Source organism: Puma concolor, chromosome A2, assembly GCF_028749965.1.
Source record: "Puma concolor isolate L17-30 chromosome A2, mPumCon1.1.hap2, whole genome shotgun sequence".
NCBI lineage: Eukaryota > Metazoa > Chordata > Mammalia > Carnivora > Felidae > Puma > Puma concolor.
Window position 1 is genome coordinate 55,205,460 of NC_141668.1, and position 1,153,433 is coordinate 56,358,892.

A 1,153,433-nucleotide genomic window follows, 5' to 3' on the forward strand; every position below is an offset into this window, starting at 1 on the left:
TATTTATTTATTTTTTTATTTTTTTTATATACGAAATTTATTGTCAAATTGGTTTCCATACAACACCCAGTGCTCATCCCAAAAGGTGCCCTCCTCAATACCCATCACCCACCCTCTCCTCCCTCCCACCCCCCATCAACCCTCAGTTTGTTCTCAGTTTTGTTTTTTTTTTTTTAATTTTTTTTTTCAACGTTTATTTATTTTTTGGGACAGAGAGAGACAGAGCATGAACGGGGGAGGGGCAGAGAGAGAGGGAGACACAGAATCGGAGACAGGCTCCAGGCTCTGAGCCATCAGCCCAGAGCCTGACGCGGGCTCGAACTCACGGACCGCGAGATCGTGACCTGGCTGAAGTCGGACGCTTAACCGACTGCGCCACCCAGGCGCCCCTGTTCTCAGTTTTTAAGAGTCTCTTATGCTTTGGCTCTCTCCCACTCTAACCTCTTTTTTTTTTTTTTTTCCTTCCCCTCCCCCATGGGTTCCTGTTAAGTTTCTCAGGATCCACATAAGAGTGAAACCATATGGTATCTGTCTTTCTCTGTATGGCTTATTTCACTTAGCATCACACTCTCCAGTTCCATCCACGTTGCTACAAAAGGCCATATTTCATTTTTTCTCATTGCCACGTAGTATTCCATTGTGTATATAAACCACAATTTCTTTATCCATTCATCAGTTGATGGACATTTAGGCTCTTTCCATAATTTGGCTATTGTTGAGAGTGCTGCTATGAACATTGGGGTACAAGTGCCCCTATGCATCAGTACTCCTGTATCCCTTGGATAAATTCCTAGCAGTGCTATTGCTGGGTCATAGGGTAGGTCTATTTTTAATTTTCTGAGGAACCTCCACACTGCTTTCCAGAGCGGCTGCACCAATTTGCATTCCCACCAACAGTGCAAGAGGGTTCCCGTTTCTCCACATCCTCTCCAGCATCTATAGTCTCCTGATTGGTTCATTTTGGCCACTCTGACTGGCGTGAGGTGATATCGGAGTGTGGTTTTGATTTGTATTTCCCTGATAAGGAGCGACGCTGAACATCTTTTCATGTGCCTGTTGGCCATCCGGATATCTTCTTTAGAGAAGTGTCTATTCATGTTTTCTGCCCATTTCTTCACTGGGTTATTTGCTTTTCGGGTGTGGAGTTTGGTGAGCTCTTTATAGATTTTGGATACTAGCCCTTTGTCTGATATGTCATTTGCAAATATCTTTTCCCATTCCGTTGGTTGCCTTTTAGTTTTGTTGGTTGTTTCCTTTGCTGTGCAGAAGCTTTTTATCTTCATAAGGTCCCAGTAATTCACTTTTGCTTTTAATTCCCTTGCCTTTGGGGATGTGTCGAGTAAGAGATTGCTACGGCTGAGGTCAGAGAGGTCTTTTCCTGCTTTCTCCTCTAATGTTTTGATGGTTTCCTGTCTCACATTCAGGTCCTTTATCCATTTTGAGTTTATTTTTGTGAATGGTGTGAGAAAGTGGTCTAGTTTCAACCTTCTGCATGTTGCTGTCCAGTTCTCCCAGCACCATTTGTTAAAGAGACTGTCTTTTTTCCATTGGATGTTCTTTCCTGCTTTGTCAAAGATGAGTTGGCCGTACGTTTGTGGGTCTAGTTCCGGGGTTTCTATTCTATTCCATTGGTCTATGTGTCTGTTTTGGTGCCAATACCATGCTGTCTTGATGATGACAGCTTTGTAGTAGAGGCTAAAGTCTGGGATTGTGATGCCTCCTGCTTTGGTCTTCTTCTTCAAAATTACTTTGGCTATTCGGGGCCTTTTGTGGTTCCATATGAATTTTAGGATTGCTTGTTCTAGTTTCGAGAAGAATGCTGGTGCAATTTTGATTGGGATTGCATTGAATGTGTAGATAGCTTTGGGTAGTATTGACATTTTGACAATATTTATTCTTCCAATCCATGAGCAGGGAATGTCTTTCCATTTCTTTAAATCTTCTTCAATTACCTTCATAAGCTTTCTATAGTTTTCAGCATACAGATCCTTTACATCTTTGGTTAGATTTATTCCTAGGTATTTTATGCTTCTTGGTGCAATTGTGAATGGGATCAGTTTCTTTATTTGTCTTTCTGTTGCTTCATTGTTAGTGTATAAGAATGCAACTGATTTCTGTACATTGATTTTGTATCCTGCAACTTTGCTGAATTCATGTATCAGTTCTAGCAGACTTTTGGTGGAGTCTATCGGATTTTCCATGTATAATATCATGTCATCTGCAAAGAGTGAAAGCTTGACTTCATCTTTGCCAATTTTGACGCCTTTGATTTCCTTTTGTTGTCTGATTGCTGATGCTAGAACTTCCAGCACTATGTTAAACAACAGCGGTGAGAGTGGGCATCCCTGTCGTGTTCCTGATCTCAGGGAAAAAGCTCTCAGTTTTTCCCCGTTGAGGATGATGTTAGCTGTGGGCTTTTCATAAATGGCTTTTATGATCTTTAAGTATGTTCCTTCTATCCCGACTTTCTCAAGAGTTTTTATTAAGAAAGGGTGCTGGATTTTGTCAAAGGCCTTTTCTGCATCGATTGACAGGATCATATGGTTCTTCTCTTTTTTTTTGTTAATGTGATGTATCACGTTGATTGATTTGCGAATGTCGAACCAGCCCTGCATCCCAGGAATGAATCCCACTTGATCATGGTGAATAATTCTTTTTATATGTCGTTGAATTCGATTTGCTAGTATCTTATTGAGAATTTTTGCATCCATATTCATCAGGGATATTGGCCTGTAGTTCTCTTTTTTTACTGGGTCTCTGTCTGGTTTAGGAATCAAAGTAATACTGGCTTCATAGAATGAGTCTGGAAGTTTTCCTTCCCTTTCTATTTCTTGGAATAGCTTGAGAAGGATAGGTATTATCTTTGCTTTAAACGTCTGGTAGAACTCCCCTGGGAAGCCATCTGGTCCTGGACTCTTATTTGTTGGGAGATTTTTGATAACCGATTCAATTTCTTCACTGGTTATGGGTCTGTTCAGGCTTTCTATTTCCTCCTGATTGAGTTTTGGAAGAGTGTGGGTGTTCAGGAATTTGTCCATTTCTTCCAGGTTGTCCAATTTGTTGGCATATAATTTTTCATAGTATTCCCTGATAATTGTTTGTATCTCTGAGGGATTGGTTGTCATAATTCCATTTTCATTCATGATTTTATCTATTTGGGTCATCTCCCTTTTCTTTTTGAGAAGCCTGGCTAGAGGTTTGTCAATTTTGTTTATTTTTTCAAAAAACCAACTCTTGGTTTCGTTGATCTGCTCTACAGTTTTTTTAGATTCTATATTGTTTATTTCTGCTCTGATCTTTATTATTTCTCTTCTTCTGCTGGGTTTAGGCTGCCTTTGCTGTTCTGCTTCTATTTCCTTTAGGTGTGCTGTTAGATTTTGTATTTGGGATTTTTCTTGTTTCTTGAGATAGGCCTGGATTGCAATGTATTTTCCTCTCAGGACTGCCTTTGCTGCGTCTCAAAGCGTTTGGATTGTTGTATTTACATTTTCGTTTGTTTCCATATATTTTTTTAATTTCTTCTCTAATTGCCTGGTTGACCCACTCATTCATTAGTAGGGTGTTCTTTAACCTCCATGCTTTTGGAGGTTTTCCAGACTTTTTTCTGCGGTTGATTTCAAGCTTCATAGCATTGTGGTCTGAAAGTATGCATGGTATAATTTCAATTCTGGTAAACTTATGAAGGGCTGTTTTGTGACCCAGTATATGATCTATCTTGGAGAATGTTCCATGTGCACTCGAGAAGAAAGTATATTCTGTTGCTTTGGGATGCAGAGTTCTAAATATATCTGTCAAGTCCATCTGATCCAATGTCTCATTCAGGGCCCTTGTTTCTTTATTGACCGTGTGTCTAGATGATCTATCCATTTCTGTAAGTGGGGTGTTAAAGTCCCCTGCAATTACCACATTCTTCTCAATAAGGTTGCTTATGTTTATGAGTAATTGTTTTATATATTTGGGGGCTCCGGTATTCGGCGCATAGACATTTATAATTGTTAGCTCTTCCTGATGGATAGACCCTGTAACTATTATATAATGCCCTTCTTCATCTCTTGTTACAGCCTTTAATTTAAAGTCTAGTTTGTCTGATATAAGTATGGCTACTCCAGCTTTCTTTTGGCTTCCAGTAGCATGATAAATAGTTCTCCATCCCCTCACTCTCAATCTAAAGGTGTCCTCAGGTCTAAAATGAGTCTCTTGTAGACAGCAAATAGATGGGTCTTGTTTTTTTATCCATTCTGATACCCTATGTCTTTTGGTTGGCGCATTTAATCCAGTTACATTCAGTGTTATTATAGAAAGATATGGGTTTAGAGTCATTGTGATGTCTGTATGTTTTATGCTTGTAGTGATGCCTCTGGTACTTTGTCTCACAGGGTCCCCCTTAGGATCTCTTGTAGGGCTGGTTTAGTGGTGACAAATTCCTTCAGTTTTTGTTTGTTTGGGAAGACCTTTATCTCTCCTTCTATTCTAAATGACAGACTTGCTGGATAAAGGATTCTCGGCTGCCTATTTTTTCTGTCTAGCACACTGAAAATCTCGTGCCAATTCTTTCTGGCCTGCCAAGTTTCAAAAGAGAGATCAGTCACGAGTCTTACAGGTCTCCCTTTATATGTGAGGGCACGTTTACCCCTTGCTGCTTTCAAAATTTTCTCTTTATCCTTGTATTTTGCCAGTTTCACTATGATATGTCGTGCAGAAGATCGATTCAAGTTACGTCTGAAGGGAGTTCTCTGTGCCTCTTGGATTTCAATGCCTTTTTCCTTCCCCACTTCAGGGAAGTTCTCAGCTATTATTTCTTCAAGTACCCCTTCAGCACCTTTCCCTCTCTCTTCCTCCTCTGGGATACCAATTATGCGTAGATTATTTCTTTTTAGTGTATCACTTAGTTCTCTAATTTTCCCCTCATACTCCTGGATTTTTTTATCTCTCTCTTTCTCAGCTTCCTCTTTTTCCATAACTTTATCTTCTAGTTCACCTATTCTCTCCTCTGCCTCTTCAATCCGAGCCGTGGTGGTTTCCATTTTGTTTTGCATTTCGTTTAAAGCGCTTTTCAGCTCCTCGTGACTGTTCCTTAGTCCCTTGATCTCTGTAGCAAGAGATTCTCTGCTGTCCTCTATACTGTTTTCAAGCCCAGCGATTAATTTTATGACTATTATTCTAAATTCACTTTCTGTTATATTATTTAAATCCTTTTTGATCAGCTCATTAGCTGTTGTTATTTCCTGGAGATTCTTCTGAGGGGAATTCTTCCACTTGGTCATTTTGGATAGTCCCTGGCGTGGTGAGGACCTGCAGGGCACTTCCCCTGTGCTGTGGTGTATAACTGGAGTTGGTGGGCAGGGCCGCAGTCCGACCTGATGTCTGCCCCCAGCCCACCGCTGGGGCCACAGTCAGACTGGTGCGTGCCTTCTCTTCCCCTCTCCTAGGGGCGGGATTCACTGTGGGGTGGGGTGGCCTGTCTGGGCTACTTGCACACTGCTAGGCTTGTGATGCTGGGGATCTGGCGTCTTAGCTGAGGTGGGTAGGCAAGGTGCACGGGGGCAGGAGGGGCAGGCTTAGCTTGCTTCTCCTTAGGTGATCCACTTCAGGAGGGGCCCTGTGGCAGCAGGAGGGAGTCAGATCCTCTGCCGGAGGTTTGGCTCCGCAGAAGCACAGAGTTGGGTGTTTGCGCGGAGCGAGCAAGTTCCCTGGCAGGAACTGGTTCTCTTTGGGATTTTGGCTGGGGGATCGGCGGGGGAGATGGTGCTGGCGAGCGCCTTTGTTCCCCACCAAACTGACCTCTGTCGTCAGGGGGCTCAGCAGCTCTCCTTCCCTTTGTCCTCCAGCCTTCCCGCTTTCTGAGCAGAGCTGTTAACTTATGACCTCCCAGACGCTAAGTCGCGCTTGCTGTCGGAACACAGTCCGTCAGGCCCCTCCGCTTTTTGCAAGCCAGACTCAGGGGCTCTGCTTGGCCGGCGAGCCGCCCCTCCGCCCCGGCTCCCTCCCGCCAGTCCGTGGAGCGTGCACCGCCTCGCCGCCCTTCCTACCCTCTTCCGTGGGCCTCTCGTCTGCGCTTGGCTCCGGCGACTCCGTTCTGCTAATCCTCTGGCGGTTTTCTGGGTTATTTAGGCAGGTGTAGGTGGAATCTAAGTGATCAGCAGGACGCGCGGTGAGCCCAGCGTCCTCCTACGCCGCCATCTTCCCCAGGCCCAGGTCAGGTTTTTAAATCAAATACATGCTGGCGGTAAACTGAAGCAGTATAGAAGTATACAATATAGGTCAGCTGCTCTCCTACCTTTGCCCACTGTCCTAAAGAAACCACCTCCAACTTCATATTTCCTTCCAGCCATTTCCCAAGCCTGGATAGTGTATTTTGTCTACGTAAGCAAAGATGACATACCGATCAGTCTTTTGTTTGTTCTTTTAATTTATTGTGTCCTGGGGAAGTAACCTTTCTATATGTCTAGAGAGCTACTTCATGCCTTTAAAGTAATGGTTCTCTAAGGGTGGTTGGTCCCCCAGGCCAGCTATGCCAGCATCATCAAAGAACTTTAGAAATGCACATTATTAGGCCCTATCAAGGCCAATGGAATCAGAAATGGCTGGCTGGGGCTTGTTGAGGAGTGTTTAACAAGCCCTCTTTGCTCAGGTTCAGGAACCACGGGGGTTGAAGGTTCCTTTTTCTATTATTTTGTTGTGCCATAATTTATTTAGCTAATTGGAAAAGATAAAATATTTTGAATTGTGTTTTAAATAATAGATCTGATATTAACACCACTTAAAGATTGTTTTATTTCCACAAACCAGTGAGAGCAGAAAAGCCAAAATAAAGATGTTCTTAACTCCAAAAGACACTTCACGGTTTTCGTGTGGGTTTGTTTATTATTACAAGACCCATGAGGTCATAGTTAGTAGTGCAGTGTCTCAGGTTGATAAGCAGTTAAATCTGTTATGCAAACATAGTTTGCAAGAAAACAAACACAGACCTCTAAAATAAGCATTTACGTTCAGTTTCCAATAACAAATACATGGTTTTAACGTTACAGGTCAGCAGTCTTGATAGATAACTGTGAAAACAAACTCTAAAAATTAGGAAAGATTGTTGCTCTTTTTATTTTTCTTAATCTTTATTTTTGAGAGAGAAAGAGAGAGAACACTGGGGGGAGGCAGAAAGAGAGGGGGGCAGAGGATCCAGAGCAGGCTCTGAGCTGACAGCAGAGAACCTGATGTGGGGCTCAAGCTCACGAACCATGAGATCATGACCTGAGCCAAAGTCTGGTGCTTAACCAACTGAGCCACCCAGGTGCCCCTGTTGTTAAACTTTAAAATGTTCTGCCAATATGCAAAGGCAAGGAAGAGTGGTTTCTTATTGTAGTAATTCCATTTATATAATTATGATCCATTGGGATTTCTTTTTCTATTTAGGCTTCTTTCCTAATTTTCTATTAGATTGTAGGTTTTCCTTACTAATTTGCAAGTGTTCTTTCTATGTTAAGTAAATGAGTCCTTTATTTGTTATACGAGTATCTTTTTTTTTTTCTTATCTTTTCACTTAATTCTTTCATACAGAAGAATTTAACCTTTATGTAATCTAATTGATTGATCTTTGTCTTTAGGGATTCTGGGTTTTAGGTCTTCCTTTGAAAAATTTTTCTTTCCCTGAGGTACAGAATGAAAAATTCATATTAAAAATCCAAAAGTACCTAATTAGTGAAAACACAGTTATTCTCCATGAGCCATCTGGAACTTGTTCCCACCAAGCATGATGAGATTCAGTAGAAATCACCACCCCTGCACTGTCAGGCCATTGATCTCAGCACTAATCTTGGCAGTTCCCAGGGATGCAGAGGGGTCAGTTCTAGGGGACTGACTCTGTGTGACACTTCTAGCCACAGTGGCCTTTACTCCATAGGTCAGGGAGACAATGTAAACGTTCTGCCAGTTGCCAAGTTTACCTATTCCTTCTATGCACCCTGGGATGGAGGAGATAACCACAGTTAGTGTCCACGTTGGACATACCGTGAGAAGTACTTGTACCAGGACACCATCCATCACCTGACCTCCGTGAGCTCCCATCTGAGTGGTGGCCCATGGCGATATTTCAGGTCTCCGGGTGTTTCGTGTCAGTTCAGAGCCAGTATCTAATAACTCCTGGGAGGTTTGTATATTTCCTTCTCCAGCCCCAGTTACCAGGGTAAATGGCCACAGTTTGCCCTGGGAAAGCTTTGGAAGAAAATTCTAATTATACTTATGGCTGCATTATACATTTGTTCTGGAGCTCTGGGGCTCTGAACTAAAGAAGAGGTCATGCATCCCCCTAGGATAATTTGAGTTAGGTTTCTGCAAATAAATCCACATTTTTTCTTATATATGTCAAACTGCATTTTCGTAGGCTATCTATCAATTTCATTTCTAAGGACACCATGATCAATTAGTCATTGCCACAAATCCCTGCTGTACCATTCTGCCCTTGTGGCTGGCTTCTTGTAGCAATCATGCCCACCTTGTCAGATTGGCGGTTCCACCTGGGCTCCTGCCTGCAGAGAAGAGCCACCACAGAGCTATTCAACGAGCTGTGCAGTTGTCCCATCCCCAATACACTTGTCACTGTGTTTGGAGAGTATTCCCAGGTCTAGAGTGGATTAAGACTGGAGGGGAGCAAGTCCCAAGCAGGGTACATATGGAGGATTCGTTCTGATCTTCCTATCCCTCTGAGCCTCTGCAGGAAGCTTTTGGTGATTCATTCTGACTGTAGACTACTGTGGAAGGCAGAATAGTTACCATTAGAATTAAGGTACTAAACGCCTAAGCTTAAGGAGAGGATCTTAGGTCATCCAGGTGCTCCCCGTGTAATCACAAGAGTCCTTAAATAGAGAAAAGGGAAGTAGAAAAGTCAATGTGAGAAGAATTGTGGCTGGAGAAGGGTTAGGTGGTCACTAGGGCTTTGAAGACAGAAGAAAGAGTCGCAAGCCTAGAACTGCTGGGCATCTAGAAGCAGAAAGAAAACAGATTCTCCCCTAGAGCTTCCTGAAAGGAACGCAGTTCTGTCAACACCTTGATTTTAGCCTCGTGAGGCCCATTTTGGACTTCTGACCTCCCAAACTTCCAGGTAATTCCTTGCATTTGTTTAGGTTGTTTTAAGCCACTAAGTGTGTGATAACTTGTCACCGCAGCAACAGGAATTGACTGTAGCTCCCACTGAATCCAAGCTCCAACTGAATGTCACTGCTAGGTTCTACAGCCAGCATGTTGGAACCCAAATCTGAGAAGGGTATACCCGTGAAAATAAATTGAGGCTCATCGAGCCTTAGAGTGAGTGATGTGGTGGTAAAGGTTTCCTCATCAGTCCGGGGCTGGGGGAAAGCCTGGCTTCCAGTGTTTGCTCATCTCTGAGTTGTCGATATTCTCACCATTGCTCTCTTCAAGCTATAAACATGTTAGTACTGAAGACAGCTCTGGGGAGAGATGCAGAGTGGGCCACCATGTTATAGTATTTCCACTATGCAGATATGGTATAGGCAAATAACCTCAAAAGCCTAGATAATAGTAAAATGTAGTGAGGATACGTAGGAGTGATGAGTTCTGAGTATCAGCTTTATTTTTAGTATACCTAAGTGTAAGTTTATGTGATTTCAGCGTTTTTTTAAATTTTTAAAAAATGTTTATTTATTTTTGAGGCACAGAGACAGAGCACAAGTGGGGAGGAGCAGAGAGGGAGACACTAGAATCTGAAGCAGGCTCCAGGCTCTGAGCTGTCAGCACAGAGCCCAATGAGGGGCTCAGACCCACAAACCGCGAGATCATGACCTGAGCCAAAGTCAAACGCTTAACCCACTGAGCCACCTAGGTGCCCCCAATTTGTTTTAATAAGGGCTATATTTAACAAGTACCCCAAGGCTTGAAAAGTTACCAATTGGCTCCATCAAGCCCATTCTAGTGGATTCTCTTACACCCCCTCTCTATCCTCCTCTGTGGTCTGTCACCCTTAGTGGGCGCTCTTCCATATGCTCCCTGGACTCCTGCCACACAAATTGGTCAGATCAGAGTAGCTCTAGTGTTTATCTGGGCGATGCTGGGATCTGATTCTTCTTATGGGATTGGAGGCACATCCGGATAATCATGGAAATGTTTTAGAAAGGTGTAGGTAGTTTGCTCCATGGGAGAGGGACAGCCTCTGAGGACAAAGCAGGTTTAAGAGGAATGGGGGTGTGTGTCCCAAATTCTCAGCTTCATTTGTGTCTGTCCAGATGTCCCTCAGAGCCCCACTCCTTTTCCACCAGAGCCTTACGCTCATGCAGTGGATCTCAGGCTATCTGTCTGTAGCCTGCCTAGGAATCACCTGGAGGACCTGATAAAACACAGCTGCTGGGCTCCATCCCAGTGTCTGATTCACTAGGCCTTTGGTGGAGCCCAAGAATTTGCATTTCTAACAAGTACTCAGCTGATGTGGTTGCTGCTGGTATGGCAACTACATTTTGAAACTGTCTTAGTTGGAGAAACCTGGTGGGTTTGAATATGCATTTGCTGTTGCAATTTTGCAGCCCTGACTACCAGGTGTTGTCCTTGTCACATCTGCCTGGGGTTCCAGGCGATGCAGGATTCCTTCAACGTTGCCCGAGAGGCTGCTGACTTCCCAAGTTCTAGTCTCAGTTGGATATTCATGGCCTTCAATTTCTCATTCTCCTTCTGCACACATCCTAGTTTCATTAGAAAGTCAGTGGACCCTACGATCTCTATAGTTACTATTTCAGTTAACCTTAGAAGTGTAACAAACCACCACAAAAGAAAATGACGTAAGAAAACTATCATTTTAGGGGCACCTGGGTGGCTCAGTTGGTTAAGCATCTGACTCTTCACTTTGGCTCAGGTCATGATCTCGCGGTTTGTGGGTTTGAGCCCCACACCGGGCTCTGTGCTGACCGTGTGGAGCCTGCTTGAGATTCTCTCTCTCTCCCTCTCTTTCTCCCTGTCTCTCCCTCAAAATAACTAAGCTTTTTTTTTAACATTTATTTTTGAGACAGAGAGAGACAGAGCATGAATGGGGGAGGGTCAGAGAGAGGGAGACACAGAATCTGAAACAGGCTCCAGGCTCTGAGCTGTCAGCACAGAGCCTGAAGCGGGGCTCAAACTCACAGACCATGAGATCATGACCTGAGCTGAAGTCGGCGGCTTAACCAAATGAGCCACCCAGGCGCCCCAAAATAACTAAGCTTTAAAAAGAAAAACTGTTAATTAAAAAAAAAAAAACACAATCGCTTCTCGGCCTTTTGGCTAAGATCAAGTGTAAAAAAAAAAACCACATCATTTTATTTGCTCACAATTGTGTGGGGCTGCTGGTACCTTTCTTCTGGTCTGAGCAGCTTCACTGGTGCCTAATGGTCTAGAGTGGGGTGTCTGGTGCCTCAGCTGGGATGCTGGAGATGGCTGGGGCCTGTCTTTACATTGTTTCACCCTCCAGGAAGCCAGTCCAGGTGTCTTTGCATGGTGGCCCAAAGGCTACCACAGAGTCACAAGAGAAGGGCAAGACACAGATGTACAATCATTTTCGCTTCTGTTCCCGTCACATTTGTTACTATCCCAACAGTCAAAGAAGATGGCCGAGGCCAGAATCAGGGTGGAGAAATAAACTGTACCTCTTCACAGGAGGAACTACAAATTGTGTCCATTTTTTTTTAGTTTTATTTAGATATAATTGGCATAAAACATCTCAGTTTAGGGTGTACAAGGTGATGATTTGATACTATAAAAATATACTTTCTAAACGTATAATTACCGAATCAGTCCTGGCATGCCGGGATGGCACACTCCAACAGGATACTTTGAGGAGCCTTTACTAGAGGGGTTATTTGCCCAGGTGTGTGTGGAGGTAAAGCAAATTGGTCATGTGTAGTACAAGGTGCTGGTGGTAGCCCTTGTAGGCACCTGTTGCTTCCTAAGCCTGAAGGGACAAGGAGAGGGCAGAATTTCTGGAACCCTGAGAGAGTAACTGTAAAGGGATATTTAAGCTACCAACTTAAACCTTCTATAGATGATAGTCAACTCCTGATAACCCAATAGGGAGGGTGCCGGGGGATAGAAGCCTTGACATCTCTGTTCTCATGCCACCCGATCATCTGCAAGTGTCTCCCTTTGGCCAATCCCAACTAATAGCAAAAGAAAAGGGAGCCACTGACCTGTTCCCTACAGATCAACCTCCCAAGGCCTGGAACAAGGTGGTTGTGGGGGTACACCAAGAGCCTCATTCTGCTCAGGGCCGGCCAGTCTGTTCATGCCTGGGGCAGTTGAAGGAAAAGTTATACTCCTTGAGATAACTATAATTATCACCCTTTGCAATTTATAGGCCATGTTCACATGCATGAACCCATCAAGGATGCATATGAGCCCTGAGGAGGTTAGTGGCAACTGGGTTCCATTTTTTTAGATAAGGAAATGGGGTAAGTTGCTGGGCATCTTTGAGCTTTAAAGTCTGACCACTGGTAAGGGGGAGTAGAGCCCATGTGAGTTCTTGGATTTTATCACAGATGCTTCATCCAGTTGAGGCTACGGTGGAAGCAGACTCTCAAATTATAATAGTGCCTATATTTGTTTTCTAGGGCTGCCAAAACAAAGTCCCCCAAACTGGATGACAGAACAACAGAAACTTGTCTCACAGTCTGCAGATGAGAAGCCTGACATCAAGGTGACAGCAGGGTTGGTTTGTTCTTGGAAGAACCTGTTCCTGCCTTCCTCTTGGTTTGTGGTGGTTCGTTGCCAATTTGGCATTTCTTAGCTTGAAAATGCATCCCCCTGATCTCTGTGGAAAAAGTCACAAAAATCTTCATCTTTATGTGATATTCTGCGGGCAAATTTCCCCTCTTCACAAGAACATTAATCCTATTGGACTAGGGCTCATACTAATGATCTTATTAATCTGATTATCTCCAAAGACTCTATTTCCCATTAAGGTCACATTCACCAGTACTGAGGGTAAGGTTCTGGTTTCTCTTTACCTGGTTTGAATCTGTTCTGAAAGGCAGGTGTCGCTGTTGACTGCTCTGTGATTGTTCTCAGTAAAAGCCTTGGGTAGAAAAAAACAGCAGTATATTCACTGAATGAGAAACCATATCTGAGGTTATGCGGACCCCAGTCTTTGCAACTGCTAGACATTTTCTTACTGACTTAACTCTGCAATCCATTTGGGGGTGTGTCCATGGCAAAATGTGAAACCTTCCTGGCTTTTCTCTTAGGTCCTGATGAACTACCACCTTTGCATGTGCCGGCTCAGCAGACAACAGGCTGAAGACCATGTGCTTGGGACGTTAGAGTTAAGGCCCAGTGGTTCAGATCTTCCTATGTCCCTGTCACTGCGTCTACCCTGGTGGGCAGCAGCCAGCTGTGGCTTCCTCTCAGGGGGCTGTTGGGATTATCATCTGTCATGATGCTCCTATGAAGCATGGGAGACTTCCCATGAGCCCTGGTTCCCACCTTCTCCTTTTCTTAGAGCTAAGCATTTTATTTAAAATTCTCCACTGAATTTCCATTTCAAGATTGAAATTAATATTTCAAAAGAAGGGTTTGGTGCCACATCATAGGGATGAGGAAGAGAGTGGGGTGGGGTCCTCTTGTTCAAACACTCTGATTCCCACTGTCTGAGGCACGGAGCCCATTCAGTGATCAGATCATTTGGACCCTCTCCTTTACTCCAGCCTGCAGGATAACAGATGACCTTATAAAGGTCGAGGCTCAAATAATAAAGCTCTTCCTTTATTCCTGCCGCCCCCCCCCCCAAACACAAACACAGAAAATGGATGGCCCCACAGGAATCCTGCGGAAGGCATGAATCTCTGTAGGAAGGATAGGTGGGGCAGGGGAAGGAGAGGAAATGCATCTGCTTGGGTGAACTGCAGGGGCTTGGAGGTTATGTGGCTAGGGCAGCTGTCCCTGGGAGGGGGTGTGGAGGGAGAGGGCCAGGAGAGAAAGGAAGCAGAGGTCAGGGACAGCGTATGGCCACCTGTTTCAAATGTGGCTGGAGGGTTAGGCAGCAGCGGTCTCTCAGTGGTGGCATGTGGGAGTGGAGGAGTCTTTTCCTGCATTTCCAACCTCAAGGATGGGTTGGGATGACTGTGGGTATAGATAACCATTTTTGGGAGTGGTGGGGTAGTCCTGATCCCAACTACTCACATACATACAGGTATTGGTATAATTTGGTCGGTTTTGTATTTCTTTACCTGTATTACTTGTCCTGTTTTGGTTGGGCCATATGGTAAGTGTACAGCAAAATGTGCTTTAATTTTGATTCCTTTCGTAAGGGTTTTCAAACAAATAGCTCTATAACGGAAATCTCTTTATCAAACTATTAGTCCAGATTTTTAGTTGGGTTAGACTTAACATTTTAGGAGGCTCTCTGATCAAGGAGATGTAAATTCCTTGGAGCAGGGGCCATTTTTTTCACTTTTGTGTCTGCATGGCTAAAAAAAAAAACGGGGGGGCACTTGATAAATTAATGATGGTTCTTGTTATCAGTGAAGGTTCCCTCTTTCTCCCCCTCCCATCTAGTTGGAAAGACAAACCAATAATTATGATGACTCTTAATATTTATAGTAACAGACTTTATCATAACTCAGCCCTTAGGAAGAGGAACACAGCTTTAGGGACGTCTTGCTGGGTTGGGGCCAAGTTAGCAGGAATCCAGGGTGTGAGCAGTCCCTGTGTGGAGGCTATTTGTCCAAAAGGACAAGTGGTCAGTGTGGCTGGAAAGCGTAGAAAGCAAGCATGAAACTGGTAGGAAGGCTTGCATGGGAGAGAGTGAGAGCAGTTGGTGCCATGTATTAACAGGAGCTCTCCTTGCCAGAGTGGAGGGCGGACAGGCATGGAGCTGAGCATTACTCGAGGCAGGGGGACCAGCGTAGGAGAAGTTGCAGACATTAGAGGGGACCGGTCAGGACCTAAACATGGTGGTGCTTTGGGATAAGGGAGACCCCCAAGCTGTCAAGGAGGTAGGAGAGACTGGGTGCTGCAAATGACTCTCTCTGCATCCAGACCATGGCTGTACACTGGGATCACATGGGAGCCTCAAAAAAATGATGTCTGGGGCCCCTGAACCCCCAGGGACTCTCATCTAATTGGTCTGGGATGTGGACCAAGCACTGGGATTATCACGAACTCCCCAGGAGATCTAAGGTGCAGCCAAGTTTGAGAATCACTGAGTATGGCAAGCTTCTATACACCAGGCATTACATGAATAACTATCTACATGCGTTGTCTCATTCAGCCCTTTAAACCAGTAGTTCTCCAAGTGGGGTCTCTGAACCAGCAGCGTCAGCATCCTCTCAGAACTTGTTAGGCATGTAATTCTCTGGTTCCTGTTGAATCAGACTCTGGGAGTGGGGGGCTTCCCGATATATCTTAATGAGGGTGAGAATCATTCCTAATTGAGAACCACTGACTTAACTCAAAGGACTAAATCTCTAATGGTGGAATTCCAGGTTACAGTAAATTATATTAAGAAATGAATTGGGGACGAAAGACCTTCTCATTGCCTCCCAAATAATACCCACAGGCAACTTTCCCATGACTCCTATTCTTTTAATTGGAGAAAAAGTGGGCACATTCTGTCTGTACCCCTTATCCTTCGATAGAATAAAAATCTGTTCAACACAGCAAAACAGAACCCTGGTGATTATTTCCTTCTAAGATGACTTTTTTCCTAAATGTCAGAATGAGCAGGATTCATTTGTCTTTTACCTCAGTATGAGGTATAGACTTTTTTTTTTTTCCCTCAACAGTCTTTTCTTTACAAAAAGCAGGAGAGCAAATGCTCTTCCAATTCCTGAGCCTGCACAAACCTCTGACATGCTTCTCATGTTATCAAGAGCACACCCGCGACTCCCCCCCCCCCCGCCCCTGCCCCCAACCTGGGCCACTCAGAAGTCTGGTGGCTTCTGAGAAGACCTGCTGAGGGCTCTGCTCTCCTGAGTTTATTCTAGGTGTGGATGTCAGGTAGGAGGAAGTGAGGAATGGTGTGAGGGATCTCCTGGGTAACAGGCCTGACAATAGCAGTTTTACCCCTCCAGATTCCAGTTAGCCCTTTAACTGCCTTTAATTTCTTATCCAGAAGAAACCAGTAATGGGGAAATGACAGGAACTGACACAGGCTCACGGGTATAAATCCTGGAGAGGGGCCCCTACCTCCCTACCTCAGGTAACTGTCTTTTGCTTTCCTGCACTCTTTCCCTTGAACTGTGGGGATTGCTCTGGTGGCACTTAAACGACAGAACCGGTGTTCTGCAAAACAGTGCCTCAGCAAACAGCTGGCTTTCTGTACTCCAGGACTTCTCAGAGCCTTTACAACACAAATGGGTATTGTGAACCTCCAAAGAAATAGCTGCAGTGTGCAAAGTTTCTAAGTCTTAAACACACAACCTCACTTACAAGGGAGGTGTTTTGTGGGCCACGTTCTTGGAAAGACTGATCTACTAGTAGCTGGCAAAGAGCTAGAGATAACTAGCAATATCAATGAAGAAAGCTGGGACTCTCTAGTTTGGGAGTATAGTTCTTATGGCCTCCTTGCTGAATAAATGGGCAACATCTTCCCCTTCTTCCTCCCAGCCTGAATTGGGACGTCTTTGATCCTGAATACCTTTTTTTTTTTTTTTTTTCACCTCTAGTTTTCTTCTGGGCTTTAAATGGACAAGTACACGAAAACACAGGAATCTCTTTAGCTGCTTTAGCTGCTTATGTCCCTCGCCAGGGACAGCCATCCTGTCATTTCGTATTCTGAAAGTGAAGCCAGCCAAGCCAACCTCCAGCAGGGACTGCCAAATCCTTACTGCCCGGAAGGCGGGAACCCAGGGAGGAAGCTTTTCTCCCTCCCCCATTTCCCATTCTGGTGGAACAATAAGTCTGTTCTAGAAGTACTGTAGAAAGAAAGTGCTCAGCCCAGCTCTCGGAAATGTCCAGAGTTGACCTGATAATATGCTGATGCTGCAGATCTGGCAGTTAGTGAATAAAGTATGTTCCTGTTCTATTTTCTGAAAGCCCTATGTACGGATCTGTCCCCAATGAAATGAGGCTAAAAGATCCAGGGATGCTCCCCTATTTTAAAACCATCAACAAGATGCCGACTTCTCAAGAGCTTGAGGATTGCCAAGGAGTGATATATGGAGGGGAGGGTATCACAGATGCTGTTGTACCCCCACTCCGATTGAGTATTGGCTGTTAGCAACTCCCAACCACGCTTGGTCTCTGGAAAATTGCCCTTGGCCAGATGGGATCCACTTCCCCTCTTGCCCGTGAATAGTACCTCCCCACCCACATGCCCAGGGGCTGAGTCACATGGGAGTACAGAATGCCACCCCTTGCCCCAACACGGTCCTACTTCTGGGTACCTTCTGGGTTCCCTGTGGGCTCAGGTGAAAGCCAGGTTCCAGCTCAGTCTGCCCGTCTCCTTACTTAGCGCCCTTCCCTGCCTGTCCTGCTTCTGTTGCTCTTCATGTTTCCAGATCTAGCAATTAACAACACTCAGTTCTATTTAAATTTCCAATAATAACTTTTTAGTTTAAGTATATCCCATGAAATATTTGGGTCACGCTTGCATTAAAGCTCTCTGCTGGTTATCTGAAATTAAAATCAAACTAGGCATCCTATATTTTATCAGCAACCCTGTATGTACCTCTTCTCCTAAAGAGCATGCCCCCAATAAATCATTTGAACAGGAGTTCATATGTCAAGTTCGGCTTTTTGGGAACCTCCTAAGAGTGGGGGTGGGAGAGCAGGAGAGGAACAGATGTGGTTTGAGCCACTCAGGATCCTTTATTCCAAATTACCTGGTGAGTGGCTGGGGAGCAGCTTCCCTTGCAAGCAGAATTTTAGGAATCTGAGAACCAGACCCAGATGCAGTTCTGCCTGGCCCCTGTGAGAAGCAGTCAGTTCCCGGAGAGAACACAGTGGCCTCCCAGCCTCCCCAGAGCAGGATTTGGCTTTCCTAGGCTGGACCTAATTAGGCATGAAATCTTTGTGGGAACAGATGCCAATAGACTTTATTCTGCTTAAATGATGGCTCCTTCCCAGCCCTCATGAATTACCGGAACTGTATTGCTAATGTTACCTCATTGACTTGAGTCCTCCTAAGAGCAATGACTGAGCCTCATTTCCTCATCTTTCAACAGAGTAATCCTCCGGTTTCACATGTTCACCTGAGGAGCACTGTAGCTCTCTAAGTGCACGTGTGCTGTTGAACTATACCTGTGATATGGGTCTGGCCTTATAAAACCACTCATCTGGGAATCTTAGGTATCTGACTGAACAATTCATTGCAGTGTACTATTTTCTAGTGCAGGATGGTGATTTCAAACTCTAATGTGCAAATACATCTGGGCATCTTGTTGAAATACAGGTTCTGACTCTGTCTGTGGTCGGGCATGAAGTTCTGTATTTCTCTTAGCTCTCAGGTGATGCCAGACGTCACTATCTTCTTCCTTCTATAGATGAAAAAGCAGCCTAGATGAGCACACAGGTGGCTACTACAGAGCTGGGATTCAAACCCAGTGATCTGGTCCCAGAGTCCATGTGCTTTACCACAAGTCAAGCAAATGGGGATGCTGATTAAAAGACCAGTAGACTGGACAGGTATACAGATGAATTGACAGGAGCCTCGCAGAAACTAGTAGAAGTGGTCACATCCCCTTTGTTCAAGTTCAGCTACTACCTCTCACTGCATGAGCTTGGATGTCACTTAACTTGTTTAAGGCACTGTGGGATGGGGTCATAGCAGTGACCCCCCCCCCCCCCCCGCAGCACTGTTGGAGGGTTCCATGGCATAACACCTGTTAAGTGCTTAGCACTGAGCCTGACAGAGTAAACCTCTAATAACTGGTAACTATTAGTTTTAATGTAATCTCAGACCATTGTCCTTGTGCAAGCAAGGCCATGCACTGTGAAGGACTTGCTGTGGTCACACCAGGAGAGCCGGACTTGGGCCAGGCATGGCCTGGAATGCCATCCTTCCCTTTGGCTTTTTAGTCTCGTGCAGCAGCTCCAGTCTCTTTAGCATGGAACTTAAATGATCCTGTTCAGGTCCTGCTGCTTCTAGAAGTCTGTGGGCATGCTGCAACTGGCACCTGTTAAAAAGAAACGCTTCTAATGGGAGGTAGCATTAGTCTCCAATGCTCCAATGTAGCAGCAACACTCTGTGTGCCATCTAAAGACATGCCGTCCCTGGGAAAGTGAAGGGGAACATCAAACCACTGCAAGAATAGTCACTTAGTACCCCGAGCGCAGGTCCCCATGTTCTTGTCACCTTTGTGGAATAACTGGGTCTCCCTACGCAGAAGACGCTGCCACTCATAGACGCTGATGAGATTATCAGAATGTCATGAGTCCCCAGGAAGCAAACACAATTTTCAAAAGAAAGTTGTGTGTATAAGAAGACTTCACTTTTTATTTTTAGCTGTGAATGATCTGTAAAATTATGACTCTAGTGTATAATTGTCATTATTATTACATTATACCCTTTGGAAGAGGGTAAGGTTTATTTTCATTTTTAAGTATAAAATAGTTATTAGTCATAACAACCAAGAAAGTAGTTATTTAAAACACTTGTCTAGATATGCACTCAATACTCCTTTATAGAATAGCATTCTATGGTAGAACTCGGGGCCATGATGGAAATGTTCTGTATCTGCTCTGTGCAACAGCATGGACAGTAACCCATTGTGACTCTTGAGCACTTGAAATAGGGCTTGTGTGACTGAGGATAGAATTAAATTTAATTCTGAGTTTTTACAAATAAAATTTAATAGCCACACATGCTAGAGGCTGCTACCCCGCATAGTGTGGCTCTAGAGAGAGAAAGAACTTTATGCATCAAAGCCTTGAGAGGCTTACTGTTAGCATATGGAATATCAGAGTCTCAAGTCTGCATGTTCCATTGAAAATATTGGCCAGCCAGTATATAGTTTTCCCCTACTTGCCCCTCCCTCCATGGGAGGTTATCCTCCCAGGATGATAATGTAATGAATAAAATGTCTTTCACTTGAGCAGCAGAATTAGTTGTTATAGTTCAGAGGCTCTTAATGAACAAGGCTGCAAACTGTAAAATCCTATACACTCTGATGTAACTCTATTAAGCAAAGGCAGAGAGAATTCTCGGTGTGGGCAATTGGACCACCTCCATCTGCAGCATAGGTGTCCTGTTTTGCCCACTTTTTTGTTACACCTACCTTCTCCCCATCCCCGACACCAGTCTATGATTTATTTGGACCCAAGGGAACTCTGGGAATTGCTTATTTCCTGGTGGAAATGATAATCATGTAGCATGGATGATTCTTGGTCCCTTTGGGTGCGATCTTTAAACCAAATTGCCAAGCTGGACAGGGGTAGAATCTCAGGTATTTTGGCAGGTGGGGTGAGAGGCCGCCTCCTGGGTGCCACACTCAGTCGTCTGAGTCCTGTTGCTCCTGGGGTGTCACCAAGGAGCTAGGCAGGAATCCTGCAGCTGCAGAGTGGCTTTCATTACATCATGGTTGTCCTTTTCCACCCAGGGTGACCCATTAGTGCTGGTTTCTGAAACCACCGAGTAAAAGTAAAGTGGTCTTTGTGCCCCTGAGGTAAGGGAACATAATGGCCTGACCTCCTTCTTAGAATGGAGGAGGGACATAAAATTCATAGAACAAAACCCAAACTAGCCACTTTTTCAGTGCTCAACAGCCACACATGGCTAGTGGTACTGTGTCGGACAGCATCACTACAGAACATTTCCTTCATTGCAGCAAATTCTGCTGAGACCAAGCTCTGTGGTAAGATTTTACATGCATGAGCGCATCTAAGTTTGACAGCATAGCAATAGCAATGACTTAGGTAGTAGTGATCTTTTCATTTCCGAGAGAAGAAATGAAGACCCAGAGAGGCTTAAGATTAACCAGATGCCTGATGGCCCAGCTGAACTTTCCAATCCAGGTGTCTCTGACTTTTGATCACACATTACTTCAGAGCTTAAGAAGCAACTCAACTTTGCAACAGCTCGTGGGTATCTTAAGACCGTGTTACAGAGAAATGTTCAGAACATCCCTGTGAGAACTTTGTGATTAGAACAGACAGAGAGCGTTTAGTAACTGGAGGAACAGCTTCTTATCTTGGAGTGGGAGGCTGTATGCAAGAACAGAGAGTTTTGCCTTGTGAGCACCAGAGAGATGTGGGCATCTCCGTGGTCTGTCCTCGTTACCTTAAATAACCAAAGATAAAGCCCAGACTTCTCAAACAATGGTGCGATTGTTCAGCTATCTGTTTTTAAGACCAGTGTCCATTATCCAGCAAATGGAGGCCTACTTGTGACCAGATTCAGGTCTTACCAGTCTGGTATAGTTGCAGGGGCCTGTCTGAACTTGAGCTCTCCACCTGAGCCTTGAGTCCTTCCTCAAGCCCCTTCCCAGACCCTCCCAGCAACCTCATCTCCACAGGTTTGCTGGTAGAAATTACAGCACCGGACTCAGGTGGGCAGTGCAGGACACCCAAGTGGAGGAGCAAGGATGCCTCTGTACATGTTGCCTGTATTTGTAGATGTCGAGGGGGTCTGGACAGACAGCCTGTCTCTCCTGAGATCTGTGTTTCATCCATGGAAATCATGGGTCTAAATAGGAAGCCTGCTAAGAGAAAGCAGAAAAGAACAAAGGAAGACTAAGAAGACAAGATTAAAGATTTTTCTTTGATTAATTTTCCTCCACTTGTGCTTTTTAGGCTACTCATTGGATTATACTAGAAGCATTTGAAAAGATTTAACTCTTGTTAATATGCCACAAAGCTATGTAAAAAAAGTTTGCCTCAGATGTAGGGTTTTCAAAGGGTAAAATGCCAAGTGTAGATCTATTTTGTTAAAAAGCCCAAAATCCATGATTTTAATGAATTAAATTCTTTCTTTCTCTTTCTTTCTTTCTTTCTTTTTTTTTAAGAGAGAGAGTGTGCATGAGGATAAGCAAGGGAGAGGTGCAGAGAGAGGAAAAGAGAATCTCAAGCAGGCTTCACGCCCAGCACAGAGCCTGACATTGGGCTCAATCCCATGACCCTGGGATCATGACCTGAGGCTAAATCAAGAGCCAGATGCTTAACTGACTGAGCCACCCAGATGCCCCTGAATGAAATTCTTAATAAATATTTGCATAGTACTCTTCAATTTACAAAGTACTGTTCTATGCATTATTTCATTATTGGTCCTGATAGACAGGTGGGATTATTATCACTACCACACAGGCTAAGCAGACTACAGGGTCATGGGATTTGGAATTAAACAGACCCAGGATTGGATTCCATCCATTCTATAACCTGTGTGACGTTGGACAAGACGACTTAACCTAAGTTTCCTCAGAGATTAGATGGTATCTATTTGTCAAGGCTGATTGCCACCAATACATTCAACTGCAATCCAAGAGCATCTAGATGGAGAAAGAGTCGGGGAACTAGTGGAAGCAGCCAGGGATCAGTAACAAAAATTTAGGTCAAGTTCAGGCCTGGCAAGGAGAATCAAAGAGGAAATCCAATCCTGCCAACTGTATCCAATACAAAAGCAACTGGCTGAGTATGGCAGACACAGCCTGAGGTGACCCCCAATGAGTCATACCCTTGTGTACCCCCTCCTCCTGAGTGCAGGTGAAACTGGTGACCTGCTCCTAACCAATGGAAGATGGCAAAGGCTACTACTGATGCCACTCTCTTGATTGGGTTACATTATGTGGTGAAAGTGGTGGAGGTTACTCTCTTGAGTAGGTAACTTAGCAAACTGGAGACCGAGACTCCCTGTCTATAGCTGTGAAGAAGTATGCGGCCATGTTGCAAGATGACCACATGGCAGGGAACTGTGGGTGAGCTCTGGGAGTTGAGACATCTAGCAAAATGCGAGATCCCCAAGTGCTGCAGGTCACAAGCCCTATAGCCACAAGTCTGGTAACAACTTGAGTAAACTCAGAAGGGGGTTTTTCTCTAGTCAAGTCTCCAGATAAGAGCCCAGCCCAACCGACAGCTTGGTTGTAGCCTCAGAGACCCTGCTGAGCATACCCGGCCAGGCTGTGCCCAGACTCCTGCCCATTGGAAAGATGAGTGTTGCTTAAGCCGCTCCGTTTATGGTAATTTGTTAGGTAGCAACAGAGAACTAATACACTGAGGTTCAGGAGAGACTCCCACCAGCTGCCTGAAGGGAGATAAAAAGATTTAGTAACATAAGACTGTGTGGAAAGCCCAGGATCCCGGCCTGACCAGCCTGGCCTGTACACATCTGTGCTTAGAGATGCATGCAGCAGGGGCACAGTGCTGCCTTTGCAAGAGAGTAACTGAAGCCTCCATCCTTGGCTCCAGGCAAATGTAACTCTTTAAAACAATTTTTTTTTAACGTTTATTTATTTTTGAGACAGAGAGAGACAGAGCATGAACGGGGGAGGGGCAGAGAGAGAGGGAGACACAGAATCAGAAACAGGCTCCAGGCTCTGAGCCATCAGCCCAGAGCCCGACGCGGGGCTCGAACTCACGGACCGCGAGATCGTGACCTGGCTGAAGTCGGACGCTTAACCGACTGAGCCACCCAGGCGCCCCGCAAATGTAACTCTTTAAACCGTACTGTTCAGGGGCATCTGGGTGGCTCAGTCGGTTAAGCGTCCAACTTCGGCTCAGGTCATGATCTCGCGGTTTGTGAGTTCTCCCCGCATCAGGCTCTGTGCTGTCAGCACGGAGCCCACTTCAGATCCATCTCTCTCTGCCCCTCCCCTACATGTGCACACATGCTTGCTCTCTCTCAAAAATAAACATTAAAAAAAATACTGTTCAAAAAGCAATTGCTGCTGACTACACCTTCCTGACTGATACCAACCCGCTGGCTGATAGAGATGGCCAGTGGCCCATTAGGAGCAAGAGCATGAAGGCCAGGACAGGGAGGCACTTCTTAAGGCAGCGGTGGGGATGAAATGAGCTGATGGGTATAAACCCCTGCTTTCAAGCCTGGAGGACTCAGGTCTACACTATTCTTCTCCTCCTGGGAGAGATGGATACACTCAGAGGCTTGCTGGATAATTGGAAAGACAAAGATATCAGGGACCTGATCTTAGTTCCAAATATGAGCGTTAAGTGACTAGTTATTTAGCAATCAGGAGAGATTTCTAACTTGGATCCAGATCCATAATGATAAGATCTCTGATATCTCCTATGGCAAAAGTAGGCTCCCCACAGAGGCTGCAACTGACCAGAGCTCTACTGTATAACTCTATCTTGTTTGGGCTCATGGCTACATAAGTTTGAATTCTGCTCTAGCATCTTCCCCAGACAGAAGCCCATCAACAGCTGTAGTCAGCATGGGACAGTTTTAGCTTATCTTTGATAAGTACCAGAGCCTCATAATACCAGCTGCATGACTGTTTTCTTTCATGAGCCATCAACAGAGCATGCTTAATCTCCACGGTGGCCCCTGCTGGCCACACAGGAAGCTGGCTCTCACTGGTTTCCCATGGAAATTAACACTATTAGAATTGGGGCCTTCCGACTGGAAATAAAGTTCTCATTCTCAACCTGAGGTGCACATGGCAATGTCCTGTCTATACCTCAGAATCTCTGGTGACAGGAACCAGGCATCAGTATTTGCCACAGCCAAGGGTGACAACCATAAAGTGTCTTTTCATGTCTAGCATGTAGGCCTGAAATTGGCTGATCCCTGGATATAACATATTTTTAAATGTATAAATAGATCTGTGGATATATACATATATGTATATACATACACATATATGCTTTGAAGGGAGATAGACCCATATATGTAGACCTCCCCTTAATATAATAGGCAATGAATTTAGCATCCCATAATTGTTCATGTTACCCTTTTGAGCTTTAACAATAAACCATATCATTCATTGGTGACCAGTAGGTTTATACGCTTACCTTTGGAGTTGACTCTTGACATACAGCAACAGGTATGGGTGCTTCCTGGTAGATCCAGGCAGGTTTTTAGCGGTGGAGCAGAACTCCGTTTTCTCAGTGCTCCTGGCTTGCCATCACCACCACTGCAGCTCCACACTGACACTCATGGCATGGCCTGGGCCTCCGGAGCACCCAGCTGACTCTCACATCTAGGCTGCTTCTGAGTCTGCAGGACCTCCATCCTGAGGATGTGGAAACTAACACCAAGGGTCCCAGCCCTAACTTGGCCCCACGGCTGGCTGTACAGTAAAACTACATCTTAAACCCGAAGAATCCAGTTCCCCCATCTACCCCCAAAACATACTGAGTTGTTATCCTTAGGGCTTGGGAACCAGGAGGTAGGATGAACAAACTCAAAAACATATCTTCCGTAAAAATGTTTTAGAATTATACTGTTGTAGTGCTATCCTTGGGCTCAAGATACAGATTCCATGTTGTCTCACCCTCCTTTGCTGGGTTTTATTAAGAAGGTTGAACAGTAGAAAAGACATTGGAAATTGTGATAGTTAACAAAAGTCTTGTGTGCCTCGTCACATTCCCTTGACTGTTTCTTTGGCTTCTCATTCATCCTAAGTTGCCTTCCGCCTCTAGATTGAGATAAAATGCAACAATTTGGAGCATGGACTGCGGTTTTCTGAGAGACCGACAGGGAGCTGGAAGAAACAACAGGTGATCAACTAGAAATAGGAGGTAAAGAAAGCCCCTGCCCTTGCCCCTCCAGAAGATTGTTCTGAGCTATAGTTTCTCCCTGAAGACTTTCCAGAAAAAAATCCCAGTGTGACCAGTGAACGTGCCAGACTGATAACTTGCTGTGATCAAGCTGGGACAACCCAGCTACCTTGAACTTAGGTGAGTCCTCCTGGGGCCTTAAGAAGCTGGCCAAATGCCTGGAGAAAGGAACAATGGTGCAAATTCTCTCACCCTGGAAGTCTTGAGAATCCCTGAGCCTCAAAACATAAATTGTTCTAGTGTGTTTTGAACATATTAAAGGTATTTCCACCTAGATGGTATCTCCCTGAGCTTCTGGCTTTTGGTGGCGGTTTGTTTTTGTTTTTACTAGGCAGCCTGTTTTTCCATTAGGTGGAAACCTCTCCTTTTAAAGTAGTTATCTCTAATGATTCATATAATCAATATGCAAACATTTTGTATTAATCAAGATTGGCCTTTACCTTGTGAGCTGACTGAAAAGTCAGAAGCCAGTCTATTTCTCATACAATATCAAACACTTTAATGAGGTAAAATATGTGCTTTTAGGCTAAACACAATTTAACTCCGCCTTGTGGAAAGATGGGAGATGTAGACAGCCCTATGAAATGTCACGGTCTGGCAGCATCTTCAGATGGCAGCAGATGGGTTTTCCTTTGTTGCCCACTAATAGTGTATTTATACACTCAGAGATGGGAGTTCTTTTCCTAAAAAAAAAAAAAAACAGAAAACAAAAAACAAAAAAAATGAGGCGACAGGATACTTGAGACCAGTCCTTGCACCTCTTGATTTGGGTGAGATTCCTTTGCATTGCTTTTCTCGCAAAAATTCTAGAAGAGTCTGCAGACATTTTAACAGGATGTGGCACCCCTGGGAACCCACTTTCCCAGAACCATACTTAGAAAACTTAAGTGTAGCAAAGGCTGGGAAGGGTCACGGTCCACCAACTGGGCCTTGTCACTCCGCAGGCCTCGAGCTGTGTGGGAGCAGGAGAAGACCGGCTGCATTCGGTAGGAAATCCCGATTTAGAAGTTTGAAAAAGGAAAGAGGGGAGAGAAATAGATTCTTGAGGATTTCTGACCTGATTTGAAGATGAAAGGAGGACCAGGGAAATAATTTAATAGTCAGAAATCTGGTAGCCTGGCCCTATTCTCACAGCCAAAATTGGCTCTTTAATTTTTTTTTAAGTTTTTATTTATTTATTTATTTAGCCGAGTAAAGGGATTGCGTGAGAGAAATGAGGGTTTTACATTTTAGGGGGTAGTATTTTTATTTTTTAGGTAATTTTAGTTTCAGAAGAGTTGCAAAAATAGTGGAGCTGCTATGTATACTTTACTCATCCCGCCCTATGTTAACATCTTAGGTAACCGTAGAATGTTTATGTAAACTAAGAGATCAACCTTGGTATAATATATGAAACTACAGACTCTAGTAGGATTTCACCAGTTTTTCCATTACTATTCTTTTTCTATTCCAGGATCCCACATTGCTTTTAGTTGTTATGTCTCATTAGTCTCCCCCAAACCCCACCTATGATAGTTCCTCATTCTGTCCTTGTCTTTAATGACCTTGATGCTCTGAAAAGAGCACAGTTAATTTAGAGAATGTTCCTCAGTTTGGGTTTATCTGATGTTTCCTCATGATGAGATTAAGATTATGTAGTTTGAGGATGGATAGATCAGAAGGTTGCACTTCTCAGTGCATTGTATCAGGAATCCATAATTTTGGTGTGTGTTAACTGGTGATTTTAACCTTGGTCACTTGGCTGAGGTGGTATTTGTCAAGATTCTCCACCATAAACTTACTCTTTTCCTCTTGTAATTATTAAACATTTGAAGAGAGATACTTTGAATCTATGCCAGTATCCTGCTTCTGGTTAAACTCTTGTCCCCCTGACCCTATGATCCTTCATTGGATCTTGCTTTCAGCATTGATTACTGTGATGGTCTAATGGTGATTTTCTACTTCCCTCATGCCTTCTGCATTTGTTGACTGGAATTCTGTGAAGAAGATGTGTCAATTCTCCCTTATTTATTTATTTATAGCAGTATGGATTCATAGACACTTATGTCATTCTTTGGGTGCTAATCCAATCCCTTCATTTATTTTGTGGTTCAAATGGTTCCAACTTTGGCCTTTGGGAGATTTGTTCTGGTGGCTCTTGTGCCCCTTTGATAGGCTCCTATCTTTGAATTTGTTTTTTAGTTGTTCCTTACTTTCTGGCACCAACCACAAGAAACTCCCAAATTCATCTTACTTTATTTTTTGCCCCAATCCTAGAATCAACCAGCTCTCCAGGGATTCTTGGTTCCTTTTATTAAAGAATGGCGTTAGAAACCAAGATCTGGGCATTGGATGTGCTCATTTGTTCCTGGAGTGTTGTTGCTTCTAGCTTGTCTCAGTAGACAGAATTAGGTAATATATGTGTGTTATACTACCTCATGCATATACACACCTCTGTTGTTATTTGTATCTATTTATATCTCTGTGTGTGAGTGTATCTTAAAGATACAAGTGAATATTGAGACCTCTGACTTCAATCCAGTACCTGAGGGTTTATTCTAGCCTTCTTACTTTCCTTATTTGTAACTTATTTTTCCAATAGTGAGAGATTGGCTTTAATTATTTATATTTGCTTATTTTTTCCTCCCTAGTATACAGATAGTTTTAGAATTTCTAATCCTTGCCCCTGTGAGAAACAGATTTACCAACTAGAATCCAGTGTGTGTGTGTGTGTGTGTGTGTGTGTGTGTGTGTGTGTGCGCGCGCGCGCGCGCGCGCGCGCGCGCGCAATTGTTTTTTACATTAGCTTCACAGTAGCCAAAAATACTTTTCCAAAGTGCTTGGGTAGGCAATATTTTAGGTAGGGTCATATGATAGTGTATGTTAACTTTTAAGAAGCTGCCAAATGATTTTCCAAAGTGACTGTACCATTTTGCATTTCCACCTGCAGTATGACATTTCCAACTGTTCTGTACCTTTACCAGTATTTGATATTGCAGATTTTTTAGGCAAACTACTAAGCCAATTTTTCTCAGTTTCCTCATCTGTGAAATGGAGATAATATTGGTACCTCCCTCATTCAGTTGTATGAGAGTTAAATGAATCGATATGTATAAAGCGCTCAGAATGGTGTTGTCAGATAAAATCCAGGACTTCCAGTTAAATTTGAATTTCAAATGAACATTTTTTTAGTATAACTCATTCCACATAATATTTGAGATATGCCAGAAGATGGTTTATCCAGAATTTGGATTTAGCCTGTAAAATACAGTGTGCCCAGTTACATGTGAATTTCAGGTAAATAAGTGCTTTTTAGTATAAATATGTCCCAAATATTACATGGAACATATTTATACCGCAAAACTGATGTTTTGGGGGCCCTATTTAGAAGCTACTTAATTCTCAGGCCTCGGCATATGTACAAAAGGATTGGAGTTCTTCACCAAAGAAATTTTCAAATATCCATGAGGAAGGTGTAGAAGAGACTCAAAGGTTCTTGGATGAGCTTGGACTACGAGTATCTCCTGGTAGGGAATTTGTTTTAAATAACATTTGTATTGAAGTTAAATATGCAGACAAAAATGTGAATGAAGCACAAGTCCATGGCTGAATCCATTTCCACCCAGTCAGCAAACCCAAGGACTCAGCATCAGATCAAGAAACAGTGTATTACTAGCCCACTATCCTGACTCGTAACGAAGTAGACTAATTTGGAGCTGGCTGGATTTTCAGCAGATTTAAGATCCTGATACTTACCCCCTCACAGATTACTAGGGAATTTCCTGAGAAATTTCCTGAGTGAATTCCTAGGGGCTTTCTACTTAAAAGTAGGCCATTATCCTTTTGAATTAAATTGGCAAATGGAGACAAGTCTGAGCCAAAGAGAGGGATCTTCTAAATAAGGGGTCTTCTGGAATGCTGGCAGGTGCTTAATTGATTGGAAGAACCTGTAATTATATTTCCTCTTAAGTCTTTTTCAAAGACCAGGTAATAACAGAAAATGCTTCTATAGCATTAACCATGTGTCAGATGTTTAAAGCCCTTTACATATATTAACTCAGAAAATCCCTACAACAGTTGACTGAGGGAGGTATTGCTATCATCCCCATTTTTCAGATGAGGAAATCACATCACAGAGAGTTAAAGTAACCTGCTCAAGACCTCACAGCCAGCAAGGGACAGGACTGGGATCTAAACCCAAGCAATCTGGCTATAGATGCTATGCTTTTAACAACCACACTGTGCAGCCTTACAGATTTGGTGGGATTCCTGGCTGCAGCTCTGTCCTCTAAGTGTAGTTCTTAATCACTTTCCTTTCCTGGGGTCCATTTTATGTCATCTTTAATAGTTGGTTGAACAAGTGAGTTTTGTCTTTTCTTGAATTGCTACTTGACCTCGCCTTGGCATCTTGGTGGTTGCAGGTGTCTTGAGGTGCAAAGTGATGAGTGTAACAAATTGTCAGTAAACCCAAGAACAGGATTCCACACAGTATCAGGAGATAAAGAGAGAGAGAGAGAGAGAGAGAGAGGAGAGAGAGAGAGAGGTGCTGGGGTAATGATCTGAGCCCGAGGTCTCCAAACTTACTGGAGAGGGGACTGTAGCTAATGGAGCACTGATTTCTCATTGCAGGTGATAAATCTTCCTAATGGCATTTCAAACACATAGTTCTAAATTTAAATATTTTAATATTAATTTATTCTAATGCCACCTCAAGTGGATAATGAACAACACTATCAGCTGAATTAAAAAGAGAAAAGAAAAATCAAAGACAAAACCTTGCAAATTCTCCAATCCAGGGGAGAGTAAAAAACATTTCATCAAAACTCCTTTCTTAAAAAACCAACAACAACAACAACAAAAAACCAAAAAACAAAAAACAAAAACAACTTATTTCTTTTTTTGTTGGGTAATAACGATACTCAAAACCATAGTAAGTATAAATGTTACATTTTTAACATTTTGAGGAAGGAAAGGCATACCTGGCTATTTCCCTGGGAATTTGAGTTTTGACCATCTGAAGAGCATGGTAATGGTAACTATTGCCAGCATTTTCTGTGCTACTGGTAATTTCTCTGTACTTTATGCAGATTATTTTATTTAATACTTTTTCAAAATTTGTTTTTAACATTTGTTCATTTTTGAGAGACAGAGAGAGAGCATCTCTCTGAGTGGAGGAGGGGTAGAAAGTGAGGGAGACAGAATCTGAAGCAGACTCCAGGCTCTGAGCTGTCAGCACAGAGTCCGACACGGGGCTCGGACTCACCTCGAGATCAAGACCTGAGCTGAAGTCAGATGCTTAACCCACTGAGCCACACAGGCACCCCTCATTTAATCTTCTAACAATCACATGAATAGGTGCTCTTTTTATAAATGAGAAAACTGAGGTCTCAAGACTTAATGCACAACTTAACTAAATACAGGGACTAGGGTATGTCTGATTTCTGGAACCTGAGCTCTTAACCACGGTCTTCCATGATGGGAGCTTATTTGCATCATCAGGAAAATTAAGCAACCACAGATTTTTCCCCCAAAGAGCAACAGTGAAAAGTGGAGCATTTGGTGTAACCCAGTGGTCTGGAATTGTGGAAACGTTAGGGTCCCAGAACAATGACCTGTGAGTGAGTTGGGGAAGGTCAGTCAAATGCTGGAGTAGAGCTCCAGAGAGTGAGGGCACTTAGTGGCTGGAAGGAATAAATGAGAGAGCACATTGAAGTCACAGCAGAAACTGAGCTAATCCTCTTTCAAGCTGCAACATAGCCAAATTCCCCCAGTTGATACCCAAAATGAGTGGTAAGCAATTCCTCAAGGCCTAGGGATGCCATAAGAAATTCAGCACAGCTACTTTATTCATCGTTGTGAGCTACATAGCCAGGAGAAGGACCACATTTTTCAGTTCCCACTAGAATGTTTGACCTCTGATGTCAGCTATCAGCTCCAAATATACCTTTCATTATGCTCTGTGATAAACAATGAGATTACTTTAAGTATTTTTCCTTTAAAGTGAGCAATAAAATAAGAATTATATTTTTATTATATATGTGTGTATATACATATTTGCACACACACACAATAACATTTTTTTAAATAAGTGAGCTTAAAATGTTGGGTTTTTTTTATTATTTTTTTTAACATTTATTTATTTTTGGGAGACAGAGAGAGCATGAATGGGGGAGGACCAGAGAGGGAGACACAGAATCCAAAGCAGGCTCCAGGCTCTGAGCCTTTAGCACAGAGCCCAACAAGGGGCTTGAACCCACGAACTGTGAGATCATGACCTGAGCTGAAGTCAGATGCTTAACCAACTGAGCCACCGACGCTCCCCAAAATGTTAAGTTTTTAAAATAGAGGGCACTAGAGAGACCCCAGGGAACCCTACAGAGTTTCCTTCTATCTTGGTGTTTTTTCATAGTTAATAATTCTTTATATTAAACTCCCTCCTTTAACTCACTGTCTGAAATCTATCTTCTGATAAGACCAAAGCTGCCGCATTTTCCATAGACCACCTACCTTTCCAAATCAAATTATGCTGTTGTGGTGGGAAATCAGGGCACTAAGACTAAACTGTTTTTTTTGTTTGTTTGTTTGTTTGTTTGTTTTTTTTTTTTGTCTTCCCACCCAGCCCAGAGCCCAATACAGGGCTCTAACTCCCAAGACCAGGACTTGAGCTGAGATCAAGAGTTGGATGCTTAACTGACTGTACCACCCAGGCACTCCACACTTTTTGTATTTTTTAAAAACTTTTTGTATTTTTAAAAATGTACTTATTTTTCATCGGATTGATACACATTACCTTTGTTTCAGGTGTACAATATCGTGATTCAACAACTCTGTATGTTATGCATACTATAGATGTGACTACCATCTGTCACTATATAATGCTTAAAAATTTATGTTTTTACATTTATTTTGCTTTTTTTAGTTTTGGCTTTGAGGGTGGCTTTAGGAGCAAAATTTCTCCAATCTAATCAATTCAGGTTGTATAAGATGATTATTTCTCATCAAGGATATAAACAGGATGTTTCTAAAATATTAGAAGACAACACCCTAGCTTAAAACTTCTTTGCCTCCCCATCTCCTACTGGATAAAGGGGAAACTCCTTAGGAATACGTACAATGCCCTCTGTAATCTAGCCCTTGCTTTCCTTTCTGTTTTATTTCCTGCTGTTACACCGGTGCACTTCACAGTCTAGAAAAATTAAAGTCCTGTAGTCCCCACCCCCATGCTTCTTCTGCCTCCATGCCTTTGCCTATGGTGTAAACTTTGCGTGTAATGCCCTTCCCTCCCTCTTGACTGCATCCCACCCAAGGGTGTGCTGGGACATGTTTAATAACCATCTCTCCAAGAGGAAAAACTTGGTTTGTAGGATTTTCTGATTTCTGTGGTGTGAATACTCAAGCTATTGCTGATTTCACATTACCAGTATGGTCAATGTATGCAGAATTGGGGAGAAATGCAGTAATTGGGTTTTGCAAGCCAATAGAAGTGGCTTCGGCCCATCCTTGACTCCACCTATCAGCTCAGATAGCATCTCCTCCAGGAGATCTCCTCCTCCTTCCCTGATTAAAGCCTACTGCCTGCTTTCATGAAATTCTGTGCATCTATCATTGCACTTCAGTAAATTGACTTCCTGTTTATACATTTGTTTCTTCCTCAGTCTTGGCACCATAAAGAAAGGGATCACATTTTTCGCCTCTGTGTTTTTGGCACCCCTAGCACAATGCCTAGCACGTAGTTATCACATAATACATATTTATTGAATAAATAAGTATAGCTCCCCCTGCCAAAATGATCTCATTTTTTCTCCTTTAACTAGACTATATTGTCTAGTATTCTTAGTAATAAGCCTTATGAAAATAACCTATTGGACCAGTTTATCTGGACTTGTTAGACAGGAGCTGTGGAGTTTAGGCTGTGTGAGAGTTGGGTCAGGATGGGAAATGGCTGGAGAATTGGTTTCTCCAGCTGGTTCTTTGTGGCACAGAACCCCCAGATTTCGGTGTAGGGCAACACCGATAATTACACTGCCTTCTAACCTCATACACTTTCTTTTTCTAATACCATATCATTATGGAGGCAGGCAGGGACCTTGCAGTTGACTTAGCACTTTCTTTCTAAACCACAGATTTGCAAGGCTTAAAACTTTCCCATTGGTTTGCTGGTTCTCTGTACTTGACCTAAGCCCTTCCAGCAACTGCCAGTTGTATTCACATGGAAAACACGAGTTGCTAATGCAAGTTGGCATTAGAAAGATATATGTGAGGAAAACTGAGACTCAAAAAAGCTAGTAGTTACTTTGCATCTTGTCAATATATATGATAGAATTGTAGGCTTTTAGGGTTGAGACTGACTTACCAGTGAGGCCATCTAGCCCAGAAACCAGTTCCCTAGTCTGTAGAAATATGCCCGGTGGGCACCGTCCACTCTCCTTACCTTAGCATCCAAGGCCCTCCACGCTCTTGTCTCAACCTTTTAATCGCTAAAATAACTTTATCACAGTGTGGCCACCCTCAGGGTACAAAAAGAATACAATTGGCTCATTGTAGTAATTGTAGCAAAATGGGATTCAATTGGCTAACTGTCTTATCACTTAGGGTCTGCACCTTTTCTGCTTCCTAATTCACCTTCTGTTTTCTACCCCAAGTTCAAAGTCATAACTCTTGTATTACTTTTCTCTCTGCAGTGAAAGAAAGTGAAGTCCTCATTACACAAGGCCTAAGTCTACCCCTCAGATATAGGTTAAAACTGCTCACCAGGCAGCACCCAGATGTCTAATAGGTGGATCATCTGGATGTTCCAAGGAGTGTATATGAATCAGCCTTTTCTTAACACAGAACTCAGGGTCCAACTTGGAGAGAAGCCCTCCAGCCTAACCTTTGCCAAGCATCAGTATCACCTGGGATGCTTAAAAAAAAAAATACAGCTCAGGGGCACCTGGGTGGCTCGTCGGTTAAGCGTGCGACTCCTGACTTCAGCTCAGGTCATAATCTCACAGTTCATGAGTTCGAGCCCTGTGTTGGGCTCTGTGCTGACAGCCTGGAGCCTGCTTGGGATTCTCTGTCCCCCTCTCATTCTGTCTCTCCCCTGCTCGTGCTCTCTCTCTCTCTCTCTGTCTCTCTCTCAAAATAAATTAAAACTTAAAAAAAAAATACAGTTCACTGCTCCACCCCCTTGCTGTGAGACCCAGGCACCGGTGACCAGGAAGTGTCACCTGCAGCTGGAGGTAGCAAGTTCTGCCAAGGGATTCTGGACTGGTTCCTTCCTTCTGCTCTCTTGTCTCTTCCAGCCAAGCCTCCTTCTGGCACTATATCATCAAGATCCTTTCTGATTCCTTCTTGGTCAATGTTAGACTGTTGTCCCTTCTCTTATTAGTCCCCATCTCTGGAGGATTATTCTGAGGTTCCCAATTTCCCATTTTTCATGCCTCAGGAAACCAGACCTTTCTTCCAAGTTCCCATCTCTCCCCTTCTTAGCTGTCATCAGCCCCAACATCAGTTAAAAGTACATATGGATAAAAGCTCAGTTTGCCTCACAGCTGGAATAGATAATTGCTCTGATTAAGTCAAAACACTCAAGGAACATTCCTTGAATGCACAGGGCACACCAGTTCCTGTGCTAGCCCTCGGCTTCTACAGATGAATGTTTGGTTCCTGTTTTCAAGAAACTTAACATTGAGAAGGAAAGCAGATAGCCAGGCACCAGAGTGCTTAGAAATGGCATTGCTGATTTTTTTTTAAAAGAATATCTCCATTGAGAATTGAGGAAGACAATCTAATCTGATCTTGTAGAAGCTTTCCATAAGACAATCAAACCATACTTAACTCTGCTTCAGAAACCTCTGACTTCAATCAAACTGGCAGAGGCAAGGACAATTATTGCAAGTGACTTAGGATGATTTTAATTTTTTTAAGTTTATTTATTTTAAGAGAGAAAGAGCAAGGGAGGGGCAGAGAGAGAGGAGGGAGGGAATCCCAGTCTCCGTGCTGTCAGTGTGGAGCCCAATAAGGGGCTCAATCCCGTGAAACATGAGATCATGACCTAAGCTGAAGTCAAGAGTTGGTCACTTAGCCGACTGACCCACCCAGACGCCCCCTCTCTGGATATTTTTTAAAAAGTAATATAAGCAAACCAAAGACTGGGAGAAGATATTTACAATATACATGTCTGATATAGGAGTCATATCTCATGTATAAAAAACACTTCTACAATTCAATAGGAAAATGAAAATAAAAAATGAGCAACTGACTTGAATGGGCTTTTCAAAAAGGGGATTTCTAAATGCGCAGTAAGCATATGAAAAGGCGCTGCACGTCGTCACTCATCAAAGATATGCTGCGTAAAATCATAATGAAATAATACCACTTCTTGCTCACCATAATGTCTAAGATTGGACCGACAGTACAGTGCTGGCAAGTATATGAAGCAACTGGAACTCTTGCACGTGGCCCATGAGATCCTAAACTGGTGCAGCCCTGGGAAAACCCTGGACTAAAATCCACTACAGCTACATCTGCAGCAGCTCTGTGACCCATATACCCTCCTAGGTATATAACTTGTGCCACTTACAGATTGATTTATCGTCTCTCAGCAACAAGTTCACCCTTTTTGACTGCTCTGTGGAAATGGACCGGGCCCTTTAAATAGCTCTTCCTTTGCCAGCTGGTACTGAAGCTTGATCAGTAAAGGCTGTTGGTGAGAGATCACTGGAGGAGGAGTTGTGCTCCCTGGGTCCAGCGGGCTGTTCCTCTGTCTCCCTGCACAGTGCTCCTCCGGCCGGCCAGCTCCTGCAGCACAAGCAGCTTCCCTGCAGGGCACATGCTCTCTCTGGAGTCCACCTGAAGCACAGGTGGCTCCCCAGTTCTAAGCCCCTGCCATGCATAGCAGCCAGCAGTATCCAGTGGCCTGCGGCTTCCATGGGCAACCAGTTGAGTCAGTTTGTAGTAGAGTGCCTCAGGGATAACACTGCCCTGGCAATGGCTTTCCTTGGTGTCCCAGATTGGAAATAGGGATTTCCAGCAACTTCCAGAGGGTAGATTTCTGGAAGGTTGTACCAGTGCAAGAATACAATGACCTCTCTGCTGTTCACTGAGCCACAGCCATGCAGTCCAACAAGGTCTGTATCTCCGACCGTGCCGTAAGGGCAAGGGTTCTTCCTCGAGTACTTTATCTCAGCTCTGGGGTTGGTAACTTCTCCTCATATCTGCTTTTTCTGTAATCTTTATAGTCTTTACTTTTTTTTTTTAACCTTTATTTATTTTTGAGACAGAGAGAGACAGAGCATGAATGGGGGAGGGGCAGAGAGAGAGAGGGAGACACAGAATCGGAAGCAGGCTCCAGGCTCTGAGCCATCGGCCCAGAGCCGGATGCGGGGCTTGAACTCACCGACCGCGAGATCGTTACCTGAGCTGAAGTCAGACGCTTAACCGACTGAGCCACCCAGGTGCCCCTATAGTCTTTACTTCTTACTGGCCAATCTCTTGCTATTCCTGTTATAATTAAGATATTGTTCATATTAAGCCTTTTCAAAGTATGTGGCTTTGTTCTTCTGATCAGACTGACACAGGATCCAAGAAAAAAATATATATCCACCAAAAGATATGTGCAAGAATGTTCACATAAGTTTTATTCATAATAGCCCAAGACTGGAAACCACCCAAATGTCCATCAGTGGCAGAGTGGATAAATGGTGGTGGGAGCTGTGGATAGATCTCACAGACTGTTTTGATGGAGGAAACAAGATGCTAAAGAGTATATATTGTAAAATCTCTCATATACAAAGTTCAAGAGGAGACAAAACCAGTCAATGGTGACAGAAGTCAGTATAGTAGTTACTTCTCAGGGCAGAGGTGGATATTGACTAGGAAAGGGCACAAGGATTTGGGGGGATATTTGAAATACCTATGTTGTGATCAAAAGGTAGTTACATAGCTGTATATTTATGTAAAAATTATCAATTTGTGCACTATACTATATGTCTATTATACCTTAATTTTTAAAAGCTAATGAAACTAAAAAGGGAATGTAAATATAAGGTCATAAAAAAGGGCTGTCTAGACAAGGTCTCCCCTAGCTAATTCCCTTGGCCCCATCCATCTCAACGATGCTCAGCAACATGAACCTGAGACTGATGACTGCAAATATTGTCCCAAAGCCTGCAGTGTTCAGCGGGCAAGGCTGAGGGACGGGACGGGACACCAAGTGATTCTGTTGTATACGCTGCCAGTTAGTGGTAAAAATAGGAACACCTGAGCCTTCTGTTCCCAACCAGTACACTTCCTGCCCATCATGTGGCCTTTTAGGGGGTTTCTTTCTAAAGATGTTTGAGATGAGTAATCTGTTTTTCAGAATATGGCAGAGAGCTTCATACAAGGAAAGCCAACAGAATAATTTTGAAATAAAATTCTGTCACAGTTGGTTGGCACTGACACAACTTTTTTTTTATGTAATGTCTCCTTGACTGCAGTGATAAAGACTGCAGAGGAGTTGGAGAAGGGGAGAACTTGGTGCCAATTTGGTGGCTGTATGAAATCATTTCACTTCAAAACACAGAGCAGAAATAGGAGAAATGAAAATAGATGATCGGCACCTCCCCGCCTTCCCACTCTACTTGGGCAAGAATCAAAGGAGGAAAAGCTCAGCAGTAAAAGCCATCTCCAAGGACTGGTGTCAGGGTGAGCAACTGCGGCAAAGACATACACATAATTCTCCCCTCCAGAATCCTGGCGATGCTTCCTGAGCATGTGAGAAAACCGGCTGGCTTTGCATGCACACAGAGGCAAAGCCAAGATTTTGTGAGCCTGGGGTAAGATTCTCAGCCCTGGACATCACTGCAAGGGAGCTTCTGTGGATGCGATTGCTCTCCATTATAAACTGCAAATGCGACTGGGACCAAAGGAGTTAGCTCAGGAGCTGGTGTAGAGTCTACCCATCTTTCGATTTGGGGAAAGGGGAGATGAAAAGTCATTTCTCCTTTCTCTGGATTCATGCAATCCTTTAACTGTAATTGTCTCTCCCTGCTTGCTCCAGTTGTTGATGTATTGCCTCTCGGCTCCAAGCGCACCCACCCTTTTTTGTCTTGCTTTGTCCTCCCGAAGCCGATCTCTGCGCCTTGCATTTCTCCTTAATGGCCGCCTGCCTGGTACACTCTACCAATAGAGGGCGCCGTGAAGCGGGAGGTAGAAGAAGGTGTGCTCCGTTCTGTTTCCCCAGCAGTTGCTAGCAAATCCGGGTGCAGAGGATCCCAGCAGTTTTCCCTGCAGTGGTGGCAGCTCTCAGTGTCCTGGGGTGAGCACCTCCAACACCGTTTCTTTGCTGTTTCGGCAACCACTCCCCCTTTTCAAGGGTCTGCGTCTCCACCTTGCAGGATCCTCCTCTGAATTTCTAAGTTCTTTCCTCCTTTACTTTTCCTTCAGCCTCATGGATGGTAGCTGCCTTCTAAGTTTCTGCATCTACACCTTACAGTTAGTTCTCTTTTATCCCTTTTGGTAGTTAATCATCTTTTGCCTAGTTCACAGTTCTTTACACTCAGATTACTAATGAGGTTTGTCTCTTGACTGGTCACTGACAGATCCAACGCTTGACCCATCTGATTGTGCAGTGGCCTTCTGTGTATGTGTCGCAGTGTCTCTTGTGGGGCCTCTGTGCATTTGGCTCCTAGGGGGCATCCTTCCGGCTGGGGTATGTTAGATTGGATGTTTGTCAGGGAATTAATTTCCAGATCCTAGACTTCCACATGTACTCTTTCCTAATAAGATTGGCCTGAGAACCTGCCTGCAGGGAAGATCCCATGGGAAAGGTTCTTCTTTCTCAGCTCACCTTCTACGTTCAAAAAGGAAGCTGTACTTCTCATTTCTCCAGATTTTATGGTGCATTGTCTAAAGCTGTAATATATTGGTTGTTTTGACTAATTTTGTTCTTTAATTTTAATAATAACTCAATCCAAAAGAAAATTTTCACATTTTAAGGACTTAAGATTACAGGAAATTAAAAGATGATGTTGATTTATATTGTTATGTAAAATATGTTAAGGTGGTTAATAAGAGATTTCCAAGCATGAACTACATTACAATCTGGTAAAATTGGGGAAGTGGAGTGGAATATGAATTCAAAGAAGAAAAGGAACACTAAATGTGCTAACTAAAAGATCATTCATGTGTTTTAAGTAAAAGATCATTCATGTGTTTTAAAATTTTGGATGATGATAAATCTAAAACTGCTAAGGTATCTGTAGTCCTCCAGGTACATATAAAATATACAATAACACTTTTGTTTTAAATTGTCAATATTGACTGCGTGCCAGAAGTACTTTTGCAACTGTTTAAATACCGGGAAAGAAACTTTAGATTTCATCTTTAAGAAGTTCAAGAGGATAAGTAATTTTCTCAATTGTTTTAGGAGATATGCGAATAAAGGAAGTCGCCTTGCTTAAAATAAAACATGAATGAGTGAAGACTGGTTAGGTGACTGGATGAATAAATGAATGAATAAGCGAATCAGCAACTACAAGCCAGAAATCCTCTTTCTAGGCCAAATATTTCCCTGCTGGGGAAATGTGCCTATGAAAAATGGCAACAGTCCATCATGCCCTTGATATTGGGGCCCTGATCAGGAGCCAAGTCAGTCCAAGTGTCTCCTCTGTATTTGAGAATAACTTGTGGCTGAATGAATGGCTTATAATAGTGCATTTTCTTAAAGCCATGTGTCTTTATTTTGTCATCTGTAAAATGGATTTAGAAATTTCAGTTCGGGGACAGCTGGACTGTTGATTTTACCTTTTGGGGAGACACCATGGAGTAGTAGAACAATGCTATCCTAGAGACAGAAGACCTGGGCTGATGTATTGGTTTTGCTAGTAACTGGTTGCATGATGCTTATATCTTCATATCTCTGCACTTTGATCTCAGTCTATAAAAAGCGGATGGTTGGGGTGCGTGGGTGGCTCTTGGTAAGTGTCTGACTCTTGATTTCCTCTCAGGTCATGATCTCACGGTTCATGGATTTGAGCCCCACATCAAGCTCTGTGCTGACAATGTGGAGCTTGCTTGGGATTCTCTCTCTCCCTCTCTTTCTCTGCCCCTTGTGCATGTGCTCATTCACTCTCTCTCTCAAAATAAGTAAATAAACTTAAAAAACCAGTGGATGATGATAACTGTATGTGAGCCTTAGCTGGGATTGTGCATGTAAATGTGCTTTGCACATGGCAGCTGCTCAGAAAATATTAGTCAAACTAGAGCTGAAGTACTAGATGGCATGAAATTTGGGTATATCCACCTTCCCCTGCCCTGAGGGCTTCCAGTTACTCTACCATAAACTAGTTAGCCATCTCAGGCTGCACAGTGTTCCAGGTCTTGGTCACATAGACCATTCCATCCTAACGCAACTATGTGGAACATTTGATTGTTGCATGTGGACAACGCTTATTTCACTCCCACAACAAAATGTGGTCAGTGTAAGCTTCATGCTACAAACAACACATGCTTCTGTCATTGCCTTGGGAGAGACCCATTTGCAACCACTTCATCTTTAGAATCTATGAAGAGGTCATTGTCAAGTACTCATTTAGGGTCAATAAAACCATTACGTATTATAGAAAATACAAAACATGGACAACATAGCTTCATGCCAGAGTGGTTACTGAATCTGCTCTCTTATAAGTGTTCAGTACTGGCTGATGTTCACACCAGCGGAATTACACACACACACACACACACACACACACACACACAAAGTGATTTCTTTATACAAGTTGATTGCAGATTTCTGTCATTACACTGGTCGTAGTTGATGTGGCATCTTAGAAGCAAGAGAGATCAACTGAGAAAGTAAGTGCTTGTGCAAAGAGCGTAGTAATAAAATTATAAGGTTTTGCCCATTACTGGCATATCTGTGAATGAAACAAAGTGACTCTGGCTGCAGCTGAATCAGGTTAAGCAGTACTAATAGTGCTTCCATGCTCCGGCCACCAGTCTTTAAAATCAGGATTGCTCGCCGAGCTCTTCGTGCAGTTACGCTAATAAGAGGGATGGTTTTAAAAGGAGGTTTTTGATGCTCTCTAGGGAGTATACCCTCAAGCCATATTTCTATAAAGATTAAAAATCTCATTCCAGACCTCAATTAAACTAAGGGAAATAATGATTGCAGAGAGGCACAGAGGAAAATCAAGTTCCTATGATGTGCTAGATGCTGGCTAAGTGCTTTCCCAAGTGACGTCTCATTACTCTTTGCATCATGAGCATGGGAAAGGTATTGTCCTTTCCATTTCACAGGTGAAAACGCCGGCCGTCAGGGAGGTTAAATTTGGGACCACGCCTTGAGTCCTTGTCTGTCTGAAACAAGATCCACATTCTTCCCCTTTCACATCGTTGATGCTAACGCTGGCTCAAAAAAAGTAGATGCTCAGAAAATGGGGACTGTGAAGGTGATATAAACATTTATATGCCAACAGACACAAAGCGGTGGTTCTCAATCTTGGCTGCATGCTGGAATCACCACTGTTCCAGGGTTCATGCTCCTGGCTTGTAAGAAATCTGTTAGAGGGGTGCCTGGGTGGCTCAGTCTGTTAAGAGTCCAACTTCCGCTCAGGTCATGATCTCACTGTTTGTGAGTTCAAGCCCCAACTTGGGCTCTATGCTGATAGCCTGGAAACTGCCTCAGATTCTGTGTCTCCCCCCCCTTTCTGTCTCCCCCATTTGTGCTCTTTGTCTCTCTCTGTCTCTCTCTCTCTCTCAAAAATAAATAAACAAAAAATTAAAAATAAAAAGTAAATCTGTTAGATCAGGGGTTCTCAATCTTCACAATCACCCGGGGATTTGTTTAAAACACATTACTGGGCCCTGTCTCCAGCATTTCTGATTCTTTAAGTCTGGAGTTGGCCTGAGAATGCACATTTCTAGCAAATGCTACTGTTGGGGGCTGGTTGCTACTGGTGGGGGCCCTCACTTTATGAACTACTGCCTTTGGGCATTGCTTCTCCAAGTCAGACTTCCTTAGGGACCCGAATGCAGATGTGGCGGCCCAGGCCCAGCCATACAGGATTAGTCTCAGGTGATGGGCATGAGGGTCTGTATGTAGAACAAGTGTTCTAGGTGATTCTTCAGTTCACCGGAGTGTGAGAACTGTCATCCAATGAATTTTTTTTGTTCTTTTTATTTTATTTTTTTTAATTTACATCCAAGTTAGTTAGCATATGGTGCAACAATGATTTCAGGGGTAGATTCCTTAATGCCCCTTACCCATTTAGCCCATCCCCTCTCCCACAACCCCTCCAGTAACCCTCTGTTTGTTCTCCATATTTGTCTCTTATGTTTTCCCCCCTCCCTGTTTTTATATTACTTTTGCGTCCCTTCCCTGTCTTCATCTGTTCTGTGTCTTAAAGTCCTCATATGAGTGAAGTCATATGATATTTGTCTTTCTCTGACTAATTTCACTTAGCATAATACCCTCTAGTTCCATCCATGTAGTTGCAAATGGCAAGATTTCATTCTTTTTGATTGCCGAGTAATACTGCATTGTATATATTTACCACATTATTCTTTATCCATTCATCTATTGATGGACATTTGGGCTCTTTCCATCCTTTGGCTATTGTCGATAGTGCTGCTATAAACATTGGGGTGCGTGTGTCCCTTTGAAACAGCATACCTGTATCCCTTGGATAAAAACCTAGTAGTGCAATTGCTGGGTCATAGGTAGCTCTATTTTTAATTTTTTGAGGAACCTCCATACTGTCTTCCAGAGTGGCTACACCAGCTTGCATTCCCACCAGCAGTGCAAAAGAGATCCTCTTTCTCCACATCCTCGCCAACATCTGTTGTTGCCTGAGTTGTTAATGTTAGCCATTCTGACAGGTATAAGGTGGTATCTCATTGTGGTTTTGATTTGTATTTCCCTGATGATGAGTGATGTTGAGCATTATTTCATGTGTCTGTTAGCGATCTGGATGTCTTCTTTGGAGAAGTGTCTATTCATGTCTTTTGCCCATTTCTTCATTGGATTAGTTTTTGAGTTTGAGTTTGATAAGTTCTTTGTAGATTTTGGATACTAACCCTTTATCTGATATGTCATTTGCAAATATCTTCTCCCATTCAGTCGGTTGCCTTTTACTTTGGCTGATTGTTTCCTTCGCTGTGCAGAAGCTTTTTATTTTGATCATCCAATGAATTTTTAAATGCTTTCTGCTCTCTTCTGAACCTGGCTCTTAAGTTCTCATTTTGAATGACAGTGGCACAAAATTCCATTTACAACTGACCATTAGCTATTGTTGTGACTTGCTTCTGGTTATTTAAAATGCCCATAAATAAAATTTAAAAGGGGGGGGGAGGTATTCACTAATTTTTAAAATTGTTAAGTCTTTACTTCATGGGGGGACGGAGGCCTGACTGATGACTGGTTGTTTCCAGCTTCCTCGCACAAATGAAATAAGGAGAAGAAAATCATCCTGTGAGGAGGCTCCTTTACTTTCTTCCTGTCCCCTCCTTCCTCATTTTACCCTCCGCTCTTCAGTTCCATCAACCCCAGTGGAAATGAAGCTCAGGCTCTTGAGTTTAAAGGGGGTTAGCCACTTGGAGTCTGGCGTTCAGCTGGGAGGCCAGGTTACCACCCGGCTTCCTCAGAGTGGGGGAAATGTACACGGAAAGTGCCACCCCAGGCGGAGGGCGGCGAGGAAGCCTGGCCCCGGGGGCGGATGTTCCCTGACGAGATGCAGGTGCTTCCCCGGCCTGCCCCTCAGCTGCAGGCTCCCAAGGGAGGCCAGCAGCCAAGAGGAGTATTTATAGCCACCTTTGCCGGCTGGTTCCTGCCTGGCTCTCACTCAACTGCCTGAGGATCCCAGCACCACCGACTGACAAGAGCAGGGAAAGATTGGAAGGCTGGGGCGGTGATGGCCCAGCCGTCCTCCCTGAAGAGTTGCAGAAATCAGTCCCTCTTATCTGGAGTTACAAGTACAATGGAATTTAAAATGAGTGAAATGAAGGTCATGGGAAAAGATTTCCCATTGTTCTTCCAAGGCTCCAGAATAAGCTGTTCCCCCAGGAGAACTCCTTCACCAGGAGGGCCGTACGGCCATCTGCAGAACTGGTGTGCAGTCACTCTTGCTGATAACACATGCAGCAGGAGGGTCCGGGAAGCTCCTTAAGCCCCTGCTCCCAACCCGGCTCAGAGGCCCTCAAACTGCAACCAGCTTCCCTTTCCAGATTCTTAAGGCGAACCTGTCAGCAGAAACAAGGGCCGTTTTTTTCTTTCCCATTCTCTCTGCTACCTCACACTGAGTGGACAGCCCAGAGCTGGCTCAGGCGACAGAAAATGCACAATTTTTGGGGGGAGTGTCTGATTGTCAGTTTAGGGGGAGGGACCATGGCGTCCCCACTCACCCTGAAGAGTGTTAGGGAGCCGTGAACCATCAGGTTTTACAGGGATACATTCTGTACAACGCACAGCTCGTCAACGAAGTTTCTAGGTGAAATCAGTTAGCCCGTCTCCAGGGGAAAACCCACAAAACGGCAAGTGTTCCGGAAAGGGTTTCGTTTCCCAAGTGGCAGAGAGCCAGGATGAGCAAAACCTGTTGCTCAGGCCACAGGTGGAATCCGTGTCAGATGCACAATCCATCCTATTGTTCTGTCTGGGGCCCATGCTTCTCCCAGGGTTGCTGTGAGTGGACGAAGCAGAGACCCCTCAGTAGCTGAGTCTGGGGCTTATGGGCCATTTGCCCCACGAGTTTGACCAGTGTGTCTACCATGGGACTGGCCCTGATGGGTGTGAATTTCAGAAAACCCTTCCTGAAAGTGGAAAGGGGTTTATATTTTAGTTTTTCTTTTTATGAGGAAGTAGGTAAGAGTGGAATGACACAGAGTTAGAGGCCGTTGAGGCCAGTGTGGCAGCTGGAGCCAGGCATACAAGAATACTAGTAACTAGTGGTGGTCACACACTCTCCAGTTGCCTTGCAGAGTGCTAAGTGCTTTCTAGACATTACCTCATGTAATCCTCCCAGTAGCCCGGTGAGATAGGTGCAGCCACTGTCTCTCCTTTGTAGCAGAGGAAATGGAGGCCTGGAGAAGGTAAGGGACTTGATTTTGTCATAGGTCAGGGATGGCAGAGTTGGAATTCGAACCACCACCTCCCCCAGAGCCCCTGCCCTGCACCACAGTCATGAGAGGGGCTCTGCCTCATCGGACAGGCCCCACCCGCTCTGTGGCCACTCTTCCCCAAGAGCTCCTGAGGTTGTAGTGGCCTCTGGCTTCCTTGCATCAGTCAGATATTGGGGGGGACAGGGGTGGTGGGAATCAGCATCCCCCTGAGAGCCAGTTCACAGAGATGGCCTCGTGGGCTGGCCAGGGACCCATGAGGACTCCTTTGACCCATTCCTGCAGGCTTCCATGTGAATCTTCCACCTTCCATTGGATGCCAGCTCCTGGTCAGCAGCTTCTCTGACCTGGAGCTTGTTCCGCTGGGATGAATTTGGGGGGACTTTCTATAAACCAAATTCATGGTGGCTCCAGCCAAATAGGAGGGTTTTGCCCAACTCTTGGTTGGGGGGTGGGGTGGGTGAAGGAGAAGGAGCTGAAAGTATAAAAGGCAGCTGGCAATGTCAACCCCTAGATGGCCACGGGAGTCGGCAATGCCGTACCATTGTCTTGCCACGGATGTGCTGCTGGTCTCCTCCAGCGGTTGCCAGTGGTGGTAACTTCACAAGCACAGTGTGGGGCACAGAAGCAGAGGACTTATGTTGCATGGAACTGAAGGTCTTCTCAGTCTACTGGGATGGTCATTTTGTAGATTTTTGCTTCAGGTAGAAGATACTGCTTCAAGTCTCAGTCACACCCAGAGAGAGCTCTTCCTCCATGGACTCCTTAGACCTTTCATTTTCCAAGTTGCCTAAACAAGATGGTCACTTATGTGTTCCCCAGTTACCGTGATATCCCCAGGATCCAGTACAGTTCCTGACATGACTAAAACCTATCAAAGAGGTTCATCAAACGAATGATGAATTGAAAAAGTGAATCGATGAACCATTAATGTTGGGTACTAGGTTCCTGAAGGTAACGAGAGAACCTGACACTAGGATTCTCTCTGGTTCTTAGAAAAGGAGTGTCACTTTCAGAGACTTGGGGAGTATGTTCGGGTCCTTCAAGAAGCAGACACTGGAACAGAATTGAGTTCAGATGTATTGGGAAAAACCTGGGGAAAATGGAAGAAGCAGGATTGGGTGAATTCTTTTTTGAAGCGAAATCAGAGTGCTGTCTCTCTGACAGAGGCTTAGAGTATCGGGATTATCTGGGTGAGACATTGGTTATTGCTTTTCTTTCTCTAAGCAATGTCTTCTCATGCTGTGTTTCTTCCATCCGAGGAGACCTGTGTCTCCATCACCTCTACACCTTCTTTTCAACAACACCCCTGAGACAAGAGGTCACCCAGGGCACCCCAGCCCTCTCTCAGTGTTCCACATTCTATCTCTCCAACCAAATTTCCAAATGTCTCAAACTCACCATGCCCAACCCACCCAGACCATATTCCTTTCTGTGACAGTATTCTTTCCTGGGGTTTCAACTCTGTCAAAGGCACATCAGTCTAGCATTCCTCTCTTGCCCTTCACCCTTAGTTCCTTTCCTGACGCCTCAGACACTCTACCAGCCCCCACTTCCAATCCCAGACACGTGAGAAAGAGCTCTTCAGGGCTTTAGTCCTGCCCTTCAGGCACCAGCTACAGGCCAGGCCGCCTCCAGTGGGGCTGGGTCCAAAATCCAGGGCCCTACAGGACAGGACACACAACATCCTTGTTTTAGCCAGAGAGTGCCTGGTTATCAGAGTCTGAGTAAACAAGCAAAACGAAGAGGTCCCTGTTATCAGCAGGGGAGAAAGCATGTTTGTTTTCTTGACTCCTTGCATCCTGGCAGTTGGTGTGCTGAGTAAACAATCCTGTTTACTTACAGTAATTCCTTTTCCCTTGAAAAGTGCTGGTTATAATTCCAAGCTTTTCAGCTGTGTTTTGAATATGGAGTTGTGTGTTAGACACTTCCTCCCACTGTGATGTGTTCACCAATTGCTGACAACGATTGCCATCGCTTTCTTGCTGCTTGTTCATTCATTCATTCATTCATTCATTCATTCATTCCTGTTTTTATTTATTCCACAGGTATTTACTGAGAGAAAGCCACATGAGGTAGTCGTTAGAGACATGGGCTCTGCAGCCAGACTGCCTGGGCTCAGAGCCCAGCTCAATCACAGTCTAGGAGGTGGAACCATAGTAGAATTACTTAACCTCTCCCCACCTCAGTGTTCTCATCTGTAGATGGGGATAATTAGAATGCCCATCTCAGAGGCTAACAAAGATTAAATTAGCTAACCAGTGCCTGGCACATGGTACAGTAAGTAAAGGGATACTGAGTCAGTGACATCAAATCCTTGCTGTTCACATCAAATCAAGGCAGTCCCGGTGGAATGGGAAAGGATGATGTGTAGTCATGAAGAAGGCTGGTGTGAGCTACAGCTGGGGTAAACTGAGGACTTATCCAACCTGGCACACCTAAGCAATGGGGGCTTAATATAATGAAATTACATAGCTGTTGAAATTATTTATTGACAAATTAGTTTCAGCACAGTGGTAGAGCTATAGATAATTTTCTTCAAAAATGAATATAGGGGCACCTGGGTGGCTCAGTCGGTTGAGTGTCCAGTGAAACATTTGTAACTTTTGGCAATGATGTTTTTCTGTTTCGGCTCAGGTTGTGATCTCACGGTTCATGGGTTCAAGCCCCGAGACGGGCTCTCTGCTGTGGGTGTGGAACCTGCTTGGGATTCTCTCTCTCTTTCCCTCTCTCTCTGCTCCTCCTATGTGCTCACTCTCCTTCTCTCAAAATAAATAAACTTTATAAAAATTAATATAAAAATGAAATTCTCTTTAAAAAATAAAAATGTTCACATACATAAAGCAAAAATTTTAATAAACCTTTATATTAAGAAAATATAAGCAAAATGCCACAGTGTACATATTATTGTAATATTGTACATAAAAACATGCATACTTTAATCAGCTTTTCAGTCATATCTGTCTCTATTGTAGTAAGTCCCTGGCATTTTGGAAGAATGTATTCATGCTAATGTCTTTTTAATTTTTATTTTTAAAGTAAAATTGCCATATTATTTACACTTGCATTTTATAATAATTTGAAATAGATCCTTCTCTGTGGACTAAAATACTTTTTTTTTTTTAACATTTATTTATTTTTGAGAGAAACAGAGCGTGAGTGGGGGAGGGGCAGAAAGAGAGGGAGACACAGAATCCAAAGCGGGCTCCAGGCTCTGAGCTGTCAGCACAGAGCCCGATGTCAGGGCTTAAACCCACAAACCATGAGATCATGACCTGAGCCGAAGTCACACAGTTAACCGACAGAGCCACCGAGGTGCCCCTGGACCAAAATACTTTTAATTGAGAAAATATTCTTTCTAGAAGTGCTGAATTATTTGGTAACCTCCGAGCAAGTGCAGATAAATAGAGGATAGTCTCCATTCTAATGTTTCAAATCAGAATGTGTTAATATTTCAGCTCAAATAACATCACAGTGTATGTCTTTTGCTGCCATTTAGAGCATCTTTATTCAACGAATATTTTTATAAGGCATGAATTGGCAAATAATTTCTTGCTATTTATGATTCTTTTGAATATTTCACTGAAGTTAGATGTTGTAAAATTACAGGCCTTTTCAATTCCATTTTAGTACAGAATATAAATTGATCCTAATTAAAAACAGGAGCTTCATCAAAAGCTTTTTCTCACAAATCAAGATAGTGTATACCTCTGAGCTCCAAGGTTTAATTTCTTCATTTCCTCCCTTCCTTGGGTAGAGACAAATTCAATCTGTCCCTGTGTAAGCTTGTTTTAGATAATTACGATTCATAAAAAGTTTCACAACCTGAATTTTTTTTGTGTGCTCCATCTATTGAATAATTTATTAAAAGATTCCAATTGATTTTCATCAAAATGCAACCAACACTTAAGGAATTATTTCAAAAGAATTCAATAGTATTCCAGGACACGTAGAGTGATTTACAACATAGTTATTATTCAAAGGCTCAACATTTCTAAAACCAGATTGCTGATGGGCAACAGAGAAAGGAAGAAAATGTGTACTGCCAGAAAGCTGAAGTTTTTGTTGTTATTGATGCATGGGGTTTATTTGAGACGGATGATCTGATACTTAATACGAGCTCTGTCACAAGAATTTTGTACTTTAGTTACTTTGTTCACGTATAGAAACACTTGTAATTTTTAAATGTTTATTTATTTTTGAGAGAGAGAGAGAGCACAAGCCGGGGAGGGGCAGAGAGAGAGAAGAAGACACAGAGTCTGAAGCAGGCTCCAGGCTCTGAGCTGTCAGCACAGAGCCCGACACAGGGCTCAAACCCAGGAACCCGTGAGATTATGACCTGAGCTCAAGTCACGCACTTAACCGACTACACCACCCAGCTGCCCCAGTGAAACATTTGTAACTTTTGACAATGATGTTTTTCTGTTTCCTTTGGTGGAATACCGCAGTTGAAGTACATCCTGCTCTATAGCTTTCTTGATGTAGTAAGAACATTATTTTTCCATGAACCTAAGCCCCCAACAAAATTTGTGTTCCTTTTATTACTGTAGAAACACATTTCTTCTTCAATATTGAACTTTTGAGCTGAATTTATAACACAGTAGACCCAACGATGTCGGATGTTTTACCTGTGAATAAACTTCCAACAGTTTGCTTTGATTTCATGAATTGTATGGGGAAGAAAAAAATCACACCATTATTAGAATTAATCAATTATCAGAGGACTTATCGAAGCATCGGAGGACTCTAATATAAACAAGGCTTCATGCAGCTGTTTGACAGCTCTTCTTTTGCAAACATCACCAACACACATACAGCTATCAGTTCACATTTTGTATGTATGGACCTGGAATAAACATGGGCAAAATTAATTGAGACGAATAGTCATTTGATCTAAATCAGAAGTCCTGCTTCACAGAGTGATATGTAAACACTCCTACCGCAGCTGCATATGTGAAATTGTCAGTTGGGGGCATAGCCTTTTAAAAATAGTTCTAACTTTTGAAATAGAGGCTGGAACTTTTCCAGTAGATTTCTGTCTGGTTTTAATGTGGTCAGAGATGTCACCAGAACCCAACAGTGGATGGTAAATGTTATCAAAGATCTCATGCACTTTGTATATACATCAACTTTCTTAATGCACAGAAATCCAGTAGTTTTTCATTTAACATGTACATTTTTGAAAATATTCATTTATTTATTTTGAGAGAGAGAGAGAGAGAGAGCAAGCACAAGCAGGGAAGGGGCAGAGAGTAAGGGAGAGAGAGAATCCCAAGCAGGTTCTGTGCTGTCAGCACAGAGCCTGATGTGGCACTCAGTCCCATGAACTGTGAGATCATGACCTGAGCAGAAATCAAGAGTCGGACGCTCAACCAACTGAGCCACCCAGACTCCCCAAACATGTACATTTTTTTGTTCAGTCGCAGCTGAAAATATTTATTGCCTAGCCCCCCCAAAAAAAAAGTATTAACAAAAGAGTAAAATAAATGTAATTTTATGCCATATTATAAATGAAAAACCTCTACCACAAGAGCATTCAGATAACCCATTATATACTTTATTGTAGGAGTTCTGAGTCTCTAACTCCGGTATATTTTACACAGGACCTAATGCATACTTTCCCTTATTTTCCAGACAGAGAAGCTTTCTTGAGACAGGGAGTACCAATCTTAAAAAGATACATTGGGGGCACCTGGGTGGCTCGGTCGGTTAAGCGTCCGACTTCAGCTCAGGTCACGATCTCGCCGTCCGTGAGTTCAAGCCCCGCGTCTGGCTCTGTGCTGACAGCTCAGAGCCTGGAGCCTGTTTCAGATTCTGCGTCTCCCTCTCTCTCTGCCCCTGCCCTGTTCATGCTCTGCCTCTCTCTGTCTCAAAAATAAATAAACGTTAAAAAAATTTTTTTTTAAAGATACATTGGAAATCGCCAGGTAAAGTATGAAAAGCAGTTTTAAAAAATTAGCTCTGTGTAAGCTTGTCTCACTGAATCATTACAAAAACCCTGTAGATGGATAATATTAGTCTGATTTCATGTATGAAGAAACCAAGGCTTAGAAAGATTAAGGGATTTGCTGGGAGTCCCCCACCTAGGACTTGATGAAGCTGGGTTGTAAGGCGAGGCCTGTGACTCTGGCGCTGGTCATCCCTGGCGGGTCCACCAATGCTGCTGCCTATACTGTGGCTCAACACGACAGGTGGCATGCACATTGTGAAACTGCTAGTCGTGTTGGTAAAATCCAGGGTGGGGTGGGAGTGCTGAAGGATGCAGCTGGAGGTGGGTGGAGGCCAGACTAACCTGAACTCATCCTGGGAGCTGCACAGAGCCGGTGGCAAAGCTCTTCTCAGCGAAGACCCCAGGGTGATCGCAGCCTTCGCTTGCCCGCTCCCTTCCTCACCAGCCTGGGCGCTTACCCTTTACAGGTAAGCCTTAGCAAGGCTGAGTTAAGCATAATTCAGAGCTCTACTGAATACTGTCTCGTATAGTTTTCTCACTGTTCTGTGTGCGTGTGTTTGGTGTCTCAAGCAAAAACCTCAGCCTCTCTAAGACAGAGACTGATGTTAAATATAGATTTCTTAATAGCCCTGCTTGGTGCTGAGCACATGGGAAGCATTTAGAAAAACGTTTGTTGATAGAAGGGGGGTGGTTTGGGGATTGCATTTAATTGAGTTCCCTAATATCCCAAATGTTAAGACATTTTACGTGGGTTTCGGATCTGCCTTAATTTTGCTTTTTGACACTCACCAGCTTTGTGTTGTTCCCCGCCCTCCCCGCCCCAAACTTGCTCTGGTTTGTTCGTGCCTCCTACCTCCATTTTAGCCACTTAGCCTTGCATTAGGGTCACACTTCCTACCCCGTTTCCTGCCCCATCTGAGTAACAGGCTCATTTTCTTCCAGACTTTCAAGGCCAAGTGAGTCCAGGTGGGCAGGCAGTTGACTCATTAATGCTTCATTGGCCGTTCCCACTGATGTGTTACTTGATTTTACTCTCAGTTGATTAACCTTCATGGGTTTCGGTAAATCTGACCAGATCTGCTGGAAATGTGTTATATAACACTGTACCCACTAGCCACAGGTGGTGATTTCAATTTAAATTAATTAAAATTAAATTCTAAAATTCAGTTCCTCAGTCTCACCAGCCATATTTCAGGGACTCAATAGCCACCTGTGGCTAGTGGCCGCGCCATTGGACAGCACAGGTTTAGAACCTGTCCATCATTGCATAAGTTTCTGTTGAAACAAGGCAATTGTTTTGGGGTAAGAGTATTGAATAACAAATTCTGGGGCCAAACTGAAAAATATAAAACAAAGTTTTGATAAATGGGTCTTCTGGCTTATTTGTTATGTAATATAATATTAGTAGAATTTCTAGGGATAAAATTACTTTGTAGCACTCCTATAACCATTTGTTTAAGTATCTGTGACTTCTAACAAATCTGTGAGCTTTTTCAGAAGAGGGGACATGTTTTATCTTCCTGTCTCCTGGGCTTGAATTTGTGTCTGGCACAGAAAGGGCTGAAAAATGATTAGACCCTGAATCAATAAAAGCTTAGAAACATCATTTAATTTTCTGTATTGCTAACTATAGCTATTAGGCTCAAAAAGTATATTCTGAAATGTACCACTTTTTGACCTATTTTTACTATTTTTAATGCTGTATATTCTGATAATATGAAAGAAAACGTTTTGAAGAATGTCATGCAAATTCATTTGAATGAAAATAAGAGAAATGTATGGCTGGGGACACAGACAGAAAAGCTCCCTAGGGGACCCTTGTGGGTTCAGTGGAGTCCTTACACTGGGGGTGATGTGACCATCGTTCGTCTTTCTTGTGGAGTTGGCGGGAGCTGGGGGGGGAGGCATCATGACTTTTGATGGCCACAGGTGCCCTGTATCTTGGTCAAGGAAGGCAGTGCAGACTATGGAAAGTCAGCTTCCTGTCCCTTTTCTTTCCCTGGAGGGGCCCTCTGCCAGAGCCCTGTGATGCTTATCTGGGCTCTGCAGATCTTTGGAATGAGGTCATCTAGGAAGTTGAATCCCTTTGATACAATTATCTCTGCATCCTTGGCCCTTTGTTCTCGTGGAGAATGACCGGTGACCCCCATGCTTCTTACGTGGTTGGAACAGCTGTTATGAGGCGAGACGCCAGGTGCTCGCCCCTGTGTGGGTGTGCAGGTCCTTTCCCAGCTGTCAGGATGGGGTCCAATGGATGTAGGTGGCTCCCCCAGTAAAGCACGATCATGAAACTACAAAGAGGTGAGAGGAGAAAGGAGAACCTTATCTGTAACGGGGAACCTCACACATACCTACCCACACACACATACACACAGACGTGTATACATACACGAACATTCCTCATGACAAAGCCCAGCAGTTTTCCTCTTCAATTCATCTTAGTTGACAACCAGTTAGACCGGTTGCAAGGGCTCATTCTTTCCCGAATGGGTAACTTTTTGGAATAGGATTTCTCTGCAGTCCTGAGCCCATCCCTTTACATGATTTAATACACTTTTCCCTATTGTATGTGGGCATCTTGCAATATTTTCTACCCAGTAGGAATTCTCCTGTGTAGCAGGCTCCCAACCCCATATCTTATACCCCCTTTCCTATACAAAGCCTCCCTCCCCAAAACTGATTTAGCCTGACCTTCCCGGTGCTGTTCTGAGCATAAGATCTCCTCCCCAGGGTCACAGCCTCAGAGGGCTTGGCGATAATGAGGGGACACTTGTCACCATTGCTGAAGTCTGGTCAAGTAACCAGGAGCCTTGTGAAGTGTGCATTTCTTGTGGGATAACTCACTCATTTAGGCCCTGTTCCAGTCGGAGAGTCCTTGTCCACTCACTCTCTCTCCCCCATTTTCCTGTCTGTTGTTTTCCAGTTGATTATTGAAATGTGCTATCAGCAATCAGGCACCATTTTTTGGCAGAAAGACCAGATGTGAAGATCTGAGGGTTGTTCTGCCTGAGATTGAGCTCCTGAAGCAAGTCCTTTGCTCTCAGGGAATGATGAGAGCATTTCTCTAGAAAGTGACAGGACTCGTACTATGTGTGTGTATGTTTTAAAATATTATTGACATTGTATGTCATCCATAGCAGAATCACAAGCTAGAATAGTAAACTGTCTGTTAGACACCAATGAAGGGAAGGCTTCTAGTTTCCCATCCATGTATGAGGGCAGGAATAGTGGATAGCAGAGGATATTTGCTGTTATCCATTCTACCTTCCTCTTGGTAACATTTCCCTATCTTCATTCAGATATTGTACTAGTCAAGGTCTGGGATGGAAACAGAAGATACAAGCACAGGGCATATTGAAGGGTCCATTGCAGAGATGGAAGTGGGACGGGACCAACAAAGATGGGTGGAGTGCTAAGGGACTGGCAATAGCAGACAGCCAGAGACCCAATTCATCCCTTGGCCTGATGGAAGGAGGAATGGAACAGGGGACCAGGGCCTGGCTAGAGCTGCAGCTGGAAGAATTGGGGGCCACCCAACAGGAGTTGACCTTCTAGAGGAACACAGCCTCTGTCAGAGACAGAGCAAGGCAGGGAGCAGCTGAGGAAAATTGTTACCCCCACCCTGTTCCCCTCCCACCTTCTGATCTTCCATTCGTGTTCCCAGGATAAAATGCAGCTAGAAACTAGAGAGCAAGACAGCTGGTGTAATGCACTCTGAAAAGTTTGCCCCTGAAGGTGTAGAACAGAGCAGAGAATGGATCTGGGGGTAAGGGTGAAACAGCAGAGGAATCATGCCCCTTCCAACAGCCTTCATGCTCTGGGAGAGGAGACCACTCTGAAAGCATAGGCTTAGGCTCTGATTACCTGATCCCTAACCAGAAAATTCCATTCCCCTGGCCATAGTGATTAGTTCAGGATACACAACCCAATTCAGGTCAGTGAATGAAAAGAAAGATTTTCTAAAGACTTTTGGAAAAGAAGATGTCTCATTCCTCTGAGAGCTACTGATAAAGAGATCCCCCACCTTCCTGCTAGTCATAAATGAAGAAACATTTAGCCCTTAAAACTGCTTTCAGCCATTTTGCAGTTTAAGTTGAGAGTCAGCTTGAGGATGAAACAGGTAGCGTAGAAGAGAAGATGAGAGGACACTGTATCTTTGGTGCCACCATTGAGCACCTTATTACTGTGGTTTTTAACTACTGAGCCAAGACTGTCTTTTTATAACTTATGTCAATTTAGCTTGGAGTTTCTGTTACTTGCAACCAAAAGCATCTTACCAAAGCCAGGAGGATTGTGCCTGGAACCGGAGAGACTTTTCCTATTCAGTGCATCCCAGAAGACAGAGCACCATAGGGCAAGACAAGCTTTGTTTGATAGGGAGAAATGTAATGGAAGTGATAGGGAGACGAAGACAAGACAAGACCAAGTCCAGAATGCCTCAAGAGAAGCAGCAGCTGGAATCGTGGAGTCAAGGGTTCCGTGTCCAATATAGGCAAGACTGGGGAGAATGCAGGTCAAGAGCAAACGAGGAAGACCAAGTTGTGGTGGTGACTGTGTCTGTCTGACAGGCTTAAAAGGCCTGGGGCAGGTTGGACAGACAGTTCTGAATGAGGTCATCACATTCTTTTAATTAGGCAGGAGGACACAGCTTTCTTGATGCTCCTTGTGAATACCTGGCTGTTGAGGAAAACCATGGTGCTATGTTCTCAGCGTTCTACATCATGATTCTTAGGGGCATAAGCCTTTGGGCTCAGCCTGTGGTTTCAGTCAAAACCAAGCCAGCCATAGGGCAGAGGGAGGGGGATGAAGTTGTCCCTGGCTGTCACTCACTTTGCTGCAAGTAATAATATAAAATATTCTATGACAACTTCCTCCTTGGTGAGAGATTTTAGTAATTCCTGTCCTTGATCATAATTAAAGATGCGCTCTCCAGGCAGTTCTGGTGGTAAATAAGAAGATAATGGCAATGGTACCAGTTATGTTTATTGAGCACTTAATATATGCCTGGCTCTAATCCAAGCGCTTGATGTGCACTAATTCATTTAATCTTCACCATGTTTGAGGAGAAAATTATTATTATGTTTCCCAATGGGCATGTGAGGGAAATAAGTCACATGGGTTGAATTTTAAGTTATAGAAAATGTTCTAGTCATTTAGTTCACTCCCTTTAAGAGACTTCGAAATAGTACATATACACAGAAGAATATAAACACATATATGTATATATTATAAAGAGTAATGTAACAAACACCCATATGTCCACAACCACTATAAGAAGGTGGTGCCATTGGAGGAGCTGTGCATCGGTTCTGTAACTGAGCCCCTCTTGTCCTCTGTCCTTAAGGTTAACCCTTGGCTGAATTTTGTTTCCATCACTTGTTTTTCTATATGGTTTTACTATCTATAGATAGGCCCATCTATATAGGCCCTGTGTGTCAGGACTTTTAAGCCCATCAAACACACATGATTTTGAACAATATATTGTTTAGATTTACAAGTTTTTGACCTTTGTAGAAATGGTATTATTCTGTACATATTCTTCAAATATATGTGACATGATGTGAGATTTATCCATGTTGATCCAGGTAGCTCTGTTCACCCATTTTTCACTGAAATGTGACATTTCTTTTTGTGAACACACCACATTTAACTTTTACTATTGTGGTTGTTGGACATTTGGGCAGGGGGTTCTTACTGTTCAAATGCTATCATTATGAGCACTCCCATGCTGTCTCTTGGTGCCCACAGGCAAGGGTTTCTCCAAGGTCTGAGCCTAGAAGTGGAGGAACTACCCTGTATAGTCTGTGCAGCCCTGAGTGCCCTGGATATTGACCGGTTACTTACCAGAGGGATTGTGTCAGTTAACGCTCTCACAAGCGTGAGGATACAGCAGTCTTGCTTACCTTTGGTACTCCACCTCTAATTAGGTTCTTTACAGTTTTCTTTGTTGAAGAAACCAGGTCATTTATTCTGTATACTTTCCCACAGTCTAGATTTTGTAATTACATTCTAATATGTCAATCAACATGTTCCTCTGAACCCTCTATTTCCTGTAAATTGGTGATAAGATCTAGAGAATTGGTCTCATTTAGCTTTAATTTTCTGAAAAGAATACTTCAGATAATGTGGTGTACTTCCATCCATCAGGGAGCACATGATATCTGGTTAACTGTAGTTTTTTGTGATGTTACCAAGAGCCATTAGTGATTATTGTCTAGAGTCATTATTTAATTATGGCATTAAAATATTAAAACTCAGGGCACCTGGGTGGCTCAGTTGGTTAAGCATCTGACTTCAGCTCAGGTCATGATCTCACGGTGCGTGGGTTCAAGCCCCACGTCAGGCTCTGTGTTTACAGCTCAGAGCCTGGATCCTGCTTTGGATTCTGTGTCTCCCTCTCTCTCTGCTCCTCCCCTGTTTACTCTCTCCCTCTCTCTCTCTCTCAAAAATAAAAACATTAAAAATTTTTTTAATAAAATAAAATAAAATAAAATAAAATAAAATAAAATAAAATAAAATAATTAAAACTCTATCACCCCCACTTCGTTTCTTAGCTGGGATATTCTATAAAGAAATCCTTTTTCTCATCAACCATTTGGTATCCTTAGATACAGTTTGTAAACAGTTGGTTGGCCTGATTCTTTCCCCTTATTTAATAGTTTTTAAAATAACAAATTGGTTTCTAGCATCCTCTAGATATGACCAGTAAATTTTTAAAACTATTATGTACCACATTTGAAATATATTTAATACTTCAGTCCATTGCAGTTATTCAACATATTGAGTGTCAACTGTCCCATCTCTGGCCGGTGGGAGCTTCTCTTTAAGTTGGTGTGTACATCTTTTTTTCTTTTTTCTTTTTTCTTTCTTTCTTTTTTTTTTTTTTTAGAGAAAAAGAGCACGCACTTGAGCGGTTGGAGTGGGCAGGCTAGAGAGGGAAAGAGGGAAAGAATCTTTCTTTTTATTTTTAAGTTTATTTATTTATTTTTGAGAGATACAGGGAGGGAGAGAGAGAGAATCCCAGGCAGGTTCTGCACTGTCAGCACAGAGCCCAATGTGGGTCTCAAACTCACAAACAGTGAGATAACGACCCAGGCTGAAGACAGATGTTCAACTGACTGAGCCACCCAGGCGCCCTGGTGTGTATGTCTTTTTTGAGTCATCTGTAACACTGGTCAGCAGCTTCCTAATTTTCTGGTATGACAAGAATTGCCAGATTCATTTCATACATTTTATGTCACAAGCCTGGAATCAGCCATCTCTCCAGAATCCTGAGAAATGGTATTAAAAGCAATAATCTAGGTGCTAGGGGTTGTTATTGCTTATTATTAATGATTATTTATTGTTATTGGGTTGATCATCGCTTACCCTTGGTAAGCGATTAAAGATTAAAAAAAGAACTTTGTCAGATTGGTATGTTTAAAATAATATTTCTCCAGTTTACTAATGAGTTGGAACATCTCCCATATATTTATTGATTCATCATCCTGCTCACCATTTATAATTCCTTTGTGGTGAAATGACTACTCATAATCTTTAATTTCAGGTAAGGTAGAGTAAAAGGTTTCTAGTATTAAACTAACCTTGGTCATAAGTATTTTCCTTTTCATATACTGTAGATTTGGTTTGCCAATATGTGATTAAGAATGTTGCATTTATGTTCATAAGTGAGATTGTTGTATATTTTTTTCTTGTACAAATTTCACCTCAATGTGATACATTTGCTTTATGAAGTTAATTAGGATGTTCCTTCTCTCTTCCCCCCCATCTTCCTCCCCCTCATGTTCTCCTCCCTCTTCTTGTCCTCTCTGTCCCTTTCTCCTGTTAAGAGGTTGTATAACTAGGATGGAAATTTTCTAATTCTTGAATGTTGTTGGTTTGAATTTACTAATGTTTTATTTGTGGGGGAGACAAAACCCACAACCACTGATTAAATTGATTTCAAGCTTATGAGAATAGTCAGGTTTCCTATTCTTACATCAGGGTTGGAAAGTTAGACTTTATTTGGAACTTGTCTATTTTGTCAAAACTTATTGGTGTAACAACTCCAGTCGTAGGTCTGATATGATGTGAAGCGGAGTATGTCCACACCTGACCTGGTGATCTCCACCAATCGTCCACCTGTTCCTCCCCTGCCCTTCCCCATCTGAGGAGAGCCAACCCTCTTCTTCCAGTGAACCAGGCCACAAGTCTCACGTCACGTTTGATCCTCTCCTAAAACCTACTTCCTGTCAATCAGGATGTCCTTTTGGTCTTTGCAGAACCTGGCCACTTTTCCCATCTCCATTACACCAAGTGTCTTAGTTTGTTTGGGTGGCTATAGCAAAATTCCACAGACTGAGTGACTTATTATTTTTTTTTTTTTACCTTAAATATTTATTTATTTATTTATTTATTTATTTATTTATATTTTTATTTACATACTAGTTAGCATATAGTGCAACATTGATTTCAGGAGTAGATTCCTTAATGCCCCTCACCCATTTAGCCGATCCCGCCACTCCCACCCCTCCAGCAACCCTCAATTTGTTCTCTGTATTTAAGAGTCTCTTCTGTTTTGTCTGCCTCCTTGTTTTTATATTATTTTTGCTTCCTTTCCCTTATGTTCATCTGTTTTGTATCTTAAATTCCTCATGAGTGAAGTCATAGGATATTTGTCTTTCTCTGACTAATTTCGCTTAGCATAATACCTTCCAGTTCCATCCACATTGCTGCAAATGGCAAGATTTCATTCTTTTTGATTGTCAAGTAATACTCCCTTGTGTGTGTATATATATATTACATCTTCCTTATCCATTCATCCATCGATGAACATTTGGGCTCCACACTTTGACTATTGTCGTTAATACTGCTATAAACAATGGGGTACATGTGCTCTTGTGAAACAGCATGCCTGTATCCCTTGGATAAATACCTAGTAGTGCAATTTCTGGGTTGTAGGATAGTTCTATTTTTAATTTTTTGAAGAACCTCCATACTGTTTTCCAGAGTGGCTGCACCAGCTTGGGTTCCCACCAGCAGTGCAAAAGAGATCCTCTTTCTCCACATCCTCTCCAACATCTGTTGTTGCCTGAGTTGTTGATGTTAACCATTCTGAAAGATGTGAGGTGGTATCTCATTGTGGTTTTGATTTGTATTTCCCTGATGATGAGTGATGTTGAGCATTATTTCATGTGTCTGTTAGCGATCTGGATGTCTTCTTTGGAAAAGTATCTATTTATGTCTTTTGCCCATTTCTTCACTGGATTATTTGTTTTTTTGGTTTTGAGTTTGATAAGTTCGTTATAGATTTTGGATACTAACCCTTTATCTGATATGTCATTTGCAAATATCTTCTCCCATTCCATCGGTTGCCTTTTACTTTTGCTGATTGTTTCCTTCGCTGTGCAGAAGGTTTTTATTTTGATGAGGTCCCAATAGTTCATTTTTGCTTTTGTTTCCCTTGCCTCCGGAGACGTGTCAAATAAGAAGTTGCTGTGGCCAAGGTCAAAGAAGTTTTTGCCTGCTTTCTCCTCAAGGATTTTGATAGCTTCCTGCCTTACATTTAGGACTTTCATCCATTTTGAGTTTATTTTTGTGTATGGTGTAAGAAAGTGGTCCAGGTTCATTCTTCTGCATGTCTCTGTCCAGTTTTCCCAGCACCATTTGCTGAAGAGACTGTCTTTATTCCATTGGATATTCTTCCCTGCTTTGTCAAAGATGAGTTGGCCATACATTTATGGGTCCATTTTTCGGGTTCTCTATTCTGTTCATTGATCCGAGTGTCTGTTTTTGTGCCAGTACCATACTGTCTTGATGATTACAGCTTTGTAATATAACTTGAAGTCTGGGATTGTGATGCCTCCTGCTTTGGTTTTCTTTTTCAAGATTGCTTTGGCTACTTGGGGTCTTTCCTGGTTCCATACAAATCTTAGGATTGTTTGTTCTAGCTCTGTGAAGAATGCTAGTGTTATTTTGATAGGCATTGCATTGAGTATGTATATTGCTTTGGGTAGTATCAACATTTTAACAGTATTTGTTCTTCCAATCCAGGAGCATGGAATATTTTTCCTTTTTTTTGCGTGTATCTTCTTCCATTCCTTTCATAAGGTTTCTATAGTTTTCAGTGTATACATTTTTTACCTCTTTGGTTAGGTTTATTCCTGGGTATTTTATGGGTTTTTGTGCAATTGTAAATGAGATAGATTCCTTGACTTCTCATTCTGTTGCTTCATTATTGGTGTATATAAATGCAACCAATTTCTGTGCATTGATTTTATATTCTGAGATTTTGCTGAATTCATGGATCAGTTATAGCAGTTTTTTGGTGGAATCTTTTGGGTTTTCCGTATAGAGTATCATGTCATCTGCAAAGAGTGAAAGTTTGACTTCCTCCTGGCCAATTTGGATGCCTTTTATTTCTTTGTGTTGTCTGATTACTGAGGCCAGGACTTCCAATACAATGTTAAATAACAGTGGTGAGAGTGAACATCCCTGTTGTTTTCCTGACATTAGGGGGAAAGCTCTCAGTTTTTCCCCATTGAGGATGATACTAGCAGTGTGTCTTTCATATATGGCTTTTATGATCTTGAGGTATGATCCTTGTATCCCGACTTTCTTGAGGGTTTTTATCAAGAAAGGATGCTGTATTTTGTCAAATGCTTTCACTGCATCTATTGAGAGGATCATATGGTTCTTGTCCTTTCTTTTATTGATGTGATGTATCACATTGATTGGTTTGCGGATACTGAATCAGCCCTGCATCCCAGATATAAATCCCACTCGGTCATGGTGAATAATTCTTTTTAATGTATTGTTGAATCCAGTTGGCTAGTATCTTTTTGAGAATTTTTGTATCCATGTTCATCAGGGAAACTGGTCTATAGTTCTCCTTTTTAGTGGGGTCTTTGACTGGTTTTGGAATCATGGTAATGCTGACCTCATAGAATGAGTTTAGAAGTTTGCCTTCCATTTCTGTTTTTTGGAACAGCTTCAAAAGAATAGGTGTTAACTCCTCTTTAAATGTTTGGTAGAATTCCCCTAGAAAGCCATCCAGCCCTGGACTCTTATTTTTTGGGAGATTTTTGATTATTGATTCAATTCCTTACTGGTTAAGGGTCCAGACTGGGTGACTTATAAAGAAAGGAAATTTATTTTCTGGAAGCTAGAAGTCCAAAATCAAAACACCAGCATGGTTGCTTTCTGGTGAACCTTCCTGGTTCATAGCTAGTATCTTCTGGCTCTGTGTTCACATGGTAAAAAGAGCTAGGGAGCTCTGTGGGGTCTTTTTTTTTTTTTTTTAAATATAAGAATACTAATTCCAGGGGGCACCTAGGTGGCTTAGTCAGTTAAGCGTCCGACTTCAGCTCAGGTCCTGATCTCACAGTTTGTGAGTTCAAGTTCCACATCAGGCTATCTGCTGTCAGAACAGAGCCTACTTCAGATCCTCTGTCCCCCTCTTTCTACCTGCTCTCCCCCTGCCCCGCCCTGCTTGTTCTCTCTCCCTCTCTCTCTCTCTCTCTCTCAAAAAACAAACATTAAGAAAAAAGAAGTTATGTCATCAGAGCCCTTCCTTCACCCAACTATAGAAAGCTCCACTCCTACCCAGTCACTTATTATCATCCTTACTTTTATTTATTTTTCTTCTTAGCATTCATCATCACCTGATTTATATATTTTTTTTATTGTCTGTCTTCTGCTATTAGAATATAATCTCCTTCAAGGCAGGGCTGATCTGCTTTGTCCATTGCCAGATTTTCGATGTCTAGCTCACAACCCAACACATGGTAGGTGTTCAATAAATATTTGATGAATGAATGAATGAATAAGTGCAGGTTGGCATGAAGTTACAAATTCTCAGGGGAGACTGCTTCCCCATTCACCTGGAGTCATAGCTCTGCCTTCACGCAACAATTTTGTTCTTGTTTTTGCTGTCACCCCTTTCCTGAAGGTGTAGGTAGCCTTTTGGAGATTGAACTTAATTCATGGAGTTAGGATGGCCGAAGGGAGTATCTGCTTTTTGACTTGATACCATTTAACGGCCCAAGGCATCATTTCTTTCTTCCTGGGGAGTGAATATCAGGAAATGTCCCCTGGAAACTGTCTTCACCACTTTTAAAAAATTCTGATTTCTTGCTCTCACTTCATTTTTTTTGGTCTTCTGAGGATTCCCTTTGCTTTCTTATAAGCTTAGCTATGCATTTCAACTAAATCACATTTATTTATTTTATTTTGCATTTTAGGGAAGGATTTCATACTATTGAATATGGAAATTTTCAAACTTTCGATTTTTCATGCAGCGCACAGCTGCCCAACAGAGTAACTTGCCCAAGGTCTTTACTGTAAATGAAATCCCTGAGACCAGACTTGGGACTCCTTACCTCCAAGGCAGTACTTTCCTTCCACAGTGGGCTGGTGGCATGCCTTATTTTCTTTGGAGGTGTTAAAAGAACACATATTTCTAGCCTAATGGGTGACTGTACCCAGAGAGGACAAAAAAGAAGGAAGACAACAGTAACACAACAGTCTCTGGTTCTAAGAAAACTGTTGTAGGCACTGAGGCTGTCATAACCATTTGTGAATATGTAATGGGAAGGGCACCTGGGGTAGCTTAGCCCGTTGAGTATCCGACTTTTGATTTTGGCTCAGGTCCTGATCCCAGGGTTGTGGGATCGAGCCCCGCCTCAGGCTCTGCACTGAGGTTGGAGCAGACTTAAGATTCTCTCTCTCCTTCTTCCCCCTCCCCCACCTTCACTCACTCACTGTCTCCCTCTCTCAAATAAAAAAAATAAAAATAAGAAGTAAGAGTTTAAAAAATATATATGTAATGGGAAGTAGCTGGGAATTGTGGCTGATTTCAGCAGAGTAGCTTTTGTTAGAAGTTGCTCCTTTTGCTTTTTCTTGAGAATTCAGATGTGAAGGGCTCATTTTCCTCAGGATTTCTGCTCTGGCGTAAGGCTGGATGCCATTCCCCTTCCGGCTCCTGCAGTTCATGTAGGCTGTGCATTGGGAGGCTGCCAGTCAGGATGGAAGCAGTGGTTCCTTGATGTATAGCTGATTTTTTTAACAATTATTTTTGGCTCTAGTGAGGTAGTGTAGCTGGAAACAGCTGCAGGTTGGACTGCTCAGAATACTATGCAAATGAGTTGAAAAGTGAGAAGTTCAGTCAATCAATCTGTTTTGCTTCATGTGATGCCAACTGACATTTTTTTTTTTTTTTTTTAAACCTTGTTCGTCTCATTGAATTCACTGACTTTGGGCCTGAATTGACTTAATCGCATGGTTCCTTTTGACATATTGTAGACAGTGATTGCTCTGTTGAGCCATAATCAGGCTCAACAAATAACACCACGAGTATTAGTAGACAGCCCCGGCTGGTAGACGGCTTGCTAACTTTTTCCTTGTAAAACAACTTCATGCTGCCCACCTAGCAGTTAGTGGGTTTAAAGAGCATGTGAATAATAGGTGGGAAAGCATTCTGTCCCGTGAATTAAATTTTAATCATTAGGTCAGTTAATCCAGTACTAGTTTTTGATAGACAAGGTTATGATGACCTTCAAACCATAGGCAGTGAACTATTCTGGGATACCTGCCTTTGGTCTTTTGCTTGGAGGATGTCCTTTTCATAAACAGCATTGTACTGAAGCCAGCACCCTGAAATTATTATAGAGTTGTTTAGTCAAAAGTTACAGATATTTTTCAGCTTCTGAGACAAACCACCAAATTGTTTTCATGAAAAGATGTCTTTGTTTATATTTACTCCAGCGGAACACGCAAGAGTTTATCTCACCATACGTAGGCCAGTATGGAATATTTTATCCAAAAAACACTTTGCTACTTTCATTGGGGAAAATGGTAGCTTTTTAAATTTACATTTTTCTGACTATTCTTAGGGTTGAATATATTTTTTTCTATGTATTAATCATTTTTTGAAGAAGGGTTGAACTAGTCTGTTTGCACCCTTTACCCGTTTATGTATTGGGATCTCACTACTTTTTTCCCATAGATTTGCATGCAATCTTTATATCCTCATGTATTTGTCATGTTTTTATTATGTTAAATCTATATTTAAATGAGACTTTTTATGCTCTTTTCCTCCCAAGATCTCCTTTTCACATCCTTCAACATAAAACTTCATCTTTTTCCTTTTCATTGAAACAAAACAAGTATTTCTCTGAAACTTGGTCATATGAAATCTTAGGGTAAACTGATGTGAGAATTTAAATGGTCAATGACTGCTTTGAATCCTTTTGAAAATAGTAAGATTAAAAACTTTAAAAAAATTTTTTTTAACGTTTATTCATTTTTGAGATACAGAGAGAGACAGCATGAGTGGGGGAGGCGCAGAGAGAGAGGGAGACACAGAATCCAAGGTGGGCTCCAGGCTCTGAGCTGTCAGCACAGAGTCGGGCACGGGCCTTGAACTCATGAACCGTGAGATCATGACATGAGCTGAAGTTGGACACTTAACTGACTGAGCTACCCAGGCACCCCTAAAAAGTCTTTTTAAAAATCCTACCCATGAGTGGGGCACCTGGGTGGCTCAGTCAGTTGGGAGTCCAACCTCAGCTCATGTCATGATCTCACGGTTTATGAGTTCAAGCCCCACGTCCGGCTCTGTGCTGACAGCTCAGAGCCTGGAACCTGCCTCGGATTCTGTGTTTCCCTCTTTCTCTGCCCCTCCCCCACTAATTCTCTCTCTCTTTCTCTCTCTCTCTCTCTCTCTCAAATATAAATAAACATTAAAAGAAATTTTTTTTAAATCCTACCACTGAGTGTGTTTAGGCTCAAATGAGGATGTTTATCCTCAAAGTATTCACCTTGAATATTTTAATGAAGTTACCCCTCAAGTCATTTTGGGGACCGTTCTTTTGGAATTGCCCTGCAGAGCCTGTGGCATATTCTTTGGCTCTCCATTATTGGTTATAATATCTATGGCAGGTAGTTTATTTTTAGAAGGAGCATAAAGTCATTTGGAACAAAGCTATTCAGTAAGGTGAGCTATTAAAGAGAACCAGAAATATGGAATGCATAGGAACACACAGAAGCACACACACACACAAACACACATGCACACAGAGTTGCATTTTCTGTGTTTTCTAGATTAAACCTGAAAACAACTCTAAAAATAGGGCTATCAATATTTTTAAGTGATAACAAGACAATAACCTTCTACAGTGACATCTTTAAAGATAAAAGCATTGAAATAAACATTCAAGTTTTAGCATATTTGTTTAAAAGTTTGTCCCACTGTTTGATAGTGGCATTTCATTTCAGTGTTAACTGTGGTAACTCTAAGTGCAAAGTTTTGTTTGTACTGAAAATGTTCCCATAGGAGGTTCTAATTACAAAGTCGGGTGTACATTGGAAGAAGAGGTCCCTACTTTGGTTTTCAGCCCTGTACTGAGCATGTAATGAGTTTCTGGTCTCAGTAGCACCATGTGCTGAACTCGGTGAATATCATGTACATCTGTGCCTGTTATAGGCTTCTTCAGAATGCTAGTGATTCATGTTTCTTACAAAAAGCTTGGAAAAATCCTTTTTCTTTTGGTTTATTGGACTTCCTCTCACTATATCTATATTCAAGATGTTAGACTGACAACCTCAAAGCTCTCCCGAAGATCAAAAGGGAATCTTTCAGAATTGAGTTGGACATAGATGGAAGCACCTAGCTGTGGTGTGAAGGAGATGGAGGGGAACCCCAAAGAGTCTAACTCTACTGCCTTGTAGACAGAGTATATAGGAGCAGCCTGATCTGTGAGCTCTTTGGTGTGCTGACACCTCCCTGGGCCCCAGTTTCCTCACCTGTAACATGGGCAAAAAATGAAAAATCTTTGTCTCACAAGGTGTGGCAAGACTGAAATGTAATGACCAGTAGTGTGTTGCACACATCAAGCATTCGGTGATGTAGCTTTTACTGCTGTCATCGTATCGGTCGTCATCATCATCATCTTTGTAGCCCTCAGTACCTGCCGTGGTGCCTGTTTAGTAAGAGCACAGTAAATGATACTTTTTATTACTGTCAGGCTTGTATTCTTGTCATCACTTAGCACAGAGCCTAGCATATAGCCAGTGTGCCATGAATGAATATTAAATGAAAAAAATCCACTTTACATGGCCAGGCATAATTGATACTGTATATTCAGAAAAAAAAAATGGTGTTTAACATCCTTTTCTGATGAATCAAAATCTTTCTTTTCTTCTCTTGTGTGCTCTGAGAGCCCGACAGTGGAGTATGGTTGTTATAAGTCCACACGCTAGAACTGGACCACCTGGGCTCAAATCCTGGTCGTGTGACTGGGGAAAGTTACCTACCCTCTTTGTGCCTGTTTATTCTTCGGTAAAACAATAGTGCCTTCCTCGTAGGGATTAGAGATTTTTTACATGTAAGTAATTAGAACAATGCATGGCAAATAGTATATTTGACATCGAAGTATATGCTGGGAAAGGGAAGAATTTTAAAAAGGGATAAGGCAAAGTCTCTCTCCTCAGAGAAGCTCGCCAGTCCTCAGGGATCCATGTATGCCCACGTGGTATGCAAGAGCATGAAGGAGAAGCCAACTGCATGTGAAGGATTAAGCATAGAAACCTGTACATTTTTAACAACTAGCTGTCTGGGAGGAAAAAAAAGGCCCTAATTTGTAGTTTTTACAATTTCTGTGCTGTAAGTATTGCTCCTGTGGCCAACTTCAAGCCACCATTGTGACATTCCCGAATGTGGCACTGGGAAAGGATGCACACAGTTCTTAAAGGCTGATGTGAGCAGGCTCCAAGATGCTACTGGGTAGAAGCTTCGAGACTGCAGAGGAGAACACCACATTTTGGCAGTATAGGCTTTACAATTCCACTAGTTGTAGAGTTGTACCTGATTCTGGGGACAAGAAGGTAGGCCAGAGGGAGGGGCCACTTTCTTTACACAACCTACTGCTTTCAAAAAAAAACAAAAAACAAAAAACAAAAAAACCCCTATCACCTGATCCCTAAATTCTTCCAGTAATTCAATTCTTTTGACCATTCAGTCCTTGACCTTGAGATTGCTGTGTGTAGGACAATTACAAAGATAATTTAGGCTTTTTGAGTTGTAGAAAGAGATGGTCAAGAAACCAGACTTTCATCGCCTCCTAATGTAGTCTTCTTCAGGCATCTCAGGGAAAAGGAACCACAACAGAATCCTAGGCCCAAACTCTCTGGATGACTTTAAGAAAGCACTGGAACTCGCCATTTCTTATGTCTTCCATAATACAATGGGTGAAATAATATGGCGGTAGTCACTACTTCTATTCAACAACAATTTCTTGTTGCTTGCCTTCCAGGTGCCTGATAGGATTGACCCCATGAACAGACCCTGCCAATGAATTGTGAGAGGAAATGAGAGTATTACTTTCAGGCACAATAATGAGTTGCTAGAATGGGACACTCCTGAATGCTCTCTTCCTGTGCCACGAGGAGCAGCCATGTTCCAGGTGATGGCCGCTCTGTCAATGTAGATCCTGCAGAGATGACATGGGGTAGATCCCCCAGTTGACTCATGAGAGACCAAGCAAGAAATACAGATTTGTTGTATTAATCCAATGAGATTGTGGGGGGTCACCATGAAGCACAACCGATCCTTTTTTGGCACAAAGATCAGACATGAGAATCACGTGCAATTATAAACATTGGATGGAGAGGTTCTAACAACATTAAAGCACTCTACCCAAAGAAGGAATTAGCATCCCTGAATTAGCAGGTGGGTGGAACAATTTGACAAAACTCATTCGTGGAAAATCACTTGCAATTATTTCTTTGAAATAGAACTTGAACTCTGAGGAGCTACATCAGGTCTTTATAATGGGTCAAATTTGCTATTGGCTTTCCTGGTCCTAGGCTGGAGAACAGTCAGCTTTAAGCCTTTGGGGTTAAAGTTTCCAGAAGTCTTAATGAGGAGGGAAAAGATGTTTTATAGTTGTTCAGGAATAGGAACAGTGACCATATAACAGTAGCATCTCCTTCAGCAAAGAGTAACAGAAAGAATGACTATTTCTGGAGGGCTTGTGTGCCAGAACTTTATATATAAAAATGTCTAAGCCCTGTACCAGATTTCCCCATTTTCAGAGAGTGATAGCTTTTCAAAGATCATATAGAAAGAAAGCACTGGAGCTAGAATTAAAAGAGGTCTGTTTTAGAGTCTGCCGTAGTAACCTTTCCCCAGAAGGAGACACTGAGACAAGGATTCGTGCTCAAATAATGTCCTGGGCCATGGAAAGTAATCCAGGAGAAGTAAGGAAGCCAATAAAGGATGCATTATTACATCAGCTACTACACTGGCAACTGTGGTTTGATCTCCAAAAGAAAAAGCACATAATTCATGACCCAAAATTAGCCCACTCAAGAGTTGAGGGAGCTGGGTATTTATACACCAATGTCCAAGAGTCATTGGTTGAATGCCTGATTTGGAGAACAAACACCCTCAGATGCAGAGATGCAGACCCTGATAATTGGAAGTCATCTGGAATGCATGACTGTCCACGGTTGTGGTTGGAGACATGATAGCCTTTGCTCTAGGCTATAAAGCCTGGGGTCTGCACACCACTCTACCCTGCTCAGCTGCCTTGGTCCCTGAGTCATGGTAGGCTCCTGAGCATGTCCCCACTATCCCCAGCCCCCAGGCTTATCTAAGGGCAGGAAAACACTTCTATGGTTCCAGTGCTGCATCTAGAGGCTATCTGGTGCCCAGCCAGTAAAGGAGAGAGCTCTTGGAAGAAACTACTGTAAATGTTGTTAGTATAATCCACTTCCTAGAGTTTGTGTGAGAATCGACTACATGCAGCATTCTTGGAACAGTGTCTGACACACAGTAAATGCACAATAAATGTTGGTTACAATGGTGTGGAGGATGATGGACAGGGCAGGAGAGGATGAAGAGAAGGAACAACAAGAGGAGGGAGGAAGGGAGGGAGGGAGGAGGGATTAAAAGGAGAGAGGTGGAAAAGCCCTTGTCACAATGTATCATTCACACTGGCTGTTGACATCAGCAAACTGTTCTCTTTCCTTTTCTCAAGGTTTGGGAGTGATACACTCCTGTCTCAACTGGAACAGTCCAAGAGGTAGCTTCCTGCAACATCTCCAGCTCTGATTCCTGCTCAAGGTTATGCTCCTGATGGTTGCGCTGCTGGAAAGATGAGACAAACCACCTGGGGTTGAAAGTCTGTGCTTCAGAGCCGCCAAGGATGGGGTGGGCTTTCCAAATGGCTTCTTCAGTTGAGCTGAAGGCCCAGAATGTAATGTTTGTTTATGTGCCATGCCAGTTTAGACTCTCCTGAAAGTGTGTGTATGTGTATATGAGGGTGTGAGAGAGAATACACACATGCGTTTAACTTGCAGAGTGTGTATCATTCTAGACATTCTGGAAAATAATTGCTCTCGATAAGGACAAATGCAGTCACCATTTCCTATTTTCACTGAAAGCTGAGAGAGAAAAGCAATGGCTTGAGTCATCGAACGTGGGTTTCAGATTAGATATGAGGGGAAATTTCTTTTTCAGGTGAATTTGATAAACCCTGGAATGGATTATCAGGGGGGAATTTTGAAGCCTCTTTCTCTGGGAGCTTTTGAAAATAGGATAAATGCTCATGTGCCTGAGATAGTGGAAGCCTGATCCTATCTGGAGATGGCATGATGGATTGGCTTCTCTGTAGCAGCAGAGGAGAAAGGAGCCTCCTTTCTCCTGAGGTCTACTGACCGAGTTTCACGTTTCAGAGCATTTCAGCATTACTGATTTTCTCTGACTGAAAAGCCACAAGTGTTCATTATTTGAAATTCAGAGATTACATAAAAATACGAAAAACTAAAAATCAAACAAAATTCTGTAATCCAAAAATAACCCAAATTATATATATGTGTGTATATATATATATATATGTACGTATATATATGTGTGTATATACATACATATACATATATATGTAGTCTCAAAAAATTGTATAGTCTTTTATATAGTCTCAAAAAAATTGTATCACATACTACATGGTTCTGTAATCTAGCTTTTGTACTTAGTATATCGTGGACTCCTTTCCATGTCAGTAAATACCATTTTACATCATGTAGCATGTAGCTGTATCATGGATCATGTACATGTCTCCATGTAGCTTGACTTATATAATCAATTCTCTACTGTGGAGTTTAGGTTGTTTTCCCTGGAAATCCTTGCACATATATCCTTGTGAATTGTCTAGTTATTGCTTCAAAATAGATACCTGGGAGTAAAATAGCCGAGTTAAGGGTCTGCCTGTTTAAAATTGTCCTACCTATTGCTAGGTTTACCTCTAGAGAGGTCATACCACTTTAAATTTCCATCAGTGATGCTTGAGAGAGTCTATTTCCCCCTTTTCTAAATAACACAGGCTACTCTCAATATTTTAATATACATTTCTTTGAGTCTTAGAGAGGCTGAGGTTTTCTTTTTTTTTTTTTTAATTTTTTTTTTTTTAACGTTTATTTATTTTGGGGACAGAGAGAGACAGAGCATGAACGGGGGAGGGGCAGAGAGAGAGGGAGACACAGAATCGGAAACAGGCTCCAGGCTCCGAGCCATCAGCCCAGAGCCCGATGCGGGGCTCGAACTCACGGACCGCGAGATCGTGACCTGGCTGAAGTCGGACGTTTAACCGACTGCGCCACCCAGGCGCCCCGAGAGGCTGAGGTTTTCAACGTTTTCAAGCATTTATATTTTTGTTACTTGCCTTTTGTGTCCTTTATCCACTTTTTTTAAAGAGGGCATTTGGAAAGTAGATAGATACATACATACATATATGCATACACATACACATATGTATGTACAGATTATATCTGTGTCTTTGTATATCATTTTCCAAGTCGTCTTTTAACTGCACTGATTATGGATATGCTGTACAGAGTCTGCTACATAGATAATTCTTTGGGATACGTTAGTTATAACTAGAATAACAATGGATTTCTGGAATCCTGGCCATACCTGTGTCACCTGTTTCTGGACCAGTTGAGGTCTCAAGTCACCAAGGAGTGTGGGGCCGAGAGTGTGGGTAGCTAGGTAAGGGTGTATATACGTGGCCAGTGCATATTTTATGGAGTCAGGTCAAGGGTTCCCTGTCACTGAATGAAGTCAGAGCCACAGGGCTTGATGGCAGAACATGAACCAAGCCTTCAGCACGTGGAGTACGTGATGGTGGGCAGAGCGGGCGATGAGGGGCCGAGGGAAGGAAGGGAAGATGGTCCCTCAGGGCCAGTCTGTCTGTTCCCCTCCATCTAAAAGCAGCAGCATCTCCCCCCTTCTCCGTACCCCCACCTCCTCTCCCCATCCCTACAAAGTACACACACTGAGAGGCTACACTAACCAGGTCTGTTGTTGATTCTCTCCTTTCTCTTGCTCTGGGCCAAGCAGAGGGGGGACATGAACACTTTTCATGCTTAGTGATGTAGGGCAAGGATGGCCTAACTGCACACGGGCAAGGAAGACAGAGGGGGGAAGGAACAGGGCAGTCCCCCTGGGGTGGAGCTGCTTCTGGGGTGAAGGACCCAGCAGCTGGTGTAGTGGAAATAGAACTTGCCGTCAGGTTTTATCACAGAGATGGAGCTAGAAAGAGGACCACATCCTAATTCTTCTGACTTGTCTCCGCTCATCCCTTGTTATTTTAGTTGTTTCGGGCTGCAAGTTTTGTGAGTTGACAACAGTATCTTGTTCATTTCACTCAGAGTAAAATCCATATTCCTAACCTGGCCTGTAAGTCCCTTTACATCTTACCTCCACCACCTCTCCTACCCCATTTCTTATCCCATTCCTCAGATCATTTTAGTCCACTTGCTCCTTGAACAACTCAAGTGCATCCGTGCCCCAGGGCTATTGCACTTGTGTTCACTTTGCTTATAATGCCCTTTCCCCACACATTCACATAGCTTACCCCCTCCTTCCTTCAGGTCTCTGCTCCAGTGTCACCTTATCTTAGTGGCATGTGGATGCCGGGAAGTCTATCTCAGAGAGCAGGTTCCTGACATGGATCCCAGGCTGGGGCAGGGCTGACTGCCAGGACGTGAAGCCAATTTTGGCAGAGTCCAGGTCCAAGCCGCTTACCAGGGCAGGGAGTTGACACAAGGGACCCAGGTGAGGATTCAGTAACTGGGACTGGATTCCTTCTAGGCCTACCTGTCCAGTGCTGAGCCAGTCCCACCCACAAGCAGCATCTGTCTGCCTCCAGCCTCTTTCTGGGCTCATGCCCAGAGCCCCGCCACCCTATCATCCCAACCTGCTCCCATGCCCCTCATTCCTTATGCCTTCCTACCCTGTCCCCTTCCTTCCTGAGACCCATATCCCTCCTCATCCCATTCTGGAGAAATCTCCTTTCCCCTCCAGGTGTATTGTGGGTCCAGAACCCACATTAAGGGGTGGGCATTGTCAGCTGCTGCTGTTTTAGGAAGTCCACCAGTTCAATATTTCCAGAACGTTATTCAGTCAAGCCTTGGATATGCTAATGTGAGCCTGTGTCTTCCGCTTGGGAGCTCACTAGTCAACCAAGGAAGGATTTTACGGAGAGCTGCAAATCTCTAAGTACTAAAGCTCACTGGATGTGACAAGTCCATTTCAGAGATTAGGAAGGGAAGCTAGGGAGAGAGAAGCTTAGGCATTATCCATCTGCCAGGCTGACAGAGGCATCTCCTCCCAACCAAGAGAGGAAGAGAGTGGTATCCAAGAAAGATGGAGACAAGGCTTATATACACACACGGTTTGGATGTCTTGGCTAAAAAACTCATCCATTATCTAAACAGCTGATAGAACTAATGCTAGGCCCCACACCAAACGTTTCTATTCATTTAGTCTAAGGGTGGCCCTGGTAAGTTTTGTTTGTTTGTTTTTTTTAAGATTCCCAGGTAACTACTGGTTTCACTTTGCTACTTGATTGTCCTCTGTGTCCCAGACATTGTGGTGGCATGGGGGGTACAAGATGAGGTCTTTACGGGCCCTGATGGAATGGATCAATCAATGCAGTCAAAATGCCTAGGCTAATAGTGTGTGACAGCCTTTTCAATAGGAGATCAAGATAATTGCTTTAAAGGGGGACAATTTAACCCATCAACAGGATGTTATGTCTACCCAATGTGAGATAATCAGATTGATTTTCCTGAATTGATGCAATTAAATTCATATTGTTGTTTTTGTACCATATAGAGACAACCAAGCACATCATCTCTTCAAGTGGAATCTAGGTACCACCTGTTTTGGGAAGGTTGTCTAAATAGAAATTCCTGAACCCCCACCTAGAGCTCCCTGATCAGAATCTCTGGTTCCCAGGTTTTTCTTAGGCAGTGGTTCCCAACCTTGTCTGCACATTCGAGTTAAATTTTTTTTTCATGTTTATTTATTTTTGAGAGAAAAAGAGCGTGAATAAGGGAGGGGGAGGGGCAGAGAGAGAGAGAGGGAGACCCAGAATCCAAGGCAGGCTCCAGGCTCTGAGCTGTCAGCACAGAGCCCAACATGGGGCTCAAACTCACAAACTGTGAGATCATGACCTGAGCCGAAGTTGGAGGCTTAACCAACAGAGCCACCCTGGTGCCCCTACCTGGGGAACTTTTAAACGGTCCCGGCTGCACCCCCCCCCCCCCAGACTAATTAAATTAGAAGCTCCAGGTGGAAGAGTCAGGGACAGAATTCAGGCATCCATGTTTTAAAGTTTTCCAGGTGGTTCCAATGTGCAGCCAAGATTAAGAAGTGGAGTTAAGTGGCGTGGGAGGAGGCAGGCATCAGGATCTTTCAGAAGCTCCCGTGGGATTGCTAATAGAAACTACAGAGCATGCCCTCGGAGCAGATGTCTTCCACACAAAGAGCATGTGAGCCTCCTTCCTGAGATCCTGGATTTGTTTGTGGTCGTGTGGTTCACGGTGAGCTCTGGTCCAGGGAAGAACTACTGTGGAGAGGTTACCAGAACTGTGTCTGTGTCTAACACAACAGTCAGAAAGTCTGCACTGCCCAACTCCTCAGGCCCTAACATTTTTCTTGGTTGTTCTCTTGGTCTTCTTGTGGCCACACTGGGCTTGGCTGCCAGGCCCTCCGACACCCCTGAGTTTGCCTCTTGGGTCTTCCCGTCTTATCTTCTTCTCTTGGGCTGGCAGGCAGAGGCGTCTGTTTCATGCATCCAAACTGGCCAATTAGAACGGGAGGCAACCGCAGTTCTAGGTGTCCCACCCCTCCCTTCTAGATGTATTAAACGCTGCAGATGAGCTGCTTTGTGCCATGGCTGAAGTGAAATATACACGCTGGCAGCCAGGCAGTCAAGTTGGCATAAACCAACTTGACTTTTTTTTTTTCCTCGTTTTTTTTTTTTTTTCCTTTGTGGTTTGAATGCCACCCTCCTGGAGCTGGGAAAGGATATTGGCTCACAGGAAATCCCACATATTGTTACTCACCAAGTTTGAGAAAACTTTTAGTTTTTACTGTTTGCTGCCAAGTGCGGAAGGGTTGTTCTAAACCCTGGCTGCACACATTAGATGCAACTGAGGAGTTATGAAAACAGTGCTGGGTCCCACTCAGGCCGATTAAATGGGGAGGTCTGGGAGTGCAGACCAGGCCTGGGATTTGTTCAAATGTCTGTAAATTAGTGTGCAGCCCACGTTGAAGATGACTGATCCAGGAGAGGGAGAAGATTGTGGATCCAGAAAACTAGTATTTTCTAGGTGCTAGGCAACTTCTCTAGTTGTAGCTGATATTGAGCGCTTACTATGTGTAAGGTGATGTTTTAAGAGTTTTATATCTGGGGCGCCTGGGTGGCGCAGTCGGTTAAGCGTCCGACTTCAGCCAGGTCACGATCTCGCGGTCCGTGAGTTCGAGCCCCGCGTCAGGCTCTGGGCTGATGGCTCGGAGCCTGGAGCCTGTTTCTGATTCTGTGTCTCCCTCTCTCTCTGCCCCTCCCCCATTCATGCTCTGTCTCTCTCTGTCCCAAAAAATAAATAAACGTTGAAAAAAAAAATTAAAAAAAAAAAAGAGTTTTATATCTATTGACTGGTATTTCTAACAGTCTTCTGAGGAATTACCTCCATGTTTCAATGCAGAAACTGAGGCTCAGAGCACTCACAGAGCTCGCAAGTGATACTGCTCAGCTTCAAATCAAGGCAGTTTGGTTCCAGAACTCAGGCTCTTTACTGCTACATTTGACTACCTCCCAATAACCCTGGCCATTAGGAATGGAGGAAGTAACTCAGAAACCCCTTAACACAACAAAAGATGATTTCTTATTCCTGCTATCCATTCTGGGAGGGGGCATGAGGAGATGGGAGTAGGGGGAGCGGGAGGTGAGTGTTCCGCTCCACAAAGTCACTCAGGGACCCAGCTGAAAGAGGTTTCACCATCTTGTAACCTGTACCGTCTGAAAAGCGGCCCTCTCAAACCCTTAAGCCAGGGAAGAGAGAGATGCGATGATCACACATGAGTTTTCACTTCAGCCAGAAGTAGCACGTGCATTTCCACTCACACTTCATGGTCCTATGACCTGCCCAGCTGCAAAGCGGGTGGGCAATGTAGGGGAGCAAATGGAATTCTTGGTAGCATTAATTTCTGTGCCACATTCTGGGAGATGGCTCTTGTGCCTGGTTCAAGATGCAAATGCGGAGAGATTAAGAAACGTGCCTAAAGAGACACAAAATTTAGAGCTGGGCCTCACACCCAGGTGGTCTCACTTGAATTCTTATGCTTGTTTTCTACCCCATCAGTGACTAACCGTGTGCGTCTGGAGGAATATCTCTATATCACTTAGCATTTATCCTTGAGGCCATCTAGCAGATGCTAAACACCGCCACCGAACCGTAAGGTAACACTATAAATTTCTTGGTTGTAAATATAGGTAATTGTGCTATTTTTTTTTGAGGTATGCTCATTAAATCACCAGGTGAAGTGCCTAATGCCATCCTGGGAATAGAAAGGATCGGATCGTGTTTGGTGCCTAAAAATAAGACGGATTCAACGTGGGGTGCTAATGTATGTAGCTACAAGAAAAGCAGCCACCGGGAGGCACAGCTCCTATATATGCAAGAGAAGAGACCGCATTCACACTGTTAATGGCAGCTTTTCACGGCCTCTGGAGCGCTGCCATCCCAAACTGCTCCAGGTATAGAGGTGACGGGTTAGAGGAAAGTGTTCTTTTCTCCCTCTCTCTGTGATCCTCCCGCCGTGCTCACTAACCCACAGCACCAACAGGAGTATGGAATCCACTAAACTGAAGACTCCACAACTGTAACCTGAAACTTGGTCAGTGATGGAATCTCTCACCTCATCTGATTGCTTGGGGTCTATTGTTCTGGTAATTATGTCTTAAAATGTTGGACATTTTCCAAAAGGCCAGCCAGCACTGTGAGAAAGAAGAGTATGTCCTGGGGTGGGTAGCACTGGTTATATTTGACTTGACACGAGCTGCTTTGTCCCTGGCTGCCAGCAGTAACCCCCACCCCTAGGACCCGGAGGCCCCAGTCGTCCTGCGCCTCTGGGAAGCAGACAAAGGCAGGAATGTCTGTGGCAGCAGGCTGAACCCAAGTGTGTGTATGTATGTGGAGGCAGGCAGGATGGTCTCAGAGTTCGGGTTCTTAGACAATCAAGAGAAAGGAAAAAGAAGGCTTTGAAGGGAAAAAGCGTTATTGACAAGAGGTAACCAATTGATCCTTTCAGCATGTTTTTCTTCTTGACTCTAGAAGTCCCAGTGCGAGTCAGACTGGGGTTCCCTTCCCAGCAAGATCGGCCCCACACTCTGGCTATGGTTTTACAGGGTTCTGGGCCCCAAACTGAGCTGGCCACTGAAAACACCTAGGGAACCTAAAAGGCATTATTCAAGCCCCTGCTCCTAAGCTACTGAAACAGTCTGGGCCCCCGGAAATAATATTTTACACTAAACATCCTTGGGTGTTTCTAATAGCCAGGCAGGTTCTGGAGTTCATGCCATCCCCCATTTGGGAACAGAAGCCTTAGTAAATTAGTAAAAATTAAAAAAAAATATGTTACTAAAAACAGGAAAACAAAACGCACCAGCACCCCTACCACCCAGAGTTATACTGCCAGCACTTGGTGTGCAGAACCACTTCCTGCCAGATAGATAGATTCCCTGTCTCTGTTTTGGACAGGCTGGTGTCACCACCATTTTGCCATCTGCCCACCTGTGGCCTCACAGAGTGATGCACCAGCAGAGCAGGTACCTTGTCCCTTCTGCAATGTTGGTTTGAGGCTCAGGGCCCCTCTGAAAAGCTGAGCTGGGGTCAGCAGGTTGACGGGGTTAAAGAAAGCCTGTGCATCATGGATTTGCTTTGGTGGCACTGTGCCACCAGCTGCCAGAACCCCTGCCACATTAGCAGCACCACAGCCACTGGCACCAGCTTAGAATCACCGTGTCCAACCTGCCAGAGACCGCCTGGTGGCCATCTTATAAACCAGAAAATCAAAGTTCAGGAAAGTTCTGTGAAGCCCAGCTAGCTACCTTCCTGGCTATGAGTTCTAATATCCCTGGAATGTAACTATGGTTCTGGCAAAGGAATCAGGTGACTCCTAAGGGATGTGATTAATGAATGGGCTACCAAAACTGGTTGGGCAAAGCTCAGCTTAAGTTTGTGTTAAATCCTTTATGACTCTGGCTCACCTATTTGTAGAACTTAACTGTGGCTTAGTGGGGAGAAATCCATCCAATGGACCCAACAAGGGTTGTATTCCTACATTTGTGTGTGTGTGAAAATACTCCCACATATCCCTTCCTCCCTTTTTTTTAACGTTTATCTTGAGAGAGAGAGAGCACATGCGCAAGTGAGAGAGCTCATGGGGGAGGGGCAGAGAGAAAGGGAGAGAGAGAATCCCAAGCAGGCTTCACGCTTTCAGCCCAGAGCCTGATGTGGGGCTTGAACCCACAAACCATGAGATCATGACCTGAGCAGAATCCAGAGTGAGGTACTTAACCAACTGAGCCTCCCAGGTGCCCCTCTTCCTCCTTTTCTTACTATCTTCCTGTGCAATGTGATTGGTTAGGTTTGACTGAGCCAGCATTTGTGATTCTAGAGTATCTTAATAATAGCCATTTAACTAGATTTACTTGTAAAAAAAAAAATTTATGGGGCACTGTAGAGGTTGGAAAACTTTTTCTTAAAGTCATACACTAAAGATTTTAGGTTTTATGAGCTGTGGGGTCTCTGTTGCAACTTCTCAACTTTGTAGTTGTCACACAAAAGCAGCCACAGGCAATACGCTAATGACTGCACATGACTGTGTTCCAATAAAACTTTATTTACAAAAATAGGGGTCCAGCCTGCCAAAGTTCTATTCTCTTGAATAATTACAGCCTATCTAAAAAGTCTTAATTATTTGATGACATGCCAGAAGAGAAATCACTGAATCTTTAGACTGTGTGGCCAGATCTATTCATCAAAAAAAGTTCGCTTTGTTCTGAAAACTCTGCTTTTTCTGCTTTCTGCCAGAGCAATGTTCTTGCCAAACATATGTGTCAGTGACTCCATGTGAATATATTCATAGTGGAGAACTTTTTAAGCTCAGGCTCCACAGAGTTCAGGGATCTCTCCATGACATTAAAGCAGAGGAAGGATGTGATATCAACCACCAGCGCTAAAATTTCAGTTGTTATTTAAGCAGAAAATGCTGTCAAAGTAGCTAATTTTTTGATATGGTTGTCTTCTGTGTCAGTTAGTTGTAAAAACAAATCACCCTAAAGCTTAATGCCTTAAAACAATTATTGATTTAGCTCACACAGGTGGTTCTTGTGGTCAAGGCCAGGTTCAAATGATATAGACTGAGCTTGCTTATGGCCCTGATAGGTCGATTTGGAGCTGGCTGGTATAGTGTATACATATATATATATATATATATATATATATATATATATATATATACACACACACACACACACACATATATGTGTGTGTATATATATGTCTGTTTTCCAGAGTGGCTGCACAAATTTGCATTCTGGGTAGCAATGCAAAAGAGGTCCTCTTTCTCCGCATCCTTGCCAACATCTGTTGTTGCCTGAGTTGTTAATGTTAGCCATTCTGACTGGTGTGAGGTGATATCTCGTTGTGGTTTTGATTTGTATTTCCCAGATGATGAGTGATGTTGAGCATTTTTTCATGTGTCAGGTGGCCATCTGGATGTCTTCTTTGGAGAAGTGTCTATTCATGTATTTTGCCCATTTCTTCACTGGATTATTTACTTTTTAGGTATTGAGTTTGATAAGTTCCTTGTAGATTCTGGATACTACCCCTTTATATGGTATGTCATTTGCAAATATCTTCTCCCATTCTGTCAGTTGCCTTTTAGTTTTCATGTTTATTTATTTTTGAGAGAGACAGAGAGTGTGTGTGTGTGTGTGTGTGTGTGTGTGTGTGTGTGAAAGGGGGAGGGGCAGAGAGAGAAGGAGACACAGAATCCAAAGCAGGCTCCAGGCTCTGAGCTGTCAACACAGAGCCCGATGTCGAGCTTGAACTCACGAACCATGAGATGATGACCTGAGCCGAAGTTGGATGCTTAACCGACTGAGCCACCCAGGCGCCCCAGATGCCTTTTAGTTTTGCTGATTATTGCCTTCACTGTGCAGAAGTTTTTTATTTTAATGAGATCCCAATAGTTCATTTCTGCTATTGTTTCCCTTGCCTCCGGAGACGTGTTGAATAAGAAATTGCTGCGGCCGAGGTCAAAAAGCCTGCTTTCTCCTCGAGGATTTTGATGGATGGCTTCCTGCCTTACATTTAGGTCTTTCATCCATTTTGAGTTTATTTTTGTGTATGGTGTAAGAAAGTGGTCCAGGTTCGTTTTTCTGCATATCACTGTCCAGTTTTCCCAGCACCACTTGTTGAAGAGACTGTCTCTATTCCATTGGATATTCTTTCCTGCTTTGTCAAAGATGAGTTGGCCATATGTTTGTGGGTCCATTTCTGGGTTCTCTATTCTGTTCCATTGAGCTGAGTGTCTGTTTTTGTGCCAGTACCATACTGTCTTGATGATTATAGCTTTGTAATATAACTTGAAGTCTGGGATTGTGATGCCTCCAGCTTTGGTTTTCTTTTTCAAGATAACCTAGCAGAGTTTCCAAGAGAATAGGCGGAATAATTGTCTTTTAAAGATAGGTCAGGAAACCCTATTGACAATATCATTCACATGGTTGAGATGGAAACAAAACCTGCAGGACTGATAGGTATTTTCACTGTGTTGAAGCTTGTTCTTATTATTGAATAAATCCAAACATGTCTCAGGTTTGATTTCTGTCCACCTCACAAGCCTATCCAAATTCCAGAATTTTCCCTAGTGTGCATCATTGTGCTCTACCTTAAGAAAGCCCTGGGTATGAACATTCAAGCTGTCAAAAGAGAAATTAGAATGTTATTCTTTGATTGACAAGAATTCTTTTAATTTTTAACCAAAGGTTTTATTATAGATTTCCTTGAAATAGTGAGTTCTCTATTTACCATGTAATTTAGTTCCCATAAATTTGGCATGAAAATTTTCTGGGCATGCTTATCATATGAAATGTGACATATCCATATTTCTCTCTGGACTCCTTATGTATTAAGATGATTCTCTTAGTTTTGCTTTTCAACCATGTCGACTATATGAAAAGACCAAATCTGCAACAATAACACTGTTATTATTTTTTTGTTCTTTTTAGGGGTCATTCCACACAGGCTGAGGAAAAAAGCACTGGACAAAGTTTTAGCAGATGTGAGGTATAGGCTCAGTTCAGTGAGATAACACACGTACTATAAAGAACAGCAGGCTTGGAGCCAGGAGATCTGGGTTTGGATCTCATATACAAATGTTTTCTTTTTTATAACACATCATATAAGGCATCTTGCCTTCATTTCATTAGGGTGGGGACCTCCGGTATCTATCACTGTGTGATCCTGTTAACTGTGTGACTCCTCCGGGCCTCAGCTTCCTTATCTGTAACATGGGGCTAATGGTACTTACCTTGGCAGTTTCACTGGATGGTAAGGATCAATGAAGAAATGAGAAATGAATTTACCATCAAGCTCCTGAGGACTGAACTTTAGACACCTCACTTGTTTGGCTTTCTTTTAGATAAATAGGTTTTTATGCCTAATTTTGTATTTATACTTCTGACTCTATCAGTTTCTTAAGAGAAGAAAAGGAATGTCCTAAATGTTAAAGAAAACAATCAATATATAATAAATGGAAACTGATGTTTATTTTTATTAATTTATAAATAAATATAAATAATAAAGAAAAGAAGGCAGGTTTTTCAGGATATACAAACCTGAATATGCCCCTGGAGATAACATTACAGTGTTTTCTCAGGCCTCCATAGCTCAGAATTGGGGACATAGTTCTTTCATTTAAGGTTTGCACCTCTAATTAAATGGAAATATTTCTGCAATGGTTTGCACACAGAGTCTCATGTGCCATTTATACTTCGGAATGTGTGAGTTATAATTTTCCTGAGAGCAGATTTAACAGGGAAAGAAAAGAAGGCAGATAGCATGTGAATCTAAAATGAGTGGGGGAGACCCAGAAGGAGAAAGTAGAGTGATCTCCAAGGTAAGGTACAGGCGATGACCATACAGAAGTTCTGTCAGCCACAGTCCTGGAGTAGGGGCTCTGCACATCTTCGTTACTGGATCCCAAGTGTGGTCCAGAGATACTGGGGGAAAGGTTGAAAATCATACGCCAAAACGTTGACAAAGAATTTATCTGTAGGTGGCATGAATATTTTTCTTTTCTGTCTTTTTTTGTGTGCATCCTTATACTTTCCCTCAAGTATAAAATTGATATGGATTTAATGTATCAGATTTTTCTTAACATTTGAGGAAGATTCTACATTTCAAAGCAAAGAGTACAGAAAAGATACCTGATGTGATTGGCACAAAAATAGACTGAATTGCTTAGGGCTTAGACAGTGTTTCAGATGAAGGCTCTTCCTACTGGGTGGTTTTATATTTCCAGACAAATATACCTATTTGGAAGAAGCATTTTCCTACTTGAAGCTGATTCAGGCTAAATAAGACTTTTTATTTTTTTTTTAATTTTAATTAAAAAATTTTTAATGTTTATTTTTGAGAGACAGGGACAGAGAGAGAGCAAGCACGGGGGAGGGGCAGAGAGAGAGAGAGAGAGGGAGACAGAAGATCCAAAGCAGTCTCTGTGCTGACAGCAGAAAGCCTGATGCACCCGATGTAGGACTTGAACTCACGAGCTGTGAGATCATGACCTGGGCTGAAGTCAGACGCTTAACTAGCTAAGCCACCCAGGAGCCCCAGGATTTTTTAAAGCTATGTAAAACTGAGTCTGGTTTTCTGATGGATGCTATTCAAACACCATTTGGATAGAAACCTTTACCAGGGCTCATGTAATTTAATTCATTTCTATTTTATGACTATTACTTACTTAGTGCCAGTGTGTGGAGGGTTCAAGATGAGTAGGGCTTGATCCCTGCTCTCAAGATGCTCAGAGCCAAGTGAAGGAGACAGGCACAAAGGCCAGACCCATCATGCTGTCTGTGATAAGTACAGTAATGCTCTTAACTCTAGCCACCTTAATCTCTGGTCTTGACCGCAGAGACACAGAGGTCTTCGGACAGCACTTCCTATGTAAAGCAGCTTCTCTCTACAGCTGTTCAGTAAGCATCACGACCCACACAGGTGCTGATTTCAGTTCTTGTTCTATATGTTGGATTTCTAAAACCTTGGCCCCATTCTCTGGTTCTCCCATGGAGAATTCATCCATGGAATATTCTAAAATATTCCAGAATACTTCATCCCCTTTGTTCCCTTCAAACCCACCAGCCTTGCCTACTTTACTTCCATTAGGTTTCATTTACACAAGCATGCCCCCCCCCAACAAAAAGGGAAGTGAAATTCAAAATGCCTGTATGTGATTTGCCCCAGTTTCTCCTAATTGCCCCCAACATCTGCTGCACTACCCTCCTTTACCCATACTCCTAGTAAGGTCCATGAAATAGAGGCACAGAATATTGGAGGGAACGAAGGAGAAAATGAATTCCAACTGGGAAGGGCTATCTGAGAAGGCTTCCTGGAGGAAATGCCACTTAATTTAAGCCTGGAAAGGTGGGTGGCATAAAAAAAAAAGGGGGGGGGCCAGATTTGGGCAAATGGAAGGTGGGTGGCAGATTTGGAATTTGCTCTGGGATAGCTTCACTACTTATGGACAAGTGTGGCTCAGGGAAGGGAATTAAAGGTGGAGAAATGATCTTCAGTGATTCTGCCAAGGGTCTTGGATACCAGTCTGAGGAGTTTTACATTTATTCATCGTGCAAAGGAGATAACCCAAAAATATGGTGGGAGGGTAGCATCCATGGAGTCGTGTGTGCTGAAAGTGAGCAGAGAGGCCCCCTCTGAAAACCTCCACACAGCCTTTATCCTTAGTTTCTCTCCATGAACAAGCTTGCCTAGAATGAGGCCTAGAAGTGACACTCCTAGAACAGAACTTGACAATCAGCCCCCAGAGGCCTGCAAAAGTATGCTCTCCGAGCAAAGAGTTCTTTCCTTCTCTTCTGCTCTACAAAGAAATATTTATCGAGTCTAGGCCAGAACCACAGGAGTTCACGGTAAGCCTTAAGGCATCGAAACTTCACGAATAATCATTCCTGGTCCGATTTAAACACATGAATCCAGGAACTTGCACCAAGTAAAGGAAACATGTTGTGAAAAGTAGATTTCCTATTATTTTGTTGTGGAAAAGACCAGTTATTCGCTCCCGCCACCTTTTACCACAGGGCGAAGGAAGTGCATTCAACCCATAAGGAGGCAAACAGGTCTCAGGGAAGAAACACATTAGAGAAATAATCCCTCCAGAGTCATTCTGAAAATTGCCTTTGCTGATCCACGATGGAAAAAACAAAGTGCATTTGATGAATTCAGCCGAATAAAATCCTGGAAAATTATCTGAGTTAAAAAAAAAAAAATTTCAAAGCAGAGCTTAAAAGCATTAGCTGGCTTTTGCGAGTCGGGAAATAACATGTATGCACACACACAATGGCAATTCGTGCCTTAATGGTTTTTTTTTTTTTTTTTTTCTCAGACAGTGCTTCTAACTTAAAGTAGTGCCAGTTATTGTTCATTTCCTACAGGGAGAGGGAAGTGGAGGGCCACTGAGAGGTGTGAATTTTAAAACAGACTCCAGGAATAAATGCAATCATGGTCTTTTTCACTGGGGGGAGCCTGAGTCTCCTACATTAGTTATTGTTGAAAAAGGTGAAGCATTGGGTCTCATGGGTAGGACTTAATCTTGAAATTTTATGGCTACATCTAATACCTAGAACAAAGACCTCTGAAATACATTTGGGGGCACGTGTCCAGGGTAGCAAGCAGAATTGTATTATACCTTTATCTGCTATGTGTTCCTTATTCTTAGAACAGGCCAGGAGAGGGAGGAAGAGGGTGTATAATTACGTACTCCCTCCCTCCAGTTCCCAGAACTTCCCTTTGTAACACCTGGCCAGGTTGTGATACAGATCTTGTGCCCCATGGCCCTGGGCTTCATGGAATGCAGAGATGGTGGAGACTCTGGGCATCTATCCCGTGGATGTCCGCTGTCTGCACAGAATCAGTCTCAGCAATAGCTGTGGCAGCAGAGCAAGTGGCCGAAGCTCTGGGACACAGGTGAGGCCGAGAGCATCTGAAGAGGCATGTAAGCTGTGTCTGACATGGACAGAGCCAAAGATGGTGACACGGGATTATTATGAAGATGTATGCTTCCCGCCAGATTATATAACAATTGTTAAGCATTTTAGAAAACTGTTTACATGTCTCTTAGTTGACTGGGTTTGAGGAACATCATCCCATTTGTGACTTAGGCAGGGACATTAATCCAAGAGTTGAAGATAGGAAGTTATTTTGAAGGCCTTGTTCAATATCCTCCCTTGTTGTAACTGTGCACTATTGATTTGTCTGTATTTACCATTCTACCAGGGGCTTGTTCAGCCCAGGAAAGGAGCCCTAACTCTAGAGCAAGCCTGAGATGTTGTTCCAGAATGCGCCTCATTTCTAGATTTTAACTGAATATTTACTAATTACCAGACCCTATGAGAGTAGGGCATACAAGGAGAAGAGTACACAGAGCCCGCTTTCTAGGTCCTCATTTTGCATAGGGGATCCTTTGCAGAGGCCCTTGCTGGCCTCATTGGCTCACTTTGAGGAGGGCCCAGGGTTTGCTCTCAGGACCCTTAATATCTACCTAAGTGGACCTCACTCCCTTTAAGTCCTTGATTGGATGTCACCTTCTTAAAGAGACCTACCTTGAGCACCCTATTTTTTAAGTTTATTTACTTATTTTGAGAAAGAGAGGGAAGCAGAGAGAGAGAATCCCAAGCAGGCTCTGCACTGGCAGTGCAGAGTCCCATGTGGGGCTTGAACTCACAAACCATGAGATCATGACCTGAACACAAACCAAGAGTCAGATCCTCAACCAACTGAGCCACCCAAGTGCCCCTGAGCACCCGATTTTTAAATTTCTATACCTCTGATCCTCTTGCACTACTCTGTTTTCTTAGTTATTTCCATATATATGTGTGTATATGTATACACACACACACACACACACACACACACACGTATTTCTAACATGTATAATTTAATTCATGTTAGAACTATTACTGATGAGTTTCTTCCCCGCAAGAAGGTAGACCCCACAAGGCAAAGGTTTTTGCTTTCTTGGTTTACTATACTATCATGTTCACTGATGTATCCTAGGCACCTGCTTGTAATGGACTGATGGCACAACCATAAACACAGCCCTGGATGCCCTGGGTCCCTGATGGCTTTTGGTCACGGTTGGGCTGTGCTCCCACCCGCCCGAGCAGGCTGCTGGACTATGCTGAGCCAGGCTCTCTGTTCCACAGCTCAGACCACCATTTGCTTCTCATTTGTGAAAGAACACTGATTACTTGTCAGGAGCTACTACAGGGATCTGGGGTTACATCTAATACAGCTCTGTGCCGTCACTGGGAACAGAGATGGTTTCTTTCTCATTTCTGTCTTCTCTCTGATCACAGTGCCTGGGATTTCATAGGAGCTCAATTAATGTTTATGGAAATAAAACTCTGTTAGCAATGACATTTAGTCCCTCCTTTCCCAAACACAGAAAGAGCCCTGCTGCACTCTGTTTCTCTCACCCAGCAGCTGGATCTATCTAACTGCGTATCTCCAGACACTGCCAGAGTGAAAGGCTGGTTTGGTGGTGGTGGTGGGGCGGGGGGGTGGGGGGGTGGGGTGGGGGTGGGGGGTGATATTTAAGCCTCGGCACCAGCTTTCACCACAGCTTTTCCCTGTTCTGTTCCTAAAATACCTCCGTAGTGGGTTGCTCGAGTCCTTGCAGACGGCTGTGGTCCTTGCTGTGCTTCCTGCCATCTCTGAGTCAGCCTGGAGTTAGTCACACCCCTGCTTGCCCATTGGGCCCCAGATCTCCACTATCAGAAACATTATTTACATCTCTCAGCTCCTTTCTGGGTCACCCAAGATAAGCAAGGGGAGGAACTAAGAAATAGAGCATGAAGGCCAAGAGATGCCTGCAAGAATTCTAATGGGTCATCAGATCTTTCCGGGACAACAGTCACATCTTTGACTCGTGCCCCATGACGAGTTCTGTCTCCAAGAGTCAGCAGCCTGCAGCCAGGCAAGGTGAGGAGTTGCAGCAGAATTTCTTCATAGTTGCTTCTGTTCTAGAAGGTAGACTGCAGATGCTTCCAGCCACTTTTTCCCTTTTGCCAGGGGCTTCTAAGGAAGTGTACAGAAAGTTGGAGGTACTGCACAGTCTCCTGTGGCTGTCAGGTGAGAGCTTGTGTGGGGGGAAGAAGCCCTTCTCACCAAACTAGATCCCTTCTCTATAGCCCAGACAGGACCTTAGAGGGGTATCTGGTATTAGACAACCCTCAGTCCATTGTTAGAACCAATAGGGGAGGCCAGAAGTCTTGATTGAAAAGGAACACCATTCCTTCGTGCCTCTACTTCTCTGGAAAAGTATCTTTCTAGTTATAGCCAGATCACATGGAGATGAACCAGAGTGTGAAGGCAGGGAAGGGAATCTAGGTCTTTTCAATGAGAGAACATTCCTGTGATAACAGGATTCCCTTCCTTCAAGACTGACTGCTGTGGTCATCAATGCCCACTGGCCATTTGGAGAGTGGACAGCTATGAGGCCCCAGATCTCTGTATTAGCCCCTAACAAGTAACTGCTGTCCTTTAAGAGAATGAGGAGAAGAAAGCTTTGGGGATGAGGAAACAGGGTTATCTGGTCCAAATGGTGGGTCCTCTGCCTTTTTCTTAAGGTTGCTGTCTTGCCAGGACATTTCCCATACCTCTTCCATACAGCATGTCACCCATCCCGCCAGTACCCAGTCCTCCCACAAATGCTTTCTCTAACCTCTCAATAAAATAGGATAGGAAGTGGTCATAAACTCCACTTGGAGTCACAGAAGAAACGTGAGAGGTCATCATCTTCAAGTTCTGAGTCATCAAAAGATGAGGGAAGTCACCTCCTCACCACTCAGCCTCACCTGAGGCTGCCCTCAGGTGCTGCTTCTCATCCTCCCCAAGTATAGGTGTGGCAGGGTTGACCCACTGGTAGCACAGGCTGGGATCCCCTGGAGAATCCCACCACCACCACCACCACAGAGAAGCTCTACATCGTCACCATTTTCCTCAGCCAAGGCCCGATCATCCAGATGGAGAGGAGAGAATGGATAGGGGGGTGTGGGCAATTTAACACTTGCTAGGGCCTCAGTTCAATGCAGCATGCCCATTGTGAAAGCTAGTATCATCTTAGTGAAAACAAAGGACTGGTTAAAATGAGAGGAAAAGGGGCACCTGCGTGGCTCAGTTGATTGAGCGTCTGACTCTTGATTTCAGCTCAGGTCATGATCCCAGAGCCATGGGATTGGGCCCTGCATCTGGCTCTGCGTTGATCATGGAGACTGCTTGGTATTCTCTTTCTCTTTTCCTTTCTCTCTCTCCCCTCCTCTGCCCCTCTCCCCCACCCAGTAACCCCCTCTCTAAAATTTAAAAAAAAAAAAAAAATGAGATATGGGGCATCTGGGTGGCTCAATCAGTTAAACGTCCGACTTTGGCTTAGGTCATGATCTTGTGGTTCATGAGTTTGAGCCCTGCATTGGGCTCTCTGCTGACAGCTAGGAGCCTGGAGCCTGCTTTGGATTCTGTGTCTCCCTCTCTCTCTGTTCTCCCTCCCTCCCTGTTCATGCTTGCTCACTCGCTCCCTCTCTCAAAATAAATAAACATTAAATAAATAAATAAATAAATAAATAAATAAATAAATAAATAAATAAATAAATTAAATAAATAAATAAAACGAGAAGAAAAGATATACAAGGAAATAAATCCTAGGTGTTTCTGCTGATGTTTGGCTTTCCATTGTATCTAAAACTGGGATATTTAACCCTGTGTCATGCAGGATACTGGCCTGTGATTTGGTCTGGTTCATTCCTGTGAAATGATTTTTTTAAATGTATAATAGCACTAACAGACTCCCACGTATGGACACAATTTGTAAGTTACAAGTGCCTGCTGTATCTGAGAAGTTGATAAAAGCAGTACTAACCAAGACTTTACTGTCTGGTAATACTATTGCCTATCTATGTCTCGTGATCATTTCTAAATATTTGTTTTGGTTCCTGTGAACCGTATAAAGGGCCTGCAATGGGTAGAAATCAGGGTTATATAAATACCTCCCTTTCTTTTTGTTGCCCTGAACTGATACCAATTCTTGCCCAAGAGGTGTGTTGAATGTCATCTGCTATTTGTGTCCTATTAGCTCTTTCAAATATCTGTTTAGAAATGTGTGCTCTCCATCTTCAGGTACAGTGTATTCCTTCATAGCAAATAAAAATATATAAAGCCTGATTGAAAATCCAGGAACAAACTAACCAGTATTTATAACATTTTTTTTTTCTAAAATGGCCAGCTATATACCAGGGTGTTCTCTGAATAGCCTAAGAAGGATTAGGGAAAATAAGTCCTATTTCATTTATTTGCTTCTCTTTTGATGGATGCCCCATGACAGTATGATCCCTTAGACTGATGTCTGGCAGAAGAAACACTGAGGGATGAATGAAATGCCAGATAATTCCATCATGGCATTTGCTGACATCCTGGTGAGGCCAATCTATCCCTAGGGGACTCTTTACAGGGGAGTACATCTGGTGGGGAGTATAGATTTTGTGGTCCTAATTATCCAAAAAGGCAGTCATGAGTCCTGGGTTTGGCAGTGGAGGATGTCAATCAGAGTCAACAGAAACCGGACAGATTTTTATTCTTCCTCTACGTGCCATGCTCTGTGAGTTTGAGAACATTTGCAAAGACTGGGTTAATGTTCTGTAATAGGAGCATGAGCTATGTACTGAAAATTACAAATGGATGAAAGATGGGAGTTCAGACCCTGGTTTCTCTAGCTAACAATTTGTAGCTCTCTTAGCCTTCAGTCTCCTTCCTCATACAATAGTGATAACTGTAGTCACTTCCTGAAAACACTTGGAAAACTTTGAGGCAACGTTCAAATGTGGGCCATCATTATCACCATTACATAGGTGCCATTATGCCCCCTTTCTTCCCTTTCCTTGATCTTCCCTTACTTTACCTTATAAATAGTGGAACAGTGTCTTCAAGAGCTAGTAATTTCTTTAGTTATCTTCATGCTTTTCCTTCACATTGCCCATTAGAGGTAGATCTTCTGACAAGCCCTAGAAAATCCTTTCAGAGATAAAGCCCTTCCAGAGATAAAGAGGCAAAGTGGCCAACTGATCTTCCTGAAAAAAAGTTGAGAATTTTTTCAGTTTTAAGAATCTAGGGGATTTTTCTGTTTGGTTGGTTGGTTTGGTTGTTTTGTTTTGTTTTGTTTTGTTTTTTTACCTGCCTAGTAACCCCCTCAAGGTGAATCCTAGCTGGGGTAATAAAGGTAAGATTGACAATAATATCCTTCACTGAACTTCCAGTACTATATGGAATTTTGTGTACTTTTAAAAACATCCTAACCAAGGTTTTCTTTCATTAATTAAATAATGTAAATTTGAAGAGTGTGCTCCTTGACTATTGCTTACTCTGGGAAAGTAACCATTCCATTCCAGCCTGAATGTTGGCACACTTATGAAATTGAAGCTTCCTTAATTCACCATATTAGACTGGATGAGTGATAAGGAGTTTCACTGGTCTCTGCCCTAAAATGCATAAGTGTTACAGTAGGAGGTAGCTGATGTGAGTCAGCGACCTTGACTTGTGAGCCTTGGACAACCAGAAGGAAGCCCAGGTTGGGTATTATAGGAAGATCACCTGTATCTTGGTTATCACAGATCTTTTAGGTGATGAAGATTATTATCAAGGACTTGAAGTTCAAGTCATAGTAAACCTAGAACACAGAGTCATAGATTTTGTGCTAGAAGCCACTTTAGAGATTATTTAAGCTCTTGCTACTCAAGAGGGTGGTCCAAAGGACTAGCAGCATCAGCATCACCTGGGTGCTGGTTAGAAATGGAGAACCTCGGGCCCTACCCCAGACCACAGAATCAGAGTCTGCACGTAACAAAATCCCCAGGGCTGGAAGGCACATGAAGGTTTTAGATGCACCAGTCTACCCCATTCCTCTTGTTTTTTTGTTTGTTTGTTTGTTTGGTTGGTTGGTTTTGTTTTATAGATAAACTAATTCACAGCAAGTCTAACTGACCTCCTCAAGAGCTTACAGCTGGTCACTGGCACAGCAGGAGCCATCCCATCTCATAATCTGGTTCTTAGATCTTTGAATTTGAGTAGCAATGAGTCATGGGTCTGGTCCCCAAAATCAAAGGTTGGTTCTCCCAGTGAAATGTGCAATAGGAACATCAAGCAATATTGATTTACGAAGTCAGTTCTCATGCTTGGTTAAACTAAAGTTTCTACACCGTTTGTAAAAATGGGTTAGTCTCACTAAAGTACCACACCTCTCCTGGTGGCAGTTTATTCTGATTATAGGTTGAGTATTTAGATGCCTTGGAAATCGAAACTGCTACATGACAGCAAAGAGGAATGTGGCTTTGCGTCCATGGCATATAGCAATGCAGCACTGTGTTGTGACAGGCACACTTCAAGGCCTTTGCTCTTGTTCCGTCTGTCTGTGAGTCTCCACCACTGAAACTTCACCAAGCAGACTCCGTCTTATCATCCAAGTTTCATCCTTGGAGAAGTTTTTCTTGGTCACCCTAGCATCAACCTTCCTCCCACCCCATTCCCCTTAGTCATTCTCTGTCCCATGGTCTTGTTTTATTTTACTCGTGGAACTAGTAACTTAAATTATTTAGTTCAATAACTTATTGTCTGACTTGCCTCCCAAAGCATGTACATTTGATGAGAGCAGGGACCTGGCCCCGCTTATATACACCACTACATCTCTGGTAACCGACGATGGTGCTTGACATATAGTGGGTGCTCAGCAATTGTTTGCTAAGTGAATGAATAAATCATTTAGAACCGAGTTTGCCATGTTTATGGCAAGGATAATAATCATCAGTAAGAGCTAACATTTACTGGCTTTAGCAAGTATTGGGCACTGTGCTACAGGCTTTATATACATTGCCTCATTGCATTTAATTTTTTATTATTACAGTTTCAAAAAGTGGGCACTAGCATTGACTGCTTGGAGATTGTGGCATTAATTATATCTTCTGAAAACTGGGGAAACTGACTTGTGTGGAAATAGGTTCTACTTACATAAATGGGTTAGAAAAAAGCTTAGGGTGGAAAGCCGCCACCACCACGGGGTGAAAGCGCCTGAGGTTAGCTAGCGAGATAGTGTAATGAGATCACGAGTAACTTGTTATATCATCTGCAGGAAATTACTTTCCATCTGGCGCCAATGTACCTTGATCACAAACACCCCCAGACCCTTTGCTTCTTACACACACAAGTTAATGATTACTGTATGTTTGTGTTCTCCATATTCAAGTGCGTAAGATCTTGTTTTCTTCACATTCACCATGTGGGTAATATCTTGTGACCTCAATAGGTATGGAGACAAAACCCCTGTTGGGGGCTCTTGTCTCTTCCTGGACATTAGCCTCTGTTGTATTCTTGTCCACTTTCTTACTAAACAAGAGAGAACTCCAGACTCATAGAACGAAACACTGACTGAAAGCAAACTTGACTTCAGGACATTTCCCTAAAGGAAAGCACCAAGTGGCCTTCTGCACAAAGTGGTTTACAAAGGCTGAGGATCTCAAGGATTATCAGGAAAATCATGACACCCAAAATTGTGTCTTGATGCCCTTACCAGTTTTCCTTTGAGCACATGAATAGGGACAACCAGACTTAGAGGAATGGCTGGGAACGAAATGTCCTGATAAGCTTTCTAAGTGACGAAGGAAAAATGAACTCTTGCCCATTACCCTTGGCAAGACCTACAAAACCATTCCTAAGAAAAAATAAGTTGTGCATGGAGGAACATGATGCTAACCAGAGGGCAACCCTTGATCTGCTCATTTTTCTCCCAGGAAACCAAGCAAAGAGGCCGATTTGGGCCTCCACCATTAAGTATGTTTCACAGTGTCTACAAAAAGATAAAGGGCAATCAACCTGCGCTCACGACAGCGCATCAGTAGCCTTGCCCAATTTTTTTTTTCCAATTTAAAATGCCCCAGAGTGCTCAGCCCCCACTCCACTCTCCATCTTGGCCTCCACCAGCTCCACATCCGTATCAACAGCGGCAACTGGCTGACTCAGTCGGCCTGGGCCAGCCAACTGATCAGGAAGCCGGCCGGAAAGGCACTTCTATAACAAGAAACAGGAGGATGGAGGGAAAAACAACTTGAGTAAACGCATTTCATTCCAGAGAAGAGCTTTTTAAAAAAACTGCTTAACATTTAAAGTTCTATTATTATTTTTGGCAACATGTTGAGTCCATGTCTCTTTTTGGCTACTTTTCTAGTACTTTATGTATCTGGAAGCAAAATTTGCAACTGATTTCAGTAACACTGGGAAAGATTCTTTTTCAGTGTAATTATAGGAGGTGTTTAAATGCTATCTAAATGTTATTTTGTGTACTCACCAAATAAGAGGCACAACTTAAATTAACCATATAAAATTACCTATAATGCAATTTATGTTTATATATCATTGACGAAGAAAATGCCTTAAGCATTGGTCATTACAGAAATAACTGTATAACTGAAAAAAAAATCAAATAACAATTACTCATAAATTCCAAATTAGTTACCTAGTGAAAAAACAGATGGGTATATAAGACTGTGGGTTGTCCCTTTCTTCACGTGGTCAGTGGTGGGGCTTTGTTTTATTTTTATAAACTTTTTATTAGGGAAAATTTCAAATATACACAAAAGTAGAGAGACTATCTACCCATCACCCAACTTTAACAATTATCCATTTATTGACCTTGTGCATAGGTGGCAGGGGTGGGGAGGATGATGATATGGCCCTTGTGATACTTGCAAAGGCATATCAATTGTCTATTATGGCAGGGATGTGTCTGTAGTTGGTTGTCTATTATTAACTCTTTGAAACTGTAGGTAAAATAGTAGTTCATAAGCTTGATCCTGACTTCTGCTTTAAGATATAAGGCAAAAAAAAAAAAATTCAAGTTTGTAAGCATGAATTATCTATCATCATTGTCCTAGATATTGTATTGAGCATAAAGTAGTCGTTAAGATAATAGAATGGTAGATAGTTTCCATTTGCCTTTCCACATGTGGTCTCTGCATTACCCTACCCAGCTCTGCCTCTCAGTACAGAGGCTGATCTGCACTACACCAAAGCCCCCCTGCCTTCTGGCTTCTGGCGAATGATGAATTTATGCTCATTTTATAGACGATGAAGTTAAGATACAGAGAAACCCACTTTTCAAACGTCACAGGTGACCTGTGGCTGAAAGGGCGCTACATCCCAGGACCCTCATCTTTAGGCTGCTGACTGTCGTGACAACGCAGAGGTACCTCTACAGAGGTTCTTAGTTACGTGCAATAGGTGTCTTACTGACCTAGGCTGAGCACCATGAGGGAAAAAGCAAGCCACTGAATGCTAGTTTCTTATGTATGTAACTCGTAGTTGATAAGAACTGTTTTTAAGAAAATGTTTGTGAAGAAAAACGCACAGTTGGACATGCTGTATTCACTAACTTTATTTTCTCCAAGTTGGGAAAAGCCCACTGTTAACTGAATTTTAGAATTAGAGAATTTCAGACATGCAGATTAAAATGTTTCTGCTTTTGGGGATTCTGGGTGGCACAGTCCATTAAGCATCTGATGCTTTTTTTTTAAGTGTTCATTTATTTTTGAGAGAGAGAGAGAAAGAGAGAGAGAGAGAGTACAAGCAGGGGAGGGGCAGAGAGAGAAGAAGACACAGAATCCGAAGCAGGCTCCAGGCTCTGAGCCATCAGCACAGAGCCTGACATGGGGCTCAAACCCCATCATGACCTGAGCTGAGGTTGGCCACTTAACCCACTGAGCCACCCAAGTTCCCCCTTAAGTGTCTCTTGATCTTGGCTCAGGTCATGACCTCATGGTTCATGGGTTCGAGGCCCTAATCAGGCTGTGCACTGATGGCATGGAGGCTGCTTGGGATTCTGCCTCTCCTTCTCTCTGCCCCTCCTGCAGTTGTGCTCACTCTCTCTCAAAGTAAATACATAAAGTTAAAAAAAATTTTTAATAAAAAAATATAAGTAAGTAAATAAATAAATAAATAAAATGTTTCTGCTTTTGCTTCTATTATCTCTCCTTTCCCAGCCAGAATTTCTGTGAGACAGTTACACTTAAAAGGAAAATCTAATCCTTTTGGAAATTAATAATGTCAAACCCTGTCATCTCTATCAATATTTATTAGGAGCCAATGGCATCTCTTTACACAGTTGATCCTAACTACTTCATTATCCCCCTTCCAAAATACAGACTCCTAAAACATCCAGCTGAGCTCTATCTTTTAACTTCACTTATTCAATCAATAAATATTTATTGAGCACTTAACATATGCAAACATTATACTGATCTCTCAGGATATGTTAGTGGCCAAACAGATAAGAGTCCCTGTCTTCTAGAAGCTTACATTGTAGAAACTTTGAAGGTACTTTACTATTCGGATATTAATAGCATTAAACATGTTGCTTTCTAAGGGAAGTAGAACACATTAAATTATTCTGATGTAAAGCTTGTTTCTAACCACAGCCTTTGTATTACCGTATCTGCAAGCAAGGAATCTGAGTAAGGAATACTAAAAGGAAATATTCTTATAAACTCAATATGGGTTCTGAATTCTCCTGCCATTTGGGCCCTACTCCAGCTTGGAGTATAAAATTTACCAGCTAGTATCCCTTAAGAGTAAGTATATTTTAAAAAGCAAATGTGAAAATGTTGAGCTGATGTATTTATGGCTTTAACTTCATGAAAGTTCTGACTCATAAGTTAGAAGTTTTTTAATTAAAATTGTTATTTTGAGATAATTATAGGTTTTGTGTATTTTTTAATTAAAAAATTCAGCATGTTCTATGTGTAGTTTGTTCATATAGAAAAATGCTACTTGGTACTTCCCTTGTGCCATCATTTAAGTTTTAAAGAAGTTGTTGTTCATTGGGCCAAGCTGACATGAGAAGTTATAATTTTCTGGGGAACCTGAGTGGCTCAGTCGGTTGAAAGTCCAACTCTTGATTTTAGCTCAGGTCATGAGCCCAGGGTTGTGGGATTGAGCTCCACATAGGGCTCTACACTGAGCATGGAGCCTGCTTAAGATTTTCTCTCTTTCCCACTGCCCCTCTCTCCTGCTCATGTGCACTCTCTCTCTCTCTCTCTCTCTCTCAAATAAAAAAAAAAGGAAATTTCAATTTTCTTGATTTTCTAAAAAAAAAGTGACAGTTGACATTTTGTGTCTTTCAAATGTGGGTGGGAAGATGACAAATAGTGGAACGAAGATCGTTAGGCACTTTCACACTCTGTAAAGTGTGTTGGGGATGGAGGCAGAAAAAAAGGAGGATTGCTTAGCAGCTGAGCAGAAGTGCATATAACTGACTGCTGAAGTGCTTAAAAGTGCTTGGATGCTACATGGGATTGAAGCAGCCTCTTGCTCAAGGTTAAAAAGAAAAAGAAAAAAGATGCCTAATTAAGATTAATAAGATAGTCATCTCCTGTGTGAAAATCTTCATTGTTGTAACTATGCTTAAAAAATATTTTTAAAATAATTTTATTTTTCACAGCTTCCTCATTGATGCATTCTAGACTTTTCCTTTTATGGAACTTGTTGCTTTAATCCTGATAGGCACTCCAATTTAATTAGTGTATAATCTCTTTAGCTATAAACTAGGAGTATAGCTCTTCCCTGATTAAACGTCAGAGAGGTTTTCTTAATCTTTATTCATTGCAGATTGAGAAGATTGCTTATCTGTCTGCAGATGTGTATGGAAAGAAGTTAGATTCATAAAGAAATATAAAGGCAGAGACTTGGCCTGTGTTATTTTATTTGGACAAGACTGCATTGCGTGTGTGTGTGCTTTTTAGTGGGGAAACATTGTTCAGATAAAAAAAAAAAAAAATCAGCCGTGAGCTGAACTACAGGTCCTCCATTCCATTTATAAGTTTAGGAAATTGAGTTGAAGGAGGTATTGATTGGGTACAAAAGCAGTGAATTATGGGCCATCAAGAACCCTTCTTTAATGATCAGAATTGCCATTGGCATTGGTCTGGACCCTATTCGGCAACTTAGGAGACAGTTGTATCTGTGCTGAGCCCTGTGCTACGGTCCCTTGCCACAATCATCCACAGAGCCTCACCTGTCTGCACCAGTGAAATCAATTACTCCAGCACATCCCACAGCATATCAGTCCCTGTTTTAATTCACCACTGCCCCTTCTCCATGCAAAGTAGGAATGCCCTAAACTTGGGAGGTAGGTAAAGAGTAGTAATTTGAATGGTCCATTAGGTACTTCACAAAAGCCTTCTGGAACTCTATCAGGAAACTAACAACATTAACATCATTATAATTCAAACATTACTGTAAATGTACATGCAAGTTCCCAGTTTTAGTCTACCATTTATAGCCTACTCTTATATTGGGAAAGTATCAAATGTCAAAAGACCGTCCTTTTTTTTTTTTTTTTTTTAAACGATTTAAAAAGCAACGTGAAAGTATGAATGCACTTGATAGCTAAGATTAAAAGCTTTGGCCAGGAAACTATGTACAGTATTCTGTGGGAATGATGATTGCCCAAAGCTGAATATTCTTCCCTTGAATCTAATGCAAAATCATTGTTTGAATACCATTTATCTGGAAAATCTGAGATTCTCTGCTCTTCATTCTCCACCTACTGAGAGGTTAGGGACACGAAGGGTTGGGAAGGCTTGTGAACCAAATCTACTCTCCTGATGGTGCATGATATAGGAATAGAAGCAGGAACTGAGGTCCTGGTAGGTTATTCTCATGGTTGGGGTGTAGTGGACCTGATCTAGCAGCTGTCAGGGGACTAATATTTTCTAGCTCTTTCTTGCCTCTTTAGGGATAGGCCTACCTAAATTTCTATCTTCTGAGAACCCCACACCTTGGTTGCCTTCATTCAGAACCCAATACAGACAATGTATAGTTGGAAATGAGTGGCCACAAATTAGCTTGTAGGGATATATTGGGGGCTGGGGGGGGGTGGTGTTTAATAGAGAATATGCTGAATGCTTACTAGAAATATTACCTTAAAACTAAGTTTCACACCAATGTTTTTAAAGAATTCAGGGGGGGCGCCTGGGTGGCGCAGTCGGTTAAGCGTCCGACTTCAGCCAGGTCACGATCTCGCGGTCCGTGAGTTCGAGCCCCGCGTCAGGCTCTGGGCTGATGGCTCAGAGCCTGGAGCCTGTTTCCGATTCTGTGTCTCCCTCTCTCTCTGCCCCTCCCCCGTTCATGCTCTGTCTCTCTCTGTCCCAAAAATAAATAAACGTTGAAAAAAAATTAAAAAAAAAAAAGAATTCAGGGACCCTACCGATTGTTATAAATCTTATTGTGTTTTATGTGTGGCAAGCTCTTTTTAAAAATTGTATTGGGGCACCTGGGTGGCTCAGTTGGTTAAGCCACTGAATCCTGATTTTGGCTCAGGTCATGATCTCACAGTTGGTGTGGTTGAGCCCTATGTCGGGCTCTGTGCTGACAGTGTGGAGCCTACTTGGGATTCTGTCTCCCTCTCTCTCTGCCTCTCCCCTGCTCGTGCTTTCTCTCTCTCTTTCTCTGTCTCTAAATAAATAAATAAACAAACAAACATTTAAAACATTTATATCTTCTCTGGGGGGCTACTATGTCACAACTTTTATGAAGAACTCATACACCATAGGTTCCCTACCTTTTGAGAAAAGAATCTACTGTCCTTTCTCCCCCAAAAATGTTTGAGGTGTAATTAGAAACATTGAACTAGATGTATACAAGAGTCATAGATGAACCTTAAATATATGATGTTGAATGAAAATGGTTTTCAGTGAAAAAGAATGAAATAAAGTGAGATCTACAGAACACTATCATTTATGCACATTAAAAACACAAACACTTTGGGGCACCTGGATAGCACAGTTCGTTGAGCGTCTGACTTTCACTCAGGTCATGATCTCACAGTTCATGAGTTTGAGCCCCAAATCAGGCTGGCTGCTGTCAGCACAGAGCCCACTTTGGGTCCTCTGTCCCTCTCTGTCTCTGCCCCTCCCCTACTCCCACGTGCAGGCAAGCTCTCTCTCTCTCTCTCTCTCTCTCTCTCTCTCTCTCAAAAATAAATACACATTAAAAAAACCCACAAACATGCAACCAACAACATTACACATTTTATCAGAGTACATGCATGTCGAACACTTTAGAGTGACATGCCTAGGGGAAAGAAGAATGGGGGGGGGGGGTTGGAGATGAAGCGGTTAAATGAAATAAAGTAAAATAAGCTAGCAAGGACCTGGCATAGACCAAGGATGTTGTGCTATAGTCTGAAGAGAATAATTCACTCACCTCTGTGAACCTGAGGGTCAAAGATAACAGAAGAACAAAACTTCATGATTCCTGTGGTAGGACTGAGAAGAGATATAAGAAGGCAGGTCCCTGAGCACAGGGAGGGGAAAGGGGACCTGCTTAAGTCATGCGTCCTCCTCCATCCTGCCCTCTACCAAGCATTCCAGTGAAGTCTGGAAAAGGGGCCATGCCACAAGGCAGGGGTCAGCAAACTTTTTCTGTATAGAGACCCATGTAGAAAATAACCTAAGCTGTGCCGGCCACATGGTCTCTGTTGCAACTATTCAACATTGTTGTTGTAGTGTGAAAACAGCCATCAATGATCCATAATGAATGGGCATGGCTGAATTCTAGTAAAACTTTATTTAAAAAACTAAGTGGCAGGCTGGACGTGGTCCCTTGGCTGTAGTGTGCTGACTCTTGGCTTAGGGAGCTGAACCTCATCAGTTAGCATAACCTCCCCTCTTACAGAGGGCCCAGAGCAGAGCCTCTAAATGATTCTGTCATTCAAAAATATGACCTCTGAGGACAAATGCAAAGGCACTGCACTTATTTAAATTCAGAGAAAAAGAGCCTCAGGTCTACTGGGGCTTCCACGGTAATAGAATCTCAGACTCTCTGAGCATTTGCTGCTGGGATAAATAACCCGTGGGCAGGGTTCACATTGTTTTTCATTTGATCAAGTCAAGACCATGTTTCATAAGCAAATGCAAATGCTCAAGAGCTTTCCGAGGTTGTAGCAAGTGGCATGAATTCAGTCTCTGTCTCCCAGCAGAACTGGATAAAGGGCTTCCCTGCACCTTTCTCAGACATCCTGGCTTAAGCCCTAGGGATATTCCCTCCATGAAGCCCCACGCTGGACAGGAGGCAGTCTAGGTAATAGCTAAGCCCATGCCTGCACCTCATGTGAAGGGAATGTAGAACAAAAGTATAAAGTCCTCAAAACCTCAGAATGGTCATTTCTAGATGAATAGGCCAATTAAGCACTGTTGATTCAAGCACGACAATCATCAGTGCTATTTCAGATACTGGCAGGAAAAGGTAAATGGTGTCAAGGAGGCCTGCTCCTCACCTCCACCCTGGTCCACTTGCTTTTAGCTGCTAACTGTTGTCTCTTGAGGCACCTACCCTGTCGTGCCCAGCAAGCATCTTAGGTTCTCTTTCGTTCCTGCCTCCCCAGCTATTTTCCAGGTGCTGGAAGGACAGTCCGTGCTCTGATGCGGCTGACATCTTAATTCAGTCCAGTAATAGTGTGCTTATCCACGACAATCCATTTGTTCCAAGTCAGATTTCCCCAGATGCCCCTCCCTTGCATTTTACTCAAGTCTTTACTTTCTTGCTACAGCTCCTATGTTTTACTCTCCTGAGGAGAGGCTGTAAGGCAGCAAAGGACCCTTGTTAAGCCTGTATAAATTAGTGTCAGTCATAAAATTCACCCACAGAATTGCCCAGGAGTCCAGGGGTCAAGAGAGAGGTGAGAAGAATCATTAGCTAAGAATGCTTGTCTGTTGGGGGCCCATCAGGATTTCACTCCAGGGCCTGTACATCCTGTCTGTGACAGGGAGGGAGCTCTCCAAGTAGACTTAGGGGAAAAAATTTAATAGTCAAAGTCTCCATGGGCCTATTATTCTCATGTCTGATATAAATCTAGAATATTGAAATATTGAAAGTTGTTTATGAAGGAAGAACGTCATGTTAATTTTTCTCTAAGTCATGGGAAATTGCCCTTAGCATGGTTAACTGTACCTGATTGGAAAGTGTACTGTTGGATGAGATACGGAAAGGTTAGTCTGACTGTATACTTCCCTATAAATAAATGTTAGCTCAACAACTCAAAACAATACAAAAAATATTCATCGTAACTCACTCCACATGGAGGCTTGGGTGCCCAGTAACAACTACTGTTACGTTTTCAGTGTTGTGTTGGAATGAACGGAAAGACCAACCTGGTCGTTGGGTGTCCTCTGTTTTCTCTTTCTGCCCAGAACAGCCATCGTTGTCGCTGTCTCAGCTCTGTAACTCTGTCCTCTTTTTTACTGTTTTTCCTGCATTGGACCCACCAAGCCAGTAACCTATGTAACCTCTTCACCTTCACAAATCTGCATTTCCCTGTAGGAGGAAAAACAAGCATGTCTTCTCCTTTCCAGGCACAAAGGTGACTGTGAACTCAAGAGAGAAATAGAGACCCAGAATGTCTTCCACTTTGGTGAACATGAACATTCCTGACATTTTGTTTAAAGGGGTGATAGACTGACTTTTAATTAACAATAGGCTAACATTATTAAGTGCTTGCATATGTCACATGCACATATCCTTTGCATAGATGTTATGCTTACAACAACCCCATGTAAGAGGCATTAATTGAATGCTTCCCTCAGATGAGAAACTGAGGTTCAATAAATTTAGTGACTTGCTCATGGGTAGAATTTGGGGCCGGGTGGTCTGGTCCCTATTTTCAGCCTCTGCATTACAGGGAAAGGAATAGAGGAGGTACCATCCCAGGTACCACTTTGTGGTCATGCAACTTCTCAGGGGAGACCAGTCTCCATCATCTCATGCAGGCTTTACTCAGAGCAAACCGGAAATGCCTTGTGAGTTAATCTGGGAACTGACACCTTATCACCCTCCTCCCATTTTCATGTAATCAGTCCCTGTCTATTCAAGGAATGTAAACTCAGGTTATTGTTAGCTGAGGAATGATTATGAATATATATACATTTCATGTATGTAAATAGTAGAAGTGTTAATACTTCTTTCCTGTGATCCTGTGTTAATCTTGTCTAAAGTCTTATTGTGAAAGGTCATTTTGAGGTCTACAACCTAATCTTTTAGAATAGGGTTTTGTTTGTTTCGACTTAATGTGGGTATGTCATAAATCCTTATTACAATAGAGATTGATTTTTTTAAGAAAAATATTTATACCTGATCTACTAAAAAGATGTCACTGATTCCTTGGTCATTGAAGCATTTTTCTAGACTATTTTCCTGGTGCCTTTTGTGAACAGTGACACACGTTCAAAAACTGGCCAGGCTGAGTGGAGGTTGCAGAACTGCTTTGAGAACAATGCAAAAATAATCGTTTACATATGCCCCCGACATGAGCATTTTTCTCTACGGAGGTAATTTTCCAAAGACAAATTTACACACTGACAAAACCCTGGAACAACAGTAACAATAATAAGAGCTGACCTCTATTGAGAGCTTTCTATGGGTCAGGTGCTGTGCTAAGCAAACTAGGCATAGTAAGTGGTTGCTGTAGATTTGAGTATACTGTTATAGCAATGTAGCAGGTAGGGAAACTGCAGTATAGAGAGGAGACTCACACACTAGTAAAATGCTGGTAAAGCTGTAGAGAGCCAAGATCCAAACACAGATCCTGTGAACTGTTTTAGTCCTCTTAATCACCATGATTCTCAGTCAAGTGACTGCCCAGCTGCCACAAGGACCAGGCAGGCAACTGAGAGAAATGAGGTGACCTGGTACAGGATGGCAAGGAGGGACAGGGTTGTGAATAAATGGAGAGAGCATGACCTGGGGAAAGAGAGTCAGGCAGGTGTGCAGGCTAGAGTGGTCAGGTCCATTTGATTTGTCCAGGGCAGCCAGGAAGCTGGAGTACAATCAAGAAGTCTCCCGCTTTTAGGGGCGCCTGGGTGGCTCAGTCGGTTAAGCGTCCGACTTGGGCTCAGGTCATGATCTCATGGTTCATGAGTTTGAGACCCATGTAGGGCTCTGTGCTGACAGCTCGGAGCCTGGAGCCCGCTTCGGATTCTGTGTCTCCCTCTCTCTACCCCTCCCCTGCTCATGCTCTGTCTCTCTCTCTGTCTCTCAGAAATAAATAAACATTAAAATTAAAAAAAAAAAGAAGTCTCCCACTCTTAAAACGTTGGTACTTAATTTTATAACGGCAGCCTGCATGCCGACAGCAGACCCCTACAGCTCATGCTGACCCCGCGTGCTGCCATCCTGCACCCCTGCTACACGGGCTCCCACAGCACAGTGTGTTGACTGAACATGCTTGCTCCCCAGTAGCAGCCTTCTGCGTGGAAGTGCTCCTGGACTCTGAGCTCTCGTCCTCTGTTCAACTTTCTGAGCTCATGCTGTGGAAGAGTGGAGAAAGAGTAGGTGACCCTGCCCAATTCAGTGCTCCGTACTGCAAGTTATTCAGCACAATTTCAACTGCACCCTTAAGTTTTCTTGTGTCCTCTTGGCCAGGACTGATGTCCTCTTGGCCTGAGTCCTCATGAGGCTTTGTACCTTCACTGGGTTGTGTTCTATCTCCCTCTTGCCTAGCACATTGTCTCCCATGTTTCTCTAGCGCAGTCAACTTCTTGGGACAAGTTCAAGGTCTTACTAATTATCTTACCTTCCCACCTTCCCCCAAGCCTGAGCTCAGTGCTTAAAAGTTAGCCTTTCAAATATTCATGGAAGTAATATAAAATTTGCAGTACAGGTGAAGATTGTCTTTGTATTCTATTAGCTAGGAGATTGGTTCAGTTGCTTTAATAAAGAACTAAAAATACAGTGACTTTGCCTCTTTAAGCTTGTTTTCTCATTTTTGAGATGGCAGTTAGTACCTACCCTACAAGAATCATTTAAGAGGTGTAGACTGCTTAGGACAGCACCTGCTGAATAGAGACCCCTGATAGAGGTCAGGTCCCACTGTTGTCGCGTAAGTTTCACAAATTGTACGTAGGATTGAAAACAAGTATTTACTAAACATTAGGGGTACCATTGCAAGTGGTCCTAACATCGTGGGTTAAGATCTAGAGGAACTTGTAAAAGGTGTCTTCCAACCTAAGACAAAACTTGAAGTCCCACATACACTTTTGTTAACTCTGATAGTTTGCTTGAACCTAGTTAATGCTATTTTCTATCTTAACAGAAATATGCACCAATCTAAAGGATGAATGTGTTAATTACTCTCTGTTCTGGCTTTTCTTCCCCCAAATTCATACACAAAGCCCTAGCCCCCAGGACTTCAGAGTGTGATTGTGTCTGGAGATTGGGGCTTTGAAGAGATACTTAAGACTAAATAAGATCCAATGGGTGGGACCTGATCCAATCTGGCTGGTGTCCTTATAAAAAGAGGAAATTTGGACATGCAAAGGGATACTGGGGATGCACTGGCACAGAGAAAGGATCCTCTGAAGACACAGGGAGAAAACAGCCATCTATAAGCCAAGGAGAGAGGCCTCCGGAGAAGCCTGCTGACACCTTGTTCTTGGACTTCCAGCCTCCAGATCTGTGAGAAAATAGATTTCTGTAGTGTTAGCCATCCAGTCTGTGACACTTTGTTATGGTGGCCTTAACAAACTAATACACTCTTGCTCCTTTGGATCTTTGCCTCTTTTCAGCCACGCAACTTCAGAAAATGGGAGATGGGCATCTGTTTGAAGTAGGTGGAGGAAAAAAAAATGTACTTTGGGGGAAAAGAGCATATTTGCCTAAAAACTCTGTCTCCTGGCCTAATATGTGGGGGATTTTCTGAGGAAGACCTCTGTGGCGGATCCTGTCCATCCCCCACCTATGTTCCCTCAGGCTTTGTCCCTGTGACACACACCAGCCAGACTTTAAAGTGCCTGCACCACATCTCTGTGTGGAGGATTTATTTTGGTGCCCGAAACCTTCTCTATCAGTGCTCAGTGGACACTAGCAATGCCAGAGAATTGACGCCCGATGACGGATGGGAATGAGAGTATAAATACCCCAGCTCCCTCATCCTTAAATGGGATAACTCCAACAACTCTACGTTGGCTGCCAGAGTTCTCCAGCAGGATTAAGTTCCCTTAATCTTTCCTGATAACACACCTTTTATTGGCTCCCTTCCTATCGCTGTTGAAGTTCTCCATTCTTTTACTCCATTATTCACTGGGGAGTGAATCTCCCAAGTAAATTCCATGCCCTAGAAGTCTTATTTAAGGGTGTGATTCAGAGTGTGATTTAGTTTAGCAGAACTCAAGACAGCCTGCTTTCTGGCTACCTGTGTGTGCGTATGAAACCTCCATACTTAAAGCTGCTGCTGCTGCAGTTTCTAATTTAATGAGCTGACACACTGCATTGGGTTCTTCCCAGGATAGGTAGTCTACCCACTGGTGAACTCTTGGAGCCTCCCCTTGCAGGGAGGGGTGCTCTCCAGTCCTGCCTTTGCAGTGTACATGCCTTTGCCTCAAGTCAACCACCCTGAGTTTTTTTCTTCCATAAACACAAAAGCCCAATCCTTTCGATGCTTATTGGCTTTTATTAGCTTGCACTCTTGCATCATATCTGTATGTTTGGTAGGTATGTTTGCATCAGCATTGTAAGATTTTAATAGATCGTCTTATAGCTAAGCCACGTATTTCCATATGGATGGCCTCGATAACTGCCCTGTAGTTGGTTCATCCATAGCGGGTGGGGAGGTTGATTCTGAATAGTAGTTCAAGAGACTGTGACAGAAGCACACTTGTTAGGAACAAGGCAAGCCACCCTCGGTGAACAGTAAAGCTTCCGATAAACCACCAACCCTAAGGTTGTTTCTCTTTTACTTATGGGTTGATGGAAGGTATGTCAGAAGGTTTAGGTCTCCTGAGCAACTACTCGGGACAATGCTAAGGAAACTCCACGTTAAGTAACTTGCAGCATTCTGGGCTCCCTTAACCTTCTGCAAACGATTTGCACCCAACCCCATAGTTTTGGACTAAGGATGGCTCTGAGATAAGGCTGTTGATGAGTGTATTAGCAAAGCCTCACCTGACTATGCTTCTCAGGTGTTTTGCCAGTGAGATCACTCATCTTTGCTACTTTGCTTCTATGTTTTGTCATAGAAGCTGGGTTTTGTCGTTGTTGTTGTCGTTGTTGGATCTTTTGTGAGTTTTTTGTGTTAGTGATGAATCCTGAGAAACATTTCTGGCTTAAGGGATTTCCATGAAACATTCAGGGCTCTACCATCTCAGTGTTGAAGCAGCGGTCAGTGTTACGTGGTCATCAGCACAGGACTCTAGGCCAGAACCACAGTTTTAAAGGGCTGTGGCTGACTCACTCCACGCATCTCAGACAACTTATTTACCTTCTGCGCATTTACCAGTAAAAAGGAAATTACAAAAGTGTGTGGTACTCTATTATTTTCCATCTAATTATCTAGAAAAGCCTCCCCTATGATCTGATGAAAGTATTAAATAAAGAGAAGATTCCAAATAGGCTCTGAGTAAACCTACTAACTTGTGTAAATCCACCCATTACATTTAAATGGACTTCCTTTGAAGTAGGTCATTCTGTAAAATGATGAGAGCCTTAATCCTGTCTTTAGTTTAAACATGTTCTGTAAGATAATTTCTCCTAGCAACCTGTTGGGGTATTAGGTTGGCCCTGATGCAAACAGAGTTAGCAATGAACTATGACACACAAAATCCCTTGTTTGGTTTCCCAGAATGTGCTTCCTAGAAGATAAAAATATTCTTGTTTCTTGTTTTGCTTTTGTAATGGGAAGGCAATTTATTACACTGAAGAGTTGGCATTATCTTATTCTAGAGAAGGGCACTGGGCACCAAAACTGCTTTGGACAGCTCATCAAAAGCAGGTGTCCTCTTTCCCCGAATCTTCTCTCTCTCATCTCCCATTCCCATATCATCATTCTATTAGGTTTTGTTTCGATATGTCCAACTGCTCTTTTCCTCACTCTTCATGCTTGGATTGTGAGTCATCACCTCACCCAGTGTCACTATGATACCTCCAAGCTGGCCTCCATGATGCTAATTCTCCATATTCCAGGCCACTCTGCCTCCTATTTCTTGGCTAACCATCCCTGAACATGCTCCCACCAGGTCCCTCCCCAACTCAGAAACCTGCCATCCTCCCTATGGCTTACAGTGCACCATCCAATGTCCTCTGCCTGACTTCTGCTGCTCTCTGCAATCTGCTGCCGCACACATCCCAGCATACTTGCGTGTTTCACTACTCAACATGTTTTGCTTTTTCCACTTACCACAAGCAAGCCATGATCATTTCCAGGGCCAATGGGTATGGTCGTACAGCATGTACACTTTTGGACCCAAGGGCATTGTTCACATTGTTTATTACCTAAATGACAGCCCCTGGCATTGTGCATCGTGCAATGTTCATCATTTCTATTTGCCTGGGTTGTTGTTTTTTTTTTTAGGTTTAATTTATTTTGAGAGATTGTGTGTGTAAGCGGGGCGGGGTGGGGGGGGCAGAGAGAGAGAGAGAGAGAGAGAGAGAGAGAGAGAGAATCCTAAGCAGGCTCCATGCTCAGCACAGAGCCCAACGTGGGGCTCCATCCCCAACCATGAGATTATGACCTGAGCCAAAATCAAGAGTTGGATGCCCAACTGACTGAGCCACCCAGGTGCCCCTGCCTGTTTTTTTTTCCTTCCCATTGCTTGCCACCCTTATCATCCTTCTCATCCTTCACAGTGTACCTTAGCAATGATGTCTGTTTTTAAAAAATTTTTAATGTCTATTTATTTCTGAGAGAGAGAAAGAGGGAGGGAGAGAGAGAGAGAGAGAGAGAGAGCATGAGTGGTGGAGAAGAAGAGAGTGAGGGAGACACAGAATCTGAAGCAGGCTCTAGGCTCTAAGCTGTCAGCACAGAGCCCCATGTGGGACTTGAACCCACAAACCACGAGATCATGACCTGAGCCAAAATCAGACGCTCAACCAACTGAGTCACCCAAGTGCCCACCCCCACTTTAAAAAAATTTTTTTTTAATGTTTATTTATTTTTGAAAGAGAGAGAGACAGAGCACGAGTGGGGAAGGGAGCAATGATGTCTTAACTATGCCAACTCTCATTCGTGTCCTTCTTTGAATTTCTAGAAATCATATAAACCTTTACCCCCAAAACAGATCCTAGTAAGAATACCGCTGCTACAGAGGGCATGAACCCTTTCTGATTCATCTTTCCATCTCTACAGCAGAATACAGTGGGCCTTAGTGGCTATTGAATAGTTTCCTCTTTCTTCACATGTGACTGTTTTCACTCTCCCAGTTAGTTGCTGAGCCCCTTAAGGGAATGAATGCTGCCATCCACATATGTAGCTGGCATGGTGCTGAGCACAGGATTGGTAGTCTACAAACTGATTGTCTGATGCCTGGACATGGTCTGTGATTAAACCAGAAAAAAAAAAAAAAAGAAAAGAAAAGAACATCAAGGGTTGATATGTTTCTTTTTTTTTTTTAAGGGATGATATGTTTCTTAAGGCAAAACCAGCATCATCTCTAGTTTGATTCCAGAGATATCTAATATGAACCAAAAATGTGATCTTGAAGCAGTAAGACCCTTTCCAGGAAGTTGTCGAAATTTTCCAGAGAGAAGAATGAATTCATCAGTTTTTAACTAACAATAATAAAGGAGATTTCAAGCAAGGCAGCTTCAATTATTTAGAACAACGAGTTATTCAAGGTTATTAATATGCAAACTGAAAGGCAGAAAAGGTAGGAAAGCAACATGTCTGCCCTCTCGTTAGAGATTGAAATTTTATGAGGATTACCTGTTGTCATGGCAGAAAATTATCCTAAATACACATCCAATGGTAACTACGAGGAGTCGTAAATTCTCCAGTAAATGCTCCAGAAAACACAGCCACAAAATTCTGTCATCCCATCTGTCTTTTTCTTTTCATGGAGGATCTGTGCTGCCTCAGGAAGACAAATGCAAAACCAGAACAGAAAGTAAAGTTGTCTCCTGCAAATGCCTTCTCCCGGCATTTTCTCCTCTAGCATTTACCTCTTCCTATCTGATCCTGTGATGATTGTCACGTCTGCAGGGTATTTTTAGGAGTCGAGCATAAACAGATGTGATGGATTTCCATTTGTTTTGCCCCTTTCCAAACCGCCTCCAATCCCTTCAAAACATCTCTGTGCCAGGAGCTGTTGGTCTACGTCACACAGGCCCCCATGGTGTGTGAACCTTTGTTTGTTTTCAGGTTTATATGTTTTAGGGGTGGAGGGGCACCAATCTGTCCTAATTAGGTGCTCACTAAGAGAAGGAGCAAGCCTTTCAATCGTAGTTGATGCCTCTTGTGTAAACGGGCAGTTTACATCTCTGTTTTTGCTCTCTCTATACATGCTCACGTTTCAGAAGTCAGACTCTAATCCAAATGCCATAGGCTTTAGAGATGCCGTTACTAGATGACCTACTTTGAAAATCTGATGAAGCCTATGTCTCTTTCATCAGAAAAGTGCACGACATTTTTCATATAATTTCAGGAGGTTCCATGCTGTTCTAAAGCCTATAGACCCCTGATCGAAAAGAACACTAAGGATAATCTCTGACACATCTGTCCTCCTGACTGTGCCAGCACCAATCTATGTACACAAAATAACTTGCTTGTTCTCCACACGGGTCTAATGAGGCAGGTCCTGTGTGTATCCTCATTTTACAAATGAGGAAACTGAGGCCAAAGATGTGGCCCGTGGAACTTCGTGGGACTGGCAAAGGCAGTGGGAGGATTTGAATCCAGCCAGCCTCTCCCCAGAGACCACCATACTACCCTGGCGCTCATCTAGGACTCCTGAATTAGAAACCAAAAGGAAAGTTGATAAGTGAGTTATGAAGATAGAACACCCAATGCTTCCAAATCTTTCCTATGATTTCATGGACTCTTAATTTCATGGTCTCTTCTAATGTCTACATCATAAATAGAGATCTAAAAATCACCTTGTTCACATATCTTGGGAATGATTATGAAAACTCCACAAACATTAAGGCTCATTGCCCCTCTGAGTGTCCTGTGTAAATAAATACGAAATTTTGCTATCATTGTGAATGGTATCTAAAAGAATGTTTCAAATCTACCTATTTGAAAAGTGAGACATTATCAGTTTTAATCTGGAATTATAAAATCACAGTTCCACACGATGTCCACCATGCACAGAGCACTACAATAAGGCATGGGGAATTTACCTGATACTCAGAAGGACTGACATCAGTCCTTAGGAATTTCACAGCCAAAGAGGAGTCAAGGGTAACAAATATGCAGATACTCTAGTAGACTGTGACCAAAAGTGGCTGGTCTTGAATGGACTGGAAAATTGAGTCAGATTCTCTCAGCCCTGACATTTCACCAGGAGTAAACAGAAACTTTATGACTAACAGCTTTCCCTACTTCTAAATCAATAGACATAAAACAGCACCTGTTAGGATTTAGCCAGCAGGTCCACTAATAGCAGTTATGAATTATTAACTCTTCAGTGTCTCAAAGCTGTCCTTTCCCTCCCAAGGGATCAGGTCATAGGGAGAGAATCAGAGGAGCATCACATTTTAATTTTTTAGGAATTACTTTTTTGTTTCTCTTACCAATATTACCTGTTTTAAGTAGGTTTATTTAAAAGTAAAGATTGATTTGCCTCCGAGTTTCTCTTTATCTGAGTTTGACATAAAGCTTTAGAATAGAAAAACAAATTTGGGGGGGTTGCCCAGAACACATTCACAACATTTGTGTGCTTGTAAAAATAAGTGTAAATTTCATGTTAATATCCAACAAATGTGTGTGTGTGTGTGTGTGTGTAGATGATTTGAATTAAATATTCATCGTGGAATTTTTTAGGCTAGACCAATTTTGAACACAGCATAGATGAGATTTATTAATGACAGCAGACAATTTACAAGATGTTTTTAAAAGCATTCTTTACTTTAGCCTTTATAACCACCCCACAGATTGGTTGTAACTATTATATACATTATAATTGGTTTTATTATCCCTTTTTTATAGATGAGGAAACAGGCTCAAAGAGGTGAAGTGCTTGGCTAAGTTCACAGAGCTAATCAACCAATCAGTGATCACAGAGCTAATCAATTATCAATCAATGTGGGACATGACCTGGGTTTTAAAGTCCATGTTCGATGTTTATTCTACTATCCGACACCTGTATTCAGAATATAAAGGATGAGGAAGTTATATTTTGATGGCTGGCAGTAAAGAAGTTGCTTCAGGAATAACCAATCTAAAGCTTTAGAGTTTGCCAAGAGAGGAAATATGTGGGGAATGTTGGGGAAAATCCTAATTAGACCATTGTTTGTTCATCACATCATGCAGTCTCCCTGGAGTTCTGTGGGGATTGCACCTCCAGCCACATGGAGAGCTACAATTTAAGAGGCACTGCGTTGTGTTAGATTCTTTATGTATCTTGTCTAATCTTTCCAACAACCTGGTGTTATAAGTATTACACAGCACGAAACATAGATACTGAAAGAGGCCAAGTAATTTAAGGCCACATAACTAGAGGATAGAAAAATCTGGGTTTAGATTCAGGCACATCTGATTCCAAAGCATGGGTCTCCCCATTTCAGCATCCAGGTCCCTACCATAGCTGCCTTTGAGGGAATCACTCTCTGTGTCAGGATAAAAGTGTTATTAACTCAATCAACGTACTTGGGCAGTGGGCAAAGCAGAAAGCTGTTCACATCTTCCTCCTTTCCTAATATTAAAGATAAATCCTTGTCTGACCATGCACCATAATAGCAGTCCTCAGGTTTTTTGGTTTTAGGATCCCTTTGCACTCTTAAATTATTGAGGACCCTAAGAGCTTTTGTTTATATGGGTTATATCTATGGATACTTACTATACTAAATCTCAAAGCAGCAACATTTTAAATATATATATATATGTATATATATATATATATGTATATATATACATATATATGTATATGTATATATATACATATATATATATATATATATTTTTTTTTTTTTAATTTATCCATGTTGAGAAAGAGAGAGTGCCAGTGGAGGAGCGGGGGCAGAGAGACAGGGAGGAAGACAGAATCCTAAGCAGGCTCTGTGCTATCAGAGCTCAAGCTCAGGAACCTGAGACCATGACCTGAGCTGAAGTCAAGAGTCAGACGCTTAACCCACTGAGCCAGCCAGGTGCCCCAAAACAGCCAAATTTTAAAATATTAATTCATTTAATAATAAACTGATTATATATTATGATGGGCTTGATGAACAATAACTTTTCAGAGCAAACAAAATTTAGTGAGAAGAGTGGCACTTGTTTACATGTTTGTTAATTTCTTTAATGTCTCGCTTAATAGAAGTGGCTAGATTCTCATATCTGCTCCTGCATTCTGTTGGTTGCAACATCATGTCTGTAGGCTCTGGAAAATACCAACGTATACTCATGTAGAATAACAACAAAAAGGGCAAATAACATTTTAGAATTATTAAGATAATAGTTTCAACCTTGTGGAATCCCCAAAAGGGTCTTGTGGGGGCCCAGAGGTCTCCAGACCACACTTGGAGAATTGCTGCCCTACAACTGCTTCAGTATGCACGCCAGCCAGTGAAATAACTGAGTCTTTGGGTTGGAAGGAACATTACAGGTCATTGAGTCTAATCATCTGATGAAACGAAATCCCATGAAGTCTGGTCTCACCTTCCCATTTTGCAAAGATAAGGAATATTTCATGTTCGAAAGGACTTTAAATGGACAGAAGAGACTTTATTATAAGAAGAAACTTCTTTCCCTCTTTGGTCTTAGCTATGTATAGAATGCACCCAATTTCTCTTCTACACACTCAAAATATTTGAAAACAGCTACCTTACTGTCCCTTGAGTGCTGTTATCATCTTCAAGCTAAGGACCTTCTTTGTGTTTAAGAACTTTGGAGACATTTTTGCTCCTGCAGGAAACCCTAGCTCTTCCTAGTTTTTAGCCCCACATCTATATCTTTAATTTTTTTTTTTGATGTTTATTTATCTTTGAAGGAGAGAGACAGAGCGTGAGGGGGGAGGGGCAGAGAGAGAGGGAGACACAGAATCTGAAGCAGGCTCCAGGTTCTGAGATGTCAGCACAGACCCAACACGGGGCTTGAACCCGTAAACCACAAGATCATGACCTGAGCCAAAGTCAGAGGCTTAACCGACTGAGCCACCCAGGCACCCCCACATCTATATCTTTAGAAGCCAATTTGAGCTCATACAATGTCGCCAGAAACCTCTAAAGCAGATTTTCTTATGGCTTATTCTGTAGTTGGCTTGGATCAATGCTACAAATGCTTAATATTCACAAGCAGGAAGCAACATATTCTCAACAGTCTTTGTCTTGTGGTTGGGCACGGTCTTCGACACACAGTTCCTTTCTGGCTCCCTTCTGTCATCCTACTCCAGGCTCTGCTTTCTCCAACACGTCATTTCATCTGTCCCTCCTCTTCTACCCCCACAGAAAGGCAGTGTTTTCTACGCAGAACTTTAAAGTGTGCAAACAGCTTTACAAACATCAGCTCGTTTAATTAGCACAGACACTGTGCACAGAATGCACCCATGCAAATAGCATAAGGAAAACACCAAAGTTTCCATCAACTCAATTTTATGGATTATCATTTTAATACTTCATGCCCGGGATCCTGTAACCTGCTTTGCCGGCTGCCCAGCTTTCCGCATCTCCCTATTCTGAAGCACTTCACATACTGATGCTAAAATCATCTTCCTTCTCTGCTGATCTGAACATGCCACCATCTGGAGTCCATTTATAGCCTCCCCTCACCCTTGGGATAATGTATTTTCCTGCGACCTCTGCATCTGCTAAGACCTCTGTCTGGCTTTCTTCTACTTAGGATGGCAGTGTTTAGCTAATCATGATTTTGTTTATTCACTTGTTCATCCAGCAGTCACTCATGTGTGCATTCATTAACTTAGCATCTACTATGTGCTAGGCACTGCTGTAGACATTAGAGGGGAATGCAAAGATGGGTCCCTTCTGCCCTCAAGGACTTTGTAACCTCACATAGGTCTTCTATGTAAACGTTTAATTCAAATATAAGACAGATATTCAGACAGACTGTTATAGGAGAGGTGGTAAAAGTAGACTCATAGTTGTAGGTAAGCCCTTACAGTTAACTGAGTGAGGAAGGATTAATTCCAAATGGGAAGAGCAGAAAAGGCTTCTAGGAGGAGGTTTTGTTTGATCTGTGTAAGGCTTCTGTAAGCAGAGCAGGGATGCTGGGACAAGACGGGCGTGCCTTTCTAGCTGTCTACTGGTCAAGTTAGGTCTCTTACTGGCCTCTTCCTCTGTCTTCTTGAGCATTTGATCACAAATAATTTTTTTTTTCAAAAGTGTCCAAAGTACCAAAAGCCCTGGTAAACTTGCACACCTGACTTTACAGAAAGAAATTTCCAAGATGATAATAGTAAGTGGCATATGAAAGGACATAAATAGATTTTGTTTCAAGATTATGAGTATAATGAACGGAAGAAGAACTTATAATGGCACCCGTCTTTATGAGCCAGTCTCTGGCTAGAGCCACCAATGCAAATACTGTAAGGAAAATGTCTAATTCACAAGGGAAATACTTGTGTGCAATGCACTACAAAAATAATAGCACAGCATCACACAGGTTTGTCATGAACAGTCTGACAGCATATAGTTCTATTTATGATTCTTGAAAACTAAAATAAAGTAAGGCTTAATATTTTTAGTTTTGAAACAGGTTTCATAATTTTGCTATATTTCTCCCAATTGCATATTCATTCCTTAAGAAAACATAAAAATAGTGTTAGTATCAAGCACACTAACAGTTATATCCGGACTTCTCAGTAGAGGCAGTACGGGCAGTACTGGGTTACTTGTGCAAGACCTGGCTTCGGAGCTCCCACTGCTCAACCTTGGCCTTTGGGAAGGTCAGGTTCAACCCATTTTGATCATTACATAGTAAAGTGTTGGCAGGCCTCCACAGGGAGACAAAATTGTATTTAGGTTTTCTAATTTTTGAGAGCTGGTAAGCAATGCAAAATATCTTAAATGGAGGAAAAATTAAACACAGGAGATGCTGGGAAGGGATGAACTCCAAGGAAGACTCATCAAAGTCCTAATAGCAATGGTGTTAGGAGACTTATTAGCATGACATGCCTTTTGTACATTTGTGAGGAGACAAGCAGGTGCACAGGGTGTGGAGGAGCACAAGAGAAAGCTCAGCCAATAGATACTGTCCTTGGTATTCCTGGTAATCATATGGGACCACAAACATTAAAGAAGGAAAAGCCACAAGAATCATTACTCCAAATTTCATGCAACTGGAAATGGAAAGTCATCTGCTGCGTGTTCTCCAAGGGCCCAGCTTAGGAAGGGGAAAACTGTCTCTGCTCCTCCTCTGTGCCCTGAGCACCTTGGGTTAGCTCCGCTCTTTACTATCAGATTTGTTAGTACACTGACACTGGCTTATCTATCTTTCCCGCCTCTCTCTTGAGCTCACCCTCTGCCTGCTGGCCAGATTTTCACTCGGGTGCCTCCTAGTTTAGTCACTTAAACGGCCGTGATAAACGAAATCCTCAAAACCAGCTCCTCCCACTTCCCTGACTTTTCTAAATCCAGAGCCACTTAAAAGATTTGTTTTAAATAGGTGTACAGTCACATGGTTTTAAAAAACAAAAACCATAAAAACTTATACGTGAAAAATCTCCCTTCTTTCCTTTCCCCGTGTAGCCAACTCTGATCACTTGTGAGAAATTTCAAGTTTCTTCACATCTACAAATGTGAATGTAAATTTCCTTCCTTTGTATTCACAAGGGAATAGTATGTTCTTCATGTTTTTCGGAACCATGTGTCTGGTCATCTAATGTGTCGCAAATACCTCTCAACTTAGTGGCTTCAAACAATTTATTATTGTCTCCCATAGTTCGGTGGGTTGATTGGGCTCAGCCTGGGTAGTTCTTGCTTTCTCTTCTTACATACCTGTGGTTGCAGGCAGATGCTGGCTTCTACAAAGATGGCCTGAAGGCTCTGCTCGACTGGTGTCTGAAATGGCTTCCAAATGGCCAGCTACTGATGCAGGTTGTTGGATGGGACCTCGGCTGCCAGACCACCTCCGCACGGTCTCTCCAGGTGGCTTGGGCTTCTCACGGCAAGGAGCTGGGTTCTGAGTGGGAGCACCCCAAGAGTGAGCATTCCAGGCCCATTAAGGGCTGCTTACAGAACTGGCACTGTTACCTCTGCTGTACTCTATTGGCCAAAGTAGTCACAGGGTTAGGCCGGGATAAAGGGGATGGGGTGATAAACCCTGTCTTGTCATGGGGGAGTGGAAAGATCATATTGCAGAAAAGATCTTGGGGGATATGAGGTCCTGAGTTGGTCATCTTTGTAGAATACTATCTGTAACACCACCTGAAGTACTTTTCTACTCCTCCTAACATATGTTAGGCCTGAGGATCTTTCTTTGCAATGTCTGACATCTAACCTCCCCCGTGTCTACCGGCCCCACTAATTCAGACCCTCATCTCTTTGTAGCTAGTTAAATGTCTCTTCCTGGTCTCCCATTTCCCCTCCCTGCAAATAGCCAATAACACTTGTTTTCTTACATAGATATTTCCATAAACTTTAGCTTTGATGATTGTCATTCTCCTAAGTAAAAATTGGCTTTGGTACCTGAGCAGCTCCGTTTGACCTGGGTTATGTCGGCATGTATAGGATTTACATGTTTTTGAAAAAGCGTCCAGGGGCATCTAGATGACACAGTTGGTTAAGTGTCTGACTTCGGCTCAGGTCATGATCTCATGGTTTGTGAGTTTGAGCCCTGCATCAGGCTCGCTGTTGTCAGTGCTAAGCCTGCTTCGGATACTCTGTCCCCTGTCTCTGTCTCTCTGCCCCTCCCCAACTCACATGGGTGCGCTTTCTCTCTCTCTCTCTCTCTCTCAAAAATAAACATTAGAAACATAATAAATAACAAACTTCCAATATTGCAAAATTGGAAGATTTTCTGTAAAAATCCAGATTAAGCTCCTTTTGAAAAACTGGGTTCTCATATGTGAAAAAATTCAATTCTTCAACTAGCATGCTCTAGACACTGAACAAAAGGGAAAAAAAGTCCAGACCCTTGTAAAATTGACATTTTTGTGGTGGACAGACACTAGACAAAATGAATAAGTAAAATACATAAAATCTTGGATGGCAGTAAGCTCTGTGGAGGGTTAGAAGGAGACAGAAGAGTGAATGGGAAGGGCTATAATTTTAAATCACATGGTCATGGAAGGCCTCACTGAAATGGAGATATTAAAAAAAAATTAAGGAATATGTAAAGGGAAACATGGAATTCTAGAAACTTACTTTCCAATAGAGTAGCCCAGAGCCATATGTGGCTAACTAAATATATATTAATTTAAATTAAACTATTGTCTGCCTATACTATGGCTGTATGGCAATCGACATTTATCACCTTACCCCAAGCCAACTTCCCAAAGGCCCTTCTGGATATTGAGTTTCAGACTCTTGATCAATGCCATAGAATCATGGGATAAAGTCTAAACTCCTTGGTCTTACATGGAGAAGCTATGTAAAAGAATGTGAAGACCAAGAAACTGGGATACAGAACACATGTGTTCTATTTTGGAGCAGAGTAGATTTATGGTGTGATTCAAAATGTATTACTAGGGGTGGTCTGGCATAAGCCATCACAGAGTTCTGTTGACCAAAAGTCTCCTGGAGGACCTCTACTGGGCCGGGACTAAAGGTCTAGTGGAACTTTAGCTGGTGTTTCAGGAGGAAATTTGGAGTATGGGGTGGTATTCTGGGACTCAAGACAATGATCACCAAATGGAACTGACATATTTAAACATTATATAAACTGGTACTGTTTTATATGATAATACAAGGGGGACTTCCGCCTGGAATAAGTATATGTGATAGGTATTTGGAAACTGAAATGGAATCTATAGTTTATTGCAGAGATCTTTCCAGTAGACACAACCTAAAGTGACAGCATTTAAGCCTTTCTGCAGTGTCTGACCAGTATCCATTCTGATATTTTTTCCTGCTTCTCCATTATGCTATCTCTCTCTCTCTCTCACTAGTATGACATATTCAGTGACCAATAGGTTCTGTGTCATTCGACCTTGGTGTTTTTCTCATGTTTTTCCTCCTTCCCTGAAGGATCCTCACCCTCCTTTCTGCATGATTGAATCTTCTACACTCGGCATTATGGCACAGCTGAAACTCCCTTCATTGACTTTTCTTTGCCCGTCCCAACCCAGAAACATTTCTCGCTTCTGTGGCCTGGAATGCTCATTATCCACACTCACTTGGCAATTACTAAGAGTACAAGGCAATATCTTTGTTTTTCTATATGTTTTTCTATTCCTGGGCAAAATCATAAGTTCCTCGTGGGCAGAGATCACAGGTTATTCTTTTTTTTCTAACGTGGCCATGTTTCCCTATACATTTGCCAGGCATCTACCATGTGAGGGGCTGAGGGTACAGTGGTAAACCAACTAAGAGCCCTGACCTTATTTGTCAATTTTTTTTTTAACATGAATAAACTTATTCAATTCTTAAAGTCTTGGGCAAAGATGGGGACCCCAGTGTCCTCCTTTTCAGGAGTAAAAGCCCTAGCTGGCCCTCGTTGAAGATAGACTCAGTGGGGATGTGAGGATTCACAGCCATCTGGATTTTAAGGCCTTGCTGGAATAGTTTCATTCCAGATGCTCTACTATTCCTAGCTCCTGGAATGATGTAAACAGTGATTCACACCATGGTAGGCCTATGCAGTTTACCAAGCACACTCATCACATGCATCAGGCTTTCAGGGAAGGTCAGGTTCCAACATGTTAACTGAGATTCACCTTCAGGTCACCAGACTTGCATCTATTTGCTAAACACCTATCATGGCCAACAAAAGTTTTCTCCTTTATTCTTCAGTGATGAATGTGCCCAAGAGAGGACAGTGTGGGGGCAATGGTGTTTAACTTGTAGCAGAATAGAGAGCCTATTTTGAAGTTCTTTAGCAAAAACTGTTTGGAGGAATGGCGATTATGATTTGGGTCTAGGCTGTGAAAAAAGCAAGGAGGGGCTGGAGGAGGGAGGAGTGTCCCAGACTTCCCAGTTCACGTGGCCGAAGTCCAAATCAACCCTGGCTGCTAGGTAAAAGGCAGGGAAGGGGGACCTTTCAGCCTAAAGGGAATTGGGGGGTGGGGTGGGATGGGCAGTAGAGTGGGTTTGGTGGAGGGTTCTGGGAATCCGCACCTGTGGATGAGCGGGTGCCCAAGGTGTCCCACCCTCTTCCTCTAGGGTTCGGGGAGTGGCTGAGGGGGGCCAGGCCGCGGAAGGAGGTTAGCGGCGCGGGGTGGGGGGGGGGGGGGGGGAAGGGAGGGGTGAGGGGGGCGGGACGGGGCGGGGCCCGGCGCACCTGGGCGGGGAGGGGGAGGTGCGCGGGGCCGAGCCTGCCGGGGGCCGCGGCGCGCGCCAATGGGCAGCGGCTGGCAGCGCGCCCCGCGCCCGAGCCGCAGTCGCGCCCTCTCGCTGCCTGGCGAAGGCGCGGACGGCGCGCGGAGGCGAGCGCGGGGGAGACGAGCTGCCGGCGCCACAGCCGCCGTCAGGGCATGAGGATGGCCGTGGGCTCCGTCAAGATGCAGCCGCCGTGCGAGAGCCCGGCCCTGGCCGCGGCGGCGGCGGCGGTGGCGGCGGACGGCGCCCTGCGCCGCAGCCCCAGCGCCCGCGAGCAGGAGCGCGAGCAGCCGCCGGCGCCGCCACGGCCGCGGCTGAGGGACCTGCCGGCACTGCTGCGGAGCGGGCTCACGCTGCGGAGGAAGCGGAGCGCCGCCGGGGCCCGGGTGAGTGGCCCGGACCGGCCGGGCCCCAGTGGGCACGGGCGGCGCGCACGTGGAGCCCGCGCCCACCCTCCCGGGCCGCAGAGGGGACATCTGGAAGTTGGGGAGGTGGCGGACGGGGCGCCCTCGTGCAGGGTCCGGGGACGACGGGGTCGTGGGGTGACCCCCGGCGAGCGACGGCTTCCCTTTCCCCTAGTTGCACCTGACTTAACCCAGGGGCACCTGGATTTCGAGCGGCGGACCGTGGGTATCGCCGGAAGAAGGGCGGTTGGCGTCTCCCCCGAGGGGAAGCTGCAGGTGTCCCGTACCCAACTGTCGGCCAGCCCTGTCCCGACAGCAAGCCTCAGGCCCCACAAATGGGAGCCCAGTTTGCTGGAGGTGTGAGACGTGGGAGCATGTCCGGGACGCCCCGTGGCAAGCTCTGGGCATCGGGACTCTGGCCGTCGCCGCCGCCGCCACCGCCACCGGCGAGGTGGAGGCACACGAGTTGGAAGTTCCCCGGGCGAGCTTCCATCTCAGGGGTTCTGGAGACTCCAGCACTTAGTATTTGGTGACGCCTCCTTGAGCAGAGGGGTGCACGCCCCTCAGAATCTTAAATATTGACTTCCTGATGGTGTGTTCAGATATGATTTCCTGGTGAAGGAGTGTCCCTGGTTGTGCATCTAAGTGCATTTAATGGCCTGAACGGGTCGGGCATGTTTTGTTAGTTAAGAAAAGCAGGACAGCCTGATGATTTTCTCCTGGGATCTTTCACAAGCCACTCAGGAGGCCCTGATGGGGCCTCAGGCCAAGGGTCTGACTTACTGAGGTTTCCCTGCCCACCAGGGCTTTAGGGCAACTTTGGTAGGTTCTACTCAGTTCTTTAGGATTTGTCGCTGTTAAGGAGGCTTTACCGAGAAGCTGCAACAGTGTAGTTTGGGAAGGAGGGTGGTGGTGCTGTAATAAACTGAATCTTGGTTGTCTGCTTTAAAAGGAGACCTTACTGGAAGACTTTTAGCTCTTGCAAAGACAGGTTTGTGGAAACGTGAGAGTTGGGGAGAAACATTTTGTTTTGGTGTGGCTTCTTTGGCAAGGAAGGATCTGAATTGGTGTAGGTCTTCAGCCTGTCCAGGTTGTGTTCCTCGTTTCTAAAGCATTTTCCTTCTAGTGTAGGGGATATCTGTATGTGATCTACCTCAGTGGGATATTCAGAGGACCAGCTGGATGTAGGACATCTTAAAGTCCATGACTAGTGGAGTCGAGGAATTGCCCACAAGTGATCTTAACGTGGGACATACGGGATTGTCTGCAAAGAAAGCAAGGAAATGTGTCCCAGAGACGTGGTAGCTGAATAAATGCAAGAACCAGAGTTATAGACTTTGCGGGAATCTAGGGAAAAGTAGGTCAAATCGTGTTCCTATTATCCTTGACAGATACTTTTTCATGGCACAGAATACTGAAGACATGAGGGCAGCCAGGCAATCTGTGACGGGAATTGCTGAAGGTTCCTGTATAAATAGATCTGTGTGCTCATCTGCATAAGGCCTTGTGTTTCTTGTTGCCTAGGATGATGTTGTATGCCTTGCCAACATATATATTTACTCTTCGTAATTATTCTGAATGTGGTTATTTCCAATAATATATACTTCATTAACCCTTCTTTGATCCCAATGCTGTATTGCTTTTGGATATTCCAAACACATTTCCTAAGTGCATGGCTAGTTTCTTACTGGGGAAAGATTGTCAAATTTTCCCATGTTGAAAACCCATACTTTTCAACTATTTCCCCTTCCTTTGGCTTTGGAGCCATCTTTGTGATTTTGGAACCTTCCCTAACAAAGAGATAAGACGGAATTTGAAAGAAAAAAAAAAGCAGGTGAACTACATACCTGCATCAGTCTGTTCAGGCTGCTGTAACAAAATCCCATAGACTGGGTGGCTTAAACAACAGAAATTTATTTTCTCACTGTTCTGGAGGCTGGATAGTCCAAGGTCAAGGTGCCAGCAGATTTGGTTTCTGGTGAGAGCTCTCTTCCTGGCTTGCTTTCTTGCTGTGCCCTCACATGGCCATTCCTCTGTGTACATGGATGGAAGGAGAGATCTGTCTCTCTCTTCCTTTTCTTATAAGTCTACTAATTCCATCATGGAAGCTCCACCCACATGACCTAGTCTACTTCTGAATACCTCCCAAAGGCTCTACCTCTAAATACGATCACGGTAGGGAGTACGGCTTCAACATATGAATTTTGAAGGAACACAGACATTCAGTCCATAACAGAAAGTATATGTAGGAAAGAGAAAAACAGAGGAGATATGTACCAAACCAGTTAGTGACTTGTGAGCATCTGGGGTCATCTGGTTAGCTCTTTAATTAAAGCAGTGATGCTCATGGAACAAATCATGGCTTAGATCCTTTGGTGGACTTAAAATTTTGTATTCTATGGCCTGTACCTCCAGATTACTGCTGAGTGATTGTAGGCACAAATTAACACAAATTCATTACCACTGGATTTTAAAAAAGGCAGTTCTAGGTATTACACAAGTTGGTAAGAAAGTTTGCAATTTCTGTATTGACCAAGATTTGATTTAGGAATACCTGTGGTACGTGTCCGTGCTGCCGTGTGCCCTCACAAATCTGGACAATCTGACATCAACTGTCATCAAGTAAGCTCTTTGTAGGTTGTGTTGCCCAACCCAGGTGCCTGGTAGGCTGTCTCTTACCGGGAAAAATTATGCTGACATTTGGTTAATATTGCAGAACTCCTGTGTTTCTTGGTTCAGTCATTTCTGATCATATTGAATACCAACTGATTAAGACTCTGCTAAGTGGAGAATGTCTAAATTTTCCTTTGTGGGAGGACCCTACCTACCTCCTAAAATCAGTAGTAAAATAAGGCACAGCTTGAATTCCCACCAAAACCCTTTAGTCATTTTTAAAAATTGTGTTATGGAGATTATGAGAAATAGTATGATAAATACCCAGCCTTCAACAGTTATTAACATTTTGTCAGTCTTGTTTCATTTATTTCTCTTCCCCAGTTTTCTCATGGGGGCTAGCCCATTTTATTTTATTATTAAGTTTATTTATTTATTTTGGGGGGAGAAGGGCAGAAAGAAAGGGAGAGAGAGAATCCCAAGCAGGCTCTGTGCTGTCAGTGCAGAGCCTGATGTGGGCCTTGAACTCATGAGCTGTGAGATCCTGACCTAACCTGAAATCAAGAGTCAGACCTTTAACTGACTGAGCCACCCAGGCACCCTTAGGGATGGTGTATTTTTAAGCTAAATCCTAAACATCCTGTTATCTTACTTATAAATGTGTCAGTATACATTTCTGATAAGGACTTCTTTTTTCTTGAAACAACGACCAAACAAACAAACAAACCCAAAGACTTTTATGCCTTTTTCTCACCTAAATATATTAACAGTGATTTCCTAATACTATTCCCATAGTCACATATTCTGAAAGATGTATTTTTACTTATGATTTGTTGGACTCAGGAACTAAACACAGTCCACACATTACATTGGGTTGTTAGGTTTTTAAATCTATTTTATTTTATAATAGTCCCCCTTCCCTTCTTTTTGATTTGATGGAGAGAAAGAGCACAGATCTGGTAGAATGATCTGTTTTCTGGGCCAATTTCTCACTGGTGTCATTTAGCTTGTTTCTCTCCTCCCCATGTCTCCTGTAATATGGTAGTTGGATGTAGAGGCCTGATTACATTTAGATTCAAAGGCAAGCATCCTTCGTAGGTGGTGCTTTGTAAAATCTGTTGTATTATAATCACAAGACACATGATGTCTGAATCTCTCTCTCTCTGAGATGTTAAGGTTGATTAGTGGGTTCAGGTAGAGTCAACTTCCCTTTCACCTAATGATCTTAGCATCCATAGATGGTTGTAGCCTAGATCCATTTCATTAGAGATTACAAAAGGGTGATGATCTGAATCTATCACTTCTCTTGCATTTATTAATTGGTATTCTGTCTGTAAAGAACTTAACCCTCATAAGCTGTATGGGTCTCCTGAAATTCAAGTTGTGTGGGGAAGACAAGGAAAGCTCATTTTTTTTTCCTTTTATCAATTTTCTGAGTAATGATTTGGTGCCCTAACAGTCTCTCATGATCAATGAGTTCTTTTTTAAGTGTCGCTAAGAACTTGTGGACCTCAGTGTATTTGTTTCAGTCCATTGCAGTCAATATTCTTTTTGACCCTTAATTTGTCTTTATCTGTTGTATACTTTTTACAAGGCCCCAGTAGTCTCTGATAACCTTTCTTGCTTTCTGGCACAAGATATGCTAAACTTACCTTGTCCATTTCCTGCTTCAGATCTGAAATCAGCCATTTTCCCAAAGGGCTCTAATTTTTGGTTGACAGCTGTTCGTTCCCCCCACCCTTTGCCTCTCTTAGTGGTTGCAGTATTTTTTACCTTGGTTTTAGGCCTTCCATCTTAAGTTTTTGTTTCTTCTTAAATTCTTCTCATCAGGCTGCTTCTAAAGACTGTCATTTTCTCCCTCTAATAAAATAGCTGGTAACTACCATTCCCTTTTTCTATATATACTGTCAAATTGCTGGGACTGACTTATTTCGGGCTTTGGCGGCTGTGATCTTTTCTGCAGCGTTCTACCTCTTTCATCTCCTCGGAATCTGTTTCATTTACAGCAGGCAGAATGATTCACCAATTGTGCCAAATTGACTGTTCACCAAACAGTGACAGTCGGCCTTCGGATTATTAGACTTCTCTCCGCTGATTTCTTCTCACTCAGGCAGAGTCCCTGTGGCATGGCAGGTGCTCTTGAAACTTGGGAAAGTGGAAGAACAGCTAGTGGCTCTTTGCATGAGGTTCTCTTTTCATTTGGAGTCTCGACCCAGATGATTCCCTCTCAAAAAAGGAACAAGGTAGCCCATTTCCTTTGTCCAAGCTGGAGTGTTTTAGGTGTGATTTAACACCCTCCTCTGCTGGAAATAAGACCTTGTTGACTGAGAAACATGTACTGCTTCAAGTTGTACCAGTATGCCTGAATTATAGTCCTTTTGTACACACACCTTACAGGCAAAGCACGTAATTTTAATTTGTTCTTTGTATTTAAATTAAAATCAGTGGCTGACATTTCATAGCACTTAATTATGCGCCATGCATGTTCTGATACAAACTTCAATCCTCATAACAAGCCTGTGAGTTAGCTGCTATTGTTTGCATTCTACAGATGAGGAAACTGGAACATAGATGTAACTTGCCCAAGAATGTGGGGGCTGAAGGAGGTTTGAACCTAGCCAGTCTGGTTCCATAGTCCCTGCTCTGAATTGTCTCTCTGGTTTTCCTCAAATGCACTGAGGACAAAGGGTCTATTTTAGTCTAAACTAATTAGCCTACAGTACCTGTTGATATTACCTTACAACTCGGAGAGTGGTCAGTAAATGCTGTTGATAATGCCAGCCGTTAATCTTTCTTTCTTTGAGCACTCTGAGGCTTGTGATAGACGTACTGGGTGTGGGGGCAGGAAGGGAGGGGAAATATTGTTGAATGGCTACGAATATTGACTAGAATTAAAAGTAGTGTTCAGTGTGTCATAAGCAAAAATCACCCAGGCCCACCTTGATCAAGGCCAATACAAAAATTTGTGAATTCGCTCGCTTACTCTTTTCTTATCTGCTTATGGTAGCCTGTTAGAGATAAGGGCCATTAAGGAAGGCATGCATTTTCCAGGGAAGGTGAGTCAGATCAGATAGGAGGGACATTTGATGATCTTATTTGAGAAACATTGACTTCTTACAGCTCGAACCTTGATAATATAAAACAGTGTGGACATGGCTACAAATAAAGTGAAACTCCACAAATGCCACCTCTAAAAATGAAAAAAAAAAAAAAAAGAAATTATAGATTCATTTATTCTACTTGAATTTCATGTAAATTCTAGTAAAGGACCTCAATGGCAAGTTAATGCCCTATTTACTTCCTTTCTCTCTCCTCTGACCCCTGGCATTGGCTTCGGTTGCAAAATTAGATCCCAAGGAAAGAACATGCGCAATGGCTTCAGAAGCTGGGTTTGGATTTCAGTGCCATCATTTTGTAGCCTTCCGTGAGTTATTCTTGGAGCTCTCCAAGCCTCCGTTCTTCCTCTAGAATGATGCGTATCATGGACCAGGTTTTCAGAGAATAGAGACAATGTATGGAAAATTTAGGGTATGTTGGAACTTAAATTTTTCCTTCCCTAGCCGGATGCTTATTCTGGACAAATTGACATTCATAGACATTTATAGGAGTCTAGTAACAAAAATTTTTTGCTTTCGCATGCAATGTCAGATTCCATGTTTTTTAAAAACATGATATCCTAACATTTAGTGAATATCTTAGGTGTCATCTAAATACTGGTACCATAACAAAATATCCTCAGCTTCACATTTGCACTGTTTCTTAAATTGACTTGGCAGTAATTGGTAACTTGTGTAGCTGAAAATAGATGGAAAGGTGGGAGATAAGTCACTGGTGATGACTTTGAGTACTTGTGATTTTTTTTTTTTTTTTGCCTTAATGTTGCATAACAACCTTTATTAGGAACACTGATAATCCCAGTAATGGTATGCAATCTGGAAGTAGTTTGTGAGAAGTTAGAAAGTTTCATGCAAAAGCAAAATAGTTGAAATCAATGACTTAATTTTTTGTGGTGAGTTGTTATTGTGATAAATTATTCATAAATGGATGTGGAAAAGGGATGGTCTGCAGACACCGCTGTGAATACTGGCACATCTTTATCAGATTAAACTTCAATAGTCTCTTAAAGGGAGGAAGTGTTTTCACCTATGAGGAAACTATAGTCCAGAGAGGTTAAGTAACTTTCCCATGGCCACTCAGCTAGAAAGTAGTAGAAGCAGAATGGAACCCAAGATTGTCTGATTCCAAAATCTACGGCCTTTCCTCAATGCCATGTTGTCTAAGATTTTGACATAATTATAGCCTGTGGTATATTGAAACTGTAGATGTATAGGACATTTCAAGTCAGGACAAAACATAGCTCATTTTCTTTCCGGCGTCTTCAGTAATGGCTTCCAGGATCAGTCTTTAATTATTCACAAGGTTGACAATAGCTTGGTAGCAGCTCTTCCTCATCTCCCAGCAATACCAGCCATTGTACAAGAAAGAAGGTTTGGCATGACTCATCCCAGAAGCCGTTGTTTTCCCAGGTGGTTTGGAAGCCCGACTAGCTCCATAGTACAAACGCACTTGGACATTTATAAAGCAAGCAGTTTCCTTTTCTGGTGTTTCTAGAAGATAAGAAAAGGAGGAGTTTGTTGTAACTCAGGACTTGGGTTCCTGATGGCAACTTGTTTGCTATTTAACATACTTCAAGAAGTGAGAAGTATGCATACCTGTCAAAGTAACTGAATCCATTTACAATTGAATAAAATCATTGAGAATACACAAATGTATTAATAAAATTAAACTTAGATATATTTTCCTTTTGATATGGTGTTACTACCTGAGGCAAATGACTCTTAATTTTTTTTTTAATTCCAGACCTTTTTAAGAATCAAAGGATGCACCCCAGAAAAATGCACATGCAGATGTAATTTTTGCATCTCATTTCAGAGGGCTTATGGATATTTTGAAGCCTGGTCCACAGACCCTCTAATTAAAAAGCCCTTCCCTACTCTGTGTTCTGGAGGGTACAACCATGGTTCTCTTATTTTAGTTTTTATCTTTACTCCTTTTAAACATTTTAGCATAGCATCAAGCCCTCATTCAGTTGTCAGTTGAATAGTTCCTTGAATTAATGTATTTTTTCGGTATGTTGAATTAGAAATTATTTGTCTGTGAATGTAGCAAATGCTTTAGTGATCCCTGGTAGGTGGTGGTGGTGGTGATAACCCATTTTTGTTGAACAAATCCTATCACATTTTTGGTGTTGGGATTATTTGGAGTACTTTAAGACCATTAACCCATTTAATCCTCATAACAACATGTGTGGCAGATCACTCTCCTTGTCTTGTTTTTTCCCCAAGAGGGGAACAGAGAGGCACAAAGGTATTGATTTTGCTACTCCCCAAAATGAGGTGCAGAGAGGCTAAGGAAGATGCCTGAGGCCACCCAAGGAGTGGAGGAGCCAAGATTTGAACCAAGGAAGTCAGGCTCCATATTATGAGGTCTACCTATTCAGCTGTGTCCTCTCGCTAAATAAAATAATTAATTTATTGTCTTAATTACGGTCTCTCTTTTTTTGTTTGAAGGCTTTAGAAATAGGGATGTGTATTAAAGTTGATGTGATCATTTAGTGGGATTTTTCTTTTCCCCTGTAAAGCTATTATTAAATTGATGATATGTCTTAAAATTGTGGTACCTTAGAATAAAGGAACTATAGTAAGTTATGTTTTAGTTTTTAAATATAGCTTCATAGTTTTTTTGTAGAAATATCAAAGTAAATCACAGCTTTAAAACAGTGCATATAAACACAACCATGTCTATTTATGAAGTGTGAAAAATGTGAGTTAAGATTATATTAACAATTTATATGAACACTGATATTGCTTGGGTAACAATTTAAATGTCAGAGGAGAATAAATTCAAAATTTTCCTACAAAAAGCATGAATAGCCTCAGAGTAATGTTGAAGATTGAAGAAACTGACATTCTTCTACGTGAAATTTTACATATATGTATATTTTATATTGTATATTATACATAATTTATATAATTTATATAGCAACATAAACATAAGTTTATATTATGCATGATTATATATAATTCATCATATATAATGTTATATAACTTATTTTAAAATTGCATTTAAATTTAATGTATAAGTTAAATTATATTTAAATTCAATTTATAATTTATTGTATACAATGTTTATATTATATAATCAGATATATAATTTATGATATAATTTATTGGTTTCTTCACAGGTTTTTTAACAGTAAGATTTAAAAGTTAATCTTATATAAATTTATTTTTTTTTAACTAAAAACTATGAATATACCCAAATGCTCGTAGATGTAGACTTGTCTTTGTCACTACTTTGTGTAGAGAGTTGGCTGATTTTACCTTCTGTGAGTCAGTTAAACTTAAAATTTTGTCTGCTTTGTTCATGAGACATTGGCTTCTCCCTTACAACATGCTTTCATTGTGCACTATTTGTGTTATCCATGGAGAAAAACCTTTACTAAATTGAAGAGTTCTGAAAAGAGGGCTTCTGCAATCCAGCTGGTTGTCTTCCCGTATTTTTTTCCTAACTGGTCTGGCAACTTAAACTCCAGCCCCATTGGTGGCCTTGTCATCCAGTTGAATTTGACCTTGTCAAATCATTTACCTGCAGCTGTTCTGAGGTGTACATGCAAATACTTGCTGATTGCCCAACACTTACACCTTTGGTGCTGACTGTAAATTTGTCTTACTCTTGCGTGTTACTGTTGCGGGAAGTGAACAGCTTATCACTGCTGTTTGGTCTAACACTCTAAATGTTGACTGTAATGAACAAACACCACAAATGATTTTGTGCTGTGAATTTATATATAGGTATGAAATCTTTTGTAGAAAAAGTAGGGAAGATGTGTGATGGTACCTTTCAGAAATTAGGGCAAGTATTATGCCTGTTTCAATCTATTGAAATAGAATTTGGGGGCATCTGGGTGGATCAGTCGGTTAAGAGTCCATCTTTGGCTCTGGTTATGATCTCAGAGTTAGTGGGTTTGAGCCCTGCATCTGGCTTCACACTGACAGTGTGGAGCCTGCTTGGGATTCTCTCTCTTTCCCTCTCTCTCTGCTCCTCCCCCACTTGTACTTTCTCTCTTTCTCAAAAATAAATTAAAAAAACAGAATTTGGCTGTAATACAGTAAATATTTTTCTATATGTTTGTCACTTAGCAACTGTGTGACATGGAATAACAAATAACCTTTCCGAGTCTCTATCCCTAATACCGTTGCTCTGTCATGAGAAGCGATAGTGGGATAGAGGTCCGATTTTCATTTCTTGCTCCTTGTGTCCCCAAGGTCTGAGAAGTGGTCTTTCTCTCTTGAGATGCAGCCTCAACCCCGGAGCACTTTGGGACTTATCTTAGACAAATGGAAAGAGGGGTCATTAATATTCACCACATCCCTTGAGTTGTTGAGGGGGAAGATAATGCATTAGTAGAAAGAGCATTTGAACTGCAGGAAGAATCTGATTAAATTAAGAATCTGTCATATGAAAAGAGTAGAAAGAACATATCTATAAATCTATTTCTAGAAGATTAAATTATTTGGCCATAAACAGAATTCTGTGAGAGGTGTCAGAAGAGAACTTGACAGCCAGCCCTTTGTGTCCTGGGAGATCTTACCAGGTAACCTTATCTTCTTTTAGATAAGAGGTTTGTTGCTATTTCTTATTCTCACTGAAAGCTGTTTCTTCGCCTCAAATTGACATCAATATTTATTTTCCTCTACTATTTTAAATTTATCACAAATATTCAAATAGCGCCCATTGACACATTCAAATTTCCTATTCCTCTTGGCACATAACTCCTTTTAAAATAAGCAGCCTAGTCATATTTTAATCTACCTTGAGTATCTCATGAGTTTTGAGCTAAAAAAAAAAAAAATTCAGTTCATTAGTAGTTGGCTGTTCACTCTGCTGTCTTTTACATAATGATTTACATTTACAAAGTACTTTCACATACATTCTTATTTTAATGTTTTCATAACTCTGGAATAAAGTATTTTTTTCTTATATAGATTTGAAGGCAAGTTACGGAGTTTTTTTATATACCACAATCTCACCATCTGTGAAGCAAAGATAGGGTGGTGAGACTAAGTAAATTAATATGTGAAGGCTATTAAGACAGAGGTAGTTATGCAGAGAAATAGCTGCTTCTGTTGTCATTGCCATCATCATCGTCAACATCATCGTCAACATCATCATCATTGTCTGAAGTGACAGATCTGAGGTAGTCCAAGGTCCCTTTGAAAATCCCTTTGAAAAACTGAAAGAGGTCTTACTGGTCATATTGATGGCCATTAAGTGGAAGAACTGAGGCTCAAACATTGCTGTCTTAATGAAGGTCATAGTAAGGAAGTTAAAAGAGTGAGGGGCTCTATATCCTGGACTCCTTGTTAGTCCAGGGGTCTTAGTTAGATTATCTGTGCATTTCCTAAGGTCCTTATCTTTAGCTCCCTAAAACTAAAAGACTTCTAAAATTTTAGCGTACTTGAGGATCCCTGGAGGGCTTGTGAAAACACAGATTCCAGGGTCCCCACACTCAGAGACTTTGTTCAGTAGCTTACAGGTGAGGCCCAAGAATCTGCATTTCTGTTGAGTTCCAGGTGATGCTGCTGGTCCATGGGCCACACTTAGTAGCACTGGTCTAAAGGCCGCACAAGTTTGGTGATCTTCAAAATCAGAAAATTACTGAGGCAGGAGTCTACCTGGTTTCCTGTTTGTCACCGCCGTGATAGAAGGACAAATCAAGATGGAGGACCATGACTATGAGAATTTTATTGAATTAATAATTTTGGGAACTGCCCCTTATTGGTTTCTATAGAGTGGCAGTTCAAAAAGAAGTGATGAATATTTGAAACATAAAGAGTTTGTGGTACCTGTGTCTTTTCCTAGACTCACCCACTTGTGGCCTTTAAAGGCTTGTCATTACTAGCTCCTATGTGCTGCAGCATCTCCTCTTGGGTCTCTGAATCTTTCTTGCATATCTTTGATAGGCTCTTTTCTGAGAGGACCCTTGACTGCTATAGGAGGCCAAGGAAAGGCAGTGTTGGGAAGAGTGACAGTAGAAGATATAGTCCTGATGAGAAGAATTTCATGAGTGGAGTGGACATTGGCAGTAGCCGAGGCAAGGGATCCAGCCTAGCCCCTGAAGTTTAGGTGGAAGATGAGACTAAGGAGGGCAGGGACAGGGCCTGGCCTCTAAGGTCATGCTGGGATTAACAAAAGGTCCTGAGAGGTCCCTGGTATGAAGCTAGAAATTGTGCTAGAATGTGACTGAGTGCCATTCCTGCATCATTCCTATGCACAAACTTGGATGACTAGGGTTCATAATCAGAGAAGCTTTTACATGAGGGATTTGCAGGGATTTGCATCCCTTCTCTACAGTTGCCTTAGTTTTCTTTTTGGGATCCACCCCCCCCCCCCCCCCCCCGCGCCGCCCAGTGCTTGCCTTTTTCCCAGACACTCTTAGCATTGCTAGTCTATACATAGGAGTTATAAGACCTTTATGTGGTACTTTGATCTTGGTTAATTTTGTTGCAGTATATTGAACGTGTTCTGAAATGCCTGGGAACACTACATTCACAAAGTAACAAACAGTTGAATAGAATAATTACACCTTCAGTTCCTGTGCCCATGGGATCCGGGGGTGGGTGTGTCAATAAGATAAAAACCATTTTTCCTGGTTTTGGTGTTCAGCCAAGTCGTCTTCTACAGTCACCTCACCATGAAGCAGGACTACAATACAAACTCGTACCAATTCTGTGTGTTTATCAGTTCTTTTATACTGAGATGTTATCCTCAGGATAAAAATGTTTCATACCCTATAGATAGATAGTTTTGGGGTAGTACAGGTTGAGTGCTACTAATGTCTAAATACTTTGTCTTAATAAATGAAACATTTAGAGACAAAACAGGTCCTTGATGTCAAATTTTCTATCGTTAACATTTTTTTAGGAAGGAAAAAAAAACATTTCTCTTTGAAGCAAAATTAACTCTAGAACTTTTCCCCTCTCTTTCTGGGTTTTCATGTATTTACGTGTTGGAAAACATGGGTATGTGATGGAGTCAGGCTGTGACCTCTTATAATTGGGGCAAATCATGATGAATCATCCCGTGTTACCTACTGTGGCATAGATTCAAGGCATATGAGCCCTTTGTCTTTACTCAATTTCCCCTCCTTTCTGGCGGCTTGGTGGCCGAGCACAGGGGAGGGGAACCCTGCTATTCCAGGAAGGGGATGGAGCCCTCGGTGGTGGCTGCCCAGAAGTGGAAGTGTATGAGCCTTACCTGGTTCACCTGTTAGTGCAAACTGACCAGCGGGAGTAAGAGGGGTTCTAGTGCAAATGACCCTGGTGAGGGAGTTCAGATCCTGTTTAGGGAGCAGAGAGGAGCTCAGTGTGGAGGAGTGGGCTGGCTGGGGCCCAGTCAGGCAGGCTTTCTAGTCCCCAACACTTGTTTCCACCTCAGTCTAGAGCCTGAGTCTGCCCAATCCCCCTCACTGGGGAAGGAGCGTTTCCTTTTCTTAGTATCTTCTCCTCTCGGCTGGCCCCAAGAAATCTCTGGTTAGCCTTTCTCCTGGTTTTTTGAAGACTCATCTCCTTACTCACTTCCCTTGGAATGAGCCATCCTTTGGGTCTGGTTTCCTTTGGCTTTACCATCCGTGGCTTCTTCTTCTCCTCCCCTCCCAACCTTTGTTCCTTTAAGGCTTTGCGGGTGGGCTGTTTGCCCAGAACGTCTTCTATGAACCAGCTCATCCTATTGTTTGCTTTCCTTGCTTCATTGCACAGCCCTGTTTCTTCATCCTTTACTGTTTACCTGGCTTCAGCTGAGGGCTCTTTCCTATGGAAGAGGGTGCTCTTCTCAGGACTTGGGGTGATTCAGCCCACTTTTGCATGTTGAAGAGAATTATGTTAAAACTCTCGAGGAAGCCCTCATACAACCTCCTTTGACATTTTTTTTAGATGATTTACAGGATTTATTCCCTCCTCCTCCTTCCTTTACTCCTTCTCTCCTCTCCCCAACCTCCCCACCCCAAAAGAAGAAGAACTTTTGCAATGTAACCGCTATCTAACTGGTATACATTATGGGATGAAGAATTTGTAACTGTATTGATTGCTGATTAGCATTACATTTTCAAAACTACATCCTTTAAATAGGGACTTCTGGTTTAGTCCACAGATGTATATGAGAAGGTATTGGTCTGGTAAGAAGTAAGGTTGTGAAATTCAGTATCAGTTTCATTTCTGTCATAAATGTCATAAATGTAGAAGCTTCTGGGCGCCTGAGTGGCTCAGTCAGTTAAGTGTCCGACTTCAGCTTAGGGCATGATCTCATGGCTTGTTGAGTTTGATCCCCACATTGGGCTCTGTGCTGACAGCTCAGAGCCCAGAGCCTACTTCAGATTCTGTCTCCCTCTTTCTCTGCCCCCCACCTCCCCACGCACTCGTGCTCGGTCTCTTTCTCTCTCTCTCTCTGTCTCAAATATAAATAAACATTAAGAAAATTTTTTAAATTGTAGAAGCTTCTATGTAAGCAATTAGCTTTGGGAGTACATGGCTAGACAGAAGACAAAGTATAGTGGATTAATGATTTTGTTAATTGTTCTTTCACTGCAGGCGGCTTCTTGTAACGTAGCACCTGCTCATCCCAACCCAGACTGCCACCCAGTGCTGTCATCCCCACTGTGCATTTCCTGGTACTTTTCTTCCTTCTAAAAATCTGTGTTATACAGAACTATCTGATGTGTCAGTCAGGATGATCTAGGTTTTGTCTCAGTAACAAAAATACACCAAAATCTGTGTGGCTTCACACAACCGAGTTTATTTCTTGCTTACAAAAAGACCCGCTTGGGGCGCCTGGGTGGCTCAGTCAGTTAAGGGTCCGACTTCGGTCCAGGTCTTGGTCTCACAGTTCGTGAGTTCGAGCCCCGTGTCAGGCTCTGTGCTGACAGCTCAGAGCCTGGAGCCTGCTTCGGATCCTGTGTCTCCCTCTCTCTGCCCCTCCCCTGCTCACACTCTGTCTCTCTCTCAAAATAAATTTAAAAAAGATTTTAAAAAATTAAAAAAAAAAAACACCCTCTTGTGTCTGGGCGCTCTTCAGCATAGCTGTCCTCTGTGTGGTGGCCCTGCTTCCATCTTAGGACATTTCTATGTCATCACCCTCCACAGTGACTACAACATGTGAGGAAAGAGTGGGAAATTTCACATGGGCATTTAAGTGCTTCCACCTGAAGTGACTTCTGCTCATATTGCATTGGCCAGAGCAAGTCCTACTGCTTCCTGGGGAAGTATCCTCTTCCTGGGAACTTTGAAGAAGAAGAGAAGAGTCAATATTAGTAACATCTACCTTGGACATCAGAAGCTGAGAATACAGAAGTGAATACAGCCATGATCCCAGTCTTAAGTCCAGCGAGGGAGATAAACATGTTAATAGTATTATAATCTAGTTTTACAGAACTGGACAAATTATAAAATACATAGCATCATAACTGCTATGATAGAACAGAAATCACCTGGGGACACAAAGGAAGAGAACCCACCTCCCTGAGCCTGGAGATGAGAGGAAAACTTCAGAGTGGAGGTGACGTAAGGGCTGGGGTTTGTCACTTGCCAGGTTTAGATCTACATTGCCTTGGTCAGGGCGGCTTCTGATTTTATTTTATGTGCTGTATAACATATAAACTAATAATTTGGGATACAGCTCTAGGAAATAGACTTTCTTTTTCTGTAAGAACCTCAAAGAAGAAATGAAAGCCGTCAGCAGTAGAATAGATCTGCTAGTTCATATGAAATGCAACACAAAGGTATCCTTGCAATGAAGACTTAACAAAAACTTCTTTTACTGAGCAATTATGCTGCTGACAGTTCTTTGATGTCAAACATTAAACTTGCCGTCACGGTGTGAAAGGAATAAAGGCAAGTGTCAACTACCAAGGTTAGTTATTAGGCAACAGAGGTTGCATATACAGTACTTTGATTTGCCTAGAGATTCTGACATATTTTACATTAGAGATAAATGTGAGTGCTGTGTTAAGAGTGCAAAGAGTTTGCTTCATAGACAAAAGAAGAATCTCATCCTCGGATCTTCAGAAAGTCGAATTCTTACCCTCCTTCACTGCATTAGGCCTCCTGGCCTTCTTGGGGATCCTCCATCACACCGGGCAGCCCCCACCTCAAGGCCTTTGCACCTGCAGGTTTCTCTGTCTGAACCCACTTTTCAGATAACCATTCACCTGCTTCAAGTCTTTGCTCAAAGACCATTCTCTTGAAGCCCCTTGGCCACCCTATTTAGAATTGCAGCATCTGTCTCCTTCCCATGTCCCCTTCCTATTCCACCTTATAACATAAATAATTGACAATTAGCCTATTTGTTTTGTCTATGGTCATCTTCCTCCGCAAGTATTTAAGCTACCCGAGGGCAAGGATTATTGCCTGTTTCGTACACGGTTGTATTTTCGATCAGACTACTGCCTGGAGCATAGTAGGTTCTCAATAATACTGGTTAAACGCATGGTGGAGGTTTCCATTAGAACTCCTCTCAACTGTTCACGAAGTTGTATACTTACATGAATTTCCTCCTGTAAACCATGAGCACTTTTAAATTCAATTTTATAATGTGCCAGCTACCTTTCCCTAGGGAGCAAGAGCAAGGCTCATTTAAGGAGCTCATAGTTTGGTGGAGAAATTGTTTGATTCTGCTTGTAATATTTAATTAAATTTAGCAAGATTTGGAGTGCCTAATACATGTAGATATTGAATGGGAATCCTGAACTCAAGAAGGTTACTGTTTTTAAGTGTGACATGCCAGGACGTAAGATTTGTCTGTGACATGAACTTTCATAAGTAGCTTTTCCATGATGTTGCTTGGTTGAGTCCAGTGGCTCTCAGATTTTTCTTCTGTCATGAGACACATGACGCGTGATGGTGGTGCTCATCTGCTTGACCATTCCAGCAGTATGTTGAATTCTTGGTCAACAAATGCTGGATTTTTTTTCTCATAGGAATCCCACCAAGCTATACATGAGGTTGCTTTTCACCTTTGGTTCACCCACTCAGGAAAGTATATTGGGAAAACCAATGTGCTTTGATTTAAAAAAAATTATTCATAAGCCTCAGTACGTCTTACTAATAATAAAGTTCTCGTGGCACATAGCAACTAAGTAAAAGGTGTCGTGATGGCTCATTTAAGAATAATTGGTTTAGATGATATATACTATGAGGAGAAAGGAGATTGAGCTTGATTAGCAAGATTTAAGGAAATTACTTGGTAGAGGTAGGATTTGAGGATTAACTAGTTAGTAAGAATAATAGGTAGGGAAGAGAGTAGGACAAGTCAGGGCAGAAGGGAGCATGGCATGTGATTGGGACATTGAGGAATATGTCTGGCCGGAGCCAGGTGCAGGCTTAAAGGGTTGGACTTATAAATTGAGGGAAGATGATAGGTGATCTTGAGTTTGTCTTTGTATTAACCTTGTTATCAGCAATGGAACATGTTCAGGGAAACCTCTATACTATAGAGGTTTCAAGACTTTGTGTTTAATTTCCTTGTAAAAAAAATTTTTTTTAAAGAATGGTAAGCCTAGTGTAAGGTATAGAGAAAATGAATCACTGTGTTGCACACTTGAAACTAATGTACATTGTGTGTCAAATGTAGTCAAATAAAGCAAATTAAGAACAAGTAAAATGTCACAAAGATTGACCTCTAAAGAAATAAAATAAGCCACCTGGGTGGCTCAGTTGGTTAAGCGTCTGACTCCAGCTCAGGTCATGATCTTGTTGGTTCATGGGTTCGAGTCCTACATCGGGCTCTGTACTGACAGCTTGGAGTCTGGAGCCTGCTTCGGATTCTGTGTCTCCCTCTCTCTCTGCCCCTCTCTTGCTCACACTCTGTCTCTCTCTCTCTCTTTCTCAAAAGTAGGTGAACATTTAAAATTTTTTTTAAAAAATAAAATAAAAATTGAGAACTAACTTATGACTTCATACTTTCATTTTGCCAAGTAAGGGCACAAGAAAATTCAATAGGTCTTACATTTTGTAAGAGAAAGACATTTTAACACAAAAGAAAAAAATGACACAACCCTCTACTAAAGGACTGCTCATCATAATTAAATAAATAAAGTTTTATAGAAAACTGCCTTGTCCTTATGGGTGCCTCACGTTAACGTTTGTGAACTACTTCATACAATACATGCGTGGGTTTTGGGGACAGAATTAAGTTGAGACTATCGGTAGACACGATCTAACAGATGGAAGGTGGCAGTCACTGTCAGTTGATAAAAGCATTTCTTCAGAGAGATCAGTGGAAGTGGGTGGTGTGCAGAATGGAGGAAGGAGAGGTTGAAGGCAGGGGAGCCACGTAGGGGGCTGTAGGCCAGGTGACAGAGGCTAGAGCCTGACATGACACAGAGGTTTGGGGATGAGAAGTCTAAGAGTGGGGAGGACAGGGGCTAGGATCTAGTGATTTCCTTTCTGTTTTCATGGGCAGCTAAAATCAGCAAGAATTCAAAATAAATTCCTGGTTTCGAGAGGAATAGAACTCTGTCAGAAATATGACCAACGTGTATCTGTATTCTATACGTAAGATCTCTTAGGTTCCCAAGACTCTTATTTCAGAAGTTAAGAGAGGGAGGAAAAGAGAGCATACATGCGCGCTGGCCTGCTTGGATGAAAAATTGTCTCTGTGTAGGTGAGTGACCTGTAGAGGAAAAAGAAAGGGGATGCGTTTTCAACGACAAGGGATCGTATTTGTCTTTAGGACATTTTTTGAAGTTTGTCGGTCGGTTCAGGGAAGAACTGAATGGCAGTCTGCTCCCATTCTCGTGGTCCTGTCAGAGCAGGTGCTGCCTTATGGCCTCTGGGCAAATGGAAAGATGTCCCCCTGCCACGTTCCCTCCCCCCCAACACCTTGTCCTTAGGCTGCATCTGCTCAGTGCCAGGGCTCCGCCTTCAAAGCCAGAAGAGCTTTGTGCCAGCCGCCCTCACACCCAACCTTGGGTTAGGCGGGGGAGATAAGGCAGAAGATGATAGTCCATGTGGGGAGAGAGGCAGCTGACTGGATGTAAAGGGGAGTGTTTGTCTCCTTTAATCAGTCCTGACTTCTTCCAGTTCTTAAGTTTCTGTGTGTGAAGCCCAGGGAATTGTGGCCCGAAGATACTCACAGCTGCTTTTCACAGTGGACTCAGGTAGAGAATTGTGACGTTCTGTACCTCTACACATGAAATGCACCTCCTTCTGCTTAAAATTGACAATAACAAACACCCCTGTTTCTCCCTTTCCTGAATTTCACCAAGGCTGTCGCTTCCTACCCTGTAAGGTGAGGATTTGGCTCATTTACATGACAAATATGCACCCCGCCCCCTTCCGTGTTCCTCAGGTAATTGACTAGTTAGTGGGCCAGAGTACAGTGAAGGCTTTTGTGTTCACATAAGCTTGTCTCTATAACTGGATTTAGGGCTGAGTCAGTCAAGGGTCTTGATTGCAAACAAGAGAAACCAACTCTGAAATTACTAGAAGGATGTTGGAGTGCTGGTCTGCCTGCAGAATTATTGGAAGACTGGAGAGGTAGGTTTCAAAAGCAGCAGGGCCCCAAGACATTTATAGAGAAGCCATGGATGTAAGGATGAAAAGCATTGAATCCATCCAGGCTGGTTTCTCTGCCACTCACCAACTGAATGACTGCAGGCAAGTTACATCACCATTCTGTGCTCCCAAGGATAGTTATGAGTAATAAATGTATTAATGTTTGTAAAAAGTGCTTGAAACGGTGACTGATAAATAATAAACATATATGAATGTCTGATAAGTATTTTTAATGGAATATGTGTGTACGTGTATATGTATTGGCATTTAACTGCTAAACATAATGCCAGGTTGCTCTCTAGGTTACAGACTTTCCATGCTCACAACCTGTTCTTTGCTCCGACTGGCTCTTCCCTTACCACAAATTGCCAACCTTTGTTCAGGGCTTTGCTTCGATTCTTTGTGGTTCCCTCAGAAACTCGATTCTGGAACATTATTCACAACAGAAGACGTAATGATCATAGTCTGTACCTGTGGGACTTTAGTTTTACTTTACTACCGTTAGGAATAGATAGTATAGTAAATTTTTTCTACCACTTTGCTTTTTCTTTTTGATACTATGTTTTCATGATTATTAATATCTGCTTTAGTCTTTCCTTGTGTTATTTTGTTAAATGAGAAACAGCCAAAATGGAAGCTCTTATAGAAGATAAACCATCCTACCTCTATGAAGGTTTTTACAGCCCTCCTTTTAAAAATGTTACATTAATATTTAAGCATAGTAATATTTAGTAATTGACCTTGTTATTTATTATTTAATATTGATAATACTAATAATTATTTTTAAAAGAACGGATGTCTACAATACCTATTGTTTTCCCTTTTCAGTTTGGTGCAAAGAAAATTACATTATCCGTTCTTTTGTTGAAATAGTCTTTCCCTTAAGTAAGAAGTTAAGAGTGTTGGTTTATTCCAGGGGCACCTGGGTGGCTCAGTCGGTTAATCTTCTGACTCTTCATTTCAATTAAGGTCATGATCTCACGGTTTGTGAGTTCGAGCCCTGAATCAGGCTCTGCGAAGACTGTGTGGAGCCTGATTAGGATTCTCCTTCTCTCTCCCTCCCTCTCACTCTCTCTTTCTCTCTCTGCCCCTCCTCCACTCATGCTCACTCCCTCTCACTGTCTCAAAATAAATAAATAAACATTAAAAAAAGAGTGTTAGAGTATGGTCTGCTTATAGAGAACTAACTTGTAATATTTATTGGTTATAGAGAAGCTTTACTTTAAAAAAATAAATGATTTAATATATCTTGTGTGTTGAATATGCTGTTTGGGGCTCCAAGGTTAGTTGGTTAGTCTCTTTCTCTGTCTCCACATAAACACACATGTAATATCTGGGTATATAGTCTGCAGTTCGGCCTGATTTTGAATATATAAATATGTAAGTACTTAAGTATTTATCTGCTGAATAGTTTGAAGATTCACGTGGCTAAAAAAAGTGCAGGTTTTTTCATTGGCAACTTAACATGAGAATTGTAGAATCATAATATTTCTTATGAATGTATACAAAATATACATTAATATTTCTAATGAATGTATATAAAATAACAAGCTCAGAGTTTATCTCCTTTGGCAGGCAGTATAAGAGTGAATAAAAGTGTTTTGTTTCAGTTGTACACATATATACATATATAGGTGGCAGTCAAAACAGTTTGAAAGGCGGTGGTCTGAAAAACCAGTCACAGCCTCTTCCACTTGTGTCTCTACTCTCCTTGTAGTGGGTTGGTTGCTCCCACAGGCATAGAAGAGTGTGAGAAAGCCAGAGAGAAGGTGGTTCAAGATTTAATGAATCACCTGATGCTTAATAGGACTGTGGTTGTGTCGAGGCATTTGTTGTCCAGCTTGTGATGCATTCGGTGAGAGCTACGTGAAAGGAATTGCCTGCCATGAGTCACGGCATTAATTTGTAATCGAAGAGCTTTCAAAATAAGTTTCTCCATGTGTGTCAAATATAGCCAGTAATGAGATATGGGGGATCGCCTTTTGAACACCTTTTGATAGCGTTGAATGTTGACGACAGAGATGTGGGTGAGCTTCGCCAGGAAAGAGCAAAGTTCTGTACTCTGTGGGTGGAACGGTCCTCATTTTTACCTTCATGTGTGAGGCTTTATTAATATGACTCCTGTGCTGTATTTAAATATAATTGTAAGAAAAAAACATGGGCATACACTTGCGTTAATTAACTCCTGGAGCTTCCTTTGCTTGTGATTACATTTCCAACGTTGCCATTTAAACCATCATTGAAATTAAGACTTAGGTTTGACAAGGCTAAACCTCCACATGGCATGGGGGGTGCAGGCAAAGCCAGAGTGACCTGGAAGAGAACCATCAACCTGGGTAGTATGGCTTTTGTTATGTGTTTATGTACTTCGTTTTGGAGATGATTAGTTTTAAGTAAATTTGGAATTTTAGAATCTATCAAATATGGCTTAATGTTTTGAAATATTTAATTGTGATAAAATACACATAACATGAAGCGTCTTAACCTTTTTTAAGTATTCAGTAGTGTTAAGCACATTCACATTGTTGTGCAACGAATCTCCACAATCATATATGAGTTTAATGCCAGAGAGTAGAAAAGCTTTATTATAAGTCTGCTTTTACAATAGCACTGCTAGGAATTTATCCAAGGGACACAGGAGTACTGATGCATAGGGGCACTTGTACCCCAATGTTCATAGCAGCACTCTCAACAATAGCCAAATTATGGAAAGAGCCTAAATGTCCATCAACTGATGAATGGATAAAGAAATTGTGGTTTATATACACAATGGAATACTACGTGGCAATGAGAAAGAATGAAATATGGCCTTTTGTAGCAACGTGGATGGAACTGGAGAGTGTGATGCTAAGTGAAATAAGCCATACAGAGAAAGACAGATACCATATGGTTTCACTCTTATGTGGATCCTGAGAAACTTAACAGGAACCCATGGGGGAGGGGAAGGAAAAAAAAAAAAAGAGGTTAGAGTAGGAGAGAGCCAAAGCATAAGAGACTGTTGAGAACTGAGAACAAACTAAGGGTTGATGGGGGGTGGGAGGGAGGAGAGGGTGGGTGATGGGTACTGAGGAGGGCACCTTTTGGGATGAGCACTGGGTGTTGTATGGAAACCAATTTGACAATAAATTTCATATATAAATAAAAAATAAATAAAAAAAAATAAGTCTGCTTTTACTCTAGGATTTTAACAATACTTTAGTATTCTAAACAAATGTTTTCTATTTCCTGGCTTTTGAGATGTAATAGAAGGAAAATCGTGGTTACTTGCTCACTACTGAATGTACTCCTTCTTTCTTGTAAGTTCTTGGTCAACTCAGTAGTTCCTGTAACTATTTTTAAAGAAGTCTTGGTCTTTTATTCCAGGGGACACAGTGTATCAACTTCAAAATGGTGTAGAAATAGCAAGCGTCTGCAGGACTCCTACCCTGAAGAGGGGCATAGCTCACAGTGTTAATTTTGTGTTCTTTTGCAAAGATTTTGGTCTAATTCCATTTTATAGCCATCTATGAGTTTTCAAATAGTTTTCATTTTAACTTAGGAACCGCTCTAAACATAAGTATCTTTGTAATTTAATTTTACCTTTAGTGAAAGGTCTATGTGAAAAACCACCTGAAGGCTCTTTAAAACCCATTTTCCTACCAGGGGTTGAGAGCTTTGTCTCCATGTGCTGAGGTCTGAGTCAATACAATGCTCAGTGACACTAGCTTGTATCAAACTGGAGAGGTGTCCCTGAGGACTTGGGAAGGAGTATGATGGACAATGCAGACCATGAGGCCAGGACCAAAACTAAACTTCTTGCTTATGGCTCTGATGAAGAGTGTTCTGTATATGAGGATCACAGCTAATTAAAAAATTAACGTACAGTTTGCATATCTGAGAGTAGTACCTGTTCTCTGGGACAGAGGAGCTTAGATTTTACTAGAAACTACATTGACCATGTGGCTTCATATCACATATTAAATGTTGCTGTCATGCCCTAATGCATGATGTATCTCACATTTTTTCCTTGAAGCTGATATTTAACCTGGCTGTGTACAGACAAATCCAAACACTGGGAACCCACAAATTACTAATATTTGATTTGGGGGGATTCACATCCTGAATTTTCTTTTAGATGTCGTTAGTCCTGAGTATTCAGAAGTTAATAGCAAGAGAAAGTGCTCCCAAATACTTGAGCAAATTGGCCACAAAATAGACACTGTGAACACTGATGTTATCAGAATAGGAACTTTGGGCAGACCCACCAAGGGTATTTAGAAACGGGAGGGCGGTCCCATTTGTCTTGCTGTGCTGTTTGAGATTCCGCCACTGCGGTCTCTCACTGTCCCTGTTTCTTATCATAGAGGCCTCCTCCTACTCACCTCCATGGGCCTCCCTCTTGCTCACCTCTCTTTAGGGGAGGCAGAGATGGTGGAGTCCTTGAGCAGAGGGGAAATGAGTAAAAACATCCTTCGTACTGGAATCTTTAACCTTGTCTTGTCTTCTTGGCTCTTTACCTAGAGGTTTATCTCACTCTCCCCAAATCCATAAATATATTAGAGCTGACTTAAGCTTGGATTTCTTTCTGACTGTAGACATGTTCTTAATCCTTTATGTATAAAGAGTCAGCATTTTCATCTGTGTAACCTGGTCCCTGTAGGGTTGGAGGTGGAACATAATGGTATGAGTGGAGGTGTTACCTTTTACAGTAGCTTTTTTTCCCTGGTTATAAAAGTAATAAAGAATATAGCAAAACGGGAGCTTTGGGAAAACAAACACAATTCTATCACTGATAGTAATCTGTTATGTTACTATTGGGTATACATTTGTATATTCCTTTCCATTTGGGTTTTAAGTGTATTTGACTTTATACTATTTATTCAGTTTTACTTTTTTTTTTTCACTTTTCACCAAAATACTTTCGTGTATTGTAAGTTCTTTCAAATGTTTGTAATTGTGGGCCACCTGGGTGGCTCAGTCAGTTCAGTGTCCAACTCTTTAATTAAGCTTATGTCATGGTCCCAGGGTCGTGGGATCGAGCCCCGTGTTGGACTCCATTGGGAGCATGGCACCTGTTTGGGATATATTCTCTCTCTCCCTCTCTCTCTCTTTCCTTCTCCCTCTAGACACACACACTCTCTCTCTCTCTCTCTCTCTCTCTCTCTCTAAGTACCAAAATAAATAAAATAAAATAAAATAAAAATTTGTAATGGCTGCATAATATTGCATCTTGTACCTGGAGTAGGAAGGGAGGGAAGAAAGATGGGCAGAGGAGGAATAGGAGCATAGGCAATTGAGGGGGCGTGTTGTGCTTAGATAAGCAAGGATTGTAAAATCCTTCTGAGTGGCAAAAACACCCTGACAAAAGGTCTCCCCTCGATCATTCATACACATTGTGTCAGTTCATTCCTCAGTCACCTACTTTTGGGATGTAAGGCACATTACTAACTTTCCATCTTTCATCTAGAAACAGATTATCAGTGTTAACATACTTTGAAAGGGAGCTCTTCAAAAATTAGGGTTGTGATTGACTCTAGCTGAGCAAAATAAAGTTAGCGAAGATAATAACTTTGTTACCCGATTTTACATAGAAGGCAGAGAGAGTGCAGTTGTAGGTGTTTAAGATGAAGTTTGATTAAAAGTAAAAACTGAGGGAGTTCTAAAAATGGAACCCCTTATAAATACCCCTTACAGTAATTATGCTGAAAGAGGAGAGTTAACACAAAAAACTTGGAAGTTGCTTTTGGATCTTATATAGCAGAATACAGGTAAATAGGAATCATGCGACTTTTTCCTCTTAGATGGTGAAAAATAGTAAAGAGAAGAGGCAAAATGTGTCCAGAAAGTTTGGAGGAATCACAGGGGAGCAGGGGAGAGGCAGAGAGAGGGGGATACAGAATCTGAAGAAGGCTCCCAGCTGTCAGCACAGAGCCCAGTGGGGGGCTCGAACTTGACAACCGGGAGATTATGACCTGAGCTGAAGTCGAACGCTTAATGGACTGAGCCACCCAAGCGCCCCGCAGGCCTCTTTATTTGGTAACTGGTGTTTGGCCACTTTCCCTTGTTCATCTTGGCTGTATAACATCCTGCCTTTAAGGCCAAGCCTGGTCTCTGCTTGACCTCCCCAACCGTGAAGGGAGGGGGCAACATCACACCTGAACTTGATTAATATATGTACTTAAAGGTCATTGGTATACAAGCCAGAGAAGTAAGGTCCACACTTCGTAATTTTCGAATGGAGGTGTTTATTCTCTGGGTCACCCTTTTTTAAGGTACTGCAATAAACGTGATTAGAGATGGTAACAGATGTTTATAAAAACAAGTAAATTTTAAAAATTCCTTGGTCAGATGTGTTTGAGAGATGTTGGATTACTGCAGGAGTTCTTTAATATTTTCAATATGCTTAGGTGCATTTGTTCATCTTTTAGGAGAGAGAATGAAATAAGCAACATCTTTAAAACTCGTTTTGCCCATATATTCCTTTTTTAGGAGGACCTTTGTTGATACCTTGAAGGGCTTTTTATGATTTTTTTTTTTTAAGTTTTATTTGTTTTGGGAGAGAGAGCATGAACAGGGGAGGGGTAGAGAGAAAGGGAGGGAGAGACTCGTAAGCAGGGTCTGTGCTATTAGCACGGGGTCTGATTTGGGGCTGGAACTCATGAACCACGAGATCATGCCCTGAGTCCAAATCAGGAGTCGGACACTTGCGACCTTAGAAACATTTGTAGCAGAAGTGTGATTTTGTATGTAAGTAGTATAGGTGAATGCTTTTTCAACTTTACTGTGGTATGACTCACCTGGCGGCAATCTTGTTAAGCCTCATCTGCATTGGTGTGGGATGGAACCCGAGAATCTGTATTTCCCAGCAGTGCTCAGGTGATGCTAGTGCCCCTGCTGCTCCATAGACCACACTTGGTGGAAGGATGTAGGTAATTGTTGATTGGTAGCATCTGAGGTTATGTGCGATGAGGCCCAAGGAGGATAATACTTGCCAGGTGGTTGCAGTAGCATTCCAGAAGATTCAGTTGGGAGGCCTGTAATGAGCGGGGAGAACTGACTGGGAGTTGCTGGTGTCTGTTATGGTGAAAGGGAAATTTCCAGGGGGAAACCAGAGAGCTCGAGTTCCCCTTGAATTCCAGAACATCTGAACGCTGCTGTGGCAACCTGCCAGGTAGGGGCCATATTCTCCTTCTGGCGGAAGGATCACTGGTTATGTTTGCCAGGGCTGTAGTGGCCTTTGTGTCAGCGTAGAAGGTTGGGGGAGGAGGGAAGCAGTTTGAAGAAGGGCTCTCTATGATGACTTACTAGGGAAAGGAAAGGATGTGTAGACAGGTTAGAAGAAATAATTTGTTAGGAAGGCAAGAAAGAAGGTGATTCAGCAGAGGTAGAAGGACATCTAAATCCGAGTCCAGGAATCGGAAGGTGTTTGCATACAGTCAGGACAAGAAGCTCAGCGGCAACAATACAGCACGATACGGGTTGGGCTCTGCCTGATTTAGATTGGGGACCGGGGGAGAAAGTGGCTCTGTGGTCAATCCTGCACTTTATGCAATCTGATTTCAACAAATCAAAAGAAGTGATAGTTAGGATGTGATAGCTGGAAATAGTTAAAAGGAACTAGGCTCAAGATGTGGGTGAAATTCTGGTTCTGTAGTATTACCATTAGAAGGTATTAGAAAAGGAGAGGAAGTGAAAGAAACTGGTGTGGCTATAAAGTGAGCCTTCAGTGGACCTCAGATTTTACAAAGTCAAGGACATGAGAGGAAGGAGGACACGTGATCCAGGATAAATAAAGTTTCACAAGCCTGTAAGACTCACGTGCCGGCTGACCGAGTGCTTGTGAAGTGAGTGAAGGCCAGCTAAGCTGACCTGTTACCTGCATTCAGAGCCAGAAGACAAGGCAGAGGCCTGCTCCTGGTGGCCAATGGGAAGATGTTGACCAAGGAGATGACAGTATTCTTTGACCATCAAGAGAATGATTCTTCAAAGTGGAATTGCACACGATAGGCAGTAATAGTTCCCAACTGCTTTCAATGACTTAGGGGAGCTAGAAAAATGACCTTCCCCGATCCCAAAAGTCTGCGCATGGGGTCACAACACTGCTGTTGGGATCATTTGCAAAATTGTGGAGGGTCTGTGTCCTAACCCTACCATTGCAAGTGTCCTGAATTTTGTAAGCCATGTATGTGGAGTCGTAGACTGCTGAGATTCATACTGAGTGTCTCAAATTCTAAAAGGAATTATTAACTAAAAGATTTGGGAATCCTAAAGAAGGTAAGTATAATAACCAGATAATTATAAATTTTGAATGAATGACAGGATTTCCATTTAGCAGTGTCCAGATACAACTCTTGTTTGTATAAGAATTGACCATCCCTAGGATTTTAAACAGCAGTGGTGGCAGGTTATCATCATTGACAGAAGCCCATAGCAATTCTCTACCCTTTTGAGAACAGACCTGGTCCCAAGAGCCTTGTAAAAAGCTTACTGTTTCTGAGTTTGCTCTTCAAAGGTCCCAAGTACAGGAAATGGGACCTAACCCTCATGGGTCATGATTGATGTGAACCCCCTAGGAATGTTGCCAGTAGGAGAGTTTTCTTCTCCACAAATCCCGTTTTCTTTGCCAACCAGGAGGAATCTTGGGCAGGAGGCAGACAAATTATGTCAGTGTTCCACTGGTCTTGCTTTATCATGGGTACTCTGTCCTGTCCTAGGGATGTGGATGGAAAACATACAGTCCTGTCTTTGGAGAAGCTTACAGTGTAGGAGGGGAGACCCACATTCACGGGCACCATAATAGTCAAGTCTGCTGAGTGCTCAACAGTACTAGTTAACAGTCACTGAACACTTATTCTATATACACAGCAGGCATATTTTAAGTCAGTGGTTCTCAAAGTGTAGTCTGACAGCATTAACTTCCTCTAGGAGCTTATTAGAAATGCAGTTTCATGCCCTCGCCCCCGCCCCCTCCCCCACCATCACCCCACTGAACCCAAAACTTCTGAGGATGAGGCCCGGCAGTCTGGTTGCATAAGCCCTCCAGATGCATGAAGTTTGAGAACCATTGTTTTAAGTCATTTAATTCTTACAGCAACCTTCTGAGTAGATTGTATTTCTCCCATTTAAACAGGTGGTGAGAGAGGCAGAGGTTAAATAACTTGTTCAAGGACACATAATACAGATGGGCTTTGAATCTAAGTCCTATAAATTCAGAGCTCTGCTTGTAACCACCACATAAGGCTGCCTCCCAGGAGAAGGTGCAGGGCCTGGAGGAAGGAGCTATAAACTCTAAACGGTGAGAAGAGTTGAGGAAAGCATTTAAAGAGCTGGATTTGTTTTTCCTTGACAAGCATTCAGTGAGAATTAGCTGTACACAATCATGTTTGATACCGTGGATATTTATATACATGAGCAGAATATAGGCCTTACCTTTAAGATTCTAATAATAAATTAGGGGGAATCCAAATATAAATATCTGGAATCTAAAGTACTTTGGAAGTACATAAGAAGTTCTAACAGGGGAGTTTTTAAGCATATAAATACATTTTAACATAAACTCTATGAAAATTGAAATGTATGAGGAAGTCATTCCAAGCAGAGAGACTACTCTGCAAAGTTCAGATGTTTGAAACTAGATATTCTTGTATTTACTAGAACTTTTGTATATTTGACCCTTGACATCAGGCTTGTGTAGTCTAGGCTTGTCTACATTATGGTATAGATAGGAAGTTCCTAATTTAAATGGAGTTCGTCAGGGGTGCCTGGTGGCTCAGTCGGTTAAGTGGTTAAGCATCTCACTTTCTCTCAGGTCATGATCTCGCCACCTGTGAGTTCGAGCCCCTCGTCAGGCTCTGTGCTGACAGCTCAGAGTCTGGAGCCTGCTTCAGATTCTGTGTCTCCCTCTCTCTCTCTCTGCCCTCCCCTGCTTGCTCACGCACGCACTCTCGCTCTCTCTCAAAAATAAAAATTTTTTAAAAATGGAGATCATGAAACTAATTGCTCCTTTTTTGTTTGTTTTAATCTTGGGAGCCAAAAATTGTGTTGACCTATTTCTTGCTTTTATGTAACATGTAAGTGAAGATGGAAATGTGCCTTAAACATTTTTGGAGGAAATAATCTTCAACTGCAGCAGGAGATAATGTGGTTCCAGATGAAAACCAATTCTTACCAATAACTAATTAAGCACGGGAATGTGTTGCTGGGGATTTTATAGTGCACCTCCTGCTCTGCAAAATTGGATAATGTAGAGCTACATTTTTTGTGTGTGAAGCGCTACATAGTAAATATTTTGGGCAGGAAAATGGCAGGAGACTGTATATAAATAAATGGGCACAGCTGTGTTCCAATAAAACTTTATGAAAAACAGGTGGCAGCTGGGTTTGGTCTGCGGGCTGTAGTTTCTGGATTCCTGATCCAGATTCCCACCTGATTCATAGTATAGACGAAAGCTGTGGAATAGGCCAGGTGACCTCAGGATGTCTTTTCTGGTGCTTTAGTTCTGAGGGTTTTGGTGTGTTTTGTATGAGTAACTGAGAAAGAAAAACTAGAAGACTAGGTTTTCGAAATTGCCCTTCCGCCAGAAGACTACATAATCACCTTTATTACTTTGTAGCTTTCAAAACTTCGTGTGTGAATTAACAAGAAACCTCTGAGAGACCAATTTATTCCCAAAGAGGGAAAGAAAGGTGGCTGCTCCAAGGTGTATTTCTTTCGCACATTTCTGACTTGCCAGTAACATAGTAAAAGAAAACTGAACATGTTTTCCTCTTGAAGACCCCACACAAAGTGACTTAATGGCATTGTTTGTCACTACAAAGAAATAATTGGTGTTCCAGTGTATTTTTAAGTTTTAAAACAAGCACATAAAGAATCCAGTCTATAGAAGTATACTCTGGAGGCTCCTGGGTGGCTCAATCATTTGAGCATCTGACTAAGGCTTAGGTCTTGATCTCACGGTTCTTGGGTTCATGGGGCTCTGTGGGGACAGCTCAGAGCCTGGAGCCTGCATCAGATTCTGTGTCCCCCTCTCTCTCTGCCCCTCTGCTGCTCATGCTCACACTCTCTCTCCCTCAAAAGTAAACATTAATACACACACACATACACACACACACACTGTATATACTCTTGCTGCATAGTAAACCACTTAAAACAGAATTGAGAAGAGAAAGGAAGGTTGGTGGCAGTGGCATGGCAGAGGTGGCCATGGGTTTCATAGATTTGGAGGTGGTAATCGTACATTTAGCACTTGGCTTGAGATTCTGGAACATCAGGTACGGTGACCAGGGGAAGAGCCACCACTGGGTGGTCAGCCCCTGCGACACGCTGTGGAAAGGACTTGATTTGCAGAAGGGTTAAGTAAGTACTGGGGGTTGCAAGGCTGGTTGAGAAGAGATGGGAGACCTCTACAAATGGAGGCAGGAGGCAATATATCTAGTAGCAGCTAAAGACAAGTGTTAGAAGGTTTGGGAAAGAGATTAGTCATGGGAGGCTCGGGGCTTACATGGGCTTCCTCCGGCATTTGTGTGGCTCACAGGAAGAGCAAGGTGTGGAAATGCAGAGAAATGCGGGGAGGAGAGGTCACGGCAAGGGCTTAGACACAAAAGTGAGAATGTGCACAGTTGGCAGAGTAAAAATCGAATGGTGGGCCTGGCTAGAGCAGAGGGTTTGTAGGGGAGAAGTGTGGCAAGGTATCGTCGATGGTATCCACTGCTTGAACACTCAAGGAGAGTAAGATGTGGATTTTAAATAAGTATTTAGTAAAGATAAGGTGATAAGCAAGATGTTTTAGGGAGATGAATCTGATTTGTGTGAAGGTACTAGGGGTCCAAGTCGGCAGGGAGACAAGTAGGGTCATTCTGTTGTGCAGCCTGAGATAGCATTTAGCAAAGACATAGAAGCTTGATTTTAAAATAACATTGGATTGTTTTTTGAAACTTTATTTGTGGGAAGGAAGAAGGCCATTACTTTTTTTTTCTTAACTTTTCCTTTTGAAATGATTTCAGACTCAGAATTTCTACAAATAGTGTAAAGAGTTCTCTTATAACCTTCATCCAGCTTCCCCAAATGTTAACATTTTATGTAACCATAGTACTTTTGGCAAAACCAGCATTCCTAGTCAATCAACTCAAAATAGACCTCATTTTGGTCTCCAGTTGTCCAGCCATGGTCCTTATCCTAGTGCAAGATCGCACATGGCCTTTGGTTGTATTTCCTTTGGTCGCCTCCAACCTGGGAGAGTCCCTCAGTATTTCTTGGCCTTTGATAGTTTTGACAATTTTTGTGGAATTACAGTCGTAAATTGAAGAGTGTCCCTCAATTTGTAGTTGTTTTCACATTGAATTCAGGTGTGCAGTTTTACAAAAATGTCATAAAAATGCCTTCCTCAGTGTATCCTTTCAGCAGGCAAATGATGTCAATATGTCTCATGATTGGTGATAACTTTTGTAAATTTGGGTCAGGTCTGCCATGCTCCTGAAAAGTTACTCTTTTTTTGCTCCATACTCATTAGTGTCTTGTGAGAAGCCACTTTGACACTTTGCAGACAGCCTGTATATCACACTTGTGTCCACTAATTTTGGCATCCACTGATTTCTTTCTTTTCTGCAACATTCAGTACTGTGATATTTGCCTAATGGTGATTTTGTTTTCCTCTTACTGAATTTAGTAATTGGAGTTATTCTGTAAGGAAGACTGTCCACACTCCCTCCACCCCTCTTGACTCAACATTTGTTTACTCAATCATTTACATCCATATGGACTCGTGGGTATTTATTCTGCGGGTTATAATGCAACACTTTGATTATCTTGCTGCTCCTGTTGTCTTGGTGGGAGTGTCTCCATGTTGGCCACTGGGAAAAGGGTTCATCTTGGAGTCCAGATGTGACTCAGGGGGTTGATGTTAGTACACGAAGGGAATTCAGTAACAAGTGGAGATAAGTAAGCTTGCTAATTTAACTGTTCCAAAATCGTTAGGGACTTGATTCCTAAATTTTAAAGGCTTTTCTGTGATTGCATTAACCAAAGCTCACCGTGTTAGGTAGAACTATTCCCTTGCTTGTAAATGCAGCAAGAAGAAAGATTTTCCCAAGAACTGAATAAAAACCAAGTTTTTGACACATTAGGGTTTGTTTCTGTTGCACCTATTGTGTATGTTTTCCCAGAAGCTGCTGGTTCTTGCTGATTTATTTCCCTAGGCAGGCAAGATTTTGAAATATTTGTAAGTATTCCTAGAACCCACTTTAATTTTCTCCTTCAGGTTTTAAGTGGGGCAAACATGTTTACATTAGAAGAGAGTCCTTTAATAATGGGAAGTAAAAATTAAATGTAATGCTACAGATGCCATTTAAAGGGTATGCCTTTTCAGAAGGGGTGTAGGTCCTGCACTTTTCTGCAGCGACGAAGGTAACTTGGCTCAGGGCTGTGTCTGAGATGGGGTATATATAACACACATAACACAAACGGGTACAAGGTGGTATTTCCAGAAACACTGGCTCTTTGTTTTTACATGAGCCAGACAGAGAAGCTCACCCAGAGATGCCTGTGCTGTTGGTCAAAAGACTTGTACTTCTACTCTGTTCTAAACTCAGCCAGGCCTGCAAGGGAGGTGATGTTTGAAGAGTGCTCCAAGTCTCACAGTTGAAGTGGATGGTGAGAGGTTCAAATCGCCAATTCTAGCCACTCATTTGCACAGTGGTTGCACAATAGAACCACCTGGGGAGCTTGGCAAAAACCACCCAGGTCCGGCTTCTAGAGGTTCTAATTCTGTGGTCTGCGGTGGGACATGAACACCTGATTCATTTTTCTCTTTAGTTTCTCAGATGGCTCTGGTAGACATCCAGAGTTGAGAACCATTGGATCTAGTGCTATGTGTGATTTCTAAATGCAGTGAGATGCACTCATTTCTCATGTGACTTTTGAATCATCACAGTCTATGTTATAAGAGACACCTATGGAGCAGTGACTACAGAGGGGTGTGGGCTGCAAACTTGGGTAAATTTCTTAACCTCTTTAAGAGTAGTTCTTTCATCTGCAAAATAGAATTAATAGTATCTACCTCATAGTTTTTCATGGATTAAGTGGTATGTTGCATGTAAAATACTTAGCACAATGTCTAGCATATGGTAGAAACTCAATTACTATTGAATAGCATGAAGCATATTATAGCAGAGTGGTGGCTTTGGAATCAGTCACTTTTGTTTCAGTCCTGACTCTAACTTTCCAGCTCTGGGACTTGAAGTAAATTTCTTAATTTCTCTGTCAGGCCTCTTTTCTGTGAAAAACATGAATAGGTGGGTGCAGTTACTATTAAGGGAAAGAGCTCAAGACAAAGGAGGTGCTCAGTGTTTCCGTCACTTTTCCTTTCACTCTGCTTTCTTAACACCTCACGGGGCCTTGTGGAATAATACAGTTTTGAAAACATTATTGACTGTGTTGAGAAGGTGCTATTACACATGGCCTTTGTGGCTGTAAATGACTGGTGGGAGCACACCCCTTGGAGCCCTGAAGAAATGGTTGTGGACCTGACCCTTGACGAGAGCTTGCAGAGGGATGGTGTTGGGCCCTCCCCATGCTTCCCTTTCAGCAATTGGCTCGTGTCTCCAGCTTGCATAATGCCTAACTTGTGATGCTGTGTAATTCTCAAGCTCACATACTGGCTGGAGTTCTGTCCCTTTTACCTTGATTGGGCTTTGATTGACCTGGAATTGTTACCCTGGGGCTTAAAAAGGACTCACAGTCTTAGAACTCTACTGGACAGCCTGCTAAGTCACAGCTCTGGTTGTTTCAGTCACTAGTAGTCTCTTAACGTAGGGACCCTCCAGGAACTTAGGAAGCTTTTTGGTTTCCTAGGATTGTTAAGTAATGTAAGTGTGCTCATTCCACTTTGATGTCTTCATCTTCTACTTGATCACCCAGAATAGGGAAATGACAATGGTTGAAGGTGACAGAAACTTATGTCAGGAACTGAATTCTCAAGGCATTAATACATTTGATAGCTCTTAATCGTTCCTCTTTGAAATAGAGCAGGTCGTGCTTCTGTGGGGATTGAAATGATTCACTCTTTCTTGTTTCTTTTCTCTCTCACCTTGGTCACCTAAGCACTTCACCTCAATCTAAGAGAGTTTTAAGGCATATCATTTAAGAGATGATAAAAAAAATGTGCTGTAAGTCTATCATACAGTATAGTAAGATATTTTCACTGACTCTGGAATGAGTTCTGTCCTTGGTTCAGACTCAGCATTTTGGGCCATTATACTTTAACTTTAGTGAACACCTAACTTGAAAAAAAATGAAGGTAATACATGATAGCTAACCAATTACCCTTTTGAGTTATGCCATTATTTTTTTTAGTAGAAGTTCATTTGTTAATATTAAAGGGTTGCAGTTTTCTAATACATGTTTAAAATATGAAAAGTATCTGCCTGGAATCATTTAGGGAATCATTTTCCATGGTTCACTAAAGTGGGAAGGAGAAGAAATAAATTTGAATTAAAATCTAATTTTATTTATTTATTATTTATTTATTTATTTAGAGAGCATGTGCACACAAGCAGGGGAGAGACAGAGAGAGAGAGAGAGAGAGAGAGAGAAAATCTTAAGCAGGCTCCACAACCAGTGCAGAGCCCAACGTGGGGCTCAGTGTGACAATGGTGAGATCATGACATGACCCTAACTCAAGAGTCAGATGCTTAACTGACTGAGCCACCCACGTGCCCCAAGAGAGGGCCATTTAAAAGAGGACCCTCTGTATCAATGGGACCATCCATCCAAGATTATAGAGTAAGTTGATGAGGAAATCAGGATCAAGGAAAAGAATTTACGGGTTTAAAGTATTCTTTAGGTCTTACGTGTTCTGGTAAGTGGATTTCTAGATCAGGAATCATATCATGTACATGTGTATGTTTGTGGAAGTTCCCACAATGCCTGGCAAGGAGCTCAGTAGGTGCTTTGTAAATGAGAAATGAATGGAAGTTAGTTGTCACAGGAAGGGTCCGATAAAGCCCTGGAACTCCGAGAGGAGAAATAAAACCAAGGGATTCAAAGATGGAATGAAAACAGCTGATGGTATATTAGGCAAAGAATATCGAAATGGAGAGGGGTGCAATTTTAAGGGTGTTCTTGTGACAGATACTCTTTCAGGTAAATGTTGGAGAGCAATCCACGAGGTGATTTAGAGCAATGATGCTCAGATTCCTAGAAGTTGCCCCCACCATTCCTCTGATAAAATTACATCATTTCCCAATACCTCTTAAAAACGAGGTGATGGAGGGGTACCTGGGTGGCTCAGTCGGTTAAGCATCCAACTTCAGCTCAGGTCATGATCTCATGGTCCCTGTGTTCCAGCCCTGTGTCGTGTTCTATGTCTGTCTCTGCCCCTACCCTGCTCATGTTCTGCCTCTCTCTCTCTCTCTCTCTTTCTCTCTCTCTCTCTCTCTCTCGAAAATAAATAAGCATTAAAAAAAAATTTTTTTTTAATGAGGTAATGGATAGACTATTCCATGTTTTTTTTTTCTATAGGTCTTTGACACTTGTTATTTTGGGTCAATACCAGCAACTGACAAAAAGCGGTCTCTGAAGTACAGAGTTATGGTAGTTGTTTTAAGTTGAACACCTCAGAACTTTAGAGTGTTATGAGGAGCTCTGTGGTTTCCTGGAGCCCAGCTGAGTTTGAGAACAGCTTTCTCAGAGCTTTAATGAAACAAAGCCCTCCTGGGACCAGTTAAGAGAGTGCTTCGTAGGAGTTGCTGACAACAAATGTAGGTATTGTGTTCTGGAAAAGGCAGTTCTTGTTAAGTTGCTCTTGTCGATTCCCTGTGGACTAGTAGCTTATCTGTTACTGTTATCTAGTCAGCATGGAAGAATCTCCTGGCTTTATTTACTCACCTTACCAATCTTTTGAAACCAGCCATCCACAGGGAAGTTTCTGTGAAGTAGGATTGTGTGAGTGTAACACTAGTGTTGAGACGCCAGATTTAGGTTGGCAGCTGAAAGAAAGGAAGTGGTTTGCTTTCTCCTCTGAATGTGTCCCTACCTAGCTCTTGAGAACCTGTTTCTACCTAAAAGCTTGCTTGCTTGCTTGCTTGCTTTCTTTCTTTCTTTCTTTTTTTAAAAACTAAATCATGTGAAGTAGTTGCTTTTCTGAGCTGATTCAGGCAATTAGATGAGTAACAAAGACTGTCAGTCCTGGCCTGCCAGATTGATTTTTAAAAGTCTGTTTAAGGGGGAAAAGAAAAAATCACTTATGATGATTCATCTTGAAATGATAAAGCTAGTGCATATGCAAATTTTAAATTGTTTGGTATTTCAATAAGTGAATATATTACGTAGGCCCAGACGACAGAAGGCCTGAGAAGGGCTGATTTGGAGCGTGTATAGACGACACCAGAAGGGGTGGGTGGATGTTTTATTTTAAGACCTGGGGATTAAAAATGGCCTATCTACCTTTGTGAATTTCCTTTCCTTTGAAGCCGCAGCAAATCTTTAGCAGAATATACCGATTGGCATTTCTGAATAGAGTCTATATATTCATTTCAGTTTAATTAAGATAAGTAATATGGGAGGCATGTGCAGTGGGGAAGATGCAGAATGGGAATTCTGTCTTAGGTTAAGGCTTGGTGGAAGGTTTGGATGCTGGAAAACCATGACTGGCAGGGAATGTTTTGTAATTTAGCAAATGATCCTGAGAACTGGAGGCGGCAGAGTAAAAGACTATGGGATCTGAAAAGGCAGCAAGCCTTGGAATAGAGGTGTAAAGAGCTTTTAAACATAGGTTGGGAGCTCAGTAAATGTTAGTTGCTCTGTTCTTTTTCTCCTACCACAATGGGAAATGATAATAGTTTTCTATTGTGCTGAAGCATATGTGGGTGATGGTGCGGCTTACTGGATTGTTAGGTAGGAAAAATTAGCTCCCACCATTCAAATCATTCAGCAGATACTTAATGGATAGATGTAAATATCTCGAAAGAAATGATTTATTTGTGTGCAAGGTTGTGTGCTAGTGCTGTGAAAGCAAAGCCCTATAAACTGCCAGCACTCCCTCAAGGAGCTTAAGGATGAGTTAGGCAAATGCACACAGAGAATGACAGCCAACAGCCCAGAGCATCCAGGAGCTGCCACATGACTAGTAGAGAGAAGCAGAGCTGTGAAGAGGGACAAACCCCAGTGGACTGGGACAGGGGGAGGCGCTTCACCTAGGAGGTGACTGCACGAAACCTGGACTTCAGAGTCAGGTGGGGAAAAAAAGGGCACTGGGTGGCTACGTTGGTTGAGTGTCCACCTCTTGATTTCAGCTTAGGTCATGATCTCATGGTTCATGAGATCACATTGGGCTCTGCACTGACAGCGCTGAGTGTGCTGGCAATTCTGTCTGTTTCTCTCTGCCCCTCTCCCATTTGCTCTCTATCTCTCTCTCTCAAAATAAATAAGTAAACATTAAAAAAAAAAGACTAAGTCCAGTGGGATCCAGGGAAGTGTCAAGAAGGTGGAGGACTCTGTAATGTGGAGAATGGTGTGAGCCCAGGCAAGTAGGAATGGGGGCCTCTCCTGATGAGTGGGTCTTGTCATGGAGGGAGGTGGAAGGAGAATCCTGGAAACCTGTTGGAGGCAGACAGGTGCTGGTTTGGATTAACTCACATAAGCAGTTAGAGATGCACTGTAAGTCAAGGGGGCAACTTGGGGGCATTTGTTGAGTTGAGGTTTGCAGGATGGCCTGCGGGGGCATGACCAGAGGGCAGGGAGATCCACTGAGAAGCTGAGGCAGCAGTTCAGATGTATAGTGGTGAACCTCTGAGTGAGTGGGTGAAAGAGGAAATGAAAAGGAAAGGATAAACAGAATCAATATCACATGGAGATTAAATGACAAGTATGAAAACATCCCAGTCTTTTTAATGTGCTTCTTAAAGTTAGATGAGATGCTATTCAAATGGAATAATCTGTCCCATTTGAATGAATGCCGACCAGATGGTTACACTGAATGAGAATAAAGACGTTAATCCTCTATGGCCTATGACTTGAGATTTAAACACATTTTTTGGCTTGGACAACTGCTGGGCCTGCCATGTTGCAGACATAGTCTCTTACAGTACAAAGATTTGTTTGGTTTTAATTGTTTTTCCTCTTCTTTCTTTCAAAATAGACTCTATCGAGAAGAATTTCCAATCCATACCTTGAGCACACTCCTTCCCAGGTATGATTCTTTTCTCTTACTGCATTTTCTGAAACAATGATTTATAAATCCTGGTGTAGACTCTTCTAGGTACAGCCCTTGGCTTTGCTCCTGGTCAGGCCGTCTCCCTCACCTGGGGATGACACAACTGAAGGTGTTTGAGATGCTCTGATAATTGTGGCATGGTGCAAGATGTTCACCAGATAGGAAAAAAGTATTTTCCCATCTTCCAAGTCCTTACATAAATGCAGAGTTAATACATAATATATATTTTTCGATTTGTTGTGTTGATATCCGCTATTTTAAAAATACTGTGTGTCTATTTTACACTAAAACCTTTGTGTAAAAGGGGATTATCTTTATAGTTACCTAATAATATAATATCTCTGTATGCTCATTGGAAAAAGATGGGGAAGACTTCATTGTGTTACATTTAAAAATCGGTTGGCAGAGTTTTTTTTTGTTTTGTTTTGTTTTTTGTTTTAAAAAAATTTTTCTTTTTTTAATGTTTATTTATTTTTGGCAGAGAGAGAGAGACAGAGCATGAGCAGGGGAGGGGCAGAGAGAGAGGGAGACACAGAATCCGAAGCAGGCTCCAGGCTCTGAGCTGTCAGCACAGAGCCCCGATGCGGGGCTCGAACTCACAGACCGCAAGACCATGACCTGAGCCGAAGTCGGACACTCAACCAACCGAGCCACCTAGGCGCCCCTGTTTTTTGTTTTTTAAGAGTAACAAGAGACTTGTGATCATTGTGAGGTCTCGAACTTTTGGGCCTTGTTCACTACTATATCTCCAGCTTCTAGAATGGGGCCTGGTAGCTGCTCATCAAATGTTTTTTGAATGACTGAGTGAATGAATACTGGTACCTTGTCAGGACCCATCAAGTGTCAGCTAACTTGTACCTCTTTTAGGGAAGTACTGTCTGTCATCTGACTTGGTGTAGAGTTTTCGCGTGTTTTTTTTGTTTGTTTTTTAATACACAGTTTTAACATGTTAAAAATAAATAACTTCCTGCCATTCTCACTTTGTCATCAGGCTGTATTTGGGAGGTGATAATAGGAATACTAGAGAAGCATAAGATGGGGTTAAAGTGTTCCCTGTCAAGACATAGTCAATATATTATCCATCGGTTTGCTTCAAGAGAAGATATAAAATATTTTACAGATGCACAATTGTGTAGGTGCAGAAAGAGTTCACCAAGAAACAAGTAAACACCTGTAAGCACGCATCCCCAGTATACATTGATTTTCAAGAACCTTTACTTATGAAGACTGTTCATTTTTACTTTGCTTCTTTTGTGAGGTAGCATTGTACTATGGAGGAAGGTGCCAATTACAGAGAAAGAAGGTAGGTATACAAAGTAGGACGTAGAGCTCTCTAGATCTAAGGAATAGCCTCCTTCAACCTCCCAGAATCGGAAATACATACGGATGTGTTAGGAGATTCAAAAGGAAGTTAAATAAAATTTTCATCAGCTAGGTGGAATCATGAAGTAGGTGAAACCAGAATGCTTGGAATTAACTATGAGCTCTGCAGCTGAGTGAAGCTTAAAAGCAAAGCAGACCGTAGCCCTATCGCATTGTGTCAGAGTGTGAGATGTTCACTAGACAGGAAAAAATTACTATCCTCTCTTCCAAGACTTTTACATGAATGCATTATCAATATGGCAGAGTCATATGTTATAAATATTCTTCCATTTGCTGTATTAATAGAAACAGTGTTTTTAAAAAAAAATTGATAATTTGCTCTGGAAACTTCATATAAAAGATGATTCATGGCTAAAGCAGTTTAGCATTTGGAAAATAGTTATTGTAGCTTTAATAGCACAAGTGGACCAATTGCAAAAATAAAATAGGCAGTTGTTTGTAGTTATGTAGGCTAAAATGTTTTAAAATTAGGGAGGTGGTCATGATTTTCTTTCATGTATAGTATGCTGTTGGCGGCTCACAAATTATATTATTCTGAATCTACAGAGAATATTTGTCCTTTTCCATTTTAGATTTATGGAGAGAATTCTTCTTGTGCGGGAAGAGCATTGAGGAATATTATTATTGTTCAGGCTGCTGACCTGATAAAAGACAGAGTGAACCTCAAGGGATTTTACAGGTAACACAGTTTTCTAACACCTTGTCAGAAATTCTCCTTGAGGAGAAAAAAAACAAAAACAAAAAACCCCAAAATGTGATAAAATGATAAAGTTGATCACAGAGAGATGGGCTATATCAGTGCTGGGAGGGTTTGTTTGAAGTGTCCGTTTGGGGTACTGGTGGTGGTTTTTCTTTTAGTTAAATTCAGCTGAGTATTTGCTAACAGGAGACTCCTGGTTCTGAAGTTAGGGTGTGGAATCTCCAGCAGCAGGTGTGGATGAGTTCCTCAGAGACTCTCTGCTCTGCTTCCTCTGAAACGTGATGGTTTATAAGATTTTTATTGGGCATGTGCTATAATGCGACTTCAGTAAATATAGGTCCCCTCTTCAGGAATCTTACCAAGGCTTTTTGAGGACTTGTTGGGGGCCCATGGGAGAGGGGAACTTGTGCTCTGAGTTGCCAGGTGAGGATGAGCCCCTCCTCAGGCCCTGCAAGGAGGGGGAAGGGCAGGTCCAAAGAGCTGGCGTTTCTCTGCCTTGACTTGTGAATAAGGGGGTGGGGGTATGAGAGTAAATGGATGGGCTAATGGTCAGTTTTAAAGCGGCTGGACTAAGAATGGTCACTTAGTAAGTTTAGAACACGTTTTCATTCATGGAGCCATTTGAAGAAAAAACAAAAGTAAATTGTCAGCTTTTTATTTTGTCAAGTAAAGGTATTAAGCCATATCAAACAATACCAAATTAAAATGATAAAAATTGAACAAAAAGAGAAAACTATGGCATTTATTACCATTATTTTTTCTTACTGAAAAGATTGCAATATATCACAAAGAACAGGAAGAGTACTCATTAAAAATGTTACCAAAAAAAAGTAGGAAAGATCCTCAGAATAAAGGATATTTCTTTAAGTTAACTCAGCTTTATCACAAATTCATTGTAATATTCCTGTTTTTTCCATTTGTCACAGTTGAGAAAAATTTCATCATGGCATGGGTTTGGGGGATAGTGGTTCTCAACCTGTTTGAGTAAGAAGACTCCCATTTTATTGAGACATGACTGAAAATGCACAATTCTTAAGGGTACAGCTTGAGAATTGTTAATTATTATATACACCTATGTAACTATTATCCACACCTTAGATAGTTCCTTCATGTTCTTTTCTAGTCACTAACTATCCCATGCTACCAACTTCTTTCTAATCAGACACTTGGCAGAAACTGTTTTCTGAGGCACCATTGAGCAAGGGTAGGAGGGAGGGTGGGAAAACTATAATGAATTATTACTTTAAAATCCCATATTTAATTAACCACATTAGTATATACATAGGTCTTGAAAAACATGACCCACGTTAGACATGATGTGTTCTGTTGACAAAACATGTTGTGTATATGGACTCATGAACCTCTTGAAAAAAGCTTCCCCTCCCCCCTATAAGGGAGTCATAGTCCAAGGTCTGAGAACCTTTCGTTGAGAGCCTAGGCCAAGTAGACAACAACAGGGGGGAAGAGAGGCTGCAGTCATGGCTAGACTACTTCACATAGAGGCTTTGTAGTTTTTTTTTTTTTTAACAGATATGATATCAACGTTTTGTTTTGTTTTGTTTTGTTTTGTTTTTATTTATCTTTGGGACAGAGAGAGACAGAGCATGAACGGGGGAGGGGCAGAGAGAGAGGGAGACACAGAATCGGAAACAGGCTCCAGGCTCCGAGCCATCAGCCCAGAGCCTGACGCGGGGCTCGAACTCACGGACCGCGAGATCGTGACCTGGCTGAAGTCGGACGCTTAACCGACTGCGCCACCCAGGCGCCCCTAACAGATATGATATCAATTTTAAATCCATCTGATTTTTTTTTTCATTTTTTAAAAACTAAAACAGGGTGGATAAGTCTTTGGTCTAGTCTTAAGCAGGCTCCTAGGATTCATTTTACCTACCACACAAGGCTATGTGTAAGATCTGTCATTGTCCTCAGTTTCTTTATGTGGTCTCCATGGATATAGAAGGGAAAAAAGCATTGGGAGATATACATTAATAAGGTTCATGGAAAAGAACCATCCATGTCACTTAGAACATATTTAGTGTTCAGTGGGAGTAGAAAGGGGAGAGAGCATGTGCTGTGCTATTTCAGATTCCCAGTGGTTGGGCCAGAACTTCTTATTTTTAATTAACCAAGGATTTAATTAGTGCCTTGGGTTTAAAGATAAAGTGCTAATATGGTTGCCTAGGATGAGTCCTTTTCATTTGGTAGTAAATCAAGGTAAGGTGTTCCCCATGTACTACATGAGAATTACTTTCAAAATGTTGAGATGTTTTCTATTGCTTTTGCACTCGAAGAAAAATCATATTGGTTTCTGAGACTTCAAATAGGTCTCTAAATACCATCACCCCATTTACATTTGAGATTAGGGTCCTGTCTGCAGTACCGTGAATTAATTGCTAAAAATGCAACTGGAGGCAGAAGGAGACCAGGAGAAATCAAATTTTCAGCTCCAGAAATGGGTCAAATTAATGTTTTGTTGTAACAGCCACACTGGCCTTATAGCTAATCACCTCCATATCGAATGTTCCCACCTAGTGTTGCAACTGTAGTTAGATCTACATGTACCCACAACGGTTTCTGGATTCAGTACAAGGCTGGAGTAAGAACTGCTGCGGGTGTTGAGATTGCTGCCTTCCATGCATACCTTTTTTTCCTCGCTGCTCTCCCCTAAGTCCTGTAGGTTTGGGTATGGGAGCTGGATTGTTGCAGACCTGGCCAGCAAGTCAGGGGAGTGGGAGTTCAATGCAGGGGCACCTCACCTCATTTTGTTTGCTTTGGTGATGTTAATAGTGTTTATCCCTATCCCTAATGGTGTGTTCCCTGGTGTAGATGGATTAATGAAGGATATTTGAAACATAATTTGATAAAGTTGGGGATAGAGAAGAAAGGGATCATGGGCAACTGAAACCATAGCTTGCTGGCTGGGGGTTGGGGGAGCTCTTATTAACTAGCGTTGTCATGGCAATATCCTGTTTGGGAATATAGACTCAGCCCCGCTGCCCAAGACAGAGTGAGCCCTTCCCATGGAGAAGGTAGAGCTGGGGAACTGGGGCTCCCAGCATCACCTGGGCCCCATCCAGCCATACTACATCAGAATCTACACATTAACCAAATCCCCCATGTGCTTCTAAACACACTTTTGAGAAGCCCCAGTCTAAGAAACTTGTTCCCCATCATCTGCGAGCAAGCAAACGTATTCACCCACCTAGTCACCTTTTGCAAGTTGCCTCTTTAGTTTGTTAGTAAATGTTTGGTTGTGTCCTATTCCAGGTGAGAACAGACTGAGGACTGGATTGTTCTGAGAAAAGGATTACAATAATACAGTGTTTAAATCCCTGGGATAAAAGTACTTTACAAGCCCAAAGATGCTGGCTAATTGACAGAGGCGTTGAGGAATTAATTAACACTTTGAGCCTTTAACATAAAAGGTGTCTTATAGAATTAGAAGTTAATATTGACTGTTTTGTCTAATTGCCTAGTTTATTGCAATCTGTTTTCTCTTTTTTCAGAAAACATCCATTTATTTGACAGTTAATCTTTCTAATGTCTTAAAGCTAACCTTCAAGTGAACATGTCTGGTGTTGCCCTAATCACCTTAGAGTACCTTTCAAATAGTGGCACTTTACCAAAAAAAAAGTTAGACTTACCCAAGCTGGGATATTTGTTGAAATATCTTAACAGAGGGGCTCAGTTGGTAGAGCTTGTGACTTGATATTTGGGGTTATGAGTTCAAGCCCCACATTGTGCATAAAAAAAACTCAAAACCCCAAAACCAGATATCTCAGTAAGAAAAGCTTATTTTTCCTTCACACCTGAAAATACGACATCTCATGGCAATATGTTTCTGTTTTAGGAATAAAATATTGACATGTTTAGGTTCTTAAATACCAAACATTGAATAAAGATAACCATTTACATGATACATTTTTTTAAACGAAACATCTTGGTGACTTTTTTTTAAGGGAGAGTAATTTTCAGTGAGATTTTTGCAAATGAAAAACCATATTTCAGGAACTTGTCTTCTTGTGGTTTTTCATTTGAGGCTGATAAAGATGGAAAAGTGGCATGAAAATACTGCTTGTAGTGCCCAGATTGGGGCATTCTTCAAATGCAGTTGTGGATCTTAAAACAGATTGCAGAGGATATTTTTGCATATGTGGTGAGTGGAGTCTATCACGCACAGCTGGGTTTATGGGTTTGTGATCTAGGCTGCATGGCCATATCACTTAGACTATATTGAAAAGATTAATGGTCATATTTATTGTTCTTGGAGACAAATTTGAGGATTTAATCTGTAGAGTAGCAAACAAAACTCTTTAGCACTCTCTATGGTCCCAACTTTGAGTAATCTTGGAATTAATTGGTTCTCAAAAGACTGAACAAAAGTTGATCGCCATCACTTTTTGAGGTACTTGTTTTACCAAGGCAGAAGCATTATCTTTATATAAAGCATTGCTAAATTTATTCCTTCATTTATTCAAATGTGTATTGAGAGCTTACCTGTGTATCTGAACTGTTGTAATTTTGGGGGTCTAACGGTGAGGTATATACATAGTTGCTGATATCTTGAAAATGATTCTGAAGTGAGGAAAGCAGATAGTATTCATTTGGAAAGATGTACAATTACTAAACGTTGGGTGATTGAAGCAAGAGTATAAGAGGATATGATTCCAAGTGTTCCTGAGGAAGTGATATTTCAGCTGAAATTGGAAAGATGAGTAAGAGGTGCCGATTCATTATTATTGAGTCGCTTGTTTAAAAAAGCTTATGAAACGGATGATATTAAATATCAATTATTTGGCAAATGAGTTGCAACAATGTCTTAACCATGAATGGCTTCCCTTTTGTTCAGGAGGAGCTGTGTTGGGTCAGAGCTGGTAGACTGGCTTCTAGAACACTGTCCCTTTGTCCAGTGCAGATCTATGGCCATAGGGGTCTGGCAGCTCCTACTGGATATGGGAATTATGTTATCAGGTTAGTATCATATGTTTTGAAAGCACAGAGCATTATTTTATTAAGCTACCAGAACAAAATTTACTTGACTTTTCTAGAGGATGTTACAATCTGGATGGAAATTGCTTTTGCAGGTAAATGTTTGCATTCTCTCATATTTTGTAACTAAAAGTGACCAGTCATCTTTTGACGGTTATTTTGCACATCTTTTATAAAAATAATTAGGTACTTGCTGATTCACAGACTACTACCTGTAAGAGTTTTTCCCTTACCTTCTCCTCTACCCAAAAGGCTCCTAACAGATTTTTTTGTTTTGTTTTTTAAATTTTAAATGTTTATTTATTCTTGAGAGAGAGAGAGAGAGAGAGAGCGTGAGCAGGGGAGGGGCAGAGAGAGAGGGAGACACAGAATCTGAAGCAGGCTCCAGGCTCTGAGGTGTCAGCACAGAGCACGAACCACAAGATCATGACGTGAGCCAAAGTCGGCCACCTAACCGACTGAGCCACCCAGGTGCCCCTCAGTTGTTATTTTTTTTTTTTTTTTTAATCAGAGACATCTTTAGTTGTTCTAAATGTGTGATTTGTCTAGGTGTACTTAGAATAATTATCAGAAACTGATTTTATGAGTGGAATGTGTATGCCATTTAATTGACTAATCATGAACAATTAGAGATATGACCTATGAAAATTAGCTGTTTAAAAAGAGCACAAAATTGATGTTAACTAGCAACTAAAATAGATGGCAGATATCTCTTTTCCTAATTGAGCCCTGGGAATTGAAGAATTAGAAGTCAAGCAATCCAGATTCTTTATTTGGCTCTATCATGAAGGTTCTAGTTAGTCACTAGGAAGCCCCTTTTTCCCTCTAAGTAATAAATCTTGAGGGTCAGAGAACATAGTAAGGTTGAGAAAGGCATACCCCACGTGCCAGTGTGCAAGAGGAGTACAGATGGGGATGTGGGTGTAATTTCAAGGCATTATTAACACCTAGCACCTGATACTCTCACATTGAAAATCAGTGACTATCTTTGAAGAATGTTACCTGCTTGCTTGTGAGGTTCATGTTAGTGGTGAGCAAAAAAAATTACGTGTTAATGTATTTTTGGATCAGTCCTTGATTTCTTTTAAAACAACCTTGATAGCATTGATATTTTTTGCTAGATAATTCTTAGTTGTAGGGGCCTGTCTTGTACATACAGGATGTTTAGCACCAGATGCCAGTAGCACCCTCTAGTAATGACAACCAAAAATGTCTCCAGACATTGCCAAGTGTCCCTTGGGGGCACAGTCATTACCCCTCCCCCCCCCACCCAATTGAGAACCACTGGTTTGAAACTTGTCATAGTGTTACACTTGTATATGACTAACGTAATTAAACGTATTAGTTTGCCTTGGGACATGTAAAAAAAAAATTCTCCCCACTTTTCGAATTGCTACTGATTTCACCTGTCTCTGAAGCACATAAGTCATAAAATACATATGAAGATGCTGGCTAAGGCCTCAAGTAATAAAAATTGGGTTGGTCAGTAAGTCCCCTTTAATTCAGTGGGATTGTAAACATGAATGGATTTAGAATATATAATTATAGTCCTTCCCCTGGGTTCTCATAATAATTAGTAGGGCTTTCAATTTATTATTTGGTTTATGACTCTGTTAATAATATACTTTGAGAAACGGACCCACCCCTTTTTTTGTTTCCAACAGTGGACCAGAATTTATACTTTCAAGATACCTATGTTTTCTACCAGTTTTCATCTGATGAATGTAGCTATTTGTACTGTGAATTTGAAAGAGAAGAAGAATGGCAGAATGGTGTCAAACTTTTACTGCAACTTGTGCCTCTCATTCCTGCCAAAGCTGGCATCTGTGAGCTGTAAGTAGATGTTCTTTTTTGTTCCATTATAAAATTATACTCATTCAGAGAATGTTTACTGTCTCTAGGGACCGTGCCCTGCTCTTGAAGACCACTATCTCCTTGAGGAGATAGTTGTCCCATTCCCATTTCTCAGATGCAAGTTCAGAAAGGTAAAAGAGGGGCGCCTGAGTGGCTCAGTCGGTTAAGCGTCTGACTTCGAAGGTCATGATCTCACGGTTCGTGAGTTCAAGCCCCGCGTCGGGCTCTGGGCTGACAGCTCAGAGCCTGGAGCCTGCTTAGAATTCTGTCTCCCTCTGTCTCTGCCCCTCCACTGCTTGCACTGTGTCTCTCACATTGTCTCAAAAATAAATAAACATTTTAAAAAAATTAAAAAAAAGAAAGGTAAAAGAAATTGCTGGCAATTAAATCCAGCTAATAAATGACTGAACTGGTATTCAAATCCCAGAAGTTCATGTCTCACCAGCTGTACCACGAGCCGCTTCTGATTTAATCATCACTCTATGAGTAGTGATCTAGATTAGGAATAAATACAATTTGGCTTAGATTGGACTAAAATAATAACTGACATATAATCCACTCTTCAAGTCGTGACTTTCCTAAGAAAGAGCTCAAAAACCTTTCTGAAAATAATCAAGAAGCAACATTTGGCAAATAAAACACGTGAATCACTATCACATGGAGATATTGAATCACTATATGATTAAAATGAATTAAAACTCATTAGAGAAGGCTTAGGAACAGGTCTTGAGTCCTGATATGGTGCTGCCTGACATGTCTTTGTTTCTCCACAGCATTCATGATATGCCTATTTCAGAATAATGTATTTCAGGGGGCGCCTGGGTGGCGCAGTCGGTTAAGCGTCCGACTTCAGCCAGGTCACGATCTCGCGGTCTGTGAGTTCGAGCCCCGCGTCAGGCTCTGGGCTGATGGCTCGGAGCCTGGAGCCTGTTTCCGATTCTGTGTCTCCCTCTCTCTCTGCCCCTCCCCCGTTCATGCTCTGTCTCTCTCTGTCCCAAAAATAAATAAACGTTGAAAAAAAAAAATTAAAAAAAAAAAAAAAGAATAATGTATTTCAGATTAAAATTTGCCATCAATAACTTTTACGTATTCAGTTTTCAAAATGTGTTCCCATACTTACGGTTGACTGTCTCCCGTCTTGAGATGGCAGGGCGAGAGGTATTACTCTCATCTCATGGGTAGGAAGAGTAGGTTCAAAGAGAAACAATCATCACAAAGATGAGTTGCTCTTGTTAAAAAAACAAAGACACTTAGTACTGAACAGTTAATCCAGGCTTTTAGAAAAGAAATAAGTGTTAGAATATTAATGAGACACTGTTCTAATAGGTTGATATTAGAAACACATTTTATGTTAGGAACTATGCTAACTGCTTTATATTTATTATTTCATCTTCAGATGAATTCTAGAACACCGTTCTTATTATCACTATTTTGTAAGTGAGGAAATTGAGGCACAGAGGTCAGGTCACCTGTCTAAGGTCACACAAGTGGTGAGTTGAGTGTTAGGGTTTGAATCCATGTCTGTCTAGCTATAAACACCCATGCTTTGTAACACTTGCTCGAGTGTGTTCCAGGAGTTAGGAGGCCATTCTACCTCCCTCTTCTAAGACCTTGTAAACAGAAACTATAAAAATGTTAGACTGACTTGGGAATAGTTGTGAATTTGACACCACCACTGTGTATAGAGGACCTTGGAATGGTGAAGCAAAATTCAAACGTAATTTTTCCCTGAGTTTTCTAAGTACGGAAAATGTTCCTTAGCCATGATATGCTTTCAATGGAGGTAGAATTTCCTGAGCAAAGTCAAAGAACATTTTAATAAACTTTAACAAGCTTTCCAAGAGGGAGTGCTGTGCTTTTGAAGCTAGAAATGTCTGTGACATGCTTGGACTCTGTGGGACTGGCATTAGAGATGGCTGTGACGGGCTTGGACTCTGTGGGACTGGCATTCTCCAGCAGCTCTTCTTTTTTTTATTTAAAAAAAATTTTTTTTCAACGTTTATTTATTTTTGGGACAGAGAGAGACAGAGCATGAACGGGGGAGGGGCAGAGAGAGAGGGAGACACAGAATTGGAAACAGGCTCCAGGTTCTGAGCCATCAGCCCAGAGCCTGACGCGGGGCTCGAACTCACGGACCGCGAGATCGTGACCTGGCTGAAGTCGGACGCTTAACCGACTGCGCCACCCAGGCGCCCCTCCAGCAGCTCTTCTTAAGCACTTCCCATCCTGAACCCAACATGGAAGTGTGTGCAATCTCATGAGCATGCATAGGTTAACAGGGGCATAAGGGCAGCTGAAATAAACTTGCAAGCATTCCTCCTGATTCAGCTCTAACACTTTCTTCCCGACTTAGCAAGCAGACCGGAGATGACCTTGTTATGGGGAAAGCCTGAGTCTACTCTAGTTCTAAAAATTATTTTCAAAATTTTCCTAATATTAATTCCAGATTACTTGCAGTTTTTTGTCACCCCAGTCCCTGAACACAAATGTCATGCCTCTGGAGTTGAGAATCGCCGGAGCATGTCTTGTTTATCAGCAGATATTTTTTTGTTGGTGGTGATGTGAACATGTGCATTAGGAGTGGCAATTCCTCTGGGGAAATTGTCATTGGGGAGCTATGGATCCATCTGTCCCATATTGTAAGTACTAACTATTAAAAGATAAAATTAATGAAGATAATTAATTAAAATTAATTAATTAATTAATTAATTATTAATTAATTAATGTGTGTGTATGTATATATATATATATACATATGTAGATGTATGTAATGTGTGTGTGTGTGTGTGTGTGTGTGTGTGTGTGTGTACCATTTTTTCTATACTAGACTTCTAAGCCTACCTCTCAGGGTAAAATTTTTGGCCATATTTTGGAAAGGCTAGGTTTAGGTTATCCAGACTTGAAAAAAATTCTGGTCAGGGAAAAGGTGCCCAAGGACAATGTCTTCTTCAAGCTGTAATGGCACAGCCTTCGTGTGGCTCGATGCATGTGACCCCATGGTAACTTATGCTCTCATCTGGTGATCTCCATTCATTCTCACCTCTATCTCACACCTTTTTATTCCCTCATGTCCCTGTGATATTCTGCTCCTTCCTCTTCCTCTTTCCATTTCTAGTCAAATTCTACCCACCCCCCCCCAAGGGGGAGCCCAAGTCCTACCTTGACCAAAAACTTCCACAATGTCTCCAGTTCATGTCTGTCTTAGTGTTTGTAACTTAGTTCTCTTCCTGTTTGCATCAAAAAATTTTTCCATTCTTCTCTGTCATTCTTAGACCTGTGTTGTTCATTGTGCTCTGTTAAAACATTTTTATCCATTCTACTGAAATGCCCTCTAAAGTCCTCTTGATTCATTAATTTGCATTGTCCACTCACAAGCTGAAAATCCTGTCCTATGTTTCTTTTAATAGTCTTTTTGATATTTGAAGGCTATTCCGGTCTTTGTATGTGGTTTTGCGTCGGGTCCCTCTAATGTGCTATCTTCTAAGTCTCTGTAAAATTATGCAAAGAAGCCACTTAGTATCTCAATGACACGCAATTCTGTGTAAATGCATTTTGTGGATCTTTTTTTCCATTTAGAAAAGAATATTTGAAGCAGGATGGGAAATGGAGCTGCTGCAGGTTTCTAGGCTAATTTGAGGAAACAAAATTCCTGTTCTATACAAAATAACTTTTATAGATAATTTGAAGTGAGTGAATAGGTTGTCAAAGGTACAATCTTAGGGAGAAAAAAATAAGAGTCATGGTATTTTATTCAAAACGAAAGCCAAATCAAGTGACCTATAAGTGACTTTTTTCTCATTCGTGTGTGTGTGGGTGTGGGTAGGTGATTAGGGCAGGGTGTTGGTTGGGGATGCTGAAGTAACAGCACAGGGAAAGGCGGCCTCATAGTTGATTCTGAACTAGTGAGAAATTTGTGGGGTGCCTGGGTGGCTCAGTTGGTTAAGCATCTGACTTCAACTCAGGTCATGATCTCGCAGTTTGTGGGTTCAAGCCCCGCATCGGGCTCTGTGCTGACAGCTCAGAGCCTGGAGCCTGCTTCGGATTCTGTGTCTCCCTGTCTCTCTCTGCCCCTCCCCTGCTCATGCTCTGTTTCTTTCTGTCTCTCAAAAATAAATAAATGTTAAAAAAAAATTAAAAAAAAAAGAACTAGTGAGAAATTTTAGAATGTAGGCTGTGAGGAAGCATGGCTGTTCCAGTGCAGCCACCATTACAGCAGGTGCCAGCTCACCATGGGTGGGAGTGGGAGTGGTCTGAATGGACGAAGCCTATGAACCTCAAATACATGAAACTGTAGTCTCCAATTACAGGGCAGTTAACATTTAAACTGTTGTTGAAAGAGTTCTAGAGGATTGCTAAACTTTAACTCCTCCTACACTCAGACGTGTAAAGAAAAATTTAATGTCTTCATTTTTCCTGTAAGCAATCTCTTGTTTGTTGTCCATGTGAGCCTCTGTCTTGTAAGATAGCCAGAAAGAAAGAAAAGAAACCCCACAATTTTAGTCTAATCCGGTAGAATTATTCTAATAAGATAATGTTAAAAGGTGTTTGGCACCTTTTGGTAAAAAGGTTCAGTCTGGGCCCACTCCCTGTTGCTCATCAAGACAGCCTCTGGAACGTGGTGAGTAGTATGGGTCTCTTAAACCTGGTAGAGGAGGCTCTCTTCTCAGGGTGGGCCCTTTCCCATCCCCAGTGATTTTGCTAGTAGATGGGCACCCTAATGGCCCTTGAGGTATAACTGGGGTGTTGTATTGGCATCTGCTAAGGAGCCTGGGACTTGTATAAACTGGGTTTGTCCATCTTGGCTCGGTCAGTGCCTCTTGGTCCTGCCTGGCTGATGTGCCCTCCTGGGTGCCTACTGGCACTGCTGATGCTCCTGAGGTCTGGCTGTGGCTTCCACAGACCCCCTATTCAGCCACTTGACCTCTGTTAAAACAGCTCTCTCTCTCATGGCATTCAAGCCTGACTCTTCCTGATTCTAACTATTTAAAAACAAACAAACAAAAACATGTTCATTGTTGTTATTTAGCTATGTGCTTAATTGAATGGTATTTTGACCTTCAGATTCTTAACTAGCCAACTGTAGGGAAATCTCAGTCCAGGGGTTAAGATGAATTTATTAGCATTCATGATTTCATGTTCTAGACAGAGAAGCAAAAGGATACTTGAGATAGAACAGCGTGCAGGGCATTGACGTTAGGGAGAGCGGTGGCAGGTTGAGGCAGTGCAAGGTAGCTTGATGTGGCTGAAGCAGTGAGTCACAGCGAGAAGAACTCAGACTTTGAGAAGGGTGGGGAGCAAGTCTCAGATTGATTGCAAGGGTGTCTTAAACCTATAGAAAAGACAAACATTATCTTTACATTGAATAGAGAATGACTTAACTGTACATGGGTGATACAAAACAAAATAGTTGGTTACCGGAATTCACAGTAACATTTATGTCATGTGTTGGTGTTATCAACATGTATAGAGTTTATGGGTCTGTGATCCATTTCTATGTAAAAAGCGTCCCCTACTTAAAAACTGGGGAAGAGCTGGCTTAGTCACTTGGCCTAAGCTTGCCCTGGCAGTGACAACAATGAAATCAATAGTAGCAGTAATGGTTAATACTCCCTGCTCACAACGGCAGTGTGAAGTTACAGATGAGGGAACTGAGGCAAGGAAGGTTACCGAACTTGCCAAAGGGACAGGCCTCTGTACTTGGTGGCAGGAAGGTGAATAGAAGGCAGAAGCTGAACTTGGAAGTGACCTCTATGGCAGTGGTTCTCAACCCTGATCCTTTCAAAAAGAAGGAGGTATAAGCTGAGATCTACTAAATCAGGCTTGGGATGGACAGATGAGACACATATTAGTACTTTTTGTTAACTTCTAGTAAGGCTCATGTACACCAAAGTTGAAGTCTGCAGTTCCAAAAAGTCAGCCATACAGAAAGAGCTTGGTTCATAAGAAATGTGAAAGCTAATTCAATCAAATTTGCAAAATACTATGCAAAGAAGCCAGATCAATACCATTATGACAAAGATTTTATCAAACTTGGTACTTACCGCTGCTTGACTGACACTTCTGAAATTGCGTACGTTTAGCTTCATGAGCATTTAAGTTTGGAAGAGAGTCTGGAGTCCCTAGATAATTGAATTTGCTCCTTTGCTTAGGTAAGGAGAAGGGACAGGGAGAAGAAGGTCTGGGAAAAGGCAACTCTTTCTCAACAGGCATTTACTGTCCATTAGGTTTGTGCGAGGTACAAATTTGTGCTTGACTCTGTGGTGATACGACCATATGTAAGTAATGTCTCATCTTTTATGAGGCCAGCATTATTAGGACAAAGTTCAAAAAGGGAAGCAAATGTGAAAAACAGAATCTTCATCAACAAATATTAGCAAATAGGACCCAGCAATATATAAAAGTGACAATACATCATGAGAAATGGGAGTTTATCCCAGGAATAAAAGGATGGTTCAAAGTTTAAAACTCAATCGATGTAATTCACCAGATTTAATCTAAAATGAAAAACTGTATGACAGATTCCATAGATGCAGATAACACATTTAAAAAAAATTCAGTATCCATTCATGATAAAAAAAAAATTCTCAGAAAACTAGAAATCTAAGGAAGTCTCTTTAATCTGATAAAACCTTACATAAAATGTATGGCTTATATCATACTTAATGGTGAAAGACTGAATGCTTTCCCACTAAGATTGGGATCAAGGCTAATGTATCTCCTTTTAATCACTTCTCTTCACGAATCAGTGTAATAAGGCAAGATAAATAAAAGGATACAAATAAGAAGGAAAGAATTAAAGCCACCTCTTTTTGCAGATACATAGATAGAAAATCCCAGGGTATCTAGAGAAGACCTACTAGAACTAATGAGTAGTACGTTTAGTAAATTCACAAGATACAAGATCAATATACAAAAATTATGTTTCTATATGCTGGCCCAAAAAAACGTTATGAAATTCTTAGGTACAAATCTAAAAAGTGTGCAAGAGCTATATGTGAAATACTTCATCAGTCTAGTGGGAAAAAAGCCCAAAAAACAAATTAAGGCTTAAGTAGAGGATCTCTCCATGTTAGTGGGTTAGATTACTTAATCTGTTTTTTAAAATGTTTATTTATTTATTTTGAAAGGGGTTGGAGGAGCAGAGAGAGAGGGAGAGAGAGAATCCCAAGCAGGCTCTGCCCTCAGCACAGAGCCCTATTTGGAGCTTGATCTCCCGAAGCATGAGATCATGGCCTGAACCAAACTCAAGAGGTGGACACTTAACCAACGGAGCCACCCAGGTGCCCCAAGGCTCATTATTACTGAGACATTAATCCTCCCAAACTGTCGTGTATCTTTTCAATGGCAGTCATCTCCTTATCTTTTGACCTCACCATACCTGCATAATAATAAAACCTGCTTTTGGTAGCATTGACCCATGAACAGGGAGTGTCCTGGGAGCTCAGTCCTCAGACTTCTTTCTCTACTCTCACTCTGACTGTGCCTTCACTCAGTCATGTACCTAATACCAGCTGCACAGTAATACTTACCAAAGTATAGATCCCTGTCTCCCCTTGGCACCCTACATACACTAATGCTACCACCACCCACTACCCTGTCACCTCCGTATCCTGCCTAACTTTACCTTTTCAACCTGATATGTAGAATCAAGATGAGAAATGCATTGGCACCCTTGATTTTTGAAGTGGTGCTGGATTGACCCCTTCTAACTGGGAGATCAACTTCAAGTCTCCTGTACCTATGTCCCAAACCTACCTTTTGTATTCCTGACTTTTCCTAATTAGATTCTCATATTGTGCCCTTTGGGGAAGAGGAAATTAATACTGGATGAGGAAACCTTTTTTTAGTATTTCTCAAAAAAATTTCATGATGGAACTTGGCATAAGTTTTGTATTAGGATCATAGGTGAAGAAAATTTCCATTTACTATTTTAAATTGTTTATATAAAAAATGCTATAAAATCAGCTGGTCTTAGTCTTTGTTATTACTCATCACCCCCTCGCCCAGGGAAACACTAAGCCCTCCAAAATTTCCATTGTTTACAGAAAAGGCTTATTGTAGGTGTGGGAACAGATTGCATATTTTTATCAGAGAACATCATTATTTAAAAGTAGTACAGGAATTTTAAGAAAAACTGAACTTTTAGGCCTGGTTGTGCTAGCATTTGAAATTTGGCTGTTTCATTAAATATTAACCGATGAATCCTGAAATCTTCAATATGAAATGCAAAAAGACCATTTGTATCAATGTGGATGGAACTGGAATATATTATGCTAAGAGAAATAAGTCCAAGAAAGAAAAATACCGTATGATTTCATTCATGTATGGAATTAAAGAAACAAAACAGATGAACATAGGGGGAGGGAAAGAAAAATAAGAAAAAAAACAGGAAGAGACCTCTCAAATACAGAGGGCAAACTGAGGGTTGCTGAAGGGGTGTTGGGTGGGGGAATGAGCTAAATTGGTGATGGGCATTAAGGACGGCACTTGTTGGGATGAACACTGGGTGTCGTATGCAAGTGATGAATCCCTGGATTCTGCTCCTGAAATCATTATTATACTATATGTTAACTAACTTGGATTTAAATAAAATTTAAAAATAAAGTAAAATGTAAAAAATAGATATTAGTAACAACTAATTTTATTCAAATATATCCTGGACCCTCAGTGAAGCCTGTCACAATCACATTTTAGTAGTATTTGGTAAATTGCCTCTGTAAGCCCAACTAGTAGCCCCAGCCTATGAAAAATTAAGTTCTCTTTAGAAGATTGAACAGGTATTTGTATTCATGACATCAAATATCTCAAGAAAAATCGAATTCTCATTCTTTGACCATCCCACTTTTTCTTTGTCATAAGAATTTGCTTTGTCAAGCAAAACAGATATGTCCAGAATATAGATGTTATAGAAGGGACAGTGCTTGAGTGTCCAGTATGACACCTTTTTTACCCTCCTGGGATCACTAGGTATTAGATATGGTGGCGAGTGAGTCTGTGATCCTTGAGGAGCATTCCTTTTGGTAGTGTCTAGGATTTGGTATCAGTGATTTCTTAAAAAAAATTTTTTTTTGATGTTTATTTATTTTTGAGAAAGAGACGGAACATGAGCAGGGGAGGGGCAGAGAGAGAGGGAGACACAGAATCTGAAGCAGGCTCCAGGCTCTGAGCTGTCAGCCCAGAGCACGACGTGGGGCTTGAACCCACGAACTGTGAGATCATGACCTGAGCCGAAGTTGGACACTTAACCGACGGAGACACCCAGGTGCCCCTGGTGTCAATGATTTCTAAGGAAGAAAAATTTCAAATCTAGCCCAGGAAATATTTCTGTAAGAGAAAGTTCCTGAAGTTTCCTTGCCTGACAGCAAGTATGGAACCAACTCTGGGTTGTCCCTGGGGAATATGAGCTGTGGTATCATCAGCTGACTTCTCAGGTTGGTGGAAGAAAGAGCTCCTCTTTCTACTCAAGACTCCTTCTTCTCACTGGGCTATGGGTCCTATATCTCCGTGGAGACTTCCCTTTCCTGCTTTCTCCATCTCTCTCTGTTGGCTATTCACCTTCAGCAAACAAACGATTCCCTCAATCATAATAACAAGAAACCAACCTACCTTTGATCTTATTTCCTCTTCTAGTTACTTCTCCATCCAGCTTATTTGCTTTATAGCCAAAGTTCATAACCCTCAGCACAAAACAAAAACTCTTTAACAGTATCAAATGAGGCCCTGATTAGTCTGGCCTTGGCTCTGTCTCCTGCCATTTCCCACTTCCTGGTCCCGATAACCCTGCTGTGGTTTCAGGGCCACTCATTATGCATCAGAATCTCACCCTGGCTATCCCTTCTCCCAAAAAGTGGCCTCTGACAATCATAGATCAGGTTAAGTGGCTCCCTTGTGTTGGCAAAGGATCTTAAATACGGATTTTGCTAAACCCACTGAATGTTTTATTTTGTTATCATATATGTGTTGTGCTGGGCATCTCCTGTTTGTTGTGGGATCATGTTTGAAAGATTCCTGTACAGTTTGTCTTGGTTCTGGTGTTTTCCATGCTCTTTAATTTCATCAGACTCTAACAAAAGGTGGTCTCAGGTCCATCCTGAATGTTGTATTTCCCTCTAGTTTCTCTAAACCAAGTAACACAGGGCAACTTAATATCAGCTCGGCTTTGTTGGGGGGCGATGGTGGGAAGTAGTGAACAGGCCTGTCTGACATCCCCCTACAATGGACTCTGCCCTGTTAGAATTCTGATTTGGAGATAGGTGTGTTCTCCACCCTCCTTAGGTCCTGATCTAGAATATCTCAGTTCAGTGTGAAGGTCAAGGTGTTGTGTGTGTATAAGAAACACCCAGACACAAATGAAACCCCTGGGAGGACAGGAATAGCATTTTATGGGAAATCTGGCTGAGGCCACATCTCCTGTTAGGGTCCTCTGTAATGTGCAGCATGCCTGTGCTCAATATAGTGTTGGCACAGGTATGTCTGGAAGGTCATGGATAACACCTCAGCTGGCTTGGCACGTGCTAGTTACGCAGTCTCCATTTCTTCAATTACTCCAAATCTTTGCACTGCAACAACCATAAAATAGACATTTCACACAGTTTCCTATAGGAGCAGTGTTTTGTGTTGTGGTAGCTCTTGGGAGCCCACATATGCTATTCAGTAGTGAGACCTAGATGGATAGAACATGTGCATTTTTGAAGTTGTATCAACATGCAAATGTAAAGTGGTAGTATTTGGATACTATTTCTGTAATAGAATGCTTCCAGTTTTCCACCCTGAAATACCAGGAAACTTCTTCCAGGTAAAAATAAAGCAGGATTTTCTAACTCCAAGGTGGTGTTGGTTGCTCTTGAATCTTAAGGCACAAAATGTTTTGGTAAAATCTGGTTGAGGAATGTGAGTTCTGTCTCTTATATAGAAGATGTATGGCAAGCTTTATTTTTTTTTTAATGTTTATTTTTATTTTTATTTTTTTTAATTTTTTTTTTCAACGTTTATTTATTTTTGGGACAGAGAGAGACAGAGCATGAACGGGGGAGGGGCAGAGAGAGAGGGAGACACAGAATCGGAAACAGGCTCCAGGCTCTGAGCTATCAGCCCAGAGCCTGATGCGGGGCTCGAACTCACGGACCGTGAGATCGTGACCTGGCTGAAGTCGGATGCTTAACCGACTGCGCCACCCAGGCGCCCCTAATGTTTATTTTTTGAGAGAGGGAGAGAGAGCATGAGGCGGGGAGGGACAGAGAGACAGGGAGTGAGAGAATCCCAAGCAGGCTCCATGCTGTTAGTACAGAGTCAAACACAGTGCTCAATCTCAACAGTGAGATCATGACTGGAACTGAAATCAAGAGATAGATGCTTAACTGACTGAGCCACCTGGGCACCCTTAGCAAGCTTTATTTTTAAACATTTTTTTAATGTTTATTTATTTTTGAGATAGAAACAGAGCATGAACGGGGGAGGGTCAGAGAGAGAGAGAGGGAGACACAGAATCTGAAGCAGGCTCCAGGCTCTGAACTGTTGTCACAGAGCCCGACGCGGGGCTCGAACTCACAGACTGTGAGATCATGACCTGAGCCAAAGTTGGAGGCTCAACCGACTGAGCCACCTAGGCACCCCCTTTTTTTTTAAATTTTTTGTTTTGAATGTTTATTTATTTTTGAGAGAGAGACAGAGCATGAACGGGGGAGGGTCAGAGAGAGAGGAAGACATATTTTTAAAAAACCTAATTAAGGGAGCCTGGGTGGCTCACTTGGCTAAACATCTGATTTTGGCTCTGGTCATGATCTCATGGTTCGTGGATTCGAGCCCCAAGACTGGAGCCTGCTTTGGATTCTGAGTCTCCCTCTTTCTCTGCCCCTCCCCCACTCATACTCTCTCTCAAATAAACATAAATTAAAAAAACAAAAACCTAGTTGGAATAATCTCAAATCCATTATACTAATTTTCACGAAGGAATTCTCACTAAGGGAATTTTGGGAAGTCCTGCACAGGTACCAGTTAAATCCAAGTTGTTAGAAATTATCTTAAGCCTGACTGGTATAAAACAAATTCCATTGCCCAGATAACAGGCCCTGTGTGATCCCTCCTAAGACTCTTTATTGGAACTCAACACGTGGTGACTATGTAACCCTCAGAGCTGAGAGTTTGTGTTGGGAGACATTCTTGGGTGGAGACTTCCTGTTCTTTGCTACTGCAGGATGAATTGTGCAAATGATTGTCAAATAGTTGGCTGGGTTGGAAACTGTCACTAAGTCTACACCAATTATTTGTTATAGGAAGATGAGGAGGTGGGGGTGATCCTCACCTTTATTGCTATTACTTCACTTAAGAGATTTTCAGAGTCACTAGATCTTTGGTATTTGAATTAAGAAAGTCATTGTTGAATTTGAATGAATAGCAGGTCACTGAAAGACAGAATTGCTGCAGGGAGCTGGGAGAATGATGGAGCAGCTAAGGGAAAGTGTTCTTCAGTATAAGCAGGGTTCTTCAGCTGCACCAACCATAGATAACAAGCTAATACCTTGTGCAGCAGTTGTCCCAGGATGGTGATTCGTAGCAGAGCCTTTCTTGAAGTTGCTGGTACTCAGTTCATTTATTCAACAGTTATATACGGAATACCTCTTAGGTACTAGGTTGTGTTCTAAGTGTTGGGGGATGTCACCGTGAACAAAACAGAAGTCTGTATTCCCATGGAGCCTATAGTCTAGTAGGGGAGGACAGACATTTCATAAATAAACAGATTTATGTGGTTAGAGGTAGAAAACTTTATGAAGATACATAAAGTAAGAAATGAGGGATATCGATATGGGTCAGGAAAGGCCTCTTCAAGAAGCTGAGAGACCTCGAGGATGTGAAGGCATACGTGAGGTGATATCTGAGGGAAGTGTTCTAGGGGAACAGTGCAAAGATTCTACAGGGTAGCCAGTGCAGAGGTCTAAGGCGGAAGCATTGAAGGCAAAGCAAGTGTGAAGAGAGGGAGAAGTGTCAGCCAATGTCAAGACTTGTGTGTTATACTGAGGGACATGGAGAGTCATTGGAGGATTTTGAGCAGAAGAGGAACATGATCTAATTTACATATTAACATGATCACTCTGGCTCCTGGGTGTGGGTAAGAGATCTGGTGCCTGGGACAACAGAGGTGGTGGTGATAGAGGTGGTAAGAAGTGGTCAAATGGGAGGTACACCTTGAAGATAGAGCCAGTGGGATTTTAGGATGCCTACAGTGTGGAGTACAAGAGAGCAGGGATCAAGCATGACTTACAGCTGGGGGGATGGGGTTGTCATTGATTAAGGTGAGGAAGATTGTAGAGAGGGCAGGGATTGGATTGGTTTTGTTTTGTTTTCGGTGGGGACTGGGTAGAATGATCATGTGTTCTGTTGGATGGTTAAAGGGACAAAGGCAGCTTTTGCTATTCCTGTGTCCTCATCTTGGCACCCTTAGATACTGCAGACCTCTAAAACTTCTGAGGACATCTGCCCACAGTAGCAGGACTCAGTACTTTCTGTTGGAGAATTACTGGGCCTGGCTTAAGTTGTTGGTAAGCAGCAACGTTGAGAAGCAGCCATGGGAATTCATAAATTTGTAGTGCGTGATGGGCCCTAGCTTCCTGCTGGCCCAAGCACTCTGGGATGGGTCTTCCTTCCTGGGGTCACTCCCTTTCTCTTTCTGTCTCCTGTCACTTGTCACTGCCATTACCTGCTGATTCTAGCCAGGGTTTCTTTGCTTCCCATCTCTAAGCACTGACAAACCACACAGAGCTTCTCTCTTCCTCTTCTGTACACTGATCGCTTTTCATAATAATGGGAAACTGTACAAGTATTACAGTAGATTCTTTTCTTTATTCTCCCTTTCCCTGTTTCATTATCTGTTTTGATTTGATGTGTGAGAACTTTGCCCTCACTGGGTTGCACTAACCTGTATTTACACACGTAAAATCAGAATTTGTCTTATTTCATAAAAATACATTTGCTAGGCAAAGAGAGTCTGGTATTTCTGGGCATTTTGGCATAGAGCTGGGGAGGGAACATAGTGGTGAGGAATGAGAGGAAGTGGTGAGGAAGGAGAGTGGTTAGGTGTTACCATTCCCTCTTTCTTCTTTTTTTCTTTTTTTCCTTTTTTTTTTAAATTTGATTTTACCCTTCCCTCTTTCTAAGCTCTTCCACTGTTGGCCTGTTACTACCAGACCTGCTCCTAAGACCTTTCTCTGTGCCATGTCAGATGCAGGTGCCTGATGGTATAGGAGGTGGTGGGGGGATGGGGCCGATTAGCATGAAAGGAAGAGTATTTCTGAATTCTAGAGCTTTCAGTAGGCAGTGGGGTAATCCCTGGTTTGGACTCTAAGAAGAGCAGGACCAGGTCTGAGTTATAGAAAGATAATCCCAGTATCTATAGCAGATTGGGCACAAGAGGAGAAGCCAGAGACAAAAAAAGTTGGCTAGAAGATAAGAAAAGTTTGTGCAAGAGAAGTAGAGGGCTTCTACTTCCCTTGTCAGTGAGGCTTAACAGGGGGGGAACTGAAGGAAACAGAGGGAATGGCCACAGAGTGAGCATGGAGCTGAGTTGTGAGAGGTGCTTGTAGAACCAGTGAAGGCAAGAGGCAATAGAAGTACAATGGAAGTTATGTTGACTTCAAGGAGCCTGTAAGATCCCCAAGTGGGTGAAAATAAGGTTCCTGGAATTGCTTCCCACTGCCCCTTGGAAGGCAGATGATAAAAAAAGGTGAGCTCACAGGAGGTACAGGGGCTGGAGAAAGACTTGGGAGCTCTGGTCACAAATCGTGGTGTTGTGGTGATAACAATGGGATTAGGGCTGCAGGACAGTTCTTGGGAGGTCATCTATCTGTCTTTCTTACACATATTTCCCACACATATTTCTTAAACAATTTTTGTCGGGGGCCCCCAGGTGGCTCAGTTAGTTAAGTGACTTTTGGTCACAGCTCAGGTCATGATCTCATGGTTTGTGAGTTTAAGTCCCGCATCGGGCTCTGCCCTGACAACACAGAGCCTGTTTTGGATTCTCTGTCTCTGTCTCGCTCTCTCTCTCTCTCTCTCTTTCTCTCTCTCTCTGCCTCTCTCTCTTTCTTTCTTTCTCAAAAATAAATAAATAGACATTAAGAAATAAACAAACAAACCTCATTTTGCCAAGGTATGTTTTGTGCTGGAAGAATGACGATAGGTAGTTCTGCTCCTGAACAGGGACTCGATTATTTGTCAATAAGCCGGCAATGGCTCAGCCATTACTCATGAAACAGCCATTATCAGTCACACACATAAGAACTTGCCTTGGAATTTTGAGTTCCTTTCAAAAGTTTGTTGAAAACACCTTCATGACGGAATCTGTGCTGGTGCAAAATACCTCATGCCTGTGAACTAATCATTGAGCTATGTGCTGGGGTCTGAGAAACGTGAGCTGGCATGACCAGCCCCTGCTTCACTGCAGGTGTAGACGAGTGCCGAAGCCCTTGCTTGGTGCTCTTGTGCCCAGTGCGTTTGGCTCTTAATTTCCTGTCACATATGTTCAGTCACCTCAGCGTAATCATAGAAACCTGGTTTGTTGGCTTAGGTTATAAAGGGTTACGAGTCTCTTCTCAGTATAACTTCGTGTATATGGAAACCTTGTGAATAGATCATTTTAATAATGGAGTTCATTGTTCCAGGTATTCATTATCAGGGTAACTTGCTTTTTTGGGAGTAAGGGAAGTTAGAATGCTCAGTTCCTACTGTTTTTAGTAGGCAGGTTATTAGCTAACATTTCAAACACTTTGCAGCACAGGTAATTAAGTTACTTGACAACATCAACACCACTTCGTACCTGTATCATGCAGTTCTTGTAAAGGTGGTAGTTTTTCATTCACTGCTCTGATTTAGAGAGTTTTTTTTTTTCCTGTAAAAGGTTTTAAAAACGTAGAAACAGGAAGCCAATGCCAGAATTGATCCGACTCGCTTTTCCCTTCTTAAAGAGCTTCTCCTTAGCCCTCCTGCCCTGTGAGGCAAGTGCTTAGGCTGGCCCACTGCAGTTTTCAAGATTGAAATCAATCATTGGATTGCCGTTCTGATAACACTGCCCTGCAGGGCAATTACCACCAATCCCTCCAAATCCACAGAACGTGGTGAAAGGGATTGCTGTGGAAATAGATCTGGGAGACAATTACATATATTCAGTTGGCATTAATTTTTTTCTTTGACCAAACAGGAAGAAAAAATTTCATTTTATAAAGTTTGCTTTAAGTAGATAATTTTAGTACACCTGAAACTGGCGTAATATTGTGTCAAATATACTTCAGTTAAAAAAGGAGTAGGTAATTTTATATGTTAGTATATACATTTATGTGGTGAAAATGTTTTCACAAATTACCTTGCAAAGGTGGTTTTCCTAAACAAACTGATCTTGTACTATATCGTATGTTGTATGTCTCTTTAGTTATTTACATATGCATATTTTTCTTGGCTTCTCAACTGGGCTTGGGTATATTAAAAAAGAGTGCTGTACTTCTGCTGCTATTGTATTCCACATAATTCCTGTCACAGTATTAAGTCTGTAATAGACCATTTCAAAACAAATCTGTTTTGGGTGAAACTCAAATGTAGTGGGAAATGCATGTTTCAGATTTTCAAAATCTGGATTTAGACTAGGAGGGAACTTCAGTACCTAACCACCTCCCTTTCACATCTGCATATGCTTCGTGCATGCCCACATTTGTAAATCTATCATGTCAGGACTATTCTGTGATATCATTAGGAAACATGTACTCTATCCTCGGGGTTTAATTGGTATATTATAAAGAGGTTCTTGCTAATTGAGTTTGAAGGAACAGTTGGGCTGCAACAGAGTTGTGTCCCCGGGCATTATTGACACCACGTTATTTGCATGGGTACTTTCACTAATGTATTATACAATAATGTCCTTATTTGTCATGTGTTCTCCATAACTTGGTAGATAAATTTGAGCTTAGAGTAAATTGTTCTTGGTTTTTCACAGGTCTCATCAGAAAATTGAAGACTCAGAAGAAAGCAGTGATGAAATTCTTGCTCGTCTAACGTCTGCGGTAAGGCCTTGCAGTTTCCCTGCCTAAGGGTGCAGAAAATAATGAGGGCCAGGGTCTTCAAAGGGAGGCAGTTTGGGTAGTAGTGCAGAAAGACACTTGCTCTGTGGTTGCACATCGATGTGGGAGGCCCACATCAAGGCAAAAGGAGACATGACTTTGACTTACTACCCTCAATGCAACTTCTCCAGCAAGATCATACATATTCCTAGTGGAAAGTTCCTGGAACCTTAGTGGAGGCGTGATAGTTGATTTTTAAAATACAGTATGACTTAACCTAGGGAATGTTGTGACCTGTTGCACAAAGGAGAAAAGACGACAGGTTTCATTAGAAAAAAAAAAAAGAACTACCTCAACCAACAAAAGGTTGGTTTCTAATGTACTAGGTTGCAACATTTTCATTGTTCTCTAAAGCCACTAATCAGAGTGGGTAATTGCCTTGTTAGTTGAAGAAAAGGTCATGCATGCCCTTCTTAACACAAAAAGCAAGCTGTGGTTGCTGATCACTGAGTCCTAGTTTTTGACAGGCTCTAGTAATCCTATCTGTTAAAGTCTTTATCCATTGGTTTGGCTTTCTGGAAATTTTTCTAGCCTTCCCAAAGATTCTCTAGTTGTGCTTTAACTGCATTATTGAAATGGTAATTGCCGAAAATTATGCTGGATTATGTACATGGATGAAACTGATCTTTCAGAGTTTTATACACCAGGCCTTAGCATCTATGCACACAGCTTGCAAGTTGAAAGTTGCCTTTCCTACTGTTCTGGAATATAGCTTAAAAAAGTAGTTTTTGACTAAATACAGTGATTGGTAGTGTAAAAACTTCATGTGAAATGGAATCTTGAAGCATGTTAAAAAGATTTAACATGACCTTTGCCGTTTTTTATTTAAAACTTCTTTATTGAGGTATAATTGACAGACAATGTTACATTAGTTTCAGGTGTATAACCTAATGATTTGATATTTGTATACATATATTGAAAAATGATCACCACAATAAGTCTAGTTAACATCCATCACCATCTATAGTGACAGAATTTTTTTGTGTGTGTTGTGGACTTTTAAGATTTGCTCTCTTAGCAACTGTTCATATATCCAGTAGTCACCATGCTGTATAGTACATCCCATGACATATTTATTTTATAACTGGAAGTTTGTACCTTTTTGTTTTTTAAGTTTATTTTGAGAGAGAGTGTGAGCAGGGGTAGGACAGAGAGAGAGGGAGAGAGAGAATCCCAAGCAGGCTCTGCCTTGTCAACGCAGAGCCTGATGTGGGGCGCAAACTCACAAACCACAAGATCATGACCTGAGCTGAAACCCAGTGTCAGATGCTTAAGTGGCTGAGCCATCCAGGTGCCCTGGAAATTTGTACCTTTTGACTCCCTTTACCTGTTGTTCCCACCCCCGAATTTCTCACCTCTAGCAACCACCAATCTGTTCTATGTATCTATGAGCTTGTTTTTTGTTGTTGCTGTTACTGTTTTTCAATTACACGTATATGTGAGATCCCATGCTATTTCTCTTTATCTGATTGATTTCACTTAGTAAAATGCTTCAAGTTCCATCCATGTTGTCACGGATGGCAAGATCTCATTCTTTTTTATGGCAAAGCAGTATTCCATTGCATGTAGATACCACATCTATTTTAGCCATTCATCCATCAGTGGGCACGTAAGTTATTTCCATATCTTGGCTATTGTAAATAATGCTGCAGTGAACTTAGGGGTGCACATATCTTTTAGTGTTTTTGTGTTCTCTGGATAAATACCCAGAAATGGAATTGTTGGATCATATGGTAGTTCTATTTTTAATCTTTTGAGGTACCTCCATACTGTTTTCCAAAGTGGCTATGCCAATTTACATTTCCGTGAGCAGTGCACAACAGTGCCCTATTCTCTATATCCTCTCAACATTTGTTATTTCTTGGTTTTTTGGGGTTTTTTTTTTTGATGATAGCTGTTCTGAGAGGTATGAGGTAATATCTCACTGTGGTTTTGATTTGCATTTCCCTGACGATTAGTGATGTTGAGCATCTTTTCAATTACCTGTTGACCATCTGTTTGTCTTACTATTCAGGTCTTCTGCCCACTTTTAGTTGGATTGTTTGGTTTTTTGCTGTTGAGATGTATGAGTTCTTAATATATTTTGGTAGATATGTGACTTATAAATATTTATCAGATATATGACTGTAAATATTTTCTCATATTCAGTAAGTTGCCTTTTCATTTTGTTGGTTTCCCTTTGCTATGCAGAAGGTTTTTAATTTAACAGTTCCACTTAATGATTTTTGCTTTTGTTGCTTTTGCTTTTGGTATTATATCCAAAAAATCATTGCCAATACCAATGTCAAGGGAGTTACTGCCTATATTTTCTTCTAGGAATTTTATGGTGTTTCAGGCCTTACAGTCAAGTCTTTAATCTGTTTTGAATTGAATTTTGTGTATGATGTAAGAAAGTGATCTAGTTTCTTTTGCATGCAGCTGTCTAGTATTTCCAGCACCATTTATTGAGGAGATCATCTTTTCTTCATTGTATATTCTTTGTTGTACATTAATTGACCATATATGGATTGGTTTATTTAAGCTCTTTATTCTCTTCATTTGATCTGTGTGTCTGTTTTCATGCCAGTACCATAGTGTTTTGATTACTATAGCTTTGTCAATAGTTTGAAAGCAGGGAGCATGATGACTCGAGGTTTGTTCTTCTTTCTCAAGATTGCTTTGGCTTTTTAGGGTCTTCTGTGGTTCCACAGAAATTTCAGAATTGTTTGTTCTTATTTCTGTGAAAAATAGCATTGGAATTCTGACAGGGATTACACTGAATCTGTAGATTATGCAGTTTAAAATATTGACCAAAGAGGAGTGCCTGTTGTGTGCAAAATCATTATAGCCATCTGTTTAAAAAGCACTCACTATGGACCAGATATTGTGTCAAACATTGTGTTTGTTTGTACATACACGTACATACACATTCTGTTCAACTTCACAACAACCCTATGAAATAGGTGGCATTATCCCTGTTGTATAGATAGGAAAGCTTGTAGAGGTTAAGTAACTTGCCCAAGGTCACTCACTTAAAAAGGAGCAAAGCCAGGATCTAAAGTTGGAATTTTCTACTTCCTAGTTATGTTTTCTTAACTACCATGCCTCATTTTCTTGGTAATGTAATATATTATTGGGATAGTTGCAGAAGCAACAAAGATATGTAAGATGTTTCCTACAGCCATACCAGGAAGACAAACACAGAGTTAAGGTACAAAGCAATTGGCATTTGAGTACTGAATAGAGTGGTGTATAGATAGTAGATTCAAGAACAGTAACAGAAAGCTTCATTGAAGAGACTTGAACTACCATTGAAGACAGTCAGGGTTTGAACATGTGGTAATTAGGAAGATGTATACTCTAGCAGTGGGGTTTATTGTGTGCAGGTGGAGGGATGAGAAAGTAGAAAGGGAGAATACTGAGACGCCAACTGGCTGGAGAAGAAAGTCCCAGCTAAGAAAAGTGAAAGACATTTTGAACAACAGATTAGCATTATGGAATAGACATTTAAGAAAAAAGAAAGATGACAGACACCTGTCTCAGTTGATAGACATGAGACTCTTGATCTCAAAGTTGTGAGATGAAGCCCCCAGGTTGGGTGTAGAGCTTACTTTAAAAAAAAAAAAAAAAGGAAAGAGATGAGTTGAAGAGGGGAGACTGAAAGGCTGACAAAAACCTACTTTATTGTGGTATTTGTGGGAACCGAAAGAAAAATGAGTTCAAAAGCGACCACAGAGAATTTTTAAAAAATCAGTAGGACTAGGTGAAGGTGGAAGAGGAGTCAGAATGAATGGAAAAGTGATGATAATCATAGGAAATTGAGTAAAATACTTGGAAGGAAACAGAGTTTGGACATACTGAGTTTGAGGACATAGAAACATAAAATATATAAATATTCAAGAAATACCTGGACATGTGAATCTGGAGCTTAGAGAGGTTGGGGCTAAAGTTACAAGAACCAGTCACAGAAAGGTTGTCATTTGAAGAGCAGGGTGGGAGGTAGGGTCTTGGGGAGCATCCACGGTAAGTAGGAAGATGAGAGGACCATGAGAGAGAAATAACTGAATGATTCCATGAAACTAAAATTCAAGGATGCCGCTCAGGGGTGCCTTGGTGGCTCAGTCGGTTAAGTCTCCCACTTCAACCCAGGTCATGATCTGAGTTTGAGCCCCACATTGGGCTCTGTGCTGACAGCTTGGAGCCTGGAGCCCGCTTCAGATTCTGTGTCTCCATCTCTCTTTGCCCCTCCCCAGCTTGTGTTCTGTCTCTCTCCCACTCAAAAATAAATAAACATCAAAAAAATTTTTTTAAAAAAGGGAGCCTCTGAAAAGGTGGGATAGACAGCAAAGCATTTGCTAAATATTTGGTGTAAGTGATCTTACTCAAATAATCTCCAAGCTAAAAGATTGAATGGATTGAGGTAAGGTATAGGTGTAGTGGTAATTAGCGATGAGAATAAAGGACAGAGAAGAAAATTTCATCTCTTTAAATCCATGGGTAATTGGTCTAGGGTAGTGAAAATATCATTGAACTGAAATTGAGAACCTTGATTCTTAATTCTTCCAACAATGTGTCATTGGTTAAGTGGTTGGACTGGACCATATCTAAGTTCTAAAAGTCCTCCATGCATTGCATAAGCCTTTATGAAGGAACCATTGTGCCTCATGTCTTCACAATGTAGTCATTCCTATTGTCAGTGGTATCAAAACTTTGTTACATAGGTGCAGACAGCATGTAGGAAGGAGAATATTTATGCACATCAGTTCTCATCCACCATAACCCCCAAACACATTAAAGAGCAAAAGTGACACGCAATGTGGAATTGTTAATATGCTCTTCAAGGGTTTGTGTCTGGGGATATTACAAAGGGGGTGGTAATCTCCAGCAGTACAATTTTCTGTGCTGTTTTATTCTCTTGTTATCAAACTTGAGAGCTTTGTATATGTGGTCTTATAAAAAATCGTTCATTTCTTTAACCCCAGTAGTTTATTATTCCACCTTCGGTTCATCAAGGGAAAGGTCCCGTCCTCTAAAAAAAACAATACCTACCCTGATATTCTACCCTGGAAGAAAATCTCACAAGTCAGTTTTTATATTAAAGGAACATAAGACAGTGCATATATAGATATAAAATTGTCATGATGACTCAGATTTCCAGTTGTTAAATTTACATAAACATGAATGATAAAAATGTTCTAGCCATGTTTCTGGCGATTTTCAGGAAAGAGCTACTCTCCCAAGTACCTAACATCCCAAAACCTTAACAGTAAGACTCTGTAAGAGGCTTTCAGTTGAGGGGAAAAGAACATGGCTCGAGTAGACTCCTTGCATTATAGAATGTCTCCAGAAACACTCTGGGCATTATTATCAGGAAAGAGTTTCCCTGTTTGTACATATGGTTTCTGCCTCAGCACCTTATCTGCTTTTCTGATATCTTCTGACCCTACAAACTTTGATAACTTGAAAACCTTTTCTTTCTCATTTACTGTGAGTCTCTGTTGGTTTGATAAAGCTGAACAACTAAAAAGAGCCCTTGAATTACAACCTACCTGCTCCTATCCTTGAAGTTCTCAGCATTATGTTATTTTATTTTATTTTTAAACGTGAATTCTAACAGTGTTCATGACAAAAGCATTCAGAATTGATGATACAGCTTTTATGTTTTTGTTACAATCCAGGGTAAACTAAATGTAGGGGAGAATTTATAGTGAATTAAGTATGGGTGTGAAAGCCATAGTTCTTAGGATGTAAATTTATGAAGTAAGCTAAATTTTGAGAAGAACCAAGAGTACTTGGAAACGTTCAAAGACAGGAAATGGAAACATGAGCATCCTTGAGTAAGAGATAAAGCTGATTCTAGGCTTCTATCTCTTACTTAAGACCAGCATCCAAAACAAGGCTGTTTCTCTTTCTTTAGAATAATTTTCATGATGGAAATTGTAGAGATAAGAAAACACAAATTGAGTGAAATTTGTGATTTTTGTTCACACAGTCTAATTGTCAAGCCACTGAAGTAATGCAAGTTAGGCTAGGTTGTGAATTATGTATATTAGATGCCTGTGGTGTGGTACTCTGTGCTTCTTGGTCCTGAAGTCAGCCATCACTTAGATGGTGAAAAAGAACAGGGTTGAGTGTCTGCAATAAAACATTAACCTGGTAGTGGTAGTGATGGAGGGTTTGTGGCCATGTCTTGAGAGATGAATTAAAATTACAAATCAAGTGTTGCAAGTTTAGGAAGAGAGATCAAAGAGGAGAAGGACAAAATCTAAAACTCTGGGACTGTTAACTAGACACTTACTACCTTGTATTCCTTCTCAGAGCTGATTTAGTTTATCATTCTTACCAGTTTAGATGGTTTCTCTGTATGTTTCTACTCTATCCATTTGTTCATTTTCTTCAGTTCATCCAACTTTATCCTAAAAGCTCTGCATATGATGCTTTTTTTTTTTTTTGGAGAGGAGAGAGAATGAGCATTTGTGCATGAGTAGGGGAGGGACAAAGGGAGAGAGAATCTTAAGCAGGCTCCCTGACATGGTGCTCAATCTCACAGCAGTGAGATCATGACCTCAGCTAAAATCAAGAGTTGAGGCCTTTAAGCACTGACCTACCCAGGCACCCCTACATATGATGCTTTTAATGGAATTTCTAAATTCCTTCTCATAGGGTCTTCAGGTACAGTATCATTCTCTGAGAAATACCACTGAGCTGAAAAAAAAAAAAATCTCACCAACCAAACCCAAATTATAAATGGAGTGTCTGCTAAAAGTTCTAGAAGACCTTGAAGCAAATGAAGCGCCCCCCCCCACCCCCCGCCCTCCAAGCAAAAATTCATGCTAGGATATATAATGTTGGGTGAAAGTTTAGAGAAAAAGAAACCTGCTATGAACTTTCTTTTTACAGGAACAAAAAACATGGTTTTAACTGACTGCTTGTCACTGTCACGAAAACATTTTTCCCTGCTCAGTGTCCAGAAGTTGTGACTTAACACCATCAGTTTTCACATCACCTGTGAACTTGTTCTCACATGATTTCTAGCATTCTTTGTAGTTTAAGTCTTGTTTTCACTTTTTCTCCATTTTGGATCCTGCTTTCTAGGTAGAACAGACCTAGCTGAGTCTCATTCACTAAGACCTGCACCTAACTTGGGACTTTGTCTGATTCTTCTCCCAGTTTGTCTTTTCCTTAGAGTTCTTGGGAAATACTTGTTATGGAGGTACAAGGAACTGGGTCTTAATGAACAGGCAGTTGTCCTGTATCATCAAGTACACAATGGAACTCAAGGATGCAAACTTTTCAAGATGGTCTGTCCTGCTGGCTCATTCCTTCCTTTGCTGTTGCCTATTCTTATGTTCTACTTTTGCACATTTGGATCTCCTCTCCTTTGCCATGTCCAGTCTTTCAACCTGAAGCATCAGTCTTTTTCTATAAGGATATGCCTTTCACAGGCTTTGGGAAGCACGTGATGTGGTTAGGATTCCTTCTGTTCATACTTGAATCTACACGTTGGGTTTGGTACATTGGAGAAATTCCCTTTTAAACAGTAGTGTCTGAAGATAACAGTGACAACTTTTTCAATTGGAAACTTTAAAAATGGTACCAGTTGAGGGAGCAGAAGTAGCACGGGATCTGGGTTTTGAGGAGTCTTTAGAAACTTGAATTTTGGAGATCTACTTAAGAGACTGTTGCCAAGTTAACAATGTTTGGGAATAATCTTAGGCTAGTGAGAGTGGGGAGATTAAGTCACATTTAATACATGATAAGCACAATCCAGTGATGATTTTTACCATATTTAGAAATAGATTTTTTTAAACACTCAAATGCTAGCTTCCATTCACCCTTTTTTCCTGGCTATCTGCCTCTTCCTTTCTGGGGAATGGAGAAATGGAGTGTAGTTAATCTCCCTTTTCTTAGTCTATCAGGGACTTGAGCGGGCGTGTTTGCTCAGAGAATAAAAAGTAAGTTAATCCCCCCGGGAATGACTAACGTTCTGTCTGGCTGCTACAGGATCATGAACATCTTGTTACCTTATATTTCTTATCTGTAGGGAACATAAAATTCCTATTTGGAATCATTACCTTGGCTCCAATGTTTCCAGGGGTTTAAGAGTTACCGTGTGATTTGGGGAAAAGCCAAGTAGATTGAATTTTGAGAAAAAGTGTCAAATGAGGCCCTAGAAGGCAGACCTGATTTCAAATAACATCAAAAAGGCACCAGAGGAATTATAGCACATATCTGGCATGGTATTTTCGTTGTTCTTGTCATTTACAAGAAGCCGAGGGACTTGTTAGTACCTTCCCTCACTGTTCTTTAGAACTGCCCTCATCAGCTAGAGTGTCCAAAGGGCCTTGGGCTGTGGATGGTAGGTCTCTCGGATCACTTGGACACCTAGTAAAGCTCCTTCCGTTTTCCTCAGGTAGGATCTCAGTGACATTTCACTAACCCATGACTGTCAATATTTTTTTAAGATTTTTTTTAAAGTTTATTTATTCACTTTGGGAGAGACAGCACATGTGGGGGAGGGGCAGAGAGAGAGAAGGAGAGAGGATCCCAGGCAGGCTTTGCACCGTCAGTGCAAAGCCTGATGTGGGGCTTGAACTCACCAACAGTGAGATCATGACCTGAGGTGATGACGGACTCTTAAGCGACTGACCGCCCAGGTGCCCCCATGACTCAATATTTGAACAGATAGCCAAATGATAGATTCCTATCCTATGTCAATAAAAAATGCTTATGTGTTTTATATCTATTGCATATCAGAATGGTTTTCTTCATCCTGGGAATAAATCGCTAAATGCCACATGTACACACACACACACACACACACACACACACACACACACACACACCAACTTTTAACGTTAATTACTAAGTTATCTCTGTTTCCAAAGAAACCATCTGTGCATACTCAGATTATATGGTACTCTCATTTAACACTAGCCTTGAGAATTTGGTTTTGATAAGCAGCATAATACATGCTGTTTCATCTATCGAAATGATGCCAGTGAGGGAACATTGATTTAAAGGCATTTGTTCAGAAAGTGTGAGTGTATAGAACCCATTCAAGAATAAAAGAGGTCTCAACAAATCCCTGTGAATAGGAGTAAAGTGTGTGTGTTTGTATGTGTGTGCATGTGTGTATTCATGTATATTATGGTATTGGGGTATCTCTTGCCAAGATGAATGAAATCATTTTGATATGCAAAACACACAGAAGACATTTTTAATTGACAAGGAAAAGAAATACACTATTCAGCTATCGATTTGTATATTGACACTCATGTGTTTGTAAAGTGTTACTGTGAAAACTTATCTGAGGGAAGCTGAAAGAGTTTTAAAAGAATGATCCATGAACATTTCATCTTGGACTGCAACTTCATGCATTTGTTTAAAATAGAACTTCTTATAGCTGCTTACATGAAATGTAGTTTTGCATCCTTAAGGCAATGTAATAGCTTCTTATAATATGTCCATACATGCAGCAGGACCAGGAGACATATAAAAAAATGAAAATTACTTGAGTTTTTGGTGGCAATGGAATAAGGTAGATTTTAACTTAATTTCTGTTATATTGTTGTAGAACTTAGTATATAATGAAAGTGTATGTGAATACTGGGTAGAAATCACGTGAGTTCCACTCTTATGTTTGTAAGTGTCAAAATGATGGTAAAGCCGGTAGTGAGTTGTCATTACTGTGGGTTATGTTTGCAGTTCTTTTTATTTATCTGACACTTGGATTGTTTGGTTTGAACATAAAGACTTCGCAATTGAAAGTAATTTCAGAATAGAAAACATTTCTGTAATGAAACTACTCACTAGTAACTCATTATTAACTTAAGTGTTTATTACTTCCTAGGTTATTTTTCTTGTGTGTATACTTTTTTATGAAAAAAAGAGAGACTCTTTTATTTTGTGATCTGTACTTTTTACGGAGTATGTTTTCAGTGCTGAAAAGCTGCTCCTATGGCATTTGTAATGGTTCCAAAGTATCACATTCCATGGACTTTTCATTATCTCCTATTTTTGAACATTGTGGTTATTTTCAATCTTTTGCTATTATAAACAACACAGAGATGAACTTCTTGGTGGGGAAAATTATTGAAGAAACTTTCTTGCAGATCCCATTTATTATCCTGTTGTTGATTTAAGGAAGACATCAGTAAAGGGCTAAGACTGGCTAATATTTGTTGAGCTCTTATCTTGTCCAGGCATTCTGCTAATGCTTTTCGTGCACTGTCACATTTCAGTCCCCCAGAGCTGGGTGTGTTATCCTTCACATTAGAAAGATGGAACGTTTGAGATAGGAAGTATTAATTAAGAGTCCAAATGAGATTTAAAATAACAGTTCAGGGTTCAAAAAGCAATTTGCCACATTCTCTTCACTTAAAATACTTCATAGTTACTGAATAGGTCTCTGCAAGTTGGGTTTGGGATTTGATTATAGAATTCTCTTCTTCTCTGAACAATTTTATGAAAAGAGATCTATGAGGTTATGTTAAATAGTATCTTAATTTTTAACTTCTTCAGAATCATTAAATACTGGTAAACATGGCTGCATATGGTTTAGTAATTGAGAAATCCATTCAGACTGATTCGTAAGCTCTTCTGGTTCCATTGTGTGGACTCAGAGGCATACTCTGATTTCATAGCAGGTAAGTCATTTTCCAGAACTAGGCTCTATTAGCAAGTGATGATAAGGCCCTAAAGAGGTGTTCATGGATACTTTTTTAGAAGGCTGTGAGGATCTGTGTTACTATTCTGTAGTAGGGAGAATGGTCCCCCAAAGATGAATACACTACTGGGCATCTGCAAACATTGCATTACATGGCAAAAGATATTTTGCAGATATGAGTAAGTCTTCAGACCTGGATTGTCTGAGTGGACCCAATCTGAATCACATGAGCCCTTAAAAACAAAGAAGTTGGCTGGGCGGTAGTCAAAGAGAAATGGCAGAAGAGAAGGTGAGAAAGAATTCCAAGCACGAAAAGGATTAAGTGTGGCATTGCTAGATGTGAGAAGTAGGATCCCATGTGCAAGGGACTCAGAAACTCAGAGCAGCCGGCCACGTTCTAGCAATGAAACAAGCACCTCAGTTTTACAGACACAAGACCTAGTTGATGCCAACAACTTGAATGACCCTGGAGGCATATTGTTCCCCAGAGCCTGTGAGTGAGAACACGGCTGTGCCCAAACACTGATTTAGGCCTTGTGAATCTCTAAGGAGACATGTGGCATAGCCTGTGGTATAGTGGTTGAGCCACACTATACCCAGACTCCTGACCTATGGAAGTGTGAGATGATAAATGGATGTCATTTTAAGCCAGTAAATAGGTGGTAGTTTGCAATGACAGAGATATAAAATAAATACACATTCCTCATTACATACCCATAATTCCTTGATCATAAAGTAGCAGTTAATCTCTCAAAGCTAGTTAAGTTTTTGGATACATCTGAAGTTTGGAAGCACATTTCTAAAACTAAATTCTGTCCTTCGTACATTTATGAAATCTCCAGAATTCTGTGAAAATTTAAAAGTTTATTCTTAATACTTGAAGAATTCTGAACATACAAGCACTTTAAACACTCTTCACAACTTTTTGATGAAACCTATTCGTCCCTTTTATGCTAGTTGCAAAGGAGCAGGAACTAGGTGGGTGGAATATAATAAAGCAGAGACAATACTGGTTGTCAAAGAGTATAATTCAGGTGGGAAGAAGGGGCTTAAGCCTATGGAGTATTAAACAAATTAAGGACTAGATATTTATTTATATAATATTAAGCTCAACTATATTAATTATAATAATAATATGATGGTAGCTAGCACATAGGACTCACTATGTGTCAGGCACTGTTTCAGATGCTTTGGGTGTTAACTAGTGTAATTCTAAAAACAGTCCTCTTGGGGTGCCTGGGTGGCTCAGTCAGTTAAGCGGCCGACTTCGGCTCAGGTCATGATCTCGTGGTCCGTGAGTTTGAGCCCCGCGTCGGGCTCTGTGCTGACAGCTCAGAGCCTGGAGCCTGTTTCAGACTGTGTCTCCCTCTCTCTGACCCTCCCCCATTCATGCTCTGTCTCTCTCTGTCTCAAAAATAAATAAACGTTAAAAAAAAAATTAAAAACAGTCCTCTGAGGTAGAGGGCTGTTACTCCACCCTGCAAACTGGAATCCTAGAACTCTTCTCAAAGTTGATGTAAAATAAATGGAGATTTCCTTCTGCCATTTTAGGCTTTTGGATGTTGAGCTCTGAATCTTTTCTTCTAGGCAGCCCTCCCACATTAGCAATTTTTATAGGTAGACTTTCTGATTGGAGGGAATTTTAGTTGATCTGAATTCATCCGAATACAAGTCTTTCTAATGTAATATCCATAGAGATAGGAGACCCCTAGAATTTCTGGGACCTGACTGGTGTTGACAGTTCACTATATCTGCAGTTGAGAACCTCACCTCCAAAAAACACAATGAGGGGTGCCTGGGTGGCTCAGTTGAGTATCCAACTCTTGATTTTGGCTCAGGTCATGACCTCACAGTTCATGGAATCGAGCTCTGTTTTGGGCTCTTCACTGACAGTGCACAGCCTGTTTGGGATTCTCTCTCTCTCTCTCTCCCTCTCTCTCTATGCCCCTTCCTTGCTTGTGCATGCACACATGTACTCTCTCACTCAAAATAAATAACATTTTTTTTTAAAAAAGAAGAAAGAAAATACTCTGCGCTTACCAAAAAATGGAAAAAATAATGAGACATAAAAACTAAATATTTAATGAAGCAAACGTAATGTTTTATTTCATTAGTATAACTAAAATCAGAATGTCCAACTTGTTTACTTAAAATATATTTCATATGTGTGATATTTTTATTTGTCAAGAAATTCGTATTGACCAGCAGTTAGAGCTTTGAGGAAATCTGATCAGAAGTAGTAAGAGCAGTTTTGAAAACTGAAGGAGTAATATACATGCTTTTCTGAAAAGATGTCAGTGTTCTTAGCTTGCTCTTTTCAGATTTCTTTCAACCAGTACATCTGTAGCTTCTCCTGTGATTTGCACTATGAAATTTATGAGATTTCCAGGAAATGGCCCCCAACAGTTATTTTTCATCTGTTTGTTAAGATTTGTACCACCTTTATCTCTGTTGGGTGGGTTAGATGACTGTGACATCACCTACTGTTGAACTCACAGATACCACTACCTGCAGGAGGCTTATGCTTACTCACTTTTGGTAGTGAGTGATTTGGAAAGGAGACATTCGTAAAACAAATTGTTGGAACAATCCTTTGGTCTGAGTGCTTGATCTTTACCTTCCCCTATAAAGCTGAACCTCATGTGGTAGACCATTTCTGCTGTGGATAGCTCTGATTATTTGAAAGTTCTTAGAGCTAAAGCATGCCTTTTTTTTTTTTTTTAATATATGAAATTTATTGTCAAATTGGTTTCCATACAACACCCAGTGCTCATCCCAAAAGGTGCCCTCCTCAATACCCATCACCCACCCTCCTCTCCCTCCCACCCCCCATCAACCCTCAGTTTGTTCTCAGTTTTTAACAGTCTCTTATGTAAAGCATGCCTTTTTGTAACTTCAGTCCATTGGTCTCAGTTTTACCTTCAACCTTTGAAATATCTGAAGCTTATGATCGTGTTCCACCTAAGTCTTCTCTTCTCTGAAGCAACTACAAACACTTCGTTTCTATTCTTGATCACAAACATATGTACTAGGGGTGGTACCAAGAGCCAGCTTCAGAATGATGAGCAAAGGAGTTCATTTCAGGGGGCTCGTAATAAACTATTGGGGACCCCCAGTTCACTAGCCTGTGATAGTGCTAGAATTGAGGTAAATGTTACTAGAGTATAGGCAGGGAGGACTTGGTGCCACTGGGGGAGGTGGGTAGCCCTCAAGAGAAGACAGTACCTAAGATGGGACCTGAAGGACAAGAAAGTCATGGTCATACAAAGTGTGGAGTTGGAGAGGCATTCCAGACAGAGAGCCTCTGAAAAGGCACAGGCCCAGATTGGAGGAAGAGCATGGCCCTTTCAGAGAATTGCAAAAGTTCTGTTGTACTAGGGCCAGAGCATTTTCTTTTTTTCAAACATAGATTTTGAGAGGAGGCATGGAGACAGAGATAATACTGAGGACTAGATCAGAAGACTACTACATATTCCATATTAGACTGTGGACTCTGTCATGGTGTCGTGGGAAAGTATTTGAAGAATTTGTTTTAGCAAGAGATGTAATGTAAAATTTATATTGTAAGATGATTAGTCTTGCTGTAAAGAATGATGGGGTTTCAAGAGAGATAAATTAGGGATTAACTGAATGGAAAAGCATGGTGGGCTGAGCTAAGTCAGGGACACCTTACTTTTTGGTTTGAGACCCCGGGGGCATGGTGGTACCATTCACTGATTTGGTGTATGGGACATAGAACAATTTTATAGAAAATTTTATAGGAAAAAGTGGTAAGAAAGTGACTTCATATTTAGAAATGTTGAGTTTGAGCTACTCGTGGGATATTTAGGTCTAGGGGGTGAATGGATATGGGCCTGTAAGAGATGCAGATCGAATTGAAGCACTGTGAGTAAATGAGATTGCCTATGGAGAATGAACAGAAAGGGAGGATCTAGAGGGTTAAGGACAGATCGTGAAGGATCATCAACATGTGAAGGTAGAAGAAAAGGAGAGCCTTGAGAGAAGAGAAATCGCAGTCAGAGAGGAAAGAGAAAAACCTTAGAGTATGTGGTGTCATGAAATCACAGTGGTTAAGAAGAGAATAGGAAACAGCGGCAAATCCTGCAGAGAGGACCAGGGGAATAAAGGGTGCAGCATTTGCACATTTAGCTACAAGGAGGTGGCTATGCCCCAGTTATCCTCCTGTGGACACTGTCTACTCCTCATGAACCTAAACCGATGATACTCCACACCGAATACATTCCAGATGTTGGTCTTCCTGGATTCTATCAGATTTGGGTTTTGGTGGGTTTTTTTGTTTTGTTTTGTTTTTTGTTTTGTTTGTTTGTTTTTTGTTTTTTTTGGTGGCCTGAATGTTATCCTTCTTGTAATGTTCCTAAAAACATTGTTACTCATTCTGAGTAACCTCATTTCCGTTGTTAATTTACACCATGCTTGTGATCATCTAAAAATTGCCAGATCTTTTTAATGTGAACCTCTGTGAAAGCAGATGTATACACATCTAGCAGACTTAAATAACAGACTTAAAAACCTAAGTGAAGGACTTGATTCCAGTGCATCTTGTTGTTTTCCGGCCACTTCTCCATACATATTGGTCTCTTGAATGGTCGGTTGTTGTCTAAGTTATAATAAAATAAATAGGCATATCTGTGTATGTTCAACATAAAATTGTGTATAAAAGATTTTTTAAATATCCCTAATGGACTTGAAATAGATGAGTAAGCATATTTTATCATGCCAGCATGCTTAACAAATACATCTTTGATACAGTGACAAAAATGACCAGGAAAACAACTATTTGTAAATAAACTATTAGGTGGAGAGGAGTAGTGTCTAGACAGATGTATAAATAACCTTCTTAATTTTCTAATTATTGGTTTCTAATTATTGGTTTTCTAATAACAGGTAATCACAAGATTATCCTTATGTCAGGCTTGTGGCAATATTAGCTCTTCAGAACAAAATAATGAATTTGGAAATAGGAAAACAGTCCTCTGAGGAAAGAACAAAGAAAATTGTAACTTAGTTCTTGGGAGTTCCTTCATAGGACAAAAGTCTAGCCAGCATCAGTGCTCAGTTTGTATCTTATCTAAAAGTGTGTTAATTACTTCAAGAAGCATATTTATTTGTTTTTTTCTGGAGTCCTTAACGTCCTTACTAGCTTAAGATTTTATAGTGGTTTAAAAGTGAGTATAATGGGGAATATGACAGGGGAGAAAATTGGATACTGTTTCTTCTTACATTTAATTTAGGAAATTGAGAAAATGGTTTCTGTGTTTTTAAATGTTTTTATGTATTTTTGAGAGAGAGAGACAGAGAGAGCACGAGCAGGGGAGGGCAGAGAGGGAGGGAGACACAGAATCCGAAGCAGGCTCCAGGCTCTGAGCTGTCAGCACAGAGCCCATTGCATGGGGCTTGAACTCACAAACCGTGAGATCATGACCTGAGTTGAAGTGGGAGGCTTAACCGACTGAGCCACCCCGGCTCCCCTCTTTTAAAAACATTTCTATCATGGTATAAAAATTTAAGTGTTTCTAAAATTAATAGATTTACTAAAAACCTTTAGGAAGTCTTTGAATTGGTGATTTATTCAAAGTTAGTTTGTAAGGACAACCCTCTGCTTTGCTAAGACCTTTGCCACAATTGATCAGTCTTTTCACAATGAGCTTCATTCTATCCAGCTTGGTTTTCAAGGGTCTCTTCCTCCATGTCTTCTCAGTTAACCTCTCCCAGAGATGCTCCCTGGCACTCAGAGTTTGCATTTGACACTTTCTGTTGCCTCTTGAGTCTTGGCATTGTTGCAAAAATAGCTTCCTTTGGATTTGGGGGCTGAAGGCACTGTTAAAGTGTAAAGGAGAAAAGAAGACAAATTCTTGTTGAATTTCAGGACTATTTTTGTGACCAGCCATGCTGGTTATTGAAGACCTTTAAAACAGTGCTTGGGCACCTGGGTTGTGTGATCACGCAGTTAAGCAACAGACTCTCAGCTCTGGTTGTGATCTTGTGGTTCATGTGAGATCGAGCTCCATGTTGGGTTCTGTGCTGACAGCATAAAGGCTGCTTGGGATTCATTCTCTCTCTCGCTCTCGCTCTCGCTCTTGCTCTCGCTCTGCCCCTCCCCTGTTCATGTGTGCACATGCTGTCTCTCAAAATAAATAAACATTTAAAATGTTGCAACATGTTTCTGATGAGTAACAAGGGGAGAGGGAAAGTTTTGAGATATCTTGGTCCCTTAATTACCTTTGATGTAGATATTTGCAAGAGCAAATAGACCCTAAGCTACAGATGAATTTTGAATTATTTAGTGCTCTTGTGTATTGAGTAAACTATATTTTAATTAAAGTTTAAGGTTTTTAAAAAGTGTCCCTGCAGTTTTCCGTGTACTTGAGTAGTTTGTGTCTGTGAAACTGCTGACGTAGTAACAGAATTTTATCATTTGATTGGATTACAGCATGGTTCTATACCTAAAATACAGGAAAGGCCATGTTCCTTTACAGTGGAATTATATGAGAGGAGAATAACATAAAAAGGAAAGATGGACTGCCAGTTGAAATGACTATAAGATTAAAAGGTTGAGTCTTGGGAAAACTGAGATACCTTACTGAATAGTGATTCTCAGCCTCGGAAACAGCCTGGAATCACTAGGGACCTTTGAAACAACACTAGCAGCAAGTACTGATGCCTGGACTCTCCCCAAGAGATTCTGACTCAGCTGGGGCTCAGTATCAGTAGTGTTTTTTAAAGCTCCCCGGGTGATTCTAGTATGCAGTCAGGGTTGGGAACTGCTGAAGTAGATCGATGAAAAGCCAAGCTAGTTAAAGAAAGCATTTCTTAATAAAGCAGTGACTCCATAGCTGTTTGACAAGAGAAAACCTGATGGAAAAAATGAGGGAGGGAACCTTTGAGTGTACAGTTCGTAGAGGTGTATCATCTATTACTCAGTTCTGAAATATAAAAGCTCTGAAAAACAAGTTTCTCATAACTGGGTGACAAAGTCTAAACTGCACCGAACATCCTGAGGCTTTTTCTAATCTTCTGTTGCCTCATTTGGTCTGAATAATGATGCATTTCATTGCAGATATATATTCGTGCGTCTGATTTCTGATTACATGTTGCCACCCCGGACCTCGCTGAAGATGTGACATAGATAGGATCCCTTTCTGAAATGTATAAAGGTTTCAATTCTGAAGTACATCTCGCCACAAGGGCTTCAGGTCATAGTGGGGAAGCGTTACGATAGACAAGGCCAAGGTAGTATTTGTACACTTCTACTGCCTGGGCAGTGGTTTAGTGCCCACATTAAATAAAAACAATGACGTGTATCAGAATGTGGCTCTTGGCTCTGCATGTGTATCTGTATTTTTTTGATGTTTATATTTGTATTTATTTACTTTGGGAGAGAGAGAGAGAGCATGAACAGGGGAGGAGCAGAGAGGGAGAGAGAGAGTCCCAAGCTACTCCGTGCTGTCACACAGAGCCCGTTGCAGGGCTTGAGCTCACCAACTGTAAGATCACGAACTGAGCCAAAATCAAGAGTCTGACGCTCCACTGACTGAGCCACCTAGGTGCCCCTGCAAGTGTATTTCTTGAGCCTGATATAGGAAGAGGGTTCATTGTAGTCACAGTGAGAGAAACTAAGGTTAACTAACAACACAAGTAGATAAATTAAAAAAATAACCTTTTTCTTGTAAAAGACTCCTGGGTATAACAAACTGCCTCAAAATTTAGTGATTTAAAACTATACATTTATTATCTCAAATAGTTTCTGGGGGTGCCTGATTAAGCGTCCAACTCTCGATTCCAGCTCAGGTCATGATCTCACAGTTTGTGTGTTTGAGCCCAGTGTTGGTCTCTATGCTGACATCATGGAGCCTGCTTGAGATTCTCTGTCCCCTGTCTCCCTCCCTCTGCCCTACTCCTGTCTGTCTGTCTGTCTGTCTCTCTCTCTCAAACATAAATAAAAAAACATTATTAAAAAACCCACAAAAAGCCAGTTCCTGAATGTCAGGAATTCGGGAGCATATTATAGCTGGATGCTATAATATGAGCAGGATGGCTTTTGCTCAGGATCTCTCAGGAAGTTGTCCAAATGTGGGCTAGGGTCCTAGCCATCTGAAGCCTAGACTGGTGCTGGAACATGGGATTGCTTGTTCAGGGCCAACCAGTCCTTTATTAGTACTTAAATAAAATTCTAGTTTTTGTTTCTGCAGTTTCTCAAAGTTTTAGTTTTCAATACAATAATATTTGCATAGGAGGCCCCGAGTCCCGCTCATATTCTTTTCTGAAAATTCCTGCTGGGAGTAGGTTATTAGTGGGGAATGTCTTCTCTTTGCATTTTCTCTCCCCTAGGTCCTTTCTAGGTTTTTTTGTTTGTTTGTTTTTGTTTTTTTTGTTTTTTTGTTAAAGATTACTTACGCATCCACCTCCTGTGGGTCAATGAATGATTGCTGATTCTTGCTACCATAAAAAGACAAACAGGTCCCTGCCTCAGTAGAACTTCCATGCAGAAGATAGGAATTAGTCATTCATTTGAAAATGATGAAATACATGCCAGTGTGCTTTAAAAAAAAAAAAAAAAGGTTCTGTTAAGATGCTACAGGAAGCTGCAATAAGATCTTAGCTAGTTTGTGTTTTTGCTTGATCAGCACTTTGTCCTTTTTGTTTTGTAGGAAGAATACCTACCCTTGGGTTTTTTATCAAAAACCTCCATCCTGGAGCAGAAACAGGGAAGCTAATACACACCCCACTCCGCATAAAACACTCTTACATCCTCCCTGATGGCAGACATTCAGGGGATTGTAGTTCTATAGAGTAATCTCATTTACTTAAAAAAAATTTTTTTTTAAACTCAGATTTCTTCTCCATTCACCTGTGAAATTCTTGTCTCTCTCACTGGCCTCTCTCCTCTCTTCCAGCTCTGCCAAAGTGTTGTGTCAGTTTCTTATGTACCCTGTTCCTCCCTTTCTTGCCCCGCCAAATCTTTGAAAAGATGAGATACCATAGGAAGTTGGGAATCTAATCCCTTCTTTTTTTGAGCTCTTTATATTTTGAGATTTATTTCTAATTAGAGAAAGAAAAACTGAATATCTGTGAATTTCAGGTATGGAAAATTGACTTCCTGTCCCTGAACCACGATGGGATCTTCCCTGGGAGGTTGTAAAATCAGGAAGCCATTGACAAGATCCCAGTTTATTGTCTGCATCTTTGCCCCCACCCCTGAGAATTTGTGACACTGTGAGAGAGGAAAATCCCGAATAGAGAGGGTCATATTACAATAAAACTTATAAACAACTTCAAATATGTAAAGGATACAATAAATGATGTTTTCATTTGTGACTGTTTTTATTTGACTACCCACGCAAGTATTTGTGAAGGATTTTTGGTGGTCACGTATCCTTTTTCCCCTTGGCCCTCTTTTTCTCCTGAAGTTCTTTTTTTTTTTTTCTAAGTTTGTTGTTTATGTCATGAGAAAGAGAGAGAACGAGAGCATGTGCAAGCAGGGGAGGGGCAGAGAGAGAGGGAGAGAGAGAATCCCAAGCAGGTTCTGCACTGCCAGCTCAGAGCCCAACACAGAGCTCAAACCCATGAATTGCACGAGATCATGACCTGAGCCAAAATCAAGAGTCAGACACTTAACCAACTGACCTACCCAGGTGCCCGTTCCCTACATTTTTCAACCGCAAATTTTCCTACTGTGAGCATTTTCAGAGCTGACATCGCATGGTTGGAGAGGGACTGATGGTCTTCTCATTACTGAGTAATTTTCCAGAGAGAGTCTTAAGGTATCATAGAAGGGGCTAAATCAAGAATATACCCTTTTTGCATGGCCCGTGTACTAGCCAGACAGGGAAAACACAGCGGTAAAGCAGTAGTGAAGGAAGCTGCCTTCCTCGCGTGGCGATGCCTAGCCATCGTGAAAGCAGTTCACAGTGGAGTCCCAGAGTATAGCGTATATATCTACTTTCGCCTTCAAATAAATGAATACATATTAGATCAATTTTAATAGCAAATCTTCTGTAACCTTGAACTTGTGAGTTCTCCCTATAAAATGTCATTAGTGTAATGTATTAAGCTGCAGGGCATTCCAAACTCACCAGCACTTCCAAACACATGAATGCACATACACTTCTAAGCTTAATCCTAGAGAGGAATGAGCTTGCTCATTATGGAATTTTTGTTGCTGCTAAACATAGATATCCCAAAGATTATCTTCATGGTATCTTTTTTTTTGGGGGGGGGGGTATTTTTGAAAGTGTTATGTGAAGTGAAGTGAAGTTAAAGTGAAAATGTTATTTTTGAAAGTGACTATGGTTGGGGTTCTTGGTGGCTCAGTAAGATAAGTGTCTGACTTCAGCCAGGTCATGATCTCACAGTCTGTGAGTTCGATCCCCGCATCGGTCTCTGTGCTGACAGCTCAGAGCCTGGAGCCTGCTTCAGATTCTGTGTCTCCCTCTCTCTCTGCCCCTCCCTCACTCGTGCTCTGTCTCTCTCTCAAAAATAAATAAAAATATTAAAAATTTTTTTAAAAAAGTGACTATGGTTATTTTTGTTTTAATGTTTATTTTTTGAGAGAGAACAAATGGGGGATGGGCAGAGAGGGGTGGGGGTGGGGACAGAGGATCTGGAATGGGCTCTGCTCCAGGAGCAGAGAACCCAACGTGGGGCTGAACCCACAAACCATGATATCATGACCTGAGCCAAAGTCGGACACCCAACTGACCGAGACACCCAGGTGCCCCAAAAGTAACTGTGGTTATCGTTTTTGGTTTTATGTTCCTCTTTGAGAATGCTTTTAGGAAAGGACTTAAGCATTCAAAGTGTGGGGTGGTGGAGAGAGACAGTGAGCAACCAAAAATCTGGGCAAATAAGTGGGGTCAAAGGCACTTATTAAAGTTCATTTTGTCTATTTCCATTTCATTGAGTCAATGGCACTTACTTTTATGTGGCATATTTTCCAAAATGGTTGCTGTAAACCTGTCAGACTTGAAGTGAACATTGATTGTGTTTGAGTAGAGATCCAATTACACCAGGATCATCTATTTTAACGTTGCTAGAATTTCTGTGTAAGCTAGAATCTTTGAGGGATAAATAGTATTTAGTATCTTCGCCAAGGTATCTTGCGTGTTTTAATAATTTGTTATTTGAATTATTTCTGAATGTTTTATAATTACAGTTTTGAGGCTCTTCCCTTCATCATAGCAAAAATGCCAATGTTTTACAATGTATACATTCTGGCAACTGTGTAATTTATTTTAAGTCAATATGATTCTTTGAGATTTTTGACCTAAAATTCCTTTGCAGAGGTTTTTCCATCCTACTAAAAACAAACAAAAGCCAAAAAAGTGACAGCAAACATAACTTTAATTGCAATAACTCTTAATTTTGGTGCATACCCAAACACAAAGTACTGCTTTTGATAGCTTCATTTTTCTTGTCCTAATTTGATTTTTTACCCCCCCCCCCCCCCCCCCCCCGATATCAGGTGCAGAGAGAGCTTGCAGCTGTGATTGCTTTGAAAGCAAGGAAGTCTGGTGAGTAGTCCTTCCTGGGGCTGAGCTAATCTCAGGAAGTTTTGATGCAGAATGCAAAAAAGTATCACTGTTTGTTTTCAAAATTATATACTCTCCCATTGAAACAGCATAAGCTACTATATGTCATTCTTTAAAATTTTACTGCCTTGTTTTATTTCATATTTCAAGGAAAAATGAAATTAAAAATAAATGTTTGTAGTCCATTGCAACTTTGAAAAAAGTGTAAGTACACAACCCAAGAAAGCAAATCACATTGTATTTACCTACCATAATGACAGAGTAAACTAACATAAAGGTGGTCTCTGTTTAAGCATATGTTTTTCATCTCATAGTAGTTTCTTCTAAAAAGATTTGTGTAATGCCATTTAAAAGCAAGCATTTCATGTAAGACTAATTGAGTGGATCTGATCCCTAATACCTGTAGGATATGATGTGGAAGCGATATGTGGAGAGGAAAAGGGAGCTTTCAAATACATTTTGAAAGGGAGAAAGCCAGACTCTGCTGAAATTCAATATGAGATGGAGACTCGCTGAAGTAGGAAAACACTTAAGAGGAGTGTCAGAAGGAGGCATCCTTTGCTGTTCAGAGGGAGGAGATCAATGCTGAATAGCATGCCAAACAAACAGAAGGGAGATGCTTCTTAGGTCACGGTAAACTGGAATAGGACTTTGCAGACAGAAAGACTATGAAAAAAATTGAATAAATAAATGGAACAGAAATGTTGTGAGAACACAAACCATCCATTTTACATCTTTCTTTTTCCAATTAGAAACTCTAAGGAGAAAAAAAAAGAAACTCTAGGAATTTGCTTTTCTCACAGTTAGCTTTTGAATCAAACGCACCTTAGTATGAATGAGCTTATTGTATTTATACCATTTTCTTTGCTGATTTGGCTGATGTGGAGGACACAGAGACTGCATGCTATAAAGGTAGAGAGAAGGATGCAAAGAACAGTGATCTTGAGCCCCCAGGATAGTGAACAGAAAGTACAGCCTGAATAGGGCTCCTAATGCCGGCATCCGAACTTGGCTATTTGCATAGGTGGAGACCAAGATGGAGAAAAGACATCAATATAAAGGTTTTGGGAGGGACGGCCTAGAAATTAATGTGCTGGAGCTGTTCTTGTTTCCTGGCATCATAAGAAGACAAAACTTACAGTCTGTTTGAGTTGGAATGGCAGTGTCGGGAATTTTTTTTTTTTTTCAAGTTTCAGAAAAAGTTAAGGGAAATAATTAACTTCCAGGGTGTCATGGCTGGAGAAAAAAAATAGATAGGGTGGATGGAGAAGAGGGGTTGCTAATTTGCATAAAGTGCGATGGGAAGGCCTCTGGTAGGGGGCATTTGAGCAAGACCTGAAGGCAGTGAAGGGGTGGGGCATGTTGCCATCGAAACAAGTGCCTTTGGGCACAGGGGTGCAAAATGTGTTTGGGGAACAGTAAAGAGGTGTGAGTGGCTGGAGCCAGGTGAACAAGGAGAAAAGAGGTAAGTTTTGGATGTCAAGCTAAGAAGTTTGATCTTATGGAGGTGAAGAGAAGTAAGCAAGACCTCTATAGGTTAGATTGTGCAAAATAAAAGTTTTGGTGTGAAGTTACTTTTATTATTCCGTGATGTGGCTGTATGAAGTTGGGCCTGTTTTGCTTACTTAATTGATGTGTGGAGCTTGGAGTGTGAACACAACTTGGGCAACTGCTCAGGACAGTGAAATGGTCTTTCACACGTGCACAAATGTTGGGGACGATGCATGTGAAGATTCAGGCAGAAGGAATCCATTGCATTTTTTTAAAAAGTAAGAAATTACAAACAATCCCTATGTCCTCATAATAAAGAAATAAGAAAATTGAGCAGTACAATGGAATGTTTAAACAGCTTGTAAAATGGTATTTTGAAGAATTGATACAGTATTCATTGCAAAAAACTATATGTAATGAGCATACATTACTTCTTTTCATAATAAAAATAGTTTTGATTATCTTTTTCTTACTATTACAGTATAGCATGCTCATTGAAAAAACTTTGCTAATAAATGAGTGTATGAATAAAGTGAAAAATCACTCATTATCTCACCAGCAGAGATAACCACTGTTACTTTTCTTGTATATGTTTCCAGATGTTTCTGTATTAGTATGTAGATACTATATTATTATATATTAATATGCAGATTTGATAAAATTGGGATCATTTTATCTGCATTCTTTTTTTTTTGAGGTAATTATATGTTCATATGCAGCTGTAAGAAATAATACAGAGACCCCACATTTCCTTTTCCCAGTTTCACCTAACAATAATATTTGGCAAAACTATAGAACAATATCACAACCAGGATATTGACTCTGATACAGAATATTTCTTCCATCACTACAAGGATCCCTCTTGTTGCTCTTGGGTAGCTACACTGACTTTCCTCCTACCCTTTCTACCCCCTTAACCCATGGCAATTATTAATCTGTTCTCTATTTGTATAGGTTTTGTCCCTTCAAAAACATTACATAAATGAATCATACAGTATATAACCATTTGGAAATATCTCTTTTCACTTGCCATAATTCTCTGGAGATTCATTCAGGTTGCTGTACATCAGTAGTTCATTACTTTTTATTGCTGTAGAGTATTCCACCATAGGAGTGTATGTCAGTATGTTTACCATTCACCCATTGAAGGACATCTGGGTCGTTTGCAGTGTGGGACTATTATCAATTAAACTACATCTGCAAACATTCATGAATAGGTTTTTATGTGAACCTACGTCTTCATTTCTCTGGAACAAATGCCGATGAGTACGGTCACTCGGTTGTTGGGTAGTTGCATGTTTAGTTTTTTAAGAAACTACCAAGCTGTTTTTCAGAGCAGCTATACCATTTTACGTTCTTGCTAGCAATGTATAAGTGATCCAGCTTCTCCACATCCTTGTCAGAATTTGGTATTGTCACTGGTTTTTATTTTAACCATTCTAATAGGCAGGAAGTGATATCTCACTTTTTGCATTTCCCTAATAGCTAATTTTTTAGTTTTTGTGTAAGGTGTAAGACTTAGGTCGGCGGGTTTTTGTTTTGTTTTGTTTTGGTTTTTTTTTTTTTTGTTTTTGTCGTTTTTGTTTTGTTTTGTTTTGTTTTTTTGGCTTATTAATGTCCAGTTACCCCATCACCACTTGTTGAAGAGACCATCTTTCTTAAATTGAATTGCTTTTACGCCTTTGTGTGGATGTATTTCCAGGTTATCTGTTCTTCTCCATTGAACAGATTCTGTTGGTATCCACCAGGCTTGATTACTGTAGCTATATATAATCTACTTTGTACAGGATTCATTTGCATGTCAATAATATGAATCTACATCTTTAGTTTCATTAGCTATGTATACTATAAAATTCATTTAACTAATTCTTGGTTGTATATTTAGGGTTTTTCTCCCTGTTCTAAATAACAATAGAAAGGGGGCGCCTGGGTGGCGCAGTCGGTTAAGCGTCCGACTTCAGCCAGGTCACGATCTCGCGGTCCGTGAGTTCGAGCCCCGCGTCGGGCTCTGGGCTGATGGCTCGGAGCCTGGAGCCTGTTTCCGATTCTGTGTCTCCCTCTCTCTCTGCCTCTCCCCCGTTCATGCTCTGTCTCTCTCTGTCCCAAAAATAAATAAACGTTGAAAAAAAAAATTAAAAAAATAAATAAATAAATAACAATAGAAGGACCTAAGGATATATTCTTAGACTTGTATCATTTTTCCCTTTTCTAATTATTTTCTCATAATAAATTACTAAAAATGGAATAGCTAGGCTGATAGCTAGGTGTAGACAGTGTTAAAGTTTGGTTTTTCACATTCAGGACTTTAAGTCCTCTGGAATTTTTTTTGTATATGATGTCTGGTAGAAATCAAGTTTTCTGTTTTCTTTATGCTAAGTCAGTCACCCCAGTAGCATCCATTGGGTATGATGCCAACTCCATCATATATGAAATTCATATATATTGTTTCAGTTATCAAAGCTTTATAATAAGACTTTTTCCAGGGTGGGGATAAGGCAAATCTCTTCTTACCTTTCTTGTTCTCATAGTTTTATTTGGCCAGGTTCCGTGAAATCTGATACAGGAATATTTTAAAGTATATCACATTTATAGATCATTAGATACATTTGACACTTTGGAAAGAAGCGTTTCCATTCAAGAACTTAGGATATCTTTTTTCATTTTTTCAAATTTTCAATCCTGCTAAAGAAAATTTCTCCATAAAGGCCGGCCGTGCACATTTTGTTTGTATTTTTAGTTACCTTGTGATTTTGGTTACTATTGTAAACGGTTTCTCTCTGTATCTCTCTTTGAATTCTCTTCTATGATGGTTTCTCAAGTCTTTATCTTTCATGACACTTGTGTTTTAAAAGCTGTACTTTTTAGAGAAGTTTTGGGTTCACAGAAAAATTGAGCAGAAAGGACACAGAGCTATATGGGAGCTCTACCCCTACTGATACACAGCCTCCCCTACTATCAGTAGCTCAGAGTGGTGCATTTGTTACAATCGGTGAACCTACACTGATACATTATTACTACCCAAAGTCTCTAGTTTGCATTAGGGTTCAGTCTCTATTGTACATTTTATGGGTTTGGGCAAAGGTATAATGATACATATCTACCATTACAGTACCATACAAAATAGTTTCACTACCCTAAGAATCCTCTGTGTTTCACCTATTTCTTTCTTTCTCCTAAACCCTGGCCACTACTCCTCTTTTACTGTTTTCATAGTCTTGCCTTTGCCAGAATGTCATATAGTTGTATTCATACAGTATGCAGCCTTTTCAGATTGGCTCCTTTTGCGTAGTTAGTAATTCGCATTTAAGATTGATTCATGACTTCTCATGTCTTGATAGCTAATTTCTTTTTAGCACTCAGTAATATTCCATTGTCTGTGTCTTCCACAGTTTATTTATCCGTTCATCTACTGAAGGGCATCTTGGTTGCTTCCTAGTTTGGGCAATTATAAATAAAGCTGTTATAAACATCACTGAGCAGGTTTCTGTGTAGATGTAGACTTTCAACTTCTTTGTGTAAATATCAAGGAGCACAACTTCTGGATGCTGTGGAAAGAATATGGTTCGTTTTATAAGAAACCGCCAAACTGCTTGCCAAAGTGACTAATGCCGTTTTGCATTCCCGCCAGGAACACATGAGAGTTACCATTGCTCCGTTCTTTACCAGCATTTTGTTGCTGTCAGTGTTCTGGACTTTGGCCACGCCAATAGTTGTGTGGTGGCAACTCGTTGTTGTTTTAATTTGTGTTTTCCTGATGACACAAGATGTGGAGCAGCTTTCTACATGCTTATTTGCCATCTGTATACCTTTGGTGAAGTGTCTGTTAAGGTCTTTGGCCCACTTTTTAGTGAGATTTTTTTTTTTTTTTTGAGTTTCAAGAGTTCTTTATATATTTTGAGGGACAGTTCTTTTTCAGATGTCTGTTTTGAAAATATTTTCTCCTAGTCTGTGGCTTGTCTTCTCATTCTCTTTCCATTGTCTTTTGAAGAGCAGATATTTTTAATTTCAGTGAAGCCAAGCTTATCTTTGTTTCATGGAATCATGTCTTTGGTGTTGTATCTAAAAGGTCATACCATAGTCAAGGTCGTCTAAATTTTCTCCTATGTCACATTCTAGGAATTCTGTACTTTGCGTTTTTTATTCTAGGAATTCTGTAGTTTTTGCGTTTTTTATTAGATCTTTGATCCATTTTGAGTTAATTTTTTTAAGTTTATTTATTTATTTTGAGAGAGAGAGAGCAAGCTAGAGAGCATGTGTGTGAGTGGAGGAGGGGAAGAGAACCAGAATACTAAGCAGGCTCCGCATTGTGAGATCATGACCAGAGCCGAAACCAAGAGTTGGATGCTTAACCAGCTGAGCCACGCAGGTGCCCCTTGAGTTAATTTTTGTGAAAGGTGTCAGGACTGTGTCTGGGTTCATTTTTTGGCATGCGAATGTCTAGTTGTTCCAGCATCACTTGTTGAAAAGACTCTATTTTATCTGTTACATTTCCTCTGCTCCTTTGTCAAAGATACTGATTTGTGGGGGTCTATTTCTAGGCTCTTTGCTCTATTCCATTGATCTATTTCTCTATTATTTAGACAATACTCCACTGTCTTGATTACCGTAGCTGTATAGTAAGTGTTGACATCATGTAGTGTCAGTCATCCAACTTTGTCCTTCTTTAATACTGTGTTGGCTATTCTGGGTCTTTCCCCTCCATATAAACTTTGGAATAAGTTTGTTGATATCCACATCTATATTTGTTGTCTTTTATAATTGGTATTTTTTGCTGCATGAGAACCCTTGATTTTGTGTCTAGCAAAAGTGTTGAACTCAAATGAATTCTAATAGCTTGTTTTAAAATGATCTTGGATTTCCTATATGGGCAAATACATCACCTATCAATAATGACTAGTTTGTTTTCATCTCACCAGTCCAAATAACCCATTTTTATCTTGTACTATTTCATTAGCCAGTGTCCTCCAGTATAAGGCTGACTGATGTTGTTGGTAGTTGGCATTCTTATTTTATCCCTGACTTTATTTTAAAGTTTATTTTTATTTATTTATTTTTTGAGACAGAGAGTGCAAACAGAAGAGGGGCAGAGAAATAAGGAGACAGAATCCTAAGCAGGCTCCGCACCATCAGCACAGAGTCTGATGTAGGGCTCGAACTCATGAACGTGAGATCATGAGCTGAGCCAAAGTCAGGAGTCAGACATTGAACCGACTGAGCCACCCAGGCGCCCTTTTCCCTGACTTTAACTGAATATAATATTTTTTACTTAGAAAAGTAACATGAGTGAATGAGATTGTTTTAGAGAAAAGCAAAGATGTTTCTCTCGTACACCTCAAACAAATTTGGTAAGCAGTCTTGGGACATAACTAACCAACAAGTTGTATATTAAAATATTCAAAGAATCCAAATATGAAAGTAGTAGAGATACTTACCTGTTTCACTCTATACTCTCACTTCTTGAGTTGGCACTGACTGTAGATGAAAAATAACAATGACAAGATATAAGAGAGGCTGTCCTAGGTGTTGCATTCATTCATGCCTTTTGCAGATTCTAATTTGACACCTACTGTAGGCCAGGTACAGTGTAAGATGCGAGGATACAATAGCAAAGATAAATATGGCCCCTGCTGTTATTAAATTACAACATGTTTCATAAATGAAAACCATTAATGAGTCACTCACTGTTTGAAAGAGAAAAACTTATTACTGTGTAGTTAGGAGGTGAAAAAATGCAGAGACACTAAGCGTAGCCTTAATTAAAATAGAGTTCCAGCTGCAGAATGGTACTTTCTGTGTATGCTTGATGTTGTTTTCTAAAACTATTTTGAGGGTTTCTTTTTTTAAGGAAGAAGAAAAAAGAAGTTGGTATATATCTAACAAAAATATTAAAATGAGAGTTGACACATCTGGGGCATGACAGAAGGAATTGATTACCCTAATATCTTATGTCTTGCAGTAAAACTGTTAATTAGGGCTCAGGTGGTCATACCAGATTTATGTCTCTTTGGCAAGGGCTATTAAAACAAGAATTCGTATAAAGCAAAAGTTTTTGATTTCAGCAAACTGTACAAACAGAAATAAAAGTAACGGCCAATCAATAGATTATATAAATGATTCAAGACTCTAGCTTAGTAAAAAATCCATTTTGTTGTAATTTTCTAAAAGGGCATTAGGATGTGCCTTTAAACAGTTTTCTCCAAATGCTAACCTTAGCAAGCGTGAATTGCATTTTAAGACTTCAGGAGATTTACAAGAATTAGCCCAGATATCCTTGCACTTTTTGTTCAATTGCTTCTTCTGCTGCTAATGTTAGCTAATTAGAGTCTTGGGAGATATGTTTTCTCCCTTTTCTAGGAATCCACAGCCAAAGCACTTTTAGCTCTCATTATCTTTAGATCATAGGAAATTTTGCCATGGTGGGCTTCTATTTCTGGAAAGCCAGAAATACCATATTGGTAAATCTCCTTGGCAGTTGTTATATTTTACTCTGTCTACTTAGTCCATCACTAGTTAAGTGCTTTAAAACTAAGTATCTAGGATATTAAAGTTAGGAAAAGAAAGAAAGGGGTTCTAGGCTCTGTTTATGCCATTGACTGTCACTGTGACCTTAGCAAAGTGATTGCAATTTGTATCATGAAGAGATTGGCATACAATCTGATAACCTTAGAGATTCCTTTCAGCTCTAATATTTAATTTAGCGATAAATACTCTTTTTATTAATGACCTTAGTTATCCTTAATGGAGTCACAACCTTGGAAATATTTTATTCGGGACTCTTAGGTGCAGGTGCTAAAAAACAGACTGAAAACCACAAAGGGAATGTATTGGTTTAGAGGATCTATAGAGTTAATTGCAGAAAGGGAGAAGGTCTTTCCTGGTAGTCCCAACCAAAGTCCTGGTGGGGACCCTGTTGGAAGAATGACATGCCTGTCTCTGGAGCAGGAGAAGCATGGCAGGGGTGGCTGGAGAGGTCAGGACACCCCCACCCAAGACACAAGGACTGAGGCTAGGATACATGTGGCCCCTCAGAGAAAATCAGCAGTAGCAGGAGTGGCTGGTAAGCAAGCACAACATGGGCTCACCACAGGAGGCATTGTTTGTGTTGCATCTCAGTCTCAAGGTTTAGAGAGGAAATGATGTGCTTGGGATCACTTAGGCTGGAAAGCCTGCAGTCAGAATGCAGTCAGAAAAACCCAAGTTTTTCAGCAATCAGTCTCTAGGTTTTCCAGCTACCCTATGCCCCCTTCCTCGTTAGTAATTTTCTGGATTATGAGAGTAAAGATGTGATTTGTGAAAAGATATTCCCATTTTCCATGTTTGTTCCTGGAATGGAAAAGACCCGATTAAAAGCTCATACACTTTCCAAGTAGCAGATAGCATTTTTTATTGTCTCTTTCCAGGATAAATCAGCCAGGGATTCACGTTGAGGTGTTATTTGTGTACCGAGATAGTGTATGATTTCTTTGGGAGAGTAAAATATATATAACATAAAATAGGATAAAATAGCTACACTCTATTGTGTTTAATTTTAACTTTTTAATAAACATTTTTAATAGGCTTTAATAGAATTAAATGAAAGGGAAGCCAGTGTTTTACATTGAAGTTAAATTGTCTCACCTAGCCTTCTTGGATCCTCATGTTTGTTTTATCATCTTTGGATACTATATTCAAGCTTAATTAGGCATTTGAATAGGTGTGTGATTTCAACAACTTGCTTACTATTATTCTCGCCTTGCAATGAACTCTGTGCAGAACGCATTCAAGCGGGCAACCCCTGGGTCAGGTAATCAGGTCAGACGGGTTGAAGGTCTTTTTATCACTCTGGTAATCTGGTTCAATTGCCAGCTTTGAAGATCTACTGTTAGTAACAATCACTGGTCATCAGCCATACTTAGTAGGAAATTTTAGCAGTTTTAAGCCTCCTTCTTAAGAGTATGTCTGTAAAACTGGAGGAAATGAAATGTTGACAGGAAGCTCTGATGTGAGGTTTGAGGTCTACTACAGTTGAAAAGACATATTCTCCTTCAGGGCCGAAGCATTACAAAGACCAGATAGTCCTGTTGCTTTGTCACAAGAAGTGAAATAGATTGATTATTTTTTATCAGTAGAGAATAAGGCTTTTCCTTTGGCACATTTAGAAGAAAAACAATAACCATGAAACCTATGGAATGGCTCTGACTCTTATGGTCCTCTAAATTTTCACTTTGCATTGTTAGTTGACAGATGTCTTCTTTTAATAGAGAACTTTGTTTGACTTGACCCTTTCCCTTTTATAAACACATAGCTCATATATAAGAGAACGTACGATAAAATGGGACTTTAGAGTAGACGTTAATAATAAAGTCAGGGGCCAGCAAAGACCACTTCACATCCTAGTACACAGTTCTTGCTGTGTCAGACTCTTTCTGTCTTTCTGGTTTTCTGTGATATTTTATGTCGAAAATTGAAACCTTCTATCTCTAGTGATCTTCTCTTACTTGTTTTTTCATCTCATCTCTGAGTGCTCTGATAATGAATGTTTGAGCTAAAAAGGACTAGAATGACAGAAGTCTGTTGCCTATATTTTAAGAAATTAAGATATTCTTAGTTTTTACTGATAGTTTCAACTGCTGAAGTTTTCTTAAGTTTTCCATAGCCTGTCCTCTAAGGATGCACCTTGTTCTCTCACAGTGGAGATTTCCACATGGTTTGGTTTTTTGTCCTTTTCTTCTTTGCCACCTCTTGGATGCTATGCCGGCCAGTGGCCATCACTCTCATTTGTGGTCAGCACTGACCTACACTGACTGTCTTGTAACCCCACTGAATGTGGTGTTCAGCATTTGTCCAAGAGGAAAGAAGCAGTATGTGTTTTCCCCTAAAATAGTCAACACAACATTGTGGTCTTCCTGATTGATTGATGATGTAGGATGTTTTCCCTGGAAGAGAGTGCTTTGCCTAACACCATACTGATTGTTGAAGCTTGTAAAATCTCTCTCCTCCTTTGGTGCTATAATAACTCCTTGTTCTAACATTTCCAGACACTGTTCTTCTGTCCCTGCTTGCTGACAGGTTTTGTATGTTCACATCCCATCTCCACTAGTGCATGATGTTATCAGAGATCAATTCAGTGGTTGACAGGTTATATATTCCTTTTTTTTTAAAGACATAAAACCATAATAAGAATCTTAATACGGTAGTTATCAATGCAGTGTAAAGTTAAAGGATCTTTGAAAATGTAAAACTCTTGCAATCAAGAAAATAATAGCATTGGTAAAACCCAGGACCAATTGAAAATGCTTGCAGCAGATGCTTTGTAAATTTTTCTAACTCTCCCACTGGGATACAAAGAAAATTGCCTTTAAAAAAAAAATCCCGTGACACTGTCTTTTGTAATTAGAGCTATTAAGTCGAAATGATAAATAACCATTCGATGGCGTACTATAAAAGAAAATAGCCCTTTGCCCTGATTTCTCCTTGAATAGCAAGAGATCTGAGAGTATTGAGTATTGTTTAGAATGTAGGAAAGCAAGCAAGCGGATTTTCTTTTTCATCCTTCAACATGGTCGTGTCCATTAGGATAGTAAGTGAAACTGGTTTGCCAAGGAGGTGAATGATTAAAACCACAACAGAGTGTGCCCCAGAATGCTAGGTTTTCGTTTTCAAAACAAAGTGCTGTGGGTCACTTCAGTGACGGTATGTAATGCTTATTATAAGGCTCCATAGACCAAGGTAATTATCTCTGAATGGGCACTTGTCCCTGGTTTAGAGATCAGACACTGGGAAGGAGAACCAACGGAGCACTGATGGCCCCTGTCCCCCAAAATGTGAGGGCTCACAGACCAGGCTGTTGTTTCCTGGGGTCCAGGACGATTATATGTCATTCAGATTTTTACCTGTTAGTGCCTATGTTTTATAAATGTTGCCAAACCTCCCTGAGGTTTGGAGCAGAGATGGGTGGAAGGCAGGAGAGAGGCTCTCAAGGAAGAATCAAGTTTTCTATTTGAGTGCCGGAAAACGGCTCCTAGCACTGCAGCTCCTGGGAGCATTATTTTCTGTGAGGAAACTAGATGAGTATAATGAGTGTACCCTGTGCATAAATTCAATATTAGTTCTACACCCAAGGTCAAATGAAAGTTAATGACCATTTGCACACCAGAGATCTGAAACCCACATTTTACTCCTTTCTCATAATGGCAGAAAAGGAGAGCAATTTATATTTAAATTGATTTAAATTTCAAAGCATAAACACAGAGGTCTCCCTGGTACTCTTTCCTTGTCAGTGCAACTTCCTGGCAGGGCTCGACTTTTGTAAAAAATTGAGCCCCATCCCATTGCAGTTCCCTAGTGTGGACAGTTGTTTTGTTTTCTGTGGCACTACCCTCTTCCCACTCTGCTGGGTTGGTGACGCCAAATCAGAAGCCCGCAGCGCAATCAGGGCCACTTTCTTTAATGATTTGGGTTTTGCATTTGTTGAGCTAATTAGCTGATTGAGGCAACTAATGGGTGTCTTTAATCCACTGTTGACTGGGCACCTTCTCCCCGAAGCCTGCCAGCTTCTTTGTTCTCAGGCGTCTGGGGAGTGGGAGCTGCTTCCCAGATGAACATATGATATATGCCACCCAGTGTCTGGAGGCCAGCCTGGGAGGCTGATTTGCTAATTACCAAGTGCCCTAAAAGGCCACGCATCCGCTTAAAGCCCTGTGGCTGACCAATCCTCTGTGTACGAATGAAGGTTTACATTTGAAGGGTGCCCGGGTGAGAGCGGGAAGGAGGATTGATCTGTAATCCATTTTCAGAATTTATAATTCTGTGATTGCTTCTGTGTATACGCCTCAAGGTACAAAATAAAAGCAATCTGTAGATGTTTTAAAATATGAAATACTGGAAGATTTGGGGAAATATTTAAAGAAGATGATTAGATAATTAAAAAGAAATCTGTATTAATGGTTAAAATCATCTCTCTTGTGAACCAAAAATATTCCTTAGAAAGAAGAATCCTTGCCATATACTGTTTTTATAAAGTCAAGAAGTTCTACAGTCTGGTATACACACCTTCCTTCTGAAATCCAGCAGTCCTAGGCATATAATTAGGAAATTTGACCCCCATGCTGTCTTGTGTTCTTTCACTCTGGTAAGTCAACTGGCTTCTCTCAGCCTTAGTTTCCATATTTGGTAAAAGGCTTGGTTGATGCCCAAAGTGCCGTGCCAAGGCTGCGGGTCATGTCCTAAGTACCAAGTACTAGGCAGCTTTACTTCTAATTATACGTTGATGTCTATTCAATAAGAATATGGGGATGACCACTTTTTATCACCTAATTTGCTTTCTAAACTTTTTTGATTCATTGCCTTTTTCCTCATTGAAAATCTGCAGAAGGCCCTTTCCTCCCCACTGCCCTCCCCTTCAGGGGACATTTTCTAACTCTCATTTGTATTGACAAGTGAGAGCTATCAAGGGAAATCTTTGTCTTGGCCACATGACCCAGCTATTGTCCAGCATTCGTCACATTAAACGTCTAATTGTATAAACAGCCATGAAAATGGAGCTGTTCTCAGTAAAACTGCAATGACGTGAACACAGTGTGTGTGAGTATAAGTAAATAATGCTCCATGGTACATACACAAAGCAAGCAATTTGATTTAGCTGAATTCTACCAGAATGAGTAATGCTGTTGTAATAAAAGTGAAATTTGCTTCAGATACTATTTCCATTTATGCAACACACACATGAATACTTAACATTTGAGAATTTCTATATCAGACCGTGGTTCCAACTATTTGCCTTTTTCAGATAGGTTATAAAAATACTGCATTGTATTGCTGCATACAGTGATTGAGAGCTGTTTTTGGAATGAGATGGGTGATAGAAATGTTGACCCCAGAGTCAATGAAGTCTTGTATTGTACAAGCTCAGCTTCAACAGTACATTTTGACAGTGTTTTTATTTGGAGATGGGGAAACAGAGAATGGATAGATACTTTTAGAAATAATGTTGGGTTTCTTTCCAAAAGCAAAATTCCTCCCTGACTAAAGGGAATTTTGTTTTTCTAAAGCAGTGGTTCTCAAATTTAATGTACATAGCAGTTAATTTTTAGCACTTACAATCCCTGCCCTGCTCCTCACTGCCCTCCCTACACTCAAGTTAAGCTTGATTGCAGGCCCTGGTATCTGAATTTCTAACCAGCCTTCACTTCTAGGTGATTTAGATGCCACACTTTGACAGACACTTTCCAAAGTCTTTGTGATCTGCTGTCTCAGAGAGTGAGCTGGTGTTCTATGAAGGGTGTTGGTCTAATGATCCAAGCATGGCAGAGACCATCAAACTGTTGTTTATACTTTGGCTACTAACTCATTTACTGGACAACTGCCTAACTTTTCAGTGTTTCTCTGCCTGACTGGAGATTTTGTCTCGGGGATGATAACAGAATTATAACACTCTCATGTCATTGGCAGTAAAAGCTTTATAAACGAAGTGAATTTTTACCAAGGTTTGTTTGCTGGGCAGACACAGGAATAAGTGAACATTCTCACTGAAGTCTTACTTACTAAATTCACCAGAAAGACATTTGAGGTGGGGGTGGGGTGGGGGGCTGGGTAGTTGGCACTGTTTATAGGGGAAGTGAATTTAACCCTGGCCCCAAACAAGTGCTCCTGAACCAAAGCCATATCCTTGTAAATTGTGGGCTGATCCCAAGTCAGTAGAACCAATGAGTTTGTCTGGTTCCCCTTTTGCTAAAAAATGGCTGCCTTCTATCTACTGAAAATGCAAACACTTAGTAAAAGCAAAGCATTCACTTTAAGACTTATTAAAATCAATGGGGGAAGTTTGCACCATATCATCCAATTGCTTTCTGGTAGAAAAATGATTGTGGGAAATGTGAGGTTGAGGTCACTTGGTATCTATCCTTGGGAACAGATGGTAGTTTTTAGGAGTGTTGCCTGTAAAACTTTGCTCTGCTTTTGAGAGAGAGCAAAGCATGACAGATGCCATCATCATCTCAGTTTTATGTATTCTTATTTTCTTCATATTTATTTTTAGCCTTGTTTTTGTATGTTTAAAAGGCCTATTTGTATATTATAGTTCCAAAGGTGAAGCTAGGTGCAGGTGATTTTCCTCTCCAAAGGGGCCTTATACAGTAAATACAAATTTGTCACACATTAGCAATAAAACCAACTTCCCCACCCTTCAGATAGGGTTCTTAAGGGGAGTTTGGAGATTATCAATAAGCCCTGGCTGAGAGCCTCTCTTGCTGACAGTGTAGGGGTAGGGGAGCATTATCTCAACAGCCTGGGTTCCCCAGGGGGTGCTGGGTGTACGTTATCTGGTCAGGGAAGGGGCAGATTCCATTACTGGGCTTCATGGTGCTCAAGCAACACATCTGGGCTGTAGGCTTGGACAGTGGACCCCTCGGACCCTCTGGTTCTCTTAGACCCATCCCTGAAACTAACTATGGACATGGAATTCACACTTAGCATTTGTACCTAAGTCCAAGTGACTGAATTTACTTCCTTTTGTGGGTAACATTAAGCCTACATGAATTCACTAATTTCAGGTTTAGTCATAAAACCAGATGGACAGTTTCGTCCAAAGATCACATCTATTTAGGTGGTTCAGGTCCCTTCAAGGACATTTTCATGGGACCTGCTCAAGTACAGTTTTTTGTTACCTTGGTATTTCAAGGAGAAAGACAAATAAAACAACCAATAGTTTTATCAGTTTTATCTGAAAACTCAAGATATATATACTTCTATTTTTTTTTAATTTTTTTTTTAACATTTATTTTTGAGACAGAGAGAGAGCATGAACAGGGGAGGGTCAGAGAAAGAGGGAGACACAGAATCTGAAACAGGCTCCAGGCTCTGAGCTGTCAGCACAGAGCCTGATGCGGGGCTCAAACCCACAGACGGTGAGATCATGACCTGAGCCGAAGTAGGACGCTCAACCGACTGAGCCACCCAGACACCCCCATATACTTCTATTTGAGAAGAAATGTAGTTAAGTGCCTTTGGCATGAAGGCGAAAGATAGTTTGGGTGCTGTATCAAAACGTTTTTTTCCCACATGTATTTTGTCTTGGTTTTGTTAGCTGATAATCTTAGGAGATTATTTTGTGAGCCATTAAAGTCCTTATATTGATACTCAAAAGTGCTCATTAACAGATTTTCAGAATTATTCTTTATACTGAAATGTAGGTGGGGAATGCTGTGTTCTTTATTCTTGACAACAGCTCTTTGGTCCTCAACAAGCTGCTACCTACTGCCAGAAAGTAATATCTTAGCTATTTTTGATTTGAACTCTTTCTGTGATCAATGGTCTGTTCAGGATATTGCTTCTGCCTGGGCTGAGTTTAAAATACCCCCTTTTGGATCACTTAGTCCCTGGCATGGGAGGGTCTTTGGATCCCCATGGTATTCCTGGGCTTCTCTGGTCTCTGCAGAGGTGCCCGTGACCGTCAGGGGCCCATCTCAGCTAGGTTATGGTCTCTGGGCCTTTCTGCTTGTCTTGCCCTATATTACCTCTTGCAGGGGCTGTAAACTCCACTGTTGACTGCTGCAAAGTCCATCTAGTCTATGGCCCTTTATAAAATAGGCTCCATTGCAGGCCTCTGTCCCCAGGGCATATAAAACTTGTGAGACCTTGCAGATTTCCTATCTTGGGGAAGAGGAACAACTCAGGAGTGATAAGCTCCATACCTCATCTACCCCTTGTCTGCCCTCAGCTTTACTGTGCTCACTGTTGAATCCACTGTGAGCATGCTGACCCCCACGTGGGGCTGGCGGCGGACTGTGATACAGTCTCCCTCCCCTGTGTGCTAAGTCTCAATCTTTGTGTAAACCTGCACTCCTGTTTTCGGTGTCCCCTCAACCATCTACCTGGCCTCACCTTCTGAGAGTCCAAGCCCAGCCAGGGAAGAGGAGGCCCATAGCTCTTACCTTTCATCTCTGCTGCCATCTGTAGACATCTGGTCTACCATCTTTAGTGCCCTGTCCCCCAAACCCAACAGTCCACTTGCAGTATCCTGGGAATAGCCTTGAGCTTTCCTAGCCCATTACTTCCTGACAGCTTCTTGAGGGGGACAAGCCTGTGGCTTATCTGGCTCAGGAGAGAGGGATTTGAGATTTGAACTTCCAGAGTTGGTTTTTGGTGTGCAAAGGAAGGTAACATTTCTTTGTAAATTTTGCCCTTTCAAGGCAAAATCCTAACTTGGATGTCAGAATACAAATACTAATGACTTTGTTTCTATGTTCCTTATCCTGCACTCTACCCCAATAGTGGGTGGGTCTGATGAGAAGAAAGGCCCCATCCATGGATGAAAATGCAAAAGGAAAACACATTACCATTTTGGAGTATAAGGTAGCTACCCTTGATCAAGCACTTTATGTCCATCCTTTCTTCCACATACCCAGCCTATAGGGTGGTGATTGTTAACATCTCTCTTCTTCAAGTAATGAACTTGAAGTTTGGTGAATTGATAGAACTTGACAAAGGTCATGTGCTAGAAGGACTGTAGGAATGGTGCCGTATTTTTCCCTAAATGTGTAATAAAAGGAAGTTTCTTTAAATTCTAGCAGGATGGATTAGATGAGAGTTATGGAAAATTTCACATCTTTCCTTGGCCTCCTCTTGAGCTGCCCGCCCTCCATCGACTGCTATATTGATTGAACTATTTGGTGTCTTCGCTTGTATTTGCAAACACAAGGACTCTTAGGGAATTCTTGGTGGTTCCTCTGTATGTTTTACAATTTCCCTGTAATGTCAATGAGAAGATTTAGCAGTAGCATTACTGACAATTCAGGAATTAAAGAAAAAAAAAGCTTATGAGCATCATATGAGTGGCAGAAAACTTTTAACGTTATTTTTAAGAAGTAGATTGCTGGTCTACCATAAAACCTTAGTTAAGTGTCCATGTAGATACAACCTGTTGTGTTTTCTTTTTTTACAATCCTAGAGGCAGATTTGTATGGCTAGGAAAAGCCAAATCCAGAGACTCAGTTTCAGTTCTAGATTAGCCACTTGACTTAGTGGCTTCCAGAGGCTCATTTTCTTACTCTACGAAATGGAGCACATGCCTCTGGGGCTTGTTAGGGATGGGGGGGGGGGCAGTTAAAGGAGATGCCATAAAGCATATAGCTTCACATCGGCACATAGTTAGACTCAGAAATTACTTTTCTTTTATTCCCTGAGATCAATCTTTTAGAATTTTAATTCCTGAGAGAGATACAGAGTAAAAAAGTGCACTAGGGTCTTTTTAAATGAATAATCATCTTGTATCAGCTCAGTACCACCTCTGCTCATACCTTTACCATATGATTATAGCAGATTGGCCTGAACCTGTCCTGTCACCAGATCATATCCTTGTAAGGCACTTAAAAAATGAAAGCTCTTCTGTCTCTGAAGGTAAACACTGAAGAAAAATGGTAGCTAAGGTTAACTCGATTTTTTTAAATTGAGGTTTTATTTTAATTGGATCATGTATAAGGCATCTTTGCATTGAAAGGAAACTTGTTTTTTTCTGATATGTTTCCTCAAAAGAAGGGCAACCATAGAGCTTACTGGGCTCAAGTACTGATTAGTTCTTTATTACTCTGGCCAACGGAGCAAGTATTTATGATCTAATTAAGATTTGATACAGGATGCACTTTGCTCTTTTGACATTATCATTTTTCTCTGTTGAATAACTTTTCCATTGACTGGACATGTATTAAATGGTATTCAAAAGAAAACACTATAAAAACCTATTACAAAGTGGGGGAGAGGAAATTTGAAGAGTCTAGGCTACATGACAAAGGCATAAGAATTGAAGGGGGATCCTCTCTGCCTGAGGGGAGGATAAATCATGCAGGCAGCTGGGCAGCAGGGAAGCAGTCCAGACCTGGTCGCTCTGTGGCATGAGCTGCCTCTAGCAAAGTGTGCAGAGCTTGGAGCATCAGATGGGGAAAATGGCAGTTTTTCAGCTACCTCTCATTTTAGCCTCCTCACTGTGGATTTATTATGTTGCCTGACTGCTGTGCATTTCCAGAATATCAACACACCTATATTCACATGTTAGTAAAAGCAATACCTTTCTTTTGTGCAGCAAACAATTTATTATCTTCTCTTCTATAAAAGCAGGGTTTAGGAAGCATGGTGAGAGTTGAAGGAAAGGGGTATGTATGTAGGAGCACTTAGCAATGAGTAAGTCATTATGGCCCTAACTTTTACAGACTGAACTCCTGGTAGGAAATTCAAGTCAATTTTCATTAGACTGTTTACTGTAAGCCTCCTGTGTTGTTTTCAGTCTCCTTTTCAGTTCATTTTGGACAGTTTAAGTCTTCATGGTGGATTGGAGCAGGTAGAGAGTCAGACCTGGGTACTTGATCTCCTCCACCGACTTCCTGTGTGATTCTGGGCCAGCTGTTGAGCATCAGAGGCTTCAGCGTGAATGGTTCACGGAGTGAGGATCACATGTGTCAAAGCTGTCCAAATGGCACAGCCCCATGCTAAGCCCCACTGCACCAGGAATTCCAGGGATGGGGCCCTGGAGTCTGACTTGGTACTCAGGCCCCTGTGTGACTCTCCTGTTCTCTGAGTGGGGAGAGGCAGGAGTCTGAAGGGATCGGGGGCTGTTGTGATCGGACTCACCAAGTCTGTGGAGGAGAGAACGAACTGTAAAAGAGGCTGCTGGGAGGCTGTGGCAGTGACCCGGGAGAGAGGTGGTGCAGTCCTGAGCTCTGTTCCTGACGGAGAGGAAGGAAGGTGGAGACATTTCAGAGGTGGAAGTGACAGGTTTAGTGAGAGACTGATGTGAGGGCAGAGGGGAGGGAAGAACAGGAAGACACCTGGTGGTGACATAAACTAAAATACTGCAAGAGGAGGCTTGTGAAATCTAGTGGACACGATGCTGGTGATTTCAGACCTTCGTGTCCTCGCACCTTGGGGACAGAAGCGGTACCACGACGCTATCATAGCTGCTTGTACATAGCAGGTGCACAATGGTCTGCAAAATGGAAACATTAGAGTGTAACTGGAGATGTGGGCTGGGACTCTGAGGAGAGGGCAGAGATGGAGACACAGATTTGGAAATAACCTGTATAACCATGAAAACTGAAACCAGAGGAACAGATAAGATCACTGAGGAAAGAGGCAGAGAGAGAAAAGAGAGCCTGCGGGAAACTTGCATTTTTAGAGGATTCAAGGATGATAATGACCAGCAAAGAGAGTTTTCAAACAACAGTCTCAAGTTCAGTTCACAGGCTAAACCAGTGGGGGCTGAGAAAAGGCATTTGGGACAGAGATGTTGTAGGCATTGGTCAGCTTTCAAAGAGAAGTTGAAAGGGCACTCTGGATGGGCCAGATGATAATACTCTACAACAAATCTTGATGGTGAATACGGAGCAGTAGTTTTCAAATTTTAACACGAAAAAAATGATGAAGTGAAGGCTGCAACAGCTTTTTCCCCTTACTTTTTAAAAAATAGAAAAGATTTGAGCATTTTGAAGCATTTGTGATTATATATTGGTAACCAAAAATAAATAGACTCTATCAGCATTTCTCACCGCCAGCTTGTTTCCATGCCGGCTCCGAGGGAATGCAGTACTTGCTGAATGTGGATGGAGTGTTGTTGAGGGGCCTCCTAAAATAAATATTATGGCCCCTCTCCAGGAATGGTACAAAAAATAGCCGGTTATTTAGATAATGAGGAACTGGGTTCTGCCTCCCATGGCCTGGAAGCACCTCAGTGTTTTCCTAACATTTTACAGTCCACAACCCATTGAACACACAAAACAGCCCCACCTGGTACACATCTGATCGCATTTGTGAACAGTACCTGACGTTACTGGTTGCGATGCAGTTTGACGTTTACATTTTTTTTCCTGTTCTAGTTTATTCTGTTCTGTTTCGTTAGAAAAGAAAAAAGAGAAAAAAGAAATACTGATGAGGACCCCCATGAATGGACTTGTTGATGTGCAGTTTGACCAACACGGTACTGTTGCATCCTTGACAGACACAGGCTGGCACCACTGTAGAAACATCCCTTATCCCGGGAGGGCTGGCACAGGTTACTTCACCTTATGTATAAGATGGCGATGACTTTCCCTGTCCATGTCTTCAGGATGTATGAACCTCAAATGAGAGACCCGTTAGGAAACCTTCCTCCATAAAAAAATGCTCCGAAGGTGAAAGATGGTATTATTGCCCCAACTTTAGTTGTTGGCAAAATACTCAGCGAATTACTTCTCTTGACTGTGTTTGGTGATTTCTCACATTGGGACATGAAATGTTAAATTTCTCTGTGTGGTGACATTTTTGGACGGTGTGTAAATTAAAAAAAAAAAATGGTTTGTAAAGAACACTCTCAAGTATAGTCACCTAGCACATCACGATCCTTGCGTTTAATTTGTGCTAGTGTGGCTCTTTCTTACCTTTGCAAAATTGATTAGAAATTAAATAAGCATTGTTGTGAAAGGACGTCTGTCTTCTTTGTGTTTAAATAATAATATTAGTAGAATTATTAAGAAAGTTGTCTTAGCAACCATCCTAGTAAGTCATGAGAGAAAACCTATTCTCCTGAAGGTAACAAGGAAGTGATATTAAGGCAAGCCCTGAAATCTTGAAGGCTGTCTGCAGTAGTCCATCTGGAATGACTCTTGGCTAACTTACAAATAGGTGCATTTAAACTAAGTACTCTTATGTGAATTGGTGCTTAGTAATCCACATATATACTTAGCACATAAAACATGTGGATTTTCATGTTTGCTATTGAAAATATATGCTTTAGATCTTGTGCTTGTGACTTTTGTTGTGTAAGTTATTTCAAAGGCCTTTTCTTGCTTTCAGACTCTGGGTTGAGAGATAAGGAGATGGTTTGTGTTGGCAGAGAGTGAGGCTCCCAGCCTCCCTCGGTCCCAGAAGCTGTCATTCCTGTGTACGTGTTCCACTGGAGGGAAATGTCCCAGAATCAATATTTGTGTAGGAAATTTTCCCCAACCTACTCTTACTCCGACCAGATAAAAGAAAAATACAGCTGAAAAAATCTAAATAACTGCTTCCTCCTCTATCACATGAGCCACACCACTAGGAGGCGTGAAGAGAAAAGTTGTCTTTGTATGTATTCCCTGACATGTTCAATCTTCATGTTCAAGGATGCCTAGAAGACTCCTTTTTTAGGTGACTAACTGTATTTCATATGGGACGCTTCCCAGGGTGATGATAAATCCTCCGAAGTCCAGAATAAATACACTTTTCTTCCCAAATGGCGTATATGAACTACTGGCTGAAATATATTCTTGGAATCATACTTTTTCAGTGCTTCCAAGAAAATAATGTTATTTATGTGTTGGAAAAGGCCACACTCTTCCTTGTCATCAAGATACTGAAGATAAGAGTCTACCAGAACTTTGAGAGTCTCCATGGTGCACACTGAGATGGATTGCTGAATTACCTTGCCAAGTCCCTGAATTTCCTTGTATTTGTGATTCTTGCTCTGTCAATCGAACTGTATTGCTGCACAACTAATTTTGAGGTTTTCAAAGATGTGATGAGAAATGGAGTATTGTTGTGTGGGAATAAGCTAGAAATACAGGACTGAATCTTTATCCCAATTATGCTTTGATGCTAATCCCCTCTCCTTTGTTTCTATGTATATGTACTAAGAATCATGCCTAAATCTTAAAAAATAGTGTTAGCCCTCAATTCTGAAATTGTTTTTCATTGTCCTGCGTGTCAGTGTGCAATAATAAATGCCTAGACACCAGAATATTGTTTTAAAAACAAAAACATGAATTTAGAAGGCAAAATATTCAAAAATTTAATTTTCTTCATTTGTATCAAAACAAACTTCATGGGGCACCTGGGTGGCTCAGTCGGTTGTGTGTCTGACTTCAGTTCAGGTCATGGGTTCGAGCTCTGCATCCAGCTCTGTGCTGACAGCTCGAAGTCTGGCACCTGCTTCAGATTCTATATCTCCCTCTCTCTCTGTCCCTGCCCTGCTCATGATCTCTCTCTCTTTCCCTCTCTCTCAAAAATAAATAAATAAACTTTTAAAAATTAAAAACTAAAACTTCAAAGAGCAAATGTTGAAATTAAAGTGTAAATCAAGTGCCAAGGTATGGTTCACACTTCATGTAGATGCACTTGTCCCATGTTAGTTGCCCTCAAGAAGAATTATTCCCCATTACAGGTAAAGACTTCCCTTGTTTCAATTAGTTGAGTAAAAGGCAAATAGAAGTAAAAACTTCCATAGCCATTGCATTTTTAAGCGGAATTTACAATGTTACTCTGTATTTTTCCCTTGGCATTCTCACCTCTAGTTTTACAGAGAAAACATAAGAGTTTTTCTTTCGTCTTCACTTTCTTCATAATTGGGCAGCAGTAGCAATAGGGGAGCCCCTTGGAACAAGCACAAATGGAACTTTTTGCTGGAAAGAGAAGAAAAGCTTCTGTCCACTTCCGCTGTTGCTGCTTTGCCCCTAGATGCTCAGTGATAGGTGTTAGGCTAGTTATTCATGGAGTTTAATACAAGAATTTCCCTCCCCTCTTTTTTCGTAAATAGTTATGAAAGAAGTAGTTCATGTAAGTAGGCGTAGTCAAGCCGTGCCGTTGGGGGCACTTGGGGAGGGAACTGTTCATCCAGTTAGTTTTTACAGAGCTCATATGGTGTGCACAGCATTTTAGGTGCTTTCTGTGGTAAGCACCTCACAGTAGGCAGAAAAGGCATACAAAAGCAAAGGGAATATGAAACGGTACTTTAAAAACTATAGAGCGGAAAGCACAGTATTCGGTACACAAAACCATGCAAAGTGAACCCATAAGTACAGTGCATGACCTCACTGTCAGTAAGGTTGGTAATATTTTTGCCCTGCTTTTGTTGGAGAGTGCAAAAGAATAAATGGCACAGAAGATAGGAATAACTTATTCTACTTAGGAGTTATCCTTGATTGCTTCTTCTCATCTCTCTCCTCCATCAACCATATTCAGTTCATTGGCAAGTGGTGTCCATTTTGTCTAAAAAGTCAGCTCAAATCCTCCATGTTTCTGCAGCTCATTGCCACCTCCCCGGTCTGAGCCATTGTCATTTCTAGTCACGATGTTGGCAGTTGGGAGCACCTGGGTGTCTCAGTTGGTTAAGTGTCCGACTTTGGCTCAGATCATAATTTTACTGTTTGTGGGTTTGAGCCTTGCATCCGGCTCTACACTGACAGAGCTTGGAATCCTCTCTCCCTCTCTCTCTGCCCCTACCCTGCTCGTGCTCTAGCTATCAAATAAATACATAAACTTAAAAAAAAAAGATATTAACAAGAGTCACCTAAGTGGCTCCCTATTTCCTCTCTCGCTTCTGTTAAGTCTGTTCTCCACAAAGAAGTCAAAAAGAACTTTGGAAAATACACATCAAATCATGCAATTCTAATTTAAAATTCCATTGTGCTTTCCCATGTTCTTAGGCTAAAATCTGGATTCACGCTGGGCTGTGCTTTCCCTGGGTTTGTCTCCTATCACTCTCACCTGCCATGGATGGCTCCATCCGAACCTTGAGGTCTCCCCCAAGTGTCGCTTCTTCAGGGAACTGCCATCCCTGCCTCCCTCCCTCAAGTGTGACCTCTCCCTGTCGGTTTTCTGTCATTGCCCCATTTCTCATGATCTCTAATGCCATCTTACTATTTTTACTGTTATCGTTACCATTATCATTATTGTTATTGTTAGTTGTAGTAGTAGTTGTTGTTGTTCATTGTCTCTCTTCCCAGCCAGGATGTGTACTTCATGAAGTCAGGGTTTATTGGCCTTGCTCGCAGGAGTAGCCTCAGTACCAGGCACACAGTCACCACTCAGGAAATATTTTTAGGGTGAAAGAGCCAACTGTACAAAGAGCAAAATAATCAAGTCGGTCCGCCTGGATCAGGGTTGTATTGAATGTCAGTGTGAAGTTGCAGGTTAGGAGGAAGCTAGAGAATTCAGGGAAGACCTTCAATGACAAACAGGGAATTTATACTTGATAAGATAAGCGATAATATAGACCAAAGCATGGTACTTGTTATATTTTTTGAGACTGATTATTTCAGCAATTGTGCCCCAGCTGGATTGTATGAAGGAGAGGGTGGAATCAAGAGCTTTGTGTTAGGAGGTTGTTGCCTGAGTGCAGAAGGGGTGATAAGGACTTGGATAGGGAGATGCTGGGAAGATACAGGAGCAGAGGTAGATTCAAGACTTCCCAGTTTGGAATTTTGTGGTAACAATGCACTGAGCGGTCTAAATATACAATTATGCTTTCTTTATTATATGACTGTAAACTACCAGCCAAGAAACCCACATTGTTTAAAAAAAAGTACTGTTCTCGGATCAACTTGGTAGAAGCCTTCAACTACACCCTAAATCCCGTTAGAATGAAGCACAGTACTGACATGCTGGTCAGGTTTAGGTGAAGAACCTACGAGAGCAAACTGTTCCACTGCCGTCGATTTAATAAACAAGAAAATGTACATGAGAAGTGCCTGACGCAATTAAAGTTCCATCCAAATAATTAAAAATAGCACTGATATTTACATTTTGTGAATCTCCCTAACATTGTTTTTTCTTGCCAAATTGCCATCTGAAAGGAAATTATCTAAAACTGCTTTCTTATGATGCTACATTGTTTTTAACATTCCTTTTCTTTTCTTTTTCTTTGCTTAAAGCAATTGAACAAGATGAAGACAATGGTGACAAACACGTAATTGTGGCAGAAGCTGAAGGTGTTCCAGATTCTCAGGTATGATCAGTTCTGTGACAGTTCCTCGTTACCCTTGTCGTCTGCATTGACAGTTGTGAGATAACGCAGGGGTTTGCAAATGATACAGGTTTGACCTTCTGTGTTCTGTAAATAGTGATACTACTGAGAACAAAGTGCTTGCTTTTGATAAAGAGGCATTTTACAAGAAGGGCCTTAAATTGTTAATGATACTTATAATTTGACTCATGAGGGAGGGAAAGACAGGCAGACATACTCCACTTCCCAAAGAAAGCAAGGAAAGTAAGTGAAGGAGCGGGAGAGATCACCTTAGAGCACACCACCCCCTGGAGATGGAGGAGAAGAATCTGCGAGCTGACAGCGTCGACCGCCAGGGCTTGGCCAGACAGAGGAGTGTGACGCCTCACTTGCCAAATTTTCTATGCCAACGCCCAGCATCTAACGCAAGGAATAAAGACCTGAGCCACCCTAGTGCTCTCAACTGCTAACTTGATGTAAATCAGAACATTTGAAGATCTTGGCTTGGTTGACCCATTGTACTTCACCTTCCAAGTTCTGTATCTGTTGATTGTAGTCAGAATAATTACATTAATGGGGCACCTGGGTGGCTCAGTTGGTTAAGTGTCTGACTTCAGCTCATGTCATGATCTCAGGGTCCGTGAGTTCGAGCCGCACATCAGGCTTGGTGCTGACCACTCAGAGCCTGGAGCCTGCTTCAGATTCTGTGTCTCCCTCTCTCTCTGCCCCTCCCCCACTCACGTGCTTGCTCTCTCTCTCTCAAAAATGAGTAAAACATTAAAAATTTTTTTTTTCAATATATGAAATTTATTGTCAAATTGGTTTCCATACAACACCCAGTGCTCATCCCAAAAGGTGCCCTCCTCAATACCCATCACCCACCCTCCCCTCCCTCCCACCCCCATCAACCCTCAGTTTGTTCTCAGTTTTTAAGAGTCTCTTATGCTTTGGCTCTCTCCCACTCTAACCTCTCTTTTTTTTTTTTTTCCTTCCCCTCCCCCTTGGGTTCCTGTTAAGTTTCTCAGGACCCACATAAGAGTGAAACCATATGGTATCTGTCTTTCTCTGTATGGCTTATTTCACTTAGCATCACACTCTCCAGTTCCATCCACGTTGCTACAAAGGGCCATATTTCATTCTTTCTCATTGCCACGTAGTACTCCATTGTGTATATAAATCACCATTTCTTTATCTATTCATCAGTTGATGGACTTTTAGGCTCTTTCCATAATTTGGCTATTGTTGAGAGTGCTGCTATAAACATTGGGGTACAAGTGCCCCTATGCATCAGCACTCCTGTATCCCTTGGGTAAATTCCTAGCAGTGCTATTGCTGGGTCATAGGATAGGTCTATCTTTAATTTTTTGAGGAACCTCCACACTGTTTTCCAGAGTGGCCGCACCAATTTGCATTCCCATAGAAAAAAAAAATAATTACGTTAGCCTTTTCAGTCAAGATGGCACAGGCTGTATTGTGTCAGTAAGTTTATATAGGGAATTGTTTGGAATTGTTTTGATGTGGTCATACTGAAAATGCTGTAGTCTTCAAGTTCATACCGAAATTGCATTTCAGGCTTTCAAGAAACCTGGTCAGGGATTCCCCAACTTAGTGTATCCTACACTTCCTCAAAGGTTTCTTAAATCATTAAATTACTAGTGGGACAGATATTTCTAAACATAAACTGTTACTCATTTTTTTGTTTTTGAACTCACTCTGTGGGCAAAGGTCTGTTTTAATGCAATTTTATTTCTTTGTCTCAAGAGGATACGCAGACCTGGCTTTTTGGGATTTTGTGATTTTCTTCTCCAACAGTGTTGTAACTACGCATCTGCAGGGTGCTCAGAGGAATGAAATCATGAAACCAAAAGAAACCAGTGAATTGATGATTAGATCAGGAACAGATTCTGTTTAGTTTGAAAGGCAAAGGTTAAGTTCGCTGGAGGCATGATGCTGGGTGTTACAGGCCAGGGCCACAGAGGAAGGAAGGCAGCTGTCACCTCATCTGATGTGTCTAAGAAAGTCTGACCTGCCACCACCGTAGAAGCACCAGTTTTCAGTTCGATTCTGCGGGTCCGTCTTTCCAAATGCTCTGAATAGCATCCTCAGTAGTTCAAGTCAGGTAGGGTGAGCTCAAAGAAAACTTTGAGAATTTTACCATCAAACACCGAGGCAGAGTTAGAAATAAATGTATGTGTGTGCACATGTGTGCCCTTGACACCAAAATTTATTAATTTGGTGTTTAGTGTATGTACATATAATGGATTAAGCATCTATGTGCCATGCTCTGTGCTATTTCACCGTATTGCAGTCTTCCCTCCAGAGCATATTTTAAGCAAGTTAAGTAGAAATTGGTTTCCGACTCTCTCCCCATCTGTGACAAAGTATGCCACTATGGGAAAAATGCCCTCACGCTGTTGAAAACTTTGGGTATGTAAAGGGTTAAGATGGCAAGACTGGGTCTTGTATACAGCTTTCCCACCTGCCATAAAACTCTAGTTCTCTCCTCATGTGTTAGCTCCTTTCCTCCTTTTCTCACTAAAAATATCTTTCCTGCTTAAGAAACTCCCACTTTAATGCAGTGACGTGTGGGTGGAGTGAAGGGAGCACGTAGACTCCGGTTTGCTTCCCAGCCCTTCTTCCTAGCCTGTGCTTTTACACAAGTTCTTTAGCGGCTAAACCTGTGGGCTGCTGCAGGGTATAGCATCAGCATTGTTGTCACCATAGTGTCCCTGCATGCAGAGTCCCTGCAAGTGACCGGCACGCTTGATTTTCGCCTCTGTAAAGCAGAGATATTATAAAGTTGTCTTGAGGTTGAAATGATACCGCACAGAAAATGCCTGGAATCCTGGCACATCAGAGTTTGTATGTTGGGCAGTACATGGGAGGTGTGGAGTGCAGCCTCTGGGGCCAGACCCCTGGGTTCTCCTCTGGGCTCTGCCACTGTAACCTTGGGCAGGTTATTCTCCTCTCCTGGGTGAGAGAGTCCTGTACTGAAATAGCATTGAGAGTTCACTCGTGCAGCAATGCGGATGCCGTAAACACTCTCCTACGCTCTTTGTTTTCTCCGCTCCACAGTGAACCCTATGAAGTAGGGAATGTATTGACCACCACTTCACAGATGAGCTGGTAAGTGGCAGGGCCAGGAATCAGACCAAGACAGTCTGGCTCTGACATCCTGGCTTTCAACGCCTATACTAAACCGCCTTTCTAACATCTGTAAAATGGGGATGATTGCTGAGTTGAAGATTAGATGAATATATGTGAGACAGAGTGGCGGATGGCACATAGTAAGTACTCAAACAAGTGAGCCTCTATGAGTCGTCACCATTATCATCGTCTATCACATTGCTCTCTGGTTTGAATATTTAAGGTATCTGACATGGTTGGGTTGCAGTATTAGTCTCTCTCTATATATGCTATCTTCACACACATACATACACATAGAGAAACAATCTAAACTCTTGATTCTTTATCACTCTTTATTTTTTTATACAATTTTTTTTTAACGTTTATTCACTTTTGAGAGATAGAGATAGAGCATGAGTGGGGAAGGGGCAGAGAGAGAGGGAGATGCAGAATCTGAAGCAGTCTCCAGGCTCTGAGCTGTCAGCACAGAGCCCGATGCGGGGCTCGAATTCACGAACCGTGAGATCCTGACCTGAGCCGCAGTCAGGTGCTCAACCGACTGAGCCACCCAGGTGCCCCTCTTTATCACTCTTTATTTTTTTTTTTGTAATTTTTTTTTAACGTTTATTTATTTTTGAGACAGAGAGAGACAGAGCATGAATGGGGGAGGGTCAGAGAGAGAGGGAGACACAGAATCGGAAACAGGCTCCAGGCTCTGAGCAGTCAGCACAGAGCCCGACGCGGGGCTCGAACTCACATACCGCAAGATCGTGACCTGAGCCGAAGTCGGACGCTTAACTGACTGAGCCACCCAGGCGCCCCTCTTTATCACTCTTTATACAGGACTAAAGGATTAAAGAATTTTTATCAAAATGTATAGAATTTTTGCCAGGTTCTAGTTTCTGGCTCTTAATGAGATCTTCAATGAGTAATTTATAATGTATTGAACTTTGGAAATTCTTGCTTTGCTTCAGGTCACCATTGACCCCTGGATTCAGGAATTATTTTTGTTGTCTCCTCTCTTCCATTTGTATCAATCATCTTAATATTAAGTGATGGTAACTGTTAATTATGTACAGTAATTGCCAAATATTTGATGATTAATTTTCCAATAGCCAAAATGTGACTTCTTTTTAATATACTGAAGAAAGCTGTTATTTAAGGCTGGGATAGCTATTATAGAAAACAGATGACCACTGAAAATCCTTTATGTTGAAATTTATTAGAATTTGCCTTTTTTTCTTCTTTGTTATTTGTCTGCTTTGCTGCCCACCTTAGCAGTATGGTCAGTAATGTTTACAAACTGGAGCTTTAATTTCAGGTCAAAACAAGACAAAATATTGGTGTCCTCCCGACTCTAGTCTGAAAATTCAAGGAATCAAGTATATGAAGTCAATCAATCTTTGACTTCATCAGCTATGTAAATGTATGACAATGTAGTTTTTAATTTTATCAGAAGAGATTATGTCAGTATAACAGATTAAGAAAATTAAAAAAAAAATTTTTAATGTTTATTTTTGAGAGAGAGAGAGTGTGCATGCTCTCGAGTGTGAGTGGGGGAGGGACAGAGAAAGAGGGAGACACAGAATCTCAAGCAGGCTCCAGGCTCTGAGCTGTCAGCACAGAGCCCGACAGAGGGCTCAAACTCATAAGCCGTGACATCATGACCTGAGTCAAAGTGGGGCACCCAACCGACTGAGCCACCCAGGTGCCCCTGAAAATATTTGAGGGAAATAATAGTTATTAAGTCCATATAATAAGGTTTCTGCCTCCTTCCCTACTCGCACTATGTTCTGGCAGAATGTAGTTTCATATAGTGTTTGTATAGGATGGGTCTGTCCAATCAAAAAGTGTTTTTTTAACACATGTAATTGCAGAAAAGAGGAGGACCAGAGAAATGAACCTCTCTGAACTTGGTGTATCACCTGTACAGTAACCAGGAGTTACTGAATCATTTCTGAGGCTCTGTGATGCCCCAGCATGGGGTCTCAGGCCTGTGCTAGTGATGCCCTGGGCATTTGTAAACCTGCCTCACAGTTTCTATCACATGCACTTTTCACTGTGGATGCAGCTTGGCCCTTTCCCAAAGGAAAGGGTGTGTTTTTATATTATCAAAAGACAAATTTTGGGGGGTGCCTGGATGGCTCAGTCAGTTAAGCATCTGTCTTCAGCCCAGGTCATGATCTCATGGTTTAGGGGTTCCAGCCCGCATCAGGCTCTATGCTGACAGCTCAGAACCTGGAGCCAGCTTCGGGTTCTGTGTCTCCCTCTCTCTCTGCCCCTCCCCCACTTGATCTCTCTCTCTCTCTCTCTCTCTCTCTCTCTCTCTCATAAATAAACATTAAAAAAAAAAAAAAAAGATAGGGGCACCTGGGTGGCTTAGTCAGTTAAGCATCTGGCTCTTGGTTTCAGCTCAGGTCATGATCTCATGGTGTGATGATTCGAGCCCCGCCTCGGGCTCTGAGTTGGCAGTGTGAGGCTTGCTTGGGATTCTCTCCCTCTCTCTCTGCCTCTCCCTGCTTGCTTGCTCTGTCTCTCTTTCAAAATAAATAAATACACTTTTTTAAAAAAGATAGATTTTTCTATCCCAACAAAGAAGAAATTTTCATAGTTTTCTTTCTCTCTCTGAATTTAAGAAATGAATACCTGCTGCCCTACAAAATAAAATACCATTATTATTAATTTGTAAATTTGTTATTTATTAGGATATTTAATATATCCTTATATAATAAATACTATAATTAATTACTATATAATATATTCTATTATATATTGCATATTATGTTACAGTGTTAATATATATTTATTATATTTTATTTGTTATTAATCTTATATTATTATTATTACTATTATTATTTAGTGCGAATTGTCTTCTGAATTTTCCTGGAAAGGATTCTTTTTTATTTTTTTATTTTTTTAATGTTTATTTATTATTCAGAGACAGAGAGACACAGAGCGTGAGCAGGAGAGGGGTAGAGAGAGGGAAGACACAGAACCTGAAGCTCTGAGCTGTCAGCACAGAGCCTAATGCGGGGCTCGAACTCACGAACTGTGAGATCATGACCTGAGCTGAAGTCAGTCGCCCAACCAACTGAGCTACCTAGGCGCCCGAAGGATTCTTAATATTTGTTGTTTAGGAAATAGATACGTACAGTTGAGTCATGTACTATATTGTCCCAACCCATCAGTGTTTTATCATTTGAGTTTTCTGTTTAAAGTAGCAAAAAAAAATTATTTTATGAATTTCTATGTGACATTTAATTGTTAAAGAAATGACCCTATTATGTAGTAATGAGTAAGTATTTATCCAAACACCTTGAATTCATATTAAGTAGTATTCTGGCGTTGCAAAAGTGCTTACTTGAAAAGTGGACTCTTTGATCCTGATTTTCCTTCTCTTTTGCATGATGTTTGATCTCAGTGTTTTAGAGTAAGTAATTTTTAAAGTCAAGATAATGCAGATGATGTTTTCATACGTAACCTGTGCTCTTTCACCTTTTGTCATGTGGGTTATTCATGTATTATCTTTGTAACCTTTCCTGACAGAATCCTGTCCAAGCTTCATTTTACCACTGAAAGAAGGGACCTAACATTTTTAGGACTCCATTTGCAAAGGAAACAGACTTTTAATTTACATTCATAACATTTCTCTCCTCAAATACTGAAAATCATATGAATAGCTTTAATTATACATTACAGAGATTTTTTTTTTCAAAGCAGACCTTGAAATAAGACTTTTAAATAACTCTTCTGACGGTTACAGATTAATCTTTTTTTTTTCTGCTTTAGCAATGTTAGGTAAACTGTTTATAATTAATTTCATATAGACAAATTAAGTAGTTCAAGAATGTGAAAGTCTAGATCAAGGGCTGTTACTTATCTTGCTTCTCCTGCCATAACAAAGCTCCCAAAATATATTAATAAATTCATGGGGTTTTTTGAATTAAATTACTAAATTACAGAGCTGTGAAAGAGAGCCCCAGAGAACATCTGGCATAGTGTGGTACTTCCCAAGAAGACTACCTTAGAAACTATCTAGAATATATGGGCATCCCTCAGAGCTGCAAGTTCTCCAGGGAATGAAGAAGCATTCATAACCTTCCTTGAAAGCCTTTTTTGACAGTTATGGAAGCACTGTTGTAGAATTGATGATTTTACGAAAATGTACCTAGAAATTATGCAGAAAGCAGAAAATCAAGACATCAATATTCCTTTTTTAATTATATGATGTTTTAATTATAAATATGAAATAATTAAGTTGCTTAGGAACCCATTTTCTTAAGTAACAGCATTTTGTGTTTAAAATACATAATTTCTGCACCCAAGTATCTGGCTCTAATAAAAATGTATTTCCTCATTAAGGGCACCTGGGTGGCTCAGTTGGTGAAGTGTCTGGCTCTTGATTTTGGCTAATGTCATGATCTTATGGTTCATGGGCTCGAGCCCCACATTGGGCTCTGTGCTGGCAGCTCGAAGCCTACTTGGGATTCACTCTCTCCCTCTTTCTCTGCCCTTCCCCTGCTGTCACACACACTCTCTCTCAAAATGAATAAATAAACATTTTTAAAAAGGTAAAAAAAAAAAAAAGGGGGCGCCTGGGTGGCTCAGTCGGTTAAGCGTCCGACTTTGGCTCAGGTCACGATCTCGCAGTATGTGAGTTCGAGCCCCGCGTCAGGCTCTGTGCTGACTGCTCAGAGCCTGGAGCCTGTTTCCGATTCTGTGTCTCCCTCTCTCTCTGACCCTCCCCCGTTCATGCTCTGTCTCTCTCTGTCTCAAAAATAAATAAATGTTGGGGCGCCTGGGTGGCACAGTCGGTTAAGCATCCGACTTCAGCCAGGTCACAATCTCGCGGTCCTGAGTTCGAGCCCCGCATCAGGCTCTGGGCTGATGGCTCAGAGCCTGGAGCCTGTTTCCGATTCTGTGTCTCCCTCTCTCTCTGCCCCTCCCCCGTTCATGCTCTGTCTCTCTCTGTCCCAAAAATAAATAAAACATTGAAAAAAAATTTTTTTTTAATTAAAAAAAATAAATAAATGTTAAAAAATTTTTTTTAATTAAAAAAAGGTAAAAAAAAAATGAGATTTACTTATTAAAGAAAAGTCTGTATTTAGAATCCTATGCATATGATAAAAAATGTTCAGAGTTGCTTAAAAACTCATGTTCCCAAGAACCCCAAGAAATAGTCAAGGTCTCTAAGTTTTCTCTACACGGTTCCACCCTGATGTTATCAGTCATTTAAAAAACATGTATGAGACACACAGACAAAGGAAAGACTCTTCAAATCAGAGCACATGGGAGCTTAGCCCAGTTAACTTTGGCACCTGTGTTGGTAAGAAGAAGTAACAGGTTCAGTCCTGTGTGTCTATTTAGTCCCAAGACATTTTCCTCTTGTGTATCCCCCTTCCTGGCCCCATTTGCACACACACCCTCTTTTGTACAGGGCACCGCACTGGGGAGCAGAGAAAGATTAGCATTAATCCATCATACTACTGAATAAACAACCACAGGGCAGGTCCTAATGTCACAGGGTCATGAGCTGCCTCTCTCCACTAACAAGACAGTATGTTAAACACCGTGAGGATGATGTGGATGGAGAAAGAAGAAATTCTAGCTGGCTAACAGAAATGAATTTTGTAACTAACACAAACTTAGTCCTTGAAGTGTCAAAGCATTTAAAGGATGCTAATCATGTGTGTATAGGAATTCCCCCAAAGTTTCCTTTTCTTTTTAGTTTAAAGGAGGATATTTAACACCACTGATCCTCTTGTACTTTCTCTGTTAGTGATTAAAAGTGCCTCTTCAAGATCAGCCCATATAGTGTTGTGTCAGGTTATGGGCTCCATTAAAATCCTGACAAACAGAAATATCCTCCAAGGAGGATGGCTAGGATGGGTAAAAGGATCTAACAATAAAATCAAGGGGGCCCTTTGCAATGCTTGACTGTCTGATTCTGCCTCTCTTGTCCTGTTTCCTCTTAAGTCAGTGGGTAAACTACAGTCTGCTCCCTGTTTTTGTAAATAAAGCGTTATTAGAACACAGATGTGCTCACTCACCTATTGTGTCTTCTGCTTTTGCACTAAAACTGCAGAATTGGGTAGTTGCATCAGAGACCACATTGCCCACTAAGCCTGGAACATTGACACTCTGGCCCTTTACAAAAAAAAGTTGGCCAAACTTTGCAACTGAAATGACCATTACATGCTTTCTTTTCTCATCATGCCTCCACATCTTCTCACAGGCCCTACTCTCAGCCGATAACTTGACTTATTTTTCTGGGAAATAGAAGCCTTCAGAAAGGAATTTCCCCATTTTCCCACTATGAAATGTGCCAGCCTACCTATTTACCCTGTACTTCACCTGCCCTCCTGTGTTGGTGAGTGACATATTCACCATCCTCCCGCTGAGAGTAGATCGTGATGCTCTCTTCGCGTCTGAAGGACACGACTCCTAAAAATGCCCTCTCTCCTTCCTGCATCATCAAATTTCCCTCCATGATGGATGATTTCTAATAAAGATTAAAAGGCCAACATATCTATCACTGTAAACAAGCAAGCAAGCGATCACTCTTTAGCTAGTATCCTGTTGCTTGTAACAATTCAGAAGAGTTGTCACTCTCTTTTGAACCCAGGCTAATACAACTTCTTTCCCTACCACCATTTTGTTCCCCAAAAACCAAAACAAACAAAACAAAACAAAAGCTATGTTCAAAGTCACCAATTATTGCTGTCAAATTCAGTGTCCATTTCAATCCATCTTATTTGATATTGTAGCAACATCTGATACAGTCTTTCTTTGCCTTCTCCTTGAAACCCCTTCACTACTCCCCAGGGTCTCCTCCTGGAGCCTGTCCTTCTTAGTCCCGTTTCCTGACTACTCATCTTTCCAGCATCCAAACATGGGACTCAGTTCCCGGATTCCTCGTTATCTTTGTTTACATCACTGCATTGTAACCTCTCTTATTCCTCGGGTTTTAAATACTGTGTACACTGATGTCTCCCAAATTCCTGTCACCAGCCTGGACTTCCCCTCTGAGCCACCAAGTGGCCAACCAGGCAACAGCACTTAGATACCTCAGGGCTACCTTCCTCCCCAGTCTTCCCAATCTCAGTAAATGACAACCCTACCCTCCCAGTTGCTCAGGCTAAACCCAGTTGCTGCCCTACCTTTGGAAAATATTCAAATTCTAACCATTTCTCACCAGTTCCACCACTAAAAGTTCCAAGACTTCTCTTCTCTGAAAACCAGTCCCTTATGGGTCTTCTGGTTTCAGCTACTTCTCCCCACGCAACAGTGTTTTCTCAACCCAAAAGACAGGATGATCTTGTTAAAATGTAAGTCAGATGATGCCATTCCTACATTCAAAACCTTCTAAAGGATTTCCATTTCATTCAGAAAAAGAAACCAAACCCCCTACCCAGCCTGTATGGAAACAATGTGACGCGGTCCCGCATCACCTCTTTGGTAGTTTCAGAGGGGGTAAGTCTCCCCCTTACCAACTCTGCTTCGGCCATGCTGAACAACAAGCCATTCTTGTTGCTTTTCCCTCAACATGCCAAGCACATCCAAGCCTCAGGGACCTTGCACTTGTATTCCTCTGCCTGGAACCTTCCTTGCTTCCTTTATTTTTTTTTTAAGTTGGTTTATTTTGAGAGTGTGTGAGGAGGGGAGGGGCAGAGAGAGAGAGAGAGAGGATGAGAATCCCAAGCAGGCTCTGCACTGTCAGCACAGAGCCAGATGCAGAGCTCTAACTCACCAATTGTGAGATCATGACATGAGCTGAAATCAAGAATGAGACGCTCAACTGACTGAGCCACCCAGGTGCCCCTCTTCCTTGCTTCTTTGAGATTTCCATTCAAATCTCATTTTACTAAAGAATCCTTCCCTGACACACCTGTCTTTATAACACCTCCAGTCATTTCTTCTACTCCCTTGCCTTGCTTTATTTTCCATCGTATCATATCTTACCATCTGATATATGTTACATAATCCTCATCCCCTAGTGAATGTAAGATTCATGGCCTGTGGGGCTTTTTTGTTATGGTAGTTCAGTGCTATATTCCTAGAACTTGTAGTTCCTGACTTATGTTTGTTACTCACATAACGAAGTTACTGTTGGGTAAGTGAATGAATGAATAAAATTAGGAGCTGGGGGGTGGGGTGGTTATATATGCACAATATTAAAAGGATATAATAAATACTGGTGTTTAAGTATTTGAAAGATTGTCATATTGGATAAGAAATAGACCCAGTTTCAGGTGGCTCAGTTGGTTAAGTATCTAACTCTTGGTTTTGGCTCAGGTCATGAGTTCAAGCCCCTGGTTGGGCTCTGTGTTGGCAGTGGGGAGTCAACTTGGGATTTTCTCTCTCTCCCTCTCTCTGCCCCTCCCCAACTTGCACTGTCTCTGTCGAAAAAGAAAGAGAAATAGACCTAGTTTTGGTTGCTTTTAAAGGTAAAACTAGTTCTCATGGGTTGACGTTGAATGATTTCAGAGTTTAGTGTGGTAAGGGACTTTCTAACAGTTGTGGGTCTCTAACAGTGCAAAGGCTGTCTGAAGATAACCAGCGATCCCTGTGCAAGGAAGTCTTGGAAATGAACTGGAGGACCACTTGTGAGGGATGTTTTAAAAATAAATCGCTGACTTTGGTGGAGCAGTTCCACTTGCTGTCCCCTGGGAATCTGATTTGGGCCACGTGAAGGATTTTTTTGTTTCCTTCCTAGTTGTTGGAGAAACTGCTAGATAACAAGCTATCCTTGCCTGTGGGAATAGAGATGTAGTCATTGTTTGGCATGGATAGTCCCATTTTCTTCAATACCCACTCAACAAAATGGGTATCTTTTGCACAAACCATGAAGACCATAAGGTTGAGCATCCTTGTTGGCCCCTTCTCCATATTTGGTCCTGTTGCTAAGTCCATTCAAACCCTGTAGGTTGTACTAGATAAAACAAGAATCCAAAATTTTGATTGTTCCTGCCAAGAGTAACTTCAGATTTCATTAGATCATTTTCTGATATGTCACTATGAACCATTTTTTAAAGAATTTGAGCAGGAACAGTTCATAATTTGTGTTATAATGAATACACTTGTTTTCTAATAAAAGTCCTAGATTATCCTCCTTCATATTATTTTTACTTAGGTACTTTGGCAAAAAAAATGTGATACTTTATGGATCATTTCCAATCCCTGATGACATTTTAAGCTTTCTTTTTCCAGTTTATTTTTAATAAACTTTTTTTTTTTACCATATTTCATGCGACATTGAAGATGTTTTGCTAATGCCCCATAGTAACTTTCCAGCTGTGAAAAAAAAATCGTGTGATCTTCTCGTTCACCGTGTGTTTGTACATGGAATAATCTGGTGGAGTAAAAGAATTAGGAGTTTGTGTACTGGTATTTTTAGTACTCTGTATCATTTCACCCTTTTTTGTCAGAGTGGTTCCTGGCTAACTTTCCCATGAGTTTTTAACCTCGTGTGAGGCTTTGCTTATGTAACAGGAAACGGGCTGTCAGGAACAAATAGTGGCATACCAGGAGCACACTTCAGTAGCAAATGACTTAGTTTGCTCTGCCCTTCACTCTCTTAAAGTAGACTGATACACGATCTCAACTTGAAGACTTTTGCTGTGGCGTTCCTAGGTTAAAATAATACAGTTTCAACTTTGCAAAGGCAAAATATTTTACCAAGACCATGCTTTACTCCAGGCGACAGAGGAGATGAGCTTATCATAAAGCGAATTTTCCAGTGGTGTCATGTCCTGGGACTGTGGATTTAAGTATATCTTCGCTTTTTCTCCAACTCTTAAGGCAGGAGTGATGTGCAAACTCCAGGAGAGAGATGACATCGGACGAATTGAACTGGTTCAGAAGCTGGCAAGAGAAAACTGTCAGTTTTTGCAGACAGACAAAAAGGAACAGGAGAAATCTGAACACGTAAGCCCTTTTTCTCTTGGGGATGCAGGCTTGAAGGGGTGAAAAATGTTTCTGCCTCATTGTATGTTTGAAGGAAAAAAATATTTTAAATTCTTTAGTTTTGTTTTTCCCCCCAAAAGCATACTCCTTGGTAAAAATGACAGCTGCTCAAAACTCTAAGCCAGCCGTTCATAACACTGGATTTATAAGAGAACTCTTCCCAAAAGTAAATCACATAGAAATATAAGAACACATGTAAGCAAGTACAGATGCATGTCTATTTATGATTTTGATTTGATGTCTTTTGAGTTTGACTTTGGGAATGTCAGCCCATCAGATAGTTTGTGGGGTATGAATTTTGAAAGTATATTCCTATGTACTTCTATGATGAGTCTGGGGTGGCTCTAGTTAGCAAACAGATGTATCCTGAGTTAGTAGAAATAAATGAGAGCAGAGTAACAGATTATAGATGCTTTCCCCGGAGTGGGGGAGTCAGAAGAAGAGTTTTCCCAGTATCTTCTGAATGTTTGTGTTCCAACAAAAGTTACACTGTTCAGTTGTAGTTAAACTGGAGGAAAGGGACGCTGTGCTCGGTTCTCCTGAAAGCCGTCATTCAGACTGAGCCTTAGAACTGAGATGCCTTCCGTCAGGCCAGGGCAACAATGGCACCACTTTTTTCTGCTACGCATTGTTGTCTGCTGACTTTGTGTTATTGTTTGTAAGACTTCGCTCCCAGTGCTCAACTATCCCGGATTGCTCATGAAGGGGAAAATTCCTCAGTGCTTATAAACATGTCTCCCTCTGATTTTAATTTTCCCTTGGAATTTTATTTTCACCAAAGGGGAAAAATTTGCTTCATGCCTTCTCTTCTCCAAGGCCATGAGCACAAATGTCAGATTTTTACTGAGCAGGAGAGGAGGTGAGATGTTCAAGCGTGGGAGGCTGTTTAGGTCAACATAACACATCTCTAACTGCAACATCACATCATAACAAGTGGTGTCTTGAGGGGGAGTATGATTAAGCACTTTCAAAGCCTCGTAACTGAGCTGTTCAGGGGGACCATTGACTTTAAGTGAGAGTGGACGTGTCAGGAGCCTTCAGTTCACTAGGGACTATTGAAAAATTCAGGGACTTGTTTAAATTGTTAAAAGCACCCTGAAGGATGACTCTGTCAAAGACTGACTCTTAATCTCCGCCATGTCCTTAGAATATTTGGGATTAGTGTGTGACTTAAGCTTCTCAAAACATTGTTCCTTTTGATTGATTTAAATTGGAAGAGCAACAGTTTTCATTTACCATATTTCGTTGATTTCAAATTGCATGTTTCCTCCACATTTTAGCATCTCTGAAATCAGGATAAGTCTTAATGATTGATCATATGAAAACACAACCTTGTTTAACTGTGAGCATTTATCTTTCCTAGTGGTCCTTAAAATGAATGATATGTATTACAGTGAATTGCATATTCAGTTCAGTGGAACAGCGACAGCCTGAGGGTAGGGCAAGAACTTTTAAAGTCAGACAGATAGAGTGCCACTTAACCACGGCTAGAAATCATCAGTCTTATGCCTCAAACAACTTTAGGCTTATTTAAAAAGATAGCTGTATTGCGTTTGCCTTGCATTTAATTGAATCCAGAATATTATAGTTACAGTTAATGAGACTATCATATCTTCTAAAAATATAAGTGAAATCTGAACTTAGTGCTGGTAATTGTAAAGACTTGTAACTTAGGATAGAAATTTACTGGTATAAGATTTACAGCTTTGCTTATGGTTATCTACTCTCTGTTCTCTTTAATCCTTCATTTTAAGATCGTAAAATAGAACACTAAGGTTTGTTACTTTTTGCATGAATGTCGTAATATGGATGCATTACCAGCTCTGAAGTACTTATGTTCCTGAGAGAAAAAAGGTGTATAAATAAACATTGGCATTATGGCCTTTGCTACTAGACCTCACCTACTGCAGTTTAGGGTAAGGAGAGGTGAATATTCAGGATCTTTCCTCCTTAGTGATGAACATAATCTCAGCCATTCTGCCATGTCCCTCCATGCAAGATGACAGCAGTTGAACTGATCTGTTCTGCAAGCTGATATTTATACAGGGCTCTACTCTATGGATTATTTGACACTAGATGCTTATACTTTTTGCGGTAATGTATTAGCAAAAAAAAAAAAAAAAAAAAACAACCCATCTGGTCGATTATCTTGCTCATTTACGTCTTGAGCATTTGATAGAGCTGTATACACATTGGCTTGCACTCTGAGTTCACTGTGCTCCCTGCCTTCAATCTCTTTTCAGTGGCAGTCATCTGCTGTGGCTCATGAAAACCCGGGGATAACACGCAGTGTGTACAGAGGAAACGGTCATTTACTTAATGTAAACCTAGGCCCGCAGTTTCTTCTTTTACAACAGTAACAATAATGACCAAGCCCCGGAGTTAGATACAGATTTCCTTTCTTTTACGATTTTAAAATGCTTCAGCTACGTCATCTACCATTCCTGGGCCAAAGTTATTTAAGTAGACAATGGTGAAATTTGAGTTAGAATCTAAGTTACCCATTGATTTTTTTTTTTAAACTAAACTACACTGCTTCTACAGTTCTAGAATACCACATCCCTTTAAATGCATAGTGCCAAAATGAAACAGCTCCTTCTTAAAGTACTACTGAATACAAAAAGAATAAAGCTTTTGTTGCTGGCACATCTTGTTACAAATAGTAGCTTAGAGCTTTCTGGGTAGGGCATTTCTAATATTTTCTTAAACTGGTCAATGCCATTATTATAAATGCATGCAATTAGAGAAACACTTCACTGTGCTTTTGCCAAGGTATTTCTGAAAGAAAAATATTTAAATGTATAATCAACACAAGTTTCTCAGGAAGCACTTGGTTTTCTTATTTTATATTAACAAGCTGTAGGTAAAATTAGGCAACGCTCATTACTAAGTGTTGAAAATTATGATGTGAGAACTTGAAGAAGGGGACAGAAGTTGGTTATTTCTTCTAAACATGATGATAGTGGGATTAACATTGGGTCATCAACTCTTTAAAGAAATTACCTCTTATGTAGACATCATATTTCCCCATCTTAATCTGATTATATTAACAGAGGAAGGGGCACATGTTACCAAATGGGGACGTTCAGACTTGACCTGGAAGGCTAATGGTCACAGCACAGTTTGACAGGGAAGAGCCTCGAAGTCACAGGACTAGCAAAAGACACATGACTTGAGCCCTGGGCGATTCATGGGGAATGAAGGGGAGTGGGCTGTAAGAGAGGTTACGATTCATTTGTGTAAGACCTCGTAAGGCACTGAAAGGAGTTTAGGCTTGCCTTTCTGGCAAAGGGAAGCCATCAATGAAGGGAAGTGTGGCACAATCAGGTGCGGTCTTCCTAAGATCTTTCTGGCATTGGCTTAGAGGAAAAAATAAGTGGAAAAGAGGAAAGTGTTGGAGAGAATCCTTAGAAAACTATGATAGTGAGTCAGTGAAAGGTGAAAGCCTGAACCAAGGTGGTAACTTGGGAAATAAGAAGGCTGTAGATGACAGGAGTCACTGAGATGGTAAAACTGGCAGTATTTGATGGCTGGTGATGGGGAGGGGTGCGGGGTAAGAATGTGTGTTATATTAAGCATTTTTTAAGTTTTTATTAAGGCTTCTTTGGTATAGTGGTAGACATAAGAATATTCTGTTTAGCATTAGAATGGTTGGTCACCTTTGGTGAAAAGCTACAAGACATTGACCTTGCTTTGTTTCCTTGCAGTATGTTTCAGGTGTCTGAGACACAGACACCTGAGTATCTAGAGCACTCAGTGTTTATCTCCCTGGCAAATTGTTGGGTCAGGGTTCTGGCTTACAGCATGGGAACCGCATAAACCATCTTCTCATACCAGACCATTGGAAAATTCCTTGGGCAGACAGTCTCTGGTAGCCACAAAATTAACTGATTTTAATTTTAATAATTAAAATTAATTTAGCCAAAGCTTTGGCATTTCCTGCAATGATGTGTGCGCCTTGCTCAGAATTATCTGTGATTTTAGGGATGCTCTCTTGACCCATGTAATCTGAGTTGGCATTACTAAGCTGTTACTTTAGAATGCTCTTGATCATTTATTCATTCCAGATACCTTTATTAAAGCTGGTGTCCTAGGGGATTCAGAATAACTATGGTGGCTTCTACCCTGAAGAAGTACAGTCAGGTGTAGAGGGAAGACAATGACGCAGATAACTGAGATATAAGGAAACAGTGTTGATAATCTCCAGAGAGATACACAGAAGTCAGAAGAAGAATTTACACCCAGGGAAACAGGATTCTCTGTTACAGCAGAGGTAAAGTGTGATGTGAGAGCTGGGCTAGAGCGGACTCAAGTCTGATGGCTTCTGGCTGCGTCTTCTCTCCCCAGTCATTGCAGGAGGCAGGGCTGATAAGGACAGGAACCTGGGACATCCAGAATCATGATAATCTCAAGAAAGAGGAATGACCAGGACCACCCTGCATGGAACAGACAGAACAATTACATAAGGAAGGGATGGTGGTGGCAGATGTGGGAAGGATAAAAGAGAATGCGAAGGTGCCTGCTTCGTTTGAGTCCTAAGTTAGATTTGAACAGCATGTAAACTGCTCATACTTTTGTAGCCGTGAAATAGCCGTATTAAAGAATATATCTAGAGGTGGATAGTTTTCTGGGACACAATGTACTATTGCCCAGAAGAACCAAACTATTCCTAAAATGTAGCTTTGGTAGCGTATTGACTTGTAGTGTATACATGGCAGTAGTAGCTGCTAAAGTGAGTTCCTAAATTCTGAAGTGCAGAAATGTGGGTCTGTAAAATGCGTGTGAGAGCTCTGCTAAGCAGTGCTTCCCTAGGGACTCTGTCTATAGCCCTCCCTCTCCCCACCGGTTTTCTCCAGTTCCTTTGTTAAGACTGAGGACCCACCCTACTTCCTTCCCCTTTTCCCATTCACTTATGAAATATGGGTGGGAAGGGGATTTTGCACATTCTGAAACTTAACCTTGGCATAGTCTGCTGCCAGGGTAGCGTCCCTGTCACTCAGCCTCAACCAGGATTTCCTTTTCCCTGTTTCCTGCAGCCTCATCCTGCAATTCTGCCTACGTCAAAGGCTTCCTTGTTCACAGATGACTAGGGGAGACCTAGGGTATTCTGGCTGCTGTCCCTCTTATTTCACCTATTAAAAGTTAGTCTCTGCCTTTTTCCAACTTCTCTTTGGTCTATTACTTTGTTTTAAAAATAAGGCTAAGCATAAGGTGAAAGCCCTCTTTTTACTCTACGTGAAACACTAAAAGCAAAAGTGGTTTTATCATTCTGTATTCAAACTTGCATTATGTATGTAGGCAAGTAAAGTTTAGAGCAACCATGGCATTACTCAAAGTTTATCAACAATTTAGTTTAACCAAGAAACTACTTAACTACAAACAGAATTTTGTAACATTATTGCTTAATAACGAAAGCCAGAATTCAGGTACATATAACGGGCAATTCATAATATGTTAAGTTGCCCGCCTGACAAACCGCTGTGTAGACATGATGTTGTTTTTCTTAATAACAAAAACTTGACTTTGCGTTGGTTTCGTGCTAAGGTCCCCTTTCATAGGAAGGAGACTTATTTGAATGAATGATTCTAGTTCATTTTTGATCAGGATTAATATGGCCACAGAGTAACACAAAAAAATGGTAGAAGATGGTTCATGCCTCCCAGAAGTTTACAAGTGAGCTGGGGGCGAAATTCACACATGGAAACAAGTAATCTCCAAGACGGTATTCATTCAAGTGTTTTACTACTGTGACAGACATTGAGAGAAGGAAACACCCCTGGTAAACACATTTCACAACTGCAGCAGCCCATGCTCCTCTGCATTCCACAGCAAGGCTTACAAGTGTGGTTCGCTTCCCGTGCTCTTTAAATTCTGGTTTGTTGCAATTATTTATTTATTTGTTTATTTGCCAGGAAAATGGCAGCTGAGCTGCCAGTGAAAGCGGCGTGCTCATGCTGTCTGGTGGAGCCATCTGCTCATTAGCTCTGTCTTTAAGTTCTCACAAGAAGCCCATTGCAAGTCCCGACACTGATTTTTTTTTTAATGAGTTTCAACGTTTTTAAAGAGAGAAATTTGTCATTATGGCATTTGTTTTTTTTAAATACTCAAGTTTATTTTAAAAAGCCCAGTTAAGAAAAGTGATACTGGCTCAGTGAGATTTATCAAGATCGTGTTCTCAAAGATCTTGTATTCCCCATGGGACAGATGCTGCTCCCTAGGTTGATGAAGTTCTTACTCTTAAAAAATTAAAGTAGTTGTGTCGTCTCTAAAATGTCCGAGAGGGGCACCTGGGTGGCTCAGTTGGTTAAGCGTCTGGCTTCAGCTCAGGTCATGACCTCCTGATCCATGAGTTCAAGCCCCACGTCGGGCTCTGTGCTGACAGCTCAGAGCCTGGAGTCTACTTCAGATTCTGTGTCTCCCTCTCTGTCTGCCTCTCTCTTTCTCTCAAAAATAAATAAACATTACAAAAATTTTTTTAAATAAAACATCTGAGAAATCATTAAAATGAGATATTGAGAATCAGGTTATCTTTCTTTTGTTTATGCCCTCACCCCCCCCCCACCCCCTGCCTCAGTGGTATATCTTACTCCAGACCCTGGACAACCTTGCATTCTTTTCCTTTCTACCCCCATCAAGGCCTGATCTGCATTATTGCTAATAATATAACAATATCATTACCTTCTAGATTGTTGTCTGATTAGGTAACACTAGAAATCTTTGGTAGTTTGGTTTCATTTTTTGTTCATAATGGATGCCTTAACACCAAAAGGTAGGGAAAAGATGCACAGACAGATGGGCAGTCCTTCACAGACAGATGGACAGTATTTCATGACAACTATGTACCACTGAGGCTTGGAGAAATAAGAACATGAAGAGATCTCAGGGAGAAGGAAGACATAGGTACCAACTTATAAAGTGCTTTCATTCCCGTGGAAGGTCCTGATACATCAAAGCCTGCAGAGAGCTAACACTGCAAGAAATTCAGAGGCTGAATTCACAGTTCTCTGTGTGGTAAGTGTTCTGCAGAGTGCTATGGAAGCTTGTCACAGGGGTCTAGGGAGACATGCATACGTCCCTGAGGAAGAGAGAATCTGAAGGGCCAGAGGCATCACTAGGAGAACTGAGGAAAGACAGGCATTGCTGGCAGATGAGGGAACACAAGTGAGGATGCCAGTGTGAACGGCTCATGCCAAGAGATGATGCTGCAGCCCCGGGGGCAGAACCAAGTGGCTGGGGCATGGCCGCAGGGGGAGGGCCACGGGGGCCAGAGGATGCAGAACCTTACAGGCTTAGCCAAAAATTGTGTGCTCCTAGCCAGATAGCTTTGAGCTCTTGTGGAGAATTTTATAAGCAAGAGAGAAGAAGGTGATTTACAGTTGAATTTTTGAGACTCCTCTGCTGCAGCGCCAGAATGGGTTTGCAGGAAGATGGGTCACACTTGCTTCCTTTTTTCACAGGCTTCTCTGTTGGTTTTACAGAAGCAGTCACCAGCATAAACTAAGGATTTCGTGTGAGGAGCTCCAGTCCGTGAACTTGAGCTAAAGTCCCTGGGAAGGCAGAATGTCCAATTATAGCTCAATTCTGATTCTTTAGTTTTACCCTAAAATACACCACCACACTATCATTTTCTTGAAAACGCTGGCTGTGATTCAGTCCTGTTTTTATAGAAATGAATTTTGAGCTTGCGTGTCATGTGAATACTTTCTGTTAATGACATAAGCTTATATGTTCACTTTAAAAATACTTACTCTGTGGTATAATGTTTGCCTCATATTGATTCAGCCAAAGTTTGGTGATTTCTGAGTGATTCAAATACTTCAGTTGATAAAGATGAGGAAAAGAAATGTATAAAAGATTTCCATATAAGATGGAAAGAATTTTTTTTTCCTTTTGCAATGGGAAATGGATTGAAGGAGGATTCCATCTGGCATACAGCAGCCCTAAATGTTGTCTTAAGATAGCAAAAATAGAAGATTGCTTAAAATACCATAACAGAACATAACAGACTGCGGCCAAGTGTGCAGCACATATTTCTCTGATAAATCATGTTAAATACCCACATTTTACTTAAAACATGACCATGTTCTTATTTTTCATTACATAAAAATTTGTCTTCAATTAAAAAAAAAAAGTCCATTCCATTACTGAAGCAGGAAAGGTTTGTTTTTTTTTCTGTAGAAGTTGATGCTACAGCCCTTAGGTTTACCTGGAATAGATTTCTTAATTTTTCTGGTGGTTGTTGTTTTCCAGGATTTCCCTCCTATATTAAAAAAAAAAAAAAAATGGAGAAATAAGATATGGCATGTAGATTCATTTACTGTACATTTGTCCATAATTAAGTGAACAAGGCTCAACAATTTTAAGAAGCCCTTGTAAATGTCCTCTTTGTTCAGGTTCCAGGAATGGCTGGGCATGATTGAGGCAAGCTGAGTCAGAATAAAGGATTAGGGGCTCCTCGGGATCCAAGAAACACATAGAGGGAGAGACTAATGGTGATAATAAGACAATTAAGATGGCAGGAAGTGGCTTGGGGGTAGGGATTTGTAGGGAGGCTCATGAAAACTTAATGAGTCATAAGAGCATATCTTGGTGATTGCAAAAGTGGGGGTAGGATAGAAATAAGGTAAAATTTTGGCCCTCTGTAGTCAGTGAGGAGAGAGAATGGTACTTCAGACAGATGAGTCCCTAAACCTTTCATGATCTTGCCTTGGCTAGGATTTATAGAGGTAAAACAAGCTTCATATTGACACTCTTATGAATACAGAAGTCTAATGATCCCCAAATGGTGCAATGCATAATAAAATCCTAAACTGAATTTTATGCTTGATGGATGCTATCACTTTCTTGCTGCTCAGTGAACTTACTGTTATTACAAATTGGGGGATTGTGATGATGCGTTATTTTTTGCAATCAATCTGAGTATCCTGGAGTTTTCCTCTGAGAGTCATAGCCAATGGGAAGAACTTGAGATATCCTGTGTCCTGATTGTTTGGGTAAGAAAAACTTTCAATCAAAAACTGGCACCTGCTAAATAGGATTATAAAGTGTTCCTCTAAAATGGGCAATAAATACTATACAGTCCATTAATTCTGTTGGAAGTTTGTTAATCACAAGAAAAGTTTAGAAATATGTCCATTAATGATATTCTTCTTGTAAAAATAGATACCTTTTAATGTCTGTAATCAGAAGCAAAAAAATCATTAATAAAAATAATAACTAGAGATCTTTTAGGTTTGTTAGAGAAAGTTATAATTCAATCTTGGTGTTTTTATCTGTGTTCCTAAAAATGGAGTTTGTGGGGACATAAAGTGAGGCTAGCTTGATTGAAATGACCTTTGTCCCCATAAAACATTTCTGATGAACTGCTTCTCCCCTATTTATTACCAGTTTCCCTATCAGAAAATTAACCCAGCAACTCCCAAAAGCAGGCACAAGCAATTTTGTCCGCAAAAAATAAATGGGATCATTCAGTGCTTTTCATCAAATATCCCTAGGGAGGCAGAGCTCTAAAAAATTATCTCAGTATTAAAACAATACTCAGAGATAACTCTAAAAACATGGGAACCAAGAGGGTAATTGAAGCCATGGAGATAATACTGTGTCCTCTAGTAATTTGTATGACTGGAATTTTAAAAGATGTAAGTGAACAGAACTACAAAATATAAAAATGGCAGAGACACGTAGCACACATGGCCCCAGTTGGTGCTGATGTAGAGCAACAGGTTTGAGGTTAAGGGATAAGCCAACCAAGGTGGTAAAGGGAAGATTTTGAGTGTGGGTGAGGCAGAATTCTGACTAACCTTAAAATCCAAGAGAAGAAATCTTGGAACGAAGCAGAGAGCCAATTTTATTCTGATTGTCTTCTGAGGAATATACTTGAATGCCAGATGCTTGTGGACAGAAACGTTTCATGACTTGTTGAACTATTAAATGCCATTTCCATTATAATTTGGCAATCAAGCCTGACTTTATCTCAATTTTAAGTAGATCACATTTCCGTCCCAACTCGGTAAATCTCAGATTCCTGTCCTTCAGTATTATTCATAATCTTGGCATAGAGCAGAGATCTGCACAGACCTGAGGAAAGTTCACCACACCCTGGAAAAATCCTTGTTCATAAAGATCAGAGAGCCCTAGGTGTATTCAACACCTGCAGCTGTTGTTTCTCTTGTTGTACACCCCCCACGCCTCTGCAAGGCTTGCCACTTTGGCGTCTTTGCCCTGACCTCTACTCTTATGTATCACATCTGGTGACTCCAGAACCTCTGGTGAAGAATATGGTGGAAGAAATTTTGCTAGTCCATTTTGGCCTAAACCTAAGTTTTTGAGACTACTTCAATCCGGAAGAGAAAAGCCAGAAATGGTGTCTCTTCCTTCTGAGTGACAGAGGATGGCAGGCTGCAGGCATAGCAGTCTGAGGGGCCCTAAAGAGAAGAGCTGGGTAACACAGGCTCATGGGAGACCCGGAGGGAATTGACAGTGCATTCCTTGGTTGAATGTGGTGACCTGTCAACGCTGGAGAATTCGGTCACTTACCTAACTGCGCTGAGATCTTCAGACAGAAGCCAGCATCCCTCATCAGACATTGAGTTTGTCTACCATTAGCAGCTGATCTCGGATTCCCAAGCCTGAGCTCAGAGACATGATGAGAAAGAATCCTAGTAGGTGAGGATGGGTGGCAGCCAAATAGCTATTCAGCTTGCTGCTGCCAGTAGTGATCATTCAGCCATTACACATAAAATTAACTTGGTTGAGGGCCCAATTTTTAAGCTCAGTAGAACTTTCTCCTTTTCATATATAGAGCAGATTTTTCAAATACCTGGCTAAGATTAATTCAGTCTTGCCTTCATTCATTAAGAAAAACATTTGTTGAGCACCTATGACCCAGGCACCACACAAAACAGAGCAGAGACGGGAGTGAGCAAAATCTGATTTGAGCCTCAAAGGCCCCCTCCCCTCTCTACGGAGGGAGAGAACAAAGATAGGAGACTGAAGAGGACCACCCTACCCACAGAAGAAAGGGGCATACTTTGAATAAGATATTTGTTTCCAGAAAATTGTTACTTCACATTCCTGTGAGGCATTTGCTAAATTCAGCATCATTTTGTACTTCCTGGGTTAGGACCGGGAAAGGACATAAATCATAAAAGGCAAAGGTCATACTTCTCAAATCTTAAGAAAGTTACATATTGTTGGCATTTGCCATTTTCCCCTCCTCCCATGTGCTAGCTATGAAATACACTTTTTTTTTTCTTTTTTTTTTTTTTTTTTTTTTTTTAATTTTTTTTTTCAACGTTTATTTATTTTTGGGACAGAGAGAGACAGAGCATGAATGGGGGAGGGGTAGAGAGAGAGGGAGACACAGAATCGGAAACAGGCTCCAGGCTCTGAGCCATCAGCCCAGAGCCTGACGCGGGGCTCGAACTCACAGACCGCGAGATCGTGACCTGGCTGAAGCCGGACGCTTAACCGACTGCGCCACCCAGGCGCCCCTGAAATACACTTTTTAAAATAGTATACTGTTTATAGTTTGGGGCCTGTTTTGCTGATTGAATTTGCTTCTGAAAACAAGTTTCTTGAAGAGGTTATAGGTGTTTTAACAATCGACAGCAAGGTATCAGGCACCTTGCTGGAGTTTATAGCACATTTCTGTGAAAGGTTTTTTTTTTTTTTTTTTTTTTTTTGGTTTAAAATTGTTCTACTGATTGCAAAAGTAATACACGGCTTTTGCAGAAAATTTAGAAATATTAGAAAGCTACAGGAAGAAAAATTTAGTGGGCAACCATGATTGTCCCTCACCTTGCCCAGTGTGTCAGTATATACATTATGAGTCTTGCCTTGTGTTTTCGTGGTGTACTTTACTTAATCACCCTTCAGTTTGGGCACAAACATGTTTACAAATTTTGCTGTTATAAATGATCTGACATGTACAACTCTAGAAAATTTTTTACCTAAATTTTTAAAATAAAGTTTGATTTATTTTGAGAGAGAGAGAGAGAGCGTGTGTGTGTGTGTGTGTGTGTGTGTGTGTGTGTGTGTGAGCAGAGGAGGGGTAGAGACAGAGCGAGAGGAAAATTCCAAGCAGGCTCTGCACTGTCATCATGGAGCTGGACCTGGAAACTCATGAACCACAAGATCATGATGTGAGCCAAAACCAAGAGTCTCATACTTAACCGACTGAGCCACCTAGGCGCCCTAATTTTATATTTCTTAAGGATAAACTCCTAGCTTAGTAATTTCTACTTACAGGTATGAAATGTTCATCTCTTATATGTTTTTGCTCACTTTCCATAAAGCTTGTGCCAGTTTTCACTTACATCAGCGATACGTGAAAGTACTTGTTTTGTAATGTCCTCACCCTTACCCTCATTGAACATTGTGATTCTCAGGGGAAAAAATTAATTATTTTTTTTTTTGGTTGATGGGGGGAAAGTATTACCTAGTTCAAATTCAAATTTCTTATGAGGTTGGATATTTGCAATTTATATCAATCCATTATCTTTCTTCTATAAATAACCTGTTTACCTCCTTTGCCCATTTTTCCATTGGAATTTTTCTCATTGATTTGAATAAGTTCTTTATATATTAAGCATGTGCATCCTATTTACTGCATGTAGTTTTCTCCCATTTGTTTCTTGTTTACTTATTTTTATATGTATATGAGCAAAACAGTTGATTCACATTTTTTAATTTTTAAAAATACCATGAAAATGAAAAAGTCCTTCCCCATTCTGTGGCCAGATACTCAATTTTATTTTCTTCTATTTCTTCTAGAATTGAACTTTTCACTTCTGTCTTCAGTTGATTTACTATTTTGTTACCAGTGTTTAAAAAATCCATTTTATTCTGGTGGAATTAAAATTCTGTTAACCAACTTCCTCCAAATTAAATATATTGAGTACAAATGGAGTGAGTCACATTACCTCTTTGAGCTTCACTTTTCTCATCTATAAAGTTAGGAGATGAGTGCTCTAAGATTTCTTCTACCTCTCAAATTCTTTTCTTAACTTGAAGACACCACCCCCTCTCCCCCCAAATTCATCAGCATCCTTACTTTTGAGTGTTGGTACTTCTTCGGAAATTGTTGCCATTTTATAGCAGATAACAATTGATTACCCAGGAGGCTTTCAGTAGGCATTTTCTACTATGATGGAACATGTCTATCAATGCCAAGAATCATTCTGTTCTTTTATGTTCTAAAAATACTCCTGTGGATAGAACTTCTAAAAATTTACTCTCTGTGAAATAGTGTTGATATGGGACAGATGGCTGATCGAGCATATCCAGGGTACCTCTGCTATCAGGGTATTATAGTTATATTTCATGTCAAGTCATTAAATACTTGGAATTGTTTTCCTGAGTTCAGAATGTCCTGAAGAGGATTGAGAAATGCAATTCCCAAATAATGACAAACCAAAAAAATGTTAGATCTTACTGCCTTGAACTCTTAGAAATAACAAGGAAGTGGACTAGCTGTTTATACTGGCTAATAAGTTCATTAACTAACCACTATCCACAGCCTAGCTCCAAACTACTCCTTTAAAAAAAAAATGCAGATTTATAGCTCTCCTATAAAGAATTTACTCTTTGAGGGCAATCCCCATTTTTATTTGGACTTTCATCCCCAGTGTCTAGCGCTAGGCTTTCAATCAATGTTTGAATCCAACAGAGAAGGCATTTGTAGGTGGTTTGAGATGTTTTTCCCAAGTTCAACCAAACCAAATCTGTACAAATCCAAAGTTTTACCAGATCCAAGTTTCCAGTTCTATGGAGATTTTCAGCTTTCAATGAAAGATTTTGTACTATAGGGAATTTACCTGAAAAAGCAGGCAGAAAAGACCGGGAGATTCATCACCAACAGTCAGTTTCTAAGTGTAGACAAGCCTTTGGGAGAATTCATACTTGGTAAAAAGTAGACAAAAGCTTTGAATCTTGAGTCACAGATTATGGAGCAAGGATTTTACCCTAGGCAGGTTTGTCTATGATGATTTAGATCCTCTTTGGCACCCAAGTACAAGTTAATATTCAGAAAAATAGAAAGTATTTTTATCTATATTGTAGCATTGAAGTACTTCCATTTCTTTCCAGTGTATCTTTTCTTCACACACACCCATCCCCCACCCCAGAAAAAGAGGGAGAAAGACCAATACTATGCAACCAAATTTATTTTTGTCTTATTTTAACCACGTCTCTCTCTTTTTTTTTTTTACCTTCTAATTTTGTTTGTATGCCTCTCACATAGTTTTAGCAATATTTCATTGCCTTTTAAATTCTCTTGACCTATTTTAATACCAACTTTCTATACTTTTGCAAAGAACCAAGAGTAATACAATCTTACCTTTCTCCCAGTCTGCTTTCAAGCTGGGGAATGAGGTTTTTGAGATGTTTACTGCAGAGACCAAAGGTGTGCCTCTCTAAAAACACCAAGGAATGTACAAAACGTGAAAAAACAAGAATATTTTCCTAAGTTGCTTGTGTTTCCTTGTCTCCATGCCATATGATCTAGCAGTTGGTACGCTAACTAGGAATTTTTCATTCCCTAACTTGCGTAAGTACTCAGGCTGCCTCTTTTATTACTGCTTTGCCCTCTCTAAAGTTAAAAATGCATGCATATGTGTGCACACACGCAGACACACACACGTAAACACACATTTACATAAACGCAAAAGAGATTTGGGAAGAGTTACAGAGTTCCTTGACTTGGAGCCTTCCCATTTTCCAAGCATATTACTTTATACTTTCTTTACTTTTTATTAAAACTTGTTTTCTGGCTTTACTGAGATATCATTGACAAATAAAAACCACATATGAAGTGTACAATGGGATGTTTTGATGTATGCATACATTGGAGTGATTATCCCAATCAAGGTAATTAACATATCTGTACCTCACAGTCACATGATATGTGTATGTCTGTGTGTGGTAAGAACACTTTAGATCTACTCGTAGCAAATTTCAAGTATTCACAACTTTGTAAATTTGAAGAATACTTCTGAGTCTGTTCAGAGCTCACTTTTTCAAGTAATTTCAGTTGATAATTAGGTTTTCACTTAATGGCGAAGTATTTTCAAATAACTGAATTTCCTACAGGAGGAATTTGGAAGAAGAAGCCAAAGCTATAGGGAACAGTCAGGGCTAGCGTATCAAGTACCGTGCTAAAAATCCCTACTGTCCTCTTGTTACTCAGATTTCAAAGGCTTCTATAAAACTACTGTGCCTTATTCAAACCCCAAGTGACAAGGATATCTACAACTAAAATGTGGAAACTTTGAGTCATAATTTAGCATAGGTTTTCATCCCATCTCTCGGCTGCTTGGGGAGAGTGTCAAGATATTTTCCCTTTAGAATAACTTTGCAAGTATGTCACACACACATGCAGGGACACACACACGCAGTTGAAATTATTTGAGAATACTTGGAAACTAGAAGATATTTCTAGATAACATATTTGTCACGTTTGTAAAATCTAGGAAACAAGATTTCAGATTTTTTTTTTTTTCTGTCTCCGGTAACACACGTATTGTATTTTGAGGGCCGTCAGGATAAACCAGTAATGAGAGACAGAAATAAGAGCTGTTGCCGGCACTAAATCATCTCAGGTTTTCGCAGATACGTCGCAAGTGTATCCGTCTGCGTGGATGCCACGTATTGACGGAATTCACATTTGCAAAATATTGACAGTTTTTCTCCAGGGACCCTGGTGGTTGAATTTTTTCCCCTTTGTTCTTCTGCATGTTAGGAAATGCTTACAGATCTAGGATTTGAAGCATCCTCCTATCTTCTGAATTACCTTCAGGTAGGCTTCTATCAGGTCATATATGCACAAGGCAATGTCCTCAATTGCCTTTTGACCTAGACGTCTTAATTCCAGAGAAGCTAAGAGGTGAGACTTGGGTGATTCCCAGCTGATCCTTTGTATATTTATTTCCTTGGGTGCACTAACAAGGGTGAGTGTATGTAACTCATGAGTCTCAGAAGGAAATGACCATCATGTCTGGGGCGGAAAATCGACAGAAGCAGGGGGATTCAGTGGCCTGACCCCAGTGACAATGGCTGACATCACAGGTTGTTGATTGCTGCTGATGTTTTCTCGTGTTTACACGTTAGACTTGCTCGTGCTAAAAGATGCTGACTCCTCCCTTACAGATAGTCAGGAACCCCTCCCAAAGACGAGGAGCTCATAAAGCTCCTTAAAAAAAAAAGCTTAAAATTTTATTTGAAAAATGTAAAAGTCAGAGACCACTGAAATTCATTGTCTCCCTTCTTTTAGATTTTAGCTTCTAGAAGTATATGGCTTTTTGGTGAGAGAGACTTAGGCTTGAGGGGTGAGGTGGATGCCAGAGAGAAACTATCTTGCACTCCCATGAAAATGAAGTTTCTCAATCCCCATCCCAGTTCTCTAACAGAGGGCATCCAGCCTTCTTTCCTCCAAGTTCAGTGAGCTCTGTAATTAACTTGCCGTGATGGCCTCTGGCTCTCTGTGGTACATACAGCACCAGACGGAGTAGTTTTCAATGCAACTGAAAAAGTTTGATAACATTATTTGTGTTTCTTTAAATATGGATGATATTTAAACACATACATGTGAACAAAATTGTAGCAAGGCCCTGATAAAAATTCAGTTTGTAACATTTTGTCCTTTCATATGCTTGGATGGCATACACTTACGGTATAGTTTTATGTTGTTCTGCATCCATTTATTGAGTGCTTTCTCTATGTCCAGCACTCATAACTAGGTCAGTAAGGTTAGTATTATCGCATTTCACAGGAAGGAAAACTGTTGCTGAGAGAGATTGAACAGCCCCATTAAGACCACCCAGCAAATCTAGGATATGAACTCAGGCAGGTCTGTCTTCACTTTGGTGACTATCAGTTTAACTGAATTCAGGTTATAGGTTCTTTGAAGGGCTGCCATCATCTGAGTTTGATTTTTGTGCTAAGAATTGGTTATTACCAATGAAATACAAATGGACCATATGTGTTGATTGTTCAGCAAATTATTTTATCTGGGAATTGGTGATGATAAAGGTAGTTTGGTGGTACGATGCTAGGCCTTTTGCATACACAGTCTTTTTTAGTGCCTAAGAACCTTCTGAGAAGCATAAATCCTCATATTTCAAATGACATTTTGGGATTTGGGGAGTACATTTTCCTCCCGGAACACAGCTATTAAATGGTTGTGGGATTTTACTTTAGATAAGGCAAACCCTGTAACTTCTCTCCACTCAGGATAGTTTGCGGCTGCCTCTGCAGCTGTGAACCCAGACTCTCTGTGAGGACAGGGCCGTCCCTGGATGAGAAGTGGCTCACAAGGTCTTGGAGTCAGAATCAAGCTTCGTTTCTCATATGGGTGAGCTGTGTCCATTACTCAGACTTTTTGCCTACATCTGACTTTGGGGCATCAGTTCCTAGCTACAGGCGATCTAGATCTTGTCCTTTTGTTCTGTAGGCTTATAACTTGAATTTCTCCTTTCTGCCCTAGCCTGCTATCTGGACTGAATCCCTGTGTGGCTGAACCCCTGCCTCCTTGCCCCTATCTCTCTGTCCTTAATCTTGGGCCATTCTGATGGACAGTATCTGTGCACTTATCCATAATTCACCAGGCCCATCATTGATTTACAGGCACTGTTGTTCCAAATGGTAACAACAGCACAGAGAACGAAACCAAGCCCCTGTTCTCATGCAGCTAATATCAGAGTAGAACTTGTCTTGCCATTTCCCCTCTCCTTTCTCCCCTTCATCCTCACCCCCAAATCTGGTCCTCAACCAAGAACTTTTATACTGGAACCAGAGGAGGACTTGCTGGGAAATACTTATCAAAATATAAGCTTTTACTGATAGTGTGGAGCCTGCTTGGGATTCTGTCTCTTCTTCTCGACGACCTTGCCCTACTCATGTTCTTTCTCTCTCTGTCTCTCTCTCTCTCTGTCTCTCTCTCAAAATAAATAAACTAAAAAATTTAAGCTTTTATGATAAAAATGACATCTTTATGGTTTAACAGCTCTCAGGGATCACATAGGGAATGTTGGGTATGGAGCAAGGGGGAATCTGAATTGTAGTAAACCCATGTAGGAAGACTATTAAGATGCTAAAGCATGCAGGGATTAGATTAAGTCAGGTAGGGGAATACTAACATACGCTACTCTAAAGCTCTTAGATTTTTGAGTTGCTTTCCTGACAACGAGATGATGGACTCCATGACCTATGTGGAAGCATCTAAGATAATGGTAAGTTGACCCAAGCTTCTCTGAAAATGGAAAGGCCAGACATGCCACACCATCTACATTACATCCTCTCCTCCATTTGTACCTCTGCTCTGTGCTGGTGGGCCAGTGAGTCCTGACTCCTGTGGACTGTATCACCCAGGCTCTCTTGGATGCCACCTCCAAATGGGATGTGGCCACTGGGGGCCCCCACAGGAGATCAGAGCACAGAAGGGAAGGAAGGTCAGGGTGGTGGTTCTTCCCACCTCTGTCCTGCTTCCTCCCACAGCTGTGGCCATGACTGCACCCCTCCATGACTATAGCTCCTCCCTGGGAGCCTCTCATTGACATCCCCAGCTCCCGGTGGGATCCAGCCCTCACTGTTACCTCCTCTTGCTTGAAAGCCCAAGGGTGGTTAAGATCTCCCTCTTTGCTGGTTATGTCACCGTTTTCTGGTTAATTTCCTCCAAGCTACCTGCACTTCTGTAAGTAATCCCTTCATTAAACACTTGCAGAACTCTAGCTGAGTGTGCCTCTCCTTTTTTGCCAGAGTAATCAATCAAGCTAATACAGCGTATTGCAGTATACTTGGGATGGAAAGATAATGACTTTATATTTCAAGATATTTCAGCCTATTCCTATTTCTTCTTCTCAGTTGTTCATTAGGTTGACTTGCTGAAGTTGGCCTCGGGATAAAATTCCTAGGCTTGCCCTGATATTAGGATCCTTAGAAAACTTGTTGTACATAATAATAATTACTAGAGGCAATGAAATTTAATAAATACCGTTCTTCTCTAGCAGCCACAGCTTTCCATCCAGACATGTTTACCGGGTTCCTGTGGGAGTTTGGTCATATTCACTAACAACTTTGTGTTTGCTTTTATACCTATGGAAAAGCAGACTGTACCTGGATTTTGTGAGTTTGGGGATGATGAATCCTATTAGTTCTCTTTAGGCTTTCGGTTGAGTTTTAATCTCAGTATGTGTGGGATTGGGAAAAAAAAAAAAAAAAGGAACCAGTTATCTTTATTTACTCTTTGTGCCAGAGTAGCCCGTGCAAAGATGTAATTGTCAGGTCAGTGCTTTGTGGTCCAGGAAGTCTAAACCACTGCTCTCCTTGACACACATCTGCTTACTTAATCTTTTTCTTAGTGTATTCTCTTCATCAGACTTTTACTTTTTCTCCATGAGAAAAAAGAATCATGAGATACATTGTCAGCAAATTCTGTGAAGGTTGTTTTCAGACAAAATTGTTTCTGTCTGGGGAGATTTTTTTTCTGATAAGTATTTTAATTCTGCCATACCCACATTTACGGTACAAGAATAGATGTGGGCATTGGTGGTTTGGTTTTTAAAGCTGTGTGTGAATTTCCGTAGCACAAGATGAAGAGATACCTAACTGCTAAATCATGTGCGTCTTTGCTATTTAGGAGAGCTAATACTTTGGGCTTTTGTGAGAAAGCTGAAGTCAAAACAGTGAATTTTGTGGAATCTTAATATCGGATAAGACACCAAGGTCATCTTGTCTGGACCCACTCTAACTGAAGAACCATCTTCCCTTGTTGCATAATATTGTTGACAGGCTCTGCTCTAGCTTAAGGGAAAGCTCATTCCATATCTGTTGTCAGTACTTCCTTAAATTGAAACACAATCAGCCTCTTTTATCTGGCCACCCATTAATGGAAGGTCACCTTTCCAGAACATCATGAGTAATCCTATGGCTTGCTCTCCCACAGGAAGGGTAGCTCAGAGAATGGAAATTACCTACCAGGATTTCATTCTCCTGAGCTTTTCTTTCTTAGACATTCCAGCTACATGAACTATACCTCCCAGGGCATGTTTCTCAGAACTCTTTGTAGCTCCTTGGCATAGGGCCCTGTGTACCCTAGTCAGCAAAATCCTGTGCCCACAGGCTTATCACAGCCCAGTTTGGGGGTAGTTTGGGGGTGGGTTGGTTGGTTTTTGAGGTAAAATTCACATTTTAAAGAGTACAATTCAGTATCTGCCCAGTGCTTGAGCCTATCAGGCCCAGTCAGCTAATGCACTAGAAGTCCCACCAGCCTTAACCTGCCTGTCTCTGTGTACCCAAGTTGGGTGGGCACAGGTGCCCACAGTCTCACCGACTCCTCTGATCCCTGCCATGTTTAACTCTGTTCCTGCCAGCACTCCATTTTTCCTTTGCTGGTTCTTGAGCTTTGCCTTGGCCTGAGCTGGTTTAGCTGTGGTCCTGATACAATGCTCAGCCCTTCCCAACCCCCTTCTCTTTTAATTCTGACCCTTGATGGCTTTTCCAAATCACACAGACCATCTAGGACTGAAAACTGGCTACCCTAGTAATTTTGAGCCTCACCAAAACTTAGACACACCTGTTGTGTGACCCACCAAGCAGTTTGGCCTGCTTTGGCTACCAGCATGAGGGTAAACCATGTCCCCTCCAACAGTTAGGTTAGAGTTCCAGTGCATTAGCTGCCTGGGCCTGATAGGCTCAAGGTTAGACCAAGAAGGCCGTGCGATGAAGGAGCCCTAACAAGCTCTTGGCTCTGCATGCTGTCTTAGTCCATGCAGGCTGTTATGACAGGACACAATGCACCGAGTGGCTTATAAACAATGGAGATTTTTTTTGTCACAGTTCTGGAGGCTAGAAGTTCAAGATCAAGGCTTTGGCAAATTCACAGTGTAATGAGAGGTTGCTTTCTGGTTCATAGCCATCATTTCATTGTGTCCTCAGGTGGTGGGAGAGGCAAAGGAACTTTCTGGGGGCTCTTTTAGAAGGGCACCAATTCCATTCATGAGGGCTCCACCCTCATGACCTAATCACCTCCCAAAGGTCCCACCTCTAGATACCTTCCCACTGGGGATTAGGTTTCAACATAGGAACTTTGGGAGGGGGGCACATTCAGTCCATAGCAAATGCCTTCCTATAAATAAGTTAAGATCTTTAAGTACTATTTTCATAAACTTGAGGGGCAACAGCATTACAATTTGTGCTGCTTGTATGACTTCTTGAATGCCATGGCATCAAGCCTGGTGATTCTTTGTTTTCTCCATCTGAAAGTTTATCTGATGCTGCCTGCTTCAGACAGGTTTGATGATGGAACACTGGGCCATGAGAAGTTGCTGAAGATCTCGATCAGGGCCGAGCAGGAGGAGATAGGAGAGTACAAAATATACATCTTGCCCAGTTCATAATTTAGCCCACAATTTGATCTGTTCATGCCCACCCCCTTTTTATGTGCCCTAGACCCAAGGACAATACCATTTAGTGAATGCCTTCCTAGTGCTGTGTTAGTTACATGGTCTCTTATATGTTAGTTGCATGGAGGCTTATTTTGGTAGATAGAATAAATAATTATAACATTCAAGTTCAAAACACAACTAGCTCCTGTGATGAGCATTGTAAAATAGGAATGTGACTAAGTGGAGAGGGAGGGAAACCTCACAGTAAGAATCACCTTTGCGCCTTGGAACATAGAATTCTGCCTTTTAAAATGTTTTTAAAATTATTTTGAGAGAGAGAGCACATGCGTGCATGTGCGTGAGTGGGGGAGGGGCAGAGAGGTGGTGGTGGGGGGCAGAGGATCTGAAGCAGGCTCTGGACTCACAGGCTGATAGCAGCAAGCCCGATGTGGGGCTCAAACTCACAAACCTTGAGCTCATGACCTGAGCAGGGATTCTGCCTTTTAAAGGCAATTCACTGGCTCTGCTCTGTTGCTGGTTCATTAATTTGCATATTCAGCAAACCTTTATCAAGTGATTATCACATGCTCTGAGCTGTGTGTTAGAAAGAGAAATAGAAGTCACAGTCCCTGCCCTCAAGATGTCATCATTTAGTGGAGAACACAGGACAGATGATTAGAGGTCAGTGTGATGGGCATCATGACAGGGTTCTTTGGGCACCTCATCTGGATGGAGGGTGTTAGTGGCAGGGCTTGCAAAGAAGGCTTACTAGGTGAGGTGAGAAATAGATGTTCCATCATATGGAATGGTTTGCACTCTATGGGGTTCATAGACTTGAAGGAGACTGAGGACTCTGGACTCAGCCTGGAAAAGTGTGCCTACACATAAAAATTTTACATGCTTTCAGAGGGTTCTCTGAGACCCTAAAGCCCATCCATGAACCCCCCAATTAAGCACTCTTGTAAGAGGTTATCCTCATAGAGCAGCAGGGACATGACACCAGGGATAACACCAGTGGATGCTTTATGTAAGTATTTGGGAGAACGCCATTTTCCATTATCTGTGATAATGGAAAAATCAAGTGTAGTTGTGACAATTGCAGCAGGCCTGAGAAATCCCTTAGTAATCACTTTTTCTTGCTAGGGCTGGTGATAAGTGAAAATATAAATACAATCAGAAACTTAGTTCAGAATAATGTGTTAAAGACCTGCTACACTGTGAGCATCAATTCTTTACCTTACTTATTTTTTAAAAATCAATACTTTTATTATTTACCAGGTATTTTCATCTTAAAAATAAATGTCTTTCATAGGAATAAATGAAAGAAAAGGTTTGATTTAGAAGTGCAGAAGCTGATCATGATCAAGGAAGGTAATCTAAAGTAAGTCAAAGGTACTGGTTCTATAATTCTTTCAGAATTCATAGGCAAGATAGCAGTGCCGCCAGAAAAAGGAAATAAATCAGAGTTATTTGTCCAAAGAGTGGAACAAAGGTGAGGAGCAGGGAAAACTTGGAAAGCCCTCCTCTGTGTTCATGATCCTGATGGGCTCTATTCAGTGGTCCTATAATTCTGTGATCAATAAGCCTTCCCTGTAATCATTTATCTGCCCTGAACCCCCCACACACACCGTTTCCCCACCTCCCTGTTCTTCCCAAACTGCATCCCATAGGCACAGCTGTGAAGAATCCATCTGGCTCAGTTTTTGGAGTTCGTTCTTCCCATCATCAATTCAGAAGAGTAGGGAAAGAACTCTTTTCTGCTCATCTGGAGGCTCAAGTGCATTTTGGGAAGAGGTGGACATTTTCACTGACCATGTACAAACCAGGGCTGACCACAAGCAAAGGCATGAAGGAGCCTGGTGCCCTCTGGGAATCCACCCTCTGCTGCTCTTCCCCTCCCATATCTTGTGGCACCTTCGGAAGCCCCTTCTCTCCTGAAGCCTGTGCCACTTGCGCAGGTCATCTTTCCTTCACTGCACACGCTCTCCCACTTTCCTCAGTAGCTTTATTACCTGTCTCCTACCTTACGATGTCATGAGCCCTGTTCCCTGCAGTCTCTTCCCACTTTCAGGAACACTCCGGTGTATGACTCTCTCATGACCCTGACAAGGACATGTTTGTTTCTGGTTTTTTGTCCTTGAATCCGGTAACCAACATCTCCACACCACTCCAGATCAGTGGCAAGGCAGCATCTTCTAACGCTTGTCTGTGTCCTCTAGCCAGAGACCACCAGGGACACACCTGTAGGCGGACAAGCTGGGTTTGTTGCTTGTTGCCGAGGCGGAGACCTCACACCAGGGGGAGCTGTGGGGTAGCTCAGTGTGAAGAGGGGAGGGAGGGTTAGGGGTTAGGAGAAAGGACTCCTACTAGGACTTGGGTTTGTGTCCAGTGATTTGGGGGAGGGTTTAAAGAAGCAGGGCTTCACAGTCAGGAAATGGGGTAACTCTCTAACTGGACATCTTAAGTCTTATCTACAGGGAAGGCAGACTAGAGCAAAACTAAAGTGGTAATTGGAAAAGAAACAGCAGTTGCTCGTTATCTGGGCTTTTTTTTTTTTTTTTTTCTCGGCTTGGCCAACATTCATGCTTTGTCTGCGCTCAGATGTGTGTACCCTGTGGCCTTGTGTTTGTTCCATCACAGTCACAGAGTGGCCTTGTCTGATGTCAATTTTCTGCATAGTCACTGATGCTCACAGGAGAACCCCAAGTTGAACTGTGAGTGCCAGGCCAGCTCCCGAATATTGGGGGCTGCTTTTCTCTCTCTCAGTCTTTACCACTCTGAACTGCTGCACTTTACATATTTGCCTCCTTGATCAAAACTGCCACCTGCTTCCTCACCCACCACCTCCCTGCTCCCTTAGCTCTCTGGGGACTTATCCTCAGCCCTTCCATGTTTTCTCAGTTTATCAGCTCCTTTCCCTGGCCAGACAGATACTATGTGGTGATGAACTGCATTCATGGTATGCTGACCAGCACCCCGAATCCCTTCTCTTGTCACCTCCTGTTGTTTTGTTGGCCAGCACATTCTTCAGGTGTGCCCCATCATTGGCTGTTCCCCTCTGTTTTTGAGTACTTCAGCAGAAAGGCACATAACCATAAACATGTGCTTCTACCCGTAATGGTCTACAAAGCTGCCTGACAACCCTCTTTTTCATAACTTGTTTTCCCCCTGTTGTCTGTCCTGCTGTCTGCCATGTTTTCACCAAGTTTAGCCTGAACCCCCTCCTTCCAGAAGACAATCGCAGTTCCCACTCTGCTAAGAAGATAAATGTCATCTCGTATGCTCTACTTTGACTTCCTTCTTTTCCCTACTTTATTTTTTTCTAAGTCTCCATCCATGCTTCTTCCCTTGAACTTCTCTGAGGGGAAGAAATGCCAATCCTCTTATAGCCTAACCCCACCACTGTGTTCCTGATCTTGTCCCCTCTTTCCCGTATCCCCCTCCTTGCTTCCTTCCCCAGCCACACAGCCTCTGCAATCTGACCCCCTCCCTTTATAATTCAGTTCCCAGGAAGTGTTCTTTCGTGTGTGTGTGTGTGTGTGTGTGTGTGTGTGTGTGTGTGTGTACATATGTGTACCTCCTCCCTGTTCACTCACACCTTAATACTTTCTTCTCACCCCTGGACCAAACTGATCTTGTCATCTCTTTTTCTTAGACATATCTTTGTAAACTTTACAGCAACAGACCACCTTTTTTCTTGAGTCTCTTGAGACCATGCCCTACAGATTCTCGGGCTCATCTTGGTTTTACTTCATAATCTCTATAACTAGCTTTCCTCAAGACTCTGACCCTCTACCTCTTCCCCTACGTTCTGTGTTTTTTTCTTCCCCTAGCCCCATCTTTATAGTTCCCTTTTTTCCTTTTCTCCCTTCACAATCTCATCCACTCCCAAAACTTGAATAAATCACAAATTTGTCTCTGCCCTTGACCTCTACCAGAAGTCTGGTTCATTATTTCTAAGTATCTACCTGCTAAGTATCTATAGTATGATGTATTATCAGTTCTGAAACATCACTTATCTGAAACTAAATTCACCAGTCGCACCAAAACCCATTTCTCTCTGCATTTTTGTCCCATTTCATGGCATTCCCATTCCCTGTCACCCAGAGTCATCTTTGACTATCACACCCCATGTATTCTATCTTTGTGTGGACTCTTGTATTTGGCCTCATCTTAGGGTGCTTACAAAGTTACAGTTACGTTGTTAGGGAGCCTGTTAACTTGTTAGTTAAGAGGAAGGGACTTGGCTTACTCATCTCTGCCTGCCACTCGGCATCCAGCCCACTGCCTTGTCCATAGGAGACCCTCTATTTGTTGAATGACTGACTATAAATTAACCATTTTAATCCTTTACATACACTTGACCAACTATTTGTCATTGATCAATTTTCCATCATTAGACCTTCCAAATACTTTTATCCTTGACCAAGCAAGCACCAGAAGGAAGTTTCATCCTCAGAACCTCAATCATGGTACTTCTGCTCTTTTTCAGGAAGAGCAATTAGGTAAGAGTGCATGGGTCACGAGGCATTAATAGTCTCTTCTTTTTTGAAAGCCAGATATAATACATAGGATTTTTATGTTTTCATGGCAATTTTAGATAACTTACATCTCCCTTTATACATCGATTTTTCTGCTTTTTCCTTTATTTTTTAACAGGTTTTCAAAATGGAAGCTATCACTATGACATAAGATGCTCTTGATAGTACATCAATATGATTCAGCTATTTCCCTGCCCAGCAGAGTGTGGCTGCTCTGTGCACAGCCCTGTAATACATATTAGTTACACAGACATTAGAGAAGCCCTTCCCATCCATATGTATGTGCGGGACCCATGGAAGTTAATAATGCCATATATCACGTGCATGTAGAATGTAAAATGTACTTCAGAATGACAGCAGGCTCATATAAAATGAATATTGGCTTACGATGAGAGGAAAACCAGGGAAAGATTTTTGTCCTTTCAGATCTACTGTTGAGTGAATTATTTGTTTCCTTGTCTCGGTATCTCAGACCCATATTGTGCCTTTTTTTTTCTCTCTCTCTTTTTGGTCAATATATGCCCCTCTCTCCAGCCACCTTATTTCACTTCAACTACATGGATAACAAAAGAACCCCTTTGGAGAAATGAAAGATAGCAATTACACATTGGTATTCATGTTACAGGAGTCACACTGCCGTCCTCAGGGAGTTTAACAATGAATATCCAACATTAATTGCCACAGTAACTGAGCGTCTGACCTTGCTGAAATGTAATACACCAGTTTTACATAGTAAAATTATTTGCCGCTAAAAGATATTTTTAATTATCATAAAATGTTTACAGTGACCCGTATTTTTTTATTTTTGTCTCTACATTTTCTTGGGAATCAGGACATCAACAGTTGAAACCATAATTTTATCAATGATTTGGTTGACACTTAAGGCAAGATAAGTGCCTTCGTATCCTTATGAAAGGTGAATAAAATACATTGACATCCCTGTTAGATCTATGGCGCTGATTAATAAAGTATAGCGGACTTAGTACATTTTACCCATTGGGGAAAATTTTGTTTTTAATGTTTGCACCTAATTTTAGGTTGGATTTTCTGCCAGCGGCAGAAACATGGTAGGAACTCTGGGGCAAGTTTCCCTTTTGAAAGAGGTGACATCATTTTTAAGGTGAAGCCTACTTACTGTCAACTTTTCTTGCTTGAATCTTTTGCTCAAATCCTCAGAAATACAGAAGCTAGGTTTTCTGACATGCATTTTACAGTTCTTTTTTTTTCTGGACTACCTTCCTCTTGCTGGGTGTCACACACTGGGAGAATTTCACACTATGTACTCTGGAAGTGTTCATCCCTCAGGGTCGGGCTCTACACTGCTGGGTCAGCAGTGAGCCGGACTCCAACAGAGAGCCGCGTCAGCGGGCCATGCAGGCTCTGGGCTGTGGAAGCTGTGTGTGCAGAAATGAGTGATTGTTCAGCCTTCTCTCCTTTTTAAAAGGGACTGAGGTGAAGAAAGTCAGTGCACTCACCCATGACATGCGAATTTCAGCCTAGATGAGATTTTAACTAGAGATCCATTTTTGCTTGTATTCCGGCAAAACTGGTACATGATAAATTTGAAGACCATCTTATGTCTGGGGGGGGGAAATGAACAAAACGATAGAATGGGCAGTTTTTTGCCCACCTTTTAAAGTAAGGTTGTGACGTAAATGAATATAGTATGTGTTCACTATAACTACTAAATAGGGCTTGCTCATTGTTTTAGTGTTTAAATGATTTATGACTTGCCAGTTTTAATATGGCGAATGTTTAATAAGCATTGACAAGACAAAAGAGAAGACACGTGCGATTAATATGTTGTGTTTTTCTGGAACTTTGAACTTTGGATTCCTTAATTCAAATCATTCAGGTAGTTTTAAAAGTGAACTCTCTGAATCCAAGCCCCACTTTATTTACTTTTTCCCTTTTCCTTTACAGTATCTATGTCTCCCAAATGCTTTATGTGTCCATAGAACTTGAACCTGGACACTCTACCATTAGAGGGAGATTCCTGAGCAGACTTCTCTTTTTTACAGAATCTTTAAAGAAATCATGGTGGAAAGCAACTTGAGAAAACCCAGCTTCAGTTTACTCCTGTTTTTTCTAGGGTGGGGGTGGGGGGTTGTTTTGTTCTGTTTGTGTTGTTTTTTTTTTGTTTTGTTTTTTTGCCTGTGTAATTTTCTCTCCCTTTTTCCTCCCATCCATCGCTCCATCCCCAAACAAGCTGGATGAGGAAGTGGCCACGGTCCAGGTGAAGGAGCAGGAGAGGAACGTCCTGGTGCTGAAGAAGGTGCAGTGCTGTGGCCCAGCCCCCCCGGCCGGCGGCAGCAGCAGCGCCGAGAGTGATTGGAGGTGAGTTCGCACCGCGCGGCACGCGCTCCTGTTTCCTCGGCCCTGCCTGCCTCCCCTTCTCTCGCTCCATCTCACTCGCTCCCGCTGCCTCCCGTCCCTCCCTCCCTCTTTTCTCTCCGCCTCTCGAGCGTTCTAGCTGACTGCAGAGCTCTTGGCAGCCAGATGGACTCAGTTCCCAGCGAAAGGACGGAGATGGCAAGATCTTTTAGCTCTTAGGGGATGCCTTTGTTAGTAGTCGTTCACAATGGGCAGCTCCCGGCTGAGGGTCTTTGACCCTCATCTAGAGAGGAAGGAATCCGCAGCGCTCTCAGACCGAGAGCTGCCCTTGCCTACCTTCGATGTGCCTTATTTCAAATACATTGACGAGGAGGATGAGGACGATGAATGGAGCAGCCGCTCGCAGTCTTCCACCGAGGATGACTCCGTGGACTCTCTGCTCTCTGACAGATACGTGGTCGTGTCCGGGACCCCCGAGAAGATTTTGGAGCACCTTTTGAATGACTTGCACCTGGAAGAAGTCCAGGACAAAGAAACAGGTAAAGGGGGGGGGGGGGGTGTCTCCAGCTTCCAGACTCACAGCTGCGGCTGCCCTTGTCAATATCCTTAGGGGCAAGGCTCCCACTGTAGCCTAAATCAGCATGGGCAGAAACAGCATATGCTTTGTGCGCCTCCCCCCTTGGCCTCGTGCTGTTTTGTTTCAATCCAGTAAATGGACACATGTAGATCCAAGCAGCTGCCTGGGAAGTCGCTGTACAAAGAAAACGGTAAGAAGGCAGATGTTCTTGTGTCTTTGGCAATTTTTACCAAATCTCACCTAAAGGCAGTTGGCAAGAGGCCAGCATCTTAATAGCCAGTGTTCCTTGGGAAGAAATACAAGCGACAAGCATTCACCTGGCCTGTGGGAAGTGCTGAGCTGAGGGGAGCAGCCTCCCTGCAGAAACGTCAACAATTAATGCAACTACTTAGCAACTATAAGCCTTGCAGCAACTTCTGCCTTTTTCCAGGTGATTTACAAACTGCTCAGAGCAAGCCCTGCTGTGCAGAATATCATCCTCATAGCTTGGCAGACCAGAAACTATAATTCACTGAAGGCTTATTGATCAGACTTCTTGTCCTTTCTCTTTAATCTGGGAGCAAAATACCCATTTAGCTTTGTCACCCTTGCATTTTGGGAAACACTATCATTTGCATTTACAAAATAACCTAATCATGCTTCCTTTATCACCAAAGGGCAAGTACGTACTTCTTTTAACCAAAATTCTCTTAACAAATTTGTAATTTGTTCCAGCATGGAACATCATTCCAATGAATAGGCCTCTGTCTATAACTTGATCTCCTGACTAAAATGCACTTTTTGCTGTTATCACAGCACTTGTGATACCCACAGTTCACAGTATACTGACTGCATCAATAAAAAGTGTTTGTAGGTTGAATTCCTGCAGGGTAACACCTTAGGTTTTTCCCTTGTAGGAAAGATTGTGAAATGACAGCGTAGGTGGGAGCAAGTTTCCTTAGGTCCCAGTAGTTTTGTTTTGTTTTGTTTTGTTTTGTTTTGTTTTTCTCTTCTCCTTTTGTCCGAACCTGATGTCTGGCTCTAAATTGCATTGTGAAGGACATTACAAGAAACAAAGTTGTGTGAAATGTGTAAGTGAGTTAAAAACAAGAAAAGGAAAATGACCTAATCTCCTATCCTACAGTAATGTTACACTTTGATCTCAGCATTCAAATAGACACTTTATTTTGCATATGTTTGGCAGGGGGTGGGGGGATCACTAGTTGTCATTTATACACAGGCTGAAAGAAAAACATTCTCATGGCATTTGCTGGCATTTGTTTTTGCATGTCTATTGATTGATATTTTGTGCATTTGAGCACTATTCCCATGTTCTATATATAGCAGATACAATCATCATGGAACTGGGCATAATTTTCCATGTACTGATTACCATACTGGTTTATACAGGTGGTTTGGACTAGGTTATAGGAAATAATCTGCAAAAGGACACCTTTCAATGTGGATACATATTTGGGGAGATTGAATGCTTGCTTCTTTTTAATAATACCCACAGTTCTCTATAATGTGAGAATTTGTGTCTAGGTCATATTAGTAAGTGTAAAAATTATTTACAAATTTTTTTTAGTTTATTTATTTTTGAGAGAGTGAGACAGAGTGCAGGCAGGGGAGGGGCAGAGAGAGAGGGAGACACAGAATCCCAAGCAGGATTCAGACTCTGAGCTGTCAGCACAGAGCCCGACGCGGGGCTTGAACCCACGGACCACGAGATCGTGACCTGAGCCGAAGTGGGACGCTTAACTGACTGAGCCACCCAGGCTCCCCGATAAGTGTAAAAATTATTACAGCCAGTGTTAGTCCTAATTTGATTTCCTTTTTCTTTCTTTCTAATCCCCATTGGGTTTTTGAGAAAGACGGCCTAGGTGGCAACTAACAAGTTCCCACTGTTTAACACTGGGAATGAGAAATCACTCTGATTACTAATGCTAGGGGTTGGCCACTGCTGGAAATGATGTTGTGCGTGGTGTCTAGTGACTGTTATACCAACACTGGGGTCAAATGTGTCACTTTAGCCGTGTGCTCAGCAAAGCAAAGCAAAGCAAAGAGGACCAGAGCTCAGTGGCTTGTCCTAAGCCAGGCAAGAAGACCCCTGTCAAGTTCAGCCTCTCCTCATTTTTACTCATTTCCTCAGAGTTTTCAGAGGATGCATGAGACTTCAGATTTTTGTAGTGACACTTGAAGAAAGCATAGTAGCAACTTTTCCTCCAATTCAAGGAGAACTTTATGAAAATGAAAAGTCAAACCTATGAGATTGATGGGTGTGTAATAGGGAGGCCTAAGTGAAGTCCCATGTGGTTCTTCAAAACTTCACATACAGCACTTGGAGAAAATACAACAGAAAAGCCAGCATGTGGTTTTTGTTGCTAAAATGAAAAAGAAATATCATATATATATAAATAAAATAAATTTCGTGGGCAAATTGAAGAATAGTGGTTGTTAGTTTGTTCTAGTTTGAATACTAGATGAGTCTCATATTGAAAGTAACCGAGGCCTCTTGTTACCAACAGAGGTGAATTTTAGTTATTTTGGCCAGGCTGGCAACCCTTATCATAAAAGGCCTATGTGTGCAAGAGCCTAATAGCATCGTATAAACATATGGAAGACAGATGGAGGAAAATGAGAAGGGGCTGCAATAAAAGTATACAGCAGCGTTTTTATGTTCTTGAGCACCCCTTTTAGAGAGAGGGAGCCATATGGGGCCAGCTGGGGCCATATGGTGGTCGTCCACATGGCCTCGATGGCAATGAGGAGGAAAGGGCATGTGGGAGGACGTAAGTGCTCCTGGAGACTGGGATGAGTCCGTTCTGGGTTCTTACATTCCTGCACCCACCAGAGGTTGGGGAAAATAATGGTGCAAGAGATGGAATTTCCCCTCCCTCTGCCACAAAAGTTACTTAGTTGTGAAAATGTAAGTGCAAGGCCCAATAAAAGACCTTCTGCACTCACAGAGGAGCAGTTGAAGTGATTACTAATTGATGTTAACGTGCAAGTGGAAAAACGTTGACTTAATTGAATGGAATAGGAAAGAGAATGGCAGAGCTGTTGACCTAATGTATTCCTGTTGTTACCTGAGTCCAGAATAGAAAACAATGTATAGTGTTCTATCACCGTATGAATGAAGTCAAACTGAGTTTTAAAAGCAAAAATAGGGGCGCCTGGGTGGCGCAGTCGGTTAAGCGTCCGACTTCAACCAGGTCACGATCTCACGGTCCGTGAGTTCGAGCCCCGCGTCGGGCTCTGGGCTGATGGCTCAGAGCCTGGAGCCTGTTTCCGATTCTGTGTCTCCCTCTCTCTCTGCCCCTCCCCCGTTCATGCTCTGTCTCTCTCTGTCCCAAAAATAAAAAATAAAAAAAAAAAAAAAAAAAACGTTGAAAAAAAAAAAAAAAAAAGCAAAAATAATGCCAGAGATGCTTTTTTAAAAGCAGCCTACTAATGATTTCCCTAAATGGTTAGTTCCACACAACGCATAGCATGTGTGTTTTCTCATAATCCCCTCTATGTGTGCCTTTCCTCCCTTATAGAACTAGGCATAAGGGCTCTTTGCACGATTAGCTGTAGAATGAAGAATGAATGAATGAATGAATGATTCTTCATTGTTTCAGATGGAAAAACCGGCCACTGGATATCTATTTCTGAACATGGAAAGTGACAGAAGCAGCTTTCAAAGATTACCTTTTCTGTCAAGGTTCAGGTTCTGACTTAAACATTTGGAATGACAGGGAAAAATCAAGCAGCTCTGTCTTTCATCTTCCCAGAGGGTAGACATCACTGAGCATTCTCAGCCCAGGACAATGACAAAGCGGGCAAGGAGAAAGAAAAACAAGGAATTGTGAGTAGAGGCTGGAGGGATAGAAGAGCGAGTCCTCCCACCCCCTCCACCCCCCAGCCAGCCCTGGTCTATAAGGTCTACAGGGTTCCTACTCCTAGTTAACTCTTTGCCCTCCCTGGAAAGGATACAGTATGTTTTGTTTAGGGATGCTACTGTTGGGAATAATGACTTCTGGTTCAAAGTAGGGGGGAAATTATGTATTGGATGGATTACATCAAGAAAAACCTTCTTATTGATTTTTCTTTCTGAATCTGCATTATGACAAATCTACCTCAGGGAGAACACAAGGGGAAATACGTTATTTGCTCCCCTCTTTTTTTCCATTTCCTTATTCTTTATGCGTCCTTTTGAAGCAAACGCACTCAAGGTTACAGGTTTTTAAGAAAAGCGAACAGAGAATAGGATGGTTGGGACCAGCTCAATCCTATTAGGCTTGACCTGCTTTCTTCAGAGTGTGGCTGGTTTGGTTACTTGACAAGTAACTCACATAGTCTGTGGTCGGATACTCGGTGTGCAAATGCCTACTTTTGCCTCAGTGTTGGTGCTATGCTTTCAGCAGCACCTAGGAGGTTGAGCACATCATTGAGGAACTGAGTCCCTTATCTTTGTAGTGAGGCAAAAATGAAAGTACCTGGCTTTCATTGGAGGGGTGTCTCAGTCCATCGATAGAGTCCAGAAGTTAATCTGCATTTCCAGCTTAATGGCTTTTTTTAGGGCAATGCACTGGTAGAACCTTGAGGAAAGCTAGGACAGACACTTCATTTTTTATTAACTCTTCTAATCTTCTTCCTGGCTAGCACCAAGCCTGTCATAAGCACTTGATGCATATTTCTTGGGAAGAAAAATTAAGAATGCCTTTCTCCCGGTCATTGGAAAGAGAGAAGATAATTTAGGTGAACTTCTTCCTTGATTCCCTTACCTTTTAGGATTTCTGGAAAGAGTTTTGTTACTTCTGTGCCAGGCTGCCTCTGGGAAGAAGAAGACAGTAATAACTGTGAAGCATAGCTTTTGCAGAACTAAAACTTGTTGAGACTAGGCATAGAAAATTCTTAGATGGTGGTACACCTGGGTCCCACCCCAGCGATTCTGATTCAGTAGGCCTGAGATGGGACCTAAGCTTTACTGGCTTTAAAAGCTCCCCAAGTGATGCTGATATGCAGCCAGATATGAGCGCCACGGAAATAGAACATTGACCTTGTCTCATTACCGCCCCACCCCCAGCAGCTTTTTAAGATTTATTCCAAGTTTCTAATAGTTTCAAATATATATTTGCCTCGGAGTGAGGGGCATCATTTCCCCTTTCCTCCACTTCCCCTCTACTCTCCAACCCGTCTTCGGGGCTTTGTGTCCACTGGTCAGCCTCATGTCTACTGGTCCCTGTCCCTGAGCCTCTGCAGCCTAAGAATTTCACAATTTACAAACCTACCCAATTGGTCCATCCACTGAAATGATTTTTTTAAAAAAGGAAAAAAATTGGGGGAGATGGAGGTCCTGGACACACAGCTGTTTATTCGACTTCTCAGTGTTTGGAATGAGGAGGTTATGATAGAGTGAACCAAACCCACTTGGATTTTTGGCAGGATTCTGTCACACCATAAAAATCCCTGGGTGGCCCTTATGTCTCACAGCCAAGATGCTTACTTCTGCAAGAAATAGTGTTTTTAGGAAGGAGAAAAACTCTGCACATGGCAGAGTAGAAAGGGTACTAAATTGAGATTCTGAAGTCTGGGGTCCTCCCCCAGGTCTGGGCTCCTGAGACCTTGAGCAAACCATACAAAAGATGATCTTTGAGATATCTTTCATCACTAAAACACCTTCACTCAAAAGGATCTAATCAACATCTTTCCAAATGTCACAGAACCATAGAATTCCAGATCTGGAGGAGAGACCCTAGAATTCATGCAGACAGTTTCCGGAAGCTTGTGGTCACTTTACGCTGAAATCACTATCACTTACCCATTGTACAAGGATGTTAGCTATTTAGTCTACCTCCATATTCTATTATTGCTGCCTGTCTTTGGACTCAAAGCAGTTAGAATGTTGATGGGGGAGGAAGCTTGGAACCCATGCTCAGTGGTCATACCTGGTGGTGATTTATGTGTGTTTGTGTATAACCTTGCTCAGTGGGAAACTTTTTAAGTTCCTTTGAGAATTTATATACTATAACATTTTCAAAGAATGGCTTTGATTTATCACCTACTAGTAAAATCCATTTATAGAATTTTATTACCAAGCTATCTTGGGATATTCAGAAATAGTCTGTTGCCAAGGAAAAGTGGCAGTTTTGCCCCACTGGTGAAATATACTACATCCTATCTTTTATACTAGCCATCCCCATAATTTACTTTTAACTTTATACACTAATTCTGTGATAAAATATAACCGTGCATTTTTACTCAATTTCTGTATGCCCATGAATGAATACCTTAGGAATAATTAATTCCTTCATTTTGCAAATATCTTTAACTTCTTTATGTCCTAGATGTGGGGGATGCAGTTGTAAACAAACTCCTTACCTTCATGGGGTTTATATTCCAGTGGGAGGATTCAGACAAAAAAGCAAATAGGAAAATAGTGGATATTAAATGTTAACCAGTATCATTACAGGCACTATTTTAGGATCACTATATCCACATGTCTTTAAAAATAAGCCTGAGGAAATTTTGATGTATTTAAAGTATTTGAGAGAATTAACATGAAACTATTGGTTATTTTCAACAAAGTTCAGAACCAAAGGACATAGACTTAACTGAAGAAAAAAGAGAAAGGAAGACATTTGAGGGGTGCCTGGGTGGCTCAGTCTGTTGAGGGTCTGACTCTTGGCTCAGGTCATGATCTCACAATTCCTGAGTTCGAGCCACACATCCTGTTTGGTGCTGTCAGGCTGTCAATGCAGAGCCCTCTTTGGACCCTTTGTCTCCCTGTCTCCCTTCCCCTCCCCCACGGTGCGTGCACGAGCTCTCTTGCTCTCTCAAAAATAAACATTAATAAAAAAGAAGAAGATGGGGGCGCCTGGGTGGCTCAGTCGGTTAAGCGTCCGACTTTAGCTCAGGTCATGATCTCGCGGTCCGTGAGTTCGAGCCCCAGAGCCTGGAGCCTGCTTCGGATTCTGTGTCTCCCTCTCTCTCTGCCCCTCCCCCGTTCATGCTCTGTCTCTCTCTGTCTCAAAAATAAATAAACGTTAAAAAGAAAAAAAATTAAAAAAAAGAAGAAGATGGGGTACCTGGGTGGCTCAGCCAGTTGGGTGACTGACTTCGGCTCAGGTCATGATCTCACGGTCCATGGGTTTGAACCCTACATCAGGCTGTGTGCCGAAAGCTCGGAGCCTGGAGCCTGCTTCCGATTCTCTGTCTCCCTCTCTCTCTCTGCCCCTCCCCTGCTCATGCTCTGTCTCTAGCTCTCAAAAATAAAGATTAAAAAAGAAACAAAGAAAGAAATTTGAAATAGGTATAGGTGTCCCCAGATGGTAGTAGCTGGAACTACAAGCCGTAGAATCTGCATCCACGGAAATGTTTGATACCATCTTTTAACATCTTCACCTGTGAAAATAACTTTTTCATAGACATACAACTAGATAGGTTGCCATTTGAGGTCTTTTTCAGCTTTATGAAACTGCCACATTTAAATATGAGGTTAATTTTGTTTGCATACATGCTTTAATAAAAAAGTCAACAGCAGAATAAATTCATTAGCACCAACTCCAGCCCCCGTGGGTATGCCTGAGATGCTGAGCATCGCTGCTCAGTGAAGGCTTACTTTGCCAGATAAAGCCAAGGCTTGAGATAGCTATCCACAGTTACCATGAAAATCCCCAAAGTGCTGTTGAGACAAAGCTGGAGGTAAAAGTGTTCATGGGAAAATATAGTTTCTGCTCTGCTGTATACCCTGTACTGTGGGTTTTGTTTTGTTTTGGTTTGGGGGCAATTCCCTTAACTTCCCTCCCTGTTACTAATACGCAGAATTATTACGGAGACCATAATTGAAGCATTGGGAGACTTTGTAAATTAATGTTGACAAATAATGAGATAATTAGAATTATGTAAAAGTTTTCTTCTCAGTTGCCTCATTAACGAAAGCAGAGGACTTAGGCCACGTGATGTTTGAGGTCCCTTCCAGATTCGGGAGCCAGGATTTGGAAATTACTCAAGATAGCCCTCCATTTATCCAAACATCCTCTCCATCAGATGGATTATTTTATTCATTCATAAACTTTTTATTTTTTATTTGAGAAAGAGTGAGCATGCACAAGTAGAGGAGGGAGGGAAGGGGGGGAGAGAGAGAGAGAGGGAAAATCTTAAGCAGGCTCCATGCTCAATGTGGAGCCCAATGTGGGGCTCAATCTCATGACCTGGGGATCATGACCTGAGCTGAAATCAAGAGTTGGATGCTCAACCAACTGAACCACTCAGGTGCCCTGCAGATGGATCTTTTTACAGGATAATTATCCCCATCTCATGGACATAAAAGCTAAGGTAGAAGAAGTTAACTAAGCTGCTACAGAGATAGAATGATCATTTGAATCTGGAAATGAACCCAGGTGTATCCCTAGTTTTATTCCAGAGATCATTTTTTTCTAGTGAATAGAGTCATGGATAAAAGGCATAATGGAAGTAAAAACATACCATTCAACTCTAGCTATAAAACCCAAATCAGGTGCTTCAGTAGCTACTTAAGAGTGCTGTAATCTCCGCACAAAGACCTGCTTCTTGGTTTCCAGCTGTGAGCGGGATGGCCACTGGGTGAGCTAAGGGCTTCAAGAAGGTTACAAAAGAAGGGAAGGAAGAGACCCTAATACTAGCTGATGCTATGTCAGAACATTCGCATGAGAAGTGATTAAAAATCATATTTTGACCGTGGATTTCATTTGAGGTACTCATCATCTGATCTAATCTATTCACACCACCTTTAAACATGTGATATTATGTATGATAACAAGGGAATTGATGCTTTTACGCTGCCAGTAGATCGTGGGTTAATTAATACTCTTGTTGGTAATGAAGCAAGGTGAAATGAAGTGAGACAGAGCTGAAGCATAAGGTCATTAACATACACTGATTAATAATGGAAATGTGAACGTTTCATTACCGCATAACCAATGGGCAAAGGAAGGTGTGTAATGGATGAAGATATAAGTAGTACAGCATACTTTCCAGGCATACAATTCATATTTAGAATGCGAACAGATCACTGGAACGCATTTTTTTAATTTGCATCATTTTCATGTTGAACCCACACAACCTCTTCCCATATTTTGTGTGCAGCTATAGTCTAGAGCACACTAGAAGCAAATTAAAATATTATAGGCTATGGAAAATTAATTTCAAGAGGATCTGAAGATAAGAAAGGGAAAATGAAATACATATGGAGCAAGAATTACCTGAGACGTTGAGTCTTAAGCCTCTTGACTCTAAGGATGTTGAAAAACCTGGACATCTCAACAAGCTTCTAGATTTTCTTCTTTGAATACTTATGAGGAAAATATCACCACTTTCTGATGGTTTGAGTGAACTTCTTACCCTAGAGCCTGGAGGTGAAGCAGAGGGTCTTTCAGAGTTTCCTTCACATGAATTCTAAATGAAATTCACATGGGACTGCTGTTTCTGTAAAGTCAGTCCTGGTGGTGATGTTCTCAAACCGTGAACCATGAGGGGTTTTCTGTGTAAACTGCAGCCAGTGTGAGAGATGTAGAAATGAATGGGCTTTCTCTTTCATTCACTGCTGCACGTTTTATTTGCTTTATTTTCCTTATTTACATTTTATTTGCCTTCCCTTCACCTCAGATGCCCAATTTGATGACACCGTTAGGAACCTTAGGTATTTCTTTACAGTTGAGTAAATTTCTAATTTCCTAGAATGGCTGGAGGATAAATTATTACAAATAATAAAATACTCTGGTACATGAATTGTCAGTTTTCAAAGGATCTGAATATATAAAATTACAATCTATTTTGAAAGATAAATTATATAAAAGGCCCTGTCTGATAAGACACAAAGTTCATGTAGAATCAATGAAGCCCTGAGAGTCTTCAGCTTTATTATTACAGGAATAAAATACTGTCTTAAATCTATCTAGTCTCTTTGATACAGGATGCAGGTTGCTTTTGAAACACAGATCCTCAGTATAACTTGAATTTTCTCTCATAAAAATAAATTTGAGAAAGGTAACAGCTTGTCTAGTTCTCATATTCTGTCTCCCTAATATATACCTAGTAAGAATCTCTATAGTACAGATTTTCAGTTAGTTTGGTACTGATTTTTGTTCTTATATTTTGTTGTTTCCTTTTTGTTGTTGTTTTAAAAAGAAAAGGGATTTCTATTCCTTTAAAAAAGTGATGCTTTTCCTAAATGTCCCAAGTTTGTAAAATTAACATATTTTCTTAGTTATGGGTCTTTGGGTATATTTAATCCTGCACTGCAGACACTTATGATTTTGTTGGTGTCCCCCTGAATTTCCAGATACTTGATTAAATGTGTGGTATAACACAGGCATGTTTGGAGTAACAAATTGGAAGGAGCAACAGATTCTAAAATTCATGAAGATAAAATATACTGTGTCAATAGAATTGGCAATCTAGTAATTTTAGCAAGGCCATAGTTTTACTGTAACATCACCAACTGAAGTTACTGGAGTCTAAGTCAATGTCAAAGGATGAAAAAACCTCTTTTCTCTTTCTCCGTGTCTCTCGCGCTCTCTCTCACTCTCTCTCTCTCTCTCTCTCTCTCTCTCTCTCTCTCTCAGAGATCTTGTGTGTCACCTCCCCAGACATTTGAAAGATTTGAAGTGAGATCATACGATGTCCTTGTGTTATTTGAAATGCTGTGCCGGCGCGCCTGGGTGGCTCTGATGGTTAAGCGACTGACTGTTGATTTCTGCTCAGGTCATGATCTCACAGTTGTGAGGTTGAGCCCCACATCAGGCTCTGCACTGGCAGCATGGAGCCTGCTTGGAATTTTCTCTCTGTGTGTGTCTCTCTCTCTCCCCCTCTCCCCTTCTCCCTTCCTTCCTACCCCTCCCCTGCTTTCTCTCAAGATAAATAAACATTAAAAAACTAACCATAAAATGCTATGCCATCTTCCTCAAGTGAAACTAGCCTTCTATCAGAAAAAAAAATTGTAAGTGATTTTTCTGTATAAGAGTGTGTACTTGAGGTAGTCTCCTAAGTGTGAGGGAGAAATGTTAGTGAATGGCAATTTGTTGATTATAATCACCGCATGTTAATCTCACAGCATGTTTCAATCGAATTATTGCTTCATTGAAAGGGTGCATCGCCACAGAATTGCTGTAATTGACAACCACATGTCTGAAAGGGATATTCTTTGAGCAGGAGAATTTTTGCCTTTAACATACCTATAATTGAGCTTTTTCTCATTTCTCTTTGCAGTCTTTCTCATTATAACCTTCCCCTCCCATTTCCCATTATCCTCATTTTCTGCCCTTGGGGCTTTCTTGCTCTACAATTGAAACCATTCTTTTCATTCTGTTTGCAGCTTTTTGCCTTACACATAACGCTGCTTCTTGGCTGGCAGGCCTTCCCCCAAATCTTTCAATAAATATGAAATTAGAGGGAATGGTTAAATATGAGTGAACAGAAAATGTAGAAAACGAAAATATCTTGTAATCCCCAAAATATCTTATTGTAATCTGAATAGTGATAGAAAATTATTTTTAGAGCAATTCTGTATCTTTTTCTGCTTCAGACTTAACTGTTCTTGTCTGTTCTCTTCATACAGGATATTTTGTGAATCTTTTAAATCCTTTAATCCTGTAAATGAGTTTCACTTAGAGTGAAGATGAAAAGTATAAGTTAAAATTGCCTATTGCATACTTGGCTGGATATCTCTACTTAAGTTCTCAGCCTTAAGTGAATGTCGTTTTTGGTGCAAGGGCTACATGTATCAGGACTCATGATAGGTAGCAGTTCTAATATTAAAGCACCTGGTCTATTCCTTCAGTAATTACGTGCCTTTCAGTGTGCCTTAAATAAATATACTTGTTATAAAGAGAGATTTGCTTAGTACTTAAAGCGAGTTAAATTTTTGCCCCTAAATTTTCTTGTCTTGCTTGTTATCGATATAGATACCGTCAATATAGTGTAACGTGTTTTGTCAAGAAAAAATAAGGAACATGATGAAGATTTTTTCGCGCTAATTTTGGATCTCTTCTCCAGAGTTGGACATAGAAAATGCACCCTTTTGTGTCTTGTTGCAATTTGATCTGAATTTAAAGGCATTGCAAGCCATTTTGTTTACCACTGTGTTGACTTCCGTAAAAATACTTTAGTTAGCTCAAGTTCTGCCAGTGCTGACTGGCATAATGCTAGCACACATCTCAGAATTGTTATGACGATTTGCTCTATTATAGTCTCCTAGGGAGTGTGTTTGTTCTTTTGGGGGGAAAAACATGCAAGGCAAATGTGTTCTTCATCAGCATATTCTAGAAATCCACAGTAGTGAGGTCAGGATAAATTCACAATACTTATCTCTCCTTAAATGTGCTTTTCCTGCTTTGATAATAGAGAAACGTGAGAAGCACTGCTTATCATGTGTTTGAGTTCCTGAATATGTTCTTTGTATATATATGATTTGTTAATTTATTATTTGTTATTAGGAAGGCTGTATGTAACAGAAAAACTGATGGTAACTTAAGGTGGAAGGATACTTCTCTCTCATGTGAAAATAAAAATAAGTGCAGTATAGAGCTGGTAGAACTAGTGAGGCCACTCTGAAATCAGCCAGGACTGAGACTCCTTCCAGCTCTTCGCTCCAGTGTCCCTGGAGTCTGGCCTTTATGTCCTAAAATCAAGAGGGATGCTAGCATCCCAGTCCAGATAGCAGGATGGAGCAGGTCAAGAAGACATGTGCCCATCACACACGGCTTCTGCTTTTATCTTAGTCACAGCCACATCTAGCTGCAGGTGAAGCTAGGAATATGTTGTTTGGTTTTAAAATATCTGGGGAGCAATATGGCCAAGAAAAATCAAAGTTTGATTCCTAAAGAAATGAAAAGTGGTATGTAATTTTTATAAGGGGTAGCTTATGGGGGTGCCTGGGTGGCTCATTTGGTTGAGCGTCTGACTTTGGCTTGGGTCATGATCTCACAGTTCGTGGATTTGAGCCCCGCATTGGGCTCTGTGCTGACAGCTCAGAGCCTGGAGTCTGCTTTGGATTCTGTGTCTCCCTCTCTCTCTGCCCCTCCCCTGCTTGCATTCTGTGTATGTCTCTCTCTCAAAAATAAATAAACATTAAAAAAATTTTTTTAATAATAAATAAATAAATGGAAGCTTATGTTAGTTTGTTTTGATACTTTAGATCCCAGGCCATGATTATATATATATTTTTCTTAAAGTTTATTTATTTTGAGAGAGAGAGAGAGAGAGAGAGAGAAAGAGAGTGCATGCATGAGCAGGGTGTAAGGGTAGAGGAAGAAACAGAGAATCCCAAGCAGGCTCCATGCTGTCAGCACAGAGCTCCATGGGGGACTTGATCTCAGAACCGTGTGATCGGCACCTGAACCAAAATCAAGAGTCGGATGCTTAACTGACTGAGCCACCCAGGTGCACCCATGATTATATGTTTCTTCTCTTCAAAGGAATATAAATGTATTGTGATTTAAAGCACTGTGTGATCATTTTTTAAAGCTTATAAAATAGTTTGGATTTGCTCTTGTCTTCTCAACACTGACTATTGACAGTGATCTCATGTATTATTAACGTGCAAAGAGTACTTAATAGTAAGTACCTTTCTCGTATCTGATTTGAGCCACTGAATTCATGGTTGAGAATTCTACATCTTTCACACCAAAATTCTCCCTACAAGTTGTTAGAAATTTTTTTCACAAAGCATATGAAACATATATTAAAAAAAATTTCACATATTATGGTTTCAATGAAGTTTAACAATAGCACACATTAAATTTCTTCTCCTAAAGATAGCTTATAGTATGTATTACTATATTCTTGCTGATATTTCAGAACTCTTATGTGCCTGTAACATAACTGCTCGATGTGGGTCAAATCACCATGAATCTTGTGATTCCAATGCTGTGAGAAAGGCCTAAGGGTGTTCTTAGATGTGTGAGTAGTATATTTACTTCTAAACAAAACTAACTTATTAGAACCATTTTAGACAAAAGAATTTATATGAGTGCCTTTAGCTGAAAGACAAAAATATCTTAACCAGTGGCAGTTAGTACATATTTAATGGCTTATTTACCCAGATGTTGGAGGGATAGGCAGAGGTGGTCACGGAGGTGAGGAACAGCCAAGACTTTGATGTGGAAGTCCGTTCTTTTCTTTTAAGAAAGAAAGGACAAAATAAAATGTGACTAATGATTCTCAGTATTTGTAATGTTTAATATGGAAAAGTTCATCTAGAAAGAAAAGAAGAGTTTTATGGTCTGACCTTTAAAAAAATTTTTTTTAATGTTTATTTTATTTTTGAGAGAAAGAGAGAGAGACAGAGTGTGAATGGGGGAAGGGCAGGAGGAAGGGAGACACAGAATCCCAGGCAGCCTCCAGGCCCTGAGCTGTCAGCACAGAGCCTGACGGAGGGCTTGAACCCACAAACCGTGAGATCATGACCTGAGCCTAAGTCGGCATTTAACCGACTGAGCCACCTAGGCGCCCCTATGGTTTGACCATTTTAAAACATTGTTTCAGTTTCTGCCTTTACATTTCAACCTTTTAAAATAGAATTATGTGTAAATGGCCATTAAAACATCTTAAGAGCATTAGGAGTTTGTGGACTATCTTAATTCTCCCGTGTGATTGTCAGTTCTGCCTTTAGAAAAGGAAATTGGCTGATCCCATATAGCTATTTGCTGTTTGTCAGGTGTTCACTAGAAAATAAAAACAAAATAAATTTCAGGTAGGCATAAAGGAACTCCAGCATACTGGCACATAGATGGAAAATGACTTTATAGGGGCATTTTTGGCAATTCAAGGCCAATAAAAAGGCCAAGTTCCTATATCTGTCCATCTGTCCAGTGGATGTTCGTGTGCATCCATTTCCCTTACCCCCAGTATGGACCATTTGGATTCACGCCTCAGAAGAGCAGAGTTCAGTGAAATCCTGTGCTGGGGATCAGCCTGCCTTGGGACGTAGGCCCCTTCTGATATTAACTTCAAACAACTTAGTAGTTTTTCACCTTACTTACCTCAGACTCGATGTCACCATTCTGCAAAAGAGAGTACAAGACCTGCCTCCTAGAAAGAATTTGAGGAGCACAGATCATGTGGTAAAGCTCATGGTACAGCCCCCAGTATGTGGTCAGTCGAGGGTGGTTGTTTCATTATGTTGAAACAGAACAGCTATCTTCTCTTCCCTACTTTTCCTCATTGCCCATCGAATGATGCTACCCTTGGCTTCCTGGGGCACACTACGGAATAGGTGAGGTTCAAAGCAAATTTGGGGTTCTCTAGGGCTAAAACGTGTGCTGGATGGGGGTGGGGGATGATGGGAGAGAGGGTGGAGGTTTGGTCAGACATTCCCATGAATGGGATATTCATCTGCTGCTAGTGGGCTGCCTTATGTAGTCCTTTTATGATGTCACTGGTTAAATTCCAAACCCTGTGAAAGTTGAGGCCTTAAAACTGGGCCTTCTTTGTAGCAGCGAGCACAGTGCTCAACCCCAAGCCATAGGTGTTCACTCAACAGTTGTGACCAAACCTTCGTTGGTGACCGTAATGCACCAGTCTCCCTTTCACTGGAGTGAGAAAGAAAGCAGCCATATGTTACTGAAAAGAGCTCCACTGGCTGGTCTGGAACCCAGAGCACACAGGTGTCCCTGCTGTCAGTCACTGGTTGAAATATTTGTCTTAGAAACATTTTTAAACATGGACTAAACCGTAAAGGAAATTTTAGAGTAAAGTAAATTTTCTTATATTAGACATTTTCAATTTATATAAGATCTTGTGCCAGATTGTTTAGAAAGAGGCTTAGTTATGTTTAATTGTGTTTAATTTCTTAAAGATCATATTTTTGGAGGTGCCTGGGTGCTCAGTCAGTGAAGCGTCCGACTTTGGCTCAGGTCAGCTCTCGTGGTTTGTGGGTTCAAGCCCCGCATTAGGCTTTGTGCTGACAGCTCAGAGCCTGGAGCCTGCTTCAGATTCTGTGTCTCCCTCTCTCTGCCCCTCCCCTGCTCTCTCTCTCTCTCTCCTCTCTCTTTCTTGCTCTCTCTCTCGTATCTCTAGAGTTTTTGTTAAGCAGAAACAAAAAAATAAATAAAATTTTACTCCTCTGATTTCCAGAGTGGAAAAATTAACATCCAGAATGGTGATATATTTCAAGTTTGGGAAGAAAGCTGATAATAGAGATTCTTCTTGGTGCTTCGGAGATAAAAAAATCATACCTTGTCCTAAGTTGAGTCCAGTATTAGAGTTATTGCTTGAAATAACCAGACCCCAGACTTGTAATTTCAGATTTAATGTTTAAATTAGTGTTTTCTTTGTTTCATGAAATTTTGGAATGTTGAGTTGACAAGCACGTAGTAACCTAGATTGTATGTTTAAGAATGTATTGTGTGATGTTAATCATAGGAGATGGAGCACCTCCGACAGTTGACTATGTTAGACTGAGTGCATCTTGCAACTAGATATTAATTTTTGTTGGTAGATGCTGGCAGATAGGTATTGAAAGCTCCATGCCCATGGTACTTCCACGTTCTAATCTATACTGTTAAATAAAATGATACTTGGATTGATCATGAAGAAATTTTTCCTCCCGGCTTATTTGTGAGAGCAACTGCTGTTACTAATCAATGAGCTATAACTGCGAGAAGAGTCTTTGGGGGAAAACAGTGTGATAGATGGTATGAGGGCTGATTATCTGACTATCCGTAGTTCCTTTCAGTCTAAAGGACTAAAAGGGCATGCCCCTACTGTTTCCAAGGGGCATCTCTCCCTGTGTCCCAGACGGGGACCATTTACACACCAAATCCAGTGACCTTTGAATGGTCAGGCTGATGAATCTCCCTCCAGCAACTTTTGACACTCACAGTGAGCTCGCTTCCACTCGTCCTTTCTTTTTGGCTTCTATGACATTTATGTCTCCCTGTTCTCCTGTTTGTGTCTTTCTTCTCTTCCTCCTTCCTGAATTCTCTTAGCATTGCCCAAATGTGAACATCCATCCCAGCTCACCTCAAACCCCTGCTTACAACTCCCTCGCACTGGATCTGACATGACACTTAATGTCATCCCAGCCACTCTTTTCCTACCGTAGCTCTCATAATCATCCAGACCTCTTTAGCAAGCTCTGGTCTTTGATATTTTTACCCAGTATCTTCACTTTAAAGTAGCCATAGGGGCACCTGGGTGGTTCAGTTGGTTGTGTGTTCGACTTCAGCTCAGGTCACCATCTCATGGTTTGTGAGTTCAAGCCCCACATCAGGCTCACTGCTGTCAGTGCTGAGCCAGCTTCGGATCTTCTGTCCCCCTCTCTGTGCCCCTCTCGGGTTCTTATGCACGTGTGCACCTTCTCTCTCCCTCAAAATTAAATAAACATTTAAAGTAGCCTTAGAGTACTCAAACTCAATGCATTTAAAGTAAACTTCCCTCTCCTTATTCTTCCTTTATCCAGTGTGACTGTCCTGACTGTCCTGATAGAGCAAGTGTAATCTCTATCTCTTGTCACTTCTCCTCTTGAAAATTTCCGTTCACTTCCCCTTTTCAAGCCCCAGGTTTCTTATTCTAAGGCTCAAACACCCTCCAGGAATTGGCTCCAACCTACTTTCTAGCTTTATTTCTCAGTTAGGCCATGTGATCTCTTCCATTACTGTTTCACAACTATACCCCAGACCAAGACTTAGGAACCTGCCTGTCCACAGACAGCTAATATGAATAAGTGAAGCCAGTGAGGGCAGAACCATGATAAACTGGTACGCCCAGCATGAAAAAGGCAACTCAGCTCTAAACCATGGTTGCTGTAGGACGTGAAGACCTGGTGTTGCCAGATCTTCTGATTTTTAAATACTGTCACACAACAAAAAAACATCTTTAAGGGCTAGAGAAGGCCCAAAGACCATAAGATTGTGACTCAGCCACAGATCCACCCCCAGTCACTTCCATGCTTATGTTTATTTCACCTCTTTCTCCATACTTCTTACACGTGCAGAGGTCATCCCATATGCTACCTGTTTGGTAAAATCTTCCCTGGGATATTGGAGTCTCCTTCATCCCCTGCAACATTTATGATTTGTGCTGCCAAGTTGAAATGTTACCTTATTTAAATTTACTTCCTGGGGATACATGTCTCAACTCCCTAACTCATTATAATGAGCATGAAACCGTGGGTCATTCTTATGTTTTCTTGTCTCTTACCCTCTAGTCCCTTCTTAACAAATGTCTTATATATAGTCAGTTCTAAATTCTTGGTTTTTCTTGGTTGATGGGTGGCGTTTGGAGAACTGGGACAGGATCTAAATATTATTTTATGACAGTAAAGAACAGAGAGGACTTACTGAGTGCCTGATGTATTCAGGTTCTCTGCCAGATGCTTTAGATAAATTATTCTGTTTCATCCTGGCTGCAGTTCTGCTAGGTGTGGGTGTGATACCCAGTTTACAGCTGCCTTAACTAAGGCCCCGAGAGGTTAAGTACAATGCCTAAGGCCATACAGGTAAAAATTCAGCTCTCCGATTCCCTTTGTATTTTTCACACTGTTTTCTAAGCTCCCAGCAGGCTTAGCAGACACATGCATGCACAAGCCACAAATGGGTTATAATTATAATTGTGCCTGGACACTGAGAGCAGCTGAGGGCTGAACCAGTAGGAGCTCATGGGACCTGTCACCTCCCTTACCCCCACGGTGACCTGCAAACATGGCCCTTGGTGTGGAGAAGGTAGGCAAGCCCTGTGTTGATTAGTCCATGCTCCTTCTAGTGACATTTGTAAAAGGCAGCATGTGCAATGTAATACAGTTAAGAACATAATTTTTGGTATACTCTTTCCTTAGGAAAGAATGATGGGATTCCAAAACCAAATTTTACAAGGTAAAATAGATTTCGTTACTTGAAGAGTGCCACCCAAGTTCTGTCTGGAGGAAGCTCCTGTCATTAAAGAGGTGACTTTTCAGACAGATTCGATATAGAAACAGCATTAAGTGAATAAACGTTTCTTGTGTGATCAATATTGAAAACTAAAATTAGAGCTCAAGATTTGGTGGTTTTAGAATAGTTAAGGAATACTCTGGTAGAACTGTAAAAGTATACAGGAATTGAGTGAGTTTAAAAGCTGTGGTAAACAGCTGCATTTGAGGTCATTAGTATCGCTTTCAGAAATGGAAAATTCATTGAGAAAGAAGCATATTTTTAACAGCGTAGCACTTTAACCTATGATTCAATCATGAACATTAATTTTTTTTTTTTAACTTGTGCTTAATCAAATTACATGGTACATTTTGGCACTGCTTCTCAAAAAATAATGGCAAGTTGTAACATTCCAGGGCCAGAAATGAGACCTTTTATGTACAAAGTTTTTTTGGCTTCTTGAAATCAAGGTTAAAGTAGAACATATTTAAAGTGCCTTAAATTCCATTGCATCTGAAGTAGAAATACATGTGAAACAAAATTGCTAATAGTACTTAGGGAATATGGGTTAGTATAGAAATGTTGAATATTCACATTACCATACTTAGATTAAATAGCTATTAAAGGCAGTTTTCTGTCAAAATTTTTATCATTTGCTTTCTTGGCAATTCACTTATACCCACCCCCCACCCCCAGAAAAAAAACATTAAGCTTAGACCTTTTTGAGACATTTAGATCAGTTTCTCTTATTTGACTACATTTACATAACAGAACCCTATAAAAAGGATCTGTACCAAACTGATCACTAGTCCACGTGACACAAGTCTTAGGGTGCTCTAGAAACATTTATGTTTTACAGAAGTGAAAATTTTGAGTGCTTGATACACTTAAAATAAGAATGAGAAAATACTTTAATTTTTGCATAAAAGAAAAATACATTTATGGGGCACCTGGGTGGCTCAGTCAGTTAAGCAACCGACTTTGGCTCAGGTCATGATCTCGTGGTTCTGAGTTCCAGCCCCACATCAGGCTCTGTGCTGATGGCTCAGAGCCTGGAGCCTGCTTCGGATTCTGTATCTCTCTATCTCTCTACCCCTCCCCCACTCACACTCTGTCTCTCTGTCTCTCTCTTAAAAATAAATAAACATTTGGGGCGCCTGGGTGGCACAGTCGGTTAAGCGTCCGACTTCAGCCAGGTCACGATCTCACGGTCCATGAGTTCGAGCCCCGCTTCGGGCTCTGGGCTGACGGCTCGGAGCCTGGAGCCTGTTTCCGATTCTGTGTCTCCCTCTCTCTCTGCCCCTCCCCCGTTCATGCTCTGTCTCTCTCTGTCCCAAAAATAAATAAAAACATTGAAAAAAAAAATTTTTTTTAAATAATAAAAAAAAATAAATAAATAAAAATAAATAAACATTTAAAAAATTTAAAAGAAAAAAATAAATTCAAATAAGATCAAATAGAAACAGACAATTCTTGTCTTACACCTTAAAATGAAAACAGTAACAGATGATAAAGTCCCATATTAACATCATTATGGTGAATAATAGACATGAATATTAGAGACATTTCTATCAAAGCTTTAGATTTTGACCACATATTGATATATTTTATTTCAAGTGAACATAGTGCTTAAAACTGTAATAGTATTTGCTTTCCAGCAATAAGTATGATAAGTATGATAAGTACATACATACTTATGGTAAGTACATAACATAAGTATGTTATCAGCATGTTTCTTTTATACTGCAAGAGTACTTCCTATATTTAAAAAAGCCACAACATAAATATTCTTTTATTTGGGGGGAGGGATGTTGTGTGGGGGGGTAGTATTCCAAAAAGGATGGCTGAATTTTTTTGTCAGTGATGAGTTAAGAATTTGGGATTCGGTTTAGTGATTGATTTAATGATTAGAATTTCAAAGGAAAGCTTTTAGTGTATTAATACCTAGGTATTCACAGAGTTGGAAAGCAAAATGAATATATCTTTTTATTCAGAATGTTAGTGTATATGGCAACTATGAAATTGTTTAAATGAGAGATATTTTTATACACAAAGGTGCTTTTCTGCCTAAGTCTTAAATTACTATTAATTAAGCATTATATAATATAATAGATAATTATAGTGTTTTAATGTCGATGCCAGTGGATTTGCTACTCTTTCTAAATGGCTCTTGTTGGCTAATAGTCTTCAGGGGATCATTTATGTAGCCATTGTGGTTCTAAAAATATCCCTAAATGCCATGGGACAGCCTTTTTTGAAACATGGCTGTTATAAAATGCATTTTTATCTGAAGTGTGTCCTTTTGATTATATCATTCATTTACTTTCATGTGCAGCAAAAGATACCAATGCTGAAAAAGAAGGGAAAGATCTTTATACATAAAAAAAATTTCATAACAATATGTTATGTAGGGAAAGATGTGAATCAAGGATATTGAGAAACTGTTGTATTCATTAGGATTTTTAGCTATTTAGTAGGATTTTAACCAGAGATGTTTTCATGTAGCCTCATTGTTTTTATTTTAATTAATATTTCTATGGCAAGGAGATAATTAGGTAATGCTGTTGAATATTAAATATAGCAGAAGCTTAGGGGAAAGCATTTCTGGGTCAAAGCCCTTAACAAAATATTGTCATGTGTGAGCTGATTAGTTGAATTGAATGCCAAATGGTTTTGCCACCATACAACCAGAATCTTAGAGTCACTCAGTTCATTATCTAAGGCTGTTCCAGAATGGAATGATTGGTTATGTCAAAGTTTAATGGCATTCATTCTAATTTCAGTTGCTAATGGAGTAAATTTTGATTAGAGAGTAGTTCCAGCCTCCTTAAATTAGCTAAGTGTAAGAACATCCCAGAGAGACTGAACCTGCATTTTGAATGCAGAGTGTATGAGGTTCTCAGGGCCTCACCCAGTGCTTTCTGTATATTGTTCGCTCTGATCTATAAGGGCCCACAGAGAACCCTAAAATAGATTCTAGGCTACTCTGTGATTCTTGCTGCCTGTATCTAACATTGTATGCAAAAAAGACTCCCATTTCTAATTAGACCAGAGACATTGAGGATTTTCATCAACTACATTTAGTACAAAGCAGTGTTAGACTTTGGGAACATCCCTGTTCAATAGTGTCCCAGAGTGATACGATAGTTCTCAAGTTGTATTTCAAAATATCCTAGGGTTCAGACATTATGCCATTAAACTATTTTGTTTCAGTTTGTTTATTTTTAAGAGAGAGAGCACAAGCAGGGGAGAGGCCAAGAGAGAGGGAGAGAATCCCAAGCAGACTCCATATTGTCTGTACAAAGCCAGACACAGGGCTCGAACTCACAAACCATGAGATCATGACCTGAGCTTGAAATCAAGTCAGACACTTAACTGACTAAGCCACCCAGACGCCCCTATTGAAACTATTTTAAAAACTGTGATGAAGGACGCAGAGTTTCAAAAGTATATTTCAAACTTTCCATTAGGATAACCAAGCAATGAACTTACGCTGCCAGATTAACTAGTTTTGGGGCAGGTCTTAGAGTAAACCTTCTCCCGCCTTTGTTGTGCACTCGTAGATGCACGTGTAGAGATGGAATCTCTTCTGTGAATTTGGAAATTACATTGAAAGTCAGAGTTTGCCAGTGACTTTTGTAAGCAGGCGCTCTAGTGGAGAGCTCCTGGCTCTTCTGTGAATATAGGATGTGTGTGTGCGCTCACACTAAATCGTCCAACCAGCCACATTGCCACAGTTGCCTGTAAAGCTCTATACTGGGCTGTTCTTTCCTCTTACACACTTACAGTGTATAGATCTTAATTTAGGCCTACTGAGGCCCAGACACATCTGTTTGAGAACTTACTTTTACAAGAAATAGTAAGTTGGAACAGTGACTGTTAACATACTGCAGTGTGATACAACATTATAAGTGTAGGCTTATTTTACTGTATAGGCGCCATTTGTCAAACTCATTTTTTAATAAAGAATAGTGTTACTTAGTATAAGTAAATAAATATCTTTGAAAAAAACCTTTCTTAATACTTTTCCTTAACATCTATGGTTCATTTCACTTAAGGGCATTTTGCAATTAGAAAGCAAGCTTGTTTTTTGTTTTTTTTTTTTTTTTAAACATTACCATTTGCCACTTATTTGTGTAAATCAGGATTATCTTGATGTTCTGCAACCAAACAAAACAGAATTAGTGAAGCAGGGACAACTGATATAAGACTGTAGATGTCATTTACTACCTCTTTATAGCAGAGTTTTGTGTTCGTAAACTTTGTTGTTTCACATGGATCAACTTTTACAGTAAATGTTATTGGTTATTTATAAAAATTCTGGAATTTTTCCAGTCTTCAACATAGAGCTATAGGGCTCTATACTGGGCAATTCTTTCTACTTACATACTTAGAGTAGCAGTTAGAGAGCTTAAATGCTATTGAGTATACAGGCTCATTAGTCTCACAACTTAATGCTATTTCAATTATCTAGAAATTTGATGGCCAGAATGTAACGGACATGAAAATGAAATCATATAGTAAAATGAATTTTAAGTTAAGGAGAGTGGATAAAGACTGTTATGGCCAGAGCCCTACTTTGCATTCTACATGTAATCCTTTTTCTATCAATTTGGAAGTGATATTGGGGGATGAGAGTTTGCCTGTTTAGGTATTCCATATGACATGTAAGCTGCACTTTTCTTAGAACACTCATGGCCAAGAGGCAAGAGGGAAAAACAAATCAAACTTGTTTTTGTTGGTTGAGGAGGTAGGAAAGGGATTGGGAAGGAGCATATTGTGATACATTATACCTGTTCCCCATTTTTAGTGAGACTTAGCTCTGTCTCTCTCTCCATAGCAGTAACAACATCAGCTGCCACTTTCCCAACTTCTTACAAATGCCTTTGAAAGAGAAAGGTGAATGGTCTTGGAACCTGATCTGTGTTCTCTAAGTTTATTATCCTGCCTTATTATCCATTGTTCTTGCCCTAGACTTAGGTAATAGAAAGCCTTAATTTATTAGAACATGCAGGCTTCATTTCCTGTAGGATTGGAGTATATACCCCAGAAATATTGTAAAATTTATTTTTCAAAAGACTTTATTATGTATTGGTTTTCCATAATATCTTTACCCACAGAAGTAAATGATGTTTTAGGGAGTAAAAAAAAAGATGACAAAAGTATGTTTAGAGAGCCTTGCAAAAAAAAAAAAAAATACCTCATAGCTTGAGGTATTCTGTGTAAGGAGTTTTAAAAATCTTAACTTGAATAAATGATGTATTTTGTGGCTAAAATCCTCCTATCCTAACCCCTCCCCCACCCACCACCATGTATCATGTTTCTGCCACACACTGTTTTAGAGGCTAGAGAAGCAGTTGTCCCTCTTACCACTGGTTCGCTTACCTTGTGTTTGTTTTTCTTGCTTCGCAGAGACCCTCCTTGATGACTTCCTTCTCACGTACACGGTCTTCATGACAACTGATGACCTGTGCCAGGCGCTACTAAGGCAATATCCTTCATTAACTTCAGGATGCTGCGTTGGCTTCCCTTCAGACTGATGTCTCGCATTAGTAATTAACTGCCTTTCCTAATTTCCTCAGCCCCTCTGTAGAGTGTGGATATGTTAAATATTAATGTAATGATATCCAAGGTAAAAGACGACACGAGACAGAATTGACAGGGGAAGCTGGAAAGCAGGGCTGCTGTTTTCACCTTCTAGGTCATGGGTAAATTGTACTGTTTGTATTATGTTTTCTTCCAACATAGGTCGCAAGACTTTAGAGAACTGGAGGTAACTTAAGCATAGTGGGTGTACCCCAGAGTCAAGAGGCTGAGTAGATTGGCAGTAAGTGAACTTGTGAGTTCGTGCCAGAGGTTCGTGCCAGTGGTTAGTGCCAGAGGACTTGTGCAAGAGAACGTACATACATGATGGCACGGTTCTCCACAAGTCCGGGATCAGACCAGCTGTCCCCCATGTGGGAGGTCTAAACTACGCCCTGGAATCAACTGCCGTCTCTTCAGAGCTTTGTGAAGACATGTGCTGTTAGAATGATGGATGGGATTAGAAGGTTAATGACCAGTTAAGGAAGCTTTATGATTTGATGCATTAACTAGGAGGGATGCAACAGAGGAAAGGCCAAAAAGCCAAGCCAAGTAAATTTACTCAAGAGTTTCCACACAGGCCTCTTGACTCACAATGTTCCAGGAAGGTGCTTCAGAAGCATTTAAGAAGCCTAGTAACTGTCAGATTTTTACCAAACTAAACTGAAGATTCCACTTGAGCTCATGTGAACATTTTCGGAAAGACAGATTTTGTGTGTGTGTGTGTGTATGTGTGTGTGTGTGTGTGTGTGTGTATACCTAGGTTTTATTGAGCCCTCAATGGTAATGGTCTTGGCAATATTCTTTTCCTGTTAAATAATTGTTCTGTTTCTCCCCTACTTTACAGCCTTTTCCTGCTTAAGAGAATACCTTCAAACTCCATAAAGGGCATAATTGAAATAAAATCTCTCTTAATGATACGTTAACTAGAAATGGTGATTCGTTTTTAGTGCTTTGCTATCATAAGAGCACACAAAGCTACAGATCTTGTGAAACTTTATAGAACTAGTTCGTAAAACTGATCTTGAAAAATTAGCAGTTTTGAATTTGGAAAATGTCTAAACCAGATTTCTTCCACAGCTCTCAAGTGGGTGTTACTAAGAAATTCTGTAATAATTTCAGAATTACAGTTTAAAAGTGTTTTAGGGGCACCTGGGTGGCTCAGTCAGTTGAGCATCTGACTTCAGCCCAGGTCATGATCTCGTGGTTCATGAGTTTGAGCCCCACATCAGGCTCACAGCTGTTTAGCGCACAGCTTTGGGTTCTCTGTCCTCCTCTCTCTGCCCCTTCCCTGCTTGCCCTCTTTCAAAAATAAATAAACACTAAAAAAATTATTAAAAGTGTTTTAGGAAAATATCAATGAGCTAGTTTCTTTTACATTTTAATGCTAACATTTTCCCAAAAGTATTACCATCTATTAAACAACATAGTTTGTTTTATAGCAAATAAATGCCTTCAAATCATTGTTTTTAAATATGATCCTAATATAATTTGTGATTGTTACTAAGTAATATAATGCATCATAAAATTTCTCTGAAGAATCTCTAAAACTTTACCATAAGCATGTTTTGAGTCTTTGACAGACATTTTTTGAGAGAGAGAGACTGTGTGCACCAGGGAGTGGCAGAAGGAGAGGGAAAGAGAATCTTAAGCAGGCTCCATACTCAGCAAGGAGCCCGATGCAGGGATCGATCTCACGACCATGAGATCATGACCTGAGCCCAAATCAAGAGTCGGACACGTGACCAGCTGAGCTACCCAGAGGTCACTAAGACATTGTTTATGAAACTTTAGTTCAGATTCTTAGCAGTCTTGTTACTAATTATCAAAACTTATGAAATCCATAATATTTTTAAGTCAGGAGTCTTCCTACATGACTATTTCAATATACTTGCAGACTCTGCTTTTTGTGAAATAATACGAACCACAAACAAAAGTATGGCATCCATATTTAATTTAAGAGATTTTTTGGTACACCTTAGTGAAGAATACCTTATATATCCTCCTATCACCTTCTAAGAGTGGTCTGAATTATTTTTTGTTTGTCCCCCATGTTTTTTGACTATTATTTACAGATTAGAGCCATTTATACTGTTTTTGGATATCTTAGATGGGTACTTTTACAGTGATAAAATTTTATACTTTTCAGGTTTTATCATCATCAAGAGCATTATGTGAGCTCACAGGTTTAGTCTAGCTAATGGTCAGTGCATTACACTGAAAGTAAATCTTACCAGTACCTTCCCACTATTCCCCTCCTCCAGCTACATTTATAAATCAATATAATCTAGCATGGGAAAAATGTGTAAGAGTAATGTACCCTGATACAGAAAACAGAATAATCCAAATGTTAAATTTAATCAGTAAACATTTTTAAAAATATATCTTGGGGCATCTGGGTGGCTCAGTCAGTTAAGTGTCTGACTTGGGGTTAGGTCATGATCTTTTTTTTTTTTTTTTTCAACTTTTTTTTTTGTTTGTTTGTTTTGTTTTTTATTTATTTTTGGGACAGAGAGAGACAGAGCATGAACGGGGGAGGGGCAGAGAGAGAGGGAGGCACAGAATCGGAAACAGGTTCCAGGCTCCGAGCCATCAGCCCAGAGCCTGACGCGGGGCTCGAACTCACGGACCGCGAGATCGTGACCTGGCTGAAGTCGGACGCTTAACCGACTGCGCCACCCAGGCGCCCTAGGTCATGATCTTATGATTTGTGGTTTCGAGTCCTGTTTCGGGCTCTCAGTAGAGTCTGCTTCAGCTCCTCTGTCACCTCTCTCTCTGCCTTTCCCCTGCTTGTTCTCTTTCTGTGAAAAATAAATAAGCATTAAAAAAAAATCTATCTATGTCTATATCTAGACAGATATAGATAGATATAGATATAGATATAGATATATCTTGCAGAAAGAACAAGATCAAGCAAATAAGTAGTAGTAACTGTGAATGGAGAGGAGCAGCTGAACTGTCAGTCCCTGAACTTGCTTTGTCCTCCAAGTCCATAATTGTAGAACATATATACAGTGGTACTAAAAAGCTCATCTCTCGACTACACATGCTGACCTAAAAGAAAGAAGCTGTTAGTACTTCCTAATTTTCTAGGTTTTCTTTATATTAGTCAGGCCATGATAGTCACAGTAAAAGAAGAACCTGATATCTGTACAAGTGAAAATAATGAAGGATATAAATCTTTATATTTTGCCTTTTTAGAGAAAAACCAGGAAAAAAATAGAAGCTTTAACAGGTTCTTTGTGTGTTTGCCTGAGTTTATTTCACAGATAGAAATAAAAAAAAAAAAAATCAAATGTCCTTAATGTGTTTTTGCAGACTTGGGAGACAGTGACTGAAATATGTTTTAAAATATTTACAAAGGCTGAAATAGATATTTCTATTTTGCAATTATGTATCAGCATTAAAGAGTGTAGATTCCTGTCCAGCAACCCCAAAGCCTATCTGTCCTTGGAATCATAGCATTTCCTATTCTGATTTAACTTTCCATTGTATTCAAGATAGTCATAAATGACCATTTGGAGAACAAAAACACTAGATTGGTTTGGAAAATGCGAAGCTTCTGTCTCATTCCTGTGGCTTAAACACGTTGCTTTTGAGGTTGTTCTTTTTATACAATTTTAACAGCATAGTTAACACATGGTCACTGTATACAAATTAGGAAATATTTATGAGTATAATAAAAATTAAGGTATACTCTGATATCTCATTACCTTGAGAAGCCACTGTTAACTTTCAATATATATTATTCCAGGTAATGAAAATTTTCATATAAATAAGCATAGTTAACAGAAATGGATCATCCCATCATATTTTCTCACTTGCTTTCGTACTCAACAATACATGGTGTGTTTTTTGTTTTTTAATTTTTTTAAATTTATTTTGAGAGAGAGACAGAGCAAGTGGGGGAGGGGCAGAGAGAGAAGGAGAGAGAGAATCCCAAGCAGGCTTTACACTGTCAGTGCAGAACCTGATGCCAGGTTTGAACTCGCGAACAGTGAGATCATGACCTCAGCTGAAACTGAGTCGGACGCTTAACTGACTGAGCCACCCAAGCGCCCAACAATACATTGTGAACATCCACTGTCAGTAAATGCACTATAAGGTCATCAGTTTTATGGCTGTAGAATAGCCTATTAATGCATATGTGATAATTTAGTTAACTATCCACAGTGTTTGAAGCATTTACTTTGTTCCTGTTGTACTTTTTTTCATTCCAGTGAAAATGAAAATCAGCAGTCCTTTTTAATTGTGTCTGCACTTTTATCCAGTCCCTTTTTTCCAAGAAAATTCCTGGGGTTGGGCATTTAAATCATATCACATATTATGCTCCAGAACTTTGTGCTCATTTGGGACTACTTGAGAAGTAACTGGTTTTATAAATTGTGGATTTCTGAAGATCAGAGGATACCTGGCCTAGTTCTGATCCAACTTTTATGGCGAGTGTCTACCTATGTAGTGGCACCAGATCTCTTGGAGCCACCCTTGAAATTCATTGGTCTCTCTCTCTCTCTGCCCCAACCCACTCGCATTCTGTCTTTGTCTCTCTCAAAAATAAATAAACATTAAAAAAAATTTTTTTTTTTAAAAAGGGGGCACCTGGGTGGCGCAGTCGGTTAAGCGTCTGACTTCAGCTCAGGTCACGATCTCGCGGTCCGTGAGTTCCAGCCCCGCGTTAGGCTCTGGGCTGATGGCTTGGAGCCTGGATCCTGTTTCTGATTCTGTGTCTCCCTCTCTCTCTGCCCCTCCCCCGTTCATGCTCTGTCTCTCTCTGTCCCAAAAATAAATTAAAAAAAAAAAAAAGGGGGGGCACCTGGGTGGCTCAGTCGATTGAGCGTCCAACTTCGGCTCAGGTCATGATCTCACAGTTCGTGAGTTCGAGCCCCGCATCGGGCTCTGTGCAGACAGCTCAGAGCCTGGAGCCTGCTTCAGATTCTGTGTCTCCCTCTCTCTCTGCCCCTAACCCACTCGCATTCTGTCTCTGTCTCTCTCAAAAATAAATAAACATTAAAAAATTTTAAATAAAAAAAAAAAGAAATTCATTGGTCTCTTAGAATCTCTTCATGGTGACATTGACCCATGCTGCTGTATGGAACTGTGTCAGCATCTATCAGTGCAAATCATCTAATTAACCTTCACGACCTGCCACCAAGTGCATAGAAATCATTTCCTGGGTTTACTTACTTTAGCTCTTTCCAGTGCATAACTTTTGCTCTTCCTACACATATACTTTTCCTCCGGCATGCTTAGATACTTGTAGATTCTTTGGAAAACGATTTAGCATATTTTGAGAAAACAGTAGATAGATCTCTTTATATTTTTACTTCCAAGAACGCAATATTCTTTCTTAACCATTTGCACCTATTCTGCTAAGAAGTATCAAGGCAAAGAAGAAAACTCAGATGTTCCTTGTCGGAAACGGAAGGTCTTACATCTCGTGTCCCAGTGGATTGCTCTATACAAAGACTGGTTACATGAAGACGAACATTCCAAAATGTTCTTAAAGGTAATCTGGTGACTTCCAGATATTATCTGATGCCAAATGACTGATTTTATTTTCATTTATGCATTTCAAAAAATCTCATTTGTAGATTCTAGTCATTCAACTTTTATGTAATGTTCAAGCTGTGACTCAAAATATTAATGTCTTGATTTTTGAGGCCTGATATTTTGCACATAGAAATTTTTTTGATGGTGAAGAATTCATTATGAAAAAATGGAAAGGGCTAGTTTTACATTCACTCATTTAAGTTTATTTTATATGATTCATGGGAATTTTGATTCCAGATAAAATAATTAAGGTAGGTAAAATAAAACATACTTGAAAACTTGACCGTATTAATACGTTGAGATTTACTCTAAGTTTGAACTAACCAGTCCCACATATACAATATTTGGTAAGAAAAATGATTTATCATTTAAAAACTCTATTGACAATACATGCATTATGAAAGTTTTTCAGACCATGATGTATTTTGAGAATTTTATGCACTAATAATTTGCAAAATGGGTACTAACCTAGACTTACATTTGGAATTAGATAAATGTATATATTTTTCTAATTGTTCATAGGCTGCCATATCTTTTCCACACAGATGATTCTCTGGAGACAATATGTAGACCATTGAATTCTTGGCCACCAAAGCCATATTAGCTGTACAGGCTAACACAGAGAAGGAGTAGAATGGAAATTCGAGCAGGGAGCAGGTCTATTTCAGACAAGTGTTCAAACTGATTTTGCCTCTCATGAAGGAAATCACTCTGATTTCAAAATTCAGATGTCATTTAGACATCCACTTAAAAATTGGTTTAACCAACTCTTTGCCTAAACTAATGTTATTTTCAAAACAACTAGGTAATAGAATTTAATCGATTTTTTTCCCTCCTAAATGACGATGTGGATATTATTTTTTTTAATATAGAATAGGCACGGAACTCTTGAGTAGCCTTCCAGAGACCTGTAAGTTTCCAGCATTGATTACTTAAAGCCCCTGAAAGCTGTGAGGGAGCCACACAATTGAGTGAGGGGCTAGGAGGTAGAATCCCACGTAGCATCTCACAGATGTCTGGTTTAACCCCCTGTATAACCCTGCTTTCCACCTGTTCCCTCAGCAGGGTAACCATGGTCTCAGTCTTAATCCTTACAGAATAGGCATTTCAGCTGCCACTTTTCTTCCCCCCCCCCCCCCAGACCATATACAGGAATGTACTGGATGATGTGTATGAATATCCAATACTTGAAAAAGAACTGAAAGAATTTCAAAAGATACTTGGAATGCACCGTCGTCAGTGAGTATTTCATTTTCTGTATTGCCATTAATAAAAGAAAGCAGCAAGTGTGATCAAATTTGAATGTTTTAGAAATTTTTTTAAACATTTATTTATTTTTGAGAGACACAGACAGAGAATGAGAAGGGGAGGGGCAGAGAGGGAGGCAGACACAGAATCCGAAGCAGGCTCCAGGCTCTTAGCTGTCAGCACAGAGCCCGATGTGGGGCTCAAACCCACGAACCATGAGATCATGACCTGAGCCGAAGTCAGATGCTTAACCAGCTGAGCCACCCAGGCACCCTGGATGTCTTATAAAGGTCATCTTGAGGGATGCCTGGGTGGCTCAGTCGCTTAAGCATCCGACTTCGGCTCAGGTCATGATCTCATGGTTCGTGCGTTTGGGCCCTGCATCGGGCTCTGTGCTGACAGCTCAGAACCTGGAGCCTGCTTCGGATTCTGTGTCTCCCTCTCTCTCTGCCCCTTCCCCACCTCTCTAAAATAAATAAACATTAAAAAAAACATTAAGATTCATCTTGAACATCCTGAATCAGGATTCCTTCTTCATTCCTTAGCTTTTCTGTAGTAAATTGTATATTTTGTTTTTATATCAAAATGAACACAAAATTAAGGTTGTTGACTATTTTGTTTAACCCTCTTTAATACGGTAGAAACCATAACAACCTTCGTACATAAAAGCAATTATTTAATAAGTTATTTAATGTTAAAAATATAAACATTTAACTTGATGTTTTGGGGGCTCACAGCTATGTCTGATGGAATAAGGAAAAAAATTTTATAGGTAGGTTTCAGCAAGTCATGAAGCATTTTTAAAGCTCCATTTTATGGATTCCCTGAGGTTTCTTTATCAGTTTAGAAAGAGTAAAAAAAAAACATTTACTCAATGACTTTTGGCATGTGTAAGTATCCCTGAGGTATCTATCATTAGTCTTTCAAGTTGCCAATACCTGACTTAACCACTGACCCTCCTTATTAATTTTGGTAAATGAAAGCATCAAGTCATTATTCAGTTTTCAGATACAGCTGCAAAGTTAATCTGTTCTCTGATTTACAGTGTAGTTTGTACATAGTAAACATGAAATACATGTGTGTCAAGTTGTGAGAAACTTCTATTAAGATTTCAGAAGTCACAAAGGCACTTCTCAGAGAAAATGTTAATTCAGGCCTCTCAGATGACTAATTTGAGATTTAAAGCCTGACCTAATTTTAGTAAAGAGAGATCCTGTTGCAAATTAAGTGTCTATATAAATTAATTTTAGGGCACAAACAAATCACGTGGAAGTTTTCGTCCTCAATCGTGAAAATCACACTCTTAGAAATTCAGAAATGAGATGCAGTTTAGGACGGTGTTAGAAACACGTGTTGTAAATTTGGGTGGTCTTCCTTTGTCACAGTCTACACCACAAGAAGCCCCCATCACCTAAGAGCAGTATGAGATTGTGAACAAACACATGAAACAGAAAAGAAAAAGAACCTTTACATCAGAATAATCCTCCATATGGAAGCTGTTCTTTGCTGCAAGACAGGCCTTGTTACCCTTGAGAAACTTTAATTCATGGCTTAATACATTTACATGCATTAGATGTACTAATGGAACTTGATATATCCCATTAAAAAAACTTACATAAAATGTGAAATAATTAATTAAAATGAGAAAATGATATAAGGTATGACTCTTGCCTCTTTGGTAGAAGATGATCTCTTAATTCTGGGAGAAGATTTGAGCTGGGGACCTGCAGGATGTCCACCACACAGGGAAACATTCTGGAAAAGATGCTCCTTGCGTTGACTTCACTATCTGAAGCACAATAATTTCACTTAAAATCCATCAGTATATGAGAAAACTTAAGAGTTTCTGTGGACTGAATAAATCCAGTTCTTCCCTCAGCATTCACTTTCTGTGGGTAGAAAGTAAAATATGCCCGTGGAGTAGATGGCATCTTTTCTTCCTGGTTCGCTTAAAATCCAGAGCCCAATGTCAAGGGTGTTCTACCTAGTGACCTAATGAATACTGGGTTTTATCTTTTTGAAAAGCAGAAAACCTCTGCCCAGTACCTGAAAAGTAGTCTTCTGTGACAATCATTGCATTACACAGGGTTTGGGACAAAGACTGACTTCTTGTTCTTTTTCCTTTCAGCACTGTAGATGAATATTCACCACAAAGGAAGGTGAGGCAGACCTCTCTCTCTCTCTGAAATGGGGCCATCAAGCTTGGAGACCTTGCCTTGCCTCACTGGCATTTCTTCATAATGAAAATGAGTGCTGCCTCCAGCAGAACAGGGGCAGGCAGGGAAGCCTGGGGCTAGACCTTGCGAGCACCTTCCTGCTTCACTTCAGTTTCCCTGTGCTAGTACAGATCCGGTTGTACCCATATGCCCTCGACTTGTCATTCTGAGTATTTTTGGAGTCTTAGGGTTGCCCCACTGTTCCCAGAATCATATAAATTTGGATTTGAAATATTGATGGGAAAAGAAAAAAGAAAAAAAATGCAGGCAAGAATCTTGACTGCAAGCATGAGGAAGTCGAGTAAGCAAAAGCTTTGCCCTTTTCAACCCAACAAAAGGAGAAATGGTAGCAAGAAAGAACGTGTTTCCTATTCACCTTGAAGGGGAAATGCACCAAGAACTGTCGGGCACAGGTTTTGTAGAAGCTGATCTATCAAGTGGAGAATTACAATGAATAATCTACTTATTTCCCTTAAGCAAGTCATGGTGCCACAGCAGAAGTATGCAACTTTGTCCCCTGCTTTATCCAGAACTCCTTGATCCACAAGCACGGTTGATGTTGGGATGTCTAGAGAAGAATACATGGATTTTTGCAGTAGCCAAAGTTTGAAAATCATGCCACCCCTCTCCAGCATGTTGCTAGAATAATTATAGGGGCTTTTTGCCTGCTTCTGGCTTTGGCCGGATCTGTCTTGTTGCTCAGAATCTCCACCTCCACGATGCGTTAATAGAGGCAACTCCCTATTTATTCCTCTAAGATTGGATGGGTGGGTTTCATATTAAAAAGAAAAAAAAAAAGGAAAGAAGGAGAGAAAAATTGGCTAGCTCTTCTGGAACATGCTGTAAGCAGCTGTGGTTTTTCCAAAGGGCAGGAATGCATTCATTCATTGTTCTCTTTCTCACTTCTCACAGAATAAAGCCCTTTTCCACCAATTCAGTCTTAAGGAGAACTGGCTCCAGCATAGAGGAACTGTGACTGAAACAGAGGAAAGTGAGTATGATTTTGTGAGGGTTTGGGGTGGGTGGAGCAGAGGTCAGTCACCCTCACTCTCCAGCAGTAATGCATCGGCCTGCCCTTAGCGTTTCCAACAGTCACACCCTGTGACAAGCACCTTAGGACCCCACAGGATGGTTTTTATTTTCTTGCTTTGAGTGTTATAGTTGTCTTGACCATACAGCAGTGTCCCAGGGACCAAGGACATTTTCAATCTGAGAAGGAAGGAAAGGAGCCTGCAAAAGAGCTTCCCAACTTTCTTAGGGAGAGGCGCAAAATTGCCGGGAATTTTCCTTTTCCTCTTAGCTGCTTTCTCCCATAATCTGTCAGCCCACTGCCTGTGACTGACTAGAAAGTCCACTAAAGCCACCGTGCAGGACATTGGCGGAGTCATTCCCTGGGATTTAGAGAAGAAACTCTTGGCGAGCATAGCGAAGGAAAGGAAATGCACTGAAATCCCTGCGTGGCCAGACTGTGCCGGGCAGTGCCGCATGCCCCGTGCACCCTGTGCCAGCGCTGCTCAGTGAGAGGGTCAGCGAGAGGGCTTGTGACCCACCCTGAAGGCAGCTGCTCACTCAGCACCAGGGGAGACAGCCTTGCAACCCCCAGAAGGTGCTTACACGCTATTCTGTGTTACTCTCTTGTAACAGAACAGGAAATGGTTTCCTCCCGTTTGCACCAAGGTTGAGTGAAGTGCAGAGCCTGGGGAAACAGAATTGAAACATTCATGCTATAGTGACTGAGACACATTCTCTTTTAGCCCACTTCTCAGTATGTGCTGAAATTCTATGTGTGCACATTTAATATCTGCTCAGCTTCTCCAACACACAACAAAACGTCACATGGATGCTTCTTATGCTATGTAGTGTTAGTATATAATGCTGCTGGTATTGGGGCATAAGAAATATGGTCTATAACAAGTGGAAGCATAAAAAAAATTAGCTTACCTCCTAATTCCTTAGTTGCAGGCCCTCCATGCTTGTTTGTCTTACAATTTAATCGTAAAATTTCCCAAACTGAGTTTCAAAGAGCGTATTTCCAGACCCCCAGCCTCTTTTTGTTTCAGTTTATTAATAAGCAAGCTGTAAACTTCGCTCATATTTAGCAGTTTTGCAGGATTTTGTCTGGTTCAAAAATTGTATTTTTCTGTGAAAGCAAAAAGCTTTGTGTCTCTCACAAATCTGTTGACAACATACATAAAACAGCTATTTGTTAGATGCTATTGTTTTAGTGACCTACCCAATGGAACCCAAACCAAAATGTTGTCAGTGCCTTCTGGTGGCGTATTTACTTTGAGGTTTATGCACATAAACTCACAGTTGTTTGGTTTTTTGTTTTTTTTTTTTTTTTTTTTTTTTGCTTCATTTGCATTGCTGTGGAAACAATCCTGGGTTTATTTTTGTGGAGCCATTTAAATTGCTTATGAGATTTCTCTAGGAAATGCACCCTCCCCCTTTATTTTTTTTACATAAAATGAGAAATAATATGCAATATGGTGGAAATAATTTGCAAAATGGTAGAGAAGAATACCTAAGTGTATTATCTTTTTGAAAGAAGCTAGTGTTTTATACATTCAGAGCTGGGATAAGAAGCAAATAATGTATCAATTATCTCCAGTATTATTAAGCAATTTCTGCTATCAAATCATAAAGAAATTTTTTTCCAGGACCCTGATTCACCTTGATAGTGATGATGTCCTAGTAATAATTATTTGCACTGCAGACAATAAAATGAAACTTAAAGGGCTACAAACTGGACTTCTGTTTGGAAACCATACTCATCACCATCTTGCTCAGGGACATCATTATTAACTGATCAAGAAACCTGAGCACAAAAACCATGGCAAGCCGGCAGATTTTTTTCGATAAGCTTGTGAGAAGTCTAACAGCAAAATGCAGTATTCCCGATTGAGCCACTGTGACTATCCACAAGTGGAATGTCACATAAAAATTTATTAGTTAGGTACCTTAATATATTGCTTTGGGAAAGCTCAGTAATGCTGAAAGAAATTATACTTTGTGTACCACAAATGCTACTGTGCTGGGGTCAGGCCATCTCCACCATGAGCACACACTTGTATCACATGGGTCTCTCATTACAGTTTGGGAAGCCTAAGTCCATTTACCAGGTCTTGATGACGTCTGCATCTCATGTGTGTGCAAGCACACATTTATATATGTATGCCTTCAGGCACTTGGGTGCAGACATAAATATGTAAATCTAGTTCTGTATGTTTCCTACTAAAGAGAATAGTAAGGTAGATGACTTCACTTGAAAAAAGTCTGTACCTGACTACAGTTATCTGTTTACTAACCCTTCTTTTGTTGTGTGCAGTTTTTTGCCATGTGTATATAACAGAGCACTCCTATGTAAGTGTGAAGGCAAAAGTTTCCAGTACAGCACATGAGATCCTGAAAGTTGTAGCAGAAAAGATCCAGCACGCAGAAGAGGATCTGGCTCTGGTGGCCGTCGCATTCTCTGGGGGTAAATGATTTTATGTCCTGGAATATTAATCTTTCCCTAGATCTCCTCTGAAAGGAGAGTCGACATTTTTATAGAGTGAATGTGCAGCTTGCCCCTTCTGGGTCCGCAGCTGGATGACCACAGTAACAATAAGAAGCCGCCTACCAGAGGTGTTTCCATGACAACGGTGGGGTACTGTTGGATTCTGAATTTCCTCCCCAAGAACTGAATAAAGAGGCATGCCACTGTTTTGAAATATAAAGCTTTTCATATTTTATACTCTAGATAAGCCTTCTATTTTCATATTTAAATTAACTTGGGAAATTGCTAAAGGATGAAATTACTTTAGGAAGGAAAAAGAAAGACAGCCTAGTCATATTGCTGGCTGACAGTTTAATACTTAAAAAGACTCCCTGTTGAAGGAAATAAAACCCACACTAAGCTGAAAGCTCCCAGGCAATGTTCCTTCAGGTGGACGTGGGGAGTGAGGTCTGGTTATAGCTTTTCCTTCTGTTGGGCCTTATTTATCCTCAGAGAATGGTTTATTGTCTGTTTTGAATAAGATCACACAGATTACAAGCTCACACTATCGATCTACGTGACCTGAACAGACCCCTCCATTTTCACTGGGGCCGGTCAGATCTCGATGTTGCTGGCCCCCTATTTGGCTTACAGTCTTTATTTAATATCTCATTAACCCTGAGAAAAATAAAAAGAAAGTGACTTAGCATCAGTAGTTGGAAAATGGAAGTACTGTGTGAACTAATCAGCCAGAGATAGGGCCGGAGGGAGAGGAGGAGCAGATAACTGGCATTCCTGTTTACCCTTTGTTATCATCCTAGAGGAAGGACAAGAATGTCAGAGTTTAACCTGGTGTTACAGCATTGCTGTGACAGAATCTTCTATTGCTTTGTTACTCACAAGCAGGTAAAATGGTCCTACAAGCTAGTGGATTACATATGCGAACCAATATAGCCTTCTGCCTGGGCCTAATGAGAGTCTCTCCTTCCCTCTCAAGGGGCCCTCATTGTGCATCCCGTCATCAAAACAGTATCTAGAGAAAAAGAGCAAAAGGGGGAGAAACATCTGGACTACATGAACTTTAATCGGAGAGTGGTCGAATTTTTAATAAATATTTCAGGCATTCCAGATAGATGTGATAAATGTCTATTATGTTTCATTTTAAATGACCAAAAATATTAAATTATTCCAAACAGTATTGAGCTTCCCTCAAGACAGTACCATTACAGAAAGTAGTCACCAGGTCCCCATTCTGCAGGAGGAAGGACCCTGAAGGAACTTGGTAGCACAACTGAGACCCATCTCCCTTGGGGGTGACTCACAGTCAACCCAGGGCCACACGTGAATCTGGGAAGTAATGAGTAGCTCTTTGAATACTCAGTATCTATTTGATGGCCATGAAATACCATTTTTACACTCTATTAAATTAGATTCATCAGGGAGGCCAGTGTCGTCGTAACGTGTATAGACTCAGTGCTAATCTTCGCTAGAAATATCAGCTTATCTCTTAAGTTATCCCACAGATGTGGAACTGTGCCATCATTTTCCACCAGTTAGTACTTTTGTCTGTTAAGAACCTTTCTGCCTGTAGCTTAATATTCTCCAAACAATAATGCTTTATGAAAAAGCAGGGGGGAAGAGTTTAATATATTCCTTGCTCTAGTTCCCTGATTTTCAGTGAATAGTGTTTTAAATGCTACTTCAAAATGAAATGACAATGAGATCTACTCTTACTTTCTTTTGTCAAAAGAAGTTTAAAAACGTTGCAATGTTGTAGGTTTTGTGGATTTTTCTAAAAAGACTAGTGCTGTTATCCTCCTAGCTTTCAGGGTCATTTTGTACCTAGAGAAAGGTATATGTATGTAGTAACAGAAATCTGCCTACCTAGTTATTCAGAGCTTAAAATTCTATGACCCTTAATCTTTTATAGTACAGTGACAAACCTGAAAATAAGAAAAAAAAAAATATTTCTCAGGAAATGGAAAAGTTACTATCAGAAAGCCATGGCATTTGACTCCGTAGCAAGTGCAGAATGGCTCTCATAAATCCAGATATAAGGTGGACATAGGAACACACAGGTTGTAAGAAACTGCAGCTGGAGGAAGAGGGAGACAGAAGAACTTGAGAGGCCAGCCAAGTGGGACCATTTACCATGCTCGTCAGCAGCCTGACATGAAAGTGCTATTGATCTTTATAATGCTGGGCCATAAAGAATATATTGGATTATCATTTGTGTACTCTGTATTAAGCAGAAATGTTCAAAACAAAATTTGGCCTTTGAACTGATTAAGTTATCTAGAAAAACGTATGTGGAATATTGCATTCCCCCACCGTGCTGGTAACGAAAAGGCTGACTTAGAAGCTGATTATGTTAAAGTGCACTGAACTCGAAGATTGGTTTAGTCAATTCCCATCTGTAATTTGTAGTTACGAGGAGGACTTTTTTCTATGAAGAAGGCTTTGTGTTATAAGAGAGCTCCAGTGATGGTAGAAACATGACTGAAGGACAGGAACAGTTTGTAATCAGGGAAATATGAAAAATACTCCACTTTACTAGTAGTCAAGAAATACAAAATAAACTGAGAATCTAGTTTTGGTCTTAGCTGAATAGCAGACTTAACATCAGTAATGATCAGTGTTGATCAGTGTAAGAATTCAAAAGCCATTGGGCAGTTTGTATCCGAAACTTTATTTTTTCTTAAGTTTATTTATTTTGAGGTGGAGAGGGGCAGAGAGAGAGGGAGACAGAATCCCAAGCAGGCCCTGCGCTGTCAGTGCAGAGCCCGATGTGGGGCTCAAACGCAAGAACCATGAGATCATGATCTGAGCTAAAGTTGGACGTTTAACTGACTGAGCCACCCGAGCGCCCCTGTATCAGCAACTTTAAAAAATATTCATTCCCCTTTGATTTAGTAATTCCATTACTGGGAATCTATCTTTAAAAAATCATCTATAAGCAGCCAAAAATTTATGCATAAGGATGTTGACTTCAGGAGTATATGACTGCTATAATAATAGATCCCATTTATCAAGCCCTTGTTATGTGCCACACCCTGTGCCAGTATTTACATATATCTTGCCATCTAATTTATATAACAAAAATATTGAAAACTATTAAATTGGTCAACAATAGAGGAAAGATGAAATGATGGTATAATGGACTGTTATATACCAATTAAACATGACATACCTAAATATTTTTGACAAGTGGTTATAAGTGCTTATAGCAAAATCAGAATATAAAGCCAGATATAGAATAATTATAAATGTATATGTGTGTATGTATCCATACTAATTTTGAACACATATGTATAAATAATTGCAATTGTATATGTGTGTGGGTATTGGTTATACACATTTACGTGAAGATCAGAACAAAAATAGACCCAAGTGTTATCAAAATAGCCTCTATACGGTTCTCAGAGTGATGGGATTATGAGTGAATTTTACTTTTCTTCCCTAAACTGGTCTGTATTCTAAAGAATGACTAAAAATTATAAGAAGGAATGATAAGAGGTTTCCACTTTATGCGTAGTGAGCAGTGATGTCCATGCTCCCATTGGTGCCATTGCACAGAATATGCAGAACTGAATTAAATCTATATTGTTTGCTTTTAAATATTTTTCTTTGGCAGTTTTCACTTTTTAGATATACTGTGTATGCCTACCACTGTTCTTGTGTGTCTAATCTCTCTCCCTCTTTTTTTAATAAAGAAAAACATGAACTTCAGCCAAATGACTTGGCCATCTCCAAATCCCTTGAAGCATCTGGTCGGATATATGTCTACCGGAAAGACCTGGCTGACACTTTGGTAAGGACTTTGAGCCTTTTACTTGAAACACAAATGGCACACTGAAATCATATTTTTTTGTATGTTTTGTAATACATGGTAGAAAAGTACATTGAACCACCCCCTCCTCTGGCCAACAATACGCTTGTCAAATAACACTGCTTTTGCAAATCCAAGGCAAGTACAACTTCAGGAATCCTAAACCCTTCTGAAGTCAAACCCTGCTTCTCTCTGGGCCCCTGAAACAAGGGATATGAAAGAAGTGACCCTCCTCTCCAACAGAATCTTAATTCTATTTCTTCTTTTTGGGTGGATATGTGGAGATTAGGCTGAGAAATGTACCCTGTGCAGATTTAAGGAGAAAGAGACTCCGTATCCTTGTTTCAGTCCATTTGGTGCACTTTGAATGTACCCTTCCCTGGAAGAAAAGGTAGATTATCAGCCTTCCCCATGTAAGGTAGGCTCCTAACAATGGTACTTTGGATGTAGATAAGGAGTAAGAGTTTAAAGAAATGTAGAACCCACTCTGTAAGTTATTTTCATTTCAAACTTAAGCATATTTATGCCTAAGCAGATGATTTGTCGTTATGTTCCCAAAACCCTCAGTGTTATGGTTGCTTTCTGCATGGTAGGATCAGGCCTTGGATCCATCACCCATAAAAGACAGGCTCTGCCAGATTGTGGTGGTATCATCTAGACTCTTGGTCTCAGTCTACTTCAAGGAGCCATCACTAAGCTGGTTCTTTCTAGCTGACTCCTGTTGTATGTATAATTGAGGAATGTATACACCATATTGGTTAACCAAAACTGCTTATAATAGAAATATTTTATGTGAAATTACCTACAAGTATCAACCTACCATACTATTAATCATAGTCAGTTTTTGCACATAGTACCAGACAGGTGCTGAGTAATTTACATACAGTATCTCATGTAACATTGCCAATAATCCTGTGACATTCAGAGAGGCTGAGTAACTTACTCTCACTTCCTACAGCCAAGGAAGGGAAAGTGCTAGGACTCCAGTTATATTTGGCTCTGAAGCTATTACACATGCCTTTCCTTTGTAGGTGGTGAGGGAGCAAAGGAAAGGAAAACTTTAGTCTTACTAGGGTCTTTCCACTTCTGAGTGTCCTTCAGCAGGTCGCAGGTCCTGTGTCTGTACATGATGTAATTCTGTCAATGAACTGTGACAAACACAATGCTTCACAGCATCCTTGAGTAGATAATGAGATTGGCTTGATTTTAGTCCTCACTGTAAAGGAGGACCATCTACCCTGCGGCTGCTGTGGAGCTCCTGGTGACGAAGGAGACCTACACTCTGTCTCCCATGCCCTTCTTCCTCGTGCTCCCCATAGACTTGGCTGCAGTTCCCTGCCATGCACACCTAGAGCTGTCTCCCGCCATGGGCCAGAGCCAGCTTCAGAAGAGTGGGAGGCAGGCCTGAGCAATGTCTTAATGGAATAAGTAGGTGCTCACTCTGAAGTATGTTCCGAGATGAGCCAGGTGCCATCTTGCCCTCATATGTTTCCCGCCACCACCTCTGTGCACCACCTAAAATTGCCCTGTTGGAACCCCAGCTTTCAGCATTTTATCCCCAAAAGAGTTCAGTTGAAACGGAATATTAATAAGGGTAGGATAACATGTGGAGCCACTAGCATGCACTGTATTTACATATTGATTAATCTTCTTGGAGAGCAGGAGTTAGAGCCCTGAATGAGTGGGATAGAGAAATAGAAAGTGTTTCTTGGAGAGGGCTGTGGACAGCCTTGGGCAACCAGAGGGCAGTACCAGGGTGAGGGATGCATTTAGGGAGAAAGGAGGAGGAATAAAAAGCCAAATCTCCAAATTAGTTTGCCGAGATTTATGTTATTTCCCAGCTCTTGGCTCTCCCTGTGAATGCCTACAGTGTAGCATGGCATCTGGCTGATTCCAGACTAATCAGGCCCTGAGAAAGGTGGGCTTCCCTCTCTCAGCACCTCAGTATTTGCATGCATTTTCTCAGTCCGCCCTCATCAAGTACCACGCTGTGTCCCACTCTGGCCTACGGGCACAATTTGAACCTTGACCTGCTCTGAAGAGAATCACATCTGTGGAAAAGCTCTCTGAAAGTCGTCTGTCATTTGTTTTTTTTTTTCAAGTTAGGAAACCTTTTCATAACAGTAAACCTTGTAAAATGCCAATAATTTTGCAGTTTTTAAATAAGAATTAATGTTTATAATCTGAATTCCCTTCGTCCTGCCACGTCCTTAAATTTTGCAAAGTCCCATTCTTTTTTTTCCCAAGTCATTAACAATTTTAACATCATTAGCTATTCAAATTGTGTGTGTTTTTTTAAGTAAACTCTAACCCCAACATGGGGCTCAAACTCACGACCCTGATGAGATCACATGTCCTACTGACTGAGCCGGCCGAGATGCCCCCGGAGAATTTACATTTTAATTAGAAAATATCAAATATTTTGAAAAGATGCCAAATAACTTTTAATAAATTTAACAGTGTCCAAAGATTTAAAGTCGTGGTGGCATTTAATAATTTCATGCCAGATTTTAAGGAAACAGTATTACCAGACTCATACCTATTTGTGTAGGGAAAGCAACAGATCCTTAAAATAATCATCTACCATGGGGTGTAAATGAAGTGACATTTATTTTTTTATTTCTTGTTTAAATTTGTATCGCTTTCCACAGGCATTTTAATAAAACTTGTAAATGTGTGTCTGGGATGAGGCTTGTTAAACATACTTCCTGTAAAAGCCATGTCTGTCTTTATTGAAGTGCACCATGACATTTCTTTTGTTTGTTTTTATACTAACCTGCTGGCACATTAATTCTTACCAGAAGCCAAAGTGATTTCAGGGCTTTCGCTTTCATTATGCTGTCTGCTGGGGCAGTGTTTTATAATCAGATTTGTAGATGCGTGCGCATGTGCATGCGTGCGCGTGTGTGTGTATGTGTGTATGTGTGTGTGTTGGGGGGAGGGGCAGGCTAACTCAGTGAAGTATCATTGATCACATTCTACTGTTTCCAAGGCTGTTTCCCAATTTGGTTGCATCTTACCAAAGATGAACAGACTAGGGAAAATATTAAGTGTACCCAGACAAGATGCCTTTCCTAATCTGGGTTTCTAGTGCCTTTCTGTGGCCAGCCAGTTCAGTGCCAAACATTTGGGAATTGCTGAGGGTCCTTTTGCTTCTGTCTGTTGGTTTAGAACCCATTTGCAGAAAATGAGGAATCACAGCAAAGGTCGATGAGGATTTTGGGAATGAACACTTGGGATCTTGCTCTGGAATTAATGAATTTTGATTGGAGTCTCTTCAATTCAATCCACGAGGTAAGTGAGTAGTGAAAAGATAAAATAAATGGTAGTGCTATTTCAACTGTGAATTCTTCTTCGGAGAATATTTGTGTGTGGCTAAGTTTTAAGAAGATCCATCATCTGGTGATGCAGTTATGCTTAGGATACCATAGCCCAGAGATATTTGGGGACTTGAAATATATTGAAAGACTGACAGAAACCTAGGAAAATCAGAATACATGATCGTGCTTTATTTGTTCCTTATATAACCATACATGTACTGTAGTATAAATATGCTATGTTTTTATATGTATGGATATATATGTATTTGCATGTTTATGAAGCTCTAGGGGGGTTGAAGAGCCATTTTACATTTGATGACTTTAATACTGATCCTTTTATTTTTTCTGTAAAGTTGACTATATGTATACAAGAACCATATTTATGTACTTACCTACATACACATACAGCCATTCTTTTACTCAAAAACATTATATAAATTTAGATTATGCTACAGGACATAAAGTACTTTCTTGAAAACTTTGAGATATATTTCAAATTTTTATGTTCATCAACCCTCCCTTTAAAAGACAGCTTAAACATTTATAAAATAGTAGGGGCAAAATGCTACTGACAATTAAGGAATAAATGTAGCCAGTGGAAAAGGCTCACAGGAATCAGGAGATGAAAAATGAGACAGCCCTCTGCAACCATAGGTTGCATTTGCTTTGCCATGTAGTAAAATGTTTCATTACAAAACAGCCTTTCCTTCTGAGGGAACTAGCGCAACTTGAGGACTTGAGCTTCACTTTCATTTTGGAATGTCTTTTAAATGTCTTCATATTTTCTCGTTAAAAACAATTCCAACATTATTGTAATCTAAATTTTATTTTGCGCGCGTGCGAGAGAGAGAACGTGCACCTGTGCACGCGCGTGAGCAGGGGAGGGGCAGAGAGAGAGAGAGGGAGACAGAGAATCAATCTCAAGCAGGCTCCACACGTCAGTGCAGAGCCTGATGCAGGGCTCGAACCCACAAACTGTGAGACCATAACCTGAGCCAAAATCAAGAGTCAGGCACTTAACTGATTGAGCCACCAGGTGCCCCTATAATTTAAGTTTGAGCAAGTAGTGAACTCATTCAAGCTAAATGATTTGTGCCTTTGGAAATGTTAATAGAATAGGACATGTCCCTGCTTGTACTGCTTACTCAGTGTGAGAACTGGCATTACTTCTGCAAAACACACAGTGCAGACGCACCCCTGTTCCTCTCTGCATCCCTGTTCCTTTCCCTGCAGGGAAATCTCCCTGTTCCTCTGCACATGGTCAGTCTCTATAAATAGTTGCTGGTTTTACTCAATTTTGTAAATTTTGGACGTTGCCGTAATCTTATCATTCTCTTTCTGTTTATGATTTTACTATATCTTATATCCGTGGTTCTCAAAGAGTGGGTACCCAGACCAACATCATCAGCCCCACCTGGGATCTTGTTATAAATGCAGGGTTTTGGCCCTACCACAGACATACTGAATCAGAAAATTTAGAGGATGGGCCCAACCATCTGCTTTAACAGACCTCTAGGTGTCTGATTCACACTAAAATTTGAGAACCTTGTCAGAAGACTCTACCTGTGAGAGTTTCATGTGCATCTTAACAAATACTAGTGGCAAACATTTCCCTTGTTTTTGCCAATAGAGCAAGTTCAGGAAGTTTGGATTTGATTCAGCCTATAATTTAAACTTTAGAACTTACTAGATTTTCATGTAAAAAGGCATCATCTGCACATTCTAAAAATAACATTTATGGGCAGATTCCAGGTGAACATTATTTAATAAGATCTCTCTAAAACTCCGTTGTTTCAAATTGAATATATTGTTATTATTCTCAAGACCTGTGATGCTGTGAGAGCTGCTACCTGAAGTAGCTCTGAAAAATGAACTAACTTTTGTATCAACTTGTGTTTATGCTAAAAATAAATGCTGGTACAAATCTGTCTTTCAGCAAGAGCTGATCTACTTCACGTTCAGCCGACAAGGAAGCGGGGAGCACACCGTGAACCTCAGCCTTCTGCTTCAGAGATGCAATGAAGTCCAGCTGTGGGTGGCCACGGAGATTCTGCTCTGCGGCCAGCTGGGCAAGCGAGTGCAGCTGGTGAAGAAATTCATCAAAATCGCTGCGCAGTGAGTTCTGGCGCTGAAAAGCATAATTCCTCTCGTCTCCTTGAGAGAGTACATTTTTTTCCTTGTGATGATAAGAAGGGTTAGGAGGTAAACGTATAATACTGAGTTAAGTGACCAAATGATGGAAAAGGTCTCTTCTTGAATATTTATGTCTTTGCATTTGAAGTATTCCTGCTGTACAGTGTCAAAACACCGGCCTAAAGCCCTCTGCTCTGTGCTGCAGGATGATTAAGCAGGCAGCACAGTGCCCACATGCTCCATCCTGGGGCAACGGGGAAGGTGATGTGAGCAGGGAGAATCATTGCAAATGAGGTGCATTTGAGGATTCTGCTCTTGACTGCTTGATGCCCACGGTGTGAACTTGGCGAACTCTTTAGCAGGCCCTGCACTGGTCAGTCCCAGCTGACCTCTGAGCCACACCCCCTGGGTGCAGCCACTGTGAATGGCTGTCTATCCCATACACACCATCCTCCAAACCTGGACATGTGTTGTTGGCTCAGCCAGAATGACCCTTCCACCCTACAAATGGCTGCCATTCCTAAGACCTAGGTCAAATGTTGCTTCCTTCCTGAAGTCATCCCTGACTTTCAAATGCAGGATCAGCCATTCCCTATCCCACTCTCCCTCACACACATGCTTTTTCGCTTTTAGCTTCTTTATTATATTTTTTAACTTCTGTGTTTAGGTAGAATCCCTTCACTTGGCTGGGTTAGCCTCCAGAGGGCAGGGACCATTGCTAAGCAAACATTGTACCTGAGATGTCTGGTGCAGAACTTGGTAAATAGCAGTGACTCAGTAAAGGTTAGTTGAATGACATTTGAGTAACTTGCTGGGAGCATCTCTTCAAATACCAGGTTCGTATCTTGAGACTGCTCTTGAGGCAACTTCCAACAGAAGTAGACAGCATGAATCAGAATCTTGCCCAGTTCCCTCTGCCTCCCATCTTATTTCTCCTTTGTCTCCCAAAATAGTTTTTACATCACACCGTTTTGGAGTATATGTCCATGTAATGCGTTCGGGAACTATATATTGATCATTGATTACATGTGCAGATCCATGCTGCACTGACCCTGTGCACAATCCCTGGCTTGGAGGAGTCTGCAATGTGCTGGAAAGGATGCTTTGAGAATTAAAATGGCTAATGTGCAGAAGAGAAGGGGGGGTGCCCTGTTCCAAGATCAAGTTCTGTTGGGGGCCTTAGAGGAAGGGAAGCTCTTAGGCCAACAACGTGGAAAAGGAGGACTGGAAAAACATTCATGAAGAAAGTAGCATTCAAGTCTGTATTTGAAATCTGGGTGAACTGGACGGATAAGATTCCAACAGTTCACACTCTCCATGGAGGTGAACCTCACTGGAAGAGGGTGTTAGAGGGGCTCACTGGAGGCAGACCACATATGGTCAAGGAAAGGAACCTCATCCACTTTGGCCAGAGTGGAGGGGTATTTGTAAGAAAGGTGTGGGAGAGCAGGAGGTTGATCTGCAAAGGAAGATAAAACCAAATTGTGAAGGATGTTGAATTTCAGGTCAAAGAGTTTGGACTGAATTGAGAAGACAGGGATTCATTACCAAGTGTCTGTGCAAGAGACCCATAGGAGCAGAGCTGTCCCCCAGGAAGGTTGATCTGGAAGTAGCACATAGACTGAACTATAGGCAAAGAGACCCCACAGGCATGATATTTTGTTTACCCAGCAAGAGATGATGGAAGTTCCCAACCTGGTATTTGGTGTTACTGAGAATGGGAGGAGAGAGAAATAACAGAGACACCTACATCTTGGATGGTTTTTATGGTGAAAGTTCCTTTTTTTGATTTGGCCAGTGTATTCCAAACAGCCTGTGCAATTCATAAAGGTGAGGCTCTTTTGGATCAAAAGCTTTCTTATAAATGCCAGTTACTTGGAGAAACGGGATGTTAATGTCCCAAGGAGTAAAATGACACCACACAGCTTAGTTCCACTATAAGATTATATCTATCCTCAGGGAAATGAAATATATTCACATCTTCTCCTTATGGCCCCATGCTCTTGAATTATTTACTGTACTGGTCTCTCTGTCCCCAGCCCATGGAATAGAATGCCAACAGAAACATAAAGTTAAATTCCTCATAATCACACTAGTAGGAATAACCAAGGGAAAACAGTAATTTCCATGATCATGAAGTGTCTCCCTTGCCTAAGGCATCTATTTGCATATTCATGTTTCCCTTCCTTCTCACCAACCCCATCCCCCACCTCTGTGGTTTGAGTGGAGTTTATTTCCTCACACAGACAAAGGAATGTTTGCTAAACTGGAATGTTTCAGTGTCAGTCTGTTCTTATCATGGAATGAATGAACCTGGGTAACAAAGGATTCCAGACTGGATTGGTATCCAGCGTTGATACTGTATCAATTTGTCTTCTAGAGAAATCATTTTTTCTACTTACAGGTTCAGACATTAGTTATATGTGCTTTTTTTTAAATTATTATTGTAAGGATGACTTAAAAAGAAGACAATTGTTTATGGGAGCTAAAGATAAAAAGATGAGAATTCTATCTAAGATTGCAGATAGATAAATGGTGTTGAATAAAATGAGGAATAATAAACCTTTTTATAATGAATAACGATAAAACCATTTCCCCCAAGAGTCTTGTTTTCAACTCCAGAAAGTGCTGTGTGAAAAGCTGCCTCTCTACAAGGCTTTCCGGTAACGGGCAGAATATAAAAATGAAATACGTACATACTCGAGCCATAAGGAACTTAATGTCTAGTGAGGAATCACAGAACTGTGGAGCCCGGGAATGTGAGAGGACCTGGGAGTAAGCAAGAGCCTCCAGCTGACGTGCTGTGATGTAGGGGCTGGAGAGTTCTTGCTGACCACAGGAGCCTCTCACCTCAAATCATCACTTCAAGAGATGAGCTGACTGAAAAAGAAGGGGTTATGCCTGGCTAACTCAGTTGATAGAGCATACTCTTGATCTCTTGATCTCAGGGTTGTAAGTTTGAGCCCCACGTTGGCTGTAGAGACTACTTAAATCTTTAAAAAGCGAGAGAGAGGAGTGGAGCTGACTCAAGTCTGTCCTGGCTGGTGTGAACTTTCCAGGGGTGTGATGAAACAGAAAGGGTAGACTGAGGGAAGTGTATGACAGAAGGGAAGCAGAGTCAAAGTATTGATGCCTTTAGTCACCAATGATTTACAAAAACAGGTGGATTTCTAAATCATTGACCAGAAGGCATCTTTATTTGTTTATCATGGAATATACCAAATAGCGTTCACCCAGGAGAATGGTGGCAGAAACCAGATGAAGTGACCAATCAGACTGAGTCTTGAGTCCTCTTGCCTCCCCTCTAACTGCAGGCACTGGGCCCATGGAGACCCAGCAGTGGGGGGTCCTGCAGGACTGTGTCCACCCCACATATTCTGGACCCTAGGTATGGAGACAGCAGCACCTTTCCAGGTTCCACAATTAATGGGGATGGAACTTCGAAATGCTCCCCGATTGACCTTCTCTGCCCTGGAGCCCAGGCACAGCTATATTGGGCAGTATCTAGCCCATGGGGCTGGGACTAGGAGCAGGCCACTTAGGGAGGACCTGCCAGGGCACATGCAGCTGTGTATGTGCCCCACATACACAACCCCATGGGGGTCCTGCCACAACCCCAAGCATTCTTCTGGTTCTAAACTAGATACTTTTATACCCAGTCTGTGTCACTGGAAAGCAGTACAGTTTCTGGGGACAGTTTTTACCAGAACCTTTAAGTTCAAGGATAGCTTTTGACCAATCATGTAATGACTGGAGGTCTAACTTAATTAAAAGAACGATAGATAGGGGCACCTGGGAGGCTCAGTTGGTTAAGCATCCAACTCTTGATTTCAGTGAGGTCATGAGATCAAGGCCTGCATCAGGCTCAACGCAGAACTTGGAGCCTGCTTGGGATTCTCTCTCCCCTCTCTCTCCACCCTTCTCCTGCCTGTGCACATGCTCTCTCTCTCTCAAAACAACAACAACAACAAAAACAGCAACAACAACAACAACAACAAGAAACCTATAAATACAGTTGAAAAGTTTTATACACAGGGATACTCATTGTTGCATTCTGTATTGAATTGAGAATAACTTAAATGTCAATAATAAGGCAATAAGTAAACACATCATGAAATATATTTTTGATGAAGTTATAGAACCATTGATGATTGGGAAGAATTCATAATATATACTGTATCAGAGTATAATTGAAGAAGCAGGATACAGAGTTATATATACACTGTTCCCAAGTTCCATCTAAGATATTGGTGAAGATGTGATGGGAGAGACAGCATCTGGTACAAGCTAAGTTATTATACACCAGGTAGTGTTTTATGCACTGGCTTACTGTTGAGCATTTTCATATTTCTTCATATTTATCAAATTAGAGTGATTTCTTAATTTTAAAAACTAGTCTCAGAGAAGTGTTTTTTTAATGCACCCCAGAAAAAGGAGTGTCCTCAACTCACAGGCTGTCCTGGCTGAACTGGGAGACCTAGCCCCCTTTGGGGGTTTTGAGAGTTAGTGGAATTTTAACCAATTAGGTTGAAGGGCATGACTGACGTTATGCAGAACAGATAAGCTTACAGAGTGAATGGAGCTCAATGTGATTTTATTTTGCGTTTTTTCCTCCTTTTTTTTCTCTAAATGAGAAATGTGGGACAGTATCCCCCATGATACATGCCATGTTTTATATAGATATATAATACAGTAGCTATTTTGTTGATAGCAAGGAAAATGCATCTGAATGTCATGGGAGGGGAAGCTTGGACCACTGAGGTGGGAGGGGCTTGTCTGTCAAAACATAAAGACAGCATCCTGATTAAAGAGATGGGCAAGAGAGCTGTTATAATGAGAGTTTGCTATATATAAAGAAACACGAATTCATGAGTTTTCAGTTGAAATTTTAAATGCGTCATCCAAAATAGATATTTTAAAAGGAGGAATCTTCTGAGGCGTCTAGGGGGTGTCAGGAGCACAGATCTTTCCCTAGAGGTAAGGATAAGCCCAAGCATTTGGAATCTGTCCCCTGTGTTAGGAACAGTGTAGGGGATACCACTCCCCATCCATAGGGGCGGTCAATGTGTGTTGGCCATGGGGCAGAGTTCAGCCCTGCCCTGGACATTGAACTCTGTGGCCTAGGACAGTCTTTTGGGCTTTATCTTTTGTGGCCTTCTGGCAAAAGCACGTTGCTCCAAGTACCTTGTACTTTCTTTTATTCCGTAGCTGCAAAGCCCAGAGAAACCTGAATTCTTTCTTTGCTATTGTGATGGGTCTCAACACTGCTTCTGTGAGTCGGCTGTCGCAGACCTGGGAGGTGAGCCTTGGGGGCCCACATGAAAGGGGGAAGTGGGATAGGGACAAATAAAACTGAAGGGGAAACATGCCAACCAAAGGCCTTTATTTAAAATACATTGACTTAGGGGCGCCTGGGTGGCGCAGTCAGTTGAGCGTCCGACTTCAGCCAGGTCACGATCTCCCGGTCCGTGAGTTCGAGCCCCGTGTCAGGCTCTGGGCTGATGGCTCAGAGCCTGGAGCCTGTTTCCGATTCTGTGTCTCCCTCTCTCTCTGCCCCTCCCCCGTTCATGCTCTGTCTCTCTCTGTCCCAAAAAAAATAAATAAACGTTGAAAAAATAAAAAATAAAATACATTGACTTAAATGGTTTAAATGAGGTTAAGTACCACTCAAAAAAAATGTTAAAAATGAATGTGTCAGGTAGAACTATTTTGATCACATGGTCTTCAGGATGGTTCTATTATATATATAATAGAACATAAATTGTACACACATGCATATTTGTTTTCTGCCCTGCTGCCATGATAGTGTGGTTACAGTCCCATGCTAGTCCTTTCGAAGTGATGACATATGTCCAGAGCAGATTTGTTGAGATACTAATGAATGTAGGCTTCTGGTCCTTTCTCTTGCATTGCCCCTGGCATTGTGTTCAGTGGAGGATGTGTATCTTTGTAAAATTTGCAGACATAAAGTGATTTTGTATTCTTTTTTCCAAAGAGGGGCCCGCAAAGTAGTATGTTTCAGGCTTCACAAGTCAGGGCTCTGCCTCTGTCAGTGTTGCGTGATAATGGCCATTCCGGTTCTAAGGTGGAGAGGCCCACTCAAGTTAGTCCAAGTTCTGAACCGCAGACTATAATGGGCCTATGAGAAAAGAACTGAAACCGAGATGCCCCTAAATGTGTCTAGGCACAGATACAGGGCTCTCAGCCTCTCCCCGGGCCCCATCACCTTCTTTTTGGACTTTTGTTTCTTTCTCTGCCTCTCTGTTCCCTACTGACTGGCTACCGCACTGCATGCACCTTTTCTCTCCCTCATCTTTTTCTCTTTAACCATTCAGGCTTCTTTCTCCCTTATGACCCTGAGCTCCATGTGATTCCTGTGGTCTCAGTTTCTCTCCAGCCCTCTCTGATTCAGCTCCTGTCACTACTCCATTCTGATGGTCCCCTGATTCAAACTCCTACAACCTAGGCCAGCTAGCTTTTTCTTACGTTAGATCTCAACTCAGAGCTCTGAATAACGGGGATTCACTGTCTTTGCTTCAGGGGCCATACTTCATTGGAATGCATGGTGGTGACCTGAGGGTCAGGGTCACCGCCCCTTAAAGGAGTGCAAAAGAAAAGAAACGAAAGGCCTGCCTTCCCTGGTTAAGCAAACACGACCTGCACACACATTGTGAGATGAAAGGAGATGGCCAACAAAGGCCACAGTCAATCAGAGCAGGAGGGAAAAGGCCAGCAAGGGTCAGAAGAAAGTGGAATTTGAATTAAACCTGGAAAGAAGCTTTGATTTGCAGAAATTGAGAGGAGAAATAATTAAGTTCCAACAGCATGCGTTTCATGCACATGTTGACTGCCTACCATGTACAGGACACTCATCAGTGCCGTGGCTGGTAGATAATGGGCCGGGCAAACGAGAAGAAGGTCTTGGACCGGCTCCACTTGGACCACAGAAGGGCAAGTGGGGACTCACAGCAAACCACGCAGCTAGAAAGGGGCAGAGTCGGAATTCAAATTCAGACTGACTACTAAGTCAGTATGGAAGGTATCCAGTATTTCCCTTAATCGTGTCAGAGCTAGGCTGGAAAATCCCAGGTGCTTCTTGCTTGGGCCCAAATTTTTATTTGGGAGGATGGCATATGTTTCTACCCTCTATGATGTTGATGTGGTTGCTCTTCACTATTCAGTAGTTCCTTCCCACTGACGTGCAGGCTTTGTCACTTAGAGTTTTTATGGCCTTTCACCATTTAGCCCTCTGCTGTGAAACACAGTTCTATCATTTAGACAAAAAATGTCAGCCAATATTATTTCCCACTCAGCAAGACTCTGTAAGAAGACCAGAGCATTCGCCGAAGGTGGGATATGGAGCTGAAATTCAAGTTTGTATTAAAAAATCACCCGTGTGTGGAATGTGTGACCAGCTAGATTCCTGAGTCATGTAGCTGTGCATTATTTTAAACTGTCTTGAGCAACATTCCCAAGGAATGTCACATTAAAGAATGATGAAGATTGCCTAGTGAGAAGCAAGTGGCGTAGAATCAAATGATAGAGGTATTTATGCTCAGAAATGGGACACATGCCAGCACAGCTTAGGAAAAGTTCCCCTAGTGCCTCTGAAAATAACTGACTTCTTTGACCTTTTCCTTTTTGTATTTTGTTTGTTTGATTTTAGAAAATCCCTGGGAAGTTTAAGAAACTTTTCTCTGAACTCGAAAGTTTAACAGTAAGTAGCGAGCCAAAGGGGACTTACTCTTCAAATTAATGGATCGTAACAAATTTCCTTCTAGATTGTAATGGCCAGCACGTTGTACAGTAGCTTAGCCTACATCACTTGTGTATGAAAATGTAGCTTTGCTTCTTAAGGAATGAAGGAATGCACAGTTAATGCCTCTTCCTCTCCATGGAAAAAGGTAGTGAGAATGGTCCTTTTGACCTCATTTGGACAATGAAGATTTTTAAGTACCTAGTCCATTTCAAAGCTTACAGAATCAACTGGTATAAATGGAGTGTGTGGTCAGTGTCTTATGCATTACTGTTTTCTCCTTTTTCTCCTTTCTACCATTTCTTAGATTTAGGGTTTTTTTTTCTAATGTTTCTTTTCAGAACACAATAAAACAATGTGCTCTTACTTTCTGTGCATTGTCTGTGCATTATAAGGGAGGTGTTTCTTTGCAGTGTACCTAACAAAAGACTTTGGGGTTACCTCATGATAGAAATTATGCAGAGGAAACTGTACTTAAGAAACCTATTTGAGGAAAATAATAGGGCAATCAAAAGATGCCTCTCTTTTGCAGTCATTTCCCATTATTGTAAACCAATAAGTTGACTTTCATTCATTGCCTACATTTCTTGCCCTAATTTAGCGAGTTTATTCTCCTAGGAAACCTTTATCTACTTTGTTCTGAGGAAGAACCTCTCAATATCTAAATCATGTTCAAATTGTATAGCAAAAGTGGATTTAGAATTGTTTCTGTAGCACATTGATTTTTCTTTCTCTTTGTCATCTGCTTGGTTTGGCAGGATCCTTCCCTGAATCACAAAGCCTACAGAGATGCTTTCAAAAAGATGAAACCACCCAAAATCCCATTCATGCCCCTGTTGCTTAAAGGTAACAATTTTGTTTTATGTTGTGCAATTCCATCTTCAGAAATGTGTCATTCTAACTATGAGGGGCTGAAAAAAAAAGGGGGGGACTCTAGGTGTATTTTGTGAGACTAATTTTGACATTACACCTGTGTTTGCTTGTGATTGTTTTTCAAATGCTCAATTATTTCTGAGGTACCAGAAATACTTAATTGTACTCGAGAGATAAAGCATTTTCACCTGACTTCCAAAATTTGGGACTGGAAACATGTGTTTTTATTTTGCTCTGCTTCTAAGCATGGTCTTAGTTTCTTAGAGTTTACCATCCACTTGATTCAACCAAGAATAAGGCTGGGATAAAGAAACCAAACAGTGATCATGCTCTCTACATTTGCAGCTTAAATTTCAGGGAGCTCCCTGACTGGCTGCTGCTGTGTGAGAAATACCTGTGGTCAACACAGGCAATATAGTGGATGAAAATTATTGGTGGAGGACGTACTTTCTTTTTCCAGTAATGGAATCCATTTGGGAAAATATGTTACAGCTGCAAGCTAGTCCCCTGACTTCTCCTATAGAGCACCAAATAATTCATCCTGAAACATGTTAGTTACATTTGTTAATGAGATCTCAGTGGTCTCTTTCAAACCAAGAGGTTTAATTAAAAGGAAGTTCTTCTTATACTGGCCTATTCTGCTAACATTCAGTATATATTCTACCTAGGTGCTTTCCAGGGAAAAGGGATTTGGTCTTTTTTTTTTTTTTTTTTTTTTTTTTGTCATATTTTGATTCTTCCCAAGGGATTTTATAGGCATATTCTTTTATATAGCCTGTGCCCTTCAGAGGCATGTAACTTCTGCTAGGTCTGGCCCCAGTAGCTGGACTCCTAAATGTGATTCTGGAAGTGAGTTACCTAGTAACTGTGTTGTTGGATGGCCTTGCCAGGCTCCCTGCCTCCTCTGCCCCCATTGCTACCCCCACTGACAATAAAGCTGATCTTCCTTCCTCAGCTTCTCTCCAGAACAACCCGAGCTTTGGAGAATTTCTGAGTCGCTGTGATTCCCTGCAGCTCCTCATCTAGCCTGCATCTAGTATCAAGCAAGAATCTTTGTGAAACAATACTGTGTTAGCACAACTGAGAGGCATATAGATGCTGCATTCAAGCTGAAAAGATTCTGCTAAATGTAAATGGGTGAAATAAGGGGGATTGTAATGCCAAAATAGCAATTTAAACGTTTATTCAGGCTTATGATTTTTATTTGCAAAATAAAACACCTTCACCTGGACAGTGTGGGTGGCAGGTAGGACATAACACTTAGAATCATTTAGACACAAATAGGAAGCAGGAAATGAAGACAGATCTGGGAAAGGAATTGATTTTAAGCAGAAAACAATTTGAAACAAAATTTGTAAGGTAATGAGAAGTTAGTGGACAATGTCCCTTTAGCTTATTTAAATATGAGCAGTGTTTTTTGCTGTATATTCTTGATTTCCCCCCAAAAAATTTTTAATGCAGCCAAGTGTCTCACACTTATATCTTAGCTTAGATGCAATTTTCTGCTCTACTGAGTTTATCTACACCTCTTTGTTGGCAGCAAAACGAATTTCCCTTTTTTTCTACTGAAAATACATTCATTCACTCTAGTAAATTAAACATTTTTTTCTTTTTTTTATTAGAGGCTTTCTTGAGTTTAAGCAGTTTTCCCTTTTAAATATTTTGTGATTATAAAAATAAACATCATTAACACTTTATTTAAAATTATCATTTTTTTCTGGGATGCCTCGGTGGCTCAGTCAGTTAAACGTCTGATGCCGGCTAAGGTCATGATCTCACAGTTTGTGGGTTCGAGCCCCGCATCAGGCTCTGTGCTGATAGAGCCTGGAGCCTGTTTTGGATTCTGTGTCTCCCTCTCTCGCTGCTCCTCCCCCACTCATACTTTGTCTCTCTCTCTCTCTCTCTCTCTCTCTCTGAAAAATAAAAATTAAAAAAATTTTTTAATAAAATTATCATTTTGTCTGAAATAATTTCCAAAGGAATATAATGTAAAATTTAAAATATGTATATATCATGCCTGGAACAAAACATTTTGGAAAAAATAACATTGGGATGCCTGGGTGGCTCAGTCGGTTAAGCCTTCTGACTTCGGCTCAGGTCATGGTCTCGCGGTTTGAGTTAGAGCCCCACATCGGGCTCTGTGCTAACAGCTTCAGATTCTTTGTCTCCTCCTCTCTCTGCCCCTCCCATGCTCATGCTCTGTCTGTTTTTTTAATTGCAAAAAATTTTTTAAGTTGTAATAAACTACTTTAGAACAACCACCTTATTAATGAAAACTCGTTCTGCCCCTTGTGCCTCCCACTTTGGGTTGCTATTAGTTAGAGAAAAAGGACCCAATTGAACCCCTTGGATGTTAAGAAGGATTAGGCCTCCCATGTTTCTTTCTTTCTTTCTTTTTTTTGTTGAGACAGTTCCCAGTAAGCATGGAGATTATCAGGTAATCTGAGGATCCTTCCAGGCCTCAGCTTTCCTGTTTCCCAGTTGAATTCTTGCCTTTTGATTTAGTTGCCCCCATACTGTGGTGTGGAATCTGTTCAGAAAGCAGATGAATAGGAAACCCTAAATAAGTGTAGGAGAAAGGGTCCAGCTAAGCTAAAGTCCAAAGCAGCCAAATAGTCTGTTTCATTCAGTGTTTTGAAGATGGTAGTCCTTTCCAGTAGAGTCAATAATCAACAAGTGTTTGAAGATTAACTGAAGTCCTCCGGTGGGTTGTGTATGTATTTTAGAGAAGAGATGATTATTGCAGGTTTGCAAGTGTATTTAAATAAAAGGAAAACTGGTGTTTCTTCCTCCTCTTTTAATTGCCATCAACAAGTGGAGTCATTTTGTCTGGCACTTCTCTTATATGAAGTGTTTGGAGAGTGTTCAGGTGTCTCCAGATGAAAGGCACTCATTTCACACACTCAGCCTGGTGGGTACCCAGAATTGCTTCACAGCCCATGACTTAAGTTCTGAGATCCCAGGTTTCTTTCTCTCTCTCTGTCCCCTTCTCTCCCAACTTTCTTCCCTTCCCTTCCCTTCCCTTCCCTTCCCTTCCCTTCCCTTCCCTTCCCTTCCCTTCCCTTCCCTTCCCTTCCCTTCCCTTCCCTTCCCTTCCCTCCCCTCCCCTCCCCTCCCCTCCCCTCCCCTCCCCTCCCACGACTTAAGTTCTGAGGTCCCAGGTTTCTTTCTCTCTGTCCCCTTCCCTCCCAACTTTCTTTCTTCCCTCCCCCCCTTCCTTCCCTTCCCTTCTGACTGCATCACCTGCCATTCAACTGCATCAAAACCTTCAGCCACTTGAACCCCCTCTCCTGAGTGGCAGCCCCTCCAGCCTCTCTGCCCTTTCCACCCAGCCCCAAGCACCTTCCCTGCCTTATTCTCATGCTCATCAGCCTGACCTCCAAGCCCTAAGGGTTGGGGTTGAGACCACCCAAGAAGTGAAGAGACCTTAGGTTGGAGGAAAGAGAGGGAGCCACCAAAGGAAAGATTTGAAAAGTTGCAGACACACCCCACATGCCATAAATCTAGCCAGGTGACTGTAACGGGCTGTAAGAAATGTCCAAGTCCTTTCAATGTGAGCTCCCAGAGAGGCACAGTGGGGAAGAGGAAGCAGGCTCCCTGGGTTTGAGCCCTGGCTGGGAGGAGTAGAGCTGTGATCCTGGGCCAGCTGTGCATGTTCTTTGGCTCACAGTTTCTTCACATTCTGTCCTGCTAAGGCTTTACCTTACAGTCTTCTGTTAATGCCCTTTCTGATGCTGTTAATAGAGATAAGTGCCATTATTGTCATCACCCCTCATCATCATCCTCGGGAACATAGGGAGAAGAGGACAATAATGTAACATTGGGGAAATGGCCCAAGTGACTCAGAGAGGGCATTTGTAACCCGAGGTCTCAGGGAGTTAGGGGAGACTGGGCTTTTAGGTGGTGTGTAATATAGGTAGAGTGCACACGCGCTTATTTGCTACACACAAAAAAAGGAAAAGCTCATGTGCCGACTACTCTAAGTATCGCGTCACAGAATGAAAGCTTATGGTTCTTTTTTGAAAGCAAAGTCATGAAAGACAAAATAACCAGAGTCTCTCAGACAACTGTGTAATTGCAAATTATTTTCCTATTAGAACATCAGTTTTAGTAAAGGGGGAAAAAGCTTAGGAAAACTTTGCAGTCGGTGCTAGAAGCTGTATATAAGGGGTTCCTTGAGGAAAGGTTTGGATCAGGGGATCATGTAGGTCTGTGGCTGGTGTCGTCCCCTGGTGGGCAGTCAGAGCTCAGCAGCCAAGTGTCTTGCAGGCAGGTTTCCAGCACCTACCTCGTAATTGCCCCATAGGGACCAGCAGGATGAAAGTCTTGATTAAATGCAAATGCTTTCCCTTTCTATTTATAGGAATCTTAAGCTGTTCTTTTGCCTCTTTTATGTCAGGTTATTTCAACAAGATAATTTTCATTTGGTTTATCCTCCATGTTTGTGATCCGACATGATTATTTGCAGGCTCTTTGATTCTTATCTGTGAAGATTCCCTAGTGCTCTGTCTTTGACCCTCTGATCTGAGTTTCTGAGTCATCCACTCACTGAGCTTCAGCTGCTGTCTTTATTGTAACTAATTCCCAAATCCCTTTCTCTGGAGGAGGCATTCAGGTTTTTTGCAACCAAAAGGAGGCTTTTCTTTGAGTATCTTCTGTCACTTCCCGTGCAGGTGAGGCTCAAACCAAATGTAACTTTCCCTTCCTCTGAAAATGTACCTTCATCCTAATTTCCGTATGTTCTTTTCATCAGTGATGCTTTCCACCCATTGAGTAGGGCCAGAAACTGCCATTTTCTAACCCATCCCTTTCCTCATTTCTGATACACAATCAGGCACTGGCTTTGAGACCGAAAAATCTACATTTTAACATCTAAATCTAAATCTTCTAATGTAGATAAAGCAGGCCACATACACTTTGCCAGGGATTGTTAAAAAGTAAACACATAAATATGAAAATTCCTTTGTTTCTGGGTATTTATTTCTTTCCTGCTCAGTGTTCTGGTCAACAAAACATAATGGACTGGTTAAGTTATAGAATAGTGTTAGCTTCTATCAAGCACGTTGAAGTGCAAAATATATAACTGCATTAATGTTATAATATTCTCTCCTCCCCCTCACTTATAAATTATGCCTTTTCACATCGAATACCATACAGATTCAGGTTCAAGTTGCCTTGTCAAATGCATGGAGTAATGCATGATGTTTAAGAAAAATTAATAAGTTGCATTGCCTCTGGACCTCCTTAGCCCTGACTCATGATCCATTCCTAATGGCACATATGTCTTTTTGTTTTTAATTTTCAGATGTAACATTTATTCATGAAGGAAATAAAACATTTTTGGATAATCTTGTCAATTTTGAAAAACTGGTACGTACATTTCATTATTTCTCCCTTTTCCCACTGCCAGGAAAGTGCATGCTTTTCCTTCTTGTTCTAAGAAACAAATGGTTTAAGTATTTTTCTCCTCTGAATACACGGTGGTTTCCAGGAGCCTATTTGCTGCACGTTCAGCATTGTCGATAAAATGTATTCCAGTGAAAAATAAGTGTGCTAGCAAGGTTTTTTTGAGGACCAACTATGAAAGTCTGCTTTTTATTTTTGAAAATGGGACTTCATTCAATTAATATCAGTGGTTGTGTGTGTGTTACTAAACCGGAAATAAAACCTGTAAGGTTCTGTCACTAAGAGTTCACACTCAGGAGGTTAAGCTTTACTGCTTGAAAGGCATCGCTCTGCGTCTCAGTGTATACTGCTCCCAGGACCCAGGAAAAAGCTCTGCTTCTGGGGAGATGCGTTCATCTTCAGTGCTCCCCACTGGATGCGAAGGTGGAATTCGCAGGCTGTGCCTGAGAGGAAGCACCACCCCTCTGTCCGCCTGTGAAGCACAGTGGACTGTGGAGACAGCAGCTCAGACAGAGTGCACTCCCTGCTCTCAAGTGAAAGGTTCCCAATCAGTCCTCCCTTACGAGTTACTGAAATTCCCCTTCCTTAAGTATTTCTAAGACCTTCCCAGGTACTTCCTCCTATAGTGAGCTCCTCCTAGCCTTTCGGACTGGCCTAGGGCAGAGGGGGAGCTGCTGGGGAGAACTGAGCAAGTGTAAACGAGGAGTGCTCCAGAGAGGCCCCATGGACTGCAAGAATGGATCTGTCCCCAAATGAACTTGAGTGTCATAGATTAGACTGTCCTTCATGGTTAAAGATGATACCAGTGACCCCTGTCTGTAGATCCTGACCTTTGAGTGACCTTCTCAGTAATGGTAATGGATTTGTATGAACTCTTTCAGGAAGTGACCCCCGGTTCCCTGTGAGACTGGGTCAGGCATGTGAGAGAAGGTTGAGTGAGGGGGGGGTTGCAGACCATGACCAAAGAACGGTACAAACTGATGAGTCCGAGCGGGGTTTGGCATCTGACCTTTGCCTCATAAGTGCCTGGCTGTAATCGTCAGGTTAACTCACCACACATGGGGTGAGGTGACAGAGGACTCCGCTGTGCCACTTGAAAATCCAAGCACCTAGAATCTGGAAGAGAGACGTCTTGGGATATCCTGCCGTAGCTCTATTTTAATCAGTTGAGAATGACTGATTTGACTTCAAATCCTGGCCAGCACATCTGGTTAAGTTGTTTTTAAAGTGGATGTGCCTATACTCTTTAAATCCCCCTGTGCTAAGTGCTTTGGAACCAGAGCTCAGTTATTTAAAACAGTTTTAAGTTTATTTATTTATTTTGAGAGAGAGACAGCACAAGCAGGGGAGGGGCAGAGAGAGTGGGAGAGAGAGAATCCTAAACATGCTCTGTGCTGCCAGCACAGAGCCTGACACGGGGCTGGAACTCACAAAACTGTGAGATCATGTCCTGACCTGAGCCAAAACCAAGAGTCAGACACTCAACTGACTGAGCCAAGCAGGCTTTCCAGAGCTCAGTTATTTTAGATGCTACAGTCAAACCAGCACAGCCAGAAGTAGATATTCAGAGTGAGGTTTTTTTGTACGTACTCTTTAGAGACTTGTTCTGTATCACTGTGTCATGTTCTATTTTTTTAAAGATAATTGTAATTTTTTTTAATGTTTATTTATTTTTGAGACAGAGACCAAGTGTGAGCTGGGACGGGGCAGAGAGAGGGAGACACAGAATCTGAAGCAGGCTCCAGGCTCTGAGCTGTCAGCACAGAGCCTGATGTGGGATTCCAACTCACAAACCACGAATCATGACCTGAGCCAAAATCAGACGCTCAACTGACTGAGCCACCCAGGCAGGTGCCCCTCACTGTGTCATGTTCTGAAGATCCCAGGGTACCTGCTTGCAACCAAAGACTATAGGCACTAACATTCTAGACTTTATGTAGGTTAATCTCCAGTGTTGGATATTAATGAAATGATTTCAGGCAGATGAAGCCTTTGGTCAGTATCTACTTCAAATCCCAGCCAGCACATCTGGTTAAGAATGCCTAACAAGCTTTGGAGAGCATGTGTGGAGATGCGGGAGGAGGGGTGTCACTCTGAGTAGAATTCAGCACAAAGGTCTAGTGAGTTACCCTCTGACTAACTTAGACGGAACACGGGAGAACAGTTGTGCTCGTTATAAAGCTGACTGTTGTCTGTTGTTAAGAGCAGGCCAGCAGTTGACCTTCTCCCCCAGGTGAGCCAGTGGTTTGGTCAAGTTCCTTGTGTTACTGCCCCTCTGATAGTGCTACTGAAGTCAGAGAAAGATTCGATAAAGGCACAAATGGGAAAAAGCCATGGAAAGATCCCCACATCCCTGTCTCTCATTCTGACCAGCATTTCTGGGCTTCTGCTACTTTCTCCAACAATCCAGTGGATGCCTTTGGATAACAGCTAATGTTGTCTAGGATCTTGCTTTCAGATGTGTCAGGACTTCAGACTGAGGCACCTGGGTGGCTCAGTCAGTTAAGCATCTGACTCTTGATTGGGACTCAGGTCGTGATCCCAGGGTCATGAGATGGAACCCTGAATTGGGCTTCACACTGGGTGGTGTGGAGCCTGCTTAAGATTCTCTCTCTCTCCTCTTCCCCCTTCCCGCCCTTCCCTGCTGGTGCACACACATAGGCTCTCTCTCACTCTCAAAAAAAAAAAAAAAAAAAAATTCGGATTAACCTCTGGGAGCAAAACGTAGTCTAACAAATAGTACTTCTTTTAGTGTCAATAACTGTACCCCCTTAATCCTTTAAGATGCCTTAAGGAAATAACATGGCATAAATAAGTAATAATATTCTCTTTTAAATTATAAATTCCCAAAGAGAACTTTATTAAAAAAAGACAACTAGAAGCTAAATGCAGTTATGCATGTACACAGCGGGCCATAACACCCACATACATCCATCAGACGCCGGCTAGCCCACCATTTCTAGACAGATCAGGTTCTGTAACATGAGCGAGTTCCTGGTCCTCACACAGTAGATGGCTCTGAGTATGGAGCACACCTACTGCTGACCCCCTCCTTGCACAGAGAAGACAGGGTGAGTTCAGATTTTTTCAAAGGACAAAAACCTATTATACAATGTACATAGCCCTACATTATACTTGGATGCTGGAGAATGAGACTGAATTTCCTAATAAAGTCAGCGTTTTCAAGGAATGTTTCTTAGCAAGGGACAGAGTTTCACTTAAGCTAAAACAGGATCATCTTTCACAATAATGAACCAATAGAACCTAACTGAATTAACTTGGGAGAAGCCAATGCCTCATGATGGATATTAGCTTAAGCCAGCTAGCAAATCATTCAGTGTATTCTCTTTATCTGGCTGATACAGGCCGACACATTAAGTCAGATGACACGAAGGCCCAGAAGCACTCATTGGGTCTAATAAGATTTCCATTGTTCCCTCTGCTGTCTCAGCAGCTCTAAACGTTTCAGTCACGAACTATTAAATAATGAAGAAACAAATGCTTTCTCTTTTTCTTCTCTTTACTCCTCAGTGTTGAGAGCCTCATCCTTTACCACATTTTCCCCCTCCCCCCTTCAGAAAACCTGAAGATGGGGAGGATTCAGGTTTCACTGCCACACTCAGCCCTCAACCCTGCATCAGCTCAAGGCTCCCGTGAGCTGCCTAAATGGCAGAGGATAGAAATCTGTGTGACGCCATAGTTTAGAACGAGAGAGCTGCCCTGGGAGTAGTGGTAACATTTGAGGAAGGAAACATAACAATACTTTCACAGACGTGAGTCACGTCTCATTTCCTTTACAAATGCAACGTGAGGTCCTGCTATAATCACTGTCCTATTTAATTTTCCACTATTGAATAGAAATACATTGGAAATACAGTTGAGAACAATTTAATAAGTAGGTCACATTCAAATAAAGTTTCTATAGTTCCGACAGATTTTAAGTGAAAAAAATTTTTTTCACGCCAAAATTATTCTTGTAGCAATAATTCACTGAGGGCTTGCTGTGTATGGATGAGCCTTTGACTGGTGTGTACATGTGGGATGTGAAAGATGTTGACACGTTTGGGGAAGTTTGGAGGAGCAGATAATGAATAATGTTGATTTCTTGAATAGTTGGGCGATGTTTGGATTTTGATATGAAACAAATTAGAAAGTCGACGTGGATTTTCCAGAGGACTATAACACAATGGCAGCAGTGGTTGGAGATGATTTTGGCAACAGTAGGGGAGAAACAGGAGTGGAAAATGGTGTTGTCCTAAATGCTGTCTTTCTTCTTCGTCACGGGAAACTAGAAATGATAGAGCTAGAAGACTCTTGAAGGTACCCAAGTGTGAGCTAATAGGATCTTGTCAAAGGCAGCTGTAAGCTAAGAAGACTTTTGCCTAGAGATCAGTGAGAACTTCGAAGAAACAAATTAAAGCAGAATCCTGAAGACCGTAGGAGAGAATATAAACCAAACCCAAAACGGTCTCTTTAAAGATATTGGCGTTTTAGAAAATGTTTGCCTTTTGTGACTGTGTCATTTCCTGTCGCGATTTGCATACTTGAGTCTTTGATGCCACCAGAGTTCCTATCTGTATTCAGCAAGTACCAGAATCACTGTGTGACATATGGCAGGTGCTGGGCATGCGGAGCCCTCTAATGGCACCCAGCCTGGAAGAGGCGCAAAGATCCAGAGCAGCGCCAACCACACGAGGCCAGTGTGTACTGTACAAGGGAGCCTCCCAAGTTCAGAAGGGAAATCTCAGAAAGGCTTCACCGAGAGCAGGCAAAACATCCCTGGAAGGGAAAAGCCTAAGCAGGTTTGGACAGGCAGATGGGGTGGGAATGCCGTACGTCTTTACGGTGTGTAAACGGTGGGCTGTTAGACCCCGTGGCATGAGGAAACCCAGTTAGAAAGTGTGCAGCCAGGTTTGGGGGCACTGTTTTGACAGATGAAGACTGAATATCCTTTTGTAATCCAAGCCCAGTATTCTCAGTTGAAGTCAAGTCCAGTTCCAAATGCAGCGATTCCGTTTGCACCCAAGGGTGCACTCTGCTTTCATCCCAGTAGGCATACTTCAGAAACACCCTAACTGACCCTTCCACCCATACATTTTCTGCTCTGCCTTCCAGCATATGATTGCAGACACTGTCCGGACCCTGAGGCACTGCAGGACTAACCAGTTTGGTGAGTAATTGAAGTTGGCCAGGGAATGTAAATTCACTCTACATTGGTACAGACTGTGACCTTATCACAAGTATTTGGGGGTAAGAAACTGAAACAGATTATAAAGTCTTATATGCATTTACTATATTCTTTCTTAGCTTCACTGCATATTTGGGATGCAAAGGAAAACAAGATATGGCGTTTTTTTTTATCCTCTCTTGGCAGCAAGTTTACACTGTACAGAGTGACTTGAGATGAGCAGAGCCCCCCGCCCCCACACCCCTGAGCCTGAAAGTCTGTTTGCTTGCCCCTTGGCTCAGAATTACCAGTGGGTTTATCAGGGGTGACCCTGTCCCTAAACTTCTTGCTTAGAGCCTTCCTGGAATTGGAATATGGTTTGTAAAAGTGCCTGAAGCAGCCTTCCAGAATCTTTACTCCTCTCCAACAAAAACTTCCTGTCCGGAGCTGCCTTTCACTGAATAGGTATTTTTCTGAGCACTTTTGTGGATTCCCTGCTGAGATTAACATAAGTAGGAATATTTGTTCCTTTTTAAACCTCAGGCATAATTTACACCATGTTTAAATAGCGTTAAAACATTGCAGGAAGGAAGGAAATCAGCTTTATTGAGTCCAAGGAGCATTCACACGGGCAGTGGCATCCTGATACCAGTATTGGTGACTGGTGCATGGAGATCATTAACCCTGTGGTGCAGAGCGGAAAACTGAGACTCAGAGAGTTAACCCATTCAGCCATTATTCAGACCAAGCCTGCCTGACTTCCTGACCCATACTCTTTTCTTTGCCTTGTGCAGATTCTATAGATATAAAGGGCAGTAAAGAAAAAAAAAAATAGAAAGTTGAGTTCAGTAATTATAAATCAATCAAAGCTGACCACTAAATAAAACTTGCTTTATATATCCTCCTTGTAAAATAATTTTTTCAACAATATGGAAGTATGTATAAAGTACAAAGATCAAAGTCCTACTCCCTAAGGATTAGTGCATATTCTTAAGAAAGTTTTTTCTGTTTGGCTAGTTTTGGCTGGCAGTATTGTCCCCTACAGAGCAACGGAACTTCTGTATGAATTACAAAGTTTGTGCTTGAAAGGGAGAGTTATAAATACGGGAACTAAGTTTTTTTTTTTAATGTTTATTTATTTTGAGAGAGAGAGAGAGGGAGAGCATGAACACGGGAGGGACAGAGAATCCCAAGCAGGTTCCATGTCATCAGAGCAGAGCCCTGTGAGTGGCTCAGTCTCAAGAACCATGAGATCATGACCTGAGCCAAAATCAAGAATCAGACACTCAACCAACTGAACCACGCAGGCATCCCAGGACCTAAGGTTTTAAATATTTACATCACTTACTACCACCTGATATGTGCTTATGTATTTCTCCATTAGGAACACAAGTACAGTGCGCTTATAGTAGAAACAGTGATAATATTGTCACGGAGATTCATTCAGATGTGCAAGCATAATGCTCCTGAGTATTGGGTTCATATTTCTCTCATCCACCTTTGCTTCCCAAGTATTTATACACACTCACCCGATTCTAAGATATTGGTCTCACTGACCAGGAGACTCTGCAAGTGTGGACAGGAAGGTTATACTGGCCTGGTGGCCTTAACACTGTCTTGAACCTCTCATCACTAGAGAGTAAGTCCTCATAGCACAAAGCATAACTCTTTGTGTTCTATTAGTGAAATTAGTGAAATCCATTTTGACAGCTTATATAGGAATAGTAAACCAATGTCAGCATTTGGGATAAAATAAGATAATGTTAATCAAGCCACTTAAAAATTATGAAGTTCTGGGGAGTCTGGGTGGCTCAGTTGGTTGAATGTCTGACTGTTGATTTCAGCACAGGTCATGATCCCAGGTTTGTGGGATCAGGGCCTGCATTGGGCTCTGTGCAGAGCATGGAGCCTGCTTGAGATTCTCTTTCCCTCGCCCTCTGCTTCTATCCCACTCATGCTGTCTCTCTCTAAAATAAAATATAAAAAGGGGCCCCTGGGTGGCTCAGTCCGTTAAGCATCCAACTTCTGCTCAGGTCATGATCTTGTGGTTCATGGGTTCAAGCTCTGCGTCAGACTCTGTGCTGACAGCTCTGAGCCTGGAGCCTGTTTCAGATTCTGTGTCTCCCTCTCTCTCTCTGCCCCTCCCTTGCTCGCTTGCTCACTCTCTCAAAAATAAACATTAAAACATATATATATGTGTGTGTATATATATATATGTACATATATATATGTATATATATATATATATATATATATTTTTTTTTTTTTTTTTTTTTAATTTGGAAGTGCCATGCAGGTGTCACTTGTCATGGTTGGAACCACTCATTCTGCCATCTTCTTAAGGTTAAAAAATTAACAAAAAAATTATCTTTGTACGATTATGTTTTCGAAACCAATATTTGCTAAGCCAAAAGCAGTCAGTCTCTCAGTGTCTTACAGAGAAGGTATTCTAGAATAATACAACTTCTTGGTCACTTCCGAACAAGTGGGATGGTAAAGACTTAAATTCCTGGTATTTTTGCCTTTTGAAACCAGGAAGCCTTATTTGCTATTAAGCCTAAGAATTACAAGCCCATGACATGCAAGCCTTAAGTTATAAAACACATTTGTCATAGAGGAGGAAAAAATGGATTTCACCAAGAGAAGAAATTGCTGCATTGAAATGCTTAGCTTCCTTTGGTCCCCTCTACTCAAGCTGAATCCTGCTGCTCCCATCCGAAATTCCGTGAAGCAAGAGGATGTGACGTCACCATCTCTCACATTGACATTGTCCCTCTATAGCAGTTTAGCCAGGCTCCCAGTGCCTTGAGGTTTGGGGGGATTTTTTTTTTTTTTGGATTGTGTTTGTTTTTGCCTATGGGAAGTGGGCTTGCCCCATTGTCCAGGCTACTTTATCAGGCTCCTTATCAGACTTGTCACCAGCATGGCACATATGTGTTCACAGGGCACTAAAAGCTTCATGTGGCCCTTCAGTTTTGTAACCACCCTGGATTTGGGAGTGGAAAACCACCTTGCCTTGTCCTTTGCTGGGTAGATGTTAGCCCAGCCACATGCTTCTGGAACTTGTTTGCCTGTTAAGTATACCTTAAGTTCAGTTCTGTGATATCTGTTCATTCAAATGCTTCCTTAATTTTTTTACTTTTTCAAAAACTAAGGACACCAAAGAATTATACAAATTCTAAAAACAAACCATTTTGTCTGTGCACTGACCAGATTAGCAGTGGTTTCTGACAATTCCAGACTGAGATATAAGAGCCAGTGAAAGCTATTTAAATGGCAGTTGCTGTGACATGGGACCTCAGACATGGACTCAGGAATCACATAGTCTGGCTGCCGGACCTGTTCTGCCACTCCCTTGCTGTGTGTCTGTGCTGTTTCCCACTCTGTAGTGGGGGGATACTAACACAGTCACTAAATACTAGATAATATTAGGTAATAAAGTTATATAAATGTTAATAAAACAAATACCTTTGTAGTCTAATGACCTGACCTGAGGCCCTGGTCTGAGCTGGAGAAGTATCTCCACTGTTAGGATAAAGATCCCCTCTCTGGGATGCTGACTAATAAGGATCCCCCTGCTAGATTTACTCTAAGCCTTAATGAGAGATGTCACTGGTATTCAGAAATAGCACTTCTGCACAAATAAGATAGAAACGGAGAGGGAAACAAAACATAAAAGACTCTTAAATACAGAGAACAAACTGAGGGTGGCTGGTGGGATGTTGGGGGCGGGGGGAAGGGCTAAAGGGGCGAACGGCATTAGGGAGGACGCTGGTTGGGATGAGCACTGGGTCTTATACATAAGTGACGAATCACTAAATTCTATGCCTGAAAAAAATTGTATACTTAAAAAAAAGAGAGAAAGAAATAGCATTTCTGCTCTCATGAGACTTTTTTCTTCCAAAAACCAGGAGGTGACATCTCTCCAAAGGAACACCAAGAGTTAAAATCCTACGTTAACCACCTGTATGTCATTGACAGCCAGCAGGCCCTGTTTGAGTTGTCACACAGGATCGAGCCTCGGGTGTGAGCCCCAGCAGCCCACCGCCTCGCCTCCCCTGTAACTTGCAGCACTTTGAGCTATGGGAATGTCAGTGCTGAGCACGTCGCTTTCCTGTGAGAAAAGAAGTTGCTGAGTTTTATCAGTATATCCTAAGACACCCACCGGAAAGCCCAGCAAAGCGTGTTCAGGAAGTTGATGTCAGCCACCAGACATGGGGAGAGGCCTCTCCTAGCTGCTCTCAGAATGAGAAGGCAAAGAAAGCGTCAGAAGCATTCTTGAAATGGAGAAGTCTGGTTTCTTATGACTGCATTGTTGATCCAACCCAGTTTTCAACTTGAGATGTGCCCGCGTCAAGACGAGAGCGTGTCTTGTCCTACAGTGACCCAATATTTCAGTACGAGTGTGCGCGAAACAGGAGTTTTATGTTGCCTGGTGACAGATTACTGTTTATAGGCTGTCAAAGAAGCAGCTCATCTGAACACCTAAAGACAGTGATGGCATCTCTAGATTTCCAGGGAGAAGGAGTGGCCGCTGTCAGTACAAACTGTGACATCACCAAAAGCCACTTGTGTCTAGGAAATTAGGACCGCAGCTGGCATCCATGCTCTGATTTCCAAAAGGGAAATGTCAAGGCATGCATTTCTTTGCATCCACAATCACTTATCGATGTAGGCTTGCAGGTGAAATTCGTTTCTGCACAACCGATTTGCAACTATAGGCCAGTTAGAGTACATTGCTTTACCAGTAAGGAAAATAGTAATCTTTAAGAAGTGGACTCGTTGCTCAGTTTCTGGAGATTTTCTTTACGTGTGCAAGAAGATTCGCATTTCTTACGGGAACAATACGATTTTTGAAAAAGCACAGCGCCTGATAGATTATAGGCACTCAGTAACTGTTTATCAAGGGAACAGAGTCCCAGAGGTCTACATTCTTGTGCCTGGCGATGCCCTAGTGTTTGGCATCCTCCAGCAGGCTCCTTTGCCCACAGCAGAGAACGGTAACAGCCAACACAGGGAGGTGAAATGGGATTTGGTGTGTGAAGCACTTAGCACTCCCTAGAGAAGAGCAAGGTATTTAGTAGTGACTGCCTATCTCTCAGCAAATGCCAAGAACCCCCAAAATACCCAAATGTCTGATTATGTTGGACACTTCAAAGTCCTGCAGTCCACTCCTAATCAAGGCCCAGAGCTCTTCTGTAATTTGTCTTTTTTCCCCCAGAGTCTCAGAGTCTTCGAGTCTACTTTTTATTCCCATTTTTAGAGACGGGGGCTCCTACAGTAGAGAAAACCTCATGCTATTCTCAATAACTGGTTAGAGAATTTCCCCTGAGCTTAAAATGAACAAAAAAAGCCTGTGGGCATTGCTGAAATACAAGGGCCCTCCTTCATGAATTCAGTCCATTCATCTTCTACACTGTGAGTTCTCTCCTGCCTGTTCATCTCTCGGGTGTCTGCACAGAACTGCTTCCTTCTGGCCCATTAACACCTTATTACTGTGGGTATCCAATGCTTTCTGATACCCTGTTAGCAGTGCTGTTTCCTGAGCTCGCGAACGACACAGAGCTTGAGAGAGTGCTGGAAGGTACCATGTGGAGGAAATTTTGGGTAGGACTTTCAAAGAGATTTGGTCTGTCCCAGCACGTGTAAACTTCAATCCTGAAAACTAACAGAGTTTTACAGAAAGGGACCATCCGGGGATGGTCCACTCAAAGAAAAGCTCCAGGCTACTGGGAATGGACAGAGACCCACTGGAGGAGACCAGAGCCATCAGGACTAGGAAAAACCGGTTCGTCTCATGGCTGATCAAACACTGGAGAAGCTCTCCCCTTGGCAATTATTGGGGACAGCATGGGCGTACAGCACAAGCCCATGTTCTCACCTTTTGTCTGTGCTGGGGAGGATCATTTGGTCAGTCTAATCATGTAAGGCCATTTTGACATTGTCTCCACGTTTTACAATTTAAGTGTCTGTTCACAGGAGATCTCCATTACTCCAACCAGAACATGACCTCTCGAGGACTAATTTTCAGTGGAGAACTATTTCAACATAGCACCCGCTGCTTAGATCCCAATCCAAATATGTACACAACCAAATGAATCCACACGTACATCACGTTTAAACTCATTCTGATGGTGTAGTCAGTAGTCCACGTGTCGTGGGTAGAAACAAGCCAGGGACGATGTGGGGCTCGCCCAGTCTCCTCCAGCCATGGCCATGTGGCTCTCAGGGCAGCAAAGGGAAGGGAGGGTTTGGTTTAGTTTACATTTGCTTTTTCATTCCTGTCTCCCGAATGTCAGAATCTCCAAACCTTTGTGAAATTTAACAACCATCTTCAGAGATTCCCCAAGCGTCAGCAACTCAAAAGTTTCAGAAGCCCTGTGAAGATGTAAATCAGGAACTCAAGAATTGAAGACAGAACTGGGAATGGCTTTAGCTCTGCATGAAACTTTCCTGAACAAAGCTGAGCCGTCTGGCCGTGAGGCTCCCTGTGAATAGGGATTCCCTTTCCAAACATTCGCCAAGGCCTCTTTGAAATAGATTTTGTTCTGGCTAGAAGGGTGGACCAAGATGTCGAAGCTCCTTTCCCGCTCTTAGAGTGTTGCAATTCCATAAAATCTCCATTCACTCTGAAAATCTCTAATCTGCCAACTTCCCCAGCAAGTGGTGCCCCAGTACTTCTCAGTGGGTCCTTTCTGCTACGGCACCACCCTCAGGCAGTCCTGTGGGCTCATGGATTCGTCTGCATCCCGGCAAACCGGCCCTGCTTACAAGGTAGCACAGGACCAGTTTTGTGGGCAAAACTGCAGCCTTCCTGAAAATTTTTTTCATACATATTTCCAGATGCTCCAAAGGCTACAGTGTTTTAAGTTCACTTTTTGTTATCATCTGTACAATTGCCAAATGGTTACAGTGCTAAGTATTATGACCCACGTTCACTTTATTTTAGTATCATTAATTCTGTTTAGATTAATGCATTTCCCTAGACCCATATCCACAGGCAAGTTGGGTGGAGCGTGCATTGAATTCAGAATAATGAGGATAACGGCCGTCCCAGTTGGCAGGCAGAAGGAGTTGCATCCTGTAGGCTAGCCTCTGGGTAGGGAGAGACAGTTGCAGGGAAGAGGGGGTTGGTGATTTCTGATGCCCGGAGCTGGGCTTCACCGCTGCCCCAGCCCCAGCCCCTTTGGCTCGTTATGGCTGTCACATCGCAGATCTCAAACCTCGTGTTCTGAAATGGCACAGCTGATCCAAGCTGCTCAAGAAACTAGACAGAAACATTAAAAAGGGGGAAGATCAGGTCCACTGCAGTTATCTAACACGGCGTTCTTTTTAAATGCTTCAAAGACATGTCCTTAAAATTTCAGCCCGCTCATTAATGAGCGGGCCATTGTGCTTAAAAGTAGTAGGGGGAAGAAAGGTTTTTAAAAATTGCCAAAAACTTAGATGAAAATGTACTACTGTATAAAGCAAAGCTGTATATACTAAACGTTTTTTAGCAGAGGAATATTTATTTGCATAGCCTATTTATTGTATTCGTATTACACGGTTATTAAATACTGGGATGAAATTGATGCCCTGAAGCAAGGACTCTTGCCTTTTAATGTATCATTAATTAGGACTGCTGTGACATTGTCAGCTTGCGTTAACAATTAGAAGATAGAAAACCCACAATCAGGGTGTCTACCTAACTTCTCAGGGACTACACTTCGTAGTTTTCCACCATTATAAGAGCTGGTAAATATGAAACATTTGTGGAATTACCAGAATTGCCATTAACAGTATTTTCTTTCTCCCATGTCACGCTTTCTGCTTCTGTATATAGGACTGTGCTGTGTATTTATCGAAGCTAGTAAGCAATAATTTATATGTAAAAAATGGCCAAGCAATATAAGGTGAACACTTCTATAAGTCACTGTTACCTTATCTTGTATTTTCAAGTGTTTTTTTTTTTTAACTGCTTTTCCAAATATAAGATTATGTTAAAGATACTGTTGATGCCTCATAGCTTCTTGCTGTGTCTGTGATGTTCGTGGGCTCCATAGCCTATGTCTGGCAGCATGTTCTCACTGTGTGGAACTCATTTGCTCACCGAGAGAGCTACAGGCAGGTGAAGGGATTCCCAGGCAGCCGCTGAAGCTCTGAATCACTTATGCTGCCCCTGAGCTGTTGGAGAACCCAAGGACCCTGGGTAGGAAATCACATCAGGATTCTCCAAGTCTGTCCTCCCCGCCCCCCCCCCCCCCATACTCAACTGGGATCAGCAACTCTGCCTTATCAGCCCAGATACTGAGGGAAGCTCACGGCCCTGGCGGCAGTGCTCTAGGTCTCAAAGGGAGGCCCTGACCCCACAAGAGGTGCGGGCAGGATGGTAAAGCACAGGGTAATACTGATGTTCCCCGAAAGTGGAAAAACTAGACCACGTCATTGTTCAAAATCTCTACCCCTTCTTATGGGAGGATCACACATCCTGCTCATTGATGTCAAGCCTGGTTTTTGGCATGTGGTAATTAATCCCTTCCCGCAAGAGGATTGTATATCTCACCATGTTGAACTCAGGAGTGGTCAAATGTCCTGCTGCGTCCAGTGAAAAATGGGGAGAAGTGACCTGTGCAGCTTGTAAACTAAAGCTTTACAAGGCAGCGGGTGCTGGCATGTCACTTCTGCCACAAGGCCTACAATGTTCCCGGAAAAGGTGTTTCCATCCACCTGAGTCTCCAGCTTGGGAAGGACGCGGAACATCATCATTAGAAGCCACTGGTATTTGGGGCTGTTACCTCAGAAGAATTTAGCCTAAGCTAATAAAGTCTCCCAAGGCGCTTCTTTCTTGATAAACTGCCCTTTCCCTCAGTCCGTGTGGGCAGTAGTATTGGCTTTGCAGAGTACCTGATGGATGAAGCTACCTGTTGTCACACATCCATGAAAAGACCTTGTCTTTATATGGGAAAAGGTAAAGACCGGAAGATTTTTTCAGGCTCTTGTCACCCAGAAGTGGCAGTTCTGAGTGACAAGGGAAAATGAAAGGTGAGAGCATAGGCACTGCCTCTGAGAGAACCAGGGAGCAGAGAGAGGAAGACCACTGGGTTGTAGGGCCTGTGTCCCCATCTATAATCACTTCCTCTGTGGGGCAGGCCTACATCTGGAGCAAAGCAGCAGAGGAAGGGAGAACGGAAGCCCCAGGCTCCAGCTTCAGAAGGGAACAGAAGAAAGCCAAATTCCCGTTGCTCCAGATAGTTGGGAAATTCTCTTTACCAGGATCGCCCATACTGGGAAGAGCAACAAGCCTCCTGTTCAAATTAGCAAACTTTTTTTTTTTGTCAAGGTTCCTATTTATTTATTTATTTATTTATTTATTTATTTATTTATTTTTGGGAGAGTGCAAGCAGGGGAGGGGCAGAGACAGGGAGAGAGAGGATCCAAAGTGGGAAGAGGAACAAGCCTCCTGTTCAAATTAGCAAACTTTTTTTTTCAAGATTCCTATTTATTTATTTATTTTTGGGAGAGTGCAAGCGGGGGAGGGGCAGAGAGAGGGAGAGAGAGGATCCAAGGTGGGCTCTGTGCTGATAGCAGAGAGCCCAACACAGGGTTTGAACTCACAAACCACAAGAACATGACCTGGGCTAAAGTCGGACTCTCAACCGACTGAGCCACCCAGGTGCCCCCAAATTAGCAAACTTTAGAATGAAATTTCTGGTCTTGGTCCTAGTGTGCTAGCTACAAAGTCCTATTTTAGGGACTGGGAGAGAGCTCCATGGCTGGTTTGGTTCTCCTCTGAGATCTTCCAGATCCCCACTTGAGCTGCCCAGTGTGTTTTCCATTTACTACTTGAAACAAACAAGATTCCTAAAGCTTTAGACTTGCTAATGTTCTTTAGTAAAGTATTCCTGTTCAAGAAGGCATTGCAGTTAATCTCTTAGCCGAGAGCAGTCTGCATCCTTTCCCAGCACAAGAAAGGCACACCCAATAAGCAAGACAGAGGCACTATCAGAAGCATGAAGTCCCTCCTGGGGATACGAGCTGAGATCCCTCCTCCAGCCACACCCAGGGTCCAACTGCACCTTTCAATTTTCTCTTTCTTAAAAAAGTTTTTCTTATTTTTTTTTTAAGTTTATTTGTTTTGAGAGAGAGACAGAGCAAGCATGGGAGGGGCAGAGAAAGAGGGAGAGAGAGCATCCCAAGCAGGCTCCACACTGTCAGCGAGGAGCCTGACGCGGGGCTCGAATTCAATGAAATGTGAGATCAAGACCTGAGCTGAAATTAAAGGTCAGACGCTTAACTGACTGAGCCCCCCAGGTGTGCCCTCCATTTTGTTTCCCTTATGGGGACTTGATGTTTGCTCAGGAGGGACTTGACCTACTCCTCAGCCCTGCTGTGGCTCTTGATTATGCCTCTCCCCTGGCTGGGGAATCTTCCAGGGGTTGGGTTAGGGTTCCCTGTGGTTATTTTTCAGGGAACCTCACCACAGCAGCCCCATAGTAAGGTCGGCAGCCACCTCGGAGCCCTTGGCTTTGCCCCAACCTGGAGTTAAAGGAACTTCCGGGCCCTCCTCGAATGGCCCTTCCACTCCAGGGTGAGATCAGGCAGGGAGAGCATGGGAATGTTCCAAGCCCTTCCCTGCTGGCTAACCACACCACCTCACCGTTTATTTCCTGCCAGAACTACACCATGCTGCAGGACTTCTCAGTGGGGCTGGGCATTTTCCCCTAGAAGAGAAGAACTAGCCTACCTGTGGTCGACTTGCTCCCAAGATCCGCGGCTGTTTCTAACATCCCCAGGTTTCCAACATGGAAGTGGGGAGGGTGGAAAGGCCAGGCGCCCCTCACTGGATTGCACTTCTCCCCAGGAAGACCCATGGGCAGTCCCGGCCTTGGGGCCTTGCTTGTCCGAGCTGCAACATTAACAGGGGTTAATATGCCCCCACCTCACAGGGTTGTATGAAAAATAAATCCGATGCACGTAAAGTGCTTACTACAATGCCTGGTACATAGTAGGTACTCAAGCAAGAACTCTCCTGATGATGAAGGAGAGGGAGAGGGAGGGGGGAAGGAGGAGGGGGAAGGGGAGATGGGAAGGAAGAAGAATGAAGAGGAGGAGAAGGGGAAGGGGGAGGAAGAACAAGAGGAAGAAGGAAGAAGAGAAGGAGGAGGAGGGGAGCAGGAGGGGAAGAAAGAAGGAGGGGAAGACCGGATGCATGTCAGATTTGCACCCACATTTCTACTCAACTGTGGGCAAAAGTCACTGAACTTCTCTTATGTTTCTGCTCTCAATTGTCTACCAAGATCATTAGCAACATCTTTGCCACAGAGCAATTGTGACGGTGAAAGGGACGGTGCATGTGAGAGTCCTCTGTACATGCTAAAGTGAGATACAAATAATGTGATTTCCTTTTGAGTCCCCGCAAACCCTGCACGACACTGGGACAAAGCAGCAAGTCCCTAAATGTCTGCTGATTGATGTGAGCACAGATGTCTGCATAAAGCCCGCAAAGTTGCGGTCACACTAATGAGGGAGCGTGGGGCAAGCTGAGGGCAAAGTACAAGCTAACAGCACCCCTCTCCCCAGGTGGGATGTGTGATGTTCCGAGGGCACTCCAAGAACAGGGGAAAGGAAGAAAGCAGACTTGGCTGATAGACATCACAGTCACGCAGGACAGGAGTCTCCTTCGGTTTATGGATAACTAGGTAAACTGCAAGAAAAAGGCAATCTTATCCATAACCTAATCTCCAGAAACCTATAGATTCTGTTTCCTAGAGCCCTAATATCACCCTCCTCGAGACGTAAGGGGGTTTAAGTGCTTGCCATGGGGGATGGGGGAAACAGAAGCAAATGAAAAATTAAATTCCCTTACTTCCTACAGCCCACTGACAAGTCCTGGAAACAGGCGGAGTGACCTCCCTCTAGGAACTCAGCTGCCTCGATGATGGCATTTTGCTGGAAGCACAAGGGAATCTTGGCTTAACATTATCCTGACCCCCCCAGGAACCTGTGAGTCTCAAACATATAAAAATTTCTTTGCAAACCTCCTTTATCTTTAACCCCCAAGTATATGTTGGCAATTATATGCCAAGCATATGGCCCCTTATATACATCTAAAGGGTCTCATGACTGAGGTTTTACTAAACAGTAATAAATGGTATTTTCCTAACAACAGCTAGCCCCTCAAGGTCCTGGAAACTTTGCTTCCAAAGTTCCTTAGAGGCTTAGGCTGTTCCTAACCCCCCTCCCGACCTGAAGGTATATAAGCAATCACTCTTCGCAACCCCAGTGCAGCTCTTCCTGCCCACTGGTCCTGTCCCTGTGCTTTAACAAAATCACCTTTTTGCGTCAAAGACGTCTTCAAGAACTCTTTCTTGGCCGTCAGCTCCGAACCCCACCATCACCCCCAAATCCCACCAATACTCATGTTAGCATTAACACTGGCATTAACAGATTAACACAAAGAGAGCTTTAAAAGGCAGATCAGGGGCGCCTGGGTGGCGCAGTCGGTTAAGCGTCCGACTTCAGCCAGGTCACGATCTCGCGGTCCGTGAGTTCGAGCCCCGCGTCAGGATCTGGGCTGATGGCTCGGAGCCTGGAGCCTGTTTTCGATTCTGTGTCTCCCTCTCTCTCTGCCCCTCCCCCGTTCATGCTCTGTCTCTCTCTGTCCCAAAAATAAATAAACATTGAAAAAAAAAAAAAAAAAGGCAGATCAGACTTTGGACCTGTTCACACCTGGTCCAGGGCCACCACCTCCCTGACCTCCCAGGAGGGCTTTTCCTTGGTCCCACCCGCACCCCCTTCTGGGCTGCCCTGTCTGCTCCGCCCACAGGCCCCGGAACTCCGGGACAGCAGCTCCAACTAACAAGCCTTGTGCTTCCTGTTGGCAACACAGAAGCGCCATAAATCTGACGAGAGATTGGGAAGGATAGATGCCTACTATTCTTTAGTTGTGTCCTTTGTGGGGGAGGAATTTTCTCTGGTTTCATTTAGAATCAGTTGGTGCAAGTACTACGGGACTGAGCCTAGACTGAGCCCTGGGTTGAGAAGCGGTTCGCTCTGTGAGGCCAAAAGAAGGCAGGACCGGTCACGCTGCACCTCAGGTTACATTTGCCTAGTGTTTTCCTTCCCTAAATCGACCAGTAACACAGTTTCTCTCTCTCTCTCTCTCTCTCTTTCTCCCTCTCCCTCTCCTTCTTATAGTGAGCTAACATTCATCTGCAACACACTTCATCATCTCTAAAACATCACATATTTCTTGACCACCCACGATATGACAGTCTTCAAAGTGATAGGGGAACAGCCATGAGCATAATATATATCCTTTTCTTCATGGAGCTTCACTCCAATTGGAGAGACAGACAATAAACAGGACAAACAAGTAAAACATGTAGTGGTACCTCAGATGATAAGAAGCAGGAGAGTGCCAGGGAGGTCAGTGAAACGTCGATACGGCAACCAGGGAAGGACTTTGTTACGGGTTACGTTGTTCCCCTCCAAACTCGTATGCTGAGATCCTACCTCCTAGGACCTCAGAATGTGACCTTATTCGGAGACTAGATCTGTACAGAGGTTATCAAGTTAAAATGTCATCATTGTGGTGTGGGCCACCTAGTGTAACCGGCGTCCTTATAAGAGTGGCAAATTTGGAGACCACCCAGGGAGAACGCCATGTGAACATGGAGACCACTGCTTCGAGCCAGGGAGAGAAGGCTGGAACAGGTTCTCCCTCACAGCCCTCAGAAGGAACTGACCCTGCCAACTCCTTGATTCCAGGTTCTCAGTCTCCACAACTGTGAGACAATAAGTACCTACTGTTTAAGCCACTCAGTTTGTGGTACTTCAATATGGCAGTCCTGGGAACATATAATATCGCCTTGCTGAGAAGACCTGAAAAAAGAGAGGGAGCCAACCATGCAAATCCCTGAGGGCAAAGCATCCCAGGGTGTGGGAACAGCGAGTGCAAAGATCCTGAAGGTACACCCGGTGTTCACGGACCAACAGGGAACCTGGTGTGGCCGGAGTCAGTCAGCGTGGCGGTGGGGGGGGGGAAGCAGAGGAGGCCAGGAATGATGAGGCCAGAACACACGAAGCCTGGAGGTTTCCTCTACCTCAAAGGAAAAACCACTGGAAGGTTTCGAGCAGAGAAGGACGTGGTCCTATTTGTGTTTCCACAAGATCATGCTGGCTGCTGAATTCCCAACAGACCAAAAAAATGGAGTAAAGATGGAAACCGGGAAATCGGTTAGGAAGTCCTTGCAATAATCTAAGCAAGATACTATGGTGATCTCCACCTGGTGGGGGCAGTGGGGTGATATGACGTAGAATAGTTCTAGATATTTTGAGAAGGCAGGTACAACAATGGCATGTACTGACATACTGGATGTGGAGAGGAGTCAAGGTTAACCCTAGGGATTTGGGTTCGAGAAACTGGAATGATACCATCGTAATTATCTGGTATGAGAGAGCCTTAGAGGGAGCAGGTTTGAAGGAGAATATCGAGAGCTCAGCTTGAAATATCCATGAGGGAGCCAGTGGGTCTGGTTGGTATGCTAGGTACACTGCACATTCATGCCTGTCCACTTCTTGGGTCTTTGCCAAGGTCAAAGGTGGAAGCTGGGCATTGTGTAGGATGGGTATGTGCTTTGGGTTGATTTAAACTAAATAACGATCCTTTAGGCCTCTGGGTCCATGCTCTAAGCATCCTTGGCACAGCCGTGTAGAATGACTACGCAGCACTGAGCCCTTCCAAGTTCCACCCGACATACACCAGCCGGTTGGGTCAGCAGGCTACCTCATGGGGCCACCAACTGAGGCCCATGACACTCTTCCTCTAAGTACCACACCTTCACCTTTGACTTCACAGATTCGTTCATTGGCTGCCTTCTCATTCAGGCTTCCCTTCCCAGAAGAAATGCAGAAATATGAGTTACATTGTTGTCATCACGATTCTGAAGGCTGTAGTTAGCCATGGTTTTGCCATAGGCGTAAAACCCATATTGTAATAGGCCCACAAAACAAGCTTTGTAACGTGGTCCCAGGCTTGCAACTCAAATTTTCCATTGTACCAACTTTATCTATTATAAGAAAGGACTTTCTTTTATCCTCAGAACAATCCTGGGAAAAACGAATTTCTATCTACAAAGCGCTCAGCCCTTTCGACGCTTAACGAATATTGTTGCGGGGGGGGGGGGGGGGGCGCTTTGACTGGGTCATGACCAAAATGTGAGACGTTAGCGACACCTGGTGGCCATGCGGCGATTCTGTGCAGAATTTAAATCTCCGTTAAAAAAAAAAAAAAAAAATGCGTGTTCTTGAGGGCCCGGGTTAAATCAAACGAAACAAAGGGGCCCTGTTAGAAGCCGGCGGCAGAGAGTGAAGCAGTGGCTTTGCTGCTGTCCTTACCGGGCCTCGGTCCAGTGGGTTTTGTTCTCTGTTTTTACACTCAATGCAGAGCATTTTTTAAAATACAGAAATCAAAAGAACGAGAAAGGAGCCGGACTACAGAATGTTGACGCTTGAAGGGGTCAGGCAGGCACTGTAATCTGTGGTCTCCTAAGGGGGTGAGGAGGGCGAGGGCGGGGATGGGATGGCTGGGGCAAGTCCCCACTCCTGCCGGGTCCGCCACTGGCCCTCAGGAGAAAGGGAAAATCCCAAACACGGAGGATCCAGCGCTTCCCATCTGATCCCCGCTTCCTTCTCTCCTCTGTGGTCGCTGTACTGCTGCCCAACCCCACCCCATCCACCTTTTTCTCCTCCCCACCCTCATCCCGCCCTTCTCCCCACCCCACCCGCACCCCACGCTTCTCCCCTTCCCACTCCATCCGTCCCCACCCACTCCTCCCCCCTCCACCCCACACGTCTCCTCACCCCATCCCCACCCCAACCCCACCCCACTCCCCAAGAGACACAGGTTGGCTCCAGTCCAGCCGAGCTACACCTTTCAGGCACCCTCGCTCCCAAGCCTTTGGACTGTTCATTCAATAACCAGTGGCAGAGCGGGTACTCGGGTACTCGTGGCCTAGGAGGCGCTGTGCTAACCCTGGGGCTAGGTTGGTGAATCGGACACGCCTTCCCCTCGGGGCCTGGGCTGCACCCTCCCGCCCCCACCCCCCCCCTTCAAGTCCCTGCTCTTCAGTTAAGTGACTCTTCCCAGGCCCCAGGTCTCAGCCCCTCCCCTGGCCAGCCTAGACTCCCCTCTGACGGGAGCCATCGAACCCCCAGGTTTACCCCCTCCAATGAAACAGCCTGTGCGCTCCTGTGCCTCCCCTCCCCTCCTCAGAGAACAGGCTGTCTTTTACCGCTGATTTGTCAGCGTTCAGCACCAAACCAGGCTAGGGGCACGAAGGGTGTGGCTGCTGGAAGCCGGAAGTTAACTGTCACAGAGCCGGGTACAGGGGCCTCTGACTACCCAGAGGCTCTGCGGCCGCAGGGCGCCAAACAGCAGTCTCTCCTTCACTGGGCGAACTCTGCCTGGGGTTCACTTCAAGGCCCCGGGGGAGGATGGCATAAACCGGGAACCTGCCTGACAGGTGAGAACCTCCTGGAGCCAGCGGTGTGCCCAGGAAGGTCCCTTCGGGCCCCTCCCAGTGTTCTGGTGTCCATCTGTTCAAGGAGCTGGTAGCAATTCCAGCATGTTCCTGAGCGCTTATTGCTCCTGGGAATCCAAGTTCCCTTCCCCGGAGCAGATTCCAGGTAAGCCAAGCCTCGCGTCTGTGCCACGTCTGTGCCGGTGGCACTCAGTCCAGGGACCACGTCTCATGTTCTTCCGCGAGGCTCTGGATCTCCATCCAGGGTTCAGAGGAGACCGTGGGAGACATTAAGCTGTGCTCAGAAACAGCACTCTCGCTGGTTAGGGGTGCTAGGATTCCTCGTCCTCTGCTCAACTTTCGCCTCTACGCTGTCACCCCAACAGTCCTGCCAGAGCGAATTACCTTGCTGGCTCACCATGCAGGCTGGGAATTTCCCCAACTCTCAAAATGGCTGAGCAGCCATGTTTCCCCAGCCTTTGACAAGCGTCTGGAACATTCCCAGGTGTGGACTCAATGGGCCACCTGTAACCCACTAGATTGGAGTATGTGGGGGGAAGGAAGGCACAAAATGCAAAGACAAAGGATTATTCCTTCCCTCCTCCAGTCTTTCCCATGAAAGAGCCTTGAGGGCAGATCCAGAAGGAAAAGAAGGAAAACTTCATCAGCTTTCCATCCCTCAGGCACTTGTATTGACCCCAATGGTTGCCACTGGGCTCCTTTTGTTCTGTGCCACAGGCAGCAGTGGGGCCAGCTTCTCTGGAAAGGCCAGAGTGGAGATGCTGGGACCAGCCAATACCCTAGAGGAACCCGGTCTCCATTGTGCATTGAAATTCCCATTTGCCTGGGGCTGAGCTTCTCCCTCAGAATCAAAGAGATCCATAAAGGCGGGGGACAAAGCACAAACAAGGCCTGGAAGCCAAGAGCTGCTTGTAAAAATGGAGATAAACGGGCATTTCAGAGCTGTGCAGGCAGTGGGCGGGGGGCATCACCCCTTTTCTGGCTGGCACTGCCTGGCCACTTGATCTCCAAACATTCCCTCCATTTTGGAGATGCCAGGTTGGTTTGAACCCAAGACCTGACTGCTTTGGAGTGGGATTAAGGAGGATTGCCAAGAAAAAAGCCACCCTCTGGGTGACCAATTTGGGACTTCCTGCATTTCGTGCTCCTGTAGTAAGCCCTCCAGACATGGACAATGCAATATTTTGACAGGTTTATTTTTCTTTTCTCTTAAGAAAAGTTCCCAGTCTTAGGGGTTGTTTTGTTTTGTTCTTGTTTTGTTAATAGTGCAGATCCTAGCAGTTCAGAGCTGCTTAGCGTCTTCAGCTAGATGTTAAAAAATAGTCTAGTTTTCTCCCACTGTTTTCCCTACCCTTTGGTCTATTTCACTCAGTGCTCCAGTAGAAAGATCCGTGGAGGATGAGTCAGGAAACCTGAGTTCTGTTTCCTGCTCCACCTTCTTGCCAGAAGTGTGACCTTGGGCAAGTCATTTATCTTCTCTAAGCCCAATTTTCTAACATTCTGTGAGTACACAGAACCACAGAGAGGGAGGAGACACGGCTTGGTTCATTCACTATGTCACCAAGTAACAACTGTTTTGATTCTCTCCTGGAGAGTTCATTTGTTCATCGAATCACTCATCCATCAAGTATTTCATATATGCAGGAATCATGACAGGCATGAAGACACAAAGTTGAGTAAGACATGGTCCCTGCCCATGAACAGGAAGCACGCCATGCTGGAAAAAGGACTGATTTTCTGAGGGACACAGCCAGGTCCCAGTACTAATTAGCTTTATGGACTTAGCCAAGGTTTTGTAACTTCTCTGAGCCTTGTGTTTCTCATCTGTATAACGGGCTTATTGTATGGGATACCTAACCATCCCCATTTGCCTCAGACTGAGGAGTTTCCCGGGACACAGGACTTTTAGAGCTAAAACTCAGAAAGTTCCAGGCCAAGCAGGATGAGTTGGTCACCTAAATGAGAAATTAATTGAAACGACACATAAAAAAGGTAGCACAGAGTCCTGCATCTAATGGCTGCCCTGTAAATGTGGTCCCATGCGTGCATGTGCACATGCAGACGCATACGTGCACCTACACTCACACCTCATAACATGAAAAAGGAAAAAGGAGACATGTAAACACACAAACATGGTACAGCTAAGGCAGCCCATGGGGGAGCCAGACTGCTGAGAGGAGCCAGGAGAGCCGGAGCCTGGGAGCGGGGCGTTCAAGGGGGAGGTGGATTTTATCAGGTGAGGGTAATGACTAGGAAGGGGCATCCTGTGCACGAAATATTTGTAAGTGCACGAAGGCTAACAGCTTAGCGCTGTTAAGGGATGTGCTCTGGCTGCTAATAGAGGGACTGCAAGCACAGAGGCCAGTACGAGGCTATTGTAATAATCCGAGAGAAAGGTACCCGTGGCCTGGATTTAGGTGGCAGCGTGGGTATACGGGGAAGGTGACAGATTGGAGAGATATTTAGGAGGTAAAGGTCAAGAGGAATTTGAGAATGATTCTATTGAATGAAGCAAATTTGTGAATGCATGCATCTTGAAAGATGTTCATAACAAGAGATGCACCCTGGGAACTGTATTAAATTTTATGACGTTTTTGATCCACACTCTAAATGTGATGCAGAGAAATAATCAAGGCCATGTTAGGACTTTTATGGACCTTGGATACTTTGCTTTCATGGATCCCTTCCTGCATTAAAAAAAAAAAATTATATATATATGGAAGCATATTGGTATAAGAATGAATATATTCCAGAGGTCCAGGAGTATTATATTAGTTTTTTCCTCCTGATTTTATTTTATTTATTTTTTTTTTAATTTTTTTCAACGTTTTTTTATTTATTTTTGGGACAGAGAGAGACAGAGCATGAACAGGGGAGGGGCAGAGAGAGAGGGAGACACAGAATCGGAAACAGGCTCCAGGCTCCGAGCCATCAGCCCAGAGCCTGACGCGGGGCTCGAACTCACGGACCGCGAGATCGTGACCTGGCTGAAGTCGGACGCTTAACCGACTGCGCCACCCAGGCGCCCCTCCTCCTGATTTTAAAAGCAATTTTAAAACCTTCATAGGTCCCTAAAAGTATGGTGGACCTCAGACTCTGGGCCTGTGGTGCCTAAAGGCTCAGGCACCTTGAAAGCCCACAGATTCTGGTTGTGCTGAATTTTTGACAAGTTCAATATGAGCAGGGAGCGCCATCTAGTGGCTCACATGCTTGCAATGCACCTGAGCTGTTCTGCCCTGCTGAAAAAAGTGAATCTGCAGTCTTCAATCAGGGGTCTCAGACCAGACCCAAATATCTATCAGTTGGTGAATGGATTCAAACAAACAAACAAGCAAAAAAAAAAAAAAAAAAACAAAACCAAACCAAAACAAACAAAACTACAGTATATACATAGATTGGCAAATATTCAGCAATAAAAAGTGACTACTGATAAGCACAACGTGGATGAATTTCAAAGTGAAAGAAATTAGACCCAATGATGACATGATATATAATTCAATTTATATGAATTCTAGAAAAGGCACAATTATACAGACAGAAATTAGATCATTGTTTGTCAGAAGCCAGGGGTTAAAGGAATGTTACTGACTCTACTGACTTTCAAGGAAATGCCTACGGTCTGAATGTGCCCCACCCCTTCCCAGCCAATTCCTATATGAATCCTAACCCCAAAAGTTGATGGTATGAGGACGTGGGATCTTTGGGAGGTGATTAGATCATGAGGGTAGAGCCCTCATAAATGGGATTAGTGCCTGGTAAAAAGAGGCACCAGGGAGATCACTAGCCCTTTCCACCAGGTGAGGATACCATGTGAGAGAAGGTGCCAGCTATGAACCAGGAAGCAGGCCCTCACTAGACCTTGACTTTGCTAGTGCCTCTATCTTGGACTTTCCAACCTCCAGAACTGGGAAAAATAAATTTATGTTTGCAAGCCACGCAGATCAATCAGGCACATTTCCGGGAGATGGATATATTCTTCATCATGATTATTGTAACATTTATATTTCTGTATACATTTTTCAAAGCTCAACAAACTGGTAATTTCACTGTTTGTCACTTATTTAGCAATAAAGCTAACTAAAAACAAATTTAATGTCAAGCCTCTAGACCAGACAAATTAAATTAGAATCTCTGGAGACAAGGCCCAGGTGCATTGGGCGGTTCTAAAGTACAGTCGGGGGTTGAGATCGACTGTGCTGTGCAGAAGGGGATCTGTGAGAAGGCCAACTTCACTGAGGCATTCCCAATGGGAAGGTGTAAATATGAAACTTTTAAAAATAACTCCTCCCCCTGGGCTCTGTTCAAGCATCAGGAAGGCTCCCTCCACATCTCATACCTACTCTTCCTTTCCATTCACTTCGTTATTATAACGGCCTAATTCCAGTTACAAAAATGTCATCCTGCTCATTTTTACTGCTTCACTCTCATGTCCACTTTCACCCCTCTTAGGGCAGGGAAGGGACCCCTGATCTGGGCCTGAAGAACAAAGAGCGGGTGGGGATGGTCTGTTCCTCCAGCCTTTCTTTCCTCTGCATTCACCTGGTGGGGGAAAGAAGGGACAGGCTGCAGTTCGGGAGGTCCCCAAGACCACCCTCATGTTCCATGATTCTCTAGGAGAACTCAGAAAAGCCAATATACTCACTATTATGATTTATTCAGTGAAAGGACACAAATTAAAATCAGGAAAGGGAAGAGGTGCATAGAACAATGTCCAAGAGAAACCAGGCATGAGCTTCCATTTGTCCTCTCCCAATGGCATCATGGGACAGTGTTTACTTCCCTCAGCAACTATGTGTGCTGACACACACAGAGCATTGCTAACCCGAGAAACTCACCTAAGCCTTGGTGTCCAAGATTTTTATTGGGAGTCAGTCATGTAGGCATGGCTGCCTGCCCATGTGACTGACTTCAGTCTCCAGACCTTAGACATCAAGCTGATATCATGTGGTCCAAGGCCCCCAGCATAAATCACACTATTGGCATAGACTATCTGGTATGACCCAAGGCCCCCATGTAAACAAATATACTCCTATCAGGCAGGACATTCCAAGGGCTCAGAGATTACCATCCAGGAACACAGCAGGACCAAACCTTTCTTTGTGCAAGCTTACACCTTCACTGCACCCAGGCCTATCTGTATGCCCATGGAAGGAGTTGGTTAACTTTGTTGGGTCTAGCTCATTGTCTGCATGGATTCCATGTCAATGCTGGTAACCCTGGTAGACCTGAAGGATCTGAGCACTTTGTTGATATCCATTGTTATCCCAGCACTTTGTTGTAGCCTCTGGAGTCAGAAATGGATCCCAATCAGTATTTCATACCATCCTATTACTACAGCAACACATACAATTTAACACTGAATTCAAGACATCCCTGTATTAAAACAAACAAACAAACAAACAAACAACCTCCTTGGCCATTTTCCCATAATGCAGGCTTCCCTTCCCACTCAGTTCCTCTGGTGCATCTCCCTCAGGAGCAAAACCAAACTCTCCCAGCTAGCTCTCTTTTGTCCCCACCACCAAAGTTTAGCTCCAGCCTCTACGTATCTAAATCGATTTTGGAACTTGGCAGAATTAAAACGTCTTTCATTTTTCCGGGGTCCACCCTCAACAAGGCACTTGTGATGATATTTAGCAATGTACCTGCCTCTGTTACAGTTACTGTTGCCTGGCCAGCCACCACGGAGGATTCTCGTAGCCGGGGATGCTGTGCTGCTTCCAACATGCTGCAGGAACTATGATTTGTTGTCTAAAATCTGATGGCCAGCGGGTATCCCCAGTGGGACCAGGGCTTTGTTGAGTGTTTCCTGAATTCTTTCCTGTTCTCCTAGTCATGAAAAGCTATCAGCGATCTTGAGGTATGCGACAATGTTAACTGTGTTTTATTGTTTGTCTTACCAAATAGCTTTGATTTAAGTAAATACTGTATCTTACAGGAATGTCACTCAATTGATTTGCTTCTGCAGATGCCACGCAGTTTCATGTAAGTTTCCTGCTAAAAACAGCTGAGTCTGTATGTGTCATGTAGCTATCCCTGCCGTGGGTGATGGAGCACAGCAGGGCGTATGCAGGAACAGGGGCTCTGATCTACAGGCAGGGCAATGACTTTGCCCTCTGGGTGAGGGAATGCATCCAGGGAGAAAGTAATTGGGCTCCCAGGGGCCAGCTGAGCTGGAGGTGGGCCCAGGAACATTATTATGATTTACAGGGAAACAGAGTTGTTAGAGTAAGCCGACTGCTCAAAACACAGTCCTTTCCAGAAGTTAGTTCCTTAGATCCTTTCCTTAGGATCTGGAGCAGAGTTCAGCTCTGAGCAACCACTGGGTTATGCATGCTAACTATGTTATGCCCAGAATTCGTGATCCCCAAATACCACCAGGGAGCCGAGTCCGATGTAAAAGCAAAAGAGCCTTTATTCGAGCTAGCTCGAGCTCAATCCCCTACCTGCACCAACGCAGCGCAGAGGTGAGATACCGGGGAGAGAGAGCGAGTTTCAAAAGGACAAAGGTTTTATTGGGGCCTAGGGGCAGTTGGTGAGGTAATGGCTGTGGCCTCAGCCGATTGGCTGGGGAAGGGTCCGAGTCCTGTTAGGCAGGTGAGCAGGAGGTTACTCAAGGGGAGGAGGTGTGGTCAAGGTGAAGGACACAGAACAAGATAGAGTTGGCCGGCGTAGGCCCACCCTTTCAACTAGTCTTCAATCTGGCATGCAGGGTGGTTTTGCAGACATGGGACCAGTGCAGGCACACAGAACCCTGTGGTTCAAAGGGCCCGTGAAGCTCTCAGGCTTCCATCTTGAAATTCTCAATAATTTTAGTTTTGAACTTGTGTTTTGTAAGTGACTTCTGATGGAACGGTGGAACATGTGCCAGGGGCTCATGTTCACATTGTGAGGTTTTTGTCTCTTAGTATGGCTTCTAGTTTTTCGTTACAAGCTGCACATGACAGACTGGGTAAATGGAATTCAGGGAGGGGCACCGGGGTGGCTCAGTTGGTGAAGTGTCAGACTTCGGCTCAGGTCGTGATCATGTGGTTCGTGGGTTTGAGCCCTCCATTGGGCTCTGTGCTGACAGCTCAGAGCCTGGAGCCTGCTTCAGATTCTGTGACTCTCTCTCTTCTGCCCCTCCCCCACTCATACTCTGTCTCTCTCTCTCTCTCTCTCTTAAAAATAAACATTTAAAAAAAAGTTTAAAAAAAGGAATTGAGGGAAATAAGCCATTACTGTGAGGGTTTATCTAAGCATTGGGCTATGTCTCCTGTTTTCTGTAGCTGTAGGTGTTGGAGGCTAAGCTTTCCTGTGGTGTTCTTGTTTTTTGTCTCCCCTGTGGTCTTTGGATTTCCTTAGAGACTTCTTAAATATCTTGAGATGCTTAGTTCTCTCAGCTGCCCGGGTCGTTATACTGGAGCCCTAGTGAGACACAAGGCACTGGTGGAAGGGAAGCATTCCACCGTCCTACTGTGAGATCTCCGTGCCCCTGGGCCTTGACCTTCAAGAGAGCTTCTTTATTTCCACTCAGGTGAGGCTGGGAGGCTGGAAGAGGCTGAGTTGGGTACTTCCCTTCCCCCAGGCTCATTAGGAAAACAGTTGCCCTGGAGGGCAGGCCTTGTTGAGAAGAATGGAATTCTCTGGGTGTATTTAAGAAAGGCTATTTCCCCCCCACCCCCTTGCAGAAGCAGGAGGGGATTTTTCTCTGATCTTCTTTGTGAGAACTTGACAGGGCTCCCGGCTACGGTACCTCTCACCAAAACCTCCCTGGATTTTTCACTCTCCGTCTTGCCTGCACTGGGCCTCCAGCCACTTGTCAGCTACACTCTGGGTGTTGCTACAGATGGACGACAGAGCCCTGGTGTCGGTGGGAGTTTCTGCCGCGGCGCTTCTGCTCAGTAAGTCGCCATTCTCTGTATCTGTTTGTCTCGCCAGTGTGGGAGGCAGGGGGCTTGTCCCGTGGCCTCAGTTCTCAAATGGATTTAAGAAGAGTTGTTGGTTTGCTTAGCTTTTCTTGTTATTGCGTGGGTTGGCGATGACGTGATGTGAGCGAAAGGTCAAGACAGAATTCTTGAGATGCTTTCGGTGCAAAGAGGTGTTTTTAGGGGCACCTGGGTGGCTCAGTTGGTTCAGCATCTGACTCTTGATTTCTGCTCGAATTGTGATTTCAGTTTGTGACAGGCCTTGCCAGGCTCTGCTTGGGATCCTCTCCCTCCCTCTCTCTCTCTGCCCCTCCCCTTCTCATGGTCTCTCCCTCTCTCTCAAAGTAAACAAACAAACAAACAAAAAATCTGTTTAAAATTTTAACCAACAGTTTTAGTTTTATGGGAAACAGGATGGTTGTGGGAAAGAGCATGGGCTTTGGAGGCCTGGATGGTTACATTGGCTGCCCAATCTTTCCTGACTGCTTCATATAAAACCTTGCTAGTCGGGGCACCTGGGTGGCTCAATCGGTTGTGACAGATTTTGGTTCAGGCGATGATCTCACGGTTTGTGAGTTCGAGCCCCGTGTTGGGCTCTGTGCTGACAGCTCGGAGCCTGGAGCCTGCTTCACATTCTGTGTCTCCCTCCCTCTCTACCCCTCCCCCGCTCATGCTCTATCTCTCTCAAGAATAAATGAACATTAAAAAAAAAAGAAACCTCGCTACTCAAAGCATGTTCCATATTAGTGTTAGATACTAGCATTTTCCATACTCAGGAGCTTGTTAGAAAAAGTGCTTCTCAGACCCCACCCCAGGCTGTGGTGGAGCCCCTCCCTAAGGAATGTGGTGAAACTCTCAAGACAAGGGAAGGCAACCTGGCTACGAGGGCATGCGCCACATTCCTCAGGATTTTGTAACATGACCGCCCATTCAGACTCTCCCACGTGTGGGAGACAAAGGAACAAACATTGTACAAAAGCCAAGGCCCCTCTGTGATCGGGGTTCAGTTTTTCCGGTACAACCCACTGAGCCCTTGCCAGTACGATGAATAAAGTTGCTCCCTCGACAGAAAAGCCTCAGTGTCGCGTCTCTCTGTGCAAGAATCCTGCTACAAGAGCTACTGAATCAAAATCCACATTAAAACAAGTTCCACCAGCCATTCCTGTGCCTGTTAAAATCTGAGAAGATCTGACTTGAAGTTCCTTCAAACTTTGATCATGAGTGTATTATCTCAGTTCCCAAACTGCACTGAATTCAACACGCTAGGGCATCACTGTGAATTCTCAGGGGGCTCTGGGGGTATTTTTAAATTTTCAGGGAAGCACAGTAATATCTGTCTACCACTGTGTGAACCCCTGGCTTGAGATTGTTCCATTCCAGCGTTAAATCACTACATTCCTTGTGATAATCATCAAATCACAGCTGTGAAATCTAGGGAATGCAGCTAGGTGTTCACCTATCAAATCTAGGAATTCTGTGAATAAAATAATACTGTGTACAAGTCCACATGGAACCAGAAATGAGGTGGCAGGTCTGAGGAGCTGTGCAGGGCCCAACAGGTGCTTGGTTGTTGGGGTAGCAATGCGCATTGAATTGTCTGAACCTGTCTACGGAATAAATAGAACTGCTAGGTATTTCTTTTCCTAGGGATGCTGACGCACTAAGAGCACCATGAACTGAGAAAGTTTGAGAACCTCGGCTTTACCGTTTGGTTATTTCTCTCTCACTTGAATTTTGTGTAGATTAAATGACCTAAGGTATAATAAATCCCTGCCCATTGAATATTATTAGTTCATTTGACTTTGCCTTTACTCAGTCTGCTACTTTCCTGTTGAACTCGACTGCATTCTTTTTTTTTTTTTTAATTTTTTAATGTTTTATTTATTTTTGAGAGAGAAAGAGGGGCAGAGAGGGAGGGAGACACAGAATCGGAAGTAGGCTCCAGGCTCTGAGCTGTCAGCACAGAGCCCGAATCGGGGTTCGAACTCATGAACTGTGAGATCATGACTGAGCCGAAGTCGGACGCTTAACTGACAGAGCCACCCAGGCGCGCCTCAACTGTATTCTTTAAAGATTTGTGCAAGGTCGAGGAACCCTGACCTTACAGGCAAGATATGTTTACAAGGCCATAATCAGTTGCTCTACTATATACAGTGCTTACATGTGTATCATTCTCTGTTGTTCACAAACCACTTCATATACATAATCTTGACTTTTCACAACTTCATGAGGAAAGCCATTTTATTTATTTATTTAAAAAAAAATTTTTTTTAATGTTTATTTATTTTTGAGACAGACAGAGCATGAACGGGGGAGGGTCAGAGAGAGAGGGAGACACAGAATCTGAAGCAGGCTCCAGGCTCTGAGCTGTCAGCACAGAGCCCGATGCGGGGCTCAAACCCATGAACCGTGAGATCATGACCTGAGCCGAAGTCGGACGCCCAACCGACTGAGCCACCCAGGCGCCCCGAGGAAAGCCATTTTAAAGAAGAAAAACTAAAGCCCCCAAATTCAGAGAGGTCACATAATTGCCCAAGCTCACACAGCACTCTTTTCTTCCCTGAAACCAGTGCCCCTGACTTCTCTTGCTGCCTGAAGGGAAAGGAGGATATTCAAGAACTGGGTAAAATGTGGGTGGGGAGTTTTAATTTAAATTTTGCAGCTGGCTGGAGTGCTAGCTTCCTATTGGAGCAGAGCCCTCTCAGTATAACTACTGAGGCCAACTAACAGCTGGCCTGAGGTGGTACTTGGGACGCCACGTATGACTGGAGCCCAATCACTTGCTCCAACTTGCCATGAAATTGCACAGGTCCTAAGAGAGCAGGAGATGCCAGTCTGCTGGGAAGATTCCATTTGGCACAGAGCAGCTCCCATTGAGGGATGACTCTTCTCAGATGACCTCCACCTCCGCAATGACTTGCAAGAAATGGTACAGTCTTTAAAAAGAGATTGCATGATACCCCACTCCCTGATAAACCTGGCTTGCCAGCCACCGGGGCGCAGTCTCTTGTAAGATGACCTTCAGATTGCCAGTGCCTGGCATTGGATATGAGGGGGCTGGCAAGAAGGCAGTGGAAGCCCAAATGCTTGGGTAATACACACACACTCCGCTCCTTCTTTCGCTCTGGCAGACAAATAGAAGTAAAAGAAGTTACTGCTTACAGAGGTTGGGCTCCTATTTCAGGGTGGCATTGTCTAACTAGCAGCCAGGTAGCTATGCGGTGAGTGTTGAGGAAAGGGAACTTTCCGTTCTGCTTCATTTATTGCCATTTCAGGTGATTTAATGAGCCTTACCCGCACATACACACACACACACACACACACACACACACACACACACACACACACACACAGAGGCAGTTTGGGAGGGTTTGAGTAGATCAGGGGATTGGTAATGGACTCTGGTCCCCATGTCAGGGATGCTTATGACCTGGAAGGGCTGGGACAATTCATGGAAGGCAATGGAAGCCTCCATAGAGAGCGCTTTCGAGCTACATCAGAGCTGAACACACCATTGCCTCTGGATCCCTCATTTGGTTCGTGTCCAGATCAGGGGTGACCAGAATTGATGACCATCTGTCCAGTGTTTCTTAGCCTCCAGCCAGGGCCAAGTAGGCCTGGCGTGCACCACCTCTCCCGCCCCGCTCCAGCCTCAGTCCACCGGGTGGAATGTCTTGCTTTGTTCCTTTTCCCGTTCCTCAGATGTAATTCTTACTTAAGGAGGCAGTGTACAGAATCCCATTCCTTTTGAATAATAATGAAATTGAACATTTGTTGAGAGTCACTAGCAGCAGGCATTGTGCTCTGTGCCTCCTCCCAAATACCCCCGTATTAGTTTGCTGGGGCAGGTATACCAAAGTAGCACAAACTGCGCGGCTTCCCCAGCAGAAGTGTGCTGTATCACAGTTCTGGTGATCGAACTTGCAAAATGAAGGTGTTGGCAGGGCCATGCTTCCCTGGAAGGCGCTGGGGAAAAATGAGCCGTTCTGGGTCTTCGTGTTCGGTGCTTCCTTGGCTTGTGGGAGCATAGCACTGTTCTTCACGTGACTTGTCGCTGAAGGGCTGTCTACATCCAAATGTTCCTGTGTTATAAGGACACCAGTCACCCTGGAGTAGGGACCAACCCTACTCCCGTATGACCGCATCTTAACTTACTACGTCTGCAGTGATCCTGCTTCCACACAAGGCCACATTCTGAGGTATTGGAGGTGAAGATTCAGCATAGAAATTTGTGCGGGAAGGACACAATTCAAACAATCACACCTCTCTTCCCCCAACAGATTAAGAAACTGAAGCACGGGGGAAAATAAACAACCTTCCCAGAGCCACGCTCCCAGGAAGTGACCAAGCTGGGATTAGGATCTGAGGCCCATTACCCAAGGAAGTGGTTTTCCAACTTTGGCAAGAACCTACTTCACCTAGGGGCACATTGGACCCTGACTGCCGGACCCACCCCCAGAGTTTCCGGGGTAGGAGGTCTGGGTTGGGACCAACGCGTTTGCATTTCTAACAAGTTCTGGACGCTGCTGCTGCTGCTGCTAGCAGGCACTTTAAAAACCCGTGCTCTAGGGGTGCTTGGGTGGCTCAGTCAGTTGAGCATCCAGCTCTTGATTTTCACTCAGGTCATGACCCCAGGGTTGTGGGATTGAGCGCTGAGTTCAGCATGGAGCCTGCATAAGATTCTCTCTCTCTCTGCCCCCACCCCGAGCTCTCTCTCTAAAACCAAAAACAAAACCACTGTCCCAGCGGTTCTCAGGTTTCCGAGGGCATAAAAATCAAGGGGAAGTTTTGGTTATGCTTTTGAGCAGATCCTGTGGGTCACACCAAGAGATTTCAATTCGATAAATCTGGAGGGGACCCAAAAATGTGTATTGTTGACAAGCAAACCCAGGGATTCTGAGTCATGTGATTGGTGGCTACACTCTGAGAATATGGTTCTAGCTTCTCTGCAGACCCCTCTCCCCCTCCAGGTCCTCAGCTTTGACTATGTATTGGAATCACCTGGGAAATATTCAGAAGGACAGAACTGATGACTGGGATTTACCCCTGAAGCTGCTGCTGTTTTTTTTTTTTTTTTTTTAACTTTATTTATTTCGGGAGAGAGAATGTGCACAGAAGGGGCAGAGAGAGAAGAGAGAGAATCCCAAGCAGGCTCCACATTGTCAGCACAGAGCCCTAGGTGGGGCTCAATCCCACGAACCGTGAGATCATGACCTGAGCGGAAATCAAGAGTCGGATGCCTAAGCAACTGTGCCCCCCATGCACCCCCCACTGTTGAAGCTTCTGATTGTGTTAGTGTGGGGGGTGGCCTGCTCCACTGGATTTTTGTCTGTTTGTTTGTTTGTTTGTTTGTTTGTTTGAAGTCTCTTAGAGGTGATGCTAAGGTGCAAAGTTGAGAACCACTGCCACAGACAGCCCTGAGCATGGTAAAAAGCTGCCAGGGTTCACTCCTGTGGGTAAGGTTCCAGAGCATTTGTCCGCAGAGCCTGGACACCCTAGGAGCTCCAGTTCTTCCCCAGCACTAAGTCAGAAGGGTCCTTGTTACTCAGAACTTTTGCAGCCCAAAAGCCTATACCTTTTCCAGAGAACCTAAATTTTGATCCCTTCATTCATTCACAGGAGGCAGTGTGGGGCCCCGGTGAGCCACGAAGACTCTAGAACCAGGTTACCTGGGTCTGACCCCAGCTTCTCCCCTTGCTAGGGCATGACCTTATGCACATTATTGATGGGGTGCCTGGCTTCACTTACCTGGAAACTTTGTCTCCTAGGGTGGTTCTGAGTAGAGTGAGTTGATTGCATGGAAAGATCTTACAACAGCACCTAGCACAGAGTCAGCCCCAAATTAGTGGGTCTTAGAACAGTTCACTGAACAGATACGTATTAAGCAGCTACTATGTGCCAGGCACCGGGGCACAACAGGAAATAAAACACAGGGAATAGAAACCTTTATGAGGTCCCTTATCCCGTAGAGCTGACAATGGAAGGAGCGGAAGGTGATAATATATATAAGGCAAAGGGTACTAGCCTCATACTATTTCTATCTCAGGATCCCCAAGATGTCCTGAGCCCTTTTACCGACTGCATGTTTCTGTCACCCTTCACCCCCCATTCAGATATTGAAGCCCCAGTTCCTAATGTGATGGTATTTGCAGGGGGCGGGGCTTGAAGATGTCATGAGGTCATCAGTGCAGAGCCCTCATGAACCAGAATAGTGCCCTTCTGAGAAGACACAGCTTAATCCCCCTCTGCTTTCTGCTCTGTGAGGCCCTAGCAAGAAGACTTGAGTCTGCAAACCAAGAAGAGGGCTCTCACCAGAACCCCACTCTGATCCCTGACTTTCCAGGCTCCAGAACCATGAGAAATAAATTTTTTTCTTTCTCTCTGTCTTTCTTTCTTTCTTTCTTTCTTTCTTTCTTTCTTTCTTTCTTTTCCTTTTCTTTTCTTTTCTTTTCTTTTCTTTTTTTTAGTGTTTTTATTTTTGAGAGAGAGACAGAGCACTAGTTGGTGAGGGGCAGAGAGAGAGAGGGGGTGACACGGAATCAGAAGCTGGCTATAGGCTCTGAGCTGTCAGCACAGAGCCCAATGCAGGACTCCAGCTCACCAACTGCCAGATCATGACCTGAGCTGAAGTTGGGCTCTTAATCAACGGAGCCACCCAAGCACACTGAGAAATAAATTTCTATTAAGCCACGTCATCTATGGGATTTGTTAGAGCAGGCAGAGCCACTACATACCCTACGTGAGAGAGATGTCAAAATCAAGTCCTCTGCGTCCAGGCAGTGGGCTGTGGGACCCGGTGGGGGCAGGGAGAGAATGGGGGCGTGGGTGTGGAAAGGCAGGAAGGGAAGTGTGGTGCACGAGGATTCTCCTTCAGCAGCACACTGCCCTCCCCTCCTGCTGCCCTCCTCTTCTTGGATTAAACTTTTCCAAGAAAGTACTCTGGGTCTCTCTCCCCTCCCTCTGTCCCCTGTTTATCTGCCTCCCCAGTGGTTGAGCTGGGAAATTGCCCACTCTGCCTAGTGTTTTCTGTCCTCCCGTGGAATTCTCACCACAGGACGGGAATGTGGGTCGGATGGACCAGAGCCGGGCACAGAGACACCCAGAAACAGAGGGAGTGCTAGCACTCCCGGGCCTGGCTAGCTGGGAGCACTGGCGGACTGAAGCGGTTTTTTTCCTTTTGGACCTGTCGCCTCTTTCCGTTTCCACGAAGCTCCTTCTCAGACAAACGCTATGCCTGGTGGGCGCTGGAGGGCGCTGCTCCTTTGATTTCCAAAAAGAAGCAGTCTTCCTGGGAGATCCCGCAGCCAGAGGGGCTGTACTCTGAAATTCCGCTAGCCGCCCCCCCCCCCCCCAAACCCGCCCCGGGCAGCAGCCTCCAGTGTCCATAGGCCGGGCGACTGGCCTGAACCCCTTGCCCCGTGCGGCCCCCCTGCCCCGCGCAGTTGCGGGGATGCTCGGCCAAGGAGCCAGGTTCCCAGCTCGCACGTACCGTCTTGCCTCAGCAGGTGTCACTGTGGTTGGGAAAGTGAGCGACTGGAGGCTGTGCAGGGCAGACTTGGTCCGGGGGTGGGGGAAGGGGGCACGAAACGACTGAAATGTTCCCTAGAGTGAAGAACTGCTCCCACCAGCACTTGAACCTCCTGTGGTCGCCGCATGGAGGTAGAGGGGCCTTTTTTCACAAAACGGATGAAATTGGATCAAACTTGTCTAGTCAGGTGAGGTCTTGGGGTCCCTTCTCCCTGGAATTCCCCAGACACCACCACCCTGTGAGGAGCTTTAAATGCAGATCCCTGCCCCTCACCTGAGAATTTCTAGTTGGAACTAATGGGAATCTGCATTTTAAAAAACATTACAGTGTTATATTAGTTTCAGGTATGCAATTTAGGGATTCAACAGTTCTATACATTACGCAGTGCTCATCATGAGAAGTGTACTTTTAATCCCCTTCACCTATTTCACCCATCCCCCAACCCACTTCCCCCCTGGTAACCATCAGTTCATCCTCTAGAGTTAAGAGTCTGTTTCTTGGTTTGTCTCTTTTTTCCTTTGTTCATTTGTTTGGTTTCTTAAATTTCACATATGACTGAGATCATATGGTATTTGTCTTTCTCTGACTTACTTCACTGACTTATTCTAACCTCATCTGTGTTGTTCCAAATGGAAAGATTTCACTCTTTATGGCTGAATAATATTCCTTTGTATGTATACCACTTCTTTATCCATCTATGGTTGATGCTTGGGCTGCTTCCATAATTTAACCATTAGTAAATAATGCTGCAATACACATATGGGTGCATATGTCTTTTTGAATTGGTGTTTTTGGTTTTTGGTGGGGTAAATACCCAGTAATGGAATTACCAGATCATGTGGTGATTCTACTCTTAATTTTTTGAGGATCTCCGTTCTGTTTTCCACAGTGGCTGCACAACTTTGTCTTCCCACCAACAGCGCACAAGGGCTCCTTTTCCGCCGCATCCTCCCAACACTTGTTCTTTCTTGTGTTTTTTTTACTTTAGCCATTCTGACAGGTGTGAAGTGATACCTCCTTGTGGTTGTGATTTGCAGTTCCCTGTTGGGGAACCTGCATTTTTAACAAGCCCCTCTGATGTCACAATTGGTACCTTCCTTACTTTGGAAAACACTAAGAGACTCGGTCGGATGAAATCAATTTCCTGGAGATGGGCCAGGAATCTGGGTACTGTTTCAAAAGATGTTTCCCTGAGTAACTAGAAAATTACAGAAGTCATTTTTCCTCCAAAGGGCAGAAAGTGGCCATTTTCACCACCATTTTCGATTCAATTACTACCGAATGCCTGCTACTCTGCTAAACCCTTACTTACATAATTGTCTCATTTGTTCCTCTTTACGACTTGACAGCATCAGCTTCTCCATTTCCACCCAGGGTAACTGAGACCTTCTGGGTTAAGAAATTTATCCACAGTCTCTACTTATCTGTGGCAGGGCGTCAACTCTATCCTAGGTCTGTGTGGCCCCAAAAGCTTTGCAATCCTCTGTGTGGTTTGTATAAATGGATAAGGGAAGCATGGGTTCTTGGTCTGCCAGTCTGACCCCTGATTGGATGACACGTGAGCTGTGCAGATTTAAGATTAGAACTCGACACAACAAATACTGGAGATTTAACTTGGAGGCCACTGCAGACCTTGGCAGGGGTTTTGGGTCCAGATTTGACCAAACACTAGTCATTTATGTGTATCAGTTAGTTCTCAGTTCTTTGTACTGTTGCACACAGGTAGATTTACAGCAACCACCCGACCAAGCCACCTTCAGCAACCTTGGCATTTATTCCAGGAGCCTCCAGAGCTCCCTGGCTCTGGGCACCCCCTACAGTCCATTTCCAGCACAGCGGCCGTAGTGGGATTTCTAAAATGTCAGTCAGATCATGCCACTCCAAATTTGCAATGGATTAGAATAAAATCTAAAGCCCTAATGGTGGTCCTCAAAACTCCAGTGGCTGTAACCCAGGCTACCTCTCCTTCTCACCTTCTACCATCCCCCAGGGCTCACTGAGCTCTTCTCTCATCCCCAGCTTAGGGTCTCCCCTACTAGCATATCGTGGCCACAAGGACAAGAACTTAGCCCTGTGCGCTACTAAATCTTCTATGCTGGCATCTGAGAAATATTTGTGAGTGAATATTTATGAATGAGTTGGTGAATTATGTTTTTTGATTCTTGGATGTTGTTTTGTTAGGGAAACTAGAGTGGGAAATAGTTGTGGGGAAAAGCCTTGTGATGTTCTATTTCATTTCTACACGTCAGTTGGTGTTTGGGGTTCTCCCTTCTACTCTCTGGAGTCAGAAAACACAAAGAGCACAGTTTCTGAAAGCAAAGAACATACCCACTGAACTGTTCCCCATGTTCAGTTGTGGACCACCCGCGAGGACCCTCTTGGAGCAGACCATGTTCTCTAATCTGCTGTGGAAGAGTTTGTACTGGTTTCTTAGTGCGAGACCAGGCAGATGACATCAGAACCCGTTATAGAGGGACATGTACGATAAAAAGAATTTGATGTGCCTGTCCACCCAGTCAACAACAACAAAAAAGAACTCTGTTTTCTTCTGTCTGCTGGGTTGCTGGATTTGGCAAAGAAAGGATGAGGTTCTTGGGTGAGATGAAAGAGGTAGGTTGCTGGCCTCACTGTTGTTGGGTTTCTTGGTTTGTTTTGTTTTGAAGGGAGTCGCTTGCCAAAGATCCGGTGGTGGTTATCTCCACATCTTAGGCAATGTTGGGGACCCAAAGCAAGGCTGGAATTGCCTGGGGTCTGAACTGGAGTGATTCGCACATGCTCAGCCCTGCCTCACCAGTGCCTTGGCCCAGCAAGCTACCCTCCCTCTCCCTGCGACCTTGTGCCTCTCATTGTCGGTGGGCATGAAATGCTATTCAATAGCCGCGTCTGTACAGACAGCCAGTGTATAAACATTATTATTTTTATCTACATAAATATGTAGAAGCAACTGAATGCAGTTCTTGCTACAGAATAAGGTGTCTCTCGTTCCTTAAGCTTTTTTCTGTTTCAAAAACAATAACACAAGTTAAACTGTTTCTGTAGCAGAAGCAGATGCATGGCGGAGCTGATAAAGCTGAAGGCTCAGGTTTACTCAACTGTAGGAAAGCAAATAAAATGGAAGGTTTAGAGCTGTGCATTTGCACGGCTCCTTCCAAGGCCCTAGGCATGACCTAGGAATGTATTCACATGTGACATGCTTTTGTAAAATTTGAAAAGTGTTTTAACTGTCATCAGAACCATTCTCTTTTTCCTCTTCAACTTTCCTTCCCATGATTTTTTGCATCTGGTGGCATTGGAGGTGGTAACGGTCACTTTGGTGATCCAGCTAAAGGAAAGTTAATTGCAGATAGAGTTGGCTTGGATTTCATAGGATATACTTATTTGGTTCCCAAGTATTTCACGCAGGAATAAGTTATACAAAATTTTGCTGATTTTCCTAGAGTTGGAAGGGCCTTTAATACCTCTGGTCTATTATGCTTCCCCACCTGACATTGTAAAGCAAAGTTGCCCAAGACCAAAGTGTGTCTGTAGTGAAGGAGAGTTAGGGTTGCGACATACAAAGCCAGAAGCTAATCTGCGTAAGACGCGTGCAGTCATCAGAACTTTAATACTGTAGGTAGAAAATTGAGTTCTCACTGGTGCCAGATCAAAGCAGAAGTTGTATCCTGTCTGAGATTAAAAAAAAAAAAAAAATTGAAAAGAAATAGAAAGACAAATACCATATATGATTTCACTTATCATAACACAAAACAAATGAATAAACAAACAAAAAGCAGAATCAGACTTGTAAATGCAGAGGACAAACTGATGGTTGCCAGAGGGAAGGGCGGGGGGAGTGGGAGGGGTGAAGGGGAGCAGGAGATTTGGGGTCTAGTTAGGGAATGAATAAGGCCCAAGAATAAAAGGCTCAGCATCGGGAATATAGTCAATGTTACTGTAATAGCCTTGTATAGTGACAGATCGTAGTTACACCCATGGTGAGCTTAGCATGTCGCATGGAGAAGTTGAATCACTATGTTGCATACCTGAGACTAATGTAACATTGTACATCAATGATACTCAAATTAAAAAATGGGGAAAAATGAAGAAAAAAAAACAATTCATAATGGGCCACCATATGGACATCTATCAAATACCAATTCATAAGTATAAGCTTCAATTTAAAGCATTTAAAATTATTACTACTTGAAATCTTAAGACTTACACTTAAAACAAGGTGATAGAGTTTCCCGAAATTTGACAACCATCTTAAAAATTCACATGACCTTAAGAATAATGAGTTTTTCCTATTTGGTATGACAAAATCATTATTATATAAAAGGTACACAGCCAAAAATACAGGAAAAAATCATGATCGGCTGGTCAACTAATATATATTATATACAATACATTTTTATTTTAACTATTATATATAAATTATGTATATATAATGCTCTGTCTCTGGATTTTGTGATGTTTGTGATATTTGCCAGCTTTTAATTTTTTTATTGAGATACAATTGATGTATGACATTATATTAGGTCCAGGTGTACAAGGTAATGATTTGATATGTATATGTATTGCAAAATGATCACCACAATAAGTCTAGTTAATATCCATAACCACAAATAGTTAATACTTTTTTTCTTATAAGAGAACTTTTAAGATCTACTCTCTTAGCAACTTCCAAACACACAATGCAGTATTATTAGCTATAATCACCATGTTGTACATTAGATCCCCTTGACTTGCTTATTTTATGACTGGGAGTCTGTACCTTTTAATTCCCTTTGCCAGTTTTACCCGCATTCCATCCCCCGCCTCTGGCAGCGGCCAATCTGTCTCTGTATCTAGGAGTTCAGGGTTTTGTTTTTTTGTTTTTTCTTTTTTCTTTTTTAAAATTCTGCATATAAGAGAAATTATATGGTATTTGTCTTTCTCTGTCTACTTATTTCACTTAGTAGATAATGCCCTCAAGGTCCAACCATTTTACCATATGACGAGATTTCCTTTTTTTAATAGCTGAATAATATTTCATTATACGCACGCACATACACACACACGCCACATTTTTTAATCTATTCATCCATCAATGGATACTTAGGTAGTTTCCATGTCTTGGCTATTGTAAATAATGCTATAATAAACGTGGGGGTACATACATCTTTTCAAGTTAGCATTTTCATTTCCTTCAGATAAATACCCAGAAATGGAATTGCTGAGTCACATGGTTATTCTATTTTTAATTTTTCAAGGAATCTTAATGCTGTTTTTTGTAGTGGTTACATCAATTTACATCCCACACCAGTGTATGAGAGTTCCCTTTCTCCACTTCCTTCTGGCCATCACTTGTTACTTCTTGTCTTTTGGATGGCTGTCATCTGACAGGTGTGAGGTGATAGCTCATTGTGGTTTTGATTCATATTTCCCTGACAGTGAGTGATGTTGAGCGCCTTTTCATGTCTCTTGGCCATCTGTATGTCCTCTATGGAAAATATCTATCCTCAGCCCATTTTTAAAATGGATTGTTTGGTTTTGAGTTGCAGGAGTTTTTAATGTATTTTGGATATTAACCCTTATCAGATGCCACGGTTTGCAAATATTTTCTCTCATTCAGGAGCCTCCCTTTGTATATTGTGGATGCTTTCCTTTACTGCACAGAGGCCACTTGTTTATTTTTGCTTTCCTTACTTTGCTTCTAGCATGTCTCAGCTTTTTAAAATTTGTAACCGGTTGTGATTTCACTTCTCACTCTTAAGTTAATACTTTTGTACCTCCCCTACCTACCTATTAAGATTCTGCTGCCCGGGGTGGACAAGAACAGGTAAGCAACTCTTCGTACGGGACCCTTCCTTACCAAGCCAGTGGGTCTGTGCTGCATGCTACACTACTTGCTCATCAGAAAGGGAAGGAAGAAATAGATGCAAAGAAGGAGAAGCTAGAGAGGAAAGAAAAGAGTACCGAAATTCAAGCTGAACAGGTGAAAGTGGGCAAGGAGAGAATGAAGACTCCATAATGGCTGCTAACCAGAAAGAGACACATAAAGCAAAATATTAGGAAAATGCAGGGTAAAACAGACTAAACATTTTAGGGCGTTTTTCTAACTCTCTGCCAGGCCTTTCCCAGATGGCAACTGAACCATTTGTTTAAATTAAGTCTTGCTTAAATTATAAGGAGCTGAGCTAATTGTCAACGTCAAGAATTCTTGGAAGCCAGCCACGGGAGGTGGGAGAGAGCATACAGTGCGCTAGGGTGAGGAAGTGGCTCAACGTTTGCCAGCTGAGGATTTCTGGGATCCTTCTGGTATTCACTCATGTTCAAAACCCATAGTCACCCTCCAAAAGCCAGCCACTTTATCATGGCTGGAGTGCTGAAGCCCAGTGCCATGAAATATTCAGCATCGTTGATGGAAGACTTCTTTTTTTTTTTTTTTTTTTAAATCCCCTGAGAAGAAAGTAATGGAGGAAAAGCAAAAGCTGGGGCAGGTAGCATAGTGGATGGGTCTGTCCCTCCTACTTTTTTCTTTTTTTTTCTTTTTTATTATAGTTGCTATAAAGTTCTTGAAATCAAACATAATTTTAAAACCAAATAAGCGGCCTTCAGGATTAAAAATTGAGATGAAGTTGATCTTTGGGGCATCCGGGTGGCTCAGTCGGTTAAAAGTCTGACTCTTGATTTTGGCTCAGGTCATGACCTCACAGTTCGTGAGATTGAGTCCCGCAACAGGCTCTGTGCTGGCAGGAAGAGCCTGCTTGGGATTCTTTCCTCTCTCTCCTTCTGTCTGACCGTCCCCTGCTCGCACGCTCTGTCTCTCTCTCTTTCTTTCTCTGAAAATAAATGAAGAAACATTAAAAAAAAAAACAAAAAAAAGATAAGTTGGCCTTTTAGTTGTAGAGGCCTGAATAATCACACGTAGAAATAAGAATTTCCTGATGGTACAAAGTAGAGTCCTGCAGTTTTATGTTGATGGCCCAGGATTTAAGATGTAGTATCCAAGGAGAGTGAAGAAAACATGCCCGAACAGGGCAGAGATCACAGGGTCTAGTCTGAACATCCGTAAAAGAGAAGCACTCTCTGGATGAGCACAAACTGTCCACTGACACATCTTAAAACTCTCAGCTCCTTTGCCCCCTGCAAACAGCTCGTGGGGCAACACCAAGTCCTCCCCCGGCATCTGCGGCTAATCTAAGTTCTCCGTCTGATGGCTTCCTTCACACCCACCTGCCCCAGCTGTGCCTTTCAAAAAACACTTAGAGACTGCAGCCAAGCTAGTTTTCTTTTTAACTTTCAATTTTTATTGAGGTAAATTAGGAGCTGGGAGCGATCCCAACTTAACTTTCCTAATACTGTCACTAAGTGGCCACGGGTAATTGCTTGAGAGCTGCCCGCCAGATGACAGAACGGAACAGCAAACCTCCAAAGGGTCAGCCATTCAGTGCCACCCCACGGCCAATTGTCTGTACGCTTTACTGAACCTTACATGGAAACACATTGGATCTGTGAAAGTTGGATCAGAACTGCCTGAACAGCTTCGCTGTCGGTTTTTCTGGGCTAAAGGGACAAGAATTGTAACTGTTGAAAGCTAATGATGATGATGTCTAACAGAAAATCACTTGCCCACGGACACATCAAGTTGGATCAGTTACTGGAGACTGTTCACCTAGTGCCAGTGACGTTTGAAAATGTCTCTGTGCCATAGGTGTGAGCATTTTGGCTCTGTAAATTCCTGCAGGGCATATAAAGGCAGCGTGCCCTATTGAAAGGAAATTGAGCCCTGTTCCAGGCCTCCTCAGTTGCCTCCCAGTAAACAGTGTGAAGGAAGGTAACTCACCCCATTTCTGGGATCCTCAACATACCTGTCTGTAAAAGGGGGATGAGACACTCCGCCATTTACTGGAGAGGGTAGTCACAGAGATCAAAGTGATCAAAGCTATGGATGGATTTTAGTAATTTCTATACAGATGTAAATAGAGCTTGTTACATAAATGGAAGATTCTCTATCCCTAGCACCTCACATGATGGTCCTGATCTCCAGAGCCTGCTGTAGCTGCCATACGTGCTCTCCACAAGGGCGTTTCAGTTGCTGAGGAGCTCTGCCTATTGAAGCCTAGGTTTTGTGATTGATGAGATTCTTTCACTTTAAGGAAAAGTCGGCACTGTTCATAAAATCTTTTGAGACTGGAAGAACTTGAGGAGTCTTCTCTTTGCCACGAATTTGGCCTGAACTTCAACCAGCCTCATACAAGAGCGCCATGATGGATAACTGTGTGATGACAATGCACAAGTGATGGAATGAATGGATACAGATTAACTGCAAATTACAGATTAACAGGCAAACCTTAGCCAATCTGTAAAGGGTTCATCAGCCCTTCCAGTTAAGGCTAATAAGGAAGTAAATGGGGGTGCCTGGGTGGTTCAGTCCATTGAGGATCTGACTCTTGATCTCAGCCCAGGTCTCCATCTCAACATAGTGAGTTCAAGCACCACATTGGGCTCTGCACTGGGCGTGATGCCTGCTTAAAACAAAAACGAGGAAGGGGTGCCTGGGTGGCTCAGTCGATTGGGCGCCCGACTTCAGCTCAGGTCATGATCTCCCGGTTCCTGAGTTCGAGCCCCACATTGGGTTCTCTGCTGACAGCCCACAGCGTGGAGCCTGCTTCGGATTCTGTCTCCCTCTCTCTCTGCCCCTCCCCTGCTCACACTCTGTCTCTTTCTCTCTCTCACTCTCAGAAATAAACATTAGAAAATAAAAAAAATAAAAAAAAATAAGGCAGTAAATGTTACAGAAGCTCACTAACCTAATGAAGTCTTGTCATTTCCTACTGTGGACAGATTTTCCTGTTTTACTTATTTATTCCTATTAGGTTACTATCAAGCCTAGTTGAAGTTTTCTGTTAAGTCCGATCTTAACTTGCTTAGTTGACCGTAAGCTTTCCAAGCAAAAGGGCATGTTCCCCCCTTAGAGCTTTATTTTCAGTATTGGAAAAAAATGTTTCTTCAGGGGATAAAATATGAAAGTAATTCCCAACAATAGGGAAATAGACCTCAAAGCTTTCAGCTGGGAAAAACTGAGAAATTAGAAACAGAAAGGCCTTGTTTGCCTTTATATTTATTTGCTCTTCGAAATTATAAAAGAAATATGCGCTTATTTTAGAAAACTTATACAAAGAGTACAGAAGAGGAAAAAGAGACAAAAAATGCATAGGTACCTTCCTGACAGTATTTTTTTTCCCAGTGCATTTTCCATAGCTCAAATCATGTCTTAATTCCTTTAGTAGATCGTTGTTGTGACCCCTATATACCAGGCACTGTGCTGGGCGGGCACTTTTTTGGAAGACATTGGTCAGCAGGATAGTTTCACTTAATTTTTATATCTACTTTCTTCATTTATAACATGGCTTTTCCAGGAGATGTTGTTTCCTTTACCCATTTGTGTGTGTATCAGGGGCCATGTCTGCAAAATTGTGTGGAATTGTCTTGCTATGGGGATTGTTAGCTAACAATCCTGTCATTCTCTACGTCACATGAAAGTCTCTGTCCCTTTGTTACTTATAATAGAACCATAATCATCCTAATATAGCTGGTCAGTGATGGATGAGACCCATGAATTCTGACAATTAGCATTGCTTAGCCTATCAAAATTTTAAAAGGAGCAAGTATCCCATAAGTCTATCCTAACCTTAGGCATACGCTCTGGGGACTTGTCCTATAAAGCTGCGGGGCTCTGAAAAATGTTAGCGGGCCCAGCCGGTTCATCTTTTTCTATGATTGAGAGACGAAGGGAGATAAAGAATGAATGTCACTGTTTTTATCCTTGCACAGGTGGGATAGAATTGTTTTCTGCAGCCTTCTTTCAGTCTCCCAAATCTCTGAGGTTTGAGGACTCAGCTTTCCTGATAGACTGTCCCTGAAGATGGTGAATCAAAGGAGAGAATGAAAGAGTTTTTCCTCTAAATTATTCAAATTTAAGAATATAGGTACAGGTCAGACTGAAGCATCAGTAAAAATGTCTCTCCCTAGGTTGTAGCCAACACCCCTACACCCAAAGGCAATTGGCTTCCCATTGACTCAAGTGGCCTCCCCTGTCACAGAGGGGATCTCCCTTGTTTTCCCTTACAGGAAAACTCCTTTATAGGGAGCTCCCAGGGCTCCCCTCTAGTCTTTTAATGAAATGGTGCAAACATTTGTATACAGTCAAGCTCTGAGTATGGTGTTCACGGTGGGGGAGTGTGAGGCACACAGCGACTTTGGGGTTCATCCTGGGGCATTTCAGAAATTTTTTCACTTTTTCAGTATTTTCTATGTCTGTCTGTCTGTCTGTCTATCTCTGTGTCTGTCTCTCTCTCTCTCTTTGAGCACAAAGGCTAGTTTTCAGATCAGTTTTTCAAAAATGAGTAGCATCTGATATTTTCCATCCTACAGAAGTCAATGAACACATTGCAGTATTGAGATTACAAGTTTTTATGTCTAAAGGATTTCCTGCTAAATTTTTTGAGAGGTTTATTGGCTTTGGTCACTCATTGTAGTTCAGGATGGTAATTTAAAAATGCTTATAAGGCAGGGGCGCCTGGGTGGCTCAGTCGGTTGAGTGTCTGACATCAGCTCAAGTCGTGATCTCACCGTTCATGGGTTCGACCCCTGCCTGGGGCTCTGTGCTGACAGCTCAGAGCCTGGAGCCTGCTTCAGATTCTGTGTCGCTGTCTCTTTCTGCCCCTCCCCCACTCACGCTCTGCCTGTCTCTCAAAAATGAATAAACGTTAAAAAACATTTTTTTAATGCCTATAAGGTAAAAGTCTTTCTCCCTAAGAAGCAGCCATTGAAAATTAGAAATGTGGCTGTCTGTACACATGCCTGCATACACATGTATGTGCCAAAGCAAAACCAGAGCTGAACAATAGTTAGAGAAGTAAAAACAGAGTTTATTCAGGACTGTTGCCGTAGGGTATAAGAGACCGCAGTATAGAACTAAGCTCACTTCCAAATACAGCATGGACAGTGGGGATTTATAGCCAAGAGCAGGGGGGCGGGGGAGGGGTAGTGGATGGAAAATTACTAAGAGGAATTATCAGTAATAATGGGATCCTTGGCTTAAACCAATCTAACAGGATTCTTGCTGAAGACAGGCCAGGGTGATCAGACATCACCTAGGGGATGGCAAAGAATGAAGAATCTGCTAGGATACATACAGAGGGTGATCAGATAAGGAGGATGAAAGGCTCTCACTAAACTGACTTAGTTGTTACATGGAACCAAATTTTTCAGGGAAGTGCATAATTGGACTTAGCGGATTCAGGAGCCTGACTAAGGTTTGGTCATGCAAGGAATATCTGAGATGGATATAGATATAGATATAGATATAGATATAGATATAGATATAGATATTATATATGATTATATATGTATTTTTTTTTCCTGATAAAATATAATGGCTTCTTAACATTTCAAGTCCTCAATGAAAAATTTACTAGGGCAGTGGTTCCCTTGTGGGAGTCCGTGGACCATCTGCATCAGAAGAAGCTAGGGAGATTTTTTTTTTTTTAATGTAGATTTAAAAGTCTTACATCCCCAGATAATCTGACTTAAAGGGACCTGGGAATCTGTATTTAAAACCCGTTCATCAGATCATTTTCATGCTCCGTTACATTTGAGAACTACTTTCTAGTGGTGTACTTGCCCAGTCTTGAAAACAGCAAAGACATACCTTATGATTTATTTTTTAAATGGGGCGCCTGGGTGGCGCAGTCGGTTAAGCGTCCGACTTCAGCCAGGTCACGATCTCGCGGTCCGTGAGTTCGAGCCCCGCGTCAGGCTCTGGGCTGATGGCTCGGAGCCTGGAGCCTGTTTCCGACTCTGTGTCTCCCTCTCTCTCTGCCCCTCCCCCGTTCATGCTCTGTCTCTCTCTGTCCCAAAAATAAAAATAAACGCTGAAAAAAAAATTGTTTAAATAATAGTGACAATGGCCACCACTTAGTTGCCTCTATGTTCCAGATTCTGTGCGATTCTGTGCTAGGTATTTTCCCTATATTATTTTGATAATATAACACAGAGTTATTGAGAGCCTGTTATGGCATTGAATTTGAGATCATCTAACCCAGATCAAGAGGGCTTCTTTAACTTCAGGTGAATGAACGTTTTTTTTAAATTAGACAACATACAGTCTTTATTAAAGCATGTCTCACAGTACCTTGGTTTTCTTTCTTTTGGTGAGGTGCACAAAGTAGACACTAAGCAAAGCAAGTGTCAAATAGAAATAACATGAAATTGACAGCATGTGCGTGCTTTAGACACAGAAGATGCAGTGCAGCCCTGTTTGATAGGTAATACTGGAGCTAATAGTCTGTGTTTTCAGATAGAGCATCTGGGGGTGCTTACAGTATGCATAGTATGTCCACCATTGTTGATATCCACAATTCTTACTGTCTTGTCAAAGCGTTTGAGAATGGACAAAGAATTGCTATCCCCCAGTTGACCCCGTGAACTCCAGTAATCCCAATGTAGATATTGTTTTTAAAAGACTTAGCAAGTTGGGGTACCTGGGTTGCTTAGTCAGTTAAGTGTCCAACTTCCTCTCAGGTCATGATCGCGGAGTTCATGAGTTCAAGCCCCAAGTCAGGCTCTGTGCTGACAGCATGGAGCCTGGAGCCTGCTTCAGATTCTGGGTCTCCCTCTCTCTCTGCCCCTCACCTGCTCACACTCTGTCTCTCTGTCTCTCTGTCTCTCTCTCTTCTCAAAAATAAATAAACATAAAAAAAATTTAAAGATTTAGCAAGTTTTCAGGGCACAGGGGTGGCTCAGTTGGCTAAGCATCCAACTGTTGATGTCAGCTCAGGTCATGATCTCATAGTTTGTGGGATTAAGTCCCACGCAGGGCTTTGCGCTGACCTCTTGGACCCTGCTTGGGGTTCTCTCTCTCCCTTTCTCTCTGCCCCTCTCCCCACTCACACGCGTGCGCACGTGTGTGTGTGTGTGTGTGTGTGTGTGTGTGTGTGTGTGTATGTCTCTCTCTCTCTCTCTTTCTCAAAATAAATAAAAACTTTAAAAAAAAAAGATTTAGAAAGTTTGGTTTTAAGAATATTTGATCTCAGCTCCTTTGCATTATAAAAGCATGGATTTTCTGTCTGTGGTGTTAAAGGCTTTACATCTCCCTGCATGGGGTCTGATTTGTTTCAAGTACATCTGCTATGAATGTAGCTCAAAGGGAGACTGTAGAAATCTTGAGTAGTTTCTCCCTAATAAAATAGAGAAGGGAGATCTGTTTAATAATCAAAGATTCAATGGTTCTTAACCAATAAAAGCTACAGCAAAATTTTAAGCATGAGGAAAACAACAATTTTCATTTTATCTATGTAGACAGCTAACCTCATCGTCACTGAGTTCTTTTTGACAATAAATATGGAATGTCTCTTGGACGTGGGCTAGTCATTCATTCAATAAACATTTATTGAGTGCCTATCATGCACCAGCATTTTAAGCCCATCGGATACATCAGAGGACAAAAAATAAAGAACCCTTGTCTCACAGACCTTTTTTTCTGTTAAACTTTTAAGCATTCTAGGCTACTGGGAAACACCAATATTGGTCTATGGATTGCAAACTGGTAAACAGAGGCTCAGTTCAACTCAGATGATTTCTTTGATTAGCCAAGTGGGTTTTATTTATTTTATTAAAACAATTTTTTTAATGTTTATTTATTTTTGAGACAGAGTGCAAGTGAGTGAGGGGCAGAGAGAGAGGGAGATACAGAATCCAAAGCAAGTTCCAGGCTCTGAGCTGTCAGCATAGAGCCCGATGCAGGGCCAGAACCTGTGAACTACAGGATCATGACCTAAGCTGAAGTTGGATGCTCAATTGACTGAGCCACCCAGGCGCCCCTAGCTGACTGGGTTTTAAATGTTAGTTTGAGGGGAGTCTGGGTGGCTTAGTCAATTAAGCGTCCAACTCTTGATCTCAGTGGGTCTTATGTCAGGGTCCTGAGCTCAAGCCCCATGTCGGGCTCCGTGCTGGGCATGAAGCCTACCTAAAATAAATACATATGTACATATATACATCAGTGTTAGTTTGAATGCTTTAAAAGAGCTACACACTCACCAGAAGACACAAGCACCATTTCTTACTGTTTTCACCTCCTCCGCTTCATTCCTACACTTACTGCCTGGCCTCTGAAAGCATCCGAGTTTGTAGCCCCTGGCATTTAGTATGTCCATGCTTGGCATTGGTTCTTCCTGTGCATCTGGAATTTTCAGCATAAACTCTTTCATCACCTCAAAGAATTGAGATGCTTTGAATGTGTTCAGAGCTATATCTAAAATGCTGGGTAATTTATGGGTGTCAACTCCCACACATACTCACATATAAAGGTCAAAAAGGCCAGTGGTGGGGTGCCCTGGTGTCTCAGTCAGTTAAGTGTGTGACTTTGGCTCAGGTCATGATCTTGCTGTTCACAGGTTCGATCCCCATGTAGGTCTCTGTGCTGACAGCTCAGAGCCTGGAGCCTGCTTTGGATTCTGTGTCTCCCTCTCTCTCTGCCCCTCCCCCACTTGTGCTCTCTCCCTTGCATGCTCTCTCTCTTTCTCTCTCTCCCTCTGTCTAAGAAATAAACATTAAAAAAAAAACAAAAAACAGTGGCTTACATGGCTTGTAACAGCTAAGATGTTTCTAGAACTAACTATGCTATTTGTTTTACGTACGCTGGAAAACCGAGGTGTTTTGTTTTGTTTTTTGTTTTTTTTTTTTCTGTTGGCAAAATTGTACATGGTGGTTACAGGGGAAACAAACTTTTGCATCTATTTTTTAGGAAGATGATGGACATCTTCTCTCATTCCTCTTTAGTGTCAGCCTGTTGCACTGTCTGGACTCCTACACTCATGCTCTCCTTTTGAAATGGAATGTTCCTCCCACACCCCATCACCACAAATCCTCCCTGTCTGTTCAACCCAATGCATCCTTTCCTTAGGGTTCCCGTTTTCTTCATGAAAACAATGTATTCTAGTCTAACTCTTCTCTGAACTCAAGGTGCATTTAGGAAAGTTGATATCATCCCTTCATTTGTTTGTTCAGTGTTTATCGATTACCACCTTGCCCTGCTTGGGGTACTCCAACTTTATTTTATTTATTTATTATTTTTTTTCAACGTTTTTTATTTATTTTTGGGACAGAGAGAGACACAGCATGAACGCGGGAGGGGCAGAGAGAGAGGCAGACACAGAATCGGAAACAGGCTCCAGGCTCTGAGCCATCAGCCCAGAGCCTGACGCGGGGCTGGAACTCACTGACCGCGAGATCGTGACCTGGCTGAAGTCGGACGCTTAACCGACTGCGCCACCTAGGCGCCCCGGGGTACTCCAACTTTAGCACTTAATTATCTATTGTCCTGTAGGGTTTAGGGATTCTTAGGGTACGTTCATCCCATCTCCTTAAAAGTGTGTGCATTTTCCATTGTGATGGACCATGCCTAAGGCCATTGTTCTCCGAGCTGTGCTCTTGTAGGAATAAGAAAAGGAGCGTCCCTTGGATGCAGTGCTTGGAGGGAGAACACCCATCCCCCACTTTCCTCCTCACCTGTGCACCCTCCCCATGATGGGAACACCTGCACAGCCCTATGGGAGAGTCTACGCAGTATCACTGAATGACCCAGCAAAGAGCAGACACTTCAGAAAGGCTTGACAAATCATTCATCTTGTTTAAAACAGAGGAAGTCCTCAATTAGTGTTAATAATGAAAAGGTTCTTCCTAACTTCAAGTTAACCAGGCTCCCAAAGGTAACAGCCAGTTTCAAGTCCTATACTATAAGCATCAAATCCTTGTTTAACTCAGTTTTTTCCCTAATTTTTATTTATTTTTGGGAAAGAGAGAGTGGTGGGAGGTGGGGGGTGGGGAAGAGGATCCAAAGCGGGCTCTGTGCTGACAGCAGAGAGCCTGATGTGGGGCTCGAACTTGTGAACAGCAAGATCGTGTTCAGGGCTGAAGTCGGATCCTTAACTGACTGAACCACCTAGGCGTCCCCAGCTCAGTTTTTATGAGGGTGTCAAACCTGGGTGCTTGTGAGGGGGAGAAGAGGTTCTGTTAACCTTCACCAGGACAACAGGGGCTCAATGAGACTGTGCCAGGCAAATGGGGATGTGGGCACCTTAGCATCCATAGTAGTAAAATGAGAAGCACCTTTATGGGCACCTGGGTGGCTCAGTCGGCTAAGCATCCGACTTCGGCTCAGGTCAGGATCTCACAGTTCGTCAATTTGAGCCCCACATCGGGCTCTGTGCTGACAGCTCAGAGCCTGGAGCCTGCTTTCGATTCTGTGTCTCCCTCTCTCTCTGCCCTTCCCATGCTAATACTTTGTCTCTGTCAAAAAAATGAATAAACGTTAAAAAAAAAATAAAAAAGAAGCACCTGTTACCACTACCATCTAAGAAAGTGTTAGTCTCTTCATGCTGCTGTATCAAAAATGCCTAAACTGGGTGGCTTATAAATAAAAGAAATTTATTTCTCACAGTTCTAGAAGCTGGAGATTCCAAAATCAAGGTGCCAGCAGATTTGGGAGCTGATTAGGGTCCACTCCTGGTTCAGAGACTAGACCTTCTGTGTCCTCACGTGGTAGAAGGAATGAGCTATCATTCTGGACCCTCTTGTTTAGAAGAGCACTAACCTCAATCATGGGGGCTTCACCCTCATGTCCATATCCCCTCCCAAAAGCCCCACGTCCTAATACTATCACCTTAAGGGGTAAGATTTCAACATACGGATTTTAGCAGGGTCGGGGGAATGCACACAGAATGCTATTCAGACCATAGCGGAAGGTATCTTCTCTAATCTCTGATAGACACCGGGCTAAGGGGACAGTCTGCCCCCCAGATTCAGGTCAAGGACTGTAGCAGGGAGCTCACATCATCAAATTTAAGTAGCTCCCAAGAAATACGTCAACATTCAACTTCATTAAATTATAGAGAGTTGAGTGGGCTTTGGTCTAACGCATCACCGTGTTCTCCACTACGCTGGCCCTAACACTTAATCCCTTTGGCATTAGTACTGGGACTTTCCAAACGATGTCACCCCCCCCCCCACCCCCACCCCCACCCCCACCCCCGTGAGAGACAGAGATGCAAATCCTCCTGTGTTAGCAGTGTTTTCAGCCTTGATTATCACCATCCCCCATTCTCAGCTTTTAGCATCTCAGCCCTCACAGTGGGGTGGTGTTACAGCTCTCTGGAAGATAAACCCCTGTGAGATCTAAAATGCCCTTTGATCAACGAGGCAAGATGTTCAGCCCTTGGTAGTCCGGGGATAAATCCTAATTGGATGTCTGACCATACATTAAGAAAAAAAAAATTGTTTTCATCCCACACTGGAGGGATGAAAAATTCTGAGATTTTTGTCCCCAAGGCAAAGAGATCTTCCACCTTAGGATGTCATTAAAGGAGACGGAAGAAGGGGAGGGAGGGTTCGCCTATTTCTTGGGAGCTTCTTTAATCTCAAGATCAAGAAAGGTTCTCTTGATTCCAGCTTACTTCTTACAAAGTTTCACTCTATTCCCTTAGTCTTTCAAACGTGGAGGACAAATGTTTAGTCTTTCAGGAGTTTCCAATCCTATTTGATGACACACTGAAATATTCCTGACCCTGAACCTTTTTAAATAGACTAAGAAACTCACATGCAATACACATGCACAAAGCCCCCTATACTTATGCCTATATGTAGAGCTCACTTCTATACAAATAGATGCACGCAAACACCTTTTCTCTCAATAAAGAAAACGTTCTATTCATAGGAAAATAGTCGGGTCAGGCTTTCTGGGCTTTTTGTTTGTGCGCCACAGGGTGCCTAATAGCATTGCAGGGGCAGGCATCTGATGTCACGCCAGCCACCTACAGCATGCACGGTGCCAGAGGCAGAGACGAGAGCACTAATTAGAGGGTGTCAGGAGACAAGGCGAGAAGGAAGGGGGCAAAAAAAAAAAAGCACATAAAACTTTCCATGAAGATGGAAAGCAAAGGAGGGTGGGTTTCTCCTTTTTATTTTTGGTGGGACTTCTCTGGTTTTCTACTGTACTTGCTTCAAAAGAGTACTCTGTCCCTCATTCTATAATTTATAGCCAACATCAGGATTCATGGAAACAACTGGATTATCTATTGCATGTTGCTTACATGCTTGTAATAAACATGTATTTATCTGCTTTTACCCACATTCACATTGTGACGACCCTCACAAGTCATTGCCAATAGAGTTCCTACTCAAGAGTCTTCAGGAAGTTTCCCCAGTTTTGTGAAATTGATCTTCAATAATCCAGCACTCCCTATCTTCCTGGGTGCCATTTGTAGCTTTGTGTTTTTCAGGGACACAATTTTTATTTGAGTGATCCAAGGCCTCTCTCCCTGGGTGGTTATGTTGGGGACAAAGTACTTATTACTTTATAAGGACATTATAATAATGTTACTAATAAATCGCAATGCTTTCAGTAACTAGAGGTTTGGATGGTTCCGGTCACATGCTTTGCATTTCTCTGGAGCCGATGTTGCCTTTTATTCCCTGCATACAGTTGTCATCTTTTCTAAGTTAGACTTTCACAGCCTCTCTGAATATTAAAGTCATCCGGGAAGGTTATAAATAACCTAGTATCAGAGTGTCAGTTCAGACCAGTGAAATCAGAATCTTCTGAGGGGTCATCTAGACCTTGCTGTCTTTATTTTACTTCATTAATTTTTTTAAATGTTTATTTTATTTTTGAGACAGAGAGAGAGAGAGAGAGAGAGAGGGAGAGAGAGAGAGACTGAGCATGAATGGGGGAGGGGCAGAGAGAGAGAGAGGGAGACACAGCATCTGAAGCAGGCTCCAGACTCAGCTGTCAGCACGGAGCCCAATGCAGGGCTCGAACTCATGAACCGAGAGATCATGACCTGAGCCGAAGTCAGACACTTAATGGACTGAGCCAGCCAGGTGCCCCCAGGTATTGCTATCTTTAAAGGTTCTCCATGTTTCCAGTGTTCAGGCACGGTAAAGAATCACTGGCTACGTCCTCATGGTATGACACATGGGCTTCAGAAATGCCTGTGAGCTGTTCTCCCTGCCTCCATTCTCTTCCTTCTTGGCCTCCCTCTTCGCACCTACTGCTTAATCGGCCCTTGTTTTATTCCCAGATCACCAGGCCTGGGGAGGTGTGAGTAAAGCATCCAGCGTGTAAAGTTTAAGGAGACACTCCCTCTCAAGGGTCCTTTCTCACCCTAGTGCTGGGCCTGCAAATCATTTGACCTTCACAGGACTTTACCTTTGATTGCTCTTAAAATAAAACCATTTACTTCCTTCTTTGTCTCCCCTCATCCCCACCTAAACCTACGATCCTCTACCTCATTGGGCAATCTTGTTCAGCAAGTATTTTAAGGAAACAAGAGACGTCTTTAAATTATCTTGAGAGCCGGCACCATGCCATAATTTAAAAAGCTGTTTTCTTCCCTTTCGGTACAATTGTTCTTCAAGCAAATTATTTTATCCTGTGTAATTTGCTTCACTTTTTTCCAAATGTAAATTCCTCCTCAAGAGACCAAATTCCAAAGTTCTTTGTTCCTTTCCTGAGACAATGCCATCATGGAGTTCCACAGGCTTTCGTACCATATCTTATGTGTTGGCACTCTAAAACCACCTTCTCGGTGTGGAATTATTTTAGCTTTCACAGAGATAAAATGATATGGTATATTCCAAATGGCTATTATAGACCTTGGCTATCAAAACAGGTGTCATCTTCTTGCCTTTCGTACCTTCTTTCCAATGGCCCACTGCATACACCTCTACCAGAAGGTCCCACGCTGACCTCAAGTGGATGTGTCTGAAACACACTTCGTTAGTCTTCCTTCAAGACCTCCTTCTTCTAAACGTCTCTTGTGTCCCATTCCTGGTGACTCTCCCTACTTGCTACCTCACTGCATGAGACCAGAATCCTGCCACCCCTCCCACTCACTAATCCCTCCAACCAATCCAATGCTAAGACCATCCCCAGGCTGTACCCCAGTCCATAACCAACCCAGCCATTCCTGACCGATATCATGTCCCCTCACACTTCTTCATCTTTACAGATGTTGCCTTCCTGCTCAGTGATTTCTTCCAACTCTAGTCAGGCCAGTGCGCTGTCCTCCTGACCTAGTTAATGGCCACCTCGCATGGATGTCCCTCCAGAAAGTGAACTCCTCAGTTCTAAGTTCCCAAAGCCCCTGGTGGATGCCCCACCTTGTGACTAGGACCCTCTCTTCTCCATGAAACCTGGATTCCTTGGAGACAAGAGACATTTCCCATCTATCTTTGTGGCCCTAGTCTTTACCCCAGTTAAGGACAGCTAACAAGTTTACAAGAAACATTTGTTAAGTGAGAGAGTAGTGTAGTGGTGGTAAGCAGCAAGGACTCTTCAAGTTACACCATTTGAAATCAAATACTTCAGTACCGATACTTACTAGTTGTGTGAGTCCAGACAAGTTACTTGGACTGTCGGCTACCGTTTCCTTGCCTATACATTGATAAACGAATAACCTGTTTCATGGCATTATTGTGAAGAGTCAATAAACTAATAACCTCAAGCATCTTCTAAAATTCTATGAGTTTTAGAATATATGAATTCAGGGACAGTGTATGACCTTGAAGTCACCTGTGGCACCTAACCCAGTGTAGTGGTTAAGATCAGCTATTTCATAGGATGATTATGAGAATGGATGAATTAGCACATGTAAAGGACTTAAAGCAATGTCTGGCATACAGTAAGTGCTCAATAAAGGTCAGCTAGTCATCTCAATGATCATTTTTGTTATTTGTGTCATTACCTTCCCCAATTCCTTCAGTAGCATTCCAATTTGAAACGAATTAAGTCCAAAATCTGTAGCCCAAGAATATGCCTGATGTACCTGCATCTCATTTATAACCAACACTTGCTACCTTTGCAGATGCTGTTCCCCTGACCCAGGAGTCTTTGCCCATCCCAGTCTTTTCCACTTGTTAGAATCCACTCATCCTTGAAGGCTCCGTTCAAATGTGAGTTTCTTAGTAAAACATTTTTTGAGTTTCTAATTACATAGAAGCTCTCTTCTGAAGGCTCTGTGAACTATATTTGTACTCATTAGAATTTTTTTATGCAAAACATGTGTCATGCCATTTAACTGTGAGAAGGAGGAGGTTTAAGTGGAACAGTATTCAGACAGGACCACCAAGGAGTTGAGGTGGGTGAGTAGGATGTGGCTGTCTCCACCTGTGGGTTTGGCTTTGGCCATTTTTAGGGAAAGCAACTGAGATGTTACTTTCCTAGTTGGCAGAAGAGGACTATTTGTTTTGGTCCTGGAGGGTGGGAATGGTGCTGTGCTCGTGTGAGTAGCACCTCTACTGTGGAGATGGTGTATTTTGTAGCCAGTCAATGTTTCTTTTTTCAAATTTAATAATGCATCCTAGCTAATACATACAAATTTTACTAAATCTTAACATTAGAGAAAATTTAATACACTTTTTCTGTGATGATCCAGACATCTCTGTCAATAGAAAGATCCACTGTCAGTGCTTACAAAACACAGAAGTATAAAGCAAGGTCTCTTCTTTATGTCACAAATCAGCTATTATTATATCCATTTGCATTGGTTCTTATTTTATTATGCCCCTGGTCAGTGCAAAATGTGCTGCCTCTTCCTCTGATCAATCATCTATGTACGTCCAAAGTATAGCTGGTTGATTGTTAAACCCCTACTAGAGGAACAGTTTGGGGATCAGAGAGAGCATCTCCACATGATACGTAAATTGTCTGAGGAATTGACTTCTCCAACTCAAATGGGGAATATATCATCCTTGGAATAATTCCTAATGTGCATTAGCCTATGTAGAATGTTAAGTATGTTGACATCTAAGAACATTTAGAGAACTTTTTTGGATAGGCTGGTGTGGTGATACCCCTCTCCTTATTGGTTCTGTTCTGTGCTCAGGAAGGCTGACCCGAAATCAACAAGTTTCCTGACCTTCCGGTTGGGTTGGTTTGGCCAAGAGGGAGCACCAGTAAGAGATGGAGGGAAGGAGGGCATGACTGAGTTTTTCTTTCCTGGGCCCTCCCTGCAGCGGCAACTTTGTCAGAGTATCTACCTGTTATGCACACCTCTCTCTGGCTGTCGGTGGCCACTCCCTCCTTCTTGCCAGTTGAAGCCCTTGGGTGGTAACAGCGTGAGGGGCACTAATCTTGTGGTCTCCTTTACCCTGATGACATCTTTGTAAATATTCCCTATATCAAACTTTCCTCTAATTCCCAAACTTGGGTATGCCACCCGTTTTCTAGATACTGATCACTCCTTGTTGGTGCATTGACTTCTCTTGAAGCAATTCACCCTCACAGGTCAGGTAGGCGACAAAAAGACATCCAGGTGCAGCAAGGAAGCCTTTCCAAATCTATAACGAGGTCTGACTTGAGGTCTTACAGACACTCTCAAGGAAGAGCCCCGAATGAGGGAGGACTTTCTCCTATGGTCTCCACTGTTTCTTCCTCAAATTGGATTCTGAGCAAAAATGCCAGTGAATTTGTCAACTCAAATCCATGTTTACTTGAGAGGCTGCAGATTCAGTGCAGCAGATTTCGAGCAGAAAATATTTGCCTAAAGTGAAAACCTGGAAGCCAAAAATGTATGATTAGAAAACCGAAAATGTCATATTTTAAGTGGGGAAAGATGGTTGTAAAAGTGAAGATTACATTCTGTCCTTAATTATGTGGCTGGTCTTCCTGGACTCTTCATCTAATCTGCATAGATGCAAAAATTACACAGCAATCTGGAAGCTTAAAAAAAAAAAGGGAAGAAAAGAAAAAATGGCAGTAATTAAACGACAAAAAACTATATTCAAATAAAATTAAGGGTTTGACTTAAAGCCATGGGGGGCATCTCCTTTTGTTTCTTCCTATGTAGCATTTAAAGGAGAATGAGACAAAAAGAGTTTTCTGGAAGTGTCTGAGCACTGACTCGTAGCCCAGCCTGAGGAGAAGTTGGTAGTCGAAGGCACTGTATTTGCCCAGCACGTACAACTTGACGAATTTTGGTTCCATCCCTGGGCTTCATGTAAAAGCCCAGGAGAAGAGGCCCAAGAACCAGAAAGGAAGAAGAAACTTAGAGTTGAGTTGTTAGGTATATCTGTCCTATCAAGAGATTGCAAGATCCATTCTTGACCAAATGGAAGTTATTGTGATAATTATGAGAAAAGAGAAAGAACTATCTCAGATACAGAGAAACGCACTTACATCCATGCCTACCCATATTTAATATATATGAACATTTTGTTTTATTTTTTATTTTTATTTTTTAAACATTTTTTTTTCAACGTTTATTTATTTTTGGGACAGAGAGAGACAGAGCATGAACGGGGGAGGGGCAGAGAGAGAGGGAGACACAGAACCGGAAACAGGCTCCAGGCTCTGAGCCATCAGCCCAGAGCCCGACGCGGGGCTCGAACCCACGGACCGCGAGATCGTGACCCGGCTGAAGTCGGACACTTAACCGACTGTGCCACCCAGGCGCCCCTGTTTTATTTTTTAAATAACATCTTTTGGATATGATTGGAGCCTCCATTGCAGCCCTTACCCTTACCCATCCCTCCCCCCCTCTCCAGAGGTAACCACAGTATTGATGGTGATGCTTACCTGTTCTATGTTTTTTTTAATATTTTATTTTAAGTGATCTCTACACCTCACATCGGGCTCGACCTCACCCAACCTCAGCATGAAGAGTCACACTCTCTACCCACTGAACCAGCCACGCACCTCCTGTCTATGTTGTAATATTTTGAATACATACATATACATATAGAAATAGTGAACATACTATAGTATTTTCTGTGCTTTTAACACTCTAGATGAATGGTAGTATACTCCATTGTGTTTTCAAGAATTATCCATGTTGATACATGTACCTCTAAATCATGCATTTGAAATGCTGTATTCTAGTCCATTGTATAAATATATACAATGGTTTATCCATTTCCTGTTGATTAATATTTAGAGTGTTTCCACTTCTTCCTGTCCCTGCAAACAATGTTTTGATGAGCATCCTTGTAAACAACTTCATGTGTCTATCTGAGAGATTCTCTAGGATCTATACTTTGGGAAAAAATATTGGGCTATGTGTCAAGTATATCATCAACTTCCCTGCCATTGCCATATCCTCTCCACAGTGACTAGACAATTTTCTTTCTTACCAGCTGGACCTGGAAATATTCATTCCCATCCCTATCCTTATCAATAGTTTATATGATCCAACTTTTAAAAATTTTTTAAGAATTTAAAAATGTTGCTAATCTAATGGTGGTTTTACTTACATTTCCCTGATCATGAGTGGGATTGAGGTTCCTCTCAAATGTTTATTGATACTTCAGGTTTTCTTTTTTTCAATGACCCTTTCATTTCCTCTCGCCCCTTTGTCTTGTGGATTGTTTGCCTTTTCCTAACTGATGTGCGTGGCTTCTTTGTGCTCCAGTCTTGTCCTTTGGCAGTTATGTGTATCAAATAGTTGTCTCAGGGGAAGTTCCAGGTTCTGTATGCTAAGCAGCGAACATCCCAAATGCCTGTCTCAAATGACACATTATTCCAGGGTTGACTCTAAGCTTTGTCAAAAGCAAGAAGCAAACCTGTTAAGATACATATTCCTGAACATGATAGAAGGGAGAGCAAGTCACAATCCTTTGTGGATTAGGGCCTGAGTTATTGAGGACAAAGCTCCCGGGAATTAGGGAAAAGCAGGGGATTAGGAACCTGTTGGAAAATGAGTCAAAACTCATACAAGCCAAGGGAAACCTAGACGTTTACACTGGGGCAGAAGCAGAGGGGCTTCTATGATGATGTGTTAAGTGGTGGGGAGTGGTGTGGGCTCTGTGTTGGGCAGCAGACTCTGTAGTAAGATGGCCTCTCCTGGCTTTCAGGACCTAGAGAGGGAGGCGTCCTAGTCCCTAACTGTCAGCCCAGCGTCACAGCATGCCAAGGTAGGCGGGCAGTGAGGAGAGAAACCAAAAGGATTCGAGAAAGAAAACCTCCCAGTTAAGCTGCTGTGCCCCACCATCAGAGACACTAAGGACTTTGCAGTGATCAGCCAGAGAGGATGTCACAGAGCCCCCACCAGTCTACTTCCCTGCTGTGAGAGTGTTAACTGAGAATGGGGTAGGGGACCGGAGCTCTGATCTGTCACCAAATTAGAATTTAACTTCAGACAGGCAAGCTTTGCTTTAAGCTGCCTCCAACTACAAGTAGCAAAGAGCAAAACTGAATGGTTTGCATTTTACCTTTACTTACCCTTCCTATCTACCCAGTAGAGGTTGTATAAGTGGCAAAATGACCCTCAAATAGGTGGAGGAAGTTCAAAGGAAATCCTCAGTATATGTTCCTGGCCACTGAATGAAGGACTGATGGACTATTAGCAATGTTGACCCTATCTTCTCCTCTGCAGTGCAGTGACCTGTGTTTTCAACCAAGAAGGCAGGGAAAGGCTGAAACGCAGTTAAACACTAAAATCCCCCTCTTAGCTTTCTAGCTGTTTCCATTTCAAATAAATAAATCTACTACTTGATAAACCTGTTTTCACTTGAGTGGTGAAACACTGTCTCATAAATCAACCAAGTGGGGGAATTGACTCAACCCCAGTGTCTTGGGCCTAATTAGATACATTAGAGAAGGAATTAAGAAGCACTCCTGCTACTTAAACTAAATGCAGCCTTTCCTTGTAAAGCCAGACCTCAATCTTTGCTGTCGTTGCTTTGTCTTGTTAACAGAAGTGTTCTTACCTGAGTTCAGACTGCGTGGCGGTGAAATACAATGTATAGCAAGTGTGGTAAGGCTTGATATAAGCACAAATAAAGAGGCTAATAAATGAAATAAACTAGTTTTGCAGTATTGGTGAATTCTGAAGATGCATTTCTTTTTGTTCTGTTTCATTAAGCAAAATCTATATTTTCTAAATTTTACCTTTATGATCCATCAGAACCAATTCTACATGTCCTCAAAGCAGATTTGGAAAACAAACAAAGGCAGATCAGAAAATTCCCAGATTTCTTTTTGGCAGTATCGAGTGGTTATTATCCCAGAGCCAAGCAATGTTGCCAGAGACTATTAAAAAAAAAAAAATCAACAAATAAGGGAGAATCAACTCAGTCTAGTGTCATAGTCTGCCAGGGAGTGAATTAGCGCGTTAGAGGATGTCTCTTGCCTTTTCCAGCATTTAGGAATAACAAACAAAAATCTTGAGTTAATGTGAAATTTTAAAGCAAATGCCTAGCTCGCTGTTGGCATTGATCTTTACAATCCTATTAAAAAATCTTTTGTAAGAGTAGATTATTGGGTTTCCAGAAATGAACTGACAGTCATCACTATGTACATATCTTTTCTAACGGTATCATTTGCACAGTCTCTGGAATTTCTCCTGCACTGCAACTTTAAGCAAAATTTACTTATGCCCAGGGTTATGCTCCAAATTATAGTGGGCTCTCAAGCAATAGCCCATTGTAAATTCTCTACCTCCCTTTTACAAGGAGCCCTACTTTCTCTAATGTTCTAGTTACGCTTCTAAGACCAGAGAGAGAAAAAGTACGTGCTTTAAATTAGATTTTATGGAAAATCCCCAAATCTTGTTCCCAATCATATCCTGATCACCTAGTTATTTGTATACTTGGAAAACATTTCTCCTTAAATAAAGCATCATTACTGTTCTCTGCAGAACCCCATAAAGCACCTTCTCCCCTTAGATAAGAAGTACTAGGGCACCTGGGTAGCTCTGTTGGTTAAGCGTCCAACTCTTGATTTCAGTTCAGGTCATAATCTCAGGGTTATGAGATCAAGCCCTGCATTGGGCTCTGCTCTGAGCATGGAGCCTGTTTGAGATTCTCTCTCTCTCTCTCTCTCTCTCTCCCTCCCTCCCTCAAGCTCTCACTCTCTCTAATAAAAAAAAATTGGCTTAAAAAAAAAAGGCACTAAAGTTGAGACAGAGGGCTATCTCGTTACTGTGTATGGAAGAAAGATGTGGGCTATCTTGATCAGGTATGGGTAGGGAAAGTCTCTGCCTTGCTCAATTGTTCTCCTCCTGACTACACATTTGAGTCACCTGGGGAATTCCAAAAAAATAAATACTCAAGTCCCACCACATACTAACTAAATCAGGATCTCAAAATGACCGCTCTGGACCAGCAGCACCTAAGAACTTGTTAGAAATGCATGTTCTTAGGCCCCAGCCCCGACATGCTAAATCAGAAACTCTGACGGTAGGGCACAGCACTCTGTGAACTAGAGCTCCAAGGTGATTCTGATCACATTCAAGTTTGAGGGGAAGTGTACCTGTACTGGACATTTTTTAAACAGTGACTCTAATGGGCAACCAAGATTGTGAACCTTTAGATCTTTTCTTCCCTTCCTATTTATTTACTTCTATTTGGTTTCAGCTAAGAAAAGGCCAACTGCCTGTTTTGTTTCTGATCCTGTGGATCAAATAGCCATAGCTGAGAGGGTTCTGGCTTCCTATGCCACGGTTCTAAAAATCCATTAAGATTCTTTAGAAAAAAAAGGGGGGGACTATTTTTAGAATACTAGCGTGGAGAAGACTTCTGAAACATAATGAAAACCCCAGAGTCACCCCAAAGTATGTCTGGGAGAATCTGTGTCCAAGACCTGCCATTTGACAGAAACCTAAACCCATAGTACCAAGAAGCGTTGCAAGATCCTTGAAGAAATGGAAAACTGCAACATGATTTTATTAGTATGATAGTAATGATGACTTTTTTTTTCTTACTGATAACGTTAAATATCTCCGTGCCCTTTTGTTTTCTTTTGTTTTGCAAGGGATCTGAATGGCTTCCTTATGGCTATTCACTTAATAAAACCTTAGACTCGGGGCGCCTGGGTGGCGCAGTCGGTTAGGCGTCCGACTTTAGCCAGGTCACGATCTCGCGTTCCGTGAATTCGAGCCCGCGTCGAGCTCTGGGCTGATGGCTCGGAGCCTGGAGCCTGTTTCCGATTCTGTGTCTCCCTCTCTCTCTGCCCCTCCCCCGTTCATGCTCTGTCTCTCTCTGTTCCAAAAATAAAGAAAAACGTTGAAAAAAAAAATTAAAAAAAAAAATAAATAAAACCTTAGACTAATATCAGTGAGCTTGAAGTCTGATTGGTATGCATTCTTGCAGCTTTAAATAGGAAGTCATCTGTGAAAGCATTTTCTCTGCTCCAGTTTTTTGCAATTTTTATCCTTTCCCTTCCCTGCTCCCTTCTTCCCATTAACCCTTACCTTTTCCAATCCATTCCTCTTATTGGGAAGTTTTTGCTTCCTTGTAAGACAAATGACTCTTAACGGAGCCACAATCCCCTTTGCAAAATCCTTAAGACCAGCTATGTTTTTGAAATTCATACTCTTTTCAATTTGTAAAGAATAATATACAGTGTGCATATTTGTGTATCGAGGTCCACAGTGAAAGGTATAGATATTCAGACTAAGTAGAATAGAGGCTATAAATAACTTTCCGATGGGTAAGTTTAGATTTTGCCATCAAGTGAATTATGACAAAAAACTTGTGGGCTTTCTGAACTTTTTGCATTTCAGGCAGCTGAATACAAGATTGTGGACATTATTCTATTTAAAAAAAAAAATTTAATGTTTATTTTTTTAGAGCACACAAGTAGGGGAGGGGCAGAGAGAGAGAGGGAGACAGAGAATCCGAAGCAGGCTCCAAGCTGTCAGCACAGAGCCCGATGCTGGCTCGAACCCCCGACCCATGAGATCATGACCTCAGTCGAATTTGGACACTAAACCAACTGAGCCACCCAGGCACCCCAACAGTGTTCTATTCTTAAATCAAAAGGCAACCCGGCACCAATAGAATTGCTAAATCCCAGAATTTTGAAACAAGCTTAAAACATCTTGATTATATGAAGTAGAGATTTTTGACCTTTAAGGACCTAACTTAAGAATATGTAGCTTTGAGTGTTCATGACTAGACGCATGATAAAGCAGCAGGCTTAAAATATGTCTAGGAGATGGCAGTCTGGGGTGGTCATACTGCCCTTTAAGACAGACTACAGAACAAACGGTGTTGGGATAATGGCCAACCATGTGGAAACAAAGTGAAACTGGGTCTCTCACTCCCTTCTCAACTACAACTCATCCCATATGGATAAAGCCATAAACACTCTTAAATAAAGAAGTGACTGTTTTTATAATACTAGAGTAGAGAAGCCTTTTCAAACATAATGAAAACTCCAAAAGTCATAAGAGGCAAGAATGTTTACATCTGCAGAAGCCACCAAAATTTTCTTTAGGGTAAAAACCATTAGGAAAGAGTCAAATGTGACCCCAAAAAAGTACTCATAACAGAATCTGGATAAACATGTATTAAAAAGGTGCTTTTATAAATCAACAAGACCATCAACCTCACTGAAAATGGGCAAATAAGCCACAAACAAGAAAGAGAATCACAAATGAGGCATGAAGAAATTCTCATCCTCATATTTAGTTAAATAAGACTAAAGTGAAAACCAACCCACTGTCAGATTAGCCAGGATTGTACTGTTTGGTAACTCTGTTTTTAGGGATTTATCTTATAATTATACTCACATATGCATGAAGATATATGTAAGGATTTTCACTAGAAAATGTACATGTTTTCAGTAGAGTAAGAACTGGAAATCCTCTGGTGGGAAAGTGGTCAAATTAAAATGTGGAGCGCCCGGCTGGCTTAGTGAATGGAGCATCTGACTCTTGATCTCAGGGTCTTGAGTTCAAGCCCTATAACTGGGTGGGGAGACTACTGAAAACAACTTACAATGCACCCAGAGGTCAAAGAATTTTGTAGATGTTAGAGCAAATGAGAGAAATCTACGTGCGTTGACATGGGAAGGTGTCCATTGTGTCTGCATCAGTTGCAGAACGGGATGGGGAGTATGATTACATCCACGAGTGTGTGGGTATATGCATAGAAAATGCCTGGGGTAATATACAACATACCTCATAATAGTGGTTACCCCTCTTGAGGGCAAGCACAGAGGGGGCAGTCTTTTCGACAGTTTCCTAGACTATGAGAAGCGTGCATTAATTCAATATCATGGGAAACTTTTAATATCTGTACACCCTTGTTGCAAATCAAAGACAGCTTTGTGTTAGTCTTATTTTTTTAATGTTTATTTATTTTTGAGAGCAGGGGAAAGGCAGTGAGGGGAGGGGCAGAGGACTTGAAGTGGGCTCTGTGCTGACAGCTCGAGCCCGATGTAGGGCTCGAACTCACCAATCATGAGATTATGAGCTAAGCCGAAGTCAGACATTTAACTGACGAAGCCACCCAGGTGTCCCTGCATTAGCCCTATTTTGATAAACACATCACTGGGCCCAGATGGACAGTGGGGTTGAAGGTATAGTATATCGTCCTTTTGCAAGGATGCCTTCTTTGCAGTGGACCCCTTATTACCTATTTGCAAGAATGCCGTATTATATTATCTTTTTCTAAGAACCTTAGTTTGATTCTATCCACAAAGGGGTTCCAGACCAGGATCATGAACTTATTCCAGAAGAAACTCCATGATGTTCAACTTTTCTTGACTGAGGAGCATTCTTCCTTTCACTCCCTGTGACCCATTCTGTTATCTAGTGTATCAGGGAACAGTGGACCCCAAATTTTATCTGTAAGGATCCAGGAAGACCCAAATGCAAGCCCAGCCCTGGGGGATGCCAGAGCTGGTGGCCGTGGGCATCCTTCCTTACCCTCTCACATAGCTTCTCAGTATACATACATCACATGGGTTCCAGTCAAGCCAGATTGCCCAGGCCCTTCCCGGGAGCTTTTGCCAGCTGCCTAAGAGGACGTGATGAGTAAGTCTGAAGCCAGATGGGGATTGCCAGAAAGGGGAAAAATAGGTGCCAGCTACGAGACCCTGTTCAGTTTGATTCCTGATGGTGTGTGGAAAGAAGATTGTTGATGTGGCGCTCCTTCTGGGCTCTCGTCCCGCAGCCCAACAGTGTGCCTGCAAAACACTCAGAGCACACTTGAAACCAAAAAGTAGTTGGTTCCCCTACCTGCCAGGGCCTCAGGCAGGAGAGAGCGAGTGTGAATGGCAGTGTGAGCACAGCCTACTGGAGACCCCAGTCCCTGTCCCGGGACAGAGTAGCTAGAGGCCTGCCTGAAGTTTCCAAGTTTGGGACCATGGAGATTACTCTGTCGTCCTCTCTCATTTTATATTTTTTCCCCCAGGCTATTCTAACTCATTTTCAGCTTTAGCGTGCAAGTTGGATTTCTATTAGCAGCCAGTTGCGCTGTTTGCAAAATAACTGATGAATCCAAAGGGGATCTACTGTGAAAATAAAAGCCACGAAGCTCTTTATCACTGCGATTTGCAGCACTAGCTTCCTAGCAGTCCGTCTGATTTACAGTGATGTCTTCATGACTCCAAATTTAGAATTATTTATTTGGGAACTTCGCTTCAGTCTCTTTAACAGCTACCTCGTGACAAGGCACCCAGAGAAGCGGATGCTGTATGTTTTGGGTTTGCTAATCTGACAGTCATTTCTGAGATCCATACAAACGGGAAACATACCAATAAGACACGAAACCCTTCATTATTCTAACGTATGTACCAGGCTCTCCTCTCCACGCCTCCCTGCACCCCAACCTTTAACTCCTCCGGGCACAAGCCAGGGCTGAAGCCTCCAGCCCTGCGCCTTCACTTAAAACGGCTGCAGGAAATTTGTTTTACAAGGGCTGGTTTTAACTGAACTACCTGCTGTGCGGCACATTGCTACTGTTTGTGAAATGAATGATGGGAAAGGCAAGTCTGTGATTTCATTTGTTCAGACCGATTACTCACACGTTGCACACGGTATCATTTGCTTGTCACTTAATGACTGACCAGCCTGCCTGAATCATTAGTGCTGCAGCGCTGTGAAAGGAAGACCTCGCCATAATGAGGAGCTGAAGGAAGCGGAGTGCTGTTTTACCTAAAAGAAATGGTGCGCAGAAATCTGGCACAGCTGCAGGTGTTCCGATGACAATGTGGGAAGCAGTTAGCTTCCAATTTAGCAGAAAATTAAGAGCGAAAAAACTGTTATTTGTGAGAGAAGATACTCATGGCAGGCAATCATCCTCGCTCTGCACCCACAAGATGAGCATTCAGCTGTCTTTGTCGTGACTTAAAACAATTGGTATCTTGGGCTGCATTCAACACCAGATTGGTGCTTATTATCTGCAGTTTATTCTTTCTTGGGATATTTTGTTTCCCCCCCCCCTCCCTATTTTATGGTTAATTTGCTTGCTTGAATGTAAAGCCATTTAAGCTGAAAAATCTGGATTGTGGCTGAGCATTGTGCCAGGGCTCTGAGCTGTATGATACAAGATAATTGGCAATTTTCAAATTCATAATCCATTTTGTTTCCCTCGTCTCCCCCCTCCTTCTTTGTCCCTTCTGCTAGCTTCTCTATCCTGTTCTTTGGCATAATCTTTGAAACCGGTAACAGAGGGAGGCTGAGGGAATGTAGATTCCTCCAGTCAAGACTTCAGACTCCCGAGACTACCCTTTGGGGAAATGAAAGAGCAAAACTCCACGATGCAAACCCGCACACCTTCCGGGCAAGCGGTCTCGGAAGCAAACCAGTACTTACCCGTGGGAAGATTGAATTCCATTTGAAACCAAAGCTCCAAGTCCTGTTGTAGGATAATGAAAAGATTTTTGCTTTACCTGAAGGTTTGTCATTGGAGGCAGGCAAGAAAACCCTGACATCTTACAAGCCAACTGCTGGTTTCCCATTTGGTGTGGTCCAGTGGATCAAGCTAACATAGCACATTCTGGTCCTCCTGCCCTTTTTCTGTCAGGGTGATGATAAAGATATCTAAATCTGTGTCCATGGATACACTATCTTATTTTATTTTATTTATTTATTTTTGAGAGAGAGAGAGAGAGTGTGTGAGAGCAGAGGAGGGGCAGAGAGAGGGAGACAGAGGATCCAAAGCAAGTTCTGAGCTGGCAGCACAGAGCCCAGTGAGGGGCTCGAACTCACAAACCCTGAGATCATGACCTGAGCCGAAGTCGGATGCTTCACCGACTGAGCCCCAGGCACCTCGCCCGCCCCGCCATCCCCCTTTCTATCTTAAACAAGTCTAGCCCATGGAATTGACTCCTAAGAGTGTGATCTCTTCCCGTTTCATTCGTTTCTAATTTCCTGACAGAACGATGTCGTCAGAGTTCATTTATTTCGGTCAAGTTATTCCTGAGCAGCCAAGTTTCCCTTGGGAGATTTTTTCAGGAATGAGGCAGCCTGCTCCTGTTGTTCTGTCCTAACCTGAACTCAGGACAGTGGTAGTACTTCACATACAACGTCTCCACACCGTTTGTGTGGCTGACATCAGCAGTGTGGAACCAACCCCAGGAGCTACCCGCAGCGGTCCGGCTGCCTCAGCTAAACAGAATAGACAGCGATTCTCTCTCATTAAGAGAGAGAATCTCTCATCACTTTTCAGTGATATTTTTATTCTTTCAAACATCCAGACCGTATTTCCTTGAACACAGGAGAGTAGCCTCCTGCCACTTTGATGCTCCTTATTAATTACGATGCATTTATTTGCCCATTCTGTCACTCTGATATTTCTCTGGATATACCTGCTAGTAATGCCAGTGAAAACTGTAAGACATTATGTTTCCCCATTTTGCAATAATTTTCCACTTGAATTGTAATGTTATTTTTCACGTACATTTGTGCAAATTCACGGAAGGAAAATGCGAAAGAAAAAGAATAGAAAGCGCGGTGGCCAATCAAAGACCAAACAAGCAACAAATTAGCAGACTGCGGAGAAAACAGCCAGAGATAAGGGAGGAACGGTTTTCTGCCCTCGGGTTCTACTTGGTGTTTACCTTTCATTACTCTGCCCTTCCGCTCTCACCTTCCTCCCCAGCTCAGATACTCCCATTCCCTCTCACCATAACTGTGTTTATTTTTCAAAATGCTGGCAGGCCTCAATTTCCAATTTATGCCCTGCTTTCTGTGGCCTAACGTGGATTTCCAAGCCCTCCCCATCCCATGTGTGGATTTTCATTTTACTCCTTCCTCGCACAGATACTCTACAGTCACCAGCTGGCCCGAGAACACTCAGCCACGCTCTATTTTTGTGTCCACTAATAGTCGCTCGGTCTTCTGCGCTGCCAATTTGGTGCATAATATTTTCATTTTCTCTATATTCATTTCCAATACTCCTGTCAACCTTCAGCATCTACTTCATTAAGCTTCTCCTCTGGTCTAACGGCAATCAGCGATGAAGGATCCTTTGTGAGGCCGGGGGAGAATTGATCTTGCTTTCTCACCACACTGGCCGACCTGCCAAAGCAGGAGGATTTACTGCGTGTCACACAGATTGCCTGGAGGACGCTCTGTGTCCCCATTTGTCACGCGGCTTCCATTGCTCACCAGGCACACGGGCTTGTAAACTTATTTCTGAAAATGCGAAAGGATTATCCTCGCTCATAAAATGCAAAATTTGCTTAACTGCCTTAGAAGATTTAAGGCTGCTCCACTTGTTTTTCGAGAGAGGCTTATTTGAATTACAAAGTAAGATTGCCCTGGTGGTGAGAGGGAGGTGATGGCCACCAACCGGTCATCCTCTCCTTAGGGAAAAGTAGGCAAGAAACCCTATCAATGGTGCATAAAGGAGGCTGTAATGTTGCCTATGTGTGCTTCTCTACTGTGAAACGAAGTCGTGGATAAAGGCATCTATTTCTTTTTAATTTAAGGACTCGCGGTCCAATCTGCCTAATTTTCCTACAGGGCAAAGAAATGTCAGTGCCAAAGAGCATCTGAAAGGAATGAAGCTATTTTTGCTATTTCCCTTTATTGATAAGGCTCCTAAGGAATTTTAGATTCTCAACAGAGGACGCGAAGACCCAGAGCAAGAATAGAATCTCCATATTCAGTGACTCTTGTAACGATTTCCTAAATCTGCATGTGAAAGCTTTCTTGTCTTTGATTGTTTATTGAAGCCCACAGTCAACTTATTTTTAAACCCAGCCAGGACAGAAATCAACTCCTTCAAACTAAGTTGGACGCGATGTTTATAACGCACTCTAAATGTGACCATACTTTTGTAACACTGTTGACTAACCAGAACCAAATCCAAAAAAACCCATGGTTCCCTAATTTGATCTAGATCCTTCACAGAGCACACCTTGTTGCACTAGCGATAAAATAAAAATCCTTGTAAGAGGAGGCCGTCCTCTCTGTTGATGGTCCTTTCTCCAGGGCGAGCCTGGGAAAGCTGACTCACTCATTGTCACTTCAGACTCCTCAGCAACAGTGACATGGTCTTACTAGAATTTACATCCCAGGCTCTTATATTGGTGATTGGTACATTGTAGGTGCTCAGTTAATGCAAGCTGAATTAATGGCTGAAGAGTGTGGTTCTGTGGCTGCCCATTTCTGACTCATTCTCAGTGGATAATTTCAGCTCAGATCTGTTCAGTCAGAGCATTCAGTAAATTCATAAATTTATAAACGGACCGGATAGATAATTCTGGTGGGGAGTAGATTTTTCTTGAGGTAGTATGAAAATGTAGAGTTATGGAAGATTTATAAAAGGATATTAAAGAGAATTTTCAGGTGTAGTCTCATGTGATGGGTAGAATAAATAACTCTAGAGGTAGAAGAAGGAAACAAGGACCAGCTGAGCCAAATGTCCATCCTCATCAGAGCTGAAGAGAAGAAAATGGCAGCATGTGGAAGTGGGTCCTTTCAGGACCAGGCTGCATCCAACTTGTGAGTCGGGGGAGTTTGCTATTCTTTCTCTGACTTTCTTTCAATTTTTCATCTTCCCTCATTGGGTAAATCGTGGTCTGAGGCTGCCACGTTCTTCCACCACCAAGGGAACTACAGGGTGATTCTCCAAGTCTTACCAAAGCAGGACACCAGAGAGTTCTGTCATGTCACTGTGGAAAGTAAACAGTGTAAATCAGGAAAAGGAGCTGTTGTGTGTGACACAGCCAAGAGCCTTCTGTAAGCCCCATGTGGGCTGTATTTGACAAGTGAATATTCTTTTTCTTTAGTTTCCCTGTTAAGGAACTTAAGTTTTGTCCCATCCCCTTCACTGATTTCATTTTGTTCTTCAGTCTCCTTTGGGTGGCTGTCTCCTGACCATCCATGTGGAGATCTAGGGTTCTGTGTCCAGCCCTCTCTGTGTGGCTCCCTTTGAGTGTCACCTGCATGCTCTAAGTGGCATCCCTCTGTGCTTGCCCCTCCTGTCATCAGTGCCACTCCCCTTGGTCCCCCACACTTGAATTGTGAAATGACATTGACCCCTCTTTTTTCCCTTAACACCTGATCGGTTCTGGCCAAGTGATGTGGGCAGTTCACTGTTAAAGTCTTTTCCACCTTTCTTCACTTTCACTGTCCCACCCCAGTCTCAACCTTCATAGTTTTACACCTAAATTACTGTTCTAGCCTAGATTCTGCTCTTCTCATCACAAACACCTCTCCCCTCCAAGTGCATATACACATTGTCACCTTCTCACACATTTGACATGCAGTTGCCAGGTTATTACTGCAAAAATACCATTTCTGTTAAGCTTATTGTCCTTAAGAGTTAAAAGTGTTTTCCTAATCTGGAGAACAGCATCAGTTTTATGTAGTTTTTAAAAATACTCTCAATTCAAATCTACTCTCAATTCTAATTTTTTTGTACCTTAATACCAGGAATATTACTCTCTCCAGTTTGAAATGCAATGAAAATGCCTCAAGATGACTACCTACAGGATCAAAAATTACTCCTTGTTTTAGAATTGAAGGATTTCCAAACTCTGATTCCATTTACCTGGAAGATACTTTTGTCCAAATTTTACTCTTTCTGAGTCCCCTCAAAGACAAAACTTTTCTTTTACCCATGTAGATGGTTTTATTTATTTATTTATTTATTTATTTATAATGTTTGTTTATTTTTGAGAGAGAGAGGGCGCGCGCACACACACAGGCAGGAAAAGGGCAGAGAGAGGGGAACAGAGGATCTGTGATCACAGCACTGAGCCCAATGTGGGACTCGAACTCATGAACCGCAAGATCATGACCTAAGTCAAAGTCAGACGCTCAACCAATTGAGCCACCCAGCCATCCCATCCATGTAGACGGTTTTAAATGGAAAGAAGAGGAATATGGATCTACTCAGAGAATATAGAAATTACATAAAAAGTAGCATGTGTTCTTTTTCACTTAGGAGCAGCTCACCTTGATACCCAATTGACACCCAAGTGGTTCTTTATTTCCAAATTCTGCCAAGTTTTAGAGAGCCAAGTACTTTATAGAAACTTTACTTACTGAAAATTTGTTTTGCGTCGACTGCTTAAGATTGTATTTAAGAGTATATTTTCACTTTCCTCACTAATAGGTTGAGCTATTCAATGTCATTGAATATCTTTTTGTAAAAGGCTTATGGATATTTCTCTTTCAGATTATTTTACAGCACATTGGAACAGAGCGGTGTTTAACGTAGGATTTTTGTTTTCATAGTTTTACACAGGATGGGAGGTCCTAGAGAAGTAGAGGATGCATTGTTCAGTTGAGATCTTGGCTGGTTTGTAACTATACTAAGTCAGTCTGGGGCTTGTGTCTGGGCGGAGACATGAGGGCTAAACTGTGGTGCATAATGAGGAGAAGTGACTTTGGAGCTCCAGAAGGCCAATATGAGGGGAAAGGGAGGCAGAAGCAAGTGCAGGGGAGGGAGAAAAGTTGGGAAGCTAGACTAAGATGCAGAGTGTCCTGTGAATGGGTTAGTCCATGGGAAATCCCTAGGGCATGGGCAAATGAAAGGGGAATAGAGGGACTTTCAACAGAAATAGACCACCCTAAGAGCCTATCAAAGGGATCCGTGGACTTGGGTATATTCATATGCAGGAAAGCTCCATAGCAGAAAAAAAGAAATGAGTTTGAGCTTTGTAATGTAACATGAAACTTATAAACTTAATATTGAGTGAAATGTTTGCCAAAGCAGATGTCATATAATGCAATGAACACAACATTTTAAGACATGCAAAACAGTATATCATAAAGCTACCAGTAAATGCATGGAAATAATGAATACCAAATAAAAAACAGCAGTTGCCTCTGTGAGAAGGGAGATGGTGGTGTAAATGAGGAGAGGTACATAGGGGACTTCAGTTCTTTTGGTAAGTATCCTTTCCTGAACTGGGAAGTGGAGTTCATTTTTCTAAACATCTGGTATTTCATAAGTACTTCATAATACATTTTTTTTGAGTAAACTTTATTTCTTAGAAGTTTCAGATTTACAGAAAAATTGCAAAGAAGGTAGACAGTTCCCATATACCCCAAACATACTCAGCTTCCTCTATGATTTAAATATCTTACTTTAGTATGGCACATTTGTTACAACTGATGAACTAATAGTGATACAGTATTTGGGACTGAAGTCGATATTTTATTTACATTTTCTTAATTTTTACTTAATGTCCTTCTTCAGTTCTAGGATTCTATCCAAGATACTATATCACAATTAGTCATTATATCTCCTTAGGCTCCTCTTGACTGTGACTGTTTCTCAGACTTGCTGTTGATGACCTTGAGTGCTTTGAGAGTACTGGTCAGGTGTTTTGTAGAATATTCCTCTATTGGGCTTTGTCTGATATTTGTCTCGTGATTAGACCAGACTATGTCTTTTGGGAAGGAAGGGATAAAGTGCCATTTCCATCACATTATATAAAGGGTACTTACCACTGTTGATGTTGACCTTGATCACCTGACTGAGATAGTGTCCGTCACATTTCTCCACCATAAAGTTACTCTGTGTTTCTCCCTTATATACTCAACCCTGGAGGCATGTCACCATATGCAGCCCATACTTGATAATAACTAGTGGTGTGTTATGTTCCAAGTCCTTGAGGGCAGAGTATCTACATAAGTTATTTGGAGTTCAGAATGGGATATTTATCTCTTCTCCCCATTTATGTATTTGTTCTAAATTTTATACCTGTATGGACTCAGAGATGTTTATTCTTTGGGTTATAATGCAGTTTATTTGTTAGTTTTAGTTTATTTGTTACTGAAATTTTTACAGCCTTAGCATTGGAAATACTCTCAGTTGGCTCCTATGTCCCTTTGACATGCACCCATGGTTGTGTTTTATGTGTGTGTGTGTGTGTGTGTGTGTGTGTGTGTGTGTGTGTGTGTGTATGTGTGTGTGTTTAAATCCCTTTCTTGTTTCTGGTACTACAAGATTCTCCAAACTCACCTTGAGTATTCCCTGCTTGTGTCCTGGAATCAGCCATTTCTGCAAGGAGCCATGATTACTTTTATTCATGAATGATATTAGAAACCAAGATCTAGGTTCTAGGTGTGCTTGGTGCTATTGGGGTGTTTTTGCTTCTAGGCAGACAGAAGAAGGAAATATATGTATAACAACCTATGCACTGACACATATGTATACATATTTTCTATATATAATTGTCTGTCTCTCTCTTTTTTTTTTTTTTTTTAATTTTTTTTTTCAACGTTTATTTATTTTTGGGACAGAGAGAGACAGAGCATGAACGGGGGAGGGGCAGAAAGAGAGGGAGGCACAGAATTGGAAACAGGCTCCAGGCTCTGAGCCATCAGCCCAGAGCCCGACGTGGGGCTCGAACTCACGGACTGCGAGATTGTGACCTGGCTGAAGTCGGACGCTCAACCGACTGCGCCACCCAGGCGCCCCTGTCTGTCTCTCTCTTAAGCTAAATATGAGTTTATACCCATGTCTCCAGTTCTAATCCATTACCATATGGGTCATTTTAATCTCTTCTCCTTGCTAGTCTGTGACTTCTCACTTCAAAGTGAGAAAATGGGCTCCCACCATAATTCATTTTTAAGCCAGCCTAAAAATTAGAAGAAGAGAAAAAGTTGATGTGGGGAGTGAATATTAATAATTCTTCACTGCAGAAAACTAATTCTGCCTATCCTAAGCCTACATAGGGAAGTGAAAAACACAGTAACGAAATTGTCATATTACTGTGAATTGGTAAGAAGTGCGGTATATATATACAATCTATTTTAATGTACAAACTACACACACAATTTTAATATAGGATAAGAAAACAGAACCATATATGTACCTAGATGTGTCTCCTACTTACAGAAGAAGAAATTTATAAAAGTAGCAAGCCTAAACATTTCCACATCAATTTTACAGATAGTTAAAATTAGGGGGCACATGGGTGGCTCAGATGGTGAAGCCTCCAGTTAAGCGTCTGACTCATGGTTTCAGCTCAGGTCATGATCTCATGGTTTGTGTGTTCGAGCCCCACATCCGGCTCTGCGCTGACAGTGTGGAGCCTGCTTGGGATTCTCCCTCTCCATCTGCCTGTTCCCCGCTGGCTCACTCTCTCTCAAAATAAATAAATAAACTTAAAAAATTAAATTAAAACCACAACTTGATACTATATTTACTCTAAATAACTAAGAGCTTCTTATTTAAGAAGAAAAAAAATGGCACTGCTGGTGAGTATGTGGTAAGCCAGGCATTCTCTTACAGAGCTGAGAATGATGTGGGTTGTGACTCTTTTCCCAGAAAGAAAGCTGCCAGTCAGAATGTTTTTGTCCTTTGGCTCAATGATTTCTCTTCTGAAAGTCTTGTCTAGAAGTTAACACTCTGAAATGTAGGCAGTTTTGCTCAAAGATAATTATCACAGGATGATCTAAAACAGCAAATGATGAAAACAACCACACTGGTGACTGAAAAGACAGTTAACTAACTTATGGCAGCTTCATAGAAACACTGTTTTGCAACCACTGAAAATAACGTGTGTAAAGAGTTTTGAATAATATGGGGGAAAGGAAAATACCCAAATAGTTAAATGAAAAACGATCAAGGATCAAAATTGTTTTTATAGTATGATCTCTTCTCTATGAAAAAGTAAATAGCATGATTTCATAATATCTAGCAAAAAAATTGTGAGTGTGTGTGTGTCCCCCAGGGATTCATCATACATATAGGCTTAAGTGTTCAATGTGTGTGTGTGTGCAGGGAAATGTATTCCAGCATCGTTTGTAATAGCAGAAGAGAAGCAAAAGCTTAAATGTTTATCAAAAGGGGACTGATTAAAGAAATTCTGACATACTCTGACCATGAGTAGCACGCACCGAGGCAGTTTTGTATGATTATATGTGATCTCAAAAATTCAGTATTTAATGAGGAAAGCAAGTTGTGGTATAATCTTTTTTTTTTTTTTTAAGATAAGAATATATTGATATAGTTTTTACACTGATAGGAGAGCTCTAAAGGACATGCAAAAAACTATTAAGTGTAGTTGCTTTTCGGGAGGGGAACTGGTAGCTAGAGGGTCAGGGGTGGAAGGAAGAATTATTATGCTTTTGACTTTTGCATATTTTGAATATATTGCTAAAGGCACACATGCCCTTTAAAATAAAATAATGTTTGGGGCGCCTGGGTGGCTCAGTTGGTTAAGTGTCCAACTTCAGCTTAGGTCATGATCTCACAGTTCGGTTCATGAGTTTGAGCCCCGCGTCAGGCTCTGTGCTGACAGCTCAGAGCCTGGAGCCTGTTTCAGATTCTGTGTCTCCCTCTCTCTCTGACCCTCCCCCATTCGTGCTCTGTCTCTCTCTGTCTCAAAAGTAAATAAACGTTAAAAAAAAATTTTTTTTTTTTTTTTTAAATAAAATAATGTTTGGGGCCCTGGGTGGCTCAGCAGGTTAAGTGTCTGACCAGCTCAGGTCATGATCTCACGGTCTGTGAGTTCGAGCCCCACATTAAGCTCTTTGCTGATAGCTCAGAGCCTGGAGCCTATTTCAGATTCTGTCTCCCTCTCTCTGCCCCTCTCCTGCTCGCATTCTGTCTCTCTCTAAAAACTAAACATTAAAAAATTTTTAAAAAGAAAGTAAAATAATGTTTTTGGGGTACCTGGGTGGCTCAGCCAGTTAAGTGAAGGACTCTTGGTTTCGGCTCAGGTCATATCTTGTGGCTCATGGGATTGAGCCCTGTATGGGCCCTGCGGTGACAGCATGGAGCCTGCTTGGGATTCTTTCTCTCCCTCCCTCTGTGTTTGCCCCTCCCTCACTTGCTTTCTCTCTCTCTCTCTCTCTCTCTCTCTCTCTCTCAGTCTCGCTCTTGCTCTCTCGCTCTCTCTCTCGCTCTCTCTCAAATAAACAAACCTAAAAAAAATGATTAATTTTAAGTAAAAGAATAAGGGTGTCTAGTAAGTAATTTTAGGTTGTTTACTATGTGTTGCAGTCTTGTGAAAACCTCTCAATCTCCCTGAGACATTCACATCAAGGCTTCACTCAAGTGCCCTCTGGGAATAGGTGTTTTGTCTTTGGCAATCAGGGAAAGCAGTTGAATTTTACATGTAGGCTGAAGCAATTAAGAAAGGGAAGGACAGCAGTTTCAGGAGAGTAAAGACATTCTCAAAATCAGCTAAAATCACAGAAGAAGGAGTTCAAGGGGCCAGGGATAACCATAACAATGCAACGCTTCACCCAGAATGACAGATATCTTGGGGAGAGTTTCAGAATTCACAGAAGACATAGAAATAGATGGAAAGTGGTCAACATCCTTTTACCTAGAAGGGTGGGGGCATCCATCTGTCTACATTTCTGTTAAAAACTGCTGACACCCTCATTGACAATTTCTCAAGGAAAACAGACCATGGAAAAATTACCAGAAGAAATATTATCCAGTTTAAAGACAGTAATACAGCAGATTAAGCTGGGTGCGAAAGTTTTCCTTAAAATTCCAGGCAATGCTTGAGACTCATTCATTGAAATTCTTCAATGCTTTTCCAGCACATGAGACAATTCCTTACATAGATGGGTGCATAGATGGGTAGCATAAATAGGCTCTGGGGAGATAATGAGAGAAATGTAATGCACTACCAGAATTTTTACTAATTTTTGATAGATCACTAATTGTTCATAGTAAATACTAATAATAGAAGCTAGAAAAAAAATAACCAGTTGCTTATGGGATCACTGACTTTTAAAATATGTGATTTAAGGAAAACTTCTTCCAAATAACTAACACATTGCAATGGTACCATGTAATGCAGCTATTAGCCTATTAGCAGCCGGTGTCAGATTACTGCTACTCTCAGTAATAAACCATGCTCTGCTGAGTGCAAGATTTTGAAACTGTCAGACGCTCTCATGTTGGTTACCGCAGCAGAGAAAAGACAAAGGAAGGCTTGCGGTTTCCATTATAAGAAATCACAATGTGTTAGAGGACATGGGGCTTAGCTTGAGGCAGGAAAAAAATAAAAGTAAGTTCATTTGCAGTTCATTTATGTCTGAACTGATTAACAGTTAGGTATAATTTGTGAACTATTACTGTTTCCTACCCCAGGCAGGTTTTATGATTTTCCACAATTATCTCAAACGTATTTTACAAACTTTTGACAGCAATAAAAATATAAAGGTCTACAATTTAGGTGGGTAGAGACAAGCTCTGCAGTAAAACAATTTGACAAGTTTCCCTGCCAACATAGAGAAGGGATTTACAACACGGTAGCTGAAAACAACAAAGTGATTTTAGATCCATGGAGATTGCTTCATAGTTTCCTTTTAATTAGTGGTTGAATTCCTTCTTAAATGGAGATTCATATTTCTGATATTATATTATCTTTTCTAAAAGAGGGGATTTATATTATTTTTAACACACTATCAAATTTACTATAAAAAATGTAGACACTGAAAATTTTTTTATTCACTGGCTGCAAATCTCAGATTATAAAATCAATGATAACAACTCAGAATTTGTAGCAATGCATTTAGTTAATGGCCTTCTTTGCTATTGCTAGTTATGAAAATATGTGATTTTAGAAATCACTAAGAGTAAATGTGTCTCCTTAAATCTCTAATTTGGTCACAGGCTTTTATACAAAATTACTTTATTGAATCAAAATGCCTTATTACATTGAACAATTCTCCAAATATCATTAGTTAGAAAGATAGTTATATTGCCTAAAATTTTATTTATTTTTTAAACCATAGTATCACATATATATTGTGGCCAACCAACCACAAAACTTAGTAACCGAAAAGAGTCACTTTTTAACTCCCATAATTCCATAGTTTGCCTGAGAAATTATTCTGTAGGATTCATTTGAGTGCAATCATTCACCTTCATTGGACCAGCTTGGGGCTAAGCTTAGCTACCATAGAGGATGGAGAGCCTTTCTCTCTATGTCTGTCTCCATGACAGTTACCTGGACCCGTCAGATGGGACACTTCAATTCTCCTTTCCAAGGCCTCCCATCCTCCAATAGGTTGGACTGGACTTCTTTATAGAATGGCAGAAGTGTTCCAAAAGGGCAAAGGCAAAAGCTGCAAGGTCTCTTGAAACCTACACTTCTGAACATGGACAACATCACTTCTCCCACATCCTGTTGGTCAAACCAAGTCACATGCAGCCCAAATTCAAGGAATGAATAAACTTCATTCTTTGACTGGAGTAGCTACAAAGTATGTTGGCGATGTTTTTCAGTCTACAGCCATATATTTGGAGATGCCAAAATTCAGTTCCCATTGTTAGGCCTGCAGATTATGAAAAAGATGTCTTGAGATCTTTACTACCATCTTTTAGAAAATTTTAATAACTACACCGATCTATCAGGACTATTAATGGGAATGATGTCTTTTGGAGTCATAGAAAGCACATAAACATAACTGAAAATGGTTGTCCTGCCCAATTTCATATTAATGGGCACTACAGTTGAAGTAATAAGTGCTGGGATATCAGTAGACACTTGGTCATGATTATAAAATAAAGAGGGTTAGAAACCAGAAATCTTAGTCTCAAGTATTAATGATGACAATAGATTGTAATGTTCAAGAGCTCAGACTATGGAGTCAGACTGAAATGAAATCCTGGCTCCATTTTTCACAAGCTCTGTGATCTTTTAATTTGTTTGTTTGTTTGTTTGTTTATTAAATTTACATCCAAGTTAGCATATAGTGCAACAATGATTTCAGGAGTAGATTCCTTACTGCCCCTTACCCATTTAGCCCATCCCCCCTCCCACAACCCCTCCAGCAGCCCTCTGTTTGTTCTCTATATTTAAGAGTCTCTTATGTTTTGTCTCCCTCCCTGTTTTTATATTATTTTTGCTTCCCTTCCCTTATGTTCATCTGTTTTGTCTCTTAAAAGTCCTCATTGGAGGAAGTCATATGATATTTATCTTTCTCTGACTAATTTCGCTTAGCATAATACCCTCCAGTTCCCTCCATGTAGTTGCAAATGGCAAGATTTCATTCTTTTTGATTGCCGAGTGACACTCCATTGTATGTATGTATATGTGTGTGTGTGTGTGTGTGTGTGTGTGCGCGCGCGTGTGCGCGCGCACGCACACACACACACCACATCTTCTTTATTCATCCATCGATGGGCATTTGGGCTCTTTCCATACTTTGGCTATTGTCAATAGTGCTGCTATAAACATTGGGGTGCGTATGCCCCTTCCAAACAGCATACCTGTATTCCTTGGATAAATACTTTAGTAGTGCAATTGCTGGGTCATAGGGTAGTTCTATTTTTAATTTTTTGAGGAACCTCCACACTGTTAACCAGAGTGGCTGCACCAGTTTGCATTACCACCAGCAGTGCAAAAGAGATCCTCTTTCTCCGCATCCTTGCCAACATCTTTCGTTGCCTGAATTGTTAATGTTAGCCATTCTGACAGGTGTGAGGTTGTATCTCATGGTGGTTTTGATTTGTATTTCCCTGATAATGAGTGATGTTGAGCATTTTTTCATGCGTTGGTTGACCATCTAGATGTCTTCTTTGGAGAAGTGTCTATTCCTGTCTTTTGCCCATTTCTTCGCTGGATTATTTAGTTTTTGGGTGTTGAGTTTTTTTTTTTAATTTTTTTTTTAATGTTTATTTATTTTTGAGACAGAGAGAGACAGAGCATGAACGGGGGAGGGGCAGAGAGAGAGGGAGACACAGAATCCGAAGCAGGCTCCAGGCTCTGAGCCATGAGCCCAGAGCCCGACGCGGGGCTCGAACTCACAGACCGTGAGATCGTGACCTGAGTTGAAGTCGGACGCTTAACCGACTGAGCCACCCAGGTGCCCCGGGTGTTGAGTTTTGATAAGTTCTTTATAGATTCTGGATACTAACCCTTTATCTGATATGTCGTTTGCAAATATCTTCTCCCATTCTGTCAATTGCCTTTTAGTTTTGTTGATTGTTTCCTTCACTGTGCAGAAGCGTTTTATTTTGATGAGGTCCCAGTAGTTCATTTTTGCTTTTGTTTCCCTTGCCTCTGGAGATGTGTTGAATAAGAAGTTGTTGTGGCCGAGGTCAAAGAGGTTTTTGCCTGCTTTCTCCTCTCGTCTAAGATTTTGATGGCTTCCTGTCTTATGTTTAGGTCTTTCATCCATTTTGAGTTTATTTTTGTGCATGGTTTAAGAAAGTGGTCCAGGTTTATTTTTTTGCATGTCACTGTCCAGTTTTCCCAGCACCACTTGCTGAAGAGACTGTCTTTATTCTATTGGATATTCTTTCCTGCTTTGTCAAAGATGAGTTAGCCATATGTTTGTGGGTCCATTTCTGGGTTCTCTGTTCTGTTCCATTGATCTGAGAGTCTGTTGTTGTGCCAGTACCATACTGTCTTGATGATTACAGCTTTGTAATACAGCTTGAAGTCCAGACAAGCTCTGTGATCTTAAGCATAGTACTAGTGTATCTCAGTTTCCTCATCTGTAAGATGGAGATAATCCATCCCACATCAACTTGTACTAGGAAAGTGGCTGACATGGAGGAAGTGATGCATAAGTATTTGCTGTTTTCATTACCATGGTTGTCATCATCACCATCAGTAAAAGGGGCCATCTATCCAGTTTGGTACACTGTTGAAAAGGGAGGGAAATATTTTTTTTAAAACCAAAATAATCATAGTATTTCAGATATCCTCTTCATATTCAAGCTAAATATTGGGACAGATGGAGGAAAACTTGAAATGACATCTTTGGGGGCGCCTGGGCAGCTCAGTTGGTTAAGCATCCAACTTCAGCTCAGGTCATGATCTCACAGTTCATGGGTTTGAGCCCCGTACTGGGCTCTGTGCTGCCACCTCAGAGCCTGGAACCTGCTTCAGATTCTGTGTCTCCCTCTCTTTCTCTGTACCTCCCCCACTCATGCTCTGTCTCTGTCTAAAGAATAAATAAACATTAAAACCTTTTTTTAAAAAGACCACTTTGAATATTTCTGAGATAGAATTTTAACCAAGAATTTACCTAGAAATCTTTAAAATTGGGATACCTAGTTTATTTCATCACATAATTGGGCATGGCACAGTGCTTACAAGGATAGAGCCAAAAGGTGAAAAGCAGGAATTGTCCAAGGACTTTGGTTTGGACGTTTTTTTCAAAATATCTGAAGTTTGTAAGAAGTTGATCTTACTGAGTGATCTCCCAGATTGAGTGATCGCCTAGAAACTGAGGGATTTATAGTGATATCAGTGAGTTTGTACAGACAATATGTTGAATACATACTTACATATTACATATTAGTAACTTACCCTGTCCCCTCCCCTCACAGTTTTGTTGCAAGAGCTCAGGTGTGTATATGTGTGTTTACACTTCATGAGAGTCCAGGAATCCATGGGGTTCTTTTTTGTTTTGTTTTCTTTTTTTTTTTAGGAACCCATGTTTTTAATAATCATCCCAAGGGATTCATACAATTTATCCTGATTGGGGTATACTGCTGCCACCCAAGCATGGTCTGTGGGCCAGGAGCTCGTCAAAATGCAGAATCTCAGGCTCCATGCCAGACCTCCTGAATTGGAATCTGAATTTTAACAGGATCTTCATTTGATCCCCATGTACATTAAAGTTTGAGAATAACTGGGTAACAACTTTTGTTGACAGTTCCATTTTCCACATTACTCTCAAACATTACGATTTCGCATTAAAATTATTAGCTAGGTGATTAGTTGTAATGTTCTCTCACATATATTTCATCATCTCAACAAACTGTCTGCAAAATGATAAACCAAATGTTCATTTTTGTCAGACCTGGTATTTATGCCTCAAGATTACTAAGTCTTATAATGGTGGCTTTAAAACAGCAATTTTATAATAAATAATATATATAATTGCTCTGTATAAATATATATAATTGTTCTGTATAGATATGCACAGGCTATATATAATTATATATACAGAATCTTGGTTACTAATCAAAAGAGATAAGGACCACCACCACCCCAGTAGCTTACCATTTTACAGCATCTTTGTTTGACATTAGGCTTTCCCCCACATTTGTGTATGTTGAATACATATATTAAACATAAACCTCAAACTCCCTATAACAAAACCACAACATTATATTATCATTACATGGTAGTAATTGATGTGCTTCTGCTTAATGTACAGGTAAAATCCCCTGTAGCTATGCTTTGCCTTCCTCTACCTTTTAAGAAACTTTTAAAACGTCAGTACTTTATTTATTTATTTATTTTATAATTTTTTTAATGTTTATTTTTTTGGGGTGGGGGGAGTGAACAAATGGGGGAGGGGCAGAGAGGGGGACAGAGGATCTGTTTAAGGCTTCATGCTGACAGCAGAGAGCCCGATGTGGGGCTTGAACTCACAAACCGTGAGATCACAACCTGGGCCGAAGTCAGATGCTCAACCAACTGAGCCACCCAGGTGCCCCTTAAACTTAAGTACTTTAAAATCAATTCCCCTTAACATAAGAGACTCTTAAATATGGAGAACAAACAGAGGATTACTGGAGGGGTTGTGGGAGGGGGGATGAGCTAAATGGGTAAGAGGCATTAAAGAATCTACTCCTGAAATCATTGTTGCACTATCTGCTAACTAACTTGGATGTAAATTTAAAAAATAAAATAAAAATAAAATAAATTAAATTCTCCTTTAATTATGTTGCTTGGTTATATATCAGTTTACTACTAAATAGAGCATTTTAGTGGAGAAGGCATACTGCAGTCTTTTTATGAGTTTCCCCTCTTTTATTCATCTAAAAAATTATTGAGCTCAGCATGTTGCAGTCTTTATATTCATGCAAGAGACACAAAGGATAACAAAAAAATATGATCCATATACTTGAGGAACATCATCTAATAGAAAAGACAGACAAGAAAGTCAGTAATCATAACTAGATTCAATAAGTAGTTTAACACGTGTCGTAAGTGGTGCAGAGGAGAGGCTTATGCCCCAGGAGGGCTCAGGGAACTCTTAGAACGAAGTGACCTAGGAGCTGAGTCCTAATGGCTGAGCAAAGTTAGCCAGGGGATGTGGTGAGGAAAGGTGCTACAGACAGGAACAAACCACGCGTAGGTGTGAAACAGCCTGATGTGTTTAAGGAAGTAGTTCAGTATGGTTGGAGTAAAGAATGTATGTGTGTTTAGACATGTTGAAAACGTTGGCAGGGGCTGAACTGTGAATGCCAGGTGAAAGAGTTTGAACACTATCCTGACAGCAATGGCGAGCCATTGAGGGATTTATTCAAGGGAGTGAGATCATCAGAAGTGCAGTTTGGAAAGATCACCTTGGCAGATATGTGGAGGATGGAACTGAGACAGTGGGGGCAGCATTGAATCATAAGTCTGTGAGCCAAAGCAGTGGGCATAGAGAGGAAAAGACAAATCGGAGGTCTAAATGGTAAAACAGACGTGGTTTACTTACTGTCCGGTTGAATATAGTGGTTGCAAAAGAGAGCCGACTTTCTGGCAGAGGTCCTGGGTAGATGATGGCGTCAGTCACCTAAGTGGGGAAGCTCACAGGAGGAGCAGGTTTAGGGGAGAAAAATAAGATGTGCAGGTTGAGTTTGAGGAACCTGTGAATTACCTCCTTGAATCGTGAGGTGCTCAATGAGTCTAGGACCCAGAGGAGGGGCCCCATTTTATTTATGCAGTGTCTACTATGGATGACCATGAATCATTATTCTCACATGTAATCATATTAGCTCCACATGTGGAAAGGGATCTTCTTCCCAATGCTCTACAGGAGAAGTTCCCCTAGCTGGCCCCCCTTTAAACAACATACAGAAGTAAGCAAAATTCTCCATTCTCTCTTGTAAATCATGAACAGTGACCTCACTGAACACTTCCAAGGAGTAGGTTCCTCTCAAACAGGACTTCCCACATCCTCTCGCACCACCTGAGTCGAATACTTACCAAGAGTTAGCTGTATTTGTTCCCAAACCTATATATCCCAGTTGTAGTGCTTATGATTACATAATTCAATTAAATATTCCATAGAACCATAGAATACGAATGTGAAAATAAAGTTGGGGTTTCCATGAAAACAAAAGCTAAACCTCTGAAGAGACTTAACAAAAACACATTCACTTCAAAATTGCTGCCAAATTTGGGATGGGACAAGTATGATGGATTAGGGGAAATAGTCATAGTCTAGAAGTACTCAAGTATCCAGAATACTCCTGCATTACTCTTGAATTACCCTTCTATTAATTCTTCATTCTATTTTGAAGAGCATCAAGCTGGAAACTGCATGCAGGATTGGGTGTGTAGGTAGGTGGGTAAGAAAGATACTGGGGGATTCTAATCGGGGTCCCATTTTCCATGACAAGATCCTGGCCCTCCATCAAAAACTAAATTGGGGGCGCCTGGGTGGCTCAGTCGGTAAGCGTCCGACTTCAGCTCAGGTCATGATCTCACGGTTCGTGAATCTGAGCCCCGCGTTGGGCTCTGTGCTGACAGCTCGAAGCCTGGACCCTGCTTCGGATTCTTGTCTCCCTCTCTGTCCCCCCCTTCCCCACTCATGCTCTGTCTCTCTCTCAAAAATAAATAAACATTAAAAAAAATTTTTAAAAAAACGAAATTGGGTGGTTAATGTGCATTTATAATTTTACATTACAATAAAATGTTAACGCTATGTATGAATCTTCAGGGTTTTTTAAAATGTTTCCTCGCTTTAACTTACTTTCTGATTAGCTAGTAGAGGTCCTGATCCCCTCGATAAAAGGGTTCCCAGTATATATGAATTCTGTGTCAGATACCATCCATAGATTCAGCTTTTAAAGACACAAAGTGGCCACAAAGAACCCAATCTCACGTTCCCACAAATCATAGGATCCTCAGGTTATAGCTCTGCCTTCATTATAAGTTTTGGCCTCAAACAACTTTTTCCAGCTCTTTACCCTAGCTATTGCTCTTGAAAATGGTAATTTTAAAGCAACTAACTACGTTAAAAAAAAAAAGTTTGATGTGTCAGAAACAGGGGAAATTTTGCTTTAACAAAACAGGGCAACACATTTTACCACCTCTTGCTCCATCCAGACCACAAGCGGTGTCATCATTCAGTCTCATTTAGGATTTTCTGCAGGCATATTGATGTTGGAGCTAAAGATTTCCTAGAACATGATCTTGCTGCCTTGTTTGCTTTCACTTAAAAAAGTGTGTGTCTATGTAAACAAATATATACTATTTGTTCACATGAAAGCAATTAAGTGCAATTAAAGCCTATCAGCCAATGTTTCCTGAACTTCTTACATCATAACACATTACACCTGCTGAAATTCAGGACTAATGGGGCTTAAGTGACACCCCAGCGGTTAATCCATTGGCTAAATTTGGAAACACGGGAAAAATACTTCAAAATTGAACCTATCTGCAACTCGAGTGTCTCTAGAAAGAATGCCCTCCTCAGTGATTATTAGGGAAATCAGCAAAGGAAATATTTGATTTCTTTTTCTTTTTTTAAAAAAAGGCTTTGAAATGTAATATATATTAGCACAAAAACATTACAAGCTAGTGGTTCATGAGTCAAAGAGGTTTATTCACATTGCTCTACAGAGTTGTTGGACTATTATTTTTTAAGATTTAATGTTAAGTAATCTCTACACCCAGTGTGGGGCTCACACCCACAACCCTGAGATCAAGAGGCACATGCTCTGCGGACTAAGCCTCCCAGGACTGTTTTTTATGTGTATAACTTTTTAAAGCTTATTTATTTATCTTGAGAGAGAGAGAGGGAGAGTGTGCATGAGCAGAGGTGGGCAGGGAGAGGTGGCAACAGAATCCCAAGCAGGCTTCACCTCCTCAACACAGAGCCCAGAGCAGGGTTCGATCTCACAAACCGTGAGATCATGACCTTGAGCTGAAATCAATAGTTGGATGCCTAACTGACTGAGCCACCCAGGTACCCTGGGACTATTTTTGAAGTTTAAATAATTGAGAGATTTCAAATAGGAATTCAGACTTCGGGACTTTTTTCTTGAAATCAGAAGAACTGGCAAGAATCCACTGGAGCTGAGCTATCTGCCCACTTTGGCAGAGTATATGCTGTACCTTGTCAGGTTCCCACACACTACCTATTTGCTGTAGGCATTGGAGTTGGTTACTCTTCCTGGTGTTAGAGAGTTACCATTTTAAATTACTCGATGCAAAATTCTGCCCTAAATTTCACCCATTTTCAGTTATGTTCCTTCATTTCTTTCAGTCCACCTGTTTGAATAATTGATCTTGGTCTCTATTTAGCCATGTGTCAACTTGTATCTTTTCTAATCTGTATCTTTGTGTTAATTGCTATGTAAATTCACCCATCTAACTGCTACGTTGCTCCCTGCTTCCAATAGGTCTCGAGGGCTTTGCCCAACTTTATTTATATAATAGCTTTAGGGGGCGCCTGGGTGGCGCAGTCGGTTAAGCGTCCGACTTCAGCCAGATCACGATCTCGCGGTCCGTGAGTTCGAGCCCCGCGTCAGGCTCTGGGCTGATGGCTCAGAGCCTGGAGCCTGTTTCTGATTCTGTGTCTCCCTCTCTCTCTGCCCCTCCCCCGTTCATGCTCTGTCTCTCTCTGTCCCAGAAATAAATAAACGTTGGAAAAAAAAAATACATTATATAATAGCTTTAGTTTCTAAATATGGTTTGGGAAGGGAGCTTTCTACATCAGGGACAGCGCACCTTACCTATAAAGGACCCGACAGTAAATATTTTTGGCTTTGCATGTTGTGAAGTTTCCATCCAAGCACCCAAGTCCACGATAGCCCAAAAGCGGCCATAGAGGATGTCTGAGACTGCTCAGGCCGCTGTAACCAAACACCAAAACGCAGACTGGGTGGCTTAAATAACAGACCTTTATTTTTCTCATAGTTCTGGAGTCTGGTCATCTGAGATCATGGTCCGATTCTGGTGAGACCCCCTTCCTGGCTTGCAGATGGCTGCCTCCACCCTGTGTCCTCACATGGCCTTTCCTCCACATGTTCCTAGAGAGGGAGAAAGAAATCTCTTACCTTCCTCTTCTTCTAAGGTTACCAATCCTATCCGACTGGGACCCCACCCTTAGGACCTCATTTAATCTAAATTACCTCCTAAAGCTTCATCTCCAATACAGTCACTCTGGAGCTTAGGGCTTCAATACATGGTTTCTTCTGGAAGGTGGGGGTGAAGAGACCATTCAGTTCACAGCACACAATATGTAAATGAATGAGCATAGTAGTATTTCAATATTACTTTATTTATAAAACAGGCAGTATGGGACAGATTTGGCCTGTGTGCTGTATTTTGGTGACCCCTGTTCTAGATCATTTCTTGATTTCTTTTCAAATTGTAATTTGAGGTTTATTTCTTTCTTTCCATCTCTTCTTGCTATTAAAATTGGTTTTTCCCTAGCAGGCTAAATGGAACATGCGTTATGAAAAATGAAATGTGGTTTTCCAATTGCAAAGATAACTTTGTATGTGCGATGTGTATTGCTTAGCCTTGGAGAAGAGTGGAGAAGACCAGGAAATGACCGTGCTCATTAACCTGACTGGCCTAATTTCCCATTTCCAAAACGAGATCTTTTAACCTGGTGGGATCAGAGGGCTGGGGGAAAGGCTCGTTTTATTTCCAAGAAACCTACAGGGCATCACACGTTTCCAGAGATGCCTAGAAGACGCCCTGAGAGTATTTTTCAACACTGGACAGTAGTGTTGCACCCCACCCAAGGAGGGGAGGGAAGGGGACGCATGGCAGTGAACGCCCCATGCCTGACACTGCGTGAGGCCCTGCATTGAACCCGAGACCCCCACGCTGCCTCTCTCTCCCTGTTTACATTCTACCCACACAATCTTCCCCGATCAGCGTAAACAGTGTCGGCAACATTCGCTGTTGTTTTCATGGAAAGGCTGTGTTGACACCAGCTACCTAGCTGTGAATGTAAACACGATGCTGACAGCAGCAGCGGGTGCAGACGGGTTAGCAGGTACCAGCGCTCACCACGGGCAGATGTTTAACCTCAACGTGAATAGTAATTAAGCAGAACCTCGGAAACCGGTGCCTCCCCGGGAGCCAATTAATAATTTGGTGGAGGAGATGTTCTATGCAAATTTCCCCCACAAACGACCGCAGAGTGATACTCCACCCTCCACCCAGTGGACTGGGCTGGGGAATCATTTGTAACAAAGCCCTGTGGTGCGGGTGTGAACAAATTGTAATTAGGCAAATTAAATGAGTGTTGCGTGTACATCAATTAAGTTCTGGTCACAAGATATACAGTGATTGGTATTCCTTTGGTTGTACATCAGAGGCTTCATCTTGACAGCGGCTTACCCACTGTCTCCCCTCCTTTCTACACCCCCAAGCCTTCGCCCCCCCCTAATTCTCCTTGAGCTACTTCGTCCCGGTTTATTTACTTCCTTTTAAGACCAATGGAGCAATACACACCTTTCCAAGCGGCCTCCTGACTTTTAAAAGAAAAACAAAATCCCTGAGTCTGCTTAAAATGATGTTTATAAACTATGTATCTAGCTTATATTGGTCTTCTGGGTACAACAGTGATAACATCCATTTCCTCTCCCACTGAGGCAAAGAAAATAAAATAAGGCTTCTGTGAAAGAATGGCAGGCACAAGTTGGGGACTTCCCCGCAGAGTAAATTGTCTGGGGAAGGCGCGTGATTCAATGTAATTGTCCCAAGTTAGGTCCCCCTACTGCGAATTTCTGTGGGACTGAGTCATCGCACTAAGAAAAAAAAACCTTACAGGAAATGGAGTTAAATAATCAGCCTCTTGGTTCTTGCTGCTTAGACAGATTGTGTGGCATTAACCCTCCCAACGCTGTAGTTGTGCCCCTGTAGAGCTAAGTTTGCACGCTGAAATTTTATGGAAGAAAAACACAATAATTTCTTTGACTATATAGGGCTCGGCAGGCAAAGGATAAATAAAAGCGAAGTTTAGGCCTCCACTATAATTTAGCCCTAATGGTTCCCTCATCTTTGACTGAAGTTCCTGGATGCTAAATATTGATTCACGTACCGTTATTTCATTTTTTACAGAAATTATTTGCCATTTTTCACTCTGGTAGAACTGACCACTCAAGAGTTGAAGAGTTGTTCTTCTGTCCTAACTGGGTTGAAGAAGAGGGTTGTCTAGACCATGAGCAAAAGGACACAAGGGCGTCCTGTTTAGTGCTTATGGCAAAACCAAAGCTCCTCCCCAGATCAAGCCCCCCAAATTAGCAAAATGCCCATGTGCCATTGGGGGATGCTTTCTATTGCTAAACACTTTTCATTTATATTTATTAGATAAATGTATATGTAAATAGATGAGAGTATATGGATGAATGGATGGATGAAGATTTACCCGTATCGAAGTCCTCTGCACCCCATCATGCTCCCCATTTATGGCTGGCACTCACTTGGTTCCATCAGCCTGCACCACACACTGTCATCTCTGTGCACCCCAAGCTCTTCCAACACAGATGTCAGGGCTTTTCTTGATTTTGCAACACCTTCCTGGCCCCACGGCCCCACAGCATCTAGTCTCGGCACTGAGCATACCGTAACGTAGGTGCTCAAAAACCACCCCTCAGATTGAATAGAGCGAAGGGAAGCCAAACCCTGAGCAGTTTTAGGAGTCAGGGAAGTGGAGTTACGTTCATGGGTACTTGTGATCAAGCCCCTGCTGCTGGGTGTACCCCACACGGCTTCTGCCAGGAGGGCCAGCGTCCCCCAACTGCCCCCACCCTCTGCTCTCTCTGCTCTACTTGTTCTGAGCTCTTTTAGTCTTTCAAAAAACAACCATGTTCTTTCCTGACACCCTTTATCCTTGTCATACCAACTGAGGAACAACTTCTAATTTTTCTTTATGTCTTGGCTGAAAATTCATCTCCTTTGAAGCCCTCACTGCCTACTCAGGGAGAGGTTAAAGTCTCTTTCTATATACTCCCATGGCGACTGCTTTCCTCCTTTATAATCCTCATCCCATGTGTACTGTTCAATAACTGTCCTTACTGATGTACTTTAGATTCGCTGAGAGGGAAGGAACTGTGGCTGTCATGCCCACCATTTTATTCCCAAATATCTAACGTAGTAGATGTATTTGTTGGACACCTGGGTACTTGGATGGTAGATGGATGGAAGGATGGATGGATGCACGGATGGTGGGATGGATGAATAGGTAGATAGGTGGATTTGTCTGTCCAGGCCCCCCTTTTGGAGCTGGAGGTCCAGGGCTCTGCTCTGGATTGGCCTCTCTGGACCTGAGCCCAGGAGGGACTTGGGCTGTGGAGGCCATTTGCTGCAGGGTTAGGTCAATGGGCAGAACCAAAGATGTGGAAGCAAAATGAAAAAACCAAAAAACTGAAGAGAAGACCAAGGAGGAAAGAGAGGTGTGTTCTGAGAATGAGGGGCCACAGCCAGTAAGAAGGAAGAAGAGGAGTCTGAAAATTGTCTTGTGGGAAGCTATACTGTTAGGCCCCATTAAGTGGAGGCTTTCTTGTTTCTTCTTCTGATGAGAAAAGCACTGTTGATCACACCATGCAGTTTTATTTATTTATTTATTTTTTTTTAATTTTTTTTTTTCAACGTTTATTTATTTGTGGGACAGAGAGAGACAGAGCATGAACGGGGGAGGGGCAGAGAGAGAGGGAGACACAGAATCGGAAACAGGCTCCAGGCTCTGAGCCATCAGCCCAGAGCCTGACGCGGGGCTCGAACTCACGGACCGCGAGATCGTGACCTGGCTGAAGTCGGACGCTTAACCGACTGCGCCACCCAGGCGCCCCTTTTTTTATTTTTTTTTTTTTTAAATTTTTTTTTTTCAACGTTTATTTATTTGTGGGACAGAGAGAGACAGAGCATGAACGGGGGAGGGGCAGAGAGAGAGGGAGACACAGAATCGGAAACAATCACACCATGCAGTTTTAGACAAACATACAAACTTGGGGAAAGAGTCGCCATTTAAAGTATTTTCTCCCAGGGGTGCCTGGGTGACTCAGTCAGTTAAGTGTCCGACTCCTGAGTTTGACTCAGGTCCTGATCTCACAGTTCATGAGTTCAAGCCCCGCGTTGGGTTCAGCACTGACAGCATGGAGCCTGCTTGGGATTCTCTCTCTCTCTCCCTCTTTCTCTCCTACTGGCGCTCCCACGTTCATTCTCTCTTTCTTTAAGATAAATAAATACAACTTAAAAAAATAAAGTATTTTCTCCCAGAAGTTAAACACAGGGATATCTTCGATTGTTCCATATTTCTGATTTTATCAAGTTAGTAGTCTAATGATGGAATATAAATCTCCAACTTATCACGCCCTAGCTCAGTGATTCTCAAATCTGGCTGGAGATTGGAATCACAAGAGAGCTCTTAAAAAACATTCCCATAGCTGGGTCCCACCCATTGAAATTCGAGTATATGGCATTGCAAATTTATCCCCACAGACTGAGTAACCCGGAAATTATGTCCGGTTCTGGAGGCTGACGTCTGAAATGAAGGTATTGGCAGAGTTGAAACTTTGTGAGAGCTGTGAGGGAAGGGTGCGTTCCAGGCATCTTTCCTTGGTTTGACAGTGGCCATATTCATGTTCACATGGTGTTTTCTCTGTTTGAGTCTCTGTGTCCAAATTCCCCCCCTTTCATAAGGACACTAGTCATATTGGATCAGGGGCCCATCCTACTCTAGTATGCCTCATCCTACCTTAAATAATTACATCTGCATTAACCCTTTTCCCCAATAAGGTCACATTCTGGCGTACTGGGGACTTCTACATAGGCATTTCTGCATGACACGATCCAACTCATAGCAGTTCCCAAAGCAAGGTCAATAATTGGGCATTCCTTCAAATATTCTTCTATATTTTTCATAATCTCAGGTCTAATCTAGGGGTGCCTGACTGGCTCAGTTGATTAAGCATCTGACTTCGGCTCAGGTCATGATCTCATGGTTCGTGAGTTCGAGCCCCACATGGGCTCAGCGCAGAGCCCACTTCAGATCCTTTCTCTCCCTCTCTCTCTGGCCCCCTCCCACTTGCTCTCTGTCTCTCAAAATAAAATAAATAAACTTAAAAAAAATAAAGTCTAATGTAAGTGAAGTTTTGTAAGTCATAAAAAATAATAAGAAAGGACAAAATGAAAAGTTTATAGTTCTCCTCTCAGGTTAAAGTGTATCCCACCCTCCATTTGCTTCCACCCTCAGCACAAACACTAAAGAATGATTTTAGTAACCAGGGAAATGCTAATTTACAACAAGATACGGTAGCAAGAACTTGCTAGTCTGCCATAGCAAAGTGTCACAGACTGGGTGACTTAACAGAATTTTTTTTTTTTTTTTTAAACAGTTCTAGAGACTGGAAGTCCAAAGCCAAGGTGTAGACAGGTTGTTTCTTCTGAGGCTTCTCTCTTTGGCTTGTAGATGGCCATCTTATCCATTTTCGTATGGTTTTTCCTCTGTGCATGTCGGTGTCCTAATTTCCTCTTATAAGGACACCAGTCATATTGGAATGGGGCCCACCTGTATGACCTCATTCACCCTAACTACCTCTTTCAAGGCAGATCTCTAAAAACAGTGCTATTCTGAAATACTGGAGGTTAGGACTTCAACATGAATTTTGGGTGGGGGACAAAATTTGGTCCATGGCAAGCAAAGTTTTTTTTTTGTTTTTAAGTTTATTTATTTTGAGAGAGAGAGAGAGAGCGAGAGAGAGAGAGAGAGCATAAGCAGGGGGGACACAGAGAGAGAAGGAGAGAGAGAGAATCCCAAGCAGGCTCCCCACTGTCAGTGCAGAGCTCAAATCCACAAATTGTGAGATCATGGCCTGAGCCGAAATCAAGAGTCGGAGGCTTAACTGACTGAGCCACCCAGGTGCCCCCGAAGTTGGTTTTAACTACTCGCAAAAAAACAAAACCAGAACTTAACTAGAATAGAGAAATCAACATGTTGTGAACTCTTTAGTCTTTTTGCTCAAATGGTGGCACCTTTAAATTCATCGCCCAATTTGCTGATAGTCGTCCACTGCTGGGAGGGGACCAGGGCGCGCATAGCAACAACTCCTGCAGGACAACTCCTACATCGTGACCACGTGTGCCAGACTCAGTATTCGGTAGACTAGGACCTTCGGTGAGGGGTGGGGTATGGCCTTCCGGGCCTCCCTCATTTACTGTCACCAGGATCTCCAGTCCCACTGAGAAAGCAATGGTCACAGAGCTGATGTGGATACAAAGCCCTGTTCGGCGAGGCAGAGCAAAACCAGCTGCTGGCACCTGGTAGGTCTCTGTGCTTATGTCTTTCCCTTCTTCGGCCCTTTGTGCCAAGATTTCACAGGAAGTGTCACATTGCTTTTCTGATCAGTTTCTCAGTTCCGGATACTTGAGCAGCAAGAGAGAAAGACACGAAATAGGTCAGACCAAAAAAAGGAGAAAATCTGAGATGAATTGCTAACGAGATAGGTTTTTTTCACTTTTATAGGTGGTCTTAATAGCTATTAAAGCAGTTCGTACCAGGGAAAAGGCTGGGAGGTTTGGGGATCCCCCCAGTGTCTCCATTAATAATTTTCTTGAGTGGTATAGAATTACATTCAGGATCTGAATTTCAGATGAATTCTTATTTAATATGTATTCTATGATATGTAGAAGCTAATTAAAATTCTTAATCTCCATTAATGTATCTTAACATACATTTCTATAATGCGTAGGACTACTTAATTTAGCATAATTATCAAGATGAACCACATCTAACATTACAAGAAAATTGCAACCTGTCATAAAATAAGAGGGCCATATTATAGCAGAGTCCTCACCCTCTGAGATACCCTGTTAGAAAAGCCAAATAATGCAAATAAATCATCACTCCCCAATTTGATGCTGCTTTGGTGATTTGATTAATTATTGTGAAGTGAAACAGCTAACAAAGAAGTATAAATAAAAATAACTTCTTGCAACCAGAAAAGGGTGTAAATTTTAACTCCAGTGCATGACAGCAAATGTAAGCAAGAATTATAAACAATGGGGCTGGCTGAATGAATTAATATGCATCAGCCTTTATTGCTAGAAACAGGCCCCCGTATTGTACTAGTATGCTGTGGTTTCCATCAACTGCAGATCTGGCGTTTCTTTTCCACTTTTCCTGTGAATTCGGAAGCTGTGTTCTTATTAACAACAATGAGGAACCACCAGGGCAGAGAGGAGCCTGGAAATGTGGAGCATCTGTCTGGGTGCTTTGCCCTTTTTCCTAGACCTTGCTATTTTTATAAAGCGCTTCTGGCTTTCATTTTTGTTTTTGTTTGAAATACAAATGGAAGACAGACATTTCCCTCCATTTCTTAACATGGGCTAGCTAACTTTGCAGACGTGTAAGTCCCACTACACTACAAATTCCTGCTGGCCAATTTCCACTAGGCCCTCACTCATTTGCCCTTTGGTTCATTATTCATTAAAAGTCAAATCCCAACCCAAGCTTCTAACCCAGGCTGACGTCTAAGCACCCGCTGTTTTGAGTTTAAGAGGAGATCCAAGCACAGACCCGACACCTATTTAAGCACTTACTAGATATTTGTGGAGTGACCGACCACCCCAATATATATGTATCTACACACAGGCTTCCCTTAATGCTCTGCCCTCCATCTCACCCTTTTCTTTTTCTGGGTAGACCTTCTGCCTTGCACGTATATCTTCTATAGCTTCTCAACTGCTCTCTCTTTCCTAACTTCTCCCTTTTAGCCTCCAAATATGCTATCCCCCACCAAAAAAATTTTGATTTGCAAAACAATCCCAAAGCAACAATGACACAAAAGCTAACCAACCAACCTTCTAAGTAAACCAACAAAACAAAACATTGTAACCTTGGCATTACGCTCTCAATCCCCTGAAGGTAACTCATTCCATCACAAAATATGCCACACTTCCTGGTTGTCAAATTGTCAAAATGTATGGCCTCTTTCCAGAAGAGGCCACTTGCCATGGGTATCCAAGAAGACTTCTCCCTGAGTTTCCCTCCATCATCCCTTTATCGTCCATCTGGCTACCCTAGCCTTCCCTTCCTTCGGTGCTTCATGGATCTAGGCCAGCAGATCTAAACGATTTGTCCCAGATTCTCATATTCTTCATCGGGGATCACCTTCCACACCAACAGCCCTCTCTATTGCTAGTATGGATCCGCTCTCAGCACATAGCGTGGATATGTGATATTGCTAGGAGGCCCCCATTCCACAATGTTGGATGCCACGGAAGGATGATGGAGGAGAGAGACAGTTTCACCTGACCTGACTGCTCCATCCATCTGCCTATTTCTCTTTATTTCCTGATCAGCTACTCTAAATGGTCAACAACTGCAGCTTGCATTCCCTTGTCCTCCAAGACTGGTTCTGGCCTAAACTACTGTTTCTCTCTTCCTCCCTGGGGCTACTCTCTAGTACCCTTCTGAGTGTGCACTGTCCCCAGCTTCCCTTTTGTCTGGGTGCCCCCAGGCTACCCCTTCCGAATCTGCTCTTGGGCCCTCAATCATTCCCTCTTTCTCACCTGTAACCCCATCCGGTGCCCATGGCTTCAAGTTTCCCATCTCTTCTCCTCATCAAAACTTCTGTTCCCATTTCCTTGGCATAGGAATAGCTAGGCTGCAGATTCTGACAATTCACATTTAATAGCTCTGCCTGGTCTGCTAGGTTCAGAGGGCTTATGGACTGTGACTTCACCCAGACTCAAACCAGCTTGTCACGAAATCATCAGATTTGGTCACCTCTCCAAAAGCACACGATGCCAACATTTTTCGTTGGCATTTTGTTTAGTGGGCATCTGGTCTCAGTATTGCTAAGTACCCAATTTCACCAAGCCAGTCATGCGTTCCCCACATCATTTGCTAAAGCCAGAAGTAGAGTAGGCATGCATGTGTGTGTACATGCGCACACATGCATAGATGCCCATGTGTATGTACACACACACACACAGCTACTGTGGGAAACTAACCTCAGGTAAAAAGTCTTAATGAAATAGAGAGGAAATGAAGCAGAGTCATACTAAAGTTTCTGAAAATGTGTGATGTGTTTTCATTTTTCCTACTATAACTGCAACATACAGAAACCACAATTTTTGTATTTAAATTTACTATCTTGTGTCATTAAATTTCCATTAACATTTTATCCCTGGCATTAATCTTACTCTTGTTAGGGCATGTTTAACCACCTTATGCTCCAGGGACAGCTAACACCTCTCAGCTTCTCTCACCTGACAACAGCTCTCGTGCCGATAGAGGCATTTGTCATCCTGTGGTCGTTCATCAACATCACATACATTTGGAGTGCCATGATGGGACACCATTGAAGAGCTTGGTACCAAGAAGTAAGAGGTGGTGGTCTTGCCCTAAAGAAGCCATAAATACCAAAAATGATAATGAGAACTTCAAAGTATTATTAGCAGTGCAGTTGTAAGTGGGATTAAAACCACTAATCAACACATATGGATCAGAGCACAGAGCAGAGGCAGAAGGGACTCCAGGTCAAATATGAAGGGATTAAACCTGGTGGGCTTAACATATGTCAAGAAACAAGCTGTTGGTCAAAAAGGAGGTAGGTCAACAAAGAGGATATAGCCCACCAGAAACATCTACAGTAACGTCAGCTGATATTGCAATGAAACAAACAAAATGGTGCAAAGGGAATACCAAAGTACTAAGAGGAAATATGCACAGGAACAAGTTAAAAGGGAAAAACGAGAGCAACCACCATTACTGAATACTCACTACATGTGAAGCACGTTAAAGGATCAGAATAGTTCATCTTCCCAATGTGGTAGATACTATTATCTTGATTTTTACAAATAAGTAAGCCAAGGTGCAGGGAGTTTAAAATTTTCCCCAAAGCAGCACAGCTAAAAAGTAGCAAACCTAGGATTACAATCCAAATCTGTTTGAATCCCACATGTTATAATGGCCAGGTCAAGCCCCATGAAGAAGTCAAATGGGTAAAACAGCAATTCTCCCACCTTACACATAGGCATCCTGGCTTTAGGGGGGATAAGACAAGGAAGAAGTCAAAATTATGTGTTTCAGAAAGATTTTATTCTTACTTATTCAATCCCCAAATACTTACGTACTGCAAGAAGGAGGAATTGTTCAGGACAGCAAATGCAAAAAATTCATCCGGTCATTAACTTACAGAACAAATAACCACAACTTCAATTTAGAACTTCATGTGGAATGACTCAGGCATCCAGGAAACCTGTGCTTGAAGCCTGTTGTTCAACTGTGTCATTAAATCTCATTGGACCATCACACTGATCAGTGCTAATCTTTTTAACAAGTCCCCGGAAAGATGTAAATGTCTTTAACCAAATAATTTTATCTTGAAATAACTCCCATATTTAAAGTGTTTTGATTTTTAAAAATAATTTTAAGATGCTAAATTTGTGTTCCCTCTGTTCACCTGTTGCTTCTTAGAATAAATATTAAAATGTAGGGGTGCTTGGGTGGCTCAGTGGGTTAAGCATGTAACTTCAGCTCAGGTCATGATCTCACGATTCGTGGGTTCAAGCTCTGTGTTGGGTTCTGTGCTGACAGCTCAGAGCCTGGAGCCTCCTTTGGATTCTGTGTCTCCCTCTCTCTCTGTCCCTCCCCCACTCACGCTTTGTCTCTTGCTGTGTCTCAAAAATGAATAAATGTTTAAAAAATTATATAAAAAAAGAATATTAAAATGGGGCTCATCATGCCAGGCATTCTGCTAGCCTTTGGGGATGCTGGGATGAATAATCTCAGAAGGGCCTATTGGAGTGGAAAACACTTATCCCTATAAATCATTACAATAAAATCCAAGAAGCAGAACCCTCGGGGTAAAGAGCAGTCCCACAATATGGGACTTCTTGGTCCCTCCTCAAAGGAGGGAGGTTTTCAGAGCTGCCCCATCTTTTCTCCCTTAGCCCCCAAAGAGTCTCTTTCCATCTCCATGACTCTCTCAGGAGAGAGCACTTGGAGAGAGTGACTGCATGTCAGATCCTTATCAAACACATTTTAAAATGTCATTTGTGTCAAAATGTTTCAACTTTGAAACATAGGCAATCTGGTCAGTGTCTCTTCTGGACTGTTGGCCCACCATTGTTGTAGGAGAGGTGAACTTACTCAGTTTCCTAAGAAAAACTACCAAACTCAATTAACTTGGTAGTTTTTAGAAAATATAACTTGCTTAATTAATTTCAGGACTAGCTTTGGATATCATTCTGCTTACCCTTATTAGATACATCTACTTGATCCTTTTTAGTCTTTTTTCATCAGGAAAGAGGCAGCAGCAAAGTACAACATTAAATAAGGACATATCTTCAAGTTTATTTAATTTTAACTTTTTAGCTGTAGAAAATTTCCCAAAACAATTAGGTGATTACCAAGCTGCCAAAAAGGGTTGAACCTGAAGTTGTAAAGGCAAGGAAATCCATATTTGGAGAGCCATAGCATCAATAAAGAGTTTTGACGTTATCATTATTTATGGGCAAAAAAGTACACTGATTTTTGACGAGTGCTGTCAAAATCGAATTACAATCATAATCCCAAAGTGTCATAGAGTGGGGAGGCAGAACCAGTGGCTCAAAATGACCAATAACCCAAAGAATATAAAATGTTTAAAAAGAAAACCTCTTATTTCCAGAATTTGTATTAAACTTCTGTTTTTATTTTTATGGAAGGTAACAGCCTCATCTAAGGTATACTTGAACTAATCTACTTTGTAACTCATGGGACATTTTATGCTAAACACAATATAATTTCAAGGGCTAATAAGTTCCATGCACGTTATTACTTCTTGAAAAATCACTGAAAGTATAACATCTCAGAGAAGAATATCTTTTTTAGACAGCTACATGAAAACAGTCATGCACTTAACAGTAGGAAAACAGTTCGAGAAACATGTTGTATTCAAACAGTAAAATATTACCTAGCCATAAAAATGTGCCTTTCAATAGTTTGAACTCGTGAAAATACCGGCAGTAGAATGTGAATTGAAAAGGCAGGATAGAGAGTGGAGTATGCAGTGTGAACTTGTTACCAGACTCGGATCCTTGGACCCAGTCACAGTGGAAATGAGGCTGACCCAAAATTTAAAGGCACAGGCAAGGCTTTCCTGGGGCAACAGCTGCAGCAGAAGGGAGACACAGTCATGGCCAAGGCGTCAGACCGTCTCCCCAAACAATAGCCAGGGAACGTTTTAAGGATTTCGGGGGGGGGGGGGGCGGTGGGGGGGGAAAAGGAGTGACATCTAAGCTTGAAAGGGCAGGGATTTATTCTCACCTGCACACTTAAAGGGCGTGCTTCTTCACACGTGGCATGTCTAATTCCCGCATTAAATCTCCACCCCTAGGCAAGATTTTTAACATTATAAGGAGGGGGAAAGTTCAGCCCTGGGGTCCATCTGGGCGCAGACTGGTCAGACCTGTCTGGGCTTGCTCCTCAGCTGGTGCTTTGCACTGCAAGAAAAGTGATAGCAGGCGGCAGGGAGCAGGGAGCTTTCTGGGTGCACAGGGGCTTGTTCTTATTCCCAGAGCCCCTGTCTCAATCTGAGCTTCGGAAACAAGCCAAAGAAGCCAAGCAAAGAAAATGGCTGGAAGCGTAATGACAACAATCCATTAGCGAAGGTTATTTCTCAGTGGGATTTTGAGTAATTCTTTTCTTTGTCATATCTTTCGATGTTTTCTCAGTCTCCCTAACGACTACATATACCTTCCTTCCCCTTTCCCTTCCTCCTCCTCCTCTCTCTTCCAGCCCTCCTTCCTCTCTGTCTCTCCTTCCCTCTTTGTATTAATTACCTGCTGAGTGCCAGGCGATGCACTAGACCCAGAGAATAACCAGATACCAACAACAGCCTCCCCTGAGGAAGTAGGAGCCTCCTGAGAAGACTTAACACTTCCAAAATGGCTATAGACAGATGGAGGTACCATTCCCATCCTGGGGCTGTCAGAAATAGGGGTGGAGAGTGTTAGTCTGAAACATGTAATAACAACAGCAACAATTAGACAAGAAAAACTCATCTTTGTATGTTCAAGTGAAACGTAGCCGGTGGTTATTCTGTGGTAAATTGCGGACACCTCTGGACAAATACAGGCTACAGATTTTTCCCTACAGAAACGTACTAACTAGAGACTCTGGCACCGACTTCCTAACAGGGGCGTAAAGAAGCATGCTGCGTTGTGGGTTCTCCCCAAGGATCCTGGAGAACGTCTGCAGCTGTGAAGGCTCAGTGATGGGCGACTCCCACGGGGAGTAACTCAGCTTTGGCGTTTCTGCCACGTGTCACACACCTGCTTCTGACTTACTGCCTTGTGGGTGGACTTCTGGGATTGGAGAGGGGGGCTGCAAGGCAGCCCTGCTGGGTTCTTTTGACCCTTTGCTTCTGGGAGCCTGTTATGAAAATGGCTGCCTGCCCTCCTAGACTCCCCTGTTAATGTGTGCAGAGTCCCCCGCTCTCTCCCCAGGGGAGCCCTCAGCAAGGATTCTGAAGGCCCACTGGTTGGCAAAGACAAAAGCCATATATATGCCTGGGGACTGAACAGCTGTAGGAGAAAATAAAAGCCTTCTCTTTCTCAGACCTTGCCATACAGCTTCTTTTTTTTCTTACAGTTCTTTTTTTTCCCCCTTCCTTTCTCTTTTCTTCTTTTTTTGGTCTGAGAGGCTGTTTTGAAAGACCAGCTGAATTGTAGCTCAGGAGAAAAAAAAAACTGAAAAGACAAGTAAGCATCCAGAAACCTGGAAAGAAAAAAAGAAAATCTCATGACTATAACTCTGACCTCAGCTGACTCAAATAAGGTGTTCATTACCAAACGATTAGAACCACCTACACAGGACAAAGTGAATTTCTAATCAACAGGTAGTAATAGCAAAACCCCCTCAACAGCCAAGAAGCATTAGAGTGGATTATCCATGAAGAGAGGATTAGAAAGAGAGAGACCCGGAATCCAGCAAAGGAAACCCCAGCGGGCCAGCTGGCTAATGTTTGGGATAATAATTCCAAACGTATTAAAATAAATTGTAAGAAAGAAAAGGCTGAAGGCAATAAAAGCAAGCTTCACACGATACTGTATATTGTGGATAAAATCATGCACATTTGCAATAATCACTTCCCCAGAGGCAAGCAGAAAAGGCACCACCAGCAGAGATGTAGAATTTAAAGACACAAAGCCTGATGTATGCTAACAAGAGTTGCTAGAAGGTGGGGGGGGGGGGGGGGGAGGGTTATAACGAAGTCCGCCTGATAGACACCCTCCGAGTCCATTTTTCTGTGGCCTGAGGACTGTTTCGCAGTGTTGCAATGAGAAGGAAATAGGAGTAGACAACTTCACTCATCCACAGTCCTAAATTAAAACTTGCTGGAGGACTTCATTCCCATAAGCAAGGAGAGGAATGCCTTTTCGTTTTCCACACTTAAGAATGTTGCCAGCAATGCACATGTAGAGCCTTTGAAATGCTTTGCCCTCTCAGCTCTGCTCCATGGTGGGGAAGCACTGGGATTTAGCAACTGACAGGACAGTAGAGTGACCCCTTTTGGTTTTCTTGATATCCAGAGTCGGCCACCATGTTTTATCTTGAGTATCTGCCATTTTCTTGTTAAGATTTCCTTGCCTATCTGAGGTGGTCTTGTTACTTCCAGGAAATCTGTAAATGCTCCCTGTAATTTTTTGAATGCTTTAAATTTTTAAAATTTTTTAAATGCTCCCTGTAATTTTTCTGTATTTGATCTAGGTCAGTAAAATACAACAACTGGCCTAAACAGGGGGGAAATCACTGGGCCAACCCTTTGTTCCTATAATGATAGACTCCTTAAATGTTTTCTTTGTGAAGTCTGAAATTCCTTTATCCTTAATTTTGTAGTGATTAATTGGCTCAAGTTAATACCATCCATTCAGTTATTAAGTACCTATCCTAGAGGAGGCACTGTTTGAGGGTGAAGTGAGTACAAGATGGTTTTATGGTTTATCGGGAAACCAGACATGCAATACGTGATTAGAGCAGTGGTTTAAGAAAAAGAACAAAGGCTTTCAGAGGGCTCTTTGGCCAAAGAGAAAGCTCCTGATTCTCTTCATGAGGATGCAAGGAAATCTCTGGAGAGGATCTGAATGTGAATTAACCTGGAAGAAAGAGTAAGAAGCCAGAGGTCAAGGATATGTGGGGAAAGCACATGTCAGGGAAAGAGCGAGAAGCAAATGAATGTACGAGAGCTGGGAGGTAAAAGAGCTCATGACCTCTTCAGGGAGCTGCAGGAAGTTTACTGTGGCTGGATGGTAAGCGTGTGTGCTGGCATTTTCAGTTTGGCGAAGAGGGAGTGGGATAGAGGGAGGTTGTAGGACATGACAGAAGGAAGGGAGTCAGGGGCCACATCATCCCCACTGTTATGTCCCATAAGAGAATTTCATCAAAGCAGAGTTTGCTGGGTACTGAATGTTGCACTCACCATGCTTTGCTCATATTCTACCTTCCAGCTAATCACATCTTGCTAAATATTCCAATGTCCTCTTATTTGGATCGCTGCTCATCTGGTTGGTCTTGATTCACGTTGATACAGGAGAATGTCATGAGGCCCTTAAGCAACTTGCCTCCTTTTGATTTCTCAAGGAATCAGACCAGGGTTAAGTCTGTTTTCCCACAACCTGGTGTTGTCTTGTACAACCGGCTAACCAAAGAGCTGCCAGTATGTCAAACAGTGTTTAGAATAGGAAACTGGGGACCTAGATCCACCAAATCAATTCAAAACTGAATGGTCTTTCCCCAAGTCTACCAAGTGCTTGCACTGCAGATGTGAAACCATGCAAGAGCTGTCTGTCTTTGTGAAGAGTAGGAAGAGGCCATCAGTAGGTTCAGCCTATTATCTTAATAGTTGAGAGTAAGAATTTTCTTAAAAAAATTATTTATTTATGGAATATTTGTTGAAACCAGTGAAGCAGCAAAAGATAGATACCTATGAAGGCAAAATTATAATTCATATTAATCTACCATAAACACAATAAAACAATGTATGAATGGAGGCAGTCTGATATAGTGGTTAATGGCCTGGGCATATTGGTCAGACACACCATGCTTAAAATACTGGGTATGCCACTTACTAGCTAGGTGACCTTAAACAACTTACTAGATTTCTCAAAGCCTCAGTTTTCTTATCTGCAAAATGGGAATAATGGTACCACCCTCCCTCCTAGAAAGTTGGAGTGAGGATTAAATGAGATAATACGTCTTAGGTGTGTGATGCCGAACAGGTAACAGGCATGTGCTAACTGGTGCTATTATAAACCTGATGGGTAATAGGGTCTTAGCTCCTGCATTAATTCCTCCAGGAAAAATTGTCAATGTTTCCTACCCATGATTTATGCCACAAGACTGGGCTCGTGCCCTTCCTAAGAAATATATTCCCATAGCATCTGATTCTACCATTACTTGGGAACACCGTCCATTATGCAGTATGATGCCCACTAGTGGTTTGACTTCCCTGCTTCCTCCAGCCTGTGAGAACCTTGAACTCAGGGACTGTGTCTTTTTCATCATTGACCTTCCAGGTCCTGGCATGATGTCTACCACTGGGTCCACTCAAACTGTCAGAGAATGACTTATCTTAAAATAAGCTTTGGTTAAGGGGTGACTGGGTGGCGCAGTTGGTTGAGTGTCTAACTCTTGATCTTGGCTCAGGTCATGATCTCATGGTTCATGAGTTTGAGCCCCACATTGGGCTCTGCATTGGTGGTGTAGAGCCTGCTTGGGATTCTATCTCTGCTTCTTTCTGCCCCTCCCCCACTGGTTTTCTCTCTCTCTCTCTCTCTCTCTCTCTCTCTCTCTCTCTCTCCCTCCCTCTCCCTCTCCCTCTCCCTCTCCCTCTCCCTCTGTCTCAAAATAAATAAACTTTAAAAAATAAGCTTTGGTTAAGAGGAAATCTGTGGCCTGTCATGATCAGAAATGCATCTTTTTAACTATAAGCCAAACTACTGTTGTTCTATCAAATAAACAATGCACAAAGGTTTATGTCATTTAGGATGTTGTCCTCTGGCTTCCAACTGGAATGTCAGCAGGCTTTAGCAGTGGAAGAACCTGGATTTTAAATCAGGTTTTGCCTGTTGGTGGCTGTGACCTTAGGAAAGTTACTTAATTTCTCTGAGAGTCCAAATTGCCATGTTTAAAATGGGGATAAAACAACAAATGAGAGAAAATAGGTAACATGCCTGACATTTAGTAGACTCCCATCAAACGGAAATTGCTGATTTTACTAATGCCATCTAAATGATGCCAATACCTTTATGTTAAATGATGTTTTTGAGTACTTGGAATACCTGTTAGTATATGATTTTGTTGACTATGTAGATAAGAGTAACTGATATTTATTGAGGGATTTTTATTTGCCAGGCACTGCTTTAAATGCTTTATCGATTTGTTAACCATCATAATAACTCTGAGATAATGTACCATTATTATCATCATCCCATTTTATAGATAGGAATACGGAATAAGGAGAGATCAGCAGTTTTTCTAGTGCACAGTTAAGTAACATACAGAACCTAGAGTCAAACCCAGGCATCCAGGTCCACACCCTTGGCTGTCACTGCCGACAAGGACAGACCAAGAATACAACTTGACAAAAGTGCATGTGCGAGAAAGACTGAGATGCCAACCTCTGCTCCTACTGCTACCGAGACAAAGTCCCTCCAAGTCTGAGACTTCATTTCCCTCCTGTGATATATGAGGAACTGTGTTTGTCCTCACAGAATTCCAAAGTCAAGTACAAACATACTACTTCTTATTCCCATGAGGGTCTCCTGGAAACCACACTGGGAAGTAAATCATTGTCAAGTGCTTCATAGTCTCCCACAGGAATGATACTCAAGTTGGTGGTTGTATTCCTGAACAAGGCCCCAAGCTCCAGGAAATCATTATGATGAGCCGAAATGTGTCATAGAAGTAGATATAAAACACCCATAAACCTATAACAGGTTTTTAAAAATAAAATTATCTTCCAGGTTCTACAGAATAGGCACATAGTACTGTACCCAGGATCAAGTAAATATGTAAAGAGGAAAGCGCCCTAACAAATTGAAGCTATGTGAATTGAGTATCCTTGCTAGTAACCCCTAATTTATTTTTTTTTTTTTTAAATTTTTTTTTTCAACGTTTATTTATTTTTGGGACAGAGAGAGACAGAGTATGAACAGGGGAGGGGCAGAGAGAGAGGGAGACACAGAATCGGAAACAGGCTCCAGGCTCTGAGCCATCAGCCCAGAGCCCGACGCGGGGCTCAAACTCACGGACCGCGAGATCGTGACCTGGCTGAAGTCGGACGCTTAACCGACTGCGCCACCCAGGCGCCCCTAGTAACCCCTAATTTATAGTAATAGTGCTCTCTTTCGAACTTAGAATAATTTGGGGCACCTTGGTGGCTCAATTGGTTAAGTGTACAATTCTTGATTTTGACTCAGATCATGATCTCAGGGTCATGAGATCGAGCCCTGAGTCAGGCTACATGCTGGGTGTGGGGCCTGCTTAAGATTCTCCTTCCTTCCCTCTACTGCTAGTGTGCCCTCTCTCTCTCTAAAAAAACAAGAACCAGGGGCGCCTGGGTGGCGCAGTCGGTTAAGCGTCCGACTTCGGCCAGGTCACGATCTCGCGGTCCGTGAGTTCGAGCCCCGCGTCAGGCTCTGGGCTGATGGCTCAGAGCCTGGAGCCTGTTTCCGATTCTGTGTCTCCCTCTCTCTCTGCCCCTCCCCCGTTCATGCTCTGTCTCTCTCTGTCCCAAAAATAAATAAACGTTGAAAAAAAAATAAAAAAAATAAAAAAACAAGAACCAAAAAAAAAAAAAAAAAAAAGAATTTAGAATAATTTCAGGGGAAATCATTCTTGGCTTGTGGCTTCCAAATTTCTCTGGAAAAGCAGAGGCTCTCAGAATAATTCCAGTGACCTTCATGTTGCTCTTAAAATCCGAATTCGTCTTTTCCAATTAGTCACCACAGCTTCTAAATATTTAAGGGACCACGGAGGACTCGTGGTTCAGAAGCCTTTTGAAACTGGTCTTTTAATTTATTTTCTGTTTTGTGATTCAACCTCCCCAGCACCTCACTTCCCCTCATCCATGTGAAGGACAGTCTGAAAGAGGGCGAAACCAAGCGAGTTGGGGAATATTTAGCTTCTTGTTCCTTTCCATTCTTATTAATAGATGGTGTTTTAGGGGCTTGTTGAACAAGTAAATACCCACAAGAGATCTCAGGCCCCACTTACAGATGTCCGGAGACCCTGTTGTCCAAATGAAACTAGAATAAAATACTTATAGGCACCGACTTAAATCCTGAGGATTAAAATTTTTGTAACAATGATTATATATATGTAGATGTATATGTGTGTGTGTATATATAATATTCAGAACAACGATGATGATATATAATTGTGGTTATATTATCATTAATAAATGGCAGAAAGAGTGTATAGGATGATAGGATTTCACAATTGTGAATAATGAAAATATAAAGAAATCTAAAGGATCACTATTTTTCAGCAGAATTCTGATGATTATGTTTCCATTTGGCCCCTATAAACTTTCCATCTTTCTTCATAGAACAATTTATTTGCCATATTTTTTTTTTAATTTGAAATGAAAACTCCGTACTCCCAGATATCCATGTTTGTTTATCATGGTAGGACATCCTTGAGTGACATGGGTAGGCTGTTGTGTGGTTTTAGTGCATACGCAGCAATAGACCAGAGCTTTGACCCATGAAACCATACTTATTAATAAAACAGAGCCATTAGTCACAGTAAATGAAAATGGAGATCTTATTTTTTAGCTTGTTTTAAAAGCGAAGCTCAAGAGACTGAAAATTTCTAGAGTGTCCTGTAATTTTAAGTTATTCCAGTAGATGGCATTGTTGTATAAAAACAGCCCATTAGGGTTAAGGGTCTAAAGAAAGATTTTTGCTGTCTTTCTAGAAGAACCTTCTCTCCTCCAATGGACAAATCACAGGAAAGTGGTGAATAATGAAGAGACTACTTTTTTCTGTGGTACAATATGGATGGCGCTAATGGGAAAGTCACATCCGAATATGCATATACTTGGTAATCCGAGGGGCTATATACACTTTCATCTATGATATCAGTGGAGCTTGCAAGGCGAACCCTCTCTCTTTCCATATCCCATCCCCAAGCATAACAAACATTTGGTTTAAAAGAAGAGGCCAAGAAACATGAACTGTATTTTGATTATTTCTTTCCCCATCCCCACTGTGAGATAACAGTGTGGAGTGCCAAGACACCCAATTTTTGTTGTGGTGCTAGTTCATGTTTTCCTCAGCTTGTTTATATTTAAAGGCTTTTATATTTTAAAGAATTTCCCTGTGGAAAGATCATATGCTTTGTACCTAAAAGAATTCACATCTTGGGGTTTTCACTTACTTGATCCCTCTCTCAGCCCCAGGGTCCTTGTCTAGAAGAAAGGAGTCAATAAGGAGTTTCAATTGTGCAGCTCTAAGGGTTTAGATGTCTCCGTATATGCAGCCAGGCGACATACCCTGCACAGAGCAGACCCTCAATAAATGCTGGTTATTGATACTAAAATTGATATTGCCATAAGATCTGAGTAACTGATTAAATTATTCAATGGTTAATTTCTGTTTTTACTCAAACTTTGAACATTGACTTAGGGGTAAGAAAATGGCTAGCTTTTAGGTGGGATCTAGTCATTTCTTGGAGAAATACAGACTCCAACAACCACTTCAAAGTAATGTGGATGTACCTCAGTGCCCCTTCCTTAGAAACAAAATACCGTTTTAGTAAATCAAGATGGCCCTCACTGCTCAAGCACATGTGTTGCTGGTAGAGGGGTGACGGTTGTCCCGCATGGCAACCAGTGACTCATGATTTCATATCCAAGATAGATGTTATAAAACATATGGTGCTAACCACTCATTTTTCAGATAAGAAACCTTAGGTTCAACAAGGATTTTTGTGTTTTTTTACTTTTGAAATAGTTTGAAACTTAGAGAAAAGTTGCAAAATTGTGCAGAGAACTCCTGTACACCCTTCACTCAGCCTCCCCTAATATAAACATCTTACATAAAAACAGTAGGTTATGTAAAGAAATTAAACTTGACTTCAGTACTATATACTAATTGCTTCCACCGTGGCATTGCTCCTAAGGCTGACCCAGCAGACAAGCAACATTGTATGTGTGTACTAACCCATACATACACATACATCTATATTTATTTCTCTATCTTCCTACACACACACACACACACACACACACACACGCACGCACACTATTTGACGCTGACTAATCCAGTACCATAGTGTTCATTCTCCCTGAGGTTGTCTTCTTTCTTTCTTTGTAACCTTTCTCTGAAACCTATTCTCTTGATCTATATTTGCTTCTTTGTTCAGTCCTAAGGTACACATAAAAGAGTTTCTGAAGGGCTAGCCCACATCCCTGTTAGAAATAAATTGACTCAGGCATTTGTATACAGTGTCTTTAGCTTTTTTTAAAGGCTTATCTTACATATTGAGTTAAAATCATGTTTTCTAAATTTATTTAGGTTAGTCCCTTTTCTCTCTCACTTTCTTCAGGGTAACTGTGTTATTCATTTGTTATACAAGTAGGTTTATCTGTTACTGTTCATGTTCCATTTTGGGTTTTTTCCATGTTCCAGCTTATTTTATTTCTGTTTTGAGGTATATGAAATATTGCTATCATTCTAAGAGTCAGAGCTGTAAAAGATATATACTCAGAGAAAGGTGGCTTCCCCCCACCTCTTATTCTTGGTACCCTATTCCCACTCATTCTCTCTGGAAACCTACAGAGTTTAATTTCTGGTATTCTTATTCCTACATTTCTTTCACAAGTAAGCAGATACATGTATATTTTCTTATATTCTTTCTGGCTGTATTTGAACTCTGCTTTTTACATGTAACAATGTATCCTGGAAATTACTTCATATTGGTTCACAGAGATCTTCCTCTTTCTTTTTTACGGCTGCATACTACGTATTTTTCCACTGGGTGGATGTACTATGGGGCAGGTGCCCCGGTTTTTTAGTTTTTTAACTAATGATGTGAACACAAATGTTGGTGGACATAGTGTCATGGTAAAAACAATATTCTTTTTTTGTTCACACATATTTATTCGATAACCTTTCTTACAGAAAAAATATCACTTGGAATAATGACAATTGCTGTTGCTCCTGTAATAAGTTCATTGCAGTTCTCCATTTATTAATTGTCCTTCTTGGTCTTTCTCCAATCTATTATTAGAGTATTAGAAACATGGAATTGCTATTTATACTTTACACCAAAAAACCCAGAAATTATACAAGACTAGTTCATTGTTGTTAACTGGATGAATCATACCCTTCTGAAAATCCAGACATATGTATTTACTTATTTATTATTATTATTTTTTTTTTACAATAGAGATTTGTTGCTTCTCCAGATGCTGAAAATGGGGCTTTAGGTTCAGACAATTCAAATAATGCCATCTCTTCTGGCTGAACAAAAGGTCAGGGTAGGGCTTCTTCAGAGTAGGACTTTTTACCGCTCACTCTTTGACAGAGTCAAGATAAAGCCTGGGTAATGTGCTGTCTAAAATACATATCACCGCTGCTGTCCTACATTTCCTTAAATAATGCTGAAAAGGCACATGGCTGGCTTGCAGGTTAAGAGCTGATACTTCCTAGCTTTTCAGTATTGAAGCCTGAAATCTGAAATTTCTTCACTGTTAAAGTGAAACCGCAGCCTTGGCAAATTCGGTTATTTGTGGTAAAAACACAATCTGCCTTAGCTTAAACTTTGAAATAGTTGGAAAGTGAGAAGGAAACGCAAATGAAATTTGCCTTCAGCGAGTATCATGTATATTACGGAGGGGGCTTTCTCACAAAACCTTGAGGACCTCTGAATCATGTCATAAAATGTATTTTCTTTCCCCTAGCTTTCCTGAGATATTGACAAAAATACTATGTCAGCTTATATGTGGAATGTAAAAGAACTGAACTCCTAGAACAGGAGAGTAGGCGGTAGTTACCAGGGACTGAGGAGTGGGGGAAAGTGGGTAGATGTTGGTCAAAGAATGCAAACCCTCGCTTACAAGAGGAAGATGTTCTGGGGATCCAGTGCACAGCCTGGTGACTATTGTTCATAGTAGTGTATTATATACTTGAAATTGGCTGAAAGAGTAAATCTTAAGTGTTCCTACCACACCTCAAAAGAGGTAAGTATGTGAGGTTGTATGTTACATAGCTTGATTAGGAACATCACTGCACAACGTGTACATGTATCAAACCACCATGTTGTGCACCTTCAAATAATATTCTTATGGAAAAAAAGAACCCAAAGGCACAGAAATACACTTGGAATTGGTTATACTACATATATATTTATAATTTCATTCACATAAGGCGCAATATTTGATCAAAATGGAAGTAGTAGTTGTCATATAAATAGATTTTTAAATGTGAACAGAATAACGGAAAGTCAGAATTCTTGTAACGAAGCTGTTGATTTAAAGAAAAAAATGGAAGGGCATCTGGGTGGCTCCGTTGGTTAAGTGTCTGACTTTGGCTCCAGTCATGATCTCACTGTTCATGAGTTCGAGCCCTATATCAGGCTCTCTGCTGTCAGGGTGGAGCCTACTTTGGATCCTTTGTCTGCCTCTCTCTGCCGCTCCCCAGTTCGCATGCTTGCGTGTGTGCTCTCTCTTTCAAAAATAGACACTTCTCTAAAGAAGACGTCCAGGTGGCCAACAGGCACATGAAAAGATGCTCAATGACACTCCTCATCAGGGAAATACAAATCAAAACCACAATCAGGTATCACCTCACACCAGTCAGAGTGGCCAAAATGAACAAATCAGGAGACTATAGATGCTGGAGAGGATGTGGAGAAACGGGAACCCTCTTGCACTGTTGGTGGGAATGCAAACTGGTGCAGTCACTCTGGAAAACAGTGTGGAGGTTCCTCAAAAAATTAAAAATAGATCTACCCTATGACCCAGCAATAGCACTGCTAGGAATTTACCCAAGGGATACAGGAGTACTGATGCATAGGGACACTTGTACCCCAATGTTTATAGCAGCACTCTCAACAATAGCCAAATTGTGGAAAGAGCCTAAATGTCCATCAACTGATCAATGGATAAAGACATTGTGGTTTATATACACAATGGAGTACTACGTGGCAATGAGAAAGAACGAAATATGGCCCTTTGTAGCAACATGGATGGAACTGGAGAGTGTTATCCTAGGTGAAATAAGTCGTACAGAGAAAGACAGATACCATATGTTTTCACTCTTATGTGGATCTTGAGAAACTTACCAGAAGACCATGGGGAAGGGAAGGAAAAAAAAAAAGAGAGGGAGGGAGCCAAACCACAATAGACTCTTAAAAACTGAGAATAAACTGAGGGTTGAAGGGAGGGGAAGGTGGGTGATGGGCACTGAGGAGGGCACCTGTTGGGATGAGCACTGGGTGTTGTATGGAAACCAATTTGACAATAAATTTCATAAAACAAACAAACAAACATTTTAGAAGAATAAAAAAAATAAAGAAAAACAATGGAACATGGCAGCATTCACTCCCTCTCCTGCCTGCCATCAGTTGGCTTTTAGAAACTCTTAGCAGTTAGGAGTACCTGGCTGCCTTATTGGGTGGAGCCTGCGAATCTTGATCTAGGCTTGTGAGCCCTGTGCTGGGTATAGAGATTACTTAAAGATAAAATCTTAAAAACAAAAAACTTTTAGCTGTTAAGAACTGCTTTGTAAATCAATGCAAGTGTTCTGTGATGTGTAGAAGTTTTAAAGAAGTTAATCCTCGGGGCGCCTGGGTGGCGCAGTCGGTTAAGCGTCCGACTTCAGCCAGGTCACGATCTCGCGGTCCGTGAGTTCGAGCCCCGCGTCGGGCTCTGGGCTGATGGCTCAGAGCCTGGAGCCTGTTTCCGATTCTGTGTCTCCCTCTCTCTCTGCCCCTCCCCCGTTCATGCTCTGTCTCTCTCTGTCCCAAAAATAAATAAAATGTTAAAAAAAAAAAAAATTAAAAAAAAAAAAAAAAGAAGTTAATCCTCTACCTTTTAGTTGTATTTTGTTGGAAATCTTTACATACAACCTTCGATACATAAAAATAGAGCTTCAAAAAACTTCCGCTTTTGAAGAGGTTGAAATGTATTACTATGAAAGCAAGGGAGGATCTGAGTTAATAAGCCAATAAACACTCAAGGGGTGTACAAGATACAATTTTTAAATTGTCCAATTGTTTTTTGGAATATCTCCACATGTAGAAAGCATTTTTTGAATGGTGCCCCTAATTTCAGTTGGATAAACTTATATCCTCTGCTAGAGCAGAACATTGAGGAGCGTCTTTTTTTTTTTTTTAATTTTTAATGTTTATTTATCTGTGAGTGACAGAGAGAGAGCATGAGCGGGGGAGGGGCAGACAGAGAGAGAGAGACAAGAATCCGAAGCAGGCTCTAGGCTCTGAGTTGTCAGCACAGAGCCTGACGTGGGGCTCGAACTCACGAACCATGAGATCATGACCTGAGCTGAAGTCAGATGCTTAACCGACTGAGCCACCCAGGCACCCTGAGGAGCATCTTAATTTGGCTTAATATTCAATAGGATCATAAGTAGAGAAGTTATTTGATCAGTGTTATCTTATAAAAACATTTGTCTAAGAAAGACATTCTGAATGGAGATAAAACAGGACCCATGAGGCTTTTGGGGCAGAGAGATTTTCACAGTTTAATATGAAATAATTAGAATTGCGGATAGCCTTCATTTAGTACCATTTGCTCTGACCTTACCAGGTATAGCAACACTTGTAGAAGGAGCATTTTCTCAATGAAAAATATGGCCTACCGAAAAAGGTCAGTTTCAAATACATCAACCATAAAATATAAATGTGAAGAAGACTGATGGCAATTTTATGAAAAAGTTAAAAATAGGGCCACATATTCTGTCTGGAAAGATACTAATGACTGCGCAGACAAATACAGCCAGGAAATGGATTAAAATGAAGAAATATGTACCCAGAATGATTTTTTTTTAATGCTTACATTATTTTTAGTATCATTCTGGGTACAATCTGAAGGATTATTTTGACCGTCAGTATAAAAAGATTTTGTTTTGATGTACGTCATTTTTAGCTTTAGAATTTTATTTTGAATAAAATCTGAATAGAACCATTATATGTTTACCAATTTCATACAAATAGTTCTTAATAAAAAAAATAAGTGTTTTTTGAAATTATATGTTTACTTTGTTGGTATCCTCTTCATGCTCCAGACTATCCTAGATGGGAAAATATATGGTGATCCTGTATCCTACTTAAAGATTATCTCGCCTGTGAAAGACAAAACACACTAGACTGTTAAGAGGATGTTTTTACTCAAGTTATTATGACAGGGTGAGTGTTGATGAGGAGGCATGTCTCAAAGAAAAGGAAGAGGGCCTGGGTTTTATATAACATTTAAATAACATTCTTACAGAAAGTTTGAGCTGAAATCCATTTTTTTTTCTTTTTTTAATGTTTATTTATTTATTTTGAGAGAGAGAGAGAGACAGACAGCTCAAGCAGGGATCACCGGAGAGAGAGAATCCCAAACAGGCTCCATGCTGTCAGCACAAAGTCCGACATGGGGCTCTATCTCAGAATCATGAGATCATGACCTGAGCCAAAACCAAGAGTTGGACGCTTAACTGGCTGAGCCATCCAGGTGCCCTTAAAATCTATTGCAAAAGCTTTCACTCAGCTCACATTCCATTTTGGGGGGCAATTGGGCCAACTCTAATCCCTCGTTCGCAAAACAGCTCTTTAAGTATTTGAGGAAATCAATAACCTCCAAAACAAATCTCTCTCTAGACTACGTATCTCCAGTTCCTTTCACCAGTCCTCCATGCCATGATTTTTACCTGCGCATGCTGTTTGCTCTTCTAAGTACAAACTAGCTACTGAAGTAAGTTCTTTTGGCCAACACCTCAAATAACTTGCCGATTGGGGGCCAGGTTGATCCTGGTAGATAATTTTTGACTGTGGTAAAAATACATACAAAATTTACTATCTTCACCATTTATAAAGGTATAGTCCAATAGTGTTAAGTATATTCACATTGTGTTGCAACCAGTCTCCCCAGCTAAAACTCTGTGCCCACTAAACAATAACTCCCTTTTTCTTCCCCAGTCCTGCAACCACAGTCCTATTTTCTGTTTATATGAATTTGACTACCTTAGGTACCTCATATCAGTGGAATCAGACAGACTTTTTTGACTGACTTATTTCACTTAGCATGATGTTCCCAGGGTTCATCTGTGTTGTAGCATGTGTTAGAATGTCCTTCCTTGTTAAGGCTGAATCATCCATTGTACGTACACACCACATTTGTTTATTCATCAAGAGGCACTTGGGTTGCTCCCACCTTTTGGCTACTTTGAATAACACTGCTAGGTCTTGATATGTAAGAGTAATAAAAAGCCCAAATGGTTAAAAAATACCAGGAGTTTCGAGTCATAACTTACACATTAATTCATTTATTTCTTCAACAATTATTGAGCACTTGCTGTGGGTAAGACACTATTCAGAACACTGTAGGGAGAAACAAAGATTAAATCAATAGTAAATTCTATTCTCAATAGGATATGTATCTAATAAACTTGATCAAATATGGTTATTCTTATTAAATTATGCTCCCTATGAATGAAACCTGGCCATTTTAAGGCTTAATTTCAAAAAGACCAGTAGAGGGGCACCTGGGTAGCTCAGTTAGTTAAGCGTCTGACTCTTGATTTCTGCTCAGGTCATGATCTCACAGTTTGTGAGATGGAGCCCCGTGTTGGGCTGTGCACTAACAACATGGAGCCTGCTTGAATTTCTCTCTCTCTCTCTGTCTCTCTGCTTCTCCCCTACTCACCTGGGTGGCGTGCACACACACTCTCTCTCAAAATAAACATTAAATATCCATATATATATGTTTTTTTAAGACCAGAGGCAAAATAACAGATCAAAGAAAGTAACTGAAATCAAAGGGAGAAGGAGAATTCCCCAAAATGGCATTTGGGAGACTTCTGACCACACATTTTCCATGGATGCATGAATCCTTGTGCTCTGCTATCTCGAGTGCCTTGTGGATTTCTCCTAAAGCCCTGGAGCTTTCTGAACTAGCAAATTCGAACTTGTGGATCCCCTGAGCTGGAGAATTCCTTACATTATCTGTTATTAGATAATATTGATCATGTAATTGATAATAGATTACCTAAAGTCATGGCAGAAGTTCTAGGGGAGGGAGAATGATGCTAAGAAGTAGATATTTAAGAATGCTTTTGGAAAAGTAAGTTATTGTGGAACAAACACGTTTGTGTGTTTTGGGAGTTGCCCGTTTTGCACAATTTGCTTTCAAAACCGGAGGAAGCAGGATTGCAGACATTAAGTTGGATTGGTAATGACCTACTGATACTACTGATAAAGTCCCTCAATTTCAGAATATCAAGCACTTTACATATTTTATGCATAAAAACTCAAAATTGTTTTGCCTGTTTCACATTTAAATATTAATTTTGATAATTATATGCGGCTAATTATTTACTCCTGTAATTTTTCAATGGCCTTTTGTCAAGTGCATTTCAATTTCTGTCCCTTACATCAAGTTCTTTTGGAAGATGGCAAAATATAAAGGGTAAGCAGAGAAGCAAACATTCTGCTCTGATAACCTAAGGGCTTTCTCCAGAGTGTAGCCATGTAGCAGAGAGAACTGTATCAGGAAAGCCACAGGCACTGAGGACCCAACTTGGGGTCAACTCAGATGTCCCTCTGAGTGTCTGCAAGTTCTAGGTGTGGTCTCTGCCCTCAGGGACCTTCCTGTCCAACTGGGAAAGCCGGTCTTGAATGAATATGAAGCAAGAACAAGCAATAGAGAATAAAATTAAATGCAGAGTTTTCCAGGATGAGATGACATTTTTCTTACTGGAAACATGACTAATTTGGAGATCTTAAAATTTATTCCATTCATTGACTGAATCCATCCAGGAATCCAAATGTCACATAACAAAAGCAAAGTACCCAGTTCTGAGCACTCCTTTGTAGCTTTCAGGTGGGGATGGCTTGTGTGGAATGATACCCTGGGGTACAGTCTAACCGAACGGTCCTCACCCTTGACTGCACATTGAAATCACCCAGGAGCTTTCAAAAATCCCGATGCTTCTGTCATACCTCCAGAGATGGCAATGTAAATAGTATGGAGTGTGGCCCGGCTTTCTGGAATTTTGTAAAGACTCTGAGGTGATTCAAATGTGTAGTCAAGTTGAGATTCTGATCAAAATGCTTGCTACACCTCATTCACTTCATGAATATTTATTGGATGCCTACTCTGTGCATGATGATAACTGCTGTGTTAGTGTGGTTGTTAATGAGGCTATTCACAAACATTTTGGTTTTCCTTCCAGGCACATGGCAAGATTGTATTTCCCTGTCCCTTTAAATTAGATGTGAAAAAGTGACGTGATTTAGCCAATGAAATTTGTGCAGAAATTCATTTGTGATGCTTCCAAGACCATCCTTTAAGGACCAGCATACAATTTATCATATTTCTTTTTTCCTGATTTGATGATTAAAGAGGTAACTGTTGAGATGGTCCCTGATGGCAGCCGGAACGAGCAAGTTTTGGCTCGTTAAACCACTAAGCTTTTGGGAGCCATTATTGTAGCATCACGTAGACCACCTTCACAGATGAGATGGGTCAGATGTGAACCTTGATCTCAAACAATTCCATTCTTCAAAAAGAGATAAAGCATGTACCTAACTAACTATAATCCGGGGCAGTAAGTGATAGGAGTTTGAAGCATTGCAATCTTGGGTTTGATTCATTGTTTATTGAAAATATTATCCACGTAAGCATAGCTATGCCTTTGCTTTCTCCTGTTTACCAGAGGAGTGTCACACAGACACACACAGTGTGTGTGACACATAGAATTAGCCAAACAAGGGGTTCAGGGCAGTGCCTGGATCGTCTTGCAGTCTTGATAAGTGGTAATAGTAGCTAACGCTGACACAGCATTGACTAGGAGCCTGGTGTAATCCTAAGACCTTGATGTAATGTTCATTCCTTTAGTCCTCACAACGGTTCTAAATACTAATTTTATCCCCCGTTAAAAATGAGGAGGCTGAAGCGTGGAAAGTAGAAGTGACTCGCTAGGTTAGCCAGCTAGTAAGTAGAGGAGCCCATGTGCCGGTAACTGCCTCACCGCTGGTGCTATTACTCGCCGGTGGAGCTGTCTGCATCGCAGGCTGGCCCCAGAGTAATTAGTGTCTGGACTGTGATATTCCCTTCTCTGGGGTGAGCCGTGCTCCTCAGTGCTCCTGACGCTTCCGGTTCTGAGCCATGAGGGATCACAGCGGCCCGTGGGTACGTGGGGAAGACCCGACAGGGAGGCCACATCGTGAATTGGAAGGTAGATTCAATGATATCAGGACATAGAAATTTAATTGATACTGGTCAGTGTTCAAGCAATTCTAAAATCAAAGCAAATGATCCTTCTTTCTACGTCTGAGCATTTCCATGCCTAAAAGACCAGAGCAGAATTTTAGAGAATCACAAAATGGTCTCCGCAGGCCAAGCTGTGACCTGCTGACAAGCCCTTATTTTGTCACTCTCCTTCTGTGGAGACTTCCACTTACGCTGATTGCATTTTCGATTTGTCTCCCAGTGACACAAGGGAGAGGAAAACACAAATTTGCTGTTTGAATTCTCATTAACTGCAGGCCAAGCTCTTAGACTCTTGCTTGGCTTTTACCAAGGCCCCTGCCCTGCTGGTCCCCATCCCTTGGGGCATGACGGGTGTAGGAGCAGAAAAATTCTCCCTTCTTCCTTTCTGTACTTCCATGGCTGGGCTAATACTTAAATTGATATAGGACAGATTAACAGGAGAAAAACAAACTTACATACTTAAAGGAGCCCCATAAAGATATGAGGACTCAAAGGGCAGCCGGGTAATTGGAGTGGGCATAACATCTCAGCTCAGGAAGTTAGGCTGCTGGCTAAGCAGCTACGGAAAGGGGTAGGGTTTGGGAGTGTAAACGGGAGGAAGTCTGTTCGAGGGAAGGCAGAGGCATTTCTTAAGGAAAAGATTCTCTCTAGTAATTGTCACTGGTAATCTTTCTTCCTGATACAGGCCCCTTTCCAAAGCAAATTTGGGCCATTGATAGGGAGGTAAAGAGCTTTTCCTGAATCTGCTGGGTTTTGACTGCCTTTAGTTCAAAGTAATCCTCGTGCCGAAAGTGACATAGTTTGGTTGGTAAATTCTGCTTCCCTGCGCTGGACAACGTTAACTGTTTGCTTCCTTTCTCTCTCCTGTCCTCTTAGTTTATACACCCCATCAGTGGCCATGTCTCACCTCACATCCTGCAGGCGCTTTGAAGTCAGTGAATTAATTGATGCTAATTAAGCTGAAAAGATTTAAAATTCATTTCCACAAACATTTATCAAGTTCCCTGCATGCCTAGAACTCTTTAAGCACTGGTGATGAGGATGGAAAGATCTGGTACGGTGATGTACAATCAATGTCAGCTCAGTAAATGTGTGTAGCATGAAGGAAGAACACAGTCTCTGCTCTCACAGGGTTCAGCACCAGATGGGAAGTGTAGACCATCCAAGATGCCTGCTGCCCAGAGTGGGACATCCTGTGGAAAGAGATGAGTGCCGATTGCTCAGGGCAGAAGCCATGTCTATACAAAGGCCTCAATTCAGGAGAAGGAGGAGCTGATTCACGTAAACAGTGAGGGAGAGTGGCCTGGGATGTGGAGGCGGTTGCTGTGTCGGCAAGGGTCAGTCCAGGGTGGTCTTATTTGCACTTATCCTGGGGGGGCCATTAAATAGGGGAGTGAATGATCAGATTTGTGAGTTAGAGCTCTCTGGCAGCAGTGCAGAAGGTGGAGGCTATCCGGTGAATGTTGCGTCTCCCCAAAATTCATATGTTAAGTCTTATCGCCCAATGTGGTGGTATCAGGTGGGCCTTTGGGATGTGATTAGGTCACGAGAGTGGAGCCTTAATGGATAGGATTCATGCCCTAAAAATGAGGCCAGGAGACTCCTTGTCTCCTCCCCTCCATGTGAGGTTACAGAGAAAAAATGGCTGCCCATGAACCAGAAAGTGGATCCTCACCAAACACCGAATCTGTTGGTGACTTGATCGTAGGCTTCCAGCTTCCAGAACTGTAAGAAATAAATTTCTGCTGTGTTCAAGCCACCCAATTTATAGTGGTCTGTTACAGCAGCCAAGGGGACTAAAACAGTGGATTCAGAGAGTGGGGCCACAGGGCAGAAAATTGGTGGTAGAGAGACAACTGTTAAGCTGTCTAGGCAAGGACTGGGTGTGGCCAACACAGTGGCAGTGGTCACAGGGTCAGAGCCCAGAGACAATGAAGAGGTAGATTTGCTGAACGACGACAAGTGGAGGCATAGGGGCAGAACAGAGGAGATGAGGATGACTCAGATGATTTTGCTTGAACTCGTGGGAAGAGAATGATAACCTTCACCAAGAGAAGCTGAGTAGAAAGATGAGCAGGTTTGGGAAGATTGGAAGAGTCTCATCATGCTGTGTGGAAACATCGGTAATACTTTCCTAGAGGACATCCTGGAGGTAATTGGATCTCCTAGCTAATGATAATAAAGGCGCTGAAGAAGGTGAGGATGGTGCTGTCATGAAGGGCGGCGGGAATGACGAAGTAGAGCAATCACATATACTCTATTTTTTTCCTTATTGTTTTTAATTGTGGTAAAAAGGCATAAGATAAAATTTGTTGTCTTAACTGTTTCCAGGTATACAACTTAGTGTGTTAAGTGTATTTACATTGTTGTGCAACCTATTTCCAGAATTTTTTCTTCTTGTAAAACTAAAACTCTGTACCCATTAAACAGCTCCCTGTTTACTCCTCTCACATCCCTGGCAATCACCATTCTACTGGATGTGACAACTCTAGATACTTCATAGAGGTAGAATTAGCTTTCTGTGACTGGCTTATGTAACTTAGCATAAAGTTCTTGTGGACTGAATTGTGTCCTCTCCCGCAAAATTCATGTTGAAGCCCTAATCCCCGGGACCTCACAATATGGCTGTATTTTGAAATAGGGCCTTTAAAGAGGGGCTCATATTAAAGTGAGGCCACTAGTGTGGTGCTTGCGTGACTCAGTCGGTTAAGCAACCAACTGTTGATTTCAGCTCAGGTCATGATCTCATGGTCATGGGACCAAACCCTGAGTCAGGCTCCAAGCTATGCTGTGGATGGAGCCTGCTTGGGATTCTCTCTTTCCTTCTCTCTCTCTGCCTCTCCCCTGTTCATGCTCGCTCTCTCTCTCTCTCTCTCTTTCTCTCTTTCAAATAAGTATTGCAAATATTTTAAAAATAATATCAGTTTCATAGTGTTGTGGTCTGAAAATATGCAAGGTATGATCTCAATCTTTTTGTATTTGTTGAGGGCTGATTTGTGTCCCAGTATATGATCTATTCTGGAGAATGTTCCATCTGCACTGGAAAAGAATGTGTATTCTGCTGCTTTAGGATGAAATGTTCTGTATATATCTGTTAAGTCCATCTGGTCCAGTGTGTAATTCAAAGCCATTGTTTCCTTGTTGATTTTCTATTTAGATGATCTGTCCATTGCTTTAAGTGGGGTGTTGAAGTTCCCTACTATTATGGTATTATTATCAATGAGTTTCTTTAAGTTTGCAATTAATTGATTTATATTTGGGTGCTCCATGTTTGGAGCATAAATGTTTACAATTGTTAGATCTTGGTGGGTAGATCCCTTAATTATGATATAATGCCCTTCTTCATCTCTTGTTACAGTTTTTATTTTAAAATCTAGATTTTCGGGGCACCTGGGTGGCTCAGTAGGTTAAGCGGCCGACTTCGGCTCAGGTCACGATCTCACAGTCCATGAGTTCAAGCCCTGCGTCGGGCTCTGTGCTGACAGCTCAGAGCCTGGAGCCTGTTTCAGATTCTGTGCCTCTTTCTCTCTCTGACCCTCCCCTGTTCATGCTCTGTCTGGCTCTGTCTCAAAAATAAATAAACATTAAAAAAAAATTAAAAAAAAAATAAAATCTAGATTTTCTGATACAAGTATGGCTACTCTGGCTTTCTTTTGGTGACGATTAGCATGATAGATCCTTATTTTCAATCTGAAGGTGTCTTTCAGTCTAAAGTGGGTGTCTTATAAATACCATAGAGATAGATCTTGTTTTCTTATCCATTCTGTTACCCTATGTCTTTAAAAAAAATTTTTTTTTAATGTTTATTTATTTTTGACAGAGAGAGAGAGAGCATGAGAAAGGGAGGGGCAGAGAGACACACACACACAGAACCTGAAGCAGGCTCCAGGCTCTGAGCTGTCAGCACAGAGCCTGGCACAGGGCTCAAACTCACCGCGAGATCATGACCTGAGCTGAAGTCAGACGCTCAACTGACTGAGCCACCCAGGTGCCCAACCCTATGTCTTTTGATTGGAGCGTTCAGTTCATTGACATTTAGAGTGAATGCTGAAAGATGAATTTATTGACATTATGTTGCCTATAGAGTTGGACTTTCTGGTGGTGTTCTCTGGTCCTTTCTAGTCTTTGTTGCTTTTGGTCTTTTTTTTCCCCCATCTTTTCTCCCCTCAGAGAGTCCCCCTTAAAATTTCTTGCAGGGCTGGTTTATTGGTCATGAACTTTAATTTTTATCTGTCTGGGAAACTTTCTGTCTCTCCTTCTACTTTGAATGACAGCCTTACTGGATAAAGAATTCTTGGCTGTATATTTTTTCTGATTCAGCACATTGAATATATCCTGTCATTCCTTTCTGGCCTGCCAAGTTTCTGTGGATAGGTCTGCTGCAAACCTGATATGTCTTACCTTGTAGGTTAAGGACTTTTTTCCCTTGCTGCTTTCATGATTCTCTCTTGCCTGAGTATTTTGTGAATTTGACTATGATATGCCTCGTTGATGGTCGGTTTTTGTTGAATCTAATGTGTGTCCTCTGTGCTTCCTGGATTTTGATGTTTGTGTCTTTCCACAGGTTAGGAAAGTTTTCTGCTATGATTTCTCACATAAATCTTCTACCCCTGTTTCTCTCTCTTCATTTTCTGGGATCCCTATGAGTCTGATGTTATTCCTTTTTAATTAGACACTGCGTTCTCTAATTCTTATATAATGCTCTTTTGCCTTAGTCTCTTTTTCTCTGCTTCGTTATTCTTCATAAGTTTGTCCTCTATATCACTGACTCTCTGCTCTGCTGCATCCATCCTTCCACCGTGGCATCCATTTAAGTTTGCAGCTAGGTTAGAGCATTTTTTATTTCATCCTGACTAGCTTTTACTTCTTTTGTCTCCACAGAAAGGGATTCTAATCTATTTCCAATCCCAGCTAGCTAGGTATTCTTATTATTGTGATTCTAAATTCTGGTTCAGACATCTTGCTTGTATCTGTATAAATTGAGTCCCTGGCTGTCATTTCTTCCCGTTCTTTCTTTTGGGGTGAATTCCTTTGTTTTGTAATTTGGAAGGAAGAAAAGGAATTAATAAAGCAAATAAATAAATAAATAAATAAATAAATAAATAAATAATTAAAAATTAAAAACAACGCACACAAATACTCAAATAAAGGATGCTAGATCCTAGGTGTGTTTTAGTCTGTTGAAAAAACGTTGATAGAGAAAAAAATTGATGGAGATAAGAAAGGAGAAAAAAAACAAAAAAAAAAGGAAAATGTTTGAAAATTTGAAAAAATGGGTACAATAAAATAGAATAAAATGAAATGATGGAAGTAAAACAGAATTTAAAAAATTTACAAAAAAGTGAAAAATATAGTAGAAAAATTAAAGAAAAAATCTTGTTAATAAAAATGGAAAATAAAATGAATTTTTTTCTCTTTATGTATTCAAGAATAAGAAAAGAAAGCGAAAAAAATTGAATAGATGGACCAGTGAACAGAATCAAATACAATTGAAATTACATCTGGTTTATCCTAGAAGTCAAACTAGGAACCACATTATAGTCCATAAACCAAGCAGGTGGAGAGACTTTTGGTGTTCCTCAAGAGGGCAGTTGGCCCAGTTGGGTGGGGCTTAGTGTAGGGGCTCCATTCGCCACTAGATGCTGCTGCTTAGCTTACTGGGGTGGATTGCAATGGCATGTGTAGGCGTGTATACACATGCAAAGGAGGGATGAAAATGGCATCACCCAGCTACCCAGTCTCTGTGCTCTCCCTGCCTGGCAATCAAGCACCCCTCCTTTGTCTCTGGCTCTGTCCACTTACTACTTTTAAATTGTCTGTGACCAATAAACCAACCAACCAACCAACCAACAAACAAACAAACACACTGTCTGTGACCAAGCTGTCAGGCTGCCAGGCGGCACCTCTGTCCTGAGTTTTATCTCAGATGGGTCTGTTTCCTAACCCCTCACTTCTGAGGGACTGCAGCTTTGACCCATTCTGACCCTCTGGGGGCGGGTCTCCCTGACCACTGGCGGGGTGCCAGCCACACCCAGAAACATTCGTGGGACCCTGCTGCTGCCAATGCCCAGAGACTGCAGCCAGGCACCAGCCCAGCCCAGAAAAATTTCACGTGATTGTGTAGCAGCAGTATTTCAGGGATTATGGCAAATCACAACACACGTCTGGTACCAGGCTTTACCCTTAACTTCCTTGTTCCAACATCAGCAAATGTGGCTGTTCTCCAGGGTCTGCTGGGACCTTTGTCTATGGGGGTGGGGGGAGGGGTGCACTGCCTCTACCAAATGTCCTCCCAGCAGGGTTACTGCCTCTCCCCATGTGGCCCAAGGACCCCTCAGACCTCACTATCTGTTCCCAGGGATTCGTCCTTCCCTCCAGAGCACCACCAGGTATTGAGCTGCAGAGTTTCAGACTTTGTGCTTTCCCTGTTGATAGAGTCTTAATGGAATTTAAACCCTCTCCTTTCTCCTTTCTCCTTTCTCCATCTTTTGTTAAGTCCTTTACAGCTGTTTCTGCTCTGAATTTTTCTCTCTAGCTGCTTTCAGAGTGGGGGTGCTTTTCCCATACTCTCTCCCCACCCCTCTGACTCCATCCTGTCTCTGCAAGTAGAAACATCTCCCTGCTCTCTTTGGCTTCTCTCTCCCCCAGTTCACCTCTCCATGCCACATACCTGCTGAGTTTGGTGGTTCAGGTTGTGCAGATTGTTGTGTAAATCCTCAAATCAGTTTTCTAGGTGTGAAAGACGGTTTAGTTTTGATTTGGCTGCATTTCAGAGATGAGAGACACAAAAACTTCCATGCTGTTCCACCATCTTGGCCCCTCTTTTTGAGGGTTGCTTTTTTTTTTTTTTTTTTATATATGAAATTTATTGTCAAATTGGTTTCCATACAACACCCAGTGCTCATCCCAAAAGGTGCCCTCCTCAATACCCATCACCCACCCTCTCCTCCCTCCCACCCCCCATCAACCCTTAGTTTGTTCTCAGTTCTCAACAGTCTCTTATGCTTTGGCTCTCTCCCACTCTAACCTCTTTTTTTTTTTTTTTCCTTCCCCTCCCCCATGGGTTCCTGTTAAGTTTCTCAGGATCCACATAAGAGTGAAACCATATGATATCTGTCTTTCTCTGTATGGCTTATTTCACTTAGCATCACACTCTCCAGTTCCATCCACGTTGCTACAAAAGGCCATATTTCATTTTGAGGGTTGCTTTTAAGCTTTATTCAGTAAGATCAGAACAGCCTTTAATTTAGGGCTAATATTTCATCACTACTAAAACAAGATTATTCAGAGAACTCTATCCAAAGCCCATGGGCTTTTGAAGACTTTTCTACTCTAGCTGGTGGCATTATGAATTATTCCTGGCCCCTTATGAGCTGTAAGGACCGTCTCTGAGATCTTGGGGTAGTTCTTTTCCTGGCTTTGGATAGTATCATCACATGTACTCACTGATGAATAATATTCAGCTGAAGACTCAAGGGAATTCCTCTCTCTCTGCACAGCTCTTCTACGCCCTGAAGACTCTAGCTACTTGGCCCCAGAGATTCCCAATCCTATCTCATCAATTCAGAGTGACTTCCTGGTTCTGATTTCTTCTTTGTTGAATTATGGCTGCCAAGCAGTGAGCTGGGATAATCATGGGGTCCACTTTTTATAATCCCTTCTCTCAGTGAACACTATCCTACACTGCCTGATGTCCAATATTTAAAAACCATTTCATATACTTTATCTGATTTTTTAGTTGTTCAAGAGGGGAGAGTAAATCATGTCTTTGTTACTTCATCTTGCCTGAAAGTGGAAATGTAGTATAAGGAAATTACAAGGTAACTGTTATAAAAAATAGACAAGATGGTTGAAGGCAATAGTAGGTATGGAATTTTGGCTGGCTAGGAAAAGTAATGAAGAAAAAGGAGGATTGATCTAAAAAAAATAATGTCTTCAATGAGATGGGAGAACAGATGTGGTAATAGAACAAGAGAATTAGAGGAGCACTAGATATAATTTCCAAAAATATAGGAATTGTACCTATTTTATGAACTGAAATATCTCCAACATCTGCAACAGTATCTGCACATTTGTTGACTATATGCAGTCAATAAATAATTGTGGAATAAACAAATGCAAGAAGAACAGGTAATGACCAGATTAAACATCATGAATTTAAAAGTTCAGAGTGTAGTATTTCTAGGTGATGACAAGGACTGATATTTATCTATGATGATGACTAGAAGATGTGACATGGATATAAAGCTCACTGCATTGAGAAGGACAAAACACTCTGAGGCCACTCACCTCCCCAAGGGAAACTGAAGGTTTGGAGATGGTGACAGAAAATGATTCTGAACATAGTGACCAAGTACATTATGACTGTTGGTTATTGATCTAAAATCAGTAAGGAGATTTACATTGAAAGAGATTTACTTCCCTTAAGCCAGAGTTCCAGAAGGAACAGTGAAGAGGTTTAGAAGTATGGATTAGGGGTAAACAGACTCAACAATATAGGGATTTGGAGAAAACAGCTAATGGTAGGGGCCTCCACTAGCAGTGGTGACCAAGGATGTTAGGAATAAAAAATGTGATGAGATTAAATAGTTTTGAGTATCTAAATTAAATTCATTTTATCATTATGAAGTCACTGTCCTTCTCTAATAATACTCTGTGTGTTGAAGTTGACTTTGATATTAATAAAACCTCACCAGCTTTCTTATACTTTCTGTTTACATGGTATATTGTTTTCCATTCTTTTACATTTAATTTTTCTGCATCTCCATATGTAAGGTGATTCTCTTGTGAGTAACATGGAGTTGAATCTCATTTTTTTTTTTATAAGTCCGACAATCTCTGCCTTTTACTTGGAGTATTTAGCTCATATACATTTAATGTATGTTGATAAAGTTGAATTTAACTCTATCTTGATATATGTCCAGATAGATACAACCTGAAGTCTTAGTTTCACCAGTTCCTACCTGCCTAACCTTGGATAATTGACATAATCTTCTGAGCCCTAGTGGCCTTATCTATGCAGTACAGATAGAAATTGCTACATTAAAGACAATGAATGTAAAGTTCAAGTCACATAGAAGTCTGATAAATTTTGACTATTACCATTGAAAGTATCATTTTAGTAACTCTCTATACTTAATTTTATGATAAAGATCTTTAGCAGTAGCCTGAAAAAAATAGTTCAGCAGCATTCTATACATCATTAAGATGTTTTGTTTTGGTAAAGTGGGTATAACACAAAATTAATCATTTTTATTTATTTTTAAAAATTTTTTAATGTTTTTATTTTATTTTTGAGAGAGAGACAGAGTGCAAGTGGGGGAGGGGCAGTGAGACAGGGGGCCACAGAATCCAAAACAGGGGCTCTAACTCACAGACTGTGAGATCATGACCTGAGCTGAAGTCGGACGCTTCATGAACTGACCCATCCCCAAATTAACCATTTTTAAATGAACAATTCAATGGCATTTAGTACATTCACGATATTATGCAGCTACCATCTCTAGCTCCAAAAAATTTCCATCATCCCAAAAGGAAACCCTGTACCCATTGAGCAATTGCTCCTCCTCTCCTTAGCCCCTGGGAACCACCAGTATGCATTCTATGTCTAGATTTACTTACTCAATACATTACAAGTAAATGCAATCATACAATATTGACCTTTTGTGCCTGGCTTCTTTCTCGTAGCGTAATGTTTTCAGGATTCATCCATGTTATGGCATGTGTCAGTACTACATTCCTTTTTATGGCTGTGTAATATTCCATTGTGTGAATAGACCACAGTGTGTTTACCCATTCTTCTGTTGATGGGCATTTGCGTTGTTTATAATCTTATATAATACAAGAATTGGGGAAACCCTCAATAGGAAAAAGTAAGCAAAAAGATTTGGGAAACTGTAGAGTCAAATTCTTAGAACTTTAGGGAACATCTAACAACTAGTCTAACCATATCATTTTTCAGATGAACAAGGCCCAAGCTCTCCCATATAGCTTGAAGCAGAGCTAAGATTAGAACTTGGAGTCTAGGCTCCAGGAAGTAAACAATTGAATAAAATCATCTTAGGAGGGACACCTGGATGGCTCAGTCAGTTAAGTGTATGACTTTGGCTCAGGTCATAATCTTGCTGTTCATGGATTCTAGCCCTGCATCAGGCTCTGTGCTTATAGCTTAGAGCCTGGTGCCTGCTTTGGATCCTGCCTCCTTCTCTCTCTGCCCCTCCCCCACTCGCATTCTGTGTCTCTCTCTCTCTCTCTCTTTCAAAAATGAATACACATTAAAATTTAAAAAAAAAAATCATCTTAGGAAAAGCCTGCTGAATAAGTCTCATCATTCAAGGAGTGGAATAGATGAATGATGGTCATTCCAAATGTGGAAGTAACAGCAAATTGAGTTCTGTTTTGGACTATGTATATTAAGATGTCAAAAAATTTATAGTCCTGCACATAATTGTCTGAAACTGCTTAGTTTAGCCTCTTATGACTCAGAATCATGGTTCTTCCAGAAGCAGATCCCAAGACAAAGAATTATATGCAAGGAGTTTATTTGAGAAAGTTTAGGGAACATTCATAAGGAAGCGTGGAGAAGTAATACTGAGATGGGAAGGCAGGCATTAAAGGCTACACCATTAACTCTGCTGCCTTAGTGGGAACTGGAGCTTAATCTTACAGGAAATGGTGCAAAACACAGGAAGAATAAGCCCTCTCAGGGGACAAAGAAGCAGGGTATTTACACACAGGTTAGTAAGCTTAGAAATGTGTACAAACCCGATGAGCCCTGGCTCAGAAAGGGAATCTAGAAAGTAGTAGATTAAAAAGCAAGACCAAAATATAAAAATAACTGCTACCTGTGTCAGAAAAAAACTGGTAATTTGCTGATGCACAAACACTACCAAGGCTGGAGCGAAATTCTTCCTTCCCTTTATGAGCTTACTTTACCACAAATAGGAAATATCTGTGGCCACAAGGTACATGAGCTGTCAACACTAAAGTATGTGGTATTTAGAGGAGATTTGGAAAGTGACAGGAAAATTCACTGCAAGATAGCAAGAGAGAAGAGGGCAGAGCTCTTTGCCTCAGTACTTAACTGAGTATGACCTTGTCCATTGGTGCCAAAAAATGATGACAATACAAATAGGGCTGTGGGAGGAAGCAGGAGGTGGTGGGGAAAGCACTAGAATAGAAATCAGGAGAGTGTGTTCCCAGTCTTGATGCTGCAGGACAAGTCACTTCTCTGAGCCTCAGTTTCCACATCTCTGAAGTGACAGATAGGATAGTTTCAAAGATGTCTTTTCCAAATGAAGCTATGTGATTCTCAGTTGGTTTTAAAAGCTCAGATAAGTTGTTTTGAAAAAAGAGAAAGATTTGGTTGATTAGTTTAGCAATCCATCTAAGCTCCACTTACTGGAGCAGGAAGGATTTAAAGAGGCAATACAAGTACAAGTGTTAACAGATGGAGCCAGACTACCTGGGTTCAGGTACCTGGGTCTGCCATGTACTTATTGTATAATTCTTGGCAGATTGCTCAATTGCTCTGTGCCCAGCTTACCTATCTATAAGAACAGTACCTACCCTAAAAGATTGTTGTGGGAAATAAATTAATTAATCTATTGTGACAGAAAATAATTCATACATTAGATGCTCACCAGAATGGATTCGGTAGCTTTTCTGGGAACCAAAGCTAGATTACATTTCCCAGCATCCTTTGAGTCTTTTTAAGGCTACGTGACTGGGTCATGGTCAATGGTATAGAGAGGAACACTAATTAATGTATGCTATTTTTAAACCTGGCTCATAAAGACCTCCCAAGTGATTCTCTATGGCTCTCTTTTCACCTGCAGAAGAACCAGCAGAGGATTCAAAAGTACTAGGAGATGATGGGACCATAGGATAGAAGGTACCTTGTCAAATACTCATCAAACTTCATGTGAGAAAGAAACTTCTATTGTGGTAAGCCACTGAGATTTGGGGTTATAGCAAATGACTGTAATAGGTTACATTAGCTAGTGTGTAATACCCTAACTAATATAGTATGTCAAGCAATTAGCCTAGTGTGTGGCAAAGTTGAGGTGCAAATGTTAAGTGGTATTTAGACCTACTGGAAAGGGAGCTGCTAGGCTTTGGAACCACCTATGAAAACAAATGGCTAGAGAATGTTTGAAACAGAGTAACCTGGTGTGGCTGGAGGACAGATACCCTAGAGGAGACTGGGTAAGGTAAGGAGGCTGTGGTCACATTCTAGAGGACCCTGAATACCAGGCTAAGGACTTGAAGGATATCCAGTTAACAATGGTGAGCCACCAAGGGAAGGAGAGCTACAGTATATGTTATATATATTAAAGCACACAGCAATGTTGCCTAGAAAAAGAATTCAGAGCTGTGATGTAGGATTGTTTTTGTTTGGGTTCTCCCCAAAGTAGCCTCTGTGGGGGAATTTAAATGCAAGTAACTTTATTTGGGAGGTGATCCCAGGAAGCAGTGAGTGCCAGGGGAAGAGAGGAAAACCAATGAGGGAAAGTTCATGAACAGGTAATTGCTGTGGGCAACTGGGGCTTAGTCCCACTGGGCACCCTTGGAGGAACCATGCCTCAGAATTATCCCACTTGAAGAGGGAGAAAGGGAAGAAGGGATATATCTAGGGGAAAATAAGTTCTGTTCCCAGGACATGAACTCTCTCGTACTTTCAGCCACCCACATGCTTACTGAGCTACCTGTCATAGCCTGAAAAATGCCCTCAGCTGAGAGAGACAAGAAGCTGTTGGCCTGTAGGAGACCGCTGAGCATGTGACTGAAAGCAAGAGGACCCAGGTGGGTCCTGACAGTATCTGCCACATTTTGACCACCCCTCTCTTTCTAGGGAAACAGCCTTCCTCCAATCTATTAGCAATCGATTGCGGGAGGAGTGTGGTGATATAATGCAAAGAATAAAGCCTTTAGGATCCCGTGAACCCATGCCTCTACCTAATCTAATCATGCCTCTACCTCTTATTAGCTGTGTGACCTTGGGCAAGTTACTCGCCATGTCTGAGTTCCTGTTTCCTCATCTGTAAAAGAGTTAAAAATATCTAACAATAAAAACTCATTCGAAATATATATAAAGAATGGAGCCCTGCTAGCTCTCTTATCCTCTCTCTAAGTTCTGGAAGTTGCCTTCTGTGACATGAGGGAAGAACCTTCATGTAGAAAGAATGGATGGGGATATGAAGGGCAGGGAATGTTATGTAGTGGCACGGTAACCAGAACTATTAGTCTTACTTCTAGGCATCTTATTTTCCTGGACAGTCTACTCTTCTCTTGTATAAAATTCATTGATTTATTCATTCATGCGCTTGGTCTTGCCATTTTTAGGGAAGGCCACCAGACTGGACCAGGATGAGGGAGAAAGGGTAGGATTAAATTAGGCTTCACAGAAATCTGTGCATGGACATCACCTGCCAAGAGCTAAAGAGACTTGTGTAGAGGAAGAGGCCATGGGATTGAAACCACTGAAATGGCTGAGACATGCTCCCTATGATATGACTTCCTGTCCTGTGACACACGAATATTCAGTAAGACCCCAAACTCATGCTGTGCTTAGTGCAGTTGGGTTTCCTATAGAAGCAGGCACTGGGGCATCCATGTCAGTTTAAGGCTGAACCAAGATGGCCCATAAGGACTTAATTTGTGAAATAGAGGAGATTAGGAGGAAATAAAGTCTGGGTTTGCAAAAATTATGAGGAGGATGGAAATGGTACAATCTCTCTTCCATTATCACATGTGACTGCGATGTTGGAATTTGTTTATATGCAGTAGATAAGTGGGGGAATTAAAACCACCAAGATGTGTGTGTTAGTTGGAATCCCTGAGGAGATGCCAAGACAGGGTGACACATGCAAGAAATGTATTAGGAAAAACATGAGAGACAGAAATGGGGAGTCAGGGGAGCACCCGACTACAGGTCGAACCTCAAGTGCAGGAGAGAGGGGAGGAAGGGAGGATGTGTGGGTGGAGTGTCTTAGATTGCATTGTGGTGCCAAGGAAAGCGTGGCCATCAGGGAGTCCTCCAGCCTGAGGCACCCGATGGAGGACACCCGTGTCTTCCTGCAAAGCACCTGCTCTGTTATCTCTGTCACGAGAAAGAAGGGATAAGAAAGTGAACATGCTTTTTGCCAGTGAACACAAAAAACATCATCTAGCTGAACATGGTGACCCACGGAGGAGTACAGAAAACACACACACACACACACACACACACACACACACACACGCGTATCTTCATCTACTTTCTCCTACCCCACTTCACTTTCTCTGTGATGACATCACCCTGTTGGTCCAAGTTTGTGTAGTTTTCTTGATGAAAATATTTAATAAATGTGCCAGTGTCACTTTCCTGCTTTTAATAAGTCCTATAGTTACATAAGAAGTTATTACTAGGGAAGCTGGGTAAAGACATGCCTACTGTTTTCGCAGCTTGTTAGTCTATAATTATTTTGAAATTAGAAGTTAAAAAAAAAGTGTATAATACAGAATCCCAAACATGAGCAATCCTACTAGTTTTAAGAGCCCCCACACTAAACAAAGAGGGAAAGCCTTAATTATGGAGGAGGATCTCGAGACAATAAATGATTTTTGAAAGAAATGATAACAAAATGGATGTGATATCACAGGAGCAATGGTCCTACAGGCATATGCATTTTACCATCAGAGACAAGACTGCAGACCCAGCAAAAAGGAGAGCCTAACACATCAGTTTTCTCTGTTTTAAGTGGAGTTGAAAAGCACTTGCCATGGACTGAAACTATCGAGTATAATGCCAAGCACAGCAGGCTAGCATTTCCTGGAATCTGGTCTTATTTGGAGCCATACAAGCTGCTGCTTTATAGAAAGGAGGAAACTGAAAACAGCAACAAAAGCAGGCTTCTCTCTTAATACAGACTGGAAGAAAGAAAATCAGGATGATGTGTCCTGTACCTCTGATGTCACATTTGTCTGCAGATATAATGATCCCATTCACTGCGCTTCTTCTCCACTGTTTGGATGCAGCAAATCTTTCCCACATCCACTTTCACCCAGCAAACTTCATGTCTTTTATCCAGGCAAAGGCCGATGTGCCAGGAGTTTAAGATGTTTGAAACTGTGATGATATTTGGGGGTAGTCAGTTTGTTTCATTTTAATTACTTTTTCAGCATATTATCTTTGAGACTTTATAGTTTTTTTTTTAAGTTTATTTATTTTGAGGGAGGGGAGGGGCAGAGAGAGAGAGAGGGAGAGAGAGAGGGAATTGCACGCAGGCTCCAATGTGGAGCCTGACACAGGGCTTGAACTCATGAACCGTGAGATCATGACCTGAGCTGAAATCAAGAGTCAGATGCTTAACCCACTGAGCCACCCAGGTGCCCCAAGACTTTATAGTTTTTAATGTTATGTTTACAACCCCTTTACTCTCATAGGCCTGTTATTTATATGGTACAAGATCCCATAATGTGGTGATATTTAGTAATGCTTATCCTGGGTTACCATATCTTGTTAAAAATTAGCATTTCCTTGTTTGTTAAAATCATTCTTTTCTTTTGTTTTCTGGTCAATTGTGTATCTCTTTTTATATCCCTTTTGTTGTGACACACATCATAACCTTTCACCCATTTTGCTATTGGCTTATTTATCATTTTCCAGTGCGTGTGAGGTTTTAAAAAAAATTTTTTTTAAGGTTTATTCATTTTTCAGAGACAGAGAGACAGAGCGTGAGCAGGGGAGGGGCAGAGAGAGAGGCAGACACAGAATCCGAAACAGGCTTCAGGCTCTGAGCTGTCAGCACATAGCCTGACGTGGGGCTCAAACTCACAAACCGCAAGATCATGACCTGAGTGGAAGTCGGACGCTTAACCGACTGAGCCACCCAGGTGCCCCTCCAGTGTGTGAGGTTTTAAGAAATATATGCTGGAACGTGGATGGAACTGGAGAGTGTGATGCTAAGTGAAATAAGCCATACAGAGAAAGACAGATACCATATGTTTTCACTCTTCTGTGGATCCTGAGAAACTTAACAGAAACCCATGGGGGAGGGGAAGGAAAAAAAAAAAAAGAGGTTAGAGAGGGAGGGAGCCAAAACATAAGAGACTCTTAAAAACTGAGAACAAACTGAGGGTTGATGGGGGGTGGGAGGAAGGGGAGGGTGGGTGATGGGTATTGAGGAGGGCACCTTTTGGGATGAGCACTGGGTGTTGTATGGAAACCAATTTGACAATAAATTTCATATATTAAAAAAAAAGAAATATATGCTGGATATTAATCTTTTATCAGTTATGTATGATCCCAGTATTTTCCCAGTTATGTAAAATATTTTCTCTTTCCATTCTGTTTTTATCAAGATAATATGTGTACATAGTTAAAAATAATAAATTCATATCCCAAGTGGATTTCCTTTGAGGCTAATGAAGCTTAAACTTGCGGGCCTTCACTTGCATGAGTTTTTTCTAGAACCCCCGGTGACGTTCCAGCAAAGTATGCACACAGTCATGGGTTTTCACAAAATTTGCAGAAGTGGGGTATGTTCACGTAAATCTGCTGAGATTGCTGTCTCTTTCTGCTCCTCCTTGCCTTCATGTTGGGGGTTCTGTAATTATAGGGATCAGACTAAGGGGATGTTTAGTTTGGAGACATTTTGTTTGGGTGTAGTGGGATTATATTTACGTAGCTCACAGTTGCTTCCACGTAGAGTGAAGTTACCATTGGCCATCACGGTGGAGGACCAGCCTTCAGGAATACTTCTCCTTGTCCTGACAGCTCACCTTGTGTCATGACACAAGGTCTGGAGCCACATGTCACACTGCAACATGAATGTACTCCCTTCTTCCAGCACTGGAGGTATCTAAGAGAGGAGAAAAAATTTGAAATGTATACAGCTAGAACATCCTTCCAATGATCAAATATGTGTATTATAGAGGATTAGGTTCTCATTCATGCCTGGAAGTTCTTATTTGTTGTAATAAATCACTACATCAATACATAATATATCACTGCGAGAATGTGGATGAGAAATGGGTTTAGGAGTATCTTCAAATTAAAGAATATTTTTTTAAGTTTTTTTTTTCTTAATGTTTATTTTTGAGAGAGAGAGAGCACGCATGCGAGTGGGGGAGAGGCAGAGAGAGGTAGGTGGATGGAGACCCGAAGAGGGTTCTGTGCTGACCTCAGAAAGCCTGATGCAGGGCTCAAACTCACCAACCGTGAGATCATGACGTGAGTTGAAGTTGGACATTTAACTGACTGAGTCACCCAGGTGCTCCAAATTAAAAAATACTTTTAAAAAATGTTTTAAGGGGCGCCTGGGTGGCTCAGTTGGTTAAGCGTCTGACTTCGGCTCAGGTCACGATCTCACGGTCTGTAAGTTCGAGCCCCGCATCAGGCTCTGGGCTGATGGCTCAGAGCCTGGAGCCTGCTTCTGATTCTGTGTCTCCCTCTCTCTCTGCCCCTCCCCAGTTCATGCTCTGTCTCTCTCTGTCCCAAAAATAAATAAACGTTAAAAAAAAAAAATTAAAAAAAAAATGTTTTAAATAAAGATTATTTAAGATCAGTCATTGCAGAAGAAAGTTTTTAATGTCTTGAAATTTTACTGCTCATATGTTAAAGAAAGTAAATAGAGCTTTTCCCAAATTTGTCATAAATTCTAACAATATAAATGACATTATCAATATTAAGCTGTGAAGCTTAAAGAAGCTTTCCTAAACTGTCAGTAATAACCAATTTCAATCACCCATGCTGAATAAGGACTGAATAATCTCTGTGGTATTTGCATTCTTCTTAACTTTGTAATTTTTGTGGCACTTTTCATTGTAAATATTCACTCTTAAAACTAATTTTTTTTTTTTTTTTTTAAGTTTTTAAGTCTGCTGTCATCACAGAGCCCTTTGTGGGACTCAAACTCACAAAACTGTGAGATGATGACCTGAGCGAAAATCAAGAGTTGGCTGCTTAACTGACTGAGCCACCTAGGCACCACCCCTAAAGCTAATTTTTATTTATAAATTTTATTCTTTTGCTTCAAGGAGAGAACTCTCTCTACCCAACAATGATATGAACTTCAAGTAACATACAACCTAAATCTGCCCTTAGTAATATTTTTAAATAAAAATGAGAAGTCCCTTCAATTTTTTTTCCTTTGCTCCTAATCCCCAGAGTCATCCATATTTTGCTGTTTTTAGCTGTAATTCTATTAGCAATTTTCCTATTTCTAAGTAATATACTGCTGTTGCTACTTCTTAATTTCTTTAATTTTAGGTATTGTCCAGTGGTTTCTTCCCAACAGATAAAAATGTGCTCCTTTTTATATTACATTTACTTCCCCCTCTTTCACCCTCCCAATATACTTTCCACTACTCTTAGCCAAATAATCAGTATTTATGTCATAATTCTGTAGAGCGAAATCGTACATCATCATTACAATTTCTTTAGAGCACAGCTTTATGTTTTTGTTGAAGTCTCAAAGCTCCTCTTCCCTGGTCTAATATGCTATCCCGTATTTTCCCCAAATGCTCCATCTGACCAGATATTTCTAAATCTCCCCCCTTTCCCGGTGACCCTCCCCTTACGGCTCCCTGCCCGGCTCCCATCTGACTTTTGCACACACACCTTCCTAGACCCTTCCTTATTTTACCACTGGTCTTGCCGAAGTCCATCCTCTAATATCTTTCCGTACGAAAGAACAGCTTATTTTACGCTTACACGGAGTTGCTAATTTCACCGGGTGTTTAGTTGTGGTTAAAAATCATTTTCTTGGGGCGCCTGGGTGGCGCAGTCGGTTAAGCGTCCGACTTCAGCCAGGTCACGATCTCGCGGTCCGTGAGTTCGAGCCCCGCGTCGGGCTCTGGGCTGATGGCTCAGAGCCTGGAGCCTGTTTCTGATTCTGTGTCTCCCTCTCTCTCTGCCCCTCCCCCGTTCATGCTCTGTCTCTCTCTGTCCCAAAAAAATAAATAAACATTAAAAAAAAAAAAAAATTTTTTTTTTTAAAATCATTTTCTTGCTAGGGTGCCTGGGTGGCTCCATTGGTTAAGTGTCTGACTTCAGCTCAGGCCATGATTTTACAGTTCGTGAGTTCAAGCCCTGGATCAGGCTCTGTGTTGACAGCTCGGAGCCTGGAGCCTGCTTCGGATTCTGTGTCTCCCTCTCTCTCTGCCCCTCCCCTGCTCATGCTCTGTCTCTCAAAAAGAAAGAAACGTTAAAAAAAAATTAAAAATCATTTTCTTGCTGTATTTTGGTAATATTTCTCCACTGTCTTCTAGATACAGACTACTTGAGAAGTCTGATAGTATCATGATACTTGTGGTTTGTACTTTCTATAAACTTTTGGGGTTTTCTTTTTAAAACCCAGTGTTCTTGGGGCGCCTGGGTGGCGCAGTCGGTTGAGCGTCCGACTTCAGCCAGGTCACGATCTCGCGGTCCGTGAGTTCGAACCCCGCGTCGGGCTCTGGGCTGATGGCTCAGAGCCTGGAGCCTGTTTCCGATTCTGTGTCTCCCTCTCTCTCTGCCCCTCCCTCGTTCATGCTCTGTCTCTCTCTGTCCCAAAAATAAATAAACGTTGAAAAAAAAAATTAAAAAAAAAAAAAAACACCCAGTGTTCTTGAAATTTTACAGTAATTTGGAATTGCATGAAGATGAGGCTATATTTTCCCTGTGATGTTAGCTACTTAGTAGATTCTTTGAGTCTGGACATTCATGCCCTTCATTTCTGGATCTCATTCTCTCTCTCTCTCTCTCTCTCTTTCTCCCCCTCCCTCCTTCTCCCCCTCTCCCCCTCTCCCCTTCCCTCTCCTGTCCTTCTCTCTTTCTACCTATCTCCCCCCTCTCTATTTTATTCTCCATTCTATTTCCTCTGTTCTCTCATTCTGAAACTCATCATCGTCAAATATTGGAACTCCCACCTTAATTCTATGTGTGTTTTAGCTTTTCCCTAATATTTTCTCTTTTTTCTTTTTGCTTGACTTTTCAGGAGATTTCCTAAACTCATCTTTAAAACCTTTCATTGGGGGCGCCTGGGTGGCGCAGTCGGTTAAGCGTCCGACTTAAGCCAGGTCACGATCTCGCGGTCCGTGAGTTCGAGCCCCGCGTCAGGCTCTGGGCTGATGGCTCAGAGCCTGGAGCCTGCTTCCGATTCTGTGACTCCCTCTCTCTCTGCCCCTCCCCCCTTCATGCTCTGTCTCTGTCCCAAAAATAAATAAACGTTGAAAAAAAAATTAAAAAAAAAATAAAACCTTTCATTGAATGTTTTGTTTCGATGATCATATCTTTAATTTCTGAGAACTATCTATTCTATTATTGTTCCTTTCTCATGGCATCCTGTTCTCATATATTGGTATAATATCTTCGAATATCTCCTTGAGGATACAAAGAAGACTGAAAATATTTCTTCTCTTTGAATTATCTTGTTTTTTTGCCAGGTTTATTTTTCCTTTTGGCTTGAATTTCTTTCACGTTAGAGCAGCTTCTAAAATGCCTGGCATTCCTTGTTTTATCATTTATTTTCTTTCTTTTGTTTTTAGTATTTAATTAAAAGAAAAATCTTTAATATGAAATTTATTGTCAAATTGGTTTCCATACAACGCCCAGTGCTTATCCCAACAGGTGCCCTCCTCAGTGCCCATCACCCACTTTCCCCTCCCTCCCACCCCCCATCAGCCACAGCAATTTCTTACTTGACACATCTCCAAGGAATTAAAAGCAAAAATGAACTATTGGGACCTCATGAAGATAAAAAGCTTCTGCACTTCAAAGGAAACAATCAACAAAACTAAAAGGCAACTGACAGAATGGGAAGAGATATTTGCAAATGACATATCAAAGGGCTAGTATCCAAAATCTCTAAAGAACTCACCAAACTCCACACCCGAAAAACAAATAATCCAGTGAAAGAATGGGAAGACATGAATAGACACTCCTCTAAAGAAGACATCCAGATGGCCAACAAGCACATGAAAAGATGCTCAATATCACTTATTTTCAAGAGGAGGTCATACAATGCTGATTGGAAGCTCTGGTGGCATGGACCCGACTTGATGGCCAGTGGGCTTCAATTTAGGACAGTGGAACAGCACTGCGCGTTGCAGTCGGGGACCCTTAGAAGTCAGTCTGTGGGCTTTTCCTGCCCAGTCTCTCTGAAGAGGAAACTGCTGATTTTCTGTCTGCAGCTTGGATCCTTGGCTGTACAGGGAGTAAGGGAAGAATTCTGGGGATCCATCGAACCATACTCTGTGCAGACTTTGAACCACTGTGCTTGTTTTCAGAGTCCCGCTTCACCCTGCCCTCAGCCATACTTAATACCTCCATGTCCCAAGCCTCTCCAGGCTCATGAAGCAGGTTGGGTCCTGTCTCCCTATCCCCCTATGGATTTTAGCTTGAAATTCTTCCACTTCACTAAATCACTTAGCATCCATTCACCGTGCTTGTCTGAAAATAGATAGAGCAGTCTCTCCCAGTGGTATCTCCTTTTCCCTTCTCATTGCCCTTGTGGGTTTATACATTTGATTATGATTTCACCATTGTTATAGTGGAGCCTTGAGAAGGAGGAAAGATACAAATGGTCGGCCCGGCATCTTTTACCGAAACGTTGCTTATCTTTTAGCTTTGTCAGAACTTTTTTGATGTAGTTAAATTTGTCAATTTAATGTAAAACATTTCCCCCCAAAAGGCTCATCAATTATCCCAACAATATTTACTGATAGTCTTTTGTTTCCCTGTTAATTTTAAGTATTGATTGTGTTCTGTCCTAGAGTCCCGTATCTACATGGATTTTCTCTTCAACTTTCTATTCTATTATTTTTCTGTTTTAAAACCACAGTAATTATTCTGTCTTCCTAATATGTTTTGATATTTGGTAAGGCATGTCTCTTCTTTGTTCTTCTTGTACAGAATTATCTTCACTATTCTTAAAGCCTCTTCTTACGTACAAATTTCAGAATTTAAACTTTGCTAAATTGCACACAGATTTTATTGGCCTTTTGACTGTGATTAATTTGTATACTACATTATGGACAATGAGTGCTTTCATTCATCAAACAGAAAATTTTATTCAGATTTTCTTTTATGTCTTTCAATAATATGTTATAATTTTCTTTATAAGCTTCATGTATTTATAATGGTTTCATCAAGTGGAGCCATCTAGCCAACCATTCTACTTTTCTAACAGCTATTTTGACTTTGAAGATAATCTGTGTGATATCACTGCTTACCATTATTTTAGACAATGTCTTATATTGTTTACTAGCAGAACATGTACCCTAGGTGGAGAAGCTTTAGGCTTGAGGTCCTCACTGAGGAAGCTTTGCCCTTGTAGAGTGCTAGCTACCAAAGCCTCGGGGGTAAAGAACACAAATTCCAAATCCGAAGAGATATCAGCTTCTTTTGGTATGCAGCAGATCCCTCTTGCCCTCTGGACAGGGCTCTGATATCATCCATCTGCCAGTAGTATATGCTTTGTACGCACTTGAGATTGTGCCTGGTTACATTCACTTTGTCCCCATTCTGCAGCAATATTTTGGCTTTCAGAGGTACAAAGAGACCTACCTGAGCAAGATGTGCAGCCTACCACGTCCTGATACTCTGTGAACCCACTCAGTATTCTATAGGTTGATTAATAAAACTCTCACCGATATGTACCATTCACATTTGACCTTGATGGGCCCACTTTTTTCAGCAACTGTTGAGCTCAAACATGGGCTGTCTTACAACACCCACATGTCCACTGTCCACTTGGCTTTATTTGACTTTTGGCAGTTATCCTGGAACTGGTGTGAATAGGTACCAGGTGGCCAGCATGGCTGGCCCAACTTTGACTTAACAGACTGATTATTCCCTGTTCTTTCCACGGACACACTCCAAACTTTGGCCCCAGAATGGCAGTTTACCACCAATAGCCGTCACGTAATACCGAATCATGGTGTGTAACTATTTGGGAAAGATCTTAAAAGTAGAGCCTATTGAGCCACAGATGGAGAGTGTTCATTTGAGGGAACTAAGGCATCATCAGTCTTTGTGCTCTGCTGCCCTTGTCCAAGAACCTGGCTCTCCACCTGAGTCTTCCCGGTTGGTGTATTCCTGACTACTGCCTTCCATTCAACAAAGGGCACTCGGTGGCTCCGTTTTTTTAAGAAGGCTGCGCTGACACACCTGAGACAGAATTGCGTAGTCCGTCAGGAGAGTAATAGAAATGCCCATCGGTAGTTAGAGCGAGCTCCAACAAAGCTCAGTAATAGCAATAAATGTTGATGACGATAATAATAATGTGAGGGTTTAGTCTATGCCGGGTACTATTCCAAGTGTTTTATATGTGTTAACTCATGTAATCCTTGGAACTACTCCATGAGGTAGGTTCTGTCATTATTCCCACTTTACAGATCATAAAACTGAGGCACAGGGAGGTTAAGAAATTTGCCAAAGGTAACCCAGCAAAGAAGTACCAGAGGTAAGATTTAAACTCAAGCCAGCTACTCCTGTGTCTGTGAGTCCAGATATTTTACTGCCTCCAGACTTAATTCAAATTTTGAATATCAGATATCCGTTTCAGGAGGACACTGAATCCAAAACACAGTGTTGCACAGCCTACCATCAGCCCGAGTAGTCATACCCAACACACCAAATTTCAGTGGACCTCACACGTGCAGCGCATGTCATTGCCTTTTATTTTTAATTTTTATTTACTTTTGAGAAAGATACAGAGAGCAAGCAGGGGAGGGGTTGAGAGAGAAGACAGAATCCCAAGCAGGCTCCATACTGTCAGCGCAGAGCCTGATGAGGGGCTCGAACTCATGAACCATGAGATCATGACCTGAGCTGAAATCAAGAGTCAGATGCTTAACCAACTAAGCCACCCAGGCACCCCATGTCATTGCTTTTTAGTAATAACTTAGAGTAGCGTGTACTCAGTTCCCCCACGCAGTCTGTATTCTTCTGGGTTACCTGAGATACAGGACCCAGTAGGATCCACAAGTTTAGAATTTTGCCCAAATCCTAATAGTTCTACCAGGTATTAGACTTCTTTCTTGGATTTGAGGACTCTCTGGGCTAGTAACTTATTCTTCAGTATTCAGTATTCCTCAGTGACTGCATGTCCCTCCCATACCATTCCCATGTGCGAGACTGACAACCGTTGGACTTAGAGGGCAAGTGCCTAGGGCACATGATACTGTAGTGCCCAGAAAAATATTTTCTTTTAAAATCAGAAGAAAGGGGTATCTGTGTCACTCAGGTGGTTGAGCGTCTGACTTTGGCTCAGGTCATGATCTCACCATTCGTGGGTTTGAGCCCCGCATTGGGCTCTGTGCTCACAGCTCAGGGCCTGGAGCCTGCTTCAGATTCTGTGTCTCCCTGTTTTTCTGCTCCTGCCCTGTTCACACGCTGTGTCTTTCTCTCTCAAAAATAAACAAATGTTAAAAAAAATAAAATAAAATCAGAAGAAAAAAATGAACATAATAATGGTGAATATATAATCATGAATCCAGCCTGGATTATATTTTTCTTTATACCAACATGATCACAAAATAGAATTTAGCTATTGTAGGAAGGCATCTACAAAAGTAAAAGTTCCTAAGCGCCCCAAAAGCCGTAATGCATCCCTGCCAGTATGTATTAGTTATTTTTGCTGCATAACATGTTACCTTCAAATCTAGCAGCTTCAAATTGCGAACCGTTATGATCTCATTATTACTATCTAAGCATCAGGAATTAGGAGTGGTTTAGCTGGGTTGTTCTGGCTGCAGGTTCCTCTTTAAGGTTGCCATCATCTGAAGGCTTCACTGAGGGAAGATCTACCTGTTGGCTCACTCCTGTGTTTGTTGACAAGTCTCTGTTCCACACTGGCTGTCGGCCAAATACTCCAGTTCCTCACCGCTGTGCCTCTTCATAAGCTTCCAGAGTGTCTTCACAAAGCAGCAGGCGGTTTCCCCCAGAGCGAGTGATCAGAGAGAGAGGCACCTTGACAAAAGCCACAGTCTGTCAGTCTGTTTGTATTTTCGTTTGTTTGTCATTTTCGTTGTTGTTGTTGCAAAACATATTTCGCACATATGCTACCCATATACTGTGGGTGGGCAAGGAGGTCTGCTCATCACAGTTACCCAGAGACCCAGGCCGACGAAAGTTCCATCTGGACACACACTTCCAGATTGGCACAGCCAAGGAAAAGAAAACATGTTGAACCGCATGCTGCCTTTAAAAAAAAATTATTATATTTTACGATTTGAAATAATTATAGACTCCCAGAAAGTTGCAAAAACAGCACTGCATTTTTAATTTTCCACTTAGAAAACAAGCCTCTCCTCTAAAAAAGAAGTGTTTCTGAGACCCTTGGACTCTGAACTCTGTTTTTAAAACCTCAGTTAGGGGCACCTGGCTGGCTCAGCAGGTTAAGCGTCCCACCTTGGCTCAGGTCATGATTTCATGGTTCATGAGTTCGAGTCCCGCACTGGGATCTCTGCTGTCAGTACAGAGTCTGCTTCAGATCCTCTGTCCCTCTCTCGTGCGGGCCCTCCCCTGATCGCATGCACGTGCTTGTGCTCTCTCTCTCTCTCTCAAAAATAAACATTGAAACAAAAACAAAAACAAACCCCAGCTTCACCAAGCCATATAGTTCCAGGGACTGGACTCTTCTTTCTGAGCTAAAGGTTCTAATCTGAAAAGAACAGGAAGATTGACCCACAGACATTAAAAAGGAAAATCTACTTAAAAGTAATCATGTAACACATATATAAATGCACTAAAGAGGATGGGGCAGTCACCATTGACTCAAGATCCCCTCTGGGAGTTGATGTGCATGGGTGAGGGGCAAGGTGAAAGGAATAAAGAGGAACTTGAAGATTTTACTTTCTATATGTATACATAGTTCATTTTGTGAGAATGTATTCATGTATATATAATTATAATAGGAAGACTTTTATTTTTTCCTTATAATCTACTCCGCCTTTTTTTAATCAATCACGCAGGTAGAGTCATGTCCAGTAAACATTTCTAAGGTTCATTTTCACTACCTCCCACATGCAAAAGTCAGCTATGATCCTATTTCTGCCTGTGGGACTTCAATCCCAAGTCCGATGGGGGTGTGAAGCACTCTCAGTCCCTCAGCCTTTTCCTACTTTACTACTATTGGGGCTCTAGGCATCAGATACTGGTCCATGACCCAAACTTTAGGCATCCCCCCACTTCAGGGATTCTCGTTTAGCCAGACCACCTTGGCTGTGTGGTTCTGAGAAACCAGGGAGCCATGTCTGAGGGCACTCTGCCATCAGCTCAGGTTTAAGTAACCACAGGGCAGAGCCAATTGGCAGTCAGGGGCAAACTGGGTAAATTCCATTAACACACTCCTTCAGGCGTCTCTCCCCAGGAGTAATACACAACACACCCAAATACACATACAGATATACACATACACACACATACACAACACACATAGATACACACACACACAGGAAATGACCAATTTACATTCCAAAACCCTGGCAGAGGGGCACCTGGGTGGCTTAGTCAGTTAAGCTTCTGACTCTTGGTTTCGGCTCAGGTCACGATCTCAGGGTTTCGTGAGTTCGAGCCCGCATCTGGCTGAGCCTGCTTGGGATTCTCTCTCTTTCCCTCTCTCTGCCCTCCCCCACTCGTGCTGTCTCTTTTTCTTAAATATATATATAACATATATATGTTTACTATAATATATATTTTTATATATAATTTATTATATATAGTATATATTTATATTTTTCTTAAATACATATTTAGTATATTATATATAATATATATTACATATATATTATATACAATATATATTAGCAGAAAGGAAGTGGCCAGACAGGACAGGAGCCAATGCAATGTTGCTGCAGCTTCCCCTAATCCTGGAAATCCTGTAAAGGGGATGTGAACCCACCAGAGACCCATGAGTGGTCTGGATGAACTTAGAAGGCTAATTTCATGCTCGCTCCTTACCTTTTCACATTATTCTTTAGGAAGAATTTGCCCAAATTTACTGTTTACTGCTTCTATTTAAGGAAATGCTTGAAAACATTGGGTTTTCTTCTATCCTAAACCAAGCCGGGCATCTGGAAGACCTCATTTCACCTGGGGAAAAAACAGTCAGTGCCTGGGCTATTCTTAACCAGAATCTCCCTCCAGCTTCCCCAGGCTCAGGAATAGCCATTTCCTTGCATTTGCTCATTACTGTCCATTGTGTACAAGCGCCGTTTCTCTCTTTTTGCCATCTTCAGTCTTGCCAGACAGCTATGTAAGGTATCTGTCTCTTCTAAGAATCAGCTTGGTTTTTCTGTGTTGCGTCACCGTTCATTGTATTCGTTGTCATTTTTATCATTATTATTTTCTTCTATTTTCTTTGAGTTGATGGTACTCTTTCTTTTTTGAAGTCTCAGCTGAATGCTTAGCTCATTTATGTTCAATAAGTCTTATATTCTAATGCTTTTTAATTTAAGGTTATACCTTTGCCCCCAATTTGTCTTTATCTGTATTCTCAAGTCGTGATTGGAAGCACTTTGAATATTTCTTGGCACTATTTCATATTTTGTATTTTATTTCCTTTCAACCTGCACGTTACTCAGAAGCAAATTTTATTTCTGTTTGATTTGAGTTTCTTTACCTTTCTATTTTTGATTTATAATTTATTTTGTGTTGAGATTAGAGAACATGACAGGTGTGATTTTGACGCTGCAAATATCTGATATTGCTTATTGCCTCCTCATAGTCCATTTTTGAATGTGTTTGAGGATTTATGAATCCTATCAGTTGTATGTATGGGTGTTCTATATCCTTCCTAAAATATTGGTAAGCTGGATAAAAAATTTGCCAGAAGATAGATATATTTAAAGTCTCTCACATCAGCATTATGGATTTGTTAATTTCTCTTTATAATTCTTAGATTAAAAATTTTTTTTAATGTTTGTTTATTTTTGAGAGAGAGAGAGAGAGAGAGAGAGAGACAGAGCATTATCGGGGAAGGGGCAGAGAGAGGAAGACACAGAATCTGAAGCAGGCTCCAGGCTCTGAGCTGTCAGCACAGAGCCCAATGCGGGGCTCGAAGTCACGAACCACGAGATTGTGACCTGAGCCTAAGTCAGATGCTTAACCGACTGAGCCACTCAAGCACCCATAACCCATAGTTTTTTTGTTTTTTGTTTTTTTAATTTTATGTTTAATTTTTTAAAATTTACATCCAGATTAGTTAGCATATAGTGCAACAATAATTTCAGTGCCCCTTACCCACTTAGCCCATCCCCCCTCCCACACTCCTTCCAGTAACCCTCAGTTTGTTCTCCATATTTATGAGTCTCTTCTGTTTTGTCCCCCTCCCTGTTTTTATATTATTTTTGCTTCCCTTCCCTTATGTTCATCTGTTTTGTCTCTTAAAGTCATCATATGAGTGAAGTCATATGATACTTGTCTTTCTCTGACTAATTTCGCTTAGCATAATACCCTCCAGTTTCATCCATGTAGTTGCAAACGGCAAGATTTCATTCTTTTTGATTGCCGAGTAATACTCCATTGTATATATATACCACATCTTCTTTATCCATTCATCCATCGATGGACATTTGGGCTCTTTCCATACTTTGGCCATTGTTGATACTGCTGCTATAAACATGGGGGTGCATGTGTCCCTTCAAAACAGCACACCTGTATCCCGTGGATACATGCCTAGTAGTGCAATTGCTGGGTTGTAGGGTAGTTGTATTTTTCGTTTTTTGAGGAACCTCCATACTGTTTTCCAGAGTGGCTGCACCAGCTTGAATTCCCATAGTTTTTTTTTTTTATTTGAGATTATTTTGGCAGGTATGCAAAAACATAATTATTTTACATGCTTAAGGGATTTTCCCATTTATTATTACATAATCTCTCTCAATCCCTATGGTGCTTGTTATGGACTGAACTGTGTCCTCCTACCCCAAGATTCATATGTTGAAATCCTAACCCTCTCTTAGTACCTCAAAGTGTAACTATAATTGGAGGTAATTAGAGCAAAATGCGGTCATATGGTGGGCCCTCATCCAACATGCCAGGTGTCCTTATAAAAAGAAGAGATTAGGGCAAGACATGTACATACTCAAAGGAAACACCATGTGAAGGCACAGAGAGGAAAAAGCCATCTGCAAATCAGGGAGGGGGACTCAGAAAAAAGGCACACCTGACAAAAGAAATTGATTTGGGACTTGTAGTCTCTAGAACTATGAGAAAATAAATGTCTGTTGAGTCAGCCAGTCGGTGGTATTTTGTTACAGAAGCCCTACCTGACTCATAGAGGTTAGTACTACTGCTGCTCCATTTTACAGATGGACACTGGTGTTGGGGTCAGGAAAGTTCTCCAAGGAAGTGGCCTGTCAGCCGACATCTAAGGACCATATTCCTACAAGGTCTCCAGGGTGAAGGAGCTCATCCAGTTTCCTTTTTGTCATTACTTGTCAGGTACATCATAAAGATTGGTAAGAAAGAACAGATGTGTGGTTATTTACAGATGCCATGATTGTCCTGATAGAAAGTCCAATGGAATCTTACAAAAAACTCCTAGAATAAGTGAACTTAGTAAGATCTCAGGAAATAGTCAATATACAAAAATCATTTGTACTTGTATATACTAGCAACAAACAATTGGAAAATGAAACTTGAAGAAAACAATCCAGGTGGGGATGGAAAAACAGACAACTGAATATTTAAATCAGGAGTCACTGGACGAGGCTGATTAGAGAGAACGAGCTGGAAATAGATGAGGGAAGTGGTCCCAGGATCACGCTCTGGGCATTCCAACATTTAGAGGTGGAACTGAAAGAGAGGGGGTCAGCAAAGGAGACTCAGCCAGAGTCGCCAGTTGGATAGAAGAACCAGAGGACCCACTGTCTCAGAAACTGAGAGAAGTCATGTGGCCACCTGAATCTGTTGCCACTGAGAGGTCATGAATGATAAGACAGAGGGGCCCATGGGTGGCTCAGTTGGTTAAGCTTCCGGCTCCTGATTGAGGTTCAGGTCATGATCCCACGGTTTGTGAGTTCAAACCCTGCGTTGGGCTCCGCGCTGACAGTGTGCGTGTGTGCTTGCTCTCTCTCTCTCTCTCTCAACAATAAATAAATAAACATTAAAAAAGAGAGAGAGAGACACCTGGGTTGCTTAGTTGGTTAAGCGTCCAACTTTGGTTCAGGTCACAATCTCACAGTTTGTGGGTTCAAGCCCCACATTGGGCTGTGTACTGACAGCTCAGAGCCTGGAGCCTGCTTCAGATTCTATGTCTCCCTCTCTCTCTGCCTCTCCCCTGCTCATGCTCCATCTCTCTCAAAAATCAATAAACATTAAAAAAATTGTTTTGAGTATTAAAAAAAGAGAGAGAAATGACCATCATTATTGGCAACACATGTCTTTGTTAATGCTGATAGAAACCCAAATAATTTGGGTTCTGGAGAGAGTAGGACATATGGGAATAAAGATAGGTACCACAGGCAACTCTTCCAGAACATTTTGTTGTCAAGTGGAGGACATGGATTAGTAGCTGAAAGGGCTTTGTGAATTCGAAGATTCTTTTTCTTTCTTTTCTTTCTTTCTTTCTTTCTCTTTCTTTCTTTCTTTCTTTCTTTCTTTCTTTCTTTCTTTCTTTCTCTTTCTTCCTTCCTTTCTCTTTCTTTCTTTCTTTCTTTCTTTCTTTCTTTCTTTCTTTCATCTTCTCTTCTCTCTCTCTCCTCCCCTCTTTTTCTTTCTTTCCTTCTTTCTTTCAAGTTGTGAGGCTTTTCATAAGCCATAGAGAAGAATCCAATAGAGAGGGAAAAACTGATTACAGGAAATTAGGAGATGATAGCTGCAGGAGTGAAGTCCTTGGGAAGAAGAGGAGATGAAAGCCAGAGCCCAAACAGAGGGGGTGATTCTTGTTAGAAACAGTCACATCACCCATTTTGCAAGAAGAAAAGCAAATAGTATAGGCTCAGATACAGTCAGGTTGGTCTATCCAGTGACAGAAAGTTGAGGGAGCCCTACCCAATGATTGTTTCTGGTTTTGCCATTAAATGAGAGAGCAGGTCAGTGCTGGCAGTGATGGGGAGAGAGGTAGAGTGAATGAGACTGGGGGAAAAAGAGAAATTGTAAAATGTGACATTTTACTTGGGAAGGGAGAGAAGTAAACCCACAAAGAAGATACAGTCAAATTGTTGAGGAATATTGAGAATCTGTTCAAAACTTATGGTCAATTAAAGTGAAAATAGTCTATGGTCAGCTGCTTTGGTGCAGGCATGAACTGGTCAGATTGTTTGGACTTAACTAGATATGGCATTCTGATGGGCAAGTAGTACACAAGGAGAGAAAATCCAGGGATTTAAGGGTAAGGAAGTGATGATCATAACATGGAATCCAAGCTGTTGAAGGAGGAAAGTGCAGCTGGAAAAAGCTCAATGGTGAGTGTCTATCAAGTGTCAATGGATCAGAGGTCTTAATGAGGTCAAAGTGATGTTGGAACAACAATATTACAGCCAGTGAGCCTTAGGTATGGCAGTAAATTGTCAGAGAGTGAGATGCTTGGGATTATTATTCCAGAGGTAATGCAGATATCAGTGGTGACAGTCTCTAGCATATGATCATGGGAGAGACCAATGAAGGTGAGGTGGAAGAAAATGTCAGAGGAGATGCACCCATTGTTACACCCTTGTCTCTTACCTCCAAGCTCGTTTTCTGTACTTTCCCTTGTGATAGTAGGGCTGGAACTTTGCAACTCACTTGTGCTTTTCCACCATGGCTCCCTGTTACGCTGTGCCCGTGGGGGAGTCCAGAGTGAGACTGTAGGGCTGGAGGAGGAAGAAGGGGCCTACTCCTTCCTGTTTCCCTATTCTGTCCGTTTTACCCCAGCCATGCTTCTTCACCCAGGCAGCGGTTCCTTCCCACAGCAACCAAGGGGTCCAGTTTGTGTTTTCCCAACCCTTGTAGCACCGGCTTTCTGGAGCCCATCTCAGAGACACCAGCACCACGGAGCAGACTGCTCCTCAGAGGCGTGGGTTTCCGCTCTCCAGGCCCTCTTCTCACTGTCTACTTGATAATCCTGGCCTCCTCCCTTTCCTCCACCCAGCCCTAGGGATGGTCGCTGCCTATGGCAGTAATAACTTAGTATTCTCAATTTACCCTTTCAGTTACCTTGCTAAGAATTTTATACCTAGCTAACAATTCTTCACATTAAATTCTCTCTGTGCAAATTACTGCCATCATTCCTGTTTCTTGACTGAACATTGATTGATGCAGAATGTGGGGAAGTCAAGAAGCAGGACACCTAGATGTCGAAGTCAACAAGAATGATGTCTGAAGGGGCGCCTGGGTGGCGCAGTCGGTTAAGCGTCTGACTTCAGCCAGGTCACGATCTCGCGGTCCGTGAGTTCGAGCCCCGCGTCAGGCTCTGGGCTGATGGCTCGGAGCCTGGAGCCTGTTTCCGATTCTGTGTCTCCCTCTCTTTCTGCCCCTCCCCCGTTCATGCTCTGTCTCTCTCTGTCCCAAAAATAAATAAAAAACGTTGAAAAAAAAATTAAAAAAAAAAAAAAAAAGAATGATGTCTGAAAAGCAAAGCAGTGTTTCAGAAGCAAAAGTTACCATGAATGTCACAAATTGGGCACTGGCAAAAGGAGGACATTAGGTGCTCAAGTCTGGTGGGTGTTGTTTACTGAAATATGTAAGTTGTCATCTTCCCATCCACAATCTGGGCTTAAAAGTGAATATGCTTAAAATCCAGCAAGTTCTTTTCACAGGCGCTCTTTATAACATCTTCTCCTTCCACCTGATAAAAATTGTAAGTTAACATCAACTCTCCAGGTCAGCGTTTCTCAAAGGATAGTCTGAAGATTATTCACATCCAAATTTACTATAATGCTTGTTAAATGGGCAGATTCCAGCACCTAAACCCAGAACTAAGGGGTTTCCCGAGCAGCGTGGTTTTAGTGAAACCAGGACAGTACTGTGCAAACTGGCATAGTTGTTCGTCCCAATGCTGGACCTATTGAATCCACATCTGGAAGGGTAGGGCAGGTATCTGCAATTCGAACAAGCACCTCAGGTGGTTCCGAGGCATGCTAACCCGAGAACCACCCTTCTAGGTATCCCTGGGCTTGCTGGTCTGTGTGGACCTCTGTTTTTACAGGGTTCATGCTACCTCCATATTGGGAAGCATTCCCCGATCAAGGTAGAGTGTTCCACTTAGTTGTCATGAAACATTGTGGGAACCCTAGCAATCTCTCCTGCTGCTGATAATGAGATCTCGAGCATAAAAACTGAATCACACTTCCTTTGCTTTCTTCCCTAGGACCTTAGGACAAGACGTACCACCATTGCTTTCTTATGTAGCGTGGGCTGGCCAAGCATAGCGAGGGCTTTTCCCCTAGGGTATCACTGGCACACATCCCATGTATCAGTCAGCTCAGGTTGCCATAACAAAATAGCACAGACTGGGTGGCTTAAGCGATAGGTATTTATTGTCTCAGAATTGTAGAGTTTGGGAAGTACGAGATCAAGGTGCCAGCTGATTCAGTGTCTGGTGAGAGCTCTCCTCTGGCTTGGAGACAGTTGCCTTTTTCCCCATGTGCCCACATGGCAGGGAGAGGGAGAGATGTCTTCCTCTTTTTATAAAGCCGATCGTTATCTGGGAAGAGGGCCCCACTCTTCTGACTTCACTCAACTTTACCCCCTAAAGACCTTATCTTCAGATACAGTCACATTGGAGGTAAGGCTTCAACATATAAATATGGGGGGGGGCAATTAAGTCCATAGCATCCAACAAAAAAATGTGCCATTTTTTAGCTGCCTCACACGATGCTGCCATGATGAAAAAATATAAAACGTTGCTCACTAATCCCCAAGAAAAATGCTAAACTTTTACTATTCTTTTTGTTTTTGAAAATCACTGGGGCGCCTGGGTGGCGCAGTCGTTAAGCGCCCGACTTCAGCCAGGTCACGATCTCGCGGTCCGTGAGTTCGAGCCCCGCGTCAGGCTCTGGGCTGATGGCTCGGAGCCTGGAGCCTGTTTCTGATTCTGTGTCTCCCTCTCTCTCTGCCCCTACCCTGTTCATGCTCTGTCTCTCTCTGTCCCAAAAATAAATAAACGTTGAAAAAAAATTAAAAAAAAAAAAAATAAATAAATAAAATAAAAAAAAAAAGACACATCTGTTGACTACAATCAGACATTTTGAATAATATGCATGGGCCAGATGTTCTAGTCATCAGGAGGAGGGAGAGGGTAGAAAGAGAGAAAGCTGCAGACGCATTTTGCTATTTGCCAGAACCTGCAGCTAAAACAATAAAAAAGTTATGGGGCGCCTGGGTGCCTCAGTCAGTTGAGCTTCTGACTTCGGCTCAGGTCGTGATCTCACAGTTTGTGAGTTCAAGCGGCCACATCAGGCTCACAGCTGTCAGCACAGAGCCTGTTTCAGATCCTCTGTATGCCCCCCTCTCTCTGCCCCTCCCCTGCTCATGCTTGTTTGCTCTCTCCCTCAAAAATAAATAAACATTAAAAAAATATTTAAAAAACTGATTTAAAAAATTAGAAAATTTAAACATTTTAAACAATTCTTTTACTTTTATTCAATATTGTACTGGGGGATCTAGCCATTGCAGTAAGGCAAGAAAAAAAAAAAGGCATAGGAGCACCTGGGTGGCTCAGTCGGTTAAGCATCTGACTTTGGCTTAGGTCATGATCTCATGGTTCATGAATTCAAGTCCTGCATCAGGCACTGTGCTGACAGGTCAGAGCCTGGAGCCTGCTTCAGATTCTGTGTCTCCCTCTCTCTGCCCCTCCCATACTTGTTCTCTCTCTCAAAAATAAATAAATAAACATTAAAAAATAAAAAGAAATAAAAGGCATATTATTTAGAAAGGAGGCAATAAAATGGTCTCTATTTGCAGGTGACACGATTGTCTATGTAGAAAATCTCTAAGAATTTCCCAAAACCTCCTAGGAGTAATAAGTAAGTTCAGATAGGTCACAGGATAAAAGAACAACGTACAAAAATTGATTGCATTTCTATATAGGAACAGTTAATATACAGAAGCTGAAATTAAAAATAATTTGCAACATCGTTGTAAAAATACTATTTATAATTGCTCCAAAGAAAATGAATACTTATGTATGCACTTAAAACATGTATAGCATTGGGGCACCTGGGTGGCTCAGTTGGTTAGGCATCCAACTTTGGCTCAGGTCATGATCTCACGGTCTGTGGGCCCGAGCCCCGCGTCGGGTTCTGTGCTGACAGCTTTAAAACATTAAAAAAATTAAAAAAAAAAAAAAAAACATGTATAGCATCTATATGCTGAAAATAACAAATTCTGATAGAAGAAATCAAAAAAGACATAAATAAATGGAGAGACATAACTTGATCATGGATTGGAAGAATCAATATTGTAATGATGTTAATTCTCCTCCAGTTAATCTATAGGCTTAATACATTTCCTATCAAAATTCTAGCAAGTCTTTATGTAGATATAGGCAAGCTTATTCTTAAATTTATAGGGAAAAGCATTGACCCAGAGTAGTTAAAATAATCTTTACAAAGAGAGATAAAGTAGGAAGAATTACTCCATCTGATCCTGCGGTCTTAACTATACAGCTACGGTAATGAAGATGGTGTGATACTGATTCAGGGGTATTAAGGGAACAGAACAGAGAACCAAATAGTGGCCCCACACAGACATGCTCACCTGACTTTCAACTAAGGTGCAAAAGTTATTCAATGCGGGAGGGATAGCCTTTTCATCAAACGCTGCTTAAAGCAACTGAACATAGGGGGAAAATATAAAACTTGACCTAAATCTCACATCTTAAAAAAAAGGAACACAAAATGGATCATAGACTGAAATATAAAATGTAAAATTATAACTGTTTCGGGGGGAAAAAGTGGTAAATTGAATCTCATCAAAACTAAAAACTTTTGCTTGGTGAAATCATCTGTGAAGAAGATGAAAAGACCCACTAAAGACTGGTAGAAAATATTTGTAGACACATATCTGACAAAGGGCTAATATTGAGAACGTAAAAAGAATTTTCAAAATTCAACAGTGAAGAAACAGTCCAATTATAAAAAGGGCGAAAAGAAAAAAGACATTTTATCAAAGAGGAAATCAAGATGGTAAATAAGCACATGAAAAGATGTTCTATGTTATTAGCCATCAGGGAAATGCAAATGAAAACCACACTGAGTTATCACTACACATCTCTCAGAATGGTTAAAATAAGAAATAGTAACAACAACAAATACAGGAGAAGACGCGTCTGGAGTCGAACCCAATCCAGGAGGCGAGATTGGATCGCTCACCATGTTGCTGTTGGGAATGTGAAATGGTAGAGCCAGTCTGGGAAAATTTGGCAATTTCATCTGGAACTAACTTGCAACTACCAGATGACTCAGTAAGTGCACTCTTTACTCCAAAGAAATGAAGACTACCTTCACATAAATGTTCATAGCAGCCTTATCTGTAATACCCCCAAAACTAGAATCAACCCAAGTGTCCTTCCACAGGTGATAGTTAAGACCTGTGGTACGGACACATCGTGACTACTCAGCAATAAACAGGAACAGTTGACCTGATAAATACAACTACTTGGATGAATCTCCAGAGAATTATGCTGACTTTAAAAAGCCAATTCCCTCTCTGTCCCAAAAATAAATAAACGTTGAAAAAAAAAAATTAAAAAAAATAAATAAATAAAAAAGGGGCGCCTGGGTGGCACAGTCGGTTAAGCGTCTGACTTCAGCCAGGTCACGATATTGCGGTCCGTGAGTTCGAGCCCCGCGTCGGCTCTGGGCTGATGGCTCAGAGCCTGGAGCCTGTTTCCGATTCTGTGTCTCCCTGTCTCTCTGCCCCTCCCCCATTCATGCTCTCTCTCTGTCCCAAAAATAAATAAACGTTGAAAAAAAAAATTAAAAAAATAAATAAATAAAAGGGGCGCCTGGGTGGCGCAGTCGGTTAAGCGTCTGACTTCAGCCAGGTCACGATCTTGCGGTCCGTGAGTTTGAGCCCCGCGTCGGGCTCTGGGCTGATGGCTCAGAGCCTGGAGCCTGTTTCCGATTCTGTGTCTCCCTCTCTCTCTGCCCCTCCCCCGTTCATGCTCTGTCTCTCTCTGTCCCAAAAATAAATAAGCGTTGAAAAAAAAAAAATTAAAAAAAAAAAAAAAGCCAATTCCAAGGGACACCTGGGTGGCTCAGTCGGTTGAACATCTGACTCTTGTTTAGGCTCAGGTTATGAGCCCAGGGTCGGGGGAATGAGCGCCGCATTGGGTTCTGAGCTGATCACGGAGCCTGCTTGAGATTCTCTCTCTCTCTCACTTTCTCCCTCTCTCCCTCTGACCGTCTCTTGCTGGTGCACTCGTGCTTTCTCTCTCTCAAAATAAATAAATAAACTTTAAAAAATAAAAAAATGAAAATACAAAGCCAATTCCAAAGGGTCACATAGTATTCTCTAAAAGGTTATATAGCATTTTTTATTTATTTATTTTATTTTTTATTTTTATATCTAGTATTGTGTGTTTTATTTTTTTTCAATATATGAAGTTTATTGTCAAATTGGTTTCCATACAACACCCAGTGCTCATCCCAAAAGGTGCCCTCCTCAATACCCATCAACCATCCTCCCCTCCCTCCCACCCCCCATCAACCCTTAGTTTGTTCTCAGTTCTCAACAGTCTCTTATGCTTTGGCTCTCTCCCACTCTAACCTCTTTTTTTTTTTTTTTCTTCCCCTCCCCCATGGGTTCCTGTTAAGTCTCTCAGGATCCACATAAGAGTGAAACCATATGGTATCTGTCTTTCTCTGTATGGCTTATTTCACTTAGCATCACACTCTCCAGTTCCATCCACGTTGCTACAAAGGGCCATATTTCATTCTTTCTCATTGCCACATAGTACTCCACTGTGTATATAAACCACAATTTCTTTATCCATTCATCAGTTGATGGACATTTAGGCTCTTTCCATAATTTGGCTATTGTTGAGAGTGCTGCTATAAACATTGGGGTACAAGTGCCCCTATGCATCAGTACTCCTCTATCCGTTGGGTATATATAGTGGTTTTTAAAAAGTAGGCTCCTTGTCCAATGGGGCTCAAACTCATGATCCTGAGATGAAGAATCACATGCTCTACCAACTCAGCCAGCCAGGTGCCCCTACCAGTTTTGAAATTATAAAATGTTATAAACAGAGAGCAGATCAATGGTTACCAGGGGTTCAGGAAAGGAAGGAGTAAATAGCAGAGTGGTGGGTGTGGTTATAAAAGGGAAACAGGAGGGGTCTTGTGAGGTTGGAATGTCCAGTATCTTGACTACTGAGTTGCAGGCACAAAGCTATGTGTGTGATAACATTGTATGGGACTAAATGCTGGACACACATGCACACACACTTGCAAGTCACATGGGAGGAATCTAAATTGGATTGGTAAATTGTATCAATATCCTGCATGACACCTTATTGTAATTTCCAAAAATGTTGCTATTGGGGGAACCTGGGCAAAATGCACACAGAATTTCTCTGCATTATTTCTTATAACTGCATGTGAATCTACAATGATCTCAATTTAAAATATGCAATCAGGGGCACCTGGGTGGCTCAGTCCGTTGGGTGTCTGAGTTAGGCTCAGGTTATGATCTCATGGTTTATGAGTTTAAGCCCCGCGTAGTAGGGCTCTGTGCTGAAGCTCAGAGCCTGGAGCCTGCTTCTGATTCTGTGTCTCACTGCTCCTCCCCCACTCACGCTCTGTCTCTGTCTCTGTCTCTCTCAAAAATAAATAAAGCTTAAAAATTTTTAAAAATTTAAACATGCAACTGAAAATGATACTTCTGGTGGTGTATTTCAACTCTATGTGGGTCCCAGGAGACAAAGAAAATCTATTTTTTACAAAATGAAAAAACAAGCTGCTTCAAGATGGGTTGTTTGCCACAAAACCACAGCTATGTCTTTATTTGCAGTCTAAGGGGGGCAGAGGGGCTTCTGAAGCTTAGAGGTCTACAACGGCTACCAGATGCCAGCTGAAATGTGCATTAGTGATGGTGCACAGCAGTCGTATTGCTGGAGGGAATTGAGATCCAGATGCTGAAGCAGAAGCTGTCAGCACAACCATTTTTGCTCATCTCCAAGGTTTCCTTTAAATGATTTCATGAGTTTTGAAGATTCTTAAATACTTTTAAGCAGTTACAGTTTTATTTAAAAATTTTTTTTTAACGTTTATTTATTTTTGAGACAGAGAGAGACAGAGCATGAACGGGGGAGGGGCAGAGAGAGAGGGAGACACAGAATCGGAAGCAGGCTCCAGGCTCTGAGCCATCAGCCCAGAGCCCGACGCAGGGCTCGAACTCACGGACCGCGAGATCGCAACCTGAGCTGAAGTCGGACGCTTAACCGACTGAGCCACCCAGGCGCCCAAAGCAGTTACAGTTTTAACCAGAAGTTAATAAACTTCAGTAACTGCTGATACTAGCCTCTTGCCTAGCCTATTCCAATAGTTTAGTTTGCCTTTTTTTTTTTTTTTTTTTTTTTTTAAAGGAAGAGAAGAAAGCAAAAGTTAAAGTTACCATGTCAAATAAATGGTTTGCTTGCACTGGCTTTTTCTTTCGACCGTGTGGGTGAATTCCCTTTTGGCTGTAATGTAAGCACTGATTTACCTTCTCTCAGAACATGAGTTTTAGGCTATGAATATCATCCCAGGCACTAATAGTCAATAGAACACGAGCAGTTTCTGAAAATATAATTCTGTATATTACGTTTAGTATTGTCTCGGTTTCCGTCTGTTTTGCTTTTCTTCCTGTTTTGGGAAGTATGTTTCAAGTATAAGAGATTCTGTCTGGGCCATCACATACCCCAGCTTTCCTAACCAATGGCAAAAACTTCTTACATAAGAAATCCTCTCAGCCTTTCCTGGGCCCTTACAGAACTACAAACTCTTATATAAAATGCTGGACAGTTTTAGAGTGTTTGGAAAGAAATTGGTGAGGAAAGATAGAGTGGCAGCAATTTTAGTAAAGAGGCAGGGGAGCTGGAATGTTGCCTTTCTTAAAGAAAAGACTGAAAACAACATTTCTGTTTACTTGGTCAGTGTCTGAAGCAGCCCACCTCCTGTTTACAAGAGGAGTGTGATAAGGCTGTGCATGCAAAATGACACTCTGTAACACGCCACATTTAACACGCTTTCAGAGTGGATGACTTCCTGTCCATATTTCCTATACAGATATGATTTGCTCTGGAAATAAGTCAGAAATGCCCAAGTCCTGTTGCACACCATTTCCTGAGTCCAACTTGGAATTTATGGTTATCAGTTTCATTACATAGTCTTAAGATTAGACCTTGAGTTTTATGCTGTCAGAAATTTGCTGGTACGACAGTTAGCAAGGTCAGGAGCTCATTTGGACTCAAAAGCTATAAACGAATCTGCACGTGATAAGCAGGTCAGAGCTGAAAACTGTGGAAGGCATGGTGATCAGATTATCAGCCAAGAGTAATCTTATCTGGGACAGTTTAGCCACATTCAAGTCCAGAACGGGTATAGATTTGGAAGAAGAAAGATAGGTATGTGTGCTGGGGGAAGACTCTTGTAAAGAATGAAGACATACCTGCTCAAGAATTTGAATGTTTTTTCCAGGAGATGCTGATACTGCTGGTTTTAGGATCCCACTTTGCAAACCACTGAGCTAGGTAAGAGCGATGGCTCTCAAACATACATGCTAATAAAATCACCTGGGAGTTTAAGGGAATAAATGAACAATAAATGAACCCATAATTGCCCAAGTCTGTGGATTTTCTTTTATTTTTAAAAAACAATTTTTTTTTAATGTTTATTTATTATTGAGAAATAGAGACAGCATGAGCATGGGAGGGGCAGAGAGAGGGGGAGACACAGAATCTGAGGCAGGCTCCAGGCTCTGAGCTGTCAGCACAGAGCCTGATGCAGGGCTCCAACTCACAGACCGTGAGATCATGACCTGAGCTGAAGTCAGACGCTTAACCGACTGAGCCACCCAGGCACCCTTCTTCTTCTTCTTTTTTTTTTTTTTGTTTGTTTATTTTTGAATGAGAGAGAGAGAGAACAGGCGTGGGGTAGGGACAGAGAGGGAGGGGACAGAGGATCTGAAGCAGGCTCTGCCCTAACAGCAGACAGCCCAATGCTGAGCTCGAATTTACAAACCCAACTGTGTAATCATGACCTGACCCGAAGTTGGACACTCAACCAACTGAGCCACCCAGGGGTGCCCTAAGTCTGGGGATTTTCTATCACAAATGTGATCTACCCTTACCACCAGCATGAATACTTGATTATTGCCAGTAAAAAAGATAAATCTGTAATAACTTTGGAAATTCCAAAGTCTGGAGACGATATCAATATCGATATATAGTTTTAATACAGAATATTTGTAGGGCCAACTATTTAGAGAAATTTTACATTTCTGATCCCAAATTTTCCATTTAATACTACAAAATTTTCTATTATTGCTTGCCAAATGCTGAATAGGTTTAGCAAATAAATGAGATTATGGGCCTTAGCTGAAGCAATAAAGTTTCCTTCATATTGGAATGAATAGTGATACTTTGAAATTCTTTTTTGAAATACTAGATAGTTGGTATTTTAGCTTGGACAAAATAGAAATTAAAACCCTGTTTTATTTTTTTTTATTTTTTAATTTTTTAAATTTTTTTTTTCAACATTTATTTATTTTTGGGACAGAGAGAGACAGAGCATGAACGGGGGAGGGGCAGAGAGAGAGGGAGACACAGAATCGGAAACAGGCTCCAGGCTCTGAGCCATCAGCCCAGAGCCTGACGCGGGGCTCGAACTCACGGACCGCGAGATCGTGACCTGGCTGAAGTCGGACGCTTAACTGACTGCACCACCCAGGCGCCCCAAAACCCTGTTTTAAAAAATATTCTGGGGGCACCTGGGTGGCTCAGTTGGTTAAGTGCGTGATTTCCGCTTAGGTCACGATTTCACAGTTTGTGAGTTTTTAAGCCCCACATGGAGCTTTGTGCTGACAGCTCAGAGCTTGGAGCCTGCTTCAGATTCTGTGTCTTTCTCTCATGCTCATACTCTGTCTCTCTCTCAAAAATACGTAAACATCATAAAAATTTTTTAAATAAAAAAAATCAAAATATCAAAACTAATGAAATGTCTTAAGACTTTTAGTCATTGAGGAATGAATTTAAAAGTTATGTTTTACAGATACATTTTTCCTGAACTCTTTATGTTGATATTTTATAATTATATTATTAATTATATTTATAATTATATATTTTTTTTATTTTTTTTAATTTTTTTTTAACATTTATTTATTTTTGACACAGAGAGAGACAGAGCATGAACGGGGGAGGGTCAGAGAGAGGGAGACACAGAATCTGAGGCAGGCTCCAGGCTCTGAGCGGTCAGCACAGAGCCCGACGCGGGGCTCGAACTCACAGACCACGAGATCATGACCTGAGCCGAAGTCGGCCGCTTAACCAACTGAGCCACCCAGGCGCCCCTATAATTATATTTTAAAATGCTGTCTATATAATTGTGAAAAAAACCTTAGTTCTTTAAAAACTACGTCCCACAGTACTTTTGTTGGTACCACTAATTAGAAATGGATCATTACCATTTCCTTTTATAACACATAAGTTCTTAGAAAGGTAAGAGTTATTGGATAATCTGTTTTCATTTTCATCCATTTCTTGTCAGTCCCTAGTCATAGTTATATGTTCACAGGATAAATTAATAATATACATTTTGCAAAAACCCTATGAAATATGGATTGCATTAATCATATTTTGAGTTTATATAGCATCTCTAAGAAATCTCAAATGCTTTGAAAACATTGTTTGATTTATTTTCCCGGGACTGTGTTTGAGGAACAGATGGGTAACTGTCACAGCTGAAAGATTAAATGAGAGAATGCTTGCAAAGATGAACTCAGCACAGGGATTGGTGCCCAGTCAGTGTTCATTTAGTTAGCTGCTGTGATGGATGCCACTATTACCATTGACTTTTTGGTAGAAGCATGGGCATTACAGTTTCACCTGATGTGTACTTTTTTGCACCCAATGTATAAAGGCATCGATTATTGGTCATTCGTGTCTTTTTCTCTATAGCCATTCAAATGGTTTTTATCAGAATGTATTTAAGCTGGCTGTGACAGCAGTATCTTGGCAAGCCAAGTCCGGAAGAAAGAATACCAGTTTGTAATTAAAGAAAACCTTCCAGAACGGCACCCAGTCACGGTTAGATGATGACTCTCCTGTAAGAGACTCAATTTTAGATCTTTTATTCTGTAACAACTTGGAAATGTGATCTCTGAGGGTCTCAAATTTAGGGCTTGTCTTCCTTTCTAGGTCAGGTCTTATCTCAATGAGATGGCAGTTTCAAGATCCCAAGACATAGAGAGCAAGTAGAGACGTTATCTTGTTTAACTGTCACTTCATTCATTCATGATCAAAATTAATGCTAAACGGTATTCAGATATTACCCACATTGCTTCCAGCTTTCTGCCAAAGGTAGATTCTTTGCTGGGCGCTCCAGAATACCAAACTGGTACACTTCTTGGCTATAAAGGGTGCACTGAGGATTTGTCCAAAGCTGAGCTCTGTGGGGCGGGCAGAGGCACTACTTCAGAGCAGAGGAGAAATGTTTGAACTCTTTTTACAGAGAAAAAATTGGGGGTCATGGTCGATAAATAATCACAACTATTTCATGTTATTCGAAGTATGTGTGATGGCATTTAATCACAGATTTCCTACCTTGTGGAAGGTACCGTAGACTAAGTTGTTAATCCTCTCATGGAAACATATAAAAAGCAAGCATAGATTTCTAGACAGAGAGACAGATTCTTTTTTTAATTTTTAAATTTAATGTTTACTTAATTTTGAGAGAGAGAGAGAGAGAGTGCGAGAGAGAGCATGGGGGAGGGGCACAAAGAGATAGAGACAGAATCTGAAGAAGGCTCTAGGCTCTGAGTTGTCAGCACAGAGCCTGACGTGGGGCTCAAATCCACGAATTGGGAGATGATGATCTGAGCCAAAGTTGGACGCTCAACTGACTGAGCCACCCAGGCGCTTGGAGACAGAGATTCTTAAAGAAATTTACAAACATGGCATCTCCTTTTTCTCTGCTGCAATATGTATACTATTGCTTCTGGGAAAGGACTCTCATTCTTGGAATGCCAAGCTGAAATTCCGTGCTCACAAGTTATGAATCCCATCAGTAACAATGAGTAGTAAGTAGACTCTTGAAAAACGTGGGTTTGAACTGTACAGTTTACTTATACATGGATTTTTAAAGATAAATACAGTACAGTACTGTGAGTGTATTTTCTCTTCCTACAATTTTCTTAACACTTTTTCTGTAGCTTACTTTATTGTAAGAATACAGCGTATAATACACAGAACATACAAAAAATATGTATTAACAGTAGGCTATTAGTAGTTAAGTTTTGGGGGAGTCAAAAGTTACACATAGATTTTTGACTGTGGTGGGGCTTAACACCCCTAACCCCCAGGTTGTTCAAGGGTCAACTATGAACAGAATGGAACCACAATCAGACAACAAAACACACCACTATAGAATCAGTTACTAAGTACTATTGAAGTGCATGGGCTTTTCCAGACAAAGGAAGAAAGTTTATGGGTTGACAACTGAAGACTTAAGGACTAGTTACAGCAAATCTCTAAAGCAAGGCTCAGTTGTTTATAGTTTTCCAAATAAGAACTAGGTTACTTTAAGTGCTTTGCAAAATCTGACCTATGTCAAATTTATATTCCCTTTTGCAAAAGGGATATGATACAACCTACAATGAAAGGAAACAGATGAAAATAAGATCACTGTTTCATGGAAAGCAAATATACAAAAAAAAAAAGTTCTAAGGGAATAAATTTCACTCTTGAGTTTCCTGGCAACCAAAGGGAAAAGGTAAAGAATAACGGAGAGAATGCTGAATTTGGAGGCATAAGGAATGGTTTTCAGTTTGGCAGTCTGCAGTTGTTATTTACTAGCAGGGTGACAGGGATCTTTCCCCTAATGTATCTTCTTAGATTCTGTCTCCTTATTTAAAAATGTGGATAACAAGAATTTGGAAGAATATTGAGAAGATTTAAGGAGATAGGGCATAATAAAAATGAAAGTGGCTATAATGAATAACTTATCCAATAAATAGACAACAAAACTTTTTAAAAAAATCAGACCAGATTTTATTGGTCTCTCTTCCCCCACAGTCTGGAACATGGAGAGCACATAAGACATGTTTGCTGAACCAATGAAAGTGGGAAAAAGGGGGCAGTTCCCAGATGTTTTCTCCTCAAGCTTTAGCAAATGTTTGACCAACTTCATTCCCTGCTTCAACCAAGAAAAGATGAATGTCAGATTCCCAAGCAGCCAAGAAGGGCTGCAGAAGGTCTCACGCATAGAGTGTTCCGCTGTGAACTCAAGACCACAGTGCTAAACTGGTTCTCAATACTGCCCAGCAACCCTGCTAGGATTTGAGGACAACTTCATGCATCACCCTCCCCCAATACCTACTTTAAGCCTTCCACAATCTCCACCCACTTAATTCTTCACTCTTCATACCTGAACTTTAAGAATTCTTCCCTGACCTGTGCCAAATTAAGTCTCCCTGTTTTAAACCACCGTAGTACCACTTACCTTTTCCTTCCTGGCATCTATCATAGCTCCACATTTACTTTTATTTGCATCATTATAATTGAATTTATTATCACCATTATCGATGATATTTGAATTGTTAAATTATTAATCAAATTAATTGTGACATTACTGTTACACTTACCTGCATGAATATTGCATTTATGTCGTCATGCCCGTGGCTGGCTCCCGAAGCTCCGACAGAGCAGGGACCTGTTTTTTGTGCAATCTTGTGTTGCCAGGTCTAATACAGTGCCTGACACATACTACCTGCTCAGCCAGTATTCGTTAATCAGCTTTCTAACCTCTAGAAATCTCTAGTGGGGCTATAGGCCTACGTGTACAATGGTGTAGCAAAGGCTGTCTAAAGTTCCAGGGGATTTTGCAGCTCCCCAACCCGGAATGCCTGGTTTGCAAAGTGAACCCTGTAGAAAATGTTTGGGGAGGCGGCGGAACCCCGCCCCTTTGCAACAGCGAAACAAAACCAGCTCTGAAGTAGCTCTACAATGCTTTTCTGGAGCAGAGACACGGACTGCAACAGAGGCATGTGCTCCAGGGCAGGACCTGGAATAAGCCGTGCAAATATCCGGCGCGCGTAGTCGGGCGTGCCAGCTGGAGGCTGCGCCGGGACTGCCCCCTCATTTCTCCCGCGCGAAACCCGGCCGGACGGCTCCACTCCCTCCCGCCGCTGCAGGGGGGAGCCCGGCGCCCCCGCACCCGCAGCCGCCTGGGGCCGCGCCCGTCTGCTGCCTCCTCTCACGCCGCGGCCGAAGCGAAGTTCACCGGTCGCGAAAGTTTGGTCCGAGACTCGAGCCTCGCAGCCCAGCGCGGCGGCGCCGGGTGGGAGGCGCGGCGAGCTCCCCCGTCCCGGGCGCCAAGTGCGCCCCTCCCCGAGCCCGCCGGAGCTCCCGGCGCAGCGCGCGGGCTGCGCGGCCGCGGGTGTTCTGCTGGCGACGGGCCCGTGGCGAGCCAGGTTCCCGCGGCCGCGTGGTAGCAGGAGGCTGGAGCCCGGGTGGGAAGAATGGAGCTGGCGTCTCGCTCACAGGTGAGGGTCCCGCCGCTACGCGGACGCATCACGGCCTGCCTGCCGTTTGCTCTCGGCTCTCCTCCCCGCCTCGGGGTGGAAACGTGGCCCTGGGCCACCGCGTTGTGGATCTGGCCAGCCTAGCCCCGCGAACGCCGGAGCGGGCGCGCCGTGCAGGTGTGCGTTCGCAGGGGGTCGTCGCTGTGCCGCCAGGACTGGAGAGGGTGGGCGTCCCCGCGCGTGGCGCTCACCTCCCTCCCGGGTGGGTGCCCGGGGGGTCGCAGGCCGGGCCGCTGGGGCCGCGAGCCTGAGGAGTGGACACGTTTCGAGGGAGGTGCAGGCGGGGGTGGAGAGGGGTGTGCGGGGCGCTTTCTGGTGCGCGTCCCCCACTTTCTCCGGGAATTAGCACAGAAATAAGGAAGTTTCAGGCAAGTGAGTTTTGTAGAAAACAGTAAGGGTCCTGTTCAACTCGGATAATGGGGTGTAATTTACAAGGAATTGCTCTTGTATTTGTTCTAGAACTTTAGTAACTGTTTTCAGGGAATAATTAGTAACCACTTGGAAGGGGAAATGGCAACGTCATGAGGCCAAGTTAAAAAACAAAAAGCCCCAAGATCACAAAGCGTAAACAGCAGGACCCAGTTATGAAGTATGGTCCTAACGAGGTTTTAAAAATCTCCATTAACACGCACTTGAGAGTACCCCCAAATGTTTCACTGGGTGGTGGGAATGTGAACGTGGCTTCAGTTTCCTGTTTTACTTAAGAGCTTTCCCTTTCTAGTAACGAACATACCTAGTATTTTCAGAGGTAAGTAATGCCAACTTTTTTGAAATAAACTAAAAATAAAACTTCTAGAAAGGGAAGGAAGCAGCTTGTGAGAGTTGGGGGAGGCTTTGTGTAACGGTTTTTTGTTTGTTTTGTGAGTGCCTTTGACTCACCGTTTCCACTTTACCTTAGACTGGTGGTATTTTACCTCTTTACCTGGGTGCTGGGCCTTGGAGAGAAAGAGAGAGAGAGAGGCGGGGCCCCAGGCCTTGGCGTTGGGAGACTGAAGCGACCCAGCAGCGCCCAGGCTGCCCGAGCAGTCAGTGGTGCCTGAGCGCAGGCTGCTGTCACCTGCCTGAGTCCTGGCGCAAATTAGAGGCAGAGCCACTAATGGTTGGTCCCTTTGGCCATTTAGTGATGTCTGCAAGGTTTCCTGCAAGTAGACATTTGAGGGGAAAAAAAATGTTGTTTATGAGAGGGTATTATTTTTAAATTTCCCCAGTGAGGGGAGGTGTTGAAAGTAAGGAAAGGACAGACCTCAAGAGTAAGAAGGACTGAGATAGGGTTAGTTTTTTGCTTTTGTTTTATTTAACACTGGCCTTGATGATATAATTAGTCTCTTGTGCTTCTAGGAGGCTTTACTTTCTCTAGGATCTCACCCTTTCTGGAAGGAGCCTTGGGCCCTAGGTGAATTTCATCAGAAAATGTATCTTGATAATATAGGATTATGGAAACCTGTTGTTCTGCCCTAACTACACTCCCATCACTTAGATGCATTTGGAAGTGAACATTTTATTGTCAAATAATGAGACTGATTTTTGGTAGCTCTAAAATGTTAAATAAACTATTTACCAGGTGGGGGTAATCCACAAATTATAATCTGACCTATTATGTACCAATTAGGGCAAATTACTTTATGTAAGATGATAAGGTTTTTTTTTTTTCTTTCCTAAAGACCTAATTGGCATCACAAACTAAGATGTGTGACGATTTTTCCAGTTGAAATGTTCCTGTTCATCATAATTTAAACATGAGCAGATTATAGTCTCTTTAAATTAGTGGGGAAGTTCTATAGGGTGGGCAGGTGACTGTAGGTGAGAGCACTTAATGAACATTTCAGGCACAGCAAGGTACTAAATTCGAGTGGCTCTACCCTGTCCCCCAGCCTTATGAATAAAGCAGTGTGATGAACTGCCTGACGTGGCATTAGAGCACAGTGTGCAGTGGCTTTTAGTCTCACATACACAGTAAATACAATTTCCATCCCTTGGAAAGGGCAGAGCTGGAAGGGGTTCCAGCAAAGCCGCTTACGGCCTGATGTTCTAAGACACTGATTTAAACTGAACTCCCTTCTACTTTCTGCTTTTTTGGCAACCTCACCCCTGGGTTAGATTTGATGTTCTCTGACGGGGACCACGCCTCCTATGGCTGAAGTCCTGATTGGGCCCATCACTGGGTCTTTATGTTTTTATGTTGAATGACAGGAGTAGTGCCCCAGTAAAGGCAAGGGTGTGGTCCCTTCCTGAGAGCCCTCTGGAGTGCAGCTCAAACAGGAGCTGCAGGCTGGGACTGCCGGAGCTTCCTAGCAGAAGAACCAGGAGGTTGTGAATGTCAGTGTTGTCCTTTTACTCTCTTCTTGCTCTAGGGTACAGGTTGGACTCTTGGAGAAGGAAACGGAGCTAGTCTCCGAGTCATGCATGCTGTGGAAGGGGTAAAGAGGAATTTCTCTGGTATTGACCTCATAGCTAACAAAGTGTAGCCTTAGGATTCTCTGACTCAACATGTGTGCCCAGAGCTTCAGAAGCTGCTCACAGAAAGGGGTTGTTGTGACTTCTTGGAAGGACCCCATAACAATTGGCCATTTTAATAGTCCCATATTTAAAAGGCCACTTGTTTTTTTGTTTGTTTGTTTTGATGTACTTTTGACCATCCCATCTGTAGAACGGAATTCTCATTGATGAGGAGAAATGTCCGCGATCACAGCCATTCTGATCTGGTCAGGTACAAAGAGCAGAAATCCATGAGGTAATTCTGTGACTTAAAACAGTGAATATGATCGTAAATTAATGAAAAAGGTCAATAAAGCCATTCAAATAGAATAGTCTAGACATGTTCATCTTAAACTGTTCTTGAGAGTTCTGTTTTACTCTTCAGCACTTTCTCTAACCTACAGTTTAGAATTTTTTATCTCTGAGATAGAATTTGGTTTTTCCAAAGATCTAGATTTATTCACCAAAGTGGAACTGATACACGCTGGTGGAGGAGGGCTAGAGAGAAGAAAATATCAGTAGGACCATTTTCTTTTCTTCTTGGAAAGCAGTGGTTTCTGAATTTATTTTATTTTTTAAGTTTTTAATACTAATTCCACTATAGTTAACATACAGTGTTATATTCATTTCATGTGTACAGGATTGTGATTCAACAATTCTGTACATGACTCAGCGCTCATCATGATACGTATACTAATCCCCTTCACCTGTTTCACCCATCCCTCACCCATCTCCCCTCTGGTAACCATCAGTTCTCTATCTGAATGTTTTTAAACAGGACCATGCAGAAACATATTTGAAGTATAGCTGAAGTTAATGCGCAGAATACTTGGTCTTTAACAGTGCTAAATGCACCATCTGTATGTGGTGCAAAACATTGTAGAGTCTCACAGTTGGGGGCCAGGGTTTGTGTTCAGGTAGCTCATGACTTGTTTTCTTCCTAATCATCAGCTGATGACAGAGGGCTCCCTGGCGGGGGTTAGTCCTATCAGATGTTCTTTGAGCACTTACTATGTGTTTAGTGCCAAGGTCGCTCTGGAACTCCTGGACTCTTCTGCCTTTGTCAGAACTCGGCTGGCTTCAGGGCCCTTGGTTTTTGGGGATGGGAGAAGACCTTAGGAGTCACCCTTTCCCACCTCCACTCCCCCCTTGGAAACTATCATTGCCTTTTATCAGATTGAATCTTCACTGAAGTTCGGTGAGGTGGCTTGTATTATCTGGATTTTAACGATACGGGGAACTGGAGTGATTTGCTCTGGGCAGCCCAGCCAGGCAGGAGGCTGGATTCTGTCCTCACTCTTGCCACTGGACTCCCGAGATCCATCTTGGCAAGTGACACAGCTTTCACTGAAATAATGTTATGAGGATAGAAATCTTTGTCCAGCTTACAGTGCCATTGAGTTACTCAAGGACGTGCTAAGTATAATGTATTGTGTAAATATGAGGGGTGGTGAGCACTTTTGAGTTTTCTCATTCCTTTGCTCTTCCCTTTAACTAACTCCAAGGGCTGGGGCATTAGCAGCTGCTCTGGTTCTTCTTTTTCTTTTCTTTTTTTAAGTTTATTTATTTATTTCGAGAGACAGAGGCAGAGAGAGAGAGATGGAGAGAGAGAGAATCCCAGGCAGGCCCCCTGCACTGTCAGCAGTGTGGAGCCTGATGTGGGTTTCAACTCACCAACCACGAGATCATGCCCTGAACCAAAATCAAGAGTCAGATGTTTAACCCACTGAGTCACCCAGGCCCTGGGTCTGGTTCTTTTTTAGCAGCTGGCCAGATTAGGCTTTGGACCAGATTCTTTAGGTATAGTGTGTAAAAACGTGGGAATATGAGTAAGATCCACAAAGCTCTTATATAGGAATGGTACTCAGATGAATTTTTGTACAAGTAATAACATGCTCATAAAAGCTGAAATAAAAACAGACTTGGAACTACTGCTCTACCTTTCCTATTCTCTGGGTGTAATTTTTCTAGATATTTCCCATCTGGTGTTTGCCTGTGTTTAGTCACCATTTTTGCCTAATTTTGTAGTATGATTGCCATTTAAATTCTGCTTTCTTTAGCACTGTCCGTGCTATTTCTGGGGAGCTTGGAGGTCTTTGCAGTTTTCGTTTTTAATGACTGCAGTGTTTCATTGAAGTGTGTATTTTATGTATTTTTCTGTTGAAAAATTTTTCTTTATTAAAAGAAGAAACTTTACAATACCACAGCGGTGGTGCATACCTAAGCCTTGTGTTAGAGTCCACACTGTTGTTGTTGTTGTTGTTGTTGTTTTTCTTGAGTTTTATTTATTTTGAAAGCAAGAAAGCATGAGTGGGGGAGGGGCAGCGAGGAGAGAGAGAGAATCCCAAGCAGGCTCCACACCATCAACACAAAGCCTGAAGTGGGGCTCAAATCCACGAACAGGAACAACATGACCTGAGCGAAGTCAGAGCTCAACCAGCTGGGCCACCTAGGAGCCCGGGTCCATGCTGTTTTGTTTTTTTTTTTTTTTTCTTTCTTTTTTTCTTTCTTTCTTTTTTTTTTTTTTTTTTAAATGTTTGTTGTTGAGAGAGACGGAGTGCAAGTGCGGGAGGGGCAGAGAGCGAGGGAGACAGAATCAAAGCAGGCTCCAGGCTCTGAGCTGTCAGCACAGAGCTGGAAGTGGGGCTCCCACTCAAAAACTGTAATCCTGACCTGAGCCCATGGAGGCTTAACTGACTGGGCCACCGAGGTGCCCCCATGCTGTTTTTAATTACCGTTTCTTTATCATGTACTTACTGCCTCCTGAAAGGAATGTGCCTGATTTGCAGTGGATGGGAGTTTCCAACAAGTTTTCCTAAGGCTTTGCCCCCTTTACTAGCCAAGAGAAAGCAAGTGTGTTTGCTCAGGTTGGAACCAGGGCTCCTGATAATTAGATGGAAACATTGTTTTCTTCCTGAATGTAGAGCACCTCCCTATGTTTTTAGTTTGGGAGACTGCAGAGTAGTGGTAGAGGTCTGTTCCTCACCACCTAGGAAACCAAGAAGATCGGAGAATGTGCTAATGGATGACGGCCACGGTGCCTGTGGACTGGGCTATGCTGGAGTTTGTGCAGGTCAGTCATGTTGATGTGGAAGGACAGGGATACCCTGCTCTGAGCCCCTTGCCTCTGTGGCACCGGCCCATTTTTAAAAAGAGTTGCCCTCTTTTGTTTTGTTTATTTCAGTTATAAGTCCTGTCCTAGGTGTCTGAAAGTGTTTACTGAAGGTTGGATGTCCAAAGGTAAAACAGTGGCTCCATAATAAGGGGTTTCTAAGAGCTAAGAAAAATGTATTTCTGGATCTGTGTGCACGCATACAAACTGGGTGCAGTTTGTAAAACTTTACCAGACGGTACGCTTAAGGTATATGCACTTTATGTCACTTAAAATGTTTAAAAATAGCCACCCAGGTGTGTGGGTGATAACTTCGCAGGTGTCTTGTGCCCCCCCGCTGGTCGTACTGATGTCCTCAGCACTGGGTATGGTCCAGGGATCCCTTCCCCCAGACCCCAGGCCCTCCATAGCAGCCGCACAGCTGTGTGGGCAGCCCCCCATCTTTAAACCTCTGCTGCAGGAGGGTCCTATGTACTTAGAGAGTGCCTTGCAGTTATGATTGAGCTCTGGCGTCCAGGTCTTCTGGCACAGAGCCTGGCGTGGCAGGCCTCTTCCTCTGTCAGGAGGGCCTTAGGATTTACCCCAGGGTAGTGGCTGATGACCGTGAATCACGTGGCAGGCCGAAATGGTAATTATCCTGATGTGTGAAGGGTCTGGCATAGAGCAGGGGTTAAATATTTGTTGAATTGTACAAAAAAACCGAACAAAAAACCCTGATGGTTTAGAGCTGCCACTGTGTAGGGAGTGGAAGTAAGAGTTAGGACAGACTGGAACATCCTTTAGCAGGGCTTCTCAAATGTTTCTGTTGCACTAAAAGCGGAGAGGCCCAGAGGCCTGCCCCAGAGGCCTGGAGGTATAGCAGCCAGCCTTGTCTGTGCAGGGGATTTTTTCACCCATCTTCAGTTTTACCCAGTTTTATTTTTAAAAGTTAGGCCTGTTTTGCATTATGTCTCATATACATATATATAAAGCTTATTTATTTTGAGAGAGAGAACGTGAGCAGGGGAAGGGCAGAGAGAGAGGGAGACAGGATCCCAAGCAGGCTCTGTGCTGTCAGCGCAGAGCTCAGCTCGGGGCTCCATCTCCTGAACCATGAGATTGTGACCTGAATGGAAGTCAAGAGTCGCACGAAATTAACTGAAATTAACTGAGCCACTCAGGCGCCCCTCCATAATATATTTTTATTTATTTTAACATGGAAAGGATATTTAAGATTACTCTCCTGGGAAGAAAATTCCCTTCCCCTGCCCCACCTGTGATGGTGAAAGCCTCCCAGCCCTCCCTGAGTTCATGAGTTTGACAAGCAGGGTGAGTGTAAAATTTAGAGCATACCGGTAACAAATCCTGAAATAGAAAAGATACCTCCCTGCCCGCTCCCCCACCCCATAATATCTTTTTATTTAAAGCTCCATGACTCGGAGGGTAATTAAATGGAAAACAAAACAAAACACTTCAGTTGATACTGATATAAATGCCTAAGCATATTTTTTTTTTTAATGCAAAATGTCTAATGCCTCTATTTTGTTCTACATTAGCAATGGCTTAAAATGGAAAGTTAAGAAAAATAAAAGTGCCTTTAAAATTACTGCTTATTCTTCAGGCTCTGGGCTGATGGCTCGGAGCCTGGAGCCTGTTTCCGATTCTGTGTCTCCCTCTCTCTCTGCCCCTCCCCCGTTCATGCTCTGTCTCTCTCTGTCCCAAAAATAAATAAAAAAAACGTTGAAAACAATTTTTAAAAATAAAATTACTGCGGGGCGCCTGGGTGGCGCAGTCGGTTAAGCGTCCGACTTCAGCCAGGTCACGATCTCGCGTTCCGTGAGTTCGAGCCCCGCGTCGGGCTCTGGGCTGATGGCTCAGAGCCTGGAGCCTGTTTCCGATTCTGTGTCTCCCTCTCTCTCTGCCCCTCCCCCGTTCATGCTCTGTCTCTCTCTGTCCCCAAAATAAATAAACGTTGAAAAAATAAAAAAATAAAATAAAATTACTGCTTATTCTTAATTCTCTCTTTTATTTTTTTTCCTGACAGTTGGTCCCAGGCATTTTTTATTGGGGGATTTTTTTAATTAAAATAATTGAAGGCAGCGGGGGGCCTTGTGGTAGGGGATTCTTACAAAACACTGCCCTTAATGGACTTAAAACAAAGCCTCCATCATTTTGTTTTCCCGCAAGGCCAGCTTCAACATCTCACTGAAAAGAGCCCCTAGTCCTCAGGCCAACCTTCATTGTTACTAGTGTATCCTCTTCCTCCCCGGCTGTGGTTGGGACCAGAAAGGACGCGCTTCTAGGGAGTGTGTGCATTCACTGTGGCACAAGGTCAGGAGCTAAGTAGTGTCAGCAGCCCATAGGCCGCGTCTCAAAGATTGGGCGCATTCCCCTTCCCACTCTGCCAGCAGGGCCGAAGTGTGTCAAGAGGACCCCTGTGTTAAGGCTTTCAGGGCTGGGCTGTGGGATGAAGATCCCTCCCCCAGGCCCCTGTCACTGTCAGGGTCTGTTCCCTGCTTGTTTGGAGTGAGTGTGGGGTCACCTGCCTCCTCCAGGCAGTCACCTCCTGCCTGGCTGTTCTCCACGCTCTTGCTTCCCCGTTGGTCTGCCTTCAGGCTGACTCTGCCCTGCAGTTGTGGGGGCTGCCACCAGTGGTCCTTCCTGACCGTACCCCTCACCGCTGGGTCATTTGCCCTCCTGGACTTATTTCCCGGGTTGTCCTATTTCTCTCACCACATTGAAACAGCTTGAAGATTGTTTCACCCTACGGTACATGACTCACCCTTCATGGGACTCCTTAGCATGATACCGTGCTGACGTGCTCTTGAGTAATGCACTGGGCAGTAATACACCCTTTAGTAACTTTCGGTAACGAACGTGGACCCAGCATCTTCACAGAATGCTGTTTGGCCATAGTTGGGAGGCCATCAGGGCTCTGTACAATTGATCAGGTTCCTTCCTTCTGGATAAAGGAGAGGGATGCATTTTCCTGGCTCTCCTAACAGGCAAGACTGTTTGACCTGCTTTGGCCCATCAAATGTGAGAAGGGTTGTGTGTCACTTCTGGGTGGAATTTTCTAAATGCCAGTGCGTCATTTGCCACGTCTCCTTCCCTCCGCTTCTGCATCTGCCAGCGTTCCAGGTAGCGGTAGCTGTGTCAGCCCAGGTCCCGTGTGAGGACAGTGCGGAAGAGTGTGGAATGGTGCACCTGGCTTGTCCGGGATGAACGTGTCATCAACAGGAGAGAAGCCTTTTTTTGTTTCAACCCTTTAAGACTTGGTATTGTTTCTTCCTGCTTGGTAACCCGGCATGTCCTGACACACAAAGGCTCTCCTATCTTAGCTGTTGGATTTGCTCTGTGGTGTTCATCAGAGTGAACTGGGGTTGTCGTGGTAATAGAAACACCTGGGCTTCTTTTCATTTGTTAGTTTAACAGGGCTGAGGTGGGTGCTCCTGGTATTAAGGGGTTTGGAGTGCAGGGACAGTTATAAGTGCCCTGTGGTGGGCAGGAGAGCCCATTGGAAGCCATAGTCATTCTGTCCAGAATGCCCGTAGCACCTTGTTGAAAAACACTTGAGAGCAGACTTGTCCAGTGTGATAACTGGTCTTGTAGAGTCTAGTGAAATCTTGACATTGGCTTCATATTTCCAGTCTGCTGACTTTTCTGGAAAAGGAAATTAACCAGCTCTTCCCAAGTGGTTTGGCTGCTTCCCTCCCGGGACCTCTGCCAAAACTCCATTTCCTCTGTTACCCGATGGCTCCTCTAAGCCCTCGCACATACGTGTCTGTAAGTTTCTCTTCACTTATAATTTCTTTCTTCAAAATAATGTTGGTGATTTTTTTTTTTTTTTGCCTATTATTTCATTGTGGTAAAGTATGCATTAGCATGGCATTGACTATTTCAGCCATTTTTAAGTGTATAATTCGTTGGCCAGAAACACAGTCATGTTGTTGTACAGCCATCACCACTGTCCATTTCCAGAGCTTGTTCATGATCCTAAACTGAAACTCTGTGCCCATTGAACACTGACTCCCCATTCTCACCCTCCCCCTTGTCCCACCACCATTGGTAACCTTTCTACTTTTCTGTCTCTATGAATTTGACTATGCTAGGTACCACAAGTAAGTGGAATCATAGATACTTGTCTTGTTGGGTCTTATTTCACTCAACATAATGTTTTCAGTTCATCCATGCTGTATGTCAGAATTTCATTCCTGTTTAAGGCTGAGTAATAATACTTTGCATGTGTATACCATATTTTGTTTATTCATTCACCCATCCATGACGGTTGGGCTGTTTCCACCATTTGGCTATTGTGATTAATGCTACTATAAACATTGGTATAAAATAACTGTTTGAGTCTCTGATTTCACTATTTTTCATACAAAGACCAAAAGTGGGATTGCTGGGTTATATGGTAATTCAGTGTCAGAGTTTTTGAAAAGCTACCATATTTTTGCCATAGAAGCTGAATTGCTTCACCTCCTCACCAACATTGCACGTAAGTTCCACTTTCTCTGTGTATATATCAACACTTAATTTCTGCTTTTTTCAAGTAACAGCCATCCTAATGGATGTGATGTGGCATCTCATGGTGGTTTTGGTTTGTATTTCCCTAATGGTTAGTGTTTTGAAGCATCATTTCACATGCTTCCTGGCCATCAGCTTGTTTTTGGAGAAATATCTTTTTAAGTCCTTTGCTCTTTTAAATTGGGTTTTGCTGTTGTCTTTCAGCTATAGGAGTTTTTGTATTCTGGATATTAATCCCAACGCGCCCGATCTCGTCGGATATTAATCCCTTATCAGATACATGATTTGCAAATATTTTCTCCCATTCTGCAGGTTACCCTTTTCAATCTCTTGATAGTGTCTTTCGATGTATAGAAGTTTTTTATTTTGCCAAAGTGCAATTTATCTACTTTTTTTTTTTCCTGTTGTTGCCTCTACCTTTGGTGTCACATACATGAAATCATTGCCAAGTCCAATGTCATGAACCTTTTCCTTTATATTTCCTGCTAAGTTTTAGAGTTTTAGCTCCTACTTTTTAGGTCTTGGGCACATTTGGGTTTTTTTGTAGGTTGTTGTGTTAAGATAGGGATCCAGCTTCATTCTTTTGGGTGTGGATATCCAGTTTTCCCAGCATCATTTCTTGAGAAGATTCTCCTTTCTCCATTGAATAGTCTTGGTACTTGGTTAAAAATCATTTGACCACCATACATGTGAACGTTTATTTCCGGGCTGTCTGTTCTATTGCACTGTCTTTACACTAGGACCACACTGTTTGGATAACTTTGTAGTGAGTACTGAAATCAGTAAGTGTAAGTCCTCTAACGTGGTTCTGTTTTTGTATGTATGTTAGGTATTTTTTTTTAAAGATTTTAAGTAATCTCTACACTGAATGTGGGGCTCTAATTTACAACCCCTAGATCAAGAGTCGCATGCTCCAGTGACTGAGCCCACTAGGGGCCTTTGGTTCTTCTTTTTAAAGATTTGTTTTGGTTATTCTGAGTCCCTTGAGATTCCACATGAGTTTTAGGAGGGGCTTTCTCCTGCAAACAAATATTGCTGGGATTTGATAGAACTGCATTGCATCCGTAGATAGCCTTGGGTAGTAATGTCACCTTCACAGTATTAAGTGTTCCAATCCATGAATGTGTGATGTTTTTTCATCTGTTTCTGCCTTCTTTAATTTGTCTCAGTGATGTTTTTCACTGTAGTTTTCAGCGTAGTCTTCCTGCCTGTTGCTTCAGGTAATTCTAAGTGTTGCATTCTTTTTGATGCCATGGTAAATGGAATTGTTTTTTTAATTTCCTTTTCAGATTGTTCATTGTTAGTGTGTAGAGATGCAACTGATTTTTGTGTGTTGATTTTGTACCCTGCACCATTACTGAATTAGCTAATAGGGCCCACGGGTTTTATGGAATCTTTAGGCTTTTCATATATGATTATGTCACCTGCGAACATAATTTTACTGCTGCTTTTCCAATTTGGATGCCTTTTATTTCTTGTATAATAGCTCTGGCTAGAGCTTCAGATACTATGTTGAATAGAAGTAGTGAAAGTGGGCATCCTTGTCTTGTTGCTGATCTTAAGGGAAAGCTTTCAGTTTTTCACCATTATGATGTTATCTGTTTATCCATATATGTCCTTTATTATGTTGAAGTTTCCTTCCATTCTTTGTTGATTAATTTTTTTGGTTTGGTTTGGTTTTACCCTGAAAGGGTGGTGAATTACGTCACATGCTTTTTTTGCATCTGTGGAGATGATCATGTGTTTTGTTTTCTTTTATTATGTTAATAATAGTGTATTACATTGGCTGGTTTTATACGTTGAACCGTCTTGCACACCAGAAACATGTCTCACTCAGTCATCTTGTATAATCTTTTTTTTTTTTTTTCTACGCTACTGCATTAGGCTTGTTAGTATTTTGTTGAGGATTTTTGCATTGATATTCACAAGGGGTATTGCTCTGTGCTTTTCTTGTAGGGTCTTTGGCTTTGTTGTGAGGGTAATACTGGCTTCATGGAATGAGTAAAGAAGTGCTCTCTCCAATTTTTTGGAAGAGTTTGAGAAGGGTTGGTGTTTAACTTTTAAGTATTTTATTCACCAGTGAAGCCATCTGGGTCATGGGATTTACTTTGTTGGGGGGCTTTTGATTACCAATTCAAATCCTTAGTGGTGAGAAGTCTATTCAGATTTTCTATTCATGAATCAGTCTTGGAAGGTGTGTGTTTCTAGGAGTCTGTCCATTTTATCTAGCTAACCTAGTTTGTTGGCATTCAGTTGTTCATAGGTCTCTTTTATTAGCCTTTTTATTTCTGTAAAATTGGTAGTAATAACCCCACTTTATTTCAGTAATTTGTATCTGTTTTTCATCGTGGGTCTAGCTAAAAGTTTGTCAATCTTGGTATTTTCAGAACACCAGCTTTTGGTTTTGTGGCTATTTCTCTATTGGTTTTCTATTCTCTATTTGTATCTGCTGTAATCTTTATTATTTCCTGCCTTCTCTTATCTTTGGATTTAGTTGGCTATACTTTTTCTAGTTCCTTTTATGGTGTAAAATTAGTTTGTTGGTGGGGCACCTGGGTGGCTCAGCTCATGATCTCACGGTTTGTGAGTTCGAGCCCCATGTTGGGCTCTGTGCTGACAGCTCAGAGCCTGGAGCCTGCTTCAGATTTTCTGTCTCCCTCTCTCGCTGCTCTTCCCCTGCTCACATGCTGTCTGTCTCTCTCAAAAATAAATAAAGATTAAAATTAGTTTGTTGGCTTGAGATCTTTTTTAACATAAGTGTTTACAGCTTTAAATTTCCCTTTTAGCTTTGCTTTCTCTGCAGACTGTAAGTTTTGGTGTATTGTTTTCATTTTCACTTGTTTGAAAGTGTTTTCTAACTTCCATTGTGATTGTTTCTTCTTTGGAGTAACTCATTGGTTATTTAAGGGTGTGGTGTTTAATTTTTACATATTTGTGAGTTCTAGTCTTCCTTCTGTTACTGATTCTGGTTCTATTCCATTCTGATCAACAAAGACAGTTTGTATGACTTCAAATGTTTTAAATTTATTCTGACTTATTTTGTGGCCTAACATATGGTCTGTCCTGGGGAGTTTTCTGTGCGACCTTGAGGAAAATGTATATTCTGTGTTGGTTGGAGTGTTCTATATATGTCTGTTAGCTCAAATTGATTTATCGTATTGCTCAATTCCTCTATTTCCTTATTGATCTTCTGTTTTACTGTATCCATTATTGAAACTGGGGTATTGAAGTCTCCAACTATTATTGTAGAACTGTCTCTCCTTTCATTTCTGTTAGCATTTGCTTCATATGTTTTGGAGCTCTGAAGTTTTGTGCATGCATATTTTTAATTGTTATGGCTTGTTGATGAATTGATCTTTTTAACAATATGCCCTTGTAATATTTTTTGACTTAATGTCTACTTTGTCTGACACTGGAATAGTCATTACATGTCTCTTTCTCTTTGGGTTACTATTTGCATTGAATATCTTTTGTGTCCTTTCACTTTTCAGCCTAAATGTCTTTTTAGGCATGAAGTGAGTCTCTTACAGATAGTGTACATTTGGATACCAGTTTTGTTTTTTAATTCTTCCTTCCTGTGTCTTTTGATTGTAGAGTCTAATCTGTTTGCATTTATTTTTTTTTTTAACCTTTTTTAAAAGTTTATTTATTTACTTAGAGAGCGAGTGGGGGATGGACAGAGAGAGGGTGAGAGAGAGAATCCCAGATAGGCTCCACACTGTCAGCACAGAGCCCAGTGCGGGGCTCAAACCCATGAATTGGCAAGATCATGACCTGAGCTGAAATCAAGAGTTGAATGCTTAACCAACTGAGCCATCCAGTCTCCCTAATCTGTTTGCATTTAAAGTGGTTCCTCATAGGGAAGGACTTGTACCATTTTGTTTTCTTTTGTTCTCTTTTTTTTTTTTAATAGCTTTTTTGCCCCTTGTTTCCTCCGTTAGTGCCTACTTTTGTGTTTTGTTGATTTCTTTGTAATGGTGTATTTTGATTCCCCTTTCATTTCCTTTTGTGTGTATTCTATAGATTTTTTTTTTCCTCTGTGTTATCATAGGGGTTACATATAACGTTCTCTAATTAAAATAATTTGATTGCTACCAATTTGTCATTGGCATACAAAACCTCTGCTCCTATACAGCTCTGCCTCCTCTTTTATTGATGTCACCGATTACATCTTTATGCATTGTGCACCACTAACAGATTCATAGGTGCATTTTTATACTGTAGAAAAGAAAAAGTGGGGTTACAGATTGAATTCACATTAATACCAGTATTTATATTTTACTTGAAAACTTTATATTTCATATGGCTTTGAGTTACCCTCTGGTTCCCTTTAATTTCATATCAGAGGACTCCCTTTAGGCTTTCTTGTTAGGCAAGTCTGGTACTAATGAACTCCCTCAGCTTTTGTTTATTTGGTAATGTCTTCATTTCTCCCTCATTTTTGAAGGACACTTTTGCCAGATACAGAGTTCTTAGTTGACAGAACTGAGTTTTTTCCTTCAGTGCTTTAAACACACCATCCCACTGTCTCCTGGCCTTCAAGATTTCTGCTGAGCAATCAGCTGATTATCTTGTGGAGGACTCCTTATATGTAATGAGTTGCTTTTCTCTGGCTGCTTTCAGTATTCTGTCTTTGTCTTTTTGTTTAAGTTTATTTTATTTATTTTGAAAGCACCAGTGGGGGAGGGGCAGAGAAGGAGAGAGGGAATCCCAAGCAGGCTCCGAGCAGAGCCCGACATGGGGCTTGAACTCACAAACTGTGAGATCGTGACCTGAGCCGGTCGGATGCTTAACTGGCTGAGCCACCCAGGTGTCCCACACATTTTTTGATTGGATGGTTTTTGTTGCTGCATTGTAGGAGATCTTTATCTATTCTCAGTCCTAGAGCCTTACTGCTTACATGATTTGCAGCTATTACCCCATTCCGTAGGTTGCCTTTCACTGTCTCAGTAATGTCCTTTGATACATAGATGTTTTTACTTTTGATGAAGTCCATGTTTACGAGTTTATTTTTCTTTTGTTACTCATGTTTTTGGTGTCCTCTTAAGTTCAGGTTTTTTTGATTGAATTAAATACTGAATACTAACTAATACGTAGTTATTTTATTGAAAAATTGCATTTGCTTGGGATGTCTTTTGTAGGGGTATTAACAAGTTGTGTGCCCTTTAGTAAGTAGGCTGAACTTTGCTGCCTTTTGGAATGAGGGGAGGTCCTCCAACTGATGGATGACATCTCATCACACTTTGGTAATCCTTGACTTTATGATCCTCTTAGCTATTAATAGTTCATATACTCCTGTCACTCTGAGTTTAACCGTATTTTCTGGAAGTCTTTGAATCTCACTGTATGTATGTATGTTTGTTTTTTTTTTTTTTTAACTACCCTGTTTTAGATGTATATGACCAAATTTCTGTTTTGAAACCTGAATCCCATTTGTTCTCTTCTTAGTTCTGTGTGAGGGTGTTTGTCCAGGTGTACTCTCCCCTTCGTCGAGGGTGCCCTTAAATGACACAGTTGCTGGTAGAGAAGGACACTTGTCTTAACTTCTGTTGCTTTCATCACTTAGGGAGGTTGAAGACTTTTAAAATAACGTTTTTAGCCTCTTCTCTGTTCCTTTTTAGTGGATTTTCTTTGTTTTACCTATTTTATCTGTGTGATTCTTGGAACATACCATTTTGTATGAGCTTCTCCGTAACATTAGTGATTTGACTACTTGTGGCACATCTTTTCTCCCAACTTTTTTTCCTTTGCAAAATTTTTCTTTTTAGAAGTTTAAAACTGTTAAGTGGTCCATGATCCTACTCTTTTCCAGTTTTTAAAATTTCTTTTTATATTCTTTTTTTTTTCCTTTTTTTTCTTTTTGTTTATGTTTTAATTTTATTTTTGAGAGAGAGAGACAGAATGTGAGTGGGGAAGGGGCAGAGACAGTGGGAGAAACAGAATCTGAAGCAGGCTCCAAGCTCCAGGCTGTCAGCACAGAGCCCGATGTGGGGCTCGAACTCACGGATGGTGAGATCATGACCTGAGCCAGAGTTGGATGCCCAACTGATTGAGCCACCCAGGTGCCCCTTTATATTTTTATTTTAAAGAGAGAGTGAGCACACAGGCAGGAGAGAGGGGCAGAGGGAGAGAGAGAATCCCAAGTAGGCTCCACTGTTAGCACAGAGCCTGATGTGGGGCTCTGGGACCCACAACCTGGGATCATGACCTGAGCTGAAATTAGGAGTTGGATGCTTAACAGACAGAGCCACCCAGGCGCCCTCTTTTCCATTTTGATCTGCTTAACATGCGTGCTTAAAGTCTCCCCCATTCAGAGGCCAGCTGTGTGTTCACATTACATATATTCTCCTTTGTGGTATCGAGAGAGAAGCAAAATGGACCGGGTTACTCTTCTCAGATAGGCAGTTTTGCCATCATCAGTGATTGACATCATCTTTTCCCCATTGATGTGTGGTGTTCTTCTTACCAAATCTTAATTCTATGTGCTAGGATCCAAGTCTAGGAAATCTGTAGGTCTACACTGTTTCTACATAATTTTCTTCCTTTTTCCTGACTAAGGCTTAATTTATATACAATGAAATTAATCGTTTTTATTGTTCAGTGCTATGGATTTTTGTGTAATCACTGCCACAATTGATTTTATCATCTCTCAAAAGTTTCCTCTGACCTCTAGCCTCAGGCAGCCATTGATCTGTGTTCTGTTTCTATAGTTTTGCCTTTTCCAAAATGTCACATAAGTGGAATCAGACAATATGTAGCCTTTTTCACTGGGCCTAATGCATTTGAGGTTTATCCATATGGCGTCTATCAGTAACTTACTCTTTTTTTATTGCTGGCAGTATTCCATGGTATTTCTGTCCCCCGTTTTGTTTATCCATTTCTACCTGATTTGGATTTGTTATGGGTTTGGGAATAAAATTGCTGATTACAAGTTTTTTGCAAACCTATGTTTTCATCTCATTTGGGTAAACACCTAGGAGCAGGAATGCTGTATCATGTGCTAAGAGTGTTTAATTTCATAAGAAGCTGCTAAATTGTTTTTCCAAAGTGGCCCTACCGTTTGATATTTCCATCCCCCACTTATGAGAGTGCCGGGTGCCCCGCATCCTTGTCAGTCAGTGGATTGCTGCTGAGCTGCACAGAAAGATGACAATCCTTGGGCCTGATGTCGTGTTCCATTGCTGAACTGGTCACACATAGGACGGATGTCCCCTTGAACCTTTTATCAGGTGCGTTGCGTAGAAATCTTGATTTCTTTGTCGAGTCTGTTAAATAGCATTTTTTATTGAAGACACTTGAGTATCTTATGAAGATTTTTGCTAAATCCTAGAGCTTGTGACTGAAACTCTTCATGCCTTTTGAAGTTAGGCAGCAAGAAACAGAGCCCTGAATGCCCCAAGAATGCCTACTGGTGTTTGCTTTTTTGAAAGCGTGTTCTTTCCTTTTGTTCCCAATTGGTAATTACAGTGCCCTAATGGTACCTCTGGAGCAGATGCAGAAGTCTTAGATGAAGAGGGAGGAATTGGGCCGACATAGGCTTTGCATGGGGCGGGGGCCGAGGGTTGGGGGGTGCTGCCGCTACAGCCTGGGGCTGATGCAGTTGTGGCCGGAAGAAATTTACTCGAATTGCCAGCCTTTCCATTCCTTACGGATGCTTCTGTTAAATCATTACATGGGATGTGCTTCCTTCTTTCACCTTTTATGTTAAAACAGGCTTCTGGGGGCGCCTAGGTGGCTTACTTGGTTAAGCATCTGACTCGTAGTTTCGGCCCAGGTCATGATCTCCTGGTTCCTGGGATCTAGTCCCGTGTTGGACTCAGAGTTGAGTGAGGAGTCTGCTTGAGATTCTCTCTCTCCCCTTCTCCGTGCCCCTCTCCAGCTCTCTCTCAAAATAAATGAATTTAACAACAACAACAACAAAATAGGCTTCTGAGCCAGTGGAGCTCTCTGATTCATAGAACGGTGGTAAGTCAAACGGAAGATAACTGGAACCAGTCACGATCCCTCATTGCCACTTTAGGGACTGAACTCCCTAAAATCTAACACACTTTATGCTTCTCCAGTTACAAGTGTTTTTTTGGTGTATTGGTTGTGATGGCTTAACAAAAGTATCTTTGAAAAGAAAGATAAGGGTGCCAGATACTGTTAAATTTACCTCCTGAAGAAAAGTTTTAATTTTTCTGCCAAGAACCATGTCAGGCTTTGTGAGGAGCTTCTCAGCATAAATGTGGCAGTGTTTTTTTTTTGTTTGTTTTTTGTTTTGCTGTTGTTACTAGAACTCTTTCTGTGTCTGCCCGAATGCTGAGACCATTTCAGGGTTCCACACGGACGTAGTTATTGTAATAATTCTAAGTGCCAGTTTCACATAAGAATGTCTTGTAGCAATACATATTATTTTATGAAAATCTCAAGCCTTGAGGACACCTCTTTAATATTCATATGATGAAATGGGAAGTACAGGTAAAGTACATTTGCATCCTCAAGTTCAGTGATGGGCAGGTTATCTCAGGGCAGAGGTCTAGTAGGTAGTGGGACTATATGCCAAGGATCCAAAGGACTGCAAAGAAATCTGAAACTCGATTGTCGTTGGTGGTTATTGTTGGTAGTGGTGTTTGTTGGTGGTATAAGTTGGAAACTATTTTGTGTGTGTTGTAGATAAAGCAAGTGGGTACGTATATGAGAAATAGAGTTGGAGGTTTTTTTTAAATAAAAAGTTCTAAGTATTTATTTATTTTTGAGAGAGACAATGAGAACATAAGCGAGGGAGGGGCAGAGAGAGGGAGAATCCTGAGCAGGCTCTGCACGGGGCTCGAACTCACAAATCCAGTGATCATGACCTGAGCCAAAATTAAGAGTCGGACGCTTAACTGAGCCACCCAGGTGCCCTGAGAGCTGGAGTTTTCATTGTGGGGGAAGGGAGATACTAATGGGGGAGTTGCTGTACTGGATTTGAGTTCAAGGTGTCATTATGAACATGTGATTTGGGATATTTAAAATATCGTTGCTCTGTCCTGGCAAAGAGCTTAGAAGCAGTGATACTTAGCCAGCAAGGAGCACACCGAGTTCTCAGATCTGATTTCTAGATGCCAGTGCGCACCTTGGAGAAATGGCTGATCCGAGGTCTGGGCAGGGAAAGTGTAAGGCTCACTTGGCACAGTTGTGCCTCAAAGGAAAGAGGTGCCCACAGACTATTAGGGTTGTGTCAAAAGGACATAGAAACTCTCTTGAAGGAGCTCCCCCAGTGGCCAAATTTAGGACAATTTGAACATCAGTAATAATGGTGACAGTAATGGATTATATAACGTTGAATAAAAAAAAAATTCCATGAATCTACATGGGAGGGAGAGAAGGGGAAAGGGGAAGACAGCAAGAAAGAGAATATTGTGTTCCAGAAGAGTGCCAGCTAGTACATAAAGGATGAATCAAATTTGAAAATGACCATTTTGCAACCCCTAGTGTGTAGTAATTGATTCAGGTAAGACTTATCAATGGTTGCTGAAACTACTGAGTGAATTGTTATCAGGGGAAGGATATCCACAGAATGTCAACTATCACCCTACTTATTTCTCACTAAGTAAAAAGGGGAAGAGGTATTTTTGCTAAGGAGAAATCTGGCACGTTCTACCCCCACTTGTTGATCAGAGAGCATCACCACTAAAAAAACAGACAGCCAGACATGCTGTGCTTTCTGAATAAAGCAGCAGCAATGCCTACAAAATAGTCATCATCTTCCCAGAAAGAAGTGAACTTGAATCTGCTGAGCTTATAACTTCAACTACCAAATCACAGGAAATCCACAGGGACAGGGGAGTCTGGTAAATATCATCTTGCAGCTGCAACAAACAAACAAAACTTCAGCCTTCCAGACTCTTGCAAACTCTACAATCAGATGACCCAGTTTGTTCAAAAGTAAGTTACCAAAAGAAAAAAAAAGGACACCTGCGACCTATTGATGTGTATTTGGACCCTATTCAAATCATGATACAAATGAACTGTGAGTTACAAAAATAAGTTAACAGAACCTAGAACACAGACTGTATTTGCCCATGATACGGGTGAAATGATACTATGTCTGCAGTTGCTTCAAAATGATTTGGAAGGAGGGCATTTGAGTAGAGCTACAGATGAATCAAATTGAGCCATGAGCAAATAATTGCTAGGGAGTCCATGTGTGTATTCCTTATACTGTTCTACCTACTTAAGAATATGTTGGGAAATTTTTATAATTATGTTAAAAAAACACTGATTATTAGGGGATAACCTGATATTTTTGTGCCTCTTTTTGCATTGCATCTGCGTAGAATCGTCAACAGTATTTATCTTAAATATATCAGGAATCGGGGCGCCTGGGTGGCGCAGTCGGTTAAGCGTCCGACTTCAGCCAGGTCACGATCTCGCGGTCCGTGAGTTCGAGCCCCGCGTCAGGCTCTGGGCTGATGGCTCAGAGCTTGGAGCCTGTTTCCGATTCTGTGTCTCCCTCTCGCTCTGCCCCTCCCCCGTTCATGCTCTGTCTCTCTCTGTCCCAAAAATAAATAAACGTTGAAAAAAAAATTTTTTTTTAAAAATAATAAAAAAAAAATATATCAGGAATCAATCACATAAGCTCAGGATGTATGACATTCTACAAGGCAGTCGTCCTAGGCTATTTAAATAATGTCAGTGTTACGAAAAGCAACAAAAAACAGTGTCCGAAAAAAACGAAGACAATGCATGATATCTGGTTGAATGGATCCCCTTTGTCCCCCCAAAATTACTAAAGACATTTTGGTGACAGTTGTAGATATTTAAATATGAACTTGTAGTAAATGATATTATGGAATTAATATTAATTATTTAGGTGTGATTGTAGTTTTGGTGCTGTATAGGAGAATGTTTTTATGCTCGGGAGATGTGTGCTAAAGTATTTTAGGGTGAATTAGTATGTTTTCTGCAACTTACTTTGAATATACGTGGATTGAGTTGGCTCATGCGAAATGGCTGTTTTTCTAGGTCACAAACAGTGAAATAGTAGCTAATGCCTATGGTTCCACCTGATGTTTGTTGAAAGAGAAAACAAGCAAATGGGGCTCCAGATGAAGAATATATGGATGTTTGTAGTGTTCCTTCACCTTCCTGTGGCTTTGAACTTTTTCAAAGTCACGAGTTGGGAACAAATAGGCAGTCAACATACGAACAGGAACTCTCAGCAAATACATACTTGTTAGATCAAGTGTGCTGACAACATTCTTTCTTGGGATAATTGCCCATAATACGGTTTAAATTCTCTTGGGATTAATTCTAGAAGTACTTGATTGAGAATATAGAAAAGGAGTAAATCTGCTTACTTTATTGTGTGAATTTTCACATCTGAATCAGATGACAAAAGGAACAGAAAAATTAAAGAGCTATAGGTGGAAATGAAGAAAAGAGGAGCTTAGTAATTACCTTATGTAATGTTTTTTACATGGATGACATTTAAAGACAGATCCAGTGTAGGAGACAAATAGATTGTGGTTTCTCAGAAACCAATGATGGTTTCCTTATTTTTTGTGTGAAGAGGTCAAAAACAGCATCTATCTAGCTATGGCCTTGACATTCTCTGTAAGATGGGATAGATCTCTAGAATTTGAAAAAGAACAGTTTTGTTCTCCGTTCCCCCTCTTCTTTTGTTGCCCTGAGGTATCAGCTGAAGCACATTTTGCTCGGTTACTGGGGTCTTCTGGGCGACCATGGCAGATTGATAGAGCTAGGAGATGCTAATTCCTACTCCTCTCTAGAAAATTCCCCTAAGTGAACCCAGCCCCTGGTTTTATGCTTCTTCTTTTTTGAATCCAAAACAGATCCCTAAAGAAGTGGCTGACATCTTTAACGCCCCCAGTGATGATGAAGAGTTTGTCGGTTTCCAAGATGATGTTCCCATGGAAACCTTCTCATCAGAAGAGAGCTGTGATAGTTTTGACTCTCTGGAGCCAGGGAAACAGGTACGGATGCTTCCTTTTCTGACAGGTGTGGCCTTTTGGAAGCCTGGATCTTGGTTTGGGTATTCTTTTGAGTGTGGTCTGAGATTGGTGATAGCAGTTGATGGTTGAGCATTTTTGAAGCATTATGCCTTCATATTTCAAGAACCAGTGAGCATTCCTACATCACTTATACTGTTTAAGTCCTTTCTGTGTACAGTAAATTTTTTTTTTTTTTTTTTTTAATAAAAATGTCTCACATCGGAGCCATTTTCTTTGCAACCTCGGGGCTGCAGCCTGTGTTGAGGCTGTATTCTGAGTGCTCCCACATGGCTGGCAGGAGCCATGGCAGTGCAGGAACATGTGGTTACCATGAGACATTTGTGTTTCTGTGCTCCTGCGGCGTGGTTCTTCCGGCACCTCACTCCTGGACGTGCTGGGGAGAACGTTATTCTTTGTTTAATTACTTAGATCTCTGGCAAACACAAGTTGCATTTCTCGGAGAGTTGGATTCCTGGAGGTTTATATTGTGCCTTAGCAGCAGCATGGCCAGTCAAAATAGCTAGCCTTCTGTGGCACTTACTTCGGAGTTCATTGTGGCTCTCAAAATTCCTCATCCTCCCTGGACCATAGCCTGTCTTAAAAGGCTGTAAATTAAACCTGCCTTGCTTCAACTGGGCAAGTACAGGAGGAGAAGCAGTTAATTACATAGGGGTAGTGCCTGCTTCGTCACTCGGCTGCCTGTGTGTGTTGTGGCCTCTGTGGGAGCTGGTCTTTCTCGGGTTCAGTAGCCTCCCTGGTGTCTGTGGTCCTCACTTTCCTTGATGTCTCCGTAGCATTTGACCCACCAGCCACCTGCTTCCACTCCCCAGGCTTCTTCCTCTCTCTCACATCATTCATTCTTTGTGGTCATCTCTATTTCCTGTCCCCATATGTGGATGTTCTTCAGGATTTTGTGTCCAGACCTTTCCTTTTCGTGACCTAGGGGTTGGCCTGCTTTCAGCCATTACCTCCAAGTTCTCAATGACTTGCCTTCTCTCCAGCCCCACATGTAACCTGACTGCCAGTTGGACCAGCCTTTTTTTTTTTTTTTTTTTTAATTTTTTTTTTTTCAACGTTTATTTATTTTTGGAACAGAGAGAGACAGAGCATGAACGGGGGAGGGGCAGAGAGAGAGGGAGACACAGAATCAGAAACAGGCTCCAGTCTCCGAGCCATCAGCCCAGAGCCTGACGCGGGGCTCGAACTCACAGACCGCAAGATTGTGACCTGGCTGAAGTCGGACGCTTAACCGACTGCGCCACCCAGGCGCCCCATGGACCAGCCTTGATCAAGGGAGATCTCACACTCACCATTTTCCCTTCCCTGGTTGTCCCTTTGTCTTCCTCATTCCTATCCTTATCTTTGGTGTTCTTGACCCCTCCTTCTCCTCTCCCATCTCCCCAGCTCCCTTGCAGGAGTCTCTGAATCTTCTGCCATGTTGCTGTCCTTCATCCCTTCCCTTTTCTCCTCCCTTCGGCTCCCAGGGTCCTCATAGCCTTTACTTCAGTTACAGAACTGAGCTCTGGTCATGATCATGGCCTTATTCAGAAGCCAGTAGTCTCTCCATCTGAACACAGTCAGGCAGTGGGGGAGGGGAGAGCCTGTAGATCCACCAGGAGGAGCATTCTGAGCAGTGCAGGGTGTGGGTGATGGGCTTTGCCTAGAGCCCAGCAGTGCTGTAGGCGTTAAGAAACAAAGCAGCTTGCATATCTTGGCTACAGTAAATAATGCTGCAGTAAACATAAGGCTTTCAAATTAGCATTTTTATTTTCTTTGGGTAAATATCCAGTAGTGGAATTAGCGGATCATATGGTATTTCTATTTTTAATTTTTTTAGGAACCTCCATACTGTTTTTCCGCAGTGGCCGCAATAGTTTGCGTTCCTAGCAACAGTGCATGAGGGTTCCACATCCTCACCAACAGTTGAGTTCTTTTCTTTTTGTGTTGGCCATTCTGAGAGGTGTATGGTGACACCTCATTGTGGTTTTGATTTGCATTTTCCTGATGATGAGATAGGGAAGCAGCCTAAGTGTCCATCAGAAGAAGAATGGATAAAGAAGATGCTGAAAATGTATATGATGGAATATTATGCAGCCATAAAAAGGATGAGATAGTTGCCTTTTGCAACAACATGGATGGACCTAGAGTGTATCATGCTAAGTGAGATAAGTGAGACTGAGAAAGACAGATACCCTATGACTTCACTCAGGTGGCATCTAAAAATTAAAAAGCAAAATCAGACCTATAAATACAGAGAACAAAGTTGTCAGCAAGGAGGGAACTGGGGAGATGGGCAAAATGGGTGAAGGGGAGAAGGAGAACTAGGCTTCCAGTTTTGGAGCTAATAAGTCAGGGCAATAAAAGGCACAGCTTAGGGAATACAGTCACTGACACTGTAATGGAGTTGTATGTTGACAGATGGTAGCTACACTTGTGAGCCTAGCATAATGTATAATATTGTACACCTAGAGGTAATGTAACATTCTGTGTCCGCTCCACTCAAAATTTAAAACAAAAAGCCACAACAGCTGCTTTTGATACTGTGACTGCTGCTACTTTTGTGCTGTCAAGCTTGCCCATCCTGTCCGTCCTGGCCACCCCTGCCGAGTCTGTCGCCAGTGTGCCTTAGATGGCCCGTGACCGTGTGCTTTTCATACAGATTGCATTTAATTCGTGTACCTCCCTGGGACAGTGTGGGTTTTGTTATTATTCCTATCTCACAGGGGATGAAACTGAAGCTCAGGGCAGTGAAGTGACTCGTCTGAGCGCCCACGTCTGAAAAATGTCTGAGCCGGGGTGTTTCAAACCTGGGAGCATCACCTCTCAGCCTCTTCCCTCTCCCTGACCCTCTGTGGTGCCGTAGACACAAAACTGCGTGGACGCCCTCATCGTGCACTGGTCTGCCCTTTGTACACGCTGGTCCATGCTGTGCCTTCTGCTTGCGTGTCCTTCTAGACTCTACCTCGGTTCAGATCCAGTCTAGATGCTGCTGCTTCCTGAAGTTTTACTGGGTTTTCTTTTTTTCTGTGTGCCATGTTGCATCTTCCTTACAACTCTGGTCCTCATCATGGTTACTTGTGGATCTGTCTCACTCCACACTAAATTGTAACCTCTGCAGTGTTTGAACGATGCTTTCCAGCTTTCCTGGCTTGGACTGCGTACTTGTGTTGTCCCTTCCCTCATGTTCTCTGGGCTCAGCCCCTGTTGGTGAATGAGCGCCCATTGGCTAGAATTGAGGTGGGATGCTGGTCTAACTGGTTCAGGCCCCATCGTTTTCCAGTCTGTTTCTTCACGTCCCATGAGCTTCAAGATAAAAAATGTAAGCACTGTGTTAGATCCTCTTATCTGTTACTTCGTTACGTCCCTGATTGTGGTACATAAACACAGGTGACCAAGATGCAGAACATACCGCCTGGTATTGATTGTAAAGGATCACATGCTGCAGAACCAAGAGCTGTGTGAGGGTTGTAACCAGGATTGCAGCCAGAATGTGGAGTGGATATTTTACTTCATACAGACTCCCCTTAAAAAACAGGGTTTTTTTAATATCTTGTGGAATAAGGAGAAGAAAAGCAGAGGCCTTGGTTTAGGACTGTGGCTAAGTTGTTTTTCTCTGTTAGAACTCATCACCAAAGGTATTGATTTCTCTCAGGCCGACCACTTCCCTCTGAGGCCAGCTCAAAGGCTAAAGAGAGCCAGAGGACCAGACGGTTGAAACTTGCTGTTCTAGGATGTGACCTGTTCTCTCTGGGCCCTAGGCAGGGACTGTGGGTGTATGATAAATGTACACATAGACCCCATTGCCCGAACACAGCCTGCAGAGGCCAGCTCAGGGCTCTGTGAGCAGGATATTATCTACCCTTGGAGGTGGCAGGTTCACGGTGGGTTTCCTTGGAGCCAGCTATGCACCATTCTTTTTAATAATAAACCCAGGCCTGTTGCTTTACCACCCTGAGCCCACACTTTCCCGATCCATGGTAACCAGCCGAGAGAAGCTGCATGAACTTGCACACAGTATGTAGCAATGTTGACTTTGGTCTTCCTTAAACACAATTTGAATTTCACTTTAAAGAAACTTCCCTTTTGTGTTTGTATTTTTTTTTTTTTCAAGCAGCTGCACCATAGCTATCAACAAAGGAACAAAGTAATTTAGCTCCAAGCACACTCACTCCAATTACCCGTAATAATTCATAGGAGACATTTAAGCTTAAAAAATGCTGGATATAGGCATTTCTTTCTCTTTCCCCCTGTAAATTTTTCCACTCATCTATTATATCTATTTTTCTCCAGAGATTATCTGATCTGAAGAAGTGTATAATTAAAGTCAGAGAGAGGCAGTGGGGGGAGATCAAGATTCTCCCAACTAAATGTGGTATGATGAGGGGTCATTGCTATATCGGGTGTGGGAGGAAGAGACGTCAGAGGCAACTGGGGACACGGACTTCAGCCCTGGTTGCCAGCTTGGAGGAGGCTGGTTTGTGGGTCTCCTTTCTGCACTGCAGGTCTGTCTTCTCCCTCTTTTCTTTCAAGATAATCATTTAGAGAGCTATTTTTCCATTTAGAGAGCTAGAGAGTATTTTTCCTTTTATGGGTTCTAAAGACCGAGTCAGTCATTGGAAAATGTCTTTCCTTTTTAAATTTTTTTTTTTTTTCAACGTTTATTTATTTTTGGGACAGAGAGAGACAGAGCATGAACGGGGGAGGGGCATAGAGAGAGGGAGACACAGAATCGGAAACAGGCTCCAGGCTCTGAGCCATCAGCCCAGAGCCTGACGCGGGGCTCGAACTCACGGACCGCGAGATCGTGACCTGGCTGAAGTCGGACGCTTAACCGACTGCGCCACCCAGGCGCCCCTGTCTTTCCTTTTTAAAAGTCTTAGAGCATCTTTCTGTCTGCTCACTTGCTACCTCTTGGAGGTTGCTGGCCTCGTGTCTCCTGCAGGAGGGGCTCTCCTGGGAGTTGGGAAGATTGACGCTCCCATCACCCCTTCCGGTGGGTGGTGATGGAGCAAAGCCGTGGGCGGGAAGGGGCGCAAAAGGCGCTGGCCCCTTCCTGCAGAGAAACTTGCCCTCTCTGGAAGGGAGGCATGCTCACCAACTCGGAGGACGTGGATTTGGATGGCTGCTAGGAAGGAAGGCCAGCATGTGGGAGGGAGCCAGGCCTTCTCCTCATGGCTCCTTCCCGTGTGTGTTTGGCTCTCTGTGAGCAGACCTTCCCGATGGGCAGCCCTGGCGGGAGAAACGGAATTCTACCAGCGCTCCCCAGTCACACAAGAAGCTGACGGAGCCCCTGGCCATTCTGACTTTTTGAAATAATGCTGTTTTATCGTTTCAAGTTGTTCAGCTGTTTCAGATTATTCCGTTTTCGTAAGCTGTAGCAAATGTGTATGTATATGTATGTTTTGTTATTGTGGTAAAATATACATAATGTGAAATTTACCATTTCACCATTTTTTAAGTGCAGGCAAGTGCCCAGTTTCTTGCAAGCAAGATGCTAAGTGCCATTAAGTACATGCACAGTGTTGTGTGTCTGTCAGCTGTTATCCAGAACGTTCTCATCATCTCAAACAGAAACTCTACCCGTTAAACAACTCCTCATTGTCCCCGACCCCCCTGGTAACCTCTGTTCTTTTTCCTTTATGACATATGTGTGTTTTTAATTTAGCAGGATGTGCGTTTCCATTCTAAATACTTCACAGAAGAGCTAAGAAGAATTTTTATAGAGGACACTGACTCAGAAACGGAAGAATTTGAAGGATTTACACAGAATGATCTGAATGTAAACAGTAACCCAGAAGTAATGGTAATAATTATCAACACGAGACAGTATGGGTTGTAATATTTTTCAGTCTTGTTTCTGAATTGTATTTTCACTTGTAAGAAGTCACTTGGCAAATGAATGACTTCTTCTTACATGTTTATCTTAATTTTTTTTTAAGTTTACTTATTATGGAGAGAGAGAGAGAAGGTGTGAGCACGCACGCAAGAGTGAGCACACGTGGGGGAGGGGCACAGAGGAGAGACAGAATCCCAGGCAGGCTCCACACCATCAACACAGAGCACGAGGTGGGGCTTGAACTCACAAACTGAGATAATGAGTTGAGATCGAGAATCGGCTGCTTAACTGGCTGCACCACCCAGGCACCCCCCCCCCCCCCCCCCCCCCCCGCCGCATGTTTATCTTAAAAGTCAGTTAATAAAATATAAAAGTTGGTATTCCAAGGCTAATCCCCAGTCCACCAATCCATTATTCTCTGAGAGAAAATCCAGTTGTCTTTCTTTGATACCTTTGGAGTTTGGGGAGACTTACCTCAGTTTCCCTTATTGCCCTTCCAAAAGAATTTATTTCAGATTTTCTTGAATATCTTTTCTCTGAAAAGAGGACAGTCTGTCTGGGGGTAGCAATTTCCTTAAAGTCATTTCTTGTTGTGTGCGGAGTCATGTTCTTAGGTTTGGAGTTAATGTGGCAAAAATTTAGCTGTGGCAAAACTTAGAGCTTTACTTGCGCATTCTTGATTTGGATGCTGACGTGCTCTTTAAATGATAAAGAAGACCTGGGCTTGTCAGATTCCTGAGGGAAATCTCTTAGCATTTGACCTTCAAGAGACTTGTTGATTTTCCTTTACTCCATATGTTTAGGCCAGTTTATTGCCAACTAGTATTTGAATCTCAAGGTACCTTTAAAGAACAACCTTTGGGGGGTACCTGGGTGGCTCAGCTGGTTAAGCGTCTGACTTCAGCTCAGGTCATGATCTCACAGTCTGTGAGTTCGAGCCCTGTGTGGGGGCTCTGTGCTGATAGTTGGGATTCTGTATCTCCCATTCTCTCTGCCCCTCCCCCATCCCTGCTTGAGCTCACTCGCTCGCTCAATCTCACATGTACACACAAACACATACACACTCTCTAAAAATAAACAAACATTAAAAAAATTTAAACAAAAAGCGAAACTTAAAACCTTTGGGTTTTTTTCAGACATAAAAATGTTTTCCATTAACTGAAAAAGAGCATACCTTTCTCCCCCAAAATCATTACACCACTTCCTTCTTGGGTATGAAGATAAAGGATAGAGGTAAAGCCTCTTGATGTTCAGAAGCTCCTAAGCAGCAGAATCTGGTGTGGAACTTGTGTAGAAATTTAAATAAGCTGTAACTATTGGTTTGCTATGCCGCTCAACTTTTCCTGGGGGGATCTTAAGGCCTGAAAGCCCTAATGGTAGGCTGGCTTGTTTGATGTTGATCCCCCAACCCCATCACCAGGAAGAGCAACACAGAGCTCTGCCAGCCTAGTCCCCAAGCCCTCCTTTGGCCTTCAAAACGGAAGCTGCTGGTAAGGCAGTTGATGTGTTCTGGACAGCAAGACACTAAGATCTTTCCAAACCCTAATGGGTATCCCGTACTCTTAGTGACCCCAGAAGTCTTTTTTCTTTTCACTGGCCATATATTTGGGGTATGGATCGTGACATGTTCTGTTGACTGATGTTAACTCATAGCTTAGGGGAGGTCCACCTGCAGATTTTATTTTATTTTATTTACTTATTTATTTTTTACTTTTTAAAAAATGTGTACTTACTTTGAGAGAGAGAGAGAGTGTGAGCAGTGGAGGGGCAGAGAGAGAGAAACCCAAGCAGGCTCCACACTGTCAGCACAGGGCCCGATGCGGGGCCCAAACCCACAAACCATGAGATCATGACCCGAGCCACAATCAGGAGTCAGACATGTAACTGACAGAGCCACCCAAGTGCCCCTGCAGATTTTATTTTAAATTTCAGTGAGCAGAGTCACCTGGGTTGCTCCGTCGGCTGCACGTCCGACTCTTTGATTTTGGCTCCGTCATGATCTGTTACGAGGTCAAGCCCCATGTTGGGCTCTGCACTGACAGTGTGGAATCTGCTTGGAATTCTCCCCCCCCACCCCTCCGCCCGCCTCTCTCTTCCCTTCCCTGCTTGTGCTCGCTCTATCTCTTTAAAGATAAACATTTAAAAATAAAATTCAGTGGGCAAGCAAACATTATTGCCTCCCTCCCCAACCTCCTGCCCACTGTAGTGGAGACTGGTGAGACCATCTTTTCCGATAATAGGATATTACTAGCCAGGGTGTTTGTTGGGTGGTCTTACAGCCGTATGTGCAGCAACCACAGCTGTGTTCTTGTCCTGTGGTCTTGAGTCTCCACTGGTGTTTCCAGTTTGCTCTTGTCCACTTTAGTCCCTTATAGAGAGTCCTTAGTAAAGAGATACTGGTTAGATGATGAAGAAGATAAAGCCAATCTGAGACCACCTTGCTCTGAAGTTCTTCCAACAATGTCTTCCTAAAACTAGATTCCTTCAATCCCACTGTTTCAAATTACAAAGCTACTAATGTAGAAAGTTCAGGATACTTAAAAAAAACAAAAACAAAAAAAACCCAGTTAACCATAGTCTCATTTCTCTACTTGGTTTGTTGTGGATTGATACAAAACACCAAGATTTGGAAATTACCTGCAGTTTTCTTTCCTTCCTCTGCCTTATTTCTAATTTGCGTCCAGCTAGAACGTGGGGGCTGATCACTGAGGAGGAAGCAGAGTCATTTCCCTCAGTCCCAAGCCCATCATGCTGTGGTTCCCTGCTCTCCTCACAGTGGCCTGTTGTGCAGTCCCTGACAGAGGCTCTCAGACTAAACTTTTCCAGCACGTGGTAAAGGAAAGATCCCCAGCAGGTGGCCTGGGTCTCGATGTTGAAGCCCATCTTTGCCATTGCTAAGGGCCCCCTTGTATTTGAGGTGTCACCCGCCGTCTCCTGGGTAATATCACCGGCCATTGCCTTCTGTTCTTACTGTGCTCTTGTGTGTCAATCTCAATTTCGTGTTCATGCCAGAAGCCTATTCCAAGCGGAATCCAAAAATTTGGGGCAGGAGTTTCTTGAGCTGATGGAACGGGTCTTTCCCAGCAAAGCCACAGAGGGTCTGCCTCGATTTCACCCTATGGCTCTACTGGTTGCAGAAAAGGGGAGGGGATGTCCCTTGGCGTGAGGGCCCATCATGTCTTGGGGATGAGACTCCCTCACCAACCCCAGTGGCCAGTCATCTGCTTGCTCCTCCGACACCTTGCTGAGGTGAAGTCAGCTGTCCTGTTCCTGCTGTTCAGGGCAGAATTGTCAGTATGTTTTCCCTTAGCACTCCATCTGTGTGAGGATAACTCTTAGGCCATACATAGCCTTTTCTTTGGCTTTGCCTCATACTACTTGGCTTCCATATGTTCCACAGTGGAGGAGCCCCGTCCGTGAGAGCATGGCTTCCAGCCCGTGCTGGGAAGGGAACAGTCTGCTGGTGGCTGTGGCCGGATCCCCAGGCAGTGGTGGAGAGCCTGCCCTGGGACCATAGTCATCAACAGACCACCTGAGCACTTAATGGACCAGAGGGAACTAATTAATAGGGAGGGGAGGCTTTCTTCTACTCATTTTTTTCTCTAATGGCAGAGTGTTTTTAAGCGATGTGCTTTTGAAGGTCAGTCACAAAACATCGTCTTTGCCCTTTCATTTTGTCAGCTTGTGGAGTCAGATTTGAGCGATGCTGGTAAGGTGTCTTCAGCGAGTGAAGAAGAGGAGGAAGAAGAAAAGGCTACACCCAGGAGAAGCAGGCCGAGGAGAAGCAGTATTGGTCTTCGAGTAGCCTTTCAATTCCCCACCAAAAAACTGGCAAAAAAATCTGATGACAGTTCTTCTGAGCCGCTATTTCCTAGCAAACGCTTACAGGACAATAAAAAAGCAATTCTTGGAAGAAAGAGAAGCTGCAGACAGGGGAAGGAAAGGGAAGATTCGGTGTCTGAATCTGAGGATGACTCCAGGGATGAGGGCCAGGAGAGCTCGGATGCGCTGCTGAAAAGGACCATGAACATCAAGGAGAACAAAGCCATGGTAAGGCCTGGCGGCGGGTGGTCTAGGAGCTGGCACTGAGCCCTGCTTAGCGACCACAGAGGCTCACGGAGCTGCCCTCATAGCTGCTGTCGTCTGGGCTTCTGTCAGGACATGTGCTCTGGTTCTTATGTGTCCTTTCTCTGTTCCTGAAGGCCAACCAGTTACTACCCGGTGAGCTCTGGTTTGGGAACAGAGACTCCCAGGACCATTTTTAGCCCTGGTTCCTGGTAGTATTGGACAGGAGAGGGTTGAGCACTTGGCCGGTTCCCAGCACAAAGAAACTAAGGATAAAAAGAGAAGCCCACTTTGAGAGTTGCAAGGTGCAGTTTAGGTGGGGGCTTTCAACAGGAATCTTTCTTCTTTGATGACCCACTGGGGTTTTAAGACATCATATGAGAGAATGAAAGAGGCCTAGGTATTAAAACACACTGAACAGTTTTGAGTCACGTTACCACTTAAGTCTTCAGTAGAATGAATAATGATACAAGGTAAAATCTTGGTTCCGTGTATTTGGTTTTTCTGTATTTGGTCAGTAACTATTGTTTGCTTCGTAATTTTGCATATACAGAATTAATAAAATTCTGCCACTCAATCACTTTAGCATTTTGGTATATTTGTAATAATTTCTTTTTAAAAAGCATAATATAATGATGCTTTGTTTGCAATCTTACACGTCTAATAAGTTATTTAAGAAAATAGAAAGCCTAGGGGCACCTGGGTGGCTGAGTCAGTTAAGTCCACCTTCGGCTCAGGTCATGATCTCACGGTTCATAGGTTTGAGCCCCGCAGTGGGCTCTGTGGTGATAGCTCAGAGGCTGGAGCCTGCTTCAGATTCTGTGTTTCCCTCTCTCTCTGCCCCTCCCCTGCTCGTGCTCTGTCTCTTGTCTCTCTCTCTCAAAAGTAAATACACTTAAAAATTTTGTTTTTAATTAAAAAAAGTTACATAAATCCTATTTGTGGGAGAAATTTATCCTAAGACCTGTTTATACTTATTAGCTAAGGGAAATTTTTAGCACTGCATCTCTCTGCATCTTTAAAATAAATGTTCATGATTTTTTAATGATGCCTAAACATTCGTATAAATAAGAATCCTAATTGACTAGAATATTATCGCCTGTTACTTGGTATTCTTAGGTGTTTATTTGGGAATATTTCCATTAAGTTATTCTTAGTGATGAGAAATTAACTTAAACAGTTTTCTTGGAGCTCTAAACAACTGTCAGAACAATCTAGTTGAGCCTTTTGTTTTGAACACGATGAAACTTGCTTTAGGTGTGCACAGTGACCTGTTCTAGGGTCACACTGTGAATTAGTGGCCATGTCAGGATTCCAGCCTCATACACCTGGTCTCATCATTCCAAGGACCACTTCTTCATGTCACGCTTTCGTATATAAGGAATGGGCATAGATTTTATTTCTGTGGATGCTATCAATATCTCATTAGATAAAAATCTTGGCGTGCCTGGGTGGCTCAGTCGGTTGAGGATCCGACTCCTGATTTTGGCTCAGGTCATGATCTCACTGTTCCTAGGATCAAGTCCTGTGTCGGGCTGTGCGCTGACAGTGCTGAGCCTCCTTGAGATAGTCTCTCCCTTTGTCTCTCTGCCCCTCCCCCCCTCACTTGCATATGCCTTCTCTCTCTCAAAATAAACATTAAATAAAAATCGTGTGGTGTCTGGGTGGCTCAGTCAGTTAAGCACCTGACTCTTGATCTTGGCTCAGGTTATGATTTCACGGTTTGTGGGATTGAGCCCTGTGTCAGGCTCTGTGTTAACAGCTCAGAGCCTACTTGGGATTCTCTCTCTGCCCTTCCTCCACGCAGTCTCTCTCTCTATGTCAAAATAAACTTTAAAAAATGTGTTTACATATGAGGTTAAAAAATACAACAACTGTTGAGATCCCACATGAACTACTTTAGTCAAGTTTTTACTGTTGGCAAAACTGAAGACTTGGGATAGAGGCATTAGACAAATTTGGCATGGCAATATTGATGTACGGTCCTTTCTTTTGTTCTGAACTTCAGCTGGCTCAGTTATTGGCAGAACTGAACTCAATGCCGGATTTCTTCCCAGTACGAACCCCAAACTCAGCCTCTGTAAGTAGAACTCCTTTATAATTACTTACTCCAATACTGATGAACATAATCTGTTGCCAGATGGCTTTTATTCAAGAAAGCACCTGGTTGCAAACGTCTGTGCTCTTGCTTTCAGAAGAAGAGAACAGTGAGGCGGGCTTTCTCCGAGGGACAGATCACAAGACGCACTAACCCCACCCGGAGTGCGCGGCCTCCTGAGAAATTTGCCTTGGAGAACTTCACTGTCTCTGCTGCCAAATTTGCAGAAGAGTTTTACAGTTTCAGGAGAAGGAAGACAATTAGCGGGGTATTTTCTCAGCACCATAAACATATTATTGTGTGTCTAAGCAATAAGTATGCGGCAGTTGAGCATGGGCATTTCTACCAGGTTCCCAGGTGGAGCTGGTGTTGCCGGGACCACACTCTGAGAAGAACCCTCACCCCCATCTAGGCTGTAGGCTGGAGAAAGGCCTTGACCTGAGTAGAGCAGAGGAGCTGCTCCAGGGTTAGGACCCTCTACTTCATCTTCACGGGGGGCACGAAAGGCCTGTCAGTGGTGCCAGGTTGCCCTGGGGTTTTGGCCGTGGGAAAGGGCAGTGATTCCTCCTAGCCCTTTGAGTTTTAGGAAGGGGGCATTCTAAGTGCTTTTGGGCTAGAGCGAGAAACAACCCTTCCCGTTGGCAGGTTTGGCCATCCGTCGTGGTTCTTGTCTCTGTCCTTACAGGGTTCACGGCTGGTGACTTGTTGATCAGGTAAACCTGAGCTGCTCCTTTATTGTTGGACCACCTTGCCGTGCAGGAGGTTTGGCACTGTGTCTGTGGTGGCAGCTCAGTAGATGATTCCAGGGAAATCGGAGAGGGACACAGTTAACATTTATGGTACTGGAGCTCTGAGAGTGTGAAATTTTTATGCATGTTTTTTAATCAGAACATCTCACACCAGGTTCTGCTTTGGCTCATCTTGCAGGGGAAATGCCAGGCGTATAGACGGCGTCACCGTGTATCTTCCTTTCGGCCAGTGGAGGATATCACTGAAGAGGACTTAGAAAATGTTGCCATCACCGTTCGAGATAAAATCTACGATAAAGTTCTGGTAAATTCTGTATGATGAATAATTTGCACGATTGTGATTCTAACTGGGAGTCCAAGGAACTGGTATTAGAAATCCTGCATTGTCTTTAAACTGCATCTGGGCTTAGACCCTCAGGCCGCCTCCCTTGTGACTGGGAGGACCAGCTGTAACTGGGTGGAGGGAGTTGGCTTCCTGTGGGAATTCTCCTCAGGAGAGGTCTCTGGGGGATGCACATGAGTTGTGGGGAGGCAGGCATATAGTTTGGAAGAGCATATTGATAATAGTTAACATTTTAAATATTTATATGGTATTTATTTAAAGAAAAATTTTTTAACGTTTATTTTTGAGAGAGTGCAAGCAGAATCTGAAGCAGGTTCCATGCTCTGAGCTGGCAGCACAGAGCCTGATGTGGGGCTTTGAGGTCACAAACTGAGATGACCTGAGCCAAAGTCAGATGCTTAACTGACTGAGCCACCCAGGTATCCCTGGTGTTTATTTAAAAAAAAATTTTTCTTAATGTTTGTTTATTTTTGAGAGAGAGACAGAGTGTGAGCGGGGGAGGGGCAGAGAGAGAGAGGGAGACCCAGAATCCGAAGCAGGTTCCAGGCTCTGAGCTGTCAGCACAGAGCCCGATGCGGGGCTCGAACCCACAAACTGTGAGATCATGACCTGAGCCGAAGTCGGACGCTCAACCGACTGAGCCACCCAGGCGCCTTTCCCCCGCCCCCCGTGTTTATTTTAAACATAGAAGAGAAAAAATACTGTGTTGGTGTGTGTGCCTTTTGATGAACAGAACCATAGTAAAAGAAGTTTGACAGTATCTGTGGTTGGTAGGAAATGCGTTAAAATTTCTTTTAAACAGTGATTTGGAGGGAGGCTTTGTGGTGTTATGCATCATTTTTTAAATGAGGCAGTGTCCCATTAAGGCAATATTAAAATGTTTTTAATGTCATTGCCAACATTTTAACACCGGGAAATTTTATACTGAAAAGCTCCAGATCAGCAGAAGCTGGGCCAGAGCCAAATGTGGCTGCCGTGGGCTCAGGGCCACTTGGGCCCCTGTCACCCTCTGTGGGCTCTTCCTCTCCTGTCTTTCTGCTGGCCTCTCTGACCATCTCATTTCTTCTAGGTGCCCTGCTCTTACTTGCTCTAATAGGTTTCCCTGTGGTTTGGACCAGAGAAGTGGTGCTGCTCGCTGCGGGGCGAGAGGCTCAGCCTCTTGACGCCCTATTGAACATACATAGACAGCATGTGGGCTTGCGCGCTTTGCCCTGTAAGTCCCGCGTTCACCCACCCACCGCCTTCCTCCCTCAGGGCAACACTTGCCATCAGTGCAGGCAGAAGACCATCGACACCAAGACGGTGTGTCGGAACCAGGGCTGCGGTGGGGTCCGAGGACAGTTCTGTGGGCCGTGCCTGCGGAATCGCTACGGGGAGGACGTGAGATCTGCACTGCTGGACCCGGTAGGAATGGTGTGCGCACTTGTGAATTGCACTGGCAAAGAGAAGCAAGCTGAGATGGATGGGGCTCTTAGGACCCTTTATGATCGGGGACCTGTAGCTGCAGAGCTCGGTCTACCCCTCGACACTCCAGAGGAAAAAAAAGGGTTTCCTTCTGGAAAGAGAGCAAGCTGACCCATAGGGCAGAAGAGATGACTGGGTTTTCCAGGGTCCAAGCCTTGCTTTCCTACCGTTATGGTCTGTCTGGTGAACCTGTGTGGCTTTCCTCCAGCAGCATGGCTTACCTCAGGCGAGGCCAGGGAACAGGTGTGTGTCACTGTGTGCCTGGCTGTCGTCTAAGGTGTTTTCCTAACACAGTCGACTTGCAGTTGTTACTAAGTCATTTAAATTTATGAAGTCGAGTATATAACCTCCCAGGTCCTCAGTTCCCTCCTTGAAGTGATATAATAGTATGGTTAGTATGTATCTGCTTGAACCTAGGCAGTCTGGCCCCAGAGTCTGTGCTCTTACTTGACCCCTGCCATGTGACCTCTTTCACAGCAGTCATGGGGTAAATCACTGTCCCCATTTTGCAGATGAATATAGACCATGACTCCGGTTATGTGGTTTAGGAAGTAGAAGAGCTAGAATTCACACGTCCGTCTTGCTGCTCTTTTGTACTCCTAAAATTCTCCACAGTTTGAAGCAGGCATCTAATTTTCTGTGTTTCTCCACACGTGGAACCCTGGGTGGTCAACCTCTCTGGGCCTTTTGAATCATGGGGAGGAGACTCGTTTAGTCTCCCTGTGCCATATACTAGAAGTATCCTGTGACTGAAGGTTGGAGGAGAGACCAAGTGAGCCGGGCTTGAGCACAATGTAGGTAATGGGAAACTGCTCTTCCAGGATTGGATGTGTCCTCCCTGCCGTGGGATCTGCAATTGCAGTTACTGTCGCAAGCGTGATGGCCGCTGTGCCACAGGGATCCTCATTCACCTAGCCAAGTTTTACGGTTACAATAATGTTAAGGAATACCTGGAGAGGTAAGTCACAGGTCACAAATGGAGGCTGTCCTCTCCAGCTCCAGCCGGGGAGACCGTGGAGGCGGGAGTGGTTGCCATATTTCGGGCAGATGCTTAAAAGCCATCTTGAGTGCCATCCATTCCCTAGCTGCTTGCATTAGAGCAGCTCAGGGCTGATGTGTTCCCTATTGGAACGTTTCCCTCCTTTGCTAGGATCTTCAGCTTTGGCACTGCCTGTATCCCCAGTTCCCCCCTCATTGTGTAAAACAGAAATGGAAGCAAGCAGGCTGAGGGGAGAGGTTGGGGCAAAGGGTGTGGCCGACACGGTTACTGCTTTCCAGGGCTGAGGAAGCTGCGTTGGGATTCTGCAGTGTGGTTTGGTATGCAGGAGTGAGGCCCGTGGCTCCCGCTGCCTGGCCAAGGAGTCAGGGCAGGCCTGCCGCAGAGGGGCTGGGCTGTGCACTCAAGCCTAGAACCCGGCTTTGTGTTCGTCTCCATACCATCACACTGATGCCTCCCTTCTTTTCCTCAGCTTACAGAAGCAGCTGGTAGAAGATGATTAAGAACAAAACCAGCCACCTCACCGTAAAGAACTCTAGCAACATATGCCATCCCACGGGTGCCTATGATTTCTTCCAGTTGTGTTTTTATACAGAAGTTGTTCGTAGATCTAAATACTATTTTTTTAAGATTGTTTATATGCTTAAAAAGGTTTCTCAGGAAACGGCAAAGCAGAGGAATCTATTTACATATATCCACGGGCCCCTATGCGTAGTGAGTGGTTTTAAAAGCATCTGCATATGACAAAAACACAGCTTAAATGGGGTGGAGTTAAAGTCCAGGTAAGTTCCAGGGCAAACGTTGCGTAAGCAGCTCTTGCCTTTGACACTGTTTGGTGCCTTGATCTTTACCTCCCAGGCAGTGACCACAGTTCAGACCAGGTAGTTAGTGCTTCTCTGGGTCATTGGAAATTTATGTTAAAGAAAGAATGTTCTCTTAAATTACAAAGTGCAATTAACCCATAGATCTTGAGTACTAGAGTTTTATTTTTATTAAAAGTCACCTGTCACGTTACCGACACTGGAGTTCTGGGGACACTGCTGGCCGGCAGGACCGTCTGCCTCTTCCTTCAGGATTCACTTGCTGCCTGAGGTCAGGGGCTTCTAGGTTTTTGTAATTTAAAAAGATTTTGTTTATGTGCAAGAACTCAAATCCCACTTTCTGATGGGGAGACCGTTAAGGACGGTGTTTAAGCAAAATTAACGCACATGTAAGTTACTTAAAAATTCCAGAAGCTGGAGTGTGTTTTATGGCTCTCAGTAAATTAATGTGTGCGGGCCCCCCCCCCCCGGCCAAGGCCTGTGTTGTCCGAGCCTGAGGGCCATCTCAGGCTTCCAGCAGCAGGGCCACGCCTGCCAGGACCCATTTGGCCACCTTGTCTTTGCTTTTCAATCTGAAGGTCCACACGTAGGTTGGGCCCCTCATTTTGGTTTTGTACACCGGGCATTCATAGGTGTGTTTAGTTTCCTGTCTGTCTGTGGGTATGGCTTTTGCAAAGATAACCGGCATCACAGATGTTAACTCCTTGAGGCAGGCATCAGCAATGGTTCCTGACTGTGTGTCCCATCTGGCACCTATAGCACAAACACAAGGATTGCAACAGTGTGGTGTGTTGGAAGCAATAAATGTTCAGTTTTGTCGTTACTGCTTGTTGGCTTCCTTACTGGTGTGGGAAGTTAAGGGGTGCCACAGAAACACTGGCGGCAGGGCTCAGGGTTCCACGTCTAAACTTTCCTTTGAAAAATGAACTAATTTGAATTCAAAAGATCTAAACCTTGTTTGAAAACACACTCTCCAAGAATTCAGGCACAATAAAGCAAATGAGTTTGCCCTCTCCTTAAAAAATTGAATTCTTCAAAATGAATGCCTTTCCTCTCACCCACCCACATTAGAGATTCGCATGCACTGGCATCTTAAGGGCTTAAAGAAATCTTGTAGTAAAATGTCAGAGTGAAGTGACAGTTTTTAATTGCTTCACAATCTTTTTAGTGTAGGTCTTAATGCCACAGGTAATTTAACACTAGAAACAGATGCAGATTTAAGTGACAGCCATCACCCTACGTGCCTTAAAACTTGGCTGACGTTGGACCCAGATCCTGGCATTAAATGTGGTAAAACGAGGTAGACAACTGCTAGATGTGAGTGAGTACAGAGGAGTGGAGTAAACCAAGGACAGATACCAACTTGTAACTGATCGAAGAAAGCTCCTAAATTAAAAACTACACCTGTGCTGCTTGTGCTATCTTACCTTCCATGAGGAGCCCGTGGAGATAGGCACCTTCCCGTGGAGGATGGCCATAATCTTCCTTGGTTTTTTTGGTAACATCAACAGTCAAGCACATTTTGTCCAGGGGCCACTCATTTTTGCGAGCCATGGTCTGCATGATTGCTGTGGGAAGAGAAGGAGCAGGAAATGGGATGTAGTGGTAAAAGGGCTCCCAGGGGCCCACAGTCAGCTGCCTTTCTGACTGAGGCATTGTGCTGTGCTTCGGGTTCCTGGAAACGTGCGTGTGGCTGCGCTAGACTGATGGCCAACTGAGGCCTGCAGGACACCTCCCTGCTTGTGTACATGAACTTTTACTGGAATAGCCAGGCCCATTTGGTTACACAGCATCTGGTTTTGCACTGTGGTGGCAGAAGGGAACCACTGGAGAAGAGACCCCCGTGGCCTTTGACAGAAAATGTTTATATCCCACTTCACGTGGCTGCTATGCTTGGAACTTTACTTTCTCTGCACACACAGCTATCACTCCTGCCCCTCCCTCCTGTGTCATGAGCACTGGGGAGCAGGGCAGGTGAGGCAGGATTTGTGCCAGAAGCTGGGGCCGCCCAGTAGGAACCCTTACCAGTTAAGAAGGACTGAGGGTTGAAGAAGCCAGGAAGCCACACTACAGCTGGAAGGGCAAGATCGTGGGTCCAGGTTTCAAGTTCCCGGCATCGCAAAAGGAGGTCATTAAACCTGGTAAACACGAGGTAGGAGGAAACAGAGTTTTCCGATAAGGTGAAGTAGATTCTTTAAATTTTTTTTTTTTAATGTTTGTTTATTTTTGAGATAGAGCATGAACAGGGGAGGGTCAGAGAGAGGGAGACACAGAATCTGAAGCAGGCTCCAGACTCCGAGCTATCAGCACAGAGCCCAATGCAGGGCTTGAACTCACGGACTGTGAGATCATGACCTGAGCCGAGATCGGACACTCAACCGAGCCACGCGGGCGCCCCGATGAAGTAGATCCCTTTAAAAAGATTTTCTTTCCTGTTGAAATTTTTTAACTATTACCACTAGGGACAAGAAACACTGAGGAATGTGGAAAATTCATCTCTACTTAATTTTATTTAGATGCTCTTAGTGATACGTGGCAACCACACCCAGGTGATGTGTGTATAATCCACCTGACAGGCTCCAACAGAGTGTGGACGAGGTGTGTGCGTGGCAATGCGTGTGTGTGTAAGGATTGGGGTGGGAAGGATGGCTGCTGGGAAGGGCAGAGGCAGTAGAGCCCAGACAGTGGACTTTCCATATACAATAGGAATGGGGGGAAGAAAAAGCTAATAAGGGGAAACCACAACTCTGAGCCTCTACATGACTGTGGTTTGGGAAAATGAGGTTTTTTTACCCAAGTTCAGAACTCATCACAACAGTTTTTCAAGGAAGGAGACTAACTCTCACAGAGGCTATGGGAAAATTAGCTTCTCTGATAAAATCAGGAGACCTGTCAAGCTTTGAAATGTAGGATTCAGGGCTGCCAGAAAGAGAGAATGGAGCGTGTGTATGTTAAAGCCAGCAGGGAGTTCTCTAGGGTGAGGGCCATGCAGGCTAGCCCTGAAGTTTCCTGGCACCTGGTTTGGTTATGTGTTAGAAAAGCAGCAAGGCTGATGCTCACATTCACGCTTGGGTCACTACAAGTTTGTTGTAATGCCTGCCAGTTTACAGCATGGCTCTTACCTGCCCCATGCCAGTTCTTCCAAATCTCTGGTTTAGGGAAAACATAATTGACAAGGCAACAAAAAGGAAAAACAAAGACTTTCAGGGCCACTTGGGTGGCTCAGTTGGTGAAGCATCTGACTTTGGCTCAGGTCATGATCTGGTGGTTCATGAGTTCAGGCCCCACATCAGGCTGTGTGCTGACAGCTCAGAGCCTGGAGCCTGCTTCAGATTCTGTCTCTCTCTGTCCCTTCCCTGCTTGTGCTCACTCTCTTAAAAATAAATAAAACATTAAAAAATAAAAAACTAAAAAGATTTTTTATCTAAAAATGTTACCACAAGAGGCTATGCATTATAGCCAAATTACAACAAGTTTTTAAAAAGGGAAATGATTGCCTGTATAAACAAGATTCTGGTTTGGAAATGACCAGGTAAGAAAAATGAAATTAGGAAGAAAAGCATTTTAAAATTAAATGGAAAATACACAAAAACTCAAAATGGATGAAAGACCTCAATGTAAGACAGGAAGCCATCAAAATCCTAGAGGAGAAAGCAGGCAACAACCTCTTTGACACTGGCCACATCAAGTTCTTAACACATCTCCGGGGACAAGGGAAACAAAAGCAAAGATGAAGTGTTGGACCTCATCAAAACAAAATGTTTCTGCACAGGGAAGGAAACAACCAGCAAAACTAAAGGCAGCTGATGGAATGGGAGAAGATATTTGCAAATGACATATCAGATGAAGGGTTAGTATCCAAAATCTATAAAGAACTTATCAAACTCAACACCCAAAAAACAAAATCCAGTGAAGAAGTGGGCAAAAGACATGAATAGACACTTCTCCAAAGAAGACATCCAGATGGCCAACCAACACGTGAAAAATGCTCAACATCATGCATCAGGGAAATATAAATCAAAACCACAATGAGCTATCACCTCACACAAGTCAGAATGGCTAACATTAACTCCTGCAACAATAAATGTTGGTGAGGATGCGGAGAAAGAGGATCTCTTTTGCACTGCTGGTGGGAATGCAAGCTGGTGCAGCCACTCTGGAAAACAGTATGGAAGTTCCTCAAAAAATTAAAAATAGAACTACCCTATAACCCAGCAATTGCACTACTAGGTATTTATCCAAGGGATATGGATGTGATGTTTCAAAGGGACACATGTACCCCAATGTTTATAGTAGTGCTATCAACCACAGCCAAAGTATGGAAAGAGCCCAAAGTCCATGGATGGATGAATGGATAAAGAAGATGTGGTATATATATACAATGGAGTATTACTCAGCAATCAAAAAGAATGAAATCTTGCCATTTGCAGCTATGTGGGTGGAACTGGAGGGTATTATGGTAAGCAAAATTAGAGAAAGACAAATATCCAAATATCCAGGGAGGGGGACAAAACATAAAAGACAAATATAGAGAACAGAGGGTTGCTGGAGTGGCTGCAGGAAGGGGGATGGGCTAAATGGGTAAGGGGCATTAAGGAATCGAATCCTGAAATCCTTGTTGCACCAGATGCTAACTTGGATGTAAATTTAAAAATTAATTAAAAAATGAAATGAAAAACTTGTGTACAATTTTAGGAAATTTGGGTTTTCCTAAATTACAAATCTGACTTTGTAAAATCAGGGACGTACCATATTTCCAGAAAATGTGACCCAAGAAAAATCAATGCCAAGACACATTTTAATATAGACCAAAGACAGAATCCTCTGGATAGCGAAGAAAAAACATGAAGTCTTTTAGAAAAGGAGAAAGAAAGTCAGCCACAAACCCCTATACAGCAGCATTTGATCAGAGCAAGCCACGCTGCCTACAAAGCCCCCAACAGTGAGTGGGTTCCACTTTTTTTTTCTTTTATAACCAGCCAGCCTGTTCTTTGAGTATAAAGACAGCTGATTATATGGCATAAGATAATGGCAGCAAATCCAATGAACAAGAAGGCTGAATCATCCAGCAAATAAAAACAAGTGGGATCTGAAGGACTCTTAATATATTTAAAACCCTGAGAAAGAAACTAGAATAATAGTCTTAAAAACAGGAAATTACGAAACCAAGTTGGGTACTTTCTCTGATTTCAGTATAAACAACTTGGAATTGAAAAATTGATTTTGGACAATGAAATGTTATCTTTTTTAATTAAACTTTTTTTTTTTAACATTTGTTCTTTTTTTGAGAGATAGACTGTGAGTTGGGGAGGGGCAGAGAGAGGGAGACAGAGAATCTGAAGCAGGCTCCAGGCTCCGAGCTATCAGCACAGAGCCTGACATGGGGCTTGGACTTACAAACCCTGAGATCACAACCTAAGCCAAACTTGGATGTTTAACTGACGGAGCCACCCAGGTGCCCCGAGGACAATAAAATTTTAAAAGTTAAGGGGAGACACACAGTAAACCTAGAAACCATTGAAGACAAAATGAAGTCCCCCCCCTCCCCAGAAGTGATGAGATCAACCAGGATATAGCAGAGACAGACTGAAAATAAGAGTTCAGATAAGCAAATACAATGAAGATTATGAGGAAGATGGCATTTATTGGGAGACATAAGGGCTGAGAATTTTTCAGGGTGGAAGCAATGGGTAGACATACACACATACACACTTACAATAGCACAAAGGAGCAAGTAGGATACAATTTTAAAAGCCCACATCTAAATACATCAGTAAAACTGCGGAACATCGATAGTAAAGACAAAAATCTTAAGAACTTCCCCAGAGAAAACAGATCAGTTGTGAAGGGATGACAAGTACGCTTAAGAACAGTCTCATCAGCTATAATAAATGCCAGAAAACCATGGGGGTAGCAAACTCAAGCGCCGAAATTATTCGTATGCTGGAACTGCAGGTTACGCATAGTACAAGAGCGTAGGGAAAAAGATTCCGATAAAGAACACCATTTACTCCCCACCATATATACTGAGAGCCCTGGCATAGATTTTGCCTTTCAGCGAAAAGAGACGGAGGCCCAGAACAAAGGAGCCCAGAATCAGATGTAAAAAGCAACAAAGGAGCAAAGACATCAACACATGTTGTCAAAGCAAAAATAATACTGACTATAAACAAAAATACTATGGTTTAAAATAAGGTTGAATTACAATTGCAGATCAGAGGAGGCAAGAGGGAGACTAAAGTGTTGACTTTACATTATATTAGAGCAGTCAAGTATGGGGATGCCTGGGTGGCCCAGTTGCTTGGGTGTCTGACTTCAGCTCAGGTCATGGTCTCATGGTTTGTGAGTTCAAGCCCTGCACAGGGGCTGTGTGCTAACAGCTCCTGGAGCCTACTTCCGATTTTGTGTCTCTCTCTGCCCCTTTTCCCATTTGCGTTCGCTCGCTCTCTCTCTCTCTCTCTCAAAAATAAACATTAAAAAAGCCAAGTGTGTAGGCTACAATGTAAAGTGTCTCTGCTAAAATAATGATAAGCATGTAATAAAACTGTTAAACTGACAGAAGCCTGAAAAAAATTGGAATAAAAGTAGAAAAATATAGAAATAAGCACAAAATAAGATGGAAGTCCAAAGTTACCATTATGACAAAACTTAAGTACAATATAAATATTTTTTATTGGAAATAAAAAATTTGATTTGGGGGGCACTTGGTTGGCTCAGTCAGTTAAGCATGCAACTTCAGCTCATCTCATGGTTTGTGAGTTCAAGCCCCGCATCGGGCTCCATGCTGATAGTGCAGAGCCTGCTTGGGATTCTCTCTCCCTCTCTTTCTGACCCTCCCCTCCCCTTCTCTCTCAAAACTAAAAAAAAAAAAAAAAATGTTGGACATCCACAGCATTCATAGAAATCCAGTGAGTAGCTTTGCTCACTCTTCCTGCCAGTTGTTTGCTGCCATCTGTTCCTTCCACATTCTACCTTCCTTTTTTTTTTTTAATTTTATTTTTTAGTTTTTAGAATTTACATCCAAATTAGTTAGCATATAGTGCAACAATGATTTCAGGAATAGATTCCTTAATACCCCTTACCCATTTAGCTCATCCCCCCCTCCCTGTTGTTATATTGTTTCCCTTCCCTTATGTTCATCTGTTTTTCCTCTTAAGCTGAAACACTCTATGAGTGAAGTCCTAGGATTTTTGTCTTTCTCTGACTAATTTCACTTAGCATAATACCCTCCAGTTCCATCCACGTAGTTGCAAATGGCAAAACTTCATTCTTTTTGATTGCCAAGTAATACTCCATTGTATATATGTACCACATCTTTTTTATCCATTCATCCATCGATGGACATTTGGGCTCTTTCTATATACTTTGGCTATTGTTGATAGTGCTGCTATAAATGTGGGGGTGCACGTGTCCCTTCGAAACAGCACACCTGTATCCTGTGGATAAATGCCTAGTAGTGCAACAGGTGGGTCGTAGGGTAGTTCTATTTTTAGTTTTATGAGGAACCTCCATACTGTTTTCCAGAGCGGCTGCACCAGCTTGCATTCCTACCAACAATGCAAAAGAGATCCTCTTTCTCTGCATCCTTGCCAACATCTGATGTTGCCCGAGTGGTTGATGTTAGCCAGTCTGACATGTATGCGGTGATATCTCATTGTGGTTTTGAACTGTATTTCCCTGATGAGTGATGTTGAGCATTTTTTTTTTCATGTGTTGGTTGGCCATCTGGATGTCTTCTTTGGAGAAGTGTCTATTCATGTCTTTCACCCATTTCTTCACTGGATTATTTGGTTTTTGGGTGTTGAGTTTGATAAGTTCTTTATAGATTTTGGACACTAACCCTTTATCTGATATGTCATTTGCAAATAGCTTCTCCTATTCTGTCGGTTTCCTTTTAGTTTTGCTGATTGTTTCCTTCACTGTGCAGAAGCTTTTTATTTTAATGAGGGCCCAGTAGTTCATTTTTGCTTTGATTTCCCTTGCCTCTAGAGACGTGTTGAGTAAGAAGTCGCTGCAGCCAAGATCAAAGAGGTTTTTGCCTGCTTTCTCCTCAAGGATTTTGATGGCTTCCTGTCTTACATTGAGGTCTTTCATCCATTTTGAGTTTATTTTTGTGTATGGTGTAAGAAAGTGGCCCAGGTTCATTCTTCTGCATGTCACTGTCCAGTTTTCCCAGCACCACTTGCTGAAGAGACTGTCTTTATTCCATCGGATATTCTTTCCTGCTTTGTCAAAGATGAGTTGGCCATACATTTGTGGGTCGGTTTCTGGGTTCTCTATTTTGTTCCATTGATCTGAGTGTCTGTTCTTGTTGCACCTTCCATTCTTATGTTGGCACACCTCCCTACACAGCAAACACCTGGCTGCCTATGTGGCAGTTCCAAGGTGCACATATTTTCAGTGTGTAGCCCACAGCAGGTCTTGAACTCATGACCCTGAGATCAAGAGTTGACACTTAACCAAGTGAGCCTTCCAGGTACCCCAAAGTTTTGTTTTTAAGATTTTATTTTTAAAGTAATCTCTATACCCAACATGGGGCTTGAACTCACAACCGTGAGATCAAGAGTCACAGGCACCCCTCATTTGGAATTCCCATGGGGCCTTCCAATTTAAGGTTCAGAGGACCATTCTGGTTCATGGAAGAAAGACTTAGGAAAGTATGGATTAAAGAAAATTCCATACCAAAAAGACAGGAATGGAGGGAACCTTTCAAACTTTGTGTGTTGACTATGAAGGCCAAGGAGCAGTTGGAGAGAGCCCTGGCTGTGAGGGAGCTGTGAATGTTCATCCATGGCTTTGGGACACCTCTCTCCACTCACAGCCACACACAGAAGCAGTTGGATTTATGGTGTACTCTACTATGAGCTTTTAAAAGTCAGCTTTGAGATGGCATTGGTAATCACTGGCTTTGAAAATGAGGTATGAAGGGACACGAAAACAAACTCGGGTTACCTCCCGTGGCCATTTAAATAACTGAATGAAGGAATTTTATTCCCTACATTTTTGACATGATAAACTGAGAAATTAGGAAGGTCAGGTATTTTGTTCAAGATCAAATAGCTAATAAGTAAGGGGCTATGACCCCTTGCTTTGACCCTGATTTTCACCTGATTTTTCACTGATTTTTACCTTCGGAGCAACCCACGAAAGATACTCAGGAACAACTGGTGGTAGTTTGTTTGCACAATTATGCCAAGTACGGCCCCAAAGTACTCACAAAGTATAGCCTTCACAGTTCTTCTGACACAACAGTAACTCAGAACGCTGAGCCAGCATCCAGGTGGAGAAAGGCCAGTGGGAGCAGGGAGGGAATCGCTTACCAGTGGGCCAGGCCGTAAGTAGAAGGATATGCCAGTTTGCTCCAAGCGTCTGGCACTGTGTCATAACTCAGCTGGGACTGCTGGGCTTCCATGTCAGGAGATAACGTCAGCTCCCCCTTGCATGGAGAAAAGAGGCCACAAAGTGAGTGCCCTCCAATGTGGGAAAACCTGCTCTGGTACCATTTTTAAACTCACCTTCCAACCAAGGTCTAATTGTTGAAGTGACACACGGATTTCCCGAAGAAGAATATTCATCCTCTCACATTCTTGGAAGCAAACAAGAACATAAGGGCTTCTGTTTGAGGTTTTTTGCATTATCTCCGCCATGTTGAACTCTTCTGGAAGTTTCTCCAAAATGTCATCCAAGACATTCTTAACCTTAAATCATTAACACACACAAAATTTAGCTCCTTTGTATTTCGTTTTTTTAAAGATTCTTTTAAAGTTTATTTTTGAGAGAGAGAGAGAGAATATGAATTCCAAGCAGTCTCCATGCTGTCTGCACAGAGCCCTATGTGGGGCTTGAACTCAGGAAACCACGAGATCATTGCCTGAGCCAAAACCAAGAGTTGGATGCTTAACCAATGAGTCAACGAAGTGTCCCCTTTGTATTTCATTTTTAGTCACAGGGACACTATCCTTGATGTTTGGAAGTCCCAGAATCTATCCCACAACTCCCAATGATGCTTGCTAATGCATTGAAAACATGTCCGCCACTCCTTGGAGGTGGGCAGATGCACTGCCAACTAGCTCAGCTACCTGTGCATGACCGAAGCCCCTCCCCTTCTTTAGATCCCACCAGGGAGGAGCTACTATTTGTAGTTTTTTCACTGGTAGCATTTGGGGAATTGAAGAACTGTCATGAATTCCATTTCACTTGTGCGTGTCAAGACACAATCAGAGGAAGTGGAACCCCAACATCTGGGTATTACATTTTGTAATCCGCTAATTAAAAAAAAATCATTTTGAAAGTCACACAAACCAAAAATGCCCTTTAAGCTTGAGCTAATTCTGGTGACTTTATGATGTTGCCCTTTCCAACTGACACAGCCTTTTAAAATTTGGGGAAGCAGTTTAGATCAACGTTTTCAACAACGAGGAAGCCTCTGTCTTCTTTACTTATTGCCCTGAAGAAATAAAAAACTTATACATTAAAGACGCAAAGATGCATACAGTAGTTCAATGTGCATGTTTAGTCTATCCGGTCTCACGGAGCTACGGAAAACCAACAAATACCTAAAGTAGACAAGAGAGTGAAGATAGTGCTGTCTGTCTTCAGCCCCAGGCCACTTTCCCTCTCCCACTGATTTCTGGGATTACTGCCTACAGTTCTGACAGCATTAACAGCAAGTTGCTTTAGTGCCCAGCAGGTAATTTTTCAGGTCCTGCAGTCTTATTCCTCTACAATAGCTGCACAAAGTACAAAACAGTGTAGTAGACAAGTTAGGTAAAGGGGTGGCTTTTGGAATCAGCTGGAGTTTGATTTCCTTCATTGGCCCTTTCTAGCTGTCTAGCAAATCACCTAAACTTAATTCTGTAACAGAGATCCTGATACTACTCAGAGCTATTGAGAATTAAATGGTTTCTTCCTAAAGCACTTTCTTAAGTGCTTAGCATATAGTAAGCACTCAATAAATTCGTTGCTACAATCTGTTTGCCTATTTGGGGTGTTGAGGTATCTCAAGAGGTTTGCTTTGTAGTTTCTGGTTTAACGGTCAGCTTCTTTGTTGGAAAGAATGAAGCCCAAAAAACAAAATGAAGACCTCATCTACCTCTCTGCTTGTATTAACACTATAGCTTTTGCCAAATGGGTGATTTTTTTCTTTTTCATCTTCTTAAGAAAAAAAAAGGTGTAACATTCAGATAAGGGAGATGTTAGTATATGGGATAAAACACCACACAACAAATCCTAAAGCCTCTAAATGACAACCAGTGCCTCAACAAATGGCCATATTTCAAGAAATAATACAGAAAATTCCTGAGACCTCATGATAAGGAAATCTGAGAATGTGTTCCAACAACCTATCCTTGTCCCTCAAATCCTGATTAATAATTGTGAGAGGGGAATATGGGCTAATTTATGTGGGGAAAAATAAACTGGTAAGGTTTTAAGTTAACGAGAAGTAAGATTTTAATCTAAATGTAAAAAATGGTAGCATTTGATGTCTATTTCTCATCCCCATCATTCTAGGCAATAGATACCTTCAAAAGAATAACGCTAAAAGCAAAACAAACCAACAACAACAACAAAAAAACCAATGCCAGTCTCCCAAGATAATCTAATAAAGACATCATAAAATGACAGAGCCAAAAACACACAGTAAAAAAGCAGGTCACAGATTTGGAGAAGAGGTTTGCCATACATCTATCTGACAAAGGATACACGTTGAGAACAGTCCTTACAAATCTGTAAGAAAAACATTGACAACAATTTTTAAAAAATGGGCAAGCAAGTGGAACAGGTACTTCACATGAGATTCTATCCACATGGCTATAACCCCATGAAAAGATATTCAGCATCACCCCTTGACTAAGGAATGCAAAGTTAAAACCATGATGAAATACTACCTTTCACAAAACCTCAAGGAAAGAGAACAGGGGACACTTGCACACTGCTGGTGGGAGTGTAAGTGGTACAAGCACTTTTGAAAACTGCTTGGGAATATCGACTGAAACTACATGTTACACCCGGTGATCCAGCAATTCCACTTCTCAGCAGAGAGGGTAAGAAGTATGAGTGGACGCCTCTGGGAGTTGCCAGTGCTGGGTGACAAGAGATTACAAGAATGTTCATGGCTGGGATATTCGTAATAGTGAAAAGCTAGAAAGAACCCAAACATCCATCTACTATAGGACGAAGAAAAAATGGCATATTCATACAATAGAATATGAAACAAAAATGAATCAGTAGCCCATGCAACAACATGGGTGAATCTCACAAACATAACACAGAATGAAAGGAGCCAGACCTAAATAAGTACACAGTGCATGAATGCATGTATTTGAAGTTCAAACACAGGCAAAGCTAACCTATGGTGACAGAGGTAAGATGAGTAGTTACCTTTAGATGGGAGAGGGAGGGATATACTGACCTTGAGTGTTGGAAATGTTATGTATTTTGATCTAGGTGGTGGTGAGATAGTTGTATAGAAAGGGAGAAATTCATTGAGTTGTACACGCAAGATTAGTTCCACAAAAAAAGAAAGACCCTCTACCTTTTCTTCCGTGGACTGCCCCAGCTCCTCACTGATGAGTGCATTCCTGGGCTGCATCTCCAGCAAAGTTCTGAAGAGAGTGTTCGACATCACCGTCAGGAATTCTATTTCAGCATTTGGGTGGAGGCCATACAGTGCTGGGCTTTCTGGAGGAAGCCTCTCCTCTATGTACTGGTGGTAGCCTGAATAATCTAGATTAGGTGGGGCTACAAATCCTGGGGCCAGCGTCAGTTCATCTTCCACCTTCGACCACAAAGGAACAAAGTCAGTTATTCCAAGTCTAATTGGGCATGAATCTTCGCATCCTAAAATATTTTGAGAATGCTCTAAACAAGAAGGTCCTGGTGCGATGCTGGATAGGTAGCGGGCTCTCTAAAACGTTTCACAACCCTTTTGTAATTTGATCATTTGGCCCTGTGTTTGGCACCAGGCTGACCTCTGGGGAGGAGTCCAAGGAACACACATGAATCCCTGCCCCGAGAAGCCTTAGTCCACAGTTTGCCCAGGGCAACATGGTACCTGAACACAGCTGAACCATCTGCTGTGTACTAGTCACCCCATCAAATGCTTCAAGTCACTGATTATCCCACACATCTGCAAACATTTTGTAGAGAGAAATGGAGATTAGGAGTAACTTCCCCAGGCAAGATGTTTGATTTAAATCTTAATTCTGAACGCATCTTAGTATGGCTCTATAGGTTTTACTTTCCTAATGTACGCACTTGCCATAATACTCTTCAAGTTATTTTTTACACGATACAGAGTTCTATGTACTCATACTGAATAAACAGGAGTGTGTATATGTAAGTAACAATTTAGAGGGCACTATCTACAAAGAGTCAGCTCAGTGACACTTCCTCATGCCTTTGAGCCACTCAGGGTAGAGTCCACACTGCTCGCCTCCAGATCCACAGACCCGGGACCGGTGTTGGCACATACTGACGCTCAGTACACAGGTGCCTAATGAATGAACGGCGGGAGCGAGGAGGCATTTATCATACCCATGTACGTCATTAAGGCTGCGGTAGAGGAAGACATTCCACATAGAGGAAGGATCTAAGGAAAGGCAATGTAAAGAGCAATACCAAACCTAAGTTATGTGAATACAGTTCTTCAAAAGGTGACAAAAGAATTTACGGACATGATTCTCTTCCCAGCCAGGAACAGAGTCAGTCAAGTACTTAGAATGGACTACCTCACTCAGCATAATCTCAGATTTTTTCCTGATGTTTTTAGTCGCCAGGGACCCTAACAAACCTGTTTTGATTTTCCTAATCTCTCTTGCTATTAATTCTGGCTCCACGTGCTTAAATGTACAGAGGGGTGTGACTTTTAACACTCACCTAATGGAGCTATTTTAGGCTTAGATTTTCTAAGTCGTTTTCTGAAATCGGGGTTTTTCTCTCCAATTTTGTATGTTGTGCCATCTGGTCCCCTCACTCTCACCCAGAGGCAAAGTGAATATTCACGAATGTTTATTCAGTACTAAGTACTCATCACCTAGTATACCACAACAAGCCTTGGAAATATAAAAGGTTCATATAACCTAGTTCTTAAGGGACTCAGTCTGATGGGGGACAAAAGAAGTGATTTTCTTCACAAGCATGTCACCTGTGAATAATGGCAGTTTGTTCCTGCTCAGACCTGCAAGTCCAGGTTTCCTAGAGAGCCTGCGGCCTCAGAGACAATGCTCAGTGGCTGGCTGTGAATTCCAAAGGCTTTTTAAATATTTGAGTCAGCATTTCTCTTTTGCACTAGGAAGATTTCCAAGTTAATCTAGTCTTTTATTTTGTGACAAACAGAAATCTTGACCAATGCGTATGAGAAGGAGCAACTCGGACCATCTTCCCCACCAGCATCTATTAGCTTGGTTTGTTTCACTCATTGATCTGCATTTTCTATCATTTCACATTTATATATCAGAATAATCAATTGCCATCTCACTGATTCAGGGTGACCAAAACAGAACTGTGAGGGACAGTTCAACTCACGTTTTTATTCTACAAGATAAATTAGTCAAAATAAAAATATGGGCACAAAATACCAATAATGAAACCAAAAGCTAGAATACATACAAACCAAACTTTATTCTCTAAAAACAAGGACCTGGTCTTCCCCGATGGTGCTCACTAGACTGTTGAAATTTTAAGAGCCACAGTTAAATTGCCTTTCAATTAAAAACAGAGTTTTAAGCAAAGACACAAACCCAAAAGTGGAACCACTTAAAAACGTTAAAATGCCATGGGGACTGCAAATTTGTTTCAGCGCATATTCCTACAGTGCTGGTGGGAATGCAAATGGCTGTACTTTCTGGAGAGACAGGCAGTCTTTACAAACAGGCCCAAAGTGCCTTTTATATGTTCGTTAATGAGCAAAACAAAAGAGCCACAAAGGAAAGGTAAGGGCTTGAGGTTTACAGCCAGCCAGATGTGGTTCAGTTCCCATCCCTGAAAGGTTTGGTTGCTGGTGGCCTTTCAAAATGACAGTTTATCTGAGTTTCAATCTTGTCAGTGCAGTGATGTTCCTCATAGCAGCCTACTGATAGTGGCTGTGGGAATTTACACATGTGCAAACAGCTAGGCATGCCGTAAGTAGACTTTTACGTTAGTTTGAGTCTTTTCTGCGTCCTAGGAACATCCAGGTACATTTTGATTTTCCGGAAGGAAAAAGACAACCTGAAGAAAGTTCCACTCTAAATTCCTACCACGAAGTCAAAGTTTGAAAAGTGAGTTTTAGGGGCGCCTGGGTGGCGCAGTCGGTTGAGCGTCCGACTTCAGCCAGGTCACGATCTCACGGTCTGGGAGTTCGGGCCCCGCGTCAGGCTCTGGGCTGATGGCTCAGAGCATGGAGCCTGTTTCTGATTCTGTGTCTCCCTCTCTCTCTGCCCCTCCCCCGTTCATGCTCTGTCTCTCTCTGTCCCAAAAATAAATAAACATTGAAAAAAAAAAATTAAAAAAAAAAAAAAAGAAAAAAAGAAAAGTGAGTTTTAGTTGATACAGGTACATATGTGTTCTCTTTCTCCTTTAAGAACACTGTAAAGATTTCAGTGTGTTCAAGGACTCCTGGTTCTGAATCCCTTCCCACTCAAGGCCTTCATGAAAAGCTCCTGCTTGTGGACGGGGTCAGAACCGTACAGCTCTCTGCCTACTGACCACTATCTTGCCTTTGGGACAGGGCTTTTGAGAAGGTTACTGTTACTCCTCAAAGAATCAATAGTTCTAAAGAGACATTTCTCCAAAGAAGATAAACAAACTGCCAGTCAGCACATGAAAAGATGCTCCACATTATTAGCATTCAGGGAAATGCCAATCAAAACCACAATGCAATACCATTTCACACTTACCGAGATGGCTTAAAAAAATGGGAACAAGGGTGTTGGCAAGGCTATGGAGAGAGTACAACACTGATACATTGCTGGCAGGGATATAAAATGGTACAACCACTTTGGAAAACTAGTGTGGCAGTTCCTTCAAATGTTAAACAGAGTTACCATATGATCCAACAATTTCACTCCTAGGTATATACTCAAGGGAAATGGAAACACATGCCCACACAGATACTTGTTTATAAATGTTCATTTGCATTGTTATCCATGATGGCCAAAAAGTGGAAACGACCCAAATGTCCGTCAACTGAAGAATGGATAAAGAAAATGTATCCATACGATGGACTGCTATTTGGCCATAAAAAGGAAGCACTGACATGTTACCTATAGCACGGGTGAACCTTGAAAACGTTAAGTGAAAGCGAACACAGAAGGGTACATATCCTACCACTCTATTTATAGAAAATGTCCAGAATAGGCAAATCTAAAGAGACAAAAAGATTAGTTGTTGCCTGGGGTTGGGGAGTTGGGGAGAGGATGTTGAGTGACTCCTAACGGGTATGGGGTTTCTTTGGGGGGATGAGGTGTTCTACAACAGACTGTGGTAAGAGCTGCACAAAAAACTGTGGATTGTCCAACTGAGATTGGGAAGTTTCAATTTATCTCAATAAAGCTATTTAAAAAAAAAATGGGATCATACTCAAGGAGAACAAGCCTCCACTTAATGAAAAAAAAAATCAAGGATTTGAAGTCCTTGTTGGAGAAATCGGTGGCAGGCGCAGTTATTAGACATTGGGAAAGCCAGAATCCTGCCTCTCTGTTGACTCTGTATGACTGTTGTCCTTCTTACATTTTGCTTTCTGATATTCTGGCATTTATTTTTTTTTATTACTTTTTAAGTTTATTCATTTTGAGACAGAGAGAGAGAGAGAGAGAGAGAGAGAGAGAGAGAGAGAGAGAACAAGCAGGGGAGGGGCAGAGAGAGAGAATCTGAAGCAGGCTCCATGGGGTCAGAACAGAGCCTGACTCTGGGCTCCTTGTCACAAATGATAAGGTCATGACCTGAGCCAAAACCAAGAGTCAGACACTTAACTGACTCTGCCACACAGGCGCCCCTGGTATTCTGGTATTTAATAAGACTCACCTCCTCTGCCGTCTCTCAAAGTATATGACAAGAAGTTCCCAGTTTATTGTGAGTCTAAACGAGTGTATTTTCCCTAAATGCCATGGCCTCAAAGTGCTGTGAGGAATTTTCAGAAATCACTCAAAGTTAAATTATATTATCATGATGTCTTTAGAGCTGACAGGTTCATTAGTGATTTTGTGGACAGTACCTTCATTTTACAAGTGAATAAACTGAGGCACACAGAGGTCCTGCACAAAGCTGGACAGCAAGTTAGTGGCAGAACCAGAAGCTAGAGCTCTGGTCTCCTGGATTGTCAGGTTTTGTTTGCGACACGACCCTGTGGCACCCTCCATGCACAGTGCGGACACGAGTCAGTGTTTTGTTGACCTATGCCCCAGATACCACAAACAGATCTGCTCTCGCAATGATGTAGCACACTGCAGACAAAGTCTGTGCTCCGGGGAGTCTGATTGTGAGTTCAAATCCTGGTTTAGCTACTTACCAACTGTGCGGCCTCTGTGAATCTGGCTTTCTTTTTTGATTACATGGGATATCAATACCCATTTTGCACAATAATGGTGAGGAGAAGAAATAATACTCATGAATTGTGTAGTACTGACCTCTGGCACAGAGCAGGTTTTTAATAAATGGTTTTCATTGTTATAATCATAGATGATAGTCAAGTATGAAATACATATCATGAAACTTTATACTTATAGATAAAATACCTTCCATTTTTAGCATGTTGCTCTAACCTTGTACTAATGTTCAAACCTGACAATGGTTGTTTTGTAGATGAGGAAACTGAGGCTCAGGAGATGTGTCTAAAAGCAAATACAGGGGGAATCGAATGTGAACCCTAGTATTGTTTATTTCAGAGCTCAGCCTCCTAATTGTTACCCTATATTACCAGACCAGTTTTTTTTTTTAATGTTTACCTTTGAGAGAGAAAGAGTGAGAGACAGTGAGAGAGACAGAGACAGAAAGATAGAGTGTGTGTGTGTGTGCACGCACAGAGTTGGGGCAGAGAGAGAGAGGCAGACACAGAATCTGAAACAGGCTCCAGGCTCTGAGCTGTCAGCACAGAGCCTGACACAGGGCTCAAAGTCATGAACTGTGAGAACATGACCTGAGCCACCCAGGCGCCCCACCCAGTGTTCAATCCAACAAGTGCCCTCTCCTCAATGCCCATCACTCATTTTCCCCTCTCCCCTGCCCCCCATCACGCTCGGTTTGTTCTCTGTATTTAAGAGTCTCTTATGGTTTGCCTCCTTTCCTCCCTCTGTAACTATTTTTCCCCTTTCCCTTCCCCCCGGTCTTCTGTTAAGTTTCTCAAGATCCACATACAAGTGAAAACATGTCTGTTTTTCTCTTATTTCACTTAGCATAATACCCTCCAGCTTTTGGGTGACCTGATACCTTATTTTCTTTTTTTTTTCTTTTTTTTTTTAATGTTTATTTATTTTTGAGACAGAGAGAGACAGAGCATGAATGGGGGAGGGGCAGAGAGAGAGGGAGACACAGAATCGGAAGCAGGCTCCAGGCTCCGAGCCATCAGCCCAGAGCCTGATGCGGGGCTCGAACTCACGAACCGTGAGATCGTGACCTGAGCCGAAGTCGGACGCTCAACCGACTGAGCCCCCCAGGTGCCCCGATACCTTATTTTCCAAAAGTAACTTACTGTCTCACCTGTTTAGCATTGCCAAATATACACCTTACGTGGAAGAATAATTAATAATAATTCCCTAACTCTGGCCAGAGACCCCCTAAGGCACACTGCTGTCAGGGAACCCTCTCCCAGTGCAACCTCACTTACCCAGCAAGAAACTCACTCAGCCTCCTAAAGGGCAATACCACTGAAAACATTCCGAGGGAAACTTTAAATCCCACACCATTAATGGGTTGCTCTCTTGATCATGTATCAGTGCAACCAGAGATACTAATTTCTAAATAAGTTAACCCACATGAGAAGTAGTGAAAAGACTTCCTGCAAATGCACAAGTGTTAGATCAAGTTCCTACTATAAAAAGCAAGAGCAGGAAACGTGCAAGCGAACAGAATAACTGGGGTTTTGCAGCATCTAACACCAAGTCAGTAAGTGCTTTTAACTTCCTTTGTTGAGTTGAGAAGGCAGCACTGTCTGGGGCGGAGGCAAGACAGCAAATGATGCATTTCTTTCTTTTTAAATTATCTATTTATTTTTAAAGGGTTATTTACATATTTAAGTAATCACACCCAACATGGCACTGGAACTCAAAGAGATCAAGAGTCACGTGCTCCACCCACTGAGCTTGCCAGGTGCCCTCCCTGCAAAAGAAGCATTTTGATCCTGGAAATGTCAGCAGATCTGCATGGAAGGGTGGATACGAGAATTTCTAAAGGGTTCACACACACTCCAGTGCCGTTCCTGAGGTTCTATCGTCTCTTATGTATTGTACAACTCTGTGAATGGGAGCTCAGCCTTGTGAAGGTTAATGGACTGCCTAGTTTGGCAACAGTAATTGGCTCCCTATCCTCAGGCCAGAGCCTGAGAGGGAACATCAGCAGGAGCTTCTCACTCTGCCCCTTGACCTCCACCATCATTTGGAGAAACCAACCTCTGTAAAGGTCGCATGCCCAACACTGTTTATCTTTCCCATCTCCATGGAAACCTACTCCCAGACCTCTTCTGAGGAGTGACTTCCAATTGTATTAAATTGAAAGTGTCTTTTTTGACCTATGAAATCCTGCTCATTAGAACTAAGGAAAGACCAGGAGACTCTCCACAAAAAAAACAAATAATGGTCATACGGCAGCAAAGTTTTTTTTGTTTTTGTTTTTTGTTTTTTTTTTGCATTGTTCCCAAATTGTTTAACATTAAAAGTAGCCAAAAAAAAAAAAAAAAATCTGTCCCCAATTTTCTATATTAGACTACATACAATATAACCTATTTTCTTATATGTGATTATATTACTTCTCAAAATAGACTCAAGGAAGGGTATCAAAATTATGTAATGCTTTTAGGAGATGAAGTTCAGAGAAATTATGAACAGGAGGTTGCTCAAACCATTAAAAAATATGGCACTACTTTCTATTATATGTTTACAGTCCTTGGCATATTTTATTTTATTTAAATTCCAGTTAACATACCATGTAATATTAGTTTCAGGTATGCAATATAGTGACTCAACCCTTCCATACATCACCCAGTGCTCATCACAAGTGCGTTTCTTAATCCCCATCACTGATTTTAGTCATCCCCCCACCCACCTCCCTTCTGATAACCATCGGTTTATTCTCTATGGCTACGAGTCTGTTTCTTGGTTTGCCTCTTTTTTTTTCTGTTTGCTCATTTGTTTCTTAAATTCCATATGGAATCATATGGTATTGGTTTTTCTCTGACTTATTTCACTTAGCCTAGTACTCTCTAAATGTCTCCACATTGTTGGCACATGGCAAGATTTCATTCTTTTTTATGGGTAATATTGCACTGTATGTATGTGTGTGTGTGTGTGTGTGTGTGTGTGTGTGTGTGTATACCACATCTTTATCCATTCATCTGTCAATGAACACTTGAGCTGTTTCCATAATTTGGCTATTGTAGATAATACTGCTATAAACAACAGGATGCATTTATTCCTCTGAATTAGTATTTTTGTATTTTGGGGGTAAGTATCTAGTAGTAAGATTGCTGGATCATAGGGTAGTTCTATTTTTAACTTTTTGAGGAGCCTCCATACTGTTTTCCAGAGTGGCTGTACCAGTTTGCATTCCCACTAACAGTGTAAGAGGGTTCCCCTTTTTCCACATGCTTGACGACACCTCGTTTCTTATGTTATTAACTTAAGTCATTTGACAGTGTGAGGTGATACCTCATTGTCATTTTCATTTGTGTTTCCCTGGTGATCAGTGATGTTGAGCACCTTTTCATTTATCTGTTGGGCATCTGTATGTCTTCTTTGGGAAAGTGTCTGTTCATGTCTTCTGCCCTTTTTGTTTTAATGTTTATTTACTTACTTTTGAGAGAGAGAGAGAGAGAGAGAGAGAGAGAGAGAGCGCGCGCACAAGCCCAGGAGGACACAGAGAGAGAGGGAGACACAGAATCCAAAGCAGGCTCCAGGCTCCGAGCTGTCAACAAAGAGCCTGATGTGGGGCTCGAAATCACAAACTGGGAGATCGTGACCTGAGCTGAAGTTGGACGCTTAACTGACTGAGCCACCCAGGCACCCTTCTTCTGACCATTTTTTAATTGGATTATTCATTTTTTGAGTGTTAAGTTGTATAAGTTCTTTATATAATTTGGCTACTAACCCTTTATCAGGTATGTCATTTGCAAATATCTTCTCCCATTCTGTAGGTTGCCTTTTAGTTCTGTTGATTGTTTCCTTCACTGTGCAGAAGCTTTTTATTTTGATGATGTCCCAACAGTTTATTTTTGTTTTTGTTTCCCTTGCCTCAGGAGACCCATCTAGAAAGAAATTCCATGGCCAATGTCAAAGAAGTTACATTGGCACTATGTTAAACACAGGTGGTGTCTTGTTCAAGCAAAAACAAAGATGGCATGGTACAGGGTGCCTTGCATTTCTAAGAAATAAGGCAATGGCCATGAACATGGAGGCCTTGGTGAGAGCATGAAAAAAAAGTGTGGCCACCACGTGCAGTTATTTCAATATGGAAAACAGGGACTGAGCACGTTTTCCAGGAATGCAGCCTGGACGCAAACTGAGTGCCCATTTGATCTGTCCAGATATTGGGTTGGTAAAATGAGAAATAGGAAAAGGAGTGTGGTCTCTTTTAACTTCCAGTACAGTGGGTACTCTACCCTTCCTCACAGACAGAAAAACTGAGTTCTCACATCACATTTTTCCTGAGGATGTACATAGTTAAGAGTTAGTGATCAAAATTTAGAATACTCCATGGCTTCTGTGACGGGGAGAAAACTATAAATTTCACTTATATTAGAACCCCAAATTGAAATCAGTACACCTATCTTCTGGCTGGAGCTCTTGCCCATGGGAATGGGTTGTCCTGGGGCAAGCCACGCTTCAGTGTCTCCCTATAAAATAGGCTAACAGTGTCAGTTCTGCATACCGTCCAGGGTTATTCCAAAGATCCGGACAGTCGGTGAATGTGCCCTTCACCTGGGCACAGCACAGCAGACGCGCACAGACATCACCCAGGAGGTCTTGGTGAAACAGATTCTGATTCCATAGCTCTGGGATGGAGCCCAAGACTCTGCACAATTTCTAACACATTTCTAAACTCCTTGATGGTAGGCCAGAATATACTCACAAAAGGCCATGACGCCTCAGTAATATTTAAGTATTTATATAGTGACATTAGTTTAAAAAATCTTATTAGAATTTTCTTCTCTGTAAAATCAATTGAAAGTGCCTTACCAGAGATGGAGTAATGAATTTGTCCAAATACACCCGACACAGTCTGCGATCCCAATCATCTGTGATGTGTCCCCCATACATGATCTCACCAAAGAGATAACGGAGATCTTCCCACGGGACCTGGGAGGGAGATCACACAAGTGTTCATTTCCAGGCCGATGCAACGGTCTCAGAGTGGTCAACTAGCAGCACATGCCTCTCTACAAGTCCCTCTAACACAGTGTTCCCTCAAATCCCCATCAACAGGAACATTTAAAAGAGGTTCAGAAATTGTTTAGGTTTCTCCATAGAATTTGAGAGAATTCTTTTCAGTGTGTTTTAATACATTCAGTGAAAAGTCACTAATACTGAACTTTTTTTTAAAAGGAAGTGTGATTTAAAGCTTATTTATTTTGAGACCGAGAACGCGCTTATGCATGTCCTCCTGCGAGCGGACGAGGGGCAGAGAGAGAGAGGGAAAGAAAGAATCCCACGTAGGTTCCACACTGTCAGTTCGCAGCCCAGTGTGGGGCTCGAACCCATGAACCGTGAGATCATGACCTGAGCCCAAGTCAGATGCTTAACCAACTGAGCCACCCAAGCACCCCAACAATGAACTTTTGATGCAGATTTTAAAGCAATTGCTCCTAGAACACGTCATGTAGGTAAACTTTAAACATTCAATATCTCATCTAAAAATTAAGAAAAGGTATAACTTTGCAGGGCCTTTCAGGTATGACATGTTTTTATGATCTGATTTAGAGCACATTTTATGATCTCATCTAGGCAAAGAAAGAAAATGCTACACAATCTGAATTTGGGGTGCATTTACACCTATATTACCTTACAAAAATCCAGGCAGACCAATCCCCTTGCTACAGACTGATGTGAGGGCTGGGTTTATGGCATGACTGGCCTACATGATTGTTCTGAGGGTTGGAACTAATGATTGTACCATGTGGTATTCAAGAAATAACGGTATCTCTTTATTTGGCTTCATGGGATTTGAAGCCTCTCTCTGCCCCCCTTTAGCTTCCTCTGGGTTTGCAAAACATGCCAGTCTGTGATGAAGCCTTTCTAGACAGGAACCTTTATACCCTCAAGGGCAGTAGATTGCCTCCCAACAGTTCAAGTAAAAACTTAATTATAGCCTTCATTTGTTGCATGATGTGACAGAACAAGTAAAATTGCTTCAACTATTCCAATGTACTTGCTACAAGTTTATTTGAATTTGAATAAATGGACCTCAAATATGTCTTTCTTTTAAGCCGGTCTGATGTGAGTGAGCAATGAGAGAGGTGAGTGGACTGTACCATGCTCCCTTCGGGCACCTTCCATCCTGTCCTTCTGAAATGGACGGGAAACGAAGACCTCTCCATTTCATTTCTCTGAGTACGTTGAAGTAATACCCATTAGGCATTCTACCATCTGATATGTATCTCCCTCAAGATTTTAATCAGCCAGGGAACTATTCTTTTTTACATACGCATTCCTGAAAAGGGCAATTTGTACCACCTAACTCCGTGTACATAATAACTTAACTCCCAAATCCTGGTAACTTGCTTCACCATGTGTGGTAAATGACTTGGGTCTAGACATCTGAGAGAGCAAAGGGTGTCAAAATCCGAAAGCTGTGTTGATTCAGGAACACCACTGGGGGCAGTGGCAGACAGGACCCACTTGGCTCCCTGGGGTTGCCACCTCTCAGGATGTGAGAGCTGGAGAGAGACAGGAATCTGTTCCTCTCCTTCTCCCCTTCATTTCGAACTCTCCTGTGAACAGGATTCAGCTGAAATGGGATAATACTCTTTGTCTCAGCCTCAGTATGGACTTGTATGAAAGTTTTAAGTGGTCCATTTCACTTTCTAGCCAGAACTATTGTAGTAGCCAACCTTACATGTGACATTTTAAAGAAAACGTGGTAAGATCAACACAGAATATTACTTATTAGGAAAGTCAAATATGCTCAAATTTTATACATTTAAAAAATGATAGATATGGAATGCTGATCATCACATACCATATTAAAACCATATATTGTGGTTACAACCTGCTCAAAATATGTTGTTTGGGAGAGCAACCCACATGATATACTAAGTGTACCTATTTTGATAGCAGTCAAATCACCTCTAAAGCTTGAGAAAACTGAGTTGATAACAAAAATTGTAACAACGGCTACCAGAAGAACATAAAGCAAACCTTAAGACCCAGAAATATGGAGGAGTTCTAGAAACTTATAGAACAGTGTTGTTGTCCAGAGCACAACACCCGGTTGTTTTTGACAAATAGATCTCAATTTGAACAGATTGAACTTAATAGAAAAAGTTTCTTTTGTGAAGACTAAGCCAGAAAATCCTTACAAATGGTTCTTCCATTTGGAAATCCAGTCACTGGGTTTACAAGAGTTTGCACAAATGTTCTTGATGAGGCATTCCCATCCCCACCTGTAAAACACATTTTAGCTAAGAAATAAAATCATTCATCTACCTTTAACTTCCAATCAAGGGGAACATTACTGAGAAAGTCACAACAAGGTGGCATCCTTAATACATAATAATGACATATGCAGGAAATGCACCATTATTTATACATGTGACGCGCTGTAAATTGCTTCCATCATAAGAACTAATTGTAGTGATTATTAATGCAGTGTTATGAACTGTCAGAATTGCTGTATGTAATTACATTTGTGCAAATGCTTCATTACCTGCCTAATGAATCTGGCATATATGCACATGTAAACCACTGTTTTTGTTAACATAATGAAGGACATTTTTTTTTATGCACTAAGCTGCTGATGTAGAACTGGTTTGACCTATCTTATGAAGTTCGAGCATCCACTGCTGGAAAACCTTTGATCTGGTTTCTTTTCACACTTGGCAGAAGATGCATATATAGTGTCAGCTATTTCAATAATAGCTTCAGAAGAGAAATTACGGTCCATTTGATAGTGGCCAAAGACTGACAGATTCAGTACACTCTTTGGAAGAGGTTATCTGACCACTGGCACTTACGTTAGGGTTTGCCTCTAAGTAGTTGTAGAGGACGCCTGCACAGACGGTGAGGTCTCCAGGATTGAAAGGATAGCTGCGGCTCCAGCCCTGGGGGCCAAACCTTAGTCTCCCAGCGACACAAGCGTGGAAGTAGCACAGAGAAAAGAGGATGCTTTTAAACTCCTGCTCCTTGGAGCACGCTTCAAGTGTATCCTGGGAGAGAAGAAAAATCGTTGATTCTCCCTCTGTATGGTTTCCAAGGGCAAGGGTGTGAGTTTTCGATAATCTTGCACAAAACTTGGCAGGAGATCTCGGACAGGGGTAACATGCAGTTTTAAGCATGGCTGCCCATCCTATGAGGGGGTAATAGGAGACTGACCATTTGGCGTTTGCCCGTCTGTTAATTTGAGGCAAATGCTTTCACTTTGCTTCAGTTATTTTACTGAACGCTTCTAAATTCACTAGAAAATGAGACCATTCATTTTGAGCAGTGATAATACTGCTTGATATCATTTTCCCCTGCAAAATTCTCCTTGAAAAATCTAGATGGCCAAAGGACACCATCTTAGTTTCATCAGCGTAGCAGGATACTACTTAACCTCAGCCCTGCATTTCCCGGGGCTTCATAGTAATACAGATTACCTGGGCACATGGCCACCCATCAAAAAACGATTTCCATCCTCTCTTGAAACCAGATGTGCCATATGACCAAGTTCTTGCCAACAGAATTTGAGCAGAAGTGATGTGTACAATTTTCATGCCATTTACTTAAAAGGAAATCGCTCGCCCTGGTTGTCACTCTTTTCCTTTTTTGTGGGCTAGAAATGATGACGACTAGCCAACCATGGAAGCCATGAGTGAGTTATGGTAGAGGCACCTACCAGCCCGGGTGTGTGCCTGACCTCATGAAAGAGAGCTGCCAACTATACGGGAGAGAGGTTACCTCATTTGGATCACTGTAATTTTGTACTGTACCTGAACTAATATAATCACCCTGACAAATGGTTTCCTTCCAATGAACTTAAAAGTAGAATTCATTGCTGGGTTGAGAGGATGGCATATGGAACATTGGAAAACACACACCCTGTAGGCTAGATCTGTAACTTGTGGTGTTTTGTTTTTGTTTTTTTGTTTTTGTTTTTGTTTTTTTTTTTTTAATCACAAAGGGAAAATTAAATCCTGGCATGCTGACATGGTTACGGCTCCCACAGCCATGAAATTAAAAGGTGTACAACAGGCATCCGCTCTTTGGCTTAAAGGGAGTAGTACTTTATTCTCACATTTGACGGTTCTGTGAGGCCAACAAGGATTACTTCAATTGATGTTGGGCAGCAGAGGAAGATCAGGCCAGAGATTCATCTTCTTGCTTTGTCCTTTAAAATGGTCAAATTACAGCCAGTCCACATTTGGATCTGACAACTGGGCCATCTACCAAGTATATGTAGCACCTTCAGGGTGGGAGTTCAGAGGTGGTCTCTCAGGCAACTCCTAGTGTAAGTCTAAACCAAGACAAGATTTGTCCTCTTGTTCCAAGACTAGAAGAAGCTTTTTAGTTTCTTTCCGACTATCATCAGAATTCTGGGTTACTACCAGATATAGTTCTAGAACTGGCGAGGCCACCCACAGTGCACACCCAACTAAATCATTAGGACATTCTAAAGTACTGAGCCATTTCTAGGTAATTTATGGGGCTTGAAAACATATGATCATTAAACATAACATTTCCACAATTAAACACGAAATAAAAGACAAACTTGTGAGAGAAAAAAATAGAAACCACAAAACTGGAATTAATCTTGAAGAATATAAACATATATTAGTTTTGTTTAGGTATTTTTAAATGTTTATTTTTGAGACAGAGAGAGAGAGAGAGAGAGAGAGCGCGAATGTGAATGGGAGTGGGGGAGGGGCAGAGAATACCAAACAGGCTCTGCACTGACAGCACAGAGCCTAAAGTGGGACTCCAACTCACCAACTACAAGATCATGACCTGAGATGAAGTCGGACACTTAACCGACTGAGCCACCCAGGCGCCCCTCAAAATATACTGGTTTTAAATGTAAAAAACTTCTAGGAGATGAAACAGAAGCATCAAACTTTTACTTAGGAATTATGATCTAACAAGCCTAACCCCTCCCTAAATTACATATAGTCCAGAGGAAATGAAGATCCTATAATAATCAAGTACATTTATTCCATCTATATTTCATATAATTGATTTAGTTTTATCCTCAGCACTAAAGAGTTACAACTTAATGCTCATGATGCTCTGATAATACAAATGCCACTGGAAGAAAATATGAAGCAAGCTTTTCTAACTAGGAAAAAGTATGACTCTACCTAACACTCTACATTTCAGGTCAATCATATTTTTATAAACCAAATGATGAGCAAATTAATATCAGAAAATATGCAAATAGCACTGTGAATACAGAACAGGCATCCACACACACATAACAGGGTTGTATGCACACAGATGCCAATTTTACATGCAAAGCTACCAATTATTTGTTTCTGCTGTAAATCTTACAGAAAAAGAAATCTATACTCTGACTTTAAAAATGTAGTTATTGGGGCGCCTGGGTGGCTCAGTCGGTTAAGTGTCCGACTTTGGCTCAGGTCATGATCTTGTGGTTCACGAGTTCGAGCCCCGCATCGGGCTCTGTGCTGACAGCTCGGAGCCTGGAGCCTGCTTCCGATTCTGTGTCTCCCTCTCTCTGACCCTCCCCCCATTCATGCTCTCTCTCTGTCTCAAAAAAAAAAATAAACGTTAAAGAAATTTTAAAAAAATGTAGTTATTATCTGGGTATGAAAAGAGTCTAAACAGTATTCCCTTAGCACATCTTCAAAAGGCAGGTGATACTGAGCTGAGATACATAGGGAAGCAGCATCCCACAAGAAATAGTTTTTTACATCTTGGTCACTTAACGATTGCCTTTACAAAGATATTCTGGAATGCTCCGAAAAGGACTAATTTTTTTTAAAGTTTTATTTATTTATTTTGAGAGAGAGAGCATGTGCAGAGGAGGGGCAGAGAGAGGAGAGGGAGAGGGAGAGGATCCCAAGCAGGCTCTGTGCTGTCAGCATGATCATGACCTGGGCTGAAATCAAGAGCTAGACGCTTGACCAACTGAGCCACCCACGCACCCCAATAAAGGACTAATATTAAACTTTGTTCCTTATGAACACACATATCAAAGTTCAGAGGTAAATTCTGATTTGGGGGTAAGATTAAAAATACACATTTAATTTGATTTGAATATTAAAACATGTAAAAACATAAAAACACCCAAACAAAACAGTTCATTTGTCTGGATCCCTTGGGTGCTTTTTCATCCGAGAAAGACACCCAGACAACATGGGTGACTGGGACTTATTTCCCTAACCTGGATGAGTACCCAAGGTCCATGTCACAGGCTTCAGCTACCTAAGACCATGGCAGCAACACAGAACACCCACGATGATACAAGTAGCCTTGGGAAAGTGGCAAATCTGTGATACAGATCACTAGTTGCCTGTCCTAAAAGGTCTCACTGCCAACTTTGAGCTGGGCACATGGCTGTCCAAGGTAAATGGACTTCTCCCAGCCTCTCTTGAGCTAGGGAACACAATGTGACTCAATATGACCAGTGAGGTGAAAGGAGAAATACTGTGTATTAACTCATAGGAAGCATCCTTAAAAGAAAGCAAACACATATCCATGGTCATCTTCTTTGTTCTGGCTTTTACCCTACTGTCAGGAACATCGACGTGGGGACTGCCACCTGGGACTCTGGCAAGCCCATTCTAGAAACAGTGCACTGTAAAACAACCAGACTGATAACTTTGTGTGACACACTTAACTCTGAATGACCTACCTCCAGAATCCTCATGTGACAGAAATACTTTAACCTTTTTTAAACCACTGTTGTTTGGTACTGCTTTCATAGGTAGCCAACCATAATTCTAACTGATTAAAGGGCACTGGGAACCTATTCACAGATGACCAGGGAGTACAGGTGAATACCCTTGAATTGCATCATGTGAGTAAAACCACATTTTGTTTTCTAACATGACAGGTCAGCATTCATAAAAGACTATTCTAAAATTTTTAGATTTGCTTTAGAGTTTTTGTTGGTTTGGTTTCGGCTATAGCAGGTTTGATAGGAAGTTCATTAAATGAATAACTTTGATTATCTTTGTTTTTGCCACTTATGATCAAATTTAGTCTTAATATTTCGGAGGGTCCTTTCTACTAGATAAATATTTCCTCTTGAAGTATGTAAGAGTCTTTCCAGTAAATGTAAACTTCAGTTAATCTAAGTGGCCTTCCAAGTAATAGTCAAAAGAACCAATACTTTAATGAATAAATGAGAACAGGAGAAAGGATTCTCCTATGATTATATGCAACAAATTTTTAAATGTGTATGTCCCTGGGAAGAGTATCCCTAGTTGTATTAGATTGTCAGAGAGGTCCTTACTAAAACAAAAAAACAAAAAAACAAAAAAAGGTGGGCTGAAGCTTATTTGTTCATAAAATGCTCACTTTTCACAAATACAGACAACTGTTCTAGGGGGCTGGATAAATACTATATAAATATATCCAAAAAATCCTCTTTTGTACTAGCTTTGTCAAAGAGCTTGAGAATGTCCTAAGTGTTCAGAAACTATAAATTGATAGATAAAAAAAAAAAATACATGCCTGCCAGAGTCCACCAAAAAATATACTGAATATATATAATAGTTTCAACAAGATTTTTTAAGTACCTTCTGTTTACACAGTCTACTGTGTTTACATAGGCTATACATTAATTATTTAATTAGGTAATTAACTGTATTCTTCAAAAGTATAATCTAAGGTGGCCCAGAAGATACTGATGAAAAAGTGAAGCATACTTCATACAGAATCATAATATTTCTAACAGGAAGCTTAATATTTACCACCAAATCTTATGTATTTTCTCTTTGGAATTCATTCTACTTCTCCGAATAAGAATACTGTTTCCCAAGGGTGGGAAATCAGAGGGAATGGGAACTCAGAGACACAACCACAAAGGAAACTTGCTTCAAAGACTTGAGTAGATAGATGCGATAATTTGGACAAGGAGAATAATGATGATCAAAGTATATTTATTAATTTATTTTAGGTGGAAATAAAGATATAAGTAAGAAGGCAACATGGATATAATCTGAAAAGATGGTTTAAGTTTACTCACATCAAAACCAGATCTAAAGCATTAAATATTATACTGAAATTCTTCCTAAGTAATTACTGTTGTCACTCTCAAGAACATTAACAGGAGTAACGATGGCTCTTCCTCTTCCTGTGCTAGGAGATACCAGCCTACCATGTTTGTCTTCAATAAGTAGGTTCCTCAGAAAGGGATGTAATTTACTCTCCTTAAACATGTGGCTTGTAGTTTTAGGGCAAAACACAGATTTTTTTTAGTCACTGGAATAGGCAGTGACAGGTGATCCTTTCAAGAGATTAAAACACACTCTGAGATTTCACTTCATCTCTCTGCACAAGACACCTGAGTAGATAACGGCCCCATGGCTTTGTGAGAAGACCCTGACCACTGTCAGACCAGGCTTCTGCTTTCTTACCTGATCAAAGTTGTAGAGGGCGGCATGCAAATTGGCCAGCATCCCTGTGGGGGGTTCATTGGTAATTTTAATGGAATTTTCCAGGAGTCCTTGAGGGATGATGTGTTCACTTGGTGTAGGTGCAGATTTGGCACTCATGAAAACTCTGTAATCTCTGTGGCTTCCTTGGCTGAATCGTTCAAGGAGTTTCTCCAGGGTTCCTAGCCACTTGGCTACCAAATGGACATTCTGAAAAACAGTATGGCTCATAACTCCTGTGAAACTAAAGGATATTACTTAAATTATGGGATCACAACATATTCCTATATATAAATGTATATATATTTCCTATATATAAATTTAATGTATTAAATTAAAGGATTTAATTTTTCCTTTATTATCATGTTAGGGAACAAAAGCAAACACCAAAATACACCTGTACATGGAACACATTTAGGGTTCCAAATCACCATAGGTTATTTTTGTTAACCCAAATCTCCTTCCAACAACACTTACCCACACCCAACACCCACCAATCACCTTTGAGATGGAGTTCCTGATAATTTTCATTGTTACAGTTTAAACTCAATTATTGAGACCTATCTGGTTAGTTGAGTAAAGTATAAAAACTAAAAGCTAGCAATGTACCTGATCACCCACTTCAATGTTTCTGATGCAAACCTCCTCTATTCAACTCCTACTCATTAGTACATGAACTCAAAGGATGTGAGGGGTGAAAGGCTAGCTGAAAAAGAAATCACTCCTTGTTAAGATGCTCTGCGGATTCCTAGCATGATTTTTCTTAAACCCTAGAGCTGTCAAAAATCATGAAACAGATGTCACCACTATCACTTCCTGATTTTCCGCTTTGTGATTCACAATCCTCCAATACTAAATACCCACAGAGTACATGGTAGTTGATGCTGTGAGAGAAGTATAAAGGCCATACCCTCACACGCTCTCTGGTTCTGGAGAAGTCCTTAAATAGTGATTGAAACATCACCCCCAGGAATATGTAATTATTTCCAACAAACAAAAACATTTAAGATTACAACAGCTACAAAAAAAAAAATCCCACAAAAAAATAAGAAAGGCAAATAGGTAATGGAATAGTCAAATAGGTATCTTTCTTTGAAAACAGTTCTGTTGTAAAAAGACGTATGCCAATTCAGTTGTTCACATTATTAGGCTATTTTCCTTTGGCAAATGTTGAAATCCTAACCATCAGTACCTCAGAATATGTCTGTATTTGGAATAGGTCTTTAAAGAGGTAATTAGGACTAGGTGCAACAATTAATCCGATATGGCTTGTGTCCTTATGAGAAGGGGTGATGAGGACACACACAGAGGGAAGACCACATGGAGACACAGGGACGAGACAACCATCTACACACCGAGGAGAGAGGCCTCAGAAGAAACCAACCCTACTGACCACTTGGTCTCAGACTTCTGGCCTGCAGAACTGTAAGAAATTAAATTTCTGTTGATGAAGCCACCTGCTCCGTGATACTGTGGTCTGGCAACCTTCGCAAGCTTATCAGTAAGTCAGGGTTCTGAGACTCCTGGCTTCCACGCTTGCTACTAGATTGCGGCAAGAGTACTTCTCACACCTGACTGTGCCACTCACACAAGCAAGCAGAAACAAAAGAACAATAAAACCTGTTTTGCAAGCTCAAATATGACCTAATTCTCTATCTTATGGACTACAACAATACCTTACTTGAGAAGTTTACTTGAAACAAATATAAAAATATTCTAGGCAGTGACTCTGGTCAGGGAAGAAAACCATCACCAGGTGAGCCACCTCTCAACACAGGCACACTCTGGAGTCCAGCCTGGGAGTCATTCGTGGGGATCTTGGCTTTGCGATTGGCTGGATTCTTGTGCTTGCTTGTCCCAGGGCACCAATGCCTGTGCAACATTTTTAGCCAATCCATGTATCTTGGAAACCGTCTACTTTGCCCATGAAAATAGATTTTTAAAATCCATTATGTCAATTTACAAACCGTATGGTGTACATCTGAGATATAGATAGCTACCACCCTGATACCTATGTAATAGTTTTCTCTGGAGTATGGGCTTCTGATACAATGCTAGCTAAACATCCCTCGAAGGGCTCTATCTCATCACAGTAACTGACTAGTGTAGAGTTTGGTTAAGACCTTATTAACATGTGCATACAAATCATGTGCCTATGCTGATACAATTTAACGTACATTACAAACAATATAATGAGTTCTCATCATGCTAGTCGCCTCTTTATTCAAAGTCCTACTTCTCTTTTAAATGGCAAAGAGATACTAGAAACCTCCAGAAATTAGAATGGCCAAAGCCTGGGGCAATCCCTCCTCTCCAATTATTCTATGTCCAGAGAGGAACAGCTAAGAAGTTACATTCTTAATTACTGGTTTACCACTAAGAACAAAAATCAAACATCTAGGACAGATAACCAAAAGCAGATCCTTCACGAGACGAGGTCTTCTGAGATTTTTTTTTTTTTTTTATGGTAAAACTTACAACTTGAATTTTGGGGGCAAATGGCAACTTGGCATAGAGAGAAAAATAACAGAAACCTTTTACTTTGAATACTACGTTCTCCTGAGGATGACCATACCCCTCCTAGTTTCTTCCTCGGCTGAGATGCTGGACACATGAGAATTCTCAAAGAACTTACTTTGGCAGGAAGATCTCAGCATCTACCCAACTGTCAGAGCAACAACTTCCATCTCTGAAAAAATAAACCCTCCACCGTTACCTGGCTGACTTTGTGAGCCTCAGAGGGTAACCCCTACCCCAAGTCACCTTACTGAAGTATCACCTAAGCAGTGGGTGTTACTCTCCCGGAGGGTTATGTTCTGCGTGGAGCCTGGGCAGCTTCTTCATGCATCCAATTTTATTTCAGTAGAAACTCAAAATGCATCAACCCTGGATCCTGGAGGCACTGAGGGAGGCCAGTGTCCTATCTCTGTGCCAGGGTGGCCACACAAGCTAGCAGAGAAAAAAATGGTGCTTGCCACCAAACAGACCTGAACTTGAATACCAGCCCTGCCGCTTTGCAGCTGCGTGGCCTTGAGGCTCTCCAGACCACTCCGAAGCTCACGTTTTTGTTCTTCATAATGGGAGGACAGCACCGATCCTGGCAGCTTTGCTATAATGATTAGAGATCATGTATCCTTGCAAAGGATCTGGTGTGAATGAGAAACTTTAGGTTCACTGGGCTGCCAATTAAATGGCTACTTCCACACCGGATGAGACAGCCGGCATGCCTTGCTGGAGAAGGAGTCAGGATGGCTCCCACGTGCCCCCTAAAGCTTGCCTGAGCTCCACTCGTTCCTGGGTTCTTGCTAGAATCCCCAGCCAAGGGAATCACCTGGGAGGACAGAGTCAAAGACCCATGTAATGCTAGCACTAGAAGGGATAAAGGGGTTATCGACTCTAATCCCCTTAACTTACAAACAAAGGAAATGTAACACAATTTAGGGGCAGAGTCAGAGTTGCATGAGGTAATAAATGCAAAAATGCTCTGTCAACTTCGCTTTTTTTTTTTTTAATGTTTATTTTTGAGAGAGAGCACGTGGGGGAGGGGCAGAGAGAGAGAGAGAGGGAGAAAGAGAATCTGAAGCAGGCTCCATGAGGTTACCACAGAGCCTGACGTGGGGCTTGAACCCACAAACCGTGAGATCATGACCTGAGCTGAAATCGAGAGTTGGACACTTAACCGACTGAACCACTCAGACGTCCCCAAAATGCTCTGTTAACTTTAAAAGCAACTTGCAAATGTGAGGTTTTAGGACACGGGCCTTGGCAATCTATACAAGCCTGTTCATCCTGAAGCACTACTGGAGTATTCCAGATATCTGTAAGTCAAGAGGATAAGAGGATTCCCTGTAATATTTTTAATTTTAAAGCACAATGACTAGGAAATCCCTCAAAATATGATAGGTATCCTTGTAAGCAGAGTCTCTTATCACCTGTGGAGGTGTCATGGACACTGAGAGAACGCCAAGACTCGGCAAATCACCAGATGTCATGAGGAAGGCTCATTCCTGTGGGTCAGGACAACTCTGCGCTGTCCCTCCCCCGTGTTCAGTCCCAGCATTGTCCGAGAAGAGGGAATACTCACTTGGAGTAGGACCCAGTGTCCTCCTTTGGAAGCTTTCTCCAGTGCCTTTTCTGCCACCGTCTCCTGGCCTTGTCCTAAAGACACGTTGTGGAATTTTCCCGAGTCTATCGTAAACCCCAGTCTTTTGCCTGTGAGAGGGTACAACGCGGTGAGGGGAAGAGTGAATCAAGGACAGATGAGAAGGGTGTGGAATTCTGAGGCCCAGGGTCTGTCTGTGGTGACTGCTGCCACCTTCTAGGTCACTCTCCTAAAGAAGCCAAACTAAACTTCGGTCGTTTCAACAAGCAGCATTTTGAGCTCTCAACAGCTGCCTCCTTATGAGCATTAGCTAAGCCTGTGGAAATAAGTTCCTCTGGTTTTATGGTAATGAAGCTTTTGACATTTTGATAGATGGCAAGTATTGTTACTGAGCTTTATTAACTCTTGCAGGAGTAGAAAAGCATTTCCCTCATAAAAAGGAGCAACATGTGGTAGATATCACATCATTTTTTGAACAAATTGGCTCATTGGGTAAATGCAGGAGACTCTCACCTTGTGGCCATGCTTGAATCGAGCACAGTCAGGTCACAGCTCTATTAACCTGGTGCTCTCGGTGCGGGCTGTGGGGAATAGTAATCCAGAGCACAAAGCGACAGTGCCTTGCACAATCGAATAGGCTTGCTCTAATGACCACTATTTAGTCACAGGGGGCACAAGATTACACGAGCATGGAGAAAATTGCCCTCTGGCCCTTATATAGTCAAAAGGTGGAAAACAGTACAAAGGAAACTTGCATTATGCCAACCAGAGGAATGTTCCATTTGAGCATTTCTTCAGACTACAGTGTTATTAGCCTTACATTTTCCATGTACTCAATCTCCAACAAATGAAAAAGGAAAGAAAGAGAGAGACAGAGAGAGAGGAAGAAACTAAGGTAACTGTGAATGGAGAGAAGGTCAGGCAGGCCATGGGCAAGGGGGAGGGTGGGAAGGCAAGCCTCCTGGCCCCTCACCAAGGATCTCTAGGTCTTTAAGGGCGTCCACCCCTGGAGACAGAATGAAGAAAACTGGAGTGGCTGGGCTGCTTTCTTCAAATGCTTTAACTAAGTCCAATCTGGTCCTCCCCACATATTTTGTACCCAGTTTTTCCTCCACGAAATTCCTATAAAAAAGAATAATGCAAAAGACACGATCAATGCTCATGACCCTGAAAAGGGCTACAACTTGGATCAGCTTAAATCATAGGCACAGGAAGGACGCTAACCATGTTCATTACATGGGATGTTTTTACACAACGATATAAATCCAGCTAGATTTCTAATGCATTAGTGTCAGTGAAATCCCTCCCTGCTTCAGAAGCTCTGAAAATCAGAAGCCTACGTTCCATTTTGGGGGCTACAGAGACCCCCCTCTGAGTACCACCAGCTGCCTGCCTGTGGCTTTGTATCCCCCAAATCTCCTGCCAGATCCCCCATTACTTATTAACAGTTCATTAGATTTGCCACAGTGCAATTTTCCGGCCTGCTGGGCTTCTCATGAATATACAAATGCTTTTTGGGGTGTTTCTAACACAGGGAAGCTCAATTAAGCAGGGATTATTTTCCAGCAGCATCAGATTTAGCAGAAAGTAAGTACTACTACTAAGCAGAATTAACTTGTAAAGTAGGGTATGCAGAGGCTTCTGCAAAGGGGAAATTAGCTGAACAAAGTGGAGGAGAAAAACCTGAGGTGCGGGAATGCCGTTGTTAGGAAGGAAGGTGAGAACTCTGGTAAATTCAGAGGCGAACGTGACTTGCGCGAATTAAGCAGCACATTACCAGTTAGAAGTCGAGAGGGCAAAGAGAGAGGACACACGGACGAATATGTAGACAGGGTTCCTGCTTTAAATTGCACCGGTAGTAAAGTTATAAGACTATTAGCATCTCCATGAAAGAAATCCTTTTTGTTTGATGGGCAAAATCTTCAGAGCCCAAACGCCACCACTAAATAAAGACAGTGGAAGTCGCACTGGAATAATGCGTGCCCCTGGCCTCTGAACTCTGATGACACCCATCTCTCTTGCTAGAATATTTCCAGTGGTTCCCTGTCTCCCCTCCTAATGTCACAAGTCAGGTTTTCAGGCAAGATGGGCTCAGTCTGACTAGAGACTAGCCTAGTTTAGTGTTCAGTGAGTTTCAACAATAGTAGTGATTACAATATCACATTTTCAGCAGAATCATTTCTCATCAATATGGACCATAAATGCCTCCACCAGATACTCCAGCCCCTAAGACCAGGTGTCCTCGAAGTTAACTTGAATTTCCAAAAATGCTAACTGCCCCACCTGAGAGCATATGTCATTCTGTCAGGGCGCACCGCTCTCAAAATAATCAGCTTCTGTATCAAACTTTTCTTCTTCCATTCTTGCGGTAGCTTCTCTTTTTCTGGACACTCGGATTCCGCCCACTTCCTCCACTGTTTGGCAGATCCTTCCACATCTCGGTCTATGCCTCGAAATTCTTCCATGAGGGCTACTGCCTGTCATACAACAGGGGAACAGATGGGAATGGTGTAAATAGCTTACAGTTTGAGATAAAGACTAGCGGATGTGTTGGATCCTGTGTGAACAAGCTGTGCCGGATAGTCATCATTTCCTCACCGGATTCACTCTGCACCCTTTTCTGCTCTGCTAAGAGGGTGACCACTAAGGATTATTTGAACTAAATTCTCTGGTTCTCTGGTCTGGTTGGGTTTGGCCAAGAGGAGGCACTAGCAAGATACTAGAGGGCTGGAGCAGAGAGAAGCAGGGGTATTTCTTCCTCAGCTCTTTCCCTGTGGTGACATAGTTTGGCAGTGGCTGTGTTCCTCTACCGAATGCCACAGCTCCTAGGGGTTGGCTCTCTCCCATAACTTCATTTCACAACAGTTTCAGTAACAGCTCCTTTTCTTCCTTTTTCCATCCCCATTCCTGGTTTGATTCCCTTCGTCTTCTTCCCATACCATGATAATATATTCTTTGTAAAACTTTTTTCTTTCATCATCCCTTTGAATGAGGTCCTGACTGATCATCAATTGGACTTGAATTCATAATTCTAAATAATTTAAAAACTCCATTAAAAATAAACCTAACTATACTATAAAAATAAGGGATGATGGTTATTTCCAATGGACAGAAATGTTTTCTTCTCAGAAAAAGGGTGTGGCAAAGGTTAGCAAATGATGAGCATCTTTAAGGAATCCCTGAGTCTAGGAGAATATTTTGTTTTAAACAAAATAAACTCTTAAACAACAGGATCTTCTGACAGAAAAATAAGGTAAGGATTGATTGATGACTGAGGGTGATGAATAACCATTGCTTTTTTCTCGACAACATTCTGTTCAGCTCAAACAGTTTACAGTGAGAATAAATCACTGTGTTGTTGTGTAATTGACAAAACTATGTGGAAAAAGTGGACAAATATAAAGAAGAAAAGAGCGCCTGGGTGGCACAGTTGGTTGAGCATCTGACTTTGGCTCAGGTCATGATCTGTAAGTTCTAGGCCTGCATCGGGCTCCCTGGTGTGTGAAGCCTGCTTCAGATCCTCTGTCCTCCTATCTCTCTGCCCCTCCCTCACTGTCTCCCTCTAAAATAAACAAACTTAAAAAAAAAAAAGAAAGAGACTGGTTTTAGGTAAATTGACAAAAATGTTCCCTTCTGTTCCTTGACTTTTACCGAAGTTCCTGCAGACTATACATATTTATGAGTTTTCCCACTCACAAATAGGGCAAAAGTTCCTTTACTTCCAAGTAAGAAATTAATCACTTTATAATTTAGTAATACAAAGATGGATTAAAGAAGATCACATTACATATCTCTACAAATGAAATAGTAATATATCACTTGTATTTCTTCTAAAACATTTCTACATTTATGAGAACTGAGACATAAGATTTAGAAAGTGACAAAACGTCTTCCTAACATACCTTTAGAGCACTCCAAGACTGAGTGGTTAGGAAGTCAAGAGGACTCGAGTAAGTGTGTTCAACTTTGAATCGAAGCAGGAAATCCAATTCAAAAGGGTCTATCTCTCTCTTTCTCAACAAAATCTTTAGGGTACACAAAATTGAAAAAGGTCACTTAGTTTATATCAAAATCACAGCACAGGAGGTAGTCACCATTTAACAGATAGGACTGAATACACAGAACCAAGTCTGCTGAGATTTCCATAGGTCTGTATCTGTTCTAAAGCTGAATTAAGAAGTCTTAGATTAAGTCCATGATCTCAAATCCTTGACTGAAAATCTAATAGCAAATAATTATGAAGACTGGTTTATTCCAATTTTAACACATGTGTATTAACAAAATATATGAAATATTTGTTCCTATTTATGCTTTTGCTGTGAACTCAAACTTGTCTTAGAACTTGTTATACAGAGGCACCTGGGTGGCTCATTCAGTTAAGGGTCTGACTCTTCATTTCAGCTCAGGTCATGATCTTAGAGTTTCATGAGTTTGAGCCCCACGTTGGGGTCTGTGCTGACAGCATGGACCCTGCTAGGGATTGATTCTCTCTCTCTCTCTCTCTCTCTCTCTCTTTCTGCCCCTCCCCTGCTCACGTGCTGTCTCTGTCTTTCTCAATATAAATAAATAAACTTCAAAAGATTTTTTTTAAAGAGACTTCTTTAAAACAAACAACAAAAAAAGGTCTGGTTAAACAAATTGAAAAAGCCTGAGGTGATGATGGACCAAATTACTAAATAGAAGGTAGAACTAATATTATTAGTCTTGGTATAGAAATAACATCTAATAAACTTAATAAGTTTGACATATGAGATGACATATTTTTCTTATATGTGAGATTGAGAAAAATTGGAAATTACTGTTTTATAGATACAACTAAACAAGCACAGTATAAACAGAAATAAACTTTAGACACCTACATTAGGAACTTGATAAGAAGTCCATAGAAAGAACATTTCTGAGGGGGACAGGAGGCTGAAATATTCCCAAATTTCAACCTAAATATTTTAACACCATATAAAGTTAAACTGGTAAAATTTTGAGTTTTATGCTATTTTAAAACTCTAGATATTTTCAAAATGCATTATGGGTGGTAACACGTTAAAAGACTATTTGATTAATTGATTTGTTCTTAATTCAATTTATTTTAATAAATAATTGCCATATATATGAAGCTTTGATTTACAGAAACTGTCAGGATTTGAGATAAGCTGTAATTTATCTATGGCTTCCTAGGAGAAAGTTTTAAATAGATGTGCATATGTGTGTATGTATGTCTCATGTATTCTCATTCTTGGCCTTTTATTGCTAATGAGTAATATGTATACAAACAACAATTTAATTTTGTAATATCTCGCTCCTGTTTATCACATACATTATGGAACACCTACACCTATATATTCATTTATAACCCAAAGGAATCGACAATGACCAAAAATACTGAAAGTAACAGTTTATCATTATTAACAGCAGGTATTTACAAAATGCCTTCTTTGGACAAAGCACTTTGGAGGACACAATGCAGACCAGGCAATGACCTTCCATCAAGAACTGGGTTGACAGAAAAAGGTATAGAGCAAACAAACTAATAATAGGACAACATGCTTATTTCCTCTAGGCATGTAGTCCTCGATGTTTTCTTCTTATTGTGGGCACCTTTATTTAAAAAAGTCTTTTGCTGGAGTCCGTATTAAAAAATAGATAAATAGGGGTGCCTGGGTGGCACAGTCGGTTAAGTGTCCGACTTCAGCCAGGTCACGATCTCGCGGTCCGTGAGTTTGAGCCCCGCGTCAGGCTCTGGGCTGATGGCTCAGAGCCTGGAGCCTGTTTCCGGTTCTGTGTCTCCCTCTCTCTCTGCCCCTTCCCCGTTCATGCTCTGCCTCTCTCTGTCCCAAAAAAATAAATAAACGTTGAAAAAAAAAATTTTAAAAAAAATAAAAAAAAAAAAAGAAAAATAGATAAATAAAAGGATAGCAGTTCTCACTGAAGGTGGCAGTGTGAAACCTGCAGCTCATTTACCCATTCACTGGTCTATAAAGGGACGGAGAAAATCCTAGGACCATCCAAATGTGGACTCATAATTCTTATCTTAAAGAATCTCCAGGCATCTGGGTGGCTCAGTCAGTTAAGCATCCAACTCTTGATTACGGCGCAGGTCGTGTTCTCACAGTCCTGAGATTAAGTCCCGATTTGGGCTCTGCACTGGGTATGGAGTCTGCTTAAGATTCCCTCTCCCTCTCCCTCTGCCCCTCCCCGATGTGTGCTATCTATCTAAAAACAAACAAACAAACAAACAAACAAACAAACAAACAAAAACAAAGCAGAAAGAATCTCCCTGGTAACATCCAGGAGGCTCTGCACAAGACCTAAGAAGTGAGGAGAAGTTGTTCTGTTTTTCAGGGTGATCGCTGATGTGGTGGCTTACAGCACATACCTACCCAAACCAACACCCTGGGACCGACTGAAAGGTTGTCACAAGTCCAAGCTTACCCTGGGAAACTCAAACTCACCTCGTGCCACCAAGGGCTTCCAAAAAAGGTGTCATGCCTCCCTTCAATGCAAGTAAAGCACATAATAAACAGAGGTGTAGGACTTCAGTTCTGAGGATGCTTTCAAATGACTGATTTCCTTACCTGAAAAGCCATCTGGGACAGGAAGGTGAGCTTGTCCTTCTCAAACAGTGCCTGGCTGGTGTAGAGGAAGATGGCATAGGTGATGCTCTCCATCAGGACTGAGACGCGGCCCTGCACGTCCTCCACCTTGTCAGCCTGCTCAATTGCTCTGTGGAACAGCTTGTTGAAAGCCTGGGGAATTTAAAGTGACTGGTAAAGGATGGAAACTAGTGCCTGATGTCTAGCTAGCCCCCCACACGCAGCCAAAATGGGGGATCGCTTTCTGTTTAACTTTATACGAAAGTGCCAAACTGTTTTCCAAAATGGTTTTTACCACTTTGCATCCTCATTGGCAACGCGAAAGAGTCGCAGTACTGTACCTGTGCTAACACTTGTTACTGTCGGTCTTGTAAAATCGCAGCCATTCTATTTGGTACATAGTAATACTTCTTTCTGCTTTTACGCTGCATTTTTCTGATGAATACTGAGCACTTAAAAATGGGCTTATGGGCAATACTCGTGACTCAGTACAGGACATGTCTGTTCAGATCTTTCATTGTTTAGTTGAGTTGTCCAACTTCTTTATATATTCTGAGATAAGTTTTTTGTTAGATATAAGCATTGGAAAGAGGTTTTAATAGTAATTCACCTTTTTATTTTCTTAATGTCTTTTGAAGACCGTAAATTTTTAATTTGATAAGTTTCAATTTATTAGTTTTTTCCTTTCTATTGTATCCTAATAAATCTTTGCCTAACCCAAAGCCCGAAGACTTTCTCCCATTTTTTCCCCTAGAAATCTCATAGCTTTGCTTATTCATTTTGAGCTAATTTTGTAAGAAATGTGATGTAATGTTTAAGGTTCATTTTATTCTTTGTGGGTATCGAGTTTTCTCAGCACCATTTGTTATCAAAGCTATCCCTTCTTCATTAAATTGTCTCGGGTGTTTTTCTTTAGGCCAATTAATATCTGTTTATAACAAGCCCTGAAATCATGTATTGTAAATTTGTTGTTCTTTTTCAAAATTATTTAGTTACTTTAAATCCTTTTAATTTCTTTTTCAAAATTATTTAGTTACTTTAAATCCTTTTAATTTTAGAATCAGCTTGCCAATTTCTATTTTTAAAAAGCCTCCAGGGATTTGGCTGAGATGGAATTGAATCTACAGATCAATTTGGAAAGACCAAAGATCATCTTAATAACACTGAGTGTTCTAATCCACAAACATGGTATCTCTCTCCATGGTATATTTCAACAATGTTTTTGCAGCACTTAGCACACAGATCTTGTATTTGTTTTGTTAAAATTATCCCTAAGAGTTTCGTGAATTTGGAAGCTGTTGTAAATAGTACTGAGTTATTAATTTTATTTTCCAGTTGTTTGTTCTTCATATATAAAAACAATGGATTTTGAGTATTGCCTTTATATCCTGCCATCTTGCTAAAAACTCACTTCTTAGTCCTAGTAGCTTTTTTTGGTAGATTTCTGAAGATTTTCTAAACACATGATTAAGTCATTTGTGAAAAAAAGACACTCCTTCTTTCAAAATGTCTGTGCCTTTTATTATATTGTTGCACTGGGGATAACCTGCAGGGCAGTAATGAATAGAAGTGTTGAGAAAAGACATTCTTATTCCTGATCTTAGGGGAAAGCATTTAGTTTTTCAACATCAAGTATATTACTAGCTGTAGATTTTTGTAGATGCCCTTTTTCACATTGAGACATTAACCAGGTATTGAAGTTTGTCAGATTCTTTGACTGCATCCACTGAAGGGATCATATGGCTTTTCTCTGTTGTTTTGTGTTATTTTTTAAATGTTTAACCAGCTTGTATTCCTGGTATAAATTCCACTTGGGCATAAAGTATTATTCTTTTTATTTGTGGCTGGGTTCACTTTACCAATTCATCCATCCTCCCTCTCTTCCTTTTTTAGTGAGTGAGGGGCAGGGGGACAAGCATGAGCGGGGGTGAAGGGCAGAGAGAGAGAATCTTAAGCAGGTTCCATGCTCAGTGTAGAGCTAGACACAGGGCTCGATCCCATGACCCTGAGATCATAACCTAAACCTAAACCAAAACCTGCTAGTTACTCTTGACTCTTTTCCTCTTCTTTATTTTCCATATCCAGTCCATTTCTAAGGATTGATTATTTTAGCTTCAAACCATATGACAAGTCTATTAACTTTTGAGTCTTGTCATTCTATCAGACGTCTGCTTCAAACCTTTCAATGGCTTCTTTTTTCAGACAAACTATAATCCAAAACCCCCCATTTGGCCAATGAGGCCTCCGATGATCTAGACTTCCCCACCTCTCTAGAGTCCTGTCTTGTCATCTTCTCCCTTACTCATTAATTACCCTCCAGCCACATACATTCATTCACCACCTGGAATCCCAAACTCATTCATGTCCCACACATCCTTGTTTTCTGCAAACATTTCATACATGGCTAAACTCTATAGGAATCAACTCTAATGTCACTTCTTCTGAGAGGCCTTCCCTGAACCAAGAGTAAAACAGCACCTCCATCTTTACTATTCTCTCATTGTACTTATCACTTTTACACACACACACACACACACACACACACACACACACACACACGCCCCCCCATATATTTGTTTTTTTCAAAACTGTACACTGAGTAACCAGCACAACATCTGGCATGATTGATCTCAATAGCTATTTGTTTAGAAACTGAATGACAGCATGAATGAATACTGCCCAGAAGTACAATGATGCCAAGTAAAGAGCATGGCCTTTGGGATCATAGTCATGAGTTCAAATCCTGCCTCTTATAATTATGATGTGAATTACAGAGGAATTTATTTCAAAATGTTAGTTTTTAAAAAAAAATAGGGATAAAATACTTTACTGAGATGTTTTAAGCCTAAGAATGAACCAAGGTATAAAAATGTCTTGCATGTAACAGAGGGACTTAATGAATAGTTGCTCTCACTCTTTCTCCCACTATAACAAAATAATATGGGTAATCTTTTTATAAGACACTTATGGCTTTACAAAAAAAGTATAGGAGTCTCAAGGAGAATTCCCTTATATATAATAAACTCAAGACTCTGTTTAAGAACAAAACCAGATGTATTATGATGCCACATAATTATCTCAGAGCCTTATTAAAAATTACAAATAAAAGCTCCAGAGAAAATGAGAATTTCTTTTTCTTTTCTTTTTTTTTTTTTTTTTTTTGCTGGCTAGATCCTCAGGACTCCTTACTGGATATATACCAATTGCTTAAAAGTAAATTCCAAACTTCCAGAAACAAGTTGAACTCATGAAACTGAAATTTTTTCTTAGCCTATTCAGCATACCTTCAAAGAGAATTGGTAGATGGGGTTAATTTTTCTGAGGTCATTAATAACAAAATAAAGAAGAGACGCTCTCGCTGCCACTGGTCTGTAACATTCTCGGGCCTCGTTGATTTTTTTTTCATTTTCTTTAGCTTCAATCACCTAGGGTGAGATCAAACAACATAGGCCACTTACTCTTCATATTCTTTATACTTACCCAAGTGATGGAAGGGACATATCTGAAATGAAAAATTGTTCGTATTAAAACAGAAAACATGTATGAAATTTATGTGCTTGAGTTTTTCTAAAATTATTAGATTCATATTTTAAAATAATTTTTTTCATAAACTGAGTTTTCAGTGAGAATAGACCTGACTCTAGCTGTTTTATGGTTACAAATTAAGCAAATCTGACTAGGGGCTGTGGTTTCACAGAATTTGTTCTGAGTAATGTCACCTTCCTGCCTCCCCTCTCTTTTTCAGGTTTAATAACCCAGCTATATCACCTCCCTGGGATAGCTCTTACAAGTCTGCTGGGTCAGTTCAATGCTGATAACTTTATTAGTCAACAAGGTATATGAAAGCAGCCAAGGTCAATGATATATCCAATAGCCATGTTTACTGAAAAAGCCTTTATGTGAAGACTCTCATGACTCTCTGACTTTGCACCAGATGATCCATATGCTCATATATTTCCATTTAGTTTATCTTTATCTATTAGCCTCTGGGTACATTCAGAAAGATAATTAAAAGAACAATACCTCCACCACCACAACCAACATACTCATTTTTATTCAAGGCTCAAATAACTTAAAAAAAAAATTTTTTTTTTTAAATCTAGGACTACTGCTGGTCCCATACCTTTTTTTTTTTTTTTAATGTTTATCTTTATTTTTGAGAGAGACAGCATGAGTGGAGACGAGCGGGGGGGGGGGGGGGCGCGCAGAGAGAGAGTGGGACAGAGGATCTGAAGCGGGCTCTTTACTGACAGCAGCGAGCCAATGTGGGGCTCGAACTCACGAAGCATGAGATCATGGCCTGAGCTGAGGTTGGATGCTCAATGGACAGAGCCACCCAGGCACCCCTGCTCCTATAGCTTTTTAAGATAGCTTTTATTCCCCCAACCTTTCTTACAGACTTGATTCTTCATAATTGTGTATAAAAGGAAATAAAACATAGAGCAGAAAGGGGAATCCCTACATAGTAATATATTAAGAAGAAAGGAAGAGGCATTTTAAGAGACAATTAGAAGCTAACTTCAAAGCTAAGACCTAATTTACTTAATTGCTCTAATCTTTACCATCTTAGGAGCCACCAAGAATTCACTTACTTAAAAGGACAGAGTAATGTGGGATTCCATTTCTTTGTTTAAATTAAGATAAACATATAGGATGTGTGGTGACACAGTCTCAACTGGGTAATTAACAGATTGGTAAGTAATGAAGATATTGCAGAAAACAAATAAGATTCCTCCCACTTTGACACAATGGAATTTTAAGGGTCATGGACACTTGTGAAAGTCCTAAGTGCCTACCACACGTAGGACATGTTGGGACATATGTTGGACATTCAGCAGGAAGTCTACTCAATAAAAATTTTTACTGGCTCTTAGGAAATGTCATTGTTTCCCAGGGTGAATAATGCATCTGAGTACAGCAGGAGACCATGCCTTGCTCTCTCTCTCCTGCCAGTGAAGGCCTGTAAACACAACTTTAGCTCTAAATATTTCTCTAAAATGTACAACAGACCAGGAAACCTGTGGTGAGACTGGAAGGTGTCAGTTTGCCAGAGCTGGATGCTAAGCCTTTTTAGATTTTACACCATGTAAACCAGCAGGCTCCAATTCTCTTCAGATTTAGTCACTCAGAAAAAATAACAGCCTCACAGAGTCTCATGTGGATGACAGGATCTCTGCTGAATTATGAGAGGCACAAGTTCAACCACCTCTGGCTCCAGGCAGAGCCCCCCACATTCTGGTTTTTAAGGGCAGTTTATTAAATGACCTTAAATCCACAACAAGTGAGTCCTCTTAAGCAAACTGTCAAGTTTGATCACATTTTGATCCCAACCACTTGATTCAAAGGGAGCACTGTGACCCTCCAGGTGTCCTTGGGGCCTTCTTACTTTCCGCTCTATCTCTGCTGCGGTCGCTTTGGTCCTCTCCAGCCTCTCTACCAGCTCGGTGTCGTCGAGGAAGCTCCCCTCTGCTGCAGAAAGGCGCAGAAGGAGGTCGTCCTCCAGATACTTCAGCTCGATCTTAAAGTCATTCTGGTGCTTTGTCAAAACCAACTAACAAAACCAAGAAAAGTCTGAGAAATGGCGGTTAAATTCATGTTTGTAAGCAGTTTCTTTAATTGTCAATTTCATGGAACCATATATAGTAAACACACTTAAAAACATACAAAATTAAAAATATACTAATCATCCTCTTTAAAAACTTATATAAAATTTTTTTAATATTAATTTATTCTTTGAGACAGAGAGAGAGCGCGCACATGCAAGAGAGGCAGAGAGAGAGAGAGAGAGAGAGAGAGAGAGAGAGAGCGCGCGCGCGCGCACAAACAGGAGGGGGAGAGAGAGAGACACAGAATCTGAATCAGGCTCCAGTGAACCAGGCTCCAGGCTCTGAGCTGTCAGCACAGAACTCGACGTGGGGCTCGAACTCATGAACTGTGAGATTATGACCCAAGCCAAAGTTGGATGCCTAACCAACTGAGCCACCCAAGTGCCCCTAGAAACTTATTTTAAAACAAGTCAGAGGGGCACCTGGCTGGCTCAGTCAGTAGAGTGGCCGACTTTGGCTCGGGTCATGATCTTGTGGTTTGTGAGTTTGAGCCCCACATTGGGCTCACTGCTGTCAGTGAAGAGCCCACTTCAGATCCTCTGTCTCCTCTCCTGTACCCCTCCTTAACTTGCATACACATACGCACTCTCTCAAAAGTGAACGTTAAACATTTTTAAACAAGTCACAAAATATGTTAAGATCTGGGTGCACTCCAGCGTCCAGAGAATGAATGTCTGTCATAATCATTTAACATCATGAACCTATAGGAAGAACCTATTCTATTCTATAGGAAGAAACTTCTGCTTCAAATCTAAAAAGTTGGAAGTCATCATTTCCATCCTCACAAAGGAAAAAAGCTAATCCTCGACTCTTCTTACATCCTTCAAAGAACAAAGGTTACAGGTCAACTGCCACTCTAAAAGCCAGAGGGATGGGTAAATAAAGACAATCAGCTGATGGCGAACATGCACAGAGTAATTGGCTAATTGCTGGAGTCAGAGCTCCCGTTTTAAACCTCTGGGAGCTCAGTCTTAGGAATCCCTCCATACTTTTGTGAATTTGCCTCTAAGAGACTTACCTGGTTGTCACAGTAAAGACCAGGAAAAAAAAAAATCTACTCCTGCTTTGGGCAGTGGAAGGGGAAAAGCAACTATTTTAAAGTATGTCCAGGGGGAAAGCAACCCTTTAAAATATCCAAGAGCTTTCTGTTTTCATAACAAAAGCCTTCCCTCAATGGAAATTACATTATCAGAGCCTTACCTGACCTAGGGAGAAGGATGATTGGACAACTCAGCCTCCCCTCAATCTCTTTTATCACAAAGGGGAGATAAAAATAAATGATGAGCTCTTCTGAAGAGAGAAACCCTGAGATTTAATCATAGTATTACACAGTATTGCAGAATACTTCTCATCCACAATACCTTACCACCACACTGCATCAACAGACCCCAGTATAATAACAGTGGATTCCAACAGAGAGCTGCAAGGTACCAACTATTTAAGAAGGAGTTTCTAGGGAAATCCAAGGACACAGACAGACAAAAGCAGTGATATGAGAGGAAAGTGAAACCTATGACAGCAACAGCTACAGCAAACATGACACACAGCCTAACTGCTAGTCACATAAATATAAAACCTAACACTAAAGTTCCATTGGCCTCACTTCAAATTATCCAGTACATCCTAGCTGGCTTTCAACAAAAAAGTACAAGGTATGCTGAAAGACAAAAAGCACAGTCTGAAGTGATAAAGCAAACCTCAGAACAACACTCAGGAGTGGCAGAAATTCTGAAATTATCAGGCTGAGAATTAAAAATAAGTATGCTTAATGTGCTACGGGGCTCGTGAGAAGCTGGAAAACACGCAAGACCATTTGGACAATTTAAGGTGAGAGACGGAAACTGTAAGAAAGGAAATGTTAGAAGTAAACACTATGACAGAAATGAAGGATGCCACTGATAGGCTCATCAGCAGGTTGGACACAGTCAAGGGAATCATCAGCAAACTCCAATATAGGTCAAGAAAAACTTTTCACGCTTAAAAGGAAAGAGGAAAAAAAGGAAAAGAATATCCAGTAACTGTAGGAAAATTACAAAAAGTGTTAACATGCACATCATAGGAATATCTGAAGGAGAAAAAGGAGAATAAATAGTGGAGGTAATGATGGCTAAGAATTTTCTAAAATTAATGGACATTCACCAAACCACAGATCCAGGACGCTCACAGCAGAATAAGTAACCAAAAAAAATTACACCTAGACATATCATATTCAAACTGCAGAAAATCAAATACCAAGAAACAAGGTGAAAAGAAGCTACAAGAAAAAACAAACCTCACCTATGGAGGAAAGAGGACAAGAATTACAAAGAACTTCTGAGAAATCATGCAAGCAAGAAAAGAGTAAATATTCAAAATACTGAAGAAATAAATGATCAGTCTACAAGTCTGTCTCCTGCCAAATCAGTCCTCAAAAATTAAGCAAAAAAACAGATTTTTTTTTTCAACATTTATTTATTTTTGGGACAGAGAGAGACAGAGCATGAACGGGGGAGGGGCAGAGAGAGAGGGAGACACAGAATCGGAAACAGGCTCCAGGCTCTGAGCCATCAGCCCAGAGCCTGACGCGGGGCTCGAACTCACGGACCGCGAGATCGTGACCTGGCTGAAGTCGGACGCTTAACCGACTGCGCCACCCAGGCGCCCCAAAAAAACAGATTTTTTTAAGAAAAAAACCTGAAGGATTCTGTCACCGGTAGACATGTCTTACAAGTAATTTGTTGTTGTTGTTGTTTTTGGTCACACAGGAAAAAAAAAGGATAGAGGTCAGAAACTCACATCCACATAAAGGAAGAATGTCAGACAAAGAATAAATGAAGGTAAAAAATTTTTTTCTTAGTCTTAAGGGAACTGTTCAAACTAATACAGACAACAATGTATTCAGTGATTATAACTTACGATAAATGAAATGAATGACAACAGTGTTACCAGAGATGGGAGGGAAGAAATGAGAAAACGTTAAAAGATACTTGCACTTCCTAGGAGGCAGTATCATAATGTGACTTGAAAATGGACTTAGGTTACTTGTAAATGTATATAGTAAATACTAAAAAAACCCCACTACATTAAAAAAAAAAAAAAAAGAGGTATAACTTATATGCTGGGAGACCACAGGTAGTGGAATTATATGAAATGCTCAATTAAAACCAGAGAAGGCAGAAAGAAAAAAAAAGCATGAAAAAAAAAAAAGGGTAAGGAAGAGTACAGTAAATATACAGTGACAAACATGGTAGATTTTAATCCAATTGCATCAATAATCTCTTTGTGAATTTTCTAAATACATCAATTAAAAGACACAGACTGACAAAATGGATCGAAAAAGTAGGACCCAACTGTCTACTTTCTAAAAGAAATCTACTCTGCTTAAAGGAAAGGGATGGAGAAAGTTACACCACTTACTGTTCAGCAAAAGAAAGCTGGAGCAGCTACATTAATTTCAGACAAAGTACACACGAGAACAAGGAAAATTATCCAGCACAAAGAGGAGAATTATATAATGATAAAGGGATCAATTCTCTTAAAAAAAAACACAAATCCTTAGTGAGCATGTCTCTGACAACCAAGTGTCAAAATACAGGAGACAGAAACTGACAGAACTCCAAGAAGCACACAAGGCCACATTGCTGAAGAATTCAAAACTCCTGTATCTAGAATTAATGGATTCTGGTAGACAGAGAATCAGCAACAATATAGTTGAACTAAACAGCACTATTAACTGGATGTAAGTGACATTTATAGAATATAGTAAAACCTTGGATTGCGAGTAACTTGTTCTGCAAGTATTCCCTAAGATGATCAAACATTTCTAATAAATTTGAACCTGATAAAGGAACAATGTCTTGGAATACGAGTAGTGACCCCGAATGTCACATGATCACAAATGAGCAAATGGTTCTTCTCCCTCATTCCCCCTGCCTCTCTCCCTGTGGGATTATGGGTGATCATCAAAGTAATGTTACATTTCCACAAAAATCCTCAAAAGGAGGCGAAAGCAAGCGTCACTGGATAGGTTCCTTGTTAAAGCTGCACAAAAAGAAAGACATTCCATTGAGCCATCAGATAGGAGTGATTCCTTTCATGCTAATGAAAGTCATTTACACAGTAACCTTCTTTTGTCTTCCTCACACCAGCCACAAAGGTTTTTCAAAGGTAAGTGCAGGTCAATTTATTTTTCCTTGCATTTTGTATTTTCTTTATTATTTTGTATTATATTACAGTATGTAAACATTTTTACATGAATATTTTTGGGTTGTGGAATGAATCATCTGAGTTTCCATTATTTCTTATGGGGAAATTTGCTTTGATATACAAGTGCTTTGGATTACAAGCATGTTTCTGGAACAAATTATGCTTGCAAACCAAGGTTTTACTGTACTTTATCAAATAATAGCAGAGTACATATTTCTTTCAAGTTCACATAAAATATTCACATGATAAACCAAACTCTGAACCATAAAACACACCTGAAAAAGTTTTAAAAGAAAGAAATACTAAGTATACTCTCAAACCACAATGAAATCAAATAAGGAATTACTAAATGGAAAGACAGCTGGAAAACTCCCCAAGTATTTGGAGATTAAACAGTGTACTTCTCAATAACATGTAGGTGAAAGAAATCTCAAAAGACATTAAAAATATATCAAACTAAATAAAAATGAAAATACAATTTATCAAAATGTGTGAGATGAAGCAAAAGCAGTGCTGAGAGGAAAATTTGTAGCACTGAACACACAGTAGAAAAGAAGAAAGATCTAAAATTAATGATCTATGCTTTTACCTTAAGAAGCTAGTGAAAGAAAAGCAATATAAATATAAAGCAAGGAGATGAAAATAAACAATAAAAATTAGAGCAGAAATCAATAAAAATTAAAACAGGAAACCAATGGGGGAAAAAATCATCAGTCAAAATTGATTCTTTACAAAAATCAACAAAATTTTTAGCCCTGGAGCCAGGCTAACCAAGAAAAAGAGAAAGCATTAATTACAATGCCAGAAATTAAAGAAGGACCATCACTACTGACTCTGTGGGCATTAAAGGATAATAAAAGGATATTATGAATGAGTTTATGCCCACAAATTTGATAATTTAGATGCAGTAGACCAATTTCTTGAAAGACACATCTACCAAGAACTCACACAAGGAAAACTAGATAATCTGAATGGGCCTATATCTAAATAAAAATTTGAATTGACAACAATCTTCCAAAAAAGAAAGCACCAGGCCCAGACGATTTCACTGATGAGTTTACCAAAGATTTAAGGAAGAAATGCTATCAACTTTCTACTATTTCTTCCAGAAAATAGAAGCAAAGGGAATACTTCCTAATTGTATGAGGTCCCCATTAGCCTAATATTGAAACCAGATAAAGCCATTTCAAGAAAAAACAAAACTATAGACCCAGTATCTTTCATGAACATATATGTAAAAATCCTCAACAATATATTAGCAAACAAAATCAAACACATGTGTGAAGAGAAATATATACTATAGTAAGTAGAATTTATTCCAGGTATGCAAGTCTGGTTCAACATTGAAAAGTCAAGTAATGTAATCCATTGCATCAAAAGGCTTAAGAAAAAAAATATGATATACCAATAGATGAAGAAAAAACATCTGAAAAAATCCAACACTCATTTATGATAACGACTCCCAGCAAAGTACAAATAGAGGTGAACTTCAACTTGATAGAGAACATCTAAAAATGAAACCTACATTCATTACATATTCCACTTAATGGCGATGAACTAGATGCTTTCCCCCCAAAACTGGAACTGGCACAAATAACTCTTTTCACCACTTCTATTCAACATTGTACTGAACGTCTTAAACTAATTCAATAAAACAACAAAATAAATAAAATGTATACAGAATGGGAATGGAAGAAATAAACAGTCTTTGTTCACACATGGCATGGTTGTCTTTGTAGAAATCCCCAAAGAACCAACAAAAAGACTCCTAGCTAACAAGAGATTATAACAAAGCTGCAAGATACAGGGTTAGTGTACAAAACCCAACTGCTTTTCTATACGCTAGCAATGAACAATTGGAAATTAAAATGTATAGTATAATACCATTTACATTAGGACCAAAAAACTGAACTGCTTAGATAAAAATCTAGGAAATCATATTGAAGATATGTATGAAGAATTCTACCATGTTCTGATGAATGAAATCAAAGATCTAAAAAATGTAGACATAATTCATATTCATGATAGGAAAATCCAATATTGTTAAGATACCACATTTTCCTTTCTGTGATTCAACATACTATCAGTCAAAATCCCAGCACATTATTTTGTGGATACTGACAAACTGACTATAAAGTATACACAGAAAGGTATAAAATTCAGAAGAGCCAACAGTCAGCATATGGAAGAAAAATAAGTTGGAAGATTGACAATACTCACCTTAAAGACTTGCTATAAAGCTACCACTAATAAGGAAGGTATGGTATTCACAAAGTAGACAACAGATCCACAGAAATATGGTCTACTGATCTCTGACAAGTAGCAAAGGCAATGCAAGGAGAAACGAAAATTTTTTTAAACAAATGGTACCAAACAGCTGGGTATCCACATGCAAAAGAATGAAGCTGGATCCCTACCTCACACTGCAAACAAAAATTAACTCAAAATGGATCACAGACCTGAATGTAAGAACTAAAACCATAAAACTCCTAGAAGAAAACACAGGAGTAAATCTTCACAAACTTTTATGAGGCAATGGTTTCATAAATATGGTATCAAAAGCACAAGCAACAAAGAAAAAAGAGATAAACTGGATTTCATCAAAATGAAAGTTAGGTGCTTCAGAAGACACGATCAATAAAGTGAAGACAACCCACAGAATGGGAGAAAATATTTTTGTACTATGTGCCCAATGAGAGTATAATATTAAAAAAACATAAAGACTCCTACAACACAATAAAAATAACCCAATTTTAAAAATGGGCATAAGATTTGAATAGATGTTTCTCCAAAGAGGACATATCAAACCAATAAATATATGAAAAGATGCTCAATTCCATTAGCCTGTAGGGAAAAGAACATCAAAACCATAGTGAAATACCACTTCACATGCATTAATGTGGCTATTAGCAAAAAGAGAGCAAAAAGAGAGCAAAAAGTGTTGGTGAAGATGTGAAGAAATTGGGTCTTTTACACATAGTTGGTAAAAATGTAAAATGGTCCAACTGCTTTGAAAACAGTCTGGCAGTTCCTTAAATGTTAAATGTAGAGTCAATATGTAACCTAGCAATTCTGCCGCTAGGCACATATGCAAGAGAATTGAAAAATATACGTCCACACAAGAACTTATGCATGAACATTCACAGAAGCATTAAGCATCATAGCCAAAAAGTGGAAACAACCTTAATATCCATCAACCCATGATGGCATAAATAAAATATGACATATATATATCTGTACAATGAAATATTATTCAGATATAAAAAATGAAGAATTGGTATACACTACAACATGGATGTACCTTGAAAACATTATGCTAAGTGAAAGAAGCCATGTACAAAGGCCACATATTTAATGATTCCATTTATATGAAATGTCCAGAACAGGCAAATCTATAGGGGTAAAAGGAGATTAACGACTGTTATGAGGTAGGTGGGAACGGACACTGGAGATTAACAGCTAATAAGCATTTATTTTTTTTTTTTTTGAGGTGCTGAAAATGTAGAATTGATACTCTGTGAATAACCTAATATACAACGAATTATACAATTAAAAAGGGTATGAGATTTACTGCAATCCCTATCAAAATACCACCAGCAATTTTCATAGAGCTAGGACAATGAATCCTAAAATTTGTATGGAACCACAAAAGACCCCAAAGAGCCAAAGCAATCTTGAAAAGAAAACCAAAGCTGGAGTCATCATGACTCCAGACTTCAAGCTGTACTACAAAGCTGTAGTCATCAAGGTAATATGATACCAGTGCAAAATCAACACATAGACCAATGGAACAGAATAAAAAACTCAGAAATGGACCCACAACTATATGGTCAACCAATCTTTGACAAAGCAAGAAAGAATATCCAATGGAAAAAAGACAGTCTCTTTAACAAATGGTGTTGGGAAAACTGGACAGCAACATACAGAAGAATGAAACTAGACCACTTTCTTATACCATACACAAAAGTAAACTCAAAATGGATGAAAGACCTAAACGTGAGACAGGAAACCATCAAAATCCTAGAAGAGAACATAGGCAGCAACCTTGCTGACCTCGGCCAGAGCAGCTTCTTACTAGACACGTGTCTAGTAAGGGAAACAAAAGCAAACATGAAGTAATGGGACTTTATCAAAAGAAAAAACTTCTGCACAGAGCAGGAGACAATCAATAAAAACTGGAAGGCAGCCTACAGAATGGGAAAAGATCTTTGCAAATGACATATATGATAAAGGGTTAATAACCAGTATCTATAAAGAACTATCAATCTCAACACCCAGAAAACAAATAACCCAGTTAAGAAATGGGCATGAGACTTGAACAGACGGTTTTCCAAAGAAGACATCCAGATGGACACACGAAAAGATGCTCAACATAATTCATCATCAGGGAAACACAAATCAAAACCACAATGAGATGCCGCCTTACACTAGTCGGAATGGCTAAAATTAACAACACAAACAACAAGTGTTGGCAAGGATGTGGAGAACGGAGAATCTCTAACACTGTTAGTGGGAATGCAAACTGGTGCAGCCACTCTGGAAAACAGTATGGAGGCTCCTCAAAAAGTTAAAAATAGAACTACCCTATGACCCATCAATTGCACTACTAGGTATTTACCCAGAGGATATGAAAATAGACTCAAAGGGGTACACGTACCCCTGTGTTTATAGCAGCATTATCAGCAATAGCCAAACTATGGAGGCAGCCCAAATGTCCATCAACTGATGAATAAAGAAGATGTGGTATATACAGACAATGGCCATCAAGAGGAATGAAACCTTGCCATTTGCAATGATGTGGATGGAGCTAGAGTATATTAAGTGTAATAAGTCAGGCAGAGAAAAACAAATACCGAATGATTTTACTCATACATACAACTTAAACAAAACCGATAAACATATAGAAAAGGGGGGAAAAGGTGGGAAACAAACCATAAGAGACTAGGATTAGAGAACAAACTGAAGGTTCGTGGAAGGAGGTGGGTGGGAGATGGGCTAAATGCATGATGGGCATTAAGGAGGGCACTTGTGTTGAGCACTGGGTGTTATATGTAAGGGATGAATCACTAAATTCTACTCCTGAAAACAATATTACACTTTATGTTAACTAGAATTTCAATAACAGTTTGAGGGAAAAAAGGGTAGGTGAATTAAATCTCAATAAACCTTATAAAAATAGGAAGAAATATTACTATGTCTTAATGAACAACATCAAATGGACATGTGTTATTGAAGCGGAACACTATTTTGCTAAAAAAATTTTTTTAGTATATATTTTGAGAAAGAGAGAGCACAAGCAGGGAAGGAGCAGAAAGAGAAGGAGAAAGAGAAGGAGAAAGAGAGAGAGAGAGAGAGAGAGAGAGAGAGAGAGAGAGAATCCCAAGCAGGCTCCATGCTCAGCACAGAGCCTGAAGAGGGGTTCCATCTCAAAACTGTGAGATCATGACCTGAGCCAAAATCAAGAGGTGCAGGCTTAACTGACTGAGCCACCCAGGCACTCGGAAGCAGACCAGTATTTTAAGTACATTTTATTTTTATGTTACAAAGAAGAAGGATAACATTGGAAGAAACTTAAAATGGGCTAGTGATATAGAGGAACTCTGTAATATCTTGCAACTTTTCTGTAAATAAATCTAAAATTATTCCAAAATAAATTAACATTTATTTTAAAAGCTTGCTTCTGATAAAAAAGTAGGGTAGAAAGGCAAAATATTGCTCATCACTGAAGCTAAATGATGCCAACATGGAAATTTGTAACTATTTTATGTGCATGTGTGAAAAATTCCATTATCTAAAGTAAAAGCATATAAAGAAATTAACCAGGGGTGCCTGGGAGGCTCAGTCAATTTAGTGTCCAACTCTTGATTTTGGCTCAGGGCATGATCTCACAGTTCGTGAGATCGAGCCCTAGGTTGGGCTCCATGCTGACAGCATGGGGCCTGGTTCAGATTCTCTCTCTGCCCTTCCCCTGCTCATGCTCTTTCCCTCAAAATAAATAAACTTAAAAAAAAGAAATTAACCAAACTGTGAAGGATTTGGGGGGAAAAAAACCTAAGTGTATTACCATAACAAGTCTATTTTTTTCTTTTCTTTTCTTTTCTTTTTTTATAGAGAGCATACATGAATAAGGGAGAGGGGCAGAGGGAGAGAAAGAGAATCTTAAGCAAGCTCCACATTCAGCTTGGAGCACAATGGGAGGTGTGATCCCATGACCGTGGGATCATGACCTGAGCCAAAAATCAAGACTTGGATGCTTAGCCAACTGAGCAACCAGGTGCCTCAAGACTATTTTTTTTATATGGTCTTGGGGGTGTTTCGAATGTAGACATGTTCCCTGTCCAAGCTGGCAGTTATGCACAAAGCAGCACCCCTGCGATCTCTGAACACTGCCCTTGGGTCACTCGGGGCTGGCAGGTTGCAATGCCACTGAATGTGAGCACACCTGCCAGAAGACCTCAGGGAACTGTGCCCACTCACACCCAGCCTTGAACTCAGAGCTGTCTTTGGCTGACACAGAAATCAATCCAATTAAAAGCCGTCTCAAATGGGGTCTGAACATGGGTGAGAATCCCTTGCAGGGGTTGGTAAAACAGACCGCTGGGCCTACCTCCAGAATCTCACATTTGGCAAGACCTGGTCTGTGGCTTGAGACTTTGCATTTCAGGCCTCCGGCTGATCCTGATGTTCTGAGAATTTACCATTTGAAAACCGTTACACCAGGAGCAGCAAACATCTTCCATAAAAGGCCAGACAGTAAATATCATTGGTTTTGCAGGTCATACGGTCTCTGTAGCAACCACTCACCTCTACCATTGACTTCTTTCTACCTTTTCAGGCTTCCTCTGTCTTTTTGTTTGTGTTTTTTTGTTTTCTGGTTTTTTTTTGTTTTTTAGTTTTTTTGTATTCAACCCTCATTTTAAGTATTTTCAGTATTTTTTAAAGTCAGTGTAAAGTCATACATTTTCCAGTAAGTGCTAATCATCACTAGCTATGAGCCTCTTGATTTTTCCCACCTTACTCTATTAGTCTTCTTTTTCTTTCTTTTGTCATGACTGAATTGGACTGTTATCACTGAACCTACGAGAACATGTATCTGCTTCTCTACTTCTGTTTTCCATGATTTATATGTCTCCTTATTTGTCCTAGTGACCTGCATCAAACCAGACCTACAGCTAGCCCAACTCCTACCAGGGGCACGATGCTAACTACTTTCTTTAACAGGAGTGCCCTTGAACTGTTTATTGTTCACATACATCCTCATTTTTCTTAGTTAGACCATAAAGCTGTGGAGGGCAGGAATCCTATCTTATACTCCTGTGTCTAAACACTGTAACTTGTGCAAAGCAGACAGTAAGTGCTGACACACAATTTCATAATTTTTACCTTAAGTTTCTCCAGATCTGGCCTTTCAATACTGACCACCTCTGCCAGGAGCTGGGCTTCTAGACCATCTTCTGTGACCGTGAAATTGAGGAGGGTTGTCTGAGCTTGCAATTCTGGCTGATAGTGAGGATTTGCCAGTTTTGTGTGAAGGATAAGGCGAAAGTTCCTGTTAAATTCACATTCTTTATCTCCAATCCTGATATATCTAAAGGGGTACAACACAAACATTCAGGAGAGTCCCATGAACCATAATCGATATTTTGGTGTCATCCCATTCCTTTATTCTGATAGTGTATCTAGGCTGTAAGACCAGGTGATTCAAAATTTTTCAGCTACTATCTCTCTGAAGTATAAAAGAAATAGGAATGATCTACTCAACCTCTACACAATTTTTTACATGCCAAATGGTGAAAACGGTACTCATCTCAAAGTCACTGTAACAAGAAAATTCAATACATTATATAAAGTTGTATAACAACAAATGTTAGGTTCTATAATACTTTCTGTGATAAACCTTACATTAAACATTGTTGTTCTTACAGGATAAAATGAGTATGTATTTGCGCTTGTGTGCATGTGTATTAAGTGCATATGTTCTTAAAATTTATATACATATTCAAAATACACATATACTTAAAATTACTTTGTATTTCAGTAGTTTTGGCACTGGCTCAAAAGCAAAGTTTAAGAACTGTCCTGTGTGGAATGCATGGGGGTGGGATCTCAGCACGTTTCTGTCCTATATCCCTGTTCCCTTGGCACAGGGACCAGCAGCGTTGCACTTCATCCAAAGTATTCCAGTCAGAGTGAGTTTTCCTGGGAGCTGGGATTGGAACAAAGAGCGGGAATCAGAAATAAAACCTACAAACTCATGTTGAAGTTCACCCTCTCCTCCTGGCAAACCACGCAGCAGAGAAAGACTTTCCTGGTTTCCCAGGGAAGATTAAACCAGTAATGGATTGAAGCGTAACACAAAAGGAGCATGTTCTGGATTTTATGAGCTCCCAGGTCCCATCTTCCTGCCTGCCTTTTTAACTCAGCTGCCGTTTCACCCTGCAGCCTTGTGACACAGTCTTCATTTTGCTTAAGCTAGATGGAGGTGGCTTCTGCAATTGCAAGCAAAGGTCTGAACGAATGCAGCTTCTCCCTGAGCGGAGGGCCTGACTTTTTTCTACCTCAGATACTGTGGAGTAACATGTAAGGACTTCATCATGAGGGCTCTGTTGCCCTCTGGGTTCTGGAAGGGCTTTGGTCAATGCAAGCAGTAGTAAGAGATCGCAGCACAGGACAGGGAGTTCAGCGTACATCTTCCCTGCCTCAGCGCCATGGTCTGGCGAAGACTGTGTCCTGCTATGACCAGATTCCAGGTTTGGGATGGTCTCCTTCCCCATAGCTCCACTCACAGGGCCAAGTAACACCTTCAGGCTTAGAGGTGGTGATGGCTTCTGGCTGATGCAAGTCCTTGCTTGCTTGGACTCTTCTGCGGGGTTCCTTTACTCTTCCCTCTGAAAATTCTTTCTATAATAGTCACTGTTAATTCTATTAAAAACTACCAAGCTGTTTTGTGGCTTTTTTTTTTCCCCCTGTGGGGAACCTTCTCCAGTAGTGGGAGTTTTTAAATTCATGTGACAAATCACAAATATTGAAACTTCTCCAACTTTTCCATCAGAGGTCCAAACCGTACTGGAGTAAAAATGCACGTAAGAAGCCTAGGAGTGAGCCCAAAACAAAGAGCACCTTCTCAGCCTATTTTAATTACAAAATTCTGCATTCTTTCATACTTAAGTGTATAAAGTAGTTTAATTGTAGATGAATCCTAATGATGATAGAATTTTATCCAAAGGCCGTATTATCTTTAATGTAAATATAGTATTTTTAAAAAATCAGACTTACAGGTAAAATGTTATTTCACTAAATTTATCAATTTTGGAAAACTGGATGAATTAAAAGAGACATTGAACAGTAAGTTCAGCATTCAGGTAACAATCCTTTTTATTACAATGCCTCAATGTTTGCAACAACTTTTCTTTAAACGTGAGGAGAGATGCCCAAAATTTGTAATGTGGCAGTATTTTAGGTTGCTGTTGGTGAATGTTTCCTAATTATATTTTACTCTGGGATTAGTCTCTTGGGTCACACGGTAAGGAAAGGACTTCAGAACCAATGGCCATTTAATCTGACTAGGAACATTGTTATGAAACAATTTTCGTGTGTCAAGATTATTTAAAAAGTCATAGTATTCTTAAATTGCTAAAGCTTTAATCACAAAATCACTCTTAATCACTAAAGCTTTAGTCACTACAGCTCAAAACCTCAAAATATTGAGAAGATTCATTACTTCTCATCTTCATCGAACTCTCAAGTTTTGTTTGCATTGCATAAATCTTATATTTGCAACAAAGACTTTCAGTTTCTGATGAAGTGTCTAAGCTTGAAAACGATCTGCCCAAGAGGTCACCTTTGGAGACATTTTTTATTAAGTTAAATGGTGAATTCATTCATGTTACCTAGTCTTGGGTTGTTTTTACTGTGTCAAGACTTCCTACTCTTTAATATTTTTTTCTAGAAGGATGAAGAGCAATTTAGGTAGCACATGTCTTCTGAAACAGCATATGACTGTATAATATAGCTCCCCTTAAAAAAAATAAATAAAAAGAGTATTCATATCACTGTTAAAGAGAAACACTGAGACAGAAAAAAGATGAATGAACCACAGGCCAAATGTTTTATAAATGAACCAGACAGCAGCTCTTGGTGTATCCAGTGAGCACAGTGGCCCCATGCCCTTGTTCCACAGGTCATGGCAATGACACCATCTGTTCACATGTTTGCAAATATTTTCCAGTTGATATCATGCTCATTAAAGTAATCATGTACCTTATTGATAATTTCTTCTGTTATTTGTATTTGTAGTAAAAAATGTTACAACCATTCAGTCACTCAACAAGCAGTTATTGAACACCTACACCATGCCAAGCTCTAGGAGAGTGTTGAAGGCACTGGGCATAAAAGAAACAGGCAGGGTCTCTGTTCTCACAAACATTATTACTTCACTCTCTCATATTAGGCATTATGAGTATAAAATATTACATACCAATGCAGCCATTCATCTAGTCTGTTCAATAAATGAATACACATTAGGTGCCTACAATGTGATGGCCATATCAAGATCAAAGATCTGCCCAATTAAAACACAGGCAAAGAAGGCGAATAGACATTCCTCTAAAGATGATACACAAATGGCCAATAAGCATCTGAAAAGATGTTCAACACCATTAGTCATCAGGGAAATGCAAAGCAAAGCCCCAGTGAGGTGCCACTTCACATCCACTGCAAGGCTATAATACACAACAACAAAAACACAGGGCACCTGGCTGGCTTAGCCGAAAAAACCATGCTACTCTTGATCTTGGGGTCATGAGTTTGAGTCCCCTGTTGGGTGTACAAATTACTTTAACAAAAACTTAAAATACACACACACACACACACACACTAAACCATAACAAGTGTTGGCAAGGATATAGAGAAACCAGAACCCTTTATACGCTGTTGGTGGGAATGTAAAATTGCAGGTCCACTTTGAAAAACAATTCGGCAGTTTCTCACAATCTTAAACACAAAGCTACCATTTAACCAAGCTATTCTGCTCCAAGATCCCAAAGAATGAAAACACAGGTCCACTTAAGATCTATACACAAAGGTTCATAGCAGTGTTATTCCTAACAGCCAAAAGGGGGAAAAAATCCAAATGCCTGTAAACTCAAGAATAAACCAACTACAGAGCGTCCAAACAAAGGAATGTTATTCGGCAACAAAAAGGAAAGAAGTACTGGTAATACCTAACGTGGATGAACTTTGAAAAGACTGTGCCAAGTAAAAGCAGGTAGCCACACAGGACCACATATTTTATGATTCTACTTACAGGAAACGTCCAGAATGGGCACATCTGTAGAGACAGAAAGGACACGAGTGGGTGCCCAAGAGTCTCAGCCTAAAACCGTAGTAATGGCTGCCCAGTGTGTGCATATACGGAAACCCACTTACTTGTGCACTTTATATGATGAAATTGCACAGTATGTGAATAGTAACAGTGCTACCAAGAAAGACAAAAACAACAAAAAGCTAGCAAAAGGTCAGTTCGTACCATATGGGCTTTTATCAACCTGTAAGGTAAGGAACTGTGCTGATAACTGGTTTCTCAGACGCTCATGCTTTTGAGCACAGTGAGGCATGTCACAGGATGGTCTTCTATGACAAGGCTATCTTTCTTAGTTAACCCACTTCTTGTTGACTGAAAACATATTCAACCACATCTTTGTTTAGAACAAAATTTTTCCCATTGCTTGAATTTCTTTCCAAGGGTTCCCAAAACTGATCTCAAAAGTAGCTTTGAGAACATCTTCCTTCACTAGCACTATTCACTGCATTACCATTACCCTAGGCTTCAGGATTTACAGGACTGGCTTTTAAAGGAACTTTCAAGAATGAAGGTTTCATGTAATTACTATGCCTCAGTTCTCATATGTAAGCAGGATTCAAACTGATACTCATTTGTATCATCACAGTAATAAAACCCATACTTGAATAAACCTCTGGTGCTTCTTGGGATTTTCTGATTACGGCCCCATCTTGGTTTGAATTCATTCCTTCTCAGAGCAGTATTTCAGAAATGCCAGGTCTGTCACAACCTTCCTTGATTTTAGATTCAATTTTCCTAATTTGTTTATGAATTTTTACTGGATTTGAGTTCATACTTCATAAACTTCTGGTTTTAACCACTAACCTTTAGCCCCAGATAGAAAGAGAATGTAGACTTTTTTATAATTTATAAAATTGTATTTAGGGGAGCCTGGGTGGCTCAGTCGGTTAAGCATCTGACTTTGGTTCAGCTCATGATCTCACGGTTCATGAGTTCAAGCCCCACCTCAGGCTCTCTGCTGACACTTCACAGCCTTCTTTGGATTCTGTGTCTCCCTCTCTCTCTGCCCCTCCCCCATTTGTGCGCAGTCTTTCTCTCTCTCAAAAATAAACACCAAAAAAAATTAAAAATAAAAGGAAAATAAAAAATTGCATTTAAATGAAGAACACTGAACAAACCAACTCCACCATTTCTCTCATTGTTGTCTACTTATCTCGGTGTCACAGGCTGAGGAACTGAGGTGACAAGTCAGTTTAATTTCGAGGTCTATATGTGAGGATGTGTATATCGTCCACATGTGAAAATCAAAACAAGCCTCCACAAGACGACTAACTTACTTTTGGAAGTTCTAGGTGGCTGGGCCTCAGGGAGAAAGCTCTCTAGAGCAGGGACTGGAGAACTGTTTCTATCAAGGGCCAGAGAGCAAATACTTCAGGTTTTGTGGGCCATATACATCTTTCTCAAATACTCATCTTGGTTGACAACCCTTTAAAAACCATTCTTACCTCATGGGTTGCATCAGGACAGGTTGTTCACCCTCTCGCCACTCTAGAAGATCACGCTGTTAGGGCTAGGAATGTAATCTCCTCCAAGGAAACGGCAGCTAATCCCACTCGACTTCCCAGTAACACCACGCTATGATTTTTCCCATCAGCTACTACACATAACATTGCTCCCCTCCAAAGGCTTTCATGAAGAAAAGTGTGAGATTGGCCAACATGAAGCATGTGGTTTGAACAATTTTACTTCTGGGTGTAGGTGAAAAAGCTTTAAACTGGTTAAATACTTAACCAAATATCTGAGATAAAGCAATGCTCCATAAAATAGCTCAGAGACAATTCTGTGGCTCAAAATTTATCTTGCACACTTCCCTTGTACACCAACGTATACCATGAGGCACTCACATACCTCGGTTTGAGAATGAGAAACCTACCTGCTTGAGGGACGGGTCTGATTGTATCAGTGAGGAGACAGTTAATCAGAGGAAAAGAGAAGGATGTCTGCCTACAAAATTGGGTTTTACATTTTGCTTGGAAACATTATTTGACAAGTTCAGATTTCCCAGGGATAGTAAATTATCCTCAATTGGGGTGTTTATGATCTATGAAAGGCAAAAACTGCATAATGACTCAGTGGGTTTTATCATTGCTGCTAGGTTAATTTTTGGTTAATCTCCTATCTGGGAAAATTAAACAGACTGCTAGTGCTCTCTCATGATTTGAAGGATCCAAAAAAACAACGGAGTTAACCACAGGGGTGGGAAAAGCAAACAATCACTTCACTGTTTCTGTGAAAGACAGGAGTCCAGAAGTTATGACTTCTAGAATATAGTGGGTAGCTATGAGCTCTTGAACCTAAACTCCAATGAGAAGCAAGAGCAGGTGTGAAGAACAACATAAAACTTGGAACTGTGGCTATTATCTTAAAATAGTAGTTCTTGGGGCGCCTGGGTGGCGCAGTCGGTTAAGCGTCCGACTTCAACCAGGTCACGATCTCACGGTCCCTGAGTTCGAGCCCCGCGTCGGGCTCTGGGCTGATGGCTCAGAGCCTGGAGCCTGTTTCCGATTCTGTGTCTCCCTTTCTCTCTGCCCCTCGCCCGTTCATGCTCTGTCTCTCTCTGTCCCAAAAATAAATAAACGTTGAAAAAAAAAATAGTAATTCTTAACCCATTTTCTGGCCCCATGTCCCCCACGAACAGGACTTGCCCCTGACATTACACCACCATGAGAATCACGTGGGGCAGCAATCTCTGAAGCTTTGGGTAGGGTTGCTCCTAGAGGGTTTTTATTCACCCTTTCAAGACAGTGACCTTCTCCTGCCCCCTTTTCTCACTGCCTGGTGTGCAGGTGACTGATTATATGACTTCAGATCAGAAATAAAATTATTTTCCGTAATACAAACACTACAGTTTTATTGGATAGGACATAGGGTGAATCAAAAACATTTTCACCTAGCAGACTTGTAGTTTTAGAGCAAGAAGGGCCCCTAGCGATCATTCAACTGATTCCTTTTTATGGACCCAAATAGTTTATGACTTGTCCAAGGTCACATAGCTTAGTGGCAGAGCTGGGACTAGAACCTGGGTCTCTAGACTCCTAGTATAAAGTTCATTTCACTACAGCACACTGTAGGTTAATTTGCTGTTTGATACTGACAGCTTGTGACCCCAGCCTCCACTGACCTGTCTGACCGTCGATCACAAAAGGGTACTGAGAAAATATGATGGACTCAGTAACCATCTACAGCCGCTAGAAGAAAAAATATAAAGACACAGCTCAGAGAATGTGCCCTGCTTATCTTTGCTTAGAGAAGGAGAATAGCACTAATTATTGAGGTGCCCAGGTCTAACCAAAGACTTGTAATTTCTGGTAGATATTTTTATAAAATGAATTAATTTATAAAATCTTTAAAATAAATCAAAGTAGAGAAAAATTTTCTATCTTTTGGCTCTCAGGAAAAAAAAGAGAGTCTTTTAAAAACACCAAAATGCTCACTAGTTAGTGGCATAAATTATTGTATAAAAGACCACCATCTACAAGTTAACTATTAATTTGGTTTTCCATAGGTCAGGTTTAAATAAAAACCAGATACATTTCGAATTTCAAAATTCTTTCAAAGTTTATTCAAAGTTCAGCTGAAAGGTGTTTTGGAATGAAAAGGTTTCTAATTTCTTCAAGTCACAGAAGGTCATCACTATTGTGAAGGACTGGTAAACAAACGACATCAAAACCACTACATGGGTGATGGGCACTACGGAGGACACTTGTTGGGATGAGCAGCGGGTGTTAGATGTAAGTGATGAATCACTAAATTCTATTCCTGAAACCATTATTACACTATATGTCAACTAGTTTGGATTTAACTAAAATTAAAAGAAAAAAAGAACAACAAAAACAAACACACACACACATGAAATGATGGCTTAACCAAAGTTCACAGCATTTCTGTGACAGACATGGGGAAACATTTCTCCCAATCATCAAATTTACCTGAAAACCAGAATCTCTGTGCGTTGAGGCAGCATGATCTCAACATAATCAAGATGAGAATTTCAAGTTGGATATTATAACCTGGACGTTTTATATCTAAGGTATGTGTCTGGAAGGTAAGGAAGTAGCTTTTACTGTTGGTGGAACTGTTCTCAAGATTCAGTGTTGCTGCTGAATGACTTTCCCTAGTGATGAGATATTCTGAGCACATGAACAAACAACGTCATTATTATTTTTTTTTTTATTGCCATCTAAAACAAAATTTGGAAAAGCAACATACTCAGTTTAGGACAAGGACTTGCTTCTGTGGCAGACTGGGGTCTTGACTAGGAATGGCTGCAGGAGACTTTATTTTGATGATGATGACGACGACAACTCTTTTGTTAAAAAGGTTGCAAAGTCTTTCTCACAGTGCTGTTTAGACAGAAATTCCCTAAGATACTGTATCAGTGTAATGAAGGTTCTCACTTTGAGACGGACAATTCACACAAGTTCCCTGAATAGGAGGAATCAGAGCCTGTTTGTCAAGGTAAAGAGATTGCAGGTGGGTTTTGAGATAAGTGAATAAGACAGTCGCACTGGTTGGGGTAAAAACACACTCAAGAAATGAAAGAAAGAAAAAAAAAAACACTTTTCTATAGACATCTAAAACCTCACTGCACGTCCCGCTGTTTAAAATTAGCCGCTTCTCCACTGGCCTTGGGAGCTGCGACAGCTTGGCTGGGACAGCTTGGCCGGGAGCGCGGCTGCAGCGCCCGGGGACGCGCGGCAGCGGGCCGCGTTACTTAGCAACCACAGCAGGAGGGGCCGCAGAGTTGGTCAAACCCCGCCCCTCAAGAAAGGTTTCGGCTGAAAGCCGCGCAGCTGGCCAGGCGGCACAGGAAAAGGAAGAAAGTCCTGAATAGAAATGAGTTGTTTTGTTGCTTCATATAGTTAATATAACCAACACGTCCTTCTCAGATAAAAGCAAACTTCAATTAGAATTATAAAAAAAAAAAAAGAAAAGAAAAAAAAGACTCATGGTGCAGGACTCCAGGTACCATTGCTTAGAAAGAAAAATGGAAGCTAAACAAGAAAATCATAGATTATTTCCTTTGAGATATAGAAAATATATATACTATGCATTATATGTTAAATATTGTGACACATATTTTGATATATACCATATTTCAATATATCCATACTGAAATATTATGAGGCAGCATGAAAAAATTCTGGTTCCATTTGCATTTTTTTTTTTAAGGAAAACTTCTTTTTTAAAGAAAATAAGGTCAAGTTCTTTGTCTGTGGTCTGTTTGGAATTTACCTTCACATAAAGTCAAACAACTACTACACAGACGACTATGTGTCCAAAAAAAAAAAAAAAATCTGGATTGAATTTAGGAACAGAAAGGTCTTTTCTGTAATTCAACTTTATTTTGAATTTAGAAATTAGGATAGACTAGAATGTTGAGTTATATCGTAGGAGGGCATGAATTAACTTGAAAATAAAGTGATTCCTACCCACAAGGGATATAATGAGAGAACTACATACCTCCTGAGTTTATTTAAAAACTAGAAGCTTCCAGCTCAAGAGAGCACATTTTATCACAGTGTGGGATTTAATTTAACATTGTTCTAAAGTCCCACCCAAGACCCCATGTAAAAATATCTATAATCAACTGTAATATAATCATGTAGCATCAAACCCAAGGAACATAATAATGTTGAACAAACTGAAAATGTGCTAACTGAAAACGATTCCCCCTATTAATCTTAGTACCACTTTTAGGAAACACAATCATGATAAATATCTGTAAAATAGCTTTTACCTTATTATTTCTGTAAAATAAATTTATATTATATAGCTAATATTTCTGTTAGTTTTTTAAATCTTTTTAAAGTAGGCTTCATACCCAGCACGAACTCCATGTGGAACTTGAACTCACAACTCAGAGATCCAGAACTGCGCTAAAATCAAGAGTCAGACACTTAAGTGACTGAGCCACGCAGGCACCTCACTGTTAGTTTTAAGTTTCTATATAGGGCATGCTACTTGAAGATTATTATTAAAAGGATAAGTACATGAAGAATAGAGGAAAAATACAAAATGCCTTTTAAAAAATATTTATAAGTTCAGAAACAATCTGAAATTGTACCTTACAATAAAGTTACTCCAGCTAAGATTAAAGTCCAAAAACTACTTCAATAATATTTGTGGGGGGGGGGGATTTGAAAGATTAAAGAGATATAATTTTACGAAGATGTTTCACAGATCAGCAGCTTCTCTAATATGTAAGCCAGTAAATTTGCTTTGGAAAAGGTACATGTTGATAAATCTCCCCAGATATGTTTTCTGTCGATTGATATGATAAGATGTATTTTACTTAAAATTAGGATTGTCTGGAGTTTGGTGGATTTAATTATTTGTAATTACCCAGCTGTTGTCAGCCTGTGGCCATTTTATGACAGTGGTATCTACTATGTGGGTCAGGTTCAACTGTATATCTTCTCAAACACAGATTTAATGTGCTATTGATGAAACCATTACTAGAACCAAATTAAAGTCTGGGCTGATGTATTGGTCCACGGGGAGCTGTCAGACATGAAAGGAGTAATTAGTATTCATTACTTCATACTCCACAACATTCCAATTATTAATGAACTTCAACTTTTGGACTATGCTATATCTATCACAAGCATCTTCTCAGACATTCATTGTTAGGAAGAATAAACTAATATTGGTTAAAAAAAGGCCTCTAAAACAAACAGAACTGAAAAAAACAAAAACACTATTAATAGCGGAAAACTTTGTGAGGGACGTGACTTTCAAGAGTGTGCAATGCAAGGAGTATCCCACCTGCATGGGAGGAATAGGATACAATGAAGACATGCACCCGCTTTGCAACCCTCTTTTCCTTGTTTTCCAAGCTATCTTGTCTTTACAATACAAGGGAAACGTCTATAATCACAAAGGTAATTGCACAGACAGGACAGCAAAGAAATGTAATGATAGAAGGGACTAGAAAAAAAGTTAAGCAAAATGTTCATTGTTGAACATCAGAACAGGAGGCCCATCAGAAAATTTATAATCATGTAGGTTAGTCTGGGATGTGATCAAGGTAAACTCACAATTTTTCTGTTCCTGTTATAATATTACAAATGGGTATTTCTATTAAAAGCCCTATGGACCTTTCCTCATTAGTTTTCTTTTCCATTGTTTTCTCCTTTTTATTTACAGCATTAGAAGAAAAATAATTCTTACTTCAACCAATGTATTTTAATTTTGCATATCACCTTCTAGTTTGCACATGTATGAATTTTTAAAATTTTTCTTTTTTTCTTAGTGTTACATGAAGTAACAAGAAAGCATTTACCCTGTTTAAACAGACATTTTGTCAGATGAAAATAATACTATCACTAAAATATCAAACATTATTCCCAAGTACTTTTAAAGTTTTTATCAACTTGTAACAAAATGTGGAGTATTCTCAATTTTTTCCAATCACAACTAAGAGGTGTGAAAAAAAAAGGAAGTAGAATAGTTCCTCCTCAGCAGAGGTGGCTAATAGTAGTCCATACAGAACTCTACTGTATTACACAAAACAGCAGATGAGTCGAAGCTCCTACCTCCATTCTCTCAAAGACACCACAGTTCTTACACACTGGTGGGGAGCATTTGAATTTCTAGGAACACTATGGACAACAATTTGGTGTTGTGTTTTAATTTTTTTTTTCTTTTTCAACATTTATTTATTTTTGGGAGAGAGAGAGAGACAGAGCATGAACGGGGGAGGGGCAGAGAGAGAGGGAGACACAGAATCGGAAACAGGCTCCAGGCTCTGAGCCATCAGCCGAGAGCCTGACGCCGGGCTCGAACTCACGGACAGCGAGATGGTGACCTGGCTGAAGTCGGATGCTTAACCGACTGCGCCACCCAGGCACCCCTGGTGTTGTGTTTTAAAGCTTATTGTGCACACACTCTACACCTTAACTCTTCTGCTCCAGAATACGAACTATGAAGAATCTCTTGCTGTGTGCACCTGTAGATGCATAAACGAATCATCAGTATGTTACCATTCATAGCAGCCTGGCTTCTTAGAATAGAAAACATAAACATAACCTCAAGGCCCTTCAATAAGAACATTTAATAAATTGCGGTAAAGTGACACCACTATTTCAATGATGAAAATGAAACAATTAGAGCTAGAAGAATATGGGTAAGTCTTAGACACCTAATAGGAGAAACTTCAAATCCCTTTATACACACACACATACACACACACACACACACACACACACACACACACACACACACACACACACACACATACTATGTGACATTTTTGTAAAGCCCCAACTCAAAAATAAATGAAACTATTTTAAATAAAGCTTTGACATGATTAACAAAATTTAGAATACTACCTTTGGGAGAGGAGGCCCAATGGGAAATGAGAGGAGCACAAAGGCAGCTTAAAGAATTTAGTTCAGGGGCGCCTGGGTGGCGCAGTCGGTTAAGCGTCCGACTTCAACCAGGTCACGATCTCGCGGTCCGTGAGTTCGAGCCCCGCGTCAGGCTCTGGGCTGATGGCTCAGAGCCTGGAGCCTGTTTCCGATTCTGTGTCTCCCTCTCTCTCTGCCCCTCCCCCGTTCATGCTCTGTCTCTCTCTGTCCCAAAAATAAATAAACTTTGAAAAAAAAAAAAAAAAAAAAAAGAATTTAGTTCATAATTTGAATGGAAGATACTTATCTAATTTATCATTATGCTTTATATAATTTTATATGTTACGTATTTTATATGTATCAGCATTAAATAATACAACTTAAATGACCAAAACTCTCTATTGTTCTTAGGAGGCAACTTAAAACATCAAAAGATATGACTGATTCCTTTTTCACACGTCCCACTTCCAAAAAACAATGGCTTACACTTCTGGATCTCTGGCTTAGTCTCTGATTCATACTCTCACTGTACTTATCAGTGGTTCAAGATTCAAGAGACATAATCTATTCTCACTACCTACGTGTGCTATGCTCAGTTTGTATTTTTTCCCTCACCAGGTAAGAAAATGTAAACATAGAAAAATGGCCTAAACAACTTATTCCACATCACCAAACTGGAGGGTATCGGGCCAAGATTTGAACCAAATTTTATCCTGCTTCTTCTACCCTGGTGCTATTTTTTCAATTATTTATTTACTTATTTATTTGAGAGAGAAAGAGAGAGAATGGGGGAGAGGGGCAGAGGAAGGGGGGTAGAGAGAAAATCCTAAGCAGGCTCCATGCATGCACCCTGATGTGGGGCTCAATTTCACAACCCTGGGATCATGACCTGAGCTGAAATCAAGAATTGGATGCTCAACTGACTGAGCCCCCCGGGTCCCCTCCAAGGGCCAATTTCTGACAACTACATGCTAGTACATAAGCCTCACCTCACAACCTTAAAGTCTCTCTTGAAAATACTTTAAGTTTTTTTTTTAATGTTTTATTTATTTTTGAGACAGAGAGAGAGAGACAGAGCATGAGCAGGGAAGGAGCAGAGAGAGAGGGAGACACAGAATCGAAAGCAGGCTCCAGGCTCTGAGCTGTCAGCACAGAGCCCGACGCGGGGCTCAAACTCACTAACGGTGAGATCACGACCTGAGCTGAAGCCAGATGCTCAACCGACTGAGCCACCCAGGCGCCCCTCTCTTGAAAATATTTACATAGCTAGTTCAAGACTGTGGATTAATCACTGCATTAACTTTTCCTCCCATAGCGAGTCCTAGGGAAAAGATGGAAAAATGTATATTCAAAGAAACAATAAATTCAAAATCATGTTGGAAAGAGTACAACGAGTGGAAGCCAAAAAAAAACAGCCTATCATAGGAGGGGGTAATTAATCTGTGCGAATGAAGGGAATATGGAAGTATCAAATAGGTAAAGCATTTCCTAGGCTTTACAGAAGAGCTTCAATAATGTAACAGGCAACAGAGAATTCTTTTTAAAAAAAAATTTTTTTTTAAACGTTTACTTATTATCAAGAGACAGAGAGAGACAGAGCATGAGCATGGGAGGGGCAGAGAGAGAGGGAGGCACAGAATCCGAAGCAGGCTCCAGGCTCTGAGCTGTCAGCACAGAGCCCGACATGGGGCTCGAAGTCACAAACCGTGAGATCATGACCTGAGTACAAGTCCGAGGCTTAACCAACTGAGCCACCCAGGTGCGCCAACAACACAGAATTCTTAATGGGTTCTTCCACAGGTGAGTGACAGAAGCAGTGTTAGGAAAAGATTATCGTAATCACTCTCTGGGTTGGAGAGGAGTGAGCAGAGAGAGACTGTAAAGACGTTACCTCATTCAGCATGAAGAAATGAAAGGTCTGAATTACACTGTAAGTTGTAGGTAAAAAAAAAATTATATATATATATATATATATATATATATATATATATATATATATATATATTCCAAAACATTGATGAGAAAATAAACAAGGTTTAGGGGAAAAAGAGTAGGAAGAGTAACAATGGCCAAGCAGCATTCATAGGAATTCTACTGAAAGGTGGTAGTGACTATTTATTTGGAAAAAAAAGTTGAGAAATTATGTTTCCAACATATGTATTAACTGTCAGAGAGTCATAGTGATGTGGGAAACAAAGGCAGAAGGAAATGGTAGATAAAATTAAATTTCCTTATAACCTACAGCCTACTGACAAATACTAGAGATAGGTAGAGTATACATTCCTCCAGGAACTATCTTAAAGTTAATGCTTTGCTAGAGGGAAAAAACCACCTTAGTTTGACAATAGCTAGGCCCCTAGGATCTCAGTATCTTCTTTGGCAGATGAAAGTCCTTTTGGAAACTTACCTTGCCTTTACCTCCCCCAACTCCCAAGTATGTGGTTAGTCACTTCTCACAATCCCGGGGCAGGTCTTTCTGTCCCAGGTCCTGTCCCTGTGCTTAAAAAAACCCCACCTTTTGGCACCAAAAATGTCTCAAGAATTCTTTCTTGGCTTTCGGCTCCAGATCCCCTCCATAACTCCAAATCCACATCACCAGGTCATCTGAGAGGACATTTAGTCATTCTTTTAGTCCCCATTTTTGTCATCTGTGAAGATCTCTGATCTTCTGACTGTACAACATGTTTCAAAATGATCACATCTACCAGGTTGGTTTAACTACCTCTCCGTGTAGATATTCCCCAATCTACGTGGTCAGCCAAGGTCTCTTTATCAGGCTCCATACTTACATGTCCATTGGCTTCTTAGACTTCCTTTTTTGAGAATCTTAAAGTAGCACCTCAATCTCTGAGGGTCTAATAAGTGAAATCATTACCTCTTTCCCTACCACATTTCTCTATAAATCCCAACATCATTTAGCTTGGCAGAAGACTAGAAATTACCCTTAAACCTTCCTTTTTTTCCCTACCAACAAAATCCCATTAATGACCATGAACTGATGAAATTAACTCCTTGAGAATCCTTTCATTTGTCCTCCCCCCTCTCTCTCTAGTATCCCTTAGTTTAGGGTCATATTATATCTCAACTGGATGATTATAATTGTTTGTTAATTAGATCCTGGCCCTAGGTCCATCCATGCTCCTTCAATCAATACTTCACACCACCAATAGCAGGTCCTTTCAGAAACAAATGTGATTATGTTACTATCCTAGGATACTTACCAGTCTTCACTAGTTTCCCCACTGACTTATGCTCATGATTCTCAAGTGAAAATAAGGAGACTACAGATTTCTTATTCCAGGAGGACAAGGTCCTTCGGTCAAGAAACACTGCTATTGTTGGGGTGCCTGGGTGGCTCAGTCAGTTAAGTGTCCAACTCTTGATTTTGGCTGAGGTCAGGATCTCATGTTTCATGGGATGGAGCCCCACACTGGGCTCTGTCAGTGCCGAGCCTGCTTGGGATTCTCTCTCTCTCCCTCTCCTTCTGCCCCTCCCTTGTGCGCGCACACACACACACACTCTCTCTCTCTCTCTCAAAATAAACTTAAAAAAAAAAAAAAAAAAAGAACCACTGCTGTTGTCAACCGGTGTTACTGATAGGAATGGGCCCATTTAGTGTGTTTGGGGAAAAGAGGTAGAATTACCAACCTATCGAAAAAGGCCAACTTAGAAGACATCTGTGGGTGCCCAGACATCCCTACTCCGGGGAGTCCTGCCAGTGTGTCTGTTTTCACCTCACCCAGGCCTTACTACCCTTTTTCCCTTCCAGCACAAGACTCTCCCTCAATGCGGATCCTATTTGCAGTCCTCCCAAAGCTGTTGGGCTCTTCTGTGTGTTTTGCTATTTGGTATTAGTTCCCTCATTCCAAAATTCTCTTCTCCACTTGTCTACCTGACAAATGTCCACTCATCTTTCAACACTACTGTTAAATGTCCATCTGATCAAGTGTGCTTTTTTCGACAAAGCCATTCCAAGTCTCCACTATGGAAATGATGAATCCCTGCCATGTGAACTTCTATCATCACACCAAAGGCACGGTAATACTACTTCTATTGCTTATACGTCTGTCTTTCCCCTAAGGAAATGTAGCTTCCTTAAAGGCAGGGTCTGTACCTTATTGGGCTTTGAAGCTGCAGGACCCAGTACAGTGCCTGGCATAACAGTACTCAGAGAAGTTTTACTCAGGGACTGATACAATACACAGGGATTCCACCAGCACTGAGATTCTCTGGAAAAAGACACTAAAAACATCCACAAGGGAAAGGGAAGTAGGAAAAACTGGAGGTACAGATCTGAATTTACACTCTTATAAGTCATTGTTCCCACATGTAACAGTTTAGAAAGTAGAAACGTAATAAATGCACATGATAAAAACCATTTGTTAAATTCTTACATACCATTTAAAACTCTCCTGACCTTCTAAAAAAAATACTGGAATGATATGATCTGTTCTATAGAACCTAATAGAATTTGTACATATTTAAGTAATAATATAATTTCAAATAAGTCGTTCTAGATTGTTTGTGATAAAGCCTTGATGCTTTACATGTTTGTTTGTGAAATAAAAGACTTCTGGGATTCACAATAGTACGTAATTATATCCATGCTGAAGAAAAATTAGGACTCAAATTCATCAGTCCCTGGAAATTTCAGATTATATATATATGTGTGTATATATATATATGTGTGTGTGTGTGTATACATTTAATTATATTTAATTTATATTATGTATTCAGATCATTTATATATTTAAGTAATATATAACATGAAATATATATAGTCATATTTACTATATCTATATTTAAGTAATATATAGAGACAGAGAGAAAGAGAATGTGACCAAATTTCTTACACCCGAATTGTGTTATTAAAGGTTCATCTTAAAGCTACAGAATGAGTATGTCAATGAAAAAAAATTTTAGGTCTTCCTAATAGAGTCAAAACCTTAATAACAAAGATTTCACTTCAGTGGCATTTAGGATTTTACACTATATTTTTAACACATCAGACACAGCTACAATTATGTTTATGTCAGAGTTACAGTTTGTCAAGTAGCTTATTAGATTTTTCTAAATGCAACTCTGGGTAAATTTTGGCTTATTAAGCAATTATAAGTTGTCAGTCACTGGAAATGGGTTTACTTGTAAAATAAATACTAATCAGTTAGGGACTGTTTAAAAAATAGAAGCTAGTTACCATTAAGTAGACCTATTTCCACTTAAAACTGACAGAAATAAGGTGGTGAGGGGAAAGGAGACAGGTGACTTTGAGGCTGAGACTAGATGTCAAAAAAAAAAAAGGGTGTTGGGAAAATTCTGAAATGATCCCTCTGTGAAGGAAAAACAATAACAACAACAAAAGGGAAGGAAAGGCAGTGAAGTAAGTCTAGTGAAGGCTGGTGTCCTGAGAGAAGAGGCACAGGGAGCCTATGGAATGTCACAAGCCCCCGTGAGCCCACACAGGCTTGGTCAGAGACATACTTGCTACAGGTGACCTTGAACACATTTATAGCAAGTGCTGTGATGACTACTTAGAAGTGGCTTCAGTGCCCTGGGAGAATGTCCTGGAGAGTGGGGTGTCCAGGGGGAATGGCAGCTATTTGGAAGGAACTAGAGCTCACTGGGGGTGTTCCTACTTGCTGGTGGCACCGCTGCTGGTTTGGGAATGATTTCAGAGGCCCAATGACGAGTTTAATGCTTACAAGTATTTCAAGTTTATTAGAAAAGAGCACTAACATGGCAAAACCCTCATGTTGTTGATGCCATGACGCTGGATGACGCTGAATTAAAACAAAGTGTGTGGACTTAGGATACAAGAGATCTGCAGTTTAGGCAAACACACTACAGGTGTTTTGCCAACTCTTAAACTTCTTTGGGGTGAACTAATAAAGGAGCAACTACCCTCAGCTTTGTGGCAATGTGTTTTGTGGTTTATAAATCAGGAATTGGCTAACATGAATCTAAACCTATCAAGGAAACAGTCTGAAAGTCTGCGTAAGGTTTGAGGTTGCTTTTGTCTTGGAATGTAGGTGCCATGGAATGAAAACTCAGAACCATCACTAAGAAGATTCCAGTGGACTATGCTTGATCCTGAGCCTGACAAACAAAGCTATCACACTCATATGCAGCACAGAATATTTGTTAAAAATTCAAAAACACTTACTTCCCCTTTTTAATTGTGTTCCTGCCAAGCAGTGGATCAAGGACCGGATCTATTGTTTCCTCCAGATTTTCAACTAAGATGACATCTCCAAAGGCCAAAGCGGTTTCAATGGCATTCAAAAACCTTAAAATCCAATCACAATTGATATCATAAAGATGTCAATAAGCACAGGGAAAATGTTCCAAATTATTGAAATTATATTTGATGTAATGTAGATTTTTTTTAGTGAGACAAACTTAGAGAAAACTTTTATATAGTATTCAATTAGATTACATAGAAAATAATGAGTACATTTTGAGATGAATTACACAGTGATATTTTCCAAGTGAAATTGAACAGTATGACTAAGTCCATGGGTAAATTAGTTCTTGTGACAATAACCATGGTTGAGACAAATGTAACTTATCCAAACATCATAAATTTAAATTAATTTAACAGGTCTTTTTTTGATAAAAAATTCAAAATATATTAAATGCCTTGTGGTTTTGTCAAACATTCATTTAAAAAAAAAACCTTTAGGTTCGGTTGTGGTAAGTGGTAAATTATCATTATATTCTCATTCTCCAAATTCTCCATTCATTCTCCCTCTCCAAAAATAGTTTCTCCCCTTCAAAAATAATTTTCCCCAAGTATTCAGATAAGCAAGGAGTACATTTATCTGCACGACTGCAGAAATTCCTTATTTCACTTTATGTGTGAAAAGATGAAAAAAGGGTCAAATGAAGTACTAGTAAGTCTAAAAGTATTCAGAATTAACTGAAAACCAACTACATACAAGACTTTATTTATCATACAGTATTGTCATGAGGACCCAAAGACAGAAAGTCTCAATAGATTCAGTTCTCAAAAACTGTATGTAAAATGTGACGAAGAAATGATCTTAAGGCATTCCATGTTGGGACTTGTAGCCATGTTGCAATCCTACTCTAGGCAAAGTATATGTTCAGAAATAGGATTCTAATCACCATTAGGCCTATAAACGCAGGTGACAATTCTTGTGTCGCCATATGTCAAATGCCCTAAAGGATTACGGTACATCTAATTTCCATTCTTGGCCTTAGGGAAATGATCTATTTTTCCACTCAGGCACAGTGTTTGTTCCAATCTTCAACCTAATTTCATCTTCCGATTAAGTGGCTGCCATCCAACATAAATGACCTTTCAGCGAAAATACTTTATGTGAAACAGGAGCGAGCAGATAAACAATGTGTGCCATACTGTCACACTGCACAGTAGCAGAGGGGTCTAGCAAATGCCAGGACTTCGGAGAAATGAGACCCATTTCACAGCAGCTTAGCAGAAAGCCAATCCTTCTGATCTCACATACCCTTTCTGGCCCAAGTGTGTGACTTTCAGGTCAGTTCCATACTTATTCTTGATCCACTTAATTCCCTGCTGCTGGGGATCTATCATCAGAGGCCAGCGCTCACAGTGTGTTAGGATAGCGGCATTTTCGGTTGACATTCTGTCACCGGGCAGCCCTTCGTTATTCCAGGTGGCGATTGTAGCATCATCCGTCAACATGGCAATTAAGTCCAGGCCTTCGGTTATTGGGATGGAAACCTTGAAAATCAGAGTTGAATGCAATAAACTGCCAGTGTGGCAGAGCAAAAGACTCAGCATGACAGACAAGAAAACGAGAGACCAAAGCCTGGAGAACACATGTGAATTCTCTCTGGACTCTCAGAAGCCAAATAAAACTCTGGCTGTGAAATAGAATTCAACCTGGTAAGTATGGTATTTTTACCTCTCAGAATTCTGTCAACTGCAGTATTCAACATCTGGTTTATTATTGCATCTGACTTCAGGCGAAAGGGACTCTGCCCTCTACATACATCGGCAGCTGCTCCAACAAGGTGAGAGGGAATTAGATACTGGGAAGGATTGCAGGCCAACAGAAATGCATTCGCTTCAATGGAGTAATCACCCCCACATAAGCACAGCTAAAATGCACTATCTTGCTCAGGCATTTCATCCTTTTTACTCCAGGCCAACCCTACAAGAGATGACTTCTCTTTCTTGGATAGGGTAATGGAAGGTATCCCTTCTGCAGGAACTCCATTGGCTTGCTGGCTGTGCCCAGGAACTGACATGGCGGCCTCTCCTCTGAGAGGGAATTGTATGCCCTGTCAATGTGGAAAGGAGCATTGCAAAGGGAGGAGCTGTCTCCTTTGAGAGGCAAAGAGAAACCTATTTAATTATTTGATTTAATTTTTAAGGTTTATTTACTTACTTTGAGACAGAAAGCATGAGATGGGGACGGGGAAAGAGAGAGAAAGAGAGAGAAAGAGAGAGAAAGAGAGAGAGAGAAAGAGAGAGAGAGAAAGAGAGAGAGAGAGAGACAGAGAGAGAGACAGAGAGAGAATCCCAAGCAGGCTCGGCAGTGATAGTGCAGAGCCCACTATGGGGCTTGAACTCATAAACCATGAGATCATGACATGAGCTGAAGTTGGATGCTTAACCGATGGAGCCACCCAGGTGCCCTAAGATATCTATTTTAATATCTTCTTTTTAAAAATTTTAAATGTTTTATTCATTTTTGAGAGAGAGTCAGAGTGTGAGTGGGGGAGGAGCAGAAAGACAGAGGGAGACACAGAATCCAAAGCAGGCTCCAGGCTCTGAGCTGTCAGCACAGAGCCCCACACGGGGCTTGATCTCATGAACTGTGAGATCATGACCTGAGCCAAAGATGGACGCTTAACCAACTGAGCCACCCAGGCACCCTTCTATTTTTTTTTTTAATGTTTATTTATTTTTGATAGAGAGTGCAAGCAGGGCAAAAGCAGAGAGAGAGGGAGACACAGAATGTGAAGCAGGCTCCAGGCTCTGAGCTGTCAGCACAGAGCCTGACCTGGGGCTCAAACTCATGAACCGTGAAATCAGCTGAAGTCGGACGCTCAACCAACTGAGCCACCCAGGCGCCACCCTAAGAAATCGATTTTAAAGAATAAGGATCATTCTTTACAAAAGCAACTTTACAAAAAATAAGATTATAGGAAAGAATTTGTTAAGAAATTTATTCATTTGGTCATCAATCACCAAATATTTATGGAGTACCTCCTCTATAAGAAACAGCATCTGGAGACCCCGTAATGAGCAAGATGAGTAAGGAGCTAGTCCCATGGCTGGGGGGGGGGGGGGGGCGCTAATATGGAAACATGCCCTCAGAAGAGAGGGCAGTAAGAGCCCTACTTGGAGTGGGTTGGACGCGGGGGGTGTCGCAGCAGCAGCAGGAGTCTGACTGACTGGTTGACCATGGAGCTTCAGCAAAGAAGGTGCCAGAAGAATTCCTCCAGTAGAGCTACTGGATATGAATACATATAGGAAAAGTACCACTGATATGAACACATATAGGAAAAGCAGCGTAACATTCCTACTGTCTCTGACCACAGTGTTACCTTAGAAATAAATCAAACTCAGTCTCCTAGTGGGATGAGCAGCAGCCTTGGTATTGACACACAATTTTCTTAAAGACACAAGAAAAATCATATCTTTTCGAATAAGCATCCTCCTATCAGCAAGGGATCTGTGGCTTTAACTTCTACTTAATGCGAACAACTTGAAGCAACTGGAGGTTTGAAATAACTTTAATGTCTGATGCTAAAAGGAGAAAGTATACATGTATGTCTTGTGTCCGAATTTGGTAGTTTCAACTGTTTGAGCACCTACTGTGCACACAGTTGAGTGCAGGGGATCAAAGAGAAGTCCCCCTTTTTATAAAGGGTCAGTTTAATCTAGCAGGGGAAATAAAGCAGGTAACTCATAGTAAAGAATATCATAAATGTTGTGCCATACCTTGAGATTTAAATTTTCACAAACAAATTTTAGGATATTTTCTTGACAGTATTATGTTCAAATAGGTGGTTGCATAAGTGCACAAAGAAATTTTTTTTAATTAAAATATATTTTTTGGTATTTACACTATAGTAATCATTTTCATAATAAACTTTACCCTAGGTTTAGGCTGGGGAATATAAACCTCATTTCACATGTGTCTTTTTAATTCACTCTTTTCTTCATAAGTCCTTGAAGAAGTCTGCAGAAAGGAAAATGAGTCTGGAAATCAAACACAAAAAAGGGAGCCCTTTATGTCTCAAGTCAGCTTTGCAAATCCAGAAGGCTCCATCTAATTGCTTCATTCAGTAGCATCAACCTAAGGGTCAGCCCGGATGCCACTATGATATGAGGTGGGGAAAAACAAAAACAAAGAGGCTCCCCTCTACAGAGAAGAAGCTTCTACTTGAGAGAAGGAGAAGGATGGATGTACATGCCATGAATCAATCCAAACTAATCCTAACACCACATGTGTATCGGAATCCTCTGAAAACTAACCAAGTGGCATATTCCAAAGGAAGAAAGGGGACCTTCTGATGAGATGACACTTTCATTTCCCCAAGGAAGACTTTTGCACTGCTGATGGGAATGCAAACTGGTGCAGCCACTGTGGAAAGCAGTATGGAGAGGCCCCCCAAAAATTAAAAATGGAATTACCAAATGACCCAGTAATTGCATTACTGTGTATTTACCCACAGAATATGAAAACACTAATCCAAAAGGACCTAGGCACCCCTATGTTCACTGCAGCATTACTTATAATAGCCAAATTAGGAAGTAGCTCAAGTGTCCATCCAGAGATAGATAAAGAAGTGGTATATGTATAATAGAGTATTACGCAGCCATTAAAAAGAATGAAATCTTGTCACGTGCAACCACATGGATGGAGCCAGAGAGTATAAGGCTAAGTAAGTCAGTCAGGGAAAGACAAATATTATATGATTTTGCTCATATGTAGAATTTAAGAAATAAAACAAAAGAACAAGAAAAGAGACAAAGCAAAAAACCACATGGTTAAATACCAAGAACAGATGGACAGTTACCAGAGAGGAGGTGGGTGGAAGATGGGGGAATTAGGAAGACTCAAGAGTACACTTATCATGCTGAGTACCAGGTGATGTATGAAAGTGCTGAATCACTCTTTCGTATTCCCCAAACTAGTATTAACTGTATGTCAATTATACTGGAATTCAAGAAAAACAAAAACACACAGGGTTGCTGAACTGAAAAAAAAAGAAAAAACCACCACTCACATTTCTAGGTGACAAAAAAACCTAACATTTATAAGGCCTTACAAAATTTATTCACATACATTCACTCTTTTCCATGTCTCAGGTAACTTATAAGAGTTCTGCAAAGAAGCTATCTCTGGTTGTTTGCTTGTTTTTGCTTAGGGCACTGAGGCTTAGAAAGGCTACCACCACTAATAACCCCATGTATTTGTTCTGTCTTTAACTTCTCAGTCACATCGATGAGGAGAGTGTAAATGTCTCCATGAACTTGTCCGTCTTTCCACCTGAGTGCCCAGAGGACAATAACTCTAGATGGAAACAATTTTGGCTAACAATTTTACTTGGACCCACGGGCCATGTATGCCCATTACCCTGTCTTGTTCAGTCACTACCTTCTAAGCTATTCTCTGGATAAAAATCATGTTAAGTAACAGTTTAATTTGGACCCTCAAGGCCATGTACGCCCACTGTCCCTATCCTTTCAGTCATCACTCTGCTGCTGTTCCTTCCTGACCCAGCCTCCAGACTCACACCCCCAAGATGCACATTCTGCAACTCTTCCCACACACCCTTTAGAATCATGGTCCTATTCAGATCAAATAACCTTGCTCCCACGACCTGCTCATCTTCACCAAAACATCAGTTCTCACTTAAGCAGTGGTTCTCAACCCTAGGCTGCATACTGGAATCCATGAGAGCTTTCCACAGCTGCCAACAGGCAGCCTGTCATCACTAGTGATTCTACTTCAATCGACATTGATTTGTTTTAAAAGTTCACTTCCATGTGATCTCAACATGAGGCTGGGTTACAGGAACGACTCCCCTGGGGACGCACTTCCCTCGAGGGCTTTCTCCGGAGACTGTTTGTCTTAATACCCTCAACACTCAAAATGTGTGTGGGAAAGAGTTGTCATCCCTCTTACTTGCCTATAGATCATTTAGATATTGGCAAATCTAAAAAGACATAAAACAGACTGGTGATTCCCTAAGCCTGGAGAGAATGGGGTGATTGGAGCTAATGGATATGGGTTTTTTTCTGGGGCTGATGACCATGTTCTAGAATTGACCGTGATGATGGTTGTACAACTCTGTGGATATGCTAAACACCACTGAAATGAATATTTTAAAGGGGTGAATTGTATGGTGGGTAACTTACATCTTAATGAAAAGACATACTCAACATCTGCAACGTTCCAGGTACCATGCCAGGTTAACAAAATATACAGAACCCTTGCTTCCATGGATCTTACACTGCAGCTGAAGGAGGGAAAAGCTGTTAACCACAGTAAATGAATAAGTGAAACAACATATTAGCAAGTGATAAGTGTTATGGGGAAAAATAGAGTGGGATGAGACATACTGAGGGATGGACGTTATAATTCTTTCTGAGATTTGAAAATGGCATCTGAACAAAGACCTGATGGATGGGAATGAGCTATTTATATTACAGCACTATATATATATATTATAATATATAATTTATATATATAAATATGTATTTATATATATAATATATATTTATATTACAGCACTATATATATATATATATATAACTATTTATATCTCTATATAGATAGAAAAAACACCAAGGGCAAAGGGCCTGAGGTCAGAGCATATCTGGTATCTGGGCAGTGTGACTAAGGCAGAGCAGTGAGGAAAAGAATAATAAGGAGTAAGATAGAGAAAGGGGCAAAATCAAAGAGGGGTTTACAAGACATTATAGGACTTCTGGCTTTTGCTCAGAGTGCAGTGAGGAGTCACAGAAAGAATTCTGAAAGAAAATTCACTTAATCTGACTTGCACTTTTAAAGAATCACACTGGCTATTGAGATGAGATTTTGGAGAGAAACAACCAATATAGCAACAGGGAAACCAGTTAGGAGGTTTTTGCAGCAATCCAAGAGAGGGATGATGCCTTGGCCCGGGATGGGAGCAGTGAAGGTGGTGAAAACTGGTCAGATTCTGAATGTATTTTGAAGGCATAGCCTGTATAATTTCCTGGATGGGCTGGATATGAGTGCCAGAGGGAAGAGTCATGTCAAGGTGACTCCAAGGATTTTGGCCCAACAGAAGGTGAAGCTGTCATTAAACAAGTTGGGAGTGCCTGGGTAAAAGAGGTTTTGGGCGGGGAGAAGGTCAGGATTTTGGTTTGGATGCACTATATGTGAGACATTTTTCTGACACAGAAGTTAAGATGCCAGGGTCTGGGCCACAGATATACTTTTGCAAATTACTGGTGTACAAGTGACATTTAAAGCCACACACCTGGTGAGAAGTAGGTCAAAGATTAAAAGCTGGGCATTTCAACATTAAGATTGGGGAGAAGAGGAATAAATTAATGAAGTCTGAGAAAGATTCACCAGTGACATAGGAGGAAGATGGGGAGGAGGGGAGGTTCTGGACTCTAGTAAAGAAGGTACTGATGGAAGGATGGAGTAATCAATCACATCAAGCGTAGCCAAGAGTCAAGTAGGAGGAGACTGGAAAACAAACCACTAGACTTAGCAACGTGGAAGCAAAACTGCACAATAGGAGTTTTGGTAGAGTGTTGGGGACAAAAGCCTGTCCAGAGTAACTCAGAAAATGGAGGGAAGATCTGCAGACAGTGTTTCTAGATTGGTGTCTAAAGTGATGACTGCAAATGAGAACAGAGAAATGGAGGAGTAGCTGGAGAGGCAGGGAGGGTTCAGGAGAAATTTGTTGGTGTATTTTTTTTTAATTTTTTAATGTTTTTTTTTTTTGAGAGAGAGAGAGACACAGCATGAGTGGGGAAGGGGCAGAGAGAGAGGGAGACACAGAATTCAAAGCAGGCTCCAAGCTCTAACAGTCAGCACGGACCCCGACAATGGGCTTGAACTCATGAATTGTGAGCCAAAGTGACTCACTTTGGGCGTGAACTCATGAATTGTGAGCTTAACTGACTGAGCCACCCAGGTGCCCCTGATGCATTTTTCACATGAGAGAAATAACTACGTATGTGAATGCTGTGGACATGATCTAGTAATGAAATAGTAGACAGGGAAAAATTCGTCAGAGGAGAAAAATGCTCTAGAATTATCCTTGAGGAAGGAAAAGTGATGGAAACTAGTATAAACCTATATGATCACCTTTAGATAAAATGTCAGCTGTTCATCTTACAGCGTCAGGAGGCAAGACAGGGTATGAGTACAACATTTGCAGGTGAGAGATATGTCTGTGGGAGTTTATACACTTTTACACACTAAATGTGTCAAATATCTCTCAACATTCTTGATTGTTTCTGAACTCTATGCTCTGAACTCTATTTCCCCTGTGGAACCACCTTGTTGTAATTATCATAGTTTTAGAACATACTTTACAATCTCGAAGGACAAGTGCTTTCTTACTGTTCTAGTCCAATATTATCTTGGTGTTCTCAAAAACATACTGTTCCAACAAACTTCAGGATCACTGGGTCAAGTAAGAATATAATTCCTGGAGTTTTGATTTGAACTAAGTTAAACTGATTTATAAAATTGGGGAGAATTGATCCATTTAGAATATAAAGTCTTCATTTCTAGGAATGTATTAAGGATGGTTGACTTACTTTATAAAAGTTTCCTTCCAAGGTTACCTTAAAGGTCATTAATAAATGACATGTTTGGTTTATAGGTCTTAAAACATCACAAAAACAGAAGGGCCCAGCTGGTGCAGTTAAGAGAGATGCAAGTCTCAATTTCAGGGTTGTGAGTTCAAGCCCCACGCTGGGCACGGAGTCTACGTAAAAAAAATTTTTTTTTTTTAATTTTTTTTTTTTTTTTAACGTTTATTTATTTTTTTGGGACAGAGAGAGACAGAGCATGAACGGGGGAGGGGCAGAGAGAGAGGGAGACACAGAATCAGAAACAGGCTCCAGGCTCTGAGCCATCAGCCCAGAGCCCGACGCGGGGCTCGAACTCACGGACGGCGAGATCGTGACCTGGCTGAAGTCGGACGCTTAACCGACTGCGCCACCCAGGCGCCCCCAAAAAATTTTTTAAATAAATTTTTTATTTTTAAATTTATTTTTTAATAAATAAATTAAAAAAATCACAAAAAACACAGTCACTTGTTGACTGGTAAACTTACAAACCATTTAAATCCCCAGGATACCTGAGACAAACTGACAAGTCAGAGACACTTAGGAGACTGTTACCTAAAGACAAGCAGAATTCTAGAAACACCCTATATGATAAGAAGAAATAACAACAGATGCTTCTTGAGAGGGCAGGACAAACGCTTTCAGAAGAAAGTTAATTTAAAAAATTAACATTGAGCAATTTTAGCTCCTCTTGGGACTCTGGCATAGGCTCATACAGGTGTCATGGTCTTCCCACTCTGCTGTTATCAAATCTAAAGGAGTGAAAGATAACTAGCTCATTAACTGGAACCCCCTTTCCGTAAGGACAAACATTTGTTCCACATGATACAAAAATACAGATTCAAAGGAGTACACGCACCCTGACGTTTACAGCAGCATTATCAATAAAAGTCAAACTACGGAAAGAGTCCCTATATCCACTGACTGATGAACAGATAAAGACGTGGTACATATATGCAATGAAAATCTTACTCAGCCATCAAAAGGAATGCAACCACATGGATAGAGCTAGAATGTATTGTGCTAAGTGAAAAGTCAATTGGAGACAGACACATACCATATGATTTTACTCATGTGGAATTTAAGAGATGAAACAAATGAACATATGGGAAAGCAGTGGTAAAAAGTGGTAAAAAGAGGAGAGAGGAGAAACAAACCACATTTAATGTTAGAGAACAAAGTGAGGACTGATGGAGGGAAGTGGGTGGGGAATGGACTAAATGGGTGACATGTAGTAAAGAGGGCACTGTGATGAGCACTGGGTGTTGTACATAAGGAATGAATCACTGAATTCTACTCCTGAAACCAATATTGCACTGTATGCTTACTAAAATTAAAAAAAAATCTTCAACGTTAAAAATGTTTGATACCACAGATATATTAAATAATTGAGTTATAAAAGGATTATTCTTTAAAATTATTAATTATGGAATGCTTTTAATAAGTTTCATTTAATCTGCAGAAGCTCCACTGACATGTATTTGTGTCATGAAAACAACTATTGTGAAAATTGCGGCATAATTACTAATGTAGAACATCAATACACAGAGAGGTGTAGGGTATCTTAAGGGCTTCCACCAACTGAGACGACACACTGTTGCATAGGAAACAGTGGCCTGGGAGTCAGGAGGTCTGACTTCCCATTTGACATGACCTAAGTCAAGCCACTTAGACTTGTGTGACTCAGTTTTCTCATTAGTGTAAGGGCGATCATAAAATAGATGATTTTTAAATCTTCCAAGTCTGTGATTTCACTTTGTTGACGGGTTTGAATTTTTCGATTTAGGCTGAGCTATTTTTAATACTTATATACAAAATGCTGACCTTTAATCTGTAAGTGGTTGTGAAAAAAAAGTCTTTTATAATCCATAATGTCAGGAAGAAAACAAAGTTTCATGTTAAACTGTAACGATGACCCAAATTTGACTTCAGTTATCAGTTTTGTTAAAAGCAGTTTTCCAGCTATATCACTACAGTGTATAAAAAATCATTTATTGGGGCACTTGGGTGGCTGAGTGGGTTGAGTGTCTAACTCTTAATTTTGGTTCAGGTCATGATCACAAGTTCGTGGGATCAAGTCCTATGTTGGTCTACACTCTGAGTGTGCAGCCTGCTTAAGATTCTCTCTCTTCCTCTGCCCCTTCCCTGCTCATACTTATTCTCTCTCTAGAATAAAAAAAATTAAAGTAATTTATTACTTTTCCTCCTTCTGTTGAAACCATCATTAAAGCAAGAAACACTGTAACACACAAGACATATCCTCATCACACTAGAATTTCCAGTCAGTCAGTCATGACAGAGGTAGAAATGAGCCTGGGATACAAACTATTTTTGTTTTTGTTAACTTTGTTTATTTGGGAATGAGATCGAGAGTGAGACAGCATGAACACGGGAGGGCAAAGAGAGAGAGGAGAGAGGAGAGAGAGGATTCCAAGCAGGATCTGTGCTGCAGGCAAAATTATGATCTGAGCTGAAATCAAGAGGTGGATGCCGAACCAACTGAACCAACCAGACTCTTGTTTTTTTCTACTGAAATTTCAAGATGATGCTTCCAAATGCTGACAAGGTAGGGAAGTGACTTACCTTGTGCTGGAGAAAGGGAACCCACTTGCAGTCTACCAACTCCTGGCGGTACTGTTTTGTAAAGGATCCAACGTAAGACACAAATGCTGCTGTAAGGAGAACGTCTCCACAGAGGGTCTTCTCTTGAGCTTCAAACGATTTAATAGACTGACCCCAGCGGATCTTCTCTGACTGAAAGGCCGAATTACTCAGATGTAACCGCAGGGCGAACACCAACTTAACAAATGCTTAACGTAGTCACATCACCACTCAGTTTAGTCTACATCCTTCTGTACAGCCTTTTTAGAAGGCACAGAACTGAACTGGAAAGCATGGCAATCTTCATCCTTCTTACGTTTGAAACCCATAATTATGAAGGGGCTCTCATGCTCTCTTCAGCACAGTTTACTGCGTTATGGCATTAGAACTTTCCTATGTCCTTCCTGGTGGATGATCTAATGCTTTAATCATGATTGACCTCTTTCTTCCAAAGCTGACAGTCACTTTCCTGTCTCTGAGAATGGAGCATCAAGAGCTTTGGCCAAGACTGAGTGACAGTGGGATTTTTAATGGTGGCTTCAGTGCTCTGTATTCCTCCCACTCTGCAACAAGGGTTCTACACACCGCCCTAGACAAAGATTATTTTAAATTTTTTAATATTTATTTTATCTTTGAGAGAGAGGGGGCAGGGTGGGGGAGACAGAACCTGAAAGAGGCTCCAGGCTCTGAGCTGTCAGCACAGAGCTTGACATGGGGCTCGAACCCAGAAATCATGAGACCATGACCTGAGCTGAAGTCGCATGGTTGACTGACGGAGCCACCCGAGTGGCCCCAGACAAATATTATTTTAAGCATACTGGCTATCAGCTGCTTGCAGACAAAGGAAAATATCAAACACCAATTATATTAATTAATTTAAATGTAAAGCTGAAAGAGCCACCTATCCTGGATGCTATTAATTAAAGAATAGTGCTGGTATTATGCAGGTTATTTCTCTAATATAATCACTCTATCGATGGAAAAACCTATAACCTATGTAAAAAAATGGACATCAGGAGGATCTCACTAGCTTTGAAGATAATACGCTCAAAGGATTCTGTTCAAGTCCTTCTATATAGTTGGATGACCATTTAAATCTGATTTCCAGGTTAAGTATGGGGAGGCCTTAATATTGGATTTGCATAAAACTGCACTAAGTATCTTTGGATTGACTGAACTGAAGGATAGTTCACTAATTCACTTTGTTTCAATGCAGGCTAAAATTGGTGTCACATTCTAAGCACATGCAAATTAATAGGAACTGAAAAAAGATCAGCAATGTGATAATAGAAGCAAAGAAGAACTCTGGAATTTAGCTTTGCTTGTGAAGAACAGAGAACACAGCAAAAATGATATATGTCAGAATAGACTGGAATGCCAGTCCCCTGCAAGCCATCATACTACCCATAACCCAGAGGTCATGAAATTAACGAGAATGGTTATCAAAGCTATTATAAATTGTCTTCTTGTTTTGCTTGATAAAGATCATCCCAAGTTAGCCATATAAACACTAAGGGACTTCAATTCTTTAGCCCTCTTTATTGAATTCATTACTTTCCTTCCTTAGCTACAGACCATACATCCATTAATTTCGAAGAGAAATTTCTCATTTGCCTTTCCTCCATCTTTGTTGTCTTTGGATAGTAAATGATAAACAATAAAGTGCACCCACCTCATTCTCCAAAACAGCTTTGAAATTTGAAGATTTACTAAACATAGCTTATTGGCTACTGAAATCGTCAATAATTTCACCATACCACCCACACAACATAAATCATTACTGACATTGGCTAACAAGGGTTTAAGAGTTGGAACATGTCCTGTAATAAATTTCTAGACAGTTAAAAATCACTATAATTTTATTCTAATGCATTATAGATTGCCTGTAATGTCATCCTGGCTGGGGTGACCCATTTCTAATTTTGAACATCTGTTCAGCTCAGGAGTTAGTTAATGATTAAATATAAATTGCCTGATTTATTAGTCTGAATGGTTGAGACTATAGCTTCCAGGTCAATGCTATATAGACAAAATCATCAGTCTTGATGCTTTTCAGAAGTTAACTGTCTCCTGTTCTAGTCAGAAAGAATTTGTCCTCAAAGGAAAAGGTCTGACATCTTCAATTAATCCTTAAAAAAAGTGTGTGTGTATACAAATACATATGTAATTTGTTTTTTGAATAGTTAACATTATTTCACTTTCTCTCCTCTCCTTGTCTAAATCATCCTGAACAAATAAAGCCTTTGGAACTCGGCTATGTGTTAGAGACACATGGTACAGCCTGTCTTTTCCTACAGTATACCTACTATAAGAAAACAGTCTAATTAACTGGTACTTTTTCATTTTCTTAGGTGCCTCACAAATAGTAAATGTTTCAAACTACTTAAATCATACCACTTTCAATAGAAACAGGTATAAACCTCACTAGTAGCAGTGGAATTTCTCAACTGATCTAAGAACAAATCTTCAAAGGGCTACAGTATGTATATATATATATATATATTTTAACACAAAAGTCTCCTCAAACCCAACCATCCAGGAGCTCCTGGGTGGCTCAGTTGGTTGAATGTCCAACTTCAGCTGAGGTCATGATCTCGCGGTATGCGGGTTCAAGCCCCACGTTGGGCTCTGTGCTGACAGCTCGGAGCCTAGAGCCTGTTTCAGAGTCCGTTTCTCCCTCTCTTCCCCTCCCTCGCTCGCACTCTGTCTCTCTCTCAAAAATAAATAAACATTAAAAAAAAAACCTCAGCCATTCACTCATTCAACAAATATCTATTGGTGCCTATGATGCGCCAAGAATTATTCTGTGTGGGATCAAGCAGTGCAGAAAACCGATGTAGTTCCTGTTCTTGGGGAGCTTCTATTCTAGTTAGGGAGAAAAGACCTCCCCCCCACGCCCTGCCAAAAGTATATGCATTCACAAATGTATGTTTTTAAGGGTGTCATGTGGTGATAAATGCTATGAAAAAATAAAGCTGACTAAGTGGAAAGAGAGCTGTAAGCGGGGGTGGCTGTGTATACGGGCCGAGCAAAACTGCGTGATAAAGAGAACGTTTTAGCAGCAACCTGAAGAAAGTGAGGGAGCCAGCGATGTCATTAGTTGGACATGTATAAGCCACCTGGAGGAAAAAGGCAGAGGCCACAGATCTAAGAGTGACTGACAGTATGAGAGGAGCAAGGGGGCCGGCAAAGGTGGAGTGAGAGGGAAGGTAACAGGTTTGAGGACAGAGAAACATCTGGGAGCCAGATCACGTGGGGCCTTGTAGGCCAGGGAAAGACTTTGGACTATATTTTGAGTTAGACAATTAGTTACTGGAGAATTCTAAGACAGGGAAGACACAAATGAGCTTAATTTTTAAAAATTTTTTTTTTCAACTTTTTTTTAATTTATTTTTGGGACAGAGAGAGACAGAGCATGAACGGGAGAGGGGCAGACAGAGAGGGAGACACAGAATCGGAAACAGGCTCCAGGCTCTGAGCCATCAGCTCAGAGCCCGATGCGGGGCTCGAACTCACGGACCGCGAGATCGTGACCTGGCTGAAGTCGGACGCTTAACCGACTGCGCCACCCAGGCGCCCCCAAATGAGCTTAATTTTTAAATTATCAGCTGCAATGAGGGGAGTGCACCACCCAGGCGCCCCCAAATGAGCTTAATTTTTAAATTATCAGCTGCAATTTGGGGGGCAATGGTGAAGACTGGGTCAGTATTCCAGGGAAGAGAGGGGGTGGCCTGGACCAGCACAGGAAGAAGGCTGCGATTGGAAATGCACTTCACAGGTAGAGCCAAAACAACATGCTGATGGATTGGGTATGGGTCATGACAAAGAGAACAAAAACTCAAGAGCGAGTCCAAAGCTTTTACTTGCAATTACTGAGATGGAATGGACAGAGTGGATTTTACAGAATGGACTGTGAGTTTAGATACAATGAACTTTTAGAGGGATGATGGGTTTAACTTTGTAGTAAATTTAAATTAGATTTTTTAAAGTCTACTCTAAAAGTTAGGCTATTGCCTAACCCAACCCATCCTAACACACGTCTACCTTCTTTGTTGCTAAGAGAATTCTGATTTTCAAGAGTGATGATGGGCCCAGCCCCACGAGATTGGCTTAGCCAATCATGATAACCCCATTTCCCATTTTCCTGGCCTTCTTTGCAGCTAGATGTGGTCAATCTAGTTCTGGCTAAAGAAGCTTAAGTGGCTGTCTGCCAGATGTGTTTCCAGGAGAAAAATCCAGCTGCTCCAGATTGTTTTCTCTCTCCCCTGAACCTGGAGGTATAGCAGCCATCTGTGAGTGTGCTGCAGAGTGCCTCAGCGTGAAGGACCACATGCTAAGTATGGAGAAGCAGAAGGGACACAGAGATTTGAAGTCTGATCACTAATTCCCTGAATCAAATTCCCTGATGGTGGTCTACCCCTGGAATGCTTTTGCAATATACAAAAAATAAATTCCCATTTGTTCAAGCCACTGTAAATCAACTTTTCTATCACCTTCAGTTAACTGCTTTTCTAAAAGTTCAGTATATGCTTTCAGGAAGCACTTAAATAAAAATAACAGCTTTACTGAGACTTAATTCGCGTATCGTGGAATTTACCCTGTGAAGTACATATGTGAGTGGTTTTTAGTATATTCACAGACTGGTATGATCATCCCCACTAATTGGAGAATGTTTCTCTCACATAATGGACAAACTGTACTTATTAGCAGTCACTCCATACCCTGCCCCCTTGCCCAGCCCCTGGCAACCGCTAATGTGTACATTTTGTAGCTTTGCCCATTCTGGACATTTCACATACACGGAATCACATGTTATGTGGCATTTTGTTCTGTCTTCTTTCACTTGATTTTCATTTATTTGGTATTTTCAAGGTTCATCCATGTTGTAATATGTATCATACCTCAATCCTTTCTATGGACAAATAATATTCTATTGTATGAATATATTACACATGGGAGAGCAAATAAAATCTGTAACTTCCTGAGGACAAGGGCTTAAGTTGTTCTACCACTGTGTCCAAACAGGAGACATTTAAAAGAATTGTTTTAAAAATATTTATTTAACAGAGTAACTATTATAATATTAGGAAGTCAGTCCCTTGTAAAAAGATGTCACAGAAAAACCAACCAACTCACCCTGAAGGCTTATTTTTTAAAATGTTCTGATGGAAGAACTCAAGGGCAAGTGTATATGAATAGGTTCAGACAACAGTTCAATCCCACAGTTATCTAACACCTGTTCTTGGTTTACAACAGATCTTAGGAAAATCATGAAGTTCGGGGCTATATACCAAAAAATACAAAGAATCCATCACTTCTTCCTTTCAGTCCATTGGAACTACAGTATTTATGATTATTATTTTGCTTCATTGTTGATTCCATGTCTATTTAGTTATTATCTATTTAGTTATTTTAACAGCAAATAAAGATACGCCCCCTCCCCCCCAAAAAAACATGTGATCTGAATATTTTAATTAGAATTTTGGAAGAAAAGGTCAACTTGCCTCAAGTTCCTTGACAAGCCTGTTAGCTAGTTCGATAGTTTTGTTGGTTTGGTTCACCTCTTCTTGACACTGAACTTTCTTGGCTATTGCTTTTTCAAAGGAAGCAGTGAGTCTGCTCAGATTTCGATCCAAATCCTAGGTAAGAGTTACAATTAGCTTTTGAGACCTTTTTAGGTGAAATGGAAATTGTATAGTTATCTTAAAAATCTATGACCTTTAGGTCAATGAAACCAATCTCTCTACCTCCTTGATCTCTGCCCCTGTAGCATACATATATTAGGAAAGAAAAAGGAGTAGTGATAATAAACACCTCAGTGCCATTGTAGATGACAAGTTCACCATGTGGTCTTTTCACCTTCCTTCCTAAGCAGAGGGCACATAGTGACTGCAGAGAGTGGACAAGCCCTCCAGACTCAAACACACCCTGGGTGCTCTGTCCCCTCTCCCGTGTGCCTTAGCTAAGCCTCATCCTCCAGTACCACCTTTGGAATGATAATGGTCATCTTTCGGTTCTCCACCTCTTGACTCTTTTCTTATTTCTCATTGGTCCTTAACTCAGGCAATGAAGAGTAGTGTTAATGATTAAGCCTCTCCAGACCTCAGCAACCTGACCCAACTTGGGACAATCAGATTTTATCTTTTGGAAATGGGAATTAAACTTAGAGGTATGTCACTGTCTTCAGCATCAAAAGACCTGGAAAGATTTGTACACTTTGGAGGGCTTCCTTTGGAGAGGGACCATCTTTCACCAGAGGCATCGGAAAACAGGGGAACCTGCTCTGGAGAAATAAAGAATGAAAGGGCAGCAAAACGAGAAATCACACAACTCTAGACAAACACCAAAAGACATTCATGGCAGCTTGTTTCCTGGATCTCTTTCCGCCTAAGACCAACTCATATTGTTTTTCCTCAGAGTTCCAGAAGTCATCCTGCTCTCTGTTTTGGCTTAAGGTTTTCTAAGTAGATTTCTATTATTGATAGGCAAAAAACATGATGAGTGACATATCAGTACTTGGGAGAGTTCTTACTACAGTAACTTGCTATCTGCCAAGTTCTTAAAACCCCAAATAAGATTTAGGACATTGCTTTTGTAAATAAGTGGGAAGTACCAAGAGACTTTACTAAACAAACCTGTAGAACATTCACCATTCATAATTTAGAGATTGCTTATATTTGTCAATGACCCAGTTACCATTATTTAATTTATATCATGAAAGCAGCACCTCCTAAAGGAAACGATGTCTATGTCACATTTAAACTGTGAAACAGTATCAAATATATGAGAACACACTACCATTTAGAAATCAGATTAAAATACATAATATTTAAATGTCTATTTTAGGTCATTACAAGTACTCGTGGTCTTACAAAATACAGAAGCCCGCGTGAACCCTGGCATCCGACAGCTGTGTTCATATTTGGACTCTGCTACCAGCTAAGCAGCATCAAGGCAGACTGCTTACTTAACCTTTCTATGCCTGTTTCATCACCCGAAAAATGGAAATAGTAACGTTACCCAATTCACAGCGCTGACCTAAATATACACAGAACTAAGGTATACAATGATGCATATCGGTTCCCTTCATACGGTTGGGAGACCAGTCTTCCATACAACATCAAGTTGGGAGACAACAGTCTCTTGTGTTTGTTTCCACGCCTCTTGTGAAAAGGCACTGACAGCTTTTGTTCTGAACTATCTTTCCTAACATATCTGCATTGCAAATAGGCTTGGAAAATAGAGACTGTTCTTCTCTCTGGGCAGAAGACAAAACTGTCTCCAGAGAAGAATAAAGATAGACTTCTCTCTAGGGCAAAGGGTGGGCAGGTTTAGGTGTAGTCCTCTTTATACTGGGGGTTTCTGGGCTTGTGATCTCCATACAAACCCAGTGTGTGGACAACATCAGCTGGTCCTCCGTGCATCCGTCCCATGGAAACTGGGGGACCAGAGGACCAATGCACTATGTCCATTCTGCTGGCTGTGCTGTGCATCACACAGTCCTCAGGTCTCTGACCCACACGTATCAGGTCTTCTGGCCGCCTCCATAAAACTAACTTCTTAGCTTGCACGTAAGGCAAAATCTGGGCTCCTTCACTGTTCTTGATAGGCCCTGGCCTCTCAGCTTCCAGAAGTAAATGGACAAAGAAAGGAGGGAACCAGCCCACCAAATACCCTAAACCAGTGCTTTGCAAACTTGGGTGTGCATGACAACCCTCTGGAGGGTTTGATAAACCCACACTCCAGGATTCCCCCACTGGAGTTTCTCATTTAGTAGGTCTAGGGTGGGGTCTGAGAGTCTGTATTTCTAATGAGTTCCCAGGTGACACTTTTGCTGCTGGTGTAAGCAACACACTTGGAGAAACAGGGTCCTAAAAAGAAGGACTTCAGATTTGCTTCACGGCCATCCTTAGGCCCTGTATGTTTGAGAGACTCAATGGCCTTTCTTCCACTCCAGCTCAGCCATTTCTTTTTCACTCAACCTTCAATTAAAGGGTGTCTTTTAATCTTAAACTAGAGAGCCAGAGTAAAAAGAACAAATACATACAGACCAACACTGGGTATGAATGAACTGCCGTCACAGCACAGACGCTGACATCAGACACATCCCTACTTTGCTAGATGAGAAAGCGACAGGAGATGCAAATCAGGAGGAGAGAAAGCCCAGGAGAGAGGAAAAATCAGAGGCTGCAGGACACGAAGGCAAAGCTAGCAAAAAGTGTAATTTCACTTGGGCTCAAACATTCATCTAACCTGTGCCAACAGACAGAAACTACGCAGAGGTACTCTGCCCTTGCCATGACCAGCCATGGGGTCTTCCCAGAGAATTGAACCTTGGTGGAAACTGCAGAAATTCTGTTGCATTAGTGACTACTCTTCAGAAATCCGTTTGTGGTAGGGGGATAGAGAGGACACATTCTTCATCAAGACATTTCAATTGTTACTCTATCTTCTTTCCTCTGTGTCTGCAAACTTAGCTCTGTGGCCTACTGATATGTGAGCCTCTCCTTATAACGTTAGTCTCTGAAAACAACTGTCATGAGCAATTCTATTGAGCCACTTGCAGGCTGTGTACAAAGGATTACTAATTCTGCAACCACACAAAGTCTGAGGTTTAGAATCACCTGTGGCTGCCTTAAACATCCTCATCACTTTTTCTATGAACACTAAATTGCTTACAATTTACATGAAACTGTAAATAGCAGGTGACAATTTTTTAAAGGATTTAGTCAAGTTGAGAGAGTTTTGAGCGATGGATGAAATTTTTATAAAATCAGTATGCTACCTGAAGTTTACCTCAATCAAGAGTTGTTGATTTGTTTTTCTTCCAATAGTCACCCAGTGCTTATTGAATGGTATGTTTGGTGCTATCATAGGAATGTGTGTGGACTGGACAGAAAGGAGAGGATGGGCAGGTAGGGAGTGACGGTCAGGAAGTCTAGTAGAGGAAGCAGTCTTGACTGAGAAAGCACTGTGGGAAGTGCTGAAATTTTCCATATTTTAAGAGGAACACTTTTGGGGTTATTAACCATCTTGTCAAAATATCTAATCAGAAAGAAGGCATCTTCTTCAACAGTCAAAGTTTCCAGTATTGCTAGCCAGACAAAATTTGAATTCTGGGGGTGCCTGCATGGCTCAGACAATTGAACATCCAACTCTTGATTTTGGCTCAGGTCATGATCTCACGGTTTGTGGGATTGAGCCCTGCGTCGGGCTCTGCACTGGCAGTGCTGAGGGAGGCTGCTTGGGATTCTCTCTCTTTCTCTCTCTCTCCCCCTCTGCCCCTCCCCCCTCCCTCTCTCAAAGTAAATAAACATTTTTTAAAAATTCAATTCTGTAGCATGAAAGGCAAAAAATGCCTCTGCTCACCCTTACAAGTTCATTCCTCATCACTCTGTGCTGTTCCCAACCTTCCCGAAATTGCTTATCTTAGTGCTCTGGCCTGTTGAAGTTCCTCTCAAATGTACCAACTGCTTCTTCCCTCTTTTTATTTATTTATTTGCCAGGAATACCTTTCCCGACATAGTTATTCCTGTGATTCCTATGAAACTTTTGAAGTCCATGTCAAGTACACCTTCATTATGAAATTTTCTCTAATTTCTCCAGGCTGAATAATTCTGTGGTGCTGCTATCACAGTGTATATGTAGTTATATACGTACTTGTAACACTGGCCGGGAACGACTGGTTGTTTATTTGTGAAAATATTAACAATGACTGTGTTTGTGGCTAATATTCTCTAAGCACTTACTATGTGGCCAGTACCATGCTAAATTCTTAATATGAACTACTCTTGTTTAATCCTTATAATTCTACCTAAGAAGCACATGCTATTATAAAGCCTACTGCACAGATGAGAAAACAGAACTCGGAGAGGTGAACTAATTCGTGCAGGGTGAAACAGTAGATGTCGAGCCAGGATGTAAATCCAGGCATTCTGGCTCCAGAATCCTTGCCTTTTTTTTTTTTTTTTGCAAAGAGAGGGAATGCGAGTGGGAGCAAGGGGTTGTTGGGGGGGGGGGGGGAGAGGGAGAGGGAGAGAGAGAGAGAGAGAGAGAGAGAGAGAGAGAGAGAGAGAGAGAATCCCAAGCAGGTTCCAGGCACGGCATGGAGTCTGAGGAGGGGCTCCATCCCACAACCCTAGGGTCATGACCTAAGCCAAAATCAAGAGTCAGATGCACAACCGACTGAGCCACCAAGGTGCCGCTGAAATCCTTGCCTTTAGTCGCTATCTGCTATGCTCCTCCTCCTCTTCCAACAGGAAAGTTTTTTTTAAGTCCAGAAACCATGGAAGTTTCTACTTTTCCAGGTCCGTGTCTAGCATACAGCAGATAAGAACTATCTACTGAACGGGTATGTAAATAAATGTATCGATGAAAGCTCAAATTCCTTTCTTCTTGCTTGGGCTCAGATGGGGCCCTGTCTAAGCAGGGAGGTAACGTCTCTCGGGAACTTCCCCAGTGTTACATTTTGCACTCACCTCAAGCTTTTTCCTGATAGCCTCGAGTTTTTCAGTAGCTGCAGCCAGTTCGAAGTTGGCTTGGGCTAAAGCTTGCCGTTTTGGCTCCACGTCACAGTAGACCTGAAAATCCACACGGGTTTTAACTCATGGGGTAATAAGACGCAAAGAGGACACGTAATTATTCAATCTTACATTTGCCAGAAGCTTCGTAACCCAAGTCTCTATTCCCCCCCTAGCAATTTGTTTTTTATTTCTTAGCAATGGCACTACCCAATGGCAGAGCAAAAATCTATACAGTGTTCCAAGTTCTGTTGGGTTGTCCGTGATTTAGTCATTTATTCTGGACGTGAGAGTTAGGAATCCTTGCCCAAAGTGCTGTACACATCAGACATCAAGATACTACAGTATGTTTGTCCTAAAAATTGGAGATAATCTTCACATCATCAGAAACTGCAGTGGGCGGGAACTACAGTTCAAGTTGGAACCAAGTCTTGATTTTAAAGCAGAACATAAGAGTGGAGAAATTCTCTGAACTCAGGCAGGAACATAAGAGATAGCCTCACAATATTAACAGTGCTGTCACTTTCTTTTCTAAGTTGCGGGCCACTGTCGGGGTGTATCATTTGAATGGGTGGTTTGAGAACTGGGGCGGACCACTTTTGTAACCCTGTTGAGAAAAGAGGAAGGAAATGAAATTTTATTTTCTCTTTTATGGCCCAACATCACAGGACACAGCCACAGTCTAGCTCTGTGCTCATCCTTCACCTACAATACAACGAAAGCACAGGGGTCAGACATTTTTTAAATATTTATTTATTTTGGGCAAAGCGCAAGCGGGAGGAGAGGCAGAGAGAGGGGGGACAGAGGACCTGAAGGAGGCTCTGCACTGACGGGCTGACAGCAGCAAGCCTGATGTGGGACTCGAATGCATGAACTGCAAGATCATGACCTGAGCTGAAGTCGGATGCTCAACCGAATGAGCCACCCAGGTGTCCCGGGGGTCCGACATTTTTTATGGAGGGAAGCCATATGTCAACTGCAATCCACCTAAACCCTTGTTCTACACGGGCTTCCACTGAAGAGACACATCAGAAGGGTCTTACTCTCATGGATTATAAAGGCGATCACCTGGTTTTATGAAAATCACTTTGGGGAGCGCCTAGGTGGCTCAGTCGGTTTAGCGTCCGACTCTTGATTTCGGCTCAGGTCATAATCTCAGTTCAAGTCCCGCAGCGGACTCTGTGCTGACAGGGAGGGCCCTGTGTGGAATTCTGTCTCCCTCTCTCTCTCTCTGCCCCTCCCTTGCTTTCTCTCTACCTCTCTCTCTCAAAATAAATACATTAAAAAAAAATCACTTTGGGAATGCTTTTGATTATACGTGGAATTTCCTCAGTAATTCTATTTTTGAATATAATATATAACTGTCTAAGAAAAAATAAGACAGTTCTTCAGAGTTAAGGGCATGCATTGTTCCCTTTTTACATACAGTATTCTGCCAAGTGCTAGGAAGACAGGTGGCAGACAAGAAGTATCTGATAAATGAAAGACTACATTAAATGATATTCTATCTCTACGATGCCTGAAAACACAAGCTTTAGATTCAACCATAACACAGGCAAAAGTGTATTTGTGATTAAAATACTAAAGCAAAAAAAGGGGAGAGGGCTATTTCCTCATCGCATTAAGTCTACAATGGTGTAAATTTTTGCACTGAGAGTAGGGATTAAGTTTGAACATGAATTGAGACCTGTGGTTGGTTCAAGTCAACACAAAATTAATATTTTAGTGTAAATAAATATAATTTATCTGGCCAGCAAGTTTTTACCTAATCAAATCACTTGTTGTTATTTGATCTAAAGTAATTGATAATGCTACCCTAAAAAAAATAAGTTTCAAACATTTCAAATATCCTCCTCTATAGAATTGTTTAATCGGACACTTTCAGGTCTCATTCTTAGGGTTTTATCTTATTCAGATAATTAAATACCAAATTATATAACTTTTTCTTTTTTTACCAGTATGGAAATTAATATCTTTATGGTCCTTGTGAGTAACACCTGTAAACCATCAGATTAAGACTGATACCTCGTAGAACTTAACGATGTTGGTGACCCAGGCACAGAGACCAGCTGCTGCAAAAGATTTGGTCCGAATCAGGTTTGGATTGAACTCTGGGTCTTTCAAATACTGCTCATTTACTACTTTCAGACAGTTCTCTGGAATGTGCTCTTTGTCATAGTTAATTAGCGCTTGCAAAAAATCATCAACCTGTAAAGCAAAAAGACTTATTGCAATGAACCCATTTCGGCTGCAGAGAAAATTCCAAGATCAAAAGTTAAAATCAGCTTTTAGGACTTACATTACAAAGGCAAAATTGGCAAGCTGCATTTATCCTACTGTTTGACTTTTTCAATCTTTGTAGTAGGAAGTGAGAATTAGCAATGGACACTTTTAAAATCTCTTCTATCCCAGGGTAAAATACACAGGAGGCATTCACATTTTGAAGAAAAGACAGAAAAGAAAAAGAAAAACACATACCCCAAAGCCCCTCTGCCTCACCTTCTCGTGCATTAGCAACATTTTTCCAGCATAAGAAATCCATGTAATTTTCTCCCTCCTACACTTAACTGCTTTCATAATTTTGCAAATAGTTAGCAACCTTCCATGTGCTGCTAGTGTTGACCTAGGTCTGCTACAACCCCAAGCTAACCTCCAACTTGGCAAACAAAAATTCTCTAAGTCTAGAGAACACACAGTAGGTTACACTCGATAAGGATGCAGGTGATTTCCTTCAGTTTGAACAGCTTTTGCTGTCAAATATGACCACGGTACTAAGAACACAAAGTGTCTAGGATTTTCATCTTGCCAGGCTGTCTGATACCTTTCCCATGAAGACTTTAGCTGCTTTCCAACTTCGGTCTTTAGGCACTCTGCCCCGGGGAGCCAGGAGGACCATCACAGCAGCCGTAACGTTGGTAACGGCGTTCGGTGGGTTGGGAAAGACTTTCAGCTCAGTGAGATTGCCCTGAAGAAAAAGCACACCCACAATGAAGACCAGGGGAGGTCTGGGGAAGAGCCGTTAGCTGATCAAGCTGGTCTGTCCTCTCCGTGTCACACCAGTCTCAGCTTGGCAGTTTTTGCCACCCAGTGATTCCACCTTGGGACCCCAGGAGGTTCACTTTTCCCTGGACACTTTTCTGATACTCCGGAAACAGCACTGGTCTTTTTGGCTTCCAAAAAATTCTCCCTCTGATATACCAGCCCTGCAGAGCCTTGCTCCCTGAGCCCAGGCAATTTGATAAACAAAGTTTTGAAGGTGTTTATGGGTTCTATCCCACCTACGTAATACGTCTACATTTTAACCAGGGCCTCCCAGAAACATCAACCCCTTGGTCCAGAGTCTCTTGGTTTTGTTTTTTCTGCACAAGAAATCTCTTCCATTATACTATGATGCCTCTCAACTGGGAAGCTACCTGTATTGCTTGAACCTGCTCTCTGGACAACTTCTTAATCTCCTCTGGTCAAAATCTTAATTTACTCCAAAGACAACATTAAGGGTATAACCTACAAGTGTTAAGGCAAATACTTTGGGGCAGGAATTATGAGTAGTATATATAAAAAAAACAAAGTATTTCCTGCGACATTTCATAAACTACCTCATATACTCTTGCTTACAAAACCCTGATTCAACCTGATTCTTCTCCATTACCCCAAACTGCCTATTTACTTGGGAAATGACTGCAAAGAAGGGAAAGGATGTGAAAATGAAGCAAAACTTAAAATGTATTAATAATAACTGAGAGCTAGCTAACCTCCTTCATAATTTGCAAATATCTTCATCTTTGTTATAAATACAGTGAACTTTATATTTGTGACATTAATTTATTTTGTCTAGGTGACTGATAATACATTTGAAGATAGAGTTTCAAATATAGAAAAGCACAAAGAAGAAAATACATATGCAAGTGCTGAGAAAAAAAAAACATAAAATTCCATTACTAAGAGATAATCAGTTACTATTATTGCTTATTTTTTCTAATTTCTCAATGCACAAGCATGTTCTTACAAAAAAATCATATTGTATATCCTATTTTGTAATCTGCTTTATTCACTTCATAGATCACGGACATTTTCTCATGTCGCTAAATACTATGCAACAATATTTTAATGGAACCAGAGTATTTGTATACATAAAGGTCAATCTTCTATCATGGTATATTTATATTCTTTTAAAGTTTTCAGTTTTATGATAATACTGTAAGAAATATCCATGTAGATAATAACTTTATGATCATAGTCAATCGCTTTCCTCAAAAAAAGAAAAAGAAAACCTTAGGAAAAGCAGGTGAATATTTTTTTGAAAGGCAGTTAAAGTCTGGATCCTCTACTCTTTGAAGTTGAATCTTAAGAACATCAGGCTTGGGGCGCCTGGGTGGCTCGTTGGTTAAGCGTCCGACTTCGGCTCAGGTCATGATCTCACAGTCTGTGGGTTTGAGCCCCGCATCGGACTCTGTGCTGACAGCTCAGAGCCTGGAGCCTGCTTCCGATTCTGTGTCTCCCTCTCTCTCTGGCCCTCCCCTGCTCATGTTCTGACTCTCTCTGTCGCAAAAAAAAAAAAAAACAAAAAAACAAAAACAAAAACATTAAAAAAAAAAAAAGAACGTCAGGCTTGGTAATCCACCGGATTCTCCCTGGAGGCCCAGTAGAACCCAGCACAAAACCAGCTGCAGGCTCCTAAAATAAATTGCCCACAATTCTACTTTTCCTCACAATACCCATCTCACTATCACAGATGATTTTCTCCTCGGGGAATTCAAATGCTCAATGAGGTTTTGCTAATAAGGTGAAACCAGGAAAAGTGATGTGAGCCAAAACTAGGTATCTTTGTTCCTAGTGCATTGCTCTTTTCATGAGGGTGTCTCGTTAATGCCACTTTTTATATCCAGAGGAAATAAAGAATATTCACTTAGTTCTTAAACCAACACATAATATGACAACTGGATTTGGGCCAAATCCAGTTGCTAACAATAGAACTGCCTCTTATGAAAGTATAAATCCCATGGTGTTGCAAGTATTCAAAAGGAGACTTGACTGTCAGGCTGTGGCAGGGCAGAGTCCCGCATGGGAAAGGAAGTCACACTATTAATGATGACCTTGACGTTTGTTCCCACTTCAGTATTTTGTGGGACTTGTTTTCCTTTCTAAAAACTCTTTGGTTGCACGGAATTCACTCTGGGTCCTGTTATTCAAACTCTGAGAACCTTTAAAAACTATTTGGAGGAATCCCACAAGCCCTGTGACCATCTTTACCCTGTTGAGCGTATTGAGTGCAGCTGTTGCGGCCACCAGTGCAGGCTCAGCCTTGAGTACGTCGACTTCACACTCTCGCTGTTTCTGGGACACTTCAGCCTGAATGGCTGTCACCTAATCAGAGAGGAAAGCACACAAACCCACAAACACAAATCACCACCTGAAATATCACTACTGAAGAATGTAGGCTGACTCAGATGCGCTGTTCAACAGTTCATCTGGTTCTCTTTAGAACAGGCGAGGAATGTGCCCTAAAGATGAATTTCTCTCAGTCTCAGTGTGTGCACAAAGCTTTGTATATGCATGAAATACAGTGACAAATCCCAACGCAAATGTACTCAAGTATCTAACTGCTCCAAGAAGGGCTTTGGCTAATCTAATTAAAAGGTGCTGCTAATAATAAATTCAAGGCAGCGATCCCTCTGCTCTTCAATTTTCTTTTTCTGAGTGTCCTGGATAAGTGGAAATCCAGGCTGGCTCAGTAACACCGACAGAAAATACTCTCGCTAGAAATCTCTATCTAATTTTTGTTTACATTTGCCTAAAAGCTATGTTGGCTAGTCTTTAAGAATAAATGTGAAGCTTTTTCTGTTCAACTGACTAGAAGATATAGTTATTTCTATGTATACTTAACCAAAGATATAATTTCTATAAAGACTAATTACTGGTTTCTCTAAGGACCTGGTAAGAAACTCTGGCTACAATAGCCCATTTCTGTCTGTCAACGACACTGATATCCACACTACCATTGAAGGTCCAGGGACTTTCTCCATGTGCCCAAGAGGGTGTGGCATCAGTTTCGTGACATGAACACATATGTTATGCATACAGGGAAGCCATGCTGGTAAACTTGAACCAAAACCAAGGGAGAAGCTTTGGAATTTTTATCCTCCTCGCCCTCTTAGGAGACATAACAGAATTTGAATGGGCAGGAAGAGTAAATTTTTGATCCCAAGCAGGAACTGCAGTTTCAAAGCTGTGCCATTGGGCACAGGGATCCAGTCACCATGGGGGATGGCTCTTTCAGCGATGGTGACTAGGGCATTTAACGTGTGAAGAAAAGTGCATTTCTTCAGATGTGTTTGGAATGAACAGGTGTAACTATGCCATAAAATTAAATAGTGCTTACAACAAATTATATTGTCTACTACAGCTTTATTAGCAGTAATTACCATTCTTCTGATTAACCATTATTTTGCTGTATACTGCACCTTTTATGAACATAATTGGTTCAGGGTAGAGATGTGATCTCTTGCCAATATATACACAGCTACTGTAATGTAAATAAGAAAATACTGCACGCTTATCGAGAACTACTCAAAAACCACAACCCTCAAAACTTCTAGGAATGGCCAATGAAAATTCTAAGAATACATTTTTGGTGTGCTAGACAACACTGTTGCAGAACAAAGGGAGAGCAGAGGTGAGTGAATTAACACCTCAGGGTTATTTGCCTTCTATAAGGATACAATCTATAAATGCTGTTTGCTATCATTTATAAGAGCATCATTTAAAATATGTGAACTTGAGAAACTTAATAGAAGACCATGGGGGAAGAGAAGGGGAAAGATGGTTTCAAGCAGAGAGGGAGGCAAAACATGATAGACTCTTAAATACAGTGAACAGACTGAGGGTTGATGCGGGGGGTGGGGGAGAGGGGAAAATGGGTGACAGGCATTGAGGAGAGCACTCGTTGGGATGAGCACTGCATGTTGTATGTAAGCAATGAGTCATGCGAATCTACCCCCAAAACCAAGAGCACACTATACGTACATACATACATACATACATACATGTATACACTGTATGTTAGCTAACTTGACAATAAATTATATTTTTTAAAAAAATAATAGCCAAACTTTAGAGAGAGAGAGCCCAAATGTCCATCTGATAAATGGATAAAGGAGATGTGGTATATCTATACAGTGGAATATTACTCAGCCATCAAAAAGAATGAAATTTTGCCATTTGCAACGATATGGGTGGAGCTAGAATGTATTACGCTGAGCAAAATAAGTTAATCAGAGAAAGACAAGTATTGTATGATTTCACTCATGTGGAATTTAAGAAATAAAACAGATGAACATATGGGAAGGGGCTGAGAAAAGAGGGGAAAAAAAGCACAAGAGACTCTTAACAATAGAGAACAAACTGAGGGTTGATGGACAGAGGTCAGTGGGAGATGGGTAATAGGTATTAAGGAGGCACTTGAGATGAGCACTGGGTATTCTATGTAAGCGATGAATCACTGAATTCTACTCCTGAAACCAGTATCGCACTGTAGGTTAACCATCTAAAGTTTAAATAAAAAGTAACAGTAAAAAAATAATAATAATCAAGATAAAATAAAAATGGTCTCCATATTAGAGATTTTTAGTACTAGAAGAGTATATCTTTTTTTTAAAATTTATTTATTTATTTATTTATTTATTTATTTATTTATTTATTTATTTATTTATTTCAAGAGAGAAAGAGAAAGGAGTGGAGAGGCAGAGAGAAAGGGAGAGAAAGAGAATCCCAAGGACTGATAGCACGGAGACTGACCCCAGTAACAGAAATTGAGTCAGAGGCTTAACTGACTGACCCACCCACCCAGATGCCCGAAGCACTTTTAAGTGCTATTTCTGTGAGACTGAGAGTTGCTATTCTTCTCCTTCTGACTCCTTTACACTTCATGGAGTATCATTCCTTTGGGTAATTTTTATAATCAGGGCAATCTTCAATATTAATAAAAACCCACGAAAGAAAATGAAAAAAAAATACCCTAGGTTGGTCAGCTTTTTTTCATTCCCGATACCTTCTGCGCACTTTTGTTTACATGTCACATGCCACAATCACCATTACCACAGGAACCAACCCCCATGGGGACTGGATCCTGGTGACCAGTGCTACAGTTATGACACTAGAAGTTCCTAACTTACAACGTAAGTTAGAACTTAATTCTTCCTGCACAAGAATTCTAAGGTACATGTACAATAACTTGTGTATTTCAGGTGACCCTGGAATAGTGAAAATACAGTGTATTTTAGTGACGTGGGGAGCCTCGAGCCTCACTGTCCAACTGCCTCCACACCATGACTCCTGGGTGGTGCTCAGCAAGGTTCAACTTGGGGAAGGAGGGAAGAGTGACACAGATCATTTGGAATGTGGGCTTTCTCTTGACTACAGTCTGTTAAAGCAGTGTTCGGGAGATACTCCCATTCTTGGGTACACAGAGCTTTTCTGCTATTGGTCAAAAGCTCCTTGCAAATGGTTCATGAAATTTAATGGTGGGTCACATGGAAGAAGTGGAATGGCAATAGCTTAGTAGAAGCTGAAGTATGTCCACCCAGAAATTTATATGGCAAAGCCCTAACCCTAGTACCTCAGAATATGATTATATATTTTTAAATTTTTTAATGTTTATTTATTTTTTAGAGAGAGACAGAGCACAAGTGGGGGAGAGGCAGAGAGAGAAGGGGTCACAGAATCTGAAGCAGGCTCCAGGCTCTGAGCTGTCAGCACAGAGTCTGACGCGGGGCTCGAACCCACAAACTGTGAGATCATGACCTGAGCCAAAGTCGGCCACTTGACTGACTGAGCCACCCAGGTGCCCCTAGAATATGACTGTATTTGCAGACATGCCCTTTAAAGAGGTGATTAAGCTAAAAATGAGCCCATTAGGGTGGGCCCTAGGTCAGTTTAACTGGTGTCCTTATAAAAGGAGGAAATCTGAACAGGCACAAGAGACACCAGGGATGTGTACTCAGAGGAAAGACCAAGTGAAGACAGCGAGAACGTGGCCATGTGCAAGCCAAGGGGAGAAACCAAGCTTGTCAATATCTTGATCTTGAACATCCAGCCTCCAGAACTGTGAGAAAATAAACTTCTGTAGGTTAAGCCATGCAGTCTATGATATTTTTTTCTAGAAGTCCTAGCAATCTAATAAACTGCTCTTATTTGCCTTCAGAGTATGAGAAATCCCAGACAGTCCTTCAAAACCCAGCCATACCCACATTTAGAATAGAAACACACAAAATCTGAAGACCATTCAAAATCAAGGAGGATGATAACTTTTGAGGAGATTATATTAGCCCTGTGATTTAGAAGGTACTTTAACTCATGAGGGTTACACTCAACAAAGAAAGCAATATGAAAGAGATCAGAGAATTTGGAACCTTAGAATTGGGAACTGGTAAACCAAACAGAGATGGAAGAAGTAATTTTCATAGGCTTCATGGCGCTGGGGTTACTTGAAGTCACCGCTGGTCATGTCAGCAGTTTGGATGGCTCTTGATGATTTTATGAATCTCAAGGAACAATTTTAACCTGCTCCTCTACAAGGACTATCAAGACACACAGAAAGGCAGTCAGTATTTGCTTAGTTATATTAAATATGGCAATGTACTTTTTAATAGCTTCTCATGGGTCAAGACTTGAAATCCCAATTTTATAGGATCATAGTGCCCATATGTACCCATTTAATAACTATGTAGAACCTAGCACACTGCTGAACAAAATGTGAGCTCACAGCACATGCTGCAATTGATGAGTTCCTTGAATCTCTATACATGGTTTAGTTACAAATAATTCTCCTTCCATGAGCAGCCAGTTTAAAACAGTCCCTTCTAGCATCACCTTGATTTGATTTTTATCTTAGCCCTCATCACTAACCCCAAATCCCTTGTCACTTGTCTGCTGCCAGTCTTTTCCATTATAATGTAAGCTACCTGAGGGTGCCTTGTATGTCATCTATGCTCAAGAGCCTAGAACTGTGCCAGGCAAAAATAGTTGCTCAGTTAGTATTTGTTATTGAGAATTAAGTAAAGTAACCATCAGGGGTAAAATGAAAATATGTTTATTTCTTGGTATAGATTAGATATAGAAAGTGTCTTTTTCATGTTTGAAGAACTTCATAAAACAACCAGTCAGAAGAGTTCTCATTTGCTAAAGCATTTTTTCCCTCTTTGTAAGGATGATTTTGCCTTAGGAATTCACATACAAAATGTGAAAATACCTCTGGAGTGTTTTATGGATCTCCAAAAGGTATCTCGAGAGATAGATTATAATCTAACAAGTACTAGCACGCCACTTATTTGCACAATGCTTGAAAAATATCCCTTGGGTGGAAATGGCTTATGATAATCACATCATATGGGATACCTAATTGCTTAACATAATATAGTACAATTTTAAGGACATCCTCTGCTTATCTGAAACTCAATGGAAACACTTATTAACAAATTAGGAATTATATGCCCATTGGCCATGCCAAATGTAGCATACAACTTTAAAAACAAGTATTAAAAAAAAACTATTCAGCATTCTGGTTTTCAGTGTGCAACTCAACTCTTTAGTTGTGTAAGCTACCAGTAAACATGCTCAATACCTATTAGAAAATGGGGGGGGGGGGGGGGAAGCCCAACTCAATTGTCTATGAATGAATGGCAATACCACTAGAAGAACTCAAGTATTTCTGGCATCATATAACACTAGGATAATAACATAAAATCTACTGGCTCAAAAGCTATAAGCATGTTTATAATTTACCTTTTTTTAATCAACTAATCCCTGATTATAATCTTTTGTCCCAAATGAGAGAATTTATCTCAAACAAACATATTCAATTTCTAAACAAGTAAGATATACAAAAATACCTTCCATTTGTGGCCCAAGGTCTGGCAAAAAAAGAGGACAAAGAAGTTGTATTTATTTCAGAATTGCCAGAAACCCAGGTACAAAGAAAGCAGAATCTGTATAATCTTAAGAGTAATTGTTTGCAACAGTAAAATGTAATATAAAATGCCAGGTTCTCAATCGAATCAAAAAGAAGAAATTTAGCTTAGGATTTAATAATAAACGCAAGTTGTATTATTAAAAGGAAAAACTTGAAAAACCATCTTGCAAAGTGATGGAATTGGGCTTTGTTAACAATTGAGTTGTTCAATTTGCCTAAAAACTGAAAACCTTTAGAAACCTCAGAGGTGACTTCATGACCTTTACTGTATTACAAATAGGCCTGATGTTCAAGATCCACATCCATTATATGCTTGAATGAGCTCAGTATTTATTGTTCTTTCATATCATTAAAAGAGCTAAAAGGGTGGGAAAATGCATAATGTAAAGAAAGGTCAAGTGGTAATCATGGTGTGAAATGCTGTTACACGTGTAACTATAATAATTCTTTAGATTTTATGCTCCCTGGAGAGGAAGTTGTTCAAAATTGTTCACCTACAAAGGTTTATTTTGTGCTAAATATAGCTCAGCACTCTAAATGGTGGAATTAGCCTGACCTTTCGCTCCTCAGCGTCGGCAATGGCCTTTTCCCGGCTCACTTTCTCCGTCTGGAGCCCGATCTTTGCGATCAGAGCTTCGGCATCACGATTTCTCAGTTGCAGCTCAGCTTCTTGAGAGGCAAGTCTGGCTTTCAGATCTCCCACCTGAAGGAAAAGTCACTATGTCCAAGTAACTTGCGTTGGGAACGACAAATATCAGATACAGCTTATTTTTTTAAATGAGTTCACAGATCCCTATCAGCCTGCATCTTTTATCTCTTCCTCCCCTGTTCCGACTTTAGTCCCATGTGCAAAAACAGAGCCCCGCTTCCCCTCCACAGAGGAACAAACAGCACAGTGTTTTCTGATTGCTTTCTGAAAAATGTAATTTATGTCAGCACCAGCTAGAAATTTACCTTCTCCCCTCAGTCTGTGCAGTCAGGGAAACATCAACAGCTGTCCCCACCTGTGTACATGTCACTCAAGCACCTGTCACTCATGCCCCCAGCTTTTCTGATCCTGTAAAGCTCAGGCTCAAGGCAGTAGAGGCCACAGGAAGACTTGTTGGTGGCAAGCTGGAGGAACCATGGTTTGTGCTCTCCAACGGAACACCATGAAAGGCTCAGAGAAGTTGAGACATCGGTACTCCCTGGCCGTTATGAGTTACTATCAGTTTCATTGAATCCGTTACTCACTTTGATGGAAATGCCTACAGACAGGTCTATTCTCTTTCCACAAAATAGGAAATGGTCCTCTTAGTTTCTTCCACCTCATACAACATTCAACTTAACACCTACTACAGAAAGGCAAACCACAAGTGCCTTGTGGGCATCAGAAGGGGTGGGGTCAAAGAGCAGTGAGTGTCCTAGATGGGGACTGCTGCTCCTGGCCTCACTCACCTCTTGAGGAACTCAAGTCTTTCTGAGGCATCAACAAATTTATCTTCTCTAAAGAATGATTCTGCCCTCGTAATTGGGATTTCATGAGGTTCACAAGGTACCACTAGGTTCCTAAGTTTGAGAATCACGTAAAGCAAAGCAGAAGTCAAGTCCTGGGAAACAAACGTGACTCGGCTCTTAGAGACACATGGAAGCAGTTTTAAATATCATGAGCATTAGTTTAATTCCATTTTTTTTCCCAGAGGTAGGTTACTATGTTTACAAAAATCAAAGAAGCAGAGAATAATTATAAACACTTATTTTGACTCAGTTGCTACAGGCACTCCAGGAGGTTCATCCTGTGGAACAACATCTCACTACTATATCCAAGGACTCTTCAAACCTCTGCTCAAATGGCACAATTACTACTATTACTGTTACCTTTACTAGTTATTATAGTTTAAGCTAAGATGGATTTTTTAGCCTCTCTGTGAACTCAGGGTAATAATGCACAGTGACATTTGCTTGTCTTTTCTTTTTAGCCATGGGAAACTAGTCGCATGTTAGGTTACAATCCAAAGAATCATCTAAGAGACTAGGAGGAAACTGTTATTTCAAGCCCTGATCCCCGTTTCTGAGGAAGCTGTTAGGTCTGAAGAGTCTAGTGACTCAAGCCCTGGGAGCGAGGCCTTGCCGTGAAGACAGGTCACTAAGCTATCTGTGATGATCTAAGCTGACATCTAGACAGGGGGTATGTGGCTCTAATGGGGATTTATGGTTTTACTCCAATGAATACACAGTGCTGAGGTTTAGACACATATTTCAAACGGCACGGATATTCACCTCTGTGGAATTAACTTCAGGTAGATCTTTACAGAACACAAGCTTCAACATGAAGACATTCTGCTCCACACACGGCCTTATCTTACATGGTAGGGCTTTCCAAATGCCCACCTAAGAAAGTACGCTTCTTTTCTATAATAAATAGGCTTTTAAAACTCTTAGGGAACTATGAAATATTCCAATCAGTCCTCTGATATTATTGAAAGCATTATACGTACAAACACCTATTGAAAAGAAATCATCAGTAGTCCTTCAATTAAGACTTCACATGTCATCTTCTTAGACTTTCTGCCTGATGTTTCTAGCCAAGGGGGAATAAGGAGACCCAAGCATCCTTAAACTTGGCAGGCACCATCAATAACCAGTCCCTTTCTTTCTTCCTTTCCCCCAACCTCTTCTTTTTCCCTATGGCTGAGATGCTGCCACCATGGACGCCACTCTGCTTTTATCCTCTTTGCTGTGTTTTTTGGGAAGGAGACGCTAAGTGTGGCGGAGGCCATTTTTTTTCCTTAGCCAAGGGCTGCCCCACCAGTACTGACGGTTTAGTTTAGTCAACGCTAGCATTTCCTGGGGCAAAGTCCACAGGTGCAGTTTGGGACATTGCTCAAAGGTACACAGATGCTCTGGGACACACATCTCCTGCACTCATGGTCTCCTAGCTCTATAGGACTCCTAGGAAGGTCTTCACAAAGAGAAAGAGATGGAACTGGAAAGGTAGTAAGAAGAAGGAAAGAGAAAGAAGGCAAAGAGTAAAAGAGTAAGGTAACGTACACAAAAAGAGTAAAAACATTTTTTGAAGGAAAAGGGAAAGATGCACAAATACAGGTATATTCTTTGGCGGGCTTCCCAGCAACTATTCTTACATCACCACATCCTGGAAACTGGCCTGGAAACCTCAGTTGGTTTCTCTTTCCCAGTCGTGGTCCATCTACTCACTATGTACAGATCAGCGCTTCACCGAGAGCCGTTCCTGGTTTACAAGATGAAGGGCACAGAGGCAAGAGACGCTCTGGCCTATGGACATGTGAAGGGTGTGGCCGGACAGGCCTTCAGAGTGAGAGGTGCCACTGCAGGCTTCTCCAACTGGCTTGTGGTTTATTTCTAGCCTGGACATAAACAGGCCATTCAGCACACGTGGGGCGAAAACTGGCCCAATCTCCTGAGAAGCATATGAGTCCGTCCAAGACGACAATACTCTGAAGAAGTCTACTGGAATTCCTGGCCTTGAAGGGACCACCATGGAGAATTTTCCCCTCACCAGCTCCAGAGCCCAAGTGGCTCAGAGAAAGCTGGGCCAGTTTCCAAAGTCTCCACAATTTCTCATTCTAATTCTTTTCTCCCCCAGTCACCAAGTGGCAGCACAGGGAGCTTTAAAATCTCAATACCTGAACTTGAGAGTAATACAGATCTGGGTTCCAACTCCAGCCTCACAGCTTCTGTGGCTGGTTCTGTCTCATCTATGAAATTAGAGCAGCAACACCTACTTCATATACTTGTTTACTTTTCAACAAGGAGATGAGAGGACAGATGGAAAGACCCACACATGGTTAACATGTGTGCTAATTATCTCCTAATTTACTCCTGGAGGTTAAAAGTACCATCCTTCAAGGGAGCAGGCAGATTGAGGATGAAGGCTACAGAGGATACTTTAAACGGAGAGAGATGGAGGCCAAAAGGAGATGAGACACCAGGGTCAGGGGAAGCGGCTCTGCTTAGGGACCTCAATCTGAACAAACCACATCATGTCATAAGACAGGAAATAATGCCTCCCTGGGGGGGGGAGGGGCTTTAGAATCTGAAACCAAAAGGGATCCTACTTCCATTCCAGTGTGACAAAATTCCTAAGTATAAACCCAGGGCACCAAAGCCAGCGAATGTAACAGAGGAGTGAGCTGTGCCTGTTCCTCAACATCTCTTCGCTGCCCTGTCCTGAGTCAGGCCAACAAGGGAAGAGATCTCTCGAAACCAGCATGACAGAATAATTGGCCAATCCCTTTCTAGACTTATGAAAGCATGAACGCTGTTTTTTTGGTGTGTGTCACTAAACTGTGAATTTAAGCAGTAAGCATCTTATATAAACGGGTTGAAATGCCGCATCAAAAGTAAGTGTGCATTTTTTAATTTTAAAAGCACACATTTTACTCAGTAATAACACATCCTAGTCATACCTGAGAGGCTGTGGTTTCCAGCTTTTGGATGCCATTCACCAAGTGCTCTTTCTTCTGGGATACCTCTTTTTGTTTCTTCTTCAACAGATTCTTGAACAGTGATATTTGTTCTAGAAAACTCTTTGGGGTGGTATAGTTGTGTCTTCTCTCATTCTGGTAATACCGGGTACTCATTTCATTCACGCTAGTGTGAACGTGGGCCATGAAGAGGCTAATAGAATCTTTGTCCAGTGCCTGAAAAGATAAACACTGTATTTCATATGCAATTCTCTCAAGTTAAAACAAAAATGTAATAAAAAAAAAAAAGAATCAGCAAAATTATGGAGTATCTTTTCCTAAAAGCCAGAACAAATTATGGCAGGATCTGGAAAAACTTAGTCTTTAAGAGATAGCCACAGGATGAGAGAGATAACAATAAAGCATTCAGCTTTGCCAAGTAGGGCAAAGGATTTTTGTGCCCTCCACATACCAAACCCAAAGCCAACATAGAACACAAACAAAGCTTTTCCCAACTTGCTTTTTATCTATCAAGTATGTGAAAGAAAAAAATGGTGACACTGAGACACAGTACTCTAAAAAGTATTTTTGGTGTTGCTTTCAAACTACACTGTAGCAGTCACACACACACACACACACACACACAGCCCAAACTGACAAATGTGGTTTTTTAAGAACCCATGGGAAAACAAACAGGATGGGAAGGTATAAAACTCATTGCTTCTGAGAGAAAAATGCCATTTATATTTTCATTTGGAAAAAACAACAAAAAAAGAAAACGAATAACTGCTCCTAGAAGATTTACTAGAGAACTCCCCCCCCCCCCCACTATACTATTCTTTCTGTTTTGTCCTCTATGACTTCTGAAGTAGTTAACTTTTTAATTTGTGGAGTCACATCTCCCTCATTTTAATGATTATTTATTGCATTCTGTACAAGATGAACCAGGTTCAATTAATCAAGGGAAGCCTAAAAATCAATTAATATGAATTAAATGAGCTACACCAACTCTTAGGAAAGTCACACATAATTTACCAAAGTGTTGTCAATAATGCTCAGACATCTTTGGGAAAATTGCACACAAGTGGCTGGTGATGCAGTTAAATGTTTCAAACCTGCACCATTAATATTACAACCCGGGTGTGCTAAGAGACAGGCCAGTTCCTGGTGCTGAACAACAACTGCTCCTGGGCGACGTCTAACAGCCTCCCAACATCATGACAAATCCGTGAGTGGGTTTCAAATATGTATATATGGGGTTGCTCTGCCTATCCATCTCACTAAATTAAAATTAATGTTCTGTTTTTTTAAAACCAAAGTCAAATACAGAATGATGCAAACCCTCAATATTCTGCATTCTCCAGTTCTGAGCTATGTGCATGTTACCAAATAGTGGACTCAGAATCTAAACTTATAAGGAAGTTAGAGAACTCCGTATAAATAAGATCCTCTGAGGGATTTTATTTATTTTTTTTTTTTATTTTTTATTTTTTTTATTTTTTTTTAAATTTTTTTTTTTTCAACGTTTATTTATTTGTGGGACAGAGAGAAACAGAGCATGAACGGGGGAGGGGCAGAGAGAGAGGGAGACACAGAATCGGAAACAGGCTCCAGGCTCTGAGCCATCAGCCCAGAGCCCGACGCGGGGCTCGAACTCCCGGACCGCGAGATCGTGACCTGGCTGAAGTCGGACGCTTAACCGACTGCGCCACCCAGGCGCCCCTGAGGGATTTTATTTTTAAAAGGACTTCACTGCAAAATAAACACGGAGAGAAAATTCATCCCTGTCCTATCTTGTTTGAATGAACTAAAAGTGAGCACATGTCTTTTACAGTGTAAATCCTTCCCTGGCCAAGTCCGACCTCCTCACGTGGGGTGCGGGTTGCGGGGGAGGACCTGGCCTCTGCCCAACCATGATCCTTATGAGGAGGCTCCTAGGCTGCCCTGAAAAGCTCTCTCTGACAACAGTTTCATTTGTAAATCTGCGATGGAAGAAGTGGTTTCCGGTAGAGCTGGAAGTGGCCCGAGACAACTTGTCTCAATGGGGCAAAATAACTATTGTTATCGGGCTTAACAAAATGGCACAGCATGGGAGACTTGCAGAGCCAGGGAGCAGCTGGTTGTAATTCACACTGTTTTTCAGAAAACTCTAATCGTTCCAGAACAGACCTCTTTGATGACTGGTCTTCCCTGCATTCTCAATTTGTCACTTTCTCTTATGATAAGGTCAGTAGTGACAGCACTTCCTGACATTAACAGCTGTGGCTTTTAAAAGGGTCATTGTAGAACTACTAATTGCAGTAATTTCATTAGCATAAATTATTTATTCTGCCATTCATTTATCTCCAGTTTTCTTTTTTTTTTTGGGGGGGGGGTGGGGAGTGCAGGGAGGACATGGCTGCCGATGCGGCTGCAGAAAAGGCAATGCAACGCGTATTTTTCGTTTTCAGAGACCCAAGTGAAGAATATCACTCCTGCTACATTTGGCCCCTAATGGAAACCAGCTGATCCCGTTCTCTAGTCATTTAGCAGCCCATCACAGGAAAAGCAAAAACACAAATAAGCAAACTGCCAGTATCAAATGGTTTCTAAAACCAGGGTTTCTCCACTAAGATGCCCTGGAAAACAACGCTGTATCCATCGCATCATCAGATACACACAGGAAACTGCTTTTTCCTCACATTTAGACAGAAGTTTAATTTTTACTCTCTCAGCTGGCTCACTGTGAATGCAGAGATATATCTGCTCCTTGCAGCTACGGTTCTCATGCCGTAGCAGTCACTGCCACACCAAGTACCCCCCACCACCCGACTCTTAGAGCAAATGCCCAGTAGGTCCCTGTTGGTGAAAATGACGTATAGCGCGAGTCAAACGAAAACCAACACCGGAGGCCACGCCAAATCAAATATCCTAAGAATGTTATACCTTCCCCAGACCAGCTGGTCCCAAGATTATACTGGTCTGTACTTTTAAATTCAAGAGCAACTTTCAAGAGCATCGCCTTCAAGGAAAGGGAGGAGAAGGGACAAAAGAGAATGGAGGCGAAAAGGAGGCAACTTTTTTAAGTTAACCTTGGGATCATTTTGTCACATGTGATGTCATTATACCTACCATCCACCATGAAAGTTTTCCTCCGAAGTTATTTCTGTGTTAATTTTTTACAGCTTTATTGAAACATAGGTGAGATACAAAAAAAGTACATAGCTAATATCTGTTATTTTTTTAATGATTCCAAACTGCTGGGTTTTAAAATCTATTGTTTGTACTTTTTAGCTCCTTTGGGGGCAGTTAATAATAGAAACTAATTAGATACTGGGGCTGTAAAATTGGTTTATTAAATAAAATTTAATCATATATAAAACGAGCAGTACTGCATTTGAACACCTCTCCTGAGCTCCTCATGGTGCTGATTCCCTCTGAGAAAAAAGATTCTGGAGGCATCCGGGGACGCCGGTCTCGAATCCTACGACGGGGGTTAGATTTCCAGTTCTGTACAACGAGCCAATGAGGGCACTCCCTGTGCTGCCTCCTGCCCACAAAATCAGAGCTTCGACTTGTGGCACTCCTTTTTAGTCTGCTTTTCTTCCTTTCCCTGGATTCCTTTTTCAGAATAGCCAAACATTTCTGCAATAGTCCAGAGCAGGATTTAAGACTGTGGGGTTCTGGCATCAAAGTGCTGAGGGCGCCCTTACCTGCGGAGTGGTCTTGCGCAATGGCCTGCATCCCCTCACCTGTGCCATGGGGAAGCCCGGGGTCCCTGCTTAGAAGGGTGGTGAGCAGCGGCGGTGGGTACATCTGCCACTGGTGATGGTGACAGGGCACCAGTGTTGGTCCTCCTAAGATTACTTCCACCTGACAGAGCAGCCCCAAGTGTTAAACGCAGCGCCCAACAGTTTTCTAAATCACACACTAGTGTCTCATTTTTTTTGTTTTTTCACTTTGCCTGGCGAATACATTTTGTTGTTTCTTTGGTCGTGTTTTTAAATTTTTATCTCTAATTTTAGGGGCTAATTTCCAAGGCCAAGGGCAAGGCCAGGTCCAGCCTAAGCCAGCAATCTGCAAGGAGAGTTTCTCGGCAAGGCAAAGGTAGTGTCAGTGGCTCCCTAACACAACATGAAAACACAGAAACAACTGAGGACTGTGACGGGGGGTGAGGAGGTCAAACAGGGCCCAGCCAAGCCTCCCAGAGGGAGCAGCCAAGGCAGATGACGTAGCTGGTTGTGGGAAGGCCAGCACTACGGGAAAGCCACAGAACTATAGCTTGGAGGGAGCGATGCTTACCAGCATAACCGGATTCTCGGGCAGCTATAGTAAGTGGACCCCACTTTCCAGGTAGAGGGGATTCCCAAAGTTTCCCTAACTGCAAAAACTCTGGAAAGTGGCATTCTACCAGTTTTTGGAGTTCTGTTCTTAAATCGATTAACGTGCACAGAGAAAGAAATGCATGATGAATAGTTTACTGGTGCGCATGCACAAAGGAGAAGCAGGCTGAAGAACGCGAAAGGATGTTAACAACCACGTGGGCCTTTTCTCATCTGTCTGAATAGAGGCTTAAGCCAGTTAGAGACTTAGGCAGATTCAGGATAATTTTGACTGCCTCTGCTTCTGTCTTCATCTTTTAAAATGACTTCAGTACTCCTCAGGAGGAGATTTTCCCCCAAATTCATTGAATTTCTACTGCACAAGGCTTTCAACTTTTAAATTTGTATTGAACAATCCTCATTTATATTTCAAAGAAAACAAATGTGCTAAAAGTCAGTGAAAAAAATCACTAACATACCTATCACTAACAAAATGCTGTTTGCTACTCTTCGTGCTGTCCCCTACTGTTTTAAAAAGGAACCCAAGAACCAACGAAGAAGCCAGCCTTCACGTATAGCGGTAAAGTAACGTTCCTCTTTGAGCGGACATTTTCCACGATCAGATTGGCAAATGGTAGTAGAATATACCATTCTTCTGTTACCAGACACTGTGACAAGTTCTGAACTGAAGAGGTGGGAGGTGGGTGGAATGAAGTCATTTCGCTGAAAAAGCTGATGGTACTGACCTTACGGAATTATTCAGTTGTATCACGTCAAAAGGAAGGAGAATTTTAACCTGCCAGTCGGCCACTGTGCCCGGAAAGGATGGGCTCCCCTTCATCTTGCTCTGATCTTTCCGAGAATGGAGACCCCTCCGGATGCAAATCTCACTCCTCCTCAGTGACAGTGCTCATCTTTTCATTTCCAGTCAGTAATTTCTGCTTTCCTCAGGCCCAGTTCTCAAGTATGTCTATTATTCACTTTGACTCAAAAACTGACAACAGTACTCATCTTTTAACACCTGTTTCTCCCGCCTTGTTTCTTGACGGTTCCTAACTGTGACCCACGGACTTTTGGGTAAGGACTCCTCCCAAATGCCTCCTCACAGCGTGTGCAACCCGGTCCCCCGGGATACCCAGCGCGTCTTTCCCTCTCTCCCTCCTCGCACCATGTCCTTCCTCATCTGCACTTCCAAACCTGAGGAGTGAGGAGTGTATGTTGACACAAAGCCTGTGGATAAATACCCGGTGATACTTCAGGACCAAACTATTTTGGTTGTCTGACAGCTGTGGTTTAGCTCAATACCAGGTAGCAGGAAAGCAGCACAACCCTTTACTTAGATGCAGGCAGCCGATACCCCTGGGTGCTAAGCATGTACAGACTGAAAAGTCTACGTCAACCCACAAAAAAAACCGGCTTGCCTTTAATGAATCGTTTCTCTGTGGCTGGAGGGGTCACCTTGGATAACTATCATATACTCAGCAAATAAAGTCAATAATTAAGAAGCACCTAAATTATGCTGATACCTTTCGGTCTTAATGATGAAAATCAAAACTAAGAAAATGAGCAAATCAGTGCCCATTCAAAAAACTTAAAAGCTATTTTTGACCTCTGCAGAAAAGGCACCACACATTTTTAGAAGAAGACAGACACGTGCATTCTGAATTATAATTACTGCTCCTAAGCAGCAAATTGGGAAGGTGGCAAAGTTAAACAGGCACACGCAACTGAAATGAAATCATCCAGCTGATCTGTTTTTAGGCATAATTCAGCGCAACAGAAATGGTTAAGTGCTTTTAAAATTCCTCCTTGACAAGCAGCATCCTATAGGAGGCGTCACGATACCACGAGACAGAGCTCAGCACCTGCCAGGAGCCCTCTGCACTTAAAATGATGCAAATCCTGCCTCATCCAGCAGATGTCAATGGTCACTGGCGTATCAGAGCTCCTTCAGCAGTAACTGTTTTTGAAGCGGCTCCTAACCTTGTAGGAGAAGGCTTGCATCATGGGAGCGAGGGCAAGGAACTTAAAAAAAAGCACAGTGCCAAACGTTAAGTTAAACCAAGTTACTAGCTTTGGGTTCCTTCCATTTGGGAAATTAATATTAAGAAATGAAGTGTACTGGTCTTTTCTTTAGCGAACCAGTGTGATAAAATGAAGTGTATAAAACAGAATTTTGCTACCAAGGTACATACTGATTCTCTAATAAATTGGTATTTTTGAACCCTTCTTATAATTATTAGACCGAACAATGCCCTACCTAATTCGAGTAATGCAGTCAGCCTAGCAAGAGCTTGAGATTTTGGTGGGTTAACAAGTGTCACTATTATTTGTCATGTTTGATGGTTTTTCAGGTTTCAAAGTACAAAATATTTCTGGCAGACTTTATCTAGTGCTAGTGCTCATGTCCATTAAATGGGGTTCTTTTGACTCTTCAGGAAAACACTGTAAATGGTGCAAGCAGTGTTGCAGACAAAGTAACCACTCCTGGGAGTGTCTACCATTCCACTTGCCTATTCATGAGAACAAATTTACATAAATTTCCCCAAATGTTCTTACATGTTCTTAGTGCTACGCAAGGCCTCCTGAACAATGGGAAAAAGTGCAAATCACTTAAAAAAATCAAACTACAGGGGTCCCTGCCTGGGTGGTTCAGTGGGTTAAGCATCTGACTCTTGGTTTAGGCTCAGGTCATGAGCTCAGGGTTCATGGGTTCGAGCCTTGTGTCAGGCTCTGTGCTAACAGTATGGAGCCTGTGTGGGATATTCTCTCTCCCTCTCTCTTTGCCCCTCTCCTCACTCACTCTCTCTCAAAATAAATACACTTACAAAAAATCCAACGATACATTACTATTATTCAGTCTTTACCCAGAAAGCCAGTTGCTGTTGTTTTAAAGGTCCAGGTAAGTGCATTCAACATTAAGGGTGAGTGAAGAGACAGGCAACAGAAAACACTTTCTGCATTTGGAAAAAAGAGTGAAACAGAAGAGATCATTTTTTCCATTTATTTACAGAAATGTTTTAAGTGTGAGAAAAGGATAGAGGGAGTATTTGAATGTTATAAAGGCTTTATCATATGCATGTTTTTTTAAAAAATGTTTTCAGTTTATTTTTGAGAGAGGCAGTAAGTGAGTGGAGCAGGGGCAGAGAGAAAGGGGGACAGAGGATCTGAAGTGGCCCCGTGCTGACAGCAGAAAGCCTGATGTGGGGCTCGAACCCACCAACTGTGAGACCATGACCTTGAGCTGAAGGTAGCCGCTCAGCTGACAAAGCCGCCCAAGCGCCCCTGTCATAGGCATGTTTTTGATGCTGTGTGACAGGTCTTCCTTGACACTCCCGGCACTTAAGTAGATTAGCGGACATTTTAGAAAAGGCAATAAACTGTATTACAATAAAGCTATCTACAAAAATAAGAAGCAGTAACACTAGCTGCATACAAATAATTAAATATGTAAATATGTCCAGGTTTGCAACCATCTGGCCATCAAAAGACAGAGAATTCAACAAAATGGGAAAGGGCTCTTTGGAAAAGTGACAGGCTCTTAGGAGTAAGGGAGGCCACAGTGGGATGTGTCTGTTTCTAATAAAGCTTCAAGTGGGAACAGATATCATCTCTTACATAGCCCCGATTCTATTTTTGGTTCTGAGATATTCTAGCCCTACCACTCAGTGGAATCAGAAGACAAGCCTCCATGGGCAATGTTCACAATTACCACCCTTCCAAACTATCTAATCAGAAAGGCACTAGATATCAAAAATTTCTAGAAAGTGTAAATGATACCTTTTTCCCTCTGAATTGGGAAGTACACTTGAAGTGCTTTTTGTTTGTTTTTTAGTTTCATGCAACCATTTAAAAATGTAATAGGATGTGCAAATTTCATTACGGTCAAATGACAAACATAATTTATAAAACATAAACCCCTAAGACAAAGAAACAGATATATATTATCTGACTCAGTGACTACAGAATTCATGGTGCTGATTTTTCACCCATTATTAATGTAATGAGAAAAATCAACAATTAATTGCCTTACTTTGTTAAGATGAAGCATTGCATGACTATGGGTGGCTACTTTTCTGTTTGGGTTTTTATCTGTGTATTTGAAGGATTCATGTTCAGCAAACCCTATTATGATTCAAGGAACAAATGATCCTGGCTTTCTGGTGAGTCAGTCTAAGTAAGAACACACTCATGTGCCATGTGCACACATGTGTGCACAGACCCCTCAACCTGGTACAAAGAGGTCAATCACCATATTCCATAGAACGTAAACTAAGAAAGACAATTTTACCATCTTAAACAAAAGGCTTAACTTTTCTATAGGAGGTGTATTTTGGAAGTTACTTCTTTATTGAGGACTTCTGGTCGGTGAGTGAGTGAATGTGTGTGTGTATGTGTGTGCGTGAGAGACACAGATTCAGAGGTTGACATCGCATTACCTCAATTCCCTTCGTTTCCTCAATGAACCGCCTGCTGACTGAGACCAGAGCTTCCTGCGGCCACGCATGAAACCAGTCAATAGCCGTGCAGTTAAGTATGGCTGGGAACTTCCGAGCTCTCCCTCTTAGCGTGTGACCAACGGGAGAGAAACACAGAATGATCTGTGGACACATGGGGGCAGGGAAGAAAGAGGAGGGTGATGAGTGAGCAAAGAATTACATTGCAATCCTAGACAATGAAAGGAAGGAGCGCAGCCAAGCATGACATTAAACTATGCTAAAGCACTACAGAGTGAAAAGCGACATTAACCTCCTTGCTAATCAAAGAATAAACCTGCCCCCAGTGGCTGCTCCAGCGAATATACAGAAAGCTGCTATGCACTTTCCTTAAAACGGGTCCCTCTCCTTTTAAACATTTTTGGTAAGTATCATTAATAGTGAGAAGTGTATTCTTTTCTGTTACACAAGTAACATTATAGTCACAGAAAAAAAATAAATATCCAAACCAAATCACCAAGATAAAGTAACACCAATACCTTCATCTTCTGTCTCCTTCCATTCTGTAATTCATCAGATTCAATCATACTTTGTAATTTACTTAAAAACAATTTGTATCATATTGAAGGTTTACTTTTTTCCCATTTAAAATAGATATACCCAGTTTCATTCTTCACATTTTTCAAGGAGTAAAAAATTCAGTTTATACATGCTCCTGATGAGACACTTTTAAGTTTCTGGTTTAAATCTAAAGCCCTATTTAGGTATTCAATGATTTAAGAATTAATGTCTATGTGAATACGTTTCCATATTCTCTGTAGTGACAGAGGGATTTGATCTGGCACTAGGGTCTGAGTTTGGCTGGGATCATGGCCACAGCTCAGGGAGGGGGTAGAAAGGACCTCAGGAGTCAGGTGGGTCTGACTGTCCCTTCTGGGCATCTCTGAGTGTGACAGGGCTCCCACATGAGATGCCCCGTGTGAAGGGCTTGGCACAAAGAAGGCGTACAGAGAGCATTTCTTTCAACCACTCCCTCTTCTCCTGAGTTCCTGTGGACCTGAGGCACCAGAGTAGTGATGCCAGCTGGGGTAAGGTCTGAGAATGACAGTCCTGGTTTCCTCTTCTCCGGAAATGGTATGGACTTGATAGAAAACAAAGCTTACAGCTCGCTCAACACAATATCTAACACTCTGAGGTCAAGCAACTAATGCAATCATTTTTCAAATGATAGGATTTTTTTGGTAGAGCATTTCAAAAATTCACATCACAAAAATCTCCAGCATACAGGAAGCCATACAGTATCTTACTTAATGGGTGCCTTTACTATGTTTATTTTACATACTGTGGCTCTTGAAAAACTCACGACGGATAACTTCTGGTATGTAAAACGTTTAACAATGCATAAGCTGGCTGATCATTTATTCATTATACACAAGAGCCTAGTTACAAATGAAGTAACTGCTCTAATACTGCGTGTGCTGAGTGAATGGGACTTCAGTTACAATGCATAATTTTCACTTATGTCACCATTCTTAGGTTTCTCCTACCTGCCGTCTTTTTTCCCCATACTTGAACATCTAGGACACAAAGAAATATTCGATTTCCACACCCAACTTATCTCTTATTCCTGGCAATTTTAGGAATATAACAGTTATAGCAAAGGCAAAGGAAAAACAAAGGCTCCTTTGAGATCTGAAATATCTCCATCCCTTTTACACACTTACTGAATTTCTCTTGTTATGGGTGTATTACCAGGTCTTCACAGTTTGTGACAAAACAAAGTACTGGAACCCTGTGTGCTCAGTCTCGGGAAAAAATATTTTGAGTTAATATAATGATATACCTTCATTATTTATTGAAAGATAATAGAGAATCCTCATTTAAAGAATTATTTTTCTTTTCAACAATTTTACAACTGAAGACATTTTTCCCTATGCTATTTATTATGGCTGAAATAAGGATCTCCATAACACCAGCTACGTTTTACATGGAAGGTGGTTGGCAGGACATCAATGCTTCTCAAAAGGATTGTTAGGAGCTGGTTAGAAAGGCAAATTCTTGGACCCATTCTGTACCTAAGGAATTAGACTCTGGATGGGCTTTGGCAAGCTGTTTTCAACAAGGCCCCCAGGTGACTCCGACACCTGCAGGTATAACCTAATAGTTTAAACATTTCTAAGGGAATATTTAAATAAAATGCTTACATTTTCAGTGCTTTTGCAATTGGTAAAACACATGGAATATAAGTATGCCTCTGTCTGGATACAGAGAATTTTAAATAAATTAGATAATCATGAGTAAGCTAAATTCTACCATCTGAAACAAACCTTGGGAACTAATTTACAGAAATATGCTTGGTTATCAGTGCTTTTGAAGAAGGGAAAGGGCAGTACCACACCAACCTCGGGCACTGTAGCTGTTGACACAATTCATTACCCAGTCACTTCTAGTTTTGCGAGAAATATAGCACAGAATCCCTCCTGCTCTCCAGCTTTCGTGGGTAGTAGTCCCGTGTGAGAGGTGTCCACAAGTCCCTGCTCATGTCTGGAAACTGGCGGTTGTTCTATTCTTTTCTAAAATGGTCTCCACGTGTTTCAATTATGAGCATGGAATGGAGGTCAACTCTGCCAGCTGCTCATATGGGATGTGACTATGGGCACGTTTCTTAATCGTGCTGTATTGTCCTCATCTCCAAAAAAGGAGAAATCACAGTTACCTCCCAGGGGCACCAGGAAAACATACCGATATTTATCAAAGTCTTCCTCACAGTTGCTCAAGCATGAATGGGGCTCCATAAACTCCATGCTGTGCTACTTTTTCTTTTCATTTTATTTTTTTCAATATATGAAGTTTGTCAAATTGGTTTCCATACAACACCCAGTGTTCATCCAAAAGGTGCCCTCCTCAATACCCATCACCCACCCTTCCCTCCCTCCCAACCCCATCAACCCTCAGTTTGTTCTCAGTTTTTAATAGATAATGCTTTGGCTTATGCCAAAATGCTTATGCTTTGGCTCTCTTCCACTCTAGCCTCTTTTTTTTTTTTTTTTCCTTCCCCTCCCCCATGGGTTTCTGTTAAGTTTCTCAGGATCCACATAAGAGTGAAACCATATGGTATCTGTCTTTCTCTGTATGGCTTGTTTCACTTAGCATCACACTCTCCAGTTCCATCCACGTTGCTACAAAGGGCCATATTACATTCTTTCTCATCGCCACGTAGTACTCCATTGTGTATATAAACCACAATTTCTCCATTCATCAGTTGATGGACACTTAGGCTCTTTCCATAATTTGGCTATTGTTGAGAGTGCTGCTGTAAACATTGGGGTACAAGTGCCCCTATGCATCAGTACTCCTGTATCCCTTGGGTAAATTCCTAGCAGTGCTATTGCTGGGTCATAGGGTAGGTCTATTTTTAATTTTCTGAAGAACCTCCACACTGTTTTCCAGAGTGGCTGCTCCAATTTGCATTCCCACCAACAGTGCAAGAGGGTTCCCGTTTCTCCACATCCTCTCCAGCATCTATAGTCTCCTGATTTTTTCATTTTGGCCACTCTGACTGGCGTGAGGTGATATCTGAGGGTGGTTTTGATTTGTATTTCCCTGATGAGGAGCGACGTTGAGCATCTTTTCATGTGCCTGTTGGCCATCCGGATGTCTTCTTTAGAGAAGTGTCTATTCATGTTTTCTGCTCATTTCTTCACTGGGTTATTTGTTTTTCGGGTGTGGAGTTGGGTGAGCTCTTTATAGATTTTGGATACTAGCCCTTTGTCCCATATGTCATTTGCAAATATCTTTTCCCATTCTGTTGGTTGCCTTTTAGTTTTGTTGGTTGTTTCCTTTGCTGTGCAGAAGCTTTTTATCTTCATAAGGTCCCAGTAGTTCATTTTTGCTTTTAATTCCCTTGCCTTTGGGGACGTGTCAAGTAAGAGATTGCTACGGCTGAGGTCAGAGAGGTCTTTTCCTGCTTTCTCCTCTAAGGTTTTGATGCTTTCCTGTCTCACATTCAGGTCCTTTATCCATTTTGAGTTTATTTTTGTGAATGGTGTGAGAAAGTGGTCTAGTTTCAATCTTCTGTATGTTGCTGTCCAGTTCTCCCAGCACCATCTGTTAAAGACACTTTTTCCATTGGATATTCTTTCCTGCTTTGTCAAAGATTAGTTGGCCATACATTTGCGGGTCTAGTTCTGGGGTTTCTATTCTATTCCATTGGTCTATGTGTCTGTTTTTGTGCCAATACCATGCTGTCTTGATGATGACAGCTTTGTAGTAGAGGCTAAAGTCTGGGATTGTGATGCCTCCTGCTTTGGTCTTCTTCTTCAAAATTACTTTGGCTATTCGGGGTCTTTTGTGGTTCCATATGAATTTTAGGATTGCTTGTTCTAGTTTCGAGAAGAATGCTGGTGCAATTTTGATTGGGATTGCATTGAATGTGTAGATAGCTTTGGGTAGTATTGACATTTTGACAATATTTATTCTTCCAATCCATGACATGCTGTGCTACTTAAAAAAAAGAAATACTCTCCACACCTTTACAGGTAAGGTGGAATCAACTCGAGTTATTGCCTCAAGGTACATTACTATGGCGGGGGGAGGGGGGAGTCATCCTGATAATTTTCCCATTATATTTCCCTTAATTTCCTGAGATTAATACAGCAAAGGGTTTTTAAGTAATAAAAACACAGATAAGTGAAAACAGGGTGTTAGCTCATCTATAATTCACTTTTTGGGGTTTACTGAGGTATAAGTGACAAAATTCTAAGACACTGAAAGTGCAAAGTGTGACAATTTTATACACATAGACATGGTCAAAGGATTCCCCCAATTGAGTCAATTAGCACAACCATCACCCCATATTTTTATCTTTTGTGGTCAGTGTTGTTGAGAACATTTAAGTTCTACTCTCTTAGTAAATTTAAATGACACAACGTGGTGCTTTCAACTGTAGTTACCATATTACGTGTTAGGTACTGAGATCTTATTCATCTAATAATTGAAACCTTATGCCCTTTTACCAATTGCTCCTTATTTCCCGTACCCATTGGCAATATTCTGCATGTAAGTGATACCATGCAGTCTTTCTGTTCCTCTGCCTGGCTTATTTCACTTAGCGCATGCCTTCAAGTTTAATCCACGTTGTCGCAAATGACAGGATGTCCATTTTCCTGAAAATTCTATTTGTGTCCGGGTGTGTGCATATCTCACATTTCTTGATCCATTTGTCCACTGACGGACACTTAGGTTACTTCTATACCTTGGCTATTGTTAATAATGCCGCTGTTAACATAGAAGTACAGGTATCTCTTTAAGATAATGGTTTTGATTCCTTTAGCTATATTAGAAGTGGGATTTCTAGATCATATAGTACTACTATTTTTAAGTTTAAAAATTTTTTTACATTTATTTACTTCTGAGACACAGAGACAGAGCACAAGTGGGGGAGGGGCACAGAGAGAAAGAGACACAGGATCCGAAGCAGGTTCCAGGCTCTGAGCGATCTGCACAGAGGCAGACACGGGGCTCGAACCCACAAACTGTGAGATCATGACCTGAGCCGAAGTCGGATGCTCACTGAGCCACCCAGGTGCCCCAATCTACTATTTTAATTTCCTGAGCAATCTCCTTACTGTTTTCCATAGTGGCCGTACCAGTTTACGTTCCTGCCAACAGTGTATGCATCATCACCAGCAATTGTGACTTCTCATGTTTCTGTTAACAGCCATTCTACGAGGTGTGAGGTGAAACTATTTACTATTTAAATAGTTGGCAGAATTCACCAATGAAGCCATCTGGTTGTATATAACTTACCTTTGAAAAAACTTCAATCCAGTATGATACGCATGTGGATACTCATTTTATGTATTTGGGCCACTGGTTAGTATCTAATGTAGTCCAATGCAAGCTATCGAGGCTAGGGATGCAGAAGCAACATTTCACATGAGGGAAACCCACACTGCAAAGTCAGCTACCTGAACTCTCAGCTAAGTCCTTTCATCAACGTAAATGGTTGATTAGCTGACATCATGAATACTGGATTTGATTTTATTTATTTGAGAGAGTGAGCGTGCACGTGAGTGCAGGGGAGAGGCAGAGAGAGAAAGAGTCCCAAGCAGGGTCTTCGGTGACAGCACGGAGCCTGAGGCAGGGCTCAAACTCACAAACCATGAGATCATGACCTGAGCTGATATTAACAGCTGGATGCTCAAAAAAAAAAAAAAAAAAAAAAAAAAAAAAGAGTCAGGTATTTAACAGACTGAGCCACCCAGGTAGGTACCATTGGAGTTGATTGTTTTACTGATGAAATGAGTAGTATTCAAGATATCTGAGGAAAATAAAAATATGATACTTCCATCTCCACTGCTGTACGAACAAAAGAGGAAAATCGAGATACTGAAGTATTCCAGCAATTATACTACTGGCTTTTTGGACTGTGATTTTGACCAGTCCTATGGTAAACAGTTTACAGAAAGATTCTTTTTATGCGATTCCAGCTGAATCCTACCATGAGAATATTGCCCCAACTGCCCCTGAAGAATCCTTCTAGTAAAAGCTATTCAGTTTCCTAAAAGAAAAGAGCTAAGACTGCAATAAGTTTACAGAGCTGGTTTTTAAAACTTTAAGACCTGTTTTAAGTTATGTGCTACGCATAAACTCTATGTGTACCTGAGGTCAGTCTGAGACTTCCTTTCCTTAAAACACACCTTGAGTTGGGATAGTGGGGGACAAGAGCCCCCCACCCTGGAACAGGTGTCATGTACCTGTAAGTACTGAAGGTCACTGAAATATATACCTCCTCCCAAAGAGTCCCTGACAACGCAAATGACCAAACCGGCTGAAGTTAGTTCCCAGCAGTGGACTGAAAGAAAAGTCACCTAGTCAACTAAGAAAATGAAGTCAAAAATGCCTCAGACAGCTGTGTTCTTTTCTAAAAGCAAATTCCCACAAGTAAAAAGCAAACCCTGAAATCACCATCTACGTATTTCCTACAGCTCTAACATTTGGACGTCAGGAACTTGCTTTTGGAATCCATACCATAGAATTTTCTATCCCTTTCTTCCCCCTACACAGGTGTTATGACTCATTTGCAATAACCCATTTTCCATTGTGCTTTGTAATACGTTTCAATTTCTTTTGGGTAAGATCTCATCGTAAGTACATACTTATTTGTATATCACTAACAGGACTCAGTCCATTTCCTCTTGTAATGGAAATCTGAATTGCTACCGTCACTCTGCATTTTTTTTCTAGTTGATATACTGTCAGATAGAAGTAACCCTCCCACATATTTACTTCAGAAGCTTCTATCCATAACTTATGTTTGCATTTATCCTCAAAAGTCTAAGCATTTTTCAAAAATGATAAGATCTGAATCTTACTGAGAAAATTCTCTTAGGAACGGAAGTTTAGCATACAAACTCTTCCCTTGTTTGAATGTTTCAGTACCATTTTATCATCCTTATATTATCCCTCTATCAGCCCCTATCCAATAACCTTTTAATTTCAATTACCTTCACGAAATCCAAAAGCATCTTCAACATACACACATGCAATACATTTTTATGCTTTGTTTTCTTTTTAGATAACACACAGTGAAATCATTCGCACACCCTTTTACTTGTGACTATTGGTCAGTGCCAATTTTTATAAGAGGTAGTATCTTACACTGGGAAATTTTACTTCTTTTTTTTCAAAAAACAAAACTCTTCAATTCAGAAACAAATTGTACGTGGAATCTCAATAAAGAGCAAGGAGCGGGGCCCCTGGGTGGCTCAGTGGGTTAAGCGTCCGACTTCAGCTTAGGTCATGATCTCGCCGTTTGTGGGTTCGAGGCCCATGTCAGGCTCTGTGCTGACAGCTCAGAGCCTGGAGCCTGTTTTAGATTCTGTGTCTCCCTCTCTCTCTGCCTCCCCTGCTCGTGCTATGTCTCTCTCTCTCTCTCTCTCTCAAAAAATAAATAAACATTAAGAAAAGTTAAAGAAGGAAAGAGCAAGGAGCAAATCCATTCCTGGGGAGTGAAGACAGTAGGCGGTCTATGCCCTACTATATACTATCTACCCCCTACTATGTATTCCCATGTGCAGGAGGAGCGTATTCACTCATCACAGCTGCCCTACTTGATGCCAGGACCTGAAATGCCCACACACTACTTTGCAGACCAGTAGGCAGCCCCCACAGCCTCGTATAACAGTGTTCTGTTTTTTTTTTTTTTTCAAACAGGCAATCGGATGCCTAATTATCTACTGATTGGACCCATATTTGAACCACATCATGCAGTTTGTGGCTTATGGTCTGTGCTGCTCTGCTAGAATGGCCGACGGTGTTTCTGTTGACACTGGGTGCTGAGTGCACACACACGTGCAGGTGTAGGAACAAACCTCGTATTGTGCTGGCAAACCCCACACCCAAAGGTAAGCAGAATGTTTTGGAAAACATCAACATGTTCTTCAAAATGCAAAGTTCATTGAATTTAAATGGGTAAGTCCTTCTGTCTTGGATTAAGCCCTTCACTTAACGCCAAGTTCAAAATTTCTTTTATAATATGGCAGATGATGTCTACTCCTTCTTTGAGATACTTTCCAACCCTTTATCCCCCTCCGTGAAACTTTTCTTGTCCTGCATTTTGTTGTCTTATATGCCCCGTACCTCTCGCGCACAGAGTTGTAACTGCATACTTGGTTTCTGTGATTTGGGGGTTCGTGCCTGCCTTTCCGATGACAGTGGGCAGGTGCTGGCAGATGCCCAGGGACCAGCACATCACAGGCACTCAGCCAATACTTGCTGAGGCCCCACAGACAGATGAAGGAGTCAACAGAAGGCAATGTGAAAAACTCTTCTGAGCAAAAATGAAATTTTGGTATCTGCATCCTAATTTCTTCTGAAGCTTTGCTGTTTTAGGAAATTTCAAGGAAAGTGAATCTCAGAAAATACAAGGTCACACTTCCATCTCTTTCTGAAGTTCTTTTCAATCTTCTTATGTAAACCGTATCAACAACACAAGGGCAGGAGTTAGGCTCCTCTATTCAGAAGGGTGTGGTCCTGATCAGGAAAACACCGTTTGCAGGGCAGAGACGGGCAGAGCCTGGGCTCAGCACTGGGCAAGCTAGCTGTCAGACTGGGTGCTGCTCTCCATCAGCGCAAGTGTCAGAATGAGGGGCAGGAGGGATAGAAGACAGCACTTCGCAATGATAAAACCACCCTAGGTTGTCATCCCCATGAAGGAAAGGAAGCTGGGTGCTCTGCCTGTAAACCACATGAAGATCTAAAGAGATGAAACTTTACCGTCGTGTAAGGCTAAGGTTTTGCAACACCTTATTTTCTACTGGACAGGTGAGTATTTGAGCTTTTTATACAAGATCACAGACACCTCATGACAATTACTTGTGTGAATAGGCAGTCTTGTGGTTTATGCTATGAGCTTCTGTGTTAATCTGCAGCTTTAATGGCCGTGTTGCTTAACATCTCTGTTGAGACTGTCGGGCTCCCTAGACATGTTGCAGTGCGAGCCAAGAGCACATCGCCCACAGTATCTGTTGCCAAAGCCAACATATGAATTGAACTCTATTCTACTCGAGGAGGGAGAAGGAACAGGAACAACAAGAAAAGCTCCACTGGAACCTGAAGAAAAATACTATGAAACCAAGAAAAATTTAAAAGCATCCAGCAGATTTAAAGGAAGATAATTCCACTGGAGTAGATAAGAACCTGGAAAAAAAAAAGTGGGGGGGGGGGACAAAAACTCATTTCACACTGTCCAAAGTCTAGAAGGAACATTATAAAAACCCATAGTAAGATTGGGGCACTTGGGTGGCTCAGTCGGTTAAGTGTCTGACTTTGGCTCGGGTCATGATCTTGTGGCTTGTGGGTTCGAGCCCTGCACTGGGCTCTGTGCTGACAGAACAGAGCATGGAGCCTGCTTCAGATTCTGTATCTCCCTCTCTCTCTGCCTGTCCCTTGTTTGTACTCTGTCTTTCTCTCTCTGTCAAAAATAAACAAACATTAAGAAAAATTTTTTAAACCCATAATAAAAGAATAGGCCAAGACAAAGGGACAGGATAAAACAAGGGGATTTACGAAAGAACATATATGATACAACACCTCTTCCTAAAAATGTTAAAAATCTCTTAAGCCTACATTTAATCCAATGCTTAATGACAGAAAGCTAAAGGCATTCCCATTAAAATAAAAAATAAGCCAAAGATGCTGTCATCACTTAAAAGCTTTAAATGGTGTGCAAAAATTATGGATATTGTAATACACAGAAAAGAGGTAATTATTAGAAAGAAGGACTAGGGTACCTGGGTGGTTCCAGTGGTTGAGTGTCCGACTCTTGATTTGGGCCCAGGTCATGATCCCAGCGTTGTGGGATCGAGCCCCACATGGGGATATGCTCTGAGTAGGGAGACTAGTTAAGAGGCAGTCTCTCTCCTTCTCCTCCCCCGCCCCCCGGCCTCTCCCTGCTTATGCTCTCTCTCTCTCTCTCTCTCTAAAATAAATAGAAAGTAGGAGTAAAAATTCAAAGGTGATGGAACTGTCCTCTCAGCAAACTTTTTTTTTTTTTTAATTTTTTTTTTTCAACGTTTTTTTATTTTTATTTTTGGGACAGAGAGAGACAGAGCATGAACGGGGGAGGGGCAGAGAGAGAGGGAGACACAGAATCGGAAACAGGCTCCAGGCTCTGAGCCATCAGCCCAGAGCCCGACGCGGGGCTCGAACTCACGGACCGCGAGATCGTGACCTGGCTGAAGTCGGACGCTTAACCGACTGCGCCACCCAGGCGCCCCTTAGCAAACTCTTAAGTACAAAACATAAAACCTACTGGGGCGTTCAACGAACTGGCTGGTAAAACAAACAAATAAATATCCATCCATCCATCCATCCATCCATCTATCCATCCATCCATCCATCCCTTCCTCCCTCCAATGGCATTCTTATCTGCCCACCACAATATGTTAGAAAATTTGGCAAGAGAAAAAATACTATAAAATATTGAGAAAGAACTTAAGAAATGTGTAAAACATACAAAGATAGCAGCAGCTTTACTGAAAGTCAATGAAGATCTTTTGACTAAATGACAAGATGTGCTACATTCCCAGAGAAGATCATTATGAAGATACTTACTCCTCCCACATTCATTAACAAAACTTAGGCAGCTCTAGTAATTCCTAACAAGGTGAATGGAGCTTAACCAAGTGAGTCTCAAGTTCGTATGCAATAAAAAAGGGTAAGTGACGTCAAACGACATTTTTGACGTCAAACGTCAAACGACATTTTTAAGAAGACAACATTCGCAATTCACACTATTGGGGAATAAAACATAAGTTTTTAAGTATACAGAAAAACAGTGTGAATGAATGGAAACATTAATATTGCAGATGTATCCATCACCCTCAAATTAGCCTATAGGTTCTCATAGGGTTTTCTAAAATGCTAAGCTGATTCCACAGTTCATCTGGTGAAGGTACAAATAGCTAAGTAAATGTAGAAAAGGAAGAAGATATTGCTCTACCAGATTCCAGAATATAACACAGAGCTACAATAAGCAAAGCAGTGTGATATTAAAAGAAATTAAAAAAAATTTTTTAATGCTTATTTATTTTTTGAGCGAGAGAGAGGCAGACTCTCCTGGGGGAGGAGCAGAAGAGGGAGAGAATCAGAAGCAGGCTCCAGGCTATGAGCTGTCAGCACAGAGCCTGATGCAGGGCACGAACCCATGGACCATGAGATCATGAAGTCAGATGCTTAACCAACTGAGTCACCCAGGCGAAGCCCCCCCAAAATTTTTTTTAACATTTATTTTTGAGAGAGAAAGAAAGTGTGAGTTGGGGAAGGAGAGAGAGGGAGACACAGAATGTGAAGCAGGCTCCAGGCTCTGAACTGTCACCAGAGAGCTCAATGTGGGGCTCAAACTCACGAAACTCCAGATCATGACTTGAGCAGAAGTCAGATATTTAACTGACTGAGCCACTCAGGTACCCCAGTGGTGTGATAATGATGTAAGCAGGGATGAACAGATTCATGGAACATAACAGAGTTGAAAAACAGAATACCACATATTTAAACATTTAGTATATGAGGACAGCTAGCATTTCAAATCAGTGATGAAAGATTACATAATTAATGGTGTTTACAGAATTTAGGGATGGTGAGAGTAGAAAAGTCACCTGTATGGTACACAGCAATCCAGGGTTAACCATTAAAAGTATTTTAAGTCAATTTAAATAGAATTCAGAAGAATATTTTCACAACTATGAAGTATGGAAATGCTTTCTCAAAAAGCCTTAACACACAAAATCATGTAAGAAAAATTAGACATTTTTTAACAATATAAAGCAGAAGTCATCGTAAACAAAGGCAGGATTACGATGAACTTGCAGAATCACTGGCAACATGTAAAGTAGGTGAGAACATTATGGACATCTGAATATTATCCAGATATGGAAAGAATTCCTATAAATCAATAAAACTGTAACAAACCATTAGGAAATTTGGTAAAGGATATACTTGAATAAAGGTGTTAAACAAATAGGTATCTAGAATAAAGTATGTTTGAGTGAAGTATTTCACCCCATACGCCCAATTCTTGGAATCATTTCTTTTCTATGGGAGCCTTCTAATAAAAAAAGGCAAAAAGGAATGTAAGGAAATAGTGACAGACGTGAAAAAACCATCAGTTCTGAATATGTACTTTCCATGTGTTTATACACATACAGAAAACTGGAAGGAGATATACCAATATGCATTCAGTAGTCATCTCCAAGCAACATAATTTAGCCCAATTTTTTTCTTCATATGGTTCTGTATTTTTTAATTCTCTACAATGAACACCTATTCGTATATTATCAGAAATGACTGTCTCATTGTCTAAAAATACAAATCACATAAGTGTATGTATACAAAGACACACACACACATCCCTCAATAGACAGATATGTAACAAGACAGGTATCCAGAGTCTCAGGAAACAATGACGGGCTCTTATAGACCTTAAGTGCCCCCTTCCCTATGGCATCAGATGGCTGAGAAGGAAGACAAGAAAGAAAAGTTTTTGGGCTGACTAAAGTCAATGGTAGAGAAGATGAGCATACTATACTCTAGTTGCAAGATGAGAATTATGTGTGAAAAGATGCAAACAGGGCGCCTGAATGGCTCTGTCATTTGAGCATCTGACTTCTGCTCAGGTCGTGATCTCACGGTTTCTGAGTTAGAGCCTCATGTTGGGTTCTGCACTGACAGTGCGGAGGCCACTTGGGATTTTGTCTCCCTCTCTCTCTGTGCCTCCTCTTTCTAACTGTCTCTCAAAAATAAACAAACATTTGGGGTGCCTGGGTGGCGCAGTCGGTTAAGCATCCGACTTCAGCCAGGTCACGATCTCGCGGTCCATGAGTTCGAGCCCCGCGTCGGGCTCTGAGCTGATGGCTCAGAGCCTGGAGCCTGTTTCCGATTCTGTGTCTCCCTCTCTCTCTGCCCCTCCCCCGTTCACGCTCTGTCTCTCTCTGTCCCAAAAATAAATAAACGTTGAAAAAAAAATTAAAAAAAAAATAAACATTTTTAAAAAATTAACAAGAAAATATGTACATATACAAACATGAAGGAGAGAAAGCATTTGGCATTTACTCATTGGCTTATTTCAGGCAATCCAAGTACTCACATCTGATAGTCATTAATGGGAAGTGCCCTGCAGATTGAGAAGTCACATCTTGCATGCCAACAGGTTCTCGCTGCCCTTGCACTCCAAATGGGTACTGGCTTTGGGTGGTGAGCATGGGTAATGGGGTGGCAACTTCATGTCATTTAGCTTGACCTGCCAGGTGTGCTCACCAACCCTGTAACACATTTAGCTTCCCAGGTCGCCCCGGTAGGAACGTAAGCAAGGCAAGTATCAGCTCATTGGGAATTCTGAGTCGTTAGCACATGCTGGCGAGAATCACAACATATGAAACTGACACATGGCAAGCCACAACTCTTAAAAATCCAAGGATGTGAGGGTAGTATTTATGAAGAGAGAGAAGCTAAAAGGTGACCCATTTTTATGCCATATTATTTGTCCCCCAGGGTAAGATGCTCATCACTATTCCTCTTGATGCAGCAAATGGAGTGACAAGGTCACAAGGACAGGAGTATTTGAGGGAGACATCCTATTCTTCCTTAGCATTAAAACACAAACTCTCTTCTTCATTTCAGTAGAAAAGAGACAGATTATTCAAGTAGGAATCCTGTGGCAATAAGGGAAAAATGGTCCATATCTAACACCAAAATAAATTCTAGCTCGGGGTGAGGTCAACAGTGAAGAAGGGCCTCTGAAAAGAGGTGAACATAAAACTGGTCTCGGCTTTGGGAAGGCCTCCTGAAGTGGAGTGAAAGGAAACAGGTGAAGGGAAAGATGAATTTAAAACGTAAAAATGTTAAAACTTCGATACATCAATCTGTACTGTACAAGTGTTAGTAAGTTCACGGAGCAAAACCATATAATTATCTCAGCAGATGCTGAAAAGGAACTTAATAGATACTTCCTTGACAAGATATATATTCTGAATCAAAAGCCAACAAAAGACTTAATAGTGAAACATGAGAAATGTCCTTATTAACGTAAAAACCAAGACAAAGTTTCCACTACCATCATAATTATTTAACGTTCAGTAAATTTAATAATGCAATGAGGGAGAAAAGCAGATAAACAGAATATTAAGAGACAAAATATTACCTGCAGGCTATGTGATATCAACCAGCTATCAGAAACTACCAGAGAGGCTGGTTATAAAAATAGCAGGTTATAAAATTTAAAAATCAATAGCTCTCCTATATACAGACAATGTGCCATCAGAAAACCATGTGAAAGAAATATTCCCTCTACAAAAAACTTTATATAATATTTAACTCTCCCTAATATAAAATAAGCAGTCAGCACAATTACAATCAAAATGAAAATGGAATGTGTTTAGAATGTGACAAAATGATTCTGTTGTTTTTCCAGACATAGAGACATGTGAGAGCAAAGAAAAAGTAAACATGAATGGGGAGATATTAGATATAAAAATGTGTAATAAAACCTTAATGATTTACACAGTACAAGGCTAGGATCAGTAATACAGAGACTTATCAAGAGAACAGGGGCACCTGGGTGGCTCAGTCTGTTAAACATTCCAACCCTTGATTTCAGCTCAGGTCATGATCTTACAGCTCATGAGTTCGAGCTCCACATAGGGCTCTGTGAGGACAGCGTGGAGCCTGCTTGGAATTCTCTGTCTCACTCTCTCTCTCTGCCCCTCCCCTGTTTTCTCTTTCAAAATAAACAAACATTAAAAAAACAAAAGTTAAAAAAAATAAAGGATCTAAAATTTTTTTTTTTTTTTTTCAACGTTTATTTTATTTTTGGGACAGAGAGAGACAGAGCATGAACGGGGGAGGGGCAGAGAGAGAGGGAGACACAGAATCGGAAACAGGCTCCAGGCTCTGAGCCATCAGCCCAGAGCCCGACGCGGGGCTCGAACTCCCGGACCGCGAGATCGTGACCTGGCTGAAGTCGGACGCTTAACCGACTGCGCCACCCAGGCGCCCCAAAAAAAATAAAGGATCTAGAAATAGACTCGATACGACATATAATAAGGATATTACCTTAAATCGTATTACTTTAAATCAGTAAGGAAGGAATACATGATGTTAAGAGAAAAATGTATCTTTCTGGAAAAAAACATAACCTGAAACATCTCAGCTCACTCTTTACCATTTATGGTAATAAATATATTTTAGATGTAGTAAAGCTTTTTTTAAAAATAAGTTTATTTCTTTTGAGGGATAGCACATGCATGCATTCAAGTGCTGGAGGGGCAGGGAGAGGGAGAGAGAGAATCCCAAGCAGGCCTGGAGCTGTCACTGCAGAGCCTGACATGGGGTTTGAACCCATGAACTGTGAGATCATGACCTGAGTTGAAATCAAGAGCTGGACACCCAACCGAACTGAACCATCCAGGCACCCCCCGCCCCCCACCCCTAGATATAGCAAAGTTTTAAACATAAAACATAAAGGTATTGGAATGATGGAATCTGCTGTTATTCCAAAATCCACTTCTAATTTTATCCATAAAGGCCATGTGACAAGATCAAAAATTCACTTCCCCAGACTCCCTGGTAGGTAGAAATGGCAGGTGACACACTTGTGACCACTAAGACGTCAGCATAGGGTCTTGGGGGGAAGCCTTGGTTTCCCACTCAGAGAACTCCCACATTGCCTTCCCCCTCTGTCTTCCTATCTGGAATACAGACCCCACTGCACTCATGTGGTGGTCACGAAGCAGGAAGCATGAGGAAAAGCGTTGGCAGAAAGGAAACAGGATCAAGCATAGGTCTCTAAGTTTGGGGATATTCTCTTATTTGCTGCCCAGCTGAATTCTCACTGCTTCTAGGGAAGAGTTTTATAATCTTGGAGAGAAAAACTTCCCTAAGTTCACAATCAACTCCAAATCCATAATGGAAAACACTGATTCATCTAATAAAAAACTTCTTAAAACTTTAAAGTTATAAACAAACAAACATGTATTGTATGTATATTTAAATGACAAATGAGAATTGGAAAAATATATGAAATACATATATAAGACTAATTGCTTTGTATACATAGAAATCTTATTAAAAAAAAACACGTGTAAGTCAATGGAAAAGTGGGCCCTTTATAGCTTAGCCTCAGAAGGTACTCAGCATGTCTGCATTCCCATACTTGTAAGCCTACCCTGATTCAAGAAGAAAGGAATTAGACGCTACCTGTGTGTGTAAAAAGCACATCAAAGAACTGGCAGGTGTGTTTTAAAACCACTATTAGCCATAAGTAATGGGGCACCTGGGTGGCTCAGTTGGTTAAGCATCCATCTCTTGGTTTCATCTCAGGTCATGACCTCACAGTTCATGAATTCGAGCCCCGCGTCAGACTCTGCACTGACAGCACAGGGCCTGCTTGGGATTCTCTTTCCCTGTCTCATTCTCTGCCCCTTTCTCACCCTCTATCTCAAAATATATAAATAAACTAAAAACAAAACAAAACACTGTAAGCTGTAACAACTGAACTTAGCAATTCTCTTAGGAATTTATCCTATGGATAAAAGCAAAGTTGTATATAAAAGATGTAGGTAAAGAACGCTCACTTTAGCATTATTTTTAACAATGGTTCTCAAAATTTCAGTGTGCCTCAGCCGTACCCAGAGGGATTATTAAAACATACATTGTGGATCCCATGCAGAGTTTCTGATTCAAGAGATCTGGGGTGGAACTGGAGAACTTGGTCTTTTTTTTTTTTTTTTTTTTTTTTGAGAGAGAGATTGATAAAGAGAGAACACACAAACTGGGAATGGCAGGGGAACAGAGAGAATCCTAAGCAGGCTCCATTTTCAGTGCGGAGCCAGACGTGCGGCTTGATCCCATGACCCTGGGATCATGACCTCAGCTGAAATCAAGAGTCAGATGCTCAAATGACTGAGCCACTCAAGTGTCCCATGACGTATGAAGTGGGCAGACAGAGAGAGAGATAAAGAGAGAATCCCAAGCAGGCTCCATGCTCTCAGCGTAGAGCCCGACATGGGGCTCAATCCCAGGACTCTGGGATCATGACCTGAGCCAAAATCGAGTTGGAGGCACAACAGACTGAACCACCCAGGCACCCAAATTTGCATTTATAGAAAGTTTCTAGGTAATGCTGATTTTGTTGCTCTAAGAACAGACTTTGATAATGATTTACAACATTACCATCTCAAATTCTATTATTGTACTTGTTTTTCCATTTCATCAAGAAAATGTGATCCAAATGTACCACCATGGAACAGGGAGAAATCTCTCGCCTTGTTATGACCTAGCAAAAATATTCTTAGTAACATCTTGATGGGGAGAAAACGCTTTGGGCAAGTGAACTGTAAATTCTGATCTAACGTCAGCCCACCATTGCTCAGTAAGATTAATGTGGGATTTAAAAGAGCAGGGCAGAAGAGAACCTTACAATCTCTCCAAGGGGAGGTACATTCATGGCTGCCACACTCCCCACCCCCTTTCCTTGTCGTTTCCAGGCTCTACTGAATCCTGGAGCCTGTTACTTGCCCGACAGGCCTGGCATCCTAGAAGTAACAGCAAAGTGGAAAGTGGCTAGGTTACTAACCATGTCTATACCAGGAAGCCTGAATTTTCCTTAAATTGGCTTCCTGCCATGAATTTGGAGGTATGTCTTAGAATACTTGATCTTTCCTGAGGCTAGTATTTGGTTATACTAAATCCCTATGAGCAATACTGAAGCACAGAGCAGTCTGGAGGGAAGAACCTCCATTGACACTCAGATCGTCTGGTTAATACACCTGAACTGCTTGCCTTGAAGTACTGACGTAATTCAGTTCCTTAATCCAACGTCTCCCACGGCTGCCTTCATGATTTACAACCCTTTACCTCATCCTAACTTACTTCCCAGCCTGATCCACCTTCTTCCCCTAAAACAAACCCTGTGTTCTGGTTATTCAGGGCAATCTTGGCTTTCTCCAAAGGTCTACAGGACAGTCCAACCCTACACTTACATAAATTGTTATGTCCTCTCCCTGAAGAATCCTCCCCACCCAGCGCTTCCCCATGGATTCCAATCCATGCCTGAGGCATGGCGTGTCACTTCCTGTAGGAGAGCCCACTGCAGGGAACGATGCTGTGCTTGCCTATAACTCACGGTAATACACACATCAGTCCCATACTAGAGTTATTTGTAAGGGCTCTTGTCTCCTTGAGCAGTGTCAGCTCCTCCAGGACAAAGACCACGTCCAGTTCAGTCGAACAGCACGCAGTCTGCTCGGTGCAATGCTTTATAGATGCTCAGCATAAGGGAAACCTTCGGAAGGTATACTCCAGACATGGGCATGTAAAAATACAAACGTCCTTTCAAACTGAATGGATGAAATTCAAACTCATGGTATGCACCGTGAAGGCGAACCATGTCAGAGTTCCAATGGCAGGTTTTAAACATTATGCATGGAAGCAAGTGTTTCTTACCTTGAGCTGTAGCTGCACCCTGGACAGAAAGAATTTCCAGCAATTTTCTCTGGAGTCCACCATGCCTAGACCACGAACTTCATTACGAACTCCAGAAATTATGTTGTCTACATCTTCATCGCTGAACAGATCTGGAATTTCTCCTGCCCCCAAAGGAGTGAGTAGAGTTACTGAAAGGCAGTCACAATTTCAATTTTAGATAAGACCTTTTAATGCTTGGATTGCTTTATAATACAAAGTTCAGTTTAAATGATAAAGAGTTGGAAATCAGAAATGCAATTCAATTTTTTTTTCTTTTTTGTATTTACAAGCCACATGGCACTCGGGGAACGAGCTGTGATGGACACAGCCACTGAGTGCGTACGTGTAGGAATAACATTTACTACTTTCCTCAAGGCTCCTCCAAGCACCTTACAACTGTAAGCAGACTAAGAAAGCAATACACATCAAATTAGTTAGGTTTATGGGTTTCTCCCCAAAGACTGTCCCAGCAAACACCTCAAAGACAAATTATCTCTCTTTAAAGTTCACTGCAACTACAGATAATTTGTCATGGGGGAAGATCTTTCAAGGAATGTGTTGATTTAATCACCTGATGCCAGCAAGTCATTAATCAGCACGAGAAAGCTCTCATCTAGAACCTGGGCATCTGTCAGCAGGAACACAGTGGGCATGTTCTTGGCTCCAGTTCTGATGTACAAATTGGCAAGATCTACCTGTAAGGAAAGGAGGCCATCATTCATGCATTGTTGCGATGCTGATGTGATGTTGCGATGGTGCTATGTTTGTGTGGGCTGGGAAGCACTGTGTAACAACGGCGAGAAAAAGGCATGTTGTACTTTCCCCTTGTCTACCTACATGTTCTTTCCTCTCAGAGACCCCACATGGGGGTCAACAGCATGACATCACCTCCATCTCTGGCAATACAACGATGAGTGCCATGTCTGGGGCTTAATGGAACATAAGGATGAAAATCAGTGGCCGACGGATAACTCCCTCCTACTAGTCCGAAAATGAATTTGGCGATGCCTTTGCCAAGCAACGTGGCAAAAGGAAAAATCTGCTCATTTCAACAACTGACTATTTCAGGGAAAACAGTTTTTATTTGGTTATGTACTTAGTTTTGCTTAGAAATATTGAAAGCATGTGATTTATTTTCCCCTTTTGGGTGAAAATGCCCACATTTCACCCACACGTCACTTTCCACAAACCTTGAATATTACTTTGTAAGTACAGTTCTGATTAAAGACCCAAATTAAAAAAAAAAATTAATGTTTGTTTATTTTTGAGAGACAGAGTGCAAATGGGGAACGGGCAGAGAGAGAGGGAGAGACAGAATTCGAGGTCAGCACAGGGCTCGACACGGGGCTTGAACTCACGGACCATGAGATCACGACCTGAGCTTAAATCAGATGATCAATTGACTGAGCCATCCAGGCACCCCAAAGCCAATTTTTTTTTTAATTTAAATTTTAGTTGGCCAAGATACGGTGCATATTGGTTTCAGGAACAGAATTCAGGGGTTCATCGCTTACTTACAATGCCCAGTGCTCATCACACCAAGTTAAAAAACCAATTTTTAAAAAGCACACGTATTCCTGTCAATGAATCATTTTCATGATTCATTCAAAATGGAAGAAATCTACTTGCATTTGTGAAGGCAGTATCTTTTTCTGCCCCTTCGTTATATAGGAATACTAAAAGTGTTGAACAGCAAGTGTGGTCAATACAAAGGAAAAACCATGTTGGTTATAAGTACTTTTTAAATTAAAAATGTTTATTTATTTATTTTGAGAGAGAGGTAGAGGCAGAAAGAGAGAGGGAGAGAGAGAGAATCCCAAGTACGCTCCGTGCTGTCAGCACAGGGCCCGATGTGGGGCTTGCTTCCATGATTGTGAGGTCATGATCTGAGCTAAATCAAGAGTCGGATGATGAACTGACTGAGGCACCCAGAGGCCCCTATAAGCAAGTATTTAATACAGTATTTTCTGAGTCAGGTCTATAGGCTTATAGGCTTATATATCTATAAGCATTTATAGAATTTTACTATTACTAAATTTACCACGAAGAGACAAAGGTACCTAAATCAGCAGAAACTTTCCCCCTCTTGGCGGGGGAAGCATTGGCCAAATCGGGGAGTCAGAGCTGACACAGGCACGCTACCAGCTCCTGCTTTGTCGACCAGGGAGGAGGGCAGAGGGACCACCTGCCACCCTCACTCACCCGGAGTTCTTGGATTCCGAAGCCTTGGGTCACAGTGACCTGGAAGACCTCAAGGCTGCAAACGTAAGCTGCCAGGCGGGACAAGCTCTTCTTGCCAGTGCCGCCCACTCCGATCAAAAGCGCGTGACCCTGAGGGGTGCGAAGGATTCGGCTGATGCGGCACCTGGAGAGAGAAGGCACACTCAAGGCTGACGAGCTTAGGGACTAGGTCTGCTTTACTTTTTAGAAACGTTTCTACACAATGAACCTGAATTTTTATTTTAAACCTTAAGTCCTCTCTCATCTGCTTCCACATCAAGGATGCTCCCTCCCTGTGCCCTCACACTGGAGGCCTAACAAACTGTCCTGCTAACCACATCTTGGATTCACCGCTTTCTTCCTGTCCATACACAAGGCCTTTTCGTCAAGTGCCAAGTTTTTCCGATTAGCAAGAAAGACCCCAACTTCACCAGCATCCAAGTCCAGCAACTTGTGCCAGAAACTTCCGCTGTGAAATTACTTTGGAAAGAATGGATTTGTTTTGATCAACAAATATCTCACATGTGACTGACTTCACGCAGATTAAACACCTGTCTCTACGATTCTTACTTCCTTTGCACTAAAGCTCTGTCTGTCCTTGGGCACTCTAGAAAATTTACTGGAATCTTTCAGAATCACTGAATTATATCTCCAGCAAGTCCAACTAGTCCCTTGCTCTGTATTATTGAGGAGATTCTGAAGGACTAAGCTACTGATATCATCCCCACATTTTACAGTTACGAATAAGCTAGCTTTAACATCATCTTGAAGAAATATGTCATAATTATGTTATGAATACCAAGAACAGCAAAAACCCAAAATATAAGCGTACAGACACCCACATGCAAAAAATCAGACAGCATCACGTCAGTTCTAGGTTGAATGTCAACTTCCAGCGTTCGATGATCCATCCACCTAGATGGTTTTCACAAAAGCACTTCCAGATAAAATAAAGCTGGGATCACTTATGCTGGGAATGGCACCTCTCCACTGAAAGCCTTCAGTAACTAAAAAGACAGCTTAATTTTACAAGCTTAGCCCTTCCAGTGGGTTTTACCTTACATGACCACACAACAAAATCACCTCAGGAAAGCCGAAAAACTACTCTAATGCAGGTCAAGCCCGAAGTTACAAAGCAGTTTCCCTTTCATTTTAACATTTGCTTCGAGGTTTGTACCTCACCAGGTTCTTAAGCAAAGTTCCTTTCTGCAAGCCCTCCAGGACATGCTGTGAAGTCATCTCTCACCCTGAGTCACTCAGCATACTCCCTGATCAAAGAAACAGTCTTCCTTTTTAGGCCACTGAGGAGCCCAGGTTGAAGGATTTTGTGACAAGAGTCTCTCCTCCAGCAGCAGCAGGAGATCTCTTTCACCTGCCCCATAACGTATGTACACAGTGTATCCCAGCCGAAGCAGGAACACTGTTATTAATAGTTCAATTAGCACCATGGTCAAATTCTGACCGAAACCATGGCATAACCAGAGGATTCCAACCACAAAGGGATCAATGAAACTATCAATACTTAACATGCTTATAATAACTCACGATGGGGAGGTCTCCAAAGTTTTTCTTGAGCACTTGGGCTATAAACATTTTCAAGAGCAACTTCTAAAAACTGGATTCTCCACCTTTCATGTGTATGTGTGTGTTCCAAATTCCTTCTTCCCATACTTCCTTCTTTCTTGACTTATTTTTAACCATGATTTCATTATTTTAATCTTTGCCAGAAAGATTGTTGGAATCTTTCACTTTGGAAAAGCCAGTGTTATCTACTGAAAGGTATCCCCTCAGATTTATATTGTAAAGTCCTAACCTCTAGTACCTCAGAATGTAAGCTTATTTTGAAATAGGTTCACTGAGGAAGAAATTGGTTATGTTATGTAGTAAGGTGGGCCCTTTATGCAATCCAACCAGTGTCCTTATAAAAAGGAGAAATTTGGAAGGAGACATGCACAGAGAAAGAATACCATGTGCGGATTGGAGTTAAGCTGCTATAAGCCAAGGAACTACCAGAAGCTAGGAGGGAATTCTGGAACAGATTCCTTCATAACACCTTCAGAAGGAACGTGGCTCTCTGTCACCTCAATTTCAGACTTTTGGCCTCCACTGTGAGGCAATAAATGTCTGTTAATCTAAACCATCCATATGTGGCATTTTGTGACAGCAATGCTAGCAAATGAATAGAGCAGTGACCAATGATGGTGACCAGGAGAACAATAATGGACATAAAGACGTACCCTGCTTCCTACACAGCAGCAGCAATGGCAAGCTGCTGAGACTATTCCACAAATACTGTCATTCCTGTGCTCAAATCTGTTGAAAAGCTTCTCACTGCACGTAGAATAAAATTGGAACTCCTTCCTCTGGTAACACGGAAAAAACTGGCACCAATAAGACCCACTGCTGCTTCTCCTTCCGTGTCACACACTGCTCTCTCCACTTTTTCTCCATGCTGCAGCCATGATGACCCCTTTTCTGTTTTTGAACCTTCAACCCTGGGGTCACATGAAATATGCCCTTACCTAGAATGTTCTTCCTTCAAATCTTTCTATGCTTAGCTCCTGCTTACCATTTGATCTCACTTTATATATCACCTCCTCACGGAGTTACCCAGACCCTTTTTGGGAATGTGCATACTTAGTACTTGGAATCGATCTATCTCCTAGCATGACATATCACTTTCTGACATTTTCTTGCTTATTTGTTCATATCCTTATAAGTGTCTTTCAGCATCACTAAAATATAAGCCCAACTAGAGTAAGGACTAGACTATCTTGTTTGCTGCTGTATCCCTAGTGCCTTACAACCCTGTCTGACAGCAAGGGAGCTATGGATGGTTGCATGATCTGTGCAGTGCCCAAAAAACCCAGTCTAGGAGGTTAGAGAGAGCCTTGTCGGCCAAACTACACCAGAACAGGGGCATCTAATTTTCTGCCAAGCAAACATGCCCCTTTCCTTTTCTAATTTGCACAAAAGTAGTGAAAAGCCTGACACTGTTCCTGTTTAGCGCTCGGGAGGCACTCCATAAACAGGATTTACCAATGACCAGCAGTTTCACTTCATCCTGTTTCTGCCCCTTAAGAACCTTATGGCTTTGAACACCTCCCATGCCTTCCTCTTTCTTAGTTTTCTTACCTAACAGGGCTGCAGTGAAATGAAATTATGGCTGTGACCACACATCAGAAAATAGTATACTGACATATGACATTACTAAGATGTGACCTTGGACTTGAAGATGCATTCCAAAGCTGTAATCATCGAGACAGTACGGTACTGGCACAAAAACAGATGCTCAGATCAATGCAACAGAATAGAGAACCCAGAAGAAATGGACCCACAAACATATGGCTAACTAATCTTTGACAAAGCAGGAAAGAATACCCAATGGAATAAAGACAGTCTCTTCAGCAAATGGTGCTGGGAAAACTGGACAGCGACATGCATAAAAATGAACCTGGACCACTTTCTTACACCATACGCAGAAATAAACTCAAAATGAATGAAAGACCTAAACCTGAGACAGGAAGCCATCAAAATCCACAGGCAAAAACCTCTTTGACCTTGGCCGCAGCAACTTCATACTCAACATGTCTCCGGAGGCAAGGGAAGCCAAAGCAAAAATGAACTACTGGGACCTAACAAAATAAAAAGCTTCTGCACAGCAAAGGAAACAATCAATAAAACTAAAAGGCAACTGATAGAATGGGAGAGGATATTTGCAAATGACATATCAGATAAAGGGTTAGTATCCAGAATCTATAAAGAACTTACCAAACTCAACACTGAAAAAACAAATAATCCAGTGAAGAAATGGGCAAAAGACATGAATAGACACTTCTCCAAAGAAGACATCCAGATGGCCACCTGACACATGAAAAAATGCTCAACATCACTCATCATCAGGGAAATACAAATGAAAACCACCATGAGATACCACCTCACACCTGTCAGAATGGCTAAAATTAACAACTCAGGCAATGAAAGATGTTGGCAAGGATGCGGAGAAAGAGGATCTCTTTTGCACTGCTGGTGGGAATGCAAACGGGTGCAGCCACTCTGGAAAACACTATGGAGGTTCCTCAAAAAATTAAAAATAGAACTACCCTATGGCCCAGCTATTGCACTACTAGGTATTTATCCAAGGGATACAGGTGTGCTGTTTCGATGGGGCACATGCACCCCAATGTTTATAGCAGCACTTTTGACAATAGCCAAAGTATGGAAAGAGCCCAAATGTCCATCGAAGGATGAATGGATAAAGAAGATGGGGTGTGTGTGTGTATGTGTGTGTATGTATATATACATACATACACACACACACACAAATGGAGTACTATATGTTATAATATATATACATACATACATGTATATATACATGCACATATATATGTATATATACGTTCATATATGTACATGTATATACATATACACATGTGTATATGTATATACATACATACATACATACACACACAATGGAGTATTACTTGGCAATCAAAAATAATGAAATCTTGCCATTTGCAACTCTGTGGATGGAACTAGAGGTTATTATGCTAAGTGACATTAGTCTGAGAAAGACAAATATCATAGGACTTCACTCATATGAGGACTTTAAGACACAGAACAGATGGACACAAGGGAAAGGAAGCAAAAATAATATAAAAACAGGGAGGGGACAAAACATAAGAGCCTCTTAAATATGGAGAACAAACAGAGGGTTACTGGAGGGCTTGTGGGAGGGCGGATGGGCTAAATGGGTAAAGGGCATTAAGGAATCTACTGCTGAAATCATTGTCGTGCTATATGCTAACTAACTTGGATGTAGATAAAAAACAAAAATGAAAAAAAATTCTCTGGGAAAAATAAAGATGGTGACCTAACTTAGAGAGACACTTATAGTTTTATACTGGATGGCAAATGAGAGATAAGAACTACCAGCTCAGAGTACTGAGTATGATCTACAGTCAAACAATGATTGTGGTGACCCAGCCATTTTTACATTGTGAAAAACCATCATGACTTGTCAACTCACACATGCTGCATGGCATCTTCAAACAGAACCAGGTTCATGACAGCATTCAGCTCATTGTGGCTGTCTAAGGCTTCTGTAAGAACTGTCCTCAGCACCTCCCAGTCCTTCACCGGCAGGTAACGTGGATCTTGCCCACCGTGTGCAAAGTGGCAATAGATGAGGGGCTGTTGAAGCAGCGCATGACCATTTTCACCCTGCAGGAGGAGGAAAAGACAAGGATAGTCACAGCAGCCATCCAGAATGATTCATCTGGAAGCGCAGGGGCCCGTCAAGGGAAGAGCATGCAGGTCAGTCCATGAGCAGGTAGGTGGGATGTTCCCAAGTACAGACGGTGCACATTCCGGAATCACAATGGTTCCAAGCAAGGTAAGTATCTGCACAATTCATTCACATGCGTATCTAACTCTGCCCTGACACCAGTTAGTGCCAGAGTGAATGGTCACCTCTGACACTCCACACGCTTACTTCAAAGTGTTTATAAGCAGTTTCCAGCATTTTTTTCTGAAACAAATCACAATCCTTTGGGTCTACCAGTTTGTCTCCATAAACACGCGAAGATTCGTGAAGCCACAGGCGTATTAAATCATTTGGACATTTTAAGCATTCAGGAGAAGCAAATAAAATCCCCTACAAAGAAAGAATGGGAAAAATTAAAAACTCAGAAACTGATAACACTCCAAGATAGTATTTTCCTTTACCATTTTAACTGTATACTAAATTTAGTAATTTATTACTTCAAAAGAAATATTGTCAGTAGAATTATTATACTGGTAGTTTTACTCTCTGGTAAGTAATACGTTAAAAATTTACTAGCATTATACCCAGTTTTGGAACGTAGCTAAGATTGTATTTCAAAAGCCAGCCCGGAAATAAACACCTCATTAGAGGACTCGCGTCTATTAAGTCTTTCGACAGATCAAGTTTCCCCAAACTGTTTTACAAACAGCTACCATGAATGTCACAGGATCAAATTTTTTAAATTCTAATACCGTCTGATATCAGTTCATCTAACCCTTCCATTTTGCAGATGAAGAAAACGACACCAAAAGTAAACTGCCCCAAATCACACTTTGTGGGTAGATGCGGAATCAGCACCAAAACGTTTTGCCTCCCGCCCTCCTTCAACACTGCCCTCCACTATCTTGGATTCACACAGAAGCGCGTCTTTGCGAGAGAGTCGGCTGGCTCTAGACTTAGGAGAGAACACAGCGAGTTGTCGACAAGTAGTTGCAAGCGCTAAACCAACGTTTGGTGATGTCGGGTGTACCTGAGAGCCCGAACATAAGCAGTGACCAGGCCTCTCATCCCATGTCACCTATGGCCTTTCTTCCCCTTTTTACCCTAAGATTAAAAATCCACATTTAAACCACACCGTACTGAGCATAGTCTTTCCAGCAGGTGCTAGAACGACGGCCATGAGAATGAGTGGCCCACGTCCTCAGGAAGCTGGCGCCTGGTGTGGTGTTACGGTCGTGAGGCAGTTGCGGAATGACAGGCCATAAATAACCCTCCAACCACTTTTACTGTATAAGGTAGATCATACCAGTTAACTTTTTTTTTAACTCCATGTTTCAATCCCCTCTTTGGAATTTCCTTTCTAAACCAAACACATAAACGCTATCCTTGTACCAGGTAAGCAAAGTAAGTGTCAAGGTCAAATCAAAATAATTAAGCAGTGTAAGAAATTCAAGCTGCTTTTGATGGATGTTTAAAAATCACACTGCATAAATATAAACAAATAAACGATCCCCCTCATTTGGCACAAAATGAGGCACTCAAATATTTATATGGAATACATGGACCTAAGTCGCTACACAACCTAGAGAAACCACTAGTCCCATTGATAAAATGGGAATAAACCTGCCATCCATACTTCACAGAGAAGTTTATGGTTTAAAAATCAAAGAATACACCCACAAAAGTATACAGCATTCTCTTAAATTAAGTTCCAGAAATGAACACCATTAATATTACTATAATCATTCCTCCACCCAAGATGCATAACCCAGGGCCGTCAAGATACCTGGAAGATGTTTGATAGGTCTCGCAGATTAAACAGGTAATGGAATTTAACAGCTGTGGGTAAAAAGTTTTGTGTCATCATCTGATGAAATGCGATTGTTGCCTGTATCAAAGAGGGGCCACTCCTGAGAACTGAGGGACCAAATGCTTGCTGCTGGAAATGGAAGTTAAGAATTTGGCTATAGATGGTGTGTAGTGCGTCCAAGGAGGGAAAGTTGAATGCAAACACAGTGAAATGTCTCTGAAAAACAAAATATAAGAGTTGCATATTTTTAGGATTATAATGGTACCAGGAGATTGTGCAAGAAAAAAAAAAGGTCCAATTATTATTTTTTAAATCCCTCCCTGTACCCACTGCTACATAACTGGGGTGCCCTCCTCTCTGACTCTGGGCCTAGCCATATGACTTGATTGAGCCAACAGAGTGAGGTGTAGGTGGCAGTGTGCCAGTCACTGTCAGAAGCCTGGATGCTTCCATTTGTTTTTTTTTTTTTTTTAAGATCTTATTTTTAAGTAATCTCTATACCCAGCATGGGGCTCGAACCTACAACCCTGAGATCCAGAGCCACCCGTTCCATGGACTGAGCCAGCCAGGCACCCATCCACTTGCTCTATTAAGGCTCTACCTTTGCCATGAATTGTACAAGCCTACTGATGGATGAGAGGTCCATGAAGAAGAGCCACATGGCCCCTACCACTTTAGTCAAAGCCACCACAGATTTGCTGATAGTCAACTCCTGGACACATCGATGACCCCATCCAAGATCATGAGAGCCACCCAGCCAACCCCCAGCTGATTCCAGATAAGGGAACAAGCAACACTTGGTGCCGTATGCTGTTGTTTAACATACGTTATAGTTGGTGGGGGGTTGTTGTTACTACAAGCTTATATGCACACACAAAACATGCACATCAATATTTATTTGTATCAGCTTTATTCATAATCCCCAAATGTGGGAACAACCAAGGCATCCTTCAATAGGTGAATGGATCAACAAACTGATGTACCTATACGATGAATATGAAGTAGTGATAAAAAAAAAAAAATGAGGTATCAAGCCAGGAAAAGACATGGGGAAACCTCAACTGCATATTTAAATGAAGTGAAAGAAGCCAATCTCAAAAGGCTACACACTATGGGATTTCAACTATGTGACATTCTGAAAAAGGTAAAGCTATGGAGACAGTAAACTGATTAAATGATCGCCAGGGATTCAGGAGGGAGGGTGGACGGAGGAAAAGAGGCAGAGCACAGGGGATTTTCACCACAGTGAAACCCTTCTGTATCGTATTTTCATGGTGGATACCCGACATGATACATTTGCCAAAACCCACAGAATACACAACACAAAGAATGAACTCAAATGTAAATTTGTGACTTTGGTTAGTGATAATGGATATTGGTTCATCAACTGTAACAAATGCAGCACAGTAACGTAAAATTTTCTAACAGGGTAAAATGAGGTGGGAGGAGTGTGAGAGAGTACATGGAAACTCTCAATACTTTCAACTAAAACTCCTCCGTTTCTAAACTTGTACCTGCTCCTAAAAATACTCTATTACATGGGATGCCCGTGCGGCTCAGTCGGTTGAACGTCTGACTCTTGACTTTGGCTGGTCATGATCTCACAGTTCTTGATACTGAGCCCTGCACTGGGCTCTCACTGGCAGCACAGAGCCTGCTTGGGATTCGCTCCCTCTCTCTCTGCTCCTCCCCCACTTGCTCACATGTGCTCTCTTCTCTCTCAATAAATAAATAAATAAATAAATAAATAAATAAATAAATAAATAAATAAATATTTTAAAAATAGTCTATTAAAAAATTAGCTTACACGCTTATTAACCAAATGTCCAGTAGGAGCCCTCGTTTGTATTCACAGCACCAAGAATCACAATCTATAATGTTTGGGTATTTTAGTTAGGGCCCATTGGGGAGGGAGCAGTACTCTATACCTTACCTGTAGTCTAGGATTGATTGTGAAACTGCCCACCATTAGATTCATGCAGGCAATGTACTGACAGTTGTGGATTTCTTTAAGCATCACCTTCTGTCTATCATACCTGAAAGATACAAAACAGAACCTTAAATCCAAAAACCAAAGATGACAACACAACAAAATCCCCCAGTTTATGAAGGACTTCATCACAAAGTGTCTCCTTTGATCTTTACAAGCGCTCTGTGATGTTGGGGGTGTTCGTCTCATCTCAGGGACACAAAAATTAAAGCTCAGAAAACAGAAGGCTACATAGCTCCTTTGATGCCAGAATCGGCATAAGGAGCTAAATCAATACACACTATTAATGCTTATTGATTCTCACATGACGCTATTTCTGGTTAGAAATAACCACAGCTAGGCTGGGGGATCTCCTGCTAGTTAACGGCAGGGATGGGCATACTGCAATACCCAGACGTTACCAAACAGTTACAGCCCACAGAGTAAGGTCAAGCATCTAAGTAATTGCGTGTATTTGAGAGTTTAATACTTCAACTAGACAGTAATGCACAAAACAGGCATGTCACTTTTTTATTCAATTCTTCCAAAGATACAAAAGGAAGCTTACCTCACTTATGACAATGAAAAGGGAATGTAAAATGACACTTAAAAGTTAACAGAGAAAATGCTCCTCGGAAGGAGGAGCAAATCAGGGTAATTTTATTCTTCAATGTTCATGCATAATAAGAATTGGATTTCAATAAAGAATAAAGCACAGAGACTCGCTTACCAGTGTCCGTAATCAATGTGCTGTCGAATCAGAGTGTGGGGTTGCACTGTGCCATATAAGTCCACTTCGGGCATATTCATATCATCAATGAAATAAACCAGTTTTTTGTTTCCTCCTGGCCCATAGATACGACCAGCTTTTTTCTCTAGAGGTTTCTCAAGAATTCCTGAAACAAATGTATCATTCTGCCCACCAATTGGATAAAATTTCACTTTCTGTCCTTAGTCCCTTTTTTCTAATTTTTCCTCATCTTCTGTCCATTTCATCCACTCCAAGTCTCCAAGTATCACCTCTCTGCAGGTTAATATCGGTGATGACTCTCTGTTCATCTCCTCTGTGTCATGCTTTCCGGTCAACCTCCCTCCTACTGCCAGAGGTCACCTCACCTCTCCTTCCCTGAGGACTCAACATCTGTGACATGATACTACACCGGCCATCAAGCTGAGGCAACACCATCATTGGTCAATGTACTTTCCTCCAGGAACCCACTCTAACACATGGCCCACTGTCAGTCCAGCCATGGCCTACTTCCTCAGTCTTTCTTTCTCAATCACTCTTGCAGGAGCTTCTAGGGACAGCTCGAGAGAGTCCCCCATGCTTCTCTTCCTGGGTTATCCAAGTGCAGAAGTACAAGGGAATCCTGTACGAAGACTCTATCTTGTGCGCACATCAGCTTACATTTCTTCACGGGCCTAAATGACTTTGCATGGATTTGAGAAAAATCATGAGGGTAGAAAACCCTGAATAGACTGTGTAAGATGTGGTATCTAATAGTTGCTGACTCTCCAAATGAACAATAAACAGCTCGAGGACAGGAAACTACATCGTGGTCATTACTGTATTCGTGATGACAATCCCAAGTCATTTGTTAAATGAACAAATGACTAAATAAATGAAAGAACAAACAAGTATGATGAAAAATTAACAAAGCTCTCTTCCAAGCAGGGGAACTGCATTCCCAAATGCTTGCTTCCTATCAGCCACTGGTACCTGATTATTTGGCCAAGGCCAAACAAGCCTCTCTTCCTCACTCACAACACACCTCTTCCTTTTTCCCTTCTGTGCTCCTGTTTGTGTGATTAACACCCTCTCAGTCAGCCAGATGCAAAGCTTCAATATAATCTTTCTCTCCTGGTCCCAGACGTGCCTGGCCACAGCCTATAAATGGTACCTCTGGTCTCTTCCTTTTCATCACTCGCTCCACAATGTTAGTCCAGAGCAACATTACACGGAGCTGGTACACTACCCAGGGGGACTGGTCTCCCCACCTCAGATATCTCCTCAAGTATAGCCTGCAGCTTGTCAGTTCCTTGCTCCCCATTTTCCACCCAGTGAAATACATGGTCTTCAGCTTGCATCTCAGCTCTTTGTACAGTTACAGTGGCTAACCATTCTACACGGCCTGGGACTAAAAGTCCCATGTTCCAGAAATCCCCATTGCCCACCCCCCCCATCTTGGAAAATTGACACCAAGTGCTCCATCAACAATGTAACTCCAACCCTCTTCTCCAGCCATTTCTCTATCTTCTACCACATCCCTGCGCATCAGCCAACGTAGAGATTCAATGAATTAGAAGTGTCCTGTAATTTTCTCTTTCATAAGTTTGTTTCCACTGATTCTTCTATCTCAAATCCCATCTCTGCCTGCATACCACTCCATCCTGAAGGTTTCAAATGCAAACTTTCCTTCAAGTACACTGCTCTGTTATTTGTGCTAATGGTCGATGTCTGAATCTTATACATGCCCGTACCCTTCCAGGAATTAGCAAGACGAACTGATACCTCAGTCAAGTACTGCATTCAATTACTGAATTGTACACCTAATCTTTCATTTACAAGTGATAAAGCGATCCCTCCTTCTGGGTCTCTGAATGAAAAACACGCACTGAACACGATGCCTTGGAAAAAAATAGATAAACAATATATATTCGCTAAAGAATTAAGTGAGAAACTGCCAAGTTAGATTTTTGACTGTTCCACTCCAAGAGGTCAAGGAAGACAAACTTGATTAATAAGAAATTACAGAAAAAACACTCTTGGCTGAGTTAACAACGTCCATGAGCAAGAGAATTTGTTAGTGATCGCTACTTCTAACGCTGCACACACACGCAACACAGAAACCGCAATCCGGGCAATTCAACAGGCTTAATAAACTACTGTACAATGGGGAGTTTCACAGCCCCACCGCCAGTCTAACCCTGACTCTGCTGGACAGTGACAGATATACCAGTAGCAGCTTCTCCTACCACTGTCTCCTCTGCTTCCAAAGTCTACTTGGCTTACCCTTCCTAATTCAGCAGGCCCAAAATCTGTGTGGCTCTTTTGAAGACACTGACACATGTTTTCAACAGTTTTAAATTCTTACAGTTTTCCAAAGATTTAATTAACAGCTCATGGCCTGCCATTTCAGTGACACAGTTTTAATGAAGTTCTCCTAAATCAATTGTTTACTTGAAAAGGCAACCAGAGCAGTCTTCCTCGTGCACCCTCTCATGTTGCTTGGGCTCCACAAAACTGACTAAAGGTGACCAAAGTGCGTAGAGGCAACAGCAATGGACACGGCTTTGATGTCGATTCTTGTGGTTCTAAAGCGTAATAACCCAAATAAAGCCTTTAGTGACATAAAAAGCCAAAATCACAACGCTGAAACAAAGTTTATTTTACCCAGATTGGTGATAGGTGAAAGTTCATCTGAAGCTTCAGCAGAAGGTCTAAAGCCTAGAGAAAGTAGCCTTCCCCTTGGGCTGCATGGCCCAGTCTTGACAGTCTCTGATCACCTGTTTCTACAATACAAACAGGAGGGGCGCTTACTCTGCAGAGTCGCGGATGTTGTGTAGTAGTTGAAAGGCACACGGGACACTAGATAATCCTCAGAGAGGCCTGACAGCGTATCACCTACGAAGGCCGTCTTTCCCACTCCAGCATTTCCTACTAGCATTAGAGGTTGTCCTTTCTCAAGCAGCAACTTTATGAAGTATCTCAGACGAGTCGTCTCTGATGTGTGAACCATAACTCTCTGGAGCAGGGAAAAAGAGAAAGAAAGCCAAGTCAGAAAGAGAGGTTCATTCCAAAATTCCGAATCTGGACCAACACAGTCACTGCACAGTTGAGACCCAAAGCATTCCTAATTCAGGTTAATGCTCAGTACGGGGAAATCTTACCTATTTTTCAGTTTTGAATTGTCAAAGTTCAGACGTCAGAGCTGGAGGAGAGCCACTGGGTAGTCCCTTCAAAGCACAATGGCATAAGCAACTGATTTATCTTTTCCACATTAAGTACTAGCCAAAGACCCTATCACAGAGTACCTACACTCTGCCCAACCTTGCATTATGCATACAAGGGAATACAGGAAACACTGAAGAAGCTGTCTACCACTTTTTAGGAGCGACAAAACATTTGAAAGTCAAGCCACACATAAATGAAAGTTGGTATCAGTGTCTTGGCTGAATAAGATTAACTGGCAAAATGGTTAGGGCATTCACCCTGGGGAGAAACCCAATGGGGAAACAGTGATTTTAAGTGAAATAGTCATAAATCTAAAGTACATGTCAAACTTATTATGCACTGTTTAGTTAAAAAAAACTGCATAACAATGCCTCTGTTTTGAAAATTAGCTATTTATTCATATACTATATTGTTTCAAAACAAATTTGAGTTGGCATACAGGAATACAGTAACATGAAGAATGGGAATAAACACCAGACTCCGGGAACACATATTAATATGTAATATCAGGAAAAGGGTAGCAGGTGTAGACATGCAAAAAAAGAAAAAAAAAGAATCCTGCACAATTAGGATGTCTGGGTGGCTCAGTTGGTTGAGTGTCCGACTTCAGCTCAGGTCATGATCTCGTGGTTTGTGGGTTTGGGCCTCATGTTGGGCTCTCTGCTGACAGCTCACAGCCTGGAGCCTGTTTCGGAGTTTGTGTCCCCCTCTCTCTCTGCCCCTTCCTCTCTCACACTATGTCTCTCTCTCAAAAATAAACATTAAAAAATTAAAAAAAAAAAAAAGAATCCTGCACAATGATGCAAAGAGAGTTGACATTTCTTACGCTTTTGGTGGCCAATTTCAAAAGGGGGTAAAAAACCACTTGCAAGATTCAGATTGTTCATTAAAAAAAAATAGCTAAAATCTACAATATATTCTTCATTACATGGTTAGCATGTCCTGAACACAACTGCTATTTTATAGATCATTCAGGATCATTTTCATGATTATGAATATTTACTCTAGAATTCTGATTTGATTTAGTGATGCTCTCAAGGCCTACTAAAAGGCAAAGACTGTTCTGTGCTACATCAAACAGTCCCAGACGACTGTTTTTAATCAGAGTTACATCTTATAATATTTTTCTCCTTTTTTCCTGCTCGATGTCATCACGTGTCTTTTAATTTGGCTATTAGCTCTTTTCTCTACACATTAATACTAATAATTAACACCTACTTAGAACTGAGTATGTGACAGGTACTATGGTAAGCACTTTATAAGCTATGTTGTATGATACACATACCTAATCTTTGAGGAGAGTTTTGTTAGGATTTTCATCTCGGAGATGATGAAACTAAAGCTTAGAGAACACTGATAACTTGGCCAAGGCCATAGCATGGTAGTAAGTGGTGGTACTTGGATTAAAATCCAAGCCTGTCCAGAGCCTGAGCCCTGTCTTAACTACCACACAGAAGGTGTGCCAGGGCATGGACAGTACGCACGTTACTTAACGTCTTGGCACTCCCATTTTACCCTGTGTAAAGAGGTTATTAATAGCCTATGCCTTAGAAGGTTGTTTTAAGGATAAATTAATCTATGGGGCGCCTGGGTAGCTCAGCCAGTTGGGCATCTGGCTTTGGCTCAGGTCATAATCTCATGGTTCGTGGGTTCGTGTCCCGCTTCGGGCTCTGTGCTGACAGCTCAGAGCCTGGAGCCCGTTTTGGATTCTGTGTCTCCCTGTCTCTCTGCCCCTCCCCTGCTCATGCTCTGTCTCTCTCTGTCTCAAAAATAAATATAAACATTTAAAAACATTTTTTTTTAAAAAAAGGATGTAATCTATGTAAAGCAAGTTAGAAAAGGGTCTGAGATAGACTATTGTAACATCAGTATTGACCATTACTACTGAGTATGGTTCTCTTCCAATATGTTAAGAAGCTGTTAATCAAATAACGTCTGGTCCAGCCGTGCGTAAAATAAGACCACAAATTCCTAATAGTTCCTTGTTGCATAGAAGTTGTCACTGATCAGATGCATCAACCCTGTGATACCAGTTTTTGGTCTTTGGTTAATTACGAATTCTCAGCTTTCAGCTAGCCAGATAATACTCCCAGGTGGGCTAGGTCCAGGCAGGCTGAGAAAAAACAGCTTTCAAAATTTATCAAGCAGATGGAACAGACATGGTAGGTTGCCTCCCAAACACCCATTTCTCCACTCCCCTTCCTGCCAGAGCTCCCACTTTGTCCAAGTCTCCACGCTTCTCCCACACAGACACGCTTCAGGCAAAGCTCCACCTGGTTTCCACAGTGGTGTGGTGATTCATCAAAGCCAATTATTGTAACCCATTACCCTGGCCTAAGACAGCTTAGAATGGCATGTGACCCCTGCAGCATTAGATAAAAGAGGCGGTCTGCTCTGGGGCTTCTGAGGTTTCCTCACTCTTCATAAAAAAAAAGATAAGAGAAAGCATCCTTTCCCTCTAAAGGTGACTCTTGATGTTACTGGAGTCCTTTCAGACCAGGAAGAATCCTATTCTTAAAATGATGCCAGTGTTAAGAAGACCAGAGAGATGGTAAGACCTAAATCCTTGGTAATAACACCAAGTCACAGAATTAACCCGTCTCAGGGCCATCCTACCTCTCATTTCTTGTTTGTGAAATAAGTTTCCTCCTGGCTCAGTGTTACAGGTTGAAGTGGGTCTTCCCAAAATTCTTATGATAAAGCCCAAACCCTTAGTACCTGAGAAAGTGACTGTATTTGAAAACAGGATCTTTAAAGAGGTGATTAAGCTAAAACGAAGCCATGAGGGTGGGCCCTACCTCAATCTGACTGGTGTCCTTCTAAAAGGAGGCAGTTGGGACAGACTTGGAGACAGTGTCCAGGGAAGCATGGATGCATGCACACAAAGGCCATGTGAGGACACAGCAGGCAGGTGGCCATCTGCAAGCCAAGTAGAGAGGACTCAGGAGAAACCAGAGTGGCCAACACATCAGTCATGGATTGCTAGCCTCCAGAAAGAAATGGGAGAAAATGAATTTCTAATGTAGAAGCCACCCTGTCTATGGTATTGTGTTTGGGCATCCCTAGCACACTCATACATGTAGAACAGGCCCCTAATCCAAGGACAGGTGTCCTTACATAAAGGGAAATGTGCATAAAGGAACACACACAGGGCAAATGCCATGCAAGTAAGCAGCGAGCATGAAACACCAAGATCACCAGCTAATTCCAGACAGAAAGGCCTGGAAGTCTCTTCCAGTTGTCCCTGACAGCATCAGAAGGAACCAGTTCTGCTGACATGGTTCTTTTCAACTTCTAGCCTCCAGAAGCATGAGACAATACATGTCTGCTGTCCAAGCCTTGTGGTAGTTTCCTGTAGCAGCTTCAGGGAACTAATACGTTGGGTTTTCTTTGATTTCACACGAGCTGCTTCCTAATTAATGCCACAGAAATCACCTAGATTCTATTCACATAGCACTACTTGAAACAATAAATTCCAAAGTGAATCAGAGTGATATGAGGTTTAAAAAATTTTTTTTTAATATTTATTTATTTTTGAGAGACAGATAGAGTGTGAGCAGGGGAGGGGCAGAGAGAGAGGGAGACACAGAATCTGAAGCAGGCTCCAGGCTCTGAGCTGTCAGCACACAACCTGATGGGGGACTCAAACCCACGAACCATGAGATCATGACCTAAGCTGAAGTCAGATGCTCAACCGACTGAGCCACCCAGGCGCCCCTGACATGAGTTTTTTAAAATTTATTTATCTTGAGAGTGAGCAAGCAAGCACAGGGGGAAGGCACAGAGAAAGAGAAAGAGAAAGAGAAAGAGAAAGAGAAAGAGAAAGAGAAAGAGAGAGAGAGAGAGAGAAAGAGAAAGAGAGAGAGAGAGAGAGAGAAAGAGAGAGAGAGAGAATCCTAAGCAGGCTCCACACTGTCAGTGCAGAGCCCAATGCGAGGCTCTATCCCTTGATCCCTGGGATCATGACCTGAGCCGAAATCAAGAGTCAGACGCTTAACGGATTGAGCCTCCCAGGCGCCCCCAGAATGACACGATTTTAAGAAGTATAATGAAAAGGAAAACAGATTGAGGCAGAATAAGAAGATGCACAGAGAGTAACTCAACATCAGAGAACTGTAAAACAACAGCTTATGAAGAGAAAATTAAAGAGATCCTCTTAGATGTGTCAGTTGCCATGAGGATTTGAAACACAGTTGGGGAGATTCCACACATCCATTTTACAGCTTGGGGGCTAAAGGAAAGATGTTCTATGTGAAGAGTGCTGTCTAATAAATTCACAATACGGTCACATATAAGAATCACTGAATAACAGAAATATGTCTTTGATTTTTAATAAAGCTCACAAAGTTTCCAGGAAAATATAAAGAAAGCTGTTACCACACAACGAAGTTAGAAACTTTTTAAAAAAGGTTGTAGAAATACAAGAGCCATCTTACAGATTGGTCCTATAACTACGATTCTTCTCTCTCAAGAAATAGAGTATATGCTGACCCTATCAAAAATGTTTCCATCCGGCCGGAAAAGGACTGCTGAAAAAAAGGGGGGAGGGAGAGGTGGGAGCGAAGGCTCAAACCAGCACAGTGCGGCTTGAAAATGATAATGTTCCACCTACCTGCAGAGGTACATCTGGATCCATAGAAAGTTTGGGGACTTTCTCAGCCCAGGGCAAGAATTTCTTAGTTTTGTGGTCCAGATAATAATCAAAGATTGTCCCCTGGGATGGAAACTTCACGGCTTTCATCTCTTTATGCCACCAGCGACTGAATTCTGCTTGAGAGCCTGAAAGCTAAGGAGAACAAGAAAAATCCTTACTGCAGACCTAGAGGTAATTTTGAACACATACAAAGCCCCTCGAAATCCTGTTAGGCACAGTATTTGTAATGTACAGAGTCATAATTACAAATGGGATTGAGTAAATGACCCAAGAAAAATAAATAACTAGAAGTAACTTATAATGAGTGATAATATCAGAGAGGCAGAAAGCTATAATTGCCATGTCTCCATCAGGTACAAATTTTCTGGAATAATTATTAACTTAAAAAGCAAAGTAAGGTTAGGTGAACCTTAGATTACCCCTGGGTTATTCAATTTAACAATGAGCCATCATGCAAATTCCCATGCTACGTATAGTAAGACAGTGGTTCTCAAACACTCGTATTGACTGATAGTAAAATCAATTGATATCAATCGATAGTAAAATTGATAGTAAATCAATTGATAGTAAAATAAGAAAGAACAAAGGAATACTTCTTAAAAATTGGTAGCATTATTTGATTTATATACTGTCCTTTATTTGAGCTTATAGACTTCCAAGACCTTTGGGTGTTAAAAAGCCTTTTCCTTAATAAAATTATGTTATTAATTAAGGTCATTTTTAAAATAAATGTCGTTATTTAGAAAAGTAAGCATTTGGTAACCCTACTTCATTCCTTCAAGTCAAGATTCTCACTCTTTATCTTTGACATTCTAAATCCGGGAACCCCCACCGTGAGGGATGAGGAAAGGCACATTCTTGGTTTTCTGGCAGGGCACCACTGAGGAGCTGAAAGCTCTAGAGAGACAAACTGCTGTTCTCCAGAAAGGACTGTCTTTATATGATGATAGGTACAAGCCTTTTGCTGCTAGATTAGGGTTTGGAAAATAAAGAAGGGGAAATGGTGATTGTATAGTAGCAGGTTATAACAGCCTTCTATATCTATAGAAGACTGTCTAACGGCTCCTATATTGACCGGACCACCCAGCCTCCTGACTCCTCCATCCACAGAACAACATGGCACAGAGACTTCTATACCCACAGGATACTCTAGCATAGCGAGCTGGTGAACTCAAAGAACAGCGTGTGTGAGCGTCCACCACGTTCAGCAGTGTCATACTTAATCTAAGACCTTAACTCCCATTTTTCTGCAGTGAAATTCTTAAGTCTGTTTTTTTCCTTTGGTGGTCTATGTCCCTGGACTATGGCCAACTTTCTGTACTGGGCTGATTACACACATGGGTACAGACAGAATGGCCGGAAAACAGGAGAGTGTGGTGAGGGCAGAGAACGGTCATCAGTCTCAGCAGGCAGAGCTTGCCCCAGCACCTTCCCAACACATTGAGCTCACACTCCTACATACCACCACGCATGTGTCCATGAGTCTAGGCTCACGTGATTTTTGGGTTGGTGGCATGGTGTATTTCATCACCCTACAGAGGTTGGTCTTAAATCAAGTTAGTTTAGAAAGTGTAACTTACCTGGCACCATTCTCTGTAGGCAGAATTCATAGGACTCCTACTTTACATCAAAATTGGCTGACCACTACATTGCCAAGATCATTTTGGTGATAAATCTTTGATTCACTCAACTAAAATGCATTTGTTCTCTAGTGGGGAAGAAAACCAGAAAAGCTCCTATCCTCGTAGAGTATATGGGGACATAGAGGCAGAGACATGAGGAAGCACAGTGGAGGGTAAGCCATGGCAGAGGGTAAGCCAATAAATGTACAAATAAAGAGCTGTCTTGAAAGTAAAGTTTGCTGTAATAAGAGTAACAGGGGTAAATTCATTTGAATTGGATCTTCAGTGAGCCATCTTTGAGAACGGACACAGATATTTTTTGAGAACAGGCACACTATTCCAAGAAGCAGGAAGAGGCCAGCACAGACAAAGATCCTGTGGGCATGAAAGACCTTGTGTTCCAGAAACTTTCAGTGCAACTGGTGGAAGAGGGTGGGAGGTAGGGGAGGGAGTAGCAAAGGAAGAAGCAGGGGGAGACAGGCAGGACCAGATCCAGAAGGCTTGGAAATGGTATTCAATTTTTCACTTTGTCCTAAAAGCAAAAAGAATCCATTAAAGTGTTTCAAACTCTCAAGTGTATCATATAATTCAGTTTACATGAAAAAAAAGTCACTCTGGCTGCTGAGAGGATAATGGATTATGGGGGAAGCACAAAAGCAGACCGAAGAGGTTGTTACCTTAGAAGCCAGGTGAGAAGGGAAAACAGCAGTTTATGGGAGCTCAGGGAGAGTTGATCCAAGACCTATTTCAAAAGTTGTGTGCAATGGCCTGGCTTGAGAACACGGGGCCTGGATCAGTCTGTTGCGGTCTGAACCTGGCTCAGACTTTAACTGTGTGTCCTCACAGGCTAACTTCTCTAAGTTGCGGCTCCTTTTTTCTTTGTAAAAGGGGAGGAAGGTAGTTGTACCAATACATAACAGTTTTATCATTTTTTGAAGATTCAGTAAAATAGCCTAAGCTATTCAGTAAAAGGCCTAAGCACATTCTCTGACATATAGTAGGCATTCAGATTTGTTCAGTTAATAAATGGCTAACCTAAGAGTGCTTTTTTGTCTGTTCCATTCACGTTTCCAACTTTATAGCCTCTCTTTTGAATGCTTTGTAGTTAGGGGGCGCCTGGGTGGCGCAGTCGGTTAAGCGTCCGACTTCAGCCAGGTCACGATCTCGCGGTCCGTGAGTTCGAGCCCCGCGTCGGGCTCTGGGCTGATGGCTCAGAGCCTGGAGCCTGTTTCCGATTCTGTGTCTCCCTCTCTCTCTGCCCCTCCCCCGTTCATGCTCTGTCTCTCTCTCTCCCAAAAATAAATAAACGTTGAAAAAAAAAAAATTTGAATGCTTTGTAGTTAGAAGCTTTTGAAGATGAAAAGATGAGAATGATGATGATGATGAAGATGACGACGACTCTAGTCTAGGGAGAGAATGTCTGGGGGAGTTAGGTGATCATTGTGGTGGCCTGGTTTGATGAACTGGTGGGAAGGTGGCCATGTTTGGAAACTGGAAAGATGAGAACACCATCAGCTAGGAGGGAGGTGATCAGGAAGAGAGAGATCTCTGTTGTCAACATCCTACTCACACAACTTTACCCGGTTTATATCCTAGAGAAGGAAAAACCTCCTAGAGAACACGGGAAACATACAAAAGAAGATGGTGGAGGGGACGGGTTGAGGAGAGGGGAGATCATGCCTGTGGCCTCTGTGAAGGAGAAATGCATGTGTGCTGTAAATTGTGCTTGAGAAAAACCCTGTGCAGTCACCTAATCCCAACTCTGGATTCTCAAAGTAACACAGGATGTTATTCTTTAGAAAGCACTTGGGAGATTACAGAAGGAAATGTGCCTTCTGAGAAGGATCAAAGTAAGATCGAACAGACCAAGTGAATTCCAAGTTTATTTATAGATATGATTTACAGGAACCTGGCGACAAGAAGCAGAACTGGCCCCCAGGTTTTAGCAGCCATGTATGTGAGGACCTACAACAAAGAAACCAATGGAAATATGGTTCCTGCTTGGCTGTGATGCCTTCTAATTTAAATCCCATTTACATCTGGAAACATGTGGCCAAGTCTGGAAGACATGTGCCATCTATTTTTAGTGCAAAGATTCTGGGATACCTGTAGGAGCCTTCTGACCATGAGAGATCCTGAGGTCCCCTGGACAGTGTGGACTTTGGAGTTGTACAGGGGTGTGAATCCTGGCGTTGTCATTTCTTACCAGTGTAACCTTGATCAAGTCACGTTGCCTGTCTGAGCTTTATTGGCATGATGAAGATAGCTTGAAGGATGACTGGAAACATTACATGGCAAAATCTACATACAGAGGCGCGTGGTGACCAGATGTGCAGTCTTTTCAAGGTGAAAAATTCTGCACTTCAGGAAGTCTAACCTACGTATCTAGGTGTGAGTGTGTCCATGTCTGCATGCACTTGAACAAGCTCATCTCAGGTGTTTGCCCACAAGAAGTCGGAGGCTATGGGTGACCCGCACTAGGAATGCTGTGCAGGCATGGTAGCCTCATGTGAGGCTCAAGGAAAGACCCTTGGAAAGGAACTGACCTGAGTTGCCTCTAGTTCATGAATAATTACCCTGGGCATCATGTAAGAGACTGATTAGATGTAAGAGACTATTGACAGGGAAACCAATTTCAAGGTTATTATGTGCTGTAGATTCAACTGTGTCCACCCACCCACCCCAAATTCCTAGGTAGAAGCTCTTGCTCCCAATGTGATCATGTTTGGAGATAGGGCCTTTGGTGAGTAATTAGGTTCAGATGAGGTCATGAGGGTTGGTCTTCACAAAGGGATTAATGCCTTTATAAAAAAGATACAAGAAAGCTTTTTCTGGTTTCTCTCTGCCAGGTGAGGACACAGCAAAAGAACACCTGCCTACCAGCCAGGAAGAGGGTCCTTGCCAGAACTTGACCATGCTGGCACCCTGACCTTGGACTTTCAAAACCAAATTTCTATCGGTTAAGCCATGTAAGGTATTTTGTTATGGCAGCCCAAGCTAAGACACTGTGACTGCCCAGGACAATCTAATGATGATACATTCCTGAATAAAGGCAGTAGGGATAGGGGCTGGGGGGGGTGGTGAGTAGAGGACAGATGTGACAGCTGTTTTGTGATTGAAAGGATAGGTGTTGGATATAGAAATAAAGAATGATGTCTCCCTGTATTTTCACTAGAACAACTGGAAGGAATGTGAGTGTCCTCAAGGATAAGGCAGGGTACAGAGGAAGAAGAGCAAATTCAGGGGTGGGGCGGAGGAAGAGCTGTGTCTCTGACATAGTGTGACCGTCCCCTGGAAGCACACGCTACTGGCACTGCTCCAGAGGCAGGTGGAAACCCTGAACTGTGAGCTCGGAACAGAGATCTGGGGCAAGGCTAGGGGTGTGGCATCGTCAGCCAATGTGAGCGCTGCCAGCCTGGAGGAGCATGCCTGAACAACACTCAGGCTTAGAAGACATCAAGGCAAGTGGCAGAGATTTATGATAATGTTAAAAAAAATAAACAAAACACAGGAATCAAAATTACAATGCCCCCCCCCACAAGTAAAACTGGTTCCTTAAATTATTTCTGTAAACAACTGCTAAACATACCTGATCTTGCAGCAGAGTGCCTCCGAACGCCCACACACAAGCAAAGACAAAGAAGACTTCATAAACCTCTTTTGGGCTGTCAGAGGGGACACTCTCAGGGGTCAACAAACATTCCAGAAGGATACAAATAGTCTAGTGAACAAGAAATAGCCATTCATTTAGGGCAATAAATCCTTAATAGCAAAATAAGATCATAGGACATATTAACAAATCCACTTGTTCCTTAAGAGATTGTAGAATTTCCCCCAATCTGTGATTTGTTACATTGAGAGAAACAGAAGTTAGGGACTCAGATTTCTAAACCAGTAGTGGAAAACCTTCGCCACTTTTGACAGAATTGATCTTCTAAACAATAAACTATTTTGAAAACGATGCTCTTATCCAATTCATCATCACTGTAATGAATGCAAATACACATAAGCAAAAAGAAATACAATGGAGCATATATCTAAGCTCTCTTCTGTTATAAACAGGGAGTCATAGAATACCTACTATTCTATAGCTCATTTCTCACCTAAAAAAATCCTAAAGACATGTTACCTTACCAATAAGAGCTGCCCTATAGTATCACTGGGAATGGGTGCCTAAGATTCCACTTGACAGAAAGGCATTTATTTATTCATTTCCCTCTTGGACATTTAGGCAACCCACTTTCCCTGAGTGCTTTGGCAATGGGTTTTTCCCACCTGTTGAATAAATTTAGCAAGTCAGACTTGCAGCCTTGACCTGTGACATTTTTTTTTTCTGAACACCAGACTGAATTTAATCTTCAAGAAATGTTACTCAAGAACTTGTGAGACAGCAGTGCGGTCTGTTGGTCAGAAACACACCCCGTGTTCAGGACAATCAGGCCAGTAATGAAGGGAACATGGCAGCTTGCAAAAGCCTTTCCCAAATGTAGCAATCATCAGTAGTGAACAACATGTTTTTGAGCTAGTTCTCAGAAGCACAAAAACAGTTGTCATTTAGTAGCATTATCACAGACTCTCATAACTCATGGTCCCCTTCCCCTGGTTTCTGAAGACAGCAAAAGATTTTATCTATCATTTGGACAGCAATGCAAGCTGTGACAAAACAAGTCAGGACTGTGCGTGCGTCTTTCTTTCCCACCCAGGAAAACTGGGGAAAATCCATAGTAACATCGAAAAAATGTCCTGGAAATAGTTTGGAAAGGTTTTTAATTTTAAAAAGTTGAGCACCTGTTATCTTTCTCAGTCTACTCTCTTGATTTCTACTATGTTATATGGTTCTGTATTGCCAATTTGAAATTATCTTCTATTAGAAATAAACATTAGCAGTGTGCTATGAAGAAAGAATAATGTAAAACGGTGAGGTTTTGCTATTTCTGAGTAAAGCCGTGATGGTCTGAGGAACCATGAAAATCGAAACAAAAAAAGACTGACTTCCATGTGACGTCATCCACTGATCTGAACATTCTAATAATGGACAACTTTTCTACTTTCTCCCAAACACAGTAGCTGGAAAACACTTTGAGCTCTGTGTCAGGAATTGGCAAAATCAGACTTCAGTGCGTATTGTGAAAGAGCTAATACAGCTCATCAAAATTAAAGCCAATATATTTCACGCACTGGAAAACATACTACATGAATTTCTCAAAGTAGTCGTTTGAAGATACTCCCTTTTGTACTCATTTCTGTCTCACATTTTGTCCTTACAAGTCATCACAGAAAAGAGACTGGTGTATAAAACAACAGCTGAGAAGGAGCTCCGGATAAAATGCCATTTTGGAACAATACAAAAGGAGGAAGTGAGAAGGAAAGTCATATTAATTCCTACTGACCTATTTTCACACTACCCTTGAATGAAAGAAATTCACACTACAGAGAATCACACAAATACGTAAGTCAACTTGAGAAAGAACACAATCCTGCTTTTGCAAGTACTACACCAGAGGAAGTCTAATTAGGCTAACCACATAATTAATTCATTATGAATAAATTCAGACCTGCTTTCAGAAATAAATTATACCTCAGATAATTACTGTTGAAGACTATCGTTTATTTAATTGGTGTGTGAATTATCCAAAAACCTGAACTTTCTCTTCTTATTACGCTTGTGACTATTTCTCATTTAGCTTTGAACAAATCTGGTAACACAGGAACTTAATGGTAACAAAGTACTCTGAAACCAATTTTGCTCCTAGTGGAAAAAAAAAAATAAAAGATTTCTAATTGTAAACCTTTTGTGAAGTTTTATACTTCTTAAGGCTGGGGATTGTTTGCCTTCATGCTGAGATTAAGATCACAACCTTCATTTCTGTGTGCTGTGAATTATTTTCATTTGCTTCCATGACAACCTATCATATACACCCTTCAGTCTTACCAGCTGTCTCTGAATGAGGATCAGAACAGACCTGTTCCTGGAATATTATAAACACTCCATAGAGTATGATCTGACTTTATGAGTATTTGGGGGAGGTGGAGAACAGAAAGGTAGGATAGTGTGGGAGGGCTATGGGTGGTTGAGCTCAGAAGCTTTCTCTTGCTCACTGGCCAACATCTTTAGTTACTGGATTTACTGTAGTCGAAAAAACACTGAGCACCCTCTCTGGGCCAGTGACTTAGGAGACAAAAAAGAAATATGGCTGCTGCCACTGTGTTCTTTCTCTACTCCAGTAACTTGAAGGAACCCAATAATTAAGTAAACACACACCTGGCCGGTACTATGCGTGAGGAACTATGTAAATATCTGGGGACATACAAGGGGGCTTCTGCCTTCTGAACAACAGTCTCATGAAAAAACAGACTATAGCCCAGGTGATCATGGAAAGGAATAGGTGTGTCACAGAGATTTGCCAAAAGCACTCGGGAACACGGACGGAGCTATGGGAAGAGAGTTGGAATAACCCGACAACCCCCAAAATCTTTCCATCTTCTTTGTCAAACAAAAGCTGCCATTGCCTTGATCGAGCCCCACTACTGCATCAGGACTGGAATGTAAAACGGGGTGACCAGAGTCAAACCTGCACCAGGCTGTTCTCTGGAATTGAAGTGATGGTTTTAAAGCTTGTTCTCAGCTTATCCAAGCATGCAGGGACATATTTATCAAAAAGAATAGTTAAGTTGGCCTTTTCTGATTGATGCCGCCTTCTGTCTATCCAACTGGCCACATACCTGAAAAAGAACATAGAAAAGCTTTTATTGAACACTAGGCTTGAAAAGCAGAATTTCACCAACTCAAAAGCTTCCCCCCCCCCCCCTCCCCGCTTGGTGCCACACTTCAGGGACATGTTTAGTGAGTTCATTCTCTTTCTCAAACTGCAAATATTTTTAAATGACCCCTTAAAAACTTGTTTTAAAGGCCACTTTTGCATTAATGAAAAGAATGTAAAAGAAACTCCTAATAGCACTTAGAAGCCAAACATAATAGAGTATAAGTAGGCCATTACTGAGCATTTATAAGGAGGTTGCAGTGTGTCATTTCCTAAGGGACTGAAACTATTTCATAGGGTAGGCCTTATTTATGAAAACAGCTTGGGATTTTTCTTGATTAATCTTGGCATCAAGTATTTAGTGATGACAAATCAGTTACAAATAAAAAGGTGAAATTTCCCTAGGGGCTATTTCCAAGTCCCTCCTTTTCCACTGGACTGGATCTAACTCGAACCCGATAGGCAGATAATGTATTTCCACTAAGTGGGTCTGAAATGGTATCTCATGCTCGGGTACATGTGTGTTAATCTGAAGCTTCAAGAATGTTATCAATTTTGATATGTTAATATCCCCCAACATATTAATAAAATCATACTTATCAGTAAAATGAAACATAGCTTCGTAGCTCCTACAGTAGTTTCTAGGGTGAAGTATGTGAAGTTAAATGAAAAAAAATTGCTCGAAAAGTTCTCATCTAGGGGCGCCTGGGTGGTGCAGTCGGTTAAGCGTCCGACTTCAGCCAGGTCACGATCTCGCGGTCCGTGAGTTCGAGCCCCGCGTTGGGCTCTGGGCTGATGGCTCAGAGCCTGGAGCCTGTTTCCGATTCTGAGTCTCCCTCTCTCTCTGCCCCTCTCCCGTTCATGCTCTGTCTCTCTCTGTCCCAAAAATAAATAAACGTTGAAAAAAAAAATTAAAAAAAAAAAAAAAAAAAAAAAAAAAAGAAAAGTTCTCATCTAATAGGAGGTAGTGATAATAAATACATTTAGCTGCCAGCAGAGAAGCTATACAATTACAGCTTTACTTTGCTATATAAACAAATCAGATTTCACAATTTTAGTAACAGAAGAAATTAAGGTAAGATAATTATCTTATAAAAGGCTCCCTTTGATTTTTACAAAATGCCATGATAGGGTTCTATGGACTATTCAATCATGCTTCCTCTAAAGTGAGATTTATAAAATATCAGCTGTCAAAACTTTTTCAGATCTAAGAGAAATTGTCTTCAGTTCAAGTCTGGTTGCATGACGGTAACTTGAGAGAGCATCTCTGGGTGGTGGAGACAGTGGGCACCAAGGAACAATGGAAAAAACAAGCGTCATTCCTAGAGGTGAAGGCCCAAAGGCTGCATCTACCTCTCAGCTACTTCAACTGCACAGCAGCTGCCAGAAACAGAATCTTAGTGTCCAGAGCTCACTGAGGCAGTGGGGGTGGCAAGAGGACCGCTCGGCAAGACAGAGCTCTGAAGTCAGACGGCCTGGGTTTGTATGCCCGCTCTACCGTTTTTCACCTGCTACCTTGGGTGAGTTACTTAACCTCTCTGTGCTTCAAGTTTCTCATCTAAGGAGATGATGATACTACAGACGTCCTAGGACTGTTCTGAGAATTACATCATCTCTCATGTATAAAGTACTTATTTATTTACTTTCGAGAGAGAGAGAAAGCACATATGGGGGAGGGGCAGAGAGAGAGAATCCCAAGCAGACTCTGCACTGTCAGCATGGAGCCTGGTGCGGGGCTCAAGCCCATGAACCGTGAGATCGTGACCTGAGCCCAAACCAAGAGTTGGACGCCCAACCAACTGACCTACCCAGGCACCCCTCACATGGATAAAATATTTAGAGTACTGTCTGACACAGAACAAATTCTCAATAGATTTTATCCAGCAAAGGATTGGTTGAATTCAGAGAACTGTGTTCAGATCCTGGCTCAGTCTATCTGTATATCTCCTAAAGGCAACAGAGTCCAACAGCGCACCAGAATTGGCAGCGAGTGCTCTGATGGGTAAAACAAATTCAACCTCTACCCCCTGGGTCTCTGGTCTCAGGGGGAGCAGAAGCCTATGCAGGGATAACTGGGAGGTGAAGCCTCAAAAGAGCCAGAGAAGGGAGAAATGACTTTGCACTAGGGGGGCAGGTAAAAACTGCTTCACTGACCCATACTGGCAGTAGCCAAAGTCTCAAAGAGAAAACCTATCAGGCCCACAAGCAATTGTTGCCCTTGTACCAATTACCTCCACAAAGAAGGACATAAGTTCAACCCTACTAGGAGACATGGTAAAAGCTGATCTTGCACACCCCATCAAAAGGCCCCAAACGACCTCTGCTAGGGGTCAACCATCCCAGAGAGCATAGGGAGTAAAAAAGTCTATGTCAAATATCAACAGTTTAAAATTTCATGTATAAATTATTGATACATTTTCATAGTTTGTAATAAAAACAGACGTTGAGGGACACCTGGGTAGCTCAGTTGGTTGAACGTCCAACTCTTGATTTTGGCTCAGGTCACGATCTCACGATTCACGGGACTGAGCCCCGCATCTGGCTCTGTGCTGACAACGTGGAGACTGCTTGGGATTCTCTGGAGCACTGTCTCTCTGCCCCTGCCCTAATCTCTCCCTCTCAAATAAACAAACATTTAAACTGACAATTTCTGATACTTAGCTGTTTTTTTTAAATACATAAAACAAAATAAACATTGAAAAATAGTGAATTTAGAGGCAGACACTATTATCTTTGGCAACGGAAAAAACTGAAGATACAGATCTTTCTTGACAATTCTTTCCACTTTATTTCATTAAAAAGTTCCTTATGGTTTTTAAAAGATGCTATGCATTTGAAGATGACCAAATGACTTACTGCTATTATGACATACAATTGAAAATGACATATAAAAATAACAGGTTTATTTCTTACCTACATAAGAGATCATTGGTGCCCCTGCCTCAGGAAGAAGCCACACTGTGATGCCTTAATGCATCACCTTCATGTCAATATCCAGGTCCCTAAGAGAATCTTTACTTTGTGCTCATTTGCAAATGTGTTCCATATCATCAACTGTGTTGCCCTTCCCTTCTCCAGAAGTGCCATTCATATACCCCATCAAGTCTAAAACCCTCTAGTTTGGAAACCGCCCAGATATACTAGGTTACTCATTAGTCTGGGAATGGAATATTGCCATGTAGGAGAGGTGGAACTCATAGGAGCTCTCTCTATAACATGGCCCCGTCAGCAAGCTGCAGGTTGCTCTATCATTCACTGTGGCCTGGAAAATTGGCAGGGGTTAGGATGTGTTGACTGGCAGTATATGTCAATGATTTCTGCATCGATATGTTCACAAATATATATAGTATGCAAAGATGGAGGACGGGATTTCCGGGGTAGAAGACAGTGAGCTCAGCCAATGCAGGAGAGACTGATGAGACAGACAAAGTCCAAAAAACTAATACAAATGCAAGTAATAAAGGAGTAAGTGTGATCTAAAGATGTGGCTCCAAAACTTACCTTCCAGTAATCTCTTGGAATCAGACTAAATTCCAGAGATATTCCAACCTTTTCCTATCATCCTCTTTAAGGTAATACGTAGTTTGGTAGACCTTATTTTCAATTATGTTTGCTTAAATAATTTTAAGTTAAGCAACCTAAAGAATTATGAATGAATTTAAATAAGTCACTGCCTGTTTGCTTTTCCTTTTCTACACATTAGTCTCTCCCTTGCTAACTGGAAAAAAAATCTTGCTCATAGTTTCTAGAAATTTTCTTCCAATTCCTGTTCTTTCTCGATTTCTCAAGATCTCAACAGACATATATGAACTGTCCAGTATTTGTCTAGTAGACTTAAGACTCGGAGGTAAAGTAAAATAGTATTTGATTTCTATAGCCAATCACATGGTGATGTGATTTTAAGTTTATTTGTTATCTGACATGGTATGTTCCATGTCTGTTAAGTGTGGATATAAAATTATTTTTTAGAATAGTTCAGAGAATTTAAACAAACATATCTAAGAAGACTACCTGATACTGGCACTACCTTTAGGTCTTAAATGGAATCCCAGAAAGGTATTATCAACAAAATATTTTACCATCTCTTCTATCCACAGTAACCTAGCATTTCCCACAATAAGAATTAAAGAAATATATCCAATTGTGCTCACTCAAAAAGCGTAAAAGCAATGACCTATCAGTAGCAATGAGTACACTAAACATCCCTATACTGGATTCTAAATACTATTCCTTATACAAAGGTGGTTTCCTCTGGCTCCCTGGAGAAATCACTGAATCCAGCGAGGGTGAAGGAAGAATGAAATGACTCAGAAGCATTTTGGTTAGCCAGAAAGCCAAGCACTCAAAGATCTACAATGACAGGTGAAAAAGAACATGTAAGGGGCTGGCCGGAAGGGGCTCTTGATGGCAAATTTGAGACAAAGTGAGCATCTAGCCAGGAAAATGATGGTAATGAATTATAACCCACTGAACTAAAAGAAACCATGAACAGAAAATGATACCTATGAAAAAACAAAGAGGGAGAGATAAAGTGAGAGAGAAAAAGAAAGGAAGGGAGAGAGGAGTGGAAGGGAGGAATTTAAGAGGAAAGAAGAGGAGGAATTCTTTATAGGAAAATGTCACTTCATGTATATAAATACAATGAATGAATTAGGAAGTCACCACTTTGCAACCACCAATGGGTCACTCTTACAGGCATCTGGCTTGTTTCCCTGAAAACTGTAAGTATCATGAAAGAAAAGGTGGGGGGATATTCTACATCAAGAGAGAAAATACAGACAAGTAAATGCAATGCATGATGGTCTTTGTTTTGATACTAGATTAAAAAAAAAAAACCTATAGAAGAAATGTCTTAGTTAACTGAGAAAATGTGAAGAATTTGTCTTTATGGGGCCTCTGGGTGGCTCTCAGTCAGTTAAGTGTCTGACCTCTGCTCAGGTCATGATCCTGTGGTTCGTGAGTTCGAGCCCCACATCAGGCTCTCTGCTATCAGCACAAAGCCTGCTTCAGATCCTCTGTCTCCCCCTCTCTCTGCTCCTTCTCCACTCGCACTCTCTCTCAAACATTAAGAAGAATTTTTAAAAAGAAATATTATGCTTTATTAAATACCACATCAAGGAAAAATTTCTTAGGCATGTTAATTGTACTGCGTTCATGTAGGAGAATATCCTACATGGGGATAATCAAGTACTCAGTGGTGAGGGGGCGTAATGTCTCCAACTTACTTCCAGATAATTTAGCAGAAGTAAACCTAAGTAAAAAATATATGTGTGTCTATGCCTATGAGAGAGTGTACATCCAGAGAGAAAGTAAATACAGTAAAATGGTAACAATTGATAACTGTAGGGGAAAAAAGGATACAGTGGACTACCACCATTTCAAATTTTCTATAATTTCAAATACTTTCAAATTAAAAGTTGGGGGGGGGTGGGGAAGAGACCTAAGACATCGGTTTGGAAAACTGGGTTAATAATTCTATTTCAGAAGGTAATTAAGGATTAAATGAGTCAATACGTGCAAAGGTATGATACTATTATCCCATAAAAGTAATGACGTATGCAATAAATATGGTGTAAAAGTATATCCCCCAATCTGAAAAACCCATATTTTTGTAGTTCATTTAAAGTTTCTGGTGGTAGATGGTAAAAATGTAAAAATATCCTTTAGAGAAGATTCCCATCATTTTGGATAATGGCTCTGTGGTCACACACATGAAAATTAAAACTTACCCACTGATCTTGGATAAAACAAAGAAAAAAAAAACCTCAGTAAAAATAAAATCTAATGGTGAAGAAAAAGTTGTTTAACTTTCTTGGGAATGCAAATCGGGTGCCTTTTTTAATCAAGTAAGACTCTTTGACTTACTAGATAAAAGTCTTTCTTGAAAAGGGCTTTACAGGGGCGCCTGGGTGGCGCAGTCGGTTAAGCGTCCGACTTCAGCCAGGTCACGATCTCGCGGTCCGTGAGTTCGAGCCCCGCGTCGGGCTCTGGGCTGATGGCTCAGAGCCTGGAGCCTGTTTCCGATTCTGTGTCTCCCTCTCTCTCTGCCCCTCCCCCGTTCATGCTCTGTCTCTCTCTGTCCCAAAAATAAATAAACGTTGGAAAAAAAAAAAAAAGGGCTTTACACAGCTTTCATTAGCATGAATCTCTATGCGATGCTACTGAGCCTAAACTACATAGACCTTGAGAATCATGAGGTTCATGACTGAAATCAGACCACATCCAGACCACATCCAGAGGGGGTCCCCTGAAGGAAATGGGGTGTGAGGAATGCCTCTGCAGTGTTTATGGGGGAGTCAAGGGCTAACATAGATGCTCTGTTAGCCAGCCCCCAAACCCACAAAAACATCCTAGGACACAGTCTGAATCCTACCTGGGAAAAGAATCTATCATCAGTTCAAGAACTCTCCACCTTAGACTTTTAAAAATCACTCCTTTCCCCCAGATAAATCCAATAAAACACTGTTGGACACAAAAACCTGGGCATGGCTCTACTTTGCTGTGGAGTCAAGGGATGAGACCTTCGGTGAACAAATCAGTACCCAGAAAAAGCAGCCTGGAGAAGCACGTCAGCCAAGCACATGGCAGGGAACAGATGTCATCCTGACATCAGGATAACAGGGAAGGATTGCCAGGAGGACTACTGGCAAAGGTGTGGGCACGGAGCAGGGAAACCGGAGGGGAAAGTTTTGTGCCATGAGTAATAACCGAGGAGCGGTTAGTGCACCTGTGCCTGCAGGGACAAGGACACGAGGGACTACCAGAATGTGGAAGGGACAAATCTTATAGAAAGATTTTAGAGGAGGGGTGACATGCAGTTGAGGGACACAGCCATCCTGATGTGACACCGCATGGAAAGAGCCAAGGAAGTAAATAGGCTGACCTCACTCTCCTCTCTCCCTCTCATTCCCTGACAGGGCTTCTCATGGGCCAAACCAACCAGGAGCCAGAGGGCAAGGAGCCCATTGAAGTGGCCCATACAGGACAGCCTGTGGGGGCCAGGGCAGGGGGGAGGGGTGGACAGAAGATTCTGACACCAGTAGCCCTCAAGCACGTGTTCACGTGCGGAGGTCAAACACTCTTTCCACACCTCATAGAGGGAATGCCAGAGGTGCAACACGTGCCGCCCAGGATGAATTATGCCAAGTGTAAGCATTCGAGAGCAGCAAGTGGGCACAATTTGTTCTCCACCAAAGAATTACCACCGTTCAGGTATGGATATCATATGTCTCAGTATGAACACACAAGTTTATACATTAATGTATTTACAGAAAATGCTATATCTATATCTTCATTCTCCATATGAACTATTATTATTATTCACTTATTCAACAAATACTGAGTTCTTAACATGTACAAGGTGTGAACAGGGTAATGTCCAACTAAAAATGACAAATCCATACAGGTGTTAATTTCATTATTTTTATTTAAAAAATGTTTTTAATTTTTTTTTAATTTTAATTTTAATTTTTTATTTTTGAGACATAAAGTGAGCAGGGGAGGGCCAGAGAGAGAGGGGGCAGAAAATCCTAAGCAGGCTCCACACTGTCAGCATAGAGCCCTACATGGGGCTCAAACTCACAACTTACGGTGAGATCATAACATGAGTCGAAGTCAGATGCTCAACTAAGTCACCCAGGCACTCCTTTCATTATCTTCAAATTAGCCTACTTAATTAGCTTTAAATTTATTTGCTAATACTTCCTTCAAATGATCAGATAAAATTTTAGTTTTTATAGCTAAGACTGAAAAAAGAAATATTCACAAGAATAAAAACAAAAGCAAACTAGATTTAAAAAAATAGGCAAAAGACTAAAATAAGCATTTTCCAGAGAAAATATGCAAATGGCCAATAAGCACATGAAAAGATGCTCAATAAGACTAATCATTAGGGAAATGTAAATCAAAACCAGAGTGAAACACCATTTCACACCCATTAGGATGACTGTCATAAAAAAGAGAGAAAATTACAAGTGTTGGTAAGAACGTGCAGAAATTGGAACCCTTGTACACCATTGGGAGGAATGTAAAATGGTGCAGCTACTGTGGAAAACAGTACAGTGGTTCCTCTAAAAATTAAAGGAGTGTTTAGGTGGCTCAGTCAATTAAGTGCCTGACTCTTGGTTTTGGCTCAGGTCATGATCTCGTAGTTTGTGGGCTTGGGATTTCTCTCTTCCTCCCTCTCGGTCCCTCCCTGGCTTGCTCTATCAAAAAATAAATAAACATTAAAAATTTAAGAAAGTTAAAATTAAAAACAGAATTACCATATGAACTGGAAATGCCACCTGTGGGAATGTATCCAAAGTAACTGGCAGCAGGGACTCAAAGGCCTATCTGTATACTCATAGTCACAAAAACTATTTTCGATAATCAAAAGGTAGAGGGAGCCCAAGTGTCTATCAACAGAAAGATGGATAAGAAAAATGTGGTATCTATATACAATGGAACATCACTCAGCCTTAAAAAAGAAGGAAATTCTGGAGCATGCTATAACATGGGTGAACTTTGAAGGCATTATGCTAACTGAAGTAAGCCCATCACAAGAAGACAATTGCTGTATGATTCCATTTAGAAGAGGCATCTGGCATATACAGATTCGTAAAGATGGAAAAGAGAAAGGGACTGAGGACAGGGCATAGAGGGGAGTTCCTGTGTAATGGGTTCAGGGCTGCAGTTTGGGAAGATGAGAAAAGTTATGGAGAATGATGGTGGTGGTGGTTGCCCGACAACACAAATGTATGTAATGCCACTAAGCTGTACACTTAAAAATGGTCAAAATGGTAAGTACTCACGGATTCCAGCCCAAATCTTGTGGGTTCACATATAGGATACCAGCTCTGGAAACAGTAGCTGGGGTTGCAGTCCTTAAGTGATGAATCTCGAAGAGCAGCCTCATGGAGGGAGTAAGGGCTATGCGCTCATTGCTGGCCAAGGTCAGCACCTGGACAGAACAGCACAGCATAAAAGAGGCCCTCGGTTGTTGAGGGGCAAAAGCAATGATGCTAACTCGCTGTCACAACACAAGGCACTTCTCCCATGCCCCCATCCCCAGGAGAAGTGCCAAAAGTACTCCTCTGAGTTAGAAGTGCAGTCTGAGTGAAGATCTCACTTAATCCCAGAGGAGAGCTCACTGACCCTTGAGGAACAAACTCACCAACATGGACCCATTCAGGCCAACCTTTAAATAACTGTGGTAACGACTAAAGAGATGACATGTCTAAAGAGAAGACATTTGTTCTAAGGGTGGATCTACATGAAAAGGCCTGAACACCACAAAAAATAAACTTTCTTTAGAATCTGTAATGCCACAATTATCAAACGCCCTATGGGAACTCATGCAAGTATAAAGATCTCAGACCTATATTTTATGATGAACAATGTCTTAATACAGAAAACAGTAATTACTGCTAATTTAAGGAGATGAGTCATTCTGTTCTGTAGCAATGATGATTACCTTTTTCTTTCTCCTGATCCTAACCATAGACCTTGTGTTGCTTTAAGTGGCGTCTCATGGACCTGGACTATCACTGTTTCTGTTGGGAACACTGGGTCAGCCAGGGCAAAATGCTTAGAAACCCATTATACTCATTCTGTAGCCAGAGAACTACTTAATTTCAATAGCTACATTTCATCAATTCACACAGGGCACAGACTCATCCTTTTATTATCCAAGTATTCCATACTTAAAGATAAGGGAGGGGAAAGTGGGTGATGGGCACTGAGGAGGGCACCTGTTGGGATGAGCACTGAGTGTTGTATGGAAACCAATTTGACAATAAATTTCATATTTAAAAAAAACAAAGATAAGATCTAATAATTTATGCCTGACTCTTAGAAAATGGCAAGGTATGTATGAACTAAGTTCTTATTTTTTTTATTTTTTTTTAAAATTTTTTTTTCAACGTTTATTTATTTTTGGGACAGTGAGAGACAGAGCATGAACGGGGGAGGGGCACAGAGAGAGGGAGACAGAATCGGAAACAGGCTCCAGGCTCTGAGCCATCAGCCCAGAGCCTGACGCGGGGCTCGAACTCATGGACCGCGAGATCGTGACCTGGCTGAAGTCAGACGCTTAACCGACTGCGCCACCCAGGCGCCCCTGAACTAAGTTCTTAGATATATATCTAACTCTCTTTAAAGGTGGTTAAATCTGGGATGCCTGGGTGGCTCAGCTGGTTCAACATTCGACTTTGGCTTGAGTCAGGGTCTCCCAGTTTGGGACTTTGAGCCCTGCACGGGACTGTCTGCTGGTAGCTTAGAGCTCACTTCAGATCCTCCAAACCCCTGTCTCTCTACCCATCTCCTGCTTGTACTGTCAAGCACTCTCAAAAATAAATACACATTTTTTAAAAATTAAAAAAAAATAGAGGTGGTTAAATCCATACAGCAAGAAAAATGCACCCCGTCAATTCTTTAACAGTGAAATAAAGAGAATTACCAGCAAAGTGCCACTTTCATGGGCACAAAATAAATTTCATTCCTAAAGAATATCAGGCTTAATGATTAAAAACTAGTATTTAAATCAACAAGTGAACAAAACTCTTACTGCATTCCAGATGTGATGTTCAAGTTAGCATGGAGATATTACTCACCTTGTTATCATCCATGACAGTGTTTAGCGACTCAATCCACATGGGATCAATATCTCCATCCAGGACTATCCATTTTGGTCCATCACGTTTAAGATTCGCTTGTTCTCGCAGAATAGATGAGAAGAGACCTATAAATTACAAGTAAGTGATCCTAATACATAATGGAGTTGAGGGCTGTTTATTTCTAAACTAAGTTACTATTATTTCCACAGGAAATTCTTTTAATAAGCAAATAAATTTGCTGTGAATTTGCTGCCTCCTTCTGATAAGTGTAATAAATACCTTTAGAGCTACACCGGGAATGCATACCAATGGGCAAGTTTCCCTTCCATGAGGATACACCTTAACTTCTTTGAGCTTCTCCCATGTGTCAAATAAAGATGACAGGAGCTTCCTTGAAGAACAGGTGTGGGGATTTATAGAGAGTAACACACACAACTCAAAACTTACACCAAATGAAGACATTATCTTTGTCCGTGTACATGTGTTCAGTATCCATTTTAGGCCAGACACTAGTTTATTTCACCTTTCTCCGTTTTTCTGTAACACTATTCAGGAGATAGAATTTTGAAGCTAATTCAAAGGTGCTATACATTCTTTGAGAAATTTGGTTGTTGGCATATTACTTCACAAGATGAGAAGATGAAAGCGTTTTATTTAAAAAAAATTTATTTAATGTTTATTTATTTTTGAGACAGAGAGAGACAGAGCATGAATGGGAAAGGGTCAGAGAGAGAGAGGGAGACACAGAGTCTGAAGCAGGTTCCAGGCTCTGAGCTGTCAGCACAGAGCCCGACACGGGGCTTAAACCCACAGACTGTGAGATCATGACCTGAGCCAAAGTCAGAAGCTCAACCGACTGAGCCACCCAGGCACCCCAAGATGAAAGCATTTTAAATCCATAGTCCTCTTTGCTATCACGACTTATGTACGCATTGTGTGTGTTATGTGATATATTTGATAGTTACTGCTTTTTCAAAACTCAAATATTTAATATGATAAGAACAATGGTTTCAGTGCACATACGTGGATGGTTTTTTTTTTGCTCTGTGAAATATTTTGTGCAAAAATAAATGACAGTATGTAGAACTACCACCGCCACTCATTAAAACCCAACAAAAAACCCCCAGCAACCTTTTCTAATGATCCCTGATTTGAATGACTTCCATAGGTTTTCAGCATAAACTAGTATTATTCCCTTCCTGCCACAGTCCTTGAAAAAAAAAAAAAAGATAGAAAGGTTAGGAGTAAATTGTGACTGTCCCACAGATTTTTTTTTTTAATTTTTTTTTCAACGTTTTTTATTTATTTTTTGGGACAGAGAGAGACAGAGCATGAACGGGGGAGGGGCAGAGAGAGAGGGAGACACAGAATCGGAAACAGGCTCCAGGCTCTGAGCCATCAGCCCAGAGCCTGACGCAGGGCTCGAACTCCCGGACCGCGAGATCGTGACCTGGCTGAAGTCGGACGCTTAACCGACTGCGCCACCCAGGCACCCCTGTCCCACAGATTTAGGAGAGTATATACATGGTAAGAAAACGGAGAATGGCAAGGTGTGCTGCTACAGACAGGATTCTCAATGAAGTCTTTTCTGATGTGACATTTGACCAGATACTCCAATAACTTAAGGCATGCAAATTATCTGTAGTGTTGCAAATGATGGAAAGAGCGAGTGCAGAGGCCCAACGATGGGAAGATGCTTGGCATGTTCAAGGAAGAGCAAGGAGGCCAGAGTGTATAGATTATAACAGGTGGGAGAGCACAGAGCAGGAAATGAAATCAGAGATGGGGAAGGGGGATCTAATCACACAAGACCTTGTAAACCTTGGATAAGGGTTGGATTCTAAGGGAGATAGAACCCATTGAAAATTACAAGCAGGGAACTAATATTTTGAAGAGCGCCCTCTGTCTGCTGGATGGAAAATGAACTGCAGGGAGATGAGAGTTGGAGACTACTGAACCAATACAGGCAGGAGACAGTACGGGCTAATATGATAGCGGCAAAGGAGGAGAGCACTGGAACACAAACTGTATTTTAAAGGTAAAGCCTACACAATTTACTCTAAGGGTGAATATAGAGTATGAAAGGGAGAAAGGACTCAAAGTATTCATTTAGTATTAGTGCATTTATATTGCATATAGTGCATATATATAGATTAGTGCATTTATATTGAACTGGGAAGTAACAACAGATTTTAACAAAAGGATCTGCCTGTTTGCAAAAACTTTTAGGACAACAAACATGTCCCATTAATTTTTGTCCCTGGAGCCTAAAATAGTGCCTGCCTGAAACTCAGGGTCTTGGATCAGATCCTTTATAAAAGTCTCGTGAAGTGTTCATGTTGACTTCTTCCCTGGTTTACAGGGAGCCCTGACATAATTGACATGGGATAAAATACACAGTTCTGTGCGCAAACTCGCTGAATGCAAATCGACCACTTATTCAAATCTAGTTTTAATTTACTGGTTATAAATGCTCTTATGAGCTGCTACATTTCCAATAATGCCAACACATACACAATAAATCTACAACTGTGACTGAAATTGGCTAGAGCTGAGAAATGGTTTTCTGGATGAGAAAAAAAAAAAAGAAAAGAAGAGAAAAGAAAAAATAAGAAAGAAATTTTTAGCACTTGTAAAGCAGAAATACTACTTGCCATCTTTCCATTCTCGAGTAGCGTGATGTATGAAACCAAAGAGTTCATCTGTTGTCACAGCTTTGGGGTTTAAGTCATTCCAAGTAGGTTTTTGTTTCATGTTAACATATGTTCGGTTCAGTGTTCTCAAAATCTGAAGGCAGAAGGAAAAAAAGCTCAGAAAATTAATACTCCTGTAAGGCAAATGGAAAGCAAATGGTTTCTAAAGGATTTTCTTATTCATTTTACGTTCCTACATATTCTGCATGTAGTAAGTACGGGGAAAAATTTACATGTGCACATTTACACGTACAAAGTTAATCCTACAATCTCTTAGGACCTCTTCACCTGATTCTTTGAACCATGCGTACTAGAGGAAGTCGCTGTATCATTTGAGGTTTTAAACCATGTGTGCAAATAAGTAAATAAGTGTTCCTGTTCATGTTATTAAAATCCACTCTGCTCTTATGTAGGATGCAAAAGAATCGCTTACAGGATGTTAAGACACAGATGGCTGGACCCAACCCAGAGCTTCTAATATTCAGTAGGGCTAGGATGACTAAGAATTTGCATTTCTAATAACGTCCGAGGTGGGACCTGTGATGCTAGTCCGGGCTCGCTTGGACACCTAGTGACCCAGAGCAACAGTTCTCAGCGTCTCAGGAGACGCTCCAGACTTGACAAAGAGGGCATGCGACACAACAGAAGCCACGGACACTGCTCAGTGTCCTATAATGAATACAAAGGACAGCCTCTGTGACAAAGAGCTATCCGACCCAAAGTGTCAACAGTGAATGAAGCTGAGAAACTCTGATCTAGATAATGGAGAAAAAGAAGCTTTGAGGATAAGAATTCACAGGACAGATGCTTTCTCTATGTCAGTTTAATTAATTGACATATTCACCCAAATATGTGCCCCACCTACCCTCTTTGCTTTCTCTGAGAAGCTGTGGCTTTTATTTCAGATATTCCTCGTCCCGATCTACTCACAGGGGGTTGAAGGACTAATAAACAACTGCCAAATAATTGGGAAGGGCAAGAGTTGCTAAGTAACGTGGCCTGAGCTTCCGTGTGCTGGTTCTATCAGCTTAAGTAAAGGTTGAATAGAACAGAACCAGTGAAGATGAGATGAAAGAAACTGAATGCCTTAGGAATATTAAGCTTATATTTTTAGAAACCATTAATCTACTGGAAATTATAGAATTTAATTTTATCCTTCCCTGAACCATGGCCCTCATCTGAAACTTACTCTAACAAAATAATTACAGGTCTACCAGTTATCTACTTTAATATTTCAATTATTACATTTTTCACAAGAAAAATCACAAAACTGTGCCTCCCTTTGCAATTGTTCCAGTTTGGGTTCCGATCTACATACTGGCAAGTTCTACACACACCCATGGTCTAAAACCTCATATGCCCACTCCACGATTATTTTTAGTCTTTGGCTACTAAATATGTTCATACCCAAGCACCCTGAATTAAAATGCACGCAATTCTGCATATAGTGTCTGCCAACCAAGAAAATAAGTACGTTGCCAGGATTGTCAGTGGGACCAAACAAAATCAAGCAGTGAAGTAAAAATGAGGATAATAATACCCAGCATATATCATCACTGTGCACAGTAAATCACATATAATGTACCTAGCATAGCACATAACAGGGACCCCCACAATGTGGGTTTGGCTGCCTCTCTTTTTGTTTTCTTTTGCCCCTATCGAGGGCTATATTTCTGAGCAAGTACTGAAGGAAAATATTTGGGTTTTTCTTAGTAATATGGGAATGAGAATCTAAAGCAACTTGGGAGAGATAAAAAAGTAGGTTTCATAAATATGGAAAGCCCCGTCTTCTCTCAGCTTTTCTATCTGAACAGAAGGTTCTATTTGTTACCTTCTCCCTGCCCCTAATATGAAAAAAAAAATAGTGCAAATTGATGAAAAGGCAGTATTAGAGTCTCACATTCTACCTCAAAATTATGGAGGAATTCAATGAAGGGAACTCTTAGAGAGAATTAAAAATATGTCCGGCCAAAATCTGTTCCTTGTGTGGCTGAAAACCAGCAGGCAATTCACCATACCTCACTCTTTCCTGTGCCTGCATTTCCAACCACGAACACAGAGTGCCGCACGGTCAACAGTTCCTCAAGCTGGGCGACCTGCAGACCAAACAGGCAGTCATTGGTTCCTTTCATGAGTTGGTGATTTAAAAACAAAACAAAACACAAGAAGCAAACAAACAAAAATCCCTACCCATTTTTGCTCAATTCTTTCCTTACAACCCAAGAAAGCTCCCACTTACAAAATGATGGTCCAGGAAAGTTAACATAGATGACAACCACAGCTTTTCCTGGATCTCCCCAAGAACAACATGAGAGTAAGAGTGAAGAAAAACCAGGACTCAGTGAGTCACTGATGCAGGCAGAAGCGAAGTACAGTCTAGTACTTTGGACGTGGTAGGAATTACTTACAAAATCAAAGAGTCTTCATGAAGTATTGAACAAAAACCATACATGGCTAATCACCTACAAGTGAGTAATGGCTTATATCCTTTAAAATATCTAAAATAGATACTTTATATGTATTTTAATGTCCGTGTATTTACTACACCCAAAGTGAGCGTGCATATGCACAAGCCTTTGATAAGTCAGATATCATATATGTTGACACTTTTCTCTCCATTAAAGGCACATACTAATGATTTACTTCCCATGTTCTCTAACATGGAAAGAAAAGAGCAACGTTAATTTTTGATGCATGTCACCAAGAGCAACCAAGAAATTTTATCAACTAATGAGAAGTAGGCTTACATTTAAAACCATGACTTAATAAAGGACCAAGCACCATGGTGCTTAACCAAGCATGTAGGTGGCTCAGTCAGTTAAGCGTCGGTCTCTTGGTTTCGGCTCAGATCACGATCTTACACTTCATAAGTTCAAGCCCTCCATGGGGCTCTGCACTGGCAGCACAGAGCCTTCTTGGGATTCTCTTTCCCTCTCTGTCCGCCCCTCCCCGATTCATGCTCTCTCTCTCTCTCAAAATAAATAAAGTAAAAAAATAAATAAAAAATAAAACCAGGACCCAATCATATGTTCCTTCTCACAGAATGTAACTACAAAATAATTATTTATAATTACTGGAGTAAAGCAGGTCCTATTAGAATGCTTTAAAGAATATATTATGATTATGTAAAAGTCAGTGTAACACGTGAGTTAATGTTTTGGCTAACGATACTTAAATACAGTAAATCTCACTGCAAATGTCATGGGCTGCTGTGAAAAGCACATGTGCCATTTACTTTAAGGATGAAGCTCTCCTCAGGCTGCAGGTGAAGCTCCAGGGTAGACTGCCTGACAATCTGTTCAAAGTGCGGTGCTCTCTGCCGAGGTACGTCCAGGGCTGGAAACAGGTCACCAACCAGGCCCAAAAACACGGGGATGTCGTCTGTCACTATTTTAGGCATATTGAAGTCCCTTAATGCTCTCATGAGTACCTAGGAAGAAAACACTGTATTTAAATGGCCAATACAAGGTGTACCAGACATCTTCAAAACTAAAAATGCTGTTTTTTTATTACTTAAAAAAAATTTTTTTTTAATGTTTATTTATTTTTGAAGGAGAGAGAGAGAGAGTGCGAGTGGGAAAGGGGCAAAGAGAGAGGAGACACAGAATATGAAGCAGGCTCCAGGCTCCACGCTGTCAGCATAGAGCCCAATGTGGGGCTTGAACCCACAAACTGTGAGATCATGACCCGAGCCAAAGTCGAATGCTTAACCGACTGAGCCACCCAGGCACCCCTAAAAATGCTGTTTTTAAGTCTTGCATCTAAAGCAAGGCTTTAGGCATGGGATATGGATACTGGTCTCTGTTAGGTTGGCATTCTGTGTATGGGGAGGCTAAATGTGTAGAAGTGCACAGAGCAGCACACGAGAAGTCTCTGCTGGTATCACAAACTTCAGACTCAGGTCGACGAGGAGGCCCTGTTCCTGCAACAATCTGCTCTGATCTTGACAAAGGGTCTGAGGCCCTTCTCTCCTTAATCCTCAAACTCCAGGATATAAATGAACTAGGCCCATCAGATCATTTTGTTCAAGAGAATCTCTAAGAACTTCGGAATAATAAATGTAACCATTTTTAGTTTGGGTATTTGTTGTGTATTGGCTGAAAACCGAAGAAGCCTTTAGATTTTAAAAGCAGTAACTTGAACATCAGGATTTTTACAGAAAGAAGTAAGCGATCCAACAACAACAACAACAAAAGAAAAATCCAAGAAAATCTCGGTCCAATCATGAATTATGACTGAGAGGAAAAGAAAGTATTACAGAAGTAGAAAATCACGTAAGCATCCTTTAATGTGAAAAGAAATTCATCGATTTGTTTTCTTCAACTTCTCAAGCCATACGAAATAATACACATAGTGATGTATATCCACTGTTCTCACTATTTAGTAAAGAAAAAACTCTTAAAAATTTTAGAGAAAAAAGAAGAAGAGAAAAAGTCCCCAGCAGGGATAGAACATTCACCCAGCAGCTGTGAATAACCACCTGAGCATTGCATTTCACTGGTGTCAGGTGATCGTTCTTCCTGTTTGTTCTATGCTCATTTTACAACCCGTGAAGTGAACATTCTAGGCTCCATTAGATCATGTTTTCACTGACATTTCAGGATTATTATCCCAACTCAATTAATCAGATTTTCTGAATGTTCCTCAGAGGAAATCAACCAGTGATTACTGATTTGATCATGACTGCCAAAATATTTTTTGTAGCTGTTATTTCAAAAGCACTTATAAAATCACATTTTCTTTCCTGTATTCATATCCTTATACTCAAGAATACTTATCTTTCATGATGTAAGCAATGCCAGTCCTCAAAATATTCTATGTGGAAAAGAGAGATCATACTTTTTAAAAGTTGCTCTGTACTGGGGCGCCTGGGTGGCTCAGTTGGTTAAACGTTCAACTCTTGGGGTCGGCTCAGAGCATGATCTCATGGTTTTGGGAGTTCAAGGCCCAGGCTGGGCTCTGCACTGGCAGTGCAGAGGCTGCTTGGGATCCTCACTCCTCTCTCTCTGTCCTTCCGCAACTTGTGGTGCCTCTGTCTCTCTCAAAATAAATAAACTTAAAAAAAGAAATAAAAGTTGCGCTAGGCATGGCCCACCATCCAGATACATACTTTCATTTCTGTGAAGTTGTTTAGCTACCCACTCCACAAAACCATGTTATTAGCACTGTGGTACCTGATCTTCGGGTCTATTTTTATCTCCTCGTTTCAGGGAGCCAGCTACAACCAAGACAGATTTAATAGCGCGAAGTCCCCAATCATAATGATCCTAAAAATCAAAACATAGGTTATATTTTCTCAAAGATTTTAAAAGGGAATAAGCTTCTCATTCCAGAAGTAAAAGCCAAAAGCTGTAAGAAAAGAGTTCAGATAAATACATGCTTTAATGATGTAAAGTACTATTTTCCTGTTCTCTTCCAATTTGTAAAAACCACATCCCTTCAGTATCCTCCTCCCTCTTTCTCCTGATTCTCTGCCTCCGTCAGCAGATCTCTTCTTCCCATAGCACTGAGTTGCAGCGTGCCCAAGGATCCATCCGTCTTCCCTGCTCTCGTCTCAGTAAACCTGCTAACACTGAGTTGAAGTACTTGCAAATTTTCACCTCTAAACACGGCATATTTCTCCAGTGTGACTTCAACAGATAACCCTGTGAGTCCACCCCTCCCAGACCCAGATCTCTACTTGCCCTAATAACTCTACCTCTTAATCAATCAGACGCTCCAGCCCTAACTCTGGCATTTAGTGCAGTACAAACTTTATTATTACAATTCAGGGATATAACAGTATGTCCGCTTTGAGAGTTTCACATAATCCCGACAGAAGATTCCTTTCACAGGCTCTGGGCTCCTGGAGAACAGAGCACAGATCTATTCCCTGTTGTCTTGTAGGTCCCAACATGGTGCAGCGCACAGGTAGGTACTCAGTAAAGGGACAATGAATTAAAAGATTGCTCTCTTTTGCCTTTCATCTACCACCCACAGAGTGACAACTTTTCTCTCAAATTATCTCTCAATGGCGCCTGTGGGAAAGTTAGCACCCTCTCCAAGCATCATCCATAAAAATGCACATAAAAGGATCTAACCACTTTACAAGGCTGTTGAAAGAATAAAATGCTTTGTGAGCAGTGAAACAATATATCCACATATAAATATGTCCTTCAATCCAGCAGTGAATAGTAAAATCAATTTAGTAGGTCTTGACCATCATTTCTGCTGGTAACAGAACAGAAAACAGAATGAAAAACACCATAATGCGTTGCAAATAAGAAGGGCAAGAAGTGTTGGGTGAAAACTGTTGTTTCAGCTGTGCATATGACACATGGGTGTGGGTCCTGAGTCTCAACAGAAGGAGTATTTTTTTACTGTGGGTCATGGTAAAAACTCATTTGAGAGCCACGATGCAGAAAAAGATGACGGCTTGAGGAGAGAAGGCAAAGGGCAAGAACTGGAGTGTGGAGGTCAGAGAGACTGAGGAGGGGGCTAAGTCAGTGCAGTAAGAACATTAAAGGAGAGGGGGTAGAAGAAATTCTGGACACGGGTTTAAGACGAGTTGGTGACCCTTCTCAACATGTAAATCCAACAACTGCTGAAATAATCTTCACTGTTCTCATTATGCTAGTCCATCAGTCAAAACCATCCACAGGTTCTTCTTAAATCCCTACAGTTTAGAAAACTATCAGCGTCCATACTTCTAACTCAGCCCTACTGTCCTGGCCTCACTGCCTTCCCTCATCTGCCCCATGACATTCCTCTAGTTGGAGAATGCTCTCCTCGTCTGTTCTACCTTTCCTCCCAACACCTCCCTCATACCTTATGGTTTTCAAGGAAGAAACTATGATCATCTCCTCCTGCATGTTCTTCTAATTTTTATCTAACGGAAACTCAATCCCGGAAGTTCTCTGAACTCCAAACTCTGAGTGTGCTGGTTTCATGTGTTCTTGCTTGTCCTCTTAATCAACCAACATGTTACTTGGATACAGTAAGTGCTCACTCAGTGTTTAAATACTACTACTGGGAATGGATGCGGTTGCAACTCTGTACTGCCCGGGTTCAGTGACATTGTTTTCTTCTGACTTCTGCCCATGATAAAATTAAAATGAACTCCTCGAAAAAATAAGAAGGATACCACAAACAAGGAGAAAAATAAAAAATACTCACAGTATTATCACCCAGAGACAAAAATTAAAAATCACTACGTACTTCCCAGTTACTTTATATAATACATGCAGTCTAAGCGTAAAATAAATGCAAGTTATAGATCGTATCTAGTTTGGCATGCTGCATTTTTTGCATAGAACACTGTCATAAACATTTTTCCATGTTGGTAAATTTGCTAGGATTTCCCCCCAGAATGTAAATTTACATATTAAAAGGACAACATCAATTTCGCTCTCAGAGTCCAAATTCCACCTTAACGACAGGTAATTCAAAATAAGGACATCTGTCAGTACAGGTAACTATGTGGTTCTAACTGTGGCATTTTAATACTTTCATGCCAGAAAAGCTGCAAAATAATGTCACCAGGAATTAATGAAAGGTCACCAAAAAAGTGAGGTCAAAGGTGACCACAAAGCTGAATTTAAAAGTAATGAGGCTGATACATACATAATTTGTGTAGCTCATCAGCAACTTCAGTGAAACAGCAAGAAGCTAGCTACTGGACAGGAATAAAAGGTACAGCACAGGGAATATGGTCAATGGTACTGTAACAGCCTTGTATGGTGACAGACGGGAGCCACACTTGTGGTGAGCATAGCATAATGTACAGAGGTATCCAATCAGTGTGCCATACACCTGAAACTAACATCAATGAGCATCAGCTATACTCCAAAAAAAAAAAAAAAAAAAAAACCCCAAAACACAACAAAACCAAAAACAGGTCTGACCCACTTCAGAGACTAGGGAATCACACACCGAATGTAAAAACAAATAACAAACCCACCTTCAAATAAGGGATTACCACCAAATGAGAAAAATTTTCATTTAACATTTCTTGAAGGGTTCTTTGGAAAATCAGCTTTACCTCTTCTGATTCTTATAAACTCTTGCCGTCTCTCACTAGAAAATAGTATTCTCACCAACAAAGCAGGCAGCATAAAATTCCATGAACAATTATAACATTGGTGAGAGTTAAAGATGATCACAGAGCCCACTGACAATTGTACATAGTACCAATCAACAGTCAACTTAAAATGTCTCATGTTTAAAATCAGAAAAAGAATATTACAAATACTAAAATAAAGATATGCAAAATTTTACGGAAAATACAAAATTACTCTAAAAGGTCTAACTGTAATGTGAGTGATAAAGTACCCAGCATCTATGTGTCAAAAGCAGTTTTAATGGGATGTACAAACCTAGGAAAGAGAACAAAAAACTCCTCACCTGCTTGGAGAGGAGCCCCCTGCAGAGTGTGTACAATGTCACGAACTTGCGGGCTAGTGAACGCGCGTCTGCAAAGCCTTCAGCAACTAACATGATTTCACAGATTAGCTCAATGTCAGGCGCCACCATGGCACAGGGTCTGAAAAGGAAATACGAAATTTAGTTTTAAAACGTTCTAAGGTAATATGTACAGATTGCTGAAATCAAATGATTAATTTGTACCAACATTCTCACCATTCTGAAGCAGTTCACAATTACCTCTGTCCATCACAGCTAACAAGACCCTCTGCTTCAACTAAAAAATGTCCGTCAGTTACTAGATACATAGAAAAAGACAGAATGTCTGGAAATGACAGAAGGATGGGTGTAAGAGCTTAAGGAACATCTGTGGTATATTCTCCTATAAGTAAGTCATCAGTGTAGAAAACTGAGTGATACTCGGGGCTAGAGGCCACCTTTACTTGTGGCCTGTGCTGAGCTAGTAAATGCTTAATGACTGGCTCTCCAAAAATAGCATTTGCGGGTTTCCACAGAATAAACACCTGCACCATGGCTAACTTCAATCTATCAACATACCACTAAATGTGGGCCTGGGAAGAGATGTGCAGTAGCATACCACCAAACAGACAAAGCAGATATAAAGGATCTAAGCGCATCAGTATGACTGAAATAGTGATGCGTTCTGAGTATTTATCACTTTTGTTTTAAATATAATCAAATGTTTATATAATTATATTTCCATTAGTGGCTGTGCTTATAGAATTCATGAAAATTTAACTATCAGTGCTTTCAAGCTGGTACAGTCTCTTTCTAGCAGGCCACTGCCTCAGGCCAGCTTGGTTACACTTTTAAGATAAAGATTTACCAAAACGTAACGTTTAACTCCCCTTCTTGGAGGGGGGGTTCCACAAAGTCCTCCCCAAAGACCACTGCCCTGGACAGCAACATCTGAAAACATTCTATTCAACTGAAGGGCAAAAAAGGAACCAAATAAGTAAATAAGCCTGCTATTTTAGAATTCTTAAAGTACACAGTCCCAAGTGTTCCACCACCTGCTTTTATAAATATAATTACAGTCTAGAGTGTGCATATCTAGGTTTTCACCCTAAACATTCCTAAGTTTCTTTGGATCTATGCCGTGACTATTTCTCCTATTTAAATTACACCCACACTTTCCCCACGCTTTGTACTCTTATCATAGGATAGAAATACTAAAGATGAACAGTAAATAGGGGACAGGACAGAAAAGGCAGTGAGTTGACTTGCGTGGTACATACGTTAATACTGACAACTTTTTTTACTGAGCACTTTCTTCACGCCATACAGAGCATGAAAAGCTTTTCATGCACTTTCTCCCTTAATTGTCACAAGTCTACGAAGCGGCTTCTCTCCTCATCAGTATTTTGTGGAGTGCAGACTAAGGTTCTGAGAAGGGCAAGCACATACGCTCAGCCCCGAGGCAGGTCAGTGGTGGCATCAGGACGCTCTCAGGGCTCAGGCATAGTAGCCTGAGCCTCCTCCACTCAAATGCTACTTGTGTCATCCAAACTGGCCTTCAAACTTTGCTGACATGAGTACTAGCACCGCAACATAAGTGAGGCTCTACGTCGTTAGACCAAATTTACGAAAACGGCACAAAACAATTTCAAATTTTGAGACCCAAATGAAAACATGCAGGAGATGAACTGGGACACAAATGTAAAAATACTGGAAAGATGTACCATTTTCAAATCCAAGTATTCTATAATCATTACGTTTCTAAGGATAGATGGTGTCTAAAATTATTTTTTTTTTTTAAAAATAGACATCATACAGCCACTATGCTAGGCAAGCTGTTTTATGAAGAAAGAAAAACATTTAATAAAGCATGCTGGACTAATTGACTATTTGGGAAAAGAATTCTGTTTAAATACTCATGTTACCAACCAAAAGAAGTTCTCGACAAATAAAGTACATTTAAAAATTCATACTATAAAAATTAGAAGAAAATACAAATGAAACATGATTAAATATCTAGACAGATGGACAAGCAAATTTCAAGCTTAAAAGAAGGGAAAGAAATCACACTAAAAACTATAGAGGTTCTTACCTCATATGTTAAATAGCCTATCATTTTGAAGGCAGACACTGAATAATAATATATACTGTGAACACCAAAGAATTCTTGAAAATGTAACTGATAAACCTCTAGCTCAAAAAAGCAAAAACAGGAGAGAAGACACAAATTACCCATAAAAGACATGGACTGGAGATGTCACTATAGATAATAAAGGAATATTATGAACAAATAAATGCCAATACATTCAATAACCTAGAAAATGTAGAAAGACTTCTTAAAAGATGGAAATTACCAAAAACTAATAAATAAAAAATATGAATAGCTCCATATCAAAGAAGTTGAGTCTATCACAAACAGAAAAAAGAACAAAAAACCCCCAAAAAACTCCCACAAAGAAAAACCCAGGCCCAGATGGCTTCACTACTTAATTCCATCCTGTATTTAAGGGGTGAATAAAAAAAAATGAACAAAAAACCCCCAAAAAACTCCCACAAAGAAAAACCCAGGCCCAGATGGCTTCACTGTTTAATTCTATCCTGTATTTAAGGGGTAAATAAAAAAATAAAATAAAATAAAATAAGAGGTAAATAATACCAATCCCACACAAACTCTCAACAAAATAGGCAAGGGAGCATTTGCCAACTAGTTTCATGAGGACAGCATACCCTAATGTCAAAACAAGATAAAGATACTACAAGAAAGGACACTATAGACCAATATCCCTCATGGTGTGGATTTAAAAATCCTTAACAAAACAGGGGCGCCTGGGTGGCTCAATTGGTTACGTTTCCGACTTCAATTCAGGTCATGATCTCACAGCCTGCGAGTTCAAGCCTCAGGTTGGGCGCTGTGCTGATAGCTCAGAGCCTGGAGCCTGCTTCAGATTATGTGTCTCCACCTCTCGCTACCTCTCCCCCACTCACACACTGTCTCTGTCACTCAAAAATGAATGTTAGAAAAAAAAAATAAAAAAAAAATCCTTAACAAAATAGTAGCATGTTGAGGGGCGCCTGGGTGGCTCAGTTGGTTAAGCGTCTGACTTCAGTTCAGGTCATGATCTCGCGGTCCATGAGTTCAAGCCCCGCTTTGGGCTCTGTGCTGACAGCTCAGAGCCTGGAGCCTGTTTCAGATGCTTTGTCTCCCTCTCTCTCTGACCCTCCCCCGTTCATGCTCTGTCTCTCTCTGTCTCAAAAATAAATAAACGTTAAAAAAAAATTTTTTTTTAAAAATAGTAGCAGGTTGAGTCCAGCAAAATAAATATAAAAAATAGTATCTCCTGACTAAGTAGAGTTTATCCCAGGAATGCAGCATTAGAGAATTGTTTAGCAATGGAAAACATCAATATAATCTAGCACCTTAACAGAAAAAGGACAATACCATAAAACTTCTGGCAGAAAACCTGTGAAAATTTTTGCAACTTGGGACTAGTAAAACTTTCTTAACTAGCATATTAAAAAAAAATTGATAAACTGTATTCCATCTCATTCAAAATGGACACCATTTAGGGGTGCCTGGGTGGCTCAGTCGGTTAAGCATCCGACTTCGGCTCAGGTCACGATCTCACGGTCCCCAGTTCAGATTCTGTGTCCCCTTCTCTCTCTGCCCCTCTCCCGCTCACGTTCTGTTTCTCTCTTTCTCTCTCAAAAATAAATAAAAATTAAAAAAAATTTTTTTAATGGACATTTAAAATGGACACCATTAAGAAAATTAAAAGGCAAGCCACAAATTAGGAGTGAAGTATTTGCAATATATGAATTTCACAAAGGAAGCATACACAATACAGCTCTTCAAAAAAGTGAAGGGAATGGCCAGTAAGTTCAAAGATGTTCAAATCATGATCCATCATGCAAATGCAGCAGACTAAACCCACAATGACATACCTCCACGTATCTATTAGATGGACTACAACTTGGTAAGAACGTAGAGCAATCGAAATTCTCATATACTGACGGTGAGACTGTAAAATAGTACCACCGTCTTGGAAACCCAACTGGCAGATTCTAATACAGTCAAACACACATTTGCCATGAGACTTTCCTTCATAGGTATTTACCCAAAAGAAGATATATGTTCACACAAAGATTGTAGAGGACTGTTCATAGCAGCTTTATTCATAAGAGCCCCAAACTGGAAACCCAAATGTCCATCAACTGGTGTATGGATAAACAGGTTGTAATATGTCTCTACAACAGAATACTAATCACCTACAAAAGACCTACTGATCTCCTCAACTTGGAGGAATCCTCAAACCTTATCATTCAAGGAAAGAAGCTAACACAGACGAGTACAAACGAGTACAGAACATGAACTCTAGGAAAGGCAAATTTAACCTAGAGCCACAGAAGACACATCTGTTGTATGGGGGATTAACGTCAAAGAGGCACCGCTTCCAGGGGTTGGAAATATTCCATATCTTGATTGTGGTAAATATTTTCACAAGCTGTAGCCTTAAATGCATGCAATTTATTACATGAAATTATACCTGAACAAAGTTGATTTAAAATAGGAGAGAAACACAACTGGTTCAGATACAGTATAGCTTCTCTGACAGACTGTTAATAAGTGTATACATTGGTAAACTATTTTTGGAAGGCAGGTCATCGATAGGTATTTTATTCATTCACCAGGTAATTCTACATGTACAAATCTATTCTGGGTAATAATCTGAAATAGGGTAACTCTTCATGTGAAGAGATATTTATAGTCTGTTTTATGATCATAAAAAACTGCAAAGAAAAACACAAACCCTTCAGGTCAGACAATAGGGAACAGTTAAGAAAATTATGGATAAGCCGTGAAAGAGACTGTTTTGAAGCTACATAAAATAGCATTTCCAAGGAATTTCCAATAATACAATAAACTACTTATGTCAAAATATTAAATAAGAACTAAATAAAAATCATACCTAAAATAATATCTTAACTTCATAAAATCTGAATTATAAAAGAGGCCAAAAAAAGGTAACAATTACCACTTCTGGGTGGTAAAGCTGTAACCTTTTATCCTTTTCTGTATTTTCCACATATTCTATAACTAATAAAAAAACTTTGTTTATAATAAAGACATCATTATAAAAGAGCTAGTATTCAATGTTTGAATGTACCATGCAACTTTTAAGTAATGATTTTAAGTTCTGGCTTCATATTTCAAAAGAGTTAAACTTATCATGATGGAATTTCTATCAGGAATCCCAAAGCAATAATAAGAGTTTTCCACAGGAATTCTCAAGTAAAAACAAATCATTTAACAGTGCAAACCAGCAACATTAGGTGGCATGAGTGCTCCAGATGCTAAACCACAAAGCTTAACACTTGCCTGAAAAGAGCTTTGAGATTTTCTGGTAATTCAGTTCGACCAGCATATCCTGGGTTCATCGTAATAAATATTCCAACTGATGGCTTCAGTGTGATGGCTTCCCCAAGAAATACAAATCTACCGTAAGAAGAATGTTGATGGAATTAAACGTGCTCATTGAATGTGAATACACAATGACAAATGCACACCACCGCAAAATGCAAATTATTATTAGGCAGCTGTTGATTCTGGGTGATTTTCTTTACAATTCATATGCATACAATTTTGAAAATCTTTGAAGCATGTTTATTAAAAATACACTCCCTTCCCTGCAAAGAGTTACAAATATGGGAAGTATTGTTTTATATTTTAGCATGGCCATATATGCTGGAATATAAAAATGAGGACGTGGCTACTTTAACATCGAAATGGGATGTCATTTTTGCCTTCAACATGGGCTGCAATTCCTTGAATGGGACGCTGCAAAGACAGAAAATATCCATGTTAAGAGGACAAAGTGACATCTTTGTTCCACCTTTATTAAGTCTATTTACTCACCTTCCTCCTTCACTGCCTCCCATTTATTCAGCAAATATCTACTGACTACCACGGAGAGGCAGAATAGTGTGGTGGTTAGGAAAGCTATCTGTGGAGCCAGATTGTGAGTGTTCAGAGAGCAGCTCTATCACTTTAGGTATGTTCCAATTCCTTCATCTCATAAAAAGGAAAGGGGGTGGTGATAATATTATCTACTTTACTGGATCATATGAGGATTAAAAGAGATTATATGTATAAATGGCTAAGAGGACAATGCCTAGAATACGGTACATACTCAACAGATGTTAGCTATGACTATCGCTATTCTCATCACTTAAATGCATTGGAGAAGAAGCGAAAGATGTGTAGAAAGATCTGCAAGGGTCTAGTTAGGCTGCTGACGGCCAGAGCGATGAAACAGGCAAGAGCCAGAGGAGCCAAAGTGAAGGACAGTAGAAGAAAACTTTCAAATGATGGTAGAAGAGAAAGTGCTCTCTCTTGTTGAAAAAGGCAAGGGCTAGAGTAGTCGAGGAGCTGGGCCTACCTCACACAAGGGAGAGGGAAAAGAGACACAGATTTTAGGACTAAGAGCTTCTTAGATACTAGATAACTAAGAGAAGATGGATTTTGTATAGCCAAGGTAATAAGGGAGAAATCTTCAGTCCCAGCATATCAGGCCAGGGAAGGCAGAGAAGCCTGACAGGGCCACTCACAGAGAGGGAGCTGCTGTAAAAGGGCCCCTGCGTGCTCTCCCGTGATACAGCAGGGATAGCCACAGTGAAGGGTATAGACTTTGAGGGGGTAGAGCCAGCAAGATGCGCATAGGCTTTGTTGTTGAGGCATGGTTCCATCTCTTAAATTCTTGAATATAAAGAGCATGTAATAATTCATGAAAACATCAAGAAGACTAGCCATCTGTCTATGGGCCAGCCTGAGACAAACAGGTACAACTTACATACACAGAGACATGGACAAAGAAGAAACTACCAGTAAGTATAGTTAAGAGTATCCAGAAATCCTTGCACGGATCAGTTATCTAAATCTCCTTAAGAAAGGATGGCCTCGGAGCACCTGGGTGGCTCAGTCAGTTAAGTGTCTGACTTCGGCTCAAGTCATGATCTCACGGTTTGTGAGTTCGAGCCCCGCACCCGGCTCTGTGCTGACAGCTCAGAGTTTGGAGCCTGTTTCGCATTCTGTGTCTTCCTCTCTTCTCTCTGCCCCTCCCCTGCTCATGCTCTGTCTCTCAACAATAAATAAATGTTAAAAAAAAAAGAAAAAAGTAAAGAATGGATGGCCTCAAATGACATCTGGGTTACATCAAATAATAAGATTTTGACTAAGAACTAAATGAAATACATCTGGGGGCGGGGGGGAGTCAAAAAGGAAAGAATCTAATCTTCTCTAACATGGTCTTAGAGTAGGGGCAGGTAAGGCAGCAGACATGTGGTCATAGTCAAGTGGTATCCCAGAGCCATGTGATAAAAGCACTGAGAGGTTTTTTAAGAGGTGGGAATTTCTAGATGTCATATACAATAAGTGGAAACTTCTATAATAGAGTCACAGTTTCCAGGGGCTTTCCCTCACTGGGAGATTGAACCGTCCCTATGGATAAGACAGCTAGCTGAGCAAAATGCCCTAAGGTGTGCGAGTAAGTGGGTAGGCCAGATAAAATGAGATTTCCCTGTATACAAAAAATAGTGCAAAGAAAACCACAAACAAATGTTATAAAGAAAACCACGATAATACTAACTTCTCAAATTGAGCCATCAGTCCCCAAGTGCCAGTCATGTTTTGTCTTTTAGAATGTGGCATCATGTTGAGACGCTGTTAGGCTCTGGATATATCTGGGAAGTTTTCTGGAGTAACTGAGTAACGAGCAGAGCATAGTGTGTACTCTACTGTGATGGAACATTGAGCAAGCAGTGTTGGTGGAGACACCAGGATTTTGATTTTGCATCTATTAAATATAACAGGCCTACGGGGCAGCAAGTGGAGTCCCGAGATGCTCCAACAGGCACTGTCTTTGGAGGTCAAGGTATCAGAGAAAGGAAGTCTGGGCACCCAGCAGCCACCAGCAGACAGATGGTTCTCAAAGCCACATGACTGGGTGGAATTACCAAGGGAATGGGACCCAAAGATTGAGCCTTGTGACATCTAATACTGATAGGTCAGAAAATAATAACAAAAAATAACAGCAAACACTGATACAGGGCTGACTATGTGCCAGACACTTGTCCCAGGGCTCTGCATTTAGGTACCACAATGATCAGTAAGATAGTTACTATACTTTTTCTGATTTTGTAGATGAGAAGAAATCAGCCCAGGGGCATCCCCGAAGCCGGGAAAAAACCAGGAGGATGGTGGTGTCTTGGAACCAATGTGAAGAAGCGTGTCCGGCAGAATGGAGGGACCAATTGTGTCCAGTGCAAACAGAAGGTCAAGGTAGAACAGAACGGAGAACTGCTAAGTGGATTTAGCATCATCAAGAGGGTTTATTTTTTTACGTATAAATGTAGTACACCTTTGTTGCATTGAACAATTAAAAACCGCTAACAAAAATAGGAGGTTATTCAAAATCATTCTTCAAAATAAACCAGTTCCTCTTATTTTATCCATTTCACGAGACACAGATAGGCAGCAAGCAAAGAAGATGAGGTTTGCTTTTATCCATTTCACAAGACGCAGATAGGCAGCAAGCGAAGAAGATGAGGTTTGCTTCACTATTTTATGTTTCTCTTTGTATCCGTAACAATAGAAAGAAGCCAGGCGCTACTCACCTCTTTTTCCTGTTTCTGATGGCATCATGTATCATTTTCACTTGCACTGCCACCACTGACAGAACCTCCACAGAAATTCGATTGAATTCATCAAAGCAGCCCCAAGCTCCTGTCTGCACCAATCCCTTATAGATATTTCCTATGGACTAAATCATAGAGCGAGCCATTGAGAATTTAACAGAAGAAGGTTTTGAGCTATTAGTTTCAATCATTCCAAATCAGGAATAAATAATATTGTCAGAATATAACATTTTATGACTATCTTACTTTGTAGTCCATTTGCTCTGAACAGTTGAATACATAAACCATCATGCCAAGGGCACGTCCAAGATCTTTGGTGGTTTCTGTTTTTCCTGTACCTGCTGGGCCAGCTGGGGCTCCACTCATGGTTAAATGAAGTGATTGAGTTAAAGTGATGTAACACCTTTCAATAACAAAAATACCAATGTTACAGGCTGATATCATATTTCTAGAAAACATAATGGAGAATACAACTTTGTTTTTTTAGTTTAAGAAGTCAGGCTCTACAATATGGTCATAACAATCAATATTAATATACCTAGGATTTGTTCATGGCAATAACAAGAGTCAGAATAATAATTTATATCAAATTTAATTTTAGGTTGGCTACTTAAAAAAATAAAGCATGTATTGCTTTTTCTTATTTTCTAAGAGCTGTGTATCAATACAAATAACACTTGATTTGTAATGCCATTGAATTTCTGATATGTCTAGGTAGAGATACTATTAATATGGCAGACAATGTCTCAAAACTATTGTTTATAAAAGAAAAACAGACATCTTGGTGATGAATTAAACACTGACTTCATTAAACTGATACTTAATGAATACATTAAAAGATGAGATACGTAAATATATATAAATGTAAAGTATGCAAATATATATGTATTTCAATATATAAAGCAACTACACAAAATTTGTTACATTAAAATATATGTCAGGAATTCATTTTGAACATGTTGCTACATGCATTTAGATTATGATAACACCTATTTTTACAGGAAAGATTCAGAGGTTCTCAGGCTGAGGAGAATTATACAGAGACAGAATTTAATACTTGTAAAAGAAGAAAAACTAACAAATAGCAAGGATCTAACATGAGGTTTTCATAAATTACTTCTGTCTTACTACAGACAGTGGACCTAATAGAAAGACATACACATGGACATCTGTAGTCAAGGGACTAGGGTCTACTTTGCCAATCATCAGATGTTAATCTTAAATAAGTCTTTTGACATCAATGTGCCTCTCATTTCATATTACAACGTGCCTCTGTAATATGAGGAATTTATTGTACGGATTCATTAAAAATGCCAAAGATAGATGCCTTAAAAAATTCAGAGTGCTAGGCAAACAGAAGCAATTACTTATGCAAATGTAAAGTGTATCTATATTTTACGGTCATCACATGTTTAAGCACATCTTACAATGAATATGGAAAGCAAAGACCTCTGAACTAGGAATTACAGTATTTTTTCATAGTGCAGACTATCTGCTAATAATCTTCTCTCCTGGTTCCAAGTTTTGGTTGGACATGTGGCTATTTGCTCCAACTAGATTTCCCCCCACCCTCCAGCCAGGAGCAGCCAAGTGACCAAACTCCAATGAACACACTGTGTGCTGAAATGCTGTAGAGAAATCCCACAACAGCTCCTTCTAGATCTTTTGCCTTCTTTCACTTGCCAAAACAAAGGCAGAAGTCTTGTTTGGCACGTTGGCCACTTGCCAGCCTGTACTACTGAGCCCCTCTCCTCTGGACTGTTACTTATGCAAGTGACACATCTGCTTCCATGGACTTGACGCCATTATGTTTTGGGTCTCTCTGTAACGGCTTATCCTTCACACTCCTACCCAGTCCACCTGCACTCCAGCCCAAGTCTCTCAGTTACAAGCTGGTTGACCTACGTCTCTGAACCTGCCCACGTAGGGAAGCAGGAACTGCTGCGGAGGTTGACTGCCCTGCCTACCACACACAAGGGGAAGATCAACATCATACGAGATGTAATGAGCATGTTTGGAAGGCAACATTGTGTTAATGTAAACAATTAGTAAACAACCCAAAAAATGTAATGGAAAAGAAATGTTCACCAAGTGAACATCTTACACAGCACCATTCACTCTATCAAAAGGAACATTCAGCTTCCTTTTAAGCTGCAAATAAACCACATAGTGATTTTTTTTTAATCAAAAAGTTAATAAGCTATTAGTCCTCACTTACTGGCACACTCTGAAGTGTCTCTTCCCATCTTCTCCTACACCCTGTGCCTCCCTTCTTCTCATCTTTATTTATAATGGCACATATATAGTAGACTTCTAGCATTTGAAGTTTTGACTACTCTCAAGTGATTTTGTCAAGATACAAATTTTAATCTCTCACACTGAAAGAAGTACATAAATTAACCAGTTAAGATAGCAAACAGAGTTTTAGTTAGAGACAATTAAAGAGAACTGAATTAGAAAAACAGAATTACAATTTATCAGTGATGAAATCGGGAGCAGATTAATACAAGCAAGAATAATCACAAAGCTAGTGCAAGAATTTCACGGACTTCCTAAGATCATCAACACAAGCCAGCTTTACTGACATATTTAAAACTGCTGACACTTTTTTTTCTTTTCTTCTTCTTTTTTTTTTTTTAAGAGATGGAGAGGGACGGAGCGCAAGCAGAGGAGGGGCAGAAAGAGAAGGAGACAGAGAATCCAAAGCAGGCTCTAGATCTGAGCTGTCAGCAGAGAGCCTGATGTGGGGCTTGAACCCACAAATGTGAGATCATGACCTGAACTGAAGTCAGATGCTCAACCGAGACACCCAGGAGCCCAGAAAAAAAAATGCCTACACTTTCATTCCCAGATAAACTGTATGTATGGTGAAACTGGCTAAGTAGGAACACTCTTGTGATTTTGAGGTGTCTTTCCTCTTTCACGAATGCCCATGAATATACATGCTTTCTCTCACCAAGTAATTCAACAGAGGATGGAATACTAATATGGAATTTCATGCCAAAGTGGCTTATCCTTACCTACAACATTCTGACGGTATGTATATATTGACTTAAAGTCAAGTGGCAATGAACTTTTAATAATGGTAATCCCCTCCCCTTTGACCTACTTGAGCCATATTGGCTCTGTGTTTATCTCTCGAACAGGCTGATGTCTTTCTCATCTTAGAAACTGTGCACTTGTCTCTGCCTGTCACTTTCTGCCTTAGGATGTTTGCATAGCTAGTTCCTACTTGTCATTTACGTCCCAACTCAAATATTCCCATAACCAATCTATAGTGGACTCTCCATTCAAAATTCTTTTTAACATATCACCTTATTTCATTTTTGTTTTACCATATATTACCACCTAAAATAACTTTGTTAATTTGATTATTGTTCCTCCTCATTCCCAGCCACTCACATGCCACAGTCAACGAGAAAGTGCATTCTATGAGAGCAGGACCCCTGTCTCTTTAATTAATTCTGGAAAAGCACTCAGCACAGTATTTCCTAAGTGTTTGTTAAACCATTTCATGGACCTATGTTCCCACTCTTCTTTTCTTCACTGTAGGTAATCCCTCAAAAATTAATCTGAATGTAGGCAATTCCTATGTTTACACTTTCCATAAAGGGATGCAATTGTGGGAGGCAGTTACAAACCCTGGAATCATAATGTTAGCCATGGATAACAGGAGAGAATGGACTCAATGATCACAAGGGCTGCCCTCTGCCATATTAATCCGGTCATGATTTCATGATCTGTCTATCCAGTGTCTCTATCTCTGCTTCTCTAATTTGGTTCTATTTACCTTGTCTCAAACTAAAGTCAATGTCTACCATGCGACTCCATTAGCCCATTTACACACGTTTTCATAGTTTCCACGTTTGTTCATCATTTTCTCTCACACCTTTCTGTTCCCTCTCACACACCCTTACCCACACTAGGGGACTATTCTGGTTCACTTTTTCTCAGCTGACTTCCACTTATCCTTGTTACCTGTCAGTTAAAGGAGTGATCACTAGCCGAGGACTGTTTCCTAAATATTCATAGAAGTACTGGAACTGGGCATCACAAATATTTACGAAGCAGTGTTTCTGGGAGTCCTCCCACTGGTGACGAAGTTGAGAAAGCCAAGCAAAGGTTTGGGGACTGACAACCTGAAAATATCACAAGATCATTACATATCACAAGATATTACAAGGACACTGTATGTTTTGGGGCAACACACTTTATTCACCTAATCAATTCTGCTGATTCACATTTTATTTCTCAAATTCTCACAAGACAGTAATCTCTTCATGCTATTGCAAATCACAACTGCATGTAGATGGTTCAATACTTCATCAAAACTATGTGTAATAAAAGTCTTCATTTTAAGAAGGCTTTTACTGTAAAACAATATCAATTTGTTCAAGCAATGCTTTTTTCCCCTTTTATGAATCAGCCCAGGGGATTTGATCCCTTTTCTAACTTTATACTCTCATCATTGAAATCAGTCAGAAAAATACACTCTGTAGTAAAACATATAAACCATAATTTCTTCATGTCAGAGGTATCAATAAACTATACTTCCAACAAAATCCATTCTAAAGCCAGTTTTGCTTTTAGTACAGAGATTTTCCACTTCATTTTTCATTAAATTAAATCACAGTATTTTTTTTTCATTGCCATTCTTTCTTTTCTTAATCCTATCCATTCTTTTTCCAATTTGAAAAAACAATTCCAGTCTCTTTCAATACATTTGTGACCCTAGGACTTCTTGGGAACCATTTAAGTTACCAAAATTATTATCTACTAAATGTTCTGATGCCTAAATACATCTCAACATTGTACAACTGTATATATTAGATGATCAGAAATTAGACAAAGTCTTTACCTCTTTGAGTACAAAGGACATATTTTAAATCATAATTCATCCTACTGTAAGCCATCACCACTGAAAAAACACAATAAAGTATGTAAAAAGGTGCAAGGTCATATTCAAAGAATAGTTACCAATGGTCCATTATCAAAATGAGAATACCTGGTAAGTGGTAGAGGGGATCAGTTTTGGATTAGCAATTACACAATATCACTGATGGTCCTGAACTTGGAAGAAGTATTTTTTACACTTATGGCTTACACAAAGAAGCAGCGCTGGCACTTTCTGGAGAGAATGAAAATTCACTTTGATTTTAATAAATTGAGAAAGAGCTAGAAAAACAACAGGAAACATTTCAAAATACATACATGCATTCATATTGTAAAAGGAATGGTCTTGCTTTAGAGTGCCATCACCAGCGACAAAAGAGGGGTGAGGAGAAAGTAGCCAACAGGCATGATTCACCAATGTTGTTCAGGAGACAAGCACACTTGTGACATTTCTAAGTAGAAATGTATTTTAGCAAAAAGCTGAGAAAATTCTTTCACATGAAACAGTGCCAGTATTTAGGAGACACAAAGTCTCTGTACAGAGGTCAGAAGGATATTCATGTCCTGAAAGTGACTTCTGCAAAGAATGTTATTTAGCCTTAAAAAAAAAAAAAAAAAAAAAAAAGACAAGGGGTGACCACTATTCCTCTTTCTTCCAAAGGAAACTAATCAAAGGCACACAGAGAAGTTTTAAATGACAATCTTTTTGCTATTGGCCGGGTAAGCCAGAGAGGTGATAATCACAGGCCAGGAGACCAAGATGATGATGTGTAGAAAAGCCTGAAGACAGGGAAACGAACACGGTGACTTCACGAGGTTCTTACATCCTAGGTTAGTTTTTGAGATGGTATGGATTGGAGGTTCCTGACTTGGCAAAACTCTGATGTGCAAGACTTGGGATAACTCTCATGAAGATAATTACTTAAATCAAAGTCACTCACAGTAAGTGTAACTAAATTCATAGAACTAATTAAAAATACACAACTTAAAAAACACCTTTCTTGGAAGTACTCTTGACAATAAACACCACTTTTAGGAAACAACACACAATACATGAAATTTCTATGAACTTGCCTTCTGAGAAATAAGTTTGGCCACCACATCTCTGGCATGGACGTCTATGGTACAAATTGTCATGATCTTCTGCCTATCTCCAGGTAGAAGTTCTCCCAGTAAAAGGGCTATCAGTGTATTCAACTGAGAAATCTACAAGAAATTTCGTAAAGAGAAGGTAAGGGTTACAAATATAGAATCCAACAGTCCAATTTGTGAAGAGCACACTAGCTTACAAAACTGTTTCAAGTATGTATCTCAGCTAGCCCTCAAACAGCCCAAAAGTAGAAGAGAAAGGAAGGGATGTTATGAAATTAATTACTTTAAATACAATAAATATTTTAACACCCCTCCCACCCCAAGCTGAGACTCAAGAAGGCAGGAAAACATGAGTAATGACAAAGCCAGAGGTAGAAGCCAGGTTTTCTGCCTGCACTGCACTGACTTTCTGCCCTAATGATGATAAATCCACAACTTTGCTGGGATAGAAAAGATTACAAATTTGAAAAGTCAAATTGAGCTAACCTCTGTAAAAGTATAGTAAGAACTAAATATCAAGTGGTTTTGGTTATTTGGGTTTTTTGTTTTGTTTTTTGCATAAGGGACAGGACAATTACTTTGAAAATATTTAAGACGTATAGGGGAAGACTATCCCACTTAATTCTTCTTACTCATATCCTTATTCTTATTAGGTCCAGTTATTTCTTATGTCAATATTTTTCACACTACGGGTCTCTTTCCAAAGAATGCAAGGGAATGAAATGGAATTACAGGGAAGAGAATGGAATAGAAAATGTTGCATTACAATAGAATGTGTATTGTTTTGTGAAACTATTTCAGTTTCAGACTTTTGAGGGTATATATACATGTGTAAACTAGATCTGATATAAAATATTTACCATTAATTGTGTCAAATCTAAATTAAAGTTACTCTCTTAAGCAGTCATTTTGTGAGCATATTTATTTACTCAGAACATGTCTGCCTTATTCAAGGTTTATTAGCCAACCTTGCCTCCCCACCCCCGCCAAATTCTGCCTTATTTCAGGGTAACAGAGTAAAATAATACGGTCCCCTTTTTCCTTTTTTTCACCCCGCAAAGGAAAGTCAATTACAAACCGTTAGAGCTCCTGAGAGAGTTGGTAATGAGTGAATATGACACATCACCAGAGGCTCTCGAACCTCTGTGACCTCCTGTCAAAAACACGCTTCCTACAGCACTATTAACACATCCCAGAAAACAGCCAACACTGCAGACTTCCCCAAGCCCGCTGTGCAGCTGAACTGGAGAAGGTTATGTAACTGTACTATGAATGGAGAAGGCAGGCCGGAAGGTAATAACCATAACACATAGTTCATATGAAATCAGATTGTGCAAGGTGCCAGGCACTGACAAACCATATTGTCCACATCGTTCGATTCAATCTTTGCAAAAATCTATTACTATCCTAACTTTGCAGATGAAGAAACTGAGGCACAAGCATATTAGCAGGGGAGGGGTAATTCAAATCCAGACAGTATGCCTTCAACGTCTGAGCTCTTACTGGTCACAGCACATAAATTTTCTGTCCCAGCCTCAGCAAGACCAACCCACCCACCAACTTTGAGGTGGAGAAATCCACTGTGCAAGAGGCATTTGAGACAGGGGTGCCTGGGTGGCTCAGGTGGTTGAGCGTCCAACTCGATTTCGGCTTAGGTCATGTGGCACAGTTGGTGAGTTCGAGCCCACGTCGGGCTGTGTACTGACAGTGCAGAGCCTACTTGGGATTCTCTCTCTCCCTCTCTCTCTGCCCCTCCCCTGCTTGTGCTTTCTCTGTTTCTCTGTGAAAATAAACATTTTAAAAATTTTATTATAAAAAAAGGTCTTTGAAAGGGATTCAAAATCAAACCCAATGGAAAGTTTGTTCAAAGGAATAAAAAATATTTAGACATTCACAATATACAACATCCTTATAAGCATTTATCTACTTTTAATAGTTTACATCTATAAAATGTGGCCGATTTAAAAAAAAAAAAAAAGCAGAAGTGATCATTATTTCACACACACCATGTTCACTATCCCCTGGATTTTAGGTTCCGTGAAGGCATATGTGTGCCTGTCTAGTACATGACTTTATCCCCAGAGCCACTAAGGGGCTAGCTGTCAAACAGTAGGTACTCAGTCTTTGCTGAGTAGATTAATACGTGTACATTATTAGCCTCTGCACACGTAAGCTGACCAACAAAATTCATAGGCATGTTGGTTAGAAAAGAGGTGTTTTGGCATTGCATATTTTCTCATCTCGGTTGAGACAGCCAGTCTTTAAAGTCTCAACTTGTATACCAGTTCCAGTATTTGGTTAAAAAGAATTGGCTGTAACGACAGTAATAATAACTTATGCCTTGTGAGAACATTTATAATTTCAAGTGCTTTCACATGCGATGTCTTGTCTGAGGCTCCTACAACCTGTGATTTCTCCATTATTGATTCATTTTTAACAAAAGTTCATCCAAGTGAAAGATGATTAAAAATACAGCTCGTCAACATTATCTGTTCAGCATCCTATGTTGGGGATCTGACATTTTTCGGGATTAAACGTTCCTAGCAATGCTCTTTTTTAAGCCATAAAATTCTGTACCCACAAAAATAGAGTTATAAAAGGTCAATCATTTTGGTGGTAGTATCAGGCACTATGACTAGATGGTCATATTATCAATACCTACAAGTTTATGGCCCATGACATATAAAATGTACCTTGGCAGCTTTTAAAAAACATATAGCCTGTCGGGGTGCCTGAGTGGCTCAGTTGGTTGAGTGTCCAACTTCAGCTCAGGTCACGATCTCACGGTTGGTGGGTTCGAGTCCCATGTCAGGCTGTGTGCTGACAGCTCAAAGTCTGGAGCCTGGTTCAGATTCTTCCTCTTTCTCTCTGCCCCTCCCCCACTCACACTGTATCGCTCTCAAAAATGAAAAGCTAAAAAAAAATTAAAAAAAAAGAAAACATATAGCCTGTCATGTAATCAGCACTTATTCTTGCCCTTGCTCAAAGCAGTGTTATAAGAGTTTCTGCTAGGATCACAGATATTTGCCTTAAGTCAACTGCCTATACCTCACCTTGAAACTCAAGCAGCTTAGCTTTAGCTGGAGCATAAATAGAGCATATATCCTGAACCAGAGAGAAGCCTCCTTCCAATACAATCCAAACTCCCCTTTGTGAGCGCAAAGCCCTCTAGGACCTGCCACCACCCGTTTCCCACCGCACATCACTCTGCCTGCCTGGCCTTCCTGATGTCCCTCCGTCACGGCTGCTTCACGGCCACAGAAACTCTTTCTTTCCTGTGCCTGGACATATTCCCTTTGATCTTTGTACAGCTGGCTTTCTCTCATCATCCATATCTTAGTTCAAACTCACCTCATCAGACTGGCCTTCCCTGGCCATCCCATTTACTATCATCCCCTACCCCATTATTCTATAGGTTCCTATTTTCTTTTCTTCGTGGTACTTACTAGTATCCTCCCATTCACTTACTTATTTCCTTATTTACTATTTGACTCCTCCCCTGACTATAAGCTCTAAAGGAGCAAGGCCCTCACATGTCTTATTCACTACCACAATCCCATACCCAGTAGAGTGGCCAGCATAAGGCACCATCTCAGTACACACTCATTATAGGAATGTAGGAAGGAAGAAATGAACAAATGAAGAACAGCAACAGTACACACCAAAGCAAAATTTTGTTCTTTCAGTCACACAGCAAGACAAACATGATTACTGTTTCCAGGGGTTACAGGTCAAGGCAGAATGCAGATAAATAACTATAATCATTTTGTTGGAACAAGAAGTACAAGCTACAATGGCGCACAGAAAAGGGGCCTTGCCTAATCAAGGGTTTGGAAAGACATTTCAGAGAAAAGGGTATTTTTGCTAAGACTTAAAGGATGAGTGTAATTTAGGTTGTAAAAACTCAGAGGCTGCCCACCCATGAAAGCAGGGAGTAAGCCACCAGAAGCACCCATGTGAACACCCAGCACATGGCAGATGACCCTGTCAGGGAACTTAAAGAAGTGCAGCATGGGAGAAGGGCAGAGTGTGGGAGACCACACAGGTACAGATGATGGAGAAAGAGGGGTCCAAACACACAGGGCTTGGCCAGCTTATTGAAGAGTCTAAACTTCAAGGGCAACAAGATGTTGCTAAAGGGTTCTAGGAAGTGTGCTAATAATTCGATTTCTGTTTTTAAAATATTTCTCTGCCTGTGATGATGGATTGGAGGGAAACAAGACTAGAGAGAAACAGCCCTGGAGAGGAGGGAGGGAGACAGAGCCATCCAAGTGAGAAAAGTGTCTGGAACCAGGACATTAATGAAGCGGTGAGGAAAGCGGCGAGAACAGATATATTTAGGGTAACTGAAGAGATCTGGTGGTTGATTAGATAGCAGGTAAAGTAAGAGTCAAATGGGCTTCTAGGTAAGAAACTGGTGAAGGCCATTGGTGCTTTGTTCTGAGCTTGAGAAAATTAGACAAGCAGGTTTGAGGAGTGAACATATTTTCAATGTTGTAGGCTTGATGTGCCTGTCAGACTTTCAATGGAGAAGCCCAATATGCTTTTTGGTTGTGCCTGAGGGGAGAGGTCTGGGCTGGAGATGACAGTCATGAGCATATTACAAAAGAAAGGGAGAAGACATAAAAGTAGATGAAATTAGCAGGGATGTATGGTATGGTGAGAAGAAAAAGGAACATAAGTCAGCACCATAAGGAAAAGCCACAAAGGAGCAGAAGGAAGAAAATCAAGAAAAGAAAACTGAAGAAGAGCCCAAGAGGTTGGTGGCAAAGGAGAATTCAAACAGGCATGAAATAAGGGGGAGAGTATTAAAGCAAGAGGAAGTACTTCTAATGACAACACAATGCGATTCAGTCAAGTGGTGGAAATGGGGTCATGGAGACAAATAAGAATGAGCCAAGTTACAGGGTTGGAGCAGAAAATGGGAGATGGGACATAAAGGAATCAATTTTGCTGGTTATTTTGCCTGTGAGTAATGAGACACTTGGGAATGTTTACAAACTGACAGCAGTGAGCCAGGATGAGAACAGGAAGACACAGGAGAAAAGGTAGTGAGGGAATCCTGAGAGTCCACGTCAGAAGAAACCCAGAGCACAAATGAAGAAGTGGCTCCTGACACTCAGAGGCCACGCTTCCACTCTCACAAAGAGTGGTGCACAGAGCTCAGTATCAGTCCCATCACCATTCATCTAGTTCCTCTCTGACAGCAGCAACAAATAATAAGAGCTGACATTTAATGAGCTCTTACTACTTAATAAGCACTGTGTGTGTGCACGCGTATGTAGGCATATACATATATACGTACATAATTCTTTTTTTTTTTTTTTTAATTTTTTTTTCAACGTTTATTTATTTTTGGGACAGAGAGAGACAGAGCATGAACGGGGGAGGGGCAGAGAGAGAGGGGGACACAGAATCGGAAACAGGCTCCAGGCTCTGAGCCATCAGCCCAGGGCCGGACGCGGGGCTCGAACTCACAGACCGCGAGATCGTGACCTGGCTGAAGTCGGACTTAACCGACTGCGCCACCCAGGCGCCCCAACATAATTCTAATTTAATCATCACGATAGCCCTGTGAGGGAGGTACATTATTCCAATTTTATGTATGAGAATTTGCTCAAGCTCACACAGTTATAAACAGTGGAACCAGGGTTTAGGACCAGGCACTAGGATTTTACTGTGTATTCATTACCCTGATTCCAAAACCAGACAGAGACCCCACTAAAAAGGAGAACTATAGACCAGTTTCCCTGATGAACATGTATGCAAAAATCCTCAACAAGATATTAGCCAACCGGATCCAACAATACATTAAAAAAATTATTCACCATGACCAAGTAGGATTTATACCTGGGATGCAGGGCTGGTTCAATATCCGCAAAACAATTCACGTGATTCATCACATCAATAAAAGAAAGGACAAGAACCATGTGATCCTCTCAATAGATGCAGAGAAAGCATTTCAAAAAATACAGCATTCTTTCTTGATAAAAACCCTCAAGAAAGTAGGGATAGAAGGATCATACTTCGAGATGATAAAAGCCGTATATGAGCGACCCAACACTAATATCATCCTCAATGGGGAAAAACAGAGCTTTTCCCCTAAGGTCGGGAACAAGATAGGGATGTCCACTCTCACCACTGTTATTCAACATAGCATTGGAAGTCTTAGCCTCTGCAATCAGACAACACAAAGAAATAAAATGCATCCAAATCAGCCAGGAGGAGGTCAAACTTTCACTCTTCGCAGATGACATGATACTCTATATGGAAAACCCAAAAGATTCCACCAAAAACCTGCTAGAACGGATTCATGAATTCAGCACAGTTGCAGGATATAAAATCAATGCACAGAAATCGGTTGCATTCCTATGCACCAACAATGAAGTGACAGAAAGAGAAATCAAGGAATCGATCCCATTTACAGTTGCACCAAAAACCATAAAATACTTAGGAATAAATCTAACCAAAGAGGTGAAAAATCTATACACTGAAAACTATAGAAAGCTGATGAAAGAAATTGAAGATGACACAAAGAAATGGAAAGAGATTCCATGCTCCTGGATAGGAAGAACAAATACTGTTAAAATGTCAATACTGCCCAAAGCAATCTACATATTCAACGTGATTCCTATCAAAATAACACCAACACTCTTCACAGAGCTAGAACAAATAATCCTAAAATTTGTATGGAACCAGAAAAGACCCCAAATAGCCAAAGCAATGTTGAAAAAGAAAACCAAAGCAGGAGGCATCACAATCCCAGACTAAAAGCCATACTACAAAGCTGTAATCATCAAGACAGTATGGTACTGGCACAAGAACAGACACTCAGATCAATGGAATAGAATAGAGAACCCAGAAATGGACCCACAAACTTATGGCCAACTCATCTTTGACAAAGCATGAAAGAATATCCAATGGAATAAAGACAATCTCTTCAGCAAGTGGTGCTGGGAAAACTGGATGGCGACATGCAGAAGAATGAACCTGGACCACTTTCTTAGACCATACACAAAAATAAACTCAAAATGGATGAAAGACCTCAATGTAAGACAGGAAGCCATCAAAATCCTCGAGGAGAAAGCAGGCAAAAACCTCTTTGATCTTGCCCGCAGCAATTTCTTACTCAACACGTCTCCGGAGGTAAGGGAGACAAAATCAAAAATTAACTACTGGGACCTCATCAAAATAAAAATCTTCTGCAGAGCGAAGGAAACAATCAGCAAAACTAAAAGGCAACCGACAGAATGGGAGAAGATATAAGCAAATGACATATCAGATAAAGGATTAGTATCCAAAATCTAGAAAGAACTTATCAAACTCAACACCCAAAAAACAAAGAATCCAGTGAAGAAATGGGCAAAAGATAGGAATAGACATTTCTCCAAAGAAGACATCCAGATGGCCAACCGACACATGAAAAAATGCTCAACATCACTCATCATCAGGGAGATACAAATCAAAACCACCATGAGATACCACCTTACACCTGTCAGAATGGTTAACATTAACAATTCACGCAACAACAGATGTCGGTGAGGATGCGGAGAAAGAGGATCTTTTTGCATTGTTGGTGGGAATGCAAGCTGGTGAGCCACTCTGGAAAACACTATGGAGGTTCCTCAAAAAACTAAAAATAGAACTACCCTATAATCCAGCAATTGCACTACTAGGCACTTATCCAAGGGACAGGTGTGCTCTTTTGAAGGGACACGTGCACCCCCATGTTTATAGCAGCACTATCAACAATAGCCAAAGTATGGAAAGAGCCCAAATGTCCATCAATGGATGAATGGATAAAGAAGAAGTGGTATATATATACAATGGAGTATTACTCAGCAATCAAAAAGAATGAAATCTTGCCATTTCCAACCACATGGATGGAACTGGAGGGTATTATGCTAAGTGAAATTAGTCAGTCAGAGAAAGACAAAAATCCTATGACTTCACTCATATGAGGACATCAAGAGACAAAACAGATGAACATAAGGGATGGGAAACAAAAATAATATAAAAACAGGGAGGGGGACAAAACAAAAGAGACTCATAAATATGGAGAACAAACTGAGGGTTGCTGGAGGGGTTGTGGGAGGGGGAATGGGCTAAATGGGTAAGGGGCATTAAGGAATCTACTGAAATCATTGCTTTACTATATACTAATTTGGATGTAAATTTTAAAAAATAAAAAAATAAAGTTAAATCAAAAAATAAATAAATAAAAATAAAACCCAAAACTTCCCCACATGGATAGCATATTCATTATCAGCTCATCCTGGCCAGAGAAGAGCTGACATGCAGAAATAAGTAGGTATCCACCACTTGTGAGTTCTCTTATTTGGTTAAAAATGGAAACACTTCCCAAAAAAGCCACATGCATCATGACCACCACTGAGGTTTCTATGTCACAAATGTCTAAGACACTAAGGTGTTCAAAAAGAGGGCCACCTGCCTGGTGGGATGATGGTGAGCTCACCGTGAAAGAACATGTCAGGCAAAGAAAGCAGCAGACTCAAGGTCAGGAAAAGGAATGGTTCTTGATACAGGTGGTAGCTGACTGTCCATTTTGGCTGGACCCAACTCCTGTGGTGGTACCCCATTAAGAGAACCTGTATGGGAACCTAAAGAACCAGGTCCCTAAATGCTACAGGCTTAAACAAGGCAACACAGGAAGAAGAACATCTTCCTTGCAGCAGAAGGGCTCCAATTTCACCAGCATCCGACACGGCAGATTTCCCAACCTGCCCAGCCCAGCCGTGGTGGCCATGAAGCTGGAAGGGCTCTTCTGCTGAAATACTAAGATCTGAGCTCATGGTCCTCAGCAAACCAAAGTGAATATTGCAATGTAACTACTATAGCCCTTTCCGGGGGGGGGGGGGGGGGCGGCGTGGAGGGGTGAGCTACCAGAACCCTCAATCCCTTCCCAACTGGTTGTAACACAGAAGTAACATTCTTTTTGTTTTATAATGAGAGCATCTAGGATCTCTAATCCTGAAAAACACCCAGGTTTCAGCTTTAGCAGGGTCAGAAACAATGGATTTTCATTTCAGCTGGAACAAAGGAAACTGCAAAAGAAACTAGATCCCATAGTCCTTTGACACTATCAGATCATTGCGGCAGCCCTGTTTGTTGCCTTCCTTTCCACTGTTCATCTCCTACTACTCCTCTAATCATATTGGTAAAACCACCACAAAATTAAGCAATGAATGTCAGAGACAGCAAGGGTAATCACCTCATTCTTGACACTAATGGAAATGATTCCAAAGTTTCACCATTAAGCATGATTTTCTCTGCAGGTTTCTGATAGATATTCTTCATCGAGGTATAAAGTTTCCTTCAAATCCTTGCATTAGAAAAGAGAAAGGTGTAACATCAATAAGCTCCCACCTTAAGAAACTTGAACAAGAGGAGCAAATTCAAGTAAGTAGAAGGAGGTAATGAAGATAAAGCCTACATATGTGAAATATAAAACAACAGAGAAAAATTAACACAAAGATTACTTCTCTGAAAATGTAAATAAACCTGATAAACAAAAAGAAAGTCTGATTAAAAACAGAAAAGCGAGGGATAGAAAACACAAATCACCAACACCAGGAATGCAAGAGGGACAGGATGTGAGATCCTCCCGATGTGCTAAGGATAATGTCAGGAAACAAAGACCAATTCACGTCAATACATCTAAAAACTTAGGTGCAGACAGTCAATATTTGACTCTACCGCAGCGATTCTGCGTAGCCACCACAGCGCGAAGGCAGCCAAACACAGAGGCACTGGGTAGGATTGGGCCAGAGGGCTGTAACTTGCCAGTCGTTGACTTAAATGAAATGGATGAATATCTTGAAAAACACAATTTTCAAAAGTGACACACGAAAAAAAGAAAAAGCTACATAGCAGCATATATATATAAAAGAAATTGAATTATGGGGCACTTGGGTGGCTTAGTCGGTTAAGCCTCTGACTCTTGATTTCAGCCCAGGTCATGATTTTGCAGTTTGTGAGATCGAGCCCCACATTGGGCTCTGCACTGAAAGAGCGGAGACTGCTTGAGATTCTCTGTCTTCCTCTCTCACCCAAAATAAATAAACAAACTTAAAAAAAAGAAAAAAAAAGTTCCACAAAGAAAACTCCAGGCCCAGATAGCATCGCCAGTGATTTTTATCATAAACTCTTTCACAAAATACATGAGAATAAAATACTTTCAATTCCTTTTAAGGAACATAATGCTGATCCTCAAACTGGCATAGGTATTCTAAGAAAATTACAGATAAACATCACTGAAGAACATATATAGAGAATTTCTGGGCAGAATATTAGCAAATGAAATCCAGCAAAAATACATATACACATATATAAATGACAATACATCATAACCAAGTAGAGTTTATTTCAGGAATGCAAAACTGGTTTAGCATTCAAAAATTCACCACAGTGACAGAATAAAAGAGGCAGACACACAAATAATCTTAACAGATTTGAACAAGTTCAAGGTCTCTTCAAGATAAAAATTCTCAGTAGGCAGCAATAGAAAAGTTCTCTATTTCAGAAAGGGCATCTACAAAAGCCTGTAACTACTATCATATTTAGTGGTGAAGATTTAAATTTTTCTTCCCTGAGACTGGAAACTGGCCAGAACGTCTGCTGTAACTACTTTTATTCAACACTGCACTAGCGGTCCTAGCCAAGTCAGTAACTCAAGAAAAGGAACTAAAGGGCAAAAAAGAATAGGAGACAAGAAGTAAACCTGTCATTACTGACAGATGATATGTTCAGGGACACAACAAAGCCTATGAAATTCTTAAAAAAAAAAAAAAACCTGACTAAAATTAAAAAGCAAATTTGGCAGAGTCCTAAGACACATGGTGAATATTGAAAAATCAATCTTATATACCAGCCACAAATATTAGGAAAGAAAAATTTTAATTGATTAGAATATGTTTACAGCATCAAAACATATAAACTATCTAAAAGTAAGTCCAGCAAGAAATGTGTAACACCTTGACACTGAAAACAAGAGAAATATTTTGAGAGAAATTAAAGACAACTTATGTCAAAACATACACCATGTTCTTGGAGAAGACTCATCATGGTTGAGATATCCACCCTTCCAACATTCCTATTTATACTGAATGTCATTCCAGTTAAAATTTAATTAGGATAAAAGATTAGGCTTATAAAAATAAATACACAATATGATAATTTATGTAGAAATGAACAGAACCTAGAATGATCCAAAAAATTTTGGGAAAAAAATTAAAAATAGAACTAAGTTGGAGGCTATATATAACATGATTTTAATGCTTACTATAAAGTTACGGTAATTAATACAGTGTGGATTTGGCATGAAAACACAAAAATAGAGGAATGCAACAGGGCAGTCTGGAAATAGACCCCTACGTATATACTCATTTGACTTTGATCAAGGTGCCAAGTTAATACAATAGAAAAGAAAAAGATGTATGGATCACAGATCTAAATGAAAAAAAAAACCATAACCATCAATCTCCTAGAAGGAAACAGGAGAACATCTTCATAACACTGAGATACACAAGAATTTCTTACAAATAACAGGTATCAAGCAAAGAAAAATTTGATACACTATAAACATTAAAATGAAAACATTCCATTCCCAAAACATACCATTAATAAAATGAGCAGTCCATTCATTTCCTGACAAAGGAATTGCAACCAAATAAAGAAATCCTCTAACAATAAAACGACAAACATCCAATTAAAAAAAAAAAAAAAAAGACCTAGGCAAGTTATTTGAACAGATACTGCACAACAGAAGATACAGGAAGGCCAATAAACATGTGAAAGGTTACTAAACATCTTTTTTTTTTTAATTTTAGAGAGAGAAAGAGTACACACAAGCACGCATGGGGTGGGGCAGTAGAGGGAGAGGGAGAAAAAAATCTCTAACAGGTTCCAACTTCAGCACAGAGCCCAAAACAGGGGCTTAATCCCACAACTCTGGGATCACGACCTGAACCGAAATCAAGAGTAAGAGGCTCAACCAACTGAGACACCCAGGCGCCCCTCAACATCTTCAGACATTAGAGATAAGCCAATTGAAAGCACAGTGATACAGGGGCACCTGGGTAACTCAGGTGGTTAAGCACTGAGTCTTGATTTCAGCTCAGGTCATGATCTCACAACCATGAGATTGAACCCTGCATCGGGCTCCATGCTAAGCATGGAGCCTGCTTGGGACTCCCTCCCTCCCTCCCTCCTCCCTCCCCCCCCCACTCTCTTTCTCTCTCAAATAAAGTTAAACACACACACACACATACACACACACACACAGAGTGAGAGACTCTTTCACATCCAGCAGAATTGTGAAGACCTATGACGCCCAATACTGGCCGGAATATGAAGCAACTAGAATTGTGTCACCTTGTTAATGGGAATGTAAGAATGGAGAACTGTCTGGCAGTTTTTTTTTAAATGGGTAAACATATACCTTTCCTATGATTCAGCCATTTCACTTTTAGATACTTTACCCAGGAGAAAGGAAAATATAGGTCAAAAGACTTGGATAAGAATGCTCCAAGCAGCTTTAGAAATAGTCTCCTCGGGGCGCCTGGGTGGCGCAGTCGGTTAAGCGTCCGACTTCAGCCAGGTCACGATCTCGCGGTCCGTGAGTTCGAGCCCCGCGTCGGGCTCTGGGCTGATGGCTCAGAGCCTGGAGCCTGTTTCTGATTCTGTGTCTCCCTCTCTCTCTGCCCCTCCCCCGTTCATGCTCTGTCTCTCTCTGTCCCAAAAAAATAAATAAACGTTAAAAAAAAATTAAAAAAAAAAAAAAAAAGAAATAGTCTCCTCAAACTGGAAACCCCAGGGTCAATCAACAGAATACACAAAGCGTGGTATAGTTATGCAATGCGATTCTAAGAAACAAAAAAGAAGGAACTTCTAATACATGTAACAACATGCTTGTTAAGAAATGAGATGGGTCTGAGATTTTACGCTACTTGCATGCTAAAGTCAGCCTGGCAGACATTAAGGGATGCTGGCAGAAGACACAGAGCCTCTGAGTCACAGATAAAAGAGGGTTCATTAGAGCAATAGTATTTAGTATCAAAGTATCAACATTTATACCAATTCCTGACCCCCAGCTTTTCAAGGATAATCCCAAAAGAGCCACATAGGGCTTGTGAATGCTGTGAGCTGTGTCATAGGAGAGGAACCTTGAGTTTAGGGAGCCTAAACTTTTCTAACAGACAGTAAGCATGTCTGACCTTTGCCCTGGAAGATTTTATCTTTATTTTACTGGAGAGTAAGCCAATCTGCCCTTTGCTCTGGAGAGAAACACTGTCTTCTAAGGATGTTTGTTATACAAACATTCTTGCGAAGATAGTCTAGAACAAAGGCAATAAGTACCTCTGCTCAAAAAATGTACAAAATCTGAGACCCACAATAGATTGTCTTCCAACAGTGTTAAGTGAAAACTCCAGACCAAAAAAGAGGATAGGTTAGTTCATGAGACTGTCCAACAGAATTTTCTCCCATATTTTATCAATGCCTGTGTTTTGCAATGTTTATTAGCACTCTGTAAAATGAATAAAATGATTTTCCATTTTTTCTACACTCTAGAAGAGTTGATATATAATGGTACTTTTATTTTTTTAAACTTCTGATGAAACCACTGGAGCAGGGCTCAACTTAGGGTGTGGGTATGCAACTTCAACAACCTTAATTACTGTTTCAATTATTTCTGTAGTTACTCGTCTACTCAAGTTTCTACCTCATTTAAAATCTATTTCAGAAAGAGTGTTCATGGAGAATCACCTGTTTATTTTAGGTTTTTGACTTAACATTTAGCATAGAATCACACATCAGATTATATGGTCTTTTTAAAATCTCTTCTCCTAAGAAGTTATAGTTCCTTTCCTTTGCCCCCCCCCCCCGACTTTTTTTTTTTCTTTCTTCTCTTAACTTGCAAAAATTCATTGTTATGGTCTACTCAAAGAAACAATTCTTGGATTAATGGATCAGAGTGGACTCACATGGCATATATCGGTAACAAAACTCTTTTTCTCTTATATCTCTCACTGTAGAGATTTTCAGTTACTTCAGTATCTGTTCTACAGATGTAGCCAGAGTAGCCACTAGCAAAATCTGGCTCACTACCAGTTTTTATAAATAAAGTTTTATTGGAACCCCATCATGCCTATGTATTTAAAAATTGCCTATGATTTCTTCCCTACTGCAACAACAAAAATGAGTAGATGTGAAATACACTATACAGCCCAGAAAGACTAAAATATTTCTATCCCATCCTTCAAAGAAAAAGCTGCCCAACCTTCCTTCTACCTGTTAAACTGGATGCTGTCTGATTCATGCATCATGGAATAAAAGCCTACTAGGTTGGTAAGTTATGGCAAATGTTTCTTTTAATAGAGAGGAGAGGTAGAGAGTATTGCTCTCCTCATGGGTTCCTGCTATATTAGAAAGCACGAGGCTATGAAATCACACTTTTATAAAGAGGCAAAAGGAAAAACTTCTGTCCAGTATACACTGGGTAGCTTCAGGCTTCAGAGGCTTTCCCTATTCATGCACTAAGGTAAGAACACTATCAACATTGTATTCAATTGCTTTTCAAAGAATTTCTCAGTCAATGACTAAAAATGAGGCCAAATATTGGCCTTAAGAAGCAAAATCAGAGTTTCTTCCTTATATACATTATTTAGTCCTTGTGGGGGGGGGGGGGATGGATTGTTTCACATCACTTATCTTGAGTCCCACTGAAAGAACTCGGGGTCATGTCCCAGCACAGTAATAATTAAGTTTTTCAAGTCCAAAATGTTTCCACTTCTTTGATGATTTCCACACAGCTTAATAATAAAGGAAGAGTATAAAATCTTTCTTACCAGCTCCCAAGCTGCCAAAACAAAAGACTTTTGCCAAGGAACCCTCAAAGCTGAGGAATTAAATTTATTCTATCTGTAGTATTTTCAAAGACTCTGGCAAGGCAAGGATGTGTATCCAAAATGCAGTATTTTTGCCTTTAATCCCAACATTATCTAACATAAAATCACAGTATGTCTAAAGGAAAAAACAAAGGTTAAAATAATTAGTTAATTTGTCTCACTACAATTTGCAGGTGAGGACTAAGCAAAGAAATTACTTGTGCAGGTAGATCATTAATTACAGCCAACTCTGATCTTAGCTGTAAAATGAAACTATTTTACAGGAATAACGTTCATTTTAAAAACCGCTCACAGTGTTAGCACAAGTAATTTTAATTAAAAACAAACTCCAGCAGATGGTTACATCCATTTTTAAAGAGAGAACACTGAAGAGGTTTCAGTGTAGATGGGCACACTTCTCAGGAATCACACTATAGCCTCGACCATATTCACATGTTAGCTTTTCTAATATGCATATTAGTATCAGTTACAAAATTGAAACACTGTATTGAAGGCATCTGTTGGCTGGTCTGTCAAACATTTCAGTTTGTACTGGAAGTGTTTCATAATTAAGCAGATAAACGCCTTTTTCATCAACCTTCTTCACTGCTTCTCCTTCAACATGAAAAAGAAGCATTATGTAACTCTTAAAGTAAAAAATTTTTAAACTATTTTAAGGGAGGGAAAAAAACGCCTCAATTCTGTTCATTAGTGGAATATGCTGAAGCTCTTGGGATATGACCACCTTTAGTTATAAGAATAAAAAGAATCAACTTGATGTTGCTGACAGGATAGAGAGCGGACACTTCTCATACACTGATACTGGGAAGTTCCATTTGCACAATGTTCCAAAGGCTTAACTGAGTTATACTCGGACCTAGCATTTTTACTTCTGGCAGTTTATCCCGAAAAAATAAAGAAAAATATGTGCAACATGTATGTATGTACATACATACAAGGCTGTTTACTGTAGGATTGTTAATGGTAGCCCAAATTTAAAAAAAATAACGTAATGGCACGGATTAAGTAGTAATAATAACAACAGATACTCTGCAACATACGGGATTAAGATGAATGAGCAACTCCTTGATTAACTGCTTTATTTTAAATCAAGCAAAAATCCACTCATGTGCCAAGTCCACAGTCAAACGAGGAGGAGAAGAGGCTGGGGGGCAGGGTGTGTGTGTGATAGTCCCTGATGCCAGGAATGTGCCTCAAAAGGCACAACAGTAGAATGTAGCTAATATGCTAATACCACAGCACCCTAAAGTGGGATCTGGGTAGAGATTCAAACATCCAGAGACTGAGGTTTAAACTGCTACATGGGAACACATTTCTGTCTCTCACACTTCCTGAGCAAGGCTGGGAGTTGGAATTGAGACCCTGACATAGAATTGAGATCCTCAGAGTCGTAGAGAGTCTAATAAAGGACTCTAGAAAAACTCAAACCCTCCAGCTCAGAGAAGCAAGGTGAAAACCTGAAATATCTTGGGCTTTTGGAGAGGAAAAAAGTCCCCTACGAGATATCAAAACCTCAAGCCTATGCCAAGGGATCTAAAAATCCTAAACTGAGTAATCAACCACAAAATTAATCCAGAATCCACAAACCGGTGGAAACCTAGAAGAAACAAGAACACACACGATAGAGACACATGCTCTCTCTGTGGCACACAGAATTCCTACAGAGAAAACAAACCTAGATAAACTTAAAAATGAACATAAAAAAAACAAATTCAATTTAACAGAATAACCAGCCTTAAAAGAACTAGCATTAGAACAATCTAAATCAGACTATTAAAAAGGTCTCTTTAAAATAATTGAGACAAAAAATAAAAGCCATGCTGAAGAGATTTTTAAAGAACTAAAAAGAAATTTGGGAAATTGAGATATAATAATCAAACTTAAACTGACAAAAGGAATATTTATATTGCAATGTTTATAGGTACAGATTACTGGCATGTGCAATTCCCTTTAAAATGAATGATAAAAAGAAGGTGGAAAGAGGGATCTACAGAGGGGTGGATGAAGCACAGACAGCATGATAAACTAAAATGTTAATTGCAGAATCTTGGTGTTAGGTTTGCAGATCATTACACAATTCATTTTTTTTGTAGATTTAAAATCTTTATGATAAATAAATCTTTATGATAAATTGTGGGGGTAATTAATTATGCATCACGTCAGACACCATTGTTATTGCCATTTTCACAACAGCAACAATGGCTAACTTAAATTTTGTCCAGCTCTTTGTGGGGCACCTGGGTGGCTCAGTTGGTTGAACATCGAACTTCAGCTTGGGTCATGACCTCGTGGTCTGTGGGTTCAAGCCCCGCATCAGGTTCTGTGCTGACAGCTCAGAGCCTGGAGCCTGTTTCAGATTCTGTGTCTCCCTTTCTCTCTGCCCCTCCCCCGCTCATGCTCTCTCTCTCTCTCTCTCTCTCTCTCTCTCTCTCTCTCTCTCTCTGTCAAAAATAAATAAACATTTAAAAAATTAAAAAAAATAATTTTGTTGAGCACTTTTAAATGGTGTTTTAAATACATTAATGTAATCCTAGCAATACTGTGATACAGGTGCTGTTATTATTACTGTTTTACAGACTATGATGTTGAGGCACGGAGTGGTTATTTAAGACACCCAAGGCAACACAGCTAATGAACCACAGCGAATGAGTTGACATTTTAACGTACATAATCTGGACCTAGATTCTTTTTTCTTCATCATCAACCTATAAGAAAAAAAATATTAGTGATGTGGAGGACAGATTCGAAACATCACCTGAGCAGGTCCTGGTTTGCTCAGATGGTAGGGTACACAACTCTTAAACTGGGGGTTGTAAGTTTGAGCCCCATGTTGGATGTAAAGATTACCAAAAAAATAATAAACTATTCAAAAAGTTACCTAAAAAAAAGGTACCTAAATTACAACACAAATAATGCAGAGTTTGAAAATATGAGATAGAGGTTAAAAGACAGGAAGGACAGCATGAGAAACCCCAACATACAGCAGATTAAATTGTAAATGAAGAAAATACAGCAAATGGAAAAAGGCATCGATCAAACAAAAAATGGAGAGAACTTTACCAGAATTGAAGACAGACATGTAACTGAAGATTCAAGAAGTTCACAAAGTCCTTAGCAGGCTACATTTTAAAAGCAGTGGTGGGGGGGCGGGGGTCAGGGGGGAATCTACAACTAGATACAATAGAATAAAACATCAGAACCACAAAAAGGAAAAGATTATAAAAGGAACCAAAGACCAAAGACAGATTGCTTATGAAGTAAAAATAATTTGACCTAAAGTGTACAAAAACAATGATGGGCACAAGATAATACAATATTTTTAAAGTTCTGAAAGTAAGTAATTCTCAACTTAGAAATCTAGGCCTCAGGGTGCCTGAGTGGCTCAGTCGATTAAGCGTCTGACTTTGGCTCAGGTCATGATCTCACTGTTCCTGAGTTCAAGCCCTGCGTCCGGCTCTGTTTTGACAGCTCGGATTCTGTGTCTCCCTCTCTCCGCCCCTACCCTGCTCATGCTCTGTCTCTCTCTCGCTCTCAAAAATAAATGGATAGTAAAAAAAAATTTTTTTAAGAAGAAATCTAGGATTCAAATATGAAGAAGGAAATCAAAATAAAGGGATCAAAAAATTTCCTGCTTATTATCCATCACTTCACAACCCCCTAAGAGATACATTACAAGAAGAAAGGAAATGAATTTCAAAATAAGAAATGGGGTTAAAAAAAAAAAAAGAGCAAAGTCACTGCTAAATATGTTGATAAATCTAAGATTTAAAACATTTTTCTTTTCAACGTTTATTTATTTTTGGTACGAGAGAGACAGAGCATGAACGGGGGAGGGGCAGAGAGAGAGGGAGACACAGAATTGGAAACAGGCTCCAGGCTCCAAGCCATCAGCCCAGAGCCCGACACGGGGCTCAAACTCACGAACCATGAGATCGTGACCTGGCTGAAGTCGGACGCTTAACCGACTACGCCACCCAGGCGCCCCGTTACATCTAAGATTTAAAGTAACACAAGTAGGGTGCCTGAGTGGCTCAGGTCATCATCTTGCGGTTCGTGAGTTCGAGCCCCGTGTTGGGCCCTTTGCTGACAGCTTGGAGCCTGGAGCCTGCTTCGGATTCTGTGTTTCTCTCTCTCTTTGCCCCTCCCCCGCTCACACTCTGTCACTCTCTCTCAAAAATTAAAAAAATAATAATAAAGTAACACAAGTAAAGGTTGATTAAAAAAAATTAAACAGCAGCATATAAAATAGGACATGGAGATCAGAATAAAGGTTTGCAATGTCCTTGTGAGGAAGAGGTAAGATCTATTAACAGTTAACTAGAACACAAGCGCACTGAAAGGAGGACCTTCACTGTTGGAACCACAGAACCTACAATAGGGCTGCCTAAACACTCAGACTCTCAGACTAGACCCAGAGGAGGCAGGAAATAATTCTGGTATATCCATATAAAGGAATACTATTTGGTGGTTTTTAGTGTCAATTTATATACATATATAATTTACGACAAGCAAAAAATGTAGATAACATATTGAGTGAAAATATAAAGTAGTAATGTTTGAAGGTAAAAAAACAACAAACTATTTTTTCTGTGTAGATTTAGATATATGGATATATATCAGCACAAAAATTTATTTATATAAATAGCTAGGCAATGACACACACACACATGCTTGTGTGTTTATACAGAGAGAGAGAGAGAGAGAGAGAGAGAGAGAGAGAGGTGTCTACACATTCACATAGAAAGAGAGAGACTAGGGCACCTGGATGGTTCAGTCAGTTGGGCGTCCGACTTTGGTTCAGGTCGTGATCTCAGGGTTTGTGAGATCAGGACCTGTGTCGGGCTCTCTGTGCTGCCAGCTTAGAGCCTGGAACTTCTGTGGTTCTGTGTTCCTCTCTCTCTGCCCATCCCCCACTCATGCTCTGTATCTCTCTCCTTCAGACATTAAAAACATTAAAAAAAAAAAAAAAAAAGACAGAGAGAGGAAAAACTTTTGATGTCTCTGTACCAAAATGTCATCCATGGTTATCTATGGGAAGAGAATCTGTGAATGCTATGGTTAAGTTTTCTAAACATTATTTTCCTTCATTCTCCAGAATAGATCACATACTGGGTCACAAATCAGCCCTCAACAAGTACAAAAAGATCGAGATCATGCCGTGCATATTTTCAGACCACAATGCTATCAAACTCGAAATAAACCAAGAGAAAAAAAATTGGAAAGACTAGATATACTTGGAGATTAAAGAATATCTTACTAAAGAATGAATGGGTTAACAAAGAAAGTAAAGAGGAAATGAAAAAGTACATGGAAGCCAATGAAAATGATAACATGACAGCCAAAAACCTCTGGGACACAGGAAAGGCAGTCCTAAGAGGGAAGTACACAGCAATCCAGGCTTTCCTAAAGAAGGAAGAAAGATCTCATATACACAACCTAATGTGACACCTAAAAGAGCTGGAAAAAGAGCAACAAATAAAGCCCAAAACCAGCAGAAGATGGGAAATAAAGATTAGAACAGAAATCAATGCTATTAAAAAAAAAAAATAGAACAGATCAATGAAACCAGGAGCTGGTTCTTTGAAAGAATTAACAAAGTTGATAAAACCAAGCCAGTTTGATCAAAAACAAAAAGAACCCAAATAAATAAAATCAAGAAATAAAGGGGAGAGATTACAGCCAACACTGCAGAAATACAAACAATAAGACTAGAATGTTATGAGCAATTATATGCCATAAATTGGGCAATCTGGAAGAAATGGACGAATTCCTAGAAACATATAAACTACCAAAACTGAAATGGGAAGAAATAGAAAATCTGAACAGACCTATAACCAGTGAAGAATTTGAATCAGTAATCAAAAATCTCCCAAAAAACAAGAGTCCAGAGCGGGAAGACTTTCCAGGAGAATTCTACCAAACATTTAAAGAAGGGTTAACACCTATTCTTTTCAAGCTGTTCCAAAAAATAGAAATGAAAGGAAAGCTTCCAAACTCCCTCTATGAGGCCAGTATTACCTTGATTCCAAAACCAGACAAAGACCCCCACTAAAAAGAACTACAGACCAATTTTCCTGATGAACATGGATGTCAAAATTCTCAAGATATCAGCCAACTGGATACAACAATACATTGAAAGAACTATTCACCATGATCAAGTGGAATTTGTTCCTGGGATGCAGGGCAGGTTAAATATCTGCAAATCAATCAATGTGATACATCACATCAATAAAAGAAAGGATAAGAACCACGTGATCTCTCAGTAGATGCTAACTAGTTGGATTAGTTAACAATCTCTCTTTTTAATTTTTTTAATTTTAATTTTTAATTTTTTTAATTTTAATTTTTGATGCTAACTAATTTGGATGTAAATTTTAAAAAATAAAATTTAAAATTTAAAAAAATCCTAGAAGAGAAAATAGGCAACAACCTCTTTGAACTTGGCTACAGCAACTTCTTACTAGACAGGTCTCTGGAGGTAAGAGAAACAAAAGCAAAAAGGAACTATTGCGTGCCTGGGTGGTTCAGTTGGTTAAGCATCCAACTTCAGCTCAGGTCATGATATCATGGTTTGTGAATTCAAGCCCCACATGGGGATTCATTCTCTCTCTCTCTCTCTCTCTCTCTCTCTCTCTCTCTCTCTCTCGCACTCTCCCTGTCCCTCCCCTATTCACACTCTGTCTCAAAATAAACAAACTTTAGAAAAATGAACTACCGGGACCTCATCAAGATAAAAAGCTTTTGTACGGTGAAGGAAACAATCAGCAAAACTAAAAGGCAACCGACAGAATGGGAGAAGATATCTGCAAATGACATATCAGATAAAGGGTTAGTACCCCAAATCTAGAAAGAAGTTATCACACTCAACACCCAAAAAACAAATAGCTGTGAGGAAATGGGCAAAAGAATGAGTAGACACTTTTCCAAAGAAGACAACCAGATCGCTAACAGACACATGAAAAAATTCTCAGCATCACTCATCATCAGGGACATACAAATCAAAAACACAATGAGATACCACCTCATACCAGAATAGCTAAAATTAACAATTCAGACAATGACAGATGTTGGCGAGAATGCAGAGAAGAGGAACCCTTTTGCACTGTTAGTGGGAATGTAAAATGGTGCAGCCACTCTGAAAAACAGTATGGAACAATTAAAATTAGAAGTACCCTACAAAACAGCAATTGCACTACTAGGTATTTATCCAAAGGATACAGGTGTGCTGTTTCAAAGGGGTACATGCACCCCAATGTCTATAGCAGCACTATCAACAATAGCCCAAGTATGGAAAGAGCCCAAATGTCCATCGATGGATGAATGGATAAAGAAGATGTGGCATGCATATATATATATATATACACATACATACACACACACACACACACACACACACACACACACACACACACACACACACATATACAATGGACTATTATTTGGCAATCAAAAAGAATGAAATCTTGCCATTTGCAACAACATGGATGGAACTAGAGTGTATCACACTAATCAAAATTACTTAGAGAAAGTCAAATATCATGTAACTTCACTCATATGTGGGATTTAAGATACCAAACAGATGAACATAAGGGAAGGGAAGCAAAAATAATATAAAAGCAAGGAGGGAGACAAAAAAGAAGAGACTCTTAAAGACAGAGAACAAACTGAGGGTTGCTGGAAGGGTTTTGGGTGGGGGGGATGGGCTAAATGGGTGATGGGCATTAAGGAGGACACTTGTTGGGATGAACACTGGGCGTTACATGTAGGGGACGAATCACTGAATTCTACTCCTGAAATCATTATTGCACTATATGCAAACTGACCTGGATATAAACAAGAAAGAAAGACAGAAAGAAAGACAGAAAGACAGAAAGACAGAAAGAAAGACGAAAGAAAGAAAGAAAGAAAGAAAGAAAGAAAGAAAGAAAGAAAGAAAGAAAGAAAGAAAAGTTATTTTCCTTTTTCAATCTATACTTTGTTCATCAAAAAAATACCTAGAAACACATTTTTTAATGTTTATTTAGTTTTCAGAGAGTACAAGTAGGGGAGGGGCAGAGAGACGGGGACAGAGGATCTGAAGCCGGCTTTTGTACTGACAGTGAGCCCAATGCAAGGCTCAAACTCACAAACCACAAGATCATGACCTGAGGTGAAGTCGGGGGCTCAACCGACTGAGCCACCCAGGTGCCCCTTCTTTTTTTTTTTAATTAACACTTTTAAATCTTTTTTAAAAATGTTTATTCACTTATTTTGAGAGAGAGAGAAAGCTTGAGCAGGATAGGGGCAGAGAAAGGGAGAAAGAGAATCCCAAGTAGGCTCAACACTCAGCACAGAGCCCAACTCGGGACTTGAGCTCATCAACAGGGAGATAATGACCTGAGTCGAAATCAAGAGTCAGAAGCTAAACTGACTGAGCCACCCAGGTGCCCCATACTTTCTTCTTCTTAATTTTTAATAATAAACATTAATAAGAAACCATGAAATCGAAAATAATAAAGTTGATAGAAGAAATATCCATAAAATATCATTTACGGTCTTAAGCAATTGAATATCCTAATAATCACACAAAATGATACACTGGAAGCAAGGAGACCATTAAATGAAGTGAGGGAAAAATAGAGGAGGAGGATCTATGTTGAAAAATTTAAGTCTGAGCAATGATTGATTATACCTGAAACTTAAAAAGGATATTGTAACTATTTTTAAAAATTCTTACTTCACAGATAATGAAAATACTTACAATAAAAGCACAGATATCAACGAATTAACCAGAAAGGTATTTTTATAATAAAACCATAATATAATTAATTGCAATTTAATTTACTATTAAGGTTGATGAAAAAAAAAATTAACTACTTAGCTTCCTCATCCAAGGGGCAGCAACTAGAACTGTAAAGCTCTTGACCCTAGGAGGAAACCAGCCACTTTTAAAAATCTAATCCTGTAACTTAAACCAATGCCCTAGTTTCCTCAAGATGATTATCAAGAATATATTCCTCCCCGAAAGCAAACAATACAAAAACTCTTTTAGTAACATAAACAAATCAGGTTGTCTCCACTCAAGATTAAAGCAAAATTAAAAGAAATAATCAGCACCCTCTAAAACCTAAAATTCCTGAATGTGTTAACGTTACAAGTATCCTTCCCTCTCTGAATCTGTTTGATTTTTAAGGGACTGAGTTACAAGTACTGCTAGGAGGACCAGTAATGGAGAGACGTGGAAAGCATTCTGACTTCTGCTGCCCCTGCCTGTGTTACTTACACATTGTATGACACCGGGCAAGTTACTTAATATCTCTCGATTCACACTTGATCCACTCAAAACAAGAAGGTAGACACACTAATGTTTAAATACCTTTCAAGCCTAGTATTCCCTTAATCTAAAAGCCGACAGAAAGGCCTTATCTCTGAATTGTTTCACAACTATGAGCTCACCTTAAGATGGGAGGCTTAAGTAGAGGTCATAGCCTAACTGGGGTGAATAACATGGAATTCAAAATAGGCTGTTTTCCAAAATTGCTCATCTGTGACTTATAATTAACCAAAACCCAAAATACATGAAAACATCTGTCTTTGCTGAACAGCCCTCCATCTTTCTGAGTCATTCAAATCATGTACATATTTTGTAATAAATACATCATTAGCCTAGATGAAGAGAGTCCTACACAGAAGCAAAGAAATAGGCACAGTATCTAGGTATCTGTGACATACTAGAGCTTTAGAAGATAATGGATGAGATTTTTTTTAACCCCTGCAGCAAACTAGAAGGATAACACAAAGCTAGAAAATGAAAAAGTTAAACAACCGATTGCTGAAATAGTCCTAGCACAGTGCCTGGCACACAGAAGGCCCTCCATGAATGAATGAATGAATGAATGAATGAATGAATGTATGTATGTATGTATGTATGTATGTTTACCTCTTCAAGTCCCGTCAAGTCTCAAAATTATGAATCTATAAAGTACCTGTTTTTTATGGAAATCCTTTAAGGCCGTTTCATAGCCTTCCTCCAGCCTACTGAAGGCTATCCCTACATCTGTCGTCCACCAGATCTGCGAGCTTGTTAGTGCAACTTGAGCAGGGAAATCGAAGATCCACAGCTCCCTTGGTTTCTCCTCACTGGCTGCTATGGCTTCTGTGATGGAATGTCGCACAGTTTCCTGCATAGTGTGTTCAAGCTGCAGCAGCCACGTTTCCACCTTTCGAAGCAAAATGAAATGATTTAGCACAGGCTGAACTACGGAAGAGGGATAATTCCATCCTCCTATGAGCTCAAAGGCCATGTGGACGGTGGGGCCTAGGGTGGACTTATTTTAAACCCACAGAGAAAACTGGAAGAGGCAGAACACAAATGGAAGACGAACAACAACGGATGAAGTCCTTCCTATACGAACCTGTCCTCTCCCAGGATAGCACTCATCTCACCTGCGAGACGGCCCAGTAACTTTCTGTAGCCTCAATACAAGTGTTCTCAACTATCTGTCTCTCAGATGTGAAGACAAGGGGGTTCTGGATCGAGATCCCCTGTAGTAATGCACAGTGTTCTGAGAAACCAAACATCACAGCCATCTACAGAGTAATACGCTAGAGTAAGATTCTAGAGCTTTGGGAATAATGGCAGATTGATTTTTTAAAAATGTTTCTTCTTTTTTTTTTTATTAAATTTTTTTTTTCAACGTGTATTTATTTTTGGGACAGAGAGAGACAGAGCATGAACGGGGAAGGGGCAGAGAGAGAGGGAGACACAGAATCGGAAACAGGCTCCAGGCTCTGAGCCGTCAGCCCAGAGCCCGACATAGGGCTCGAACTCCCGGACTGCGAGATCGTGACCTGGCTGAAGTCGGACGCTTAACCGACTGCGCCACCCAGGCGCCCCTAAAAATGTTTCTTTTTGATAATTTTTAAATATACTGAAAATTCTCTCAAATCCTCCTATTTCTTACTCTTAAGACAAAGTATTTTCAGCAAGTGTCTTAATTATATTCCCTACTGGCTCTCATCTTCACACTTGTCAAAAATTAGACAGCAGGAAACTGTAAGAGAGAGGACAACTGCTGACTTGTGAAAGTTAATCTTTGTTTTAAAAAAAAACCAAGTTTATTTTGCCCCCACAAATATATTTTACCCAGTTTTCTATTATGTTCAAATATGCTTTGTTATATTTACCCGCATGTGTTTCCATGGGTGTTATCTAACAAAAAGAATACACATACTATTTGCAAATAATCGACCTCAATAAAAAATGACTGTAATAAATAAATTCCAAAGACCACATGAGATTGTGAAAATGTTAAAACTGTTTTCTTTGTCTGCCTCTGTGAAGACGGCAGAAACATTCATTCCTAGAGTATCTTTCTCTAGAGGACTTGGAAAGAGTGATAGGTAGTTGATGAGCTGACAGCCTTCTCTACTGAAAGAAAAAGGAAGCACTGGCTGGCAGCGGGCCCAACATCCCGAGAGCCTTCGCCTCTGACTACGTAACGGGACACTGTTCACCTGCCTGAGATCAGGGTCTCCAGTCTCACCATGACTAAGTCCAACTGGGTCACTAAGCCCGACTCTTGATGTCACCCAGCAACTAGTTCTTTCAGTAAATCAGACAGCATGTGAGCATATCCCAGAGTACTCTGGGATCCAGGTCCTCAACATGGCCACCTGTTCTCAAGAACTTTCCAGTCCATCTGGGAAGACTGAATATACATATAAGGTGATGTATCGCCTCGTGCTCAGATGAAAATGCCAAGAGTGGCAACTTCGTTCAGCATGATTTGAGAAATAAACTGATGTGATGTGGCTCAAACCCTCCCCTTTCTGGTATTTCATTAGCCTCTTCCCAACCCTCTGTGAAAACAATTACCACTTCCCATTATCATTATCCACTTCTTCATTATAATTCATTATAATTACCCATTTCTTCCAGGAAAACTAAGAGCTCCTCCAAGACAGTGAACATGTCTTGTTCATTTCTGGATCCCCAGAAATTTAACCCAGCATCTGGCACATAGTAGGTATTCAATAAACACTAATCTAACAAAATACAAATACTCTAATTTGGGAGGAACCAATCATAAAAGCGCAGGGAGGGAAAGATGTAAAGAGCATCTTTTTATAAAACAAAGGCAATTAGAGACTGAATGTGGTATATGCTCGAGTCTCTAGCCTAACTTGCTTATATAGAATAAATTAGAGCACCGTGAAAACTTTCAATACCAAGGGCTCCTGCTAGTGACAACCACATCCGTCAAATGGACTGTCGTCCTTCTGGGCACTACGCCAGTCGGCTTACCAGTCTGCAGGGGAGGTTACCAGACAGCAACACGCTTTTGTCAAGATAGTTTATGGTGACTTTTTCTAATCACTGTAATAATATCCTAAAGACCCCAAGAGATCAAAAAATACATTTTAATCAAAGTATTCCACCATCTGCTTCCCCTTCATTTGGCAGGATTTCTTGGTACAATATTAAAAAGGAACAGAGGGGAATAAAGAAAACCCCTGTTTTTTTTTTTTTTTTTTTTTTTTTTAAAAAGGCTCCCATCACATTTCAGCAAGGGACAATTTAAGGAACCTACCTCAACCTGAACAGTTCTGTAATGGAGGCTATGGTCTCTGTGACTCTCTGGATTAACTCAATCTGCTCAAGCATCATCATAAAAAGATGCAATTTCTCTACATCATCTGAAAACGCCAAGAATGCTTTCATAAATCATAATGAGCCATTCTTGCACTTAACCATTAAGAATATTTTTCAGGTATTTGGCTGTGCAAAAAGAGAATATGCTACCTTAACTGTCTGTGCACGTGGTAATTAGGAGTATGGGACATCGGCCTGGTAGATTCAGTCGACTTTATTTATGAGCAGCCATTTACAACATTCACATCACAATCCTGAACCACAAGCCTCTTTAAAACACGCTTTACTGCCAAGGTGCTGCTTTCCTCAAACTCTCTGTGATGAAACCAATAAGCTTTATAGGAGGCTCGGTCACTGGGTTGAACAGGCTTTTCATTCTGGCGTCCACTCATTCAATCTGTGACAATGCTTCCTGACCAGCTCGACTGCTAGCATTTCTGAGACTCTCTGATGTGCTGAAGCCAAAGGAGCAGAAACTGGGAGGCATGGCAGAGTTTGGCACAGCACAGCAGTCACACTGGACGTGGGCAAACAGGAAACTCTGAGCACGCAACTAACCAGGGACTGATGTGACAGGAGTTGACTTCTTTTCTTGTTCAATTCAACCTTTAAAAATTACCCTGAGGGGAGCCTGGGTGGCCCAGTGGGTTAAGTAATCGACTCTCTTTGATTTTGGCTCACGTCATGCTCTCATGGTGTGGGACCGCCCCAGGTCATCTCCATGCTGGGCATGGAGCCTGTTTAGGATTCTCTTCCCCGCCCCCCCCTCCCCCGACTCTCTCTGCCTCTCTCCCGCTCTCGCTCGTGCATGCCCTCTCTCAAAAAAAATTATCCCAAAAATACTCCTGTAGTATAGACAACTTTATAATCATATCTTACATGGCCTACGCATTCGCATTCAGCTTGGAATGGGACGTATTCTTTTTCTTTGCTGTACATTCCAATTGCTCTGGGGGTAGACACATCCTCATCTTCAAACTGCAGATCTGCAATGCTGTCGAAGAGTTTGGCAAGGTGACATGTTACCTAAGATAATTTGAAAAGATGAGAGCATTTCTTACTGGAGATATATTCTGGTAATCTAGAGATAATGCCATACAAATTCACAAAACTTTATATAGTTAGAGAGTTGTCTCGAAATGTTTTCCTTCAAAATAAAAATCACTCCCTAAACTCCAGAGTTTAAAATGACCTTGACAGAGAAGGGGCCAGGCACGTTGGCTTCATCATCAGGTGCTGGGTGGTGAATGCTTATCATGAAAAGTTACCCTTGAAGATTAGACACTTACCAACTTACCTGCACCATACACCTGTTAGCAATCATCCTACTGGGAATTGTGTGGTCAAGTTTTTAAAATTCAGATATATTATTTTACTCTAAAAAAATCATTTACTACTATAAGAAGGTTATGTTAAAATTTCTGAAACAAAAATTTGAGTTATATACAATATTACTCTCATATTGTATCTTATTTTATTGTGTACTTGGTTTGATATTAAAGTGAGCCCTACAGTATATTTGTTACACCAGAAAAGTAAATAGGATTTCCCCATTTTTAAAAATTTTTTCAAAGTTTATTTGAGAGAGAGAGAGAGACAGGGAATGAACAGAGGAGGGCCAGAGAGAGAGGGAGACAAGGAGAGAGAGAGAATCCCAAGCAGGCCCCTCAGTGACAGCACAGAGCCCAGTGTGGGGCTTGAACTCATGAACTGTGAGATCATGACCTGAGCTGAAACCAAGAGTGGGGCACTCCACTGACTGAGCCACCCAGGTGCCCTAAATTTCCCCATCTGTATTGATAGGAAAGTTGGAGCTGAAATACTAGATGACTTTGTCAAGCTGACATTGTTAAAAATGAGTGGCTTTTAGATTTTAAACCTCCAAATCCAGGCCTCAACTACAAAGTTCAAATTCTTCTGGCATCATTAACTGTTATATCCTAAATTGTGGCATCTGCAAAGGAACCCCCAATAAGCACCATGCTGAACTTGACCATAGGTCCCAGACTATTTGAAAAATAAAACTAAATGAAAAGACACACATCAACATTTGTTCAGCTAGTGGCCAATTTGGAGATTAAATGCTAACTGGAATACGGAATACTAGAAGAGCAGTATTTATCTATCCAGTCCTATCAGCATCAGACTAGGACAGGCCTCTTTAGTACAAACACTGGCACAGAGGAAAAGAAAAGACATGCATTCCCAAGGCAGACTCACAAGGAGAACAATCAGGTAAGCTGCTCTACCTCTTCTGGGGTAGACAAAGTCACAGACAGTGTACTAGAGGAAGTATCAGGAATGGGAAGAAGAGGCCTCTCTTCACACATGGTGCAAATAAACGCTGCTGAGTGGAAAACAGTTTGGTGTCCCTCAAAAGTTAAACATACAATTACTCTAAGTCCTAGCAATTCCATTCCGAGGTATATACTCAAAGTATTTTAAAGCAGGTACCTGTACACAAATGTTCAAATCCTTGTACACATGTGTTTATAGCAGTATTAAGAGCCAAAAGGTGGAGCCAATCCGAATGCCCACTGGTGGATGGCTGGACAAAACGTGGCACATACATACAATGGGATAATGTTCAGACACAAAAAGGAATGGAGTGCTGTTACACACAAGATGGGTGAACCTGGAAAACATGATGCTAAATAGAAGAAGCTATTCACAAGAGCCCATGTATGAGACAGTTCCATTTATATGAAATGTCCAGAATAGGTAAATCCATACAGATAGATAGCACATTGGTGGCTGCTGGGGGCTGGAGAGAGGAAGGAACACAGAGCGACTGCTCGATGGGCATGGGGTTTTATTCTGGAGTGCAGGTATTCTGCAACTAGATAGAGGTGATACCTGCACTACATTGTGTGTACAAAATGCCACTGAATCCTACAGGTTAAAATGGTTCATTTCATGTTATGTAAACTTTAACTCAATAAAAATAAAATGAAAGATGCTGATCACCAGAAGATGGTTTAAAGCTATATAGCATTTACCAGCAGCATACAGGTGACATACCTGTAATGAGCTTTTCTAGAAAAAAACTATCCCAATAGCAGCTTCTAGGAACATCAACCCATCTAAATTTCTTGCATGAGAACACCAACACCAACATTGGTAAGCAACTCCTTAGGAGTGATTTAATCTTTGAAGCTTTTGGCCTTAACATTCACGCTATATTTGCAGTTTTCGTATTAAAGAAGACCACGGCGAGAAATCAGAGTTTAAAAAAGATGAGTTTTTGAGACTCTCGCTTAAAGACAGAGCAGTAGCTGATGATCACTGCTGGGGTTATCCTCTTCTCCTCCATCCCTGTATATTACCCAGAGGACATTTATACACAGAAAGTATCTCTAATAATCTAACAACTCACTGGCACAGCTCAAGTGGCTAGGAAGGGCACAGATGTTTAATGGCTTCTACCGTGTAATGGGCCTAAATAATATTCAGGTGAAAAGCTGCAGGATCAATGAGACCTCAACCATTAGACTCTCTCAGACACTTTTGCTTTGGTGAGACAACAGTTTCAAAAGAACTTCTAGTCTATCAATCATTGACCAGGAAATGCAAACCCCATGGCTTCCGGTGCTCTTGATATTTATCCCTGGCATGCTTGAAGTCAGGGGCTTTCATATTCTGTCTTCTATTTAAAGATTCTGAGGAAATACAGCTATTGGTTTTGTTTCGTTTTGTTTTTTAACTAGTGTGGACCCTGGTGTCATCAAATTTGTCCCGTTTCTATGAATATCTCTTTAGATTTTTTAACAGAAAAACAAAATTCTTTACTAGGTTAATGTTTACAATACCCTTTCATAATTAAAAAGAAAAATGAGTGCCTTATAGGCCCGTGTTTTTATCTCACTAAAGAAATTGAAAGGATTTGAACACTTCAAATCACAAACAAGTCAGCAATGTCCTTATATCTTACATAGGTTTGTAAAAGGTTACCAAGAAACAATGAAATGTTATTCCCTCAGTTTACAGCTTATACAAAATCAGGTACATCCACCCACTCGTAAGTTGAAAGAGAGGCAGTCGGTCCTTGCTTCACACAGTAGTGTGCAATCTTAACAATTACCGTGCAATCTTAAAAATCAATGGAAAATTTATGATTATCCTCAGACTTTTTTTTTTTTTTAATTTTTTTTTTTCAACGTTTATTTATTTTTGGGACAGAGACAGAGCATGAACGGGGGAGGGGCAGAGAGAGAGAGGGAGACACAGAATCAGAAACAGGCTCCAGGCTCTGAGCCATCAGCCATCAGCCCAGAGCCTGACGTGGGGCTCAAACTCCTGGACCGCGAGATCGTGACCTGGTTGAAGTCGGACGCTCAACCGACTGTGCCACCCAGGCGCCCCTATCCTCAGACTTTTTAAAAACTTTGTTAAAACATTAAACTCCCTTTTTCTCTTGGTTATATAAGTACAAGGAGATAAAAACTGTAACTATTTAGTACATCACAGGGGCATCTGGGTGGCTCAGCTGGTTGAGCATCCAACTTCTACTCAGGTCACGATCTCATGGTTCGTGAGTTCAAGCCCCATATCAGGCTTTGTGCTGACAGCTCAGCTCGGAGCCTGAAGCCTGCTTCAGATTCTGCATCTCCCGCTCTCTGCTCCTTCCCCGCTTGTGCTCAGTCTTCCTCTCAAAAATAAACAAACATTAAAAAAATATTCAGTACCCTGTAACTTAAAATATGCAAAATACTGAAAACCTGGTTGAAAATTTATTGGGGTAGTTCGATTAGTGTTTGCCTTCTCATCTTAGAACTTAAGATACAGAGTGAGCATCTTTTCTAGGTCATCAAGAATCGCCATACTCCTTTCAACATTTGGATCAGCTTCCAACATTTTACCCTTTGAGCTCTTAATGTCCTGAAATTTCTTTCAGAGTTTCTTTAATGTGAAGCTATTTTGAGGGGCTGGTCACATTTCCCTTATTTCCCCTGGGACATTTTCATCCATTTTGCCACAACAAGTGCTTTCATTTCTATCAGTAAGTTCATTTTCACTAAAACCCTCTGGCTGCAAATGTAGAAATTCTCAAATGGTATAGAGCCGTCATTCCCAGTGAGCATTCTCTTCTGTAAGTACCTCTATACTTGATTCAAATTTAACTTCCGGCATGATCCATTTTCATTTCTTCTCTGTGCTTCCAACTTTATTACAAATTCCCTCATTCAGTTATGTGTATCTATAAAATGGTACACGGGTTCATCTCTAGGGACAAGGAGGTAGCAAAGTACATGCTTTGCTGCCTGTGTGTAAACTGAGTAACATACGTGTGATGGCCAAACATGGAGAGACTTCAAAAGGTATAATATGACTGTCCATGAGGTATCATGCACATTTGCTATTCACCCAGTGGTTTTTGTGAAGAACGAGCAATGAGGATTTCTGCTTTTCGTAATTATTGGCAGTTAACATACCATAGTATCTTAACCTTGGACCATGTTGTTGGGGGACTGGTGTTATTTAACCAATCCTTGTTAGCTGAAATTCCTATACATGGGAACTGTGAACAGGGAGAGCTGCTTATTTAAGAACCTATATTTATCTAAGTAGAGTAAAAAATATTAACTCATTTAGGTAGTTTTATACTGTAAAATGCATATCAACACAGTGTTCACCTTAGCTGGCCTACCCTATGTTCACCTGGAAAACAAAGGGCAAGAAAAATGAAATTACTATAGCTTCATGTACCTTCTCAAAGCTCAGCACTTGCCTTTTGCCTATATCTAATTTCATATTTGCTCCATCTATGAAAGACGCCTCTGCAGACTGAGATAAAATAACCATAAAAGCTTAGTATCACTCCTGGCATGGGGAGCACCTCAAGACTCATTCCCTTGTAATCATTAACTCATTTATTCATGTTAATGGCTAAGAGTCACGAAGATAATGCTTGTGTGGATGTAATGTCCAAAATGTAGGCAGTCCTGTCTACTGTCTATCCTCTCTAAACAAGATGAAATTGAGTCTGTTATTTGCACATGAGCAAAAATTTAAGCCAGCCTGTCAAAACGTTAGTCTTCTTTTTTTAAATAATATTACTCAGTATTGGTGACAGTACAGGGAAATGGACGTGCAACATTGTTGAAAGTCTCGATCTGCAAAAACGTTCTAGAAGTTGGTTAAATCAATTATGGCATATTCATATAATCAAACCTTTTATAAACATTCAACATATTATTGAAGAACATTCTAATTTGAAACATGTATGACATACACATAGACACATTAAACACTATAATCACTCAGTGCAAGTATCTAGCAGTATATAATTCTGATCCCTTTCAAATTTTCAATAATGGAGATGAATTACTTACATAATCCAAAAAGACTAAGTTATAAATTTTGTAAATAATTATAGGCAATATGAGGTAATAAGCATTGCTTAGTTTTGTTTCTACTAAAAACAAAATAATATATATTTTGCAATTTGATTTTCTATTAATGTAACTTGGACGTATTCACACTGCTGATTCTGTTTAACATCTATAGCATGAATACATAAATTTATATAAATACAGTGACACACAAATGCTGAATTTTTAAATAACCTTTTGAAATAGGTAAGTAAAAAAAATCACGTGTATACATCTTAATAAATTTCAGCAAAGTTAACACAATTCTTGTAATCACTAAGAAGGTTAAGAAATATCACAAACAACACAACAGAAATAAAAACAATGATAAGAGAATATTATGAGCAATTATATGCCAACAAAATGGGCAATCTGGAAGAAATGGAAAAATTCCTACAAACATATACACTACCAAAACTGAAACAGGAAGAAATAGAAAATTTGAACAGACCCATAACCAATAAGGAAATCGAATCAGTAATCAAAAATCTTCCAAAAAACAAGAGTCCAGGGCCAGATGGCTTTCCAGGGGGAATTCTACGAAACATTTAAGGAAGAGTTAACACCTATTCTCTTGAAACAGTTCCAAAAAATAGAAATGGAAGGAAAACTTCCAAACTCTTTCTATGAAGCCAGCACTACCCTGATTCCAAAACTAGACAGAGACCCCACTAAAAAGGAGAACTATAGACAAATTTCCCTGATGAACATGGATGCAAAAATCCTCAAGAAGATATTAGCCAACTGACTCCAACAATACATTAAAAAAATTATTCACCACGACCAAGTGGGATTTATACCTGGGATGCAGGGCTGGTTCAATATCTGTAAAAAAATTAAAGTGATTCATCACATCAATAAAAGAAAGGACAAGAACCATATGATCCTCTCAATAGATGCAGAGAAAGCATTTGACAAAAGACAGCATCCTTTCTTGAGCAAGTTAAGAAATAGAATGTGCTCAGAGCCAAAAAACTAATTGCCCATGGCAGCCAGTAGTACCTCCTCTCAAAAACGGACATCATCTTTACCTGAGTAGATTCATACAATACGTACTTCTGGGTCCACCTTCTGTAATTCAACATTATGTTAGTGAGGCTTATTCATGTTATTAGGTACATTTTTTCATTGCTAAGTGGTATGCCATTTTAGGAACATACCACTCTGCTGTTAAAGTATATTTAGATGGTTTGCAGTTTGGGTCTATGATGAATAATAATAATGTAGGTTTGAAAACTTTTGTATATGTTTTTCGGTTCACTTATGTATACGATGAGAAGAAAAAATGCTGGATAATAACGTATTCTTTTAAAATTTATTTGATAGAGAAAGAGAGCATGCACAAGTGGGGCAGGGCAGAGAAAGAAGGAGAAAGAGACAATCCTAAGCAGACTCCACCATGCTTAGCACAGAGCCCAACGTGGGGCTTGATCCCAAGACTGTGGGATCAGGACCTGAGCCCAAAGCAAGAGTCATAGGCCCAACTGACTGAATCACCAAGGCACGCCAATAATGTATTCTTATACTTATGTTTATAAGTCACCGCTAAATAGATTTTCTGAGTGTTTCTATCAACTTACAATCCCCATGGCTAGATAGAAGATTCCCCTGTCCCATATCCTTACCATTTATTTAATATTTTGAGTTTAATTTTAGCCTTTTGGTGCAATTGATCTTGCTATCTCATTGTGTGAGTATAAGTTTTTCTAATGCCAAGTCATGTCAAAGTCTGAGGAACTATCTCTACAAACTGAAAAAAGGGGGAAATCCACCAATTCGTGATTTCCTCACCAGTTCTTCCATCCCCATGATGTCAAAACAGTGCCATGAGGTTACCAAGGTATCTTCAGCAAGAAAACAAACAAAAAAAGTGAAAACGAACCAGAGAAGATTAGCTCCGTGGATGAGCACTTAATAGTTATGTTCTTTTGTTTATAAATTTCAAGTAAAATCTTTTATTTTAAATCAGCAGCACGTAGAAGTCCTTGATATTGGTGTATTTGGTCTATTCATGTATTGAGACATGCGTATGTGAATCCCTAACTAACGTGTATCAATCTGCTTTTCCAGTATAACTAACTACCCCAAAATTCAGTGGCTTAAAATAGCAACAACTTCTTAGCTTCCAACTGTGTGTGTTGGCTTTTGGATTACCTCAGCTGGTTACCCTGTTTGTGGTCCCTTGTGATCAATGGCTTCTCTCGTATATGTGATGATTACCCAGCTGATAGCTTGGGTATGGGCATATGCCTATCATTCAGTAGGCTAGCCTTGGCTTGTTCATGACAGGGTGGTCAGAGGTTTCTGAATAACAGAAAGGGGGTAAGTCCCAGTGTCTGTGAACTTGTCAAACCTCTTGCTAATGATACAATGGCCAAAACAAGTCACATACTAATCCAAAAGGAGAAACGAATTCTACCCTTGATAAAAAGTGCACCAAGACACTAAAAGGGCCTGGATGCATGGAGGGGAAGAATTTGTGGCCATTTTTACAGTATTATATTTTAAGTATTTTTGTCTCTTTACATTATTCCTTGCTCAGAAACTAAAGACATAGTACCTACTGTTTTCCCCATTTGGTATACAAAGAAACTGATGTTCAGAAAAGTAAAGCAGTAACATAGCTACTAATCAACAGAAGCAGCTCATGTAGGATTTCAAGGTCTCTGTTCTTATCATGCTGCCTTCTGATGGATGGCTGATACGCCTGTTTTGTCTAGTTCCATACAGTTAACATTTCAACAGTCACATTTTTTTTTGTGTAGATCTAGATTTCCATCTGGTATCATCTTCCTTCTGCCTGAAGCACTTCCTTTAACATTTCTTGTATTGACAGTCTGCTGGTGATGAAATCTTTCTGATTCTGAATGTCTGAAAACATCTTCATTTTGCATTCACTTTTAAAAGATATTTTCACTGGATAAAGATTTATATGTTGATTTTTTTTTCTTTCAGTATTTTACAGCTGTTGGTCCACTCTTTTCTCATTTGCATGGAGAAGCCTCTCATCATGTTTCCATTTATTCTCCCGTGCATAATATGACTTTATGGATGATCTTTGAATTTATCACTGGTTACAACCAATTTGACTAACCTGGTATAGTTTTCTTTGTAGTGTGTGCTTGTGTTCACAATTAAGCTTGAGTTTAAATCTATAGATTTCTTTTCATCAATTCAGAAACCTCTTGGCTGTTATTATGCCAGGATTTTTTCTGTTTCCCTTCCTCCATTTGGAGATGTCCAATATACACACATGGAACTTTATCTTTTCTGCATCCCTACTTACCTTTTGGAACATACTAATAAAGCTGTCACTTTTAATATCTTTGTCTAACATTTGTATCAGTTTTGATTGATTTGTTTCATCATTATGAGTTAGATATTCTTGCCTTTTTACATGTCCTCTAATCTTTAGTGGTGTATCGGACATTGTAAACATTGTAAACTTACTCTGCTTGGAGCTGAATACATTATTATTCCTATCTTCTTGAGCTTTGATTTGGGATGCAGTTAAATTACTTGCAAACATTTTGATCTTTTTGGATCTTGCTTTTTTTTTTTTTTTAAGTTGATTCATTTTGAAAGAGAGAACTAGAGTACACGTGTGAACCAGGGAGGGACGGAGAGAAAGGGAAAGAGAGAATCCCAAGCAAGCCCTGCACTGTCAGCGAGGAGCCCCACATGAGGCTCAATCCCATGAACCATGAGATCATATCTGATCCACAATCAAAAGCCACTTAACTAATTGAGTGACCCAGGTGCCCTTGGATCTTGCTTTCAAGACTTATTTGGCAGGGGTGTCCGGGTGGCTCAGTTAGTTAAGTGGCTCTTGATTTCAGCTCAGGTCATGATTTCACGCTTCATGGGATGGAACACACTTGAATTCTCTCTTCCCCTATCTGCCCCTCTACCGCTCACACACTCTCTCTCTCAAAAACAATTTTTTAAAAAGGATTTGTTTGACAGAACTGGAACAGTATGTAATCCAGGGCTAATTATTCCCACTGCTGAAGACTATAAGAAGCCCCTCTAGAAGTTTCTGGGGTTCTCGCGCTACAGTTCTTTCCTTTTTGGCACTCAGTTCTGCAAACTCCAGCTACCTTGTTCTCCTTGGATTCTCAGCTCAGATCCCTCAATTCAAAAGAGCCTACCAGATCATGCCCAGCTCCCCCTCCCTGTCCCATACTTGGAAACTCACTCAAAGAAGCAAATGGGACCATCACAGAGCTCATCTCCTTTGTTCCAAGTCTGTCATGAATTGTTATCCTCTGTTTTCTGATGTCCAGGGACAAGAAAGTTGTTGTTTCATATATTTTGTTGGAGTTTTGGTGCTTTCAAGCAGGTGGGTAAATTCAGCTGCTATTCCATCTTGCCCAGAAGCACAAGTGTATCTCTCTTTGTGGTTTTAATTTGCATTTCTCTGATGACTTAAGAAGTGAAGCAACTTTTTATGTTTACTGGTCTTAGAATACCTTCTTTTGGGAATAGCCTGCTTAAGTGTTCTGCCCCCTTTTATACTGGATTATCCATCTGTCCTTGCTTCTTTGGACGTAAGAATTATTTTTATATTCTGCCTATAAGTCTTTTTTTTTAAGGCATTGCCAACATCTTTTCCAACTTTGTGGCTTACAGTGTTAATCTCTTAATAGTATCCTTTGATAAGGCAAAGTTTTCAACTTTAACACAATCAAATCCATCAACCTTTCCCTACACTCAGTACTTGCATATCCAACTTAAATTTTTGCTCGCTGTGGCACCTGGGTGACTCAGTTGGCCGAGCATCCGACTTCCACTCAGGTCACGATCTTGCTTTCTTTGGAGTTTGAGCCCTGCATCAGGCTCTCTGCTGTCAGCGCAGAGCCTGCTTCAGATCCTCTGTGTCCCTCTCTCTGCCCCTCCCCTGCTCGTGCTCGCTTGCTCTCTCTAAAAATAAAGCCATTTTAAAAAATTTAAAAAAGAAGTTTTTGTTCAAAGATCATTCTTTCTCAGATGCTATACACTTCATTGTTGCACCTGTCAAATTTACATCTACATCTACCTAGAACTTTTTAGATACTATATATGGTAAATCCCCTTTTCCACCACCCCTGCACATTCATACCCAATTGACCTTAGAATGATTCGTTATCATGGTCTGATTCTCTGCTTAACTAACATCTTCCTTGGTACCCAATTCCAGTTCCAGTTTGTATTTTTTGTTTTTTCTCTTTCTTTCAGTTCCATGATACTGATCAAAGTTCTGACCAGGTTTTCAGACTCTTTGTCATATTCTGTAAATCATCAAATGTTGCCAAGAAAAAATCAATAGGAAACATTAGGCAAATCTCTCTGTGGTTTCTTTCTGCTCCTATCTTAGCCCCTGAACTCTAGACTTTTCTTTGATGCTCTTGAAATACTCTGATGCACATATTAAACTGATTTAATTAACTGTTTCACCCAGCTTTTCTAGTTGTTCCCAGAACGCACAGTACTCTGTGAAAAGCTCATCTGCTATGGCCAGATGCCCTGCCAACTGAATTTAAGCTGGAGCTGAACAACTTGTAACAGGTGACATCAAACAAAGGCCAGGACCAGGAGTTCAAGATGCCAAAAAGAGGGTGAAAACTCCTTAGTGGCCGGGTGCCACATTTATAAGGCTTAATTTTTGGATCTCATAACATTAAGGTGATATTTTATTTTACCCACACATTGTAATACTCCTGATTTTGTTGTGTAACTTATACATTGGCTGTGGAGAGAACTCCAGTAAAAGAGAGGCAACAGAAATCAAAGCAGGGGCAACGCGTTTACAAAATGAACACAAAAAGTGAATATATTGTTATACAATTTGTGGTTAACCCTATATTAACTATTCTGGGAGGACAATCAAGGTTAATCCTCATGAGATATATGATTTATGACTTAAAGCGAGGTAGTCTATTTCCTTGTCACACACCTAAACGTCTCTGTCCTGTGAATATTAGGCTACCTTCATATGAAGGCATTGATTTAAATCATGACCTATTCCCCAACTGTGTCAAGTGAACCTACTCTCCTCCAGGAATTTCTATGACAAACTCCACTTAGGTGAGCAGCTTCTACTTCTCACTGCGGACATGAAGGTCAACAGAGACAAGAGGAGGATGGTCAAAACCATGACCATCTTCTGATCTGTTTGCTTCTGCTGCCTCTTCCCCACTCCATCCTCAGTCCCAGCCTAAACTCAAGGGCACCCGCTTCCACCATTTTAGCTACTAAACAGTCCTCCAGCTTTCTGCTTCCTCTAAAAAGGTGGAATTTTTCACTGATCTTATTTCAGCTAAAACTGCTTCACTCTTGCACGCCCTCTACTAACCACTTGAATTTTGAGACTTTTCCTCTTAGTGATTGAAGGAAGACTAATCCTTGTCAGAAAAGGTGGTAACACACTATGAGTGACAGGTGGGCTCCATCACCCGGATTTCTGAAATTCCTGTGCTGAGACACAGTCACTCTATCACAGACACAACCAAACGCAAGCACTATACAGAAACACACTGTGCTTGTCTTACATATGTGCCCCTTGAAGATCCAGCAGGGTTTTCTGTTGCCTAAAATTAAGCCCATTTTTCACAAGCACCTTTCCAAATGCCCTTATTTACAGTTCATTGTGGGCATTAGTTTAGTGCCATCTGCGCAATCACTGCAAATTTGGAGATTTCTCAAAAGACAACTTGGCAGATTTTCTCTCGTGTAGATTTGGGTCGACCACACTGCGGGACACTGCTAGATGAAAACATCAAACGTTTCTGGGCATACGAATGCCTGACCTTCTCATTTAAGATTTTATCTTTAAGTACTCTCTACACCATGGGGCTTGAACTCATAACCCCAAGATCAGGAGTTGTATGCTCCACCAACTGACCCAGCCAGGTGCCCCCTCATCTTTTGGTTTTAGAGAATACACTATGGCCTCAATTTCTACTACAGTGGATTCCTGGTGGCCACATTAAAACAAGTAAAAAGAGGGGCACCTGGGTGGCTCAGTTGGTTAAGTGGCTGACTATGGCTCAGGTCATGATCTCCCCATTCAGAGTTCAAGCCCCACATAGGACTCTGTGCTGACAGCTCAGAGCCTGGAGCCTGTTTCAGATTCTGTCTTCCTCTCTCTCTCTGCCCTTCCCCTGCTCCTGGTCTCGGTCTCTCCCTCCCTCCCTCCCTCCCTCCCTCCCTCCCTCCCTCTCTCTCTCTCTCTCTCTTAAAAATAAACTTAAAAAAAATTTAAAACAAAAACTAAAAACAATAAATAAAACCAGTAAAGAGAAACAGGGAAAAATTATTATATTTTACCTAGTATATCCAAAATACTTTGAACATGTAATAAAAAAATAGTAGACATTTCATATTCTTTTCTTCAGAGTAAATCTTTGAAATCAGGTGTGTATATTTACAGCATATCTCAATTTGGATTTTCCATCCAAAATATGTGATCTGTATTTCGACTTCATCAGATATACTATTACAAAGTAGATTCACATGCTCAAGTTGTTTCAAACACATTCATATTTTCCAATAACTGCATCAAATGCCAGTATTGAAATTTAAATCAATTAAAGTTTACTGAAGTTAAAAATTCTGTTTCTCCGTTGCCACATTTCAAGGGCTCGGTGGTCAGAATTGGCTCAGGGCGACCCCACATGAGACAATACAAACGTAGCTCAGTGCACTGCGGGTTTGTGTGTCTTCAGTGTAGCTCCATCACGGAGAAGCTTTCACTCCATGCAGTGAACAAGGCAAGAGTAAATGTGCCAACTCTTCTAGGACAAAAAATCTCTCAAGTTATTAGGAATCAGTGGCTAAAAACAATGTCGACGACACAAAATTGTCAGCTATTTAAAGGCACTACATAACAAAGGGACCTTTATTCTGTCTGCCTTTACCACTACACCAGCCACTTGAAAAATACAAAGGGATGTTTTTCTAAAGGGGGGGAAAATCAAATAATGTTAATAATGAGTCATGTGTAACTTCAAATCAGTTGCACATATGTTGCACCATGCCAATAAATCCTGCAAGCACACCTCTAAATTTGTATTTCTATAAGCAACTACCAGAGATTTTGATCACTGAAGTTAAGCAGGGCCCACACAGAAGTCCTTTAGATCATTCATGCCGTTGGGAGGTCAGGGTGGGTTCCGGAAGAAGGACAGCTGTAAAACTTGATCTTAACCAAGCTTACCAACAGCTAATAATCACTGAAGGCACTCTAGACACACTGATTTCATCACTCTGGTATTCCAACTCACTTGGGAATTTCTGCTTCGAGGATGGAGGCTGTAGGGGTATCAGACCTCCCTGGCTGATCAAATTCCACAATTAACTGCAGAACCTCTCACTTTGGCTCACACTGTTAAATTGAGTGTGGGGGGTAGAGGAAGGGGGCCTCAAGAATTCAAGTCCTCCGCAAGATGTCCACATGAGTTATCTACCCACAAAGGGTTTCTTTTCTGGTGAAATTGCATTGTTATTCCACAAGCTGCAGTTGCCATGTTATTTTGGTCACACGACAGGGAGCACATTCAGGAATTCAAGTACAAAAGGCAGAGGCGGAAAAGCTGTGGCTGGTGGTCCAAAACGGATTCCGAGCGTGAAAAGAAGGTAAGAGTGCAGCAAGGCCAGGCTGTGTGGCTTCACTGCCAAAAGCATTAACTAACTATTCCCTAGTAAGTGACCAAGAATTCCAAAAGCACCTGCACTTTGCAGAACCATGCCAGGCAAAGAAGCTGACTGTGGCTCTGGATGACCCAAACTGCCCGTAGCTCCTTACCGATTCCCAGTCCCCACGCCCACCCTCCACTCCCCCGCGACTGTTAGTCACTCCTGAGTGGTTATTTCTACCACAGATGAAGTGAAACACCATTTAAAATAATGAACCTTTACTAACAGTGGGATAGCATTTTATGTGAATTTCAGTTGTTGTAAGTTTCATTAATGTAACTAAAAGATCTCAGTGAAATCATTTTTTCAGGACAATTTAAAATATCAATTTCAAAAACATGAAAAACGTAATCCTTTCCAAGCTGACAGTCAAGACCTCTGTAAACCATGTTTGCTCTGTAGCCAGGTGGCTAGACTCTTTTGCTCATAGGCAGCAACACCCACCTCCTTTGGTCAGCATGGGGTAGACAGCACTGCTGGTGGCATTCATCAGCATGGCTGTGAACAATTTTGGAAGCCCCTGTACTGTGGCTTCACTTTAACATCTTTTGAATGTCTTATAGCATCTAGTAATTCATTAAGGAGTGGCAGCAGCACTAGGACTGGGCAATGGATATGAATCGGAGATTTAGAACTTCTGATTAAAATATTAGGAAGGAGGGGGGTGAGAGGGCTTCCACTGTGAATTCTACGGGTGTTAGAGAACATTCTAACATTGAAGTGATACTGAAAACATAACAATAATGATTTAAAGGTTACACTTTTCAAGTTTTTATATTTATATTTATATATACATATAAACTCAGCCTCTAATTTAGGAAGGATAATGGAAAAAAAAAAAAATTGGCATCAGGGATGCATGTCCCAAGGAGCCAACCTGTTGTCTGGCTAAGGCGAAGCATTTTTTCATTCTTTGAAAGGAGATAAAGACAACTGGTGAGCAGAACAGTAATGACCTGTTCCACCAGCACCAGCCCAGTACTTCAACTAAGGACAAAGAGGCATTGAGAATGTGCATGTTCCGAAGATGGCAAAGAGGGGTTAGGACGGGTGGGTCCCTCCAGGGCCTGTAAGACACAACCTCAACTCCTTTCCATCTTCTGCTTCCATATACCCTTTCTATACAAAGTACTGCAGGGAGGTGGGACTAGAAGTGGCATCCTTCATGCCTATGAGTTATCAGCCCACAAAGAGATGCTGTGGCTTTTCCTCACTCCTTATGGGGAAGGTAAAGAATTCTTTGGCCCAACCAAGTGAGATAGGTGTTGAAGAATCACTCACAGAAGCTATAGGTGGCTCTAGGAAGTCAATCTGTGACATGTACCTCCTTGGACATTTGATGTAGAAAAGGAGAAAGAAGATATAACCCGATGGCTGATTTCACTGCCCAGAGCAAGAACAGGAAGTGCTGACACAGAGTTGGTTCTCTAATATATATCCCCTAGGAGTTTCCCCTGTGCTCCCTGAGGATTGGCACCTTTATTCCACAAGGGACCCAACAGGTGGATGCTTGCTGGTGAGGACACAGAAGAGTAAGTCATTGCTGGTCCAAGAATCAGGAGCAAATATTATGAAAGGCCTTGGGATGCCTGGGTGGCTCAGTCAGTTGAGCATCCAATTCTTAATTTCGGCTCAGGTCATGATTGCAGGGTTGTGAGATGCAGCCACATTGACAGCACGGAGCCTGCTTGGGATTCTCTCTTTCACTCTCTCTCTACCCCTCCCCAGCTCATACTCTCGGTCTCAAAATAAATAAATTAAAAAAAAAAAAAAGAAAAAGAAAAGCAATGACTGACAGATGACAGCCCCGCCCTCTCTCCATGATAAACAGGTGGGAAGGGGATGTACAATAAAATAATCACCATCTCCCTTCCAGCTCCAAACTTATTGTGTGAAAGCCTGGCCTCAACAAAGAGCTAAGTCTGGATTGTTAACTAGACCTTGCTGAGCTGCTGTTGGTTTCTTTCATTTTTTTTTTTTTTAATAAGAAAAAGAGACCAGGATGTTAGATACCTATCCCGTGTGTTATACAGTAGTCTGCTACTTAAGGAGATACAGTAGGGCACATGTGCAATTAATAACCATAGAAAATAAAACTTGCACAAGCCCGTATTCTCTGTAATTAATACTGTTCAGTAAACCAGTCATACAAGTATTTACTATGTTTAAAGAATATAATTAAAAGAAAAACAATGTTATCCTAGTACAGATTTATACCTTTCTCTTCTCATGTATGTATTGAGAATTTAGAATGATAAATATTTTGGATTTCAAAGGCTTCTAGAACATGTACCTGTAATGGAATATGATACCTTCCACCTCACAATCAGCCACGAGGTTCTACCTGCTGGTCATGAGAATGTTCCCAGGAAGCAACTAAAGCTTAAGTGGGGTTATGACTGCTCTCTTTCAGACTAGTTTAAAAAAAAAAAAAAGAAAAAAAACCACCCCAAACATACAATTGTGTGATACATCAATGAGAGATGGATATACTGGATTGCTAGTCAATGTAATCAGACAAATTATATTTACAAAGCCATCTGGAAGTTAGTGTGAATATAGGAAACTATAACTGAGGGCTGATCCTCAAAATGCTGTCCAAGTTCAACTAACAACTCTGCATTAATAGCACGACTGCACTCGTATTATCAACAGCAAGAAGAGCCATCTTTCGGTGACGAGCCACCAAATTTAGGGTTGAAAAGAAGCGATGAGTGTGAGAAAAATAATCAAGATATATGCTGTAGCCAAAGAACAGTAGAATTCAGGCAACTACAGTGTGAAGTGATACATATTCTAAAGACAATGCATAGAAATCTCTAGAGAAAGAATGTCGACAGAAATCCTCAATGATAAAGCACAACTTAGAGCTTTACAACAATCTTGTCTGTGGTCAGGTCTGGGACTGAGAGCTTCTGTCAGTTGTAAACACTGCAATACCTATGTGGATGTCAACAACTCAATAGGAAGTCAAAGGCAACATCCTCTCAATGTGTACAGGAAGGAATGCTTCGGGATTTGTACTGAGTCTGTCTGTGATCTGAGCCCTCAGGTTACAAAAGATAATAGCTGCTTTTATTTGCTGTAAATACTGTCAGGGGTGGTGTTCTTGCACCGGGGGGGGGGGGGGGGGGGGGAAATTAGAGGGCTAGAGGAGGACCAACATGAAATGACACAGTCCACCTCTGACACCACTCAAGACTTATGAAGGTGACTCAGGAGTCAGGGAGCAGTACAGAGATCCCACAACAGTCTTGCTCCAAGGGACCCATTCTCCCCTAAGAAAGCTGCTAACCAGGCAGAAGACACTCCAGGCCCCGTCCCAGAATTCTGGGGGATTTGGGGCCAATGGTTCTTCCATTAACTTCTTGCAGGGCCCTAAGCCTTGTGCATATGATATCCTTTCCCTTTACTGAGCACCTGGTTCCTTCGGCACCACCTCTGACATCCCTCTGTTGCTGCATCACCCATTTTTATTGCTGATTTTCTATCTCCCAGCACATGTGACACGGCAGGTGGCATTTGACATGACAGAGAAACTGTGGCATCCCTTAGCTAACACAGAATATGACCCTTGCAAAAAATATATATTCCTTACCTGTTTAGGCCGAGCTCCCTTCGAGAGAATGTCAAGTAAGTCTGCAGGAGAGATGAAATAGAACCGCGGGAAAGCCACACGCTTGGTTTCCAGGTACTCAGCAAGAGCTTTTTCACAAAGAGAAAGCCTGTGGAAATGAAAAATCTTTACATGCCTATCTTGACCATTCAGTTATTAAAACAACAACCATACAAAACCCAGCTCCTCTCATCTGTCCGCTCACCATAATAAGCTTACTGTTGAACAGGTAGCCTGACTCCCTCTCTGTGACCCCAGCAACTTGCTTGTGCCTAACATACGTGTCATGCCAAACAGGAGGAGACAGGTACAAACACACCACCAGTCGAGGCTAAACAGAGATCAGACTTAGGTTGAGGTCACACCTCGCTTTAAAAAAAAAATTTTTTTTTAACATTTATTCATTTTTGAGAAACAGAGACAGTGTGTGAACGGGGGAGGGGCAGAGAGAGAGGGAGACACAGAATCTGAAGCAGGCTCCAGGCTCTGAGCTGTCAGCACAGAGCCCGACGTGGGGCTCAAACCCACCGAACGTGAGATCATGACCTGAGCCGAAGTCTGACACTCAACCGACTGAGCCACCCAGGTGCCCCACTCTTCACTTTTCTTAATAACCCTCCTACTTGCCAAGAGAAACTGGGCTTGGCATCACTCATCCGGAGCGTAAAATGTATCAGTTAAGATGTAATTGGTTTAAAGTCTTCCTTTCCCCAGTGAATGCCTATGAAACACAAGTGGCTTCAACTCTCTCTGGTATTCAGAGGAGTCCTAAGATTCAGAATCATTTCTGCTTTATTGTTCTTAGATAACCCCTGAGACTCCAACATCACTAAGAAATAATTAACTGCTGGGGCACCCGGCTGGCTCAGGTGGAAGGGCATGCAATTCTTGATCTTGGGATCATGAGTTAAGCCCCATGGTGGGTAAAGAGATTACTTAAGTAACTTGAAAGAAAGAAAGAAAGAAAGAAAGAAAGAAAGAAAGAAAGAAAGAAAGAAAGAAAGAAAGAAATTAACTTCTGTGGAAATCTACCCTTTTAAAATTATGGCCAACTTTACCTCTAAAAAACTTCCAGAGCATGAATAATTTTGTTTATGTAATATTCATTTTTATCTAGAGCTCTTTTCTACCTTGCAATAAAAGTAATCACAGTTCTGCACAAACTTCTTCTTTTAGTACCTGACTGCCCATTTGTAATCAAAAGCCAGAATATACAAATGGCCTTTAGGACAAAGATTTCATAAATACTAACATGCTTTCTAAGGGTAATTTCTAGTATTAGCTGTATACCCAAAAAAAGACTTGAAATTATTAAGTGCATTCCAAGTTGCTGGCAGAGAAGAGATGCTTAATAAATATTTGGAAGATAGTTCAATAAAAGAAGTGATCATTCATGTCAATTCTCTTGATAATATTCTCATTTTACTACTATGATAGCCCGTTTGGAAAAGAGAAATGTATTTGATTTACATTATCTATGTACCACCGAATATGTCCAAGGTAACTGGACAACTATAAGCAAAATCATAAATTTACTAACAGTTGTATCTACAATAACATGATGTTAAATGCTGTAACATACTTAAAAGCAATCTCATAAAATTATAACAAATTCATCACTTCATAGTTTTATCGTTACCTGTATTGCAAATCTTTAAGTTTTTCATAGAGATTAGGTCTGCATGTTGCTTCTAGAACGTTCTTTATTTTAGCTGTCTTCAACATTAACTCCTGTATGAAAGTATAAGGTGGAGCCATTGATATTAGAAATTACTTTTCTAAATTTTTCATCCATTTGAGGAATTTAAAAATGAAGAACAGGGGTACCTGGGTGGCTAAGTTGGTTAAGTGTCTGTCAACTCAGGTCATGATTGCTCAGTTTGTGAGATCGAGCCCCACGTGAGGCTCTATGCTGACAGTGCAGAGCCTGCTTGGGACTCACTATCTCTCTCTCTCTCTCTCTCTCTCTCCCCCTCCCTCCCTCCCTCCCTCCCTCCCTCTCTCTGCCCTCCATTGTTTGCTTGCTCTCAAGCTCTCAAAATAAGTAAAACTAAAAAAAAATTTTAAATAAAAATGAAGAATTGTAAGAAAGTAAGGTGAAAGAGACTTCTAACCCCATGTCTGCTCACTTTTGCTTTTAAACTTTTAGATGAAGGCCAAAAACAAGGTACAATCATACAGTTTTTATCAAAATAAATTCGATGGGCATTACCACCATTCTGGGTCCAAACAAAAAGAATCGAGACAGAGAACCCAAAATCTTAGAGTATATTCACATATGAAAATCAGACGAATACTCAGCAGTCTATTCTTTCTTCCTTAAAAGTTAAGATAGTATGGGGATGCCTGGGTGGCTCAGTCAGTTAAACGGTCAACTCTTGATTTTGGTTCAGGTTATGATCTCACAGTTCATGAGTTTAAGCCCTGCATCAGGCTCTGCGCTAGGAGCTTGCTTGGGATTTTCTGTCTCCCCCTCTCCCTGAACTTTCCCCATTCAAAAATAAAATAAATAAACATTAAAAAAATAAGTTAAAATATACCTCTGGGTGTTCTTTAGATAGGAAGAAAGATAGTTATTCCCCATTTCTATATAAAAACATATAGCCACTACTCTTTGCTGAAAGTCTTTCAAATCATTTATCATTATCATGTGTACATCTCTATGTGTTGTCTGTGGCGCGTATGAAATAAACAAGTAACTAGTAGTATTGTTACTGGCTTCCCCCCCCCCCCCCCCCCGCAGTACTTAAGACCTTACTGCAAGGGTCAGCAACCCAGGGCTTAAGGGAAACATCAAGCCTGATGCTTCTTTTTGTATGGCTAGGAGCAAAGTATAGTTTTTACATTTTTAACCTGTTCAGAAAAAGTCAAAAGCAGCTTAACATTTTGTGACACGTGAAAATTCTAGAAAACTCAAATTTCAGTGACCATAAACAAAGTTTTATTGGCACACAGCCACACCCATTTATGTAGTGTCTGTTCTTTCACACTACAGTGGCAGTGTAGAGCAGTTATGACAGAGACCGTAAACAACTACAAAGCCTAAAATACTTACTATCTGACCCTTCCCTAGATAAAGCTTCCTGATCGGCATCCTACAATGCAAAAGCGTATTTTTAGAAATACCCCCAAATTATGTTTTTTATAAGATTTTTATATTGTTTGGAAAACTCTGCTATACTAGAAAATAGTCTGTCTTCTATGAACCTTAAATTCAGCATCTAGTCCATCGAATCTTCTAGCATCTTTCACAAGCTGGATTCGAACATCTTCTGAACAAACAAAGATGCTTTCCAGGTGAGACCAAGTTCGCTGGACTTCCATCCAAGCAAAGATGACTAAGTCTGCAATGTTTAATTTATTTTGCCAGCTTAACACTTGTTCAATAAAATATTCCACATATTTGCTTTGAAGGAGAGTCTGCAACTGAACCTAAAACAAAGGAAAAGAATGGTAAGGAACAGCTCAGGTGGGCGACTGAAAGTACCGTGAAGGAGGGGCCATACCCGTTTTGTTTACTGCTGGATTCCCAGGATCTAGCGTGCCATACACGGAATAAGCATTCAGTATTTGCTAAGTAAATGAACGAATGGCATTCAATATTCATACAGACGTTTTTTTCCAAAAGAAAAAAGATAAGTAGCAGCAAATGCATTTCATGTGTCTTCCACAGGAAGACCATGTAGCTCTTTGTAGGCAGAAAAAAATACTATGCTCCCGGGTGTGGCTTTAGGAATTACACTGTATTCCTTCATCGTCTCTCAGTCTCTCCCTGGGGTCCCTGCCTATTAATAATTGCAAGGTTATAAATCTTCTTTTTCTCCCAAAACTGAAAAAAAAAAGAAACCAAAACGAACTTTGTCTACAGCTTCCTAAGCCCTGAAGTTTCCATTTTTCTCCTATTTTAGTCGACAAACCAAGCATTAATGCTGAACAGTCTGGTGAGCACTTCTCACCATTCTCCAATGCTATAATCTCAAGAAGTCACTCAGGGGAAAGGCCTCTTGTCATTCTCTTTCACCTGTATGTATTTAACACATTTGACTTCTCTACCACCAATTTTAATATGCTATCATGGACATGTTACATGATTCAAGAGTAAAGTGTACAATGTGATGCTTTGACACATGTATGTATTGTAAAATGGCAACCACAATAAAGTTCCTTAACACCTCCATCCCCATAAACTTTTTTGAGGGGTGTGTTAATAAGATCTATTCTCCTAACAACTTTCAAGTAGACAATAGAGTACTATTAACTATGGCCACCATGACATACATTAGATCTCCAGGACTTACTTATCTTATACCTGGAAATGTGTACCTTCTGACCAATTTATCTCCCCACCTCCCCCACTCCCCAGCCCCTGACAACCATCACTGTCCCCACTGCCCACAACACCCTCTTGATTGAAATTCTTTGTTGACTACCAGCCCAACTCACAAGGCTCTCCCCAGGTCTTTCACCCAACCGACACAGAGCCTCTCTGTCACTTCCTAGACTCCTTGGAGCCCTACTGTCTGTCTCCCTGCTCAAGTACAAGTTCCGTGAGAACAAGTGTTCACACCTTTTGATCTCAAAGGGTACCATGCCCAGAGTCAGGACAAGTAGATGCCCAATGAATGAATAAATATTGAATACTAGAACTTGGAAAAAGTTTATAATTATCATTTAAAAGGAAAATTCTTCAGTAAATATACCCATCTTACTTGGTTGTGCTCTAGAGTTTCAAAAAGTTGTTCATCAGATTTTAGCAATGGAATGCCCGTCCGATAGTGAACTTCATAAGAGAACTCCATGGTTGCCCAGGTCTGACTGATTTCAATAATAGCCTAGACATAAACAGTATTAAGTTATGTGTACAGAAGTTTAATTTAATACCAATATCTAGGATATCATCTGGAATTTTAAAAAAACTTTCACAATTTGCAAAACATAAAAATAAAAATAAAGGGCTATCCAATACTACTGGCCTCATTTTTTCTCCTGCAAATTATTCATGGTGATGAGGTTCAGAGAATGAATTCCACCTCACAAAAATAAGCATCACACTAACATCAAATTTCTGTTGGATCTGAGATTTACATGCTTCACTGAAACAGAACATTAGAGCAGAAAGGGACTTCCAAAGCAATCTAAACATTTATTAGAGATGATTTTCACATCAGCCAGAAGGAGACAGGTAGTACTCTGAGTGCCTGAATAAACCTGCATGAACCTGGGGGATGGGGTGGGGGGTTGTGGTTAGGGACCTCTCTGCCGTTCAGCTGCCTCATCTGTAAGACAGGGTCAGAGTATTACCTACCTCAGAATTAAATGAAATACTATAAATAAAGCACTAACAGCAGTGCTTGCAACAAAGCAAATGACATGTTCTTAAGTGTTCTCTATCATCATCATCATCATCATCATCATCATCATCATCATCATCATCATCGACTGGGTCAACCCTCCTGTTTTACACATCAACTGTGGCTTAGAAGGATTCAGATTCCTGCCCAAGTCACACACAAACTAGTGGCAGAGAAGAAAATGGGACTCATGGGACACACTCATGGCATGGGGGCTTCAGACTCTTAGGGGCTACAGCACAGAACTAGCTCAGTGTAAAAGGAAAACAGGCCAAGGACACCACCTTTTCAGTCCCCAGTTCCTTCACCGCTTTGTCCACAATGCTCCGGACATCATCTTCCACTTGGTGCAACCGCAACACTAACAAATCTGCCAAAGTTGTGGCTTCGTTTATTGAAAATCTGACCTAATTTGCAAGAAAAAAGGGCGAAATTTACATTACACATGTATTAATGGTTCTTTGGCCTAATGGCCAGAAAAACCAATCACAGCTAAATATATTCAAGTCAGCTGCTAAGCACACCTCTGGTTCTGCAAGGTGGGGCCCATTAAAGACAATGCTTTTTAACGCATAGTTACTGAGGCATCACCCACCAAAAGCTAGGGCCAAGGTTCTGGCCATGTTCACACTCCACTGCATTCTTTTGTTTCATATCCTTCCCTTGTCAGCTCATTTCTTATCTCTTTGCCCACAAATCCCATTTTTAAAGAGAATCACATTGTTCATTTATTTTAATTTGGTTGAAATCCCAGGGATCAGGGAATAGCTCATTTGTCTTTTCTTCCTAAAGTACTCTATTCACTGAACATAATTCCCAGTTGCTTCCGTGATTTAACTTAGTTTTGTCACTAATTTAATCTTTGTTCCTTGGCAAAAAATATTCTTACTCATAGGGTCATTATTCATTATTACCATGTGAAAATATCATTCACATTTATCTCCCGATCATCTTGTTAACTGCCCACCCCCAACCCCAGCATTTGCTAAGCCCTCAGCTCTTCCTAAGTGCTCAAACTCAACCGCCCCCCTCAAACATGAAGAGCTGACTCAGCCACATAGCTGCAGAAAATCTACTTCCCTTCCTGCTGCTGCTAAGAATACCTTCCCTGCTTCTAGGTAGCGGCCGCCTTCTCTGCCTCTCCCCAATCTCTAACATTGCTTGCCACCTTCTGCCTCTCCAAAGAGGTGACTCCACATTCCCATTTGCCCACGATTAGGGGTTTCCTGGGAGATGGAACCTTCAGGGCTAAAACCTGCCAAGTCCTGAGCAACCCAGATGAGTGCTATGTCTGCATCACTTCTGACCTTACTCCAGAGGTGATGGGGGCCGTGGACTGAGTTCTGTCTCAGAAAAAGAATGAGCAGGAATGTGTAATGGGGCCACCCTGATCAGTTGTGTAATCTGTGCACTGAAACACAGACACCTAGCCAGTCAACAACTGGAGGCTGAATCTAGCTGCTGCAGGATAGCCTGGGAAGAGGTGCCTTTTTCTAACTTTTAGAAAGGCCTGATACAGGTAAGAAATGGTGTGAGAAATGACACTGGAGGAAATAAAGGAGAGGGACACATACTTTTTATCACATATAGGAAGATTCAATAAAGGTTTTCTGAGTGAATATATTAATCAATCAATTACCAAGTCTAATTATCCAAAGTCTAAAAGACTATGGAAAGCATAGTAGTAATAATGATAGTAACAATACTAATAGCAGCTTCAAGGGCAGTTAACTGAAACTTGCTACATACTTCATATATGTATATAATCTCACTTCCAATGTTTTAACTAAATCCATATGGGAGGCATTACAGCATTATTTTCATTTCATACAAGGGGCAAGTGGGGTATGGAGAACAGGTAACTAGACCAAGATCCCAGAGTTATTGTTCGGGTTGGATGAATAAAGCCTAGGCTATGCCCACTTCACCTGACTGTCCCCTTCCTCAACTTCCCCACTGCGCCAACTTTGCTTTCAAGTCATGAGAGCCTTTCTTCACAATGTGTGCCTAAGAGACAACACACTCATCAGGCAGCCTTTTACATATTTTGAACTCCTAAAGATCACCTTCCCAAAAAAAAAAAAAAAAAAAAAAAAAAAGTTGGTATATCTGCTCTTAAGATGCAGAAAGACTAGAAAATATAACCTCAAGTCTCATGGATACATGAGAAATCATTTCATGCTTTCCAATAAAATCAAAACTATCAAAGGACCATCATTTTTTTTATGGTTTATTTATATATTTTTGAGAGACAGAGCATATGTGCAAGTGAGGGACTGGTAAAGAGAGAAAGACAGGCCGGGGGGAGAGGGACAGGGAGAGGGAGAGAGAATCCCAAGCAGGCTCTGCACTGTCAACATGGAGCCCAACTTGAGGCTCAAACTTAAGAACTGTGAAATCATGACCTGAGCCAAAATCAAGGGTTGGACACTTAACCAACTGAGCCACCCACGTGCCCCAAAAGGCCATCATTATTAAATGACCTAGGGTAGGGGTGGGGGAAGAAATCACAATTTCAGAATTCTCTCTCCCTGAATTCACTTTTATACCCTCTGATCCTCTCCACAACCATGAGGTTCTTTCTAGCCATGCTGTGCTCCATACAAGGCCTTCACATGATCTCACTTGATCCTAACGAGAGTCCTCTGATACAGGGTTGGGTTCTTGCTGAAGTCTCTCTTGGTTTACAAATGCCTAACATCTTGCTGTACCCTCACAAGGCAGAGGGTAGAGGGTTCTGGTCATTCCATCCCATTCTAAGGGTACTAACTTCATTCATGAGAGCCCCACCCTCTTTACCTATTTATCTCCCCAAATCCCCACCTCCAAATGCCATCACAGTGGGGATTTAGGCTTCAACCTATGAATTTTGGGGGACACATTCAGTCTACAGCAGGGGCTGAAATGGTATCTCCGCATGGTCAGTTTGTTGGTCCTAACTCGAGGAGCTTGATCTCCTCCGTTTGACCAGAAGTCTTTTTTTTTTTTTTAAATGTTTATTTTGAGAGAGCACAAGCAGGAGCTGGGATAGAGGCAGAGAGAGAGAGAAACAAAGAGACAGAGAATCCCAAGCAGGCACCTTGCTATCAGCACAAAGCCTAATGCAGGGCTCACATGCATGAACCATGAGATCATGGCCTGAGCCAAAATCAAGAGTCAGATGCTTAACTGACTGAGCCACCTAGGCATCCCTTGACCAGAAGCTTTCTCACAAATCCCACTTCATTCCAGATAAACAACGTAAACCAAGGAATAACACTTAACAGTCACAAAAATATTCCATTAACAAGACCCAGGAAACCCACCCCAGTGGCCTTCATCAGCTGGTGCCAATGCCTGTCTCTGAGAGCAGGGCTCTGTAACTCTGTGACCACTCTCAGGGAGGCCGCCATGTCCTTGACCGTGCTTTCCAGGCCTGAGTAAGCATCCCATACACGGACTTCCTTGTCTAGTGAGCAGATTTCCTAAAGAAAAGTAAAAAAAAAAAAAAAAAAAAAAAAGAAAAGAAAAGAAAAAAAAGAAAAAAAACAGATCTTCAGATATAATAGTACATTTTATAATTTGTCTTCTATAGAAGAATAAATATATATTTCCCTGAATTACTAAAGAGTGAAAGCATCTAAGCCCCTAGGTTAAGGACTAAAATCAGAGAAATAGAAAGGATCTTCTCATTTGTATGAGTCATCTATGTACAAGCCACTTAGATTCACTGGTTTCTTATTCATAGGAGCTAACTGGATATCCCATGAGGAAACCCATGGGACATTAAATATAGGCAAGTTAAGAGAGTTTCCAGGACCTGTGCAAAGAAGAGCATTACCTCTGGAAACATAAGTAAGCAGAAAACAGAGATTGTTACCTGAATTACTAAGATCTTCCTTCAAAGACCTGACTTATTTAAATGGCAGCCCTGAAATGTTGGCTACCATTGAATGTTTGTTCCTTGGCACTTAAATATTTCATGGTTTTAAGATGTATCAAGGAGGGCCCCTGACTTGGCTGTCTTCTTGGCCCATGAAACAACATTGAAAATTGTGAATGAGAAAACCCATAATAAAACAATTCAGCACAAAGAAAAGGACAATGCCACTTTATTAAAACAAAAAAATGGGGGCGCCTGGGTGGCGCAGTCGGTTAAGCGTCCGACTTCAGCCAGGTCACGATCTCGCGGTCCGTGAGTTCGAGCCCCGCGTCAGGCTCTGGGCTGATGGCTCAGAGCCTGGAGCCTGTTTCCGATTCTGTGTCTCCCTCTCTCTCTGCCCCTCCCCCGTTCATTCTCTGTCTCTCTCTGTCCCAAAAATAAATAAACGTTGAAAAAAAAAATTAAAACAAAACAAAACAAAACAAAACCAAAAAAATGGCTTCAGCTGAGAGTGGGCATTAAGGTGTCTCTCTGAAGTCAGATAATCAAACTGTAGCAAAGATAAATGGGGGCCTAAGCACAGTAATGGCATATGCTGATCCCCTGACATCCAAAAGAATCATGGGACATTTTTGTTATGGTCTTTAGGATAAGGATAATATGAGGGAAAAAAACAGAAAGCCTTGGTAGGAGCCGAGCACAGGATGGGATCAACACAAAGATGTTAACAAAAAAGTAAAAAGTCCTGACACTTTTTAACTGCCTTTCACTTCTGTGCATTTTGGCTTATCCAAAGAGGTTCTACCTTCTTTAAAGGGCATACAGCTATGGGGACTAGCTATCAAAGCACTACATTCAAATAAGGTCTGTTCTGTATATATTGAGTCCCTCTGGGATATCAGAAGAGTCAATAAAGATCACAGTATTCCATATAAATTCACAAGTGGCATACTTCAATTAGTTGCCCCAAATTTCAGAATCAAAGGGTATCTTTTAAGATACAAAATAATGGTTGCTAAAGAAAGAATTAAAAACCTTTCTTAAGCCTACCCTCTCAGCCATGGTACTTGTTTTTTCATGTTTATTTTATTTTGAGGGAGAGAGAGAGAGGGAGAGCGCATAACGCACTTAAGAGCGGGGGAGGTGCAAAGAGGGAGACAGAATCCCAAGCAGGCTCCCCGCTGTCAGCACAGAGCCCGACTTAGGGCTCAAACTCATGAACCAGGAGATCATGACCTGAGCTGAAATGAAGAGTCAAAGGCTTAACTGAGTTAACCCAGGCACCCCTCTGCCCTGGTACTTATAATCTTAACATCCTGCATTCTAGAAAGCCAAAGCTAGCTCAAGATTATAGCTGCTACTCACAGATTCATTTACCCTAGTATGTTTTCACCCACTCATTCACAAAAAGGGAGCCTCGATTAGAAATGCAACTAGCTGAGAGTTAAAAAAAAAAAAAAAAAAAAAAAAAAAAAGTACTGCCTCATATCATCCTGTTTGAAGTAAATAAGGACACCCAGCCCAATATACCAGACACTCGGTTAGGCAAGATGGAAGGAGGTGGTGCTGAGAAAGATAAATGGTTGTAATCGACAGTTATGGAACTTGCCTTGGCAAACCTTCTGAGTTCTACATCCATCTGTTCCACATTAATCTGTCTCCACTGGGTTTTAGTCCAATTATCAATGCTTCTCTGAAAATGCACAGGCAGATAAAAGTGTCAACAACATTTGGTGAAATCAAGTCTCCACAGCAAAATATATAAACTGATGATACACAGTGATTCCATCATCCAGTGAAGAGTCAATTATTTAAATATTAACTGCACTTGTCAAAACTTCCGTATCAGCAAAAACAAAAAAGTTGTCAGGACCTATCAAACTTAAGGTGAAAACATTATGATGTATTAATTTTTAGTCGCAATGACAAATTCCATATACATACCATCATCATTTAATCCTGAGTACTCTGAGTTGATAAGTATATTACCATGAATTCCAGATTTTAAAACTCTACATCTAACATGAGTTTTCATAAGACAATTTTACAACATTATTAAGACACTCATCAATTTCTTGACCATATTCTAGGTCCCTTATTATATTTCTTCCTTTTTTATTTATTTTGAAAGAGACAGAGAGAGAACGCACATGCATGAGTAGGGAAGGGGCACAGAGAGAGAGAAAAAACCAGAGAATCCCAAAAAGGCTCTATGCTGTCAGAGCAGAGCCCAAAACGAGGTTCCACCTCAGGAACTGTGAGACCATGAGGTGAACCAGTATCAAGAGTTGGATGCTTAACCAACTCAGCCAACAAGGCACCCCAGTATATTTCTTTCTATGGTTCTCAACTAACCTCACAGAACATTATGTATAACACATGTTGCAATATACCTACTTCCCCAGAATGTATTTTCCCACTGAAGTTTGTAAATGAATTAACAGTATATAAATTAACTTTAGTCAGGTCCATTATAGATGCATGTACATGTAAGTAGGAGGATATACATGAATCTGCATGCACAAGTAACCATATACACATACTAGTTATATATTAATTTTATTTATATCCCACATAATACCTGAAAAGAACTTGAAGCAGTCAACTCATCACACACAGTTCCATTCAGATCTAAAAATAGGGGCACCTGGGTGGCTCAGTCAATTGAGGCATCCAGCTTGGCTCAGAGCATGATCTAGAGGTTCACAAGTTCAAGCCCCACATCAGGCATCGAGTGACCATGCGTCCCACTTTGGGATTTCAGACTCTGCACTCTCCCTCCTTCTCTCTCTGCCCCTGGTAGGATTTTCTCTGTTTCTCTCTCTCTCTCTCTCTGCCCCCCACTCACTTGTGCTCTCTCTCTCAAAATAAATAATTAAAAATCTTTTTAAAAACCTGATTCAGAGAAGAATCTTCTAAGAGATACACAAATTCTAATTCAAAGGGGAGGGGAATATGATACACACATATTTCACATTATAAAACCCCTACAAAATGATACAGACATTAAAATTTGCCTATTTATACAAAAGCACTCACACACACACAAAGTAGTGTCTTACTCTGATATAAATCATGACATCCCAGAGTCCCTTGAGCAATTTTACTTCTTTGCGACACTGCTTCATTTGTTTGTACTCTGGAAGAGCCACTTCAAAAAGATGGGTAGATTCCTGCATCTGCAACATTTCTTCTTCCAATGCTTCAAGCTCCTGATTTGCCTAAGGAGAAAACACACACACATGCACGCAAACACCCTTAACGTCCAATGAACTGCCAGAGAAAGAGAAACCACGTGGTTCTATACCCCTCCAGTTATGTTAACATTTGCAACCTTCATTTTAAAATGAACATTAAAAGAAATCAGCAGTTTAATTATTGGTAAAATGGAGGTTTTTGATAAGCAAACTCACAGCTACTCAAAAATTCAGAGTAGACTACTAATAAATACAAACCTGTCACCAATATTGCCCCCTACATGCTTCAGCAAAGTTTGCTCTCGCATCAGATTTCTATGAGTACAATTTTTTTTCTCTTGATTTTCATTTTATAGCTGGGGACTTGGCTGGAGAGCAAATGGTGAGGCTCTAGAAGATTCCACTTAAGAAGAAACCACTTCTTTAAAAAAAGAACTTTCGGATTTAAAAAATATCCTAGAGATTATCAGTAGTACAAAATGTACTGAAGAGAATTCATGAAATAAAACACTGGAGATAAAAACAGCACAGCAGGAGAAATTTCACTGTACAATTATCCTTCCCAAGGCTGAGCTACCATCCCATCTATGTATGTATGTCTGTGTTATGCCAAATACAAATGGAGTCATTTTTTTTTCTTTCTTGATAAGCCAACTCTTAATTTTAGTTTTGATTAACACTGTAGTGTGTTCACATGGTTAAAGTTAGAGGAGTACAGAAGAGCCTGTAACACAGCAAAAGCTGGTGCTCTCTCCAATCCTTCTGGGTGCCATTTCTCCAACTCCCAATTCCATGCACAAGCTGCTCCTTCTTCATTTATCAAGTTCAGACATTACGCTAGGTTACTGGCTCTGCAAAAAGAGGACTTAACTTTGTTTTTCCACTTTATATTTTCTCCCAGCCTCCTCTCAATACCCAACTCTTACATTACTTTAGTTCTTCTGGTTTTCTTTTTTTTTTAAATTTTTTTTTTTTTTTCAACGTTTATTTATTTTTGGGACAGACAGAGACAGAGCATGAACAGGGGAGGGGCAGAGACAGAGGGAGACACAGAATCGGAAACAGGCTCCAGGCTCCGAGCCATCAGCCCAGAGCCTGACGCGGGGCTCGAACTCCCGGACCGCGAGATCGTGACCTGGCTGAAGTCGGACGCTTAACCGACTGCGCCACCCAGGCGCCCCATCTTCTGGTTTTCTTAAATTTCAATACTCATACTTAATCCTTCTGGGTCTCAGGTTTCAACTCTCCCAATTTCCCACTATATCAAGAAGAATATGAGCACTTCAATCTTCTCTCATTATACATGTATTTCATTTTTACAAGTTGTGTCTTTATAACCAAGAACTGCAATGCTATGACTCAGTTTACCAATTTTTTTTATTATGAAAAATTCCATACACATAACAAGGTGTGGGGTGTGTGCGTACCATCGGCTTAGGACTATGTTATTGGTAACTTTTAATGGCCTCCTCAGTTTTATTCCCTTCCTTCCCACCACAAGTTTAATTGCCAAATTTTATTTAATATTCCCCTGATCTTTATATTTCTACTATATATATATAGGTACTGCTAAATGCTAAAAGGTTAAATTTTTTTTGAAATTTATGTGAATAACTTTATACTCTATATTAAGACATTTCAATTCCTGCTTTGAGCCATAGTCGTGAGGCTCTGTGAAATTCACTGATTTCTACTACTGTATAACTACTACCTTGCATGAATACTGCATTTGTGACTTTGTATGAATACTGCAATTAATTTATTCTTCAGATGGTCATTAAGGCCATCTGTGTAACCAGTACTGATGCTCTCCCAGGAATTTTTGTGTCCCCTGGTATAAACGTTTCATTTACTCCTACAGCAGTAGAAGCTTCTGTTTGCCTCTGCCTTCCATCTGAGATTCAGCTACTCCATTTTTTTCCCTGCCCTTGAGAGCTTTCTTGGGAGCACAGCAATAGATATAAAGTCACACATGTAGGGGTGCCTGGGGTGACTCAATGAGTTAAGCGTCCAACTCTTGATTTCAGCTCAGAGCGTGATCTCACAGATTATGAGTTGGAGCCCTAGATCGAGCTCCATGCTCAAAGCGTGGAGCCTGCTTGGATTCCCTTTCTCCTTTCTCTGCTCCTCCCCATCTCACTCTCTCTCTCTCTCAAATAAATAAACCTAAAAAAAAAAGTTGCACATTTCTGAACATGCTTCAGCATCTGTTTTACAAAAGGATTTTCTAAATGTCTAGACTACCACACTCCCCAAAGTAAACAGCCCTTTTATTTGTCGTTTTTCCTAGATTACTTACACTAAATTATTCCTAAATATATATACCTAGTAATGTTAATTCCACTGCTTACTGTACCTTTGGATATGAAGAAACAAGAGTACATAATATAAGTTTACCGAGGAATCCGTTATAAAGGAGAAATTCACCATACCACTCCCTCTGATCCTGAAGGGGCAATGGTTTTCTGCCTCATGGAGTGAAGTGCCTTGAATGCTAGGGTCTACTACCAGCCCAGAATAAGCACCTACATGCCTTGGGATGAATCCAGTTAGAGGAGTATTAAATGTATGAGCCACACACACGAAAATGACTTCAAAATAAAGGTAACCCAGCCCTACTATATTCAAAACATCCCTCAACACATTCTGTAGGTACAAGGATAAATATCTCTGACTTTTAAATATTTAACTATATGCTGTTATATTATAGCATGCAAATGGTAGGATTCAATAAATAACTATAGTAAATGTTTACATACAGCACGTTGGTTAGTCAAGTAAAAATGTCTCCCCTTCCACAATCTGTTCAGACCACCTGCAATTCACATAGAATCTTTAAAAACTCCACAACTCTATTAGCATATTCTAACCCACAGTGAATACATTAACCACTTTTCTTTAGCCAAGTGAAAAAAGAAGATCTGCTACAGAATGGTGTTTTCTGAAAGGCTTTAAGGCAGTTATAACTAAATTCAATCTACAATTTGGACAGAGAGGTACAAGCTGTAAGTTTTATACCAGTCTAAGGAGTAAAGACCATCTCCAGCATGAAGTAAAAAGAGGATGGAAGTCTCCATGAAGATCTCAGAAAGATTCACCGTTCCTGAATCTAAACCTCACCAACTCATTTCTTATTTTAGATGCTAGGTTAAGAATTTCTGTTATTTTTCTTTTTTTTTTTTCATTTTTAAAAAATGTTTATTTATTTTTGAGAGATTGAGGGAGAGAGAGAGACAGACAGAGCGTGAGATGGAGAGGGGCAGAGAGAAAGAGAGGAAGACCCAGAATCCCAAGCAGGATCCAAGCTCTGAGCCATCAGCACAGAGCCCAATGCAGGGCCCAAACCCACGGCCCGTGAGTTCAGGACCTGAGCCAAAGTCAGACACTCAACCAACTGAGCCACCCACACACACCTCTAATAAACTTTTAAAACATTTTTTTCAAGCCTCAAGCAAACTATTCACCATTTTGGATTATTTGCCCATAATACTCATTCTTAAGAGTTCACTATAATAATGCAGTTCATTACGAACGAGGACTGCAGGACTAATATTTCTATCCAGAGTTAGGAATAAGTTATAAGCTTTTTTTTTTTTTTTTTTTTTTTTTATTTATTTTTGGGACAGAGAGAGACAAAGCATGAACGGGGGAGGGGCAGAGAGAGAGGGAGACACAGAATTGGAAACAGGCTCCAGGCTCGAGCCATCAGCCCAGAGCCCGACGCGGGGCTCGAACTCACGGACCGCGAGATCGTGACCTGGCTGAAGTCGGACGCTTAACCGACTGCGCCACCTAGGCGCCCCCAGTTATAAGCTTTCTTTAACCATGGTTAAAAGTCACTAGCCAAGTATCACATGGTAAACAACAAAACGGTTAAAATTCCTGTTTTAAAAAAAATTAGAGAGGTAGAATTTTAACACTAATCTGTCACTAACTGTAATCTCCAGTGTTACTTAATTACACACGATGGTTTCTTTAGCTGAAAAAAGGAGAACAGAAGCTGTATCATGGGGATATTGTAAGAACTGGAAGAAAGAATATGAAGTAATATGCTTAAAGTTCTCGACACATATATATAGTCAGTGCTTAAAAATAGTCATTTTTGTTACTTTCACAAACATGATTACTTTGATAATGATGGCGGTTTTGGGAGACAGGATTTAAATCACTATTGGGGAGAAAGGTTCATAAACCAGTTTTAAATAGTTAATTCTCAACTGCGATAACTAACCGCAAAACTAAGGCAAAATATCGCAGTATCTAATTTGACTTTCTAAAATAACTACTGTAGCAAAAAATAATTGAGATCAGCGTTACCTTATCAAGCACAGTGTACGGATTTTCTGTATTAAAACGGAGAGGAGCATAGAGTCTGAATCTCTCTCTGAACTCGGCCTGCTTTTCCTGATGTGGACAGAAAAAAATCTGACAGTGAATCTCAAACAACAGCCTCAATTATTCTTGTAAAATCTTTCTTAGAAATGGGGGGGGGGGAATACCAATAAAAATACCCACAAAACTTGGTAGTTAGCTTACATCGAAGGAAATACATTTTTTCCTCAGCAGCATGACTTCGACATTTTGGAGAGGTGAGACCGCATGTCTGACAGTCACTGCAATCTTTTTGGTCGTTTCCCATCTTTCAGGTAATTCCTGTAAACACAAAGGTGCAAATGGGAAATTACCTCAGTGCTTCAATCCAATCCACTCCACAAGATTCCATGATCCCAGCCTCTTTGAATGAACCCAGGACATCTCATTCTTCCAGAAGAGAAGATGCTTATCCCCAGAAAGATTCAAGTGGCCAGAAGGCTCAGAGCCAGGCTGACCCCCTGGTGCCAGTGGATCCATGTCTTCCAAATATAAACCAGGGCTGTCGTCTGGTGTTAAGATTTCTCTCAGAATAAACGAAAATCTTTTCAAAATACACACCAATCTCCAAATTGTTTTGCTGTTGAGGGAATAAAATTAAAGCACTCTGGAAAGGATTTCCTTGCTGTGTAACAAGTGGAAAAAGAGCCAGATTTAGCAATTTAGCAAGTGGAGAAAGATTGTTTGAAACTGGTGGGACAGAGAGGAAAACGTGAATCAATCTAAGCCCATGTTTTCCTCTAGCTTCCAAAGCTCCTTGTGTCCTTTCTCTGAAGGGACAGTTTGAGCCTTTAGGTTAGGCTCACTGTAACTCTCCTGGATTTCTGAAGTAAAAAGAAGCCAAGGGAAGAGAAGGTTAATTCCTACTTGATGTAGGACAAAACCGGCAATAAACAGTCCAGGTAGCAACTCAACTCTGTACTCCCTGACTACAGTGCAAACAGGACAACCTATTTGGTCAACAAATTATCTTCTTTGAAGAGCCCTTGTAGAGAACCACTGTTGAAAAGCATTCCTTGTGCCCAGACTAACTGAGCATTGTTTCTCTGATCTCCTTGGGACACTGAAATTGTTGTGTCATACAAAACCACCCCTAGGGGACTCTACTTGTGTAGCTCGAGAGCAAAAACAAAGGTTCTAAAGACTATTTGTAACCCTCAATAAATATCTAATGAATGATTGAGTGGGTAGCTGCCAATTATGAGAAGGACGCTGTGCTAAGTGTCAACTGTATCCACGTGGGGGGAGGGGTACCACAAAGATAAAATACGTTCTTCCACTTAAACTGTTTTGTAATCCATCAGAGTGAATGAGAGCTCCCAAGAACTATTCCATATGACGGAATGTGTTAACTTCAATCAGGAGGTCTAGGGGTTATGGAAACAAAATTCTTGGAAGGCAACTTTCCTGACAGCAATTGCCAGAACAGACCAGGAACCAAGAGACCTGGGCTCTAAACGTCCTTGTCCTTCATCAACTTCCTCCACCCTTCTCATCAAAACTCAGCACCCTCATCCGTACAGTCTCACCTTGCCTTTTCCCATCGATTCCATGGAACTCAAATATCACCTGGAATCCTTTCCGGAGTAACAGGTGCAAAAGTCACATCCCTGGGCTTGTGCCCCTTAACCCTTATTGACTACACCAGACCTGCTGTTACCTGCTTCATATTTAGGATTCCAAAAAAGCTTCTGCTTGATAAAAATAGATTTTCATTGAAAACCAAAAGATCAGATGATCTCCAAAGTCTAACTGATATGATTCCCAAAATGAGTTAGCAGTGACTCTGTGGCTCAAAGTAATATCAGGGTTGCAATGGGCAGAGATGAGCAGGAGCTCCCTGGAGATCCTGCCAGGTAAGATTAGCAGCCCAGGTTGGGGTGGGGCTTGTATGGAAATGAGACAGTATTCAGAAACTAAAGGCAGTCATTGAAGGCTTCTTAACAAGGAAGGGACTTAATAAAAGCTATACATTAAAGTTTAGTCTAGCCTCAGACCTTATTGTAGATAGTGAGTAAGGACACAGCCACAAGGAGGGGCTTCTTAGCCCAGAACCAAGCACAGGCTAGTATCTGGACAATGTTATAACTGTTAATGATTATGAGGAGGAAACAGTATCACAAACTACTTTAATTAAAATAAGATTGGGGCACTGTTATCCTCCACATGTATTTTGTGGTACTTTTAAGTCTTATTTTTCCTCTGGATGGAGGCACACACATAGCTAAAAGTGTAGCCCACTTTCGAAATATTAAAAAGCCCAGTGTTTTCAATAATGCATTAACCTCAAATAATGAGCCAAACTCTTAAAACAGAAATTCTAGAAGCCATGGTTACATGATCTGTGTTACCACTGGTTTCTCTATATATTAAGATCCAAGATTCGGCTGAAAGAATATCCAAAGCTCTCTAAAAACAAACATTTACACTGTGCCCCACAACTATCTCATCTCTCACTCTTGCTATGCGTGTCCGTATCCACATCTTACCGCACTCCGTGTCTAACTAGGTTTCAGTTCTCATTGCAGTTATATAGTTAAATAGAACTTAACAATCCATACATATTAATTCTTTATGGTCTCTGTAATCAAGATAACGCTTGTAAATACACTGCTGCATTCAATCTTCACAAAACAAAATGAGAGAGATAAAATGCAGCAGCTGCTACAAGAAGTTTGGCAGTTTCTCAAGAAGTTAAACTTAGTATCACCACAGGACCCAGCAATTCCACTTCTAAGTGTGTTCCACAAGAAACTGAAAGCAGGTACTCAAAAAAAAAAAAAAAAAAAAAAAAGGAATTAGGTACTCAAATAGTTACTTGTACACCGATGTTCACACCAGCACGACTCATAATAGCCAAAAGATGGAAACCACCCAAATGTCCATCAAGACTTAAGTTGTGGTAGATATAAATACAATGTAACATTATTCAGACATGAGAAAGAAAGCAGCATTCACATACTACGATGTGAACGAACCTCAAAAATATTATGCCAAGTGAAAGAAGCCAGACACAAAATACCCTGTATTGTACAATTCCATGTAGGAAGTATCTAGAAGAAGTAAACCCATAGAAACAGAAGACTAGCAAGGGCCAAGGACTGGGGGCAGAGTGCAAGGGAGAAGTCACGGGCAAAGAAGGCCAATAGGCATGGACGTCCTTTTCGGAGTGATGAAAGGGTATGGAGATGAGAGGTGGTGGTTACACAACCTTATGTTCATATTAAATGCCATGTACTTTGTAATGATCACTTTTATGTCATGTGAACGGTGCATTTCACCTCAAAAAAAGAAAAAGTGGGGGAAGTGGACACAGTACCAATGTTAAATGTAAGGGATCTGGAGAGATATTTTCCTGAAGAGGGAGCATGCTCTGAGACAAGCAGATGGGATGAACTCGTACGGTACTCAAAATCAAATCTACGTCTGGGTTCCACACTCTACTCGCTGAGCTAGAATTTAATACAAGTGTGTTTACATTAATGTGTCCACTATTCACATGTACAAGGTGAAACCTAAGTCCATCCTGGAAGTTGGTGGATGATGCAAATATACGATCTACAATACTCCGATATAGGCATGGGAACTGTGAGCTCTTGATTCGTGGTTTTAATTCTAACTACTACAACTTTATTCAGCACTGGGCAGAGAGCAGCCACCAAGTTTTTCCAAAGGACAGAAACAGGAGGACAACACGCAACTCCTATTCAGAAAACAGTGATTTCTCCAACCAAATTGGGCTTTATTCTTTTTTAAGTTTATTTATTTTGAGAGACAGAGAGCAAGAGTGGGGGTGGGGCAGAGACAGAGGGACAGAAAAAATCTCTCTGAGAGATCAGCAGGCTCCAAGCTGTGAGGTCATAGCCTGAGCAGAAATCAAGAGTGCGACGCCTAACTGACTAAGCCAGCCAGGTGCCCCCTGTGCTTTATTCTTTATTAAAGCATCCATAATATGCTTCCAAAGACTAGGACTCCTCTCAACGGACAGACAGCTTTCAATGAAAGAGAACTGGAATATATTTCAGGTCTTAAAGTCAAGGTAAAGTGGAACTCCAAAGAGCACCTCTGAGGCCGTTACCTAAATACCGTCCAATAAGAAGGCAGTGAAGAACAGCAGTTGATATGGAGTATTTTGGCATGAAACACTCCTAGATTTGTGCTGGCTGGTTTTACGATTTATGTGACTTTGAAAAATTTATTAACTCATTAAGTTTCAGATCCCTAACCTGTAAAATACAAGCAGGGGTCTACAGTGTACGTTGTTAAAGGATGGCATAAGAGAGGGGATGTAAAAAGCTTGGCTAAAGTAGGTGCTCAACTTAATTGTGGTTATTTTACCAGTGCGCTTACCTCCAGCTGAATATAGACTTGCTCAGGCATCTTCTGGCCATAGGTTTCCAAGAGTGCGATGGTTTGTTTTAGTGGTTCGAAGAGTTCATCAGTAGTTCTCTGTCGGTTTCTTACCGCCAGAAGATGCCCCATGATATCAACCAAACCATCATGATCACCCTCACTTAAATCTCTCTGAAGTCCAGCATCTGTGTCCTTTATAAAGTCTTGTAGCTCGTTCAGACTATTAAATACACAGAAATATACATGCACACACACACACACACACACACACACACACAAAGACATGCAAACCCAAATTAAGCTCATTAAAACCTTTAGAAGACTTCTGATAGAATCTTATGGTCACTATTTACCTATTTAAACATCACTCGTTATCTCTGTTAAGAAACCGGCAGTTTTAATGTTCTTGAAATTTTGATCTCAATATTAGAAAGCAGTCAGCTGTTCAGAGTTGTAATTCCAAATACCAAAGCAAAGAAGGCTACCTGTCTACGACAAATCTCAAAAGATGCTCCTGAAACATCCAGCTCCATTTCTTAATAATGTTCAGCAAGCTCACTTTGAAGGGCTTCATGTCCACCTTGAACCAGCTATCAAACACTCTGAAGTCATCAAACTTGCTCATCTGAACATACAAAGCTTCATAAATGTCAATCTATAATTAGAAAAAAAATGACTGTAACAGTTCAGTCAAAATCAAAGAAGTACCTTAAACACTAATGGTTTTCCTTGCCTGTTCTCTGAACTGTTGGAGAGTCGGTGGTTGTTCAGGGACTTCTTCATTTGCATGAGCATCTGTCTCCTCAGATGACATACTGTGGCCATACAGGAGAAAATGCCTCATGAACTCAGATCGGTCATCAACCCAGAGGTAAGCGTATGTGTCCAGAGTATTTCTAAAGTCCAAGACTTTGTTGATGACGTCTGCCACTCTGTTCATTATCTCCTGCCTGACTTCTGCCAGGCCTAACATATTCTCCATGTCATTCTAAATGAGAGGAAAGCCAAACGTTTATTAAAAGCAACCTCGCTTCATCAACTATATGCAACAGAACTTACTCACTGAAATTCTTCAATGGGAGAGCAGTTGGCACAATCAATCAAAAACCGTGTTGTCGTTTCCCAGCGTCTCATTTCCTAGTGTTCCCCATTACCTCAATGTATGTTTGAATCATTAACAAAACATAAATACCCATTTACAAAGAAAATACCTGATAATTGGCGATTTCCAGATGTGCTGCCACCCGCTTCATCTGGGCAGACATTCTGAAACTACTGCATAGCACTCCCTCCACCAGATCATAGAAGCCATCCCCAGCCTCTCGTTCTAAAGAAGGTTTAAACAGAATCTCAGGGGGCGTGAGGATCATCTGTGCTTGAAAAAACGGCACAGGTTTCAGTTGTTTCTCCATATTCATCAGAAAGAAATCTAAGTCGTGCATGATAGCTTGAAAAAAGCCTTCCACCACAATGTCATCAATGAATTCTACATAAATCTTCCACGTATCCAGAGAAGGATTTGCTCTGAAGAGCTTCCTGTTTTCCTACAAACGTAAATATTAACAGAGGAGTATAAACAACAGTGAGTACAAAAATGAAAGCTTTACGTTTAAATATTTTGTTAAAAAAATATTTTGCTCCTGCACAAGTCAGGAACATTTAAATGCTAGGTTGTAGAACCTTAAGCTAAATAGTAAAGATCGAAGCAGTTGTTGTGACATTTGTATCAGTTACAAAATACATTCAAAAGTCATTCTTTAAAGGAAAAATAATTATGAAAATTGCATCTTCAAATACGAACAAGAAATTCTTGAGTTCCGAACACATTCTGTATGTCCTGGACATAGGCTCCAGTTCTTGCTCTGTCCCTAACTCCAAGGGGCCTAGGACATGGTCTTCCAGGGCTCAAGGTGTAGGTTTCCCAAACTGGCCCTTCAGAGAACACTGTTCTGGAACATCCAAGGTCACTAAGTCAGCAAAGCGCTCTGTCCTGCAGGCCTTTCTTGGAGATTCACTGTTCCACTATTATAAGTTCACTTACATTGGTTTAACCAAAACACAAAGAACACTTTGTGCAAAGCACCTATAAGTCGCCTACGGAATAGTAACCCAGCTTGGGGAAAACAGGCTTGGTGAAGTCGAAACTCTCTTTGTGCTTCAACAATATTAAGTTCTTCTACTTCAACATCTCCCGAGTGTGAATGATGAATAGGCAGTAGGGCATGACGGGGTCGGACACAGATATGCATCAAGACTGCTAGAGGTGGGGCATACAGTGTGACAGACCTAGGGACACAGATTTGAAAAGATCAGGTGGGCAGCACGGCTGATTCCAGAGACACCTTTCTGAGTGGCAAAGGTTACATAGGCATTACAGTCCAGAGAGCAGAGGCCCAACTCAGAAACGAGAGCACAGACAAAAGGAGACCCTGGAATAAGAGCTGGTTACAAGGCAGACTATACTCTTTGCTTTTTTTTTTGATCTTTTGCTACTGTGGGTATATGATCCAGGATTCAAAGGTGTGTGTTACTTGCAAGAACCAGAAATAAAGAGGTGATAAAAATGGGCCAAGATTAGAAAGTTCTTTGAGGGATTTCTTGCCCTCAAGCAAATTTAAGGGCCTCTCCTTTGAGAAATGCTATCTTGCGCATCCAGGTGGACTATTCATATCCGTATATATCTGTAGTATATGTGACCCACTACCCTGGAGTTGTGCAGTAGACATCCTGGGCAATTGTACATAGCAGTCTCAGTTCCTTTGTGTGCACTAGAAAGAAGAAATATAGATCATAGAGCCGAAAACACAAAAATCCTTAAAGACCATCTTGTTAAGTCTCTTCATTTTAAAGACATAAAAACAAAGACCTAAGACATACCAAGTGTCACAGGGGTAGGAAGTTAGCAACTAAGCTAGAACTAGAAACAGGACCTCTGGACTCCCGAGGGCAGGTCTTTTCCAAACACGTCACAGCCCTGCCCACACCTTGCTTTCACACTTCTACCTTCAGACTGTGAGAGAATACATTTCTGACACTACAAGCCCCCCATTTGTGGTACTCTGTTACCGCAGCCCTAGAATGTTCATACAGGCAGCAATCAAAGAAAGAAAGCCGCGACAAAGCCTGTCCGAGCAAGCTGTTATCAGTAAGGACAATTAAAACTTAGAAACTTCAGGCAAACTTGGAAGCCAAAAGAAACTTTGAAACCCGTATTAATGTTTTTCTTTTTTTGCTACACTACGCTCAACACAGCATATCAAGTGCTCCACACGTCACATTTTGGTGAGCAGGTGTGTTCTCCTTCACACCCCTTCTTCACTCTGTGTCTTCATCCTCATTCGCCAGCCTCTCCTGGTTTTCCTCCTACTGTGTCATGTTCCTTTTCTGCACCTTGGGCTCGTTCTTCTTCCTCCTCCCTGTTTCCTAAGGTTCTTCTTCCTCCTCCCTGTTTCCCCACAGACCTGCCCTTGACTTACTTCTGTTCTCTAGCTACACAGCTCTTGGGGATCTCATGAGCTTAAATGTCATGGCCACCGACTTCTTTTTCACGGGCACTTCCAGTTTACAGCCCTTTCCCAAACTCCAGAACTAGTAAATCCAACTGCTGCCACAACTCCTCCTCATCTGACAGATGCCTCACATTAGGGGCACCTGGGTGGCTCAGTCTGTTCGTCAACTTCAGCTCAGGTCATGATGTCACAGTTTGTGAGTTTGAGCCCCGTGTTGGGCTCTGTGCTGACAGCTCAGAGCCTGGAGCCTGCTTCGGACCCTGTGTCTCCCTCTCTCTCTGCCTCTTCCCTGCTCACACTGTCTGTCTGTCTGTCTCTCTCTCAAAAATAAAGAAACATTTTTTTAAATGTCTAAGACTGACATCTTTTCTTCTCAGCTGTCCTCTTGCTCACACAGCCTTTCCCACCTGAATGTCTGAATGGATTGCAACTTCATCTTTCCAGCTGATGGGCACCAAACTCTTAGAATAGCCTCCTTCTTTGATGTTCCACATCCAATTCTGTTTGTTTTACTTAATTTAAAATATATGCAGAACCCAACCACTCCTAATTATCTCCACAGTCACCTCCCCGGTCCAGGTACCACCATCTGTCACCTAGATTGCTGCCACAGTAACCCACCAGGCCCTCTACCTTCCCTGTGGTCTTGTTTCAACAGGACAGCCTGACTCTGGTCTGAGCACCGTGTCTATCTATAGAGATTCCATATAACAAATGCACTCAGAAGGAAATACTGAATTTGCTCTTTGGTTCCTGTTCTTTTTTCCTTATGAAGAATGAAAAATGAACTTCCCCACATTCCCCTCACCAGAGCTGCCCCTCTGTGAGCACCACAACCCTGTACTTTGCTGTCCTCTCTCCAGTCACTACAGATTAGCTGCCCATGTTCCTGTCTACAGCCAACATCCCCACGTATGTATGCAATCCCATTCCTTCCAAGACTTTCCTCAGTCATTATTTCTCCTCTCCTAGATCATTCCAATCAACTTCTATCACCCCAAAACATCAACCAGCATTAAAAATAAAATCCTCCCAGGGGTGCCTGGGTGGCTCAGTTGGTTAAGAGTCCAACTCTTAGTTTCAGCTCAGGTCATGATCTCACAGTTCGCAAGATCGAGTCCTATGTCGGGCTCTGCACTGTCGGTGGGATTCTCTGGTTGGGATTCTCTCTCTCCCCCTCCACCACTCACACTGTCTCTGTCTCTCTCAAAAATAAATAAACTTAAAAAAAAAAATCTTCCCAAGGCACCTGCATGGCAGAATTGGTTAGGCATATGACTCTTGATTTCAGCTCAGGTCATGATCTCATTGTCGTGAAATTGAGCCCCAGATCAGACTCTGAGTGACAGCACGGAGCCTGCTTGGGATTCTGCACCCCCTCGCACAGGCACTCTCTCTCTGCCCCTCCCCCACTCACATATTTTCTCTCTGCCTCCTCTCCCTCCCTCCCTCAAAATAAATAAATAAACTTTTAAAATTCTTAATCAAAAATAAACAAAACAATGGGGCACCTGGGTGGCTTAGTCAGTTAATCAGCTGACTTCTACTCAGGTCACCATCTCACGGTTCAGTAGTTCAAGACCCATGTTGGACTCTGTGCTGACAGCTCAGAGCCTTGGAGCCTGCTACAGATTCTGTGTCTCCCTCTCTCCCTGCCCCTCCCCCCATTCACATTCTATCTCTCTCAAAAATAAACATTTTTAAAAAACCATTTTAATTTAAAAACAAGTAAATAAATAAATAAACAAAACAAAATAAAATAAAATCCTCCCCATCCCTGACACGCCCCAGGCACTGTGCAGTTTTCAGTTCCCACCCCCTAGAGCTCTTCAATTTAGAGGATTTCTGGTCCCATTTCTCCCATTCTCGTCAGTCGCTCCAATTTGGCTTCCATTCTATTGAGTTAGCTCTGTCACAGTCACCAATGGCTCCCATGGTGCAAAATCTGACTGCCAATCTCGGCCCTCATTTTCCGGTCATAAATCAGGATGGGACAAAGTCAAACGCTTCCTCCTTCTTGAAATCCTTTCTTGACGGGATTTCCAGGACAGCATCTCTCTTGATTTTCCCTCTACTTCACTGGCCTTCTCCGCTTCCTGTGCTGGACCTTGCCCTCCTCCCTGGCCTCAGGGATGACTTCAAGGTCAGTCCTCGGGCCTCTCTTCTATCTACAATTAATCCCTACCTGAACCCAGGTAAGTCTGTGGCTTCCCATATGACATACATGCTCCCGGCTCTCAGCTCTGTGTCACTGGCCTAGACTTCTAACCCCAAAGTCCAGACTCGACTGCAGTGCCAGCCTATGCAAAATATCCCCTTGAGCGTGCCTCTCTCACTAACATGGCCCAAACCAAAGGCTCTCTCTTCATACAAAATCCACTCTCTCACAGTCTTCCCCATATCACTATAGGGAAACTCCAATTTTCCAGTTGCTCAGACCAAAAAATCTCAACTCATCCTTGACATCGCTCTCTCCTGACTCACCACAGCAAATCCTGGTGGTTCCACTTTCAACATACATCCAGCATGACTGCTTCTATCACTACCGTTCTGACCCAAGCCATTGTTGCCTGAATTATTAAACTAATCTCCTAATGGTCTCTCTACCTCCTAAAACCTCCTTGCTCCCCAACCTCTGATTTACAGTCAACAGGCCAAGCCTTGGAACAGAGAGTCTCTGCTGCCATTTCACCTCCCAGTACAAACCAAATTTCTCATAATGGCCTGTCCATCCCCTATGATGGATCCTTAGTCCCTTCTAAGCTTTTATCAGCTACCACTATTCCCCTTATGAATTCTGCTTCAGGCATGCTGGCTCTCTAACTGATCCTGGGACAGGCCAACTGTGTTCTTTCCTCAAACTTCTGTACTTTTGCTACCTACAGCATCCTTCTCCTGATATCTTTTTGGCTCATTCTCTTTCCCTTCTGGTTCAATGCAGAACTGCTACCTTATTAAGAAAGTGTTTCAAACCGCTTCGTATAAAATACCCCCCCATACAAATCAGCAAGGTAGAACTCAAACTTTCACTACTCACAGATGACATGATACTCTATGTAGAAAACCCAAAAGCCTCCATTGAAAAACTGCTAGAAGCAGTACATGAATTTAGCAAAGTCACAGGATATAAAATCAATGTGAAGAAATCTGTCACATTTCTATACACCGCTAGCAAAGCAGCAGAAAAAGAAATCAAGGAACCGATCCAATTTGCAATTGCACCTAAAACGGTAAGATACCTAGGAATAAACCTAACTGAAGAGGTAAAAGATCTGTACTCCAAAAACTATAGAACGCTTATGAAAAAACCTGAATAGGACACAAAGAAATGAAAAAGGCTTCCATGCTCATGGATTAGAAGAAAAAACATTGTTAAGATGTCTATACTACCCAGAGCAATCTACACATTTAATGCAATCCCTATGAATATATTACCAACATTGTTCAGAGCTAGAACAAACAATCCTAAAATTTATATGGAACCACAAAAGACCCTGAATAGCCAAGGCAATCCTAAAAAAGAAAAACACAACTGGAGGTATCACAATCCTGGATTTCAAGCTATATTACAAAGCTATAATATATGTACTATATAGTATGGGCACAAAAACAGACACATAGATCAATGGAACAGAATAGAAAACCCAAAAATGGACTCCCAACTATATGGTCAACTCATCTTCAACGAAGCAGGAAAGGGTAGTCAGTGGAAAAAAGACAGTCGTCAACAAATGGTGTTGGGAAAACCGGATGGCTATAGGCAAAAGAATGAAACTGGACCACTTTCTTACACCATACATACAAAAAGAAATTCAAAATGGATGAAAGATCTAAATGTCCAACAGACCATCAAAATCCTAGAGGAGAGCACAAGCAGCAACCTCTTTGACCTTGGCCACAGCAACTTCTTACTAGACATGTTGCCAATGGGAAACAAAAGTAAAAATAAACTACTGGGACTTCATCTAGATAAAAAGCTTCTGCACAGTAAAGTAAAAAATCAACAAAACTAAAAGGCAGCCTATGGAATGGGAAGATATTTGCAAAGGATCTATCTGTTAAAAGGTTAATAACCAAAATATAGAACTTATCAAACAGAACACCCAAAAAACAACCCAGTTAAGAAATGGGCAGAAGGCATGAATAGACACTTTCCCAAAGAAGACATCCAGACAGCCAACACATGAAAAGATGTTAAACATCACTCATCATCAGGGAAATACAAACCAAAACCATGAGATACCACCTCACACCCGTTAGAATGGCTAAAATTAACAACACAACAAACAACAGGTGTTGGTGAGGATGTGGGAAAGGGGAATCCTCTTGTACTGCTGGTGGGAATGCAAACTGATGCAGCCACTCTGGAAAACTGTGTGGAGGTTCCTCAAGAAACTACAACTAGAACTACCCTACAATTCAGCAATTGCACTATTAGGTATTTACCCAAAGGAGACAAAAATACAGATTCAAAGGGGTACATGCATTCCAATGTTTATAGCAGCATTATCAACAAAAGCTAAACTATGGAGAGAGCCCAAATGTTCATCTGATGATGGATAAATAAAATGTGATACACACACGAACACACACACACATACAATGGAATATTAGCAATCAAAAAGAATGAAATCTTGCCATTTGCAATGATGTGGATGGAAGTAGAATGTATCATGCTAAGCGAAATAAATCAGAGAAAGACAAATACCGTATGATTTCACTCGTATGTGAAATTTAAGAAACAAAACAGATGAACATATGGAAAGCGGGGGGAATAAAAAGACCAGGGAAGGAAACAAATCACAAAAGACTTAATGATAGAGAATAGACTATGGGTTGACGGAGGGAGGAGGGTGGAAATCGGACTAGATGGGTGATGGGCATTAAGGAGGGCACTTGCTGTAATGAGCACTGGTTGTTGAACATAGGTGATGAATCCCTGAATCCTACTCTGTAATCAATATCGCACTGAATGTTAACTAACTAGAATTTTAAAAAGTACACCTCCCCTACCAATGATTCCGTATCCTACCTGCTCTATTTTTTACCATTTATCCTATGACCAATTGACTTATTCTGTTTTTGTTATTGTCTCTATTTTCCAACTAGAATATAAGGTCCAACAGATAAGGGACTTTTTGTTTGGTTACTTTTATTTTTCTGCCTTGTTCTATTTTATTTTATTTTCTCTTAAATTGACAACTCTAGAATAGTTTTAAAAATTCAAATACTTGTTAAAAAAAAAAAAAAGAGTGACTACTATCACCACCCTTAGAAGGCTGAGAGGGTGGCAGGAGATGATGCAGACAAGACGGCTGACACAGGCACCCCACCAACAATGCTAGCTATGGACAGCTGCCACAAGAGCATGTAGCTATGACAAACACAAGGATCCCCTCTCTAGCCTTTGTGTTTCATGAAAGTATCTCACATTCCAATAGGCGAGCAAGACAAATTTCTCCATTTTAAATGCTTAACAAAACCACACATAAAGCTCTCTCAGCCCTAATAAAACAATCCTACATTATAAGGTTGTGTAGGTCTGCTGCCTTCTCAGCTAATTGAAAAGCTCTTCAATCTATTTCAAAACCTTAAAAGCAATTACCTCCACCAAGTTATGTATCTTGCAGCCATCTTCCTGAATTCGCTTGTACTTTTTAGAGAACAAATCACTCTTGTCCTCCAAGGTAAAGACAGCCTCCCTTCGGTGCTCCCTCCTGGGCAGAAGCGTACACTCGGCCCACGCCTTCATGGTTTGCTGGATCACTTTAACATTGCTCCGCGCACGCTCAACTCTGTGTGCCAATTCCGCCGTCGCTGTGTGCACCTTCTCGATGTATCCCCAGCAGTCATCCTGCCACGTCAGCGACGTCGCGGCTGCCTCTAGTTGCTCATCCACGGCCCTCAGCTCCTCTTCAACCAGAGGGTATTCCACTTCCAGAAGAGTCTGCTTCAGCTGATTATATCCTTGCACAAGAAGTTCAAGGTTTCCAATGTACTGAGCAAAGGAAATCCCCAAACAAAAAGGGCCAAATATGTTATAGCTATGTATCTTAAAGGCATCAAAGTACTATTGGTCTACATGTTAATAATTACAAATCAAGACACTTGTTCTTGTGTTCAGCGGTGCGTAGGTGGCTCGGTCGGCTGAGCATCTGACTCCTGATTTTGGCTCAGGTCATGATTCCAGGGTCATGGGATCAAGCTTTGCATTCGGGGCCCATGATGAATGTGGAGTCTATTTAAGATTCTCTTTCTCCCTCCACCCCTCTGCCCAGCTCACGCTCACTCTCCCTCTCTCAAAAAAATAAAAAAAGAAAAACACAAGTAAAAAAAATATTTCTGTTCAAAAAATACCCTAAAAACACTAACCTTTAAAATAGTGTTTCTCTTTTTGAAGATGGCTAAAGCTGAATCTGGTATGTTGGATTTCTTCAACATCAAAAGGTATTTCACTTCTCTCAATACAGCCACTAGCTTTTAAAAGAAAATCAAGGATCATTATGTATTTTAAGAAGAGCATTCTCTTTCAACACACATTAAAATCCCAACACTTAAAATTTCATCCAATGGTTACAATACTCTCAAACTGTCAAGGCTTAACTGACTGAGGCTGCTGTTTCACACGCTTTTTAAGCATACACGTAACAACCATACATTCCTTATGATGTGGAAATATAAATAATAAAGGTATCTATCACTGGTTATGGCCCACAGTCAGGGAAAGAATTTAAGCAAAAGACAGCAACATATGCACATGGACAGATGAAACTGAAGGCCCTAAACGGACCTCAATGTTTTCCCAGTACCTTCTTCCTGTTACAATGTTTGTTTTGAAAACATAAATGTGTTCCAATGTGATTGATACACTAGCAAAGTGAGGATACCACCTATTTTGTCTATGCTTATCTGCAATTTCATGAGGAAGAAACACCAGGTAAAAGTAAAAACCGCACCCAACTCAACTGGAAAGCTTAGAAATAGGCACGGAGCACCTGGGTGGCTCAGTTGGTTGAGTGTCTATTTCAGCTTGGGTTATGATCCCAGGATCATAGGAGTGAGCCGCATCCGCTCCCCAATGAGTGTGGAACCTGCTTGGAATTCTGTCTCTCTGCCCCTCATGCTCTCCAATAAAAATTTTAAAAATTAGGGGCGCCTGGATGGCTCAGTCAGTTAAGCACCCAACTTCGGCTCAGGTTATGACCTCACGACTTGGCTCGTGAGTTCAAGCCCTTGTCAGCCTCTGAGCCAATAGCTCAGAGCCTGGGGCCCACTTCAGATTCTGTGTCTCCCTCTCTCTCTGCCCCTCCCCTGCTCACACTCTTATTCTCTCACAAAAATAAATATTAAAAAAAACTTTTTAATTAAAAAAATCATTTAGAAATACACAAAATGCTCATATGCAAACAGCCACCAAGTACTTCAGTTCATTCACGCATGAGGAGCCACGCCCACTCACCTGCAGGGGTGGGAGGGGGGTACAACTTTCTGCCTGGTATCAGAGAACTCTCCTTCCATCACTTCACAGTAACACACAAACTGCAACCTTTCCAACACCTACTTCCATGAGCAAACTTCAGGTCTTTGTCAAGGGAAAGTCATATTTACTGTGGTAGCTACATATTATTTATTTAGCCATTTAAAATGTATAAAATAATGCTGTTTTCCCTACATTCCTTTTTTTTAAAATTTTTATTTAAATTCATTAACACACAGTGTGATATTAGTTTCAGGTGTACAATACAGTGATTCAACATTTCTGTGCAACACTCAGGGCTCATCACATTAAGTGCACTCCTTCATCCCCATCACCTACCTCACCCATGACTCCACCCACCTTCCCTCTGATAACCATCAGTTTGTTCTCTCTAGTTACGAGTCTGTTTCTTGGTTTGCCTCTTTGTTTTTTTCCCTCTTTTTTTTTTTTTAAATTGCATCCAAGTTGGTTAACATACAGTGTAATTCCAGAACAGAATTTACTGATTCGTCACTCATATATAACACCCAGTACTCATCCCAACAAGCGTCCTCCTTAATGTCCCTTACCCATTTAGCCTACCCCCCCACCCACCTTGCCTCTAGTAACTCTCAGTTTGTTCTCTGGATTTAAGACTCTCTTATGGTTTGTCTGTTTTTATATTATTTTTGCTTCCCTTCCTTTATGTTCATCTGTCTTGTATCTTAAATTTCACATATGAGTGAAGTCATATGATAGTTGTCTTTCTCTGACTTACTTCACTTAGCATAATACACTCTAGGTTCCATCCATGTTGTTGCAAATGGCAAAATTTCATCCTTTTTGATTACTGAGAAATATTACACACACACAATCTTCTTTATCTTCTTTATCCATTCATCAGTCGATGGACATTTGGGCTCTTTCCGGACTTAGGCTATTGTCAACAGCGCTGCTATAAAAACTGGGGTGCATATGCCCCTTCGAAACATCCCACCTGTAACCCTTGGATAAATACCTAGTAGTGCAATTAGTGGGTCATAGGGTAGTTCTATTTTTAATTTTTTGAGGAACCCCCAACTGTTCTCCAGAGTGGCTGTACCAGTTTGCATTCCCACCAGCAGTGCAAAAGAGATCCTCTTTCTCTGCATCCTCACCAACATCTATTGTTGCCTGAGTTGTTAATGTTAGCCATTCTGACAGGTGTGAGGTGGTATCTCATTGTGGTTTTGATTTGTATTTCTCTGATGATGAGTGATGTTGAGCATCTTTTCATGTGTCTGTTAGCCATCTGTATGTTTTCTTTGGAAAAGTGTCTTTTACCAATTTCTTCACTGAATTATTTTTGGGTGTTGAATTTAATCAGTTCTTTATAGATTTTGGATACTAACCCTTTATCTGATAGGTTATTTGCAGGTATCTTCTCCCATTCCATCAGCTGTCTTTTAGTTTTGCTGATAGTTTCCTTCACCGTGAAGAAGCTTTTTATCTTGATGAGGTCCCAATAGTTCATTTTTCTTCTGTTTCTTTGCCTATGGAGACATGTCTAGTAAGAAGTTGCTGTGGCCAGGGTCAAAGAATTTCTTGCCTGTTATCTTCTCTAAGATTTTAATAGCTTTCTAATATTTAGATCTTTCATCCATTTTGAGTTTATTTTTGCGTATGGTGTAAGAAAGTGGTCCAGGTTCATTCTCCTGCATGTCGCTGTCCAGTTTTCCCAGCACCACTTGCTGAAGAGACTGTCTTTATTCCATTGGATACTCTTTGCTGCTTTGTCAAAGATGAGTTGGCCATACCTTTGTGGGTTCATTTATGGCTTCTCTCTTCTGTTCAATTGATCTATGTGTCTGTTATGCCAGTACCATACTGTCTTGATGATTACAGCTTTGTAATACAGCTTAAAGACTGGAATTGTGATGCCTCCTGCTCTGGTTTTCTTTTTCAGGATTGCTTTGGCTATTTGGAGTCTTTTCTGGTTCCATACAAATTTGAGGATTATTTTTTCTAGCTCTGTGAAGAATGCTGGTGTTATTTTGATAGGTATTGCATTGAGTATGTAGAGTGCTTTGGACAGTATTGACATTTTAACAATATATGTTCTTCCTATCCAGGAACATGGAATGTTTTTCCTTTCTTTTTTTTTTTTTTTTTGGAAATCTTCAATTTCTTTTATTAACTTTCTATAGTTTTCAGTGTACAGATCTTACACCTCTCTGATTAGGTTTATTCCTAGGTATTATGGGTTTTGGTGCAATTGTAAACGGGATCGATTCCTTGATTTCTCTTTCTGCTACTTCATAACTCGTGTATAGAAATGCAACCAACTTCTAAACACTGATTTTATATCCTGTGACTGAATCCTGTGCTGAATTCATGGATCAGTTCTAGCAGTTTGGGGTGGAGTCTTTTGTTTTTCACATAGAGTATCATGTTGTCTTCAAAAAGTGCAAGTTTGACTTCCTCCTTGCTGACTTGGATGCCTTTTTTGTGTGTGTTGTCTGATTACTGAGGTTAGGACTTCCAACACTATGTTGAATAACAGTGGTGAGAGTGGAAATCCTTGTTTTCCTGACCTTAGGGGGAAAGCTCTATTTTTCCACATTGAGGATGATGTTAGCAGTGGGTTTTTCATATATGGCTTTTATGATCTTGAGGTACTACATTCCTGTTTCTTTAATGTATTGCTTACAGTTGTTTTAGGTTTATTTACTTATTTTGAAAGAACAAGTGAGGGAGGGACAGAGAGAGGCGGAGAAAGAACTTCAAGAAGGCTCCACACTATGCACAGAACCCTACATGGGGCTGGATCTCATTACCATGAGATCATGAACTGAGCTGATAACATCAGTCAGACACTTAATCATCCAAGCCACCCAAGCACCCCTTGCTTACAGCTTTTAAAGTATGACAGCCCTAACCCCATTTTCCCCATAAGCCCAGTACTTTTTACAGTGCAATCTTTCCTAGTGCAGTGATTTTTAGGAAGGCATATGTCATGTAGCAGAAATGACTACACCTCTGAATCACAGGCTCTGAGGAAAAGACTGCACAACACCTTTTTAAGGTAGACCAGTTGACTCCCTTAGATTGTTACACCACAGGTTAACTAGTAACATATAGTCTGTGTTTTTATCATCCCTTCAGGTATAAACACAGGAATTATCCCTGGAACTTCTCACGAATTTAGTTTCTGTAAGCTGGTTTTATGAAATTAGGGATGAAAGAAACCCTCAGTTCTCCAGGTCATGTATTTATACATGTATGTGCTAAGGTTTGTAAACATAACTAAGTGATGCTATTCTCTGTACTATTTCAGGGCAACAGATCAGAATTTGGGTGCAGATTATGACAATAAAATCCAGTGAGGCCCATTTCCTACCTAGGTATACAATACAACTGACATGAAAGGGAAATCACTAAAAAACAGTATATAATCTTCACTATCTAAAAAATTAGCCAAATTTTGACTAATTTTTTTGTAAAAGCAACTCACAAATAGATATTTTTATATGTTTGCCCTTTCCTGTAAAGCACATTCTTTTAGGTAAATAGAAAAGTTTAGGAGTGCCTCGATGGCTCAGTTGGGTAAATAGCCAAATCTTGATTTTGGCTCAGATCATGATCTTATGGTTCATGAAATGAAGCCCTGCATGGGACTCACACTGACAGCACAGAGCCTGCTTAGGATTCTCTCTCTCTCTCTCTCTCTCTCTCTCTCTCTCTCTGCCCCTCCCCCACTTGTACTCTCCCCCTATCTCTCTCTCTCAAAATACATAAACATTAAGAAAAAGCTTATTTTGTGTCTCCTGCCAAGCTCTCAAAGTTGGAAATAAGTTAAAATACATATATGCCTACATATATATCATTTAGCAAATATATGCACAGAGAGTACATTATATATAAATATAAGCAAACCATAGGTAATTTCTATTAAACTTTCTGTGTTTTCATTATTACATTCTTATCAATTACATAACATGTAATGAAGTTTTGAGAAAATAAACTTCCTCAGAGAATTTATGAAATTTCTTTTTGTTATGTGGTTTATCATAAAATAAAAATGATCTCTCTTCAATAAAGGTAAATTTCATCCTGGATACTACTTAGCTGTTCATTTTTTTTTAAATTTTTTTTAATCTTTATTTTTGAGAGAGAGAGAGAGAGAAAGAATGTGAGCAGGGGAGGGGCAGAGACAGAGGGAGACACAGAATCCGAAGCAGGCTCCAGGCTCCGAGCTGTCAGCACAAACCCTAGCCCGACGCTTGAACTCATGAACCGCGAGGTCATGACCTGAGCCAAAGTCGGACGCTCAACCAACTGAGCCACCCAGGCGCCCCTTATCTGTTCACACTATTTGGGGCATTTATATGTTGTTTTGTGTTTTTCTGAAAACTATTTTATAAGAATTACTAATTTAACATATTAGAGTTTATTGTCCCTTTGAAAGATATTATGACAAATCATTTACCATTATCCACCCAAAGGTTTAAAAAAGGTCTCTCATTCCATACATTTTGTCAACTCCCCAAACCTTAACTTCTGTGATAAAATTTTAGTGAACCAAAAGCAAATAAAATTCAAGCCAGAAAACTGATAAAGACTATAATTACATTCAATTGAGCTAACATTAGGTATTACCACACGTCAGACACTATGCTGGAATCAAAAAACACAAAGGTAAAATGGAATGGACCCCACTCTCAACTCATTATTCAGTGAAGGTAGAAGTGGCAATTACAAGGCAAAATAAACAGTAATTAATACAGCATTTGGGAAACCAATCTCTAAAACTACAACCTATTAGAAGTTGTTTTCAGGGGGCACCTGAGTGGCTCAGTTAGTTGAGCGTCTAAATTCAACTCACGTCATGATCTCGTGGTTCGTAGGTTTGAGCCTCGCTTCGGGCTGGCTGCTGTCAGAGTGAAGCCCAGTTCAGATCCTCTGTCCCCCTTTCTCTCTACCCCTCCCCCACTGGTGCTCTCTCTTCTCTCAAAAATAAGTTTTTTTTTTTTTAAGTTTTCAGTTATATTCCTAATGGCACGGACAGTCTCCCAAAATTAAATATAAATGGCTGGAAGCATCAGAGATTTACTTGTAATAAAAATGCTATCTATGAAACAACTTAAAAATATCAAACCCCTACCTTTGGGTCAAAGTTGACACTGAGAAGACCATTTATGGCACTGAATTTAACCAAGGGTTGATTCAAATTGAATTCACAGATTTCATCAACGTTACTTTTCCATTCATCATAGATAGAATTTTCAAATTGGTCTAGCAAAGTTGTCATTTCAGTATACTTCTGATAAACTAGGGCATCATCAGGACTTTCCAAGAATCTGTAGGAATACGATTTTTCTACATATTAGATTTCAGCTTGACTACTTGACAGTAAAATATAAAATAGAAAGTATGAAAAAATGTACTATAAAAACAGGAATAGAAACAATAAATGCCAAATAATGGTTATGAATTGTCTTTGCCTTAAAAGACAGTTATCAAATTAATGGAACTCCAAAGATGTAACTGAATGTCAACAGCAGAAAGTTCCCAATTCCTACAAAGAAGAGAGGCAGGTACAGAAAATCTGCAAAATAAAAGGAGTGCTAGTTACTGAAGAAAAGTAACAAAAAGCTACCAACGTATTGTCAGTGAAAACGAAAAGTGAAAAGAAATTATGCATGGACCTAAAGAGATGAAGTTTTAAGAGTCCCATTGAATGTATTTTAAAATCATGAGGATGAATCCTTCTCAACGAACTGAGCCAAGTAAGAGTCAAATGTAAGGGCAAAGACTCTGTAAGTGCTAAAATGAACAGCTCGCTGACCCCCATAAAAATTGCCTGTCTCATTAGGATGGTTTTACCGTGAAATAAGCCTAATAACTTACAAATACCGGAGAGATGCAAAATTGGACCAAAACGTTTGAAGTCGTTCAAGGACCTCTTTAGCCCATTTGATGTTGCCTGAGGTAAAAGGCATATTCCTGTGGAGAACTACATTTCCACGTTCAATCTGCAAATTGATATTTTGGTGAAGAGGAAGAAAGGAAATATGTAATCAGAGTGCATCCAACCTTGTAAGCAATTGTTCATTTTGGTAGTTTTACAGTACAAACACATAAAACGTATGTGTTAAGAACTTGAGTAGTAGGGTTATGGTCCTAAGCCAAGTTCATCTGCATAAAGAAACCAATTAAATAAAGGCATAAAAGGCTTAGGGCCCATATCTACTCTTTAGGTATCATTAAATCAAGTCCCAATTGATGGTCATTACCCACAAAAATGATGCTGTGGATGTGCTCAACTTCACCCCCCTACTTACCTGCTTCACGTGTTCATTATACAACTGCTTACACATATCCAACTCCACGTCAAACATGAGCACTAGTGTGCTATAATGTGGGCTGAAGATTTCCATGACAACCGGTTTCTCTAGAAAATTCCCAAATACGGTCAAAAGCTGTGAAAAATCAAAGTTACCAGGTTAAGAACTGTGGGTTTTTAATACAAATACTCCATTATTTCCCCCCATTAAACCTCCTATATGACTAGAGATAAAACAAAATTCTAGAACCCTAAGAGAATCCTAAAGTACCTCCAAATTGAAAACATTTGTCCAATAAAGCAAATACTAAATGTAAAGCAATTTCCCTGCCTCAGCAGAAAATGAGAGGAGTCAGAAATTAACTACTGCCTATCAGCAGTCTCTGCTCGCAGATAACACTACTTCCGCCTGCTGGGCACCGGGAAATGTTTTAGAAGAGACTGTGCAGATATGAAAAACAGAAGTAAAACGTGTGCCCTCTTTATTTGTTCTCCCCTCCTACACGTAGGCTCTTTCGATACAAGAATATCCATATGGAGGCCCTCCAGGTCACACCTTTAGTAATTCTGCCAGGGGCACCTGGGTGGCTCAGCCAGTTATGCGTCCAACTCTTATTTCAGCTCAGATCATGATCTCACGGTTTTGCGAGTTCGTGGCCCTAATCGTGCTGAGCTGGCAGTGCTGAGCCTGCTGGGGACTCCGTCTCCTCCCCACTCAAGCTGTTTCTGTTTCCGTCAAAATAAATACACTTCATGATAATAATAGTCATAGTAAATTATACCGAATGTACCAGTTACTGTGATTGTCCTGCGCATGGCAGCCATGTTGCCTGCCACACCACCCAGCGACCCCCGACACGGTGGCCTCGCGCCGTAGTGGTGACCTGCTCCCAGGGCAACTATCCCACAGGCAGACATCTCCTTTGACAGGAATGTCCTACCTCAAACTAATGCCTTGAACTCATCACATTCTCTTCTCCTCCGGAAAAGAATTGGGGCACAGCAGATTGAAGTCACCATGGCAAAATTAGGAGTGAACAAAAACTATCAGCAAGGGGAGGAAACCAATAGGGAGACAGAAGAAAAAGAAGTGGACTGGAACAGGATCACATCACCGGCAAGCAGGACAGTAAAGGTCCTTCAGCCCTCCTCGCTCAGTCCAGGCTCCCCACCCAAATCCAAACGAACTTTCACCACCAGTTTCCACAAGGCTTAGCTATCTGAGGAGCCTGACCTTGGATCTCCACTAGCCTCCTGCCTTGTCTTCTGCCCCACGTGGATCCTTCTGCATGCCGGCGTCATACAGCTTTCCTTGCAAGCAAAACGATGTAATTAAAATGCACACTGTCATATAAGATGTGTTTAAATAATGCTTGCGAGGTGCCACGTACTGTATTTTAAGGGCCTTACAATGCTGTTGTCACATCTTTCAGAGAAGAAAACGGAGTCGTGGAGAGGGAGTCATTTCCCCAAATTCTCACAGCTAGTGGCAGGGCTGCTGTTGGACACTGGGCAGTCTGGCACCAGGGCCGGGGCTTCCCGGTGCGGGCCCTAAACAACCAAGGGGTCATTTAAAATTATTTTGTCACTTGCTTACTCTGTGTGGGTTTCATCAAATGTCAGTTACTAGACCTGTTATATAGATATTTCTTTAAAAGAAGATACCTCCTCAAAGTCAGTAAACACCATCAAGATGGCAGAAAACCATACACCAATGTCCATGCCTTCTTAAGGTGTCCCTCAAAATTTATTTTCTTTACGGGCATCTGGGTGGCTCAGTGGGGAAACGTCCAACTTTGGCTCAGGTCATGATCTCACAGTGGGTGAGCTCGAGCCCCGCATCAGGCTCTGTGCTCACAGCTCAGAGCCTGGAGCCTGGTTCAGATTCTATGTCTCCCTCTCTCTCTGCTCCTCCCTCACTCATGCTCTGTCTCTGTCTGTCTCAAAAATAAACAAAACATTTTAAAAACTATTTTTGTTTTCTTTAAACAACAACTGTTGGTGAGGATGTGGAAAAAAAAAAAAGCAATGCTGATGCACCATTGGTGGGAATGCAAACTGGTGCAGCCACTGTGGAAAACAGTATGGAGGTTCCTCACAAAATTAAAAATAGAATTACCATATGATCCAGTAATTGCACTACTGGGTATTTACCCAAATACAAATCACTAATTTGAAAAGATATATACACCGCTATGTGACTGTAGCATTATTTACAAAAGCAAAATATGGAAGCAACCCAAGTGCCTATCAATAAATGAATGGGTAGAAAAGACATGGTATATGTACAATAGAATATAAGGCATAAAAAAAGAATAAAATCTTGCCACTTGTAACAGGATAGATGGATCTAGAGGGCATAATGCTAAGTGAGAGAAATCACTCAGAAGAAGACAAATAACCTATGATATCATGTAGGTGAAATTTAACGACGAAAAAAAAGACAAGAGAAGAAGACTCAAAAACAGAGAACTGGTGGTCAGCAGAGGGGATGTGGGATGGATGATGGATGAAACAGGTGAGGGGTGTTAAGAGAACACATAGGATGAACATTAAGTAATGTACACGATTGGGGTTTTTAATTGTTTTCTTGGATTGTTTGAGAGAGAGAAAGGGTGTGAGCAAGGCTGAGTGGGAGAGGGGCAGACATAGAGGGAGAATCTCAAGCAGGCTCCTGCCCAGTGCAGAGCCCGACTCAGGGCTCACTCTCACAACCAGGAGATCATGACCTGAGCGAAATCAAGAACTGGATGCTTAACCAATGGAGCTGAAGTAATGTAATGTACAGAAATGTTGAATCACTGTATTGTACACCTGAAACTAATTTATCACTGTATGTTAATTACACTGGAATTAAAGCAAAATAATGGGGGGAAAAACCTGTTCTTTAAAAACAGCTTTCCTGTTAACATTTTCTAAATATTTACATAAACCACATTCCCTGGGGGAAAAACAGCAACAACAACAACAAAAACAAATTGTACAAAGTAAAAGGTAGATTTAACTGTATCTTAGAGGTCAGTTTAGATACATTAGGCTTTTTTTTCCTCTGGTAATATCAATTATAAGTACTACAGAAACTGCTAAACATTTTTAAACCTGCTTGGTTAGCAGCTACCTAGCAAAATGCAAATAAACTTTCTCCTTACAACCACTATTTTGTTGACTTTGGATTTTGTATTAACATTCAGAAGCAAACACTAACTGAGATTGAACAAAGAAGCGCAATCCTCCGACAGCAGGGAAATGCATTGATTTCCCAACATGCTCTTTCAAACACTTACTGTACTGACCACAAGTGAAATACCAGAAGCTTCCTGACCACATCTCATCTTGTCTACCTGATATGTTTAGTGAGACGTGACTCCAAGTGTAACAGAGAAAAGACACAGAGGCTATGGGGAGGCTGGAGAGCCAGGAAATGGTAAGAAGTCTTAACCCTTTAGGCAGGTGCACATGACCAAGTAGCTAAAAATTACCCTCTGGGATGAGAACTGTGGTCCCTGGCACCTCTTGCTTCCTTGTCATGATGGCACTGAGAGCTATTCTGTAAAGAGTATAAAAAACACTTCCCTTCCTATCAACCTCAAACGATTAAACATGGACTCCCACTACATGTTTTGTCTCTAAATATCCCATTTGAGATCTTTAAGATCCACTGTAATTTTCTAATTCCCACTTTCACTACGTAACATGGCTTTTCCTAAGGCTATTGCCACCATTCAAGTACTAGCTATTTATGTTTTTTTCCTAGCTTTTCCTCTTTCCACAATTTTTTTAATCTCTTGCCACCTGAACCATTACACATGTCACACTTTTATCGCTTCCACTTTCACTGTCTGAGGACTCCTCTAGACACTTTAACTCACACACTTCAGTCTAGCTTCACGCAGACACACTACATTTCAGAGAAACATCCCTTCGCGTTTGGCTTTGTTTTGTTTTTTATTGAGTGTCGACACTTGGAGGCTTTGAACTACAGTTTCACATTAGAGGAGAACAGTGTTTGGGCCCAGTGCCCTTCCTGGTCACGTCTTTGCCAAGGGCAGGCATGAATTGTGGTCTTGGGAAAAGCGTTTGCAAATATTTATTCCCTGGGACCCAACAGCCAACGGTCACAGTTTATCATCCTGTATCAGTGGCAGAGATCGTTTTTTCCTCAATACGCAATTCTGTAAGTTTTGTCCCCTGCCACTTTTCTCCCTGCAGTCACCCTCACCAGGGTGTCATTCCATTACTGACGACCAGTCTACCCAACCCCAAGCAGTTATGAAGTGTTCGCTTCATAAGACACTGAAGGAAGGGATCTAAATATAACAAAAAACCTACGATGATGTCCCACCCCTGCAGAGCTACCAGGCAGGAGCTCATGTTATACGTTTCCACAGACAAGGTACAAATATGGGGAAAGTTAAAGAAAAAAATACATGACAAAAAGACAAAGTTGTTTAGAAAAAGGGAAGGGGCACACACGAGAAGAGAATCCGTATCAACTGTTGTGCTAAGAGAAGAGAGACTTGAATTAGAAGAGGTAGCAGGGGCGCCCGGGTGACTCAGGTGGTTAAGCATCCAACTTTGGCTCGGGTCCTGATCTTTCGGTTTGCGAGTCCAAGCCCTGCATGAGGCTCTCTGTCGGGCGAGAGCCCGCTTCAGATCCTCTGTGCCTCTCTCTCTCTCTGCCCTTTCTCCAGTTGCACTCTCTTTCTCTCTCAAAAATAAACAAACACTATTTTTAAAATGTTTATGTATTTACTTTTGACAGAAAGGGAGCACATGCACAAGTCAGGGGGAGAGAGAGGGGGAGGCACAGGATGCCAAGCAGGCTCCAGACTCCGAGAGGTGAGCGCAGAGCCCGACGTGGGGCTAGAACTCCCAAACTGTGAGATCATGACCCGAGTTGAAGTCATACCAACTGAGCCACCCCGATGACCCATTTTAGGTTTTTTTCCTATGTTTATTTATTTATTTTTGAGAGAAAGCAGGAAGGAGCAGGGAAGGGGCAGACCAAGAGGGAGAGAGAGAATATCAAACAGGTTCTGCGCTCTCAGCACAGAGCAAGACATGGGGCTTGAACTCACTAACTGTGAGATCATGACCTGAGCCAAAGCCGGACACTTAACTGACTGAGCCACCCAGGCACCCCAACATTAAAAAAAAAAGGCTTTAACAACAACAACAACAACAACAACAATAACAACAACAGGTAGGAGCCTCTGTAAAGAGAACCATCTACATTCTTTCCTCTAGTTATTTATAAAAGCATGAAAAACAAAGTAGCTCCAGTAACAGAGAGTATGATACATTACTAGGTACCCATTACAAAAACAGTATTGAATTCTGCTATAAAAGAAAATATTTATGATTGATTGCTAAGTGAAAAAGGTTGCCGAGGGCCAGCCTATGATGTCACTTTTGTCAAAGAGATACACGTATGCATTTCTAGCCAAATAAAAAGTAGTGGTGGTATTAAATAGTAATTTCTGAGAGATGGGATCACAGGCAGCTTAATTCTACAATAACAGGCTATATATTTTGGGCAACAGCATCTCCATTTCATCTCCCAGCTCTTACAAAATGAACAACTATTTGATCCTTGTCAATTCTCCATGTTAAAATGCTTTCCCAGGCCAAGACAATTCCACCTTCACCACCAACTGACTGATCATGTGAATCTGAAGGTCAAAATTGGACAGTATCTTACATGAAGTCTGTGTCCATTCTCTTGTTTTGCACTGCCATTTTCAATGAATTGTGCCCAAGATTCCCTAGGCGTATTTCTCCTGAAACAGAAGCCTCAGTTCCTCTTGTGGGATGTCATCTGAATTTACGTGTCACTTACAGTTCTTTTCTTTGACAAGCAAGTTTCATATATGTCCCTCTTCCTCATCTCATAAGCTGTCCTTTTGGGAGGTCTGCGACGATGCATTTCTTTTATGTAACTCAGAATACATACATAGCACACTGCATTTCGTCAGTTCTCTGTCCAACATTTTTTTGCATCTTAACATCTGAAAGTGGACTATGGTATATAATCGATGGGACCATAATTTTTTGGCACCACTTTCCTTTCTTTATACACAAAATAATGGTGTGTTTGAAAACCTATGATGTCTTATACCTCATGAAACATAGTACCCACAATGCTATTTGTTTCAGTCAGAGTAATGAAGTGGCCAGGTAAACCCAACACATGTAAACAACGGTAAAGAAAAAAATCTAAGATTAAGAGGTATTTCCCACTTTTCATGGAGGCTTAATTTTCAATCAGGATTTCATCGGCCATGCCAACCTCACTCTAAAGGTAACAAGAGCTACAACACTGCATCTGAGAAAAGATCAATGCCCCAAAGTCCTGACAATGACCTTGTCCAGAGTGCACATCATTCATCAGAGCAGTACGTAAAATTTAATTCAGGGAGGTGAATGCAAACAGCATGTGACTGGTTAACAGTCTACCTGGATCCGAAAGGAATGTATTCACTAGGAAAATATTTTTTAATGATAGCTTCTTCAGAACTAACCTTGAATGCAGCTTCTAAACCACTGCAGTTAAAGAAACCTTCACAAAGAATTGTCCCAAGCCTTCGGTCAAATTCCAAAGTTTTGGACTTAAACACAACATAGTCACTTTCAAATTCCTGTAAAATTCAAAGGCAAATAGTTTATGAGAAAGTATCCAACAGTGAAAATAGTGATCACCGAAGCATGACCTGCCTCCCTCCCTCTCCCTCCCTGTGACACCCTTCCCCCCTCCCCTTCTCTCCCCTCCTCCTTCTCCCCATCTCTCTGAATGTTTCATAGCAGGATTCCAGGGAAGAACAAGAAAGAACTTATCTAACTGTTCAAAACGGGAGCCTTATGGGAACACTGAGCATTTAGCACTGCCAGCCTGCGTTTCCACTGGCCTTTTCACCGGTGCAGACCTCGACATCAGCATTTGGACCCACGGTCTGTTGTCCTCCTCCCAATCCATTTTTTTTTTTTAATCAGTGATGAAGCAAAGCTTTTCCAAAAATAAAAAAGAACCCATCTTCATTGTAATTTCAGTACACCTATAAGTTTAAAGAGGATGGTTTCTCATGGAGCAGAAAACCTACCCAGAAACACTATTTCTTCAGGCGAGAACAAAAATCACAGGTCTGTAAGAAAGCATCACTAGTGATACGGATGAAACACAATGCTCTTCCATTTTCCCTGTGTGTTAATATGCAGTTAACAACCCCCAGTTTCCTCCTAATAATAACCACCCACTCCCGTGATTTGAAAGAATGAAATCGTGAAAGAATAACTATCATCTGCATGGCACAGCAATTCACGGTCTTCACCGAAGAAGTTCCAGAAATTCACTAACACTTTGGGCTTTCCAGTCATGCTGCCCCTAGACCGTGTACCACCCATTCAACATCACGGAGTCCTCTGTTACCTCTATAAACAAAGCCTCATCTATTAATAACAGCAGTAATACTGATGGCTAACATTCAGTTTTCTGTTCTGAATGCTTTCCAATATTAACTCAACTTGCACAAACACCACATGATGTAGGTGATATTGTTTCCGCCTTATACGGGACAAAACAAACTCAGGGAAGTTAAATAACCTGCCCATAGTCACAGCAGAACCAGAGCGTAAATCGTGGCAACCTGACTCCAGAGCCCACATTCCAATCACAACGTTTGTAGGTTTCTACGAAGGAACACCCCCTGTGCTGACCCTTTAACACACCCTGACAACAGAGTGCAATGGCAACGTTCTAGGGCTCTGTGTGTCATATATCACAATGTTATATTTAGCATCTAGAGGAAGTCTCTAGGTCTGAACAAGAGATAGTCTCTTCATTCAAGATCAATGACTTTTAAAAGTAAACACAACTTCCCAACAAGTCTCAACAAGCCTAACTTATCCCTCTTCTCAGTACAACAACAAGAAGCTTACAATTTCAGATGCTCAAGTGTTAAACAGTTAGTAGTTATTAGCTCAAGGAGGGGAAAATGCGAATCTCGATCCCAACTCTCTCTCTCTCTCTCTCTCCCAAACTCTTTTACTCATTCAACCCAAATTCAGACGGTCAACGGCACCTCTCCCCATGAAAGTCTCACAGATAATTCAAAGTCATCTTGCACAAATGTGAATTCATCATTTTCTCTAAAAAGCAGCTCTTTTTAGACACCCGAACAGAAATTTGGGCCACCTCCTTTGCCCCCTTCTCTCTTGGTCAAGAGCTATCAATCTCTTCTCGTGAGTACGCCGACTACGCTCCCTCTCTCCAGGCATCACTCTGGTCCAGATCACCACTACCATTCAGCTGGATTTCTGCTAAACACTTTCTTTGCCTCCGTTATTGTCTCTATGAATAATTCCTCAAACTGCCATCTAAATAAACTTCCTAAAAAAAGAAATATTATGATGTCACTATTCATAATCCTCCAATTCATAATCCTTATTTTTTAAGATAAAGTCTCAAAAGTCTTACCACACTCTATAAAACCCTATGTGATCTCGACCCCCTTTCACACTAGGAACCAGCCCCACCTGCCTGGTCATACCCATCCTCACTCTCTGAAGGATTCAATTTTCCACTAATCCCTTCCTTTTTACCCACTCATTACCTGCCTAATGTGTATTTATTTTTCAGTTCTATTTATCTTTCAGGTACTTTCTCAGTTTCCTCTCACTTCCTTTGGCAAAGGGGCCCTTCCCAAACATTCTCCTAGCGCTCTGTATTTTTCAAATCCTAGCACTGAGCCCACTGGATTATTGCCTACCTGTATTCTCCCCTGGAGTCAAAACTCTGGGAGTATAATGAACAGGTTTAGTAGTCAGAGTCACGGTCCCCATACTTAATGGGGTTCTTGGCACACACGTGTTTCTCAATAAATACTTATTAAAGCATTAACAATATGCTGGAATTACTCAAGGATCATTATAAACTTTTTTTTTCCACCTTGGCAACTGCAAAACTGCCCTTATTGGTGACATGAGAAATTACTGAAGTTTTAGCTAGAGAAATGCCCTGATTTGACTTAACTCCTAAAAGGTACTCGTGCTACTGAGTGAAAAATAGACCCTAATGGAGCCAAGACAGGGGCTAAGCAGTTTCGGGGCAAAGGCAGTAATTCAGGTCAGAGATGAGATGTGGGTATAATCTCAGGGTATGTCTGGCAGAACCTGCTGTTTATCATGGGTAAACGAGCAAGACCGTGAATGACTCCAAAGCCGTGCGTCACATGTGCCATCTAATGAGATGGAGACAAGGAAGAGTAGGTTGGAGTACAGGTAAAGGAGAGGTTCAGTTTTGCAAGTTTATATTGAGATGTCTATCAAATATTTCAGCTCAGATGTTGAGTGGGCAGTTGAACATATGCTACGTGTTTGGGATTTAGAAAGACCCTTAACCATTACGTATAATGTGCGACAGGCTTTTGGAACATGTTCTTTATGCAAATTCAAGAGGTTACTCTGTTTCTATTCTGAGAGTTTTCATCAGAAAAGGACACTGAATTTGGTAAAATGATTTTCATGCATCATTTAACATAATCATTCTTGTCTTCTTTAAAACTGTTAATATGTGGATTTTCAAATATTAAACCAGCTTTGCATCCCTAAAATAAACCTCACTTGCACATGGTATAGGTCCTTCTTCTGTGTTGCCAAATTCTGCTTACTAATACTTTGCTAAGGATTTTTAGCTCTAGATTTATGAGGGAAAATAGTTTGTACTTTTTTTTTTTTTTTTTTTTAATTATCTGCTCTGGTCTGGAAATCAGGATAATAACTACTAGCTTCATAAAACAAATTAGGAAGTGTTCCCTCCTCTCGTATTTCTGTAAGAAACTGTGTAGAACTAATATTAATTCCTAAATATTTGGAAATAACTGAAGAGTTCTCCAGTGAAACAGTCCGGGCCTGGATATTTCCTTTGGGGAAGTTTTTTTTTTTTTTTTTTAAGTTTATTTATGTATTTTCAGACAGAGACAGAAGGAGAGAGGAGCAGACAGTGAGGGAGAGAGGAGCAGACAGTGAGGGAGAGAATCTCAAGCAGGCTCTGTATTACCAGCGCAGAGTCTGATATGGGGCTCAAACTCACGAAACTCTAAGATCATGAGCTGAGCCAAAACCAAGAGTTGGATGCTTAACCGACTGAGCCACCCAGGAACCCCCCTTTTGGGAGGTTTTTAAATCACAAATCCAATTTTCTTAATAGTTATATTATTCAAATTTTCTATTCATCACATGGAAAAAAATGTCAACCACATGTGGTGATGGATGTTAACTAAACCTACTGTGATCATCGTTTCTCAATCTATGCTCATGTCAAACTCATGTTGCACAACTAAAACTAATTAATCAATGTTATACATCAAATGTATCTCACTTTAAAATTTGTTTCTGGGGCACCTGGGTGGCCCAGGTGCTTAAGCATCCAACTTCAGCTCAGGTCATGATCTTGTGGTTCTTGAGTTAGAACCCCACATCAGGCTCCCTGCTGTCAGTACAGAGCCCATTTCTCATCCTCTGCCCTCCCTTCTCTGCCATTCTCCCACTCGCACACTCGCTCTCAAAAATAAACATTAAAAAAAAATTTTAATGGCACAAAAACAGACACTCAGATCAATAGGACAGAATAGAGAGCCCAGAAATGGACCCACAAACATATGGCCAACTCATCTTTGACAAAGCAGGAAAGAATATCCAATGGAATAAAGACAGTCTCCTCAGCAAGTGGTGCTGGGAAAATTGGACAGCGACATGCAGAAGAATGAACCTGGACCACTTTCTTACACCATACACAAAAATAAACTCAAAATGGATGAAAGTCCTAAATGTAAGACAGGAAACCATCAAAACCCTTGAGAAGAAAGCAGGCAAAAACCTCTCTGATCATGGCTGCAGCAACTTCTTACTCAACAGGTCTCTGGGGGCAAGGGAAACAAAAGAAAAAATGAACTACTGGGACCTCATCAAAATAAGAAGCTTCTGCAAAGTGAAGGAAACAATCAGCAAAACGAAAAGTCAACCGATTGAATGGGAGAAGATATTTGCAAATGACATATCAAATAAAGGCTTAGTATCCAAAATCTAGGAAGAACTTACCAAATTCAGCACCCAAAAAACAAATAATCCAGTGAAGAAATGGGCAAAAGACAGGAAAAGACATTTCTCCAAAGAAGACGTCCAGATGGCCGACACATAAAAAATGCTCAACATCATTCATCAGGGAAATACAAATCAAAACCACAATGAGATACCACCTTACACCTGTCAGAATGGCTCACATTAACAACTCAGGCAACGAAAGATGTTGGCGAAGATGTGGAGAAAGAGTATCTTTTTTGCATTGCTGGTGGGAATGCAAGCTGGTGCAGCCACTCTGGAGAACAGTATGGAGGTTCTTCAAAAAACTAAAAATAGAACTACCCTATGACCCAGCAATTGCACTAGGTATTTATTCAAGGGATACAGGTGTGCTGTTTCGAAGGGACACATGCACCCCCATGTTTATAGCAGCACTATCAACAATAGCCAAAGTATGGAAAGAGCCCATCGATGTCCATCGACGGATGAATGGATAAAGAAGATGTGGTGTGTGTGTGTGTGTATGTATATATATATATATATATATACATACACACACACACAATGGAGTATTACTCGGCAATCAAAAAGAATGAAATCTTGCCATTTGCAGCTATGTGGATGGAACTGGAGGGTATTATGCTGAGTGAAATTAGAGAAAAACAAATGTCATATGACTTCACTCATATGAGGACTTTAAGACACAGAACAGATGAACATAAGGGAAGGGAAGCAAAAATAATATAAAAACAGGGAGGGAAAAAAAACATAAGAAACTCTAAAATATGGAGAACAGAGGGTGACAAGAGGGTTGTGGGAGGGCGGATGGGCTAACTGGGCAAGGGGCATTAAGGAATCTATTCCTGAAATCATTGTTGCACTATATGCTAACTCATTTGGATGTAAATTTAAAAAATAAAATAAAAATTTTAATTTATCTATTTCTCATTGGATGAGCTGTGATAGTTCTGGTATTTGAGGAATCGGTCCATTTCTTCTGGGTGTCAAATTGATGTGTGCAGAGGTTGTTTTTTGTTGCAATATTCCCTATTATTCTTTTGATGTCTGCAGAGAATGTAGTGGTAGCCCATTTTATCCCTGATACTGGTAATTTGCTTTTTCACTTTCTCTTTTCAAAGAATTAACTCTTAGTTTCATTGATTTTTCTCTATTTTTTAAATTTCATAGATCCGTTCTCTTTACTGTTTCCTTCTTTCTAGTTGCTTTGTATCTACTTTGCTCTTTTTTCTAGGTTTTTTGTTTGTTTTTTTCCTCTAGGCTCTTAAAGTGAAAACCTCGACTACTGTTTTGAGACTTTTTTAATCTATACATTCTGAGTGCTATCACTGTCTCTCTCAGAACTGCTTTGGCTGTTCCCACAAATTTTGATAGGTTCCATTTTCAGTTTCATTAAGTTCTCTATATTTTATTTCCCTTGACACTGTTCTTTGATACATGGAATATTTAAAGATGTGCTTCTCAGTTTCCAATGTTGAAATTTTCCTGTAAGGGGCGCCTGGGTGGCTCAATCGGTTAAGAGTCTGACTCTTGGTTTCGGCTCAGGTCATGATCTCACAGTGTGTGAGTTCGAGCCCCGCGTCAGGCTCCGTCCTGACAGCACAGAGTCTGCTTGGGATTCTCTCTCTCTCCCTCTCTCTGCCCCTCCCCCACTCACTCTGTCTCTCTCAAAAATAAACTTAAAAAAAATTAAAAAAAAAAAAGAAAATTTCCTGGTATGTTTACATTATTGATTTCTTTTTGATGCCATTGTCAACAAAGAACATATTCTGTACAATTTCAATCTCGTACATTTGTTAAGGTTGTCTTATGGCCTAGATATGGCATATCCTGGTATATGTTTCCTGAGCACTTAAAAAGAATGTGAATTCTGCTTTTGTTGCACAGAGTGTCTTATAAACATAGATTAGATCCTCCTGGTTGATGTTAGTGAGTTCTTCCACATCCTCGCTCATTTCTGATTCACTTGTTCTTTCAATTTCTCAGAAGGGGCCAATGAGGTCTCCAACTTGGAATGTGAATTTGTCTCTTTTTCTTTTCGGTTCTATCAGTTTTCAACCATATATTTTGCTGCTGTCTTCTTTGGCGCATACACATTTAGGATTGCTATGTCTTCTTGGTGGACTGACCCTTTTATCAAGGGTCTACAAATCTACAATATAATTTTAATCTACAAATTTGATTATATTTGAAGCAAATTTCTGAAATAAAGCATACAGTAGGGTCATATTTTTTAGTACACTCTGGCAAGCTCTTTGTATTGGTGTATTTAGATCATTTACATTTAAGGTAATTATTGCTACATTAAGGCTTAACTGTCAATTTTTTTTGTTTCTTTTCACTTGTTTTCCTCCATTTCTTACTGTCTTCAGCTCTAATTATTTGAATTTTTTTTAGAATTACATTTGATGTAAATATAGTGTTTCAAATGTAACTCTCTGTATTGTTCTAGATTTTATATCTAGATACATTTATAAATTATTACATTATGTGTCCATCAGTTATCACTGTCTAATGTCATCGTCTTTCACCAGTTAAAGTATGAAATCTTACCTTCCAGGGGCGCCTGGGTAGCTCAGTAGGTGAAGTGTCTGACCTCGATTCAGGTCATGATCTCACAGTTTGTGAGTTCAAGATCTGTGTCAGGCTCTGTGCTGACAGCTCAGAGCATGGAGCCCGCTTCACATCCTGCATGTCTCCCTTGCTCTCTGCCTCTCACCTACTCCTGCTCTTTCTCCAAAATAAATATTAAAAAAAAATTTTTTTTTTAATCTTACCTCCCACAACCAATGAGTCAAGGAAGAAATCACAAAGGAAATCAAGGCTATTTTGAGATGAGTTCTAAGACGATGGCAGAGTAAGAGTAACCTGAGCTCACTTCCTCCCATGACACACATTTAATGTAAGTCCTTCGGAAAATGATCTAAAGATTAGCAGAACAGATCATCCACAGCTAAAGACAAAGAAGAAGACACATTGAGAAGGGAAAAGGGGGGAGAGATGCAGTTGAGCACCAAACCCCCAGGGGAGGGACCCCCAAGTGGGAGGGATGTCACAGGTGTGAAGGTCCTCCCTGAGGAATGTTATCAAGCCACACATTAAGCACCCCAGGCCATGGGGATCTGTACCTAAAGACCTGCTCCTACAACACTTGGCTTTGAGAAGGGCTGCACTCCAGGAGAGGCAGAGGATTACAGGAAACTGAGACTGTTCTTAAAGGACCAGCACACTGTACCACTATGCCCAAGGCCTAGCACAGAGCAGCAGTTGGTCAAGCCACCTGGGTTATAAGTGAAGGAAATCTACTGACTTAATTTTAAGACGTGTGCTGAAGGGGAAGGGATCTACAAGAGCTTTCTCAGAGAAAGAAAGTGCTGGTGGGTGCCATTTTTCTTGCCCTCCTTCAATCTAGCTGGCTGGATGCTTGCCAGAGCTGGTTCTGAAACTCTCCATCTGTAGTGCTAGCACTCACTGTTGACCCCAGAATTCCCCTGCAGACCCACCCTGCCAAGTGGCTCCCGTCCCCGACACACCTGGCAGTCCTGGCCAGGACTGGCACCACACGCCCCCTCCAAAGAGGCTCCTGGGGGTGGAGGGGACATGCCCACACAAGCCTACCCTGATCTCTCAGCCAGCTATGCCAGAAGCCAGTCCTACCCACCAGCCAGCCTGTAGCAGCTATAGCCAGGCCTCTCAGCTGGGCATACCAGGGGCCAGCCCTTCCCACCAGTACACTCCCAGTAGTCACAGCCAGAGGCTGCAGACAGATGGGCTGGGGGGCAGCAGCACTCACCAGCACAACTACAGCAGATGCAGCCCAGGCACAACAGGAGGGTGTATACCGCCCACACAGGGGACACCACCAGATCACCTGGTGCTGGGCACTAGGGGGCACTGTACTACTAGGCTCACAGAATGCCTTCTAAATAACACAACCTTCAAGACCAGGAAACACAGCTGGCCTACATAATACATAGAAATAAACAGAGTTAGAAAAAAATGAGGTGACAGAGGCATATGTTCCAAACAAAAGAACAAGATACAATCTCAAAAAACAACTAAGTGAAATGGAGATAAGCAATCTATCTGATAAAGAGTTCAAAGTAATGATGCTCACTAAACTTGAGAAGAGTGGATGAAATCAGTGAGAACTACAACAAAGAAAGAAAATACAACCTATCAGAACTAAAGAATACAATAAAGGAAAAATACAATAAAGGAATCAGCAGATTAGAGAATGCAGAAGAATGAATCAACCATCTGGGAGACAGTGTACGGAAATGGACTCAAGCTGAAGAGCAAAAAGAAAAATGAGCATATAGTAAGGTACTTCTAAGACAACATCAAGCATAACAACATTCACCTTATAGGTGTCTCAGGAGAAAGAAAGAAAAAGAAAGAAAGAAAGAAAGAAAGAAAGAAAGAAAGAAAGAAAGAAAGAAAGGAAGGAAGGAAGGAAGGAAGGAAGGAAGGAAGGAAAAGGGAGAGAGAGAAGGAAGGAAGGAAGGAAGGAAGGAAGGAAGGAAGGAAGGAAGGAAAGAAAGAAAGAAAGAAAGAAAGAAAGAAAGAAAAGAAAGAAAGGAAAGAAAGAAAGGAAAGAAAGAAAGAAAGAAAGAAAGAAAGAAAGAAAGAAAAGAAAGAAAGAAAGAAAGAAAGAAAAGAAAGAAAGAAAGAAAAGAAAGAAAGGAAAGAAAGAAAGAAAGAAAGAAAGAAAGAAAGAAAGAAAGAAAAGAAAGAAAGAAAGAAAGAAAGAGGCAGAAAACTTATCTGAAGAAGTAATAGCTGAAAATTCCCTTAAACTGGGGAAGGAAATGGACATCCAGGAAAAAAAGAGAGAGTCCCAAGCAAGATGAATCCAAGGAGGTCTACATCAAGACACAAAAATTAAAAATTAAAGAAAAAGTAATCTTAAAACAGGAAAAACAATTACTTCTGTACAAAGGAAACCCTAAAACACTATCAGCTAATTTTTCAACAGAAACTTTGTAGGACAGACGGAAATGGCATGATATATTCAAAGTGCTAAAAGGAAAAAACCTACAACCAAGAATATTCAACCTAGCATGCAAAGTTATTCAGCATTGAAGGAGAGATCAAGTTTCCCAAATAGAAGAAGTTCATCACCACTAAACCAGCCTCATAAAAAATGCTAACAGAACTTCTTTAATCAGAAAAGGCAAGGCCATAAATAGAAGAAAACTATGAAAAGAAAAACTTTCACCACTAAAAGCAACAGGAGTGTACTACATCAATCACTTACAAGGCTAGTAATGAAGATTAAAACAAAAGTCAATTCCTGGATAGAGCTGGATTGTATTACACTAAGCAAAGTCAGTCAGAGAAAGACAAATACCGTGATTTCACTCTTATGTGGAATTTAGGAAACAAAACAGATGAACGCATGGGAAGGGAAAGAAAGGGGAGAGAACGAGAGAGAGAGAGAGAGAGAGAGAGAGAGAGAGAGAGAGAGAGAGAGAGAAACCATAGACACCCTTAACAATAGAGAATAAGCTGAGTGTTGATGGAGGGAGGTCTGTGGGGGATGGGCTAGATGGGTGATGAGTACTAAGGACAGCACTTGTTATGCTGAGTGTTATATGTAAGTGATCAATCACTAAATTTTACTCCTGAAACTGTATTACAATATATGTTAACTAGCTAGAATTTAAATAAAAATTTGGAGCATAAAACAAAACAAAAAAAAAACAAAAAACAAGGTAATTCTATCTACAATAATTGGTTAAGGGATACACAAAATAAGATGAAAAATTTGACATCATATACATGAAACATGCAGTAGGAAATAAAAATGCAATGTTTTCAGAATGTGTTCAAACTTAACTATCACGTGTGCTACATACATAGGGTATTAAATATGAATCTCATGGTAAACACAAACCAAAAATCAATGATATACAAAAAATTTACAGAAAGGAATCCAAGCAAAACATTAAAGAAAGTCATCATCACGAGGGAGAAGAGCAAGACAATACAAAAGAAATACAAAAACAGCCAAAAAAAAAACAAAAAACAAAAAAAAAAACCCCAGTTAAAATGCCACTAAATACATACCTATCAATAATTATTCTAAATGTAAAAGGTCTAAATGCTCCCATCAAATAACATACAGTGAATTAATGGAAAACAAAATATGACTCAACTATATGCTGCTTACAAGAGACACACTTCAAGGGCGCCTGGGTGGCTCAGTTGGTTAAGCATCCAACTTCGGCTCAGGTGATGATCTCGCGGTTTGTGAGTTCCAGCCCCGCGTCGGGCTCTGTCCTGACAGCTCAGAGCCTGGAGCCTGTTTCAGATTCTGTGTCTCCTTCTATCTCTGCCCCTCTCCCACTTGTGCTCTATCTCTATCAAAAATAAACGTTAAAAAAAAAAAAGACACACTTCAAACCTAAAGATACATACAAACTACAAGTGAAGGGATGGAAAAAGTATTCCCTTCAAATGGAAGTGAAAAAAAAAAAAAAGCTGAGGGTAGCAATACTTGTGGTAGACAAAAGAGGCTTTAGAACAGTGACTGCAGGAGCAAGGAGGTGGCTCAGCCAGTTAAGCATCTGACTCTTGCTTCTGGTTCAAGTCATGATCTCACAGTTTGTGAGCTCGAGCCCAAAGTCGGGCTCATGCCAACAGCATGGAGCCTGCCTGGGATTCTCTCTCTCCTCTCTCTGCCTCTCCCCCTGCTCACATGCACTCTCTCTCTCTCTCTCTCAAAAGAAACTTAAAAAAAAAAAATTACTGCAAAAAGAGACAAAGAGCATTACATAATGATAAAGGGATCAATCCAACCTGAGGCTATAACAATTTTAAATATCTATGCACCTAAATATATGTTTAATACGGGGTGCCTGGTTGCCTCAGTTCATTAAATGTTAGACTTCAGCTCAGGTCATGATCTTGCAGTTCACGGGTTTGAGCACTGTGGGTCAGGCTCTGTGCTGACAGCTCACAGCCTGGAGCCTGCTTTGGATTCTTTGTCTCCCTCTGTCTGTCCCACCCCTGCTCATGCTCATGCTCTCTCAAAAATGTGTGTAGATCAAAAAAATTAAAAATACATATATTGACATGTAAAGCAAATATTGACATAAAGGGAGAAATTGACATTAACACATTAATAGTAGGAGACTTTAACATTCTGCTTACATCAGTGGATAGGTCATCCAGACAAAATCAGTAAAGAAAGAGTGGCTTTTAACAACACAGTAGGCCAGATGGGCCTAAAAGATATATACAGAACACTCCATCCAAATACAGCTGAATACACATTCTTTTCAAGTACACACACAACGTTCTCCAGGATGGGTCATTTTAGGACACACAACAAGTCTTGATAAATATAAGAAGGCTGAAATCCTATCAAGCATCTTACTGACCACAACAGGATGAAACTAAAAATTACAAGAAAAACTGTAAAATACAAACACACGGAGACAAAACATGGTACTAAACTACCAGTTGGTCAATAAAGAAACCAAGGAGGACATCAAAATATATCTGGAGACAAAAACATTAACAAAAAAAGGTGGACACACAATGGTTCAAGATCTTTGAGACTAAGTTAAAGCAGTCCTAAGAGGGAACTAGAGTGTGATACAGGCTTTCCTCAAGAAATAAGAAAAATCTCAAAAAATCTAACCTTATACCTAAAGGAACTAAAAAAACCCAACAAAGCCTAAAGTTAGAAGGAAATAATAAAGATCAGAGAGGAAATAAAGACTAAAAAAAAAAAAAAAAGGGACAGAGAGAGAGAGAGATCAAATCAATGAATCTAAGAGCTGGTTCTTTAAAACAATAAAATGAGAAACCTTTAGCCAGTCTCAACAAGGGAAAAAGAGAACTCAAAATCAGAAATAAAAGAGGAAAACAGGGGCACCTGGGTGGTTTAGTCAGTTAAGCGTCTGACTTTGATTCAGGTCATGATCTCACTGGTCGTGTGTTCAAGCCCTGCCTGGGGCTCTGTGCTGACAGCTCAGAGCCTGGAGCCTGTTTCAGGTTCTGTGTCTCCCTCTCCCTCTGCCTTTCCCCTGCTCATGCTTGCACGCTCTCTCTCTCTTTCTCTCTCTCAAAAATAAACATTAAAAAAAATTAGAAAAAAAAATTTTTAAAGAGGAAAACAGTAACACAAACAACAACAACACAACAAACTCCACAGAAATAGAAAGGATTAGAAGAGACTACTATGAAAAATAATACCCCAGCAAAGCAGACAACCTGGAAGAAATGGAAAAATTTCTAGGAACATGCAAACTTCTGACACTCAATCAGGAAGAAATATAAAATATGAACAGAACAATTACCAGTGAGAAAAATGCATCAGTAACCAAAAAACTCTCAAACAAAAGTCCAGGACCAGATGACTTCACAGGTGAATTCTACCAAACACTTAAAGAGAGTTAATACCTATCCTTTTCTAACTATTCCAAAAAAAATCTGAGAGGAAGAAGTACTTTCCAATTTATCCTATGATGTCAGCATACTGATACCAAAACCAGACAAAGGCACTACAAAGAAAGAAAATTACCAATCAATATCCTTGATGAACGTAGATGCAAAAATTCTTGACACAATATTAGCAAATCAATTTCAACAATATATAGAAAAGATCATTCATCATGACCAAAAATACATTAACAAAATGAAAGATAAAAATCACATTATCATCTCAACAGATGCAGAAAAAGCATCTAGCATAACTCAACATCCATTCATGATGAAAACTTAACAAAGTAGAGTTAGAGGGAACCCACCTCATGATAATAAAGGTCATCTATGACAAACCTGCAGCTAACATCATTCTCAAAGGTAAAAAGATGAAAGCTTTTCTTCTAAGATCAGGAATCAGACAATTATGTCCACTCTTGCCACTTTTACACAACATAGTACTGGAAGTTCTTGCGAAAGCAATTAGATGGGAAAAATAAATCAAAGGCATCCAAATCGGAAAGAAGTAAAACTATCACTCTTCACAGATGACATGGTACCATATATAGAAAACCCTAAAGATGCCACTAAAACAAAACCTATTACAATGAATGTAATCAGTGAAGCTTCAGGATACAAATTAATACACAGAATCCTGTTGCACTTCTATACACTAAACAAACCATCAACAGGAAAAATTAAGAAAACAATTCCACTTACAAGTGGGTAAGAATAAAATATCTAGGAATAAATTTAACCAAAGACATCAAAGACCAGTACTCTGCAAACTATACAACAAAGAAAAACCTAAAACTAGACGGCTTTACTGGTGAACACTAGCCAACATTTAAAGAAAAATTAACCCCAATCCTTCTTAAACTCTTCCAAAAGACTGTAGAGGAGGGAATACCCCTAACCCATTCTATGAGGCAAACACTACCCTGACACCACAGCCACATAAAAATACTACAAGAAGGGCAAAGTGTAGACTGGTACCCCTCCTCAGTCATGATGCAAACACTCTCAACAGAAACTAGAAAACAGAATCCACCAGCTTATTAAAAGGATTATACACTATAACCAACTAAATTTCTTCTTGGAATGCAAGGATGGCACGAGACAATCACTGTAGTTCACCAAAGCAATAAAATCAAAGGAAAAAAAAAAAAAAACCCTACACAATCATCTCAACTGATGCATAAAAAACATGACAAAATTCAATTCCCTTTTAGGATAAAAACACTAAATAAAGAACGGAAGGAAACTTCCTCAACTTGATAAAGGTTATCTATCAAAACTGCCAAGATAACAGCATATTCAATGCTCAAAGACTAAAATCTTATTCCCTAAGATCAAAAACAGGACAGGATGACCAATTTCACTCCTATTCAACATAGCATTAGAAACACTAGCCAGAACAATTATGTAAGAAAACAAATTTAAAGTATTCAAATTGGAAAGAAGTAAAATTATCTCATAACACATACAAGGATTTTTTATGTAGAAAACCCTAAAGATTTTATGCCCCTCCTCCAAAAAAAAAAAAAAAAGCTATTAGCAGTAATATATTCAAAGTCACAGGATACAAAATCAATATGCACAAGTCAGTTGTAGTTCCATACCGATGGTGATGAACAATAAAGGTGGACCCTGACAAATATATAAAAATTAACTCAAAGTGGATCAAAGACCTAAATATAAGAGTTCAAGTATAAAACTCTTAGAAGAAAATACTGGAGAAAATCTTCATGACATTCATTTAGCAATCATCTCTTGGATAGGACATCAAAGGCACAAACAACAAAAGAAAAAAATGGATAAATCTGACTTCATCAAAATTCAAAAACTTTTTTGCATCAAAAAACATTATCAAAAAAGTGTAAAGAGAGAATGGGAGAAACTACTTGCAAGTGTTATATCTGATAAGGGATTAATGTCAAAAATGTAGAAAATAACCTCCAAGTGAACTGAAAAAATGGGCACTAGACTAGAATAGGTATTTCTTCACAGATATAAAAATGGCCAATAGGCACATAAAAATCATGACCAACACACTAGTTATTAGAGAAATGCAAATTAAACCACAATGAGATGTCACTTCACAGCCATTAGGATGGCTATGAAAAGAAAGAAAGAAAGAAAAGAAAGAAAAGAAAGAAAGAAAGAAAGAAAGAAAGAAAGAAAGAAAGAAAGAAAGAAAGAAAGAGAACAAGTGTTTGTGAGGACATGGTGGCACCGGAATTCTTCTGCATCACTGGTGGGAGGGCAAAACTGTTCAACCACTATGCAGAACAGCTCAGAAATTCCTCAGAAAATTAAATATAAAAAAACAGGGGCACCTGGGTGCCTCAGTTGGTTAAGCGTCCAACTTCGGCTGAGGTCATGATCTCACAGCTCATGGGTTCAAGCCCCATGTTGGGCTCTGTGCTGACAGCTCAGAGCCTGGGGCCTGCTTCGGGTTCCATGTCTCCCTCTCTCTCTGCCCCTCCCCTGCTCGCACTGTGTCTCTCTCTCTCTCTCAAAAGCGTTAATTTTTTAAAGTTCTCTCTCAAACATTTTTTTTAAATAACGACAAATAAATAAATTACCACCACACGACAAAGCATTTCAAATCATAGTTATACCCCAAAGAATTGAAAGGACTCAGATACTTGTATATCATTGTTCACAGCACCATTATTCACAAGAGCCACAAGTTAGAAACAACCCAAGTATCTATCAACAAGTGAATAAATTTCAGCATTTACATATGTTATTTAGCCTTAAAATATCAAATTGTGACACAAAAGACATTTTATCATTCCACCAACATTTATTGAGATACCTAAATTTATTGAGATACCTAAAATAAATTCATACAGAGAAAAAGCAGATGAGAGGTTACCAGAAACTGAGAGGAAGGGGCAGAAGAGAGTTATCATCTAATAGGTGCAGAGTTTTTGTTTGAGATTTAAAAAAGTTCTGCAGGGTGTCTGGGTGGCTCAGTCAGTCAAGCATCCTTCTCTTGATCTCAGCTCAGGTCCTCATATCACGGTTCCTGAGATAGAGCCCAATGTGGAGCTCTGCGTGAAGTGTGGAGCCCGCTTGGGATTCTCTTTAGCTGCCCCTCTCCCACTCTTGTGCACACTCTCTCTCAAAACAAACTTTAAAAAGTTCTGCAAGTGGATAGCAGTGATGATTGTACAACACTGTCAATATACTCAATGCCATTTAATTGTACAGTTAAAAATGGACACAAAAGGGACACCAGGATGGCTCAGTTGGTTCATAGTCTCACTTCAGCTCAGTTCATCATCCCCTGGTTTGAGGGTTCAAGCCCCGCATAGGGCTTGATACTGTCAGCAGAAAGCCTGCTTTGGATTCTCTATCTGCCTCTCTCTCTGCCCCTCCCTGCACCAGTGCTCTCTCTCTAAAACATTTTTTTTGTAATGGACAAAAAAATTGTAATGTAGAACACATTTTACCACAATTTTAATTTTTTTTTAATGCTTATTTTTGAGAAAGAGAATGAGCGGGGAGGGGCAGAGAGAAAGAGAGAGAGAGAGAGAGAGAGAGAGACAGACAGAATGAATCCAAAGCAGGCTCCAGGCTCTGAGCTTTCAACACAGAGACTGACGCGGGGCTCGAACGCACGAGCCACAAGATCATGGCCGGAGCCTCAGTCAGACATTTAACCAAGTGAGCCACCTGGCGCCCCACCACAATTTTTAAATAGGCAAAAAAAGAAAAAAACCTTACCTCCATTTTGATCCCTTTATACTCATCCGTTTAAAACATGATGGTCTTAAATATTTTCAGTACATATAGTTAAAAACACAGTGTTGTAATTTTTGCTTTCACTGTCAAAAATAATTTAGAAAACTCAAGGAGAGGAGGAAAGCCCATTGTATTTACACATATTTTTCCTTACCATATTCTTCCTGGGGTCCCCAGTTTCCCTCTTTCAACATTTCCTCTCTGTAACAAGAACTTCCTTTAGCTATTCTTTTAGAGTCAGTCTACTGTTACCAAATTCTGTTAGTTGTTGTTCATCTGAGATTTTGATCTCCCCTTCATTCCTGAAGGTTATTTTTCACTGGGTAGGGAATTCTGAATTAACAGTTTTTTTCTTCCAGTGCTTGTAAATGTTTGACCATTTCCTTCTGGCCTCCATGATTTCTGATTAGAAATCCTCTTTCATTCACATCATTTTTCCCCATACCAAGTTGTTTCATGCTGCTTTGGTGAATTTTTATCTTCAGTTTTCAAAAGTTTAATTACGTGTCTTGGCATAGAATTCTCTGAGTTTACCCTTGGATTTATCTTTCTGCTTTATTTCCTTTTGAATCTGTAGGTTTATATCTCTTGCCAAATTAAGGAACTTTTCAGCCATTATTTCTTTAACACCTTAAGCCTCATGGTCTTTCTCTTCTTTTTCTCCAAATCCAATGACACAGATGCTAGATCTGTTCCCTAAGGCTCTGTTCGTTTTATTGCTATGTTGTCTCTATGGCTCTATCTTCTAGTTGGTGAATGCTTTACCCCTCCATTCTGCCATTGACCCCAATCATTGTGCTTTGTATTTTATTCTGTCGTTCAGGTCTAAAATTCCCATTTTTTATTTGTTTCAAGTATGTTCCTTATTATTTGAAGCATTTTTAGCCTGGCTCTTTAAAATCTGTGAGGTAACTCTAACATTTCTGTCATCTCAACGCTGCCATGTATTAGTTGTCTTTTTCATTCAGATGAGGTCTTCTTGGCTATTGGTATAATATTTTCAATCAACTCTGGACATTTTCGTATTATGAAACTCTGGATGTTAAATCCTGTGTTTGCTGACTTTCCCTGATACTGCTCCAGCCTCATTATTGTCAGGTAGAGATCAACATCCAGGTTCTCATTTGGCATCCATGAACACCTGAGTGTGGGGAGCTCTTTTCTATGGCTAGGCACTCAAGTTCCATCTGTGGTCTCCACAGAGGCCACAGCGTAGGTGACTTCGTTACCGGTCAGCCACGGTCAAAGTCCCGACTCTCCAGCAGGCTTCATCTGAGCTACCCCAGTGGGGTAAGAATACTACTGGATGAGGAAAGAGGTCCAGGATTCCCTTGGGGTAACCATTGACTCCACAAAGAGTGAGCTCATTACTGGCCAGCCAGGATGAAATCACATCTCTCTAATTGGCCAATCTCTGACACCATCCCAGTAGGGTCGGGGGTGGGGGTGGGGGTGGGGGGCTGAGGTACCTGTTAGAGACTGGTTTTAAGTCTAGGTTCCCCAATCTTTGCTGACATGGATGGGAGCGAGACACAGTTTCTTCTGTGCTGGTTGACTGAACTAGAGTGATTATGGCCTGCAAGTTTTGTCTTACTATGCTGTCCCTTTCTTAAGAGAGATCAGGCTTTTACTAGGGCTTTTTATGTCTGTGCCCATTGGTGTTTCCATGTTGCGAGTGTATCCAATTCCATGCCTGGGTCATTTCAGGTAACAAGAAAAGCCCCTAACCAATCCACCTCTTTTCACCCTTCAGAGTCTTTTGTTTTATATATAGTGACCAGTGTTTTAGTCCTGCTTACTAAAAGGAACAGGGAAACATATATCTATTCCATCTTCCCAGAAGCAGAAGTTCCTAAATGAATTTTTAAAGAATAGTATCTGTTACTTTACCATTTAAAAATGAAAAGTACATCAATTCAATGGAATAATATCGAATTGTCTAAAAAGCAGCCAATACTTTTGTAGTGATAAAGACCGCCAAAATATATTAAGTGACAAAAGCAAGGTGTAAGTGATATGTAGAGAATGCGATCTGTGCAAATACAGAATACAAAAGAATATATACATGTATAGGCTAGTGCATGAACCAGGTACCTTTGGAACATTATACAAGAAACTCATAATGGTAAATGGCTTTGGGGAGAAAAACTGGAAGGCTTAGGAAAAAGACAGCAGGGTAAGACGGGGACTACATTTTTGCACATGCTACATTTCCAGAAGGATTCAAGAGTCATGTTTTTAAATAATATGTTTTATTTTGAAAAATAAGCAGGTAAGAGATACGGAAATCCTGCAGATGGCTAATATAAAATGTATATCATTAAAATTAAAAATGCCCTATATATTAATACAAAACTTAATCATTCGGTAGACTAGAAGAGGACAAAGATTAAATAGTGACTTTTGTTTTTTTATGTTTATTTATTCTGAGAGAGAGAGAGAGTGTGAGCGAGCAGGGGAAGGGCAGAGAGAGAGAGAGGGAGGGAGGGAGGAAGAGAATCGAAACCAGGCTCTGTGCTGTCAGCACAGAGTGTAACACGGGCTCCATCTTACAAACCATGAGATCATGACCTGAGCCGAAATCAAGAGTCAGACACTTAAGTGACTGAGCCACCCAGGAGCTCCTAAATAGCAACTTTTAACATGTATATTGGATTCTGGTATGATGACAGTCTAGGTACCTGAAGCAACCTTCCCAGTAAGAACTAGGCAGAGAAAGTAAACAGACACAGCACCCTGGATCACTCCACCTCAGAGCACGGGTTTTCAGAGAGGATCCTGCAATGATGAACTTATTCCCTTTATTTCAATGAAGAGACAACAAGGGAGATAAATATTCAAGAGTCGGGAGCGGCACCACAGAGAGAGATTGCTGGGCATGGGGTTCAGAGTTCAAAACTGGAATCTGTTCCCCTCCCTGGGGACAGCGCAATCTCAGATAATTTACTTGATCTCATCTGCCTGGGTGTCACTCTCAGAATTATTAAGCAGGAATGTGTGAAGATTTGGCACAATTCCTGGCACCCCACAATTGCTCAGTAAATATTAATGGACTCTGATGAACAGAGACTTAGTGGAACCAAGAGATTACTCTCATGAATAGCCATCACCCTTGCTTAGTTATCTGGGGAATTTTATTTAATCAAGTAACACCTCAAAATGTCTGCCATGCAATGCTGCTGAGCCTCAAGTCACCTGACTAGCTGTTAAATACAAACAATTAATAAGGCAAATCTCTTAGCAAGTCTGTTATCTTAATACAATATTGTTGTGTCTCTATTCATTAATATCGAACTTCCTGATAGACTAGAACACAATGAATCCAACCACTAAAAAGAAAGGATAATTATGTAATGTGGCAGAGGTGCTAATTATCATCACCATGACAATCACATTACAATATATAAATGTATGAAATTCCCATGTTGTGCACCTTAAATCTGTACCACGTTATATGTCAAATAAATTTCAATTAAAAAATAAATAATGCAAGTCTTTCCCCACAATCGTATCAATCTCACAAGTTCCATAGGAAGAAGCCAAAGAAAATACCTAAAGTGACCCTTTCTATTCAAAAATAGTTGAGAAACCCAAGAACGTTTTCATGGATACAACTGAGAAAATCCCCATGTTCTGTAAATCAACCACAGTGGCACACCTCTTCGGCCACACCAGGGACGGCTCAAAGCCTGATTATAGGCTTGAGATCGATTAAAAGAAATAAACACTAGCAAATCCCAAAGCAAATTACCAGCAACTATTTCTTTAGTTTACTGAAACATGCTTAAACCAGTACCATACCAGAGTCACGATACACTCGACTGTCACATTAGCACTAGTGCGTATTCACTGGGGACCAGGGAACAGGTGAAGTGTATGTAGTGAAAGAAGAAGGGCACCTGGGTGGGCATGTGGACACATCTGTGTGAATATACTAGGTTGGAAGCAATTTTGAGAAAATGTGTCGTAAAAATTACCAACTGAATTCATCATAAAAATCAATACGTTAAATTCAGCTAAAAAGCACCAAATGAAAACCTCATTAAGCAAAAAATAGATAATCACTGCAATATTCTGAGGCAACCCTGAACCAGGATACATTCAAAAAAAGCAAAGCTCTTCTTCAACATAAGCACAGCAATTAAATCAACTTATAGTTATTACTATTTTAAGGAATGACCAAAGTCAAGGAGCTTCTTAGTCTAAGGCAAGATAACCAGACAGGATGATGAAGGAGACTCTGAGGGCAGGTGACTGAGGTCTCCAACTCAGACATGGAAGGCAGAAGTAAGCCTTCCCCATGTTACTTGAGAAACAAATGGGGCCTCAAAATACTGAATACCAAAACACAAACACAAAGCAAATAGATGTGTCAACAGCAAATGAGTTTTCTATTCCTCCATGTTTGTGACTATGCAAGACTTTGTGAAGACAGAAGGGTAAAGTCAGGACCTATGGCATCGCCAAGGCAATGACATCAGCTAAACCTAGGCTCGTCCTCCAACTCCGGCACTCTGAAACCTTGCTGGGTTTTCTCATCGTGAGGAAATCCAGGCTTCGCTAGGCAGTGCGCCTGAGGATCCCGTACACGCTGGGTCTCACACTTCTCTGCCAAAATGCTCAAGAGAACTAGGCCAAGGCCCTGCTGAGAGTTCTATTCCATCCAGATTACTGAATGCCCGCCAAGAGATAGACATCTTATGAGACTCTGAAAAGTCTCAGGCCATGAGTCACCACAGCTGCGGGTTCCTCCTGCTTCTCCACAAAACAGCAGAATGCACAATTGCTATGGCCTCTCACCACTACTTCTGCTTCTCAAAAGCTGACTACAGTTCAGAAGGTTTGTTGATCTTGTCCTTAACGAGGCTGACATACTGTGCTTGGACGTTTCAAAGAATCGATTATTTGACCAAATATAAACACATTAGTGAATAAATTCACATTCTGTATAAAACAACAAAGGTAAGAGTTGGGGTTTTTTGTTGTTGTTGTTTTGCTTTGTTTTGGGTTTTTTTGTTTGTTTGTTTGCTTTTTTTGGTACCCGGACTTCTCTGTTGCTGGCCAACAACTGAAATTAGGTTATTTTTATCCTAGAGCTGCAGGGATGCTCACAGTAACTCCCTGGCTACCAACATGCTAGGAGTGGCAGAAAATAGAAGCAGCTGAAGTCTGCTAAGTTTCCCCTTATTTCCTTGAGACTGAAATTCTGCAACTATAAATAGTACTAAAGAATAACAATAAAAAATACAAGAGATGATATATATGTTAATCATCTATGTAGTCAATGAACTGAAAATAAATGTTCAAATAGACCAAAAAATTACCCACTGATTCAGGAAAAGGCTAAAATAAAACACACAAGTTACAGAGACATCAGATAGTCATACAGAAATGAGTTAACGTGGAAAGTTCCTTTTTAGTACACAAAAGCAAGAAACACATCCACAGTGACTCCACTGTAACATTAGAAACAGTTCTAAATGTTCTAACTTCTACATGCAAAGGCCCAAGTTCCAGTCCCTGATCTACCATTAAGGAGGTAAGAGACTTCGGGCAAGTCTTTTACCTTCTTTCATCCTAGAGAGATGGTACCAGACGATACCTATTACCAATGTGACCTTTCATCCTTTCTAGCTTTCAAATTACAGGGTTCTATGAAATGAAAATCCAAAGGTACAGCATTACCATATTACTGTAATCAGATGGGTCATAAGTGCTCTGTTTAAAAACTTCACAGAGTTCCATGAATTCTTCTGTCATCTCGTGGATTTGTCCATTTAAAATCGCTCCTTTGATACCACCAAATTCAAGTCTTTCCAGCTTTTCAAATTCCAATATGGTGACAAATATATCCTTTGAAAAAACATGGTACAATAAAGATCTTCCCACCATCATGAGCAGGACAAGAACGTTTGAAAGTTGCAAAGAAAAAACGCTCTCAAATATTCAAAATTGGCGAGCTAACGGACACTTATGTGACAGAAAATATAAATTATTAATTGAAGAAAGTTACTGCCTATTTTTTAAAAAAACTTTTAATGTTTATTTTTGAGAGAGAGAGAGAGCAGGGGAGGGGCAGAGACAGAGGGAAACAGAATCTGAAACAGGCTCCAGGCTCTGAGCTGTCAGCACAGAGCCTCACACGGGGGCTCAAACCCACAAGACCGTGAGATCATGACCCGAGCCGAAGTCGGATGCTTGACCAACTGAGCCACCTAGGCGCCCCTCAGTACTGCCTATTTTTAAAATCATACTCCTGGGGCGCCTGGGTGGCGTAGTCGGTTAAGCGTCCGACTTCAGCCAGGTCACGATCTCGCGGTCCGTGAGTTCGAGCCCCGCGTCGGGCTCTGGGCTGATGGCTCAGAGCCTGGAGCCTGTTTCCGATTCTGTGTCTCCCTCTCTCTCTGCCCCTCCCCCGTTCATGCTCTGTCTCTCTCTGTCCCAAAAATAAATAAACGTTGAAAAAAAAATTTTTGGGGGGTGCCTGGGTGGCGCAGTCGGTTAAGCATCCGACTTCAGCCAGGTCACGATCTCGCGGTCTGTGAGTTCGAGCCTCGCGTCAGGCTCTGGGCTGATGGCTCAGAGCCTGGAGCCTGTTTCCGATTCTGTGTCTCCCTCTCTCTCTGCCCCTCCCCCGTTCATGCTCTGTCTCTCTCTATCCCAAAAATAAATAAACGTTGAAAAAAAACAATTTTTTTAAATCATACTCCCATTTTCACATTTTGTAAGAATTTTCTAACAACTGCAGGTATTTGCCTGCAACACCTACTTTGCCAAAGCTAAACGTATGATTCCCTAATTTTGTGCCCTTCTGATTGTAAGTCAGATCCCCAGGTAATATCTAAAACTCTTTTTGGCTGTCTACACTTGGCAATGAATCACCTCCCTTAATGAAAGGGGGTATAGGACCGTTAAGGAAGGGTGACAAGTTGCCTGCAGTTAGGCATTTAGCAGTCAGACTTTAAGAAGCATTCAAGCTGATTAAGTGATGAGGATTTTCAAAACATTAAGATCTAAATTTGAATGAAATACAACAAATTTTATATTAATAAGAAAGTCCAAACTTACTCTAAAGACCTTTACAAGGAATTTAAGGCACTGCCACAGTTGCACCGTGTTTAAAAAAAAAAAAAAAACAAAACAAAAACCCTAGCCTTAGGGTGCCTGGGTGGCTCAACCAGTTAAGCATCTGACTTCAGTTCAGGTCATGATCTCACGGTTCTTGGGTTCAAGCCTCACGTTGGGTTCTATGGTGACAGCTCAGAGCCCGGAACCTGCTTCAGATCCTATGTCCCCTCTTTCTCTGCCCCTCCCCCACTCATGCTGTCTCTCAAAAATAAACATAAAAAAATAAAAAAACAGCCAGTTGGCTCCATCCAAATGTGTGTGTCCATGTGTATATTCATTGTTTGTTCTTTAGATATCTGAAACACATGTATACACAGCACATATTTCCATGTTATTTTTTTATAAGTGGCTTTAATATTTTTATAGTCTATGTATATATATAATAAAAGAGAATGTGGTATTTTAGATTATCAAATGGATTTTCCAGGTGTAGAATCCCAATGTCAAACATTAAACACAGAAAGGAAAAAAAGGATTTAGTTTACAGATTCATGATTTACAGCTGTCTTCCAAGAGCTTGCTAAGTTATAAGTGAAAGGTCACTGATACATAGCAGTTTCACTTATACTCAGTATACGAAAACAATCAAAAAAGAATTAAAAAAAAAAAAACAATGTAAAGCTTATATAACGATCTTAACACTGACCTTGTGAGCAATTCCTAAGAATAACTGAGAAAGAAGATCTTCCACTCTCCCATCCAAATAGAATAAACAGTCTCCTGAATAATAGAAAAAACTACAAGATTTTTTTAAACCCACCTACAGTATGAATAAATTGCAGGTCAAGAAATGAATACCTCTATTTTCATGAGACGGTCCAGAAAGTTGTCAAACCTACAAAACACCAGTTGAGACTGGAAATCCCATGGTTTTGGCTCATTTCCCATAAAATAGCTTGCCAGTTCCTTTCTATAGTTGAAAAAAGACTTTTTGAAAGTCTTGAAGATGTTAATGGCCACCTGCACCTTTTCCAAAGAGTCTTCGACTTCTCCTTTCAAAAGGTCTTCAGGTGAAAGGTAAATTATTGCCTACGATTTAATGGAAAACAAATATGATTAGGAGTACCTGGGTGGCTCAGTCGGTTGAGTGTCTGGCTCTTGATTTCAGCTCAGGCCATGATCCGAGGGTCGTGGGATGGAGCCATGCATGGCGCATGGAGCCTGCTTAAAATGTTCCCTCTACCCACCCCCTCCCCTGCACGTGAGCACACACTCTCAAAAAAATATAATAAAGTTGCTTTAAAAAGATTATTTTTTTTAAATATGCTTTATTTCTTAGTGAAAACACCAGTTTCAATTAATCATTAAAAAAAAATTTCCCCATCATTTTTAAATGATAAACGTCTACAATTGGGCCAGCAATGCTGTGAGAAAAAAAGTTCTAGAAATTCAGACGCTTGGGTTTCAATCACATATGTGTATATATTAGGACAATGTACAGAAGACTGAGACTCTCCAATTTCCGAATTTATACTTCCTAGCAATGACTACGTTTTTGCTAAGCTTTATAGATAGGACAACTGTATAGTCAGAATTTGCATAGATATTCTTGCCACAAATATTCTGCGTAATTATTCCTTTATAAAAAGAAATACACGAGCTGAAAGGAAAAATCTCTGAGATCATGGACTTTAAATATATAGTCACCTTGCCTGGCAGCACTGGGCCATTTGTGAAGGTGAGGTAGATCTGTTATAAGTGAGTATATCACTGGCAATTCTTTTAGGTGAGCAAGTTCTTCTGGGAACTTAAGCACATTAGAGGACATAAAAGCTAGTGGAAATATATAAGCTAGTTTTAAATAAAGGAAACGGAAAGAGGAGAAGAGTTTTTTAAAGACAGACTCAAGTAGAGGCACCTAGCTGGCTCAGTCAGTCCAACATCTGACTCTTGATCTCAGAGTCATGAGTTCAAGCCCCATGTTAGGAATGGAACCTACTTAAAAAAAAAAAAAAAAAAAAAAAAGACAACTCTATGTAGCAGACTGATGTAGCACTGGCCAAAGTCTCCTAGTCATGTCTCCAAAGTCACAGTCATGTAGGTGACTTCCTGTCCTTTCCTTTCCATATTTGCTAAGAAACTATAAATTCTAAAGGTTCTCTTATGTTCTATTTCTTCCTGATGTCTGTTAACCTCATATAAATTATAGGGTTAAATTTTGTGCCTTGAATTTTGAGTTTGCTTAGAAAGTTGTTACATGTCTCAATGGAGCATGTAATGAAAGCCATTGAGTTCAACCTACGAGATAGAAGGATTTTTTTCCTAAAGGTAAACCTATTAGTCTCCTCCCATTAGTAGCCACCATTTTACATGTAATGTAGGCTCTGTCATAAATTTGTAAGAAAATCATGTCATTTCCAAAACCCCTGACAATAAAATCCTTTCATTATGAGCTGTAGAGTCCCAATCTATGCTCTTATTTCCCACTCAGACTGCATGGAAAATTAACCTTTGCACATATGCTGCTAGCACTGTACAGAGAAGAGAACTACTAGTAAGCCCTTAGCAATGTATGTTATAAAGTAGTTCACATTTTGCTATGGGCTAGGGATTCCACAGACCTTTATCTACATATATTCTTCATAATAAATGTACACTGTTATCCTTTTAGGAAGCTAAAAAAAAACATCTATGGAGATGAATCAATTGCCTTCTCTGGTTCAGAAGTCCCCAGTGACTTAATTATTTAGGTCTAACCTAACTTCCAGGCAGGCCATCCTTAAGTTCATTTCTTGCCCTTCCTGACTGACCCTCATACAAATGAGATAATCACAGCAGTTAACCTTCCAAAGACAAGGGTATAGTACTAAATAGTACTAATCATAGTATGCATCATAGATCAGCAAATCCAGTCTATACCTTTCAGTGGGAAGTGAGATATTTGAGGGAAAAACCATCAATAAGGGATGGGAAACCTGGCTGTAATCAGTGATAGGGGCCACTAACTGCTTTTGTGGTATTAGCTAAATCATCTCAGAGTAGCTCGGTTTCCTTATCCGCAAAAGGAGAGAGATGAATTAGGTGAACCTCAAAATCTCTTTTAGCTCAGCCTCTGAATTATTCTGTTTCCTATAGCAACTCTCTATAGCATATCCAACCAGGAGCACTCTACTCTCTCATACTTAACAATATCAGCACACATCAACAAAAAAATCTACTGATTTTTGGTAAATCTACCGATCTCTGGTCCCACTTCAGAGGTCTTGTAAAGTAACATACTACTAACCAATTTATCAATAAGCCAATTAGTCAATTATTAATTAAACCATTTATCAATGATATGTTAGTTTGACACCTGTCTTCCAGCTGTTGCTTTTTTTTTTTTTACGTTTATTTATTTTAAAAGAGAGAATGGGAGGGAAGGAGGGAGAGGCAAGAAGGAAAGGGAGAGAGGGAGAGAGAATCTCAAGCAGGTTCTGTGCTGTCAGCATGGAGCCTGACATGGGGCTAGATCTCCCTAACAGTGAGATCATAACTTGAGTGGCAATCAAGAGTCTGTCCCTTAACAGACTGAGTCACCCAGGAGTTCCACCAGCTGTTGATTTTTTATGTGCTTTTATGGACTCGTACTTTTGCTCAACCCTGACATCACTTCTGTAAGATCACATCTCAGACTTAGACTTTTCTTCACCTGGGATCTTTAATGACAATATCCACATCAGGGTTGCCAAACAGTGGAACAGACAGAGTGGTGGGCCTAGAGAGGGAATTAGGTACAACAAACAGGGAGTAGACTAAGGTTACCAAAGAAAAGAACAAAGCATTTATTAAAAAAAAAAAAAAAAAAAAAAAAGACCCATTACCAAAACTCCAGTATGCTATCAGCTGAGGTGGCCAGAAACAGGAATGCCTAGAAGGATCAGGCATATAATGAAAATGAATGAATGAGACCAGGAACAACAGCAAATGGTGGAGACGATGGTCACCTACACAGCACATGACCTTTCCAAAGAAGCACCTGAAGCTCTGGCACTGGACTGTACCAATGGGGATGGCAGAGCCAGTGTTGCGAGGTCTCTGACTTTTCAGTGGAGGCTGGGACACTGAAATTTAAATGAGACCTTCTCAACTTAAGCAGTATTTAAAAAATTTTTTTAAATATCATAAAAAATAAGAATACTGCACTGATTTATTAGCCAAATACAGATGATAGGATGCCAGGTAACGACCTATGATGTATAACACAGCAAGGGTTCAAATGCTTCATAAACATTTTAAGGTCAACAGATTCATGGAACACAAAGTATATGAAAGCTATGTCATCGAATTATAAAAAACACAAAATGTGTAAAAATGTATAAATCAAGCAAGGGACAAGTTAAGAAACATGCTACCACTACATACCCAAAGAATCACCCCCAATTTTTAAAAAATGGTAATGTTCAAAGCTGGTGAATTACAGAAAAACTTTTTACACAGTGATAATAGTAATGTAATAGACACAACGTTTAAAAAAAAGAATTTGTAGGGTCACCCATGTGGCTCAGTCAGTTGAGCAGCGGACTTTTTAAAAAATTTTTTTGATGTTTTATTTATTTTTGAGAGAGAGTGCAAGCAATTGAGGGGCAGAGAGAGAGAGGGAGACACAGAACTCGAAGCAGGCTCCAGGCTCTGCACTGTAAGCACAGAGTCCGACGTGGGGCTTAAACCCACAAACTGAGATCATGATCTGAGCCGAAGTCGGACACTTAACTGAGTCACCCAGGCACCCCAAGCAGCCGACTCTTGATTTCAGCTCAGGTCATAACCCCAAGGTCATGGGATCGAGCACCACGTCAGGCTCTGTGCTGAGTGTGGAGCCTACTTAAGATACTCTCTCTCCCTCTGCCCCTCTCCCCCAGTAGTACTCTTTCTAAAATATGTATTTTTTTAAAAAAATAAAAATTAAGATTAAAAATTATTCGGGAGTCATGAAAAGACTGTACCCTTTGATCAACCTCAAAAATTTATATTAAACCAATTATCCAAGTTAAGGAAAAAGGATTCCCATACCAAGTTGTTTTATGCATGCTGCTTTTAAAAGAGGAGGCTGGAATCAACCTAAATATCCAACAATAAAATGATTTTTCAAGGAGATGGTAAAAAAAAAATAAAAACGATATGATAAAATGCATAAATATGTACACATTTTGGGAGAACTAGATATAAAAACTGCTAATTTTAGGGTGATAGATTTGCGGGACTATTTCCATTGTTATAAATCCCATGCAATGAGAATACCCTACAATTATCATTAGTATACCACATATTACACTGTAATTAAAAATCAAAGCTATTATTTTAAAATATGGAGCCTCGGGGTGCCTAGGTGGCTCAGCTGGTTAAGCATCGGACTCTTGAATTTGGCTCAGCTCATGATCCCAAGGTCATGGGATGGAGGGCTGCACTGGGCTCCAGACTCTGAGTGGAGCCTGCTTAAGAGTCTCCTTCTTCTGCCCCTCCCCCACTTGAGTGCACATGCTCTCCCTCTAAAAGAATAAAATACAGAACCTAGTTTAACGTGTAAGAAACTGCCATTTACAAACTGGGTGACCTTGGAAAAGCTCTTTATCTTCTCTGTACTTTAGGTTTTTATCAAATGGACATACTAATAATATCTATGTCATATTGCTGCTAAGAGATTACATTTGTAGTTTTTGTAAAGACTTACAAGAGTTCCTGGCAAGTAATAGTCACTACACAGTGCTTGTGGGGAAAAAAAAAAAAAAAAAAAATATATATATATATATATATATATATATATACACATATATATATATATATATACATACATATATATATATATATATATATGTATATATATATATAAATAAATAAATTAGACAACAAATGACCGGGCAAGAGTGGGGGAGAGCTTAGCTCTTTAGGGAACCCAGGTATGAAAGCTGGCTCATTACTGATTTTTGATTCCTAACATGTTGGGGCACATTTACTACAAAGTCCACTTGGAAAATCAAGGAAATCAGGCCATTGGAACACTTGGAGAGAAGACAGAAACAGTAACTAAGCAACAAGGGAAGCTACGTTATTTCCTTGGGAGCTTGGCAAACTGGCTATTGACAGATACTAGGGACCAGGAAAAATAGGTCTACAGGCTTAAAGGTAACCAGGACTCATTACAAACCTCCTACTACAGTGAATAACCAGCTCTGGGGTTTATCCACTAGCAGGGTTTTCGAGTAAAAGCTTTAACAGTTCTCAAAATGAGAATGAAGATACTTTAAAAGGTGTATAGAAGTTGTGGGTATAGTTGTTCACTCTTCAGTAGGGATCATGGTCTTTAACATGGAGATCCAAAGCCATTAGGATTCAGCACACTTGCCTAACAGCAAAGAAATAGAACGAAGCCAGAAGAGAGGATAAGATATAACAAGTTATCTCTTATCAATAGTTGCAACTAGTTTGTGGGTCAATAGCTTAGAAATAGCTTTGACTGAGCCTCTATTAAATGCCACACTGGGCATCCCACTTAGGTTATCTCCTGATGCTCACAACAGCCCAGTGAAGCAGCATCCTCATAGATTTTTAAAGTTTGAAGAAGTTATTTAACTCCACCAGTGTTTCAATTAGAATTGCATCTAGGTTGGTCTGAGTACAAAGCCCTTTTCCATAAACTCCACCTCTTTAAAAGCAGACACACACACACACACACACACACACACACACACACACACACACACGCACACACACATCTAACTCAATTTCATACTCCAGATACTCTGGACTGCAAGTTAGGAGACTTGTTTTCTAATCTGGATTTCCCCCTAAATTGCCAGGGAAATTCAGCAAATGATGTGATTTTTCAAGTCTCAGGTAATTCATCTGAAAAAATATATATATATCAGGTACTGGATTGCAATACAGTTCCCAAACCACTGTTGTTTATCCTACAACACTGTTCTCTTTACTGGTTAAAACAGCAAGGTTCTGGGACCTGGGGCAGCAGGAACTGCAAGCTGTTTGCCTTGTCTATGAGCACACTTTAAGGGTTCCAAATGCCCTCCCAACTTATCCCACTCTGTAGGGAAGTTTTTTTTTTTTTTTTAATTTATTTGAGAGCGAGCGAGCACGCACACATGCATGAGAGAGTGCGCATGCAAGTGGAGGAGGGGCAGAGAGAGAGGGAGAAAGAGAATTCAAAGCAGGCTCCTCACTGTCAGAGTGGAGCCAGATATAGGGCTCAAACTCATGAACCGTGAAATCGTGACCTGAGCCAAAACCAAGAGTTGGACACTTAACTGACTGAGCCACCCAAGTACTATAGTATTTTCATTTTCTATGCAAGTCATAACATCAACACGGCTAGGAGGCATTAGACTAGATCAAGGATTTAGGTCAATCACAGTTGTCCATCCTCCTCTGAATAAGTGATGCAGAACTTTCCCAAGTATCCTATCTCCCCTGCCACAATGATTGCTCCAGCAATTAGAATCCATTAGAATGAGAATGCACTGGACCAGAATTAATAAAGAAAGAGAGCCTCTTTTTAGGGAAGTTCCTCTACCAGAAGGATACACTTCTGGAACTATTAAAAGCCACCATACTTAACATGTGATGAAAATAAAGGCAAACACAAGGACCAAAATGAAGGATGGCAGGGAGTTTTGAAATTATTATCTGACACCTCTGAAACAAGCTATTCCAAAAACTACTACATTCTTAGACTTTCCAGTTCACGTGAATTCATACTTTTTTAAATTTTGCTTCAGTTTGTCAGTTGCAACTGAAGGCAATCCGCTTTTCATGGAAAGCATTCTTAACATCTCAAAATCTAAGCTATATATACAGATTCTGATTCTCTGACATCTGTTTTACAAAAACTCCTTAGTGGTTCAGCTAGACAACCTGCCATCGAGCTTGCTATGGTATGAATTGTCCTCACTCAAATTCTTAGGATGAAGCCCTAACCACCAATGTGACCATCTAGAAATCGGCCTTAAGGAGGTTATTAAAGTTCGATGAAGTCATAAGAGCAAGATCCAAATCTGACAAGACTGCGACTTTGTAAGAACAGAAGAAGAGAGCTTTTTCTTTCTCCACCATGTGAGGACACAGAGAAAAGTTATAAGGCAGGAAAAAAATACCTCTTACCAGAACATAACCATAATGGTACCTTGATCTGAGCCCCCAGTTTCCAAAATTATGACAAGACAATTTCTGAAAAAGAAACCCACCCAGTCTGTGGTATTTTGTTATGTCCGCTCAAGCAGACTAAGACACACCCCAACTGAGAACCACTGGATTACGTACCCTCCAAGTATCTTTCAGCTCTTAAATTATGTAATATTCTGATTTTATGGACCCACAAAGAGTGAAAGTTCACAGAAAGTCTAATTTTTTAAAAAAAACCTTTTACAAGTGGGGCGCCTGGGTGGCTCAGTCAGTTGAGTGTCTGACTCTTGATTTTGGCTCAAGTCATGATCCCAGGCCTGTGGGATGGAGCCCCACATCAGGCTCCATGTTGAACATGGAGCCTGCTTAATATTCCCTCTCTCTCCCTCTGCCCCTCTCCCCTGCTCACTGCCCTTTCTTTAAAATAAAAAAATTAAAAAAAAAAACATATTGCAAGTGAAGAGTAGAAAATTATAAGCAAGGATGTTTTAACATCAATAATGAATCAATACTTTTAATACAACTTCACTACTGTTTTTTCAGCCAGATTTTCTTAACTTACTTTATTTTCCAAAAGTGTATCAGTGTTCCTGTGGAAACCAAAGGGAAAGCTATAAGAAAGCACTATGCCTATCTGTCTTTTCTTAGAAGACACCATAACTCTCCTTGAACAAAGGTAGGGTATTAAATCCAATGACAAACTGTCCTTTAAATGCACCTGATTTCCAGAGCTTCTTTGCCATTTAGAATAGAAAGTCACCTAACCTTTGCTACCATAAAAGTCTTTTCTGAAAAACGAAAGGAAAATGGTGTTCTGACTCTAGACTATTTTTTTTCACTGGCTTCATAAAACCCACCACATGGCAATGATTCCTCTTCTTCCTATTTTTTAGTACTACACACCTGGTCAATGAAGAGATTGCAAAACTCTTGCAATAAAACTATAATCCGAGCAGGAGTATTATAAAACTTGGAATGACTCCAGATCAGACAGATGGTATGAAATAATGGGGCAATGAGCCCACGGATTTGTGGAAATTCTGTTTCCTGGAGACACTGAACATGTCTTCTCAGAGGTCTCAGGAATAGCTCCACATCCTGGGCTTCTAGGAGAGCTGAAAGGAAAGAAAATCACCATGACTGTGAGGGTGGTCTTTTTCCTAAATTCACTTCACAAGAAAACAAAGCAAAACAACAGAGTTGTACTTAAATGTGATCCTCTCTCTGTTTTATATTGATTATCCTACAGATGACCTACTATGGGTTTGGAAGGCCCCATACATGGTCCGTGTATAGCAGCCACTCAGGACAGCCCTGGTGCAGATACCTGCACAGCTCAAGTAAATAGTAACACAGTACTCGGTGGGAAAATACCTTTTGACCTAAAGAAATTTACTCAAGTCCATGAAACTGAAGGCATAAAACATGCCTCCAAAGTTGCTGCCACTTTATGGTTTATGTTACAAGCCTCATCACTACAATGTTAATTACCACTTAGTAGGTCCCCACACAATTTAATTGTCTCATCCCAGTGTTCTGCGAGAGTAACTCAGGCAATGACTGGGAAATTTTATTCAAAATATAACAACTAAAATTGTTAAGTATGGGTGATAAAAATATTTGAGGGGGGGTGCCTGGGTGGCTCAGTAGGTTGAGCATACGACTTCAGCTCAGGTCATGATCTCATGGTCGGTGAATTTGAGCCCCACGTCAGGCTCTGTGCTGACAGCTCAGAGCCTGAAGCCTGCTTCGGATTTTGTGTGTCCCTCTCTCTCTGCCCCTCCCCTGCTCACAGGCTCTCTCTTTCCTCTCTCTCTCTCAAAAAATAAACATAAAAAAAATTTTTTTAATAAAAAAAATACTTTGGAACTAGAGGGAGGTGAAGTTTGTACAACATTGTGAATGCACTAAATGTCATTCAACTCTACACTTTAAAATGGAGATCTAAAAACTGTTAAGCAGGGCTAAGGAATATTTCTCAAAAGTACTATATAAATAAATAAACACACACATACATACACACACACACATACGGAGAGAAATATTATCAATTACTGTCTAATCTAATCTAAATCTTCTCTTGATTAAAATTAGTCATTTTAGGGGCTCCTGGCTGGCTCATTCGGAGAGCATGCAAATCAATCTCAGAATCCTGAGTTCAAGCCCCATGGTGGGTGTAGAGCTTAAAAAAAAAATTAGCTTAATGTGCCGTAAATGGATCTCCATCAGACTGCATTTTGTTCCTGAGACTACAAATAACTTTGATTAACTGAAAACAGGCTTTACTTATGACGGTAGGGAAGGCAGTAAATTCTTATTTCCTGGTGTTCTCTCAAAACACTCCTGTCCAGGCCGAGATGACAAACAAATAACCCTGCCAACTTTTTTTGACTGTGAGAATTAGGAATACACCCACCTATATTACTCCCCTTAACATACAACCAATTTATCTGCCCTAATGATAAAGACCTAGGAAGAGAGCATCCAGGAACTCTTTTCTTCACTGGTTCCGCTCAGGTTTTCAAAATAGCATGTTGTTACCCATGTTAATTTCAAAATTAAATTATTGCATCTAACAGCTAAGTGCCTTTAAAATGTGGCAAGCTCAAGTGGTGATTTTAAAAGGCCTCAACTATGTCCTTGGGAGGGGGCTGTCCACCTCTGACAATGGCTTTGAGCCACTTGTTCTACTCAGAGTGTTTGTGTCTGAATCTCCAGCCCATGCACTCATAAGGCCCTGAGTACCCCTGTGATCTGTTCCTGTAGATGCTTTATCCATGGAAAATGTTCATCTTCTACTAATACAGAAAAAAATTCGAGCAGCCTCTACTTACTGAGAACATACTTACTGTGCGCCTAGTACTTTGTATCCTGTATATTTTATCCTCATTTCAAGGGTTCTCAGCCAGGAAAGGTTTTGCCCCCAGGGGTCATTTGGCAATGTCTGGAGACATTTTTAATTGTCGCAGCTGCACCAGGGGGAGGTGGGTGGAGGCCAGGGATGCTGCTAAACACACAGGAACGCACGGCTTCCCACGACAAACAATTATCGAACCCAAAATGTCAATGGCGATAAACACTGACAAGGTTGAGAAATATTGCTCTAATCCTCAAAACAATTCTGCAAGGAAGGTGTTAATATGCCAGTTTGGCTGAGGAAAACCAGAGGCTCAGCTAATTTAAGATGTACTGAATGGATGTTGGACAAGTTAGAAACAAAAGAGACTGTATCGTCAAAATAGACAAATGGTGGAGTAATTGTTTTCTGAGCATTTCAGCTAATGGAAATTTTGTAGTGTAATGCTGGTACACCAGGCAGATGATCAGAAAAAATGAAAAGTGATTAAAATAGTAGCTACTAGAAAGGAGTGGGAAAACAAGAAGAGGCTACTAACTTCATTCACTCAACTCATTCTTATTAACGTCTGCCAGGCCCTGGGAATACAAAGATAATTCTTGAGGGTTTTCACATACATGGTGTCACACACATGATGCTTCCAAAAAAGGTCCATCTGATTAATAAACATCTTTTTGACCATCAAACTTGAATCAACCCGCATGCCACCCAGGGCTTGAGAAGATTACTCTTGCTTCCATGGGATAAAAAAAAAACAAAAACAAAAAACCAAAACCTGAAGAAATAACCAAACATTTTCAAAGTATATTTTAGGTATTTCCTAACCTTACAAAAGTTCTAACAGGAAGAAATTAAAAAGTAATTTTCTAATGTTAGAAACCAAAAAAGCTATTCGTCCAATTATCTTACAGTTTCATCACTGAAAACCTCAGTATCGTGTCTATGCCTACTTACTTGAATTGGCCTAAAGAAATAGGAACAGAAATCAAAAAACCAGGGGGCTGGGACCCCTGGGAGGAGCTGAAACCGGATAGTGAGGGGACGAGGAGACTTTTCACTGAATACCTTTTTATCATTTCTGGTTTTCATCAGTGTGCATGGACCTGTTCAAAATTCAGCAAACCCTCTTCCTCTGTACATTTAATCTTCACCCAAACTTCGATGATAACTTTGAGCATTTTTGAGCTAGATAAGCAACAGATGCCAAGCACACTCAGACTCTACTCAAGAATAAGTGGACTAACTGTAGCCCAGTTCTTGACAAGGAAACCGCCATGCTGGGCTTTCATTTACCCGCTGCAAAGGTCTTTCCCCTACACACACACACACATTCCCATTAAAACTTCAATCTAGAGGCAATTTGGTAGGTACCTACAATATACCCTAAAAACAGTTTAATAGAACTAGAGAATAAAGTACTGATGAGGACGAATTTATCATTACAAGAGCCAAGTGAAATCATTTCATGAACATGTTAATGGTAGAAGGGCAGATGAGGCTGGTCAGGCAGGATGAGATCATGAGGGACACCAACGCCAGGCCAAAAACCAAGAGTCTTACCGTTTTTCACAGCCACAAAAATGTCCTTCAAAGTTGGCAAATAGCTGCTTTGTTTGATTTGCAGGATCCTAGCCATTTTGAGGACAATAGGAGCTTGAAGCTAAATTGAAGAAAATTTAATACAAGCTAGATTAATGACTAAATAGATACATTTGGTAATAAAACACTTGTATTTTACTCATGCACAATACCCACAGTATTAAAAAAAAAAAGAGACTCATCTGGCTTCAAGATGAAAATAATTTTTAAAAGCAATTTTTCCTTAAGCTTGAATTTTACTTTACATTTACAGCTTGAGTATTCACAGAGTGTCAATTAACCCTTTAAGTGTAAAATATTAAACTTCCCACATAAAATCTCCTGATGTGTTTCAGAGAATCCGAGAGACACATGAAATGCAAATGAACGTCTTAGTTTGCAGGAGATTAAATCAAGGAACATGTAAGGCAAACAGCAGAGGAACCAAAGTTAGCTCTTCCAAAGCCACATCTCTCCACTCCGCAAGACCCCACTCCTTCCTACATCAGCTCAATCAACTAACTTTTACCATCTTTGACATTTCCCTGGCGAACGAGTCTCTCCTAGGCCACAGTGTTTCCAATTATCAAATGCTGTCAAAATATTCTCCAAATGGCAAACTTACTTTCAATCCGCATTCATTTCTAAAGTGCCTATCATATAAAACTTTGGAACAAGAAACGAGAACGGACTATTAAGTCATTCGAAAACAGTATTTTAAGCCTCTGAAGGTACTGGAAGTCATTGCTGTAGAAACCAAATTCTACAACTGACTTTTCTAATTCAATTTGTAAGCGATTTGTAGGGCTATCTACTTACTTGATCATAAATGCATGACAGATTTTCTCTCCTCATCATCCAGAAATCCAGCTCAGTTTGAGGATTCGACTGAAGACAATTCAGCAAAGTCTGCACGGAATCTTTTTCTACGATTTCTTGGATCTGATGTGACCATTTAATAATCACTGACTCAATTGCATGGAGTACTGTCCTTTCATTTGAGTCTAGCATACAAACACTGAAATGATTAATAGAATAATTCAAAAACCAATTGTTTCACCTAAATAAAGATAGCACTCGGATCTTAAGATCTATTTGGTGTATCCATAAACTAGTTTTCCAAATAGAAATGCTTTAGAATCAGACCCCTTACTTTTATAGTCCCACTTTTAGTTGTGATGTAAACATTGTTAAACAAATAATCATAACCTTAAACCATTATTGCTAAAAGAATACTGTTGAGGGACGCCTGGATGGCTCAGTCGGTTAAGCATCTAACTTCAGCTCAGGTCATGATCTCGCGGTTCGAGAGTTTGAGCCCCGCATCAGGCTCTGTGCTGACAGCCCAGAGACTGGAGCCTGCTTCGGATTCTGTGTCCCCCTCTCTCTCCGCACCACCCCTGCTTGTGCTGTCTTTCAAAAATGAATGAACATTAAAAAAAAATACTCTTGACATCATGTCAATTGTTACAGCCTGCTTTTTGTGCAGTCTGCTTTTAGGAGATGTACTTCGTGGGGCATGTGGGTGACTCGGTTGAGCATCTGACTCTTGATTTCAGCTCAGGTCATGATCCCAGGGTCGTGGATGGGATGGAGCCCGCTTTAAAATTCTCTCTCTCCCTCTGTCCCTCTCCCCTCCTTGCACTCACTCTCTCTTTAAAATAAAATTTTAGGGGCGCCTGGGTGGCGCAGTCGGTTAAGCGTCCGACTTCACCCAGGTCACGATCTCGCGGTCCGTGGGTTCGAGCCCCGCGTCAGGCTCTGGGCTGATGGCTCAGAGCCTGGAGCCTGTTTCCGATTCTGTGTCTCCCTCTCTCTCTGCCCCTCCCCCGTTCATGCTCTGTCTCTCTCTGTCCCACAAATAAATAAAAACGTTGAAAAAAAAATTTTAAAAAAATAAATAAATAAAATAAAATTTTAAAAAGTGTACTTAGTAAGGAAATAATATACACGGTGCTCTGTACAACCTTTTTAAAAAAATGATAGAATTCTTGTGCTAATAGCTTCTATGTTAATCGGGTATGTAGGCTCTCCACTTTAATATCCGATATATACCATATCATTACATACTTGGTCTCTGAGTATTTCTGATCCAGGTCGATTTTTCCTGTAATTGTGGGAATTGGTAGAAGAGTTCTTCTCAACATTTTGCCCCGAAAGACATGCATTTTATTTTTCATGGCTTCTATGTGGTGTTCCATGTCTTGTGAAATAAAACAGGACCAGGATTTATGGTTGTTCCTATTAGAAAGAATGGGCACTAAAATCTAAAGAGAAACATTTCCAAAAGAAGTTAATTTACAGACAGTGTACTCCTTCAAAGATTTTCTTGTCATACAAAATCAGCCACAAAACCACTCGATTTCTTAAATATCAAATTTACAAAGAGAGGACAAAAATCAGTATTCCATTTAGACATCATCAATTAGGCAAATACTTGCAAAGTGCAAATACTATACTACTTGTGCACTCATTTACTTATTTATCAAACATTTGTGGAAGTTCCCAATGACTCAAACACGGCATAAAACAAACACAACCATGTCAAGTAAGCAAACTACTTTCCTAATGCAAACTGAGCACACTGGCAGGTACATGAATGAAAAAAAATTTTACGAATCACATGGAAGCAAAAGTAATCTTCTCGAGCCCTGGGTGGCATGCCGGTTGATGGTCAAAAAGATGTTTATTAATCAGATGGACCTTATTTGGAACTCCCTCTCCCATTGAGTTGGGAGGATCATGTATGTGACACCATGTATGTGAAAACCCTCAAGAATTATCTTTGTATTCCCAGGGCCTGGCAGACGTTAATAAGAATGAGTTGAGTGAATGAAGTTAGTAGCCTCTTCTTGTTTTCCCACTCCTTTCTAGTAGCTACTATTTTAAACACTTTTCATTTTTTCTGATCGTCTGCCTGGTGTACCAGCATTACACTACAAAATTTCCATTAGCTGAAATGCTCAGAAAACAATTACTCCACCTTTTGTCTATTTTGACAATACAATTACTTTTGTTTTCTGTGTTGAAACTAATCTTTCCGAAGTGTATTATTACATTTTCCTGCTTAGCGCTGACTACAAGTCAAGCTAGGAAAACAGAAAAATAAGAAACAGTCTTTGCTGGGGATAATCTCATGGGTTAGTTCCTTTGCTACAAGAACTACCGTGATTGGAGGCATGTTCAGGATGTAATGTGGAGACACAGGATATACACGTGGCTCTGGAAGGGACAGGTGTTAGGGAAGACCTGCCACAAAAGTTGCTACTTGATTAAAATGGTGAAGATGAAGGCCTTCTGGGTGGAGTCAGTTAAGCGACCGACTCTTGATTTCAGCTCAGGTCATGATCTCCCAATTTGTGGGATCCAGCCCCACATCCGGCTCTGTGCTGACAGCGTGGAGCCTGCTTGAGATCCTCACTCTCCCTCTCTCCATCCCTCACCCCCACACACGTTTAACTGCTTTCTCTCAAAATAAATAAATAGACTTAAAAATACATCAACAAAATGTTGAAGATGAAATTGCAGAGCAGGCACTCCAGAAAACTCAACACCAATAAAATCATTCAGGGCTCCAGAAGTATAGTGCTTCTGGAAACCTGCCACTCTGGGATTAGCTTTGAGAAAGGCAGGGTAGTTCATGAAGAGCTTTAGAAATCAGACTGAAGACTTGAAGTTTATTGGGCATAACATTCACTGACCCATTAGAAAACTCTCTAAATCTCCAGTATCAGCAACTATTTCTCAATAACAGGCACGAGGAAAATTCTGGTTATTTGGCATATCTAATTTACCAGTTATGGTTTCAAACTTTCACTCTATGATTCTGTGACAAAGCCAACTACTTTTAAATTTGAATATTTCTGTCACAAGCTGTAGATAAAACTGTGAAATTGTGAGCCACATGCTTTGCAGAGCAATTAGTCAAAGCGCGAGCGTGTTTCCGTAAATGTCATTTAAAACAGAGGTGCCTGGGTGGCTCAGTTAAGCATCTGACTTTGGCTCAGGTCATTATCTCATGGGCCATGGGTTTGAGCCCCAAGATGGGCTCTGTGCCCCAAAGCAGGCTGCAAGCTCTGAGTCTCCCTCGCTCTCTGCCCCTCCCCCTACTTGCACTCTCTCTCAGAAAAAAACATTAAGAAAAACAAACATCATTCAAAACAAATAGACCTGGGATATGCTTTTTCATTACAATACATCTTCTTAAACTATACACAAAGTAATTCAATTAATTGGGGGTTTTATTTTGTCTCAGGACACCAGAGGACACCAGAGAATCCTTTTCTGTGGAGATAAAAGAAATATAATCTAGTCAGGCAGAAATTAAAAAAATGCTATACCAGAGATGCAATCTCAAATGTATGCCACTACAGCAAGGGATGGATGAAGCAGAGGAGAGAATCAGTGATACAGAAGATAAAATTATGGAGAATAATGAAGCAGAAAAAAAAAAGACATAAACAAAGGCAAAAGATCATGATACAAGACTTAGAGAACTCAGTGACTCATTAAAAAGGAATAAAATCCCAATCAAAGGAGTCCAGAAGATGGAGAGAGAGAAGGGGCAGAAAGTTTATATGAGCAAATTATAGTGGAATACTTGCCTAACCTGGGGAAGCACACAAACGTCAAAATCCAAGAAGCAATGAGAGCTCCCATTAGATTCAACAAAAAATGACCATGACCAAGGCATATCATACTCAAATTCACAAAATACACAGACAAGGAAATAATTATGACATCAGCAAACGAACGAAGTCCTAACCTCTAAGGGAAGACAGATGAGGTTGTCAGCAGACCTATCCACAGAAACTTGGCAGGCCAGAAGGAAGTGGCAGGATATATTCAACGTGCTGAATTGGAAAAATATGCAGCCAAGAATTCTTTACCCAGCAAGGCTATCATCCAAAATAGAAGGAAAGATAAAGAGTTTCCCAAACAAAAACTAAAGGAGTTCATGACCACTAAACCGACCCTGTGAGAAATTTGAAGGGAGACTCTGAGTGGAGAAAAGATCAAAATAAAACAACAAAGACCAAAGCAACAAAGGCTAGAAAGGACCAGAGAACACCAGAAACATCAAGTCTACAGGCAACACAATGGCACTGAATTCAAATATTTTGGTACTCCCTCTAAATTTAAATGGACTAAATGCTCCAATCAAAAGACACAGGATATCAGAATGTATAAGAAAAGAAGACCCATCTATATTCTGCTTACAAAAGACTCATTTTAGACCTAAAGACACCTGCAGATTGAAAGTAAGGGAATGGAGAACCATCTATCCTGCTAATGATTATCAAAAGAAAGCTGGAGTAGCCATACTTTTATCAAACTAGATTTTAAAATAAAGGCTGTAACAAAAGATCAAGAAGAGCATCACATCATAATTAAGGGGTCTATCCATTAAGATGTAACAGCTGTGAATATTTATGCCCCCAACATGGTAAAACCCAAATATATAAATCATTTAATCATAAACATAAATAAATGTACAGGTAACAATACAGTGATTGTAGGGGACTTTAACACCCCACTTACACCAAAGGATAGACCACATAAGCAGAAAATCAACAAGGAAACAATGGCTTTCAATGACTCACTGGATCAGATGGACTTAAAAGATATACACTGAACATTTCATCCTAAAACAGCAGAATACACATTCTTGAGTGCACATGGAACATTCTCCAGAATAGATCACATACTGGATCACAAATTGGCTCTCAGAAAGTACAAAAATATGGAGATCATATCATGCATACTTTCAGAGCACAATGTTATGAAACTTGAACCACAAAAAAAAAAATTTGGAAAGACGATGAATACTTGGAGATTAAAGAACATCTTACTAAAGAATGAATGGGCTAAACAAGAAATTAAAGAGGAATTTTAAAAGTACAGGAAGCCATTGAAAATGAAAACATGGCAGTCCAAAACCTCTGGGATACAGCAAAGGTGGTCATAAGAGGGAAGTATATAGCAATCCAGGCCTTCCTAAAGAAGGAGAAAGGTTTCAAATACACAACCTAATCTTAAACCTAAAAGAGCTGGAAAAAACAACAAATAAAGCCCTAAACCAGCAGAAGAAGGGAAATAATAAAGATTAGAGCAGAAATCAATGATGTTGAAATCAAAGAAAACAGAACAGATCAATGAACCCAGAAGCTGGGTCTTTGAAAGAATAAACAAAATTGATAAACCCTTAGCCAGGCTGATCAAAAAGAAAAATGACCCAAATAAATAAAATCACGAATGAAAACAGGAAAGATCACAACCACCACTGCAGAAATACAAACAATAAGAGAATATTATGAACAATTATACGCCAACAAATTGGGCAACCTAGAAGAAACGGACAAATTTCTATAAACATATAAACTACCAAAACTGAAACAGGAAGAAATAGAAAATTTTAACAGACCCATAACCAGTAAAGAAATTGAATCAGTGATCAAAAATCTCCCAACAAGAATCCAGGGCTGGATGGCTTCCCAGGGGAATTCTACCAAACATATAAAGAAGAGTTAACACCTATTCTTTTGAAGCTGTTCCAAAAAATAGAAATGGAGGGAAAACTTCCAAACTCATTCTATGAAGCCAGTGTTACCATGATTCCAAAACCAGGCAAAGACCCCACTAAAAAAAGAGAAGTACAGACCACTTTTCCTGATGAACATGGATGCAAAAATTCTCAACAAGATACTAGCCAACTGGATACAACAATACATTAAAAGGAGTATTCACCATGATCAAGTAGAATTTGCTCCTGGGATGCAGGGCAGGTTAAATATCTGCAAATCAATCAATGTGATACATTACATCAATAACAGAAAGGACAAGAACCACATGATCCTCTCAGTAGATGCAGAGAAAGTATTTGACAAAATAGAGCATCCTTTCTTGATAAAAACCCTCAAGAAAGTAGGCAGAGAAGGAATGTACCTCAAGATCATAAAGGCCATATATGAAAAACCCACAGCTAATATCTCAATAGGAAAAAAAACTGAGAGCTTTCCCCCTAAGGTCAGGAACAAGACAGGGATGTCCACTCTCACCACTGTTATTCAACATAGTGTTGGAAGTCCTAGCCTCGGCAATCAGACAACACAAAGAAACAAAAGGCACCCAAACTGGCAAGGAAGAAGTCAAATTTTCACTCTTCCCAAATGACATGATATTCTATGTGGCAAACCCAAAAGACTCCACCAAAAAACTGTTAGAACTGATCCATGAATTCAGCTAAGTCGCAGGATATAAAATCAATGTACAGAAATTGGTTGCATTTCTATACACCAATAATGAAACAGCAGAAAGAGAAATCAGGGAATCAATCCCATTTACAACTGCACCAAAAACTATAAAATATTTAGGAATAAACCTAACCAAAGAGGTGAAAGATCTATACACTGAAAACTATAGAAAACTTATGGAAGAAACTAAAGAAGACACCAAGAAATGGAAAAGAACATTCCATGTTCACGGATGGGAAGAACAAATACTGTTAAAATGTCAGTACCACCCAAAGCAATCTACATATTCCACACAATCCCTATCAAAATAACACCAGCAATCTTCACAGAGCTAGAACAAACAATTCTAAAATCTGTATAAAAGCAGAAAAGACCCCAAACAGCCAAAGCAATCCTGAAAAAGAAGACCAAAACTTGAGGCATCACAATTCTTGACTTCAAGCTATATTACAAAGTTGTAATCATCAAGACAGTATGGTACTGGCACAACAGACACATAGATCAATGGAACAGAAGAGAGAAGCCAGAAATGAACCCACAAAGGTATGGCCAACTCATCTTTGACAAAGCAGGAAAGAGTATCCAGTGGAATAAAGACAGTCTCCTCAGCAAATGGTGCTCGGAAAGCTGGACAGCGACATGCAGAAGAATGAACCTGGACTACTTGCTTACACCATCCACAAAAATAAACTCAAAAATGGATGAAAGACCTAAATTTAAGAAAGGAAACCATCAAAATCCTGGAGGAGAGAACAGGCAACAACCTCTTGGATGCTGGCCATAGCAGCTTTTTACTTGACATGTTTCCCAAGGCAAAGAAAACAAAAGCAAAAATGAACTATTGGGACCTCATCAAGATAAAAAACTTCTGCACAGTGAAGTAAAAAAACAGCAAAACTAGAAGGCGAATGACAGAATGGGAGAAGTTACCAGCAAATGACCTAACAGATAAAGGGTTAGTATCCACAATCTATGAAAAACTTATCAAACCCAACACCCAAAAAACAAATAATCCAGTGAAGAAATGGGCAAAAGACTTGAATAGACACTTTTCCAAAGACATCCAGATGGCTAACAGACATAGGAAAAAATGTTCAGCATCACTCATCATCAGAGAAATACAAATCAAAACCACAATGAGGTACCACTCACACCTGTCAGAGTGGCGAAAATTAACAACTCAAGTGACACAGATGTTAGCAAGGATGTGGAGAAAGAGGACCTTTTGCACTGCTAGTGGGAATGCAAACTGGTACAGCCACTCTGGAAAACAGTATGGAGGTTCCTCAAAAAATTAAAAATAGAACTACCCTACAATCCAGCAATTGCACTACTAGGTATTTATCCAAAGGATACAAGAGTGCTGTTTTAAAGGGGCATATACACCCCAATGTTTATAGTAGCACCCTCAACAATAATCAAAGTACAGAAAGAGCCCAAATGTCCATTGACTGATGAATGAATAAAGAATATGTGATATATATGTGTGTGTATACACACACACACACACACACACACACACACACACACAATGGAATATTACTTGGTGATCAAAAAGAATGAAATGTTAGTATTGGCAACAATGTGGATGGAACTAGAGTGTGTTATGCTAAACGAAGTAGGTCAGTCATATTTCATAGGATTTTACTCATATGTGGAATTTAAGAAACAAAACAGATGAACATAGGGGAAGGGAAGCAAAACTAAGATAAAAACAGAGAGGGAGACAAACCACAAGAGACTCTTAAATACAGAGAACAAACTGAGGGTTGCTGGCAGAGTGTTGCGTAGGGGCATGGGCTAAATGGGTGATGGGCATTAAGGAGGGCACTTGTTGGGAGGAGGTGTTATATGTAAGTGATAAATCACTAAATTCTATTCCTGAAATCATTACTGTATGTTAAATAACTTGGATTCAAACAAAATGTTAAAAAAAATTTTTTTAATTAAAAAAAGAAGTAATGTGAGAAGGTAAGAAAGAAAAGAAAGAAAATTAAGTGTCTGACTTTCAATTTAGACTCAAGTCATGATCTCAGTTTGTGCATTGAAGCCACACATCAGGTTCTACACTGAGAGCATGGAGCCGGCTTGGGATTCTCTCTCTCCTTCTCTCTGCCCCTCCCCCCACTCATTCATTCATTCTTTCTCTCCCACAAAAATAAATAAACATAAAAAAAATTTTTTTAAAGAAATAACTACATGACATTTTAAATACTTTTGCTAAATATTATAAAATATAATACAGCTACAAGTAAGAGTACACAGGAACACATTAAGAATGTTGAAGAGCAGATTGGGAGTTCAGCTTTGGATATGTCAGATTTGAGACATTACACACTAAATGGCTATGTCCACAAGACGATGCATACCTAAGCTTGAAGTTTAGGAGAGAGGTCCAGGCTGGAGACACAAGTCTGGGAGTCCCCAGCACATCAGCATGAATTCCCATAAATCATTGAGTCAAACTCCAAAAAACGGTTCATAATGAATGCAAGTGAGAATACATTAGATCATTTGAATGAGAAAAAACTAAACATGAAGGCACAAATGACATTCCCAACCTGCAGTTCAAATACTTGGTCCATCCCTTTTTATTCCGTCCCATTAAGAAGCCAAACACTAGAAAACTCCCTCAGTACTTTACAGACCACTTCACTACCTCAGTAACAGTCTCTCCTTCACTCAACAGGATGACCAATTCAGCAGTCCTCTGCATGTCATGTCTTTTGTTAATGTATAAATCAGAGAGTTTTGTTAATGTATAAATCAGAGGTTGATTAGCTTGGAATGCAAGTCACCAATGACCACTGACATTCCATGTGACTGCACAACTTCCCAATCAAGCCGGCCCTGATAAAAAACCTTCCCAGAACATGCACCACCATGGCCGTCTTCCAATCAACACATGAATTTGGGTTTGGTCATTGCCTTTGCTGGCAACCACCTGAAAAAGTTATGTGGCTGTTTATTTTCTAATCGGTCTCTCCACCCTTGTTTCTCACTACCTCCCAGCTCAGGTTCCCCCATCCAGCTACATTAATTTACTCCTTTTTTTTAAAAAGAACCTGCATTTCCTCACCTCTGTGCCTTTGTAGTGCTTCTCCCTCTGCTCAGAAAGCCCTTCCTCCTCCTACAACTAGCTATCTCCTCCTTGTCCTTCAACACTATGGGGACCACATACTTTACCATACAATTCTGGAGGCTTTCGAGAGTACAAAGAAACACTAAAAATCCTTAGCGGACATTAACTGATCTCTGACAGTTGTAAGCCAAAAATACCCCAGGCAAACTGAGACCTAGGATCATCCTATTTCAGAGTCCCCAGCCCCTGTCAGCCCTGTAGGTGTGGGGAGCATCACGAGGCTCCCATCCCATGACGCTGAAGACTCCTCCAGGAGCCTCCTGTGTCCTCCTACTGCAAGCTCAGCAACCTGCCTCCCTCATCAGACTACATGCCTTCTGAGGACACAAACTACATCACTAACTACCATGTGGTGTGGCCAGTCACTAGCAACGAGTAGGTCTTCAATAAACAGTGATTAAATGAATAAATGAGATTAGCATAAAATTTCCCGAGTATCCTCTTCACCAGTCCAAAACAATCCAAATGCAAAGAGAGATCATATGCCAAATGCTTCTCTAAAGAAATACCTTGAAGCTTCAGTGTTTGGTCTCTTATAACAACAGGGTATCAGCCCTTAATTGACCTTCATTCATGTAACAAGTCCGGAGCTCCTACTACGTGTCAGGCAACGTCTTGGGTGTTTGGGCCACAACAGGGAGCAAAACAAAGATTCAAAGCTGGGACTCGGGTTAGGCAAGTGAGGCATTCACACAGGAAACAGAATCTAAAAGCCACCAAAAAACTCAGTAATCAAGACGAATAATTTTTTAAGATACTTTTTAAATCAAAATTAATGCAACAAAAATGATGAATTATCACTATTTTTAAATAAAGGCAACATCAGTATTATGGGTTTATTTTTGCTTCAGGCTCCAATATGATCTAGTACAGTACTGTTAGTGATCGACTGTTTATTTAAATGTTGACTTTTTCATTTTGATTTTTTATTAATGTTTATCTATTTCTTGAGAGAGACAGTGTGGGGGTGGGGAGGGGCAGAGAAAGAGAGAAAGACACACACCAAATCCAAAGCAGGCTCCAGGCTCTGAGCTGTCAGCACAGACCCCAATGCAGGGCTAGAACCTGTGAGATCATGACCTGAACCAAAGTCTGAGATTTAACTGACTTAGCAACCCAGGCACCCCTCATTTTTATTTATTTATTTTTTAAATACTGCATTGAAAGGAGGGCAGTTGTTGGGATGAGCACTGGGTGCTATACGTAAGCAATGAACCATGGGAATCTACCCCGAAAACCAAGAGCACACTTTACGCACTATATGTTCACCAATTTGACAATAAATTGCATTAAATAAAAAACCATGAACTCATATAAATATTATGTACATCTCAATTTAAAAAAATAAATACTGTATTAAAATTTCATCCTGATATTGAGGGTTTTTTTGTTTTGTTTTTGCTCCCTTTGCCTCCCTATAAATTTGCTCTTGAAGTGGGTGCCTCATTTGCTGACCCTAGTCCCTACCCTCCTCAAGGGTGGCTTTAATAAAAGATACATGAGTAAAAAGACTTGAAGGACATTAAGGGGTTAGCTGAGTGAATTCTGAGGGAGGTAAAGAAATAGTAGGGGCAACAGTGTACCTGAGACATTTAAGGATCAGCAAGGAGGTCACGAGTTAGCAAGTGAGAAGAGTTTAAAGAGGTCACAGGGAGGTCAGGTCACAGATTCTGGACTAGGGATTTCATCCTTTAATACGCCTAAGAACCAATGATGATCCTGCCTCAGTAGCTCTGAAGACGACCCTGAGATTCTACAGTTCTACCAAGTTTTTAGGTTAGGCTGATAGCTGTGATCCACAGAGAACACAGAACATGCAAAGTCTAGACTACTAAAAGCACTTGGGCCCTTATTCAGAATAAAACGGGAGCAGAGAAGTTACATGTTCTGATTCATGCTTCAACAGAATCCCTTTAGCTGCTACGTTGGGAATACATTCTAGATGGGAACCACACAAAAGCATAGAGATTAGTTAAGAGATGAAAGCATGGGAATGCAAACTGGTGCAGCCACTCTGGAAAAAGGTATGGCGGCTGCTCAAAAATTAAAAATAGAACTACCCTATGATCCAGTAATCACACTACTAGATATTTACCCAATAACTACAAAAATACTAATTAAAAGGCATACATGTACCCCTATGTTTATGACAGCATTATTAACAACAGCCAAACTATGGAAGCAGCCCATTGACAGATGAATGGATAAGGAAGATTTGGTATATACATAAAATGGAATATTATTTTTCCATAGAAAAGAATGAAATCTTGCCACTTGTAATGACATGGATGGATCCAGAGAGTATAATGCTAAACAAATTAAGTCAGAGAAAGAAAAATACCATATTTCACTCAAGCGAAATTTAAGAAACAAATGAGTGAAGGAAAAAAAAAAAAGGAGAGGGAGATGAACCAAGAATCAGACTCTTAACTACAGAGAACAAACTAATGGTTACAGGAAGGGAGGTGGGTAGGAGGATGGGTAAAATAGGCAATGGAGATTAAGGAGTGCACTTTTCATGATGAACATGAATTCATCGTGATCTTGGTGTGCGTTTGTGTGTGATGTATAGAATTGTTGAATCACTCTATTGTCTATCTGAAACTAATATAACACTGTATGTTAATTCCTATATAAGGTAACAAAATGAAATGAAATAATAACATTAAAAAAAAAAAAAAGAGAGAGATAGAGATGAAAGCAGTAGCACAGGTGAGAGACAATGGTGAACCAGCCCAGAGTGGTAGCAGGAGAGGGGAGTATGGAGGCTGATTCTCAGTGTATTTTGAAGGTAGAACTTGCATCATTTCCTTTTGTTAAATATTATTTTAATCCAAGTTAGTTAACATATAGTGTAGTATCGGTTTCAGGAGAATTTAGTGATTCCTCACTGACCGATGACACACAGTGTTCATCCCAACAAATGCCCTCCTTAATGCCCATCACCCATTTAGCACATTACCCTACCCAACACCCTCTAGCAACCCTCAGTTTCTCTATAGTTAAGAAAATTTTATGGTTTGCCCCCTCTCTTTTTCTTATTTTTCCTTCCCTTCCCCTATGTTCAACTATTTTGTTTCTTTAATTCCATCAATGAGTTAAATCATATGATATTTATCTTTCTGACTTTTTTGTTTAGCATAATACATTCTAGTTGCATCCATGTTGTTGCAAATGGCAAGATTTCATTCTTTTTGATCACCAAGTAATATTCCATTGTGTATATGTGTATATATACACATATACATTGTGTATATGTGTGTATATATATATATATATATGCCACATCTTCTTTATCCATTTGTCAGTTGATGGACATTTGGGCTCTTTCCATACTTTGCCCGTTGTCGATAGCACTGCTATAAACATTGGGAAGCATGTGCCCTTTCAAATCAGCACACCTATACCCTTTGGGTAAACACCCAGTAGTGCAATTTCTGGGTCATAGGGTAGGTCTATTTTTAATTTTTTGAGGAACCTCCATATAGTTTTCCAGAGTGGCCACACCAGTTTGCATTCCCACCAGCAGGAACTTGCATGATTTCCTGCCAGAACGGATACAACGTGTGACACAAAAGAGTTAGGGCTGTCTCAGTAATTTTCTGGCTTGAGCAACTGGAAGGAAGGCGTTCACGCCACTATTGTGGCGATAGCCACAAGTAATGCAGTGGAGGCTGGGGAAGGTCAGTTCAACTTTGGACAGGTTTGGGATGTTTATTAAAATGCAAGTGTGAATTTCAGGAAAACAAATGAATCTCCAAGTTTGAAATTCAGGAAAAAGATCTTGGCTAGAGAGAGAAGTTTGGGAGTGCCTTGCACATCATCATAAGCCACTGTTAATCAGCCAATCTTGCGAGCTACACTGGATAGGAAGCAAAGACAATCCTTATAAAAATGTTTTCAACCCAATCATCTATAGCCAGGCCTTAGGGCCTTCTTCATACCGAATGTAAGTCTTGTCCAAAAGTAAACCCAAGTGACTTCCTAAGTGTGATCTCATTTTTTTTGTTCCCAATACTCAGATCTTCAAGCATAATTACATGAATCTTCTAAACCACTTAAACTCTGAGCTTCTGGATGGCTTATACCTACAATAAATGTACTTGTGGACAGCTTACTCTCTTTCATTTCATCTTTCTCAGAGTGGAATGCAGACCCTGGTATGGAGATAAATCCACACCAAGATCAGAGGAACTTGCAAGAGTTGTGTATCTTCTGTCTGTTGCCAGACAGACAGTAATGTAAGAATTGAAACAAAGAGTACATCCTTGCCCTTCCAAGCCCCAGCTGATGGCAGTCTAGTTTCAAATGACCAAGAGTCATTCCCATTTCATGTGAAATGCTCTCATCAGGTTCAGTTAGGTAAAAATTTGAGCTTCTGCTACAGACCAAAAAGTGTCCCAGGTAAAGATAGAAAACTCTACCGGTGTGTCCCTGAAATCATCTAAAACCGAGTAATTTCAACAGGAGGAGAGGGAAACAGAGGTAAGGTGGTGAAGTTGGGAGTTAGAGACTTTGGCTAGTCCAAAGACAGCGAAAGAGACTCAGGAAGTAGAAGTGGCGTGCAACAGAGAGACTGGCAAATCGTTAGTAATAAATATTCTGGGAATTATTCCTACCTTAAGCACTGGCCTTGGCAGAAATGCACTGATTACAGAGATCTGATTTACTTCTATCTAACCCAGGGGCTCTCAAAGTTTGGGGCACATTAGAATTGGGATTTTAACCATTGTAACCACCTGGCTGCCACCCCATTCTGATTTAGTTAGTAAGGTTGACCAGGGTAAAGGCAGGTTAGATAATTCCCCAGGTGATTCTAATGTTCAGCAAAGTTTGAGAATCACTGCTCTAATCCTACAGAACCTGGTCATTTGGTACATCTTTCCTCAAAGACATACCATCAACAAACAGAATCTTATGAGATCAGATATTATAGAAGATTGGCCCCACCCCAGACCTACTGGAGCAGCCTGACTTTAATAAAATCCCCAGGATCCCACATTAAATCCCATTTAAAAAAAAAAAAAACACATTAAAAAAATCCCACCAAGGTACTTTTATTACAAGTATCCATAACCTGGGTTTAGACAGCATTTCTCTGATTTAAAGGGACAGAAAGAAGAATTTTAAAGCAACCACTTCAAAAATTTCGTTTCTATTATCTTTCCACATTATCTGACCTGAGGGTCACAGAAACTAACAGAAATCTGAAAAACTTATGATACATGCTTCCAAAGTCTAAGTTTGTCTCTATTCAACGTGAAATTTAAAACCTATAGCTAATTACAAGAGCCTATTCAAGCTTCTTTTTACTTCCCATATTTATAAACAAAGAGAAAAAGGATAATCCTACAGATTACCATCTGTTGAATATTATCAGTATCCTCTCATTCAGAAACAGTTAACCACATTGCATCCACCTAAAGAGATTATTGGCTTCTACATTCTTTTTTTTAACCAGAGTTTTTCTGAATAATTCCAAGTGCCATAGAGATAAATTAAAGATTCAAATATTAAGGACAGACTAGTACCTCATCTAGGAAAGCAGTTACATGTCCGAAAGATGAGGCGGTTAACTCTCCAAATAAAACCGTTTGAGAAAAGTCATTTACTCCAATGTTTTCAGTAATCTTCTTGGCAATATAAACAAGTTTATGTTTTGCATCTCTTGGAATCTGAAACAAGAGCAAAATAATTAGTCCAAGTTCACAGCGTAGTTTCCATATTAACACATAGGATTTGCTCTATCTAACTTGTAGCTAGATTGCTAAAAAAGGAATAAAATCTGGCATCTTGCCTACCTTTATAAATAAGGTAGTTCCACAGCTCTTTGCCCTACCTTCTGCAAACTGTATAGTTTTGTTCTTTTATAATGCTAATTCCATAGCATTATTGGTATGTAAATATCACCTTTAAAGAGGCTTGTCAATTACCCAAGATCATTTATATACCTTAACATCTCCTTATTAAAAACAAATATAAGGAGAATTTAGCATTTTTCTATCTTAGGAAAGGTCATTCCTTTTTATAACCTTTTTTGTTGTTGTTGTTTGGAAATAAACCAAAGTGAAAGGAAGTTCAGGCACAAGAGGTTACTTTGTAAATCTATCCTCAAAATAAAATGTTGAATTTAGATATTTTAACATTTCCACAAGTACTGAGCTATTTCTTCAGATATGATGATTATTTAACTTAAGTAATCCTAGACTTAAGTATCCTATCTCCTTGTTTGACAAAATTTTTAATTAGTTATAATTGGGAAAAGAGCAAAACAAAAAAATTCAGATCTCAAAACCCTAAGGCAAACTCCTGTTACTCTTTCTCTGGGATCCTATTTCCCAACTATTAAAGTGACACACAGCGATGATAAACACTTCACACATACAACACATTACACTGAGGCACTGTAAACACTAAAGACTTGATTTTGGCTCAGGTCATGAACCCAGGGTGGCAGATCCAACCGCGCATCTGCTCCATGCTGACTGAGTGTGGAACCTGCTTAAGATTCTGTCCCGCTCCCTCTGACCCTACCCTGCTCATGCTCTGAAATAAATAAAAATAAAAATAAAAATAAAAATAAATGCTGAATACAAATGCTGTATTTATAAGTGATACCTTAACCTCCAACTACAAAGTCTAAAAAAAAAAAAAAAAAAAAAAAAAAAAAAAGGAAGGAAGGAAGAAAGAAAAGATGGAAGGAAAGAAAGGACTGCCCCCCTTCTCCCTCCAGGGCTGGTAAACACCATGTGTGCGCGGAGTGCCAGAGCACTCCTTTTTTAAAGACTAAATATTTTTCCTAGGATTAAATGTGACAGACAGACTTAGCATATGAAAAATTATTCAGGCTCTGCCAAAACATTTTTTAAAGACAGGACCCCAGATTGGCCCAAGAGCGATTGAAAACAGAAGTTATCTGGCACAGAGAACCCACCTTGTTCCCAAAGCCTAGGCAGTTGAAAAAGTGTAGTGTAGCTTTTCCTGCTTTATCTGGGTTGGGCAAACTAACCTTCTAGAAAACTAATCCACAGTTGCTTAACTGCAGAGTGGGCGCACGTGGGTGATTTTGCAAACTCCAAGGCAAGGGCTCCCAAAGAAAGTTTCTTAAAGCGCCTAAGTGCATGCCCCAAGGGAACCCAAGGACGCGACTGGCCTGTCCCCGTACTGGCAGCCTGACAGGGTCCCTTAGCCTGTCGCCCCTTACCTCCCGGGCGACTGCGAGTGGTCCCGCGGCGGCGACGCTGAAGACAAGGCACGCGGGACTGGGGTTCTCCAGGAACTCTCCCAGGACCTGCCGGTTTTCCTCGCTCTCCAAATGCTGGCTCCATTTCTCCGCTGAGAGCCCTAGCATCAGCTCCAGGCGGCCGCCGAGAAAGCGCACCCGCGCGTCTCGGGCGAAACTCCGAGCTCTCCTGGCCGCCGCCGCCTCTTCCTCCTCCTCCTCTTCTTCCTCCTCCTCCACCAGTTCCTCCTCCAGCTCCTTCATGCCCACCACCTCCAGGCCAGCGACCGGAGTTAGGCGAAGGGCTGCGTCCTCTGGAAACCCGAACACCTCCCGGGCTGCCATCACGCACGTCCAAGAGAATGCTGGGTCGGTCTGCTCCACACGCTCGCGTCCCTGCCCAGCCTGGGGTGGGCGAGGACACTTTTCCCCACACGCGCCGCGGCAGACGCCCACCCCCTCCGGCGACTGCAAGCAGCGTGGCCGCTGGCCCACACCTGCTGCTACTTGGCTGCGGGTGTGGTACGCACTGCTAGTCCCACAGGCTGAGGCTCCGACCCAAGCTGAGCTGCGCGTCCAGTTTCCCAGGAGACGGCGTCCCCGCCCCAGTCAGCTGTGGGCGGGGTCAGCGCCCGGCTGAGGCCTTCCGGCTCAGGGCTCCTCCCGTTGGGGCGGCTCTGGAGGGCGTGTCCTCCTCGTGTCTCAGCCGCTGAGTGGGTGGCTTCTTCTGCCCAACGACACCTTGTCCTACTGGACGTTCCGTGGGGTTCCCAGGGAGCGAGAGTAACAGCCCATCACTGATTAATATAGTTTATGCAGTGCTGTCTTGTGCAGAGCTCCGCGCTAAATCCTTAGCCTTATTTCATATAATCCCTAGAATGTCAGGGCTTCGACTGCTCAGTTTGTCTTATGAGCAAGGGAACCAAGTCACAAAGTGGCTGCGCGACAAGGAGAAAGTGGAACCGGCATTCAGACCTAGCGCTGAGGGCTTTTATTCACCTTACTGCAGGTTGTCTGAGTAGTACCAGAAAAGAGCTAACCCGGCAGTGAGACTTCTCTGGTTGTGGAAATAAAGATCTAGGTATTCGAAGCCCTGATTCTGATCCTCACCTGCTACTTAATAGAATGTTAATATGCCCGATAAGAGAATGGATAGCGCTCTTTGTGCATTGCAAAGCAGTACTAGAATTATCGTGCAATCCAAAAGTAAATAAAAGATCATGGGAGAAAAGTTCCAGATTAAAAACAGTCCCCATGATATTGCAATGGAAATTCAATATGGCATATTGGCATCTGTTGAGTCTATTAAAGAAACTTGGATTACTGAAGTAGCCAGAATTCTGTGGGAGGAGTCCTTGAACTAAAACTTTTTTTAATGGGTCCGCTTTAATTGTTCATTTCAAAACAAAAACTTCAATCCCCATTACTTTCATGGGAGCTATGGAGAAGTGTTGCCCTCAATCCATTATAATAACTAATTATTGAGGGAGCCCTTGTAGCTCAGTCAGTCGACCTTGGGATTCTTGATTTCCAGTAAGTCATGATCCCAGGTGGTAGGATCAAGCCTCCAGTGGGCTCTGAGTGTGGAGCCTACTTAAGATTCTCTCTCCTCTCTCCCTCTGCTGCCTCCTCCCCCCCTGCCCCCCTCACGAACTAGCTCTTTCAAAACAGACAAAAAAACCCTCATTTTGATAAATAGGTGTTTCTAGCAAGATTTAGAGATTCAATTATTTCTCTTTTTGGAATTTAGTCTGATAACCATCTGTAAGCTTTTCTAGTAACATAATCAGATTCCTGAATTAGCATACGCTCCTGGAAAGCCTTTATAATGACTTTAAGCCATTAAGGGTGCTATGTATGGGCCACAGCAATCCTTGATCCTCCAAAAGCAGTCTGGGAATCACTGCAAACACCTTACAATGGACTTAAAAAAAAACTTTAAAAAAATGTTTTTATTTATTTTTGAGACAGAGAGAGACACAGCATGAGCAGGGGAGGGGTAGAGAGAAAAGGAGACACAGAATCTGAAGCAGGCTCCAGGCTCTGAGCTGTCAGCACAGAGCCGGACACGGGGATCAAACTCATGGACTGTGAGATCATGACCTGAGCTGAAGTCGGACGCCCAACATACTGAGCCACCCAGGCACCCCTACAATGGACTTTTTAGTCTCTCCCGTCACCCCTGTATTCCAGCTTTGCATCCCCCCTCAGAAGAGAAACAAACATGCCGTAAGTAAGAGATGACTTAACTTGAAAGTGAAAAACCACTTTCAGACTCTGAAGAAAAAAAAAAAAAACCTAGATGATAGTGCTAGTATTAAAGTACAATTTTCAAAAAGTTAAATCTATAACTCAAAATACAGAATGAAGACATGTCAAAGATTTATTCAACCCATTATTGAGGAAACCAACAAAATGGTGACACTGGTTCCACAGGGAATTAGAGAAAAAGATTTCTAGTCAGTGGTGAAAGACTGTTGGAATAAAATTACTAGGTTAGATACAATACTTCCTAATGTCCTCCAGGACACTATAATGTTAACTTTTGTTTGAGTTTTTTTTTTTTAAATAATTCCATTTCAGAAATTTACATCTCTAATGAACAAAAATCTATAAATAAAAATAGAACTTTATAGAGTTTAGATCTGTAACCAGTAGCAAATAATGATTCAAAGGAGGGACATTCCTGTAGATAATTAAGTAATCTTTTGGTGGACCAGTTAAATGATGTTCCAGTGTGACACTGAAAAGACATGCTGCCTTTCCTTTACCTTAGGTAATTCCCAAGTTTTGAATAAATGTTCTTATTAATAGCTAACATATATCAAGTACCAACCAATCAAGGGCTATGTACTGTGCTGAGTTCATTTATCTGCTCTGCAAATATTTATTGAATGCCAAGTAAGTGCCAATCACTTTTCCAGGGGCTGAGGATACAACAGACTGAGTTCTTGCTCTCATATTACTGGTATAAACCAGATGTATATTGGCTACACGAGAGCTATACCAACTGGGTGCACTTTCCACTCCGACCACTACTGAGTATGGGACTCTGACCAGCTACTTACCTTCTCAGTTTCCTCATCTACAATAGGAATAATAAAATGACAGATTTGATGATTTTTCAGTAAATATTCCCTCTCCCTCATCTTTCTGCTCCTTTGAAGTTGTATTTGACCATATGACTTGCTTTGGTCAATGGGATGTTAGCAGGCATGACACAAAGGCTTGAAATGTGTTTGCATGGTGGGGCTTGCCCTCTTGTGCCCCTGCCATTGTCATGATCAGCACATCCCCAGCTAGCTCTCTGATGCAAGGAACCAACCTGGACCCAACTTGAGCTCAGAGTTAAGTCCAGCTAAGCCTGGTCTAGATCAATCTACTCTCAATCAACCTACAGATACAGGAATAATAATAAATGATTATTGTTTTAAGCCACATAATTGTGGTAGGTTTGGCATTCAGCAATAATAGCATGGCAATAGTCAATCAGAGGGTTGTAGTGAGAATTAAATTAACTCAGTTTACATATATGGAAAGTATAAACACTTGGGTCAATGCCTTGTACACTTAAGCATTACAAGGAGTTTATCATTAGTTAGGGAGTAAAAAACATGAGAAACTAAACAAGCAAAGGTGTAGTATGTTTATTATGTCACATAATGATAGGTTCTAAGAAGAAAAGCAAAGGAGGGTAAAAAGTGGGGGAGGACAATGCTAATTAGTATCAGTGTTCAAGAAAACCTCAGTTTTGAGCAGAAATCTAAGTGAGGAAGTGAGCCACGGATTCTGGGAGAAGACTATTCCATGCAGAGCAAAGAGCACATAGATCCATAGAGATGATGCTTGGTGTTTGGACAAACAGCAGGGCCAGTAAGAAGGAAAATAGTAGAAGAAGGGGAGAAAGAAGAAACATGCGACCAAATCTTGTAGGGCTACGGTAATGGCTGGGTTATTCTTAAACCGAGATGGTGTGGTAGAAACCGCTAACTGTCCCCAGTGTGCACTCACCCTTTATTCCTTCAGGTAATAGGACACTTACCCCATTCCAAGTTTTAATGGAACTCATGGTCACCCAACTGGAAATTTCATTTCCTAGTTACTCTTGTAACTAATGGAAAGTGAAAGTAATGAGGTACGACTTTTGTGTCATGTTCTTAAAAAGAATCTGCCAACCCTCCATTTCTTCTGTCTTCCCAGCTTGCTCGCTAATATACAGACATGGTATGCTGAGTCATGTTCAATCACACAAATAATCATCAAGCATATGAAAAGATGGTCAACCTCCCTCACAAAAGAAAAATATAAATTTAAACTATAGTACAATACTATTTTCTTACTTGTTAGCTTTAAGATTAACATATTCTTGGTATAACTAGGGAAACGGGCACTCACATCACTGCTGGGCATTCAAACTGATACGATCCCAGAGAGTTAGTTAATTTCTAGAAAAATTACATGTGCATTTGCCCTTTGACGCAGCAATCTCTCTTCTAGGAATCTATACACAAAGCTGGTTATCACAACACTATTTATAAGAAGAAAAGCTAGAAGCAACTTATATGCCCAGGAGTAGAAGACTGGTTCAATAAACTACAGAGCATCCAAGCAATGGAGTAATATGCAGCTACAAAAAGGAATGAGGATACCTCTATATGCGTTAGTGGAATGATTTCCAAAATACATTTTCAAGTGCAAAATGAAAGGGAGAGAAAAATCTATATATTTTTCTGCCATTCACCTGTAAAAAAAGAGATGCTGTACCCTTGCACCACCCCCCTCCACACACACAGTATTTGTTTATTTTTTGAGAGAGGCAGAGAGCATGAGCAGGGGAGGAGCAGAGAGAGAGGGAGACAGAGCATCCAAAGCGGGCTTTATACTGAGAACAGAAAGCCCCAATGCAGGACTCAAACTCACGAACCGTGAGATCATGACCTGAGCTGAAGTCGGACACTTAACTGACTGAGCCACCCAGGCACCCCATATTTATGGGAAAACAAAATTACCATAATGGAAGAATAAGCCAAAAATGTTTAAAATTATTTACACATGAGAAAGGGTAGAGAAAACAGGGACAGAAGCTAGACTTCTGAAAATATACATCATTTTCCATAGTTGATAGGAATCGTGTAAATATTTTACATAATCAAAAAATGAGTGTAAACTTAAAAAAAACCTCTAAAAATAAAAAACGAAATGAACCAAATGAATTTATCTGTATATTGAGTTAATTGGCATAGCCATAGAGAGAGGAACTATTTTAAGTGATTTTAAAACAGTAATTAGTGTATCCCTAAAAAGATAAAACCTAAGAACAAAAAGAAACACATAAAATAAAAGAAAAATGATGTAAAAAAATAATTTTAAATTGTTTTCAGTAAGTATGTTTCCAGTAATTGTGTGGGTAATATTATTATAAAAATGATTATGCATTATGAGAATAAAGCTATCATGGATTGGATTCTTAGATAAATAGACTCTAAGACTCTTTGGGGGATTTGCATGCAGATCATTTATTATGGAGTGTGCTTTAAATGAAAAAAAAAAAAATACTTGTAAGGGAATAGAAGAGCCAGACTGGGCAGAAGAAGAAGTTGAGTCGTCAGGAAGTTGCAAGAGAAGATTTGGTTGATCCCATGAGGAGCTCTTAAACCGTGATAGCCCTTTATGGATGTCCCAAATTGAGGCAAGAGAACCACAACTTTGTAGCCCCATATTTCACCAGGAGAAGTGGTATAACCTTGGCCAAGGAAGCATCCTCTGGCTGAAGCAATTTCTGGGGAGAGACTTAGCATGAGGCTTCAACAGGCAATATTTCCAGCAGATGAGTGAATGAGTTCCTTGTTCCTGAGGGGAAAGATCTGGGCAGCACCCACTACAAAAGCAAATGAATGATTATGCTGGTGTCCTTGGAAACCAGGAATTTGGGCAGAGTGAGAAAGAATAATTGACAGAAGACAGATGAGGTTAAGTAAAAACCCTTTAGACTTGATTTTAAAATTAAAGTTTTAACATATAGTCATGATCTCCTGTTTTTTATAAAATATCCGTCACCTAGTTTTGCTCACTGAAGAGTCTGAAACAAGAAGTAACCCTTTGCCATGAGCATCCCTGGTGCTTAGACATTGGTCTCTAAATATCATTTTCTACTCATAGAAACAAGGAAACTTTGAGAAACGGCTGTTTCTAGCTGTGGGACAGAAAAAGCACAAGTTGGTTTTGGAACATGCTGTAATAGCAGAAAGCAAGGAAGCTATCAAATACTTATGAGAGTGTGACAGAATTTTTCAGAAGCCAACTTGAAGAGGCTTCCACTACCTTAAATTTGAGCTCCAGTGAAAATAAAAACTACAACAGCTTGAAATGTTTCAAGTATGTGGCAGTCCACGAATATGTGATAGAATATGCTTCCGGCTTCTGCTTATGATATAGAAATTTAAGAAGAACTTCCCTCCCACCCTTATGACAACAGTGACAAAATATGTAGAGAAATCTGCAAAAATCACAACGTTGCTTGAACTCATCAGAGACCTAAGATTGCAGGGCGATGAACTACACTGAAGAGATGGGGCATGAGTACTTGATTACCTAGAGGTGATACCTCTAGAATACAGAGACTGTTGGGGCCACAGATGTGAGGAGGATCTGTAGCCACTCACAGGCTTCTTTCCATGGACATGGCAGAATTCTCACTAAAACAGTTTGGTGAGAGCCCTGAGATAACATCCTTGCAGCTCAGGCCTGGAGAAGGGAAGCAAGACCCCATTTCACCCCATCTCTCCTGTCTCTTCTGTGCTAGTTTCCACCAGTATCCCTCATCCTCCAAAGAAAATCATATCATCATATATAAAGGTACCAAATCAACACACTATACATCTAAAACTCACACAACGTCATATGTCAATTACATTTCCATTTTTATATACAAATAAATACCCTCCCTTGACCCCCACAACTAATTAATTAATTAATTGATTATTCAATACTCCTTCTATCCAAAAGATGTAGCCTAATTCCCCTCTCCTTGAATCTAAGACTGCATTTAGTGACTCTTGCATTGAATAGAGTATGGCAGAAAGATTGAATGGTGAGGCAGACGTTGAAAAATACTTTCTGGCAAATCAGCTCCACCCTAAACACAAACTAACATTACAGGAACTTGAAGCTTGGGGTGTCCTAAGCATAATCAGAGCAACATTAAACCTCAAGCCAGGTCAATTACACACACCATAACAGAGCTGAAGAATGCTTATGATAAATTCATCAGTAGACTCGACACATCTGAGCAAAGAATCAGTGAACTTGAAGATAGGTCAATAGGAATTACCCAAAATGAAACACAAAGCGAAAAAGGAGTATAAAAAGGATGACAGGACATCCAAATGCTGTGGGACATTATCAAACAGTCTCAAACATGTAGTTGGAATCTCGGAAAGAGAGAGAGAATGAGGCCAAATAAATAGTTCTTAAAAAAATGTCTGAGACATGGGGTGCCTGGGTGGCTCAGTCGGTTAAGCGTCTGACTTCAGCTCGGGTCATGATCTCGTGGTCCGTGAGTTCGAGCCCCACGTCGGGCTCTGTGCTGACAGCTCAGAGCCTGGAGCCTGTTTCAAATTCTGTGTCTCCCTCCCTCTCTGCCCCTCCCCTGCTCATGCTCTGTCTCTCTCTGTCTCAAAATAAATAAAAATATTTTAAAAAAATGGCTGAGACTTAATTTTTCAACATTAATGAACAATGCTAAGCATAGTTCTAAAAAACTCAAAGGGCAGCAAGCAAGATACATACCAAACAAAGTAAAACAAAGCAAAATAAACAAAACCCTACATACACACCTAGGCATATCCTACTCAAAATGTTTTAAACAGAAGACAAAGAGAAAAATCTTAGAAGCAACCAGATTGCGGGGGGCGGGGGGGAGGTGGTGGTGTGGGGAACCAAGTGGCATAAAGGAAAGAAGTACAAAAGTACAACAGATTTATTTTCAAGCCATAAGATAGTGGAGTGACATCTATGGGAGAAAAAAGGGTTAAACCAGAATTCTATAGCCAGCAACAATATCTTTCTAATTGAAGAAAAAATTTAAAAAAACGTTCTCAGATCAACAAAAAACGAGAGAATTCATTGTCTGCAGACCTGCATTATAGGAAGGTGGCAGAACAAGATAGAGGAAACCTGGTTTTCAGGACAAATTGTTGGAGCAGTGCTGGAGCAGTAGAGCAGTACTGTCCTCAAAGCTTTGAACTTGTACATAAAAAACAGAAATAACTATTTTTTTTTTTTTTTTTTTTTACTGTGTTTTGGGCCTCTGTGTTGAAGCGTTTTAGTCTATATTCTAATGTGTGCAGATGGGAGCCAATAAGGGTTCTTTAAGGAAAAGAGTGACATGGTTTCACTAAGGTTTTAAAAGGATGATTCTCTCTGTTTGCTGTGACTAGGCAATGAAGAATCAAGGATTATAGCAATAACCCGGAAGAGAGATAATGGTGGTGATATTTAGCAGTGGAAGTGGTGAGAAGTTATGAGAAGTGGTTAGAATTTAAAGTGTTTTTAATTTTTTTTTTGATGTTTGTTAATTAATTTATTTATTTTGAGAGAGAGATAGAATGCAGAGAGAGCGAGGGAGACACAGAATCTGAAGCAGGCTCCAGGCTCTGAGCTGTCAGCACAGAGTCTGACTCAGGGCCTGAACCCAGAACAATGAGATGATGACCTGAGCCAAAGTCAGATGCTTAAACAACTGAGTCACACAGGTACCCCTAAATTTTTAATATGTTTTGAAGATGAAGCCAACAGGATTTGTTGAAAGTGTGGATGTGGGATATACAAAAAGAAAAAAATTATGGATTAAAGGATTTTTTTTTCTGACAAGAGATTTATTCGAGATGTGCTAAGATAAAGGAACCTGGAGGTAAAACACATTTGAGGAAGGAAACCAGGACACTGGGTTTGGACATGTGAAATGTCAGATGTCTAGTAAATGTCCAGCTGGAGGTATTGAAACGTCCGTTGGATATATAGTCTAGGTTAAGGGGACAGGTGAAGCTAGAGAAATAAACTTGAGAGTCTTCGGCATAGGGACAATGTTTAAAGTTATGAGACTAGAAAAGATCACCTGGGGTTATCTGAGGACCAAATGCTGGGACTAAGGAGGAACCAGCAAAGGAGACAGAGAAGGAGAATCTAATGGTGCAGGAGGAAAAACAAGGAGAAAGCAGAGTTCTAGAAGTCAAGACAGGAAAAAGAAAAAAAAAAGAGTTTCCAGAAAAAGGGAGTAGCCCACTATACCAAATGCTTCCGACAGGCCAAGTGAGGTGAAGACTGAGAATCAGTTGTTGGACTTACACAAAGTGGTCATTAATGACCTTGAAAAGGGGTTTGTCAAAGGAGTGATGAAGTCAAAAAACTTGGTTGGAATGAGTTTAAAAGAGGATGGAATAAGAAAATTTGGAGACAATGAGTACAGGAAACTCTGTTTAGGAGGAGCAGAGAAATGGAGTAGGAAGTTGGTGTGGGAAGAATTTTCTTTTTCTAGATGTTTTCTTGTTTTCTAAATATATCATTGCACTTTTTTTTATGAGAATGGTTTACTAGAGAGGGAAACGCTGATGATGGAGAAAAAGAGAAGGGATTGCTGTCTTTGAGCAGGAAAGAAGAGGATGGAATCTAGCGTTACATAGGGATTCGCCTTAAATAGGAATGCAGAGATTTCATCCACAAAAGCAGAAGAGAAGGCAGAGTAAGATATGGGTAGCTTGATACATGGAGGGATGGGAACGTATGGAGGCTCTCTTCTGACTGCCTATTTTCTGATGAAGTAGCAGCAAAGTCATCAAATGAGAACGCCAAGGAGGGAGGAGATGTTCAAGGTTTAAGATCAGTGAAGGTGTGCAAGAGTGGTTGGGGAGACAGGAAAAGTGAATCAAATATGGAAGTACAGTAGGTTTGCAGAGTAACACCAAGGGCCCACTTGAGTTTAATTGATATGATTTTCAGTATTTCTTTTCAGCCATATTCAACTGCATGGTTTTTGAAGCTAACTTGCTTGGATTTTACCATGATTGGTTGGTTTTTGTCAGGATAGTTTGATGAAGGGAGATTGGGGCAGGAGAGTTGAGGGTGTACGGAAATTAGTCATTAATATTTTACTACAAATGCAATATCACCTTACACCTGTTAGAAAGTCTATTTTTAAAAAAGATAACAAGTATTGGAGAGAATGTGGAGGAAAGAGAATTCTTGTGCACTGTTGGTGGGAATGTAAATTGGTGCAGCCACTACGGAAAACAGAAGTTCCTCAGAAAATTGAAAACAGAACTACTTGGGATGCCTGAGTGGCTCAGTTGGTTGAGGGTCTGACTTCGGCTTAAGTCATGATCTCAGTGGACATGGGTTCCAGCCCCATGTCAGGCTCTGTGCTGAAGGCTCAGAGCCTGGAGGCTGCTTCGGATTCTGTGACTCCCTCTCTGCCCCTCCCCCACTCTCTCTCTCTCTCTCTCTCTCTCTCTCTCTCTTAAAAATAAATAATTAAAAACGGAACTACCATATGATCCTGAAATCCAACTTCTGGGTATATATCTGAAGGAAATGAAATCACTGTCTATCTGGAAGAGATATCTGCACTCCCATGTACATTGCAGTATTATTCACAGTAGCCAAGACATGGGAACAACCTAAATGTCCATCTATGGATGAATGGATAAAAACACTTGATACACACACACACACACACACACACACACACACACATACACATAAGCACAACACACATATATAAAGAAGGAAATCCTGTCTTTCAAGACAACATGAATGGACCTCGAGGGTATTACGTTAAGAGAAAAAAGTCAGATAGAGAAAGCTAAATATTGTATAGTATCACTTATATGTGGAATCTAAAAAAACTGAACCTATAGAAATAGAGAGTAGAATAGTGGTTACCAGGGCTGGGGGTTGGGGAAAATAAGCAGATGTGGTCAAAGGGTACACATTCCCATGCATAAGATGAATAAATTCTGAGGATCTAATGCACAGCATGGTGACCATGGTTGACAATACTGTCCTGAACACCTGCCAAGAGAGCAGATCTTGAATGTTCTCACCACACCTAAAACAACAACGGAAAAGGTAATTATGTGAGACGATGGAGGTGTTAACTAACTTCATTATGGTAATCATTCCATACCTATATAGGTGTATCAAATCATGACACTGTACATCTTAAAGTTATACAATGTTACCTGTCAATAAGGCTGGAAGAAATATTTTATTAGGGTACCTAAGCTAAGTAAGGAGAGAAACGAGGGGCAGTAAAAAGGTAATAGAATTAATGGATTCTGACATGGAGAAAAGTGAAAAGTTTGCCTAGAATATTCAATTTCTCCTCTGGGAAAGTAGGGTTTCTGCTAAACACCTCCAAGGATGAATTCAGACTTAGCATTCAGGACCAGCCTCACAAGTAAGAGTATGTGACTGTTTTCAATCTCCTAAAAAGGTTTCCTCTACCGTTTGCCAATGCCTAAAGTCCCCTCATTTGCTCCAATCACACAATTATTCTGTGCGGATAAGTAACACATTTTCACAACTTTTTTTCAAGTAAATAGAGTACTTAAAAGAGTAGGGGGATACCCAACAAATGAAGGAGAAAAGAGCGCCCTGAGGAGAACAGTAGAGGGAAACAGTGAAAATGGAAGATAATTTATCGATCCCCTGATCCCACCAAAAGGGATATGTCAGGAATGCTTCAGTTCCCAACTGCAGTTAACCAAAACCCAACTGACAGTGGCATACTATAAGGACGTTTATAACCTCACATAGGTGAAAATGTCCAGACGTAAGAAAAGGAAACATCTTCATTTTTGAGCGGAGAAAACTTTCCAAAGCCTTCCACAAGACTTCCCCTTACATCTAATCAGCTAGAATTATATCTCAGGCCCACATCTAATCCTTGCACTTCTCCAGGAAAATGAGAACTTCTTGGTTAGTTAAGCTAATCAAGGTCCAACTCCAGCCTCCTCTTAAGGATATGGCCACTAGGAGGAGCCTGAACAAAATCTGGGTTCTGTTAGTGAGCAAAAAGGGAAAAGTGTCCATTTGGTAGTTAACCAATAGACATATTAACCGTGTTTTTTTTCTCAGATGCCACTAATAACATAAGACATTATGGGAAATACCACCTTACACTAACGCAATTTCCCATGAATTACAAAGACTTTAGCACTTTTTTTAATTGTGGCTGAACATTAAAAGAAATTTACCTTGGAGAAGCCCTTGACTGAGGCCATCTTAAGATTTTGGAAGGAGAAAAAGAAAAACAGGACAACACTGAAAAACTATGCAATTTGAGGGATTTTATTATCTGGATATTCAGAGATATCGAGACATTGAAACCAGTTGGTGAAGGACAAATAGAACAAGAAACTGCTAAGCCCTAAGATACGAAACAGGGGAGTAGAGAAGGGTGATACACCAATGAAGAGACAAATGCAAATCACAGACAGGAATATCAACTCATAAGGTCAAGATTATTCAAAGCAGATATAAAACAATAGTTTAGTTATATTTTCTTAAGACTGTTGGTTTTGATTTAAAAAAAACAACAACTTGGGGCACCTGGGTGGCTCAGTTGGTTAAGCGTCTGACTTTGGTTCAAGTCATGATCTCGCAGTTTGTGACTTGGAGCCCCACATCAGGCTCTGTGCTGACAGCTCAGAGCCTGGAACCTGCTTCGGATTCTATGTCTCCCTCTCTCCCTGCTCCTCCCTTGTTCATGCTCTCTCTCTCTCTCTCTCTCTCTCTCTCTCTCTCTCAAGAATAAACAAACATTAAAACAATTTTTTTTAATCAAAAAAAAACAACTTAAAATCTTAGTGGAAAGAAATCTTAGCAGCATTACAATGGGTACATCAGCGATGTAAATATAAAACGCAAAAGGAGATTTTTCTGACCTAAATCTATGCATGAATTTTCTAGAATATATGCATGAATTTCAGAGTCAAAGGGGGGAAATATAGTAGGAAGCCAAAGGATTTGCAGGAAGAATCATCTCATAGTATTTAGGCAGAAAATACCAAGCTGTACTGGAAATGACTGACAAAAACAAGTAAGCAAGCAAACAACAACCACAAGGCTCTCAGGAAATCCTCACCCGGTACTTGGTGTAATCTCTTCCTGTACCAGTACAATGCACTCTACTTAACATTATAGTTACTTGTGCAGCTTTCTTCTTGTTTTCTCCTTAGCAACTAAGCCAGTTGAGGGCAGGAACTGTCAGGGCCTGTGGCATTTATTTATTTATCTCCTAAAGCATCCAGCATTGACTCTCTAGCAACACTTTTGTTCAAATACTTGTTGAATTGGAGCAAGCCCTTCAAAACAAGGCCAGCAAAAGGAAGGACTTCTGTTCTCGAAGAGATTTTAGTCAGGGCAAACGTGAGGGTCTCTGAAGGAAGATGAAAAAAATAAATCTGTGGAAGGAGATTAATTAAATTACAGGTGATGTGAACAAGAAAGCAGCTTTATTCTAGGTGCACTCGTTCCAGAGAAGGAAGATTTAGAGATTAAATAAATTCATCACAAGAATATCAAAAGGAGTGAAGCTGTGGGGGGTATAAACACAATTATTTCTGAATATCTTCTAAATCGTATTAAACATTATTATTTCTATTCCTGTCTATCAAGCCTTGCCTTGAAATGAGAGATGAGGAGGAAGCCCAGAGAAAGTGCTGGGCCTCGGGTACAGGTGGGAATTCAGTGAGGATTAGTGACCTCTCCCAGCGTGGAGGCAGCAGACATGTATAATTAAGCCTCGCGTTTGTTTAGCGCATAACAGTTTACAAAGCCCTTTCCTAGGAGCTATCCTACTTAGTGGAGAAAGATGTAAGGAGGAGAGGCGTGTGCTTTAGGTCAGAAAAATCTCCTTTTGCCTTTTATATTTACATTGCTGATGTACCCATTGTAATGCTGCTAAGATTTCTTTCTGAACCAGTAAGCATTGCTTGCTTTTCTCCCTAAGTATACACATGTATATATACACATTCCTAATATGATGGTAGTGAATTGTTACAGGATATAGAATTCCACATCAAACTAGAACATTCCCAAATTCTGAAGGACCAGCGTGTCCTCTTTAATGCCCAAATTCTGTCAGCACCAAAAAGCTGCCACCACCTTCCCTGCAATTCCAGTCCCTTACAAAAGAGGGCATCGTCTTTGTGACTCTCTGGAGGGCAGCTAGGGCTGGGACAGGTTAGAGATAATGAAGCATTCTTTCAGTTCACACCAGGGGCCCCTTTTCTCAGCCCCTGCACCCCCCCATGCCAACGAGTATGCAAATACAGTAACCCTCCATGAACCTCAGTACCTTTGTCCTAAAATGGTCAGTAAAACTGTCATTGACAAAATCAAGATCTTTGAGAAGACAGTGTGTTTTTGGGGTGGGGGGGGGTGGTCGGGGAAGGCAGAAGGGAAATCACAAAAATAGCTTAAAGTGTAACTCTTTGTCAATTCTGTGGTACGCGTTTTGCTCACATCTCTAAAATTGGGGCATGTCTTACATTTGTGGTCTGCCCAGAGTCCTGTCGTTGTTACTCATGCCCCACCATGCATCTTCAGCGAAGCTTGCAGAGAAATTCCTGGAGTTCTTTTATGAAATGCTGCATCATTAGTGCCGTTAATGTCACAGAAGATGATACGGGTTGAAAACTGATGACTCCTGGTATGTTGGTTAGCTACTGAGGTGAAACCTGTCCCCAAATGTCGCAGCCCGAAACAACAAACACGTGTTACTTAGCTCACAGGGTCCCTGTTGGTCAAGAATCTGAAGGAGTTTAGCTGGGTGCTGTGGCTCAGAGCCTGTGAGGAGGTTGTAGTCAAGATGGGGTCTGGGGCGGTAGTCATCTGAATGCTTGACTGGGCTGAAGATGCGCGTCAAGCTCACTTATTTGACGGTTGTCCAGAGGTCTCAGTTCCTTACCACGTGGGCCTCTCTCGACGACTGCTTATACCATGGCAGCTGGTTTCCTCCGAAGTGGAGAATCCAGGAGGAGAAGAATTAGAAGGAAGCCACAGTGACTTTCTATGTCCCAGTCTCAGAAGTCCCACCTGGTCACATTCCACTTTATTCTGTTCATTAGAAGCAGTCACGAAGTCCAGCCCACACTCAAGGGGATAGAATTAGGCTCCACTTATTGAAGGAAGGAATATCAAAGAATTTATGAACATAGTTTTAAAATTACCACTCTTGGGCACAAACATGATTGAAAAGTTAGTCACTGAATATGAAGAAGCTATTTCATTTAGATTTTTTTGAAGATTTTATTTTTTTTAAGTAATTTCTACACCTAATGTGGGGCTTGATCTCACAACCCTGAGGTCAAAGGTCGGATGTTCCACTTATTGGGCCAACCAGCCCTCCCTCATTTAGATTCTTAATGTAGGTACAGGAGTGATGCATGGGAAAATACCTGTCTAAATAAGTCTAATAGAGCTCTCAAGTATAAAAGAAAAATTTTAAGAATAATAAATCATTGTATTGTAGTGTTATTGGCAGGGGTATTTTAGTGATATACAAATTAATATATATAAATAACTGATCATGTCTCAGATTCAATAAATATTATTAACAGGCTTTTAAAGACCAGTGAAAATAAAGTGTAGGAAGCAATCACCTTTGTTGATGTAACAAACCCTTTCTCTTTTAAAATTCCTTTTAAAATTATTTAAGGGGCCCCTGGATGGCTCAGTGGGTTAAGCATCCAACTCTTGAACTTAGCTCAGATCTTGATCTTACGGTCATGCCCTGAGTTGGAACCCAATGCAGGGCATGAAGCCTACTTAAAAAAAATTACTTAAGGGGCGCCTGGCTGGCAGGCTCAGTCAGTTGAGCGTCCAACTTCGGTTCAGGTCATGATCTCCCGGTTCGTGAGTTTGAGCCCCGCATTGGGCTTTGTGTGGACAGCTCAGAGCCTGGAGCCTGCTTTGGATTCTGTGTCTCCCTCTCTCTCTGCTCCTCCCCCACTTGTGCTCTGTCTCTCTCAAAAATAAACAAACATTAAAAAATTTAAAAAAATTACTTAAGTCATCATAATCCACAGAAACTGTATCTTACACAAATAGTACAAGAAGTTTTAAAATCAGTCCTATCTTTAAGTGAAATAACTTTTCCACTTGTATTTGTCTTTGATTTTGTGTGTCTTAGTACAATGCTTATGTAACTGCTTGAGCTTTTTCATAAATTCAGCAATTAAAAAGATGTTTTGGGGACTAGGTTTTTCTATCCCTATATTCAAAGTGTGAAGAACCCACTGTGCAGGGTTCACATTCAGCTGTATAGCCACAATGGTTATTAAGATATTGAAATAATTCCATGCCAAGAAGTAAATAGGCACTGTGGTTCCTGATCTCTCTACTTCTATCCCATGACTTCCCCAGGATCCAGCAACTGAAACAGTAAAGGCCGGCACTGAGGGGTTAGGTAGGAGTGTGTGGGGATGAAGGGTCAGGGGGAACTCTGGGGCCTTCCTCCATCACTACGACTAGCATCCTTTCTGACCTGATACATGCTGTGCTGTAACTGTTATAAATCCTGTGACTATCAAACATGTATCTATGCTAATGAAAACCAATAATTACTTTTATATTTTTGTTTAAGGGGAATGAACTGAACTTGGGAATAGGGTAACTCTTAGTTTTATATCTAAATATGTCTGAATTTTGATTGAGGTGTTGATTCTGGAAAACAAAGCCGTGTCCCCTGGATTCATAAGCTGGATGTATTTTAAGCCAAGTTATATCTCAGCTACAAAAAATTAAAGCAGGAGGGTTACTTGATCTTTATACAGCTCATAATTATTTTTGGGAGTATTCTGAACAATGCTAGAATTTAAAAACACCTTATATATTTCTAAGTAAGAGATGTAAGTACTCAAATCATAAATCTGACCAGTATTGCTATTACAATGAAATGTATAATGTAAAGATGAATATTTTATTTGAATATATTCTTTAGTGATTATCAGCTCTTTTCTCATACCATTAATTCTTTATAGAATTTTTCAAGATCATGGATTCAAATAAAGATAATATTTAAAAGAAAACTAATATTTTAAAAGCATTTGACAAACAAGGCTAACACTTCTCCTGAAAATACAGAATTATTTTATATCTGCAAAATGATCAATTTAATACAATTCTTTAGGTAGGTTTGCCCTTTTATCCTTTTTTTTTTTTTTTTTTTTTAAGATTTTATCCTTAAGTAATCTCTATACCCAATGTGGGGCTTGAACCCACAACCTCAAGGTCAAGAGTTGCACACTCCACAGCAAAGGACACAATCAACAAAACTAAAAGGCAACCAAAGGAATAGAAGATCTTTGCAAATGACATATCACATAAACTCAACACACAAAAAACAAATAATCCAGTGAAGAAATGGGCAGAAGACATGAATAGACACTTTTCTAAAGAAGACGTCCAGATGGCTAAAAGACAAATGAAAAGATGCTCAACATTGCTCATCGTCAGGGAAATACAAACCAAAACCACAATGAGATACCACCTCACACCTGTCAAAATGGCTAAAATTAACAAGTCAGGAAACAACAAATGTTGGCAAGGATGCAGAGAAAGGGGAACCCTCTTGCACTGCTGGTGGGAATGCAAACTGGTGTAGGTACTCTGGAAACTAGCATGGAGGTTTCTCAAAAAATTAAAAATAGAACTACCCTATCACCCAGAAATTTCACTACTAGGAACTTGTCCAAAGGATACAAAAATGCTGATTCAAAGGGGCACATACACCCCAGTGTTGATAGCACTATCAACAATAGCCAAAGTATGGAAAGAACCAAAATGTCCATCAACTGCTGAATGGATTAAGAAGATGTGGTATATGGATATATAATAGAATACTACTCAGTGATTAAAAAGAATGAAATCTTGCCACTTGCAACAATGTGGATGGAACTGGAGGTATTATGCTAATTGAAATAAGTCAGATAAAGATATATGATTTCACTCATATGTGGGATTTGAGAAACTCAATAGATGAACATAGGGGAAGGGAAAGAAAAAGAAGATAAAAACAGCAAGGGAAGCAAACTACAAGAGACTCTTAAATACAGAGAACAAACTGAGGGTTGCTGGAGTGGAGATGGGTGGGGGGGTGGATTAAATGGGTGACGGGCATTAAGGAGGGCACTTGATAGGATGAGCACTGGGTGTCACAAGTGACAGATGAAACATTGGGTTCTACTCCTGAAGCCAAGACTACACAGTATGTTAACTAACTTGAAAATAAATTAGGGGCACCTGGGTGGCTCAGTCGGTTAAGCGGCCGACTTCAGCTCAACTCACGATCTCACGGTCCATGAGTTCGACCCCCCGCGTCGGGCTCTGGGCTGATGGCTCAGAGCCTGGAGCCTGCTTCCGATTCTGTGTCTCCCTCTCTCTCTGCCCCTCCCCCGTTCATGCTCTGTCTCTCTCTGTCTCAAAAATAAATAAAACGTTAAAAAAAAATTAAAATAAAATAAAAAAAAAAGAAAATAAATTAAAAAAAAAAAAGAGTTGCATACTCTACCCACTGAGCCAGCCAGGCATTAACCTATTTTTTTTTTTTTTATGTCAAAGTGTACATTTGTAATTAGATACAAGAATAAAAGCAGAATAAAAGGAATTGGTGGACATACTTATATAGATTTTTAATACAAATTGGCATCCCCGTGTTTTGAAAATCATAACAAACAGAAAAACATAGAAAGACCTGAGACTCTTTCCATAGGTCTCTAAACCCTGTTCTACTCATGATTTATTCTATAAAAATGGGAAGTAAAATAAGGTTATATATTGTCATCAGCATAGGGCTTATTTTTCTAACAGTCTTTTTGTTCACATAATTATAGAAGTGAACTATAATACAAAACCACGGTAACTTATAAATTTACTTATGACTTATGAACTGTAGTTAGAAATAGACATGATGCTTCACCAAACACGCACGTGCTCGCGCATGCACACACACACACACACACACACACACTTCACGTATGCATATACAAATCTGACAAAGAATAAGCCGACATAAAGAAAGCTTCAAAGACGTAAAACAGTTAAGTTAAAGTTGTAACCATTTGCAATATTCCTGAACTGAGTTGGAATCTTTTTTCAGTAAGCTTCCTGTTTGCCTTTAAATTATTTTCCTCAACAGTGTAGTTCAAACTTGTTGTTTCAAACTCAGATTCTCAGAAGCCATGATGCCCTTTACATAACACCATGAATTACCGGTGTATTTAATTCTAGCATAAAATTATACAAGCTAGGAACGATTTTACCAGCAGAAAATATAACCTTTATTATGGCTCCCACATCTCAAAAATAATACTACTATCAATAAAATATTTATTAAACCACATTTCATAGCAAGGTAATAAATAACACAATTTAGGCCAAGCCAACCATCTAGAAAGGCATGATTCAAAGATGGATGGGTGATTGAGACAACTTACATTTAATTTCCTCCTCTTCCCTGTATTTGCTTTTGTCTGATCTTTGCTCCCAGGGTCTGACTTCCTGGCTCTCTGACTCTGACTTGAGATGAACCTGTTCATCTTAACATGGCCCAACATGATCTGAGCCTTGGCTCCTCCCCATGGATTCAGGCTTAATACACTCCCATATCTGCAAGCTCTGGCCAACCGGTCCCTAGGATTGTGGCAAGAGGATCTTGAGGTGCTCTAGAAATCTAGCTGAGGTAGAGATCCAGGGAAACAGGGTTAGTTCAGAAAAGAGGAACAGCATCCCTTGTGCCTGAACCTGGCATGCAATAGGTGGTCAGTAAAGTACCACCTGATTGGAAAAAGCATCCCCAAAAGTCAGCTTGGGAATGAAAAGGCAAGTCAGAGTTAAGAACAGGATCTGGAAGCCAAGGTAAGACACTAAGGACAAGGTGGCCGGAAGTGGAGAGCAGGAAGTAGCCAGAGGTGCCCCTGAGGATGGCAGGACACTAAGCCAGTTTGGACAATGCATTTATTTATATCCTAATTCCACAAAGAAATCAGAACAGCTATGTGAAAGTAGCTTGGAGCTCATAAATTCTTTTTCTGAGAGACTGAAAGGTAGCTTGTTTAGAGTAAGAAAACCTTTGGAAATCAAATTGCACATTTTCTTTTTTGTGGCTATAAGTTGATAGGAAGCTGGAAAACATAGGAGTGCTTTTGCCCTGAGGGCTCAGATTCATTTTGTCTATTTAATAAATGTAGGAAATGATTTTAAATATAGAAAACTTTCCATTCATGTCTACAAAAAAGTTGTTGAACACATGAGCAGCTGTTTTTGTTTTTCACCAATTGGTTTGCTTCTCGTTCACTTGTTTGGTTGTCAGCTATCACTTCGAGGTAGGCAAATTGTAGTTGGAACGAACATTTTAAAATTAGGATATAACTGATTTGAAACTTTCATTTTGTTGAATAGCATTGGGAAAAGACGACTATCCTCTAATTTTGAGATAGAGCACCCCAAACTGGCTCATAAGCAGTTTGAGGAAAACACGCAATTGAATCAAGCAATTCCTACTGAATTTCTCCCTTTTTCCTCTTTGGGAGATTGAGAATTAACTTTTCAATGCACTGTCCACTTCCAAAGCTTTTCAGCTTTTCAGCATTGGTCCAACTAGGAAATATTCCATGCTCTTCCCCCCACACCTTTTGGATTAACTTATAATTAACAATAACTTCTACTGAAAACTGTATCAGAAGCTTGGGAGATTTATCTTTTTTTTTTTTTTTTTTAGGTTTGTTTATTCTGAGAGCACAAGCTGGAAAGGGGCAGAGTGGGGTAGAGGGAGGGCAGAGGGAAAGGAAGAGAGAGAATCCCAAGCAGGCTCTGTGCTGTCTGATGAAGCTGGACGCTTTAACCGACGGAGCCGCCCAGGTGCCCCTTGGTAGAGATATCTTACTTGGTCCTCTTAACAGACCTGTGAGGCATTATCCTCACTGTGCCAAAGAGGAAAAGAGGATGCAAGACAGTTAATTTGCCCAAGGTTGTGCGTTAATTAAGTGGCCAAACCAGGAATGAAGCCCACAGTCCTCTGCCTCCTAGTTGGTGATCTCTGCATCACAGGGCTTTGCTGTTACCAGGGAGATCAACCCGCCCCACTGTCACCATCACCGGGCTTTTCCACTCCAGTGGTGAAGATTACAGGGTCTACAGGATGTTGCTGTTCTGCTACCTTACCTCTCTCCTGCTGCCTTTTTGACTTCTCTAGACTGTCATGCTTTAGCTACAATCCAACCTTCAGGCTCATCCCTCTTGTTGGATTCCTCTTCCTCCAACTTTTCCTCAGATACTGATTGGCAAGGCTCGTTTCCTCATTTCAAGTTTTGCTCAGGTATCACTCGGAAAGGCTCTCTGGACAATCGCAGCCTTAGCACTCATCACCTTTTTTCTGCTTGTCCTCCCCACTCTGTAATACGTGTGACCTCTATAAGGGCAGGGATAGGGCTTTCGGTTGTTCTCGATTGATCTCTGATACCCAGATTTGTGCCTGGCACCAAGTAAACAGTATCTGTTCAATGAGTGGAGAATCAAAATTTAACCTCTTACCCTTTGCCACTGTTAAGTTTTATAGCAAATTCAGGTCCCGAAATGGGGGGGTGGGGAGGAGGATAGGTAAAAATGCAATTTCATGGAAACTGTTGGTACAAATCTTCAGAGCATTTATTTTAGGCCAAGTGTGTACATTTAGGCCTATCTGTAATTTCTTACGGATTCTTCTTTTTGTTTAAACAGCTTTAGAAACAAAAGTTTTATTTTGAAGTTTGAACTTCTTAACCCACCCCAAATGTTATGCTGATATATATCTACAATGCTACACATAGCATATATCTTTAAAAATGTTAATTTCATTAAGATCTAGGAAAAAAAACCTCTATGGATTGTGTTTACATTGAGCAAAAATTTTAAACGGTGCCAGTTATGCAAGGGGAGTATTGGTAATTGGGGGAAACACATCTATTGTTTCCTTGAATTAAATTTTTTATTATGGTATTTTTGTTTTTATGAAATATTTCAAAACAAGCTTATGTGAAAACTTTGCTTGACTTTCACCCAATTTTCCTGGTTGACTTCTCTAGGAAATGCACAATGTACTTAAGGCTTCAGTATCTGCACTTAATTGTAGGCCGGATAGTGATACATGATTTAGCATAAAAATGCCTTTTCTGTTTAAAGAGAACAGGTTTTATGTCACTATGGTCTAATAAATGTACTAATTCAAATCCTTACTATAAACAGTTGCACTCTATGTACATGCAAACATAAATTGCTTTTCTGGGCCAAAGTATTATAAGCAGCATTGTTTTTTGTGTTTAAATACATGAAAACTTGGAGTATAATTAAAATTCTAAAATCTAGTAATAACCCTATTAATTGGAACATTTTTTTTCTTCCAGGAGAAATTATCCCAGCATTATCCAAACTATTAGCTCAGACAAAAATAAAGGTTTTCAAGATCTGTCTTCCTTCCTCTCTTCTCCCCTCCTTCTATTTGTACTTGAGATTACTCTCAGGTATCCACAAATAAATGATTTGATTGCCACCTGCTGCTAGGAGGAACACAGCTGGAGGCCTATGCTAATTAGCTACTCTGCAAAGAACCAAAATACAGTACCTTAAAAATCCTGTGACACAATTACAAGTTGGTTGTGTGCACAGTAAAGTTATTATTGCTTGGGCAATAAATACAGTTAACACATGATTCAGATATATTGAATAAAGTATTTTGTGCTTCTTGCACATACCTTAAGTTCTTGCATCCGTTAAGCATCTAAATTTTTAAATAAAAATACTCAACACGCGATCCTTTCTTCTGGACTTGAAATCATCCTCACCAACAGCACTGTGAACCACACTATATTAGTCTTGCTCCCAGCACCGCTTCACCTTTCCCTGCTCATTACCCCAAATGTTTTACATCAATAATCTATGATAAAGTAAAAAACATTACTTTCGATTTTCTTCCATTCAGTCTTGTTCATAGTTATGTGGTTGAAGTCCCAAGAAGTCCCAAGAATCAAACTGGTATTATCATACTAAAAATTAAAAAAAAAAAAAAAATTTTTAATGTTCCAATTTCACAATCATTTCTTTTATGCAGTATCATCCTGAGGCTTCCAAATGTGACTTTTTCTGGTAATTTTATCATCTTTAATTTGACACAAATTTCTTGAACAATTTATTCTGTAACTGGTCTTGTTTGGCATAATAGCACAAATTTAATCGTTTCTTGATTCAGTTATTGTTATGAACACACAGATATTACACTACACTGAGCTGTAACATAAACATACCTTTACCTTTGGGCTCTCCTGTACAAGGCAACCTATAGAGCTAGCTCCGGATTACTAGATGTAAAAAGACTCTTTCTGGAGTCTTTGGTCAGTGAGCCAGGGGACTTCCCCTGCTGCCTAACCCCCCCCCCCCCCCCCCCCCCCCCCCCCCCCCCCCCCCCCCCCCGTCCCCAGCTCCTGCCCCTCACTTGGCCATATCATCATATCATCTAATCTGGCCTGAGCTTGGAAATCTGATAAGTGAAGTTGTTACAATAATGTATTCATCATGTTAGTAAGGTTCTTTATGAGATCTGTAGGGCTCTCCCCGGAGGAAAAGACAACAGCTTTTGCTTACAGATTTTGTGGCATTTATGTGGCATACTCTGCTTCTTAGTATTTCTGTGAGCTTAAATAGTATTTTAATTATGTGTTCATTTTTAGCTCTTCCTACAATTTCCTAACATTTACTGCTTTAAAAACATTTAAGTAAAAAATGTCCTAAATCAAATTTTAATTTCCATAAATGTCTAGGGCAATGGCTACAAATTAACATGAAATCTGCATCGGTGTTCTCTGGCAGTATGTTCAGAGAAATGGTGACCAGATCTTATACCAGGAATTATGAAGAGTTGCCAATACGTTTTCTAGTGAGAAGCATTTACTTCCCAGTGTTCACCGTGATAAGAAGGTTGATACTTCAAATAATTTATTGCTGCTTTATAGTATACATAATTAAATGAAGAAACATGTTAAACTCAAGGGAATTTTTAATAGGTTACTTGCAATTGTTATTGCAGGCAACAACTTGTACATGATTTTATTTCCAAATCCACAAAAAACAAATTTTATACAAATCAGCACTGTAAAAATGTCAATTACAGCCCCAGAGGCTTTGCTGGCAGAATAATTGTCTAAATTCTAGGATATGGGAAACAGGTTTTTTTCTGGATTCATCTTTTTTTTTTTCATTTTCTTTTTTTTTTTTTACAAAAAAAATTTACAAGTGAAATGTTACTACAAAACTTTTTATAAGGAATTTTTGCAAAACATTTACATTTTACCATCAACTATTTCTGTTTTAAAATCATTATGTAGATTTAATACCCTATGCTGCACATCAATTTATGTGGGATGACAACTTAGTGACATGCATAAAAAAACACCACAAGGCATTAAAATGAAGACTTAAATACAAATATTGTTGCAATAAAACAGTTATAAAATTGAAAAATAGGACCTAAACATCATGCTTATCTAAGTTTGACAAATTAACTTTTTCTCCTAGATTACACACTTTTATTACTGCTCTCATGAGAGTGTGATAAATAATGACTTAACATCAAGTTCTAATGTAATCAGCAACACATACACAAACCTAACCAAAGAAAGTATACTGTAAGAAAAAACTATTCTAACACTGGAGTTCTACCATGATAAATACATAGCTTTGCACTGATAATTACAATAAAGAAAAGTTTTATAACGGTGGCAAAGGGAATGAACAGTGAAATGCCATTAAATATGACTCTACTGCACATCTGTGCCCTATTACTTATAACAGCTATATCCCACTGAGTCAAATAAAGGACATTGAAATTTACGATTCTTATAAGACAGAAAAGTGGATTCAGAATGGTATGCAGAACAGACTGTCAAAATAGTTCTCATTTCAGTGGTGAAATGTGCACCTGCTAACACAAATTAATGTATTTTATATGCTATAAAGCTATCCAGATTCAGTTTGTTAAATTTATAATAGGCCTCATTGTTGATTAAAAAATAACTTCCATTTCTGATGAGCATACACAGGTATGCATTAAAACCGGTTCATGGAATAACGGTGCAGAGAGCTCATACTTGGTATTAACAACAACGAAAAGTGTCACTTTGAGGAAACATGATTCAAACATTAGGAAAGTTTCTTTGCATAAAAAAATTTATAGCACTGATTGTGTAGCATAATGATAGATAAAATATATATTTGATGTTTCAGCTCCTATATAATAAAATTAAAATTCACACGACCAAATGCTCCTCTGTACCAAACAAAACAACAAACTGATTCTGATGTTTTAAAGCCAGATACATCAGTTGTTAAGAGTACATTAAATAAAATATACAAAACAATTTACAAAATCCAACTAAAATTTAAAGACTTTGTTACAAGTCTACAAAAGCTTTAAGAAACTTGAAATTTATAACCACAGTGTAAAAATTTTTTTTTCCTTTAATCTCAAAGCTTTTTTATACAAACTGAAAGCACAAAAGGCCTCCAGCTTTACAGAGCGCTACAAAGGGCTGGCCCGAAGTGTGCACAGTGTAAACAGTGATCGCTACAGTATTTCTCCTTCATCCAAAAGACAAGAAACACCACGATTCTGGAAGAGAATTCGCAGGAGTAGTACTTTTCCTGAAATAATAGAGAAATGCACAAGAAAACACGTACCTTTATTCAAACGGTCCCCAAACTAATAATGTTAATAAACCAGGCAGTTAAAAGTTTTAGTTTTCAAATGGTCAATTCCAATTCCATTATGTTTCCAGGTAAATACATTTTTAAAGTGAGAAATATCTTACTAATACTTAAACTGTTGGTATAATCCAAATTTGTTTCATAGGAGACTTTTGGCCACCTTTCCTAGAAGATCCTTGCATAAACAATAAAATATAATTGTTTTCCTTAGTCATTTATTTGAAAGTTATTCTGATTTTTAAAAAATAACGTGCTTCATAGTATCACATCATTATATATCTGTTAGGCTGTCTCTTTAGGGAAAATTCAGTTATTGGCATAACATAAAGATATTTCTATGTTATAAATTCGTAACCAGCCTTCTAACACAGTACTAGAAATAAAATGGGGTTGGCAAAATATTAGTAGAGAGAAAAACGGAAATTGTAACGTAGTTAAAAGATAATTTTCTGCTGGCCTTAAAAAAAAAAAAGTGTGATAATTCTTTCTTTGGCTACCAAGTCAAAGCATAAAGAATTCTGCACATTGTCAACATAACTCATATTTACAGAATATGAAACTACAGAATGATTTATACTCTAGGCAAATATTTCCAATATAAACATTTAAAATGAATTTTGTGGTTCAACCTAGGGTTAGGAATATCATCAATCCTAACTTCAAAACTTACATATGTTAGGTTGCCTCATTTTATTTTCCTGAAACTATTAGGAGTTTGTTTTAACCACCCTCCCCACCCCAGTATTTTCCTAAGGTTTCAATCTAAAATTTAACCTAAAGTTTAGCTCTAAGTTCCTCTTGTGTCTCCAAATGGAGAAAGTAATTGGACTTCACTGATTGTCTGCATACACACTACTATAATGTAGTGGTAATAAAGATCTGAGATGCATCTCAGATTACTTTTGTGGAACTTACCTAATTCAACTGTTGAAGAATTTCTAACATTTAGAAAAGACGGCCAAAACTATTTTCGGTTGATTTTCCAAAAAACAAGCTAAGGAAATAAAATATTATCCCTATCATCAGTTAACTGTTTTCTGTGCTATAGAAAAAAAATCTACATAAAATTATTACTGACTGAATTTATAACAAAGTACTTCCAAAGAAAACAAGTCCACTTAAGGTCCAGCCTGCAAACTACTGAGGTCTGTCTTTTTAAACATGTTAACACATGATGTTAAGAGAGGGGAAAATTCAGTTTAAAGATTATGTGATATATTTCCAAATGGCTACAACTTATAGTATGGAGGAAATACTTTTCTGTTACCAGTACATCAGTTTGCTTTTTGTATTTCTAAAAATTCAACACTTCACATGTTGACCCCAAATCTTGGAATATATAAAGAAGCCAAGAATGAAAACATGATTGATTTCCTACTCTGTAATCCACTTGACCAGCCCATTTCCAGATTTTCAAAGGTGTGTAAACTTAAGTGCAGCACTAGAGGTCTCTGTTATAAATAACTTTTCAGAATTCTTCCATGTTGGTTGAAACATTGGGAGTTGCTGGGTTTGAATCTTGAGAAATGGCTGCAACTGTGACAATTCTTGGGGAGCCAAGCACCTCTGTAACAGATGAGTCCAGTTCTCCCGAGGTAACAATGGCAAGAGCTGTCCCACCACCTTTCTTATTCTGGTGCGTTTTGACATGTTTGGAGAGATGATCACTCCGCATAAACCTTTTAGAACATTCCGGGCATTCAAACCTCTTTTCACCTAAACAAAAAAACAGTGAATGAAGTCATACATTATTTATTTATTTATTTATTTTAATTTTTTTTAACCTTTATTTATTTTTGAGAGAGAGAGAGAGACAGAGCATGAATGGGAGAGGGTCAGAGAGAGAGGGTGACACAGAATCTGAAAGAGGCTCCAGGCTCTGAGTTGTCAGCACAGAGCCCGACGCGGGGCTTGAACTCACAGACTGCGAGATCATGACCTGAGCCGAAGTCGGGACACTTAACCGACTGAGCCACCCAGGCGCCCCAAATACATACTTTATTTAAATGAAATAATAATGTTAAATAATTTCTCTTCTGGTCATACCATACTTTTGTTTAACTTTTGACCAGATGCAAAATACCTTCATTCTGTTTTATTTTAAAGCGCTATCAAACAAGCAGCGCAGAACAGGAAAAAGAGCATGTGACTAGGAATCAATGAGTTGAGTTAAAGTCTTGGTTCTGCTAAGAACTGGAAGTAAAAGCTGAAGCAAGTTAAAGAGCCACTCTGTGCCTCAGTTTCCCCATTTACGAAATGAGGATTTCTTTCTTTCTTTTTTTTTTTGAATGTTTATTTATTTTGGGGAGCAGAGAGAGAGGACAGAGGATCCAAAGCAGGATCCGGGCAGACAGTGAGTCTGATGCAGGGCTCAAAATCCAGAACCGTGAGATCATGACCTGAGCCGAAGTTGGGCGCTCAACTGACTGAGCCATCCAGACGAGTTGAAAGTAAGAGGATTTCTAACAGAATCTCAAAAATCTCTTCCAGGTATAACAATATATAGTTCAAGGCTCATGTCTACTCTTTACTACCTACTGTCTCTGTTTCAATTATAATGCCTAGAGGCAAGGGCACCTGGATGGCTCAGCCGGTTGAGTGTCTGACCTTGGCTCAGGTCATGATCTCGCGGCTCCTGAGTTCAAGCCCCGCGTTGGGCTCTGTGCTGACAGCTCGGAGCCTGGAGCCTGCTTCGGATTCTAGGTCTCCCTCTCTCTGCCCCTCCCCCACTCATGATCTGTCCCTCTCTGTCTCTCAAAGATGAATAAACGTTAAAAAAAAAATTTAATAATGCCTGGAGGCAGAAAAACTATCTTAGAACTACCTCAAATAAAATCAGTTAATAATTTAATAGTGCACTGAGTTTCTTCACAAGGCAAAAATGAGAGGCGAATACTGCGTTTCAAATTTAATAATTTGTACGTGTCACAGAATAAGGCTGTCAGGTTCTCGTATACAAAGTGACCCTGAAATATGCTCTCCTTAAGATGTAAGATAGCTCCACAGGAACTAACCACTTCTCTGTTTTGGAATAAAAACAAATTAAATGTTACCTTAAAAGAAAAAAGACATTTCACTTCTGTGTATAATGGATGGGGCACAAAAAAATGTGGTTAAGTGGTGTGTCGTCGTGTTCACAACAGATCAACTATTAGCTTCAGTCCTTTCCTCTAAGTTTGTTACTTAAGGGAAAGAAATGTTTTCCAAGTCTGATACTAGGACTTGAATAATAAGGAAATTCAGTTTGGCTGACTTCTTTACTCGGCCTTGCTTTTGACTTACCAATAGAAAATCTATAGGTTCAAGTCCATCCATATCAGATAATTCCCCCACATCTTTGCGTTTGCTTCTATTTTCTAAAAAAATTACATTGGCAATATCTCATTTAAACTTTCTCTTTCAGTCTTGAAAAATTAAATGAAAGGATAAGTACATGGTTTAGACAAAATTCTCAAAAACATTTATTCTTCCTGAATGCTGATACATAGAAAAGGCCAAAAAATGATTAAATGAGGGTGTTAGGTTAAGATCAACCTTGAACTCCTCTATTTCAAGTCTCCTATTTTACTTCAAAAGAAAAATTCATAATTTACAAATTTTAAAGCTTCAAGATCTTATTTCACATTTTCATTTTATAAATGTGTGAGCTGAGGCTCAGAAATTAATTAATCTTCTTGGGAAATCAAAGAACTTATTAGTATCACAGCAGGATTCAAGGCACTGTATTTCTAGTTTGGGTTTTTAATGCTACACCATCAAAGTGCAATTACAGTCCTCTGTTCTTTTATAACAACAATGGCCAGTAATAATCACAAGAAATCAGGCGGTGATGGCTTGAAGACACAAGATCATTTAGTAAGCCCTGAATCAAATGGGTGATCAACCTGTACACGGTAGTTGTTTAATAAGTCTTTGTTAGCTGTGGTGATGTTTGTGAACTCATTTTTCAACAAATATTTGTTCAGTATCCACAATGTGCCAAGCAACAGTGATACAAAAATGAACAAGTGAGAGTCTCTGACATTTTAACATCCCATTATCTTAAGATAGTCATTTGCAACCACATGGAGCTATCAGTAACAATTAAGAAATTCAAGTCCTAGATACTCTAGTGCAAACTGTAAGATACGTGAGATATCATGGTGACAGCATTTGTATGAGGACCTTTTAGTCTGTCTACTTCTAACTGGTGTGGGTGTCAATTAATTTTAAGCAATGAAAGTTGGCTAGAATCTCAAAATAAGTAAATTACGCTACGCAATTAAACTAATGTTAGGGAAATGACATTTTATTGTGCTATCCTTTTCCACAAAGAAGTGTTTTCTGTGGTGTCAATTTCTAAGTTTCTTATTGTTGGCCAAAATTATCATTACTCTTTATTGCAAGGAAGTCAGAGTTCCTGTACTAATGTAATACAGTATCTTCCTTATATTTATAATTGTTATTTTATAATTATTCTTAGGAGATTAATACTTTTATAGTTAGTACAAATAAAAACTGAAACTTGATACTAGATTACTTATGACGGGCAGGAATGGCTCCCAAAGGTGTCCATGCCCTAATCCCTTGGAACTTATGAATATGTTTTATTACACGGCAAGGGATGTAACAAAGATAACAGAGGTTAATACGGGAAGATTATTCTGATTTAACTGAGCGGGCCCAATCTAATCACATGAGCTATTAAAAGCTAAGTTTTCTTCAGGTGGAGTCAGAGTTGCAGAAGGAAAAATCAGAGAGATTAGAAATGAAAGGGATTTGACCTGCTATTGGTGAAGGGTGCCACATGGAAAGTATGAGAAAGAATGTGGACAGCCTCCAGGAACAAACAACAGCCCACAGCTGAAAGCCAGCAAGGAAACAGGGACTTGTGTCCTTCAAGAGCAAAAACAATTTGGTTGACAGTGTCAGTGAGTTTGGAAGCAGCTTTTCTCCTACAGCTGTCAGTAAGGAATAGCCCAGCTGACACCCGAGTTTGACTTTGTGAGGCACTAAGTGGAGGACCCAGACCAAGCCTACTCAGACTTCTGACTTAAAGAAATTGTGATACAATAAATGTGTGTTCTTTTGAGCTGTTAAATTTGAGACAGTTTATTATGGCAGCAATAGAAAACTAAGAGTTACTTAAGTCAGAACCTCGAAAAAAATTAAAGCATAATAAGGAAATAAATGATGGCTGATCTATATGGTTCAAAATCTGTGAAGTATCTTCATTACAGGTACCCAAAGCATGTTAAGGACAAATTCCAAATTTCATTTCTTTTTTATTAAACTTTATTTATTTTGAGGGAGGGAGAGAGAGAGAACGAGTGGGGCGGGGGAGAGGGAGACAGAGAATCCCAAGTAGGCTTCGTACCTTGTCAGTGTGAAGTCAGTGCAGAACTTTAACTCACAAACTGAGATGATGATCTGAACCAAAATCAAGGGTCAGATGCTTAACCGACTGAGCCACCCAGATGCCCCCCAAATTTTATTTCTACCACAAAATACCAAGAACATAACTCAAACAATTTTGGTTTAACTGAGTATAGATAAAAGAATTGCTTCTTTTACCTAGGTTATTAAGAGAAGGCCATGTTGTATTACATGATTGTTAAAATATGGCAGTCTTTTAAAAGGATTTAAGTAGAAGATTCATATTTAGAAACGACATTAGATTACTTCTTAGCATAATATTCTCAACAGTAATCTCTCTCAGAAAAAAACCTGATTGTCAAATGAAATCACAGATGTGAATGAATGCAATAAATCAGCTCTTTTAAGCTTTATTCGAAGTACCATCAAGAGCCAATTATCTTGCTATCATAGTTCTGCCTTTCATCTGTTTTCAACATGTTACGCTCAAATCTAAGCTAATATAATGCATAAAACATACTTTATGAATTAATGTTATTTCTAAATTTGTCATTTGATAATATATTTAGAAATTAAAATTAGTTTTTTAGGGGCGTCTGGGTGGCTCAGTCGGCTAAGCAACCAACTCCTGATTTTGGCTCAGGTTATAACCTCACAGTTCATGGGTTTGAGCCCTGTATCAGGCTCCACACTGTCAGTGTGGAGCCTGCTTGGGATTCTTTCTTTCCCTCTCTCTCTCTCTCACTCTGTCTGCCCCTCTGGAGCACGCTCACTCACTCTCTCTCAGACTAAATAAACTTGAAAAAAAATAAATTAATTTTTTATATTTAAATTAAAATTAATTTCAGGAACTAAGTGATTGTATTAGTTTCCCTGGGCTTTTGTAAGAAAGCCCATACAAACTGGGTAGCTCCAAAGACAGGTATCTATTCTCTCAAGTTCTGGATGCCAGAAGTCGAAAATGAAGGTGTCAGTAGGGCAATGCTCCCACCAAAGGCTCTAGAGAAGAATTTTTTCTTGCCTTATCCCAGCTTTGGTGACTTCTGGGAATCCTTGGAATTCACTGGCTTGTAGCTGCATCTCTCTAATCTCTCCCTCTGTCTTCACGTGGGAAGTGTCTCTGTGTCGTCTTCCCTTCTTACAAAGACATTACTCAGTAATTGGATTTAGGGTCCACTAGGTCCTAAATCTTAGTCACTGTGTGTAGTATGACCTCATCTTTATTTAATCTGCAAAAAAACCTATTTCCAAATAAGGTCACATTCACCAGAGGTTAGGACTTGAACATATCCCTCTGAGACACACAATTTAACACACGACAGGGACATTTTTAAATGTCTGGCATTTGTTATAACTAAGTAAAAAACATACCCCTTTGCTCATGAATAACTTTTATCAAATATCCATGTGTAGCATATACAGTTTGACCCCTGAAAAACAGAGGGGTTAGGAGCACCGACCCCCATACCTGCACAAATGAAAATTTGCGTGTAACTTTTCACTGCCCCAGACTTAACTACTAATAACCTATTGTTGATCAGATGCCTTACCAATAGCATAATCAATTAACACATATTTTGTGTTAAAAAATATTATATACCGTATTCTAACAATAAAGTAAACTAGAGGGACGCCTGGGTGGCTCAGTCAGTTAAGCATCTGATTTCGGCTCAGGTCATGATCTCACGGTTCATGACTTCAAGCCCAGCATCGGGTTCTGTGCTGACAGCTCAGACCCTGGAGCCTGCTTCGGATTCTGTGTTTCCCTCTCTTTCTGCCTCTCCCCCACTCATGTTGTCTCTCTCTCTTAAAAATAAATAAACATTAAAAAATTTAAAAAGGAGGGGCGCCTGGGTGGCGCAGTCGGTTAAGCCTCCGACTTCAGCCAGGTCACGATCTCGCGGTCCGTGAGTTCGAGCCCCGCATCGGGCTCTGGGCTGATGGCTCAGAGCCTGGAGCCTGTTTCCGGTTCTGTGTCTCCCTCTCTCTCTGCCCCTCCCCCGTTCATGCTCTGTCTCTCTCTGTCCCAAAAATAAATAAACCTTGAAAAAAAAAAAAAAAAAAAAAAAAATTTAAAAAGGAAACTAGAAGAAAGAAAACATTATGAAGAATATCATAAGGAAGAGAAAAATATATTTATAGTACTTTACAGTATTTATATATAAAAAAAAAAAAATCCACATATAAGTGGACCTGAGCAGGTCAAAACTGTGCTGTTCAAGGGTCAACCATACACAATTTCTTAGTAACAATAACACCATTTATTTACAACCCACATTAAATAAACAATTTTTCAATTTTTTTCTAAGAAGGCTAGTTATTCAAACTGGGAGGCCTGTTGGCTCCTGTAACCCTCGCCTCCAACACCTTTATAACCTATTGGTCCCTCTGGATACTCTTTTTTACCTACCCAGCCTAGAATATCTAAATGAATCTTTCATGAGTACCTTCATTTTTCCTCTGTCATTACCTGTAGATAAAAGTAAATTAAAAGGGGGAAGAAAAATAATTTCAGATAAGTCATGTGCCTTACATCTTCCCAAATTAGAGAAACTAGGAGTAAAGGAAGGTTAAGTATGAAGGACAATGGAAATAAGACTCAAAAAGACTGAGATGATGATTACTATTATTAAGATTTTATTGTTAAGTAATCTCTACACTCAACACAGGGCTTAAACTCACAACCTGAAACCAAGTCACATGCTTCACTGGTCAAGATAGCCAGGCGCTCCAAGTAGATTTAGATAATTATTAAAATAATGTGGAAGCTGGGGCATCTGGGTGCCTTAAGTCGGTTAAGCATCTGACTTCTACTCAGGTTACGATCTCACAGTTTGGTTTGTGAATTTAAGACCCGCATCGGACTCTGATGTCAGCACAGAGCCTTCTTTGGATCCTCTGTCTCCCTCTCTGCTCCTCCCCTGCTCGCACATGCTCACTCTCTCAAAAATAAGTAAACATTAAAAAAAAAAAAGGGGGGGGAATCTGACCCCAAAAAAATAGGCTTGCAAGGCTGTTCTGAGCGATGGGCTGAGACTTGAGACTTATAAGGACATCAATTTGCATTATGAGTAAGTTTTCGTTTCTTCATTCAGCAATTATCTATTTGAATATAGGAATCATATGGTCAATTTTTATCACAAATGCTTTTTTAAAGCAATCTTATCTACTCTAATAGTTTTAACTGTGATCTATAAATGAACAATGGCATCAAGATCCAGATCTCTAAACCCAACTGGGGATTCAACATCTCTGAGATAAGCCATTTACATCATTTAAAATATCACAAAATTCATCATTGTTTATTAAAAAAAATGGCTGAATCTTGATTAGAACAGCAAATTTTATGGTATTTTAACTTCCCTAATTCCATCTTAAACTCCCCAGAAGGCCCACTAGCTACCAGAGGGAGAAGAGAGCTGGAACTCTTTCAAAACCTCATTTCCAAGGAATTGCCTTATGTGACCTGTCCAATCTGTCTAGTGGTTCTTTGGAGGGCTTCACTTGAAAACTATTGTACTGAACCTGACCTGGAGGTAGTCCAATGTGAAAAGTCTTTTCAGGGCCAGAAAGGAACAGGTGTTTGTCTAAACAATTGTAGGTAAGTGTTTTAACTTCATGGATGCCCCAGGCGATGGATTAACACTTGGGACAAACAACAAGACTGAACAAAAAGCTTAAAAGGAGGAGCTGGGAGATAAAATATCCATAGTGGCTTTGAAAAAAAGCTCTGTCATTTCCTTGGAATCTAGATGGCCACATATATACTTTAAAGCGTGAGCCTGGGGGCACCTGGGTGGCTTAGGTTGAGGGTCTGACTCTTGATTTCGGCTCAAGTCATGGTCCTCAGGTTGTGGGACCGAGCCCTGCAGTGTCCTATATGTGGAGTGTGAAGCCTGCTTGAGATTCTCTCTTCTTCTACTGCCCTCCCCAGCTTACACACTCTCTCTCTCTAAAATAAAAAATGAAATGAAATGAAAATGGAAATGAAAGCTGTGAGCTGCTCAGGAAAAGCCTGAGAAGGCCCAAACTCTCATGTGTGCTTAACTTTTGAGGCTCTACATAAGCAGAAAGTGAACGCTAAAACAGAGTCGTCAACTGTCTGGGTGAGTATTGAAGGGCACTCCAACATACACACAAAGAGTGAGAGATTCATTGTTCCAAGATATATAAAGAGAGAATATATGCAGAAAGGATACCTGAAAACTTCCCACATCTGATGAAAAACATTAATGTACACATCTAAGAAACTCAATAAGCTCCAAATAGGTTAAATGGAAAGAGATTACCAGTTAGACATATCACAAACTGCTTAAAGTAAAAAACAAAGAGAATCTACAAAGTAGCAAGAGAAGTGATGCATTACCTACAAAAGATTATCAAATAATAGCAGCTGATTTTTTTTTTTTTTTTTATCAGAGCTCATAGAGGCCAGAAAGCACTGAGATGATACAAGGAAAGTCCTGTCAACCAAGAATTCTATATACAGCAAAACCATTTTTCAAAAATGAGGAGAAATTCAGATATTCCCAGATTAATAAAAACTTGAAGAATTTATTTTTAGTAGATTTGTACACCTAGATTATTGTAATATGTGAACTGTAATCCCCAAAGCAGGCAATCACTAAGAAAATAATATATTAACATTATTATAAAGAAATGACATTAAAATAATACACAAGGTCTATTTATTTAACACCAAATGCCAATAACAGAGGAATACAGGAACAAAAAAGACAGAACCATACAGAAAACAAATACCAAAATGGTGGAAGCCCTCATCAGTAATTCCATCAAATGAATGTATTAATGCTCCAATTAAAAGGCAGAGGTTGCCAGAATAAATTAAAGACAAACATGATCCAACTATTATGCTGTCTAAAAGAGGCTCACTTTAAACTCAAGCATGAATGGGCTAAAAGTAAAAGGATGGAAAAAAAATATAACATGCAAACGAGAGCTGAAATAGTTGTTTTAACAGACCAATATGATAAAAATAGTAACCACAAACAAGGACACTTTATGATAAAACTCATTCCCATCAAGAAGATATAGCAATCATACATATACATGCACATAACAATAGAGCCCTGAAGCATAAGAAACAAAACTGAGAGAAGTGAAGGGAGGTAGAAAATTCTACAATATACTTATTCTTCTCCTGTATTCTCCATTTCATTTGGTAGCAGTTATCATTGGTACCAATTATCTCTTTTCTCACATTTAATAATCACCATGTCCTGTCAATTTTATTACACAAACATTTCCTGGAATGGGTCCCTATATATTGTTACAACTTCTGTTTTACTTAGGATCTTAACAATTGTCTTTGATAATTGGTCTCAATATTACTCCCTGTGAATTTATCCTCCATACAAATACCAAATGGTCTAAAATAAAAAGATGACTACCTGATTAACTGCTGGAAACTTACAGTGGTTTCCTATTTCCTATGGCTGTGGAAAAAAAAATTAAATAGTATATAATATAACATCCTACAGTAACTGGCCTCTGCCAACCTTTTTTGTTTAATCTATTGTCACAAATATTATGGTTCCCAAACACTGAACTGTTTATAGGTCTTGACATATGCTACTTTCTTTTTTTGTATGAATTGGATCCTAGATCAGGATAAAAATTTTTGGATTTTGCTTCACCCACTAGCCATGAACTTTGGGCAACTTCTCTATCCAATTCTTAGTTTCTTCATTTAAAACTAGGAATAACAGAGATACCTATTTTATGTTATTGCTCAAAAGATTAAATTAGAAAATGAATGCAAAAAAGCATTTAGAAAAATCCCTGCACACTGAAAGGACCCAGAAATTTTAGTTACTGCCTGTCCCAATTTGTTTACTACTCCCATGGCTTATTCTTATTAATCATGAATCTCTCAACTTGGCTCAAGGAACTAAGTTTGGGCCTTAGTAAAGAAATCAATCAACCTCCTAAGACTTCAGGTTAGTCCTTATTTATAAAATGACAGGGTTGCACATAATCCTTTTTAGAAGTTCCTCTGGCTCAAATCCTATTATCCTTGGAAGAGTTAAGAGAAGTGTATGATATTGAAGCATATGTATGAAGCATATGAAAATGGCTTTGGATTCTTAAAAAAAAAAAAAAATCTCCCTTTTTTCAATTTAATTTCTCAAAGATAAGACTTTGTCTCACACTTTAAAAACTTTGTTTTAATTTATATACAGTAAAATTATTCTTGGTACATAGCTCTGTGAATTTTGACAAATGTATTAAATCATTTAGTCATCAACAAAGTAAACATATGGAAGAGTTGCTATCACTTCCAAAAATTCCTTCACAAAGCCTTTCTATAGTTAAATGCTCTTTTTCACCCTTTTTCACCCTAGAAAACAATAATCTGTTCTCTGTCTCTATAGTTTTTACTTTTCCATAATGTCATATAAATGAAGTCATATAATAGGTAGGCTTTTGATGCTAGGATCATTCACTTAACATAATGCATCTGAATTTTATCCCTGTGGTTGTGTATATTAATAATGCATTCCTCTGTGTTGAAGGGTGGTACTCTCTTGTATAGATATGTGTTGGTTCACAAACTGGCCCTTTACACAAAGGGCAAGAAGAAACCAAAAGAGGCAGACCATTCCACATTGGTAGGTGCAAGTTTTAACTTACAAGAAAGGGAACTTACTTATGAGGCTTGTTTTGGATAGCCTTCAGATGAATAGATCTCTGTACCCACTTGCCAAATCTTAAAAGTTTACACAGAAGTCTTAACTGGGTTCAGTGACATACACTGTCCAGATGGTTTCAACACCGCTCTCTCTCAAGGCTACATCCTTAGAATAGCTCCCAGTGTGGGAAGAGTGGGCACAATGTATATTACAAGGACATGGGAGGGAGGTGAGAAGCCTCTGATTACACAGGTTCAGCTTGCAGGTCAACCAGCAGTCAAGTCCTCTCAATTACCTCTTCCAACAATATAACACAATTTTTTATCCATTTACCAGTTGAATATTTGGATTATTTCCAATTTAAGGTGATTATAAATAAAATCTGCTATACATATATACATAGCTTTTTGTGTGAACATAGTTTTTATTTCTTTGGGGTGAATACTCAAGAGTAGATTGCTAGGTTGTATTTGCTAAATATATGTTTAACTTTATAGGAAAATTCCAAAATGTTTGCAAAGATGCTGTACCATTTTGCTTTTCCAATGGCTTGGCATTCTTGCCAATGCTTCTAATTGTCAGGATTTTGGTGTCCTTGTCTTTAGTTTTAGCCATGTTAACAGAAGTGTGCTGGTATTTTGTTGCAATTTTAATTTGCATTCCTCAAATAACAGGTGATGTGGAATATTTTCATGTGCTTTTCACATGTATATCCTCTTTGGTGAAATGTCCAAATCCTTTGCCAATTTTTAAAAACTGGGTGTTTTGTTTACAAATTGTTGAGCTGTGAGAATTCCTTATATATTCTAGATGAAAGTACATGTCAGATATGGTTTTTTTTTCCAAATATTTTCTCAGTGTGTGTCTCGTGTTTTCATTTTCTTAAGAAAATGTTTAACAGAGCAAAAGTTTTTGTCTTTATCAAGTCCAATTTATCAGTTCTTTTATGGATTGTACTTTTGGTGTTGTATTAAAAACAATTTATTTGTATGAACAGCCTTTTTTATAGATACCAGGGTTTTTCTAAATAGACAACCAGGGTGTCTGCAAATAAAGACACTTAATTCTTTCATTACAATCTATATGTCTTTTCCTGCTTTAGTGTACTGGGTAGGACTTCCAGTACAATGGTGAAGAAGATTGATTAAAAAAAAAAAAGAAAAAGCAGACATCTCTGCCTTGTTCCTTATCCTATGGGTATTAGGTCCTCCATCATTAAGTAAAAACTTAACTATAAGTTTTTAACAAATACCCCTTACCTGGTTAAGGATATAACCTTTAATTCTTAAGTTTGCTGAGAGTTCTTATCAAACCAAATGCAGATTTTCCCAAATGCTTTTGGTGTATGTATTTAAGTAATCATATGATTTTTTTTCCTTCTCTTGTTAATATGGTAAATTACATTGACTGATTTTGAAATGTTCAATCAGCCTTCATTCTTGGAATAAACACAACTGAGTCATGATATATTAGTCTTTTTAATATATTACTGGACTTGGTTTAATATTTTGTTGAGGATTTTGACATTTGTATTTATAAGGATACTGGTCTGTTAAGTTTTTTCCTTCTTCACTAGTAATGTCTTTCTCTGGTGTTAGTATCAAGTGAATGAAGGCCTCATAAAATACTTGAGTGTTCCCTCATTTATTTTCTAAAAATGACTGCAGAATTGGTATCATTTATTGCTTAATATAGTAGAATTTGCCAATAAGGTTTTCTTTCTGAGCCTAGGGTTTTGTCAAAAGTTTTTAGTTAAAATTCAATTTCTTTAATACATATGGTGCTATTCATATTATTTATTTCTTCTTGAGCAAGTATTGATCATTTGTGTCTTTTAAGGAGTTGATCCACTTCACCTTAGTCATCTAATTCAGAGTGTAGAATTATTCATAGCATTCCTTTACTATTATATTGTCTGTAGGAGCTCTAATAATATCTCCCTTTTCCATTCCTGGCATTGATAAATTTTCTTGGCCAATGTGGCTAGACTTCTCAATTCTACCTTTTCAAAGAAAACTTAGCTTTGGTTTGAATGATCTTCTTTATTAATTTTTCTATTTTCAATTTTATTTGTCCTCTTTATTGCTTCGTAACTTCCTGTTTTGCGTTTGATTCATTTGTTTTCTAGCTCTTTAAGGTACAAGCTCATTCTATTTAAGAATTATTGACTTAAAACCTTTCTTTGTTACTAATAAAAGCATTCAATGCCATAAATTCCCTCCAAGTACTATTTTACCTACATCCCACAAATTTTGATATGTATTTTCATTCAACTGAAAATATTTTGTAGTATCCTTTGAGATATCCTCTTGACGCACAGGGTTAGTCAGAAATGCGTTGGTTAGTTTCCAAAATTTGGAGGTTTCCCAGATATTTTTGTTACTGACTTACAGTTTAATTCTATTATGATCTGAGAACATACTTTGTGTGATTTCTATTCTTTTAATTTGTTAAGGTGTATATCATGGCAAAGAACATAATTTATCTTCAAGAATGCTCCATGTACTCATATATAAAATATTCTGTTGCAATTGGCTAAAGTGTTCTATGAATGTCAGTTAGTGCAATTTGACTGATAATGTTCTATATCCTTTCTACTTTTCTGTCTACTTGTAACAATTACTAAGAAAAGAGTGTCAACTCTACAAGACTAATTGTCGATTGGTCTATTTTTCCTTTTAGTTTCATCAGTTCTTGCTTCATAGATTTTAGAGCTTTGTTGTTAAGTGCCTATTGTATTTAGAATCGTTATGCCTACGTGGAAAGTGAGCCATTCCATCATTAAGAAATGTCTTGTCATATCCAGTAATTTTCATTGTTTTATGAAGTCTATTTTGTCTGTATTATACATAATTATTGATTATATTTAAGTCTATCATTTTGGTATCTGTTTTCCATTTCTGTCCTGTTTTTCATTTTTGTTTTTCCCTTCTCTCCTTTCTTTTGGGTTATTTATTATTTAGCATTCTATTTTAATTTATTCTCCTTACCGCCCCCCCAAATCTCTGTATTTTTAGTAGCCGATAAAAGGGATTACAATATGCATATCTAACTTTTCATAACACATATACCAAGTTCTAGATTTTCACAGTAAAACAAAGAAGTTTCAACCATATAGACTCTTTACCCTCTCCACTTCACACTGTATTTACCACATATATTACATTCACATACAATGAAATATACCTGTATTAAGATTTTTATTTTAAACAAACATTTTTTAAAAATTTAAGCGGAGGAATAATAGTCCGCTATATTTACCCAAGTATTTACCATTTATTTTGCTTTTTTTTTTTTTTTAATTAAATTTCTCTGGTATGATTTCCTTTCAGCCTAAAAAACTTTTAGCATTTTTTTTGAGTAGACAAATATCATAAATATTTAGCAGATAAAGATCATAAAATGTCATAAAACATGACAACAAATTCGTAGATTTTCTTCATCTGAAAATCCCTTTGTTTTGCCTTTCTTATTGAGGATACTTTCACTGGATATAAAATGCTGAGTTGGCAATTCTTTTCTTTTTCTGGCCTCCATATTCTCTGAAGAGAAATCATTCATCGTTCAAATTTCTGTTCTTCTATACATAATGTGTCATTTTTTCAGACTCCTTTCCAGATTTTTTCTTTACCTTTGATTTTTAGCAAATTGATTATCATGTATCTGGGCATGATTTCTTGTCAATTCCTGTTTGGAATTCAACGGGCATCTTAAATCTATAATTTACACCTAATAATGGCTGAAGTCTCAGTTCATTATTTTGTCAAAGATTTTTCTACATCACACTTTTCCTCCTCTCCTTCTGAAACTCCAATGACAACCAACTTTGTAAGTTCCACAAGTCCCTGAGACCTAGTTCATGTTTTTCCCCTGATCTTTTTTCTTTTCTGTTCTTTACACTGTATAATTTCTAGTGAACTATCTTCAACTTCAGTGACTCTTCTGTTATCTCTATTTGCTGTTGAGCACATATAATGAATTTTTAACTCTGCATAATGCATTTTTTTTCAGTTCCAAAATTACCATTTAGTTCTTTTTTAGAGTTTCAATTTTGCTTCTGAAAAGTTCTGCCTTTCTTTTTATTTCAAACATGTCTACCTTTAGTCCACGAATGATGGTTATAATAGCTGCTTTAAAGTCATTGATAATTCCAACACGTGGATCATCTTGACACAGTCACAAAGTCAACTTTACTTGAGTCACAGTATGTTGAATAATTTTGGGTTGTATCCCAGACATTTTGGATATTACGTTGTGGTGACTTTGCATCCTGTTAAAGAATCCTCTGGGGAATGTTAAGTTTTTGTTTTAGTAGGCAACTGACCTATCTGGTTTCAGACTAGTTCTATCTTGCCCTCTTTACGGGTTCCCATATTAAATCATTTTCAAAGACTTTCTTATGTTTAGGTCTGCTCAGCACATTCTGGCAATCAGGTAGTGGTTTATAAGACAGTTCACTTCTTGAAGCGTTTGCTATGGTTCTTTGGGTCTATTCTGTGCATGTTCAGCTCACGGGTGAGCCCAGAATTTATTCTGTTCCATACATGAAATTAGGGAATCACCTTTCACAGATCTCTCCAAAATTTCCCTCATACTTTCCAACTCATATCCCTTCTTCTTGGTTCCTCCTGCCAGAAAGCCAGAATTCTTGAGGCATCCTACACCATTCTGCACATACACAATAGTGTCAGGGCCTTCAGATTAAAATAGCAACGGAGTAAAATAATAGTGACCCTCCTCATATTCAATAGAAACCAAGGGCCCCGCCCCATTTCTGGGTTTCTTTGGCCAGAGACGGCAGGTATTTTCTCAGGTTTTCAGGTCTCTGCTGCCACTACTGCAGCACAACCTACAAACAGAGTTGGCCTCAGGGTAGAGAGGCCTCTCTTCTCAGTTCTCAGGCTGGATGTATATGGTGTTTGCTATGTATTACAGCTATTCAGTGCCCACAGGGTCATTGCTAGGAGACAAAGGAGGAAAAATTCCTGTGAAACTCACTTGTGTTATGCAATGCTATATAAGTTTTGATTTTATCAAATTTCTGCAGACTAGAATACAGATTATTAAGGAAGAAGATATATCTAGAAGACAGCCAATCTGTCTTCTATAGAATTGTGTAGAAATATTGGACTCAAAATGGTGAGAGGGAAACATGGAACATAAAAGAGTAAATTGAAGCTGTACATGGATCATTAATCCTACTATCAAAAAATTGGGTCAAAACATTTGATGATTTTTATCTACAGAAATGTGCCCCCACAAAACATAAATGACTCTTAAATATAGAGAACAAACAGAGGGTTTCTGGAGGGGTTGTAGGAGGGGGCAAATGGTCTAAATGGGTAAAAAGGGCATCCTAAATTCATTGTTGCACCATATGCTAACTAACTTGGATGTAAATTAAACAATAAATTTAAAAAAAAAAAAAAGAAAGAAATGTTGCCCCACAGTACATTACAGTATTTTGGTAATTAGGTATCTTGCATTATAATACAGTATCCCTGCCCAGTTGCCTAAAATGAAAGCCACCAGTTCATAAAACTTCCTTAATCCTTCATTCCAACATAGTTACCAATCACCATCATCAACCTGAATAAAGGCCAAGGACCACTGGACAATTCAGGAAAGCCTATAACATGGGAAAAAGCAAGGTACAGACAAAAAAAAAAAAAAAAAATTACCTTGGAGGAAACATAAATATTAAAAAAAATACTTAGCTGGAAAACTCAGATTTTCAGCAAACTCCTGCATCCATACAATGAGAAGAGTATGCTATAAAAAAGAAACAGTAGAAAAGCACTCTTGGAAATAAAAAAATCAGAAGACATATCTGAGTATAAACTTAAGAAATCTCACAGGAAATTAAAAGGTAAAAAGCCAAAAACAGCTGTAAGATGTTAAAAAAAAAAAAATCAATGTAGGGGCATCCCACTTAGACAAAGTAAGACTGCAAAAAGAATAGAGAATAAAAAAGGGAAAATGAGAGAAAAGGTGGAAAGGGGATGAAGGTGAACCCTGAGTGGAAAAGTCCAACAGGTTTGCACAATAAATGAAAAACTATGCAAACATACATAATTATGCAATTAAAAAAACAAAGATTAAAAGAGGCTCTTACAGTTAAAAAAACAAGACAAAACAAAAGAATGGGGGCATGTCAAAAAGGATAGAGGCAGCAATCTAAAACAACTTCCAACTGGCCAAAGATGGAACAATGTGAGCCAGAAAATAATGACAATATTGGATTATAACCCACAAAATAAAATAAATACTCATGAGTCCATGCTGGATTACAAATAAACAAATAATTGGGGAAGAAGGTATAAATCTTCCTTGTGTAAGAATCAAAACTAAAAACTGGAGAAGCAAAAAAGGGAAATAAAAAATGGCCTTTAACACAATAAAGTAATTGCTGCAGGCAAGAAACAATGAGGAATACTATAAAAGGGAAACAGGATTTTCTTTACAGAGAAACAGGATAATTGCATAGCCGTGAAGAATACGACCTTCCCCCTGCCCTACCCCCCTTGAGAAATATTTACTAATTACAGTGGTTGTTTTACAGTACATCCAAAAATTCTTTGTCACTCTTCCCTCCAAGAGGTAGAGTTTACTTCACCGCCCCTTTAGTGTAGACCGGACTTAATAACTTGCTTCCAATAAACAGTGTATGGAAAGAAGAAACAACTTCACAGTGGAGCTACCTGGCACACAATATCTTAACCAATTCACCAACAATAAGATACACGGACATCGTGTACTTCCTGATGCAATGTGATGAAGAAGGGCAATGATACCTGTGATATTGTTCCCAACAACATTTCGTAACTTCACTCTAATCATGAGAAAATACCAGACAAACACAAATTGAGGGATATTCTACAAAATACCAAACTTTCAAAAGTGTCAAGGTGAGCCAAAAAAAAGAAAAAGTACATAAATAAAAAAAAGCGTAAGGAAATTTCAGATTACAGGAGACTCAACAGCCACGACAAATAAAGAGAATGTGGCGTTATGGATTGAATCCTGGAACAGAAAAGGTATCATTTGTGGAAAAGTCTGTAATTTAATTACTAGTATTATACCAATATCAACTTCTTAGTTTTCATAAATTACAGGAATATGGAAGAGGTTAGCATTACAGGAAGCTGGGTGAAAGGGATGTAAGAACTCTCTATGCTATCTTCACAACTTCTTCTGTAAAACTATTTCAAGGTAAAAATTATAAGTAAATAAGAAAACAAGCTTTTAAAAGCTGACAGGGGAAATTAGGTCACCTACAAAAAAGGAAGAGAAGAGTAACAATGGACTTCATATTAATAAAACAAATGCAAGAAAATGATAGAGCAGTGCCACTAATGTTTTAAGTATCATTTTCAACCCACAATTCTGTTATATTAGCCAAGCCATCTATTAACTGGGAAAGCAATATAAAGACATTTTCAGACAGGGGTCCAGGATGGCTCAGTTGGTTGAGGATCTGACTCTTGATTTTGGCTCAGATCACGATCTCTTGGTTGTGGGATCATGGCCCACGTTAGGCTCTGAGCTGAGTGTGCAACCTGTTTGAAATTCTCTTCCTCCCTATCCCTCCTCTGCTTGTGCACACATGCGAGGTCTCTCTCAAAAACTTTTTTTTTTTTAATGAAGAAAGACATTTTCAGACAAATTTACTTCCTAGAGCTTTACTGTAGGAAGCATTTCAGAATGTTTTCTGGCAATCAAGTAAACTAAGAAAAATGAAGAGAGGAGATCTTGAGAACACTGGATCAAAACCAATACAGCAGGGAAGAAAAGTCTCAAGATTATAGTGTGCAGCAGCCTTACAGAAGAATCTGACTGATTAGAAAGCTGGAACCTCCAAGTGAAAGGATAAATTGGACGGAATTAATACTATTTTTGAAAGGCTAAATAACAAAAGGAGGTGATAAAGTTAGCCAATGCAAGGGTAAAAAAAGGAATTTAGACAATTGAAGAAAAAAACAGGAAAAGATATATAATCAGACTCATCACATCACAGTCATAACATTATCATTTATTGGTTTTCTACTTTGTAAGAACTAAGCTACAAAAAAACGGAAACAGTGCTTATTTAAGAGAAAGTAAACATTTTAACATGAAGAAAAAGAGAAGAGAAATAGGTAAGAGAAGTTAAGAGGTGAATGCTAGTATCTCTAACACAGGGTAGTAAGGTCAAGAGACAGTGTCAGGCCGGCCCTCAGTTAAAAAAAACCTGAATGTCAAAAGATGATGTAAAGTGAAGTAATTTCTTAACTCTTAATGTAAGAAGTCAAGAGACAGTGCCTAATATTGACAGATCAATAACAACATAAGCATATTATTTAGGTATACAACAACCATCAGAAGAAGAATAAAAATGTAAGAATAGTTAACAAGACTAAATACAGTCCTCTTGGGGTTAGAACAGGGGATGTGGCAAAGATTCCCCTTAAATGTTTGTAAATGATGTATCTGATAAGGGGGTTAACATCTAAAATATATAAGGAACTCCTACAACTCAACACCAAAAAAAAAAAAAAAAAACCTGATTAATAAATGGGCAGAGAACCAGAAAAGACATTTTTCCAAAGAAGACATAGAGATGGACAACAGACAACATGAAAAGATGCTCAACATTGCTAATTGTCAAGGAAATGCAAATCAAAACTCCAATGAGCTATCACCTCACAACTGTCAGAATGGCTAATATCAAAAAGACAAAAAAATAATTGTTGATGAGAATGGAGGAAAAAGGGAACTGTTGGTGGGAACATAAATTGGTGTAAGCACTGTAAAAAATAATATGAAGGTTCCTTAACAAATTAAAATAGAAATACCATACAATTCAGTAATTGCACTTCTGGGAAGAAAAAGAACACTAATTTGAAAAGACATACACACTCCTATGCCAAGATCTGAAAGCAACCCAAGTGACCACCGATAAACAGACAAAGAGAATATGGTATATACTGACAATAGAATATTACTCAGCCATAAAATAAGAAAGAAATCCTGCCATTTATAAAAGATGGATGAAACTAGACGGTATTATGCTAAGTGAAGTAAGTCTGATCAAAGACAAAATACCATATGATTTCACTTATGTGTGGAATCTAAAAAACGAAACAAATGAACAAGCAAAACAAAACAGAAACAGACTCATAAATCCAGACAGCAAACTGGCAGTTGCCTGAAGGGAATGAGATAGAGAGATGGGCTTAAATGAAGGGGATTAAAAGGTACAACCTTACAATTATAAAATAAAAAGTCATAGGGATGTAAAGTAAAGCACAGAGAATATAGTCATAATCTTATACAGTGACAGATGGTAACCACTTACTATGGTAAGCATTTCATAATGTATACAAGTGTCAAATCACTATGTTGTACACCTGAAACTAATGTGTCAACTATCCTTCAAATAAAGATAATTTTAAAAATAATCCCCTTAACATTGTAACCTCTTTTACAATTTAATTTTTTTTAAATATTTTTTGAAGTAAGCTCTATGCCAGGCATGGGGCTTGAACTCATGACTCTGAGATCAAGAGTCAAGTGCTCTACCAACTGAGCCACCATGGTAACCCTATGACTTGATTTTTAAATACCATATACATGTGACATTTGGAAATTAAAAAGGGGTGCCTGGGTGGCTCACCCAGGTTAAGTGTCTGACTTCACCTCAGGTAACGATCTCACGGTTTGTGAGTTCAAGCCCTGCGTCATGCTCTGTGCTGACAGCTCAGAGCCTGGAGCTTGCTTTGGATTCTGGGTCTCCCTCTCTGCCCCTCTCCCACTCATAAATAATAATAAATGAATAAGCTTTAAAAAAAAAATTCCCAAAAAAGCAAAAATAATTGGCACTATTTTCAGCAGTAAATAACTCATATATTCATTTATAGTAAGGTACTGAATTTCTACTTAGTGTAGTGGTTGCCCCTTAAGAAAAAAATAGTTCAACAATTTTGTGCATGATGTATTGAAGATGTTCGAAACACTGAAAGTAAGCTTAAAATACATTCAATTCTGATTATTCAGGCTAGTAGGTTAGAATGGTATTAATAGTTAAAAAAAAAAAAAAGAAAATATGCCTCCAAATCATTAGTAATTTGGTTTTGAAGTATATGTGTATTTAAGTCCTTGAATAAATTTGTTTTGTGTATCTGTATGAATGTGGATATGTGAGACAAGACTTTAGAGACTCATTATTTCTCAAATAAAATGATGAAATCACAATGTGCAGTTCCAAATTCAAAGAAAGCGGCAATTTTTCTTGGCTTCTCTAACTTGTCCCACTGCTAATCCACAGCGGAAACATTGCACCCTGTCATACTGACATAAACGGCAGAGCACTCTTTTAAAACAGACATCAACACTATTATGGGATTAATCACACCATATTTGCCAATATCAATGGTGAGGTGGCACTATTAAAAGTCCTAATGCAGGAGCGCCTGGGTGGCTCAGCCGGTTAAGGGTCTGACTTTGGCTCAGGTCATGACCTCACTGTTTGTGGGTTTGAGCCCTACATTGGGCTCAGATTGTGTCTCCCCCTCTCTCTTGCCCCTCCCCTGCTCACATTCTGTCTGGCTCTCTCACAGAAATAAACATTAAAAAATGTTTTAAAAAATTAAAAAAAAAATCCTAATGCAATACCATATGGAAACCTTTTAAAACTTTTCTCAAACTATGCTAACTCAGGGACTCAGCCAGTATTACTAAGACTCTGCCTACTAATTTCAAACTACGCAACTTTATCACTTTTAAATTTAACTATTTTTTTCTTCTCTGACACTATTTTCTAATCCATACAATGGAGCTAATTTCTATCTCAGTGTTGCTGTTAGAATCAAATGAGACAATTTATTTCAAACATGTGATGTATGGCAGCTGATCAATACATGCCAATTCTATTTCCTCTTTTGTCCCACATGTACCTTGGTACAAGTTAAAGGTTAGTCTAATTTGAAAATTTATCCAAATTACTAATTTATTCAACAATTAAATACTGAAACCCAGATGTATACAGGCATTCTAAATAGAGAGGGTGGTTGTTCTATGCAAAACTTAGAAAAAGAAGATGAAACTTACACGAAAACTTTAAGACCATTAGAAGAAAATATTTTTAAAAACTTTATGATCTTGGGATAGGAGAGGATTTCATTAAAAATAAAAAAAAAGGAGGGGTGCCTGGGTGGCTCAGTTGGTTAAGTGTCCGACTCTTGATTTCAGCTCAGGTCATGATCTATCTCCCGGTTCATGCAATTGAACCCCATGTCTACCTCTGCGCTGGCAGCATGGAGCCTGCTTGGGATTTGCTCTTTCCACCCCTCTTCCGCTTATGCGCATGCTCCTTCTCGCTCCCTCTCTCTCAAAATAAATAAACGTTTAAAAAAAATAAGAAAAGCAAAGGACAAAAGAAAAAACATATTTGACTAAAAAATGTAAAACTTCCATGTGACAAAAAATAGCAAGAAGTTCAAACACTAGCAATATAGGGGGAAATTACAACACATAAATCAGTAAGAAAAAGAAAAATAACCCAAAAGAAAAGTGAGCAAGGAAATAAATAATCAACAGAAAATGAAATATAAATGATCAATCAACAAGAAAAGATGCTTAATCTCATGGATAACCGGGAAAACTGCTACTTAAAAAAAATAAGGAAACCAGGGACACTTGGGTGCTTGGTCGGTTAAGCGTACGACATCGGCTCAGGTCATGATCTCACGGTTCGTGGGTTTAAGCCCCGCGTCAGGCTCTGTGCTGACAGCTCAGAGCCTGGAGCCTGCTTTGGATTCTGTGTCTCTCTCTCTACCTCTCCCCTGCTCGTGCTCTGTCTCTCTCTCTCTCTCTCTGTCTCACTCAAAATTTAAAAAAATAAATAAATAAAATAAGGAAACCATTTTAGATATACAAAAATTTTCTTTTTTTTAAAGCAATAAGCATGTTTTTATTTATTTATTTTTTAAAGTACGCTTCACAGCCAACATGGGGCTTGAACTCACAATCCTGAGATAAAGAGTCACATGCTCTACCAAGTAAGCCAGCCAGATGCCACAAACTGACAAAAATTTTCAAAAGTCAACACCAGTCAGTACTGGTGAACACACAGCAAAGTGGAAACTCTCAGTCACTGCTAGTGAAATAGAAATGGTTACCAGCCACTTTAGAGATTCTTTAGCACTTATTTAGCAAAACACATTAAATTCTCTGTGATCCAAAAATTCTATTTGGCACACATGTTCACTGTATGTTCACAGTAGCAAAGTTCATGATAGTAAAAAAAAAACTAATGATAATTTAAGCAGCACAAGGAATGGATAAACAGTATGGCAGTCATATAACAAAATACTACATAGCAAACATGTATACATACATTTGTGTGTACACATATGAACTTGGATAGATCTCAAGACATAATGATAAATGAAATTATGATACTGTATCATTTATGTGAAATTTCACAACACACAAAACGGTATTTTACATACACATGCATGAATAATATATGTAAGAGTATTAAAACTGTACTAAAAACCTACATTTTAAATGCATGGGGGCTGTTGTCTTTGAGAGGACAAAGACGATGTCAACTTTATAGGATTTGTTTTATTAAAAAATAACAAATATAACACCAACAGCTGTCAATTCTGAGAGGCGTATATTTGTTATATTATTCTTGATACTTTAGTCAATTTTCTAAATTGTAAAAAAACCAAAAACTAATAAAGGTCACCAGTAAGATCAGAATTCAACTCTCTTCACCTATGTAAATACTGACGAAAAATAATATATGTGAATTCAACATGCTAAGAATACAACAGGTTAAGTAAATGGAATATATTCCTTGTTATGTAATTACTCTAATAAACCTCACAAAAAGTGGAATAAAACGTATCCTGGAAATGAGGTAACGATTTTGATTTTTTTTTTTTTTTTAACGTTTATTTTTGAGACACAGAGAGACAGAGCATGTACGGGGGAGGGTCAGAGAGAGAGTGAGACACAGAATCCGAAGCAGGCTCCAGGCTCTGAGGTGTCAGCACAGAGCCCGACGTGGGGCTCAAACTCACAGACTGTGAGATCATGACCTGAGCTGAAGTCGGACGCTTAACCGACTGAGCCACTCAAGCGTCCCACGAATTTTGATCTTAAAGAACTTTCATAAAATCAGTAAAGTGAATTGTCTTTCATTTGCATATTTCCAATTTTCATCTAAGCATTAAACATACAAACCCTGCAATAAACCAACTAACCTGTATGGGTTCTTCTATGTCTCTGCAGTTCATCACTCCTTGTGAATCTTTTGCCACAAAACATCCAGTTGCATACAAAAGGTCTTTCTCCAGTATGCCAGCGAAGATGTGCTCGTAGGTGAGATGTTTTGCCATAAACTTTTCCACATCCTTCAATATGACAGATATGCTGTTTCTTTTTTCCTGGTTCATTACTGCCTCTAACAAAAACAAAAACCAAACATTAATTATACTCTTAGACACCAAGCTTGTAATTACAGAAAAACAAAAGGGAATCAACGTTCTTAAATGATACACTTCTGAATGGGTTTTTAAAATCATGCCACAACTGTAGTTAAAAATCAGAAAAATTCTAATCAAAAAAGGGTTATGTATGAAACTCAAAACTGTTAGGAAAACATGTTAACCTCAGAGAGTTCGTGTTCTACCACGACTTCATGTTCGTTCCCTAACAGCCTCTTCCCTTTGGAAAAAATCTCTAAGCTTTTCAAGACACTTGAAAATTCTTCTCAAATACCAAAAAAATGGTAATCTCCATTTAAAAGTGTACAGTTCAGAGTTTCACTCCCAGTAGGAAAGAAAGCATGAAGAGCTCCATTGGCCTAGCCCCTAGTGAAACCAGTGAAAAGTATGAAAACAAAACAAATAATATGTACAGTTCCTGGAAATGGCTCTATGAACATATAGCAAATAAATAAATACTCAAGAAAATTAAGAGTTGGTAAGAAGAGTGAGAGCCTGTGCTATTTGAACCAAGACCCAACCCTCTCTCCCAATTTCCTATCACTTCCCTTGACACATAAACACTGCAGATTGGCGCAGCCAAGAACAGGGTTCCCTTTTCACACCTCCTAGTTTGAGCTTATCTCCCTAGGAAGGGGCAAGAGGTCAGCATTTCTTATTCCACCCCCAGTTACCTGCTGCTGAGGCTGTTTCAGGCAAGTGTGACTGACAGGTAGGGAACTCTCTTCTACCCAAACCCAACTCCTGAGACCTTGGCTCTACCTTGGACAGGGCACAGTGAAAACACTGTAGTCCAGTCACCTTTGACTCAGCTCCTTTGTAGTGCATACATCAGAACTTCCAAGCCAGCAGAGGCAAGTCAAGAAAGCCTGAGGCCATTGCTGCTGCCCTGCCACCAAGCATTTAGCTCTCAGAGCAGGGATGCCACTCAGAAAGAAATGTGCCACTATCCCAACCCTATGTTCAGGAGCCATGACAAAGAGATGTTGGCTAGAGAGAGCACAGCATATAACAGAATTCCAAATCTCTTCCCAAGGATCTGAATTCATTTGCAAACAAAGTGTGGAAAAACTTCAGCGTATGGGTGCTCTTAAAATCAGTGGAGGCGGTTGCAAAATGAAGTTGGGAGGGGACTAATAGATACAATGGAGAAATAGGCAAAACTATGCTCACTAGGCTAACTGAAAGAAGGGAGGGATGAGGCAGCTGGGAGTAGCCCTACAGAGTCATAAACCTCAAAGCGCAAGCCTGTTGATCTAGTCCTTTAAAAAAAAAAAATCTGGGGGCGCCTGGGTGGCGCAGTCGGTTAAGCGTCCGACTTCAGCCAGGTCACGATCTCGCGGTCCGTGAGTTCGAGCCCCGCGTCAGGCTCTGGGCTGATGGCTCGGAGCCTGGAGCCTGTTTCCGATTCTGTGTCTCCCTCTCTCTCTGCCCCTCCCCCATTCATGCTCTGTCTCTCTCTATCCCAAAAATAAATAAACGTTGAAAAAAAAAAAATCTGATTGGATCACTTTGTAGAGCAATATACATTTCAGGGCTTTGAAAACAATAGAGCAATCAGTGGACAATTAGTGGAGGTTAACAACTGGGTGTGGTTAGGGACAGGACATTAAAGATCTCTGCCCAAACCACTGTCCTCCAGGGTCACTGTAAGCATACGGAATTTTGCATCCACTGAGGAGCAACATACTTCATGGCGACAGTGAGCAACATGCTTCATGGCGAGTTAAGGGAAGTTCACCAAAATAATCCAGCCAGTCACTAAATAAGCAAGCAAACAACAATAAACCAGGCGTGGGGGGATGGGGGTGGGCAGTACTAAGAGTTGCTACAATGTATTATCTAAACCATCCAGCTTCCAACAAAAAATCTAAGACATGCCAAAAATAAAACAGAGGAATATGACCCTTCACTAAAAAAAAAAAAAAAAAAAGGCAAATGAAACTGGGAGAGCAGATTTAACAAGACTTCAAAGTAGCCATTTATAAATATGTTTAAAGAACTAAAGGACACCATGATTAAAGAAGCAAGAAGATATAATGACAATGTCACATCAAATAGAGAATATCAATGAAGAGTTACAAATGGTTAAAAAAACTACCAAGAGGAAATTGTGGAAATGAGAAGTACAACTGAAATGAAAAATTCACTAGAGGGACTCAAAAAAGGGAAGGAATAGTAAAATTAAAGATAGATCAATAGAGACGATGTAACTTAAAAAGAGACAAGAAAAAGAACAAAGGAAAATGAACAGAGTGTCTGAGAAATGTGGGACATCCAAGTATCGGTGAGGGAAGGAACGGGGAGGACAGGGGAGAGGAGGAGGAGGAGGGAGAGAAGGAGAGAGAGAAAAAGTGCCACAGAAAAAATATTCAAAGATATAATGACTGCAAACTTAATTAATTTACTCAAAAACATGAATCTACACATGCAATAAGCTCAACAAACTCCAAGCAGACTAACTGCACAGATCCACAAGTAGACATCCTACGTACTAAAAAATCCTGAAACCCAAAGACAGGACAAAATCCCAAAAGCGGCAAGGGAAAAATAACTCCTCACTTACAAGGGAACTGCAGTAAGAATAAGAACTTGCTTCTCAGCAGAACAATGGAGCTTAGAAGGCAGGGTGAAAACATATTCAAAGTATTCAAAGCAAACAACTCAAACAAGACTCTATCTAGCAAAACTACCTTTCAGAAATGAAACAAAGATACTCCTGGATACACAAACATAGAGAATTTGTTTTGAGCAGACTGCTTTGCAAGAAATAGTAAAGGAAGATCTTCAGGTTGAATCAACTGGATGCAGAAAGTAATTACACAATTAAGATGCACACAAACAAGCAAGAGATCACCAGCAAAGGTAATTATGTAATTACAAAGGACAGTGTAAGTGCGTATTGCTTGTCTTACCTGATTTGAAAAGTAATTTTAAAAACACTAGGTGTAAAATGTATTGTTAAAGGCCATAACATTACAGAAATGTAATATATTTAATATATTTGCCATTAACAGCACAAAGCAGGGAGGTGGGAGCAAAACTCGACTGGGCTAAGAAAATGATGCCAGAAAGGAACTCAAATATCCAGAACAAGCAGAGAACTACTGATAAAGTTAACATAGCAAAAGTTATATATGCTTGCTCATCTTCTCTCAATTTCTTTACGAGACATTACATAAAGTAATAATTATAATAACGTATTATTGGGTTTGTAACACAGATGGATAATATATATAATAACATCACAAAAAGAAGTAAGCTATAAAGAGAGAACATTTCTATAATTCACTGGGATTAAGTTACTATAAATCTTAAACATATAATGATCAATATGTATATGATAAGGCCCAGAGCAAGTACTATGGAAATAACTCAAAATAATATAAGTGAAAAAATTATTAACAAAATTAAAGTGCTATAGGGAAGGCTGTGTGGCTAAGTTGGTTAAGCATCTGACTTCGGCTCAGGTCATGATCTCCCAATTTGGGAGTCTGAACAGCTCAGAGCCTGGAGCCTGCTTTGGATTCTGTGTCTCCCTCTCTCTCTGCCCCTTCCCCACACATGCTCTGTCTCTTTGTCAAAAATAATTAAACAATAAAAAAAATTTTTTTTAATAAATAAAAAAATAAAGTGCTATATTATATTCGCTTAATGAAAAAGAGAGTAACAAAGGAGGAAAAAAGACATGACACACACAAAAACAAGCAAACTGAAAGACAAATTCAACCATATTAATAACATCAAATGCAAATGGATTACACAATGCATTCAAAAGACAGATTTTGTCACAGTGAATTAAAGAAAAAACAAAAAAACACTAAGATCCAAACTACATGCTGTCTACAGGTGACATAGGTCACAAAGACTGAAAGATACAGGGAGATTAAAGTAAAAAAGATGGAAAAAGATATGCAAACAACCACCACAAGAAAGCTGGAGTGGCTGTACTAATAATACCAGACAAAATAAACTTTAAAAACAAATGTTATTGAAGACAAAGGGGGAAATTTTATAGGGCTAAATGGGTCAATCCATCAGGAACATATAACAATTATAAACATACGTGCACTTAGAGTAACAAGAGAACACCTAAACAGATGAAGTAAACTGACAGAAATGAAGGGAGAAAGAGACAATTCAACAGTAACAGTTGGAGATATCAATACTCTATTTGCAATGATATTTTCATAAAACAATTAAGCAGAAGAGCAACAAGGAAAGAGAACACTTGATAAACTTGACCTAACAAATATCCATAAAACACTCCACTAAACAGCAGCAAAATATACATTCTTCTCAAGTGAACATGTAATGTTCTCCAAGATAAATCATATGGCTAGGCCATGAAACAAACCTCAACAGAAGACAGAAGTAATGCAAAGTATGTTTTCTGACCACAATGACATAAAAACTAGAAATTATAGCAGGAAATTGGAAAATTCACAAATACCTAGAAATTAAATAATACACTCCTAAACAACCAGTGGGTCAAAGAAGAAATCGAAAGGGAAAGCAGGAAAAAGCCCGAGATGAATGAAGATACAACATAACCAAATTTAAGGGATACGTGTAAAGCAATGCTTAGAGAGAATTTTTTAATTTTAGAATTTATTTATTGGACAGAAAGAGAGTATACACATGTGCACAAGCTCACGTGAGCAGGGGAGGGGTGGAGAAAGAGGGAAAGAGAGAATCCCAAGCAGGCTCCACCCTCTGAGTGCAGAGCCCAACTCTGGGCTTGATCTCCTTAACTCCAAGATCTTGACCTGAGCCAAAATCCAGAGTCAGACATTTAACTGACCTGAGCCACATAGGCACCCCAGAGAGAAATTTTTAGCTGTAAATGCCGACATCAAAAAATATCTTAAATCAATAACCTAACCTTCCATCTTAAGACAACGGAAAAAGCAAATTAAATCTAAAATAAAGCAAACAGAAGGAAGGAAGTAATAAAAAATAGAGCAGGAACTAATGAAATAAAGAATACGAAAACAACAGGGAAAAAAAAATCAATGAAACCAAAAGGTGATGTGACTTGACTTTTGAAAAGGTCAACAAAATTGAACAAGCCTTAAGGTAGACTGACCAAGAAAAAAAGAGAAGACTCAAATTACTAGAATCTGAAACGAAAGAGGACATCATTACCAACCTTACAGAAATAAAAAGGATTATACAAGAATACCAAGAATAACTGTATGCCAATTACTTAAATAACTTAGATGAGATGGACAAATTCCCAAAAAGACATTAAGTACCAAAAAGTGATTCAAGAACAATCAATCAGAAAAACCCTTAAAAGTAAACAGATAAATTAGATGAATTAGTAGTCAAAAAATACCCATAAGAAAAATACTCACAAGCCTAGGACTTAGTTTCACTGATAAATTCTACAAAAGAGCTAAAGAATTATTCTTCACAAACAGTTCTTCACAAACTTTTTCAAAAATAAACTGGAGGAAACACTTCCCAAATCATTCTATGAGCCCAATATTATCCTTTCCAAAAGCAGACAAAGACATTACAAAAAACTACAGACCAATATCTCTCACGAACACAGATGCAGAACTTAACAAAATACTAGCAAACTAAATATAACTGTGCGTGTGTGTGTGTGTGTGTGTGTGTGTGTATAAAATTACATACCATGACTAAGTTGGGTTTATTCCACAAATGCAAAAGTACTTTAACATCTGACAATCAATTAATACCAATAGAAAAAAGATAGAAACTACATGATCATTTCAACAGATACACAAAAGCATCTGAAAAATCCAACGTCCTTTCATGACAAAAACAAAATGAAGTAGGGATAGAAGGGAGCTTGCTTAATTAAAGGCATATAGGAGAAAGCTCAGAGCTAGCAACATACTTAATGGTGTAACACTTAAGATCAGGAACAAAACAAAGATGTCCACTTTTGCTACTTCTATTCAACATTATACTGTAGATTCTGGATGGAACAATTAGGTTAGAAAAAGAAATAAAAGTCATCAAGACTGGAAAGAATGAAGGAAAACTATCTCTTTTTGCAGATTACATGATCTTACATATAGAAAAACCCTAATGAATCCACTAAAAAAAAAAAACTATTAGAACTAATAAAAAGAGTTCAGTAAGGTTACAGATACAAGATTAATATACAAAAATTAATTGTGTTTGTATACACTTGCAATGAACAATAAAGAAAAAGACCCATTTATAATAGCATCAAAAAGAACAAAATACTTAGGAATAAATTTAACAAAGAAGTACAAAACTTATACTCTGAAAACTACAAAATAGTGTCAAAAGAAATCAGAGAAGATCTCAAACAAACTGACAAGCTGATTGATTCTAAAATTCACGTGGAATTGCAAGTGTCTCTGTACAATCAAAACAATACTGAAAAAGAATAACAAAGAGAACACATAGTGCCCGATTTCAAAAGTTCAGAGAAGGACAAAGTAATCAAGACTGTGTGGTAGAGGCATAAAGACATATAGTTCATTGGAATAAAACCAACAGTCTAGAAATAAACCTATTTGGCTTATATGGCCAACTGATTTTTGACAAGGGTGACAAGACCATTCAATGAATGGGAAAGGGAGAGTCTTTAGCCAATGGTGTTGGATGGATCCTTACCTCACACCATACACAAAAACTAACCCCAAAACTGATCAAAGACCTAAATGTAAGAGCAAAAACTATAAAACACTCACAAGAAAATGAGGAATCTCTGTGACCTCAGATGTGGCAATGGATTCTTAGACAGGACACCAAAAGCAGAAGCAACCAAACACAAGGCTGAATTTCATCAAAATTAAAAACTTAGGTGTTTCAAAGGACACTATCAAGAAAGTGAAAAGACAACTCTCAGACTGGGAAAAAAATATTTGCAAATCATGTATCTGATAAGGGACTTGTATCTAGAATACATAAAGCTATTACAATTTAACTTAAAAAATCTAATTTAAAATAGGCAAAAGATCTCAACAGACATTTCTCCAAATAAGACACACAAATGGCCAATAAACACATGAAAACACACCTGACTAATGAAGTCATCAGGAAAATGCAAATTAAAACCATACTGAAATACCATTTCACGCACACAAGGAAATCTATAATCAAAAAGCCAAATTATAACAAGTGTTGGCAACGAACTGGAACCCTCATACACTGCTGGTGGGAACGTAAAATGGCACAGTTACTTTGGAAAACAGTCTGGCAGTTCCTCAAGTGGCTAGACTTAGAGTTACTACATGGAGCATTAATTCCACTCCTTGTCCACTCCTTGTCCATTTCAAGAGAACTAAAAACCTATGCCACACAAAAATTTGTATAAAAGTGTTTATAGCAGCATAGGAGCCAACTGGTGGAAAAATTCCAAGTGTCCACCAAAAGATAAATGGGTAAGTAAAATACTGTGTATCCATACAATGAAACGTTCATTTGTTCATTAAAAAGAATGAGGTACTAATATGTGCTAGAATATAGATAAACCTTGAAAACATTATGCTACGTAAATGAAACCAATCAAAAGATCACATATTGTATGATTCCATTTATATGCATGTCCAGAATTGCAAAAAGACAGAAATTTGTTCAATGGCTGCCTTGAGTTAGGAAGAAAGGGGGCCGAGGGGGTTGAGGGCTAAAGAAGTCAGGGTTTCTTTTGCAGGGTATCAAAATGTCCTAAAATTGTGATGATGGATGCACAACTTTGTGAATATACTAAAAACCAACGAAATGTACACTTTGAGTGAAACTGTACAGTATATGAATTTTATATCCATAAAATTAAAATTTTTGCATAACAAATGAAACAAGAAAGCCACTAAAAAAAAGTAGAAGGCAGAAGGTGGAGGACCGCTAAAACTCCATTCCTAAACTAGCTCAATTTAATCCCTGTAATAACAATATTGTATCTCAACTTCTGGGCTACAGAGCCAGTGACATTCTAGTGATCCAAGGACCCGGCCAATGGCTTGGTTTACCTATTTTATGCCTTCCAGAGAGATAAAGTTGGTAACAGAGCATTTACCTTCCTTCTCCTTCCCTACAATTAGGACAGGAACAGGCAACTCTTCGAAGCCTCTTGCCAGGCTGCACCTCTTGATCAGAAGCTTGCTGGCCTTGCTGCAAATGCACTTGTGTGAGTTGGTCAGGACTAACAGCACCTATCGTTGCGTTAGCAATTCCTCCAACTGCTACAGTTACAGGAGCTATCGTGGCTTGTTGGACCTTTACTCCATCTTGTCCTTGCTGCTGACCTAAAAATTGGGGGTGAGGGGGAAAGAGTATTATAATGTTTTCTATTTCTAAAGAAAGGATAAAAAAAAAATTCCATGTGGACATTTAAAAACTACCATATTTGTTTTAATAGTTAATCTGTGTAAAATACAACAGCAAAGGGGTTAATGATTTGTATTATGCAAACCCTCCTAAAATACAATATTCTTATTAAGTAGTTCAGGCTGCCTCTCTGGTTGGTGGGACTACACATAAATCATTTAACCCTCTCATGGCTTTAATTTCCTCATCTGTAAAAATGAAGACAACAATACTTGCCACCTACCTACCTCACCAAAGTGCTGTGAGGATTCATGAGACATTATTTGAAAAGCACTCTGAGATCCTCAGATGAAGGATGCTGTATCCATTTCCACAGTAAACAACGTATCTCATTCACTCCAAGAAAATACAGGAGTAAAAAGTAACTAAATGAATGATTAAGTTTTATAGATATTTCTCATTCCTAGATACTTTAGGTTAAGCAAACATTTCTTTACTAAGGAAATCTTTTTTTATTATACACACTGAGTTACGTAGTTTTTTAAAGTGTAAAACCACCCATGATTATTACATACTATCACTATAATCATAAAATAGACATTTAGGACATTACTACTTTATTCACTCATGTAGCTCAGACTTCACCTCTCAGGTTAGTACATATACCAACTTGACTTCTTCACTTAGGGAAAACTATGATAAATAATACATAATATGACAAAAAAATATCTCCTGTGAATTGCACAGGAGTATGCCGTATAATCATCCTTTCTCTCAACACAGTTCTTTCTCCACATCAGTTTTGGACGGGCAGCTAAGAAACACCTATTTATAAAGGAATGTTCCCACCTGTGAGAGTTGATGTAAGAATTAAACAAGTTAATTTTTATAAACTCCTTACCACAGGGCCTGCCACAGAGTTCATTATTGGTTATTTGTTATTATTTGTTAGCTATTATTACTGCTACGAGTGTCCACTGAGTTGGGTGGCAACACCAGAATAAAATATGGTAGCAGAAATAAACACAAGAGAATTGGGTATAAAATAAAGGGTTTATTTCAAAGCTGCATATGTAGTACTTTAAACATTCAGAGCTATCAAGAAAAGATAATAAAAATCAGCAAGTGAAAACTAAACCTCTAATTCTCCTAGCCAAACCTCTAATTCTCCTCTGTGTATTCAAAGCACTCTGAAACCTTTGGTGCAGCATCAATATTTGTAATACAAATAAAAAAAATATGTATTTTGTCATTGTTTTAGTAAGGATACATATTTAGTTTTCCTCCTAACATTTAAATTTTTGATCATCTTTGAATTAACATGGTGTGATAGGTAAAACAGTGCAAGTAAAATCCAAAGTTCTGAATTCATGTCCCATTTGGTGACCGTGCACTTGGATACCCTCAAGTTATCTCACCTCTAATAATGCTGACCTCCCTTAAATTCCTGTCCCTTATCTACTTCAGAGAGTTCTTTCTGACGATCCTAAAGGGTAAAGACTGTAAACTGTAAAACAATACGTACATGTAAAGTATAACTATTATGTCTCTATGTGTCTTTTGAGTACTTAAAAGTTGTACATATTCAGTAAAACCAGATTCCTTACGGATGCCCAAGGTGAAGTAAACTTTTCAAACTACTTGTGTATCTAGAGTCACAGTGATACACATACTCCCTGTTTACTGCAAAATAAATGCACTTATAGAAACAGGAATTCTACCTGAACCAGCACTATACAAAATCTTTATAGCTTGGTCCCTATGGAGTGTGGGTATTTTAATGTGGTAAGTATTCTTTACATTCCTTAAGTCACGAGATATTTCTGGCCATAATTTTTGCAGCTATTGCTCATACAACACTTGGTCATGCCTTTCAAGTTGCAAGGGTATTAGATGCAATGGTAATGCATGTCCTTCATTATGTCAAAGAAGTGCTAGGAATCCCCTGATCACTGGCTGCTCATTTTCCTCAGTTCCTTTGATCATTTCCTCGATAGACTCCTCAAGTCTCCACATTATGGGCATTTATCTGCTCAATGCCTACACAACTTGGCAAGTTAGTCCAATGAATAATACCAAATACCTGAATTTATAGATTTAAGTCTGACCAACTCTCTTGACTTCTTCACCTAGATGTCCTAGATCATTCAAGTTCAACATAGTTCAGTATTACTTTTCTTTCATTTCCACTGCTGCCAGTCAAGTATAAGCCACTGAACTCCTTACCAAGGCTTCCAAGGCCCTGCTCAAGTTTAAACCCACCCTGTCAGACCTCACCAATTATTATTAGTCTCTCCCCTCTCACTCTGCCTCTGACACAGTAACCTTTCTTTCTAGCCCTCAAACAAATCAAGCTCATTCCCTTCTTATGGCCACTGCATATACTCTCTCGTCTGAATGGAAATGCCGTGCCACCTAAATCTTTGCACAGCTGACTCCTTAGTAATATTCTAAGTTCAAAACTCTCCTCTTTAGAAATACCATTCCTGACCACATCATCTAAAACGGTACCTTTTAGTCCATTTCTGTATCATCACCAAGTTTTGTCTTACCTGGTTTAAATTATCTTACCCTTTTTAACTTTTTTCTATCTTTGCCTCCTCATTTCTGAATGTTAAGTGCTATGAGAAAAAGGATCTTGCCTGTCAAGTTCACTGCTGTTTCCAGCCCATGGAACACCACCCAACACATAGTAGCCACTCAGGAACAAAAGCTTAATAAAGGAATTTTTAAAAATTAATTCCTCTTCAAAACTGCTCCTACTAATGTTTCTGTTTTGATAAGTGCTAATTACTACCCTCCTTATTACTACACTCAAAACAGTAAAACGTCAACTTTTAGGCTACTTCTCCTTTACCATTACATCCATGTGATAGCTAAGTTAAAAAGTGCATAAAAGGGTAACAGCTCTTGGATTCATCTTATCTTTCTATTACCAGAACTATAATCTCGGTCCAGATCCTTGTCACTTTGTGCCTCTACCAGCCTAAATGGGACCCACATCTCCTACCTCATCCTTCAAACTGCTTCCAGAAATTTAAAAATGCTCACTAACTTTCAGTCATTCACCATCGGCCAAAGTCTGGCATTCAAAGGACTACACCACAAAGACTTAACTCCTGGCTCACAGACTTCCTCTTCGTAGCCAAATCCAATGTGAATTTTCCCACTGAGCGATACATGATTACCCTGCCTCATGTGACACAATCAACCACTCTTTCCTTCTTAAAACTTGACTGAAGGAGCTACCTAATTTCCTACATTCTGAGAAACCCCCTCTTCTTTGTTAGCTATTACCAGCATTTAAATCTAAGCTTCTGTCACGTTTTTATTTTTAAAAGATTTTATTTTCAGGCGCCTGAGTGGTTCAATCAGTTAAGCTTCCAAATCCAGCTCAGGTCAGGGTCTCGTGGTTCATGGGTTCAAGGCCCGTGTCAGGCTCTCTGCTGTCAGCACAGAGCCCGCTTTGGATATTCTGTCCCTCTCTCTCTCTGCCCCTTCCTCCTTCCCCCTTTCTCTAAAAAATAAATAAGGATATTTAAAATTTTTGAAAAAGAAAAAGAAAAAAGAAAATAAAAGATTTTATTTTTAAGTAATCTCTGTACCCAATGTGGGACTCAAACTCACAACCTCAAGATCAAGAGTGACATGCTCCACCGAATGAGCAAGCCAGGTGCCCCTGTGTCACATTTTTAAAAGATTTATCCACATTGGCTACCTTTACTCCTTTCCCATTCTTTCCTCAAACTACTAAAATTCCATGTTGAACCCACCACTCTACTAAAATCATGACAGAACAGCTTCTTCATTCATAAACCCAAAGATACTCTTCTTTTTGATCCTGTTTCATGTCTCTGGAGCACCTGAAGCTGCTAATCCTACACACTGCTCGATATCCTACACGCCTGTGCTTCATTGGTAGTACTCCCACTGGTGTTCCTCCTACTTCTCTCACCATCTCCACGCTGATGTCTTTCTTAGGCCACTTTCTGGTTTTCCGTCGTTTCTTCTAACTCCCTCCTTGGGTTATCTCATCCGCTTTCATAAATTTTACTTCTATTTTAAGCTGAGGTCTCTCAAATCTGTATCTTTGGCTTAAATATCTCTCAAGTGTCAGACTCTTATTGTCATCTGCCAGGGAACATGGCCAACATCTGTCTTGCAGGCGATGTGTCCAAGAATCATACAGGTTATCCTCCTCTCCTAAACTAGCTCCTTCTCATTGCCCAAACTGAAAACTTGGAAGTCGTTCTTAACTCTCCTCCATCCCCACAACAGTAGCTATCATTTTATGCTTATTTACTGGACATCTTACAACTATTACTTCACATACTCCTCACATCCCAATGGACTGAATACTACTGTCCCAATTTTAAGCTAAGAAGACTGAAGTTCTGAGAGGTACATAAAACACCCAAGATCACAAAACAGCTAAGTGACAGAGCTGGGATTTGAATCCAAGTCTAGCTAACTCTAAAAGCTATTCTCCTTCCACTGTATTACTTACATTGACCAGTAGTCTTGTTGAGTATACCTTTTCAAATATCTCAGATTTGTCCATTTTCTCCATCCCTATTGCCTATACAATAGCACAGGTCCTTATCACCATTATGCCAGTTTTGCCCTTTCCAATCCCATACCGCATATACAAATCGGGTTCCCAAAAACTCTATGAGTCTTCAATGAATTCTCAATACAGTCAACATTTCTTGGCACAGTACATAATCTAGTTTTCGCTTACTCTTATAGCTTCATCTCAGTACTCTTCCTCCATTCCCATTCTCAACACCAGCTACATTGAACTCCTACTTCTTCAAATGTTCCATTCTTGATTATCTCTGGGCGTTTTGACTAACCCCCATCCCACATCTCCATCTTTGTTGATCTTGGAAAAGCTGATTCATCTTACAGAACTCAATTCATGTGTCATTACCTTTGGGAAGTCTTCCTGCTAAGCGTCTTTCTGAATCTAGGTCAGATACCTCTTCCTTCTTTTCACATAATATCCTGTGCATAATAATCTTGTTATATCAGCAGACACATTATATGGTGAATGCAGATACTATAAATGCTTATTTGTTTTGTCTTTCTAAAGGATCATATATTATGGTCTCTGAGGAGCTAAATACACCTCTCTTTGTTTTCCATTCTTAAAAACGTATTGCCAGGGTGTGTCAGACTTAAGAACAAAGGACTGGCCCATGTGCTAGTGGCTGCTGTCACTGTGTTGAGCTGAAATTTCTCAACTGTCACTTTTTTTAATAGGGCAAGTTGCGTACAGCATGATTTAGACACTAGACAATGAAATCCGCATTAATGAGACCACCATTGCTTATAATTCAATCAGGATAATAAAAAAAAATAAGCACAGGAAAAAGCTGTTACATAGGGAAAACGGTTGGTTTGTTGCAATGACTTTCTGTTCAATTTGTCAAGGAAAAATAACAAAGATGTTTAAAAAAAGATGTTAAATATAAGAAGCTGTGCCAATGATAGTGCTGGTGAAAATGGGAAAAACAAGTAATTATAGAAACAAACTATACATTTATGGCTACAAAACACCTTCACTATTAAAATGTCTGAAGGAAAAAGCTATTAACGCTCTTTTAAAACTCTTGTCTCTAACCTCTCTGTCATCACTTAAACTGTTTCATAACATGATCTTACAAATAACTCAGAATTTCTTGGAAATATAACTATGCATCACGATGGTACAGTGGGTGACCCTTTCTTTTCCTTCCATGCTAGGTAAAAAACATTCCAAGGCTGCTTGGAACAACCAAGCTATCTTTCCTATTCCTTCCCTTTTTTGTTCTGCTCCCTTTTTCAAATGTAGGAACTGGGACAAGGGTAACAGGGACCAGTTGGTTGGCAGGTGGCATGGTATTAGAATGCTAGATATTCAAGAACATCTAGAATGGGTATTTGGGAGAAACTTTGTTTCTTGCACATTTTCCTTTAGCACCAGCTGGAATGGTCCTTTGCCTCAATACAGTACTAAGAGACTTGAATTTAAGCTTCAGAAAGGGAAGCAGATTTAACTAGTAAAGAAAGACAGCACCTTCCATATAGACTAAACCTAGCTCTCTGAATTCTGAGATGGAGGAGCCTACACCTAAGCCAATAAAGTGTTACTCTGACTTGAATTTCAGTATACCTAGCTCCCTAAGAGACCTTAGGGAGGGGATTAGAATCTGAGTATTCCTGCTGCCTCTTATCAGATAACCCTCTCATTCCATCACAATATTAATCACAAATTATTTCTAACAAAAGCTGCTCAGAACAGAGGGCCTCTGTGTGGTTTTACGTCCTTTGCCCAGCAAAGTTCCTGGCACACTGGAAGTACTCAATGAATGTTTCTTAAATAAAGTGAATGGCAATCTAAAATCCATACAAACACAGCAAGCGTTCTTATGAAAGTAGGCCAGCAGCAGATCACAAGGCCACTACTAGATGACACCTACCTTTCAAAAGACATGGAACACGGGTGGTAAGACAGTAAGAAACAGGATAAGGTGGACATTCACCACAATTCTCTCCTGCTTCATTGATCTGGAATTCAGATCATTTAGGAGTACATCCCGAAGTATAAATCACAACCTGCCACTGAAACTACTGTTTCTTTTCTCTCAGGTATCAGCTTTAGCCCAGAATCTGTGTTACCCACATTCAACAAGATCTTTTTTGAAGAGTATAATAAAGTCTACTTTAAAAAATAATTAAAACCAAATGACATTTAATAAAATAGGCTAAGATTTCTCCCCTTCCACATATTTTGAAGAAGGTAAACATAGCTTTGTATTACAGATACATACACTTTAAGATTTTTCTTCTGATTTTAACAACACATGCTCACCACAGAAAAGAATTAAGGAGGAAACAAAATCATCCATATAGTCATTACCCACAGATTATCAATATTATCATTATGGTGTCTGTGCTTCTACTCTGTTCTGGCATTTTGATAATGATGCAACTCTACTAATAAACAATTCTGTTGCATTCTGTTCTTTTTTACTTAAGAATATAAGTGCTTCCAAGTTATTGCAAATTCTTTTAAAATAATGTAATGATTGTATAATATTCCATCACATACATATACCACAATTTACAAAACCATTACCCTAGTATTAGACATTAACGTTATTTTGACACACTCCAAGTAACGCAAAAGCAACATAAATAATGAGCAACGTGAACAAAAATATTTGTTCTTATTACTTCCAAGAGATGGAGTCCTAGAAGTGAGATTATTAGGTCAAAGGATATGAAACACTCTTAAGACTTTATATACACATTAAAAAATTATAGAGGCATACATAAAGAGTTACATTCATTTATATTTCCACTGAAAGTATATGAGCACTTTTGCATACCATGCACAAGAGAGATTCAGTAAGATTAAGAAAAAAATTTAATAGACAAAAAATTGGTATCTCACTGTGGTTTTTAACAAGTGATTCCTACTCTCACCTATAGTATTCTATATATTGTGAAGGTGTAAGTCAATGCGATAGGGTAAATAACAAATCTGTATGAGAAAAGAAAAAGAAACTCTACAAAATCAACAAACTATTAGAACAAATAAGACATTTCTGCAAGATGGCCAAATACAAGATCAACATTAAAAACCAACAGCTTTCCTCCATAACAGCAATAATCAACTGAAAAAAATAAAAGAAAATGGGACGCGTGGGTGGCTGAGTCAGCTATGCATCCGACTCTTGGTTTACGCTCAGGTCCTGATCTCATGGTTTTGTGAGTTCAAGCCCCGCATTGGGCTCTGGGCTGGCAGTGCAGAGCCTGCTTGGGATTCTCTTTCTCCCTCTCTCTCTGCCCCTCCCCCACTCGTGCTGTCTCTCTCTCAAAATAAATAAATAAACAAAAATAAATAAATAAAAGGAAAAAATATTCCATTTACAACAGCAATAATAACCATCAATACCTAAGAATCAATCTAATTAGAAACATGCAAGGTCTTAAGGAAGAAGACATAAAGGACATAAATTAAGACCTGAATAGAAGGAAATATATGTTTTTTTAATGTTTATTTATTAATTTTGAGAAAGAGAGAGACTCTGAAGTGCATGAGTGTATGCCTTCTAATGATCCTTTCTTTCAACATAGTTCTTTCTCCATATCAGGTCTGGAATAGCAGGGGGAAAAAAACAACAACAACAACAACAACCCAATTTATTGGGAATGCTCCCAACTCCAAGAGCTAATGTAAGAATTAAACGAGTTAATTTTTACAAACCCTTACCACAGCGCCTAGCACAGAACTGCTCATTATTTGTTAGCTATTATTACTGCTGTGAGTCTCCATTGAGTGGGGTGGCAACACAAGAATAAAATGTTACTCTTCTGAATAATACTAAAATGAGTCTTAACTCAGACTGTTGGGATTTATTTCCTCTACAGATGAAACTTGGGAGTCTGCCTAAACAAATGTCTAAGGGCCTCTAAACGTATACATAGGAAAAAATGTAAGTCTTGTATTTCAAATAGTTTTCAATAAATAGTTATACTCTGAAATAGAAACTGGTTTGCTTTATAATGATTTAAAACAGACAAGCAGAGTGTATATTCCTAAAAATAAAAAGATAACCAGGTATGTCTAGGGCTCAGGGACAGGGAAGAGAAATGGGAAGTGACTGGTAATATGCCTGGGGTTTCTTTATGAGGTTATGAAAATGTCCTAAAATTAGATTGTGGTAATGGTTGCACAACTCTGAATATACTAAAAGCCACTGAATATAAATTTTAACTGGTTGTAGAGTATATGACTTATACCTCAATAAAACTGTTCAAAGTGGGGGGAGGGTAACTAGAAAAAAAAAAATCTACTTTTTGTGGTTCTAAATCTCTTTAAACTAGTGGTTCTCAACTGGAAGTAATTTTGTCTTCCAGGGGATATTTGACAACGTCTGGAGACATTTTTGGTTGCCACAACTGGGGGGAACATTACTGGTATTTAGTGAGTTGAGGCCAGGGATACTTCTGAACATCTTCCAATGCACAGAACAAATTCCCCAATCAAAAAATATCTGGCCTAAAATGTCAATAGTGCTGAGGTTAAGAAACACTGATTAAAATGAGCTCCCAAAAAACTCAACTAACCTTCATGACTCTCATATACTCATAACATAACTATAACCAAAACAGAAATTATGAAAATATGGTACATTTGTAGGATACCCATAAAAACTACGAGTCTCCATAAAAAAAAAAAAAAAAAAAAAAAACCACTACATGACTGAATTAAAGTCTTTACAAAGAGAGTAAAGTAAAAAAAAAATTTTATAATGTCCATAAATTTAGGAATGGGGAGCGCCCACATGGCTCAGTCAGTTAATTTCTTAATTTCTTAACTCTTAATTTCGGCTCAGGTCATGGTCTCATGGCTCTTAAGTTCCAGTCCCACACTGGGCTCTGCACTGACAGTGCAGAGCCTGCTTGGGCTTCTCTGTCTCCCTCTCTCTCTGCCCCTTCCCTGCTCCTGCCCCCTCTCTGCCTCTCTCAAAAATAAATAAACATTAAAAAAAATTGGGGAATGGGCTTTAACACATTTGGCGGATAATGGACTTGGACAGATCCCTATAGTATAGTGGCAACACAGAGAATAACATACTGAGTTTGGGAATTATGCTCATTACCTACAAAATACGTTTACTTTATTCAAGAACTGTAACAAAGTCTTGTCTATAGACGAACTGTAACTTGAGAATATTAAGAAATTATTCAGTGCTCTCTATACTTTTTTTATATAATTTTTTAAACTTTATTGCATTCAGTATAAGCTACCATGAAGGCAGAACTTGCTTTTTAAAATTTTTTATTTATTTTAGAGAGACAGAGCATGTGTGGGGGAGGAGGCAGAGGGAGGGAGGGAGGGAGGGAGAGAGAGAATCTTAAGCAAGCTCCATGCTCAACACAGAGCCCGAAACAGGGCTTGGTCCCACAACACTGGGATCATGACCCAAGCTAACATCTAGAGTCGAATGCTCAACTGACTAAGCCCCCCAAGTACCCCTCTCTGCACTTTTTAAATGAAGATGAGCTATATTAGCCACTGACTTCCAAGATTATTTACACAGCGTGGGACATACACAATTTTTAAACCAATATTGAGGTTCTGAGTAGGCACAACAGATAGTTTAGCAGATTTAGTTAAATTATAGATTTAACAAAGCTTTGGACTCAGATTTATCTATGAATTCTAATCCTCTCTAGTTTCTTTCTTTGAGGGCCTGAGAGTGGTGGGAATTAACTGAGATAATGTAGTGTTGTCTACAGATGAACTATAACTTGAGAATACTAAGAAATAACACTTAGTATGACACACTAAGTACAATGTCTGCAATATAACAAACACTCAACAGAAATGTTAACTTCACTACATCTAAAATTGCACAATTTTATTAAGTACAAATACCTAATAACAGTCAGATTTTTATAAATCTTAGATCTTTGAATGAGAACCTAGGGTACAAGTGAGATTTATTAATTCAATAAACATTTCCTGAGTACCTGCTACGTGCTTAACACTGCTGGGTAAATAAAGACGACTACAATCTGACCTGAAACTCACCTGTAGGAATGACGAGCAAATAAGTATAAATATATATAACATTAAAAAAATGAGTAAGATGCTTAAGTAGTACAGAGGAAAGCAATATAATGTCAAGAAGAAACAATGAAGGCTTCATGGAGAAGAAACCGCTTACTGGTAGAAAGAGTAAAGGCAAATAGGAGAGCCACAGGCAGAGTATATTTAAAGGTGTAACTCTGAGACAGCATATTGCTAGAGATTAAAGTTCAAGGAAGTGAGGCACTGAAGAAAGAGTTGGAGGAACAGATCAGGAAGGGCCTTATTCAATTTCTTACAACAGTGACTTTTGGCGGTGGGCGAGGAGTGGGTCCTTGTTAAGGTATCACGCCCATCCCTCCCATCCCCAATTCCGACAACAGCTATAATAATTATTTATGTTTACTAAATGGCCAGAACTATTCTCAACTAGTTTACACTCACACTCTGTCATCTAATGCTCTCTCCGAAGGCTCGGAAAGATTATATAAACTTCCCATCACATAGCAAAGCCAAGGTGTTAACCTAAATCCAGAGCCCTCTAGTCCTCTATAGGCTACACCATCCTCCCTAGAAACCAGAAATCTTATTTGGGCTTTGGAGGCAATAGAAAGTTATAAATGGTTTTAAGTAAGAAACTAATTGGTTCAAGACCACATTAAGACACAACACTGCCAATTACTCTGAATGGTACTGAGAATGGAAGTTCTATTCATCATTTTTAAGTAAGACCTATAAAAGATCTATCATATCTTCTACATTACATTACAGACATGATTAAATCAGTATGCTGATATGACCTTTGATCAAATTAGATAAAAAAGGTGCTTTAACCTGGGCATGCAAGCTGGTGCAGCCACTCTGGAAAACAGTATGGAGGTTCCTGAAAAAACTAAAAATACAACTACCCTACAACCCAGCAATTGCACTACTAGGCATTTATCCAAGGGATACAGGTGTGCTGTTTCAAAGAGACACATGCACCTCCATGTTTATAGCAACACTATCAACAATAGCCAAAGTATGGAAAGAGCCCAAATGTCCATCGAGGGATGAATGGATAAAGATGTGGTATATACATACAATGGAGTATTACTTGGCAATCAAAAAGAATGAAGTCTTGCCATTTGCAACTACGTGGATGGAACTGGAGGGTATTCTGCTAAGTGAAATGAGTCGTCCAAGAAAGACAAAAATCATATGACTTCACTCATATGAGGACTTTAAGAGACAGATGAACATAAAGGAAGGGAAACAAAAATAATATAAAAACAGGGAGGGGGACAAAACAGAAGAGACTCATAAATATGGAGAACAAACTGAGGGTTACAGGAGGGTTATGGGAAGGTTACGGGAAGGTTATGGGAGGGGGGATGGGCTAAATAAGGGGCAGTAAGGAATCTATTCCTGAAATCATTGCACTATATGCTAACTAATTTGGATGTAAATTAAAAAAAAATAAAAAATAAAACAAGTAAAAACAAAACAAAAAAAACAACAAAAGACACTTCAAAAAAAATGGTGCTTTAACCAAAAATAGGTATAAACGTAACGTGCGGGGTTTTCATTAACTTTTATTTATTTATTTATTTATTTTTTATTTTTTTTTCAACGTTTTTTATTTATTTTTGGGACAGAGAGAGACAGAGCATGAACGGCGGAGGGGCAGAGAGAGAGGGAGACACAGAATCGGAAACAGGCTCCAGGCTCCGAGCCATCAGCCCAGAGCCTGACGCGGGGCTCGAACTCACGGACCGCGAGATCGTGACCTGGCTGAAGTCGGACGCTTAACCGACTGTGCCACCCAGGCGCCCCATCATTAACTTTTATTTTAAAAAACCCAACTAGGTCAAGCTTCATTTACATGCCAAACATCTCTTAAAATTAAGGATCAGAAATTCAACAATGCCTAAAACATAGTAGGCTGCAGTTCTAGAGTAAATACCCCAATGGTATATATATGTAAAATCCGCCTATCAATTTTGATGCTTGAAGGTGCTGCTCTTTTGAACCTGGAATTAGGAAGGAAAGGCAACACCAGACACTTAGAATCTGCTACTGGTGAGGAGTGGTAGGTGTTACTTAAGCTTTTTTCTTCCCATTGAAAGCCCCAGACAAGTTGCCATTATTCATGAAGAGCAAATGTGGACCATGAAGAACAGATGTGGATGACATTTTTAAAATGTAGGGGCGCCTGGGTGGCTCAGTTGGTTAAGCAGCCGACTTCAGCTCAGGTCATGATCTCACAGTCTGTGAGTTCGAGCCCCGCATCAGGCTCTGTGCTGGCAGCTCAGAGCCTGAAGCCTGCTTCTGATTCTGTTTCTCCCTCTCTCTCTCTGCCCCTCCCCTGCTTGCTCTCTGTCTCTGTCTGTCTGTCTCTCTCTCAAAAATAATAAACATTAAAAAAAATTTTTTTTTAAAAACGTAGCCTAAACATCATGATCTGATACTTATCAAATCCAAGAAAGTGTAAGGAAGAAAGAACATATTCCTAACAGAAGGAATCACTTAGAAGGGACATTTAAAAAGAATTAAGAAGCAAGCACAAAGAGTGCTGATTTTAAGAAAATAAACAATAGTGGACTCCAAACTTTACTACATAATGCCACCAGGAAAAATACCTTAACTTCACAACCTAATACATTTATTTATAACTAACATGCATATAATAAATGCGTATCAATGAATACATTATAAAATAAACATAAGAAGTAGACACTTGCAGTTATTTGATCAGAAAAATAAACTCAATATTTTCTTCCTACTTTCTGTTTTAGAGATGTCTTTCAATACAATATGAGTAAGGCATAAACAGAAAAGTATTAAAAAAACAAACAAAACCCACCTAGACACACACACTGGCAGAAGTTTACCCATGGAAACTGCAAAAAGCTCACAGCTAAGTTTGCTCAAACCCATTGTATTCCTATGGTTTGAGATGTTTATGACTGATTTGGAGATCTATCTAAAAATGCTTAAGGAAAAAAAAAAGCACTGTACCCAAGAATATGGAGAACTGGTGGCTGCCAGAAGGGAGGGGGTGGAGAATTGGCAAATGGGTGAAGGAGAGTGGAAGGTACAGGCTTCTACTTATAGAACGAATAAGGCATGGGGATGAAAGGTATAGCATGAGGGATGCAGTCAATGGCATTGTAGTAGTGTCGTGTGGTGACAGATGGTAGCTACACTTGTGATGAGCACAGCATAATGTAGAGGGTTACCTACAGAGTTGTAAGAATCACCATGTTGTACACCTGAAACTAATGTAACATTGTGTGTCAACTATACTTCAATAAATACCTAAATAGTAAAAGCAGCACAGTCATCATGGGAGATTGTACATTTCCCAGAAATGTCACACCAATATTTGACAACACTGCTAAAGTACATCAGCATATAAAACTGCTTTGGACAAGAAAGAACATTAGATTGAAACAGTCACTGTGAAAATAATTTTCCTTACAGAATTCCACCTGCAGCATTATAACTAAAATTTAATTAATTTCAAGATGTTCTTCTTGAGGAACTCTGATGTCTTTTTTTTTTTTAAGTTTATTTATTTATTTTGGGGGTTGGAGGGGCAGAGAGAGGAGAAGAGAATCTCAAACAGGCTCTGTGCTGTCGTGTTGTCAGTGCAAAGCCCAAAGCAGGCAGGGATTGAATCCATGAACTGTGAAATCATGACCTGAACTGAAAGCAAGATTGGACACTTAACTGAGTCACCCAGGTGCCCCTGATAACATTTTTTCTGTTTGGTATAGCATATGGGAAAAAGTAAACAGTAAGAATTTATCACTATTTAATCTAGTACTATCATATTAAAAAAACACTAATTGGAAGGCAAAAATATTCTAGTTACTAGATATAGAAAGATGAACACTATATTAACAGATATAGCTTCAATCCTGAGGAAAATCGTTAACAACCACATCAGGTACCATGTTAAGCACTTTCACATATTTCACACATAACCTGCTGAGACAGGTTATTACTCCAAAAGACTATCTACCTCCTAATGCTCTGACTTTATGCTCACCAATTAATTCCGATTATTACTTGGTTTCTCAGGTCCCTTGACACCAGGAATAGAAGATTAACAGCCTTCCAGTAATTGGAAAGATTTATCTCTTAGCTTATATTAAAAAGAAAAAACAGGGGCACCTGGGTGGCTCAGTCTTGGTTAAGCATCCAACTCTCGATTTTGGCACAGGTCATGATCTCACAGTTCATGAGATCAAGCCCCATGTCAGGCTCTGTGCTGACAGCATGGAGCCTGCTTGGGATTCTCTCTCTCCCTCTCTCTCTTGGCCTCTCCCTACTCATGATGTCTCCCTCTCTCTCTCTCAAAATAAACAAACTTCAAAAAAAAAAAAAGAAAAACCAGTATTCTAGTTCATAAATCAGCCTTTTGTCAATCCTGATTTCATAAATCAATTTCTCTAGGATCTGAACCTGAAAAACAGTTCTTGAAATTTCAAAGACACAAACTAAATCACAGACTATTTTGACTCTATCAGAGAATACTTTAGGAAGCCATACTCTCAAATAGGTAAACTACCTAATCATCTTAACTACAAATAATTACACACACACACACACACACACACACACACACACACACAAATGCTTCAATAATGCAATACATAATTTAACTTAAAAGGCTGACAACTTTTTAAAGTTTTTATAAACAAGTATAGTTTGCAAATTATACAAAAACACAAAACACGTATTAAGTCAAAAGGATTTAATGTGCCTGTATAACTCTGGGAAAACAATGTTACAGACCATCAAATTAATACCCCAGGAACTGGCAATACCCTAGTCTCATGAGAAAGGTAACAGTCTTATGAGAAAGGTCCCTAAATGGCTAACAAAAAATATGACGGTGGCTCTTAAATCAGTTTCAGTGTGTCCACTTATTTTCTAACAATTACTCTTCTTTTTTTTTTTTCAACATTTATTTTTGGGACAGAGAGAGACAGAGCATGAACGGGGAAGGGGCAGAGAGAGAGGGAGACACAGAATCGGAAACAGGCTCCAGGCTCTGAGCCATCAGCCCAGAGCTCGACGCGGGGCTCGAACTCACGGACCGCGAGATCGTGACCTGGCTGAAGTCGGACGCTTAACCGACTGCGCCACCCAGGCGCCCCCTCCACTTATTTTCTAAAGCCCATGTTTCACAGAACACCATATATATATATATATATATATATATATATATATATATATATATATATATAATTTAACTTGGAACAGTACTGTTCCTACAATCTATCACTGGAATAATGATTTTTTAATGATTAAAACCTGACTCTAGTTTGTAATAAAAATTAACATTTTCAAAAAAAATTACATTTTCCTCTAAAATTACTTGATTACAGAATATTATTAGGCAGTTCTCGGGGTTACAAATTAATAACTGGCACACAAATAAAAGGTCTCAATTTTTATTCTTCCACATCATAATTTAGAAGGTCAATACACAAATAATCCAATGGATGAAGCAGCTCCGCTCCATGTATTCAATACAATTTACTATAATAAGCAATTACTGAGTGCCTCCCATAGGTTAGGAATACACAGATAAACAAGGCAGGAGCTGAGAAAAGCTTAGTCAAAACAAAGACATACATTTATCTTTGATTCCTAGTTATTTCGATTTATTCTGGCCTTAATCCAGATTAAGGATCAACTCTTCTCAACTCTTTGTCTACATAGGGAAAAGTTTACATTACAGAATCCCTTCCCACAGGGCAAACAACTGACCCCAAAGGATGTGAATATTTCCTTTAAAATTTCAATATTAAAAAAAACCCAAAAAACAAAAAACAATTTCCCTACATCCCATTCATTCTTTATTGAACCATACTCATTTAAGAAGGTGGTAGAAAAACAAAACAAACAAACAAACAAACAAAAAACAAAGGAAAATCTGACTACTTCTACACGGAATTCTAATAGTTTTTAAAAATCTGAAGTTTGTTTCAGTTCTTCAGAGGTAGACAGAGTTACCATAGATTGTCCTGAACTGAATTATAGCCATTATCACAAACTTTATTCCACATTACGCTCTCTTACTTCTTGAAAATGAAATGCATAAAAGTTTAATAACTTGAAAAGTTTGCAATTGGAAACCTATGAAGGTTTTGAGGAAGGGAATAGGAGTACATAATCAAGTCTGGGTTTTAGGAAAACTCCAGAATGTCAAGCATGTGACAGAAAAGCTAGAGGCAATGAAGCTATTCTACTTTCTAAATGACAAGGCCCTGGAAAAGAACACTGACAAGAGAGAGAACGACCTAGATATAATAATAATAATAATAATAATAATAATAATAATAATAATAATAGCTACTAAAAAAACTTCTCTATGTTCTAAGCACTGTGCAAAGCACTTTACACCTATCATCTCACTAAAGTAACATGATTATTGACATTTTATACATAACACTCATCTAGAAAAACACTTGATTAAGGTGCACCTGGGTAACTCAGTCGGCTAAGCGTCCGACTTCAGCTCAGGTCACAATCATGAGTTCGAGCCCCACTCAGGCTCTGTGCTGACAGCTCAGAGCCTGGAGCCAGCTTTGGATTCTGTGTCTCCCTCTCTCTCTACCCCTCCCCTGATCATACTGTCTCTCTCTCAAAATAAGTAAACATTGAAAAAAAAATTAACAAAAAAAAATACACTTGATCAAGATTTAAGTGGCAAAACCAAAACGTGAATCAAGGTTTAATTGCAAGAGTCAGGCCTAAAACTAAAAATCAATGTTACGAAAATCAAATCCGTCTATAAGAATTCTAGTCTGGGACAAGGAAAAGATGATTAGCTGAGACAAAGGAACTCAGCAAGAGAAACAGGTTTGAAAAGGAAAATGAGTTCTAGGCTCAAGCTGTCTCCCAGCTCAGGGGAGCCTGGGTGGCTCTGTCAGTTGGGTGTCTGACTTCGGCTCCAGTCATGATCTCACAGTTTGTGGGTTCGAGCCCCGCATCGGGCTCTATGCTGACAGCTCGGAGACTGGAGCCTGCTGCTGATTCTGTGTCTCCCTCCCTCTCTCTCCCCCCACCCCTTCCCCTGCTCCTGCTCTGTCTCTCTCTCTCAAGAAAATAAACATTAAAAAAATTAAAAAAAAAAAAAATGTCTCCCAGTTCAAACTCTGTCACCAATTAGAACTGCTCCACTTCCAAGAAGTCACGCTCAGCGCTGTTTCGTCTTTGACTGCTATCATTTAACCTTCTACCATCCTCACTACCAACACTTTGGGAACTTCATCTCCATTCTCATCTTGTTCTCTCATCATGTGACTGGACACACATTCTCCATCCAGCAACCTTCCTGACTTCACTTGGCATCCTTAGCTAATCCGTTGCCTCTTTGAACCTCTATCCCATACGGTGCCAATTCTCCTCAGAAATCCCTCAGAAAACAATAGGCTTTCATCTCTTACTACTGCCTCAGAAAACATACTCAGTTTTCCCCTTAGCCTCCTCTCTCTCTGGTTCTTCCCTTTCCTCTGACTCTATGTTCCTACTCAACCAACCTGCTTAAAACTAGATTAGCCTCCTCTCATCCATATCCAAACTGTGCAATCCAAAATGTAGACGTGACCATGATACTCCACTTCTTCAGGCCCTCTGAAGGCTCCCCATTGCTTTCAGGATACCATTTAAACTCCATGGCAAGGAAAGAATCTCTGTAACGTGCGCTTGCCACCATGACTACAGCACATGAACTCTTGGTGTGAACACACAAAACTATCTGTGTTCCCTTCCCTGATCAAATCTGCTATTTTGTGACTCTGCCTTTTGCCTGGAATCCTTTCTCTGCCAACCTGGCTAATTTCTAGTCATTCTACCTGAGCCATCCTGTATCAATCATCTCCTCGAGGAAACATTCCTCACAAATTTCCTCATTTGATTATACAGTAGACTTTATGTATCCACAGAAGATGAGTCCTGCTGTTTAAAGCATTATCACAGTATATCCATAACTCACTGGATTTCTAACCCCCAACATTCCTGCTCCAATTATATACCTACACACGTTTTAATAACTTAAGCATCGTGGTGTCTATACCTACGCACAGTACTTCATAAATAATATGGTCTCAATAAATATTTACCGAATGAATAAATCATAATCATAGTCTTAAAAAGCTGTTATCCCAGCACCTGGGTGGCTCAGTTGGTTGAGTGTTGGACTCTTGATTTCAACTCAGGTCACGATCTCACAGTTCATGGGATAGAGACCCAGGGCTATTAGTGCACAGCCTGCTTGGGACTGTCTCTGCCTCTCTTTCTGCCCTACTCCCTCTTGTTCTCTCTCAAAGTAAATAAACATTAAAAAAAAAAAAAAAAAAAAAAAGACTTTAAAAAGCCTTTCTCAGACCCCAAGATACTATCCTCTTCCTGTTTTCATCAAATTTTTCCAAATGTGCCCTATACTTGCTACGTCAGTATTTTCACCACTCATTCACTTAAATGCTTTCAATTTTGCTGTAGCAATCTCCTAAGTTTTGTAAAGTAGTTCTAGCCTATGGATCTTTCTGCAAGAATGAAAATGTTCTGTATCAGGGCTGTCCAATATGGCAGGCCCTAGCCTGATTAGAGAGGTCCAGTTTGTATTGGCTATTAGCTACTGAAATGTGGTCAGTGTAACTGAGAAAATGAATTTTTTTAAAAAAAATTTTTTTTAATGTTTATTTATTTTTGAGAGAGAGAGAGCAAGCAAGCAGGGGAAGGGCAGAAAGAGAGGGAGACACAGAAGGCATAGTAGGCTCCAGGCTCTTGAGCTATCAGAACAGAGAGTGATGCGGGGCTCAAACTCGTGAACCGTGAGATCATGACCTGAGCTGAAATCGGCCACTTGACTGAATGAGCCACCCAGGCATCCCAGTGAATTTTTAATTATAATTAATTTTACTTTAAATAGTCAAATGTGGCTGGGGCTTTCGTAATGAACAGCACAGTTCTCGGGTCTTACCAAATGATCCAAACACTATTCATGAACTCTTCCCAACGCTTACTCTCCAAGTCATCCTTTGAACATTCAACACTCTCTGAGATTCCTCTAGCTGTTGACATACCACCTGTTCTCTTCCAATCTCTCTGTTTTCACTTTTCTAGTTTTTTTAATGTTGATTTATTTTTTTGAGAGACAGACAAAGCATGAGTGGGGGAGGGGCAGAGAGAGAAGGAGACACAGAAACTGAAGCAGGCTCCAGCTCTGATCTGTCAGCACAGAGCCCAACGTGGGGCTCGAACTCATGGACAGTGAGATCATGACCTGAGCCAAAGTCAGACACCTAACCGACTGAGCCACCCAGGTGCCCCATCTGTTTGAATGGACAATCTCTTTTGTCCCCAAAAGACTGAGTGTAAAGCCTAAGGCTAGTTCTCATCCTTCTGCACTTCAAACTCGAAACTGCTCCCTCATCAATTTCACACACCGCCATAATTTCAATAACCATCTGTATCTACAAGACTTGCAAAACCAGATGCCAACTCTAATCCCTCTTCTCAGATTCACATTCCAAATACAAACTGGACATTTCTAACGAATGTCAAAGTTAACAAATATAAAAATTCAGGCTCATCACCTTCTTTTTCTCAATGTCATTTCTTTTAATGGTGAAATCACTCTCACCTAAGCTCAAACTCTTAAGAATTACCTTAAGTTGGGGTGCCTGGCTCAGTGAGGTAAGCTTCCAACTTTGGCTTGGGTCATGATCTCGCAGTCTGTGAGTTCAAGCCCCACCCCACATCGGGCTCTGGGCTGACAGCTCAGAGCCTGAAGCCTGCTTTGGATTCTGTGTCTCCCTCTCTCTCTGCCTCTCTCCTGCTCGCCCTCTGTCTCTCTCTCAAAAATAAATATAAACAAAAAAAAAAAAGAATTACCTTTATTTTTCTTCTCCATATTCATCAATCATATCCTGTCAATTGTTTTCTTGAATTCTCTTGAATTGCACACTTTACACCCAAGTTCAGATTTCCCATTACTGATATCTGAACTAACACTATGGTCCCAACACTGGCTTTCCTGTACCTCCTAGGTCTACTAGATAATAAAACTAAAACACCATTTTATAAATGAAATTTCCTTTCCCCTAATCCTTCAAAAATATACACATTCACACACTCCTTCAATGATTTGTCACCTGTCCTTAATCTGACACTGCCATTCTAAAATCAAACTTGTACCAACCTTGCCAACCTCATCTTCTACCATTTCCCTCAAAGTCTCCACTAACTTAAATGGCCTACCAATTTTTTTCTTTAATATGTAAAGCATATTCCAGCTTCCTCTTTTGCACCTCTTGTTTCTTCCGCTTATAATGTCTTCCCTCTTTATTTGTGTTTTTGGGGTGGTGAGGGGAGGCTTTCCTTTCCCTTAAGAATTGGTTCATGCCTCCAAGGCTTCATGAAGCCTTTCATTTCTGCCCTATCTCTCAGTGGCTTCTTCCTGCTCTTAATTTCAGTATTACTGCCTTTTACCATTCAGTCTACTTTTAGCACATAACACTGCGTATTATTTCTACATACGATCTTTAATTTTTTTTTTTTAATTTTTTTTTTTCAACGTTTATTTATTTTTGGGACAGAGAGAGACAGAGCATGAACGGGGGAGGGGCAGAGAGAGAGGGAGACACAGAATCGGAAACAGGCTCCAGGCTCTGAGCGATCAGTCCAGAGCCTGACGCGGGGCTCGAACTCACGGACCGCGAGATCGTGACCTGGCTGAAGTCGGACGCTTAACCGACTGCGCCACCCAGGCGCCCCACAATCTTTAATTTTAATGAACATTCCGTCTCCTCAACTAGAACAGAAGCTTTTAGAAAGCAAAGACTGTGTCTTATACCACCCTTTTATGTTCTATGAACTTAGCCCTGTGCCTGTACTTAGTAAGAACAAAGGAATAATCACATAAAAATAGATATGTTGAGAGGTTGTAAGTAACAAGAAAAAGTAAATCAGCAACCAAGAACACTACTAAATGTATAAAACAGGAAATAAGAGGGGAAATAAGCAGTCTAACATGAGAGCCAAGAATATGGGAAAAGGCAATCAGAACCAGGCATTAGTGTAATAACCACCTAAAAACAGCAAAATCTTGTAACAATCATCATCAAATGCCTCTAGGTTTTCCTGTTTTACAGGCAGTTCATTCAAACAAGCAATGCTCAAAATAAATAGGTAAAACACAGTATTTGTGTTTTAAGTAATTTTTTTTCCTACAATGCTATTTATTTTAACGAAATCCTATATATTAAGGCGAGCTAGTAGTTTGTGCAGGTGGGTAGAAGGATTTCCCAAACATCAGAATGATAGCCTTAATTGCATAGAAATTTATAGCTGATCTGTCCAGCCCTGGAAATACAGAACTGGCACCCAGTGCTATGAGGGTACAGTATGCCCTGTCAGTTCTTAAGGTCACAGCTTAAAATAGTTACACAGTTCAGGGCCAAAAGAGGCTGGGCCAACACTCTTAGGCTGTCATGGATCAGTCTAACCCCACAGATGTCTATTTTAAGCTACATCTCTAAACAGCAAATTGAGCAACCAGGAAATACTAGCTTACTACTTTCAACTGCAGATGAACAAGCCATAGATTTTCTTGAAAAATGTGGACAGGATCATTCCAACCATGTGAGACCCAACTTAGATGGTCTACCGTGCAATCCAGATGCATCTTCAGTTGTGGGGAATTTAGTTCTAGTCATCTGTTTTCACTTCCAATACAGATGAGAAAACTATCAGCACATCTTTGTGGGGAAAAGAGGATTTTTAAAAATTACATTGACTTTCTTGGTACACAAATAACTTTTAGCATGTTTGGTGGGGGGGGGGGTTGGTTAGAACACAGGTAAAAAAAGGTTTTATTCACTTACATGAATTCACAATGATTCTTTAAAAAAATTCATTTATATAAATAAACTTTAAGAAACAGATCAGAGAACTATGTGCATTTGATAGAAGAGACTAATTTAAATAAAGATATGTGAAGACAAGGAAAAAAATAAACTTTACTGTAAAATTACAGTCAAAGCCTAATACTTTTAACAGAGCTCTACACTGCCTCTTCAAAAGTTATTAAGAACCTTTAAGTGTAACTATTTTGTCCTTTTAATTTCTTCATCACAATAAAGTTCCAAAAGACCATTAATTTACAATACCTATATTACTGTTTTAAATTAGTGGTTTACTTCATTCATTGCTCACAGCTAAGATCTAAAGATTATTTCCACATATATGCACTTGATTATGATATATGGCAATAGACACGAAATAAATTACCATAAAAGAATTACTGAAAAGAAAAAAATAGTGGATCACATTTATATCCCTTTCCTTTGACCATATTAGGGAGTTTATTATTTTATATTTCTATTGTGCTGTCCCTTGTAAGAACTCAATGTGCTTTATCAGCTTGGGCAGACAATAATCTATTCATTATCAAAGAATACTCTTTGCCACTATCAAAGAATACCCTTGATGATTCTGAAAAGGAAAGGAACTTGCACATTTCTAGACTGAGTAAAGACTATATAAACTTAAGAGAATAGCTTGAAAAAAACAAAATTACATTTAATTATTTTTTAGGAAGCCTAAAAAGTTTCTGGCTTAGGTTGTTCTAAAAGGCTACCAGTAGATGTATATCACATTAAAATTTTATTTTCAACTAATAAAAATTTTGAATGATTTTAAAATCCTAAACAAAAAAGTGCCAAATCTGGCCAGATTTACAATATCTGGAGTATAGCTCTCTGGCTGAGTATCTAACATTTCAGTACAAAAAGGAACTATAGTGCTAAAACACAAGAAAAAATTTAATGGTTTAACGTTAACTTTTATTAGCAGTTACAAAACACAAGGTCAATTTAGAAGTGAACATATCAGGGGAGCCCAGGTGCCTCAGTCAGTTAAGCGTCCAACTTTGCCTTAGGTCATGACCTTGTAGCCCATGGGTTCGTGTCCTGCGTCAGGCTCTGTGCTGACAGCTGAAAGCCTAGAGCCTGCTTCAGATTCTGTGTCTCCCTCTTTCTTTGCCCCTCCCCGGTTCATTCTTTCTCTCTCTCTCTCTCTCTCTCAAGAATATACATTAAAAAAATTAATAAATAAATGTGATACAGATCATTACATAAGATCAGAAGATTTTATATTAGCAGAATATGGAGATTTTCATGCTACCAGAAGATTAATAAAATGATTATCTTTTATTCAAATTAACGAAAAAGGCAAAGCATTTCCAAAAGGTAAAATGCAAAGTTTACAATAAATATCAGTCCTTCAAGTAATTGACAAGTTTTGAAAAATGCCCACACACTTATGGAAAATGAAATCGAATCATTAAATATAAAACAATTTTTTCAACAGACCTACAAATCTTTAACTAAGCAGTGACTATATGCAAGGCATTGCCTATAGATACTGGAAGAAGCCAGGATGATCACAGTACTAGCAGAGGTAATACAGTGGACCATTACTTAGCTCCACTCATAGCTGTTTGTTTTCCACTACAAAAACTGAAAGCTATGGCAATAAGCACATCTTAGAGCCTCTAGGAGATCTAGGAGATCTGGTACAACAGCTGGCAAAAAAAAAAAAAAAAAAAAGGTAGACAGGAAATCTGTCAGGGAATGGAAAACTTTTTTGAAAATCCAAATGAACTCGATTATTCTTTATCACTCTTACATGACTTAAGGTTATTCTATAATGAAGTTGCTAAGTGCTTTATTCTATGATCAAAAAATAAAATTTCTCTTATTCAGAAAATTAGAGGATCCCTGGGGAGCAGGTGACATGCAATTCTAAAATAAGCTAGAATGACAGATTTTCATGGGCAGAGGTTCAACAATCTTCTTCAGTAAGTCATACCTTGTTCAATTACTTAATGTATTTCTTTAATTTAACCTAAATTTCACCTTCCAACATAATTACATTTTGTTCAGTTTCCTAAAGAAATGGACAGCAATCACTAGTATCTGTATGGGGAACCAGTTTAAAGCCACCTTTCAGGCTTTCCTTTCTTTGTTTCTTTGAAAGTGGAAAACCAAAATTGATCCAATATTTACATAAAGATCCAGCAAAACAGAACACAGCAGAAAACAATTTCACCACAAATCTTGTATATTTACTTCCTAATATTATGTCTACTGAAAAATAAGAAACCAAAAAACCCACTAAGAAAAACTCACTATAATTCACTGTTCTCTCAATTTCTCCTCATATTATCTCATTCACAATATAATTACATGACCCAGTCAAATTTATCATTAAAAGTACAAATACTAGGAAAATGTGTACAAGAAAATATCTAGTTTAAAAGCCATCACAAGTTTCTAAGCTTGTGATTCTAACAACAAAAACAAAATTAAAAAAAAAAAAAAAGAGCTGAGATACAACATGGGTGAATTCTGAACATAAAACATCCAGATTTGGATGTAAAATATCTGAATATCTGTGCATAAATATCTATTAAAATAGTTTATGAAATAAATAAAATTTAAGTAAATACATTAGATGCTAGATGAAAAAAAATATATAAATAGGAACAATTACTAAGCAACCAAACCACTGCCACTTGGGACAGGAGAAAACAAAATTAAGATCTTATTCCCTTGAGAAAAGGAAGAAAAATTTGCCTATAATTTTCTTCCTAATAAAAAAACTTGTAACACTCACACATCTATTTAAGCCTGAAAGAGTCAGACCTAGGTTACCCTGGGTTTGCCAACAACTACAGGTATGATTTGGGTAAACTATATATCCACTTTGGGCCTTAATCTTCTCATTTACAAACAAAGAGAGCTGAACCAAAGACGGTGTGTAAAGGTAGCTTGGAAATCAGAATTTGTCATCTTTCCATGAAGTTTTAAAAAGGTGTATATACATACATACATATTTGTGTATACATATACATACATATGCATGCACACATTTAATTACCTACACACATACATATCTCAGTATCGTTCTGAATATTCATATTACTTAAGAAAACTTCAAATTTAACAATATTTAATACTATTTCTTAATAAGATTCTTTGCCATAAGCATTATAAAATAAATCAGCAGCTCACTGTTTTAAATATAACGTATCAGTAGAAAATGTGAGTATAATAAGGCTAACAGATGAGAAGACCGGCTTGGAAAGACAGTTTATTATTCACAGTTCCCAAGAGGAAGGGGCAAGCCATGCCACAGGGGGCTACATAGGAAAGTACCAGGGTTAGTCAGAAGGCAGATGGAGAGATTAGAATGAAAGACAAGAGCCACAGTAAACTATGGTTTCCACAGGAAGGAAAAGGCAAGACAAGGGAAAGAGGTTTAGAATTGGCTAGCTTGAATAATTTCAGAGGGCTCAGGAGGTATAGAGGCTGTCCCTGGTTGTCTGGTACCTGGCCCTGGGGTGGGTAGGACAGGCAGATGGTGGCCTGAAGTGTGAGGGCCTATCAAGCATAGATTGGGGAGTGGGGTCCAGATTGGTTGGTTTGTATTTGAAAAGCATACACAAGGGGGGAGTTGTTTACTATCTCTAGGAAATGATTAATCCTGGAAGGGGCAGTGCCCTCCAGGGGCAGCAAGACCCTAGATGTCAAAGCATCAGAATACAGAAAATAAAACCACAATTAACACATGCAATTAAGCTAAATAACAGAGAAGTCTCATTGCTGCTGGGTATTTATTGAACACTCGGTATATATCAGCATTGCACTATACACTTCAGATACAAAAATGACCATGTGGTAGAAAATGAGACTGCAAAATGCTAAATACACACACCTGTTAATTTAGAAGAGAAAGGATAAATTTATAATTAATAATAGTTTACATCTATTTAATACTTTGGTATTTATAAAACATTTTCATACATCACTCCTCACACATTAATCCTCAGAAAAACTGTGCAGTAGGCAGTTTAATATTCATTTTACAGGTGTTTACTAATCACTCAAGAAAACTGAAAGGCATCACTGTATCACAGACAGTAACTGGCAGACCATGGGACTGAAGCCAGGTCTTGATTCTTGTCCACCACTATTTTCACCCACACCACAACGTCTCCTTCATTTTAAGTTAAAGCTATAGTATTATTGTGTAGAAAAAAATAGTTACGGATTCCTAACCACTGAGGATTAACTGCTCACTGGCCTTTACTGTAACAACTGGGCTAGCATACTGAAAAGCATGCAGGATTCTTAATAACTAATGAAACATAAATTCCTTACTGGGGTACTTGTAATAGTATTTGAGGGTACAATTCTGTGTTTTTCTTTTGAACTTTTGTATAAGAGTAGAGTGCTAGACCTCACATAACCTAAGACATCATTTCCAAAATAGCTTTTATTTCTCAGCAATCAGGGGTAACTAAACATATACTTTTAAAAGTGCTTCCATAAATTTAAATTTATTTACCAAGTAGAATCCAAGAAAATATTATACTTAAAATTGTTTTTGAGGGGCGCCTGGGTGGCTCAGTCAGTTAAGCAACTGAATTCAGCTCAGGTCATGATCTCATGGTTCGTGAGTTCGAGCCCCACGTCAGGCTCTGTGCTGACAACTCAGAGCCTGAAGCCTGCTTTGGATTCTTGTCTCCCTCTCTGTCTGCCCCTCCCCCACTCAAGCTCTATCTCTCTCACAGATAAACATTTTTTAAAAATCGCTTTTGAAACTTCTGTTTAAGAAAAATCCATTTTATCATTACTTAATTTAAAAAAAATCATCACAGATGACATTCTACAAAAGCATCTTGACATTAGTACAATCCAGCATTTCAAGTAGTACTTTCTTCCCAAGGTAACAACTGGAACCTCTTATTAAACTCCATATGCCGGTAGTTGTGATGCTGAAAATGGCGTTCTCCCTGCTATAATACTTTCAAGCTTAAAATTCTAAAGTTCCAGCAGATGAAGATCCTACTGCTCTCATGAGACATCTTTGGTCTACAAATCAGCTGTCATATGCTTCACCTTCTAGAATAAGCAGTAACAAGTTTTCTCCTTTGAAGCCAAGATATTCAAAGATCCACCTAACTCTTCTACTTCTATATTTCTAGATTTTACTTTATTGTCCCTGATGCAGGCATCTAAATCATGAGGTAGTAAGGTAATAAAATAGGTAGGTTGGGATGATTACTGTTAAGTTGGAGAGCAAGAAGGCAACAAGGACTGTGGTGAAATTGTTGGTCTGAAGATCAGAACCTAGCTTTTGGGAAGGTTAGGAGGTAATGGATTAAAGAGCTCTCTGTGAAGTCACTGTAGCTGCAACATGAATTCTCACAGGGCTAATCTCTGCTGCTTGTTAGCTAGAGAAGCTCAGACCTAAGCAAGCATACTCCCTGGCTTAAAGGGCAGCTGGTCTTTGACCAGGCATCTTGCATGTCTATACCCACTGGCAAGGGCATTTTGAGTAGTCAAATGAGCTCCCAGATGGCAATCTGAATGCTCAAGGGTTTAGGGGCCTGGCCCTCATTTTTGCTGTTGCAAAAGGCTAGGCATGTGCTTAGTTTAAAAGGATGGTGGCAAATCATTTTCTAAAAATTCTGTAAATCCTTACTAATAACTCAAACTTAGATAGATGATGACCTTGAAAGGACAAGAGCGTTAGACTCAGTATTAGATGTGGCCTCGAAAATTTGCCAAAACAAAAACAAAACCTTACATATGTGGAGATACTGACATATCTCATTCAGTTTTACTCCCCGAAGTAATAAACTTGACTTAAAAACGAGAAACACTGGTAAATGGTATTTTCCCTGAGTTTTCCTCTTGGCTCACTGAAATAAAATTTAAGTTCAATTTGGTTTCCACAAACTTGTGCTTAAAATTATACAATTTTAAACACTAAAAAATATCTCAAATATTTCACTTTACAAAATACATTCACAAACATTTTATTGTAACAAAAGGAAAATACCAAGACCTCCAATCCCAAAGGTGACACAACTATTTAGTGGCAGAGTTAACCTGCTACCCAGCAACAGAGCTCTTGTTAAATATATCATGGTTACCTCTGCTCATCAAACTGCTTATGGAATAAAACATGTTTGCCTTCCAGTTTGAAAATTATACATAGTTACCACTACCTGTTCAGATAGCCACCAAAGAATCTTTTCAAAAGCACACTGAAAGCTGTGAACACTATGATTTCAACAATCAAGTTTTCTTTGTGACTTGGCATAAGGGTGGGAGAGTGGGAGGAAGTATGTTATTTTTTTCCGAATTACCCCAAAATGAGTTGGTAGACTTGAAGGATAATGATGAAAGAACAAGGAAGGTGACGAATAGGCCACAAACGGAGAATATAATCTCAAGTTTTTTCTCGATGTTTATAATGATTAAATATATATATGTAAATGCATACACACACAAACTTACAGACAAAATGAACTCAATCACATCCTTTCAAAATATAGAGACTATAAACTTACCCCATTCTCGTATACTATAAATTTACTCTGGTCTATCAATCTCTTGTAAAATGTAAATTGGTCTTTAATTTTCTTTGATAATTGGTTACTTTAAAAATGGGGAAAAAAAAAAAAACCTTTTAAAAACTTTTCACAGAAAGTAATTTACCCAGGGTGCCTGGGTGGGTCAGTCAGTTAAGTGTCTTGACTTCTTGAATTCAGCTCAGATCATGTTCCCAGGGTCATGGAATCAAGCCCCATGTCAGGCTTTATGCTGAGCATGGAGCAGACTTGAAAATTCTCTCTCTCTGCCCCTGCTCATGCTCTCTCGCTCTGTAAAATGAATGACTGAATGAATGAATCCCAGTGCCAAGGAGTAAGAATTTTGAAGCCAGATGGAATCTGAGTTCTTTTCCCAACATACCCATGTATTAATTCTGTAACGCTGGGCAAATTACTTAACCTTTCCTTTCCTCATCTATTAAAAATAGCAATAATCTGGGGCACCTGGGTGGCTCAGTCAATTAAGCATCCAACTCTTGATTTGAGAACGAGCCCCTTGTCAGGCTATGCTCTTGGGATTCTCTCTCTCCCTCTCTGCCCTTCACGTGCAAGGGCATGCATGCACTCTCTCTCAAAAGAAATAAATAAACTTAAAAAAAATAGGAATAATCTAAGACTGAGATAAAAAAGAACTCACCTATAATAAAGTATAGGACCCATGATTACAGAACGTGTCTATTTTGGTTCCCCACTATCTAGAACAATGTCTGGTATACAATGGCAGATATTTGAATATTTCTTATTATTTATCCACTAGACAACAATAATAAAGTTAAAGCACCATCCCTGTCAAATGAACTAATACACGAAAATGACAAGAGAATTATCTAATTAACATAAATTCTATACATATAATTCTTATTGTTTTGGGGTTTTCTTAAAGTCATTTCTTAGTATTTCCTTCAGGAAGTAAATTCCTGTCTATTGACATGTCACATGCTGATCAAGAAGCAACTCATGAGGGGCGCCTGGGTGGCTCAGTTGGTTAAGCATCTGACTTCAGCTCAGGTCATGATCTCACAGTCTGTGAGTTCTAGCCCCACGTCAGGCTCTGTGCTGACAGCTCAGAGCCTGGAGCCTGTTTCAGATTCTGTGTCTCCCTCTCTCTCTGACCCTCCCCCATTCAGCTCTGTCTCTCTCTGTCTCAAAAATAAACATTAAAAAAAATTAGAAAAAAAAAAGCAACTCATGAAATACAGACTTCATAAAGCATACACTTTTTTACATACCTGATATTTTTATTAGTTTTTGTATCAGCATAATATAAATAACATTAAATTAGTATAAATATTAATTACCATATACTGATTATATTTAATAATGCATGATATATTTATATTGTTACATATTAATATTACCAATATATTAAACATTAATATTACTATATTATAAATATTAATGAAAATGAAATATAAGACTCCTCTATGGCTTATATTCTTAGACTCTGTCTTTAAAAATTCACTCAAAATTGATTTATGGTACACATATATTTAATGAAGGAAATGTCTTTGCTGGCCTCAAATTCCCAATCAACATAGGATACACAAAGTAATACAATTTTTTTTAATTCTAATCCTCTTTATGGCATTTATGCCCTGTGTCTCAAAAGGAAGATGAAGAGTAGACTGCTCAGCTATACAGAAATCAATGCCTTACTGAATACACTACAATAATTACAACAAATTACTTACAATAGTTACTTAGCTGTAAAGGTAGGTGATAGTCCTATTCACCCAGAGCAGCCTTATAAAAAGTACTTTCACTTACTAGCTGTATAACATATTGGCTGTATGACCTCGACCAAGATATTAACTTCTGATGGCCTTGGTTTCCCATTTTATCAACCGAGGTCACCATCATTACCTTCTTCAAAGAAGTGCAAAAATTAAAAGGGTTAATATACATATAATATTTAAGCAGTGTCTGATACACAAAAAACAATGAACGAATTCCACAAATGATCACAGGAAACACACACTGTAGCACATAGAGCATATACAGTGAGAGACAATTTAAGTGGTAATGGACAAAGTGCAAGGTCCTACAGACAAACTGTGTCTGGATTTTGTGACCTTGGGCAAGTTTGTACCACTCTAGGCGTTAGGTTTTGCACCTGACCAGAATGCTTAACTTTATAGGGTGTTCTGAAGAGTAAATGAGTCAATATATCAAATGTAGGATACAGTATCTGGCACACTATAAATATGCAGTAAATGTGACCCGAAATATAAAACAAGCATAGGAGTTAAGAACCCTTTTACTTAATTCATTCATAAAAGAACACTAAATTAATTTCGTTCCCCATTACAACACTACGGAAGAGGGAGGTCAGTCCCATGTTATTTTACAAGGAACACATCAAGCCTCGCAATAAAGATGCTGAGTACCTGATTGCTGAATTTAGGAATGTAGGCTCCCAGCAGAGAAGCCATGAAATGGATGAAAGCCTATCAAGAGGTTACCAGAACCATTTACCTGCCCTACCATTAAAATCAATATAGGTATTGACATCCTGCCAATGAGAACAAAAGATGACAGAAATTCTAGAAATAATAATTCAATGAGATTTAACTTTATAAAACTTCATTAATTAAATCACAACTAGGATAAAATCATATTACTGCTTCAACAAGCACATTATCATAATTTGTAGTATTTATGACAAATAATCTGTCGAATGTTAACGTCTCCAATTGGTTCATACGTAGATTTAAATATAAGGGAAAATGCAGAAGATTTAAAAACCACTTTAAGTAGAATCATTTCTCCTATATAAATTCAATTAGTATTTGTCATCATCTGCATCTACCCTTTTCTTCTTCCCTCTTCTTCCTGAACTCGTTGGCCTAGACATCCTCAACTACAACGAAACAAGGATTTTCCGCCCCCTCTCCCACTCCCACGCCAGGCATAGGTACCCACTTACCACAGCACAGATCACTATCTGGTTCCTACACTCCTGTGCAAAAGCAGCTCCGCTTCTGTGAACAAAAAGCTATGGTGACTTGACTCATTATTTACAGAACTGTACTAAACTCTCTCTGGCCGTATTATTAATTCAGAGGAACATAATAAATTCAGGGGGACAGAAACAACCCGTAAACTGTAAGTACTTTTGGATTCTCCTCAAAACTGCCCTCATTGCTAAGATTCTCACCTGCAATTTGTCCACCAAAACACAGGAAACAATCAGATGTGAGTTCCTTTTGTTTCATTTTACTAACCACTTTTCCTTTTATGATCGTAACTCTCGTTCCTTTTTTAAGTATGCATCTTGAATCTATTCCAAGGACCTATTGATCTCATTCTCCTATGAAATCAAAGTTCTCCTTCCCTCTAGTTTAGTATCAGGATTTTAATGTACCAAACGATATCCATCAATACGTAAGCAGAAAAATACCATATAGCATATAAGACACAGCTTCTGCCCACAGGAAGTTTACAATTCAACTTTAATGTATGTTAATATTTCTTGATCCCAGTCTGAAGTTTGCAACATTTGTAGAAAACTCCTTAAATCAATTTCCAAACTGCATGTAAAATCCAACATAACCTACAATGGCCCTCCTCAACCTGACCTGGCAAAATTTTAGTAATCCATTCCCAGCTCAGTTATAACCCTCTCCATAAAAACATTTCCAGAACCCTAGAAGAAAGCAGAACTAGTGTTTCTTTCCTGTGGGCTTCTACAACCTCACTCATAGCCTTTATTAACCAAATGCCATGTTGTAATTAAATTAACTATATATTCATCACATTCTATTGTCTCTAAGATGCAGGGATTGTAAGGAAAAAAAGATTCCACTAATTATAACATGCCTTTGACTGTAAGGTACATTTCAATTTTGAAGACGTTGAAATGTTAAAATAAAAAAAAAAGTATCTTTTGGCAGCAAAGAAATAAAATACAGTATGTCCCTGCAAAAGATCATATATTCTGAGAGCATCAAACATGTCTCACTTCATCCTCAGTTTCTCAATGCCTATTACAATACTTGATACAGAACAGAGAAAAAGAACCAGCAAATCTGATGTTTTTACCTAACCTGTTACCACTTCTTTGAGGTCAACATTCTCTGTACTAAAGGGAAGTTTGACAACCTGTGTTTTGTATTAAGCAACTTCACTGCCACAGTCCTTCTAAAGGCCACTGTGAATTCATGACTAAATTACTCCAACGACGTACTTTCTCCTGGGCTCCTAACTTTTCCACACTTTCACCTAGAGAGAAACACTTTAATAGTATCATTTGCTTCCTAAATCTTTCCATTCAATCGCTTTCACCCAGAAGATTCACGTGTTTGAAACTAACTTTTAGTATTATTTTGGCAGAGTCCCTTCTTCAACTAAATGTTAGGAAACAGTCCAACAAACACAACTTCTCTGAAGCAGAGGCGGCAGGCCGCTCACGTGGCATACCTTGAGCCTCTCTGTGAGACGGCTGGCTGCGATGGAGCACAGACGGATGGAGCACAGACGAGGGAATGCCACTCGCTGTGTTAGCCACACGCCTCCATGTGAGCGCTTTATGCTTTTCAAGTTTAGCCGCGTGGCTCAAGACACCTCTGTCTTCACTTCTCTATCTTCAGTCTCAAACGTCCACTTTCCAAACCAATCTTCGAGGCCTGGTTCAAGACCTATCTTCAACACTGAAAGCCTTCCTCGTTTACTCCAATCCACTGATTTCACTTGTCTCTGAGCTCTCAAAACTTGTTTTCCAGATCTCAAAACCTAGTATTGAAGGATAAACTCTCATATGCAACTGTAAATGCCCTGTAATTGTTTCATGAATGTAAGCCTCACCTCCCCAACATGAGCATCCTTTTAAGACAGGTGAATACTTTCGGAGTCTAACACAGACTGAGCATGCAGCACTTAGATCTCGTAAAATTAACATACTGCTTTTTTTTCCACCTATAGATACACCTCTCTCCATCCTTAGTTGCACTGCAAAGGTTTCTGATATTCCTTTTATACAACTTTCTTATCTGCATCTGATATTTAACTCCAGCTAATATCCGTATCAAAAACTACTCATTCTCCCACTTTACTACTTCACATTCAAGTGGATGAGAATAGAGACTTTAGCAGCTTCCAACTTTCATATATAGTTGACCCTTGAACAACATGGATTTAAACTGCACGAGTCCACTTACACGCAGATGTTTTCAATAAATTCAGTACTATAAATGTATTTTCTCTTCCTTATGATTTTCTTAATAACATTTTCTCTGGCTTAAGAATACAGTATATCATACATACAACATAAAAAATATGTGTTAAGTGACTCTGTTTATGTTGTAACTAAGTCTTCCACTCAACAGTAGGTTATTAGTAGTTAAGTTGTGGGGGAGTCAAAAGTTATATGCAAATTTTCAACTGTGTGGGGTCAGCACTTCTAAGCCGGATGCTGTTTAAGGGTCAACAGTATAGTTTTCTTCATAATAGTTAAGCTTTTTTGTACCTATTATGTCATCTTATCTTTGCAACTCTACGAGGTAAAAAGCGAAGGAATTAATATGACCATTTTACAAATGAGAAAAGGAACAAAACTCCAATTATAACATGTTTGTCTAGGATGGAAAAGCTAATGGGGAGCAACACCCAAGCAAAAATGTGAGAGTTCTAATTCTTGGTCCTGTTGTATTATAAATTTTAAAATGTTTTCCTGCTGCCTGCACATCTCCTCAAGCAGGCTGTGAGCACCCTGCCCAGGCACCCCCAGTATGATAAGGGGGTGGCCCCTGCCTTGAGTTTCCCTTCCTACCTTCCCCTGACTGGGACCTAGTAACATTTACATGCCTTTTCTTATGTACTCCATCCTGACCACCCAAGAAAAGCATCTGCCCATGGGTCCTCGCTCTCTCTGCTCCCCACCTGCTTGGCTGAGCCAGCTCCCTTGGTCTCCCCTCCCGTGTGATCCCCTCTCAGTGTACAGTGACAGTCTCTCTAGGACATGTGAGCATAAAAAACTTTTTTTCCTGTGCCTCTCCTGTGTCTCCTCTTTTGGCCACACCTGAATAGCACCTGGAACACAAAATACCTGTGCTCTAGGAAGCCTCTCAGTACTGATGTCTGCAGCAATAAAACTACTACTTACACCACATCACTCATGAAATAGATAATCGCTACTCCTAACTTTATTATTGTACCTAAGGAAAAGAGAACCTTCATATATCTCAAGTAACACTTTATTTAAAAGAGTCTCAAGTCTCAAATAATTTTTTGAAGTCTTTATCCTCTTTATTTTAGCAATGGGTTGTGGAAAACTGTGATTTTATCTTGACGTGAAAATATTTCAACGCACAGTGATCTTGCCTGATGGATTTAGTATTTTCTGCATAATTTTTAAAAAATTTTTCTTATGTTTATTTATTTTTGAGAGCGAGAGAGACAGAGCATGAGCGGGGGGGAGGGGCAGAGAGAGAGGGAGACGCAGAATTCGAAGCAGGCTCCAGGCTCCGAGCTGTCAGCACAGAGCCCCACATCGGGCTCAAACTCACAGACCACGAGATCATGACCTGAACCGAAGTCGGACGTTTTAATTGACTGAGCCACCCAAGTACCCCTGAATCTTTTTTTTTTTTTTAAACACCTATGTGCTAGATATTCTGAGCCAAAAAGAAAGACCTACTGGATCTGTTCACTCCACTGGGTAAATTAATAAATTCGAAGTTGTAAGTGCATCCAGAGTTTGAACTTTATTAGGATCCTAATTTTCCAAATGCTCTCCAATTCCACTAAAGTAATCACATTGTTGGTACTAAAGTGACAGTATCAGAAACATGACTAAACATGGCTAAAGAGCTACTGAGATGAAATATCCTAACTACAAATTCAATGTTGGACGACAAAGTACACGTTTAAAATACTAATGCTTTGCAGTCACCAAATAAAAGTGCAAATAACAGAAAAACATCTTAGAGTGCAGTAAGTCTACCAATGAAGAACAGAAATCTATTTATGAAGTAAAATATTACATTTATTGCTTAAGAGAATTCACCTTAATTATACTCCCTCTGTAATAAGAAAAATGATAAATGTGACCCTCAACCCCCACCCCCTAAAATCCTTAAATACTTGGTCAGTCATGTAAGTTTAACTAAGACTTCCAGAGAATTCTCACCATATGCTGGATGGAAGTACCCAGAATAGGACCACATAATCAAATATTCATAGAATCTTCAATTTTAGAAGACTTGCAGTTTACCTAATCAAACTTCCCATACAAGAAATTCTTCTACATTCTGCAGTGTCTCTGATAGATGGACATCCAGCCTTTAATACAGGAAGGTCACTACTTCATGAAACAAACCATTCCATTACTTTACAGCACTAGTCCATTTGTGTATATAGACATATTCTTCTATTGATTTCCAAGGGTCAAACAAAACAGATTAAAAAACAACAACAAAAACAAAACTTTTCCTATATCGAAAGACAGCAGTCACACTTCCTCTTGTTTTAACAATAAAACCCCCCACTCTTCAATGATTGCTAGTGTGAAATGTTTTCCGCACTCTGCATTCCAGGAATCCCTTCTGATACGCTTGCCAGTTTGTCAGTGTCCATTTAAAATGTGCCACAACTAGCAAAGCACACAATATTGCAGAAATGGTGTGACAAACACAAAGTAAAGGAGGAGCTTTACTCTACTCTTGATTCATATCAAGCCAATAAATCCCAAATCACCTTCACATGTCCTGCAGTCAACCTAGGTTTTTCATCTTGTAGGTACACAATTTCCCCTACCCTTTTAAACAGAGGATCTGTTGTATTTATCTTGCTAATTCTGACCCAGCATTCCAGACTATTAAGATCAGCTCGAATCTCAAGTCTATCCCCATCATAATTATTAGCAAAGTCTCCCAGCTTTGCCTCATCTTTAATTAAATAGGCCATCCTTCAGTACAGTATTTGAAAAAAATATTTAACAGGATTGTATCAAGGATAGAAACCTATGCCATTATACCAAGGACATCTACTGAAATAGACAATCATTTCTCATACAATTGAGAAACCAGGTATGAATGAGCCTTTAAAGACATCATGACTATCAATGCTGAAATCAAAATATATTGTGGCAGCATTATTTCTTTTCTATACTCATCTGAAAACCTTAGCAAAAGAATACATAAACCTAGTTTCTTAGTGAAGCCATATGGGTTCCCCATGATCCCTGAATTCCTTTTTAAATGCTCAGAAGCCAACTACTGGATAATTCACTCAGAGCCTTTGTTAAAGATGTTATCAAACTCATCTGTTTGCACTATAGGATGTTTTCAAACAGTGAGGTGCTTATTCATGCTCAATTTTTCCATGTGCATAATTTTTAAGTTACTGATACTGGCCTGAAACTGAATTTGAAAGTTCCTTCTGATCCTAGGATGGCATTTATCTGGATCATTCTAACTTCCAAAAAGCAAATAAATGTCCCTCATCTACTCACTAACTTTGCACAAATAATCTCAGTGAATACAGGTCCAGTTATTTTAGCTGGAACTGAATTTTTCTTGCTGGTTGACAGAAGCACAGCCCAGCAGCTGTCTTTTCTCCATATTACATCATTTTGCTCAGGCAATACGTGTCTTTTGCTGTGATCTGAAGCCTTACAAGTCGTTTAAAATTATTTTAAAAGCCTACTTTATTATGAGTTTCTGCTTTCCTAACATTATTCTTAAAATGTCAAGCTGCTCTTTGTTTTCATTCTTTTTTTTATAATGTTTATTTATATAATTTTGAAACAGAAAGAGAGAGAGAGAGAGAGAGAGAGAGAGAGAGAGAGAGAGAGAGGCAGAGTGCAAGCGAGGGAGACACAGAATCCGAAACAGGCTCCAGGTTCTGAGCTGTCAGCACAGAGCCCGACGCAGGGCTTGAACCCACGAACCACAAGATAATGACCTGAGCTGAAGCTGGACACTTAACCAACTGAGCCACCCAGGTGCCCCTCTTTGTTTTCATTCTGAATCCTTTGTCCTTCCTTCTACCTTCCACGTATACTATTTTAAAATCTGAGTTTAACAACAAGGTCTCCACACAGCCACACTAGTTTCTATTCACCATTTCTTTTACTACTTTTAGTCATAATTATCTGTCCGTGCTACAGAATGTTAGAGCTAGAAGAAACTTTAACTGCAGAGTCAGCATTTCAATTTTCAAAACCACTTACCCTTTACAGGTCTTAAGTTTACCCACAGACACAAAAGGATAAAAAATAGCCTTTACCTCTGAACTCATCCTTTTATCTTATGTCTCCTAAACAAAAGACTCGGAATCAATAGATGATTTTAAATCATGGCTCTACAACTAGGGCAAATTTTTTCTTTTTGTTTTTTTTTTTTAATTTTTTTAATGTTTATTTATTTGGGGGAGACAGAGTGAGAGTGAGAGAGAGAGAGAGAGAGAGAGAGAGACAAAGTGCTAGTGCGGGAGGGGCAGAGAGAGAGACAGAATCTGAAGCAGGCTCCAGGCTCTGAACTGTCAGCACAGAGCCTGACGCAGGCCGGAACCCAGGAAAAGATGATCATGACCTAAAGCAAAGTTGGACACTTAACCTACTGAGCCACCCAGGCACCCTGATTGGCAAATTTTCTTAAAGAAATTAAAACTCATGAGGCTATCTGTAAAATGGGCACAATCAGACCAGCTTACAAAGATATTGAGGATTTTAATGAAATAATATAAAATACCTAACCTAGCACCTAACAAGCTCTAAGGTAAACAATAAATGTTTGTTTTATTCCTCCACAAGTCTCATTTTAAAAAAAACAAACAAAAAACAAAAAAAACGGAGGCACCTGGGTGGCTCAGTCGGTTAAGCATCCGACTCTTAGCTCAGCTCAGATCATGATCTTGGGTTCATGAGTTTGAGCCTCCAGCATTGGGCTCTGTGCTGATGGTGTGGAGTCTGCTTGGGATTCTGTCTCTCCTTCTCTCTGCCCCTCCCCTGCTTGTGCTCTCCCTCTCTCTCTCTCTCTCAAAATAAATATACTAAAAAAAAAATTTGTTTTTAAATCGATACAGTAGCTTGACAGCCTGAGGATATGCTTAACCTACATATAGAGTTTACCAATCTCTTTAGTTCTGAATTTGCTCTTTCAAGAAAGTACAAAACAATGCGACTAAAATTCCAACATTAAGCTCATTAACAAGGCGACCTACAGAATTGTGCTTTTTACCAACACTCTAGTCAGTATACTAAAGCTGAATATCCAGTGACAACAGACAAAATCTATCTGGGAGAACACAAAGTCAAGCTAGATACTCTCCATCTCTGGTCCCTAAACTTCAACTATATTTACTCACTAGCAAAAGATCTGAATAACAAAGCCAGCAATAGAGCAGAAAGACAACTAGAGCAGCAGTCAAGATTCTAGTGCTCACTTTGCCCAAAAGTACAAGAAAGTCATTCAACTTTTCTGGGCTTCAGTTTCTACATTTCTAAAATACCAGTAAGGAGTGAGAGGGTAGGGGAGAGACGCTCAATTATCTTTAAGTTACCTTAATTATGGTTTCATTAAGCCTTTATCTCACCACACACATACATAAGCAATTTGTGGTTCAACAGGTTTCCCTTTGCCACAATCTGCTCATTCATTAGGTAGCAAACTGACAGGCATTATGAACATCCAATCGTAACTAAATCAAGAGAGTACAGAAAAGCCCACATAAAAGTATGGTTTGGTATCAGGCCAGGTTCCCCCTTTCGTTGTCAATTCTTACTATGTCATCCCCAAATACTTAATGTAGGACTATGAAACTTCTGAAAGCCTATTTCTGCTTTCACTTGTAACAGAAAAATACAAAATCCCTTTATAAATAGACTTTAGCAGTGATATCCAATGGCTACAACTGGTAAGCAATAACATCAAAGATCCTTTCAAACTAAAATTCTACCATCTTGTAAATCTATGTTATTTCTATGAGATCTATGTATAGCACTTTCCCCCTATCTTCTTTCTTAATCAAGCCTCCTTTTCCTTCTCTTCAACTTGCTTTTATGCCTACTCCAATATTCCTTAAGTATTACTTATTATATGTTTCCTGATTCAGATTCAAAAAGGAGATAATTGGGGTGCCTGGGTGGCTCAGTCAGTTGGGCATCTGACTTTGGCTCAGGTCATGATCTCGTGGTCTGTGAGTTGGAGCCCCGCATCAGGCTCTGTGCTGACAGCTCGGAGCCTGCAGCCTGCTTCAGATTCTGTGTCTCCTTCTCTTTCTGCCCCTCCTCCATCATGTCTCTCTCTCAAAAATAAATAAACGTTACAAAAATTAAAAAAAAAAAAAAGATAATTAAAACTCTATCTTCCCTTGCACCCCCCCCATTCTGAAATCCCCTAAAAGATGCCCTTTTAAAAATTAATGCGGCTCTACACTGGATACCTTTTCATCTTCCATGAAGAACTTAAAAATTGGCAATGATGTTGTTATGTCATCATCGACAAATCTTAAAGGTCATGCTATATGTTATCTAATGGGTAAAATCAACTTGGTAATTCAGAACCGAAATCACTTGTACAGGGTACAAGATGTAAGTTCTTCATAATGAATTCTACATGTAACAAACAGTACTAGAAGATTTTAGAGAAATAAAATTAGAAAAGCAAACCTGACTTTCTAAAAAAAAAACAAAAACAAAAAAAAAAATCCCCAAAAATTAACAACCAAACACAGCAGGCATACGTATAGCTCTACACACAAATATGTATATATGTTTATAAATCCATATACAAGTATAACACGTGTATAGATTAAGATGCCTACTAAGACAATCCAAATTAACAGAATAGCAAAAGAAATATTAGTATTAAACTTCAAGTCAATTTCTACTTTTAGTAGCTCTATAAAAAAGTATGGTGTGGGTACCTGAGTGACTCAGTGGCTTAAACATCTGACTCTTAATTTTGGCTCAGGTCACGATCTCAGGGTTGTGGGATGGAGCCCCACTTTGGGCTCTGCCCTGACAAGTGCTGAGCCTGCTTAGGATTCTCTCTCCTCTCTCTTCTCTCTCTCTCTCTCTCCCCCTTTCTCTCTGCCAACTCCCCCTGTCCCTACATTCTCTCTCAAAATAAATAAATAAACATTAAAAAAAAAGTTGATTGTACTAAAGTTTCCAAATTAAATATATATATATATATCAATTATTTTCTTTGGCCCCCATTTTCCCTAATTATGAAGAACTGGCCTTCCCATTGATGATCCCCAGGTTTCATACTTTAAATCCAAAAAGGTAAAGGAAGGTTGGAGAGTCAAGTTCTTAAAGGGCCAGCAACATCTTATCTTCAAGTTTGAACTTCCTTTGTGTAAGAATTAGCCTTAAAATGTTAATTACCACTAACATTGACAAAGAAATATCCATCCATCAAGCAAACACAGGTTCTTTGGCCAATTAAGGCCAAAACCAAAGAAAGTCACTAGCCAATGCAAGTTAATTACAGATTTAGATATCAATGGTCCCTACATGTTCTAAATTGTTTAAGAAGGTGTAACTCCTAATGTTCATTTTACCTAGGGCTCTTTGACTACCTGAGCACACTGTGCAAACTGGTAGTCCTTTTAGAACAAAAATCTTACTTTCCTCACTTAGTTAAAGGATGTTCTTAAACCAGAAAAATGATTCGTTACCTGTGCTCTTTAAAAGGGATTTCTGCTTTTCCTTCAAAGTCAAACTCATAATCCAACAAGGAAACAAAGTATATAAGTATGTAAGGGCAACATGTACTTAGTTCCTACTTAATTCCAACTAATTAAATGCTAGATACTCAGCCTGGAAAGTCAAGATTCTGAGAGGAGACCAAACCACAGAAACACATTATGTCGAATTCAGTACCATGGCAAGAGATTCCCCCTAAGTTGTCACTAACATTCTCTTTTCATAAAATCAAGTATGAAGCTCCCTAGCCTCAAGAACTGGTTTCATTTGATCTACCTTATCCAATTTTTTTTCCTATCCGTATCATCCAGAACCTTCCCGTATCTCCAAGAGTGACATGAGGATGGATGGCAGATAACTTTTAGCCCCTGGGTATTGACTGAGTCATTGCATTTTGTCAAAGCCGACTATTAAGAATTTTTTCAAGGGACACCTGTGTGGCTCAGTCAGTCAAGCATCCAGCTTCAGCTCAGGTCATTATCTTGCAGTTTATGAGTTCAAGCCCTGCGACGGGCTCTGTTTCTCCATCTCTCTCTGCCCCTCCCCTGCTCTCTCTCTCTCTCTCAAAAATAAATAAAACATTAAAAAAAATTTTTTTAAGAATTTTTTTCAAGCCTCGTAAAAGCTGTCATGAATATTTAGAACAAAAATTTTCTCCACGAATTAAACAAAATCAATACTATTTGGGGGAAGGAAATAGATATATAAAACAGTCAAAAAGTAACAAAAAGTAAATGGGGACACAAAGTAAAAGATCAGAACTTACAGGACTCATTTATAAAAGGGATATGTACGTACTTTTTGCTCATTCTCCCTCTTCTAGAGAGAGTAAAGCACCTGGTGTCTACTGTTGATGTCTTAAAAACTCAAAGCCAAAAGACATTAATGAAAATAAAGCCATTTCACCAGCTTCATTAAAACCACTCCAGGCCTTGCTCCCAATTTCAAACTGCTATCTTCTCCATCACCTTCTATGCCTTAATTCAGCAAACATTTGTCAAGCACCTACTATAGCAAAAAAATAAAGTAAAAATCTATGAACGAGTCTCAGATGAACTGCATTGACTTGCAAAAATTGGTACATTTCTGATCTTTGTAACATGGTTATCTTCTTAAAATGATTGAGCATATCTATTTGAACATAAACTCTTCAACATCAACAAAATTTAAAATCTTTGGTTTCAAGAGAAAAAATCCAACTACATAAAGTTTAAATTTCCTTATACACTTAAGCGACATTCAAATCATGTAAACTCTTAAAAAAAAAAAAAAACCAAAAAACCCAGAAAATGGAAGACTAAACATACCTATTGGGAGTACTCAGCATGTGGCTAGTCAATACATGCTTGTGAAATAAAAACTGTAAATTCTTTTTGTCATTAAAATCCATTCTTTGAGGCATACATGAACTAGGTCCAACACCCATCTGCTTCCACATTTTGCTTTACGGTTCACTAGTAATGATTAGATCCTTCCTTGGTTCTCAAATTTCAACGAGAATTTAGAATGACCTGGAAAGTTTATCTGATAGGCAAATTCCTTGACCACACCCCCAAAAGTTATAGTTCCAGAAAGTGGATGCTGCATTCATAATAATACAACATTCAAATAAATCTGAGTTAGGTGGTCAGAAGATCATACTCTTAGTATCAATGACTCACCCTCATGATAGACAAGGGGCTGTAACTGATACCAATGAGAGTACATAAGAATTGACTATTCCTGACCTAACTTATAAGTTACTCAATCCTCTTAAGCATAATTCACAACTAATGCTTAATAGGCAAATCAAAATTTAAGTGAACTAACTTTTGCTTTGATAATGCAAACTGTCAAACAATCCACCAAAAATAGATATTTTTCTCAAATACTTAAGATACTGTCAACGTTTAGGAAAAGAACAGGAAGAAAACAATCTATGGACTGTAATACAGAGAAACACTTATATAATTGTCCTGCAATAGTTTTAGGGGGAAAAGTACCACACTCAAAATACTCTTTGATTAGGTTACTGTCCTGTCAATACAAAAAGCCACTAATCACGTGGCTATTTAAATTAAAATTAAATGAATTAAAAATTCAGTTCTTCAGATGCACTAGCCACATTTTAAATGCTCAAGAGCCGCATATGGCTAGTGGCTAACACACTGGATAGGATGTACAACACTTGTTCATCACAGAAAATTCTACTGGAAAGATCTGGTTTAGAGGTTATGGGCATCTAAATATAACATGTAATCTCTATTCTTCCTGACAAGAGAGCTCTATTTGGCAATTTCCAATCATAAATATATACAACTACTTTAGGTATTAACTGTAAAACAAACAGTTTAGCATAATTTTTCTAGAACTTATTTCTAGAAAGGTCATTAAAAAGTGATGTGCTCATTCATATTATCAACATAAAAATATTTAACTAGAGACCTGACACTATCAAAGGCATGAAAACCACAAGTAGGTTTGCACCTAATCAGAATCAGTAAAAAGTGTTTAATTACTAGAAAACAAAAAGTATTAGGTAAAATAAGACAAGTCAAGAAAATTTAAAATACTTAGTAAGTCTAGTTTCACAAATACTTCAGAAATCTCTTTACATACATAACAAACAATTGCTTTATAATTGGTTTTTAAAACGACCTTACTGCAATTAATTCAAGTTAGTGACATTTTACTATTTTCATTCTTAATTGCTTTTCAACAACTTCACACTAAAAAATGCCTAAAAATAACAGAACCATAAGATTTATATACAATTTTATATGCGAATAACTACTAATACAAAATCCTGAGAAAATGCTGGTTTTAACAGAAAAGTAGACATAAAAAATTAATCAATTTGCAACTTAAAACTGTATCTCTAAACTGCATCAAAACCTAGTTTAAAACAACACTGTAAAAAAAACGCAAAAGCATGAGCAACGAGATGCTGAATGAGAAATAACTTCCAATTGAAGAAAAAGTTAGACTTATTACAAAGCCGAATTAAAACTTCAACAGATTCACAACCACGTATTAATTCAACTTTCAACCTACTTTCTTTTAAAGATACAAACATCTTTAACATCTTTTTTATTAGAGTTCTTTCTGAAGAGTTCAAGTGTATTCAAATATCTCTAAACTACAGAAGACAATTTTGATTCTAATCAGGAAGTTTTGCTCCATGGAAAAATAAGTTGATAAAACTGTCTAACAAATATAACTTCTACAACCTAACATTAAAACGTACAGACGCGAATGGGTCACACGATGACTAGTTACGGAAGTTAACATTCCTGTCATTTTAGATTCCCTGTGATTATGTTTATGTCAGAGGTCTTCAAATCTAAGTTAGCAAAGAAAAGCAGTAACTTATTAAAAACTGTATGAAAGGATCTTACAGAGAAAAGATTGTAGTAACTTACCTGCAACACTAGTGATTGTAACTGGAACTCCTTGAACTTGAACACCTGCAGCACCCAGGTTGGCAACACTCACTGTCTGAAGGTTAGGCACTGATGCAAGCTGGGCAGTATTCAAAGTTATTGGGGCACCAGCAACAGCCACAGGAGCAATTTGAGCAAGGGTTGTGCCACCACTTGAAGACACTGGGGTGATGGTTAATTGTTGGGATAACCCAGCATTCTGAACTTGCAAATTTGAAAGACTCTGAATATTCTGAACCTGTACAGTTTGCCAACTGATTTGCCCTGAAGGTGTTAAAGTTGGAGCCCTGATAAGCACCTGAGTCGGATTTACTGCTTGAAGTTGAACATTCTGCAAAGGCTGCTGCTGGATGGTCTGAATTGTCTGCCCTGACTGAAGTTGAAATGACTGCGGCGGAATAGCCTGAATAATCTGTTGCTGAGGCTGTTGGATCTGGATCTGCTGTAAGATAGGCTGGCCTACAATCTGCACCTGCTGAAGAGAATTTGATTGATCCTGTGTGTTCTGTATTCCATTAGACTGAAGCTGACTGGAGCTCTGCGCTTCAGACTCAGTAGCAGCAGGTGTTTGAGATTCTTCAATAGTGCGTTCAGAACTACTGGCTGATGTGCTTGCATACTGGCCCGTGTCTGCTGAGCTCACTAACGTGTCACTGCTTGTCAGAGACGTCGAAGCAGTGGTTGTGCAGGTAGTGGAGGAGGAGGGAGATTCCGGCATAGTACTGGCAGAAGCGGTGGTAGTGGTGGGTGTGGAAACTAACTGACTCCCGTTGGAAGTCCCACTATCAGTAGTAGTAGCAGGCTGGCCAACCTGTCCAGTCCCTCCTCCAGCAGTCACGTTGTTTATCACTGGCAAAGCTAAAGTCACTCCTCCAATGTTAATTGGTAGGGTTGTTACAACTTGAGCCTGAGTACCAGGAAGGGTCTGTAATTGCAGTGGTATTGAAACACCAGGTCTAATTTGGACTGGAACGGTCTGATTTGCCAGGTTTTGAGCAAGAATATTCCCAGAAGCTGTCCTGTTAGCAGCTGTGAGTATAGCTTGATTATTACCTGCAGAAATGAGCTGGATTTGACCCTGCAAATCCTGTAGAGATGAACTACTAGCTGGATTGATTTGAATCTGCTGGCCTTCCACTGTCTGAAGTTGTGGAATCACTTGGTACTGGACACTACCACTCGGATTTTGTACTTGTATAACTTGAAATTGACCAGGGGCGGAAGAATTACCTGATTTCGTTTTTGTAGGAGATGCACTCCCGTTATTACTGCTGGAAGAACTAGATGAACTAGAAGCTGGCTGAGAAACGTTATTTTCTTTTGAAGCAGGAGGAGTGGAGGCAACAAGTTGCCAAGTGTTTCCAGCAAGTTGTGTTGTTACCAGTTCTAGCTGTTGTGGTTGATTTTGAAGTTGCACCAATCCTTGGCTTGGATCTATAATAATTTGTTGTTGTCCAGTTGCTTGATTTTCACCAGGAGTCCCTATTTTGCTGCAAGTAGCTGCCAGTAAAGCCAGAGGAGAGGGCTGAGAGTCCTACCCAAAAATGGGATGATAAAGCAAAGGGGGAAAAAAAAGTGGGCGGATTTAGTGGAGGCCAGTAGATGGAAGGGGTCTGTTTGTTTGTTTATTTATTTATTTATTTTGACAGCTCTACATTTCAGAACTTACTTAGGCAATGACAGAAATCAAAAAGAAATAGTAACAAGAGCAAGAAAATAGAGGAAAAAAGGAAACAGATACTGTAATATAAAGTTCAAATAAAAGGAAATTTCTAAGAAACTTTTGTAAAGTATATTCTCATAAACTCAAAATGCCCTTGGGAAAATACACACCGTTTTCTACTGGTCTGAGTTCCTGATGTAATTTTAAACAACGTTATCCCTTAAACATGTGAAATCTTTATGAATTTACAATTTAACTTCCTCACTCTCAGAAAGATGCTTTGAGTGGATGAACATTTGTATTCTGTTCTTCAGTTCTGGGCAATTAAAGGACATAACTCCCTCTCTCCCCTTACGTTTCGTGATGAATTTTTTTATGTTTGCTTTTACCTGGGAGCCTGAGGTTTTGGGTTTTTTATTGTTATTCTCTGGCTCAGAGGTTTTCCCTCCTTCTGTAGCCATCGCCGCTGCTGCTGCTGCCGCCGCCGCCTCCTCCTCCTCCTCCTTCTTCTGATCTGCAACAAACCCCCCCCCCCCCCACGACAACAGGTTATTAGGATTATTATTATTCGTCTTCCCCCTCTCCTCCTCTTCCCCTCCCCCCGAACATTAATCTCCATAAACCCGCGATCCACGCACACCGGCAGGGGGTGGGGGAGAAGGAGGGAAGGGAGGAGGGGGATATCACAAAACGTGGTTTGAAACCCGACCCATCCGCTCCAGAGCAACACCCAGAAGGTTGTTCTCTCTCAGACATTAAGACAAAACACAACCCTCCTTCCCTCCCCCTGATACCCTCCCTTCCTCTCCTCCTCCCCTTAAAGCATCTCAGCGGCCCCGGGGGAGGGGGGAGAACCGAGCAGGGTCTGGGGAGGGAGGGAGGGAGGGAGGCGGTGAAGGAGACCGAGGGGGGTGGAGAATACGTACCGCTCATCCCGCATTAACAGGACAAACCCTCAGACGGAGACACAGGGATAGAGGTGGGTGGGGGTGGGGGCGAGGCGGGAGGAGAGGCCGGTCCCGCCCGCCCGCGGTGGCTCGGAGGAGGCTGTAGCTGGCACAGGCTCTGCCTCTTTTTCCGCGAATGGCCGCCGCTGGGCTGTGGCGTAGCAGCTCCTCTCTCCGCCCGAGCCCGGCTGACTCGCCCTTGATTGACAGCGGCGGCGCGCGGCGCGGGCGGCGGCGAGGGCTGGGGGCGGGGCCAGGGCGGTGCGAGCCCGGCCGACTCCCCACCCCCCTCGGCCTCTCTCCGCCGGAGCCGCCGACTCTCCACCCCTTCCCCCAGCGGATTGGCCGCCGACCTGCCGGGGGCCGGGGCGCTGGGGCCGCCTCCTCTCCACCCCCTTTCTCGGGGTTATCCTTTCAGCCGCTCTTCTTTTCCTCCTTTGGCTTCTCCGGTACTCCTTCTCTCGGCGTTCTAGCTCAGGCTCGCTGCCGGTAGGCCCTCCATACAGCCAAACTTGTTGTCTCAGGATATCCCGCCCCCTACTCATTTCCCAGCGCCCTCCCCTCAAAAACCTGCTCCAGCATCCCTCGGAATTGCCACTAAAGGAAAAAGTAGGGCTGTCGCTCAAGGGAAGCGAATGGGTAGGATGAGGGGACGCGCGGACCACCGACGGCTTGGCGCGCCGGGTGAACTGCCCGCTGCCCCTGCGCAGGGAGCATGGCTTTCCTGAGGCGCATCCGGACCCGGGCGCCCTTTTTCCCTGGCTCGGTCCCCATTGGCTGAGGCCCTAGTGACGCGCGCTGAGTGGTGGGAGAAAGGGGGCGGTTCGCTGCCGCAAAGCCTATCGGCCCTTGTAGTTTCCGGAGGCCGCGGCGGCCCCACCGAGGCACCGCCTACCCTCCCGCCCCCGACCGAGGCCTGGCTGCGGAGCGGAAAGCTGCCCGAGGGGGCGGTGGCGGCAGGGCGTGGCCGGGGCCGAGTGGGAGTTGAACTAAGCGAGGGGGAGGGGGAATGGGTGTTGTTTGCCTGGGCCTATCCGCCGCGCGGGGCTGCCCAAACCACCTCTGCCACCGCCTCCTCGGCTCCAAGCCGCTCCCCGCAGGGAGAGCTCACACCCGGAGCGCTTGGCGATTGAGCGGGCGGCGGCGTGGGGAGGCGGGGTTTGCTGTCCTCCGGGTTTGAATGAACCCGGTTTCTAGGAGCCCTGCCTTCGCCTTTCCTTTCTTTGCTTACCTCCGTCTTTCAGGCCTTCCGCTTCAAATACGAGGCCTGCTAAACCACAGAGAAGCATCTTCCATTTTATTTGTTGTCTCTAACTGGCTTCTGGAACAGAGCAATGACCCGCCTTCTAAGGTTGCATCGTGTTTTGCCAAGTAGCCCTTGTGGTTGGCGGACTTCTCACTCTTACTGGTCTCACACGATTCTGGAGGCGAAGAAAAACCCAGCTCCGTTTGGGTCAGCCCTAGTCACAGTTCAGCATAAGCTTCTGGGCAGGTGGAATTCACATCTGGCTGCACAAAGCATTTTAATGTCAAATGCACTTGAGCAGTCTTCAAAGCTGCCCTCAAAGTCCTGAAGTCAGGATGGTGCTGTGGAATATAATAGGCGGCTGATTAAGTGTACCAAAGGTGGAAGTGAATCGCTAATGTAAACATTGGCCCTGGGGACAAGGTGCTCTTACACACCCAAGCTCACAGTCACCCATTCCCATTTAACCTGGGCTCACACAGCTTTTTTTTTTTTTTTTTAATTTTTTTTTCCACGTTTTTTTTATTTATTTTTGGGACAGAGAGAGACAGAGCATGAACGGGGGAGGGGCAGAGAGAGAGGGAGACACAGAATCGGAAACAGGCTCCAGGCTCTGAGCCATCAGCCCAGAGCCCGACGCGGAGCTGGAACTCACGGACCGCGAGATCGTGACCTGGCTGAAGTCGGACGCTTAACCGACTGCGCCACCCAGGCGCCCCTCACACAGCTTTGAGCGTTGTTGTCTCCTCCTTGAAGCCTAGTATGTTGCAAGGGTGAGGAGGTCCCAGGTGCTACACTTGACTGGCATTTCCTTTGCTTGTTAAAATAATTGCAACATTGGCTGATGACAAAGCCAGCAGTGCAGAAAGACAAAGCACTTCAAATAAAGAATTACATAGTATTGTCTACCCCTTCTTAAAAAAATGAGACTAAGATCCTTAAATAACCTGCTTTCGACCCCACCATGTACAATACAGAAACTCAAAAGTGCTTCTTGCATTTATAGATAAACTCTATCCTCGAGTCATTTTTTTTTTCTCCAATTCATTATGATAAATGAAGGAAGACATTTTGCAGTCTTATGAATTGGGACATTCCTTGGCAGTTTTCTTACAAAACCTGCTTCAGAGGGACAGTGTCACTGACTCTGAACCACAGATTTTAAAAAGAATGTTTAGGGGCACCTGGGTGGCTCAGTAAGTGTCCATACTTGGCTCAGGTCATGATCTCAGGGTTGGGGTTCCGGTCCTGCTTCAGGTCCCCCCATGACTGAGTGTAGCCTGCTTGGGATTCTCTTTCTCAGTCTCGCTCTCTGCCCCTCCCCCACTCATGCTTTTTTTTCTCTCTCAAAATAAATTTTAAAAAATTAGCTGAAAGAATATAATTTAAAAATAAATAAACAAGGGTGCCTGGGTGGCTCAGTTGGTTAAGTGTCTGACTCTTGATTTCAGCTCAGGTCATGACCTCAACAGTTCCTGAGATCGAACCCTGCATTGGGCTCTGTGCCGACAGGGCACACAACCTGCTTGGCATTCCGTCTCTCCCTCTCTCTTGCCCCTCTCCTGTGCATTCTCTCAAAACAAATAAATAAATACTTAAAAAAATAAATAAGAATGCTTATCTTTTCAGTATGGATCTACAAAGTATTGTAAATATTCTGTACCCTATAGATAGTGGTAATCCTGGTATTCATGAAACATACTGTAGAGGAGGAAAGATAATTTTTCCTCTACCCTCTGATTTCTTAGAAGAGACTTCTGTAATAATTGACAACAGCAAGGAATTCCAGAATTTTATTAACATGTATACCTCATGTATGCATGGGAGATACCCAAGAAAAAATGAACAACTCCCCAAAATAGCTTAAAATTCAGAGTTAAATATCATAATGGGGAAGGGGGATGTAGGCCTCTTAGGGGGAGTGTAAATAATTTTTAGGAAACACAGATTGGCCTGTAGCCAAATAGATGGAAGGTATGATAGTTTGTGAAAGTTTTCCGGGTATGGTATAGACTTGTAGTCTCCTCTCCTGTAAGTCAGTCTTCCCTGGTTGATGAAACTCCCTGGCGGGGGAGGGGGGGGGCAGAGGGAGGTTATGAAAATTGAGTTCCTTTTAGGGACTATGTCTTTAGGCAGATAAGGGGATTGGAGGGAGCATCTCTCTGTATTTGCTGTTTTTCAGCTGCATACAGCTCAAAATAATATGCCAAAGTAGCAGTATTTTGGAATGGCACATTCTGCTACCCTTCAATAGTTATCAAGGCCTGCTTTCTATCATGGACCAAAAGCTTCTCATCCATGGCTGAGCCATAAGACCTGGGGCAGGTGATCTAAATTAATCTGTTCTCAGGCACCAGCATTTTGTCTAATAGAAGGTTTAGCTAGATGAGACAGTTCCAAAATTATAGTCATTCTTATACCACCTTCCTAACTTAAGCTGTGAATCATCTATACTATGATATACTTAATATTTTTCTTTAAATCACTTTAATTTTAGTCTTAATATAATTAGTTTAAGAAGTTGATATCATCGTGGTAGGTGGAAAGCCAGGATCATTCTCTGTGTAGGTAAGTGTAAATAGAAATTTAATAAAATTCTCAGCCTTAGGCCTACGAGGCTGGTCTCTTGGAGGAAGTAGTTGGTTTAAAATGGTTCCTTCCTGGGGCGCCTGGGTGGCTCAGTCGGTTGGGCGACCGACTTCGGCTCAGGTCATGATCTCACAGTCTGTGAGTTCAAGCCCCGCATCGGGCTCTGTGCTGACAGCTTGGAGCCTGTTTCAGATTCTGTGTCTCCCTCTCTCTCTGACCCTCCCCCGTTCATGCTCTGTCTCTCTATGTCTCAAAAATAAATAAATGTCAAATAAAAAAAATTAAAAAAATAAAATAAAATGGTTCCTTCCTGGGGTGCCTGGGTGGCTCAGTCAGTTTAAGCATCTGACTCTTGATTTTGACTCAGGTCATGATATCACAGTTTGTGGGTTCCAACCGTGGGTTGGGCTCTGCACTGTCTATGTGGAGCCTGCTTGGAATTCTCTCTCTCTCTCTGAATTAAAAAAAAAAAAAAAAAAAAAAATTTCCTTCCTACACTCATATTGCCCATAGAATAGTGGTTCTAACACTATTTTATACTGACCTAATGTGTATACACATACATACAAACACACATACATACACACACATACATACAAAGAGGAAAATGAGCATTTTTATTCAAAATATTTAACAACACTGAGCACTGACTACTCACATAAAACACTGCCTCCAAGATCTACCAGTGTCCTAGAGGACCGCTGCCATGCATTACCCATGTAGTTTCTGAGTGGAGAGCTCCAAAGAGTGGAGAAACAATGTTGGACATGGGGAGGGGACTTAGACACTCTTTATTTGTCCAGGGGAAACAGTTTTTAGAGCCATATTAATATATATTCGTTGAATGTCGAACAATCATATTAACTGAAGCGAAGCTTCAGGAAAAAAAAAATACTTAGGTCTTCTTACTCTCCCTACTTAAAAAAAAAAAAAAAAAAAATCTAGTAGTATCCCAGAATTTGAAAAAATAGTGTCCTATGGACTTTTTTTTTTCTCCCTACCACCTTTGTGGAGCAGAAAGTTCATATTTCCAGTTACACTGCAGAACAAGCCTAGAATCTAGGTAGATTTCCTGTGCATTTAGAATTGCAATTCTGAATCAATCTACATTTGGAACAATGTTGCTGGAATTTTTTGTTTGTTTTTGTTTCTGGAATTTTTAACAGGTCTCTTTCAGATATAAAATATTTTCTGGTCCCCACTTTCTAGGACCTGGTATTTCTCAACTGACCTTTCAATCAATAACTCTTGAATGCTCAAAAGATCGCAATGAAACCACCAGTCTCCTTTTCCCCCTCCCTGCCAAGAATAGCCCTTAGCTCTCTGAGGGCAAAGGCCAGGGCTTTAATCCCCTGTAATGCTGAGGATACATTGAGTAAGACTTTAATAAATATGCTTATAGATGAATGATACAAGCAGCTCCAGAGGATACTTGAATATTATAGGAAAAGAAACTGAGGTGACTTGAATGAAAGCGACCAATTCTGAGCATTTCCACCAGGAAGCTACTTGCTGAAACAATTAAACTGTTTGATTTTGTCTTTGAGAATCAGAAAGCAAAAGTTTGGAGAGGCCACAAACCACAGAAAGATCAAAATTTAACATTCACCTCTCCTTCAAAGTGTGTTAACTGAGAATGTACACAATTAGGAAATGGACATAGGTTCAATGAGCATTTTGTTTAGAACAAGTAGCTTCATTAGTACATCTAGGAGACCATGCATAGTTGCTATCATAATAAAACCCTGGTAAGGTACAAAACCACCTTAGTTTTGTATTTAAATTTAAATTTAAAATAAAATTTAAATAAATTTAAAATAAAATTTAAATAAATTTAAAATAATTTAAAAAGAAATTTCTTAAATACCAGTAATAATTGTTTTCAGGAAGCAGAGAAAGTTTTAGAAATGTAATTGTAATGTAATTAGGGCCTGGATATAGAACATTTATGGGGAAATAGGTACAAGAGGTGATATACATATACAAGCCTTTTAAAGTAATAAATTACGTTTGTAACCAACATTGTCAAAAAGTGAATAAAGACAGACCTTCAGACTGTGTTTTCTCTAGCAAGAGTTGATGGCATTGTTGTTCCTCATGTGCACTTACAGCTGTTTCATGGTTTGTTCATGTAAAACTTACTAAGATTTAACTTACAGTTTTTAAATGTGTAATGTTTATGATTTTAACCCAGTTATATTTATTGTTAATTTATATAAGAACATAATTAATAGTTATTGGCAGTTAATGCATATAGTATAAACATGTATTCAATTTTTTATATCAATTTATATGTGTAAAGGAGTATGCGGCTCACTGTTACCACAAAATGGAAGATATTTGGTTAAGTGTGGAAGTTAAGACATAGATAATTTAATTTTCTTAAGACTGCATATAAAATTAGTGATTAAACATCATGGAAATATGCAGCACAGATGCCCAGTGTGTTTGCAATTGTAACTTTCCAAAGCATGCCAATTCCATATGCTCAATTTATATTTTTTATTAATAAAAAAATCTTTCATTAGATTTTTGTTTAAAGAATATAAGCAATACAATAAAACTACTTGGATTTAAATTCTGGTCTGCCTTTACTAAAAGTGCAGCCTTAGACAAGTGACCACCTCCTCTGAGCCTCATTCCTTTGTCTATAAAATGGTGAAGATGATAATATTACCATCTCATAGGATTGTGCCAAGAATCAAATGAGATTAAAAGCTCTAGGACAGAGGTGCCTGGCTGGCTCAGTGGGTAGAGCCTGCAACTCTTGATCTCGAGACCATTAAGTCTGAGCTTCATATAGCAGGTAGAGATTACTTAAAAACAAAACCTTAAAAAAAAAAAAAAGTTCTTAGGACAGTCTCTGCTACATGGTAAACTCTCATTAAATGTTACCTATCATTTTTATCATCATTATTAATATTAATAATGATAATTACTTTCATTATCATTATTAATATTATTGCTAAGATATATTAGTTGCAACAAGCCAAACACAGAGTAAAAACCTCTTTCCATCTGCCTCCATTCCAAACACTAAAATAAGCAGTAACTAATTGGCAAATGCTTTCTCACTTTTATCTGGCTTACATGTGTGCATTTAAAAAAAAATTTTTTTAATGTATATTTATTTCTGAAAGACTGAGACAGAGCACGAGTGGGGGAGGGGGAGAGAGATAGGGAGATACAGAATCTGAAGCAGGCTCCAGCCTCCTAGCTGTCAGCACAGAGCCCGATGTGGGGCTCCAACTCACGAGCAGTGAGATCATGACCTGAGCCGAAGTCAGACACTCAAACGACTGAGCCACCCAGCAGCCCCTCATGTGTGCATTTTTAATGTAAAATTTCATGCATGCACGCAACCTACAGAAGTATATATGCACTCGCTTTTTTTTACTTTAATATATAATGGTCGTTATCTCCAGTTCAAAATGTAGAAATCAAAATTACTGTTTTCATAGAATTTACTGTTCTGCAGCATGAATATATTTTATTCAATAAAAATATCCCTATTGATAGCTTTAAGTTGTATACTATTTTCCCCCCAACATAAATAACTTGCAGTAAACTTACTTATATTAGTACTTGCTAAGATATTCTTTTATGTTAGTATTTTGTTTTAGCAGAAAGATTTCCAACAGTGGGAATGCTGTCCCTAGGTGATGCATATTTAAAATTTTTATACATACAGTAAAATCATTGTACAAAAAGTTATTTCATTTCACAATTCACCTGGTAAGTGTGAGTACTCACTTCCCTATAATTTCTCTAGCACGGATTATTCTGGCCTTGTAAATTACTACAGCTCTAATGGGTGAAGAGTGTATTTACCTGGCTATAGAGTGGTTGGGCCTCTTTACATTTGCTTAGTGGCCAAGTTGCCCATTGCCTTTTTAATTTCCTATGGTATTGTTTTTATGTTTTTGTTATCAATTTCTAGGAACTGAATATATATGGTAATATTAAGCATTTGCTTATCATTTATATTCCAGTATATGTCTGTGGGTTTTTGCCATATATTCTGTATAATAATATATTTTGTACCCTATTTCAGAAAGGATAATACCAACCTAAGTGAATGCTTTGCCTAGCTCATTAAAATATTCTTTGCACATGGATAAGATACCTTTTGTACTGTTTAGGTAGAATGGTTTGCTCCACTAGAGTAGGAGTGGATTATTATCCCACCCATACCCTCTATCCCTCCACAACCCACCCTTCCCCGATTAGGTGCACACATGATCCTAAATGCACAGGAGAATGCCCAGACTATCATAAGCATTCAATATATATTTATTTAGTTAGTGAATTTTAAAGTTTCAGTACCTGATCTGTAAAAATAAAATAAAGTGACCCTGTCACAGCAAATTGGCTGGAATTATTTCATATCAAATTTGGAAGATATTTGGAATGGTTTGAATTAAAACCGACTATGAAATTCATCAAGAGTGGGTTAGAGATATGTATACCTACAGGAGCACCCTAAATATTATAAGTAGTTATTCTCCCTAGTAGCTGCAAGCGTTAATTTTTAATGATGATTATGGATTCTCTCAACTATCCCAAGGACAGCTAGTAATAATAATATTCAGCTCAATTTTCTTATTTATTTTCATTGATAACATTTTTCTTTGCACAAGGATCTGAGTCATATGTAATAAAATAGTGAAATATAAGTTGATATAAAAACCAGGCCTGGGGTGCCTGGGTGGCTTAGTCAGTTAAGCAGCCAACTTCCACTCAGGTCATGATCTCACGGTTCATGAGTTCAAGCCCTGCGTCGGGCTCTGTGCTGACAGCTCAGATTCTGGAGCTAGCTTCAGCTTCTGTGTCTCCCTCTTTCTTTGCCCCTCCACCACTCATTCACACACCACTCGTTTGCGCACTTCCCTCTCTCTCTCTCTCTCAAAAATAAACATTAAAAAAAACAAAATGAAAAAGAGAAAACAAATATAATCACCAATAGTGTCAACAGATAGGTTTTATCTGAGCTTTAATTTTGATGTTGAGCTTCTTAGCAGCCAGAGCATGTAAGGAAACACAATTAGTTGTACAATTCTCATTATTAGAAAACAGGAAAAAGGAAAAAAAAGAAAAAGAAAAGAGCGAAATGCCGGTTTCTCAGAGAAAGTAAAACTCTTCCTGGCTCCAAAGACTGATAACTGTTTTGAAAATGCCACTTCAAAGTTAGGGTTGTGAATTTGCCATTTTAAGTATTTACAATGCTTGGAAGAATTAATTATATTAAATTTCAGAATGTGGTTTGAAATATTTAATGAATTTAATTTCCTATGTGAGATTATTTAGACAAATTTTATGTGCTTGAAATTAATAGAGCATGAATCAGAGATCAGGTAAAAATAATCTTATTTTATTCAAATACTTCTAGATTTTGAAACTGACCAAAAATAAATAAATAAATAAACAAACAAACAAATAAATAAATAATAAAAATTGACCAAGAAGATTGAAAGCCTGAGAAAAAGAATTATGACTTTAATAAATTGAATGTTAATTTAAAACCCAAGAATCTATAAATTTATTGTTCCAAACTGTCCAAAAGTCTCCCTCGGAGATTTAAAGAACTCACACTAATACCCCTAAAATCACTAAATGAGTCAACTCAAAACCAGATATCTGAGAATTTATGTCAGTGCCAAAGATTTTAATGTTTACATTTTCATTTTAGTCCTTCTTTCTAGAATATCAGGAGCAGTTATTTACCGAGGCCACTCTGTTTTGTGATAACACCAAATCCTTTCTCTGAGTATATTAGCCAAATAGTGCTCAGGGGAACAAATAGCCAGGTAGTCTAAAAATGAATTCAGAGTTTAAAGGTCTGGTATAAAGAAGAGGTAAGGAATATGAAACTTAGTATTCATTTTAAATTGCTCAGAATTGTTTTCCAGGCTGTCAAGCTGCTACTGTTCCTGACTCCCCAGATTCTTGTGGTGTTATGAAAATGCAGGTTTATTAAGGACATTAATAATGGAGTTCATGCAGTTTGGCTAATAAACATTCTAGAATTAAGGGAGATCAGGCAGGATGCACACTGGCTACTTTAGAACTTGGCAGGAAGTGCTGCCATCTTGGCTCCCAGGCCAGTTGCTTAACTGCCTTGAGTTTCCTCATCTATATGTAAAATCTTCATAATTATTCCTTCTATACAGGTTATTAGGAAAATTACATGAGGTAATCTCCATGGCAGGCACTTAATAATTTGAATTTCTTTCATTTCTAGTTCACAGTTTTTTTAATTATCCTTCACAAAAATTAAGTCTTCATTTTGCTATTCTTCTTGTTCTAAAATATAGTGAACAATCTAAGTGAATGAAAAGTGTTTTCCATGAGCAAATAGCCCCCGGGGTCATCAGTGGCCTTTTTGGGTCTCAGCATCTATATGTATTTATTTTTTTAAAGCAATCTGCTATAAAGCTTTCAGAGAAGAATTTAATTAAAATGTAATTGGGGAAAAAAGTCTCCATTTATGTCCAAAAGACTCTGACCTCTGAAGTTTACTAACTTCCCTACTTAAAAGACTGAGTGAGGAGTCTTTTCCGACAAAAGTAAAAGGCATGAGGTAGATAGGAGGGAATCTGGTAGATATAAAACAGTGAGGAAGAAAAGTGGGGAAAAGGGCACCCAGAGAATGAAAGCTGAAACCTTCAGGGAATACATTGTTTGGCTTCCTTCCAAGAGTACATATCACCTGAGTGCGATGTGCTCACTCGGTGTGTAAGATACATGGGCTTAGGGCACTTCTCTGCTGCTACATCACCAGGAAAGGAAAGAAGAAATAAACAAACAAACAAATAAATAAAAGAAAAGGTAAAACGATTGACAGAAATTCATATAGAAAAGAATATAAATAGCAAATGTGACAAAAAAGGGAAAAAAATCATAATTATCTCGCTCACTGAGCCTTTCCTATGAAGATTTTTTCCAAATCTTGAGAAAACCTAGATTAAGAGTATGAACTTGGAGGGGGAAATGCCCACCAAGGGGTACAGACATGGTCATATTATATGCAGGGACAGTAGATGTGCTGTCTTCCCATAACATGTGTCTGGAATGTTCCAGGAAGCCTTCTTGCTAAGTCCTGCTAAATCCAACTCCCAACAGATCATGTGATGTGAATAACATCACCGTGACAAGAAAAGCAGGAAGCATCTCTTAAGAAGATGAAGGCTGGGGAAAGAAAATAAGGGTACAACATGATTGGGAAGTTACAACAAAGAGTCAAATATAACAGGGATGATAAATTTCCACCGTGGTAAACGCAAAGTCCTCAACAAATAAGTATAACAAGGAGGTTGCTTTATTCTGTCAATCAAGACACACCTAGAATGCTCTTTAAGAAGGAGATCAACAACTAGAAAAGAAGGTGGTGGGCCAGGATGGCAAGAGGTGAGAAACAATTTTAAGCATTGAGGATGACTTGGGAGAAGATACTATAATAGCCTTTAGATACTATCAGATCTGTCAGATGGGGAGGAATTAGGTTTACTTTATGTAGGTTCAGAAGGCTGAACTAAGATCAATAAGTGGATGTTGTTACTGTCCAGAGGTAGATTTTGGCATGATATAAAAAGAACTTCCAAAGAATTAGAACTATCTGAAATGAAACAAACTCCCTGTGGGGCGGTGAGCTGCTCTTAATTGGAGAAATTCAAGTACAGGCTGAGCTACTACTTACTAGGAATATTGTAGGAGATCTCTATATGCGATGGCAACAGAAGCAGATTAAGACTTTATGGAATCCCAATTTTTTAAAGTTTAGGGAACCCTTTTAAGAACAAAGAATAGGACACCTGGCTGGTTCAGTTGGTAGAGTGTGTGACTCTTGATTTCAGGGTGGTGAGCTCAAGACCCATGTTGGGCATGGAACCTACTTTAGAAAAACAAAAAAAAAAAAAAGATTACAAAACTGTGAATAAAAATGAGAGAGCCATGGAAGGTACTTTTACAAGTCAGGAATCTTTGAAACTTAAGCATCAATAGCTTTGTCAAAAATTCACATCAGTGGAGTCAATTGATAACAAACAAATGTGCAATTTAAATTTGTTTTTATTTTCATTAAAAAAAATTTTTTTTGAGAGAGAGGGGGGTGGGGGAGAGAGAGAGGGCATCTTAGGCAGTCTCCACGTCCAGTGCAGAGCCTGACGTGGGGTTCAATTCCACAAACCATGAGAGCATGACCTGAGCCAAAATCAAGAGTCAGGCGCTTCTATCAACAATAGCCAAATTATAGAAAGAGCCCAAATGTCCATCAACTGATGAATGGATTAAGAAGATGTGGTATATATATGCAATGGAATACTATTCAGAGATGAAAAAGAATGAAACCTTGCCATTTGCAACAACGTGGATGGAACTGGAGGGTATTATGCTAAGCAAAATAAGTCAGTCAGAGAAAAACAGATATCATATGATTTCACTCATATGTGGAATTTGAGAAACTTAACAGATGAACATAGGAGAAGGGAAGGAAAAAGAAGATAAAAATAGAGAGGGAGGCACACCATAAGAGACTCCTAAAAACAGAGAACAAATTGAGGGCTGGTGGGGGATGGTTAAATGGGTGATGGGCATTAAGGAGGGCACTCTTTGTGATGAACACTGGTTGTCATATGTAACAGATGAATCATTGGGTTCTACTCCTGAAGCCAAGACTACACTGTATGTTAAAAAAAAAAAAAAAAAAGACTACACTTTATGTTAACTAACTTGAGAATAAAAAACAAGAATAAAAAGAGTCAGGTGCTTAACTGAATGAGCCACCCAGGTGCCCCCAAATTTGTTGTTGTTTTTTTTAAGCTATTTAATTTTTTTTTAATGTTTATTTATTTTTTTAGAGAGAGAGACAGAGGAGGGACAGAGAGAGAAAGAGAGGGGGAGACACGGTGTCTGAAACAGGCTCCAGGTTCCAAGCTGCCAGCACAAAGTCCCACACAGGGCTGAAACTCAGGAACAGCGAGATCATGACCTGAGCTGAAGTCGAACACTTAACCGACTGAGCCACCCAGGTGCCCCCCCTAAATTTGCTTTTAAAGAACAAGTCTTCTCAATTTTGAAATAATTATTTTACTATCTTTGGGACAACACGGAGGTAGTAGAAGGAGAAGTGAAATTAGACTTACCTAGCCTACCTCTTGTGTTTTCATAACTGGATAACCTTGGGCAAATTACTTAACCTCTCTGAGTCTCAATTCTTTCATCTGTCCAATGGAGGTGATCTCTATTTTGAAATACTGTTTGGAGGGTGCCTGAGTTGGCCCAGTCATTTAAGCATGGGTTTGAGCCCCATATTAGGCTCTGTGCTGACAACTCAGAGCCTGGAGCCTACTTTGGATTCTGTGTCTCTCTTTCTCCCCTCCCCTGCTTGCATTCTGTCTCTCTCTCAAAAATAAATAAACATTAAATATATATATACATATATATATATACATATATATACATATATATGTATATATATGTATATATATACATATATATACATATATATGTATATATATGTATATATATATTATTTTGGAAAAATTGAATAAAGTTCTGTATCTAAAGCACTGGTATATAGAAATTGTGTAGTTGCTGACAGCTAAATTGAAGGACTAATAAGATTTGGGTGATCATAAGGAAAAGGCTTTACTTTTTTTTTTTTTTGTTTTAAGTTTTTATTTATCTATTTTGAGAGAGTGAGAGAGAGCGTGCCTGTGTGGGGAGCATGAGCAGGAGAGGGGCAGAGAGAGAGAGAGAATGGGAGAGAGCAAGAGAATTCCAAGCAGGCTCCAAGCTGTCTGTGCAGAGCCCTAGGCAGGGCTTGACACAGGGGGAGGGGGGGAAGGGTGGGGACTCGAGGCGGGGCTTGAAGTCACAGTGAGATCATGACCTGAGCCAGAATCAAGAGTCAGACACTTACTTAACTGACTGAGCCTCCCAGATGCCCCAGGAAAAGGCTTTAAAAAATTACATTTAGGGTTGTCATCTGCCATCCTGAAGATAATGAATGACATTGTTCCACAGCTCCTCCTTTAAGACTTGAACTGTCACCAATGTACAATGTTCACATTAGGCTTATTTGAGACAACTTTAGCTTATGGGTAGACTAGAAAATCACTCACAGGACTGATTGACTACTATAAACATCTTTGTCCTCCTCTACACTCTTTCAAAATCTGGAGTCAGAATGAAGGACTGGGACATTTCTTGTTACTCCATTTCCAAGAAGCAGGTTGGCCAAGGTCAAGTGTACTCAGATAGGTCACACTAGAGGGTAGTAACTTAGCAGGAGTCCTTGTGCATCACTCAACTCTAGGTCACCATTTATCTGGAAGACTCTTGCTACTCTAAGAGAGGACCTTGGCCAGCAGGAATAGCATCACCTGGGGCTTGTTAGAAATGCAGAATCTCAAGCCTACCCTTGTATTGTAACAAGATCACCAGGTCATTTGATGCACAGCAACGTTTTAGAAGTGCTAATCTAGACTCGAAGGCAACTGGTGCTGTGTGGTTGAAGTCCTCTCCTTTGGGCTCCTGAATGCATTTTGTTTTATGAGGTTAGAGAAGGTGAGAAGAAGCAAGGGGGTTGCTTGCCTCAATTCCCAGGGAGGAGGCCCAGTCCACCTGATTCTCGTTGACCTTTTACACCTTGGGGTGTCTTCCTTTCCTATAACTCATGAGATTGGAATAGTTCAAACTTGAAATGGCAAATTATACGTGAGAGAAAATCCAGCCATTTCTCTCTAAGAGACATATTTTTCTAAGAGCAGAACAGAAAAGATGGGACCAGGGTATACATCCGATGTCAAAACCACTTTTCCTCTTCTCCTTTCTCATCTATCCCTTCCACTGCCACGCCACACCTTTCTTCTACTAGCTAGGCAAAATAAACCAGGGAATAAATTATTTGGGAATGACTCCACCAGCCCTGGGAAGATCCAAGTGGCAGACCCAAGCAGTGCTGGGACTCACTGTCTACATCTTTATCTAGTTGGTGTATTCTGAGGCTACCTTTCCTAGCCTTGGCTGTGGCCTTAGAGAAAAGGAGAAAGAGGAAGAGTAAACCTGCAGCCTAGACAAAGTGAGTCCCCCATCTGTCCCAGATCCTGCATGTGTCCCAGGGTGCACTGGTATTTGGGAAGGCTTATCTAATACCAAAGGACATGCCTTTGCTAGCATTGATTCTGTGCATGTATTAATAGTAAATGCCCAGTTAGCACACACTCATATATAAGCACTTCACATACATTTACTCATTTACTCCCACAGTAACCCTACAAGGTAGGTACTATAGTTGTTCCCATTTTACAGCTGTGTAATCAGAGGCACTCAGAGGTTACATAATTTGCAATGTCACCCAGAAAATAAGTAGTAGAACTGGGGGGATTCGAACCCAGGCAGCTCAAGCCAGAGACCTTGCTCTTAACCTGCCTCTCTGTCAGGAATCCGGTAGAGATGGTTGCCTGGTGTGGCTGTTCTCACTCCCCCAGCCAGTTACTGTCCTAATCGCATTACCATTCCCTACAGAGCTCCATTGTCAAAGCACAGGAACAGGTTTTAAACCACAAAGATGTGTATGACTGTACTTGTTTGTTTAGTACACCAACCAGATTTGCAAACGAGGAAAGGAAGTGTATCAAGGGCTCAGAACAACTTCCCACAGCACTAGTAGTTACAAAAAAAAAAAAAAAAAAAGAAGGCCTTGTAAGATAATCAGGATAATCCAATCAACGTGAGACAAAGAGTTACTCTTACCCTGAAGCAAACTTTCTAAGGGTAAGATTTTCAAAACGGAACCAATTAAATTTGTTTCCTGCCCTGAACCACAGTTCCTTCTTTGGGTAAAGCAAGCTTGCTGTTTAAAAAGTACTTTCACAGATGTTTACTCCTTGATCTTTATGGCACCCCAAGAGGTTAAGTGTCTTGCTTAAAATAACATACAAACCATGTGGCAGAGTTTAGACCATAACCAGGTCTCCTGAGGTAGACACCAGAGCCTTCTAGCTTCATCCCACCCTCCTTCCTTAGTGGTGAAAGTAGGGTGGAAAGAGGTATGAGAACCTCATATTTTAAATATGCAAATTTCAAGTCACCCACACAAAAAAATACTAGTAAGTATTGGAGGGCTTTATTATGCACCAATATCAACCTAAGAATGTCACATGGCATAATTCACTTAGTCATAATTAAATCACAATAAGTCAATGAGAAGCATATTATTATAATCCCCACTTTGCTCATAAAGAAACTGAGGTGTGGAAAAGTTAAATAACTTGCTTAGGCTCACCTTCCCAGCAAGTGGCAGAGCTCATATTCAAACCAGGACTTCTGATTCTGGAAACTCTTATCCACCAAGCTCTCTGCGGCTGGAAAATTAAGATTGAATTGTTCAACAGAGATCCCAACAGCATCAGTCCACAGAATCATCTGTGAATGGAACAGGAGAGTACGGGGCACCTGGGTGGCTCAGTCCGCTAAGCGCCTGACTATTAAGGCTCAGGACTTGATCTCATGGTTGTAAGTTTGAGCCCCACCTCAGGCTCTGTGCTGGCAGTGCTGAGTCTGCTTGGAATTCTCTCTCCCTTTCTCTCAGCCCCTCTCCCACTCGTGCTGTCTCTCTCTCTCTCTCTGAAAATAGATAAATTTATCTAAAAATTTTTAAAAATGGGAGAACGCATAACATGTTTATGGTAAGAATACGTAATATTACAGTGTCATGTTAAACCATTTGAAGGAAAATAGAACTATCATTTGGGTATCAGCATGGAGTATTAATGATTAATAAATTAAAGTGGAGCAATTTATATGGTCTAAATACCTTCTTTTATGTTTATTTTGTTTATTTATTTATTTTGAGAGAGAGAGAGCACAAGCAGGGGAGGGGCAGAAAGAGGTGGAGAGAGAAAGGATCCGAAGCAGGCTCTGCACTATCATCCCAGAGCCTGACGAGGAGCTTGATCCCATGAACCCCAAGATAGTGACCTGAGCCAAAATCAAGAGTTCGACGCTCAACCAACTGAGCCACCCAGGTGCCCCTATCTGTGTACCTTGTATGTGTCAGGGTTTCTGTCAGATAATATGGGGTCTGCAAAATCAACAAAACTTGCTGCCTTCAAGAAGCCTACAAGGAAGCTAGAGAGACAGCAAGGCACCATCTCACACACACACACACACACACACACACACACTTTTTCAAAAATTATGCAACCCAGGGGGCGCCTGGGTGGCTCAGTCGGTTAAGCGTCCGACTTCAGCTCAGGTCACCATCTCGCGGTCCGTGAGTTCGAGCCCCGCATCCGGCTCTGGGCTGATGGCTCAGAGCCTGGAGCCTGCTTCCGATTCCGTGTCTCCCTCTCTCTCTGCCCCTGCCCCGTTCATGCTCTGTCTCTCTCTGCCTCAAAAATAAATAAAACGTTAAAAAAAAATTAAAAAAAAATTATGCAACCCAGAAGGTATAAATAAGAGTTCGATGCAACCACTGAAGAGATGTCACAGGGCAGTAGGTGATTAAATGATAAGTGAATTCTACAGTCAATAAGCACAGAGGGAGCATAACACAAGGAACAGATCTCTAGCCTGGGGGTGTAAAGGAACACTCTGTCCTGGAGATAAGGCTTGAGTTGGGTCTTAAAGGATGCCAAAAATATGAGTAGTTCTAGGGGAAGGGAAAGACATTCCGGACAGATAGCGGTGTGAGCCTAGGTGTGGAGGCAAGAAAATGCTGGAAGCTCACATTTGAAGTGGGGACACTAAAAATTAAGCCTGACAGCACCTGACATGATTTTAATGCCAACCCCTCACCCCTCAGAGCTGCTGCTGTGGAGATCTCTTGGTAAAGTGCCCTGGTACTAGCCAGTGTCTAACTACTCACCTGAGCCCTGTGAGCACAGGGCTGCCAGGGAGCCCTTGGTAACACATCCATCCACAGGATGGGCAAGAAATCTTCCTCCCACACCCCAATGTCTGCTGTTGTCTCTCATGAAAATTTCTTCAGAAGTACAAATCAATCCAGATGTACAATCCAAGGGCTGTTGGTTCTAAGTCTTTTGGGAACTCTAAAGCCAACAAATGTCACCACACCTCTAATCCCTGTTCTTGTCTTGGGAAACTTCCCAAAAGGCAAATTCCTCCAATCACCCATTCTTGCTGTGAGGGGTTGGCAATAAAATCATGTGAGGTGCTATCAGGCTTAGTGTCCCCATACTGGTCCAGGCTTCCTCTCACTGATCCATTGCCCCACCAACACTTCACAGAGTTCTCACTGGACAGCCATTGTATGGCAACGACCCCCTCGACATGCTCCCATGCCTCCCTCTGCACCTTCCCCTGCAACTCTCTTACCTACTGCCTTCTCACAGCCCACTGCCACTGCCTTCATTCAAAAAGATATTTATGTATATCTCCTGTGGCATATAGCAGTGAACAGAATGACACCGAATCCTGCCTTCAAGTAGCTTCCATTCTTGGGAGAGCATTGCTAGGGGGAACAAAAAGTAAATGTGTGTCAAGTCAGATGATGACTTGAGGAGGAAAGTGAAGGCTCTGGAGGAAAATGAAGAAGAGGTATAGAATATGGAATTCCTATAGGAATAGGCACACGAGGAGAGCAGGAAGGTCTTGCTGAGCAAGTGAGAAATAAGCAGTAAGCAGAGAGGAGATGAGCACAGCCCTGGGGAAGAGCTGTCCAGGCATAGCCAAGAGCAAGTGAAAAGGGTCTGAGGCAGGGACAAGTTTTGCATGTTTGGAGACACCAAGAAGCTGGTGTGGCTGGAGCGGGATGGACAGGAAGAAGACTAGTATGAAATGAAGCCAGAGAGGACAGATAGGCAGGACAGCTAGTGAGGGCCAAGGTGGGCATACTGGAGTTACTCAAAGGGAGGTGAGAAGCCATGAATAGACAATTAACATGATCGGAAGTGCATTAAAAACAGCAAAAAAAAATCAACCTGGGGTGCCTGGGTGCCTCAGTGGGTTGAGTGTCCGACTCTTGATTTCAGCACAGGTCATGATCCCAAGGTTGTGGGGTCAAGCCCTACACTGGGCTCCGTGCTAAGCATGGAGCCTACTTAAGATTCTCTCTCTCTCTTTCTCTCTCTGTGTCTCTCTCTGCCCTTCTCCCACTCACACATGCTCTCTCTCTCTCTCTCTCTCTCTAAAATAAAAAAATCAACTCAACTGCTGTATGAAAAATAGATAGTAGAAGCAGGGAGATGGTTTCTGAATCATTCTTCCAGTTTTTTGTAGACATTTTGCATCTTTAAAAAAAAAATTTTTTTTTTAACATTTATTCATTTTTGAAAGGCAGAGAGAGACAGAGCGCGAACGGGGGAGGGGCAGAGAGAGAGGGAGACATAGAAACAGAAGCAGGCTCCAGGCTCGGAGCTGTCAGCACAGAGCCCCACGCGGGGCTAGAACTCACTGACCTCGAAATCACGACGTGAGCCGAAGTCGGCCGCTTAACCGACTGAGCCACCCAGGCGCCCCGACATTTTGCATCTTTACGGGTCATGTCATCCAGTTGTAGAATCTTCTTCACCTGACCATTACCTTCCAAACTCTCCTTCCTCTCCATCATTCCTGAGGACTCTAAGCCCTTCTTTCACAGTTTTCTTCTTCTCCCTAAGACTTGCCACCAACTAGGGGAATTCGCCGTACACCTTGATGCTCCGTTCAATTCACTGGCCTCTCAGTTCATTGACTTCCTCGTTATCGCAAATACCTTCACATCGTTTCCCCAATTAGCCACTAAGTCTCACAGCTAGGTCAAGATCTTATCGTCATCTGGGTTTGATCTGCTTCTGAAGTCATAAAACAGCACATTCCTTTCTCAAAGGCCAATCTCTTTATCTTTGCGCAGTTTCTTACTTACTTACTCCTAAGTTAGTTGGTTACCAACTTCATGGAAAACACCAGTTCATTTGCCGTTCCCTCTATCATTCCTACTCAGTCTTTCTACAATCATCATGGATGGCTGTTTCATACATTCCCTACACTCTGCAAACCATCTACCTGATTTGCCCCCTCATTTCCTCGGGCAAATGAAATCCATCAAATCCCTGCCATCCTATTTGCCACATTCATCTTCTCTCTTCCTTCTAATCCCCCAGAATGAGGTTAAAGGCCTCAGTTTCTCAGCCTCTTTCACATTAGGCCCATTGCCCCACAGCCCCTCCCTCCACCCTCTCCTGACTCTGCCTTCTTCCCTTTAGCATTTAAACTTGTTCACACCTCTCTTATCTGAGAAACACACACACATAAAGACTCCAAGCACTACCCCCAGCACACACCCTCCTTTGCCTCTTGCCTTATCTTTCTCTCCTCTTCACAGCCAAGCTTATTGGAAAAACCGTAAATCCCCTTTTGTGTATACTTTGTCATTTCTCATTGAGTTTGACTCCTGCATTATTCACTGAAACTCCTCAATCTACTTCCACCAGATTTCCCCACGAAGCCTCATCCCTCTGCGCCCACTTTTACTGATGGGTCCCCACACTCCTGTGATACTTTTCTCTCCACTACACTTCTACTCATGGGGTTTGTTTCAGAAACTTTTCCAGCTTTGGGCTGCCTGGGTGGCTCAGTCGACTTCAGCTCAGGACATTATCTCTCGGCCTATGAGTTCAAGCCCGAGCCCTACAGCAGACTCTGTGCTGACAGCTAAGAGGCTGGAGCCTATTTTGGATTCTGTGTCTTCCTCTCTCTGCACCTCCCCAACTCACACTCTGTTTCTGTCTCTCAAAAATAAATAAACATTAAAAAAAAAAAGTGGGGCGCCTGGGTGGCTCAGTTGGTTGAGCGTCCGACTTCAGCTCAGGTCATGCTCTCACAGTCTGTGAGTTCGAGCCCCGTGTCGGGCTCTGTGCTGACAGTTCAGAGCCTGGAGCCTGCTTCGGATTCTGTGTCTCCCTCTCTCTCTGCCCCTCCCCTGCTCATGCTCTGTCTCTCTCTGTCTCAAAAGACAACAACAACAACAACAACAACAACAACAAAACTCTTCCAGTCTCAGAAAAGCTATTTCTAACACACTCACTCCCCACACTCTACCCCAAATTACTGGGTAAAATGCGCTCTGTGCTGGCATAGCAGCTTGAGCTTATTCTTTATTGACATTAATCACACCGTTTGGAAATTTCTTTTTTACTCTCAAGCTTCCCTTGCAAGACCATAAACTAGATGAAGTCAAGGTCTGTATCTATATCACGATTTCTCATGTATTGAGTATGTGCTCTTTTGAATTAAATTTACAGAGAAAGTTGAATTATGAGTAACAGCATATAGAATTTGGGTTTTCATCTCTGCATATTAAAGAATAATTGAGAGTTGTTAACCAAAGGTGTGACTTGATCAAAGGGGTAATTTATTGAGTCTCTTTCATTTCTCTGTTCTCTTTGCATCTATAAACCTTCTCATTTTATTGGGCCCTGTGAAACCACTACCGTACTGTGTGCAAAATTGACCTGAATCTTAAAGTCTTACCCATTTTTCAAGATAGGGAGTAGAAGCTGATAAGCTGGATGGAGAAAGTGCAAGGTTGGGCAATTTAGTTTAGGACATGTGTGGGACAATCAGATGGAGATGTCTAATGGGCAGCTGAATAATTGGGGCTATGCTCAGGGAAGGTCTGAGCTGGGGACATATACTCTGGACCCAGCAAAATGTACGTAGCAGCTGAAACATAAGACAGCGTGTGCTCACCGAGAGAGCATGTGGAGAAAGAAGAGTAGAGGGCTGGCATGTGGAGTCCCTGAGGACACAGACATTTGAAGGATGACAAGAGAAAGGAGACCAAGAAGGAATGATCAGAGAAGAAAGAAAAGAACCCCAGGAACGACATACGCTAACCAAAGTCTGCACCCTTTGGTGCAAGTCTTCCAGCCTGTTTTCTCTCTCTGTCCTCCAGGCTCTGGGCTGAAGAACGCTGACCTTGCAGGCTTGAAAGTCCTGAATGTGCACACAATCTTATTTTAATTGGTTTCTCACCACTGGACAGAAATAGTTATCCTTGGCAAGTCCTACCACACTTACCCCAACAGCTATCCTAAACCTTCACTCTCCCAAGGACACTAATCATTCTCTATCTCCACTCTTTTTTTCAGTAACAGCTTTACTGAGATATAACCATTCAATATACCCATTTAAAATGCATAATTCAATTTTTTGAAAAAGTATATTCACAGAGTGGTGCAACTATCACCAGAATCCATTTCAGAACATTTGTCAGTCCTAAAGGACGTCTTGTACCTTTTAACTGTCCTATCAGCCCTATCCCACAGCCCTCCAGCCCTGGGCAATTTTTCATCAGTCTATTTTCTGTCTTTATAGACTTGTCTATTCTGGACATTTTATTGGTATCATACAATATGTGCCCTAACTTGATTCCTTTTTGGGAAGACACATACCTGAATAATATTCCATTGTGTGAATATACTATATTTTCTTTATCCATTCATCAGGTGATAGACATTTGGGTGTTTTTACCTTTTGGCTATTATGAATAATGCTGCATGAGCATTTGTGCACAAGTGTTTGTGTGGACATATGTTTTATTTCTCTTGGGTATATACTTAAGAGTGGACTTTCTAGGTTATATGATAACTCTATGTTTAGTCATTTGACAAACTGTCAGTCCCTTTTCCAAAGTGACTTCCCCATCTTAAATTCCCACCAACAGTGTAGTGTTATGAAGGTCCCAATTTCTCTACATCTTTTCCAACCTTTGGTTTTTAAAATTTTAGCCATTCTAGTACATATGAAGTGATATCTCATTATGGTTCTGATATCCCTGATCACTAGTGATATAGAAAAAAAATTCATGGGGCGCCTGGGTGGCTCAGTCGGTTAGGCATCCGGCTTCGGCTCAGGTCATGATCTCACGGTCCATGAGTTCAAGCCCTGCGTCGGGCTCTGTGCTGACAGCTCAGAGCCTGGAGCCTGTTTTTTTTTTTTTTTTTTTTTTTTTTTTTTCAACGTTTATTTATTTATTTTTGGGACAGAGAGAGACAGAGCATGAACGGGGGAGGGGCAGAGAGAGAGGGAGACACAGAATTGGAAACAGGCTCCAGGCTCTGAGCCATCAGCCCAGAGCCCGACGCGGGGCTCGAACTCAACGGACCGCGAGATCGTGACCTGGCTGAAGTCGGACGCTTAACCGACTGCTCCACCCAGGCGCCCCTGGAGCCTGTTTCTGATTCTGTGTCTCCCTCTCTCTCTGCCCCTCCCCTGTTCATGCTCTGTCTCTCTCTGTCTCAAAAATAAATAAACGTTAAAAAAATTTTTTTTCTTAAAAAAGAAAAAAAATTCATGTGTTTACTGGCCATTTGTATGTCTTCCTTGGAGAAATGTTTATTCAGGTCCTTTGCACATTTTCATTCGGATTATCTTTTATTACTGAGTTGTGTATTAGTCTGCTTGGGCTGTCATAACAAAATACCAAAAGACTGTGTGGCTTAAACAACATAAATTTATTTTCTCACAGTTCTGGGGCCTAAAAAATCCAAGATCAAGGTCTGGCAGGTTTGGGTTCTGGTAAGAGCTCCCTTCCTGCTTTGCAAATTAATTCTTTCTATTCCATGGCCATTTCTCTGAGGAAAAAGAGACAGAAAGATGGAGAGAGGGAGTTTTTTTGCTGTCTCCAGTGCTAATGCTATTGGTTCAGGGCCCCACCCTTATGACCTCATTTAACCTTTATTACATCCTTAAATGCCCCATCTAATGGGCCTAATGCCCATAGAGCCACACTGGGCATTAGGCCTTCAATATAGGAAATTTGCAGGGACGCAAACCTTGAGCTTATAATAAGTTGTAGGAGTTCTTCAATTTGTTCTAGATACAAAATCCTTACCAGATACAATTTTTAAATGTTTTCTATCATTCACTGGGTTGTTCACTTTCTTGATATTCTTCAAAGCACAAAAGTGTTTCATTTTTATGAAGTCCAATTTATATATATATATTTATTTCTATATATATAATATATATAATATTATATATATTATAATTATATATATTACATATATTATAATTATATATATTATATATATTATAATTATATATTATAATTATTTATATATATATTGTTGTTGTTGCTTGTGGTTTTGGTATCATATTTAAGAAATCATTACATAATGCAAGGTCACAAGGTTACTCTTTTGTTTTTTCACGTGTTGTTCTACTCTCATAGTTTGGTCCTTCGGAGCACCTATTTCAAAGTAGTGAAATACTGGGTTTGAGCCGTGCTTCCTTCTCTATCAGTTGTTTAACCCTAGGCAAAGCGTGATTAACTTTTCTAACTTCTCTGAAGAGAAGGGAATGAATAAGAGAAAGGTACTTCAGAGGAAAGTTTTCAGGCTCCGCTGAGTTAGTATTCATCAAACTCCTAACACAGTGTTTGGCACATGTAAGGGCTCTATCATTGTCAGCTGTTAATGACCACCAACTGTAGATTCTCAATACTTGCTTACCTGCATCTTAAATGTCTCTGCCTTCCCTACACTTTCATATCAGAGCAAGGGTGTAATTGACTTTCAAGTTATTTATTGCTAATACTATATAATCACAATTGTATTGTTTAATGTGTCTTCTATTATCTAAAACTATGATTAATACTTTCCAAGAACTAACTTTTGGGTGCATTCCTATATTTGCGTAATGCAGGATGTCACATTATATTGATCATTTTAGCATTCCCATACAAGCTGTGTTTTTCATGAAATGTAATTATGGCAATTTTACATTGCGTTATATAAATCAGAGTGTAATACAGCTATTAATTTGGATAATAACAACAGCCTATTTATACAGAATAAATGAAAAAGAAAAAACCCCACCAAAACATTTTGTTTCCATATAATTATACAGTACATTTATTTATGGAATAAATGACCAGCTAACAGTATAATCTACACTGAAGCCATAATTCTTCATGAACTCGGTTGGGAGTTATTCGTAGCAATGACTCCATTTTCTTCTGACAGATCAATAATGTGAACCATAATAAAGTATGTTTTCAAGAGTCTGGCTAGTAAAGTTCATTTCCAGTCTGCTCTGGATTGTGGTTCTCAAACTTCAGTTGCATCAGCATCATCTAGAAGGTTTGTTAAAACACAGATGCTGGGCCCCAGCCCCAGAGTTTCCACTTCAATAGTCCTGGGGTGAGGACCTGAGAATCTGCCTTTCTAACAAGTTGCCAGCTGTTGCTGATGCTGCTAGTTGGAGTCCAGACTTTGAAAACCACTACCCTAATGCACAATTAACACACAGTGGGAATATCTGGTCTACATTTCTAATTTGGCCAACATCCATGGGATTCCATGGGTCTCTAGACACCATCACATCTACTAGGGCTCTCTAGAGGAGCCATGGAACTCCAGACATCTCACAAATTCCTTGGACTTCCAGATATAGTTAGGAACATTTAAAAAATTTGAGGGATAGCACTTCTTAAATTTCTAGGAAAGCATCAGGTCTGTGGAGACTCTGTTGATTCCTGAGTCCAGACCATAGAATTAGTCTGCAGCCTAACTAATAACGTGCTTGGTCCAACTGATTTTGTTTTGACTTGTTCTCCATTGCAGGGCAGATCCTGTAACTGGCTTTTAGCATCCTACCCCTGTCCAATTATTCCTTCGTAATATTACAGGTCTGTTATATACATTCCGAAGTTTACAGCCATTTCAGTGGGTTTTATGATGATTATAATTTGCTTCCTGATCCCTCTTATATTAAATTTTTTGGCTAACAAGTTTTTCTTTCTTTTTCTTCACTAGTTGTTTTGTTTTTTCTGCCAACAGAGGTAGGCATGTGACTGATACTTGGCCAATTTTCTTGGTCATGTTTGGAGTTGGAGTACAACCACCCGAAGCAAAAATTAGTGGAGCAAAATTGTCTTTCATATAGACTACCAGTGTGGACTACTCTGAGACCATCATTAGCTATTATCTCTGTAACATGGAGATTGCCAACATACAAAGACAAGCAGAGCCAAGAGAACTTGATGATATTGTTTGAACTTGGATTAACTCATGCGTGGGAACAGAAATACCATTATTATGGATTATTTGAGCCAATATATTTCTATTCTAAGTAAGCTAGTTTAAGCTGGGTTTCTGTCATTGCTAAAAAGTCCTGACTATATAGATCCTGAAATTAACTACTGTAGAGGGAAAATACATTCCTGTGTTTCTCCTCTAGTCTCAATACTATACTCTACTCTCAGAATACTTCACCTCTGACCCTTCTGGTCACCAAACGTGTGGCAATATTTCTCCGTACTAAGCAATTCTCTGATTCTCCCAACACCAGCTGGGTGTCCTACAATTTAACTCAACTCTGACACTATATATCTTGAGTTAGCATCAGTTCCCACCATTATGAGTTCAATCCCACAAGACTGCTCCTTATCTCCCTTCAGATGTCAAACACAAGCCCATGCTCTCATCTGGGCTTCTGACCTATCAACTGGCTATAAACATGATCCCCTCTTCAAGTTCAATTACTTCCTAGAATGGCTCACAGAACTCAGGGGGAACATGTCACTTACTATTAATGATTTATTACGATGTTAAAAAAAGAAAGGAAAAGAAAAAGATACCAATAACAGGACCTCAGTGGCATTACTTGCTCCTAAGACAGCAAACCAAGACTTAACTGACTGAATGTGACCTTTAACCAGTCAATGTGGAATTTCCTGACCCCACTAGTGAGGTCATCTGCTCTTCCCCCAAAGGAAGGTGATCTTGCCTGAAATGATGCTTTCTTTTCTTTTACTAATAACTTCCTGTCCTGCCCTGTTACTGCCTCCCTTTTGTACAGCTCCTAGGAGCAACTTTCTATTGTTACATGGGAGGATGCCCAATTCAAGAATCACTGAATAAAGCCAATTAGATCGGGGCGCCTGGGTGGCTCAGTTGGTTGGGTGGCTGACTTTGGCTCAGGTCATGATCTTGGGGTCTGTGAGTTGGAGCCCCTCATCGGGCTCTGTGTTGACAGCCTGGAGCCTGCTTTGAATTCTGTGTCTCCCTCTCTCTCTGCCCCTTCCCCATTTGCACTCTGTCTCTCTCTGTCTTTCAAAATTAATAAATGTTAAAAAAAAAGCTAATTAGATCATCAAATTTACTAATTTGAATTTTTGTTTTTTAACATAAAGGATATTTCAAAGGATACAAATAAACACCCCAATGGAAGAGATGCATGGGGTAAACTATGGAAGAAAGGCATGAAAAAGATTCTTTGCTTGACCAAATGTTAGGTTCCCCTGAACCTTCTCTCCTACAAGGCCTATCCCTTGGGCTGTACTGCCTTGTAGAACACCCTTTCCACAGAATCCAGATAAGTCATTTTAGTGAGAATTCCCCATTCTTGATATCCAAACTCTGAACCCTCACTATTCTGCACCCCCCCCACCCAAGCGCGCACGCGCACACACACACACACACACACACACACACACAGCACACAGACGATATTTGAGCACCCTGGCCTGCCTTCTGCAAGAATCATGTTAGGTCATTTCAGCTAGAATCTCCCAGAATTAATGTCTGCTATTAGTAATTTCCATCCACCAGTGCTCCTCCCTTCAACTTGTTCCTTGGTTATAATTCTCCACTTGTTCTGGTTGTATTTGGAATACAGCCCAGTTCTATTCTAAGGAATTTCTCTTCCTCTATTGAAATAGTTTTGGGGGTTTTTTTTTGTGTTTTATTTTAAATAAAATCTATCTCTATCACTTTAACTTCTATTCTCAGCTCATGACATGGAACCCCCATGGCCTCTCCAGGCATGCTACTCTCCCAGCACCTCTATGTTATTAACAACCCAGAAGCTCTGTGAATCTCATCCTTTTGCATTCTTACGGAGGCTTTATTACAGAGGCACAATTGATTAAATCTTGGCCATTGATGGTTAATTCAAAATTCAGTACCCCCCACACCCACCCACCCAGAGGTTAGAAGGTGGGACCCAAAGCTCAAATCCCATAATCAGGGAGTTGGTTCCCCTGGCAACAAGACACCATCCTTAGGGGACTTCCAAAAGTCATCTCATTACCATAAACTCAGGTGTAGTTGAAAGGGCCTTGTTATGAATAACAAAAGGTGCTTTCACCTTTATCACTCTGGAGCAGTTTGTAGAGGAGAGACCAAAACAAAAGACACTTCCATTGTTCCAATCTTTGAGGATTCTGAAGGTTTTAGGAGGTTGGGACCAGGAATGAGGAATGTAGATCAAATATATATTTCTTATTATAAATCACAATATCACAACTACTAATCAAAGATAATTTTTTCATGAGAAAAGGTTGAATTATGCCCATAGAATACAACCAAATTACATTTGTAGTCTGTAAATGAAGTGCTGACCACCCTATTTTGTGACTTACTTAGTTACTACTATTACTAAAAACTTTTCTTTATTTTTATTTATTTATTTTTGATTTAACTTTATTTTTTAAAATTTACATCCAAATTAGTTCGTATATAGTGAAGCAATGATTTCAGTAGATTCCTTAATGCCCCTTACCCATTTAGCCCATCACCCCTCCTACAACCCCTCCAGCAACCCTCAGTTTGTTCTCCATATTTAAGGGTCTTTTTTGTTTTGTCCCCCTCCCTGTTTTTCTATTATTTTTGTTTTCCTTCCCTTATGTTCATCTGTTTCGTCTCTTAAAGTCCTCATATGAATGAAGTCATATGATTTTTGTCTTTCTCTGAGTGACTCATTTCACTTAGCATAATACCCTTCAGTTCCATCCACGTAGTTGCAAATGGCAAGATTTCATTCTTTTTGATTGCTGAGTAATACTCCATTGTGTGTGTGTGTGTGTGTGTGTGTGTGTGTGTGTGTGTGTGTATATATATATCACATCTTTATCCATTCATCCATCGATGGACATTTGGGCTCTTTCCATACTTTGGCTATTGTCGATAGTGCTGCTATAAACCTGGGGGTGCATGTGTCCCTTTGAAACAGCACACCTGTATCCCTTGGATAAATGCCTAGTAGAGCAATTGCTGGGTCATAGGATAGTTCTATTTTTAGTTTTTTGAGAAACCTCCATACTGTTTTCCAGAGTGGCTGCACCAGCTTGCATTCCCACCAACAATGCAAAAGAGATCCTCTTTCTCCGCATCCTCACCGACAGCTGTTGTTGCATGAATTGTTAATGTTAGCCATTCTGACAGACGTAAGGTGGTATCTCATTGTGGTTTTGATTTGTATGTCCCTGATGATGAGTGATGTTGAGCATTTTCTCATGTGTTGGTTGGCCATCTGGATGTCTTCTTTGGAGAAGTGTCTATTCATGTCTTTTGCCCATTTCTTCACTGGATTATTTGTTTTTTGGGTGTTTAGTTTGGTAAGTTCTTTGTCGATTTTGGATACTAACCCTTTATTTGATATGTTGTTTGCAAATATCTTCTCCCATTCTGTTGGTTGCCTTTTAGTTTTGCTGATTGTTTCCTTCGCTCTGCAAAAGCTTTTTATTTTGATGAGGTCCCAGTAGTTCATTTTTTATTTTGTTTCTCTTGCCTCTGGAGACATGTTGAGTAAGAAATTGCTGCGGGCAAGATCAAAGAGGTTTTTGCCTGGTTTCTTCTTGAGGATTTTGATGGCTTCCTGTCTTACATTGAGGTCTTTCATCCACTTTGAGTTTATCTTTGTGTATGGTGTAAGAAAGTGGTCCAGGTTCGTTCTTCTGCATGTCGCTGTCCAGTTTTCCCAGCACCACTTGCTGAAGAGACTGTCTTTATTCCATTGGATATTCTTTCCTGCTTGGTCAAAAATGAGTTGGCCATACATTTGTGGGTCCATTTCTGGGTTCTCTATTCTATTCCATTGATCTGAGTGTCTGTTCTTGTGCCAGTACCATACTGTCTTGATGATTACAGCTTTGTAGTATGGCTTTTAGTCTGGGATTGTGATGCCTCCTGCTTTGGTTTTCTTTTTCAACATTGCTTTGGCTATTTGGGGTCTTTTCTGGTTCCATACAAATTTTAGGATTATTTGTTCTAGCTCTGTGAAGAGTGCTGGTGTTACTTTGATAGGAATCGTGTTGAATATGTAGATTGCTTTGGGTAGTATCGACATTTTAACAGTATTTGTTCTTCCTATCCAGGAGCATGGAATCTTTTTCCATTTCTTTGTGTCTTCTTCAATTTCTTTCATCAGCTTTCTATAGTTTTCAGTGTATAGATTTTTCACCTCTTTGGTTAGATTTATTCCTAGGTATTTTATGGGTTTTGGTGCAACTGTAAATGGGATCGATTCCTTGATTTCTCTTTCTGTCACTTCATTGTTGGTGTGTAGGAATGCAACCGATTTCTGTGCATTGATTTTATATCCTGCAACTTTGCTGAATTCATGAATCAGTTCTGGCAGTTTTTTGGTGGAATCTTTTGGGTTTTCCATATAGAGTATCATGTCATCTGCGAAGAGTGAAAGTTTGACCTCCTCCTGGCTGATTTGGGTGCCTTTTATTTCTTTGTGTTGTCTGATTGCAGAGGCTAAGACTTCCAATGCTATGTTGAATAATAGTGGTGAGAGTGGACATCCCTGTCTTGTTTCTGACCTTAGGGGGAAAACTCTCAGTTTTTCACCATTGAGGATGATATTAGTGTTGGGTCGTTCGTATATGGCTTTTATCATTTTGAGGTATGATCCTTCTATCCCTACTTTCTTGAGGGTTTTTATCAAGAAAGAATGCTGTATTTTTTGAAATGCTTTCTCTGCATCTATTGAGAGGATCATATGGTTCTTGTCCTTTCTTTTATTGATGTGATGAACCACGTGAATTGTTTTGTGGATACTGAACCAGCCCTGCATCTCAGGTATAAATCCTACTTGGTCGTGGTGAATAATATTTTTTTTTTTTAATTTTTTTTTCAACGTTTATTTATTTTTGGGACAGAGAGAGACAGAGCATGAACGGGGGAGGGGCAGAGAGAGAGGGAGACACAGAACCGGAAACAGGCTCCAGGCTCTGAGCCATCAGCCCAGAGCCTGACGCGGGCACGAACTCCCGGACCGCGAGATCGTGACCTGTCTGAAGTCGGACGCTTAACCGACTGCGCCACCCAGGCGCCCCAATAATATTTTTAATGTATTGTTGGATCCGGTTGGCTAATACCTTGTTGAGGATTTTTGCATCCATGTTCATCAGGGAAATTTGTCTATAGTTCTCCTTTTTAGTGGGGTCTCTGTCTGGTTTTGGAATCAGGGTAATGCTGGCTTCATAGAAAGAGTTTGGAAGTTTTCCTTCCACTTCTATTTTTTGGAACAGTTTCAAGAGAATAGGTGTTAACTCTTCCTTAAATGTTTGGTAGAATTCCCCTGGAAAGCCATCTGGCCCTGGACTCTTGTTTTTTGGCAGATTTTTGATTACTGATTCGATTTCCTTACTGGTTATGGGTCTGTTCAAATTCTCTATTTCTTCCTGTTTCAGTTTTGGTAGTGTATATGTTTATAGAAATTTTTCCATTTCTTCCAGATTGCCCATTTTGTTGGCATATAATTGCTCATAATATTCTCTTATTGTTTTTATTTCTGTTGTGTTGGTTGTTATTACTAAAAACTTTTAAAAGAAATCTAAGTAGTCATAAAGAAGGACCAAAGATGTCAAGAGGGTCACTGATTTATTGTTAAAATTATTAGGATAGGGGCACCTGGGTGGCGCAGTCGGTTAAGCGTCCGACTTCAGCCAGGTCACGATCTCGCGGTCCGTGAGTTCGAGCCCCGCGTCGGGCTCTGGGCTGATGGCTCAGAGCCTGGAGCCTGTTTCCGATTCTGTGTCTCCCTCTCTCTCTGTCCCTCCCCCGTTCATGCTCTGTCTCTCTCTGTCCCAAAAATAAAAATAAAAACATTGAAAAAAAAAAAAAATTAAAAAAAAAATTATTAGGATAAATATTAATATGATTTTCCTAATATGCCATTGAAAATTAATAATCTCAAATGTGTTTGTAATATGGAATTTCTAATTTGAAAATATTGTATATCTCTACAAAGCTCTCAAATTTACATACCATTGTTTAACTGACATAAATTCATACTACTCATAGAAGTGTCATTAGCATAGTTATATTTACCTTTGCAGTAGTTAGTTGTTCAACTTTATTCTGAAGAAATCAGAGTTAAGCTAGTTGGCACACTTGCAACAACAAAATTGTAGCTACAGATGGTTCATTTAAGACTGATGATGAAATCTACCTTTGAATTTGTATTTTTAAGAGCTTTCATGAATTACCAATATTATATTTTACTCAGTAGTGAACAAGTCAATGCAATTGTTTTTGTAGAATTTAGGCCTTGGGTTGTTTTGTTGTATAAGTGAATACTTTCCATTTTGGTTTACGGGTCCTCTTATGATAGGAAAAGATAGGATAAAATAGGCAGAGAGGGAAAGGATAGGACCTGAGGTCCCTGGGTGGGGGAAAAACACATATTTTGGAAAAATGCTGGGAGTGTCTGACCTCAGCAAACCCCCTCAGGCTTAAGGTTCCTCTTAAGAAAGTAACAGACACCACCTACTCCCCTCAGGTTTCCCTCAAGAATTTGATCAAAGACCTGACTAAAAATAAGTAGACCATAAAACCTATGACCCATAAGGAAGGTATGGCCACAGCCAATCAAGAATGGACTACACAGCACCTAGAGTTATCCAGCCAGTAAGGGTAGAACTTGAGAAGGAACAAGGGGGAAGGGGAGGGGGGCAACTAGAACCTTATAAAACAAGGACCCTTGCCTATTGTTGGTGGGCATTCACTTCAAATGTCCCCTCTCTGTAAAGAGAGAGTTTTCCTACTACTCTTACTTTCTAGTGTTATATTCTAATAAACTTTTGCCCGCTGCTCATTTTGTGTCCACCTCTTCCTTTTTTGAAGCGTCGGGACAACAAACCCCAGATCCTGCAATAAATACTCTCTCACGATACCCAGATAATCTGAACTCAGTCCCACAGCCAGCTGCAGACAGAGCTGAATACTTCTCCTTCTCCCCATTTGAGGCTCTCATAACTCTCCCATTTGCCCTTCTACGCCGACGTTCTCAGCCGTCTGTACAAAAACTTGCCCCTGATTCCTGCTCCGTGGAGCTTCTGCTATTCAGTTACCTTGATCTAGTGTATGATATGAAGTGGGGTTGGGGATAGGGTGCTTCATAATCCCCAGACTACTGTAACTCATCAAGGATGATCTTCTATCTACTTACTGGAGGGGTATCTAAAACCCGATTGAGGAAAGGTTGTTTGAACTTTAAAAATTCAATTCATATGTCTGTGTTAAAGTCATTAACCAAGGAGGTCATTAGACAGAGATGGTGTTGATACCTCAGCAACCTACATCAGCAAACCAAAACCTAAGCCAGGAAATGCCTCAAGGCTAAGAAATAAAAAACTATAGGCAACCAATCACAAACAGTCAACTAAACTTTTCTAAACAAGGCAAGTGCTTAAACTATAGCCAATCAAAAGTTTTCTTTGTTTTTTTTCTGCCTTTTCTTTACAAAACTCTTTGCTCTGGCTTCTGCCGGGAGAGTACTCTTAACCACTTCCGGTTTGGCCCTGCCCAATTCAAATTGGTTTTTGATTTAGAAAGTTACTAAAACTCTTAGATAATACGCCTCAGGTTATCTTTTAATACATGTTATCATACCTTTCTTAAGTTATGCATTTTTATTTCTTTTTTTCCTTTTAATGTTTTTTTTTTTGTCAGAGAGAGGGACAGAGCATGAGTGGGGGAGGGTCAGAGAGAGAGGGAGACACAGAATCCGAAGCAGGCTCCAGGCTCTGAGCTGTCCGCACAGAGCCCCATGCAGGGCTCAAACTCACAAACCTCGAGATCATGACCTGAGCCGAAGTCAGATGCTTAACCGACTGAGCCACCCAGGCGCCCCTGTGAGTTTTTGTGTCTTAAGAACACAAAATGTGAGAAAGGGAAAAAAACAGAAAATAATAAAAAAGATAAATCAAAATGTCAACTGTCAAGATTTAGACAATAGGCGAAAAAAATAAGGAAAAATTTGCATATAGTTGTCTTCTTTGATTCTAAGATAATTAACAGTAAATACTGCAATTGTTCATGTGTCTCTCCATTCACAAAATGAATTAAAGGCCTATTTTCTCTAGTGTGTGGTATATACCTCAAAGAGAGCCATCTCTGGTTTTAAAGCTATGGAGAATTTGTGATTTTAAGAATAGTACACGGATGGGGTGCCTGGGTGACTCGGTCGGTTAAGCATCCGTCTCTTGATTTCAGCTCAGGTCATGGCCTCTCTGTGGGTTCCAGCCCCACATCAGGCTCTGTGCTGACAGCTTGGAGCCTGTTTGGGATTCTTTGTCTCCCTCTCTCTGCCCCTACCCCCTCATGCATGCACACACACACTCTCTCTTTCAAAAATAAATATATAAACATTAAAAAAAATTATACATGGAGTCCCCCAGAAAGGAAAGCACTTTAGACAATAGTGCTTAGAGCTTGAAATATTGAGCATTTATTCCTTTCCCCAATCCCACGGAATGCTTCTCACTTGCAAAGGCAAGTGAAGGGCTCAGATTCAAAAACTATAGAGAAAGCTTTCCTATTTCCCTTCTTGATTGGGCAGAAAGTTACTAAAAAAACAAAACAAAATTAAAAAACCAACATCTCTTAAAAAAATTTTTTTTTAATGTTTATTTATTTTTGAGAGAGTGAGACAGAGTATGAGCTGGGGAGGGGCAGAGACAGAGGGAGACAGAATCTGTGGTAGGCTCCAGGCCCTGAGCTATCAGCACAGAGCCCAATGTGGGACTTGAACTCATGAACCTCAAGATCATGACCTGAGCCAAAGTTGGGCACTTAACTGATTGAGACACCTAGGCTCCCCTAAAAAACCAACATCTTAAACTTCTCAATCATTAATAATAACTTATACCAGGAAGGCCAAAACTACAACAAATCAAATAAGTTTTGTTCATTCTTTGGCCCTAATATCTACAATTCTGTCCTGGTCCCATTAATTGGGGGTGGCAGAATATTTGGAAATAAGCTTTCATTGAACTACGTAGGACAATGAGGAGAAAGGAATTTTGGGGTATAATATTTTTACTATAAGAACACTTCAGCAATAGAGGAATCAAGTAAGGCACACTATTGCTGCAGTAGAGACATGGACCGCATATTTAGATTATAGGAGAAAGACTTAAAAGAGGTAGGACTCTAAAACAAAGTATGGGGAACTCTTTTAATTAACATTTTGCAAAGCAATAAAGGTGGTATAAAAATTTTTGTGATGGATTCTCTGTCGAGGTCAAAAGAGCAAATAAAATATTTATACTCTTGAAGAGGAACCACTTTATAAGCGTTGTCTGATTCCTGGAGAAAGACACTCCCCATAGCAGGTTGGCAACTGCCTTGATCTGCCTAAGATAGCTTAGATACTGCACTGAGAATTTATCTAAGATAAAATGGAATCATTTGTAAGACAATTTAAGAGTTTTGACCTACACTTTGCCAGAATGATAGTACACAAGTGTAGCTAACATAGTGTTTTGTTGTCTGTTATTGTTGTGGTTTTAAAGAACCAGAAAGACTTCATGGAGGTTCTCAAGCAAATGAAAGATGGGGGCTGTGCTTTCTATGTGGAATCATCGCTGGAGAGATACGGGTAAAGTCCCTCAACTTAATTTTTTACTCTATCAAATTTTTCAATAGACTCCACTGAGTGGATTCTTTTTCCCTCACAAATACATAATGAAATGAACGATTTAATTAAAGGGAATCAGTTCATTATATGTAGTATTATCTTACAGAAGGCTTATCACAAATGCATTCATTCCTCAAATTTAAAGAACCTCTGTAATGTTTTATAAATATAACATTTATTGTATTTAATTATTTTAAGTAGCTCTGCAAAATATTTTAGAACTTAATACCATTTGGTGTTTTATAATATACTTACTTCCTGGTGATTTCTTTTTTGCATTTACTAAGGCTGGGTTGCTAACTATGATTTTGACTTATAATAATAATTATTATTATTTTATTATTATTTTTTAAATGTTTACTTATTTTGAGAGAGAGAGAGATAAGAGTGAGCAGGGGAGAGGCAGGGAGAGAGGGAGAGAGAATCCCAAGAAGGCTCTGCACTGTCAGCACCGAGCTCGATACAGGGCTTGAACTCACAAACTGTGAGATCATGATCTGAGCCGAAACTGAGTCAGAAGCTTAAGTGACTGAGCCGCCCAGGCACCCTATCATAATTTTTTTAATCCATAATATGTGTCTAGGTGGCTACTGTTTCCTTTTTGGTAATGTCTACAACGTTCCAATGTGCCCTAGTTCTAATTCCTAAATTTTTAGTCACAAAAGAAGAATAATTAGGATTATCAGTCGGAAAAAGAAAATGTAATAATTTTAGTTATTTAATTTTCTGACTATTTAATAAATACATTGCTAATTTAGTACTTCTGTGACTGTATCTAGTCAATAATACCATCATCTAACCTGAGTATTTTGATTCAGGTTGATGATTTGCTTAATTCAACTGAATTTATCCAAGTTCATTTATGTGTTATTTGCTTAACAAGTGGATGAGTTAAAGGTCAAAGAAAGAAAGCAATCCACTCATTCATAGAAACAATAAAACCATAAAAGCATTAGGATAAGTAAAATAGGTCCAATGTAAGTAACAACCAAGGTGGTTAAGGTGTAATTAGGTGCTAGGGAACCTAGTCTAAGGGAAACTATTTAAATTCAGCTGAACTTGAGTCCCCATTTTGGGGACAGCCAACTGAGAATGATACTGTGATGTTTTATGGACCATCCATATCTGTGTATCAAGATGAATAAACTTCCCTACCTTAGGGAAGTATATATCCTATAGGGATTCTGGTGGCATAATAAAAGGTTTTCAGAAGGATTTTTAAGAGTAGAATAATTTTATCCCACTAAAATTTTAATCCCACTAATGAGGAGCATAAAATATTAACTCACAGTTTTGTGAAATTTCTATGGGGAACTACAGTCATGCATGCTCACAGATTAGTGATGAATTGCTTTGTACAGGCAAAAAGCTTAGAGAATTTAGGGCATTGATATTAGGCATTTTTGTTCATATACATCCTAAAATCATTTAGAAAAACCACATACCCTGTTGAACATTTTATAATTAATATTAAAAATTTCCATGAGAAGTTTAAAAAGTAAAAAGATGTAATTTTACTTAACTATGGCATTTTAAAATTAAACTTCTACAGCATATTTAAAAGTTTAAAAGATAATTAAAATACCATATAGATTTGATGCCATCATTATTCATTTAAAATACATGAACAAGATTTTTTTCAGCGGTTAGAAATTTGATGTTGTTCCTTGTTCTCCTTAAACTCATATTTCCATTTTGCTTCCACTATCAAATCGTCTTTAGGGTGAATTATCATTGAAATAACTATTGGCATTCAAAACAACTGATCAGAATAATCCAATTATATAAATTTCTAGAAATTATTTTAATGATAACTGGTAAATATGGCTGCCTCTTTCCATTCAGACTTCCCTCCTTTCACACTTCCCATTGTGCTGGGGATTTTTGCAGAGGTTGTGAGCATTTTGGGGGAACTAGCTAAAAGAAAGCTGAGTTGGAGACAAGTTTGGTGTGTGTTTAATAGGTTATTTATGAGGTTGATAACTCTGAGTTACCGCAGAGTAGGAGGGACACCCACACAATGAAACCAACTCACCTAGAATCTTGACACAATGGTACAGGGCTGGAGGTAGACTGATGATACGAATCATGTGTCCTGTCCATCATGTGTCTGGTGTCCATAGCACCAGAAACATGTAGGTGGTAGAAAAGAAACAAAACTTGACATTAAAAATAGATACAAAAGCTAGTGTATGGAAAAGGATCTGGTTTTTTTTTTTTAATTTTTTTTTTTTTTTACATTTATTTATTTTTGGGACAGAGAGAGACAGAGCATGAACGGGGGAGGGGCAGAGAGAGAGAGGGAGACACAGAATCGGAAGCAGGCTCCAGGCTCTGAGCCATCAGCCCAGAGCCCGACGCGGGGCTCGAACTCACAAACCGCGAGATCGTGACCTGAGCTGAAGTCGGACGCTTAACCGACTGAGCCACCCAGGCGCCCCAAGGATCTGGTTTTTAAACGCACCTGGTCAACTTCTATTTAGAAGTTTCCACTTAGGGCACCTGGGTGGCTCACCAATTAAGTGTCCAACTTCAGCTCAGGCCAAGATCTCAGGGTTCGTGAGTTCAAGCCCCACATCAGGCTCTCTGCTGTCAGCACAGTCGCTTCAGATCCTCTGTCCCCCTATCTCTCTGCTCCTCCCCCAATCATGTGCATTCTCTCTCCGTCCTCCTCTCTCTCTCTCTCTCTCGACCCTCCCCCACTCACCCTTTCTCTCAAAGATAAAAATAAACATTTAAAAGCAAAATATAAGTTCCCACTGAGCAAAAATATATATGAAAATGCTGCAGATGCAGTTTTTTCCCCCCTTTCTGATAAAAATCACATAAAATAGATTTGTTTTTCTTGTCAGTCACAAATCTGTAGCGATATTACAAACAGCATTTGTGTCTATGAGTAAAATCACATGTTTTAGGCATTTAAATACCAATAATAATATTTAAAATTGATCAGTCATGTTGGGGAAATCCTGACTTGTACTCCTATTCTTTCCATAAAATTAGTATGTTGAAATTAGTGGGCAAAGAGGCTATCAAACAGTATTCAGGCAAGAAAAATTAAAAAAAAAAAAGGTGAAAGATGTGTCAGGCACTGATACGGTCTGAATATTTTTGTCCCCGTAAATTCATATGTTGAAATCCTAATGTCCAATGCGATGGTATTGGAGGTGGGGCCTTTGGGAGCTGGTTAGGTCATGAAGGTGGAGCCCTCATGAATGGGTTAATGTTCTTAAAAAAGAGACCCCATAGAGCTCCCCAGCCCCCAAGTGAGGACACAACCAGGAAGTACTGTTATGAACCAGGAAGAAGACTCTCACCAGAACTTGACTATACTGATATCTCCATCTTGAACTTCCCCGCCTCTAGAACCATGAGAAATAAATTTCTGTTGTTTTGAAGGTGCCCAGCCTATGGTATTTTGTTACAGAGCAGTCTGAATGGATAAGGCCGGCATTTAATGAAAATATAATATTTCCAGATTTCAAAATATTTGCGTTGTTTCTTAGTATTATAAAAATTTATAATCTATAATTTTTCATTCTAAATAAATATTCACATTCAAACCTAAATTTGAATTCTTTTTCTTAAAGAACACTACTGTTTTCCCAAGTTATCTAAACCTCAAGCTTCATAAAAGCTGCATATGCTCTGATTTATGGGCTTCTGCCCCAGTGGTGATCAACTTTTTTTTTCCTTTGTTTTTAATTATTATTTTCTTAATTTCTAAATCCACATACTACAATAATATCAAAGATCTGAAGGAGGCAATAGTGTTTTGTAGTCAACCAATTTCCTTTTCTAGAGGAAACAACAATACCAGATTGTTTTTATTTTATTTTATTTTTTTAAATGTTTATTTTATTTATTTTGAGAGAGAGAGAGAGAGAGAGAGAGAGAGTGAAAGAGAATGAGTGGGAAAGGAGCAAAAAGAGAGGGAGAGAGAGAATCCCAAGCAGGCTCTGTGCTGTCAGCGCAGAGCCCAATGTGGGGCTGGAACCCATGAGCCATGAGATCATGACCTGAGCCAAAACCAAGAGTCAGACAATTCACCGACTGAACCATCCAGGTGCCCTACCAGCTTCTTTTCAACCTTCTGAGGGTATCTACATGCAAATGTGTATGTTTGCACATTTGGTTGACTTTCATTTATATAAGAAAGTTATGTGTATTTATTTTGGATTTGCTCATATTTGGTCTAATTGTGTGCATTATACTTGAAATTTTTTGTTTTATTAAAAAAAGGGCAAAAACAATCTATAATTTTGTATTGACAAGAGCTCAACTGGAATTTTATGTTAAAATTTGGATCCACTTTTGTTTATTTTTTATTTATAAAAAGTTTTTTTTCATTTATTTTTTGAGAGAGAGAGAGAGAGAGAGTGAGCAGGGAGGGGCAGAGAGAGCGGGAGAGAGAGAATTCCAAGCAGGCTCCAAATGGTCAGCACAGAACCTGGTGCGGGGCTGGAACTCATGACACGAAATCATGACCTGAGCTAAAACCAAGAGTCAGATGCCTAACTGACTGAGCCACCCAGGGGCCCCTGGATCCACTTCTAAATAGTAGTCAGGCTACAGTAAAAGAGGCTTCTGCTTCAATCTATACCACATCTCAATTTAGAATATCCCAAAGTACAGCTTGTTCTAATATACAATTTTCCCTTAACGGAGATTGGATTAAGTCAAAGAATAAAGCCCCTTAGAGCCTTGATTAGGGATGTTTCACAGATACTGATGTTTTGGGCTCAGGAGATTTCCCCCCAATTTTTTTTTAAATTTTATTTTTTATTTTTTTAACTTATATCCAAATTAGTTAGCATATAGTGCAACAATAATTTCAGCAGTAGATTCTTTAATGCCCCTTACCCATTTAGCCCATCCCCCCACCCACAACCCCTCCAGTAAACCTTTGTTCTCCATATTTAAGATTCTCTTCTGTTTTGTCCCCCTCCCTGTTTTTATATTATTTTTGCTTCCCTTCCTTTATGTTCATCTGTTTTGTCTCTTAAAGTTCTCATATGGTGAAGTCATATGATTTTTGTCTCTCTCTGACTGACTAATTTCACTTAGCATAATACCCTCCAGTTCCATCCACGTAGTTGCAAATGGCCCTCCCAATTTTTTTTTTTAAATTTTTTTTTTCAACGTTTATTTATTTTATTTTTGGGACAGAGAGAGACAGAGCATGAACGGGGGAGGGGCAGAGAGAGAGGGAGACACAGAATCGGAAACAGGCTCCAGGCTCTGAGCCATCAGCCCAGAGCCCGACGCGGGGCTCGAACTCCCGGACCGCGAGATCGTGACCTGGCCGAAGTCGGACGCTTAACCGACTGCGCCACCCAGGCGCCCCGCTCCCAATTTTTTAATTTGAGAATTTTCAAATGTGTGTGAAAGCTGCAAGAAGAGTACAATAAATATCCATTTATTACCCAAGATTTACCAATTATTAACATTCTACATTTGCTTTCTTTTTAATGAATAATAATTATTATAATAATAGCACGTATCCATTATTACTATTATGGAATCATTTGAGAGTTAAGTTTCAGAGATACACCACTTGAAAAAAACCTTAAAACCACAGATGTGTACTTTACTGGCTTTGTCACGTCATGAGGACGTTATTAGCTTACCTCTTATTTCCTCTCAAATCCATTGTACTTAAATGTGAAAAAGCAGAGACTTGAACTTGCTATCCATCTTTTTGGTTGACATGGAAAAGAGGCAAAACATTGATCACTATTTACCTTCATTCTGAATTAAGATCTGGAGGCATACTTTTATTTTCCTGCTGTTCTTTATTGAGAAAGCAGCCTAGATGTTGGCACTTGAGGAAAAGCCCCCTTTATTCACGTACAATGTCCTTCCTTGCTGCACATGTCACGGGTACCTATCACACACTTTCCATTCCATATCATGGTTTTCAAATAAATCACTAAAACAAAAGAAAACAAAAAAACAAACATCTCTTCTCTAATAGCATGGTGAGGGGATTGTTGGAATAATTCTGCCTTGCAATGACCATTTGCCATGCCATGACCCTTCCTTCATTTGGGAAACAGTGATTTTGACAAACCATACCAGGAAAACATGGAAACATAAGGCTTGGGTCATTTCTTTGCTGAGAGGTAATTTGTGAATATTACAACAAATGTATGGAACAAATGTATGAAGAATTCTTCAGGCTTTATATCTTTCTCTCTGTCATGAGAAATTTTGCATACTAACTGCTTGGTAATATTTCTACTAAAGAGCATAGGGAAATGGTCTGTCAGTGCCCCAAACAGGAAAGGAAAAGCTGGGATTGGTTAGCATCTATGTCAGTCACCTCAGATATAAAAGAGGGAGGCAGGTCACTAAATTTAGGGAAAGAAGATCTAATTAAAGCCATGAAGCTTGACACAAACCACTTTCTGCCTTCTCCTCCCAAGAGGATAACTCTATTTCCAGAAGCATGAGCAATTCAATTCAAGGGACCCTAAAGCAGACAGCAAACTAGATTAGTTTACTGGAGGCAAATCATAGACATGTATATATATATATATATATATATACATATATTTATATATACGCAGAAGCATAGAAAGTTTCATGTTACTATTTCACAAAGCTTCGTTACAGGGGACAGGGTGAACGAACAATCTGTACAGTAAAATACAACATCCAGATATTTACAATGGCATTTCCTATCTGCACTTTTCTTTTTCAATTCCTTGTATCAAACCACTCTCCACTGTATTTATTCCTTCCCAGAAAGAGTCATATTTAGATTTCACTGGAGGATTGTGTTATTTATCTTTCTGTAGTGAAACATTCCTGTGTTGTAGGGTTTGTTGCTGTGATCATCTTTTCTGTTAAGTGAGTCATATCGGTCATTTTTGTGAGTTGGGGATGCAGCACAATGGTATTAATTACAATGTAAAATAACAGATAGAAAGCATAACATGAAAATATTTTCCAAGATAACCTTACTAATGCAGTTTGTGTAGAGAATGTGACACAGTAACTATTGAACATGTAATGGAATTTCTGTGAGAATAATGCTTAATCTTTAAAAAGTATTTTAAACAATATTTAATCTTATACTTAAATTTTGTGACATTCATGTGAACAATTTTATTTTTCCTTTCATGTGAACAGACTGCCTGCAAACCATTGTGGGTCAACCAGAGGTTGCAGAATTACATTTTAAAAACCACTGTTCGGGGCGCCTGGGTGGCGCAGTCGGTTAAGCGTCCGACTTCAGCCAGGTCACGATCTCGTGGTCCGTGAGTTCGAGCCCCGCGTCGGGCTCTGGGCTGATGGCTCAGAGCCTGGAGCCTGCTTCCGATTCTGTGTCTCCCTCTCTCTCTGCCCCTCCCCCGTTCATGCTCTGTCTCTCTCTGTCCCAAAAATAAAAAAAAAAAAAAAAAAAACAAACCACTGTTCTCAGTAAGAATCTGACTGATGGTCCCCAATTCCACCCATAGGCCATGATTCCCAAATACCTATCTCAATCTTCCCCTTGATTAAGATATTGTATCTTTCTGGACATCTCCTTTTAGATGTTGATATGTGTGGGGTGCCTGGATGGCTCAGTCGGATGAACATGTGACTCTTGATTTTGACCGCGGGGTCATGGGATTGAGCCTGCGTTGGGTTCTATGATGAGTGGGGGCCTGCTTAAGATTCTCTCTCCCTTTTCCTCTACCCCTCTCCACCACTCATGCTCTCTCTAAAATAAAAAGAAGGGGCGCCTGGGTGGCTCAGTCTGTTAAGTGTCCGACTTCGTCTCAGGTCATGATCTTGCTGTTTGTGAGCTCGAGACCTGGGATGGACTCTGTGCTGACAGCTCAGAGCCCGGAGCCTGCTTCCGATTCTGTGTCTCCTTTTCTCTCTGCCCCTCTCCTGCTCGTGTTCTGCCTCTGTCTCTCTCAAAAACAATTAAACATTAAAAAAATTTTTTTAAATAAATAAAACAAAGAGAAAAAAATAGATGCTGATATGTGCAATAATCTCAAAATTGCATCAAAAATTTCAGTGTGTCCTAAACATGTTCACCCACCCAATTTGTTTTGGGCAACTATTCAGAAAATTGAGAATTACTTAGAAATTCTTCCCTTTCCTTCATGCTTCACTTACAATCAGTCACCAAACCTTGCAAATTCTATCCTCTAAGCATATTGAGCCTGACCTCTTCTCTCCACCCTACTGATACTGCTTTTCTACAGGACCGTGTAATTTCCTGCCTGTTTTACTGCAATCTCTTCTATATTGGTCTAGCCCTCTTGTTTCTTGCCAGTGTATATTCCATTTTGACTCCAGGGGCTACCTTTTAAACAGTGCAAAATTATTATGTCTTAGCTCTACTTAAATTTCTTTTTGTTTATTTTTATTAAAAATTTTTAAAATATTTATTTATTTATTTATTTTATTTTTTTTTTATTTTTTTTTTTATTAAAAAAAATTTTTTTTTCAACGTTTATTTATTTTTGGGACAGAGAGAGACAGAGCATGAACGGGGGAGGGGCAGAGAGAGAGAGGGAGACACAGAATCGGAAACAGGCTCCAGGTTCTGAGCCATCAGCCCAGAGCCTGACGCGGGGCTCGAACTCACGGACCGCGAGATCGTGACCTGGCTGAAGTCGGACGCTTAACCGACTGCGCCACCCAGGCGCCCCTAAAATATTTATTTATTTTTAAAGGAGAGAGAGAGAGAGAGAGAGACAGAGCATGAGTGGGAAGAACAGAGAGAAGGGAGACACGGAATCCGAAGCAGGTTCTAGGCTCTGGGCTGTCAGCACAGAGCCCCATGCGGGGCTCGAACTCACCAACTGCAAGATCATGACCTGAGCCGAAGTCGGACACTTAATCAACTGAGCCAGGTGCCCCACTCTACTTAAGTTTCTACAAAAGCTCCACATTGTTTTCTGGCGGGGGGGGGGGGGGGGGCGGAATCAAAGTCCTTTAGCACTACTTGAAAATTTCATCATGATCTAGCTTCGGTCCATTTCTCTGTCACTTTCTCAACACTAACATTCTGAACTTTTGACATTTATATATTTTGATATTCAAGGCCTTTGTTGCTTTTGTGCACATTGTTCCCTCCAGCATCCTCCTTTCTCCCAAGTCTGCCTTTGCTTAACCAACTCCATTCTGCAAGACACAGTTCCAAACTGATACCTCATCCAAATAATCTCCCCTGAGACTTCCCTACTTCCACAGTATTTGAGGTAGATGCCCTCCTCTCCAGCCAGTAATTCTCTACATAACTTGATCATGACACTTTAAATGATTTTTATAATGCCTAAACTGTTCTCATTCCATCTCATTTCCTTTCACTTCTTGATTTCATAACGCCAAAACAGATCTCAAGTGATATTTTGAGATTATAAAGAGACAGAAATCAGCTGGTTTATATTTGTGTCTTTCTTTCTTTCTTTTATTTTTTAACGTTTTCAATATTCAAACATTTTCAGAAAAAGCAAGTAAATAAGGGAATTAACTAGACTTGTCATATTTTCCCCTAAACCTATGACTCTCATCGTCAGGGGCTTTATTTTCTTTTTTAAAAATTTTAAAGTTCATTTATTTTGAGAGAGAGAGAGAGCTAGTACAAGCAGGGGAGAGGCAGAGAGAGAGGAAGACAAAGGGAGACAGAGAATCGCAAGTAGGCTCTTCGCCATTAGTGCAGAGCCCGTTGTGAGGCTCAATCTCATGACCATGAGATCGTGACCACGATCATCACAACAAGATACTATCTGAGCTGATACCAAGAGTTGGATGTTTAACCAACTGAGCCACCCAGTTGCTCCAAGGTAAAGATTTCTGTTTGTTACAATGTAAGTGAGTAAACAGAAATAGGAGGTACCGAACTCTTCCTTGTTGCATTAAATTACTTAACCTAAAGTCTTAAGAAGTTTCAAATCTAAATTTTAGACATTCTCATATAGAGTTTTTAGGGCAAAGATAATTAAAAATAAATTGCCATTTCTTGTGGCTACAGATTTTCCAAATGGAGAGATAGCTTGGTTTCTGTATGTTAGAAAGGATCATCAGATGAATCTATTTTGTAGGCAATACTCGACATTATAGAATCAGGGTGTTTTAAAATTGTGTTTCTGTTATTGATCACTGAATAGGTGGAATATAAACTATTAAAATAAAACAGAAGCAAGCTTGTGGAATGACAAGTAGGTCATCCATTAGGAAATTTCTATCCCACAGGAAAGAATAAGAGGTAGAAATATTATAAGAACACACACCAGTGTAATCTGGAAGCAAAATTACATAAGTGGAAGAAGCACATAGAAACTTAATAATAAATGTCTATATATTCTGGTTTATGGAGGTGTTGTTTAATAGGTACTTGAATTCACATTAGTACAAGAAAAGTCATTTATTCCTATTTTGATGAAAAAAAGTGACACCTCAGCAAATTGAGTCCAGAGCTAAATAAGGACCCAATTTTCATTGGGTCCTGCTGTGGTATTAGCCTTGAATCTTTTTTTGAAGTACTAGCTTCTGTCATGAAGACAAAAGTTAAGAGATTCTTTCAATAACGAATTTGGAAAGAGAGTCACAGGTTTAGAGAAAAATTTTATTTCTTGTTTAGTATACATACATAAATCAGGTTACATTCCTGAAAGGATCAATCAGTATTAGATAATGTTTATAACCAGGGTGTGGAAATTGGTTTTAGAAAGTCAGAACACTTTGGGGCGCCTGGGTGGCTCTGTCGGTTAAGCAGCCGACTTTGGCTCAGGTCATGATCTCACAGTGGGTGAGTTCGAGCCCCGCATCAGGCTCTGTGCCGACAGCTCAGAGCCTGGAGCCTGCTTTGGATTCTGTGTCTCCCTCTCTCTCTGCCCCTGCCCCACTTGCACTCTGCCTCTCTCTCTCAAAAGTGAAATAAAAACCTAAAAAAAAAATTAAGAAAAAAGTCAGAACATTTTGATTAGTGTTTCGATGGTATATCTTTAGATGTCTTTATTTTTTATTATTAAAAAAAATTTTTTTACGTTTATTTATTGTTGAGAGACAGAGAGAGACAAAGCATGAGCAGGGGAGGGGCATAGAGAGAGGAAGACACAGAATCCGAAGCAGGTGCCAGGCTCTGAGCTGTCAGCACAGAGCCCGATGTGGGGCTCCAAGTCAGAACCACAAGATCATGACCTGAGCTGAAGTTGGTCGCTTAACTGACTGAGCCACCCAGGTGCCCTTCGATGTCTTTATATCTAAAATGAATTTATTTTTGAGAGAGGGAGCGCAGGGGAGGGGCAGAAGGGGACAGAGGATCCGAAGCTGGCTGTTGTCACAGCACAGATCCTGACACAGAGCTCAAACTCATGAAACTCATGAACTGTGAGATCATGACCTGAGCGGAAGTCAGATGCTTAACCAACTGAGCCACCCAGATGCCCCTTTAAAATGAGTTTCTTATAGAAAGTAGAGTAGGGTCTTGCATTTTTATCTAATCTAAAAATCTCTGCCCTCTAGGGTATTTAGATCATTGACATGGAACATATTGGTATGGTTAAGCTAAAAATCTGCCATCTTGCTAATCGTTCTCTATTTGCCCTATGCGTTTTTTGGTTCCTTTTTTTTTCTCTTTATCTCTCTCTCTTGTTTGCTTGTGTTTAGATTAGTAGAATATATTTTACATTCCACTTTTATTTCCACTATTGGCTTATTATTTATAGCCCCTTAGATTAGTTTTGTATTTTTTCCACAGAGTTTATAGTATACATTAAAAAAAAATATTTTTTAAAAAATTTATTCACCTTTGCGAGACAGAGACAGAGCGTGAGTGGGGGAGGGGCAGAGAGAGAAGGAGACACAGAATCGGAAGCAGGCTCCAGGTTCTGAGCTGTCAGCACAGAGCTCCTCATGGAGCTTGAACCCACGAACCGTGTGATCATCACCTGATCCTAAATCAGACGCTGAACCTACTGAGCCACGCAGGCACCCCTTATAGTATGCATTTGAGATTAATCACAGTCTACCTTCGAAAAGCTTTGTGTGTGGTATGAGAACTTTGCAGCAATAAGCTCTCACGTCCTTTTTCTATCTTGTGTGAAATTGTCCAGAGATTTTACTTCTATATATGCTATGAACTTTAAATACATCGCTGCTACCATTATTGTTTTACAATAATCTTTTAGGGTAATCAAAAGGAAGAAAAATATGACTTTCACGTTTACTTTCCTTTTAATCATTTCAAAAGATTTTTTCTTTCTTTTTTTTTCAAAAGATTTTTATTTCTTAATGTAGATCTCCATTACTGTCTGACTTCATATTCTTTCTTTCTGAAGAAATTTCCTTAATATTTTTTGTAATGTACATCTGCTAGCATGAATACTCTAAAAAAAAAAATTTATTTATTTTTCATTCTCGGAAGATTTTTTTTTTTTTTCTGGGTATGGAAAGTAGGTTGACAGGTTTTTCTCTTTCAATACTTTAAAGATGTTGCTCCACTGTTCCTTGGCTTGCATTGAAGCCAAAGATGATGATAAGTCTGGTATAATTCTTATCTTTTTTCCTTTGTGTTGTAGAGTGAATGTTTGTGTCCCCCTAAAATGTATATTTTGAAATGTTAACCCCCAACATAATGGTATTAGGAGGTGGGGGCCTTTGAGAGATACTTAAGTCATGAGTGAGGAGGCCTCATGAGTGGGATTAGTGCCTTTATAAGAAGAGACACAGGAGCTTACCCTTGCTCTTTGTGCTCTCTGCCACACGGGGACACAATGAGAAGACAGTTACCTGGAAACTAGGAAGCACGATGTCACCAGACACCAGATATGTCTCCAGAACTTTGAGAAATAAATGTCCTTTGAGCTACTTCGTCTACAGTATTCTGTTAGAGTAGCTCCAACTGACTAAGACAGTATGTAATGTGTCTTCTTCCTGGCTGCCTTCAAGGCTTTCCTCTACCTTTGGTTTTTGGAAGTTTGAAAATGAAGTTTCCAAGTGTCTGTTTTTGTTTTGATTTATTATTTTTATGCCTTGGGGTTTTCTGGTCTATCCATAGGAGAGAAGATCTTAGCAGTGCTTCCTGAACTTTGTACATTGGTGACAACTTCCTTGCTCTACACCTGCATCATGAGTGAGGCTTTCACTGGCTTCCTGCCATGTCTCCAATCTTTCTCACGAGCATCACACAAAGTTCTGAAGAAGAGCCCATGAATGGGTGTGGATTACCCTATATCTGCCATTTCCACGGGTTTTATAAAAACCCATGCTAATCGACACTCAGACTTGAACATTTTGTTAAAAACGGTATATAAATTCTTCTTACCCACAAATAGTCACCTATTTTCATCTGTGCTTTGCCCCAGATAAGTCAATGATTATATTGAGTTTCTTCTTGGGTTTTCTTGTCTTTCCTTTGAGTTCAGGCTAAGTGGTTGTCCGGAGATCTCAGCTTTAGAAAAGTTACGATTTTGAGAATTTTCTACCATTTTTGTTGTTGTTTAGGTAAGAGTGATAATTTTCCCATCTTTCAAAATTAATAGCAGAAACTTGAAGCCCAATAATCAAGATATTTTGGATGGAGAGATGATTTATTTCAGACAGAAAAGGAGTTAATAATTTAGCTGACATTCATTGAAGAAAAGAAATAAATGTTCTACTTCAAAAGTGTTGACTTTACAAAAATGCTGTAAATTTAATTTTTAATGATTTTTGAAAGAAAAATCTAAACATTTATTAATTATTGTTCTTTTTCATTTTAAGATTTCTATGAAGGAACATTACATTTAACACTCTTAGAAGCAAATACCCAATTTCTATTGTCCATAATCTGATTGATCTGATCATAGTATTTCTATATGGATTAGTGTGAGGTTTTCAAGTAAATATCTGTGAGTCATATAGCAATAATGATTGTCAAAATAGATTGTGAGGGAAGACATGTAAAAAATACCTCATAACAATAAGCATAAAACAGCATAACTTATAGCTACTTTAACTTTTTTCTCCATTAGAGGCCTTTGCAATATTTTTATGTGGATATCTGTCTTAAATATGTTTTCGTTAATAAACAAACTAGATAAATGAATGCTCTACGACATTGGTACAGAATTTCAAAGACTATTCTGTTGGACATTTGTTCTGTGATGTTACCCAAAGAATATTCTTATTTTAAAAAGTTTTTTAATGTTTATTTATTTTTGAGAGACAGAGAGACAGAATGCAAGCAGGGGAGGGGCAGAGAGAGAGAGAGACAGAGAGAGAATCTGAAGCAGGCTCCAGGCTTCAAGTTGTCTGCACAGACCCCGAAACAGGGCTCAACTCAGGAGCTGTGAGATCATGACCTGAGCTCAAGTTAGATGCTTAACTGACTAAGCCACCCAGGCAGCCCTAAACAGATTTTATTTCTTAAAAGAGAGTTAGATAATCATATCTAAAGATAATTAGATTCATGACCATAGAAATTAAAATAAAGTATAAAATATAACTTGCATTACTAGAAAAACAGATTGTATCAAATATGAGTACAAATAAGTTAATATAATAATATATAAAGAATTAGCATGAATTGAAAAGGCAAATGGTAGGCCCTAGTAGCAAATAAACAAAGACTATAAGCAGATAAACCACATAAATGAAAATGCAAATAACAAATAAATATTATTAAAAAAAACTACTGTCCCCAGTACTCAAAGCTAAATTTTAGTATCATTTAATATCAATGAATCTGCTCAAATTAAAGAACATACAAACAAAATAAATAAATAAAATACAGACACAATTAAGATCAAACAAGCTTTTTGGAAAGCACTAAAGGCAATTCTTATCAATATCCCAAACCATGTCTGTCTGCTCACTGAGTAATACTACTATTAGGAATTTTTTCTAAGGAAATAATCCAACAGAATAAAACTATATTCATGATCACATACATGTTCACTACGATTTTATTTACAATATTAAAAATTGGAAACGACCTCAATTATCATAAAGGCAATGATAAACATTGTTATGCTAATTTGGCAGATGATTATAATTTCTATTATGCGGCTAACTTAGACAGCTTAGACTTTCTGAAAACAATGATAAAGATGAGGTTAATTAGGTGAGCTGCAGTGGGTTTACAAAACCCTATATTTATTATGGGTACTAATACTTCATGCTTACGTGGAAAAAATTGCTATTGCTATTGGATGATTAATTTGGATGGTCTATGGCTGGCCTTAGGGGTTGGTGTGGCTAGGTGAGCTAGATGCTTCTACACTGTGAGCTAAATATAATTTTGATAAATTAACATGGAACTGGTACTTTCCTGTGCTGGAATGCAGACCTAAGGCAACTTATAAACATGTTGCATACATCTACATAATCTGTAAGTAATCTGTTTATGCTGTTAATAGAATGACTATCAAATAGTGGTCAAAGAGAAAGATAATGAGTAACATGTAAAAAGGCCAAAATAACTATGAAGGGGTATGGAATTCAATTAACGCTAATTGAAGGCAGTTGGCTGTGTTCCACGTGGGTGGGACAGAATGTACCAGTTGAAAAAATGTACATGAAATTTGAAATATATCCAGAGAATATATTTTAGAAGGGGAGGGGGCAGATAAAACTACATGGCAGTTAAAAAGTATTTTCTTTTTGGTTCCCCTGTTGATGTGGCAAACAGCATTGGATTGTTCAAAGAAGCACTAATCTGATCCATATTTTAGTCCCCAAATTCAGACTAATTACCCAGATCTGTAGCTGTATAGTAGTTCTGAATCTTTACCCAAGGAATCTAGTCTTGTTGGAGATAGTAATTTTCACTCTGTAGCTGAATAAATGACTTTGCAAACCCAGCAAATCGTAACAGTAAGTATAGAGATGATAAAATAAGTCTATAGAAAGTGTTAATGCTGCAGTAGTCAGTTTATGTGGAATATACTTTAAGTGAAAATAATAATGTATGCTTCTTATATGTAGTTTTGAAATGTCCAAGAGATGCCATGTTAGAAAATGTCTGACATGTTTGAGGATCTAATTATTTGCCTTGTTCTTTTAATTAGGAATGTCTGATTCGTACTTGTGACTTAAATTTGACATGCATGAGAGAATGTAATTAATTAAGCTTATAAACAGTGTTTGAATGCTTATTAAAGTTGTAAGTTCAATTTGTTATATTTTTATTTTTATTTTTTACATTTTTTATTTATTTTTGATAGAGAGACAGAGCACAAGTGGGGGAGGGGCAGAGAGAGCCGGAGACACAATCTGAAGCAGGCTCCAGGCTCTGAGCTGTCAGCACAGAGCTCGAGGGGTGGGGGGGGGGCTCCAACTCAAAAACCTCAGACCATGACTTGAGCCAAAGTCAGACGCTTAACAGACTGAGCCACCCAGGCGCCCCCAATGTGTTATATTTTTAAAAGCTACTTAAGAACTTGTGAAGATTGCTTTAGTTTGTACGCTGGCCTTATTAGGAATGTGATGTATTTGAGAAAAAAAAAAAATTAAATTTGCATATGTAAGTTAAAATGTTTAAGGAAATTCAGTGAAATAAGTTTTCTTGCATGGTTTTAATAATGACATGAGATCATTTAATATATTAGGTTAATTAATATATAGAATCAAAATATATGAATAAAAAATAAGTAAAACTGTGCTTTATTTTTTTTAATGTTTATTTATTTTTGAGAGAGAGAGACAGAGCATGAGCGGGGGAGGAGCAGAGAGAGACAGAGACACAGAATCCAAAGCAGGTTCCAGGCTCTGAGCTCTCAGCACGGAACCCAACGCGGGGCTCCAACTCGTGGACTGTGAGATCATGACCTCAGCGGAAGTTGGATGCTTAACCGACTTAGCCACCCAGGCACCCCAAAGTGTGCTTATTTTTGATAAAGTTATTTAATTCATAAATCACCTAGCAAAAATTCTAAGTTGAATTCAGAGGTTTAAGCAAAATTCAGTCTTTTAATTAACTACAGTTACAAATTGCATATTTAGACAGCTCTAAGTGGTTCGTTTTGCATATAAAAGCCCTCCCTTGGACATTAAAATATTCACTGACATGCTAAGCCCAATGATAACTGTCAATTGAACATGACAACGTGACAAACGCTTAAGTCACTGTGGAAAACCCATTCCATTATACCATTTGCATTTAAATAGTGACATTGCTTGCATTTTAAATAAATTTAAATTAAAAAGTATCATATTTATTATAGAAAATTTGTAAGATAAAAAAATGTATAAGAAACAAATAAACATTACCAGTAATCTGCCAAAAGATAATCACCGCTAATATGTTGGTATATTAGTGCTCAGCCTTTTTACATATTTTAAGCATTAATTAAAGTAACTTAGCAGCCTGCAGTACATACTATACATGTGGCTTTTCGTATGTTGCTTTTAGAACGTTAACTTTTCACAACGGCAATGGTTTGCAGATTTTATACATCAAGAAGAGCGAGCCAGGAGGCTTGGGTGACACTGGATGCCGTGCGATGGAGGGAGGGTTAGGATTTGGTGTTGGAAAGGGAGTTAAATACCGATTTCACTGTTTATGAGGCAGGAAGACTTTGGACAAGTTCCTTAACATCCTTAGCCTCAGTTTCCATACCTGTGAAGATGACTGCCTGGTTGTCTTGTTGGAGAAAAGAAGTATCTGTATCTAAAGTACATAGGGTAGCAACTGATACGCAACAATTACAGTTCTCTTTATGCTTAGAATCCTAGAGATTAGGGTCAGTAGTGATGTTTGGCTAAATTTGTGACGTAAGCTGCCTCTGAGGCTAAGGAATAGGCAAGACAAAGAAGGATTCTTTGTTCTGTCAAGTTCCCACATAACTAGCCAGAGCCGCTCAGCATGATTGCCAGAAGTTCAGAGTGTGCTCTAATAGCTATGCAAGGAGGACCACAGCCTAACTCAAAGCAAGAGATTCAAAATCAAGAAACAAACCAGAGGGAAAAAAAAAAGGTAAGGCAGGGTTATAACACCTGGACTTATATAAAAGTATTTGTTCCAACTCCTTTTATGCACAGTGAGAGATAAAACTTTTAAAAAAGGACAAAGACGAGTACTTGGGAAATTCAGCAGGCAATTAGGACCCTGGAGAGCAAGAGTTATGAAGGGAAGATACTAACAGGTGGCCCTCAGTTTTCAATAGGGACATTGGAGGCTGTATTTGTGTGAGTCCAACTAGTGTAGCTAGTCAAGTCTTGTCCAAATGCAGAAGTGTAAGCAGTTTTTAGAAAGAGATTATTTATGTGATCCTAACAGGATTACATACAGTCCAGGTCCCGTTATATGGTTGGAAACAACGCTTTCTGGGAATGTTTCTTCTCAGAAGAGGAGCATTTCACTTTATGTACAAGACATCCTGTTTTCTTAAAAGACAAATGAGCCTCACAGATTGACCTCCTAGAAATGATCAAAAGCCAACTCATTTTCCACACATACATTCCGCTTTCCAAGTGTTCACATCCACCTTTGCTTCAAATCCTCCTGCACTTCACCTGAGGCCGCATTCATTGCTAAACTTTTCTGACAAGCTCTTTTGCTCTTACTTACCACTGCACTGATATCCAGTGTCAGAACATTGTGAATTGTGCTGGGAACACTATGTAATTACATGGGCTTTCTGTGCTCAAAGTTACTTCACCTATTTTATCACTATACGTTTCTAACGGGGGAAAAGAAACTCAAGATATAAGACATCAGTGGGAAATTGGCAGCATGGATATTGGAGAACCAATGACACTATATTAAACTTCAAAATGAAAGAAGGATACTGATGGCAAAATTCACTTGCTTCCCCTTTCAAAGGTCAACAGGTAACATCCCGGAAACTAGAGTGATTTTTCAAGTGATCTGTAAATACTTCATGTGCTTAGAAATGAATGTTGTAACCTAATCATTTTGGTGACTATAAATTTTCAGACATCAATGCTCTCTGTCTTCCCTCTTATATCTGAGAATCTGCACGACGTGGAGGCTACAGTAGGTTTCCAGCTAAAGTAGACTATCAAAGTCATGCTTCAGCGTTTTCATCTTATTAAATCTTTTAACACAATTTTTACTATATGCAGATTAAAGGGATTGAAAGTGGAGATTTGACTATAGATATATTCATCTTTGTGATTTGAAAATAATATTTATCCTCACAAAGTCCAATAAGTTGTTTTCAATCAATTTGTGTCTTATTGGTAGCAGGGCCAAGTGTTGAAAGAAAAAAAAAGAATGGCATTAAACATTTAAAACAATCTATTTTGGTATCAAATGACATTGTTGAGGTTATCTGATGTCTGCACTTTTGAAACCCTAAATACAATGTCTTTCTACGTTGACGTGCATAGATTTATTATAAAAATTAGAGGAAAAAGAAAGACACTAAGAATTATTGAAGTGTACAAGTCATAAGTTTTAGTCTTTTAAGCAGGGACAGAGGGTGGTCTAAAGACGTTGCAAAATAAGTAATGTAGTAAAAAATAATAGGTTTTTCCCTTTGTGTAAAAATGCTTTGGGAATCAGGAGCTTTGTTTTCTCTCAGAGCAGTTAAAATAATTTTCACTTCATTAGTTAAATACTTCATTAGCTACCTTTGTCAAAGGTAGCTTACCCTGGTCAGCTATTGGGTCATCAATTTTCATGGACTAGACTCTGTAGTTAACTAGAGATTCTAATTTTTAAGAGGTCCCAATACACTAGGCGGGTCCACTTACAAGTGTCTTCCTATAATGACATGTATATTTTCAAATATTTATTTCTAAAAGGTTCCCCTTAAAAATATGAACTTTTTTGCTTTCCTGGGTTTCTACTTTGAAGAATCAAGTTTGTCCTCTGAGGTCAACAATCATCATTGTCTTCTGGACATGATTAGCTCTAGGTCAGTTGACCTAATTAGTTAGATCAGAGTGACAAGTCAAGGCTGAAGTGACAGCCTGCGCTACAGCCAATCACCTTCACAAAGAGCAACAGCCCACGTGCTTTAACACTAGCATTCAAATCCATGCCTTTGACCACTGAGAACCTAGGGAAACTGGGGAACAGGGAACGTAAAGCCTTTGTGGATTCACCAGAAAAAGTGGAAACCAGCCCACATTGATGTTTTTGGGTCAAGACGGTCATTTTCGTATTCACAGAGCAGCACCTTCATATTTATACTTCTAGATCTGCCTCTGCTAAAGCTGTGGGTTTCAGGATGGATGGCCTCTAGAAAGAACAATAGCCCCCAATGAAGGCAAATGGCTCTCTTTTCCTTTGTACATTAGGCAACATTTTGACTGTACAGGTTAGTCAAGGGATGAAATAAAGAGCAGGTGCAGCAGCAGAAACAATAGCAAAGACGTATGTATGAGGCAAAGAAAGGAGCACAGTCGGTAAGACAAAGGGGAGTTTCCATCAGGGACTTGGCAAACTACAACCCAAGGGCCAGGTGCCTGTTTCTGTGAACTGAGGTTTTCTTTTTAATTGTAGTAAAATATAGGTAACATAAAATTTGCCATTTTAACCATTTTGAAGTATACAGTCCAGTGGCATTAAATATATGCATGATGTTTATTACCACTATCCATTTCCAGAACTTTTCATTGTCCCAAACTGAAACTGTACCCATTAAGCACTAAGTCCCCATTCTTTCTTCCTCAGAGCCCCTGGTAACCACTATTCTATTTTCTGTCTCTATGACTTTGTGTATTCTAGATACCTCAAATAAGTGGAACCGTACAATATTTGTTCTTCTGTGTCTGGTTTACTTACCATGTTGTCAAGTTTCATCCATGTAGTAGCCTGTGTAAATAAAGCTTTATTTGAACCCAGCCAGGTCCATTCATTTACACATTGTTTTTGGCCATTTTTACATTACGGTGGCAGAGTTGAGTAGTTGTGACGGAGATTTCAAGACGTGCAAAGCCTAAGATGTTTACTATGGACCCTTTACAGACAAAGCCTAAACCTCTGGTTTAGATTAAAGAACCATAAACACTTCCTCGTTTTTTAAAAGCCTGTTTATACTGTTATTTGCCTATGGTGATTTTAGCTTATTTCACAGTCTTATAAATAGGATTAATGAACTGTTTATCACACTGTTGTCATTAATAAACAGGTTCAAATGTCAAGATTTAAATTTTCCTTTCCTCAGTCCTGGTTACAATGCAGAAGGCTCATTTTCGCATTTTACTGATGCATGTGTTACATGAGGATGTGTGAGAGAGAGCTGATTAGTGACTCTTGGTGCAGGAAGTTCTAAAACATGATGGACAGTTGCAGAAGCAGAAGTGCTTAATGTTTCAATGCCTTTGTCCTTTTTAATTGTGCATTTGTATGAAAGATCACAATGTTTATGTGACATGTAATGATAAAAAGCATATATTTTTGCTTGAAAGTCTGAAAAATCATCTCCTACCTGAACTATTTGGTATAGTTCATTATTTTATTGTATTATATTAAACATTTTTAGGAGTCTCCTAATTAGTGCCGCTAAATTATATGTTGACAAGTATGGACTAACCTGAGAAGAACATTTTTTTTCTCTGTTACCAGAGTAACCAGGAAGGAAATTTATATTGTAGTTGTAAAAAAACCTGATGAAATAGTAGATAATGCTATTTCCCATGAGAACAGCTTTCAATGATCAGTCCCAGGTTAAAGCAAAATGTAGTGTGCTGTGGGTAATATTCCAGATAAGACAGCGCCCAGTTTTATCCTGCATGATAAACATAAAAGATCTCAGGGACACTTCATGGAAACCATGTAGGTAATAATAACAAAACAATAATAGACTGTGCCAGGCACTATACCAAGGACTTTGCATATGTCATCTCATTTGGTCCTTAGGCAAATCTATGAAATAGGAATTATTATTATTATCTGCATTTTGCAGATGAAGTATTTGAGGTTCAGAAGTGAATATTTCTAACTTTCCTGTTCAGTTGGTGGTAGAGGATGGCCACTGGCCAACTGCTGTGTCTATTCTGTTTTAGACATCACTTTCTCAAACCAGAAACCCAGAGGACACAGTCCTTATAGGGAGGGGCATGTCACAGGGGAAGATCCTGATGAAAGCGATGGGTTGGTGACCCTTCTCTCCTCCTGAAGGTCCCTATGCCTGTGTCCGTGTCTCTAGGGTTGTCTCCATCAACCTCACATGATGCCTTCCTGATGGAGACTCTGATCCCTCCTTCTGCCTCATCTTTTGCCCTTCTCTTTCTTCTTGACACTTGTACTTCACTGCAGTCACATCAATTTGGAATTCCTGGGTTGTGTCTTTCCTACCTGTAGAGGCCGCTTTTAAACAAAAGGCTTGAGCAATGGAATGTAGAGCAAAGCAAAAGGGCTCACAGTGACCACCTGACTGAATACAGACAGGGTCATCAGGTGACCACCTCAAAATATCCATCAGTCCTAACCGACCAATGGGCTACTTACAGCAAGGCACAGGTACCAAAAAAGAGAAAATTCCATACATCGCATACCTCCTCACCTTCCCTTTATTTTATCTTGTTTTTTAAAATGTTTAATTATTTATTTGGAGAGAGAGCACGCTCAAGAGCGTGAGTTGGGGAGGGGCGGAGAGAGAGGAAGAGACAGAATCCCAAGCAGGCTCTGGGCTGCTAGTGCAGAGCCGAAGTGGGGCTCCATTACACGAACCAGGAGATCATGACCTGAGCCAAAATCAAGAGCTGCATACTTAACTGTCTGAGCCACGCAGACTCCCTCACCTTCTCCCTTTAAAAACAGCTCCCACCCACTGTCTCCTTGCAGACAGTCTCTCCTTTGCTGTCCTGCTGGCTGCTCCCTTGTGGTATATTCAGTAAACTTCTATCTTCTTGTTCTGCCGGGGTGAATCTTTTCACCACCCGTGATCCTGGCTTCCACTCAATCATCACCCCACATTTGGGGGCCCCTGTCTGATCTGGAGAGACAGCACACTACCTGATTCCAAACAGATTTTCCTTGATGTGTTGTAGAGGCCTGAGCAGCTTAACTTTTTTCTTTTTTACTATCTTTTTTCCCTTTTAAAATCTTTTTTGTAAAATATAAGTAACATAAAATGTAGTGCCTTCAGAATGTTGTACAACCATCACCATTAGCTGGTTCCAAACATTTTCCTTTCCACCAAAAGGAAATACCAATACCCATTAAGCAATCATTTCGCCTTCCCCCACAAACTCCATAATCCCTGGCAACCATTATAATCTGTTTTCTGTCTCTATGGTTTTACCAATTTTGGATATTTCGTATAAATGGAATCATACAGTATGTCGCCTTTTGTGTCCGGCTTCTTTTACTTAGCATAATGTTCTTAAGGTTCATCTAGGTTGCAGCCTGTGTTAATGCATCATTTCTTTTTATGGCTGAATAATATTCCATTTGTATGGATGTACCACATTTTGTTTATCCATTCCTCAGTTGACAGACATTTGGGTTGTTTCCACCTTTTAGCTATTGTGAACAGTGCTGCTATTAATATTCATGTGTAATGTTTTATTTGAACACCTGTATTCAATTCCTTTGGGTGCATACCCAAGAGTGAAATTGCTGGGTCATTTGGTAATTCTATGTTTAACTTATTGAGGAACCACCAAATTGTTTCCCATAGTGGCTGTACCATTTTACATTCGCAACAAAAACGTACGAGGATTCCAATTTCTCCACACCCTTATCAACACTTGTAATTTTTGTGTTTTTTAATAGCTTTCCTAGTGGGTATAAAGTGGTGTCTCACTGGGGTTACTCAACTTTTTTACACTTTTGAATATACATCTGTGATGATGAGGCAAATAACAGAACTTAATTCATAGGACAATATGAGGGATCAATGAGGTCATGCATACTTGGGACTTGACCCAACTCAAGTGCTCAGCAAATGTAAACTGTATTCTTACTGCTGCCCCTGGGGCTGTGTTATCTCTGCTGGAAAAGACACAACAGGTAGGGCTCAGATGCTTGGACTTGAAATCTGATTCTGCACTTCCCAGCTGTGTGACCTCAAGCATTATTTCACCTCGGGGTGCTAAAGCTTCCTTGTCTCTATGTTCTAATAGTACTTGCACTGCCCAGTTATTTGGAAGTTTAAATGAGTTGCTACACGTAAAGATCGGTGTGCCTAGAGGAAGCACTGTTAGTGTTAATTATTATTACTTCCTCTCTCCCCTTCCCAGGATAATTCCTGCTCAGTCTCTAGATTTCAGCTTTGGCCTTTTTCCTTTAAGAGAATTTTTCTTGCTCATGGTTTTTTTTTTTTTTTTTCCCAAATGAGAAAAGTTTATTTGTATAAATTAAATAAAAATTAAGGTTTATTTATTTACTTTGAGAGTGTGGGTACAGGTGAGCAGGGGAAGGACAGAGAGAGGAGGAGAGAGAGAATCCCGAGCAGGTTCTGCGCTGTCAGTGCAGAGCCCGACATGGAGCTCGGTCCCACAAACCCATGAGATCATGACCTGAGCTTAACTGACTGAGTCCCCCAGGCATCCCATAAGAGAATGTGCTCTTAACCAACACCCTACTCTCCCCTCCGGCCGGCCTGCACGCAAACAAGGTTCAGTTAGATGCCCGTCCTTTTTTCCTCCTGAGTTTATTAGTTTTGTGGCACTTAACAGATTGCTGTCTTTTTGTAACTTTGTGTGCTCAGTATCTAGCACAGTACTTGGTCCATCGCAGGTGCTCAATTATTAGTAGTTGGATACATAAATGGGATGAATTGTCATCAATTAGTATGACTGTCTAGTAGATTCATTCATCCGTAAGAAACTAACATTCCCAGAGTATAATGTTGGGATTACATTTGCTAGGAGAAATTTGCTCCATACCATGAACTCAAGGTATTAAAGAATTTTAAATGATGACTTACTGGAATTTAAGAAATGGAATTGGACACACTACATTAATGCATAGAGAGCAGCTGGATATAATGTGCTTTAAGTACTGATTGTGAGGTCCATTTGTATGGAAAAAGTCAGAAAAAGATGTTAAAGTGAACACTTGGTATAAATTACCTACATTCAGAAAATAGGCCCATAATACACCTATTTGAAAGGACCTCTTGGGGGGGTGCCTGGGTGGTCCAGTCCATTAAGTGTCCGACTTTGACTCAGGTCATAATCTTGTAGTTCGTGAGTTAGAGTCCTCTGTCGGGCTTTGTGCTGACCGTTCAGAGCCTGGAGCCTGCTTTGGATTCTGTGACTCCCTCTCTTTGTGCTCCTCCCTGCTGGCACTCTGTCTCTCCCTCTTTTTCAAAAATAAATAAACATTAAAAAAATTTTTTTAAAGGTGCTCTTGAGAAGTTGAATACAGAGAACTTCTGAGAAGAGGAAAACTGCAAAGATATTTCCTGTGTTATAATCATAGAGTTGAGTTTAGGGACAGAGTATGATAGGGGAGGGGAGAAAGACAATTTTCTGTTTTTGAAAACAATTACTTTAAAACAAAAGAACATTACTTTCCATTCAGTGGGCTGGAACATACAATGTGTGGTATAAAGTATGGAAATTTTATAATAGTATCGATTCTTAATTACAGAGGATGGGACAGCCAGTGAAAATAAAAGTTATTAAAGAGGACACCTTCAATTAAAGAAAAAAGTAAATTCAAAGCAAAATTGGGTTAATTTTATAGATTTTAGCTATTTTGAAATTATGTTATTCAGGAGCCTGAATTATTTGGTGAGCAGATTAGAATATGGTCATTATAAATCAAGATGACAACAAAGTCTGGGGCACCTGGGTGGCTCAGTCGGTTGGGGGACCGACTTCAGATCAGGTCATGATCTCATGGTTCGTGAGTGCAAGCCCTGCATCAGGCTCTGTGCTGATGGCTCAGAGCCTGGAACCCGCTTCGATTTCTGTGTCTCCCCTCTCTGCCCCTCCCCCATTCATGCTCTGTCTCTCCCTCTCCTTCAAAAGTAAATACACATTAAAAAAATTAAAAAAAAAATGACAACAAAGTCTACTTGGGCTGTCGTAACAAAATACCACAGACTGGGTAGCATATAAGGAACAGAAATTTACTTCTAGTCCTGGAGGCTAAAAGTCCATGATCAAGATTCCAGGTTGGTTGGGTGAGGACCCTCTTCAGGGTTATAGACTTCAAGTATCCTCACATCATGGAAAGGGGTCTTAGGAGCTTCGTGAGGTCTCTTTTATAAAAATACTAATTCTACTAACGAGGGCTCCCTCCTCGTGACCTAATGACTTCTCAAAGGCCCCACCTTCTAACAACCATCACATTGGTGTAAGGATTCTAACATGAATTTTAGGGGGACACAGACATTCAGACCACACCCTTTAGTATTTGTTAAATTTATTGCATGTACATAAAGGATGCATTTTACGGTGGTGACCTTGGTGTTTACATAGTTTTAGCTCCATATGATCTTTGTTTTCTAAGATGCAGCAATGACAGTTTTCAACTATGGTGACTGCTGCTCAGGAAACTAATTAGGAAAATGATGAGTGAATATTAAGTGTCTGTTCCACCTGATTCTACAAGGGAACTCACATTTTTGATGAAAGAGCGAGAATAATTGGAACCCAAGTGAAATTAGGAATTCCAGGAACGAAATTTTAGCTTGGTGCCAATCCTGGGGCCAGTACATGAAGTTTAAATGCCATTTCTTCTCAAAGTTTCCAGACATATCTTTGTTTTTCTTTTCCTTAAAATAAATTCTGTTTTATGAAAAAAGGCTTTAGGTTGTGCAGAATCTCTTTCTCCTTAAATTATCAAAAGTACCTAATAATGCTATAAATAATTCAGTTCCATCTGCAGAACAAATGAAAATTAAAGAACAGTTTTTGAGAATCTGTTGCTTATTGTGCTAGATAGAGAATAAGTTTTCTGCTCTGTGGGAATCTTATATCTGGTTGGCACATGAAACTTACACATAAAAAGGAGCACATAACACAATGGGGTAGATATTAGATATTTTGTGGATCACATAAACGGTATATAAAGTAAGGAAAGGAGGGGGGAGGAAAGAATGGAAGAGGAAGAAGAAGATTTTTATCCTTATCTAGCAACCTTTATGGAAACAAGCCCGCTTAGTTTTGGGCAGTTGGAAGAAGATGCTTTAGTTGACAGGTACACCAAATTCTGCCAGCCAGGAAGCCAAAGTGGGGGTCACTGGGGGCCTGGTATGTGATCAGATTCAACATGAGGGATGCTTCCAGCAAAGGCTCTGGGCAACACCAAAGTCTGTGAATTAAAAATAAAAATCAGGGAGAAAAACGTGGATTTTTCACTGCACTGTTTGGGAACATTTTCATGGCAGAGTGACATTAATGTGGCAAAAGTTGTACTCTCCAAATTATGTACAGCTGTGAGGGTACTTTCGCCTGGCAGAGCCATTTTGGCTTAGATGACAGAATGGATCCAGAGCCCCATGAGAAATTCTCAAGGGTACTCAACTTTCACGGTGAGTAGAGTCACCAGTGGCCAAGAGGAAGAGAAAAAAGAGGTGTGTAAAGCGTCAAGAAGCAGAAAAGGTAAATGAGATTGCACCCTTGCAAGTTGAGTACATAGTTTATGCCCCATACAGCTGGACACCAGCAATGAGAGAAGGTGATATATGCTGAGAGCCAACAGATAAATGCTAACACAGAAAAACAAAGGATAGCTTGAAAAGGAAAAGTTTGTATTTCCTGGGAGGAAGTATAATGATGGGGAGGGAGTCTTTTGATTGGGGATACCTGCCTATGTATTAATTTGCATATAAGTCAATTACATAAATACAGTCTTTTACTTGTTGATTTCAGGGTGGTTCTTTAAAAATTTTTTAAATGTTTTATTTATTTTTGAGAGACAGAGAGACTGAGTGCAAGCTGGGGAGGGGCAAAGAGAGAGGGAGACACAGAATCTGAAACAGGCTCCAGGCTCTGAGATGTCAGCACTGACAGGGGGCTCAAACCTGAGCTGAAGTCAGATGTTTAACCGACTGAGCCATCCAGGTCTCCCTACGGGGTGGTTCTTAAACTCCAAACCCCATACAAAATGGAAAACCATGTCTAGAAACTCCCTTCATATACCGTGTAGCTCTGTATGGTATGGTTAAGAAATACTGAGATTGCTTCTCTGATGCTGGGGCCAGTGTGCTGGGAATCACCATAATATGGCAGAGAGGGCACAGGTTTTACTATCATGAGTCTGGCTTTATTTAAAACAATTTCTTTTAAATGTTTATTTATTATTTTTGAGACACAGAGAAAGTGTGAGCAGGGGAGGGGCAGAGAGACAGAGGGAGACACAGAATCTGAAGCAGGCTCCAGGCTCTGAGCTGTCAGCACAGAGCCTGACGCCGGGCTCAAACTCATGAGCCATGAGATCATGACCTGAGCGGAAGCGGGACGCTTAACTGACTGAGCCACCCAGGTGCCCCTCATGGAAAACTGGCTTTAAAATTACTAGCTGTATGCTCTTGGATACATTCCCACCCTCACACAACAACAGTTGCCTCTTCTGTAGAAAGAAAATAGCAATATAGTAATACTTATTATGAGTTGGTAGTTATTATTGGTGACAGTTTATGAGAAGTGTCTAGGGTAGTGTCTGATACATTCATAATACTCAATAAGCAATGTTGTCTTTAGAAGTCTCTGAAGGCTTCCGGTATTATTACAAAACTCATTATTATTTTTTTGTTTGAAGGTACTATTTTCTCCCCTCCTAGGAATCAGTAGGGAAAAATAATTGTCATTTTTCATATTTTTTTCTCCATTGAGTACAGGTGATAGTTCCAAGACAAGTTATCATGAGTACAATTTACCATTTTTATGGTATTTTTTTTCTTTTTCCTTCCTCTAGTGGCACTGAGGCAGGCTGGATTTTTTCATTTTCATTTTGATTTTATTTCTATTGGTCAGGTAGAAGCAAATTTTATTCCCTCTACTTAGTATAGAACAATAGACAACCAGGATTGTTTTACTAAGGAGCATTTTAAATTGTATTTTAGGTTCATCTTGGGTATAAAGTATAAAGGCAGGGACAAAAAGTATCTAAGAATGACAAGTGAACATTTTCACTTCCCTGTTCAAAGCGACCTCCTTACTGTAAGACATCTCAACCATCGGATCCTATTAAAATTTGTCAATGCTACCGGTCAAAATAATATATGTCAATTGCTTCCATTTATCTGGGTCCCTTCTTTGATCAAGTTTTTCACGTTTAATATAGTGACTTGTGGCAGAATTTAGTGACTTTATGAATCTCTTCCTGACTTCAAGAAAAGGATTGCCATTTTACGCGGGTCATATTTTCCTGTCCTCTTCTTCAGTGATTGAGTGACGGTTAGTGTTTAGAGAGAGTTGTTATTTTGAGTCCCTCATGCAGATGGCAATAATTCACTTGTGAAGTGTTTAAACAAGGCAGCTGATAAATCACAAAATTCTTTCCTTTCCCCCCAGGGATTAGCTCTTGAAACTCATGAGGGAACAGAGGAGATTACTTCCTGATATCTCTTGGAATTATGTGGCATCTTAAGGTGCTGTTCCTCAGGGGAGAAAAACAAAGTTCAACATCTCTTGTGGGGAAAAGAGCAGATCCGTGAGCAGACTTCAATCTCGCTAAGAATACACCTTGATTTACAACCATATATACATGTATATTTAAAAAATTTCATAGCACACATATCCAGTCGCCTGACATTGAAGGAGTTTTTCCTAGGAGTCAATTTACTACACCTTGAAGGCCCCAGTAACTTCACTTTGCTTTAAGCAGTCTCACAGAAGTGCACAAAATGAATCAGACACTAAGTAAGCCAGATATTTCAGCCTTCCCCCAAAGAGTGACGAGGCTGAGTCTCTTGTGATGATGGTTAACGACTCTGTGCTCTAACTAGATTTGGCCATGGGTTACTGCTGCTCTGAGAATGAGAAGGAAACCATAATTCATCTGATGTGGTTTTTTTTTTTTTTTTTTTTTTTTTTTTTTTTGCTGAGAAGTATGTTAGCATTGAAAAATAGCAAACAATTGTGCAAAATCCTGTGTAACCAGAGAGCCATCATTTCCTCTGACACATATCCCTACTACACGTTAAACATGGAACACGACAAACTCTGAAAATTGGGATCAGGTGACTGATTTCTTTGCAAATAGAGAAATATCACTGTATGAATTCCATAAAAATATGTTTTTTCCATAAAAATATATATGTTTTAAATGTTTATTTATTTTTGAGAGAGAGACAGAGTACGAGCAGGGGAGGGGCAGAGAGAGAGGAAGACAGAATCCGAAGCAGGCTCCAGGCCCTAAGCTGTCAGCATACAGCCTGATGCGGGGCTTGAACTCACGAACCGTGAGATCATGACCTGAGCAGGAGTCGGACACTTAACTGACTGAGCCACTCAGGCGTCACTTCCTTAAAAATGTTTTTAAATGACAGTTGAATATGTTCAGTTGGATCACCTATGTTCAAATTATGAACACTATAAGTCTTTACTCTTAGTGCTTCCTACTTCATACATATGGGCACGCATACAGCTTGTATGTAATAAATACCTACTGTGTGTAAATCACTGGACAAGAAAATTTGCAGGATATAAACCTCAATCAGATATAGTGTTTGACTCCAAGAGCTTGGGAAGAAGTTGTGGCAAGAGCTAAAACAACATACATACCAACACAGTAACATAAGAGAACATGTGGGAATGCCTTAGGAGAGCTTCTGAGATTATCAGAGATGCAGAGGTAGCTCTGTGGGGGGCTAGTGTGGGGGGTCCAGGAAAGCTCACAGACGAAGTTGGTGGTGGGAGTGCAGACGCTGTAGAAAAAATATAGCTGTGAAAGAGATGATTTCAAAAACAAAGCAACATGAGCAAACATACAGAGGTAGGGCAATTATCATGCACTTGGGGGGACAAGCAAGAGACCGGCTTCACCACAAAATATAAAATTCATATAAACTGGAAAACTAGCTTGGCCCCAGTGTGTGGAGGGCTCCAAGTGTTAGAAATGTGTTATTTTTTAAACAATAGAAAACTGCTTAGTTTTCTGAACCGGAGAGTCACGTGATTAAAGAAACGCGTTAGGGAGATTAGTTTGGTGACGACATGCCCAGTGGATTATATGTCTCTGTCTTTGGGATGAACATGCTTGAGAAAGGCTCTGACGTAATTATCTGGTACTGTTTTTATTTCCCGATCTAAGGCTCTTCCATTGGGCTTGAAACATCAGAGTTGCCTCTACTGCTCGCAAATAGCAATTCATATTTATCATTCAGATTTTTCATTCTTAGAGATTTAATCAAGTTTTCCTTTATTTTTACTATCTGTCCTTCCTCCTTTCTTATTCTTTAATGTCAGTGACTCTCAACTTAAAAACAATTATTGGTTGGGCGCCTGCGTGGCACAGTCAGTTAAGCATCGGACTCTTGATTTCCACTCAGGTCATGATCTTGTGGTTTGTGGGATCAAGTCCCGTGTCTGGGTCTGCACTAACAGCATGGAGCCTGCTTGGGATCCCTTCTCTCCCTCTTGTGCACACTCTCCCCCTCCCCCTCTTCCCTCCCCCACTCATGTGCACACTCTCTTTCTCTCGAAATAAATAAGCTTTATAAACTTTTTAAAAAATACTTTTTTTGAGAGAGAGAGGGAAAGGGCAGGTGTGCTAGTTGGGGAGGGGCACAGAGAGAGAGAGAGAGAGAGAGAGAGAGCGTCTGAAGCAGGATCTGTGCTGACAGCAGAGAGCCTGATGTGGGGTTCAAACTCACAAACCATGAGATCATGACCGGAGCAGAAGTCAGATGCTCAACCAACTGAGCCACCCAGGTGCCCTTAAAAAAATTTTTTTTAATAGTTATAATTTTTTTTTTTTAATTTTTGAGAGAGCCTGAATGAGCACAAGCAGGGAAGGGGTAGAGAGAGAGAAACCCAAGCAGGCTCCGTGCTGTCAGCGCAGAGCCTGACAGAGGGCTTGAACCCACGAACTGTGAGATTATGACCTGAGCTGAAATCAAGAGTCAGATGCTCAACTGACTGAGCCACCCAGGCGCCCCCTTAGGAATAATTTTTTAATGAGGTAATTATTTTTAAAAAGTGTCGAGATAACTTTCTTCACTACCTTTAGTAGCCTCTTCACTACCTTTAGTTGTGGTGTTTGTTTTGCCAGTCTTCAGATAGATTTCTTGGGTATGTAGGATGATTTGATAGTTACCAAGTTGTATTCATGGGACAAGGCAAGCCCAGGGTCCTTCTACTCTGCCACCAACTTCCCTCTGTCTACCTCAAAAATTTTTAAGTTGAGTACCTTACTATTTGATTTTGCATACTGCCTCCTGACACTCAAAGGAGATCTAGAATTAAATATCAAGTTATTTAAAAACTTCTCCAATAGCCTCCAGAGACCTGATGATCGGTGCTGGTGATATCGTTCTCTATTTAACCCTAAAGGATGGTGAGTAAAATGGCATTACTGTCAAAAGCCTTCAGGTCAGTGCCTGTGCTAAGCTCAGAAGACCTGGTCCACCATTTTACTCCGTCACTGTCTTCCTAGAGGATGCATGGAGAGTGCTCTCACTCACCACCATACAGAGTAGCATTTCTACAGCACACTGTGGTTGAGAGTATAATAAGAATTATTTTCTGGCAGGTCAGTTTCTAGGAGTTGGTATGTGTTGCGACTCCTAGAGACTGGCATATTCAACCAAATTCCCTTCCATCTGCCCTCCTGCACTATAAGTACTAGAAGGCTAAAAACTATGTTTCCCACACTCCTTTGCAACTAGGTTTCTGTCTGTGATCTAGGTTCTGCTCAGAAAAAAACTTGACGGTAGAAGAGAGCAACACGAGGAGGTAGCCACATATGTGAGAACTGGGTCTTCAGACAAGCATGACAGCAGCAGGGTTTGGTTCTTCTAGAACAGCTGCTATAAAGAGTTTTCTCTCTAGTCCCCCACATCATAGGTGCTAAGTATATGCAGGTTTTGCTACAACCTCTTTGAATGGTTGGTCATTTCTCCTGGCTGTATCCAAACTTAGTTTTCCTCCTACAAGTTTTGTTTACTACCTAATACCCTGTAATAAATCTTTTTCTGCTTAAATTAGCTGGAGTGGATTCTGTTGCCTGCAGGATAATCCTGAATGATACAGCATAAGCTCTAGCTGACCATGGAGCTTTTCCACGGGAGTAGAATGGTCCAGCAAAAGAAGGAATGGGCTGCTGAATCTGAGTTGCATAGTCTACTTGCTGTAGATCTTCCACAAGTCAATTTGCTTTCTTTCCCTCTAATATGCAGATGATAATAAATACAGGATGATCCTTTGGATTGCCAGAAACAACTACTCACACTATCTAGGTCACAGGAGGTGGATGGCTGCGGGGGGGGTGGGGGAGGGGAAGAAGTTTGATATTATATGCATGCATATGTAACAATGGCAGCTGGGATGTCAGGTGATTCCAGAAATGGGAAATATGGTTGAGTCCTAGAAGACTTGACACTTGATCTATAGCTGCTTTAGGGTCCTAGCAGAAGGATTTTGAGGGGGTTCACTCCTGTTAAATGGAATGTTTATCAATCCTCCTGATTTTTCTTCCTTATAACTTGGGCTTCTCATAACTGCTCAGAGTTCTGACCTATCTATGGCTCTGAGTACATCCTTTCAGCGTTAGCTCCTCTTCTAAGTGCTGAATTCTCTTTGAGGTTCTAAAACAAAATTCCTAAGTACTAAAAGCTGAGTAATCAAGCTCATTGTTTTATGCCAAGTATGAGGTCACTGCTCAGAATGGCCACATCAACTGAGGTTGGGAGTTCAGCTCAACAAGGATGTCAAACTGTCCTCCAAATTTGTGTTCCCTTTCCGCAACACAGAACTGTCATTCAAAAGCAGCTGTATTTATGCTTGTATCTAGTGGGGCCATATAACCATTCTTTTTTTTAATGTTTATTTATTTGAGAGAGAGAGAGAGAGAGAGAGAGAGAGAGAGAGAGAATGAATGTACACATGATCAGGGAAGAGGCAGAGAGACAGGGAGAGAGACAGCATAGAGCCCGCCATAGGGCTCGAACTCATGAACTGTGAGACCATGACCTGAGCCAGTATCAAGAGCCAGATGCTTAACTGATTGAGCCACCCAGGTGCCCCACCATGTAACCATTCTTGCCAACAGAATACTAGCAGAAATTTGTGTCACTTTAGGCACTTAGAAACTAGGTATGTGTCCTATACTCTATCTCTTTCCACAGACAACCAGTGGAGACACAAGATAAAAAGAATCTGCATCACCAAAATCACCATGTAGAGGACAGACAGCAATAAACCTGAAACATCTACATAGACTATTGCTACTGAGTCTCAAACTTCTATTAGCTACTAAAAATCTGTTAGAGCACCTTACACTATCTCAACCCTAAGTAGTTGTAGAAGGGTCATTATATTAGTTTCCTAAGAGTGCTGTAACAAAGTACCAGAAACTGAATGGTTTATTTTTTATTTAAAAAAAATTTTTTTTTAAGTTTTTATTGATTTATTTTTGAGAGAGAGAGAGAGAGAGCAGAGGAGGGGCAGAGAGAGAAGGAGAGAGAGAATCCCAAGCAGGCTCCACACTGTCAGCACAGAGCCTGATGCGGGACTCGAACCCACAAACTGTGAGATCAAAACCAAGAGTTGGATGTCTTAATCCACTGAGCCACCCAGGAGCCTAGAAACTGAATGGCTTAAAACATTCATTCATAGCTATGGAATCGAGAGGTTTGAAATCAAAGTGTCTGCAGGGCCATTCTGCTTTCAGAGGCTCTTAGGAGGAGCCCTTCCTTGCCTCCTCCTAGTGTCTGGTGTCCCTTGGCTTGCAGCTATATCGCCCCTATCTCTGCCTCCACTGTCACATGCCCTCTTTCCTGAATCTCTCCCTCCTTTCTCCTAGGAAGACACCAGTCATTGAATTTGGGGGCCTAACTTCATCCACTATAACCTTGACCAAAGTAGTTATGCTTACAAAGACCCTCTTCCCAAATAAGGTCACATTCTGAGGTGCCAAGTGGACATGAATTTTGAGGGGACACCATTCAACCCAGGACAGTCACATAGTACAAAATGTGGCTCTGCAGAGTGCCTGTTTGGCAGATGAATATAGGCACGTTAAGCATTATGATCAACATCTTTAGTAAAATTGCAAAAAAATGTTAATCTAACACGTTATGGAAAAAAGATGAATAATGCAAAATTTAAGGTTTAGAGAGCTAGTAGGCTATTCTTGGAGTCCCAGATCCTTCTGTGCTTCAGTCACAGACACCAGTAAGGTACAACTAAAAGAGCTTTGCTTTCAGCTCACATAAATCATTCATTTGTTCAAAAAGATTTAAGGCGGATGAGATCTACCCTTTATTGAACTTACCCTTTAGCAGGGAAGTCAGATATCAAACATTAATTATGCAAATAACCATTTAAGTAGGCTTGTAATAGGTACTCTGAAGGAAAATACAGGTGCAATGTGAGTTGAACTATAACCAGTGCCCCCCGTCCACCCCCACCAAGGAATTAATGCCTAAGCCAAAAGCTTAAGAGAAGTTTGCCATGTGTGTTTGTTTGGGTTGGACACTGTACAATGCCAGGGCCATCTTTTACATTGTAACCTATGTGAATGGCACTCCTGGGTCCTGTGCAGAGCACTGTCTATGAACATGGTAGTCCTGCTTAATAATGGATAGGAACTAGGGGCACCTGAGAGGCTCAGTTGGTTAAGCGTCCGACTCTTGATCTCACCTCAGGTCATGATCTCATGGTTCATAAGACTGAGCCCCACATCAGGCTCTGCACTGGCAATGAGGAGCCTGTGTGGGAATTCTCTCTCTTTCCCTTCCTTTCTGCCCCTCCCCAACATGTGCGTGCTCTCATTCTCTCTTGCTCTCAAAATAAATAAACTTAAAAAAAATAAGAGACAGGAGTTAGATGAAGAATGTTAAGTAGCTGTGTATCTGTGTGTAAGGGTAACGGTGATAGTGTTGACAAAGAAGATAGATATTTGATGGAGAGGGAACAACATACTACAGACTCGGGCATGGGAAGGTGCTTTGCCTTCCTAGCTACTGGACATGGGAAAAATTATCTAAACTCTCAGAATCTCCGTTACCGTTATGGTACCCCACCGGCAGAGATACTGTGAGACTTCGATGCTCTGGGAGGAAGCATCGTGCCCAGCAGTCTTGTTCAGCCCCTGTGTTTCCATCTGCCTGATTTCCTAGACACAAGGTGAACTTGGGGTCACCGACATGACATTTACTGAACGGCAGCTACTTCACTGACACCTCTACCCGCTACACTTGAAGTTCTAGGGCTACCAACGGTTGCTAAATAAAGCTTGCTTTCCAGGCAGCCTGCGTGAGAAAGCGAGGCCTTGTCATATCTGAACAAAAGGAGCACATTACTCTAGGCTCGAGATGACCAAAAAGAGAAGTGAAATTATGCCACCGCCTGTCCCCACCACACGGTCCACACCCTCCTCCTTGCCCACACTCCGATCTTATCTCTTGCCCCAGCTGACACTTTGATCTTTCAGAAGGCAGCACATGCTGTTTTTTTCTTATGCTCCCACTCTATTTTTTTCAACATTTTAATGTCTTTTATTGTGGTAAAATAGACATAACATGAAACTTACCATTTAAACCATTTTTAAGTGTACAATTCGGTGCTGTTAAGTCCATTAACAACGCTACGCAGCTATCACCAATATGGATTTCCAGACCAATTTCATCGTCCAAAACAGAAACTCTGTACCCATTAAATGATTCCTCCTCCTTTTCCCCTTCCCCTGGCAACCTCTGTTCTACTTTCTGTCTCAATGAATTTGCCTATTCTAAGTATCTCATATGAGTAGAATCATATACTATTTGCCCTTCTGTGTCTGGCTTATTTCACTTACATAATGTTTTCAAAGTTCATCCATGTTGTAACACGTATCAAAATTTCCTTCACTTTTATGACCGAGTAATATTCTATTGTACGTACATATCACATCTTATTGTAATGCTGCTGTCGGTCTGTCCCCACTAGATTGTGAGCACCTTGATGACAGATGTAGTAGGTAGAATTTCTGCAGTGGACCCCCACAAATGGCCTGCCTGAGTCCGTGGGATCTGTGAATATCTGTGAATCAGGAGCTCTCATTCCTGAGATCATGTTTTGTTATATAGGAAGATTAACCTGGATTCGCTGGAGAGGTCTACTGTAATCACATAAGCCCTTAAAAGCAGAGAGTTTTCTCTGGATGGTGGCTAAGGAGGGCAGGGAGGTACAAAGCACTGACACACCATTGCTGGCTTGAAGGAAAGGGCCATGTGAAAAGGAAAGCAGGTGGCTTTTAGAAGTGAGAGAGGCCCTGGATGATAGACAGCAAAGAAACCTGGACCTCAGTCCCGTAACTGCAAGAAGCTGAATTCTGCCAAAGACATGAATGAACTTGGAAATGGATTTGTTCTCAGAACCTCTACCTGAGATCCCAGCCTCGCTGTTAACTTGATTTTGGCTGTGTCAAACTCTGAACAGAAGTTCCTGCCATGCCGTGCTGGACTTCTGACACACAGAGCTGGGGGCTCACAAGAGAGTTATGGTTAAACTACTGAATTTGTGACAATTTGATCCTGAGCAACAGAAAACTGCTATAGCAGCTCTCTGCCTTTCCTTTAATCCCTAGTGTTTCGCTCAGTGCCTGGAATCCATTGGCTTCTCATCAAATGCTAACCAAACAATTAACTGAAGGAGGTGGGAAGTGGAGATGAAGGAAGGAAGAGAAGAGGAAGGAAAATTGAAAACAGAATGGAAAATGGAGGGGGAAGAAGAAAAAAGAGAGCGATCAAGTCTGGGAGAGAGCATTTGAAAGGGGGTCCCCACTGAAAAGTGCCTGATGGAAATACTTGCCCAAGTTATCTGGATTATTCTTCACCTTCTCCAGAAATTCACATTTGTCAATGCTGTTCTTACTTTCAGTAGATGTTTTGATTACTCAATAGGGTAAATCAACCATTTGTGTGGTGTCCTGCTGGCATGACTTGTGACTTGGATGAACAGAAATCATCAACACGATTTTATTTTAATTAAGAACAGTGCAGATTTAAGGCTTGAACATTCATTTTCTGATCTTGTATGCGCCCACATAGTAAGGAATGGCCTGCTGGTGAAAGTCCCCGAGGGGAGTAAGTCAAGGGGAATTGGGACATTAATGTGTCTGGATTTTGAAGGAACTTGGCAGAAATAATTGTAAGTTATTTTTGTGAAATTATATGGCTTGTTCTACTCTAAGAAACGAAGAATGAGTTGATCCCTTGCATGACCACATATCTGGATTTTAAATAATGTGAAGAGACGCACAAGCTGCTGATATCTAAAATGTCACTTTTATAGCTTCTCATGTAAATAGGAGGATAATTTCCTTGACACAAAATGTCTTCCTCATCCACACACCATAGTCCTTGTAATTTCACTATTAGACAACTGTTTCTTTAGAGTACAAATTGATGTTAGCCCTTATGAAATACAGCTACATTACTAGAAGGAGTAAAATGTAAGTTCATTAACCTTTAAACATTAATAACATATATCAGCTGACTTTTCTCTCCCTTGCATATGAGCAATGAGAAACTTGTTTTTAGAGGTCGGGGGGTGGGAACACTGAAGAGAAACTAGCATCAAAGTCAACTTCACTTTTTTGGAATTCTCTGTAACACAAGCCCTAGATGGAAGGATTGTAACTGAGTTCCATTTTGATTTTGAAACCCCATCTACTGCGTGGTCAAAGTCACGTTCAAATGTCAAGGCAAGGAAGGCTGCTGTAGAGCTTAGCTGCTTCTTTTTTCTGATTAGAAATCTAAAGTGATGATGCTTGGGTGTTGTGTGGAAACCAATTTGACAATAAATTTCATATTAAAAAAAATAAAGTGATGATGCTCATCAGGATGTTTATTAGAAAATGCATATATTTTTTACCATCAATACCATCTTTAATTTCCTTATTAAAAATTGTAAGTGAGGGGCTCCTGGGTGGCTCAGTCAGGGTTAAACATCTAGCTTTGGCTCAGGTAGTGATCTCACAGTTTGTGGGTTCAAGCTCCGCATCAGGCTCTGTGTTGATAGCTCAGAGTCTGGACACTGCTTTAAATTCTGTGTCTCCCTCTCTCTCTGCCACTCCTATACTCACGCTCTGTTTCTCATTCAAAAATAAATATTTAAAAAAGAAACTTCTTGGGGCGCCTGGGTGGCGCAGTCGGTTAAGCGTCCGACTTCAGCCAGGTCACGATCTCGCGGTCCGTGAGTTCGAGCCCCGCGTCGGGCTCTGGGCTGATGGCTCAGAGCCTGGAGCCTGTTTCCGATTCTGTGTCTCCCTCTCTCTCTGCCCCTCCCCCGTTCATGCTCTGTCTCTCTCTGTCCCAAAAATAAATAAAAAACGTTTAAAAAATAAAAATAAAAATAAAAAAGAAACTTCTTAAAGTCTATTTATTTATCTATAATATAATTTATTGTCAAGTTAGCTAACATACAGTGTATATAGTGTGCTCTTGGTTTCGAGAGTAGATTCCCATGATTCATCACTTACATAAACATCTAGTGCTCATCCCAAGTGCCCTCCTCAATGCCCATCGCCCATACTCCTGCCCCCCCCACCCCCATCACCCTCAGTTTGCTCTCGTATTTAAAAGTCTCTTACGGTTTGGCTTCCTCTTAGTTTGTAACTATTTTTTTCCCTTCCCTTCCCCCATGGTTTTCTGTTAAGTTTCTCAAATTCCACATATGAGTGAAATCATATGTTACCTGTCTACCTGTCTTGCTCTGGCTGACTTATCTCACTCAGCATAATACCCTCCGGTTCCATCCACGTTGTTGCAAATGGCAAGATTTCATTCTTTTTCATTGCCGAGTAGTATTCCATTGTGTGTGTGTGTGTGTGTGTGTGTGTGTGTGTGTGTGTACACACACATACCACACCTTCTTTACCCACTCATCAGTTGATGGACGTTTGGGCTCTTTCCATAATATGTATACTGTCGATAGTGCTGCTGTAAACATTGGTGTCCATGTGCCCCTAGGCATCAGCACTCCTGTATCCTTTGGGTAATTCCCAGCAGTGCTATTGCTGGATCATAGGGTACCTCTATCTTTACTTTTTTAAGGAAGCTCCACACTGTTTTCCAGAGCAGCTGCACCAGCTGCCACTCTGCACTACTTTGTGGGCTGCATCCCACCAACAATGCAAGAGAGTTTCCCCAAATGAAAGTCTTTTTAAAATGAGAGGGCAATGCTCTTTGTCAGTACTACTTTAAATATGTGAGAGGAAACACTTAGGAGCTCTTTTAGCAGGAATTTCAGGTCTATTGGTTTAAGAAATTTTTTTTTTTAATTGGAGCTGCTTTTTATTTATTTTTTTATTTTTTTATTTAAAAAAAATTTTTTTTTCAACGTTTTTATTTATTTTTGGGACAGAGAGAGACAGAGCATGAACGGGGGAGGGGCAGAGCGAGAGGGAGACACAGAATCGGAAACAGGCTCCAGGCTCTGAGCCATCAGCCCAGAGCCTGACGCGGGGCTCGAACTCACGGACCGCGAGATCGTGACCTGGCTGAAGCCGGACACTTAACCGACTGCGCCACCCAGGCGCCCCTGGAGCTGCTTTTTAAAAAGGACAACTATGGAAGGGTGGGAAGTGTTGTCTTCTCTGGGAAGATTTGCCTTTATTTCAACCTTCCTGAGAACAGCCCTGCCCTCTCTCTACTTACATATTTGTACTTATATATTTGTCTACCAAACACATCCCTCAACAAGTCCACACAAAGCACTTTGAAATAGAAAAGGTAAGACCCAAATCCATTTTTCTTCTGCATTAGGAGCATTATAATATTAGCTTTATTCACGTAGTTATTTGATCTTCCTTAATCCTACAAATGGTCACCAATATTTTTATATTTTTTTATTTGAAAAAAAAAAAAGTTAAGCAACAGAGATCTCTTAAAGACTTGAAGTCAGATCCAAACCTAAAACTCTTCATTTTGTTTTAAAAATCTTATTTCAGAACTTAATTCTTGACAAGATGTTACTACCTTAAAAAAAATTTTTTTTAACGTTTATTTATTATTGAGAGACAGGGAGACACAGAGCGTGAGCAGGGGAGGGGTAGAGAGAGGGGGAGACATAGAATCTGAAGTAGGCTCCAGGATCTGAGCTGTCAGCATAGAGCCTGATGCGGGGCTCGAACTCACAAACTGCGAGATCATGACCTGAGCTGAAGTTGGTTGCTTAACCAACTGAGCCACCCAGGTGCCCCAAGATGTTACTACCTTTTAACTCTGAAAATATGGGAGCCAAATGGGGATTTGGAGCTCCCACTTCATCAAAACAACATATGTCTCTATTTTTGAAATTTTTTTTTCATAATTTGAAGGACAGGGATTCAGCCATTGTGTTCTTAGAAGAGACAACAATAAATGTTCAGTTTGGCTTCCTCCCCTGCCCCACCCCCCCAGCCTCCTTATCCTCTTCCATCTCTGCTATAGAAATGTTGAAAGACTATAACATTGGTATGAAGTAGAAACTTTGCTCTCTGCTATAAAGAAATGAAGCATGGGCGCCTGGGTGGCGCAGTCGGTTAAGCGTCCGACTTCAACCAGGTCACGATCTCACGGTCCGTGAGTTCAAGCCCCGCGTCGGGCTCTGGGCTGATGGCTCAGAGCCTGGAGCCTGTTTCCGATTCTGTGTCTCCCTCTCTCTCTGCCCCTCGCCCGTTCATGCTCTGTCTCTCTCTGTCCCAAAAATAAATAAACGTTGAAAAAAAAAATTTTAAAAAGAAATGAAGCATTGATTCATCCCACGAATCCAGGTAGAGCCTAGAAATTAGACTGTGAAAGTTGAGATTCATCTGCATAAAACAGTTTCCTTTCCCCTCCTCTTAGGGTAAGAGAACCTGTCTCTCATATGGCAAACAGGAAACCAATCTCCCTGTTTAGGGATGGGGATGTCAGTCATCAAACCCTGGCCAACTAGAGTCATTCCCGGTACTTGTACTGCATCCTTTCTCTGTGAAATTATAGGCTATAAAGCAGAAGGTATCCCTGGAGCACTGTAGGAAACCATGTCTTCTACCAAGGTAAAAAACAAAACAAAACACAAAACTCAGAAATTAAAGCCAGCACAGAGAATAAAGCAGATTCTTTATGGAAAGAGGGGAGTTTGGAGGGGTTGGGGGATGAAGGAAAAATGAAAGAACAGAGAAAGAAACAGTGAGGAAGAAAGAACAGGACACAATATCAGTGAACATTGACACAAGGGCCTTTCATCTCTATTTGAAATCTGCACTCTTCTGGACTCTTTGGTTACATGCCCAAAGACGTTCCTGTTTTCCTTGAGCTAGATGTGGTCATCATTCCATCGCTGTGAAAAATAAACATCAAATTTGTCAATTATACCTTAATAACACTGGGGGTTGGGGGAACATGATTTATAATTTTTTTTTTTACTTTTTAAAAAATATTTATTTTTGAGAGAGACAGACAGACCGAGTGCAAGCAGGGGAGGGGCAGAGAGAGACAGACAGACAGATACACAGAATTCAAAGCAGGCTCCAGGCTCTGAGTTCTCAGTCCAGAGTCTGACACTGGGCTGGAACACTCAAGCCGTGAGATCAAAAGACTTTCTTTTCTTTTTTCTTTTTTTTTTTTTTTAATGTTTACTTTTGGGAGAGAAAGGGAGACAGAGCATGAGCGGGGTAGGGGCAGAGAGAGAGGGAGACACAGAATCCAAAGCAGGCCACAGGCTCCAAGCGGGGCTCGAACTCATGAACCACGAGATCATGATCTGAGCCGAAGTCGGATGCTCAACCGACTGAGCCACCCAGGCGCCCCAATCAAAAGACTTTCATTTTAGAAGCATTTTAAATTTTCCCAAATTGCAAAAATAGTATGGATTTTCTATAAGACTTTCACCCAGCTTCCTCTAATGTTAACATCCTATAAAACCATAGCACAATGATCAAAACTAAGAAAGTAACATTGGTATAATACTATTAAGTAAACTACAGACTTTATTTGGATTTTCTGTTTTTCATCTAATGTCCTTTTTCTGTCCTTGATGCAGTTGAGGGTCCCATGTTGCATTTTATTGTCATGACCCCTTGATCTCCTACAATCCGTGATGGTTCCTCAGTCTTTCCTTGTCATTCATGATCTGGGTATTTTTGAAGAGCCAGTGATTTTGTAGAATGCCTCACAATCTGGGTTTATCTGATGTTTTCTCATGATTAGAGTGGGGTTATGTAGTTTGAGGAAGGATCTAACAAAAGGTTTTCCTTCTTAGTGCACTTCAGGGGCACGTGATGTCAGTATGTCTTAATTCTAGTGATGTTACCCTTAATTACTTGGTTAAGGTAGTGCCTGCTGGCTTCTTCACTATAAAGTTACTATTTTTTATTTTGTAATTAATACATGTCATTTATTTTAAGGCTACACAAATATCCTGTTGCTCCTCGAATTTGCTAACTAAATTTAGAATCCTTCAGAGGATCCTGTTTAGAACAATTATTACATATTATTGATTTGAATGCTTCTGTAAAGAAGAGCCGCCCTTCTTCATTTATCTACACATTCAATTATTCATTTGCATTAGTATGGACTTAGGGGTATCTGTTGTATTCTGTGAGTTATGATCCAACACCCTAGTTACTTATTTTGTGGCTCAAACTGTTCCAGTTTTGGCCATTGGATGTTCTTTCGGGTTGTCCTGTTCTACACATCTTGTGACCAGGAATGAAGGGAAGGAAAGGAGCCACATGTACTTTGCTTTTTTTTTTTTTTTAATTTCTTTAACGTTTATTTATTTTTGAGAGAGAGAGAGAGACAGAGTGTGAGCAGGGGAGGGGCAGAGAGAGAGGGAGACACAGAATCCAAAGCAGGCTCCAGGCTCCGAGGTGTCAGCATTGAGTCCGATGCGGGACTCATACTCACAAACTGTGAGAGCGTGACCTGAGCCGAAGTGGGATGCTTAACCAACTGAGCCGACCAGGAGCCCCGACATGTATTTTGAACACTAGAAAGCTATCTGATGAGCACCTCACATGAGTTTCTCTTGTAATTTTTGCAATAGCCCTACGAGGTAAGCAGTAGTGTTCTTAGTCTACATGGATTGTAGTTCTAACCATCAGAGAGGTTAAGCAGCTTGCACAGGGCCGCCAAGCAAATTTGGGGTACACATAGGATTTATACCTGTATTTGACTTCAGAGCCTCCTTCTGATACATCACACTGCCTCGCTGTAAGATTCATGCTTTGTCCTGGGGCAACATTCAAGTAACTGAATGCTTAGTATATGCACCCTCTCTGTATCAATGCCCCCAATTTTGGACTTCTATCTCCTTTTTCCTGAGCCTCTTTTCCTTCTTCCCCCAGAGGGACTGAAGCCACAGAATCACAAACTATAAGGGTTCTAGAGGACCTTAGAGAAATTCTGTTTCAAATCTCTTACAATACAAGTAAGAAATATGGGGCTCAATCTGGGGGACACTAGTAGATAGTGAACTAGGTTTGGACTCCAGGTCTCCTGACTTCTTCTCATCCAATGTTGTCTCCCTCACAAGCTCAGAGCCCCACTCTCTACAGACAGTCAGTTCTCTGTTTCTGAGCTTAGTGAAATGCATTCTGGAAGCTGAAGGCCTTCCGAGGCACGTGAGAACTACAGAGAAACATCTTTTCATTCGTATCACTATACCAGTATATACCAGTATCTCTATAAGAATAGAGCCCATAAATGAACTCTAACAGGGCATTTTTTTTGAAATAAAAAGTATCCTGGATTGATCCACAGGGAACCAAATGGACCCTTCCGGCCATCTGGGAGAACTGACCCTTAGCATCTTGGACTCTTCCTACCCCATTTGAGTCTGGGAGGTTCCAACTGAGTCAGCTGTAGCAAAACAACAAAAAGAAAGAAGAAACCAGGGGTGCCTGGTGGCTCAGTTGGTTGAGCATCTGACTTGGTTCAGGCCATGATCTCACGGTTCGTGGGTTCAAGCTCCTCGTTGGGCTCTGTGCTGACAGCTCGGAGCCTGGAGCCTGCTTTGGATTCTGTGTCTCCTTCTCTGTCCCTCCACCACTCCCATTCTGTCTATCTCTCTAAAGTTAATAAACATGAAAAAAAAAAAAAAGAAAGAAAGAAGAAACCAGAGAGGTATGGGGAGGGGGAGGGGAGGACAGAAGACTTTTTTTTAAGTTAAAACTTAAGACTGCTAATGTTTACATCATGTACATTAAAACTGTCAAGTATTTCACAGAGTATTGGCTTTTTTACTCCTCCCCCACCAAACGAAATCAAAACTGAAAAACCCCAGAATATTTAAAAAATGTTAACGTTACGATATTCAGAGAACAGAAACCAGGCTCAGCAATTACTGCCTATTATATCTCAGGGTTTCAGAACCTGAATGATGCCTTCCTTTTTCTAGTAGCAGAGAATAAACAGAATCAAGGAAAAAGCTGGAGGCAGGCATGATATACAGCCTGATTGCTGGGAGATAATCCCTGTGAACTGTGGCTGAGTAGCCGGTAACTGCACTGGCAAAAATAAGGATGTTACCACTCGCTGACTGAGTACCTAGGGACTTAGGCACTAGGGCAGGGGCTTTTCCTATATGTCGTCTACATGACAAAGTGCACGGTCATTACCGTAATATTCATTTGCAGAGAGGCCAAGTTACTCGGCTAAGGTCACATGGTTTAGTGCCAACACCACCCTGTGTGACTCAGCCCACTCAGCATGGGAGGCTGGTGGCTCCTCGAACTGGCTGTGCTGTCTCAGCCAGGCAGACAGATCTTGACAGTAGGGTAGAGAGACAGGCAGTGTTCTGGAGTGTTTTGGGTAGCTCCTGGTGTTAGGGAAGTCTATCTTCAGTTTGTATTGGGCTGGGATTCAGAGGGCTTTGAGTCCTCAAGGAGAGTGACAAAGACAGGAAATTACAGGCTGGTAGATAAAAGCTAGGGCTCTTAAGTGAGCCACATCTGGGCTGGAGGTGAAAACGACAGTGATCTGTGTCCAGGGGCAAAGTAGCTAACTTCTTCGCATTGCGACATTCTCATCTGTCAAATGGGAATAATAGTCATATCTTCTCATGGGGTTTTGCAAAAGATTAAGTGAGATAATAATATATGTAAAAACATAAGAATGTCCCACAATAATGCAAATTTCAGATGTAATGCAATTGGCAATTTTCTCCTGGGTGCTGGGACCCCACCTGCCTGGCTATGGGGTGGGCTGCCTCTAACTATTTTATCAGCCTTGCAGTAAAGCAACTCACATTTTATGTGGTTGAATTTTGGGGACCCCCACTTATAATCTTCCAGTGGGGATTTACTCAATGGTACCCGAAATATCGCAAAGCGTTAACAAGCCTACAATGGTAATGGTAATAACCATGTAAGAAAAAAGGAAGAGAGAAAAAATTTATCAGGAGTCCAGGCCTGACTTCATAAATATGGGCCCACATTTAGAGAAAAGCCCTCTCCTGTTTCCCCGAAGCCAGAATTTTAATTTGGGAGAGCCGGAGGTACCCAGAATTCAGTATAGGGACGAGAGGCTGTTTAAATCCTCTTTGCCTTGTGTCAAGAATGACAGAGGAGATGCGGCAGATGACCCTTCAGGAAGAAAAGTCAGCGCCGCTGAGGGGAGTCAGAAAAGAGACCTAACAGAAATGAGACGAAGATTGATAAGTCCATCAGTGCTAAAGACATTTTAAACCAGACAGACACTGACAGGGATGAAACGACTCCGTGGACCCCGGCACCAAATTCTCCTGACCACAGTTTTGAGGCTCCCGGACAATGGCTCAAATAGAATTGATACTTGCTTATACGTAATCTGCCTCATAAAATTTAATTAAACTGACGTTTTAGAAATTATTTGTAGTACCTCACGTAGCTGAAAAGGAGAGTTTTCTTTTGTACAGCTAAATCACAATAATTGGTTTTAAACTGAATGGAAATGCGCTGATTATCAATGAAGCGATGGGAGCGATAGAAATGCAACACTTGGCTATTTGTTTTCAAGCTTTTTCTTTCTTCTTGATACTCTGCACTTGCTTCTATCAATCTAGTGATTAGAAAAACAAAGTTCTGGTAAATGATGAAAATACTATACAAACAAGAGCTATGGAGGAAAAACTGTATTGTGCCAAGTAATGATACTCTGTTCATCTCAATGCGTTTGTCAGCAAGTGCACACAGCAATTTTCATTATGAGCTTTTACTAGAAATAAATACGGACCCCAATTTAGGGAAAAGCCGCTGCCTATTTCCTCTTCCCGGGAACCCCATTTGGCTGAGTCTTCCAATATGTGACTTCCACATTCTGTTGATACTGTTAGAGCCAGAAACCTACAGAGTAATTAGCTTAGGTTTTGTCTATGCAGCACCAACATAAGCAATTGGAAAGTGAAAAATTCAGCCAATTATTGGGCTTTGTGTGTGGAGGTTCCTACATGACTTTAAATAGCCAGTTAGCTCCTTTTTTGTTCATTAAAAGGAAAATGCATTTGGACTAATTGTCTCTTTCTTCACCGCATGGACCATACTCTCAGTGATCAGCCTGGGAGAGTTAAGTGCATTGGAGTAGTTGTTTGGGATGGGGGGTGGGGGAGGGAAGGAGGGATAAAACTGCTGACAAACAATAGGAAGGACTAGGTTGCCTGAGGGAGACCCGAGGGATGCGTGAAGGTGTAAGGGTGACTGGCAGAGTCTATTTGAATCCCCCATGTACGTGTTAGCAGCACTGTCCTCGTGTCTATGTCTTTTCCTCACTGCCGTGCTCCTTGGGATGTGAGTGTGTATGGCGGCCACAGGGGAGGTGTGATACAACACAGACTGTGGGACCTCCCCCAAAGTCTCTGAATCCGTAGGGTCGGGCTGAGGCTCCAGATGTACGTTTCTAATAGGTGTTCGGGGGACTGCACGTTGAAAACCACTAAAGCATTCCAGATGTCATCTTAAAGAGGAAGATGTGGTGGATGAGAGGTTGTCTCACTTGTCTGAGGCCACACACGTCCTGGCTAGGGAGTGGAGCTCAGACTGCAACTCAAATCTCTCTGACTCCATATCCCCTGGGGCCTCCCTAGGTATCAAGGTTGGTAGGGACCTAAAGCCAATGGGCATTTTAAAACCTTTGTCTTACTTTATTCCTTTATGGCATGAATCCTGCTGACCTTGTTCCTGAAAATATTAACTCTCTGGTGCTCTGTGGGTCCATGGTCTTCATTTCTACTCCTTTTCTTTAAATGCTGATGTTTCCCAGGGCTCCATCCTTTGCCTTGTTCTCTTACTTCAGTAAGATGCTATTTTGGTAAGTGAAGAGATGTCTCCCCCCCCCCCCCCCCCCAGCATTTGGTGAGTGATCACCCCTGCTGAGAGCTATACTTGAGTACTTACTGCTTCATGGTATGCTGGCACAGAGAACCAGAGAAAAAAGTAATCAAATCCTTGGTTATTGAATTTCAAACACCAAGGTTAAGGTGTGGAAAAAAAAAAGTTTTGAAAATCTGCATGACAGGTAGAGTGCTTATTTTATGGTCCTTGCTACAGGAAGACAACATAAATTTGTCAGATGGTAGGTGTGGGGAGGAGACAGGAGTGACAAGGTGAACTTAGGGTGGAGCCAGGATTTGAAAGGACCACCCGGACTGAGTTGAGTCAGCACCCAGAGACTGTCCAGCCTCCATTCCAGCAGGACCCCCTGGGAACCGGGGCTAGGAAGCCAAAGGGGATAAATTAGTGGCCCAGACCAACTGGCATCCACTCAACTGACAAGCTTGAGAAGGCTCCTTTGATGACCCCCCCCCCCCCCCCGCTGGTTAGCGGAAAGAGAACATTTCATTGACAGGCGTGCACATCTCATTGGCCTCCCATACTGGACATTTGGTCCTTGACCTTGTTTAGTCCCTATTCTACCACTGTATGGGGCCACTCCTTTTGATGGCCTAGGACACTTTTAAAACATAGTGAAGGTATAGTTCTGGGCTCTCAGGATGTGGATACTGCTGGACAAAAAGTTACTGACATGAGTGAACTTAGCAGAGATGTTGAATTAATGTTGGAGCTTGAAGAGTTGGGAAGGGCTCTAACAGTTTGGTTGGCTGGCTGAAATATGCATGTGAGTGAGAAATGCCAGACGTGCCTAGGTTTACTGAAAAGAAAAGAATTCAAAGCCTGCAGAAGATTGGAATGTGAGAGTGAATTTGTCATTTAAGACCTACTCACCCACACTGGGAGGGGCCAGAAAACATACCTTTCATCATTATTGTAAGGAAAAAGTTTTTTTTTTTTTAAGCAGTTAATTAAAAAAAAAATGTTTATTTATTTTGAGAGAGAGAGAGTGAGGGTAAGTGGGGGAGTGGCAGGGAGAGAGGAAGAGAAAATCCTAAGCAGGCTCCATGCTGAGCTCCACATGGGGCTCAATCCTAGGAACCATGAGATCATGACCTGAGCCTGGAATGGGTCAGTTGCTCAACTGACTGAGCCACCCATGTACCCCAAGAAATAAATTATTGAGGGGAATCCTGGCATTCCTGAAGGGTCCTGTGATTGCTCTACTTTATAGGCAAAATTTTACAGTGCAAATTTTGGTCACCGAATTGGGAAATCTAAATGTAATGGGGTGATGGAGATGCAGGGGCCAAGTGGCAGAGCTCAACTGCCAAAGGCAAGATGAGAGTGGAAAGCAAAAGAAGGGAAGGGAAGGGAAGGGAAGGGAAGGGAAGGGAAGGGAAGGGAAGGGAAGGGAAGGGAAAGGAAAGAAAAGGAAGGAAAGGAAAAGAAAATAATCAGAGCTTTAGGGGATTCCTGGACACAAGCTCTGAGCTGACACTAATTCTAGGAAACCTAAACAGTCAGTGTGGCCCACCAGTCAGAGTAGGGGCTTATAGAGGTCAGATGATCCATGGAGTTTTAGCACAGGTATATCTCTCAGTGGACACAGTGGACCTCTGAACCCATCCTTTCCCCAGTTCTGGAAGGCATAATTGGAGAAGGGATTGAAGAATCCCTTCCTTCATTGGTTCCCTGACCTGTGGGATGAAGTCTATTTTGGTAGGGCTATTATGACCTGTAGAATGAAGCTATTACCAGGAAAATACTAAGCCAAAAACAACACTAAACTCCTACAGGGACCACATAGATTATTGCCATCATCGAAGACTCAAACGATGCAGGGGTGGTGATTCCTACCACATCCCCATTTAACTCACCTATTGGGCCTGCGCAGAAGACACATGGATCTTGGAGAATGACAATGTATTGTCGTAAGCTTAAGCAGCTACTGACTCCAAATGCACTGTTGTATTAGGTGTGGTTTCATTGCTTGAGCTAATTAACACATCCCATGGTAACTGGTATGCAGCGATTAATCTAGCAAATTCATGTTTTTCCTCCATACCTGTTAATAAAGATCACCATAAGTAGCTTGCTTTCAGCAGGCAGGGGCCAGAAATACACCTACATTACCTCAGAGGTATGTGAACTCTCCAGCCCTAAGCCATAATTTACTTCACAGAGATACTGAGCACTTTTCCTCTTCCCAAAACATCACACTGGTCTATTACATTGATGACATTATGCTGATTGGACCCAGTGAGCAAGAAGGAGCAAATATTCTAGACTTTTGGTAAGACATTTGCATGTCATTGGGTGGGAAATAAATCCACACAAATTCGGGAGCCTTCTACCTCAGTAAAATTTGTAGAGAATCCAGTGGTGTGGGACGTGTCAAGATCCCTAATGTGAAGGATAAGTTGTTACATTTGGCCCCTTCTACAACCAAGAAAGAGAAATAATGCCAGTAGGCTTCTCCAGATTTTGGAGGCAACACATTCCTCATTCATTCCTCATGTGTGTTACTCCAGCTCACTTACTGATCGACTTGAAAAGCTTCTAGTTTTGAGTATGGCCCAAACATGAGAACAGTCTTCAACAGATCCAGGTTTCTTACAGGCTGCTCTGCCACTCGGACCATATGATCCAGCAGATCCAATGGTGCTTGAAGTGTAAGTGACAGGTGGGAATACTGTTTTGAGGTTTTAACCAGGTCAACCGTGACACGAGTCTCCACAGATAATTCCTTTCCTTTTGAAAAACAGCTCTTGGCAAGATACTGGGCCTCAGCAGAGACTTAACACTTAACCATGGACCACCAAGTTACCATGCAACCTGCGCTTCCCATCATGAATTGGGTATTACAGGCATTGTCTGTCTGAGCAAGTCTTAAAGTTGGGTGTACTCAGCAGCACTCCATTGTCAAATAGAAGTGGTGTATATGTGATTGGACCCAAGCAGGCCCTAAAAACACAAGTTAGTTACATGAAGACCAAATGCTCATGGTCCCTACTCCTGTCTCTCTCCCAGCCTGCACTTATGGCCTCATGGAGAGTTCCCTATGATCAGTTGACAGAAGATGTGAAAACTCAAGCCTGGTTTATAGCTGAATCAACATGATATGTTGGCACCACTTGAAAGTGGATGGCGGCAGCACTGTAACCCTTTTCTGGGACATCCTTGAAGAGCAGTGATGAAAGAAAATCCTCCCAGTGGGTGGAACTTTAGGAAGTGCACCTGGTTGTTCACTTTCTGGAAAGAAAAGTGGCCTGACATGTATATATACCAATTCATGGGTTGTGGCCAATAATTTGGATGGATGGTTGGGGACTTAGAAGGAACATGATTGGAAAATTGGTGACAAGGAAATTTGGAGGAGAGGTCTGTGGATAAGCCTCTTTGGACAAAAAAGCATGAAGATATCTGTGTTCTGGGTGAATGCTCACCAAAGGGTGACCTCAGCAGAAGAGGATTTTAATAATCAAGTGTATAGGATGACCCATTCTGATACCAGGAATTCTCTTTCTCCAGTCACACATGTCATTGTCCAATAGGTTCATGAACAAAGCATCCATGGTGGGAGAGATGAGGTTATGCATGAGCTTAGCAACATGGACTTCTACTCATTAAGTCTGATCTGGCTATAGCCGCTGCTGATTGAACAATCTGCCAGTAGCAGAGACCAACACTGAGTTCCTAAGATGGCACCATTCCCTGGGGTGATCAGCCAGCTACCCAGAGGCAGGTTGATTACATTGGACCACTTCCATCTTGAAAGAGGCAGTGTTTTGTCTTTACTGGAGTAAACACTTATTCTGGGTACAGATTTGCCTTCCCTGCACATAGGCTGTGTCAATTCCCTGGAGCACGAAAATTTGCTTTCGTGTTCTTTAGTGCTGATGTGCTGGTGATGAATTTGGGTTTTTGTTTATTTGACACTATCTTTATTTCATCTTCATTGTGGAAGAATATTTTTGCTGAATGTAGAATTCATAGTAGGAAGTATTTTCCTTCCACTTTGAATACATCCTTTCATGGCCTCCTGGCTTCAAATGATACATGAGTCATTAGTCTATCCTTGTTTCTCTAATGGAATGGACTGCATTTCCCTGACTGCTTTCAAGATTTTCTTTATTACTTGCTTTCAGAAGTTTGACTACAACGTTTTTAGGAGTGGTTCCATGTTTATTACATTTTGGTTAAGTTTCTTTGACCAATAAGTTAGAATTTCCTATGAAAGTCGAGAAGTCGTCAGCCATGATTTCTTCAAATATTTTCCCTCTCCTCTCCCAATGGGATTCCAGTTGTTCATGTGCCATCACTTGCTCTTCTCTTATAGGTTCTAGGGCTCTGTTCATTGTTTTTCAATCTCTTTTCTTTCTCTTCTTCAAATAGGATACTTTCTATTAACTTTAAATAAGAGATTCTTTTTTTCTGTTAATCTGTTTTTTAAAAACTGTTTTTAATGAAAAAAACCCTGTTTTTCATTTTTAATCTACTATTGGTAACAGGTAATACATGTTTTTCATTTGTTACAATTTTCAGCTATAAAATTTGTTTTCTCCAGAGATTTCTGTTTTTTTCCTTGATATTATGCTATTAATTCTTTGAATATCTTTTACTTTAATTCTTTGGATACCAATACAGATGCTGATGCTGCTTAGAAGTCTTTAACTGCAAAGTCCAACATCTGGACCCCCTTGAAGTCACTTTCTATTGTTAACAATAGTTAACATGCAGTTAGTTAACATGCAGTGTAATATTTGTTTCAGGTGTACAGTATAGTGATTCAACACTTCCATACATCAACCAGTGCTCATCACAAGTGCCCTCATTAGTCACTATCACCTATTTAACCCACCTCCCTCCACCTACCTTCCCCCTGATAACCATCAGTTTGTTTTCTATAGTTGAGTCTGTTTCTTGGTTTACCCCTCCCTCTCTCTTTTTCTCCCCTTTGCTCATTTGTTTTGTTTCTTAGATTCCACATATAAGTGAAATCATATGGTATTTTCTTTCTCTGACTGACTTATTTCACTTAGCGTAATATTGCTAGCTCCATCCATGCTGTGGCAAATGGGAAAATTTCATTCTTTTTTATGGCTGAGTAATATTTTATTGTATGTATATATACCACTTCTTCCATTCATCAACCAATGGACCCTTAGTTTGTTTCCATAAGGTGACTATTGTTGATAATGCTGCTATAAACATCAGGGTGCATGTGTCCCTTTGAATTAGTATTTTTGTATGCTTTGAGTAAACACCTACTAGTGCAATTGCTGGGTTGTAGGGTAGTTCTATTTTTAACTTTTTGAGGAATCACCCTACTGTTTTCTACAGCGGCTGTACCAATTTGCATTCCTACCAATAGTGTAAGAGGGTTCCCCTTTCTCGGCATGCTTGCCAACATTTATTGTATCTTGTGTTGATCATTTTAGTCATTCTGAAGGTATGAGTGATATCTCATTGTCATTTTGATTTACATTTCCCTGGCGATCAGTGATGTTGAGCATCTTTTCATGTGTCTGTTGATCTTCTGTAAGTGTTCTTTGGAAAAATGTCTATTCATGTCTTCTGCCCATTTTTAAAAATAGATTATTCATTTTTGGGGTGTTGAGTTTTATAAATTCTTTTTTTTTTTTTTTAATTTTTTTTTTCAACGTTTATTTATTTTTGGGACAGAGAGAGACAGAGCATGAACGGGGGAGGGTCAGAGAGAGAGGGAGACACAGAATCGGAAACGGGCTCCAGGCTCTGAGCCATCAGCCCAGAGCCTGACGCGGGGCTCGAACTCACGGACCGCGAGATCATGACCTGGCTGAAGTCGGACGCTTAACCGACTGCGCCACCCAGGCGCCCCTATAAATTCTTTATATATTTTGGATACAAACCCTTTATTGAATATGTCATTTGCCAATATCTTCTTCCATTCTGTAGGTTGCCTTTTAGTTTTGTTGATTGTTTCCTTCACTGTGCAGAAGCTTTTTATTTTGATGTAGTCCCAATAGTTTGCTTTTGTTTCCCTTGCCTCAGGAAACCTATCTAGAAAGAAGTTGCTATGGATAATATCAAAAAGTTACTGCCTATGTTCTCTTCTAGGATGATTTTTAAAGTTTGTTTATTTATTTTGAGAGAGGGTGGGGGAGGGGCAGAGAGAGAAGGAGAGAGAGAGAGAATCCCAAGCAGGCTCTGCACTGTTAGCACAGAACTTGATGCAGGGCTGCAACCCACTGTGAGATCATGACCTGAGCTTAAGTCAGACACTTAACCAATGAGTCACCTAGGCCTCCCTCTTCTAGGATTTTTATGGTTTCAGGTCTCACATTTAGATCTTTAATCCATTTTGAATTTGTTTTTGTGTATGGTGTCTGGTTCCATTCTTTTGCGTGTTTCTGTCTGGTTTTCCCAACACCTTTTGTAGAAGAGACAGTCTTTTTCCCAATGGATATTCTTTTTTTTTTTTTTTTTTAATGTTTGTTTATTTTGAGAGACAGAGAGTGAGAGAGAGCAGGTGAGAGGCAGAGAGAGGAGGAGAGAAAGAGAATTCCAAGCAGGATCTATGGTTACAGTACAGAGATGGACATGGGGCTTAATCCCATGATCCGTGATATCATGACCTGAGCCAAAATCAAGAGTCAGATGCTTAAATGACTGAGTCACTTTGGTGCCCCTCCCATTGGATATTCATTCTGGCTTTGTCACAGATTAATTGACCTTATAATTGTGGGTTCATTGCTGGGTTTTCTATTCTGTTCTATTGCTCTATTTTTATGCCAGCACCATACTGTTTTGATTACTATAGCTTTGTAATATAACCTGAAGTCCAGAGTGTGAAGCCTTCAGCCTTGCTTTTCTTTTTCAAGATTGCTTTCACCATGTGGGGGCTTTTTTGTTTCCATATAAATTTTAGGATTGTTTGTTCCAGTGCTGTAAAAATGTTGTTGGTGTTTTGATAAGAATTGCATTAACTGTACAGATTGCTGTGGGCAGTTTAGACATTTTAACAATATTTGGTTTTCCAATCCATGAGAATGGAATGTCTTTCCATTTCTCTGTATCATCTTCAATTTCTTTCATCAGTGTTTTATAGGTTTCAGAGTAGATGTCTTTTACCTTTTTGGTTATTTATATTTCTAAGTATCTTATTATTTTTGATGCAATTGTAAACGGGATTAATTCCTTGATTTCTCTTTCTGCTGTTTCATTATTGGTGTGTAGAAATGCAGCAGATTTCTGTATGTTGATTTTGTATCCTGTGACTTTACTGAATTTATTAGTTCTAGCAATTTTTTTGGTGGAGTCTTTCAAGTTTTCTATATAGAGTACCATGTCATCTGCAAATGGTGAAAGTTTTACTTCTTCCTGGCTGATTTGGATGCTTTTTCCAACTTTTTGTTGTCTGACTGGTGCGACTAGGACTTCCAGTACTATGACGAATGAAAGTGGTGAGAGTGGACTGCTTTTTTCTGAACTACGGGTTTCACAATCTGTTTGCATGACTAGTGTTTTGTCGAAAACTGGACATTACAGAGAATCTGTTACAGCAATTCTTAATTCTTTTGTATCCTCCTGAAAACTTGATTTTTTCTTGCAGTAAGAAGTTAATTTGCCTGGATACAAATTACAAACTCTGTCTCCCCTATGGTGCATAGCAAGTGACATCTCTGCCCTGTCATTTTGGTTTCCACCACTGCTTTTTCAGCCTGACTTCATGGAGTCTCCCCTGTGTCTACATAATTTGCTAGTCAGTTAAGGATGGGGCCGAGATGGGCTCATCTTTGCTGTGTTTTCCTTGCTTCTAGGGAAGGAATTTCAGTGCTGGTCTTGTGCTCTGTCCTGTGACACTTCGAGTCTGGTACTACCTTTCAAATCTGTAAGGCTTAAGGTTTCTACTGCCTTACTCATGCTCTCGGTTAAAAACTAAAAAAATAAAAATAAAAAAAGGAGGTAGCAAACTCCCAGATCAAACCTTGTGTGGATCTATTTTGGAAGAGTCAACTCCTCTCTGTTCTCTGTTTTTTGTTTTTCCTGGGCCATTTGAAACACTCTTATGATGCGTAATTAAGCTGTCAGCAGGGATTTGGGCAGAAAATGAGCCTTATATCTTTTTCTAGTTGTCTTGCTGCTTGGATTTCTCCTATAAAATTCTACCTGCTTTTCTAGCCTGAACTCTGATCTCTGACACCTTGAGCTGGTTTGGACTGTAATTTCCACTGCTTCTGTTTTTCACAATCTTAGCTTTGGGGGATGACAAGTGCCCACAATCCAGAAAGCCATAAACTGACAATTATTGTCTTCCCCAATTACAGTTTTTAAAAAAAAAAAAATCATCCAATGACTTCAATATGCTCTTGGATGCTTTCTAGCATCTTAATTTTTTTTGAAAATTCAGTTAGGGGCGCCTGGGTGGCGCAGTCGGTTAAGCGTCCGACTTCAGCCAGGTCACGATCTCGCGGTCCGTGAGTTCGAGCCCCGCGTCGGGCTCTGGGCTGATGGCTCAGAGCCTGGAGCCTGTTTCTGATTCTGTGTCTCCCTCTCTCTCTGCCCCTCCCCCGTTCATGCTCTGTCTCTCTCTGTCCCAAAAAAATAAATAAACGTTAAAAAATTAAAAAAAAAATTAAAAAAAAAGAAAATTCAGTTAAAAATTTTAAAACATGGCATCGTTTCTACAACCACAATTACTGAATTTACCAGTTCTAGAAATTTGGTTGGTTGATTTTTAGAAATATTCCTAACAGGGCGCCTGGGTGGCTCAGTCGGTTAAGCGTCTGGCTTCGGCTCAGGTCATCATCTCATGGTTCATGAGTTCGATCCCTGCATAGGGTTCTGTGCTGACAGCTCAGAGCCTGGAGCCTGCTTTGGATTCTGTATCTCTCTCTGCTCTCTCCCCACTTGTACTCTGTCTCTCTGTCTCTCTATCAAAAATAAACATTGAAAAAAAATAAATATGCCTACCAAGGAGCTCTAAATTCATTCTCTGCATGGAAAATAGGTCATCTTTTATGTACAAACAATGAAAAACAAATAATATATTCTGGCATCATGCAAGAGGATTTGTAGGATGAAGAATTTTCTAAGTTGTTTAGAGATATCTGGGAATTAAGACTGGCATTCATGTGTACATTGGAGTCTGGCATTATAGGCCTTATAGGAATGTCCACTACACGATAATTTCAATGTGGAATTATCAGGAAAGTTCACTATTAGCTATGTTCTGCACTATCTCCATTATAGATCATTGATTTTTAGGTCATTACAGTTTGAAATATAAAACTTTTTGACTATCACAACAAGAGTATAAAGTATACTATTCTTCTGGGATCTCTTGGTTTCTTGAGATCATATTTTCTATTTGTATAGAAATTGGCTGAGCCTTAGCAGACAGCCTTAAATAGACTGACAGGACTAGTCATTCATGACTGAATGCTCTGAATGGACTGGTCAGGAAGGCAGATTGTAATCGTCAAGAGTGAATGCTTCTATAATAAGGAAAATTCTTCTGCATCATTTGATCATTCCCCAACATGCCAATCTACAACCATCTTAAACTACCGAATTTCAACATTGCTACTGCTTTAGAGTTTTTCAATCTGCAGATTGCAAAGCTAGCATTGTAGAGAACGATTTCACTTTCAACTTACTGCTCTAAACACCTGGGTATCATCTAATTGAAATACCTCTGAAACTACTGGAAAAATACTAACTCCATGACCTATTCCACCTGGAGATAACGAAATCAGTTTTGGAAGTTATTGTAACTGGATGCAGCATGAGATATGCCAGGTTAGTTATATGTTAACAATGACCAAACACTTGTGTTCATTGTAGTGTATGCCTCTTGCATTGGTTTAAAAATTGAAACCCGAAGTGTCTTCAAATTTTCTAAACTTCAGGGGTCACCCTTCCCTTTAAGATTTAAATAATAACAATCAGACATCATATTCTGCAGGTTATTAAGAAGTATAGATGTGTCCCCAAATGTATATGAAGATCCCCTAGAGGGGCCCAGAAACCCAACTCATCATACCAGTCTTGGAATATAGCTTGCTAGTGATGCATTAAAAATGGTTTAATCAACTATAGGATAGTCTGCACAAAGTGGTTATTGTCTTTGGGACAAAACCAATACAAGTTAACTCCCAAAGTATGTCCATTCAAATAATGAGGTTTATCTTACAATTATAACATGTAGACAAATCGTAGTAAACCAAAGATACCTACTTAATGAAATGATTGACAAGGAAAAAAGGCACTATAATGGGAGGCAGAGAAATAACCCTTAGCAGAGATATCATCTGGCTTAATGAACATTCAAGGAACCCAAAGGACTCTGCTTCACAACTCTGGGGAGAGAGGAGACTTAAAAACAGCAAGGTAAATTTGAAGTCACCACCTTTCCTACCAAACAGCATGTTTCAGCCTTATATATATTTTTTCTTTTTCTTTTTCTTTTTTTTTTTTTTGAGAGAGAAAGAGAGTGAGAGCGTCTGTGAGTGCGCAGGGGAAGGGCAGAGGGAAAGATAGAGAGACGCTTAAGCAGGCTAACACGGGGCTCAGCCTAACATGGGGCTCTATGTCACCACCGTGAGATCATGACCCGAGCCGAAATCAAGGTTGGGTCGCTTACAGACGGAGTCACTCAGTCGCCCCTCAGCCTTATATTCTCAATTTAAATGAGTGTTTCCATGAAGAATTGCAATACTGCAATAGCCTTGTGATTTTAGATTCTCGCGGCCTCACAGAACATTTGGACTAAAAAATGAGCTGTGTAGAGGAAACAGCACAGGGCAAAACCTCCATTGTGCTGGCGTGGACAGTGGCAGCAGCAATAGGACGCTCGAGTTGGCATTCGTGGCGGCTCCTCGTTGGGATTCAGCAGTTTCCTGAGCATGGCAGGTGCAGCAACACTGGGGGAGGGGGGAAGGGGCACTTGGGCTTTGTGGCTCTGCATATTGGTGCTGGAACAGGAGTCTCTAGTTTCTTTCTAGAGCTCCTCCAGTGATTCTATAAGCTACCTAGATCCCAAAAGAAATCCCTGTATCGAAACAACAGAGGAAGAGATTCCTTTATCCACACCTAAGAACCTAGCTCATTACATTTGCCAATTCTCAGGATGTCAGCTGGATCTAATCTGTTACTCATTTATAACCTTGACAAATATTATTGGAAATCCCATAACCACGCTCATCAAGGCAATAAACTTAATGTATATCTGGAAATCAAGTTTAGTGAAGTGTCAGTGTTTCTGTATTTCAGAGTAAAGTACAAAATAGTTTTTCATATTATGTGTTTATTCTGAAATAGATTCTTAGGGCCATAGTTCAGGGAAGTGATGGTTAAAGATGTCTGGAGAAGCAGAAATTACTTTAACACAAATTAGAGATCCAACAGTGAACTGTACACACTAAACCCTTCAACTCTAAAAGGTAAGGAAGTGCTTATATTAAAAGAAAAATTCAGGGGCGCCTGGGTGGCTCAGTCGGTTGGGCATCCGACTTCGGCTCGGGTCATGATCTCACACTCCGTGAGTTTGAGCCCCGCTTCGGGCTCTGTGCTGACGGCCCAGAGCCTGGAGCTTGCTTCAGATTCTGTGTCTCCCTCTCTCTCTGCTCCTCCCCTGCTCATGCTCTGTCTCTCTCTGTCTCAAAAATAAATAAAAACATTAAAAAAAAAAAGAAAAATTCAAAATGTCCAAACATATTCCAAAATTTTGACAAGATTTTTAAATCTTTCTTTTACAAAATATATTTTCTTTTAAACAGTGTGATTTATATTGTTTATCACAAATCCCCTTCCATGACACTGTCCATAAGCTCAACATAAATTGGGATGTACATTACGGGGTTAATATTGAGACTTACATAGTCTGAAGATCCTAAATCCAAAATATACTGGCATCAGTAGCTCACTGTAAAATTAGAGCTGTCTAAATTTCTAATTTCTGACTGAACTCGGAAAGCAAAGTCAACATGGAAAAACAATATGTGGTCAACATTTAAGAACCGATTTATAAAGTTGATAAAGATTAGGTATGAGTATTAGTATTGAAAACAAAAAGGAACAAATGAACATAAAACTTTACTATGTAGAATAAATCTTAGATAATTTTTGATTTTAAAAAAATCCATGAATGATAATATGGAAATTACATGGAGAGTTATAGTGAACTCTGGATGTTTAATTCTAATATTTATTCTATAGATAGTTTTTGCTTATTTTATTTTTACATATAAGAATAAGTATGTGAGGGGTGACCCAGTGGGCACCTGACCAATTGAGCAGCTGACTCTCGATTTCGGCTCAGGTCATGACCTCACAGTTTGTGAGTTCGAGACCTTCCTTGGGCTCTGTGCTGGCTGTGGAGTCTGCTTAAGATTCTCTCTCTCTCTCTCTCTCTCTGCCCCTCCCCCATGCATGCAAGCTCTCTCTCTCTCTCTCTCAAAAAAGAAGAAAAAAAGAATAAGGACATGAGAATCCTAGCAGCTGTTTCTTTCACTTAGTTTTATAAGCGTACTGTTTTTTATCCTTACGTAATTCATATAATATTATGGGTGTATGATATTACCAATTAGCATACAATGGTTTCTTACTCTCCTATTAACTATTACCAAACTTTGGGTTGTTTTCAGTTTTAAGGTAATATAAACAATTGCATAACAAACATCTTTGTACATGCAGCTGTTTTTCATATTTAGGATTCTTTCCTTAGGAGAGGTTCACAGAGTACTAATTAGTAGAATCTCTTGATTAGAATTCCCTAAAAGCTTTCTAAAACAATTATTCTAAATTATACTCCTCTTGAAGTGCCAGGTCTTTTGATCTAAAACCTCAAGGAACAAACCAAACCACTGGGAGTGGAAGAGGGTGATGGAGAGATAATTGTATTTCATTGATTTAATTTGAATTTTGTAATTACCAATGAAATTGAACATTTTCATATATTTGTTAACTAGTTGAGGCTACTCCTTCACAAATTATGGTCTTTATATGTTTATTAATTGGGGTCTTGGTGGTCTTAAAAAACCCAATATTTACGGAGACAAAATTTCAATATGTGCAAAAAGGCAGATCCCAGAGTCCAAGTAACAGCCAGAAACACGTGTGCCACTTAAAAGAAGTCAGAGCAGCAGCAGAAACGAAAGAAAGAAAGACGTAAGGAATGAAGGCCTCGGTTGAAACTCAGCTGACTGGTATTCTTATGGTCTCCTAGAAGAGTTAGTTGAACTAATTCGTATTTTTGGGTGCTTCATCTGGAAGTGGCAGTGTGGTATGACGGACAAGTGTGAACGTTGGAAGACAAAGTCCCAGCTGTATTTTGTAGTCAAGTACCTATATGGGGTAGAGAGTGCAAACGGTCACAAACTTTTTCTGCCTCGATATGTGTGCCCCTTTGCAAGGTGCTTCTGGCGCAGCTCCTTCCGTTAGAGACAGAGCCTGTTTTCCCAACACTTTGAATTTGTGCTCCGTCACGTAACTTGTTTTGGCCAAAGGGCCCTTAATAAGCAAATCTGGGCTGTGGGAATCACTGTGTGATTTGAGCAGAACACGGATGCTTGAACTGTGATTTTTTTTTTAATTTTTTTTCAACATTTTATTTATTTTTGCGACAGAGAGAGACAGAGCATGAATGGGGGAGGGGCAGAGAGAGAGGGAGACACAGAATCGGAAACAGGCTCCAGGCTCCGAGCCATCAGCCCAGAGCCTGACGCGGGGCTCGAACTCCCGGACCGCGAGATTGTGACCTGGCTGAAGTCGGACGCTTAACCGACTGCGCCACCCAGGCGCCCCATGAACTGTGATTTTTAAAGCAACTGTGATAGTGGTAGAGAGAAGGGATCGCAGAAGGGAGAGACTGGAGGCAGGGAGACTTGCCAGGAGGGTGCAGGTAAAAAGATAAGGAAGATACACAAGCAGTGCAGACGGTGTCACCCCTGGGGGGGAGTCACAAGTTACTAAGAGGAAGCACTGATAGGACCTTAGAAAGTGATTAGATAAGTAGGGTTACGGAGAAAACTGAGTGAAACACAGCGGCACCATTTAAAAAAATTTTTTAACGCTTATTTAGTTTTGAGAGAGAGAACGAGAGAGAGAGACAGAGTACGAGCGGGGGAGAGACAGAGAGACCAGAGAGACACAGAATCCGAAGCAGGCTCCAGGCTCTGAGCTGTCAGCACAGAGCCCAACATGGGGCTCAAATTCACAAACTGGGAGATCATCACCTGAGCCGAAGTGGGACACTCAAGCGACTGAGACGCCCAGGCGCCCCAACAATGGCACTTCTCAATGATGGGCCTGGGAAGGTGGTGCTGCAGGATTGAGGCGTAGCAGGTCATTCAGCTGGAGAGAACCAGGAGGCACCGAAGATGGTGCCGTGAACACGTTACGGTCCCAAGTCAGTCAGTTTCCCATTTTGTGGCTGTCTGCTCTTGTTCTGTGCCTGCTCCATGAGTCTATCCTAGGACTCAAAATGCTCAAAGGCCATGTGTAGGGAAATAAGGCGTCATTATGACTCCAATTTAGGGCGCCTGGGTGGCTCAGCTGGTTAAACATCCAACTCTTGGTTTCAGCTCAGCTCATGACCTCATGGTTTGTGAGGGTGAGCCCCACATTGGGCTCTGTGCTGACAGAGTGGAGCCTGCCTGGGATTCTGCCTCCCTCTCTGTCTGTCCCTCCCCTGCTTGCTCTCTGCCCTTGTCTCTTAAGAATACATAAACATTAAAAAAGGAGAAATAACTCCAATTTACATTTCAGAAGTATAGAGTTAATTTGTTTTACGGATCTTGTATTCTGGCTAATTTTCCTCATTCCTGTATAACACTCATAATCAACATATTACCTGTTATAATAGTTATATGGTACAAAAAATAAAATCTTAGATATGCCTTAGAATTTCTTTTCTTACATTGTATTATTCATTGAGTATCTAAAGAAAAGGAAAGATGGTAACCAGTAAAGACCAAGGTTAGGGCTGCCAGATGGAGCTGGTGAAAATACAGCTACATTTGAATTTCAGATTAAGAAAACAAATAATTACTCTGCTTAAATATGTCCCATACCAGGGGCAACTGGGTGGCTCAGTCAGTTAAGCGTCTGACTTCGGCTCAGGTCATGATCTTGTGGTTTGTGGGTTCAAGCCCCATGTCAGGCTCTGTGCTGGCGGCTCAGAGCCTGGAGCCCACTTCAGATTCTGTCTCCCTCTCTCTCTGCCCCTCCCCCACTCACACGCACACTCTCTCTAAAAAATAAACGCTTGAAAATTAAAAAAAAAAAATATGTCCCATGCCATATTTGGGATATACTTATTAAGTTTCTTTTTAATCTGAAGTTCATACCTAAGTGGATGACCTATATTTTACCTGGCGGTCTACCCAAGATTCTTTTATGGAATATTCCTTTCTGAAATGCTGATCTATGTTAAGTGGGGAAATTTTTACTATGGACTGAACAAATAGAGAAGAGCTGTAAAAACCAGGTCAAAACAGAGTTCCTTTCCTTCAGGACTTCTCAGAACCTTTAATCGGTGACTACACATAGTAAGTCTCCTAAAGGACGACAGCATGAAGCATTTCCCACATTTTATGTGACTAGTGATGTTTTATGTTGTTGTGATGCTTTGTAGATATTGTGTGCAGGAAGGTGGCGAATCTATTTGTGTCTCTGGTCATGTAACAGGTAGTGTGATGCGGTCAACATGGGGTACAATATAGATTCAAAAATCTAGGTTCAAATCCCCGGCCTGTCAATCACTGTGTGTTTGAGGCTGAGCAAGTTGCAAAATTGACTGAGCTTCAATTCCTTCTCTAGGGATAACATAATACCTAACTCACAGGGTTCTTCTGAGAGCACTTTGTATACGAAAAAGTACAATACAGATGCCCCGAACAATATAATAAGAGGAGAGAAACAAAATGAAGGATTAGACCTAAGGAGGAATTGCCCAGCAGGAACTGGAGCTCCACACTTTGCAGCATACCTGTCTCTGGGGTCCTGGCCATATGATTCGAATTTGTAGGCTCTCTGATTCACTGCATTCACTGCATTTTATGCACACCACCAAGCCTCATCAATGTCTGATAGTGCTGGGCGCTTGCTGATTGTACTCAGGGAAGCTTCCATCTTGTGACTGCAGAAGTTATTATCTGGTACAGATTTCACCCAGCTCTGTCCCTGAATATAGCTGCATCCTATGAGGATTGATATGAACACACAGCAAACAGTCTGTCTAATTCTGTGAAAGCTCATTTAACCAATTTACTTGTTTCCATTAATTATTTAGTTTCAGCTGACTGCTTTGCATTGTCATAACAACTGTAGTTGTTTTTGTACAAAAATCGTAATAGAATTTTGAGGGATGTTCAGTTTGTCCTGCCCTAGCTTTTGACTGCAGCTGAAAACTGAGGGGAAATGAAAAGAAAAGTGGAGCAGAGGGAGGGGAGACAAGAGGGATCCTTATGAAACTATTTTTCACTAGTAAATTTTTATTTGTAAAGATTCTTCAGACCTAATATTGGTAAATAAGTCATCTGTCAATGGATTTTAGGAAATTGGTCCAGAACCAAACAGAAATATTAACAAAATTGTTGGGGGTTCATGTTCTCTCTTGTTGCAAAGCCATTGAGCCTTCCATTTTGGTTTTGTGAAGCTTGAATAAATCTGGGGAGCCACCAGTGGAATCTCCTTGGCGCCAAGATAGAGTAAGCTATAGCCATTCACACACATGTACATCCTTCCCCTTTTAGATGATTAACACAAAATCAGGAAAAGTGACGAGGGAACAATGATTCCCAAGTACATTTATTTTTTTATTTTGAATGTTTATTTTTGAGAGAGACAGAGTGGGGGAGGGACAGAAAGAGAGGGAGACAGAGGATCTGACACAGGCTCCACTCTGACAGCAGAGAGCCCAAAGAGGGGCTCAAATTCAGGATCTGCAAGATCATGAGTTCATGACCTGATCTGAAGTCTGGTGCTTAACTGACTGAGCCACCCAGGTGCCCCTCCCAAGTACATTTCTAAAGAAAAATGTGGGGCATTTGAGCTTCTTGTGATTGTTAACATTTACACTGTTGATTTCTTAAAATTTCTCACTTGGTGACTACCCTGCTGCTCATCTTTTTAGTTTTGACTCACAGATGATTTTGGTCTCTGGTTCCATTGTCTGTGAATCGGTAAGACTCAGAGGGACTTCTTTCCTCTTAATGTTATTAGAGACCTAACAGAAAAGGGCGTGATTTAACTTGTCAGCTAAATGCATAACTGTAGCTGCAGAGAACAAATGCAGAGAGCATGTGCTACAAGCTGGTTCTCATGTGACCTTTAACATTTTCGTGATTTATGGCTGCTGTGAGCATAACTGAGCTATAACCAAGAGAAAAGAATTTATTTTCTCTCTTCCGAGTTTCATACTCCTAAAAGCATTATCTCACCCAATTTGTTAACAGTAAGAGCTTACAACAGTAAGAACTTGCAAAAGGACGACAGAATGAAAGAATTTTAATGCATTTTGCCAAAGGGAAATTTACCATCTGCCTGTCTTCATGAATCACATATGCTGAGAATAATATTTTAGAAGATTCTGACAACAAGACACAGTAATTTGTAAATGAATATTACTGATGCTGCCCTTTTTAAAGCAATCTGTGGAATAAATCAGTACAGCAATCTATAGGATTACAAGTCAAAGACTTGAAATAGAAGAATAATAAACTATATTATTGGCTTTTTGTAATTGTAATAAAGATCCCAAATCTTTAAAATGTAATTACTTTGATTCAAATTTTACTGTTCCCATATGCATCCTTCCAATGTGTTTCTGAGTTAGGTAGGCTAGGAAAATACATCATTAGGCCAAGACTACAATAAAATCTTATTGGCAAACATTGTCAGACATGGAATTAAAGAACACAGAAATGTGTCATTGGCTGTTCTGATTCCTCAGAAAGCATTCCCTACAGCACAAATCTTGAAGCCAAAGACTTCATTTTCCAATGTGTAGAGCTAACTCAAAAGACATGATTTCAACTCTTGGGAAAAGCAAAACACACTATAAATTTATGGAAATTCAGTTAGGAATTTGGGAATAACCAAATATTTTCTAGCAGTGGTCTAATGAAGTTCCTGCTTTATCTGCCATACGTTTAGAATTAAAACTATTCATAGTTGATACAAATTAGGAGTTATGGTTGTCTCTTAAAAATTGGTTTGAAAGGGTGTAAAAAAAAGTGGGAGAAAAGAAGGGTTGTATAAACAGTGACAACTGTCCTAATATGAATCAGGTGATTTAAGCCTGATTGTATATAGGCGGAGAAACCAAATTTTATACAATTTTCTCTTCTCCCACTGTGTCAGTGGTGGTACTGACCACCACCCTTTTTTGTTGGCTACTAATGGATCTTAAAGATGAGTTTTTAATGATAGAGGTATTACAAGAAAGGCAAGTCTATGGTCAGTGAGGAGGAGGGGGATTATGACAATTGCCATTTTCTGAAACAAGCAGTAAATTTTGTCTTCTCTGGAAACTGAACGAGAAGAAAACTTGTGCAAATAAAAATATGCATTCTGGCAATATTGAAGCATGTTTCTTCCATTATTTCATTCTTCCATAAGGTTAAGTTTTTTTTCAAAGAGTAAAAGCATGTTAGTTAGGTATACTTATCTCTTGGAGCTGGCAAAGAAAAGTCCAGCAGTTTCATGCTTATCCATCGCTATAATATATGGTAGCATATACGGTATATACTTACAATATATTGTAAATAATATAGTTGTAGTTTCTTTCTGAAAATAGTCATTTGCATGACAATTAAGTGGCACTTTGGGAGCTATTTTCTGTTTTTAGTCTCCTGAGGTGTGGTTTCAAGTGATTAAAAAAATTATATTCTCATTTTACCTTCATTTCTCCACCTCCCCCCCAATTTTTAACTTTAAGGATGAAAGATACTTAACAGTGCCTGGATGTGGAATTGAATCAGTATAAACTCCAAGCTGTTAGACCTTCCAGAAGGACTCAAAATGCCAGTGGAAGCTTTCTGCTTTTTCTTGAGATCTAAGAAGTACTACATAATATTTTGGAAGCTTCCAGAAAGAAAAAAAAAAAAAAATGAGGGAAAGCACTGTTCCCAGAGAAGAGTGGAATTCTCAAATCACTGTCTCAGATGATAATTTAAAAAAAAATTATAGGAACAGAGCTGTAGGCAGAAGAAATATGAATATTTTACTCATCATTTTCATTTTCTTATTTCTAGTGAATGCGGAAATATGGTCACAAAATTTACTTAGGAACAGGCTTCTCAAGCATATGTGGGTTGCAGACTAAATCCTCAGCTTGGTGAATTATTTGCACTTATCTAAAATGGCAATAGCAAGGAGTAAAGATTAAGTACAGGAGAAACACTATTTGTAGGTTAATCTGGCATATGAAATGTATATGAAGAAAAGGCAAAGAAAGAGCGATGCAAAAAAACTGTGACCCAAGGTATGGTGGTAAATTATAAGCTATTGAAAAGTTTGACATTAGAAGGCATGACAAATTGTTCTATTTTAAGTTTTAAAAATATGCATAACTGTTTCAGGGTAATAAGATTGGATTCTTATTTGAGTTCACATACCAATAAACTATTTTACCCGATAGTACCATAGGACACGATATTTAATATTTAAGTCAAGCATAAAGTTATATTTTGATGCAGGCATAATAAAACTTAAAGGAAAATTAAGTGAATATTTGAATATTTTATGGCCTTGAGGGTGGAGAAGGCCATATAGACAGAAATGCAAAGGAAGAAACCCCAAGGGGAAATACCAGTGTTTTAGCAACATAGAACCTTACACATCTTACACATGTCAACAGACACCATAAATAAACTTAAAGACATATGACTAACTGGGGGGAAAGAAGAATATATAAGTAATAAAATCTTCAACTACAGTTGTTGAGTTGTCTATTTTTCCTTTTAATTCTGTAAGTTTTTACTTTCCATATTTTAGGGCTATTTTTAGGTACAAATACATTTATAATTTCTATATCTTTCTGAGACATTATTTATCATTCTGAAATGTCTTTGTTTCTAGTCATATCCCTTGTCTTTAAGTCTATTTTTATGACATTATAGTTCTGCTTATATGGTTACTATCTGAATGGTAGAGCTTTTTTCCTCCTTTTACTTTTACCCTATTTGTATTTACAAAAAGGTTGTTTGAGATATAATTGACATATAACATTCTTTTCTTTTAAAACATTTTTTTTAATGTTTATTTATATTTGAGAAAGAGAGAGAGAGAGAGAGAGAGTGAGTGCTGGAGCAGAGGAGGGGCAGAAAGAGGGGAGGGGCAGAAAGAGAGAGAGAGAGAATCCAAAGCAAGCTCCAGGCTCTGAGCTGTCAGCACAGAGCCCAACCCAGGGCTTGAACCCATGAACTGTGAGATCATGACCTGAGCTGAAGTCAGATGCTTAACTGACTGAGCCACCCAGACACCCCAACATTATTTTCTTTAAAAAAAATATTTATTTATTTATTGTGTGTGACAGAGCACATGCGTGTGTAAGAGACAGAGTCCCAACTGGGCTCCATGCTGACAGTGCATCAATCTCATAAATTGTGAGACCACGACCTGAGCCAAAATCGAGTCAGATGCTTAACTGACTGAGCCGTCCAGGTGCCCCATGTTTTTTGTTTTTGCTTTTGCTTTTAAGATTTTATTTTTAAGTATACCCAATGTGGGGCTCGAGCCTACAATCCTGAGATCAACAGTGGCACGCTCCAATGACTGAGCCAGCAAGGCACCCCTTTGCTCATTAAATTTGAGGTTTATCTTGTCAGATATTTGCAGTACTTAAAAAGAAAACGTTCAAACTAAATACAGTTTAAAATATTTAACTAACTTAATTATATTTATAAATAGAACTGATTACATAATGAGATTCAACTTGAATTTAACCAGCAATCAGAAAGTCAGCAAAAGTAATTTAACACAAATATATATGTATATATATATTTAAATATTTCATCACATATAAACTGATGAGAACTGGTAGACTAAGACATTTAGATAAGTAGAATTTGGCCAAGGTGGTTGTGTGGCCAAATTAGAGTTTTTTCTTTCAATGGCAGTGACCACAAAGACACAGTACCCCTGGAGCATATTCTTTTTACGTTTTTTTTTTAATGTTTATTTATTTTTGAGAGAGAGAGAGAGTGCGAATGGGAGAGGGGCAGAGAGAGAGGGAAACAGAATTCAAAGCAGGCTTCAGGCTGTGAGCTGTCAGCACAGAGCCCAAGGTGGGGCTCAAACTCATGGAACTGTGATATCATGACCTGAGCTGAAGTCGAATGCTTAACTGACTAAGCCACCCAGGCACCCCACCTTGGAGCATATTCTAATGCACAGAGGACAAGAGGAAAATGTATAGCATAAATGCAATTGCAAAAGCAGCAATGATATAAATAGGTAAAAAAGATCAAGCTGTGAGTTTATAATTAAGGCAGAATACCCGTGCATTTCATTAGTGGAATTTAAGAAGCTGCAGAAAGAACAAAGATGTGTCAGTTAGTATTTTAGTACTGATGAAAAAGAAAATTATCAACTAGGGCATCAGAAGGAGTCTATATTGTGGTACAGAGAAAGCTCAATAAGAAAAGGGAGAAGACTAAGACCAGGATAAATGCTACCTAAACTACTTATTGATGGCTAAGAGCTACACAGTGTGTTGGGGAGGGAGTTAAATCTTGATGAAATGAGTTTTCACTAATTTCACTTCAACCCCAACAAAATATTGGGACATTGGATTTAAGGTCTTGTTTTTATTGTCTGTTTGTTTTTAACTACTGAAGGCATTGTCCCATAACATTGTCACCAACGTTTCTAACCTTGGGAGGAGAGAAACGAGGATAAGAACAGTTAAGAGCCGGAGCTCTAGAGGTTACCTCAAACTCAATTTTATGATATTGACCAAGTCAACTGGCTTCTCTAAACTTCAGTGTCTACATCTGTAAAATGAGAGCAATGATTATCCCTGCTTTATGAGGTTACTGTGATAATCAAATGGACCAAGGCTTTTAGAGTTTCAGTAAAATGCCTGGACATAGTAAATGCTAAAGATTAATTATTATCAGGGTGCCTGGCTGGCTCAGTCAGAAGATCATATGACTTTTGATCTCAGGGTCATGAGTTTGAGCCCTATGTTAGGTGTAGAGATTACTCAAAATAAATAAGTAAATAAACTTAAAAAAATTATTATCATTAAAGTAGGAAAACAAAAGTATGCATTAGTAAATGTTTGGAGGACTATTTTATCATTATATGTGTTAATTTGTATGGCCTTTTAACTTGTCTTCTGTATTTTAATGTTAATTATCTCTTTTTAGTCTCAAAGTTATGAAAAGGAATACACTAGAATGTTATAGGACTGACCTAAAGTATTGACCCATCAAAAGAGTATTTGCTTCTAGAGGAGGTTAAGGCAGAGGAAGCATATTCAAAACATGTCTTTCAATTGAGAAAAATCACTATCCAAAATCTTTTAGATAGTTCATGTACTGTGATTTAACATTCAGCCATACCTATCTTCTCCATATTCCAAAATTTCAGAAGAAGGTTAAGAATGCAAGCATTCTTGGGAATGCAAGCTGGTGCAGCCACCCTGGTAAACAGTATGGAGGTTCCTCAAAAAACTAAAAATAGAACTGCCCTACAACCCAGCAATTGCACTATTAGGTATTTATCCAAGGGATACAGGTGTGCTGTTTCGAAGGGACACATGCACCCCAATGTTTCTAGCAGCACTATCGACAATAGCCAAAGGATGGAAAGAGCCCAAATGTCCATCCAGGGATGAATGGATAAAGAAGATGTGGTATATATATACAATGGAGTATTACTTGGCAATCAAAAAGAATGAAATCTTGCCATTTGCAACTACATGGATGGAACTGGAGGGTATTATGCTAAGTGAAATGAGTCACTCAGAGAAAGACAAAAATCATATGACTTCACTCACATGAGGGCTTTAAGAGACAAAACAGATGAACATAAGGGAAGGGAAACAAAAAATAATATAAAAACAGGGAGGGGGACAAAACAGAAGAGACTCAAAAATATGGAGAACAAACTGAGGGTTATGGGAGGGGTTGTGGGAGGGGGGATGGGCTAAATGGGTAAGGGGCACTGAGGAATCTACTCCTGAAATCATTGTTGCACTACATGCTAACTAATTTGGATGTAAATTATGTAACAAAAAAATTAAAAAAAAATAATCCATGCATAAGCAGCTAACACTAATTCTTGATATATATTACTTAATCTGGAAACAATCACTAAATAAAACAAGTCTTCTTTAACGTACAGAAAAAAAAGAATGCAAACATTCTTATCCTTGCTATACCATTTCCTAGCTATGTGACTGCTATGGGTTGAATTTTATCTCCTCCCTTCTCCCCAGATATGTTGAAATCCTAACCCTCAGTTCTTCACAATGTGATCTAATTTGGAAATACCATCGTGTAGATGAAATTGGTTAAGATGAGGTCATACTGGAGTAGGCTGAGCTCCTGATCCAACATGACTGGTGTCCTTATAAGAAGACAGCCATTCCATATATGACAAGCTTACAGTTAACATCATACTCAGGGGTGAAAAGCTAAAAGCTTTTCCTTTAACATCAGGAGCAAGACATGAACATCAACTCTCAGCACTTTTATTCAAAATAATATTGGAAGTCTTAGCCGAAGAAATTAGGCAAGAAAAAGAAATAAAATGAATCCAAACCAGGAAGGAAAAAGTAAAGTTGTCTCTATTTGCAGATGACATGATTTTATGTAGTGAAAATCTTAAAGATCCTACCAAAAAACTGTTAGAACTAATAAATGAATTCAATGACGTTGCAGGACGCAAAATCAATAAACAACAATTTGCTGTCTTTCTTTATAAATATTAAGCTATGAGAAAGATAAACTGAGAAAACATTTGCACTTGGAATTATATCAAAAAGAATAAAATACTTAGGAATTCCTTTCACCAAGGAGATGAAAGACCCATACAATGAAAATTACAAGACATGGATGAATAAAATTGAAGAAGACACAAATAAACGGAAAGATATTCTGTGCTCATGGATTAGAAGAATTAATATTAATTTTTTTAATGTTTATTTATTCTAGAGAGAGAGAGAGAGAGAGAGAGAGAGAGAGAATGTGAGTGGGGGAGGGGCAGAGAGAGAGAGAGGGAGACACAGAATCTGAAGCAGGCTCCAGGCTCTGAGCTGTCAGCACAGAAACCATAAAAATCTCCAGGTGCCCAAGAATTAATATTTTTTAAATGTTCATACTACCCAAAGCAATCTATAGATTCATTGCAATTCCTATCAAAATTTCAATGGCATTTTCCACAGAAATAGAACAAACAATCCTAAAATTTGTATGTAATCACAAAAAAGCCAAAGCATTCTTGAGAGAAAATGGTGCTGGAGGCACCACACTCCCTGAAATCAAAACTATAAACAGAACAATAGTAATCAACACAATATGGTATTTGCATAAAAACAGAAACATAGATCAATGAAACAGAGCAGAGAACCCAAAAATGAAACCACATATATATGGTCAATTAATGTATGACAAAGGAGACAAGAATATGCAATGGGGAAAGAACAGTCTCTTCAATAAGTGGCATTGGGCAAACTGGACAGTCACATGCAAAAGAATGAAACTAGACTACCATCCTACATAAAAATCAACTCAAGATGAACTAATGACTTGAATATAAGACCTGAAACGATAAAAATCCTATAAGCAAATGTAAGTGGTAAGTTCTTTGACATTGGTCTTGGTGATGATTTTTAAAAACCTGACTCCAAAAGCAAAGACAACAAAAGCAAAAATAAACAAGTGGGACTATGTTGAACTAAAAAGCTTCTACACAGCCAAAGAAATCACCAACAAAATGAAAAGGCAACCTACTGAATGGAAGAAAGTATTTGCAAATCACATAACAGATAAGGAGCTAATATCCAAAATATATGAAGAACTCAATACAACTCAATAGCAAAACAACAATCCAAGTTTAAAATGGGCAGTGATCTGAATACACATATTTTTTCTGGGGGAAAAAAAAAGACATATAGATGGCCTACAGGTACATGAAAATGTGCTCAACATCCTTAATTATCAGGGAGATGCAAATAAAAGCCATAATGAGATACACCTCCTCTCTGTCATAGAATAGCTATAATAAAAAAGACAAGAAACAACAAGTGTTGGTGAAGATGTGGAGAGAAGGGAACCCTTGGGCACTGGTGGTGAGACTAAATTGTGCAGCCACGATGGAAAACAGTATGTTGGTTCCTCAAATAATTAAAAATAGAACTACCATATGACTCAGAAATGTTACTTCTGTATATTTATCTGAAGAAAATGAAAGCATTAATTTGAAAAGATATATGCACCCTCACATTAATTGTAGCATTATTTTATTTTATTTTTTTTAATTTAAAAAAAAATTTTTTTTTCAACGTTTATTTATTTTTGGGACAGAGAGAGACAGAGCATGAACGGGGGAGGGGCAGAGAGAGAGGGAGACACAGAATCTGAAACAGGCTCCAGGCTCCGAGCCATCAGCCCAGAGCCTGACGCGGGGCTCGAACTCACGGACCGCGAGATCGCGACCTGGCTGAAGTCGGAGCTTAACCGACTGCGCCACCCAGGCGCCCCTGTAGCATTATTTTATAATAGCCAAGACATGGAAACCACCTAAGTGTTCCTCAATGAATGAATGAACAAAAAAGTACACAATGGAATACTATTTAGCCATAGAAAATGGAAATCTTACCATGTGTGATAACATTGTTGGATGTCGAGGGCATTATGCTAAGTGAACTAAGGAAGACATGGAAAGACAAAGACTGTATGATCTCAATTATACATGAAATTAAACAAACAAGCAAACAAACAAACCACAAGCTCAAGGATACAGAGACCAGATTGGTGGTTGCCAGAGGCAGGGGGAAGAGTATGGGTGAGACGGGTGAAGGAGGTCAAAGGTACACACTTCCAGTTATAAAATAAACAAGTCATGGGGACATGACTTCGTATACAGCGACTAGAGTTATGAATACTGTATTGCGTATTTGAAAGCTGCTAAGACTGTAAAACTGAAAAGTCACTCATAACTGTAACTGTATGGCAATAGATGTTAACTAGAATTATTGTGATCATTTTGCTATACAAACATCGAGTCATTATATTCTGTACGTAGAACTAATATAATGTTATATGTCACTTATACCTCATTTAATTAAAAAAATATAGCCATGTGAAAACCCAGAGATGTACAGGGAGAATACTATATGAAAATGTTGGATTGAAAGGGGGAGGATTGGAGTGATATATCTACAAGACTGGGGCTGCTGAGAGAAGGGAGAGACAAGAAACCATTGCCCTATAGTTTTCAGATAAAGCATGGCCCTGCTGACAGACTTCCAGCCCCCAGAACTGTGAAACCATAAATTTTTGTTTTTTTAAGCCAGCAATCTGTAGGACTTTAGTACAACAGTCCTAGGAAAGTGATACAGTGATCTCAATCAATTTAGTTTCTCAACTTTAAAATAGGAATAACAAATTTACCCACCTCATAGGGTTGAAGTAATGCATGCAAGCAATCAAATATGTTAGCTTTTTTTTTCCTTCATAAAACTGGGTATTTAATGGTTGTTGGCCTACCAAAACTGACATGAAGGTAAGGATATACTTCTGAGCACAAGTAGGACGCCCAAAGGCCTTAAAAGCTGTCAAAACAATACTGAAAATAATAATAGAGTAAAATCCCACGATCATGTGAATTAGGAGATTATGTGGTTGGTATCTGGCTTTCATTCTCTGCCCAGTTTGTATTCTCAAATTGGGATGGATAGAGCAGGCAACTCAATCTTGGTAAATGACAGAAAAAAAGAAGAGCCCCATAACTTCAATTTCTTTCTTGTGTCATCTCCCCAATCATACAAATGCATTGGGCACCAGCCAATGGGGAGATTCTTGGAATGATGCTTGAGTCCTGAAAGTTCCAGGCAGCCAAAGGAGCTGGACTGTTTTCATTGATATTTAAGGCAGAAGTGGCACAAAAGCATAGCTGGAACCAGAACACTGTTGATTCATGTACCTGGACCCCTACGACGCGGATCGACTATGTGGACAGGTTTGCTCCTGTAATAAAGCAACTCTGCCATTTTATGAAATGTGAACTTTTGGATTCTTCTTGTCATTTAATGTTTAGCAAAATCCATCCATTTATTAAAAGCCTTGAATAATGGAAACCAATTTGACAATAAATTTCATATATAAATAAAAAAAATAAAATAAAAGCCTTGAATAGATATTTACAGTATTAATCACTTTATCAAAAGAGTGTTTGGAAATACCTCATGTGAATCATCTAGCTGGTAACTTTCTATTTTGAAACAGAAACCAATTATGCAGCTCAGGGATGTGAATACCTGTATGTGGACAGCTCTTTTCTTTAAATATCAACAGACATGCATATTGCACTCAAAATTAGAAAGACTGACATAGGACTTTTTTTCCCAAGGAAAATGAAATGCAAATAAATGGTCTATTAGCACGCAGATTAGTGCTTCTGATTCATGCAATGCTTCCACCTGTTTAGATATTGTGCTCTCTGACATGAATCATCCAGATACTTGGTAGATTTCCTTCCCCTCCCTCAACTTACTCGGATATTTGGACACGACATGGACCTTGGCTTAAAGGGAGATGTTTGACTTGGAACTTAATTTTCAAGGGACAAATTAGCCAGATTATATGTTGCTAAAATAACACAAATTAAGAGTGACTTGGATTTTCACTCAAGTGGCAGAATTAGAGGCAGAATAAATAAGTGACCAAGCTATTCTAGTTCTTTGAAGCAGGAACCATAAATTATTAGAGGGACACTATCTAAACAGTAAAGAGGTCTCTAGTGTCCCTACTAATGATCTTGGATTCTTTTTATTTTCTAGAGTTACAGCAGTTAAAGGCACTCAGCAAATAATTAGGAGTTCTAATTTTAGCTATGGGATTGGTATTAGAATCCTGAAGACTGAGAGTCTATGCTCAAATGGTTGACAAATCGAAAGGATCAGTAAAATAAATCACTATCAGCTGAAAACATGTGTAAGTGAGGGCCTGGAAACTCATAGATAGTGTTCCTCATAGAAGGCTCAGTTTATTGAACTTCACACTCTTGGATTCTACTAACATATAAAGTGGTGTGCAAATTACGTTTCACAGTAATACCAAGGCCTTGATCCTTCCCTTTGATATGCTATGAGCAAAACAGCATTCTCCAAGATTCACTGAAACATAAATGAGAGGGGCCAAGGCTGAGCCCTGGTGGGTCTGTTGCTCCTAGCGTGCCACACGACAAGCCAGAATGTTTTGAAAAGGAACGTGGAGGATTATTTTGTGTCTTGATACTCCACTTGACTTTTCATGCCTTACTGGAATTGGTCTTTGCATTAAGGCAGGACAATGATACCTTCTTTTAACGGGAAATACATCTACACATGCATTGTTCCAAGAGCACATGTGGTTCTTGACAAAGCCCAGAGCCTAAAACCTTCCAGTTGACATGGTCTTTACACAAAGGGGACACCTGGTCATCTATATGCAATGTGGGCAATATCTTAGCTCAGATATTCTAAGATTCCATGATTTGAAAAGAGGAATGTGATGTTTGAACCATGTGAACTTGCTAGTTTCAAGTGTGTTTGACTTAAAAAATGGTAATATGTATGATTCAACCAAATACTGTTCAAAATTTGGGAGAAGCAAGGGAGAGAGGGGAGTTCATTTGCTTATTCTTTTTTTTTTTTTTCCGTTACTCATTGAGACCGTGTCAACAAATTGTATGAAATGTTCAGTTTGGTTTAGAATCACATTATTGATTCTAAACATGAAGATGTTTACTCTTCCTATCTCAAATAAAATTTTGACAAACTGGGGCATCTGGCTGACTCACTTGGTGGAGCATGTGACTCTTGATCGTGGGGTTGTAAGTTCAAGCCCCACGTTGGGGGTAGAGATCATTACTTAAAAAAAAAATTTTTTTTTGACAAACCTTATTCTGTTTTGGGTGCATTTCTAATTCCTACCTAAATAAAAAAAAAAACATAAACCTGCTTTATAATACTTGTATTTTCAGTCTTAGAATTGGTCATCTTTCTTTGTTTGACAGACTTCAAATCCACTAAACAAAGGAATACCAATATGTCTGAAAACAAATACTCCACTTTCACCTGCATATTAAACTATTAAGCCAATCATAGATTAAAAAGACAACCCAGATAAATTGTGTTTTTCTTTCCTCTCTGTACAGAATAGAATATTCTGCCACTACAGAATATAGAAATTTCTCTCTCTCATCTCTTTTAACTCAGCAAATGCCCTGTGGGCCTGCTCTGAAAAAGGAGGCAGGCTTCCCTTAGTGTTACCTTGTTAACGGAATTGCAGAGTTCTTGGAGGAGATTACATGCATTGGGGTCCCTTAACACTTACATTAATAATAAAACATGGTATCTGCTATGTTAAGGATTCCTGTTAAGGACACAGTTCTGGATTAAAAATTAAATTCCATCTAATCTTTTAGGTAGCTCCATTCTCCCCAGAGACTGTCTTCAATAAAAAGCATTTGATTTGCTAAAGCCATGGAGCTTTTTTTTTTTTTTTGCTGCCAGCTAAAATTAGGATTTTTCTGAGGGGGGTGAGGGCAAGCAAACAGGAGAGAAAAACGAGATAAAATTTCAGATCCCTTTTGGAACTTGTTCCAATTTGTTGTAATCTGTTAAGATTTTTTCTTTTACTTTTTCTTTCTTTAAAAAAAACCAACTGGACTCAGATATTGGCAATTTTTATATATTATTGCTTTAAACTACTTTCCATTTGTCTCTTCTTGCCTAAATGGTGGCCCTGTTTATGGGAACAGTAAATTTGGAATATCCAGTTGGAGCCCTAGAAAAAACAAAACCAAAAGTTGAACTGAGTTTGAGACATTTATCTTCTACATAATTTTTAAGTTTTATTAATTTTTTATTGCTTCCTTCATGACTTTTTCTTTTCAGTTTGTACCCTGTTGACCATCTTTTATTGTACATTATGGTGTTAAGTATGATTTAGCCATGTGAAGGGCAGTAGATGTTAGCTATAGTAATAATGGTTTTCTACTTGTACAGTATTAGTTCAAGGACCCTAAAGCACTTTCTAGCTATTTTTGTTTGTAAGTACTATTGTCTTCATTTTAATGATGACAGAAGTTAGGCATCTTTCCTAGGGTTCCAAATAGAATCACTAATAGTCACAGAAATGGAATTTGGAAGGCAAATTATTCTAAAAGTCTGTATGCCATCAAATACACTCAGAATAATAGGATTCAAAGGCTCTTAAATGTTGTATGGTTAAAAGCCCAGACCGAGTCAGCATTTAATATTTTCTAAAACATCCCGGTCTAGTGTTTGTTTTATCTCTACTGATATATTTCCTTCTGGAGCAGCCCATTCTATACAGTGAATCACAAAACAAAACATCAAAGCATTGCAGTCACCTGCACATGTGCACGAGTACCAGCACAAGTGGCTACAAAACCCGGTTTGTGGGGCGCCTGGGTGGCGCAGTCGGTTAAGCGTCCGACTTCAGCCAGATCACGATCTCGCGGTCTGTGAGTTCGAGCCCCGCGTCAGGCTCTGGGCTGATGGCTCAGAGCCTGGAGCCTGTTTCCGATTCTGTGTCTCCCTCTCTCTCTGCCCCTCCCCCGTTCATGCTCTGTCTCTCTCTGTCCCAAAAATAAATAAATGTTGAAAAAAAAATTAAAAAAAAAAAAAAAAAACAACCCAGTTTGTGGCACATGGTCTACACAGAGAGCTGGACTGGAGGTCCCAAACAGGAGGTGGATTCACTTTTAAAAAAAAACCTGGTCAAAATGTACACACCATAAAATTTGCCATTTTAGCCATTTTTAAGCGTCCCGTTCAGTGGTATTCATTACAATCACGTTTTTATGCAAGCATTTCCACCATCCATCTCCAACCACACCATTTTCTACAGTAGCTGTGCCATTGTGCATTCCCACCGGCAATGTGCAAGGGATCCAATTTCTCCACAATCTTGCCATCACTTGTTTATTTTCTGTCTTTTAAAAAAATTTTTTTTTAATGTTTTTATTTATTTTTGAGACAGAGAGCGACAGAGCATGAGCAGGGGAGGGGCAGAGAGAGAGGAAGACACAGAATCTGAAGCAGGCTCCAGGCTCTGAGCTGTCAGCACAGAATCCGACACGGGGCTCGAATTCACGGACTGTGAGATCATGACCTGAGCTGAAGTCGGATGCTTAACCGACTGAGCCACCCAGGCGCCCGTGTCTTTGTTTTCTTTTAACGAGAGCTTTCTCTACTGTGTGTGAAGTGGCATATTATTATATCTTTGGACTCATTTTGTTTGGCTATATGGGTAGGCTTCACAGTGCTTTATAGAAATTTGATTTAATTGGCAACACTGGAAATCCGCAGCATGGAGGTAAAATTTCAAATATCTGTCTTGTCCTCAAAAATCAGATGACCTAGTAGCATTGGGTTCTAATTCTTGCATACCTATCATCTGCTAGAGTTGAATGGCTGGGCCCACCTGTGGATATGGTAGGAGATGTGCTCTCAGATTTTCCATGACCCCTAACTGCCTAAACTCATAAAGGCACCTGAGTTTGCAGCCAGTTATGAACTGAAGAGTATTAATGATAAGATAGTATCTTGAAATGTGAAATATAGAATATTGAGGAGGAGGGTTTTATTCTGGATTACTTTCCTCAAGAGTAAAGAACAGAGTCTATTTGAAGGAATAGTTAGGAGACTAGAGCAATATGAAAAGATACATATGATATGTTCAACATTAAATCAACAAAAGAATTTATTGAGCACCTATAATGTATCAAGTATTGTTTTAAGCTCTTGAAAAATATTAGTGAACAAAACAAGCATCACTCCCCTGCCCTTTTTGTAACACTTATATTCTAGTAGGAGTAGAATATATCATATATATATTCTATATATATATATATCTTATATAGAATAAATATATATCATATATAGAATAAATCATAATTATAGCTAAAAAAGTGAATAAGCAAATTATTGATAAAAGAAAATGCAGGATATAATATTGTGAGATGTAATTATATCAGGTAAAAATCAGGCCTATTTAAGAAAAAGGAAATAGGAAAAAACCCTTAATTTATTAGGGTTTAAGATTTTATATTTTTAATATATTCTAAAATTTCATTGACATTATTTTAATTTGATAATGTAAAAATAAATTTAGATTTTTGAAAGGACTGAAGAAAAGTAGTCCATTCATTTGTTGGGCACCAATTTTTTGATGAGAGACTGAAAATAAATAAGAAGTTGTTGTTTGACCATCTGGTGCCCTAAATTCAAGGGTAGAAATTATGTTCCTGGGCCCAAATTTGTGAATATTTATTTTTTCTCTGCCCAAAACAATTCACGAGTCACTATAGAACTTGAGTCTCAGGAAGACCTTATCCTCCAGAGATAGTGACTCTCAGAATTTAGAGCAAGTCTATTTTTATTTTTCCAGGGGTGAGGCACATGATCTGAAATCTTCATATATTTGACTTGCATGTCTTTAATATTGATAAAAATGCTGAGTCTAGTAGAGCCATTCTTGGCATATATGTTTTCCCTTATTTTTAAATTAACCTTTTTAGTATCTGTACTTTTGAATCTTGCTGAAAAAACATTTTAATTGAAGGATAGTATATTTATAAAGGTGCATATCTATATGTATATACAGCTGTGTGTATATATATGTATATGTATATGTATACACATATATATATATACACGCTTCATCAGGTCATATATATGGATGATTTGATGAAGTCTTACAAACTGAATGCTTTTCCTTTTGACATTCTCACTACTATTCTTTCTCATCACTGGCATCCTGAGCTAAATGTCATATCCTCAGAGAGACCTCCTCTAATCTCCCAATGCAAAGTATCAAGCCATTTTCCATCAGAGTGATTCTTGAAGTATGGTGTGGGGATTCCAAAGGTCCTTGAGATCTTTGTAAGGGTTCTATGAGGTCAAGCTGCTTTTAAATAATACTGTCATTCTTTGTCTTTTTATTCTCATTTCCTTATGAGTGCATGGTGGAATTTTCCAGAAGCTCCATGGTAGGTGATTATATCTCTCTGATGGCTATTAATGAGATAGGTGCTTGAGTGTCCTTGTGGGGTTAAAGTTTTTTCAGTTTTTGTTTTTGATACACTATATAGCGATAGATAGAACTCACGTTGGAGTCCTCAATAATTAAAAAAATATATAAAGAATTCCTGAGGCCAAAACTTTTGAGAATTATGTTCCATTGCTTTACCATATTATCACTTTTAAATATGTAGTTTGCATTGTCTTTTATGATCAGGTTAAAAAAAAAATTTTTTTTAACCCATTTACCATATGACCTTTCCTAGACTGCTAGCATGATGGGATCAGAGACCTTGGCTTTCTGGTTTACTGCCATTTTAAAGTTTCAGGGTTGCCTAGGTGGCTCAGTCAGTTAAGCATCCGACTTTGGATCAGGTCATGATCTCACAGTCTGTGAGTTCGAGACCTATATCCGGCTGTGTGCTGACAGCTCAGAGCCTGGAGCCTGCTTCAAATTCTGCGTCTCCCTCTCTCTCTGCCCCTCCCCCACTCACACTCTGTGTGTCTCTCAACATAAAAACATAATTAAAATAAAATTATTAAAAAGATTTAAATTATTACTAAAGATTTAAGAGTGATAATAACCGTACTGGTGAGAGTATGAGGAAGCAGGAATTCTCATTTCCTACTGATGAGAGTGTCTAGTGTTTCACTGTTTTTCAAAAGTAATAAGAGCCATAAAAATGTGCCTACCCTTTTGAAACAATAATTACACTTCTGGTAATATATTAAAAAGAAATAAATTGAAATACCAAATGTATTATTTATAGTGGGAAAATGAGAAAAAACTAAATGTTCAAGATGCTTGAATGGTTACATCAATTATAAGATATCCATAGAAAGAAATATTTTTTAGCCATCGAAAATAACATTTGTAAATCATGTTTAATTGCATGGAGACAGGGTTATATTGATAATTTAAATGAAAAAAACATGGTTAAAATGTATAGATACCAATCTGAACTATAAAAAATATGTACTGAAAACTACTAGCATGAAATACATCTAAACTGTAATAATATTTATCTCCAGGTGGTAGGATTATGGATTATTTTAATTTTCTTTCTTATTTTTCAACCTTCTTGCAATAAGGCTCCATTATTATAATAGCTAGAAAGTTATTTTAAATCACAGTACAAATGCTAACAATTTGCTAAGTAAAAGCTTTAAAATTATATCTCAATTGTTAAACCGTCATAGGGAGGAAACTGGAGAGACAGAACAGTATTAAAATCAGTGTTAGAGCATCAGGAGACACTCTATCTGGGACTGACCGTAAGCTGGGTGATCTGGTAGCAAGTCACTTAAATCCAAAATTTCAGTGTCTTTACCTATGAGGTACCTATGAGTACCTACCTCAGAGGGTGGCTGTCAGGATTAAACTTAATGTATATTCATGTGTCTTAACCTAGCGCTTGGTACCCGGTAACACTCAATAACATTAATCATTGCCATTGTTGCTACAATATTTGACTATGTCTCCTTCATCTAGATATACACTGACAAGATCACAGAGGTTTCTCTTGGGTCTCGAGTCCCCATGTACTCTGAGAAAATACACCAAAGATAAAAGGGATATTCAGAACACAAGCCTATGTGGAAATTGGTAAAAGCTGATAAACAAACACCAATGAGGTGTTACTGGCCTCTAAACTTTAGGGCTTAAAGGTGGCTGTCAAAGGCAGGCTCAGTGACAGAAAGCTCTGCCTGTCATAGACTCCAGCCACGCTTGGGGCAGTTAGCAACTAAGAGAGAGTTTTCACACTGCCCTGCCTGGGACACAGTGACAGCTCTCTCTTTGTGTTCTGTATGTAGCTACTGTTTCTTTCAGTGCCAAGTGCTGGGGAGGCCCAAGCCAGCGACTTGGGTGCCATCTTTGACACCTCTCTTTCCCTCTTCTAGTGTTTGATTTTTCTCTAAATCGTGCTGTTTTGACTCCCTAAACCTGACTGTCCACTTCTTTCTGTCCTTATTGTCACTAACCTAAAACTATACTTTCCTTGACGAATTGCCTTCTCTCTTGCCTCTCCCCAGTCTATTCTTCCTAGCACAACGAGAGTCTTTTAAGAATGCATCTCCATCCCTTCTGAGGTGAAAGTCTTTCAATGGTTTCTCAGTACTCTTGCTCTTTGGATGAAATGTAAACTCCAGCTTACCTTGGTACCCTGCCTGTCTCTAGCGTCCAAACACCCTAACTAATGACTTATGTTCAGATCCTTGAAAGGAACAGCCTCTCAGTTCTACATTGTCTTCCTTAAATACTTTTCATGTGTCCCCCTAAATTCATATGTTGAAGCTTCAACCGCCAATGGGACTGTATTTACAGATAGGGCTTCTAGAAGGTAATTAAGATTAAATGAGGTCATAAGAGGGGCGCTTCATCAGATAGGATTAGTGTCTTTATAAGAAAAGACACCATAGGGTGCTCTCTTGTGTCTCTCCACTTGCCAATGCACCACATGAAGGCACAACAAGAAGTCAGCTGTCTATAAGCCAGGAAGAGAGCTCTCAGCCGAAACCGAATTGACTGGTACCTCGATCCTGGACTTCTCAGCCTCCAGAACTTTGAGAAATAAGTGTCTGTTGCTTAAACCACTCAGTCTGTGGTACTTTGTTATGTTATCTCAAGCAGACTGATACACCATATTCTGAACACTGTCACTTCTCTCCTCTTTCAAAAGATCTCTACTGAGGCAATTTTTCCGGGGAAAGCCTTCTGTAAATGATCCATTTGGGTGTGGTACCTACCCTTCATGCTCTCAGAGCATCATGTATTACTACAATCTTATCTCTCATCACAGTATTATTATTTCATGTTTCATATTTGGGTGAAATACGGACTAAATAAACACGAAGCCAAAGAACCCTGTAGCCTGAGGATCTCACACTATGTCTGGTATGGTGATGTCTCTATGAATATTTTGTTGAATTGATTTGACTGTTTCAAGGGGCAGGCTATTTTCACTCCTTCTCTCTCTTTCCTAGCAATGAAAAGTTTGTATGGAAATTTTTGAAAAATATAGTGAAGAAAGGACCAAGAAATAACAACCTCAAGGGCAATAATTTGGTTTATAAGAGAACGGTCTTTTAGATACGATTTATAAATATCCATGAGGCTAAAACCAAATAGAGAAAGAAATTGTAAAAGTCCTTCACAGGTATTTTATAAATCCTCTGTGGGTCATATTACACGGTGGCTAAGGGTCAGGGTTTGGGAGTCAGGCCGTCTCCAGGGGGACCCCAGCTTGGTGCTTACCACACGTGCAACCTTAAGAAACTTACTTAATTTCTTTGTCACCTATTTCCTCAGCTGTACTTTGGGGATAATGAACAGCACGTGCATCTTGGAATTGTCGGGGAAATTATATGAGAAAACACAGTAAAAGTTCTTACACTAATATTCAAAACATACTAAGGATGTGATAAATGTTAGCCATTTTAATTTTCTTAATTAGGAAACCAGGTTCAAGAAAAGGCAAACCGCAGGCTTTGTTGCCCAACGAGCCCCAGATGAAGGCCGGGACTGTACTGTTGTAGGCAGTGTTAAGAATTATTGATTTCCATGGGCTCTTTTTCTGAAGTTGCCATGTCTAACGCACAGTATTTTATTTTATTTATACCCCACTGTGCACCAAAAAGGATTTCAGGAAGCTTACAGATGAACATAAAATACAACAAGTAACATGAGTTAAAGGCAGAATGAAAGAAGGGAGAAAAAACAAGAGTGAGAACAAAGTTGGGCTGGAGGTAAATAATATATTACTAGAAATTATGAGGCATGTGAAAGCTTAAGATGAAGCACTAAATCAAGAGAAGGTAGGGTAGGGATGTTATTTTAATTTTTCCTTCATCTCCTCCCCCCCTTTTGTTCAAGATGGCTTAAATGATATTTTAATTTTTAAAAACCCAAACTATTTAAGTTACTTTCAGTATCAAATAATTCTGCACTTGTGGAGGAAGACTGATTTTCCATATTTTAGTTCATGAAGCTATATTTAACCTTATAAAAAGATGTACATATAAATTAATGGGGATGAGGGGGCTTAATATTAAGTAAGCACTTATGACCTGCTGGAGACCAGTCCAAGCTTTCACCCAAATCGTTTTTTCTTCTTTTTGATACCACAACCCTAGGAAGTAACTGAATATCCATTTTATACATGAGACACAGAGAAGTGAAGTGATTCACTCAACTTACCATAATTATAAGGATGTAACTCAAACCTACCTCCATCTCTGATGCCTGAACTGCTATCATCATACCAGGGGCCAATCTCCAAAAGAAAATACACACATTTGCCCAAACACATCAGGCAAACATTTAGTTCATTTTCCTATTGAGAGATTTTCCTGCTCAGCAGCATATATCATTACTTGTCTTTGTTTATGTAATTTGCCAAAATAGAAGGAAAATTTATGAGTGGTTAGAGAAAAAGTCTTAGCAGAGATATGCAAGGCTACAGGAATCACTCAGAAGTTCCAGATCGTCTTGCTCGTGTGTAAAAAAAAACTCTTACAAACAGATGTCAGAGAAGCTAACGGATGTTAAGTTTCAGGAGTAAATACGGTGGAATTAAAGAGAAGATCTTAAGAAATATACTTGGAGCCAAGTGGGAAATGAAGATGTTAAAGTTATTATGTTCATTTTATTCACATCTGAACACTAGGGAATGACTGTAAATGGAAGTATGAACATTTCTGCCTCCCACAGGCAACTTAGACTCAAAAAGCACAATGACAGAAAAATTAAAATTGAGATATCGCTAGTCATTCAATCTCATGACCCCAAAACCCCCTCGGTAAGATGGAAGATTGTCATTAATTTATTATTACACGGGTGCAGTTTGATTTAGCTTGTGAAATACCGGGTCTAATCATATTAACTCTAGTTAACTCAGTTCTCTGAATAGTCCATGAATTGTTAGTTTTTGTTTTTTTCATAGCTATAACTTTGCACATGACTTAATTTGTCTTGATCATACTGGTCCTCCCTTGACCCACTATCCTGAAAAATTCTTTCTTTCTTTATTTTCTTTCTTTATTTATTCTTGAGAGAAACAGAAGGTGCAAGTGAGCAAGGGGCAGACAGAGAGAGAGAATCCCAGGAAGGGTAGAGTCAAAGAGAGAGGGAAGGAGAGAGAAAGAGAAAGAGAGAGAGAGAGAGAGAAGCAGGGCTCGCCTGAAGTGGGGCTCGTGTTCACCCCAAGCGGGGCTTGAGCTCACCCGATGTGGGACACGAACTTATGAACTGTGAGATCATAACCTGAACTGGAGTCAGATGCTTACCAACTGAGTCACCCAGGCGCCCTATCCTAAAAAAGTCCTATGCATCTTTTAACTCTTAGTTAAAACAAAACAAAACAAAAAAATTGGCCACGCACAACACTCTTTATTACAGATTTCTGGGGTTTGGGTTAAAGCAAGAGTTGACAAACTATGAACAAATCCAGCTGGCTGCCTATTTTGGTAAATAAAAATTTATTGGGCCACAGACACACTCATTCGTTTGTGTATTGTCTGGGGCTGCTTTCGTGCTACATTGGCATTGTTGAGTGGCTGTGACAGGGAATGTCTGGAGCACAAAGCCTAAAATATTTATGATCTTGCCTTTAACCAATGTTTGCCAATCCTAGAGGTAAGAAGGGGGAGACTTTTCGTATTTTCACATGTCCAAGGACAAAACTAAACTAAAAGTATGTGATGGAGGTGCTGTTTTCTTTCTGGTGTGCTTTTCTGTATTACATGACTTTCTCTAAAAAAATTTATATGTTTTTTGTTTTAGATTATTTTTAACATTTATTTATTTTTGAAAGACAGAGAGACACAGAGCATGAACGAGGGGGGGGGGGGGGGTGGGAAAGAGAGAAAAGGAAACAGAATCTGAAGCAGGCTCCAGGCTCAGAGCTCGACGTGGGCTCGAACCCACGAACCATGAGATCATGACCTGAGCCTAAGTTGGATGCTTAACCTGTTGATTGAGCCACCCAAGCACTCCTCTGAAAAAATATTTTTAAAGATTTGACTCAAATGGCATTTTATCCGTGGAGCCTTCTGTTATGGTCTGCTGCCTATATGTTTCCATGGAAGTGCAAGACTTTTCTATATCAGTAGTTATCAAACTGCATAGCAATCATTGTTTCTGTATCTGTCTCTCAGACAAGCCCACGAACATCATAACGAGAGAGACATTGGGCTGACTGGTTTTTTTTCTTAGGGCCTAACCCAGAACATGATGATTTTCTCAACAGGTAGCATGTTGAGAAAAATTCTTCTTTATCTTTGTAGTTTACAGAGTAATTTCATAATGATTAATTATTTTTTTATCCAAATGTCACCTAATCAGAGGCTTCCCTGAACATCCATAAAAAAATAGCAACTCATTACACTCAAAATGCTTTCTTCAATTTAATTATTTTAAATTTATTTTAAATTTATTTCTTCAATTTAAGTATTTCATATAACTGCTTGACATCATGAATGTTTACATAGGGTCCTTCTCTCCCCACATACCTAGAATGTAGGCTTTCCCATGAGAAAGTATGTCCTCCACAGTTCATTGCTATATTACCAGTGCCTAGAACACCGCATGCAACGGAAACTTACTAGAGTTGAGCTATTCCTGTCCTCATTTTACAGATAGTAAGGAAACCAATGGAAGTTTTTAAGTAGACAGGATTTTTTTTTGAATTACATATAATTGCCTTGTTTCTTTTTCCTTGGAAAATAAAGACTAGCTTACACATTTAAATTTTCATGTATAAATATACAAATATTTCTGAGAAAGAGCATTTTTTGAGCTATGGCTTCTTTTCTAAAAAAAATCTGTTTTTTTCATTTAATTATTATCCCTGTTTTTATTTATTTATTATTTTTTGTGGTTTTAAGCAAAATTTTTACAGCTTTATTGAGGTCTAACTGACAAAACTGTAAGATACTGAAAGTGTAAAGGCATGATGATATGTATACGTATGTGTACATCGTACAAAGATTAACACCTCCATCATCCCTCATATTTACCTCTTTTGAAGAAGTTTGAATTGATTGCTTATAGTCACATTGACTGTAATTGTTGGATCACGGAATAATAAATGGGGAAACAAGAGAGAAGAAATAGCAAAAGAGGCAAAGACAGAAGAAATTAATTACATTATTTGAGGACCAAATGTGTCAGGATGAGCATCTGGCCAAAAGGACGGAATATGAAAACCATCTCTGTCTCAATAGTAAGCGTAGTGATAATAGTACCAGAAATACTGTTATTCACAGAGTATAAGCAGCTATTGAGTATCGAGTATAAGATGCTCATTTTATGTACCACTAAGAAATATTTCCAATTAAGCTATGATATGCCATTGGTTAGTTGATGCATCCCAATCTCAGAGTTTCCAAAATGGAAAAAAAAAAAAAAATGTGTGTCAGGATCAAGGTCACGAAGATAAGCGCTACTCTCTCCACCCCTTTGCCCCACCCACAGCAACTATGATTTCTCAGTGGTCTACCTGCTTTCACAACTGCCCTGGGAGTTTTCAGTCCTTCCAACAATTTCTGCTTTACAGAAGAGGAAACTAAGTCTTGTAGCAGTTAAGTACTTTTCTTGAGAACACAGCACTAATCTGGGAGTTAGAGTCCCCAACCATGTGATGGAAATCCAGTAACGGGATTACCTCAGCGATATGTGCTGGCAACTAATTTCAAAAAAATTTATTCTTATGTATATCATGATTGTCTTTGTTCAATCTGTTTTAAAACATTATTACAGTATTGTCATACCCAAAATTAAATTTTGTGTTAAAAATTTTTTAATTAGATTAAAAAAACGGATTATCATATCAAAAATGAACAATAACCCCTTTATATATGATTTTCAATCAGATTTCAAGTCCTTGAGGTAAACATTTAAAAAATAACTTTGACATATAATTCATATGCCATAAAATCCATCTTTTTTTTTTTTTTAAAGTTTTTAATGTTTATTTTTGGGAGAGAAAGAGAGAGAGAGAGAGAGCAAGTGAGCATGAGGAGGTTAGGACACAGAATCTGAAGCAGGCTGTAGGCTCCGAGATGTCCGCACAGAGCCCTACACGAGGCTTGAACCCACAAACTGAGCTGAAGTTGGACGCTTAACCAACTGAGCCACCGAGGTGCCCCTAAAATTCATCCTTTTGAAGTGTACAGTCTGATGACATTTTTAGTATATTACAAAGTTGTGTCTACATCATGACTATCTAATTTCAGTACATTTTTATCAACCATAAAAGAAACACCCCAAAACCATTAGCAGTCACTCTCCATTTATCTACAAACTCTCCATTTATCTACAAACTCCCCAGTCCTAGGCAGCCATTTATCTTTGTTTATTTGTTTTTATGGATTTACTAGTTCTGGACATTTCACATAAAAGGAATCAAGCAATATCTAGACTTTTGTATCTGGCTCCTTTCACTTAGTATGTTTTCTTTCTTTTTTTCTCTTGAACTTGAAAATAGCTTTTATTTTGCATAAACGAAGAAATATCAACATGCCCATTTGAAACAGTGTCTGAGTGTTACAATATTTTACCAGCCAAAGCTGCAAATTCTGGCCTTTTTTTCTGGTGTTATAAATGACATTTGTAATTCAAATGTGTAACATGCATGTGTGAATCTGGATTCCCAGAATTTCTTTGGATACACAAAATATTTTGTTGGATAGATTAGCAAACAACACTCTAGTTTACTTTGGCATTATATATTTTCTTTTTAAAATATATAGATTTTTCTTTTTTAAATTAGACAGTAATGACCCATTATTTTCATTGTATGCAAAAAATAATAGAGGAAAATATTTTATTTTTATTTATTTTTGTTTTTTAAATTATTTATTTATTTTTAAAATTTACATCCAAGTTAGTTAGCATATGGTGCAATAATGATTTCAGAGTAGAATCCAGTGATTCATCCCCTACATATAACACCCAGTGCTCACCTCAAAGCATGTTTTCTTTTTAATGTTTATTTATTTATTTTAAATTTATTTTTTATTTTTTTATTATTTTTGACAGAGAGAGAAAGATACTGAGAGCAAGCAGGGAAGGGGCAGAGAGAGAGGGAGACACAGAATCGGAGGCAGGCTCCAGGCTCTGAGTGCTAAGGACAGAGGCTGACGCGGTGCTGGAACTCACAGACCGCGAGATCATGACCTGAGCTATAGTCAGCCGGCCAACCGACTAAGCCACCCAGGCGCCCCTAATGTTTATTTATTTTTGAAAGAGAGAGAACACACGAGTGGGGTAGGGGCAGAGAGGGAGACATAGAATCTGAGCAGGCTCTAAGCTGTCAGCACAGAGCCCCATGTGGGGCTCAAACCCAGGAACCATGAGATCATGACCTGAGATGGTTAACCAACTGAGCCACCCAGGCATCCCTCACTTAGCATATTTTTAAGGCTCACTCATGTCATAACATATCTCAGTACTTCATTCCTTTCTGTGGCTGAATATTAGTCTATTGTATGGATTTACTACCCTTTATTTAACCCTTCATTCATCAGTTGATGGACATTTGGTTTGTTTTGACTTTTTGGCTATTATGAATAATACTGCTATGAATATTTGTTTATGACTTTTGTGTGGAAGTATGTTCTCAATTCTTTTGGGTATATGTATAGACATGAAATTTATGGGTCACATGGTGACTCTATGTTTAACTTGCTGAAGAACTGCCAAACTGTTTTCTATAGTGACTGTACCATTTTATCCTCAGCTTCAACCATTTTATTCTCAACTGCAACGTATGAGGGTTCCAATTTCTCTACATCCTCGCCAACACTGGTTATTGTTTGTCTTTTTTATTATGGCCATCTTAGGGAGTGTGAAGGAATCTCAGTGTGATTCCATTAATTTTTTAAGTATCAGTTTCTAAGTCTGAAAAAAAAATATATCGTTGACCATCATGACCGTGATCTCTGAAAATTTGGCAAATTGTCTTTAAAGCCATATGTGTACGCATCACTTCTATACAATTCCTAGTGTTTAATCTGATGGATATTAACAACACTCCTGTGGAGTGAACTGGTAGGAAAATCATCATCTCCAAGAGGTATGAGCTTAGGAAGGCCACCAGCCAAACATAAATCATCCTATTCATGGTTCAGTGCTTCACCGTTATAGGGTCACTCTGCCCACGGATAAGGAAAAGACTCACTGAATTGCAACCTCCATTAGAATACCTAAATTTGGGGCACCTGGGTGGCGCAGTCGGTTAAGCGTCCGACTTCAGCCAGGTCACGATCTTGCGGTCCGTGAGTTCGAGCCCCGCGCCAGGCTCTGGGCTGATGGCTCAGGGCCTGGAGCCTGTTTCCGATTCTGTGTCTCCCTCTCTCTCTGCCCCTCCCCCGTTCATGCTCTGTCTCTCTCTGTCCCAAAAATAAAAAAAAAAAAAAAGTTGGAAAAAAAAAAAAAGAATACCTAAATTTAACACAGAACCTGCACCTACAATATGTCTTTTTATGATCTGTCCCATTCGCTTTTAAAGCCAGGACAGTGACAATAAAAAGACTCTATATCATGTAAAATGACAAGTTTTATTTTTCATATTTGTTCCCCAAAGAGATAGCATTGCAAAGAAATAACATCTTGCTGAAAGCCAAAGTACTTCCATCATTTATGAACTCTTCATGGTGCTGGCAGAAAGGAAAATATTTCAGTTCTCAAAAATCAAGACACATTTAACTTTTAACACAGAGTCTTGTTATAAATTGTGTATGTACATGTGCATAGAGATCCATTTTATATCGGATACCTCAGCCATAAGAAATCATGGTGTACTGCTGTTTGTCAATCAGAATAAGACTGTGATGTTTATATAAGAAATTCCTTTTTTTATTTTTTTATTTTAGAGGGCAAACGAGAGAGAGCATGCACAAATGGGGGAGGGGAGCAATGGGGGAGAGAGAGAATCCTAAGCAGGCTCCACACTCAGTGCAGAGCCTAACATTGGGCTGGATCCCATGACCCTGAGATTGTGACAAAATCAAGAGTCGGATGCTCAACCAACTGAGCCACCCAGGTGCCCTGAAGAAGTTCCTTTTTTGAAGAAATGATGATAAAAGCAAAAGGACAACAATACCAGCCCCCACAAAAACCCAAACCAGTTGAACCAAACACCCACATTCTAATCTTTCAAATATCCTTATATGAGTAATCTCTTTGATACCAAAAGAAAAGGGGATCTTTTAAGTTGTTAAATTGTAATCCTGAAATGTGTCTTTTATCAATAAGGTATTACCAAATATTTTTCCCCCAAATCAATCTATTGTCATGTATATATACTGATTGAGCTTCTAGAACAGATTACTTGATACTTTTTTGAATATCACCTGTATTAATTCATTGCACATATATTGAGTACCTACTATGTGTAAGGCAGCAGGCAAGGCTATTCTTCTCTTGTTGGTCTGGCTACATTAGCAATGAGAACTTCCTTGCTTTCTAGAATGTTCTGATCAGGTAATTGTATTGCTCAATCCTTCATGCACTGTAAATCGTTTTTCAAAGGCCATTTCATAGATGAAGAACACCCTATCTAAAATTGAAAACTTCCCTCCAATTTCTCCAGCTTAAACCATTCTCCTCTGTCTTATTTTTCTTCAAAATACCTATTACCTTCTAATTTCATTTAATTTAGTTGTTCATCTTACTATGTGTTTTCCCCACTATAGTGTAAGCTTAATGGGGGCAGAGATTTTTGTCCCTTTTCTTCCCTCCTCCCATTATTTTATTTCTAAGATCTGAATAACCCTTGGTACTTAGTGCTCAATAAATAGTTCTTGAATAAACGAATGAAAATGGCCACTATTTACTTGGTTTTTGACAAAGATGTCTTTGTCTTTGTTTTTGTTTTGTTATAGCACATATATATTAATATTAGCCCTTTCTCAACTTTGATTTTGATTTTGATTTTGGATAAACTCCTCATACTTTTTCATTTTTCCATCGCTTACTTGAGTTTTGTTCTAGAACGCTTCTCTTCTCATTCTGATTGTTCTCCTTTGTTATCTAAGGTGCTTGCTTGTGTTCACCATGTTGGTGAGGTTCAGAGCTAAACCCTCTCCATTACATCCTGTACTCCACTGCCTATAGGTCTTCTCTACTTTGAGCACCTCAAAGTGAACATGTCCCAAACAGAAATTATCACCTCCCCGAACACCTGCTGTGGACTTATAAGATCCATCTTCATTGATAACATCATTAACACCCAGTCTCCTAAGCTAGCAATGTCTGAATTCTCAGTTCCTCTTTCTCATCTGATAAATGTGACCTCTCCAACATCTTTGACCCCAATTTCCCCATATTCACACTGTCGCTAGCTTAGCCCAGGCCCTTACCCTTCTGCCCCAAGGCAACTGCAAACTTCTCTAAGACAGGAAATCTCAGGGACTTACCACACCTACAGCTTTACTCAGCGGAAGAGAGGATTAGGTCTTTCCAGGGCAAGTTACAAAGTCTTGTGCAGCATTGAGGGGCAGGGGTGGTGAAAGCTGTATCGCTACATGATCCTATGATCAGAAAAAGTTGAACATAATCACATGTGGGCTCCCCACAGAGGGGTGGGGGTGCAGTCATCTCTGAGATGGTTAGTGAAGACAAGAATGGCAAGCTCTGACTTGGGGACCTGGCCTGGCTGGGTCTCTGTGTGGTTAGCAGCTGACCTGGCATTTAGAGCGAGGCCATGGTGTTCTCAGAATCTCCCAGAATTCTAATATCTGGTAGGTTCACTCTTTGACTATGAGAAAGTGACACCAAAAAAACCCACGCATACACACACACACACCCCTCAGAAAACAAAAACTAACTTTAGAATCTTATCTAAGTACAGAGGAAAACAAGGTTACTATGTAAACCACAAAATGCCACATGTCACCTTTCCTAGTTCATATGAGCAACCACTGCTTCCATACCAATTACAGCTTTAGCCTCATTCTAGTCTTCCCTTATCCTAGATATGATTTAAGATACCCAACCAGAGAATTACCTCCTCTTCCAGAGAGCATCCGATCCGGCACAAAGCCCTGCTTCCTTGTGCCCTCTCACAAATCACCTAACACCAGCTCAAATCGCATAAAAAGTCCCCTCCGATGTGGTCTTACTGAGATGGCTCTAAGATCTCCATGATATGCATTCTCCCCTGTTGCAAGGAACAGCTGCCCCAGCTGGCCCAGCTCTAGTTTTGTTCTTGGTAGTCTCTGCAGGGCATGGACTCTGGCATGGGAACTCCACTCCATATTTAACTGAACCAATCAAGCTGTTTCTTTTAAGCAATATTAGAGACTGAGTAGGCAAAGAGAAGATGGGCGACTCAATGCTGGAAGCCTAAGAAATACAATCATAGTGCACAATAAAGGCCTCTTTTTCTGAGGGAATAAATATGAAGCTATGTTTAAAGTCAATGGAACTATGTGCTAGTAGTAAAACTGATTTTCATCACAGTGTAAGGTATAATTTTTTTTCAACTGAAATATTTTGAATTACAGACCAGGAAATTTCCCCCTTCTTAGTCTTAAATTCTGTACTTTCTCCAAGAGATGGACATGGGTATTCTTGGCTTCCACTTAAGAGAATGGAACTCTCATAGTGGTTTATGAGTCTTGCCCAGCCTTGGCGATGATAATGAGCAAACAGAAAAATGGAATTTTAAGGCCACCAACTTATTTCTGAAGCCAATAGCCCTTATGTTTGTTCTGCTTAAACCTTCAGGTCCACTTTACCAGAATGTATTACCTTGAGACTCCTCCAAGCAAAGGATTTGGATACTGTCATGTTCTCAGCAAATGTACGAGAATGCCACCAACAATTTGTGGGAAAACTTATGTTTTACTTTACTGACAGTCAGAAAGAAATAGCAGCAGTGCTTAAATAATAATAGTGTACCAAATGTGAAGTTTACTTCTCTTTGTCAGATCTCTGTTGTGTCTAGTGGTAGGCTAGCCACAGATATGGTCTGGGGTCTCCTCATGAGGTCAAGCTCAGTCAAGTCCAGTTATTCTAGAAAAACAGCACAATGAACCCCTTAGTGGAGAAACAAAAACCACATAAATACCAACTGAAACATTATTTTGTCTAAGTGTGCAGCTTTCTAGAGGTTCAGGTGGTAATATGTGACATTTAGGCCTGATAATATAGAGATTGTGGGATGAAAATGTGAGAAGACAGGTCTTAATATTGCAGACACCCTGGACACCCTGAGAAGATATATGATACCTGTGTAGGAAGAGGTAAGAAATAAACTCCCATTGGGGCGCCTGGGTGGCGCAGTCGGTTGAGCGTCCGACTTCAGCCAGGTCACGGTCTCGCGGTCCGTGAGTTCGAGCCCCGCGTCGGGCTCTGGGCTGGTGGCTCAGAGCCTGGAGCCTGTTTCCGATTCTGTGTCTCCCTCTCTCTCTGCCCCTCCCCCGTTCATGCTCTGTCTCTCTCTGTCCCAAAAATAAATAAACGTTGAAAAAAAAAATTAAAAAAGAAATAAACTCACATTAAATGTTGTTTAATGGCAATGGCTCTGTCTTCATAGCATCATTCATGGATTCACTAGCAAAATTGCAGGGCTCTGGCAATTTATGAATGGAAAAATTACCTGAGCGGAGAAAACTGTGGCTATAGTCAGAGAAACACCTTAGGACAAGGGTTTCTGAACCTGGTTGAATTTCAGATTCCCTGAGGAGCCTTAAAATCAATCAATTAATTTAATAAATATATTGTGGCAGGTTGAATTATGGCCCCCCAAAGACATCCACTTCCTAATCTCCAAACATGTGATTATGTTACTTTAGGGACTTTGCAGATGTGATTTAATTAAGGATCTTGAGATGGAGAGATTATCCTGGATTACCTGATAGACCCAATGTAATCACAATGTCTTTATCAGAGTAAGGCAGGAAGCAGAGTCAGAAAAGGAGATGAAATTGAAGCAGAGGTCTGACTGATGTGGGGTCATGAGCCGAGGAATGTGGGTAGCTTCTAGAAGCTGGAAAAGGCAAGCGAATGGATTCCTCCCTAGGACTTCCAGAAAAGTCCTACCTACTCATTTAGACTTCTGATCTCCAGAATTATAAGAACATGAATTTGTTTTGCTCTATGTCACTAAATTTGTGATTTATTACAGAAACACTAGAGAATTAATAGATACACTTTACTATATTCCATGTGGTAAGTCACTAAGGTAACAGGTGTTTATCAACACAAAGTTATAAAATAAAGATACAATGAAAAAAAATCTCCTTCCTCCTCCATTCGACAACTCCCCAGATCTCATCTCCTGAGCTGCCCGAGTTTTCTACAGACACCCAGTGCCTAGTGCTGGTATTTCCAACTCTTTAGTTAACTACTTTTTAAGTTACAGCAGTTAAGTATTAGGTATTAAGGTTTTTAAATTATCTTACATTGCCTTGCTACCATGCTCTCTCACTGAAAAGGGCAGATTGCACAAATGGCCACAAATCACTCCCCTCTCGTTATCCAGGCCCCTTTGAAAAGTGATTTGCAGTAGTTCCCATTAGGAAGTGGATTTTACTTCCCATATGAACTCTGGGCTTGGCCAGGTGACTTGGTGTGGCCAATGGGACAATAGCAAACACAGCTCAAGCAGAGGCTGTTGGGAATTTTACCATTATTGGGAACTAGGCCAAGCCTCACCAACCCAGAATGGAACAAATTGCCACCCAACTCACAGAATCATGATAAATAATAACTGTGGATTGAAGCCACTAAGCTTCCATATAATTTATTATAAAATAAAAAATAACTGATCCACTAACTAAAGCTTTCGACACCTTTTCAGGTGCCAAAACAATTTGATTTCTCTCTCTGGGTCTGAATTTCTGAATGGAATGATGTACAGATAAAATCTCTATCAAGCTGAGGCACCCTATGGTTCAGTTTCAAAAAGCAGTCACATTCAAAGATACAGTGGTAAAACAAACAAGCAAATAAATAGGTTGATAAAGTTAAAAGCAACTAAAATATTTTCTGAAGGTCCTTGAGAGAATGCCAAAGGGGAATACACTCATAATGCATTTTAAAACTTAAGATCTTTTGCGCCAGGTTTTTTTCTTCCTCCGTATTTCCCACATAAGTCAACTGTCCCCAAATCCAAAGCTCCCTCTTCTCTATTCGAAGGTGTCCAAAATCTTCTTCGCATCATGTCCATGCCCCTCACTGGTCGAGTCCATTTCTCCTGCCTCTACTTTCTAGAGTAATTCCCTGCCTTTTCCAATATAGATTAGCAAGCTGGCAAGCACTCATCTGATTTTGAACTTGTCCATTACTTCATGTCAACTGCATCAAGAATGAAGTTGGAAGGATGGAATAATTGGTAGGAAAGTGGTTATGGCAGTGGGGGCGGGGTGGGCAGAAGCCATGGAAATGTCTGTGAAGAGCCGTATACTAATACTATATCCGCCTCTGTCTCACAAGAACCTGTGGTGAATAAAGACGCTGGCACAATTTACAGTTCAGTTTGAATGAAGTGACTGAGAAGATTATGGCAAATTAATTAAAAAGCTTTCTGAAAAATAAAAGCAAAAATATAGAATGAACATTTCAGAGGATCTCAGCTGAACATGGAAACTGGGCGATCGTGGGTGACAGATTAAAATGAGCCATAAATCTTGATGTTGACAGAGAAACATGTTTATTATTATCAAACATGTTTTGTTATAGATTTTCAGGAACTGGGGCAACTAACTGGGTGGCTCAGTCTATCGAGAATCCCACTTGGGCTCAGGGCTTTATCTCATGGTTTGTGAGTTTGAGCCCTGCATTGGCTCTGTGCTCACAATGTAGAGCATGCTTGGGGTTCTCTCTCTCTCTCTCTCTCTCTCTGTTCCTCCCCCACTTGCACTCTGTCTCTCACAATAAACTTAAAAAAAATTAATAAAAAAAAAAGGAAATTTAATGAACTGTGCTAGAAGAACAGAGTAATAGGTATAATTTCTAAGCCACTGGAGTAGGAAAAAATCTAAGACAATTCAATCAGTCCAGAGCAAAACAAGTACTATTTTAATTAAAACAATATTAATCTTATAAACCAATTTGGGATGCACTGGTATCTTTATAGTTTTCAGGCTTTCATGCAGGCAAATCTTTCAATATCTCCCCCAAAAAGCTTGTAGTTTCTTCCTTGTAATTGTTGCACATTTTCTTTTACATTTATTCTAGGTGTATTATTATACATTGCCATAAATAAGAACATAACCATAGCTTTTGTTATTTTTAGCATTTTTATATTTATTTAAAATAGTAAATTTTCACATTTTACCAACACTTGAGTGAAATTAATGATTCTAAGAGATTTTCACTGTATAAGTGATTTCAAAAATAAATAAATGTTTAAAAAATTTTTAAAAAATAATAATTCCTCTTCCTCCACTAGTTATGTCTGTTTTTTTTTATTTTTTTTTTAAATTTTTTTTTCAACGTTTATTTATTTTTGGGACAGAGAGAGACAGAGCATGAACGGGGGAGGGGCAGAGAGAGAGGGAGACACAGAATGGGAAACAGGCTCCAGGCTCTGAGCCATCAGCCCAGAGCCTGACGCGGGGCTTGAACTCCCGGACCGCGAGATCGTGACCTGGCTGAAGTCGGACGCTTAACCAACTGGGCCACCCAGGCGCCCCTGTTTTTTCTTTTTTATTTTTAAGTTATTTTTTTTTAAACATTTATTTATTTATTTATTTATTTGAGACAGAGAGAGACAGAGCATGAACGGGGGAGGGTCAGAGAGAGGGAGACACAGACTCTGAAACAGGCTCCAGGCTCTGAGCTGTCAGCACAGAGCCCGACGCGGGGCTCAAGCTCACAGACCGTGAGATCGTGACCTGAGCCGAAGTCGGCCGCTTAACCGACTGAGCCAACCAGGCGCTCCTAAGTTATTTATTTATTTTTTTAAATTTATGTCCAAATTAGTTAGCATATAGTGCAACAATGATTTCAGGAGTAGATTCCTTAGTGCCCCTTACCCATTTAGCCCATCACCCCTCCCACAACGCTTCCAGTAATCCTCAGTTTTTTCTCTATATTTATGAGTCTCTTCTGTTTTGTCCCCCTCCCTGTTTTTCTATTATTTTTGTTTCCCTTCCCTTATGTTCATCTGTTTTGTCTCTTAAAGTCCTCATATGAGTGAAGTCATATGATTTTTGTCTTGCTCTGACTAATGTCACTTAGTGTAATACCCTCCGGTTCTATCCACGTGGTTGCAAATGGCAAGATTTCATTCTTTTCGATTGCCGAGTAATACTCCATTGTATACATATACCACATCTTCTTTATCCATTCATCCCTCGATGGACATTTGGGCTCTTTCCATACTTTGGCTATTGTCGATCGTGCTGTTATAAACATGGGGGTGCATGTGTCCATTCGAAACAGCACACCTGTATCCCTTGGATAAACACTTAGTAGTGCAATTGCTGGGTCGTAGGGTAGTTCTATTTTAGTTTTTTGAGGAACCTCCATACTGTTTACCAGAGTGGCTGCACTGGCTTGCATTCCCATATTCCCATATGTCTCTTATTTCTAATTCATATCTTATGAATTTGCCAGAATATTCAGAAGAATGTTATATAGTATTTGAGATGGGACATCCTTTACTTTTCTTGTTTGAAAAATTTAATGGAAATGCCTTTGGTGTTTCATCATCAAACATGATGTTGGTTTTTGGCTAAAGAGAGAAACTACTTATTCAAATTGAGGGATTATCTTTGGTCAAAATTTAAAATAATTTTTATAAAATTAATAAATACTGAAAAATTAATGAGTATTGAGTAATAAGTATTTAACTTACAACTATTCTTTAAAGCAACTGGAAGAGACTGAAACATATTTTTAATATAACTTGAGTGTGTCCAATTAAATTAAAATCTTTCACCAGTAGTGCACAATAGGTAGGAAATTTCTCCACCATATGTAGGAAATTTATAATGAACAGTAGTGTGAAAGTACAACAGGAACTTTGCATTCTTGCTCTTTTTCTCTTCATTTAAGCGTAATAACTCAAGTGCATGCCTTTGAATATTATGCTTATTCAATTATTTTTGAGTTTCTGTCACAAATATTTTTTCCCCCTGTAGGTTATAATACATCAAATTTGATTAATGCAGAAAGCTCTGACAGATATTTTAGTAAGTTAATTTGTACCTCTTAAATGTTTGAAATTTATATAGTTAGTTGACATCCTGGCAAGGGCAATAAAATACTGAGAAATAGAAATACAAGCTTGTTCTTAGTCAACGTATGTTTTTTGTATCAGCACCATAAAATTCCACACTTATGAATTTTGTTCTTATGCTGTAATCTTACTGGAAGTAACAAATTGTTGTAATACGGATGTCTCTGAGTTAAAAGTAGCAACCTAAAGACCTAGTTTTGTTTGGTTTGCTTAGCTTTTCTGGTTTCACCTCTAGAAAAGATCCGTAAAACAAATCTCTGTTTCAGTATCTCCATTTGAAGATTTGCCTCTAATCAGTTTTGTGGAAAATGTGCAGATTCTCTCCACTTTTTAATTCATTGATTCATAGCACTTATCCAACACCTACTATGTGCTCTAAATGGTTGAGATAATTCATGAATAAAACAGAGATCCCCTTTCTAGAGAAGTGTACATGCCTGCAGACATTAAACAGGAAATTTACACGTGAATTATGTGGTATGTTAGATTCGATATGTTAAATGATAAGGCGTTGGGGGCAGAGAGGAAGCATAGAGTACAGTATAAAAAAAAGTCCTCAGTATAGCCCTCTCTGGGGTGGGGTTTGAGGAAAGACTTGACAATGGCAGGGAGTTAGCCATTCCCTTTTTAAGGGAAAAGGGGCTCCAGAAAGAGAGAAGAAGTCAAGTCAATATCCTAAGCCAATATCCTGAGGCAGAATTATGCTGGCTTGATGGGGAAACAGCCAAGAGACCACTAGAGCTGAAATAGAGTGAGCGAAGGGAAGACTAGAAGAATCCAGAAAGGTACTGAAGGGTGATTTAGAATCACTGTAAGGATTCTGGCTTTCGTGGTGGCCATAGGAGGGCTTTGGACAGAAGCTTGACATCATTTAACTTAGATTTATCAACGATTCTGTTTGCAGTGCTGAGTGGCCTGTAGGGAGCAAGGGCAGATGCAGTGAGATCTGTTAAAAGTCATTTTAGAATAAAAAAAAAAAAATTACTTTAGTATCTAGTCCACAGGTGATGGTGCTTCTGACCTGGGCGGCAGGGCAAGTGGGAAAAAGTGGTCAGATTCTGGGTTTACTTTGAATGTAGAGTCAACAGGATTTCCTAACCTATTGGATGAGGGTTTTCAGAAAGAAGAGTCAAGGATTCCAAAGGTTTTGCCTGAGCAGATGGAAGGATGGAGGTGGCACCAGCCAAAATGGGGAAGGCTGCCCGTGGAGCAGGTTTGCACAGAGGAGTGGAAATCAGGAGTTCAGCGTGGGACTTGCTGAGCTCAAAGTTTCCATGAGACATTTAAGTAGAGATGCCAAGTAAAGGATTGGATATATGTGCATCTAGGGCTAGATTTGTAAACTTGTAGTCATCAGCACTTAGAAGATATTCAAAACCTTGTTTCAAATCTTAATGCTATATACTGGATGATGCACAGAATAACATTCACTTAACAGATGCAGAAATTGTGGCACAAAGTAAAAAGTCTGAAAATGCCTAAGCTAACTGGATCCAGGATTCTTCTCTGGCAGGGACAGAGAACACACTTACTTACTGGACTACATTGTGTGTGTGGTCTATGAATCACCTTATAGTCTAATATTAAAGCAAACATTATAATCAAACATTGTAATCAATACAAATTCGTTAAAATAAAACTCTACCCACAATCCCACCCAGAAATCTCCACTGTCTCCATTTTTCACGTTGTCCTTTAGATCTTGTCCATTTATTACAAAGTTACAATTTTAAACCAATATGTTCATGCAACACTGTACAACGTTTTCTACATTATCTTTTAATTTCCTAATTGTTACTTTGATTGCTGCATATTCTGTTGAGTATGCATATTCTGTTGAGATATACCATCATCTCCTTACCTCCAAGCAATATACAAACTTGGCTAAAGTGTGTTCTTATGATTATGCAAAAATGACAAATCAGGCTTACGGGGGGAAAGACTGAAAGGAAATGTACCAAAGGTATTAGTCCTCCTTGCTGACAGCCCAGATTCAACATCCTCCAGGAAGTTTTCCTTGGCACTTTAACTGGGTTGAATGCCCTTCCTATTAGCGTCCAGCGCCTCCTACTTCCTGCCACGTTGTAGCGGTGGCCTTTGGGGCTGTCGCCCTCACGCACTGCCAGCTCCATGAGTGAAATGACTGCTGTGTGTTTGTTCATCATTTTGTACCTGCTGCTCAGTAAATCTCTACACCATCACATATGCATAAAAGAATGAACATTGGATGCTACGCTATGAATGGATGGGAGAACAATCAACATCTCAAAATTTGTGCTCCAGTTTCTCAAATTGCCTTTACCATACACATTTTATGTTTCAAATGGTTCATACGTGAGTAGAAATATGCAAAAGACAAGTCAGAAGAACTGAAAATCTTAAAGAGATACTTTTCTTTTTCGTTTCTAAAACACAAATAGTATCTGAGGAGCACCAGCAGTGAGTAGAGTATACTATTTCTAGCTTTCTGCTCTGCTGGGACCTTACTTCCTGGCCCTCTTGTGGTGGGGTAGGATAAAGCCATGTTGTTTATTCTTCCAAAGGAGATGTAAGAAGTAACACATCACTTCCAGATTAGAGTATTGCTGGTGTGAGCCCCTGCAGAGCTTGCTTCCCTTGGGACAGTGTCCAGAATGTTCTAGATTGTGGCTTTTCGGTCAGCCAGGTCCCAGAGTGAGAACCACATGAAGGAAAATTCCTAGTCAACTCGAGATGGACATGTTCTACAAGCAAGGAACGAACTTTTGTCATGTGAAGTCACTGAGATTTGGGGATTGCCTGTTATTGAATTACAGCTTAGTCTATCCTGATTGATACTCTGTGAGACAAACTTGGGTTCATCATACCTTAAAGAGAGACAGCCCTTGAGCTCTAAAACTTGAAAACAGCACAGGGAAATTAACTATCTCTCTAAAGACAGAACAAAATTTAAATGCTGAGATAACAAGAGGAAGTACTTCTACTTAGCAACCACAGTACCTACTTGGAAAACCTTAGAGCCATCTCTCCTGTGGCTTTTACTCAGGGCTAGTTAGACCGACAGTTTTGCTTAATAGGTTAGTAACTGGATGCAGTTCTTAAATGTAACACTGGGGCCTTCTGGACTTTTCCTACGTTAAGTCCAGAAGTTGCAGTATTGACAAAAATAGAACATGGCCCATCAGATTACCTCAGCATTTTTTTTAGCCCTAAATGCCAGTAGCTAGATTGATACTCATCACTTTCTGAAGTACAGGCAGTAAAAATGAGAGTTATAAATGTCAGTTTTGATGTGTGTTTTACTACCTCTGATGGTTCCCAGGGGAGGAAACCAGCAGGCTCTTAATATGGAAGTTCCTTACCTTACCTGAGGCCCTATAAGGACCTGCATTAATTAGTAGCTTTTGGAGAATTTTTAGGGGAGAGCAGCTACAAGATCATGGTGAAGTTCCAGGCTTAGTGTCAAAAGAGCTGGGTCTTGGATCATCTTTGACAGAGCATCAGCTCTGTCCCTCTGACTTACGATACCAGAGGAACCAACTTCGAGGACTTTGGCAAATATCTTAACCTGTAACGTCTCATTGATAAAATGTCAGATTATGAGGATTCTTGTGAAAAGTTCATGAGATAAGGCATATGAGAACTTAGAGCTATCTAGGCTCAGAAAGATTAACTTCTTCACTCCTCAGATTTGTTCTATTGATCCTGTCCCTGACCGAGATGGGCAGCTGTCAGAGATGCGTTCACAGACAGCTCAAGGCTAAATTCATTGTTTAAAATCCAAAAGGATGAGTATTGAGGAGTGGCCATTTTGGGTGTTGGCTCAGGGGTCTCTCCTATAAATAAATGGAAAGAGTCTATCATGTAATTGGCCATTGGTATTCATGGCCCAGCCTCACACCATGAACTCTGGTGATTTCTATCATTCTGGGCATTTTGGGTAAATTCTCATCAGTACATTTGGTCTCTGAGAGAAAGTGGCCCACAGCCTTCCGGGTCTCACTGCTTGGCACCTGCGGATAATATAGAGTCCTTCTCACAACAGAGCCCTTCTGCAGCACGAATGCTCAGAAGCACGGTGCTGATGTTTTAGCTGAGATTCCTGGCTCTACCTGACAACGCTGTGCCTGAGGAATCGTCATTCAGCTCTCATCTTAAGTTCTGACAGTCACTGAGCTAGGCCAACTTGTAGTGGAGCCTTACATTTGAAACAGAATTCATTTCAAAGAACTGACTTGGAACTAGCCTCTTAGTACTGGCTCCAATCAAGCAGTTCCCAAGCATAGGTGATGAGTATAGGTCTTGAGTATGTACTTCAGATCTTCATAATTTAGTATTTTTAGATACTCTGCGAGATTATCTAAGAAGAGAAATGATTTTTCATTTTATTGTATTTGTATTTTATTTCATGCGCCTCCATAACTCTTGTCCTTAGACTTTATTGGATTCAGTGGCAAAAACAGCTCTCCAAGAAATTTTCGTTTAGTCTTCTTTTACATTTGCTTCACCTAAAAATCCCTATTCAAATACATTCAAGAAGAGGATTTATTTCAGGTTTCCTTCATGCGTGTGGGTCAAGGTAAGGAGAATATAATTTGGAATTCTCAAAGTGCTTCGATACAAAAGTCTAGCACTTAAAAGAGAGTTTGCCTTTTTTAACAGTGGAGTATACACTATTTTCTCTCTCTTTGACTTTGAGGTCCCCAGTCAATTCAGGGAGCATTTTCTTCCCACATTTATTGAACACTTACTATTTGTTAGGTACTTTGCATATGCCATCATATTCAAGACTCCCTAACAGCTCCGGGAGGTAGGTACTTTATCCTCATTCTACTGGCAAAAAAGTAGACCAGGGAGATTAGTGTCTAGAGTCACTTAGTTGGTAAATAGCATAGTCTAGGTTTGAACTCTGGGTATCTCACACCTGAGTTGCAGTTACTGTCTCTCAGTGGCAGTGATAAAAGATTTGCAAGTCCTGAGAAATGGATTTGAGTCATTTTTCAGGAATGAATGGAGAGGAGAAAAGGAGTTCTCAGAAGGCAGTGGGTTAAAAAACCTTGGGAATGGTTTGAGGCATCCTTGTACACATCAGAGGACACAAGGAACTGATTTGGATACTGGAACTACCCTCTATGGAAATTCTTCTTTCCAGAAACGTGGAATTGCCCACCAATGGGGAATGGTTAAATGAAGGCTGGTTTATTCATACAGCAGAATCCTTTATAGCCCTTAACAAGCCAGGGGATCACTATATAATGTCTGTGTGCCATCCAGTAGGCTCTTTCCTCTCCTACCAAAAGGGGAAAAATGATTATATCTAAGTGTTAGGGATATTGTGAGAATTAATACAGTAACTCCTGTAAAATGTTTCAAAGTGTGCCCAGCACATGGTAAGCACTCAGGAGCAGGTAGCTTTTAGTATATACATGACATGAAAAGATGTCCATGATATTTGACTTATAAAGAGGAGAGGCTAGGGGTGCCTTGGGTGGCTCAGTCGGTTGGGCCTCCAACTTCAGCTCAGGTCATGATCTCGCAGTTTGTGAGATCGAGCCTGGCGTCGGGCTCTGTGCTGACAGCCAGTGACTGGAGCCTGCTTCAGATTCTGTGTCTCCCTACCTCTCTGACCCTCCCCAGCTCACACTCTGTCTCTTTCTCTCTAAGAAATAAATAAACTTTAAAAAATTAAAAAAAAAGAGGAGAGGCTATGAAACAGTGTGTCCAGTGTGATTCTATTTTTGTAAATACATACATGTGTGTATGAAATATGTGAAAGCATACACACCATAATACTAAGAGTGTTAATCTATAATCTCTGTGATTGTGAGAGTATTATTTTCTTACAAATATAGTATATAAGTATATATATATACGTATAAGTATATAAATATATATGCATATATATATATATATATATATATGAGTATATAAATATATATAGTGAGCCCCTTTGTCTATTTCACTCTCCCCTCACCCTAGGTGATTTTTATAATCAGAAAAAAAGTTGGTTTCCATTTTGGTAAAAAATAAAACAAAAATAAACAACCCTCTGGGAGAAAAAAACGATACCCTATGATTCCAGTTTCATCTCTGGCTTCCGAGTTCGAAGTCAAGTTAGTGAAGACACAGATGACAAGACATAAGTCTCAGTTCTGTCATCTTAGCCAAGTCATTTAACCTGGGTCTCAGGTCCTTGTAGGATTATTGTAGAAAAAGAAATGAGCGAATATGTGAAAGCACCTGAGCCCGCACCGGGGGCTATCACTCATTGTTTCTTTTGCAGGCTTTAGAAGGAGCATTTTGTTTGTAGGGCTTACAACCATGACAACCAGAGTTTTGCAAATAATAATAACAACAATAATGAGAAAATCCTGTCCAAACCTCAATGGCTCTTCATTATGTTACACAAACTGCATGTGCAAGAATCTCAGTATTTAAAAAATCCTCTTCTAAATGAATATTCTCTCCATCTACTGAGATGACTACAGGACATTGAGTGCCCACACCCATGGCGTCTTTATGAGGAAATGAACCACGGATTCTCCACACCCCACTCATGTGTTCCAAAGTCTCCTCTGTACCATTTACAATATGTATCATTCAGCACACTATTCACCATTAAAACCACAGGACACAGATTTGGAATAGGAATGTAGGACAGAAGTAGCCAAGAAAACGGTCTCTTTCTCCTTGTTTCTCTCTCTGTGCAAGAGCTTGTCCCAAAGTCTCTATTGATTATAAGATTTTAATGCCCCAAGACATCTCAAAAAAATAAATCTTCCTTTATAACCAAACATAAATGTCACAATGGAAAAAATGAGTGTGAGAGTGTACAGACGGGCAAAAGTTCAAATTGTTAGTCCTTTGGTGGTTTTAACTCAAAATGATTAAAGCCTTAGGCTTCTCAATCTTGAGTCGTGACTTTTACTTTGGTCAACTCCTACATGCAAAAAGTAATATAATTTAGATAGATATTTTATTTAAAATTCAACTATAGCAATAAATTTATCTATTTCAAATCTGCTAGGCTAAAAGCTGACTGCCCTCTGGTGGGCTGTTACTAAAATATTTAGCACCTCTTCAACTGAATTGCTTTATTTGATACCGCACAGTGCCACAGGATCATTTGACCATTTAGTTCATCAAATAAAAACATTAATTGGGCACAGGAGAAAACTTTAAAAAGTTAAAGACGCTTTATTCATATAGAAGCATATGATAACTTGAGTTGAGCTAATTTCTAATTTTTAAATCGGTTTTAAGTGCCAATTGATTTCAGTTTCAAGCTTCCGTTAAAGTGGTGGGAGCAAAGCACACAATTTTTGCAATTCCATTTCCATTTGTGGCATATCCGCCTTTGGGTATGTATACTGTTTTTCAGCTGTTAAGCAATGGAAAAAATAAAGTGTTTACCACACGTGGGTTCTGTTTCCTGTTGTTGCTTAAGTGTAATTTTACTGTTTGAAAGAAAAAAGGGATAGAAATGAGATAATTGTATTCTTGACCAAAAAAAAAAAAAAAAAAGATTATATTGGTTCAGGAAAAAAAAAAAGAGCTAAAAATACCACATTAATGAATAAGAGCTAGGATGGTTATAAACAGAAAAGCATATTTAGGGAGTATTGATAAGACATTTTGGAATTAAAAAAAAAATTCCAATGCTTTCAGTCTTGTCATACGACAGGATCTCATTCTCCTCTGTTTGCAATTCCCCCCTAACACATAAGCTCCAGTGAGCCGACATGTCAGGCATGCCAACTAACTGAATTTTTTAGTCTTCATCTAGCTATTTGGATTGTATATATTAACAACCTCTGAGGCATCACTAGCCTCATTTTGTCAGACATTATCACTAGCTGAGAATTCCAACTCACATTTTAAATTATTTCCTCAGCACATATCTCATACTTATGCAAGCAAATCGTGTGAATAGTATTCAAATTCACATTAACAGAGTTATTTCAAAAAGATAAAGACTGGGCATATAAAACTCAGGAATCAGCAAACTACTTTAAAAAAAAAAACTCTTACAGTTTCTGTAAGGAAAATGCAAAAGAGCACTGAGCAATTAATCTGGTCAATTTCATCAATATTTATAAATATCTGGAAAATTCAATTTAACACCCCCCCCCCCCCCCACTTTTCTTGGTAACACTTCCTTGGCAATGACATAAAGATTAATTTATTAACTCTCAATTTCATTTCACATTTGCAAATGGAATCTTAAAGAAGAAAACCCTCCCTTTGTAACAACGGAATTGAAGTTGCAGTCAAAATTAGTACGTTAGGTTAATTTTGTGATTGCAAATACTCAGGTTTAAGACAAGCTAGAGGAATATTTAAATACATGCAGAGCCCCCAAATTCCACCTCTCAGGCAGAAGACATTTGAAACATGCCACAGAAACTAGAGTATATTTCTCCAAAATAGTCAAGAAAATCACACAATTTAGCATGTTACCTGCAAGTATTTTGGTGCATGTTAACATTTTTTAGATTTGCTTTTGAACTAATTAAAGTATGAAATGGACTCAAAGTGTAAAGATGCCACTTTGGTGAGATTTGCCCCCCATTCAATACGTAGTAAATGGAAATATACAAGTGGTGAATGCCCATCAGTGAATTACTGCTTTAAAATTGTAATAAAATTTGCTGTTTTACAAAGGCTTAGTTTAAAAGCGGTAATGGCAAACCAGGCTATCCATTTTCTCCTCGCCCTGCAGAGACAGCACTGGAGCTAAAGGCTGTTCCCAGAGGTTTTGCTTTCTGTCCCCCTCCCCTTCGACACCCCCAGCCCACCCCTTCAGCCTGAGGGAATTAGAAATCTCCGTGTTCAGTTGAGCTGTTGTTACAGTTTTGCATTTAAAAATTATTTAAATTATAGATCCTGGGGCATTGAGATCGTTGTTCATGCCAAGTTTTCAGTTCGGTTTCAGAAACATTTGAACGGAAATACATGCCTGTGTAGGTGAATCTCTGTCTACACAGAGTAAAAAAAAAGTCGTCTTACCTAGCATTTCCAGGTACATAGGAATTGAATAATTAATGTGTTTGTGTAAATATATATAATCCTGCAATTGCCTCTGAACTTGCAATAGTCTACATTCTATCAGTGCCCATTAAATCAATATCTGTATAGTTTAAAATGTGATTTTTACATCACAAATGTGTACCGGCTAATGGCAGCTTTGCGACTTCTGATCCGAAAGCTGGTTTTATCCTCCACGGCACATTCCTTTTTCCGTCAACAGAGGGCACTCTGTCGTTTGCCAAGGAACCCAGCTATGCGAGGGGCCTAGGGCTGGGAGAGCAGCATCTGACAGATGAGGTTCGCGCAGAGTTTGTTCCAATAACAGGCAGAAGCTCTTCCAACTGGTCAGCGTGTAATTTATTAGAAATGCTACTGATCATTGAAACAACATACCTGAATGAAAGAGAACCCCGTGATTTACAAAAGTCGACTGCAAGTTACTTTTAAGTCAGGGGTGTGTTATTATTTGAGCATCACCCAAATGGTTAGTATTAGAAATCATCATATGCATAAAACCCAGATGCATGCTCAAATCCAAGCTCACCTTGTGGAGAGAGTGACAGCTTTATTTATGTTGTCTGCCCTCGCGCCGGGTGCAGGAGTGTCTTTAGCGTGCCTGCTTCAGTACAACTTAAATATCTTATAGCTGTTTTATATTTGATCCAAGAAAAATGAAATAATTCCTCATATGGTAATCCATCTGGGTCATAATTGACACATTAGAGAGGGTCTAGCTTTTTTTCTCTGCCACAGGTTATAGAGAAAATTTCAGCTGCTGGTGCTATTAGTTTTTCACCAGTCAAAGGCACTAAATTTAAACTGAAAACTTGAAAGAATGAAAAAAGATGCGCTTCAAGAAAATTAGATTTTCTCGGGCTATTTGTCCAAGATCTGCATTTACTGATATGTAATTTATTAGACACTTCAACACAACGAAGTAGTCATAACCAGGTAGTACAAGGATTGCATTTTACTCTCTGTGGCAGACAAGTTTTTACAAATGTCCTAAAGCCATTGGGAAAGCAACAGTGAGAAATCCTAATCGACACCAAAATCAACATATTTGACAGGAGCGTGTGCATTATTATGGCCCATTATTTTAAATGAGAGTATTCTATCTCAAGAACTGGAATGATACCACAAATAATAGAATAAATGGGAATGTGCAAGTCAAACAGCGTGACAGAAACTGCTCAGACTTAGAAAAAAAAAGGGCTTTTTAGGATACAGATGTGTTCTAAAAATCCTCTTAGGAGAAAATGTGCGCCATTATCACAGAAGGAAAGAAATGCAACGTTTTCTTGTGTCAAATGTATGTTTATGTGGTATTAAGGAAGACGAAGCAAATATTTAAAAGCTAGGATACCGCATTCGGCTGACAAGAATTCCTTTATCGTCTACCCGACCAGAAGATAAGTGCCATTTTCCTTCTTTTGCAAATATATTTGCCAGCAGCTGTTTCAACATTTATAAAGACCATTTCCACTGATTGCCAAATAACCATAAATTCATTTATGCATATTTTTGCGTTGGAGGCATAAAAATAATTACATGTCTGATTAAATCCACTTATGCCTTCATGTCTTACTAAATCTATAATAGATATGAATTGTTACAATGTATTACATCAAAGGGCATAAATAATACAATGCAGATGTAGAGTCCGGCTCTCCCGCAACAGAACAATAATTCACACAAACACAGTTGGGACACATTATTAAAAATAATTTATTGTAGAAATTGTTATGGAATGTCTGACACATAAAAGTAGGACTTCAGCTACACGACTGGAAAAACTGTCCTTGCTTATCATTGCTTCACTCTCCTGAAATACATACTAAATAATTATCGTGGTGAGCTTGTCGTTAGAATAATTAAACCGAAAACTCCATTTTTTAATATGCAAACTATGGGATATATATATGTATACATATATATGTATATATACATATACATATACATATACATATGTATATATACATATATATGTATACATATATATATACACACACACACACTTCTGACTTTGCTATACTCTTGAGGTATGTAAGTTGCTCTTCCCACCCCCATCCCATCACTCCATCCGCCCCCACCCACCTCCTCTGCCACTTGGAACCAAGGTAATTTAAATGATTACAGTATTTGGAGAAAGGCTCTAAGGGACTGTTCAAAGTTAAGAATGTCAACGCTTAGAAACAACAGTTTGGTTCCACTCTTCACTCCCTGCAATAGAGCTGGCATTTTGCTTTCTTTTGATTGAGACTCAGCTTATAATAACTTTAATCACATAATATTTAACCATATTTGTTATACCACAACACTTGGTAACACTTCATTTTGAGTGTCCCAGCATTATTAATTCATTTGGTATTCATTGTAATAACACAGATCATAATGAACTCATTTGGTATTCATGTGGATGTCATAAGTACTTCCATAGGAATTGTACTGCATTGCAGCATTAATTAAACACACTCCCTAATTTCCTCAGGAAAACAGGAATATACTATATTTCTTAAGTACCAGGTCTTTCAAGAGCACACACACCAGGCTGTTTTATCAAGTCATACATAGAATAATCTGCGTATGCCTTTACGAACACACCAAAATCACCGTCTAGATTTTTGCAGATCATGATATATTTTCTTACTATCAGCATCTCACGAATGTGGAGAGAAGTAGTATTTACAATCGCATTTCTCATGCAAAGAAGAAAACAACCCTACATTAATTTCTGGAATCTCAAGGATAGATAACGTCTCTCTTTAAAAACAAATACACAAATAACAAATACCCAGAGAATGAAAGCCATCTGAACAGTGGGAGCTTTGCTCATATTCTTCCTCCCCCCGCCCCCCCCCCACTTTCCCAGATCCCAGAGATGCCCATGACTCTGTGGCCTTGGCTCCTTATATCCGCTATTGTGTATGCCACTTGTGTGATGTCATTTACTCAACCAGGAAAAAATACCAGCCCTCATCAGCATCCTGAGATGGCAAACGAAGTGCCTTATAAAAGATAGCCTGGAACCGTTTTAAAGAGAGATCTTCTAAGATTTACTAACCTTCCATCACATCAACTTTTCTACAGTGATACAGGCTTTTAATATGTTCATAAGAGGAGCTGATCCTCAATCCCTTTTCTGCCAGCAGAGGCCAATCACATTTCTCAGTCCCATCTTACCCCTTATATGAAAGAAAAATGATACCAGGTTTGAGATAATGCAAGATTCTGTCATGAGTTTCAGCTTGAAGCACCGGGGGGTTCCTCAGTTAATATGAGGGACTTTTTGTTTACTTGATTTTTGCTTGTTTTTTGGCATACCGCTTTATCTGGTAACTGAAATCAGGTAGCAGCATTAGGAAGTAAACCCATACACGGAACTACATTTCCCCCACTTGATTGTGCGTTTCAAGGTGGAGTAGGAAGGGTGGTAAGGATTATTCAACACTCCTCAAAATGGGGATCTTTAAATACCACTTAAACCTCTGCATTATTTGTTCATTATTTCTCAGGTGCAATATGGATAGACAAACATCGCTTCCAGTATGACGGCTTCTCCAGGGAAATACTTTGTCTCAATCCTATAAAAGACTTGGAACAGTTCTAACCCTTTCTATAATAAGTATAATGTTAAAAATATTTAAAGATAACACAAGTATTGCACTCTTCCAAACAGAAACGCGGAAGTAGGAGACTGCAGTTTATGAAGACATCTATTTTTTCAGTACCTTTAGACATAATGCAGTTATTTTCAATGAAACCCCATGCACTGAGGAGAGAGAACTCCCTTCACAATTCTAATGCAGTAGAGGAGACAGATCTGGTTTTTTCTCTTATGGTTTGTAACTCCTGTTACCTTTAATAGGAACTGTACATCAAGGCGTGGAGAGAGAACGCCATTCCAGTTCTGTAGCTGGGAGAATTACGGACTGTTCAGAATCTCCCTGACACCTGGGTACAATGGGACAGGTTAAAAATGTTGCCTCCTGTGAATTCTAGGCTTTTGTTCATTTCAACATTCAAGGCAGACCTTTCAGACACGAAAAGTACTTCAAAGGTATGCATTTATTTTTGTGCTTGTTTTTTTTGTTTTTTCCAGGTTCCCGGTCCTTTCCCTGAGAATAGTTGGTATTAATCTTTGCACTGAAATATTTTTAGTATGCCAGTGCCACTTACCTCGATGCTCTCTGTTTAATGGTGGCAGATTCTGTTTTGCCACTGGTGGCAAACAGTTTAATTAGGAACACAAAATTGCTGCCTGCTTTATTCCCCAACCCCCCCCCCCCCACAAATGTCTGCTTTTCGCCTAAGAATAAGAAACTACCACTATAAAAATCTCTTTCTTTGAGCTGTCTCTAATGAAACTTCCTGATTCCACTTGTTTTACCAAGCTTTCTCTGCAACAATTTATTCTTTCTTTCTAAACAGACCTTTAGGTATGCGAGGCCGTTTGTAAATTATATGGTGCTGGCAATATCATGAAATATCATGACTGCAGTTTATAGGCAGATGAAGGGGGATGAGTTGTAACAAGAATAAATTACACAAAATACATTGGGGGAGGAATGGGAGAGCACTGGTGCCAGCAAAATTATTAAACTTTAGAGCGGTACTTAATGAGGACACTAAATTAAGTGACCTTACGAACGGATGGACATAGCAAATGGGATTCTCGGGGAATTATCTTCCATTATCTTACAAAGAAATGAGGGGACACAGTATCACAGGCCAAGAGCAGAAAAGTACAGGTGAACCGAATATTAGCAAATAAGCAGTTCACTGAGAACAACTATCCCCTTAGAATCATCCCGAATGCACTACATAAATTCACACGCTGGTGAAAAGAATGTGATTTATGGTTTGGGGCCATACGTTTTATACCCAATTTTGCCTTTTGACAAATATGTCTGGCCAGAAGCATAAAAGCATGTGTTATCTCTGTAATTAATATAAAGTTATGAAGGCTATTGGGAACTAGACTATCAGTCATGTGCTAGAGAGTCCCCTCTCTACCTATTTACTCTGTTGGTGAAATGGAATGTTCATTCTGACTGATCTACGGAAACTAAGTGAGGAATCGCTAATACACGGGTGAATATAGATTAGAAAATACAGTCATATGTGTTTGAATACGTGTTGTGTATGCATTTTGCTCATGGGTACTTTTTTTTTTTGAGGTAGAATTAACATACAGTGAAGTGCACAAATCTTACATGCTCAGCTCAACGAATTTTTGCACATGCATACTACCTTGCGATCACTACCCGGACCAATATTTTCATTACCCTAGAAAGTTCCTTCCTGCTCCTATCCAGTCCATACTCCCCCAGAGCTCAGCACTCTTCTGACTCCTGTCACCACAGATGACTTTAGAATGTTCTTGAACTTATATGGAACCATGGATATATACTCTTTTGTGCTTGGGATCTTTTACACTTAATACAATTTTTTGCTTTGTCACCATCCTCCATTATTAAGGATTGAGAGGGTTGGGAAAAATAGGATAAGTAACCCTGAAAGCATCCAACAGCTCTCTTTCCCCTTCTCCTTCTCCTCCTCGTCCTCCTCCTTCTTCTTCTTCTTTTTTTTTTTTTTTCCAGTTCTGTTCTGTTCTATGTCATTAAAGCTCAGAGGGTAGGAGTGTGGGCTCAGTCTTGTCTCCAGCTTGGAATTTTAGCTCCTTCACTAACTTATGTGAACTTGGGGAACTTAAAACCTCTGTGTCTTAGTTTTCTAATTAGAAAAATGAGATTGTGGTAGTTGTGAGGACTAAAATAACCTATATCAAGTGTTCACTATTGTTTCCTTCCATTCAATGATAATATTAAGATCAGTCTAAGATATTCTTTTTTTTAAATGTTTATTTTTGAGAGAGAGAGAGAGAGAGAAAGTCTGAGTGTGAGCAGGGGAGAGGTAGAGAGAGGGAAGACACAGAATCTGAAGCAGTGAGTCAGCACAGAGCCTGACACGGGGCTCAAACTCACAAACTGTGAGATTATGACCTGAGCCAAAGTTGGATGCTAAACTGACTGAGCCACCCAGGCACCCTAAGCCAAGAATATCCTAAGTAAAAAAAAAAGAAGGGCTCTTTGTTGGGCTGCTCAGGAGGACAACATGCAGAAGGATCAAGACTCCCGGGTTCTAAAAACAGTGGTTCTATTTAGAAAAAAAAAAAAAAAAAAAAAATCAGCCCCAAACTGCCTTATCACATCCCAATAGGGCAAATAAAGTTGCTGATATGAGTTCTTTCCTTGGTACATCTGTGCCATTACTGGTAGTTTTTGAATAAAGGAAACGCTATTGGTAAAAATATATTTATGTGGATTTCACAATTGCCAATGCATATTTGAGACAACCGCTGGTAAGAATGGGTAGATTTTAGAACTAGAAGGAAACTTAAAAAACGATTCAGTTTATTCTCATTTAAAGATGAGGAAACTGAGGGAAGTCAGGGGATTTACTTAAGGTCAATGAAAAAGTCAAGAATTCTGCCTCATAGCCCTGGGCAATGGTTCTCGAAGCCCCCAAAGCATCAGCTACCTGTCACCTAATGCTGATGTAACATGTGAGAGATGCACATTTTCAGGCCACACCCAAGGCCTGCTAAATCAGAAACTCTGGGGATAGCTCCACCTCCACCCCCTGCAATCTATGCTCTAGCTTGCCCTCCAGGTGGCTTTTACCTACTGACACTGGAACCTCACACTAGTGCCTTGTATTGTCTGCGGACTAGCACAATCTACCTCATCTGGAAGCTGGTTAGAAATGCGGACTCTCAGACCCTAGATCTACTGAATTCTACACTTTAAGATGCCCAGATGATATGTATCCCAATTAAATCTAGGTAGCATTGATCTACATTAGCAGCCAAGGCCTACCAGGATCTTTGCTGTTTAATACCATCAGAGCCCAACGACCCCAAGCCCCTTCCAGAGGATAAGCCAAAACAACTACATTAATACCAAAAATTAGTGAGTTCCTCCTATGTGCCAGATCCTGTGCTAAGCTAACCTTTGTGGAGACATTTATACTTCTAAATCCTTTAATACAGAAATAATTATCTCCTTACTAAAAGGAAAATAGTCTTTAAAATTTTTTTTAAAGTATTTATTTATTTTCAAGAGACAGAGAGTGAGTGGGGGAGGGGCAGAGAGGGAGGGAGACAGAATCTGAAGCAGACTCCAGGCTCTGAGCTGTCAGCCCAGAGTCCCACATGGGGCTTGAGACCATGAGATCATGTCCTGAACTGAGGTCAGACGCTTAACTGACTGAGCCACCCAGGTGCCCTAAAGGAAAATAGACTTAAGAGTTCTTCCTCACCCAAGGTCGTACCATTAGTATATGGAGGAAGTGAGGTAAAATCTTGGCTCTTCTGGACCTTTTCCATGACTCTCTTCTCCCGAGACTAAGCACTATGGTAACTACCTAAACTGGGATCTATTTATATGGTTTTTTTTTTTTTAGAGAGAGAGAGAGAGAGCCTGTGAGCGCATGTGTGCGTGAGCAGAGTGAGGGACCAAGGGAGGGAAGGAAGGAGGGAGGGAAGGAAGGAGAGAGGGAAGGAGGGAGAGAGAGAAGGGAGAGAGAGACAGAGAAAGAGGGACAGAAAGAGAAAGAGAAAGAGAGAGAGAGAGAGAGAGAGAGAGAGAGAGAGAGAGAGGCTCCTAAGCAGGCCCCATGCTCAGTGCAGAGCCTGATGCAGGGCTGGATCCCACGACCCTAGGATCATGACCTGAGCCAAAATCAAGAGTTGGGATGCTCAACCCACTGAGCCACTCAGGCACCCCCATTTATCTGCTCTTAAACCAGTTTTAATTTACAGAAATTATAAAAAGTCTAAAGGCATCCATGGATATGATATCTTGAGTATTATTACCATTGATAATTTTTTAAAGTTTTTATTTAAGTAATCGCTACACCGAATGTGAAGCTTGAACTCACAACCCCGAGATCAAAAGTCACACACT

The 1,153,433-nt window shown here is 40.6% G+C and overlaps 4 protein-coding genes across 14 annotated transcripts; 2 read left to right on the top strand and 2 right to left on the bottom strand.

The window, feature by feature from the left end:
• Positions 1–120,745: 120,745 nt before the first annotated feature.
• Positions 120,746–348,252, top strand: RAPGEF5 (Rap guanine nucleotide exchange factor 5). 2 transcript variants are annotated; one of them, XM_086694511.1, is made up of 27 exons: positions 120,746–121,092; positions 159,445–159,495; positions 161,475–161,581; positions 166,452–166,573; positions 168,256–168,424; positions 185,421–185,487; positions 207,675–207,723; positions 232,857–232,930; positions 245,855–245,980; positions 252,956–253,030; positions 274,150–274,277; positions 274,725–274,813; positions 299,115–299,193; positions 304,647–304,791; positions 305,977–306,074; positions 308,212–308,242; positions 309,212–309,290; positions 311,628–311,777; positions 315,491–315,588; positions 318,778–318,900; positions 320,863–321,041; positions 326,268–326,358; positions 328,726–328,776; positions 329,574–329,661; positions 334,994–335,058; positions 340,210–340,264; positions 344,173–348,252. In XM_086694511.1, the coding sequence occupies exons 1-27, from the start codon at positions 120,862–120,864 to the stop codon at positions 344,289–344,291; spliced, it is 2,739 nt and encodes a 912-aa protein (XP_086550637.1). In that variant the 5' UTR covers positions 120,746–120,861; the 3' UTR covers positions 344,292–348,252. The 2 variants fall into 2 exon arrangements, with proteins under 2 accessions (XP_086550637.1, XP_086550628.1); XM_086694502.1 differs by lacking the exon at positions 252,956–253,030 and having other exon boundaries at positions 120,816–121,092.
• Positions 348,253–356,703: 8,451 nt separating this feature from the next.
• Positions 356,704–541,714, top strand: CDCA7L (cell division cycle associated 7 like). 6 transcript variants are annotated; one of them, XM_086694542.1, is made up of 13 exons: positions 356,704–356,932; positions 362,448–362,647; positions 393,111–393,198; positions 467,610–467,718; positions 524,360–524,500; positions 530,184–530,321; positions 534,036–534,404; positions 536,428–536,499; positions 536,615–536,785; positions 537,445–537,570; positions 538,864–539,013; positions 539,895–540,031; positions 540,543–541,714. In XM_086694542.1, exons 5-13 carry the CDS (start codon positions 524,438–524,440, stop codon positions 540,571–540,573), a joined length of 1,257 nt encoding a protein of 418 aa, XP_086550668.1. In that variant the 5' UTR covers positions 356,704–356,932; positions 362,448–362,647; positions 393,111–393,198; positions 467,610–467,718; positions 524,360–524,437; the 3' UTR covers positions 540,574–541,714. The 6 variants fall into 6 exon arrangements, with proteins under 6 accessions (XP_086550668.1, XP_086550661.1, XP_025785288.1 ...); XM_086694535.1 differs by lacking the exon at positions 467,610–467,718; XM_025929503.2 differs by lacking the exons at positions 393,111–393,198; positions 467,610–467,718.
• Positions 541,039–893,565, bottom strand: DNAH11 (dynein axonemal heavy chain 11). 2 transcript variants are annotated; one of them, XM_086694493.1, is made up of 82 exons: positions 892,931–893,565; positions 891,258–891,401; positions 877,402–877,598; positions 876,151–876,349; positions 875,314–875,413; positions 871,800–872,011; positions 863,583–863,813; positions 861,342–861,509; positions 838,895–839,011; positions 832,372–832,509; positions 831,938–832,062; positions 831,192–831,387; positions 824,965–825,069; positions 824,198–824,590; positions 816,295–816,627; positions 815,817–816,071; positions 815,569–815,738; positions 815,081–815,303; positions 810,896–811,012; positions 810,677–810,763; positions 806,225–806,383; positions 804,772–804,855; positions 802,606–802,764; positions 799,585–799,707; positions 798,659–798,781; positions 797,157–797,381; positions 795,589–795,680; positions 793,932–794,058; positions 776,166–776,312; positions 772,618–772,851; positions 747,708–747,839; positions 745,719–745,879; positions 741,987–742,143; positions 741,720–741,865; positions 738,427–738,543; positions 733,053–733,191; positions 729,845–729,937; positions 727,906–728,100; positions 726,689–726,766; positions 724,632–724,764; positions 721,975–722,102; positions 720,175–720,323; positions 711,194–711,344; positions 708,211–708,342; positions 702,958–703,131; positions 697,932–698,136; positions 695,121–695,286; positions 694,355–694,457; positions 692,398–692,637; positions 690,840–691,001; positions 690,375–690,568; positions 685,328–685,490; positions 683,697–683,820; positions 683,105–683,247; positions 664,106–664,267; positions 655,369–655,602; positions 651,498–651,644; positions 645,226–645,339; positions 642,797–642,940; positions 642,001–642,183; positions 639,934–640,035; positions 634,960–635,094; positions 629,438–629,608; positions 619,518–619,753; positions 618,191–618,313; positions 599,698–599,902; positions 587,910–588,074; positions 585,808–585,948; positions 582,506–582,676; positions 579,836–579,958; positions 578,217–578,410; positions 576,907–577,055; positions 575,916–576,043; positions 571,814–572,041; positions 566,249–566,440; positions 563,256–563,375; positions 553,427–553,669; positions 550,407–550,589; positions 550,212–550,327; positions 542,917–543,029; positions 542,319–542,459; positions 541,039–541,644 (listed from the first exon to the last, which is right to left on the bottom strand). In XM_086694493.1, exons 1-82 carry the CDS (start codon positions 893,291–893,293, stop codon positions 541,397–541,399), a joined length of 13,542 nt encoding a protein of 4,513 aa, XP_086550619.1. In that variant the 5' UTR covers positions 893,294–893,565; the 3' UTR covers positions 541,039–541,396. The 2 variants fall into 2 exon arrangements, with proteins under 2 accessions (XP_086550619.1, XP_086550620.1); XM_086694494.1 differs by lacking the exon at positions 824,198–824,590.
• A 23,453-nt stretch (positions 893,566–917,018) lies between these two features.
• SP4 (Sp4 transcription factor) lies at positions 917,019–1,000,450 on the bottom strand. 4 transcript variants are annotated; one of them, XM_086694576.1, is made up of 6 exons: positions 1,000,250–1,000,447; positions 999,713–999,837; positions 997,640–999,194; positions 952,276–952,504; positions 944,007–944,206; positions 917,019–920,458 (listed from the first exon to the last, which is right to left on the bottom strand). In XM_086694576.1, the coding sequence occupies exons 1-6, from the start codon at positions 1,000,254–1,000,256 to the stop codon at positions 920,211–920,213; spliced, it is 2,364 nt and encodes a 787-aa protein (XP_086550702.1). In that variant the 5' UTR covers positions 1,000,257–1,000,447; the 3' UTR covers positions 917,019–920,210. The 4 variants fall into 4 exon arrangements, with proteins under 4 accessions (XP_086550702.1, XP_086550715.1, XP_086550723.1 ...); XM_086694582.1 differs by lacking the exon at positions 917,019–920,458 and adding an exon at positions 926,084–936,379 and having other exon boundaries at positions 1,000,250–1,000,449; XM_086694589.1 differs by lacking the exon at positions 952,276–952,504 and having other exon boundaries at positions 1,000,250–1,000,448.
• Between the last annotated feature and the right edge of the window lie 152,983 nt (positions 1,000,451–1,153,433).

What these genes read in the sequence shown, in the direction of transcription:
- RAPGEF5 (XM_086694511.1), top strand. Translation starts at nt 120,862, where the DNA reads ATGAGGATGGCCGTGGGCTCCGTCAAGATGCAGCCGCCGTGCGAGAGC. An exon ending in AGCGCCGAGAGTGATTGGAG is followed by an intron (nt 274,278 to 274,724) that starts GTGAGTTCGCAC and finishes GCTCTCTGACAG; the next exon opens with ATACGTGGTCGTGTCCGGGA. An exon ending in CTGAACTCGAAAGTTTAACA is followed by an intron (nt 328,777 to 329,573) that starts GTAAGTAGCGAG and finishes TTGGTTTGGCAG; the next exon opens with GATCCTTCCCTGAATCACAA.
- CDCA7L (XM_025929506.2), top strand. Translation starts at nt 502,382, where the DNA reads ATGGAGCTGGCGTCTCGCTCACAG. An exon ending in CTCTGGAGCCAGGGAAACAG is followed by an intron (nt 524,501 to 530,183) that starts GTACGGATGCTT and finishes TTTTTAATTTAG; the next exon opens with CAGGATGTGCGTTTCCATTC. An exon ending in GATCTGCACTGCTGGACCCG is followed by an intron (nt 539,014 to 539,894) that starts GTAGGAATGGTG and finishes CTGCTCTTCCAG; the next exon opens with GATTGGATGTGTCCTCCCTG.
- DNAH11 (XM_086694493.1), bottom strand. Translation starts at nt 893,293, where the DNA reads ATGGCAGCCCGGGAGGTGTTCGGGTTTCCAGAGGACGCAGCCCTTCGC. An exon ending in GACTAGATGCTGAATTTAAG is followed by an intron (nt 795,681 to 797,156) that starts GTTCATAGAAGA and finishes ACTTTCATACAG; the next exon opens with GAGTTAATGTTGAAGACAGC. An exon ending in AAAATAGACCCGAAGATCAG is followed by an intron (nt 728,101 to 729,844) that starts GTACCACAGTGC and finishes TTTTCTTCCTAG; the next exon opens with GTACTCATGAGAGCATTAAG.
- SP4 (XM_086694576.1), bottom strand. An exon ending in CCAAAACCTCAGGCTCCCAG is followed by an intron (nt 999,195 to 999,712) that starts GTAAAAGCAAAC and finishes ATTTTTGGGTAG; the next exon opens with GACTCTCAGCCCTCTCCTCT. An exon ending in ACATAGAAGAACCCATACAG is followed by an intron (nt 920,459 to 944,006) that starts GTTAGTTGGTTT and finishes TTTTTTGTTTAG; the next exon opens with GTGAAAAGAGGTTTGAATGC.